This window comes from Bombus fervidus, chromosome 2 (genome assembly GCF_041682495.2).
Source record: "Bombus fervidus isolate BK054 chromosome 2, iyBomFerv1, whole genome shotgun sequence".
Lineage (NCBI taxonomy): Eukaryota > Metazoa > Arthropoda > Insecta > Hymenoptera > Apidae > Bombus > Bombus fervidus.
Window position 1 is genome coordinate 13108020 of NC_091518.1, and position 1153433 is coordinate 14261452.

The 1153433-nt window shown below is 41.9% G+C and overlaps 47 protein-coding genes, 3 long non-coding RNA genes and 1 other non-coding gene across 154 annotated transcripts; 22 read left to right on the top strand and 29 right to left on the bottom strand.

Moving 5' to 3' along the window:
* The first annotated feature begins 12779 nt into the window (after window positions 1-12779).
* On the top strand, window positions 12780-22262 carry LOC139997973 (uncharacterized). Of its 2 annotated transcripts, none has more exons than XM_072022134.1 (5): window positions 12780-12968; window positions 20187-20259; window positions 20376-20537; window positions 20681-20834; window positions 21060-22262. In XM_072022134.1, the coding sequence occupies exons 2-5, from the start codon at window positions 20188-20190 to the stop codon at window positions 21173-21175; spliced, it is 504 nt and encodes a 167-aa protein (XP_071878235.1). In that variant the 5' UTR covers window positions 12780-12968; window position 20187; the 3' UTR covers window positions 21176-22262. The 2 variants fall into 2 exon arrangements, with proteins under 2 accessions (XP_071878235.1, XP_071878234.1); XM_072022133.1 differs by lacking the exon at window positions 12780-12968 and adding an exon at window positions 14987-14990.
* Window positions 21205-25126, bottom strand: LOC139997961 (UPF0764 protein C16orf89 homolog). Of its 4 annotated transcripts, none has more exons than XM_072022107.1 (6): window positions 23851-25124; window positions 23555-23653; window positions 23330-23479; window positions 22950-23245; window positions 22736-22865; window positions 21205-22648 (listed from the first exon to the last, which is right to left on the bottom strand). In XM_072022107.1, the coding sequence occupies exons 1-6, from the start codon at window positions 23945-23947 to the stop codon at window positions 22401-22403; spliced, it is 1020 nt and encodes a 339-aa protein (XP_071878208.1). In that variant the 5' UTR covers window positions 23948-25124; the 3' UTR covers window positions 21205-22400. The 4 variants fall into 4 exon arrangements, with proteins under 4 accessions (XP_071878208.1, XP_071878210.1, XP_071878207.1 ...); XM_072022109.1 differs by having other exon boundaries at window positions 23555-23678; XM_072022106.1 differs by having other exon boundaries at window positions 23330-23678; window positions 23851-25126.
* Window positions 25127-27149: 2023 nt separating this feature from the next.
* Window positions 27150-29902, top strand: LOC139997971 (L-xylulose reductase). Its single transcript, XM_072022128.1, has 4 exons — window positions 27150-27309; window positions 27935-28364; window positions 28689-28837; window positions 28941-29902. Exons 1-4 carry the CDS (start codon window positions 27258-27260, stop codon window positions 29042-29044), a joined length of 735 nt encoding a protein of 244 aa, XP_071878229.1. The 5' UTR covers window positions 27150-27257; the 3' UTR covers window positions 29045-29902.
* Window positions 29352-53295, bottom strand: LOC139997956 (casein kinase I). Of its 11 annotated transcripts, none has more exons than XR_011803154.1 (10): window positions 52355-53293; window positions 52029-52139; window positions 50400-50548; window positions 49237-49433; window positions 48947-49149; window positions 48592-48853; window positions 48027-48178; window positions 42321-42408; window positions 39307-40981; window positions 38388-38784 (listed from the first exon to the last, which is right to left on the bottom strand). XR_011803154.1 is itself a non-coding variant. In XM_072022100.1 (9 exons), exons 1-9 carry the CDS (start codon window positions 52428-52430, stop codon window positions 36187-36189), a joined length of 1407 nt encoding a protein of 468 aa, XP_071878201.1. In that variant the 5' UTR covers window positions 52431-53294; the 3' UTR covers window positions 29352-36186. The 11 variants fall into 11 exon arrangements, 9 of the variants coding, with proteins under 9 accessions (XP_071878201.1, XP_071878194.1, XP_071878198.1 ...); XR_011803155.1 differs by having other exon boundaries at window positions 39307-40965; window positions 52355-53292; XM_072022100.1 differs by lacking the exons at window positions 38388-38784; window positions 39307-40981 and adding an exon at window positions 29352-36355 and having other exon boundaries at window positions 52355-53294.
* Window positions 45449-48020, bottom strand: LOC139997955 (uncharacterized). The gene has a single exon (XM_072022090.1). The coding sequence runs from the start codon at window positions 47968-47970 to the stop codon at window positions 46561-46563; it is 1410 nt and encodes a 469-aa protein (XP_071878191.1). The 5' UTR covers window positions 47971-48020; the 3' UTR covers window positions 45449-46560.
* A 1163-nt stretch (window positions 53296-54458) lies between the features above and the next one.
* Window positions 54459-75210, bottom strand: L(2)gl (LLGL domain-containing protein l(2)gl). Of its 9 annotated transcripts, none has more exons than XM_072022054.1 (16): window positions 75047-75210; window positions 67917-68014; window positions 65737-65827; window positions 62657-62898; window positions 62084-62222; window positions 61240-61427; window positions 60870-61155; window positions 60030-60786; window positions 59781-59937; window positions 59561-59706; window positions 58972-59488; window positions 58609-58889; window positions 58180-58315; window positions 57740-57939; window positions 57327-57409; window positions 54459-56610 (listed from the first exon to the last, which is right to left on the bottom strand). In XM_072022054.1, the coding sequence occupies exons 1-16, from the start codon at window positions 75128-75130 to the stop codon at window positions 56509-56511; spliced, it is 3507 nt and encodes a 1168-aa protein (XP_071878155.1). In that variant the 5' UTR covers window positions 75131-75210; the 3' UTR covers window positions 54459-56508. The 9 variants fall into 9 exon arrangements, with proteins under 9 accessions (XP_071878155.1, XP_071878147.1, XP_071878150.1 ...); XM_072022046.1 differs by having other exon boundaries at window positions 57740-57957; window positions 61240-61454; XM_072022049.1 differs by having other exon boundaries at window positions 57740-57957; window positions 75047-75209.
* Window positions 75211-75969: 759 nt separating this feature from the next.
* LOC139997963 (glutaminyl-peptide cyclotransferase) lies at window positions 75970-78069 on the bottom strand. Of its 3 annotated transcripts, none has more exons than XM_072022112.1 (6): window positions 77887-78069; window positions 77583-77726; window positions 77113-77382; window positions 76863-77024; window positions 76577-76802; window positions 75970-76504 (listed from the first exon to the last, which is right to left on the bottom strand). In XM_072022112.1, the coding sequence occupies exons 1-6, from the start codon at window positions 77980-77982 to the stop codon at window positions 76353-76355; spliced, it is 1050 nt and encodes a 349-aa protein (XP_071878213.1). In that variant the 5' UTR covers window positions 77983-78069; the 3' UTR covers window positions 75970-76352. The 3 variants fall into 3 exon arrangements, with proteins under 3 accessions (XP_071878213.1, XP_071878214.1, XP_071878215.1); XM_072022113.1 differs by having other exon boundaries at window positions 77583-77749; window positions 77887-78042; XM_072022114.1 differs by having other exon boundaries at window positions 77583-77743; window positions 77887-78032.
* A 138-nt stretch (window positions 78070-78207) lies between these two features.
* LOC139997976 (protein C10) lies at window positions 78208-106313 on the top strand. Of its 7 annotated transcripts, none has more exons than XM_074112199.1 (4): window positions 78208-78434; window positions 90124-90284; window positions 100284-100323; window positions 100652-101996. In XM_074112199.1, the coding sequence occupies exons 2-4, from the start codon at window positions 90163-90165 to the stop codon at window positions 100931-100933; spliced, it is 444 nt and encodes a 147-aa protein (XP_073968300.1). In that variant the 5' UTR covers window positions 78208-78434; window positions 90124-90162; the 3' UTR covers window positions 100934-101996. The 7 variants fall into 7 exon arrangements, with proteins under 7 accessions (XP_073968300.1, XP_071878240.1, XP_071878241.1 ...); XM_072022142.1 differs by lacking the exons at window positions 90124-90284; window positions 100284-100323; window positions 100652-101996 and adding exons at window positions 105218-105587; window positions 105665-105841; window positions 105932-106313 and having other exon boundaries at window positions 78245-78434; XM_072022139.1 differs by lacking the exons at window positions 90124-90284; window positions 100284-100323; window positions 100652-101996 and adding exons at window positions 105665-105841; window positions 105932-106313 and having other exon boundaries at window positions 78242-78434.
* Window positions 78478-101868, bottom strand: LOC139997967 (uncharacterized). 3 transcript variants are annotated; one of them, XM_072022123.2, is made up of 7 exons: window positions 101732-101868; window positions 89362-89485; window positions 84407-84517; window positions 84177-84314; window positions 83860-83957; window positions 82750-82915; window positions 78478-80148 (listed from the first exon to the last, which is right to left on the bottom strand). In XM_072022123.2, exons 1-7 carry the CDS (start codon window positions 101855-101857, stop codon window positions 80045-80047), a joined length of 867 nt encoding a protein of 288 aa, XP_071878224.1. In that variant the 5' UTR covers window positions 101858-101868; the 3' UTR covers window positions 78478-80044. The 3 variants fall into 3 exon arrangements, with proteins under 3 accessions (XP_071878224.1, XP_071878226.1, XP_071878227.1); XM_072022125.2 differs by lacking the exon at window positions 82750-82915 and adding an exon at window positions 82984-83149; XM_072022126.2 differs by lacking the exon at window positions 82750-82915.
* On the bottom strand, window positions 103403-105235 carry LOC139997964 (nudC domain-containing protein 3). Of its 2 annotated transcripts, none has more exons than XM_072022117.1 (4): window positions 104821-105235; window positions 104155-104735; window positions 103679-103867; window positions 103403-103595 (listed from the first exon to the last, which is right to left on the bottom strand). In XM_072022117.1, the coding sequence occupies exons 1-4, from the start codon at window positions 104846-104848 to the stop codon at window positions 103503-103505; spliced, it is 891 nt and encodes a 296-aa protein (XP_071878218.1). In that variant the 5' UTR covers window positions 104849-105235; the 3' UTR covers window positions 103403-103502. The 2 variants fall into 2 exon arrangements, with proteins under 2 accessions (XP_071878218.1, XP_071878216.1); XM_072022115.1 differs by having other exon boundaries at window positions 104155-104740; window positions 104821-105234.
* Lqf (epsin homolog lqf) lies at window positions 106307-115799 on the bottom strand. Of its 14 annotated transcripts, none has more exons than XM_072022072.1 (17): window positions 115698-115799; window positions 115454-115612; window positions 115123-115217; window positions 114327-114378; window positions 113108-113224; window positions 111858-111950; window positions 111523-111781; window positions 111234-111433; window positions 111080-111134; window positions 110817-110979; window positions 110600-110729; window positions 110478-110510; window positions 110281-110368; window positions 110062-110195; window positions 109631-109925; window positions 109378-109554; window positions 106307-108767 (listed from the first exon to the last, which is right to left on the bottom strand). In XM_072022072.1, exons 5-17 carry the CDS (start codon window positions 113129-113131, stop codon window positions 108640-108642), a joined length of 1779 nt encoding a protein of 592 aa, XP_071878173.1. In that variant the 5' UTR covers window positions 113132-113224; window positions 114327-114378; window positions 115123-115217; window positions 115454-115612; window positions 115698-115799; the 3' UTR covers window positions 106307-108639. The 14 variants fall into 14 exon arrangements, with proteins under 14 accessions (XP_071878173.1, XP_071878187.1, XP_071878174.1 ...); XM_072022086.1 differs by lacking the exon at window positions 115698-115799 and having other exon boundaries at window positions 109631-109801; window positions 109913-109925; window positions 115454-115500; XM_072022084.1 differs by lacking the exon at window positions 115698-115799 and adding an exon at window positions 109122-109142 and having other exon boundaries at window positions 108620-108767; window positions 115454-115500.
* A 62-nt stretch (window positions 115800-115861) lies between these two features.
* Neos (nuclear receptor coactivator protein neosin) lies at window positions 115862-121832 on the top strand. 3 transcript variants are annotated; one of them, XM_072022056.1, is made up of 7 exons: window positions 115862-116488; window positions 116641-117436; window positions 117511-117594; window positions 117664-117863; window positions 117934-118359; window positions 119190-121627; window positions 121714-121832. In XM_072022056.1, the coding sequence occupies exons 1-6, from the start codon at window positions 116254-116256 to the stop codon at window positions 119387-119389; spliced, it is 1941 nt and encodes a 646-aa protein (XP_071878157.1). In that variant the 5' UTR covers window positions 115862-116253; the 3' UTR covers window positions 119390-121627; window positions 121714-121832. The 3 variants fall into 3 exon arrangements, with proteins under 3 accessions (XP_071878157.1, XP_071878156.1, XP_071878158.1); XM_072022055.1 differs by having other exon boundaries at window positions 115941-116488; window positions 119187-121627; XM_072022057.1 differs by having other exon boundaries at window positions 115941-116488; window positions 121419-121627.
* Window positions 120224-123817, bottom strand: LOC139997949 (SET and MYND domain-containing protein 4). 3 transcript variants are annotated; one of them, XR_011803153.1, is made up of 7 exons: window positions 123166-123817; window positions 122815-123017; window positions 122084-122741; window positions 121741-122027; window positions 121304-121587; window positions 120513-121217; window positions 120224-120439 (listed from the first exon to the last, which is right to left on the bottom strand). XR_011803153.1 is itself a non-coding variant. In XM_072022060.1 (7 exons), exons 2-7 carry the CDS (start codon window positions 122999-123001, stop codon window positions 120432-120434), a joined length of 1902 nt encoding a protein of 633 aa, XP_071878161.1. In that variant the 5' UTR covers window positions 123002-123017; window positions 123166-123817; the 3' UTR covers window positions 120224-120431. The 3 variants fall into 3 exon arrangements, 2 of the variants coding, with proteins under 2 accessions (XP_071878161.1, XP_071878160.1); XM_072022060.1 differs by having other exon boundaries at window positions 120740-121217; XM_072022059.1 differs by having other exon boundaries at window positions 120224-121217.
* A 149-nt stretch (window positions 123818-123966) lies between these two features.
* Pfdn4 (prefoldin subunit 4) lies at window positions 123967-166528 on the bottom strand. Its single transcript, XM_072022137.1, has 5 exons — window positions 166518-166528; window positions 124786-124906; window positions 124619-124723; window positions 124408-124524; window positions 123967-124298 (listed from the first exon to the last, which is right to left on the bottom strand). The coding sequence occupies exons 2-5, from the start codon at window positions 124822-124824 to the stop codon at window positions 124146-124148; spliced, it is 414 nt and encodes a 137-aa protein (XP_071878238.1). The 5' UTR covers window positions 124825-124906; window positions 166518-166528; the 3' UTR covers window positions 123967-124145.
* Trnaq-cug (transfer RNA glutamine (anticodon CUG)) lies at window positions 125351-125422 on the bottom strand. Its single transcript has one exon. It is a non-coding gene; the product is annotated as a tRNA-Gln (tRNA).
* Window positions 125571-127504, bottom strand: LOC139997965 (THUMP domain-containing protein 1 homolog). Of its 4 annotated transcripts, none has more exons than XM_072022120.1 (5): window positions 127301-127504; window positions 126778-127037; window positions 126545-126706; window positions 126239-126483; window positions 125571-126162 (listed from the first exon to the last, which is right to left on the bottom strand). In XM_072022120.1, the coding sequence occupies exons 2-5, from the start codon at window positions 126973-126975 to the stop codon at window positions 125808-125810; spliced, it is 960 nt and encodes a 319-aa protein (XP_071878221.1). In that variant the 5' UTR covers window positions 126976-127037; window positions 127301-127504; the 3' UTR covers window positions 125571-125807. The 4 variants fall into 4 exon arrangements, with proteins under 4 accessions (XP_071878221.1, XP_071878220.1, XP_071878219.1 ...); XM_072022119.1 differs by having other exon boundaries at window positions 127247-127504; XM_072022118.1 differs by having other exon boundaries at window positions 127189-127502.
* LOC139997974 (uncharacterized) lies at window positions 130029-132387 on the top strand. 2 transcript variants are annotated; one of them, XM_072022136.1, is made up of 3 exons: window positions 130029-130217; window positions 131323-131672; window positions 131875-132387. In XM_072022136.1, the coding sequence occupies exons 2-3, from the start codon at window positions 131440-131442 to the stop codon at window positions 132131-132133; spliced, it is 492 nt and encodes a 163-aa protein (XP_071878237.1). In that variant the 5' UTR covers window positions 130029-130217; window positions 131323-131439; the 3' UTR covers window positions 132134-132387. The 2 variants fall into 2 exon arrangements, with proteins under 2 accessions (XP_071878237.1, XP_071878236.1); XM_072022135.1 differs by having other exon boundaries at window positions 130030-130312.
* Window positions 132521-133624, top strand: LOC139997979 (uncharacterized). The gene is made up of 5 exons (XM_072022147.1): window positions 132521-132734; window positions 132793-132889; window positions 132967-133051; window positions 133117-133269; window positions 133350-133624. The coding sequence occupies exons 1-5, from the start codon at window positions 132521-132523 to the stop codon at window positions 133551-133553; spliced, it is 753 nt and encodes a 250-aa protein (XP_071878248.1). The 3' UTR covers window positions 133554-133624.
* On the top strand, window positions 133773-136575 carry LOC139997948 (uncharacterized). Its single transcript, XM_072022058.1, has 6 exons — window positions 133773-133900; window positions 133975-135211; window positions 135281-135467; window positions 135547-135944; window positions 136062-136273; window positions 136333-136575. Exons 2-6 carry the CDS (start codon window positions 134085-134087, stop codon window positions 136347-136349), a joined length of 1941 nt encoding a protein of 646 aa, XP_071878159.1. The 5' UTR covers window positions 133773-133900; window positions 133975-134084; the 3' UTR covers window positions 136350-136575.
* On the bottom strand, window positions 136972-139339 carry LOC139997978 (uncharacterized). Its single transcript, XM_072022146.1, has 4 exons — window positions 138821-139339; window positions 138200-138692; window positions 137856-138035; window positions 136972-137445 (listed from the first exon to the last, which is right to left on the bottom strand). The coding sequence occupies exons 2-4, from the start codon at window positions 138662-138664 to the stop codon at window positions 137416-137418; spliced, it is 675 nt and encodes a 224-aa protein (XP_071878247.1). The 5' UTR covers window positions 138665-138692; window positions 138821-139339; the 3' UTR covers window positions 136972-137415.
* Window positions 139384-141559, bottom strand: Pmp34 (Peroxisomal Membrane Protein 34). The gene is made up of 8 exons (XM_072022122.1): window positions 141417-141559; window positions 141274-141334; window positions 140732-140798; window positions 140500-140648; window positions 140332-140442; window positions 139869-140116; window positions 139725-139792; window positions 139384-139660 (listed from the first exon to the last, which is right to left on the bottom strand). Exons 1-8 carry the CDS (start codon window positions 141486-141488, stop codon window positions 139516-139518), a joined length of 921 nt encoding a protein of 306 aa, XP_071878223.1. The 5' UTR covers window positions 141489-141559; the 3' UTR covers window positions 139384-139515.
* Window positions 142122-161501, bottom strand: LOC139997970 (dexamethasone-induced Ras-related protein 1). Its single transcript, XM_072022127.1, has 5 exons — window positions 161380-161501; window positions 158811-158968; window positions 148687-148876; window positions 148076-148286; window positions 142122-147551 (listed from the first exon to the last, which is right to left on the bottom strand). The coding sequence occupies exons 1-5, from the start codon at window positions 161421-161423 to the stop codon at window positions 147339-147341; spliced, it is 816 nt and encodes a 271-aa protein (XP_071878228.1). The 5' UTR covers window positions 161424-161501; the 3' UTR covers window positions 142122-147338.
* Window positions 161546-442948, top strand: LOC139997945 (uncharacterized). Of its 9 annotated transcripts, XM_072022041.1 has the most exons (17): window positions 194767-194920; window positions 202979-203073; window positions 335203-335313; window positions 365578-365678; window positions 365776-365993; window positions 367662-367849; window positions 429374-429439; window positions 433489-433785; window positions 433952-434325; window positions 434595-434879; window positions 436462-436602; window positions 436919-437105; window positions 437261-437560; window positions 437700-438310; window positions 438434-438694; window positions 438782-438949; window positions 439029-442948. In XM_072022041.1, exons 3-17 carry the CDS (start codon window positions 335256-335258, stop codon window positions 439380-439382), a joined length of 3609 nt encoding a protein of 1202 aa, XP_071878142.1. In that variant the 5' UTR covers window positions 194767-194920; window positions 202979-203073; window positions 335203-335255; the 3' UTR covers window positions 439383-442948. The 9 variants fall into 9 exon arrangements, with proteins under 9 accessions (XP_071878137.1, XP_071878142.1, XP_071878136.1 ...); XM_072022036.1 differs by lacking the exon at window positions 194767-194920 and adding an exon at window positions 161546-161685 and having other exon boundaries at window positions 438434-438949; XM_072022035.1 differs by having other exon boundaries at window positions 438434-438949.
* On the bottom strand, window positions 193523-194347 carry LOC139997977 (uncharacterized). The gene is made up of 3 exons (XM_072022145.1): window positions 194233-194347; window positions 194013-194174; window positions 193523-193844 (listed from the first exon to the last, which is right to left on the bottom strand). Exons 1-3 carry the CDS (start codon window positions 194297-194299, stop codon window positions 193738-193740), a joined length of 336 nt encoding a protein of 111 aa, XP_071878246.1. The 5' UTR covers window positions 194300-194347; the 3' UTR covers window positions 193523-193737.
* LOC139994019 (uncharacterized) lies at window positions 204443-215627 on the bottom strand. Its single transcript, XR_011801531.1, has 3 exons — window positions 207314-215627; window positions 207046-207212; window positions 204443-205672 (listed from the first exon to the last, which is right to left on the bottom strand). It is a non-coding gene; the product is annotated as an uncharacterized lncRNA (long non-coding RNA).
* A 150-nt stretch (window positions 442949-443098) lies between the features above and the next one.
* Window positions 443099-444652, top strand: Aptx (aprataxin). 3 transcript variants are annotated; one of them, XM_072022132.1, is made up of 5 exons: window positions 443099-443416; window positions 443484-443554; window positions 443633-443903; window positions 443981-444114; window positions 444173-444652. In XM_072022132.1, exons 3-5 carry the CDS (start codon window positions 443695-443697, stop codon window positions 444331-444333), a joined length of 504 nt encoding a protein of 167 aa, XP_071878233.1. In that variant the 5' UTR covers window positions 443099-443416; window positions 443484-443554; window positions 443633-443694; the 3' UTR covers window positions 444334-444652. The 3 variants fall into 3 exon arrangements, with proteins under 3 accessions (XP_071878233.1, XP_071878231.1, XP_071878232.1); XM_072022130.1 differs by having other exon boundaries at window positions 443484-443903; XM_072022131.1 differs by lacking the exon at window positions 443484-443554 and having other exon boundaries at window positions 443575-443903.
* A 91-nt stretch (window positions 444653-444743) lies between these two features.
* On the bottom strand, window positions 444744-851966 carry Pdk1 (Phosphoinositide-dependent kinase 1). Of its 7 annotated transcripts, XM_072022061.1 has the most exons (7): window positions 851829-851966; window positions 786964-786990; window positions 703931-703969; window positions 578351-578398; window positions 450508-450753; window positions 448801-450183; window positions 444744-448709 (listed from the first exon to the last, which is right to left on the bottom strand). In XM_072022061.1, the coding sequence occupies exons 1-7, from the start codon at window positions 851850-851852 to the stop codon at window positions 448599-448601; spliced, it is 1878 nt and encodes a 625-aa protein (XP_071878162.1). In that variant the 5' UTR covers window positions 851853-851966; the 3' UTR covers window positions 444744-448598. The 7 variants fall into 7 exon arrangements, with proteins under 7 accessions (XP_071878162.1, XP_071878163.1, XP_071878167.1 ...); XM_072022062.1 differs by lacking the exon at window positions 578351-578398 and having other exon boundaries at window positions 851829-851965; XM_072022066.1 differs by lacking the exons at window positions 578351-578398; window positions 703931-703969; window positions 786964-786990; window positions 851829-851966 and adding an exon at window positions 477337-478194.
* LOC139997981 (uncharacterized) lies at window positions 545929-547988 on the top strand. The gene is made up of 3 exons (XR_011803158.1): window positions 545929-546681; window positions 546785-547608; window positions 547748-547988. It is a non-coding gene; the product is annotated as an uncharacterized lncRNA (long non-coding RNA).
* On the top strand, window positions 835500-837288 carry LOC139993539 (uncharacterized). 3 transcript variants are annotated; one of them, XR_011801404.1, is made up of 5 exons: window positions 835500-835670; window positions 835762-835960; window positions 836028-836120; window positions 836281-836595; window positions 836662-836940. XR_011801404.1 is itself a non-coding variant. In XM_072015362.1 (4 exons), exons 1-4 carry the CDS (start codon window positions 835525-835527, stop codon window positions 837118-837120), a joined length of 756 nt encoding a protein of 251 aa, XP_071871463.1. In that variant the 5' UTR covers window positions 835500-835524; the 3' UTR covers window positions 837121-837288. The 3 variants fall into 3 exon arrangements, 1 of the variants encoding a protein (XP_071871463.1); XR_011801403.1 differs by having other exon boundaries at window positions 835501-835670; window positions 836281-836573; window positions 836803-836918; XM_072015362.1 differs by lacking the exon at window positions 836281-836595 and having other exon boundaries at window positions 836803-837288.
* On the top strand, window positions 851647-904295 carry Blw (ATP synthase subunit alpha blw, mitochondrial). 2 transcript variants are annotated; one of them, XM_072022089.1, is made up of 8 exons: window positions 851647-851652; window positions 901729-901839; window positions 901932-902281; window positions 902459-902815; window positions 902909-903290; window positions 903374-903518; window positions 903610-903727; window positions 903804-904295. In XM_072022089.1, exons 3-8 carry the CDS (start codon window positions 902019-902021, stop codon window positions 903916-903918), a joined length of 1380 nt encoding a protein of 459 aa, XP_071878190.1. In that variant the 5' UTR covers window positions 851647-851652; window positions 901729-901839; window positions 901932-902018; the 3' UTR covers window positions 903919-904295. The 2 variants fall into 2 exon arrangements, with proteins under 2 accessions (XP_071878190.1, XP_071878189.1); XM_072022088.1 differs by lacking the exon at window positions 851647-851652 and adding an exon at window positions 901233-901407.
* LOC139997933 (U3 small nucleolar RNA-associated protein 6 homolog) lies at window positions 854419-857083 on the top strand. Its single transcript, XM_072022011.1, has 9 exons — window positions 854419-854675; window positions 854751-854877; window positions 854977-855117; window positions 855193-855383; window positions 855460-855684; window positions 855752-856100; window positions 856181-856351; window positions 856425-856599; window positions 856663-857083. The coding sequence occupies exons 1-9, from the start codon at window positions 854584-854586 to the stop codon at window positions 857001-857003; spliced, it is 1812 nt and encodes a 603-aa protein (XP_071878112.1). The 5' UTR covers window positions 854419-854583; the 3' UTR covers window positions 857004-857083.
* Window positions 856984-859336, bottom strand: LOC139997936 (tektin-B1). Of its 2 annotated transcripts, none has more exons than XM_072022021.1 (7): window positions 858934-859336; window positions 858607-858769; window positions 858251-858511; window positions 858013-858183; window positions 857712-857934; window positions 857418-857641; window positions 856984-857328 (listed from the first exon to the last, which is right to left on the bottom strand). In XM_072022021.1, the coding sequence occupies exons 1-7, from the start codon at window positions 858977-858979 to the stop codon at window positions 857127-857129; spliced, it is 1290 nt and encodes a 429-aa protein (XP_071878122.1). In that variant the 5' UTR covers window positions 858980-859336; the 3' UTR covers window positions 856984-857126. The 2 variants fall into 2 exon arrangements, with proteins under 2 accessions (XP_071878122.1, XP_071878123.1); XM_072022022.1 differs by having other exon boundaries at window positions 858607-858826; window positions 858930-859334.
* On the top strand, window positions 859912-863672 carry LOC139997938 (uncharacterized). The gene is made up of 4 exons (XM_072022026.1): window positions 859912-860443; window positions 861035-861311; window positions 861394-861727; window positions 861802-863672. The coding sequence occupies exons 1-4, from the start codon at window positions 860081-860083 to the stop codon at window positions 861827-861829; spliced, it is 1002 nt and encodes a 333-aa protein (XP_071878127.1). The 5' UTR covers window positions 859912-860080; the 3' UTR covers window positions 861830-863672.
* LOC139997940 (uncharacterized) lies at window positions 863878-866676 on the top strand. Its single transcript, XM_072022028.1, has one exon. The coding sequence runs from the start codon at window positions 865192-865194 to the stop codon at window positions 865909-865911; it is 720 nt and encodes a 239-aa protein (XP_071878129.1). The 5' UTR covers window positions 863878-865191; the 3' UTR covers window positions 865912-866676.
* Window positions 866044-900224, bottom strand: Rpl38 (ribosomal protein L38). 2 transcript variants are annotated; one of them, XM_072022030.1, is made up of 5 exons: window positions 900215-900224; window positions 866677-866705; window positions 866396-866456; window positions 866187-866309; window positions 866044-866112 (listed from the first exon to the last, which is right to left on the bottom strand). In XM_072022030.1, exons 2-5 carry the CDS (start codon window positions 866677-866679, stop codon window positions 866072-866074), a joined length of 228 nt encoding a protein of 75 aa, XP_071878131.1. In that variant the 5' UTR covers window positions 866680-866705; window positions 900215-900224; the 3' UTR covers window positions 866044-866071. The 2 variants fall into 2 exon arrangements, with proteins under 2 accessions (XP_071878131.1, XP_071878134.1); XM_072022033.1 differs by lacking the exon at window positions 900215-900224 and adding an exon at window positions 866883-866907 and having other exon boundaries at window positions 866677-866704.
* On the top strand, window positions 867608-872535 carry LOC139997941 (BAG family molecular chaperone regulator 2). The gene is made up of 3 exons (XM_072022029.1): window positions 867608-867991; window positions 868230-868342; window positions 868429-872535. The coding sequence occupies exons 1-3, from the start codon at window positions 867781-867783 to the stop codon at window positions 868660-868662; spliced, it is 558 nt and encodes a 185-aa protein (XP_071878130.1). The 5' UTR covers window positions 867608-867780; the 3' UTR covers window positions 868663-872535.
* Rab23 (RAS oncogene family member Rab23) lies at window positions 871155-883931 on the bottom strand. Its single transcript, XM_072022027.1, has 6 exons — window positions 883632-883931; window positions 878980-879101; window positions 875999-876161; window positions 874605-874684; window positions 874340-874533; window positions 871155-872260 (listed from the first exon to the last, which is right to left on the bottom strand). Exons 1-6 carry the CDS (start codon window positions 883662-883664, stop codon window positions 872130-872132), a joined length of 723 nt encoding a protein of 240 aa, XP_071878128.1. The 5' UTR covers window positions 883665-883931; the 3' UTR covers window positions 871155-872129.
* Window positions 884444-895332, bottom strand: Src42a (Tyrosine-protein kinase Src42A). Of its 6 annotated transcripts, none has more exons than XM_072022012.1 (7): window positions 894750-895332; window positions 891777-892118; window positions 890984-891105; window positions 890674-890837; window positions 887710-888037; window positions 887277-887612; window positions 884444-887188 (listed from the first exon to the last, which is right to left on the bottom strand). In XM_072022012.1, exons 1-7 carry the CDS (start codon window positions 894806-894808, stop codon window positions 886980-886982), a joined length of 1560 nt encoding a protein of 519 aa, XP_071878113.1. In that variant the 5' UTR covers window positions 894809-895332; the 3' UTR covers window positions 884444-886979. The 6 variants fall into 6 exon arrangements, with proteins under 6 accessions (XP_071878113.1, XP_071878115.1, XP_071878119.1 ...); XM_072022014.1 differs by having other exon boundaries at window positions 891777-892115; window positions 894750-895330; XM_072022018.1 differs by having other exon boundaries at window positions 891777-892492; window positions 894750-895323.
* Usp14 (ubiquitin specific protease 14) lies at window positions 895610-898130 on the bottom strand. 2 transcript variants are annotated; one of them, XM_072022019.1, is made up of 6 exons: window positions 897951-898130; window positions 897664-897842; window positions 897102-897566; window positions 896721-896990; window positions 896352-896640; window positions 895610-896272 (listed from the first exon to the last, which is right to left on the bottom strand). In XM_072022019.1, the coding sequence occupies exons 1-6, from the start codon at window positions 897964-897966 to the stop codon at window positions 895998-896000; spliced, it is 1494 nt and encodes a 497-aa protein (XP_071878120.1). In that variant the 5' UTR covers window positions 897967-898130; the 3' UTR covers window positions 895610-895997. The 2 variants fall into 2 exon arrangements, with proteins under 2 accessions (XP_071878120.1, XP_071878121.1); XM_072022020.1 differs by having other exon boundaries at window positions 897664-897855; window positions 897951-898118.
* Window positions 898304-900674, bottom strand: Gbeta5 (guanine nucleotide-binding protein subunit beta-5). Of its 2 annotated transcripts, none has more exons than XM_072022025.1 (6): window positions 900247-900674; window positions 899969-900158; window positions 899738-899874; window positions 899550-899668; window positions 899111-899468; window positions 898304-899006 (listed from the first exon to the last, which is right to left on the bottom strand). In XM_072022025.1, the coding sequence occupies exons 2-6, from the start codon at window positions 900072-900074 to the stop codon at window positions 898677-898679; spliced, it is 1050 nt and encodes a 349-aa protein (XP_071878126.1). In that variant the 5' UTR covers window positions 900075-900158; window positions 900247-900674; the 3' UTR covers window positions 898304-898676. The 2 variants fall into 2 exon arrangements, with proteins under 2 accessions (XP_071878126.1, XP_071878125.1); XM_072022024.1 differs by having other exon boundaries at window positions 899969-900179; window positions 900247-900673.
* A 604-nt stretch (window positions 904296-904899) lies between the features above and the next one.
* Window positions 904900-908686, top strand: Cdc50 (cell cycle control protein 50A). Of its 4 annotated transcripts, XR_011803157.1 has the most exons (6): window positions 904900-905121; window positions 905522-906340; window positions 906409-906574; window positions 907145-907201; window positions 907956-908060; window positions 908198-908686. XR_011803157.1 is itself a non-coding variant. In XM_072022111.1 (5 exons), exons 1-4 carry the CDS (start codon window positions 905070-905072, stop codon window positions 907155-907157), a joined length of 1050 nt encoding a protein of 349 aa, XP_071878212.1. In that variant the 5' UTR covers window positions 904900-905069; the 3' UTR covers window positions 907158-907201; window positions 907956-908686. The 4 variants fall into 4 exon arrangements, 2 of the variants coding, with proteins under 2 accessions (XP_071878212.1, XP_071878211.1); XM_072022111.1 differs by having other exon boundaries at window positions 907956-908686; XR_011803156.1 differs by lacking the exon at window positions 907145-907201 and having other exon boundaries at window positions 904901-905121.
* Window positions 908687-909035: 349 nt separating this feature from the next.
* On the top strand, window positions 909036-911871 carry Rad23 (UV excision repair protein Rad23). The gene is made up of 6 exons (XM_072021967.1): window positions 909036-909258; window positions 909331-909403; window positions 909628-909790; window positions 910061-910237; window positions 910337-910668; window positions 910748-911871. The coding sequence occupies exons 1-6, from the start codon at window positions 909193-909195 to the stop codon at window positions 911032-911034; spliced, it is 1098 nt and encodes a 365-aa protein (XP_071878068.1). The 5' UTR covers window positions 909036-909192; the 3' UTR covers window positions 911035-911871.
* A 982-nt stretch (window positions 911872-912853) lies between these two features.
* On the bottom strand, window positions 912854-913804 carry Dpm3 (Dolichyl-phosphate mannosyltransferase subunit 3). The gene is made up of 3 exons (XM_072021973.1): window positions 913577-913804; window positions 913086-913313; window positions 912854-913002 (listed from the first exon to the last, which is right to left on the bottom strand). The coding sequence occupies exons 2-3, from the start codon at window positions 913311-913313 to the stop codon at window positions 912943-912945; spliced, it is 288 nt and encodes a 95-aa protein (XP_071878074.1). The 5' UTR covers window positions 913577-913804; the 3' UTR covers window positions 912854-912942.
* Window positions 913805-914215: 411 nt separating this feature from the next.
* Gatb (glutamyl-tRNA(Gln) amidotransferase subunit B, mitochondrial) lies at window positions 914216-916939 on the top strand. 4 transcript variants are annotated; one of them, XM_072021962.1, is made up of 11 exons: window positions 914216-914333; window positions 914532-914670; window positions 914747-914891; window positions 914955-915068; window positions 915217-915389; window positions 915479-915627; window positions 915699-915952; window positions 916019-916201; window positions 916280-916416; window positions 916473-916596; window positions 916667-916939. In XM_072021962.1, exons 2-11 carry the CDS (start codon window positions 914579-914581, stop codon window positions 916880-916882), a joined length of 1587 nt encoding a protein of 528 aa, XP_071878063.1. In that variant the 5' UTR covers window positions 914216-914333; window positions 914532-914578; the 3' UTR covers window positions 916883-916939. The 4 variants fall into 4 exon arrangements, with proteins under 4 accessions (XP_071878063.1, XP_071878065.1, XP_071878064.1 ...); XM_072021963.1 differs by lacking the exon at window positions 914216-914333 and having other exon boundaries at window positions 914381-914670; window positions 915717-915952; XM_072021964.1 differs by lacking the exons at window positions 914216-914333; window positions 914955-915068 and having other exon boundaries at window positions 914373-914670.
* Window positions 916940-917117: 178 nt separating this feature from the next.
* On the bottom strand, window positions 917118-932477 carry Mbs (Myosin binding subunit). Of its 9 annotated transcripts, none has more exons than XM_072021953.1 (22): window positions 931838-932475; window positions 929668-929798; window positions 929420-929538; window positions 929170-929329; window positions 928912-929056; window positions 928710-928843; window positions 928491-928636; window positions 927843-927983; window positions 927521-927603; window positions 927334-927451; window positions 927138-927246; window positions 926731-926865; window positions 926214-926396; window positions 925838-925951; window positions 924897-925080; window positions 924505-924654; window positions 924193-924391; window positions 924003-924112; window positions 923814-923885; window positions 921310-921633; window positions 920609-920704; window positions 917118-918939 (listed from the first exon to the last, which is right to left on the bottom strand). In XM_072021953.1, exons 1-21 carry the CDS (start codon window positions 932084-932086, stop codon window positions 920609-920611), a joined length of 3102 nt encoding a protein of 1033 aa, XP_071878054.1. In that variant the 5' UTR covers window positions 932087-932475; the 3' UTR covers window positions 917118-918939. The 9 variants fall into 9 exon arrangements, with proteins under 9 accessions (XP_071878054.1, XP_071878050.1, XP_071878057.1 ...); XM_072021949.1 differs by having other exon boundaries at window positions 927843-928019; XM_072021956.1 differs by lacking the exon at window positions 924505-924654 and having other exon boundaries at window positions 927843-928019; window positions 931838-932477.
* A 443-nt stretch (window positions 932478-932920) lies between these two features.
* On the top strand, window positions 932921-937419 carry LOC139997905 (ubiquitin carboxyl-terminal hydrolase 38). Its single transcript, XM_072021960.1, has 3 exons — window positions 932921-934530; window positions 934720-934937; window positions 935009-937419. The coding sequence occupies exons 1-3, from the start codon at window positions 933053-933055 to the stop codon at window positions 935950-935952; spliced, it is 2640 nt and encodes an 879-aa protein (XP_071878061.1). The 5' UTR covers window positions 932921-933052; the 3' UTR covers window positions 935953-937419.
* A 145-nt stretch (window positions 937420-937564) lies between these two features.
* LOC139997907 (facilitated trehalose transporter Tret1-like) lies at window positions 937565-939780 on the top strand. The gene is made up of 4 exons (XM_072021966.1): window positions 937565-937751; window positions 937887-938149; window positions 938456-938880; window positions 939083-939780. Exons 1-4 carry the CDS (start codon window positions 937721-937723, stop codon window positions 939705-939707), a joined length of 1344 nt encoding a protein of 447 aa, XP_071878067.1. The 5' UTR covers window positions 937565-937720; the 3' UTR covers window positions 939708-939780.
* A 110-nt stretch (window positions 939781-939890) lies between these two features.
* On the top strand, window positions 939891-945131 carry LOC139998004 (uncharacterized). Its single transcript, XM_072022185.1, has 7 exons — window positions 939891-940062; window positions 940132-940394; window positions 940506-941038; window positions 941191-941749; window positions 943163-943429; window positions 943528-943951; window positions 944079-945131. The coding sequence occupies exons 1-7, from the start codon at window positions 940026-940028 to the stop codon at window positions 944720-944722; spliced, it is 2727 nt and encodes a 908-aa protein (XP_071878286.1). The 5' UTR covers window positions 939891-940025; the 3' UTR covers window positions 944723-945131.
* LOC139997909 (uncharacterized) lies at window positions 944823-967739 on the bottom strand. 4 transcript variants are annotated; one of them, XM_072021968.1, is made up of 8 exons: window positions 966955-967733; window positions 959212-959335; window positions 958937-959022; window positions 953418-953510; window positions 948930-948992; window positions 948462-948599; window positions 946819-947050; window positions 944823-946164 (listed from the first exon to the last, which is right to left on the bottom strand). In XM_072021968.1, the coding sequence occupies exons 1-8, from the start codon at window positions 967027-967029 to the stop codon at window positions 946025-946027; spliced, it is 951 nt and encodes a 316-aa protein (XP_071878069.1). In that variant the 5' UTR covers window positions 967030-967733; the 3' UTR covers window positions 944823-946024. The 4 variants fall into 4 exon arrangements, with proteins under 4 accessions (XP_071878069.1, XP_071878070.1, XP_071878072.1 ...); XM_072021969.1 differs by having other exon boundaries at window positions 948516-948599; window positions 966955-967728; XM_072021971.1 differs by lacking the exon at window positions 953418-953510 and having other exon boundaries at window positions 966955-967739.
* A 4715-nt stretch (window positions 967740-972454) lies between these two features.
* On the bottom strand, window positions 972455-985128 carry Galk (N-acetylgalactosamine kinase). Of its 5 annotated transcripts, none has more exons than XM_072018598.1 (10): window positions 985000-985128; window positions 982603-982765; window positions 982237-982404; window positions 979601-979808; window positions 976589-976697; window positions 976325-976482; window positions 975641-975781; window positions 975291-975405; window positions 973973-974177; window positions 972455-972950 (listed from the first exon to the last, which is right to left on the bottom strand). In XM_072018598.1, exons 2-10 carry the CDS (start codon window positions 982761-982763, stop codon window positions 972785-972787), a joined length of 1431 nt encoding a protein of 476 aa, XP_071874699.1. In that variant the 5' UTR covers window positions 982764-982765; window positions 985000-985128; the 3' UTR covers window positions 972455-972784. The 5 variants fall into 5 exon arrangements, with proteins under 5 accessions (XP_071874699.1, XP_071874689.1, XP_071874713.1 ...); XM_072018588.1 differs by lacking the exon at window positions 985000-985128 and adding an exon at window positions 983858-984008; XM_072018612.1 differs by lacking the exon at window positions 985000-985128 and adding an exon at window positions 983440-983657.
* A 102397-nt stretch (window positions 985129-1087525) lies between these two features.
* On the bottom strand, window positions 1087526-1097644 carry LOC139995355 (uncharacterized). The gene is made up of 3 exons (XR_011801953.1): window positions 1092579-1097644; window positions 1090464-1091044; window positions 1087526-1090389 (listed from the first exon to the last, which is right to left on the bottom strand). It is a non-coding gene; the product is annotated as an uncharacterized lncRNA (long non-coding RNA).
* Between the last annotated feature and the right edge of the window lie 55789 nt (window positions 1097645-1153433).

The window sequence follows — 1153433 nt, forward strand, 5'->3', positions numbered from 1 at the left end:
TTGTGAAAGGCGGTTTTTCCACTATAACACGATCAAATTTAATAATTTTTTAATTGCTATTGTAAATTGACGCCTTTAACAATTTAATAAATTAGTGGCTTAAATGTTATAAGTTAATGGTTTAATTGTAATAAATTAATGGCTTAAATGTTATAAAGTAATAGCTTAAATGTTGTCAATTAATAATTTAGATGTTATAAATTAATAGTTTATATATTGATGATTAATGGTTTAAATGTTGTTGATTAGTAGTTGAAATGTTGTTAATTAATAATATAAATGTTATAAATTAATGGCTTATATATTATAATTGTATAGCTTAAATGTTATAAATTAGTAGTTTAAATGTTATAAATTAATGGCTTAAATGTTATAAATTAATAGTTTAAATGTTGTTGACTGATAGTTTAAATGTTGTTGATTAGTAGTTTAAATGTTGTTAATTAATAGTTTAAGTGCTGTATATTAATGGCTTAAATGTTATAAAGCAATGGCTTAAATGTTATTAATTAATAATTTAAAAGTTAGAAATTAATAGCTTAAATGTTATAAAGTAATAGCTTAAATGTTGTCAATTAATAATTTAGATGTTATAAATTAATAGTTCAAATGTTGTTGATTAATAATTTAAATGTTATTGATTAGTAGTTTAAATATTGTTGATAATTAGTTTAAATGTTGTTAATTAATAATTTACATGTTATAAATTAATGGCTTAAATGTTATAAATTAATGGCTTAAATGTTATAAAGTAATAGTTTAAATGTTATAAATTGTTATTGTAATTTGTAGAAGCTATTCTTCGATCTTTACGGTACGGGAGACCACACGCAAATGAGCTCGCGCGCGAGTTTCGCGTTGCATATATACCTGATGGCATGTATTTGTGAAGGTGACTGAAGGTGCATCGAACGTTAACAGTTTGCTGTTGTTGTGAAAGGCGGTTTTTCCATTATAACACGATCAAATTTAATAATTTTTTAATTTTTACTCTAAATTGACGCCTTTGGCAATTTAATAAATTAATAGTTTAAGTGCTATATATTAATGGCTTAAATGTTATAAAGCAATAGTTTAAATGTTGTTGATTAATAGTTTGTGTTATAAGATAATAGTTTAAATGTAATAAATTGTTATTGTAATTTGTAAAAGCTGTTCTTCGATTAATTTTTTAATTTCTATTGTAAGTTAACGCCTTTAACAATTCGTTACAATAACCATTTTATGATTATAATTATTTTTACGGGCTAAAATTAAATTCTCATTTCTGTGATACTAGTTTTTGACTTAGAACTATATTAATTTATATTCAATATCAGTTTAGAATGAAAATAATTGTACTATTTAAACTGTATAACTATTATAAATTAAGAGTACAATTATTTTTAATCGATGTTCATTTAACAAAATATTAAATGTTTAATCAACAAAACTTTATTTAATATCTTATGTTATAAAGCATATATAATTCGAATAAAATAACAGACTTACAGTGGTATTACCAGAAAAACAGAAGTATCGAAAAACGTTCAATTTCTATCACGTATCAACAAATATTCTAATTATATTTCTACTTTCTACATATATTCTGTTTTTAAAGAAAATTCACGTGGTCGTCGCTATGATCGAACCAGCAATCGTAAAGAAACGTTCCAACGATCAATATTTTTTTCAATATTTCAACATTATTTTATCTATAATATATTACATTGATCAGACGATTTAGTTAGAATCTACAGTATCTTTTTTAAGTATATAAAGTATATAACTCTGAGAATCTTAAATACCGAAAATAATATTGACAATAATACTGATCGTCTGAACTGAATCGTTAAAGCTTCTTTAACTCTTTGCCCTTCTTATCCCACCATCTTTATCTCCTTCGTTTGTCATCGAGTACTCGCGCTCGTCAATTGTTACCTCGAAATCGTTCGGCCACGGAATTCCACTGGAAAAGCCGAATGCGTCAAAATTAACGTGACGTTAAGCGAACGAAACCCCTTAAAAATTCCCTGGTGATCCTCAGAACGGAGGTTTCGGTGATCAAGAACTCATAGATCAGAGAACGGAGTCGACGATGATCGGCTCTCGTGGAATCGACGACTCGCTGCTGGTCCTCCAGCTCCTTCGACAGTTCTGCGTTCCTAATGCCTAGCTTCCTCGGACGTTTTCTTGGTATTTCCAGACGAACCGAACGATTAATAATGAACATCTTGGGCTTGGTAAGAAACTTTTTATTCTTACGTTACTTTCATTCTTTTCTTTTCTTTCCTTTTTTACTAAACATTTCCTTGTATCCTATCGACCTAACCTCTATAACCTTTGATTCTATTTCTCGAGAAAAAAGATTCATCGGCGCGCAACGAGCGACAACTGAAGCCATGAATTTTAAAACAGCACGTGTTCACCAATCAACGTTTCGAGATAATCAGAATCAGTTCTTTTCTTTTCATCTTCTTCGATTCGTTATTAATGTTATTAGCTATTTACTTTTATGAACATTGCTTAGATATAAACCTCTTTAACACCGTTAGACAATTATTTTTCTCTTTTTTTCTATTTTTTAGAAATGATTTTTCAAAGATTTGTGAGTTTATTTTAGCAAATTTGTTAATTTGTTTTTTAAAAAGATCAAACTCGTGCTATCGTGGTGAGCATCGAGTAAGCTTATTTTGATCAGTTTATTCAAAAAATTATATCGAAAGAAATGCGTCTGTTAAACCTAATCACCGTCTCAAATTTCACTTTCGAAGTAACCGTTTATAGGTTCTTCAGTGTATATTTGTATATTAAATTTTCCAAATACGAACGACGACGACTTGGATCCACCGATGACAATTCATGGCTTCAATTTCCTCGATAAAGAAATTGTCAAAGAGAATATATTTTCATCAGACGGTGTCTTTCGAAGGTTAATAGCACACTAGATTGGAGTCCCATTAAATGGAGCAACAAGCTCGAACAAATTTGGAACTTGTCCTTATCGCAAGGAACACGTATTTTCGACATTATTGGCGAGGATACAATCAAAACTGGTTAGAGCACCGACCAAATCAACGTCGACAACACCAATCTTACTAATTCGATATTATTTTCTTTCAACCAATTATAGTTCTATCATGGATCGTAATCACGCGAATCGTAATCGCCCACTTATACACGTTCTCCTATATGATCAACCTTTATCCCATATTAACATCAACGCAGCCGAACCTCCTTTTACCTTGGCTAATCCTTAGCTTTTTTAAAAACGTCGTGTTGGAAGTAATCGTGATAGCCGTTGGCCTTCTGCTTTGGTACGACAAGAGATTCTCCTTGACTATTTTCTTCGAATTCGTCCTTGTAAAGGTTGTCCCTCTGAGTAAGTAAATGCTGCAGTAAAATACTTGCTCGTGTCGATTTCTCGAAATACCTTGCTACGCGAAACGATCGAAAGCTTATCCATAGATTTCTACTTTCGGACATGTCATTCAATTGCCATTTCGTTTGTCAGTTATTTTTAGCTACGTTTGGTATTCCAATTCCTGTCTGTTCCTGGAACAGTGTTATATGGAAAAGATGCGAAAACTGAAGAGAATGAGAAGCGACTCGAACCTAATCGTTGGTCGTCTGTACATAAAGTTGGCTGATTCGAAGTACAGGACGCGGTCTTTGACGACTTTGCTATCTTGCGAAAGCTACGAGACCTACGACACGCACGACACCATCTCGCGGATCATCGACGATCCCAACTTAACGCCAGCCCAGAAAACCCTGAGAATTCTCGGGCTGACCGATCAAGACGTAGTCGATGCGCGTACTAGGATCAAAGAAAGAGAAATTCATAAAAAGTTGACGGAATTGGAGAACAATTCGCTCACAAGCACCACCAAAAATATGTCTCGATACTTCTTCGATAAATACGATTTCGACACGCTGAAAGATGTGCGGAAGGTGGAAGACGAACGAACGAAGGAGCGCGAAGATGAAGTCACGACGGACGAACGTAAGGAGGATAAAACTACGATGGATGAACGTAAGGAGGATGAAACTACGATGGATGAACGTAAGGAGGATGAAACTACGATGGATGAACGCAAAGAGGATGAAATCGTAATGAATACACGCGTGGAGGAGCAAGTCGCGATATATGGATGCAAGGAGGATGAAACTACGGTGATGGAAGGTAAGGAAGACGAGCTGACGACGAGTGAAACTACGAAGGATAAAGTTACGACGGATATCATTTTGGTAAGTTTTGGTAGTCTGCTTTTTTTCTTTTTTTTTTTTTTTATTACTTTCAGTAAAATAGCTCCTGTTGAAAATATCTTCCGTTGAAATCGATGAAACATCGAATAATCTTCCGACCTTGGAACGCTACCGAATGATCTTTCGACAACTCTTGGCGAACCATCAAGCGTTTTGCATAATCTCCGTGAAATCTTAAAAAGATGGCTTAACCACGTTTGTCGCAATCTGAACAGACTCTATGATTCTTAATGTAACTTCCATAGTTACATTTTCCCGATATACGTAGAAGCTTCAAAATAAATTCGTACAAATATATGTTTCACACAGGCCATAAGAATATTTTTTAATAGTCAATTATTCGTTATATCAATGAATCTGAATAATTGATGGAACCATCATTAATACTAATTATACGTATATTTAAAACAAATCACCTTATACATAAAATTTTAAATGTTAATTCAGAGCAATCCATCCACGTCCTCGATGAACGTCCTCGAACAGCCGCTAGACGATCGATCTATATGTTCGGAGAAGACAAATCCATCGGTGGAGCAACGAAGTTCATCTGGAATGAAGAGAGTAGCGGCAGACTGCTTGGAAAGGAGTTGCGCGAAGCAAATGAAACTGTATCCATCGGATCGTGCGAAGGATTCGAATCAGAGTGACTCTTTATCGAGAAAACAGCACTCGTCTCAGTCGAATCTCTCCTTTTCGAGACACGCGAGACAAAGCGTAGAGAAAAGTAGCAGCCCTGTGAAACTGCAAGCTCTGTTCAACTGCAATTGCATCGTGGACGAATATTTGTACAAAGGGAACGCAGAGGAGTATTGTTTCACGAACGGCGGCACGATGGCGACTTCCACGCCTAACAAAAGTATCGACGAGAGCAAGATGACGAGAAGCGCGGAGAAGAACGACTTTGATAGCTCGAAAAGTACGATCTATTACTCGTGTTTGGACGACACTAAGGACGTTGATCAGAGTCAGAATCAAAAGACAGAAACTGCGACGAATAACAGTTTACTTTTGATACGGGAATTGTTGCAAAATGATCTGAACATATTAAGGGATATTAAGAAGGACGACCAAAAGTTGGAGAACGGAAGTTTGATGTTAGACGATAAACCCAAGCAGGATATTTTAAAGATTTCGGAGAGCGAATCGAGCGTCTTTCGGAAATTGTACGTAGGACAGTGTAACACGTCCATTGGCATTCAAAATTTATCGGACATTGTGAAAGATTTGAGCGTGGCCCGGAACGTGGTGACCAATTTGGAAACCTTGAGGACCGTCGAATCTGATGAAAGTGGAAACAAATTGAAGAATGAAAATGAAATATTAAAGATTATGGTTCCTACGACCGCCATCGACGACGGTACGCGTCGTTATACTTTTACAACTCTATTTAGAATTTTCATTTTTATCGAAGAAATGTCTAGTCTGATAAGTAATTCTATATGGTTTTTTTTTTTTTTTTTAGACGTAAGTTCCGCACGGAGAAGCAGCTTGAGTTCTGGCAAGCCGAAGAAAACCAAGAAAAATGTATTAAAAGTAAACGCACCTGAATATTCATTCGGCGACGCGAATATTCCAAGGTTCGTCAAAGACTCCATGAAGGTTTTCGACGGTTGTTATGAAAAGGACTTCGCCAATAACTCGGAGCTGCAGTGTATGCTTCAGCAATTGGAGAAGAAGAAATGGAGTATATTCCCTGGTCAGCCTAACCAAAACGTGTCAATACCATCTACTTTCTTAAAACAGAACGATCAACATTATCCATCGTCGGCGTCGCAAGACTTGGGAATCGTTGGTTTACCTATTACCCATTTCGACACGACGGAAAGGTAAGCAAAAGTTTTCAAATTAAGCTTGCTCGTTGCACAGTGAACGCGTTACGTAAAATTGGTAAAACACAAAATTGTTTCTTAATAGACGAGTCGAACGACTAAGTACCTTCCAATAGACGAACTTCTTCTAAAACGTTTCTATTGCCTCCATCAGATACGAGATCTCAGCATCCACCTCCTCCAAGGAAACCGACGAACATCTCGCTTCTGAAATTGTGTCAGAGAACGTGCAATCTCTCGACGATGATATTTCCGTATTAAGCGATATTCATAAGCCTGGTATCTCAAGCTTCACGAAGGACGCCCACACGCAAAGTGACAACGACGACCATCAAGATCAGCCAAGAACCTCGAATCTCGGTGAGAAACACAGGAAGATGGTCTTAAAACGTAAATGCCTGAAAGAACAATCGAGAAGCGTTTCTCCGATCGCGAATCTTCACGAACGTAAGATCGAATCGCAGAATTCGGTTGGAAAAGACCATGGCAAGCCTCCTATGCGTCAAAAACCGACGAAACTTAACGACAACCAGAGGAAACCAGCTGGCTTAACGAAATCTGTATCCGACAGAAGTGTCTGCGAATGTAAAGCGTGCCAGAAGGACGGCAAATACCCGATTTCGACAGAATCGAAGTTGGACAAGAGGAGCGAGAACAAGAAATGTACAGCGAAATGCAAAGTAGAGACTTTCGGCACGATTCCTTTCTCGCAGGTTGTGCGTCCATCGATGTTCGATTCGATGGTCTATCGCAGAAAGCCTCCGGTGTACCCTAAAAAGGCCAAGAACGAGCCTCTTGCGCAGCCTGACGCCTCTAGCGTCGCTAATACGAAGAAGACGTCGCCGTTTAAGGAACTTTTGGAACCATCCAAGAGGCCAGCTGATAAGCAATCGAGCCATGGTTCGAAGAAATTCAAATGGAAGAGAAGAATGGAGTCGCTAGAAGAACAGGAAGCTCGGGAGATGAAGGCTCTGAAAGCATACAACGAAGTCACGTTGCTAAAGGACAAGAAGGAATTGGAAGCTAAGAAGAAGCTGCTTTCAGGAAGAAACTTGGCCACGGCTCCTGAAAGCCTAAAGAATCGAGGTTATCCAAGGAAGAACAACCTGGAACATTATAAGAAAAATATTCCTCGAAACGTGGAAAAGTCGTACAACGACTGCTTCGACAAAGAGAACTTGTTAACAGACGCTACCACGGAAACGGAACCACTGCCGAATCTTCCATTTATGGACAACAAAACGCAATTCGCCGCGCCTGCAAGATTCTTCGATGTTCCACGTGAAAAATACTCCTGTTCGAAGTTGTCCAATGTTAATAAGGTTGCGGACAAGGTGTTGAATAACTTTGGTAAATCGCATGCTGAACAGGTGAAGCAGGACGCGAAGAAGAGCAAGCAGACCCTTGGTGAGACGGACACCAGGAAGCAATACACAAAGTACAGTAAACCAAAGAAGTCGATGGACGAGGAAAATGTTTCGATAGTTTCGATGAAGAAGTTGGAAGGTGCGCAAAAAGGTCGCGATTTGGAGAGGACACCTGCTAAAGAGGATGTCAGGAGTCGCTTAGAAATTTCTGCAGAGTCTTCTAACACGGATCGATTGGCTGGGCTTGATTCTCGCGACTCTCAAAGTCGTATGACTATCGCCGGATCTTTCGTTCAGAGCGATCACGACAAGGTGACCTCGACTTTTGTGGATGGCAAAGACTTTGGTGCGCAAGTTGGAGACTTAGCGACGTTGATTAAGCCTACGGCAACTCAAGACGCTGCTTCGTCATGGTCTTCCAGCGTCATCGAGCGAGAGGATGAATCATATCTTCAGAAACGAGGTAAGAATTGTTTCAAAATTTCCAAATTCCTTCTACCATATATGTGTAAATACTTTTCGTAACCTGTACATTAAAAAACCTTGGAAACATTTCATTAGAGGAGATTAAGCGTGTGCTAGCTTTTTGTAGATGATGCGAACACTCAGACGGCCCAACTCGAAGCAACAACGCTCAAGCTTGAGAATTCTGGAGAAAAAGATGAGACGGCGCTGAAAACCGAAGATCACGAAGGGGAAGTGGAACGGGCATTTGAAGCTGAGAATGTTGAGAAAGAAGTTGTGCCAGTATCGGAAACGGAGGCCCAGCCAAAGGAAGTTGGAGCAATATTAGAAGTAACGAACCACGAAGAGGAAGTTGAACCAACGTTAGAAACGGAAGACCAGCGAAATGAAACTGAGTCAATACTGAAAGTTGAAGACCAAAAACAGAAATTTGGACCGATACTGGTAACGGAGGACCACCAAAAGGAAGTTGAACTAGTATCAGAGACGGAGGGTTATCAAAAACACGCGATCGAAGAAGACAAAGAAGAAGAAATCAAAGAATCTGCAGTCTCGGACGATAGTCTTGCAGAATATCTTCCAGAATCTATCGATGACGAAAAAGAAATTCTTCAAACCGATGGAATATCCGATGAAATAACCGATGAAATTCGAAGGTATAGCTCCGATGTATCACAGAACGAATCTGAAATAACTTCGAGAAGAATATACACGAATTTATCGGATTTCATAAGGAACATTGACGCGAATTACGTGGCTGACGGCGTCATTCTAAGTAATTCGAACGCCCCGAGAGAAAACAACACTCCTGTATGGGACATCGTAGACGAAGAGACCATCAGAAAGCTGCACAACATGTTTTCCCATCGATCCATAGACTCCACTTTCAATCTGCCCGGAGAGATCCAAACAGTGGACGATATTTTAAATAACAGACAGTCAGAATCATCGATAGACGATTTTATTTTTCAGTCGGGTAGATATTCGACGAATCTTTCCATGTACGAGCACACCATCTTAGCTACCATTCGACCACTTCAAACTTTAGAAGAGGAAGAAGATCACGCAGGTTCTCTTTACGATCTATGTATCACTACCATGGATCAAGAAGGTTTGCCTATCAATTTCGAAGTGGAGTCTATGGTAGATCTCGAGGACGAAGTCGAACATCCAGCCGTCAATAGACTTGGGTTAAACGATGTTGTAATCCAAGTGACTCGGTTCCTGAGGAACTTGAACTTCCGTGGATTCAATCTGGAAAACCTTTCCGGCGTGCTAGAGATTCTTCCCGACCCAGTGGACGATGACGAGGATCGGATAGAGTTCGAGATCGACGAAGAGGACGAAGAAAAGGATGAAGAGATGGAAGAATGGCCGATAGAGGACAGAAGAATATTAAAATTCATTAAAGAGGATTGCTTAAGATTCATCAAGGAAGATATTTTCACGGACATGAAGTTTCCCATTGTAGTCAGATTAAGCGACGTGATAGGTGACGATTTGGCTACTTCTGACGAAGAGTCGGAAGAACTTGACGTGGTACTTGAACAGGCAGAACCGAGTAAAATAAATTTGTTCTCTTTAATGGATGACAAATACGAAGATGCTAATGATAAAATTGAAGAAACTGGCATGGAGGAAATGGATGAAGAGGACGAAGGTGAAGAAACGACGAGCAGCAAATATTTCAAGACGTTGCAGAAGATTCAAGGAACGATGTTTACAACAGCGTTTCCCTCAAGGCCAATCGTGAGCGTCAGCGACTACAACGCTGCTGAAAGTGTGTTAAACGAAGAAAGAATAACTACTTGTTCGGAAGATGCATTTTTAGACGAGATCGTCGCGAAATTTATGAGCAGTTTGAAGAAACACATACTGAAACGTTCGGAACCGGTGCAATTCCGCAGACAAAATTTAAACCAAACCTACGAAATATTGGACAAGACTGACACGGAAGAAGAAATCAAAGTTGAAGAAAGTATCGACAGCGAGGACATCGAAGGAAGCGACAATGACGAAGCGGTTGAACAAATTACTACGATCGAAGATATCGAAGAGATCGACGAAAAAATAACGACAAAGCAAAACAAAGTGGATGTTACGTATCAAGTTACCGAAGAAGACATCCTAGATACAAGAATCGAGGAATATGGAAATGTAAGTTGGAAAGAAATCGACAAGGTCGATCAGAATATTCAACTGATCGAATTCGAGAGCGAAGCAAATGAAAAGATGCGAACATCGGTTCGCGAAGAAACGTTTGAACGCGACGAAGACGAGTCTCTTGAAAAAATAAAATCGAATAAGATCGATAGGAACGAAGAGTCGGATTTCGAAGTTGATGGAGAGGGAAACGTGGAGCTGAAGGAAAAGTTATCCTTATACACCATTTTCACATTTCTGCTGGCCATCTCCTGTTTTTATCTTGGATACTACTATCGGAAAATCTTCTCGTTTAAACAAATTTCAACGTCCACGTCGACCTTGAAACCTTTCGAGATTCACGCAACGCCAACTTCGACGACCACGTTCTTTGAAAATTCGACGCTGATGAAGGAAACGAAGGAAGAAAAATATGAAGAAACGGAACAAGAGGAAAATGATTCGTTCGAGAAACTCGTCGATCTTGAAGCGATAGAAATTTCTCAATTCACCAAATACGATTCGGAATTAGATTTGGACTCGATTGTCCATAGAACACTCTCGGATAGCTTGAGAACTATACACGAGGATAGTTTGAAAGAAATTGAAAACGAGGTTGGAAGTTTAGAAAACACAGAATTTCAAGAAGCAGCGGAAATTAATTCTGAGAATCTCCGAGTGCGTTCAAATTCACAAATACACTCGGCTTCCCGATCCACTGACACGATTGAGAGTGCCAGCATTAGAAAGCTCGATATTCGTACGAGTGAACCTCCGTTCATCGTTGAACCGAATAAACTTGAAGAAGATTCGTTAGAATTGCGCCTGGCCGAAGAAGAAATCGAGACCTTCAGATACAGAGAAGACGATGACTCCGATTCATCAAAGTCTCTATCAACGCGTGACGATGAAACCAAATTACTCAACGAGGCACAGGTGAATATATATGCAAAAGTAGCGATAGAAGAAAAAGAAGAAATGTTAAATGCGGAAGAACTTCGAACGAACAGCTGTGGAGCAAAGTCGAAAACATCTACTTCCAAAATTCGGAAAGAAGATTGCGAGCAGTCGAGCAAGGAGGAAGAAAAAAAGGAAGAACGCTCTGTGGTTGATCAAATAGATGCCGAAGGGATCATTTTTTCGAAACAAGAAGTCGAGAAAAGTAAGGCGTCTACGGAACAAAACGAGTCCTCGAGTTCGCCTCAAATTTTGCAAACGACCGACAGTTTCGATTCCACGTACACGAGAGCTTCCGAAACGTCGAGGAACGCCACCTCCGCGGTAGATCTCAACGATTCCTCGATGGAAGAGTTCGTAATCGCTTCGAACGAATCGATTATATCGGACAAAGCGAGCGGTTGCAGTTGAGTAAAAAACGTCCGTCTCAATCTTTCCGTAATTTTCAAGTTCGTTTTTTTTTTTTTATTTTTTTCGCGATATCAATGGATTTTAGCCCCGTGTGAACTTTTTCTTGTTTTTAAGGAACTACCGGAGAAGATTCTTTTTTTTTTTCAAAAGAGTGAAGCTTCTTTTATTTTGCTTTTTGTAAAAAAGCAATCGTTGAGATTCTTTTTTCCTTTTTTTCGTTTTCTCTTTTCTTTTTTTGTGAAGAGAAATGGCGTTGCAAGAATAGACGTTCATGCCGATATCGTTGGAAGATACCACTCTTTTCGTTTCTCCGGTTCGAAGACGTCCGATTTTGCAGGAAATATTGTTCCGTTTATCATTTGCAAGAAATAGAACGTCTATCGCTTGAATTTTATTTATTTCGTTTCTTATATTCGTACTGATTAGCTTATATTTGCGTTTTACAAGTGGCACGATGTTTTTTGAACGACAAATATTTCGTGATAAGTGAAATTTTTTCGTCGATTCGCAAGTATTATTCATTTCTAACGAATAAACAATCGTACTTTAAAGGTATATATTTTTCTTCGAAAAGTATCTAAGTCAGCTTTCGTCTGTTTAGAAGAGAAAATAATCATAGGGACAGAATCTTGATTAAAACGTTCTAGCATTAAGACATGGAATACACCGCAAAACCTTGCCAATTCCGAGTTTATCAATCCGAATATTGATTTAACTCGGACAGCGTTCCTAAACGAGGTTCATTCAATTCGACCGACCTTTTACCCCGCTCTCTTATTGTATCACTCAACGAGCTTAATATACTTAATTAAATACAGTTCCTGTTTGCCCCCGACGTCTCTTTACTGACCGCTTAATCGTTCAATTAAACGTCACCGATTTTCCATTTCTCTGTGCACCCTTAGATAAATCGTTATACCTTCCTATAACCTTCCAACTTTCAAATTTAGTAATTTTCGAACTTTCAAATCCTCCAACCTCCTCCACGAACTTCCAACCATCCTCCTAAAACGTTCTTTCCCTCACACGATTCTCCTATCCGCGTTTACTCTTCTTCGCTGTTCCTGTACCCACCGATCGACCACCCTTATCAACTTCTCCAAGCTCGTCCGCCGATCATCCAAATGTTGCACAATCGCAGCTTCGATTCGCGATTCTTCTACCTGCGTTTGTCATTTCCGTGGAAAGAAAAGAAAAAACCTGCACGTGACGGCGATCGGTTGGCACGGGACGAAGCGAAGAGAAGAAAAGCCGATCGGCGATCAGCCGCGGCGCGATGTTGTGTTGGTTAGCCACCGGTGTAGATGTAGGTATACGCGTCGTAGGTGTACAACTTCGCGGTCTGCCGCGGCGGCGCGCGTACTGTTCTTGGCACAGTTTCTGACCATCTCCTATTGCGAGCGGACCGCGCTGGACCTAAGCGTAATTTCGTTGCGCCTCGCGGCACCCAACTTTCTTCCTCATTCGCCCCGACGTACCTTTCTTCCGGTCTTCCTTTCGGAACTCGCGCGTTCGATCCTCTCGAGAGAACAGCGATTTTTCAAAAGTGAGTAAATCGAACGAACGTTTCGTTCTTTTTTTTTTTTCTTTTTAAACGAGAGACTCAGTGAAAATTCGTTTGCGATCGGCGTCTTTCATAACGTCGCGATGTTTGCACGTTGACGACGTATAGAAAGCAGGAAGAAGGAGAATGCAAATGTATAGAGAGGAAGAAGACACGTAACGAGAGACGAGAGAGAAGTGAAGGTGAAAAGTTTGGGTTGATTTCGATCTTTTTGGTGAACGGAAGTTGAAGTTCGAAGAGATGATTCCGGATAAAAGTGATCACGCACGAAGTCCTCTTTAGCGTCGTAGATTTTAGTTAGGTTCTTTTCGTCCTGTGAGTGAGTAATACGAGAAGATTTGTAAATGTGTGAAAGGGTTTGAAAGCGACAGTTGCGGGGGAAGAAAGTAGGAAGCTGAGGATCGTAGGTGGCGGAAAATGACGTACCGAGCGCGAGCAGTTTTTAGTCGATGTTTGATAACCTCGAGTGGTAATTAAAAGCGCTTGAAGCGGTGTAATACTTTTAACAAACGTAACTCGATCCTGACCTACCACCGGGTTATTTAAATCCTTGGAAAACAATTTATTATAATAATCGTTTCGCTACTTATTTCTCCTTTTTGCTCGATAATTTCTTTCTTTCTTAATATATTACTGAAAAGTTTATATTTCTTAATTTCTCATTTCCTTTTCTTCTTGTGGTTTCTTCTTTCTTGTTAATAACTTATACTTATTAACGAACAAATTCTTTTTCCTTTGTAGTAAATAAATAAGTGAACGAATAACAAAAGACGATTATAAAATCAGAAGAAATACAACGTTCAGGTTTCAAGGTTGTGACGTTTTACGACGCACACCCGATAATTTTTGCTATCGTTGTAGAAACGTGTTTTTAAATTTCGTAAAAGTTATTTACAGAGGAACAATTGGTTAGCTCGTAAAAATTCCACCAAAAACTCGAACGAAGGACGGACAAGCTCGTACGATAAACGAAAATTATCCATCACCGTGGTAATTGACGATAATCGTGGCGAATTGTATAATCGGCCAAGTGAGCGATTTCTTCAATTTGTTCGTACGATGAAAATATATGGCGAATACGCGAGCTGCCGCGACAAAAATTGTTACGGGCCTGTGTTTAGCATAGACCGCGAAACATGTGCAAATAACGCACAAAATTCTTCTCGCCTTAGGAAAAGACACGACTCTTCGTCGAGATAGCAAATCTCCACGGTAAACACACCCGGTAAACTTTCGAATTTTTTCATTTTCATATCACCTGTGTTTTCAACTGTAAGATACATTGTAATCTTGTGATTCACGATGTAATCGTGTGATTCACTTAAAACAGGTGTTAAAACAGCGTTGAACAATTGAACGAGTTTCCTCTACCTTCCGCAATGTACGAACAGATCGCAAAGATTCATTTTCGAACGAATGAAACAGTATTTTCGTTGACAATTCCCAAAATATCCACAACATAAAAACGTAGCTCCAAAACGTATTAATATAAAAGCAAAGAGAAATTAGTGTTTTTCCTTTTTTTTTCTTTTTTTCTTAAATATCGTAATCTCGTCTTGATCTAAGTTTCATCGTCAGCAAGCAAACGTTTTAATTCTACTGGACAAAACGAAAGGTCTGCAAAAGACAAGTAACGCTCGGATTACTGAAATCGAGACGAACATCCTGGATGCAGCATCGTCCGGTTCAAACGTATCTCTGTTCTCTCTATTCTCGGGAAAAGCTTGTTTTTATAAAACCATTTACAATATTGTCGTACGAGTTCCTTCGCGTTATCGCCGTCGAGACAGACATAGTCTGTATAGTTTATCTACATCGGGGTATAGTCGCCACTGGCTGTTGCTAAGATCTCTGAAAATTTTCCTCATTATCGACCAACTCGTCTAATTATCGAAGAATAAGTTGCAAAAAATCACGTGAACTTTGATAACTGAAATAATCCAAACTACGCGGATGTCACGTCGCTGTTTTCGATACTCCCGCGTATTTAACATTCTTTCAAAACAGAACCATTTCATAACGCGATTCGCTCGCGACCTTCTTTTTTGTCGTGTTTTATATTCTTCGTTTATCCGATTTGTATTTTCTTTTTCTTTTCGTTAATTCAAAAGTATATTAAACTTCGTACTTTCCAATAATATAATATTAAATAATATTGACGTTAGCGCTATCAATTTATAATAATGTTTCGATAAATACACGTTACATACGTCTAATACTGTAGTTACTGCTAAATAACTATAATTGAAATGGTGTAATGAAAATAAATAAGTATGTACAATTACGTTTCCATCTCAATAAAAGCATTTCAATAATGCAGCATAAAATATCCAAAATCCATTCAGTGGATTTGACGAATGATATTGTTAATGATATTGAACCTTGATTTTATCGATATACGTAGTTCTTAACTCGACAAGTTAATTAATAATGAAGAATAAGCTTAAAATAATAGCGTAGCGTCTCACACTTACAACCCTTCTACCCACTTGCATTTCTATTTTCTTATCTACTCTGATCGTCCGAGACTATCAACGAAAATAAAGACCAAAGCAAAGGAAGGAAAAGGAACTCGGTCCTGAGTCAGAGAAGCTTGAACAAATAAACATATTGGTGAAACACGAGGGAAAAAATAGAGTGGCTTAACGAAGGTCTGAAACAAACGGAGGAGTGATTCGCGAATGGACCGCGAAAATCGTAGGCAAGAAGCAGGATGATGGTGGCGGCGGCGAGCGAAAAGTAAAAGGAGGCCAATAGTAGCGTTCGCGACTGTGAACCATGAAAACACGTATGCGAAGTGCGCAGCAACTTGTCGAACTATACAGACGTGCGTTATGAATATGCGAATAGTACAGATCTTCGTGAACTACTTTGTGAAGCTCTTAACCTGTTGATCGACGAAGACAGAGCCAACTTGTCATTCGGATTGCCAATTTCTCAAAAGAATTAATTTCGTTACTTAGAAATCGGATCGTTGACATTTCTCCTGTGGCATTTATTCGCATTTATTACCACTAAAAATGACGTAACTGAAATCGATATGTTTTTATCGATTACGTTCATTCTTGGTCGAAGGATGCGGTTAAGCATCGAAGGATTCGGTTCGATCGAAATCAAGTAACGAAGAATTTAGTAACGACGCGTGAGAAGGAAACGTTTCTGTTCTTCTCGTGACTAAAGAAATTAGAACGCAATATCGATCATGGAAGGCGATCATTTTTCTTGTTTCCTTGGCGAACGCGGAAGACGATTGCGAAGGAATCGACACGCGACACACGATATCGGTATTCCGCGAACGACGTTGCACCTGACTTGGAGGTCGCGGTGGATGCTGCACACATAAAACATCTTTGATAAACATCTGAATGTTAAATTCTAACGACAACTTTCAAATGCGAATCGTCGTCGTCACGTCTATTGTGTAACGTTTCAATGCGTGGGTTTTAAACGCCTACATAATAAACTTTTTGCCATTGTATTTCTATGTATCGCGATTTTTCCATCGCGAAGAAGCCGCGAATAAAAAGCTGACGTGATATCGATCCTTTGATATCCATTTCACGGAAGGACAGCGCCCTGGTCGAAGAGAAGGAAGCTTCGCTAAGTAACTGGTGCGCCCTTTCCACGCTCTCGATTAATGGTTGTATCTGGGTCAAGAATAATTGAGTAGGCTGCGTAAACACGCGTATCAAGTGGTTTTCTATTTCTTTTCGGTCGATTAGCACGCGTGCTCTGCCTAAATTTAACGGGGATCCCACTCGTTCCACACCACCGCAATTTGTCTTCTGTTCGTTCAACGTGATCAGCATTAGGTACGCTTTGGTAGATAACTGAAAAATATTTCTTCCATATGCCACTCTTTTATACTTTCGAAATTAATACGAAGTTAATCGACGTAATGGCTCAATTGCGAAAAGCAATTCCAAGAATTTGTTTAATATTGTTCTCGTTATTATCTCTATTTATAAACTGTATCTTTTTCACCTACGACCTCCTTTCGTGTCTCCGATTTATAAAGCGAATTTCCGTAACGCGTCCATTGTTTTAATACACTTTCTGTATTTTGGCAAAATTTCTGACGCGACTCTTACACGCTTCAAATTCAGAGCAACGCGGTGTCGCCGCTTGACTCGGCAAACCTCGACTTAACACGGCGATCTTAAAACATTCTTTCTTAATTAAATATCAAAGACACCGGATACCGGTGAGCTACATTTCCTAAATCGTACTTGAAAGGAAACGTTGTAACCCGCCTTCGTATCCACGAGCGAACGCCTTCTCGTTGAAAACAGCCTCTCGAGGTCGAGCGTGATCTCTCTCGCTCGATGATGCAACCGTGTTTTTTTGCGAGGAATACGACGAACAGACCGACAAAGTCACTCGATGCAAGCGTCAGAATTCGCGATTTAATCTTCCGTAATCGTTTCCTTCTGCATTTCCTTCGCCAAACGGACTTGTAATGGCATGAATGTAATTAAAAGCGATAAACGAGGTCGAGGTATCGGGTCGCGATGAGGTAATAAGTAACGAGCATAATAGCGATTTTACCGCAGTTTTGCTTTTTTCACAGAATGCTCGGTTCACCTTACGCGACCTTATTTCATGTGTCATCGCTGTTTATAGACTGTGCGCATAGTTGCGTGCAAATGTTATTATTCCGCTAACGAATTTACGCGTTGGCGTTTCTTCCAACCGTTCTCTGTTTTTATTCTTTACGATCTACGTACACGATAAAACGGAAAATTACGACACGTTTCGATCGAATCTTTATCGATGATTTGCACTTTCAGCTTGGCGAGAAAATTAAGAAAACAGCTTCTTCGTTGAAAGTTTCGTCCAAGCTACGTCGAATAACGCGTAATCGCTGTCTTAATCGTTCAACTTATTCGAACAAACTTATCCAACAATAGAACAAACGTAACGAGCTAACTCGATGCTGCTGTCAACGCGTGACCGCAGTCACGTTACACGTAGAAGTGTTAAAATTTCATTTGAAATTTGTCACTTTTTTATACGATAGTAAAATGTACAATTGCTAAGTTAAAGCAAATAAAATGAAACGAACTGGAAGAAGCGTAAAATTATGTTATTACGCGTTATAAAAGGCATAAGACTTTGAACAGCACGCCAAGTTCCATTCAGGTCGAGGTCTTCTTTAATCGTGTCTTCGCGTAGTAACGTTATGAAATTAGCAAAAAATGGAATTGATCGAAATAGCGCCTGAAAAACTCGTATAATTCATCTATTTATCTATTCTGCTGATAACGTTCCTTCTATCGAGCCGTCCTTATAGCTATTTTCGAGATCGAATTAACTCATGGTTTTCTGTTCCATCGTTCCCGGGACGCGTCCCAGGAATCGTCGATGGAGGAATCGATCGCAGAGACGGTGAGGTCGTGTTCCGTTTCGTTTAATGGTCGAATAAATCACGGATTCGTGCGTTCTGAAATCGAGACAGAAGCGGAGCGAGCGAGGAATCGAACGGTGGCCAATGTCAACCGACTGGTTCTTCATAGACGACGTGTTTCCTTTTTGCACGAGGTGAACCAGAGGAAATACGGGAACAAGGGATCGAGAAGCGTTTCCTTATGGGGCCCGACAGACCTCGACGATGCTTCGTGTTCGCCATGACCGCCACGGTCGCTCGTATGACTCGTATCGACCGATCTCACGGCGATCTCCTTTTCCTGTCTCTTCGACTTCTTTTCTTGCTCTTTTAAACGATACCGAGAGCCGTTTGTTAATTACGATTCATCGGTGTCGCATCTTCTTAATTAAAAAAGAAACGTAACGATAAACCGAGTGGTTCTGTCGATGCTAATACGAATTTAACGAACGAAATTTTCCCAATAGTTTCCACACTGACGATTAATCCTTTCACCTCAGAAAAAAAAAATTAATTTCATTTCCAAAGAAACGCGAATCGAGCTAAAGAAATACAGAAAGAACAGGATTCAAAGATATTGGTAATTTATTTGATCGGGGTAGTTCTGAAGAAGTTTCCTATGGTCTGGCGGCCGGATACGACAGCCTGGTGGAATAACAAACGCGGAAAGAAAGGTCAGCACCGGATAGGCCGAAAAGACGAACCGGCAAACAAGCGAAAATAGATCTGGCCACCTATGCCAATGACCCATATTCCCTCTATTCTCGGCGTGCCACGAATTAAACTTCGTCGTTTTAATGCCACATGTTAGAGATCGTGACCATCGTCGTTGCTGTTCTTCGTTTTCCTCTCATTTCTATCGTTCTCCTTCCATTAAGTTCCGCCGCATAATCCTCTCGCTCTCTTCGCTTTTCTCTCGCGTTGGCATCTCTTCGGAAAAGTGTGGAATACAGAAAAAGCATCAAAGCTTAATTATATCGAACGCTGGGTACGCTCGAGACAAGAATCAGCTACGATTCTACGTTTATTTATAATTCGCGATACATTTTGTACAACAATTCGCGTAAGCTATGCATCGGCGTTTTGATAAAATCGTCATCCTGCATTTTGACAATGCGGCGAACTATCGAGTGTGCTCATTCACACGGGCGCAATATTTAGAAATTTCTACGTGACGCTCAGACTGAAATAAAAATGACTAAGGTGAAGTATAATACGGCGTCAAGTTCGACGTAATATCACGGATGTTAATGCGTTGGTCACGCCACGTGGATATGCAAACATTATAATTGATGCCGAACGGCGCGACTGTTCACAGAATGGAAAATGAAACGTTCCGTGACATTTAATTCGATAAAAGCAGCTTGTACGAGGAACTTGAATCCTTGAGTCGTGATCCTCCAAATTTGTTACGTGACTCGATGCCGCGTGACTCAACGGCGGTTGATTGGAGAAAAACTTCGAAATTCTCATCTTTTACCATTCGGATCCATAATTTTTCTTCCGTTCCACGACTTTCGAATAAAATCTCTTAATATTCAGCCACGTCGAAAGAACATAAGCGAAATATTAAAAGGCATCGACGAAGTGAAAATAAAAAAGCACTGAGACAACAAGAACGAGAAATTAGTTCATCAATCGGCTTTAAAAATACGCGAGCACCAGTCAGATTCTAAATCTACTCGTGATCTAAATTCTATCAGAGTGGTTGCTCGACATTTACGGCAAACCACAGATCGATAGAATAATAATTAAGAACGCTCTCTGTCCTTTAGCTTTGCAAATATAGTTTAAATTGTTCTGCTCCTTTTCAGAATGCAACTCACGTCGTGTTGCGGATGTTACTCGTTAAAAACGGGAACATTGTTCACCGGAATATTGGGCATCGTAAGTACTTACCAAATTTCTAAAATTAGTAATTTCGTAATTCTATTTTGTAATTTTAATCGAAAGAAAAAGTCGTTTCTATATGGTTAAATTATTCGTTTCGTTGCTTATGTTAGATTCTATCGATCATCTCGTTGATTATGATCTTTACTCTGAACGTCGAATGGAAGACAATACTGATCGACGTGCTGGACCAAAGCATCGTTAAAATCATCTTCGCGATAAACCTGTGCATGACAATTTTGATCTCGACGCTGCTCATAGTTGGCGCTATCAAGGTAAAATCGTTTCTCCATCGATTCTACAAAAATCGTAAATCATATTTAATTTTTCTCAATGTCATTCTCTCGATGCTGTTTCGTTCGATATAATTAATTGTATGAATCGAAAGCGAAAGGGTGAGAAAATTGTTTTATTATAGAAAAACACGTTTATGATGCTACCATGGGTAATTCTGGGCTTGATGTTAGCGGTCGGTCTGTTAGTGAGTGTCCTATACACATCCATAATGTTCTTCGTGAATCACGCGGCAATAAATGGAATTCTATGGCTCGTCATTGGCCTTATAGCTGTCGGTGAGTAGCTAATGAATTATAAATACCTTTGCATTCTACAATCTTGACATTTATAATCTCTTTCAATGTTCTTTGGCATATTCAACAGTTACGACAATATTTACGAAATGTTAAAAAACTCGTTATGTTAACGCCTCGAGCGTTTAAAAAACGTTGTATCAACAACCTTTAACTTTCAGCTGCCCATTTATTTGAAATTCTAATGAATATTTAATATTTTTTCAGTAATCTACGCCTACTTATGGTTAGTAGTGTACAGTTACTTCCAGTATCTGAGATACGATAAATTGAACAGCAGAATGGGACCATACGGAAGGCCGTACAATTATCGGCGACCTTGAGGCGAATCCGTGATTTTATGAAAAAGAAAAAAGAAAAAAAACAGCGAGAAGTCTCCTTTTCGCGAAAAAATTGTACCGTTCTTTCTTTCAAACGAGAAATTGATTTCGATCGCAGGAAAGAACGGTTTGATTGCTTCGGAAGGAGTTACTTAAAGTTCAATTAGCGTAATCGCACCAAAGCACGAGGCACCGCCTTTTTGTCGATAGAGAATTTATCGAAAACCACGCAATCGTGTTTATAAACCAAAACCAATCGTCGACAGTAGATTTAGAATATATTTATGACACCGAGATGTTCCCTCGAACGATAATAATCTTCTGCGTAGGAAATTGGAGGTTCTCAAGATGGTTCGCTGTATTTACGGGCTATATGCTTTACTTATATTGTTCGTCTCTTTATTTTTTTTTTCTTTTAAATAAAAGCAAAAAAGCAATAAAAAAGATTTGCTTAGAAAGTATTCCGAGATTTTACTTTTTATAAAATAAAATTATTTTTACGTAAAATATTAAAATTCTCGGTGCATAGTATATTTACAATGGCACGTGAAAGTATTTCGATATTTACCACAGAAAATTATATCACATGTGTTAGATGAAACTTTTTGAAGTTTCGTCGGAACTGTGTCTCAAAATCTAATAAAAAATTCGCTTCAACGATTTATATAGCCCATGAAAAATCGACTAATACGATCGAACATAAAGAATATTGAAGAGAAAAGTGGACATCGATCGAGGGTGCAAGCTCGCGGGTTTCAAGAGAAATCGCGAGGGAGGGACACGGTTTCTGCTAGGAAACCGACACTGCCGGCTTGCCAGAACGCGATATCAAAAAGGCGAGGCTGATCCCCGCCGTGGACGAGAATAGATTCCATTTTCAAGGATGAAGAAAATGTTAAGCATATGCAAAAATATACGCGTTACCACACCGCGAGAACCAGTCTCTCCTACGCAAGGTTAACGACTGACTATTTATTTCCCCTGCTCCCACTTTTACTCTATTCTACTCGTCTTTCCATCGTATGTAGAGATTCTATAATTTGTAACTATTGTTACGGACTATGAGAAATAAATTATTCTTTGTTTGTAACTTCTTCTTTCTCTTCCTTATCTCGTTATCTTCCTTTCCATCGTTTCCAGATTCTTCTCTGGTTCGTTACGCCTTTACCGATGCGCCGTATCCACGTACGTGTTATGCAGGCGATCATTCGTCAGGCGGTTCGAGCGTTTACCAGCGAGCGTTTTCCAGATTCTCGCGAACAAATAAAGAAAGCGTAGCAGCGGCTAGACCAGTAGCGTGGCTATCGCAACCAAAGTCCGTTTGCTTAGAAGTTCTTCGCGACACGCGTATCTCGTTACTGGCGAATTTATATCCAAACGAACTGAAACAGCCACTGGGACGAGACCAACGCAGTACTAATCGTTCATAGTGCTTGCCAGTGAATTCCAGGAATCCTTCCATGCCGCATAGAACAACTTCCAAAATAAAGGAGGACGCGTTACTTAAAAAAGTAAGACTAGACGAGAAAACAAAATTCGATATGTATATATATTCCGTTTTACCTTGTTCCATCATTAAATCTGGCGTTTGATAAGGAAATCCAGCTGTTTCGATATCGATCAGATCTTCGAGGATCGCGGAACAGTAAGATAGTATTAATTCCGAAGATGGAAGACCTCGATCGCATTTCAACTAAAAGGAAACGAAATTCGATTAACTCGTAAGCTAAATCTACGTCAAAGCACATGAAAGAAAGGATATGGTAATGACACTGACTATCTTAGCAATTTGAACAATCAATAATCTATGAGTAAGAGGGTATCCTCTGCTAGATTCTCGATTTGCCAATATCTCCACGCACAAATCAGGAATTCTATCGCTGGAATTCAATTTGTTCCGAACGATTTCGGCAAGACATCGATCGCTTTCTCCCTCCTTGGGCGGTCCTTGCATTATCAGTTCTCGTATACCCCGATAATTTAATTTAAAATTGGTCTTCTCCTTTTTTAGAGCGCCATGACGCCATGATATTTCTTTCAGCCACAAAATTGGATAATTTATGCTTTCGTGCACTACAATTAAAAAACTTCAATTTTGTACATAATAAGAAAGTTTTTCAAGACGCGGTATCTTCTTTTTTAATGTGATATTCTTACGTAATTGGATGTCCTCGTTCTCTGGAATGACTTTATCTAACAAATCTCGTCGAGCAGAATCGCACGATCTTAAAATCGTCAGAAGTATGTTTCGATGTTTATCCACAAGATGACGCGCATTTTCATGCAAAAAGATAGCAATCGTGTTAGCTGTACGAAAGAATAACGGAGGCATTTTGTTTAAGGTTTTAGTACTCGTTAAACTCATAGATTTCAAATTTTTACCTTCGACGATCGTTAGAGATAACGTAACATCGGCATTCATTTGACGAGGCCTTTGGCGAATGTAATTGACTATCTTAGACAGAACGTCCAACTTTTCACCTGCAATAACTGCAACTTTAGTTCTCTATAACCAAATATATCTCTACGTATGAAGAAAAAGATTACAGTTGATTACAATTTCTAATTTCGACAGAAGATACAGAAACTAATAACTATCACAAATAGATTCTTTGATAACGATACAATAATATTGATAAAAAAAAAAAGGTAGTCTTAGATCTTTCGTCTAGTCTCACCAAAATCCTTAGAAAGAAAGTTTCCATAGCTGCAAAACGGGACGCCGCAGAAAAACAGAACCGCCCAAATACTAGCGAACCTTCCAAGTGTTTCCATGTAGCTTACAATACTGAAGAAGCTGTATCTCGATTTTTCCAGGATTTTATAGCGACAGTCCCACCATGCACCCTATACGTCCACGCGACTTTACAGAAATTAAGATTAAACCAGTCCTCTTCATCACGTTCAGCGGAAATCCGGCCACTTTTCTTCATAAAGATGAAGCCTCCGAAGCGTCGAATCTCGAAGGACGAACTTCTGAATGAAATCGACTTCGAGAACGACTCGTGGGTGTTTAATTGATATTCGATAGAATGGAAGGAAATAAGAAGAACGAATAGTGGATTGTAGATCTTGCTTGGTACAAAATTGTAGCGTGGAAGATACTTAATTTGTTGGTAAAGATATTACAATATAAGGTAGCGATTTTCTACATCTTCACGTTTTGTGTGAGAATTCAGAAGCAGTCAGGGCGGAAGCTTCAAACACTTCCCTGCCTTCTTCTTGGTCTGTAATTCAAGTAATAATATATTTCCATTGTTGTACCGTTTACAAAAGCATTAAAATTAAAGATGGTAACTTACGATTTGATATTGTATTTGACAAATTCTACCATCCGGATCATCTTGTATTAATTTAATCTGAATTTTGATGAAAATAACAGAACTGAGAAACTGATAATAAAAATTGTTCTGTAAAAATAGGGAAGAGATACGGAAAATAAATAGGGTAATATTTTACCAAAATGGCATAACCTGTACCTCGAAGTTCTTTCCATTTGAAAAAAGGTTTCGACTCTTGAACTACTGCTGGAAGAGTTGCGATTCTTCTCAGAACATATACAATATTATCGTATATCATTATTTCTAATCTACTAAATAAATGAAAGAACAGTTTGAAACAGTAAAAATAAAAATTTGTAGTTAACGATAAAAACTTGTCAATAATACAATCATAAAATTTATATTTAAAAATTCAAATTCATTCAAGTTCATAAATTTAAAGCTTGTAAGAAACCCTTCGTATTTACTTACACGTCTTAACAGTTATTTCCTGACAAAGAAATTAAAAAATGGTTTAGAAAAATAATTGTTGATTTATTTATTTGTTTAACTATGTTCAATACAATTGCTTATATTCGGCAAAAGATCTATAAGTACAACGAATGTTCGCAAATCATTCGTAATGTGAATTTTAACTAAGCAATTGTATAATGTAACGCAATACAATCTCTCTAATGCATATTCACAGAATACTTGTAAATAGAGAGATAAAATAAATACTCAACCTAACTCCATTCTTTATCGTGAAAATATATACATTAACATTTAAGAAAGAACTATATATATCGAGAGAGAATTAAAATCATATCGATGCATATATTCACCAGCCTTTTACAATCATTTAAATTTTCCGAATAAACTACTAACATATTTTCAAATATTTCTTACAATGTATTAATAGCAAAAATATACATATATTTTCCCAATAATTTATATAGATGGTTTTAATAATTAAACATATAATAACTAAAATCCTAAAGAATTTGATAACTTACTATACTATCTGAAGCTATTTGATCACATTTACCTTAATCATATCTTAATAATGAATTTCGTATGTCAATCTCAGACATATCAGTCAACAAAAAACATGTAACAAAACTAAAAGTTACGAGTCTTGACGAATATATAATAATTATGTGTAAAACACATTGTAATAAATAAGTATGCATTAAAAATTGTTATATAATGATATAGATTTTATAACAGTAATTATTAATTTAAATATATAATTTACGTTCCAATGAGTGATTGTGAAAACCTATATAGCACTCTCTTTACAATATGATACATAAATACCTGAAAATATTAATTAATATCAGTCAAAAATTTTCTTAGCCTATACAATTCCAATGCAGAATAGTAACGCATAATAACGCATAATAATCAGAAACTACAACAGAAATAAATAAAAATATCAACAATATATACCCTTTCATCCTGAATTTCTTGTCATATGAAAAATACTTTTCTTGTTATCTCCCAAGAGCATTTTAAAACTCTAACAATATAATCTAGAAGTGATCTATAAATAACTTAAATCCTTAATCACAAATGATTGTGTAGTTCAGGATTAATGTCAAATTCAAGTGCTAATTGAAGTCTGTAATCTATTGCAATCAATACAATAATTATAAGCATCGGTAAACGATATCTTGACTGCCAAGTAAATCTCAGCATGAACATTATGGCACCATGAAGTATGCCACCAGTTCCAAAAAAAGCCTCCGATGCCATTGTTTCCGTAATAGTAGGGATCATACAAAAATCAATATTTTTTGTTATCAATGTTCCTTCCCAATTATTTGTTGCGAATGAAGTTAAAAATTATGATCTCAAAATGCTGTTTCCATATTCCAATCCAACCTGTACAAAATCATACACGATTAAAATTATTTCAAATTACAATAATATCTATGTAATTATAATTATAAATAATATTTATTAAAAACAAGTTAACAATTGTCACAAAAAATGTATTTTAAGATATTACCTATTACCTCTTAAGAGGAAGTTAACCTCCAAAACAGAATAATTATTTACGTTGCCGTAATAATTAACAACCTTAGTTTAAAAATAGTAATTTCTAGCAAATTATATAGAATTCACAATTTTCGAACATTTTCTGCAGGAATTATTTACGTTCCGTAGAGGTTAAAAAATTGTGATACACTAGTGTTTAACAGGCAATACATTTAAGGCTTTCATTGATTATTGATATACTTGTTGAAACTTTGTACTTCATTTATCTGCATTCTTTCAAAGATAAAATAACACATTGGTTGCACAATTTTTGTAAAAATGCAAGTTTGACAGATATGTATTTATAGCGTAAATTGCGATTAATTTACAATATCGATACGCAATCGATAATCCAAAATGACTCCTCAGCTTTGAAATTTTTAAATATAAGGCGGGAAGTTCTGTTCGAAATATTATCTACACAAACAGTTAATACCTTTTTTCATATTCTATCATTATTGTTTACTAACAAGAAAGAATTGAATTTATGTCTTCCATGTCCTTGTTTAAATTATACTTAAAAAGTCTTTAGCGATTGGTTAAAATAATGATTATATTGATGACTTGAAAATAATAAATTACATTGGGGACATACATAGTTATTATAGATTACATTTCGAAAGTGGAAGTTAAAATTTGAATTCATTTGAATAAGCGCCGAATGTTCACTCTGCCCTCTGTAGTGCCGATATAAGTGCACGTAGCCGTCATTGGTGGGGTCAGGAAGAATAAACACATTTAACAAAGAACATCTTACGATAGTTAGTACCACATTCGCAGTCATGAACATCAACTTTGAGGGAAAGCGTATTCTTGTAACCGGAGCCGGGCGAGGTATGTTACGTACTTGATATAACAGATATAATTTGGTAAATACTCAATCTCTTGGTCTGTTTAATTTTAAATCGTATACTGGAACAATATTAAAAAATTTTAAGTTCCTCCTTGAATTTAGTTCTGACCCATTTTTAATGGAAAATCACTTATTGACAGAGAATTTGAATCGAACCAATCAGGGAAAGCCATAAATTTTTTATTTGATATTTGTGTATGATGACAATGCTTATCTCGGAATAGAAAAGCTTCCATTGTTAATAACTCATGGTAAATGTAAACAGAAATTTTCATTAAATTTCTAGAAATATCATAATTGCAATCGTATTGTATATTTCTAAGATTCACACTACAAAGTTCAGTATAAAGATCGAATTATATTTACTTATTTCCCAATGTCTTTCTTGCAAACGTCATTATTATGTAATTAAAAGATAGAACAAGTAGAAATATTGGAATGGTCGAAATTGATAAAACAGGAACATTTCAATTACATCATAACGACTCCCTAAACGTTCATTCACAATTACGTGCGACATAACTACACGCGTGATTGCTACTTCACGTGAGAAAATACAAACACATAGAGAAAATTATTCGTTTAACAGGTTATATTACATCGTAGGCATCGGCAAGGAGTTGGCTCTTCGTCTATCCGACTATGGAGGTCAAGTAATAGCGCTATCGAAGACAAAACAAAACCTGGAGCAGTTATGCGCAAAAGATCCTCGTATTCAGATCGTCTGCGTCGATCTTAACGACTGGAACGCAACCAGGAAGGCGGTCGAAAATGTGTTACCTATTGATCTTTTGGTGAACAATGCCGGTGTTGCACGTCTTAATCCTTTTTTTGATGCGACGGAGGAAGACTTTGACGTGACTTTCGCTATAAACGTAAAGTCGATACTAAATGTCTCTCAAGTGGTCGCGAAAGATTTGATCGAAAGGAAAGTTGGCGGCAGCATCGTTAATGTTTCTTCGCAAGCTAGCCAGGCAGCTTTACTGGATCATAGCGTCTATTGCTCTTCCAAAGGAGCAGTAGACATGTTATCTAAGTAAGAGGCAGAGTTAACTTTTATTTATTTCAAGATTTGTAGTTATATATATATTTATGATATCCCTTTATAAAAGAAATAGAAAGGAAACTAATCATTGTTATATTCTGCATTTGGTTAGCTGTAAATTAGCAGGCAGGAATTTCTAAAAAGATATGTATTTAAAAACTTGGATTATGATTATCATCCGAGTCGCACTCTATGTATCCATCCATAATCTGTTTTACCTACCTTGCTTTGACAACTTCCAATTTATTAAGAAACGTTTGAAATCATTTCTGGCAGCAAATAGGAATTTAATCCATTCATTGGTATTTCTTACAGAACAATGGCTCTCGAACTTGGTCCGCACAATATAAGAGTAAACACCGTAAATCCTACAGTGATCATGACAGAAATGGGAAAACTAGGCTGGAGCGATCCAAAGAAAGCACAAACTATGATAAGCAAAATACCACTAGGTCGATTTGGTGGTGAGTTATAGTTTCATTGTGGAAATTAAATTTCCGCTATATTTATATAACGAACGAAATATAATTTTCACTATATTTTATTATTCTATTGTTATATTTGCAGAGGTATCCGAAGTAATCGATGCGATAGTATACCTGTTGAGCGACCGTAGCTCAATGATCAACGGAGTCGCCTTGCCAGTGGATGGTGGATTTTTAGCGATGTAAATTGCAAATGCGTATCTCGAATCTCCTTTATAATAAACTACTAATACTACTATTATAATTTTCAATTTTAAAGACAATATTATTACGACATAGACAATATGTCAAATAAAAAACTTTTATTAAATAAGAAATATTCTGATTCGAGATTAAATTCTCACTGAAAAGGATTAGTTTGAGAAGTGTTGTATGCTTCGAGCGTCATCGTTGTTTCATCGAGAAAGAATAGAAATAAAGAGGATAATAAAAGGAGGTGTGGATATTCGAAGATAGATTCGGGATAAAATAAAAGAGAGAAAATCGAACATAGTTACTCGTTTATCTCGTTTAATTTAAAAAACGCTTCGTTTCTTCCTTTTTTATTATTTAACTAGAATTCGGCGAGCAGACGGCAGGGAACGCCGTGAAACGACGAGCGCTCATCATGAAAGAAAACTCGTTTATTTGCCGAAAATATTTGAAACGAGATACGGTATCGTTTCATCGGAGTTCCCCCGCCGCTACCATCTCCGGTCTAAAACAAACTTTTCGTTTTTTTCGGCTCTCTCTAATCGGTAATTATTTGAATCCCTACAGTGAACATAAAGTGGTGGAGAAAAACGCGAAATCAGACTGCCTGCACGGAAGGAGACGTTCGAAACTGATTAAACACGTTGCATTTTGACTTGACCACGCCTCCTTTCGTAATCAACGTTACGAGCGAAGCATTTCCGCTTAAATTAACCCTTTATGCCAGTAATTCTTAGTTGTTTCAAAACCATTCGATGAAACGGAAAAAAGTGGTGTAAATAAAAAGCAGAGTATGAAAGAAGGAAAAAGTGAAAATGACAAATAAAACGGACGATCGCTTAATTTCTCTTTCTTGCGCTTTCCTTAACCGTTATACCTCTTCTCGGTATTATATAAAAAATTAATTACAGACCACTTCCGTAAACTTCAAAAAATACAAGATTACACGTTGTAGATTAAGAACCACTATTCTACTATTTGACAAAGTACAAGTATTAAAATCGGTTAACACGTAGAAACATTCCATTTCCACGATAAACCTGCGTTCATGTTACTCGGGAATCTCCACAATGTTCGGCGGTTATACTAAATAGCTGCCTATTTTGATTATTATTCTTATCGTTTGAAAAATCACGTGTCCTTATCGTTGACGCACCGTTCGCACGATCGTATTACCATCATACATAAAGGATTAACTTCAAGTCAACATGCGTCCGAATACCAAAAGAAAAAAAGAAAGAAGCAAAAGATGAAAAATGAAAAAAAAAAGAGACGAAACTGTACGGAGCAACGGAAAAAGCTCGAACATCTCACGCATTCGTCGCATTGTCGTCGACACGTAGTACACGGATTGACGAACAAACAAACGGACAACGACGGTCATCATTTTTTTTTTCTTGTTTTTTCCTTTTTTTTTTACAATTGCACTTCAGTTTAGGAGTTAACGGACTCACATCAAGAATGTCGAGTAATGCAAGCATAATTTCCTTAATTCCCGATCGACCCATCAAAGCGTCTAGTCTCTGTTCGTTCCAACGAAAGCAGGAAGTAACCGATAGTACCAAGAAAATCGACGCTCTCCCGAGTATAATGATAGTAATTTTTAGGGAAAAGAACGAAGACTAAAACGCTCTAGTGGGTCAAGGTTCTAGCCGCGAGCAATAGATTAAATATCCGCAAATTTATACGTTTTTCTTTTCCTTTCTCGTCGCACTTATACAATAATAATATCGCGCCGATAAATTATTCCTGCTTTTCTTCTGCATTATATTCAAACGGCAGATTCGATCGATCAATCGATACTCAAAGCGCAGGTCTAAATCTTCTCTGATTTCCATTTTCCTTTTTTTCCCCTTTCTTCCGACCTGTACGCTCTTGCCATCCTCGAAGATTGTACACGCACAATATACAAACACACGACGAGAAACTAAGAAAGAAACGTGTGGCGAAAGCGTCGGTGTTATATTCGGCTTTTTTTCTACAGTGAGAACTCGATTCCAAGGAGAAAATGGAGAAGATCCTTAGAAACGTAATTGAATGAGACACTTTGACTCTCGTTTACGCTCGCCGTTCCGGCTAAGCGTTTTTCCCCTCAAACTCTCGCCAACGGATTAAACTCGACGACTAAATCCGTGTGGATAGCCTAGACGTTTAGTCGATCAGTTAGCCGCTCGAGCTTTTCATCAACCTACAAAGAAAGAAAACGTGAATGCAAGCAAAGGCCGAGTCTCAAAGATGGCAAGAGTCTTTGTTGTTGTTGTTGTTGTATGCGATGAAGAAAAACGAAAAGACTCGTACTAACTAGAATGCAACGAAAGCCACGAATATCGTGTTTCCCTCCGCGGTTCCTCTCGGCACACGCAAAAGTCACGCATATACACGCAAACGAATCATCCGTAAAACTATTTCTTTCTCTCAACTTTTCTCAAGCACACGTTCCTTCTATTCTACCGATCCGTAATCCTGCTCTTACGCCTCTTTTTCTTTTGCAGAAACAAGAGTTGCAACACGCAAGTAAACACAATAATAAGATGGTGAAACAGAATAAGAAGAAGAAGGAAAGCAAGGCTAAAGCAGCTCAACTCTTGACGGCTAGAAACGCTTCACTTTGTTTCTCCTTGCACATATAGTACACAAAGGCAGTTTTATAATACTCTTTGTCGGTGTTGCTTTGTTTCTTCGGACATTTCACCTAATTGTTTTCTCCCACTCTTTCTTTCTCATATCGTCCACGCATACTTGTTGCACGCATTATGTAGTACAGTTCGAATAAGTTTCTCGCAATCCATACACGAAGAGAACTTCACCGATCATTCGCAAACATATACTATACACGCATACATACATCGTTCACGTTTTATAGTTATTTTCCCTTGAATAGATCATGATAATTGTATATATGTACATATACAAACCATTCGCAAATCCATACAATTTCGATTAGTATACTTAAAATACGATTGATCGCGAATTATACCTCAATGCCGTGATCGTCGTGACGCCTCGTCGATGAAGGTCTTCGTAGACGCTTCCCTACTCGTGCCGCAGACCAGTCTACACACGTTCTTTAGTTTGCTCTTGCTTTTCTTTTCCTTTCTTCCCTTTCCTTTCTTTTTCTTTCCGCGGTTCTTCTCCATTTTAAGGAGTCTCGTGTGAATCCAATAGACTCCTTACGCTCGAGAAGAAGAAGAAGAAGAAGAAGTAGAAGAGGAAGGAAAAGAAGGAGAAGAAGGCAAAGAAGAAGAAAAAGAAGAAACTCCGCTAGGCCGAGCGAAATCAAGCGCGCACGATCTTTTCTCTTTATCATTTCCTTTCTATTCTACGTTTTTTCTTTCTCATTTCACTTCGATTCAAAGCATCAACGAATTTGTTAGCCAGCACATCGCTTTTAATCGATTCAGTTTGCACCAACGACTTATCTTCGGATTCTTTTCATTTCAAGTAAATTAAAATTAAAAATCGTGCTGGGACTTTCTGTTCAATTCGGATACACAGAAAACTGAAAAAACAACGTTTCTTTTCAACGTTTAAACTGCATTTCGTGCAGCGTAAAGGTAATTTCATTGTACAATAAAGAGAGGGGGGAGGGGGGAAGGAAATACCGGGCGCTGGCGCTTCTCCTCTCGTTTCTGTTTCTTCTTTTCTGTTTATTTCTTCGCAAAGACTTCGCGTTAATATCGCGACCACGCAATGGTCAAGGAGGAAACGACGAATCGTGACAAGATTAATTCCGTGCGTATCGTTTAGTCATGAGATAGAACTCAAGAATTTCCGCTCGCGCTGGCAGTGTTTGTTCCTTCTGCATTAAAATTCCGAAACGATCCTCGATTCGATGGCCATCATCGGAAATCATCTAAGCCTAACGACCACAAAATTACCTTTAATCTCGACGCTTTACCTCAATCTTTTCTCGCACGTGAATTTTAACCCTTGATGATTCGACAATTTACAATCTATTTTTAATCATATTTTGAATTCGAGGTCATCGGGTACCTAATACCAACTAACGCAACATGGATACGATCGAATTAAAAACATTTTCTGAGAAACAGAAAGATTATGCGTGTTGATTAAAAAGAAGAAAAAAGAAAGAAAAAAGATTAAGGAAGGCGACGATTGAAGACATCGAAGCGTCAATATCGAACAACAATCGTAAAGATAACGATACAACAAATACACGATGACGACACAACAAATACCACCACTTCATAAAATTAACAATGCTTTAGAACAGTGTCGCCATATAATATTTCCCGTTAGTGATTATTAATCAGGTTCGTAATAATATCGATGGAAACGTAATTCGATTAAAGCCTATTCAAGCTTCAACGCCTTCTATCGCTTCCATCGCGCAAAATAACAATGGTTGATCCTCTGCGCGCGTGTAAAGCAATAACTACGATTAAACATCTAGATGATTGTGTAACGGTCGAAAATTTTACAAATCAAATAAAGATAAATTCCGATATAGAAGGAAAATAGTAACAAGTTTATACTCATCATACGAGTCGTAATCATAAAACGTAACGAAATGTAAAACACAATCATAGTATCATTTAGAGTTGCATAAAACTACACCCCTCCCCTTTTGCCCCGCTAATAGATAAACGATAGCCGATAGTAGCCGAACAAACTTGGCCGAAATGTTTAACAAACAAACAAAAATATTCTCGTTCTTCTTCTTATAGTACAATTTAACCAGGCGGAACACGAGCGCGAAGGATGCGCGAGATCGAAAGGAACGAAAGGAAACGGTAAAGAAGAGATCGCGATACGCAGAGAACCGTGCGATGGATTCGTCGTTTCCATTTTGAATCATCGAATGAAGATGCCTTTGCAATTTCATTTCGTTCCCGTCTCGAGAGGATCGTTGCAGAATAAATCGTCCTTTTTATACAAGTTACAACATAGTAAATTTTGTGTGTGTGTGTGTGTGTGTGTGTGTGTGTGTGTGTGTGTGTGTGTGTGTGTAAAAGTGTAATTAGCGATAGCAGCAGCGGTAGTAATGGTAGTACTAGTTGGTAGTAGTTTAATTAGTTAATAGTTAATTAGTAATAGTAATAATAATAGCAGTAGTAGTACCCTATGAAAAAAATACATAGAAAAACACGTGTCGGTATAATATATATTTATATATAACCTTCTTTTTATATCACGTTTTTTTGTTTTTCATCTTTTTTGTAATGTAATGCGCCCACGATACTTTATACAAGACAAGGTCGGTCAAGGGAGGAGGAGGGAGGCAACAGGAAGTGACAGAGGCTGATGGAAGGGTAAAAATGGTGAAGTGAGGTTGAAAAGTGGAAGGATAAAAGGGGAGACACGGGCGATTTCACGGAAGGAGTTTCGCTTCGATCTTTACTTCCGTTGACTAAATCGGCTTGCCAACAAAAACGAATAAACGGCAGCTAGATCTTTGATTTGATTCAAATTTCGTTAACAATCAAAGTATGCTTCTATAATTTTCATCTAGAGTTTAATATTTTCTTACACGCTATACAATTAGTCAAGTTTTTATTGAGAATTGGTGGAATAGATTCACCCTGGACTACCATTCTTCAGATTTGAGGCCCTCGCGATGCTATCAATTATTTCTCTTCGGTTTGTTAAATTTAAATTAACCTTTGTCGTGTTCGCATCTGACGAATATACAATTATATTACAAAATCGAAGTTATAACGAACGAACATAATGATATGTATATGATATAATGAAATCTAACGTAATAAAAAAGAAACGAGTCTATATTATGATGATCGAATTTCAAGCGGATAATCAACGTTGTAGTTTCAAGGAAGTTTCTACATTTCAAATTCGAAATTAGCGTCATAAATAAAAGCTATCCAATACATACATAAAGATGATAGTACCTATTGCTTACTTAATATGCATTCTACATGTACGTATTAATACATGTATGCGTGTACAAAATTTGAATCAAATCGATTAATCAGCCGTCATACACCTCACCGTAAATAAGACGGTCTCGACGACTTTCGATTTTTTTATATCCCAAACAAAAAATGCATTTCTCGCGCGAGAACAATCGGTTATTAAGGATTCTGCATTCTCGCGTTTTTCTCTCGGACACTTTCTCGCGCTTGTCCCTTATCCTCTCTCCCTCTTACTCTAATTCACTAAAGTCGCACGTTCAACGAAATTTCATCAATCAAGGCAATTATTCGCGCTAAAGAGAAACTCGATTTCCGGTGAATTTCTCAAGGTACCATTTATGGTTATCGAACCTAGCTGTTCCTCGCCGCGTGTTTCCAACCTCTGACCGTTTTAATTTTCATAAAAAGAATCGATCTTTCAAGGTCATTTGCAATTATAAAACGGAGCACAGACGTTGTCACGTTGCGAGAAGAACGATTCAAGAACCATCGTATCCACGAGAAATATACTCATATGCCAACGATCGTTTCTCTCAACGGAAGTTCGAGATTGATCCTTTTTCCTCTCCTCTGTCCGAGTCTCTCCAATTCGAGCACACGCATACACGTAGGTCGAAATGCAACCATCGCACACCATTGCGAACACAAAAAAAAACGCATACAGAACACACGACTTGCACAACTAAGTTTGATATCGTTTCGTTATCAACTAAATCTTCGATCCATCTTTCGCCATTCTTGACGACTCTCTACTATCAGGCGAATCTTTCTCTCTTTCTTGGTTAATCGTTGGTGTACAAACGATATCAAACTCGTAAAACACATTCGTCTCTCGCAACCAGAAAATCGGCAGAATTGTACAAAAAGGAAAAGAGCGAGAGGCTGGACAGGGAGAGAAGAGGTACTCGTCAACGAAAAGCTTAATCGTGTATCTTCGATCGCTCGTTTCTACGGTCGTCTTTTCTGTCCGAACCGATGGATTCGACAATTACGCGTAGGAAAAAGAAAAAAAAAAATACAAGAAAAGGATCGAAGTTCGTACACGAATCGACACGAATTGTACAGTACGCTCGATCGATATATATTGGCGCGTCTTAATCGTTCCTCGATCACCCCCTTAACTGAAACAACCGACTTATTGGATTTACCTTACAGCCACGCTCTAGTCATCCGCTCTTTTCTCTGTATTTCGGCAAACAGTCACGCTATATACAGGTTCTGTGTCACCGGTACAGATCGCGCCTAGCGCAACGGGTCTTGACTTCGAGTTGGTTTCCTCAAGTTCGGCTCAAAGGAAATTGGATTGTGCGACCGGTGTGACTTGACTTTCGCGGGTCTGTCCGGTTGATTGCGCGAGTGCGTGACTTTCGCCGCCCGAGAACCGTCGTCCAGCCGTCGATGCCGATTTTGTCTATGTACAAATCGTGTTTTAATGTTAATGGGATAGGGGAATAATCTACACGTTTATACAATAATGCTCGACCGCCGGTTCTCGCCGTTAGATTGCGGATATTAATGTAATTTACTTACAATTGTAATTATGCAAAGAAATGTACAGAGTGTACTTAACGTGTAAAAATATAGAAAACATTCAGCATAAAATATCTGTATAACGAGCTTGTGATATATAAAGAGCAAAACAGATCTCTATCTACGTTCCATCCTCTTGGCTGCGTACGTAAGAACGTAAATGTACATAAACATCCGCATTCTACTCGTAATCCTCTTTGATCGATCGTCGAAATTATCACTGCAAATCTGAAAGCTGAAAACTCGAGCCCAATATCGAGGGAATGTTGTTAGGCAAAAAAGATAATGCGGAGATTCTCTCTTTTTGACGGCTTTTTAACACGGACGCGCGCATGTTTTCCTATTGGACTTTGAAAAATCGCATTCTAAGGATAGTCGATTACGAAGAATTTCACATTCGCCGGACAATTGCAGCTAAGACGAAGATTACAAGTATCATCATCGAAGTCGCGTACTGTACACTCGCGATCTATCCTAAGAATCACGGACCGCGCTCCCACGAAGCGTCCTTATTCGATACAACGCAGAGCTACTTCATCGTCCCTCTATTTCTAAAAACCAGCAATCCTTCGTGGAAGGATCATTTCGGTATAACGAGTAGTTTCGAGTTCGTTCGCTAAACACAATGTAATCGTCGCTGTATAAACACATGTCCACGTACATTTAGAAGCAGTCTAGCAGCTCGATCTGACTCGTTACAATTATTACGTCACACGATTTCATTTCTCGTTGGATGGCGCCTCGCCCGCTTTGGCAAAGTTGCGTTCCACGTCTGGACACTTGCATCTTCCTTCGTTTGCACGAGAGAACGTTCGATTTCTTCCATCGTTGCGATCCTAGCAGACGCACGATGCACCGTGGATCGTCGATCGCGAAACTCCTGCGACTCGTCCTCGAGAAACTCTTTCTCGCCAGTGAACACGTTCGCGTAGATCGTCAACGATCATCGATGAACCGTACTGATTCACGACGAGGATTCGCACACGTTTCATAGATCGTCTACGAATACCATTTTTGAATATACAAAGAGTAGATATCTTCGACCGGTGTCTTCCTTTGATTTTCGAAAAACTCTATCCGTCGTGTCTGCCGTATCGGAAGGTCGAAACTCGTGATTACCGATGACACTGTTATCCACGATGACGATGATACTGTCGACTAGATCACTGAGAAAGAGGACGATAACGACGAGGACGAGGACGAAGACGAAGACGAAGATGAAGATGAAGAGAAGTCAGCTATTGCCGTTGTTGTTGATTCACTTGTGTTGAACGCTTGCCAGCCTGCCCAACAGGATGGGTGGGGCCATTGCATTGGCGCTTCCAAAATAAAAGACACACAAAACACGGACATTAGCGCGCTACCGTTCTCGAAGCGTTAAAAAACGACCGAAAAACTTTGCCCTCTCTTTCTCTGCCTCTCCTTCTCTCTAGTTTGTCAGCCCGTTTTCATCTCTTTTTCCATCGCTTTGTCGCGTTCGTTCTTTGCACCGTTTAAGGAAATTTTGATTACTCCACGAGCATCGCTTCGTGTTGCTTTTCTATCGTTCTTTTATCGTCCTTTCCTGTCTCAGCGTCAGCGTGCTTTCTTTATACATACATACATCCGCTCCGTTTAATTGTCGCGCGATTACAACTCGCTTTCGCGAGTTTCATTTTTCTTTCTTTTTTTTTTTTCTTTCTTTCTTTTCCGTATTTCGTACGAGAAATCGTCGTTAGATTCGTTTTGTTGGTTATCGATTTAATAGGAAGCCGCGAGTCTCTTTCGACGATCGAACGGAAATACGTATCCTGTCTTCGAGAGATACTCGTGCACAATCTGGACGACGAAAGGAGCGTACAAGTCGATCGTTTAGAAACAAACGATCGTGAGATCGAGTGTACCAGATCGACCTAAACGTTTCTACGTGGCTGCTTTTCTCTCTTTTTTCTTTTTTTTTTTTTTTTTTTTTTTTGCTAGAGAGCTTTCTTTTCGAGAAAAAACATGAAAGAAACACGCATTACATGTGTGTATGTGTGAAATGCAGCGACGTGGCAGGATCAAAGGCTTGAAAGCAAGAGACTCGAGAAGCGAGACTTTCGTTTTGACTCGCGACAGGGCTACGAGAGGTCAGAGAGAAGGATCGCAAGGCGAACACGCTGTTTTGTTATCTTTTTTTTTTTCTTTCTCTTTTCGGTTTCATTTTTAAATGTTCTTAATCCACGATTTCAGTTTTTTCGCCGGTGTCCGCTACCGTGGCACAGGAGATTACTTTCGCCCTCTCTTTGCCTACTTTTGCGATTTAGAATTAGTGTCTTAGCTTTCGGTTACCTGAAAAAAATTCAACGAAAGAACATAAAGCGGAATCCTAGTAAATCGCGATGCCAAATTTCGTATTTGGTCTGTCTGTTTTCTTTTCTTTTTCTTTCTTTTAAGATTTATTTCTTTCTACCACATTAAATTATCAAGTATCGTTTTTGTCTCGCGACAAAATATTTAGAGAGAGAGAGAGAGAGAGAGAGAGAGAGAGAGAGAGAAGAAAGAGAGAGAGAGAGAGAGAGAGATTGAAAGAAAAGAGAAAATGAAAGAAACGAATAAGAAAAAAAAGAAATAAACGTGCGTGCGTGCATGCGCAATCCTCGAACGCCCAGCCAGTGCGTCGGTCTGCCCAATGCGAGGAATTTTGTGATCGTCGAACATGTTTCTCAGCTCTCGCGAAGATATGTTTACAGCGTTAGAAATATGCTGTTATTAAACTGTTTATGGAAACAGTTCTAATCTCTATCAACCTCTATTAGTCTTTATTAATCTCTATCAATTTTCCACGATTTACCTTGAACTTTGTGTATTTACCTTCTTCCTATAAAGTCTCGTACAATTCTGATGAAACATTAATCGCTTTCCAAAGTGTACAACGTTAATATTAATTAGGTGTATCATTGCTCACGATGTTATTCAAGCGTTCGTAATAAAACCAAACAAAGAATCAGTAATAGAATACGTAACTGGAATCATTTAGTCAACTGTAAACACTGACTCTCATAAAACAGTTTTAAGATTTAACGTTTAAACAAGTCCGATCAACGAACTTTATACTTGTAATCTTCAGACGGTATATACGTAACTATTTTCTTTTAACGATACACGAAAGACAATGACATAATCTTCTATCTATCGTTATCATGCAGCTATCTATTGAGCAGAGTACGAAAAGCATGAACGAAAGTTGGACGCGTTTGTTGGTTGAATAGTTTCGACAAGATTACACACAGAGATTCGAATATCTTATCACCGTCGCGAAAGAATAACGATCATCGGTCGAGTTGCAATTTTTCTGACACTACGATATTCTCAGAATGCTATTGTTCGGAACATATTCTGCTCTCAAAGTTATCGGTCACAGACCTAACGAATGAAATTTTCGCCTCTAACTTGCGAAAGCCGCGAATACGAAGTGAAATCAGTTTTGGTTACACGCTCCCATACAATACAACTTGGCTTACCATATCGCTTAATTTACTCTATTAGTTATACTATTTGCGATTCTTTCAAATGGCTAAAGGTCGATAGAGAGCAATCTAGTAAAATGAAAAAATATTTTTTTACTTATTTCTAACGCAGACTATATCTTCCTCGATACGCTTCTAGAGTTTAAACTATGTTTATAATAGATAGCGTTACGCTCAGAAGAGCATTCCGCGTCGAACGATAAAGTGGAGTAAGCAGTTGCCAAGCAGAATTTCATAATCGTTCAGTCGGCGCAGCGATTCGGCTTCCCTCACTTTTCCGTTACGCTTCTATTCGCGACACATGCCGCTGAATAACTTGGAAACTGAGCGCAAAAGTAGACACTTTCGCAATACGCGATTCGTGTTTTCCATCACCTTTTTCTAGTCGACATTAGGCATCCCGATCGGCGTGAACGATGCACACGATTCGTGAATGTATTAAGGTGTTAGAGAACAAAATTGTATCATACAAAAATTTCTATTACGATACAAGAATTCGTAGAAGAAATTGCTCGACTATCGGTGACATCGTTCACGTTGCATCCGAAATTCACGCTATCGGTATATGGTAGAAGAAAGTGAAGGCGAAATTATAAAATGTACAGCGATTCGCGAGCGTAGAGGACAGAAGTTATCGCGTGGCTGTACACAGCGTTCGTTTCCGCCTTTTTAGTATGCAAAGTAATGTACACGGGCGTACTTTGAAATGTCACGCAAAGAAAAACCATCCCAGTGCATCCGATGTAGCAGGCAAGTAGATTTCAACGTTGCATTTGGAAAGAATCTTTTTCCTTCGAGGAAAAAAAAAAAAAAAAAAGAAGAAAGAAAGAAACGATAAAAAAGGAAATCTTGTAATTTTTAATCGAAGAAGTAACATCGCAGCTGCAAATTTACAAGATGATTCTTTCCAAATAACGAAAAGTGCACTCCCTCTCCTCTCTCAACATCTCTCCAGATCTCCATCAATCGAGGAAGAACCATGCCACGGTATCAAGACACCAATCTACCAAAAAAGTGACCTGCCAAATTAGAGCTCAATGCAACTAACACTGACATCCATCGTCGAGATCTAGTTCGCAAGCAAAATAATCTCTTTATTGCGAATAATCACAGTCCGATGAAAAAAACGAGTTGCGCAACTTTTCTCCGAGTTTATATCGATTACGAAATATACTCGGCGCAATCCGTTCTGTTTTATCTTTTTTTCTTTTTTTTTTTTTATCGTTCTTTACAAAACTCTTCCATGGCAAGAAACCGATTTTTATTCTATCCGTAATTTTGTTATATTTTCATCGTACATCCAGAATCGGACGATATAAACGAAAACGTAAACGAAAGAAGGTAACGTGACGACGTGCGCACGAGCTAGATGATACGAGAGACAAGTGGAGACACTCTAGACGCGATGAGAATTACGTACAACTTCTGGAAATCGTCGCACCCGTTCAAACAACGATTTACGAATGGTGAATCAAAGTGACGAACCGTGACGTGATAGAAGAAACTTGTAGCTTCTATTAAGAGATCTTGTGAAACTTCACTTGCGATGCGATGTTTGCCCGTACTTTGTGCAACGTTCCATGCAATCTCTAATGGCAGCACCAAGTGTAACAAGCTCGATTAATCTTTACAAGTGTACCGAAACCAAATAATATAGAACGCATACAATTATTATTATTATTATACGCGATCGTTTTTGCACGGTGCGATCATTGCGACGGACAAATCTGAACGTTTAATCGTTCACACTTGACCGATGTTTCGCATTAAACCTTTCGAGAGCAATAGGAGACCGTACATCGTAAGATAACTTTTAGGAAGATTACTGGATTGTCGTAATTTCTCTAACATCACCGAGACCAATCGAGAAGTTATCGTTTTTAATTTTGCTAACAATTATTTTACCAATTAAAGACTCTGTCCCTGGTAGCGCATTTTGTCCCCGAACTCCTCGATTAGAAATGGAATTCAGAAATGGAGAGAAACATCTGTCTCGAAAGGATTAAGCTACTCTATCGTTCGTTTGCAGAGAGAATAAAGGATGTTTGATAAAATTGCAAACGAAGGATATTAAAATTCGACGAGTTTGAAACGGTAGGATATATCGAATTAAGTGCAAATGGTTAAACGTTCGCTGTGGTATTGACTCGAAAACGGGATGTTAATCGTATAGAGAAGCTCCGCGGACGAAACACCAAAACGTTAAGATCGAGTTCGCACACGATCGGTACAATTACGACACGACCGGTTACGAGATAAACTACGAGAGTTAAAGACCACTCCCTAAATACTAGTAGAGCGAGTTATACTTAGGTGCTTTATCCGCGGCGACGTTTTTGACGTGATATAGCAACTCACTTGGTCTTCGGTTGCATCTCTCCTGCAGCCGCGTCCCTACGGTGCAACCTCATGCTGACTCTTCGTTCCTGGCCACCTGCGCCCGACGCTGTAATACATCAGCAAAAAGCAAACAATGCATCAATATTGGTATTTTTTCCATTTTTCCAGTTCTATCGTGCGTCCTTTGCTAAATAAACTTATCGCATACTTATAAACATCCTTTTCTCGTTCTACTTCTACATGTATATAACGATTAAATTTACGTAAATTGTATCCAAGTCCAATGTCTAGGCCATCAGGCTGAAATAAATAAATACATTTAACGTACATGTAACGCGTTAATTAAATTCCTTATCTTGTGTCGAATAGGACAATTCATCGATAGAATATTTCATATTTCGGTGTAATACGATATATTTAAAGAGTCGAGTAAACTGATTCCTGGTACATGCAGTCCCTGGACATTTCATTCTCGAATGGCTTCATTTCTTTCTATTTTTACTTTCTTCTGTTCGCCAGTTTTAAATACAAAAGGAGCCGCCACGGATAAAAGTATATACCGTTACATTCTCACAAAGACGAATTTTTAGTCGATTTTTATTACCGCAAATCAATGTAATTCTATAGCAGAATTCCAAGGAAAAAGAACATCGAACTTTGATTTTGACGATTTTAAATCTTCGTATACGTTATGGTCGTGCAATGTGAAACCAAAGAAGCAACGAAATAGAAACAACACTGGCGTTGCAAAACTAAACGTGTCTTAAATGACTATAATACGCATATTATACCTACCATAAGCGAATGTTGCGTCACATACGAGAGACAAGTTTTGAGACGATATATCGCTCTTTCGAGGATCCTGACGACTACCGAGCATAGTTCAAGGGAACACTAAGATCTATTCAAACTACTCAATTAGCCTATGCAGTAAAAACACGGTGAATTATTTATAGGAAGTTGAATCTGCAAGTTCGGGATAAAAAGCTTGGATATATTTATATCGCGACGCTTCCTTGAACTCTATCGATCACTTCACCAGGTATCGAATTCAGATTGGAAACAATAATAACATGCTCCTTTCTTGGCTAGTTGACGCAGACTAAAGAAAAATCGATCCCCGGGGTATTCAGACATGGTATTGTATAGCCTTTGTCGTGTTTCTTCGGCGAAACATAATTGCAGGAATAACGATCACCGTGAAGATCGAAATTTTCGTAGAAAACCGCCTACTCTATTGTTGATGAAAGTTTATATTCTCGTAGAAAAAACGCGATGAATTTTCGGATTTTTCTTACAAGATCGATCGTAGAAAGGATTGACCACATGATACAGGGACGACGAACGATATTTCACGCTTGGCAATTGAAATGGAAAAAGTTGTATATTGAAAAAATACGTAATAACGTGAAGACAGATGATGCGATTAGGGTTGAAAAAATAAAAAAAAAAAAATGAAAAAAAAAGAATGGACATTATCCGCGATCGTGATCGAGTTGAAGTGATATTTCTCTCGAGGAACACAGCAAGTTGGTTTTTCCATTCAAGCCAAGTGAGAAGAAAATTTTGACGAGGATTATCGACAATGTCGTGTGGTGAAATAAATAAAGAGACCAGTCCTTGAATGGAAAAACATTTATTTACTACTTTCTCTCCATCATTATCATCATCATCATCACCATCGTCACTATCAATTAAAAAACAGAATGATTACAAACAGATGCGCAATTACCGGAGGCTCCTTGGATGAGAAAGAAATACACAGAAGGAAGATAGATGATAGAAGAAAAATAAGTTGAGTGAAAAAGAAAAATATATGCATAATCAAGGAAAAAACTTAACGACGATGCTCAGGATCCAGCGGTTAGGAAGAAGTCACCGAATCATCGGAGTTTCAGAGGACCTGTCGAACGAAAGAAGCCCTCGAGACTGCGATTCGCGCAGCTAGAGGAAGTAGAAAACTATGCTTTAGCGTCTCTATCTAAGCTTTGGTAACCTTTCTGGGATCTCGAGGGGCTTCTTTTCGTTGGTTCGAGATTGGTCACTGCGAGCAAACGAGTAACGATTCGCTGTGAACAGAGGATATATGAAAGGTTTAGATGCGATGGTGAATACTAACTATGCTCTTCAAAAGAAAAAAAAAAAAAAAAAAAAAAAAGAACAAAGACAAATTTTTTGCCAATTAATCCTCTCGTGTCAAACGATTCTTGCTTCTTCCGTCACGCCGGATTCCCAAAAACAACACGTAATACGTCCGCAGCTACGAAAAGATGAGAATTTGTAATTGTTCAACTTATGAAACCACTAAAGAATCAGAGAAAGAATCTCTCGTCTCCCTTTTTTCCTTTTTAAAAGGAGGGCAACTATTGAATGCGTCAAGAACAGAAGGTGCTGTGGACGATTACAATGTTCGGCGTAAGTATCACGACGAAACAATCGGAAAACTGCCAATACAAACGAACGTGACAATATCTGGTAAAGCTATCTTGTTAATTATGATGCGAGTTCGGTGCGAGCAAAATTTTCAGCCTCACAGTTCACATTCAATACCTTCACTTTTTATTTCGAATACGTAATTTATATATACGTAGTTCTATGCGTTCCTTTTTTCTTCTCTTTTTTATTGGCTTGAACAAAATTTCTCTAGCTTCTCACGCTAGTAATCGATATTACGATAATTCAAACCGCTAATTTAAGTATTAACACGAACTCTGAGGCTCTGATAATAGTCGGCTCGATGATAAACGATTATTGTGCGTTTCGAGCTTTTCTAACTATAGCGACATTAATGCGTAATGAGTAATGATTTAAGAAAAAGAAAAAAAGATACGACGTCTTACAAAACTAACTCTCGACGATATAAAAGTTACGTAGAAATTACTTGTTTACGAGTATCTGCTCGAATTTCTTTTTTGGACAGAAGCATTTGGATGCGGCGCAAGCTCCATTTATCGTGCAAACTTTCGGTGCCTTCGAGCCGAGCTACGAGTCGAAATGCAACGTTCGATAAGCGTACTTTTCGTTTCTCACGAATTCCAATTCGAAAGACGAAGCGTCCAAGTCCGCATAAATGAAAACATTTCGCACACGATAGCATAAAACATCACGCGTATTCAATACGTGAACGTATCAATAGGAGGCGATAGTAAATGTCACGTCATCTGAGTAGATACCGTTGGAACGTTTTAGCCGCAAGTTTGCTCGCTATATAAAGATACGTACACCGCGACACGCGAGTAGTATTTGGTAATATTGCGTAACACGATTATATGAAAATATATAAACATGCTGAATGCGTGTCTCGTTAGCTAACAGAGTTATCCTCCTCTTTTCGCGAACTATGATTACACATCGCTCGATCGACCATGTATGTATGCGGTACGCTGTTATGCCATTCGATGGATTATTTGTTTTAGCTCTCTGTACATCCGATGAGGATCGTTCGTCGCTTACATTTAGTCAGTCGTTAGTTCAGAGGCGTTTTTTTCTCTTTTTTTATAAAGGCATTTATCAGTCAGAATATGTAGGACGGGTCCGCGTATTATTCTTGCCACTCGACGTTTCATAATTCTGAGAATAGAATTCTTTTATAGCGAATCAGCAAAAGGATTCGTTGGTAACGGTGGGATGTTTCGTGGCTGGCGGACGAAGAAAATAGATATATCAAAAAATATCGAGTTTCTTAAGAAGATTCAAAAATGGCAGTGATATAATAAAAATATATTATCTTAAAAAGAGTTGTAGAGATCGAAAAATTCACCAGTAAATAGTAGAGAATAACGAATCTAACAAGTACACCTTTTGCGTCCCTGAAAGGTATCCTAATTTGTAAAAAAATATTTGTCGAGTACAATATTGAAAGCTCATATAATTTAGTAATAGTATACCTTGAAACAGGTTCTACGACACAACCTGACGAGTATAAATATATGAATCGCAATGTCGATGTTTTCAGGTCATGAGAAAAGATGCAGTTGATCCTAATCATAAACAATAGAAGTGGTATTGGTGCAATAGTAGATTCAGTAATATTTACCCATTGTGATATTTCGTATCATAATTCTCACTTGTTCTAAGTGAAACTAGAAACGTAGAGATTCAATCTTACCGGCCCTGACACGGCCAGGAAAGTGTATAGAAAATTCTTGGCATAACAACATACGAAAAACACCAGTATGAATATTAATATCAATAATAAAGATTGCTTCGTGCGTGATGTAGATTTTCCATAAATATAGAGTGCGTTCAGAACACAAACTTAGATGCATACACAGAGAAATATATCAAAAAGAATTCCCTTTAATATACCAAGTGTACCGTGCAGTATACCACAGCCCACAGTTTCGTTCGTACGGGTAGCATGACTCAAAGCATCTAAATTCGCTACAGTGACTACCCAATCCACGATATGCTCTTTCTTTTCAGACCCAATAAATTCTTGCAATTTTCGTGAAATATCGTTTTCGGTGACCAACGGGGGTTTCTCTGTGTCTTTGTCTTCCGGTGGCTTGTTATTGGTGTTTTCATCGGGCAATTCGTTTTGCCCATTTATTACACGAATCGTACCTTCATCCTCTGATAAAACTGTAATCTCTTTCTCATCTTTCTGATCGTTCGAAATCAGCTCGACTTTGTTCGTATTGTCTTGCTTAGGCGAAATATCGAGATTCAATTTAGTTTGTAGCCGGCCAAGCAGCAAATTTGAAGTACCCTCGAGAATCTCGTTCTTATATTGTTGGCACAAAAAATGCTCGCACTTTTCTTGACCACTCAGTGGTCGTTCGTATTTATTTCGTCGTTTGATTCTGCGCTGCATGAGTAAAAAATGCCAGCTTCTTCGAACACGTTGAAAGAAATTCGGCCGCTTTCGTGCTTTGTTGGCGGACGAATCCATGGACTTTTTTGACTTCTGGGAAGAATCGAGACTTCTTTGTTTCCCGTGAAAAAATGCTTTCGAACGTTCCTCGAACAACAGATCCAAACTTTTCGAATCTTTCGCCAAGAAATCTATACTCCTTTCCAACGACTCTAAGCTTCTGTGCGTTTTTTCTTTGTTACTAAAAGAAAAATTTCGTCTCTTTTTGGCGGATGCTTCTTGCAACAGTTCGCTGCTGCTTATCTTGAATATCTCGCCTTCCTTCTCCAGAAATTCTACGTTTCCGGAATCTCGACGAGTATCGTGAGCCGAGACATGATGTCGGCCACCAAGTGTGGAGCCCTTTTGTTTCTTATCATCGTGATCAGCGCCGCCTTTGTCTTTATCTACGCCACCGAAACAGTTCAACGAGCCCCCGGATGCTGCTACGTCACCCCCGTGGTCAATCTTTTTCTCGTCGAGCGTAAGACGATCGAACATCATCGCTTCGAAATTTATGTCTTTCTCGGCTTTATATGATTGAAAAAAATAAGTCTGTTTGTCTGGTTGACGAAATGATACGCTCGGACTACTATCGGGTAATCTGTTCGCTATATAGTCACGGGACGTGCTGCAATTTAAATCGGCACGATTGGGGGTTGGTTCGCGGATTCCTAAATTAAGGCCCGCAATGTCCAGGGATGCTTCCGGCGCTGTTCTAACCGGCGACGATTTAAACGTACTGAACTGACACGGGTTCGCGCGTGGTGTTTCGTTGCCAGTGAGTTGCGGATGTTCGACTACGAGCCGCATTTTTTGCTGAGTTATAACCGGCTTAGGACATAATTTTGGGTAAAACTGTGGTTTACCTTGAAGATCGCTCTCCTGATTGTCCTGATCACGAAGAGCGTCTATCGCCTCGCGTTTTTGCCGCATACTTCTCAAATTCGTGGTTGTTCCACCCACAGTCGGGCCCACCGTTCCCACTGATATGTTTGCCAAACACTGCCGTGTATAGGGCCTATAAAGAAAAATATCATCTCAATAATAAACAATTTACACGTTCTACCAATTCATTCTAGGGTCCTTTATTTAAATAACTAGCAATTCTTAACATCAGAAAATTGCTTCAGAATGTAATATAAAAGAAAGTACGGGGAAAATACAGAAAAAATACGATATATTAGAGAGAGAGAAAAAAGTGTCGAATCTATTTGATTATACGTGTTGTTAAACACGACTGTTTCCCGATTCATTGACCTACCCGCTAAAAATAGAACGCACTGGGTAATGAAATGACCATGCTATTTATACGCATGGAAAGACGGCGTGGTAGACAGATGCGATTGCTAGCATTTTCACGTCTAATTTCATATGCAAATGGTTTGCGGTTCGCGGATATACAGCCCGTTCTGTCATGTCCGAAATACCAACCTAGATCGATGTTCCTGATCGTTATTGGTCCCAGAAGGCAGCGCCACGTTCGTGTGTTGTGACTGCATAGGTGTTTGTTGCGTCGAAGATAATGTTTGTTGCCTCACGTTACCAAATTTCAGCATATTCCAATCGAAGACGTAATCGTATGTGAAGCCCTGACCGTGGAACAGCGTCCGGAAGAGTTGTCGAAGATACGAGTAGTCAGGCCTTTCTTCAAATCGTAGTCCTCGACAATACCTTAGGTATGACGCAAACTCTACTACAATAACAAAAAGCGATAACATCCATTCTGTTATCATGTTTTCATAAATATGATGCAGAAAATAATAGTTTATGGGAAAAGAAAATTTACCAGGATAACCCTTGCATAATTCTTCGACAGGCGTAGACATTTTCTTTTCAGAAATACGTTCATACTTTTGTCTTTTAGTCGCCGCTTTCAAACCTTGCCAGGGCAAGCTACCCCTATTGAAGTACATAAGAACATACCCTAAGGATTCAAGGTCGTCTCTTCGTGATTGTTCAATTCCCAGATGTGTATTAATACTCGCATATCTATTAATACGTAAAAGAATTTCTTCGTATTAATTAAGGAACGTTACAACGTTAAAACAAATTAAGCTATGTATTAAATAAACAAACCTGGCTGTTCCTGTTAAATTCTTGTTTTCTCGATAGGGTATGTGTTTGTGAGTACGGCCATCGCGGTATTTTTTAGCCAATCCAAAATCTATAATATACACGAGATTTCCCTTCTTTCCCAAGCCCATCAAAAAATTATCCGGTTTGATGTCCCGGTGGATAAAATTGCGACTATGAATGTAATCCGTTCTACATATCTGTTGGAATTAGAATACAGAGAAAAATTGTGCAGTTTAACGCATTGTTGTCAACGTTTTGATTACATGTAAAAAGAAACATGTACATTCGGAAGGATATCGTAAAAATTAAGTAAAGAATCAATACGCAATAAAGAACAGAAAGGAAGGAAGTTATATTGCATTCAGTTACGCTTTATGGCCATAGTCGCTACCTCTGATAATAATTATTGCACGTGAATATAATTAATATATAATACAGAACAAACATGCGATTAACCAGGCCATGGAAGTGTTTTACTAAAAATCCCCAATTAATGAGCAATAATGGTTCAACACAAAGAAAAAACTGTAGGGGTACATTTGCTTTTCTCTAAATCTGCTCTATCCTTAGATATCCAATACAATTCTTTCTTAAAAGCATTTTACTTCCAACGAAAACTTTATATGCTAGCCTTAGTGCCTCTTTAAATAACGTTTTTGTTGAGATCAGAAAAAGCTTTGTTATCATCCGACACAATTGTTGACTGATAAGAACGTAATTTATATTGTAATTTATTTCAGTAACAGAAAACAGAATGACAAATACTTGCATATAATCACAACGTGAACTTTGAACATTACTAACATATGTCTTGTAATTACAATGATATTACAGAAACAGATATAAAAGTCCTTGTTTGAACAAAGAAAGATAAAACTACATATGTAATTATTTATTTCTCATCGAGTCATGAAACAAATACACATATTTAAGATGTGTAATAGAAAATTATAGGAATAATTGCATATTTGAATAGAAATAATTTAAAACACAATATAACCTTCTATGAGAAACAAATAGCATAGAAATTACTTGAAAAAGATCACATGAGTATAATTAAACTTAACATATAAATTCTGTACAGACCAAAGCAATAAAAGGGATACATGTTTCTTAAGAAAAATTATGAAATATTTTAGTTTCAACAAAAAGCTACTATTTACCAATTGATCGGCGAGAAGCAAGACCGTTTTCAAAGAAAAACTTCTTGAACAAAAATTAAAGAGATCCTCCAGTGATGGACCAAGTAGCTCCATTACCATTACATTGTAGTCACCTTCTGAGCCACACCATTTTATAGTTGGTATACCAACTGAAATGTTATAACAAATATGTTTTGACAATGATATAAGTATACTTTAAGTTGTATTAAAGTTTACAAAAGTAGAAAATTCGTTTGGTTATGAATACAAATTTTATTCTTGCATCAAACATGATTGCATGTTAATATTTAATTTTTTTTAAGGAATTAATGTTTAAAGAGTACCGAAAAATATTGCACAAATTAAGAAAAAAAAGATAGAATTGAAGTATTTATATGATTAATTTACAAAACAAGATATATATATTTTTTATTAATAGAAACATCGAATGTTATTAATTGTTGAAAAAACAAACAGAAATTGACATTTACGTATGAAAATCAACTTGGACAACAGGTTTTAAACTACGCGATGAAAGCATGATATATAAAGATTACGTTACAAAAATTATAAATTTTATTTTACATTAACGGCTCTCTTTATTTAGAAAACGAAATATTTTCATGCACTCGAGGGCTTATTCATGCGCATTGCGTGGTACTTTTCAGGACATCTATAATGCATGCTTGTTTTAACCAAACACATATCGCAATAATCGCGACTAATATTTTCTACCTTTGTGGAACATATTTTCTATCAGAATCCACAAAACAATGTTTATTTTTACTATCGTTAATATGACTATATCTAATATATAAATTCTTTCCGCCATTCTAGGAATAATTCTGCGTTCGCCGTAAAAATCACCACGAACACAAAACGAAACAATGGCTTCTTATAATTTGGCTTCCTTAAAATATTTTATATAATCGATAAGAATTAATTGTACACCATTCTTTCTAACCCCAAAACTAAGAATTTGTCTATTTGTTGAAATATGGCGATTAGGCAGAAGTACGACATGAAAGGATCAATATTAAGTATTTATATGAATTACTGTTAATAATAGATAAGATTCGTCCAACGAAAACATCAAAGTCTCCTCAAAACAAAAAACCTCACACAAACGTCACACCAAAAGCAGGCATCAAAGCGTTTACACTTTTGTGCAAAAATTTTAAAATATTGACGGTTTTAGAATATTGTTATTTACCGATAGCTGTTAGCAAAGGATTAATAAACGCATTAACGACATTTTATTTATATACATCTCATCATCAAATAGAATAACATAAACAGCTCGTGTATACAAATATCGTATATCGGAGTAATTCAGTTTATGAAATTCAAACATAAATATGTAAACGTTGGAACGGTAAAGTTTCTTATTGTCACAAAGAACAGAGAATAAAAGCGAGAAAGAAAGGAGTAACACAAGAGGAAAAGAGAGGGGAGAGGAAGAGAGAGAAAAGAGAGAGAGAGAGAGAGAGAGAGAGAGAGAGAAAGAGAGTAGGTTCAGTGGCCAGACCAACCAGCTGTCCAACAAACACAAAATTCTGACAGTTCTCGGGTGACGGTGTAAGTTTCAGAATGTTCGATGACACATGAAACCAAGTCGGAGCATTTAATAACGAACAAAAATTTACTTACCACCACCTTGCATCATTCTGTAGAACTTGGATTCTATGTGTAACTGCGGATGCCGCGTTTTTATACATTCTAGCTTGATGGCGACTTCCTCGCCGGTGGAAATATTGGTACCTAAGAACGAGAAAAAGGCCAAAGGCCCGGTCACGCAGTGATAAGAAAAAAAGGGAGGAAAAAGGTGAAAGAAACGTGTATAGATGCACGGGGGAGTTGGCGCGTTGATGCGTGTCGTAGGGCAAATATGTAACTGTCGTGTGGGTAGACGGGTGAATAGTGGGGAGGTGGGGGAGATGTAAGTAAAAGGTAAATGTCGAAAGTAAAAGAATTACCTAGATAAATGTCGCCGAAGGAGCCGCTCCCGATTTTCCGTCCGAGCCGGTACTTATTTCCAACGCGTAGCTCCATCCTCTAGCCTCGCGGGGCTCACGAAGAAAAGTAGCACGGGGCAAAACGCGACTTTAGGCAGCCGACTCGAGGAGCGCTCTCCGTGGCTCCGTTGGTGCGCTTTAAACGAGACCTGGCTGCCGTGTTACAAACTGGACGGGGCCTCCATCTTTGCTCGCGTCACCGATCGCGAACCTACAGGCATTTCTTCTTTCTCTCCTCGAAGGAATACTGTTTCTTCTTGCTGCGATGGCGGTCGCGCTGATGATGGCGCTACTGTCGTCGTTGTCGTTGTCGTCGTGTTGTTGACGGCGCTGCGATTGCTAATGTTGCTGCTAGACCACAGAAATCACACTCACCATTCACCACTACCGAGTTGGTGACTCGTACGACCAAAAGACTTGTCTCCGAGAGAAGGTGGTGGCTGACCGCTCGTCCTTATAGTTTGCGAATTTACCGAATTTGAATATACACCGCGAATAACACTACCGGATCTTGCCAAGTATGTCGATCCGGATAGATCAGTGCGTACCCACCAATGGGAGCACGAACCGCGTAAGGGCATCTGCCCTTTCGCTGCGCGGATCTGCACTGGAGACCGAATGGCGCACAATTATGGCCGTCTAAGATTCACCAATCACGATCCACTTCTTCCAACACCTTTGTCGTGAACGAACCTTTTTATCCAACTTTCAATTATAAGATTCGACTGTCCACTCGGTACTATTTTATCATGGCACTCTATCACTTTCGCTCACTTTCTACAACGCGTTACTCAATAAGTTCTATTCTACTGTTGCACACTCGCTATCTCCCAACCGTGACTATACCACAACGACGAAACACGATGAAGACATACGGACGCAAGCGCGACCAGCATTTCGACACGCCTGAAAAACGTCAGCGCTATCTAGCGAACACTGGTTAAATCATGATCGATAGTATTTCCTGTCCACTCTCTACGATTAATCGATGTATTCTTTCACGATTTCAATACTATCAGGGTCTTTAAATTTTTATGTTTCAAGTTTCAATACCCCGATCTTGTTTCAAAAAAAGACACAACCTTTAGAGGGAAATTTGATGGGAAATTTGAAATTAACGATAGAAAACTACGATTAGATAAAAAAAAAAGACATATCGAAAAAGCTTATTTATAAGTAAACGAAATACATATATTTTCCTCAATTTTGCCAGAAGCAATTTTTTTTATATCTTTCGCTTCTGAAATGCCAGAAAACCTATAAAACTTATTTACCTATGGAATTTAAATATATGCTAAACTTACTTTTATTTATATGTTGAAGATGAAAGGACAACGGGACCCTCCGTTGAAATCACTCGGAAAAACCCGAATACTGTAGCAATTACGAAACAACCTAAACACAGTTATTCGAAACTTGAGACAATGAGCTTGGGCTCGAGGTGACGACCTAACGAAAACGTGGAATTGCATAGCCCGCCTTTAATGAATCAGCCGTACCGATACTTGACAATAAACGACCTAACGGCCCCGTAGTTAGGCACATACGGATGGTCGCCAGAGGGTGACGCATCATGCACAATTGGCAGGTGGCCTTTGTTCTATCAGCCCGTATACATGTCGCCCGTTATGGGATTTTCTCCGACTAATCCGATGACCTGGTGCCGTAAGGACACCTGATATAGTTTTGCTCAGCAGCGATGAGAGGTCTTTCCCTTGCTTGCAGTCTGATTAGCCAGAGACCTGGCGTGTGAGTAGTGAAGAGTGAATCCGTTATCCCGTGGACCGTGGATTCGTTATATCGACTCTAAGATCATTGTCATTATTGTTTGATTATTGAGGCCAGTTGTCTATCTTATATTTGTGGTAATAAACGTTATCTCGATTGTACAATGACGACGAACGACCCAGGCGCAGATCCCTTACACGCCCCAAATCCAAGTCTTAACGCAAACCCGACATATATATATTTCAACATTGACTGTTAAGGTCATTTGTTGACTTTACATATTTTATAAAGGAAAAAAGTATGAAATGTTTGGGAGTAGTTTTAACAATTCACCATGTGCAATACGTAATATTTTATCAAGGTAAAAAACAAATAATTTTACAATAGCAGAAGCACGTCTGTTTTCATACATTTTGTATCTTACTTAGCTCATTAACTTTACCTTGTTAATGTAGTTTACAATTGTAATAAAATTAACGGTACAAGGTGCACCAACAGCACAGAATACTATATTAGATCTTGAATAATTAAATTCAAGTGGATTCGATAAACAACAAATTTATTCTAATTAATATCCTATTTAAATATTTAAATCTATGGTTATGGATTAAGGATTTCACTTTCAATAAAAAAAACTGTGCATAGTCGATTTTTGGAACACCTTGTATAACATTTATTTGTAATAACCGCGTACAAGAAACATACATTTCGCAAAGCGGTTGAATAAAAGAAATAAAAAAGATCGTAAGAGAAATTATGACATTAGAGGAAGATTAAAATCTATCTACAAAGGCCTCGCATTAATTGCATCAACGAACAGTAAATTGTTATCTTTTTTAACACACATGTAGTCTAGAGGAACGATAAAGGATGAAAAACTTTTTACTCGAAATCACGTGAATAGTCGATCGATTAAATAGTTAATGATTGATTAATTAAATGTAAAAGAAGTAACGAATATGTATCTTTTATGCATCAGTCTGTCACATTCGGTAAAAATATATTAAAATTTTTAGTAGTTTCCATTTTTGTAAAAAATCGTTAGTTATGGTATTATAAAAGATAAATATGAAATTGCCCCGCGAAACGGAGTCGTGTTTGTTTCGAAATTTTATTGAGATCCAAAATCGTGATATCTTAAATACGATCCGTACTGTCGCAAACACAAATCAAGCTACGTAGTACATCACTATATAACGATAATAATAGTACATTTGTAGCATTTTACGATGTATTCGCGTAAAAAGTAATATGTAGCAATTGTCCTCCACCAAAAATAATTAACAAATAGCTTGTTTATCTAGAAAGATGGGACATGCATACGTGCAATGTTAAAACACAATTACATCTTTTTTGTTCGTATAATATCGGAATTGAATTCAACGAGTTTCAATGCTGCTCGATAGAAACAGTTCGATTGTATCATGATCGTTTCCATCAAAGAAAAAGGAAACTTAACGATTAACAAGTATCAATAAAAAATATATTCGTAACGGCTCTCCTCTTTTACGTCATGGCCATTAATAGTGTCCCTCACTTAATCTCTGTAACTTTTCTTATAACGTAATTCTACTTAAGTAGCTATTTCTTTATTTTGTTAGGCGCATCAATTCAACATATACTTACATATTTTTCTTTTTTTTTTTTTATCCTTTGTCACAAGATGCCTATATAATATTAGAAATACTATATAGATGATTTAAGTCGCCTTTTTACTTTTTACTTTTATTATTTAGAAATATGACGTAACGCAGTATATTCGTTGCGTTACAATATGGCTGCCATGTTCACAATTTGTGATGTATCTTGCTTCTTTGTACAAGCTATAATTTTTTAATTATATTCAGCTACACACCATGAAACGGATCGTATAAATTTTCCTCAATTTGTTTCTTAATGCTGCATCAGAAAATTTTTTAAAATTATATTTTAATAGATTGATCTACAGATGAAACAACATGAAACATTTAAATTTTTCCATGAAGATTTGTTACGCTTGTATGTAAATAAAATGCATTTTATTAAAATTACCTAGGCCTAGTTCTACTAAACCATCGAAAATTTTGCTCAATCACGAAATTGACTGTTAAAAGAAATGCAGTGAGAATGTTCAGTTAAAATGTAAAATATATCGACAATCTTGGCAGTTAATATATCTCGATTGGTTCGTCGCTACAATACTCGAAGTTCACTTGCTTATCATTTATAGCTAAATGCTAATGCCGCGTATAAATCTAGATTTTTTAAAAAATCTACGATATATAAATTCTACCTATCGCCGCTGTGTACACGTGAGTCCATTAAGTAACAAAAAATCTAATTATTGTGTGGCTCTGTGTACAGAGCATAAAACCAGGGAGTAGAGTACAGGACAATTTGGAATATTCCTAAGAACCGACTTCTTCAGGCCTTGCCAATGGAGCTTTCGACTTTTCGGTAGTCACTGTAGTTGTTGTTATCTCCAAGTTTGCCAAGTCAGCTGCACTAATCTGCAATATTAAAAATAATGATGTTACGCATTTATCTGAATGATACTCTGCAAAAACTATCATGTATCCAGTTAAACAAAGCCTTATAACTACGCAAAAAAGATTGTTAATACACCAATAAATTAAGCAGCGATATGTTATAAAATATACCCACAATTTGAAGATTGATTAATCGATTATCCAATTCTTAAACAAACTGAACTACGTAAATCGTGTTAGTAGATTAAGAGCGGGCGATATGCTAAGCATTAATTATATAATTTCATGGCAAAATAATTGCATATCCCTAATAAAGATATAAAATATCTCTTCCTTATTAACATAAAATGAGTGGTTACTTCAAACGAATTTAAACTGGGAAGAATATTGTAATCACAATTTAGAGCAATTTTAGGACTTCCAGAGAAGGAACGAATGGTTATGTATTACTGAAAAAATGAACATGCCTTATCATCTAACACACCTAATGTTTATGAAAACTGAATTAAAATTCCTAAGAAAATAGTAATATCATTAGCGGGTATTATCTTTTCTTTATATTAGTAAGGACAACATATCTTCTATGCGGATGTTTATAGAATTCTTATATATTGCACTACTTTTGACAAATTCCAAAAATTTAATGGCATTCTATCATTTTGTCGCAAAATATAGGCTTAATATCGAGGTAAGGACCGACACCAATTATCGCAATACATTCAGTGCCGTTTGCTGACCTCGACGTTTGGAGGTAGAGTGATGGTAGCGTGTGTCGTTGTAGTCTCAGTACCGCTGCGTATCTCTCTTTCTACCGTAGTGCCTGCGCAAGAACAAATAGCACAAAACGAAACAATAACAAAAGAATACAAAAAATATCAGAAGAATAAAAATAAAAAATTACAAAGCGATGAAAGACAAACACAAAATGTTAAGCGATCGATGAATTACGTAATATATGAAATTATTAAGAATATTATCGTATACAGTCTTCAAATACTATAACATGGGGTAACCTAAAAAATATTCATTTAAAAAATATATTTAAAAAGAATTCGATGAAATGTTAAAAATCAGTTTAATATAATGTATTATTGGTCATTTGAATAATTTATAATTCACACTAATTTGAATCAGCAATGATTTCACTCACTATTCATTTGTTGTGTTTCATTTGTCTGACTTGTTTCGATCTCTCCATTAGCGGTAGTATTGTTGGTTGTTTGCGAAACAACGGTTGTTGTTTTTACAACTAGGGATTGATTTTGAGTGGAAATTTCTGAAGTTCGTGAAGTCACTTCCATTTTAAGTCCTGCAAGACGACTATGAAGTTCTTCGGAAGACGTTGCATTTCTGAAAAGTGAACTGTTACTGCCAAACAAGTGGCAAGTGTAGGAAACAACGATTAGCACAGCAAAATAAACATATTATTAAAGTCAGCTTGTCAAATTAAGTTTATCTTTCCTTGAAATTTTTACTCTTGTCCTTTGTCATTTTTATTGTCATAAAATTAATTGTAAACGGGTAAGCAAAAGAAGCATGTGAAATAAAACAATAAAAAGCTAGGCATAACATACAAACACGTCCACTTACAGTAAATGGTCTTTCACGCTATCGATCGTTATATCTCCAATAGAACTTAAGTCTTGACGATCGTCCTCTCCGTTTACATCATTGGTACTTGCTGCGGGTTGCAAAGATGATTCTTTCGGAGACTCTTCACCACCGGCTAAAATAGATGTATTCAAGAATAGGTACTAAAGGGTTAGGAGACAGCGTTCCTTGATGATGTTAATCAGCATAAAGTACAATTTAGCAGCTAGCTCGTTTAATAAATCACAAGTAATTATAGCAAAGCAACATTTAGATAAATACACGAGTTACTTGAGATATGCCAAGCGATTACGCATATTTAGTAGTAGCACGTTTAAACATCCTATGACAACATATAACTTAATGATTACCCGATATCTGTTAAGTACAAATTAAAAAAACTTATGTAGGTGCTCGTGGTATACTCACTAGAACCCACCACACCATTCTCTATAATCATCCTTTGTACCGCATCTGATTGGCTTCCCTGCGTTGTTTCACCTTCAGTTTCTGCTGTACCTTCGACTACACCTTGTTCTTGGGTTTCTTCGTTGTTAGTTTCCGGAAATGATCTAGCATTCGGTGGTAAATTTAACGCACAGTGCGCTTTTGTCACTTTACTAGCAGACAATGAAATTCGCTGCAGTTCCGAACTTGAATACAAATATAGCGCTTCGCCAGCTTTTGTGAACGTCAACGAAGAAATTCCACTAGAAAAACAAAACAATATACTCACAGATATACTCATATGATATACACAGATAAACACAGATGTAAAAGAGATATACTCACTTAATGTCTTCCTTCTTAATAACAGCGGCATTAAGTTGTCTTCTTAATTCGGGAACACTGAGCACTAAACAATCACCAAGATTACTCAAACATAATAAACAGGTTTCTTCATGAGTTCCTGCAGGTTCGATTGGGCACGTGAATTTTGCAAAACCAGTTTTTCTAACTCGTGAACCCTCGTTTGCAGTAAGTTTGTATTTACAATATGGTTTCAACGATGGAAGATTGAAGATTTTGAATTGTTCTTCGCTAGCAATTACAACTCTGTGTGGAGAAGCCATATCGGGACCAGGACTTACACCTTTCTCAGCTTCGAATGGTTCTGGCAACGGTACGCTAGACCCATCGAGAATTGTAATTGCAATTACAGGTGCTCTGTGCTTTAACTGAATCTCTTTGCCTAATGTACAATTTACATCCTCTTCTGTTCTTCTAACACCAGCAGGGATTGCTAACGTGAAAACATAAACTGTACCGTTATTGGTACCCGCCCAAAGCGTAGGCGTTGTGTTTTGCACTGTAATAAAAAAAAAAAGTTAATAGAATATTCATAATTTATATTCGATAAAGATGTATTAGAAACACTTACTGCTTATAATGTAACTTCTAGCAAAATATAAACATCGAACCATTGACCCCAGTGCATCATCTACTGGTCTTGCTTCCACTTGTCTCTCCACAGGCTTCAATTCCACTGGCGAAAGGTCACCACTCGGAGAAGAAGCAACACTGGACCTTCAAAAATTAAAAACCAATCATTGTTTAACATAGTAACATTAGTTACAGTTTAACAAGCAAAAAATACTCACGTTTCTTTCTTCTTTTCTGATGTTGTATTCCTAGTTGGACTAGTGGCATTTGTTCGACGCTGTGATCTTCCTTTTCGTAATCTCCTAAAAGATTCCCTCAATGATTTTTTAAACGACTTTCTTCTAGAAATTGGTGTATCGCCTGCTCCAGAAAGATCTAGAATGACATAACGAATCGAAAACTAATTTACTGTCTTTACAAATATACGATTTACAGATATTCAATTAATAAAAGATATGTAAAAATACCATTTGGATTAAGTGTACACTTCACATTGACAGCTTTCGCTCTTGTATAATCGAAAACAGCTAAACCATGAGCCGTGCCTGCAGCAAGTAATCCCCACTCGCTATGCATAGCCAATGCTGTAACCGCAGCTGGTGGGTATAATTGAAGAAGACTTTGTGGTTGAAAACCGACTGCGAAAGATATACTAGTTGTCCTCGCCGGAAGACGATCATGGCCTTTCCAAACAAATCCATCGCGATCGTTTACGATGTTCATCGTGATGGCTTTGATTTCCTTGTTTACAGGTTCGGATGATATGGTAGTTGTAATTATGTGACCAGCCGTGCCGGCAACCACTAATGTCGATGACAGCGGACAAAGCAAAACTTTTTTCACAGCAAGTCTGGGATCATCGGAGTACGGATCAAAGGTTCCAACTTTTCTAAATGGTGGCCACTCGTCCTCGTCATCCTCCGGTGGTTGTTCAAGAACATCCAGATGTTCGCCAGTAAACAGAATGGATGAATTGTACTTGTAGAGAGGTGTTAGAGCAACGTCAGACGCATTCCAAAATCTCACGGTTCCATCCTCGTGGCCGGTAAGTAATAATTCTCTGCTTTTTAATTTATCATTTTCCGATTTCTGATTCAGAATAATTCCACCATCTATAGGCCATGGTTTATCCGAGTATAGATGTTCCGTTTGCGCTTTCCCAGCTGCGATAATGTTCTCCCATAATTCCTCAGGAACATTCGGGACGTGTTGCGAACAGGTGACCTATAAATAAGGACATCACAGACATAATGAGAAGGAACGTATACTTCTAAAACGTTATATTACAAATTACAAATGATATCTACCGCACTTGCATGGAGAGATACTAAATACGGTAATGCCATCATCTTCCATTCAGGATTATTCAAATCAATGGCTACTATCTCTTCTTCGGCCAATACTATAAGCGCTTCTGGACTATCAGATGCATCTTTTCCATCCTCTTGTTTAGGAAACACAGTGAAGAAGTCGATCACCTTTGACGTGAAATCAAAAACAACATGCTTCCCCTTCGCCATAACGGTAATGGTGTGACGATCGCCGTAACTTGCACGTTGCATTCCCCCCGAAAACAAAACGAGTTCTCCGAGTCTGTGAAATGTTTTACAATGAGTCATTATCAATCCAATTACAGAAAAGATAATTATCGATGTTGTGGGGAAATGCTATACTCACTCTGCGGTCGGATAGACGAGAATTTTAGTGACAGCTTTACAGGGAAATGGTCCATAGGGTGTACTCGATTCCAACATGCTGTCGCTGCCTGGACTCCAAAATGCATAGGATCCATCGTTGTGGGAGGAAACAAAACGGGTGTCGGAGACCCAGTGGACAGATTCCAGCTGTTGCGTGGAGACGAATGTCTGCGCACGCGAAAACAAACCCATCAGCTGCACGTACACGTTCGCCAAAACCACCAAAGACACAAACAACAATCAGAACGAGCGATACCATCTCACAATACGCGCTTAACCCATCGGTGCATATTATTTCATTTTAAATTAAAACGTTTCACGAATCGTTATTCTACATAGAGCTTGTTTCAATTACTTAGATATGCGATTCATTAATACTTTTTAATCCTGTTGCTTTCGATTCGGTCATTTTCAATCCAATTGTACCTTTTAACGTTACAGAATACTCAAGTTTAAATGAAATATACAAAAATTCTTATCGATATGCATTTCTTTCGTTTTAATCTCATGTCACACACCCTGAAACGTTACAAATACATTTTGTTTGTGAAAATGAGAGCAAGATCGAAATACAAAAATTCAACGATCGCAACAGGAATGAAGCATTTATTAAATGATACAATTGATTAAAATTATTCTCTTTTGCGTGGTACTTGAGCTGAATGCACCTCTATGTACCGATGGATTAAGCATTGCCCCACAAATGTAGTAAGCAAGTGTGTTGGAACTGTTTTATAAGCGTGTCATTACATCTGCCACACTATAGTCTTGTATACATAGCATGTGTATAAAGAAAGATATGGAATAATAATACGAAGGCTCACCTGTTGGGCTCCTGGAGTCGCTTTGTTCCACAAAACCATTAAACCACGATTGTAACCTATCAGAATATTGTCTGGGTGACCTGGTTGTTCCGCTATCGCCTCGACCGCTCCTGGATTCTTCTTGTAATCGTCTGGCACACTGTCATAACATCGATACGTTACGGGTACATGAATCCAGCCATTTCAATGCCAACTCCCTCGCAATCGACAATCAAACGCTCCGTTCCATAATGAAAGTTAATTGAAAAAAAAATACAAAAAGAAAATCGGGATTCCCATGATTTTGCGCTAAAGACTCATTGTTTCGCAAATTCCGGCTCAACTTGTTAGCATCGCTCGTATCTCACGAATTTACGACTAGTCGTTAACGATAATATTTCAAATGGTTCGTTTCGCGTAATTTATGTTCATACTAAAACTACCAACGACTAAAGTATAAAATTTGTACCAAAAAGATCAAAATAAAAGATATACCAAAAAATGCATAACGCTAAAGAAGAATCAAGTCAGTTGCTATAGGCATTCAGCATGCGAGTTTCAAAATGCATATAAAAACGCAAGAATTATTCTTACTTTTGCATCACAACATCCTGGTAAATGATATTGTCAGGCATTACAAATGTTTTCAAGTTGAGAAGATAGATGTTCCCGCCCTCCGTTCCAAGAAGAAGATGTTCGCCGCTTGATTCGAGACACATCGCCGAGATTTTCTTCAATTTGCCCTCCAACGATAACGACTTGGTCTCCACGACCGAACTTTCGTTGATCTCCCATAAATGAAGAGAGTTGTCGTCGCAGAGAGAAACCACGCGACCCTGTTACATTCGTAGTAATCAATCATTTTTATCGCGCACTTATTCTTGAACTAATCGCAAAGATTAATACTACACATAATTCTATCTATTTCAATGAATGAAAACGAATGTTAATTCGCAATTGTATTGGTGTCTCGTATTTGCCTCGTCATATTCATATTCGAATGTAAAACTCGTGACTTCGTAATAGCTTCGTATCATAATACAGATAAACAAAATAACGTATTGTAGATAATTTTCATGACCTCATCGTTTCTCACGGAACAGATCCCGTGTCCTTTTTTTTCCCCCGGTCACAAAGACGATACCTTCTTTGTAATAGGCGAAGTGAAAACTCGAGGAAAACGCAAGGTTAAGAAGGTTTACCTCGCGCCTCGCACTTTCACGCGCGTCTACGGTACTTCCAACGTGTTTTTCTCGAGCAGAACGTCGCTCTTTCCGCGTGTTATTAACGTGTGCAGTTGAATAATTGAGATCCCGTACTCGATCATTGTACCAGCAAAAGCACGACGTGGGTTATACCTTGCATTTTGCACTCTATCGTACGGAATTCGCTGAAATCGCGTCTTTTCGCGTTTGGTGAACTTTCCAATTTAAAATTGACCCATAATTCGAATTTGATGAATTCCGATTATTGATTCGTGATAATCTGATCGTTTCGATCAACAGAACGATTTAAAGCAACAAAATACGAGAGGGGAAAAAAAGAGAAGCCCAAGATCCGATCTGATATCTAACTACGACGAAGCAATCGTACAGGCGCTATCTTATCGGTTTTAGGATTCGCTTGAAAAATGATCGCGATAACGAGATTTTATGACTCGTAACGAGCAATGTAAGCAACTCGGTGCTCGATCATGCCACGCCTATTCTGTGTATTGCTTCGTATCATATATTTTATACACAACTTATTACAAAACAATTTACCGGCAAAGGCAAATGAACGTGAATCGACTCATCGTTATTCATGTATATATATGCTGATTTCCCATATTAGTCTGCTCGTTTTTTCCTCGTATAGGCAATTAATTACCTACTTACTGAGTTTTATTCGTTCATGTGTACATGTACTGTATGCTTTTGTCATCGCCCCTTGACACTGTTCGCTGTTAGAATTTTTATTTCAATTTTTACGAATACATACGTTACTGTGCATCCTAACGTATCATCTTATATCCCAATAAATATAATTATTCTTTCTTCTATAAGCTAATAACGAAGATGGTTCGAAGGACGTAGCAGGATAAATGAAAAAAAAAAAAAAAGGAAAATTGATAATTATTGTCGCGTTGGAAATTTTACGATTGCATCATCGGTTGCTTTGTAGATGAATTTCATAACGAAATTTTCCCGGCGGCGAGGTTCGTATTTAAAAGAAAGGAAACAGGAAAAGCATCGCGTACGTACGGTAATACGTTGCCGACCTTTATGGAACGGGCGACAATGGTGTTCGTATATTATTTATTCGTACACGCGTGCAAAAGCGCGTTGCGCGTGTCGCACACAGTTATGCAACTCGGTAACGATGGCCGTATAAGCCGAACACGGTGTCGCGTTACCGGTGCAACGCGTGTGACTTTTAAAACAACCATAACTTCACACCTCCGTCTGGTCCCTTTGATTACAATGTACGCAGAAGATATTACTATCGCGGGCAGACCTGACACGAAGCACCGTTTCCTCGGCGTTCTCTCTTCTTTTTTTTTTTTTTCTTTCTCCTTTTATCGAACTTCTAACAAACATTTAGCTTATAAAAATAGCAACGTCAATATTCAAGCGATTCAAAGTGCGATAAAGTACGCTCTTCTTATCGTCAAGATTTCTATACTCCGTTCTACATGTACTTAGATCTCTCGTATTATGCTATGCAATGGTCAGAGGGAATATTAGAAATGGAGACGCTATAAGGGTAATTGGAAAACACAAATTCCAAGAGTGACTTGAAGAGACAAAAATTTCTGGAATTTCTCGTTAGGAGATAACGTAATTCCTTTGGAAGGTTTAAGAACTATTAGCGTGGTCATTAAGAAATCCGAACTAGGATGGTACGTCAGCTGGCATTCGTTTCAAAGTATACGCTATTGCATATTTTAATCCAGTGAAGTTTACACGAACTGAGCTCCCACAGTGTTTCGTTCGTTTCTATTTAATACAATTCATCGTTTAGCGTTTAATATATGTCCTAATCTCGTCGATTGAAAACTATAGAAATAAATCTAGAAATCGATTCCCACGCAAACGTTAGCATCGCTAAACCATGGAGTTTACAAGATCATAAACCAACAATTTAACACACTGTTGAATAGCCACGAGTACATTCGTGTTTACACGTGCATCAATTTACGCAATTGCTGAGCTATAAAATTGTGTGAATTGTTCATTATAGAATTGTGTTTATCGTGCTCGACGGTACTCGTTAACGTTAAAGCTATCAAACTACAATCAGAATAAAAAAATTCTTCCAATAAAACGGAAACATAAAACTATTTACTTCCATCTTATCATCGTGGTTTCAAGCATTAGACTGCGGATATTTATGCAAATTCATATCCTTACAAACATAGTTGACAGAAATGGTAGTTTCACTCACTGCATACTACGATGAGATTCATATTTTGGACGTTTTATATATTTTTGTATATTTTTTGCATCTATGCGCGTTTTCAAATTTCCCGTGAATGCATGAAAACCATCAATATACAATATATTTAAACGCGTACGTTCCAGCATCGAGTTATATTCAAGTAAAGTTATTAAAAATTATTCAAGTTTTCCTTGACTTCTGAAAATAGTTTTGCATAAGTAGTAGATTAGTAATAAATAAATAGCGGCGCTTACCTCATTGGGCAGAGCAACAATCTTTGTGACAGCATTCTCTCCACTTTCGATGGTGTGTTGTCCATAGAATTCCACACCTGGCCTACCGAATCTGTAATCGCACGTCAGTCAAGGAAAACAGAGAAAATTAGATAGCCCTATTTGCAACAGTAAACCACCTCTTATCAAGAAACAGAAGGTGGTTTTATTTCGAAAATATCAGATTTAACGTTCGCTGACAGGAACGATTGTGCTCGATCCACGAATTGTATAGGCCTTTTATATCGTCGTCGATATTCTACTTCAATCGCCGACACAACATCGTACAACAGTTTCGCCTAAAGCCATCTCTTACGTCGTCGATCAGACACGCCTGTTATCGAAGGTACAAGCAATTCCAAAATAAATAGCACAGACAGAGATTCGAGGTTTATAAAGATTTTACAAGCAACTAGCAGCAACTCCTAATATCAATTGCAAATAGAATTTCCGTCGAGACAGTAAAGACGTCTATCATACGTCTTGCGAAATGATAATGATCATCTACCGATTACGTAGCCATTCGAACATCTGACATCGAGACGCGAATAAAGTAACCGGTATGCAGTCGTACGGTACGCACTGACGCATTGGGAATCAATCCTTTTGTGCGCTTGTAATTAGCATTTTTCAGACCGTACTCGACGCGTGTACCAATCGATTGACGAAAGAACAATTATACAAAAATAATGTTTTAATTAACTCTTCGAATGTATCGACTTCGACATCCTTCCGTCTGGAAATGTCTTTTCATTGATATTATAATTGTTCCTAATTGTCGAACAATTAATATAATTATATAAAATAATGAAACGTAAGACAAAGTACAATAAATTTTTACGGGTAGATACAGAAAAGATAATATTATTTCGACAAACATCGTAAAAAATATCAGGCACATCTAGATTAGCTTCGATAGATTACAGTCCTTTTAGATCGATGATTGACCTAATACGAACTGGGTAATCAGGTAACAAAAGCAGGTCTACACTGACTAATTTCTAAACGTTCGTTCGGTAATGAGTTTCTTAACGATCTCGAAAGATATATGCGTAATTTCATGTTAACATAGTACATGTTCCGGGAATGATTTAATGCCTTTGCGGTACACATCAACCAGACATCAAGAGGAACAAGTGGTTACACTGTCGAGATTTACGCGCTGCTGCAACGACGACGAAGATCCGACGGAACAACGGAGGATTTGTGATTCCTGGAAATGATACGAACGAATCTCTACTTAACTGATCAAACTTTCAAACGTACACCATCATCGATTTTACTTTAACATACAATACGACGTAAATTTCTATTGCTTATTTCCAATGATCTCATTCTCGATCGCATTATTCTCCATCCCTACCGGAACATACATACATACGTATAATTATTTTTAATTTTTTTATTTCCATCGGTACATCTTCGATCCATATTCCTGCGTATAAATTTATCTAAATTTCGCGATCGATTCGTAACGTACCTAATACAAAACATAGTACCATGCTCGAGGCTTGCACGCTCTTTCATCTTTCGCCAGACGTAACCAAAGTCAGAACACCTCCGCTATTTCATATTCATATGCGCGACTCTGCGATACTTCGATACTTTCACATCCTACGTTCCCAGTCTCACGGGAAACATGACTCCAAATTCAGTTCCGTCGCATCCAACACGGAGACCCTCCGGAGAACCTTGCATCGGGGAAAGCAATCTATCGCTCGACAAATGCAATTTTCTCGCGGAAACGACAACGTTGAAACATAAGAATCGTCGCACGATTCGATATAGCTGTCTAAAGAAGAAAAAGCAGAGCGTTTTCTGAATGAAAGCCGTGACCGTAAAAGCCGGGGCGTAAATCGAGGAACAGCTTTGACGTGATGGCAAAATATCGAGTATCGTTGTATCTAAAATTAGTATTCATGGTGGGGGGGGGGGGGGAGAAAGAGATCAGAAGAAACCGGCGTCAATCACGTTCCCGTTTCCCTTAGGCCAGTGGCTCTCCAAGTGGCTTTCGACGATTTATCGGTAGATAGGAACGTTATCGAGCATCGAGACAGTGCCTTGTGGTCGGATTATAAATATCGAGAGGAAAAGGCAAAAGAAGAAAACAAAAATAAATGAACTGGCCGAAAGCGAAAGAGCGACGAAATCGAAAAGGATACACCTTGATGGCGCCGGATGCCGTGCCAATGATCATCAACCGCAAACTCGGATCCCATGCGAGGGCTGTGGGTTTGTTTGGGAACCCATGCTGCACCGTCTGCAAAAAACAGGAAAAGATTTTTATTAGTCTTAGTTATTATAGCTATTAACGGGAGTGAGACGACAAATGTAAGGTTATTGGACGGTGCTCGAGTACCTCGAGTAGATTAGGTTTGTTTCGACGAACATTTCGGAATTTAATGATATTCTGCTTTAATGATAGTCGTTCGAGTAGAATCCCGTTAATTATTAACTGGCGCGATTCATCCTTCTTTATATAATAAGTTAGATAGTGAATGGGTAACACTTCGCGTAATTTATACTGTTTACATTCTCCTTAATTACCTGCATATACTTGATGAATAATTCTCGCAGTTATGTGTTGGAACAGTTCTGACCATTAACCATTATGGATTTATGAAATCGAACTTTGTTTCAAACTACATAAATGTTTGTCGTAATATTAAATTTTGCTTCACATCCCCGTATTTTTCAGAAATTTTCATGAAAGACTTATAAATCTCCTTTTGTCTCTATTTATAAGATGAAACGAGCATTGAAAACAGACGAGAATAAAAATACGAATCTCCGAACAGTTTCTCCAAAAGCTTTCCATTTTTTCACATAACGGACTAACTCACTTTTCGGTACTCGATTCATAAATTGGCATGGTCATTTCGCCAGACTATTCTTTATGATAATTGTACACTGTCAGCAGTAATCGGTACACTATTTATACGAGAAAGTCGCTAAAAATAGTGTACGCTATCTGCACTGTCGCTGATATGCGCACGCTCCACGACAAAAGTTTGATTCTCGATAAGTATCAACTTATTCGTAACTTAAATGTAAGACGTAGAATGAATTAACCTGTCAATTACCTGCAGAAAACGTATCGACGATTGTATAAAATTGTCTATATTTACTGCAAGTTCCAACTATAACGTAAAAAGTTTCTCGATGAACGGGGTAAACGAAGTACCAGTTCAAGATTCAACTTCCAATACCAGTTTTATCCCATGATATAGTTATTAATTTCTCAAGGACTAGGTTTTAAATAGAGTTATTAACTTTCCATTTTCAGCTCGGCTGTCTTTTAGCTGCTTTTATTACTTTTAAAGTAAATAGAACCGCGTGTGTACAAAAGTAATAGCAAAAGAAGAGAAGAATAAAGTTGAAGAGAATTGATGATGTATAAGCTATACAGACAGGACAACAGAATACCATATTCAGGCTTCTGTATTTCGTATAATGTATCAAACAAGAAAGAAAAGAAAAGAAATCGTCATAGGCGCTATAACTGACAAAAATCTTACCAGCCACTTCTCGAGCAACGCGAGTAGCTCACGGATCGGTCCATTTGTGACGCACGAACGGTTAAAACGGAAAATAAAAAAAGAAGAAACGCGGACTCTAGCGTAGCAATTAAACAGAATACGAGACAAAGTGAATTAAAGGAAACAACGGTGCTCGGGTTAACGATCGTGTCCTCCCCTTTCCGCGACTCGTTTTCAATGCGACTAACGTTAATTATGCACGACGCTTGTTTCCGACTTTCACGGCGTAACTCGTAGCCGGCGGCATCAGTTTTTGGTCGAGAGGCGCACCGATTACTCATCGATGAGTCAGATTGTCAAATCCCCGTTAATCGTGTGATTTTATCGCTCGTGCGTGCGTACTTACATCCCGCTCCACGCGCCCAATTACAAAGAATCTCTTTTACAACCAGCAATTAAAACACATTTCTGTAATACACATTGTAACAATGTACATCCTGTCACGGAGGGCGAATCGCTTGAAAAAAATCTCTTAATCTGTCTTTGTTATACTCGATAAGGGAATCTTATCGGACGAGATTTCAGTAATTTTTCGTTACTTCCGAAGAACAAACACGGTAAGATGAGAATTATGTTCCTTCTTATCGATACACGTGGTATTCAACTAAAAATACAATTTTAGTTGATGATTAATAATATCGAATCTTGGATTAATGTAACAGCGTTAATTGCGAGACCTTGGAACCGGTGATTCTTCGATGCTTCTGTTTCGTAATAATAAATCTAACGTAATCAAGCTGTTGATCTTCGGAAATTATAATCAAGATATACATTATTTCATTTTACGCTCCCTCAATGAAAAAATACGGCTGCTAAATTAAGCATAAAATAAATTTACATATTATATTACAACGTTGTAAGACAACTGACACGTTACTAAAAATTTAAATAACTCGGGAAGTTTTAGCATCATACGGCTACAGTACAACCCTCGAGATTTAGGGCTGTCCTCAATATCGATTTGAGGCACGGCAAGATTAGAAACAAGGGTGTCCGTCGGTATAACAGAGAGGAAAGGAGACCTTGACCTAGGTAATTTCCATGAGAAAGGGTGTCGCCATTTTTCAGTTTTGGGAGAGCGTACCGAAAGAATTAAAGTAAGAAGGTGCGTAAGCACGAACCGGCACAAGCACAACAAAGGATTCCCTCGTAAGGTTTAATCTGGCCTGATCTCAATGAGCCCAACCTCGATAGAAGTTACGTTAACTAAACATGGATCAAACGATGCTCTTGCTTATGTACACAGAGAAGAACAAATTTACAACATCAAAAATTGCTTGTTTTTATCGACACGTATAAAGATAAAAGATCGACTGCTGATAAAACTGAGAAATTTACTACTATTGTCGATTTTTATTAATATGTATGCACTGCCTAGGTTAATGTTAGATCTATAATTAGAAAATTTACGATTCTTCTTGAGAAAAAAAAAAAAACATTCGATCAATTGTAATGTTATAGCGATCTAATCTTATTCTTGGAAACATTAAAAGTTATTGTTCGATCAATAACACGATGTGACATTTCTTCAACAGAAATAGTTCACGTTGGTATAGTTAAGCATTTTTCTAGAATGTTCGGAACATCACAGAATTCGTGATATATTTCATACTTAACAAACAAATAAACATATTTTGAAAGGAAAATTATTCATTTTTACGCAATGTATTATTTAAATAATTTACCAGGAACATTTATTAAATATTGCCGAAGAATAACAAATATTTCTCTATTTGTTATACATTATACATTTATGATAAACGTTGGCGAATTTAAATTTTAGATGATAATAATACCACATCTATATTCATTTAATCACTCATCAGTTAGTTCTAATCTACATTAAAAACCCCTCGAAATAATACGTGGATATCAGTCCATGCCTAACCTAGTCAGCTTAGACTAACGGCACATTCGTCTGCGTATATTAAAGTAAACGTAAAAAGGGCTAGGCACCTTATCACGTATTTGTTTGCACAGAAAACCGATAATATCCTTCCTTCGTATCTCTTCTCTACAACGAGTACGTGGTATTATTGATAGAATCGATATTAAAAACCAAACGTTGATTGTTTGTCCCTCGAAGTAACTCCTCCATGGGATTAGTAAAATCAATCCACTTCCAAATATATATTAAAAGATCTAAAACAAAATTAACGAAAAATTTATTGCTTCTTCCTTTCTTCAAGAACGTTTGCCAAGTTTCAAAGATTCCAAGGTGATTCTATTTTGTTATCTTGTCGTTCCACGCCTTTTTCCGATTAAACGATAAAATGGCATCATTCGGTGATGTAATACAATCAGATGTTATTCGAGTTTCGATCGGACCAAACTGCTCCGTAAACGCCGGGTTTGCGTAAATGCGACCGCTTTAATTAAGGCAACAGGCACCCTCCACGCCGCGAGGGCTTTCTACTTTTTTTCCAACTCGTACATCTTACCGCGCAGAGCGCGCTACTTCTACCTGTAATTGCTTAACCGACAGATTAACCTACATTTCCTATTTCATTTCCTGACCGAACGAAAGTAACCTACACGTAGTAAATACACGCGTTTAGAATGGACGGAACGTTCCTATTGTCTAATTCAAATTCGTACCATACCCTGCGTCATATAAAAAACGGAACGAAAGAAACAAGGACTATGCGCAATTTCGATTGTAACCATGGACATAAATTGTGTCTAATTTTTATTGGAAATTTTCTGTTTCGACTATGCGCAGTTATGTATGTTTATTATCTGCCAAACAAGAGTAACGGTTGATATTTAGAAGTAGCGACAGTAGTAGTTTAGTAGTAGTGATATTATTATTTTATTATTAGACTTATTTTGGAAGAAAGCTATAAACAACGAAAGCGAAAAATGATGTAGTATATTTAATATTTTGAATAATGAATTAAGATAAGCAACGAGAACAACAGGGTTAAATGGTGTTTAATACAGCGCGTGATCCATTGTGATTTATCAAATTTTTTGGTATTTGCACGTGTGCACAAATTAACAAAACTATTCGAAAAATCATATTGAAGACTAGTACTATTCCCTTTAACTTTTTGTTTCGTCTTGTTAAAGATTTGCTAAATTATAACGAACGAGAAATAATATGAGTGACTAACTGTAAACTTATCCCTAAAGGTGACTAAACCTGAGTTATCCTTAGCCTGAGTTAGGTTGGGTTTTCGAAAAACCTGACTAATGGTGGACGGAAATTTGGCAACACAATGGAAAATTCTGCCAGGTCAAACAAGTAGCATTCTGAAATACTGAGTACTTCTAGCGTAGTTCTGTATTGAGAATGTAGATTCGAAAATGACTTTTTGGAATATAACTTTATGGTACATTTTCTAAAATTAATGGTAAGGAACAATAACCTTACCTATAATAAATGAGATTTTTTTAAATGTGTGTGTTAGCCACAAACCGACCTGCTAAAAAAGTTCTTAAATGACGAACAAGTTAAGAATTAACAATATTTGACTGTAACATAAAATCGCTTCATTGTCTTTCCTAATAAATGGTAAACGATACGAATAACAATTTTCAATAGCGAATAAAATATCGCATAAAAATCATCCTGCATGAAGCATCGATCGGAACCGGCACGAACTTCTAGTATTCGTGCGACTATTTTCGCAATCTGTATCGCCAAACTTCGAATCCAGCAGGCAGAGAATTAAACCGCGATAAGGTTTCGCGACAGTGCACCCGATGGCCAGTGATGATGACAGTCAGCCGTAGACAGAACCGCTAAAGAAACGCATCACACCGCACACATGACCACAATAATCCTGACTCTAGCATCGTATCTCGGCCACCCGTCGTCTTCTAGACTTTCGGTATCGATTACGTTCGGATATCGACCTGTTGATTCTGCACCGTTCATTCTTAAATCACGCTGTATCATGTTCTTGGACGAAGGCAATTTTAAAATCTTAATATTCCGCCATGAAACCAGCCTCTCAAAGGTGGTAGCCTCCGAATGGTGGTGTGCTGCTGATCAAACGCGTTTCGCAATGCTTCTTTCAAATCAATACAGGGCGACAAGCGCTCTTTGTTTCAATAAAATCGATTCAATAATTACATACTTAGTAGGAAAAACGAAGAGCAAAGGAACGAAATTAGTCGAATTTTAAAGTTAACTGGTTGCTTTATGTCGTGTTACGATTATAACGCTCGATTCGAAATACCAAACAAACTGTTTATTTAATAATACGGAAGTTGTGTTTTGTTACATATAGCAGCCCTAACCGTCAGTAATAAATAAGAAACGACAAACCTTGGAATATGATTTATACAAAATCTATTTAGTAACTTTTGAGGTAAATTATACTGCTCGCTCTGAAATGTACTTATAAGTTGTTCGTTTAATACATAGGGTATTGGTAGTTGATTGTGTAGCAATCACTCGTAACCGTCAATAACCTATGAGAAACGACAAATCCTGGCGCGCTTTATCGCGTGTTAAACGCGTGCGCTCGATAAACCGAAATTATAGTCGAATTCATTTGATTCCTCTTTATCGGGTATAAATTCGGAACAAGGTTTTCCTTTCGATTATGTACGATTTATATTATGGCACATATATTTATCAATCTTCTTGAGTCGTAATATTCAGCATCTTTTTACCTTTTCTTTTTTCCTTTCTTCTTCAAGACAAGATTTATCTTTAAAACGATTAAGTAGTTTACGCGTAAAAGGAATTTGTGTTCTGAAAAACGCATAGCGTATCAATATCGTGATATCAAGAAACTGGAGATTACTATCTGACATGGTAACAGAATAAACTTTCAATTGCAAGCCTGTTGACTTATAAATAATGAATGTGTAAATAAGATGTGAAAAAGATCGGTTTGTTTTAAGAAGATAGATGACTGATAAAATTAACCTTCCTGACGTCGTTTATCAAACTCAATTCGTCGACTCATTATTTTCTCTCGATTAAAACGTTAAAAAGCGTATTGAAAAAAAAAAAAAAAAGAAAAATGCTTAAACGATTCGCAACGTCCTTTCAAAGTTTTGAAATTAAGCGAATGAAAAGAAGCAAAGAAAAACCATACTCTTTAAATGTAAATGAAAACGAGTTTGACCCAATGTTCACTCATTCACTCTCACTTCTCTCCATTGTGAATAAAAAAACGGTGCAAAACACCTTTTCCTCGATGCATCGAAATTCTCCGCTTTCCATTGAAAACGCCAACACGTCGATATGATCGAACCTGAATACCCTATACATAGTAACATTGTTTTGTTGCAAAGGTAAATCTAATGTATTTCAGTAATTTCTCTCAGTAACGGATAAAAGTAAGGCCTAAGAAAGTAAGAAAGTGTCGACGCATTTCGCCGGGTCGGATGTGGGCGAAACTTTGGATCGGAACTCACCTTTCGAAACGCAAAAAGATCCTTTTGCAGTTTCTTTCTCTTGCAGTTTCTGTCGGTAGGTTGTTGGCCTTTGATAAACTTCAACATCTGTCGGCGTTTGTTCCTCGAACGGTGCGCGACACGTCCGTTAAAAACCGTTAATCCTCACGTGTAATGTCACGACGTTTCACTACCGTCGCGAAAGGCTCGGTTAAGACCGCGAGGACCTCCACGTAATTAAAACATTTGTGGCGTCTGGTCACCGCCTTCACCACCGTGCGTTCCGCAGCTCATCGTCCCCGCGCCACTGATATATACCAACGCCGCCGTCGTTCGATCGATGTATTAAAGAAAATACCGCGAAGTTTAAAAAATGAGGTTTATAAAAGACTCACCTTTTGAAAAGCAAAAAGATTCTTTTGCAGTTTCTGTCGTTCGACTGTTGTTTGTTGGCCCTTCCCTCTGATAAACTTCAACATTTGTCAGCGTTATTCGTTGTAAACCTCTACGTAGTCAAAACATTCTCGAATGAACGGTAAGACGATAACTGAATCCAGTCTCTCTGGTCGATGTGTCAGCCGCTACTCGTTTTTTCGGGTCTATCGCCGTAATGTCGGCTTTCGACCAATCACATATTTCGGTTACGTTCGACCATAGTCGGTTAAAATCGGCTGCGTTCGGTCAGATTCGGAACGAAAGCCTTCGTCGGGCGCGCCCGCACGAACAATGACCTCGATCAGGCTTGCCAAACCTCATCATGGAATATCTACTTTCACTTTATTCAATTGTTGACCGTTACACTCGTGAAAATGTTTTACAATGCTAATCTACTCCTCAAAATTTTAACTACAATAATGTAGTATTTAACAAGGTAACTTATAATTTGATATTCATTACGCAGATAATTATAAAACAAAAAAAGTAAATCTAAATCTTAGAATCGGTTACATTTTTCAAGGAAAAATGAATTAATGTTTTCATATATGTTAATGCGAAATGATAATATTTAAAGATATATTACAAATCATACAAATTTTAACAAATCATGCAGTACCATTCGTACCATTAAAAGTTTCAGAAACGATTGAGAATAAAGTTTTACTTTAGCAGTGACATGTTTGAATTCTTATTCCTAACATGTATCCGGAAGTCACGTGTAGAAACATTTCCTCGGTGTATATATATATATATCTGAATATATATGTATATGTATGTATTTGTGTTTCCATTTTATCGCACTCACATTTAAAATGACATTTGCAATTGTAATTCTATCTATGTCGTACTTGCATTCGTATTAAAATCATTTCACTTATCATTCCATTTAAACATATTTTATTTAAGGTAAAATGATTTATATTTTTCTTTCTGTTCCATAATTTACACGTGTATACGTAACATATACGTTTTGTACATAAGTAGACGCATTAAGTACCATCAAATTACATTGATTCGTTAAGAATAATTTATCTTACAAAAGTCGCATATAATACAAAATTCATTTATAGTACAAATTATTAAATCTATGAAAACTAACTCTAAAACAATTTTATTCATTTGTTCCTGTTTAAAATTTATTATAAAATATTGTTATTTTCGTATATGTTAATTAACATTTTATATTATATTTATATAACGTTATTTAATATCGTCATAATAAAAATAAAATTTTCTTTAGCGATATAAATATTTTTCAATTCGTTACATATTAATGTGTAAATATGAAGCTACAAAAACTCTTAGAATTTTATTGATATTTTCTGTTGTTTTTAAATCAATGTTATTCCGATTATCACTTTGTTTATGCCAAACCTTTGGGAAAGGATATGGTATTAGATGAAGAATAGGAGTATCTGAAATACATATATTATAGAAATTATCTGCAATATATAACATGTATATATGTACAAGTAAAAATTATTTACCTCGACGTAAGAAGGGAATATGATCATCCTCTATATATGCTTCCACAGAATATGGTTGAAAGTATGTTTGTGTAGGTTGTCCATAAGAATAAGATTCAAACTTCTTTAAGGAAGCTAATTTACTTTCAGCCCTCATTAATAAAGAATACCATTTCTCTGTGTTACTAAAGTAATTGTAAAATGTTGGATCCGGTGCTCCTATTAAATCTAACAAAACCAGTAAATCCTACAAGAAAAATAAGCAATGAGTATTTATATAAATATGTATGTATTTACTAATACTCACAATTTTATCTAATTCAGAAACATTTTCTCCTTGGGTATAATTAATATGATTGTTGTGCCAAACATCAGCTAAATGCCTTGCACCATAAATAGAATCTTTTGGGCCCCACTCTTTAAAAGCCTCTTCACCATCAAAAAATATAAACATTAAACTAATATCATTCTGAAAAACACAAAAAAGATCTTAAAAAGTCAAATAAAAATTATGTGTACTTATATCCAATGTATACTTACATCCAATGTATACTTACATCTTTTATAGACTTTAAATAATCCTTCATAACTTTAGCTAAGTTAATCATTTGAGCACATGGTACTGCACTGTCTGTAGCACCTTCAAAGTTCCTTTCTCTAGTATACTTTGAGTCATAATGGCAAGCTAATGCCAAATACCTCTTTGCATTGGGATTTAATTTTGCAACTATATTTTCAAACTGTAAAGATCCAAAAGTTGGGGTCTGATCTTCAAAGCTGTCAGATTGAACAGTCCAATTAAGATCATTCATTGATTTCTTGATGTACTATAAGAAGGAAAATACATCCTGTTATCAATAAGAGTAATTTCCTATTAAAAATTGCATCATATATACTATTTATGTATATATATACTTCTTATTCATGCTGCTTCATTCTCTTGCTCCATTCATTCAATTATTTCTTAATATTATAATTAGTAACTTTGTTTTTACAAACCTGTGTTACTAATACTATTTCAACTTACATTTTTTACTCTCGTATGCTCAGGTGTTCCAACGATTCTCACAACGCATATGTTATCTAAAACTTCGTTCATATGATCGACATTTGACAGATCTGACAATGTGATTATTTGATTTCTTGATAGGCTACTTGGCGTGTGATAGTACTGGAATCATTTCATGACTGTAACTGATGTATGTTAACGATAATCAATGACGTGTGTTACGAAAAATGATTTTTGCCAATGAATACGCAAAAGGTAAAGTGAAAGTATTTGATAAAAATGAACGAGTGTTAAAAATATTCAGGTTCTGTGTATTATATACCTTTTCATTTCGAAAACCTGTTTGTGTTATAATATTTGAATCGGTGATTAAAACACCCACGGAAATTAAAAAAAAACACACACCAAGGTATATCATCGTCGTACTCTATAGCAAACTTCCACTGTACTGAATGCCGCAAAGCAGCCATTGTGGCAATTAAATTCGCGTCGCCATTTTGAAACAAAGTTCACGTCACACGTGACTAATGGATATCTCGATTGCTATTGGTTAACTGTGTCAAGTAGAATGCATATATATACATATTGGCTAAATCTCTTTCTGTATTTTTCGAATTTTTATAAATGCAGGATGTAAAACGTCATAAATGTTGAACTGAACGTTATCTATTGAATTTTTTTTTTCGTACTTTGTGTATTGCAGTAAATTAGACTTGTGGTAAAATTTGTCTACGGTTTTAGTTTTACAGTTTGAACTTTTAAAATATACATGCCTTGAAGATACAATGTTTTCAAACCGGTTTGATTCTGTGGATAACGTCTCGTTTTTAATAAAAAAAGGAACAGAAAAGTTAAGCTGGAATTTCATGGGTAAGTAAAAAAAATTATTCATATATGTTTATAACGTATCAAATATATTAAATAACTTTTAATGATACGTTGCACCTTTTATAGTACATAAAGGGTTAGGATTTTTAATAATATTTGTTTCTGAGTACAATAAAATATCCGATTTTGAATGTACATAAACAAACAGTTATGTATACTTACATAATTCAATTTCTTTCCACATTCGTCTAGCTTTTATAGTATAATTGTAACAATTGAAAGAAGTAATAATTGGAATAAATCTGATTTAATTTATTTACTCAAAAAAATATGCATGTATAAAGTAATTGAAATATTTTTTACTTCTTAATACCTTACGTAACGATACCGCAACAAGAAATCTTATATGTCGTTATAAAAAAGAGGGAATCTACAAATTAAAAAGTCTAGTGAGTGATGAGGCAAATCATTATTATGAAATGTGATATCTATGAATGATACGATGCACCCATTTTACGCTTTCTGCCATTTATATCGATTTGACTAACGGATATTTCTCTCGCACCATGTTGTCGAATTTTTCTTTCGCCGACAAACTTGATCGGACATAAATAAACAAAGATTTTGCACAATATTTGTTTGACGTATTCGCCCCTCCACTCAATTTGCTAACTCTAAAGCCGAGTTTACACTGTTTCACTTTAAAGGAACAGTGTAGTTTCGGCTTCACTTAGCTATATATCGTCGAATATCCTTCCTATAATTAATAAATTTCTCGCCTGAACTGGAACAAAGGTAACGAAGCGTTCGACGATACTGTCGGTGATGATAATGTTCCATACTGTCGGTTTACAGTAAGAATGAAAGGTAATTGAAAGTAAGGCACTATAAGGATTGACGGTTAACCTCATCAGTCGTACGGTACTTTTAGAAATTCGACGTCACGATATTGCGATATAAATGTTGAACGATATGCTCCTCATTCACCTGAGAAAGATCATGTAGCCAATCAAACGTGTAATCAATGACCAACACTTATGTTACGTATGTCTCTCCCACGCTCATATTTCTTCTCATTATTGTTACTATTACCATTATTATTATTATTGTCCTAGCACGATCAACACGTACGAAGAGTAATGCAGTAAAGAATATTAGATTTGAGAAAGAAAAAAGAAGTATTATTGTATATAGGGTCATCCCAGTTCTAAGTAAGTACGCGGATTGTTTTTGAGCAACTGTCTCTCTCGCGAGTCAAACTGATTCCCGTGCGAGCGATCATGTTCCAAACGGACACCTGCCGAAAGAGAAAACGGAGATCGGAGATCGTGGGACCCGCAGGTGTGCACCAGAACGTCCGTAACGTATCGTTTAAAACAAATGATAAATTATACCTAGGGCGGGACCCAAGGTCGTCCTTCTTTGCTTTTTATTTTTCTCCTCGCGCAGGCTCGGTTTGGGATTTACGATCGACCTCTCGGAGTCTTCGTTTTTTGTCTCGTTCGTTTCGTTTTTCTTTTTTTTTTTTTTTTTATCATTCCCTTTGGGAATCATCGCTTGCCAGGTTACATTTTGTTCACTACGAGCACGTTTCACGCTCCGCGCTGTAGACTCTTTCTTTCCCCTGTTGATAGAGATGACACGAAATTTCTTCAGTAATTGTACGGTCCATACTGCGATCCATGATAGTAAGGTCCTGGATATGCTGCCGGTGCTGGGTAGCCTGCATAAGCGTACTGTTGCTTCTGAGGATATACTAAAACCATGAAAAAAATAAAATATTAGTTTCGTTTCTCGTACAGGAGGTGGTTCTTAGCTGCAGATAATCATTCTTCCGTCAAGAATAATATATCGTCATTGAAAATCGCAAATCTAGAATTTAAAGAGATAAATATACAAGGTGTCTCATTTTAGGATCAGTTTTGGGCTATCGATAGATGGAAGTGTTAAGATCGTTTCAAGATCCTTCAATTTTAATTGATCCTTCTGATGCATATGAAGTTATAGACGCGAATAAAACGTAATCTTTCCTGATTGCATGCAAAAGACACTGTTAACGAAAGCTTTGAATCGCTTAACAGAGAAAGATAGCAACGTGCTAAGAACCACGCTTGAATGTGTCAATCGGTATTATATTGGCAGTTTTCGTTTATTATGAGAGGGTAAAAGGGGGCTGGACGATGCCATTTCCGATTGATTTAAGAACTCGATTCCTTAACAGACGAATTTGTACTTTAAACTCGCTCGATAATTACAATCCCGTTTCGCTAATAACTTCTTCTGATACGAATATTATTATCGATTATTCGACTTGACAATACGATGAGATAAAATAGATACGGCTTCTATTTCGTGGATGTTCGAGACGATCGATCGAGAAATGACGTTGATTCTGTTTCGTGAGACGAAGCGTACTTTTGATTATTTGTTTTCGCGATGGTGGACGTGAATTAAATTACATTCTGAGGTGACTGTGCACACCGATGAATACGCGAACGCGGAAATCATCGCACAGCAGCAGGCGTCAGAGGATCGAGCGTAAAATTAGGCAAGTGTGTCGCTTTCCAAGGGGCTACTTAAAACACACTTGTGGATAGCTCGTAGCTTTACGTGTTCTTCCGGTTTTTAGGATTTTCATCAAGAAAATTACAAGATTAACGCAAATACCCTGGTCGCAAACAGAACTAGGATCAACGACCGGTTCAACGAAATGTCTTTTTAATATGCAGTTTATGAATAGCGTCTAAGCAATGACTCTCAGTGATATTGTTTTTTATAGTGAAAAGAAAACTTGAAACGGTTCGAAGAATGAAACACAAAGTATCGCTTAAATCGGTGATCGATGGAGATCGTTTCGTCTAGAAAGTTTTCTTCAGGATCAGAGCATGACAAAATTGCTTTAATCCGCGGTGGAAACAGACCGTGAGCCGAACGAGTAAGAGTTTCACGAAGACGAATATCGAGTATTCTCGTTCCCTCAATGCACGAATGCTTAACGATTGATGGTATCCACGATAAACGGGGTTATATTTTAATCAGCAACTTTACCTTGTGTCGATCTGTATTTTATGTACAACATATCATTTTCGTACAGGGGTCATTTTATCTGATTAAAATGTTAAATAAGCGGGCAACGATTTGTCTCATTCTCTGTCAGTACTTTGATTTCCTGAGTATGATTAGTTAGGGATCCATTTGTTAAATCTATAATCACTTGACATTTATACATTATGTTTGTACTTGCAATCATTTTCTCATTCTTATTTCTCCGTGATACGTTCCAAGGTGGGATTTATGGCCATTTTATTGTAATCATCTTAAAGTTGAAAATATATTGTTGTATTTGTTGATATAGAAGCAATTGATAATTAAACATTTAGACATATTTGAAAGTTTGATGCAGTCTTGTTTTTCTAACGAGATTTTCACGTTTCATTCCAATTAACTTTGTTCCACTCTCTGATGATTTTGATACCACGTAGTATGTTATTTATAGTTTTATCGACAAAATTGAAGAAGTGTCGGTCATAGCAACCGTAAATGTCTCTGCTAATTTATATCGCGACCAAACTAAATATAAGTATTCCGTTTACGATATATCGATTTTTTGTTATTCAAGTACATGTTGAGAAATAACTCTTCTTCGTACAACACATCAAATTTTAGTATCTGTTCGTACACGTAATAGATAATTAATTTAACACGGCAGTCTCTAGTTTTGTTCTGTTGCGTTCGAGCGCCATAATTCCCTTACATCATGGTCTGGCGATTTCTACTTTACGTAAAATCATGATTTATTGCTTCTACATCAACTATTTTTTCCGTTAAACTTCTAGTATCTGAATCGATTCGAGTTAGTAGAACGACTGTCGTTACTTTCAAACCAAGCAACGTCATTTTCGGGGTCAACCCAGTAATCATGAATCAAAGTTAGTGGTACACGATGCACGCGCAGACTCCTTTCTTGTAACTATAAATATTTCAAGACATCTGTCACCACATTCGATTACAACAAAAAAAGAAAAAAGAAAAAAAAAAGAAAGAAAGAACGTGATACGAAAAGAAAACTGCAAGTCAACGTGATTGTCATAGTCACGTCACATATTTCCACTCCCACTTTGTAGTCGATTTACATTTTTTCCAATCTAAAACTCGCATCATGTTCGAGCTAAAAAGCTATTCCATTAATTAATTCTTCGGCTTCCTTTAGTAAACGTTTCAAAGAAAAAATAATTTTCCAACCGAATCACCACATGTGCGAAGCAGCCGCGAATCACGCAAGGGTTCCTCGACCTTAACAGGAGTCCGCGCGAGCTCGTCGTATTCGTGGCAAAAGCAAAAGGTGTTAAATATGTACCAGGCATGAGGTACTGCATGTTCATCGCCTCCTCGCGCATTCTCTCGCCCCTCAAGCAAATCGCCGCGGCGCTAAACAAGATCGCGCTGACCAACGACCAACCGACGCCGACCCAAGCGACCACGTACGACCAGTCGTACGAGATTAGTGAGTTGTCCTTCAGGACCTAGAACCGCATTCCAGAAAAAAAAGATGGGGGAAGTTAGTACGGTCGTTTCAGCGTTTTCGTGTCACCTGGCATGATGTATTGAACGTTCTGTGCCTGCTCGCGGGCATGCTCCCGCCGGAGGCAGGATGCCGCTATGAGGAATAGCGTCATCGTGCCTAAACACGTGGCCACTCCCAGCCAGGCAAGGTAAAACGACCAGCCGTACCACTGCACTGCGTTGTCCCTTAAAACCTGCGGGCAAATTGTTTTGTAAACAGTCGTGTTCCTTCTTCGAAAACCCTTCTCCTTTTTCTGGTGTCACTCTTTCTGATCCTTGGTGCCCTCTGGCCGTTTTGGTCGATGCTTCAAATAGTCAAGTATGGCTGTAAGGAATTTTTTTATTTGCAATCAGCAAGCTGAACCAATAATTAGTTGTTCTTGTGGATATTTTTATCGAATCCTTTCATCGATCTATTTATCAGCTGGTTGGCTTGTATTTGCTTTTGTAATTCGGTAAAGTTGGATATGAATTGGTTCAGCTTACTTGTATGATATAATTGCTGAAAATAGAATAATATGTAAATCGTAGAGATTGTTTTTAACCGCAAAATTGCATCAGGATTGTTTAAATCTCGTCGAAGCGAAGATAGAAATATTTTCGTTTGGTAAATATTGAAAGCAACAAGGTACTTTCTATATTACACAAGTCCATTGCGGTAGCGAGTGTTTATCGTATCTTGATGCACACATTAATGGACACGAGACCGACTCCGGAAATTCACGAGCAATTATATAATTAATTTTCATAGACGATAGCTTGAAAAATGATAGTTGGTACCGAGTGAAAATGTCAATAGATGTTAACAAACTTTGGACAGGTGTACACGCGCGATAGCTGTCGTGTTAACCAGTGTCGGACTATACGAAAGTATATACTCATGGGTAGCAAAAACATTACTTACGTTACTCCATTGTTGATAGTACTCTTCTCCGACGATTTTCTCTTTCTCATAATATTCCACTCCGTGCCAGAGCCCCATGGCGCTAGCACTTAATAGGCCTGTGTCGTCAAACAGTTACCATTTAATATACATAATACTATTCTTTAAATATAATGCTAGCAATCGTCTTTCTTAAGACTTTTGATTTAACTTAACGATAATTTAACGATTGGAAAATATTGTGACATTTCATTAATTGAAAAATATCTACACGTAGGTCTGTCATTAATCATAGAGTGAACGGTTAGAATATGCATTGAATTTACGAAGCCACTAACATGCTAGCAACATCAAGATTGCGGTGGCTGTGATATTTCCTGGTGACCTCTTCCAACAGCCTACCACTCCCGTCCAGAATGCCGTAAAGATTGCGACGAATCCCACTATAAACAGAGCTATCACAGATCTGCCCATGTCTGAAAACCAATAAAGTACAGCGATGAAAATGTAAATTTAAGGTAATGTCGTTGAAACCGTATCGATATTTTATTTAATTCGTTGTACGTACGAAGTCGAGTCATTGCATCGTCCGAGAAGCCCCTTGTTAGGTTTTCTTCGTCAGGGATGAAGTAATTGATGTTCATACAGTGTGTCTCCACAGGACTTAAGTAGGTTTGAACTGCAACAATTAACCACGACAGAGAAACCATGTTAATCCGACGTTTAATTGACACGTGCAGGATAAATTTACGAAATCCGCGGGAAATTGCGAAAAAACGATGCAGCCTGTTTAAGGAAGTTTCACGGTTGTTGCCGATTAATTCGACGGCCATGGAAATCTGCCTCGGAGACGTTCTAATTACGCACGTGTCTAATGGCTAGTTGCAAAATGAACAGGATCCGAATTCTTCTACTCCTAATATGAATACCAGTTAGCAAACTATTACCTTTCAAACTGAAATTTATCTCTAGTTGAAACATCATGAAACGAGATTATATTATATTCACGTGTTAATAATCGGTTATTTAGAAGGTAACAGCGAATAGAAGTTGCTGTTGTAAGAAACAAAGTGATTTTTAATTACTTGGAGCAACTATGTAACTCAATAGGTGATTCGAATGCTTGTTCGAATCAATTCGAATCGATCGTAGGAATTCTTGAACTAGAAGGTGTCGAGTTTTTTTGTTACAGCCCTGGCATATCGTGTACACGCGTATCGAAAAGCACGTGACCCAGAATGCAATGCGCTATCACCGGCTGTAAAGAATGTATGTACATGGCATGTGTATACACACATGCTCAAGTTGGTTGGCTCGAGTATACCTCTATCTTGTCTTTCATGGGCAACGGTACTCTTTGGTCATTCCAAATCTACGAAATACTACTTTCGAAAGGCATTTCACGCAGTGAAAAGAAAGAGTCGCGCTCGTATCGTGATGCTTTCACGGTTTCCTGTCTCTTCTAGGAACGTCAAAGAAAAGTGTAATGACATTAATTGCGAATCACCGATCTTTTCGATTCTTTACATGCTCTTCCTTCTTTCTTATATAGAAGGTGTGTAGAAATCTATGAAATTTTCTATTCTTTCGAATTTAATTACGTTGAAAAATTATGCACAGATTTCTTAGACTTTCTTTTTCAAAAGGTCATTCTCAAAAAAAAAAAAAAAAAAAAGAGAAAATTAGAAGATAGAACTGTAGAAATAATGTGAACGCGTAATTCGAGGGCTCAATTAAGAGGCGTAAGGGATGCATCGCGCAAACGTGCATACCGTTTGAAATATTTGAAATTCAGCTGGTGACGACCGTTTCCTCGACCTTCTTCGAATCTAGTTTCGTCTAAACGAGGCGCCATGCCAAGATCGTTGACTCTTGGTTAACTGTATACGCGTTAATATAGCAGCTCGTCATTCAGAAATATTCGATCGTCGTAGCATCCATTCTGTCCCCCTTCTTCTGTCCGTTCTTACTACGATTTGTCACCTCGAACAAGACAGAAAATATTCAAATAAAAGAAAAATCTTGACCGAAACCGGACGATGACCGGCTTCTTCAAACTTTTCACGCGTGTATCGACGATGGTCGCCACGTATGCACCTGACCCCCATTTTGTAGGACGATTCCTGTCTGTGGAAATATCGATAAATATCTTTTTACGGCATTAAACACGTATTTCTGACACATTTTCATTATAATTACTTCTTCCAATGAATGCTTTTTTCTTGTTCGCCGAGGTCTACGCACTTACAATGATCACGTACGCTAAGTGAATCAAATACGAGACCGGAAATGGAACGCCGGAAACAAACGGAACATCTGAACCGATAAGGGACGTGCGGTCGAAGAACGGTATAAGACAGTACACGTGATGTATCGATCGTTTGAATTGTTTTCCGCTCAAACGACGAGAACAACATCCATCGTTGTTCTCATTCCTCGAGAATTTCTCAGTACTTTCTATTCACTGGCGTTTCGTTTCTCGGCGCGTTCGCGGTTATAATAAAACTCGATATCGCCTTGAACAACGAGCAAAAATAGCAGTTTGTATGGTAGCTCTACCGAAAGTCCTTTGATTCTCCACAGCCGCGATGCTCTTCCTCCGACGGATACAGGTTCTCCATGAAACTCGAGACTTCCGGACAAACTGGAATTATTCCGTTACACCGCGGCAAAGTTTAGAAAATGCCTGCATTTCTCATCGTGAGAAAATGCGAACCTTTCTCGAATAATGATCTCATAAAATATTCAGGCTTCAACCGGAGGAATGAGTGGACGTGCTAAGTGTTGATAGGCGACGCGAATTAACAGCAGCTAGTTACAATGCTGTATTATAACGCTACCTTACGTTCCTTTACTATAGCAATCTGATTTATATATTTTTCTCGATACCTTTTTCGGTTATCTCATCAACAAGGCCTAGAATGCTGTCTTTCTTTCTTTATTTGAGATTTCTGAATTAAAATGCTTAATTTCCTATCGTCATTTATAGAGCCAGCAGCTTAAGGCGTGCGTATAATATGGGAGAATATAAAATTCCGGCATTCGCTTATCGGCACTCATGCGAATCAGACAGCGTTCCACCTAGTCCTATTACCGTTTTAATATTTTTGCTTTCCGTTATTTTGTTCCTTTTATCTTTGTTACTCTACTCTATTGGAGGTTCTTCAGGGGGGTAAACACAAAGAAACGAATTAAGTAGAAAGTACGGGATATGAAATTTCGAACGTACGTCACTCGTATAATTTAAGATCTCCGAGTTTGATTATGATAGATATGAGTGCACAACTATGAATAGCAAAGTGTAAGCCGGTGGCAAGTTCCAGGTGCGGCAGGTTAATTTAGTCATAAGATGTTACGTGGCTCGCATAATCCTGTTTGTCATTGTCTCAATGCTCTTAAATCACCATGAATTTTTGTGTATGTTTCCTCTATCGAAGCTACATAGGATCTTGAGTATCAATCGATCTATGCTGCTACTGTTAATCGCGAAGGCTGCTGTAATCGTCACGAAACTCCTCTCATTGTAAAAATCGCAGAGAAAAACTTCGCCCTTTTCGCGTTTGCTGTTTGCATATGAACAACGATAATCCTAATTGCATGCGCTGTGGAGACTGGAAAATGCTGCTCTTTGTTACGAAGCTGCTGCTCTTGGCTCCCTTTCACGGACCTGGCTTCTTTTATTATGCAAACGAACTTTCCATTTGTCGAACTCGTGCGATTGGCCATTGTACGAGAATTTCACGCCGAATGGAAAGAAAATTGTTCAATGTGAATTTGAAATTTTAGAAAATTTATTTTCCAAGTGTTGCTTCCTAATTAGGTGAATAAAACGTGGTTCATAAATTTCCACCTGTATATTGTTACCCTTCTGTGTTATAACCGAAGATGAGACATATTTACTATCGATACGTAGTACCTTATTGAATGCAGGTAGATTCGATTTTAACACGCATCATTACCATAGAAAGTTGAAAGGAAGAAAAGGTAGTGTAGTAATTCACGGATATTATGTATCATGTGAAATTAAGCAGATATCTTTCACGACAGATTTTGATCATTTGCATTTGCATTTGCATTTGCTATTTACCAGGCGACTGTGAAACTGTTCTCCATGTGAAATTTTCATTTCACACTGAGCTGAACAATTTCACACCAGTTCGAACTAACTAACGCTTTACTTTATTTTGCCAACCATTTTTAAATATACGTTTTCTAAACACGATATAGTAGATACGAAACTATTAACATCTTAATCACGAAAATTTTAGTAAAATCATTTACTAATGAGACTGCAGATTGATATTTCTAAATAATTTATTACAACGAACGAATCAATATGTAAAAGAATCTAGCGAAAATAAATGCTGGGTATGAAATTATGGCCGCAACAGTCCAGTTATGGATCTAATTTTAACGATCACGAAGATGCGTTGGTTTCGCCATAGAAAGACATTTAGAAGTACGTTCACAGAAGTACGTACAGAAGAAGTTCACACGAAGCAAACAATCTCGTGAATGAAATAATCTAAAATTTTCATGGTCTAACGATCGTTGGGTCCGAACTAGATCCTAATATCATGTTTTGACTCAGTTAGATACTCGTAAAAGAATTAGATTACCCATGATTACTTTGCAATATAAAAATTCCTGTCATTCGCAAAAACCTAATGCGGTTACCCTACTTTCCATTCATTGATATGCAAAAAGCGAAAGAACAAAGTCTCGCATATTTTTACAGAATTTGACTAATCAACTTCTTATTGTGTATCTGACTGAAAACTACGTACAGTATCGATGGTATTTCCGTGAAACGCATTCTCCACGCGATAGAAACAGACAGGATAGAAACCAGTCGAGTCAATATTGACCAAGCGACCTCGTAGAAGCTCGAAAGGGACGTCTTTGGACCATCACGTACACATCGGCAATTTCACGAGAGCCGTTTCCTTTCTCCTAGAACTGCGTGCAACCGAATCGGCAGATTATAAACTCTTAACCTATTACGTGGGATCGGATAACCTGCGACATTACGGTATCGTAACATAGAAAGTCTCCGAAAGGCCGAACCAGAACTCGCGAGAGTGAAAAGTCACTTTCGAGCTTTGGTCGCGCTAGATTTTCCCAAAATTCGCGAATATTTCCTTATTCGCGGAATTTGTTGTTACTATTACAATGTATTCAAGAGATACGAGACCTTGCTAAACAATAGCCAATTTCTGAAAGCGAAATTCCAATGAAAGACAAATTGTACCGATACTTTCATCAACGTGAAACGTTTGTAGGTGTAGTGGCAATGAAATTCGCGTATAGTATGTTTCACAAATATTTCACATTAGTTTTGATGATTCTTTAACAAATTGATCTTGAGTCGCGATAGATGCAGATGTTGCAATAGATACGAGGCTTTCACTTGAAACTATGTACGTGCCAAGGTACAACCGGCCAAACTATCGCTTAGATAACGCGTTTGCACACATTTTGATAGCGATATATTCGAGAAAATGCGATTACAATTACGCTTACCAGTCGGTGGCCTTTCTTTGGGATAGCATATCCTGAAGAGACCCTGCGTCCTCGTGTAGTAATAGTACTTTGTATTCATTTTCACCACCAAGTGGCTCTGCTCGGCATGCTTGGCTGCATATTGCTGCAACAAAACAATTTGTCCGAATGATTCACGCTATCCAACGATTCCTTCCCTTTGTATTCACACACGCGTCATTCTATTAGTTAATCACACCGAACAAACGAATCGTAAATGAGTGTAATCGACGAAAATGATCGGGCAGCCGGTGAAAACGATAGCGAGGGAACAAGGAAACATTGTTGCAACGGAAAGTGAACGGTCGTTGGTTTCCGAATGCAGATTAGACGTGGCTGTAGTCGCTTTATGGAAATGTTATGATCGCTAGAAAGTAAGAAAGCAAGAATCGCGATTCCCCGTGAATTCGAAGAGGCCAACGTCTTTCGATACAATTGGAAAAAGTCCGGTCGAATAAATTACCAGAAATTATTCATGAAACGTCCTCGGTCGATTCTCGTGAAACCACCGTTTCACAACCTGAAAGGAATTTATCGCTGGCAGACGACCTATTCATTGACTGGTGCCTAAGTAAACCGATGATCGGAAGTGGAACATTATCTAATTAGAAAATTACCTGGAATTACTAAAAACGTAGTCGATTCAAAGAGCGAGACCTTTCGTTTCAAGAAATTTTAGTTACAATCGCGTTGGTACGCGTTTCGGAAACGGAAACTTAAGCTTTAGAAAATTGCCTGATCCAGGTACTCATAGCCCGAGAGTCACGCAGACTATCGCGTGGAATGATTTTTCATCGGAAGTTACGTGTACCAGGTGAGGTTGAACCGGGTCCCGTGGAGGAAATTGCGGAAGGAAAAGAAATCACAGGCGTGTTACAAATTTTCAGTTCCAACGACAGGCACAGGTATCTATTCGTTCACTTCCTGAAGAAACGAAGCCGTGCGTTATCCTAGAAGGAGGCTTAGAGAGCGCGTTTACTCAACCATGTCGGCTCGAGTTCCGGACTTTCTTGCGATCGAGGATGCGCGCCATGCATACCGCCCTCGAAATTAAATGTAATTTTAGATCTTATGACAGCCCGGTGCAGAACCGTTCTTCTGCATCGTCGACCAAGTATGAGAATCCTTTTACAGCTATTCCTCAACATGGAAACGAGTTTCTAGTTTTCCTTTCTTACCACCGTTTCCATTTGCCTTCGTATATTCGCGTACATATTGTTCAAATTGTGTGAGAAAAAGAACGGTACTTTTATTCCTGGTTGCTTGACGGTTCAGTGGTTATAATTAGGTAGAGTACAAGTAAATTTAGCTTCCAGTTTCTTTTAAATCTAATTAAGAGAACGTGTTTGGGGAAGAGTCGAGGAGAGAGTGAAATACGTGACGGAGAGTTTAGGAAAATGAGCATCGCAGGCAAATTGTATATTTCTTCTATGATATTAAGTATGTTTTTTCGTGCCAGAGTTATCATTATACAACGAACTTTGATTATTCGTTTTATCCATCGATCTTTAAGCAACGTGCTAATTATTCGCGATTGTTATTTGGAAGATTACTGGATGTAGCGGAACCAGGACAACGACGCTACTTAAATCTACCGTGAATAACTAGTACCCACATTGCTACGAGTGTGCTACATTTTTTAAAGACCTTTTTAAAGACCCACTAGTACGAGCGCCCCGGTAATTTCTACACTTGTGTGTGCAAAAAAATAACGATAATATCGCGTTCACGTAACATAACAATTAAAGAATCATATAATTATCATTGTAGAATCAAACACTATGATAGAATCCATCGAAACTTCGACACACGAGAAATTACGGTCGACCATTGCAACGTCCTCAGCCATAAAAAGGATTTAAATCACTCTTGTTTTACACAAATTCCTTGCAAGGAGATCGATAGGGGCCACGTCACGGTAATTTCCAGGACATCTCTATCTGGCCCATTTTAGAAAGTACGCTGGCAATTTTCTGATACAGCATCACGTAGAAAGTGTAATAAGGCATGCGGGGTCGCGCGGGAAATCTTTCGAGCGGTGTGAATCGCACGAAACCAGAAAACGCTTGTTTTCATAAAGCGTTTAAGATCCGTGTACTTATTCCGCGATATAATGATGGCTCGCTACGCGTGATTCTCATGCGTGTCTCGAGTAATCCTAATTTCCTGGCAAACTACCATCAACATGTTTTCACCATTTCACGGACATCAAGACCTTTTTTCCTCAAGGTTTCATCAGGTATACTAATATAGCTATTAAAAACATTGTAGAACGTTGATTATCCAAATAATATATATATATATATATCGTCTCAAACTTTTGATTGGTCGATCGTTAATTTCTTAATTTCACCATCGCTTTTATTTCTCTGTCGTTTAATTTGTATCGAGACCCATCAAAATGCAACCTTAAGCTAAGAATACCATTACAAGTAGATTCGTGCATTCTGTTAGCCTATAATTATCATGTGAAGGAATATTGGTGTAGTTTAACTCCATCAGACTTTTCCTCGGACATGTGCAAACGCAGGAAGGAACAACATTCCTGCTTTTTTCCCCCATTGGCTTATTTCAAAGCGTATGTACTTCCTCGTGAGCGTAATTCAGAAACGGGTTTCCTCTGAAAATGACGCTTCCCGTTCGTGTTCCAACGTGATTACGCGAGATCATGACTATCGAGACTATCAACTACTGTAATCGTTTCCACAGAAGCTGCGAGGGAGCCTGTGTTTCTAGAGGAAACTTGAGAAATTTCACATCCCACGTTCACGTTTGAACATAAGGCGCGGTAATCGGATTCCAAATACTCACAAGTTGCGAAATCTTCTTAACCTTGAGGAACATCCACGCCTCATGCAACATTTTTCTATGAGAGTGCACGATCGACGCGATAAGCATTGCTGACGATATATTGCTTTAATTTCGCAACTTTTTCATTCTTCTTACATTCGGTTGTCTTCGTGAACCGATTCTCATAAATCTGATTATGAATGATCGATTGGAAATGCATGGTGTATTGTAATGATATGGAAATAATGCTTGTAAAAATAGCAAAATCGCACAGCCTGTTTCCCGACGATGAATCACGCGACTTCCTTTCTTTTTCTGCCCACTTTTATGCTCGCTACTAAATAGATTGCATTAGATCCTCACGTAAACTTGGTACTACTGCATTTACTTTCCCGTGTCTATCGCAAACTGCAGATACGAGATTATCAAACTTGGTTTACTGTTTTACAAATCATCCTATTACTACGATACTAGAGAAATACTGGAAGAAAAAGAAAGTCAGTCATGGATAGGGTCGATAGTTTCTGAAGATAAACGGTTCTTCATAGACGCTACGATAGATTTTAGTGTAATATAGTATCCGCTTTCTCAAGAATCCAAGAATCGTCGGCGTCGAAAACGACTTTGAACGATTCGACTTGCCGTGATAATTAGACAACAGGTGAACACGCACGAGTTTCAACCGATAGTCGGTGGTAAGAGAGGAAGAACGAAGGTATCGCGAGCGCCTGCAAGGTACACGTGAATCAACGGCACGTATAACGGACTCACGGTCCTTAATCGTTTGTCACGTGCGTGAAAAAGAAAAGAAAGAGTCGTAGAGGCCCATCGAGGCTTGTCCAGGTCGTTCCAATCTGCTTTCACATCGTTGTTTCGCCACCGCCGCGCCGCGCTGTTCGCCTCGAGCGCGGGAACATCGTCGAGCCTCGGCGATTTCTTTGACATAGAAAGGAAAACGCAAACCCGACGCGCGCCGCTCAATGGGGATCGTTAGACACTAGAGTTAGACGAGAATCTTCGGCTCGCCACGAGCCAATTGTCGCGATCGCAAACCGTCCAAGCCTTGGTTTGAACGTGATTCAACTATCCCGCGGCAATTAAACTGTCTTTTTCGCGGAGAAACTTAATATCGCGATGAAAGTGCGTTAATTAGTCGGGATTTTACTTTTCTTTTATTTTGGGAGGTTCAACGAGTCGAGGATGCCTCGCGACAATAGAGATCGTTCAGGTAGAGAGAGGATTCGCAAGCATGATTGATCATGGGGATTTGACGTTGCGTTGTCTCAGGTAATTAGCTGTTGTGCGTAGGAAACGAAGCAAAGACCGGGGTCTAGGGTACTGCGTGAATCTCTTGGCCAATCTTCTACGTTGCGTCAATTCTCTTTATTCACTCGTATCGAAAGTATACTTCTTTAAAAAAATTTCCTGGTGAAAACCTGACGGAACAAATAGGTGAAAACTTAGGAATACAAGATTTCATAAATAGACGAAAAATTGAGATATCGTTGAGTAATAAAAATTGAACTACGCTTATTCGGTTCGATGCAGCGGTTTTCAATTGTATAACACGTCGACAAGCGGAAATGCAACGTGTTTAATTCAACCGTAGAATCGTGAGCTAACTTATGCACCGGTATCACAGTTAAAGGGACAAGTATGCGCCACATTCGCCAACGTTACGGCAACCTTGCGAATGATAAAGTGCGAAGTATGCCCGTGTGGGCGACAACGCGTAACCTCTGCACGTCAACGCGTGGGATGATAATAGTTGGCGGGGATTTTTTGAAAAAAATTACCCTAGATACGATCTTGACATAAATCGGAAAATGTCCTGTTTCTAGCGACAGGAGAAAATGTACCAGGTTCTCTTTGTTCCGTCTAGATTGATAAAAAACGCGAATGATATATGGTAATTGTACGATTATATCGAGTGCATTATTAGCTTGTTACATGGTTCATTTATGCGACGTCTTGTTAACCAATCCTATTACCATGCAGAAACTTTCACGGTGGTACGATCAATATTTTATTTTTTGTCTCAGAGACACCTTTCTAGAATCAACGTTAAAAGTTGCAAAAGTTGCTAGAAAAAATGTTCTAGATTTTATCACCTTCTGACCGGAAGAGGAAATATTACAATAAAAAAACGTTTGTTATGGAAAAACGTTCTCCTCGTCAAAGTATAAATTATTCGTTGTTATTGCAAGCAAATCTATCTCGGTAAAAAATCGCGTTTGCTTCTCCTTTTTCAGCAACCAGTAACGCAAGATATACATGTCCAAGGCAAAAAGGGGATATTGCGAGTTCAATGTCCTTGCGGGTTCGACGCATTAATTAAATGCCCCTTATCGCGGCCTGGATTAGAAAAAAAAAAAAGAACATCGCGGCTCTGCTCACTGTGAAAACTCGTTCTTCAATAACATTTCGATTTTGCAAATGGAGCAACTTTCATTTCGATTTTTCAACACTGTTGCGCGGTGAACCAGCCATCGAGTATCCACCGATACACCAATAAATTCACTTCGCTTTGATAACATTAATTTTCTACTGTCGAACGACATCTTCGTCTCTTTATTCCAGCTACGTTACATTTTATCCACCTATAGACATCCCAAGAATTTGATACATTTCGATCCAGACGATCGAAAATTTATCGTTGTAAAAACTAAATTTACTAAAAATAAAAATTAAGTGCCTTCGAAGAAAAGAATAGAAAACGTAATTTTACAGGGAACGCTAGTTCACGATGGATTTTTCGTTTATATTTCTCGGTTACTTCAAGTTTACGTAATTCGTTTCCCTCGTGCTTCGAGCAATTCATCCAGCCAACTATTCGAGACATAAAACGAAGGGTTCCGTTATTTCAGGGAATATAATTCCGTGCACCCAGCAGGGGAACGCGAGGGATGTAATTTCTCAGCTGTTTCTAGCATTCCACTCGTGTAATCACCTGTTATGCGCATTGGAGAATCACGCGGTCGGAAACGTGTCTAATTTCCTAATTTTCCTAGAAAATTTAATTTCTTCTTGTAATCTCTTGCAGCTTCTAATTTCATGCAGCTCGCTCTTAGTGCCGATTACTTTTCCTAACAATAACTAAATGATTCTAAATCGTTAATGTTCCGCGAGGCGTTCCTGACGAATTTATTTCGAGGGATTATGGCGAGGAGGGAAATATGGCGAGGAAGGAAGAAGAAGGTCGAAGAATCGACTTTGCATTGTAATATAATGCGTCGTATACGTTCGAAGGCAAGGACGTGTCGTTCTTACTACCTGTTCCTTTGTAACTCATGCCCTGAATCGATGTTCCGATTATGTCACGATTTCTTCAATGGAACCGCAATTATACCTTGCGACCGCAGTTCCACCGGTCGCTCATCGACGTAATAAACACATGCGCTCGTACGAATTATGCGAGTCGCAATCATACTTGCGCAACGCTGAGGGATCCTCCTGTCATTAGCCTATTTCTCGATTCGGCGAGTACGATCATTATTACCCCTGAGGGCGATAGACATTGACAGTCGACTTTGTCGTTGAATTTGCGAAAGCCTAGCTACACCAACCGTGTAATTTGCCTGCGAAAATATTTCTCAACGTTTCTATGATCTCTACCATTCGACATCGCCTTCTAATGCCACTGGTATGTACGTTGCTTGATCGTTCGATTCGTTTTCGGACATTAAAAAAGCGATGAATACGTGAATCATCGAAATATCGATCGTTGTCGTTAAGAATGAAGCAGGGATTTCCCGGCGTAAGCATTCGCCATAAAATGTGAATTCAGCGAACGATTATGAAACTCTTGTTGCTGCTCGCGATTTTCGATTACCCAATGAAGCTCGACGGTAACGTAACGTTGCCCGGGTTCTCACGTTATGCCGTTCGTAGACCGGAATCGCGGCTTACCACCTTCGAACAATGATGCATTGACTTTGCGAACATTGGCCCACGCACCAGATTATTTCCTGACGAGAAATAGGTGATGAATGGACGCAGAGATCGTTCGAGAGACTACCGGCTAATAAACTGTGTCTTATCCCCTACAGCCGGCAGAGACAGGCAGTTTGCGCAACAACGAAAGTACGTCGTAGAGAGGTAAAGGTTTATTGTTGAAAACGACATTCCGATCGTTCCCGCAATAGCTCTGGTATCCTTGCAATGCTCAGTTGATTATTATTCAATAGCCGCTGTTAATTTCAAAATGCAGACGTACAGGTGCGGCTTGCGGTCTTTGAATTGTCCATCTGATCGTTTGATTTTTGATATTCGATTTAAGAAAAATGACTTTGATTAACATCGATCGGAATATCTTCAATAACAAATTTCAACAGCGATCTTCATCGCGCAATTGAAACATTGCGCTGATGACATAAGAATCGAACAACACGTTTTTTCCCGAGGTCTTATAGTTTCGTAACAGCGAAATTTGTGTTACAGCGAATTGTACATATATCAACACGTATCATGGCAATTCCTGTTTCATGTATCGATTAATGATACTTAAGCTATTAAGTAACGAGGAACAAAAGCGACGATGAACCAATCGCGAATCGATGTTCTCTGATAAACGGTTCGGGCAACTTCTTGAAAAAAAAAAAAAAAAAAAGGAAAGAAAGAAGAAAAACTAGGAAGAAAAGAAATTGAGTTCTATAAACCGGTGCAAGGACTAGCATCTTGATCGATCAAGTTGGAGTTACCCTAGCGGTCCAGTCACGCTACGATCACGACTTGGTCGCAGAAGCTTCAAACATTATTCGACGCTCTGGAGCGTGACAAGCACATGAATGTAGACGAGCACTGGACCATCGAAAAGCAAGGTTTATTCTCAGGATTCAAGGTTTTTAAATGTAGACGTGCGAATTCTGTGCGATTCTTTTGTTTCATCCGGTTACAATGCGTGACTTCGTTCGTGCTTCCCGGCAATTCTGATATCTTAGAATCTTGAATATTTCCTTCAAATTGACCTTATTTTATTTATAAGAAAACCTGCTTCTGTATTATTTTATCAATTTTTTTCTCGCACTGTGCTTCATTATACGAGCCGTTTAATGTAGAAGTGGCGTAAATCAATTTTTTGCCTTTAACAACACATCTCGAAAGCGTAACCTTCATCCCGTTTCGTGGAAAAGTGGTGTGAGTATATCTTCGTTATTTTCTCGGTAGATAGATCTCGGAATAAGCGAGAATCGTCAACTCGATCTCTCGCAGAATTTGTACTTTATCCCAGTATAACCATTTCCAGTAATCAACATTTTTATTTACGCCGCTTCTTGCGTTAAACGGCTCGTACAATTCGAACAATAGCTCGGCATAAAAGTTGCGACATTGACTTGTTTAGTTCGTGCCGTTTGGAAGGTGTGATTAAATTTTATTATAGCACGTGGTTCAATGTGAATCAACCGATACAAAGTCACGTTCGTAGTCGGCTTTGTCTGATCCCAGAAACGAAAACAGTTTGCGAGTAAGCTCTGCTTTGTGTGCAACACGTGCATTGCCAGCTGGTTTCCTGTTAAAACAAGTAGAAACCAATACGAAGAGGAAACAAGATATTACCAGATATTGGCCTTCGAACTCGGTTACTTCATGTTTGCAATAATTGCTCATGCTCATTACGAGCCAGTCTTCATTAAGGAAATCCCGTAAAAATTATTTTTAGCAAATGATACTGTACGTCATTTAAAAACATATCTGGGACAAATTGGCAATTCGAGTGGCAATTCAACAGGTTAGAGAATATAATCATATCCATCGATATTCACTTTCTTACAGTCAGCGCAACATCGATTAATCTTCTTATTCCACGATGCCAAAGGCAGATCAGAAGTCTCTACATCTTTCTCGTGTTAACGCTAGAAGATGACTGTCTGAAGCCACGCTAAATTGATCTCGACCAAAGATCTGCCGACTGAGAGAGGCGAAAAGCATGGAACATCGCGAAAGGGAAACGAGCACAAAGGTCGACGGGATTCCTCGGCCAAATAAGTTCTCGAGAAAAGAGGCTCTCCATGGCGCATGGCAGCGTAATTTGCCGATGTTGGAAATTAATGGCAGTCGACGTTGCACGATCGGAAGGCCGTAATCATTTGCACCGTTCAGGGGGAGATGGTACAAATAGCATAACTGTATATACTGATCTGCCTGGTGGACGGTGACGGGGGAACAAACCAACATTTTTATTCTAATGCGTGCTCATCGACTGCGATAGCCAAGGTAAACGCGCTCAAAACGCTAGCAAAAATAACAGAGCTTGGTACGTCATGCCGCCTCTCTATCGACCACGATCGACCGCTCCGCGAGGAAACTGCAATGATACCCCGATGATCGTTCGCCTAGAACCGACTTGCGATTAAATTACGGAACGAATTTAGTACCAGAATTAGCAGAATGATCAAGACGATTGACTACAACGGGGCACTTAGCGAAAGTTACGAAAGACTTAGTTAAAATGAATTATTAAACATTCTGCCATTTGCGACACTTCGCCAGTGTTTTCTTGAAATATTTGTCATCTTTTCTGGCAATGAATTACGCTTTATTTCCTTGTTGTCTTGTTAATAGTTCTAACATTAACATACATTTTCGAAAAATATGGATAACATTCAATGCGTTGCATATCTTTTTGGAGATCTAACATTGTTTCTCTGCGAATAGGTATATCTTGATCATTGACAAATGTCGCGAGGAAATGGCAAATAAAATCGTAGATTAGATGAAATTATGAATCGCAACGCCGTGAGTACGAAGTCTGAATTAAGAACAGCGGGATTGCGAATGAATGGACTATTTGAGAAATCCCTTGTGTCATAATGATAAATCGCGACAAGTTTTTCTTCTTGGACGTTGTCCAAGAATGAGTATGCGTTTCCTCTGTCTCTCTGTGCTAAATTACGAGGATATTTGTGTCGATTGATGTCTTTTGACCGTGAGTCTCTTCTTCACGGCTCGGTAAACTGATTCTTATAAAGCAACGATTCGCGACTGGCTCGATTTCTTTTTTCTTTTGATCGACCAGTCTCTGTTCAGTATTGAAGTCTATAATTAATGCAAACCGATGAAAGGAAGTTGGCACGAAGCCAACTCTCTATGTTCCAACGAGTCAATCTTACTCCAATTCCAACAAGTAAACAAAGGATAGATATATCAAACTTTAAGAAAGTTCTAATCCTATCGAAGACACTGACCTTCTTCCATCAATCGTACTGGTTAACATTTTTCCCTTTAATATGCTGTCGCTCTGAACATTTTTATGGTGGCAGCGCCAGTGGAGTTCAAACTCTAACAAGACTCGGTCTCGTGGCATTTCTCGGAAGAATTTACCATTAATAACACATCATCCACTGAGTAACTCTCGTTGGTCGCTGAATCAGCAAGAAAGCTTCTCAAGAAAATTTACAGAGTCGACTGGTTCCTTTTTTCTTTGAACGCTAGCTACCAAATAAAGTGTCGAAAGAAAGCTGCGCGTGAACGAAATCGCGGTGTACGTTTAAGAGAAAAATGCCCGTGTCTCGGCACGATCCGCGGCCGATTCCCATAAAGGAGAGTGCATACGATTGCGCCGCTCCGCTGCGTGCTTTCCGATACGGCTAAACGCAAAACTTGTCGAGCCAACGACGACAAGCGCTGAAAATGGGCGCGGTCCGGAATGTCGATCGTTCGAAACACGCTGCGAACTAGAAACACGAGTGGCCGAAATCGAATTGCTCGAGCGATCGCAATCGATCCAACCGTGACATGAAAACCTCATAATTTTTCCATTCTAAACAAGACTGTTCTAACACTATGGGAACAATTCTGGTTTAATAACTGGTTTCTGCTAGAAGGTTACGCTAAAGAGCGTTTCTGTTTATGATGAACGCGGTTGGTACGTTTTAGATTTTACAAAGTTTATCGTAGAGTTTATCATTTACAGAGATTTATCATAGTCAATTTGAGTATACGGTGGCTACAAAAACTATTTATACGCCATTGTACTTAGTATAGCATTTACATACGAACTAATTAGGTTCGAGTATATTCAATTTCGTAGCATATGGTAGTACATTCATTTTGCAACGAAAATTCTATACCATGACAATGAAATGTAGAACATGATAATAAACGTTTCATCACAGAATAGGGGTGCATGCACGGATACTTACTGCCACTACTGTAGTAAGTATATACAACACGCGATGCGAAACGATGTTCCTTTGACGTATCTTCTATTAACACTTAATACCGCCAGTTGGAATTCCGTGACACTGAAATCGTTATATGTCGCGGAAGATTGAAAGTTAAGCAATCGTAGAATCGTTTGCTTGGACGTTAACATGTAACGTGACAAATGAAGAGAACGATTCTTGAAATCTCTTAGTTACTTGGCGCGTAGATGATTGAAGCTAAAGAAAGAGGAAACAGAATTCCTCGTATTATTCATCCTCGAACCGTTCGTTAACCGACTGTTGAACTGGAAATACATATAAAAAGTAACACTTTCCAGGATCTTGAGGGGATCGTGACTTTAATGGAGTTCACGTCGAAGCGAGTTGCATGGAAGAACGGTATCGTTCGCTATAAATGTAATACGGCTTCCCGTGGAATATTTCACGAAAGCTTCGTGAGAATTTCTTCCACTCGACAACCACTCAACGCCCTCCAGGATGAACTTGACCTTCCACCCGAACATTCACCTGTGACAAGGACGACGGAAACCGAGGAGATTCCACTTCCGGTCTTGCTTCACGAGCAACGAAATTATTTCTTCGTATTTTCGTGGTCATAATATTACCATCGTGAACAAGTTTGTCAAATATTTCAGAAGAGGAATTAAACGTTTATAAAATTTCATCGAGTCGGAAACGGCAATCTGTGTTTTTTCTTTTTTTTGAGGAACCGGAGGAATTACAAAATATGCGAACAACGGAACACTAACCATGCAATGAACGAACTTTCAAACACGTTTACCGTAATTCTTCTATGTAACGCATTATAAATTAGATCGCGTTTCAAGAACTATGTTTCTTTATTACTGAGAATCAGCAGTGCATTTCTAACATCCCTTCCGATGTTAAAAATTCGAGAGTATAAGGTGTCATCAATGATTTTCCAGGAGGACGTTCCACGTTGGAATTCATGAAAATTCGCCACGAGCAATGTTGACTGCATCCGGGATGATACAATCAACGATACAAGGAAACCAGTATTTCTGCTATGAAAATATCGTGAAGCATTCCCAGAATGTAACGCTGTTCTCACGTTCGCCGTTCGAGGATCGTATCCTACATACGGGACCGCAAAAATCATCTGCGAAAGAGCGAGATATCGAAACAGTCACGTCAGAATGGATCAAGCAACGAACATTTTCGCATAAATTACTGTTAGTAAAAGGAAAAAGGGGGAACGAAAATGTATCAACTACAAATGATGTCCGATTACGATATTCGGTTACAGGGAAGAAACAGGGTTATCCATGGAACGTGTAAGATAGAAATGAGCACAACGTGGCATCCTAAATTTTTTGTTCATAAAAGAACTCGCGACTGCGTCATAGAAAAAATACTTGGAAAGAACGAATTCGAACCTGAATTTGGGCACGTTTGACCTCGGTGTAGAGCCAGTTATCCGTAGAAAAGGCGATCGCCAGAAGACCAGTGGCAATGATACCGGTTATGGTCGCGAGGGACAGCGTCACCGCGGAACAGGGCATCTTGGTATCCTCTTCTTCTTCTTCTTTTTCTTCTCTATTTTCCGTCGATTTTCCTGCTAGATTCCACTCTGGTTAGTCTTACGTTCACCTCACACGGCACCACAGCGAGCTAAAATACTGAGCAACAGGTAATCGTCGTCGTCCTCGAGACTGTCGAGCATCCGTGAAAAAGTGAATCACGAAACAGGTCACGAACCGTTCAGAACGAATTGGTCCAGGAGGTGAGATAGCTTTTGATTCGATGGCCGAATTCGATAGTAAGGAATGCCTGATAGAATACACGAAGAGGAAACGAGGAAGAAGAAGAGGATCTCGGTACTCGGCGATCAACGATGACGACGTCCTTCAGGTTGCACGATACTCCGCGATACACATTACTACCATTCTCTCCTACGACAACGACACTAACGGCTCGACTCAGCTTGGAGAAAAGCTGAGAGCCGACCAAGGAGAGAGAACCGGACCGGGTGGGGATGGATGTAGCCGCAGGCAGGTATATTACCTGTGTTTTACCTTCAGCGGTGCTCAACGCGCAGCGTTCTTCCACGATATCTTCGCTTCGCCTTCGAACCGTCTTTCTTCGGACTCAAAGGACTTGTCTTCCGCTACCTTTTCGGGATAATAAAACAGCAGTGGGTGGATACCTGCAAGTAAATTTTTCTATCGTCAAGCACATTCTAACGATTCAACGCGTTTTCTAGTTTTATTGCATCGACCAAGAGGAACGTGTTTCTCTTTCGGAGTTTTCATGGAGATTTCGATGCCTGCAAACACCAATTTCTTTGTGCTCTATGATGCTACCAAATGATTAACATCATAAAATATTCTGTCGAATATTAGACGAAATTAGTGACTAATTAAAGGTGTCGACATTGAGTTTATTGTGACACTTAACAATTGATATTTATAATAAAGTATGTTTATATTAAATATGATATTTGAACAAGCAGCGAGGTCGATGAATGCTGCAGCTACGAATGCACGAGAGTCGAAAGAATTCCAGAAAATGAGAACAGTTTCGCTGTAGCTATCTGTCTGCTTTCATAAAGCATTCCTTTCTTGTTCCTTTACTAAACAATCTCACCACGGTGAGATAAAGTCGATGCAAACGTCAGGGAAAAGCGTGGAATTCCTTGCATTCTATGAAGAAATCGTGAATCCCTTGTCTCTTGTCATTTTAATTGGCAACCTTGATATTGCAATATTCATTTTTTATCATATTGATTAATTTTAGTTTCCCATTAATGTAATGGATATCCGTTGAAGATGTAGTAGCAATAAATGTGGGAAACATCTGCGTATTTGCGAGTTCATAAAAACATAGATATATATAGGCGTATCGGAAACTCCTTCGCGGATAATAACATATCACTCCCATTGGCTTTTCTGAATTTTAAAAACATGGACAAATATAATTATTCTTTTATTGTAGAATACATGTTTTTCTTCGTATACCTGTTCAAATATATCGAACGCATTTTAGCAAACAATTGTTAATAATCAAATTTTTATTCATAATGTGAGGTGTTTGATATACAACTATAATTGAATAAAAACAATTGTATATTTACAGAATTCCTTAGCTTAATATACAATTTTATTTATTATTTTATAACAATGAAATAAAACACGTACACTACGAGGATCAATTGAAGTTCACTAATGAAGGATCATATGGGGAACCCTCGAAGGGAGATCCTTCTGCATCCCACGCTTTTCTCAATACCCTTTCCATTTTCTACAAACAAAAATTTGTATACTAAAAAACTTGTTATTACGGAATCGTAATGATAAATTATGTAACTTTTTACATGTGCTTACAATCTGTTCAGAAGTTGGTTTACCCATAAGCTTTTGTTGATGATTCCACATTAACTCTTGAACTTTCATCTGTTCTTCTGATCCCATTTCATCTAAATTTCTTGAACAATCTATTTTACTCAAATCAATTTTTGGTTCACCGATTATCAATGCTTCCCACCATCGCTCAGAAGCTTTTTCAAAATGAATCTAAATGAAACAAAAGTTATAACGTGCAACTTATATACATATGTACACATATTTAAGATACAATAGAACTCCATTTATCTAAACTTGTTGGAGAGCAAACAGTATAATAATTGTAGTTCATATAATAGGAGCTCGCTAACTACCTGTTATTTTTCTTTCACATAACAGGAATTCACATACAAATTCAAAGTTCAACAAGTAACAATTCAGTTAATCAGACATTAAATAAAGTTTTGTTCAGATAAATGAAGTTCTATTATACTATTTATTAAGATATATTGACTAACGCTAATATGTTGTCCAGGTACTATACTCCACATTGATTCATCTTTTCGAATTTTAAAACGCAATTCTCCTTTGAAAATTGTAGACCATATAAAATAACGACATTCCTCTATTTCTTGATTCTGTTCGACTCTTGATGTTCTTGCTTCTATTTTGATTTCTTTTGAATCAAGATGAACCCTTAAATCTTTTGCTGTTCTTATGCAACTAGGAAGTTTTACAAGCACATCTATATCACTGATAGTTTGTGACCAAGTGTAATTTTCCCTTACTGCACCATTGTAGCTGTCACATGACCTATCCCTCTCAATTGAATGACCAAGTTGATTTGTACTTTCTTTGCACATTTCAATTTCTACTTCGTGATCAACTTGTGGAATAAGGCAATCTTCTTCAACTGTCATTGTTTCGTCATGGTCTTTCTCATTATTTTGGATAATAATGTCCTGTGTGTCCGGAGGATCTGTTCCGCTGGAAAATTTAGAGATGTTCTTCCATTTTTGAAAACTATGCAAGACAAGCTTTTCTGTTGTACCAGTTGGGAATCCAAGTTTTTGATCTGGTCCCGATTCGACATAAAAATCTGTACTATAATTAAATTACAAGTGAGATGATAGACTATATATTATAAAAACAATGCATATTTTTACTACAGTTTGTTTACTTACCATCTATACAAAAATCCAAAAAATGCATCTAGAAAATTTGTAATGTCTCTCTCTTCTTGTAAAATTTGTAAAAATGCTTGATCATGAACAGAACACATTGTGGAGTTCTTTTTAAAATTATTATAAAGGAACGTTCTTTAAGCGATATTTTTAATTTCAATAATAGTTTTATTCGTTAATACCTTGTATGTATTATTAATTTACTTTCGTAAGTAGGTTATATCAAGTATTCCATAAGAAAAACCGTATGGAAATTTCATTTATCACATACGTCACTAATCTTGAAATTTTTATTGACTGTATCTTGTCTTTATCGGATAAATTTCCGTTGTATAGCAACTAAAAGAACTATTGACATTTTCCTTTATAATTTTAGATTCTCCGTTTTTTTGTGTAGGTATGTTATTGAATTGAATGACAAGTGGCATGAATTTATCATAAGCGCCCTCTTTGTTCGATTGAATCAGTATGTTATTTATCTATTTTGACATGTTCGAAAAATAGTGGTGAACAAAAGTATATATAACATATAGTTTAAATATGAAAAGAAAATCACTATAACAGGATAAATAAACATATATTCATGTTCATAATATAGAACAATTTCTTAAACTGTACAATTTTAGAGAGCAAACATTTTACAATTTTTAACCTATTCTCTCAAATAAATCAATATACTCTGAATTTACTTCGGTGTTTATTTAAATTATACAAAATTGTTTCTACGATGACTGATTTACCTGTTTTTACTTCGGAAGTTGCAAAAGGTATTCAAAACTCCTAAGATTTATGATTTTAGTATATACTTTTAAAGATTTACAGTAGATAAAATAATGATTTTCAGCTGTTTTAACTGACGTTCTAACAGCATTAAATACTCCAGAAAATACTCAAAAACTTGCAGAAGCTAAGGAAAATTCTGGGAATGAAATGCTGAAAATGATGCAGTTTGTTTTTCCAATTGTAGTACAAATTCAAATGGATGTTATTAAGAACTATGGTTTCTCAGAAGGTCGGGAAGGTATAGGATTTAAGTGTACTTTCATTTCAGTGATTAAAATTAATTACAATGCAGTTTTCATTATAATTTATTTCTTCTTTTTTTCTGTAGGTACAGTTCAATTTGTGCAATTACTCAGAGCTCTAGAAAGGGAAGACCCTGAGATAGCACAATTACATAGTCAAGTTCGATCATATTTTCTTCCCCCTGTTACTATAAGTTCTTCAACTGAAGCATCTCTTTAAGATAAAATAATTTTTATGTGCAAGCACATTATTATTTTACTTTGTACTTTCTTTTTCCCTACATATAAAACATACATAGAGATCTTTTAATGGTATCTAACTTACAATAGCTTTAATTTTATAAATGCATTGAAGCTTAAACAAAGTTTTACAATTACACTCTGATATATTATTAATTAGAATTTACTACACAAAAAGATATGTACAAGGGATCTTCAAATTAAATATTTAATCAGAAAAATTAAAAATTTTTACATTTATTTGTATAATAATAATAATATTAATAATAATATAATCTACTAAAATATATAATTTCATTCATAAATGTTCATTAAATTTTCTCTGCACTTACACCAATTCTAAAAACTAAACAGTGTTCCATTGTTCGCGTAAAAATGAAGCTGGTGCATTATATCATATACATATAGAAAAATAAAATATTTTTGTTATTATGTTAAAAATGATGTGTCTTACTCATTGAAAACACTAAGGTATTACATCCATTAAACATGACAATCAGTGCTTTTTCTATAAAAGCAGTGAATATAGATCATTTAGTCAATCTTTTCTTTTTTGATTTTGAATTAAGTGAGTTTAAATGCTATTATATAATTCTAACTTCATCGTTTCGCGAACATCCGGATAAATATGTATTAAATATACAATTTCAATCATATAAGCAAGTACATTGAAAATGCATAATGAAAGAAAATTATTAATTTATCAAAGAATAATACAATGGAATTATTTAAGCAATAATTACTTAACAAAATTTTAACCTTGCAGCTCATGTCTAATTTACTTAGGATAAGCAGACAAATATAGTTCCCCTTTGCCAATCATTAAATGTACGAAACTGTTTCTTTGTATAAAATTGTAAAATGCATGGATATCTTTAAAAAGGAAATGCTGAGTTGACATTAAGACTATCAGCAAGATTGCTCTTTTAAAAGTTATTAATAAATATGTATTAATTATTAATTATTTTCTTAGCAAAGTAATTCGTATTTTTCATGGGGTCACAGTGATAGTCATAAAACATGTGAAAAACGTTCACATTATATAAAATGACAAACTCAGCAACAATTTCCTTAAAGATTAAAAAATAACAGATGTAAAAAAGCAGTTTTAGATTTTGTTTAGAATATCCTACACCTTGAAGGGAAAGACTTGACAATTGGGGAACGATATGCTGTAACATATTTACAATCTTTTTCTTTATATAAATCAAGGTACAATTGTAAATTGTTTTGCGTACAAAGAAAGTTAATGCACTTCTTCATTATCAGACCATGTTGCTTCATTAAATTCGACAGTCGAATGAATAAAGACACCGCGTAAGACAATTTCTTTCAAAAATTTCTAAAATACCTATAGAAACCAACATAAGTTTATACGTTCGTAATACATCCCCGTAAAACATTAAAATGCACCGATTTATCATTAATAGGAAATGCACTTTTTTTAGCTACGCTCTTTTTTTGTAGTTGTGGTTAGTTTTCTGCAGTGCACATAAAGCCTGTGAAAATATCTTCGGTAATCGCCCAAACCAAATGCGTAAAATTTCATAACTAAATTGTATATACGTATGTATTTTAACGATATTAGAAGATGATATAATTAATTTTGCAGTCATAAAACTGCACAATCATCTCATCTGCAAATAACCCAAGATGTTATCAAACCAAATAATCAATTAGCAAAAGATTTGTTTTATTATTAGCACACACTCTCTTTTTGCAAGATGAGTATTAGTCAGAAAAGGCATGCTATGACACCAATATTTTTACGAATCACAATCAATGCACGTCACATTAAGCGTATAACACAAATAGAAGAACCCTGTTCGATATAATATACTTCTGTAAATCACGATACAGTCTCACGATCTCGTTAGCTGTAGAAAAGCATGTATATAAATACAAAATAAAGGAAATGATCGTGATATCAATGTTACTTTATAGTCTACAGTACAATGAAAATCTTGTTCAATGATTTCCTATGACCAATTCGAATTGCACTTAAAAAAATATACTACAAATGGAAAAAGTTCTTATAAAATTTCTTGTACCTTGGGAGCGCTTAAACGTCCGAAATTGAAGTATAATCTGTCTTGTAACTTTTATTTCATTTATTATATGTTACCTTCTGGTTATAGATAGTTCCTCCGTCGTTAGTATGCAATAAAATACAAATAATAGAATTATAGCAGATACGAACATTTTTGTACAGTAAAGAAAAATATGTAGAGAAATGTTTTATAGATTTTTCATTAATCATACGGAAATAAATATTAATGTTAGTTGTGTCTTTAAAGACACATAGTTATCTATTGCATTATTTATCATCGGTCCAAATAGATTAACCAGATTATATCAGCGCACCTTTTTCAATCCTTTTCTTGTTACCGATTCGACACTTCGTTATCCCTTTATTATTTGTATCTTGAAATAAAGCTACTTCATAACGTGCGAGATACTTATACCGTACAGGGTTAGCGCTAAAAATGTCGAATACTTTTTAGACCACAGTGCTCTTGATTTTCGACTGACACCTTCAACAATAGTCACCAAGCTACGAAAGGAACGGATTCGCTGTAGTAGTTGTATTCGCTGCCCAAGGATCTTGTCGAATCTGATTAATTGTAGGACGGGGTGGTGGTGTTGCCGTCGCAAATGGATTTGCTGAGTATGACATCGTTGCTGTAAATTTTTATTAATATTAATTTAAAACGCCAAATTGTAATAACTATAATAAATACAGATACAAACAAATCAGGAATATAAACAAATAATTTTTGTTTCTAGCATATCTATAATACACACGGTTTGAATAAAATATGATAGAAATATGAAAATGACGCGGCACGTAAAGTGTTAAACTGTAATCAGTAAATTTCGGTTTTACAATATATAAAATGTTATAATTTTCTTAATATACCATCATTTTTTTGCTGAAAATAAAATCTATCCCAATATAACTTTAATACCATACTCGAACACAATATTTGAATCATGCATTCATGCAATATTATTCACCACCTTAAAAGTACTCACGAATTTACTTCCAATGAAACGCTATTTTTCGAACAAAATATATTACAAATAACATAACCCATTATTTGTTTCCATAAGGCTCGAATTAAAATCACAGTAATGTAGTTTAATCAAATAGTTCTTTTTTCTTCTTCTTTATTAAACAATTATATATACATACAATAAATTCTATAGGTTTCACCATTTGTATTTTAAAATTAAATGTCTAAATCTTTTGTATGGTATATGAAAGATTATATTCGAAATAAGGCGTTACCTGCAGGAGTAGGCGTTGCTGATTTGATCGCAGAGGTACTGACAAGATTATCAAGATTAACAAGTGCGGAGTTCTCTCCGAGAAACGATTGTGGTGTTTTTTTAACAGCTCCTGTACTAGTGGGAAGAGTTTCTGCTATGCTCCCCAAATCAAACGGATCTGGTGATAGCGTACTTACTGCAATCAATTGAAAAATCAATAAATAAATTATTCATATGATTAATAACAATAAACAAAATTCATTAATAAATACCGTTATTCGCAGTTTGCAGACTAGATCCAGGTTTATTCCTGTTAGTAATTACATCAAATTCATCTAAATCGCTCAGTGGACTGGCTGCAGAACTGGTCTGATTTCCGATGGAAAAGTTGTTAAGACTAGGGCCAGTACCGTTGAAGTCGTTATTAGTTGTATTGAATGTAGCTGTTGAAGTTGTAGGCAGATTAAAGCCTATGTTTTGTGGCGATTGTGCCGCAAAACCAATGTTTTGCGTTAAGGTAGGATTGTTAAAAGATGGAGATGCAGATGTCATACCTTCTCGGGTAGCCTAAATAATTTGACACAAAAATATTAATATATTATATACATGTGTATAAATATATATATGAAAATAAATTGATAGAGGTAGCATAGAAATTTAGAGCACTTAGAAGACATAGAAGTTAAAACAATAAATGTTTTACCGGCTTTTTATTTGTATCAGCTTCAGTAGCAGTAGTAGTAGCAGAAGGTATTGGTGACCAAGGATCTGTGTTAGGCGAAGTTGTAACTGTTACAGGCGATGATGGAGGCGCCCGCCAGGAATCAGCTGTAGCATCTAAAATCAAATTAATTATAAAATGATCATAAATTACATTCATACGATTTAGTAAACATTAAAATTCTTTTTCAATAAACTATACTTGGTTTTTGCGATGGAATGGGAGCCCATGGATCTATCGCAGGTGATGTACTGCTTGTTGTAGGAACGCTCCACGGATCGTTTTGTGGCTATATAAAAAAAATAACACGTAAATTTTTTATGTAACTTTCAATAAACTTTCAATACGATTATGCTATGATTTATCAATACAATGTTTGTTGTGTTACTCGAACATACCTTATATGGATAGAATTGAGATATATCCAAAGACTGTTGTGTAACATGCAAAAGGTATGCAATGTCGTGTTTATCATGCAATAGGCAAATGTATAAACTTAACTAAATATAGAATAACATACTTGAGGTCTTGGCGGAGGTGGCGTAATTGGTATACCCCAAGGATCGGTTTTTACATTGTATCCGCATGCTTCTTCTAAGTTTACATCCAACAAATCTAGCATATGACTTTGTTTCTCAGTTTGCGGAGCTCTGAAATTAATGTATTTCTTTAGGCAAAACCAAAATGGACTCTTTGATAACTGAAAAAAAGTTAAATCTAATTTAATGTCTACTAACTTAAAATCTTGTTGACTTTGACTAAGAGCTAATTGCAATCTGACGTCATCACTACGTCTTCTTTGTTCTTCTTGCTCTGCTTCTTCTCTCGACATTGCCAAAGCTAATTGTAACTGTAATTCTTCTTCACCTACTGTTTGTGGTCTTGCAGCTTCTAATTCAGCTAAAAAGTGCGCAAATTATAATCAATTATATTATTAAGTTACATACCTGTAAAAATATATATTAGCAGAAAAGATTATAAGCATTTAGTAAATATTTACTCTTACGTCTAGTTGTAGTTTCAGATCCCAGGCGACAAGGTTCCCAATCCTGAAACTGAACATGAAAAAAGAAAAAAGGAAAAGAAGAAAATGCTTATTTAAAGAATTTTTGGCATTGTTAAACTTTTCTATCTTCATATCAATGTATACTTACATCGCTGCTTACAGGTGACATGGTGTCTAAACCATCACTACCAAATCCACTAACTGATTGTGCAAATCTTTCTTTTGCTTTCAATGCTCTAGCTCTTTCATTTCTTAATCTTTCATCATCTTTTAATAAGGCCACTAGTTGCTTTGCTTTTTCTCTTACATTCACTCCTTGATCCTTAGATCCTTCCATGTATTGAAAATCTGAATAAAGACAACTTAACTTTACAGGCTATCAATTTGTATTAGTATTTTATGTTAAATTTTATAGTATAAAGCACAAAATTATATACCTTTCAATGTTTGGATGGCAAAAATATTTTCTTTACATTGCTGTGCAACTTTTTCTGTGCCTGTTTTAATAAGATATTCTAGAAGAACTAAAGCTTTGTACACATGTCGCCAATTTTTACCATGATCATTTAATCTTTTCCATAACATTTGCATAATCTCAGTAAAAGCTACAACATTATATGTTAAATCTGCAATTTCTGCCATAAGAGTACTACTTGGACCCCAAGGATCGTTACTGGTGGCTTTGCGTACAGCTTTCTGCATACATAAAAAAATTTTATTCTCTAATATGTAAAATAGTATGTTTGTAATATGTAAAATATTATTTATTTACCTGAGCATTGCTATAGTTATGGGCAAGATTAACAATATCTCGCCTGATACCTGCCAAATTCACCTGCATGACGTCTTGACCTTGTCTTCTCATCTAAAAGATTACCACTTCATATTATAAGCAGGTAGTAATATTCCTATATCTTCTAGAAGCCCATACTTATCATCATATATATATACACATTTATGTCAGTTACATTTAATATATGTGCTAATGATTCCCAATGCAACTGAAATATAAGTTTAGTCATATTTATTTAAAAAAATTATTTTAGACAAAAGCTGGTAATAAATATGGGCAATCACTTAATATCAAAGCCATGCGACTAAATATGCATTAGTAAGAAAATAGGAAACTCATTGTAAAGTTCTTATATTACTCTACTTTTACCAAATCAACATTACTACTTTCTATTTGGTTAGTAGTAAGATGGATGAAAGTAACTAAAGTAAAAGTGTGATTAATACAAAAGTAAAGAAATCCTCTTCAGTGTTGTTCTTTTATCTTAGATATGGCATTACTGTGTAATTTAAAAATTATATACCAAACAAAATGCTATAAAATAATGCAACACAACAAACTGTTATTCTTATGTATATAAAGCTCTAAAGCAAATTAATTTCTTTTGAGATGTGCCTATATAAATGTGTACTCAAGATAAACAATTTTTAACTAAATCAGTACATTTTATATTGTATATTTGTGTACATTAATTGTAATTTGTATTATCATAATAATTCTTTTTAAAAGAAAAGTTTTACCACAGCCAGTCAAGCTTCCTTATAAGAAACATTTAAAAATTATTTTCATAATAAACATAACATTAATGATTTTTTTAAATAATTTGATGCAATACTGACTTGCATAATGTGCAGAACTTATCATCATTACATAATTTCGCAAAAAATAAAACATGAATGATTTCAAGTATGTGCTGTAATTGTATTACTAAATACTATAATCCTTGTATATTTTTACATATACAGGATGTTATATCTTATTACAATTATTTCAAAAATTTACTGCATCATAGAAACATGTTAAAGGGTTCTTTAAATAAACAGATTGTAAGTCCTAAAATGTTCATCATTTTTAAATTTTTATCAACACCCTGTATATCACTTATTAATGTAGTTTGCAAAACATTGATCTACTTTATTTGTTCTTTAAACATTTTCTAACAATATAATTGATTAGTAAAGTATTAACAATTGTTATTTTGTTAACTGTGGCCAGTTAATAAAATTTACCTTCTGCATAGCCATTGTTGGCATATGAAATATGGCTGGGGTCGTTGATGAAGCTAGTTCTTGTCCACAAATATAGAAAACTCCCAAACACTTTTCGAATCACAATAAAATCCTAGACTATTAGATAGTTTAATAAATAAATAAGAAACATTTGTTACATTTACCTGTCAATGATGAATAAATTCTTATTTAATATGATATATAATTAAATGATAATACAATTAACTGAGAGCATTTTGAGTGGAACTTTAATAACATTACTAATTATTATGCAAATAAATATTGCACAGAATACTGCATTCTTTATTTTTCTAATGCAATATATATTACAAGTATATGAAGCTAAATAAAATACATGTATAGTTATTTGATACACAATACTATTAATTGTAAGTTGTACTATAAATTTTGTACTGTACATAGAAGAATAGCATATGTAAGAACTGCTTATGAACTAAATAGGCACAACTCATGTTGATCAGTATATAAAATTCATTTTCTTTTGGCTGTAAATGTTTTTTTAAGTACTATACAGGGCATATAGCTAAAGTGTTATAGAAATATTTAATTAAAAATAATAACATTTTACCCTATACGTACTTAACATTGCTATCACTATAATAATGTAAAAGTGGAACAATATAATAATAAGATAGACTTAAAGAAAATTTTGTTTCGCTAAAGAAGAAAATATCACTATCTGTAAAATACTATACCATATATTAACAAATTTAATTTCATATAAAGCAATCTTGTAAAAAAAAAGAATACAAGATTAAAAACTTATAAACTTACTCAATTCTTTTACAGACAAATGCAGTTATGAAAAAAACTTTAAAATAATTAAAAAATTAAATAAAACTCACAAATTTGCATAGTCTGTAGTTTATATTTAGAACTGTCACAGGCTTTTGAATATAAGCCATGCCCTTTTAATAAAGCATTCTGACAATAGATCAGAGTTGCAGTTTTTGTGCAATATTGATATTAAATTATTTTGAAAATATAAAATATTTGATTATATATACATATAATGATTGAAACTACTTTCTTTTCTTTTAATAGCAATATCTCTTGCAAGCATTTTATTAAAGGAAATCAAAATAGAAATCAAAGAAGAAGAATTTCTTATATTGGAAAAAAAAAGAACTTGACCCAAACTACTGTTTTAAAAAATAATAGGCTACATGCAACAGTGAAGAAGAATAAAATTACTTACGTTGATATAATGGAGGATTCAAATTCTCCTTTAAAAAAGCCGTGTTATTAAACTGAAAAATGAGAAAATATCTTTATCTTTCTATTATGCATCTTATCTTATCACTACATACATAGAATAAATTTTCTACAAAGGAGATGATAATACATTTATTTAACAAATTCTGTATGATTACATCAAACATAGAATTAATTTTGTTTAATACAGGTATTTAAAAAAGACAAATGATTAACGAAAAGATATACATGAATAAAGCTATATACTGTGTGTACCTAAGATTATCATCGTATGGTTTCTTTAAGACAGTTAAAACATATTATATCTATTAATGACCATGAAACTATTGATTTCTATTTTCTTTATATCATAATTTCTAATTTTCAACAAATTTAGATAAATAATAATACATTTTTTTAATAAAAACTAACATACAAAAATAAAGATAATATAATAATATTTTATTAAAAATATTATTGATATTTGCAATGACTATACTTTTATAAATATTAACTTTAGACATTCAATATGATAGCTCGATACTTCGTTTTGCTTATTGAAGTCTGAACAAATTATTTCTTTGTCTCACAAAAAAGCTCATTACTGCATTCTTCCCTATATGATTTGAAAGCTTAAATCGACCGAGACATCGACACACATATGCACGTTAAAATGACAATCATACGCTACACAAATATCAGTTAATGATTTCTTCGGATAGATTTAAAAGAACAATGTCGTGAAACGTGTATACTATGGGCTATCTTTCAGATATAACTAACACAATAGATATACGTACACTGGCTTAGGTGCAAGACTAATCCATGAAAATGCGTGATATGTCAATTTCGAAACTATCTATGCTTTCTCATGCTCGGGCGTGACTTTGTAATACTGCACTTTTTCCGATCCGTTTCATATACAGGTTAACATAGAATAAAATAGAGGGAACGAATTAACGAAAGAAAACACATTACGATTAGAAGATATCTAAGAACACTATTATGCTGTCGAAATGGAATCAAACTTATACGCTTTTATTCTACGGACTATACCACTTATACTAACACATTAATGACAATCTGTTTCTGTAAATTTATTCGCAACTCTCTATAGAACTTTGTACTCACCGTAATATATACTGGAAATTTAATGCACTAATTTCAACGGAAATAAGAAACAAAATAACATAAAACTCTTATGACAAGTCCATTCACAGGCACTGACGAATTAGAAGTTACGAGGCAAGATGGCGCTGAAAAATATTTCCTTCTTTACAGTTTCGCACTCTGTGGTAATTTTAGAGAAGATTTAACATTTGGTTTGTTTCATGAAACTAAATGTATTTCGATTTGTTTGTCAATAAGTGCATACCTGTTCTACAAGAAATGTAATAACAATCCACGTACTACGTGATTTTTTATTGAAACAAGAAATTTGTCAATGAAGAGTTGTCTCTCTTTATATAACTTTAAGGACGATTTTCATAACGCGATTTTCTATGCATAGCTATATCAAATGAAAACGTAGCCAGCGTTTAACAATTGAAAACGTTGGAGAAGGTGTAGTAAGTACGAAAACAGAACGTACTTAATGAATAAATCTATGATGTATGCGCATACCATCATATGCGACCCCTTCAGGTTTCAATTGTTGATTGAAATATTCTGTTTTCAAACTGACAATATTTCGTCGATATTACTACCCTATAACAATTAGAGACAAAACAAGAAGTGAATAAAAACTTGTTACTCTTACGTGATATTGTTATCGTCACGTTGATTAAAATATATCTAAATGAAGTATATGAAGAAGTAAACGTCAGCATTCGAACATAACCTTAGTCTTTGTTATTTAAGTGGAATTGGTATTACTATTCTAATAATTATTTTCTTTTGAGAATTATTTGTTATAAACACATCATTCCAAAATGAATATAAGATTATTAAAAGATCCTGCTACTGTAAGTAGTCGTATATTTGTGGGTCATTTACAAACTGATGATATGACTAAAGTTGAGTTGGAAGAACATTTTTCAAAATATGGGACAGTTGTTGGTTCTTCGATAAACCGAGGTTTTGGCTTTGTTCAATTTGAAGAAGAACAATCTGCTCAAAAAGCTATCCAAAATGAAGATGGAGCAATGTTCAAAGGCAGAAGAATAGGTATTTTCATGAATGATTCCTATTTTGTTTGTTTCCTATTATTCCTATTATTTTATTTTTGTATTTAATAATGCAATTTTCCACTTATTTCTTTGTTGCTATTTTTACAATAATATATATTAACACATTTTATTAAATATTTCTTTAAATAGATGTTAGACCAGCAAAAAAAGATAATCAATCCAGTGGAGGTGGTGGAGGTGGAGGAAAACAATTAGGAGGACCCAATAATCAATTTAATTCTGCCAATAATCATTTTAATGCTGGAAATGACCCTTTTAATAGTGGAAACCAGAATTATGGAGGAAATTCAAATTTCAATACTAATCAAAGTTTTGGTTGTGATTCACAGTTAAGCGATAATCAGAAAGTAAATAATATGCAAATTCGAAGTGGTGGAAATGATCCATTTGGGGATGGAAATCAGAATAGAGATAATGTGAATGATCAATTTGGAAATCAAAATAGAAACAATGGGAGTGATCAATTTAACAATATAATGCAAAATAAAGGGAACAGTAATTTTAATCCAAATAATCAGAATAGAAGTGGTAATGATCAATTTAATCAAAACAGAGGTGGTAATCAATTTGGACTAGGTGGAAACCAAAATAGGCCTGGTGGAAACCAAAACCGAAATGCAAATAATCAGAATCAAAGCGGTGGTGGAGGTGGCATGAATAGCGGTGGGAGTGGTCGACCAAGAGGTAGTAGAGGTGGAAAAAATCGAAATAAAAATAGAGATAATTCAGGTGGAAATAACTTTAGAGATCGCAGTCCTATTAATAGAGGTAATCGTTTAGATGATAAAGGTGGTAGAGATTGGGAACATAAACAAGGGGATAGATTAAGAGGGAACAATTTTGGCAGAGATTCATTCAATGATAGTAATAACCGTTATGAAGATTTTAAAAATTCTGCTCCTAGAGATATGAATATAAGTTTTAAGTAAGTTAAGAATATTTTTATGTTTCCTTCTTGTACAATAATTGTTTATTAATATCAATATTTTTGTTTAACAGTAATACAAATACATCAAATGAATACTCAAATGCAACAACTGAGAAAAATGACTGTGAAATTATTGTTGTTAACAAAGCATTAACGTAAGTATAAAAATAATTTAGTTTGCTTTTTGATTGTTGAATGCTTTTGTAATTAATTTTTATAAATAGGGAATATGCGGAAAGTATCGAAATGAGGTTGAAAAAAATTGGTTTAACAGTTGATTTATTATTTCCAAATGAGGATGTACTTCTAAGTAGAGTTTTAGGAAATATTGCCAGTCGGGGATGTTTATATGCAGTCGTAGTTACACCAATAAATCAAGAACATCATTCCCTAACTTTAAACATTCTTCATGGTTTACCCCAGGGTAGGTTTCTTAATAACTTTATTAAAATGTCTAAATCATTGTGTTAATAAAATCTCATTTTTCTGTACAGAACATAGAAATATGCTTGTTGAAGATGCTATTAATCTAATATCACGAGATTTTGTTAATTACAAAGCTGGTGGACGATCGGTTCCATTGAATACACCTTTTGCAAACGAACGGCATCCTGATGCTATTCAGGTTCTTTTAAACATGCTGGCTGATAATCATCAGTTAACAGTATTGCAATATGATCGTGTTATAAAATATCTCGAAATTAAACGTGAAGAACAAGTACAAGTTGAATTGGGGGATGTAAAAGATTTACCAGCCACGACGACGATAACAGTCAGTGATCCGAAACAAGCAGAATTACAATCTAGGATACTTAATATCCTAAACAGTAATAAAACAACTTCATCTGCACCAACACCTAGTCCAGTACCAGCGCCTACTACAACACCAGTACCCGTTCCGCCAACTGCTTGGGGAACAGGTAAAATTTGTATAATTTTACTATTTAAGCATAAACAAAATGTAAATACTATCTTATTATTTTATATCAAATTTCTATTATTATAACATTACTCATAAATTAGCAGAACATACATTTTAAAAGTATAATGGATTTTGAGTTTACAAAGTTCGTTATCAATCTTCATTCCAGTGATTTTTTGAAGTAATTAATTTATTAACAAAAATTCCTTTGCTAAGGTATTGAAAAGATACGCATACTATAAGTGCAATAATATTGTGTTTTACTGCAATATGTACTTCTGTTTGTTACAAAAATACTGCTACCGATTTATTCGTTACGTAAAAACAGCAGTATTATAAATAGAAACCATATCGCGTTTTTAACCTGAGGAAACAGACCTATTGCAACTTTTTGCATTTTTAAAAAGGTCGTTATGGGTGTATCTTGCGGATTTTAGATCACCTATTTCTTATTTTCTTTTCTGGATTTGTTTGTGTATCTTTCATGAACATATCCAAAGAAAATGTTTAAAATTTAAATCGTGTATATAAATTCTTAATGATGGCGTTTGAAAGCTATTCGATGTTGACAAAAAAACGTAAAGTTTGTCTAAGAAATTTTTAGACAAATAATTTCAGGTAAAATTTTAATATAAATATTGAGCACGAGTGATCAAAAAACACAAACGAACTTCGTACGCTTTGGGTTTCTGATCAAGTTCTTCGTGCGTGTAGTGCTACTGTGCTGCTTACCATACAATCCAGTGATCAAAGCGAACGAACTTCGAATATATATATTGCTGGTATTACAACTGCTAACTTCATGAGTACATCATATTATGCCAGCAGCATCAACTGCGTCAACAGCATCCACAACTACTACTACTACTACGGGAGTTTCACCGTCACCTCTGCTAAACGATCCGACAGTTCAAAAGGCACTTGACAGTCTATTGCAAGGCAATTTACTCAAAAGCATCGGTGATCAGCAACCAACTACAACTTCAACACCTCTGTTTGCTGCTTTTTCGAATATCGGACGATTTTAATTTATTTCAATTTTATTTATCATATAATAAATAATTGGGGGTTTGGATCTCCTTTATTTTTCTGACATTCATACTCTTTCTGATGAATAGTCACACTTGTTTTAATAACATGGAAGTTTTATGAAAGCATTTGATAAAAAATTAGAATACTAACAGGATTGCATTCAGGATAATTGTGATATTTGCCTCTGAAAAAATGTTAGCATGCTTTTATATGTATTAAAAAAAGTATATTTTAAATATAGAATTCATAATGCTTTGTAAATTCTATAGATGTTATCTGCATAGTTCACAAATACTTTTGTGTGTATAATGGTTCAGTCTTTTTACTTTTAGAAAAGAAATATTTTAGTTTACTATATTTCACATAAAGTTAACGATGGAGAAATTAAATATTAAAGAAATTTAATTTTATTTTCTCTCGTGGTAATTCTCTTTTCTATTACTATACAACTAGGCTTTGAATACTCTTTGAATATATTAACAGGTTTAAAATATAATCGAATATTATATTTTATTGATAATTAAATAGTTTCTTATGATATAGACTATTTCAATATGTAACGTACTGAAGTAGTAATCAACAATTTGATTAGACAATTTATTATCCTTAACTTAATATATAGAATTTATTATATTGTAATTTTAATGAATTGCCATGATTATTTCTATTACTTCTACAGTTTTTAATAATGTAAAGTATTCTTTATATGTGAATATAAAGCATTTGATTTTTATAATGGATTATGTAAGATACACAATATATCAATTTTTCTATTGCGTTATTAGAAATACACGTATTATGATGAAGATTGTTTAATTTTTACTCATTCATCAATTTCATTATCTCTGTTATATTTTTTCCTTCATATTTATGTTATTACACACATTTCTATTAGTTTGAATATTTACACAAATGTATTGTGTATAAGAAGCACATTTTCTTAGGAACTAGGTAAATATCATGTATAACTTCAATAAAATGTTTTTAGGAATATTTCATGTCTTTCATTAATAATGTAGTATGATGTTGATGTCTCTCTTATGGGTCTAAAAACAAGAAAATATATTTATGAAATTGAGTTCCAATTTTAAGTGTCTAATACATTACATTTTTACATACCCTTGCAGCCCCAAACAATTAATATGTAATTATTATAAACCAGCTTAAGCCATGGATTTACAAGCAGCCTTATTAGATTTATAAGCAAGAAATGAGTGTACAAAGTGAAGCATTTAAATAAAGGTGGTTTGCAGGATATAAAGCATAGTGTTAAGAACTCACAAGTAAGTGAAGCTACAAATATAAACCAGTATAAGCAAGTTAACTGTCTATTTACTTAAATTTACCTAAGTAATAACTCTTCAGGTATTGTTCCGCATGTACTATTTCTTCACACGGCTGGGATACCTTCTTATATAATATATCAAGGACTGACTTTACTGCATCAATATCATACATATTTTTTACCAGTCTTTGCTTATAAGGTTTTAATCTTTCTACAAGCTCTTTATTTTTTTTGATAGAACCAATGTGTTTTTGCAAAATTTCATCGTACGTTGGCCAATCAAATGCACACGCGATACAATCGCATTCAAAGAAATAGTCTTGTATTATTTTTTCTCTTCTTTCAGATTTTGTCATATATGCATATGCAGCACCATAATTTGTGAATATTTGATCTCCAGGATATATTGGTCTTAGAGCGCGAGTAATCATTGTTAGCTCTTCAAAATGACGAAATGTATTTGGTGCGCAAGAATGGTTGTACAAACTATGTGTTACATATAATCCTGAACCTATTTTAATTCCTGGTTCTTGTTGCACCTAAAAATAAGTTAATTATAATATAAAAGTGCTTTAAAATAATTTCCATATATATATATATATGTATTATCTTCTAAATAAATTACTGAAAAACAATTTGAAGACATTATAACACAGGCGCGAAACATAAGGCTTCCAGAGAATATGATCTTTGGATAATTGCTAATATCTTTTAATTGGTCCACTTCATATTTATTGCAGAAGAAATTAGTCTGAGTGGCTAAGAGGATAGCTGCAAGAGCTGAGATACAAGCAAAAGCACTGATTCCAATAAGTGGTCGCGTTGTCATATTGGTAGCGAGACTCAAAGCAGATCGTGCGCTGGTACTGTCCAATATGCCTTCATCTGTAAATCCTGCAGATCTGTTATCTACAAAAGAAAAATATTTTGTAAAATCTAGAAATGAATAGTATGTTATGGTTGAATTCTTGTTTTCTCCTATAATTATTTTATTGTCTTATAACTCAAGTTTTGTCTTACATTATTTTATTTTAGCTATAAAATATGAATGTTCTTCCTTACCTGGATTAGATTCAGCGAGCTCCATATCCACTCGCAGTTCATCAAATTTCTTGCCCTTTGATGTTACTACAATGAGAAATCTAATAATTTTGGTAAGCATTCGTATCTTATCTTTATCAACATTAAGTAAGTTTCCTACTAATGCCATAATTGGACATTCTATTTGATGAGCCATTTCCCAAGCTAATTTTCTACACTTTTCTGAACAGTATTGAGCCACAGGACAGTGTGAGCAAGGAATTAAATTATAGCTTCTTGATAAACAGTGATGACAATGTGTATAATATCTGTAACTTATATAAGTTATATATGATAGTAGATATATTAATATAAATAGATTTACCTTTGTGTATAAATAACATAAGCATATGGATTTTCAATAGTAATTATATCTCCTGGTTTAAATTCTTTTGTAGCTACTAAGTGACGCCCATATTTTTCAGAAAAAGAAATGCTGATACCGTCACTAGCAGCAGGAGCCTCTTTACTTGGACCATAAGTTAACTTTAAAGGACCTTCATCAGCTAAGTATCTTAACTGTTTTTCCTTATCATTATCTTTGGATAGTCCATTAGAATCATTGATTGAATCTTTCTTTTCATTGATGCTAAAATTTTTACTCAAATCTTCTGAAAGTTTAACATTTCCATTTCTATATCTTACACCTCCAGGTTCCTCATTTATATTTTCTGATAAACACATATTCTTAAGTGTTTCTATATCAATATGATCATCCTTTGTAAGTTGTAATCTTTTCTTAATTTCTTCGATAGCCTTGGCTGCCCTTTCTTTCAGATTTTTTCTTTTTTCTTCTGGATATCCAAGACTTAAAGCAGCATCAATATCTATCAAACATTCTTTGAACATTTGTTTTCTATATAAAGCAGCAGACCGATTGGCATAAGCATATGACATAAGTTCATTATCATTTGCATATGCTAAACTCATTGTATAATATTTTATAGCTTCATTATCATCACCCATTACAAAATGTTGGTTTCCTAAGATTTTTCAAGTATAATATCTGAACAAATTACTTATATTCATTTATAATACATTGATAATATTTACTACCTTCTTCTCTATAGTGGATAGAGTCTTCCTCATTTTTTACTTCAGGAATTAATTCTGGAAATTGAGACTTTACCATGTTTTGTAAAATATGACCAATAAGAGATTCACATTCTTTTTGTAAACCATACCCTGCATGTGATATATTAGTTTGTTTCAAATTTAATACTAATTCCTTTGCTATATCCATATTGCTCTGGAAAAATCTTGTTACATAAAAAATATATATTATAATATTTATAAGTATTTTTAAAATTAATTAAAATTATACATAGATAAAAATAAATTTATTATATAAATTTTTTATGTAAATGTGTATGATATGTTTCATAAAAATGAAGAATAAAGAGAAACCTGATTGTTCATATATTACTTGTACACTAGATAAAAAGGTACTGAATGGACTGTAGTGTTAACTATGTACTGGTTGAAGCAAAACTGAGAGGTGAAACTAAAATTACCTCAAGTGAGTTGATAGAGGGAAGCAGAAACTGTATGACTATGTAACCAAGTTTTAAATCATTTGTTAAATTAGACAGATTAGAAATTACTTATATAAAAGTTATAAAGATGCCTAAACCTTTATATTTCATACATAGAATATTTAAATATTCTCTTCATTTTTATCTGTAAAAGGAATTTAAAAATTTGAAACAACTGAATTTTTTAAGCAAGCTAATATGTTATATATTTTATAATATACATTTCAAGTTTTTTATTTCATCATCCTTTGCTGGTATCTTTTAAGTTAATGTCGTTACATTTATTAAGTACAATTTGCAAAAATAGTTATGTTTAACATAATTAAAATATTACATATTAACAAGAAAAAACACAAAAAATCTAAAGTTTATAGTTATTTAAACAATATAGATGTTAGAAATCGTTTTTTTTTTCAGTCATATTGCATGAGCATTTTATAATGAGAACAATTTGGCATCAATCCAGATATGAAGCTGCTAGAGCGTTGAAGTTTAAATACAGTCTTTAATTAGATATACATATATATATATACATGAGATATACATGAGCACTAATATTTATATAAGCAATAGTTAATGTTTAATATATCTAATAAAATATAATAATTGGATACTATAGCAATGAATTTAATATCATCAGAAAGGTAAAAACAACTTTAAGAAACATTGCATTAAAGAATTATGATTAATTTATTAGGAGCTTATCACATAACAACAATTAATTAACATGTATGACATGAAAAATGCATAAATTTATAACTTTATATATTATATCCATTAGAAGACATGAGACTATATAGTATAAAAAGTTTATTTCACATTATAAAAAAATTATATGGATAGTTGACTAGATTAATCCTCCTCTGCTTCTAAATTTATACGGCTACCAAATTTTGCATATAGTTGTGTTTTTAACTCAGTTATAATATTCTTCAAATCGACACATTTACTTTCCAAATTAAAGATTTCCTTTTTCTTCTTTTCTTTAATCTCATCTAAGTAATTCTAAAATCATGAACAACAGGAAGAATATTAAATATGTTATCATTTTGTATGAAAATAATAGCAATACTTGTCTCCAAGAACACTAAGTGTGCTATTGAGAATTATGTACCTGTGTCTTTTCTAAGTCTTCATAAATAAAAACTTCACCAATGTAATATGGAATTTTTGCATCTTCATCCAAAAGAACTATTTCATCACATGCATCTTCTAAGTTCTTTAATTCATTCTGCAAAAGGCAGTACAGTATATATAAAATTATACATGTCCAAATAAGGTTACAAGAGGTATGAAGTAAGAACTAGCGCTAAATTAGTTAATACCTGTTTAACTTTTAATTCTTCCTTTAAGTCATCCATTTTAGCATTCTGTCTTGCAAATTTATTAATTTTTTGTTGATCTTCGTACGTAATATAAACATCAGAGTCCTATAACGCAAAATAGGTTAGATTTATGTTTGTAAAATAAAATGTAGGTGATTCTTAGGTACCGGTTGGAATCCAGCTTGAACGTTTTTTCGTGCTGACATATTTGTTACTTGTATGCTATAACTGTTTAATTCGCAGTTTAATGGCAATCTAAATAACAATTTTGAAACAATAATGTCTAGTTCTAATAGTCACGACTCACAATATTATTTTATGAAGCTAATATCTTTAAAAGCGACTAGTGGTTGTTGGAAATGCATCAATGAGTGTATTCTTTCTAAAGGCGCTTGTGCAATTTATCTAGCTAAGTAACATAGATACATACATTTTTTAACAAATTAAACTATTTTTTCTTAACTGCATACAAAATTAACTATTAAGACTATAGAAATTAATAATAATAAATATGACTAATTTAATTATATGCATTATTTTGTTAATAAATCTTTAAATGTTCTTTTGCATTAAATCTAATTTGCCATTTTTATATTTTCTGTTATTAATTTTAAGTAACATACAATTTATTAATGAATGGAAAAGATAAGTAGAATGAGTACATTATTGTTTAATATATAAGAATATGTATATATATATATATATACACACATGACAAAAAAGAAAATACAAAGGTCCCACCGAGATTTGAACTCGGATCGCTGGATTCAGAGTCCAGAGTGCTAACCATTACACCATGGGACCTTGTGAAATTTCTTTTGTTATAAACTATTTATATAGTTATTTAGAAAATTTTAAATTTAAACTTAAAAATGTTTTTTTTTGTTTATAATAATTTTCGTTGTATACATTTGCATATGTACATGTACATTTAATCATGAAAAATGGAAACTTACGATTCAATGCATTTATTTATATCGATATTACATATTACATATATATATTTATAAATATATATTATGTACTATTTTTTGATTTATATAAGACATAAATTTATAATTTTTACAAAAAATTACTTACATTTTACAAACAATCTAAAATATCACTAATACATACAATGTAGCACTTTTTATTAGTTGGTATAAGATAATAATAGATTTATAAAGTAGTATTAACATTATTTACGTATTTAATTTTTTGATTCTTCGTTGTCATGAATTATTTCTGTTGTTAAATGTTTGTTTTCTGTTATATTTGTTTTATCAGGGTTTGTCACTTTTTTTTTCTCGATGGAAGCATTTTCTTCCTCCTGTTTTGTGGTATTTGTGGGTTCTTTGGTGTTACATATTTCCAGTAAATTATATTTTTTAAATTTATAGTAATTTGGAGCAATAGACATAAGACAAAAACCACGTATCATTTCAACAATTACAGCAAGTTCTGGGTTTTTCAAATCTGCTTTATTTCCAGGATTTTTTTTGTTTATTATTTCTGCTAAGTCTTCGATTACTTCATCTCTGTGTATATTATTGTTACTGTGGCGACTATAATAAAATTAGATTGATATTTATATTAAAAGTTCAATAAAGTTATAAACAATTTGTAGATTAAAAGACCTACTTGAATACAATACTAAATGTTTTTGGTTCCTGTGCAAAATATTTTTCAAGCATTACATCTGCTTTAGATTTAATGTCATTCATATTTGCTTTACAGATAACTTCAATTGGAAGTAATCTTAATAAAAATCTTGTGCGTTGCTGTTTTGTGTTATCCAATTCACTAACAATTTTAGTAACTAATTCTAATGGATTTGTCAAAGTACTTTTTATAAAAATTACATTCTTCACACCAGTATCAACTACCTAATAAAAAAATTATAAATATCTGAAGTCTTTCGAAGACAAATATATTTGATAAATTCACCTGGAATCTTCTGGCATTTATTGTCTTTGAATATTCTGCTTTTAATTCATTAATTTGTTTGTTTAATGCAACTGAAATATCATCTTCGTTATCAATGTTCTTTGTCTCACTCACAGAATCATCTTTCTCAGATTTTTCTTTGGAATTATCATTATCGAAGTCCTTGAATTTAAAAAAGTTTGACACTCTTATATTACTACATGTGTTTATATTATTGCTGAATTTCACTGTACCTTTGTGGTAACTGGTCCATAAATTTCATCAGCAAATTCATTAAGTAATTTATAAGCATCGCGTACACATTCTTTTTCAGAAAAATTGCATGTGCATAAGAAACCTTTTATACCTGGTTCCAAACTGAATTGTTTACGTCTTTTTTGGTTATAATTATGATTATGAAAGTAACTCTCTTTTCGCTTTTGGACGTACATCCTTGCTAGAAACTCCTGTATTATGGATTTTACTTTATTTATTTAGAAGATGAAAAGATTTCCTGAAAAATATATTTTTATTTTGTATAATAGATAATAAAAACAAGCATGTGGTACTATTTACTAATATATACTGTGGAGAGCTGTGCAAATCTAATAAATCAAATGTTGTAAAATTTTTAATATTAGATTTTATGTATATTAAATATTTACGCTTTTATATAATAAAATATTTTCACATTAATTATTCAAAATATGAAACTAATTATACTTTTTAAATGACAGTTTATTCGTATGTTTGTAATTACATGTAAATACACCCAACTTATTCGTATATCATTCGATCTAAGGGCCCTCTTACTGTACCTATATGTCACTTCCAATCATTTTCCAACACTACTTTCTATGTAATTTATACATAGTATATATAAATATAAGGTTAAACTAAATTTACAATAGCATCAGTTATATAATACAATTTTTTATTTTTCTATATAGGTATTAATAATATGTACAATTGTAGAAATATGTAAAAATATATAAAAAGTATATAAAAAAACATAAAAATACGTATTATGCTAAAATGTGTGAAATATATTAATATATAGTTAGCTAGTCGAGTTATAAATTTCGGCACCTTAACACCAAAATTATGTTAGGCGATACGCTTCATCGTAATGACATCACAATAATAATAGAATATATTACAACTTAAAGGTGTTTCATTTTAACATTTCGGCGGACTGTATTACAAAAATCTTCTTTGTGTTTATATCATAAACAATCTTTTGTTAAAAAGTTAAAAAAAAGTGAAATGATCGATTCTTTATCTGATGTGAATTAATTGGGTCTTTATGATCTTTTGTGTTTATGTTGATTGTAATAATTCTCTCAAGGAAATTCTTATATCTCTATAATTTTCATTTTTTTTATAATATTTATATTAAAGAAAAATTAAATAATATAAAAGAAAGTTATTACTGTTTCTTTTATTTTCATTTGCAGATTTTTGGATTGTTCTATTACATTAGCTTTGCTAACTGCATCATTGCATGTTTCGACGACAAGATTTAATGTTATTGAATTGGTTATAACATTATGATTTGTAATACTTTTATTTTTATTTTGAATAGATCTTGTTGACATTTTATGGCACTTTATTAAGGTTTTATAAATAAGGTTTATAAACTTTTACTATTTACTTCCTGAAAAGCTTTTTCTTCTACAAACTTTCTATCTCTGAATGTAAAATTTAATTTTTTTTTTTTTTTGTTATTAACATAATTTCGATCAAATACTATTTTATTCCAAAATTTTATTCCAATATAAGTGTCTGTTTAAACTTTCATCTGAAAGTAGTTCTATGTAAAATATAGATCAATGGAAACAAGAGATAATATGTATTTCTAAGTCACTTATAATTTTATCACTTTCAGTCTTAGTATAAGTTGGCTATGTAGTATTGACAATAAACTGAATGTGTATTTGTTTTTATTTTATTCTGTTCATTATTTTTTACTCTCATATAAATACATTGCCCATCGTGTAATCTAATCGGAGCTGAAAAATTCCAAGAGGAAGCTCTCAATGATATTGAGTCTCTGTTGCTAAATAAAATTATGAAGCAAATAATATGAATCTTTTACTACATTCAGGTATAAAATTTAGCATATTTTCATTTAATATCTACTATCATGATGATTTTTTCAGATTTATTTAATTGTGGTTTCTTATCTTTTGGTTCTTGAGTATCAGCTATAATTTAAATATAATAATTTATCATACATATGAATGTTTTAATTTAAATGAAAATACATATTTAATTCAGTACAATTCCTTTTTTTTGTAATATCTGTATCAAAATTGTCATTGCATTCAATACCTTTCCTACTAATGTTACTGGGAATATATAGTTCATTGTATTTATAGATGTGGGAGTATTTAATTCTTTATGTCAAAGTATTTTATTTATCCTTTCCTTTCTGTTTTTCTTGAAAATTCTCAGTTTATTGAGACTTTACACTTCTATTCTTTTCAAGTCCTAAAAGTAATCTATACTCATAATCATATTCATTTATTAATTTTATGATTTTAAATAACTTCTTCTGATTACATTAATAAATAAAAATATTACTTCATTTATGTCATTTATATAAATTTATATAAATATACGAGTTCATCGCAAGGAGGTTATAATTCATATTGCCTCCAATTTCTTTTAAAACTTTTATATGATTATTCGTAAACTGAATTAAATTCTTCATTAGGATCAGGAAATTCAGAATCTATAATCAGGAATTTTTTATTTTGGAATATTTACAATTACAAATATATAATAATTAGCAATATTGTTATTATTATATATTGATATTTTTTAATTTAATCTTTGCTATACATTCCTGTGGAATTTATTATATTTTCCCGCGTATTTTTCCGCGGCAATTTTAGATCGTAACACATAAGCAAATAAACAATTACGATTTCACAGTACATAAAGATAAGTGATACCAATACATATTTAATCATATTATTATTATTTTATTATATATTATTATTATATTATTTTATAATTATATTATTATATTATTTTAAACTCAGTAAATTATGAATGGAAATTTTTATTGATAAGAATATGTCAATTCTTTTTCATATAAAAAGATAAAGATTAATTTGAACACTATAATAAAAAATTATTTTAACTCAATTTTTACGTAACGGTATTTAAGAATTTGCTGCCGAGTAATGTCGTCAAGTATATGTGTTCTGCATTCAGAATAATTGATTCAGAATTGTTTCAGAGACTGCTTCGAATAACAAAGACCATTTGTGGTATGCAGAACGAATTTAGCTAGATATAAGAGTAACGTCGGAACATTTTATAGATTGTAATATACTTTAATTATATTGACATAAATTAGAAAAGTGTAGTACTTACATTTAGATATAAAAGTAATTTTATTTTAATATTAAATATTACTTTTCTTAAAAAAATATATATATATATAAATATAGGAAATATCTGATAAAAATTTTTGTGAGATTTGTGATTAGAAATAACATTATTACTATGTAATATCTTCAATGCATTGTATGTATATTTTTACTGTTAGTAGATGTATTTAACTTTGACAAGTGTATTTTCGGCATCAGGCAAATTACACGTCAGTCTGTGGCGTGGCGTCACGAGAATAGCATCGTGGGGTAAATTCTCGTCTCGTTCAGAAATAATATCTACCTATGTAGTACGTACTGTTAATGTTATGAATCTGTGTATGACTACAAATATTTATTTATAAATATTTTGAGTGTTCCAACATTCAGACCCCAATGAACTTAGGTAATGTAGTTTTGTTAATAACTATGTGTTAACTCTACTGTTAAGAGAGAAGCATTAATATTGTTATGAGTTTTGAAGTAAACTTGTGTAAACAAAGAAGTGAATGAATAAGTGTTTGGTTATGAAAGCTTATGAACATCAACTGAAACGTCGTTTCATTTCCTGTAAGGAACCCTTGCTATAAGACAATCAGCCACTGTGAATCCGGTTTCTTTAAAATTGCGATCAATACTGTTCTGTTTGGGTTCTCCTAAGTGAAGCGAGTGAGCGATACCGCTCTTCGATTATGTTTGTGTATATATATGTATGTATAACTGAAATGTCATGTGCTTCTTTGTAAAGCAAGAATTGAACTGATAATTAGTTTCATAATAGTATACAGACGATAAATAGTGATAGTAAATTGAGAAATGTTCGAAAATTTGTAATTTAATGATGAATTAATAGCGTAGACATTTTTTAAGCGACTTTATTTATGAATCACAAAATGACATGCTCAAATTTGACGATTAAATATTTACCAATTATTTTGCTACATTAGCCGATTATTTTTAAAGATATTAATTCAACTATTGTACTTCGTCATTGTTAGCGTATTATTTGCTTTCATAAATCCAGCTTTATAAAATACTAAGTTATAGGTATAGTCTATTGTTTATCGTTTTCTTTCCCGTCAATGGGAACTTTTTATTAATCTGCGGTAGTTTTGTGTGACGTTGGTTTCTCGGTTTAGATAACAACACGTATACTCACGTTTGTTACCGTAATAATGTCCTCGGTGATTTTGTAATTTCTTATTTCTGTTTTATTGTGAAGACGTTTACTCTACACATTCATTAAGAAAAATCTTTTCTTTTGTTACATTTCGTTAAGTTTTATATCTCTCGTTGTTAATTTAGTCTTTCCAGATAATATCTTTGGTAATAAATTTCTGTCTTTTGAATGTTAAGATTATATTGCGAATTTAATTATTTATAAGATTTATAACAGATTTTTCTCTATACCAACAGGTACGTGGCTATACGATCTATCGCATATGAGTTAGATAACATATGTTTGAATTACGTAGAATCACATATAGATCAGTTATATCGAGTTCAGTCACTTGTAACGAAAAGCAATGAAATATGCAGTCCTCTTTACCAAGCCAAACCATTGGCTGCATCGGAAAATGTACTTCTGGACTAAGTATCCATGATTTAGATCAGATTACAGATAATATACATAAAACTCTGATTCATCCACGTGGAAGGCAGATTTTTAGAAACTTTTTGGAACAACGTGGTCTCACGGACAATCTCAAGTGTTTGGCATTGTACGAAACATGTTTGCAGATTATCACAGAAGAGAAAAACTTTTCGTAAGTAATCTATTTCTTGTCAAAAATAATAACAATCGAGTTTTAAGAAATACATATTATTTTTGAAGACTGTCTTTTAAATCATTTTCTTGAGAAAATTATCTTTTAAGCGGTAGCCATTTTTGAAATGTTAGGCTTGGAAGGGAAACGCTTTTATCAGTCGATAAAACAGTTAACTGATAAGTGAATAATGAATTTCCAGACACTCGAAAAAGGGAACAACACTGGAGCCGTTAATCAACAGAGTTATGCAAGTGAAAGAAATAGCTGAAGATTTGGGCGGTGTACGGCAGATAGATATGGAACTTCTACAACGTTTCAATGAAGCGTTAAATAGCAATTCGAGGGATTCTTTACTCAGCATATTAGCAGATACCAAAAATCGGTGTCGCGATCATTTGAATCATGTTCATGAAAGTTTCAAGCAATATGCATCGAAACCGTGTCCATTAATTAAATAATTAATGAACATATCTTTTTTTTTTTGTATCTTCGTGCCTTTAAAACTTCATTCGTATAGATACAGGAAGTTATTCTCCATTTTCTTTAAATGTGTAAAAGTTAATACGTGAAACATGTTTCATGTAACAATCTATATATGCGATGACGAATGTCGTATATTTTTTGTATACTTTTACTCATTGAAGTTGCGATATCGTTATACTGTGATTATTTAAATTATGTAATTTAATAAAAAAAGAAGGAAAAATTAAAACTCGATGATTTATATTTTTGATAATTTAAATGTTATCCCGAATATAACAGCAAGAATGTAGCAACATTCAAATGCTTCTTCATTCATATCGGTATTCAATTAATTGATATTTGTTAGATATGTTAATTATGAAATGTATCAAGAACGTAAGGAAGATTCTCGCGTGCAAGCAATGATTGTAAAAATAAATAATATACGCAATACCATAAAATCTTTGGAGGAAAGTTTGATGATTACCCGGAGCTTAGAAGCGGAGCGATGGCTACGATACTCAAATTTAAAAGGAAAAAACAAAATAATGATGGACGATCTCAGAAAAGCAAATAAACGCAATAAAAATATGCTCAGTATGTGGGAATGTTTAAACCGTGAGGAACAATAACGTTATTGACATTATGTTTGTAGATTTATTTCGACAGAGTGTTACTGACATTCGTCTTGGAAATGATATTACGTTGCCAGATTCTTTGAAAAAGGAAGTACAAAGATCTTGGCATCAAAAGTAGCATTATTTATTATTTACATTATAACACAAATTAATAAACGTTTAAAAAATTTGATGTTTAAAATATTTACTAGGTATGATGCTTTATTAACGCGCAACGAGCAATTAAAACGAGAACTTAATTCACGAAATTTGCTTCTTAAAGAAAAAACGCAGGAGGTACATAATTTTGTACGTTTTAACATATTTCTGTTAATTCTATCGCTAAAATTGATCGATTCTAGATCAGTAGTCTTCAACAAAAATTATTAACGCTTGGTGATAGACTCGTCGAACGGAACGAATCCGTGGAAAGTATTTGTAAAAAATACTTGACTTTAAAAAGACGAAAAGATGAGCAAGAAATTTTGTTACGTGGTTCTATCGAAACGTTACAGGTTGAAATATTTGAAGAAGCGAACATTAGATAGAAAATATTCAATAAACATTTTGAAAACTGAAAATAATTATGTATTAGGATACATTGAGGAAATCAAACGACGGGGCGTTCGAAAAAGATTCTGAAATATCTTCGATACTCGGTAAAGATGCGTTGTCAGCTCGAGAAATTCGACGTAGTGACGGGCTGGCTTACGAAAATTCTTTTTTAAGAGTTCTTCTGCAGAAAGCGAAACGCAGTTACAAAACTAGCGGAAATAGCAGCGCTATTTCTTTTGATTAAACCGTTTAGTCGATTTTCCCGAAATTGTAAGCTCTGTTCATTTTTTTCATGAGAGATTTTACGTGCAAACTTTTCAAAGATAAGATCCGTAAAACCATACAGTTGCAGAGTTCGAGCGGGTTAAGAAGAAGATCGTAGGTGGAAACATGAGGGTCACTGTTTAAGAACATCGGAATTATGCAACTCTAAAGGTAATAACCGGATGAAAGAGACACATTAAATTAAGTTAGCGGCGATCGATGACAAGTGCTTCACTATAAAAGCAACAACTTTGTTCAGACTAGTCTTACTTGGTGCTGATTAGCACTGAGAGAACTCAGGGTTATCTGATTGTTATTAGTCTTCGTGTAAGTTGATCTTTTTTAACCGATTAATAAATATTCGATACTTTAATTCGTTGACCTCTAATTCGTTTTTATAGGTGTAACCGATCAGTGCGATAAAAAATATAACGACAAAACATCGAATCTGAACAAGATTTCGCATTTTCGAAGCAGAAGGATTCAACAAGTGTAAAGTTGATAAAACATCATGACGAAAATATACGAAGCATTCTTCATGCTCTATACCTTTCTTTTCTCTCCGCTAATTATTTTACTATTGATATGCTCGTACTTTTATCGTCGAATCGTAGAGATCGTTCTAAGGATACAATTGAAGGATAAATTCGCTGGTCTTCTTGATGGGACGGATTGCGTTTGGGCTGTGGAACAATCATCGGCACTTTCTGTGAACAACATCCTAATGATCTTAGAAAAAGATGCTCGACATTCGAACGCCAACTTCTTGGAGAGTTTTCGAGATTTGGCAAAAAACCGTATAGTGTGCTCGTCTTTCGAGAAGTTACTGTATAAGAGAAAGAGAAAATTCGGCTACTATTTCTGGGAGAGGAGCGAAGAGATCGATCTGAAAGGACGGATCAGATGGTTGGAATATGAGCGTGGGAACTGCGACGGATCCTGTGACAATATTTATAACGGTCACTTGAAAAGAGTTTTGTCGAACGTTTGCAATCAGCCTTTACCGGAGAATCATACAGCATCCTGGGAGATTTTAATTGGGAAATGTTGTCCCAGGTCGAGTCATCATTATCTTCGACGAATGGAAGAACGTTTGACGAGCAAAATCAAGGTTCCTATTTTGTTTCGTGTCCATCATTCCTTAGGCGATGGTATGGCTCTCCTCAAATTCTTTAGGGACATTATTATCGACAAAGAACCGGTCCCAGAAACGTTCTTGCAGTTGGAGCATACGAGTTTTAGAATGAAGAGCGAGAAAACGAAGAAGTCAAATGTGACAGTACCTGTGACGAATCCTGTGAATCCTTGCTTGAACATCGACAACAGCTTAAACAGCACTACATTTCAAAAGGATGTTACGTCGGCTACCATGCCGTTCGTTTATTTAATGGTGTTTCCACATGTCGTTAAATTATTAAAGAAACGGTTCAACGAGGGACTAGAGTACCTGCGAAATGTTACCTTGGAAGAATTGAGACAGGAAACGAGACTATTTCTAATGGGAGAACGAGATAAATTAAATACTTTTTTCTCGGAAATTGTTTGGAAAAAGGTGCAGAATTATTTAAAAATGACGAAGATTATCATAAATGCTCCTGGTTGCTTGATTCAACAAGCTTTTCGTAGCATGGACAAAAGGTTTGTTTATTCGTTCACTAACTTTTCTTTCCAAACACGTTAAAAATATTATAAAATGTTTTATCGTAGCGCACTCCATGGAGCAGAATTATCAGGTGAAAAATTGATCTCTTATTGGCTCGAGGATGATTTCAAGAACGCCTGCAATCAGAGGCTGTTTACAAAGATTCAGAACATAAGAAGCATCACAGGCGCAAGATTTGGAGACGTACTATTAGCTGCTCTATCCGTTAGTTTACACAAGTACTTTCTTCGAGTAAGTGGTTACGTATTCTTTACCTGTATTTGAATTTTCTTCGCCAATAGTTGTTTCTACGTTAATTTAAATTTTACAGATGAACGAACCGGTTCCAACGAAATTAAGCGTCGTTCTACCGATGAAAATCGAGGAATGGAGCGAGAACCTTCCGTTGCAAAATAATTTCTCAGTTGGTATATTGCCGCTTTGTATTTCGCAGATAAACGGCAAACAGCTTGCGGATCCACGTGAAAATTCTCAACTTTTAGAACGCCTTGATGCTATTAAGAGAGCAAATGATTCGCTCAGAAAGAGTCCTGATTACAAAGTGAATTTTTTGGTCATGAAGTATCTCACAGCTGTGCTGCCTGATAAATTTTTACGACCGATTTTTAGGAGTTACAGCACGATGGTGTTTAGCAATTTAGTTGGTCCTCAGGAAGTAAAACTGATGGGCTATCCTTTGAAAAATATCGTTTTTTGGATACCAAACAGGTTACAAGTTTTTCTATGCCATATACTTCCTGTCATTTTATATAATGTTTTAATAAAAAAAAAAAAAAAAAAAAAAAAGATTGGAAGTACCACAGCTTTCAGAGTTATTGCTTTCAGGAGTTACACGGGGATTGGATGTTCGTTGTTAACTTATCGGGGTTATTTGCACTTGTCTTTGATCGCTGATAAAGCTTTGGTGCAAAATGAAAAGGCTCTTACAAGAATCTTGGAGAACACTGTGAATGAAATTGATAATCTTTACGACAGGCTAACTTTATCATTTTTTTCGAAAAAACTTCATAGGAGTATATCAACACCCACAAAGAAAGGTAGGTCAAACGAGAAGAACTTAATAAAAAAGTATTGACATAATTTTTTATACTTTCAGCAATCGGTGTGTTGTAAAATCGTGGAAGACATTTGTATCTCTTATTTTTTTTGTATTCATTATTCACATTTTTTCATAAAATTTTATTTTATAATACACCGGCAATGTTTTACCATTGCATTTTATCATATAAAATCGTTGTAAATAATTGACGTTTATGCTGATTGTGAGACTCGAAGAATTATGCGTATTCTGATTTGTATTTTTATTATATATAATAAAAAATATATTTTCTTAAACATATACGTAAGTGCTCTATCTTAAATGCTTTCTGAAATATTTTGTAAACACTATATGTAGAATGAAATATATTATTAATTAATAAGATTATACAATTTTTTAGGTCGTAAAAAATAATGCGTATACAATACATAAAATAAATGGTAAATTCAAAGTTTCGTATCTATATTTCTACAAAGATATTTAAAGAGATCATGAAACTTTTTAATTATCGATCTATTGCTCGTACCATTTCTTCTTAAATATTATCTTTCCAAAAACGAAGAAGAAAGTCAGCTCTCATCGATTCGTTTTCAAAAATAAATAAGGCCAGAAAACAATGTCAAAAAGGGTATTAAAAAAGGAGAAACTAGTTCGTCGACGATTCGTAATTTTTGGTGGTGCATGTACTATCGAGCTTGTTTTGATACGATGAGTTAAAATATATTTCGCTTTGTGTTGACCTCTCTTTTCTTTTTTACTGTATTCGCTATTGCAATCAGACGAAATATCCACATCCTCTGAAGTCGTCTCGATGTATTTTCGATATTTCAATGACCTGTTGATAATCACATGTAATTATCGTGACAATCATTATACTCTGAGTTTCAAGTAGATAATTTTAAATATATCGTTTTAACCATTTTTTCTTTCTGATTTCTTCCGGGGACGAACTCTTTAAATCGCTGTTATCTTCCTGTTGATTTCTGGAAGCTGGATTGTGTTCGCTGCACGATTTGCAAGGGCAGTTCAGTTTCAAACTTCGTAGAATTGTTAAAACGCGAGGGTCATCGATGCTACTAATAATAGCCGGGGATTCGTCGGCCGATGTTAATCCACCATCCTCCGCTTCTTCGTCTGCCTCTAACGTCGAAGTTTCCTCTTTGTTCCAAACTATTCTAGATAAGATGAATGTTTTTGAGTCAATGAATATTTTTCCCTTGATATAGATTTTAAAAATTATCGCGTGTACTTGTATCCTTTTGTAATTCGTTGAAACGAACCACATCTTGTTTATGAATACTTTGTTCTTCTTTACTGGATGATTTTTTTTTCATACTTTTTTCTGAGATATCGATGCTTTAAATTCATGTTTAATTATTACAATAAATGTTCATTGATAACAGAATGTAATTATCTTTTATTTTATTTTTTAACTAACTTGTCAGTAGGAGAGTTTGTCGTGGAATTTTTCAAGTGAGAAGATTCTTTCGTTTTTACTTTTTTCGTCTATCGCACAAGTAATTTATTACTGTTTAATCTCTAGCCTAATTTAATTTTTATCTTTACGTATATTACATTACCGAATGTAGTTCATAAAACGTATGAACTGGAAAAACAGCTATCTTCGCACGAGGAATTTTACTGCCCTTGATTTGAACTGATGATTTCTTTTTAGCAATTTCATAATCTTCTGACGTCTCGTTTTTCATCTGTTGTGTCATTTGACTATTGGTATCATTCTCAATCGCCTCTTTCGTATCCTTGTACGAAATGTTTTTAGCGTCCACTACTAAATTTTTCTAAATATAACGAATTTACATGTCACCATAATGAAGTAAAGTGATTTTCTTAATCAAAATAAGTTTTAAAATTAAGTTCAAGAACAAAATTCCGAACGAGCGAGGTAGGAAAAAGATGTACAAACCCTCAACGAGTTTGACAAATGTTCAACGTTATTGATATCATTGTTGGTAATATTCTCTTTTTCTCCGATATAATTTTCTTTCTCAAAGATACTGGAAGAGGCCATCGTTTTTTGATTAATCCTACTGGGTGATCGTTTATGTGTTTTGATGGGTGAGGCGTTCTTTTGGATCAGCGACTTCGTCCTGAATTCCTGAGATCTTTTCTGAAAATTCTTTCTTGATATAATTCGTCCTTTTAAGCGAGTCTTTAGAGCTTTCTTTCTAAGTGGAACTCCACTAACCATCACACCACGACCTATATTCTTATAATCTAGTAAATTCGGTACATCCGGTTGACTGATAGCAGCATCGTAATCGTATGTTATATGTGGTTTTACTGTTCGGTTTCTCACGGTAATGCGCGGGCTACGAAATCGTTTGGTCGTTGGCGTGTCTTGGGTCCCACGTTGCGATCTAGCGCTCATTGTTTCTTCAACATGACTATAATTCCGTCTGAAGTAAATTAACATTTCTTATTATTTATATTATATTATAGGTTGCTAAAAATGCGGAGGTCAAATTTGCATTTACAAATTATTCGAAAAGTGAGTTTTCTTTGATATTTTAATATAGAAACTTACACGGAAGCTAATGATTCATTTGTAATAGGTTCTACTTTCTTTCTCGCGTTTTTGCGATGCTTGAGTTTATTCCAGAATCTTAGAATGGCCTTTGTGGATTTGCGCTCGACTTTCTTCAACGACAAACTCTTCTGATCAACAAGATTTACACATTCAGCCTGTTTATCGCTCCATTTCGACTCTATTTCTCGCGTCTGCGATACAAGCGAGGTGGAGTGATTGGATCGACGACGAAAATGCGACTGAAACCGGAAATGTGTTTTCTTGAGATTCGCCAGTATTCTCGATGGTTGAGTTCACATTTTCCGGATATACGTAGAAGTGTGAAGGATATTTTTGTGTTATGTAGTTTGGCGTTTGTGGTTAAACAAAAGAGTTTTGCATAACATTTCAATGCTAACTCGTTGATCGCTAAGGTACATGATAAAATTTCGCAATAAAGTAAATTTTAAAAATACCTTAAATACTTCTTTCTCTTTTATTTCTAGTTGCTATGAAAATTATATTAAAGCATTATATTATTATTATATTATAAGAATTATATTATATATATTATATTATAAGAAAGTATTCTCAATATTTTTTTACAATATAAGTTACATATATGTATTATATACTATTATTCTATTACAATAGAAAAGGACTTTACACGGAGAACAATATTAACGTTGCTGACTAATATTGCTCCAAATTTGTTATCTTAACGTCGGTCTATGCAAAAGAATGCGAAAAACGAGTCTTGAAATTTTTTCGTAAGTTAGAAACATTAATGCCGCTGTGAGAATGGTTTGCAATAATTTCGCTTCCATTCCTTTGTATAGTCCTCTTACTCCTTGTTTCCTGAAAATAAGAATTCGCATTGAATACAATTATATTTGTGTCATTTTATAAAAATATTACTTACTTTAATATGTAAAATAGAATTTCTAAGCTACCAGCGTCTGGTGGCAGGTTTGGATACTTATGACCATGCTAGAAGTTAAAATCATGCTATATGTACAGTCTTTATGAAAGCTTAGAAAATAATTAAAATAATGTAAATACATACTCTCAGTTTCGTTTGAACTAATTGCAATGGATAAGTTAGTATGGTTGCAACCGCTTTGGCTATAGCACCAATAACAAAGAATGTCCATGCAGATGGTTGTACACCATGTAGAGATGCAAGAACTTTTCTTTTAACAGTTTCGTAAGTCATAAACTGAATGGCTGGATTCATAACTAGCATCAAACTTGGCAAAGTTCCAGCCCAAAGCTGTTTTAAACCTTCGTATTTCCATATATACATAAGACCACCTGAACAGGTAATGTGCCATAGAAATTCATTAATTTAACAATAATTCATTTCTAGTACTTACAGTTATTTTCTAGATTAAGCGTAATATTTACATAGATATAGACTATATTTTTATAAAAAATTAAACAGTATTTATTGTACACGTGTCAGAAGTTGAACTTCATTCAAAACTTATTGATACCAATTTATTAATTCTGATGTCACAAAAACGTACCGTATAAGGTATTGTAATAGTTATTTCTTTCCTGAGTGTTGCTGATGCCTCTCATTTTCAGTCTAGTATTTACTACCCATAATGGTGTCGTTGTTAAAACATTAATTACACCTAAAACAATGATTTTTAAGCAAAAACTTTTTAAGTGATTTTTATTAAATACCATACCTGCAATTGATGCAACCAGTAGATCATTTCCAGCTGATTGATTCTTGCTTGCTCTGAGCATTTTCAAGCCATGGAATGTGTAGAAATAAACAAAGTTGCTAACACATAGACTTTGAAGAACTGGTACCATTCCCCTGTACAAGGTGGCTCTAGGATGTTACCATAAATGCAACGAAATTTTTATTTCAATAATTATGATTCATTAAACGTATTATAAAACAAAAAAACTTACGGTCCTTCCTTTGCAGCGAGATCACGGATTGTAGCAAGTGTACTTTTCGATTCTCGGTCTTCTTCCACTACAACAAAAAATAAACTTTGATAATAATGTGTAAATGTCTAAATATATGTACGTAAATATCTATTGTATTTCTAGGATTTTATATTGTTTATGTTTGGCTTGATCGACGTACCACGTCTCTTACACGATACTGTAGGTTAGAAGATTAACTACAAGGTTATTCGTGATAGTTAGAGATTAATTATGTAAGTGTTATATTAATTTATCAATTAATTTGAATTCTTTCATGAAGACATTTTACTTAATGCAATTTTTGCGCAATATACTCAGTCAGCGGTGCGAAAATTAATCTAATGTTTTATGTCATAAACACTTGTATCTATTCTAAATCTGTCGTTTTCAAATCTATCGATTCTTTGAAATGCATTTAGCCAATGTACACAAACATACTACTATAATCTTTACGAAGTATGTGACTTTTATTTAACGATTATTACAAATAGGTCAAATATATAATTTTTTAATATACTTACATTGTAATCTGCTTCGTACTGTATCTAAAGGAAAAAATATTGTCATCGCAACAACGCCGCCCTGTAAAACACCATAGCCAAAAATTAATTTATATACCACTAAAGATTTAACAACTTTTCAAAATTCTTTAATGTATACTTACAGCAGCGCCGGATACCGCGTGAACTAGTGTTTCATAACTGAAAATGCTTCTGTTGCGTTCTCCGCCACCCATTTTTACAAATCATTCGCTTTCGTAAATTTATTTATTAGAATGAAATTCATTCGAGTTATATTAAGTATTCCTTACTGAATCGTGTTATGTTATAACATCAATGATTATTCTGTAAATATATACATATTTGTAAATTTTAATTTCAAATCAACTAAAATAAGAATACAATTATCATTTTTATATGAAAGACATCGCGATAAGCAGCTCGATTTTAGATTTAAATTATTCACAATATTTATAAATCGAAAGATCAATCGAGTCAATCGAACCAATCGATTAAATGATATAATCGATTAATTTACGTATTTCTACGTATCGATATAAGTTACAAATTCGCTTCATAATTCTAAATCAGTTTGAAATAATGTTGTAATGTTTGTAATATATATAATAATCTGTTAAAACTTCGTACGATTTCAATAAAAAATCTACAACACAATTATCACAGTCGCGTCGGTAAGTAGAATTTAAATCGTGAATTAATCACAAATTCAATTACTACAAAGCAATAATCGAGGAATATTTAAATAATACAATAATTTTATATAATTTCGTATAATCAACACCTTTTACGTTCACAGAGTTGAATAATTTTCACGAGTGATGGATTGTCAAGAAATTACGTACTTCGTCCTCCGAGCGAAATGTTGACACTGGCGAGAAAACATTCCGGATAAATGATCGTCACTGTAAGTAACTATGTAAATAAAAGATACACGTGCCGATTCTATAAAATCGCTACTGTGAAGTGACTGTCGTGTACTATACATGTATGTATAGATATGTCAGTAAATAAGTATGTGTGCTTGCCTTTCTATACGTGTTCCATTGAACATGCACAATTCAACATCCCAATCATGAACACGACGAACGTCGCGTCACGATTCGATCTGCGGCTTAAAGGCTAAGTTCGATGTAAGATCTCTAGTCGTTTCATGGTCAACTAGATGCTCTCGATAAAAGTACTTTGGCCATGATGGACTGTTCCCCTGTGGATAATACGCTTGCGCTTTAGGTTACATCGATGGTTCGAGAGGTCGATTATGTATCGTACGTTGTAAGCATGCGTGGTTATGAATTTCATATCTGAATATTTTTTGGTTGAAATTTACGGTTATTGACTTCATTGAGATTTTATAGGTTATGTACAGGTACATTTCGATTACAATGTATATTTTTTTTTAACTTTAATTCGAATATTGAAAACGTAAATGTAAATTATGCATTTTACGATAAATATTTTTGTCTTCAATCAGTAGACATTGTTTATAAAAAATAATCTAATCTTATTAACCTATATATGTAATTGATACGAAAAAATGAAAGATAAATGACACTGTAAATATCTCGAATTTTTTATTGACATTGCAAGGCACTTAGTAGCCTCAATAAATTTCAATTATGATGCTTTGCTATCTAATATAATTATTTTAATATGCATCGGAATGAGATATTAAAACGCGTTTTTAAAAATACATACCGAGAAGTAGTGAAATACATGTCATAAGATCTTATGAATATGTTATGAATAAACAAAAGCCGAATTTATGATAAAAAAAAAAAATTTATGTCAAAAAGGTACACGTTTGCAAGAAAAATGAAAAATAGGGTTACAAAAAGGAGACAATTGACGATTATAAATAGCCAACAAGAATTTTTCGTTTTCTTCAACTAATGTAGCAAGAGAAAGATAATTCATTCGAGCCCTTGACGCATTATTGTTGCGGAGGAACAGGGAATTTTAGATGGCGGTCATTCGTCGTGCGAAATTTCGCAGCTTGCTCGTGGTTATCGCTGGCGCACCTCAAGATATCTCCTATTTATTTCTCCACCGGGAGTTCCTATGCCGGCTGTTCGTTAGAGCCACCGACTGTTCTCGAATTTTCTTTCCTGTTAGAATGAAATCCTTCTTTTCTGTTTCACCACTGAACGCATTGCACAATTCCCATGAGCGTTCGCCCTGTGATCGCATGAAAAGTGATTTCTATCTCGTTCCTTTCCGTTACGTTTCTCCAGCGAATAGCAAAATACTTCGCAGATTGCTTACACTCCACACAAACATCGCAAAAGACAACTTGAGATGGTCGTTGTTCGCGTTCCTCCAAGGAGAAGAAATACACATGTAATATGTATAAAACGAAGAGACGTATGAATACATTGTCTTTGAGGGAAAAGGAATATTTTTCGCTTAGTCTTTATTTATTTAAAATCTTTCTATATAGGGGCGATGCTTTGAAATTTGAAATTTAAAATTTGAATTTCTAAATCTGTGGGATCGTTAGAAATAATTGGCTTATTTTTTGATCGAAGATCACTTGGTCATCTATTAAGATAAGTTTAAATATCCTGCAACCTTTTTCTTTAATTCAGCTAAAGAATTAGGTGAACTAGTTGCACGTCTAATGATATGAATCAAATGGAATTTCATAGTTGGTAATAATATTACTCTCCGCATACGACTCTTGGATAATACAGTTTCATTTGTCGATCCCGTTAATTTCTTAGCATTTTGTGGATGATAAATCGTCTGTGTTTAATGAAAAACGGCATGGATATCGAATAAATGGACGCCGCCAGTGTATGGATTTGAACGAGGATGCAGATACAACAGGTTATAGATATGAACACGCATCTTTTCACCGAAGTGGAAGTAGATCTTTAATTAAAACTGCTGGAAAAGATGTTGTACTTATAGTGGTACAGTCGATATTACTTTTCTGACGATAAAGGAGACACATCGCATGATGCACGAGCTTTGTGATGCCTCGTCCGAAATTCTCTGAGTTCTTGACAGAGTTTAATTAAACATTCCGCGCGTCTGGAATTTTGTGGTCACCACGTTCTCTCTGTAGTGAAACTCCTTTTAATGGGTTCTGCCGCTTGAATCTCGATACGTAAGCCGACCTCGTGTCGTGTCGACACGACTCTCCTTCGATTTCTTTATGCTTGACCATCCAATATCCAATTAAATTGTAACGAAAAACATTATTGACTTTAGATAAGTAGTGATACTTAAAGATAAGACTCCGCTTATTGAGAAAAAATTTGTTGTTTCAATTCATAGGAATGTAGTTTCGTAACAACACTTTTGTCAGGTTGTTTGTGTTCTCTATGAACTTTCAAATCAGAACGATATTAATAAATGAAACTTTCTTCGTTGATAATTGCGATAAACTTTCAATGAACTTCTCGAAGAACGCATAGATATTACATGGATTCAATCAATCGGATTGCAACTTGGTCTCGCATATTTTTCCATATATGTTTACTTCGAACGCAGCATTAAAATGGAATTATCAGAAAAAAATTCATTTGATGTCATCGGGTGAGCTCTCACAAATCTGTAACGCAGGAAAGGTCAATTAGCAAGCAGTACTTTGAATGTATTAAGCCGGTAAGAGAAGAGGTCTCCGTTTCGAACGAAGTGCAGCTTTCATTGCCGTAAGTCAGGCTCTAACACCGATTAAGTCGGTTAAATCAGGTCCGTTAAAGTAGATTAAAATGTTGTCCTTGGCGAATGAAGTTTATGAGTAATAATTCCTTTATTCGACTGTAATTGCGAGCCAGAGATTTAATTTATACTCGAAGGTTGCGTTATGTGTACTTTGAAATGGTCTAACTGTTCGACGACCATTAAAACTAATTTTTCATTGAAAGAAAAAAACAAAAAAAGGAGTGAGACTGGAGACTCAATTTCAATAAATTTTAGTCGTGACATTTTGCCTGTCTGAAATAAACGGATGAATAATCGTTCGAAATGAATAATCGATTAGCGATCGACGAGTTGAAACGACGAACGATATAAGTGTGGCAACAAATAGTCTTCTTTCTCAAATGAAAAGTTATGTTCGTATTAGTTTTGGAATTTATATCGTTAAAAATCGAATCGAAGTAATTCTTGACGTAAATTCGAAGTAAAACTTTGAAGAAGTAGAAAATTCTCCTGTAGGAAATATATCTTCGTTGCATTTAATAAGAAATAATGTCGTAACTTGCGAGTGAACCATCTGTAATTCGAAGTTCGCACTGTAAAAACGATCAGAATGGAAGCACTGCGGTCGGAAAATTAATTAACGTATTAATCGAGTAATTGGCCTGAGTCTAGGGTTCGCGGTAGATCTACGGAAAGCTTTCTTTTATAGGGTTAATTAATTCGCCAAGAGCTTCGAACAAAATGTCTTTCCATTGGGTTGTCGGGGTGTTGTTTCAAAAATGATGGTCGTGCGACCATGTAAATGGAAAAACCGACGAGCCGCGTGACTTCTCGAATACATACTTGCAAGGTTGACAACTCGGAACTGGCACTGGTAATTATGTATGTTTTTTCCTGCTTTCGCTGTCGAACTCCTCCGTTCAAGGAATTCTTGTTCTTTAATTCCTAGTTGGTTAAGTTAACTCTTTAATGAACTGAATACCGCCAGGTATTTGTTTCTTTCGATTGCAAAGATGGGATGCGATTAATTATTTAATTAACTGGGACGAAGAAGCACGAGCGTAAAAGGATGTGAGATTTAAGAAAGAAAAGAACGTGTCGATATTGTTTACGTGTTTATTACAAGAGAACGAAACGTTTTTTTGGTCCGAAAATTAGGGGTGAGTTTTACGAAAAGATGCGTCTCTCGTACATATTTTGTTTCTATGCGCTTTGATTATTACGGTTACAATCTTTCAATGTCGAGCAATCACGCGTGTGCGCCGTGTTGCTGTGTCGTCGAAGATTAAACAGCTTCGGAAGCGTATCGAATTTTAATCATTTCTTTCGCTCTTTCATTTCTCCGTTAAGAAAATTTTGCTTTAGTTTTACTACTGAAAACTTCTAAATTGAATCTCGGCTCAATGTAACTGGACGAAGATAAATGTCGGCAATTGTTCAAATTTGAACGATATTCAAAATGATTCGAAAGTTTGCTATGATTGATCAACGCATCCAATGCTCGTACATGTTCGGTACAATAGTGTGCCATTTCGTTTCATACGAATAAATTAACTATATACACGTATACGGTATTTGGTTCGTGTCGGCTTAACAATCATGCTTAAATAGAATCCAAGTGTCACGATCAGTCGACCATTTCAACAAACTACAAAGGATACATCGATCTTGGGTTTGAAATTCTCGCTATACGATCTTTCATTGGCGATCGTTCGTCTCGATCTACCAACCAAGAATTGTTCAATTCGTTAAGTTCGTCGGTGCGAAGGCTCGATAGGTAAAAGAAGATTTAATTACTTTGATTAGGAATGTAAATGGTCGACTGTTCCAATAGCGCACCAAAAGATCCAGAGTTATCACGGGAAGGGTCTCCCTTTCGTTTCATTCGCGATTACGCCGAACTCTTTCGTTTTCTGATCGACGTCGATCGATCGATCCAACGATCGGTCCTCAGCGGTGGTATCTTATTTTAGTTATATACGTTATTCCCGGAACGCTATGCTAGAGCTATTTCTTTAATTAATTAAGGCGAGCAGCGTGGTCGGTTTAAACGTTTTCTTCGTTTCGACGATTCTCGCTTACGACTCTTCGTCCATGCCAACTCTGTTACGCGCGATACACCACGGCCGACGCAATAAAAACGCGATGTTTACTCGCGTTTTCTTGCCGTTCTTTCGAAGGAACGTTAATTTGCCATCGTATAATTTTCTTTGTCTCCGATTCTCCATGGAATCAACAAACATCGTTTAAACGTTTCTTTGTCAAACGAGTGTTAAAAGTGGAACGAACAATTCCTTCTACTCGATATATTATAACGACCGCGTCGTTCGAGAGAATCGTGTTCGTTGGCGAGGATCGTCCTTCGAATTCCAGACCCATCGTTTCGAATTCAGTTTCGAGAGGATCTCCGAGAGATATCACTGAATGGAACACGTCTTTCTGGCGTCGGAGGTACGCAGGGTTATCCTCGATCCCGGCGCGTTGTTCTCATTCCCGGCTGCAAGGGAGCACGTTTTCGTTCTCATGATCATTAGATCCGTTCTGATGCTTGGCCGACGCACGTTGGGCGCCACGACGCCGCAGGCGTCGCTCAGCCGTCGCTTTATACTCAGGGTGGCTTTATGCCTTGGCTGAAAACAAATTGTCGCTCTTTCAAAAGCTTTTGAAAAAGGTCCACTCGACGACACGTTCTTCGCAGAGGGAACGTAATCGTTTTCACAATTTAACGCGTTTACCCCGAGTTATAACTCGTTCTGATGCGAGTTTTCACCCTCCTTTTTCCGCGACATTGCCAATTATTCAATTACTACGTTCGAATTCCAGCATTATTTACGTTTCCCTGAATACCGCGTCTTCTATCATTCTCTATCGTTTTATACAATTCCCGTCACGGAAATTTTCTAAGCGTTTCCCCTCTTCGATGTTTTGAATCGTCGAGTCGATCACCGTGAAATGAGCAAATTTTAGCTTCGTCGTTATTCAACCTTTGACGCTCGGTTAAATTTCCATCGTTGGGGAGTGTCTGCGAGAATTATTCCACAACACTTTGAGCATCAAGCTCGCGCACTTGTTTATCGTTTCGACCGATAGCGATAAATATCGAATGGAAATTTCGAAGGGACACAAAGTCGCAGAATAATTAGCAAATGTTTACCTGTGACGGTGGTAACATGGTAGGAGAACCGAAAGTGAGTGGGACCTTTCTGTGATGATTCGGCGCCATTTCCAGCGGCAAACCGGCCACTATGAACAGTTGATAGAAAAGCTCCTCCACGTGGTAATTTCTCTTTGCGGATGCCTCCACGAAAACACAGCAATCGTCTTGACTGTTGCAGTACTCCTCGGCCTCTTCTATCGTAACTGTTCTGTGGAACGCGCGCAACATGTTTTTAATTTCGTTTTCACGGTTAGTTAAATATTTAAGACTGTCTTGATTGTGAATACATAAACAAGGGTACTCGAAAGGGGAAAGAAATATGTAAAATATTGCTGGAGAGAATCGTCGAGTAGTTGGTGATACTTTACATTAAAAACGTGGAAACAGGTCAGAATATTTTAACGCGTGATCTATAAATTCAAAGTGGCAGACGCTTTAGTATTTTCTGTTAATGAAACTCTAGTCTACAAAACTAACAATGACGAAAGTCCTCAAAAGCCGTGTTCGACAAAGAGTATAATTTTATGTACGTAGCAAATGGTAGTTTCACGTGATCGTTAATTGTACTTTAATTAACGCGACAGGTATAACGCGTGCGTCGCACGTACTTTGTTTCCTTATCACATTTATTTCCGACGATGACCATAGGAACCTTCAAATTGAAGTGACTTTTGCTCCTGCTCTTGGTCGCGCTTTGGGTCGCGCTCACTTTAGTTTCCAGGATCGATTCACGCAGTCTGATGGCCTCCTCGAAGGATTCTCGACAGTCCAAACTGAACACCACCACGAACAGGTCTCCTGCGTTAGAAACGTGTTCGGTGAGCATAAGAATTTACACGTTAGCCGAAGAAATTTGAAAAGAATCATCGATGATTCGCGATAAGAAAGAAAAAAGATTTATCGCTTAAACAGAGTCACAGGAATAACCGTACGATATGGGTGATTGCATAACTCTTGCTAACAACCGTATTTAGGTTCTCGTATGAAATCATTGTTACCTCTCCGACGAAGCTGAAAATTAGAATTTTAAAGCGGCGGGATTCCGAGGGAAGCGGCACAAAATTTTTTTCAAGTATCGTTTATCTGTTCATGCTCTTCGTTCGCATGCAAATTATTCAGAGTCTTGTTAAAGCTCCACCCTAGGTTCAGTTCCTACATCGCTGCCTCGAGTGCTGTACGTTGCCCTATCGGGGTGGATGCTATAAATTTTACAGAGTAAGACGATGAGTTAACTTTTTTGTCAAACTTTTTACTCAAGTTCTCCGACAAAGCGAAACTGACCGTATATCAGACAAAGTTCAATTGTTGATGCTACGTACGTCGAGAAAAGAAGGGAGATTTAAATGGTCGCGCAAATGTGCGTAATTGATTTCATGAAAATGTTTGCATATTCATTGTTCATAACTATAAACAGTGGTTAACATGTTCGAGATTTATGAACATTTATTTCAGTGTGTTTATTTCTATCACACCGAACACAGCTCGCGTACGTACATGCATATATTCGTATGGTCTTTCGTTTCGCGATCGAGTTTTAACGAGTTTCCCTTCCGCTTAAAACCCTTGTGGAACAAAAGAACCGGCGTGGCGCGGCATAGCGTTGGCAAATCGATCGACTCGTTTGTCAATGGGTCAGGAAAGACTTTCTAATTCCAGGTTTTTTCGAATCCGCTGATCGAAAGTTTCCAAGAAGGTTTCTGGAGGTTTTTCGAGGTTGTGACCTCGGCAACAGTGGCATTAAAATGACAAAAACAGCCCAGACCTCGCTCTACTTTTTTACATCACGATGCAACTACTTTCCCCAGCGTTTTTCCAAGCGAACATGCCATCGCGTCTCTTCCAGTGATTTAAACGTACAACGTCCGTCCAGGCGAAAATTTGTAAACTCGTTATTTTATGTTTCGCAAAAAGAGGTGGTAAAAGTGTGAATTTGAACAGTGTGTATATCGAAGCACCAGTAGGATAATATCGAACCAAGCGAATACGTAATACCGAACATTCTGTTTTCCCTGAATTTCATTCTTAGAAAGTTCGAAGTTTCCAGTAATGTCGGATAACTTTCTGTTTTATTGGGCGATCTGAAAAGTTCGTGTCCCTTTTAACGCGCTGCGTCAATTATGTTTTTCTTCGAAATTTGCCTCGTATGTTTCGCACGTTTCATTCATGCAAGTTGATAAAAATGTCAGTGCGAGAACGACCGCAATTTTCGAATCGAAGGAGAATCGAGAAATTCTATAAAAAATTTGTTCGTGTCTCTGTAACGTTGGCAGTGAAGAAAAATCTTGCAATACGCGGAAACCATTCAGAGACATGGCGAAGAATGTTTTTAATAAGAAGAATACAAAAGTTTACAAAAGCGATATAACGCAGATATGAAAAGGACGAGAAGAGTTTGTAAATGGAGGTGGATATTGTGTTTCGTTGTAAGAAAAGATACGGACTTGACGTTGTAAAGTATCTAATATTTTATGAACTCTTTAGCAACGTACCGTCTTGTTTATGTTACGATGGAGCAGATGGCCATTTTCCTGCGTTATCTTACGGAAGTTTCTATTATTCGCGGCTAAACACAGCCAGTACGCAACGTTGATTACCGACCAGAAATAACGGCAAAAATGAGCCGCAGAAGTGACGTTTAGAAGCTTTTATTTCAGCAGAACTCTCGGCCAGAAATTTGTTAGCCATGAAATCTTGAAATATCCTTCGACTTTCAAGTACATTTCTCTTTTACGCGTTTTCACGACCACGTAATAGCCAAAGAACAGGCAAAGCCTCGCCCCTGAATTTCATTTCACGTTCCGGATGTTCTTTCCTCGGATGTCAGCTACCTTGTTCAGCTCTCCTCTTTCGGAAGCGTGGCCCACGGAAAAAATTAACACGTCTAGACGAAAAAGAGGTGGTTACGAACGCGACCCGAATATGTAACGTCGGATTTCCTGGATAAATCTGTTATTCCGTCTCGTCTGAAGCAGACGTTGCTACAGCTACTTTTTACTTCTATTTTCTTAGAATCCGACTAATCGGTTTTCTTCAGCAAAAAAAAAAAAAAAAATGTTGGTCTTTTCTAACGACGACACGACGCGGTAATGACGGACAGACTATTCTGGGAAATATGATTTAAAAGACGGGATCTGTAATTTTATTATAACACAAAGAGAGATCCTATTCTATCTTTTTATCTGCAACAAGTGTCCCCTTTTATATCTCTGTCGTGGAGAGGTGTTTGTAGATAGATATTCAATCGATTCGAGCGTCCGTAGTTATAATTTCTTTAAAAAGCACGAGCATCTGCGTATCGTAAATTGATTGAGGAAGTATCTGAATAAAATGAATCTAATCTTCTACCCTGTATCTTCATCCTTTCTTCGTTTCTCCAATGATTTACTATTTTACTCGTCGTCAACGTACGACAAAACGAACGTCTTATTCCTACATTTCAAGGAGACAATTTTCCATCGAAACTACTAGACGTGGATTACTGCTGAAGTAATACGATACGATACAATAATAACAAATACAATGCGACAAAATAATACAATAATCCGGTAACTTGGTCTTCGAGTAACGTCACATCTAGTCAACGATTCATCTTGGTCACCGGTGTTGCAACATTAACTACAGGGACCAAACAACCGCGACAGGAAGTTACATCCGTTCCGTACGTGACCGTATTTTCGTCTAAAATAACGTTACCGACAGTCGGATTCGCTAACTTTATGAAAGCTGGATACGGATAGGGCGTGAACGTATTTAACGAATCTTCCTTTGCGAGCCTGGCGCAAATTAATTTTGAAATAATTACGGGAACTAGTGCCGCTCTGCATTTGCAATCCTTGTCTTCTTCCATTTTGCTTTCACTCGTAGCTATCGTATTCGCGTATAGGCGAACGCGAATCTCTTATTTTTATGGTAACACCTATGGAGCTTTTCAACTTTCGCCAAGCGTGTACACCATTGCTGGAGCAAGCTGGTCGAACGAAATCGACGTTAAGCCAATGTTGCGCCCGAATCTACTCGGTGTAGCGGTGGTCGTCAATTGAATATCGACATGGTAGTGTGACGAACGCGAATGGTCGCGAAAGTGATTGCGTCGATATACGATTTCAATGGACCACCGGTTGCGTCGAGAAGGAAATCGTTATCGTTGTCGAATATGGCCTCTCCCGTAGGTTGCTCGAAAGTTGGTCGTGGAGTCCTGCTCCAACGAAGTGATGCTGTGTACAGATTCCTGGCGAACGATAAGCGCCCTCGAGAACTCTTCGAGCTGGTCGCTACAGACGTCTTCTTCTCTTATCTCTTTGCAAATAGCTGCGAAGCTGCCCGGGATGATTTACTGCTCGATACTTTCGTTCGAGTTTCCAATTTCGTGTCGATAAGTTCTTTCTAAGGACTGAAAAAAGAACAAAGAAGAAAGAAAAGAAAAAGAAAGAATCACGAGAGAGAGAGAGAGAGAGAGAGAGAGAGAACTCTCTCAGGATGAAATAAGGACCCGATTGGAGAAGAAAAGAGTAGAGGGCGAAATGTTGTTTGTCTGACGTCAACAATTTCTTTCGCCAAATTTCACACGGCGATCGACTCTCGACAGGCTGAGTGGTTCCGGCACCAACGATTCGTAGTGTAATTTATTTACGACAGAAAGGCAGTCGAACGACAGAAGGTGGGCTCGAAAGAAATTCGTTTAACGAAACGCCGCGCTCTCCGGTTAATTAAAATGAAATTTTATCTCGATTAATTACAACAAAGACGGACAATTATGATCGACTGAGGATAGGACGGAGCCTGAAGTAGCCTGAGAATACCAGGTGAAACGGTTAACCTTGATAAACAATGATTCTCATCGAGGGATTTCGTTTCACCCGAAGTCTACCCTATTCTTTTCTCTTCACCCTGGTCGTTCGCTTCGTCGACGAAAACCGATTCCCTTACTCGTTTTCGCCGTATCGAACTTTCTCCACGTCAGAACGCTCGGTTTTCTCGTGCGAGGAGCACTGTCGTCATTGTTTTCTTCCAGTGAAATATATGTCAGCCATTATGTCGGAAAGACCACGTACCGAATCAAAAGGAATTTTCCCCTTTTCTCGTGTCCTGCTGATGTTTAGTTCTTCATCGCTCTTGAATTCGGGTCCCAGTGCCCGCCTTAGAGCCCATTTCGTGCTTGCGACTGCGTTAGACGCGTTCCATTTTATACGAGGAATTTCTTGCTCGTGACACCTCTTGTTCCATTGAATTTCTTCAAATTCTTGATTTTACAAGCATTTGTTCTTTGACAATGGAGGACCGTTATTCCCTGTCGTTTTGATTATTCAACTATTTTAACTTTAGATTTATTTATCGAACTTTCGGCTTCCAAGGAATTTAGCTGGATCAGTGATGTGTTTAATTTATGGTAAAGTACTACATCGATGAATCAAAGGACTCTGGGTTTAGATACTTGGCTGGGAACACGGTAGAACGTTCGAGGGCTTCCGGCTGAAGCTTATCGAATAAGGTAGGACTGAGTCGAGGATTTCCAGTGTTAGATTATTGAAACACGTAGCGCTATGTTAAGAGCTCTTAATTTCACTTTATACTGGAATGCAACGCTACGTCAAAGACTTGACTCTATTTCGCTCAAAGGTGCAGTACTACGCTATTCTGGGTTTTCTCTGATTCTAACGTAAGTCTAGGATAGTTAAAAATTTTTACACGCAATGCATATGTAGGAAAATGAATCATTCCCAAAATACAAGTAACGTAATTTACATGCGTATTGTTATAAATCACGGAACGTTAGAGCCGTGATCTGATATCGGCCATTTACGGTTTCCAATCGTAGGTTCAAAGCCGACTTTAACAATGGCTTTCGTGCAGCATAATCTTGATGCTGGCCTGTGTAAAGGACTCGGTCAACTTAATAACTACCCCCTTTTTTCTCCTATTTTGCATAGTCAGCGCGCTCGTGCGTCGCTCCGCAAATATTCGCATCGCGGCCATCTCTTGTACGAAAGCCTGCGAGGCACGTAGCGCTCGTATAACTGGTCGAGATCAAATTTTTCAGTGGAAAACTGGAAGCTCCGATACAAAGCATTCGCTCGTTCGTTCAGGCAGAATATTTGACAACCGTACACCAATTGCTTTTATCCTGGAATTTACTTCTGTGTTTCAAATTGCCTTTTCTTTTATTTTTTTAAGTCGTTTTTTCTCTTTATTGCAAAAAGGTCTTCGAGACAAGGTCCACAGGTTTTATTTACTTACACGACGTGCGTTTTGTTTTATCACCTTTGACACGTCGACGCGGCGTGGCGAAGAAATTTGGTTTACGGCGCCTCTCTTCCTGTTTTCCGGTTTGTTGGTTTTCGTTCAGCTAGTTCATAACTCGATATCTTTCCCCTCATCCGATAAAACCGCAGCTCTTTTCCTTCGTCATCCTCAGAGTCGCTGTATTTTTACGTTTCTTTTCATTTAGCATTTTCTCTTATCCTCTGCCTTCCAGAATCAGCATTTCCGTCCTTACACCATCAGCTCGATTCCTCCACATCGCATCCTGCCTTATCGTTCATTTCTCCTATACTTTTTGCACTTGTGGCAAAATGTCCCGTACGGTTTACGAAAGAGCCAAACTTTCCGCACGACTTTCGTCGCGATTCTATCTATGAAACCTTCTACTGAAATTGACTTCCTCACGTTATTACCATGCTTGTTCCATGCTCGACGATATTCCCTTATCGTATAGCTCCTTTATGTAAAGTATTGGTCACGTATATAATGCGTTACCCATGGCCTCAATAAAAGTTCATAAGTAATTCCATAAATATCATGGTATAATTTATTTAGAAATAAATAATGCCAAGCAAATAATAGGAAAAAATGTTACTTGCTGGTAGTCGTGAATTATTATAATACCATCCTATGTAAGAAATATAAAAACATCAGCTATCTAACTTCATTTTCTTTCAATCTTCAGGTAACATTCGGTTTGAGAACGTAAAAGACGTATTTTATGTGAAGAAAGGATAATCTCAATAGTAGTAAACAGATTCTAAATCGAAGTCTATGGAATGTAGAGAGTCACTTGATCGATGTTGTTGCGCTATAGTCTAGGTCCTGTAGCACATGTATTTGGCACGACACATCTTTGTGTTATACATACGACAATATTTTTACGAAATTCTATAAACACTAATACATAACGTGTACTTTATAACAGATCCTAAATGTATCTGCACAAATAACTGCACTTTTGATGTATATAAAATTTCGTTAACATTTATGGGTCACATCTTTTCATTCCAATTGTTTCAGAAACATTTGGAAATGGACTGCAAATGTGGAATTCATGGCCGTTATAATCTGCTACGCGGTCATTAAAATTTATGTATCGTGCCATTTTCCGTTCATAATAGTTCTTTATGTATTGTCGTCGCCTCAGTTGTAAATGCACGTCGAATTTATTAAACGAAATTACTTTATAATTTATTAATTGATCGATTCTATTGTGTAGCCTTCGAGAGACTCATTAAATATGATTTAATCCTTCGACAAAGTCTTTTTCACCTAACATTTTTATTTCTGTAAAATATTCATTCGAACAATTAAACATTTTGAATTCCGCTTGCTAAGGATTATAAGGAACTCTATTTATGTATATTGTCATTCGCAATTCCTGTTGCTTGATAAACTCTATTGTCACGAAAAATGGCATGACCGCTAACTAACTATTGGTTTTCCGGAATATTTTGGGTAACTTAGTTTCTTCGAATTTTAATTTTCCGACGTTCTTTCGCGGGAAAATGGATCACGATGCATTAATGCGATATCCATGGAAAAATAGTGGAGCTCAGGGACTCGCTTCGAAATTCAAATCCCAATCTACTTGGCCGTACGGAAAGCGTTACAGTTCAACCTGCTAGCAAGATTTTCGCCAAGACCTTTCGATTTTCGTGGATATTTTTCGTGCGAGGAAACCTTAGGCGAATTTTTCAGAGAAGAAAACGATTTGCAGACGAGAAATAAGTTTTATTCGTACGAGGATCGGATGGCGAATCATGTATATAATCATCGGTGAGACTGTTGTAACGTTATTTGTTGCATGTCCACACACGCCGTACTTTGTAATTAGTTGCGTGCATGATAATTACGCTGGAGTAAATTATTCGGTGCCTTGGGCGATATTTTACGAAGAGATAAACAGGTTACCGTTACGTTTTCATTAATCATATCAAACGAGTATGGTTAAAAGGGTAAATATCGCGGGATTCGCGATTTAGAGGCGTAGAATCTAGCCACGAGATCGTGGCAGGTACTCGACCCTATTTTATAATTGTATTTCTCTTTATCTTGTTTTATTTGCATAAAAATCTAAGTTCCTGAAATTAAATTCAGATTTTTCCCTAGAATAGGCGGAAGTCTGTTATAAAGATGTTATAGGAATAAGGTCACGAAGGTTATTTGAGATCATGTTAAAAATATTCTATCGGATGTCATTTGAAGTTATATCGAAGTCCGAAAGATCACTTTAGGTCGTATCAAAGCCTGAGAAAGGTCATTTAAGGCCCAATCAAAGTGAGGAAGGTCCTTTCAGGTTGCATCAAAGTTTTAGAAAGGTCATTTTATACCATGTCGACTTTGTTGGAGCTCTGACGAAATTGTGACGTGATCTGACGAGCATTATCGACGACCCTATCGACGACCCTATCGACGACCCTAAAATCTACGAAGAAATCGAAATACATCGTTCGGTTGATTTAGCGAGCGAAAGTAGCGAGTATTTTGCAAGCTTACCGGAATGGCTTACGTAAATTCGATAATTTCTAGAGCGGATGTTATCGGACGTTCACATGGTGGCCGTACGATGCAAACACGTGACGCGTGCGTGCGGTTTAAAACCGAATGTGATCAATACGCGTACGCACATCTCTAGGTTCGTGTGTACGCTCGTCACGTGCATCATACGTGATGTAGATGCATATTTTTTTTGCGAGATCGTAATTGCAGATTTATCGAATCATTTGTATGGGCGTCGCGACCATTTTACATCCACAGGATTTCTCGATAACTACGGGTTTGGTTGGTTTCCTCCGACTTGCAGTGAAATTCCGTCAAACCTCGTGCGTGCGTGTCTATTCGGGTCAGAAGTCGCGTGCACGAGGGAACGTCGGATAGCAACGCGAATAGCATGCTAATTAAAAATTAATTAGAACAGGGAAAGAAGGAACGAAGGGAGTGTGCATAGAGCGTTATTAGTTTCGCCTCCGCGATATTTCATGGCAATCGTGACACAATGTATATCACTCTTGTCAGTCCACGTTTCCCTTTTCGTTCTAGTATGGCATATTTCTCGCAAGGCCGCAACCCCGTGTAAATATCGATTCGGCCAGTTTCACAAAATTGTGGAGGACATCGGTGGAAGCATAGCGCGCATCAACGATCTCGCGTGTGTACTCGAAAACGTCAAGCGGATGTTGCCATGGGGTTTTCGCGCTAGAATAAACCGAAATCTGTTCGGGATATATCCTCGGCGATGATGTGCCGTTCTTTGCGGCTGGCTGTTTATGAGCCACCGATATTTCGGGATTCGATCAAGCGTATATCGAAACTTTGCCGGAACTTTACGTAGTTGCGAACCTGTACTGGAAGAAACGATACTCAACAAGTTGTCGAGATAACTGCTCCCAGGAAGCGGCTGTATCGGAGATCTACACCTACGGCGATAGACATACAAGATTCACGACTATCCTTCAATATTGATTCGCTTGAAAATCAACGAAACATGATCGACCAGCTACGAATAGATGGAAGTTTTATCGGAATTTTCACCGGCTGTTTTTCAATTAATATAACGTTGTTGGTTAGCGTTTAAACAAGCTGCCCGAATATCATAATTGATATCGCGGTACAATGAATTATTATTATATCTCACATTGTCAGATATATAACACGATTTATAATACGGTTCCTACTATCTTCCTTATTTACAACGTAACACAGATAGATCCTTATTATTCTACCAAGATAAAGGAAGTAAGACGTACATGTATAATTCAATTTCGAAATGAACGGCCTTGAGTTAGAATTACGTTTTAATTTTACGAAAAGATAATTCAATCATCTTAGAACACTACGTTAAAGTTCTGGTCGTCGCAAAAATATAGAAACTGTTGTTCGAAGCGTAGTTACGTTCGAAGCGTGGCTAACGTAGATTGATTTTCCAGGTTTCGCTTGGCAACTTCTCATCATCCTTCCTCGCTATCTGTCACTCATTTTCCCTAAAATCACCCCTCACCCTTTCTTTGGTCCCTCGAGAATTGGTCTGCTGTGTCAAGCTGTTCGTAAGCTTGTCGCTGATAAATCGAACGCAATCTTGCAAGTGAAGACCATACGCTACTAACGGTCATCCTTCGGCTCGATCGTAAACCCTCTCTGGCGGTGAAAGCCGTTTGCTTGCATTTGACGGTTATTGTCACGCGGTTATCATCGTTGTTTCGCATTAATCTGTCTCTATAGACGACAGTGCAACTGCAGGTATTTCAACGGCATGTTACTTGTGTTTGGTAACGTTCGTCGTCGACTGGTAAAATATTTACTTTTCCTCTGATACCTGGTTACACGCGTCGCCACGATTAAAGTCTGACCGTACGTGCACTCTCAAAGTTCTATCTATTTAGTTAGGCAAATTTGAACATATGTACTCCTGGAAAACGATCGAGTCGTCTTTTCTTCGTTCACTTTCGTGGTCGTAAGTTGATCGACTCACCTGTTAGGAAGGATAATCGACGCATCGCGGGGAACGGATGGTTGCCGCTCGTGTCCAGAAGATCGAGCTGATGGACCTCGCCTTTAATCCTGTACAGCTTTCGGTGGAAGTCCTCGATCGTCGGTGTGTAACTCTCTTCGAACTTGTTGGACAGAAATCTGCAATGAAAATCACCCCGCATTAGGCTTTGGTTACCGTGGATTCTGACCAACCGTCATTTTAACGAATATGTTTATTTTGCAATCAAATATATGTATATTGATTTTCACGAGTGTATGTGTTTTAGTCTTCAAATATTTAATTTGTGAGAACGACAGTTTGTCAAAACATACATCCGCTGTAATCATAGCGTTAGGCGAGGTTTTACATAACAACTTTTCTAATGACCCATAAAGTCGGTAAATGTATAAAAACCTATTTACATATTTCTAACAAATTTTATTTCCAATTGAATATTTTCTCTCGAACGCTGTTACATCGCTTTTCACAACAGCGACAGCGACAGCGACATGGATTATATTCGAACGGAATTAAATCGTTTGTCCTATTAGCGGCGAGAGCGAGCGCAAAGCGGAGGCTGGCTTTGCTGTTCGATCACGCGGAACGTTTCGAATTCGTTTTCACGATTTTTCCTCATCAAGTCTTGTATCGTAGTTCGATGTTTTCCGCGTCGTTTATCGTAAAAATTGCACTCTGATGTAATAATGATTTCACCGGAAGAATTATAAAACGTAATAATTGGAATATTAATTCCGCTGTGCACGTTTGTTCGATGCTCGATTTAAAATTAATAATCAGCGGCTTAACTCGAATGCCTTGAATGTTAAACGCATTACGAAAATATCAGACGATGAACGGTTGATGGAATGATTAGAAATTGAGCGCGAAACTGTAGCTGCGAGGCCATTAAACAACTAGCGTGGAAACGCGTGGAAACTAGAGACAATACGTGCCGCATTATTATCCATTAAGGTTATTCTTGTCGGATTGGAAACTCGATTCGAGTTGAATATGGAGGCATATGGAGCATATAGAAGTCGTTGTTTAGAAACGAATTTCGCTATTATCTGTGAAAGACGTTAACGAGCACATTACAACGCCGCGGTTCAACGTGCGTTGAAAGTACCGTGGAATATTTTCGATTTAAACCGAATAAATTCTAGACGAAATTCAATCACATAGAAGCTGTCACGGTCTAGTAAATCAGTGACACGTTTTCTGTCAGTGTTCACTTTCCCGCCACGGGTTAAAAATATCGCCCTGTTAAAAGCTTTCTGGTTTTGGGGCGAAAGCGACCCAATACGCTTAGATTTCGCTCATGGCGGTCTTGTATCGTCGTCCAACCGATCGGTGCTGTTGCGGTAAAGTGTCAAATATTGTACTTTTTGTGGTAGATATCGATCGTAGATGTTTGTTCCTCTAGTTTTGAAACAGCTTCGTAGATTTATGGCCGTAAGTAAATTACTCGACAGTCTGCTGTAGCCACATTTTCATTTCTAGTAGGACATTTTCAACGAAGGAGTGGTTCCCAACGGTACTTCGTAGAGTGACCACGGTGTTTTAATTTATTTGATGTTAAAATATTTGCCACAGGCTCCAAGCATTTAAATATTTTAAAGTCATAAGACAAACTGCGCGATACTCCCATCAACCTAAAAGAGTCTTTAATATGAATCAAGTTTTTAATTCTTCATCGTACAACGCTTGAATTTAGAAACGCGGCCGATAAATTAAGACGAAATTCGACAGAACCGGGCATCGGATTTATGCATATTCTCGTTCTCCATGTCGAGTTTCCATCCAGGTGATATTTTTTAAGCTGAAAGCGATATACGTTTGCTGTCGCTGATGAAAGATACAAGGTCGTGGTATTCATCGATGGAATTGGCCATCTTTAGATCGCGACACGGAAGCTACACGTAAGCTGTGCGTTGTAAAAAGTCATCTCCAGCGTCGTATAAATCGTCTTCCCATTATAGAGGTACAAACTGAAAATATTTGTATTTTTCGTCACGTTGTCTACGAAATAAAAGCTCCTATTCGTACGACAGCCAATTTTAATAATTCTCCGACCCAGTTTTAATAATTCTTGAAAAAGAGATCCGCGGTAAGACGAACGCTTCTACTAACATATTTATGCTTTTGCTTAGCAATTTAACGCAAAGAGAATAAGGCTGTAAAAATTCAAATTCTTCATAAAAAAATATTCTCATAGTAGACGACTAACTTCCAGTTCTCCCTACCACTCCGTTCTCAAACATCGCATTTTCTACCAAGGGGAAACGTTTTCATACATTCATAAGCAACAAAGCTGCTTCCATTTGAATGCTTCACTCCCACGTGGTTACATTGTCTCTGAAGGGTTAATATAAGTCAGCACGGAACAGCATCTCTCGCCATGTTCAAGAGAGAGAGAGAGAGAGAGAGAGAGAGAGAGAGAGAGAGAGAGAGAGAGAGAGAGAAAACTATAATCGTTTCCGTTTCGTAGTGGATGAAAAGAAATAAAGGAACCGACCGCTTTATCCTGAATCTACGATTATAGTGGCGAGAAGGAAAGGGTAAGAATTACCGTGCTACAATGGCAGTTTTGCCAACCCTCGCGCTACCGAGCATAACCAAACGGTAGCAATTGCGCGGGGGTGGTTTGCAGGCATCTTCCTGCGAGGACGTAGACGCTGGACTAGGACTGACTGGGATCGGAAGGATGCCATCCTCCGAGCCTGAGGGCCCCTCCAATTCGGGGCCCGCCTGTGCTCCCCTTCGACCTCGATTGATTCGTTGCTCAGCCTCCTCTGGTGCACTTCCGCTTCTGCACAGCCTCTGCGCGCAGCACACGAATCGGCCGCACGCCTCCAGCTGAAATAAAATGTTCTAAGTGAGTAAATATGTCGGAAGACTTTTTAACGTAGCGCGTGAAAGGACGAGGAATATAATAGCGCGTGGAAGAATATTGGAAGAGATTCTGTTGAAGGTGATTTTTAGAATCTCCGCCCATCGAATTAGCATCACGTATGATTTTCAATATTTATTAGAATTTTTATTGAACGTTTACGTGTTGAATATTCCAAGTGAACCGAGGTGGCTTTATAAAGAAAAATGGATTATCATGGTGGCGTTATTTTTATTGCGATCGACGATGTTTCGAGAATGGCATTCTGCGCCTTGCTTTTTATCGTTTGCACAACATTCCACGGGGTTTGCCTTGCGTGCTATGGTAAAGGCCATTCAACAGGGAGGAGTACTGAAAAAGCGATTTTCAAACAGAAAATGAAGTAAAGCATGAAACTGTATAGTCGGCGCGTTTGATCTTGCCTCGCTAACCGAAAAATCCAAATTCGTTTATCGAGCGGTCATACAATGCGGAACTCGATTTGCTTTTACCTTGTATTGTTTAAACATTTATATAGATGTATTCAAATTCACAATATTTGTTTAATTTATTTTTAGCAGGTTGTATACAGAGAGAAGAAGGATCGATATTTGCATTAAATTCGAGCGAATACTCTTCTTGCGTTAAAACACATGTGTCGAGAAGTAAACACGTTTTGGTAGGTTCGCAAACATTCCACTGTTAAATCAATGATTTTTCAAATACCATATTCAAATATCACATCCCCTCCCTTATGTGAAATTTCTCTACGCACAGTAAAAATATCGCTGGATATGAATATTTAATTCGAACGTTCATTATTTCTACGTTAAATTCATTGGAAAATTGAGAATATGAAGATAATATGAGACGAAGTTTTATTCAATAACCAATTCATTTATCGTCATTGTACAAACGTGACGTGCGTGAAATTTTTTCAAATTGATACAACTAATCAGTTATTGCTTCCTTGTTTTATTAAAAGGAAAGCAAAAATTTATAAAATTTTTTCTTGCGTACGGGTATAACATTTCAAGAAAACTACGAGTACCGTAAAGATTGAGTTGCAAAACGGTTATCACAAAAAAATGAAATAAATTTTTTTTTATCAAAATATATTTTGTCTAATCAGTAGGTTTTGTGGAAATATCGACAAGATTGTATTTCGCGTGTATCGGAAGTGTCGAATTCTCGTAGAAGGCGTCAACACCGATGGACAAATGTTAATGCGAAACGTGATACGGTTTCTTTTAGTGAACATGATACGATGGAATCGTATATCTGGAATGTCGAGGCAAATTCGTGTCGTGTATTCTCTTTAGATTTGATGTGACAGATTTTTATGTGTTACCTGCACGCAATTGAGCATGCGTAACCGAAGTTGTGCTTCGTTACTATGTACCGGAAAGTTTATTAAATTTAATACAACGCTATTTGTGTCCCCAGTTAAATAAAATGGCACACATTTATTTTCTGCGATTTAATCGAGATTTTTTTTCCCTTATTGATAACTTTTCAGAAGCATTTCACATATATTACGCAAATCCCTTTATTTAAATTTAGTTAAAAAATTGATCAAAATAAATTAAAAAAATTTTCTGTGCAGTCGTTCTTACATTGTTTTAACAAACACGAATAAAAGAAAAATATTGAAAACAAAAGAGAAGTTCTTAAAAAAAATTGTTTTGAACTCTTTTTCAGTCATTTTATACAATGTAATTTAAAAGAAACTCAGGACCCGAATGACCTCGCTACTTACTGCAACGTGCATCAATTTCCAAATGTATAACAAGTAATGTTTACATACCGCGAGTACGATATTTGCTCACAGTTTTAATTGTTCTTTTAGATTCCGTGGCATTCATCAACGAATGGCAATCATTCAACGTAACACTGTTCTCCGATTCACATTAACGAAGACCATCGCGATCATCGATGTAGTTGTTTAATTGGAAAAGGTTTCACTTACTGTGTATTATCGATTGGAAATGTATGTTTGTTGAAAATGACGTAGGTGAATGTTTTCACGAGCGGTTGTATGGCAAGCGTAGCAAGAAGTCAACGAAAGTGTTTTCAAAAAAAAAAAAAGAAAAAAACGACAGATAAAAAACGTCGGAAATGACATTTTCGAAATATTTCCACTTATAATGATTGTACGAAAGATTATAGAAATATCGGTTTCCGTGTAAACGATAATTTGATCATCGTGTCCCGCGTTCCATTGAAACGACGAATAGTTCAACGAAACGATGAATTAGTTCATAACAGAAATACAAGAATTCTATGACGAATAATGGTTATCGATATTTTATTCGCGTATATTTGGGGGAATACAGATTTTTACATTATCGCAATTTTTCTTGCGGTGATTTTTTTTTTCACATTTTGTTGAATCGAATTTGTTAGATTCTTTATACATTCACAAAGAAATATCTGGTTCGTGCCACTTTCATGATTTCCATTTGAATTTGCAGCGTTATCGTGCAATATTCTCTAGCAATTCCATTTGATGTATATCTCTATTACTTATTTAGATGGAACGATTAATTCGCATCGATTGCAAAATTGCTATAATTTCGTTTTACTAGCTATCCGATAATCTCGAGACAAGATTATCGACGAAGCGACCAAACATCGTTTCCGTTAATTTCAATAATTAACCAAGCCACGATGCCTGACGTAAACCGAATCAAATAATTTGCGACATGACCTATCCTAACACGGTCAACCTGGTCCACTGCTCGTCGTTTCAGACGGGCGCCATTCTTACGGTTCTTGAGTATCCCGTTTCATTTCTGTGGTGACAAGCTGATCAAACGATCGTAAAAATATCGGTTATAAAACGTCGGCGGTAAGGGGATAATAACTGTCAGAATTTTGTAAAATTCTCTGACTTCTACAATGGAATTGAACGAAGAAATAAAGATGAAACGGAAACAACAGGATAAACCTGCACCTGATAGTTTGAGAAAAAAAGGAGAAGGTCGATTCTTCATTTTTGGAAACTTTCCTCCGTTAGGGTCTTTGTCTTTCGTTTCTAAAAAGTCGTTCTAATAACCGTAGTGCCATGGAAAACGTAATTCTGTTGACAGCGTCTCGAAATTCGTTCCAAAAAAAGGAAACAGCATCTCTCGAGGCTGGAAACGTTGTATCATCATGGTTAAACGGAATACCAAACTTTTTTTTTACATGGGCAAGGAAAAAGGAAGAAAAAGTTAGAAGGGCACGAGGGTGTTATTAATCATTTGCTTAAATATCGTAGCTTGTGCTATCGAGCATCTCGGAGAGGCAGTTTCTGAAGGTTTTCTCATCTTGCTTCACAAACATCGAGATCAAGGGAAAAAAAGTCACCCCTCGATTTTCTTCTCCGCCCTTCCGTGCTATGCCTGGCGTCCGCGTAAAAAATTATAAGTCTTCATCGACTTTCTCGACACGCCATGTCGCTTTACGTAACGGATTTTCCTGGATCAACTTTCTCTGGGTTTCCTTTTTCCTCTTCCCGATCGGGTCAAAGTTGAGAAGCTATTCGACTTTTTAAAAATCGCGCTCATAGGAACGTGGAATAAATGCGACTCGGTATTTCCCAATACGAAACATCCGGTTTAATTCGTCGTGACAGCAACAGGGAAACCACGTTCCGGAATTGCGCGGAGATCCTTCCGAGTGCTCGTTTTGTGTTCAAAAGCAGGCGAAACTGCGAACTTTCGAAAACATTTTTGTTTTTATTTATAGAATCCGTAGAGACCCGTTTTTCGTAATTGTTTTACTAAATTCGATGAATTCGAACGAGAATGTCGGAGGAACGCGGTGCGTCGAGCAGAAAGTTTCGTGAAATGTGGTCGTAACTTCGTGGACGGACACCGTATACGGACATAGTTAAAAGAAAACGGCGTCTATAAATACTTTTCCCTTGCAACCTCTGTTCCTATGTTGTAATCGTAGTTTTACCGGCGAATCAATTAAAATATCGCCTTCGTTGTTTGGAATTTCACGATTAAACGAGACTTCCACTTCCAAGTTTTACTTTCGAGTTCATATTTATCGATAAAACTAACTATACAACTTGTACAATGTTTCCAAAGCTTGCAACCACTTTCATAACGGAATGTAAGCAATTTATACTTATGCTCCACAAAATCCAGTATCCATCTCCGTGTCCCTCCATTTCTGGAAGTTCTATCACCGCCAATTGCTTCGTTCCTTCCCTTTGTTCATCGATAGGCTTTCGTCGAACTGTATAAGGCGAGAATTAAAAAAAAAGCCGTCATCTGTACGCGTACCGTGTACTATGCGACGCAGAAACCCGGCGTTGCAACGCGTTGGCAGATCCGTCCCAGTTCGCTTTAACGAGCGCGATAAAATTGTACACACAGGGTCGTGTAATATGCAAATAACAAACTGCGAAAATAAAAAGAACGAAAGCGAAAGAAGTTAGGACGAAAAAGAGAGAAGCACCCCAGCGCGATTTTTTATTCGGTCGTAACTCCATTAATTAACGACAAGACGGGCCGAGTTGCGGGGCAAATGGATGGTCCGCAGGCACGAAGAAATTTGATTATGTTCGATTGGCACGGTCTCCAATTACCGCGCGCAAAAAGATCTGTTCGAATAAAGTGTATAATTAAACGTTACGAGCAAAAAAGTATTGGACGAATATTTCCTTCAAGGGAGAAGGTTCCGAGGAGCGAATATTTTCACGTATCGACGCCCGTCCTATTCGACTAAAAGCTTTTACCTGACGTCCGTACTTGCGGCAACGAACGAATCGCATCCGTAAATAATTCAAATCGCGCGTGACCTGCTTGGTAAGCGTAAAAAAGTAACGAACAATAGCGAAAAGTCACGACTGGTTTAACAAACTTTATTCACGCGCTATTTTGTTTCTGATACTAACCGTATTTTCTTTTGGAATATTTTTCTCTCAGCTACACCAGAGAAGATAATAAAGTTCGGAGGGTCGCGGCTGGATATCGATTTATAAGTTTGTTACAGAAATTTGGTGGTACAGGTCTCAGTTAAGGTGGAAGTTCACGGAACGGAATTTAAATATCTAAAAATGTTTAATATTTCTGTCTTAAATGGTATTAGGAACATCGTTCTTTCTTTTATCGTTTCTTTTATTATCAATTACGTTAATGTTCCAGCATTCGTAATGACTTTCCAAGTACTTTCGTTCTTTGTTTAACATCGAGACGGCAAACGTTCCACGCAACGTCTCACTTCGGGCTCTGTGTCCCGATAAGTGGTTCGAGATCCTTCGTACAAATGGATTTCTTCATTTGTATTGTGTACACTGTGAGTCGGTTAAGTCGTCACGCAAACGCGAACGCACACTTTATTTTGATTTATATGGTCATTTCGAGCGCGATGCGATCAGGATTGCACGAAACCCTCTTCGAGTATTATTCGATGGACGTACATTAACCTATTTTATAAGCGTGTTGAATAATGTCCACGGGAATGACGATAGCGCAAAATCGCGATAAAAAAGATCCCAAATCGTATGAAATCGTAAAATATCCAAGAAACATGTTAAAAGCTACGATTTAGTTGTTTTTTAGTATCAGAGAGAATTCGGTTATTTCTATCAGTGAACCGAGTGATTCGAGTGGATTAGGTTTGAGCGCAGCAAGGTAGATGTTTGTAAATGTATCCAAGTAGCATAAATGTACACACGGGTTAGGAAAGCTGCAGATTTCGAATGTACATACGTACTGCGGAACCACGGTTAGACGTTCTGATAGAATAGTTAAACGCGTAATTGAATTAAAACTTGCAGACCCTTTCGTTGGTTAACAATTTCTTTTATTGTAAAATTCACAAAGAAGTCGACTAACTTTTATCTTTTTCTTGTCTTTCTCGAAGCTAAGAGAAAAGAACCGATACAGAAATAAATATATTCACAGTTTCACGCATTCGAAAGAGATATCAGCATAAGCGTACTTCCCTTAGAGTTGTATAATCCCATTGTCTCATTGCGGTTGTAATTATCGCGTGCACAAGATTTTATTTCCAATTCAAACCAGCTCGTTCGACTGGGCGCACAATTGAAGGATTCATTTCCAGGAGAAAAGGCACGAACAAAAGCATTATGACGGCCACAATTGCATTTCTTTTGTCCGAATTGTTATTTCAAACGCAGCAGAGCCGCGGGTGCTTGCACGCGCGCTCGCCTACTGCCCCTATTGCAGAGGCGAGAGTTATTACGTAAAACTCGATCGCGTAAATGGTTACCGACACGCGTTTCGTTCAGTTAATTACCTTTTTGTCGTTCGAACATCGCGTACATCGTGGCTTTCATGGCGAAAGAACGTTTATTAATAAACTCGTGGAGCTTTTAATTTCATCGCTTTCGTGCGTCACTGCGAACTGTCTTTTTCGAAAGCTGAACTTCGCTTTAACGCCGTGTGAAATATTCTGAAATAGGAGGGGACATCGACGCGATTTCGAATATCGCATTATACTTTGCCAGTTTGCCAGCTTTTATACGTTGATTACTTTTTATTCGTGACGTAACTTCCAAGATAATAAGGCGAGTTTGTCGAATAAATTAAATTTATTATTGTTTACGTAAGCGTATATTGCCTATTAAACTTTTACGTACGTTGAATATACGGTACACATATTTATTTTGCTGTTTGAAAGAGAAGTGATTCGTTTATTAAGGTACACGTTGGGAGATTGCTATAAAATATAAAGGACGTTCTTTCACAATTGATCTCATAAATCAAGCCGACGAGGAAGCATCACACACAAGTGCGTTGGAAAAAACTACAACTCTACCCTCCAAACTTTTGATATCTGATACTTTCTCGAGTAAGTCACGGGCTTCAAGTATTTTACAACGCGTGTATGATCGTTACGAGGGTCGTTCATGAAAGTGCTGCTTGTCGTGCCTTTTATCTATCTCTTTGTCGACTCTGTGCTTTTCGTTCCGTTCAACCAAACACAAACGACTATGTTCTGTATATTGTGACCGAGTCGGCACAGTATCGGTCAGAATAAATTTTTCCACGATCATACTTGTAATCAAAGGATGATCTCTACGAGAAACTCTTGTCAACGTTGCTGTCGAAGCATGGTGCGCGTACGCGCGAAATCGAAGCTTCATCTGGGAAATTTTGCATCATGAAGCGGCAGGAAATTAAGATAATTAGGCAACGATATAAACGAGGCAACTTGGACCGTATTAATTTCCGTTGAACGGGCCAGATTCGTGTAATCGCGTGCAATGATAGAACGATCGGGATCGATCGGTTTGATGAATTGCGCATTCAGCGACAGTTCGTTTCAGTTGCCTTGTTCCCATGTATAAATGTCGCTGTAACTGGCATTTTCTTTATTTCATTTAACAGAAATGTAACGTACAAAGCATCGTATCTAATCATCTGATTAGAGTTGATCAGTTAATGGAATTAGCAGTTGTTGAATGGCAATCGTACGAGCACGATGATGGAACGAAGTTACGCTACAAGCTTAAGGTGGAACTTATAACAGTTACTATATTCTGCAAAGTTCACTTCAGGGTCAGATATTCGCGTACATGACCCAGTTGCGTAGATAATAAAACCATTGAAAATTTTCCTTAGTTTCCAATTTCATCGTATCGAATACACGGCTGGAACAATGTCGGACAGGCTTCTCGCCAGATCCAGCCGCGTTCCAGGACTGGAATAATAGCAACTTTAAATTTACGCCACCGCGCCGCGCTGTCTCCACGACTTCCCTTCGCGTTTGGTTCTTCGTATTGTTACCGGGACACAAATCGGCACGGTTTTACCGGAAACAATGGCGAAGTTATTCCTGTTTCGTCCTATACGATGACGTTATTTCCACGTCCAAAATTAGGTGAATGTTCGAGATTTCTATTTTCATTGCAAGTCGTATCTTAGCTCGGCAGAATTTCTACTTTTTGATCTTCAAACTCTCATCAGAGTAAGAGTAACAAAGTATCGTTTATTTATCATTAGACTGACTTACAATTTCACGAACTTAAATAGTTGATTTTAAACCTTCGGGCTTTACTTCTGTTCAGTTCTTTCTTGTATATTCTTTAACTGAACTTACGTAAAGTACAAAGAAGGTCGTTCCGTAACTGATTGTTTGCGCAAAAACGAAAATTTCATCGCTGAGAATAGCAAAAGGAAGATACCCAAGAAATAAAAGGGCAATTTTTTCAGCGCACTCTTTCCACACTTTTCTACAACGATCCCTGATTAAATCGATAATCACGTTGCAAGGAGAATCGTAGACGAAAGTTTACGATGTTTTCCGCTCAACGTAAACGAGATTCGTATGCAATCTTATTGTATGTAATATCGAAACGAAGAACGCTTGAGACGCTACAGGAAATGAAAAACTATATTCTGACGTTTTTCTCATCAACGAATTGAATGAAAAAATATACTTCGAGCGATGTTGAATTAAAAATTTATTAATATTAAACAAAACCAAGAATATGGACTAACTTTTATTGGTTGCGCAGAGAAGTACGAAAGCATTCTTCAATCGTCTCTTATGGATAAACCGAGCGGATGTTTCAGAAACTTTCGTCGAGCCGTTTGCATTCGAAACCAACGCGTCACGAAACTCCACCAAGGAAGTTCTTCTCCGTGAAAAACTTCCCTTCGATGGTAAGAAATCTGTTAAATCGTTAATGCGACCAACGCAAGATCGGCGCAATAAATTCCGTGGCGCTTGAATAACGAAATGAAACATCCGATGCTGATCGAGGCGGCTGCACGGCAATTATTAGAAGTTCCATTAAATCGCTAGAGTACAGCATTTGTACCAGCGTTTCGTTCCTTCGTATTTTTCTTCTCTCTTTTCTCTTCTCCGCTCCCGTTCTCTTCGTCGTATCGATATTGTAAATGGAACTTAAGTCGCCTCAATTGTCAAACGGAGGTAAATGATACTCTCGCGATCTACATATTTTCTCGCTAAGAAGAATCTCGACCGGCTCGTTGCAAGCGGCGGATAAAAGTTCGTAAATTTATTACCGTTTCGAATGTAATCGGCGGTTATCACGATTTCCAACCGATCGGTGTTTATCTCGGCAATTTCATTCGTGCAAATTTACGATGCGGTTTAGAGTCGCGAAACGACCCTCAGACGTCCGGAAAATGGCCTTCGAATTATGTATTTAGAAAGGAAACTTTTGTATTTTGCGTTTGGTCTTCAGCCGTGATGATAAATCGGCAAACATCGGCTTGGTGCTCGAGAGAAATAGTTATTAATGTCAAAGGACAAGAGCAGAAATTCTGCCCTTTGATTGCTAAAGTTTTGCTTACATTTTGCTTTCCATGAAGAAGTAGGTAGATAGGAGAAAAGGACTTTCTTTGAGGAAGTAAAACAGACTACGAAAAGTATTGCAGGAATATGTAATTATTTTGAAAGTTCTGGAACGAAGCGGATGATTTTCTTTATGCTTGAAAGTTACGGTTCTTTTATCTTCTTGGGGCGTGTGTTTCATTTTATTCTGGTATATGTATACGTTAATTGAATATTGTTGCTTGACTTTTTAAGGATATTTTTTTAATTGCCACGGATATCAGTAGAGTATCTTGGTAGTTCAGTAAATTTCAATATTTTCAAATATAAATATTTGAAAATGTGAATATTTGAAAATTTAAATACATATATGATTTGAAGCAATGGTGTTTATTTAAAATCTAGACGAACAGAGACAGCGCAGATTATTCGTAGGGAATCACCGGTGTTCCTGATGTCGTTACATAATACATTCAATAAAGGGGAAGGAAAATATATGAAATATTTTCGCGGCAGCTTAAGGAAGAATGCCGTTCAGGGAAGGGTCTTTGGCTACCGATGTCAGAGCCAAGTTTCTCTTTCTCTCTCTGTCATTGGATCAACTTTTTCCTCGAAATTTAATCTGAAAGGGTCGTCGACTCGGAGGAGATCCAGGCTTGTTGCCGATCGTGCTAAGAAAAGACATCCCTTGGAACAGACGGTGACCAGGGAAGACACGTTTGCTTAAAGAGACCAGAATGAAAGTTTATCGGAGCAGACTGTGCGTCGGGGGTTCCTAAATAAATTTGTTCTTATCTTCCGTCGAGTCTTACGGATCGTTTTTGGCCTTCCACCTCCCTCCTAGTCCTTCATTTTTCTTCTTTTCTTTGCCGCGACCTCTCTTTCGCGGGTTACGTCTGTCTCCTTCGTAAATCCTCCTTGTGACAAGCTGTAATTATTTCGTTCAGGGTTTCTACTTTTTGTTGAGGAAAAAGATAATAAATAGACCGCCGATATAATCTGCTTTGATATAATAAATCACAGTAAATCACGTTACGACCTTTCTAGACGCGCTATCATTGGCAATTTATCAGTATCAATCGCATATAATAAAAATCGAATGAAAAGGTATAAAAGTTCCCGAAATCTCACTTTGGTTTCTCTACCTTCATCCACGATATTCGTGTAAATATCACGAGCGACGAAAACTAATGGAAAATTTATACTAAAAAATTCGTGAAAATTAGAGGAAAAATGTATTCAAACAGATCTTTTTCCTGATGTGGAGCGTGTCTATTACGATCGTGTGATATCCTTACCGACGTAGAGCTGTTTGTAACGCAATTCTAGTCAACATTCGCGACGCAACTCGCTTTAATAGCACCTCTACGTGCACTTTATACGACGAAAGTTCAGTACATACAGCACGCGCAGCACGTTCTCTCATCGGGTGTTACGTGCAAGGGATCATCGATGATTAATCGCGTTTGGCTATCCTCGTAGTCTTATCCATTTCAAATTAGTTATATAAATGGCGATCATACAAAGTTTCTTCTTTCGAAGTTAGATACTCGATAATCACGAGTAATCGTCCTCCGCGAACTTTTGTTTCATTTTGGAAAATTCGAACGACCCTCGTTTTGTTTCGGCCTCGTAAAACACGCGAACTACATGCAGTTGTATTTCTGTTGTTTTTACTTTTATTGCCACCCTCCGCTCCCTTTATACCATCCAATCCAACCAATAAGAGCGAAAGCAGCTTGTGCTTTCCTCGTTATTCTTGCTGTTGTCCTCGAAATGGTTTTATTCGTTTGGGCAAACTCGGCACACGTATAGAAAAAGAGAAGAACGCTAATCTAAAAAATTTGATGGAATTCTTCGCGTTGTTCTGTTTCGAGGTTTTCGTTTCTTTCGAGCTTCATCGCTGGTGCCAAGTGTCCCGTTTCCTGATTGTTATAAAATTCAAAAGTGGAAGAACGCAAAGATTTCTTTGAAGCTGAAAGTAAACTCGTTGGACGCGCGTCTTATCTTCACGACGTAGTGAAAATGCTAACGGAATCTTCAATGAACAAGTCAGTGTGGTTTTTCTGGAAGTTTTAACGTAACATGGAGAATGTACATACAGTACTTTCTTATGTACGAAGAGCAGTACCATTTTAAATTTTATTCATTATATGAAACAACTGTTTCAATTAACGCGCGAAAAACACGATTACAACCCGACGATTCTGCTGTAACGATGTTGCAACTGATGTAATTATGTAAGTACTAGACATACGTATCTACGTTACCAGTAGCCACTGTGTTATACGATACCGTGTAATCTTACGTTGGAAATGTGAACAGCGAAGCGACGCGTTCAAGGAGCTCGTGTACTCCCCAGCGGCGTGTTCTGTTCGGATTTCGTCGAGCCAGTCTGCTTTTCGGATGTTCTTTGTGTAAGAAAAGTCTTTGTATGGAAATTCAATGTCGGCCAATGCAGTTTTGAAGGAGGTGATATCGACTAAGTGTAAAGCAAACAAGTAGCTGAAATGCCTTTCGAAACCGATGGTGCTCGACTTTGGATCATAGGGTTGGGGTTATCGCGTAGTGTAACCTACGAGTACATTTAGCGAAAGTACCGAAAGAAAGAACCGAAGGGGTTGAAAAGTTCTATCGGTTTACCGCTGTTTTCTAATCGAATATAATATTTCTGTTGCGTAAAATTTACCAGCATTACCCCATTTAGAATCTTCTTAATACGTTGGAAGATAATACCAAGAAGGTTCCTGTAAATGCGATCATTCCGTGTTGCGAAATTGTAACAATAACCGCCAACTGTACCGCAAAATTTCGCAGATTAACAAGCACAATTGCTCGTTTACACGGCATTTTCCTTCACCTTCTCCCACCGCATTTTGCAACCGACGAGACGATACGATGATCTTCGTTCCCTGTATCGTCTACGACTAAACTGTAATTAACTCTGATTTAAGAAAGAAGAAAGATACTTTGCAAACAAACTTATCCGGCGTCTATCGTTTCTGCGCCTAGTGATTTTCATGGTTCATCGGTAGAATTTCTCTTTCTCTTCATGCTGCAATCCTTTTGACGTTACCGCAAGTTCGCAAGTTAGAAATCGGGAACGCAATTCTCCTAGGATCTTCACCTTCGTGCCTAAATTTCTATTATCGTCACTGCTTCCTCGCCGGATAAAACAACTGCTCCAGAGTTTCTTTGCTTTTTCTCTCAAACAGCAGGCCAAACATCGCCGCTATTTACACGTTTATTTTCGTCTGCAAATTTTCCAACGACGTCGTCGAGAGCCAGTGGAAACGCGTTATCACGCTTCTGTCCGGGACAAAGAAAACTTTCGCTCTGTTCGTCCGAGTCGCATCGTCCCGCGTTTGAAAAGGAGCAATCAGACGAGCAAATCGCGCGAGGAATCTTGTCTCGGTCGTTAAGTCGTTCGCAATGGCAGTGCAAATCCTCGGGGCCGCGATTATCCGTTCACAGAACGTGACCGAGATAAGAGATAACGAACGGCCTGTCGGCTGTTCCAAGGACGAGCACACGTTCCTTTAGTGCAGTTGCCATTTGCCGCTCGTCATTTGCATAGTCGCCACTCAGTCTACGGATCGCCTACCACCACGCTGCCAAAGGCGGTCCATAATTATCCTTCGCATTCACGAGCGAACCCCCGGAGGTCGAACGTTAAATCATTGTGCATCAGCGATGATGACGAGTTCGTATCTCGTCCGTTACCCTTAAAACCTAAGCTTTGAATTCCCGAGGGTACAATGTCGAACTGATAATTATACAAACATGTATTAGGTTGTCCGAGAAGCTTCTTTCGTTTTATGAGAAAATAATAGACGCATAACGTTTTTGTTTTATATTATTTTGTCGAATTACGTACGATCCATTTTGTGCTGTTGAGATAAACATCGCGACATTTCACAAACTTGGTTTCACGTTTGTTGTAAAAGACACGTTTACGAAAGAAAGACACTTTTCGGACAACCTAATGTTACGCACGCTATCGGTTATAAGTGTTGTATTAAAATTTCTGTTGATATTTAGTACAAATTCAGTGTTTCTCGCTGTTTTTATTTTTTAGTTATTCCATTCGCATCATATACGCTTTATAACGCGAAACACTAAATGAGATAAAATTTGATAAAGATTTTCAATAAATTTCACGAGTAGATGTTCCAATACTTATGACTGACAGTGTACGTGTCATTATAGATTGTCGAACGCGTTTGAAAAGGCTGTGTACTGTATGGAGTGGTACGATAAACATGATCATGATAAACATATTTTGCTCCACTGAACACACTCCACGTAATCTCTAATTGCTCGATTCATAATACGATACTTGATGATGTTTATAAAATTTCGTCTCGTTTCACAACCGTCCAACTTTACAAAACAAATAGTAAATGAATATCGCACTACGTTCTACCTAAATACCTATATACGTCAGAAAGATTTGGTCGAACTTTTTTTATTTTACTTTTGTACCTATTTCGAATGCATCTCTGCTGTACTTTGCATAGAAAACGGGGCATCCTACGTAAAAGACGATGTTTCAGTTTCTGCTCCGATTTCTTCGAGAAATTACTTTATCAAACGGGTCACGGATGCTTCTTGATTTAATTGTCACATCGATTCTCAGATTAACCGGATCACGGCGGACGATCTAGTTAAAAATGTCCACCGAAGAACCGTTCGATTCCCGGCTAATTCGAGATAGTTCGTTTAAAGCGGGACATTCCATCGAATTTCTAACGAGTGTCGTCCGGTGAAATGGAATCGTCCGTTTCGTGTCTTCACGATTATTTGTTAGTAACCATTTCCCTGCCTATTTGTCGAAAATTTCGGAAAATTCGTCGCCAATTCCGAGAGAATTTTGCCGCATCGAGCGATACTTTAATTAATTCGAATGACGATTTTTCGTTCGGGAGACGCGTGGTACTCTTGGGACGATGAAATATAGGACATATCGCAGGATGGATTGAAACGAGAGGCGGGAGTAGACGCGCAATAATACCGACGAGAGCTGTTGTCTCGCTTTTTACCTACCTCTTTTCTATTTTCAAGCTTTAAAACCGTCATTAATATTCTATAAATAACCGGACGAAAAATTGTTCTTTTTTTTCAACCGGAGCAACATTTACAGCTTTACGTATCGTACAAATTAACGTATTTATATTTCTTAAAAATATCGTTTGTCGTTTCGCTGCAGAGTATAAAATATTTTCGCGTAAAATATTTTCCTGTTAATTATCTGCCAATACTATTGGAGTTTACGATAAGTTATGGAAAATAAACCATGACAGTATACGAAACGTATGTTTATGATTTGTCCTGAAATGTCCCAGGCTTATTGCTTTTAATTAGCAAACGTTTCTTGTTACTTTCGAACGTTTCGATAGTGTTTCTTGAATCCAGCCATAGTTCGAGAAGAACGCGTGTCCGACCTTCGGATCTTCTGGATGCGATATCGTGACGATATTGCGAAATAATTTGCGCTTAGCGGACGCCGTTGACGGTAATTTAAAACTGGCAAAGCGTAGCCTCTCGAAACTGCACAGCCCGCCGTGAAATTGACTTCGCAACTTTCTCCCGGTGACTTATAACTTTGTTAACAGCCGGAAGTTTTCTCCCGTTACTTCGACGCAACTTCGTCGCCCCAACATAATCCCCTATAAATCCTCGGCCCCGTTGTTCCAATAACTTAAACATATCCTTTGATTCTGTTAACCATGGTTAATTCTCGCCGCAACGTGATCTCGTCACGAACAGCTTTATACATCTTTGATAAACTTCGAGCTTCGAGCAGAAAAGAACAAAAAGAGAAAAATTCGGATTTAGGGATTCAACGTGGATGCAAGTCACATGGGTGATTATTCTTAAATGGGAATATTATGCTAGTCGCGTATTTCTTGTCTGTTCCAAGTTACAACGATCTCCGACGAGTTTCTTACTAATTTTCCTTGAAACGAGTTTGACGCCCTTAACTCATCGCCTAAGCTAATCCCGAATTTCTTCGCTCCTCGCAAATCTTTCGGTAAAAGATCCAATTTCAACTTTCCTTACGTTTTACGCATTTCAAATATTCCACGTTCCATTCATTCGTGAAATACAACTCGAAATCTTATCTGTGTAAAATTTCTGTGATAAATGGTTATACACGGGCAATGCCATCCAGCAACAACGGTTATTCCAAGCTTGGAAATAACCTTTGATCGAATCTCCGTACAAAACGAACGAAACGATAGCTCGTCGTAATATATCGATAAACCAAAATCAGAGATACGTGAATATTTGTCGAATCATCGTTAGCAACGTGAACGAACGGTTTCTTCCTTGAAATATTTTCTGCTTGACGAATTTACGTAACATTTTCACGAAACACGCTTAAGATCCGCTAACAAGTATTAATTATCACTGTAATTTCGCTATATAGCGGTACGAGTGGCAATCGTCTCGTCTAGGAAGTTTGTTAATTTTCCAAGGAACAGACAGCACGGTGTAATCCTTTCGACGGTAATAGCGCTGGATTTTGATTTAACACCCTATAAATATGTATTTTGCCATATCGTTGCTGCATGTTCAAATAAATTTTGCTCGTTTCAACGTTGCATGAATTTCCACAGCGAAATTCGTTCAATTGGTTTAAACGAAACTTAAATTCGTTGCTCATCTGAATTTTCGAATTTACATGATAACAGCGACGAAGATTATTGCTATTGTATGTTATAATTGCTATTGTAAGAAGCTACTTTTAGTTTTCACCATTTGGTCTGAAAGTTATCTACTAATCCTGTTATGCTTTCTCATTAAATGATCATTATGTTATATATCATGAGTTATTTAAACTGCATACAGTTTTTTAAGATTTATATTCATAGCTGTACGTATAATACGCGAAAAGTAATGATGAGAACGACGGTAATAGTAGCAAAAAGAAGAAAGCATTCCTTCTTCGACATCTGCTTTTAGAAGTCCTATGAAGAGTAAGGAAGCTACATATATAGAGCACTGCTTTCAAAATTACAACGCGCTTGTGAACCTTGTACCATCGTAATATGTTCTCTCCCTTGGAACAGAATTTCTCGGAAACTTCGTAATATTTCCGCCATTCTTGGTACTTTCTTCTTACGATGTTTTTCTGGCACAATTATACCGGAGCGTCCGCGAAGATTGAGATTTCACTGTGTAGTTATTAGTTCAACCTTGCGCGAAAAACTCCGAAATTCGTCGCGAAAATAACTGACGTTCCCTAGATTAAAAGAAATAAGATGACCTTCGAACATCCTGAACTCCACCACTTATTGATTTTTCCTTCCATCCAAGTTCCTCTTCGACCTTTCTCAACGCGTTCGGTTTACCCTCGTCGGTGTATTTTTCAAAACACGCTCTCGATCTTGACGTATCATCAGCCCACCCCATCGTTTCGCAATAAACGAGAAACCAGCAAACGTATATTCCCACGAAAATAGAACTTTTATTCTATTTACTAAAGTAAAATTATTTACCAAGAAACCACCTTTAAGAACGTTTCAACGAGAGACAGAGGACTATGAATAATTAATCGATACGGCACGTGTACATGTTTGAAAGTGACCAGAAACGTAGACCGGCTACACGGAAACCAAAGAGGAAGGAAAAACGACAGAATCGCAGTTCCATCGATTGCTGGTCGGTGGGATATGTTACAACGCGACACACGGCTAAAACCGAATAATAAATAAGAGGTGTTCAGGTTATCGATCTGTAGCGATGACACGGGCGGGTTGTCGACACGATGGTACATCGGAAAAATTATTCTTGTTTTAACATCGTGTACACGGAAAGCGGCGAACCGATACGCAGCGAGACGCGATAGAAATGATAGTGAGAGGGTCTCCCTATGTGTACAACATTGACAATCGGATTATAAGGGCATCGGCGATTGTGCACTCGGTTGCTTCCACGTACAATGCTGGGTTAATCGGCAGAGATTTTTCGTTTTGTTAATTGGATATCGTTATCCCCATTAGTTCTTTGAACTGATTTTGATTTCATTGCTATCACGTATACGCGAACACACGTAGCATACAAAAATTGTCGTACCTCTCGATCAACAAGACAAAGGGATCTCCGAATTTCCTAGAAGTAGATATATCTTCTTTGATATTTAATCATGTAGCGATACAAAGTTTCAATTTATGGCCAGTTACGAAAGCATTATCCTACTTATCCGAAACTGCTCCACCAGGAGCAGATCGTTGTTCCGGCAGTAGCGCACGATTCCGTATTCGATCGTCCTGGTGGAAACCTGTCTAATCTCCGACAGTTCTGTTGAATTCAGTGGAACTTGCAACTTTAGCGGTTCTTTCGGGGAAGGTTCCTGCGGTTCACTGTGCTCCAAGCTATGCGAATCAGACCAATGTACTTTCCGGTGTTCCAGCGTTCGACGTTTCCATGGTGTTGATATATTGGAAGGGGAATTTCAGGCTGTATTTGTGTTAGAACTACTTTGAAGAAAGTGGTTGGACGTAGATTAGAAGTTTATCGGATTGATGATCGCACGGATATATTTGTCAACTCATTTAGAATTGCAGTTTGCGAAAGATCGACGATCGTTCGTGGCACTTTTTCCTTTTGCAACTTTCGATCTCTTTCGAGTTTCAATATTGGTCCTTTGCGCCAGTTCCACGAATGTTCATCATAAAGCAATATTCTCGAGAAGAAATTTCTATGATAAACTTTCGCGACGATTGTTTTAAAGTGCTTACGCTTGGTCATATGAAATAGTAAACACGAATTCCAGCGACTATGATCGAGAAATTAATGTGTCATGTCGACGTCATCTATTTATTGGAAATTCTTGCAATATAGTCAACTATTATTCTCTCAGTATTCACACCGCAATTCCCCTAAACAGATTCGTTGATTGCCGGTTACTAAATACGGATTGCCGAATGATGATTCGTTTCTCCTGTCCGCTAGCGTTCCTATTATTCTGTTTGTGTTTCACGTTTAAACTTCGGTTTACTCGAAATCGGCTGATTCTCAAGAACCTTGTTCCTTCACGATGTCGATATTAATCTTATCTGTTACGATTCACATGATTACATCATACATACATTATCATTACATACATCACATGATTCTATTATTTTCAAACACCGTCGATATAACGAATAATCGCATGTAAGTTCCAATTTTTCATCTTCAAGTAATTATCTCAAACTTCCGAATCACTCTGAATAAAGTATCTTTATCTGAGGAATTTACCCAAAGCAAAACACCGATTCATCGACCGAGATATTTCAATTGAAATCAGTAATTGATCTGTATCAGTAATTGACTTATCGCGTGGAACAGGGGCGATTCATGGTCAGCTAAGACGAAGTCGAATCATCGGACTAGTTTTTCAGGATCCACTCGGTAAAAGGGCAGGCAGACGCGTTTTATCGAGTATAGGCGGAATTAGATTCTGGTATCGCGCTCGAGTACCGCGAGTATATAATTACGTCGTTGACGACTACTTCGCCCTGTTTAATCCTAGACCGAACCCTTTTGCCTCGAGCCATCCGTTCTAATATCGTTGTAGGTAGACCGACGGCCAACGCTATCCAGCACTATCCCTCGGGATCGAGGATACAGCTGCTCGTTTCTTCCGACGAACTTCGGCATCTCAACTGGATGAAACGCCTGCGAGGATTCAGGGTATACTCGTTGTACATCGTTCACCACGGGGTTTTATCGATTTTCGAAGCGTTATGGGGTAATTTATTCGAACTTTTAACCCTGTAAATATGCCTTCCGTTTCGTCAATAGTCGGTGAAAATTTCACGGAACACCGATGGTATTCGCGAAAAACGACGTATTTGTGAAAACGTATTCGTACTTAAATCGTACTTAATCGCCGATTACGGAATCGACGCTTGAAGATGAGAGAATATCGACGAACTACGTTTTAAGATGAAAGATCGTAAGGCTAAGGAATAATAAAATTTCTTTTTATATTTATTTGGTTGTTTGTTTTCGTTGTAAAAAAGGAACGATAGGATAAAGCGTAAATTGCCGTGCCACGTGAAATATTTACATCCGGAATCGTTAAAGGAAATTGTAGGAAATAAGGATTTATTTCGTTTAAGTGGCAGTAATCAGCTAATGATGTCAAAGAGTAAGAAGAACGTCATGTTGTTTGTATAAAAAATGATCCCGGTGAAGTTTGAATAATGCATCAGAAGAGGACGAGCTCATCCAAGAATTATCGATCAATCTTGTTAGCCGGAGGTATATTCGTGAAACTTGTATTCATCCGTTACGAAGCGTAGACTAAGTACGCGCATATATTAAAGTTAACGTAGACATTTTTCTTCGTACTTTGCAAGTAAATTGTATGAATATCGATACGCGTTTATCATAAATAAAAGGAAGAATATGCCGTTCGGAGATAATCGTTGGTTGCACGCTTAAAGATCAAAGTCCGATCTTTCCTTCAAATATCGATGTTTAAAAAGAAGCAAAGAAAAAAAAAAGAAAAAAGAAAAGAACACGATACTCGCGAAGTACAAAATGGAAGAAAATCCGGTAGATTTCTACGAACGCAACGAGTGAAAGCTGCCAGTAAAAAGTTTCAATGTAGCTCGCAGAAACGTCTAATATCTCGAGTGTAGACGAAAAAGTAGAAAAAATTATAAACGACATTTTCTCTTGGTTTTTACCCCATTGAAAATGCTGTCCATCGAAAATTCTCGTATTTCTACACGCTTTACAGGTTGTCAAACGGTCGTTCGATAACTCGTGCTTTCTCGTTTACACGTTTCACGGTCCGCCGGATGCTGGGTTAGCTAATGTCCAAGTCTTTTACTGTTTAATAGCCGGTTGACTACACCGGGCTCTTTATCACTCGTGTTACACACTACTTTATCAGTTAGCTGGTGAACTTTAGCCGACACCTTATTAAGACGCTAGACTGGGCACGGCCGGGACTGGTTGCTCGTTTTGTAATTAGCAGTACCTTAAGAGAACACGATAATTCTCTGTTGACGAGCAGAGGGTTTTCTTTTGCGCTCCCTTTTCCGGGTAACCATGGATGTGAAGCTTTTAGTCGTGCCTGATAGATCGTTGCATGTTACACATAAACTGTGACGGAATATGCAACTTTAATATTCCAGCATCCTGTCCGATAAATATTTCGAGAATTATTCAAACCGAGCAGATATTAGTTACTCTAAATTATATACATATAGCTGGCAACAATAAACTGGCGAATCTGTGATCTTTCGCTCGTGATGAAACTTTCGACAATCATCGATGGAACTTTGTTAAGGTATGTTCGGAAGTAAAACTGTTGTTCGCCGTTGAAACGGACGATCCGATACATTCCTCACATATTGCACCAAGCTACGATCGAATTTCCTTTCCATATTTTCAAGATTATTGACCGGATAATAACGGCGAGTTCCTTGAACACCAGTTGCATGACATAAAACTTTTCCTATAAATAAAACCGTATGATCGACCGGTGTGTATATTTAACGCGGTTTAATGGCCTGGAAAGCTAGGGGATGTCGTTAACTTTAACGCTAATTAACCGGGTTTTTTACGTTTTGCACGAATCGTGTTTAACCGGAGTGAAGAAACGATCGAAATGTCCGATCCTCGTGCTTCGTTGAATTTCGATCAAACCGCACAGCTGCGCGCATTGCCTACCAGAAATTAACTTGACCGTCAAACTTATCCACCTGGTTTTCCCCGGAATGGACGAGCGCGTAGATTCGCTCTGGGAATTAACGATTTAACGGTTCTGCATCTCGAACACGAGACGAATTACGCCTTGCCGGTGCACTTAGGCGAAATAGAACGCGAGTTTTCTTCCCGATGACCGATGAATCCCGCCGGAGACGTATGCTCCGAGATACAGACTTGTCGCGGAAAACAAATTACACCGTGGTCTCGGTAGATAACTCGAGTTTCCTATGGTTTGTACTACGATCGAATCGATTCTAGTTCGTTAGATTCGGAAGCAGGTGGATTTCTTGGGAAACGAAATTTAGAAAATAATTTGTAGCAGGTTCTTTATTCTTACGTCTTTGTTCCGAACGAGCTTAAATTGGACGCGAAGTTGAAACAGATTGTAATCCTTGGAGGATAAAGTTGCCAAATGTAAAATCTCTTCCGACGCTACGAAACAACGTTAAATTACTTTTTTCATTATGGTATGATGGCTTGAAACTAAAGACATTTGTGATATACGAGTCGAAGTAGTTTCTCTTGGGTAACATGAAACGTCAACGTAGCAGCAACGAATCTCTTGGTCACGAGAAAGTAACTCGTTGCTTGATATGTAAACAGTTGAAGATTAATATTATTAATCTATTGAGTCTATGATAGACAACGGTAGCAATTTTAGAGACTGGACGCTGCTTAGACCGCTCTTCTCGCTGCAATCGTCGTTAAGTGGTTTTTCTTGCCGAAGGGAAACGGCTAACCCGATTACCTTGGTGGCAGCGGCGTTCTTCTGTGCTCGCGAGTCACCTTTCTTCGGTTCTTCTCCGTTGCCCTTTGATTTAAGTAACAATCCCTGAAGCCGGTCGATTTATTAGAGCCCGTCGAAGAGACGAAGAGACGAGCGAACACCGTTGGATAAATTGAATAGACTGGAGAAGGTTGAACGAGAGAAAAGGATTTCGCCGTTTCCAGCAGCTGAATGTTGCGCGTCGCGCCGGATGGTCGGCGATTTTACGCGATTCATTCTACCATGCTGTGTCGTGCTTCGACTTCAGCTGAATTTGTTATCTTCATTTCCGTTTAAAACCCTGAACTAATTAATAGAATGACGGGTTCTTGTTAAACCACCCATGGGAAAAAATATTTGACGTGGTTAATTCGACGAGTGGGTCGAGCTTAATTAAAAGCTCTCCTCTCGAGGTCGAATGTTCACCGAGCTCCTGTTTTCGTTTGCGCTGGCTCAAAGAACGTTCATTCTCAATGTAGTCCGCTCGAATTGTTCCCTCTTTCTGCCTGCCTGTCTCGCTCTCTCTCTCTCTCTCTCTGTCCTTTTCTCTTTCGCTCTGTATTTTGTCGCGTGCATGTAAGTCTAGAAAAGAGCGTATTTCGTGTTTCCTCGTTGACGCGAATTCGAAGGTTCCGGACTTAGTCCTTTCGACATTCGGTGGTCCGAATCACGGCTCTATCGATCTCGTCGCGCCATTAACGTGACGAAAAGGAAACGTGATTTCAAGGAAAAGACCATAGGGGAGAAAAGGGGACAAGAGACTTACTTGTGCTCCGTGAGACGCGTGCCTTCAGGGAAAAACGGCATGTGGCGGGTTGTTTCTCGCAGCGTGATTTGTAGCGTGAGAGAATTATTGCGATCGAATGACGGGAATTCTCGAAGAGAACGCGTTCTTCGTAAGTCATAACGCTGTAATTGAATATAACTTATCACGGGTCAGTTAACGCATTGGCTGTTACTGACTGGTATGTAGCGTTAATACCATTATTTTAATAAATAAACTTCGACAAATAAATAGACTGCAAGTAAGACAGCGACTGACGTGTTAAAATAAAAATCATTGTTACTTAATGTTCAGATTATTAGATGTTAGAATTTAATCTTGAAGTTAAGATTAATAATCTGTGGAAGACACAATGTTTATGTTGAAATAATATTCAATGATGTTTATTAAACAGAACTACAGAACCTGATGTACATAAGCGAGTGATATAATTAACAACGTATACAAGAATTGTTGATTGTTGGCCAGTTACTCTCAGACTAGACTTAGGTAGTGACCCATGATACCTTAAATATTTTGAACCCCATTCTCTATACAGTAATGAGTATGACCTGTGTGGGTGTCTATGTAAGGGTATTTATGCCTATGCGTGAAATATCGTTGTATTCCAACATTAGATGTATGTAAATACAAAGGAATGCGTGGATAAATTGTAAGGTAGAAAATATATATTTTGAATACTAAAGTGTAAATACAAGGTTCGGAATATAATATGAGCTGATCCAGATCCGCACGCTAGCAGTGTTACCCTATGACTGAAAACCCCGAAGCCAACGTTACCTGTGTACGGTTTATGGTTTGCCTTCGACGCAGTCTTTTGTCTATAGGCTGCCGATGGCTTCAGTGCTTGAAAAAACCAAAGACCAGATGTAGAGTTTTCTTAGAAGCGATGACCACTTCAACATTTAAAATAAAGATCTTTCTGACGAGAAAGATACGAATAAGCAACGATGGCAGTATGACTTTCGTTCCATCGAAATCGCAATTATTCGCGTTAGAAACAGGAACCAGCTTCGACGATGACATAGTTGTCGAGCAACAGGAAAATTCGAGTGCCGAAACGCGTCCGCAATGCATCTCGATCGACGCTGACAATACCAAAACACGAAGACAGCGGAATTGTGATTCATTCGCGAGAATTCATTTATGTTCTGGCAGAATTCAGTTACAGTTTCGATCTTGATGCAAATTCACGACTCAAAGGTGTTCAACGCCTGGAAACGTGGGTGCCGATCCATTCCAAGATTGAACTCCGGTTGAACGCTAGATGCGAATCAAACTCAAAATCTGCGGAAACTGCATCCACGCGAACCGTTCTTATCTTCGAAAAGAGATAAAGGAGCTGTATCACTGGCGAGAAACTTTAACTGGATATACGTCTTGCGAGAGGATCTTATTAAATTTCTTTCGAGATCGTACGATTTTCACCGACACACGCTCGTCTCTTCTTTTTTCAATCTACTGCATTGCGGACAGGACTCTTGCGGAGAATTATATTTGATACATTTTCCCAAGCGATAAATTCCTCTGGTAGCCATCCACATGTTATTTAGCAATTAAGTTAGAAAAATTTACCAATCGTCCAGCTGGACAAATTGTGAAGTACAAATTAAATAAAAAAAAAAAAAAGAAGAAAAAGAAAAGTTCCATAATACTCGTAATACGGAAGTACCATTTTTAGTATAAATATTCGACTAGCAACGACGATATTTTTATATTTTTTTTGGCAGTAAACAAATTAATTTCAATTCCGCTGTGTTTTAGATCGATTTATTTACATATCAAAGCAACCCGTCGTAGTTCGTCAAGCGACGAACGCTCTCGTAGCAACAGACGCTAACGTTTTGAAGAACCGATGAACGAAAGGACCGTCTGACACCCAATAGGTTTCGGCAATTAAACAGATGATTGTTCCCACTGATTGGCAATTGTAATTAAGCAACCACATGCATCACGTGTTGCGCCGTGTGTGCATTCCCTCGAGCGTGTATGAAAGAGGTCGAATCGCGAAAAAGCGTGTTACGAATTATCGAGAAATGTCGCGAAATTTCCGACCGCTGTCAGATCGGTCGAACGATCAACCCTATTTTTTTCGTTCCTCGTATGTCATTCGCATCGATCGTGGAATACGTAGTTGGTTTCGAACAATTTCATCCGCACGAACGAGCCCGTTTTTACCATTTTTATCATTTTCGGATTTTCTTGGTCGAATAGATACTCTCGCTGGAGACAATAAGACCGAAGGGATGAACAGGATTCGATAATTAGTGGTTGAAAATCGTGCAGGTGAGCGGAGATCGGTTGGACGATCGACGCTAATGACGATGAAACGTTGTGTCGTGAACGGCCAATTCGATCCCTATAATTAAACTCGATTTAACGAGATACGACTTTTTAATACGAGCTCGCGCCCATCCAGGGCAAACTTTGATGACAACGCGGAACATAATGGGCTGCGTTTGATGAGAGCTAATTACCAATGAACAGAGAAACGGATGCATCGGTATATGTAGCAGGAGAATACTCGTAGTTTCAAAGCTCATAGTTGTTAATTGGAATGTTGTAATACGGCCTTGTGACAACACTAGAACCAACGAGGAACGAATTTTTCGTTTTTTAAACCGTTTATAAAGGAAAGCAGAGAGCAGCGAAAAACACGTCTCCTAACTTTTTAATTGCTTCTAACGTTATTACTACATTTAAAATTTATCACAAAAAATCTACAAAAGAAATTGAGAATTTCATTAATAAAAAATTCTGTCGCGATCTTCCAAAGGCGCAACGTCGTTAAAACTTTTTCGCTAAAGAAAGAAGAAACAACGGAAGCACGATCGCGAACAAAAAAAGCTGACCGGAAAGTTCTCGCACCCCGGTTCACAGGGACCAAGGAGGAAAAGTCGAGTAACGAGTAACGAGTGACAGAAGTTTAAAGGAGACAGGTAATCGGTGTCTCCTCGAAGGAATAAATGTCGCGACTCATTGAATCTTCGTCATCCGAGCCGCGAACTTATTCCGCGCGAACGCGTTGTCGCGCGATCGAACTAGTCGCGCATAAAGGCGTTGACCCGCGCCGATGTTCGACGTACCGCGAGAAATTCGATGCCACGATCTATTGGTACGGAAATCCGCGTTCCTTCGTGCATCGCGCAGAAATTTCTTTCGAAAGTCCATCTGCAAGGAAATGTCCAAATCAATTTACGTCGAGTGCCAACGACCAGCCGACACGAAACGAATAGGAATGCTGGTTAGTCGGGAAGTACGTCTATAAAAGTACTATGAAAAACTATAAATTGGTTATCTTGACTACCTTTGCAGCTCTAGCGTTAAATGACAGACACGCGTATTTATTAAATTTTCAACACGCGTGTAATTAATATAAATCTACGAAGTTTATCTTTCCGATTTTTATTACGGACTGAGATAAAATATATTGCGAAAAGAGACGTTCGCTATTTTTTTCAATATTTTCGTACACGACATCTAGTAAACTTTTCAAACTCTTAACTTTTCAAAAGGATTCAAGTCGCTTGGTCCAATTTTTGAAAAAGTTATTCTCTTTTAAATAGCGTGCCAATACTTATGTTCCTAGCTGTATGTTCGATTGAATTCGAGAATTGGATACGGAATTGGCAATGGAACTTATGATGTTTCGCGTCTTTTGAGCGTTTCAACGATTTCCTGGGATTGCGAAGAATCGGGAGAACGAATATAGCTTGACTTGGTTTAGGGGATATCGGTGTATGTGTGCGAAGCTTTTGTCGAAGTGGAACTGAAAACTACCACTCTGTGCTTGGAAAATTTATACCCTTGCGTGTGTACGGGTGGTGGTTTCCCCTCTGAAATCGTTTCAGGCGATAATTTATGGGCTGTTGAATGTTGAAGAATCTGGGACCTAGGGTGTTTCGTTTAAATTCTTTTCTACACATGGATATAGCATTGTTTGATGGCTTATTTCTGGGCTATAGCAGTTTTACTGTCTATTTAAATTCAACATACAATTATTCGGACCATTAGATTATAATTATTTTACTGATTCTTTTTCTATCGATATATTTTGATCTTCGATAGAATTTCTGATTGTCCAACGCGTCTTTCAACGATAAATAATCATTGAAATACGATGAAGTCTGATATCTGGGATATCGTTCGCTCGTTACTCTTGTTACGTTAGGGTCGGTTTCGTTCGGATTATAGCAGGATATCGATATTAAATGTCTTATTAGAAGAAAACACGCTGTTCCCTGTGTTTATCCTCACTGATGGGAGACCAGCCAATCGGCTTTTTCGTCCGCCACCTAATCAATGAAGAAATAGGAACTGGGAACTTGATAGGTTCGTATTATAGTCTTTATTCCATTAATGTTCTTCGAATGTTTCGCAATTTCGATCGTTCTGCGATATTTCTTTCAAAGTATTCTAGAAATTCATTCAGGATTTATCGTTTCTCGTTTTCGAAAGGAGAAAATTCTGCGAAACATCTTTTATAATAGTCGTCTTTTTTTTTTTCTAAAATCGATCGACAAAATGCAGAAAGCTTTCGTATAGAACCGTAATCAATTTCAGAGTGCAACATCATTTTTCAAGCATCACGTTTTCGACCGCAGATTTAAAAAGTTTTTGTAAACCACGAGAAGTAATCGTGTAAGCTGTAAGCTCGAAACATGTATCCTCAGCATTGATCTGTCACATTTTTGAAAAATCACGTACAATCGAGAAAGAAAAATAAAAAGATCGTTTGTAAAACCATATTTGTCGAATGCTGGAATTACGTACGTTATCAACATTGTAATTCGTATCGTATCGGGCGCGTGCAGGAGCGTGCGTTTACGTCGATATTCAAAGCGAGAACAACGAGTAGCGTTCACGATACTTCCGACCCTATCCACCTTGACGAACAATTGTAAATCCAGCCGTTCCTGGCACAGCGCACAAACGCGTTCACATACGTGTCCCGGAAATGCAGATATCTTGCGAATAAACCAAACGCACGAGGACGTATTTTTAATTTTCAATCAACGCTGCCACGACCTAAAATCAGTTTCGGTTTAAACCTTCGTCGGAAGATTATAAAACTAGTCGGGCGAGGAACGAACGAACGAAATATGCGCCGGTAGCATCGGAGAAAAACGTCGATTGGATCATTACGACGCTTCAATATCGCTAAGAAGGAGAAAAACTGTTTCCGATAGGTAGTCGAGTTTCTATCTTGCAACAAACAGCAAAAAGTTTTGCCAAGATAAATGTAATGAAATCTTCCCGGGATAATCACTCGCAATCTACCATAGAACCCCAGATAAATGGAATATTATACCTAAATCGTTTGATCCATTATTGGCGTTATCTTCCTTTATCATTTACTTTCCGTTAAGCATTTGAAATTCAGTGGAGATTTATTTCGGCTGTACCTGAATACTTTGACATTTGGCTAATAATTTAAACCGAGGCTTCTCGTCATATTCTAAAAGAACGTGACAGTTGCAAAATAACAGGTACACAAGCGTTTGTTAACCGCGTAGATAATTACCGATAACCAACTTTCCGCAAACATGACAACGGAGAAAATAAAACATAAATAGACAGGAGAGCTGGGATTACGGGGACCGCACGTGGCGAAGATACGCTGCATCTTGATGAATAACAAAGAATCGGTGCAATGCAGCGTGCAGAGTGTAGAGCAATAGATTGGAGCGTGGCTCGGTTTGTTCGACGGTGCAACAAGTCGGATTAACAGCTGTTTCTGTTGGCGTGCACGGTTCTATGTTCATGGTGGCCCGACTTGGCCTCGGTCCAACTTCGTTTTTCGAGTGCTTTACCGAACTTGGTCATTGCGCCCGCGAATGCCTGATAAGAAACATCACGCGAGAATAATTGCCGACTGTTTAGTTCGGTGCCAAAACACAATTCGTTGACATTACAAGAGAGCAGTAACACGAAGACGAGAAGACTTTTGAGATCGTCAAAGAATCATTGTCTTCTTCAAAGGATTACTTTTTGCCACGTTAAATTCTTTTCTAAAATCATTTGAAAGAAAGAACGTCGATAGAGATTTGTGGAAATTAACATTTACGTATGCATTAACGTTTCGTAATGCGGATTACCGATTGTATCATGATTCCGCGAATGGGTATGTACGCGATCGGGTTACAGATTGACCTGCGTCTATAATGATCGGTCGATGATCAGATTGCAACGGAACGCGCGATCGATGAATGCTTGCGAAGTCAAGTTATTACTATCGCGAACACGACTGCAAGAGAAATGGTGTATTAAAAATTCGTTCCAGTGAATACGATTGAGCCGGCGAAGGAATGCGAAGACGTGACTCGTAGGAAATTTTTCCACGAGTAATTAAGATGAGCGGTTTATTGGTTCGAGATACCTAATTTACGAAGCAATTGGCAAAAAAATGCTCGGATTGACGAAACCTGTAATTTATCGTCTGCCAGGTCGAAGAACCTCCGCAATTCAGTTCAGTCACATCTCGTTTAGCACGATTGAATCAAAATGTACCTTGTAGGTGTCGCGTAGATGAACTGACAGAGTTTTTATATCTTCTAAATCATTCCTCGCGCGATTGCCCAACGTGGTTCTCCGAATGTGCGAAAATTTGTCTTCGTGCAGCACCACAACTCGGTAGAAGAATAGTAAAAATGCGGCGAAATATATCATTGAAACGCGAACATTCGTGAAAATCCGAGTACCGGTTAGAACATCGGTTGTCGGAGGTGTTGTCGAAACCGGGAACGAGAATCGACGAATCGAGAAGACACGAAGATGCGAAGAGCGTGCGATGCTTACCTCAGGGACGTAGGCAGAGCTTTGTAAGTTGAAAAACTTGAGAATGAGGTTTGAGACATGCACAGCGATTGCTGTTTAGGACCCGTTCAGGTCCTTGTTGCGTTCGCTGTTCCTTTTCTTCGAATCCTGTGTCTTTGGCCCTTCTTCCTTCGCCCGATAACGCGTACGCGAATCACTTGATCAAACACACGCGAGGCGAAGCGGCATCGACGAACAAGCGGCAATTCTTTGTTTTCCCCCAAGTTCAACCGGAAGAGGCGATATCACTTCGTTTTGAATGATGCTGTCGACCCTCCGACTTGGTCGCACCTGCGACGTTCTCTTTGCTGTCGTTCCTTTTGCGAAGCACACGTCGTTCTCTCATTGATCTTGCGACATCAGCCACGCGATTATCCGCACGAGGCTGTGGCCGAGACGAATCACCGAGCAGCAGAGAAGCGACGCCGGTGCGAAGCGCTGACTGAACCACTGGCAAACCACCGAGGGGTGGTCCGTATCATGCGGAGGTCCCTCTACTCTCTCTGCCGCTTTCCTTCGTCTCTCTCCTCTCCCCTCTCCAGCTCGCTACCTCCCTCCCACTCATCCTCGCCCCTTCCACTCTATTTCCCTCAGTATTTCTGTTTTACTCGTTCATCCCTTTTCCTTCTCACTCCCTTTCGTTTTCTATTCTTCTACTTCCTACGGTCCTCGTTTTTCGTCCACTTCAACCCCGATACGTAGCCTTATTCCTTCCGCTCTCTTTCGACTCTAGCCACATCTTACTCCAGTTTGCTCATCCTTTATAGAGAGTCTCTCGCTAGCTCTTTCCTTCTCTCTGTCTAACTCTTCCTCCAGCTAGCTCTCCTCCTTCCTGTTGCTCCTACGCTCCCTTTTGCCCCCTGTCCATCCTTCCATTCCACTAACTAACCCTCTCCGTTACTCCTGGCTCTTTCATCTCCCTCGATTTCCACTCCTCTTGCTTCTCTACCCTCGTTGCCACTTTCATCCACGTTACACCGTCGGTGTAACAGCGTATATACACGTTACAGAAAGAGGTACAGGTCGTCGTGATCCTACGATCCTGCGCTCTACCATCAGGTGCACCACCAGCTCTCCTGCTACCGACCAGGCTCAGACTACTTCTGCATACTTGATGCGGGCAAATACGTTACCGGTTCCATGTTTCTTCGCGTTTTTACGCTCGAACATATGCGTCCCTGTTCGAATTTTGTTGTATAAATATGAAACAACGTAGAGCTCGGTTTGATAGAACTAAATAAATAGAAACGAAGGATTCCGTATTATCTGTTTTCTAATTTCCATTGTTAACATCGATGAATCACGTGATTATTAATGCACAATGTGTTCTGCAACAACACAGCTCAATTATGAATATATCAAACAATGGAATTCTATTGGAATTTAACACAATATTTAAGTATTGGTAGAAGAAATCTACATTTTAACAACAAATGTTTCGTTGATCAATCATTGTTCATCACATTTCCTTCTTTTATTTTCAGTCGATATAGTAAAAATTATTCGTGCTATTCGCAATTCTTTACATTACTCTGTCTTCCTAAAATGTTTTAATTACAGTCTTGACATTTACATGATCAGTATCGGGAAGAAATGTCATTGTAAATAACATATGATGTGACAAATGATTAGTATCCGGTCGATAACGGTTACCTTTTCTTAAATTATACATATTTGTCTAGTCGTAACGACATGCATCTTTCCTTAAGGTGTCTTGTATTTCTTAAGTGGAGGACTTCAAATCATATCTAATCCATAAAGTTTTAATTACAATACACATATGTATATATCAATTCCCGATTTCTCCCTTTAATGTAATTTTTTTCCTTCTTTTTGCTGAAATAATGTTTATGCGACGTAATTTTTCTAGCTCTCTTTAAGATTTTGATATATACAGGCCTTGTGATTGTAACGTAACGCATATATGCATAAGTAGTCTATTGAAACGCTGTCCCGTGCATTTGACGTAAATAAACGAGGTAAATATAAACCTTTAATATAGTTAATTTTCAGTAACATCTACGTTGCAGCTTTCAATTATTTACACAACATTGGTTCATTGAAATTCACGTGGTTATGCTTCACTTGATGTTGAAGCTTTAAGAGCATCTGGCAAAGTAAACCTTCTCTGTTTCTATTCTCTACGACTGTTTTTCTGTTCTAAATGGCAGCAATGTGTAATTATTCGAGTAAATATAGTATAGGAATGAGAGTGATAAATTAATATTTTAAAACTTAAACAAATAAATAACATAATAGATATTTAATTTTTAACAATAAATTGAAGTGTATCATGTTTATTTTTTATCGTTTAGAATATATTTAGAATAGTCTGTGAGTACTGGTGTGAGAGAAAGAGAAAAACTTCTTTATAATTCTGATAATTTGTTTCATAATTCATATCATTAAATTTAATTTTTAATGTGATGCAATAATTCGTTTTAATATATTACTTGGATTATAGGAATGTAAAATAACATTCGCAATAATATTAATAAATCCTATTTATTTATACCATTAGATGTATTACAGTGTTACAGATACAGTGTTACACGTTGATTAAAGTTATTTAATCTAATCGTGTATTTTAGTTTTCCTGTTTCTCAATAAGATGATTTACGATTGTACAGCAGTGCGTGTACAGTCTTTATTTGGTAACTACTATAAATATTTATTTACTATATTCCTTTTGTCTGATATAAAATTAGATGGTATTAGGCATATGTATAGTATCAAATATAGTAGACATGCTATATTTTAAAGTAGAATCCTTTCTAATAAGTGCAGCACGTGGATCATCGGGTCTATAAACTGAAATATAACAATTAGAATAAAATATTCTTTTCTAATCATCTAAAAAGTTAGAATAACATGGACTTAAATTTTATTGATCGATATTACTAAATATACCAGGATAATTTTATTTGGATGCTTACATAGTAATATAATTTATATAGCTGAAAAAATTTTAGTACTTACTGCTAATATAATCGAAGTATCTTGCAACAGGATTTGAATGAGTTTTTCCATACAAAATTACTGTAATGAGAGGTATATATACCATTATACCAAGAGGTGCATATGCTGCCACTACTTGGTTAGATTCTCGAAACTTAAACCACATGTGCTTTATTCCATCCCCTGTGACATTAATTAAATTTTTATTATATATTCATTATGCATTTATTATGTAACGTACAAGTAGGTTTATGAAATGCCTCTTTAAGGGCATCCAGAAATGCGAGTCTTCTTATTACTTTTACCATTGTTCTCGACTTATGTAACTTGTCCACAAAACTGCTGTAAAACGTAAAACGACCTCTACACTATAGGAGTGTAACGCGGGTAATTCGAACTAATTTGTTTTCACAGGATTGTAGAAAGTAGTGAATTGGAACGATATTAATCCTTAATCTAAAGTTATTAATTTCATTTTCATTTATTCATTACTTTTGCCATATTTCTAATTCTATTATTTAAAATCTCAAACTTATTACATTTCATTAATTTATTCAGGAAAAGATGTCAAAACATACTTCATATCTTATTTCATATTTTAAAAATACACATCCATATTGTTTCTTGTTACATTTTTCATACAACTTTTTGTGCAGTACAATCTTATTTGACTGAAAAAGAGAATAATTGCAGAGTCAATGAAAATATAATTTTAGTTGAAAACTCATGAGTACATTTCAGTTGTATCGTCCTGCCATCTTACGACCGGCGTGACAAGTAGAAGCTAAATGGCAGTTATGGCTGCCATCGCGAGGCCTTTAATTAGTGACAAGTGATTCGGAAGGGTGTTTTTCATTTTCAGTGTTAAAGGGATCGAGTATAATTTGTTAAAATTCATAATATAGGCCCTTATGGGCCTCGATATTCAGGTAAGCGTGCGAATCTTTTTAAATTAAAACTACTATATCCAAATATTTAACGCTTTACGTGGTTATTGCATACCCTTGTTCCCACGCACGACTTTTTACATTTTTCTTTTGAAAAAATTCCGTTGTTTTTGCAAATGTCATTCGTATATCTGTATTTGTCTGAGTCGATATTTACGGGTATGGCTGGTCATAGTTGGCTAATTGTAAATAGTCGTATCGAAACTATCCGGAACAAGTATGTAGTCGTTTCAATTATGTCATTGGGATTTTCTTCCAACGAGGAGGCTAAAATTTCTTACTCGTATATCGCTTATGTAGCTTTTCATAGAAATTGAACAAGAGTATGTCTAATAAGGTTTTTATTGCAACTTTTAATAAATGTTTACTCTATTTTGGGGTTAAGTTGGGCCTCCCGCATTGACGAACGTTACTTCGAGGCATCGATAAGACTCGATACTCTTGTGGTTACTATAGACGCAGACAGATGCCTCTACGTGTAATAATTTGAAAAAAACGTTCCTGTGTTTTTTGATATATGGTGGTGTCCTGCTAAAAAAAATCACGAAGCTTCTTCGTTACATTTTGTAAGTTATTAATTTATTGTAGTCTTATCAGAAATTCTATACGAATTTATATATTTTCAAAAACCAAGAGATATAAGCTACTGTATGTAGATACTTACTTATAGAGATATGATTATAGATACGTACTTGTAGATTTGGAAATTAATAACAAAATCTTGTGGACATTTCACACGATTTTTCGTCATCATATCGTTTACCGTACTTATTTCGTTTTCGGAAAAAGTTACTGGTACTACTTCTTCACCAAGCTATCAATTATCAGGAAAAAATTGGACCACTGATAGATCGAACTGATCGACTCCATTTTCCGTACATTTCTTAATTTTACTATTACAATACGTTATTCGTATTTAATTTTTCAAAAAACCGAACAATTAATCTCGAACAGTTATCTTTGTGATTTAAACGAAACGAAAAGAAGGGGAAGAAAGAGAAAGTTCATAATCGATAGCGTAAAACATCTAAGTAAGAAGGAGAAGAAAAAAGAAAGATAATTAAAGAAGGGGAGAAAAGAAGAGGGCCGTATAGTCCGATAAATTGTCTATCGCTTAATTGGCTAGTTTTTTCTGGCCGTTCGATGCGAATAGTTCGATGAAAGAAAGAAGCAAGAATTGACAGTGATCGATTCGGTGGATTCGAGTGGATCGCGGTGGGTGGAGTGGAGAGGGAGGTTCGCGATAATTACAAGCGCGTTTCTTGCTCGGTGCTCGCGCTCGTCGAATTCTGACTCGCGATTCGGCCAACGTGGCTCGCTTTCCGAGTTAGCCAGCGCTGCGGAATTTCGGCGTTCCCCGGGAAAAAGCAAGTAGAGGCTTCTCCGATCTTCCACAAAAACTTACGCTTCCGAACCTGGCGACACGTGCTCCGACAGGACCACACACGTGGCTCCCTAGTTTCCACCCTTTCCCCCTTTATGTCTTCCTTATTTCGTTCAATTTTTGCACGCTTCCGATCGCGCCTCCCTCTTCGAGGAATCGAAAGGGGATCGGCATCGTTGCCCTACTCGTCTTCGATGCAGTTCGGACCAGACGCTTATCGAAAATAAGAAATTCAACCTGTTCCATCATCATTTAATCGAGAAATTCACTTGATCGGAAACTAAGTAAATTCTATTCCGATAAATAGAGTTCTATCGTATTGACATAATTCACCGCGTAGGGGCCTGTTGCTTCTTGGCTAGACATTTATGAACGATTTCTTCGCGTCGAAATTATGAAGCTTGCGAATTAGATGGCTAATTCAAAAGTCGTATTTGCGATAACAACACGTATTATCGCTCTGTGTATCATATTTTATCTGCCTGTTACCTGTTATCGCGTAGATTTGCCTGATGCAATAACACCATTCGTTGCATGCTTTATCATATATGGAAACTATGTTTATTTCAAAGATTAGTAAGCCGTTTTAACGACGCACCACGTTATCCGCTATTTTTAAGCTTAAAGTTTTATCGATCGTCCCTATCTACCATCTCAAAGTGCAAAAGTTGCCCCGAAGATCCTCGATCTGATACGTCCATAGGCTAGTACACGGTACATAGATTTGCGTGTCGAGTCGCATCGATATTTATTCATGGCACTGGTCATGCAGTCGCGTTCGCACCTGCACCGACATCTCCCTGATAAAATCTACTCCTGTTGCTGAACATTAGATTTCCCGATTCACCTTATCTCTTTTTGCTCGACGTCGTTACCGGTTTTCAAAATTCGCGTGTACCGCTACTACGGAATTTCCTATACGTATACGGAATACCACGGGTATTCGTGAGAATAAGTCAAAATAAAAGCTTAACAAAACTCTTTCGATCAATATCTTGCTTTTAAAGTACAAGAAACAAGTAACCGTTGCGTCGTTATTTCGAAATTATCTTCGCGAACACTACAGTGTAATCGAGTGAGTGGCATGTGCAGCTTGTAAGCTCGCTGCCAAACTCATTGTTTTAATTAATCCGGATTTACGGTGCAAAAAGGCGAGTCTAAGGCGGACAAATGGTCATGGTCTTCGGTGGGTTGGCAAGAGGCGCGGACACATCGGCGGGAAAACGGCGCTGACCTGCGAATACTGTTGAATTGTTTCTAAAACAGCAACGCGGATAGTTGCTAATGAGTTCCCAGTAATATTTAGGTTGGATTGATTGATGACTCGCGAGGAAATTTGTTTTCTCGTTTTATTTAACCGCTACGGTGACAAGTATCGTTCTTTCGACTATCTGTGCGACCGCCGTTTATTATTTTCCACCTTGTAATTACGATTCGCGCTTTTCTAATTGTACCAGAGAAATACGTTTAATCGAATCTTGGAGAAAATATATTTTTCTTTCAATAACAGAATGTTCTTTGGAGTAACTTTTCATTTTCCATTTGATTTGCCGATTTCTTCAAGATTCCGCGTGTTTCTATTAAAAAATTCTCGTTTGGTGGTTCTGGTATTAAGGGTGACCTGTTACATGGTCAGTCGAATATTCTTATCGAATCAAGTGCATTAACTATGTCTCTCAGCGAACCGAAGCGTTCTGGAACTCAACCAACCTGCTTATTCTACTCCTAATGCACATACATATATTCGTGACAACTTAAGAACATAATGTAATCAAAGAGGTATTCACCTGTTGAAATTGGATAGAGTCCATTGACGTCGTCACACTTGCTTGCATTTCATTACCAAGTAAGATATGACTCTACTGCTAATCATAGTTCTGCCATCAGTTAGCTTTCCCTCTACGTTAAATTTCCTTTCGGATCTTCCACTATGTATTATTCCAATTTTACCTAGGAATTTTAAATACAATCGCACGACAAACAATTGCTACAAACTATAATTTTTTTCGTCCTATTCTTTCAATTTCTTTTCTCTTTGTTTTTTTGTTTTTCTGCTTGTTATACACGTTGTCAATTTCGCGACAGAGCGCAAAACCCTTTTCCTCGTCGCGCGGTATTTTGAATCTGGCAGTGGGCAAAGCTGGCACAGATTACGCTTTGGCGTATTATTATGCGAAAGGCGTACAAGACGCGTAGGTCGGCACAGCGACGAGTATTATTGTCGTTTTGGCAGCTCGCGCGATTTTCGTGATTTAATGCACCGGATACCCTCGAGCGGTCGCGTTCGCCAATGCACTCGTCCACTCATTGAATTGTAATTCGCCTTTTTCGCGGTGTCCTACGAACAGTCTCTTTAGAGCTGCTGCGATCAGACTGCGATGCAATGTGGTGCATTAACGAAGGCATGAGGTATGCTCGTTGGTATGAGGAACTAGAGGATTTAAATGAACCTTTCTTGAATCTAATTCTTTGAATGGTAGTTTATTTTTATTCCTTCTACATGATTATATCTACATTCGCTGTTTGACCGTCGACAATGTCACACTAAGTTGCCATATCTGATACCAAGTAACTGTTCGAACATATTTTACAACATCAAACGAATATTTCCATCGTACTCTTGTATTTTATCTGATGGTTGACGACAGTAGAATTATTATACACTTACGATGTTTAAAGGTTTCTGTGACAGAAATTTAAATGTTGAGCGGTCGTTAATAAAGTCAAGGACACGATATTCATCCTTCTGGTCTGGTCGAATATAAATCATATTTTTATCGAAACGTACAGAATGAGCGTCCGGCGGTAATCCAACTTTCTCTCTCGTGAAATAACCACAACGAGATCGATATCCTCCCGCTGGTAAACAGATCATAATTTCTGTCGTCGAACACGCTCATCGTCTTGTTTTACGATGGCCGTACGTGGCCTGCCATTTCGTTCGAAATGAATTTCCAGCAGGGCTCCGAGTTTATCGGCAAGAGTGTTCGATCGGTAATTTGTATTTGTCGTAAAGGATTTTTATTCAGCCGACTGTCTCTTAGTCGATGATTCAACGGTTGGCCCCCTTGTCACCGCTTTGCCGTGATATCCAGCTCTTCTTTTTATCATAAACAGCTTCTTTTACAACTTACAACATCGAGTCAGGATCGAGCGTCGATGTTATCCATCAACCGTTAAATCGAAGGAAGAATTTTTTCTTCAAGGTAGAATAAGAGAGGCGTGTCGTAAACTCGTCTCGTGTGGCGCCTCTGACCACCAAGTAAAAACCCTTGTCGCGTGTAATAAGCTATCGTCGCTACCGATCTCGAAAATGAAGTTGTACTTCGTGCCAAGTTTCGTCGACTGCCAAATTGAAGCGGCCGTAATAACGCGACCGAAGATTTTGCACTCGTCGCTTTCACATTGCGTCTCTTCTGCATCCATCGTTTCATTTTTCATTATGTCATACGTCTACGAGAAATTGTATCGATATCAACGAGCCTGATGACGATCGTCGGTTTTCACGTCAGGTGCGTGCTTTGGCATCGGTTCAACCGATTAAAAAATGCCCGCTGACGGAAGATTATTTTTAAAGCGTCGACCGCGCTACGTGGAAAGTTTCGTTCGCTGTTCATGCGTGGCAGCTGTCTTTGGGATATTAGAGTTGGGAAAGAAGAACAATCCGAGTAGCTTGGCTTGACAGTAGAACGAGGAATGTCACGATCAGACCGTCCGTATAGTTTATAGTCAGACAATCGAACGTTTTTTCTTTACTCTATTTCAATCAAATCTGAGACCTTCAGTTAAAAAGCGGACCGTGTTGGTGTAATTTTCTACTAAATATTCCTGTTGTATTCGTTTCATCGTCTACTTGAAACTAACTAAACATCGTCCACATAATTCTGAATGCAGAGATTCAACGAATACGTCTTCTTGGATACAGAATAAGCACCGAATGTAGATTTCGTAAACTTGTTTTCTAGCAATAGAATTTATTATCAAAATGGACACGCAGCAGCGTTGTTTAGATATTTAAACAACAGGTGCTACACGGTGTATATCATGTTCATTAGAGCGACGTTGTGTGCGAGTTGTTCGCGATGCAACACACGAGAAACGTTGTAGTGTTTCGGTGAAAAGCTGTTTGGCTTATGGCTAGATAGCAGGTAACAAAACGTCGTTATAACGCGTACGAGTGGGCGCTGTTGAGTGCGCTGGTCCGTATCCCGTTCCTCTTCCACTTTCATGCTTTTGACGCAGGTAATAGCAACCGCGACGTTCACTTTGTACCGTTTCGATCGCGATTTCTTCCCGGATGCGCTAATTTAACCCTTTCGAGTTATTACTCTGGCGAACAAGTTGGCCGTTTCGGTCGATGCAAAGCGTGAAATTTCATTCGGCACCTAAGTAAACGCGTTCCATCTAACGACGTTACGGAAGGTGCCTCGAAATTGGATCTTTCATCGTCGCCGTCTATTTAGAATCTAATATTGCGCACATGCACGCTTTTGTGATTCCTTTCAATGGTTTACTAAGCAAGAAAGCTAAATATCGCTTGGCAGGTATGTATTTTTGAATAAGTATTAATTCATCACAGCTGGTTTTACTTATCGCATTCAGTTAACCATTTTCGACGATGTTTGTATTCATACATTTTGGCATTTTACCATTTATTTGCGATTTTTATGGGGGCAGATCGAAAAGCTTGAACGATTCTAACACGAATCCAACGCAGCTGATGTTATTCGGCGCATTTCTTTTTTAACCATTTCCAAGGATACCTCGTGCATTTCTTAGCTTTTAGCGTTTTGTAACGTAGGTATTCGAGATTTTAGAAGGACGATTTGAAAAGTTTGAAAGGCGGACGAATTTTTGAGAAACCCTCTCGTCGTACAAAACGAAAAAGCTTTTTCCTACGTCGAATAACAAACACGGACAATTTCTCTGGATCACCTACACGACGATTTACGCAGGCGTGACGGCTAATAGCCGATAAGATCAACGATCGCGATTACTCTAATCGGTTTCGATCGATGCGGACGGTGGTCACGCGCTGCGAGTAGAATTTTCGTAGCGCGGAATCGGTTGGTTGGCGGAGGAACGAAGCGTGTAGCAATCAGTTGGAATCGAAAGCATCGATAAGCGATAATTCGAAATCATTGATCGTACTGTGGTAGAGTCAAAGCTACCTGCTATGGTAATTTATCGAGATTGTTAATTATTTAATCGGCAGGCTGGCGATCAGTAAATTGTACGTTCGCATGGTGGGCAAATTTATGGGGCGAAACGGTTTACAGCGAATTGCGGTTTTGTTCGTGTTTGGATGTCCGTTTGGGCGTTCGTTTCTAATTCAAGCTTAGTCGGACATCGCGGACTTCGCACCTGTCATCCGCTGCCAAATGTCTCGAATCATTAAAACAGAAAACGTAAACGTTTATGTTAAAAGTATCTGTTGAAGACATAAGACCGCCACTTGGCAGTGATGCTTTTGCCAAATACTTGTGCACCCGTCGGTCTTTCGGTTTACAGTCGCGTTCGCTTAATGACTCGTCAAATCGGCCGGCGCTGCTCCGCTCTGCTACTTGAAAATTGCTCGCCGCAAAAAATAGCCCTCTTTCTGATTACCTGTTTGCTTGTTCCTTGAAACGCACAGCTCCAGGCAGGATTCTACAGACATTTAACACACAGGACAATTTTGATATTCGGTTAAGGGAATTTTAACGTAATTGCTAACGTCGTTAATCATACAGAAAATACAATTATTCGATGATTCTATCGCAATAATCGAATTCGTAGCTTCGTCGTGGATATTCCAATGAAATTATATTATACGAATGAACGTTTAAAGCGTGATACGTCGAGGAATGCGGCAATTTAGTCGGCTGACATTAGACGAAGGTGCGAGGAATTTCGGTTGTTACGTATTCTGGGTATGGCGTAATCGGATGTTTCGTACGTCCGGTCCGGTATGAATTATTTCAGCGTGCTTGAGTTATCACATTCTTGATTCTCGAAATAAAGATCGTCTCGGTCACGAAGCGGGGAATCTCGGGGCGCGGGAACGCATTTCCAAAAATTGAAGAGACCGTTGCCGGGCAACAGCACCTGTCCGACGTCGTCAGGCACTGCTCTGGATTATTAACTTCCGACTGGCTGAGTTCGCGATTTACACCCTGTATGTGGATTTATTGGTTGGTCGGCTGGAATTTGCCCTTTTCGAATCCCTGGCGTTGCCCGATTCGCGTTCCTGTTTTTGTTATACAGCTGAGTTAGCTGCTTTGTCGCGTGACACGCAACAATGTACGCGGAACGGTTTGCTAAGACGCATTTGCCTCCTATTTCCATGAAATATTATTTCAGAAAATTATATTTTCGAATATAAATATTAGCATTTCTTCGAAGGTCATCTTTAAAAATAATACACATCTTTTCTCTCGATGGAACGTGTTCCGAAATTGTAAAATTGGTGTCATTAGCGAAAATTAGGTAACCTTCTACATAATGACTGTCGGAGTTAGAGGTCACGTTTGTAGGTTGTATTTTTTAAACAGTTATATTTGCCTCCGTTTAAACGATAGTGATGCAACGACTGACTTTTTTTTTGTATATTCGAGCGACAGTTTGAAATAAAATTTTCTTAGTCAAATAGTTACACGGCATCCTTTTGGTTACAGTTGGAGGAACGTGCGCAAACTTGAAACCGATGTACGAGCTCGATCGTCGGCAAAACCCTCGAGGGACTTTCCGATAGCATTTGTCTTGACAGTTGGTAAGCAAAGGAATTCCTTGTGTTTCGTCGCGGATCGTGTAAAAATCGGTCACGAGATCGTTGTAAACAGGCATCGTCGACACTAGAACCCGAAATAGTTAAGCCGAATTCTCAGACCAGCGTCGGCTTAGACGTTCGGCGTTGCCATTTGACAACGCCTACGCGTCAGCCGCGTCTGGATTAGAATTCATTGACAGATTTAGGGCCGGTTTCGTAATACCGATTAAAGTCACCGTAAAGCCTTAAAACAAATCGCGCGGGTACATCCTTCGAGAAGGATCTACAACGGAAATCTATTTGTCCAAACCTATCGGAGAAATCGTGTAACAAACGTTCGCTGATTCTATCACCTATCTATGATTCTTCGTAAAATCGGCCGCGTAAAATATTCGTCCATCGATTTTTCTCAACATATTACGATATTTCTTTCGTTTCGTTGCAATAAATAGAGTTCGGTTAAATAAATTTCATCGTACCGCTAGTGAGAAAAATCAACGATAAATTCGCTCGAACCATTAAATGGACTCTGCTCGCGAGCCTGTCTTTCGGTTGACATTCTTGTCTGTTCGTTGGACAAATAGACGTTGACGATCGTTAACGGGACGATTTACGTTAGCGACTACCCGAGACGGGACGTCGCGTCGGTCAAAACGCGACGAAAGCTCGTTAATTGAACGTTTAATTGAACGGTCGGAGGGAGATAACGTTCAAAGGGGGAGGGGGAAGATGGAGACAACCGGTAGCGAGAAGTCGTTTGAAAGTCACGAGGTTCGAATAATTCAAGCGACTCGAAAACGATCGAGAGAAGTAAGGAAGGATCGACACGCGGGTAAACCGGATCGGGACTGGCGATCGAGTTTCCGATTCCTCGAGCCGCGACTCGATCTTTCCCGTTTACGATCGCGGCCACGCTGCCAGAGGGATCGTCGTGTAAACGCATCACGCGGATCGATCCTAATGATTTCCCTTTAGGAAGCGAAACGCCTGGACGCCGATTCACCGAGACCAGTTTGTCTCGTCGGACAATAACGACGATGCTGGTGGCGGCGATCCGCTGCAATGAATTCTAATTACCGCCGCGGTACCCCTCGATGCTATTTATGACGACCAACTTTATATCCCGCTTTGCCACGGATGCGACTCCTTCCTTTTTGCGCGAACCGACATAGGTAGAATTGGAAGCTCTTAGGCGAGATTGCTTCGATTTCCGAGTTCCTTGTATCTCCGCTGATATTGTCGCTCGTCCTGTGTTCCTTTATTTATTTAATCCCGATACTTTGAATGTTACGTATCTAGGCTGTTTGATTTTTCTATTTACGTGCTGTTTATATCTATACGTATTTTCTATCATACGATGAATGATCTCTGTTCCTGCGCAAAATGTTCTTTCGTTATTTCTGATGGCGAATGAGTCAGAGAATAAAGTATATGGATTAATAGACACGCGTAACATGAAAACCATAAAGATCATCTAAAGTAGAAGGTTGGAACATAGGGAACAGTCAACTTAATTCCTCGCAAAGATAAGTCACCGAACAACCTGCCTAATGTAACGTAAGCACACTTATCTTGCGCGACCGACTATGATCTACGATACTAAAAGGGTGATAAACGTGTTCCTCCTTCAGCAGCATCTTAAATCAGACTCGCGTTCCATCGATCAAACGGAAGGTAAATCCCACCCCAAATGGTTAACAGGGTCCCCAACACTTTAACCCACGGCTTATTCTTAGCGAGGCGGATGAAGCTATACCATGGCAGTCGTAGCCGCAATTAAAAATAACTATGGCAGGGAACTATGTCGCATCTCCGATGCAACGACTCGTTAATGTTGACGAACCGCGGTCGTGATAATTCCTTAGGTAGGATCATGCCAGCTCCTCTTCAAGTCTCTAGGAATCCTTGGTATAGGTAGCTATCCACGAGTGTCGTCGAAGTCGCGGTAACATGGAACGATTGCTTAAAACAGGATTACGAGGTGAACGCACCACGGTGACGAGTCGAATAGTTGGATAATCCGTCCATTCACCGAAAATCATTCTACGCGAGAACGCGTGAATGGAAAGCTGGATCGAGCTTCGGCCTAATCCTCCGATGTCCGTTCATGTTGACGTAAGTGTCACGTGCCGTAAAGGTCTCATCTCTTTTGCCTCTTCTCTTTTCTTCTAGACGTTGGTCTATCGATCGTCTCGCTCGTTCCCCTTTCTTCTTGTACACGTACACGGATTCGTTGGTAGCTCGAGGTGTTTCTTTTTTTATCCTTGTCTTCGGCCAGTCACAGCTTTGTCTCTCTTTCTCTTGTTCTGACGTTCGTTCTCTTTGCGTAGACTTGGCTCTCCCTTGTCCATCTCTTCGCGGCTTGCCTCGCACTAGGAGGCAAACCAATTACATTATTTATAACTTTGAACTAATTTGATTATACGACGGCGCCACGCGTCGCCTGCCCCATCAACGACGCCATCGTTCCTTTCGGTTTAAAACGTTTATCGAGATCCACGGCGATACGACTTCGTTTTCTTGCTACTATTCGCGATCACATTCTTTCCTTTCCTGGGTTCTATTTGGTTTCAGTTAGATGCTCAGGTATCGTTCGTCCTGTCTAGGATCAGAGATCCTTTGGTTAGCTGGAGATTGGAGGCGATTCGTCGCAGAGGATATAATTGGAATTCGCTTTTACGATTTAATCCATTTCTATTAGAAGAGTTCCGAAATCGTTGCCCACGTCGTATAGTGCGATTAAGTTTTTCGAAGACAGCTTCGCTTCGAACTTTGAAATGGTTTCGCGAATTATTTATTCTCGAGCTAACTAATCCTCTGATGGAAACGTAAAACCTGCGACACGAAACGCTTGTAATCGGAAGACCCGGATAGACAAAAATAATAATCCGACGAGCAGTCGGCGGGCTGTGATTATTAGGAACGACTAGGAACGTCAGAATCCCGTCAAGAACAAAAATAAAAACGGTGGTCCCATCGCGTAAGAAGCACGAAAGAGGAGGAAAGGAGGAAAAAGAGAAGAAATTATCCGAGTTGGCTGTTTGTCCGCGCGATGACGTCAGTGGATCTGTGACTAGATCAAGGTGCCGAGGAGAATCGTAATTGTCCTTCTTTCGTTTTGACCAGATCACGCGTCATACCGAGAGCCGGTTCGTTCTAGCGTAAGGGGACAATCGTTTGGCAATGAAATCCAAAGCGGTTACATCGGTCATCGTGTTGTCTTTAAGCGATATTTGTATCCGAAATTCAGTGGAACGTACTCTTCGGTCGCGTTTTCGATAAACAATTACTGTTCAATTTTGTTCGTTCAACTAATTGGTTCGATACAGCCTAATGAGAGTTACATACATTAGGTACATTGTTCCAACGAATACACAGATTCATTAACCAGTTAGCTGTTGCGATCTCTTTGAAAACTTTAAAAAGCGTGTACCTAAAATGTGTCGCAAGAAGCAAGAGACGACGAGTATATTCGTGAAACACAGAGTTCGTATGACTGTTATAATACAGAAGTAAGTTGCAATGAAATGACCGTTTTATTTTTTAATTTTATTACCGACGAGGCTCGTCATAGTACGAAATATTGTCATTTCTTTGTGACGAGTATGCTCGTCAAAAACTGCCAACGAGTTAACGGAGAAAACTGAGTAGAAAAATCGTGTTTTGTGTTTTTGTTTACCTTGAGCCTGCTACGATCCTCGAACTTTGCTCCGGTTCCAGCAAACTATTTTTATGAGAACTGTATGACGTTATTGAGAGGCAAATCACGCGCGTCGACTATCATCCTCTCGTTTCCCTCAAACTTGGAAAATTCTTCGACGACAGAAAAACACATCTGGGTCACAAATGACGAAAAGGCGCAGCTCGAGATAATGCGATAAAAATTTCTTATGAAAAGAATCGATTAACAGAGCACGTTCGGAGAAATAATGGAAAAAAAAGCGTGGAATCGATCGGAATTCGTTGGAAGCGTACCGTTACGGTGGATTCCCACGAAACAACAAGCGGGAATTCGTAGCTGGACGGGTTGGTTGTGCGCAAATGAAAGTTGGTCCCGGGGAAGCGTGTCGATCCATACATAATTCTGTCCCGTCTTTCTTGTTCGACGGGAGTCCCTTTTCACCCCGTGGTTTCGGCGCACGCTGTAAACATATAAATCCGCCGCGTATAAATGCATCTCCGGGCTTTACGATCGCCGGCTGTAAATTTCCGCCGGCGTTGAAACGGCCATATAAACACGTACTGGCTCGCGGCGTTGTTCCGCGCTGGTATAGGGGGTGGCTGCTACTTCCGTGGAACCTCGTTTCGCGGATACTGATCAAACCGGCACCGTAATACGTCCGTTTCATTCCCTACATGGGGATATCGAAAGAGAAATCAAATACGTAGATAACATAAAAATTATTTATGAACTATCGGCGTTTGTGCGAGCGTCGACAGTCGATCCTTCGGAGTCACATTCCCAAATGTTCATTCGTGTTAGCCTGAGTATTAGCGAGTAGAGACAGTTTCCTTTACTCGGTATCACTTCCATCGCTATTCACGCATTTCGTTTTTTCGAGGTCGTGCTCGCGACTGCGGCAAGGTCTGCACTATTTCGGTTGCCTCAAGGCGAATGAAACATTCTTAGAGAGAATAGACTCGGTGCAAGCTCCGTGGAACAACCAGAATAAAGGAAAGGTTATTTTTTTCGGTAGAACTTTCAGCGGAAGACGAAAACCAGTTTCGTGTGGATCGAAGCACCCGGAGATTGCGAACGGGTATATACGTGTAAAATTAGCTTATATACGATCAATTTTCTTAAACTTAACTAAAACCATCTAAACCCATCTCGATCATTGATAAACGTTTCATATTCTATCTGTTTTACAAATACGAATTATTATTCGAAACTTTGTTCGAGTATTTTGCGAATACACGGCACGACGATGCGCTGTTAGTAAATAATGAAAAGATTCGTTTTCTCGATGACGACATTAGCGGAAATATGGTCGCGTAACTGACAAGAATTCTTGCATTAATTGAACAGTGAACGAGGTCGCGTTACGTTCGATGGGTAACGCGTGGGTGGCAATGTATGAAATCTCGCGTGTGTGCCCACGTTACGCCGCATTATACGATACAAATGTATCGTAACAGACAAACGAGCAATTCGCAGCCAAACGGTCTATGGCGATACAGGTGGATCAGCAACCGTTTGCGAATCTTTCGTTTCAATACTGTGCCTAATAATCCCCCTTATCAATCAGACGCGTCGCGAATATCCGCGTACGTTAATGAAACCATTGCTCGCGATCGAGATATTAACGCGAGCCGAAGATCGCTCGTGAAACGATCGTAAAGTGACGTAAGGATTTCGACTCGATACCGCGTGTCTACAATTTCGCAATATGGAAATGGAACGACCAGTCATGTAACGCGATTCCGCATGGATAGTTACGCTAACCAGAGAAACTTCCGTTAGAACTACGTTATATATAACAATATATATAATATAATACACGTTGATACTTTAATCCTTTTACCTTTGAGATTCTTCAGCGGTTTCACAAAACGAATCTTCGCGAAAATTTCTTTGGGTTTACATGGGTTTGCGATGTCGAGCTCGACGCTAGTAGCGTACGAAAACGAATCACACTTTGCTCGCGATTCTTATTCGCCGTTGGTTAAAAGTGTACAACGCGAACAATTACCTGGTACACGCAAGGCGCTTGAAATACGTTCGCAAGATCGCGAAACCCGCTTCATAATGGGGTCGGCTATTCAAAGTGCACCGGGGAGAAAGCGAAAAGCTGGCGACTAATATTTTTCTTTCACGCAAATTCTCTACGACCCTAACGACCGGTGTAATTGGATTTCATAAAGTTGCTTGAAGCATCGTTGGTGGGTACACGAGATGTGGACACGTGATAACGATAAAGTCGTGTCGCGTTTTAGAGCAGCGATTATTTCTGGATGACGCTATCGTCAGCTTTAATTTCGTAGACATTTTCTCGCCAGCTGAAAACGAATCCTACGAAACGCGCCGACCAATCGTGCAAAAATTAATTTGTACAATTTAACGAGCTTTTAATCGCGGCGAAATTTTTTTCGTGTCGCTTTCTTAACCAGGCGAATGAAATTTAGTTGAAGTTGTTAAGTGAGCCGTCACGCGACCGCAAACGCGTACATTCGTATTACCCGTTTGATTTATCTGGCCGCGTATTAAGTGTATCGCGTTTAATCTCTCCTGGATCGTATTAAAAAGCTGCACGCTGCGCGGAGACTTTCTTGAATTTACAATTACGAAACGACCCGTCGTAAATTTGTCCTCTTATATCTCTCGCGAATGAGCCATGGAAAACGGGCAGTTTTGCATAATTACGTCGCGCGCGCCGTCGCTAAAACACAAACGCGGTTTCGATAGGTGTGGGCACGTAGGAGAAAGCGAACAGTTTAGCGCTGTCAAAGTATCGAATGTCGACGATCGTTTAAATAGTAATTTCAATTATTCTCGCGCTTTGTACGCGATTTTCCATTCTTGGATCGCGGTTACGTTCGATATTAAATATAACTATTCGGCATGCCATTTGCTCGGAATCATAACGAAATGGTTGTCCTGCATCCCCGACTGAATGTAAGATATTTTAAACCAGGACGAAGCTTTGAAAAAGATAAACAATATTTCCGCGCTTCGAGCGGTCGCAATCACAGGGATTTTTTTCACCGCCAAAGCGCCGCTTCAAATATAATTCACGCGATAATGCGAAAGGAAGTAACACGGGCGCAATTTGTCCTCGTCGCGGTGGCGGCGTCGAGCACGTCGCGAAGGGATCAACGTCGTAAATCAGGACTTTATTTTCGAGGGAGAGGGAAAAAAAGAGGCAAATGATATGTACGCGAGTTACCAACCACAGATTATATTCGCAAGAAACAGATGTTCGGCCCGAGTGCCTTAATTAAGAGGTAATTACTTATTCCGTGGCCAGAGAGAGCCCGAATGACTTTCTTTAATGCGCCCAGCAATTAATGTGCCAGGGCCGATGCGCATCGCGTAACCGGAAGCGCACCCTGGTAATCGCGTTTCTTCGCGATGCAACCTCGCGTGTGTTCACGCGAGAAACAGCTTAGGAGATACACGGTTACGTGGGAATTAATTACCGCGCAACCGATTCTGAACGATCGAAATTTTGGACGGTCGAAAATTCAATACTACTACAGTGTATTCATTCGGCAAATACGAATTATACGCTTTGCTTGTCGAGTACTGTGCATTCGTATTCCTTTTCACGGTTGCCGCCATTACGGTTTGCACCATCTTCTACCCATTTTTCTTCCGGCTTGACAGATTTTGCCCGCGACATTCCGACGTTCGGTAACGAAAACTCCGGAGGCGCCATGTCGCCATCGTACTTTTATTTCTGACTTGCACGTTGCGGTGGTTCGCAATTAATCATTACGAAATCTTCGGCCAAAACAATCTGTTTATTTAATTACTCGAAAAAGTGGGTGCCGAACCGATACGAGTTGCGTGCTTTCCATCGTTTCATCTTTCTTCGATACGACTCGCTGTTCGTTTCCTATCGTATATCTACAACTACTTGAATATTCTACTTACAAATACAAGGGATGTGGCGTGACCACTTCGAAGGCGGAGTCGTATAGGACATAATATCGCTTGTTATTAATTCAAAGACCGATTATCCCTCGTATTTTGTGCTATGATTCACCGTGCGCCACACCGTGGATTAGCCAACCGCGCCGAGGTGCTAATTTAGCGATGGAATTGTCGCGTGCACCGTAATAAGGTGTTCCTGCGTGGACTATTGTGCTCGAGCCTCCGTGTCTCGAATCGACGCGAAGAATTTGTTTCCATTTTCTTAGCATTAGCGCACGCGCGAGAAAGAGACGCGGTACAATAGCTGGGAGAGATTAGGAACGACAACGTTCGTGAATTAATGCGCGTCTTAGGTTGATGGGGAGTAACGGGGTTGAACGGCGCGACCTTACCGGTAATTGAACGTCGCAGGTTGCCACTTAACGGTGACTCATCGTACGCTCGCGCGAATTATCTCGCGCAATCTGCTCTCGATGAGACACACGGTACCGACGATAAATCGCCGCGAAGAAATTGCGGCCCTGGTGGAAATATAGCGTTTCATGGGGTTTAGCCATCGATTAGGTTGGCGCGCGGCCGGTAGCCGTGCAACTTTCGCGAGCCGCTGCTGCGCTATCGCGTAAATTATTTAAATGATACACGCGGATCGAGGAGCTCCGGTTAATGGGTAACATCGTCACGATTTCCCTGTGTTTCGGAGTCGAATAAGGATTATAAATAACCGTGGTGTTCTCTGGAGTACCGGTATCGCGAGTCGTTCGTGACGGGGATGTGGAGTACAAGTTGGGCATGCAGGATGTACTGGGAGAGTCGAGCGTTCGATAGCTCGCAGCTTTTTGCATCGATTAATTTGAACATAATTGCTACTGGTATTGCAAACTTTTTTACGTCGACAGATTTCGATGTTATCGATAGTCCGTGCAACCATGTTAATGTTGTGTACCGTGTTTAATTACACGGCATAATATACTTATTATTTATAAGGTGTCTCCGACTTTCAGACACTCGGATTTTCCATACATGCGCTCGCAAATTGCAAACAGTATATTTTTTACCAATCGCCAAACGTAAAGATAAGAAGGAGACGAAGGAGAAATTATTTTTACGTTTTCGTTATCTACATCGATACTCCTTTTTACGCAAATTGTTCGAAGAAGTTGCAATTTCGATGACACGTTTCAACCGAGAACAGGTCCCATTTACCGTCTTTATAATTTGTTATCGAATGGACGATGCGAAAAGATCAGATGCGCATGATCTACTATGCCAGGATTACGTTCACGCGCGTTACGTAATTCGTCACCAGCGGTAGCGGCCTCTAAGCTGTCTCGCATTATCGCGCTGCCGTAAAAATATTAAATACGATCCGTAGTTAACAGCCGCTAGTATTTCGCTCGGTTATTTGCAACCGGGTTATAAACGTTGCACAACGGGATGCCTAAATTTACGATGGTACGAGCTTTTCCAAATCTTTGGTTTCGCCCTGCTGTAACTCGTATTTCGTACGCGATCTCTCCTCCCTTTGTTTCGTGGCTGTCGGTTTCTCAACCGACGAACAGCGGAGAGGATCGTTTATTCTCGAGCGAGATCGCCGTCGCGAAAATCGATGACGACACGGTCGTGAACCGCGAAAAAACGCGGTGCGAATTGGAGACGCATCGGTGACGTTCGCGTTTGTTGTGCACGCGGGGAAGGTGAACGTGTATTTCTGAAGCGGCTGACTCAGCTGCCACCCACGCTTGTTTCGCGTACGCTCGTCACCAGCACTAACACGCCGAGACGACGACCAAGTTGCGCTCGTGAGCGCGAGAATTCGCGCACGCGGCTCACCTTGCCGCATCTATACGCCACGAATACGCGTGCGATCCTCTGCACGTGACCTTTTTTCTTTTTTCGAAGGCTGGTTGCGCAACCGGCTCGCGAGCATTATGCCAATATTCGCCGTTCGCGCGGAAAGAAAGTGTTTTACGATCGTGGCCCGAAAGTTGCTCGACATCCTCGCGAACTGCCCGCACGGCTTATCGTAACGAGCTTTCGAGCCGCCCGTCGGCGTGTAGACGGTGCACAATTTTTTCGGGCTCTTCACCTTGATTATGTTGTTCACTTTGTTACCGCGGTAAAAACTCGAGACGATACCGTCCTTCGGTTTTGGTTCGACGAGGCTTGTCCGTGCGGCACATTGTTGCTTTGGACATTGATCATGCCGAGAAATTACAGCATGTCAGCCGTAATTTGTAACGCGGAGCCTGTCTTAAAATAGGTGGAACGCTGTGGGAGGTACGTCCTCGATCGAGGATGTTCGTTAAATTATCGTGACTCGATTGTTTTCTTTGATGTTTCACTCGAAAATAGTTTGATTCGGGACGAAGACACAATGGACCACCTATAACGCGTATCGGTAATATCGCGGTGAAAGGATTACGGACAGTGTTCGTAGGATTCGACCAACACCTTTGTACAACGCCTCAAATAAATGTAATAGAATTTTCAACTTTCTTTTGCGAATGCGATTCTTATTTTTTTGTGCACGCCTGGCTACTTTTTGTATCCACTGTATAAACTGCACGGGAGAAACTACCGGCTATAAAAGACGAAGAAATTTATCTCTTACGGTCGTAATTCGTGTAAAAACGTAGATTGCATAATAATACACTGTATTCGTTATTCGTAAACAAATGTATTACGCATGACATGGTCTGATATTTTGAATAACGCGCGTGTCAACGTGTTTGTAGCCTAGCTCTATTCCCGACCGCATAATTCCTGAAACGCGCTCGCTCGAGAAGCCCGATCATCGATTGGAAACTAGTTGCGTACGTTCGGTGTCATAACCGGCGACAGGCCGCTATAAATAAACGTTTACGATACATCGATCAACTGGCCAACAGGCGTTAAACGAACTGCACAGCGCGATACCAATTAAAGACGAAAATAAGCGGCGGTGGCGAACACGGGAGACTCGTTCCTTCGGGAATGTGTTAAAACGTTGCATTTGCATGATACATTTTAATGATCCTGCGTTTTCGTCACTGTACCGTATCTGACGTTTCTCAGGACATTTCGAAATAATTCTGTCCTTCGGTATTAATATTCTGGTTATCAGCACATTGGGCTGTCCAGTGTGTCGCAATATTTTGGATGCAAATATTACGCATTATACATCGAAGAAGTATCACCGTGCGTTGCGATATTAGCGCGTTTATATGCGCGAAGATTAATCCAGTTAAACATTAAAGCTAAACCTGCCATCAGCTTGACAGGTTTCAGATTTTTCGTTATCGCAATTACATGCAAATGCATTTGCCAAAATTAATCTTGACAAACTGAATCATTTATGCATAATATGCTCAAATATACAGCCCAGATCGATAAAGATAAATCAATTTGTTAGGTTCGTTTTACTCCTGGCAAACGTAAATACGATATAATTTTATCTTCGATAAAAATGAAACAACACGCGAAGAACAGGCGATGGCTATGTAAGATTGGCGAACGAATCACGAGTTAATTCGTCTTTTCTGTTTAACAGATTCAACTTTTTCATATCTAGATACGTATACGCCAATTTTTAAACAATTATGTTAGCTGGTCTCGTTACACCGTTAACCAACACTTTGCGCGGCCGTCTCAGCGATAATTTCGGGTCTCCATGGACGTTATCAAACGCTGGTTCCACGACGCGACATCGTTATTATTTCGGTTTTCGATCGCGGCGTTCTCGGCGGGTTCGTCGAACTCCCTGTCGTTTCGCATTTGCGCGGCAGCCGGGTCGTACGGTGCGCTAACACGACGCACTTAGCGCCGCTAGATTCCCCAGTCAGATATTAAAAACAGCTGGATCCCGGGAGCACGGTCGCGCGCATCGTACGTGTCGTTTACAAGCGACGAATTTATCGCCCTTGCCGCGACTTTAAGTACCACCCCAAGTGGCTTACAGCGAGTCGAACGCCTCGTTGCTTTCGATACGTCGGCCGTCTCGACCCGCGGCACACTCGTTGAAAAATTTCGCCAGATAAGCGTGGAGAAAGGAATGGAACCCGCTGGATCCTGCTACTGGCGTCGCCCGGAAGCTACATTCGCCGAATATTTATCGCCACTGTTACCCAGTCTCGCGTTATCTCGCAGTTTCTCGCTTATTGTTTCTTAAATTCCGTATAATTGAAATTTATTACGCATTCGCGTGTAATTTGTTTGTGCACGTCCTTATTCGATTTTAGGTTAATTGGTCCGCGACAGGAGAAAGCCATCCGACTTTGCGACATTGTAACGTGTCTACATCTCGAGTTTCAATGACGCGCTCAAGGAAAATATCGCTCGGTCAGTTTGGGAAATTGTTCGATGTCGCGAAGCGAAAAGTTCGCAACTTGGCATTAATTCTGTCATAGGAGCAGCGGCGAGATAGAGCGCGTTCTTCGTCCATGTTGTTTCTATCGTATCAGTGTAGCAGTCGATGCAGGTAGATAGCCCATGGCGGCCAGTAAATTTGAAGTGAAAGAAGTTTTTGTGTTGGAGATCGAGGACAATGCGGTAGCCGACACGCGCAAATGCGATTCAATTCGTTAATTATCCGAAACAGTTTAAAGCACGGTCCAAGAAAACACGGCGGCGGATATCTGGGTCGATCCAGAAATAACCTGAATGCATCCACCCGCTCCTGGTTCTTCCTCTGTCTCACTCTCAAATCTCACGCAAACACACACTCACGCCCTCTTCGTCTTCTTCTTCATCTTCTGGGATTCGTCGACTCTCAATGAAACATCCTCATCCACTGGTAGGCAGATCGTTCGTTCGTCTCTTTCTCTGCACGACACCTCTTTCGTGGATCGGTCCACGCGATCTTCTTCTTCGATCGCCGCTCTCCTCCTCGCTCTTCGCTCTCCTTGCCACGACTGTTCAGCCTCGGTCGATTAATTTGCGAGCGGGTTCGCCACGATAGCTTTTAAATTCGCGCGATCGCGACATAAACGTTGCTTCTGGTAATGCACAAGCTGGCTCGACCATTTGTAATGACGCAATTCGCGATTATCTTTTACGAGGGAACCGATTATTTACGAATCGATGGCCGGTTACGTGAATTATGCTGCGCGACCACGCGAAGATTACTTAATTTCTCGATGCCTCGACGAGAGTGCCACGCGGACTCGACGCTTCATCCAGTTTTTGATTGCAGCCTCGGCTGAAAAAAGCTACGATAGAATACTTAAAAGATGAAAGATATTTTGAAAGTTTTAAACGACGACAGATAGGCTGAATTAATTGTTCCTTCTTCTTAAATAAAACCATCCTTTTGTTTTTCTTGCTAAAACTAGACACGACGCTATGTTTATTTAATTTTTGAACCATGAACCGGCCTGACCTAAAACATTTATTTTTACCCAAGTTCCACGAAATTAAATGGATCGTATAACACGTTAAACGTCAAATGAAATACGATAAAAGCGATATCGTGAAAAATAATTACCTATAATAATCGTGGAATAAATTATCGGGTCGTAGTTTCACGCGACCAAGTTTCTTTTCGATGCCAGCAACATCGTTTAAGCAGAGACGGTTATTACGAAAGACAGACGGTTGCTCTGGTGGACAAAGTGGTGCCATATTTTAGGAAGGATTCATGACTAACCACGGTGTGTCAACAGCGCGACTTTTGCCCGCCGGTATACAAGGAGCTTGCACTTTTGTAATGACTCGACATTTGTTCGCGCACTGCTGCTTAATTGACCAATTTTTAATGTCGTGCGTCGCGGTATTTGAGCGACGAATCTTTCGGATTTGTAGCGGGACCGCAAAGTACGAGTACATTAGCGGTTAATACGCTGGAAACGAACATTGAACGGCGTGTTTGCTTCTTGAACGTGCGCGACATCGCGTCCCACGATGCGTCATCCCCTCGAAGGTCGGAATGAAAAATGGAACGAAGTTACGATGTGGTCGGTGTTGCAATAAGGAAATCGTTATATTTGTACCGTTTGAAAATGAACGAGATACTTTGTACCACATGTATGTCGAACACGAGATATCATCGATTCGAAACTGTCATTTTTTAGTCGATCGTTTTTTTGTTGTCTTGGAGCAACGTTGAACTGCAGCCAAATTTTACTCGTTAAGTATTGACTAATAACTGCGCTTAATAATATAATAGAATTTCGTTTATGCGAACTCAAATTATATATCGCACATTATTTGCCTCTCCGCCCCTTTCACTCGATGTGTAAAATGATAAATACAGCGATAACTTACTTCATTTTGGCTCTTTGAACTCCGAGTCTCACTCTCAATCCTCTTCTCGATTAAAATGCGCTCTTATAGATTTTACACGTGCTACCAGTAATCTAAAATAAATAGTCACTCGATTTTCGATCTTTCGTGTCACACGAATTTCCACTCTCGTACTATCGTCAGGATTAATGAGAACAGTTACAGAGGATAGCGAGTTTTTATCATCGAAACTATTCTCTTCTCTAACACGCGGTCAGATAAATGGATCTTCACTGTATACAGATTCGACTCATCCGTCCTTCTTGCCACTGGCATCGCCTGCGGGCCGAAAGTTCCGCCCCAGACAGTTACGTCCGCTCCATTGCACACGTACGGCCCCCTTTTTTTATTATTACCGGTTTCATTTTTAATTCGCTTGGCGGGCACAGTTGGCCGCCCGCGGACGGATCGTTTTGCCGTAATTAGTTTGTGGCCTGCGTGCCTCTAAATCGGGCGACGATCGTAAATTCGCGGCGACACTGTGTCCCGCGAACGATCCGCCGCGGAAAATTGGAGCGTATCGCGCGACCGGCTGCCGCTGTACCGGGTGGTCGCGGAAACCAACCCTTTGCCAGTTGTCCTTTTGCTCGTGATCGCCGCGCGAATTTTATTCTGGGAAGACTAATTCCGTGGTCGTCTCGATCATACCGATTCGGTTCCCAGTTCTCTCGCTGCCTCTTTTTGTTTCGCTTCAAATTGTCCGGATTTCTGTCTTGTCTCTCCCGTCCAGACGATGCGTGCTATTAATACGGAGATTTTTATTTATCGCCCATGCTCTCGCTGTTTTGTAACGTTTCGTCTTGTTTGCATCGAGAATGGTATACGTACGACTCTTTCCCGAAGAGACTGAAAAATCCTGGTAAAAGAATCAATTTCACTGTATAATTATTCGACGAATTAAACGTCTAAAAGTTTTTACGACGGAAATAAAAATACTTCTCGATGAAGTTCAAGAGTGATATTTTACTTCGACCGTCGATAACTCAGTTTGTCTACGGAGGATTAAAAAATTGATAAAGCGTTCTGCGTCGGATGATGCTCGCAGAACCGAGGCTATCTTTCCTCGCTTATCACGTTTAAAATCGACGTGTAGTAATTGTACGGCGGCCTTCCTGACAGGGTTGCTTCCGAGAAATTAATCTCGGCATTATTACCAGGGTAACGTCTCCGTGTCGCTTTATTTTCGACGTACCGGCCGACCCGCTCGTTACAAATCCTGCGGTGGCTGTTAACACCTCCCAGCCTCGAGTGTAATCGCCGATCTAACCGTTGCGGAACTCGTGTTATCGACGCAACGTCCTCGAGAGAACCCCCGTTAAACCCTTCGTTCTGACTGATTTACGCGATCGTGATGCTCGTTCGACGAGAGTGGGCCGATTCAATTAGCGGCCATCTCGTTGAGAGCCACTTCGAACCTCGAATTTCCTCGTGTGATTGCCTGTGAGCTTGTTCAATTAAAAAACGCTGATTTATCGCGTCGTGCCGCTGACTTTTATGAAGAGTTTAGGAGATTTAGAAGTTTAAATCTTAGAGTTAAACTATGGGGAGGAGACTGTATCGGGTGTTACGAGTTTTAGTGGATATTAACGAAGAATTAGAAGTTTTCACGAGTTAATGAATTCGTGCGTAGCATTCTGTAAATAACATAAAATCTACCCACGTTTCTTTTTATATGTATCTCTCAATCGCAAGTTGATAGTATTTAACCTTAAGAAAATAATGCAACGTCAAATCGAAGTTTATCAGCAGTAAATACGGCTGAAAGTACGTACAAAGGGAGCAGATTTGTTTGTATTTCTAGATACGTTTCACCGTACACGCCTGCGCGCCATCTTACCCGAGGCGTGATATTCATTTTCTTCGATACGTTTGACGCTTATGGCCGTCCGATCGACAGCTATTGAGATGTTATCAATGGACGAATGAGCGTTTCACGCCGATTGACTGACGTCCCTCCTAATTACCTAGAAGATGCCCGTCGCTTTGCCAAATGGAATTATTTTCTAGTTGTCAATAGGACATTACGATACTGCGTTGCTTTTTTTCACACGCTCCTTTCTCACGCTCTTTTCTGGCGCTTTCAAAATCTCCATGTTACAACTTATTTCTGGACATTTTTCTACGCATCGTTCGTAATAGAAATTTTAACGTTGCTAGAAATTTTCTTTTCGTTTTCGATATTCTATACTCGTTTGATGTTCTTGCAAGTACTTTCGCTAAACATGGAAGGGATGCCTGGAGTTTGCAGAATCTCTCGTAGAAATCATCCAGATATCATCTCGACTCTTTCCTCGCCTCTGTACGATCTTACGGCGAAAGCTGAGAGACGTTTTCTCGCGAGTGCGAGCGCTGTCATGGCAAAAACGAGGAAAAACTGTTAACGAGACAGCGTCAAGATCGTGCCGGAATCTCGCCGCCAGTGGCGACGCTACAAATGCGATAATTTATTAGGTAAGAGCCGCTCTCTTTCGAATAACCGCGGCATGGCAGCGCGGAAGGGATGAGATGAAGTCGTTAGAAAAACATCCCCCGAAACGGCTGTCTCTTTGATTCACCGTTTCCTGCGCTCTACACGACCGATTTTGTTGTATTTTCGTCCGCTTCCACAGTTTCGTTCGCCCTGCCTTCGTAGCGCTTTCCCTCTCGAGCAGCGCAATATCCACCGGGCTGTCTTACTTTCTTATGGCTCTCCCTCGTTTCTGTTTCTTTTTCATAGCCTGACTTGCAGCGCACTCCAAGCCTCGTCCACGCGCCCAAGAAAAACATTTCGGTTGTCGCGGCGCGCAAAGGCGGGCGTACAGTCGAACGCGCGTGCGCTCACGCGGCACGGGCGTGTATTTCACCGTACTTCTTCATGTCCGATGTACCTCCCAGAAGTAGCTCGCGGACCATTCGTAATCCCTATGAACGATGACTATAGTTGTTTGGTTTAACATTTTTTTTCGCTGGATATTGGACGAACAGGAGGATGAGGATGAAACAGTTTAAAGTTATAAATTATATCTTATTTGATTAGACTAAACAGTTTAATTTTTCTCTGATAACGTGTTCGGTATATTAGGAAAGAAATCCAATTGAATAGAAATGATAAAATAAATAACAAAGTGTTAAAGTTATAATCGACGAACGATTAGGCTACAGCGTCGTCCGTACGAATGTCGGGACGCGACTGTTGGAATTCGATATTACTCCTGTGCTTACTCTCTCTCAAAGCAGGTATAGCTTAGCCTCTTGTCCTCTCTTTCTTCAAGTAGGTATAGTCAGGAACGATCCTAACGATTATAAGCTGAATTTACGCGTTGTCAAACATGTCCGGATACGATAATTCTACGAACCATCGTAATAGAATGCGCGCTAAAAATTATACGGTCCGGACCATATCGAACAAACGAGCACGATAGCTCGGAGAAGTTGCAAATTCACTGTCCATTCTAGATCACGCACGCCTATTTGCGTCGACGACGGCTGCGTGCACGCCCAGGTGCGTACCCGCCCTAAAGTGCACGTGCATTTCTACTCGTAGATTTATGCAGCGAACAGAGGCGAAGGTACGTAGGCTTAACGAGAGCTACTATGACCTACTTACACTGGCCGTGTGTATTAATCAAACTTCCAATGGAAGTTCGACGTTAGAAAATAAAACAACGTTAACACGGAAGAACGTATTACGGGGAACTAATAATCGTAATACCGTAAGTCAGCCCGCTGACATTTATCGCCAAACAGAATTTCACGTTTATTACCGTAAAGAATCTTTCCTTTACGTCCTTCTTTTGTATCTTTGTTTTACTAGATGCACGATACTTTTTAAGGGTTGAAAGCACGCGATTACTTATAAATTTGCGAAATCGTGACTTACATCGTTATGATTTTTGACACGCCACGTAAGGAGAAAAGGCGAGAAGTTGGAAAAAGTGAACTAATTTGGCGGGAAGAAGAAGAGAGATCAAGATATTCGGTGGAACTTGAATTTCAGGGAATTTAATTGGGATTCCCTTCCGCGCGACCTGAAAACTGGACCTTGTTCGTTTTAAGCGGTTCTCTGTCGCATACCGCGGGGACACGCGTTACCACGGATCGTCCGGACGTGAAAAAAAGAGAAGAGGCAAGGTGACCGACGAGACGAAAAATAAATCCCCGCGGAGAGAGAACAGAGTGGCTCTCCTCGCGCTTTTATCTCTCGTCATCACTTTCTCCTCGCCGCGTGATTTACGCTACTCTTGTCTTCCTTAATTAGGTTAAGGCTCTCTCGTCCCGCTGTTTTGCATCCGGAGACAGGGAGAAAAGGAGTCCCCGCTTCCGATACGACCGCGAAATCCACTCCGACACCCTTGTTAAACATTAATCGAGGCGCTGTTCGCATTGTACCACGCCGGGACGATTTATGCCCCGAACAGCCGAGTTCTTTCAGCCAAACAGCTTTTCAGAGAAATTTATTACATATTTACATCGGTCCTTCCTCGCAATGCCGTTGTAACGACGTTGTTCTTTCTTCACGGCGAATCGTGTTTTTTTACATGATGACGCTCCAAGAATGGTACCGCTCGAGTTTGAGCAATACACCGCATGGCGACACGTAGCGAAACATTTCGATCTCCTTGGATTCGTAAACAGGTCTTTTATCTCTAGAAATTCGACAAAGTTTAGAACGTCGGTCGTTCTAAACACCCACGAACCAGTAATAATAGAAGTCCTATAAATTTTATGCTTTCAGTGGTAGAAGGATTTGGAAATTTTCGATGTGCTCGCAGTTCGATAGCGTAACTAATTTCATCTTCGAAATTTCTATGAATCTCTGTAACATTCGCGTTGTCGCTAAAGCTCGTAAATCTTTCCCCGTCCAGGTGTTTTCTCACAGTATCCACGATGGCCAATAAAAAATATAGCAGGGGGACTGGCATCGTTTTAAGTAGTATACGCCTTCTACGTCGCGGTTGGTCGGCCATTGCGTAGTTGCAGTCGCCGAAGGCCGTTCTAGGTCGTTCGGTAGCTGCCACTAGGCAATGCTTCTCAAGCTGCTTACCTTACGCAGTTGATTCGATGTGACTTTTGTCCTTGCCAGGATTGAGAACGCGATTTGATTCGATCGAATCATGGCACGATCGTTTTATCCATTGTACGTAAGCGACGTACGATCGCGTATCACGTGAACATTTTTCCGCTTCATCGGTGATATTAACGCGTTGCTTGTTAATACGTTAGCGATTAGAATTTTAAAAATAATAATTCAAATTTTAACCAACTTTTTATTACTATTATTATTATTATTCGTTAATATCGACGAGATAACCCTTCCGTTACAGTAAACGTATAATTACACACCTGTAACGTGATATGAAATGTATTGGAACGATCTTCATCCTTTCAATCGCGCGATAAATGTTTTATACTTTTAGCGAAAAGTTAAACTGTACCTTCTGGACGTCGGTGTTTGGTATTCAACGGGAAGAAATATTTCGAACGTAACGCGAAATCGACGTCGTGTGTTTCAGGAGAAACCTCCTCGTGATTGCGAAACTGCAAGGCAAGCGGATTGTTTCGGATGCTGCTGACAACGAGGCACACATCCTGGTACGGTCACGAGGAAAACCTCGAAATTTATTAACTTGTAAGGTACGTTCTTGCATGTGCAACGCAGCCACCCAGGACTCGATAAAACGTGCTTTCGTTACTTTCTCGTCGGTCCCCCTTTTTCCTTCCTCTTCATGCAGAGTTACACGCCGCTTGTGCTCGCTCGTTTATTCGTTGGTCGCGCGATAAAACTCGTCCGGGTTAAGGCGGTACGCCTCCCATCGATTCTCGCGAGGAGGCACCCTTTTCATTTAAACTGGTTGCCGCTCGTAAGAAATAACGTTGGAAAAAAACCCGCCCGCAGATACACTCCCCTTTTAACGATCGCACTTAACCGCGACTTTTCGCGCTGACGCTTGCTGTCTGCGAAATTTGCGATCGCGGCCGCGATGCTACGAGTATAAATACGAAACCTTTAACAGCGATGTTTGATCTCTTTCTTTCTTTCTCCGTTTTCCTTTTTTCATAAAACTTTGAAGTTTCTTTAAGCACCGATATAAATTTCCCGTTATTACGCGTACACTTTTCTCGTTTTGCTTTCGTTATTTTCATCAATTAGGAAATTGGGCGGTCCTATGTTTTTACGTACTACTCTTCCGAATTCTCGTTTCTTTGATCGAAGGAGATCCAACGCTTGTTAATCTACGCGAAATTTATTTTCGACTATAGATCCGATCTGATCTAGAATTTTGCTGATGTTGTTTACACGTCGCATGGCAAAACAATTCCAACATTTCCCGAGAAGTATGTCCAAACTTTTGGCCAACGTTCATAAATCATTCCTGTTATTCGCCAGTGACGTTACCGTTTTCACCACGTCACGCGTACGCTGCTCTAAAAATGATCGTTTCGGAGCAGTTGCGTAATTCCATTTAGATCATAACCAGTCAACGATACATCATTGTGGTATAGCGCGCTCGAATACTTGACCGGTCAGTCCACGACAGAATCATCTAGCAATGACGTCTATTTTCCGCGATTCCGCGGACATGCGAGCCCCGACACTGTCTATGGTCAACTATAAAGGCCATCTGTTCGCTTTTAGAGTCCCCTTTATACCAGGGGTGACGTCATTACGCGCACAGATAAACAGAGACGAACACCCACTCGGCATCGCTATCGTTGCTCGTTGCTCACCTTTTCCACTTCGGTCACACGTTCCTCTTGGTTCAGAAACGTTCGCCAACCGTTTCTCTATCCCAGATCTCCATCATCAAATTTTGTTTTAACCGTAACCGGTCACCGTTGCTTGATGGCTGTGCTATTATACGACCGGCATTTAACGACTGTTCGCCTAATTTTCGCGAACCGCCTTTCCGAGGAATCTTTCGCGCAGCTGGAGGTGCTTTTTGGCACGGATAACGCGGCTGGATTTATTGTCATTCGTAAATCAATGGTTACGCCAGTTTCCTGCGGCTTTACGAAGCGTTCCCGCGCTCCGCCACGCGTTCACCGACACCGATTTTCTCGCGCTTCCATTAATTGTGTCACTTCTAATGACCTTTTTCTTTTAACTATACGACGTTTAACGTTGCTTTGTTAATTTATGTCGGATAATTGGATCGAATTATTAATTAACGCGATCTCCGAGTATTCCCTTCTTCTGCTTTATTTACGCTTATGTTTCTTGTACAGAGGATAATTATACTTTGAGAATTTTTCTTAACAAACGAGGACAGTTCTACATAGGCAAATATGCTTTCTACCTCAACCGTAACATTTTAATATGAAAATGCAGCGATGTACACGAGCAATATCAAAATATTAGACCCTGCATTCTCGGAATTGCTGAGAGTGAAATGAAGCTTTTTAAAAATTCAAAGAAATTCAATCGAAATTCAGCGTAAAAGAAAAACAGCGCAGGGGATCGTGGAGACATGGAGCTCTAGCCGAAAGCTAGAAAATTAGCGAGCGTGACACGAACGCCCCTCGGTGGCGTTCCAACGAGTTATCCCGTTTTCACATTGGCCCGTAGCCAGGCGTCCCGACGCTTGCCGAGAGGGTGGACCGAGTCCGGCCGAAGACGGCGTCCCGGCGTCGAGCGTCCGTCAGTGCGTGTGTGACATGGCTGCGAGGCGCTACGGCGACCTAGACGCCCTCCACATCGCGATGTGAACATACCCGCAGCGTCCTCGAACGATCGCTGAACGATCCTTCCACGTTCCTTCTCTGTTGACGATCTTCTCTATTCTGTCGCGTTGTTTTGCTTCGCGACGTTTTTCACGCGATAACACAACACCGTATATCGTGATCGGATCGCGACGACCTACGACCTCGTTCGAAGAAATACTCGAAGAATGTCCTATTGCGAGCTTCGAGCGTGAAAGTTGGTCGCAACTTGGTCGACGAACCTGTAAGAAATTTCGAGAACGAACTAGGATACAGCGTCGCCAGGAGCTGTCTCGTGTGGTGTTATCGAACACGATCACGTAAATTCTGTTTACGTTTCGAGGACAGTGCGCCTCGGAGTTGTGGGTGGAAACGCAGGTTGCGCAGAGTGACGAGAAACCTCGAGTGGTGTGAGTGAGAAGCGGGTCGAGGATATTGCATAACTGGTGCGATAGTCGAGAACGCCTGAAATTTCGTCAGGGATGTTAAAAGAAGGGCTTGGAAAGTGAACGTAAGTTAGAAGTGATGTGTAATTGGGGTTGGTGAGATCGTTGCGGTTTCATTGACATGTTGGGGACAGAAAGAACGGTACATCAGACGAAGTGGAGAGTCGAGTGGTTGGTTTTCATCATCGAACCTTAGAATCTTGTGTGGTTGTGTCTCGCGGAAACGAAGCCGAACGTATCATTCCTGCAGCGAGACGATGTTGCATTCCCTGTAAAGAAATCGTCGAGGAGTGAGCTTTTCCTCGACGTTGTACATAAATGCTCACGGACCGCGGACCACAAAGTATACTCCTATTTAACGGACCTTCATAGGTTAAGAACTGTATAGACTACTATTATTAAATTACGATCGTTAAGCGAGAACGTTTGCTTCGTACGATAGAAAGTGTAAATTAGTGAATTTCAAAAGAAACATCTCTCTCTCTCTCTTTCTCTCTCTCTCAACCAATTTTCGTATCTATATTTTCATCTAAAAAAAAAAAAAAAAAGACGATCCGCGTGGTATCACTTTTGGAACGGTAGAATCCCGTGGGTTGTCCAATTTCCCTTTCAAATAACTGTGATTTTGATGACTATATAGACGAGGAGGGTGTGATATATCGACGAATCGCATACGCGGTGAGATAAACATGTCATTGACGTATTCCGCGGTGTTTGAGGATGACCGACGTTATCCAGGATTTTCAGTAATAGCGGGCCGTGCGAATGATCGGACCGGCCAGTGCGTGTAATCCGCTGGGGGCGCTTGTCAAGATCGTTTCGGCTGTCGTGGCTTGACAACCGCCTGGACAAGTTATGTCGGGCCAGTGACGCGAGCAAAAGTTTGGAGAGAGGCCGATGCGTCTGTCGACGAAACGGTGGCTTCTACTCCGCTCGAGTGAACAAGAGGAAGACAACGACGAAGAAGCAGAGGAAGAAGAAAAGGAAGAAGACGAAGAAGAAGAAGAAGAAGAAGAAGAGGAAGAAGAGGAAGAAGAAGACGAAGAAGAAGGGGGGCGTGCTTGAGAGGAGCGCGTGCAGCTCGTTCGACCTGCTCTCTCGTCGTTTGCACGCGTGCAGCTCCCTGTGGTGTGCACGTGCGTGGCTGCGTGCGTGTGTATAGTGCAGGAACCGACGATGGAATATCGGTGAGGTCACGAGGTCACCGCAGAATGCCTGAGCCGAGGGCGAAGCGCTGTAAACACTGTGACGGTACGGCACCACTTGGCCTCGACGGGTGTGCGGCTTTCTCCACTGCGCACGGGGAACACTTGCTCCGTTTCTAACTCGAACGTCCAACCCTTTTGACTAATCACGTATTAATAAAGTGTCTTTTTTTAATACCAATGTCAGCTCCTTTTAATCTTACGCTCTAACTTTTATTAATCCCTCAGCCAGGTTTGTTCGTCAGCTGCTGTTTGAAGATGTTTGGCATTGCGCGTTGATGTTTGTCTCGTGTGTTGTAACGATGTTGTTATTGATATTTTAACGATGGATTGGTTTGTAACGATGCAGTGATGCTGTTTATGCATGAAGGTTTCTTCTGTTTGTTTTTGTTCTTTTTTCTTTTTAGGAGCTACGGCTTTAAAGAGAGATTTGTTTGACACCGAGGAGGTTTAGATATATCTTAGAAAGGTCGGGATATTAGGACCTTTGGGAATCGTAACACGGACGATACCTTCGTTCTTTTATTTACAAAGATATTCTCTTTCGTTAAAGAAACAACGTTTGTTTATGATGCAATCATATGGATTATTACAAACCACAAAGATACCTACGTTATATTATAAACAGTCAGAATTTTGTATTTGTTATTATTGCCAACAACACGTACTCTATCGAATAAAACGTATCTTGCCAAAGCTGAAGTTAGTGTTCGAAAAAGAGCATCACGAATGTATCGTTAAATTGCTTGTTTCTCGGATTCTATCCTAGGCTGTTGAGAAAAGCCAGATGGCGGTATCGTAAAGCGGACGAAAAGTCGTATTTCCGGCGAAAAATCTGTGTTAATTAGGGACGTAGAAGAGACCATTTTATCTGTTCATTTATTCCGCGGCTGTGGCCGGACACTTGGACCAGGCTTGAGGCAGACCAAGGCGAACGCACATAGCGCATTCCGATCGGATGGCAACTACGTCCAACTACATTCCCCTCCGCTTCACCCTCGTCTTTTGCCTTTCCTCTTCTTTCGTCTCTCGCGCTCCGTACCGCCAGTATTTTTATCCTCGGTTATTCACCCTCTTATCTGCGAATAGAGGCGCCCCTTATCCACCTGGATTCATGCCTTCTTTCCGCATGTGTCACTTCTTATCCCTTCTGTTTTCCAATTTCGTATTTTACCAGTAAAATCACCTCCTCGAGCCTTCTTAACGATCACTTCGTTCCTTTTTAATTCCTCTCGTATTTGACGTTTTAATCAAAGACGATGACGCAAGAAGCGTAGATTCGCTGTTTATATTTTCAAAGGGGAAGGTAGCAAAGTCGTGGTATTTTCTTGCAGGAAAATGGGAGTTTTGGCGGAAATATTTGCGGAATCGGGCTCGGAGTGTCAAGAGATGTTAGTGGCGGGGCGGTTTATTTGAATTTCTTTCCCGATCGATCGTCTATGCAAACAGCGAAGCGGCCGGGAATGGTAACGATCACTTCGGGTATTGGCCTACATTTTTTTCCCGGCGATTTCGCTTCGCCGGTCGTTTCGCTGCCCCGTATCTCTTTTTGTTTTTCGAAACGTCAAAGCGCCGTTCGGCCAGATGGCCGCGATTAAAAAAAGGATCCCGCTCTCTCTCGCGCGCGCCTTACGTTTCCGCTAACCGGACTCGGCACCGTCTGCATCCAGAATTCTTAAACAAAATTTATAAATACGCGATGTCGGCTCTACGTTCTTTTCCGTACGATGTGCGCTAGGTCTACATCGTGTAAACACATTTTCACGGACGCTTGCAAGCTCTCGTTTCGCGCTTTGCTACACCGATAGCGAAACGAAGGGATGTTATGAGATCCGAATTTTACGTTCCAAATGCCAAGGTCCTGGGTAGGAATTTATTGCACGAAGAACAGATAGATAGGCTTGGCGAACGTTCTGCAAAAAATGAATTTCCATTCTCCCGCGATCTCGAGCATCATCCGAGCTTCGATCGTCCAGTCGTTTCAAACAGATTCTACCTTCTACTTTTTTCTTTCGTTATTCTTATGAGTTACGTACTCGGTGACAGTTACGTTTTATCTTCTGTTCTTCGTAGGTCGTCTATGTTTATTCCTTTACAAATTGCACCATTAACGAAAAACATTCTTTTAAATCGACGATATCTCGGTGTAATTATACCAAAAATCATACGTTTACCACTATAATCATGCCAAGAGAGGGCCTATATTTGCAAGGTACGAGTGTTTAAGTTGGTCAAAGCGTTTTTATTTTTGCACAGTCCTTCGCAAGACTAATTACACGTATATATATCTAGTGGCCGCGAAGTGAAGTCGATAATGGGGTCTAACTCGAAAAGACCCAGAATACACGGGACGGATTGTAAAGCGACAGCCAGACGGTGATGTATGGTACAGGGACGAGTCGATGATTACGAGGAATCCATGCCTTCATCTTTTGAGGGCCGCATCGTTAACGAACGTCCGCCCCTTTTAATTACTTTCTTCATTAATCAGCAAGGTGGCCCCGGTGTTATAGGTCGGTGACCTTCCAGGAGGAGCAAACGCCCTGTCACGAGTTAATCGACCATCCCAAGAAACCTTTTCGACGAAAAGAAATCTAGTCAAATTTTTCACTCTGCTCTTATCGGCTAGTTCATTTTCAGCTCGACTTCACGAATCTAACCTTCTTCCATCCTTTTCTCTTTTTTCTTTTTAATGTATGGACTTTGACGATGATTAGTCTGGTCGGCTTATATATTTCTGAAAGACTTGCGAACGATTTTACAAAAGATTCGAGGATATTGAAAGTTACGATTCGTCCGATCGACATTTATTACCAATATTACCATCGATCGGAACAGGGACGTTGAAACAACAGACATTAAAAGCACGATACACGAATTCCACGCCGATGCATCAACGTTTAATAATACGCAATTGGGAATCGTAACGAACTACCGTTGTTAGATCATTGCTTTGATTCGATTTAACGTGGCATTATATTGCGAAAATTGAAAAACACAGTAAGCGGCAGTTACTTTCGTCCAGAGCCATTGAAAAATGTCATCGCCAGATGTTTTAAACCTTTCGATCGTGTCGAATGCTCGAGAATGATCGTCTATTCCAAGTCTTCTTCTTTCTCTTTCTTTTCTTTTTCTTTACGAGATCGTGTTTGTTCTTCAAAGAGGAAAGTTTACCGAAGGACAGTGAAATATCGTATGTTCTGAGCCGTACAGCGTCTTTATTTCCGCGCCTTTTTATTACCCGTTACGTAAGCCCGGAATTATTTCGATCTTTATTTTCTTCTTTCTCGGTTTCTCTCACTTCTCGTTGCTTTTGTGATATTTCTCAAGGCCACGAAATCGTTATAAAATCGCGTGGGCGAGCTGGACAAATGTTCGATCATGCGACACAGGAATGCGTTGAACGTCTATAAATTTCCATCTAAAAATGTCCAGCTTGTTCAGGCGCACATCATGTCTTTCAAACTTTTTGTCTTACCCCTCACTCCTTGCCTCTTCACGCTAATTAAAACTCGCCACGAGGATACTTTGAGTGTAGCGATTAGAACGATCGAGACGATCTGATTCGTCGCGGTGATTTTTTAGTAGAACCAAAGGGAAAACCGGCCTGGCTGGTGTTTGATTTATAGGGACAACTTTCCAGCGCGAATGGCACTTACTTTGCGACAATTTAATAGACTCTTAGGCATCGAACACGGTCGAAACGTATATATAGATCTGTGAAATTTACTTTATTCATTGTGAAACGTTTTTTACGCGTCGGAATTAGCCATCATGTAAGAACATACGTGGAACCGAATTAAGCGTATTTTTGTTCCCGAAAGGGTCCAATTAAAGCGTTGTCGGCTTGTCGGATGGAGTGGCACTAAGCACGTGTCGTAGGTTCACGAATAACGTTCGTAAATTCAGAGTCTAACAGCTGTCGATGGAAAACTAAATCTAAATTTAATCCTGACCAGTCGGATGAGATTCAATCTGGACAATAGACTTCCAACCTTTCAAAGTCTCCGAAATGCCAACGGTTAGAACAATTCATGGTGCGCGTACGCTTCTTCGAAGTTCTTTCGATAAAGTTAGAATAAGAAAATTTATAGCAAGGAAGAAAACATAGAATTTGTATTTTAAGCTACCGATCGGGTTTATAGCATTTCACCTTCTATTTAAAAAAAAAACAAAAAAAAAAAAAAAAAACAAAGGAATGAGACAAAAGAGAAAAGAAAAGAAAGACAATTTTACCAAAAGTTTACACTTACTACCAACTCCAAAAGAAAATCGTCTCTTAGCCAGACTCCTTTAAATTCTCACAACCTTCGATAATTTATCTCTCTGTATAATTGTCATACCGCAAATGGGTCGATCATTGCTTCCAAGTATTTTCAACCTCAAATCTACCTTTTATCGAGTTCCTCGAATACGACAAGGATCGTACCTGCGACATGACCTTCGCAGGACTGTCTGGAAGCGAATTTGGCAGGCCGATGGTCTAAGGACGCCTAGTTCGATTATTTATCGGGACGGTATGTACGATGCGTGGGCAGCGGTCGCTCGTGTTCTCGCTGCTTTTCATTCGCTGGCCACTTTCCAAACGGCGACACCCTCACACCTTTTGCTCGAACACACGTTCGCGTTTGTGGACGCCGGTCTGTTCGTGTGGTGCATCACTGACACGCGTCTCGTACGCGCACCTCGTGTTACAGTTACGTCGTAGCGATTACGTACGAGCTCGCTCGCGCGCCACTCTACCTTTTCCACGTTTTCCTCTCTCTCCTTCTGTCTCTTTCTCTTTCTCTTTCTCTTTCTCTCTCTTTCTCGCTTGGCTTCATCCCTCTATGTTCGTTTGTCGTCATTCTTATTCTTTCACGAGTTATTATCATCGAAGGTGTGACACTATGTTCGACGAGTTAGAGACGATCTCTAAATTCGAAAAGATCATCCACGGATATTGATCGTCTTTCTGGAATTTGAGATATTTTTGAAATTCTGTAACTTTATTCTATAAGAAACTCAGTGAAATCGATGTTTGAACAAATTGTGTGACTCTGGTTTCGAGAGATGTTGTAAGTATTATAAAATCTTTGCCATGTTCAACGAAGTTTAAAATAGAGGAAGAACGTAAAAAAGATGAAATGTTAGTTTTATTTCTTCATCGTTGAATGTCGAAGGAAATAATGTTGAGAATTAAACTAGACTCGGATATTTTAAACTAGAAACTCGTTACTTTTGTTTTACGACAGGTAAATCCTTGACGACAGACACCGGAATATTCTTGGATTCGAATATCATATTCCGGAAGTATAGTCGTCCAATAAGAAAATGCACAATGTATTAATAGATTTTCTTTAAAAATAGTTTCGCTATGCGTCAGGCGCGCGAGCGTGGCTGAAACAAATTGTAAAGCTGCCGGCCTTTTCTAGGATTTATCTCGTCAGTCTCTCAATTACTGCACGGAAACGCGGAATCTTCTTTTTCTTCTTTCTCTTTTTCCTGTTTTTCCTTCTTGCTCGCTTGTTTCCATAACAACGAAGAGACGGTACGTCGGTGTTTCTTATCACAGAAGATCGGTCGAGGAAAGAAAAATCAGTCTGCACGACAGAAAAAGAAACTTTCTATTCCTGACCACATGATTAGGCTTATTTATGGCGATGTAGAAAGAGAACCTAGTACGAAGATACGACGATGAATGTTTCCGTTTCCAGAAATCACAAAGTTCTTTGACAGGAGCGACGCTACTTGCCACTTTCATCCCTCTTTTACTCCGAGAAACACATCTTGATATTCTATTATTTCTTCGAACTTCCTCCGAATTATTTTTCACGAACACCAAGTCAAGATCAAGGACAACGGTTACGTCAGACCTTCCTTGCCAGCAACTTGCCTGAAAAATTAGACCTTCACTTACAATTTATCTACTCTCGGAGAATTTCTTTCTGCTCATATGAGAGAGACGCATCGCTGGAAAAATAACTAACGAAAAATAAAGTAAATGTGTATCGACGTGGCGTCGCGTTCGTTGCCGCAGAAGCGGATCAGCGATCGTTTTCAAACAATCCGCCCATAAATTGATCCGCCTCTTCGATCAAGCTATCGTGGCGGAAGACAGGGCTCGGAGCAGCGAGAGAGGCTCGAGGAAAAGAGAGTCGTTGACGATGGAGACAGGTGGTGCGGTAGTGCGAGGCGGACGCGACGATGGCCGCCTTTATCGAACGAGATCGAAGATAATCTCGCCATCTTTTCCCTTCCCGTTTCTCGCCTCCTTTCTTTCGATTCCTTTCTTTCCTCTTTGTGTAACCATCCCCCACCCTGTATGTCGCGGCCACAGGCGACCGATCTCCTGTTGCTCTTGGCAGCCATACGCGTGGTTTACGTGGTAACAGCTGTGCTCGCACGCACTTTACTCGCGCAAAACATCGCTAATGGACCGACAACCTCAACCGAGTTAGCCTCGCTTACGCGTAAATATAGTGAGGCGACCAGGTCTCTCTTTCTCCTGTTCTTTCATCGCACCTCCGCTCCCATCTCTTTCTTCTCTTTACCGCCCATTGGATCGCCGTTGTCACCGTCGATGAAATTTATGGCACCGGGAAAGTTTCTTCGTACACGTTCGGGCGCCTCGTCTTTGGCTATCTCGGTCTTCGTTAAATTTTTGAATCACAAGTTGTACGATTGTCGTATCGATGGGCGCGAAACAACGAAGTTGGTGTACAGATCTGGGTAGTAATCAGTTAAGAAACGCTCGATACGAGTGGGAGCACCGTTTATTTGATCGGATTTCTGCTCTACGCATTATTTGGGTCAGTAGATTTCTGCTGGGATTTACTGCTCTTTTGGTGTTTGGAGTTTCCGAGCAGAATGAATGGAACCATAATAAAAGGAAGCGTAGGCACGTCTTTTGATTAAACAGCTAGATTATTCGCAGCTGTAAGCCTTCGATCGAGAGGGTCGTACTAATACGTATCGATACGGATATATACGATAATACGTATCGATCAACGTGAGAACTTGGAACCCTGAGCCAAACTTGAGTTACCTGAATACGAAACTCGCGTGACAAGAAATTTCTAACAATACGATATATACCGTTTCCCAAAGAGTACCAATCAAATTGTATTATCTCACGAACAAACTTAAATCGGGAAAGACAACAACCCTTTGAACGCCGTTTGAACAAAGACCCATCTGCTATCGTAAAGCATCCTACCTTATACGATTATAGTCGTTACAATGATAAACGATATTAATTTCGTTTGATACAAATGACCTTGCACTTTCGATTGTCATCGTATCATAAAGTTTGAGGTGATCGTGGATAATCGTGCGAACCAAGCAGATTGGTTGGGTGTTCGCACGCGCGCGCCTGCATACGGGCGCGAGATGTGTGCCGAAGCTAAACATTCCGCGGAGCGTTCACCCTGGCATTGCTGTAAAAATAAACGGATTGCCAACGGTGTATATCCACCTCGTCCCCGAAGTCTCCGTTTCATTTACGATACCACTGAACCGAACCCAGCGTTGCTTCTCTTCCTGCAGCCACCTCCTTGGCCAGAGACCTTGCACCTGGTCCTTCCCACAGATAAAAGCGAATCGAGTTCCGGAGAATCGGTACGTTCTACCGAGTTTATCAACGTGACATTGAAATTCTTGTTTTTCTTCTCTCCCTCCTCTTTTTCTTCTTCCTTTCCTTCTTTCTTTCTTTCTTTCTTGTATCATAGTCGAGGAAATCGTAAATCAAATGAAATAATCTACGAGACAGCGACAGCTTGGAAATACGAGGATTCTTCGATTGTTGAAAAGTATTTGATCGAGAGATTTTGCTAAACAGTTTTCTTTTTCTTTGCGTTTTTATGGTTGTCTGACCTTGAAACAAGATCGAATAGACGAACGTAGAAACGTGCTATAGAACGAGTCTTACTGTCAGTCGTAAAAGTGATTTAAAAGTGCAGCATAAAAGATTTCGAATAGCGAAAGATAGATGTATATGTGACCTACTAGTTTAGCGCCAGACGATCGCGTCCGAGATTCTAAACTCTAAACTCGCCCGACCGAAGAATAAACATTACCGATTATAACTCCACCTAACTAGCGTTGATTCATTCCTCGGAAAGAAGAATTCCGCGAATAAAGGGGGAATTCGAAGCGGAGATTTCTTCGTGGCGAAATAAACGTGTTAATCGTTTCGACGAGTGATCCGAATCGTCTGACCTTCCTTCGTGTCTCGAGATCAGGCATCTTCCGTGAAAACGACAGCGCGGACGAAAGAATATGCAGGCCGAGACGTGCCAAGTGAGTCAGTGAGTTGGATAGTTCACGAAATTAGATCGCGCGGATTATACAGCGGCCGGCTGTTCGCGTTGCTGCATCGCTGTAACCGGCATTGATTCATCGGCCCATCGTGTGCGCGCAGATGTTGCCGCTGTACAATGAACTGTAGGCAGTTAGTGTGGCGCATAAATCAAAGTTCCCTAAGAATTCTCTGGCAGATTAAAGATTTACAAGTTTTGTCTGTAATTTAGAGGACGCGAATCTTATTGATTTCATTCTGAAAATAGTGACGTCTGTGTGATACAATTATTCGATCTGACGAATAAAATATCTAAAATAATAAATTCAAGATTTATTAAAAAGATATCAGTTCTATTGGTTCGTAGACGCCACGCGTTACATTCTCGATAGGGTTCGATAACATTTCGCGAATCGATACACAGTTAGAAAATATTTGCTCTCTTGATTCGCTACGTGATACGCGTTTCACGTAGACGTAGACCAAAGGACTATAGTAGTTCAGTCAGAGAACGTAAGATCGGATGACACAACACGCGCTTAATAACACAGATTAGAGAACGCGGCTGGAACAAGGGAACAGCAAATGAAAAACGACGATCGGTCAAGATATGACGACGTCTGGCACAGACTTGGCTTCGTGTCTAGGAAGCGACTCCTCTTTGCCGTTGTAGCCCTTAATGAGCCCAACACGAGAGTAGTCCAGCCTCTTTAATTCTGTTCCTTCTGTCAACTGCTTCTCTCTGCTTCTCGGCCTCGCTGTCTTCTACCTCTTCTTCCTCGTCTTCGTCTTGGTCATCTTCTTGGTCTTCTTCTTCCTCTTCTCTGCCTCTCCACCCTCATCTGCATCACCGGCTCGGAGCATGACCTGGATGGTACCCAAACGAAATACCATTCTCGTCGCTTCCTTTTTCGCACGCCATTTTGGAGAACCGATCGTCGCGTTGCTCCAGTTCGCTCGACTGCCACCACCGCGCTTGTTCGGGTAAACAGCTTTGTGCCTGTCACCGGGGATTAATGAACCACGATCGTCCACGATTCCTAAATCCGTTGGATTTCGAACCTCCTATTTCTTCTCATTTTTCCTTTTTTTCTTTCTCCTTTTCTCTCCTTTAGGCGTTCGTTTATTCGATCGACGCGATTTTTTGTCAATTCTTCAATTTCACTAGATAAACACATATGGAATTAATATTCGAATTTCAATAAATAAATGACTTATTTCCACAAGTTGATTTATCATAAGAGGATGATGTCACGTTTATTTTCAATTTATGGAACAAATTCAATCACAACTCGTTTTAATTTTTGTGTTTTGAAATATCGGATTATACGTTGCACCGGTCGATTACGTTACGTTGATTCGAATTGTTTTTCTTGGATATCTTTAATTCCCATTAAATCGAAGAACAAGTTCAATAATCCGGAAACATCGATTAGAAATTAGAAGGAACTTGTTGACTCTGGCCGGTAATTTGCAAGTTTTCGTCGCGGTACTGTATCCCATTGGAGACAGCAGGCAATTGGACATCGGTCGTGACGAACGGTCGATAACGGCAGTCGTCGATCAGGAAATGTCACAATTTCAATGTTAGAACAACGTTGCGAAATAAATGTCGAATTTTGGAGCTTACGAAATCGCGTGAACACCCTGCACATCTTTCGCAACTTGCCAAAAGCATTTCCATTGTACATTTCCTGTTACACTTTCGTGCACAAGCGTCGATGCTGATAGATAAAATTGGCTGCCTTTCGGACGCGTTGTCGATCGTTTCGCCTCTTCGAGAAACACTTTTGGCCAATTTGATCGTTAAACGCGCGTTTATTTATATTTAAGCGGGCAACGTCGAAGCGTGTCGCCACTCACGAAATTATTTGTCAGGAATATCGTATCGATGGATCGAAGAAACTTCTGCTGGCTATTTAGATCGAATTGCAGAGTATACAGCTTTATTAGAATGGTAGATCGGAAGAAGTTGTAATACCAATATAGCATTGTACAAGAGTATAAGCACTACGAACCGAAGATACTAACTGTGTCATAGTAGGCGATAGCTAGAACGACAGCTCGATATTGCGTGGAAATGGGCGAGTTTATCGAGCCATAACGTCTCAGTATCTCAGTCTCTGAGAAAATTGGAAGCTACTCGCACACTCGGATATTATTGCCGCGATGACAGTCGTCTTTGCGATTCGTACCAGTCGAGGTACTCGCTTTAATGGCTCTATAACTTCTTTATGTATCAAATTGAGCTGCGATCACGCTTAGAGTACCTTCGTCCATTGAATCGTAGCACTTGCAACGTTTTACTATTATCTTGACCCTTTTTGTCTGTCATCGATTTGCCATACTTCAAGAAAAAGGATCCAACGGCTAAAATTATATCCTTTTGTAGCTTATTTTTTAATTATCAAAGAAAAGGGGAAACAGGATTTGACGTAGAATGTTTAGATGTGCGTTTAAAGAATTTGAGAGCATCTTGGAGAACTGGACCTCGTTGATCGAGGAATCTCAATGACTAAAAGCCCACGATGAACTGGAACGAATCGGAATCGGCTATTTCTGCCCATCAGAAGAGCGTAAATTGTCGCGTCGCAGAACGACCCGTTTCAACGCTGATATTTACGTTTGCTCTGCTAACTGGTTCGCCGGATTTATCCGCAACCTTGGGAATAACGGGCGCGATTTGTCCCGCTGGTAATATGTATTTGAACCCATTAAAAGCCTGCATGTGCCGGGAGGGGAGCCGGAGTTGGCTGCCGACAACTCTGTTGCCGCAAATCCCGCGATTTCGAAAACTCTTCTAATGGACGGACGCTACTACCGACGATACGTAGCGAACTCTTTAATTACATCCACTTCTATCCCAATTGAAACGCACGATGCATTTAAATCGAAATAAAAATACTTTTCAGGTTCAATAAGCCAATCTCCGTGGCGGTTCTTTCGTTCTGATTCAACATTTTTTACCATGTTCTGTCTTTGGACAAATCGAAGTAAATTTATTTGACAGAAAATCTTTGACAGGATAAAAACAAATAAAAATGATAAAGTGTCCGAGTTTCTATGTTGCCAATCTTGCTCTCGTTTAAGTTCGTAATAATAGCTATTTACGATTGGATAGGAACCCAAGAATCGTAGAGAAGTTAAAGCAAAGGAACGTAGACGGAATCAGGTGAGGATCGTCGAATTGATAACCCGTTGTCTCGTCTGGCAGTGTGGACAGAAATAAACTGGTGGCATACGCGTTAGCGGACGAAAATACGAGAATTTGGTATCATTTATTACGCGAGCGTAACGCGTTCGCTAGACATAATTATGAACCAGAGGGCCACGAATGATCGCGATTTTGCGTGCAATTTATAGTATAGATGCGCCTGTAAATGTCAGCAAACGCGTCCCGACGACCGTTCCGCGAAACACGAACCGCGCTCCTCTACAATGAGTTGCGATTGTTGCTGGCGCTGTAATTCTCTTCGTCACTGTCATCCCATTTTTACGACACATTTGCGTGTCCCTTGGTACACTTGTACAAGCCAGACAAATATGCGGATATTCGAAGATTCTAATTGGTTCTTTAAATATTACAAACGCAGAATTTTCTCGGTTACCTGATAGTTTTCATCGATATTAGAGGAGAAGAAAATAATTAATGTCGCAATTGGATGTGTTTTTTTTATCAGAATGTCCAGATTGGTCCACCTATGAACATTCGTTCCGCTCGAAATCTCGTGGAAAATGGTAAATTGTTTCGGAACCTGTGGTAATTCAATCGTTGACGCGTGATTAATGCGTAGCCGCTTATTCAATTTCACGCACAGACGGCGTATTATTAATCAGTCAGAAAATGTAAACTGTGCGCTGCTCTTCAATGTTACGAGTCTCTCGGCTCTAGTCTTTGCAATCGGCGAGATTCGGCGCACGCTGACATCGAGACATCGTTCGCTACTAAAATTACGAACGGTGACAGCTTAATGTTCCGAATTTGTCAGAATCACGGCGTATAACGGCGTTTAATCGGATGGAATACGAGCGTATTGCACGTCCAATGGATAACAGTTTTCCTTGGCCCACCTCCCTTATTCTTCGTCATTGTGCGAGGACTGATCGACGATCCTTCTTGAATCGTAATATTCGTGCGATTTTACAAGGCACACCAAGTTAACAGACATCGCTTTCATTGATACTTTAGCGACTTTGACTGTTCGTTAAACGAAGCTTCCGGTTTTCTTAATGAATTTCGATATCATGTTGTTAGACATCGAAATTTCTTCATCCTTTTAGTTCGTAGTATTATATTTAGAACTTGGCGGGCAGTCATTTTCTAACGAATAAATTGGTTGGAAATGATGGATTGCTAGAATCATCACAGGTGAACGGTACGACACCGTAGTGTCAGGTTTGCAAAAGATATACGACACTCATAAATCAATACTTTCTTAAAAATAGTCCCCGTTTATTTATCTTCCGGTTCAAGATAACGATAAACGAATATTTTAGTTCTCGTCACAACGCATATGTTCAAATCTTCCTTAATTAACTCTGCGGAGGTCGCGATTGATCTGACAGACACATGTAGATTCTAATTCTAAACATCTTTAAGTTCGTTTTTTATATTTACATTGGTAATTACTTAATATATACTCTATATATACTTATTATACAATACTTTATATATACTGTATTATATTTTGTATATTAATTTTAGTAAAATTAATTTTCACATATTTGTACAATCTTTTCGCAAAAATAAACTCCGCAGAGTGAATCTTAAGTTACCGTGTCTTTCGGATACCTGTGAAGGAATTTCTACGATCGCCACCTCCGCAGGTGTTAACACCAGTAAATTATTAAAATCTGTTTTCGCCTAAAGGATCTAAGCGTTCGAACTTTCAAGTATTCAGAGAGACTTTATTTTTATACTTGTTGGTATGTTTAAGAATTTCCCTTTGTATCGTTATTATTATTTGTAAATCATTTCTTAGCCCACGATAATTCTATTCTTAGTTATAGTTTTCGTGGTACGATAATAAAGCGAGCGAAATAAGTCAAAGTGGAGGACGTGTTTCAACCAACGCTATCCTAGGAAGTATTTCAAGCTGCCTTCTTTCCTTACACTCGGCCTTGCAACGGCATCCAACATTCTCAAGCGGTTACGCGTATTGCAGTGCACCAATAAACGACGTTCTCTGTCCTAGAATAGAATTAATTCATCGTTTCTGCCATGACATATAGTAGCGTGCTATGAGTTGGCAAAGTCGGTAAACAGACTCGATGCATTTGCAGCGTGGTCGGACGTCACGGGGTTTCGTTAATCGTAAGGAAGGAAACGCGACCGTTCGACATTTCACCCACGCGATGCCGCGCGTGATGCAGTAAAGTCGGTTTTCTCGGCAAAATACCGTGCACGCGACGACGATACCGTGATCGACTGACTGTCGAGATATTTCCGACACCATGTCCTCGCCTACGATTATTCGAGATTCGTTGGATAACGATCCGCTCAAGTTCAAGAGCGACGTTGGATACGAGAGAAAAAACGCGTTTAAATTTACCCGCCGGTACGTTCTTGAGGTAAATTTTAGTTCTCTACTTTCTCGGGGATAAATGCAGAAAATCTGAAGAACGAAGCACGGTAAGTAATTGAATCATGAATTTGATCGTGTAGGTTTGTATGTGAAAGGTCGAGAGTTTCATTGATGTAGAGTTTTCTATAAATACCTTCTATGCTTTTCGTTCCATCTTCTATTTTTCAGTTCTCTATCTCGTTGAGTATTTAAGAAAAGCTTCAACATAATAAATATCAAAGAGTAAAGCTTCTTACGTCGATTCAATTTCCAAGTATCAAGCGCATCCAAACAATAATACGCTCGATCTTACATCTTCTCTCTCCTCTTATGATTTCTGAAATCATTCTCTGGTTAAAGATCTATCGCAGAAGCACGCACGAAATAAACTCTCTTGCGCTCTGAAGATTCAGCCTCGCGAGAAACACGAGTTGCAACTTGCACGAAACACGTGCACAGATTTATTCGCAGCTTTGCGAGGATAATCGCGAGTCGTTGCTCCAAGCTTGGCTGAAATCTGCATTAGGCTATCGGTCGGACCCAGGAGCCCTCGAAAATCTGCGGCTCGGCTAGCGAGGCTTGTCCTTGCATTACGGATATTTCCGTCCATAGTATTAGACGGTATAAAGGCAGAACGGTTCCCCTCTGCCATTCCCGGCATGGCCAGACGTTGGCAAACGCTATGTAAAGCGCTCCAACGAACCTTTCTGCCCCTTTTTTGCCTTTAAACGTCGCCTGGTACCGCCTCTCTTTCGTCACCCGACGCATATGCCTTCTGCTCACGCTCTAAATCACGCTCTCCAATTCCTCTGACGTTCATTTTCTTTTCTTCTTTTCGTTTTCTTTCTTTTAACTATTTGTTCGACCACACTATGCTAGAGATGACTCTAGAAGATATCAAGCAACCAACTTTAACGGGTCTTCGTTCGAACTACAGAAACGATTCGCTCGAACGTTTACGATCAGCGATACCTGTTTGATCTTCCTCTTTGAGAAATTAACTGGCGTCATGTTCCGGTTCCGATCGTTCACTGTGCAACGTACATCACAAACCGGATGGGAAGTAAAGGAGGACCAGAGGTTTGAAAGATCCACGTCGTACATCAAGGAGACTCATCTCTGCACGCGAAACATCGAGTCTATATTAAGTCTATGTATCTCCTGTGCGAATAGTTGTTTACGTGGCTCGTCAAACGGTATAATTTTTAGCGCCAGACCTGCCAAGTATATTCAGGTACGGGTTACGCTGATTATCGAGATTATCGCCTTACGAATTAATAAACTATTAAATCGACTGGAAGTATTCCTTCCCATTGCTTTCTGTCGCAGAGATAAAGTGTAGCGAATTGAGAGGGGCTCGTTATCCACGGTGGCGTTATCGTTCCTGCTTTTTCGACGATATTTCGTTAGCGGTATCGGTGTCGATATTCGATAACAATCAATTTACTGAACCGTGAGTGACGCACTTGCCACGGCCGATCGGTCGCCGTTATCAAGGCGGGCATTATTTACGATAACTGTTTCTCTGCGAAAGAATTCCGTTAAGCGTTCGATATCGGTCGATGGTCGACAGTGTCGTTAGTGGCCTATTGCGTGGTTATATAGCGATCATTTCGGTCGGATTTTTTCTTGGAAGGTGCAAACTCGAACGGCCCGCGTTCGCCCCCTAAACCTGTTCCAGGCCGCGCAGTTAAGACGTTGAAGATTCGTTTCTTGCCACGAAGATATTCGATCGGCGTGTATGGACGTGCGAGAACCTATAATATCCACGTATATTCGCGTAGCCGTATGCACGACACGGCCAACAGCAAGCTTCTAACGAGCTCGTCGAATGATCGATGCCTCTTTGTCTTTTCTGTTTTTACTCGTCGCTCCTTTTATTAATTGCTTCATCAAGTATATATCGCACGAAGGAAACCTAGTCGATTCTCATAATCCTTAGTCGTTGCGAATACGCGATAAGATATTTGTTTAAAAGTAATTCGAATATTCGACGATGAACGATACAAATCCCGAAGAACGACGACTGATCAATCCGCAACAGGCAGTGGCAGTGTCCATCGAGAATTCAGCACGCTTTCGTTCCGGGGCCACGGCGGCCATAAAGTTAACGATCGCGATCATCGATGCAGCTGACGTTTACAATTGCGTTTTTTCCAATGGATCGACCGGTGCGACTCGGTCTGCCGGCGATAAAGCGCATTATCGAGCGTTACCGCGACGCTGGAGCGCGGGAACCAGCTCGGATACTAACTGCGTGAAAGCGTGTACGACTCCGGCTACAAGGGAAGAAGAACTGTTAGGTAGTACCGAGACGACGCCGTAATCGTTTCTTTCAACGTTTCTTCTTGCCTGCCAGTCATTTTCTCCGAGGACGTGTAATCTTGCCTGTGAATTTTAACGAATCCATGCACTCGACCGTTTATCTGCAATCACTGGCACAGCGTCTCCAGAAACGGCTCTCCGGGAAATTAATATTTGCCTCTTCTCGGCTAACTCGACCGTCTGCGTTTTTATCGATCACTGGCTATCCACTGCTGTCGGGAATCGCGGTTATTGCTTTAAGCTCGATTCACATTGTCAAATTACCGAGCAATGGTGGAACGTATCGCGTTTGATTCCTTCAATCAGGATACAACGATCGTTCGACGACGAAAATGTAATCGCACTTTACGCTCTAGACATTTTTGATCGAGATTAGACTTTGTTCTTCTATTTTTACGTAAGAACTACAAGTATATATTTACATGAAAATAGAGTACCAACGATGTTCCTCTATCTTTAACGAGCAATTTTTGCGCGCGAATCGAAAGAACACGAATGAAATCCATTGCCGACAATCGTTAAGCAATGTAGGCTCCACTCTTGGTGTTTCTTCCCTTCTTTGCCGTCGATTGCGGACATAGTGTGAAGCCAGCTTCATCCGCGTGCGTTTTATCGGAGGAGGCGAGGCGGGAAAAAAGAGAGAGGCGATCGGTCTTCCCGTATGTAAATGTTGCGTTTATAGAAAGAGGTGGTGCCCCGTAATCACTGTGGGCCCTCCAGACAGACCGCTTTTTGGTGGAAGGTGTAAACGACTTTACTGGCTACTTAAACTCGTTTCAGATCGATGTGCAAACGACTCGGACAGCGGCCAGTTAAGACATTATCTTGACGGGACTTTGCAAAAAAATTCGCCGTTACGAAACAGCGCCACGCTGCTCGTCCCTCGTTTTATCGATCACCATAGCCGCTCCCCTTATCGCTGGCCCTTGGCGAATTCAATTTTGCGCTCGTAATTCAGCCTTGCACTCGGTGAAAACAGAAATCGACGCTCGTTTCGAGGCAAGAAAGCTTCTGCTCTCTGTAATGCGATTTCAGCGTCCCGTCAAATTGATTTTATTGTACCGTTCGACGTTTGACAAATAGAGCGATAGTGATAGAAGAAGTAAATATCTGCGTGGTAGATCCAGATTGCTTTTCTTCATGCGAGTGATATATTTCGCCGCGATATTTTAATCGGTGGTATGTGCGATCTAGATTTACGAGTAGCTGCATAGAGATTCAGGATCTGGTAAATAGTAGTGGTGAATGGGAATCGTATATGTAGTCAAGGCAATCTAGCCACCTTGTCACCCTTTGCCGCGTATCTAATCTGTCTTCGGTGTTGCACCCAGGACAACAACAAGAGTCCATTCGTATACTTTCAACGTGCTAACAAAACTCTCTAATAAAGGAACAACGCGTTCACGATAAAGAGAAAAAGGAAAATGTCAAGGAAGAAGAAAACATAGAGAGAGAGAGAGAGAGAGAACAAAAGGGGTAATAAGATACACAGAAGAGATATTTCCACCGCGTAAGAAAGGCCTTTGAAATAGATCGACCAAATCGTACGCCGTCCGCTATATATACGCGTGCCGACATAAATTCGTGACTTTATGTTTTCCAACGTGACGCTCGCCGCATCCTGCGTTTCCCGCCATTCTCGAGCGCAAGTAAAAACAAGGCGGATAGCTTTACGAACATACCGTGGTTTACGTAAGAAGAAACTGCGAAGCGTTTCTGTCGAGGACTCGTAGTCGCTCGTTTCCGGGGAACGTGCCTGCTACGCCGTGCAAGAAGAACTTCGCCTAACTGGGCGACGATCATGAAATGTCACTGGATCGCACTTATTCGATGACGTGCACGCGTGAAATTGACAAAAACAGCAGAGAGAAAGTCGACGAAAACACGAACGAATAATAAAAAGATCGTCTCTTGCAATTTCAAACTGTTGTAAGCGTTTAATTTACTTTGTCAATGTTTTCTTCCGCTGTGTGCCCGCGTCACGGTCGCCCGTTTAAAATAAGAAGCGCTAAGTTTCAGCAAGCAGTTGAAATCGTTGGGATATTAATTCTATTTGCGCGGAAAAATATTTTAGACGTTATTTTCGATGCGCAGCGATGAAGATTAATTTTGACGAGTCGATTAAGCGTGGTCTCCTTGTAGGCAGAGATTGATCGCTAAATATAAGCGAACGACGAACCAAGGAGTAAACGTCAGTGAAACGCGGAATAGATATTAAAACTAGAAACCAGAGCCGAATGATGTATTACTACGAGGGTCGAAGTGCCAACCGACCTCATCCGCCCTCTTGTCGGCTGGCAGCACTCCACATTTTCTAGAATGACTCACGATAAGCGGGTCGTGCGTTCGGCCAGTCTGTCCTACTGTCTGTCGATGTTGGTACCACGCGATCCGGCTACTTTTCCCGCCCGCGAAATTCGCGGCAGTTACAGAACCGAAGAATAGTCTCGTCACGATTTCCGCCGCTTGTCGAGCGAAATGACGCGATCGCCTAAGTTTACTTCGGATCAGCGTATTCCAACAAATGTTCGATCGCAGATCAACTCGATAATTTCAGCTACTTATTCGTTGCATATGTTTCTTCTCAGCATCCAAGTCCGAATATAATCGGAACAGGAAAGCGCTAAAAAGCAGTTTCTCGGAAGAGGTAACGATAATCCCTCCCTCGAACTGGTTATACTTGGTGGCACTAATTCCAAACGGCCGTAGCATCGATCATATAATAAAAACGTCGTCTTCGGTGCTTGGGTTCATTAAGCGCCCCTCCAACGACTCTGCGAATCCTCAGTTTTTTTTCCGTGAAAACGATTCGAGCAGATTCCAGGGGATGTTCCCTCGCAGCCGTAACTTTTCAGCGACGCGTATATCGGCGAATAAAGAAATCGTCGAATCGGGAGTGTTCCGTTTCTTTCGCGGCACCTGCCTTCCATAATTCGTCGGGGTGAGCCGCCCTGTGACGCTTCCTATTAATCACTAACCCCTTCCTCCGCGGCAATTTCGCGTAATCACCGACGGACGGATCCAGTAAAGAACGCTAACGAGAAAGTTGGCCCGGTAGCCCGAACGGAACACCCAGTCGAAAATTATCGCCACGAATAACGCGGTTTGCGTGGGTGTGAAATTCTCCTGTCACGGGAAACGACGCGTTTCGACTCGCTTGCCACTCTATTACGTTGTTTTCCCGTATAAAAAATCCGTAATCGCGACCGACGATGGAAAACGAGCCACGGGTGAGGACGAGTTGCGCTGGAAAAAGGAACACAACGACATAGACTGCCGGGAAACATATCGTGGCAAAATGTCCTGGATGAAAGCGAACACCTCGGGTAAATCGGGTAAATCGGTGTTTATATGCGCATGTGCCAACGAGACTTCCTCTCGCGTGTTTCCTCGCTTCAAGTTGTAATTGTAATGCTATATAGCTTCGCGTTTGTCCTACAAATGATTAGAAGAAACGACCAGGACAACGAAGAAGAAACCAGGAACGACAGATATACTTCTATGGTATAAAAATAGAGGAAAGTTATATAAGAATAAAGGTAGATAGTACTGTCGTTCTACCAATGACAAAATTGTCCAATTTGTGTATCAAAAGATATGATAAACGTTATAGAGACAGCGGTATTTCTATAAACGCAATTGTATGAACTTTAGAATACTCGTTAAGAGGCGAAATTAGGGTTATTCACGAGTTTGTTTGCGATCTGATCGCCACGTGAAAGGGAAACGCTGGTGTCAACGAGTCGACGTGGTTGGCCGCGGCGATATAAAAATATATTAAAGTGCAGATGTAAAGATCTCGAGTAGCCTAGTGGTCGCTTCGTCTTCACATCCCCGCGAGGCTGTGAAATGTTTGCGCGAGCATCTTTTTCCCCATCTTCCCTGATTTTCCTTTTGCATGGAAACAGGCTTACGCGCTAACGTACTCCTCCAACGAATTCCACGAGTTCGTTGGCGAAGATGAGATCACGTTTCAGGATTACCAGCGATTTGAATACCTTCGCGAACATTAGCTCGAGGGTACGCAGTAGCGATGCTGTAGGAGATGAGGCCAATTGACTTCAAAATCTACGAGAGATCACAGAAACTAGAGATTTCGAAGCTGACTTAGGTATGTTAATCAGCGGGGTAACGTCTTAGGAGATTTGTTGCGTTGGCGAATGAGTTAGTAGATAATGTACACTATCGTTCGTAGTATTTGGGTATGCGGTGTAATTTGGTTGGAAGATCGGTATTTTGGTTGTATTTTCAAAGTTACGGCAGAAGAACGTTTCTTTGTTGTTAATTCCTCTCTTGCCATAATCGAGATTAAATTTAAGGGAGCAACGCGAGAAAAGTTTCGTTGAATCAATAATTTTTCTCGCTCTCCCTGTCGACTTTCTCTCGTTCGAGGGTCTGTAGAAAAAACTCGGCAACCTCTTGTGGCGTTGATTTCATAAAGCTGTCGTCGACCGACCAGATCCACCATAACAGACGCCACGAAGTTGCAGTTGCCCGTCTTGCTTCTTCCCCTTGGCTGCCCGGCGGAAGAGCAAATATTGAATTAAGGAAAGCACCAGAGGAAAGCCTGCTTTCACGCCCTCGTTTGCTGATTCGTCGGCTACTCGTTCTCTTCTTCTACTATTCGAACGATCCATCTTTTCCACTGATTCCTGATTTCCGAGGTCCAGGAATTTGGGGCAGGTGTCGTTATTGCCAAGTTTTTGTTGTTTTAATTCCACTGCAACGATACTCGAATCCGTGACGTTGACCTGAAATTCCTAAAAATATGCGAGGAGATTCGACGAATCAACGTGTGCTTTATAAACACGCTCAAGATTTTTGTCTCGTAGCTTAACAATCTCCAGAAAACAGAGAAGAAAATCGTCACGCAAACTAACCTCCGGATGTTTTACAGCGCTGTGCGATCGTAGAACCGAGCTATTCTACGTTAGATCTCGCCAAATCTGCTCAAGAAATTCACTGTACCCTGTAACTCGGCTACAAGATAAGTAAACGCGTCTGCTATAACAGGAAACGCGCGATCCACCTATGGTTCACTCGAAAACGAGTTGCTACGTTCTGCGTACCGATCGTTCCCCGACTGGCGTCATCTTCCAGCGTCTTTCTGAAAATCAAAAGACCAACGATCGCCTCGTTTTATCGATCCGAGTGAAACGTCGAGCGACGACGACGGTTAGAACGCTGGAGAAGCTAGAAACAGGCACGGACGAACGTTAAAGGGTGTCGGGAGGATTCGCAGAGGGAAAGAGGATGAAAGGTACGGTCGAACGAAGAAGTAGACGGTTGGTAAGCATGTGCTTGCTCCAACCTTCCCCTTTCTCTCTTCCTTTCTCAATCCGCCTCTGGCAAGCCCGTTAGGCTAACTTGGGAGTTCTATTTGCGTCTTGACTTCTTACGTCTTGCCCCCTCCATCTTCCTAGCCGGTCCGTTTCCCTCTTCAGCATCCCCCCCGAGGAGAGGTTCGCCTTCTATCTAGCAACGGCCGGTCAGCAACGCGGTCAGACCTAATCCGAATTACCGATGCCACCGTGTGGAAAGCTTGGAAGGATTCCCGAACTTTCTGCCTCTCTGTTTTCCGGTTCGGGACGCGATAACTGATGATACTATCGCTAACTGTTTGCGTAGCTAGAGTCGGGATGGCCAGAGTTGATACGTGAATTTACCAGCTCTCTGCATGGTGACGTCTCGCGGCGGAAATTGGTACAGGCTTTTTTTCTAAACAGGGACACGCTTGATAGATCCATCTCGGTGGAAAATGTAGTTTGGAGAAATGGCAAAGCAGTGAATGACCCGGGTCACCTAATCGTGCTCGAGTATAAGCTGATTTAATTTGGATTTAGTTGCTTTTAGTTGCTAATTTCTTGTTTCTCTGTGCCAGATGGAATCGTACAGGTGTTTCTAAAATACATAGATACGTAAATGTTCTTAGCACGCGGCCACATTTTACTCGGTTCGAAAAACGAGACGAATTGCATAAGCGGTACATGTTCGCGCCAATGCGAGATGCAAGGATCGTCCATGAAAGAAATTGTTGGAATTCTTTCGAGAACCGTCGAAAATGTTTCAAAATTCCTGTCGTTACTTTGTGTCTTTGTGAACATGCCAGGTACTCTTGACACGCTTTACTCGTTTCTCAAAACTTACTTTCATTTTCGAGATGCGGTGCACGAAGCAACAAAGTTTATTTATGAAGCAGATCTTCGGTATATGTTGCCACATCGTCCGACTATATTAGATAGATTACACGTTTAACGCGATACCGATCGTGTCGACACCTCCTTTCCAAGACTACATCAACCATCCGATCGTCCTATTGCTGTAACGTTAAATTCAATCGCCGGCAATTAACGTCGATAACCCGATTTTCCAGCACGGTAAGCGTGAAATAAGAAGTTCCACAAACAGGTGTCTAACATATAATAATATATCAATAAACAGGGAGGCGTGCGATTAAGATGCAGCCCAGGCTGTCGATAAAAATGTCGGTAACGAGTAGACGGTCGCGCGCGCACAAGCGCGATTTTATCTGGAAACCACTTATCGCGAGTATTTCTTGCTGTCTAATAGTGGCGATTATCAGTAGCGCTGCGTGCCAGCCCCGATAATTGCGAGACGAGCCGGCGTACAACGCCGGTAATGATCTCCGTAACGGCGACCACGCTCCAAGATTTGACGTTCGATTACGGCGACTGGTTTCGATGCTTCGTAGTTTGCTCGAACCGAATTACGTCGAGAAGTATTAACGGATTCAGGTGGGCAGGTTTCAGCTGATTGGGTTGTAGGTCAGATGTGCGATCATCTTATATCGACGAACGAAGATGAGATATTTATCGGCAAGTGATTTAACGTTTGAATTCAAATTCCGTTAACTTTACAGGAATTGACTTAATGGCAATAAAGTGATCTCAGATCTACGATATTGACGTGTTTCGTAGGAGGACGATTCGGTGTTTGAAATAAAACGAAGTCGGAGTGATTAATACGGCGTAAGCGAATTATTACGAAGCTTGAAGAGTCTCGAATTCCTGGGTACACACGGCCAAATTTTATTGGCTAATGGATGAGTAGAAAATGAGAAAGGAGTACAATCTTGTTCTCATAATTTCGGTTGCACGTTGAAACATTGTCCTAGCTTGCTAAATCCCGCAGTCACGTGAACCGGAATCTGCCGGGTAATTGCGAAACGACCGATCCGAAAGTAGCCTAGGTAGCATAACTTATGCGAAGCAAAGTGAAATGAGAATAGATTCGTTATATAGCGCGTCCAAACGGCCGCGAAACACGGTTGCTGGCTGCCGTTGCTGATGCTTCTACTTCCGCGAAATTGTTACGAGCCTCCAGCTCGGATAACAGAGGTTTTTCGACATTCGAATACAGCGTCCAAGACCATTTTACGCGGTTGCCATTACGCGATAAATTCTAGACTTGATGACTTTCTTTAAATAATTTCATTACGTATATTGACGTTAAATAATCGAACGCGTTTATTTAATCTTGTTGTTTGTTCATCTTTGACTAGAGCACAATTTTTCATCGATAAAAAAAAAAAACAATTTTTCTTTTCTACTCTGATATTGGTATCGTCGATGATTACTTGACGCTCGCGAAGATCTAGCCATTTGTCTTCTAGATCTTTCGGGCGGTATCTACAGTTCGAGACCGATATTATTAACAACGTTTCCAAGGCGAGACAAATTCAAGGGTCAATAAATCGCGCGTTCGCCAGCGCTAAACGCTGGTACAAGCAATATAATCGGAGTAACAAGTCGATTTCCGTCAGCCAGTCCCGTTCTTGGGGACATTGGCAGGCATCGCGTTATTATTTTAACGTGAACATTCTGGCGATCCTCACCAAGATAAATAACAATGCTTATGCAATGTCCGCGTAATATCCGTGCTTCAAGGATACCGTGCTCGCGCCCCTCTGCTCGAAATTCCGTAGCCGTGAGTTTTATGCCCTCGTTCCTGTACGATCGCGATCCCATTTCAAACTGATTGGCCCATATACTCAACTGCTTTTTCTTCTTTTTGTTTCAGGTAAGCGAACTTCGTACGCTTAAGTTGCGATCGATAGACTGTAAGCAGCGATAAATTGGTCGATTAATCAGAACATGGTATGAAAATGAGCAATAATAGTTAATAAGATGAGAGGACTTTAAAGTAAATGGATAATCGCGGTATTAAATGATTTTCGAGAATATGACTTCCTTTATTTAACCTGTTAACCGGGAGAGACGAGTCATATCGTCGCTCCGGTTTCACATCTCTCGAACATAATAATTTCCTTATTTATAAGACCTCATTTAGATATCCTGTTTTTACAAGGACTAATATTACCTTAAATATAATTAACTTGTGTTTATTATCCTTTAATTCTAAAGTTATAGGAGCTTTTGATTAAGAGGTGACACGGTTAAGATGTTGAGATGGTACGTTTGAATTAAACCGTAGTTAAAGTTTCAAAATATTTTTGTCTTATTTCGAAGTCTCGTTTCTCGTATTCCGAATCGTTCGAAGAGCGTGAAAACAAACCGAGCCAATGGCGAATTATTCGAAAGGCTTATCCTTGGATGCGGTTGGCATACCGGGCGCATCAGAAAACCGCAAGCCGTCCGAGGGAGGAATTTCTTGAAAATTGACGCGATCTTGCCGAAGATCCTTGAGCGTAGAATAGAGAAAAACCGCGACCCTATAATCGTTACGCTAGGAATGTTAATTCCATCGCGTTCTCCCGAACGGAGAAAGAAAATAATCAGAGTCGATTGAGAAATGTCGCCGCGTCGCTTCGATGTTTCTAATCACCGTTCTTATTCTTCGTTTAAGCGTCAGCTGGATCGTTATTTCTCTCGCGTTCTATTTTAGATCGACTGACTTTTCGCAACCAGCAGTGAACTTTTAAATTCACCATCTTAAAAAGTAACGTGGAAAAATACAGGAAATCGGGAGGAATTCTTGTTCCCGCTTTATCGATTCCGCTCTATTTCTGCTGTTCCCCGTGACATTCGATTATATTTTAACGTTGGTTTAAGCTAGAACCGAAGACAACGTGACGAAAGTTTCAATAGCACGCGAGAGAATAGTTTTCGCAGTGTCGTCACGCTGCCGTAAATACGGTGGAACTCCGTTTAGGTGATCTCCATTTATTTGAACGAAATTTTAAGTAGGGTCCGATTAAATAAACTTCTACGATTGAAACTTCTATTGTAGGAACGGAAAGTCATAATTGTTCTCCGACAAGTTCATATAAACGGAGTTATACCGTAACGTAAAATCAGTATATCGCCAGCCTACCTACCCTTCGTGTATCCAACTTTGTGTCTCTTAGCAAACGTGTTTCCTTTAAGAATAATTTTCCCTGTCGTTTCTCGTGAGCGACAGGACAGTGGCGAATAGTAGTCGATAAAACGTACCACATTTCCCTCTTAACGTCAATAGAGAATCGTGTTAAGAGTTATATTCTAGAGACCTGCTTGACTTATTTTTCATCTTTATTTTCGTGTTACGAGAAGAAAGTTTACACGTGAATACTATCCAGCAGCTATTAACCGGTAACTAGCGGTCCTAAATCCGAGCGACACTTTCTATTTCGGTGCACGTTACGAGCACAGAGCTCGCTGACAACCGCACGAACGTCATCTCGTTTGAAAGTGGCCACGTGGACGGAAGGGCTTCCGTGTCTAACCTTAAGAACAAGGACCAGTGAAAAAGGTTACACGTGAAAACGAGTTTTCTCGCGCATCGATTTCCTGGGTACGTGCTTCGAGGAGAATCCGTCGACCCAATTCTCCACGATGTCAACAACGACGGTTATTTTCGAGCGGTTCTATTCTCCATTAGAAAAAAAAAAAAAAAAAAAAGAGACGATTTATTTTCGAGTCTATTTGTTCTTGATCGAACGTTCGCGTTTAAAACGTTTTGTCAGGTGATATGAATTTCGTGTTTTCGTAGTTTGTGGTTTCTTCCATGACAATGATGGAAACTGAAAATAACATTTGCGAAATTAGGAAGAACTATCGATCTCGTCTCTGTAAGCGCGAAAGATTTCTTTTTCACATCGAGAAGATGTTACTTCTTCTAAATAATGATTTCCTCTTCCTAATTCTGTAAACACGAGGAATTTGCTTTTCATTTCATTGTGAGTATTACTTCTACTAAAGAAAAAAGAAAAGAAAAAAAAAAAAAATAGCTTCGTAGGAACGTAAATGCTAGATTCTGTTTGCCACGAATGAGTCACTTTGCCGGAGCGATTCGCATGCGTGAGTTCCGCGCAACGATCCAAGGAAAGCGAAATTGTTGACGCGACGCGTCTAGTGCTGGCACAAATCTTCTCTCTTCCTTTCTATTCGAGTTTCCGTCGAGCGTTATGCAACCAATCCCCAAACGGGGTTTGCACTACCAAACATCCGTGGCATGTTGTCGCTGGTACATTCCTAACACCCGGTATGGCGTACAGCTTTTAAGCTTGCTCGTCGCAAAGCCCGCGAACGCGCTTCGCCAAAATTCGGGCGGAATACCTCCTCGCGACCGTTCTAATTGTCCATCTAAAATCGTTTGCCCGTTTGCTATAATTAACTTTGCGCCTCGATGAGGAACTGGCGAAAAAGTCGGTTGCCTTGTCTGTCTCGCTGTCTGTCCGTCTTCTATGTCGTAGCCAAGTCGGTTGAAATTAAGAAGAATTATGACAGAGTGTGGTCGATGAGCGTGAAGCTGTTTTCGAACGATGTGCACTTTACTTATCAGTTCCGCGCGGTCGTCTTCGTGAAAGACGTATAAATACGTCGAGATCGTTCCAGGACGGCGTTCGTTTAATCATTGGCGGCCGGTTGTTGGCAGAACTTGAGCTTATTAAGCTCTGGCCACGCCTGAACGTTACGGATCAAACTGGGGAACACGGTTTAATAAGGATGGTATTAATACACAGCCTATTTTCTGGCGCGAAATATCATTCTAATGCTTCGTCCCAAGCCTTTTGCAATGACGACTGTATCGCGACAACCAACGGAACCAGTTTGTTCGGTGAATCTGGTTCCTAAATAAAGTTGGATCCGCTGATTCCAGGTGTTTTCGAACTGACTAACTCGTTATCTTCTTATTTTTATCGCTATCGTTTCGTCCGTGCCGCTCGAAGATAGAGCACTTGTTCCTGTTATACGGAATATTTCGATAAGTATTGCCGGGCCGAGATTAAAAGCCTGCTCGATCGATTCAAGACCTCGACGAAATCGCCTCGAGCGCAAGATGATAGCAGGATCTTGGTTCTAATTTCGCCTTTTAAGCTTTCGACGCGTTTACGCCTGCGTAATCAACTCTCGCTGCTCATCGAACGAATAAAACCAAAGAAGCTGTTTTGATCTGAAACACGACGGCGGAACAAAGAGCAACCAAAAGTGGGGGGAATGAGAAGCGAAAAGAGGGAAGCGAATGACGAGAGAGGGAGAAAGAGAGAGTGAGGATGGAGGATCACCGTTTAATTCTTCAGCGGAGAAAGGGGAGCGGCGGTGTATTACGAGGCTTGCTTGAAATAATGAGCAGCGAGGAGTCAGCGAATTTTCGAGAGAGCTCAATCAACCGGCATAATATCGCTACATGCGCGCCATTAGCCCACCGCTGGAATATTAATTACTTGTTCGGCTAGCGTGCCCTTATCTCCTCCCTTTCGCCGGTCATTATCTTCTTACCTTTTTCTCTTTTTCTCTTCCGTTAGACACGATTGACATAATTATTAAACGAACCCGACGAGCCTGACCCGTTCATTCAAGTTCAGGAACTACTTACTCTTCCTTCCAAGTAATTGAATATCCAACCGATCGCGTATCTCGATGACTGTCTTACTTCTGTTTCATCCGAAATCTTCCAGGGACTGACGAGCTTCTTTCGAATTACGTACGCGTCACGTGATCCGTGTTTGGACGCGAAAAATAAAAAGATGGAAAAGTTTGATCTACAGTATGAAAGAATCTCGTATATGACGAATGAATTACTTAAAACAATTAATTAAGAAAAAAGAGAAAACGATTGAAACAGTCGATATCGGGAATAATACTTGCCAACTTAGTACGATAGCAACTTTACAAGTAGCCTATAACAATTAAATCGTAACAACGTTCTTTGTACGTAGCAATATTGTAAATCAACATGGCAGCAACGCAGCCAACATAAGTAGAAATTCCAGTGAAAATCGAAGCAGGAATTCCCCGACGTCCTGACGTGTTTAGGAAAAATGCGGTTCCATTGGATACCGGTTCTCGCAGGATCCTGGGTGGTTCGTAACGCGCAGTTTTGCTCGATTTTCACCGGTGTCCGCGTTCCTCGTGAAGACAAAGAAACTGTACTCGATAGGACGTATTGTCGCGACAATTATAACGGGAGGTCGTTTATTTCTGTTATTTGCTTTGGGCGTAGCGGACCGCTTGTCGTTACCTCCCACGATTTTGTTTACGCCACGAGGCCATTGTTGGGATTATACGCGCGTGACAAACGAGCTAGCCAGCTTCACGTGTACGTCTCGCGTCCCTGTTCGCCGAGTCAAACCGCCCAGGTTAAAATTACTGCACACCTTCGGAAAATTCTCGTACGGTTTTGCTGGCGATTAGGAGGTACAAGGTACTTGATGTTGCTATTAGGAGAAACAAGTTCAGGATACGCGCGGGAAGAAATTTCCTTATCGATCTTTAAACGACAATAAATATGCCGTAGATTTAAATGTCGCGGTACTGGCTTTCGGATTTAAATCGTACTTACAAGGTTTTACTTGAATTTGTAATCTAATTGGACTAGTTGCTGGTTCTTTGATAAGTTGGAAAACTTTGTCCACGTAAAGGAATTTTCTTTCGTTGTAAGTAAGAATGTTCGATAGCTTCGAATAGAAATCGCATGTCGGAGTTGATGGGAAATTAAATTTGTAGAAGTTTCAATAAGTCACGGGTAATGAAAATGCACTTACCGGAAACGGTATATATTTTGCGATATATTAATTAACATCGAAACGCTTGGCTTGTCCACTTCGTAGATCGAGATACGACCGCGGTAATCGTTTTTTTTTTTTTTTCTTTATCCAGTTCACTAGATGGAAATAAATTTCCTCGAACGATTGGCTACGGATAAACGTCGATTCATCGTTTGCACTCGCGAACCTACGAATTCATTGACTAATTGAGTCGCGTGAATCAGCGAATTGTTCTTGTTGCAATTCTATCTGGTAATTCGCTAATAATACCTCTATCGAAGCTATTAAAAAGCCAGTCACTCATCTCGATCTTTATTTTCGACCAAAGTATTTCCGACCTGATACTTTTGGCTTAATGGAATCTTTTGAAACGAATTAAAAGTATGCTTTTCCCCACAAAGGCATTCTCGTACCAAAGCCAAACTCCATTCCAATCCCAATATCCTCCACAATACCCTTAAAATCTAACCACAATCGTGGCCTTCCACCTCACAATAAGCCCCTCTATATGTAGCCAAACCGAGCTGTCCGAAAAATGATCAAAAGCGTGATCGAGGCAACACGTTGAAAATTTCCGCAGGTCCTTTCATCGTGTCGGGACGAGCGTGGATAAATAAACGCTCGGTTGTCCGCGGCTTCCTTTCGAGCGATCCGCGTGGGGCGAGACCGGTCAAAGGAGGTGATCGTTCGCGTGGACGGAAAAGAGGAGACGGCGATCCGGCCACAAGATGAACGGAGTTTGCCTGGGATGCAACAATACGCTTAATGAACCCCGCCCGGCTTATTACCGGCATATCTCATGCTCCGTTCCTCGTTTCCCTCTTCTCGCTCCTCATTGTTCGATCCACGAGGAGGATCCAGGGAAGTTCGTCACGGTGAATCAGCCGTGGCTGGTAATAATCGCGCTAACGAGCGGCTTTCGCGAATTCGTCGGCAAATCTTGCGTGGCTTTCGTCGGACGAAACTATCCTTCCCCTCGGTTACGTCACAGCTTGTATCGATCGTACGATCACCTTCGCGATTTTCGTCGAGCTTTTAAAATTGCGATACCGCAAATCGCTTTATAACGGTTAGAAAGCGACGATTGATAGAGTAAGAGCGAATGACGAGAAGCTAGGCGCGAATGGGGATACGAGTGGGTCTGTGAATGGGAAGTAGAGTGGCTGAGAGTGCTTGTGAATTTTTCACGAGGCAAGTGCAGATCGGTAGATGGTTGAAAAGAGGTCCGCTTGGAAAATATCCCGCACGAACATGACAGACCTGTGAGGAAAACGTGATAAGTATATATTCGCTGATTTTCTGATTTTAATATATTCTCGATTCTTCGCATAACCTAATACTTGTAATTATCATCGGGAGTAGGAAGCGCACGTAGTAATTCAAATGCAGTTAAGGTTATTTTCTTTCTTTCGCATGTTGCAGAGTAAATCTTAACGATGCCCGAGAATTTTATGTCGATTACAAGCTTCGCGCGAACGGCTTAGCACGAACGCAAATGAAACCAGAAGATTTTTATTTGCCGCATTGCGAAAGATCGCGCGAGTCGGTTTGGAGGAACTCGTTCCGCGCAACCGATGTGAGTTAATGCTTAATTAAGAGGTTCTTACCATTGCGAGCCCCGCGCGGGTACATCGATTACAAAGCGGTCCAGACAACCGGCAAAAAAATTAATTCTTTAATTATAATTTAATTATTGCTCCCGGTCTGGTGTGTGCGCACTGTACGCAATTACCACCGGGCACCCTAATTCAAATTCGGAGCGGTTTATAACCCATTGCCCCGTTTGACGTATCAATCTTCGTAATTTAATTTTCTCCGCTGCTTTCGCTTAATTTACAGGAGCATCAATTACACTGCTCCTTGAATGATTATTCATGCTTGCCGTGATTTCTGTTTTATTTCTGCTCCACGAGACGAACGTCCCCTGGTCCGTAAAGTTTTATTTTTTACATCGAGGCAAAAATGACATTTCAAGATGTTCTTACGATTCTTGATGTTCAAACGCGTTCAACGTATAAAAATATCCCTGTTCAAACAACTCTTTATCATATTTATTATTTATCAATTAACTGAGAAAAATCTGTATCCTTTGATATCGAGAACTTGCTCCTAAATTACCTCTTTCAAATATTGGACACCCCAAAGCATAGCATTCTTTTGTAACGAATAATTCTGATAGGATAGGAAGCCGCAAATGAGCCACATTGTTAGAGGAAAACGGTAAAAAGAAAAAGCACAAGGTGCTTAAAAAACGAGAGGGGAGGCGACGTGAAACTGTGTCAAGCAAGCGAAGAGACTTTCGCCGGGTGAGGATGAGCAGGCGCGTTTTATTTCGTCACGGATGAAGAACGATTCGGGGGCCGTGGTCGCGGCCTAGTGCCAAGACCGAGCGGGATCGTTATTCAGCTTATGCGAACGCAGCCCTCTCGCTCTATCGTTCGCTCGACAGAATTCCGAGTTCGGCTCGCCGACAGACGCGAGACGGTGTCTGTCTGCTGCTTCCCTTCGATCAGCATTTTAACGGTTAAATTATTGAAATAAACTGCGTTGTACATATATCGCGCCTATTTGTAACGGGAAGCTCAATCAGCTGGTTTCGAATATCCCGTCGCGCCTGTCGACCGCGTTTCTCCTCTCGGCCAGCACCAATCTGTCTGGACGGAGCGTATACAAAAGTTTCCGGACAGATAGATCGTTCCGCCTTACGTAATATTTTTCTGCTCGATTATTTTCGTACAGTACGCCTACGAAATTTCACTGTTAAATCTTAGATCGTTCCTTGTACGAGTTAAAACAAAACCTACAAAACAATTGGCAAAGCTAGATGAAATCTCTCGGCTCGTCTTTGACTCATGCCGTGTACACGCGGAAATCGCAGAGAAGCTAATCTGAATCAGTTAGGAGGATGCGCGATGAAGTTATGGCTCGCCTAGGGGAATAATCGTAAAACTCTTCGTGTCTACAGGGTCGGGCGTCCGTTTCATGCCCGAGAAAATGCAGATGTGCGTGTGTCAGGGCCGGTGTATCCGACTCGACGGGAAATATAACTTTGAACTATCAAAACGTCGACCCTTAAGTATTTTCCAAGAGACTCGAGTGAATTGAAAACAGTATTCTGTTATTTAATACATTTTATCGCGGCACTTGCAGAATCTTGTATTATTCATCGACCATAATGTTCCAGCGAGACAATTTTCGAACACACCATTTTATTACTCTCAATGTCCATAAAAGATAACGTTACTCGTTTAGGTCTCGTTATGTGCTTAAGGTGCTTACTCGTGCTATATAATTTCTTACCAGATATACGTATCTGCTAATCGCGATAGCCGTGTCCCATTACAGTGTTAATCAAGTTTCAAAGTGTTTTATATAGCGCACGTAATACACATATAAAAATTTTCTATGGCAGGTATTCAAATATTTTCGTGAGTCACCGTAGGTACGTAACTTTCAAGTCACACAGCATCGTAGAGGGTGTTAAACTCAGAAACGAGCCGTTGCCTCAACAATAAAGAGCAGTAACGGAAAAAATATAGACGAAAGTAGACAAACACGAAGGGAAGATAAAGCTGGTCGAGGCGGCCCTGACGCCGGTCCGCTGCACCCGACCGCATTACGCATGCAACCTGCGCGTTATTATGCATGAAACGAGCTAATAAAATTTTTTCGCGTTCGCCCTGTTGCGGCGGGTAGTAGACAGGTTAGCGTTGTTTCCAAAGGCCCGTTTTCCGACTTCTTTATTTCCACGTCCAGTGCTCGTTTCAACGAGTTTCCGTCGCCGATTTTTCGCCCGCGTCTCGGCTCGGCTCGGCTCGGCTCGCGTGGGCTCGTTTATTCCCCATTATCTTCTTGCCATGCTCTCGCGCGCGTTTTTCGTCGAATCTTGGCGAGCACTTTTGAAACGAGTTTCTCCTGGATCCGGTACGCGACCGCTCATGTGAGAAAAATACCAGCTGGAACACTGCGCGTGTCGTTAACGTTGTTTCAACGAGGGTGACGATCGATGATTGCACCTATCCGGTTCACTGTTTGCATATTTTGAACATAGGGTGGCAGAGTTTATTGGCACAGACGAGGGCGTATCGAGTGATTCGATATCGAGTCGGATACAGGTTGTTGTGAATGAAACTTTGTGCAAATGTAAAGCGATGTACTCGTTTTCTTATTTCCTTCGCCGTTTTTTGCCTCTGTAAGCCGTATTAACTTGGAAAGTTTTCGAAAGTTCTAGAGCTAGCTGTGGAGTTTGAAATTCTACGCGAGCAAGTAGAAATGTTCCGTACTTGATCAGACATAGATCGATAGCTTGGTCTGCGAAGTTTCGTGGCATCCGCGCCAAGATTATCTTATATACAATTTCCACGCGATCTGTATAACATTCGCAAGAAACTTACACGTGTTTTCAACGCCAGTATGTAGTTAAAATCCCAAAAATAAAAGTTCTGCAATCTCTCGGTGAACATCTTCCTAGCGACGATCGAAGAAAGTTCGTCGGTAACGAGCTGTTGTTCGGCCAGTTGTTTTTTCAACTTCTCCTTGACTTTTAGGTCTATTTTATCATTGCACCGAAAATTCTTGTATTTTTCTTTTCTTTTTTTTTTCTTCTTGTTCATCTTCCCCGAAATTTCTTCGAACAGCTCTCGACCAAACAAAACGTTCGTTCCTTCGGGAGGACATCTAACGCAAACAGAGGCGGCGAATTCTTTGGTAAACTCGCGATCAACGCGTTTACGATTACGATTGCCGCTCTTCTCGCGATTCCAGCCGAGGATTGGTTGCGTCATCGGGTTCCGTTTAGACCGTAAAGACGTTTTATGCGAAAAGTCCGGAGCACAATGGCGTGGTCGACTGGTTTTAAAGGCTCTTGGCTTTCTCTCCCACCTTTTCTGTCTTTGATAAGGGTATACGTTCGTTTTACTCGTGGCAGCTTCGCGGTCCTGGACACAATGGAGCAATTATAACGAGCAGACGAATACCGGGTAAACGAGGCGTAGTAATGAATTCGGTGTAGCTGCAATAAAAGCGTTTGGTGGCCTGTTCGCAAAACGTTCGCCCTGGCCACGCTCTGTTGCTTGCATAAATCTGCGCTGTGCCGACGTAAATGTTAAATAATTCCGCGCTAACGTGGATATCTCTCTTTTTCTTTCGTCTGACCTGCGATCAGTTGCTGGTGAATCGATGTAACTCGTTTCGTAGTTTAATGATTTTCCAATAGTCGAGCGCATATAAGAGCGAGGAAATAAATAGAAGCAACCCTTGATTCCAGCCATGGAAACGTCTTCAGCATGATTCCACGTTATCTGTATACTATTATTTATTCGAGCAATTTTCTGTGGCGCCTGGTTGGCCAAGCTTTCGCCGCCGGTGCCAAATTTCGTCCTATCATTTGTTCCACTCTTCGTTTCTGTCTTGACGGTGTGGAAACCGTGACTGATGTACTGTTACACTTGCGAGAAACAAGTCGCGTTGCCCGTACCTCTGTTCTCAGGAAAATTCCCCAGCTCTTCCACTTTTTTTTTTTACTGTGGCTCGCCTTAGGCAGTTACGAAGAAGTTGGGTCGTCTAAGCCCCATTTATAATTTTATAAGAGAGAAGTGAGTCGACGAACACAGCGCGTAACGAGCGCGTATGGAAACACGTCAAAAACATTTATTATGCATGTTGGCAAATGAATCGAGCGAAGGGAAAAAAGAAAAGACACGCGTGCAAGAGGAGGTTCTTTCCTTTTCTTTCTTTTTCTTCTTTTGAAACGCGCTTTCTCGTTACAAATGGGGTAATTTAGAGCGCAAACAAGCGCGCATTCTTCCCGCCGTATCTCATCGTTTCATTATGGCCGTTTAAGAGGAGAGGGTAGTCAAACGGTCCTGGATACACAGCGCTGCTCGCACTTCATTCCGCTGCGGTTAATTTATGCGAGAATCGTTCACGTGATCGCTGAAAGGCGTTTCCTTCCTGGCTGTTTATCCGCCGACGAACGGAAGCTTGGTAACTTTCTAAGCGATTGCAAAGACAATGGTGTCTGCTGAAGCGAAAGCGTGGCTACGACGAGACGAGAATTCGCGATTAGTTACGTCTTAAAGCTTGCTACTTGGAAACGAGAATTAGTCGAAAGTATAGAGAATTTTAGCGTCTACTTAATAAATCCTCTTTTGTATGTTTTGTTTCCGTCAAAACAGATAGAACGAATTACAATTCAGATACTAGCTTTCGCTGCTATCACAGTTAGAAATTTCAACGTGAAATTTGCTGTTTTACCGCATAACGTTGTTCTTGAACTACTCCATTGAGTCAGTCGGAATTGTGCATATTAATACACTACTATTCAGACGCGGTTGCTCAATGGGTTCTGTGTACCAGATGTGGCCAGCTTCAAAGTACGAGCTCGCAATCTATCATAACGGCGTGAAGTGATTCAGCTTCATTAATTTCAAACGGACAGTGGTCACTGTGATGAACGTCCAGTCGTTCGGTCAAACTCTTCGCTGTCTCCGATGATGAAAAACGACTGTGTGAACTTTCATATACATAACGTTCCAGTTTGACAAAACGACATCACCAGCCTTTATTTTTTCTATGTCTTTGACTATTTTTAATTCGTTTTCAACTCAAAATTAACATCTATCTCTATAGGTCTCCGCTTGATCCTGTCGCGAACTTTCACTATAAACAATCTTCCATCAATGCACGTATATTCGCAAACGTAATATTCACGTAAAGCTCTGCTCAATTCCACGTTATTCAACAACTTCCAGACAATACTACTCGGCTTTCTCTCGGTTCGAATCATCAAACCGCGATAGCAGCGCGGAGATAGTATCGAGAGCCGCGCGATATCTTCATAGAAGAGAGAGAGCGAGGTACGTAGCGTCGGCGTTATGATTCACGGGAGCCGTAAATCAGTAGCCGAGATCTGCGATCGTCTTGCGCGGATAACGCGCGCAGTTGGATGCGATTTCACGCGCAATGTCGGTCCACGTTGCGTGGAATCTCGCGCGGAATGTAGCTTTTCTTTTTGTCAGCGCGATAGCCTCGCCCAGAAAACGTCGCCTCGCGCGTCGTCTATTTCGCGATCGTCGATTGTACCGTCGACTAGATGCAACTTCATCTTTCTATTTTACGCGATTTCGCGTAACCGATGAAAGAATCGCTGATAATCGTATCGTGTACTTTACGTATTTACAGCCGACTAAATTTCTATCGACGTTCAGCTTGCTCCAATAGCTCTCGATTCACAGAGACCGTAAGCACGTTGAATGTTTCAGATTGGTGGAAACGCGAGCAGTAAAGAGAATACGCACGTGGAACGTGGCACGAGATATCCCTGGTCGCGCCCTCGAAGGATTCCGTGGATGGTTCGATGAGCGTGCACGTGCACGGTTGGGTCGCGTGGGCGTAGTGCCGTAATAGCGGCCTGCACGTGACGGAGCTAGATAAACAGGAGGTCGAAGGCTCGCGGTAACCGATGGAAACGGTATTAACTGCTGAGGTCGTTTCCCATGGCCCCCTCGACGGCTACGTGTGCCGTACAGTGGTTCGTTCGTAGCGCAATTACCACTCGCACCACGAGGAAATCCGGAGCATGCCGACTAAACCCACGGAGCTACTGGCTACGTGATTCTTCCCACATGGAAATCGTGCACGCTTCGTTCGTTTCTAAGTACCGTGTTTAATGGGATATAGCATTTTGTTGGATGTTACGGATATAACGAATGATTCTGCGTTTGGAAGATGACTTTTATTTTCCATAGTTTTACATGAAATTTCAAATATCACACGGTAAGCTTTAGAGATTGTGAGAATAAAGAAATAGGTTTTAGTTAAAACGGCGCTTTTAAAGATATTACTTCAGGTATTATTCCCGTTTCTTGCGTGTTTATTTAAGCTGTTATTTTCCTTTTCCTTTTTTTTTTTTTTTTTTTTGTTATGCATTTGTGACTCGCTTCCGAGGCATTAAATTACGGGACTCGATTCACGTCCATGACCCGCTTTAATCGACCGGTAAGTAAATTAATTGAAAGTAAGTGGCCGAGTATCCTCGTAACATCAAAGTCCGTGACAGGCTACATGCGAGGCAACGACAAATTTTCTCCACGCGTGAAGTCCGTTGTACAATATTGTAATGAAATAAAAAGTTGCAGGTTCACGGCACGCGGATTTACATAATTTAAAAGTCGAATTTTTGAGTCGCTCGTGAATTCGATATTGCGAGCCGTTCGTGTTTCTTTCACGAAGTGGAGGAACAGACCGGACTCTCGATTAATTTCACGAGAACGCAATGGTGCTTGCCATCGATACAATTTACACAATTTTCTCAGGTTTGTGAGTTTCGCTCGAGTCGTCGTGAGTCACGCTCGCGCGAAAAACAGAGGAAGAGAATTTTAAGAAAGAAAAAGAAAAATAGCGGTGCAACGTTTCACGTGTTAATTCAGGTCTGACTACGCACTGGATGTTTTCACTGTACGTTTGTTCAACGATATTACCTCTAAACACGTACAGACGTAACTCCCAAGTTTCAAACGACGATAACTCATCGGAATAGATGCAACTGATGGAAACAAAATCATGGAATTAAATAAATTGCAACTTTTAAAGTTTGTAATCCTCGAACAGGCTCGAACTCTTATCGAAGCATAGTTGCGATGTGATTGCGTCGCTAACGTAAATCACGACTAGCTCGTTTTCAATGGATGTTTTTTTCTGTGAGGTTTCTGCATGGTTGATGTACCTTAATTAATTCGATTTTACGATGCTAGTTCGTTCGTAATGCGTATCGTTATGCAAATGAGAGGCAAAGCGGATGATGATGCGCGCACAGGCCGCAAATGCCCCAAAGGAAGAGACAAGCCCGCGGCTATACACGGCGTGCATTCCATGTAAATCGAAGCAGCGAAAAACACATAAAATTACGTAATTGGTAATCATTACGTTGATGTTTATAAATGCAGGCATTCGTGAAATTATACGGGTCGCGTTAAAGGTTCCGGGCGTAGCGTTTAAACTTGCCAATCACTTTAATTAGATGTCACGCGCACGTAAAACGCGCGCTCGCGTAATTACGGCCCTCCAACCGATTCTTATCGACGCGGGCATTTTTCATCAACCATTCTCTCTTGTGCTTTTCCTTCCTTGTTAATTTGTCACTACCTCGCGATCGATATTCGATAACGTGTTCTTACCGACACGATATCAATATGTATTATTGAATATTCGAAACGCGATGCTTTATTCTGTCAACCAAAGTGTTATCTTTGATCGGGAATAATAAATTAACAGCGTTACGTGTACGTGTCCGAAAGAACAAATTTCTCGATCATTTGTCTAATTGTTACCTAAACTTTCTCAAAACTTGGAAACGTTAATTGGCAGAAGATTACTTGCCGATTGAAAATCGAAGCGTGATCTGAATCTCGACTAACTGAGTCTCGTAATCGCGGAAACATAAAACCGTACTCCCGATACGAAGAGAACGCGATCGACGCGCCCATTAAGACTTCGAATGCCTGTGATTTCCTCGAACTTAAGCGACTCGTCGAATCGGCGAGACGTAGACTCCACGAGCGAACAGATAACTCGTGTTTCCTTTAGAAAAACGTGTACCTAACAAATCAAGGAGAGCTCGGCGCGTTTCGAAAAGCGTTAAGGACAGATAAGAGGCTCGTCTCGAAATCTCAAGCGTGGAAAAACGATGCGCGAGCTATTCGCCTCGTAAATAACGCGGTTCGCGAGGCTCGTTCATCAATTCGACAGCCACCTAACAAATCCGTGAAACGGAGAGAACCTGAAAAACCAGAACGCTCGAGTCGAGCACGAATATTCCGGCCCCATTAATTGAACGTTCCACCCATTCCCGGAATGGCGCTCGTTAATTTGCGCGAGATAAACACCTGGAGATCCACGGAAGCATGCGCACCGCCGGCGTGGACGTGTTCGCCAAGCCACGTCCGGGAAGAATAGGGTGTGTTAATGATAGCTGCATGCGCTCCATGTTGCAAGTTAGACGCACTGTTTTACTGCCTCTTAGTTCGATCGTTTTTCAACCTGGTTTTCCAGATGTGATTTAGTAGAGAAGAATATTTAAAACGTTTTGAATACTTAAAAATCAATCAACAATACTAGTTAGGTACAGATTATTTTCAAAATGCTGTTTCAAATTCTTTCTCACCAGATAACATCAACGTAAGAAAATCAAGAAATATGAATTTATTATATTTTCCTTGTGCGATCTTCGGACATAAAAATACCTGCTGCAACAATAATGGTCACTACAGGGCGCGTAACGATCGAGCCGACGCACGTGCGTCGAGTCGTGTTTACTTTGTAAACTCGTTGTCTCGAGAAGCATCCCGTGTTTCGCGCTGTCGGCCGTATCGATCGCTCGATCCGTTCCGTGGAATCGATTGTTCGCGAGTTTTCTTGCCGGTTACGAGGAAAGGCCAGGATAGCCAGAGGTATCCATGGCACGACCGTTTCTTTTCAATCGCTTTCCAAGTGGCGTGCCTCGTTCGAGGAAATTATCGAGCATCGTTCGGACGTGGCACCGACCGGAAATGGGTCAGAGGATCGACGTAATTTCACGGCTATGCGATTCACTTCGGTCCCGATGTCGCTCATTATTGTTTTATCACGGTCTTCTTAACGATGGAAGTGCGCTTTTTGCCGAAGAATCTCGACGAAGCAGACGAGACTGATCAACCCGAGATACTGTTACGTAGGATAAATCGATCGACGAGAATCTATCTTCTATACGATAATTCGCCGAAAGCGAACTTTGCCAAATTCCATATTTATTTTCATAGTAAAGTATTAAAAGTTTCTTTCATTTTATAAGGAAATAATGGATGCACAACATTCTCCGTTTTATATTATTTTATCGAATTACATATGGTCCATTTGTTCTATCAAAATAAAGATCACAACGTTCGATAGATTAGGTTTCATATTTGTATAAACATGCATCGTTTTAAAAGACGTGTCTGTAAAGGAAAGACACTTTCCATCCTATGACAGATTCGTCGAAACTGACAGTGTGATTTATTGAGATACGTATAATTTTGTGTGCTAGACTAGATTAGCCGCGTAGTAGTGACACACGTATGGGAGTATGAGTGTATGGAAGTATGTGTGTGCACAGCGTCTCGAAAAACAGATGAATGTAACTGTTCCGTTGGCAGAGTGGTATAGAAGATGGTGAGACAAAGAGAGTGCTGAGACACGTGCATATATCGACGAAGATCCTGGAAATCGTTTATTAAATAAATCTGAAACTATTTTAATATGAATTCTAAGTGTAACCGTAGTGTTCCTTTACTTTTATTTCGCCAATTAGGATACACAATTTTCAACGTGAATAAATATCCATAAACGGACCGTAATAATAATTTTAATTTAAAAACTAAACAAACGATGATTCCCAGGATGCAATTTCCTCAGATACGTTGAAGCACGACGATCGCAAAGAACGACCGAATTGCAACATTGTTCCCGTAATTTGTTGCTGGCGTTATCGTGCCTATCGCAATCACGGCATAATCGACATAGTTCGGGATCCAGTCGCGGGAGAGCAACAATCACGTGAAAGCGCAAACATTACTTTTTATTGTGATACGCGTTAAACGGCATTGCATAGTCGGTCAGGTATTGTACGCGGCTAAGACGGAACGAGCGCCATTAAAATACCAGGTTAATATCGCGAGGACCGGTATACCGGCAGCAATCTGCGTACACGCGCAAGGTGTGTCGCGATATTACTCGACTGCATCGTGAAATCGTCGTACGAATAGTAGACTCGTAATCGGTTGAATGACTACCGTTACGTAACCGTCCTGTCGAATACAGGGTGTCTGGAAATTGAAATTGCACGATGCACGAGTAGATTACATTGAGACGCGGGATTGGCTTGAGCGGATAAATGGAATAGAAGCACTGTGCATTCAGAAAGAGCGACGCGGAGCTTTGGAAGGTAAATAAGAGACAAATAAGAACGCTTCTTTCGTTATACACGCATGACAAATTTGGACCGTGTTTTCTCAGAAAATGAAACGCTTTATCTTTAGCAAATATCAAATGGTTTCTATTATCATTGCGTTAATTATCATATACCTCGATCTTCCCTTCGAAAGTTAACAACGCGCATTGTACGGTTCGACGTCTTTTCCGTTTCGCTAATTCTCTTCCATCGTTAATCCAACACGAAATCCAACGTAAACCCGATCTGGAAAACTCACAGACCGACGTTCTGGTCATCAAGGACATTTTGGAGAACGGTGGGAAAATTGGTAATTTTACGGTGTGCTAGCGCCTCATTCTGTCGCGATGGCAACCGATCATCGAGTTATTTCATGGAAAACGGGGATCATCCTCTTCACGAGGATTACTTTTATCGTCTGTTACGTCAGCTCTCGGTATTCAAAATTTGCACGATCTTCGACATTGAAGTTATTGCCTGTTGTAAATGGTCGTAAATCGTAATTTGCGTCCAATTTGTGCACGTATCTTTCAAACACGGTCTTTTTTATCTGAAAATTCGCGCGTTTGCAGCCGGCCTTATATTCCTCGGAATCGAAGGTTGCGGTGACAAATAACGCGACGAATCGATGATACTGCAGTCTGTATTCAGTGCTCGTTGGTTTTCGACGACAGTTATCCACGCTTTTATACTTGGCACGTATCTGTTTCTTCGATAAAATTAACTAGAAGCACCAAATGCACCAAAAGAGGCATTTTATAAGTCTCAATGTCAAAGCATAATTGAAAAAACGATTCTTCGACAATCTGTTCCTCGATGGTAGAAAATAAAATCTCGATCTATAGATCTATCCCCGCCGGTCAGTCAGAAGCACTTGGCAGACACCGAAACTGTTTCACGAAATAGCAACGTTGGATCGCTATCAGTTGTTATATAATCGCGTAAACAGGATAACTTTCCGGGTAGACATAGTGAGAGGCGAGCATTGACAGGGATCCGATAATATTTGGAGAGATCTCGTAATCGACGAAATTACACGGTCATCGTGCGTGGGCGCCGGCCAGTGGTCTCCAAACAAACCGTACACGCCACCTATGGCGAATCCTCGGGATTATTTTTTCAAACGAATCACGATCGAGCGAAGGAACGCGGCTCCAACGCCTGGCAAATGTTACCGTGCTCCGCCCGATTACATCATTCCCTTGTCTTTCGCGATTGCGTCGATTGTTTTTGCAACGAACCAGCCACCTTGCCCTCGGCCGTTGTTTATGCCAGTTTATGGTTAGCCGGCATCGATTCGAGATCTATTTCCTATCTTTTAAATGCTTCTACCTATTTTGCGCGCGCGGAATAGACATTTCGATCGTTCTCGAGAGAAATCACGTTTCGTCAACGACAAGATCCTGCTTTTCGAATCTCATCCGGTCTACTCTCTGATATTTATGAAAATCGAGGCATCAGACTTCGCGTGCTTGCCATAAAAACAAATATACAAGTCGGAATGTGGATTGAGATACGCGTAGAAGTACGGTGACTCGATCGAAATGTGTTAGGAGTTGAGTAGAAGATCGCGAAGGAAAATAGAGAAATCGTGGTACAGGTGGTGGAGAGCAATGGGGTAGAAGTAGCAAAAATGAAGTCAAATGAAGTTGTTGATGCTCGTGGAGAAACGCGGTGTTGGCTTATTAACGAGCACCGCGCGACTTGTACCGACGACGCCTTTAACGAGCTTGTACGAACAGCTAAAATCGCCGATATTTAACACCTCGTCCGATCGAACACGCTAACGCGTGGAAACGATGTTATCGGTTTGCCGATGCGAACGGCGATTCCGCGATTTCTGGTTCGTTGATTAAAGCGACATCGGAATTAATGTAGTCTCGTTGCTGTGCAACGCGAGGACGACGCGTTCTCGGGCTCGCGGACACGCGCAGATCGTAGATAAACGCGGCGATCTTTAAAGCACGTTGCGCGTATCCTTCGTGCTTGTTTCGTTCGCGTTTCTGCGACACGATCGACGAGCATTTCCATTTAACACGGATCGAGAATCGGTATACCGTAGGAGAGCAGCGAGGCGCGTAATTTCGACAAAGTATGGATGGAGGTTTTCTTTATAAAAGCTCGCACGGAACAGCCAAAAATGCGTAATTTCGCGGAGTACATAAATCGAAGGACAGAGGGTTCGAGCGATGCCGGTCGGTGGGCTGCAACAAAAATTGCCCGAGGCGGCTTTGTAATAACGCGCGAAGGTTATATTTTAATCTTTGACGCCTCCTTTTAAATTATTATCCGGCAATTAAAAATCCTCCGTGCGACCTGTCGCGCGAACGCACACGGACACGAGGCCTCTCCACGAGTTAAAACGCAATCGCCACGTCTTTATGCATATTCAAATTCCAGGCCGTGGATCCTCCGTGGCCTGGCGAGAAGAGACGATTCGAGGCTCGGGGATGGGAGACTCTTTTAATTTTCCGCCACACCTTCGTGGACGATCCGGATCTGCCCGTGGCGAGCTTACGAAATCGAAAATCACTGTCGGTGCCTGTCGCCTGGCCGTTCGATCGAACCTCTCTTTGTAGCAGTCCTGAGAGGGAAGGGGGAGGATACCTCCTCTCTTTTAATAACTATACTTTGCGATTCGTTAAGCTGCTTCGTTACAGTGCGCGTTTAAAAGAGCGATCGCGCGGTGCCGACGGGAAGACGAAGACGACGTTAGCGTGGCTTTAGGGAGATGGACGAGGACGACGAGGAGAGAAAAAGATCGGTTTAACGGCGCGGAAGCTAGTTATCTCTCGAGACGAAATATTCCCGTGGCCCTGTGGGAAGCGACCGCATCGATCGGCCACGCTCTCCCGCGATTCATCGTTCGAACGAAGGAACGGAGAGAGGATCGATCGATCGCCGGATCGGCAATTTCGAACGTCCCAGTCATCCGGACGATCCGGCGACCGACTTTGTCGAAGAGGTTTCTCTGTCTCCCGGCTGCTGTCGTGCCGTTACGAGCGACAAAGGCGATTTACGATCATATTCCCAGTTAATTATAGCGATTGCCGATTCGTTACGACGGCGACCACCGCGGTAGCGCGATGTCGCGACTCGCCACTCGCCTCTCTTGCCACTCGCGCCGATCAAAGTGGCCTATTTTACGACCGACCCTCCTTCCTTTCAGTCTACCACTATATTGAATGCGACGTAGGAATTACTTCGCGCACGATGTGATCAACGAATTCGTCCAAGTATCAAGGCCGTCCAAGGTCAATTTCAAGAACCTTCGCGTCACAGCTGTAGCGCGATAGAACATAATTCTTCTTGCCAAATACTTGTGAATTTTAGAAACGTCGCGAGCGTGTTCTATTAAATCTCAGATGTTAAATGCGAAGTGGCGGAGGAAGCGTAGGAGAAGAACCCGGTTCGATCTGCAAGCAAGCGACACGAAATTGACTATAAATGATATCGTCTGGACGCTGGTGGAATGCCTCTCCTGCTCTCTCTCCTCCCTAAATTAACGATCACGTCTGAATCGCGGGGAGGTTCTCCGAGCATCGTACGTATATATTTATTCCCGTGTAGGGCGATCGTCGCTCATTGGCTCGGGCCCCTCTCGCGAGAGATATCGGCATCGGCGTGCCGGTTTCCACGGGTGTCCAGTATACTTCTTTCTCGCGCACAATAAGATATTTATCGTCCGCGTGGATGGAAGTCCGAGGCCATGGCCCGAGTCCCCCGAAGTCACCATTGTATCTACCGGGAGTGATGTATGGCCGTGGAATTGGTAGGAATTGAAACTTGTTACCGCCGCGAAGAGGAGATACCGGCGAGATTTAAGTCCTGTCCTTGTGCCGCCGCCGTCCAGATAACAGCCCCCTTTTGCGAGCCCGCAATTGCTGCCCGCCAGGAACACCGGCTGCTGAGCCGATTCCGAGTTCTCCGCCTTCGCCGAGTCGCGTCGATTTTGCCCTCGCCTGGGTCGAAAAGTCTACCACACGATAGGGATGATGTGCAAAAGGTTCAGTCCAGTCGGAGAAATCATCGAGAATAGTATAGTGTATCTAGAAAGTGTATAGCCGCGTTATATCTTTTTTTTTTTTTGTTTATTAGTGATTCTGTCGTGTGGATACCAAGTTCGCGTATAGAGCTTTATATCGTTAGAAAATTCACTCATCGGTAAACTTTCCTCTATCGTGAAATAGTTTGCACATTTTCGCGCTGTTCTGTTAACAGGTAGCTACAGCGGAGAACCACGCGGGTTTCGTGTTCGCCATTAAATCGGAAGGGTAGAGATAGTCGATAGCTCGGTATCTGGCAAAGTTTAGACGTCGAACGGACCCCTAGGTTGGACATCGTATCCTACTGCCATGCCGGTATGCACGGTGCAAAAACGCGCAGCCGGAAGTGGCGAGATTATCGTGGAATCGATAGAACCGCGGGAGTGGAGGCGGGTAACGATATCGACTCGGCGGTTCGGGATAGATCGGGCTCGGCAAAAGTCGCGCGATAAGCGAAACGTGACCGGTTGACAGAGATAATTGCTACGTAAGCCGGTTGATTCCTATCCAAAATCGTTTCTCTCTTCGCGGCGGAAATAAAATCCGATTGTACACCGCGGAACGGAATAGAGGGTGGAAAGGGGATCCTGACAATTTATTAAGACGATCAGCGCCGATAAGCGGGCCCATTCAATGGACCCGCAGATCCTGCTCGATTTTCTTTTTCGTCCGCTTCGATTCCAAGGATTCGATAACGATCCCTATGCCCCTTCTCTTCTTCTTTTCTCCTTTTCTCTCGTTCACTCTAGGTCCTCGATGCTTCTCGAGTGGCTCGCGGCATTAAGGTCGAACCGAAGGAAATTTGTACGACCGGTCGCCGTTATAGACTCGAAACGAGATTCTTCCTCCCCTCTACTCACCCTTCTCGCTCGCTTTTTCCCCCTTTTTTTCGATCTTCGACGACCGTGGCTCCGGCTCACGGATAAAGATGGCCGTCCCGTTATCGAGCATCTGGATCACGACGGGAAATTAACATCGTAATTCGTGGCGTGTTTTGTCGGGATAATGGGTTAATCCGCGTGACAGCCCGTCCAGGTTGCCACGCTTGTCAGGGGGCCAATGTTTCCATCTTTATTCGCGTGTTGCCTTTGTACGCGTAAAAATTCTCGAGTACCTGTCTAGAAACAAACAGAGTTTCTGCTTTGTATCTTCTAGCAATAACCAGAAAAATATATTTTTTCTTTTTTTCTTCTTTGATTTAGTGTTCTTTTTAATATCATGGAGTTTAGAATGTTAGAGGCATTCTTTGAAATGGCACCAGTCCAATCCAAGCAGTCGAGTAAAAAATTTAATTTCGTTTCGAAACTAACGAAATAAATATCAAACGGAGTCATTCGACGAATGTGGCTCTTTCTCTTCTCGCGCTGGAGAAAAACATAATTGGCCGCTGGTTCGTTCGTTACACCATCGTCGTTCCTTTATCTACGGTACAATCGTTGTTCCACAATTCGTACAAAAAAACGATTCTACCATACTGTATTCCTTTCAGTTTGTTATGAAAGTCGAACACCCATACGTTATTAATTTAAATAATAATTTATACGAATCAACCTCGGTCAGAGGCATCACCGGTGGGCGTGACGAGATTGTAATAAACAGCCTCGTAAAAATCTCCGTCTCTAATCCGATTACCGGAACGCTTCGCCGCATTTCAAGAATAATCGAAATACATGTAATAGGAGACAAAACCGATCGACGATACAACATTTTATAGCGTAAATTTTCCAAAGGGAAGTATCCCATTTTGCAGCTACGTGACACAACCAGTTATATGTATCTTTGATTTTTAATCGAGAAATCTTAAACGACGTTAGCGAATATGCGAATAGTAATTAAACAAGTGCCTGTTTTATATCCAAATATTTATATCTTTCCCTTTTAATCGAAACCAATTCTACATATTAGTTTGTCGGAATTTATATATTTCTTCCCAATATGGCAAAGGTGAAAAGTCACGTACATTTCGCCTGTATCGTGACTAAAAAGTAAAACGAAAAATTTGTTGCGCAAGAAGATTACAAAAATTCTTTTAAAAAAGTCTCTGTCCTTTCTTTAGTTCCGAGTAATTTTCGTTTTAAAAGAAACGCGAGGGTAGTATTATACGTTCGTAAGCTACAGAAATCTCTGACCTATAAAAATAAAAACTTTACGCCATCACAGTGACAGAGAAATTCAGAAATTCATTCGGACAAAACGTTAATCATCCTCGATGTTGTTCCATTTCTCCCAACAAACGATTACGCTCTTGTATGTCCTCACACCCGTGTCCTTATTAATTGCCGACAGTAACGTCGACCTAGTATCTATTTTATTTGTTTACCGGTTGAATAATTAGCGTGGTCGTTGGCCGGTTATGGCAGCAGGGCCTCTGGGTCGCCTTAAAGGCAACAGCAGCAGCAGCAGCAGCGGCTGAAAGGACGGGTAATGTAATCGCGCGTAGGCAGGAGGCGTGGGTTCGTCCGCGTGGCGAGTTCTGGCGCCGCGCCGGAACAACCCCCGAGGTGGCAGGTCCGCGATTTACCCACAGCCTCCGTGGCGGTCCGCTTAATTAGTAATAATTAGTAATTATCCGGCATCGGTCGGCCGGTGATCGGTGAGGGCAATTATCGCCGCTAGCCTACCGAACTAATCGGCCGTGCTCCCACCGCAGCGCTGCTACAGTCTCTGCCACCACTGTGTTGCTGCTGCTGCTGCTGCTACTGTCTCTCGATCCTGCTACCGCACACTCTGTCTTAGCCACTGACTAATTAATTAGAAGCCTCCCTCCTTTCGCCGGCAATTAGCGGGCTGCGATTAGTCATCGCGCCGATCAATTTGTCACGGATCGAGCGTGGCCTCCGAGGGCGTTTTTAACTGCCCTTGCCGCCGCTTCTGCCGCCATTGCTGTCCGTGTTCGCGCAATTTGGACAGCCAGTTCGGTAGTTGCTCTTAACGAGGTATGCTGTTCGCTTTTGGCGAGGTTTTATTTCTGTCGAATTCTGGAGCAGAGGTTTCCAGCTAACGTATCTGAGATTATTTTTAGAAACGCGCTTCAAATTATTATCATAGCGAAGAGGCGGCGATAGGTGAAATCTTATTATTCTTCCTTCTACAGCGTTTGCTTATTATTTTTATGCAAACTTCCAGATGCCACGCTGGTCTACCATTAACCAAACTGAGCAATAAACTTCCAGAAACAGACTCTAGCATCACTCGCTCTTTCCAAGTAAGACATCAGCGTCCGAATTGAGTCTCTGGATCGTACACTGTAGTAGAATGTCATAAAGAAAGAACAGAGGACCTATTAGTCGAATCCAAATAGCTATTCGTTCCTGCGGTCACTTTTTCCACGTGGGCTATTCGTATATCGCGTATAAATTTATCGATAAAGCGAAAGCGAAAGAAGAGGAAAAGACGAAAAAGAAAAAGAAGAAAACGGAGGAGGAGGAGGAGGAAGAAAAAAAAAAGAGAAACGTTTCGCTTATCGAATTCTCGCCCCCGCTCGCGGTGGCATTTTTCCCTGGGCGCGTGTCTCTCCGCAACGGAACGAGCCGAAATTTATGTCTCATCGGGCCCGATTGTAAATAGGAGGAATTTATTCGCGTCCCGAAATTGCCGGGAATATAATATAGACACGGTCAGATATCTTCGGCGTGGGTGGTGACGTTTGTCACGGTTTAAGTGTGCGCCGCCGAGATAGGGACATACTGTCGATCTCGAGCCACGGGCACGGGCAACTTTTAAGGTGTCGTAAAATCACGATAAAAACACGTCACGGCGATATTTTACTATTTTACTAGACGCCCTTGTCGGACAGAACCCCCACGTGGAGAGGAAAGGTCGAGCGCGAGAGCATGGCATCGCGTTATCGTGGAAGTTCATCAAACAGTTCTCGGCACTTACGCTCGGACCTGTCTTTTACCACTATTCGTTGGCTATTCGGTTTTTAATCTTGGCAGAGAGCGGTGAAGATCGTGACGCGAGCTGTCGTTCTAGGTTTTCGCTGCCAGGTTGTGTCACAATACATATTGCTCGTTCTCCGATGTTTCGCTGTATCGCGATACCTTAATGCTATTTTGCTTCGACGCGATGCGACGATTTATCATCGCTTTGTATTTTACACTCTTTGTACTTAGCGCTTTTTTGGAATTGCGCAATAATTTCATAGACTTTTAAATTGTCGAATAAGAGACTCAGCCAGTATTTACAGGCAGTTCATGCACATGTATCTATGATAAGCAGAAGCTTCCTGAGGCCAAAATCAGCGGTGTACAGTGATCTTAAAGCCGCAAAAGCCCCTAAGCTAAAGTCGATGTACTTAAAAATAACTTTCACGCTCTTCTTCATCGTTCCAAGCAACGTCGTAAATATTCTGTCGAAGCGGGTCCCACTTCAAGAAAAACTCCACATCTTTTCTAAAATTTAGTTTTCGTAGCCCTCGTTGCCATTGAGTATTGTTTAGCACTAAATCAATTTAAAAGGTCTCTTAGCCTCATCATTTTCTAGGGGCATGCCTTGCACAGATGATGCAACGGGGTACAGACAGGCCAGTTTTCCGTAATTGTATAAATATCCATAGATCCATGACTTCGAAGCTCTCTCGTAAAGTAACGCTGCCAGCGTGCGGATCTGGACTAGCATGCACATTGTACTTATACTTAAACTTGATTAAATATATTTTTCTATTTTATTAAGTTGTCCGGAAAGTTTCTTTCGTTTTATAAAGAAATAATAGGCGCACAATGTTTTTTGTTTTATATTTGTTTATTGAATTATGCACGAACATAGTAATAGAAATATAACGAAATGAGTCATACCTAATTCAATAAAATAATATAAAACAGAAATTGATGTTCATCTATTATCACCTTATGAAACGAAAGAAACTTTTCGGACAACCCAATACATTCATCCACGCATTTCCTCTCTCTCTCTCTCTATATATATATATATATATTACGAGATAAAACCTTAATATATTCTCTATAGGAATTTAATCGTGTCTCGTTACGATGCTAGTGACATTAAAATCAAAGAATCGACAAAAATATAATTATCGTGTTTTTCTTCCGGGATGTTCAAATAAATTCATCGGAATTTGGCTCGCGGTTAAAACTACACGCCTACCGCGCGAATAACGTGGAATTAAATTTCGAGGAAACCTCGTAAACCTCGAGTAGAGCAAGAATCTCGGTTGTTCTCGGGACGCGTCACAATGAAGGTGTTCCGTTTACGAAAACTTGTCCAGATAGGATCTGCCGATTCACGAGGGCCGCCACGCCGCGCCAGCACCGCTGTCCTTTTTTCGAGAGAGGCTGCCTCTCGTTCGACGTATCGGGAGGCGGAGGCGCGGCGTTCGAATCCGGCACACGTTTTACTCGATTCACGAGGGCTTTCTCTCTTTTCGAATCGACCGCGTCGTCCACTTCGCTCGACAGCGTTAATAACTCGCGAACTTTCCGTGCTACCGACAGAACAAATTGGCGGCCGATCGGCGAACGGTTGATCTCAATTAATCAAAACTCGATCGCTGGGACGAGATCACCGTTCATTATTGCGGTTAATTCGCTGTCACGAGCGAATGCATTGAAACCGACCCTGGGCGCACGGAGATCGACTCGAGTCCCGTTCGGTGCCAACTTGATTTCGTTCCATCAACACGTAGACCCGGCTTCTTTACTTCCTTACCTTCGTAGGGAATTACGTACCTTTTATCTTGTTGCTCTTGTGGAATGTGCATTGGTTGGTTTCGTTACTTTTGAAGGTCGTTTCCGTATTGGTTTACTCTTTTAAATCGTATTAAAATGTTCGTTTTTTATTTGGTTCAAAAGCTGGTGCTGGACGCACTGTTACGTAAATAAACGATTCTTCTATACTACGTTAAATAATACGTTGAAATTTGTCGAGAATCGAAGCTCTAGCGCCTGGCTAATATCAAAGTGAAACGAAACGTACCCTCAACACCTTTATACCTGCAATTGACCTCTTTCGATGGAGGGTGACGTGAATCGATTATATGCACCTCCGTTAAACTTTACTGGCCTTACCTATTTACGAATTACATAACGTTCACCTTTGCCGTTTCGAGACACGATTATGGCTGCCAATTTCACACAGAGAGGCGGCCGGAAAAGTCAAATGGATTTTTCAAAGTTTCTCAACGTTCAAACTCTCGTCTTCGATCTCGTGGCCCATCTCTAACTCGCGTCTTAATAAAGATTCTATTTTATGCCGTTTAAACGTCAACGATGCGTTAAACATCCAGAAATTCAAGCGGCGATTCTTCCAGGTATATTTCTCTGGCGGATAGGAGAATTATCTTCGCGTTTCGCTCGTAAACGAAGGATCGTTTTTCCACCTTCGTGGATCGAGATCCATCGCTGTCCGACCGGCATCTCTTCCACCCACGAGATCTTTCTTTATCTCTTTTTCCACTCGTTGCTCTTGTCCTTCACCGAACCACCGTTCTCCCTCTTTCTCTCTCTCAATCACGGCGCGTTCATAGTTACTTGAGATCTGATAGCGCAAGAACAAATGTGTTAATAGGCTCGGTTAGGTACCGCGTTATTACCGGCGTGTCTCTATGGATCCATAAAGTAGCTAGAACGGCAGATAGCATCGCGGCGTACGCTTCTGGTGCATCGATGTACGAGCCATAGTAGATTAAATCGCGCGCCGTTGTTACGCTTGGCCGTTCCACGCTTCTGCAACAACAGTTTCTTCGGCTTGTAATTGTAAACTCTGGACACTGTTCTTGTTTCTTGCCAGCGCGGTTTATTATTTTCCGTCTTTGGACTCGAGCCCTGAAGCCGCGGTGGTCTTTCGCTGCATTTGGCAATCGTTTACAATTTTTCAACGACTATATCGTTTATCGCGTGGGTGTAATAGACAGAGCAAATATTAGCATTGGTTTTTCCTGGAAAACAAATTTTTGAAAAGATTCCTCGAGCATTACGCGTATTGGCACAATATTCTTGTTGCAAAAACCAAGTTTTATACGAACAGATACTAAGACATATTTTGTTACAAAATAATCTCGGTGACCTATTACAAGACGATTATCGCGTCTCTTGCGTGGTTGTAATCTCAACGATTACCTGATGCATTGAGGTGATCGTCCTTTCATTCTAAGGGAATAACAGAATATGGCAAAACGTCCTTTTGAAAGTTTGAGTCATCGTGTCGAAGGTTCGTCATAAGCTCGGACGACGACTATGTATTCGCGACAAGAATCTTACTACGTATAATATAATATTACAATCCCACTTATCCCACTCTGTCCGCCATTAACCACTCCATTTCGCGAGCCCCACTAAATTTTCCAATAAATATTCAACAGCTTGCCGCGAGTGGAAGGTCTCACCGGCACATACGTCACGTCAGCGTGGCTGGTTAATTGAACGTGCCGGTCGAAACAATTACCAAGCAGATCTCATCTGGTGGCCGGAACGCGTCTCCTCGGCCGGCGCTAGGCACGTAAACGCTTCTCGCGAGCGAACGCCCGCCTCCCGGGACGATTACGTTTATTTACAGGCTGCGGTCCCCGGCTTATCGCCGGGATCTTCCACGGGCCTAAACAACTTCTCGCGGGTCTCGCCTGTAAACGTCGTTACCTGCAACTCAATTATCCACCGGCAGAAGACCCTCTCTCTCGCTTTCGGTCTTACGCTCTTACCTCCGGCTGGTTTTTACGTTATACGCATTGTCTTACGCGCGACCGTCGCCATGGAGTAATTTCGCTCCAAGATACTGACTGATTTACGCAGACACGGTTGTTGGAGAAAATAATTGAGTACGGCGAACATTGATCGTGCTAGCTCCTTCGTTTCCAATGTTCAAGTTTTTTATACGGTGGGAGATAGGGTGGCTCGTTGGAACTTTTGACGTTGTCATTTGAAGAATTGTGGTGGAATTGTAGAGGATTGATTAAACGGTAACGAGAACTTTGCTGTTGCAACTTGTCAAATATATTTGGAATAAATTAGATAAATTATAAATAATATAGACAATGTCCAAAGTCGCTCGTACAAACGTATTTGCTCAGACAGTGTATAATCGCTCGCAGATAACTCGAAGATATTACTCGTATAATAACTGCTAATAACTCGTATGATAACTGATTGTTGAGGTTATTAGATGTATGTGAATACAAAGGAACGCGTGGATAAATTGTAAGGTAGAAAAAATATATATTTTAAAATACTAAAGCGTAAATACAAATCGGAATATAATATGAGCTGATCCAGATCCGAACGCTAGCAGTGTTACCCTATGACTGAAAACCCTGAAGCCAACGTCGCCTATCTGCTGTTTATGGTTTGCCTTCGACCCGTGCTTCGACAAGTGCATGAGAAAACTAAAAGACCAGATGTAGAATTTTCTTAGAAGTGATGACCACTTCAATACTGATAATAACTGATTCGCTCGCGATCGCTACCGTTTATTTATACTGGTCGGGAGAAAGTCGGAAAATTCAAATTCGTCTTTGTTCGACGGTTGCACGTAGTGGCGACATTGTTTTGCCCGGAGTTTATTTATTCTTACATTACGTGTAATCCAACGATCTTGATACTCCGAGGCAAAACAATATGATTTGAATTGTCCTATGACTCATGTGCCGCTACAGAATTTTGACTTAAACAGGATTGAAATATTTACGATTCGAGGCTGATTTCATATATTTTCTGTATTTTATCGTGATCGATTTAGAAAAATCTCGGCTGCTACGTGCTCCGCCTGAAAGAAACAATGTCAGACGTATTGAAATGCAAACCGCGGGAGTTTAAAATGATCAGCTGCTTCAGAAACATCGAATAAAATCAGATTGAACGTGTAAACGATCGAAAATTCAGATCGAGAAACGCGATAGCTCGGTACGCAAATTAAGAAACTGCTTTCAACGAATCGTTGTCCAGCCTCGATCTCCTTAATCTCTCATCTATACGCGTGGTGTGGTGTACGCGCGTTGGCCCGTTCCAGCGTTTTTTCCACGCCGTGTAAACGGCAATCGCTCAAGTACGAAGCGAAGCCGAAATCCGGCGGTCTTTTGTCGGCACGCTTTCATTTTCGCGCCATTTTTGGCGAGGCCGCTTTCGCCGGTTATTAGTTTAATTCGAGATATAAAGCTGATGTAACTTGCTTGCAATTAGCTACCGGCTTTATCGATTGCTGTTTACGAGTCGCGCGAAGGCCAGCCGCGCGGGACTTTCGAAAACTGATACCACCGCATTCGTCGACGCACTGTCGCGAGGTCGGGGTTAATTGCGCCCGCGACTTCGTAATGAACCTGACAAATTGGATCGCGCAACGGATTATCGGTTTTCTCGCAGTTTTCCTTTTCTTCTCCTCCGCTTCGTAGTCTCGAGTTCCAGTCTCGAAGATTATGGCGGTAAGATACGATAAAACACCACTTACTTTGGATGTAGCTGAAGAGAAAAATATTACAAGTGCGGCATTCCTAGTTCCTTTCGCAGGGATAGTAGGGCCCCGAAAGTCCGTTTAAATCTTTGAAACGGCCGCAGAATATAAACTAACGACGTTTTTAATGAGTTATGTTTCTTTAATAAACTTAGTTCGGAATACGTCCTTAACACATTATAAAACGTGCTGGTACTTCGTTCGGTGGTATTAAGCGACGTAATGACTACCTGTTTCCTTCACTTTTCCATAGCCGCGTATTAACGATATTAGCAACGAGCCGCGCACCTTGATTTACGAGGTGCTTTCGCAAGGGACCCGAGTGTCGCTGTTCGCTCGCCGAACCAAACGATTTTCGTTGCCTCTGGAAAGCACGTATAACTTGTTTCCACTGGTGCGCGGTTGCAACAAAACGGTTACTTTAATTACGGCCAACCACGGACACGGTTCATTAGGAGAATTTAACTCGCCTCGAGTGCCACTGCCGATACGCTCAATGGTCCCGATAGTCCATTAGCATCGACAGTCGCTTTTCAAACTTTACTACAGCCGGATCCTTGTTTGTCGGTTGAGTATCTCAAAATTCTACCAATTTTTCCTCTCCGGTTACGTTTCTAGAACTATAAAATTGGTCCAGCCAGCATCGTGTCTTATGGTTCAAGCGAAATTGACATTCAAAATTCGAACGCCCTCGTCGTTGATCATGATACCTCGATTAAACGTGGTGTACTGAACCTAAACTAACTTTTCTTTCTAAACGTTCTATGAACGACCAAGGAAGCGAAGGAATTTCAGAATGTCGGATGATCGTACGATTTGGTCACAGTATTCTCACGTGTCTTTCGAAAATGTCTAACTACGAGCTAAGGGCGTACGATCGGTGTCCGATGACGCCGGGGGATGTACGTGTATGTATAACGAGAAAACTCCGTAAAAGACAGAGTGGAACGGAATGGCGTGAAATTGAACGGGCGAGTTATCCGGCGCGAATCGTTATTCACGCGATGTTTATCTACGTCAAAGGAGACGTTTATTTCCATGAGAGCGCGAAGCAGCGTCGCGCGCGATTTCCTAGCGTTTAACGGCTATTCGCCGGTTGCATAACGCGCACCAGCGTAGCCTAATGTGAGGTAACCGTTGGAAGATCGTTATCGAATCCTGTCCGATCCGTTTCGACGACCTGCGTAGCAATTATGCCTGAATCGTAATCGTACATCTACCTCGCTGATGTTTGATTTGTCGCGCTTCGAATTACACGAGACGCGCCGTGCTTTCAACGTTCCCTTCCTTCATTTTCCTTTCTTTTTTTATTAGGTGTAACATGAGAGATGTTGCAAGAAAAATGACGTATAATGACGATGGGAAGGATAAAGAGAAACACGAGAGACTCGAGAAAGTTCTTGGGCCGGTGCGGTGGATCGTAACGAGGCGAAGTTTCGGATGGGAAATTTTTTCGTCGGTAACGCTTCGACCGGTAAAGCTGTTATGATTTCGAAAAAAAAAAAAAAAAGAAAAAGGGAAAAGAAACAAAGACGAAGTTTGTCGAAAGACGTAAGTAAGTGTATCGATTCGATGTATGCGCGAAATCCATTTTTCAGCGAGACACCACACACCGAATTATTCATGCTTGTGCAAGACAAAGTCCGCGTACACGTTGACGCAGTCTTTAAAGGTATTAAGGCGAACTGTAAAAAGGTGGATAAAAAGCGAAACAAGACAGAGTTTGGCCGTTGCAACGATCGGGAACAAAGTGCGAAACGGCGAGCTCGTTCAGCGACAAATTTCGCTCTCTAATTTGCATACGCTCAATTTGCAAACCGTCGTGTTACATCCGCGCCAGCAGACCAGCGAACAGCAGAGAAGACCAGGCCTTTTTGCGTTGTTATCGGTTTACTCGCATTAATCTGGCTGCCGTAGCGGAAGCGGAGCTGCGATTATCTGCACGACCGTTATTAAGAGGCGGTTATTAATGAAATGCCCGATTCGCATCGCAACAGCTGATGTAATGGCGGTATTTTCAAGATAATCGCAGCCACTCTAAGCTTCGCTTCTGGAAACCGAGAACGGGGGACCGAGGGGGCTGTGTAAAGGTGTCGCCGCTGGAATGCAGTATTACCATATCCAAACCTGACGTAACTTTCGTTGGCCAGTGACCTAGAGACGATCCTTTCGCGTGCAATCGTGTCTCGTTTACGACGATCATCGTTGTCTCTCTTTCTCTTTCTTCCACTCTTTCTTACCCTCTTCTCCGGTGCTGTCGTTTGCACCTTGCACGACGATCCGTGAACTGGATCGTTTGCACTCGGTAGTTGCTTTTTTAAGGTATAAAAAGAGTGTTCTCTTATATGTAGAAATGGAATAGTAAAAGAAAGAAACACTAGTATGTACTTTTAGAGCAATGTTACGTAGTCTGTTGTAGGAACGAGAATGAACTACTATCTCTTGGGTCAGGCGCTTTCATATCTCGCAAAACGTTACTTTGGTAACTCGATTTTATACCATTTTATACCGACAATTCTAACTAACTTGAGATTTTTCTATTTTTCTCTTCTTGGTTTCCTTCTTCCTTTAATCTTTAACATAACAATTTTAACGAAAAAAAAAAGAAAAAAATATATATGAAGATCGTAATATCACCAATCGCTATTATTCGATCATCCGAGTAATCTGTTACGTCGTGATTTCGATCTGCAAGATTCCAGTTGATCGATAATGTAGAATTTTATGCGTTCGTTACGCGGTTCGTTTATTATGCAGATACATCCCGCAAAGCGCTAACGAAAGCATATATTTAATAATCCGTGTCGTTGACTACACCGCACCAGCGTAAATCCTTGTCTCATCGTATCGCAGACCTTGTTGTCACTAATAATATCAGCGTGCAGCCTATCGTGGATATTGCTTTTTATCCAGCTCGCTAACGAAACAGCTGGTTAGGTGACGTCACCTCACTCCTACGTAAACATCGACATAGCGATGGATTCGATCGCGCACGTGAGCCTGAAACATTTATCGAACCTCTATCAAATTTACTTATCGTTTTTTCTATAAACTTTTCTTTTCGCATCTCGAAGAATTTTGATTTTAAATATTTTCGTTTGTTTCGATTAATTTCTAATCGAGAAGCACACGATCCTCGCAATATAAAATGCAACGATCCTTTGCATTTGAAGCGCGATAATCTTCTCTTAAGACTACTCAGTATCTTACAAAAAATGTACTTTTGGAATTTCACTTAGAAACAGCTGATCGTAAAAAATAAAGATTCCGAAAACTTGGGCGTTGACGAATCGGTTACAGAATCGAATCGAGGATCTTGCCCGTCACTACCCCCTTCGGCCATCCATATAGGAATTAACATTCGTTTGTTGTTAGAGAACGAGTGTTTGTCAGGCATCTTGGCAGCGAACGGAGTGTTTGCGAAACGTCGAGTGCGCTGGTTAATGCACATGCAGCTCGCAGCTTCGAGTAATTTTCTCAGTGCCTCTCTCGCGAGGCTTCTACCCTTCTTCCATTTTCCTTCGTTCCCCCTTGTTCGTAGAATTAAACGTTGCAACGCGAGGACGCTGATTTATGGGGAAATCGGGCGTGCTCCGTGTTACGCGCTCACGATCGTTAAGTTCTCCCCGCTCTTGAACTTCCGCGAGCTACACGCGCTCTGAATTTATGATGACTCCTCTGAATGAATCCGTATCCAGCGAGTCTAGAGAGAAAAATAATTCTTCCCTTATCCGTCAATAATCTTTGAACGAGTATGCCGCAACTCGAAGTCGGCGTCCCATCTTACGATGTAATTAAAAAAAGGCAACTAAAATTGGGAAAGATTTGTCAGATAAACTTTCGGGCTTGGGATAGAAGAAAGAGCAGAACAGAAGCTGGAAATAGATCTTGGAGTCATCATGACCTTTCCTCGATAGATGTAATTCTTTGTCTTTCGATAATCTTTAAATAAAGATCCTGGCATTCAAAACTAACGTTCTTCCATCTCATAAAATGTCCGGGAAGAAAGTCGTAAAAATTGCAAACGATTTGTTAAATAAACTTTCGCTTTAGCCAGCGTGCCCGTAAACACTCGATCGTAATATCGATTCTAGTGGCGGTGTATCGGCGCGCGTGCACGTGCCAATTCTTCCTGCGTCCCTTTTCTTCGCTCAAATAATAATTCGCGAGATCCTAATCGCGCGAATCGCTGCCCACTCGACGCGCCAGCGCCTCGGGCTTCCTCTTCGTCTTCTTTATCATCTCATTGTTGTGGCCTTATCCACGGCCATCTTGGACGCACGGAGGGCTCCGTAAGTGAAGACGGTCGAAAATATTGGCGCGAGATAAATCGTCGATTGACTCTCGAATTATAAAACAAGCGTAATCTCACGAAGGGGATCGCGACCGTACGTCGATAGAGATCTCGATCGCACGGCGATCGCTATCGCGCAAGGTCTCCTTGTAAAAGCAAACGCTTCTTTGTCGCCACGTTTTTCGCGTCAGAACGTCGGAAGCAGAGTCGAATACGCGATTGATTTACTTTATGACTTCGTCTTACCGACGTCCGTCGCGTATCTGCCCATTTTTTTTAAATGTTAAATCGTAACACGAAACTGTTGATACCAATAGAATGAAACTGAGTAGAATCAGAAAATGTACTGGAAAACTGCGATTTTGACTATGAACATTTTAATTTCCTGGATCGAATTGACAAAGAAGAATCGATCTACTTCCTTGACCATCGAAGTTTGTTAAACTCGGTATCTTGTCCACTAAAAAAAGAAAAAAAGATACTCAAGGAGTTTCAAGTCATTCTTATTCCCTGGAGTTGATGACGTTCGCGCTACCAAATGCTATGGGTCAGCCCGTTAAACCAATAACGTTCACCGTTAATTCCGATCGAGTACTTGGTCCGTCCGAGTGGTTCCACGAAGCGTGTGTTATCGTGGCCGTTGATCGGTTAGGTCGAAAGGAGAAGGTGGAGGATCGCGTCGATCCCGAAAGACGTTCGCGGATGCTGGCAGGACGCGAGCGTTCGAGCTCTGCTCCCAGTGGTGGGCAATAGTGGGGGCAAAAAGGAACTCGAAGAAACTTCCTCTCTTTCGCGCGTTCCGCTCGCAAAGGCATCAGCGGAGCGATCAGATAGAGCGCCTCGGTCCCGCGGCCGGACTACAAAGTGATATCCGACGTAGATATTGTGTGTGCACACGCTGCTTGCCCGATTACGTAACCCCGCGGCAAGCCAGCGCTGATTCACCGCACGACCCAACGGCGCCTCTCCTTCTGCTCGTAGTCGTCCACTTTTTACCCCGCATGATCGCCCACTGTGTCATTCGTTTCCACCGATCCTCTGCGAGGGGAAATTCCCTTCGCAAACGAAGGTACTTTCGTTGGCTGATCGTTTTGAACACATAGGCTAGTGCACGAGGTACGCTAGGCGTAACTTGCTTTTTAATAGAACTTAAGCTTTCATATTATTTAACTGTGAAACGCGGCATCTATGGTTTTTGTAGCTCGCGCCGTGGTTACGGCGTACCAAGAGTCGCTTCCTTCTTGGACTTGATCAAGCTTTTCGAGAGTATCGAATGGTATCGTCCAAGCACGTTGCGTTACCGCAATAAAAATCTCTCCTCGAAGCGCACGTTCATTTGTAAGAAAATCGTCGGGCGAAGATGGTCAATTTCGGAGACGCCACTTGCGCGTGGCGAGGGTTATTTTTGCAGCTGCATCGGACGCAAAGAACCCGTCATCTTTCATCCGGAAGGTGAGGCAGCGCCACGGTGAACAACGTCGTAAGTCAACATTTCGCATCGAGAACATTTGAATAATAACTTCTGTACGACATACTCCCAGCGGCTAACAGCGATATTTTATCGAGATCGTAAATCGATATCGCGAAGTCGCAGTAGCCTCGCGACACGTGGGCATCTTGTAGGTTGTAACGATCCCCGTGTCGTCTGTCATCTTTCCTGGCCATGCTGCTGCCGTTTCTTCCAGCCGTGTGTGCAACTCCGCGACCAGATTGTTGCGCCTCGTCCTCGCTTCGCCTGCTGGCGAATTATGTTTTCATGCGAGTTATTCGATCAGACGACCGCGGTGCCCGTGGTCGTTGACCGTTTAATTTGCCGCTCTTCATGAATGAAGTTTGCCCTCCGGTTTTCTGTAGATCCTCGAGATATACAGGTGTTTAATAGCGCGTATTTGTTACGCATAACGTAGCACATTATTCAGTGACACCAACCGTAGAATGGAAGAAGTTAAATTTTTTGCTACTGGTTCAATTAGGATAACGCGATCGTTCTTCTCTTGGCTCGGGATGATCGATATTGGGCTAAAAACGGATCTAAATAATTAATATGCAAATGTCATAACAAATACAATGATATTCAAATAATTTGTGTAGCCGTTGTAACGGAAATATCGAACCTGCTACCAAGTTTTAACAAAGCGTACATATTCCTTTTTTTTTTGCATATTCACGTCAATCATCGAGAGCCAACGATATTCGTTAATACAATTATACATTCGGGAATATTTCCCGAACTGTCTCATAGATGGACTAGCGAAGGAATCCGAGGACGAGGCATATTTTCGTGCACAAGATCCTTCCGAGTGGCTGCACCCGACGCAGCCCTCCGACCACGAAGCTCGAGCTGGCGAACGGTGATCTTATCTCCAACATATACATGTATATGTATATACGAGTCTGGGTACACGCGATATCTCGATTGTAGCCTCATCTGCATGCCGCGGTAATAATTCGGCTCCGACGCATTATACCGGTCCGCGCGGTCGCTCGGACAGAAACCAGGCCAGAGGATCGATGCTTCTCTCTTTGTCTCTCTAGTTTCCTCTTCGTTTCGATCGTTCTCCTTTCTTCGTTTCAACAGCCACGAACAGATCGCCAGGAATTCAATTACACGGACAAAATCGGCAGGATGCCGCGGGGTAGCGCTTTTACTCCTTTTAATTCGTATCAACGATCTGACGCGTGAATAACGGAAAGTCGAAAGATTGACAGCAAAGGAAATTAGTTCCGTCCGAAATAGGTGTCTTGGTTGGTGGACGATCGGTGACAACGCTTCCCACGCGCGCTTCCATGGATCGCGTTACGTTCGATCTTTTTATCTTCGCTCGAATCTTCGTTTCAGGGATACTTCGTTCGATCGTTCTTCGTTCTGTTCGATGGGGTGTTGGTTCGATCTTGATCCTTTTTTGCGTAAGATCGTAACGTTGGATTTCCTCGATCCATCGATGTTGCAAAGGTGCGTCCTCGAATGAAATGTTCTGCCTTGTGAAAGATGCCGTCGAATGGCGCGTCGAAGCCGTTCGGAAGCAACGAAAAGTTTGGCCACGCAAAAACTCGTTGCAAAACGAGTAAAACCGACCGGGGGTAGAAAGAACAGAGAGCGTCGTAATGAACAACCGAGGGCCAAAAAATATCCGCGGCGGATGCGCGGCCCAAACGCTTGGTCATCCATCAAACGCCATGGTTTCTTTTAATACCCCGGCGTTAATGATCCTCGTATATTTGAAGGGGGGGAAAGAAAGAGGCTCTCAGAAACGTAACTGTCCAAGATGGTACCGATGTGGCGCCTACTTGTCAACGGTCGTGCAAAAGGTCACGGCCGTCACTACCTTCGGCGTAGCGGTTTGCAGAGGCGGGATTGCAGAATTAATTATGCGCCGGGACATTGGCCTCGCCACAGGAATATTTGTCCGTAATATCGTTTAAGGCGTAGCCAGCCGCGCGTTTACGAGCTTTCTTATGCTTTTAGCTATCGCTTGTCCTTTAATGTCCATTCTCGAGGACTGGATTCGACGGACCTTGTTACGATAATCACGCGCGCCTTGTTTTCGATCGTAGTGACGCGCCTGGAGCATTTATGGAGCACCGTATAGAACTAGCGGAAGGTGAATTGCGATTCCAAGCGTCTCTGTGGATAGGAAAAGAAGCAGAAATTACTTTTGACGTAGTATCGGATAACAGCCGATTTGTCCCTATCGTTAAATACCTTGGAATCTTTCGCACAAAGTTAAACGAAATTTCGTATTATATATGATATCTTGTCGCAGTGGAGTAATTTTCTTCGAATAAACGCATCAACGTTTCCGCTACGAAAGTACCCGCATTTTTCTATACATAAATACATCGTCTCCCTTTTGAGACCAGACGTTTTAACGTTTCAACGCGTAGGCAGCGGTTCCCAAAACTTTCAACGTATCCACATGACACGCAACGAACACTTAACACGTGAACGGTGTTGCGAAATAAGAATCGGTAGTCGAAGTATCAAAGAGAAACAAATTATTCGATCCAACGATCTATCCGCCATCTCTCCCCGTATCTCAACTCTCACGAGTTAACAAGCTATCCGTTACATCTTCCATTTCCTCGGTTTCTCTCTGCTCGCGGCGGTTTCCACGCGTGGGCGCGGCGGAAGAGGCTTTCCCAGTCGTCGTTTCTCCGTTTCGCTTTACGATCGCCCGCTGCCGAGAGACTCGTAATTGCCAGTCGATTGCCTCTTCGCCGCTCGCCGCCTCGAAAGGACTTTGTAAATGAGCCGCAAGAGGGATACTCGTTAGAAGAAGGCGGCGGGGACGGAAAGCGTCGTGGAACAGAGACGGACGGAGAACGTGAGTTATCGATCCTGTGCACGTGGGCGCGTTCATTGATAATCCGATGGCTGACGGCGAGAGCGCGTAACTAAAACGCAGCCTCGCGTAACTGCCTACCGACTCGACGATGGATTCGACGCGGATCACAGTTGGCCGCCTCGGGCTTTGCGAGCCTCTGTCTCGTCTCGAACACGCTAATGAATTACTTTTTCTTTCCTTTTGCCGAGCTCGCCTGCTTCTTTGTGGGAATGAAAGTTACGCGGAGAAGTAGAATGCGCTGCTTTAGTACAAACGTACGTAAATGGTCTTGCGAAATAAGAATCTCGAAGGCGGATTATTTATGCGTAATACGAACATAGAAATTCCTAGGTACATATTGTACGATTTAAATGGCTAGGTAATAACTGGTTTTTAACCAAAGTTTTAACGTAAGTTTTAAGGAAAAGACGAAGTTATTGCCTGTCGATCCTGTCACATATTCTTATCGAGGAGATGACGATGCATCGAATCTCGGATCCGTATGCCGTACTCCATTCACTTTCGCCTTAGCTGTTACGGCAACGGTGGTGGCAGTGTCGGTGATGGCGGTGGCGGTGCGGCGATTTGCATTCGTGAAATCTATTTTCTGGAGGCGTGCAGGAATTAAACGACCTTGCGCTGCCGGTCGAGAGGGAAAGGGGGAGAGGCTGTCGATCTCGAGCAGTCGCGCGTGGGCGCATTCATTGATAGGCCGGTAGCCGATGCGTAACTGAGCGCAGCCAAGCGGCACACGACCCTGCCGCTTGTCGAAAGCCGCTTGAATTCCTCCTCGTTCGTACACTGGGTCGCCTTGATTCCATACACCCAATCCGTGTCGCGATTAATTTCCACCGAGAAATCCTTATCGCTATCTCGTCTTTCGTCCAAAGAGTCGTTACACGGCCAGTAGTTTTTTACCGATTTCTCGTTGTTAGGACAGATTTTGCTAGCTTAGATTTTTAGAAGAGGTCGGATGCGTAGGTGCACGGTAAGGTATCGGAGAAAATTTCCACATCGAGGAATTTTGTAAATAGTGGAATTTCTATCAGAAACCAAGAGGCGAATATCGCCACGATGATATAAGATACAAGCATATTTATTTTCGATGTAAACCGATTCGCGATTATCCGCGATCTATAAACTGCACAAGGCAGCACTCTGGAGGGAATATTTTCTCGTGAAGTTTACGCAGAACACGCGTACGGGACAGCCCGTCTGATTTTGTACTTTAAACGGTTTTAAACAGGCAGATAAGCGAAACTGGTTCGTAAATCGTGGACGAGCTTGGAGCCGAGATAATGCTTATTAATCTACATTAGCGCGGGCTGGAGTGGACACGCGGTGCACGGCATACTGACATTGCCGGACACACTGACATTTTACGCGTTCCCGAGCACGATGGCGAGGGGTTAAGTGGTCAGATAAGAGGAACGCCATCACGACCGGGCCAGCCGAAGATAATGTTTGTAAATTAAGTCTTAATTCCGACGGCGAGCATCGAGGCACGGCAAAATAGCGCGTTAAATATTGCCGCGTTATCCATTAGCGGAAATGAGGGGAAAGGTGTTCTGGAGCTGGAATAAATATCCTCACGCTTTTGTGCCCGAACTCGAAACTTTCTTCCCTGCTTTCCTTTCCCCTTTATCTTTCGCATGGTTCTCGTTATTTATTATCTTCACCGATGTTCTCTCCCTTTTTTTCTTTTTCATGAAAGTCGAGTTGCTTGATATGCCGTGATTATTAAAGCAATATATAGAGGTATTATTGTGTAAAATATGGTGGAAGTTTTGCAAAGTTTCATTGGTCATGGCTATATATTACAAAGGGACACGACTCGTCCATCTTTAGCGACTCGATTTGCTCAGGATACCATGAGTGTATTACACAAAGAAAGGAAACAAAGAAGCTTCGTTTCGTGATCCAGAAAAATCCAACGCCACGATAAAAACGTAACGCTCTGTGCTTGATCGTACTGCAGTCACGCGCACATTTTACGCATGATTTTACGTAAGAAAGGTACGATGATGTTGCAACTAAATATTACAAAATAAAAGCGGTACGAGTCGAAGGAAAAAAAGGAAGTGATTCGATTCCCTTTATCGTGCACACAACATCCTCTTTGTAACAAGATGAAGAAAACGATTATGGAAATAGGAAACGAGGAAAAGAAGCGCGTTGGGAAGAAGAACGAACGTGCAGCAGGAAGAGATATGAAACAGAGGAGCGGCGGATGAAATTGAGAAAGGCAGAGACGGAAAGCAGCCGTGGACAGGTGGTTTGCATACGCGTGCACTGCACGACGTGTACGGACGCGCGCGGGTTGAATGCTAATTTTCACTCAGCCGACGTGATTAAGGGGCGCGTCGCGTTTTATGCGAGATCGTTCCGTTTCCGTGCATGCTCTACCCTGTTCAGGGATCGAGGATATACGTGGAATCGCGTGCACGCGTAATAAACCGCGGAACGAGGCCCGTTATAAGCACGCGACTTTGCCACGGTTTCCCTCGAGGAATACCAAAAGACCGGAAAGGTCGCCTCCCGGGCCACGTCTTCTTTCGCGTGCATGCTCCTTCCGAGACGGTATCACGCGATGGATTTTTACGGCGCGAGTTTCGCTGTTTTCGTTACGAACACCATTTCGTACTTTTCAACCGGAATAATGTTGGTGTCTCTCGTTTCAAATAGATCGTGATTTTGGCTAGATTTATATAAGAAACGATAGACTTACATAAGGAACGATGATGCGAATAAACGATGGATTAAATCGAAAAATAAGTAGTACAGGTCCACGTATGTTCGCGTATGTGAGTGATCAACGAGTTACGTAAGCAACACACGAATCAATTCAATGGTATTTACCCACGGTTCGAAGTTTCCCAAAGCTACGTCAATGTATGGTAGCGCAAGGGAAAGGAGCGTGTTATTTTTCCCCGAAAAAAGATTCGATCGATCTGGACAGACGAGCTACAGATCGGACATCTTAATTGCGCCAGTAAAATTAATTTCCTCCCGCTCGGCCTTCCGAGATACTGCTGTCAGATTAATCTGCGTGCGTCTCCCCCGGGGCCAAAAGAGATTTCGTAATTATTTCTTCTCGATCCTCCCCTTAATCCCATGGTTGTGACGCGTTGAACAGCCATTTCGCTTCCCCCTTGATCCTTTCTCCTTGACGGACAGCGGCGATCAACGGCGATCAACGATCACGCTGCACTCGGAGGCACTCTCCCAGCAACGATCGAGCAACGCGTGAACAAGCACCCCCTCCGTCTCGAGATAATCGATTTGTATGAAACGAAACGGGTCGAGTGCGGCGGCGCGGATTTTAATGCTGTGCAACAGCGCGGAAGAAATATGTCGAGTGAATTATCGCGGCGCATTTCGAAACGGACGCGTTACTCCTTTACTATTTATAGTATAGCCGACCGAGCTCCGGCCTCTGCACGTATGTACGTACAGCCTCTTCGTACAAGCATCCGGATTTTATGTTTTTGCAGTGGCACTTCGATCTTCCTTTCTTTTTTTTTTTCTTTTCTTTTTTCTTTTATAACGTTTGAAAGAAACGACCGTCACTCGGTCCTTTAGGAACTTTCCCTCGTAAAATGTAATTTTACGTTTAATACCAGGAGCATCGAGAAGAACGTTTATTTTAGAAAGATAAGGTGCATTGTTCGATAACGAATCGAAGCAACGGCATCTTTGACATCAAAGATAGAAGAAGCACGGTATTACTCGCTCGATCAAACATAACGGGTCGAATCAATCCCTCTGACCTCGAAACCGGAAGCTACCGCACCGAACAGTTTAAATCTCGTTACTACCAGGTCTATCTAACCTGGGTGTCATTAAACCGCTCCCGCCAAAGCCACCTAATAGTCTCATATTTCAGTCACGGTGACGTTAAGTGTCTTCAATTTTAAGTTTTAGCAATCCATGATAGAATAATGGTGTCGTGAAAGATGGGAATTCATTGAGAATAAAGAAGGACGACGACGACAGCTTTCAAGACGAATTGAGCGTACACCATCTCCCGTAACGTTTACTCGCATCTTCGTCCTCCGAAACTAATAAAAGCCTAGCCTCGTTCCCAGCTGAAAAACAACGATTTCTCGTTACATGGAACTATAAGCAGTCTCGAGCAGACTCTTAGAAACGAGCGATCGTTGCGACGATGAAGAAGGTGACTCGATACGCGAATGTCGAAACGCGTGCATCTTTACGCGAGAGGAAGCTCTCGATCTTCGGACGTGTCGGCCTTTCCCAGCTTCTTCTTCTTCTCTTTTGTTCTTTTTCCTCTCTTTTCCCTGCTCTCTTGCTCGCGTATGCGAACGCCTCGTAAAAAGCAACGTCGATCGCCGCCTTTCGAATTATAATTAGCCAGCGGCGTGCATGAATGAAACGGCCGGCTTGCGTAACGCCGGTCTCTACGAATGATTTACCGGCGAGATTGCAAGCGGATCGCCGACAGATTATCGTCCCGTTCTACGGCTGTTTAACGATCGTGAACAGGCGCTGCGATTTTTCGCAGTGATTACAACGATTACTGGCTACTCGTGGGTGACGTCGCTCCCAGAGAAAAACAGGTGTATACAGTGGATCGTTCTGTTTGCGAAGTAGCTATAGAAATTATTCGCCTTTCTTTTCTTTTTCTCCTTTTACTTCTCTCTTTTTTTTTCGAAGAATCGATCGCTATTTGCATTTCTGTGTACGGGTTATATAACTTCCTTTCGTAAACCTTTACATTCTTGAATCTTTAAGGTTACATAAAGATTCGCGAAAGATCGGTTACATGCGACAGATCAATTCTCTGTGTATCTTTTATGAAACAATTCCACTGCATTCTCGATACGGAATACTAACTTTCCTATATAGCTTTTTATCCGCCTATCAATTCGGTACGTAAACACGTTTCGATTCCGGTGACACAGAGTGAGTCGTAAAATCTGACTAAATTAACAAACACCCGCAAAAACGGTGAAATGACCCAATAGAGAATAACTGCGCAATCGAGGGCTATTAATACCAATCACAGGCAAAGTTATCATTAGCCGGCGGTTTCCGCTCGCAAATCGTCAAGGTGGAGCAACAAAAATCGAAGAGAAACGTCAGCTTCGCGTTCCAGTTAGGCACACGCGACTGGTACTGGTCAGGTTCGCTCGATTTGTCGCGTGCCTGCCATTATCCGGCGCGTTACGCTCGCGTAAGCCGCGCTATGAATTATGCCTATTCGTGAACAACCACGCAATGGTCGTTCATTGACACCGCGAATGGACCTCCTCTGTTGATTATCGGCCCTCATCGTGTAGATAATGACGCCATTGTTCTGCCTGATAAATGATCCGTGAGAAGATACCCGTTGCTTGGTATCGTTCTTCACCTCTCTCCCTTACCGTGTTCCTCGAATCGACCGATCTGTTCCTGTTTGCATTACCTTATTATCGCGAATACACCATTAGTCTCGCGACGATTAGTGAAGGAATAAAAAAAATCTAGTGACAAAAAGATAATTGCTACGGTGTGTTCTTGACATTCGTATTTTATTTTAATCGTACTTTGCAATTGTCGTAGATCATCTGTAACCTTTATAGCGGTACCCGATTCGCAGATGTAAGCTGTCAGAACGATTCAACGCTCGGTCATATATGTACGAGCGTCATTCTCGAAACGAGGATCGGGGATAATTTGCAGCGACTGTAGCCGCCATTTTCGATATTTTTCTCAGCGTTCAAAGAGTTTTGGCTGTGACTGGGCTCGCACCACTGGCTCGACTGTGCCAAATCACCGCGAATACCTCTTTGTACGCATAGAATTTATACGAGGTACAGACGATTGCCAAACAGTGTATTGTTCGCGGACTCGCGAAGATGAATGGCGAGTTGCGTGTCAGCGTTTAAAGCGTGTTTCGTTCACCGACATTGTCCAGGGTCGCGTTTTTAAATAGGAGAGAGCTCGGGAAAGAGGTGGCGACCAATCTGGCGAATCGTTGCCCGAAATGTCTGCCATTGGCCAAGTTATCGCATTCCAACGACCGCCTGTCTCGTCTACCGCGAATTTCGATTTTGCAATCGTGTTTTGTCACAGCAAAATATATCTGTGTACCCTTTCGAGCCATATGAAAAAACCTATACGATCGCATCATCGATCGAATAACATTCCTCGTTAGTATTATCCTGTCACGATCCTAATTTAAGTGTCGACAGAAATAAAACTGAAGATTTCCCTACACTAAGGACTCGAACAGCTACGAGCTTTACGTAAATATCTCGTATAATCTCCTGTAATATAATTAATCGATTCCTCCGATCTATCTTCATACCGTATTTACATATTCCCCCACTGTCGCTGACACTTTCTACTTAATAACCCTTACGTTAAAGCCTCGGCTGTTCGTACCAAAAGAGACACTTCTCTGACGAGATTGTCAGCTTCAATCAACGTGTCACGAGTACGAAAAATCATCGTGTTTCACCGTTGTTCGTTGGCCACGCGAGTAGCACGGAGAGCGTGTCTAAAGATCGCGGAACGCGCACACGAAAGTCAGCTGGACATTGGCTAAACGGTGCCCTTTCAATCCGACGCGGCGACACTTGGAGTTCCTACTTAGGATTTGTCGGGTGGATTGACAAATCGAGGCCAACAACGTTGCTTGCTCGCCGCGAGAGAGCCTTTGCTCTCCAGAGGCGGACACGCGTGCTGCCGAGGAAAAAGAAGAAGGAAAGAGAGGCAGGGGAAAGAAGGAGAGAAGTTGGAGGGGAACGAGGGAGATGGATGATAGAGACGCGAGAAAAAGAGGCGTTGAAAACGGCAGTCGTTAGTGGAACGACGCGTAATTAATTCGGACTAACGAATGCGGGGACGGCCGCTTTCGAATTTTTCCGACCCTCTTACGGCGCCTTTTGCGTGCCAGTATTTTAGGAAATTAACGGGAAATTGCGCATAATTTATTTGCTCGTTTGTCCGTGTCCCTTTTTCTCTTTCCTTTCTTTTTCGTTGAAACGACTGAAAGAATAGAGCGAGATAGATGGAACGTGGTGAAATGTTTCCTTATTTCTTCAGTCACGATTAAGTATCGATCTTTGACACCAATTTGAAAGTGTATATAGAAGTTTCTTTTAGGTAGAATACTTCTTTTTTTTCTGTAAGTCTGTCGTTTAAACAACACAATACGTTTCGTATTTCTATTTACGATCACGATTGAACAGTGTACCGATTCCGAGAGACAAGAATGGAGCAACTTAAGAGAAATAGAGAAATCGCGCCAGTTTAAAAAAAGGTTGTGGGTTTATTCAACACGCGCTGATAATTATCGACCGTTTGTCTCTTTAATAACCACTATGGGAAACTATCGCAACGTCGTTCCAGTTCTACCGTCGCCTCTGCGAAACGAGCGTCACGCGTGCGAATTAATTTGCAAGCGGTCTCGTGGCAGAACGACATAAATTTCCCACTCGGTAATTGTTGCTCGTCCCGCCTTCGTGTTACGCGATTATTTACGCGCTCGTCCGAATCCACGGTATACATACTCGTAAGTATAATACTCACATTCATCCGCAGCCACTCGTCTTCATCTCAAACTGTACTGTCGCAATCTTGTCGTCCAGTGTCATCGCCTATTGTTTTATTTTCCAAATGTTACTATTATCGTAAATCTTGGCATATTCTTTGCATTCCTTCACGATGATGATGTATGAAACAGAGAACGTGTAAAGTTCTGCACGGCAAATTTGTACGTATATATCAGGATGGAAATATTTACACGAATGTTACTTGTCCAAATCATACGATATCTCTCGGGAGTGAAATCGAAGAGTCGGACATCTAGTCGAACTGTCGAACACCTCCGATTGACGGATCGATCGCCGCGATAGCGTAGATGTTTTGGCATTACCTGTCTCATTAGCATTCGTGTGTCGAATTCGTTTACTACTAATCCGTGTACAAAATATCCACGCTACTATCCATTACATATCTGACGCGTTCGACTCGAAGAAGTAAATATCGAAATAACTTTCAACAAACCATCGATCTGTTGAAATAGACATCGTCCTAACGTAATCGTCCGGATAACAAACATACTATAACGATTCCTCGTCAACCTGCGATCCGCAAAATCGAAACGATGGAAAAAAAGAAAAGAAACGATGGAGAAACGAACGAAACGAGTTTGTTCGCGCGACAGCAGCAAGCCGGTCGTCCCGTCGGTTTCTCGCGCGAACGCGCCGAGGAAAAAGAAGATCAATTGCTCGAAGGTGAGCCCGAAGGTTACGCCTTTCGTTTTTCGCCATAGAGGGACAGATCGTCTTGTCTATTTAAGGTGGAAAATTCACTCGGATCGTTACTATCGGCACCGTGCGCGCCATGTGCGTCGACGCTCGATCCTAGATCGAGAATCGAGGTGTACACCATAGTTGCGCAATCGCACGCGTCTCTCTTTGCCTCCGAGATTGTAACAGTTACATTAACGACGCACGAGCAACGGCATACTCGTTATCTCGATCCGCCGACCGAACCAGCCCCGGTCCACCGTTGATTAATTATTATCATCGTTTTACACGCGTTACGCATAGGTGCGTCGTCGTGTCGCATGTAATTTTTTCCGATGGATTTCACGCGACTCTCTAACGAACTGTGCCACGTCACGGATTAACGTTTTTATCTTTATTTCGAGTACGTGCCTTTGGTATTTTAATTAAACACGAATTTTGATTGGGCTCTTGGAAATTAACTCGACTTCCAGATACCTTGACGTGTCTCGGTGTTTTGATAAATAGATTTATAAAAATAACAGATACAGAAATTGTTATATCGTCCTTCTCGACGATATTCTCGTCCTTTCCGATTAATAAGTCGAAGAAACTTGGAGTGCAGAACGAAATTGTATCAGGCATTTTCACTAAATCGTAGTCTGGTACGCGATATAAGCGCTCTGTCTGATAATTTTTTATCCTGAAAGATAGAAGAGAATAACGTAGACTAGCTGAGAACGATATCGAAAGGAGGCAACGAGCGACGAAACGTTCTAAACGTCGCGTCCCACGTTCGGTGTCACGTAGATCACGCGAAGTGCGTGTCAGCGACACGTGAAACCGTGTGTGGTGTCCGCAAAAAGAAGGGAGTCCGTCTTGCCGGGCAGACATCGTAAATTACCGGGAAGTTTGTACATGCATTAAACGCGCGTTTTGTAGCGGAGCTCTCGAGGAACCGCTTCGACGCCTGCCACGCTATTTCTCGGCACCGGAACGCCGACGAGCAGGTGAATCCCAGCTGGAAATAGTACGAGCTGCATTAGTGACATACGTTCCGCTGTCGTTGCGCGGCTGTTTAATTTCACATGCCCCGTACGCTGTCTAATAAATATAATTACGCTCTGGTTGCGTAAGCCGGCCGCGGATCGCCAGGTATTCCGCCTCCTATTTTCTTGCCCGACTCGCCCTAAGGCTGCGCTTATGGCCTAATCCACGCCTGTTTGCCACCTAACGGGAGATGACGACGCGTTCCTGTTGCCTTCAGAGACCAACGCGACCTCGTCCTTCGGACTAGCCCGTGAGAAACGTTGCTTTTCACGCGTCAAGGATGTACCACCGAGATAAGTGGTTCATTAGTTGGCGAACTCTGCCGGCAGGTTTGTTTTTGTCCGGTTCTTGCTCGCGGAACATAATGCAAATGTCAGACATCGCACAGTCTACGAGCTATTATAAAGGTATATACTGGTAATTGTTTCGTTAACGAATACTTTTTAAGCGTACAATACTCTGTCTTTACGTACAACTTTATGTCCCTTTTTTCTCAATACTTCCAGTTGAATTTCCACGGATATTCATGGTGTTCACAGAATTGATATGAAAGATATGAACTTTTTCGAGAGACAAGAAGCAAGCAAATCCATTATTGCTCTATTACGTTATTAGTTCACAGATTTCTTGTTTCAACCACGACGATCCAAAGGAAACAGTTAACTCCGTTTTCCGTGTGTTTCGTCGAAGTTCGTCTGGGATAGCGGTGGATCGTTGGTAATCTGGTCGATCGAGATAACAGCGACTTAAAACGGTAGACGAAGAAAGAAAGAAAGATACCTTCGGTGGTTGTCCGCACAAAGCAGTACGGGGCCGTCCGCGCGCCGCCGCCATTTCGTTTGTGACGGCCGGATCAGCCTGTTTTTCTAACGTAATTGAATTTCGCCCCGCGAGCCGCCATTCTCCTTGTAATTGACCCCCGTCTCCATGGCCGCTCCGTGACGTAGGCAGGCTTACGTGCAGGAATCGACCAAGTGATGAAAAACTTGTTTGCCAAACTTTCCTCCAAAACTTTGCTTTTCAGCGTACTCCACTCTGCGCAAAAAGCGTCACTTGTTATGACGCTTGCTGGGAGGTCTAACTTGTTCCGAAAAAAGAGTAAACGAAGCAGAAAGATCGCGATCGAATTCACTCTGGTAATCCAGGATACTTTAGAATACTTCAGGATATTCAATTTCCTTCCTTTTTTTTTTTTTTTTCTCTTTTTACTCGAGTTGTATATGTCGTTGCGCCTATGGGTCAGATTTGTTAATCTTTTATTAGTTGGACAATCCGAAACAGAACAGAACAAACAGTAAATAGAATCGTATAAAAGATTCGTAGCTTGCAAAGTCCTAAAACACGTTCCAGCTACACGAAAACATCGCACGTTCGTCGGACAATCTCGCCACTGTATCTACTCCAGATTCCTCTTTTCGCTTTATATACATTCCACTTTACAATCCTTCCGCCCGCTGTATCGAACGTTTCTCGAACGTCGCAAAGAACTTGCTAAAATTCAAATATCCACGTTCCTCGAGTGGCGGACGACGCGCACGGATTAATGGGAACGTGGTGGCGCGCAGAAGAAGCCGGGAACTTTCCCGAGCGCGTAGCAGCAGTGGCCCGAGGCTGCTTTGATGTTAACGCGGCCGTATCATAAAATGATTCGCATTCTGCAAGTGCGAGATCAGATAAGACCGCTGCGATGCGGCAGGGGAGGCCGCGGCCGGCCACGACTACGTTTTTTCCATCGGGATCGGCATCGCCAACCCTGTAATCTCCGGCACCGGATGATGAAGGTTAGCTCCGTGTACTCGCCACTCGCCTGCCATCTTGACTCTTCGCTAGGCGAGCCCGCTAGCCGCTCGAGATGATTGTTTGCGGAAAGAATATACGCGTCTTAAGTAGGTGCTACGTTACGTTCCTGGCGCAAAAGTTCATGTAACAGTCGTGTCGAATCAGACTTATGGGCGTTTGAAATATTGCCAATTTTTTACGCGTATCTCTCACGATAATTCGTTAGTCGAGTAGAGTTCGCTTTTCTATCTTTAATATTATGTTCGGTGGTACCATGTTCCGGTTTTCTCTGTTGCTAATAATCACGAAAGTAAATAAGATTGGAATCGATTCTCGTTTCGATCAAACTCTTATTACCCCTGTTCGACCTAACCCCGATATTACATCGAGTTTTACAAATAACAACGTACAAGTCGGGGTATTGCTGAGGTAACTGAATTACGCGCGTGTATCTTGTATCAGCTGTTTGTTTTCTTTACTTAGGAGACGAAATTCGATTCACCGAGATCGAATCTCGGGATATATGGATCGATAAAGGAACGTAAGTAGATTCCACGCGATTCGAATTCGTTTGACGAAATTGCTGTGTATGATTCGGCTTCGTTTTTTCAAATATCTATGTACATTTTCTTACTAACCTTCGACCAATTTTTAATACCAACAAGTCGAAAGTCCAAGATCGACGTCCTACTTTATCTTGTATAAATTACAATTACATTTATTTACTTGAAATTTCTTAAATAATTTCTCGAGCGCAGTAAATTATAATTCCAGTAGTTGTTAAACCGATCAATCGGTTGCAAGCTTCTCTACTAATCATACTTTTCTTTCTTTTCTTTTCTTTTTTTTTTTTTTTTTTTTTTCTCGCAATCGAACGTCGAGATATTTCGAAGCAACAACTGTAATACAACGAACCGACGAGTTTAATCGCTGGTTTCTTTCTGTTGCAGGTAAGCATCGAACTTTCATCTGCATCCACTTGTTGCCAGTTCCCGGGAAACCGTAAGTGATTCACTGGATTCCTATGTACGCGTCCTCTCGCGCGTGTTTAGTTTTCGAGAAATCGCTTGGCGCCCTTGTTCCTATCGAGAGAACCTTGGTCGGACTCGTTCGCGACCAGCTGGCCTCTCGATGACGCAATTCCTACCACCTCCTGGTAATTATTACGAGTGGTTCTTCGCCGAGTTCAGCCAGCGATATCTCGAACGGGCGGCTACTTCGAGCCGAGATTAGGAAAACGCACGATGCGTCTATTAAAAAGGTTTTCTTGCAACCTTGAGGAATCTTTTAAAAATTTCTTCCGTAACTTCGGAAAGTAGCAACTACAATTCCTTTTGAACGGCAAGAAAGTTCTTCTTCGAATTGTATCGATTATAAAAATCTAAAAGATTACTCCGCTCCGTGACTCACGCCATAATTTGTTAATATCGGTGAGAAAACAATCGCCAAATGGTCGGACGAATTTCCACGCGAGCTCTAAAGAAGAGAACTCGAGAGAGCCTTGTAGGTATAATTCACGGACATTCGGGTCGAGCCGCTGCTTAAAATACCGGCACTTAATTACGCGGTTTAAAGGGCCCGGCCATTTTTTAACGCCCCCCATAAACCTGTCCCCCGGACCCGTCATCTCTGCGGTTGCATAATGTCCCGTTTCTCCGCGTTCGTTCTCACTCATCTTTCCGGCCGTGGCTGGCTCGGTAGCAGGCAGCCGCTGATTGCGATTTATAATGTCAACCGGTCGCCCTGCTAGCCCATTGTCAGTCCGATCGGTTTCGGTTTCGTCGCAATAAAACATACGCTTCGTCGTATCTTCGATTTCTTTGCTTTCTCCGGTTCATCTGGATCGCTTTCGAAGGAATTAATTTTTGCTGATTTCCCGCCTCGGAGTTCCAATTTAAATCCGTGGAATTTAAGAGCGCACGGCATTCAATAATTTATAACTTAATTATAAATTGTCGGAGTTGCGAATCGCAGAAATAATCAAAGACACAAACGAGTTGTGGATTAAGGAGAATCACGTGGAAAACGTATCTCGGCAGAGGTGGGGCTTCACGGAACGGAGTGAAAGAAGCGCAAAGAGCCAGGATGAAAAATGAAGACCGAACAAGAGCGTAACGACGACGAGAGGAAGGCGAACGAGGGTAAGGGGGGAGCGAGAAGCAGAAGGACACGAAGTACATAGAGAATCGAGGATGAAGAGAAGCGTAACAAGGGGGAAGGAAAAGAGAACGTCGAAGAAAGAGAGAGGTTGCAACAACGGCCGAAGAGGGGCAGGGGAATAAATTAAAGAACGGGTTCTCCCTCACCGCAGGACCTCATTACGTCCAACTTCATTTGTTTCCATTTTAATCGGACCCCGTCCAGCGGCGGCGGACCAGAATCCAGTACCAGAAACCAGAACCGCAACGGATACCTGGCACCATCGAACGCTCCAGCCGGATTCTCTTGGTGGACAAGCCACGAGGATGTCTCTGGATGCCACCGCGTACAACCATTTCCTTATGAGATCGTTTAGGGGATCGGTGATTTGTGAAATGAAACCCTCTCGTTTCTTTGCCACCGTCTCGTTCGGTGGTCACGGGTGTAAACTAGCTTGGCTGGTATTTCTACGTCTCTCTGTATATCTTTTTTTTTTTTTCTTTTTTTTTACATTTGCAAAAGTTTTACGCGTCGAGCGTCGAAGGGTTTCCACTTATCCGATCTGTTGGTTCTATGAAAAGTTCAGAAGAATAAAGTTCTATCGTGAAGTTAGGACGAATACCCCGATAAATGTCGATCATCCCTCGATAGAACGTCCCGGTTCTCCCACAGGGTTCTCGGAGGCTGGTTTAAACAACCACGAGCAAGGGCAAACGCATTAAATCGGCGAATGCCACTTTTACGGCCGGTGGGTCGATTCGGTGATCGTTTTACGAACAGGGCCGACTGAACACGCTCTGAAATGACCCTTAACAGTGTCGGTAAACTTTCCCCGCGTGGCACGGGACACAGGATGAACCGCGGGTTCAGAGCGAGAGGGAAACGAGCCAGAACGATGGGATAACGAGTCGTGGAGTAACGAAAGAGGGGCGGCAGGACAAGGAAAAAAGTCAGTGCGAGTTGAAAAAGAGGAAGAGCAGAGAGAGACAATGAGGCAGAGGCAAAAGTGGAAGCCGCCTTTATTACAGAGTACGGCCGCGTTGGACAGTCAAACGGACACCTTGTGCCTCTCTTTTATCGGTCCGTTTCGTTTTATTACCGTGGCGAAATCGCGGGCCAAATTAAAGCGAACTTCGCGAATTTTCGACCACAGCGAATAGCGGGCGCGCTTAATTAGGGCAACCACCGGTCTGCCGGCACTTTCGTAACGCGCTTGAAAGTCGAACTTGGATCCGCTTTCGCAAACTCCGTTTCCCGGTTCAGGAAGCTAGGAGAATTCTGAGCGAACGATTCGTTCGATAACACACAATGGCATTCTTACAGTTGCAAGTGTTTACGTTCGGTGAACTCTACTACGAAGCAAAGCGAAGTTTTACGATTAAAAAAACGACCAGCGAGAAATATTATTTGTTGTGAAAGAAAGCAAATTTCGTCGTCGAATCACGCAATAGGGTCGAAAAGTTCTCGTCCCTTTCTCAAAAGTTTCCGTAGTTTGTTTCTCGGGAAGGAAAGTAATAATATTTGAAGATCGAGGACGAGCTGCTTAAACTTTGAGGCAATCGATTTATTGAAATTGCAATGTTCAGAAACCTCCGTCGTAAATTTCATTTCCTTAATCCGTAACTGATATCGCAATCATTTTGTCACATAGCATGCTGGGACCCACAGAAATATTCGGAATACGTATAATTAAACGACTCGAAAGAGATAATATCGCAAGTTATGCTGATTGCTTTATTTAAAAACTGGTCCAATTACGTCTGTTAATACGCAAAAACATGTACAGTGTATATTTTCCAAATTATTACAAACGTAAAAGTGGCACCCCACCAGTTACGAGATAATTCGCGTATCTTGTTACGAAATGAAATACGAACAAACAACAAATACAATTGGAATCTGTAAACCATCGGCGAACGCCTACGAACGTCTTCCGTGCACCAGTGAAACAGATATTCCCAGAATTCAAGAAGAAGCAATATTTCTATCATTTTGGAACGACAGCCGCGTGTCGGAGCGCAAAAATTTGTCGCGTTGGGAATTGTCGAATACAAAAGCGAAGATTGGACGATAAGGTGGATGAGAGGGACACGGCAGTTCCCCTTGGTTCCACGATCGATCAACAAGATAAATTCGATCCCGTTTTTCTTTGCCGGCTCGTACGTCTTCGCGTGTCCCAAAGCCGTCCACCGTTCCGAAGAGGAGATGCCTCTTACTCACAGCTGAATCACCCGGCGATTGACCTTGCCTACCTTAATCAGCGATTAATTCCGTGCAACGAAAGTGCAGCTCCGTGCACCAATCGGTTGCGCGACGCGCTCCTACCTGGAAATCGCCGTTCGAGAGTCGATCTTATACGTGCGGCGAATTAATCGACCTGTTGCTCGATGAAATCCCGACGAACCTTGGAGCGCGTAGAGTCGAAGAGTATTAGATGGAGAAAAAACGCGTCGAGGAATAATTCGAATCCTTTGTTGGAACGAACACTCGATCTATGAGTTTCTATGGAGCTTGACTTTACGTGAATCATTTCAGATTTGAAATTTACATTTTTCTATTTACATTACGATCTTCGTGTTTAAAAAATCTTTTTTCTGCAAACAAGAACAAATAAATAGACGACAGGTAAATAATTAAAAAATAGAGAAACATAAGAGGTTGCTACCGAGGAAGGAACTCGTAACAAGTAAATTCAACATGGGAACAGCTGTCAGTATCTATTATCAGTCTGTTGACTTATCAGTCCTTTCTCAGCAAGTACTATCGTCGAGTCGTGAAATCCCTAACGACGTCTATAGCGATGTAAAAGACAAATAGGCAATTCTCAACGGTCCTCCGGGCTTCCAGTCACGAACAACTACTTTCCGGTAATTTTCCAGCATCGACGATCGAACTTCCCGCAGGGAGACGCGTCTCACCGATTCGAGGCACGTTCCCTTCGCTAAAGCGACATAGTCGATCGAGTCGGCCAGTTTTTCCGTCGTTTAATCGACGTATCAAACATCGTCACGTCATAAGTCGACCTTGTTACGGTCCCATCGGGCATTGTTTGCAACAACGACGATCATCGCGGGAAAAAGGTCTCTGTTGTTCGAGATCGAATCGATCTGTCGCACTTTTAGCCTTCGTACGAGGCGACAGGTGTACCAAGCCAAACCGTGAAAGCGGCTTCTAAGAAAGTTTTGTCATCGAGCACGAGCCTTTTCGTTTTTCCAGCTAATTTCCCAACATCTACACCTACCAGTATCCCCGGTATGAACGCGGTTCGTAGCCGTGAGATTTGCGAGAGTTTCCTTAATCGCGACTTTCATTGCGCAACGCAGCGCGTTCTGGGAATATTTCCGTCCGATTGTGTTCCGACGTTCCTTCAGTCGTTGTTGCTCAATGAATGTTTCTAAAGGAGATTCGTAGATATCTTTCGGAGTTCCACCGATTTAATCGTCCTAAAAAATTGCCTGAATAGGAATAGCAACGAAACGCAAGAATACGAATGAGAAGGTTCGCTAAAAACACGTGTAACTGCGAAAGATGGCTTTTGAACAATATCTACTAACGCAACGACACGGAGTTTCAGTCCTTAACCTGCATTTCCAATAAATAAACACGTTCATTCGCGAACCGGCGCAACGATCTCCTTGACACCGGTGCTGGAGTATCTCTTCGACATCGAAACGGAACCCTGACCCGAAACGCCCCGTCCGAACGCGGCATAGCCGCCGATAAATCGTAGCCTCGTAAACAAAGCCTGCCGACCAGGAGTAGTCTGCGGAAGACTTTCGGAGTGGCAACGAGACGCTCGTAAATATCGCGAAATTTTATTACGCTTGGTAGCTGCCGAGAGAGGAGCGACGAAGAAGAAGTCGAAAAGCGGCGTGCTGGCGTGTCACGCGTGTCTCGAGATACGGATCCAATAAAAGGAAGGAAAAAGAGGGGACCGAGAGATTCGTGGTGGCGCGTACGCGGGTTCTTCGGTTCCTCGCGAGAGACACGTTACTTTATCGAAGGAGGCCGGCGTTGCTCGCGACAGGCAGTAAAATCAAGTGCTCCAGTTTTATGGTGTCGGATACACCGGCAGGAACACGTGTTTACACTCGCCGCGGTCCACGGTCCGCTGGCCACGTGACCGTACCGTGATAAATCTCGCGAGGCCTCGGCCCTTTTGACTTTTCGCCCGATAACGCGGCGCGAGCCCTCTCGCTAGATACGCGTCGGCAAATTTACCGATACGTACGCAAATTTACAGTCCATGAAACGAACGAGGAAGCATCCGAAATTCGCAGTTGAAAAAGGTCCACACGCTCCACTTACCGTTATCCGGATCGGATCTTAATTCGGAAATAAATCATCGGCGGCTTGTCGAGGGGGGAATTAATACGAGAACGGGATACGAACGGTACGCGATCGGTTTGGCTCGGTGTCGTCGTGGTCGTGGTCGTCGTCGTGGCTCGCGATCCGTGAGAGAGTTGCTCAGGGTAAGGCCATTTTTCACCGGGCCGAAGATACGGATGAGATACGAGGAAGCTCGCTCGAACTCGCCGGGCGTACCACGTGTTTTCTGCCTCCTCTCGATCCGATCGTTAAGTGAAACGCCGCGTCGGCCGAGTAGGCCGATCCTAACGTAATCCTCGACGCGGCTTCACCGCCGTTTCGTCGTTCGGAATGGATCGAGATAATCGCCGGAGATCTCGTAGGGATAGGAAAGCTCGAGATTGCTTCGTCTTCTTCGAAGCGATTCGCGTGGCTGCTGGCATGTAGCGCGCTGAATTATTTCGCAACGAAGGTATTTTCAGATAGGAGAGAATAAAGCTTCGTGCGAGAGTAAATAAAAAAGTTGTGGTTTAAAAAATCGAGAAGGATACGTATCGCCGAACGCTAGTTTTCTTGCTAACCTATCCTAGAAAGCCACAGAAAAGATACTAATCGATACAAATTTCACGAATAACCGTCGTTTCCTCTTTTTCTTTTCTCGCTGACACGTTGTAGAATTTCTTCGAAGTTCAGCTTTCTATTCGTACAACGACTAATCGAAGCTACGCGTGCTGTACAAAGGAAAAACGATGGACCCGCATCTATCGTTGATCGTCGATTCGAAATCAAAGGAGTCTTTGGTATACCACGTCATCAACTAGTTTTACACGAGCGGCTCGATTTTTTCCACGGCGCCTTTCCTCCTCCGCGGATCTCGATCCGCTCGCCCACGGCCCGCTAATCGCCGCTTCTAGAGGCTGTCCGATCCTATCCGATCCGGTGGACTACGTCATACAGGTGAATGCGTCGGCGTGCACGAGCTCTCTCGCAGTCAACAACGTGGCCGCGGTTTGCCGCCTTATAGACAGGTATCCTTGCGTCGAGCCACCGCGGCGAAATATTGCTATCTACCGGGTGACGCTCCAATAACGATTGAACTCGTTATTAAACGTTTCGTAGAACGATTACAAGGCATACGAAATAATCGAATTGACGTAGAAAAACGTGTTGAATGCTCGCTTACGTTGCTGATCGAGTAACGTAAGTGATTCTTTTGTTCGATAATTGACGTATGCAGATGGACGGTAATTTATATAATTGGAACTCCTATAATAGGAGTTTGTATAATAGGAGTCCATAGATTCTCTCCATTAGCCATGGGTTTTTGTTCGTGTAATAGTTCGCATGATATAGTTCAATAATAGACACAAGTGGATTTAATCAGCAGCAGCTCGTTTAATCGGACATCGACTAAAATTTCGTTCAAATAAATGGAATTCCATGGTAATCTTCGATTATTGTTAAAACAGGTCCGAAGATTATTCATTTTTCAACGTTCGAATCTATCAAAATCCTCTTTCGTTCGTATTCTCGATCGCAAATTACATACGCCCTTGACTTTCAAACGACCTTGACTGTTCCAACCACACTCGATCCGATCACACACCTACCAAGCTTTCTTCCGATGCAAGCTGCAACTTCGATATTTTCCAACGCGTCTGTCCGTTTGTCTCGAGTCATTCGATACTCTTGCGTTTCGTTGGATAGGCAAAGCGATCGCGGACATCCGTTAGAAGCGGATTGCGGAGGCAGTGCGCGAAGGCAGCGAGCCGTGGCGTGGGTCGCGGCTAGAGGTTGTCCGCGCCCTTCCCAACATCGAAAGAATCGAGAGTCGCGATCCCTCTCGAGAGGTGCCACGCGATCGACAGTTCTCAACCGTCGATTCCTCCGTCTGTCAGAGTGAGAAAGAGACCAGCGACGAGAACGCGATCGCGTTGCGTTGCTCGCGCGATTCTCTAGCGTCGCCGCGGCGCGACGGTTCTTCTCGATCGTTCGTTCGATCGATCGGCCGATCCGTGAAAATCACCGTGAAATCAGAGCAGCCGTGTTTTGCCGTTACACATACGGAGGGAAGAAAAAGAAGAAGAGAGAGAGAGGGAAGAGAACACAGTAGATGGTTTACGAAGGATCATCCAATCGAAGGATCGACCAACGCGATCGGTGGAGGGGATCGTTGGCTACCTACACTCAACCTACTGGCGATAGCTTCAAGGTGACAAGGTACCCTTCTCGCTAGCCACCGTCCTCTGTAAACGCACCTTTCGATCTTCGGCTCGACCCAACGTTTTTCCTTCGGCTTGCTGCTTTTTTTTATCGGTGGTCGCGCGCGTTGGCGGTTCCGTCCCGGTCGCTTGATCTATCGCGCCGATTCTCGACCTCTTTCGTCCGGCTGTCGGCGTGGAAGTTCGTTAACGAGCACGATCGAACGACGCTCGAGTTTTTCGACAAGATAGATGAAGTTGGTTTAATTGGCTGGCATCGACTAGGGGAGTTGTGGAGGTGAGAGGGAGAGCGAGTCGTGGGTCGATGCTGAATCTCGTGATCGCGAATTAGATCGATCGAATAGATTAAATTCGCGTGATACCATTGGAAAGAATTTGGAAGGCAACTTTTTAATTTCCTGCTACGAGTGATTCACGCGACTGGATGGAACACCTGCCCACTAGTTGTCTCAAGGTCTTGAAATCTTTTCTTCGTATAGATACGCTGCTATCTCGCTTCGATCGGTCCTAGAATTATTTTCCGTATCGTATGTAAACGGATTTGTGGACGGTTTGGCGTTAGTTTGACCTTTATACAATCGTACAATCCTATTGTATATTGAGAAAAGAGATCGTATTCCAATTTAAGCTCCTCGCGTGGTAAGCTGCGTACGCGAGAACAAGTTAGAGGATAGAACATCGACAAAAATCAATCAAGATGTTGCCGTGCCTCGTTAAGGAAGATTCCGCGAAAGATAAAGGGTTCTTGGCAGGTTACATCTCAATTCCCGAATCTCCTGTCGGAATCCACGCCCATCGCGTGCCACCGGCTCGTTAAATCATTAGCAACTACGACAGCGTGGCCCACAATCCGAAACTCATTCCGTTAGGTGTGTTAATTTCGCTCTGCTCTAAACATTTTCGATCCTTGTTCTCCTTCTCTAGCGTAAAGTTCTTAATATAAAAAACGAGAAAAAAGAAATGATCCTAATATCCTACACTAGCAAATATACTTTTGTACATCGCGTACTGCATCATGCGGAAAATTTGATTTTGAAAATTGAAATTGTCGTATAACGGAAGACAAAGTTCGTTTGCCATTCGATTGAAGCAAAATCGGCAAAGAGAAGACCGGGAGTGTCGGAAATTTAACAATACGAGGACCTCCTGAAGCGTAAATCGACCGGTACAGCAAGCCGCGAACGACTACAAACGTCTCTCGCGACAATAAAATCCAGCAGGACGGGCTCTCTATTCTGGGCGCGGGAAAAATAAAATCTCTGACAGCTAAAAGGTCGCGCGTAAATAGAAAGAAGAAGCTCGGTTAGCTGCGCGGCGCGGAAAGGTGCAAAAGGGAACGGGGTCCGTGCGCGCGGCACAAAGAGCACTTTGTGTGCAAATTTATTGCACGGCCCACGGCGACGCTTTTATGCGGGAATTATTTAGACACCCGTTAGACGTTCCTCGATTAGGCAACCTGTTCGTGATTTCGAACGAATTGCGACAGGTTCTGGTGGAATCGTCAAGAAAATTTGTTCCCTATGAATTTATTGAGCGACTTCGGTCACCCTGTGCACTCGAATAATTTGCTGAAATACTATTAGTCAATTGTACTTTAGTTAGGAACGAAGATCATTTTGTTAGATAAGTCGTAATGAAAATTCACGTAATTTGACTAATTTCGAAGAAATGTTGAGATCATAGCCAAATCCAAACACAGAGCAGGAATTTAAATATGCCGGTGTTTCTAGCAAACGAATCAGGCTGCTGGCGCGTTAGCAAAGCTCGAACGCGACACGGAATCGGATTTTCGCGAACCAACGCGCGATGCTAATCGATATCGATTCTTCGAATACCTGCCGGCACGTAGAAGGGAACGCAGTCGATAAAATTAGACGGAAGCAGCCGGTTCGGAAAGTGGAATTCCGTTTAGCTCCTAAACTATATGCCGATAAATCGCCGATATAAAATTCTTGTACGCGGCTTGGCTCTCGAATTCTAATCGACTCGTTAAGCGAAATTCCCTCGATTTCCCAGTGAGCGCTGCTGCCCCTTAAAGGATACTTTACGCTGGGCAGATTAAAATCCCAAGACGAAACGCGACGCTCGCGTTCGTTCTCGCGATAAAGCCGATAGTTGCGGCACTGATTTCTCGAAAAATCGGCCGAAAAACGAAGCACCGGTTGTTATCGATTGCCGATCGTTTCATTCTATTCGCTGTATGAATATTGATACTGGCGCGATTGAACGTAACGAATGGCACCGTAAATCTCACGACGAAATTAATTAAGGGACGGCACTCGGACGAAACGCGGCCTCGAAATCACGCGTGCACGTGATCAAGAGCTCGTACATTTGCACGGGTAATTCCGCAAATCGTAATTGAATTCCAACTGCCCCTCTTCCTGCGTTTCTCCTCGTTCCACGCTCGAAATCATTCGTCAAAGAAATGAATGGACCGAGAAACGGTTTTTGTCCCGTGAGAAATGATTTTCATACGCGGAGAAAGGAGAATTCGTACGGTTAAGTGGGGAAAAAAAGAAAGTTACGGAAATGATGATTCGATGTTTGTTATGGGATTGGCCGGATTCGTAATAAAGTTTGCGGTAATTCTCGTGTTTGGAAATGTTATTCGACCGAAGATTGGGACACCGTGAAAGCTGCGATAATAATCAACGATTCTACGGAAAGGTTAATTTTATGGTCTATTGTTTTGGGTTCCATTGGCGCTGCGTGTTCATTAAGCAAGCGCCAATGAAGTACCATTATCCACACCCTGCTATCGCGTTTATGGTGAAAATTGCTATGTGTCTGCGTTCTAAATGCGCGTGAAACTAAATAACGATTTACCAGAATTTAAGGTCGAGCCTCCAAAATGATATTAAAGATATTAACCAACGGTGTAAACGTATTAATCCACACTATGTATCTACGTGGGAAGTCTCGTAAAATTCGCCAGAAATTCATCGTAAAAAAAAAAAGATCGTAATTTTCAATTGTCCCACTCTAAACGCGAAACTTTGATTTTCGAGAGTTCTATTTATCACATCCTGCGTGCATCTCGTACATCCATGAACCAAGATTTCTATATATAAAAAAAAAAAGGGGTGGGAAGAAAACGAATGTATGAAATTCCTCGACCGTTAATCTCGCATGCAGTATCTTATCCTAAAATCTCGAATAATCGTTCCCTTCTCACTCGACTATCGTTCGCACAATGCCACCCGAAGAAATCTCGCGAAGTATCAGCGTCGATTTACCGTCGATCCGTGACGGACTGTCCGCGAATTCGACGAGTAATAAATTCGCGGACGGGCCATTAATTCCATCCGGTGGACGAATTATGCGGCTGCGAAGTTCCGCCGGTCCGCTGTCACTCGAGCGGAGCGGCGCATAAAGCGAAGCCGGGAGCACGAACGAACAGTCGTTGTCAGGCGTCGGTGGCGGGGTCCGAAAAACTTTCATTTGCATCGCTTGAAATTTTAATGGGGCCCGACATATTGTACCCTCGTTGGTAATTCCTGTCGGATTTAAAACGGGAGAAGAGGCCCGTCGCAGGACGATAGGTCCCATTGGCCGGAACATCGGTCTGCCACGAGATAAAGTCAATCTTTCTGGCACCGTTGCCGGTGTTCGCGTCGCTGCCGACCGATACGTTCGCGATTTCATCTCGAAATAAGACGAAATCGACTCCATCCTTTCCTCTTGCACCCTGCACCGCTTTTAAATTACTCGCCTCGTGTGCGCTCGTCGTGGATTATTTTTTCCTTCGATGCTGACTTCTTCCTGTTGTGCCTCGAGGACGATGGAATCGTCGGTCGAGGAATGCATACAACATGGTTCCGAGTCGTTCGATACTTTATGTTATTCGCGACTGGGTGGTTGACTCGGTTGAAGTGATGCAGGCAAAGTTGCGATTAAGAAATAACGAGGAAGAAGGAGTTGTTGTGTTAGACGCGCTTTCTCGTCGTTTCGTAAATGTTGAAACGCGGTATGGCGTCTAATTCTTTGCTTTGACTTGGCATAGAATTTACCATTACTCGCGAAGAAACCTTAAACAACCTGTGCCGGTTCTAAGGAGGAGGAGACGGAGAAGGTTGGTAGACGCGTAGTAGATTCGTCGGCAAAGACTTGGTAGATTCCGCAACATCGACGATACGAAGGTTTGAAAAATCGTTTCGTTCGCGAAAATACAGAAACGGACGTGTTCCACGACCAACGAGAGATCTATTAATCATCGTTAGCCAATGGCTATGGCAATGGTTCGAAGCGACAGATCTTTGCCATAATTTCGCGCGTTTATCCCAGGCTAAGGATTCGACGTTCAAATACGAGATTCGACGAGAGCCGCGGGTCTCTCGCAGAGCGATATATCTGATGCGCCGTAAATTCAACGGAGTAACGAGGCGACTGTCGAAAGTGACTCGAAATAAAACGACAGCATCGGCTTTTCTCTTTCTGTCGTACGCACGGCCACGTACAGTGTCGCGTTCCTCTCCATTTCCTCCGGAGTCAGCCTTTCCATGCCGTTGCCTCGAAGGTCGGATCGTAAATCAAAAACCGCGAGGCTCTCCCGAAAACTCGCGGCGAAAACGAGAAGAAAAAAGAGTAAGTCACGGGGATAAGAGAGAAAGAGTGGGGGGGGGGAGCAGGCGGGCGAGTTGCAGACGGAAGTGACGCTGCCGCGGGATAAATCATGGACGGTGTAAATTAAAGTGACTGCCCGCCTTCGCAACCCTCCACCTACCCCTGTTCCTCGTCGCTGCTTCTCGTCCTGCTTCTTTTCACGAGACTTATCGAGCAGCCAGGCCTGGCTTCTCGGAAGCGTCCACGGTATGATAAATAAAACGGACCTCTGGACAAATTGTATCAGGCAATAAAGCAAAGAGTCGTTCGCCAAGAATTCGCTGTGGCGATGCCGCCCCGTGCGGACACAAGATTACCGCGGGAAATAACGAGGCGACTTAATTCAATTACCGCGCCGAGATAAGGATAAGAGCGGACGATGCGTGGTCCGACTACGGCTCGGTAATCCTATCGTGTTCGTTTCGAATTAACTTGATGCCTTTCTTCGGCAAATTTTATTAATTGTCCAACTTCTATTTACAATCGTTTAAAAAGTTCAATGAAAACGAACACGCTATTGATTAACAAGTATTGGCTTGTGCGGGTGAGTACTAAGAAACTATAAGATTCACGTGGACAAGCTGATGCGTTTTCTACAGTGTGCTCTCACGACACGCGATTCCTATTTGGTTTCGTAGATAATAATGGTAACAGATAATCGTAGGGAGACGCGGGAATTTCGATAAAATAGAAAAAACCTATCCATGATTCGTCGTGGTCGTTGGAGAATGGGAGCGCGATCTTCCCACGCGGCCAGATGTGTCTCTGCGTGGCGTGTTGTACCGCGATCAACACAAACAAAGATCCGCGCACCGTGTACGCCGTGTTCGTTCCCTCTGTTCTTTCTTCTTCTACCTGGCTGTCCCTCTCTTTTCTCTGTGTCGTCGATCGCCTACCGGCTAGCTGTCCTCGTTGTCCTCTACTCGCGTCGCTTTTTGTTTGTTCCGCCGGTTCGCGGAGCGTCATCCAGCGAATGAGGGTTCATAGGTGAGATTTTCTTGCCTCTATTCTCTACGTTTAACCATAGTTAGGATACCGATGTTGAAACTTAAAGGCGCCGAGATATTAAAGAAATATCACCGCCTATCTAACACGATCGATTTGAACAAACAGTCAGATCGATATTCGGTAGCAACGCTTTCTCTCATATTTCACCCACCGTGTCTATCGACAACATGCAAGATAGAAGCTAGACATTCGAATAAGAACGAACAAGAGGCATAGAACTCGCGTCTTTCCCCATTCATCGAATCCAGTTCCTGCTTCTGCGAAGAAATCCTGGTAGATTCCTGAATTGTCCGTGAAACACAGGTGTGTCCGTGAAACGACGCGAGCTTTCGCGGCCAGGATCTCGTCGGAGGACTCGTGGAAACACCAGAGAGTTCGCCTATTAATCAGCATCGCGTTTTTTTCAAAATGTCCGCCGGTACAAATGCCAGCTGGTATATATACCTGTCGATACAAAGGACAGCGGCACGAGACCGCGTAAGAATAAAGATCAAAGCGAGAGTCGCGCATCTGCATTCCGCCGGGATATAAGGTTGGTTGTGTTGGACGCGGGAGCACGAACACGCAGGTGTCTCTAATTGGTTATTTATAAGCGATCCTTAACCCGTCTGCTGATTTACTGCGTTTTAGAGACAAGCGCACGCGATAGGTTTTGCACGAGCCAATTACAATCGGCCGATGCCGTGTAATCTTAGTCATCGGTCAGCTGGACGGGACCGCGGCCGATCGACGGGGATCGAGAGGCACCGATCGGGCACAACGCGATCGGAGAAACGCGGCGTCCTCGCCGGCAAGGTCGTGCCGCGATTTTGAAACACGCCTCGCGCGGACCCTGCTCTCTGCTCCTTTTAAACCCTCCTTCATCGCTTCTGTCGGCGGAGCGAACTTTCTGGTTTAGGGAGATAGAGAGTTCCGATCCAAAATTGGCGTTTCTAGGTTGGATATTTTGCGTGACGGGTAATTTGATTTAATTGATTAACTCGCGAAGGCTTGCCGATTAAAGGAAGAACGCAGCTATCGCGTTTCGTATACGATTGATCCAATTATTTGATCACCATCCACGATGACATCTAATTTGCATTCGAATATCGCGGCAAGGGGAATTTCGCGGCGATTGTTTATAGCGAGTGATTGAATTTTGAATGTTGCGCGTGATCCGAGAATGGCGCAAAAAGATTCCTACGATACCTTATCGCGTCTTGTAACGTCGTCTAGTCTTCTTCCCAAGAATAATTTCGTAACACGGACATGATCGACCGTCGTTACACCTTCTACTAAATCAACATCGAAAATCATCGGCTCTCGAGCACGTCGAACGGGTACCGTACCGCATACAACACGATATATACCTGTCTTCGAGAAAAATATTCATAAATCAAGCTCGCGACGCCTTCCGTGTCACCGTTCACCGCGTTGGCCAGACCAGACGCGGAAGATCGATGATCGAAGCGGCGAGCGAACCCCGAAGAAGCATCCTAGAAAGTCCACGACATCCTGACCGAGAATCGTTACCGTGCTTTATGTTCGATTTCGAGGCGCGTTCGACGTCACGTCTGTGACCGGCAAGAAATCGACCGATTTAATGGAAACGCATTCCCACGCACAACCAACAGCGATGCTCTCTTCGTCCCTTTTCTTCCTCGATGCACTTGTACAATGTGGAAGTTTTTTGTCTCTGTGTGATATCTGTGCTCTTATGTTGGTTCACGGTGAGATAATTATCGTACGTCTGAGAAAACGCATTCTTCTCAGCGTAAACGTTTTCAAACTCGGCGCTTATTCAAATCGCGCGGTTCGCTGGCGAACGGATCGTATATGGCGATACTGTGTTCGTTTCTAGTGTAAACAGTCTGTAAACGGCAATAAAGTAAAGGTAAAGGTGTGCACCGTCGCTCGAACGAGCCTTTATTTGATTACACGTTTGTCGAACGTCTTATCGCGAACACAATCGATTCTTTTATTCGGAAAAATAGCCATTACGTATTTCGAAGACCATGAAAGAGACTGCAGAATCCGATGCACCGATAGGATGATGCACGTTGGAGCAAATCCTTGACTGGATCGTTGCTTGAGACTCAATTGCGTTCTCACGATTGTCTCATCTACGTTCGGTAGTCGGAACGAGGCCTAATAACGGCGCTTCACCGGCTGTAAACGATAATCGTTGCGTTTCGTCTGCTCAGGAAATCGTAAATCGTTCGTAAAGGGTTTCCTTCGATCGCGGTTCCACCGCGAGTTCATCGTCTTCTTCCTGAATCCCTCGAATTCTATCGATCATCTTGGTTTCGATGCAACGCGGAATTGGTGCACGAAGGAATTCTCGAAGAATAAAATCGAAAGTACGAGGAATATTAGCGCAAACGAGCATCCTTTTAACGCTTTAAAGTATCGTTCGCCAGAAGACCCACGTCGAAGTCGATGATTTCTCGGACGATAATCGAGCTCGTAAACGATGCAGAACAACGTCGTGGATAACGAACGAGCGAGTCGAGTCTACCTATTACCACCTGCGCGACCTGCGACTTTCAACCGTGAAGCAGGTATAAGTTACGCGTCGATAGTTCGTGCGATTGTCAACGATGACAATCTCCTACCTGCGACTTTGTCGGGGCTTGTACAGTCTGGTTATCGATGGTCGAATCATTCGTAAAGTTACACGCGCTACAGTGAAATTCAACGACCTGAAAATTATACCACAAAAAGTCAATCGAGTTATTTTCGAGTACCGAAAGCACCTGATCATCTCGGTTCTATTGAAAATCTTCAACCACGTCGATCGAATCGAAGAGTCCCTAGTCACCGCGATTCCTCCTGGAACCCGAAAACTTCGGTCGGTTAATTCTACTTTATACCTCGAACGTCGATACCGTCAAAAATTTCCAGTCACGTTGAATCTACCGAAAATCTCGAGTCACGTCGATTCGACACGAGTCGGAAATTCTCGTTTTTGCGTAGCTGAAATCCGCCGGATCGCCGATGCGTTGGAAAATCTCGAGCAGCGTGGGATCGTGAACGGAAACAGAAGCGTTGTAACGGCGGTGCTTGAAATAAATTGTGAACAGCTTTAAAGGGGCAAGCTTGTGCGCAGTCCCTTTCGAATTGCTCGGCCCAAGGATCTGTTGCGCGGTTTCCAGAGCCGTCGGCCACGCTCGGCACAAGAGAGCCGCTGATCAATAGCTATTGGTCGGCGGGGAGCCGTCGTGTCGCCGGCGCGGTGGCGATGTCGTCAATTTTTTTATTACGAACCCGGACACGCACGCAGCCGAGAGCGCACACGCACGCGCGTACTCCGGCGAGCGGACACCGTGAAGAAGAGGCCAGAAAGAGAAGAGAACCGGTGGCTGTGCGGTTCGATCGCATTAGATTTCACGGGTCGCGGGATGTCCTCGCTCGCCGAGAGCTCTCCGCCTTTAATTGGTCCAGGCCATGTCGCCGCCGAAGTAATTGCCACTGTATTTTAGCCTTCGATGTTCTTCTTGCCTGCAGTGCGCATAGGTTTCAGAAATTCCGCGCCGCGCTGATTTCACGCGAATGGCAGTCACCGATCACCGGATACCGTCGGTTCGATCGAAATCTTGTTGGCTGACGTTTAAGGTCGCTTCTTTCCATCTGATCTATCTGAAAGACTATCACATACGTTTAGACACGGTACGTTTGATATGGAACAAACGTGGTATCGTACGAAGATCGGAAGAGGAAAATACGATCGGTACACTTACGATTCTTTGGTTTCTCGTGTCGCTCTCGATAAATACAGCGGTGTCTGATCTAAGAAAATTCTATCCATCGTTAGAAAATTGAAATCCGAGTCGTTCGATGCAAACAGCCGTTAATCGTCGTAACGTTGATCCATAGGCTCGCTCGTTGACCTCTAAATTGCCATCGTTCCTCCGTAAATACTTGCGCTGCCCGTGTGCAATCAGCTATCAAGGAGAGTGCAGTGGCGCGATATCCGGGCAAACTGAAACGAACCGAGACCGAGCGCGTTCCTCATCACCGGCATCTCTCTGTTCCGGCAAAGTCACCTTTTAACGAGCGGGTGTATACCTCTGGAGAGATACTCGCGGCCCCCTGCTCGTCCTCGCCTCTTTCTTCGGGGAACAATAGGCCCCGGCAGGGGAGTTAATCTACATACGCAAATTCCAACGATAGATCTTGAGCGGCGAGAGAGAAGGCGGCTGCGTATTGCCGGACGTACACGCGTATGTCTTCAACAATGGGCTACCCCTCGGCTGGCCCTGGCCGGGGCATCCCTGAAGGAAGGACAATAAGCTCCGCTTGATAGTTATTGTGGTGCCTAGTCCAGCTCGCGTCTCTCCCACCGCGAAAGAAGGAAGAGGCCTTCTCTTCCCGGTGAATAAAAGTCACCGTCCAGCGTGGACGCCCCGAGAGTCGAAGGCATGCGTTACTGTTTTGCTAAATGATCGCTCCGATGTGCATGTAATTTAAGCGGATTTAGCTCGTAAGCCCTCTCTCGTGGCCGCGACTGCGCCGGGGAAATAATTCCTTTAAAAGTCCGACATGATATTTATTACCACGGCGTAGCCGGTTAACGCCTCTGAAAGCGCAAAACGACGAAACGGAAGCCAGTCGCCAGAGTCGACCGGGAACGCGTTATTGCGTTATCGACGAAGTAACTCCTTTCAGGCGTCTACTATTTCAGCAAACGTATCTGCGCCCTGTCAGGGTGAAACGGCATCCACTTTGTGGTTAGTTGACGCAGAAACCGGGACGTGGAAAGCCACTCTCGAGCTTCGTCTCGTTAGTAGTCGCGTCACGATCTTCGAACGCCGGAAGTTGCACCGATGATCGATCGCCGGAAGTTGCGTCGATGTTCTAGATTCTCGACGAAGAATCGCGAATAAGGATAGTCAGGAAATTATCTAAGGTTATTAACTAACGGTAGAAACGTATCCACACACGTCCTCTACGACGGTTCTTATCCCGTTATCCAAAAAGTGGCGACGTTTAGCAAAGCTTGGTCGAGCGTGACGTTCCCAGAGCACGGCAGGTGTCGGTACACGTGGCGGAAGGGTTACCTTTTTGCGGTGCGGGTCCGGCGCGAGCGCAACGGAAGCGGAGGATCGGGCTGCTTTTCCGTCTGGCAGGGATGGCACGACGACCTTTGAGGTCGATGCACCTCGGCCGACTCGGCGTCAAAACAAGACCGGCCGATAGGACGTGTCGGGTTGCCTTCATTCGCCGGGAAAGGTTCCCACCGTCTAGTCACCCTACGGCTTCTCCGATCCCCTCTTCGTCCCGTTCGTCACAGTTCGCGCTTTTCTCCACACCGCGAGGCAAGCGTCTCCTTTCTTCCCGCGCGCACCAATTCCTGGAAGCTCGCGAAGGCGCAGCGCTGTCTGGCCGAGCCGGGACTGCTCGTCTGCACCGAGGCACAAATACCTACAAAGCCGCTGGCGCAACGCGTGGAATGAGAACCAGCGCGAGATCGGTGAGGCCAGTAGCAGCAGCAGCAGCAGCAGCATAGAAGGAGGAGGAGGAGGAGGAAGAAGAAGAAGCACAGCAGCAGCCACAGCAGCAAAAGCAGAAGCGGTAGAAGGAGGTGGAATAAAGATCGGGCAGGGAAAGAGGGAGAAAGATGCCGGGAGGAGGATGCGGTAGCTGAAGCAGCAGGGACCGAACGAGTAAAACCAGGCTGGCTCACCCGACTACCTTGCCCAGTAGAGATGCCTACGGTATAAAAGCCACGGAGAGAGAAGAGCCGCTTCTAAGTAGCTACGTGATCAGCGATAATAACGCGACTTGGAAACGTGGAAGATCGTTCCTCTTCGCCTCCCCCTTTTTCTATCGGCGACGCGTACAGGCTATATTGTCGGTCGTTTGGGTTACTGCCGCGCGCGCACACTGATCCTCCCGCGCGGCTTTCCAGCAGTTTAGGTACTATTCTAGCCTACCTGGACACACGGACAGCCGCTTACCTCGCTCTCTTCTCTCTCTCTCTTTCTCTCTCTCTCTGTCTCTGTCTCTCTCGGTTCCCGGAAACGGGGTGGTAACGGCCGCTGCGAGCTACTACCTTCCACCTGTTCTTCTTCTTCGACGTCGATCGTCTAGCTCGCACGACGATTCGTTTACAATATGGTACCCAGCTAGGTGGATGCGTTCGACGCTTGCTTGGATCACGGGCCTGTTCCGTTCTTGCGCCTTTCTCCCTCGGGAATCGTGGCCTGCCGTACCGCGAGATTCTACGCGTCTCCTCGTGGGACGTCGATTATTAACCTATAGCCTATTTCTATCGTTGTCAAGAAATAGGAATCGCACAGGCTTCTTTGTAACTTGTTAGAAAGTCATTCTCGATCGAAGAGGTAGCAATAAATATCCTAAAATCGAAGAGCAGCGTGTTCGCAAGCAGTCACGCTCGATTGTTAAACCGCCTGCATTTCTCTTCCGATATCTTCTCGCAATTACACCAGCCTTCGTACAACCTCTCTGATTAACCTCGAGCAATAGAATCCTAAAACTCGATCAGGCTGACAACGCTGGATGCGCTCGAAAGAGCATCCTCGCGGTAGATCGATAGGCAGTGAGGTCAGGGGTTGCGAGTCGGGTTCACCGGGCTGAAACGACAATAATGGCGCGCGATCTGAAAGGCACTCCTTTGCAATCGTTCGTTCTCTTCCTCGCTTTGAATTATTTACGAATAGATTTATTCGCGTCATTCGTTTTCGTCGCCGACGTTTAATAGGCGCGCACCTGCGCCCTCCCATAAGCCGCGCGCGCCCCGTTTTCAAGTACTGACAGATGAATTATTCCCAGATCGGGCTAGGCGATTTTTCTTGGCTACCGCTTTAGCGTTAACGACGCGCGCGCGGCCCCAAGCTTTTAATATCGCCGCGTAGACGGGATGAGAGATACCAACGCTCGCATATTAATTCGGACGAATCCGTCGGGGCTGAAGCGGCGTTTTTAGACGAATCATCCGTTGGCCACGTCGCCGTTTCCTTAATGGGGCAACTTGGAAGCTTCACTAATCTCGCCACGGGATACTACTCGCGTTTTCGATCCGCGCTGTTCGCGTGCACGGTGCACAACCACCGATGGATCTTCCTTCTCTTCTTACCTACTAAGTTGTAGCTTTAACGCGTCGTTTCTCTTCCTCCTCCTCTTCCTCTGTACCGATGAGATCGCAAGCTTTTTATCTCGAGGGATTTACGGCCTTGAGCGCGATTTGTGTGGTTTCATTAGGCGAAGAATTTCAAGTTGTGTTGCGTTCCGAGATCCTGTGTAATCGAAGATACAGTCAAAACATCAATTTTAAACAAGGCTACCGAATAGTATCTCTTTTGCTTAACGTAAACGCAGAAGATTCCAACACAGTTGGCAAGTTCACCGTCCGATGCAAATCCCAAGTTGTGGCGAACATTCCGAAGATCAGAAACAGATCTGTTCAATGTCATAATCCATCAGACGCCACAAAACGCTGAAATCCGTGCGCGAGTACCATTAAAGCATCGAGTGAACGTTGGTTTTAGCTAAGCAAAAGCCGCGGATGATTTACTCGGCAGGAAAACGAACTTTGTCTCGACCGCGTCGCCCCTAATGATATAGTGCTTAATTGGCCTCATTCCTCATTCTGTTACATCGCGGCGGAACGAAAGCGCGAAAATAGAAGTCACGGCGCGCGGCTTTTCACGCCACTTCCTCAAAGCGCGGAATAATTGGACCGAACGGGACGCTAATTTGTTTCCTCGAAACTGCTCCTCTTTTGCGTAAGCTCGTAACAAATGTATGATTCGTTTCCAGAACGGTCCTGTGACCAGCCATTCGGATCTTAATTAGACTCGGTGCTCGTCTGAATTTACTCCTCGGTAAATCACTCGCGGCAGCGACCTGTGTCGCTTCGTACACTCCTCAGAACCCTCAATAGGAGGATTTTATCACAGGGCCAATTCCGGTTTGAATTATCGATGGAAAGATATCCTGCGTCATAGGCTGGGTGGAGTTGTCGATGTTACGAATCAAAGATTCCACCGTGATGCTATTAAACGAAATTAGATTACTCTAACTATCCTAATTTCTATATCTTGAACGTATTAATATCGCTTCTCATGGATATGGGTATTTCGAACATCAATGAGAGCAATATTCTATTACAGTCCAATTTCGCAAATTCTACAAAGAAATTCTTCTCGATGACATCAAAATTTATGAATTTCGCGTGTATCTAATATTCTTCGTAAACGAATTAGACATCGTGTAGCTTTGATACGGTTCTCCAAATACCGACGAAAGTTCGCGCTTGGCGTGTTTGCGCTCGCGAGACGAGCACCAATGTCAGCATTCTCTGAGGAGGAACCAGTCTTGACAGGAATCCAGGTCCTGATGGATCGAGCGGCGATATCGGTTCGCTGGCCGGTATTTCCAGCTCTATCGAAACGGACCGTGACTGGCTTAGGTGTACAGTGTCCGATACACACAATAGGGGCGGCGATCGTTTGTATCGGGGTCTGACCGGTCCGGGAATATCTAACAGCGCGTGTTGCCGATTTAAACCGCGATTTTGCTCGTTGCGTGCTCGCGTCCGAGCGGAGTCCCGGGATTCCAGGAGCATCCATCAGGCCTCGTCAAACCAGCCGACGACGCATCAGTGGATCGGCATTCATTGGCCACGGTCGAGGGAAAAAGAGAGAAGGCGAACGAAGAAAAGAGATGAAACTGAGAGAAGAACACCGGGGTCCTCGTTCGTCCTCCTGCGCAAAACCTCCGGTCTACCTTCGGTTGGTCGCCTCGCGTTTCACCCATACATACGTATACGTGTGTCGCCGTGGCGCAACCGGCGCGCGGTATCCCCCCGGCACAAGAAGTGCTCCGGTAAAAATTCGTTGGCGCAATCAGCTGACGGATCTGTCGACGCGGGAAATGTTTTACGACGTTCAGGACGCGCCGCGGCGTCAAGATTAGATATTTTTCTGCCGGTTCCAGCTTTTTCCTCGTCGGCTCGTTAATCGTTTTGCTGCGTGAAATAAGCGTTCGATAAAATACAACATTCAGTCGTAAATAATAGCCGTAGATGGGGTGGCGCGTAACGGTAACGTTCTCTTTTCGAAGGAAAGAGATCCGTTCGTGCTTTGTATCGACTAGATTATTCTATTTCGTCCGTTTCTTTCCAGTTTTATCGTATAAAATGCATTCTCTCCCGTGCTTCTTTAATTTAATATAAATATATCGATGTTAATAGTTGTTTACCGAGAATAAACTACTCGGGATGAAATTTCGAATGCAAAGGGTTAATAGATGCAGCATTTGCATACGTTACGTCATTTCTCATAGGTCGAGAGATCTCGATCTCTCGTTGGGTATCGTGACATTTTGCTGAAAAAGCGTGTATCCTAGTTGTTGAAAGCGTTTCGTAAGGTCAACAAGCGAGTTTCACGAAGGAGTCGAGCCTGTGCGATCGGTGTAGAGCGGATACGCGGCATTAGGGCGCCTTGATGCGATGATAATGGGGCTGCGTCGCTGGGAGCGGTTGGGATCTACGATGACAGGTGGATCCGCTAATCGTTTGATGGGCTGCGCGCGACGAGCGCCATTACGACCGGTCGTCCGTCACCCTCGTTTGCTCGAGCGTCGCTGACGAAACCGACTATGATAGCCGTAATCGTCCCTAACTGCTTGATGGCCGGTAAATGGATGATAATTGTGCTAGAGCGCCGAGTGCCTCGTCGAGGACAAGCATTACAGGTGCTTCGTCATTCGCTATGCCTCCTACCTCTATTTGCTCCTCGAACAGAGATCGGTCGAGGAAGCGGAAGACTCGATCACTTTTCGCACAACGTTGGCGCCTCGATCCCTTTTCAAGTTCTACCAAGTACGTCTCTAGAAGGAGCATGACCTTTTGGCTTTCGACGAACGAGGTCTTCATTGAGCGAAAGGTGAGCTAGGCTGCTACTCGGAGATCGTATCTTATATTTTCCGACAAACTCTGAAAGATCCAGGCGAAACCTGCCAAACGCACATCTAGTAACTCATAAATAAACACGATTTTCGCACATCGCGCGAGCATAACTGAAGCGGCGACCGTACGAGGACGTTCTCCGATATGCGACAGGGTCGAGCGATGCAACCGTGATTTGCTATCTGCACGTGCAACGGAGAATCATCTTTTTCTGACAGCACGGAGTTGCCTGCCAGTCTGCTGCGAGCGAGGCGACGCGTACGAGACGGAAGAAAACGGAGGAACGAAGCCAGGACACCGAGAGAGCGAGTCAACGAGGAGGAGGAGAAAGAGGAGGAGGAGGAGAAGATACAAAGCGTCATATCGAGGAGGAGCTGGTCCAGACGGCATAGCACTGCCGGTTAGTTGTCTCTCGAGGCACGTCTTAGCCGGCCCTACCAGGAATCGGCCGGACTACCTCGATGACTCGTTCCTCGTCCTCATACCGATACACGAGGTGGCTCCTGGCCTCGGTTGCCCTCGCCGCCACCGGGTCTCCAGGGAGCCCGACCAATGTCGTGCTCTTTTGATGTGCTCTTTCTCTCTTCCTCCCTCTCCCTTTCCGTTTTCCTCCCTTCTTCTCTCGCTACTCCTCCCTCGCTGTTCCCGCGAGATCACCACCGTGTTTCCTCCTGCCCGTTTCGCTTTCTCTCTCTCTTTCTTTCTCTCTTCTTTTCTCCTCTGCTCTCGTTGGCGATAGCCCGTCAAGCAGCTACCAGTAGGGTGGACGCGGCGAAAAGTCGCCGGAGGATTCCGCGCGGTCTTCTTGCGCAACGCGTTATACAATCGAACGTTCCACGACGGACATGATCGGCGCGGGGTTAGCGCGCGTAACGCCACGATCGCGAGATAAATTGCAGCGTCATCGGCTAAGAGGATCTGTGAATCTCGTTGCGGTGGCTCGCCATGTCGTTGCACTTTTCGTCTTCCCGTCACGGGACCCGTATCTTATCCCGTCGGCTGGCCTTTATTAATTTGCCGTGATGCCTTTTCGCCGGCGTTCCAGTCGCAACACTCTCTTTCTCCCGATAAGCAAATTAGACCGTGCGACAACCTACCTGATATCCGACTGATGCGAAATTCAGGCGACCGTTGTGCGACTATCCTGTGCGATCGTCCCTTTGATATCGACGCGTAGCGTGGTGGTATTATTAAGAAAATCGTAAATACGATTACTACGATTATTGGCGGTTTGCGTATTAGGAGTTTGTATAGTTTGGACTAATGGTCTACTGTACTGGACGACTGTAGTAGCATTTTATCGTGTACATAGTGAGCGATACGATCGATCCTACGTCGTCTTAAGCACCGCTCGATTTAAGGAACCAACTCGGCCTGGAACTCCGCCCTCCGTGCCTTTAAATCTGAGAGAACGTCGTCTCGCAGATCGTTCCACGAATCACCGCGTATCTCGCGATCCCTCTCGCAAACCGACTGGTTGCGTCAGTTCGTAAGTCAGTTTCGCGGACGACACCCGTTAGATAGGATCTGGACGTGTATCGGTCGTCGATCCTCGCTGTCTGCCGGCTCGTAAATTCCGAGAGGCTACGACCAAGGGGGCGCCGCGCGGACATCGAGCGAACAGGAGCGCAGGCATTTTTCTTTTGGCTGCGCATAACGACGACCTGCAGCAGTTCTCTTCTATCGAGTTTCCCTTGCAAATCGATGTCTAAACTGCCGTGTCCCGGTACTGTACTCTTCTCTCGTGGTCGTCCTTGCGGGGCTCGCGACTCGCGTCCGCCCGATCCCTCGGCATGGCGCATCGCGTTTCGAGCGAGCGGTCATGTTTTACCGGACATTCGTTATGCCACTGCCTGCGGCTGTTCGCGTCGCGGGATCCACGGACGACGTTTCCACTCGATGCTTTACTGCTCTCTAAAGCCTCGGCCTGATACGAGTTCCTGCCTTCGTGCGCCCTGCGGACGCTTTTTTCGTACAACACTGGCGCTTTCGTTCGTTCGGTCGACGATGCTTGCTGTGGGAGTTCGCTCGATGGGATAGGAATGTTTCTGCATCGACGACGATTGATTTGTTTTCTAGTCGTCTGTGTGAGTTCCGGTGTACGCAGGATTCCAAAGCTGCGTCCTCGCGCAACCAACAACGAGAAACTTTTTGTCGAGGTTGAATGTTTCCTGAAAAAGCTGCCGCTTGTTGCCCAATGTTTCTCTATGTCTTTTTGCTTTTTCGTTGCCGTGAACAAATATCGCTGCTTGCTGCCTGGTAAAAATAACAAGTACACGGGCTACGCGATGCAACAGAAACAAATGTTCCTGCGAACGTTGTCGGTCGTTATGCTACGAATTTGCACATGGAAATTTTGTTAGTAGGAAGAAATATCGCTTTGAAAACGAAACAAAATTCAAGTGCCCCTCTGATTACGTCGCTTTACTGTAGACAAGCTGTTTCTGCAAGTTGATATCCGTTGAATACTTTTCGGACCATGCGACAACAACTTTCTCGTTGTTGCTTCAACAAAGCTTAGAGCAACAGTTGTTGCTACGAGGAAGGGAGAATCTTATTATTAAATACATAGGTTTGTTAAGGAACACGAGATAGATCATTGTCGCTGGTACCAGTCACGTATCTCGAAAAAGAAAGAAAATCTCAGTCAGGCATAAACAAACGGGACACGTTCATCATTCGCGCAGTTAAAGCCAATGACAATTCTTTTAATGTCATCTGGTTTCTATACAACGATCGTTAACACGTTCGAAATTATTTTCACTGGAAAGCTTTCTGCGACGTCGACTCGTTTTATCTGCAGATATATCTTATCACCGGGATTTATACCGACAGTTTGTGGTTCTTCTAATTTAACCGTTTCGTTTAATACGCTTCCCGCTAAAAGCCGATGCATAGATATCAACTCGGTAACAAGGTTGCTGAGTTATTGTCGAAAATACCAGAAACGCTATCGTCTAATGGATCTCGCGGACCGGACTTTCCATTAGATACCCAACACCCGTACTCTTTATCTAATTGATAGACCCGGCCTCGATGAAATTATGAAAATGCACGAAGCTCGGCAAGAGACCTCGAACAAGGCGATAAACTGTTGTTAAAAGTATCACGAACGCTATGAGTTTCTTTATCGAACTACTGAAGAAAGCTTTCTACGTGGCGTTTACACTTAGGAAATAAATTTTAAACGCGAGAAGACTACAATTTCGGAACAGTTTTTAAGAAATTGCGAGATGCAACGCTATTGGAACGCAATGAAAATGGAAAAGAAAAATCGGGCGTATTCTGTCTAGAGTTTCCGGAAGATTCTTTTCCACCGCGAACAAAGTTAGTCGACGGTTCGATGAATTTCGCGGCAATTTTTCAGAGAACGCGTTTCTCCTTCCCGTAGGAGATTAATCTTTGTAATCTTGACGTATCTTCGTACATAGTGGTTCGCGATGCGACGTGTACGCCTCGCCGACAGTTTTTCTGATCGAACGCTTTCGTTCGGTATACGCCTTCGCGCGACGAGGAGGGACGGAAGACATGAGCCGAGCGGTCGATTTACTGCCCGCTCGTTCGACAGCAGCAACAGGAACCCGTCAAGGGGAGAAAACTCCCGGAGGTTATTGTACCGCCGATTCATTTTGTCGGCAACTGTCGTTTACTCCTACTAGACAGCTGAGAAAAAATCTCCAAATTTTCATTCGAAATGGACCATCTTCGTTTAGTCGACCATTCGCGAAGAGATCGCGAGAAAACACGTCAACGGGAGTCGTAAATTCCCGTTACGATTAGGTAATCGACGCCACGAACTGATCGATCTCCTTATTTCTATTAGGATAATAAGGGTGGTTCAATTGAGTTTACACTGAATTAACACGTATAAACTAATGTTTATTCCAACAACTTTGTAAAAGATGATAGTTACGCTGTTGCGTATGTACAAGTTAAGTAAGTGATTGATTTAAGGGTAGAGACCCGTTACAGATATGCGTTGACTATTCTAACGGTGAAGAATAAGCAAAGTTTAGTGACGATGCTGTGTCGGAGGAAAGGTAGTGATGGGTGTGTCTAGCGCATGGGACCATCGGATTTGTTGATGACAATTTTGGTTAGGAAAGTGAGGGCAGTAGACGTTGTTTCTGATTGGATAATAAGAATGTTGGTGGACTAGGAAGGGTTTTAGCCGCCCTCGATAGAACGTTGCTAGTGGGAAGCATCGTACGTGAGAAGAACTAACTTTCCCGTGTCTTCTCGTAGTAAACAATAAACTTTAGAAAACGAATTACTAAAGACATGTTTGTTCGGCCTGAAGGACCTTAGCTAGAAATTCCTGAGATTTATGGTCGGTCCTTAAGACTATTCAGGGTACGCAATAAGGATGTGTGGACATCTGGATGCCATCTTGTCCGCGGTGAGTGGCCTGGGTTAGGTAGAGAGTCGACCGACGTAACAATCTTTGAAAGAAAATATTTTTAATGCGTTGCAAGCAAATATCGGATAACAAATAAATAACCTTGAATATCCCATTAAGATACGACCCTGTAAGAAACAAGTGCTACCAATCACGACCAGTAGTCCAGCATTCCACGAAACTTAACGGCGATTGGGAAAAGAAAGGAGTACCGTGAGAGCGGCGGTCGATGGAGGTCCGAATATCGATCGTGACGGTGTTTTGTCGCGCGCGGCGCGTGACGGACGAGCAACGGGCAACGAGGCTGGCACACATTCCGGGACAGCACGGTGGTGGCAGATCGTTATCGAGGCCGTGAAGCGTCGCGTCGCTGTGGTCGGAGAGAAGCCCGGAAGAAGAAGATTCTCGCCGGGGAAGGTCGAGTAGCGATGAAACGAGTTTCTATATCGACGTTGGCCCGGGGAAGAGGAGCCCGTATTTTCGAGGCATTCTGGCCGCCGGCGACTACGGGAATCGCTTACGAATCGTCGTTGGTCGTTCGAGTTCGCATGTAGAAGGTGGAAGACAGAGGTAGCCACCAGGGGAAACTCGTTTGTTGGTTTTTGCTGGGGCTACCCGAGAGCACGAACAGCACGGACCCGCTCGGCGTGCTCGCTCCTCGCCAATCATCGATTTTTGTAATTTTCCGTGTCGGTTCCTCGGCCTCTTGGATCGTACAGATTCAGAGTCGAGTTGGTTACTTCCTCGGCGACGCACGATCTGACAATCAGTCACACCGTGTGAGCCGCCTCTTATACGCTAATTAAAGGGGACGTTGTCCTTCGCCAAGATTCATCGAGCGCCGCCGATTCCACGCGTACGCGAGTCTCCCCCTCGATCGAACGTCGATCACCTTTCCACCGGTGAGCGTGCTGCTGCGCTTCCCTTCATCATCGCTGACCTTTGGTAGTCACGTTTCTGTCACGACGAGGTGTCGCTTTCGACGCTGCATACCACACTGTCGCGACGCTAGTAATCACGGCCTGTGGTTAGGAACCCGCGATTTTCCGGCATGCTTCTCGAGAACCATCGATCTATCGGCTGCTACGAAATCTTTGTATATTATACGATTTTCAGAAACGTTTTATAAATTGTGATTTTTCGTTTGGTTTAATTAAATATTTGGATTTTCCTGATGATTTCATGCTCGTTTAAATTTGTCGCTAAAAAGTTTGGACATCGAAGAATGCGTCTTACGAAATTCCCCGTGACAAATTTAAGTTCACTCTTGAAGCGAACCATTACTTGCTCAACACCGGTGACATCGTCGAGATATCTCGCCAAGTTATTGGTGGAGATTACCAAAGAATGCAGAAACCACGAGGAATTTTTCGACGAACGAGAAGATCTACGTTCAGCCTCAAGGTAGCCTCTTGAAGATAGCGAAACAACCACGGGAGCGCCGCGATATTGGCAATTCGGCTATCGGTCTCGTTACACGATCATTCAAACATGCGATTTCACGTTTTTACTTTCGTCCGTGAAACATATCCTGTCTGTGAAACGACCTGTACGCATTCATCGACGGGGACACTGGAATCGAAAGACGACGACGACGTCAGCTCGTTACGTTAATTCGTGGCCCGATGTAATTTCGATAGTGGCGTGTCAGCGCTGTAGGAACGCGCGTCCTCGTTGAACGTCGCATTACGCAGATTTTACGTCCGATAAATTATGCAAATCGCCCCCGGAGAAATTGGAAATTCGACCGTGCAAATTCGATTCGCGACGGAAATTCGCCGCGGCCTTTGCACGGGCTGCGGCTCCCGTGAGTCCTTGCGAGTCCTCTAATTACATACCGAGAGTCTGCGACCGGTCGCGTATAACGGGTCGTCGTCGGCGTGCGCGCGCGCACGAATTTCATCGTTTTTTATTCCCGTGGCTCGGTCGATCCTCGATCTTCCGGCTGTCCCTCGAAGGGAAACAGCAAGGGGGATCCCTCGTGAGTTGGAAGGAAGGTCTTCTCCACTCGGGGCGACGGTTAATTACAATTGGCAAGCGTGGTACTCGGTCACTCTGGCAATTAGTCATGCTCGACAATGGTATTACGCCGCGGTGGAGAATGATCGATAGCGGTGCCATCGGTAGATGCGCGCGGGACCACTAGTAGATTGCACCTCTGCCGTAATAATCCTTCCTTCCGCGAGAAGAAACCGTGATTAATATTATCGCGTTCATATTACTGTGCTCGCGCGCCAGCCTCTTCCTCATGAACCGAAGCGTTATTTGCCAGCCGCGATATCTTTGCCTTCCTTCGATAACGAGCGAGATTTCTTGGTCGAAAGGCACGGTATTCTACGCGCCATACAATTCGTTTGGATCATATCGATCGTTGTTGTTCCTCTCGAGATTGAAAAAAACCTTTCGTAGATTAACGCGCGGATAGAATACAAGATCGAACTATCGAAAAACAACTTGTACGCGAGGGAGCAGCTACAGCTTCGTTAAAATAAAAGCGAGTAACCCGAACGAAGCGAGCATTCGGCGATCATTTAGGTCAGACTGCTCGTGAGATGCCGCGTGAGGCCGAGAAAGAAAGTAGTCGGTCGACGAGATCGCGAACCCGGTGGACCGGCTCTCTCGACTGCGAGCTGTTTTGCCAGAGCTCGCTCAGCCTTGTAACCCGCAGTTTTATATCCTGGCCCGGCGCAATAAAGACCCCGTCGTCGTTTCGGCTCCCGTGCCGCCGGATCTCCTCCACGAGATCGTCTCCGCCGCCCTTTTATTAGTTCTGGTCATCTCCATCGCCATCTCGATTACGCAACCTCTAGGAATTTCACCCAACCGCTCGCCTTTCTCCGTAACTTTGAAAGTTTCGCGATCGTTCCAGCGTAGGTGGACTCTGTACTCGCCACTTGCATCGTTATTTCGAAGACGAGTCGGCAATTTGAATTTCTGGTGGAGTTTGGACCAGGTGCGGTTTGAATTTGTGGGAACCACGAGGATCGAAACGTGGTTCGAAGAAAAAGTAGTACATGGTTTCGTCCTCAAACCTAGTGTTACTTGTTTCAGCGATTTTTCTTCCTTTTTAAAGCGTACAATCGATATTAGGTTGAATAAATATCTTTGACTGTATGAGGTCTTTTGCTAAATACTTAACCTTAAAATCCAACGACTACGTGTAGTCATGGAGACACAAATAGAAACTAAAGAATAATTATCTTCTTTTGGTCCTAATAAATTCGCCTTTGAAGAGCTGAAGATTTCTTAACAAGTACTCTTGCTTTCAAGCTATAGAAATTACGCTCCATAAGTGTCACAGAGTCATCGCTGAAGCATCATCGAAGTGGCAGCAAGGTGTTCTTCATCCTCGGGGGTCAAGAATCGCAGTTGGCGTCAAGGTCGACCGAGCTTTCCCCAGAAAACTCAAACTGGTACTCTGTCTCTCTCCCTCTCTCTCTCTCTCTCTCTCTCTCTCTGTCTCTCTCTCTCTCTCTCTCTCTCTCTCTCTCTGAAGTCCTTCCAGAGGCGGTCGGCTCGTAAGAGGCAGCGATAAGAATGGGCCGCCGCAAAACGGAATAAAAAATAGGTCAGCCGGCGCGTATCGTCCTGACGAACAAGTCACTCTCACGAACTGTCTCCGAGGCACCTTGGACGGGTCCTCGGTTGCGCGATAGGTGGGTCAGCCTCGGCCAGTGTTCTTCGTCTCGGTGAGTCATTGCTGGGCCCCGCGGCGCTGCGGCCTGGCGCCAGCGTTACGCAACACAACCAGCGGCACCCTCGCGCCGCACCGCACCGAAGACGATGTTTGCGATTACAAGTTCGCCAAGATGAGGACCTAGCCTATTCTGTGGTTTCCGATTTTCAGCTTCGAACAATTTTTCTACGAGTGTTTGTTCTGTGATTCGTACGGTTCTTGGGTGAAAGCAAGTTGACGAAGCAGCAAGTCGATTCGATGACTGTACATCATTTTCAATTGGACGTCTCTTTCGGTGTTTGGAGAATGGGAAGATAAAAATTTGTTAAGCTACTGGTCTACGAGATTTCTAATTTCAGAATGACAGTTATAGAGTTATAGAGACGAATGAAATGACAGAACTTTTTATATATGTTCGGGTACTTCGTGTAGTTAAAAGGACAAAATATACTTTCGTTCTATGCAGGCTATATGTAGTTTCTTTCTTGTTAATTACGTATGTACATATTGAAAATAGAACAATGCAAGCGGTTAGGGCATTAACGCGAATTTCAACGAGATCATAAGTCACTTTGAATATTCACCATTCAAAGCGTAAATTCCCTGACTGACGAGAATAGCTGGAGGCGGCGTATCGCCATGAAACGGCAGATTTTGCACGCTTTCCTTCTCCGACAGAAGAGTTACCACGTGCGGGGATCGCTTTCATAGGCGCTGTTCCTCGCGATTATGCCGCAAATACGCTGGTTTCACGCGTAAAGGATCACCGTGTTCGCACAGCTGGGAAAGATAGTGATTTGCAGACCTTCGAGAACACTGCCCTCGTAATAGAGGCTAAGATTACGAACGAGCTGTTTGCCTTCTCCGCAAGATCGATAGCCATCGACGCATAATTTCGCGATCAAACGTGCTATTGCGCCTGATGATCATCGCTATCGAATCGCGAGTTTCGCTCGTAAAAGATCTTCGTTTTTTCTGTCGCCTTACGTACAGTTGTAAATTTCCGAGTCTCTTCGCGATCTTCGTTCAAGGTTCTTTCTCTTCATCGTGTCTGCTTTTTCGTCCAGTCGCGGGAAGACGCGATCGCGTTGAAGCGCGTCAACGGGAGTCGTAAATTCCCGTTACGATTATAATAATCGACACTACGAACAGGTCGATCCCCTTATTTCTTGTGAGATAATAGGCGTGTTTGTTTTGTAATAAAACTGTAGTCTACAGATCTATAATATATATATTTACAATAACTTACAACACTTGTTGTCGCGTAGACAGTAGTGATGACGATATCCTGTTATTGGATCAGGAGTTGATTGACTTCGTCGTGATGGAAAGTACAGTAGTTGATTACTCGAATGTTTAGTTTATTTGACTGCCCGAACAGTGTTTGACTAGATTTGATATGTTGAAGAACAATGTTTGACTTGACTGCCCGAAGATTGGTAGAACAGTGATAGACCCGTCTCTTACTATTAAGGAGGAAAGCTCGGTGTGGGTGTGCCCTTTTGAACTAAGAACGCGGATTCGTTGTTCACACTTTTCGGTAGAAAAGTGAGGGTAACGATCCGCGATGCTCATTGGTTATAGCCAATGTTAATAAATAAAATATAAGGAGAAAATCTGCCGCAGATGTGGCTCATGGGTGTCCTTGTTCATGGGAAAAATCTGCTATTTCGCTGGGCAAACATCCGCTTTCTCCGTAATTAGTAAGAGCGTGCAATGAACCTAAGGACTGTTTTAAGGACCATCCACAAAGCGATACATCGTTTGTATCGTTTACAGGCCTATACATCGTTACACTGACCTACAATAAACCCAAGGAACCACCATAAATCGATTCTTTTTAGCTTAATCTCTATTCATATAAGTAACGATGTATAGGCCTTGGCGGCCAGACCATGAGGGACGCCGTACGGACCATCTCGAGTAACGCAACAGTGTCCATGTCAATGTTTCTGTTTGGCACCGATGTTAATTATTCGTGCGCCGTAATTGCGTTCGAATACCGGCGACGTTAAGAGAGATATTACTCGATGGGCCATGTACTCGAGTCAGCGATATCGAGAAAGATAGAAAGAACAACGCTTGGAGTTTTCACGAGGTCAGATAAAGAAGAGTTCAATGAGAAACGCCTTAATCGGTTCAAGGAACTGTCCCGGGTCTCGAAGGAGACTCGGGATCGATTCGAAGGCTGGCGCGTTACGATCCAGCGTTTTACGATCGAACTCCCCCAACGTCCTGATAATATTCCAGGGGATAAATCTTGATGGCGAGGTTTAAAGGCGTGCTGCACACATGCACGCGCATTTACACGAGGCGATGTTACGGTCAGCGGGAGTTTAAGCTCTCACGCCTCCGCTTTGGCCTCGTGAGATTTCGAGAGCCACGCGAACGCGTCGATGAGCGTGAAGAAACGCGCGTAAACGATACGCTAGTCTCCTAAAGTTTTCTATTTCTTTCTGTTCCAGGTAAGACAGTTTTCCCTTTACATCGTTTCTCTGGACGCGTGGTTCGATCGCCGATGAATATGACAATCGAGCCGCTCGGAAACCACGTTGATCAATTTCGTAAATTAAAAGGTACAGAAAAGCGACGTTAGAAATGAAACGAAAGCGATGGACCAGTTTGGCTTCTGAGAGGCTTAATTAATTATCGAGTATCTAGAAGTATCTTAGATTTTATCCAACTTGTCAAAATGCAAATTTGACACGAGTAAATTTTGTACGCGAACCTTGAACGCAAGGTAGATGGAAATCAACGATTTCAGAAAGAAAAATAACTACGTGAAACACATGGAACAGAGGTTCTCGATGATCCGTAGGCTCGTTCTCAATCGTTTATCAGAATTTCGAACGACGCACTCGGTCACGACCACCCAAGGGCTCGAAACTTCCTGGTGGTAATCGGCCCGCTAAATACGTACCTCGCATTTCCTGAAGCATCGTCGCGTAAATACGGACGTTTCGGTGGAACTGGTTGTTTCGAAACAGACCCGCGAGCGTCCGTTTCGTATGTCCGTACGGAAAAATAACCGCGAATTTCGAAGATACCCGCATGCAATTCACGGTATCGCTAAATAATACTTATTGAAGATCGTATGTCTGTCATGTGCTCCAGAAATCGATCGAGTACACGTTAACTATAGGTGCTCGATGGCAATAACTTTTCAATAAGTAGCAGACCAAGAAGAGGATATCTCGCTTTACTTAAGGAGCATTCGATCTTTATTTTAATCCATCTTAAATACACTTTTTGTTTAATTGTATAATATTCTGTTCTGAAGCTGAAATACATTACGAAAAGTCAATAGCTCCATTTGCCTTCTCAGATCACTCCAGGCGTCTCGTAATTTCTCCTGGGGGATTACTTTTCCACAAATCCCGACGAAAAGTATAATTTACCAGTGTTGATCACAGTGATCCAAAGCGATCAGTTGATAAAGATCCCTACTGATCATTGGGCAGAGCGCACGGGTCCACCTGTACCGTAATTTGAATAAAACATATTCCCCCGTCCCGTTTACGATGTCGTAGCCCGCGGCCCCACTCCGACGGCTGATTAATTCGCAGTTCATTCGCTACACGCCAGTTTATCGGTAAACGCGTCAATTTACAACGTCGTTGCGCGCACGGCTTACTTCGCTGGTGGAGAATAGCGATGGCCACCCAAGCAAACGTAGCCCAACTCGCAGGATCCCAGACTATCCTCTCGATATTTGTGATTCGTGTACGTATCGACTCGGAAATCGTTATTATCCTCGTAAATAAGAACGAAGCAATCGCGTGTTGTCTCATTCGTGCGAATAAATAGACGCGGAAATGAAGAACTTTTGAAAATGTTTCGAAAGTTTATCGATGTGGATGAATTATCTTCTAGGTTTTCCTAGAATAAGAGATTCTAGAATAGGAGGGTGATGGTAATGGCGAGAACACACAATTGACGAGCATCGAAGGGCAACAGGGATGTAACAAGGGACAAAAAATTTAGGTAACCAGAAAGAATATTTAGAATCATATAGTAACAAGACACATCTGCAACCTAAGCGTTCTAATCTTCCAACCTTCTTAACGTTACTTACGTTTCGATACCAACGATAGGAATGAAGATCGAGTCTCTGCCGTATCTATCTAAGTAGATCGCATAGAGAACAGAAAGTCGACGATCCCCATAAGTTAACTCGGAACAAAGGAGAACTATCCTTAGTTTCCTCAGAGACTATCTGGCTCGTAGTCGCTAACGAGCGAGAAGAGGCCGAACCGCCGCGACGGCGCGGCTTTTTCGTTCCTGATAAAGTAGAACGTGTCGAGGCTATCGCAAAACGAAGCTAGGCGTCCCGAAGAATAATCGGTATAGGCTCGGCGGCTGATACGCCCTCGCCCGTGAGAATCGTGCGAGATAAACTAATGACGAATCCGTGCAACAGCACGTAAAAGTACACGAGAATCAGACTTTCCTGAGCACCCGGCTCCCGGTGATACGATAAACGGATGATGCATCGCGCGCGTTGCCTACCGGAGTTTCGATCGTAAGACGATCGCCGCTTGTGCGTTTCTTCGATGCTCGCTCGTGGGTGGACCGGTAGACGCGGATTGATGGCTCTCGTTGCCGCCACGTTGCCCGCTGTTATAGAAATTTCAGAGCGAGTCCGCTTTCTGGTGTTCGTCGTTCGTTGGGAGATTCGGCGATAAGCGGTGGTTGCTCCTTTCGTGGAAAATTCTTCGATCGATCTTGAAACGAAGTTATAGAAAATGAAATAGAAACTATTATTGTTCGATCAGTGATGCTTCTAAAAAATTTCACTTTGTCGATGAAAGAAATCAGAACCCGTTTTCGACCAAGAAATCGAATCTCGTTGGTACTCGCGCGTGATTCGAGCACGGTGTGTGGAGAAGAGGGCCGGTTCGGCCGCGAGCGGCAAAAGAACAACAGAAACAAGGCCCCAGGGTGGCGATCAGGGACTATAGGTGCCCGGAGATGCTCATAAATCTTGTCCTAACGCTCGGTTTATTACTTGTAATCAAGCAACCATGAATTCTGCTGAAATCTCCTACGTTATAGTCAGCCGGGCTGCCTTCTACTTATCCTCCTTTTGCGCTTGCATCAACCCCCGCCCGGTACTTTGCTACCGCCTGCAACTACCCCTGTACTTTTCCACCTTTGAAATTTCTATCTCTTTGCAAGGAAAAAATAAGAAATTATTCCTGACGTATTTTTCCGAATCGTATCCTGATCGAAGTCGACGGTAGTCTTCGCTGCTATATTTCTACAAGTCTCCGCTCTAGAAATTACTTGTATAACTGTGTATATATATTCAATATTCTCCGTTTGATAAGTAACAGCCGTTAACTAATGATCTTCAAACGGACCGATCTGTTTTTCACCTAATATCCGTTCGAACGTCCGTTGTGTGACCGTCCGTGCCTTGCTTGGCCATTATCGACGCTTTACCAGCGTAATGGCTTCGAAATGACTCTCGAACCGGTGAGACGGGAAACCGATTCTACCCATTCATTAGTAGCAGTGATTTTTAATGAAACGTAGACCAGAGGGAGATTTCTCTTTGAACGAGACCGTGTTCCTTTCCAATGAACTTGTATCCGTTGTAATTATACGGGGTGTTGAGTAGAGGCGAGAAAAAAGCGTTATGTAAACACCGTTTCAGAAACGATGAGATATTTTCTTAAACAGCGTGCATAGGAGTCTAGTTCTGTTTCTACACAACTAGACTGGATAACTCGAGTTTGTTATTTTTTCTTCGGCACGTACGTCAGATACCATGAACTATTCTATCGATAATTAAACAACGATAGAGTTTTCATTTCTACCATTGTTTCTCATTTTTCATTTTGGATTAAATGTTTAGAAGTTAATATCTTAGCGATTCGAAGGTATCCTATCAGCTGGCTATGAATAACAATCGACATTTGCAATTTAAAATTCTTTGAAATAACTAGCCTCGAAGGTATTCTAATTTGAAACGCAACTATTCATCGCGTCTATCTTTTTACTTCGGTCCTGTTAAACGATAATCGGTCGTCGAAGCCTATTAAATACGGTACGACAAACTGTCCCATCCCTCTGTGAACGAATTCCGTGGAGCTACGATGGAGCTGACGTTGCTAACGGGGATATAAACAATGCTCCTTCCAGTCGGTTTTTATCGTCGAATGGCTGGTCCCGGGTAAAATAAAACCAAGTAACGGGAGCACCTCCCGCGGAGTTTTGGAAATCGCACCAGAGTCGGGCCAAGTTTTTTCCTCTTGGTCCAGGGCCTGGCGTGCTTCCATGGTCATTACCTTTACGATCAATCACACCGCTCATTATCTTTAAGAGCGCGGTGTTACACGGCGGTCGTTACACGTTACGACGTATTGGTTGCGCGACCGCGAAAACGCCGCTCCATTATACGCAAACGGCGCGACTCTTTCTTTATTTTGTTATTTCCCGTGCATTACCGGTACTCCTTTCTTTCATCGACGTCCTGTCGATCAACGATAAAAATTTCATAACATCGTGGAGTTCAAATGACGTAGAAATTCGAAAGCTTTCGAACAAGCTTTTCGGCATGCGTCATTATCCTGGTATCGAGTTAGTTAATTGCGGATGCGCATAGGTTAGTGCCAATGATTCTTCGAAAGTGACAACTAAGAACGAACTCGATTCGGCAACGATGCAACGAATACCTGTACCTTTATAGTCTCAGCCTTTTCAAGCTCTCACTTTTAGGAGAACGCCATCGAGCGTATTCACGCAACCATTTTCACGTTATTCCTGTTTCTTATCAGCGATAGTATCTATAACTACTAAGCGTTCGAACATCGTCAAGGATGACTATCTCATCGGAGAAACGTTTCACCTGTCACCCGCAATCAAGCGTAGGAACGAAATCGAGGAAGGAAGGTGAAGGATGAGAGAGCGTGCGCTCGTGGCCGACGTAACGACAAAGCGAGCAGACTGCGAAGCGCCAGACGAATTTTCGGCGGCGTTCGTGAAACCGCGGTTACTCGTAAATCACCGAAAACGCGCGTGCTCGGATCGCTTTCAGCCACGATAGAGTCACAATTAGCGGCTGTCCGTGATCAATTAATAACACCTCTGAGCACACACGCTTCTCTTAGCACTCGACGAGCTGTCGCTCATCGGATGCGCTAATTAATCCACGCGTATCCCCCCGACGATTAATCACACCGTCGTCGTTTTGAATGTTCTCTTGAAAATTCGTTTATACGTCGATCGACGGTGCCGTAGCTCGATGCTGCGGCGCCAACAGGATTTATGAGCTGATGAGTCTCGATTTTTGTAATCTGTGAATTGTAGAACCTTTCAAAGCGAATACTTACAGAACCGGAGAAACTAAGTATTCCCCTTTTTTTTATATCGATTTCTTTATTACTATTTGACTAACAATAAGAAGCAATTATATCTTTACTCATTCTACTATATATATACCATGTATCTTTCTTTCTCTCGCAATAAATATAATTTACATATTGGAGCTGGCATCTTATCGTTGCGAACTTTTCGCATATCGAAGAACGTTTGAGTCAAGTATTACCTTCAGCCGATCGAAGGAATGTAAGTAACGCAGAAAATAGCTACGAGCCGTTGAATGGTTGGCGTCAGGGTTCCTCCCGATCGAAACCGAACGACCACGATAATTACGGTGTTTCTCACTTTCCATCGTGCGCGCGCCTCTTCCGTCTTTACGTTTAGAAGACCGTGCGCTTGGAAATAATCGTAGGTTGTCACGAGGCTCACCTCGGCTGACCTCCTCCGTCGTATATTTCACTCGATGATAATTGTTGGCGATAATTCATTTCACCTGGCGCACGAATGGCAACGCGCGGATTTTCCTGAAACGTATCAATTAGAATCGTTCGCGAGAAATTTCTGCAGATCCCTCGGACACACCCTCCGAGCAAGTACCAATTTCATGCAAATACGATGGCCAATTAAATTCGACTTAGTCTCCGTGCCGTTTGATTAGATCTTTGAAATCTGTTCGTAACGCGTAGCTCGTACGATGTTTATTCTATTTTGCAAGGCGGCTGTTGCGTAGTCGAAATTATTTACGACGTATTGAACATTATGCGCGAGCCGTCGTTCCTGCGCGCGATCAAAATCAATTTGTATCGCGGAAGAATTCTAATTGACTCTAACCAGCTCTAGCCACTAATTCAATTGCGAGCACGCGCGCCACTTGCGGATGGACACTCACTCACACGTATGCGTTTACAAAGCCACGTTTACGCGGAACCTTGAATCTCTCTCACGTATAAGCCTCTTAGAAGCCAAACTGGTCAACTGCACTTTTTTTTTTTTTATTCGTTCTTTCGTTTACTTCGAAATAATTGGAAAACTAATTAGAATCACTTTATGGTAAATGATTAGATTCATCTTTAATACCAAAAGATCTCCTTTACTTTTCAACCCTTATCAAACTTGATGAATAAGCCGCTGCCGCTTGAGAACGCGTTCCTGGCGAGGTCGAGGCGCGATCGAAAGCGTCGCCCGCTGGCTGAATGTTGGTAATGAGAAGGCGAAAGGGAAATAATGGTGGACGGAGCTCGAGGCACGGTACCGTGGCACGTGACGTCCGAGGAGTCACGAGCTGGCATTTCCGCAGCGGTTCCGCAGACGTGACGCGTTCTCCTCCAGCTTGTTTTACGTGGGTTCACAGGCTATCTCTCCCTGTCGCGCGCACGCGACTGTTTTTCTTCCGCCCTCGTCGCACCGCCGCCGCCGTCGCCGCCTCTGCCACCTCCTGACTCCTCGTCGCGAGGTCGGACCACGTGATATTCGGCATTGGAAATGCGCGTCGCGAAACGCTCTCTGCAGGCGACTCACGCTCCATCGGCGACGATTTATAGACGTTAATGGGTTAATATCGCCGGTTCCTGGCGGATCGGAGCCACGGAACGTCCGATCACGTAGACCCCGCCTCGTCGTTCCCCCCGCACAACCCGGGAGAAAAAGGTGCAGATTGATGAGTGCAAACGAATAATCTATGGCTTCATATTCATCCCGAGGATCGGGCGTCGACTCTCCGTCTAGTCGTTTTACCTTCCACGATCGCTTCGTTACACGCGCAAAACATGAATTCTTCGCCGACCCGACCCGATGTATAAAAGATCACCGGGCATCGATGCGATACGGTGGGAGAGATTTAGGTGGCTTTAATTAGGCTACATCGCGAATTAATGCCCAATCGGTGGTTTCCTTTCGCAGACTCTGTGTCCCGAACGAAGAACCTCGATATTAGTATTATTTATACCTTTTCTGTAACGTCGTCGATGATACGTGTCTTATTTCGGAATGAGCATACGGCCGAGAAATTAGGTTGCACGATGAAAGAAAAAGGGGTTGACATCTGTAAATAAATACTTCGTCACGGCTCGTGATATTCCTTAACGATCCTCCGGGGAATCTTGACGGTATTCTACCGGCAATTTCCACGTCACGGTCTCTCTATCCATTCGCAATAAGTCTCGCAATTTCCCGGAATCCTTCAGGATGGTTTCTCGGAAGCAACAATATTCAATCGCTATCGTAGATGCTCGATCGAGATAGTGGAAGCGCGAGAGTCATCAGGGAGAGTGGACGTCGCTGGCTGTGGAAAAAGGTCGTCCGTGAAAAACCCGTGGGAAAGTATCCTCGGGTAATCCGGATGAGCGGGTGCTCGCACTCGCGTTTGTCCGCGACAACCAGGGGAATCGCGTCCGGTGGTCGGGAGACAGGAATCCCGGTACTTTGCTCGAGCTGGCGCGTACCTACGCGCCTCGACAAGCGGATCGATAGGATCGATCGACTGACTCGCGGATTGATGGATCTGCTCGCGTCCATTTCGATGGCGATTTCGTGGCCGAGTCTCGGACTGCCGCGGTGCAACCGTTTGATAGCGGGATTTTATTTGTAAACGTTGCGATGTCGAGAAAATCCGACACGCTCGGTCTATGAATTTCGAAGACTGACAGACATTTAGCGGAAAATATGTTTCTTTTATGTATCGCATAGAGGAAGGAAATAATTATACCGTATAATTACAAGCATGTAATTACACAGGAGATTTTTCATTCTACGAGGAGAAGTATTTCAGACGACTGAGAAATTCTCGCAATTGTCTTAGGTGATATTTCAAAGGTTGTATCGTCCAAGTAAAAGGCAGAGTAGTCGACGTGCAATAAACGATCGCGAGTCGGTTACCAAAAAACGACGAACTATTTAATCTCCTATCGATCGTAGGTATAGCACGAAGATTAATTCTAGCCGTAGGAGCATTATAGATTGTTATAAACTGCGTAACGCAGAGAAAAATTATCGTTCGAGCCCTTGGAGGCTGACAGAACGTGGCAGAGAGAAAAACCGTGGAACGTGACCGGTCGAATTTTATGGCTGTCATATTTATGGCATGCGAGCGCCTTGTCCAAGAAAAACACAGCACCGGGAATTAATAACTGGCGGTGATGAAATTCGTTTTGTCGCGAGTCTCCAGGGACTCTGATTCATTTTGGTACCCCTCGGTTTTGTTGGTTGATTAGGCTCTCTGGAACCTCAGGCATTTAGAATACGAAAGTACATTTGTACGGCTACTACCTCTATAATTCAATTTTGACGTTAACTTTCTCCATTTTTCAATTTGCTTTAATCCCTACAATTATTTACAACGTCTGAACGGTTGAAATTGTTCACAAAGGGAACATCTAGGAAAGCAAATAGCGAACGTGATTTGCCACGAGGAATCGCGTGGAGAAGAGCGAAGGAGAAAGGGGACAGTCGTGTTGAACGTTCGGCATAGCGAAGCGAGCGTGCACGCAGGATCGACAGATCGGAGATAAACGCTCGATCCGACAGGAACATCTCCTCGTTTGCGCCGATCACGTCGAACAAACGCGACCGAGGGAGCGTAAGACGCGACTGCATCGGTTACGTGTGATCCATTCAATAGGATACTTTAACGACGACATTAGCGGTGCACCGGGTGTCATCGACGTATTGACTAAGACGTTTAATTATAAGAACCAGAGTCGTACCGACAGACTATCTTTTTTTTTTTAATTTGAAATTTTGGAAATTTTGACCGACGAGATACGAGGCGAAGGTGGGAAAAAATTCCGCTAAACATATACCTTGAATCTTTTGCTTATTATCGCGATCGAATTTCCAATAATCGGAGATCATAGAACGTTGGAAGGATGAGTCGGGTCGAAAGGAGTGTACGTGATCTGATCGATGGCCTCGTGTAGTTACAACACGCGACTACACAGGCCCGATCCTTAACTTGTTAGCCGCGATTGCCGACCTGTGATTAAGGTAACGGTAGTCATCAATTCGGCCACGTGATCGTTAGCCTGTCAGTTGACGACCGACATTTAAGAGGTGGCCGCCGTGAAATCGGTCGACGTAATTTGCCACCGTGTGACGGCGGTCTCGATGCGAGAACGACCTTTAAGCTTACCCCGAAATTTCTGCGTTACCTGGCTTTCGTCGATCCACCACGAACGATTACTGCCAACCTTGTATACTGTGTAATACGTATATCGAATCGATGTTCTTCCAGTTTCACACGGTATCGTTGCAAAGCTTGTATCGACTGAAAGTGACTCACTGGTTCGCTACGGTTTATCCGTTCTCTTATCCAATTTTCTTCAGCGAGGACTGCGTTATCGTTTCGCTAACGAGCCGCTAACGAGTCTCGATTTTGCCTATTTTTTGTTTCGCTTCGATCGGCCCCTTTCTGTCTGCAATTTGTTAGGTGTTAATGGGAATTTTTTGCCACCGGTTATCTCCTCCTCGCTCGAGGCGGGGTCGCTGATGTTTCGTGACAAATTGCCGAACGTCGCCACGAAAATTTCACCCGGAGAATCTTAGGTGTCGCGACAAAGTATCCAATTCGGTGATTTTCATTCGGCGCTCGCGACCTTAAAAATCGTTTCTCAACGTCGTCGAACGAACAAGTTGCTCTCAAAACCTAATTACAGCGAGCAACACTGGTGTCGTTAATATTCAATTAATCATCGACTGGGCGTTACGCGTTTTCTCGATAATTATCGGTCGTCCGCGAACCAACACTCGACGCATCGTCTCGCCCCGTTTCGTCGATTTCTCGTCCGCGATTGGCCAATCCCCACGTCGTCGTCTCTGCGATTCCTATCGTGTCCGCTCGCTTCCGTCGATACACCGTAGAATCTTGTCTCAAGCGCGTACGCGTAATCGAGAAATTTGTCCGTTCGATTTTCATCGGCCGACCGATCTTCCGTGCTTCTCTTGCATCCTTTTTTATTAGCTTCTTTCCTCTGCAGTAGGTAATTATTTTTCTTAACAAATCGTTTCATTACACGGATCGGTATACATGTTGGCTAAATTAGAAAGCAGTTTTGTAATTCCATTTTTCACATAAAATATGATGTTTAAAATAGCTACAACACTTTTTCGTGTCGTTTTATTAACAACGACCGGTGACAAAATACTCGAGATCCATTTACCGAGTTGCGCGTGATCTAATCGAATCGAATTCCAGCAAGAAATTTTCGTAGAACGACGAGAAAGGATTCGATACCGACGCTGTACTTAATCTTTCAATTTCCATTTTCCTCTGTTTCTTGCTCTTTGATACTTCGATTCTCGCGATCTGCAGAAGCGTACTGCAGAAACATGAGTAACGCGATCGTTCGCGAACGTCGCTTTTTATAATCGGTTTATAGAGCGAAACGAACGCGCTCCAGTCGATTATTCATCGACCGATCGACAAGGAATATCGGGTTCGCGACTTGTCGTCATTAATCATCGACCGCGATTAATAGCAATTTGCGGAAGTACGAACAATATCTGGAAGTACAATGATGTCATGGGAATGATTAAGATAGCGACGTGCCCTTCAACTTCGACGAAGATTTAAATTGAGTCTTCCCAGCGATGCCTTCGAATCCTCTGAAACATACTTCATCACTATCCGTCATGATCGGTAGAAGCGCATTTCGTATTAAATGTGAAATTTATATAGGGTGCTATGGAAAAAGCATCTAAGACTTAATGAGCTTACGGTGTTCGCTCAATGATATCTACTAACAGTATCTGAAAGTTAAACGTCCCCATTGCATAACTAAAAACTTAAGAAAGATCTCGCGGCATTTAACTCGATGACTAAGAGTCAACAAGACGTATTATTTTCAACGTCTCCTAATTGCGTATTAAATGTAAATTTATTATGAATAGCTATCGGCACGTAACAGTAGTGTAACAAGCGATTAACACGTATAATCCTGATCTCCTGAAAATCTGATCTCATGCAAGAGATTATGAATCGGATAAACACACGGTAATCTAGAACGAACAAAACGACGAGCAACGTATAATTTACCGTGGTTGTAAAGTGGCAAGAAACGAAGGAAGAAACAATTACCCGACAGAGTCGTCAGTCGTTATTTCAGCGTGTCACCGACGCACGGCAAGCTTTCGTTCGTTCGTCACGCGAGGCCCCGGAGCGGTGATAAATCCTCGACCTCGCTTCCATCGTTCCATGGGAAACGACGTTTTTCAGAGTCGAACGCGAGATTCGATCAGCTCGGTTTCAGCGGGGGGCGTGTTCTTCAAGAGCCGCCTTCTTAAATTAACATCCGGCTGCGAGAACGATCGCGTGATCCTCCACGTTGGCCTACGGTAGACGCGTTTAGATGTCACCGCATAATGAGCGCGTTTGCAACCAGCCCGGAGGAATTCGCTTGCAACACTGACTCCTCCATCGTCCATTTAGGCCTCGTTCACAACCGCCCTCTCATTCATATGCTGCCCCGATCAAACGATAATTTTGACGGATGATCGACGAGTAGGACTTGTGATTTTGGAACACTTTGATCTCCAGTCGCAAATTTTAATGGAGAATTGCGCAAAAAATTGAAGTGCCTCAGTGAAGTTCAAAGTGTTGTATGTAATCTTCGAATCTGCAACCTTCTTATTTGGTAAGATGCTTTTCATTCACAATCCATTTCAGTTCCTTTTATTATCACATAATATTTCAATCATGCGAATTAAAATCCTATTTTTCATCTAGGTTTCGTTTCGTTAATTATGCACATAAAAACATAAATTTTCGTGAAAGTTCGCAGCCTGATAACGATCTTCGCTGTCACCTGTCGCTTCGTTAATTTCAGTTCACGACCAGATAATTTCCATTGTAACTCATAGGATCGGATATCAATGGATCCAGATCCCACGTACAAGCCTCTTAGTATCTAATTAATCGACATTAACTTCTCGTTATGACGAGCTAATTAGTCAAAGACACGAGCGTAGTAATCGATTTATCGCGGTACAAAGCATCTTCGCGATTCGAGTAGGTGTGAACCACGCCTAAGGAAAGACGTCGCAACGTCTCGCCACGATTTGTCCCGGGACATCGCCGGCACGATCATAGATTATAACAGAAGAGGACGGTTATGTCTTATGACAAATGTAATCTTCGCTGTGACAGCTCAATCTATCGCGAGCTCGTCCTCGAGAACAAACATTGATACTTGGGTTTCTTCGGCCAGTCCGATTCCTTTGATTGACTCCTATCTAAGTGGGTTATCCGCCTCTTGGTTTCTGGCCAGTGTTTCCCTTCAATTTGTCACTTCCACCGCGAACCCTGATTTTTCTGTCCGATCTTGCGTGCATCTTTCCTTGGCCACCGTTATCCTCATTAATTATAATGTAACTCTGTTCTCATTGCTGGATCCAAGTTAAGGATCTTTTAAGTTCTTTACTATTTGACTGATTTCTGAGAATAATATTCATTCGTGACGTTAAATATCGGTGAAGCTTTGAACAATCTATTATCGACGTTCACGTATCGAATATGAATAACGGGTAATAAGAGGTGTGTCTATCGATGGTTAAGATCGATGGCGGCGAGAAATCTGACGTTGCTTGTCACGAGATAGGTTCATCGATGAAGATAGGAAAGGTTAAGCCTGTAAGCGACGTCTAGCCGTACCGTGTGAACCAATTTAAGTCAGACAATTCGCTACTACTTACGCTTGGCATCAAAAGTTCGCCGGCTCGATCTGTTCATTCATTTCGCTTCTTCGTTCTCTCCGCGTGTTACAGATGTTTCGTTTACCGTCATCTGTCGATATCATCATCTAATTAATGTTTATTGCCTCTTTTACCCCAAGACCGTGCATTTCTTCGATTACAGATAAGGTTATAGAAATCGACGTGTCGAAGATACGATGTCACTGTTGGATGCAACATTTCGTTTAACCTTTTTCTCTTCTGTTGCCGACACGTTGTCGACAGAATATCGCGCTAAATCGTAGCTGTTTTAGTCTCGAAACTGTTTCCGATTTCGAGCGTTGATCGCATTTCGTACTTGCGTTATATATTCTTCTTCTAAATATGTGTACTTTTATTGATAAACGGATGAACTTCCGTTATTACATTTGTCGATAGTTTCGAATTCGACTTTATAGGCAGATTAACTTCGAATGATTGATACGATCGGAAGCGTTCATTAATGAACAATTTATCATCGGTGCCGGGTGAAATTTATCCATTTTCCCGGTATACTGACGCATAATATCCTATTAAATAGTAATAAGTAGTTGAAACTGCGCGGTATCCAGCCCGCGAGAATGATGTTTCATTTAACGAACCTGTAATTTACTCCGCAATATACGAAGCTCGCTGCCAAATTACGCGTTGTATCGTGAACACTGCATCATCAACGAAACCGGAGATGCGCCGTTTCCACCTGTTACGACGCGCATTATCCGTATTTTTCTCCATGCGCCAGCGAAATCGCCCATTTGTAACCACCGCGATAACTATAGCTGCCGTTCCTCTCTTTCTTTTTCCTTCGAACGTTATTTTTCCGATGATCTTTGATTTTAGACATCAGCATTTCTCATAAGGGAGTAACCAAGCATCTCTGAGAATTGAATATGAAACAATGGAATCCATCGCTATAGGGGTTGCTCAAAGAGAAACAGAGGAATCCACGGGAAGATGAGAAATAATCGTAGAAAATGAAAGAAAGAAGTGTAGAAACGAAGGGCGCAACAAACACACGAATTTCCGCTACGTCGTAACCTTCCAGCGCTCGTTTCCTTCAGCCAGCTGAACGACATCGTTCGCACCGCTCATCAACAATGCATTAACACGCAGGCCGAACGTGATACTGCAATCGCGGCGAGTCGGCCAATCGTCGGGGTACCGTTAAACCAGGTGCAAACGGAACGAGAGAGAACAAGCGAATGAATTGTCGCGGGCAGCCTTGCGATCCGCATTAACCCTCTTCCTCGACGGCCACGCCCGACTCGTTCGTCGCGAAATGATTTATTCGCGATTGCGTCGACGCGCGATGCCGACCTTAATTATCGGGTCACCCCATAAATTACGCGTATCTCCTCTTCTTTTTTACGCCCTTGGCGCGAGTGAAAATACTAGCTGCTGAACATGCATCAGCTTACGATAGGCCAGATGCTCGATTTGTACAAAAGATTTTATAATTGGCCAGAGTTCTCAAAGCATATTGGTTTGTTAATACATTTGCTTGCTATATCGCGAGAGAAAGTCGATGCAAGGATCGTTGATCGAGTACGTAGAATGTATTTTCAATTATTAATCAATCAATCGTAGATCGTACGCGTTCTATCGCGAGTCTAACAACCTCTCGATCTGCCTTCAACGAGAACGAAGTATTTTTTCGCGCTCGCCACGCTGCTCGATGAACGCGTCCCCCGTTACCAAGGAGAAGAAGGATGAAACTGTCGGCAAAGGGCGCAGCGAGCTAATTATGCGTCCTATACGAAGGAAGATTTATCGCGTTTGCATTTTCCACGGTGCGTGCGGTTCACCTACGTGAATACGCGTACCGATCTTTCCCTTGTCGTCCCCTTTCTCCCCGAGGGCGTAGGTGTACCCTGACGACTTAATATTACCACTGAAAAAGATACACGCTTTCGTGGAAGTTTGAACGCTATACCGTGTCGAGATATTAATATTATCTTGGCGAAAGAAATACGCTTCTAGGCAAAGTTACAAGGGTCGAAATACCTCTCGATCTTTATTCTATTGGGTTGGAAAATTAAAATGAATTTTAATAAGAAATTTAAAATGTTTGATTTAATGTTTAAAATTGTAGGAAATTTAAAATAACAATACCGCCTAATGATAAAATCCGCAATCACTTAGTTGTCAACCTAATAATTCGTTTTAAATTTCCTACACTTAGGAAACAAATGTCTTCGCCATAGAAAACGCGACGAAAGAGAATCAACGATCTCTGTGTTTTCTAGAGACGAGACTATCGTGCACCTTGGCGAGATTCAGGAATATCGTGGCGAGATAAACAATCTCTCCCATGGTCACGCCGAGATCACCGATCGACGTTAACGAAGGATTTGGTTTCTCCGAGAATACACATCCCATCTTAGCAACACGTTCTTTTTCCTCTTTTCCCGCTGGTGTATCAACGTCTTCTAATTCGATTTTCTTGAAAATCCAACGCAATTTAGAATGTCTCTGACTTCATTCGCACATTACAAATGTATGACCACGATGTACATGATAACTCGAGCGTTTGAGAGCCAGGCGATATTAATCTGCTCTGTGGGACGATAACTTTTTCCTAGTTGGATAGTCGTTTTAAAACGAGGTTGGCGCGTGCCCATTCTGCGGAGGATTTGCAAATTGAACGGCGCCGTATTAGTCACTTTGAAACTAATCGATGAGCCGCGCGACAATCGATCCTCGAACAAGCCAGCGCAACTAGTCAGGCGCGACCGTGAGAAATCGTTCTCGCTTCCCCGACGTGCATTCTGCGGATATTTCGCCTCGGGATTCTCCGTTCTCCAGCGCGATATTTTTCCCGGCGCCCTGGCATCTACGCAATTCCGCGTAACGCGCGCAGATATTACCTTCTTGTCGAGAGCAGACTAGCATCCAATGAGCCAGGCGGCTGAACGAGCCGTTTTGTTTGGCACTCGGTCTGTCTGGTTAATCGGCTAGCTCATTCTGATATTGGTTTTTTAATATAACCAATGGTCAATTTGTTTGTTGTCGTGCTTAAGCGCGCCGTAATTCGTTAGCAAAAGTTACGGTGGTTATTTAGAAATCTGTCGCTGGTCGTCTTCCAGCATTCGTCAGGGAAAGGGATGTAATTAAGAAAGATCGGATAAATAACAGAGAAATTAAGTTTGGCCTTAGCACACGTAGATACGTAGATATTTTCTAGAACGTCAAAATGAAAAATCTCTTATGATATATTTAGAAGACAATGTGAATTTGCATAGACATCCGGTGTCTAGCGACAGGAGAGAAAAGAAATTCTATATTGGAATTCTTCGAAACTGCCGAAAAGTAAGCGACGGGGCTGGTAGAGAACGCGCGGCACCGCATTTCCCATGTACATTTTAATATAATTTGTGTCGGGGGCTGGCGAGGGAATAATCGGGACAGGATAAGACGCATGCTTCTTCATTGTACTGTACCATAGGAATCTGGCATGAGCTGGGTCGGGCCGCGGCGAGGCGTAGAAGGGAAGGAGAAGGGCTCCTTTGTGAAAGCAGCCTCAGGAAATCAGGATTGATATAGGGCTGCGGTAGGTTCGCTCGTAACTTTGTCCCGCGGTACCCGAGACGCGGCCTCGATCCATTAATCACCCTCGTACGAGGCCTGAACCCTGGGTGATTAGCAGGCGTGAACACCGACTCACCAGGGATATATATGCGATTGCTCGCCATTGTCGACCACCGTGGACGTTCCGCGCCGCCGATTGAGACGTCCGTCTTCTTCGACGATTCGAAAATCCCGAACACGGAATCGCCAGCCGCCGCCGCCGCTTCCGCCTTCTCTTTTGCTCCTGCCTCGGTTCGCGCCGCTATTCTGACTCTCTTTCGTTCGATTTCCCCGTTGCGAAACCGATCCTCCAGAAGTAGACAATGTTAAAGAACAGAAACCTTTCGTCGCATGGAATATCGAGGGTTTGATGTCGCCGTTGTTACTTTCTATTTTCATGACGCGAAAGTACAGTAAGCTACAAAAGATATTGGCACTCCATTGTACTTTCTGCGGCATTTACATAGTAATTAGCTAGATCGAAGCAAGGATTACAAACGACTAATCGTTTAGTCGAATCAAAACACCCTGTATCGTGATCTCTACCCTTAAACGTTAATACTTTAAACACTGCGATTTAGCCGTTGAATCGTAACGAGCCACAGAAATTTCTCTGTTTTGTGGGTGTGACTTACGAGGTAATCAACGTAGCTGTAAATTACCCAGACGGTGGAGAAGACTGGCGCGTCTCCAGGCTTTTCGATGCGCCCCCAAGACTCGGAAGGATTTTCTGCTCGACCGCGTCGCTCTTCTCTGGCACCTTTACGCGCAATAAATAATTAAGCCACGGTACGCGAACGGAGGCACGAAAAGTAAAGCAACGTCTGGCCGTTGGCGCGAATCTTTATGCGTAATAAATAACGGGCACCCTCTATAATACCGCGCGATACGTTCTTTACGATGGCCCAGCTCCCTTTGTTCTCCGCTGTTGTAAATTTGACTACCTTTCTCTTGCTCGGGCTTTTGTCGATTCTCGCATCTTGAGTCTGCGATGACTGCTTGCTTTGAAGAGTCGAGTCACCAAAGGTAATTAAACGCTTTGTGCATTCCGGAAGATTTCAGCTTGCAATGAAAGGACAATTCTACTGGCGCGAACGACGGACACGATGTGATTACGATTTCGCAGCGACGATGCTGTATACCATTCGGCAAGATTTATTTATTTATAACGACGTTATACACACGAACGTGCAATTATTATTCTTTTCGCTTTTAAATCATCGTAGAATCATGAAACGTTTCACGGAAAACGGAACAGCTCGGAATAGCTTGTAAAGTAGCAAAATCAATGGCAATCCGGCCTCCATAGTCGAGAACAACTAGGTCGAGCAATGGGGGAATTCGGGTAGTTAGAGCACCGCGCCGGTAGCTTTCAGCTGGCAACGCGTTCATTTTCCCATTGGCTGGCGTGCGGCGCGCTGCTTCGATTGCACGTTGAGAATGATAAATGGCGGGATAGCCGGCGAAGTAGTAAAAGCGGAGGCACCGGTATGCGTGGCAGTATCCAGGAATAATTTGCTACCGGCTCCCGGCTCGCGTTGCCACGTCCTTTTCATTAAACTTCCGAAACGCCGCTAATATTCACAATTATTATCTTGTATTCCTGCGGGATAATTGAGCGGCTCGGTCGACTTCGAGAAATGGACCAGCCGCGAGAACCAGCCGCGAGGAGACGCGAGAAGGGGGAGAAAAACGGGCGCAGGAGGCGAAGCAGCTGCGAGGATACGATGGAAAACGGAGAGAGAAACTCGCGAGAGGAACGCACGAGCGGCGCCGTGGCGCGCGATGATGAACAGTCCTACGACGATTCGCTAATAACCTGCTATCAGTGTTGTAAAGTACTTTTTACTCTTCTCGTGGTTGCCGATACAGCGAGGGTATTCGCACGATTTCCGCGCATTCCAGCCAGGACTATCGCGGCAATTACATGGAAACACGTTGCATCGTCGCGGGAGCAAAACGTTGATCGAGTTTCGCGTAATCGGGGAATATCGCGAAAAAGAACGCACTGTCGATCCTCTAATGATCCGCGACGGGGTGAGCAACCCTGTTCTCACGGCTTAAGAATTCTTTCACACGGCGATTCTCGCTGGAACGAAACACAGAGACAAATCGTAACATTCGCACGACAGCTGTAGTATCGGTCGCTTCGCTCATCGCGGTGTCGCGTCGCACAATTTAGCGCTCGAGGAAGATCAAAGAATTTACCGAGATCGTCACGAACTTTTTCGAATGATGTATGAAAAGATCTGTGCGAAAAAACTTTCGTCCGTGAGAAATGGGAAAACGGGGTAGGAGAAGGGGTAGGAGAAGGGGTAGGTAGGATGGGAGAGCTGTAAATTTTCTTCGTCACGTTTTTCACTTGCGTACTTTTACGAGTAGGATGTGTCCTCCTGCTATGTACACGTACTCGGACACTGAATATCGAACTATGACTTTTACGCGCTGCTGTTTATTATTCATAATGAGAAGGAAGTGAATACGTCGAAAGACGTATACAACGTTGGTAATTGGGAGTCGTGCCCTCGTGATATTTACGATTTTAATTTGTCAACGAGGCTTAGTTATCCAACTAACGATTCGTGTTTCAGCGTGACAGCTCGCGAGGTATTGATTTAGTAGCCTTCGTCATGGCTGGGAGCGAAGAAAATTCATAGCTCAGTGAACGCGAATTTTAAACGTTCGATAAACTTAATAGCCGATTTCGAAGGTATTTCCAAGTTACATGCGGGATAATGCAGGTATGTTGGACGCGTTCTGGTAAAATTACATCTCTTGATAAAGGTAGTAAGCTGTCTGCCTAGATAATCATGAAGCACTGTGTCTAGCTGACAGACGAGATGAAGATACCTTCGCTGCCCATATGCGCCTCGACCTCGTTGATTTCAGTCGAATAAACAAGACGTTATGGGACACAAATGCGATACGTTATCAGGGAAACGACCCCATTGGTTTTCGTAATTGTCTCCGAGGGAAATTAGGTCCAACGGAGATCTGCGTCGTTATCGGAGGGCTGATAGCTTCTCAAGGAGAAGCGACTTGTATGTAATTGGAATCATTGATATCTAGATAGCTTGCATCGGGAGTTATTTAAATTAAAATGTAAATTAGATCGCATCGAGCGCTACCAGTTATTACGTACTTCCAGTATTCCCAACATCCTCTGTAACTCCGATCACTGGTTACATCGATAGTCACATTCACCGAAGTCTCCTTTGAATATGTATTAAAGTTTACACGAGATACGGCATCTGATTAATGGCTCAAAAATTGGATGAAACTGTCGACTAAGTTTCCTTGGGACATTCGCTGTGCTTGCTTTTTAATTTAAAAAATTTACTTCTTCTTCTTCTTCTTCTTAAGGGTGAGAAGTCGCAAACTTTCGGCATGAATGGATACGAAACATTCCTTTTCGTAACAGGTGTCATTATAAATACGGAACTCCGAAAGACACGCAACCGCTTATTTATACCAAAAAAAAAAGAAAAGAAGAAAGCATCTCCCTTCGAATATTTATTCCTGGCACGTTCACGACGCGAGATACGGGTGTCCCAGATTTTTGAAGAAACACCCGTTAGATGCGCGTCAAGTCGTTGCACGATGGGCCCTACGGGGGTGGCGTGTATGCTGTTGACCCGGTGTGGACCGGTTCGGGTCACTCCTTTTTTCCCTGGCTGATCGAGGCCTTTTTTCTGCCCCTCGCTCCCGCCTCCTCTGGAAGCAACATCGATATAGCCAAGTGTGACGTCACGCGAGGAGGCGTGATAGGTTATACTCTCGTGCGTGTGTGGGCTCACGCGTGGTCCAGGTGTGTACCCGCGAGGCTCATCAGCCACGTTAACAGTTTCCCTCGATTTCGATCTCTCTGCCTGCTTGCGACCAGGGGATTAGGGTACGATTAACGGTTTAGTCGGACGACGCTCAAGCATGCCGCTACTTTATGATCACGAATTGTAAGATCGACTTAACGCGATTGCTACGAACGAAGAATTCCTGATTATCGCTGAATTTAGTGTTTGTACGTTAACTACCTCGTTGATACCTTCTGTTCATCGAACGTTATATTATACGATTATTCCGTTAACGTCGTAAATATTACAGTTGCGAAAGTATTATTGGCATAAATCCGATTCTACGATTAAAATTATTCTCTACAAATGATGTCTCTACGTTCGCTTTTACGAATACTCGTTCGCTCGTTCCATCGTAGCTTCTTTGATTTCTTCTGGAAGATGAGCAAGGTATGCGATTCGAACGAAGGTAGCCTGGTTTCCACTGCTCGGACTAATTAAAACGGGCCGCGCAGGGGAGCTAAATAGAAGCAGGCAAAACATTGGCTCCGCGGACGATATGAAAGCGTCCGGTGGACTGCGAAGAAGTTCGTTAAATAATCGATATCGATGCGAATCCTGGAAGCGCGAGGAATGAAATTGCTAATGTTATATCCCCGAGGATCGGCAATCCTGTAAGAACTGGCTGATTAATAATTCCAGCGTATCCGTCGGTTTCGTCGTTAAAATTGAACGTGACGGTTCTTTCTGCCAGTGCCGTTTCCACGAATCGCTGAGCCCGGTTCTAGATCCACCAAAACGTCCATCCGGACACGCTCAAAGAAAGGAAATCGCTCTCTATTCGGACGATCCCTCGAGGATAGAAGAAAGTTAGGAATGCGCAGCGAATGGGCGTTTCAGTTTCGCGGAAACGTGAATTCGTACACGGTCCTCGGCTCACCGTAGTCCTCCATCGAGATCTTCTCGTTTTTCTGCTCAAAATATACCTAGTTTCATCGCCTTTGCCACCCTCGAGCGATTTTAGCCACAGCTGGCGTTTACTTTGAGTCTTAGCTCTTACGACATATACCGATCGAACATTGTTCCATCTCGCAACTATCAGAAACGAAGAGCAGGATAAATTACCGAGTCGTCTTGTAATAAATTCATTTTCAGTTCAGTGAAATACTGGTCGTTAGTAGCTACAGAACAGAAAGAACAGCTTCGCGTCGGTTTTCGAAGACCGTCTTAAAAATGCAAGATATCTATTCCAACACGAACGATAGGCGTATCGTTGCAAAGTCCGAAGTTAAAGCAGAGAACGTGCAAGGATACGCGCGCCGGTAGCGAACCATTAGCGAATCGCGGCAAGGTTGTTCGTCATCTCACGCTTGGCTAGCCGTAGCCAGGCATAAGCTTGCTTTACCGACACGCGACCCACACGCGGCCTGCACTCCCTCTCTCTTTCTCTCTCTGCCCCTTTCGTTGCCTTTTCTCGCCGGTCTAACACTTACTATCTCGTCGTGTTTTTCTCAAATCGTGTCCGTCCGTCCCGCCACCGAATCGACATAACCGAGAGAGAATCATGACACCGAACCAACATGACTGGAAAAAAAGCGAATTTCATCTCGTGAGATAGTAGTATTGGTGGTTTTTCTCAGTCGTATCGCTTCGGTGAACTGTCCCGCCTGCGCTTCATTTTCTACTACTCTCGGTGCTCGCCACTCTCCAGACCAGGCCAAGACACACGGTGCAGGGGAACAAGACGGAAATAAGATACGACACAGCTGATACGCCTTCGTCCGTCGATTACGCGCTAGGTGTATGCCGGAGATTGCCGGTGATGTCATTTCCAAGTATAAACCGCCGCCAAGTGCAACGCGACTGCCTGCCACTTATGTGTCCGCGACACCATTTTATTGGGGATACCGTAGGACGATAAGGCTCGCCGATAATTGTTTTTCGGCTACTTTTTCGCTGGTCGACACGAACACCGTGGATCGTCAAGCCTATTTTTTTCTCTCAGCTCGTATTTTTCTCCGCGATCTTTATGCACGACCCATGTTCGTCCCGATCTACGTGCCAATTATTTATTTTCACATCCCGATAAACCTCTATTATAGCTTGAACCACGGGTATTCTTTCATGAACACCTCGGTGAATTCGTGGTTTTAAACCGGTACGTCGGTATCGCGAAACGTTTCGAGCATAATTGACTTTTATCCCTGCTCACCGAACGCGTCGTGTATCAGGCATTGTAGCGTGTCAGGATGCATTGCCAAGCAGTTTATCTGGCTACTTCGAACGGCGACGAACGCGGATAGTTTCGCTAGCTTGATTCCGATAACGCGAGCGTTAGAGAAATACCGAGGAACATATGTTCGCGATCGGTGTCGAACGAGCTGCGTATTGTAATCTGCATGTTGTAACGTATCTCGTGTATGAATTAGATTCTGATAGAGGAGGCTTAATTCTGAAGCTTCGATCTTGCAGCAAATATCTTGAGGCATTAAATATAAAGGGCAATAAGATAATTTACCAAGAATTTATGTAATTCTTCGTCTTAAGATATCCAAAATTCGTCGAATATTCTTCATTCCTGTCGCATTATTTTCTTTTCCGTAGAAAATTCCTCTCGAAATTTGGATTCCTTTAAAGACTATACTATCTTATTTAAGCGTCTTTTTAATAATCCACGATGCATTTGAACGGTTTCTCATCCTTGTTTCGGATATCGTGCAGGTATTCGATCGGTGGTCGCGCGCGGCTGCTCGTCGATTTTTCCGGCAGCCGATTATTAATATCCCGGAGGCGGCCGCGGATCAGCATTCCCAACGACATTTCTCACGAACCGATTCGCGAGTCAAAAATGCCCGCTATCGACCGCTAGAAATTTATACCACGAGGGGCTCTTGCCCGATAAAACAAGGAATTCGAAGTCAGCGATGAAGTGAAGGGAGGTTTGTCCGGCCTGAGCGAGCTGCGCCCGCGACATCAATCATCCTGGCGGGCAAGACTTTCACCGGCTGTTACGACGACGACGTCCACGTAGCTGCACGAAAGACTCCTGGCAGTCCTGGCTCGAGTGCGTTGCGCTGCGTTGCGTCTCGTTGCGTATCGACTCTTGGACTTCCGTGCCAAGCGCGTCACAAACTATTTTCCACCATCGAAACGAACATTCCCCTTTAGCTCCTCTTACGATCTTAATATCGTAGGATTTCGCGTATTGACATTGTTCATCGGCAAAATTATACAAACGAAACGACTACGACGAAGGAGAATAACTAGATGGATCTAAATCTAAATATCGTTTTATTTTTCTCAAACACTTGAGAATATTCTATTTATATCGTTATCACGTTTCACGTTAATCTCTAGCACAGATGACTGCCGCCTGCTCGTTTAATATACCGTTTGAAAGCTCGAAACCTCGAAGAGGAAAGTCATCGCGAAGGAAGAGTTTTCGAAATCGTCGCCAATATTCCGGTCGTCGAAACGAGACCAATTGCGTTATGACTTCTCGCCAAAATATCTTGATACGTAGCAACCGGCACGATTTGCAACCCGATTCCTTCTCAATGCCCAGAGTTGCACAGACACGATTTATGAGCTGGAATCTTTCGACACGGTGAAATCGGTGCTTCGTCTTCCGAAGTTCGACGCTTCCTCTCTGTTTACCAACTTCGTGTGCGAGAAATTGAATCTCGCGCAGGCTAAAGAGAACGAATCGAGTCCGATTTCGACGTGTTCAATTACCTTACGCTCATAAAATGGCTGTGATTGGCCGATAACTCAGCGTCTCCTTGCGAATTCGAAAAACAGGATCAAGAGGATACGAGTTTTGTTGGAAGGATCGACCGATTCGGGCCAGTAGCTTCGAAGACGGTCGAGGATGATTCAATCGAGGCGATTCGCGTTCTTTCGGCAACGTCCCGCCCACGGACGATCGTGATCCACCTGGAACGAACGAGACGAACAAAACGAGAGGCAAAGATCCAAGCGCGCTGGTAGGATCGACTGTTCGACGATGATTCAGGCAAATCGATCTGCCGTGCGGTCTCTCTTTCGTCAGCTACATAATGTTCCGCCCACAGAGCATCGTGCTGTAGACCGGAAAAAAATAGAAGTCGTACGATGAAGGGACGCGCCCTGACATCGCATCGGTAGCATCGATCGTCGGTACATGATTTTGTTTCATAACGATACCCCCACGAACCGACTTTCCGTGGAGCTTCTTCGAGGAACGTTGATCGCACTCGGCGATTCTTCGCCGAAACGAGTATCGATTTGAATTCATCGTCTTATTCCGTTCGAGCTGTCCACCGTAATCGAGGCTGCTTTATTATATGCTCGAGAAATTAGCATTCATTGCAGCCTCTGTGCCTCGAGATTAATGCACGCAAGGATCTTTATACGAGGAATATCGAATCTACTCGACGATCACTGGTGAAAAGAACATCGTAAAGTCTAAGTGAAAACGCCATAGATATTCTATCCACAAAGCGATTTAACTTTACGATGAAAGCACAAGCCGAGTCGAGTGGAAACTCCTTCGCGTTTCGATAAAAATCTGGCTCTTGCGATCACCGTTAAACAAACCTGGCCGCGTGTCAATTACCACTTGGAGAAATTTCAAACTTGTCGGCGCGACTTTAAGAAAATAGGCCTTCGTGTTAAGACAGAGAAGCGATGGTCGGACACCCAGCGCGTCCCACCCACGAGAGACGCGAAGGATGATCCACGAAGAGAGTCAGAACCGTGCGCGGTAAGGAACTAGAGAGACCCGGTGAAAAGTACCATTGATCCAGCGCCATATTTCTCCGGTCGGAGTTTATTGAGGAAGCTCGGTGATGGGGGAGGGTATGGGGTGGAAGTATTGAATTCATCGGTGTACGCATTGTCGACAAGATATACGAAGCTGGAGGTTACGGGTTAAGTGGAGCCTGTACCTCCGGTAAATAAGTCTCCCCGCTTGCTCGGGCTGTTACCCGTGTACGTGTGCGTTGTCTTGGCGGGCGTTACGCGTGTGGAAAGTGCACGCTGCCGGCCGCACATAGGCCAGGCCACGCTTTCACGGGGCAATTTATAATCGTACCGGGTTCAATGGAACCCGGCCGTGTGGGACGGCCGAGAACAAAGGAACACCCCGTGGAAGCTAGGTGGTTGCGCTCCGCGACGACCACCACCTCCGTGTCCGACGCTCGCTTAATCGATGATTAGTTGCTTGGGAGCCCTTTTGATTCCCGAAGCTGATGTATCTTCGCGTTGGCCCAACGTTTCTTTGAATCGTGGATGGATAACGTAGCCAAGCGAATCTGAAACGAAAAGTATCTGCGAGTAGGCGGCGTCGACAGGTGGAGGTAAACTCTTCTTTGCCAGAGTTCTTTTTTTTTTCCTTTTTTCCTCGAGTTTGACCGGTCGAACTATATATGCTGGATACCGATTGAAAGAAGTATGAAAATTTTAATCAATTTTTTCCTCCTATAATAAACACAATTTTCGTTCGTTGCGCTTTAAAAAGGTATCTGACGGAAAATGTGAGAATCGAGAGCCGTAGGAAGATGGAAATACGACGAATCACTGTAAATTACGCGCAGTTGAGATCCCGGAAGCGAATACATATATCGTGGTGCGTCGATCCTCTTGGATACTTTGCTCTCGATTTGGCCACTGGACTACGCCCACAGCGGGGTCGGCCGCTCGACAAAAAAAGCTCCTTCATTAACGCCGCTGACTTTTGGACAAAGGATCGAACACGGTCGGGTTACGTTGGCTCTCGCGTACAGGCAGAAAAGGGGATCCTCCGTGCGTGGACATTGTTTGTACGTGAGTTACAGGAACGAGGGGCACAAAGCGCCGGTTCCAGCCGACCTATGACCCCGTCTCTAATGAGCGGCAAAGCACGGCTATTGTGAGCGAGCCTCCTCCTCCGCGCCTACTGCCTCATTCGTTCTTCTCTTCCTCGCTCGGCAGCCTAACCCTCCGCACTCCACTCCATCCACCAGCACGATTATTTCGAAAGAACACGCTACTCGCGCATCGTATTTTGAATCGCAATAGCGATTAAAAGTTATTGCTGCTGGAAATCTCCTTTGAATCCAGCTGATTTATGCTTATTGAGATTTGGAGGTGATCGTTGCGCTTTTTGGCAGATAAAATAAAACGGCCAAATAGAAGCTACGGCTACCGTGTTGCCAGGTAGAACTACGACTACTGCACTGGCAAATTCGTGCATAGGACGAGAGGTGCTGTTGCACAGATTGATTCAGCGAAAAGGCAGTCGTTATAATTAGCCGGGCTGTGCGTCGAACCAATCGAAACAATCGGTACCGTTTCGACGCGAAACATTGTTTCAACCGAGGGAATAGGCGTGAAAATAACAACACGTATGATCGATGCTCGGTGCAGGCGTAATATGCGCATGCATCGTGGATCCAAGAGCAAGCAGGAAGAAGCGAGGTAAGAGGAGTGAGCGGGAAAGAGACGAGGAACGCTGGTCGTTCTCAACTGGGTCGATCTCGATGCTCTATAATCCAGCAATGCCGCCGACAAATGGAGTGCTAAATAATCTCTCGACGAGAGTGGAAAAACGAGCAATAGGCCGCACGAGTCCCGAAGCAGACCGTCGCTCGGGTAATAAGTCATCGAAGAGTATCGAAGAGGATCCTCGGGACACGTATCTCCAGCGAGATCCGGTTCGCAGAGGCAATTTTGGAAATTGCCACGATTAATTCCCAAAATTACGAGCATTTTCTCTTCGAATGGTTCGGTGAATGTCGGTGGACAGCATTTTTCAAGGTTTCTGTCGCGTGATCGCACCCATTCGAATCCAATAACCAATCATCCATAATCGATGTAAAAAGGACGAGTTGCTCGAGCAGTCGCTTAATAAACGATAAAAAGCAATGGCACGGAAGAAGGATTTTTCCGCGAAGAAGGAAAGTTTCCGTGGTACAACGATCAGCGAACGAGCTGGACGATAGTAGGAAGAGCCCTGGACTCGCGGCGGTTCTTCGAAAGGGCCGCGAGCCGGGGAAAAAAGGATAGAAGAAAGGGGGAAGCGAAATCCCGAGGCAAACCGTCGCCGTTCTTGTCGGCCAGGCAGACGGCAGCAAAGGGGAACACCCTGTACATGCCAACGACATTCCCGAAGTGCAGCGTGCAGTTTTTCGCGGCTACCAGCGCAGGCCCTGACGAGAGAGTGACTCACGGGCTCTGCAGTCGAATGCAAGGGCGAACACGCACGTGCTCTCTCTTCTACACGCACGTCAGTGAGCACGCACACGTGGCCCGCGGCCTACCTGTGCACGTGTACAATCCGTTTGTACAGGGTGTTTATCGCGAATCGGTTTTGCTTGCAGCGTAGCTTCGATAATCGTTCCCGCGTCACCGAATTTAAAGGCCAAAGGGATGATTCAAGGAAAGTTTTAAGCGTCCGTCAAGAATAGAAAATTTAAGTATTTGTAAGGAAATCAATTTGAAAGTTTCGAACAAAGATGACGGCACTTGTATCGAAGTATCAGATTTACAAGCTCCAAATCGCCGCTAAAGTTAACGTACTACTCCACTTGTGAATATCGAAGTACCGTACCTGATTCGATCGACCTGTAAAATGTACCAGGCCTGTGTATAAAAAATCTTACGTTAAACGTCAAGTAAATACCTTTACAGGGACGAGGTTGTTAGAAACGCTCAAAAACCTAGTGTACAAAGAATCGATCGACCTTCGTCCGGTTACATCGTGATAGTTCCACGATCGAAAGCACGTCACCCAGTATAAAACGCGCTAGAATTCGTGTGGACGCGTACACGTGTACGTATACTCGCGAGCATGTTCCGCTGGACGGGTTCGTCAGTGTGCAAGTGGATCAAAGATCGAAGGATCACGAGCGAGAAGGAGGAGAAGAAGAAGACAACGACGACGACTAAGACGACTACGAGGACGGGTGGAACGACGCGAACCAGAGAAGTCCTCTGTAGAAGAGAGGGAGGAAGAAAGAAGAGGAGAGAAGCGCGAGATTTATTTGCCCGAATTTCGACTGGCGGCCGATGCCGTGGCCGCTTCCAAGGAATGCATTTCGCATTCGGGGTCTTCCACGGAATATGTTCTGCGACGGGGTTGAGGTTTCTGCTTCGATCGGCTAAACCAGTCACCGAGGTTTGTTATTGTTTTCGGGGGCCACGGACCGTTCTTGCGATACGCTGTCTCTGCCTGCTCTCGTACCTTCTGCGGTCGACTAGTGGATCGTGTCGGCCATGGGACCAAAGACCGAGCTTCCAGGATCCCGCGGTTCTCCATTTTTTTCTTCTGTCAGAAGGAACTAGTCGATCGTTCTTCTTACGGTCTGCGTGAAACCAGTAGTGACAGCTTATTCGGATGATGTATGGGCAACGATGCGCGACGTAATTAGTATTCTATCTGGAAGAGGATCCTGGTAGAGTATCTCCATATTATCGTAATTATGTTGGAAGAGAAGTTGGAAGTATTCTCAGCAGGAACCAGTTGGTTATAAGTAGCTAGAACGGCGTTACATAGTAGCTGGCGCTAACTCAAGCGCCTTTTGCTTTCGTGTCGACCGTCATTTTGCGTCTCCGTATTAATCGAATCGATAAAATCCAGCAGTCCGTGTATATACGTCGATCAGACACGAAACGAGAAATTCTAAAGGCTCGATCGAGACCGTGTACACCGTGGAGAGGTAAGAATCGGTTTCGTTGGATCGCGTGGTGAGCACGATCGAACGTCGAACGAGAAGCGATCGGTAGGCTCGCGAATGCAGCACAGCCGTGAAAGGTGTCGTTAACCGAAAGGAACAGTCGAACCGACGAGGCTATTGCGGTGTTATCCGATCGAGGGATCGGCGATCGAACGGTGATGTATCGTTTCCGATGGGGCTCCCCTCGAATCGGCGCTATTAGGCCGTTGGCATCGGTTTTTACGCTCGAACCGAGAGATTCCGAGGCACGGGCGGGCCTCGCGATGCGTGTCCCGTAAACGACGGCATGCACAGCGTTTAACTAATGTGTCCGGGACCGGTCCGGATCGCATTGATCACCGTTCCGAGACTAGATTTATGTCGACGAATGATTCACGGCGTGATTTACAGCGGATTGTCCGGTACGCGCATACTGATTGACCATTTATTCCGCTCTCCCGGCGTACCGGCCCACTAATCACTTATTGGGTTAAGGTGAAATCTTCTCGACGTCTGATCGTCGAAACTGACCTGTTTCGATCCTGACCGACAGCTCGATTCGAGATACCGTGTCGGAGGACTTCCTGGTTCGCTCGAGACGCGAGACGAATCTTTTCGTTGCAGCAAGACGAAAATATAGGATCCGTCTGACCGAAGTCTTCTTGCTAGCGACGTCACGTTTATTCGCTTCAAAGAAACAAAACGATCATCTCTACGAGCTATCAGCTTGAAATAGATCTATGCTTCAGATTCTAGATCCATTTACACCGATCGAGGATCTATTCGAGAGCGTGATGTCTCTTCGTTTAACGAAGGTCGGTGTAGAAAACCGCGTTTTTCCCGTAGGTTACTTACGAGTCGAGAACATGGACTGTCTCGAATCCGTGTTTTCTGTCGGCGAGCAGTCCGAAAGTCCCGCAGGACCACTCTTCCTCCTTTTTCCGATCTCTGTCTGCCCGATTCGTGGCTCGATCACGAAGGCAGGGCACGCGTCTCGCCCGTAGAATGTCGTCGTAACGAGGTGTTCCACCCCCCTGTCCCCTCCAGCGTCTCCCCACCTCGTCGGCCAACGAAACCCGGTGCACAGCGACAGATTTCTCGTCCTTCGTCTGGTTCGTGTCCAGAGGTGATCCCTTCCGAGCGGCAACCGGCAGGGACGAACGTTTAAATTAGGCAGGGAATCCCGTGGAATCCACGAAAGAAACGAAGCGGCCGGCATTCCGTGAGGTTTTGATACGCCTTCGGGCTATTGGTCGTCGGGGTACCATTAGCCCTTATGCGGTGGGAATGACTCCTTAGAGTCCAACCGGTCAACCTTCGCGCGGTGGGTCGTAACCGCTTGCACGCTCTAAATCCTACATTTAATCGGTCGCGAATTCGATCGGTGATCGATGAGGTCGCCGATTCGCGACGAACCGCGTCCGATAGAATTGCCAGAAAAACTCGGCTCCGATCGTTCTCGTTGCCCCACGGTGTTTTATCGCTGCGACCGCGATAGCGAAGGATGCGTCGATCGACATCGTATCGGCGCCGATCGGATTTATATCGTCCACTTTACTCGGAATTGATGTTCTCTTGGATGATTTAATGCCACGAAGTTATAAGAAGAATGTTCTCAGAACGCGTCTCATCGTTGTATTTTACCGGATCATTTTGAAACATCGAACTGTTTTTATAAAATCGATATCTTTCCCCATATATATTCTTTTTTCTCGCAATCGGTAGGAATTGTTCTCACGCGAAAAAGTTTTGTAACAGCGTTCGCGTTTGTTCGTTGCAGAGTCTGGCCACAGGTTGGACAGCGGCTCCCCATTCTGGAGGATTCAGCTCGATCAGGATCTTCTAGACACCATCAGCGCTATATACCCGGAGTGGTTTAAGGTAAGCTGCTTGTCCTTTCCTGTCCCCCCTGTCGCCATCGGTGGCCCTCGAGCGTCCTTGAACGAATCCCGGATAACGAGGTGCGCTCCTCGTGCAGGACTATACTAACACCCGAGCCTCGACTTCCTCTTCGTCGAGTACTTCCGGTGGTCAGTTGAACACCGAGGGCATCGTGGCCGCCGACACCAGTGCCGTCCTTGATCACAAGGTCGCCAAAGGTGATTCCAAGTCGAAGTCTAAGGCGAAGAAGGTGGACAGTCTGAAGGACAAGGAAAGAGACAGGAAGGAAGCCAGACGCGAATCCAAAGACGAGAGGTGATTACCCTGCAAATGAATTCACTCGGCAACAACCGTCTTTCCAGACTACGATTCCTCGAATGACTGACCCCACTATTTTTATATCTTTCGCGATACGGTTGCTTCTATCGAATACTTTTCGTACAACGCGTCACACGTTTGTTATACCTAAGACTATGGTTACGATCTGCCTATCGTTTTCACGCTAGCATCAGAACGCAAGCCCAGTGCGCTCTCTTCTCGACAGTTTATTATTTCTACCAAGTACTTACTCGCGGCCGCGGCAAGTTGGTCGCGATAACCGTGTAACTGTTGCGAAAACGGAGTTCCTTTCGACGATTCACGACCGATCTAACTTGTACGATTTAACGTTCCCACGTAATCGTTACGCGAGAACATAAACGTTCTAACCACCTTGCTATCGAACAAGCTGACGAGCGATCTTCGATCCCGAGGACTTTCTCTTTCGAGTACCTTAAAATATTCCATCGGGCAGCCGCAATTTTAACTCAAGTTTTTTATCCGCGGTTCGGTCCGCTCTTATCTCTTCGCCGGCGTTTTATTCGCGTTCTCGCCTCGAATGACCCGGTTTTATGGGCTCGAACTCTTCGAGATACCGTCCGCGAACGAGCGCGCGTATATCGCGGATCGAGCTGCGTTCCACGCTTTCCCTGGCGCTGAAACGCCGCAAGATAAAGCGTATCGATGTTATATCGCGGTTTATCACGCGCTCTAAATCATCTTGCGGAACACGAGGATACGGCCTCCGAGATTCGCGAGGCTGTGCCACGCGGAGGCAGTAACGTAAATAACGCTTAATAAAGCGGAAGATAACGCGGTGCCGCGGAGATCGTAACAAAGTTGCTCAGACTTTTGAAACTGCCTCCGCGTACGTGTTTTCGGATAAAGTTTAATTGGCTACTTTTGTTACACCGTGTTTCGTGAAAAAATCGATGTTACAATAGCAAAATTAAATACAGAGTCGATGGTTGTTCGCGGGTTGTTTCGTGATGTTTCGAGGTGCCTTACGGATAAGCAAAGAACAACGTGCTACTATGTGAAATAAATACGAAGCGATACAAGTGATTTAAATAACCGAAGTACAGTACCGACAGTTTCGAGTCAAAGCGTTGTTAACGCGGTAAACTCTTATTCTCGACTGAAATAGAACGAACGTTGTTCCGGCAAAATACAAAAAACGTCCATATTCAAGTTTTTGTGCAAAAACGAGCAGAATCTATTAGAAACTCGAAGAGAACGGAACCGCTCGATACAATAATATCCTGAAAGGGTTTCTTGCTCGGAGCCAAGGGGTCAGTCACTCGCGGTGGATGCGGTGGAAGAGGAGAGGAGAGAGAGAGAGAGAGAGAGAGAGAGCGGTTTTCGTCGCTTTCTGATGAAAACGTTCCATTCGGTTGAACCGAGTGTCGATTGATCCGTCATTCCTTCATCATCGGCAAAAACACGACCAAAGGATGGACTCGGAGCCGATTGACACTCGTTTTGCCGGCGAGTTCTCCTCTTCGATCGTTCGTCTCCTCCTTCCCCTCCTGTTCCTGGACACGAAGCGATGGCAACCACGAATCGATGGGTCGATCCGTTGGTCGGTTCGACGTATCGACGTATGAAAGATTAATTCACAAAACGGCACGTTTTGCTCGTTTCGGTCCGCGCTCGGACCCGCAGGGACGCTGGAAACGGTAAGAAAGGCACGAAGCCCTCGCCGCAGCAGGATAAAGCGGCGGACGTGGCAGGAAGGAAGACCGCGGGTGTTCCAGGATCGGGCACAGAGATGGCCGAGGGTAATCAGTCGCCGCCGAAGGCGGAGGTCGACGACTCGTCGCTTCAACACGCCATGGATCGCAACAAGGAATGTGAGTACATTTACATTTTATTGCTACCTTTTTGTACGACTGCCCCTGTCGTCGCGCTTTATGACCCTTAAACGAGAACGCCGTGCCGGCGTAACCTCCAGTTCTTGTTCAGCAACCGATTCGTGTTTCGTCAACGATCCTTCTCGTCGCGAGTCTCTCGCGATTTTCTGGACGATCCACCGCCACCGACCCGATCCGATTCGTCGCCTCTGCAATCGTCTCGGGCACACCGCTATTCACCGGATGTTTTTATCGGGTCGTACGGCCACCGATCTCGGCCTCGTAACCATGAAAAGGATACATCGTCACCGTATACCGTCGATCGCTACGACGTTGCTCCTCGTTCAGAACGGAGCTACCGATCGTAACGGAAGATCGACGCTCGCGTACCACGAATTTTATCGATCGCGGAATGCCGGTTTATATCCTTTCTGCGAATTAAACTTTTTCTCCAGCCACCGTAACGAGAGGAATCAGGTATCGTTCTTCCTTTCTATGTTAATGAGACGACGATTTTAAAAGATACTCTTTTTTCGTTCTTTTGCAGCGTGTACTTTTGCTTTACCGCAATTACGATTTTGTAAGATAAGTAGTAGTACTATGTAAAGTATTGAAAAAAGATATTTCGCCATCCAAGAAACTTTTATTTCGATCGGTTTATTTATATCTGGAGAACGAATCTCGTTGACAGCCGGTAACAATAGAACAACCGGACAAAGCTTCCCGTTGCATCAAGGCACGTCTACGGCCTCGATAACCGTCGATCGATCTTGACTTCCAGCGCGCGCGGAGGAGGAAGTGTCGTTCTCGACGACCGGAATAACCGATGAAAACGACTAACGGTTCGCCGTGCGACGACATTCGCTTCCGATCGGTTGCCGGTCGCATTAGTCTCGGTTATTATGCGAGACGGCCTGTAATCGCGCAACTGTGTTCCGTGCAACTCCACGTTGCAGTTATCCTGGCTGTTAGCATCCGCGAGCCATGAACGCCTGTAATCCGCGGCCGAAGCTCACCCTCTTTAACGAGTCCCCCGCTATTATGCTCGTGGTGCCAGTGTAATCAGTCGCTCGTTATAACCGACCGATCATCGACTTGGAATCCATAGATATTTCTACGAGTCGCTCCCTTTAGCACCGCGCAACCCATACCTCTGATTCTACTCGTAGCATTTCCTTTGCCGATTGCACGATTCGCGAACATTCCTTCCGGAAGCCACTGAATCTGAAAATTTTTACTTTTTACGTCATAAAATTTTAATAGGTCACTACGAAAAGTAATAACGCGCTACTGTGGCTGTTATGATATTTACAGGCAGATTAATGACATGCAAGTACGTACATTAAACGTACGTATCGTTTAGTGGTACTTTCATACGTCGACAAAAATTTAATGCTATGGAAATACAACGTAGATTTACGTACACTCCGTCAACTCAACAAATTCGCTCTCGTCGTAAGTTCCGTCGGAAGAAAGAGGTTAATATCGAACGACCGGTCGTGGTCGCAAGAAAGTTATACCGACCACCGGCGCGAGTTGGACGTAACATCGTCCCGACATCGGTTCGAGCAACACCGTCGAACAACAATACAGCGAGTGGCCAACGATAACTCATCGCGGCCGGGTTTGCGGCGCTGGACGCCGAGCCACGACGCACGCAACGATCCTGCGGACTCCCGTCATGGCGGCGGAGGCTACGAGACGAGCAGAAGACGCGGCAAAATGTTGCCGGCCGAAAATTGATTTCACCTTCGGCAAACGAGCCGCGGTTGCTTTTTGCCGCGTTCGCATACGTTATCCCCCGCAGCACGTGAGCGAGGCGAGTACGATCGATCGACGTATAAATACGTCGAGGCGGAGACGCACGGACGACCCCCGCGGTGCGTTTGTTCCGCGTCGGATCCACGTCCTCTCTCTGCCTTGTCTTTCGATCGCTGGACGAATCGTAGCGCGTATGCTCAGGTAGGTCGAGCGGAGAGCCTCATTAAAGCCGCGGACCACCGGCTGCAGTCTTTAGAACGTCATTTTGTCGCGTTTATCGGCCGCCTTATTCTGCAATTACTTTTTGCCAGTGGACGAACCGAGCCGCGTTCTCCTCACGCACACGCCGAGCTCCGAAACGCGTACGCGCCGCTTGTGAACCGCGTACCTGTCGACAGTGGCGTCGACCTTATTTTTTTGAAGGCATATCGAAATACGGTAGGCTGAGTTTAACTGACCTGTATTAAGAGAAGAACGAAACGGAACCAAGTATTTAACTGACAGCGTTGGGAACTTTTCGATCGCAGCGTTGCCTTACTTCGTTCGCACGTAGCTACCGGTTTCGTCGTTTCAGCGAACAGTCGTTTGCATCACGGCAAAGTATTTGGTAAGACGTTCGTTTCCTCGTCCTTCCATTGTCCTCGTATCTCGTCCACGAGAAAGCAACCGGAGTCTCGCCTCCTCAGTCTAGAATCGGAGTCGCTATGTGGAATATCCAGAACGCGACGTTCCCGCGAGAAGGTTTTCCCGCGTGAAAATGCCGGTGGGCCGCTGCCCCCGTAATTCCGACGTCACTGTTCGGAGACAAGTTGCGCGCACCTCGACGAGAACGCACCTGTGTACGTGTGCTATGCACGCGCGCGGCATTGCGCTGTCCAGAGAGTAATACCCATGAAAGAAAAAGGAGGGGAAAGAGAAAGAAAGATCGTGCGCGCGAATATTCGTGCGGACAGGTAGGTGTACAGCGTCGCGCGACTGTGTGCAAGTATAAATATACGGGAGACAGGAGGCGTGCCTATTTATAACGGTGATATCATCGACGATTACCTACGCTTTCGCGTGGACAATCGTAAATTCTGCTGGCAGAAGGGTGCGGGCCGATTTGAGACTTTACCGAGTATCCCTCGATCTCTTTCTCGCTCCTGTATCCATAGAATCGTCGCGTTTCGCTTTGGTCAACCGTTCCAACCGTCTTTCTTCGTGTCTCTAAGTTATCTCTCTTTCTTCGCGCGGCGACGCCATTATCCGTGCGCCTGGACGGCAGGCCGGGTGTGACTCAAAAGTTCGAGACGACTTCGGCTCGGGAATCGCGAGTAATTTAAGGTCGATTCGAACCTCGATACGCCTCGTGTGGGCACGGAATCCTTCGATAAAATTTACTCGGGCATTCTCCGTGTCGGATCTCCTCGGCGAACGTTCTACCATTCGCCAGGGTGCCTCCGTCTTCGTGAATTCGTCGAACGTTGCACGACTACGAGGAGGATGCGATAATATCACGAGGCGTTTTGACTCTAACAAATCAGGTCTCGATAGTAACGTTCTACGTTATTCCGTAGAATGGTTTTAATTCCTGTTTAATGTTATAGTTGGGAATAATGCAAGGGGGTGTTTAATGTTACACGTCGTTACGAAAAATTTGTCTTCTGCCCTCTTGTAATTACGATAAACGTATAAATATACCTACAAGGTACTGTACAGTCTCTTGACAAAAGTACGCGGATCGTTTGCCACGTTTGCCAGACATTGTGTCCATACGGTGCAATAATTTCGGCATTCCTCGCAGTGGAAAACATGTTCCAGCGGCGGGTCGATTAATAAAAAAAACAGGATTTCATCGAGTTCTGCAGGCCGCGACTGGCGCGATGCTTGGATTCCACAATGCGTCTTGCACACGGAATCGAGCGAGTGTTAGCAGCTATTCGACTATTCTAAAATTCCCTTAAATAAGTTGACAAGTTGAAATCTAAGCAAATCGGCCATGACACCGCACGATTTGTATGACGAGAATACTGGAATCTTTGTTAATTAATCGAAGAACACGATCGCGAGGGTAATTGTACGACACGGATACAAACAGGTCAACGACACCCTAAAAGTTCGTTAATGTCATGTAGTGTGCCGCTGGCCGATGCACGATCGTTTCGTAACGAAAAATTATGTCAGAATTATGCTCGGTATGGCTGAGCAGAGGCCTCGTTTCCAGCCAGCAGCTCAAGCCGATAACCTCGGTTTGCCGCGGTCGAACGCTTAATGAGACATCTTCATTAATGAAACGTCCCACGCGACGGGCTGGTTTTCCATTATAACAGCGACCGTGCCGGCGGTGTGCTTGTTTTTGTCTCCGGTCTGTTCCAGCTGGCAGGGGAAACTCGACGAGCAAAGCGGACACATTTTCACCGTCTCGCTCCTCTCCTTGACCAAATGAATTTCGTAATGGCCGGCTAATTGGCCCGGCCGTCGATTAAAGCGATACCTTCTGGTTTCCTAACGAAAGACGGTCCACCTTCCACGAACCTCCTTCTCGAAAGTTTCATTCCTTTTAGTCTGTGTAAATAGCAACTGGTTGAAGAATTTATCAGTTGTATCGAGAAATTGTTTCTTGGCTGTAGCGAAGATTTGGTGACAATTCGCCAAAGGGAATTTTACCAACGAAATACTTTTCGAAATATCTTCCGTACACATTCGGTTTGCAAACGAGGTTAACGACAAGTCAACCACCTGTTTGCGGCTCACGTGGACACGTTAAACGATCCGAGCCTCTAGTATGCAAATCAGCGAACTGTCGCAATCGCGCGTGCAGTCCACGAGTCGAGTTGGCTCCAATAATAAAAAGTCAGCGAAGATCGTGCGCAGCGCGTCGAGGCGGTTCTGCGTCGATCGCTTGTTCCATCCTCGGTCGGTTTTGTCGGATTCACGGGCCTTTAGACGCGGGCGGCTCCGATTCCAGAGGAATCGACGCGTTCCGCGCATTCGCGCTTTTTCCTCTAAGCGCTAAAAGTCGCCCGGTATACCTTTACCGGACTTAATTATACGGCCGAGTTTGTATACGCTTTGAAAAATCCATTCGACGTCCAATTACCGGGGCGGCGACACGAAAAACACCGTTTTTCTACGCGAGACCGCGGTTGCGTTACACGCACGCCCGATCTTTCGAGGGCGCTTACGGTGAAATTAATTAAATGAAAAGCAGGATCGTAACTTTCGGTTCTACTGGCCGTAAAAGCCGACGTTGGACGCTTTTACGGCCTCGGGCTCGCGCCATCGTCGTGCCGTACGAACGCTCGTCTTCTGCCGGAGGACGTCCGCAAGACGGCCATGAGTAGAACGCGGCTCCTTCCACCGCGAGGTTAACCCACTTCGTTCGCCCGAGCTAGCCCTTCGCGCGAATCATTTTGCGAATCATCGACAGAGCACGTGAAAAACCACGTAGGACGTGTTCGAGCGCGCGATCGTTTCTTTCCACGCGTCGAAGTCTCCGGACTGCGATAGGCGACAGGCTCTTCGACGATTTCACTCGGACCTTTCTTCGCGAAAGACGTCTCTCTCGTCGAAATCTCCGCGTTAGTTTCAATGATTTACAGCGCCTATCGTGAGACTTCAAGTACGCTGTTTTCGATCGAATACGGAGTATGATGGATTTTAATGAATCTCTTAACTTATCGCCTTCCATTTCGAGAACGGTCGATACACCACGGCCAGCACCGTAGCGACTCGTGTAAAAATCAATTTTTCCACGACACAAATTCAATCGTACGAACGGAAAGACGATGTCAGCTCGAAAAATCAACGGCACGGCCCGCGGAGATAAGCTTACCAGCGCGAGATAGACGGAGACGAGAGACACCGCTCATAATCCCACACGTGTCGGGCATAAATTACGCGGCGATCGATTTCGCGGATCGAGAATAGTTCCGACAATCTCGTTTACGTTCTATCTAATTTATCGCGTGTCGCGCGCGTGTACTCTCGAATTAACTCGGAACGCAGCGCGGCGCGGACAGAACGTAACGGCGCGCGCTCGCTCGCTTACTCGCCGAGTCGGCCGCTCGCGAGATAACCAATCGCCGAGACTGGTCCACAATTCATACGATAGTGTGTAACCGTGACAAAAATGCGGCGCGAAGGAAAAATCGAAGGCGGACACACGACGCCAGCGTTTCCCGCGCTGTACAGGGTGAACCACTTCGAAGAACTCTTTTATTATTCGTTGCGTTCAAGAGTGATCCAGTTATGTGGAAAAGTTCGAGCGCTCGATGCGGGAACTTGTCGCGCGAGATAGTACTTTTATTCCAGCGATCGGTACCGACTTTTTCTCATTTATAAATAGCTTCCTTGTATTATTTACATAAAGTATCGAACTTCAGAAATGCGAAAAATGGTTGAATGTTTAATTGCCTCTGTCGTGTAACATTACTGTTCCTGTGTTTCTTACATTTTTTCCGTTCGTGATTCATACGGATTAATGTTAGAGATATATTCTTGATGCTGTGAGATATTAAATTTATATATCATTTCATTATAACCATATTAATTCAGAAAGGATAAAACCATATCTTTATCTGGATATTCCAAAGAATCGCTCTCTCGGTACCCTTCTTTTTACGATATTCGTGTAACTCGATTTTCCTGCCGTACAAACCACGCGATAGAACAATGCCCGCCACGGATGATAAGGTTAATCGGATCACCGTATATATTTGCGTTTACGGCGCGTGCTACGGCGCGTTCTCGCGTCAAGCCTGGACGCGCGCAATTTCGAGATAGCGAGGCGCTTTCCATCGGGCGTTTCGTAACATCGCGTTTTGATAATATTATGTCGATTTTTCACGCCTGCCTCCTCGAGGGATCGATCTCCGCGTCATACTTATAAATAAATCGCGCGCGTTATCATTGCATATTCATACACATCGACATGCTCCGGGTTTCCGTGGGCGAACCGGATCGAGATATGTCGAATCGGAGCCGCGGCTGAAAGTATCGCATTGAAATCGCCGCGTATATACACAGGCTGCCGCCTCGTCACCGTAAAAATCCTTGCGCCGCCGTGGCTGTGCGTGCATTCGTGGCGTGCTCGCGCGAAAAAAGGGACGCGCACACCTAGCGATGCTTACATGCCCGGCCCACGCACGTAACACGGTGTTTTATAATGGCCCGGCGACGAGCCACGTGCCAATCCACCGACAATCGCGCCGACTATTTTCTCTTGCAAGTCACCGGCTCCGAGCCCCGTCCCTAGCTAGTTTTCGAACGAACGGCAACGCTTCTGTCGTGGACACGAACCATTTCCTTTGATTTACGACTCGAGGCATCTTCTTTCGCTCCGAGCTGCTCCGAACCTTCGATCGTAATTGATAGTATTTCAAAGTACTTTATGCGCGTACGATGCACGGATCTCTGGTTTGCTGGATTATGCGGGTAGTTGAACGTTTCGAAAAACTTTATCGGTAAACGATATTGACTGGATTCTCGATTTTCTGAAACTTCGATGTTGTCGCGAGTATTTGGTTTACGTATCTACTTTACTGCTCGTTGGTACCCAGATATTTTCATCGATTTGTAGTAACAGTATATTTTGCGAATAACGATCGATTTTAAGAACAGCCTCTATTCGAATTGGTCATCTTGGAAGTATCCTTTTTCGCTGAATACTATATAGAAATAAAAATGACGACTTTCATGTCGCGGTAGACCGAAGTAGATTAGAATCTGACAAGCGGCAGGAATTCGTACATCGAAACGAGGCGTTGAATTGAAATTCAGTAGCCGGTGCGACGGAAAACATTGACGGGAGGAAGGAAGTGACGATCGTTGGTATTCAAGGCTGTTCGATCGGTCGGCGTATCGCGCGAGGCGGGAAAGGGGCGTCGGAGAGGGATCTCTGAGCCAAAGAACTCCGGTGACCGAGTGCTCACGCCGGCCGACGCTTAGAGTCGTTTCTTAGCCAACACCCACGCGCGACGAATTAAACGGGACATCGTTTCTTCCTTCCGCGAGTGTTCGTGCCCGGAGACGCCTAATTCGAAGCAAAACCGAGACGACACTTTTACCTTCGCCTGTCCTATGTCGTTTCCTTTCGTTCCATTCCACACCCTTTCGTTTGTCTCGTTTCTAGGTTAATTGGATTTTGTCCCAGAAGACAATATCTCGAGTACGTTTCAAACGTAAATTTACAGCGCCTATTATCATTTTTATATGCCTGAGCCGCGCGATATTTCGATTTCCAGACTCTACGTTAAATCACATTGTAACAGTTGCCACGGACATTTATCCACGAATACGCTTCTTCTAGGAGATTTTCTAAGAAACTTTTTCTCGGAATTTTAAACCTCCGCTATTCGACGTAAGAGTAAGAACCAGTAACGCTTTCTTTACTTCGATCCACCTTCTAACGCAACACCTGGTCAACGAAAATAATCATAAATCACTAAGTACTCCCGCGCAGGATGTTAGAAACAGAGAGATAGAGGGTCGGGATTGGTTCGATGCGATGCAATTTCTCGCAGAAGTCTCTCACGGGTCGTTTCGCCATCGCGACGATAGACGAGAAGGCAAAAAGGCCGGACGCAGGACAATTCCACGGCCCACGCGTCATTGTGGTCGCGGCAAATCGGTCGGCCACCTGGTCCGATACAACGTGTCACGCCGCGAGCCGCACGCTGGCCTTCTCCTTCCTCCTTTTCCTCTGGTTATCTCTGTCCCGCCGGTCCGTCGCCTTCCATCGTCGCTGTTATTAGACATTATCGTAACTCCGAACACCTGACGAGCTGGCCGCACGGCTACCTGGAAATATTGTCATTCCCAACGCGCGCCCGTAACGAGCCGCCTATCCTTCTAACCAGCGCGGATTCATCTCTCGCAAGGATCTCTTTTATTCGATTTTATCGTGATTTAGTAACTTGGAATGCTGCTTCGTGAGTTTCCCTCGATACCGATGCGATTTCGATGCTGGGAGGTCTGTATCGATTAGGATCTCGCGTCGTACCACCAGCAATCCTTTTCCTTCGCGATTACTATTAATTCGTAATTGTGTATTTTCCGATCGTCCTTATCCTACTGTTCCTCAAATAGGTATACTTCCTCGACGAAGTTTCAAGAGCAAACTGTACGAAGCTCAACGTTCAAGGCCACCGACAACCAACAAGCATCGGAACGTCATCGAATCGTGGAACTTTGTAATTGGCCGTTTATACTCGAGTTCCCTTAGTGGGCCAGCTAGTCCAAGGACATAATCCTTCGAACGTATCGTCGCGTTGATCCATAATCGTGGATTCGCTATTTCCGGACGATAAACACGCGGAAGTGCGCCGAACCACGATTATGGTCATTGAACAGAGGGAAACAAAAGCCATTGATCCTGCGTACTCCGCTTTAATTCTTCGAAGTCGTTCCGCTCGTCGAGCCTCGCTTTAAACCGTCCATTATAGATCTTCCAGATAAAATCGGCGTAATGGCTTCGACGTAGAAATTGACTGGTTCTCGCGGTTCTACTAGCAACCCAGCCGCATGCCATCGAAGGCTTTCACTAGCTCGCAGCGAAGATCGAAATTTCGCGAGATCGATCCTGACTGGTCGTTCCACGCGTTCCAGTCACCGCGCTGGGGAAACAGTCGCCGATGGATCTCGGTCGTTTCGTCATTCGTGTTCCACGGGAATACCAAGTTCTTCAAGTTCGATCGGCAATTCCTCGCGACACCTTCTCGCGTCACCTTCTCGCATCCTCGCGCGTTTCTCTCGAGCCGCCGCGCCGTCCGTTTCAGCAAAGGTCGCCGGTTGACAAGCCTTCGATGGATTCCTGTTGCGAAAGGACGAATGCTCGCATCCCCGAGCCGAGTAGACCGTCGAAGATCTATGATCGAGTATGTTCGTTTTCCTCCGTGATTCTGTTTCTTGTGTAGATATCGTGGAACAAGCTGCAGCGTGGTATGCGGTAAATTGAGATTGCGACAATTGCTACAGCTGCTGTGGGTGATTCCAGCGTTATTACGCTGGCTAAGCGTTAAAACGAGAATTGCTATTCGAGCTTCTGTTCCTTCGTTTGCGAAGAAAAAGAAACAAAGACGAGAGAAGGAAAAATTTCATATCATTTGATGTTAAATTCTAAAATTAAAATGACCGATGATCGATGATCTGTGGAAATGGAGTACAAAATTGATGAGACGTTCCCTATCGATGTTTACTAGCGTATTCGGTTATGTAGATACAATATTTTCGTTGGCATACGAGAATACCACGGCATTCTTGGCAGAGAACAGCGCTAGCAAACAGTACTCGCAGTGATTCAATTCCACATGACATTATTGACGGTAAACAAATCGAAGGACACAATTGGCTATGTCACTATAATGAACAAGCTGAGTAACGTCTATTTATCGTGAAATTTAGCGTGTATATTAGCAAAGACGTATTAGTAACGGCGTTGGCAAACATTGTTGAGATTGGCCCCCTATCAACCGCATATACACATAGGTTCTTTCGTATTCGAGTAACTTTATTTCATATATTATCAAAGATAATCATCTCATCTCGCTCTATTTCTCTTCCATGATATAAAAAAATGTGACCTCAAAAGAATCTCACACGGCACATATGTATAAATGTAAAAGAGAAACGTTGGTCAAACATGAAACAAACGTAATCTACCAGTGTTGCCAATGATGCGAATAAGGCATGGCAAGGTAGTGCAAAGGCATCGTCTCGCATTCCTTTCGCCAGAAATCGTGGCGAAGATTTAGCGGCGAGACCAGGGCCCGCCTTGCGTGTCCCTTCCCCGTTCGAGCACAATTTCCCACATTAGCGGCGTAATGATGGCCGCCCGAGGCTCGTCCCCGAATCGCAACGTTGTTATTACCATTTCATTACCTCGCGGCGAAAAGGCGGCGAACGACGCGTAAATTACGCCGCGTGACATAAAGTATAGCCAATTTGGCCGGGATGTCGCTGCGGAACGTACACGGCCAGCTGAGCGAGTGCGCGTGCGATTTTTCTCGATGGTCGCGCGATTAAACTGGAAAGCGTATATTCGACAGGGCCTCGTCGAACGACGAACTACGTCTCGTCGACGCCAGCGGCTGTTCCATCGCGAGAACAGGCACGAAAAGTAATTACCGTCCTTCCCTCTTGCCTGGCTGTCGTAATTGCTCCGAAAGGATCCGGGTGTTCGTTGCTTTTAACGTAACTCTCTGCCATTTTCTTCCTCTTCCTCTGCTCCTCTCGCTTTTTTCTCTTCGTTCCTCTCTCGCGTTTCGTTCGCCTTCTCGAGTTCAGCACTTGGTTTCAGGGAAGCGAACGAAGGCGAGGAAGACAGACTTTTCTCGCGCGATCTCGCGAATGGGTTCGTGGATCGTTGCGCAACGAAGGGGAAGGGCTTTGATCGAGTCGAGATACAAATTGCTAATTACCTAATTAGACCCAGTGACCCAGTATGCCGACCACCCAGCACGTGGTTGCCTGCTTCGAGCGCAATCCACCTCTTTCACCTTCCTCCTCGGTAAACATCGTGTAATTTTCGTCCGCTAATATTCTCATTTGGCACAGACCAGCGGGATGAAAGAGGCTTTATCGCGCCCGATTTCTTTCGACTGAATCAAAAGCAAACGGGTTCCGTTGTCGTTCGATTCACAGTTTGAAATTGGTCAGGAAACATGTTTCCCAGCGTGAAACGCGCGATACATTGCACCTGCGTCCGCGTTGCATCGAAGATCGCGTAAACATCTTCCCAATATTGAATCGCATTCGTTAAGGTCGATTTACCCGTAATATCGGCCTTTAATCTCAGCCTTAACCCGATCGTGAATTACCATTAATCGCGGTCGTTTAATTTCACGGTATGGAGGTTGCACAAGCGGTACCTGGTCTGTCGAGCATCTTCCTTTACACGGCCACGGCTCGAAAGTCGCGTTAATTATACCAACGATTATAATCGTGCTCGCGCGCGAATTTGCGCATCTACGTACCCGAAACATCGCCGTGGAATTATCGTTTCGCGCCCATTTCCGGTTTATTAAAATCACTCGCAGCGTGATTTTTACCGAGAAAACCGGAGAAACGGTCTCTTCGGACGTTGCTCGGTCGAGTTGCTGTTATAGTTTATGGGTAATTGCTTGATCGCGTGTCCCAACACCACGGACATTTGCAAAGAGAATTCAAGATCTTGACGATGATCTTCCGTTAGAATCTTCATTTTATTAAAATGTTTTTTCTATCGTTGAAATAAGATCTAACAACGCTTACCAAACGCAACGTTTCATTTCATATAGAACGTAAGACTGATTAAAAAATCGGATATTTCACGTGAATATTTATAAAGGAACATTATTTCGATCGTCGCGACGACGAAACGAATATGTAGCTCGATGAAAAAGATACAGTCGCTGTTGAGACGCAACGAAGCGCTTTCTCGACGTCGCGAGCGAATTTCACCGAGTAACGACAGATACAGCGGAGGTATGGCGTCATAAACAAGCGATTATCTTAATTAACCGAGGATTGTTTTAGCCCACGCGGCGCGCTGCACCGGAGACTGCCTCGCCAGCCCACGTGCCAAGGCCTCTTAAGCATCCATTTCGAACGCACGATCATACGGGGGAAATTTTCGACGGCTATTTTTCTTCGTGCACTCATTCGTCTCGATTATCTCGGCCCGTAGATTTCAATTGAGTAACACGATTTAGCGTCTCGGTGTCACGCACCTATTAGCTGCTCCGGAATTGTAATTGCTTTGACGAGAGTGAAAGGTGGAACGACAGGGTTTTATTGTGACAGCGATTCGGAAAGGCGGCCGAACTTCCAAACTAACGAACGACAGAGCGTGTCACGTTGCGAAATTCTTTCTAAGGACTCGTCAGCTTGGATTGTTTCGCGATATTCCATAAAAATACATAGGCGTAAAAAATTATCGCCTGACTTTGATTTCAAAATTCGAGAGACTTTGGCGCGAAAGAAAGCGTTTTCGCGTGGGAGCGTTTCCCAGAAACCGGAAAGTTGGCGTAGCCCAGAGGATTCGACCTTTGGAGGATCGAGAAGAAGAGACTGGGGAAAGTACCGTTTTCTCGGCGGATTCGTTTTGCGGCCGGTGTTTTCGCGTCGAAGAGAAACGGGAACGAGCGGAGGAGGACGTTGTTTACCGGGAGAAAAGGTTTACGGTTTGTCAGCGTAGTCGCGAGCGCGCGTGTCCACGCGTTTAGCCGGTATAATGATGGGGCTGTGGCGGCCTTGAAGAGGTGAGCCACACGTAGGTGTACGGGACGCGGAAGATGGAAAAGCCGCTCTCCGATGTCGCGTGGGCGAAATGTATCAAGGCTGAGTTAGGTAGAGTCGTTCTGTCGACACTTGTCGCCGATGCTGACGTTTAAATAGGTGAACCCGACTGACAAACGACCGACGCGAATGAACTGCTTCGAGAGCATCGAGCCTCGGCGTATCTTTCGAGGTTGTCGCCACCCCTGCCATAGAAAGCGAACATGTACGTTTCTAATCGTACGCGCGTGAAGAAGAACGGTTCAGGTATTCTCGTTGAGTGATCACGCTTTTTTCCGTGAATACTTCTCCAGGTAAATTACTTCGTACTGCTGTAGAAAAAAAAAATTGAAACTTCATACATAGTTGCATGGTTTACGAACACCCTAGCGCTAAAGAACGATACAGGAAACGATATGAGCAAAATGGCCAGTAGTGGTGAATCTCATTGCACCCGGAAAGGGTAGTAATCGCCGATAGAAACGATAACGCGGCGTCATCTCCCATCGCCGCGCAGCGCCGCTTCCGACGCGCTCGACAAATTGTCCGAATGAGTAATGCGCTCGGTCCCTTCTTCCTTCGCCGCCTGCCTCGCGTTCCTTTCTAGCAGATTGCGATCTGGCTATGCTACGGATTACAATTATAGCTTCACGATTGTACACGCGTGTCGTTGACCCACTTATTTTTACAGGAACGAGAAAATCTGAAACACAAGCGTGTCGTCGAACCGTCGTTTCTTTTCCATAGATTCCCCGTAATCCACCGATGCTGCTGTACAGCAGATAGACTTATCTCGAGAGATCTCTTTGACGAAGGTTTTAATTACTCGAGGGACAACCGTGACCCGTTTCGAATCTCTGTCGAATCTACCTGTCTCTTCCGTAGAATTCTTCGAACGAGTATCAGCTCGCCAGATCGTCGTTAACACTCTGCTCGTAGACATAAAAAGGTGGTTGGAACACGTTGTCGACACGTGCCGTAATTAATCCGAAATTTCTCCGGCTTGAAATGGTGCAGTAGCGCAGTCTGCGTGTCCAGTCGCGTTGTTCGTTCGCGTTACGATGATCCGTCTTTCGAAATACGAACCTATCTCGCATCGTAATTGAGATTAATGAAAATCGTGCATAATTATACGAAATCAGTCGCACGTCGTAAACAATCACTGGAGGCACGGAGCGAGATGGCCGATGATCCGAGACCTCTTTAAGGAAACACAAGTGGCAAGTTGAGCTCATCAGCTTGTAAACCGTGAACCGGCCAACTGTTTCCCTACTAATGAACATCGTTGGACAGAATGTCCCTTAAACGGCGAATACGCCGTAACTCGCATCCAGCGATGTTAAAGACTAATAATTTACGTCGGCGGATCGATTTTGGCCTTTAAGAATGATGGCTCGTGCCCGGTGCTACGACCAGCCAACCAGAATTGCAAAATTGCATTCTTTCATACTCTTTTCACGCTTTCTCTCTTTTTCTCTCTTCTCGGTTTCTGTTGCTCTTGGTTTCTGTTTGATCGCTGCCGAGAGGCAACAACGGAACGGAAGGAGTACGAAGCAGGGAACGGTGGCAAGGGGGGTCCAGCGTAATGACTGGACGGCGCAAAAATTTGCAATTAACTTGGGCCAGCCATGGTGCCGATGTCGCGTCGGCGTAATTGGTTTTGCAGAAAACTTTTACGTGTTTTCACGGCATTTGCATAATGTGCGAGGTGAACACGGTCGATCGATCGGTTAATTTAAATACCGAACGCGCCGCCGCGGTTGCGCGGTGGCCGCGTGTGCGCATGCGCCTCGGCAATCGAGCATGCGCCGTGAACACGGCCAACGGCCATGCAACCATCGTCGTTTCCTTGTAATTGCCGTTACTTATTGCCGCTGCTCGACGCAGCGCGGCGGCGACCTCGTAAACAACGTTCACGCCGCAGATCCTCCTAATTCGGCGCGTCGATCGACTCTCGTGAATCATCCGACCGACTTTTCGCCGGTTTTTCTTCCATCGGTGCACCTGTCAGCGAACAACAGAGCTCCGGCCGATTGGGAAACGCGAATCGTTAGATCGATGATGTTTATGGATAAAACTCGTTGCTCTGTTACTCAACGAATTTCTACTTTTCTCTGTATCAAAGAATATCGCGTTTAAATTCAGACACGGCGATCGAGAAAAAGAGTATGCGATTTCTTGCGACGGAGCTCGATATGTAGCGAGTACTAAAATCGGCCGAAAAAAACCAAGAAAGACAGAGACGAAATGGTAGTTCGTGGCCCAGAACGGTGAATATCGTGTTTCACGTCCGAGGTTCAAGCACACAGCGTTCTTCGTACACACACGGTTGAGTTTCGTGAGAGGGCCTCAGGGGTACGGTACCGTGTCGGCATGTTTCGCAGTTTGGGACCAGGACCCAAAGGTCCGACTCGACAGGCACCGGCACAAAAACAGCGGGGGTCAGAGGGGTCAGCAGCGGAGCCCTGTGTTCCCGGGGCCTCTCTTGTCATGCGATATGTTGCTCGTACGTTATGATAGTGGCGTCAGTATACCAGCTTTCTGTTCTGTCAGTGACAATGCTCGCAATGCCTTTGTAGCCACTCCGCGAGACCTTCTTTTCTTTCTCTCCTTCTCCTTCTCCTTCTTTCTTCTCTCATCTACTCGTCTCTAACAAGTGGATATCGTTTGACGTCGATGACGTTTCGCGAGGAGAATAGCCATGGGGAATAGGATCGCGCGATAGAATCGATTAACGCGAGTCGTATTCGTAATCGATCCGTTTGTGACTTTCGACTGTCACATAGGATGACGCTGAACCTTCCTTTGGCACGAAGACGAGTCTTAGTTCGTTTTGTTATCCCGCTGTGCCATACGTGGGATGATTAGAAAAGGTGTAAAATAAAGGATCGAATGACTAGGTAAAAGTTGCGCACGAACTAATTATAAGGACATTGTATCGAAAGCTTTCTTTGAACATCGAATCTTGGTGCGCCTTCTCTTCGCTTCTATTTTATCGGAAGTAGGTTAGCATCGTTTGTCGATTAATAAAAAGAGAAGAAAAAAAGAGAAAAAACTTCCCCTGAAAACCATTCTCTCACGTACAGCTATAAATAACCGAGCTGGAAGAGGCAATTCGTCGTCGTACAAGAATCAAGCTGTTCTACTAAATCGGTCGAGCTGTTGCCCATCTAACGCAATATCCCATGGACATTTTTATGGATAAGTAAACGCAGCACAGCACGCGTGATCACGCGCGAGAAAAGAGCAGAGATGTCCATGTGGTAACCGAGAGAACACTGGGCGGGGATCGCACTGGTACAAATTTATCTTTGTTCCGAACTTTCACGCACTGACAGCGCTGGCTCTCGGTGTCCACTAAGTTGGTTGGACGTGACACACCGGCGATATCCAGACGATATTTTTCTTACTTTCTTTCTTTCTCCGGCTTTGCCTCCTTTATTGCCCCCTGCGCGTCTTATTTTGTTCCTGCGTGCGAGATATATCCTAGTCTTGTGAAAAGGTCGCCCAGGTGAATCATAAGTGTGTCTCTCAAAGTTTCTTCGTTCTCTTTTTCTATTTTCTCTGTTTCTGTGCGTACGCGTTCTTAAGTCGTCTCGCTTTTGGGCGCGAACCCGCGTGAAAAATGAAGCTGCTACCTTAAGAATCAGCTGGAATAATCGACGACGCGGCAGCGTATCACTCGGGGTCACCAGTGAGTTGACCTTCGATTTATAATCCCTGTCCCCCCTGGTGCTTGGTTCAATTTCTTTTCCTTTACACTTGACGCATGGCGAGCGTGTTGCATCCGAAACGCGATGTTGCGAATTCATTATCGCGGTATTTAACCAGCTTTACAATGCGGGTTGACGACCGTAAAATAATAAAATTAATAAAATAAGCAGATATAGTAACGTTTAAAGATTAAGAAACAAAGTCAACGCAATAGCGGAAGATAGTAATGCTAGGGTACAAATTAGAAGAAAGTAACGTTTGAAAGAGGAGGAATAGGAGCAATGGAAAACAGCGCTAGCGGTAGGCACGAATAATTCCAACAACTTGAGAAAAAAAGGGAGAAGAACGAAACGGCGTTGCAAATGCAGCACTATGCGAGAAGCTTGTTCATACACCTTTGGTAGCCATATAAAGACTGTATACGATATTAACGACACCCTGTAGCAGCAAATAGAGGACGATTCGACGACGTGGCGGAACAATGGACGAACAGACAAAAAGATTCCAGCGAACATTGTCGTAGCTACGACTTTATGAGGCGAGGTATGTACACAGTTACACAGGCACGCCAGTTTGCCCGCGCGATTATGTATCGTTTCTCGTATAATGCGATTTGACGCAGGTGGTCCCTTCCTCGTAAGTCGTGGCCATTTTGAGCACAAGCGCGTGCGCGTTATATATTGGTTCTGGTGGGACCCAACAGCGTAGGCGGAAAAGGACTCGCTTAGGTTCCCTCCTTCCGGCCTCCTCTTCTCTGCATCTTCGTTTCGTCAACTTTCTCGTTCGTTTATACGACACCGACAATTTCGAATATTCCGTGTCTTCTTAAACGATCGTACATCGTGTCCGTTGATGACGAATCGAGCAATTTTCGAAATTACGGAAGATCCAATCTATGTATGGCCGAACGATGGAAGATGAACATCGACTCTGCCGCAGAAGCATCGTTACCTCTTTGGAGGAGATGCAAACGGTATGGCATCGAGATACTCTAGCAGTCGTGGAGCAAAAGGACAACGAAAAGAGGAGGAAAAGTAATAGCGCTGGTGGAAGAAGAAAAAGGGTTGGAACGGGGTGAAAGGAGGAGTAGAGAAAGAGAGAGAGTGGGAGAGAGAAAAGCAGAAGCGAAGATTCAAGGAACAGTAGGAAAGGACGAGGAAGAGAAGGAGCAAGAAGCACGGTAGAGGGGTTTGTGGGGGCAGGAGGGAGAGGAAAGGGCAGAGAGCGGACAGAGGGATAATAATAAAACGAGATATCTCGTACGTGGGCGGTCGTATTGTTAGCGCAACAAGGCATGCGCGGCGCTTCTGTGTCCCCGCGGTGCGCGCTCGTGCGCTGCGCCCTTAATAAAGGGGACGCGTGTGCGTGAGACGCGCGCGCACGCTTAATAAGAGAGGCCACCGAGTGCCAGTGTGAGTGGAGGAGAGCACGGCCTTATGTAAATCGGACGGGCCCATCTGCGAGGAACCTCTCTCCGCGCCGACCGGCAACCACGAGAAGCGCAATGCGGAGTGCAGTCGCATCGCGTCGCGTCCTGGAGAAAGAGAAAGAGAGGAAGAAGAAGCAGCACGAGCTGGCTGCCGGCTTCAAAAGCAGTGCCGCCACCGCCACTGCCGCGATAAACACGCATTTATTCCAGAGAGCGCTGTGTGTGCCGGACCGTAGGCGTGGGCGCATGCGCTAAAGCGGTAGCCCCAAGCAATAGCGCATGCGCGCGTGCTCTATGCTCCTAAGGTTCTTCCTTCGTGCTCGCTGATTTCGTTTTCACGCGGCAACCATTATCGTTTTTTCTCCCTACCTTTTTTTCCTAAATACGATTTTCGTGTTAGAATCGCACCTCGGTGGTTTCTAGCAGTATCGACAGATCGATAGCGAAATACAAATGGTATTGCGGTCGATTTCACGAGATCTATCTCGAGGGCCGCATCCGCGCTTAACATGCACGGTCCGCAACCACGTTAAGAAACACAAGACACTAGGACCACGTAACACGAGCGCTATCGCGACATTACATTGTGTTTGCACGCATCCTAACCGCTGTAGAAACGCATGCCGATGATTCTTCCACAGTCGGCAGATAAACAGATAGGCAGATGGGTGTACACGTTGGTGCTCTCAGATAAGCGTCTACCGCGAGGCAAGATGAAAGCTGACGTAGGCATATACCTCGCCACAAACCACCGACTCCAGTTCGCTGTCTCCATTTTCATCAAGTAACAATGAATTTCGACGAAGCAACGATAGTAGTAGTCTTCCTACTATTCTATAAAATAGAACGTATAATTCGTCGTTTTCAGTGATTGTTCACTTCACAGGATATGCTTGCTAAATAATATTCATTGTCTGGAACGAAGCAGCAATGCACGAAGCATCATCCCTTGTAAAATAACGCAACGGCTAGCGCGGAAAGTTTAGTCACGCGGTAAGATCGCAAACGTGACGAGTGTCGCTTACACAACGACCGCGAGAGCCAGATAACGCGTTATGATATCGCGTTTCAGGCGCAACTTTCCGTCGGGTGTAATCACGTAAAAATGTCCCTACCGACAGCGCGTGCATAATAGCGGAGACGTGCCGTTTAATGGAAATTTATTGTTGCCGCGCGTGGATCAACGCGATTACGCGCGGCCAGGTTCTCTCTCTCTCTCTCTCTCTCTCTCTCTCTCTTTTCTTTCACAGCTGCGATGCAAATCGAGGACAGACCGGCTGCGCTCGACGTTCCGCGAAAGATGAATAGGTCAGTTTCCTTGAGTCGAAGTGTGACTAACGAAAAGCCCGCGGTAACTTCCTTTGATAGTAGGCGCGCGCAAGCCCTTGACCCACATCTCTGGAGCCGCGGGAATTTCGCGAGAGTTTGATAGCTACTGTGGTAATCGTTTTTTAGTACGCGCATGAAATATTCGCGTACTTCGACGTAATTTGGGTAGCGTAATTATCGATTGGAAATGCAGACTTTCAGGTGTCTTCGATATCTGTTCAAGATTTTTTCCGTGACACAACGCCAAAGTATAATCGTCAAACCTACTTCTGTTTCGTTCTTCAAAGACGAACGTGAATTATTACAAAGTCGGTGGAAGACCAAGTTGTTGGGACGTTTCCGTATACTGGAGGCAGGCGGTTTTGACACTTCCTGCCGAGAGGATGTTGCGGTCGAAATTAACTTAAAATCGAAAGAGAATCGCGTAATTGACCAGTTTATCCTGTGGCGTATGCAAGGACAGTGTTCGTATATGGAAATTAAAAACAAAGATACCATCTCGGTGTTACGACTCGGTGAAAGTGTGCAGTTTTGCCGGATTTTTTCCAATATCATTTCGACAGTGCGTGATAAATCTTCGACGCAGGTAACTGCCGGTGTTGTAATTAAGTTTCGCGAGTGTCGATCATCTTCTTCTCTCGCGTTCCTTTTTCTTCATCATCATCTTCATCATTTTCTTCATCACACTTTACCAATTAAATGTCAAGGGTTGTAAAAAGTGGAAATTCTCGAGGAGGATGGTTTAATTTTTCGTAATAAATAACGCAGGCGGTTGGACAGCCCGTTGGAACTGCAGCTATAAATACGACAAAAGCAGGGAAAACGCATAAAACACGTAAGGCGCATTAAGAGCGGCATTAATTTAAATTGGTTACCGTGCGTTTCGTTGTTCGCGTCGAAGACGAGTCTGCGCTACCAAGAAAATAATCTTCCCTAATGCATAGTGATTGTTTTCCCGTCTTTGTCGTTCAGGCTCGTGGAATTAATAAATTCTAACATAAGCATCCTTTTCTTAAAAAACAACGATTCATTTTCGTGTAATTTCTTAGACGATATCAGTGATTAAATCCTGCGTATTTCTGTTTAGAAACATAGATCATGCGACACGGAATCATAATTTTTAGATGTTACACGTTGAGTAAAATACTTGGCTATCTTTGATCGAAGAAAATATTCGTAATTCAAGCGATCCTGGGATCACGTTACTTCGGATCGTTAAATTCATCTTGATGTCATTCGAGGCATCGTCTTCCACGATTGAAATTTATTCTAAGAAAGTAATTTTCTTGTTCGACCTTACCGATTTTCTTTTTGGCAGCGTTCCCTTTTAGGGGACTTCCCCCATATAGTCCCAGAATCGCCCGCAATTACGAGAGAAACCAGCGATAAAATTTGTTTATGGCGCCGCACCGCTTCCATAACGATTTCCCCGTACGACACTTTGCAGATAAAAATTTATATCTGAAACTCGTCACGTTACCGCGTCCCATATTTCTTTATTCATCCTTGCGCCTCAGTCTCTTAGTAACTTTACCTTGGCATATAGGTCAGCACGATCGAAAATTTGGATTATAATTCTGATGCAAAATCTATGCAAGCACCTGCGCTTAATATCTCCAACATTTTATATAGTTTCGTAACTTTCTCTAAAATTCTACGAATTTGTTTAGCCGATTCTTCGCTCGGTCGATAAGATTCAAAGTCTTGCGTCTTATGATTACGACAAAGAGGGCGAGCAATAACGATCGACGTTTGGCGGATCGAACATAAGCAGCCTCGAGAAGTTCGACAGCTTATCGGAGGCATTCGACGATTGGCAGCTAGCCAACTGTTCCGATACCAGGTGCACGTTTCAGAAAGTTATCGTGATAGCCGAAGAATTAATGTTATAGCCACGGAGCAGCTAAATAACCTCCTTGTTAACGTTCGTCCACTACGCGAGATGAACACGTTTCTTCTTCCTCGTCGCCTTCTCTCTCCTGTTTTTATCCTATTTGTTCGTTACCACGCGTCTGGCGTAAAATCGAAAAATTCGAGGTATCCAAGGATCAATTAGATCCACTGGTCGATCCGACCGTGCGTTTCATTGGATCTACCGGACCGACAACGCGACGCTTATCGAAAATAATTGCCGAATAACGAAGTGACCAACACGCGTATGCTGCACACGGCCGCTGATTCGCGATAAAGGGTAATTAACGAGCAATTAACGCGCACTGCTGTGCCGCCGGTGAATAATCTCTTCGTGCGACGTGGCAAGATTTAATGCTCGCTTTTTCTCGCTCGAGCTTCGTCAGAAGAGATTTTGTCGCGGGATGTTTGGCGTTTTAGCGAAGAACGATCGTGAAATCGTAAAGTCTTCTTAAGTAATTGATAAGTATTTCCGTGAGGAGAATCTGAAGAAACTTGAAAGAATTTGTCTCTTAGCATGTAAGCATGAAATGCGTAACTGGCGACCTTGACTTTGCACTTCCAGATTTAGGAATAAATGCGTGACAGTTGAATTCGAATTGGAAATGTGTATTTAATTGGAAAGAACGTTTAATACGAGGATTGAATTAGAAAGCTTTCGTTCGTTAAAGAAAAAAATTATTCGAGTAATATTCATAAAGGAGATGCCGGGTTATTAATCTTTCTTTTCGACTTAGAAAGTGTTTAAACGCGAGAGGAAGTACACACTACTTTACGAGTGGCTTGCGATTGAAATATGTGCAACGCGAATGATTTATTTCGCTGTAAGAACGAAATACGTACTGTGGGATATCATGCAAAGGATATTATTTTAACGCAGCTATTTAGTAATTTGCCTCGCCTTAATTCACTTAACGCATTACACGCTCAATTATTACATTGACTACGATTTATGATTCTCCAATTACGAGGTAACTTTGCAATTATTCCTATTATCTGTATCTTGCTGATTTTAGATAAAACTTCCCTCCATTATCGGAAAAAGCTATTTCAATGGCGGAAAATCGTGTGCCGTACAAGTATCCATTAGATCTTACACAGGCGGCTATTTAATGAAACTTCATATCCCACGTGATTATCTCGCGTAGTAACTCGCGGAATGTGGATCGAGTCTCTATTTAATCTTCATCGAGATATCGACCACGGTAATGGAATTCTCTCTGTGAAGATGAAGAGATTCCGCCTTCCCGTTCTCACCGAAAAAAACCCACGAAATTAATGAGCGTAACTGCATAATGTGTTTCGGAAGTTGAGGAAAGCTTTGAGTGACGCTGCCGCGTCATTTGCATCGGATACTGGACAGGACTGGATCGTTTATCCAACAGTTCCTAGTCATTTACTCTCAATACACAACCACGCTTTCAGCGGTAACAGATCGGTGCTATGATAATTGATATAAAGGAACTGATAGTCGTTTCACATCCGTAATTTACCTAGAACAATATGAAAGGAATTATAAAGTAAACAGCCCTTCGATAATTTGACAGAAAATAGACCATCGCGCGAAAGTAACGTTTTAAAAATTCTCGAATCTCCCCTTTGGTAAATCTCTGCGTAAACGAATCACGCGGCTCGCAGGCAAAAAGCATCGAAGCACAAACCATCGAACGTGGCGTGTCGATTGCCTCGGTGGCGGGTGTCGAGAGAGCGAGTTTGCACGGTGCTCTATCACGAGGCAGTGTGCCCAGCGCAGCTGTTAGCCTCGTTGCTGGGGACAGACGTCGGCGAAAAGAGGAGCGCGGTGTGCATTAATAAGACGGCAACGCGGCTCGACTTAGAATAGTTCTCGGAATAGTTGTTTGTCCGCAGTAGGCCGATCCAACGGGGCCATTTCGTCGACGGGGCGTCGCTCAACCCAGAATTCGGGGTTGATTTAGGCGGCCGCGGAATTATCGACCGTATTGTGCACGCGCTTTCATTTTCCGCGGATCGTTACACGCGCTTCTCCCGCGATATTGCCCGCCGTAATTTAACGTTGTATGTGCAAAGTATAAGCGCGGATGCAGGCAGTCCGCACGGTGTACTCCCGTAACTTGTCGCGAGGAACGCGCGCATAGAACCATGGGAACGCTCAGGCGGAAATTATCGCGCGATTCTTGTCGTGACGATACGTTTTCGGCCGCCTTGCCGCACTGAAATGTGTGACATCCCGCGCGGAATTCCCGGTATTCTTCGGACCCGTTCCGAGTCCCCATGCGATAGAGAGATTAAGGGACAATTATGAAACGCTTCTCGTTGCACAGTTGTTCCGTCTTCAGTATGAAGCGCTTTGATGACCACGGTTTTGCTTCGAGTTCTACAAATTCCTTTATAGATCGTTCGAACGTAGATCTTGTCGAGAGCACTTCTCGTCGTGTGGGAATGTTTCTCTTCAACGTTTCTTTTTTTATGTCGCAATTCACCGGACTGACCTATTTCTACGGGTTCTTTTTTTCTTGCACTCTTCTATGAAACTCTACTGTTACGTACAGAATAAACTGTTATCGTCGCCTCTAGGATGTTGCTTGTTTTCTAATAACATTTCTGGATCTCATTCTCTCGAAGAGCTTACTCATCTCCTATTAGCATCGAGCAGCGTTGGAAAATTCCGGTGGACAAAAAGTGCAGTGCCACGTGGATCGAGGCTATGGTTTTTTCTTTTGATGGGGAATCCGGGGCGTCTCGTTCGGTTCATTAAATTCGAAAAAATCGGCCTTTCAGCGCGCGGCCCAATTCGATGGTTGGCCCTGCCGCGCGAGAAAAAGGCGTAATCGAAGTCTAAAGGGACTGCTGCTGGTGAAGAAAGCGACTCAGCTTTCGCCACATATAGTCGGTACCTTTGACGCCTACTAATGAGAGGCCAGTGATTAAGGGACCGCACGGAGAATCGATGCACCGAGCAAAACGGTAAAAAGTGCAAGAGAATACGGTTGCGTCGCAATACTTCGGTAATACTTGTCCATTGCCTGGTCTCCATAGAATTTTTACTTTTTATTTATAAAAATGCAGAATTTCTTAGAATTCTTTAAAAAAACGGTCTTCAATTTTCTTTTTATTTATATCTTGTTTGCTTCGTTTACATTTTAAATTTATTTCCAATCGTCATTCTTTATTTCATTATTCATTACGGTACAAATTCCGCTTATGTGAAATCATCGGCAGACAAGTTATATATAACTGGAGTTCGTATAATAACAGTCTACTGATTTTTCTATTCAATTTCTATATTTCATCTTGATAACTTTTACAACAAATAACTTTTCGTTGTTTCGCCTAACTACCTTAATCTTTACGTCATCATTGAGCTGTACACGAGCTCCAACCAACTGTATTCTATCGCACTTTCCTCGATCTCTGTTGCCTTCCTCTCAGAATTAAAATTCAAATGCAACATCCTCCGACGAGTATCGCCCTTGCTCGAACCATCTGCCGAGCAACGTACTAACAAGAAAGCGCGATAGATCTTCTCCCGAGAGCCACTTGTATTAGCGTCGCCGGAACAAGCCGCGCAAACAGCGGACGGGCGCAGTGCGATCAATCGCGACAATACGTATTCACGATTCACGATATCTCGGGCGACGGTGTCCCGAAGCGGGTACCGCGCATGTGAGCGCGCGATCGCCGGAATGCAGGTAAGTACATAGTCGTGTTCGATCGTCGGCGTTACCCGGCCAGACGCATTTCTCCCGATAGAGACGAGAAAGAAGAAAACGAACGGAGATTGGAATCGGCACGATTTCAACGCGGATCAATTCACTCGTCGCTGCCGATCCTTTTAATTATAATCTCGATGCGTTAAATCGGTTTCGTTGATCGAGGGAAACCAGCGCGTGGAAGTTCTTGCGCTAGGAATAACTTCCTGAAGAAAATCACGTTTCGATTTCGATCATTCTAAATCCCGGCGTTTGTTTCCTATTTTACAGTTGAGAAAAATTTTCGTAATAAATTTGCAACGAAGAAGTAGATAGAAAGGGAGGAGGAGAATATACTGGAAACAGAGAAATGCCAATTTAAATTTTACAAACTGGTGGTTCTCGAACCGTGTCTTCTTGTGGCGATCGTCAACGATCGCGGTAGATAAAGACGCTTTAAAAGTGCTGCAAACGTGGTATCGTTTCCGGATAGTTGGCTCTCGTTGCATGTATCGGACGTGACATGGCGAAGAACGCCGCGACGACTGGAAACATTACGACCACGACTAATTTATGCAAATCGCGTCATTTCCATCGAAACATGGCGTTCGAAAGTTTTCCAGAACCGTGGTGTATATATATTTCTATCGTGTTCGATGTTCCTCGTTATAGACTTATAAAATAAACCGTTCTAAATGCTTCTTCGTTAACCAGCTTTCGCTTCGAAAACGACATCCTTATAAATGACTTGACAAATTCTGAAACGTTGAAAAGCCGTCCGATCGCACGGTCGATCGGTAACTCGTTCCTCGTTTGAATTTATAACGAAGGAAATCCACGTTATAGCTCGCTTTTCTCTCTGTATAATTGCCGATCGAACATCCAGCGAACGACGTCGGCGTCGATAATTACGAATATCCGCGGGACGGAAATGGAATCGAACGAGATCGCGGAGAAAAGAGAGATCGAAGGGAACGAGCGCGAGATCCGATCGAGGCCCGCGAACGAAAAAGAAGAAAGAAGAAGAACGAAGAGAGAAGCAGTATCGGCTTTTGTAGCGGTGCGCAAACAAATCCGACGTGGAAGCAAGCTACGGGAGAAAGAGGATTCGCACCGGAAAGAAAGAAGGGACGAGCGAAGGGAAGGGAGAAGGGAAAGGGAGAGAGAAAAGGAGCGAGAGGAAGCGGAGACAAGAGGGTAGCCGGTAACAAACGACTCGCAAATCCTTCCTGTCAATTTAATCTCGCCTCGAATCCCGGAGAAATGTTAATAAGGGCCTCACTACCATTCCTTCCCTCTTCCTCCCCTTCCGACCTCTCTCTGCCCGCTCGTTTCGTTTCTCTTTCCCGTTTCGCGGACTATGCGTCGCGCATGCGCGAGCGCGAGCGCGCGAGCCGGCAACGACACTTTATTTTCGCGCAAAGATACCGCCGCCGCGCCGCCGCGACGACCACGTGGAAATTGTGTGCAAAGCGAGCTGCACCCGTCGTTTTTCTTTCTCCACCGCGTTCTTCCTTTATCCGCGTTCTCTCTTCTGCTCGACGACCCCCTTACGTTCTGCGCTGCCCCACCAGCGATCCCTTTCGGCCTTCCACCCTCGTAATTTATCGCGGTTATGCCGTACTCGCGGTGGAATCTGTACCAACGGATAAAGGAACCGGAGGAAAAATACTCCCACTCGAGCCAGCGAACACTCGCAATGCTATCGTCCCGATTCGATCATTCGCTCTCGGTGCCGTGCCGCGTGTTCCGCTGCACCGGTTGCTACTGCCTCTTGCTACTGTTGCTTCTGTTCCTGCTTGCTTGGCTACCGATTCCTCTGTCGTCGGACCACGCAGAATACGCGGACAACCGCGCAGCTGATCCGATGAAGAGATCGAACCGCGAGATGCAAAGGCAGTGTACCGCTTGCAACTCTCGCGAACTCGACGACGTCGATTTTTGGTCGTACTTGTGACGGTCCACGGATATTTTTATTTCGGAGATAAAAAATGATGTATTTCTAGGTATCCATGAAGTATAGCCTTTTTAGTTGTAATCGGTACAACTCGAGGCTATCAAGATTAAAAAAAGAAAAAAAGTTCTCATTCTAGAACGATGCAACGAATATTAAAGAGACGTTCGCTATTAATAGAAATTTCTCGCGTACCGGATGCATTAAGTCGTTTAACATACATCGTATACTTGGAGTTTCTATTAATAACATGTCTTTTTTCATCATGTGAAACGCAACAGTATCGCATGTGAATTCTCAATCTGAAATGCAAATATCGTGGCACGTGGCGACGTTAGTTCTTCCGAAGAAATTCCTCTGTCCTTTTTTCACTGCCACTTCCGTATGAAACGCGACTGAACACGGGGTTATAATTCATTCTAAGCTCGTTTGGAAGCAGCAGGCATACCTGGAAATTACACGTTGCCGTGATCCTCCATCTCCTTTCCTAGCCGCTTTGATGGACGTGACGTTTTAATAATCTCATTTTAATTGGCGTTGGATGATGTAATGCTAACGCCGACCGTCAGGCTTAACGACGTGTAAAGTGTACGGGCCCGTCCAGCAGGTATTAATTTCTTATTTGCTCTTAGAAACGCGTAACAAATTCGGTGTCCTAATGATCCTCTATCCGTTACGCGACCGATAATAATTAACCGTGCCTTCTCTCATTTTTTCTTCCTTCGTTTCCCTGGCGAATTGAAATGTTTTCCTCGTTCAGCTATGCTCGAAGGCGAAAAAGGAAAGTGACCCGGCTGTCGATAAATCTCACGGTTCGGTAAGGTTCACGCAAATTCTGCTTCCTTGAAAATCAAAGTAGTTCGGCATTCCGTATAAAGTAAAACTGCTGCTCGGTGCCAATTATCGACATCGTTGAAAGCTGTTCTGTTGTGACGGGTATCAAATCGCAATGCGAAAAGCAACGCGCCTTCGTAAGAGATCCCGTATTTTAGTATTAATTCATCGTTATTTTCCTCAAACAGTCGCATCGTAAACAAACGAATACACTAATATATTGTGTCGGTTATATTCCACGTAAACAACTTCCCACTCGAATCATCCAGGTCTCGGTGATTCCGCTGGTTGCCAGCAGTCTGCAAAGAGTTTGCGAATCCATCGTTTCCTGTTATTGTCACGTTTCGCCACAGTTTCGACCCGATTTATTTTGCACATTTATCTTCGGCCAGAACAAATAAACCTTGGAGATCGTCGTCGCGTAATTGCCTCTAACCAACAGTCTGGTGAATACAGTCCGCTGCGAGCGGCATCGATTCACATATCGAGGAGGCAATTTTATTCAGAGCGCGTGGCATTTCAGCTCGACGACCACGCAACCGGCCTTTATCGGCCGCTGAACGAATTTTTGGCACGCCACCGTGCGCAATATGAATGGACGATCTGTTAGCTAGTATACGAGCGCTGGCTCGTGCGTTTCCGCATGCTTGTCGAGATTTCCTTCGACGTTCGTTCGTTGTTCTCTGGGATTACGATCAATCGGGAGAAAGCTACACAGTGATACCTTTCGACTTCGTTTTCTCGTAGTTTCCCTGAAGAGGGAAACTCGTTGACCGGCCTACGAACGGATTATTTGGAAGTTAGATCAGTGGTCACGTATAGTATGCTGTAAATTAAATGACCGTGTCGCATAATGACATAACTTACACAAATTCCCTCACGGGCAATTTACTTTATTAGCCCGTCGCGTCGCTTGCCAAATGGATACAGTCGTCTTTTTCATCGCACCACCGAATTTTCGTCCAACTCGAACGTGAACTCGCGCGGTTGTTTGCTAAATAAATCTAATCGCTGTTTCTATATAGATCTAAGCAACTATTTCATCACGCGCACGGAAAACAAGAGAATTAGGGTGCCGTTTGATCTCTAAAACGCTTCCGCGGGTTACATTTGTACGAGTAGTCGGTTCTAATTGTTTCGGCTTTTTTCTATAAATCTCTCAAGAGCGAATAAGATCGCTTCTCTTACCGGTTTAAATGCAGGCATTGTAAAGTTCTTTCTTCCGTCTTGGTCGACAACTGGGTCACAGTGTTCCTTTGATAGCCCAGTGTGAACAAGGCTTGAAGTGAGCTATGCGAGGTTGAAGCGCGTAAACGCAGCATCGAGGAGATCTATTGTTAGCCTAGCCAAAATGTAAAGCCAAACATTCTTTCATACCGTATGTGGGTCGCCATCTACGCGATCTGTGCGTGATTTCCTTCCTCTAAACTCGCCTTCGTCTAGTCGTGCAACCCAAACTTTCCACTTTGTTTCGCCTTTTCTTCTCCCCCCCTTTCTTTCTGCTCGAGATACCGCGCCCTTGGCTAGTTTTTCTCTCGCGCCCTCGCCAATGTCGCCACGCGAACGAAATACCGTAAGGCAAATATCGTTCACCGGCGAAAGGTTATCGCGAAATAAACGGCACTGGCGCCGGCCAGCAGTCCGTGAAATTTATTTCATCACGAATTAAATTAGTCCCGCGACGGTGGCGGCCGCAATTTGTATAAATTTCTCTCGGTACATACGATAAATCAAGGTTCGTGTCTTTCAGTATGTCGCGCGTTACTCGCCTTTGTCCATCCCCCGGTTTGCCTGCCTACGATCGTCCAATGAAATTTTAATTCAGCAACGACGCGTAATTTTCTTCGACGAAGAGCGTATTTAGTTGGAAGCCGATGCTTCGATAATAACGCGATGGCGCATTTTAAATGCCCTTGGGCAGCTCGGGGTGGTGCGAGTGGTTCTCTGCTTAAGCCGACGAATTTATGAACTGCCGATCGGCCTCGGGCGATCTCAAAGACCCAAGACCGAGCATTGTCGCGGAAAGTATTCTCTTTCGATAATAAAGAACTTCATAATGCGCGCCAGTGGACCGCGTGGGCGTAATTGGCCTGCGTAACGCAGCGCGCGCGCCGCTTTATGTCGTAACAACTCTTTGAAATGTGTTGGTCGGCGCACGGCCGCGGAAAGTGTTATAATGTCACGCGACGAGCACGCAACCCGGCAAAACTCTAATTGCCCAATAAACAGAAGAAGCTACGAGGAGACGAACAGAAGAGCAGAAAGGCAGGGTGAGAAGAAAGGAAAGTCGGATCGACGCGACGGGCTTTATTGAAGACGCATTGGTTTTATGCGACAGCTTTTATTGCACACTACTGTTGCTCTCTCTGCGAACGCGCGAGCGTTCGTCCACCGCATTGAACGCCGAAATATATTGCCGATAAATACAATTTTATCATCGAGGAATTTTAAGTGGTGCCGCTGCGTTCTCCGATCGGTCCAGCCGAAGCTGCTCGTCTCGTTTCTTCTCGTTCGAGTCTCTTCTTTCCGACCGAACGATATTGGCTGTGATTTCGCGTCGGTTGCGCAACCAATCTCCGATCCTCCGCGTCTTCCCTCCACCAAAGCCCGTCGCCCGAAAATTATTTTACGATCCTTTCGCGCCGCTCTTAATTTCACCGTGGAGACTCTAAACGGGAGTGTTTAACGTTCTGCCTCGAGAGCACGAGAAAACATAAATTAAAGCGCCAGGACCGAGTAAATCTTCCAACTTCGAGAACTTCGTCTCGGCCAAATTTTCACTCTTTGTCTGCTCGAACACAACTTGCCCCTTCCACGCAACTCCCGTTGACTCAACGACATTGACTCATGCACGCGAGTTTTCGAGATAAAACTCATTTGTTTTTTCGAACCTAGGTAACCACTGACAAATTGCCTTGGGACGCTTTTCATCTTTCCCATGGATAGATAGAATCTGTTGAAAGCGTGAAACAGCGGGTACCGTTGAAGAACCACCATGAATATCGAAATACGGTAGCTCGATGCTTTTTTAGTTAAATCTCTCGAACCGGGCCTCTTCGCATTCTTGCCGCGTATCCGTGCAGCACCCACGATCAACTAGTTCAGGTGGGTCTGTTTACAGGCCACTTCAGACGATCTACGGGAGACCGCTGCCGCCCGATGCTTATCGCAATACGGGAACCTACCTCTGAAAAATCGGTCAAGTGCTCGTTGAGAAAATTTTCGGCCGTATCCCGTGAGAAATTTTTACTCGAACCTTCGCGTCCTCGAAACACGCTTTTTCCTCGGTGACTTATTCATCAAATAACGACGATTTTGATATTAACAGTTCTTAAACCGGGTCGTTTATATTTTTTACCGTACAATGTTTTCGAAAGATTTAAAAAAATTCTAAGATACTTATGAATATCCTTACCTTGTTGCACGATGGTTCATGGAGTCGAATGTTCGAAACTTTTTGCGATAAAAACGAAAATTCGAAGGAAAGAAATTGAATTTCGCAATCTGTTTAAAGAAGGTTAATTCCACGTTTCCTACTTATATAATAAATTCGCTTAAATTGCGTTTTAGTTGGTGTAATAAGTTACGTATATCGTGGTAGTTGATTTAAAAATGGGGCTCAGGCGAAAAGAAAAATATCCACTGCGCGGTAACGCGCTCACCGTGCAAACGCTTTTTCCGCTGCCTTTCAAATGGTTGTTGAATTATTGGCTGAAATCGTCGGAAATATTCCAGACGTTCACCTTTGCGGTCGCGGCGAATTTCTTGAAAATCCGGAGCGAGCGAATTAAACGCAATTAATCGTCCCGTCACCGCGTTATTGTCGCTGCCAGTACCATTATGACGTGCAGGCGCGTTAAAGATATCAACAAACTACACGAATGGTAATACAAATTGCAGATAATTGCAGGTACTGTGCAACACGCTCTGATCGAATTCGGTCTGGTTTTAACAGCTGTTCATGTCGTTGCCGATCGAAGATAAGCATCTAGTGGCTGTAGACAACGAATGTTTCGTTACAAGTTCCAGGCGAAGAATTTACGAATGTAGAAAATCTGTGCAAAGTCCTATACTTTTACAGAGCCTCTTCAATTTCACTCGTCGTTCGTAAACACGATTATTTGCAAAATCTCGTAGCAGTTAAATTTATCTTCGAGTATCTATTACCCGCGCATAAAATTCTAATTTATCATTAAGAATAACTGATAATTGGTGAAGCGTTATCGACGATTACCCGAGTTCTCCAACCGGGAAATATCCCGAAGGAGAAAAAGTAGCGGCATCGATAAAGGCCAATTAAACCTTTGGAAAATCTTCTTCGTGCTCATTGAAATCGCTCATAAAGCGCAGCCGGACGTGGATCTCGATCGTTGATCCGACATCCCCGTTAGGCCGGTGGAAACGAGCGGCGAAAATTGCGACCAGTCACAGGGCAAAACCTCGTGCGAAACATTCGTTAACATTCCCAACACGCGGTAATGATCGTGGAGTAAGAAGCGACGCGGCGGCATTCGCCGCGATCTCTCGGTCTCTGGCAGTGCGTTAGAAAATTAATAGAACGACCTCGAGCGGACGCGGCGATCGTGCAAAAACCGATCGCCACTCCTCCTCCATCTCGTTGCTGACGGGAACTCGAGCATCACGCCAGTGCATGCGATTATTATTCATAAATTAGGTGGAAGGTCGTCGACTGTCGGTCGAACGCAGCCCGAAGCAGCTAATTAACGTCAACAAGTGATTTTAGATCGGTGCTGGCAAGTGGGAGGAGCCGACTTTAGAGATAATTTCTCGGTTCTCTCGCGAAGTTGGTGTTAGGCGTTCGTTAATAGTTAATTATTTTCGGTACAGTTTAACACGATGCGTATCATGCAAAGTGAAATACTTTCGGAGACGAATTGGCGATATACGTTAAACATGTGCAAGCGGTTGTGGTTTTCGCGGAAACTGTTGCGTTCTAGCAGTTTCGTAACCTCTACCATTGTTTTAATTAGCGTTCTAACCAACTTCTTTGGTTACATGTTTTCTCGGTAATTACAATTGTTTAAATTTCTTTGCTTTTTCTTTGATTTTCTTTTCTTTGTTTTCCTGGAAGTCACGAGCATCGATGCTAAATCTGGTGTACGTTAAGACGGAACGATATATTTACTGACCCCCGATAGATTTAGTTAAACCCAACGTGACTTCGACACCGACGAGGGGTCCCTGGAGCTCGAGTCGCGCCACAGTTCTCGAAGTGTCATCGTATTTTCAACAGGTCGGACTTAATATTCGATCCGTAGCCGGATTATCGGACAGCAAAACGAGAACGTGGATGGCACAGCGGCTCGTTAGACACTAACCGTGTCGTTGCATCGGCCAGTCCCACGGTCTCTGGGCCTGTGTAATAAGCGGATAAGAAGGGCGACGTTGCAATCAGAATGATTTGTCAAGGAGAATGCTCGTCTGTCGCTGCCTAAGTCCTGTTTTCATAATCCACCGCGACGAAAAACCGACTGTCAATAACATCCACTCGTCGACTTACCATTCCGCGAGGCTTCTTTCGATTTCACGCCTGTTCCCACTCGGCAGTGCGAAACTCACAGTCCCTTGACACGTTTTATACACCTTCTTTGTCTCTTTAACGATTTTGTTTTTATCCGTTTCTGGTACGTCGTAGTCGTGTGACTTGATACTCAAAACTTTCACATTTATTTACGTAAATATTTAAACAAATTCTACGCGAAGAGAAATTATCCGTCGCGTCATATATCGTCAGTCGATTAATCATCTTGTCCTCAAATACCACGAATGTTTGCGAACACTCGTTGTAGATCAAAACATTATTCGGAGTTAGCTTTCGAAGCGCGTTATGAGATCAGGATTCAGAAGTTCGGATGACGCCCTTCTGGCCGTTGAGCCCCAAACGTAGGCGAAGCCGGACGTTGTTTCGGTAACCGCCGAAAATGCTGGCCACGTAGGCGGTAGCGAGCAATTCCGAAATCGACTTTTCGATTTACAAAACACACAGCGGTGGGCGAGCTGAACCCGATCGGCGACGAGCACGCCACGCTTGTTCGCCAACACGCGTATCTGGGGTCCCCACCCCGGCGCCAACTTATCATGGGTGAATCGGTCGCGTGGGCGACCACTTCCGGTCAGACGATCCTGTTCGATCCGGACCCCGATATTCCGAACATACATCGTATCACGCCGGATGATTATCTTTGCAATTTCTCTGGCAAAGTTTCGACGATCTTTTAAATAAAGCGTGCAAATTAATTCGGCCTCGTTACTTCCCTGCTGCGTTAATCACGCCGATGATCACGCGATAGTGTTTTGAGTAACTAAATGTAAAGGGTATTTAAAAATAAGAAGGAGGCGGCTTTCAGCGTCACAGACCATGTGACAAGTCTGAAAGATGCAAACGGGACAGATGATCGCTTAAGATTCCATCGGCGTTTCGCGGAAGTCTGTACTTCCTCGAGGGCTTTTCGGGGCCCCTCCCCAGTTCATCGGGTAATCCTATCACGCGCCGTGTTCTCTTCGCTTTCGTGTACTTTTTACAGCTCGTGTTCACCGGCGGATAATCGTTTGTGCGCGACACTCGCCCCAACCGCGGCACATTGAACGAGGCCCGGATTTATGATCCTCCTTTACGAACCGCTTTTAAAGCGGCCCCGAGGAGTTTTCCTTCCGGTTAAAAAGTTGAGACCGCGCGTGATGCACTATTTATATAACCATTAGCTTACGATCTTCTTCAGTCTTCTATAAATACCGGTCGCGATGCAGTCCTCGTTCCGTCATGTTCCTCGAGTCGCGTAAAACCCGAGCGTCAGCCGGAAGGCCGGCACTTGTCTCGACGTTGTCTCGTCGTTCTATGGAGGAAAACTCGCGATATCCCGATGACGGAACCTAATGTCTTTATGACGATCATCGTTGTGAGCGCGATACGTAAGATTTCGTCGCGCACCGTGCGTTCGCATCAAGCGGAAAATAGACTGGCTTGGCAATATGAATAGACCGTTACTATGAAATCGATTCATTTCGCGCGCTATGTCTCGTTTGCTATCGTTTGCCGTAGACAAGAAAAACGTGTACCAACTACTCGAAAAGCGTAAACAATTTGTATCGTGCGCCGCCGTTTTGGCAAAAATAACCAGCAAGGCGGTCGGCCGAACGATCGACGCTGCAACGGATACTCGTCGTCTAAATCTTGATAATTTACGATCCATTCGAGCTGACCTCGTGCAAAACGGCGGCTCTGGTTTTTACGTAAGCGACCGAGAGGCCCGAGTCGGTCAAGGTTCGAGAGCGCGGCGCTACCGGGGCCCGAATCGCTGCCGCTGGCCAGACCGAGCGAACGAGCAAACGAGCGCCGCGCAGAAATGAGTTAGGGGTCGTTCGGCGGCCAGCCGAAAAATTCGCAGCAGTAAACCACTGCGGTACGCCACGGCTCGTTATCAATCGTGCGCGGTAGAGCATACGAGCTGACTCGGGGCACGCGCCTGGCGGGGTCGTAGGCCGCCCCACCCCTATTCTTTGCGATCCCCCCGTCCGACAGCGGAGAAAGAGGCCCTGATCAAGAGAGAGAGGGACAGACACGGCACCCCCACTCCGTTGGAACGTGGAACGGGGCCTGCGGGCCCAGTCCTCCCACTCGATGCTGCCCCCTCCTCCCACCAGACCCATGCAAACCCCACCACCGTATCGCGGAGCAGTTCTCAACGATTCCCCTCGACCCGCCTCTGCATCGTTTTGCACTCGCTGCACGGGATGCCACGACAGTGGCTCTCTCTTCTTCTCCCTCTTTTCCGTCGTACGAAATCTTGCCCTTTCGTTCGATTTCTCTTTGAAGCTTCTTTCTTAGCGTTTCGAGAGTGTAGCCATCGAATGCGGATATGCGAGATTTTCACTACATCGCTAGTTGCCGCATCGGGTGGCGAGGAAAAAACAGGCGATCCATCCGCGATCACGAAGCATCACCGTGGTGCCGGTTTTGTACGCTTTGGCGGTTCGTTGTGATCTCGAATCAGAGGAATACGCGTGAATCGCGGCGAAGGTTTCGCGTTTCCACGAGCGCGGAGCGAGAGCAGGGCCTCTCCCTCCGCCGTGGGCTCGGTGTCACGGGCCAGCGGTCGTAATGCGGCCCACACGCGCGCTCCACACTGGCGCGCAAATCGCATAAACACGCGCGCCGACGCATATACGCACGGTGGGGTAGAGACGCTAAGCGACGAAGCGGTCCTACCTCCTGCAGGGGACCGTGTCACGTGGCCCCCAGGCCGTGTAGCAGCACGCAGCGCACGGGCTGTGCTCTCTCGTGAGCGGCGCACACAACACCAGTCAGAGACGAGCCGAGAGACCGGGCGCAGATCGCACTCTCTCCCAGGAAGCGCGTGCTTTCTCCCTCCCTCTCTCCGCCTCTCTCTCTCCTTTTTATCCCTCTCTGTCCGTCCGTTTGCCACCCGTCTTTCTCTCGCTCTCCCTTTTTCCCCATTTCTATCGCGTGTCGTGCCGCGACACGTCGCGCTCTACCGCGCGACACCAGCCACCGCATCGAGCCACCGATCGATCGGCGATCCGTCGATCGATCTCGCCGCGTAGCCCACCCCCGCGGCCATCCTCCTCTAGAAGATATTCTTCCTCTTTGCTTGGACAGCCGCGAGTGTTCCACCCGCGTCAAGCTGTAGAAGCTGTGTGTCGCGAGTGCGAGTTTCTTCGCCACGTGCGCGCTCGATCGCGCGTTCTAGCGACCCTCGGTGTGTGTATTTATAGTGCGCGAACACGGTTACCCCGGCGACCGCGCGTGTCACCGTGCCGCGATACCCCGTAGGGTTTCACCGACGAGGAGAAGAAGAATTTTCGTGGGTGACCGAGTAAAACAGAAGAGAGTTTGTTGCACCGGCTGACCGGATTCCCGCGGATCACGAGTGTTTCTGGTTCTTTTGTGAATCCAGCTATACAGTACGTACGCGTCCAGGTCGACCGAGAACATCGACCGACGTTCATGTCTCGGAAAGAGACTTCTTCTCGAGAGTGGAGTTGTGGCTTGTGCGTCGATGGTGTGTGTCAACGTGTCGATCCAGTCGCCTGTCTTGTCACCGCCGCACCCGCACCTCGATCAACGAGGCCTCTCCTAACATGCTCGACCGCCGACGCTCCGGCTGCTCTTCGCGGACGAAACTGAATGGTGCGCATCCTGTCGTTATCTCGTCGATAGTCTGCTCTTCCGCGTCGTCTGTGCCTCTGCAGGAGTTGCATCGTGCTAGTGTGTTCGACTCACCTAATCGCAGTGATTTGTCAAATGAGAGAACAAGTACTTTGCACGCTTTTATGCGAAAGCGAAGGAGTAAAATCATTTGATAATACGATAGCCGGGTACGTTTCGAACAGAGATATCTCAGTGACGTACGTCAGCTGATGGCCAAGACGTCGATGGAAAAATCGTGTCGCGTTCCAGTCGTTTCTTTCCCAAATCGTGTTCTCCCTTTAATCGCGCAACAAATCACCGAGACTCGAAACACCGATAAACCTCTATTAAGACCGTGAAACGTGATGATAAAATCGGACGCGAGACAACGAGCATCGAGTGTCCGTACAGCTGGTCGAACATTTTTACGACGTCGCCTTTCACAGTAAAAAACGCGTATTAAAGACCACGAGGCTCGCGTAAACTGGTTAAAAGCTCGCGTACGTTCGACGTAGAAGCGTGGCAGCTGAGCTGTCACGTCCCGTCGAAATCGCGGATGATTCGCACGGTTCTTCCCTAACGACAGGCTAATGACCCTCGAATAATGAAAGGGTTCGCCCAGGACTCGCTGCTGAGCGTTACTACTTCCGTATCTTGGTGCGAATCCACCTCGAGTGTGTGTTTGTTGCCGTCTCGGGTTGTTTCACCTTCGTGTTCGCACCTCCGTTCCTATCACCGCCTTTTATTGCTATCTATCGCGTGACGTGTTTCAATAAAACAAAGGCTCGTCCATACGTTCCGTTTGATTAAGTGTATTTTGCGCGACGCGAGTCGAGTGGAGTTTCATCGAATCGTCGAAACGGACAAACGATGTTTACAACGATATTTCGACCTGGTTCGATAGCATCACGCTGAACAACTGCCACTGGAAGGGATCTGTAGTTCTGTTTGGTTCGAACGCGATTTCCAAACGGAACGGTCCCGTTGTTGGTTCGGGCTATCTTCGAGCGTCAAACCGGACGTCTGAAAACGTGTCCGTGGGCATCATCTCGGGAATAAATCGGTCCCGCTAACGAGTGGCCGGACAGAAATTTATGGCACGGCGAATCCCGATGCGGCGGAAGGCAGTTCGATAAATAACCTCGCGAGGGACGCACCGATGACGAGGGGAGGGCCGCGAGAACGAAGATCGAACACGTGGCTTATGCATCTTCTCCGGGCGGTTCTTTCCCCGCGGACCGCTGGCCTTAATGAAGCGATTCCTATCGGTCAGCCAGAATCTGATAATTAAATCAACCAGCGGTCCGCCGCACCGCGTCGGATATTAATTGAATCGTGATCGAATTCGATCTACCTCGTTTCGCAAACATGTCCGTCCTTATGACTCGGCCGTGCCACCACCAGTTTTAACTTTCTGATCGTCCTTCCGATTTCCTCGTCCACCGGCAGGGGGCTTTTAATCCTTTGCCGCCCGGCTTTCGGGAGTTACGCGTTCGCGGCAGCTCGTTTAATTGGCTGGACATCGTTAACGATGTCTCTCGCTGGGACTAAGTTTTTGTCACGATTTGCCTTCCACTCGACTTCTCCGGCGTTTAACGATGTCGAGCCTCAGCTGTCCCGGCAGTGTTTGCTAGAATGTATCGGTACCCAGCTTATAAAGTAACTCTTTTCTCTTTGGAGACTTACTCGAAGTAGCGAGACCTGTCAGTGTTTCAACGACTGGAATATTCGCTCGATGAGCTGGATCCGGTTTCGTTGAAAACTTATGTCGGTTGCCGAAGACAGTGGGCATTTTGGTTTAGCTTATTCGCTTTCACCGGTCGCGATGATTTTCTCGGACAGGTGCTTCAGCCGCGATCGAACTTCGAACGACGTTCTTCAATTTGATTTCCGATGAATCGCTGTTCCGAAAATTCGTTGTACTTCACGGAGTTCTCGATGCGACTTTATTGAGTCGTTGTTACCAGCGCGTTTCACTCGGCCACTTTCGTGAAATCGTGAATCCTTGATTGTCAGTTGTCGGCCGATAAGATCGAAACGCACGTCGCATAGGAATCGAGCGATAGCGTCCAATCGGAGAGGTATCGAGAACGGTCGTTGGAAACGTTTCGTATCCAGCACCGGTCCAATAACGTTTCGAGGAGCCGCGAGAATAAATTCGTACGCGAGAGCCGTAGTGAAAGATCATGAGAAGATCGGCACGATCAGATAAGAATCGACGGTACTCGGGGGCTGATGGGTCCGTGACGATGAAAAGAGTCTTTGGAAATGCGTGTCGAGGCCGAGGCAGCCGCCAGGGAACCTCGTGGGAGGGGCCAAGCGATTCCTCTCCGACATCAGGAGGGTCCGCCGTCCGATTTCTCTTTCGCAACCCCCTTTACTTTTTCTCGAGAAATTCGGCTGACGAGCCGCTTTTATCAGACTCGAGCGCGATCTGCATCGATAATGTCGATTTCTTTCTAAACGAACGTCATATAATTGTTTGATTATATAGGTTATGAGTTCCATCGCTCTAACGTTATCCAACTTTATATCACAACGTTATAACGGATTAAACAAGAATTTTTTATTTATACTTGAAAGATCCGTCACGTTCGCATAATTCTGAGCATACAGATTCTTAAAATCATGCAACCTGCGTTAATTTTCTTTGGTCGTACGAATATTGAAAAGGGGAGGAGTCGATAGACAAGATTCTTTGCGCGAGAATCTACCTTAGCCCTCGAGGTGATTATAACGCTAATAGTGTGCAGTGTGTTAATGTCATAACTCGATAAGTCATTAAAGTAACAAATTGCGTTATTAACCCGGCTACGGTTAATTAAACGAGGCGAGGTAAACGGCAGAAAAGCGTCGCGGATTAATGGATCGGATTGCCGAGCCGCCGGTTAATAACGATGTCCGGTTGAATATCGTGATAAGTAGGTTGAAAATCGAAACGAAACGATTCGCCGTGTCGCGATCGTGCGTTAACGAACGAACGTATACGCCAGTGTCCCGTTCTCGATCCTCCATCCCGGGGTTATAACAGTGATTACGGTAATCACGTGGCGCACGCTCGATCCACGGCAACAGTAATCTGGTAGAAGTGATTGGCATTGCGTAATCGACCGCGATAACGCGATAATGTTGGTTAATAGCGCGCTGGCCGCGGTAATACGCGCAAACTGATACTTAAGGGAACGTTAACGCGACCGTAGAGCTGCGGCTGCGAATTGGGAGAAACGTGGAATCGGATCGTGCTAAGTATACGTTGGGAAATTGTTGCGATAATAGGCTGAGTCTGGAGGAAACAAGGCATCAAGAAGCTGATATTACGTATCAATTAGTGTAGGAAGCGAATACATCGTCGTTTTCGGTGCTGTAGAACACGAAATCGATGAAATAAACGAGATATTATCGAAAACTTTCGAAATTATTAACATACAAATGGCATAAAATATTCAAGGGCCTCGTGGGTGCACGCGACAACGAACTTCAAATCAACTGGCAATAATTCTAAATTCGTGATAACGTGACTCACAAAATTTGTCGAAACAGGTAGACGTAAAACGTCAACAGATCTTGCGAAAAGTTACGAAACCTTTGATGTAGGATTCGCATAAAGACGACGAACGATCGAACGTAAACGCGAAAATATGCGACTCTGGTGGGCGACGACGAAGCTCTCGGATAATTAAAAATGTACATAATAATCGGGGAGAGGGGAAGAAAATCGTGTGATTACGTGGGCGCTTATTTAGTGCGCGTGACCGCTCGTATCTCCGCGTGATCGCGCTCAGGCTTCAATAATTTCGGTGTTAATTAAACGTTGGTGCGTGGGTGCGCGGCGAACGCACGTCGAGAACGTTCCAGTGTGTTTTGTCAACTTTCACTGTCGCTTTCAGCCTTCTCGTGCGCGCCGCGTTTTAATACTCTCCCGATGATGGTTATTAAGCCCTGTCGACGAAAAGCAACGTCCGGTGGCGAAACTTTTGTCACGTCTTCGCCGTCGCCGCCACTACTGCCGCACGCATACTGCGATTGCGCGCCGCGTGGCGCATCGCTTTGCGGGCATCGATGTCTCCGGACACCGCGTCGGCTGTTAATCGACCAGGAAAGAGTGCATTAACTTTCCTTCTTTTTATTCGCAATTTACTTTTATAGTTGAAATTATGTTCGCATAGATGTCGTAGGGACATTGAATACGTTTCGAGAAATATAAGGTGTTAATTATGTGCGAGACTGATAAATCGATTCGTTGGTAATAGCGCGTAATGTCTTACACGAGCATCTACGAGGTAGGGACTGTTTACGTTTTCCATATAGGATAATTGATTGTCGTCGAGCTCTGACTATAAACGCGGTACTTCAAGGTGGCAAGTTCTAGTCGTATTTTATCTTAATGGTAATGTTTATCGTTCTCGTAAATTACCGATTTAATTATGCGATAGCTTCTTCGATATAGCGTTTTCAAAATTGATCCATTTTCGACCAAAATTTCGCGTAAACATGGTGAAATCAGTGATTCGCGAGGAAAGCACCGCGAGAATTTTCCATGCGAGCGCCGACATTTTTTACCTTGCTTTCACTCCCCATGATTTTTCTGAATAGGCAGCCGCCGGGCAAGCGTATCTCTCACGTTTTCGAAAGTTCCACGAAGCGCCTCCAACCAGCCGTTTCCCGGCCCGTCGATAATTCACCGTAATTTCGCGGTGTGCAGCGGCGAAACGCCGCCCACGCGTCCAACTGACCCGAGCCAGAAACCAGATGGAAAAAGAAAGATGAAAAAACGAGAAGACAAGCGAGCAAGAGCAGAGGCAAAAAAAAAAGAAAAAAGAAACGGAGCATCCTCGCGTCGCTGCCACCCTGAACTCTATTAATTTGAGACGATTAGGCCAGCTGATTCTTGCCCACCGCTAATTGCCCGCGCGCAGACCAAGGGCCAGAGATCGGGGATTAATTAAATTGAATTAAGCTTAATTAGCCGTGACCACTTGGACCGTGGTAGCGAGGTCGAGAATGCGAGCCAAGGACGCTTCACGGGATGGATGAGACGGAAAGATTTCGATGGACCGAAACGTTACACGCCTGTCTTTCCTAATCGTCTCACGGGTATTTCGCTCCTTCATTCTCCTCGTTTTTCTTTGCTCGTTCGTAGTTGACTGTGACAAGCCGCGTCAGGGTATGTCATCGACTGGGAAAACGATTTTTCAATCGTTTCTGTCCCCAGTCGATTAACTTTGATTCCGTAGCTGTCACATATCAAATTATAGGTAGTAATTTCTGTTTAATGGGCGGAGCCTACTCGATCCACCGCAATTTTATTGTTCGCGCGGTGAGCGAGCTTACGCGACGCGATTCGTCATCATCGCGTCGATTAGGCGTAGTTATTAGCGAACCGCTTAGTCGAGAGGATCGCGCGAAACGCGACAGTCGCGCGCGGATAACCAGAGATACAGAGGTGAAATCAATTCTCGTGTACGTGCGCGCAACGGGCGAAGAGAAAACGCGCGTGAAATTCAAACCGAACGCCACGTCGCGCTGCAATTAAGAGGAAGCCGAGAGAAAGTGTTATATCACAACGACCGATTGTTTAAATGTTGACGATTAATTAAGCGACCGGCGTTTAAAAATGTAACCGCGTGCATACGCACTTCGTAAAAGTATCGAGGAACAAGCATTCCAGTAGAGGCAACGACGAAGACGAAGAAAAGAGCAGATTACGGACCGCCGAGTACTGCGAACTTAAAATCCCCGAAGAAAATTATTTGCAAGTTTAATCCGTGTAGCATTTTTATACCGAGTGTTTAAGGATTTCGAAGTAACAGCAGTACTCGGACAAAAAGTGTCGATCGTCGACGAGACTCGTCTCGTCGGGGGAATCGATTTTCAAAGTCGATGCTTACAGGAACCGCCAACTGTTGGAGCGTCAAGTATAGTGACGAGAAGCCATGTGAATTTCCGTCAGCGACATCGTTACCAAGACAAAAGGATTCTATCTAGTCAGTGTCCGTGGATAATTAGATCAGCTGTGATAATATGTGAAACTTAGTGCTCGCCGAGTGTTGGAATTATTAATACGGATATCCGGTCTGTGACAGTGCTAAGTCGAAGGAAACACAAACCAACGATCGCGCCTCGATCACCAGAAGACTTGTCAGTGAAATTTCGAACGCATAGTAATACACAAACAAACACGCGCGCGCTCGCGCGCGCGTAGTATATATTCGTACGTATAGGACAGAAAGAAGAAAAAGTTTATTTATTAAAAAATATCCATCAATCATGGTTACCTTGGACACGGAGCAGAAGCTCGAGAGGCAACATTGCGTGCGTCGCATGTGTGCCATTTGCAGACGCATCAAGCGCGACAAAGGTAACGTTTCACTAGATTTTTTTCTTTAAAATAGAAAGAAAGAAATAGCTACTATATTTATTACGTTATTCTTATATGATCGTAAAAGTTTCCACTTTTAAAATCCAACGCGAGAACAGACGTCGAATCTTAACATTCCACGAGAAATTTCATACGGGGTAGCGAAAGAATTAAACTGTCGACTGACAGAACGTTTCGCACAACTCCCGCAACGAAGGAAACGCTCGCCACTTTTTTTCTACCCAACCGTTGTCTTTCCGCGTTGCAATCCCATCCACCTGTCGGTGGTTGCGATAATTGGTGGCGATAGATGCGTTCCTCGGAACGCGTTGCTCCACATGAGTCCCGGTACGTTCGCGGGAAACCGGGGAAAATCAGTACAACGTCCTGGCAGAAAAAACTACAATTCACGGAGAATAGAGAACGTCACGGAAATAAGTCATGAATTAGTAGTATAAACGTTCCGCTGCAGATTAACTCTGAGAAACTACTCATAAACGTTCTTAGATCATCGACGCGGAATTGTTATCTACGTATCTCTTCGTAATAACGTTACATACTATACAATTTAATGGTAACTTCTACCGTTCGTGGAACATTGAATTCGCTTCGCATAGATCTCCTCCGAGTGCCGCGTGCAATTTTGCTGCATCGCGTCAAAGTTCCTGGTTAAACCGGACAAGATGGTATCGAGCGCATGGTGACCGGTGTAATTACGAGATGCCAACGAACGCAGCCAAAGTGAGTTGGTAATGAAACGTCTCGAGACAGAGAAGTAACGCGGCTGTTTCAAACCGTAATTAGAGTATTTTCGTTCGAGAATGAGGAACGAGAAACAAAGAAGGATTTCGCGCGAAATCGAGCCTGTCGGATTACGCGCGTTTAAAGAGTTACGAATGTATTCCAGACCGATCCGAAACTGGTTCGCTCCGGCTCCTTGTGGCCGGGCGTCCTCGTTGTTTCATGCAAATCGCTCGTTAGTCGAAACACCTGAAATTCCTGTGTAGGATGCGTACATTGTCCCGAAGCGTGCCCCATGGATTATTCATTCTGCTCGCGTTCAGCCGTCATCTGCAAGTTCCTCGACGAAGAAAATCCGTGGAATAGGATCTGTTGTTGGTAATTAGGAATCCTCGCTCCACGATCCTCCTTCCAGTTTGTGGTTTCGATTCTTCTTCCGCGAGAATCTGACACGTTAGATCGAAGAGGAGGTTCGTTTGCAAACGCATCCTCGAAGAGGAGGGTGATTTCGCGACGTATCGCAAGCGATTATCTCGTTGGCGCAATTGAAAGATGGCGGCCCGACCTTCGACGTAAAATTAGACTCGTCCGTGCGTAAATCACCGAACACCTACGTGAATATTCAAATGTCGTGCTTTTATGCAGTTTCGGATCGATCGAGTATGATGCAATTTTGTTGCTCTCTGCATCTTCCACTCTGAATATTCGCTGATTCGATCGTCCCATACGACACAGTTAAGAGGCACTGGAGGACACGGACATCGTTTCGATCTAACGATTTTTAACCAGTTGTTCCTGAAATGTCATTGAGAAACACGACGTTCCGGTTTGTAAAAGGGTCATTCATTGTAGTACCTCGTGCGGGAATTATGAATAGTCGACGACTTGACGTGAATGACACGATTCCGAAGAAAACTGCGTCGCAATAGCCGGATCGGTAGCGCCGATTTCATCAACAAAGCGCATCGTAGGTTGTCACGGCCCACGCGTGCCCTTCGTTCATTCACTAGCGCTTCCTCGCGTCTATCGCAATTACGTTTGCAGTGAAACGAGTCGAAGAAGAGCACGAGCCACGTCTCTGGAGTGGGAGAACTCGACAGAAACGTCCAAACTCCAAACTAACGTGAAGCGTATCGGACGGCGACACGCGTCGCGTTGCTCGACCCTCGATCACGAAGCTACGCTTCGAACTTTGGAATAAATTAGAATACCAAAGACTAGAGGCGCGTTCCGCCGAGAAAGGGTGATTTCGCAATCGTATAACCCGGTGAATGGGTCGCGATTTCATTCATCCATCGCATCGGCTGGAAGCGTTAGGAGCACGCGAGCACCTCACCAGCAACCTTGCTCTATGCCTAGGCAGTTATGGCAGGCGTGACTAGGCCGGAGGTTCCGATTATGATAAAGCGCGTGGGCTCGCCCACGCTCGCCCTTCGCTCGTTCATTCATAAATTCAGCTCTCACCGCGTGCCGCGAGCGCGAGCGAACCAGAGAGAAAGTTGAACGGTAGAAAGAGAGAAGCCGAGTCGCCGTCTACACGACACGCGCGCGTCTTTCGTTGCCTCTCGCGTTCCACCTTCTTGCCTCGCGACGAAGCCGCTTGTCCGCGGATCGTCCGTTCCTTTTGACAACCTTCCCGATGTTTCTTTCCTCGACGACGTTATACCGTCGACCTTGTAACGTCGTGTCTGACTAGAAGGATGAGATTTTATAAGTTCGAATCGTACAAGTTGTCTCGTTCGATGTTCGAACTTATTTCTTAAGTGGACGGTTGCTGATCTCCGTATGGACGTGTCCATGTATCCAACGATAACAGGATCGAATATATTCGTATCCGTCGACGAAGAAGCTGCACGTCGGTAGCCGACGTTGATGAGAAAAACAAATGGAAAGTAATCGCTCGGACCTCACGCGGCGTGTTTGTACTAGCGACTCCTCTCTCGAACTACCCATCTCGCATCCCGCACAATGAAGACGCCATAATTATTACCATTATTATACTCATTCGACAGCGTGTCGGCACGTCGTTTCAACTTACCTCTCGTTCAAACATCAACGCCGCAGGAGAACGAGTACAAATAAACTTCAGGAAAAAGGGATACTTCCCTTGGAGGTGGAAGAGTCGTCACGTTCGTGAATCCTACCGTCGATCCGCTCGATTTCTCGGCTAATAAGAGATCATTATCTCAATGGTCGGCTAATAAACGTCAGCTGGGTGTCGCGTAGACCGCAACGCGTGATATAACGAGCTCGCGTCCCAGCATCACCGGTGTTACGCGGTCTTATCTCGCGAATTCCCTCGCGTAGTCGACAACCGCGTTCGAGTTGGCGCTCGCGTGTGCGCTGGTCTACACATCGACGAGGCCGCGGCGTGTGGTATCACCTCGAGAGCTCGCAAAGCCGCCGGCAGGTTTCCAAAGCGGTCTCGGAATCGGCGGATGATTATGCGGACCGGTCTATTTCTAGAAGCACCGAGTCGACGGACATACTAATTATTTTTTACCGGCTCGTTACCACTCGTCTTTGGCAACCGAGCAATGGCACCGGCCCCGACTCGCGAGGGAGAGAGGATAATAGAAGGGGTAAAGGACGTCGAGCGAGCGGCAAGGAACACCGGATTCGCGATATCCACCGCCAACCGGGTCTCCAACAAAAGAGAGAAACTAAGAGATTCGAGGGACATGGAGAACGTTCGCGATGGCTTTGTGTCGAAGTATAGCAATCGAGTTTCAAGCGAGAGCAACGTCGAGTTAAATACAAATAATCCAAGATCGCGTTCGGCAAAATTAGTAAAAATTATCAATTTGGAGAAAAACCGTGCGATCAGCCGTAAGATAATTATTCCCAACGTTCTATGATAACAACTGCGTCGTCCATTTCACCAGAAATGCAAGACGAAAGAAGCATCGACGTGAATTTGATATCAGAGCGAGAACGTAACGACTCCCATTCCCAAGACTGTTACGCGGACAGACCTCGCGTCCTTCGAGCCTGCTGAATCCGACAAACTCGCTAACACCGTTCCGTTTTTCACCATTTTCGCCGTTCACTCCCAAACCGTCTCAACCTTCCTACGATGTCCGATCAGTTGGAAAAGAGAGACGGCGGTGATGGAGAGACGCCCGTCACCGCGAACGGGAGTTCTCTACGAGAGAAACAGAGAGCCGGATCGCGCGAAAAACAGACGGGAAAGAAGCGAAGAAAATAAGCAACGGGGGGCGTCGAACAGCTGGGAGGGAGGGGGGAGAGAAAGAGAGAGGGCAGGGAGGAACAATTGACATTCTACGCGCACGTTCGATCGAGTCGACTCGCGACGACGGGGTCGAGGAGAAGAGGAAAAGGGTCCACGAAGAAGGGGTGCCTGTTGTGGATGGCTGTGGCTGACGGCGGTGGTGGTGACGGTGGTGAAGGGAGTGGGACCCAGAGGGGGGTAGATGCACGGTGGCATGCACCTGTGCATTGCCGCCATATACGACTCGAAGTTATGGCGTTTTTCTCAACGCTACCGGCGAGGATGTGTGCTCGTACGTATACGATCGTATCTTAACCGGCGAAACCAACTCCATTTCTGGACGGCCGGCCGCAAACTACGCCTGTAAGCTCGCGAGACTCCGGGCTACGCCGTGAGGTAAATTAATTGTCCGCGAAGGTGTGCTCGACGCGGTGGCACGATGGACGAGAGACGAGGTGCGGCCATCGGGGCGGAGACAGTCGAAACTGCCGGTCGAAGAAAAGACTAGAGAGAGAAAGAAAGAGAGAGAGAGAGAGAGTGAGTGGAAAAGAGACGGAGAGGGGCGAAGGAAAAAAAAAGGAAACGCGGGTAACGACGGAGTCTGCCTCCTTTATGTTTATTAGACACGCCAGCTTGCCCACGCGGCTCACTGCCAACGCCGTTTTTCTATCCCGGTCGCGCAACACTGACCGGCCGGGTGTCGTTTTCGTGCCGACGCCTTGCTTTTACATTGTCCCGATTCACCGTGGAAATCGGGTTCCTATCGTCTGTCGAACTTTGAACGTCATTGCAGAAATCGATTATCAATTTATACAATTACTTGATTTTTTCCGAGAAAAATTTCTCGAAGAGACGAAGATCGTTGTATCGACGGTTGTATCGTTGCAAAGATATACAAGGCGTTATATAGTCGAGTTGAACGTCGACTAGACGCTACGTTTACTACGACATTACGCGTAATACGCGAGCACCAGCGTTCAGTGAAAAAGACGACGAACGTCAAATTGAACACCGAACTATTCCGGAGAAAACTCCTGTCATTCGATAGAAATCGACGGTTCAGAATACCTAGTACCCCTTCGAAGGATATCGATTCATCGAATCCTTGAGATTTGTTCTCCACACCTATTTTATTCGAATAGAAAGTGACTTATCGCTACAGAGATCGAGAAAGAGAAGATAGAAAGAAAAATCCTATAAATCAGCGACTGCCTATAAAGCTCAAACTTGTTAAAACGATGTCGCGGTGGGGCTGGATGCCACGTGTCCGCGGCAAGGGAAGATCGGCCGTGTCAGCGACGACGCGGCGAACGCGCCTACCTGGCGTGTGCCTCTTCCCGATGCGGCGCGACCTGCGCGTTTGTGGGTGTAACCAGTTTCCGTGGGCTTAGCTGTCAAACCCACGTGGGCCGCCCACGCTGGCCAGATATATTACCGCGCTGCGAGAGAAAGAAGACGAGGAGATGCGAGGACGCGGGGCAGAGGGATCGTGGAACGGAGAGAAGGACGAGAGGGAGGGAACAGCCAACAGAGAAGAGGCGAGAGAAATCGTTTCTTCGCGTGTGTCGCAAGGGAAAACGGCTTGGACGCGATAAAGGTGCGTAATTAACGTCCAACTGTGGGATTTTGGCTTCGCGAAGTGATTGTGATGTTGCGTTGCACGCGGATTTCTGACGAAAAGCTAAGAGGAAAGGAGAAGGGAAAACGAAAGCCAAATAGAAATTACGCGATAACGGAAGAAGGCAATAAGTGGAAGAGGCGAAAAGTACGACGATTCATTGGAAAATACAATGTGCGTAAGTTGTGTATTCTTGGTGGAGACGCCGAAGAGGCTGACGAGAGTCAACAGAGATAACAAAAAGAAGAAAAAAACGAAATAAGAAGAGGAAAGAAAAACGATGCGGCGGGAACGTGAGGAGAGACGCTTCTGAAGCGAGAGACGCGGCTTGCGACACAGGAAACAGTTTCACCTGGAGGGATGGCAGCCAGCATCCACGTTGTTGCCGTACGAGCTACGGAGAGGAGGAGAAGAGAGCGAGGTTAAGTAGGCACGTGGGTGTACGGGATGCATACAAAGGCGCTTTTATGAAGCGTGTTTTCCTCAGCTTCGATGGAAGCCTTGCTGTACAATTAAAGGAACCACTCGACTGCGTTTCGCGTTACCGCAAGTTGCATAAACCGAAAAATTCTTTGGGTTTTTTCGCAATGATGATTCAGAGATGATACGGAAGGAGGAGAATCACGCGCAATGGCAATCGTCTTAATGCCAAAATCCCGATCGAAGTAAACAGCATCGTTCCCATTTTCACAGAGATGATTCACTCGTGTAGGGTGAAGGATAAAAACGTAAACTTGGTTTTCGTCGCCTCTGATCGCGCGTATATTTTAGCGTCCGTATTGTGTTTTCCCTATAATATACCTGTCGTTTTTACGGTGTTTTTCCAACTCGATGTTCGCTCTAAGAATAAAACGCCTCATTAAGCGGAGCGCGCGGTCGTGTTCGAGAATCAGACGCAACAGAGACACTCCAAACCTCGGGGGTTATTTTCGATGCCCGAACACGCTTGGAAAACATCGGCCATTCTGGAATATTCGTACTTTGTTCGCTATACACGAATGACAGTTGCTGGCATTGACGCCACGCGTCAATGGAATCTTTCGTTCCCCGGGTGGAAACTGCAAACTACCTAGGTGGAACGCAACGATTTAACGGTTACGAAAAAGCAGCAGGCGGAAGAAGTCTTGCGGTATTCGAGAAAGATAATCGGCTAATTACCAAAGTGAAAACGTCTGGCTGGCTCGCAAGCCAGCATTTGTTCGCGTCCCGCGTAACATATAGCTACATGAGACGCTTTCCGTCGATTCGTTTCGCGTGACTCGTCGATTAATATGCGTTCAGGCCAACTTTCGCCCGTGAACAGCCCCGTATGCATGAACACACGAACACGTCGGCACGTTAATGGCAGGTGCGTGCTGCGTAAAAACGTTGATTTACCGGCACGATAGTAAACTAACGACAATACGTTTGAAACAATGCCAATGAGCCGAACACCGGCGTCGACCGGTTTACACATGTAGTAATTACCATAACACAGGTAACCAGAGTTTGCTCTGTCTACCAGAGATTATTCGGACTCGCTTAGACGATCCTCCACGAACATCCCACGAAGCGGATCGTTATTTCGATTTAATGGAGCATTAAGATCGGTCGTTCATAAACCATTGGTTGCGAGCGTCGAACGAATTCTTCGTGGCTGACGATGTTAGCAATTTGGTTGACATCGCGATAGAATTAGAACGTGTTTATCGTCCCATTTTTCACATCGACGAGCGGAAAAGAATTCGAGGAACCAGATACACGGACGTTGAACCGTAGCTTTCCGCAACGAGTATCTAATAAAAGACAGCGACAGCTTGCGAGGAAATTACGTTTTAACCTGGTTCGACCGAAATTTTACGTTACAACGTCGCTCACGCGCGACGCATTAAACTCTCGGAAAGCAGTGGCTACAAAGCGACCAATTACCGGCGATCATTTGTAAACGGACGCATAAACGTCAGCCGGCCATCGTCTGCGTGCGTGCGTACTTCTGGAAAAAGCGCGGCGTCTTAATCCGTTGTTCCACCATGGGGCAATTAAGGGTGTCGGATCAAGAGCACCCAATGATCCCACCAGTGGTGTGCCATTTTCAAGAATCCATGCTCGTCGTACGAGTCATCGCCGCGGCGTCTGCCGCTCGTAAATTCTCCCCGAAATTCTGAAATATCACGATCCCTCGGTATATCCTTTCTTTTTCTTCGTTCGCTCTCCGTTTTTTCTTTCTCCGATGCATCGACTTTCTCTGTCTCTCTACTCCAGAACCTTTTTCCTTGGTTGCACGCACTCTCGCGCAGCCTCCTCCAGTATTTTTAATCCCTCGCCTCGGTTTCTTTCCGCTCCTCCGACGACCCACAGGACGTTGCACCACACGCGTACGTGCACGCACGTATGTATATCGAACGCGACGCATGCCGAACGCGGCTGCACGCCACCACGCGAGACAGAGTAACACACGAGTTCGTGTGTCCGATGGCTGATCCTCGGCTGTGCCTATCCTCTTCCCACTGGAAACGAGGTTAACAACACCGAAATCTATTTATTTACCGGGATAAATCACCGGGAGCTTTACGAGTGAGCGTATATTACGCAAATCGTAGCGTTATATCAATCGGCGGGTGTCCTCCTCCTCCTCTCCCTTTGCCCCGTTCCTGCCACGTACCTATTGCCAGACTACTCGTTGCTTTCCACTCGACCGCTGTCGTTGCCACTTCTTCTTCTTCGTCGTCGTCGTCTTCTTCTTCTTCTTCTTCTTCTTCTTCTTCTTACGCTTCGTTCCTGCTTCTTTCGCGCACGGTTTCGACCAGTGCGTTTTTTGCTTCTTTTCTTCGCAGGAAGTCGAGATGTTTTGCGATCGTCCAACTTCACGCCTCCTTCCCTGCCTCCCTCCTTCCCTATTTCTTTCGAAGAGACACACGCGTCCGCGACGTGCAATGCCACGTTTAATTAACCCTTCATCGTTGTGACAATTTCGTTTAGGATGACGCATTTATGACACGAGAATTGATACTTCTCCGACAGACACTCGTTCGACGAAATCTTGTTTTTCCTAGTCCAGCGCGGTAAGAGTGACTCGGTTTTTGCGTGGGTTGCTCGTAACATTCGTAACCAGCGAACAGAGAACCAACGAGTCTCGCAATATTCCAAGTTGCAGGCCGTTTCCTAGGTTAAAGAGAGATGCTTCCAACGAAAAGGCTCGATTAACGTGTATCTACCGAAACGAAGGAAACAGAGTTGTGTAACATTCAACGTTATAAAACGCAGAGAAATATTTACATATCTCTGTGTGTTTTTTCAATAATTCGCGGTACATGCACATATGCTAACGAAGTTTTTCGATTAAAATTTACAGACCCGAGTAATGCAACTTAAGACCTGAATCGCTATAAACTCGGTTTGTCAAGTTCTACGTACTGAAAAACTGGGAGGAAGGTATATATACATATAATCGCCAAATCTACCCTCCAGAAGGGAATCACCAGAGTCGAAGCATTTCCTCGGGCCGTTCGCGTAAGGCATAAACGCTTCCCATTTAGCTCACGGGCCCGGGCCACCAGGGTGGAACGCGACGACAAAAAAACCATGGATGGTGAAACGGTATGAGAGTTTCCCTGGTGCACCGGGGAAAGAAACGCGAAGGAATTCGCCAAGCTGGCGAGACCAGGCAGAAGGAGAAGCGTTACGAAAGACAAGTGCGTACATCGATTAGAAGGCGTATCCAGTAGGCGGAGCGTGCTAACGCCGTGTTAAAGCTCGCGTACCGCTAATGTACACAAGGTTATATCGTTGTGTGCAGCTCGCCTATAAAAGCGATTCACGCTCTCGCGATCGTGCACACAGCTATCTCGCGAGGAATTGGCGACGATCGATAATTGCGCGATTCACTTTGCTTATCAGAGTGGTCGTGATAAATCTATGATTACGATGAACGTTTGTCCTAAATTATGAATGCACGTGTTTCGGTCTTCGGATGTTTTATTCGTCGGAACGCACATCCCCTGTAACCGTAGCCTTATGTCGACGAATGACGATAAGATTGATCGCCACTGTGCGATCGCGTTATCGCACGTAGAAAGAGTCGTGCGTTGCTGTAAAACACGCGTCGAGGAACGTTTATCCCTGAAGAATTTGATCGGTGACTGGGTGTCCTCGCGAGGACTCGTTTCAGATAAGAAGATTCCCCTCTGAAAGATGATTTACGGTCGCTATAGCTTGTTTTTAACCTGGAAATGTATTTTCTCGAGAATTACCGCGAATTACGGTTTCGCCGTATGGTTTGCGATTGTTTGCTATTGTTTCTTTCAGAGTTGTAGTAGAGTCATGGTTATTGAGGATTCGCAGGAAGAACGATCTATTATAGGAGAAGTACGGGGAAGTCGAGCAACTCGGTGTCTTCGAAGCATCATCAATTCTCGTGCCATCGATTCAGATAGCCGACGGTGAAACGGTTGAGCATAACCGGCCGCAGTACCGTGTTATTTATTATCGTTCGTAAGGGAGACGTCTCTTCCTTGATACCGTTCAACGGATGAAGGTTGTACGCGATAGTGAAATGAAAAGCGGTGAATAAACGCTGAGACGTTTCAGAATATCGAGACGTGTCTGCGATGGTTTCCTGGAGTTTGGTTTACAACGTGAGGATAAATTATCGATATATCGAAGATACCAGGGCTGCCTTTCGAATTTAACTGAATTTTCGACTCGAATTTTTTATTGCGCACAGAAACCAACAACTCGGTTGATGTTTGACGCAAGCACGTGCGCGCGTTCTCCAGCCAGCTGTGCGTCCAACCGGCCGCAGACAATGGCGGGAAATGCGTCGCTGAAAAATTCAGCCGGCCACCGATAAATTCGCGACGCGTCGCCTCGAATTTTAATTAGTCTACTCGTGACGCTAAACCGTTCTCGATACGACGATTCGTGGAACTTTCTCCAAACGAAGTATTTATCGTTTTATCAGGCAGCATATTTTTTGCAATTTCGAAACACGTGAAAGTATTCGAAATCACCGTGTACAACGACGTTCGTTACGTCGTGCGTTGATACTTGCCTTGTACGTTGGCTTGTACCTTTGATACTTTACGGTGGCGTAGCCGGTTGCTGTTGGCTCGATTAATCGTGGCTTAGAAAAACAAGGGATATGCGTAATTGGCTTCAAAAGCGTTCACCTGTTCCGATGCGCGTGCGCGAGATACCATTCGACGAGGCGATTATTTTCTAAACAAACGTTTCTGTTTTTATTCTCGTCCCTCGTTGCCGCGTAAATCATATTCCGTCCGTAGGTTAGAGGAAAGCAGACTCGAGCAGTCAATTTCTTCGGAGCCGTCTCATTTTTTCTCGCTACGCTTGTGACTTCATCGAGAAACTTCCTCGAGCGTGTACGCGCGTGCTTGAAAATTATTTCTTATTTCTCTCTTTGCTTTTTTTAGATCTTAAAGTTATTCGATTATAGCCATCCTTCTTTTTACGCCGCTGCTGGTTGTCTAAGAAAACAGGGCGTTCGTTACCGGCGGCGAATAAATCAAAACGCGCTCGAACGATTCTCGTGCATTCTCCCGAAGAATTATTTTTGTTTTGCGACGCATCGAGATATGGCCGATTTAACGAATGGCTTAGGAGGAAACAAGGCTTTTAAAAAAGCATCTAGTCAAATTCATTCCGACGCTCTTTGGATTTTGAAATAGATTGTTTTCGCGTGGTTTATTCGCGACTTGTAGTTTGAGAAAAAAGATCCACTTCGCCATTGAGACGACCGTGAGACAAAACACTCAGAGCTTTGTCGTTCGAACGATTAATTGATCGCTTTATGGTCCTTTGGCAAACTCTGGACGTTTGTTTTTTTCTTCTTTATATTTCGAAAATAGATGGAACGGGACGAATAACGTTGAAATTTTTATTTTGGAAAAGGACCAGTTTAAGAAGAAAGACGTTAAGAGATATAATTGTTTAAGATCTGATCGATGAATAGCGCGTAGAAGATTGGGACATTTCCTGTTTCGAATAATCTCTGGAGACGAAACTAAGTCGGCTCTCTAAATCGTCTTCTGTCGGGGCGCACTGGTAAACGAGCATGGTCTATTTTACGGCTAGGAATAGTCGAAACGCGACAACGAGTGAAGACAGATGAGGAAGAACTGTGAAATGCGAAAGGACGAGAAACGGTGGATAGAAGAAACTATGTCGAGAGAAGGGACAAGAGTTCTGTGCCGTGATCTCCGGGCCTAGTGGCTTTATTTATACCCAAAGCTGCCGTATTATTGGATCACCCCCGCGATTCTGGCCAACTTATGCGTATCTTATGCCGCTCACGTGCTCCTCTTTTCGAATCCTCGATGGCCGCCCGACTTCCGTCATGCTGTCTCGAGACGCGTGACCTCTTTCGATAAGTCGCATAATAATTTCCAATTTTACTATTCTCCCGTGTAACTCTTCTGATTGAAAAGTCAAGTTTTAAAATAAAAAATTTCACATCACTAAATCCGTCTGTTGTCTCGTTCGCCTTTTCTTCAACGATTTTCTTCTTCGCGCCGACCTCTTAATGACTTCGACGTAAACGCAAATAGCACGTTACGAAATCGTGATTAATGCGCATCTTTTAAATTATACACCAGGGAATAATTCGCCGTGTGACCAACGACCATCGAATAAATCTGTAAGCAACGCGCTACAATGTGGCCCAAGAGCCTTTAAAATCCGTCACTTGTCACACAAGCGATTTATCGAACCACTAAATCTGCTGCTGCGCGCCAGCTTTTCCAACGCGCAAAGTATTTTTTCCCTACGAGTTCCTGCGAGTGTTCGCGTTCCTCCTCCATCAGGGCTGGCCCCTCCGATGACCCGTAAAACTGTCGCTGGTCATGCAGTCAATTCCCTTTTCACGATTCCGGCGTGAAGCCGCGAGAAGCGTGGCGGCAATTTGTAAGATTAATCGTTGGAGGACTACCGGCGAAAATCGGGGTCAAAGTGGCGCAAAACCACGATATTTATGGGATCGTCGGGAGAAATCTCGCCTCTTCTGGAACTCCTTAACACTTTAACGCCGTGCTTAGGATTCCTGTCGGTTTGATTTATCTCGTGCTGTATCCCGTCGTAAAACGAGCATACGATGGAAGATCGTAAACCTGGCGACAACGCAGTCTTCAGAAATTACACCTCTGAATGGTTTCAAAAAGTGAGTCGTTCTTCCGGTACACAAATGAAATCCGATGATCCGCCTTACAATTTATAACGTATCTACTTACGACAACACTTTAGTTTCTATAAGCTTTTAGAAGCTTTCAAGATGATTTATCGCATTCGGTCCATAGGATATTAAAAAAAATTTGATACTCGAGGAAACTATATCCTCGAACGATATCTTCGTTCGAGGTAGTAAAAGGTTATCTGTTACAGATCGACGAAAAAATAGCTAGAAAATACGATACTCGGCGAGGATTGACGAACAAGTATCGAGGAATCAAGTTGTAAATATAAAAGCTCATTTGCCAGTAATCTTTCAAACGTATTGCACTCGGGCAAGGTGGACCCGAGGCGATCGAAAGGCGCCCCTTTCACGAATGAACGTACGAGCCTCGTGGGCATTGAATTTCAACGGGTGCAATACAGTTTATGCGACAGCACGAATTAATTCCCCTGGCAGAAGGTTTAATTCCGATCGACAGCTGTGTCAGCGATCTGCCGGCTCTCTCGCGCGTAATTACTCTTAACCACTCTAATTTACGTCTGGTAATGACGCGGTTAATGATCGTAATCTTTCTCCCTCGTTCGAGGCGACTTATTTGGACGTACCGCTTGAGGCTGCAACAACTTTCATGGACGTTGTTGCAGTTTTCAATTTCAAAAACACCACCATTCTCACTCGAGATTAACCAATCGCATCGCGATGATTGATATCGCCAAATAGCAAAAGAAGAATTTGCCAGTTAGGCAAATCCAATTCCCATACGTTTTGAAATTGACGTATATTCATCATTTTGCTGCCCGTTGTTTATTTTAGCAGGGTGACTGAGATTTCTTTACGTTACTTCGCGAATGAACAATATTTAAACCAAAACTTAAGAAAAGCAAGTTTAAACTAAAACTAAACTTAGTGTAGATCATTTCAAGTAGAATATTCTAATCGAAGCGAGCAAACTTAAACGATGAGAATATTTCGCTTGTACAGTTGTAACAGTTACAATTTTCTCTTCCCTTTCTTTTTTCCTACCATCTCTCTCCTTTTTATTCTAGGATTCTAGTCATCGATGTAAAAATGAATACCAGTAGTGTCCACCGGAACGATCACCTCCGTCGTAGGGGAGGTGCGCGGTGGCGTAAGGCGTAAGCAACGCGATCGGTAGATTCACTTGGCAGGAATGCAGCAAGCGAATTTGCATTCTATGCATTGCGTAAATGCTTATAGAGTGTAGCTCCCGTAACTTGCAGCTACCTCAAACCCCCTTAAACCGTGCAATTAACACGACGAACCAACGCCGCGACCCCAAGCATCCCTGCAATTCTTGGCACGAAATTCTGGAGAAATGAGCGACTCCCTTTGTTTCCCGACGCGCATTTACAACAAAACGATAATTAAAAGCCGATAGATTAAACCAAAAGCATTGAGCGAAACGTATGTACAGAATGCTTAAGATGAAAAATGAACCGTTGTGTCACAAGTAGACGCTAGAAGTGTAAGTATAAGTGTCTCCATTGCTGTTAACGTATTATAATCACGTGTCAAGTGTTTGTTTCATAATAGAAAAAATGATTTATGCGATGATTAAATCGTACAATATGTTAACTCGAGATACCACACGAATTATATTGGCATTCAGCCAAAACATCGACGGACATTTTGCGAGAAATTTTTCTTCCGGGAAGTGGCGCGTGAAGAAGGGTGCCAATGCTCGATGACGTTTAGTACCGTTGTTCGTGGCGATTCTTCGTCGCGAGGAACAACGATGAAATCTCCGAGAAATGCGAAACATCGCTGGAATCCGCGTGCCACCCTGACAGCCGAAGCCACGAGCCGCTGAGTCGCGAGCTGTCGGTCCACCGGGTACATGGGACAACTATGCACGTGCATCGCGACACCGAGGGAGAGCTGTCCCGTTCCGTTTCGTTCAGGGTATCGTTCGCCAGCCTGTCCACCTCCGCCTCGTCCATCCGCTCGTTAACGTCCATCTTCGCGGTGGAGCCGCATACGCACCGCGTTCTGACTTCCGATGACCTCCCGCGATATTTCATCGACTATACCTCGAGGGCGTGGTTTCTCGAGAACACAAAATCGATTATCCCGTTTCACGATATTTCCTTCCTGATATTTATATTTCTACTCGTAATTTTGCTTCGTCGCTCGAACTTTAAATTCACCGCTAAATAATTGGAGAATCGTCGAAAGGAAGAGGTTGCTTAGACTCACTTCGTGATAATGTTGGACAAGTTCGTTTATTTCGAAGCTCCGCGTGCCTTCGACGGGTCGTAACTCTTACCTTTGTTACGATTCTCGACGGCGGCGCGCGACTTAATTAAGAGGAGCAAACACAAATATGCGGCTCTGGCTTTCTCATCGAGCACCTACCGGGCGAAGATGAAACGCGATACCGAATTAGAAACAACTGTGCCCATATAACGATACAAGAAACGTTGGCTCAGTATTTGGCGCTGTGTATTTTGGCACTTGCATCTAGTAGCCGTTTTGGTCGTTACCATTTGTCTTCTGTGGACCATGATACCTTCAGGACCGTCCCAGTTCCCCGTTTTCTGTATATCTTTTTCCATTTCGTTGATCCATCGCCTATCCACTCGATTATTTATAGCGACCCTCGTTCAATTTTACGCAAACAATTACGACATACAAACGATTTTATAGCATCTATACACAGTTAAATACTGGTCGATCTTTTAGATTAAAATCAAACACGATAGAACGTTTTCTTGATACAATTTAGAATACATCAAAAATGTTTCGCAATTCAATGCACGTAGCTTACGGGAGAAATTAAAATTCGTATGTCTCCAGCATCACGTGACATGGAATTCCAAGCACCGAGATAATTTTTTGGCCGAATTTCCTAGTCGAAAGGCAGACGTCGAAGAATGCGTTGGCGCGCGCGTAGAATGACCGATCCGCGAATTTCTCGGCCACCAGGAGAAATATGCAATCGCGCGCATAGTTACGCGCGTTCCACGCGTGATTGTCAGGATCGATAGCGAGGATACGATCGGGAATGTTCATTAGGCGATAGGATTATCGCAAATTTTTTTCTGACCAACATCTTACGCCTTAATTGCTATCCTTCCGCGACCATAAATTTCAGCGTACGGACATGGAGGCCGTTGTTGATCGGTTAATAAGTGAGAACTTGTTCGCTTAAGGATTCACGCGTAGCGAGATAAACGTAAGAAGTCATTACGTAAAGCTAATGATGATTTTGTAATGGGACTACCAAAACCAGTCGGTCTTCATCCTTAACGTTTCATCCATCACAATATTCCATTCACGCGTACAGATCGTGCGACCGGATCTGTAATAACGTTATCGAGAAAAATTCCGCGCTATTTTTTCCTAAACCATCCACCGGTGTCTTTGATAATTTTTCGATCGTTACCATGCACATTTCATTTCGTTCGCGCTCCATTTTAGTTCAACCAAAATGATATTGAAATGAAAGGATTCATCCAACAAGAAGTCCTCGCTCTTCGAACAGAAACTGCTGAAAGGTACCTAATAGCTTGAGCGCAGCGTTGAAACGCGGCATGGGCAAGGAGTGGACATTATAAACGGTCGATTATTCGCAGTCGGATACGTCGAAGTCAGATATTCGCGGTGGATCGACGAAAAAACTGACCGCGAAGGATCCCCCTGGTGCGGCTATGTCTCGCGACCAATAAACCGAATGGGGTAGACATTTTTCTCCGGGATACAGACTGCTTTGAATTCAGATTGCGCGGTCATGCGGCCCGCGGTTTTGTTCCTCTTACGCCGGCAATTTATGCAATCTGACCCGCGCGTCCTCCGCGTATTTATAACCAGGGGCCCTTTGTGTGTTAATTTGTAGCCGGGCCCGCGATCCACGCCACGCTCGCTCGTTCTCTTCGTGCTCCTCGTCGACCTTTGATCTGCGAACCCAAGCGGCGAGCGACCGCCGGCTCCGGATTCCCGAATCACGATCCACCGTGATCACCCCTTAATTAGCCGACCGCCAAATCGCCGCCGAATCGCAGCCGGACGCTGAACCCATTCGAAACTCGTGTACGTCCCATGGATGACGTCGCGATCGCTGATCTGTTCTCGTGACACGTGACTTAGTAATAACTGACGCGAATGGATTTGTTTTTCGTCGAAAATTGTTACATACGAATATTTGGATGCTGGAAACTGCTTGTTTCCTTAGGTGGAAAAGAGGTGAGGGATACTCTATGTTTAGAACGTGAATTAGTCTCTGCAGGATTATTGGTTAAAGCAAGATATACAAGTAGTTATTCACCTATATTTAAGCGAAGCAAGAACCGTAAAACGAAGTGACTACATGGGATGTTTACGTTAGGGCGATAAGGAAAACCATTGATTCGGTTAGATGTATACTTGTGTCGTAGCCAAATAAACTTCACGAAAGATTCAGCCCAAAACCTCTCGACTTTACGATCGCCATTATGCCTTTTAACTTATCACGCTCAACATCCCATTCTATACGAAAGACTGACACTTGACTTGCCCGTAGCATTCGAGAATCGCCAGTTTCCAGCGAACTTTCCATGTAGCCGTACTTGAAACACAGGTAGCTGCCGGCATGAAAAACGCCACTGCGCCGACAATACGGTACGCAAATCCCGTTACGCCTGGTATCCGGCTGGCGTGTCCGGGCCAGGAGCCATGTATCTCGAATATTCGTGTATCGAGCAGGATGATAACAAAATGAAAGTTCGAGTAATTTATGTAAGCACGCGTGGCGTGGCGCTCTTTAATTATCGAGCCCAAAATTAGCGTCGCGCGGAAGCACGTGAAAAATACACGCGTGCGGTGGTCCAATTAACCACTGGAAAGAAGAGATCCCTCTTTTCCATCTCTCCCCTGTGCTCACTTCTTTTCCTTTTCTTTTTTTTTTTTTTTTTTCCTCCGACCCCACCGAGTCACGCCATATGGAACAGCTTAAACGGCATGCGGAAAGAAAATATTGGCTACCGAGAAATGGCCACGCGGCCATCACCGATCGACTTTGATCATACGATTTTTATAGAACGAGCTGTTGCTTGCCAGTGAAATTCCGCGGCTGTTCCACGGAAATCCTCGCGATCTGAGGTAATCCCGATTTGTTTCCGTAAGAGTGCAACGATTCGATAAGATTAAAATGTGCTTGTGTTTTCGAGATGCTGCGAGATAAAGTACTACTCGAATAACTCGTTGAAATTGATATAAGCGTTTATGTTGTGACGAAGATTAGTTATTCGTAAGATGGAACGGGTTAATCGGATGTAGGAATCGATAGTTGAATGGTCGAGATAAACATCGAATTAAGGGAATCGAGCGAACGTACAAGATCGTGGAACAGATAACGTCGTGGAGAGAAGAAACGAATTGTTGAAAGACGCGTTATTTTCTCTGTTACAGCGCTGAAGGTGAAGCTTACGCTGAGGCGACCCATCAATCAGCTGGTTGCGCAAGGCATCATGCCATGTAAGTAACTCCACCGTAATAAAAATTTTCGCCGACTTTTTGTCGAATCCACGAGGACTCGGCCTTACACGAAATTTACAAGTTTCCCATCGAATTGAATTTTACGAATAATTTCCAACGTCCGTAATTGAAAATTTGTACGGCGATGTTTTTCTGCTCTTCGAATAAAGCAACGAGGCCATAAAGATTTCAAGACCGTAGACGAGTGTTCTCGTCGAATGGCTCTCAAAGCAAAATCAATTAGGAGTTTAGAGAGCACGATAAAACTGGACAAAAACAGTAAAGTCAGAGAGTTCGTTGCCGATGGTATTTAGTGGCCAGTAAAAGCGAAGGAAAACGATTCCGTCCGGTCGAACAAATTTATTTGCCCGACTCGAGAGGGGGCTTCGAATTAGATTTAACAAGTTCGTCAACGTGTCGCGTTTTTTCCCGCGATAACGGCCGATTAATCCACTTACAACTTAATTACCACGCGATTGCCCGTGATGGTTCGGCCAACCGCGTAAAAGGAAGTAACTGGGGCACCAACGACTTCCTAAAGTACCTTAAATTGACGTGCTCACATACAGTGATCAATTGCGCGCTAATATCGCGTGTGATCTTTCCTTTGGTTAGCTAGTAGTTGCCCCCTTCTTTCAAACTCTCGTTCTCTACGAGATAATTATTACCAGTTCCAAATTCAAAACAAAAAGTTGAAAATTATTGGCATTAGATAATTCAAAGCAAATTCACGATTGAAATTGTTTTATTGTTTATCCACGATCGCGTTATATCCTACCATTATCACATCGAATAATCTACTTTATCAATTGCACGATACAGTTCGAGTATTCGATAATGTATAATCTAACGACAAAGCGAGCCTATAATCGCAAAGTAATCTAATAATCCGACAATCTAGTGGAATGTGTACATCGACGGAATTTAGCGACTACAGCCTAGATAATCCGACGAGGCAGTACGGCGCTTCGTATATTAAATTTACGTATAATTTGCTCGCACAAACCAAACTACCACTACACAGCAAACTTCATGCAGCGAAATACAGTCTGTTTATCGCAGACTGGTAGAAATACGACGTTCGATACCCTCCGTTCCGTCTGGCGTTCGCGCGAACCATCGTGTGCAATTTCGTTTCACGGGATGTACTCATTTACAGCTTGCAAGAGTCGAAGATATCGCGCATGGCAACGGGATAATGGTTTTTTCGGAGAAACGACTTGCAATTACGTTGTAGATCCGCTTACGTGACACGATTAATCTCACGTTGCAAAAGCAGCTAATTTTACCGGATAAAGGATTCTAATTTTAACACGCGAGAAAGAATGCTCGAATCAGTTTAGATGAATCAAAGTTTCACGATCAACGAAGTAGGCTATCAAATCATTCATAGATTTCCTTACTTCGACTTCAATGGCGTTGCAAAAATATTTACACTGCACCAGCACCTACATTTACAATTCAGAAGAAGTATCTTTACATCCGAGTGAAACACGCACGAACGTCGAACAATGACGGACTGAACGGTCCATGCAGCTGCTCGTATCATCGTGTATTCACACGGAAGCGGTTGCATAATCGGCGAAATTTTCCGGACGCGTTCGCTTATTATATTATACAATGCGCCCACGCGCGATCCTCGCCAATGAACCAGCCGCTAAGAAACAACACAAAGCTGCGACTCGCTGCGAGAATCACGGAATCTAAATCGAGCGTTTCGCAAGCCACGCACTCGAGATCGTGGAAATGGCAGCGAATAATTTCCTGTATTCTCGTCGGCCGACGTAAACCGCAAAAATTGAATTCTACCCCGGCGAATCAAGACATTTAATAGATCGTACTAACAACGTTCTTGAGACTATCGTGGCAGCGCGATTAGGACTGATTGCGATTGCGAGTCGCAATTATTTCGATCGCGAGTCGTAAATCCAAAATCTCGATTGCCCATTCCCCTCGTAACAACGACTGGCGCCTGTTGCGTGCAATCGTAAATGATTTAGAGTTGCCGATTGCCTTTGCGCTTCTCATCGTCTGCGTGATGAGACTCTGTCGATGCACGCGAACTATTTGAACGAAACGATGATTCTAGTAAAATACGATTTTTCTTTGCGTTGCGTTAGACGTCGAATAGCTAACTTTGAATTACAATCTATAAAGTTCTATAAAGAAGGATCTTTGATATTGAAAGGAACTTACGAAAGTGCAACTTTCCTCGATACAAAAAAGAAATAGAAGAAGGACGTGACGCGTTGCACAGTGTGTGCGCGCTTTCACCCAAACGAAGCGATTACATTTGCATGAAAATTGAGACACTTTCGAGGCCATTCACGAATCTCAACGTAATTGCGCTTGGATTTCGCGTAAATATCAGTGGGCCGGTCGCGAACACGAGAAACTCGAATATGAGGACGCGTCTTAGGCTCACGAATCTCGCGTTCGATACGAATGTAATAAAGTTGCGCGACGACGAGAATTTATCGTATAAAATTAAATTCTCGACGTAGGTATCGTTTATTTTTATGGCCGTTCCCTCGACAAAGTAAAATCTCGAGTCCCATGCACGTCCATCGGCTCGTAATTTACTCGCATCTCGATAGAAACTAGACAATTAGGTCACAGCTGGCTTGCGCGAATATATACGCGTGTATAGCCGATAGTACACCCGCGGCGGGTTTCGCTAACAAACACGCGTGGGTGAGACAAAAGCCGCGAGCCATTGCTCGGGGATGTTGGAAAGGCCTAATTGATTCGACTCGTTCGGTTAATTTTAGCATTTCCTACGCAGTCTCGGCTACGTTCGCCGCTCCCTGTCTTTGCACGCGCTTTCAGATTCGCGGCTCGCCAATTTTCCCGCAGCTAACGAGCTTCTCTTGTGCGTTGCGCGGCCAATTCGTACACATAGCTAGAGCAACGATCGAACAAACGATCTAGGCGCCATTGAGTAGCCACGATTTTCACAGATGATTTACGAACGCTATAAAATCTTGCGTCCATCGATGGACAAACGTAACGAATAATTCGTGAAATTATCGCCAACGAAATTATAAACACAGTAGAAAATGAGGTAAGCCGGAATTTATCGGGCACGAACAAACCCGTTGGTAAGACAGTGGAGCAACGTGTTTCCATATTTTCATTGCCACATCGACGCACCGTAGGTGGCATGTACCTTTTATTCCACGTAATGATGCTACAGTCGTATGCGCGTCGCTCGTCCGGAAATAGTGGAGCGATGCTCACGTAGAGTGTAGAGAAAACGGTCCGAGGATCATTTATCCGGGAACTTAATGGCGTGCAGGAATGCGACGAGACGTTTGACGTTGACACCAAAATGGCGCCACGAGGCCAGTCCTTTGAGGGCCATCGTGCCGGAAATTGATGCTTGCAGCATGCGTCGGAGGACACCCTAAAAGCTTCGAAAGTGCTTTTTCATTCGGCCGGTTCTTTTATTAGATCGCGCCCTTCGTTGCGGAGCACGGCTTCGCTTCTTTCACTCCTCTCCGCTATCGACGCGCTCGAAGAAAACTCGATGAAAGTATAGTCGCATTCCACCGAGCGTGATTTAAATGTCTCCAGCGGAAGATAAAATCTTCCGAGCGTATGTCGCGGCCGAGATTTTAGTTCTACCACGAGGGAATGACAGTCGAGTTTTTTAACCAGCTGGAAATACTGACTTCCTCCGTGAGGCAAGGTTACTTGTCTAAAATTACTCTTCGATCGAAACGCTGCTTCCGATAAAACGTAGTTCGTTGTTTAAAATACTCAAACGATAGAATGGTAAACAAATACGTGGAGAACGCGAGATTTCTAAATATGTATTTTCATCCGAGGAACATTGATTTCGGCGTCGAAACGCGCACTATTTTCAACGCGTCGGAAACGGTACCTGCGAAGATAAACTCTCGAGATCGCGTACCTTTATCGAGATCCTCATACCGGCACGTCTAGGATATATTTAGTCGGTGTTATCGTCGAACAAATTCGACACGCGTGGTAAACTCCGAATAGATTTCTCGAAAACTAACGATTATCGATCGGTATTCGCACAGCTCTGAAGACACCACCGGCGTTTCACGAACAACGGAAGCAATTGGAACGGGCGAAAACCGGTGACCTGCTGAAGGCGAAGATCCAGCAGAGACCAGGTCGGGAGGAGCTGGTTAGACAGCATATCCTCGAAGATGTGGGTCACGTGGATCCGAGCCTGGCCGAAAGGCAACGGATGCTGAAGAAGGCCAGGTTAGCCGACCAGCTGAACGACCAACTCAGTCATCGACCTGGACCGCTTGAGCTCATCCAGAAGAACATTCTCCACACGGAGGAACCTATTGAGAGGGCGGTTAAAGGTGAGCGCATGCATCAACTCGATCTGTCTTCCGCGATCTTGATCGATAACTTTCGGACGTTTGTAAAAAGAGCATCGTTAACGCGTCTTTTGTGTCACGTAAACGCAGCTTGTTTCCTTATATTTTGCTTAAACTTATCCCTTTGCTTGTTATCGTTTTCCACCAGAGGGTCACATTTCCTTCAAGGCCACCTGCGAAGGCCAAGTAACCAAGCCTCAGCATCCAGACCATTACATCACCTTCGAGGATGACTCTCAGAGTTCGGAAGGTGCACCGTCGCCCCAGCTGGAATCTCGGTCGGACGTTCTGGAAACAGCGGCTGCCTCGGCTGGTATAGTGACCGTTTCCCTTAGTATCCCAACGACTGGCGGTGCCGTGGTGGTCTCGTCCACGTCGCCGGTGTTTCAACAAGCGTCGAACGAGTCGACGATACAAACGTTCGCAGAGCTGTGCAATACGGTGGTGGGTTCGCAGCAGCAACAGCAGCAGCAGCAATCCCAGCAGCAGGCGCAGCACAATCAACAGCATGCTTCTACGCAGGTGAGCGGCTCGAGAATCGCGTAAATCCCGGTCCCCGACGGAAGGTTGATTTATCGGTCGATGTAGATGGACGATAACGGCGTCCCGAAAGAAAGACATTTCGAGACAATAAGCGGGGAACGTCGATAGCGATGGAAAAAGCATCGAAACACACCGCAAAAATAGATTTACGTCGGACGTTAAGAGCTGCTCATAAATTGGCAGCGTACCGATGTAAGCTGATTAATCGAGGATTCCACAGTGAAAAAAGCAACGATCTCTGTTAACAGGCGAGTCAGACAAACGGTCCATCGACGACCCTCCTTCCACTGGCGCCGGCGCCGAGTCCGATGTCCTTGGGCTCGACCACGTCCAGCCTGAGTCCCCTTTCCAATATCTCGATAGCGTCGCCACCGGCACCACCGCCGGCCGCCATCACCCCCAGGCCGCAACCAAGCCCCATAGCCGCTTCCACGTGTCAGAGGAGCGACGCGCCCGGCAAGGATAAGAACAGGAAGAAGTCGAAGACCAAAAGCCAACCGAAGACTCGTACCATCAAGTTCCATGAGTACAAAGTAAGTCGCTTTGATTACTTCTATTGTCTCTTTGAATGCCCCTATGTTGTCTTTTACTCGCGGTACCGATCCACTCACTCTTTTCATTGTGTTTCGCTAGATATATGTACACGACCGAGATAGTTCTTGCCAATTATCGATCTTCCTATTGAGTATTATGCGTGTATTATAAATCGATGATACGCGAGCGATGTAACGGTAGAACGTACATAAAAGAGAAGAACAGAAATCGACGTAGCATTTACTACTTTCACTCTTGATTCTGTTTATATTTCTCGGTGGTGGGCGTGAACGCACGGCTCTCATGCCAGCAAGGTGCAAATATATTACTTAAACGTTAAACCTGGCCGTACGAAAGTAAAAACTCGCGTAACGTTTTATGACTCGCCTCGTACAAAGCGTGGTGTTACGTTGCCGCTAAAATTCGGGAACATTTTCGATTCACCGTGGCCCCGTAAACGTAAAGCGAAATCGACCTGTATCGGCTACCGATATTTGAAAAGAAAAAAGAAGACGAAATGATTCGAAGTTAAAAGAACTGCGCGAAATAGAAAAAAGATTCGTGCAGGAGACGAAACAGAGATAGGAGACAAGGAGGCAGAGACAAAGAGGAAACAAAAGAAACAAGAAGCTCGAAAAGGAAAAAAAACGACAAACGGGAGAAAAGAAAGCAGACGAGAATGGCGAATGGCCGAAGAAAAAAGAAGTAAGAGCGAGCAGAAGAGAAGGGGTAAAAGCAAAGTAAAAAGGGATACGGACCGCCGGTAAATCTCGGCTCCCGTAGCCCGCGAGGGAGCAATCTCTTTCTCTCTCTCTCTCTCTCTCTCTCTCTCTTTCTCTCTCTCTCCCTCTCCCTCTCCCCCCCTCTCTTTCTATTTGGGCAAAGAGAAAAGAACGAAACGCAGAAGGAGATCGTATCGGGTGATTAACTCTCGCGATCTCTTGAAGGGCCTGGGGCCCGAGGCCCACCTCGTTAGCTCTGAGTAATTCGAGCGCTAATTGCACCTAAGAGCGAGGAAGCCAGGGAGCGGTGAAGAAGCGGTTGCAAGGGGGTCCAGGCAGTTTGGAGCTGGGAGAGAGAGAAAGAGGGATCCAGGGTCCAGCCGAGTTCGCGATAGGTGCCAAAGGCCCAGGCCACGCTCCTGAAACATTCGGGATATGGCGTGGTCGGTGTGAAAGCGAACCGGGAATGGGCGTGCAAATGAGGGCGCAGAAAACATCTTGATGTATCATTTATCACTCGCGCCTTGGCTTCTCCCACGTTGCTGATCCTCCTTGGACCGCTAACTTGATTTTTGCGTTAGCCTTTTCGTTCACGCGTTTCCGCGACGAATACTATGTAGGGATTTTCGACGAAGACTTTTAAAGACAAAGACGATCAAAACGTGGAAAAAGAATCGCGACTGGCAACTTCTGTTATCTGTTTTGTGCCGTGAAGAAGAGTATACGGATGTTTGTAGAGTGGAACGATGATTTTGCGATTAAGCAATTAGAGATGATCTAGGAGTGGAGGATACCGAGCCCCTTTTAATTCGTCGGTGGTCATTAATATCGACTGACATTGAACGGTGATTGTTCCCAGGGTCCGCCAAACGCTCAAAAGACCTCAGTGTCGTCTACAACTTCCGGTCTCGGGTCGGCACCGCCTGGCGAGACCAGCTACGAGCTACTCCTTCAGCAGCAACAGCTATTTCTCCAGTGGCAGCTCGAATGGCAGCATAAGGTACGCTTGCCTCGACGAAAGCGATCGCCGACCAAATAGAAATATTATAAAGCGTCCACTTTCTTCGTCTGTTAGCAACAGGCGAGCGAACGGGCGAATCCAGCCGGATATGTCTCGTTAACGCCGTACTTTCACCCCGACAATTTGCATGGCAATTACGTTATTACGTCTAAATTTATAATCGAAAATTGGGCTCAAGTTACGAGACGGCGGGGTTACTCAATTCGAACGTTCGTTTTATGTAATTATCGTGTACCGGGATCCGAAGCTCGCAGTCCGCTCGGACGTTACATAATTCGGTTGTTCTGTTGTTTAGTACCCTCAGATCATTCTACCGGCAGCGCAAAAACCGCCACTATCTTTGAACAGCAGCGGTGCCAGCGACGCTGGAAGCATCAGCGGAAGCAGCGTGAACGCGCCGAGTCCTGCACCCTCGAATTCCTCGAACAACCCCTCGGAACAACCGCCCTTAAGGCCTTTAGGCAAGCTGGAGGACATGAAAGGTAAGTGTCCTAAGCTCGGTTCGGGACGGGTAGCGAAAGAAACTGATTAATTATATCGCTGAGAATAAACTGTACTTATGAAAAAAAAAAAAAAAAAAAACAAAGCACAGACAGTACCAGTGATTGATTGACCGAAATAAATGTAACCCTTTCAGTGAGTGATCTCAAAGTAGAGTTGAAACGTCGAAACTTGCCGGTATCTGGCTCGAAGCCACAGCTAATCGAGAGATTAAAGCCGTTCACGGAATCGTCTAGCGGCAATTCGACGTCTAGCTCAAATGGACCGCACGTGACGCACATGGGCCACATATTGATGGACACCCCGGGGCCAGTCACATCCGACGAGTCGAGCTCCCATGCTAAAAGTCCTGGCTCAGCCGTCAAGGACGAACCTAACAGTCCTCGCACGGATTCGCCGCATGGTAGCGAACACGATGATCCGTCGAGTCCCCCAGGTATTTTAGCGCGTTCCTTATTACGTATATTTCCTCCAGATATAAAGTAGAAAATACGATGTACACTTAAGTGAACGATAAAACTTTCGAAAAATGAATTTTTCGGAACGCAACACACGTCGGTGTTTTCACGATGTAGCCCGTGTTTCAGGAGACGACATAATCAAAGAGCAAAGGAAACGGATAGAAGAGTTGCAACGTGAATTATACAAGTCTCAACAGCAACTTCAGCAGATCCGTCAAACTCAACCGTCTACGGTTCACGCTGAGAAGCTGGTGTTGCAGCAACACATCCAGAACAAGATGCAACAACAGCAACTGGCGTTACATTTGCAGCAGTTGCAGCACCTACAGCAGCAACAGCAGCAACAGCAACAGCAACAACAACAACAGAATCAACAACAATCTCAGCAGCAGACGCAACAGCAACACGCTACGTTCCAGCAATTGAACGCGAAAGCCAGCCTCGCTGCGTTCTTGCAGGCGCAGCCAAATAATACTGCTGCCATTCTGGACTCTTCGACTCTGACTGCGATTAATAATAAAAAGAATCAGACCAAGAACAGTGCCACCGTGCAAATACCCGCAGCGATAGTTTTCAACCTGCCCAAGCCTACGAAATTAAATGGCTCGCTGTTGAGCGCTTTGATGGCGCAGGCGCAGGCTCAGCAACAGCAACAACAAACTGTTACTGCCGAAGATGGAAAACCGCCACCTCCTCAGTACGACGAAGCCGCAAAACTTTTAAAGGTAAAGACGTCTGCTTGTTTTGATATATTTGATTTGTAGTAGAAAGAAAGGGAAGGGAAAAAACTATATTCATGTTCAAATAGAACTTCAAACGATTCTATTCCACAATTCTATTCCACTCAGGTTAAAATCGAACCGGTTCAGAAGAGTCACATCAAGAGTCAAGTCGTGGACGATGTGTTGGAGATCCTGATCAAGAATGGCGAATTACCACCGAGCGCCGCACAAGACCCAGCTACACCAACAACACCGAACAGACAGCTCCAACAAAATTTAGTGTTCACGGCACCAGCGGACAGTCAAACTCATTCGTTGGTTTTCACCGCTGCTAGTCCAATCAGTCCGATCAGTCCGATTGCCATGGAGGTTTCCCAGAGTGATTGCGTGAGTTCACCGGCGCCGGCGCCACCGCCACCGCCTCCTTTGCCTTTGGCAACCTTCTCTATCCAGCTGCCAACCGCGTTACAACAGTTACAGCAGCAGGAAGAGATCTCGTCGTTCAACACAGACCTGTTAACCTCGGAGGGTGACCTGGACGCCGCGATGCTGCTCAGCCCGCAGTCCGCCCAGCAAGCATCGCCTGACCCTCAGCCTCCTCAAGAAGTAACGTCTTCGGATAACGCAAATTTAGACCTCAAGGTATATCCGATTACAAAGCGAGGATTTTCTTCGTCTTCGAAGTCAATGGAAAATATATCGTATCGATTTTTCATTTCAGGAACTCGAGTTGGACCTCGAAACTCTAGACACGATGGATTTCAGTCAATTGGATTGCGACTTAGGAGTAAAAATGGAAGCACCCCAAGAGTTGATGGACATCGGCGACATGCCCATGGACATGGACGATCCAGACTGGCTGGATTCCCTGATGCCTCAGTCTCCTCCGACTGCTTCTACGGTGTCGAATCATCAGCCAGCCCCACCGACAAGTTTGTCGAGTGGTACAGACATTTACGACCCGTTGCTAGCTAGTAGTCAAGACCCGTTTGATCTCTTCAACATGGAGGACTCCGACTTCAAGATGTCTTCCGATCTGTCACTAACTTGGGACAAAGTTGACTTCGCAACCTAGCCCGAGATTTTTCCTCGGAGCTCGGCCTTGTGTACTTAATCCACGTATCAACGGGAAAACGAAAAGATCCAGCGAGGCACAGAAACAACTTAACAACCTGGCAAAGCCAAGTGCTACACTTGTTGTGATTAATCTGTGACTATTTTTGGTGCATTTTTATGAATCGTTTTGCAGTTGCTTGCCTCTGATACTGTTTTCTAGCGAGTTCGGCGCTGTGCAACTTCCCGTGGACATTCAAACTATTGTACTTACGCGTACAACTTACGTTGCTCGATATCGAGCGAAGAACTTTCTTACGAAAACTGAACTAGAAGTAACTAGCTATGTAATTTTCATGAAACCGCAATTCTAGGTGAGTAATTTAAACACGTGAAAAAAAAAAGGTGCATAATTGCGAGAGGATCGTAGCGTGAAAACGCAAGGGTGAGAACAAGACCGCGAAGCAATCGTTTCTAAGGGATTTTATAATAGAAGATAATTGTCATCAGTGCACGAATACTTTGGTCTTCCTCGGTCAGTATGAGAACCAATGCATAGTACCGTCGTTCTTTCGTTTCATCGGATCGGTTGCGCATTATCGCGTGGATCTTTTTCTGTAATCACGGCTATTTGAGATTCGAATGATCGTTCGAACGGGACGAATGTAGAAAGCGAAGATGAGTTCGTAATGACGAATGCATCCTGCGATCGGAGATAAGACGACAACGACGATATCTTCAAAATTCTCCAAAGAATCTCCTTACGAACGTTTTTAGCTAGTTTTTACTATCCAGTCTACAGTCGTGTGTTGCTTGAGTTTTAATAACTGCGAATAGCATGTGTGTTAAACAGGAAAACGGGAAAGTGGCGTATATGTTTTTCTCGTATGCTTCTCCCTTCCAACCTCATTTCCTTCGAACTACATCCCTCCGAAACAGAACCTTATTCAATTATAACGGTATAATCGAAATACTTATGTATGAAAATAAGTATGTTGTAACGGTTATAAAACGATTGTATGTATATATATATGTATATACGCATAGATATACATATACATATGCATATATGTAAAATATAGTGTACGCTAAGTTCGAAAACACAGGTGCGTTCGGTAAGACAAAAAGGAAAAAGTAATTAAATAAAAAAAAAAAAAAAAAAAATGAAAGAAGTAAAGAAAAGGAAAACCAGAAGAAGCAAGATCGACGGCTTTCCCGCACAGCTATATATAATTTTTCTAAGGCAGAGCATGTGATGTTAGAGATTACACATACATATTATAATCAATAATCGCATAGAAATTTTCAGAATGGATGCAGACAAAAGGTATACCGATGTAAGGGTATCGTGCGGTTCTCCTGTTTCTTCGTTTCCCTTTACGAATCTTTTTTGTTGTTTTTGTGACATTCCATGTTTCCAAATGAGCAAGAGATCGAAGCTACGCGTACCACGAGCCACGCTTTTGTTCATGAATTTGTACAAGAGTTAAGAAGGATTCGTCTCAGAATTTTGATTGGCCGATCGAAGCTTCTAACCTAACTTTATACTTCGCATTGTACCCAATTCGAAACGATAAACGCAGCTATGTTTATGTAAAATTGGATTGTGTCAAGATATTGTTATATAGGTTATGTTTGTATCGTATGTGTTTCATGTTGTATTCTACTGAACGTACGCAAAATAGAAAGAACCAATGAAGAAGCCACGCGCCTTCCATTTCTCTGAGACGTTCTTTGCAGAACCAAGTGGCTTCGTACGCCGACGTAACGATAAAGGATCGCACTGCCTAAATCGGTAATAAGGAGCGAAAGTGTTGAATGCGTACAGTGTTACCTAGCGTGATTAATACGTGAAAATGTATGTGAGTGCGTCGAGACGGTATCAGCGTATGAGATCAGCGATGGTGCTAATTGAAACCCCACTTAAAGCTATCAGTTGTCCTCGAGTGGCCGCGATTGAATCACAAAGCAATCTTTTACAGTACGGTCCAATAAAATTTCTATAATTCAGGATACTTTTGTTAAAGTAAAAAAGTATCTTAATCTTTTTACGATGTGTGAATTCAAATTCTAAAGACGAAGAGTGCTTTGTTGATTCGATTAGGCGTAGTCCCTTATTTTCACGATAGAAAGTGGCACTTTGGCAAGCAAATACATACCATCATCGTTCACCCCATATCGCACAAAGAAGCAGCAAAAAGCAACATTCCAAACGTTCTTCACATGCAATAGAGAAACATCGTATCAGCCCCGAGACACCATGCTCCTCGTAGAAACAATGAAGCAATCAGTCACGATGCACCCTCATTTTACGGTAGTTCCTTTGCAAAGCACTAATTCTCACTTAACGTGTTTCTCAATCAATGTAAACGACCCGGATCGTAAATACTTAAATATCTTAACGAAATTGACGATCGAATGTAATTACAAATACAAGCGGGTGAATAAAACAAGTATATTCGGAATAAAACTCGAGCGCAACACCTTTCGCGCGCCATAACCCACTCAGTTTACAGTGCCCTCTCGTGTTTACGGCCAAAATCAATTCAGAATCCGTGCATTTAAATCGAACCTAGTCCCATTTATTCGATTGAATATTAAAAATCGCTTTGTAACTACACTACTAATTTTGCATTTAAGCTCCATAGCGCGGGAAAATATGGGAAAAGAGGAATGTTTCCACGAAAATACAGAAGAGAACATGGTGCGTGATCGGGGTAAAAAATCGTGCCAAAAATCCCCTTGCCACCGCGTATCGCTTCGTCATTACAATTGTACCACCCGTTGCCATGACAATAAAAGTTTGTATCGTGTTGTAAAATATTGTATCATACGTAAATTAGAGTCATGAGTATGCCGACTTGTCATCTATGAAACGGGCTTGCTTGTACAAATATGTTTAGGATAAAACAATTGCGATATTTAATCGCACTTAAGTGATTACAAGCAAGCGGACGACCAGCGCCATCGACCAACATATAGCGTACGATCCCTCATCTTTTTTGTTTCTTTTTTTTAACGTATTGCAGCAAATATCGTTGCTTAGCATTGTAATCCTGTAATTATTTCATTTTCTTCGAATCATGAATCATGAAATCTATCGATGATTGATTGATTGATTTGTCAGGCTGTGCGAATCTGATAGTCTGTCGTGAAACGCGTGAAAGTGTCTTTGTTTGTATAATCGAGCGTATGAGAATATTGTCGGATGAATATATGAACAACAACAAAAAAATAAGCGATTAGATGAGATTCTACGGGACGAGACTCGTCTGTATATAGAGTTTTTGTGAAATATACTTATAACATGCTACGTGCGGTTGTACTGAAAGTAACAAAAGATAATGTAATACGAACATGAACATGCGTACGCGCGGACACACACCTACATACAATCACACAAACATATTTTGTATGAGCATGCGAAAAAGAAAAAGGTATAAGTTTTGTTAAGTATCTATGAATTTATTGTAATGTACGTTTAAGTAACGATCACGTAATTATTGCTAGAGAGAGTGTTATTTATTTTTATTTGTTGCAAATTTATCGATTGCCTTCCATTTGAGTAAATAAATAAATTTAAAGTTATTATTAGGCTGTTTATTCTTTTCCCGTCTCCATTTACTTAGGAAATTCTTTTACTTTTAAAAATGCACACATTTAAATCGTTTTAGAAATTCAAATTTCAAAGACCGCTAGAAACTTGAACGCATGCGCATACGTATTATATGATTCGGAATAACGGAGCGTAGATAAATGTCAAATTCAGTTGACGTTGTTTCGTATTCAGAAAGATCGGAAGTGGACAAGATTAATTAAATACAAAGGAAATGAGAATTGATAAACATGCTTAGTGCTAATTACGTACACACTACGTCTTTCCAAACAGAATGCAAGAAATCTCTCTATAATTATCTACTTTTCGTACCTTGTAACACATATCACATCACAAACATAACCTCTGAGATATTTATACGTTAATTCGTTTTAGTATAAAATTCGTAGAAATTGAAGTACTATTGACCAACAGTTAATCTTATTCTTTGCCTTACCTCGGTAAGTGTAATATTACGATATGATTAAAACAATATTAAATTAATTTGGAGTTCTTTCTTATTTTTAGTACTTTATTACTATATTATTGCATTATGCTATTTATAACATGGACAAAGTGACGAAAATTTGTTTCACTGTGTGAGCATATATTTCAATAGAAATTACAATCTGCGAAAGGTGAAAATCAAGAAATAATAATGAAACGAACCCTAAAAATTACATCAACCGATGCAATAGCTCCAAAGAGGCGTGATTGGGCAACAGGTTTGCTTGTCTCTATGGAAGATCCTCAGTATAAAGTAAAGGAAAATGATAAAGTTGTTGTCATCAAAGATAAATATCCAAAAGCCCAGTATCACTATTTAGTTATACCAAAAGCAGACATTCCATCTTTGTGGCACATAAAAAAAGAAAATGAAGATTTATTGTTCCACATGCATGGCGTTGCTGAAGATTTAACTCAAGAACATAAAGACTCTGAGTTCCTGTATGTATAGATATTGTTTTTATTCCACGTCAAAATTAAGTCGCTCTAATACCATGTAAACATATTATTTGATGCAGTATTGGATACCATGCCGTACCAAGCATGCACAGATTACATTTACACGTAATAAGTACAGATTTTAACAGTCCTTGTCTAAAGACCAAGTATCATTGGAATTCGTTTACAACTCCCTTCTTCTTACATTCAGCAGGTAAATGTATCTGTGTCTGTTTAATAAAAGAACAGACCTCATTTTTTATAAATTGCAGACATTTGCAACCAGTTACGCGAGAAAGGTGAACTGAAAAAATTGAAATCGGAAGAGAGCGCGCAACACTTGAATACTCCGCTAAAGTGTCACAAATGCCCAACCATTTCAAAGAATATGCCGGATTTAAAAAAGCATTTGTTGGCGCATTTGTCAAATTAATCAGAAAAATCTCTTCCTATGCCTGTTTTTACGCAATTAATCACCGCTAGTGTAGCATGCAAAATACTTCAAAGAAAATAATCAATTATTCAAATAACTAGATGTGCTTTTTATATGGTAATTCCTTGAGTTACAGGAAAATTCAGTAATAAATGTATTCTTATGCAATATGGATTAATGTTAATGGAATTAAATACTTAAAGTTCCAATATCATCAAGACATTTTTAGAGTGCCATATGATCTTAAGTATCTTGAAATTAATTTATAATGTACAATAATTGTAGTGTAAATATACATTCTGTATATACTTACCAACAATTTATTGATTCCTTTTAACTTAACATATAGGAATAAAACGGTAATTTTCAAACAGGATAGGAAATGTTATGGTAATTAAATAACACATAGATATGCGATATTTCGGAAAATTTACTATAAATAAATTTGATGTTAATATTAATAGGTTGTATCACCTATAATATCAATTACATACTAACTATTTACAGAGTCTTCTTATCCAATGTGAAGTATTTAATGTGTATAAGTAAACCGTTGTGTAGGTGTGTACGCGTGTAAGTGTACTTTAGTCTGCATACATTTAATAATACTGCAATTAATAGTTGAACCGTCCTTGTTACGCCGAAACGGTAGGCATTTGAATAATCGCAAGGCCTTGCTGTTATTGCTTGCGTAGTTTACATTAGTGTATTCGAATGTTTTCTTACATACACATATTCTTGCTTGATCTTTTTAAGTATTCGTTCTTCCCTCTCGCGAGCGTATAAATTAAATTAGCTAGATCTTTTGCGTCGAATGACACTCAACAAATACACTAGAAGTTTTTTTTAAGTTCAGTTAGAGCAAGTGAACTATAATAAAAAAGGAGGTAAGCGTCGCCCTTTGGGGTTAGGAATCTCAAGACCAGTTTTCAAAACCGACGGAAAACTATTTAATAAGCGACCATCCTTCCCCTCGACAGGAGCCAGCGCTTAGGAAAAATTTACGCATTTCCATCAGAAAGTTTGCAACGTCTACATAAAACGTAGAACCTACAAAGTTTACAACAATGGAAACGCCGGTGTCGCACTCCGTATCAACGACCCATGATTTAAACGATTCTCAGGGTTGATGACAGGATAGTGAACGCATTCTTTCTTCGGAAAGGAAGCAGTTGGTCGAGGCAACGAGGAACTATAATATCGGACTCGGCCGTGAAACAGCGTCGCCGCGTCGTCTTTGTTAAAGCAAAATTCGCATGCTTCTTAAATTTTGAGAATGTCCTCGACACGTGCTTCGTTTTGACAGAAAGACTGCGTGTGTCGGTGCTTCATTTTACCTAACGCTACCGAAACGCTATTCTGCGGAACGAAGAGTATAAGGATAGGAACGGGGAGGGGGCAGGGGTGTCAGCGGCAACAACTATCGAATAACTCCTCCTCGCGATCGATTCTCACTAGTTGAAGAGAAAGAAACGACAAGGGTGGACGATCGTCGAGCCTATGCGCCCCGTTTTAGCCCGCAAGCACCGTACGTGGCAAGCCAAAAGCGGTCATTTTGAAAAGCCACTGGGCACGAGGACAATGTTGATCCATAAATGAATCAACATTTTTTCGAGCATACTCACGCGGCGTCGCAGACACGACGACCGAACCACCCTCCGTCGAATACTTCTCCGAATACCCTGTTTAAGTCTCCCTAAATATCGCGAGGAGAACGTGGGGATTATCATGCGTTTATAATACAACGTGTAATGAAACGGCGCAATCAAGTCGTGGCAAAGGTAACGTCAACAAAGTATTAAACCTAAGCGCGTATTCGGCCTAAAATCTACAAACGAACGTTTATACACGATTTTCCTAACTACTATTCACAATTCATAAATATTTTATATAACTTTACGCGTCTATGTGTGTGTGTGTATATATATATATATATACCCTTTTATATATAATTATATATGTATATATAGAATATTTATGTATAGATAATATACAGCTGTATCGTACACAGTCCGGCCACGACTCGATAGCGCCGCAAAGTCGACGAATAGCGTTTCGGCAAGTCGACGCGATAAACGTGGCAGTATTATTTACAAAATATCTAAAATTACGCCTAAAGAGGATAGAGAGTAATAATATAAGTTACAGAACGTATTATAAGCACGTGCATGCGTATATACACGCGACGAGCACGCATTCGTATGCGTGTATCTACGTATGCAACAACGACGCTATGATAGGGATAGTAATAGGTATAGTAATAGTAATAGTAATAGCACTAATAATAATAGTCGCAGTGGTAGTAGCGGTAGTAGTACTAAGTCTGTATGTGAACGTCTACACGTAAACGAAGCGTGTGATCCTTAATAACGCGGAAACGTAAACTATAAAAAATAAATAAACGTAGGACGATTACGGCGAATAATAAATTAAGAAAAGATCGCGCGTGAGAAAAAAAAAATGAAAAAACAAAATCGTTCGATTAAATACGTCGACAGTTACGAGGGGAGAAAAATACTTATACGTTGGTAATACGATGAAATAATTAATTAATATTGTTAACTATAATCGTAGTAGAGTTACTAAATATTAGAAACTTATAATAGTAGTAAGAACGACAACGACGATAGCTTGAACGCAACGAGTATAGTATGTGTTTGTGTTTGTGTGTGTGATCCTCGCAAATCTAAACGGGATACTACTTCTCTTAAAGCTATCCTTTTTAAAGGATTCTATTTCCTAACTACTTAATTTATAGTGTTCAAGTGCCAAGTCTTTCGCGGGAAAAGAACAAAAAAAAAACACTCTTCCCATCTCCACCGCTTCTCTTTGTACAACAAACGCTAATCTGCTCCTGTTCTTGCATCTTTTTCTTTTAAACTACTAAAGATTACTTCCAATTAAGATCTAAACAATGTTTTTCTAATTCCCGGCTATACACATTGTTCGATCGCGTCCGCGAGGGCCAGATCGGAGACGAAGAAAATCGGACTAAGAAACGAACGTAAAAACGCCGTGGTTGGACAACGATTTTTGTACTTACAAATATATATAGAACTATGTATAGAATTAGTATATGCTTTACGAAGCCTGCTCTTCGTGACATCGCGCTAATATTTACAACGTACCGAGGAGGAAAAGGGGTAACGAACAACGAGAAGAATACTGTAATATGAAGAGAGCAAGGGACCCAACGGAATAACGCGCAACATTCCGCAAATCCCTTTCAGGCAACGTAAACTATTTATTAAAGCTGCAAAGCGGCAATGTTGTCCCCCACTGCATTTTTTTTTTATCTTTTTTTGGTTAACTTCGACTATATAAATTGATGTCCTAGATTCGTAAAATCGACAGCGAACACAAAACTATCATACGAATCACACATTGTCACTCCGCCGTCGTTTTAACTTCTAAAAGAACTCGTCTGTATTTTTCTAAGTAATTTTGGCTATATTTGGAACAAAATTGCTACATGCTGCCACTGCTTTAAACGCAAATAATCGACATACGCCTGGCTTCCGTTTACGTTAGTATAACTCTTTTGTTCCTTTCTTCGTCAACCAGGTACTACTGTTTCTCGTCTCTTCACCCAAAGAGTTACGAGGCGTCGATTTAACACGATAAAATTTTGATTGCGATGTCCCGATTACGTGTCACGAATTATAAATAACAAAATTCGCGCGGATGAACGACTTTATTTTCCTTTCCCCGTAATGAAAGTAGTGGGCAGCCAGGCGACCTCGATCACGAACGTTATGTCACAGGCAGCACTTAACATTGTGAATACACACAGCTAAAACCTTGGCTAAAAATTTCGCTATTCCTTGTGTGTTCACGTGCGAGGAACGTCGTGCAGCTTTTTCAAGGTTCCTCGAGTTCGATAATAAATAGCAAAACGTAACTAGTGAAAAAACCGGCAATTGCACGATTTCGATAACACTTTTTGCCTTTTTTATGTCTCTCCATTCCTCTGTATTTCAACAGAAGTCTACTATTATATAAACACTTTGTATTTTTATCTAGAAAATTTTCCTAATCTGTACACAGTGCTTTGAACGCGTTAGAAAAACGCTAACCTATACTAGAATGTACTTCTCCTAATGCCAAGTTACACGCTAACAAACGTTCTAAATAAACGCCCCCTCTGGCCATAAATTAATAATAAATCGATGATCGCACCTCGCGGACATTGTTATTACCGTAATCGGTGAAACGTTCATTTGCTCTGTTCCATCCGAAACGATCTGTGTTCATCAGTCTTTTGTTTAAGCGGTGGACTCCTGCAGGCCGTAGTAATGGACTCGCATATTCTCGATCGCTCTACACCACTCCAATGCGAATCCTTCGGGATCTTCGAGATAGTATGTTCTGTTTGGCTGTAACATGTAACGACAGCAAATTATAGAAACGTCGTAACGAAAATATCAGTGACAAAGGGAAAGGCGCGACGACGAAAAAGAAACCTACCGTGTGGACGAAGAAAATCTTGAAGCTCTTCGGCTCGACCCTAAGTTCCGGACTCCAAGGTATCTCGCCCTTCAGCACCATGTTTACAGAATCGACGTAATATAGATGTGGTCCGGTAGTGAGCAGGAGCATCCTTCGTCTAGCAAAGAGACCTTTCCTCTTGTTGACGAAGCCCTGCTTCAGTATCAGGTTGCCCTCGACGAAGCAGTCCCACTGGTTCGAGGCATGTTGCTTCTCTAGCCGGTTTCTGATCTCCTCCGGCGTTAAATCGGCGATGTTACTACCGTCAGCAGTGGTCCTCGTTCTCCTTGGTTTCTCGACGACCGTACTAGGTTGCACGGGTTTCTCGCGCTCGGTGGTGGTATCTTCATCGTCGTCGTCGTCGTCGTCTTCGCCGATGCCCAAACCAAGAAGCCTCGTGAGCTGTTTGTCGTCGAGGCCGGGTTCCAGATGATCGGGAACCCTGTACTGCGACCTAAGCTCCTCGTTCTCAGACGTACCAGGTAGGTAGGGATAGATCGGTGGTGGTGTCTGCTCGTGGAGGGTTTCAAAGTCGACACCTTCGAAGAACGGATGCGCCCTGATGCTGGGATATCCGGCACCATGTTCGTCCTGGGCACCCAATCTCTGCGATGGCTCGAGCACCAACAGCTGACTGACGAGCGACCTCGCCAGCTCGCAGAATCCGTCAGGGATTTCGTACTCGAGTTTTAGGATCTTTTGGAATATCATGTACTCGCTCCTAGAGCGGAACGGTGGCAGACCAGCGACCATCTGGTAGATTATACAGCCGAGGGCCCAGAGATCGGAGGCTCTGCTCGTCTTGTCGGTTAAGAGCTCCGGAGATACGTATTGGGCGGTACCAACGAACGAACCTCTGCGTTCTCTTCGGTACGGTTGTTGCTGCTGCTGCTGTTGCTGCTGCTGCGAATCGTCCGTTGCGGGGTGCGTCACCACTGTCTCCGGATCCTTGAGAATCTTCGCGCTACCAAAGTCGGTGATGAGCACGTGCATCTTCTCGTCCAACAATATGTTCTCCGGCTTGAGATCGCGATGGATGATGCCGAGCCCGTGAAGGTACTCGAGAGCGCGAAGGATCTCCGCCGAGTAGAACTTGGTACACTCGATGTCGAACGAGCCCACCTTGTTGATATACGGCAGGAGCTCACCGTTTTTCGCGTACGATAGAACGAAATAGAGTCTTTCGACGTCTTGGAAGGTGCAAAACAGGCGCACGAACGAGTGTTTCGCGCCCGCGAGCATGTTTAGCACCTCCTTCTCCCGCTTCACGTACTCCGTTTTCTTCTCCTTGATGATGTGACGCTTATCACACACTTTTATCGCGTACTCCTTCCCAGTATGGATATCTTTGGCGAGGTAAACCTACGGAACAATCGAAACAACGTACTGGTTAGATCGATATTCGTAGCGTACGCGACTAAACATAATGGGGAGTAAAAATGGGGAGTAAAAATAGGGAGAGGAGTTGTTGCGTTGCGAAACAAGAAAAGTTTCAGGGACAACTGCTACTACCGACGCGCCATACGACAGAAACTTTCTTCGTAACAAGGGGAAAGTTTGAGAGGAATCACATCGGGAGGGTCCGAGACCGGCAACACTTTTTTCTTGCCCCCTTTTCTGCTCTCTTCTCAGTGTAATTCGGAGCTTCTTAATGATTTAATCGAGTTAACGAGATAATACACTTACGGTGGAGAAGCTTCCCTCGCCGATCGCCTTGCCAAAGATGAAGTCCTTGGGAGTCCGCTTGTGCGTTGGCGGGTTGATGGTGGTAAGGGCCGGGTTCGTGGTCGGCGAAACCCGGGGCGCCAAGGTGTTGGGTGGCGCTACCACGCCATTGGTCACGTCGTTCGTTGGTGGAGACATTTTGGACACCGGCCCCTCCACCGTTACTGCCGGCTGTGGCGAAACGGTAAGCGCCTGGTTCGCCACACGCTGCAACAAAAACGTCAACGACTTGATTACTTAGAGTTCGCTTTTTAGCATCCTACGATTTAGTGATATGACCAACGTTCGAAACAGATAATGGCAGCAACTTCGTCCTCAAAAAGTGTCTTATGTACGTCAAATATTTGCAATTACATAGGTTTTTTGACAGGTGTGTAACGTGATCAGTAACGGTTACTAATCGAGGTAACGCTTTCCTCAAAATACGAAAAGAATTCGATGATAGAGTGATAGTAAGACGTCGAGGCACGAACTCTTGTCCGAATACTTAACTATGGTCTCATAGGCCAATGGATCAGCCGGTACCAGGAAATCAGGTGCCGGAAGTGACATCAGCATTACGAACACGTGGCTATGTCGCGCAGGTCAGGCTGTCGGACTCGTTTAAAAGTCCTACCACCTGACGATCCCGTGCCAAACGAAAGCGTCCAAAATGTCACGCATTGTACTTCGTATCCGAGGCACGTTGAAAGATCAAGGCTACGTGTGACTCGAGTGATTCGAGCAAAGATTGTGCAATGGCAGACGACTTTCTAACGAATCTACGGCATAATCGGCTCACGAACACGACTGCAACGTAATTTCTCTTTATCTACGAGCGTGTAACGAGTCAAAATATTGTCAAACGCGATTTAAACGGCTCTTGCAGTGGAAAAATTGAACAAGACTAGAAAAAAATGGGACGACGAAAAAGAGAAAAAAAGGATTTTGCTGTGCACGCACACGAACGTGATTTTTAAGCGGTGATCGCTTCATTTCCGGTCCGAAAGACGATCGCGCCCCTTTCGCTTGCCGCTTCCTTCCTCCCATCACCATTGTGTACTTCCGTCCAAAGACGGATCTCGCGTTATACCGTGGCCGCCACAAAAGAAAGGAACTAGTTCTCATCCTCGAACAAGAGAATCCGGATGATCCTCCGTCGAAATGCTCTCTTTTCTTCTCTGACCTTCTCCTCTCTCTTTCTGCGTCTTCCCGCTCCAGCAGAACGGTCTTTGACCGTTTCCCAAATCTGCACGCCCGTTGACTCCCCAAACAAGCTTTCCGCCAAGCAGAAGACACAGGAAATCCGCGTTGCGAGAAACCTTTTGCTAACGGTGCGGATAAATATCGACGTCTTAACGAGATGCCATTGCCAAAAATGAGCGATCGAAGATGCAGAGGGAGAGAAGATGGTGCCAACAAAGCGAATTCGTGACACAATGCATCGCAGATAGGATAAATTCCCGTTCTCATTTTTTAGAGATCTTCGTCGATCATTTCGTACGAATAAGGAGGCAACTAGATAACGGAAGACCCGCAACGTACCACGTTCGATACGCGTAAACTCGAAGAACCAACCGACTATTAAATTCCTCGTAAGTTTCGCTACGGATGGTAAACAATCTCCGAGCGCGGTTCTCGGATTACGGTGTTGTTAATAAACCTAACCATGAAAGGTTTCGACGAATTAATCAAGGAATTTGCAGCGGCCGTAGCGTGGACGGCTCCGGGAAGGGAGGGTGAACCAGAGGAAGAGATCGTAAACGAGAGAAGCAGGAATTTATATTTAGACGATGAAAACGCAAGTCGGCAAGGCCCTTTCTTTCATCCTCTTTATCTACCTTTCCTCGTTCTTCTTTCCAGGCCGGTTACGAGGCGGGCCCCATGGCGTCAACCATCCGTGTCAGGACGTCGACCTCGTCGAGCATTTGCCCGAGAGCCACCCAGCGGCCCTACTCCCTCTGCTTGGCTGGCTTTCGCTTCGCCCCGCTAGTTTATTTATTTGCTTATCTATTCCTTGGTCCCCTGACTCTCGTCTACTTCTCATACTCTCTCTTTCTGCCTTCTACTCTCTCTCTGTACACCGAGCAAAGGGGATAACCACCGACCGATACCGCAGGATAGAGAGCAGCGTCGATCGCTAGATATCAAGGAGAGAAGTCTCGAGCAGAGGGGATTCGGATAATCGATATACCGACCAACTTCCACTAGACGACCTCGCAATTTGCTTAGATCATATAGATATATACCGTTTGAGAGTATCAGAGAGAGCGCGCGCCTCGTTTAAAATAAACCGCTCTCGCGTAAGATAGATGTATGCGCGAGCGCACGCTCAATCTCGTTGGACCTTTTTCGCGACGACGTGATATTTCGATTCGTCGATGACCCTGCGACACTTTTGCGTCACGTCCCTGCCTTGTCTGAAACGGACCTCGAGGACGCGGTCTGTTTCCGTTTGAAAAGAGAATGCAGAGAACGCGTCACACGGCTCGAGATGTATGACCTCGTCATGACAAAAAACGAAGAAAGGAATCGACGAAGCTACATCGCGGCGAAATTTGCCGGAAGATGAAACCCAAAAAACGATTGTAATTCGTAATCGATCTTCCAAAAAACGAATAAGATTGGCGCGAGCGTCCGTTAAACTCTTCACCCTCTCGTTCTTTCGCGCGCGTGCTCCTCTCTATCCTCCCGCGATTGCTGAATCACCCTGTACACACAACCCAGCAGCATTCCAACGGACATTCTAATTTTAGCCTTGCTCGTCTCGTCTCCTTCTCTCGCGGACAAGCGCATTCTCTGTCCGCGCGCCTTATAACGTTCCACCGTTCTCCGCCTCTCTCGCTCTAGGTTCACGAGGTTATGTTTTTCATGCAGCCTGCCGAGTGCTGCCCTCTGCCGATGGTACGCGACACTTTCCTCTCTTTTCTCCTTTCCTTTGGTGTACAGAGACTAGACGAAGCCAGAAAGACGAGCACAAGGGGTGGCAGAAAGAGATGGAGAGCAATGATCGGTGTAACCCACCCCACCCTGTCGCATCGGGCTTTTTGCCGGCTACCAGAAGGGACTACGCCTATTGGCGCAGGCGGCCAGCACTTTTGCCCGTGAATGAGATGTTTTGCATTCGCAGACGCTGAGAAACGTGTCGCGCACGGGCTGTGCGACTAAATTGGAACACGCTACGGCCCGAGCTGCCTCTTCGAGAGAGACTAATAAAAGGGTCCCGCGAGAAACGGCGTCGACTCTCCAGCAAACTCGATTTCTCAACCAAGAAAATTAATGCCCTATAAGAGAGTGTCCTTTGTATCGACTCCCTGTGCACCTGATCTTCGTTTACTCGCACAAGTTCACTCGATCTTAAAGCGCTAATACAGCTACATAGAATACTGCTCTTAAAGCTTCGAGATGCGTTTGTGCTCGATGCACTTGTCTCGATAGAGAAGGAAATCAACATCGAACAAAAAAGCAACAGTCGTTCTCGAACATTGTATTCCGACTTTGTTGCAAGGCAGAGAATGTAACAATAACGTTTCTAATCTTTGTATTACCGTTATTGTCATCTTGCTTTAAAACATCTGCCTATAGAGAAAAAGCACATTCACAAAAGCAATGCCGTTAGCGTGCAACAAGGTGCAAGTGAATCTTTTATTATAAAAGAAAACGATTTGCCTTTATAAAATTCATTTAGCGGAAGAGCATGATATGCTATTCTGGGATTGTTTACAAGTGTCACGCGAAAGAAATGTTACTACGCATTGCACAAGCTTACGAAGGGATATCGTGAAATCGTAAACACCGTCAGTCGAATTGCTCCGGAGCTAGGACAACGTACAGCTAATCGAAATTACGACACGGATGCTACCGAGGGAAATCAATCTTGCGCGCGAATATTTACACGTATCGACGTCTACGGGCGCTACATCGTGACGATTCCAAGAGCATTCGACATAACGTATATTTGAAAAGCATCCTGTATCATTAACGCGCGATCGTTCCAGCTTTTTATTTCTTCTGTTCGAGTACCGTAGAGAGATAAGCGCGTTCCATCGACAAAGATCGAGCTACGTCGTGACCAACACTGCCACAAAATTGTTTGCTTTCACATCCTATCGTATAAACACGCGGTCGATCCAAACATGTTTTTTCGGTCGCGAACCCCGATCAGCACTACGAATGATCCCTCTCTCGCTCTCTTCGTCCGCGCTCCAGTGTAGTGGAATTTTGCGATCACACCGAGTTCACGTGTACCAAGCTATAATACGGCTCGATCTCGAGACCGATTCTCACCACTTCGATGCTTTCCAGCATTCCCAACGATTTATTCGCATTGCCGAAATACGACGGATACGCGTTATTATCGCGTGATGCAGTGTTTTGACGCACGGCAAAATACATACAACGGAACCGATATAAGTTTCTCCTTGTTTTTCGTTTGTTTTCACATTCCAATTTTTTTTTTTTTTTATATATATATATGCGAATATAAATAGTTTTTTTTTTTAACATCAAGGGAATTTCAAACTTATATTTCCGCCGATATAACAAATATTTGTATGACCGCTCGTCTGCGTTCTTAGCCACAAAAGCAATTGTTTCCGTCTTTGCGACTGTTTCGAACGGCGATATACGTATTTCGGAGCTGGTAAATAGACGTGTCACTGAATTCTTTCACTGGATCGCAAACAAGTATCAAAAGTGGGAATCTATCGGGAATATTATTCCTTGGCTGACACGGACAGAGAGAGCACTATTTCTATAGAGAATTCGTATAAAGTTGCGTTCGACAGTGAACGTAAACAACTTTCGAACCGCGTCGTGATTACATCGCCTGTTTTGGAACCGAGAGCTTCGGGCAAATTTATTTAAAATTCGAGCGAACGTAAATTATTCATGCTTCGAGGCAGTGTGTTAACCTCCTCTTTCTATCACCTCTTTTTCGACACACCGAATCTGCATACACTGTGTTCTTTTCCGTTTGAGGTGACCAAAACCTTATCGAAAAATCTTCGCTTCGATCATCATTTTTTTAGTTCGAGGAATTTTAAGAAATTCCAACGACGCGTCGTCTTCTTTCGAAATCGCGCGAGAGAGGGAATTCTAGCGACCTACGAGACGCTTTGACATTTTGACGCGAGATTAACTCCGTGAATTTTCCCGCCAAGGAAAAAAATCAAGGATCGAACAACCATGATCAACCGAGACGAGCATGAAAGAAAGATGAAAATTATCCGATTGCAGCAACGAAATAATTACCGGTCACTGGGAAGACGCGCCTTTTGAGTACAAAGTTACCACACTCTCCTTGTCGGGAATAGTATCGCGATCCGTGGGAACGTTACTTCGGACGATTCTCAGATATTTGACTGAACAGAAGAATAGAATGGTTCTAGGCTTGCTTTGTTCGCGGAGCAGGTCGAACATTTCGGCGGATTTCCACGAATGATAAACAATCGAGTTTCGTTGAGACGCGATTGGTTGAAACGCGGTAGCCCATTGTCACGACGAGTAATTCCCTAAACGACACTTCGCGAGGATCTGATCAAACGATTTGTAAACAGGAACAAACGTTCCTAGAGTTTCCCTCTGTTTCCGCAAGAACAGGCACTTGGACGGGAGTTGCCGCGCGGCGTCACACTCGATCACACCTTTCGCGGACTGGTTCGTTATTTTTCTTCCTTATCTAGCGCGCGCGCTCTCGGTTTACGGGATTGTCGTAGGGGTGTGTTTTCTTCTTACCTTGAATAATTTTTTAAGCCTCCGGTAGCCGCGATGTAATCGCGACACGTACTGCTTGTTGGAATCCAGTTTGAATTGTTAAAGCCACAGTTGCGAAAATAAAATTGAAGAATGGAAAATTGAAGAAACCAAAAAACTGTTTTTGCTAGTGAACTCTCGTAAAACCGGGTATGTGTCGCGACTGTCCGTTACAGTTATGATGCGAATTTTCGACAGCGTCTCGATTATGTTTCTTTCGAATCAGTCTCGGGTACATATATACATACATATATATGCATGCGCGGGAACCGAAGAACGAAAAACACGTTCGTGGCCGTTGAGAGCCGTTCGCTTACTGAATTCTACGCCTGGCGTGTCCCGGCTGCTAACCCGCGCTTTCCCCCCACTATTGGACACTCGTTGGCGGCAAGCCTCCCCCTAACTCGATCTAGCCCCACCACACGTTTTTCCACCACCACAACACCAAACCCGCATCCGGGAATGATGGAGGGGAGATCGAGGGGTAGCGATCCGTCCACCTCCAGCATTGATGGTAATCTTACCGCGGATCGTAAAGCACGCTTACCCCTGCGGTCAAGTGCGAAAATTGCAATGAAAGCATCGAGACACCTCCAGTCTTTCTCTTCTTTTCTTGTCCCACTGGTATGATCGTTTTTTCTTTTTCTTTTTTTTTTCACAACACCGTGGAACGAAAAACAGAAGACAACGGACGCGGGGATAATATCATTTTCTTTTGTCGTGGTTCCGTTAAATACCTTCGGGCAGATATTTTCAAAATCTCAAAGATTCGTCTACCTGCTTCGAGAAGCGAGTTTGTCGATAGTTACACGACACAAAGGGAATATTTGAAAAGAATTTCTGTCGCGTGGCATTTCGAATCGAAACGACAAATGCTACGTGAAATTGGAGACAAACGTTTCGATACCGCTGCGATATCGCTGCGACGATTTATGAGCGTATGCTTGAACGAATCGAATCGGTGCAGGGAACGTTAGAATGTTAAGTATTTGACAACACAAAGCATTGCGTCGAAGAAAGCAGCTCGAGACAGAGTCATTACGCATTCCTGGGATACGATTGCTCCGAGGTATCTATTTTCTTTTTGCATTAAAAAGATAATGGGACTATGCAACGAACGATTTTGTCGATAACCGATAAATTCGATCTTTCTCTAAGATTAGTGCACTATCGACAGTAAACACTGCGGATAGTTTGTCATCATAGTCAAACGTTCAGAACGACTTTACGTGCGAATTTGACCACCGCCTAAGGAGAAGAGAAAAAGAGGCACCGTGGTGGGGACACGGATAGATGACCGGTAGTAGGGGACGGCTGGGGAATCCCGTGGAGTGCGCATGCGCGACGATATTGGTGGGGTTACTCAACCGACGGCGCCAGTATTCTCATCCCCCTCCCAACCCCGTCGAACTTCTGGCTCGTCGCGTCGGTGCTGTTGCCTTGGAAGGGAGGGCATGGATCACACGCGCACAGTGCCCTGTCTCTCTCTCTTGGTGTGTTTGTTTGTTTATAGTCGCGTTCTGGGAAATACCCGATGCGAGTAACGGACTCTTGTGCGCGCGGAGGCTTGCACTCCCATTCTGGCGTTGCATCCGGTCGGTTCTCCGCGAGTATCCCGACGAATGCTTTCCTTAGTTCTTAGTATTCTTCTTTGCCCTGCCACTTAGCATTCCCTCTTCCATAGCTGCTTAAACGCTTATCCTTTTAAAGCCCCCTCTTTACGTTTATTCATTTCGTCTCGAATGTGAAAGAATGAGTTACGCGTTTTTCGCTAACTCGACCATTCTTTAACCATTAGTATCCGTTCGACGTCAATTTCGAATTAACGGTCGAGTTTTCTACATCTTCGTCTCTGTCTCCCTTTTTTCTTTGATTACCTGTACGTGTAAAGGTGGTCCTGTGGACGAACACATTCCGAAGATATTGATACAGTTTACTCTGTGAAGAAACAAGCTTTCGATATTTTCCCTATCACGTTTGTTGATTATTGGTCTATCGTTTGTTGGCAGTTTTGAAAACACCGCGTGATAACCTAATCACGGCACGCTCGATACAATCGGGCACGCAACGGACCGATAAAAATTTTATCGCAACACATTCTCTCGAAAAGTAGTTCACGCGTAATCTCAAGAATGCAGTACATCAGCCACGTTAGTTTTCGTTGTGTGCGGCCCTACCTATACGTATACGTGTATCTACAAATCGCATAACAAATATTGTACGTACAATGGAATTGTGTAATGGTTGCTCCGCGGCGCCGCACAACGGAAAATCGTGACGCCTCTCGAACGATAAAAGTAGTTATCAAATTGACAGTGTCATTTTATAGGAAATCAGAACTGCAACTATATTTATCGAGGTTTTAAGAAACAGTTGCATTTCTATTTTCATGTTATGTCAGATGATAACATACGAGAAAAACAAAAACATGTAAGAGAGGACACGAGATTATCAATTTAAGCATAGAGTTATCAGCGTTGGCGAGGTTAAACATTTTCGTGCTTCGTTCAACGCCACTTGTTTAATTCGAAGCCATGACGAATGGTTCCGCGCACCGATGACAATGGTCGTTCATTTTACAAATCTCGGTTCATTTGTTCGTGCCGTCGAACTACGGAATCGTCCCTGTTGCACTCAAATGCTTGGACGAGCGATATTTGACGACAGGCTGTCTCTACTATACCGATTAATATTCCTGTCTAGTCCATTTAATAATAAATATATATTATTGTCCGACGTTCAACCGTTAATATCTTGTTTACTTGCCCCGCGGCAAATCTTCTTGCACACAAAATGGAATGCAACGCAACGACAAAGTCCAGCATACCAGGAATGCTTTCGCAGTTGTTGACTCTTCCGCGAATCAGCGAACATTATCGTTTCTTTAAATGAATAATTGCTTGTTGTTATATCGTCGCAGCACGAGCAGCGTCTAGTCATCCGCGGCTAGATGTATATACATATTTTCATCGGCCGTATTTCGGACCTATTTACTCCTCTTCCATTTTGAGTCATCCACCTGCCTACCTTGAATATCGATTTCAAAGGAATCGCGATCAGTTTGCCTTGAATCACGGATCGCGACGAACGTTATCCGCTCTCTTTTGAAAATTTCACTTCGAAGCGTTACTACCGTTTCGTAATCGCGCCAACTTGTAAATATGTAAATATGTACATATGTATAACGGCGAGCGTTAGACACCGATCAAAGTCTTGCGATGCAAGGCGTGGAAAGATTTGATCGGCCGATCTTGGAATACGGAAGAGTCGTCGGGACCGAACATGACTTAAGTAAACAAGGAAAACGCGGATGGAAAGCGCAAGCGTGATCGCGCGTCTCGTGCACTCGATCATCTCGCGAAATGACTGGAAAAAGAGAACTTTTTATCCGGATAGGAGGTTTCCGCTTAATATGTCATGCAGTCATCGAACTTGGTACGCTATTATCGTGATCGTTTGTTCCAGTGCCTCGTCGCAGTGCAAATAATCATCCGTCGCCGACCAACTGGCGGCACACAGAAGGCAAAATACAACATGGCAGAGAGAGAGACGGCAGAGAAGCCTCGTGACGTATTGCCGTTGCTACATAATTAGCGCGCGAAAATAGATTTTTGCGAAACGAGCCGAGCTCCGCTCTGGTATGTCAATGAAAACAAATCCTTGTTCCCCTTTTTTCCCCTCTCCTGCTCCCTTTCTCTTTGTCGAGGCCTGGTAGCTCAGGCGAAGGCCGCCGAATACTGAAATATACACGCCGTTCGGAATAGTCGAATCATTGTTTGCTCGATCGAGTCCTCGGTATCGTTTTGCTTCTCGCCAAACCGACCTAGCTTCCGAAATAACAGGCACGACTTCCCCGCTTCTATCTATATCCTGGCCCTCGAAACCTACGCTCCATCGAAAGAAATTCGTTGGACAAGTTGAACAGAAACTTGATAAGCGGTTGTCATTGTTTTCGATACCACCACTAGCGTAGAATTAAAGAAAAATCGCAAGACAGCGATTAGTGGAATTTAACTCTCGAGGATTGCACTGCGAATCGCGGCAATCAAAGCACAACAAGGTTGTATAATATTTTAACAGTTAATATAAATGCTTATATGTACTTATCATCGCTCCCCTACGTGCAGGCGGTGCGTATAAAGCAATAAAGAGACACAATTGTGCAAACATATAAATGTAATTGGAACAGTTGCGACACGTGCGGCCTTGTCTATATAATGCAGAAAATTTGCATCGATATCCGGCAAAGAAAATTTATCCTTTGATCGTTCTAATTTCCCGTTGAACGCCGTCATTTCCATGGGAATATTAAAAAAGCATTTCTGTGCTCTTTGAAGCAAATATGAAACCAAGGTACGACATTGCCTTTGTATCGTTATTACAACAACAATTTTCAGCAAAGCACGGAAAACAAATTTTTCTTCTCGATCTTATCGTGTTTTGAAATCTAACAACTGAACTGTAACGATTATGCAATGCGTCATTTTTTCACGTGTTTGGCGATAGTCGATAATAGTAGATAATAGTTGCAACATAGAAATTTCAGATAAAGTTTATTATTCCTGTTGGAATGTCGGTGCGCTTCGATGTGAAAGTCTGTATGGACATGGTGCATCCTCTAGTACAATTTTGCGCGACCGACGCTAATATCGGTGGCAGAAAATTGCTGGAAAATCGGCCACGAACCCGCGAGTGACTGACTAATCGTCGAAGAATGGACGTTGTTCTTGTCCTATCTGTTTCTAGCGAGAGAAACTTTATATGTACTAGCCTCGTAGAAAGATTGATTCGCTATCTCATGTTCCGAACACGGGGCTGAAATCCAATGCGCTTTTTCAAACTGAAAGGTTATTTTTCATTCTACCTGAACGTAACAGGTCTCATACGCCAAGCTGATATTAATTGGAGACTTCTATTTTACGCGATCATTTTAAAGGTGGTTACATTGAATCGTATTTTGTGTATATACTCGACGATAGAGTTCAAAGAATAGTAAACGCGCTTCTTTGTCTTAGACAAACAGAATAGATTAGACACGCGTGCTGTGAAACGCGTGGGTGATTAATGGTTAATCATATAGGCGATCGTTATGCGAATCACTTGCGAACCGATCGCTAAGAAATGATCGCGGCACGAAGCGGCGCGGCTTTCTTAAAACGTAATATCGAGATCGGTCGGAGGACGAGTAAGGTGCACGGTGTCGCGTCATTCGACGCGCGTGTCATAATAATAAGCGGTGAAATGATAGCGAGCTTGTCCACCTCGCCTTTGTTGGATCGAACGCAGGACGACACGGGCAAGAAAAACAGTCAGGTTCGGCAAAATAAATGGTCGACTAATTAATGAATGCACGAGCCTTACGGACGTGGCGCAAATAAAGGAGCGCCACCGGCGTCGCCAATAAAACAATGATTTCAATCGTTGCGGGCTGCAACAGGAAAGCATCGAGATAATCGGTCTGTCCTTTCGCTAAGGCTAAGCCGACAACATTTCGAGACGAAAAGGTGACTTTTTGGAGAAATCTATAAAGATTCTGTTGAGAAACACCGTCGGTTATTTATCGTTGGTAAAAGAAAGGAAGAAGGAAGGCGCAGTGTAAAAAGATGCAGCGAGGCATTAACTGGATAAAAAAAAGAGGGATGAAGGGAGGAAGGCGAAACAAAGTTGCCCGCGATCCACCGAGCAATTATAATTGATAGCGGGTGGGATACGAAGTACTAGTTGCCGGTAGAAAAATTTCATCGTTCCGATGAAGAGCTCGCACCAACGTGAGAAAGAGAGAGAGAGGTGACATTAAATAGCTATTATTAACAGCCGTCCAGACGGTCGTTACGATAGCCAGGACGCTTGAAATTACTCTAATTTCCACGAATCTGCCGTGGAATGAGATGCAAATTCCCCTATTTATTTTGCTGGCGATCTCACTCTTAATAAGGCCACACAATGTTGCCTCGCGCCAGTTCCGGCCGTGTGTAGTGAAGCCTTGTAATTTCCCCTGCTAATATGGAGCCTCGAGTTCTGACAAGGTATACACGCGAGAATGGCCGGTTAGCGAAATTTCAATTTCATAGGTTCGGCCGTTCGTTCGGTTGTCGACGAACGCCTGAACGGGCGCGCGGCGTGAACCTCGATTAATCGGTTTCTCGCCTGGCGCGTTTTCAGCCACGCACAACCGAACGGTATTCGTCTCGTTGTTATCAGCGAACGATCGCGTGGCGAGCAGAGAACAGACCCTGGTCCGACACGGATCGACGTTCGTGGCGCGTGAGCGCAATCGCGTCAGATCTGATCGGTGAATTCCAACCCGATCGCCGATTGCAGGATCTAGCGCTTACGTGACTAATTAGTTGGGAATTCGAGCGAAATCGCCAGCCTGCAGTCGATAGTGCGTTACGAAGGTATATCGATAAAGTCCACCGAATGACGTTTTATCGATTACGGTTTCAGAAGGAGGGGGTGGAGGTGCAGGTAGCGGAAGAAAAAGAATGGAAAAACGATGCCGGCGGTCCAGAGAAGAAAGAGAGCGAGAGTACGCGACCAGATTAGAGCTAACAACGCCTTCGTGCGCGCTCTGTCTTTTGAACGCGTGCTACTCGCGCGACCGGATAGGTCGTGCTTACACCGGTGGCATTAATTTAGAAATCGGTCCAATCACCTCTACAAACGCGTTTCACATTCTTTCAGTCAAAAATCGCATCTACCAATTTTCGTGCTCGGTATTTATCGAATTGGATTACTTGACTCTTCGATAAGACGCGACAACATGCAATAACGATCCTGGGGTCGAAGCTGCGCCGATATACGATGTACGAGTATGTACTGCCGCAACGATAGACTTCTTTCACGTTGAAAAGCAGCACATAGTTCAGCTCCAAAATAATAACTGAGATGCAACGATCCACGAAAGCAATGCAGAGCAGAACGATTCTCGTGCCCGTAAAGGACCTCCGCTCGTAAATGGTCGTCGCAAACGCAGAAACAAAAGTCAACAGACGGGTGCACGCGTGCAGCGCGGTAATTTTCCTACTGGAGGCGAGATCGAGACAACGTCTCGTCGCGATCGCATGAATGGAAAAAACAAGGGTGGGGATTAATCGAGGAGAAACCGGATAGTCGACCTGCGGAAGAAATGCAATTAGAAAAAGAGAGCAGCGGGGAAATATGGCAGAGAACAATGCGAATAAAGCGAATCGACCACGAGCGGAGTGCCGCGGCAGCCAGAGAGAAAGAGAGAGAGAAAGAGGGAGAGAGAGAAAGAGAGAGCAATGTATCGCGGTGACCGATAATGCGAGGCATGGCCGTCTGGCAATAAATAAAAAAGTATTTGTACCGTTTATCGGCTGTTTACGACGGCCTGTTCACTTACAGCAATATAGTAAATCGCGTAGGCTGCGTGAATCATTGGTGACTGGGAGTCGGTCGATCTTCGAACCTCATTCATCAGGCAATGTTTCGCTCGTCCCGTCGACGAGGGCGCCGATTATAGTTATGGAATTTCAGAAATCACGTTTCTTAATTAATCCCCGAAGCGGGGAGCTCGCACTCGGACCACGCGATCCACCGATAAGGTGCAGGTGAACGAGCAGGGAACAACCACGCCAGAAATATACGTATAAAGTCTGCAAATCGTCTGACCGTATTTCGATTCCCGAAGCGAGACCGTCTTTATCTGGGCCGGCGGAGAACGAGGTTACCGCCAACAGTACACAGCAAATACATACTTGGTTTGTTGCAACCGATTCGCTTCTTTACATTGGGGATAACAGTAGAACGATCGACGACGTTTAGCCGCGACACGAGTTGCAAGCGCCACTTGGTATCCCGTTAAGAGTATCGTTAGACCGTTGAAATTATAACATTTCGCCGCGTGTTATCTCGCTTATCGTCGCTACTGGATGCGAAAAGAAAGAACCAATACCGATACTCGACCATGAACATTCGTTAATCTCACTTTTAGGCGAAAATATATCGTTTATCGAACGCCTAATCGTCCTGTGTGTATCGTACGTTCCTTTATATACATACATATAAATCCGCAAGCAAGGAAAGATAGTGCTCGCGTAACAATCTGTTATGTCGTTCTTAATCGGGGAACAAACAACAATCCGTTTGTGCGGTTGTTGCCACGTTCGAGTAAACAGCCGAGGCCAGGAAAAAAATGTACACGTGCGCAAAGTCCATTTATAACATAGAGCACCGTATCTACGGCTCGCGGTCGATACTACGATTGCGGTAAATAAGTTTACGACCCACCACCAACTCCCCTTACACCGTTCTATCGCTGCCGAACGCTTCGTTCTACCGATATACGGAACTTCGTTCGCAAATTAATCAGTCAGTCAACGACGAGCGAATTCTTCTTCTCGTCAGTCACCGTCGACGAGCATGTTCGTGATCATTTACGGTATCGTCGCGATCTCTTACCGAACAAAACTATCCACCGTCACCCGATACTAATAATAGCGTAATAACGGGGTCCTTTTATTTATGACACTATTACACAACGAGATCAGCTTGAGCGGCCTACGACCGAGGCGCCATCGCATCTGGCTACTTTTGAAATTTGTGTGGTCGTCTTGTTTCGCAAATTAATGTCACGGTCACTCGTGACGAAACACATATTACGATAAATACGTTTCTTGGTGCACACTTTGACAACTGTCGGAAAATTCCGTTTACGTGTAGCAGCATCCTATTTACGAGAAAATCACCGAGCACAGGAGAGACTCGAAATCACGATGTTGCAAGTGATGGAAATCAAGAACGTTCGACCGATAAGTTCAAACGATAAATTATCATCGTGATAAAGTCAGTCAAGCCAAATCCTTGTAATCTGCTTAAATTCATCTCACGGTCCAGAGTCGTTCGTCGTTCGTCGTACACTTTTATCGAACCACTCGATTCGTTCGTTCTGTCTTTACAGCCGATCGTAGTTTTTAAAAGCTGCGGAGCTCTCGCGCGAACGAAGGGATAGACGACTCGGAATGATCGCGCTTGCGACTGTCGGGTCGTTTCGATGCGTTCGCATAACATGGTCGTCTCAATGGCACGTGTTTACTGTCGCGATGCCAAGCGAATTTTGGCCGCGGCATAGTGGGCCGAAGGCTCATTTGTCGTCGAAGCTTTCTACGTGACAGCTAATGGCCGCCTGGATGATTAACGTGATCGGATTAAGGGTAATTAGAAAATGAAGCTTGTATCCGTTCAGCTGCAGCCTCGCCGCTTTTCCTTTTCAAGTTTCAGCAGACAGGTTACGAATAATACTTTAGTTTCCTTTCACGGACCGTGTATCTCTTTCCCGAGGGAGCGGCGAATGATTGTGATTAGCGAGTGTATCTCTATTATCTGGACAGTAATTATGAGAAAATGTAAATGGCTTTCTAATCAGACGATTCTAGAACTAATTTCGAATCACGTGCCTAATGATCGATGGTCATTGGAACACGAGTGTCTTGACCTTCTTGTCGATGATTAATGAAAACTGGTTTTATATATGCTTATGCACGTAGCAGTCGAATAGTTGCACTTGCCGCATACCTTGCTTACACGATCAAACCAGGAAACGAGACGTCCCATTTCTTTGCCCGATACGTTTCCTTCGAAAGCATTTGCAAAATTCGAGGAAGAAAAATTCTTGCCTCTCCGAATGTAACCAAATTTATCACGTGTCAAATCAAACTTTCGGTATTGCTAACTTTTAAAACAAAAAATAGGCGATAAAAATGTACTTGTTCGAAGCAATATTCAAGGCCGCATTTCCGAAGGCGCAGAGGTTAACGCAGCGTGTCAACACGGTAACTTATTGCTGCAGCGGTGGAATCTTTGATCGATCGTGGGTGGCAGTCTATTCTTTGGGCCGACTTCCTTCCCGGTGTCCCGTCCTACGGTCCGTGGACAGAAACGGACAGGTACACAGAGAGGGGAGCTCGTGTGGGTGTGCCACCGCGCAGGGGATGACCTGATTTGTATTCGCTGACAGAACGTCGTTTGCTAACTCGATGAAAACCCACATCTTCCGAGTTTCGTCGATTCCGTGTTGCTCACGCTTTGAATGCGCAAGCGAGCGAATTGTTTTAACGCGAACAAAGGAACGTGTAATTTTCCCCCAAGTTGCCCAGTCGTCGCACGAAACGTCACGATCGAGCTGTAAACTCTGTGCGCGAATCGGGAAGCAAAAGTAAGAAAACAGTTATTCCTACGAACCATTTGGATGTTCCAAGGATCCAAGGCAATCTATCCATGACACTGGAAAGACTGTTTCGCTCGATAGTCAAAATCGTTGAAGATCGAGTTGGAGTTCGAGTTACCTTCTGACAGAAGCACATCTGGAACCATGTTATCCGGACGGTTCCACAGGATCCAATCGGAAATATTTGCTTCACCATGACTATGTTCGTCAGCAACACTTTCTCCAGACAAATTCCTGTTCGTGATCCAAGTTTTGCCAAACAAACCTCGAACGTAGTACTGCGGCACTGACTAATCTTCCACGATAAAACGATACGTCGTGTATGTTTGTTTGGTCCGATAATAACAACGCGTCCACGGTATCCGAGAGGTTTAAATTCGTGCGTACTGAATGTGCAACGTCGTAACCGCGAAATGAAAATATTTTTTCTTTTCGAACAATATTCTGCTCGAGGACTTGCAGTCGAATCAACGTTACTGCACGTGCAGCGACGTGCGTCATCGCGAGCGCGCTTCGTCGATAATAATGAGCCGCCAAATCGGCAGAACGCGACACAATAGCGCTCGGCTACGTCACGCGGATTAATACGGGATCGAACCACCTGCGAAGCGCGACTGATTAACGATCGAAGCACGATCCGTTACACGTCTGAGGCACGCCGTAGCCCGTTATCACTCTGCCGCTTGTCGTAATCGTTTTTTTTTTCCTCTCGTAAACAGTCAAACTCGGAAGCTAAGCAACGCCTTGGAAAAGTTTGAGAGAATCAGTGTCAAAGGGTATCGAAAATCGACCGATCGCGAACCTCACCGATTGTCGCTTCTCGCGCGAGTCCGATTAACGAGCCCAGAAGATGAAACTGTAACGATCCTGAGCTCGGAGAGTTTTTAATCCGGCGTTCGATCCTTTAACTCTTTGGATACAATCTGACCTACTTTGCTCGAGTAGCGTTCAATGACTTTGCAAGTTCCGCTAGGAAGTTACTAATCGAATTTGATGGTTATATGTGTGTAGAATGTACAAAAAAGAGAAAAGAGTCCGACGATTGCGTTTAATCCAACAAGTTCGCGACGCGTCCAACACGGTGCAATCTTTCAGCGATCGATTCGCAGAAGAAGAAGAATTACGGGACGATTTTCGTACGGGACGTAGAGGTACGAATTTGGGCGGATGGATGTGTGTTACGCTGGCGAGGGTGTTGCTCGTAAAGGAGGCCATAAAAGACGGTTATAAATGAAGCCGCTTGGCACACAAATATTAATAGCATAGATTAGTTAAAGGAAAAATAGGAACACGTGTTTACATTCGCAGATCGCATTTACGACGTGCGTTCGCGTTCGCGGATTCCTATGACGTAACTGACAGGAGCGTATGCACGACCAGCTGAAAAATATTTGCTCTTTGAACGAGACGGTCGATCTTTTTCGTCAATCATCCTGAGATAGAGGCACGCCCGTGTATGCTCGTCGTTGCTCGAATTCAACGTCACGATCGAGGAAAATTTGCGAACGAAACGCCCCAAGGTAACTACGATAAGTGGATGACCAAACGACGGATCGGCATTTGCTCATGTCATCGATGACCTCGTGTAATCGATGCAAGAAAAAATATCTCTCTTGTCGGAAAAGGTCATTCTCGAAATTTGTCTCGATAACGATCGGTAGACTTTCTTGAACGAGCTTAAACGAAACAACGATTAAGAGAGTTACAGGAAGAACGAAAGCTGTACGAACGGGGAAGCGACGACGAAGAGGCCGAAGAACACGGGGTTCGTTCGTTTTAACGAGGTTGATTCGTTTTATTACCGGCTGATTGCGCGGAGCGGCGAATCGCGAGTTTCGGCTCCGGCCCGGCGCGATGGATTCGTAAACAAGGCCACGCGATGAGAAAAAAAATGTATTTTTAACGAGGCTGATTGAGAAAGGTGCGTGAAACGGGCGTGCGGTTTTTATTCGCGCCGCGACGATGCGTCGCCGCGAGAAACATCGGTATCCAAGCAAAATCGGCGGATCGGCGCGACCTCTGACAAAAATACGATTCTACGTAGTAACACCGACAATAAGGATATTGGCTTTGCCGCACTGACGGCTCAAGGTGGTTCGCGCATAATAACGCGATTCGTCGAGAGTTGCGTGGACCTTACGAATATTCCTTTTTAATTATAAAGAGAAGCGACGCGTTTTTAAAAGCCTTGCTTTTAACACCACGTTGCTTGCACGAGCCGTAATCGTTTTTACCGTGGGTCATTCATTTATTGCGCAGCATACGTTTCTATCGTAAGCAAAAAATCACGGTGGCCTTGTTATAATAGCATTGCACTTTTTTTCCTTCTAATTATTTCGCAAACATCGAAAGTGCTTGAAACCAGATAAAACCAAGGTAGCCGAAAGAACCGTAGAATCAAATAAAATTCAGCAGAAGCGATCCTCGAACGTAGCTACGAGTTGTTCGAAGTAATCGCGGCGTGATCGCGCGAAAATTGACCCATTAATTGCCGCGATTCAGCCAGCTGCTAATTAAAAGTACACAGCGGCATTTCGCAAACGTTTCTCGGGGAGATTCTCTTTTTCGAAGGACAGTTCTGTGACCGGTTTTCTTCTCGTATCAGCGAGGCACTGGTGCGCAACTGGTAAACAGCGCTCGTCAACACAGTGCACCTAGTACCTAAACGGCCCTCCGCTCGAATCCCAATGAAATTTCTTGGCGCTTTCTGCTTCGCTTCACCGAGACTACATCGATGGCAGTTCTTCGAAGGCCGTCGATCGACGAGAAATATATTGAAATTTATTTTTGTCAGGTATCGGAGAAGACGAGATCGTTCGTGCAACGAAACCAAGTGGCCGGTATGCGAGCAAAGGATAACGACCGTTGTACGAAAAATATGGTAAAAATCTTTGCGGCGGCGTAAATATTTTGTACGTTCGCGAAATAAATACCTCGATTAATGAGAGATCGAAGGCGAGTTCGCCTCGTTCGTTTCTTCCAGCTTCTTATCTCTCGGTTAACGAGCGAATCGACGATGCGTTGTCGATGCTGAACCGAGTTTCGGCTCAAAAAGTTCCGCCACGAACGAAAACAAGATTACGCAGCAACACTGTTTCGTCGAATCGCGCGAATGAAAATATTACGTGTTCGATGGCCGACCAACGGAGATTGCAGGTGAGATTGCCGGTGAATAAACGATCGCTAAATGAAAACAATCCTTGACTGACCATGCTAGGGTATCTCTGCTGACGCACTTCCAGCGTCGATACATCTTATCTGTGATCTCGTTCACACGTTTCCACCCAAGATCACGCACGTATCATTAAATCGAAGGTGAATCGCGATATTTTCCTTACGCGTGGCACACTTCGACGGTTGCAAAGTTCGAGCAACACTTCGATTAATTCGTTAAGTAGCCATCGAGGTGTATATCGCATTGCACGATGGTGTGGAGTAACAAGTACTTTGCATCGCAGTTGACGATCCAATGATTCTTTTGCACACGACGTTTCTCAAAAATAACAAGACGCACATCGAGCGAGTCGATTTCCTCGCTCGTTTCGCAATATTTGTTCATCTGCTTTTCGTATTTATCAGTTCATCTGCAGTTATTTTTGCCCACGCGAAGTTTAAATAACAATCGGTATTGATATCCATGCTCGGCAGTTGCTCGCTTGTTTTCACATCGATTTGCTTGTACAACAGAATCGCGGGTAATGGTCGAAATAACACACAGGCAAGCATATGAAAAAAAGGAAAGCTGTCCGCGCCATTCTCGGAACAACGGCAGATGCCTCGCATACCAGCAGAAATTCAACTTGCTTCTAACGTTATATTATGCCATAAACTGCGGTCTATATTATGCACACGCACAGGACGTGTATGCGAGCCGGCACGAACGAGAAAGGCGAATAACGACAATCGTAAACAATGCCCCCGGAAAGTCTGTAAACGAAACAGTGATCGAGTCCGCAGAGATGGCGTTCCTCTTGTGTTTTCCTAACGACGAGATTCGATCGACGGAATTCGTCCTACGCGAGAATGACTTCGAAGAGTTTTATTAACTCGACGCAAATGCCTTTGTAATGTCACGGAAAAAAGCTGTTATTGGAGGTATAAGTTTGCACATACATTTGATCGAAGCACATTTTCACTTCGATCTTTCTCGCAACGAGCGAAAGTGGAAAACGTCGGAGACAATAATAAATTTAAATATCAAATGACGCAACGCTCGATTTGTTTGTTTAATTCGTTATCGATGGTGTCACGAGGCAGTCACTTGTACCGTATGTACAATTCGTGGGCCGATTTGTCCACGATCACGCGAATGCCAACATAGCCGTTTATCGCTAGCCTCTAACGTAAAAAAGCGACAATGTGTCTTCGCGGCGTCTAAAGACAGGCTCGCTTTTGGTTCGCTGCCGACCGATTAAGTCCGACCAAATTTAAATACTCGCACGATCGTGAACGTTTTTTTCGGAACGATAAAACCACGTGCCGTTTTATCGGCAATCGTTATCAGTTTCGTTAACATTCTCCACAAATAGCGGGACTATTCGTTCACCGTCGGTCAACGTTGCTCGCCAACGTTGCGGAAAACGTTCGCACGGTTCGCGATAATTTCCCGCTACTGAATTTCCCTTTGGAACGTTTTCAGAAATCGGCGGAAACTTCGAAACGCTATACTCGTGATATCCGGAAGGAAATATTTATGCTGGCGACGTCGCTACGGATTGATAAGGATGCCGTGCGACTCCGAAACGAAATTCGCCGTTGCTCGATAACGTTGCTTACTTTTTGACGATCATAGAGATCGCGTCGCGCCGTACCTTGTCGCTTGGTCTCTTGTATGCATACGCGAACATACTCACACGGACGCACAATTGCCACGCTTACACACGCGAATGGACGATATCGCCAAATGTTTCTGTTCGTAATCCACGGCAACCACGCTGGAAGCCCGTCAAAACGTAATATCGGATTTCCATGTAACATTTTCCATTAGTCTGGCCAGTGTGCGACGTCAAGTCGGCAAACCTACTCATCAGGATTGGAGAGGTTATCGGGTAAAACCGCCTGGTACCTGGCAAAATCTCTGTAATTTCGACGACACCGTTAGACACCGTCCAAGAACGAGTCTGACCTTTGATAGTTGACGTTGCGCGCGTCTTTCGCTTTGTTCGTGTAAACTTCCATTCGGCGGCGGGCCGTCGAAGCGTCGAATAGTCGGAAATCTCGATATACTCGGGTTTCTAATCAGGCGTTTAATTTCCATCGAGGAAATCCTGATTGCCAATAAATTGATACTCTTTAAAATTGATATCCGCGTGCGTGGCGTTCTTCGATGCTCGCGAAATTACGCGATGAATCGATTAATGGCACGCGAATTATCGCATTGAAAGCATCACGGAGATTGCGATTTCTCATTAGAGACCTTGGATCGTTTGATATAAGGAGTGCGAGTGCGTTCCTTTCGATGCGAAAACTGGCTTTGTGTCGAGAGAAACCTGTTATTCGGTCGAATATTAGCTATGTGCATCGAATGACGTCGGAAAAAGTAACGAGCGTGGAAAACGGGAAGAGCGGCGAATCGTCTGAAAGTACGTGAGGAATTTAGCTTCTCCGGCAACGTTCGTCTCGTTGAAACGCCTCGTCACCGATGGAACAAAGATCGTTCACACCTCTGTTTCCCCTGTAAGCGGCCGCCGACGATTGTTCGTTGCTTTGTGTAACGACCGTTATTGGATTCCGGAAGAAAGTCGCAAGGAATAATCCGTTGGCACTCGTTTGTGTTTCGCGGTTAATACATTCACCATGGCAAGCATCCATCATTTCTAGCTTTCTACTACTTTTCAAAGTAATTAATCACACGGCCATTGTGCTCGCCCTTCTATCTTTTGCTCCTTCTCCCTTTGTCTTTCGCTCTCGCCCTTCTGCACCCACCAAGCTGATAACGCGTTATCGTAATCCAAGGGTGAGTCCACGTCGAACGCGCCCACGTATAAATACACGTCGATAGTATCACGGAAGTTCACTTGCCACGATCGATCGACCTTTCGTTCCTGGAAGTTGTTCGCTCTCTCTAGCGCACGCCCCCTATAAATTTATTTCGATGCGAAACGCGCGGGCCTCCTATTGCCAGCCGACTAAATGGCCGTCGGATAACGGACACTCGAGGAGCGCGTGTATCGCGAGCCTTTGCCATGGCCCGAGATACCAAAGCTTTTTCGCCGTCGATCGCATAGTACGCTCCAACGATTCGAGCCGCGGAATTCTCTCGCAAACGTCGATAGTAGGGATTGGTCAGTATTTAGGAGCAACGTGATATACGACAGGTCGAGACAATGGTCGCCTCGAGACTACCTTGTCTCGCCTCGTGAACCGTGCCTATGCAAAATACTAATACGATCGAATCTTTCTTTGCAGATCTGTAAAGTGGTCTACGTGAAATTTCACGATAGGGGTTCGTTTCTGATTTTATTATTCCAAGCCTGGTAAACTTATTGACGCGGCATAGACATTATTGTATAAATATATCTAACGTTTCACGTAACGGACAAGCCATTCTGATTTCTCGAGCAAGACGATTTAACATTTGCCGCTTATCCTCGATTCGTGTCCCATTTAAAAACGCCACGAGGAAAACACCGAGCGTATCGACAGTTTCGGTTAAATTTAGACGAGTGGACAAGTCACTTGGCAGCGTGGAATTGTTCCTTAATTATCCTACGATGAGAAGATGGTCGCGGAAGACGGACGAAACACAGGGCCTCTATTAAAAGCGGCAACAACGATGTAAATTAATCCAGATGCACGAAAAACGATGGCGCGCTGACTATATTTAGTTCGTCAAATGGAAGCCGTTGGAAATAGAACAAAAGCGGACCGCTTTGTTATTCTCGAGTGTCCGTGATCGTGTGCAACCACGTGGACGTCCCGTATAATAAAGTCGAATCGCTGAAAAATAGACGAACGGCGCGTGCAACCTTTTCAAACACCCCTAACGCCCTGTCTCTTTTCCTCTGTCCTGGAATTTACACAGTCTCGACCGGTTCACCGTGGATTATTTTTGGAACCGATTTTCCTCTTCGAGCGACGAGTCGCGATCGTGTCTTTTCTCGGCGTTCCTGCACGTCCTGTCTCGTTACGTTCGCGATAAAAATAGACCGTGTCGTTTCTACTTCTGTTTCTACCTTTCTCGTGTCAGTCACACGAGTCGATCGTGGAAATAAAGACGTGCTCGTTGTGATGCCCTTTGCCGATCCGACAGCACTGTATAATAAACAGCTAACTCGATAAATACAACGAGCGTTATCTATAATTTGACAACAGTTTGTAATTAGGTATTAACCGACGAAGAGTTATCAAGAAGCTTGCGCTAAGCTAGTTGGTGTGCGACACGTAACGAACGCAACACGGAAATGGAAATTCATAGGCGAGCTAGTTCGATAATTCAGGAAACAAATGTTCGTTCTTTCGCTTGTTTTCCGATATCGTATAGGAACGGCTCGTGTTCCCCGCTTTACGGCAATATCTAGCATAAATTACGCGCACCATGCACGCGTATCGTACGCTTAATGCTTGCAAGTAGGAGCGGACACACGTGCAGTGGACGCGCGGGGGTAGATGTTTGAACGTCGAGGGGATGGAGAAAGCTTTCCGGCGCCTATTCACGACGTTTGCTTGGCGCAAACGTTTGGTAACCTCGAGTAAACTTACGAATCGTCTTTATACCGCCTACGCATACTCTTACTATGAATTTAGCGGGCCACATCGCGATCCTGAATGAATTATGCATCCTTTTCACGAGGTGAGGTGAGCGGAAAATGTGAAACGACGTTACGACAGATATTTGCTATTATTTTATGATAGATTCGAGAATTTTTTCCTCGTGTACGAAACAGGGAGGTACAGACAATTTCCAACCAATTGAATTTTAACGATCTCCCAACACGTTATTCTGTAGCAAAAATTTGTGTTGATGGACGATGCAAAATTTCTCAAAGGATATTCGATCAAGCTTGACCTAATTCCTAAAAAGATCTGCAAACCAGCCGGTAGGTACCTAATTCAAGAACCATGAATGCGTATCTGTTCACGTTTCGTACAATTACAGTTACATAATTCTCGAGCTGTGTATATCCTTGACGCGCCGTGAATGATCGTTCGTAATATACTCGATGTTTAATTACGATAGTAATCGCGTGTCCGAGTTCGTTTTACATGGTTTCCAAAACAAGCTCGAATTCTTTGCTTCGAGATCGATGCTATCAGGGTATAGATTTAACAAAATAAGTCTAATCGCCAGGCAATTCGCGAATGATAAAACGTTCTTGAGCGTTGGTGTTACGAGTGGCTAGCAAATCCACCTGAAAACACAGCTGCGCGCATTCACACCTGCGAGACGTCGCGACTTTTTGTTAATTTCCAAATGAACGCGCACACGTGTAGCCTCGACCGTGGACGTAATCGGACCGAATGAAAGTGAAACAATTCCGAGCGTTCCATCAACGACGTAATCCACTGGAAACTGTGTACTTACTTTGAATGACGTCTGGTAAATAATTGTCTACGATGTTTACGTAAATGAGTTGAATAATGCCATTCAACACAATGAATCTACGTAAAACCTACTACTATATGGTATCTCTGTTTGAATTTGTTTGTAGCGTACTGTCGTAACGTTCATTGGACACTTAAATTAAAAACTTAAATTATTAGAAAAACTTAAAAATTAATTATTCGAATTCTACGAATAATTTTATTCGTCAAGAGTCTCGGATTTTCATCAATCATGCGATAGACGCAACGAAACACCGAGGTTTTCTCGCGTGCCGTTACATAATCTAACATCTTAATTTCTCGATTAAGAGTCTTCTTTGTGTAACATTGCTGTTAGTGTTTTTCTCGATCGCTGCGACGATTAACGGCGTATTGCTATGTTCGGCGTAATCGTCGATCGATCAACGATATCGCGTGAGCCGTAGTTTACGTTGACAACGCAACGATGAGTCGAATAACCACGTTTCAAAGACGCAATAATTCATAGAACGACTCCCTTCTCACAAAACTACATTATTATTATTATTTTTCCTTACTGCGCGGCGCCATTCTTTAATATTAGGCTCGGAAAGAAGAATTCGGATGAAGATCTCGTATAATTATACGTATTTTTCTAAAGTACTTACGTATTCAAAATGCCTAATAAACATCGGTAATTATATTGTTCGCACGGATAGACGACGATTTCCAGTAATTAGAAGCGCTGTCAACGCATATTCTTAATAACCGTCATCTCGTTGGCCTTGAAAGACGAAGATCGTCGTAATTGTCAGCCGGATAGCTTACGATCGGCGATTATCGCGGGATATTAAGCGGCGCCTAATAAAATTCGCCGCTGGTGGTCATCGTTGAGATGATCATCGCTTGTTTCGCGCTTCGTTCGATCGGAAAAACAACGCGTCCGCGGAAAGTTAAATGGAGGGAATACGTGAAATGGCAGGGTAATCGTAAAAGCTGCGAATCGATCAACGTAACGTCTGGCTCGTGTAACGTCGCGTCGCTGCGTCACGGGACCGAAATTCGAGAATGGATCTGGTGCGTCTATATTTGCGAGACTTGCTGCCGATTACCATTGCTCGTCAGAATATACTTGTCTACGTTAGCCGTGACGTCACGTGGCAGCTCGTCACGTGAAGAAACGACACGCGGCTGATTTATTCGGCTACGTTGTATATCACGCATCGGGCCGTGTGCCAATGACAAAAGAGGAAGAGATCGTGCGTGTGTTACCGGTTTCGGAGTTGTTCACGAACGACTTTGGGCGCCACGTATATCCTCGAGAATCAATTAAGCGTAAAATCCATCGGAGCCACGCGCTGATTCCACGAATAACTATCAACGATATTTGTTTGCTGATAATGAGTTGGTTAAATAGATAAAGGTTACAGGAATAAAGTAAGCAAGTAAAAGTAGTAAGACACTTAGATTTTGTGACCGATAACAAACAACGTGGATTTGATTTAACCGTAATTCTAAATTACAGCAGGGCAATAGGCAAAATATATACATTTCAGGTGTTCCCGTTATTTTATCGAGCTTTCAAGAAATATCGTATCTCCGAGATTAATGGCAGCGAGTCTTTGCTTGTCGTGTTTTATTGTTTATCATCGTATCGATGCTTTAGATTTCAGTGCAATCACGTGTTACGTACGATCGAATTAACTTCATTTGCGCCAGTTAAAGGTTAATCCGATGCCTCGTGAGGAAGTAAACCGACTAATTCAGTTCGACGTCCCTTCGTATCAACATTGCTGCACTAACGCAAAGCCTATCTTTGCTAATCTACTAACTATCGTCGCAGTAGAAAAGTTGAACTATGAATTTTACGATGTTGCTTTCAAGATATTGAACGGGCTTTCTATTGCTGCCGTGAAAAAACAGTTAAACACAGCGGATTAAATACAAAGTTCCAGACGGATTGTTTAGACTGCACAGCCTGAATCTTTCTCATTGTTTCGCATGTTAGGATTATATGCGAGTGTTGCGTCATTGGAGCAGCATCACGCGAAGAAAAGACACGCGTCATTCGTTTGCCGATGTACATTAGTAACTCGGCCAATTGCCAACGGTCGAGAAAGAGGATACATATATGGACGTATGTATATCTGCGTTCCTTCGCTATGTCATGCCAAGGAACGCGAACAAACAGAGGAAATGTTCGAAGAGGGCAATAAAAATGAATCAATTGTCCGTTTCGAAGTTGGGTCGTTGGATAAATCAGTTGAGGTCCCGCCGAAAATTCTAGAAAGAATCTTCGGATTTTATGCAGGAAGCTTCTTAAAATTTCATTCTTTTGCACAGAATTTTGAAGAATGTTCGCTTACCGAGATCAGTCTTCTGGTTATCCTTAAGAAATGCGAAGTTACGCTATGTTGTTTTCTGCAGGACATCGTTTCAGGGTCGTGGATAGCGCGAGTCCTTTTGACGTTGATCCTTGATATTTTTTCGACGACGACACCTCGAATCTCGTCACATCGTACACTTTGTCCTACACTATGTAGATTGCCATCAACGACACGAGTCACCGTAAATTCGCTTGTTCGCAAAGACTAAACGCGAAGAGAGAGAGAGCTCGTTGTTCCGCTCGACGTTTTGTCGCGAAAGTGGTTCAAAACTCTGTAATTACGATACAGCGGCGGAAGAGTTGGCGACTACCCAGTGTCCGATTTTCAAAGTATAGAGAAGTTTCCAACACTGCGACAAATTACCGCGACACGGGGAAGAGTCTTTGTCTTAACCGGCAGCCGGATTTGCCAAAAATTGTTTCCGCGATCGTAACGGAAGGAAAAAGACTGACTTCGTAGCACATTCTCGGAATTAAATATACACGCGACATTTCAACTGGAAGCCTACGTCACAATGAACGGCGTCATCATTGCGGTGGTCATAAACGACTTTATTCTTTCCCTTTTATTCGACTCATAATTCTCAGGTGATTCGATACGCGTCAAGGAATTATTTCCCCCCCGGGCGGAGGAGTGACTGACGAAGGTCTCGCGACGTAACGATAAATGGGAACAGAAATTAAGTTCACCGCGAACGAGCGAATGATGGTCGATAACGGCGATCGGTCTTCGCCCCCCGTGAACGTTCAACGTGCGCTCACAAAGTAGCCGTTTTGCGCGACAATGAGAGCGTCCAGCGTAGAAAATAAACGGAGAATCGAAGGAGAAGGAGAAGAGAAACCAACCAGCTCTATAAATGTTTACGAGCGTGTGATACGACCACTCGTAGGCGAACGAACTGCAGCTATGCCGGTGGCCGCGATCGCGTATATGCGTTTCGTTTCACACGCACACCATCTCGTCTCATTTATGTCGCGATCGTTGCGACGTATTTTGTGACGACACCGATCGTCACGGATGCAAATACGTCAACGCATTACGTTCGGCTACAAATCCGCCCGTGAAAATTATTATCGGCGACGGCTACCATACTTTGATGCACGTCAGATTTTACTGTGGGCGGATGCTTCCGATTACACAGCCGCGTTCCGTCCATTGACGATACTATTGACGTATCTTTCTGCGAATTACGACATTCGCCCGCAATGATCACGAAAATTCCACGTGAAATTATACTCGTACACGCGTCGAGCGAAATTTCGAGTAGATTGCGCTCGATCGTTCTTGGATTGTTCGTTGCTGCCTGGCACAGACAAGTACCAGATTGTTTATTGGCCTACGAGCAGCGTCAATTCGTTTTACGCGACTATATGTCGACGTATCGGAGGGAGCGCGGGGCGCGTACGGAGAGATGCAAATTTTTGGTAGCTGCCAAGGTTGTTGCGTGGCTCGTGAAGTCGCAAGGTACGAACGCGACGAGTAACTGACGGTTCAAGGGGAACAGCAAGCTGCATGAACATTCTTATCGCTAGGTAACATCCCGGCCACTACAGCGATATGATTTCCGTGATAATGAAACGCAAAAAATATTCGGATGGTAAGCCCTTCGATAAATATTGAATGCGCCCATTACATTTGTTCAACATCACGATTCAACGTATATCGATAAAAAAAAAACGTCAAATTCGAGGCAGCGCGCGTCGACCAAGCGCCTTATTACCGCGGAATTACGAGTTGCAATCTTTTTGGCACGCTGGACGTTCTTGTCCCAAGCAACGTCTAACTTTATCTTTCGATCGTGGCGTTCAGCCTTAGCAAAAATGTTTTCGCGCAAGATTGACAGAAGGTAGTTGAGAACTGAAAGCAGAGAAACGATTTAAAATGCATAATCGCACGGTATGATATCGACCAAACGCTACTTTGACCGCGTTATCGCGTGGATCAACGCTGACAGACAGCGTCTGGTTGCTTTTTCAGCTTTGTAGCACACGTTTCGTTTCGATCAAAAACTTTTAATCGTCGAAGAATTCGATCACCGTACCGAGATGGAAGTCGAAGGAAAACCTTGTGGGCTGAAAGTATTATCGCCAAGAGTTACGCGCTTTAGTAGGCGAACCAACGTGACCAGGGTGGGTGTCGTAGCTCGTCGCGAAAACAGTGAGACAGCAACTCGGTTTAATCAACATTCTACATCATTCACACACAAGGCACGTTTAATGCGGCCTGAAATTGCTGCGTTACACAGCGAAATCGATTCTTTCTGGATGCAACAAAGTCGACGGGATTAATTAGCAATTTCGCGCCATTCGGAGAGTGGATCGCTAAAAAATGGCCACGGCGTCACGGTGCATCGTATCGAATCTGGTAACCTCGACGTGTTCTACGGGTGGTCGTGAATTATACACAGTTTCCTCCTTATCTCCTTTTCTCTTCTTATTTGGTATTTTTTTCTCTTTTCTATCGGCTTTAATGTTTTTACGCCAGCGTTCGATTTCAATATTGTTTCGATCGATCTGTGTGTTCGAATCGAGGCGGCTCGGGACAGAATGCACAGGCTGCGAGCGCGCGAAAAATAGCCACAGCGTGAGCAAGCTCGCGTTCTCCGCCACGAGAAAGGGCCGCGATTCCGCGCGGCCGGAATGCGCTGAGAAATTCTGTGTCACCGTGCAGGAATGCAGCTGCGCTCAGACGGTGGATAAAGAGATAAGAGAGGCTGGAGAGAGAGACTGTTTCAAGCTCCCAACTGCTCGCGCGTTAAATCAGACGGCGATTAATGTTTCTTAATTAAACGAGATAAAAGGGAGATCCAGCGATTTTCGTTGATACAGATCGAGTCTGTAGATTTAATCTGATAATCCAAAAATAGAAATTCCACGCCGTTCGACTCGTATCGACTCGATTAGCCGTTTTCATTGTCTTTCCACGTACGTACGTACGTATATTGTACGTATTATCAACGTGGACAAATAACGAGAAAAAATATAATGTCTTGACGGTTGCTATCGTATCAGCTACCGAACCTTTTAAAAATTTGCAATGTTGCAGGCCAATTTACGTAAGATGTACGAATAAGGTACAAAGATATCGAAGCTATAATAAATCTGTTAAATGGTCCCACCTATCCAGGATCCAGAGTTCCCCTTCACCCTGGCCAATGCTGTCGTCCTTTCGCGTAGCCTGGCATCGACTGCCGAACGGCGTGAGTGTACCGAGAGCGGCCGCTATATTTATCTTCGGAAAAGTCACTCTGTCAAGTCGAGTAAGGTGTCACGAGTATAGTAGCCGGTGCACCGGGAGCGCCGGATAAATCCGGTTCGACGCCAGAAGACGACATGGCATAAACATAGACGAGACAAACGTCGAAAAGCGTTGCTCACACCGGCCCCAATGACCGACATCCAGAAGCAGCCCAGCTGGCCGATACCGCCTCTCAAGGGGTGACAGATGGCCAACTGCTCGAGTGACTCGACTATTAGCTTCAACTATGCCTTTGATATTAGCCTCGCTAGCCAAATCCTCGTTGTAAATAGGAGAAGTAGAGAAAAGATAGGCGCTGGCTACTAAGTCGCATATTTGGGTGAAAGTTAAATCTTATTGTAGCGATACTTTCTGCATTTATTTACGTTCGAGAGTAGATTCTCTTCCAACAGAGATTGATATACCAATATTGTGAGAGTATTTATAGAAAAGGACGATTATTTTCTAACCAGTGTAGTCTATAATTATTTTCCTTCTATCTTGTTAGCTACTTGCTGCGCGTTTTTCTACCACGATCGCAAAATGAACGAGTAAATCCTGTTCTAGTCGGAGACTCCAGCTGAGAACGGTTTTCCTCGAGCGGCCAAGCCAGTTGGAGCAATTCGCAGCCGCGACAGTGATTTTTTCCTTACCGGTGGGTTCGTGTGAATGGGACTTAACAGTGTTCGTCGACTCGTCAACCAGTGGGGGAAAAAGAGTAAAGATAGTATCACGGGTACATCTCTCGAGTTAGTTTCGCGATGCTAAGAGAGTTAGGTCGGTTATTTCCGTCATCTCTCGCGGGGTTCACGACCTGCGGCCTGAACGTCGTGCCCTGACGTAACAGATCTCGTCGCGCCTGCCAGGTGAACGCGCGAACTGGAAAAAGTCACGCAGTCGCGTGATTCTGTTATCTTCGTTGAGAAACCAAGTTTCCAATAAATTAATGGACTTCAAACTAAGATACAGAAGTAGCTCTACGTTTAGATTTTAACAAAAAATAGGTCGTTTGTTTTTTTTTTTTTTTAATTAAACACCAATCTTGCATTCTGGCGTCAAAGTTGAGAAGCTTGGGCAAAGCTCCGAGAAAGCGTAATCAATTTTGACAGGTATTTCTACGAATCCGGCAACTGCAGAAAGGAGCTCGAGCAGGCGCCAGGCAGAACGATAATTAATACATCGTGCGCTCGGCGGAGTGACGTACAGTCTTCGGAGATAATCCTTATTATCCGGGAATTTCTTTGAAGGGAACATCAGTGGCGCTGGAATCCGCGTCCCGGCGTAAGCAGCATAACAATCGCGATACGTAACGCTGGTACAAACGGCTCCGGAGAACGCAACGACGCAGCAGGCATCCGAACATTTCCTGCTAGCCTGCTGGAGTAAACATACCTCGAGGGTTCTCCTCGCTGGAATTTATCTGGATACCTGTTGAACACGTAAGATGAATCGCTACGCGCTTTCCCGACTTTCGCCCGGTTTCTCAGTTAATTATCGGCCGTCAACGTACCGTCCTCATTGTTAGCCGATCCTGTGACTTCGGTCGCTCTCGAAACCGAACGGTATTCGCGATTAGCGCGTGTCTCGCCTCGACCCATCCATCGATCCGCCACTCTCTTTCGCGCGGTTACGTATCGTCTTGCCTCGTCTTGAAACGAGGACGCGCAGAGCTTCGTCCTTCCATTCGTATTATCGGTGTGGTATCTCGGATACGAAGGCTCGTTGAAGATGGTTTTGACGAGGCCTGATCTGGACTTTGAAGATGTATACGCGCGTTATTTAGAGCACGCTCGTTAATCTTTTGAGGGCCAGGTTTTAACTCGTACGATTAAATCTCTGAACTAGATTCTCGTTGCCTCGACTAAGGGCAAGTTGTACGAAAGGAGAGATAGACATCGGCTTGAATATAGTTATGACAGTATGCTCGGTAGGAAAATTGGATAGCTACTACGAGCACGAAAGCGAGTTTCTTTACGAGGGAAGCGACAAGGGTAGTGAAAAATTTTCATTAGTGAAAATGTAGAAGATATGGTACGTACCTATGTACGCGCACCATACCGGAACGTTTCAAGACACCTCCGATAATATATATACGTTCGATCTGAACGCTTCGCTGGAAATACCTTCGAAGGAATTTTCATTCACAATTTCGATAACCACAGAGCATCGATGGGGCTGCCAGCCACGTTGCATCCTCGACATCGCGATTCCATAAACACGCACGATATTGCCGCGGGAAACCCGTGCGGCGACGTTTCCCCTCGTTTCTAAGCATCGATGGAGAAACGACTTACCAGTGGTCGCCTCTGGGCCGCGAATTTCCCGCATTCCAGCGTTCGTTCTGGGCCGTTGTCGAAGCCGTTGTCTTCGACAGGAATTCCGGCGGGGGATCGACGCTACCTGCGGCGCAACTGGCAGCTAAGTGGTTAAATTAAATCCACCGACTTGTCGTTGAGCCGGAAAGTGGATAACTTCGCCAGGGTTTTTCTCCCGTCAAATCGGAGTTGTTTTATCGCAGGAAAAGTTTCTAGCGTCGAAGTGATATTTTTACGATTGTTTAAACAGCGTATTGGTTCCGCGTGATTAGTTAAATTGTTATATCAGTTCAACGAATTTATTATAGTTCGTGCAGTCCCTTGTTTCCTAAAATAGATCTAATACTATTTTCCAGTATCACAATACCGATACTCGATGCATCATGGACGTTGACATGGATTTTTTACGAGAACCGATAACTCTTGGTAACCACGAACCGCATACACGTTCGTTGTTCTCCGTTATTCAGTGAAAATATTTTTTCCTATTTGTTACGCGTGATTGTGGATACGTTTATGGTATTTTTTACTCACCGCGTGCATCGTAACGATCGTTCGATTTAGCCTTTCAATTATGGACGGTGTCGTTTTATGGCATTCCTGTGTCGCGCAATTACTTGGATTCAGAGTTAATCAACACGCTGCGTAAACCCAACCTCCAGTCTAGCTTTGCACCATTACGCTATCGAAAAAATTCGATCATACCGTTATCGTTGCAGTTACCACTCTGTCACTGTTTTTTACGATACGACGTTGCTATTGTTTCGACCAGGGGGTTATAGTCAACGAAATCGACACCGATGAGAATGATTAAGTACTCGATTACTCGAACGTATCTTGATAAATACTCGAGTATATTACGCGGTTTTCCTTATCTCTGATGTTTTATACAAATGAACGCTAGAACTCGACGAGGAGATCGCTTGACGAGAAAACGCCGGCTAAGAAATACCGTTTCTCTTCTGGCCACTATCTATTATGTCTAATTGAGTTTCGATTTTACGATATCCGTGATGATGCGAATCTACGAAACACGAAGTGCACACGCGGTCACGTATAATTAGTGACGCAAATATAGAGGCAGAAATAGCCGTGCATACGTTCGCGTTAGATGAGACACGGCCACAGCGTACGTTGTTGTCACATAAATCAGTTCTTCGGATAGCGTCGCTCATATCCTATAACCCAGAAGTTTGAGTTTTTTCTTTTTTCAGACTTCCGAGTTAAATGCGAAACGTATAGGTAAGGTGTTTTTGAGAGCGGAGCTTTCAGAGTATATACCTCGTGCAGATGTTCCCAACGTTTTACAGTTCTTAAAACGCGTCGACTCGAGCAGAAGGTTTCTACCGTCGATGAATTACATACACAACTTGTCGCTGGAAAAAGCAAACACCGTTTATCTGCTGCTCGCGATCCGTAACTGGAAAACGGAGTACCTAAAGACTGAGATATATAGAAACTCGCGTTGAGAGAGATCGTATACGTTTTCGGTAGTATGTTACGTCCAGAATTTCCTAAACTCGTGGAATTCGTCCACGACGAAAAACTAGTCGCGTAATGGTACATTTGTCCGGGCTAAGGCGCGACAGGTGCCCGCGTTATGCTCATTTACGATAATTTATCGGTGTTGCAAGAAGATCGCCGTGTTTCATAACGCCACAAAACCCATGGAGCTTCACGCTCGTGAGCGATTGCATGCGCGCGTTATAAACACATCTGACCGTTTTTCTACGGAATCCGAAGTTAGCGGTCCCCATGCGCGTCAATGTCCACACAATTGTACGCGATATGACACCTTGATGCTTCAGCGATCGTTTGCAAACCGAAGGATTTCAATTTTTCCAAGAGAGCTTTTTCGGCTGCCTTTCGTCCCTCTTCCTTTCTCCATTTCGCTATTCTCTTTATTTCTTTTAGCCTTGTTCTTCCCTTTTCCTTTTCCACATACCTGTATTATCTATACAAAAAGTGCACGACCATCACTGTCCTTTCGTTCTGCTGAGAAGTAACAAAAAGGGACTTGGTGTAAGTCTGGCTCTCAGGTACAGCGTCGACCTCAGCAAAACACATCCGCTTTATCAGTTCATCGATTTTCCGCGCAAGAACTTTCGACTCGGACTTTTGCGGATATCGTCGAAGTGAAATCGCGTTGCGTATGGTTAGTATTTGAACGAGGGTGGTTACACAGCGTCGGCAAAAAATTGTCAGAGATAGACAAGAAAGTTCGACATCGGTGCGTTGCTCGCAGCTTGTCGTACAGCTATTCGAGCGTCCAGCTAACTAGCTCGTTTCAAAACGGCCAACTGTCGTATCCTTGATGTATAACGTCATCTGCTGATGTCTTGCTACAGAGCCTCTAGGATATCTATTCTTCTTATGGTCACATGTCGTCAACTCGTTAATTGCGTCGACAGCCTCGTGCCGACATAATACCGACAACGGTGTACCAATTACTACTACATCGATCATATGATCTACCGAATCTTTCGTTCCTTCTGTAACCGATCTAGTTTCCCTTCTGTTCGCGGATTTCTTCTCCGTCTCAAGGCTCTATCATTACAGTGGATGAGTGTTCTGAATGTGAATTGAATGTGTCAAAGCAAACAGATATGTATATAGACGTTTATGAGTATGTATCTTAGTTTTCAGATGTTCCATTGATCAGAACACGTATCCACTGTAACCATAGTCTAACTGTAACAAGCGAATACCTATCGCTTGCGAGAAATCACTTCCATAGAAGAAGGACATGTTTTCTCGCCATGAACGTTCGCGGATTCGCATCGATGGTGTTCGGGAAACTGGTACAGGGCTACAGTCGCGAACCATGTTGCCTCTGTAAGCCGCATCCGGTACAGGAGAACGTTTCTGTCGCAGGCTCGTTCCAGATAAATAACACCAACAACCACGGTGGTTTCTCATACTTAGATAAATCAGTCTGGACGCTGGCGAGACGCTCTTACTGAAATCTAACACGCGGACGAGCGTCACTCTCGCACGAGCCCGTCAGCTTTTGCTGCTTTTTCCTATTCTATGACGAGACCGAAGTACGTTAAACCCGACGTTACACTGGACAGCATGAAATGCTACCATTTTACGTCCCCTACCGTCTAATCGTTTTTTACGAGGTATTCTGTTTTGCTCGGTTACTTTGCAAGCCCGACTCTCGGTCACACAGCGGTCGTTGTACAGTTAGGGCACGTGACGTCGCTGCTTTTACCTAGCTCGTTGCACAACGACATTCTAATTTTACACAGGGCTGATTGTATTATCGTACTGTCGGCTTATTCTAACCTTTGTCAATCGGCTGGTTTTCCACTTAATAACCGACTTGAAGTTGAAAAAATTTCCTTTTCTCTGGTACCAGTTTACAGGTTTCCCTGGTTTGTGGTTTTCAGAGGTTATTACTCGCATAGATTGTTCGAGTTTCGGAATTTCCGGTCGCTAAGTGGATAGTTAGCAGTTTTAGATTTCTGATTGATTATACTTTTGTCTGTGCTCTGATGAATATTGAGCTATTTACGCGAATACGATAAACGCGTAAGGTAAACAGGTTCCGTTAAACATAGGTGTCAAGAATTTTAGTTTTAGCGAACAATGATTGAGTAGCCTGTTTCTATCTTTTTATCCCTTTCATTTTTATCCCATTTGCACAGAAACATAGCTGGTTACACGATTAAACTATATGTTTTATCTAAATGACATTTTGTGACCTGATAATTTGGATTTAATCGACCGTAAATCAATTTCGTTGTCCAGAATTTTCAAATTTTTCAGTTTCTCCATTTCATTATATACTATAAAAAATTTCCAGTATCTAATAAAAAAAATTCAGACCAGATTATTGTATAATATATAACGCCCAATTAATTATGACGTAATAAATCTTTGCAACTTTCAGAACATTTTTAATTTCTATATCTATTTTTCTCCATTGCATTATGGAGCTAATGCCCGTTAGATAATTAACGATAATAATAAAAAATTCAATGAAATGTACACTCAAAGAAACGAAAATATAAACTTTCTATACTTTTACGAAATTTTACGGTTTGCCAAGTAAGAAATGGTGATAGCACAAAATCGAGGGAATTTAGAGCAAAAATTTAAAAAATTCAGAAAATGATTACCAAAGAAAAGAAAAGTAAATCGCGCCCCGTCAGATCGCAAGTCGTGTTCCGCCAAGAATTTCAGGAGAACGTAATACGATATCGATCAAGCAGTTCGAAAATCGTCTTTTTCTTTATCGCAGTTGCGCAAATAGCGGCCATGGTTGGAGTATTCAAGGTGGAATCGAAGATTTGCCGGGCAATACCATTCGTTGCGTTTTCCTCGAGCTGTTCCTATTTTGCGTTGCGGTCGCGGTCGGGTTATACAGCCGGCTCTCGATACACCGTGTATTACTAAGATATATAGGACTTTTATCGACTATTACCGATGCCGGCAGCAGGAATACGCGGCGGTTCTGCATTTTAATACGCCGGTGTATTTCCGACGACGCGATGCGACGCGTGAATGCTCGTTGCAAGGAAACTGGTTTTCCAGCGACGAATGCTCGAGAAAGGAGCCGTGAAAGCCGACAAATTTTCGAACGGTTTTGAACAATCTGCAACCAAAGTCGTGCAGATTAAGAGAAAGTTTCCCTTGTTTTTTGCTTGCCATTTACGTACGAATTACTTTTGTCGGGAATAATTAAGCGTATAGGTACTTTGAAAGTTCAGCGAGAAAGCTTCGTAAGAAATTGAAGAGACACGCGGCCGCGTGCTTTGTATCGACATTTATCAATTATATTTATAGATTCTGGAACACGTTATCGTGTGAAAAGAGAGTAAAGGGTATACCATCGAGGTGGCATCAAATACGCTCGTGGAAATCGGGCCGGAGGAGGGCAAGGGGAAACTCCTGGTGGAAACGCGACGTCCACGGACCCGTTCCTTGGCTGCTCGATCGTTGGCCTCGAATAACTGTCAGGGAATGCCGCAAAAGGCCCGCGGGCATTCCGTACGAGCACCACGGCAGAACAGATGTAGGCCCGGTAATTATTTGCATCGATTTCGGATGAAAGAGCCATTAGACTTCTTCCTCTCGTTCATTTTTCCATTAACTTCGATGTTAATTACGCTCGGTTGTTGTTTGGTACACGGCATCGTTTCCGAACGATTTAGCCTGGGCCAAAAGCGTAATGCAGAAACAACCTAAGGTGTTTTTCCAATGCATTCGCTACAGTAGACGTTTTTTTACTCGGTCGTACACTTCACTTTGTTTGTTGATTTTGGCGAAGTGCGAACAAGTGGCGAAGAAACACTCAACCTGCCAAAACTCGCATCCTGTCAGTCGCCAACTTGCTAACGGCAAGCTATCAAGCGTTTCTATTATTTAGTAGAATTATAATAATAGAAATATAGTAGAAATATAATAAAATAGTAGTAAAACGTAGAAGGAGGAGCGGACGTTTTTGGAATTCGATACGATCGAAAAACTCGCAGTAATAAGGAGACAAAGCTATCGAAAAAGGTGTAAAAGTTTATCGCTACGTACATTACTACATGATTTTCAATTTATTTGAAAAAGATAGGCGTGCACTGTACTCCACGCGCGCTACTCAGTTGGAACACGCTTCTAACTACGAAATAAATGGTTTAGTTTGGCGGAGCATTTTCACGAGTGACAACTTGATGCACGGGGCCAGTAAGGTTAGACCAATTGGAGTTCGATTAGGGCTGGCCAGGTAGGCGAGCGGACGCGCGTGTAGCCGGCGAGAAGCGTATCGCTTCCGCGTTCCAGCAATTAAAATATTGCATGGCACGGTGGCAGGATCAGCAGAAAAGAAGAAACCGACGCCTGCGGATCTTGTTACCGGAGCCGCGTGTGAGCACGCTCTCGGCATTTGCGTTTCTCGAGCCACGCGTCGCGATCCATCGCGACGACCTCGATTCCTCGAAAAACGTTGACCGACGATGTTACGTCAGGGCGAGCGTCGTTTGCACCGTGCAATTAGTGCGGGGCTGGAGCGTGAAAAACCGCGCGCACGAACACGCTGGTACGCGTGCACCTGGTCGCCTGCTAATTGACACGAATAGCACGGATTGTTCATCGAGGACGACGTTCCTCCTTCGAGTAGCAACTGGCCGGATTATCCGCTTGTAAACCCCGTTCAGGTAAACGATGAATAGCCAGAGACGTCGGATTTATTGCTCATTGAAACCCGGATTGAAACACCGACTTCGTGGTTCCTGTGGCATTTGCTTCGTATTTACGTAGAGCGCTCTATTGACCCGGCCTAATGTTATTTGTTTCTGTTGGTCCTTGGAATACCGATGGAATATTCTTCTGGTTTAATATCCTCGTCAACTACCTACGTTCTAACTACGACATTTGTGTATACAATAGAATCCTTGTAACGTTTGTACTATAAACAGGTTACCTGACTCTCTTAATGAACCACCCAACTAAGCTCCTACGTAGCTAAACTTCAACAAAATTTGTCATAATAATCTAGGTATTAAAGGGCAGAAAATCATTGGATAGAAGGTGCCACAAATCAAGAAATATTTCGCAGCTATTGTAAAAGATTCTATAGGGATTATAAAGAGATTTCGCCAAGTATATAGTATTGTAAAAGGGATGGTTCCGATAGAACGTATGCTGCTCGCGCAGCAATCCTCTGCTGAAGCAGCGATGTTTCATCAGGAGGGTGGCATGGCTCGTTACACGGCCGATATTATTTTTCTGGTTCGGTTGCGTGCTTCTTTCCTTTTACGTGTCGTTCGCGGAATATATACCTTTGCATTTTGATACTTCCTTCTTCCCTGCCAACGATCCAAATCGACTTTGTTATAAATAAGCTTACCTTGAATAAAAGCGATAACGACGGCTATTAATATCGTTGGAGGTGTGGACTGTCGTCATTCGCCGCGGGGCGTTTATTTCGTCGCTCGATAATAACGCACGGAGTAACAGTTGGTTATTGAGAATTTGCCGATTTCGACGATAATGTATCGAGGCCAGTACGGTAACTAGCTCGAATAATGGCCAGATGTCTCGTCCATGGAACGAGATTTGTAGCAGCTTGCTCCTTGTGCTCCGTGTCGAGGCGAGTAATGCTGCGAGCCTCGCGGCTACTGCCCGCCATCTCATTCGTTATGCGCATTTTACGCGCATGTTTTACTACGATGTGTAATTACCTTGATTATAAATAATTCCTACTTTTGCTGTTTACCTATCGACGTTTCGGTATATTCGGGTAAATTACCATTTTTCGCATTTTAGAATTTATGAGGAAGTTTCGTCTGCCCCGTTTACCTTTCGTTCTAACCAATTCAAAACGCACCAAATGCTATAGACAATTGAAGAGATTACAGTAATAAAGAAGTAGTTTAAAGTAGATTCCACTTTTCGGTAGTTTAAGCTCCTAAATCAATGAAATCAATAGAAACGCATTGAAACGCGTGTTGTATTGCCTCGTGGCAATAAATTTTCGCACTTCTGGATGTGAAAGCTATAGTTTCTTTCTGTTCCGACAGACACCATTAAAATACTCGTTCGCGATTCCACGATCATCCGACTCCTCGATCGCAACGGGGTCGTGCAGGCGCAGAAATTCCAAGGCCGATTCGCAAATGACGTTACACTCAACCAAGCATTTAAACTGGCGCACTGGAGACTGAGTCTCGTCTTCATCTCACGCGTATCCAAGTAAACGCGCGATCGGCACCTCGATCGGATCGACATTCGTCCGCGAGGCGTCACGAGGCCTCCGGATCGAAGCGTTCAAGAAAGGTTTTACCTTCCACGTCGTAGGCTCGCCCTCGAATTCCCGACCCGTTTTCGCTGGATCGCGGCAGTCTGAAAGTCACTCGATACCGCGCGCGTGGCGGACATTCGATCGAGCGGATAGGATTCGCGCCGTTTCCTCCGCTCGCTCCACCTATTGCGTAGATAGAACACGTTCTACTAACACGGGAGGATTGAAATATCCTCGCGTGTAAGGTCTGTGAAGGAAGATCACGACGATTCGAGTATGCTCGGGACGATGGTTTCCTTCGCTGGAATAACGGAACCGCGGTTGAATTTGGATCAAAATTTTCTTGCCTCTATAGATTCCGTGGTTTTGTTCGCTTCCTATCAGCTACTCGCTACTCATTCCGCTAAATTGGGAAAGGATTTCAAGACCGAGAAGCAGAGCAGCGTTCGCGTAGAATTACGTTGTTCGTTCGAGGAACTTTCAACCGCCACAAATGTTTCAGTTTAATAGGATTTACATTGTAAAGGGAGTAACGCGTTCGTTTCGTCGAAGGTAAAAGAACGATTCGCGTGGAGAAGTGCGGTTTGGAAAAATAGCGAAGGGGAGGAGGAGAAACGCTTGGCTCGAAAGGGAGTCCGACAAGATACTACGTCGGTGCATATCTCGCGTGCACTTTCGTCATCGACGTGCCCCCACACGCGAGAGCCACGGTTTCGCTGGAAGCAAAAGCGAAGAAAACGCCTGGTATCCGGAGAATGCCAGCTAGGTAGGAGCGGCCGTTGCCTGCCAGGACACGCGAGGATCCTCTTAGCCGAGGAGCCATTCCTCCAGCGAACAAGGACGGACCATCTGCCTCGCAGAAATGAATTCGACGCCTCGTTCTTCGAGTGGCTCACTTCGAAGATCAACAATCTTCGCGCGCTGAAGATCGCCGACCGGCCATCTTCGATGAAGATCGAGCACACTGGAGAATGTTTGCTTCGCGAATATGCGTTCGTTGGACTTTGAGCTTGTGGAATTTTCCTAAGTTATCGTCGATAGTTGAGTTTACATCGCGAAGTCCGACCAAGTCGAGTATCCCGTACTTCTAGAAGGAACGTAAAGTAGACATTTAAAAGATTCCTTGCTGGCTCTCTCCGTAGGAAACGTCTACTTTCGCCGAACGTCGAACAGGAACTTTGCTCAAACGCCACGTTCTCGACCCGTCATTACGTATCGTGTCTAACGTCGATTATATCGCGAGAGGGGGGGGACGGCCCGCTAAATTGGCCCGGTATCATCTCGCGAAAGAGTCGCGTTTCGCTTTGCGCGAGATCGTCTCTATTTAATAACCGTCGAAGCCCGCAAGCGCGGATCGCCAACGTTATTACTATCATTACCGATGAATGACTCAATTGGCGAAAAGTATGCGTTTACTATGTTAAGAGAAAAAGAGAGAGAGAGAGAGAGAGAGTTTTATCCTTTGAAGATTTCGCGCTTCGATCGTACGTGATTGCCGATTAACAAGCGGAATCTTTTGAACGGCGTACATTTTCCTTTGATACGTTAATATACGGTTTAGGAGGAAGATTGATTTTTGTAGCTGCGAGATAATTCCTTGTAATTTCAGTAAAAGCTTGTACTCGAAACTCCGAAGAAGCGTTCAATCGTACTACGCGTTTCTTATTAAACCGTTAAACTACAAAGTTTACAACATGGAAGTGGAGATAGCAAAGTTCGTATCGTTGTATTCGTTCCGCAATTCTTAGATACCGAATTCATTTGTACACTATGTAACAGTTATCGGATGTGATATCGACGACGATACCGATTTGTTAGCGCAACCTCGAGCAATCGGAAAACGTAACGGTCGATTTCTCCGTGGAACGGGTAAACTGGCGTGATAGAGACCAGACTATAGGACACCCTTTCGGCGTTCACCAAGGAGAAAGCACTTTGAATCCGCGGAGAGAAACTCGCGCGTGCACGTTTCAAGTTCAGACGTTCTCGAAGAAAATCCGTCGATCGTCGACAATTATTCGATAATGAATAGTTTCCGCCGACTTGTACGTCAATCATTGGCAATAACCGTCACGTTGAACGCGTCGATGCGTCGTAAATGGCAAACGTACTCGAAACGGACTCCAAACAGAGCCGAACGACCGGGTAACACGCGAAACTCCGCCGAGGACTCGATGACACGATTTGCCATGGGAAAATCACAGTGATCATGGAACGATTCGCTCGGAATTCCGCTTGTAAAATACCTTTCACAAAGTAAAGATCGCATACCAGTTACGATGTTTCCCGAGAAATTTCAATTCGAGTCGAACGTTCGAACTTCGATCGAAGCGAATAAAACACGGTGAAACTCGATCGTGATTCGAAATTCTGTTAACGCGTTTGTAGTTTCTAGTCTAGATCGCGTCTGCAGTATTTTCAAGCATCCGCAGGATGATGGAAAAACAACGACGTCATCGATCATAATTGTGCACGCTTACGCAACGATAGGAGACGCGACGGATAGAATCACCTTTTATCTGACAGATAGGGGGAACGCGATATTTTCCAAGCGATAATTCGATCGATGACGCTAGACCAGTATACCGCCACTACCCTAGTAATAATCGACGGCAATAAGAATAGAACTATAAAATGTCGCCTGGTCGTTGTCAAATTTATGCTCCTGCGAATGATACGTCATTTTCTCACCGATGGCTTGAAATAAAGGCGCGTTAATGATATCGTTAATGCCAATTTTCCCATCGTATTCCTTCTCTCGATCGTTCTTCGTTCGCACTATCCAAGGGTTGGTCGTAAATTTCACGACTGACAGTTCGAGCGTCTCTCGCAGGAAACCGAATCTTCTTGGGTTTACAGATGTCGGAAGGTCTGTACCTTCACGATAGAGCATAGAGCAGAGCGAAACGTTACACGGATTTGACGGACACAAGCATACGATGATCGGGTGGAATCGCTCGGGTCACGATAAAATTGAGAATGTAACGTCATCGAGAGGGCCGAGATACCGTTCTAAGGTGGTTTATTTCAGTGGCGTGCGGCATTTATCGATCGATACATTGATTCTGATGGATCACGGCAATAACAAAGCTATCGCTATTTAACGAATTTCACGGCCGACCAGTAACCTTCGATGGAAGGAACTTGCCTGAAACTCTAACAACCGCCGGGTTATCTGTGCATTGCCTATCGTTGGAAGCACTGAAAACGGATAGATTGATCGATAACGATAGCAATAAGAATGCCGCGTCACCGTAGTTAATCGTGCACGATGTACGTCGTGACGCGTCGTGTGGCTGTTTTCGTTGCGAATCTCAGTAACCCTGGCCGTGAAGGTTACGCCGGGTATATTTCTTCTTCGTTTACCATTTCTTTCGATCTTTGGCAGGTCGTCGATCGAAATCGAAGGGAAAGGACTGCGATTGATATATTGCCTCGTAACGCCGACGATAAAATCGTCGGAATTATTTCCGATAAATCGGCAAAGCAAATCTGCCGTGGAAAGAATCGGTGACACGAGATAGGCACGTCGGGAATTAAATTCAACCTTGCTCTCGCGGCGTGTCTTGTACGCGATGAGCACGCGCCGATCGATAATGATGGTAATAAAGTTTCTAAGTGAATGGTCACCGAGAAAAGTGGCGCGAGAGAGAACCGCGAGGAGTTTACACGAAACGCGGCATAAATCGTTGCAGATCATCGGAGAATTGTAATGTTTCGAGGATTTCATCGAAAATTTGGATAAAGTTGTATCCTCGAATATTATCGATCGTAGAATGCGGACACCGATCGTTCTTTCAATTGTAATTTATCGTTTCAAGAACGACCATACGAACAACTAACTATATAACTGCTCGCCGATTTTATTACGTTGAGATAGACTCGCGCACATGTACGTTATCTCGAATATCAGTGTCGCCTTCAGGGTGGTCCCTTCCATTATAAAAATATACCGATCCTAAATGCAAACGTTTTTCACGCTTGTAATATACTTCGATTAATCTGATTATCGTACATCGCAAACATGTTAGGTAGTTTTATTGAAATCCACTGGAAAATTTTAATTTAATGTCAATATCTTTAAGCGCGATATGTGATAAGCGTGGGTCAGATCGTGCCATAGTCTGTGTGGCAGAGTGTGAGCGACCTTATGGATACGGTATGCATGACGACTGCTTGAGCTCCGAACGAAGAAGATCGGATGTTGGGTGTCAGTTGCGAGCGAGAAGCGATTCCGAGAATGCACGTGGAAGTCGGGACGCACCGTGCCACGAGAAAATTCGGTGGAACGTGGCAAAAGTGTGTTTCTCGTGTGTGAAATAATAATAAAAGTATATCATCAGCAAGCATCGAATATTAGCATTTATTTAAAACTGCATATATTACCCGCTCTTCGACCGCTCGTTCCACATAAATTTCGATTTAACGCGTGAAAGAAAATGTTTAATTTTTCATCGAAGCCGTAAAATATAGGGAAAATGTCGGATATTCTTGTAACCTTCTTCGCTCGATAGACAAGGAATAATCGAGGAACGCAGAAGGCATAAAAGGCAGCGCGTGGCGCGTGGTACACGGCGAATCTGGAATTTCGCTCACGTTATCGGCAAACGTGGATACGTTTCTTGAAAGCGGTGGTAGCGGATAAAAATGCATCCGCGTTGCAATCACCTTTCACACTGGTTCACCTTGTACGTCCAACGTAACGGAATATTATTAAACGTTCGTTCCTGGAATGCTTGGCGGCGAGCCGCCGCTAATCTTTGCCGATAAGACCGCGTTAATTCTAATTACGCGCGCATTTCATTACGTTCGCTCACTTTTACTTTCCACCTTTTTCGCTCTTGCATGCCGATTCACGCATTGTTGCTTGCTGGCCTTGTTTCCTTCGTAGCCGATCTCGAGGATCGTTTCACCGACCACGCGGTAAATTTCTTCCCTTTTTTCCACATTCACCGACAGGCTTTCATTCCGCTCCAAGAAACCACTCTTTTTCGTCGCGTAGACCGTCTCCGTTCCAATCTCGATCCGCGAAATACTAGATGCCGGTTCGTTTTACGTTCGTATCATCGTCAAGAAGCCGAATCACGAATGCACGCGCATTTGTCGAATATACATTTGATTTATATCTACTATGAGCAGTCTCGCTCGCCACTTCCTTCATCCTCCGATTCAGCTTATTCAGTTTTATTCAAAATTCCGATTTCGCGTTCTTGAAATCCTCCGATACTTCGGATTTGTCGTGATACCGTCTTACGAAAAAAAGGAGAGGGGAAAGGGAGGAAGACGGAAAAAAGCCATCTCGACGTAGCGTACTCGGACTCGAAATACTAGAAAGAAGCATATCCAGGCTGGAGGAACGAGGTGGAGCGTGGAGGAGAAGAAAAAGGACAGTCGGCAAGAGGAAGAGAAACCGATCGCAATTGGCTGTTCGAACAGTCTAGCCGATGGAAAGAGGATCCGCGGGATGGAGCTTTCCGTGTTTCCATCGTTTGCGGCCAATGGGCTCGATGCCTTTCATCGTCAACGAGGTAAGAAATGTCTAGCCGAAGAGAGTAGGCGACGCGGAGGAGAGGAGAGGAAAGGAGAGGAGAGGAGATCGAGATTGAAGCGAGTACGGGAACGAGAGAAAAAAGCTGAAGAGAGTGGCGAGCATTCGCTCGACGCGGCCTTAGAAGGTCGCTAGCTCGAGCTAGCCTTCTTTAGCATCCTGCATCCACGTTTCCTCCGTCTTCGTTTATTCGGCCGGTCGTCTCGTTTCTCCTCTCGTTTTCTCAGCTCTGTTTTTCTCTTTCTCGCGATGTAGCCTCGATCTCGCGACGCCTATGTATCTGTATCGCAAGCTAGCCAGGTGAACTGGCCGCGATCAGCGCGTACCAACGAAACGACCTCGGTCTTCGCTCCGTGAGCTCGACTCCTGTCTCGTCTTCGTTATCCTCTTCTTCTGCCGCTTCTTTCCCGCTCGTTCGCGGCCACCAACCAGAAGATGCACCTGCGTCCATAGGAATTCTGTAACGCGTGCTTCACCGTCGGTTGCCCGGTACTTGCCAGTTGCAGCGTCGAGGACGAGTACAGAAGTCGAGCATCGTGTCGCGCATTTTGAAAGGAACAGCGTATCGACATTAGGAAACAGATCGTTCCAGGAATTTGGGAAACTAAAGGCAGAGATCTTACGACTCTTGGCGACTCGTATCTCGCGTGTAATCGATTGGCACATACTTCGAAAAACAAGCTCGAAAGTATGAATTCCGCGGATAGAAATAAGATCGAGATTATCAATCCATCTCGCCAATACGACACCCCTATAACGTACGCTTCCGATGCCTGCGCTCGACACATAAATTGCCTCGTCCTTCGATTCGTCTGAGAAATTCTATAGATCCTATGGGGACACCGAAAGATTGCGATCTTCCGTGAAAGCGTCTTCCGACTGCAGACTAGTCCCAGTAAAGGAAAGGAGGAATCACGATACACCCATCATATCCGGAGGGGGTTGCTTATTTCATGTTTCATCGGACGAAGATACAATGCGTGTTTACGCCCTCCCACGCAGCCACACGCGATCCCACGAAATTCGCCTACACGCGGCAAGAAGCTCGCTGCACACGGAGCAGACGCGGATTGACGCGTCAGCATGTCGTTGGAACAGCCTGGAACCTCCTTCTTGATTCAGAGGAAAAAATATCTCGTCTCGTGTTTCTCTTTTCGAGACGCTATTCATGGGTTTGTCTATTGTCCGATACGTTCCCGGGACATCTTCTCTTTCTTTTTCTTTCGATAAAAGACTGGGGTTAACCTTTGTTACGTCCGGTAACTCTTTACATAAACCGGAATCCATCCCTCGGATAAGACGGCCACTAGCTGTGCGAATATAATTAATCGAATCGCAATAATCTTAAGGAACTATCATAAAATTAAGTATTTTTATTTTACCGTCAAGGCCCTTAATTGTTATAGAATATCTTCAAATCCAGATGTTCCTTATGGTTATTGTTCAATCAGATAAGAAATGGGAAGGTCGGGTGTTTCTCATGTTCAGCAGTCGTTTAATCCGCAAGTGACCGGTGGCGGGGCCACCAACCCCCAGCAATAGTTTTTCTCTGCGACAGTATCGTCACCGAACTTTACTAGTTTATCAACCTTAGATCAGTCAATGTTTTGACTGGTTTTTCGTTCATTGATCAGTTATCAGCTGTAGCTAACTATTTATACATCTCTAAGAAGACGTCTATACGCACGACGCGTAACTGATTTATATGTACAAAGTTGTTGGAATTATATTTTAATTTGTTAACCAAGCGTTATCATCAGTTCAACCACCTCTATTATCCTAACAGAAATAGGGGATCGATTGATTCGTAGCGTCGATTATCAAATCGTAACGAGAATTTACGACTCTCGTTGGCGCGCTTCTTCGCGATCGCGTCTCTCCGCGAACGATCGAACAACCTTCAAGGATTCTTTCGCAACTTCGACGAAGTTATTTTATTACGAAGAACTAGTTCTATTTGAAGGAAAGAGATCTGGAGAAAGGCGTGGTATTAACAGTGGCAAGATCACTCTCAAATTTCTGATAGCGCGAGATTGGTGGAAAAACTGGTCGCGCTACACCAACGATTCCAACATTCACGCCAAAACGAGGCATTAGAATTACTTCCTCCCTTTCCATCTTCCAATTTCACGCGAACCTTTTTCGTTTTTCCCGCCTTTTCGTTGGCAACTTTTTCTTTCCTTTCACCCCCGGCTTTCCTTTCACCCTGTTTCTTTTTTGCCAGCTCTTTATCCCGTTGCCAGCTTCTTTCAGCGCGGGTTAACGCGTCCATTTGCGATCGTGGACAATAACGGGAGAAAGGAGGGTTGAAAATCCGCAGATAGTGGCTGTTCGAGATTCGGAATGGCCGTTTGTTTATGACTCGTACAACACATCTACCTTTTTTGAGAAAATACGAATTTCCTACCTCCCAAGTTGTAAACATTACGATGCGGACCTCGTCAAGAGACTAATTAACACCCTGAGGACTCGATGTGTCCGCTGTAAAGTAAACATCTGGTATCAATCAGCAACATCAGAGGATATGCGTTCACGAGAGTATTCAATTACAAGACTGGAAGGAATAGATTTCCATCCCATAAAAACCAGTTGTAAGAAGGAAAACCTGGGAGACGGAGAGTTAGTATTAGATTATCCGGAAAGTGTCTTTCTTTTGCAAACGTGTTTTTTACAATAGTGCATCCTCATACGAACGTGAAACCAAGTCTGTGAAATATCTGCGGTGTTTATCTTAACAAAATAAAATGGATCACACGTAATCCGACATGTTGAGGTTATTAGATGTGTGAACAAAGGAACGCGTGGATAAATTGTAAGGTTGAAAATATATTTTAATACAGAAGTGTAAATACAAATCGGAATATAATTTGAGCTGGTCCAGATCCGCACGCTAGCAGCGTTACCCTATGACTGAAAGCCCTAAAACCATTCTTCAGTGCTTGAGGCTTCAGTGCTTGAGAAAACTAAAAAGACCAGATGTAGAGTTTTCTTAGAAGCGGAACTTCGACACGACGAAACAATATAGAACAAAAAATGTTGTGCGTCTATTATTTCCTCATAAAACGAAAGAAACTTTTCGGACAACCTAATATATAAGGATCGTGCGAAGTGTTACGACCGTTCGCGGAGAGACGCGGTCGCGAGGAAAACGCGTCAGCGAGAGGCGTAAATTCTACGTTTCGTATAATCGACGCCGCGAATTAGTCGTTCCCCTGTTTCGGTTAAGATAACAGAGGTAGTTCAATGAATTTAACACTATATTAACAGGTTAATATAGCTTGTATATTTAACAATAAATTATATAACAATAAAAACGTCACAAATTATTTAGCGATGAATACTGTTAAAGTGTTACAGAAATTCGACCCGACTTTACGATATCTCTCGATGAATTCGTTAGACTAAGCGACTTTAATTTCAATCGTCAGACCTCTCGATGCATGCAGTTAGAATCTTCAAACGAGACTGACTGCCCTTCGATCATTTCTCTGTCTTCTCGGGGAAACGACCCCCATTACGTTCGGATCACGCCACCGTTCACGCTTATGATCACGTATGCCACCTTCTTTGTGAGAATAAAGTAACAGGCCAAAATCGACGTTTCTGGAACTCGCTGCTCGGTGACAACTATACGCTTGTCACGTAAAATAAAAAAAGAGAAATCGAAGACGAAAAATAAAAGATAAAAATAAAGAAATCAAAAGGGAGAATTTATTTCTTAGCACTCGGTTTACACTAACTACAATTCGTTTCTGGATTCCAGCCGCGACTTTTCAAGACCGAAACTCTTACAACTACTTGACTTTCGGCGGAATCCGATTTTTTTTCTTTGTCATCCTTCAATATCCCCACTATCCACGCGTTTGTTAGGCGTTTTCGAACATTCGGCGAAAGGACCTTTGGGATATTGAGGGTTCATTAGGCACCTCGCTTCGGCGACATACATTGTCGCCGAGTGCCGCCACATCTTTATTTCCGTCATCATCCCATCGGTTCCGAAGTGCGACCTGGTCTCTAATGTGAATTGAGACGTGGTTGATGTTATACCCTCGTCGATACATTGTATATTGTCCGTCGGGCAGATAAAACGATCTGTCTGCGACACTGTAGGACCGCGAGCGACGGTTAGAAATACGGTCTACACTAAGCCTCGTGGCGTAACACGAAGCTTCTTCAAGAAGACTTAAAACAATCTTCATCAGAAGGTCAGACTCTTCGTGTTATACTAAACAGTGCAAATAAATCAATTATACATAACATTGCTCGGCATTTTTAATCTACCTCCACCTTGAGTATTAATAGCGTTCACGGTTGGCGATCAGTCAAAGAAGAAATATCAAAATTCAGCAATAGACATAGCACAAGAGTTAACAACCACCAAAACCCTCTAATTACTCAAATACTCGACACGTCGGAACAGATCCGCAGGCTAAAAAGACATTGCACCTTAGACCTAAGCACTAGATTCAAATAGAATCAAACATACTATAAACACTTATTAATCATGTCATAGTGCTACGTCAGATAAATTTACTTAAAATTCTCTAACGAGAATTGATTGTAAAATAAACGCAAATAAAAAAAAAAAAAAAAAAAACGGTTGGCGATGTCAACCGATCAGTTGCAACCTGACCGATCGTTACCTATTATTCGATTTCGGTGATCCTTCGCGAGTTTCAGAAAAATTTGCGTTTATAAATTTCAAAGTTCTTTGACTATAAAGATTATATAGGAAATAAGATGATTACGAAACTTTCTCGTTAATGAATCAAAACGATAGTTCGTAAACTTTTCTCTCTCTATACACGAATCGATTCAGAAGCAACATTGACTGATATAATCGCTCCTAAGTCTTCTCGTTGAAAGTTCATACGTGCGTCGAAGGGATGAACCCGTGAATCACGTTGCGTATCGGCGAAAGAACCTATGCGTCACTGGTTATTAAGCAAGGAGCGGCACGGGATGACTTCTAGAAACGATTCTTCTGGCTGTTTCGAAGAGGATTTTCTCGGATCCAATTCGAGCGAATTAAGTCGACGGGGGTTGACGGCGGCTTGACTCAGCTTCTTCGTTTTTGGGAACGCGTGCGGTGAGTCAGACTATGTTTGCTCTTCACACCGTAATTAAAAGGGGCTGACTTCCATCAAGATTTATCGGTGTTTCCCGTGTTATTCTAGCTAAGAATTTATTTTCTCGCTCTCGCGAACAAATCAAATTCTAGGCAAGACGTTTGACCGATCGTTATTAATTGATCGTGTCTGTCGGTTCAAAATGTACATTTCTTCTTGTTGATTCTTAAAGATATACTGCGTATCCTAGAAAGAAAAATGCCAGAATATTCTACTTCTTTAGAATAATCTCAAGCGTCGATGCTCTTGCAATTCTCGATGAAGCGTCGCAGTGAAAAAAAGGTGCACGTCTCGCGATTTGTCTCGCAATCGAGTAACAATCACAGGCTCACGAGTGGTCAGTTGGCAGAAATTGATCGTCGATTCGAAATTCCTTTACTTTCTCCGGTGAGTATCCGCAACAGTGTAATTATCGACCGATCAATGGGAATCTACGATCCGTATCGATCCATTAAGATCGTCCCCTCGTTGTCTCTTCTCGGTGTATTCGCGATGGTTCGACCACTAACGGTCGTCCTTTGTTTCCTCGCGTCTCGATACACATCCGATCCAGTTTCGTGGATCGTGCGAACCTTTCGCGATCGAGTTTCGCACAAATCACGGGCTAATTTCGTGCTCGATCACCGAGGGAACTAGCGACACTCTCTTCTCCTCCGTTTCGTTCTCCGCCATGTCATCGCGAACTTTCGCGGTTTTATTCACTCTTTGAGAATTGATTGTAAACTACTTCCAAATAAAAAAAAAAAAAAATTCACTCTTGTAGAGGACACAATTTCAGAGTATCTAGAATATCTACATCTTCTTGCAAAGGAACTTGATTAAAAGGATAGAATTGCAAAGTTCGTTGCAAACAGAGTAAAATCGGCTAAGCCTTGTGCATCGACAAGTTATTCGTTATCGAACTGGCGATGTTTACGCAAATGAACACGATCGAAGAAGCTATGTGCATTCTGTGTAAATACATGTATAAATATACATCTTTAAGTGACGTGGATAACGTTGACAATAGCGGTGCATTTACAAATTCGCAGAGTTTGATGTGTTTTTGTTAATGTTAAGGTTTTATCTCGTAATAGAGAGAGAGAGAGAGAGAGAGAGAGAGAGAGATGCGTGGATGAATGTCTAATAGAAAAATATATATATATAAGTATATAAATAAATATATAAAGAAATACATATATAAGTTTAAGTATACGTCCAATGCGTATGCTAGTCTAGATCCGTACACTGGCAACGTTACTGTACGAGGGAGTTTCGAAGCCATGGACGGGTCTATGGGTATTTATACAATTGTGGAAAACTGGCCTGTCTGTACCCTGTTGTATCATCTGTGCAAGGCATGTTCCTAGAAAACTATGAGGCTAAGAGGCCCTTCGAATTGATTTAGTGCTAAACGATACTCAATGTTTTCGAGGGCTAAAAAAAACTAAACTTTAGAAAAGATGTGGAGTTTTTCTTGAAGTGGGACCTACTTCAACAGTTAATTATTATCTTTTTTATGTTCGCAGAGTAGATGGCACATGGGTTTCAACAGAAATAATAATTGTGCTTCGTGAATTAATCCACGACAAGATAGGTGTGGATACGATGCGAAAGGACCTTGCCAGCAATTTTTTCCGGCAAGCCAGGACCCGTCAAAGGGATCAACTTTCTCCGTGACCAAACTTTTCTTCCAGCTGTTTGAGAACATTCCATCAGAATCGGGAACAAATACATCGAACGATTTATCCAACGTGCACTTCGGTCCAACGTATCTTACCCAGGAACAAGATGCTACACGAAAACGTAATCTTCACGGGTGGAATAAAAGCAGGAAGTTCTCGAATGGCACGTAGGCCGAGAGATCGTGTCGAGCCTCGGGTCTTCCTTTCACCGACGGGATTCGTTCCCGCGATCTTCTTGATCGAATCCGAAAACAGTCAGCGCACCCTCTCTCGATCCTCCAGCGGATGGAACCCGATCGCGAGGGCGTAAACGTTAATCGAGAAGGAATCGTCCGGTAACGGAACGTAAATAGCAACGAAACGTTGCTCTTCATACGACGCGTACGATCGACGACGAAGAAGCGGAGGTTGGCGGGTGACTTTCTCGAAGCTTTCTCGGTACCGATTCGTCGGTTGCCCGTGGCAGGAAAAAGATTGCCATGGAAAGTAGCGACGAGATGCGAGGTCACCGAGAAAGATGAACACGCACGGCCGTGCAACTTTGATATCTTTTCGTCCCCAGTGAACGGCCACTTTCACGAAGCTCTCTCGCGCGACGAAAGCTCCTTCGTTGGGCTCGCGGGAACCATTCTCTGGACTAGCCGTCGTTATTTCCGTTGCTGTTTCAGAAACACGAGATGCGACGATTTCGTCACGATAATTTCCTCACGACGATGGAACGTTTCGAATAGCGATCCATCGTAAACAGCGTGGCCACGATACAGCTCTGTTAAAATCCAGCTCGTAAAGTTGTCGCTGGTAGTTACCGTTGCGACACGCTAAAGACGTTAGTCCGATAATTGAGCACGATGTTAAGTGGACACGTTTATTGTCTGCGCTGCGTCTTCGAGTCTGTCAGCGCCTCTCGGAGCATACCGTAAAATGAAAATTTACAACTGCGGCTTGCCTATCTCTAACCGCAACTACGACTTTTCTAGTGGAAACGAGATAACGAGCCAACGGACGAGTCAGGAAACGGGATAAGAGGAAAGAGCTACGCGGAAAAATGTCTTCGACCGCGTAGGTCGCTCCTCCGACCCGGACGAAGACGTCTCCTTCCACTTCCTCTCGCTAGAAGATTCGCAAATTCACGGTACGAGATCTCGAATACGCGCACAAAGTGGAATGATACGAGTTTTGCCCCGCGGTGGGGCGATAATAAATACACGTATAATAAATTTACAGGTGATAATCTGTAAATATAGTTCCATGGAGGATGGAGACTGCATTATGGGCGGTGGCGTTGCAGCGATCGAGGGGTTGGTCGGTAAAAGTCCGGTCGGATTCCTCCGATCGACCGATACCGATCGGCCGAGCCTCGTTGAGGAACAAATGCGCGTGGCAATGGCGGCGGTCGCGAGGATCAGTGCGATCGAGAAAGAACAAAAGCCCCGGCACTCTCGACAGCAGAATCGCTTAAGAGGACGTAGAAAGGATGCGATCGACGATGTCCGGAATGGCCGACTTTCCCAAAACGTTCGCCGATTGGGTTTTAACGCTTTGGGAGTGCTAAGTGCACCGTCCACGCCGTGTATCAGCGAATCAGCCTTTCGTTTATCTGCCGCGTTGATCGCCGATTTCTGGTATCGCTGGCTGTCGCGTCGATAAAGAGCCAGAGAGAAAGGGGCAGAAACAGAGAGGCCGAGAGATCGAGCGAACCAAGAGAGAGAGAGAGGAAAGAGAAGCCAGACACGTTCGCGCGCACTGCCAACCGGATAGAGGGACAGGCAGTGCGTAGGATCTCGAATCGTGATCGTATCTACTCGGTATTTAGATCAACCAGCCTCCAGACTCAGTCTGCCGCTCCACCGGAGTCAAAGACCTCCTCTTCCTCTTCCTCCATTGGAATCCGATCAGAAAATCAGCGGAGGCGTTCGTGCGCTCATTCAACCGCCTCCTTCCACCCTTGCTCTGCCGCCTCTCTGCCTGTTTGCCTGCTGGCTCGCCACCGTCTACTCTTCGTCCACTTTGTTTCTTCGGGCTCTGCGTACCTCGCGGTATACCCTAACGTTCCGCGTGACTTACAGTCTAGTCTGGATTCGAACGCGACAATAAACCGCCCACTTTCGACGCGTTAAATGGCTCCGATTCTGGTAGTCGAACGTGAAAGTTACGGTGTTCGATAGCGTAGTAGCGCGATCTGCGAGTTCTCGAACGTGAGAAGGGGTCGCGCGAGTACCGTTTTCACCGGAGCAGGACGCCGATTCAATTTTCACTTCAGCGTAAACTGAAACTTAAATGTCGCGAACTGAATGCGCGATAACGACAGGAGGGAACGTCACGAGTGACGTACGGAGTTTCGCGGTGATAAATAAATCGACCACTTTCCGGTTATCAGCCAACACCGATAATGTAGCGACGAAGTTACGACCGGTTCCAAATCCTGTTTACTCTTGATGGTCAGAAAATTCTATAGCCGTGGCTCGTCCTTCTCATCTTCCGTTACGAGCGCTAGACCGCCAAGTTCCTTTTGTCTGCGTGCATTACCGAACGCTTCGCCGTCAACGTTCAAAACGTTTCCCTGGTCGTTCGATTATATTTATCGCGTAATTACGGACAGAGCTTGAACCGGTGTTTCACCACGATATAAATTGTTACATGCTTTGAATGAAGGTATCGTAATTCCATTTCTTTAAGCGTTTTGGATAGCCTAGACATCGGCTTGCTTGAAAGAGGAAATTACAAAACGGAAGATTACGTTACCTATGATGAATTTACAGATGGATAATAAACTTGAAAAGTACTTCGACTTTAGTTGAAAGAGCGAGATGGAACGAATTTAGCGGAATTCGATGGAACTGTTTACCCCCTCTGTAGCTTCGTGCGATTCCTTTTGTTTCGCCCGACCCAAGGGAGCAAGATATTACTAAAACTGGTCGACCTGGTTCGCGAGTCAGTCAGTTAACTGCAATGGGCTACGCGGCCATTGACCGTGCCGGTATTATTTAACTAATGAATCGGACTACGGACCGCGACAGCCGCCCCTGCAGCCAGCTGACATTGCTTAATGCTTTCACGATCGACGAGAAATTACGCTCCTTCTGCCTTGCCCTCCGTTCGCCGCCATCACCACCGAGTACATTCCAGATTATCTGTTATATCTCAGTGACTCTCCCTTTTCCCTTACGCTCCCCGATTTGTCGACGTTCCGCCATCCTAGCCTTGTTTCCGGGTCGTAAATCGCGCGTCGTCGTCTAGCCGTGTCGAAGAACGAGCTGTGATTTCGCGGAGACGCGGCCATCAGGAAACTCTCAAGGTCCGCTAACTGTTCCTCCGCGCGGGAACGTGGTCTTCAGAGGGTACCTCGATCTCGGTGCGGACCGATCGAGTCGCTAGAACGAGATACCGGTCGATAGAGCATCGATCCCCGATGTTCGATAACTGTTTCTCGGCAGGCGGCGCGATTGTTGTTTTTCGTGGACATTCCGATGGAAATACCGTGGCACAAGTAATTAATGAGATCGCGCGGAGAAACGATCGAGTTAACGCGATCGAGAGCGGCGAACGATCGGAAGCCACGGAGGAGAGGACGACCGGTCGCGAAAGGCGAAGAGGTTTCGTCGAAAGTCGCCAAATCGTGACAACAATGTTGATTTACGACTGCAACCGCGAACCTGTCCCCTCTCGACGCTCGGGCCTCGGAACATCGAAATGGAATTTTAATGAACATCAACGCGGCATCGTTAAATCTGTGCATACTTCCCCGGCTCGTGTGCAGCCAGGGTCCTTTCCTTGCGTCGGCGTAGCAACAGCAGCGTAACCTGATACTTGCAAATTTCTCGATGACTCTACGCTTCTCGTCAACGATCCTTCGTTTCAGGCCACTTTGCGGGGGATCTGACGCGACGCGTTGAGCTTTCCTTCGCGCTGTTCCAAGAAAGAACGAGGGTAGAGTTTATCGTCGACGATTCTATCTTATACTTGCAGAGAGAAGATCCTAAACCACCACCGAAACTAAAGAAGTACTTTAACTAAAAGGAGACGAGAAACAGCAACGATGGAGAAGAGGCGCTCCAGCGATCGAGTCGACACTTTCCTCGTTTTCGAGTTTCTGGAACGCGGAGAGAAAGAGAGACTAGGGTACATGGAGGGCAGCTTCGACGATCTATGGTGCACGTGCAGGGTCGCGCGCTCGCTCGTTTGCCATCACGCACACACAACGGCGAGTGGAAGCGACGCTGCTCCAGACTCCAAAGAGGAGGCCCGTGGTAGAAGAGGAACGAGCGAAGAGGGGCCCACGGAGGCGAGACAGGCCTTATACGAGCTCGGTGGCCGTCGGGGTTCCCTCTAATGTTTGATAGTTGTGTGTGGGCTGGCTACGGCCGGCGCAGCGTGAGAGAGGAATGCGAGGTTGCATAGTCGACTCGTGTTGCTGTTCTTTGGTGCAGCGCGCGACGTCCACTTCGGACAATCGACGTCGTTCGAACGCCGTTCCAGAACCAGACAGTCTCACAGCTCTGAAACAGACGCATGAATCATTCTGTCCATTGACCCCGCGACCATCGACAAGAGTCTTCTTCTCGGCGAACGTTAGTTTCGGTGCTTGCGTCGTTTCGAGATGGTTTTCACGGGATTTGATTAGCAGAGGGTGACTTGTTTCAGCCTTCGACCCTGCGCTCGATATCTTCAGGAATGTCGCTGGACGATAGGAGAGGATCTTGCTACGTTGGGTAATCGAAAGTACGAAGAAGGCGATAACATTCCGAAACCGATAGCTTGACTTTCCGAGATAGAGTTCCCCGTACGCTGATATGATGTTTTCGTGAAACAGTACAAACAGAATGTCTTTCCTCCCAAAATCCATTAAGCATCGGTCAGAATCTTGTTACTCGTTGATAAACCTAAATGAATGACGAACGTCAATTCGTAGCGTATCTCCTCGAAGCAACGAGGATCTCATTAATCATTTCGAACGTTTCCTAAACACGGTTACAAATCGTGCGTCAGAACCGTGTAACAGGACTTCGAATATTTTCGACTCTGTTTCATCACGAGATCGTGCAAGTTCGTCGTTAACATATTCGAACGACGACATTCCGAAATTTCGAAAGATGTCTATTCGTTTTATACGGTGAAGAATCGGATCTCTGAAACGAAGGAGAATCGAAGCAGGAAACGGACAATGTTCGGCTAATACGCGATCACGTGGCGGTGCTCGACAAATCGACAAGAAAGCATCGTTTCCGGCGACTGCTGTCAGCTTGATAATAATCGAACGAGCTCGATAGAGGAGAGAATATGGCCGGGGTTTTCGGTTGTTGGCCGACATTTCCAAAGGGTGCGCCCGGCCATCGATCCGCTATTTCAGAGCAGTGAAGCAGCCAAGGGGGATGATTACTTCCTTACGATGTCGTTGCTTGTTTCCCGATCACCGGTTAGCTTCCTTCCTCCTTCGAAACGACCGATAAGATTGCGATCGTTGCGAATCGAATATCATTGCAATCCGTTGCACACGGACTCGGCCAAATTGAGCGCAAAATGGTCACACGAGGAAATTGCTAGGAAATAAATTGCGTGTTGACCCTGTCTGACTGTTTCTGATTAGGGGCGCGTTTGTTTATTTACGTAGCTGGAATGGAATCGAATGAACAAAACGGCAAGTTCCTTTATTTAACAAGCAAATACTAGATACGAAGGATTCCACGCACAAGCGAAGCAGTAAATAAAAATAAAATTCGCGAGGAATCTTCTTCCGACGAATTTCTGGCAAACGATTCAATCTGAAATTAGGTTGAAAGAACTATTCGAGGAGACGGTAGTTTTGTTATTTTTCGTGATTGTAGCTCGCGTTCGGCTAACCTGTCGCTGCTTGATGGTCGAAAGAAAAGAATTTTTAATCTACTTGTTCAGTCACGAAATATCTTCGGCTGAAATCGGCTTAGTTCAAGGCGGATCCAAGAAGATACTCCAAACGACAGCCCAAACGAGAAATATCCGATAGCACCGCTGCCAAGCGGCTTCATCTCTTTCTCCTTATCTTCTTTCCTACGTAGGTTGTATTATTTCGCCTAGCAAGACTGTTAGAGAGACAGAGCAGAACTAGTCCGATGCGTCTGCCACTTAAAATCGCCGTTTCACACTGACAAGCTTCCTTATCTACGTCCACCTTTTTATTCCGCCGAAATGAAACCTTTGTGCGATCGTCCAAAGACCGTAAATTCTTTGCCGCTCGCTTTCCCATTTCCTTCCGCTTCCGTTCTATAATTGGCCGTGTGGTTGTTGCCAATTCTATTATTACTAAATGTGTATACGTTTGTACATATTCTATTAGAGCGCCCGTTCGTCGCCGATCCGTTCGACTTCCTTCATGGTAGCCATTTTGAACGGTCCGCTGGCCAAGCGAGCTATGGTCGAGATGGAAATCGTTCAACCACTGTCCGTGCGTCTCGACGACGACACGCTGGAACGATCGTTGTTCGAACACCAGCGATATTCGTTTTTCTCGATGAAACAGTTTAGTTATCGGGTGCTTGGGGGAAAAAAACGCGAGACACCTAAGCGAATCGTCGAACGTGGTTAAATTTACGCGGCGAATGGTGCGCAAAAGCACGTCCTTGATGACAATCGTTTCACGAATGCCTGTCTCACGAGTAGAGCAATCGAAAGATCCGGCTACGAATCCTCGTTCAGCTACTCGATCGATCGACTGTTTTTTTCCCCAAGACCGAAATACACCCGATCCGTCAGGTTTCCGTGGACGACAGGGACAAGCTTCTCTCGCCAGACGGTTGAATTAATACATTAGCTTCCCAATAAGACGTCGTAAATTAAGCCGGACGCAATAGCTGCGATGGCCTCGTGCGCGTTTGCACCGCGATTAATCACGTCATGCAACGGAGATGGCAAAATCCATATGTGCTGTACGAATGGCTCTCCTAGAATCGGTTTCGGTCGACAGACGGACAACCAGTGTTGGCGTGTCCACTCGATGATTGGTTATTTAAAGAAGTCTCCTGATACTTTCTCACGCTGGTGCTACCTGGTAACAGCTGATTATGTACTCATTAACCTTGTCGCGACGACGATCTGGCCTAATAGCTCGTTCGGCCATTAACAGCGTTATCGAAGCGGCACCGCGATCATCAAAGCGCTCGCTCATTTACACCGAATCTCAATCGATACGCGATCCTCCGCGCGATTAACCATCGAACCGCATACAAATCAACCGAGTCACCTTCCTTCTCATTCTCGGAAGCTTTGTTTCCTTGTTCCTCGACAAACTTGGTTTTTCCTATAATTCCGAAGGTGACCGAATGCGTCCTAGACGATATTCGAATCGATATATGTATGTAATATATATTGGGTTAGCATTACAACGTAATGACAAAATCCGCAATCACTTAGTTGTCAACCCAATATGTATCAACGTATCCAGTTCTTGAATATTAAAATACAATAAAAAGAATCTCTTCATCGGAAGAATTTTAAAGCGGCAAAGGCAAACTAATTCGATAAGAGTCGACGAATTTCTAAATGGTGAATTTCGATAGGCTTTTACCCAACTATTAACGCCGTTTCGCGAATCGACCGCTTTCGAAATTTCTACTTCCTCCTGGTAGATAAACACGTCGTCTGGAATGTGCGGTCGGTTTGATCGTGTGTCGCAGACGATTCGTTTTAACGGCTATTAATATTAACGTAATCTTTCGTACTATAATTCTGGCCCCGTGAGCTATAAATACCCAGCGAATGACCATAAAATTTCAACCACGCAAGTCCCCTAGAATCGCCGCTAAGATCTCAAGGGTAATAAATCGCGAATTCTAGAGAGCCTTCGGTGAATTCAACGGATCCGAGTGTTACCGGCGCAACAACTGGTCGAATACGTAATCCTGCTCCGTATAAATGATCACCGAGTATAGAACGGTAAATAAATCGTAGCGTTCTAGTGGCGATTACGAGCACGATTTGTGCTACAACGAGCGTCTTTTTTTCGTGCGATCGTCACGCATGTTCCTTACGTTTTCTTGCCGCGTAAAGTTACCGGGAATTTTCCAGATTACAAAAAAGAAAAAAAAACCATTAAACGCTACAACGCGCCTCTAATATCTCGACAAACAACAATCTCACTGCAGACGATTAGTATTTCGAGGATTCGCGGTTGCGCTGTTTATCCGTTGCAAGAAACGTATTTACACATCGTTGGTTACGTTCTTCTCTGTTGTTACGACGGTTATATTCCTCCATTTCTACCAGTTACGTACGCGGCAAATTCCATGACATTCAATCGTCCGACCATCGACTGAGTCCACGTATGTACCTCAAGAATAATTCCGCGCTAAAAAGGTCAGTATCTTCGTTCCAGGAGATCGTCACTCGACCATCCACACCGGCCGAAATTAAAATTCCGTGCCACTCGTCGAACGTCCGAAGAATAGTTTGCCGCATGAAATCCGAAAAGTCATAGCACGGCGCGCCGTGACGGTCAGGTACTCACGGCAACAGCTGATTCCATCGACCTTCGTCGTACCAAACAAAAAAAAAGAAAAAAGAGAGGAGGAAAGAAATCGCGTACGATCTAGCAATATCGATAAATTATCAGTGATAGTTTAAATATCGTTTGCAATCATTAGCACGGCCAACGAAGAACTATTCCTGAAGATCAAGGCTATCGACTATGGCAGGCTTGACGATGCGGGCCTTGCGAATTGTACATTCGCGTGTATCGAGACACGTGGAACAGACATTAATGAAGTTTCTTAGTTGACGCTTGTGACTCTGTGATATATGACGCTGACAAATTTTATCGAAGAGCATGCGCGAGATTGCCTCTTTTAATAGCACGAAGAAACACCTTGAAGGCTTGGCGCGTGGCCTGGTCGAAGTAGAGATTCGTTACCGCGTCGAGGAGGGCACTAAATGCACGTCGATTACCATTTGAACGAAGATTTATGCGAACTGTGGGCGACGGGGAGCGAACGCGACCGTGCGACAGTTTAGAAAATTGTTTGCGTTGCTAGTATTCGAATGAAAATTTATGCGAATTACGTCGGCCGCTAACGCGGAAGTGACCGCACGCGCGAGAAACTCACCAAGGTCAAACTGTTTGCCACGCCGCGCTGCGCCGGACGAAAACTTCGCGCTCGATCTCGTACCGAGTTGATAGCTGTTCCGCGCTGTCAATGACTCTACTACACTTTATGTTCTTTTTTATCGTTGCAATCTTTTCCCGTCTTGTCGATTATTAGCTAATTTCCAGGGGGAAAGGTCGTGTCTTTGTCAAAGCCTTTGAAATAGCTCCACGTGTATTCTTACAATTCATCGAACGATTGATCCGTTTCGCGTCATCACTGACGTTCTGCATTTAAGATTCAATCACTCCGATAACTACATTATTATTTATTTATTCCACCTGTTTACGTAGCGCGTTTGCTTCATCTCGTGTTTATTTTTTCTTTTAGGCACAATCGGACAGCCGAGGAGATGTACCAGAGGGGACAAAATATCAATCGATGCAAGGAAACACCGAAGCATGTCCTTTTACGTAATCCTTATTCATATTTTATCGGCGACTTTCAACGTAAACAGGCAGGTTTACTCGGTGACTGTTCTTTACCGACTTTCCAACACATTTTTATCGTTGCCGGTCGCACGAATTTTCCGCGCGTTGCTTCCATCTCGTCCAACTTTCCTCTCCGTTAAAAAGCATCAGACTCGGAAGAATCGCGACTACCTTTCCTCTCTACTTGTCTCTACGAACGATCGAGTGACCTATCCGCGTAAAATTGGCGAAACTTTCTCCGACAAGTGAAACTAAACGAAAACGTTCCTGAAAGGTCGAACACCTAATGAACGATTGGGAATTCCCTAATTTCATCGCGTAAGAATGCGAATCAGTGACGATGGACGCAAAACTTTATCAAGGACGAGTACGAAATTTCAACGAATCGACGTGTTCATCGAAAGAATAGCAAGTTGGTCCAAAATCATAACGCGGAATGTTGATGAAACGCGACCGTATTTGAAATGCTAACGCGATTTTCCCACTCTGTAGTGTGGCCGCTCGTTAGTTTGGCCGAGAATGAGGGAAACAGACGGGACGGTGTGATCGCTTTCGCGTGTCGAATCGGTCGGTTCCTTAATTACAGCATGAACCCGTTCGCTCCAATGCCGTTTTCCACCATTCTCCACCGTGACGAGATCTTTAGTCGCGTCAATTTCGTCGGTTTAGCGGGGAACACGAGCGGCAGACCAGAAACGTTCTACGCTAATTATCGGACGAGATTAACCGTTTGACACGCATAGACGGCGGTTTAAAAATAACCGCTCAGTCACGAAACCGTCGTAAACGTGGCCTTCCATAAAGATAACCGCGATGGTTTTCCGCGCTTTGAAAAATTCTCCCAACATTCAGATTCGCTTGGATTAGGCTTCCGTGTCTCGTTGCAAATGAAATGAAATATGTGTTCTAACGAAATATGAAAATGTTTTACATATACAATGTACAAGTTGCGTATCTACTAACTCTAAAATATTCGTTGTAGCCTTCCGTGACAAGCTTCGAATGTTTCCGCTTTTCATAAGAGCTTCGTAACGTGACCGCGATTCGTTTCTAAACACAGGTTCGTAAGCTTCTTCTATTGTGATTTTTCTATTACGTCTTTCATTACCACTTCTATCGACGTCGATCGTCCTTCGACGTAATACACGTTGTCATTATGAACCGAGTGACACAAAGACTAGTGTCTGGAGTAGTCTTAGAAGTAGTCCCCCGAGACGATGCCTACTATCTTTGCAGAAAGACGATGCATGATCGCACATTTAATATCATTCTCTTCTTTGAACGGCTGGGTCTATCTTTTATTTCATGCTGTTGCAATGTTTTGAATTCTGTCGAACGAAATATAGTAGCAGATATTCTACCATTATCGAATATCGATCTCCACCCACGTTTCCAGAACAAAGGTTCGACAAGGTTCTCAGCTTTCCTGACGACTATCGGCCGTAAGCCAGACGGTTCGTCAGTCTAGCTTGTGTTTATCGCGACGGGTTCGCGGTGCTGACACCAGCGATCGCCAAATACACGTGGAGATACTTACACGACGTGGTACGATTCGCGACGCTAGTAATAATATACAGGCACGATAACGTTGCCCTCGACTCGTACATACACACGAGGCAAATAAAGCGTGCGCGCGCCTCGTGACACGTGTCGGTTACGATAAATCCACGATCCTCCGCTCGGGAACGACGCGACGGCTCAACGGATCAGCCGGGAAATTCGGTACCAGGCGATTCCATGGGCGTCGATCGTCCAACGTCCAACCGATTAGGCGATTAAGATTAGCAATGGAACGCGTGAGAATGGCCGAGTATGCTTATGCGGCTCGATTGTGCGCGTAATTACCGTCAGTGCGACAGTATTATTGCTCTGGTTAATGGATGACGACGAAGATTCGCGATGTAAGCTTGTTAGAGAGTAGAAATTATTGTGTCGAGAATGGAAGGCGTGTATTTGCAAAAGGAGATGGATTAGGGCGGTTACAGTTGGTGGAAAGTTAACTGACGAGGTCGTTCGAGGAGGAAGCCGTACGTGTCGCGTGCCTTGCAACTTTGCTGTTTTTATATCGTGTATGCTTTGCTTTACTGGTTCTTTCGAAGCTGCAATACTCCAATCGGATTATGAACGGCCAGGTTATGCGTAATGTTCTATGGAGTTGGGAAAACAATCTCGAGAGGTTGGCTAATTTTCAAAGGATCTTGGATAAACAGGTCGGACACTCGAACGAAATTAAACCGTACTCCATTTCGACGGTTCATCCGTTACTTAAGATCGGGCCAACTAATTAAATAGCCGAAACTATGCGTAACGTTTGTACTTGACCGGATACCGATGGAATCTTCCAGCTCGCGATACCTAGGATTCCGATTCAACATTTTAAAACGTGTCTGCGTGCTAAACAATATTATAACACATCAACTGGTTAATATTGCGCAATTAAATGTAGGTAAACGAAGTTTTCGGCCGAGTCTGACATTTCACGTGTTAATTCTTATGTAATTTGCCAGCCAAAAGTCCAGCTGTATTCATGATTACTTGTGTACGATAGCTGGTTCGAGTTGCTGCTATTCTCAATTATCGTTCGCCCTGCGGACCTTCCGCACAATAGAGCGGCAGATCGGCATTTCGATGGTCGGGTTCGAACGTTATTTTCGCATTAGCATTACACGGTGTATATTTAGAATCTACGACGCCTGGGACGTTAACTCCGACACGCTTGCCGCGTTCGCATATTTGAGATTTTTCCGATCGCGAGGAACGCCGGAGCGGAGAAATACCTGCAAAGGTCAGCCCTAAGGAGAGAAAGAGAGAGACTCCGGTCGCGCTCCCATCCGCGAAGAGTATAGAGCGCGGCAAAATGCAGGACGGACGGATCGCGGATATAGCGACGAGTAGATATCGCTGCTTCATGAAATATTTATCGTCGATATTTTTCGCGTTGCTTATTCAAAATCAGACGCACGCGTTCTCGGCTCGTTCATCCGTTTTTCGAATTCTCGAAGGCGGGAGAGTCGACCGGGAAGAAGCAGGATCGCAAAGGAAGAAATAACGAGAGATGGATGACCACGACCCCGCGTTATTTTTAATAGGCAAAACTTTCACGTTTGCTCTCGTCGATATTTCGTGCTCTTATCGACGCTCTGACCTGTCTATATCGAGAAATCCACTTTTGTAAAACTGTTCGCCGAACCGACTCTCTGCTATCTAACGATTCTTTTGACTCAGCGCGACGATTAACACCTTGATTGATTAATTCGTCGGGCGATCGTATTCGAATTATTGTAAATGCAGCGGAAAGTAGGCGAAGCGATTCGGTAAGGTGTCGTTAGAGCAGCGATAGCCTGGTCCAGAAGTTCAGAGGGCCAAAAGATCGATGGTCAAAGATCGGTGTGCTCTAGGTGGAAGATGCTGCGCGTTCCAAGGAGGAACGACGAGAGTTCGCGTGGAAAAAGAGGATAGAAGAAAGAGAAGAGCGAAGAGAAGCGGAGGCTGGTGGAACAGAAAGCAGTGGAAAAGAAGAGGAGGAGAAGGAGGTAGGAGAGAAGATGATGGCGGAGGCTCGAAGGATGCTTGGAGTGGGCAAGACAGGAGAACGAACGGAGGACATCGAACTGAAATGGCCTCTGGGAGCGCATTCCAGTATTCCACTCTCGCTACCTTAGGCCATCCTCTCCTTCTCCTCTCTCTCTAGTTGCTTCCTTCTCTTTCCGTCTGTCTGTCCATTCTCTTTCCCGCTCTTTTGAGTCCTCTTCTCCTTCTTCGACGTCGTTGTCGTTGTCGTCGTCGTCGTCGTCGTCGTCGTCGTCGCCGTCGCCGCCGCCGCCACCACTACCGTAGTCGTTGTCCCTTTCTCTCCTTCCCTCTGGTCCTTCGCGCTCCTCGACTCTTTCCGTCGGTTTGTCCTGCTTCACCTCGCGGTCTCATCCCCCTTGCCGATGCTCAGCATCCTCCTTTGGACTCGGAGTCCTTTTATTTCGCTCTCCGCATTCTTGAGTTTCCGCTCGCCGCCAGCGCGACGGACTTTTCTCCGCGCGGTCGCCACCAATGAGTCTATTTCGCCAACTTCGATCATACGTCTCGTTGTTTTACGGTTAATCTAACCGATCTGGAATCCATTTGATCGCTTAAAAATCTTTCGATTTTCCTCGATGAACAGCAGCGCTGTATCCGTTCGACGTTCGATCAAAGTTGTTCGAAGTAGGTACGATCGCGCTCTGTTCGAGCTCCTTTCGAAAGGAATCTCCTCGGAGGATAAGTTTTTTACCGATATTAGCACGTTCCCGCCAACGCGACCGCCGCTTACGTAAGGATTCTCGAATTCCTTCCGTTTATTAGTACGTCTATGTTTATTTTATCACGAGCCGCGATAGGCAGTGCTGGCGGCGCACGCTTTCGCACGTAGAATCCTGGCACCTGTCCTCGCTACCGGGCCTCTTTTATTTCGTTCCCTGCATTCTTCCGTTTCCGTTCGCCGCGGCACGTCGTGCCAACTCGGATTTCCTTTGTCCCACGACCCTCTCACACGAATTTCTTTTGCATACCTCGTTTAACGCGATCCACCGAGACTCGCGGCTCTCACGACCTTCAATTTTTGTGTGCAGTCGAACGTCTCCGAACGTACGTACGCCCGTGAAATTTTAACATCCTCAGCGATGGAAATGGAATGCGATTCTGTTCGAATGTATAACGAAAATAAAATGTGTCGAAACGTATTGTTCGATTTGCAATGTCAATGCTCGAGAAAATTGAAATTTAAACGCTTAAAATGCTCGATTTAGAGCAGCGTCGTAAAAATTTCTAAACGATCTTTGCGTCTTCATAAATTTACGAGAACGTACATCTTCCACTATACGGCATTAAAACGTATAACTTCGTCGTCAAATGGAGGAAGGAGCCGATGGTCTCTCTTGCCCGCGATTTCCTTAAATCACGCGCCATTGTCGCCGTTAGGTCTTTTCTTGTCTCCTCCGTCCTTCGCTGGCTCAGTGATCCAGGGAATGCGACGCTCTTACGAAAAACGCCCGGAAGCGAACGCGTTCTGCTCCGTGGTCCGGAAGATGCGCGTAATTTTTTTTTTTTTTTATTGCGTCGCCATTACCCGCTGAATTACGGACAGCCTTGGCACGCGAGCCAATGGCCACTACGGGGCATAAGCTCTCGAACAATACTTCTGTCCCATAGAAGAGAACTCAATGACCCTGAAAAGTCGGCTTAGCTGTCCGGCAAAGAGTTTCACCGGGAAGTTTCCAAAAATTTCAGATCTCCTCGAACGCTCCTCTCGACAATTCCTAAGCCGATTTTCAATTCGTCCTTCGATCGATCGTGACCATTGAGTTTTTCGTATACTCGCATTCTACGAAATCCTTTCCTCGGAGTGAGACACAAGTTGCACGTTGATAAGTGTTTTATTGTGTCTCGACTAGAAGCTATTTCAAACAGATTGTCATTCTAAGAAGAATCGCGAAAAAATCGAATAAAAAATCATACAGCAACGATACTAAAATTCTAGAACACAAATTTCGGACGATAAGTGACAGAAGAATAATGTTGGATATGATGTTCGTAACTAAAGTAGACAAAGGTACTATATACAGTTATCATTGAATTATCCTATCTAAATGTACCATCAAAATCCCTTCAATTCCCGATCTCCCTACTTTCTATCAAACTTCGGTGAATCGGACGACTGATGTACGAGGGAAAACCGAGAAAAAGCGAAATCTACGAAGAATAATTCCCATCGATCGACGGTGTGCCGCAGTTTCGACCGGTTTCCTACAGGGCGGAAAGTTGAGAGATCTCGAACGGAGTTTTCGTAACTGGGGGATGGGATTTCGCGGCGTTAGAATTTAATGGCGGTGTCAAAAGTTGGCCGTTAACGAGATGGAGCGAGCCGAAAGATAAATCGAAGCCGGCGCTTTTGTTCTCCTTCCAGTCCGAGCCGAATCTAAGTTCGAGCGTGCAGCGTGAGCCGCACGGTGATTCGGGGATAATCGTGATCGACGTTGTCGGGGTTGATTCGCCCTCTGCTTACCTCGACCCGACGTTTACATCGATACCGTCGCATTTCATTTTTAATGTTCGACACGTAACCGACGCGTATCGCCGAATTAATCCGAATAATGGATGCGAGACGTCGAATCTCGGCTATGTGCGCAGCCCCGGTTTCACCGATCGCCGTTTCGTGAACGTGCAAAGGTTTGACTTTTCTCCACGAACTGCCCGACTTCTACGCTTAAGGGTAACTACATATACCGAAGTCGATATCGTGATTCTAAGGGAAAAGGATATACGTTCTGCCCGTCTGGTTATGATGCCGACGGTGTTCGACGATTTGTGGCACGAAATTTTGACAAAGTTGTCGATGTGTTTGCTCGAATGCAAGTCGCGAAGTTTAAGCGTTTACGAGTTCGATTCCTGTTGCGATTTAGATGCTCCGAAGTGTTCCGTTCGAACGTTATTGAGAAACTGACGGAGACAGAAATGGTAACCTAATTTGAATGTCGAGTCACCTTGCTCGTGCATAACTGAATTGAAAAATACCAAAGACGCACGGCAGCATATGAATTTTGGTTCTGAAAAACAGCGGGAAGTCACGTCTGCGCCATAAATTTAGTCTACCAACTAATCGTTGAGATTAACAAATCGAAAGTTTGAGCCTGTTGTTTCGATATTTATGTCATTTTTATTGCTTTCTGAGGTTGCGTTCAAATTTATGTAGAACCTAGAATCTTCCAAGTACGCATAAAAAGAAAAAAGACAAACGAAACTTTTGGTAGATCAAATATATTTGGCTAATCGTCTATCGACAGACGATTCACGCGTATAAATTGGCGCTTAAAAAATCTCTGCTCTTTGGTCTTCTTTCTTTGCTTCGGTTCTTCGATGGAGATAACCGGGATAGGAAAAAGAAGAAGTATGCAAAATTGAAAAAGGTGCAATCAGCAATGTTCGGAACTGGTCTCGAACTGGGAATTGCGGCGGAAAGTAAACGGCGAGCCCTTTAATCCGTTGGCTCGTTAACGTTGCCCTGATCGAAACTCTAATTTGCGAGCGGCGCAAAGAAAACAGAGCGCGGCCACGGTCAGATAAGGCGGCGGGAAGGGATCGCAGATAAGCGCGAGCCAAACGAGCCAACTTCTAAAGAACTTAATAGGGAAAACGGAAACATATTCGAGCGAACGAAGGTGGGTTCGATAATCGCGGCCGAGACGGTTAGGGACGTTTTCCCGTGGTTGAAAAGGGCAGCAGCGCTCATTTTATAGAACGTTCGTTCTCTCATGGCGTTACACCTTGAAAGTAGCGGGCCGCATTTCCAGGAATTCCACCGTTAGTTCGGCCATTACCATTCGCTACATGTCGGGGGTCACATTTTAGCGTGTTTACGGCACTTTTCGAGGAAACTGTTACCTCGAGTACCGTCTTAGCGAAGCGACGCGTCGCGACTCAGACAAATATGCTCAAGTAGCCGCGACACGCTTTCATTATCTCGACCGCTTTCGCGACATCGCGAACAACCTCGCGAATTCAAGGTTCTTTTCCGAGTCGACGATGTCGTAGAAGAGAGAAACTGTTTAAATTGAGCGCGCGTTTGCGACCACGCTGCTGAGAACGATGGGAAAGGTACTTACGAAGAACAGTTCGAGGTTGTTAACCCCTCCGCTGATGGAACGTCAAAGGACCACTCGTGTCGTATGACTCTGGAGAGGCGCCGACGTCTTTCAGCCGTGCAGTTTTTTACGGTTTAAATCGAAGGTTAAACGAGAGGTGTAAACTATTCGTGAACGAATAAGTGGCCAATTACGAGAGGCTATTACACCTGCGTTAAAGGATCAAGGAGCCATTTCGTAAACGTAAGCTGGCATAGCTTGAGAGGCGTGAGTCGCGATGAAATGCCAACGAGAGGACGTTACTCGGTTCAATATTTATACGCTCCAAATTCCAGGGCTTAGAATATTGACACCCAAAATATTTCCCTCGAAGCAAGGTCTCTTTGAAGCTGTCTTTGAACTCGTCTGTCTACTCGTTCTGAGCAAATTATACAAACCGAAATTCCTTGGTATTTGAAAAATATGGAGAAACGAACGGAAGAGGTGGTAAGAAACGGTATCGATAACGTCCTTGTACTTGAAACGTTGAAATAATTCTAGCGAAAATCATTTGCACAGTTGCTAATTGATTGATAATGGCCAGAGAATTATCATCGGCAGTTAATCGATACTAAACGTCGAAATATCCCTGCCAATTAGTCGATTTAGAATGTCGTGCTAGCGTCGGCTATAAAACGAACGATATTTATACCTACTATAAGTCAGTATGGCGACGACTGGTATTTTGCCACGTGTACTTATGGCCATGATTTGTAAATTCCAGTTTCCCTGAACGAATGGAATAGCGAGTTTCTCTTTTTTATTTAACGATGAAGCGGTTTACGTGCCGCAGCCTGCTCCGAACAGGTGCTACATGCTGATTTTACACGGAATTTGGATATCGATACAATCGTGAAACCTGATTTCAAAATCGTATCTTTTCAGATTCTTAAATATAAGCCCGCTTATTGTAGCGAAGGAACGAGTTCCCCTTTTTACGACGCGCTCTCACTGGAATTCCCTTATATAACGTATGTAGTTTACATAATTGGCAACACGCAATGTTGTTATTGCTGGGTAGAAATTCGGTTCAACATTCTGCCGGAAGGACTCTAAAAGATTCCGAATTCATTTCAATCGATAAATAAATTCTAGTTGTAAATCGATCGCTTCCTGGTCTCTATAGAAATAGGAGTCTTACGAGACTCGTATTTTTTACACACCGATCATCTGCGATACCGACTAGCTGTTTCAGTTTAGAAAATCTTCACAATTGGCCAAATTTGCAAGACGATATATCAGGTTTTACGTCAAGATGTAGATAGCCATATTCTTGTTTCTATTTCGATTCCTTACGAAGAAGATAAAGAGCAGCCATAAGGATGAGACGCGGTTGAGAAGTTTTTAACGAGCTCTGATTGTTGCCGCTCGTCATCAGCATGTTTACGGACAGCCGAAATAAAGTGGAGCGGCAACGTTCCTCCTCGCTCGAGAGCACCTGACCGCCTCGACTTCGTGTTGTTCGGTGTCACGACACCGCGATCATCTACCGATCAAGTGGAATGGCTTCGAATTCCGTCGTTCGTCTCCTCCGTGTTATATCTAAGGTGTATTTCGCGGCGATCGCCGTTTACAACGCTTCTTACTAACGGCAAGTTACAGTGCAATCTCGCATCCGAGATATCGTTAGAGACATTATCCTCGGCGATACGTAAATACGTTTTTTCACTAATGTTCTTATATAAATTGAACGTACCTACGAGTACTTATACACTACGATGATTTCGACATAGAACAGAACGGAACGCAGCAAAACAAATTACGTCAGAAGCGATGCTACTCAAGAACCGTGGAAAGATTGGAAACACGCGAAAGCGGATTTTCCTTCCGGCGTGGAGGCATCCCGAAGCAAAGTTGCATCGCAATGGCATCGGAACGGCATCGAACTCGGTTGCGGAGTGGAGGCGGTTTCGCGAAAAAGGCCCTGAACTGGCGGTGGGAGCGAGAGAGCGCGCGAAATGATTGCGCGCAATAAGGCTCCGCGTTTCGTGGCAGACACCGTGGCTAACGGATGTGCCGTTACGGGGCCGCATTCCACGGAGCCACGCATGCGCGACGCGACACATTCCATTGTCTTTTACATTCTTCCCGGCCGTTTCTCTCCTCCTTGGTATTCTTAGCACGCTCACCCGCCAACAACCGCCCCTGGCGCAACGGCGTAGGGCACCGAGGGCCTTATCCCGCCACGTTCTTCGCCCTTTTCCCCACCTCCGTCCTACCTTTCCCCTCCATGCTGCCGTTCTTTCTCGTCCTCCTGCCGGTTTTAGCGTTCCCTTTCTTCTCTTTGCATTCCGTGCTTCTTCCTTTGCTCTTTGTATTTTTTCGTCGTTATACCCGACTTTGCGCTTCTTCTTGCTCTTCGCTCTTCTTGCTCTTCGCTCTTCTCGCTCTTCGCTCTTCTCGCTCTTCGCTCTTCTCGCTCTTCGCTCTTCTCGTTCAAAGGCCTTTATACCTGCGATCTTCGCGCAGTCACTACCATCCAATTGGCTCTCTTCGCGGCCTTTGTTCTCCGCCATCTAGATCCAACGTCTCTTCATCTTCCTTTTCCCGCTGTGCTATTTTCTACTTCGACTCGTGGCTTGTTTTGATTCCCGTCTAGTTCGAGCGTGTATCTCGCCGCGTTCCTCGACTTCCTCCTGTGAAATGTTTTCTTCGCCGACCTTCGCGGTTCTGCTTTATTTCCCCCCTTTTTTTTTTCGGTTCACGCGTTCCTCTTGATCCTTCTCGCTCTGCCAGCTGTCTTCTTCCGTTTCCTTGTGTCCACGTGCTCAGCATCTCTCTTCAGCCTCCGCTCGATTCTCACGCTTCTTTAACGTCGTCGCGTTATCTCCTTCTTGTTTCGCCGTTCGTTCGCGGTCGCCAATCTCGATGCCTCCCGCCTCGACCCCCGATGAGAAGAAACGAGTCTGGAACCCCGCTGGAATTGTTAATGCTCCCTGGTTCTCTCGCGAGCCTCGTGTTCTCCTGTTAACCGCCTAATATCGCCGGCAAAATGAATGGTTCAATTAATACGTCGTTTCGAGGGACCACCGTGGATGCCGCCCAATTTCGCGGCTCCACTCCGTTCCTTCGTTGATAAGTCGAACGAGTTGATTAAGCTGCTTTCACGACGTTACACGCATCGCTTATTGCGTCTCCTTTCTTTTATTTTCATTCGCAGGAATTAATCGAAAGTCTTTCGAACAGAGTCGCCGTTTGACATTTACGTTCACCCAGATATAAGCGATTAAAATTCAAGTCATTTTTTTGGCGACTTTTGCGTATAAAATTCTCCTTGCGCGTTGGTGGAAAGAAGAGAAAAAAGAAAAAGAAAAGAAAAGAAAAGAAAAAACGAGAAATACGTGGTCCGTGGAACGGAATAGTCGAAGCGTTCCGCAATTTCAGAGGCGGAATTCCGTTCGGCTTGGTCTACGAACTGCGCAACGGGCCGTGCGCTCATCGTGCTCCTCTTCGCGATTACACCACACGGCTACATGACGAGATAAATACTTGCACGCGCGTTAGCGCTCGCGCATGCGTGGATGCACACCAGTATTCGCGAGTAATGTTCCAGGAAATTACTAGCAACGCGATATTCTATTCATTCAAACGTCTTTACACGCCTCTTCGTTTCCTCTTGCCGCCAAGAAAAAGTTTATCCGCTCCTTTTGGACAGCTTATCGCAATACATTTCGATGTCGTTCTCTCCGGAAACAACAAAGTAACGTTTCTTTTTTTTTTCTAGAAAATGTAACTCGATGAAGCATTCGATGAAGTATTCGAGTTAATGTAAAAATATGGTAGAAACAGAGATAACGATAAGTGTTTACGGCAGAATTTTTTCTGAAGCGCGTTAGGCAAAGAACCTAATTCCCGCTTTGAAATAAGGTATCGTAATTGGTAGGTAGCAGGTTGGTAGCTGTAAGGATTAACGTTCGTCGATCCTTCGCTAACTGTATTCCTTTGGAGAACGTTATTCGCCTGAATCATACGCGCGCGAGCGTTCGCGTGCGCCTTCAGCGCAACAACGTACACAATGCATAATTCTTACATAATAGGGAGGTCGATGGTTGGCCGAGTCGTTCAGAGGCAGGATGCGTTAATGGCCGAATATCGGTTCGTGCGAATCGACCGCCGTTTCCGGGATCCTTACGAAAATTGGCCGCATTACCTTCCAACTAATTTGCAATTTTACCGGCCGCCTTCCGCTTCTCGTTTCTGCTTCCATCTTACGGAAATCTTTCTTTTTTTTTTTTGTTTTGTTTCTAGGTAAGAACAGCGACCAGAAGTTTGCGTCTTTTGAACTGATGCGAAACGCGCTATGATTGCAGTCACGTCTGCGATCGCGAGGATGGAAAAAAAGTACGGCAAAGCGGGGGGTACCGAGCAGTCGACTCGCGCCGATCGAAGTCGGAAATCGAACGAAAACGCGCAACGCCACAATCGTGATCGGTGACAAGAGACAAGCTGTTCCCGGTATTACCGCCATAAGAAGCGGTTTTGCTCGTCATAAGAATATTTCAGCCGTTGTTGTCCGAGGAGTCACACGGGTTTCGGCAGTTTCGTGACCTTTTATGGTCATCGAGCGGTGTACGGTCGACTGGATCGCCGCGCAAGGATTTGCTGACCCGAAACGCACGAGTACAATCACAATCCTGCGTCGCTTCGTTAAATCGTCGCCGCTTCTGACTCATCGGTAGTCTGCGTTCCTCGATTAGGGAAGGACGGTTCATTCGCGCATTGATAGAATCGCGAACGCGAGACCCGCTAGTCGGCCTAATCGAGAGCAGCCGACAACGAATTGGAAATCGATTCTCGCGCGAACCGACAGTCGCGAGCCACTATCGCTCGCTTCTATCTCCGTTCCCTTCATCGAAATCGTGTTCGAAATTTTCTTGTAAAAGTCTCGCTATGATCTCGGCACAGAGACCTCGTCGAACAATACTCAGTGCTCGCGCTGATTGCGATTCACGCGTTCCGAGGATAGAGCATCTGGTAACCGACGTCATCGAGGACCTTCCATGCGATCGCATTGACCCGTTTTCGATTCCGTTTCCCACGGAACGTTCGCGCTGTCGAACGACATCGAACTGCTCTTGACAACCTCACGAAACTCCTCGATATCTCCTCCTGCGTCCGTTGCAACGTCGTTCTCGTTCGATCGACGTACGATGGGAGGAGGGAGATCGTTAAGAAGGTAAGAACAATTTTGACAGGTAGGCCGCAACCTTTTACGGTGCTCCTGTCCGCGAGTTTGACAGGCAAAGATTCTCTGACCCGGCATCGGCGTCGACGTGTATATACACGCGAATGGCCTAAACCCACTTCATTAGGTGGTCGGAAAGGCTGTGGCACTGTGGCCTGTCCGTGAGTCAGTCTGATCTTGATTAGGCGAGCGACTGCGTCACGTCGCGCTTTTGCTTCGGACAGTCCAGCACCGGGGGCACGGTGTGTGATTCACGTTGGAATCTTGGAGTGGCACAATGGCCTTTACGCGCACATACGAACAGTACGTGCAACGATACGATACGCCTTGCCTAACCTGTCTTGGAAACTAATATAATTCATGGGCGTATTTACGCGTACTAGCCTAGACTGGCCGTGAGCGAGCTAGATCCCACGATATATCGAGATCCTAAATTAAAGAATCAAGAACAGGCCCTGATTGCAGGCTAGGAACCGAGATCGATAAAGATCTCGTACCATCGTACGTATTTATGGGCCTTATCTAGAAATGGTCGATTCGAGTGTGAAGTGGCAAGACGATGGAACGCTTGTCGGAAACTAGATTGAAATTAGGTTGATTTCGCATATTTTCTAAATTTGCCACAGGCGGACGATGATTCTGAGGACAAGCGGAAATACTTGCGAATCTACCAAGCGATGGCGAGCCGATCGCTTTGGAACTTGCTTCCGTGCAGTTGTTGCGCGAGCCAACGCGTGTGCGCGCCAAGCCGATCGAAATTCGCGCGAAAAACAAACATAGTGGCAAAGCGGGAGAGGGGCGGATGGTTTTTATTGGATTTGAAGTGCGCGCGAGAGCGAGCGAACGGCGTGCTCCTTTCTAGAGAAACGACTGGCCCGAATTCCAGCGTTAAGACGGCCTTGCGGGACTCGCGGCTATTGCTCGGCAAGGCTTCGCGGATTTCCGCAAACGTGGCCGTCGATGGTTCTCCCTGTAAATTTCAAAGTCGACGTTCACTGGTGAACGCTCGCTGTACGTAATCTAAAGTCTATATGCTGTCACCTTTCATTCTTTGTTAATCGGGAATTTATTATTCGAAAAGATTTAGTTTCATTATATCATCGACGATATTTAGTTGGAAGGTATTCAATAATATGAAAAACTTTAAACTATACTTGGTCCTATGAATTATCTTCGTATTTCGAATTCGCCATATTTTATGCGCACATAGCAGCCAGCGCTGCATCCTTGAGTCATTAATTTAATCGCATAAACGAGTGCCAAAATGCTCGGTGGTATGTTGCGCCGATAAGTCTGACTAAGTTATGCCCCCACACTAGCTAAGATCAAGAGCAACTGCGATGATTCTGTCGTTGTTTCTTCCGGAATCTCTCCTTGAAATTTTTGGAGAGCCAGAGTTTGAGCCGAGAGGAGCCCGAAGATTTATAGGCGCGCGAAACGAAAGGACGAATAATTGATCGAAATGCGCTTCGTTTTTATCGACTGGAAGTTTGGTTGGTAGACAGACTCGGACGAATGCCAAGTATGTTGCCAATAACGCATTATTTTCTTTTTCCATTTAAGGACGGCGTCGGAATGCTGTCTCTAAAAGATTTACCCAATATCGAATCGGTGTTAGGTCGTAATATACAGAGTTCGTGGTACAATCGATGTATTATTCAAGAAGCTCTCTATATGCGAATTCGTCGTTTGTTTAATTGTTCGTACTGTCGTGGGGAAACAAAAAAAAAAAAAAAAAAAAAAAAAGGGAAAGTGAGACGCGTAAGGCGTAAGCGATAGATCAACTCTCGAATAGTTCCTCTCGAAATCTATAATCCATGACGTTCCGAGAGAAATGCCCGTATCATCGAGCAGCGTGCTCTTTATCGGACCGGGTCGAATGTTCGGAGAACAAATAACGCGCGAGTGTCGATCGAATTCCCATATATTTTATCGCGACGAGGAAAATTCCCGGGTCCTCGACGCTAATCTTCGTCCTTCTCCTATCGGAATAAACAAAAAGGAAAAATATAGGTAAATAAAATGGGAGAAAAACAGCACACGACAGATCTTTCGATAAATCATCGAGTCGGCAGGCAGAGAGGGGGATCGTCGATTTTCATGGAAATCCTTGTCGACTGGTTATGGAGCCGAACTAGGTACGCTCGTTTCTGCTTGAGTTTCGAGTTCGTTACCGATCGAGCGTTGGCAAATAGTCGCGCGTTTTAAAGAGAACACCGGCGTCTCACAGACACACGCAAGATATTTATCTTGCCTGGGAGAAAGTGTACCACATACAGGCCACCGCGTGGCGGCGAATAGATTCTTGCAGTTTCATAACTTAGTGACCGACATTCCGTGCAATTGCACCACTAATAATGACTATGACATCATTGGTCTGCAATTGACTCCGTCGATTGGAAACATCGGGTTTCCCCGATGGGTAGCTATACCACGAATTTGACGCTTCTGGTACGTTATCGTTGTCTCCATTCAAAAACCAGGTCGAACAACTTCGAACTCCTCTTGTTTTTCCTCTTTTCTCGATGGTACAGCTTCGAGAAAAACGAATTTCGAAGGGAGAAATCGAGAAGTAAAGTATCGAATAACTACGACAAATCTGTCTGCACCTCTCCCTTCTTCGATAAGTTCTGTTGCGTAACTTGCTAACCGTACTTGCTAACCAAGTATGGTTACAGTTTCGGAGAACTCGGTGTATACACGATGCAAGGAAGAGGATACTCGAGGCGAGCTTGGTTTCGCGGTAAACACGGCGAAATGATACGCAACAGTCTGTCAGAACCGCGATTCCCTTTCGAACGGAGTAGCTATTTTACCGGTCCGACTTGAGACCCGTCAAAAATATCATTTGCCCCGTATCGACGTTGCGATCGGTGGGAGGAGAAATCCCTGGAGGATTTACGGGATCGTTCGACAAATGTCGGTGCGCGTCCACGGCCCCTGCGAGAGGAGGTAGACATCAATCGAATCGGTGCCATTAATCGAAGCGGTTCTCCTTCCGCGATCGTTCTTTCTTTTGTAATGTCTTCATACGATCGTGGACCAGCGCTAACGAACCGGATACCGTTAGATTTTCAAGAGTAACGAGTGGTTCCTGCGAGATACGGATCTCCGAAAGGTCGACCGTCTATAGCGTATGCTATTAGCGGTAGCTTAATAGCCTTCCTAATACCTGTGAACGTTGCACGAGAGACAAGAGAACGACGAAAGAAAAGATCTCGAGGAAAAAAAGAAGCAACAAACTCGACGATGTTTTAATGGCCGATAAATAATTCCTTTTGGACAATGAGCCTCGTTGAAACGGACGCACGTGCGTGAAACGCACGGTGTTCTGCTATTTTGAAAGTCGAACCGCCGACGGAATTCACTTTCGCTGCGTCGGTTCGCACGCTCGTCGCCCTCTTTTTGTCAATCGTTTCTCGATCTCGATCCGCGCGACCATCGCGAAACGCGACCAGTCCCCTTGTCAACGTTGCTCGCGGGGAAAGCGTCGTCTAAATGTGACCCTCGATCATTTGGAAATTCGCCTGTCGGAAGATAGTTGTTCCGTCTTCGACGATTAATTTGTTTACGTACCGTTACAACGTAGCGTCCACGAAGGACAACCAGACGTATCCTTTGGTTTGGCAGACATCGTTGGGTAATCTTAGCGCGTTAAACGAGGCGGATAGACAGCAACGTCGATCTGTACGTGGAAATGAAACGGTGATACGCTGATGTCTCCAAGGAATCAGTAGATTCCGCAAAGAACTTGACTCTGACAGATTTCTTGGCCGAGGTTGTTCGACCGAACGGGCCAAAAATTTCTTTCGACCTATTGGCTGGCCTAGTAAGATTCGTGGACGATGTAATTAGTTTCGCTGACAGCTATATTACAAGATAAATATCGATCGTTGAGTTGTGTACGTTTGACCTTAGTATTTCCAAAATTAGGTGAATCGACGCGGCGCCATAGAACGAGGACGCTCGAAAAATAATGCGCGAGAAGACGACGAGACACGAAATGGTAACGTTTATCGGCGCCTCGCGTGGATGGTTGTTTATCGTGGTTTTATTCGCGGTAGAATCGTAGTTGGTCTTCCCACGATTCTCACAACCGCATCGTCCCGTCTTCGTAATAACTGGCTATTGGCCAATTAAGCAAATCGAAACTTAATTTGCGGCCACAAAAGGACGAGCTATCGATTCGTCTCTCTTCCCGATTTAATCGCTTACCGATAATCATTTTAATTACATCGATACGTTCGGCTGATTGCATTTAATGAACTGTACGAATAGGACCCAGTGGACTTCGTTAATATTTTTGCGTCCACGACTGGGGAATAGAAAGCGAGTGTAATTGATCGGTCCGAGCCACGTTTCTGTCAATATCGTATGCAACGATCGCGAATCGATTTTACATAAGTCGATTCGGTTGTCGCAAACTGTCGATCGACGACCTTACGAATCTTGTTTCCTTTAATCACGATTTCATATATTTCTACGTACGAATAGTAATCTTACTCGATAACGTACGACGATTATCGTCAAACTGAGCAAGAATGCATCGACGATTTTCAACAGCGCGTAATTACGAAAAGGTAGAGAAGAAAGTGAAAAATGACGAAAATAAATTCGCATGTTATAAAAAAGTATGTTTACTTGTTGTTACCTTTTTTTCTTTGCAATGCGCGATAAAAACGGACAGCACGGACGAGCCGCGGACGATAAAAGATTATTAGCCAATATCGACGGAACAGGTCTTCGATTCCTCCGGCAAATTGTAGTCGTTGCTACAACACGGGGCTCGATTCGAATTGGGAAGCAAAATACGTGGCATAAATCGCGCTTCGGGATACGGTGCTGAAACTATAGTGACCGAAGATCCGCGGCTTTTCAACACCAACGTACGCGACAATGGATTTCGACAGAATCCGAAATCCGAAAGTAAATTCAATCGGAAGCTTCCATGGAAAAAATCGACGTTCTGTCTCCTCTCCTGTACCGTGTTTGCTCTTCATCCTCTGGTCATCTATATCGACAGGTTTACTGGTAGATCTAGCGTTAACGAATCCGATGGAATTGAGAAAAGAGAGAAAATGTCGCTGCAAATGTAATCGAAGAGCGCCGCATATAAGACATCCGAAAGGAGAGGGCTCGTAGGAAATTTCATTATTATTTACGAGCTGGCTCAAAAGTATTAAACAACGCGATCGTCTCTTTCGAGGCGGCAACGTTTATGGCGTATCCTCTTAGCGCGTAAACCGTGTCCTCGCGATCGAATAATATTTAGGGGCGGACACGAGCGTTTATTTCGTTCGATAACGACCAATTTATTACTCTGCTTTATTAAATGTGCGCTACTATTGTGATATACCTATACTATACTAAGAGGAGTTATGAAAGAAACGGTGGAGATCTTCTTTCTTTGGGAAATATGAAAAATCGTTGGAGAATCGACGCGTTGACGCGAGCAACGTTTCGGTCGAAAGTTGAAAAGACCGCCTATAAGCGTTCCTCATAATATCCGATTAACGAAGCCTGGTTATGTTTCAAAAGATTGTCCTGGAAAGGATCAAGGGGTCATGGTTCAAAGTCAAAAAGGAACATAGTTGGAGAGCTTTGCATAGGACTGCGTTTCAGTTTAAAAAGATCGCCGCTCGAAAGCTTGGCCCACTGTCTCGGAGAATACACTTTGAAAGCTTAATGAAGACTTTCGCTTGAAAAGGTCGAACTTCAGCGCAGCATTTTATTCTCGGTGACTACCTTTCCAGAGGAACCTGGATCCGCGCTTTACCCGACGAGGTTGCAGCGAAAAAGCTCTGTTTAACACGAACTTTCAGCAAAGTCTAAAAAGGACATTCTTCGATAACAAGTGCAGCCAGATGCTGCTTAATCTCAAAAGAGTCGTATTTCAAGAGCTTCGTTCGGTTGTACCCTTCGGTCGATGTATTCGTGCAAATCCTTTCGATGTTGCGTGCCAAATTCGTAAGTCTTCCGAAAAGGAAAAAGGAAAAAAGGAAAAAGAAGCAGGAAAGAAAAGAAGAAATGTAGCATTTAAAATTCTCTGTTCATAGGATGATTTAGCAGCGCGTGTCATTACTATATTTCATGAATATATATAAATATTCCAGTTAGCAGATAAACAGGAAATCTCGAGAAACAGACGTTCAGGTATAGAAGACTGACAACTAATCGCGGAAAATAGTTAATTATGCTTACAGATAATCGCAAATCGTGGAAATGTGTAGCGAAGCAGGAGATTCGATGGAAAAGGGAATTTACGATTCCATCGTGGAGCACGAAAGCAGCTTGCGAGCTGGCCTATTGAAGCGGTCGCAGAGCCGTGCGCGCGGTGCATGACACAGTTTCGCTGCCCCAGTTTTCAGCCATTCTGCAAGCTCACGGATCATTCATGAAAAAAATAAGGGAGAAGAGCGGTGGGGAAAAAGAGGGACGAAAATAGCACACCGCGGAACAACCCAGATAGATAAACAGCCGGAGCACAATGGGATTAAGCGACGCGCAAGCTTCTTTGGAAATTTTAATAACGTCGCCCACGTGACCCACGTCTTCCTTCCTGCGCATTACGCCCCGTACACGTTCGATCGTTTCGTTGCGGATGAACTGGGCTATCGAGCGTTCCTGGCTGATTTTTTCTTCTTATTCTGACCTTTAAACGAACGAACAACTGACTAAAACAATGAGAAATAGCGTAGCAAATAAAAGATTCGAAGCTGGATCGTTTGACTCGCGATTTAAGTTTATCTGATTCGTTATACTTCGATTCGGAATTGGTGCTACATCGAGATTGGATGCGTACATCGGAAAAAACGAAGGAGGCTGCAAGACCAGCGTATGGAGATTGATAATTTAAACAATTGCATGATTAATTTCACAATTACATGACGCAGCTTTGGCTGTTTCTGCGGCGTATTCCTACGGATGTTTACGCAGACGCGACGGTATACGAAGCGCATCAGATAAAAGAAGAAAAGTCTGAAGAAACGAGAGATCTTTCTGATACGTTCTCGGCGTGGAATATTTTACGATAGATTTCATTTGAATCGCAGATCTCCGCGTAACATGGCTGCGTCATGAAATCAGTTTCGCGATTAAACTGTTGCATAATAACTACAAGTCGCTAGATAAACATCTATTTTATCTTATCGTGGTATGGTTATCATTGACGTTGCTTGTGTATTCGTCGGTATAGTCAAACGATTCTCCGAAGACGTAAATGACAACAACCGTACGAATATCGTACGGTGCTCAAGAAAAAGTCACCGCGCAATTCCAAGCAAGCACTTAAGTTTTTATACCTGATATAATGAAATAATTTGATCGACAAATTTCCTCGTTATATGGTTTTATACGACACGTAAACATCGAGCAATAACAATCTTACTCATAACTCATCGAGTATTTCATCACTTTACTCCTGGAATGTCCCAAATACCTTCGACAAAATCAACAGCTGCCAGACGCTAACCAGGAAAAAAACATGGGTATTAAGACGAAAACAACATATTTTCCTCGGGTATCTTTTACACACCAACTATCCACGATGAGCTCATCGATAAATTTTTCGGCCTATTGCTTCATCCCCAGATGTCATGCGTTCGAACGCGATCTTCGATCAAATCAATTCGTTCCCGAAATTTGTAACAAGGATAACAGCGTCGGGAATCACCCACTCGATCGTTTCTGGTTATATCCGCCACGGGGATGGCACGTGCCGTGACTCGTCAGCTTCCAAAAACGGTGAGACGGTCGCGACACACGAGTATCCCGAGACTCGCGTGTAAAAGCATCCCCCTTGGAGTCCTAGACCGCGTAAACAAGCAGCTGGCAGTCAATAAGCAGGGCTTAGACGCCTCTCTAAATTTACGCGCGAGTGTTTATAACACCGTTTCTAATTCCGTCTTCGACTCGCTCGACCCGCAGACGGTTTTATTCGAGCCGGAAGCGGGCCCCCTTGGGCCTCCACTTTCCGGGATCAACGAGTTCTCTTGACCCCGCTGCCGCTGTGGGACTTATGTTAACGATCACGTTTTCAAAATAGTACCACTTCTCCAGAGGATTTTTCCATGTTAGAGGGTAGCGCTTCTTATTTACGGCGACATTTGTCGTTGAGAACGAGTCCGTTTATTCTGGAAAGGAGGAAAGTTGGAATTGAAATGGTGACGAGCGACGGACTACGTGCGTTTGGAGTATTTAAGAATCATAAGGCAGCAGCGTTCTTTTTATTCGTTCGGAAATGTTAACTCACGGCAGTTGACCGAGCCCATATATTAATCCGGCTAATTTGGATTGCTCGAGCGAGTCAGTCGGTCGACGAATTCGATCGGGCAACTTGAAAAGATTGGAACAATTTATCGAACGCCCTGTCGTTGCGAACTAACGTCGACAAAATATCGCGACGACGACAGACGAAGTCGCGACAATTCGTAGCTCCAATTGCCAATAATTCTGATTGATCGATCCCCCGGAAATACAGTTTTTCTTTTTTTGTGGTCGTATTTTAAACCAGCTTTCATTGTTTGTGAATAAATGGCTGAAAAAACTCGGTAATCCCCTCGCCTTTGGATACCTCGCGGAGAGAAAACTGTTTAACAATAGACGTTGGCGAAAAGGCCTCGAGAGTGTCCTCGAGTGTCGAGAGTTAATTGCTGAGCTTTTAGCTCGTTTATGGCTAAGAATTCCCAAATGGTAACCTAAGGTTCCAAAACAATTGAACAGCTCTACAGAGTTCTTATGGTAATTGTTTCAAAGCACATCGTTTCCATTATGTTACGAAGCAGACGCGACGTTTCTTATTTCTCGGTAATTTTAATCAACAGAGCATATTAATTTCCTAGATGAATATTTAATAGCCACAATCATACAGATTACAATAATTTTCTATATCCTGTTACATACATAGATCAATTTTCTATTAAATCTGTATAACACGTAATCGCACCTGTAACCTAATCCAATCTAAAAGCCTTCGGTGTCACTTTAATTGAGTACTATGATTGCTCTTAACACCCTAATTCGTCGCATGGGAAAGATTCTTCCTCTGGACGCGTTTTCGCTTCTTCTTCAAGCGTATGATTTTACACGAAGAATTGACTCAGTCAATTCAGAAGGAACGCTCGTTTTCCAGGAGGTTAAGAAGGGTTGCGTACGAGGTTCGCGGCTGCGTTACCAACCAACAAGATTAATGATCGACCGCGGTATGCTTTGCGTCCAGGACGTACGCTTCTGGACGGACGATCGCTCGGCCTTGCATCTCGCGGATCTGCCTTCGCTAATTGACTACGACCTCTCTCGCTGGATGCCCGCCGGTTCGTAGCTCGAGCGTGACGCGTGAAACCACAAAAATCAGACGAGCACGCCATCGACCAGGGAAAATTCGATTTCGCGGTTGTCTTTACTTTCAGCGTCCTATCCATCCGCGTGCTTTCTACTATGGTTTACGTTCCGTTTTGTCTTGAGAAGTTTTAGATAACTTTCGAGTTTTATTTGCAAAATTGTTACGAACTGTGATTCTCGGTATCGTTACCAGATTGATGTTTTAACCTCGTAAAGTGAAATGCATACTGATAGCGAGGGCATAGCGCCAATAATACACACACGCTGACAGAAATTCTAGCGCAAGATATCCAAGATTTAGTCAGCGAGAATTATTTATGATAATAACTTAACCTCTTACCTTAAAACATCGAGTGACACTCGTGCCGTGCATTAAGCGTAAAATAAGATATAACGCTTCAATGTTTCATTTCGCAGGTAGTGTTGAATAGTAAATTATTAAAGTTCGCGTATGTGCCTAGGGAAAAAGTTATAAGAACAGGTGTTAAATCAGGCATAAAAACGTGTTAGATCGTCGAATAAAGTGCAATAGCAATTTCCTGTCTTACGCTTAAAATATTTCTCCATTTACTAGATAACAAGGCATAAATCAACACGTAAAATTTCATTAATGAAACGAAAACTACCATGCCGTCGGTCTTCCTGATCTTCTCGTTCGTAAATCGTTGGAATCTCTATGAGCCAGACGCGGCCAGCTATCAAAACGACAGGAATACCAGTAATAAAGCTATCAAACGAATTCTCTACGATCCGAGCGAAGCATCAGGACGGTCGGTGGCACCTTGCGGGGTGTGGTGGAAGGAGATCCAGCTGGCCAGGCAGCCAGACACAATCGGCCGCGGTTCGTACGCCAGGCAAAAGAAAAGAAAAGCTGCGAGTACGCGGCGTTCTATTTATATAACGCGCCTATACGCCGATCTACATAAATAGCCAGTGGTATTATGCAACCGGCGAGAGAGCACGGCGGCCTCTTGTGTAAGCGGCATCCCTAACGATCTCGCGCGAAAACGCGCCGCGAGATCTCTAGCCGCAACACGAAGGTACATCGTGATCAGATGGTTGCCGTGAATCCGCGGGAATGACGATCCGAGTGATTTGTTGCCGCCGCGTCGTGGAATGCCGCTTGAATTCAGGGGAGCCGGTTTTCTGAAAGCGGACAACCTCCGCGTTTGTCCGCGCCACGGCCTCTTGGAGCGCGCGCGCCACCGCCGCGCCGCAGCCGCTGTATATTTTCTGGGGGGCTCCAGCGGAATCCTCCAATCTTCTCAACGCGCGTGAATATCGTTTGTCGGTTGATAATTGTTTGTTTAAACATAGAATATAATGTTCGAAATTTTATCAGTATCGTGGCTAGCTGCGTTAGAGATCGAACGATACATTTGAAAATTTAAATATTTGAAAATTTATGCATCGAAATATGTACATTTAAATTTATAAGAATAAGAGAGAGAGAGAGTTAGAAAAGGTGCGTGCTTGTATATGTAAGTAGAAAGATGAGCCTGAACGAAAGGCAACACGTGTAATTCCGAAATCGCTTTTTATAAAAGAAATTTTACCATCCAGTCTCTTCCACGAATTGATAAATTGAAAATCGATTCTAAAAATTCTTCAAAGAGAGAGAGAGAGAGAGAGAGAGAGAGTAATAAAATATTCATCCATAAAACATGTCTAAATCTCTAATGGGATATTGAAATTTTTATGAGAGATTGTATTAGATACGTGTCAGATAAATGTCGGTAACACGTATGGTTCGCTCCCAGCTTATCCGACACGCGATTAAATCATCGGGAAGTCATTATATGACTCACGCGAGTGCATTATTCATTGTTTACATCGTGCGACAATAACTTCCTTCGAAATTAAAGAAATAATTTCATGAATCAGCGATCGATTAATTACATCGACGCAATTAAAGTATTTCCTGGGTGCTACAAGACGTCGATAATAATTCGAGGTGACACCGGTGAACCGGCTGGTCGCACCTTCCGCATTCCTCGAGAGCGTTCGCTCGTCTCGAACCTCGCGCTTCTATGCAAGGACGTTATCAGAAATAATTCTATTCGTAGGAAATCCCGAATCGCGACGAGCAAGGATCATAATTAACATATCGACTGCCACGTCATTCTGACTAACTCTCGATTCATTTAGAAGGTTACGTTAACCAAAGATGAATGAGTAACGCAAAGATATAATTGTATCTAATGACGGAGGGCAAGATTGGTTGAAAACAAAGCGTAGAAAAATTGTGGGAACGGCGAATCATCAAATTGCAATCCATAAAAATTGTGAAACATAAGCAACTTAAACGAAGGATCGAAGTGAAATTTTAAAAGGACAAGTGACTCTTTCATTATGGATATACCTAAAGGATATAAAGTGATAATGGATATAAAGTATAGCCAAGTCTGTCCAGGTCTGTTGGATCCGGTTTACTTTTCGGATCCAGGAAATCGACGGAGATACGCTTCGAAAAATTTCGACGGCTGCCGAAGCGTTCGAGAAATATTTGCTGAACACACCATTCGTTCGATACCAGTGGCGTACAGTGACCGATGCTGTAATGTTGACATCGACGTTAGATAAATCTTGCGTCTAACTAGTCTCTCGATGCACCTGATTTTCGATTTTCTCTTTTACATAATTCTTATCAATAATTATTATTTGTAGCTTTCCGATCAATTAAAAAAAAAAAAAAAAAAAAAAAAAACGGAGTTCCATGATAAAAATCATCAATATAAGTGCAGCAAGAATATGCGACCTGTGCCTCGTTAACAAAGTGCAAAGCACAATATTTTGAACTTCAACATATTTTTCGTGGTACCGAAAATTCAAATCAAATCGAACGCGACAGAGGAGTTGTATAGTTCGGCGCCAATGCGAAAGAGCGCAGCTAAGCACACAAGAGGAAAGCAGCGCGCATATCCGATCGTGGTGACGCGAGCTTCCGTGTGTTACCTGCGTGCACGGCGGTTATCGCGTCTGCGATATTGGTCTTCCGTTGGAAATAAAAACGTTGATCCCACGGCTACGTCGCGTCGGCGACGATGGCGGTGGCGTTTCCATGAATGAAACGCGACAAGCGTGCAGTTTACACGATCGCGAACCTTTTATCAGCCGTAACGAACTCAACGAACTCGACCAACGTTCAGCTACGACAACGACGCCTCGTCTCCACACGATAACGCCGATGCGGTTATCGCGTTCCGCCTCGAAAGCCAGCTGGCACTCTTTTACAATTTCCGCTTTGCTCCCTCGACATATTTCAATGGAGGAAGAATTTCGAAAGGAACCGATGCAAAAGATGCGACATCGAGATCTTTCCGTTTATGGGCAGCCGAATAATTACGATCGAACGATTCGTGGATAAAGCGAAGGGTAATGGAGAGCGGCCGAGATTTTATTGAATAGGTTCGAAGAGGGAAATAAGAACGAAGAAACGCATTGACCGAAGCCCGCCGTTCTTTCTGGTTTGGTTTGTGTTTCCTCCGAAGCCGACGATTAACATTCCTCGCCGGGTGCTTCCTTTATCGCCACTGCTTACTCCAGTCTGAATAGCTGATTTAAGAAGAAGCGGATAGTTACCACGCTGTACGTAATTGATGAGATACCTTTGGCAAAAACAAGTAACGATCTAAAGTCAGTGGAAATGTTATCACAATGGAGGCAAATGAACCCTTAAGCGCTATTGTTAGCAACCATTCCCCATTTTCCACTTCTTACTGTTTGTAATAACGAACCTATCTAAGTAACAAAAGTCGTGCATATAGTATTGATCAAAAGTGTTTATCTACTACGAAACGATCGAACGTAAAGACCTTAGACCCATTGTGTTAGGGGACATTTGTGTCGATTCGGAAACGTTTAATCCGATGGGGAGCTGACTAACTCGGCTAGCGAGTATTTGATTCAGCGCGGAAGTGTTCCGCTCGATGACGGAGGGACAGTGGTCCGCTGCGGAAGTAGTCAGTTTAACAAGGAGGAAACTGGTGCAACACAGAAGCGTTCTATTTAATAATAATCATTTTATTCTCGAACTATCGAGTAGTCGAACGATTGCGCAACGTTCCTCGGAACATTTCAATGACTCGACTCGACTATCGAGAAGAACGGCGGATTCATATTTATTTTTTCCGCGGCAGTCGTCATTCGTTGTGGTGGGCGTCGAGGAAAGAACGATTCACGCGTGGCGACATCGTCGGACCTAGATACAATCTTCTCTAATAAATACGCCTCGCATTTTTCGAGTTATGTTACGACGCGTACACGCGTTGCCGCGTCGCGTTCTTGACCTAGACGCAAACGGGAACGCGAAAACACGCAACAGTTATGTTCATCGATGTGAACGGTCGTATACGATCGCGCGGCTAGGCGCGCGAACGTCATGCTGGCCTAGCTTCTTCGTTTTCATTCCGAACGCATCGTCTCACCGGCGGTTATGTTAATGTTTCAGCGCTTGATGCATTGGTTAGAGTGTCAGTGTGTCGCTAGACGTCTGACGAAGCATTAGGACATTCCAAAAAAAAAAAAAAAAAACAAAAATAGAAAATACGAGTCAAATATGAGAAATCGGAACGTTCGTGGTGTACATTTTTCATAGCCACATTTGATAAACAAAAGAAACTGAACGATCACGATTGAAAATGTAAATTCAACGTAGTCGCGATTGTTCTTCTCGGAAGGATAAATTTCACGGTATTCTAAAAGCGACTGTAATTCTAACTAACTTGCTTTTCCTCTGAAAACAATTCATTTAACGAATTCCTAGACACATCGACGACCACGTAAAAGTGAATTTCTGGTTCTCGTTTCGAAAACGTAAATTCGACCCAGCCAATCGTACTCCGCATCGACCTACTTATAGAAAACGAAGCAGAATTCGTAGAAGGCGATAAACGATGATCGATTTTGAGTCGGTAAACATGGTTACGGTTTGCAGTTGCGTTGTTAAAGAGATGATGCGATTGCTCGTCGTTTAAGACGCAGAAGAATCTTACCGAGGCGCAGAAAAATCGGCTCGCATCAATATTTATCGCGGTGGAATTTTGTCGAGGTGAATTCGTGGCATGCATCTTTTTGACGCACGCTCACGGAAGGCACTCTGACATTTCACGTTCAGCTGATACGTTATTGCGCAAACAGTCACTGGGCACCGTACCAAGTGGCATGACTAAACCGCCCCGAGTCAATGGATCGGCCAAAAATATAGATCCCTCCAGACGAGCCGCTCTTTAATAGGAAAACGCAACCGCAAAGAGTACGCGCCAGAATTAAAGCCTTCGCGCTGTTTCCCGATCGAACGGTGAACTTTACGTGGCGAGTTCTCGTTCAGAGATACCTTTATCGTTTATTTATTTTTAATTAATAATAGTCGATCGAAAGAATTATAACTAACCGATTTATCCATAACTAAACGTTCCTATGTAAAGTTTGTACAGATTTAGTTTCCTTTCGAGAATCAAAGGTGAAGAGCTGGATAATCGTACTTTGCGACACGCGCAGTTCGTGGCAGACCGATTACCTGGAATTCTCTGCCAAGTCGGGAAGAACCGTACGCGCAAAAGGTGCAAACTCGTTTCGTACGTTACGCACGTTCGCGCGGCCACCAATCGCCGCTAGGCAGATAAGCTTCCGGGAACAAGGAGAGGACATCGATGGTTCGCCTATTTACCCTCGCGTTCGTCAATCTATACCGGTTTTTTCCTGTTTTTCCCTCGCCCTGTTGATCGTCAATGTCGGTCTTTATCTACGCGCGCGTCGAGAGCTTTTACGGGAAATCAGTGTTTTTCGTTATTACTCGGCATACGAAGAAACAAAATGGCTATACGCGTACTAAGAACTGACGAATCTATATCAAATCCGATAATACTCTTGCGTTGTACGATTAATTTCTTTTTAATTATTTTTCGTTTTGTAACAGTCTACTTTCTCGCAGAATGCTCGAAACTTGGTATGCGCGTCTATTGGATTCTACAAACATCTTTAATCATTAAGCGATATTCGCGTGATTATTCACACATTGTTCGCTAATATTTGTAAGCGCTTAACCATGTTTTCGCCCGTTTGACGGCTTCGTAATACCTAGAAACATCTGAGCAAACACCGAATGTTCCCGGTAGAAACGTGACATTCCCGGGTGGGAATGTTCCCGCGCAGCTCCTCCCTCGTAAACATTCTTTCGCGCGCCGATTCCCGGTAGCGTTGGCTTGCGAGCTCTTGCGTTCGACGGCTCGCGTTCTGGACTCTGACCGACGATGTTCTTCGTTCTGTTACGCCCTGATGCCAACGGTTAAGACAATTAAATGGTTAAAGCGTGCTTATTGTCACGCTCTGTACCACGTGACAAGATGATCTCGAGACACGAAGCGTCCGCCTTGGAACACGTGGACAACGAGCGCACGAATATAGCACACGTAAATGTACAAAAACTGATAAACAATGGAATTACACATGGAGATATGTTTATTTAAAAATTAATCGTCACGAAGTTACGACTAGACTTGATCGATTATCGTAGCTGGAATTGTTCCAGGCTTCCGGGTGTGCTCTCTTAGAAGTGTGTTCCAGTGTTTGGTCAGCATTGCAGCCTCATTGGAGTTCCAAGAATGTATTGTGTTCATTCGGACGCAGCTATTTGTTTAAGTAATTCGTGGTCGTGACATGGATGAATCAATGGCTCTAGACAAGAATAGGAATTGCAGAGACGCGTAACGAGCGTGGGAGGCAGCGTCACGGGGCACTTATAGATCGGAATGAATTCCGTGGCTAAACATCGCTTAGCTAGAAATATTTTAAACAGTTCGATTCTTCGAAAGGAGTGTTGCGATCGAGACTCGAATTCGAAATAATTATATCACTCGCGGCGATTCTAAAACATTATTTCGCCTTTCACTTCCTCGTATAACTTTTAAACGCATTTGCTTTTTACTATATTTTCCGAAGGTCGGCAAACGAACAGACTAAATGCGATGCATTACGATGCTGTTTAAGATACCAATTTCCGTTACCATTTCTGGAGACGTGTTCTCCTAGAGGTTAAACGTTCCCTCATTTGAAGTCTACTTGATTTTTATGGATAGAAAGTACGTATTTGCATCGCGTGTCGGTCGAGGATACGTCGAATTCGTTGTTTTCACTTTCTAATTGCCGATAAAGCTACTACTTAGGTACTCGCGAAACAATCGACGTAGATCGACCGATTTATCGATGGTTTCTTCGACTGGACATGCCTTGAGTTGAAAATCTTATCGATTAAAGATACGTCGGAATTCGAACGGCTAATTTTTCGCGGTAATACACTAAACTATGTTCAAATATTGAAGAATTATCATACGTTTCTCTATACGTTGTTAATCGCGTTTTCTCAGATTTCCGCGTCGACGAGAATGTTTCCTCGGAAATAACTCGAGCGAGGTTGTAAAGCACGCCGAGCGACGTTTAGCTGTTCGCAGCAAAAAAACAGCCGCCTTCATCGCGGAAGTTTTATAGCGAACCAGCGTATAAACAGTCAAACCGCGAAATTTTCGTTTTCCTCGCCGATTTTACGACGGCTTTTCATGGTTAGGTGTTTTTTTTTTCGCGCGACCCCGAGAGAGCTATGCTCATAACAAATTCTCGCGCAGGTTATCTTTCTTTGTCGCGGCGTTCTTCGCGCGATTTATGTGCTTTTTTAAACCAACTTATAACTATCATCGTGTCGATTTCGTCGCGAATAAAATTTCTTCCTCCGGCGGAATTGCCGTGAAAAAGCGACCTCTGTTCTTGGAAAGTTTGTTCTAGCTAGGGGGTAACTGGGATAACGGTTGTTCAAAAATAAATAATATCCTGTGATATATCACGGAGGATTGTTGCGATATTGACATGTGCAATCTTCTCGATACAATTTTCCTCCGAAACGATGATTAGCGTGTGTTTACCTTCGTTCTACACGAATTAAATACATATATCGATGAAGAATATGCATGTTATGCCGATCAGTATCTCTGTAGCAGATTCGTCTTGATCGAAGCACAAAGGAGGAATTTGCGAGCAAGCGAGTCAGTGGTATCAGCGCGAAAGATTTCGACACATTTTCGCGGATACGTCACGTTGGCACGTATCGTACATGACAGATAGTTGCCCGAAGCGTATGTGTCATTAGTTCGCGGGAAGAAGCGTGAGAAATCGCTGGTATTTTCTCTAAAACGTACCGCGTTTCTCGTCACTCCTAATATGTACGCATAGACGTAATCAGGGAGGTATCGAAGTTTACCGCTTGAAATCTCTTTTAACTTTCACTAGAGCTTGCACAATGCGCGTGCAAAAGATAAGATTTCAAACGGCAGCCTAAAAATATCGATTAGTTCCACTTCAACTACACTTCTTGACCATTTTTACGAAGAATTTGCTTTAAAAACATCGAGGTACTCGAAAACGTGAAAACTGTCAAGGTGCGTTAACGATAGACGATGTTTAATCAGCATCGATGACAGCCGTTCGCGGAACACGGGATAAAGCGTGCGAGATTCCGCGAACCGGTCGTAGGAAAATCAAATATTGGCCGCCGATAATCGGCGTCGATTCTATTCCCGCGCTTCGCGGAAAGTAATTCCGCAGTTATTCGTCCGACTTTTGCCCATCGCCGGAAACCAGGCCGTCGGGGAATCCGGACTTTCGACCGATCGCGTCACACTAGCAACTTGCCCTCGTTGTTGTTGTTGCCATTGTTATTCCCATCGGTCGTGACACTTCAGCCTGTCTGCACATCGACGATAGCGTGCACGCAGCGTGATCGTGACTCCTTCTGCATGCAACGACGCATTGCTTTTTTTTTTTTTTATTTCTCCTTATACGTGTTTTCGTTAGATTGCGCTTCGAGGACGCTTCTTTATATTTTTCAATGTTTGGTAAAAAAAAAAAGTGAAGTCGATCGAGAAAAAAGACGATAAAAAGTTGCGTGAACGTGGTGCGAGTTTCTTTGCCCTAGAGGTAAGAGGAACTAGTGGGAAGAAGATAGATAAAACTCGAAACCTGCGATGTCTCCATCGGCGAGATATCAGTTTTCCAAACGACGAACAGGTGTAGGTTCACGTGCACCTAGTGTACACATTCTCGACGCACGCGCTCCTAGATTAGGCGTTTTTCCGGCCAGGTATTAGATATCGCGCGATTTACTGCCGAGTAACGCGTATCATGTGCTAACAATGACATGCATTTATATTCGCGCAATTATGGTTTATCTTACGGCGATGGCGCGTGCTCATCCCTATGGCCGTATTGCGCGTCTACGCATCGGCTGCGATAATAAAAGCGTCATGTGTCGCTCCGTTCTGTCGTCCCTTTTTTCACTGGCTGACGTTCGTGTTACGACGCCACTGACTTTTATGTAATCGATGCTTGGAAAGCATCGTCACGACTCATTACGATTCACCCGAGTTTTTCTCACAAGAGTTTATTAAACGATTCTTAACACGAGGAAAGTTGTTGGAGACGCGATTTCGAAAGAATACTTTTGGGGGCGGTGGAAAACAGACAGCGATGGAGACGCCCACGCCGCTGTTGCGGCATCTCTAATCTTTTTTCACGCGTAGATAAACACTCTTTGCCCGTGGACCTATTTGAAAAAAAGCAACGTTCTTTGGCAAATTATCGACCGAAGAGAAACAAACACTCGTAAAATTATAGTTTATGCGAGGGATATTTTGTAGGGGAACGACGAAAGTAGGGGTAGGCTTGCTTGTTGTCAGAAGCAATAGCTGGCCAGGAAAAAGCTCGGGTAATGATGCGGTAACGATATCGATCGTAGGATCTCGAACAACAGCGTTCGGATATCGCCGTTTGAAACGTATCCAGTGCTTCTATTTTTGCATGCAAACAATTCTTATGTAAGTTGTTTGTAAATAAACGATATTTCAAAGTTTATCGGATCATTAGCACAAGGTAAACGCGTAGAAAGGACCGCGCACGAAGGACGCGCACGCGATCTATGGTTAAACTCGTTCTTCTACTATTTACGACGTTACAGCGACGAAGAATTAGTGGTTTCGCTGAGGAAATAATTCGTGACCTTGACACCACCTCGAAGAAAAATATGTTTTCTTTTAGCCGTAAAAAAAGTTCTCTTTTTTGCCAGCAAGATGGTTGTAAAAACAACTATGTGCATATAGTAGAAAAAAAGTTTGGCAAACAAGAAGGTAATGAAAAACGAGGCAAAAAAATATACGTAAACATGCACTTGCTTACTTCCTAAAATACGATGACTTCACTTTTGTACTGCGCGGAATACAAATTTTGAACGATTTCGCATCAATTTATTTATGTACACCGATACCTATTAAAGTAAAACTACCCTTAAAGAAATCGATCAAAATATTTTGCAGAAGTTATATTCGCAAACATCTTGCAAACATTCCGTTCGTACACAAGCTCTCGAATCGAAGGTCGAGATAGATTCTCGCGCTTCCTCTCGACGGAAGGTCGATGGGCGGCTTGAGCGAGCAAGATATCGCGCGATAAAGAAACGTTGCTCCGACCTATCCTTCCGACCGTCACTCATAATAAACGTGGACGGTGCCACAAGAGGAATGCGAATAAGTGGCGCGATGCGTTCCCATCCTGCGTTGTTTGCGACCTCGAGAAGCAATGTACAGCTGTGGGCAGGTGCTCGCGACTTTCGCGAATCGGCACGTGTAAGCTCAACCGTGTCACGAGTTAAAGCGCAGCATGTTTAATAATTAAAATTTTTTGCTCAAACTCCATTTAAATGTTCGTGACTGTTTAACGCTGTTTTTACGGACATTAGGCCTCGGGCGTTTGATCGATCGATTTACAATATGTATTTACGACCTATGTTTATTCTGATTTTTTGTTAAATCAACACGTACCGTCTATAACGGCTGTCGCCTTTCCTCGAACGAAGACGCGTAACAGTAACAACAGCGCGATTAGATTTCATCGTATCGCGTAGAATAAGATAAAGCGAGGAACGGAAATAGTTGTCGCTCGTATGTAATTGCGATTGAACAGCCGTGCATGCGCGGCGTGTGTCCTTATAAAGTCTGACCTTCGACGCGGTACAAAAATTACCACATAAAGACGATAAATGTTGGAGGGAGAAAAAATTGAAGTGTCGGTAAGACAAACGTGAGAACGGATGAAAATATGGTAGATGGATCGATTCAATTGGACAGAAGATAAAACGCGAGTGGAACGTGACACGTTCCGGCAATCTGACCGCTTTTGGCGCACGCGACGCGTCGTTTACGCAATTTATCGTAACGTTATAAACGCGGGGTTTAACTCCGCGTTCTTTGGTATCGCGTGCACGACCAACGACGCAGTAAATTCTCCGATCCTTCGTTTTAATCGTTCTTCGAAAACACGGCTGCCCCTGGGAACGGCATACAAACGACTTTCCACCCTCTGACTTCGTACGCCGCGGCGCCGACGCGTTTACTCTCGTGTTCGTCCCCGCGGCTAGATTCGGTATTCGTTGCATTAATTTGCAGGACCGAACGCAACTTTATCGCTACAGTTTCATAAAATCTGGTGTACTCACAGTGCTCGTTAGCCGATAACCTAGAGGCTGGCCTCGCGCGCCCGGAATGTGAATCAGCCGCACGCGCGGCTCCCACGGCCGCTGTTGTTTACAACGGCACGGCGGCGCGTGTGCATGCACCTTTAAGTCGGGATGCGCGGCCAGGTATGCGGCGTTCACACCTGTGCGCGACACCATCGGGCTAAATATAGAGAGTCACTCGGTATACTAGCGACGTTCTCGATGCTCGCCGATAGAGACGCCTATTAATAGCGTGCGACAATCGGACGCGCTCGCCATCGAATTAAAGAGGGAACCGCGTGTGTGGTCCGGGCAATTAGTGACCACTGTTTTGCACCCGATACTTCAGCGACAACTTTCCTGGACGATGTTGTGCAGCGAATGTATCGCAGAATGCAATATCTGGGTCGTGTTACGTCGTATTTCGGAAAGAGAATTGCACGGTAAAATTGTTCGATATGGATGATCTTTATCGCTAAATATAAATAACTATGATACACGCGTATTATTTCGCATACACAAGTTTACCGTTTGTGCTTTCTTTAGCTGCAGCCAACGAACCTTGCAAGCAAGTCGAACGAAAGCGAGTCAAAGCGGCCGCAGAAGCCGCCTGTTCCCGAACTAGCAGGAAAGTTAACCAATGGTCGCCCCCGGGACGTAAACAATAAACAAAAGTCCCGGTGAATCAGCGTTAAGGCACGTTGAATCGAGCCAGCTCTAAAGATGCTCTATTATTAGCCGTGTGAGGCAATTACGGGCACGCCGGTAACGATTAACCAGCCGCTTTTAAATCGGCCAGTTATTCCTGCCGATGTGTCATGGTGAAGCGGCTGTTCCAGTGGAATCGGCGACATTGACGGTGTCGTGGTCGTTCGCGTGTCTATTCGCGCGCCAACGCGGCCACGAGGAAATAGGCTCGTGGAAATAGGCTCGTGGAAATAAGCTTCTATGTTCGTCGATGATTTATAAATAAAATAACGAGATTGTTAAGCGGCGCCAACAGAGAATAAATATGCGCGCGACGTACTGTTCTCCGGGCCCCAACGAACTTTTCCAGCGTATTTTCCCGTTTCCCCGTTTCTTCGAACGAACGTGAATGAAGGTAGACTCGGGACAAGCCTTTGTCGCCAGACGATTCACACACGTTCGCCGAGATGCGCGACCAGCATGCGAATAGCGGCACGTTCGCGATTAGAACACCCGCTACAGCCTACGTTCCCGTTGGTAGGCTGGTGTAAACAGGAAACTCGCTATCGCCTTCACGTTGAATCTTCTATTGTCTCTGCGACAACGGGCGAAATCGCTCGGCGATTCTCCGTACCCGAAGACTGGCAGTTGGACAAAAGATTTCTTCTTTCGGAAATACATATGTAAGTACTTTTATCTCTTTCGTTTCCATGAATTCCTTCTTGACAATTAGATTTCTGGATGGACTAGTTTCTCGTCGAACGTTAATCGGTTGCTCAAAGAGCGCATCCATCGCAAGTTTTTGCATATGATCTGTTTTAGCAAGAGAAACCGTCTCCGCATGAGAAACATGAGGCGCCGCCATCTCGCTGCCTACTTTTTAGAATATTCGAGATTTCTACTCTCACGGACGATTTTCTACCGTCCCGGAACTACACGGCTCTGATGCATTATGTCCGCGCCACGTTGACGCGTTCCCTGGCGAAAGACTTTTGTTCTTTCCCACTCTATGGATTATTCATGTATACTCGGTGTTTAAAGTGACAATATAATTACATCTCTAGCTCGGTCTGTCATGGAAATCCCTACTGACTTCAACCTTCCTTTTTCAACACGCGAACATCAAAAACTCTCCACAAGCTTCCCTTCCGTCTTTCGGGAACTCGGTTTTCCTTCGATTATCGCGCTCGGTCGGTACACAATAACATCGTCACTTTCTAAAAAGCGTGTCGTTCACATTGCCAAGCGTATATCCCGTCGACGAACGTGTGAACGCGCTCAGAGGCCTAATCACACGCGCGCGGTGTCGTTCGGCCGCGATCCAGAAACGATGTCGAACAAAGAAGATCACGGTGAAGTTTGCGTGGAGAACGCGTTCGATGGTTGCACTCGACCTGGGTCAAGGTGAACGGGCGACCATCGTTCGTAGGGTCGTCGTTGCGAGGGAATAGCGTTCGACAAGCGAACGGCAGACAACGCAGGACTTCCGAGACGCATCGTGAGAAGTATCGAAGAACCGAGGCCGTAGGACCGGCTGGCCACGTGACTTCCCAGGAACGTGGCTTCCGTTCCATACCTCGTTGATTGCGTTGTATAACGCGTGCAGGCCGGAAGACGGATTACGAGCAACGCGGGAAATTGTCTTCATCCTCCGTGATCGCGTTTGTTTTCACTACCATCGACTCAACGTGTTCGAATCCGACGCGCGGTGGAATTCGCGTATAAACAAAGCGATTAAATCATTGTTGTTTAAGACTTTATCGCTCGTAGGATGTGCCAGTTTCCTTTGGTTCTTTTAGTCACATCCTTATCTCTTTTGTCTAGAATCTTCCGTTCTAGATGTTCCAATTGTTTGATCATTCGTTGTCTCGATGATCGCTTGCCTTTGCCCAAACGATTCTAATTTCGCGGGCAGCCAAATTCGAATTTCGATATTTGTATCGCACGTGGTATTTAACATTCGTAACTACCGTTAGTAATCAGTTACGCGGAGTATGACATTTGGCGGATCTACTTTCATTCCTGACGCAACACGTACTAAGTTTCACGTCAGGTTCCGCCGGTCAGATATTGTACGGCATTGTATTATGTAAATACAGTTGCGCATTTTTTAATTTTTCGATACATAGAAATTTCCACGGAATACCGTGTATTATTCTTACATTTGCCGCGAAACTCGCGAATTATTAACAGCGATCGTAACTGGGTAACAACGAGGAACCATCTGGTCCGAAACTTCAGACGTCGAAGACGTCATCGATCCAGTCCTTTCAACCTGGCGAAGCTTACGCAACGTCGAAAGACAAAACTATCGCATCGCGTTCGACGTTGCCCGCCAGCTTCACAAGCCAGTCGTGGCACGCACTGATGTTTATTTGTTTTATCCGGTGGCGAATTGCATGCGATTGGTTTTCGGCCGCGTGATTCGAGGAGGACCGAGTGCGCGCCACATAAGGGCAGTAGGTCACTCCCGAAATGATCAGACCGACGCCGTCCGTGTCTGTCGGCCGCGACTACTATTCCTGGCAAATTATTCCGGCCTCTCGCGAATAAATTGGCCCGGACCGACGCCGACCGCGACCATTATCGTACGTGTTCGAGACTGCGTTATTAATTTAACGAACCTGCTGTCGTCTCCGCCATTACGATCCGTTTTATCGACTCGGAGCGTGATATTTCAACGAATAATAATAAATTCGTCGCCGATAGAGAGTACGGTATTTTTGTTTGAGTCGTTTCTTCGTTTGATGAGGCATCGAAACTCGAATTATGTATATTTAGATATAATCAAGAGCGGGAAACGTTTTCGTAACGATTCGATCTTTCGTATCTTGGCAAACAAAGAGTCGGAGGAAATGTGCTCGTAAACAGTGACGTTCACGAAGGAAAGGAATTCACGGCGCAAGAATTACGAGGTTATTTGGACGACGTTTCGCCGGTCGTGGAGGACGATTTTCCGAAACGAATCATCCCTCCACGCGTCCCGAAACTTTGTTCGCCATATATAAGTACGAATTTGGCAATGCATCGTGTCTATTTTTGCGGATTTACTAGCCGAAATGGGTCGCTCGTGACTACTTATGGTAGAGAAGCGAATATACCGAGTTCCTATCTCTCCGAAGCTTGTGTTACATGATAGCGTTGTAATTTCGTTTTGTTTGTTAAAGAGAAGAGATCTCCTTCTGTCCTTAGACGAAATACTCTTTATGTGCTATATTCAGGTTAAAATCATATGTAAAAAAGCCTAAGAAATTTTAACTTGGAAAGAAAGACACGGACGTAATTCGTCGAGGGCGGTAATTACTATTCGACTATTTTCGTTCCGCGTTGGTGTCGCGGTATCGTCTATAATCCACCGGCACTGGTTTGGCAACGACCTCCGTCTATTTATGGATTACTAACATCGAGACCGGACACGACTCGTTCCGGTCTCTCTCGAGTGGGTCGAGCACAGAGCGAAGTCGCTCGTGGCGACCCGTTTCCAACCGGCTACGCTCGCTGATGGATGAATCGAGTCGCTTGAAAATTTGCGAATCCGTCGCGACGCCGCCACGGAGGCGTCCAGGTGCTCCAATTAAATGGAAACGTCTGCACGGCGGCATTAGTGGATGGAAATTAATTGGTCGGCCAAGAGCGGAATCAATCTCGGTTAACTCGCTCGCTTCTGATCGGTAATTTGCGTTTGGAAACGATTGGCTGACTTGTTACAAGGCAACGATCGGCACGCGAGCAAGTAGGTTCAGAACCAAAGTAGCGGTAAACTGTGCGCTCGTCTTTTCTCGAGCAGTAACAAACAAAGCAGGAGGAATCTCGAAGATACTCTCGAATACTACGTATTTATTAACGTCTCTTAAGAAACAAAATTTTAATCGGATTAAATCGATTAAAATTTGAATCCGTTCTTGCTAAGATTCGAGGGATTTTTGTCGTTGATGAAGATACAACGTGTTTTCAAAGTTACTCTCTTCGACCAACGATATCAACGTAAATGTCTTTAGAAGAATCGAATGCCTGGAAGGACTAAAATATTTTCATCGTGGGTGCTGGATTCACGGGTCGTTTATTTAAGGATTCGTGGCAGATGGACCGGACGTGGCTCGTTCGGATCTCGAGTGGGTCGAGTGCAGCGGTCGAGCGTAGCGACCCGAATTGCACTTGGTGCGCTCCGATGGAATGGATCAAATAGGTCACGCTCGAACGTGTTCTCTAATTTTTCCAGTTGGTTTGCAAACCTGTATCCTCGAAAGAGTCAGGCATCTCGGCCGAACAGCGGGGATTCCGCGTAAATTTAATCGCGATAAAATTGTTTATCAACCGCGTGGCCGTGTTTTGCGTTGGAAGGCTTCCGTTGATGCTACAATCCCATCCTAGATTCTGATACCGGGAACGTGTGATTGCGATAGAGGAAAGTGCGGTTATTTTCCCAGAAAGTTTCTCTTTTTGTAACCGGCTCACGTCGGTCAGTTGCTTTTGAAAGGGCATCTAAAGACAGATCTGGATGTCGTTGAAAAACTGAAAAGACGTTGATCACGGACGTGCGTTTACCGCCGGAGCGACACGACGTAGCAAATATTGATATTGTACTCGACAAATATTCGTCTAATATTCGGCTAATGACATCAAACATCCATTGAGTCGATCCGTTGAACGGGCCATCGAATTTTCTCTTCGGAGTGTTCGCAGTAATGGAACGTATCCGTGTATATTGGAGAAACGGCGGCGCTCAAGGTAGCCGCGAAGCGTCTCGGGGACAAGCGTTTGTCGATATGTGGTAATTTGCCGAAATTGCGGTCTATGAAACGCGACCGAATCGAGAGCCAGAGAGGATAGAGGAGAGGAGAAAGGCACGGTCGTGTTCGTTGGTTGGCTCGCGATCGTCGGACACGACCCTCGTGTTCCGGTCTGCGTGGAACGGGTCGAGTGCATTGCAGCGATGGTCGCGAGAGCCGATCCCCGATCTCCGATCCCCTTGGCTCGATCCGCGAGGCCACGCTTAGGGACAGTGGGTCAAGTAGGTCGGTCCCGCAACGCTCAGACAGCCGACAGCCGCGCGCTCAGGTTACGTAACCCTCGGAGGGAGAAAGTCTCCCCTCCTGCCCCGTGCCGGCGTCCTTCCAGCGTTCCCCCTGCGTTCAAACGTTCCCACCTCCACATCCGTGCGCGCGATCTGCAACTCGACTTGCCACGGACTGTTTACAAACAAATCCTCCCACCTTTCGAAGCGGCAGACCCTGCCTGCCACCCGGCGCGGACGTACATCGTCCGGCGACGACAGCGCCGTCTGGATCCCCCTGAATCGACCTGAGTCGACCTGGTCCGGTCTCCAACGAGAGCTAACCACGTACCGAGCCGTACCGAGAGTGCGGCGGCTGCTGTGTGCGCCGTGAATCCCACCAGACTGCATTGCGCAAAATTGCACCACCACCGACCGAAGAAAGCAGCTTGTGGAGAAATTGCCTTCCACTCGTTACAGTCAACCTCTACCCCTCTCTTCCTTTCTTTCCCTCTTTTAGCCTTCCTTCTTTCCCCAACCGATTCCCCTCTTCGAATCTTTATTTTACCCTGTTCGGTTTTCCTACTTCCTGTGTCCTTCTTCGAATCACGCAGGCTCTCTACATCTTCCGCGTCGAAGCGCCTTCATTCGCACGATTTTTCCTCGATTTCTCCTTCTCTTGTTTCGCGAGCTACGTCTCGCCACTAGATCCGAGTCGTTCGAGATCATCGCCGTCACGAACGACACCGTTGCAAACTGGAATCGACTGCGGAACTCCATCGCATTGTGGCGAGGCAGAGGGAACGAGTGAAAGGAAGAGGGAGCGAAAGAGAGGAGAATCGGGAAAGGAGACGACGGCGACGGCGACGACGAGCACGGGACCGGCCGTGGAGAGAGAAACGCCGTTTACTTTGCTTTTTACAGTCGCGTTCCAGATTCCCTGGAATCCGGCGCACTCGTAACTGTAGTTAATTGTTGTTTAGATCGAGCGATGGCCGTCGCGCCACCGCTTCGTACGTTACACGGTGTCCTCCACCGGACGCGAACAAAGGAAGACCACACGATCGAAACGTGCTCGTCTTCCGGTACTCGGTCGACCTCTCGGGAATTCGGTCGCCGCTAGAAACTTCACAATTTTCAAACGCCTCGATTGAAACGGCTGTCTCCAGTTACACACCACGTAGTCGTTTCCAACGAGGCTATCGCATTTTTCAGGTGTACTGGGTCAACAGGTTTCCATGCAACCAGATCGTTTAGCCAGACGGTTAATCGTTCGATTTTTCAGCGACGAATGCGCGAGGATTCTAACTTTCGAACTATTGTTTCATAAAGTCGTAAATTACGAACGAATGCATTCCGGGATATTTAGGGGTAATTTACTTTCGAAGCGGCGATTGCCACGACGAATACTGCCGGGTCGAGATCTTCTCACGAAGTTGAGTCTTGCGAAGCTGTCCGTTTAGACGCCGTTCTCCTATCGCGCGTATTTTTCTCCCCGTCGATTTGTTCGACTGTGAACATCCGCTTCACCCGATATCTGTCGAAGGTTCGCAATTCGGCGCGCTAATTTCTCGCTCGAGGAAATACACGACTACGTATGTCCAGCTAGACGAGCACCATCGAACTTCGTCTAGACTAGTTCGCTGTTCCTAACCAACTTCTATGACGATTTCGGAAAGCATCTATCGATCCGTTTCAATTTGCTGCCTTCCCAAATTAATCCCGACTACTTGGCTAGACAGAAACTTGGTCGCCTTTCTCACAAACGTCGAATAATTCATATCATAAGGCGAACAGTTAATCAAAGAAGACTTTTTCTACTGATATGAAAGGACACAAAATTGAAATTAGGCAAGTAAGATAATAAAATTAAAAATTTGGAAATATCAGATATCTGTATGAATCAGAACTCAAATATCGAGGATCGATCGAACGATACTGTTCGCCTAAAATCAAGCATCTCCGTGAATGTCGATACTCGAGAAGTAAGAGAAGCGTGTCAGGCATGTTTCTAAACACGCAGGACTCGAAGAGGATGCTCGCGATTATTTCGCGAGACGCATCCGCCTCGTCGAGGATCGACGATCGCCTGGAATCTAGCAGGAAAGTGTACGCGCGGCTAGCGAGCGAGCGATTCCGCATCGCGCGGCAGACGCGAATTTCGTACAAAACATAAGCCGTACATAGAAACGCAGATACAGTGGCCTAGACAAGTAGGTCGCGGCGCAGTTCTCGCGGCGCGAGCTCGCGTGCGCGAGACCGCGACGCTCGTGTTCGTGTGCGCAGCTAGGCGAGCAGACGCGGAGCGAAGCGTGTCGGTGCGCGTGTGACCGCGCTCGCACACCGCCGCACGTGGACAGGTATATCTACGATATTACATAAACTGGGTGCTTAGCTCTCTGCACCATACGTTATACCGGTTGTTTCACAAGAAGCATATCCGGCTTTTTTGGAGGGGTAAAGATTTTCGACTCTTTGAAATAAGAGAGAAACACTACTAAGAAAGATACGTTTGTCAGGCGTTTAGTGGTTTCTTTCATTTCATGAAGTTGCTTAAGAGGAACGTAACAGAGTTGCGTGATTTTGTGAAATACATATTCTACGTTGCGCTCATTTCATCGATTAATTATATATAATAAAAGGGACGAGAAGTACTTGGAAAAAAATAAACGTGGCAATTAACTACATAGGTAATAGATTCTATAAAAATTATGTATTTAGAAGAATAAGAAATTGAATCTTTCAAGTTAGTAAACCGGTAACCATATATGTATTTTCATTTAGTAACTTATCAGTAACTTAGCCGAGAAACCAATTACATCATAGAACGAAGTTATCCAGTAATTACGAAGTATTCGTAACTTTACGACATACGATCGTTAAAGGCTTCTTAGTTACTCGAGCAGAGCGATACTCCGTTTCACTGAAACAGCCTGTACAGCCATTAATGGCAATCAAGGAGTTGAAAACACGCTGCAATCGCTTTTCAGACGGTTCCTTTGAACGTTTGCTCCTTTGTTCCGTTCTTTCGGGGATCAGGCGTGCTTTGCATACTTCCACGATCCGCCCAAGCGCCATTCCAAGCTCCTTCCTTCTCGAAGGATTTATAGAATCCTTATGGCAGTTGGCAAAACGTCGCTCCAGGACGTCCGACCGTTTCTGCGAATTCTCGAGAAGAATACAAAACGAATCACGTCACTGATGTTGCGCATAAAATCGTCAGGTTTCCACACCGGAAATTAGCGCCAGCATCTCGACGCCGCGCTGGGAATTCGTCAAATCGTTTCGTCGTGACGTTCGAACGCGACCCGTTGTTTACACGTGTCAATTGCCTTCTGTGGCTTCCCGTTTGCTCCATTAGCGGGGCAATCAGATTGCAAGTTACGTAGACGTTAGTGCGCAGTAAGGGCGACTGCTCGCCTAGATTCGTTCGTGATCGATAAACCACATTATTTTATTCGAATTTCTTTAATACTCTATCTTATCCGTATGATTTTTATCCTCGTGTATTTGTCCAATTATTCCCTTTTAATTCCGCGCATAAGCATGATCGACGTACACGTCACGCAATATGTCGTAAGAAAGTTCGTTAAGCGATTCGATGGAACGAAACCTTGAATGATTTTCGTCGTTATTCCCAGTTAATTTTCCGCAATTTCGTGTAACTCGCACGTTGCGTAATCTTCGGATAAGTCAAACGTTTTTCAGCGAACCTCCTCCCTCTCGTACTCTTCTCCACGTGCGTCCCGGAAAATTTTGCGCTCTTGTTCGCAACTCTGACGCCAGTTCGAATAAATTATGCGCATTTTCCGCGGTTACGAGCATCTAGAAATTGAAAATGAGAGCTTATGACGTTCGTGTTCCTCGCGTGACAATTCTAAAAATAGATTCTATGTACGCATTGAATATTTTTTAAATGCAAACTCGGAGTCTTCTAAGCCTTAAGAGATAATCAAACTTTACACGTGTAATGCTTAAATATGTGAGGTGACTGATAAAAAAAGAATCAATGTATTAATCAAACGAAACAAAACAAAGGAAAAAATTCAACTCAACAGCGTGGGAACAGGCTGTTCAAATGATCTGTTATCACGCGGCACGCGAAGGATTGCGGTTCACGTTCGAGTCTCGCGTTCGATTTTCCTCGAACCGTTCCCGTTAAAGCGGTGAGAAAAATTTATGGATCCGTCGTCGCGGGCAGCGTTCTTGCGCGGTCAGAGAATAAATTAACGAAGAGCGTCTTGGCATGGTTCGGCTCCTTTTGATATGCGGCCACGCTGAAATCTCGTGGCGCCAACGGCGATGATCAATTAAATTTAATTAACATCAACGAGCTCGGATTTCACGACGACAAAGGACCACGGAAATTTCGATGTACCGCCGGGATTAATTGGCCGTTCGCTTGTGCAACAAGTTCCAATTCCTCTCGCCGTGTGGAATCCAAACGTTCCAACGGGATTATCGATAAAACGTTCGAAGCGGGGATATCGTTGTTCGCGGAGAACGATCAAAGACGTGTAACGGGGACCGAAAGTTTGCCCCGCGATCGCGTATAATCGGCTAGTCGATCTCGTTTAATTTCCCTCCCACGCACGCGAGGCAAAGAAACGCGCGCCAAAAATTCCCGTCGACTTTCTCTTGCCCAGCCGAGCGTGCACGTTCACAATGGAACGCTCGGTCGTTCTTAACCCTCGGAATATTAAAATGATTGCTCGCGGAGCGTTGAAACCGAGGATCGAACCGAGCGAAATTCGCGGTATCCATTAGCTCGATCTCATCGGCTTTCTCGTCACTTCGAACGCTACGCAAATTTTGATAAGATCCGTTTCAAGAATATCATGGTACCAAACGTACGAAACAAAATCGCGCAATGTTTCACTGTTTACCAACTACGACGAGTCCCGGAGGCCTAGAAAAACACTTCCACTCTCTCGACTTTCTATTAATTCTTACAACACTCGGAGGCAGCCTATTACCATCACCACCTTCTGAGGACGTTATTCGTACTTGAAACCGACACCGAACCGTCGCAACTTCTCCCGACTGGCCGGTAAACGGTGGATCCGTTGTGGAGGGAAAGACAATCTCGCGATGGTCGGTGGTGAAAGGGGTTGGGCGCGGAGGAGAGCGGGGCGCCGCGCTGCCAACACAAAGCCGGAGAACGCAAGAAGGAACGGCGGCGAATCGTGGCCGCATGTCGAAAGTTTACGGTGAATTATTGCGTCGCAGTATCTAGACGGGGCCTGGTTCGCTGACTATCTGGCCTACTTGCATGTTTTTACCCGCTGATTCGGAGCAACCGCGTCGTCGCGTCTACCTGGAGGTCGCCTGGTGGCTTCGCGACGCGTCGCATCGTGCCAACGACTCCGCGTACCTACGCGTAAATAATCGTTGACTAGAAACCGAGGTGGAACACGGGGAAACGATTACATGGATCGAAAACACGCGTAACGCCATTGCGAGGCGAGTATTTTCTTGGCTTCGGCTCGACGATGCCCGATGTATGCTGTCGATAGCTAAAAATAGACACGAGAAAGCCGTTTCTCTTATCGACGCGCGCCTTTATCTACGGTTTATCGGATAGGATAGGCTCGATGTTCGAAGCGGAGGCCCTTCGTGCCTCTCGACACGGGGTTGACCGTGTAGGATGTCGGAATGCGGACACGCGGTATCGGATTGCCGGCGATTGAGGGCGATCGGTTACGTGGGTGGAAGCGATTTAGCGAAATTCTGAGGTTGTTTGCGGATTCGATGCGGAGGCTGGATGATGTTATACCAGGAACGGTAAACTGTCGGGGAATGGGACCGATGATGATGTAATAGCTGACATCGATCGATCGACATATATCGAAATCGAAAGGCTAAAACGTTCAACGAGACAAGGTCAAAATCGATCGTGTTTCACAAGTATTTATCTAGGTACAGCAGAGTCTCGTTTAATCGGTCCTCGTGAGACAGAACCTCTGATCGATTAGTTAAAAAATGTATATTAATTATTATTTATCGGCTGTTGATAAGACGCTTCTATGATTTAAGATTCTAATTGGAGTTATATATAAAACATAACGATCTATCATTGTTATATATAAAATATTTCGATCGATATTTCGATCGAGCCCAAGGAACACCATAAAATGGCAAGTACTCGATAGAGAAATATCAGCAAGGCCGATGTACACGCCTCGAGCCAGGCGAAAATAAACGAGGTCCACGTTATCGTTGGATGGAAGTAGAACGACGAGGGGTCGCGGGTCGCGTACCGATAGATCATTCGATGGACGTTCACCGTTTTTCCACCTGAATGCGAAATCAATGTGCATAGAGTGGCCGCACCGTTTAAGGAACGTCTGAAAAACGGAACGTGGTGACATAACATGGCGTAAGCGTAGCCCCGTGAATGTCGTTGTCGCAGCGACCTATTGATTCGACGATCGCGGATCAATTACGTCATCGTGACTCTTGTTGGGAATGACCAGATGAACATCGCTACACGCTGTCACAATTTTCTTATCGAATCGTTTGCTTGGTTTGTTCGACTTATTAAAAAAAACGAACCAATAATGTTTTTCAAATAAAGGCGAAAAATAAAGTTGAAGGTTTTGTTGTAACGCGAACACGGTTGATAAAATATCAAGGGAATCAACCCTTGTCGCATCGGCTTGTCGCGTCACCACGACGAAAATACTGCGCGTGAGCCAGAATGTCTCATTTAAGATTGGGATGCGCCACGAGCGAGTACGGTTACGCGACATTGTGTAATATTGGTCGAAACGTTATCGTTCCAACGGTGATTGCCAGCCAATTGCGTCGAACGGGTGGGTCCGTTGATATATACGAGGCGAAAGCCCATCGGTGCTCTCGATATCACCTTTTTAACCGAACATTAATACCGATAATAGCTGGTTGTCTCGTTGCATCCGGAAATCTTATCTGCGGATCCGTGCAGCGGTTATTACGAGCAGCCGGCAATCAACAGCAATAACCAGCCAACGTTCTTACGAACTACGATTATATTTATCTAGCCGTTCGACCGCTGGCTTGTCTGTCGATACGAGACGAGAGATCAAAATCGTTGGTTAATTGTCATGACGCAAGAGGTTTCGACGAGGTACCGCGTTCAAGGACCACCGTAGTCGATGAAAATGTTTATTCCGTCTTACACAGACAGGAGCCGATATCTTACTTCGGTAAATCGATTTTCGTGATGTAACCACGTGTATAGATATGCAAAATAGTCGTCTGCGATCATATGTTTCTCGAGACAGAAAAAAGAAAAAAACGATCGATTAGACTCGCAAATCAGTGAGGTACGGATTCTGGTACTTGATATCGACAATTTCCGCGAGGAATGCGTGATTTCTGGTCACGCAACTTTATAATCGTTCGGCACATCCTGGTACAACTACAACGATTTTCGCCGGCTAACGAGTTATCGATATCGGCTGTGACGCCGTTTGCCGCGCATGGATTATCACGCGTACAGCCTCGCGATTCTCGATTACACAATCACTACGCAGCTCGTTGTAGTCGCGAGTCATTGTTGTCGAAACTCAGCGAAGTCGGGGCATTGCGCGTGAATGTCAACAGACAAGGCGAGTCTCGTTCCACACCGAGAAAAAGCGGACGCCTAGCGTGGTTGAAGTTCAGGCGGCCATCAATCCGGTTATAGTCTAGTTCTGACCGATACGTAGCAAATGGAACGGCTACGACGTTCAGAGAGCGGATACGCGGCCCGATTCTTCGGTTCACGAGGTTGGTTCATGAACTGCGAACCGAAGTTGGCGGAGAAAATAGGAATCGGTGATGGAGCGAACTCTGGCGTGACGAAGGCTATCGAGGCTATCGGGCTCCTTCTTTTGTCATTTTTCCATATGCTGCGAACACTTTGCGACCATTCTCTTTGCGACTGCATTTATTGAGAAGAAAATGTTAGAGAGACATCGCTTTTAATTATAAGATCAAGTCTTATAATACACGAGATCAGGTCTTATGTTATACTTACTGTTCATACGTTAGATAGCTAACGGTAAATCGCCTGAGATTTTATCGTCTTTCGATTTATTTGTATCTTCGCCTATTCTAAGACGTCAGTTTCTTTTCTTCCGTCATTATACCAGATCATTAAATAATAATAGTAATAAAACATTAATATATTCGATGCTTCGGGATAGTGTTCCATAGGTCGAGGATACGAGACTACTTTCGTTCAGATATATTTTCCAGCTCCACCTGTCAATAAGTAGGAGCAAGCAAGTCGCTCATCAGACTCGTGGTTCGAAAGTCGAAGCCGCCGCCAGTATAAACAGCTTGGTACAGATCCCGTGGCGGAATGTTACGCAAGATCGTGTAACGGCGAACGATATCGTCGGTGTTATCAGCGGGGTTCTCAAAGCGAGCACGATAGTCGGCCTGTCGTGTCTGTCACCGTGAATAGTCATGGCACACCTATCGGCGGTGGACGTGAAATATGGGCGAAAGTATTTTCTTCCAGGTGGGATCGCGTAATATCACTGGCGCAACGTTGCGCCCCGTTGTTCCTCGGGAACGAGAGCGGAAGATAATTGGAGTACCGGCCGTCGGAGCTCAGTGATTCTGCGATTGTTTCGCCGGTCGTAAACATTTACGTAACGCTACACTCTCGCGAGTATATCGTTTAAGAATGTATTTTGGTTAAAGATGACTTGAAATAATGACGTAGGTATAAAAAAACGCAGATACAGTAGATCACCAAAGTATATATATTATGCTATAAAATATATTATGCTTCTGGTCTTCTAGGAAAAAATTAATTCGGTAGTTTCAAAATTCCAAGCAACGATGGATTACTTCTCTCTAAGATTCTCCTATCACATACAACGTATCTCGTAAGAAACCACAAATCAATCACGACCAACTTAGACATTTATGTGGAGCAGATCGGTGAATGCCAAACGAGACATCGGAGCCTCGATTCCGCTCAGCAGAATCAAACGGCTTATTACGAAGGTTCGATAGCAGCTTGTTGGAATCGAGTGTGCGACTGTTGAGCCGTCAGGAATTTCGTCGATGATCGCGTGTATCCGGCGAAATGCGTCGCCTGGTATCTGCGCTGGAAATCAGAACGGCAGCTGACGTTGTTGCGCGGAGAGTCCGGTACCGGTAAGCCCGACGTGTCAGCCGCGGAGAATTACTCGCAGGGGATAAATGCGAATAGAGTGGCTCTCGCTCGAAACATTGTGAAACGCGTTACGCTACGATTGCGAGCATTAACGCTGGCCGGCTTAAGCCCCGTTGGCAATGAATTCCCAGCTGTTGATTGCCGCTTATGTCACGGTGAAAGCTAAACGGGTCAAAAAGCGTAATTAACGTAAACGTAATGCTGTTTACGGGAGGAGATAGATCGGCATCGTTCCGTGCGAAATTTTGCCGTTTTAACGCGATTCAAACGAGCCGACCGCGCACGCTTCGTTCCGTTTCTCTCAGTTCTCCATTGTCTTATCCTGTTTCGACCAAGCGAATAGGAAATTGCTTCGTTCTCAAGCGAGACATAGTGTGTACGTACATACAGTTTCAGATTTGACGAAAATAATCGTGGTAGTCGAGTCTCGTAACAATGCTAATCGTTAAATATGTTCGAATATTTTCGCGAGCATTGTGTATAACGCATTACTGAACGTAAACGCGTTTAAATACAACGCCGCTGTATTTTGAAATAGCAATTTTAGACATCTATCGGTTCTATACAAAGGAATCTGTTGAATCTTATCTAGAAAGGAAACGTGGTCAATTGAATTTCTCGGTTTAACCAGGATGGCAAGGCCGTGCTCGTGGTCGATGACCGATAACCCGAGTCGGTCTCCGATAGAAGATCACGGCGACAGGTGAACACAAGAAGAGACGACGCGTCGCCTGTGCGTCGAACAATGCTCGATTCCTCTCCGCAGACTGTATGCGAATTACTATGCCAGCGCATAAATATACAACAAGGTAACGGAAGCGAGCAGGAGGCTTGAACGTCGCCTTAAGTATTCCCTGTTTAATTGCTACGCGTTACACCGTCGTGCGCCGTGGCGCGCGATTTCGACTTTCGTTTAATTGGCGTCCATTCCGCCGTGTTTTCTTCTAATCTCATCGCAGCGATGCGGACATGGAATCACGGTTTTACGAGCACAACGCTAAATTCGCGGTTGCGCATCCGGTTCTTACGACGCGCTATGAAAACGCTCCGGTGAAGAGACTTCGGTTCGAAGAACGTCTTCGATCTGATATTGCTGATTTGCTGTAGAAAAATTATTTCTCGTCTTCGTTTTATCTTACATGTAATTTCCATTGTCGCGCGTCACGACATCGTATTCCTGTATTTCAATAACGGATTTTTCGCAACCGTGTGCTCTAGAACGAAAGCAACGTGGTTGAAAAGTTAGAAAAAACTTGAGAACTTAGCGAAGCGTAAATTTTTCCAGATAGTAAAAAATCGACCTTCGCGACGATTATACGTAGACGTTCACCGATATTGGATGTTACGTAAAGCGAATTACCATCGATCAGAGGGAGTCGGCAGAGCAAACGAAATGCCAGAGACCGGAAATGCCAGCATGCTATCATGTAACGTATTCTTCGAGAGTCTGGACGACGTTCTAATCGTTGTGAGTATCCTCGCCGCAATTGAATAGAGACTCGACCCGGTGGTAATTCCACTAATAATAAAGCGTTGACGCGTTCGTTGCTTGACGTTGTTAGTGTATTATGGCGCTAAGACTTCTCGGAAGAAAGGCGCTCGTATCTGATTGGCGGCGATGTAAATAACACGTGGTGACGCACAAGAAATTCCATAGGAGTCGCTATTTATAGAAGAGTGATATTGCAGATATCCTGGACGCAGGTACGACTCGAGTCCAGGTGGCATAGTCGAAGGTCGAAATAGAAATCTCTTTGACTTCTCCATGAAGTTATCTTCATTTCATCGCTTTGCATCTTCTTCGCAATAAATTAGTTACGATAAAATATTCTTTACATTCTTTTTTAAAATCCTATTGTTATACCACAAGAATCTTCACAGTGGCTGGAATTGAAATGGCTGATGATCGTAAAAAGTGGAAGAACTCTCTTAACGTTGCGATAAACTTAGGTCGGCTTTCTCTTTAGTTAGATCCCTAGAAAATGCCAAGAATATTGAAGAAAAGCATTCTACGTCATTCGAGTTAGTCTTGGTCGTAGGTTGTAATAACGACGATAATCTTTTGCATGCTGTTCCGTGTTTACGCGAACAATAACAATGTTACTGGCAAATCCTAATTACATAACTGTGTCACGTAACTGTTTTGCCTTGCTCGCCGGCCACTGAATACTTTCGACGAGACGTCGAAGGCTTTCTTTCTACGCTGCAACGTCATGTGGAAAGAGGAACGCTGACTGTTCGACGACCGCTGACCGCTAGGAAACCAATACGAATCGAACGATAAAATCGATAAGACCGGAAACGGTCGAACGTCATAGTCGGGACGCGACATTTCGTCTCGCTAATCAGCCCGATGCTGGGTCGCTTTTGTATCTCGAAGTTGTCGGTCAGGTTAATTGTTAGAGCACACTGAATGTCCCCTATACCATGTATAACGACGATATTATTAAATGATTATGTAAAATTTGAATTTTCCGCCGGCGCCAACTCGGTGCATTAGGTAAGCGCCATAATTATAGACAAACCTCGACAAGAATGCGTCGTTTGCTGCGAGCACATGGTTATTACGATAAATTGCATTCGAGGAAACGCCAACAGAGTCCTAGAAATCGTGTCGAGTCGTATTTTATTGTCGATCGTCGAGAAATTCTTCGTCAGACGATCGAAGAAGCTTATCTATCAAATTCTGAATTCCAAAGTTATTAGCGACGTTTCAAAGTTTGACAACAGCATACTACGCGACTCAATTAGAAGGGAGAATTTCAAAACAATGCGCGAGTTTCGAAACGTTATACGAACGATGATAATTACCTTCAGAGTGACAGTGAGGAATGACAATTTCAAGGTGATCTTTGTCTTAACAGGAGAAGCTTTATGTCCTCCGTTCCATGGAATGACGCTTGTCCGTAAGTTTAACGACCTATAACGCAAGGTCATTCAAGGTCACAAACATCGAATTCAAAAGAATCGTAAAAAAGACGATAAAACGTTTTCAGGGTCATTCCTCTCTCTTTACAAAGTAAAAAGCACACCATTCTCTTGGACGGACGGAATTTAACCTTGAGATCTGTTAGACACAAATGAAAAACAGTTGTTCAAAGTTAGACATCGGTCGCATCGATCGATGCGAAAGAAGAATCGTCCTACGTGTGTATTTTTTCGCCGTTCATCAGTCGCATGCAGGAAGGAGGAGCTATATATAGGAGTGTAGCGTCACGCGGGAAACCGAAAAAAGGTCGTCGACTCTTTTAACGGCAGCCGGTGTTCATTCATATTTATAGCGATGAATGAAAACTCCGTGCCGAGTAGTTTTGATCGATTCGCAGGCGCGCCGATTCGCATTCGTTGTTCCAACGATGTAGAAAACCCATCGTTACCCTCTTCGACAAATTGTTCGGAACTAGAAAAAAGAAGATTTTGAAATTCATGCAAACGTGTGTCGAAAATACATTCGTCATTACGAATCAAACACGGTAAACGTAGAGAGATACAAGATTCCAGAATTCGGTTAATTACCAGCTGGCTTCGAGTTTTCGGCACTCGTGTCCCAAACGATACAATTACACGGACGCTGTTTTCTTTCGCTCTTTTTTGTCCATCACACGTGCGTTTCTTTACAGCATTCGTCAGCGTGAAGACAATTTACACTCGCATCACGAATAAGACGGTTGTAAAATTGGAAGATCGAACTTGACAGGATGTGCACTTACCGTACGATAAGACTATCCCGAAACACGAGCTATCATTTAGTTCTATTTGACTCAGCAACGACGCTCTTTCCACAGATGGGTGTTTCCAATTGGCATTTTTCCGATTGGTCCGTCGATTACCACGATGTTTTTTCGCGTACGCCGCAACGACGAAATAAGATTACCGGTGAACGACGATCAACGCGGCCCGATACGTGACCGGCCAACGATGGTGCAACGTGTTTTCGATTTTGCCTGTCCCGTCACCGACTAATGTCTACGCCGTACGTGCTGCGAGCTTCGTTAAAGCGACGCCAGACTTCTCGCCCCCGTGGAAACCTCGTTAACAGAGCAAATAAGTAATCGCCGTGGCTCTAGCACGACTCGATTCGCTCCAGGTATTTCTCGTACATGCTACTGATCAGTATTCCGTTCGTGGAAAACACTTTCTTCTTGTTCGAGGAATTTTTTTTCATTCTTACTTCCGTTTTCTTCGTTCGGTATTTGTAGTTTACATGGGAATTTATTTTGGAAATTCAGAGGAAATAGACGTGGTAGAAATTCGTGTTTATCCTACTTTGCACTGGGTAGAAATTATATTTCACGATAATGATTTTAATTTCGGTCGAATAAATAGCCGCCCGTCTATCGATACGAATGAAAACTCGATAGCGTAGGAACGTCGCGATAATAATGGAAAAAGTGGTCGACGTTTGACGGGGTTGGCACGAAAATAAGAAATAATCCTGGTGAAAAGCGTCCGGGGATCGACGATATCGTTATCTAACCCTTCCAGTTCACAAATTTGTGGAAAAGCAGTGGCGTATGGCTCACTTCCTGAAGATAATGCACGCACCGCGAATGAAATAAGGTCGATTATTTACACGCGACACCGTATGGGAACCGTATGCGCGTCGATTCTAGTAACGCACGTCGCATTTCAAGTCGTCTTTGTCAAACCTCGTGGCTGGTGCGTGGTAACACTAGCTTATCTGATCGTTTTCCTCGCATGAGAAACTCTGAAATGTTTAAGCCTTATTTGTAACGCGATATTTTCTGTCACTTCAAATTTTTTATTATATGCGCAAGAATTATTTCATCGTGTTTAACTGCGTAAAAGAGTACACGCAACTAATCCTATCCTTTTAATCTATAATGAAAAGAAATATTTATGTAACTATCTATTACTTTCTTATTTGGATTTCCTTCTTCTTTAGATCTTTGTCTACATTTCCCTTTAAAATTTATTCTCATTTAAAAACATCCCTTTCCTACTACAGTATCTATTATAGTGACTTTTCCCTCGATACTTTTATCGTTCAATGCAAATCTCTCGGTTTCATCAAGAAACCGCGGCTATCGTTAAGTTTCATTTGTACGAACGATGTATCGAAGAAAATATTTAGTTTAAGAAGTTTAACCCTCGCTGAGATCATTCTGAGCAAAAAGAGGCAAAAAACAGGAAAATGGGAGAAGATCGGATATAAAACAGGTCTCGCGAACTTTGAGAAACACGGTCGCGTAGTTCGCTTCCTGAACATAATGTACACACGACGGGTGAAACGGGGTCAATTGTTTGCGCATAACGCCTAATAGAAACGAGTACACACGGTGGACTGAATGACACGCGCTGCGTGTCAAGGTTCTTTCGCGTCATTTATTGCACGCCACGCGCCGCGAGTTTAATTAAACCTCGTCTTAATGATATGTAATATGTACATATAATCAAGCGTACGTGGAGCGAATTGCCTCGTGCTTCGCCAATTTATTACATGCGCCCAACTAATAAATTTGCTCGATTAGATAATTTCAAATCGTACACGAGGCACGAGCATTTTTCTTCTTCTTCATAGCGTCACCTTGTGCTTCTCTTTGCTTCTCTCTGTTCCCCTTTTCAACGAATTCGTAGTTTAATGCTTATAATACATTAATCTTGAGATTTCCTCGGGAATTACATGCGCTGTTAATGATAGAATTATTCTTAGATCCAACCTGTTAAAGGTTTAATACTACAATTATCAGAGTTGGCAAAACAACTGCAGCAAATAATCGTTTTTCTCGATTTCTTACGAGTTTACTTGTTTATTTTTTTGGGATAGATTCAATTTTACTTTGTTCGGTGTAAGTTTCTATAAGTATTTCGGTAGTTTGTTAACGACACGTTGCTCGGTCGGTTCGTATAGGTACAATTATCGAGTAAGCAGTGCGGTTTCGTTATATCCTTCTGTTTGTAAATGAAACGTCACCGCTGCTTAAATTCCCATCGTGCCGCAGGGTTAATATTAACAGCGACGCTAATGCACACGTATCCATTAGCGGCGTCGTGGAAGGCGCACGTAAATGAATCCTTGCTCTACCGCGGCATTACGTGCTCTATGCTATTATTTTATCGTTCAGGAAACATTATCTAATTTGCTCGTTACTTTGCATAGATCGTGCTATACTATCTGATCGAGTGAACGGCTATGATTTTTTCGAAATGGATCGATTATTACGTTACGACGACGAAGAAAATCGAACAACGCGCTCGAGAGAAACGAAAGTTCGCGTGAAAATCTGGAAGAACGAGGAACTATAATTCGCGGTTTCCGTTTGCGTAAACGGACATCCGGAAATCGAGAACCGAGAGAATTCGAACAACAAGCCGATGAAACGATCGGTAATGAGCATCGATCGGATCGCTCGTCGAAATAGCTGGCAAGGACAGCCTCTGAAGCGGAAATTCTCTTACGAAACAGAATTTCTTGTGGAACGCAAGAATTCTGTTACGCGATTCGTATACACGATGCTGCGTAGTACGTTTCAAATCGGAAACAATAATTTCCGCGCTGATGTAATCGTTTCGGTGAACGTATAACATTCGCAATGAAACAGACAGCAGTATCGTCTGCGTATTTCTGACTGGTCATCCTGCCGGAACGTTCAACAGGCGCCTTGTTTTTATCCGCTCCTTTTTTTTCTTCCATCGTGCTCGATGAAACTAATGACGCGATGACGCGAAGAACGCACACAGTTGATTGTCAAGAGTCGATCATTGACGTTTCTAGCTTTTAAAATAGCCCACGCTACTCCTCACCAAACGTTTGCATAGCTCTTCCAATTTCCTATTGGCTAATTGAGAGGAACACAAATTTCCAGGTACCAAACAGTGGAGCAACAAACAGTCGGCTGACCAAGAGGAATCGCCCGCGGGAAATCACAAAAAACATTCTTCTTCCTTTATCTGTTCTTTCCAACCACGCTAACCTAGACGTCTCGTTATCAGCAGGAGAAGTGGCACGATTTTCTCCGTCGATTTACGTTCGAAAGTTTTTTGCCCTGCTACCGGCTCGATTGTTCGCTAAACGCGGCCCTATAAATTATTCCCCGAAGAAAAACAAGCAGCGCGAGCCGAAACGAGGAGTTTCCCTTTCATCTAGCCAGGGGGATTTAGTTAGGACCGACGCTAGACGGGATTCGAAGGACGAGAGAGAATCGAGTCCTTCTCGTCGATAGGCCTGCCCTCTTGTCACGATGTCCCTTAGGGAATCCTGGCCTCTCGTCCATCCAGTCCGGTAATTACACCGACGCCACTCTCCTTTTTGAAGTTGGCACGCCCGCGGAATAAGTTTACCGGCTCGAAAGTCAACTCGCCGAGGCTCCTTGGCCTTCGTCGCTGATTAACCCTCCTGAGATTAGCTTCCTGATGGAGCTGGAATTATTTTATCCCGGGTTATCGACGCCACGAGCCCGTTTCCCTTCGACGCTTCCATTATCCTTTGGTGTCCGTGCGTTCACGTGGATCGGCTTAAGAGAGAAAAAAGTTCTGTATACGTACCGAAGAGACACGCTTTCCATCTTATATCCTCTGTGATGTCCTAAGTTCTGCAATTTATGAAGACATACGAAGAAAAATCATCGGATGCGAACTATTTCCGAGTAAATGTAAAATATAGCGTATGAATAATATTACGAAAGATTTGTTATACCGAAGTGACATCTTTATCGCTTTAAACGGACATCGTAAACACCTTGAGTCGACCAATAATATAAACTACATACGTATAATCTACCTATTATTGGACCAAGAAAAAGCGTAACCGTACTTTACTCGCGGTAAACAACATGATATTTAATTTTTTTAGCGCGACTAACGTAAGAACCTTCGTGTCGATATTGAAATTTCAGCCCACGTGCCGTTTCGAGCAGTCAGCCAAGGACGAAGAAGAAACACTTAGAGTAGCTAACAAAGGACAACAGAATCGCAGTTACACCGATCGGTTCGCGTCCCCTTAGCCTCCGCCAAATTATAAATTTTTCGCCGATAAGATCCATCGGGGCGAGCTAATATTGGCACACCGAGTGATTTTAATTTTACACTTAAGGGAATCGATGTTATCGAGTTTGCTCAAGGGGTGCGGGATTTCAACGTCTAATCTCATCTCATTTTCTTCGACACCCCATTCGCCTCTTTTCTCCTCTGTCTTTCCTCCCTCGTTTTGCCTCCGCACGAAAAGTCATCGAGCGTCCGAGTAATTAATTTTGTTTCGCTGAAATCTTCCACGAAAGAAGAAACACATGATCGATTCTCCTTGAGGTTGTCAGCGATCGATTGTATCGCCGCGATTAACCGCCGCTCTCTGTGTTTCTCTCTCGGTTTCTTTCCTGGGAAATCGACGTCAGCCATAACAAATTGATGTGAGATCGCGTTGACAAGCCTTCGCGTTGATCTTCCTGCGATTAAATCACGATGACTGTTTTGATAGAGAAGGTAACGACAGTATAACGACTAAAACAAGATAATCGTTTCCATCTTTGCAGTTTTCTGAGCTTGAGAAGCACTCGTTAGTCGTACTTCACCTTCTGAAGATCAAGTTATTTATAATTTGTTGCAACCGATAATTTTGTTTAGTTTAATTTATCATTATTGATAATTTATTGTTCGTTGAACGAGATAGAAACAAAGGCGAGAAAAATTTAACGAAATCAAAGCGTTTCCTCGTTGAAAGAACGTCGAAGAGCTCAATTGAAGAACTTAGAAAAAAAGACACAAAAACTATCATTCTCGACCGTTCGCGATAGATCGCGTCAACAAGAGTCGGAAATTCTCGTTACGATTAGATATTCGATGCCAGGAATTGGTCGATCTCCTATTTCGATTAGGATAATAGAGGTGGTTGACTGATTATAATACTGAAGTAACAGGTTACAACACATACTTTAGTCCAACAACTTCGTAGATATAAATAGTTACGCATCGTGCGTATAGACGTATCCTCAGAGACCTGTAAATAGTAAGTTACAACTGATGACTGGTCAATAAACGAAAAACCAGTCTAGACATAAACTGATTTAAGAGGAAAACTTTTACTGGGGATTGGTCGCTGTACCATCGGTCACTTGCAGATTAAGTGGCCGTTGAACATAAGAAACACTTGACCTTCCCATTTCTTACCTGAACCTTGTTTAAACAATAACTATAATAAAGAGTTCTAGAGTTCTGGACTTGAAGATATTCTATAACAATTACGGGCCTTCACGGTAAAATAAAAATGCTTAGTTTTATGACAGTTCCTTAGGATTATTGCGGTCCGACCAGTAATATTCGCACAGCTAGTGGCCGTTTGAACCGAGGGAAGGATTCTGTTTTACATAAAGAGTTATCGGACTTATCAATCATAATAAAACTTTCATTTGACAATTTCGACATAAAACCCGCTTTTGAAAATTTTTTGCAGATAGAAATTCTGATAAAATTCACAGATATTTATTTTACTCAGCGAAGTAGAATATTCCCAATTTTCTTCACAATTTTTCAGTAAGTAGAGAAATGGAGTTTAAACTGTAAATTGCGTTTGTAAGTGCTACGTAACTACCTTTGCCGGTAGAGACAGTGGCCTGATACTTTACTGAATGGGATTTTTCTCGAAAGATCTGTCGAATGATATACGGCCAGAACAAATTGGTTTGGCAGCACTTTTACCATGCTTATTCGGCTATACTTCTTAACGAGGATGTAACGAGATTGAAATTGCTTTGTTGGGAAGATGCGATATCGTAAAAGTTTACGTCATTCGACTACGATGATACGATAAGCGTCATGCACTTGCATAACTTAACAGGCCTCGTAAAATTCGACCATACCGGATGTCACCGCGATTTCCTAGAGAATCGTTATGTTTCTCAATTTCCTGCGATGTCAGTTGATAAAACCTACTTCGCTACTCGTGGCATATTTCGCGATAGGAAACACCGTTCTGTTGGCTTTTAACTATTTCGAGGGTGTATTTAACGAGAATACAGAGAGACGAGTTCCTAGTTTCTTTACTTTTGAAAAATCCTTAGCGACGACACGTTAAGAAAATAATTAAAAACAAAAAACGAGTTACTTTCATTTTGTTTGCTAAAGATTTTAACGCCAGAAGATGGTTCTATTTTGTTGAATAGTTCGCGTATCTAGAATTATGCGTAGTCGTGATTGTCACGTTCTACGAGGTGACAAAGCGCGGTCACTCGAGTTGTTTGCATTACCATTCGAGATTCTGCGATTGTCTGCGCATCGTTTCCGATCAAGATTATGCGGAGAACGAGAAAAGACCTTAGCAACACAAAAACGGGAAGAGCGCTTCCTGTTGCTCCTCTGTCCCACGACCGTGACTCAATGACATTGTTCGTTATGAGTACGAATGTTCGAAAGAGCAGAATAACGAGTGCGCAAGAAACTACAAATCGTCGTTTCTTTTCTACGCCCTCTCGACTCGTGTACGATTCGTTCGATAAAATTCGATCGAGAGTCGTTTGGCTGGAAACCGACGCGACAGACTGTCTGTCCGGTAAAAGTCCAAATTGATCGTACACGACGGGGATAGCACATTAGCATAATCCAATGACTGGAGAATATATTCCCGGTTTCTTCTTATAAGCTTCAATCACGGAAATGGTTGACATACTTGTACGAGCTACGATGAATAATGAAAGATACAATATTGACAGCGCGCACGACAAACCATTTAATTATTCAAACTTAGTCTTTTCTGCAGATCCTCGCTTCGTTATTTAACAAACGCCGTCAAGGATATACCGAAACAATCACGAAGTCTCGTTAGAAAAAGTTATTGTATCATTCATGAACTAGGAAGCTTGGTGATTCTCAATGGTACGATTTACCTTGTCGAACGAAAATCAACGATACTTTGATTCTTTCACGGTATGCGGGTTTTTCATTAGATTTTTCTATTGTCATCCCCGTTCTAATATTTAATTTGTTAGTTCTATTTTTTACTTTAACCACGATTTTTATTCGAATCGAGGGGAAAAAGGTGGAGATCTATTATTCTTAGCAGAATCGGACATCTTCCGCGTTTATACGGAATTGCACAACCGTTTCCCGGTATCCTAGAGCCATTCGCGCCGTCTACGTCGTATTTTTATTCCTTTTTTCTTTTCTTTCCGTCGTTGTTGGGGTTCTTCGGTTGGCGGAACGATACGTTTTTCTTAGAAATCTACGAAGACGGACGCGACAAGGTCGTCCCTTTCCTTGTGCATCCATCTTCGCGCATTTAGGCCTATTTATAGCAGTACTAGGTAGAAATCTTTATGTAACGCCGCTAACGGAACTTTCTGTACGAGGCTCGATCCACTTTTCTTTCCACGCTGTCTCGACTAGAGCCGATTTCGGTTAATTAGCCGGCTGGATCGCGCATTCGGTTATTATCTACGAGAAATTCCACGCGTGCCTCTTCTTATGTCGTATTAGGAGCTTGAACTTGTTGCGATCTAACAATGGGAACACGATTGTTTGAACAAACAATATTACGCGATACTCGTTTCTTATTCCGTTTCTATTGAGTGAGAATCAGTATTTGACTGGTCTCTGTTCATTGTCAGTAAATTTAAACGATTAATAATTTTTCGTACAGAATCATGCTCAAACATTTACCAACAAATAAGATAATAAAGTTTGCAGAACCACTATAGCAGAAAATGTGATACATCTATCATTATTTAAAAAGTCTATGTACGAAATATTTTGGACAGAAGAAGAGTAGCAACAAGTCAGAGATTCTAGCCACTTGCGTAAAGTTTCAGGAGGATAGTTGGCGAGATTATTACGGGTTCGGTTGCGTCGCACTTATGTCACGTATTTTTGTTTGCACGTGGCCCTTCTGCTCTTCATTCAGCCGGTTTTCCAGACCGTGGGCGTCAAAAAGAAGAAGAAGCAACCGAGGAACAGATAAACCAAACAATTTACACGAGCGAACGCATACATACCGCCTGCATGTTGCAGATAAGTTACGTTCATAGTCGTTAGTCTGCTCTTTCCATCCTGTTTTTTCCCTTTCTCCGTGGCTCTCGTTGTTCCGTGTACCACCCCCAATCTCTTTCTCTCCTACACTCGTACTTCTTGTCCATTAAAATTTCAGCCGATAATACTTGTTCTTAGCATTGTGTCATTGTCGCGAAAGAACTGTTCGCCGTAAAATACATGAATTTTGTAAAAACCTTTAAAAACGAGCAGAAAGATTAATGCACGGTGGAAATTGATCGGAAAGTTTTCGATGAGAAATTCTCTCGGGTTAGCTACACGTTCTCTGTACGGCCATAAATTTTATCACGATCATCGTTTAGCCAAAGGTAAAGCTAATTTCAATCACCTATAGAACGAACAGGGGAAAAGTCGAACCAAATTCAGCTAAACCGTGTACACAAGGAAGATATTATAAAGTTCGGCAATTCAGGCAACGTAGTACCAATTTGGAAGCTGTTACATCCATTATATCGAAACCATCGATCGGATAGTTCACCAATCGGTTGATTTATATCCTATCATAATGAATTTAAACCAGTCGAACCCGCTTAATGTCTTAGATTCGGTTGAATTTTGTGCGAGGTTGTTTCTCTGTACGGCAGAGTTTGACGCGAATTACGCGTAAACGATACAGGACTGCAATGTGTGACGGATAATGTTGTTCTCTACGCAAGCATATTGGAATGAAGTTTTTGATAATTAAATTATAATTTTTCTTAAAAATATGATGCATATACTTGAACTTTAATAGTTTACTTTAATGATTAATAATACAATTGAATGTGATATATTTTAAAGCACGGTACGACACATAGACCCAGGTCACAATTTTCACACTCATTGTGCGATAGTGTTTTTCAAATTGTTCTTTGCTTTCTATTTTGAAGCGACATTTCCAGCTTGAAGATTCTAAAAGAATAGAAGAATACGGATCGGCATGTTAAAAATAGCATCTAATAAATTATTTGAACGAAAAGCAACAATTGATATCTGACACTGGCGTATAAAAAAAAAAAGACTACGTATTCTGTCTGTATATTGTTAACACTGTAATGAAACGTTGCGAGGACAAGAAAAGTGTGAAGCAAGGCAAATGAAAAAGATCGTTTAGTTCAAACGGTAAACAAACAAATGGTAGAGTGCGCCACTGCAGCCTTACTATTATACACACCCTATATAAGGGCTGTCCGAGTTCCTGGCAGATACAAAGTGTTGTTTTACCCTGAGAAGTGACCAGACAAATTAGTATAGCTAAACACTAACGTTCAAAATTTTTGACGAGACTTGTGCAACATGGAGATCTTACAACGTACGAACAAGAGGTTTCAAGAAGGAATTCGTGTCAGGGTGGTGCGAGTCGAGACGCTTAGTACCATTTGGGTCCGCATAGAAAGCAAGCCCAGAATAAGTGAAATAGTTACATTGGTGATGAGGGCGCAGCCCACGGCGTTTTGGCCGAAGAAGGAAGATTTGAGACCAGGAATGATCGTCGCGGTGCTAGCAAAGTTTACGGGTGCTAGCTTTTGGGACAGAGCTATTCTACTGGAACAAACCGCGACGGGCTACATCGTTCTTTTAATCGACTATGGGATAGAAACCCATCGAAACGTCAGTTCGATTCGGTTGTTGCCACAGAAGTTGGCGGAGATAGCACCATGGGCTAGGAAGATCCGCCTGTTAGGTGTACGTGAGCAAGCGGACCAAACGTTGAGTCATCGTGTGGCCCAATTTACTATGTTGAGGCAGTCAGGATTCTTGAAGAACATCGACTCTTCGCCAGGAGAAACAATGACCGCGAGCTTGGTGTTGGACGGGACGCAGGGAGAATCGACAGACATGGGAGAATACTGGTTGCAGTTGGGATACCTCGATCCTGAGTAATCAGTATCTCTTACGGTACTTTTATGTATATATTTTGTGTATATATTTATATATATTAGTATTATTACTGAATAAAAATTAATAAAGACATACAAGTCTTACAATATTAAATTTAAGATATCTCTTAAACTATTCGTTTTTCGAATCAAGTACCTGTATACTCTTCTGCAGAGAATTAAAAATTGCATCGAATAGCGTCGAAAAAATGTATCGTACCATTTAGAGAAACAAAGACCACCCTCAAGTCTCGGAGGTGCGTCCACCTAGATGAGAACTGCGACCATCGCCAGATGTACCTTTCGAAATAGGACAAGTTCTATCTAAAACACTTTTTCCGAATAATGTATAGTTTGTATTTTACGAGATTATTTATTGTAATTTCATGTTATTTTTATAGCATATTAAGATCTAGATTTCGATTAATGAAAAAATCTCTTTAGATTGTTATCGAGTAGTTAATTATTTGTGACAAGAAAATTTAAACAGATTCATGAAGGTCTCCAACGAAGATTCACGCAATTTATTGCTTGCTGATTAATATGTCAATTTTTATCATTTGAACAGGTATGAAACCACTGTCGTAAAACGATATTTGTTCGCAAAAGTTTCTGGGTAAATTAATTTATTATCTATGTTAATCGGATTTAACGGAGACGTCTACTGGAACTTGTTGTTGCAGATAGATAAAATGAAGTAAGGTAATTTGAAATGCGACGTATGCATTTGAAACTCGTGAAAAATTGGGCGTCATTGTTCAAAGAAATAAAGATGCGAAAAATAAGTTATAGAAAGAAACATAATGAGTTTACAGAAAAATATTTCGACTGAGCGTGCTTTGATAAAAATTATAAAATTTTGGTATAAGAAGGACGTAGGTACAGCTGCGGAGTGAGGGTAATGACCGCATGCGGTAATACCTGCGAACAGGTCTGAAATTGAAATTGCGCCTTAAAACTTCTGGTACCTACATTATTTCAGCAGTAGTTTTTTAAATTAACGTAGAACGATGATTTTTTGTTAAATCTAAGGTAGCTTGACGAGATATTAACAAATATCATAACCAATTCTATAAAAAATTATATTCAAGCCCAAAATTTTCAATTTTTTGATTTCATATTTTGTATATTATAATGATCCGAGCCTGTTTCTGATTTGTAGCAAATTGTTCTTTGTTCTCTATTTTGTAGCGACATTTTCAGGTTGAAGATTCTAAAAAAATTTAGGATACATATCGGCATATTAAAAAGAGCATCTAATAATGGTATATTTATTTTAACGAAAAACAAGTTTTGGTGTATCAAAAACAAAGACTATATATTCTGCCTGTATATTGTTAACACTATTATAAAACATTGAAACAAATGACAAATGAAAAAGATCATTTAATTTAAACGGTGAGCGAATGAGCCACTATAGTGGCGCGTCGTAATACAGGATGACATCCGCATCGTACCTAAGAGGTTAAGGAACAATTTTCTACTTAATTTCCCGCCCTTGAGTCGACGCTTCGAAATCTATGTAGCTGTATTATATGTCTCTGGCGTGGAAATGGGACAAGGAGGGGAGGAGCGCGAGAGCAGGGGGTTGAAATACGAGAAACGTATCGCGTCTTCGTATCCCGTCGACGTGGTTCCACGTGGCTGAAAGAGAAGTTGCGAGCGCGAGGGCTGTGCACGGAGCGTAAAGGGAGCCGGTCCCGGTGCAACAAGTACGCAATTCAGGAAAGTTGCGCCGCGTCGATAAGGCAATTATTCGGTTGCGCCGCCTCGCAAGAACAATGCCTTTTGTCGGATGAGGCAACAACGGGGTTATGGAAGACGGGCAACGGGGAGAAGACCGTCTTTATGCGAAACGTAGCTAGATACCGGTATATCGAGAGGCGGAGGAGCTTTCTTCAGCCGGTGGCCGCCATTTGTCGACGCTACACCAGCCGAGTTTCGCGCAACATTTTTGTCGCAGTCGCATGCAATTCAATTTACCTCCCTTTCTCTCGAATAACTCTGAATAGCACACTGATATTATATAATGTGAATTTTGGTAATTCTGTGAGGCAATTCTGTCGATTGAGAAGCTCCTTAAGTATCGTACATTTTCGTTGACTTTCCCATTTTTATGTTATTTTATAATCAAACGCGAGCACTTTAATATGACGTAATTGGAAAGATTCAAGGATCCTTTAAAAATAGCTAATTAAAACGACCAAGTGTTTATTTTGAGAGAAATTGAGCGAGGTTTCTAGAAAGCTTGTTTTGATGTCGAACGAATTGATAAGATGCTTAAAACGAGATCATGAATGTAAAAAGTTAACTTATGGGTAGCACCTATTTTTAAGAAGCACGATAATTCGTGGTAATTTATTAGGATCTGGTGGTATTTCTTTCACAAATTGTTGTTCAATTTCGTGTCAACGCTACAAAGTTTTAATTTGGAATTCTCTGTAGATGATGTATTCCTCTTGTTCGAAGAACTTCCCTCCCCTCCATCCTGTTGTTTCTGTTTGATGTTGGATTTATCATTCATGAATCAGTCGATACACGATTTTATCGGTGTCACGGTGTTGTTTAACAGGAAACGGAAATTTAACTTTCGACTCTCGTCGATTCATGTCCAGATTAAATTTGTTTACAAAATAAGCCGTGATAAACATTAGAGTTTCACGAACACGGCTTATCGAGTTTAATTATTCGTTCGCTATAATTAGAGAAAACAGTGGAATAATATTTACTCGGTAATAATAGGAACAATTTAAAATAACTACCGCTGCTGTGATGTTGGAAAATTACGATTACAACGTCGGTCTTCCGTCAGACTAAACTTTAGTCACTAAACGAGAAAAAACAAACGATCTTCTGACTTTTATGTTTCTAACTGTTTCAAATATGTAGGTTATCGAGAGGCCTGCTCTTTGTCGCGTGTTCGCTATAATTAAGAAAAAAGTAGAGAACAAAATCACCGATGCGTGATAAATACATTAAAAAATAATTTATGTGATAGAAATTCTCGAATTCTTTCTCTATAAGGTGCTATTAATTTTTTATTTTATGTTCGTATAAGAAGACACCTTATTGCCGTCGCCTCGTGCAATAAGCTAGTAGAGTTTGTAGAATTTGCAAAAATCCTTAGTGAAATCTTGGAGGACAAGATAAAGGATAAAGGTGATACCTCGGAATTCGTCCTCTTGGCGACACGTGCGTTCATTTTGCGGCTTTCGAGAAGCCACGTTTTTCAATATCAACGCACACGACCGTACGATAAAAGTAAATAAGTAAACCCTATACAGTGTTCGAACAAACGTGACTAGTTTTCTCGCGTTCGCTCTTTTGTCTAGCACGTTTTTCCGAACCGATCCTCGGGGAAACGTTCGATATTTACCTCGGAAGGGACAACACGGAAATAAAGTAGACTGGGCTTTACTTACGATTACGGAATTACATGCAACGCTAGAATCGCTGTCCGCGTCGGAATCCTGAAAGGAAGAACAGAAGAAAGTGGTAAATTAGATATTACTGTGTTAGGAAAGAAAGGAAAGGAAATTGAAAGAAAATCGAACAGAGATTCTGATTGAGAAGCGTGAACGAATTCTGTTTATTTGGAGTTAGTCGATGAACTTACGCTGTGGTTTATGATTGTGGTTTAAGCGAGAGATGGTGAAACTTACCTTTCGTTTAAGAAAATTTCATTATAGCTTCGAAGAGACCATAGCGGTAAATTTAAGTATGAATGGTAGAACGGGCATATTTTAACTGGGATCTCCAATACCAAATAACTTAACAAATACAGTAGGCTAAAATCAAGGGTCTTAACCTAAGTCCATCACTTCCAAACATTCCTATCTTATCGTGCGTAAATGTAGTAGAAGTCTTATTAAATAAAGTTATCATAGAAATTGAAGTAGTGGGATTTGTGACGTGCTACCGTTTCGAGACAATAGAAAATGATCAAAATTTGCTTTTGCCCTGATCATAGTAGTCTACACTGTAAATATCTATTCCTTCGGCAAAGGGTTTAGTCGTGTTCCATCGAGTCGCAACTAGACACCCGCGGAGGATCCGTGAGTGCGTGCAAATAAGGATCGCGGCGGACGCAAGCGCGGCGCAATTCGACGCAACTGAACGCGATTCAAAGTGGTAAGGAATGGCCTGGAATGTATTTTCGGTGCGGCTGTGTGGGCAGATAATAAGGCGAGGCAACGCGCAATAAACGGATTTACGGTGGTTCGCGGAACGCTAGGATTTCGGGAACCGATTTCGCGGACCGGTTCGTGGATCTCGAGCAGGAACGGCTTGGACAAATCGGCACGAAATCGTTCCCAGCTTCGTTGAAATGGTCCGAAACTTCTTGAATAACGTGTCAATGACTCAATGGTGTAAGCGTGGAGAAAGAAAATAAGGCGTTGGAGCGATTTACAAAACGTTTTTCTGTTAGAGATCGGTATTTATTTCTTCCGTTTTTCTGGATATAATTTTCAAAAGATTTCAAGAGATTTCATTTCATCCGTAGCTACAATTCCACGGAAAAAACAAGATTTTTTCAAGGAACAACTGCCGCTTTTGCGACGCGGTAAATGTGGCCGCGTCTAAAAATTGATTTGCATCGGCAAACGATGTGGCCGCGCGCGTTTAACCGCCCGCCGTGTGGCTTTCGTAAATCACCGCGCGAATAGTTTCCCGGAAAAAATTGGCCGCTCGTTTGTTGGACGCGAGATTGCGTAAATCGAGTGGCTCTCGATGAACGCCACTCTAAAGTCTTGGCCTCGTTGTAAAAGATCGCTCCGCTTTCGGGGAACACGAATTCGCGGAAAGAAAACACAACTGTGCGCGTTTTCCTCTGATTTTAGACACCTTCCCGACCTCGGTTCGGTGTATATCCGAAACTTCCTCGTTTGCTTACTCTCCACGTCTGTGTTTTCACTGCTTGACCCTCTTTACATTCCAAACATATAACTTTTAAGGCTACGAGCTGATGACGTAATTCTTAGAAATCTAATTACAGTGTTATCACGGTACATTAAACGACAGAGATGAATTTACTTATTCTGTAGGCGAGAGCTCGAGAAACTTTCGTATTCAAAAAAGAAAAATTTGAAGTATCTCGTTAATTCTTTGTCTCAGATCACGCGTTACTTATTTTTTTTTTTTTTTTATTTGGAAAAATTTTACAATCAATTCTCATTGAGAATTATAAGTAAATTATTCTGGCGTGGTACTATATAACTTGAACAATAAGTGTTTATCGTACGTTTGATTCTACGCGTTATGGTTTTAATTTTTTTCGAATCTGAAGAACGATAGATGAATCGCTTATCCCTATTTACGAAACTATGTTTACGAGACTCTATTCGTCAGCCATTGTCGTGAAAGAAGTTTGAAACGAGGCCTGGCGTGTTCCTCGAATGCGACACGGACACCGATTCCTAGATGTACCCTTGCGCGTTATCTTTCGCAACTGGTTTCACTTATGCAAATAATTCTACGGTAGAGAAGCGGGTTGCGAACGTGTCGAGGATCCGATTGCAAGAAAATTAATTATCGCTGCCGGCTTTATCCGATGATCGGCTCCGTCGATAGATTTATTCGTCCTCGAGCGGAGAAAATAGGTGTTTATTTTACGAGTTGCAAACGCGGGCGCCACGGCGGCGAATTTTTCAACGGTTGCAATTTGCCGGATGACAAACGACTCGTGGAAGACTCGTTCGTTCCTTTGCATTTTTAATGATTCTGCAGAAGCATTGTTACTTTAATGTTACAACGAAAAACGTCTAGTGTACATCGGTGGAAGAAGAAGTTGCAGCCATTTCTTCGAAAACTATCAATCTTCCCGAGCGAAAGCTGAAACAATGGCAAGAATCGCGGACGATAAATCAATCTTATCGAAAACAAATTCTACTAGAAACGAAAGCGGAGAGCTGCTACACGTTATTGAAGTCGACTTCGGTTCTACGGATAAAACAATTTTGCAACTCATCAACGGCACTTCGAGCCGCGGTATTGGCCAGCGGTAGAACAGAACTTCGGTAACGACGTTGCACCAGAAAATATCAGGCCACGATAAAAATGCAGAAAACGCGCAAAAGAATCGACCTCGTTAAAACTACTCGCTATCCAAAGCAACCGAAGAAAGAAAATAAGAATGGATACCTTAATTACCATACGGTTCATTAAAATTCGCAACAAACACAAAACATTCTAGAAGCGTCGCGATAATAAATCAACCTTGATACACATCAAATACTAGAAAAAATTAAACACAAGCTTAACGACGAACGAAAAGGTTCGATGAATTCTCTACTAATCTTGGCTGCTAATGAAACCATCCTACGAAGAACCGGATGATCTATGCGGTAGATTCTAGGGAACCTTAGCGAATACATGTAAACATCTCTGGAAGGGGCTAACAACGCACGTGCGCGCGCGGTGGAGAAAGCGGACACGGTCGAAATAAAGATCGAGGCCCGCGGATCCGGATAATCGGATGAAGCCGTCTGGCCGTGCTCGGAGGCCGGCACGGCGGCGGAGACGTGATGGATGAAAGGTGTTCCACTTATGTGGATTCCGTTGCGCGGGATGATGAATGAACCGCGGCAGCCGGAGGCACTCGAATTTCAGCATCGGACCACGAGCAAAGAGCAAAGAGAGCGTGGATCTACGAGACAACGACCGCTGTGATTTCCAGCGAAGACCAGAACGGGCAGCGGCTTTCTGCGTGTTGGTCAGGATCAGCTTCTATCTGAACAGACACGTTTTGATAGGTAAAGGGGGAAAAAAGCGATAGACTATTTTTATCCAGACATTTAGAAATTATCCGAAACAAATTTGACAAAATTAATTTCCGATCTGCTAATGGAAATTCCATGGTTCAATAATTTGTCGTTTCAATGGATGATTTGTTAGTTTGAATGTTAGTCAATTTTTGAAAGAACCTATGCAGATAAATATAAATAATAATTCGACAGAGAGGCTTGTGAAAGGTTCTGACGAAAGTGACGAATTGTTAGTACACCAAGTACGAGATCGAAATTAATCAACTCACGCAATTTCATTTCCAAGATTCGATGTACCAACGTTCCTCGGAGGGCCAACTTTGTTGTCACGAGTCGCACTTCAACTGAAAGCTGTCGCAAAAAGTATTTGATTATATGTTATCGTTATACAAAGACAACAAAGTCGCGAAACAACGATAGAAGAACGATGCTCATTCATTTACAATCGCTACGCTTTACAAAAACACTCGTCTTATTTCCGAGTAAATGCAATTACGCAGCCAACCCCTATTTCTCGTTACACACCCACCCCGAATAATCAACGAAAAAATTGCAACAGACCACGTTCAGACCGACTTACGTATCCATCATCGCCATAGTGAGCAGTTTCTGTGCCGTAAATTATTTTCCGCAATCGTCGAATCTATTTCGACGAAAACTGCCCTCGCGTGACGTTTCGCCGCGCGAAAACGATCCGTCAAATTATTCGCCACAACGAACGAATCGCTGCGGTGTCTAACAGTATCCCTCCTTTGATGGCGAAGGAACTACGAGTAAGGCTTCCCCATTATTGCCGGAAATTCAGCATTGGCTTGACAGATTGGTTGTTCACGCAACTTAGCATAGCTGAGGTGTACTACAGGCTGCGGAACATGTCGTCGCGACCCGCTAAGGTTTCAGTATTATTGGCTAACCGATAGGTTACCGTGTCAATCTGTCTAGACTGACGCGTGTCGCGTGATCGATAACCAACTGCTCGCACTAGTCCGCCTTGGATCAACTTCATGTCGAGAAAAAAAAATCCTGGGGCCGAAGATTCTGCGGATACGTTTAGCATTCTCGATTCTTAAATCGAAATAAAAATGTCTACCTACTGTTTGAAGTAAATTGTGGAGCAACGTTTAGGATCGAAGGACTGAGGTTGATCGAGTACCGCTGATCATTGTCTTATTATGTTTTCGGATAGGTAGAGTTCAAAAGTACATGGATTTATTTTAACAGCGATTAATATAGCATATGCTAATGACAGTTTTTGCCAGTATTAATACTTCAAGGCGGACAAAGTTTATTTTCGACTGGTTCTTTGTAAAACGCCAGAACAATGAAGGCCAAACATGTTGTTTTCCATCCTCTGTTTGCAGCAATGACGCACGTCGGTAAAGACACTTCGGAGAAACGCGAGATGAAACGCGTTTGGAACTTTGGAACACTAAGTTCAAACGAGTTGCAGAGACAATGTTGCTTTCACCTTGGCGAATGAAACAAACGTCGATTATTAGCGCGAGGAAAAGTCTTTAACGAAACAAAAGGAGAAACCGGTGGAAATACTTAATAGAGAAGATATTATTTGAAACTTATAATTTTGCTAGAGCTTTTAGGGATGATGTACGAGCGACGCATTTAAATTACACCGCCCATTTTCGACAGTAAACGAAAAAGGGGCGGAAATATTTCGGGCGATAAGGCAGAAAATTTTATCGTAGTTGGCCCGATTATCGGCCAGTCATACGCAGGGCGAAGATTGAAAAATATTTAACTGGCCGAACGAGACGGAGATAAGTTTAAATACCGACGGGCATGCTATTCAAACAGGAGGCAATGTCGACAGACGCAAATGCCTGGTTAAACATTTTTGACAAGCCAGCTATCGGTCCGCTTAAAGTATACCCAAATATTTTAGACACACTTAAGCGCGTCAAAATATCCAGAAATGAACGCGTTACAGCGTAACCGATATTCAGGAATATTCCGTAAACGACCAGACGAGGTGAAAACACGACAGAAGGGGTCACGGATGGTGTGCCAAAAATAGAAAGCCGAGATTTTTGCTCGATTCGTGGCCCGGTCGCGAAAACAAACATCCGTGTACGAGTACGTTAAAAAAAGACGAAGAGGAACCGTTAGAGCAGATGTAAAAAAAATATAGAAAACAAGGAAAAGGAAATGAGGAAAAATACGAACGAATCGAGAGATTTAAGTTCAGAGAACTGGAGGAATGTTAAAAGACAACGCGTCGTGTTTTTTTCTACCAGTTTTTCCGGATAGAACGTGATCTTTGACGGGATCGTTGACTGAGAGTCATCGGAACGATACATCACATGGTTGGAAAGCCATCGATGACGTAATTCATAAATATTCCCCGATAATTGGTATCCTCCATTGGGATCCGCTTTCTCCCCTCTGGCCGCGGCCGGTGTCCGGGAAGCGCTTAAGAGATTAAACCGGACAGTTCAAAGTTCTTGTCTCCGTGTAAACACTTTAATGGAGGCCAGAAGCGGGTGTGCACCTGTTGCGTCGACCGCCGTGACCGAAAAATATTTCAAGCCCATCGGCCGTCCTACCGCCTCGCACGGAGTCTTGCTTTTTACCGTGGCTGGCTATCTGTTCGGTCTGTTGGTAAAATTTTCTTGAAATCGCATGTTCGCTTCGCTTGTAGCACACCCTTCGAATATCTTTTTACGGGGTTGCACCGAAGGATACAGAAATTCGTGGTGATCGAGGATAAAGAGGTGGAAAATAAAGTCAGAAAGGAAGCTATAAATTTACGTGTTTCTCACATTCGTCGTAGTACGGGGAATTCGGTAATCCAGAGATATTGATTTCTCGAATCACAGCTAATTTGTAGATAGATTCGTAGATAGAGATATCAAGTGTCTCTTATTTTTAACACGATTGCGGTAATCGACGTTTCGAGTCGTAAATAATTCATATGACATCGATTACTTTCGAGGAAGCGTCCAAGGAGCAGAATTTCTGGCGATTCTCGTCGACGATGTTCGATCGCGTCGTAAATTTCCTCGTTATTAGCTTTCATTATCTGCTGCGCGAGATCTCCGATGTTTATTCGCCAGGATATTTGAAGAGCGAGGAAAAAGGAGGGAACGCAGATGTCCGATCCGTGTGTACATATATCCGATCGCGCGACAAAATTGTAAACGCAGAAATTATGCAAACGGAGAGGCAGATAATTCTTGTATATTTATAGACGTAATTACACGAAGTGCTTTTTCCCCTCTGGCGGAATAATTTACGATGATTCTTGCGAAACCGCGATCCGCGGTCAAACGTAAATCACGCTCTTTTCGATCCGTCCTTTGTTCGTTGCGGCCGCCGTTATGTATATTTCTTCTACGGTAACAATGCGAATGATGCAGCAATAACTGTAGATATATTATTTATCACTAGCATCTTGCTTATGAATAATTACGTAATTAATTAGTCGTAATATAAACGAGGTACATAATTGCAATGGTCAGAGCGTAAAACGCGTGCGTAATTCGCCATCTTCTGGAACCAGAAAAACCGTTCTCCTTTGAGAAATGAATTACACTTTGAAGAAATGATGAAGTCGAAACGAAACGGTGGGAGAAAATAAAAAGAAGGGGAGAAGAAATCGCGGAGGATGAAAAAGGCGTTGTCACGTGAAGAACAACAACGCGAGAGTTTGGCGATGATGTAACCGCGAGCATTTCTCGATTCGAGCTAATCGCTTTTTCGACATTCGTCGTTCTGGTAATTGGAGGTATTAGCCCGGCTGATAAATCGACCAGTCACCGCGCAAGAACGAAAGCAATCGAGAGTTTCAGATTAGAAGCGAATATTTGGAAGGAGACTCATGATCTAAATTTGTTGCGACGATCGAGTTGTTTTCGGACTAAAAAATGTTGTGCCAGTGGGCTTATCAACGTCACGGTCGAGGATTGATCTTCGATACAACAGGAAAATTGTCAGAAATGTATGAAAACATAGGAAGAAGAGAAGTGAAAATTAACAGAAATCTAACGATTATTTCGATGATAAATCATCCAACAACGAAACCGGTTCCAGTCGATTTATTGACGATTACAATACGGTATTTCCAATCAATGAATTTCAGAGTACGCTGAATCGTAATCTCGTAGACAAATCATCTGCGTTGCATGTTCAACTCCTGATTTTGATTCTACATGGAACGCGTTGCACGTTCCTCGTGTGCATGTCGTATCGTGTGCTTGTTGATACCTAAGTGTTAATCGCAGATTGTGGTTACTAGCGTTTAGTAGAATGACTCTGGAACTTTTGACAAGTCCCTGAAAAATTATCTACAGTCAAGTATTTTTATTTATAGCTCATAGACTAGAGAAATTTATATACTGTTGCACAATCATGACTAAGATTTGATCCAGAGCATTGGTTTATCGCGTTCCAAGGTAATTTCTTTGAAAGCGTACGACAACAATCTCAATCTCGAATCTCACGACGATTTCAATCTGCTTTTCTGCCAGTCATCGTAATTTAACGTAGTAATTTCGTCGCTATGCGTATAGATAAAGCGAACATAGTGATCTCCTAGTTACGACTTTGCTGATACTCCGCGCTACAGCTATCGGTAGAGAGCGAACGTCATGGCAAACGTTGATGACAAACGCTCATCGTCGAGCGGCAATTATCGTGCAAAATCGCTCGGGAAATTAATTTCGTTGAAGCCGTTCGTGCTCGTGCCTCTCGATAATACATCAACTAATAGACCAACAAAGCAGCTATCGCCGCGAGATATCGCTGGCCATGATCGTCATGAAAAGTGACGTGTCGGGATCAGCGCGATAAGATCTTTATTGTTCGACGACCACCGGTGCACTTTGCCCGATACCAGCCAGTTAGAAAGCACCGTATAAAACGCGAGATTAAAGTGTTTTGATCGTGACGCGTGCTACGCAAATATTCGCGCAAATATTTTGACCACTGAGTCAACTACTGAGACCCTTCTTCTTTCTTCTGTCTCTCAGCTTTGACCCTATGTTTCATATCGATGATGTTTCGCGTGGATTCCATACTTTTTCACCTGATCTCTATTGACTCGATTTATCATGCCGATATAATTCATGTCGCGATACGATCGATCTTATCGACTCTATTTATATCGATAAGACGCGTCTGTTTTGCGCATGAAAGTACCTAAAGTCGCATATTTTTGTTTCGATTAGCAGGTCTAGAGACGCAGTAGGATTCTTTGTTTCAGAACCGGCCGATATTTCCGACATCATTATTAAAATATGCTTGAAAATATTCAAGACGTTCGTAGCCTGATTTGCAATTCACGCGTCATCGAAATAATGTCCGAGGATTCGTGACGCGATCAACGACGAACGTCAACGGAACTTAATTACTTATGATTCCTTTCGATTAACATCTGGATTACAGAATTTTCCAGTAGGACGTCAAGCCGATGATCCCAGAATGATATTTCTCCATCGGTGACAGTTGTCGTCGGGTGTGCAGGATTAGTATAATCAACGAACGAACCACCATAAGTAACAATCGATGGAATATGACGCAGACCTTTGTACGGCTTTCAGTTGGAAAATCTTCCAGAAGTTCTATTATAAACGATCGAGCGACATTTCGAGACTTCGGCTAGAGAGAAATCTATTATGTATGAACGATTTCAAAGAATTAATTAGTAACGAATTCCACGATAATTTATGCAAACGTATTCCGGGGCCGAAGTTGGTCATGCTTCTGCTATGCAACATTCCTGCATAATGATATCCAGAAAAGCAGAACCGATTGACGCTTATTACATAACGTTCAACTGGAATTCCGGATCGCAACAAGTAGCGTGATAGCGCGACTGTTAAATCGGCAAATTAACTTGAAACGCACGCGCGATTTCTGTAACCGAACATCGCGTTCTTCGACTCGAAATATTCACAGAACCTACAGAATTCCATCATTCGAATATTCAAATGTTATTAAATTTCCTTTCTTCTTTTACCAATTAATCGAGACCTCGATCTTAGCAGCAAAACAACAACATCGAAGACTCGAAAAGCGGGAAACGCGCGTACGCGTAAAAGTTACTAGCCGTAAATTTCCGCAATTGTTTTTACAGAGCAGCGTTTGCGGGTTGCCGAGGATCGACAGACAGGTCGATCGTTCGCGCTATTGGCTCGTTCCAGCCGGCCATTCGGAGATTCGACTCGTTTAATTTCAGGGCCGAGTTTGCGGCTCGTTAGCACGCCCGGAAAATCTGCAAACAACCACGCTGGAACTTTTCAGCCGCGATTAATTCTCTGAAACTCGACTCTTCCACTTACTTGCTCTCCTTTTACGATGTATCGATCGCTGACACCGCGAGAAACGTCTGCCACTGAAACTCTTCTCGGTGGACCTTCCGAGTCATTTTATTCGACCAACTTCTCTTTCTTCTATAAAACTCTGGTAAACGAATAGATCGGACGTATACGATTGGATATCGATGCGTTAATGAGATCGATCGTTGATTTTAAGAGATAACTCCGACATAACTAACTGCTGACGCTTTGTTGATATATAAACGACGTTCCATTATTTCACCGTGGAACCGATAAGGATGGAATCGGTGGTAGATTACAGAACTGGGTAAATGTTTACCGATGTTTGTCTACACGACACTGTTAAGAAACAATTTTATTGACAAATTACCGACATTCCTCTGTACAAATATGATTCGGTAAACAAGTAACAAATAACAAAGGAATTTGATATGAATGTAAATATTTTCTGTTTCAATTTTCAACCCATTTCGCTATTCCCATTCAGCCAAAGTTTAAAGTAGAAGTAGACGAACAATTTCCACTCCGTTTTCTCCTCGATTCTCGACCACCGTCCTACTCCAGGGGACGACGAGTAAACATCTACACCGGTGCGCTAACAAACGTTAAATTCTCCACGGAAAACGGTAATTTGGAATCGACTGGCGCATAGGAACCAACGAGGCGAAAAATTAGATCGAAGGCTAAAGAGTGGGTAATTTTCATAGATTTTCACCGTGAATCCTCCGGTGCTATTTTGCCTCTCGCAAACATGTCTTGGAGCATGAGTAGCGTTCACGGCGACATCCATTATAAAATAATCTAGCCAACCGGTCGCCGTGTAATGCCTGCCCTAAACGCCATGAAAAATGAGTTACGACAAGAGAATTGTGTAAGCTCGCAATTATGTAAATAGACTAACGAGGACGGAGATATGCGCGCCCTCTTCCACTCTTTTATCGGACCTCCCGCGTTTTTCTCGCTTTCTTCCTCGCCGTTTCTGATCCCCTGATGCATTTTTACGCGTGGTGCGTATCGTCGTTAAAATAGTAGAGAAAGAATGACACTCATGGGGGCGTATAAGCAACAACCGAGAGCCGTAGGTGACGTAGACCGTAGAAGGTTGAAAGAGCATTGAGAGACAATAAAGTTGGCTGCGAGTAGGTGGCCAAGCGAGAACATGTAGGCGACTACTAAAGCAAGGACGTTTCTAACTATTGCGGTTTCGTTGCTAGATTGTCGAATGTACGTACGTATGTCCTACGCGTTAGACGTTTAATATAGGATGGTGTAGAATATTCGGCTTTATCGCCGAAGAACAGATTTGTTCAGTAGCGCAAAGCACGATACTTGGAAACAACTGTTTCAAATTCCTGTCCCTGTTCTATCGTAGAAATCGGAGACTTTCTATTTTAAACTTTTCGTAGAATTGTCTATGGAAAGTATGCTGATATCCGATATTGGACAATTTCTATCATTCCTATTCTCGTTGACGGTCTCGATCAAACTTCATCAGCAACGTTCTATATATCTACAATTCTACGTGTCTTTCAATAGCATTCGGATAATCATTTACGTAATCGCTCTCGGCCACAAGTCTTTCGTAGTTTAACTTGATCGAGAAACGACGAGTTTCGAAGTGAGTTGACCGCCACTTGTCGAACATTCGTCGAGCACGTGAATCGAGCATCGGTCAACCGTGAGTCGAAGTTCGAAGAGCGGAATAGGCCGAGAATCGCGAAAATCCAACGGAGTTTGGATGACGGTAAGTCGAATATCGGTGAGACTGACATCCGGTGCCAAGTTCGTTCGACGATCGGATCGAAGAGAATCCGATCGGGCGTCGCTGTCAGAATCCGATCACATTTGCATACAATCGACCGTTATCCGGCTGCTGGCAGGCCAACTAATTTGCATGGTACGTCGTGCTATCGTCACCGTGGCGAGTTGATGACCGATGGAATGCGCGCTCTTGGAAAACGTTGTTCTCTGGAAAAACGGCGCCCACGCTCGATCTCCACGCATCGTGCTGTGTGACTCGATCAGCCACTGTTTTTCTGGTAGTTTTTCGAGCTCGTTGCATATTTAAAATCAATTGGCAATTCAAGGTCGACCACGAATGAAGCCAAAACAGTGTTTTGCATTCTTCGTCCTTAAAGCAAGATCATATGGCGAAGTAAAGATAAGGGGCAAGGTGACAGAGTGTGCAGTTAAATGATATTGCAGAATTTTCCCCTGCATGGGCTCGAGTGGTCGATTGGTTTTACACGCACGTTTGTTCGTGGAAACATGGATGCAACGAGAATAGAAGTTTTATTTTCGACGATAACGGTGCGTTTATTTCTGTCCGGGAATAATAATGATTAACGAGCGGAATTACTCGACCAATTTTCTGAATTAATAGCTCGTAATTTATTTTATTTTTAAATTCATAATAAACAACGTCGCGTATAAGCTCGCCACGTTTCGTTCTGGATCCATGTAACTTGCAACTTTCTTCCACACTCGAAAGAGCAACCGGTTTATCCAGTCCGTCGAAAAAGGTTGAAAGGAATATTTAGCTTCAACGAGAACTTCGCATTCCACGAGATTCAAAAGTATTGGATATTTCTGACTACGAGTCGTGTATATCGGGCGTCGTGTTCGCAGTGCCTTTCACGAGAATCGAAACGTGAACCATCGAACGGGAAACGATATTATTGTTCGGTAATTAAGAATAGAAACCGGTGAAATTCGTTTGAGATGCCGTTTAATCGACGTCGGATCGACGATTAACCGCGATTTCGTTTCGGTCGCGAACGACTGGAAACCAAGCGGAGAAATTCGCGACGAAACTGGAGTAACGCTTGCTCGTGCTTGCTCTTGTGTTCGCGCGCGCGCGCTTGTAAATACGTAGAGAAGTGAAAGTAGAAATGCGCGGGTCTATAGAAAGTGACATTATGCAGTTATGCGGGAACGAATACAAATCATAAAAGTAAACGAAGCCCGCAATCGCGTTTCGCGTGGTTTCCCATTCTATAAACAAAACACGAAACGACTGCTTAGCTTTGGGTTAATCTTATCAGTCGGAACGTCTCGGTACCGTGCGTATGCGTTGATAACGTATCATTCGCTCGTTTATATGCACTTGGGTTGACAAAAATGAGTGAGAACGCGTTCGCTATTGAGCTGGATCATCGTGGAAAACCTGGTTGTTCTTGTTTGCGTTCGTTCGAGACATTAGACAACAACAAAAAAAAAAAAGAAAAGCCGGAAAATGAATTCGCGAGGTAAACGAATTAGAATGGCCATGACGTCGATGGCGTGATAATTTCGAACGATTTCGATAATGATTCCGTATCGAGCATCTCTAATACCATTTACTTCAACCATCGACTATGGAGGAGAACTTTGGAAGAAAGTTTCGCGAGCGCAAGTTTCCCTATTTTCATTCCATTCATCCTCTTTCCCTGCCATTTCTCTGTCTCTCACCATCCATTTTTCTTTCTCTCCTGAAATTACTTGGTCATTCGTCCCATCTTTTCGCAATGCCCGTGTTCTCCCACTTTCGTGAATCCACCTCACGCGATTTTCTAATTTTTCCACGATCATCCCTGCCATTTTCTCGTCGTACGATCGCTACGAGAATTCACCGCTCCTTTTTAATGGATCTTGTGTCCAATTGAAAATCATTTCTGCGGAGAAGCATGTTGAGGAAGGTCGATCGTAGAAAGTAGAAGATTTACAGGATGCGTAAAGGAATTTGATTTCTAGGAAGGGACGATCGATGGTCGAAAATTTGATCGGGAGTTGAAGAAACGAAGTTAGACCTTCCTGAAAAGGTTTAGATTCGTTTCGGAGTCGGTGAACCAAACTGAGTCTTCCGCCCTCGCAATCAAGTTTGCACGACGTTACAGGATATGCATGAGATTTTCCAATATTTTATTTCGTTTATCGGTTCCGTGGGCGCAAAGATTGCGTCTGTTGCATCGCTTGAACGTCGCCCCTTCGCCTGGACGATGTAAACGAAATTATCAAGAATTCTATGGAATCAAGGACTTTGCGCAAGCAATACGCGAACGTTTACCGATACGTTACGATCGAAATATACCTGAACACGCGAATGAGAAAACCATCGTGAGTGAAATATCTCTTTACGAAGACTAATTGTCGATGCCAGTTTTTGTAATGCCTGGTCGATATCTATAACAATGAATAAAGCGAGCCGAGAGATCGCCTCGAGCGATAAAACGGTAAAAACCCGCGCTCATTTTAATTTTCAACGACGCGGCGTACCAATAATTCATTAATATCGATACTAATTGCAAATGTGGAAACCGCGAAGCTTATCGACGGTGGGTAATAAATTTGCATCGTGATTATACCATGACCCCGTAAATATTTCATTAATAATGCTCTCTTATTGCAGAGGAGCTTCCCGAACGTAGAATACGGTTGACATTAGAATACTTAATTTCTTTTTTTCGAGGTAACACTTTGTCAACGACGTATCTACCTATTAAGCTGGACGATTTGTATCTCTCAAAAGTGTTATTTATCGTATTTTCTGTATTTTATAAACATATTCCAAGAAAATAGCTCACATGGAGAAAACAAGGAAAATATCATTGAACGATAATTAGCTGATAAAACAACGAAAATAAGGAAACTGACGCACCACGATAAAATATTCGAAGAAAATCATTGATGTATTAAGCGGTTGTTAATTAGCAGTTTATTGCAGCGGAGAAGAAATCGGGAGGAAAACGACGAACCACGGCGAGAAGGGGAAGAGGTCTGGACTTGAATTCAAATCGTGGAACATTCTGTTGGAACGGATCCTCGTCGAGACAACGAGATCGGTCGCTTTTTCTTGTAAATTTCAACGACGTTACGTCACAGTCTGGATTTAGCTTCTGGATAATTTGTCCTAATGGAGTCATCGTTCCTTTCTCTCATACAGTTCCAACTCGCGGATGCATCGGGTGTCACTGTCAGCCGTTAAAATTAATTTTAGTTTATATATAAATACCTTTTCCTGTTACGGAAATTGCTCGATTATAGAGAAGCAGAATGTTGAAAATTTCTTCTTAATTTCCATATTTTGTTATCGCAGTACCACACCTTTAACCATAAAAGTTTGAAGATGTTAATGTCGACAATGTCTTTGTTCGCCGTACTACAGGCAACTTTGAATATGAACTTTGTTCAGACACTAGATGTGAAGGAGCAGAATTTGATAAATTGAACCGTAAAGTTTAGTTTTAAACGAGATATGTCTCTCCATAGGCTCAAAACTTGCACACAAACTTCCAACACGATATCTTGACATAGTTCACGAATATGAAAGAATGTTAAACAGAAAAACATCCGACGTAACGCGCCTCCAAAAACACAGCGTATAGAACTACGAGAAAAATTAAAATTTTTAAATTTAACATATTTTTCAACGAACAACTCTAAGATTACGCGAAACCTTGAAAACACATTATTCGCCAAAACTAAACGGACCATTGATTTTTCCAAGATGTCGACCAGACGGGTCGCGTTGATGGAACTTACGGTTGGTTTTTTTCGACGATCTTCCAACGACAAGCTGATCGATTACGTAAGCGAGGCGATTACGTAGTTTCCGAAAGCCCTGTTCGTTCGTGATGACAATTACCGGACGAGCTTATCGCGAGGCACGGAAAAAAGCGGCGAGTGAGTTTCTCTTCCCCGGGGCGGCGACTCTTCAAAGGGATACGCAAAAGGGGTGAAAAAAAAAAAGGAGAAATAAGAAACAGACGTTTTCTTTGTTTACCAAGGAACGTTTTGTTCCTGCCCTCGGGCCAACGCAACGAAGGGAGGTGTTGTTTAATTTTTCGCACGTAAACCCGCTGCAGTCATCCGTACCACGTTCGAAATTGTCGTGACAATGGTGTTTGCTCGGGTTTGCGGCGAGCATTGCGAGCTATTCCTCATCGATTTGTTTCATTCATTTCAGAAAACAAACGAGCGTAGGGGTTAATTATCGCGGTGAAAGAATAGCGTCCTGTTGTAGTTGGAGTGAGAAATGTATTGGTTTAACTCGATAATATATCTGTCACCCATTATTGAAATAAAAGAATGATCGGGTGAATAGAATAAAGCGGGTGATTGAAAATAGTAACATTTTTTAAGAGTTTTTGAAAGCTGAGTATCTCTCGATCAGATAATTATTCGCATTGCAACAGCGTAACGCGTGTTTCTTTATCGTTACACGAATCCTTCATTAATCCAATCATCATCCGTGAAGAAAATGTAGATACAAACCATTGAAAAATCAATAATCTCCCTGTCAAAGAGAAGTTACAGAGACAAGCAATATACGATGTAATTGCATCGCGGTGAAAACTCTTCGGTGCATCCCCGATGCTGATTATCTTTGTAAAACAGAATCAAAGCTCGAATGCTGTATCAACGATTAATCCTTCAGGGGTTTAGCCACATTTTTTTCGTTGGCACATATTTCTTTCCTCGTGTCTTTCTCCATAACTTTTCAGACAAGAGTAAGAAAGATATTCATTAACGATCTTTGACAATAATCGGTACGAGATAACTCGAATCTCTGTGGAGATATGAAAGGTCATAATGGATTCCTTTGTAGCACGTTTCGCCATGTAACGTGTCAGGTACATCCTGGAAAGCTAGAAAAGTGGAAGTCTACGAGCTTGACTTCTGTTATCTTTATTAGCCCTTTTGTAGGCAACAGAATTCTCATTATCAGTATTGTTTCTTTGATTTCATTTGATATCAGAAATGATTTTTTCTTTCAAAACCTGGCAACCAGGACTATTATCAAATACAATCAACACAAAGACCATACGCTCGTATCTAGTCTAACGCTTGGGTTATGCTTATCAGTGCATGTTCCAATGAATATGTCATCCGTTGAGAAAGATAGAAAGGTATCTATCTACGCCGATATTTTTTCGATTAGCTACATTGTATCGAGACTTTTACCTCCTCGATCGTTTCACAGTTCATAGCCATCTGTCTCTCTCGTCTTATGTTTCTCCTTCGTTCACATCAATCGTAGAAAGAAAGTAAAATTTCCCCGAGGAATATTTAACGTATTTCACTGGAGGCAGTCAGTCTTGGGCGCAATCCTTCGTATCGTGGTCCGATTGCTTTCGATTTCGCGACGATTTCGAGGGTGGAGCCGGCGGCGAACAGCAGCCACGAGCACCGTCCAGGCATTTCGGGAATTTTGCCAATTAAAATCGACGAACGAGAGTGTAGGGGGGTTGGCCGATCGGTGGCCCGAGGCCCTCTCGATGTAAACGGTACTCGGAGGAATGTCCTTGGGTACGGCAGTTTCGCTAATTGAAATCGATTACCGGGCCCGGGGGCATCGTTTTTCCGTGGCACGCTCCCTGTTCCCCCAAGGAGGAAGCTGACTCACAATTACCGGGCCACTCGCTCCGCTGCTTCCCGGGTATTCCCATTTTCCGCGGAAAGTGCTCTCGCGCGCGTTACGTCCGATCCACGCGGCCGAATTAACTCGTGTTTTTCCACCTTCGAGTCAGCCCCGCGAGACATCTGTCGCCACCACCTTCTCACTGCCGACTTTTTTTTCTTTTTCCAAGACTCGTCGTCTTTCGATTAACCTCGAAACTCGTTCGAGAGGAAAAGTCGTCTGGTGTGCTAGAAGGAATAAATATTATTTCGAAGAAGTTATTCGACGATGGATGGATGACGTGATCGGCAATAAATTGAGCGTAACTTCAATTGTAATAAACGAAAGTGTATTTACTAATTAAATCGTAAATTGGGTCCACCTAACTTTAATAACGATCGATGGCGTGACTTCGTAAGATTTCGTGCAAAGATCATCGATTCATTTCAAAATGAATACCTTCTGTCTTAGTATACGAGTAATACTAATATTGCTTGTGGTATCTAATACAAAGATCATATCACGTCGCGCAAGCCAAGTATGCCGCAGTACACGAAGAGCGTTTCGTGGCAAGCGACCATAGTCGTTCGCAATAGCGAAAGGGTTAATAAGTCTAAACCGTTCATTAAAGGTTTCCTTTACGCGAAGTGGTTCCCTAATTAGGTGGCGTTAGGACCAACATCAATTAGAAATGGCCTTTAACGAGAATTTAAATGTCCACTCGTCCCATCGTTTTCCTACAATATTCAACGATATGTGGGCAAACGGTGTAATTTAGGCATCGACACAAAATCAATAACCCTCCTCCACTTCTGAACAAGTAATTGTATTTAAGAATTGGCTTAAAAATATTCCGCGTGTATCTCTCTTCGAGTCAATGACGAAACAATTGGACGTAGAAACGAAGATTCGCGGTATTCGAAATTCGAAAAGACGAGAGTATCGAGCGTGAAGGCGAGGTTAACCGAGGCAATTATGCGAAGAGGCCGGTGGCATCCTCGAACGCTTTCGCTTTATCCCGCGATCTTAGCTAGAGCGCGGGGCTTTCCCGGCGTGGTTGACGATGTGCTTCGAGCAACTGGTGTCCAATGACGGGGCGTAAAGGCAAGGACCTCTTGAATGTACTTACATTTTGAACCTTACATATGCTCACCTTCTCGAGCAACCCATCGTCGCGGTAAGCTCCCTGGCTGCCGCTTCCTGTACACCGATAGCTCGGCTCGCACTCGTGTGCCTGACAAATAGGCGAACCCGAATGTGTGCGTGCTCCTGCTCCGTGTCTACGTACACCGTATCGCTGGAAAGAGAGGCGAGCCACAGAGATGAAGAAAAAGAGAGAGAGGCAGAGGAGGTGGTTAATCCGCACATGTGTGATGACAATCGTGAACCACCTGTTGAACGGCACCGATACCCAAGGCACCTCTTTACCTGGCCTCCGTTACAAAAGGAAGCGTCGAATTTCGATCGGACACGATCGAGTACTTTACTTTGCCCGACTTCTCTCGATTCGCATCGGTTCGATGACTCGCCCATTTCCTTCTCCAATCAATTAATCTCTGGCTCGCCTCGACAAATCGGATTCAATCTGGATCGATTCGACAAAACTCTTTGATCATCCGCTTTGTACCTGCTTGAAGGAACTGATTTGTATCGATCGTTATCTTTTGTTCGTTTATCGAAATTGAGATATTTTGAGGAAATAATTATAATTCCGACAGTTTTCTTCGATTAGCACAGCTGAATGCTTAAATGGAGGAAACTACCATTTCCATTCAGAGGACGAACTTTAATTACAGTTTCCAAGCTTGTTACGTATTATTCTACGTAAAACGCAAACACTCGGCACGAAACATTTACGAAAATTGATACACATTGTGGTACTCGATTTCCACCTAAATAGAACAGGTTCACAGGCTTGTGACAATTTTGAATATTAGCCGCTATACGGGTCAAACGTTGTTTGGTCAAATTCGACGTTACTGAGTGTCGCAATCTCCGACGTACTCCCAAAGGTCCTCTGACTACTTAAAATAGATCGTATCGTATACAAAACGAAGACGTTCTTTTAAAATGGAACAGATTGCTAAATGGAAAGTAGTCGAAGTCCTAAACATTATAAGGCTAAGCAACAAACTTATTAGCTTCAATTTCTCGTTCGCGAATGATGCGTGATTAATGAGCGATCTAGTGATGAAGGCGCACGCCATCGAGGAATTGAAAATGGACGTTATCTAAATTCAAGGTATAAATCCGCGAAGATTTACGATCCGATGGAAGTCGACGCAAGATATCACAGCAATTTCGGTGCGACTCACGTACAGATTGAGGAAACGTATTAGACGAGCGAGATATAAATCTAACCAGGTATTCCCTGTCTGCGATCGTTTGAATCTCATTAACACGGTGAATGTGAAGGTCGAACCGAAGGTTCAGCAATCTCCGCGAAGTTCTGCGACGATGACGTTATGTAATTGACAGCGAGGGTAACTGAATGATTAATGGGTGAATTTGTTGTAAGATCGATTGCACGTGTGCCGAACAAAATGTCAACCGAATCAGCGAAAGTCGTAGATTTCTTCATGATAGTTTCGTAATGGAACATTGCGTGCAAGTTCTAGATCTGACGTTCGTTCGGTTACCGATTATTATGACCTCACACGCTGGAAAATTTAATTCTTTACTACTCGTTTGGCCTTGTGAAATAATAGTCTCCTTAGCAAACAGCACGATCGATTTAAAAGCATGTTAACGACTCGTACGTTTCATATAATTTTCAACTAAGAAAATACATGAGACCGGTTGTGATATTTTGAACGTTAGAAGACGTATCCTAGTGGCGATTATGAATCCGTTCTTCGAACGCGATTTTCAGACAGCCGCGAAATCGGGATTAAAATGCAGAATTTGCCGTGCATGCATATACATGAGACACATAACAGGTCGGTGGAATTACACGAAGAATTGACGCACGTTCGCGGTTAAACAAACGACACAATAGGCGAGAAGAGCGTAGAACACGAGGATCGTGGAAATTTTCGAGAGGCTTTCGTAGAGCGGCCGAAATACACGCGCATTGCCTCGTTTACAGAACAACAGACGAAATCTTGCGTGTTCAATGTATCTTACTTGCTGTTGGCATTTACGCGCGACTAAAAATGAACTGCTCTGTTTTTTAAATAAATGTTGGTTAAAAATTTTACACCCAGATATCAAGTTTAAACTTAAGCTTCGGTTAAAAATTCAAATTCTAACCAATCTCCAGCCCATCAGAGATTACGCAAGCTTCGATCACAAGAGACATGGACAATGATAAAAACCGTGCTTATTGTCGATATAATGACGTGAAGCGTTATAATATCTCGAGTAGGTGGACGAGGACAAAAAGCAGTGCGTTTTGTTGGGCATTCGCGTATCATCGGCCGCATATCAGCAGGCATACGTTCGTACGTACGCACAGGTGCATCACTAAACACGTGCAACGGCGCGTTGCTATTATCACCGTTTTCTCACGACGCGTACGCGCGTATTCCGTTATCGAATGCGCACCGTGGCCTAAAGCCTTTTATGTCAAATGAGAATGAACCAACACGGTTTAGCGTGTCGTGTCACGACGTCCACCTCGACGACAGCTGACGAAGCACGCGAATACCGTTGCTGTTATCGTCGACCATGCCATTATGTGTTGAACTTTTCACGCCAACAATTTGAACTTTCGATTCTTAGTTGCTTCTTGTGTTGTAAAGTATATCCTTATATACTTATATTAAGTCTTGTTAATGTCACAGGTAAATTTACTAGACGTCGTAGATTCGAATCTGTTTGCATTATGTGTTCTCAAGGATAATGATGGCTTATAAGAATTTACAAGCCTTCAATCACACTGCATTTAATAGTTTATATCTTAAAGAACGACTAAAAAATGTAAGACCAGTTAGATGCTGTGTATTTCGTTGCTACTAAAGGTTGAAAATAGGACACAATTTAGAAATTTGAAAAAATTGTAATATAAGCATTTAAATGAAGTAGGGCGCTGATGGTATAATAGAAGCGAAATAACAGAAATAAGGAATATAACGGCGTGTGTGAGGGTGGTAGGTCGCTGAAAGTTACAGACACGCGATCCGGAAGTTTCGCTCCGAGTAAATTACAGGCTGCCGTTCGTTACATGTTACCATGTAAGCGAGATTTTTGTCGAAAAATATTTGTAATCTCAACATAGGAGGGAACATGGCACTGAGGAATCGACATATTCTCAGAACTCGATTGCTAATGACGCAAATCGCGTTTTTTAGTCCTTGAGAGAAAACAAATACGAAAAAGAAAATAAAAGTAGAGGAAAATGAAACTTCATGCGATGACGCAAAAGGAAAGAAAAACAACGATAATCTAGAGATAAAGCGAGTACCTGTACGATATCAATCGCAACAATCGCGCTGGAATTTAATAAATCGTCTTGCCCGCTATCGGTTCTGCGAAGATTAAACGCAATGGTGCCCCGGCATCGAAACGAAACGACGCAGTATTGTATCGCAGTATCGAGATGGCTTTCAAGATTTTTTACGTCGAGCAAAGAGTTTATAAATGCACGAAGATTTCTGTAAACTCCCATTACCGAATGGAGGAAACAAATCGCATTCCAGAAACCACTTGCCCGATTGATCACTTTGTATCGTGCTACGACGTCAAACAGCCCGCACGGGTTCTTTTACTAAAATATACGCCGCTACGATCGCGGTAATGGTGCAAAATTACTGTATCGCGTTGTAAATTGCGCTTACCGGCGAAATCTGGCAATTTCGGATCGATCGGCAAGCCACCAGCCTCGTCTGTTCGCTATACTTGGAAACGAGGCTGTTTACCTCGAAATTGAAAACTTTGGAAATGCTTATGCTGGCTTTTTTCATCGGTCGAGCGGTCCACGGTGATAAAAAGCAATAATGTGACCAATGGTGCTAAATTCATCTTAAACATTTACAACAAGCATGATTTCCTTTTAACTCTGTCGCGAAATTTTATCTTACTTTCGTCAAAACATTGTCAAGTTTGCAGAAAATATAAAAGGACATTGTCGATATGTAAGATATCTCGTTTGAAGTTTGATGTTTTTCTTAAAACAAGTTAAAAATCTGTTTCGTATGTTCAAACTGGAACGACATTTAGGTATAAAAATTCGATGAGAATTCCAATCAAAGGTATAAGTCTCGCAGAATTCGAAGCATACATTTTTTTGAAAACCCATTAGGTACCTGCTATTCAAACTTCGAAACACCAAATACACGCAAAGGGGCCAAAGTGGTGAGAAGCCGAGGAATTAAAGATATATCGGAGCGCGACACGGGCTCCGTGAAAATTCCTAAGTGGCATGTGTGTGCATGTGTGCGAGTGTCGTAATCAGTCCCTTAAAGGGGCCCAAACACGGCGAGTCAATATTGGAGCAGCCTCGTTTTCCAGCTCCGCTCTCTATCGCGTTGCTGTCGCTCGACCTGTTTAATCAGACCAAACGAGCGCGCACCTTAATCGTCGCAGGAATGCGCGACCGCGCTCATTTCTTCCGTTTGTTTTTCATTTAGTCAGGCCACACGCGAACACCACCCTTACTTGCCGCGCGTTATTCTCTTTGGAAACCACCCTGCCGATTTTTCAGAATGTTTTAAGAAGTTAAGACGAACTTGGAATTATTCGATCGTGATGAACGAGTAGAGGAAAACTCAAAGAAAGGATATTTATCTACTTAAGGAAGAATAAAGTTGGAAAAGTTTGATTGGAATATGAATTTGATAATTTGGTAATGCTCGGTATGCTGCAGGAACAGCTGATATTTATCAAAGCAGGGGCGACGAGGCGTATTATACCGCGCACGCGAAGAGGAAAATAAGGCAAAAATTCGCGATAACGAATGCGTCGCAACGCGACGCACGCCCGGTAAATCTTTAGCGCGAGCAGATTATTCAAACTTTCCTTAATGGCCTCTTACAAAATGCCACGACCTTAATCACCGCCGTATAATTGCGCGACCTCCGTGTTCAACGCAAACACCTTGCCATCTGTGAGCTGGGTTTCAAAAAGTATTTGCATCCTTGTTCCCTTTCCTCGTTTTCTCCTTTTCTTCGCACTTTTTTCTCTCCTCTTTTACTTTTCTTCTGCCTTGAACTAACGCGGTATTCTCTTCAACTTTCCTCGGTGATTTAATTTGTTCGTGGTGGAATGATTCGGAGCGGTACGTCGCGTGGTACGTTCGGAACAAAGCAAAACGAGTCGAAGCCGGTTGAAATGAGACGACGCGAGTCAATCATCGGTTTAACGTCACTCCCTGATCGCAAGACAATCGTAATTACAGATAGCATTTCGCAGAAGATAGCTTGATTAGATTTTAAGTAGCAAACATCATCGCTTCCTGTTTCTTTGCTTTGCGTATCGCGCGCTAATGACGCTTTAATGGCGTATCGGTACGTTTGCTATCCCTGCTTCGTGACAGTTCTGACAACCCTCGTGTTTCTTTTATTTCTTCCTTTCGCTTCCCTTCGTTTCTCTTTCTCTGAGTAAATGACTCGATTACTTATCGATAGAATGTCATTCTTATCGGCATTCTTCCAGATTTCTCTTTGCAGATATCTTCCACTTTCGAACTGAATGATTATTTCTTTCTTTGCATATTCCTAAGATTATCTTGATCGCACGCTTATTTTCTTTCTAAGTAATCTTCTTTTTACTCCATCTTTATTTAAATAAACGGGTGAAATATTTTCTGTCCATATTTCTTCTGCATTCTTCCTGTCTCATTTTTCACCCTCCAAGGGAGCCGCGCGTTTTCCCAGCATTCTACCCCTTGCGAGCAAGTTGACACGAATTCAGGGCACGATTAGCGTGACTTTGGATGTCAGAGAACTGTTATTGGATTACCGCACGATGTAATTAAGGACACCGATGGAAATAAATCTTTTGTCTTAGCCAGTTGGTAATTTGCGACAGATGCACGAGGATAATCCGTAGGTAACATCGTTGATTCCGTTTATTACGGACTGCCGTGCCGTGATATTTATTTTCAGATTTGTTTAGGCTATATTTCTCTGTCTATTTAGCTCGATGGTTGACGGCCGTTCTAATAGCTTTAGGGAAACATTTGCACGGAATTTAATTTTTCTCTTTTATGAGATTTAATTTATTTTATTGAAACTCTAACAAAGTGTTCGAACGCTTTCGCGAGCCTGTGTACAAAACCAAATACCTCGATTTATCCTTGCAATCAAACGATGAAAAGTTTTCAAAGCCCGTCTCAGGCTTTCTACCAGAGATTTACTCGCAAACGAACCACAAACTTCGTTCAACCCCGTTTTCAAGCGTCACGAGGCAAAACAGAGCGGCAGTTGGCGTAAATTGGGGAAATATTTACAATAATCCGGACGAATTGCGAGCTCTACCTGGTCATTTCGTCTCAGAGGAATACGTGTTGCCGGATCTGGTGGTTCATGGAATTTCCAACGGAACAAGAAATCCGGCCAGTGCATTCTCTTCTTTATCGGTCGCACTTATCGCGTCGCCGTAGAACGTGGTCCCGGCTCATTTCGAAAGGAACAGAAGGCCACACGAAACGGAGTTCCATTCAGAAATTCCGGTCACGCTCGCAAAACCGCGCGTTTTTCAAAACCACAGCCGGTAGACCGTGAACGCTCGATGCAAGGATTAACTCGATGTCTGACTTATTTCCTTCGATACGAGCTTCCAGCTTATCATTTCTGTTAATGAGGATCTGTCGGCTGTATATGTGAAATGTTTATAACCGATTCTACGCAAACCGTGAAAGTAGGCTTCTTGAGAAATTCGTATGTAGTAGCTCGAGGATCTACAGTTAATCAAATACACTTTGTAGCGAAATTTCCATGTGTACTTTTGACTTTTCACTCGAAGGTAACCAGGAAAAGTAATCAGAAAATTCCGATGGTCACCTCGCAGAAACATATGAAAATTCAGAGAAAAGAAACAGAGCGTCGATGAAAGAAATCGTTTAACCGTTCGGTAGGCATAGTGTATCGAACGCAAACTAGTTGAAACGGTGAATAAAAAAGAAAATAGAAAAGAGGCTGTCAGTTAGAGAGACGCTGTTTCCTGTCTGGCCGCGTATATCGAGGAATCCGCGTTCGCGGGGACCTTGAAAGGCACGCGCGGAATCCGGCTCCGCTCCGTGGCGTACTCGCTGTTCGCGCGCGTTCTCCGCGGCCGAGCGGTTTCCTGCTCTCGCGAAACGATACGTACCGGCTGGCCCGCTCGTGATTAGCTGCCGTTTCGAATTAACCGGCCTCCTATCCGCTCGTTAAAGTCTCGCCACTCGAAATAGTTGCAGGAGATTCCTTCACGCTCGCGGTTACGCAATCGCTGTCCCAACTCGAGGGAAACGAAGAAATTCCCGCGTTATCGCACCGGGAACATCTCTTGGATTCTCGTTTTATTAAGCTGTTCTTTCCAATGAGACAGAATTAGGCGTTGTCTCTTAAGGTATTTCTATGCTCCTTCTTGCTTGTCGTGGAACGAAGCTTTCGAAAGCTTGAAGCAGGTTTCGTTGGTAAACGGTTGATTTTTAAAACGATCGTGAGGCGTGGAACTTGTTTTGAGTATTTTTGTGGCAGACGTTGGACATCGGAATAAAAACGCTGTTGCTTTAAGTATAATTATCAAGTGATCAAACAAGTCTTTACGACTTCGATCGATCACTTTGCGGAAGCATTTACGTGGAAATTTCAAAAATACGCGTTGCATCGAAGGAATTTCTTCATCCTTATACTGTGCTGAAACATATCGCGCCTTTCAAAATACCCGCATAAAACGAGCTATCGATACGCATTACGTTTACGCTCTTACGTAGAGAACATCGAAGTTGCGTTTGTATGACGTTTCCGCTTGCGAAGATAAAAAAATAAATAACCCCTTACGACAATTATTATTTATGGAACCTCATTGTCAGCGTGTCTTTATCATATAGGTAATAAAGAAACGAAGAAAGTTTTTTCAGGTTAGGTAGATGTGTATAAATAAACGACGCGGTACGTTGTAAAAGTTTTGTCTGAATGTATAGAAATTTACAAACGATGCTTTCATACTGATCTCTGGAAATCGAAATAATTAGCATTCGCAAAAGATTTTCCAAGAAACATCATCGCAGGGGATATTTGCGGAATCGTAATTGGCCAGAACGATCTCGTGGAAACCGCGTTTCCTTCGCGGAAGTGTTTCTTATCCCGGGCATATTATTAGTTTTGAGGAAAGTACATTTTTTTCCTCCTTCACGGTCTAATCTTTAGACGTTCTGTATCGCGAAACTAGTTACGGTCTTTCCTCGTAAGATATCTTCCTTCCTCCTAACACGATTTTTGAACGACCTATATACAAATCTTTTAAAGATTTTTAGATCTCACCCGTTCTTCGGACCATTCGTAAACTTGGAATATCGTGTAATTTTAAACCATTTTCCTAGGATAAAAGTTTGGAATTTTAAAAAGCTTCAAGGATCAAAATTAGCGCTTCGTCGATGATATTCGACGAAAACGCTGCCTATCAAAAAAAGACTATCGTCCTTCAGAAAACAACGAATTTCATGTAACGTCCGACTGACGAGCGGTTTTCTCGTCGGTTTTAAACCTTGACAAGTTGCGAAATCACTTGCCACGAGTATAATCTATGAAAACAACGTAACATACTTGAGTAAAAGAGGCAAGATCCGATAGGTACGTTTTCGATAACGACGAAGGATGCGATAAACGCGAACCATTTTCGTTAATTACCTTTCTGGGAACTTTGTTTGTAGCGCGCGTATCTATTCGACAAACAAGATGCATATTTATAAGCGCTTTTTGCGCGCTATTCGTATACGAATTTTTGTTACGGTGGAAAGGAAGGTTGCTTCGTTCACACAAACAGAAACTCACTTTTCTCTTGGATTATTCAATGCTGGCATTGGTGCTCCTGAGGAATGATATTTAACCTGTTTGCTTTGTCGGCTCTTCAATGACTTTAACGGACTAATGACTTTATCCTGACAGATGTTCGTCATCGCGCTTTCTATTTCAAAGTCCAAAGTCTTACAAAAGACTAAAACCAAAGAGGATTAACTCGTGTTACAAGTTTATCGAGCACTTCATCCTTCTTTGAGAAATCCTTCATACCTTGTGATCAGATAATAAAACTGCTAGTAGATAGATATTCAAATATTCCGACATCTGTCCAATTACTCTTGCGATTCGCGGGAAGCGGCCGTACAAGGTGCCAGTGTTCTCGAGCCAAGCTGCTCGATCGTGTTCGTAGAAATTCGCGAAGGCAAATTAGCTACCTGCGAATCAACGATTTCTCCCTGTTGTTTTCGTCCGATCTCGACGATTTTGTAACAGTGACAAATACGTAAATCCCAGAATTCATCGAATGGCGCCGACAGCTCATCGTGCTTTCTCGAGGTTGAAGCTGAACTCACGCGTTCCTGGTCACGTTATGAAACGATCGATACCATCGTTTGAAAATGCCAAACTTCCTCGATCATTGGTTCTTCGAAGGAACATGCATTATAATTTCAGATGTAAATCTGAAGTGAGCTTGTGCTCGCGAGTATTTCGTGACTTTTTCCTCGTTCGATTGCGTCACTCCGCTACGTCAAAACGTGCGCTGCCAGTTTCGTTATTGTCGCCAAGCTACTGCTTGGTATTACCGTGGCTACTAACGATAATACGCTTTAGCGTTTTCGGCCGGCCAGCAGAAATCTCTACGTCTATTTACGATCACTGTAATACGCAAATATCGCGGAAGCCAACCTTTACCTCCGTCGATTTACGCAATTACAGGTTTCACCTGTGTTTTTGCGCGTTAATAGCGACAGAATAAATTTATAAGGTTAGAGGTACTAGAAGATTACGAAGCTACAGTTTCTGAAGGTTCGTCAGTGTCGGCGACTCTATACAGAACGTCGTTTCACAATGATCAGTAGACCAAAATGATCGACTATTTCGTGATCACGATACGAAAGATCTGTTTACTAAAATAGTCGCATAATTGGTATATTTTATAGAATCGTAGAGGGGGACGAACATCCAAAAAATGTAACAATGATAAATAACGTTAAGATGAATGATCAAAGCGTGAAGCTGAAGCGTAAAGATCTGATTAGGATGAAGAAACTAAAAGGACCGCTTCGGAAACTATTTTTAGCTCTTACGGTACTGTTGCTTTTTTTAAGGAAAGAAATCATTACTTGGGTTATCCGATTAGTGGAAGTACCGTTATCGACCGCGAATTATCGCCAGGCTCGGGAATTAACCGGTTAATTGTTATCGCGAGCACGATAAGTGTTGACGTCGAAGTCTCTTCGTTTTCGTTTCCTTCGTTCGGTGAGCCGATATCAGGAAACCGACGCGGCGCCGTGGCAATTAAAGCTGTCAGCGAGCGCGGCGTACAACTGCGAATGCAGATAGCGCCTTTTGCCAAGTGAATTCACAGGAAACGAATTATCATGGTGTCGAGATACTTAATATTGTAGCCTCTAATTTTTTAGTGTTGCTCGTCAGTCAAGAGATGAATAATTAATTGGAAAGTCAAGCGGCAGTCTCGAACCTTTGATCCTGTCGGTCTTAAACCACGGATGTTCATCTAGCTTTTAATAGAATCTTTTTATCTACTATCGCTATTTTAACGCTTGTCAATGAAAACGAGATATATGTACAAGGAAGTTGCCTTTCAACTGATGTTTCGACATTAGACCCAGCAATCTTTAACACGAACTTCTAGATATTTTATCACAGGAAGATCACAGGAGAAAATGAACTTTAGTGTTAATTAGAATGAAAGCGATACCGCAACACTTACATGTTATTAGTAATTGCAAAAATAAAAAGCTCTAGTAGCCTGTGTTGGAACAAAAGGATAATTTTTTTTATTATTATTTAATTTGTACTTTACAGTTTGTCCAGATGGACATTTGGTAAATTTTTCTAACTTATGATATCTTCGAGTTTAACTATTTTATTTCTTTTGTCAGGTCAATGGGGTGTTTTCTTTTTAGTCTTCAAACGGTTAAATGGTCAAGAATTTTTAATAAGGAACATAAGAACGTTTAATAGTGGCAATGAAGATAACTTCGCAGTGTTATTCATTAGATTCTATCAGTGGGTGAAGTGCGCGAGGCAATTGGTCGCGTTCGCAGCGCGCGTTCACCTTTTTGCGCGTGCTATTTCGAGCGCGGTGTTGACAAGAAGCGACGCGATACGCGAGCCTCGGCATTTAGCTCGCCGTTTTCTTCCCGAGCTGACCAACAAAACAGGAAAACGACTGTGTCCAACAGGTGTCGTTAAGCCGGTTCCCTCTACCCGTAATGAACATTCTCTTTTATTTACAGTTCGCCCGGCTTCGCGCGCTCCGCCCGATGACGTGCTTATTAACATCCGCGGTTGCGTGTATACACTGGACACAGACCTTTCTTATCCGACCAACACGGATCACTCTATTTTTATTTGGCCCTCTAACGTTTGCTGTTTTGAAACGCCACACGTTCAACGGTGCAATGCTGATACGATATATGTAAGTCCATTTATCCGAACCCTTGGGGGACAAACACTTCGTATAACCGGAGTTCATGTAGTTGGAGTTTACTGATTCTCCTTGTTGTCCACGATTTCTCGCTGCCATAATAGAAATTCACATTTAGAAGTTTAGATAAGCGGCCGCTAATTAACATTTTGTTCACATTAATGCCTCGAGTAAATATAGTTCTATTTACAATTTAAATTACTGTATACTCTTCGCCTGGCAGAAACGTTAGCTATTCTGTAAAGAAAAATCTGAGTAAAAATATAGAACAATGACTCGATCGAAGTATAATAGCAACTCAAAGCCATTAAGAAAAAAGCCTAAGTCACGGAAAAATTCGATTCAGAACGGGATTCGAAGATTCTCTAAGCGTTAGACGGCTTCCAACATCTGACATTTGTAACGACGCTAATTATCGTGAATCTTTTTTCACGATCGTTCTAACTTTAACGAAGAACTCTTAAAGGTCGTTCTTCTTATCGGTTGGACGATAAAAACTACGGCTGGAATCAGACGTAGCTGTCCATAACACACCTGTAATCGGCTAAATGACGACGCAAAATGCAATTTACACTTCGGTGGAGTATGATTTAACTTTTTTGCTAATCTACGCGATGGCGCCACGAAAAGTCCTTCGACTTTTGTTTTCTTTATTGTCGTAGTTTTCCTTGTTAGTGTCGAGGATATCTGTAATAAATACAACAACAAGAAACATAAGAACTATTTTCGTCGACGTTTCACGTATCACTCTGGTCATTGGTGATCTACGATACTACCCAAAATAACTCACATTTTACGGGACAGTAAAATAAAGTAGATAGATGAAAGTATAATTTAGTTTCTGTAAATGCCACTTACATTTCGTTGCTACCCTGCTGATTTATTGCTAATGGGAATTCCGTTCAAGATGCTAAAAGAAAACAATAGCAATACTATCTACTAGCTAATAAAATAATCGAAGATAGGTATAATCGACGGGCTAAAAATCAGGTGCCTCGTCTCTTAATTTCATACTCCGTCGTGGTAGCTTTTTAGGGTTTGAAAAAACAAAATGAATTTTTTGTAATAGCAGAACACTACCGTACGAAACACAGAAATTATCTGCTTTATAATATTATGATTTTTACCCTTGCAATTTCAAGAATCCGTGATCAAAACTTAGCACCCTATCAAATCCAATTCACGTTTCAGATTGGAAAATTCCTGAAAAAGAAGCTCTTGGTGCTCCAATCGGATTGGAAGAACGAACAACTCGTGGCTTACGGCATCGTTTAATCTGGCGGATCCGTTTTTAAGAATCATCGTTTAACGTTGTATCTTCAGGCGCGTTTCCCCGGGCGATTTTCCGAGCTCAGGAACAACGATAGTTTCGGAAGACACAATGGGAAAACGCTTCGTTGCTGGAATAATCCTGTGACAAGAGAGCCGGATACGGTGTGAAAATAGATAGCAGAAGCACAAGGGACAGAGCAGACTTTGGGAAAAAGGGCAGGCAAATACGGAGGCGGCGTTCTTTTCTAATCTATTGACACAAAAGACTAATGATAGAACCTTCCTAGAAGTACAAGCTACCACTTTGGAAATTCAAAGGAGAAATTCACGTTACTAGACCACCGTGAGACACACGGTTGTAAATTATTGGCAGAAAAAAGAGTGTTGTTTTAGGTTCGAATTTTGCTAGACCGAGACTTTCTATTCGAGATAAGAAGTCCTTGCTACGGTCGTCGAAGCTACTCCCTGATTTCTTTTGTGGAGGCAGAAAGGATCGTCAAAGAAACGGCCAATCTCCGAGAAACGGGACTTTTTTCAGAATGAGAGTTGGGTGATCGATGGAACCTTGTAGAGACATGAATTGTTCTTTGAAGCGCTGCAGGCAGAGATCTTCCGCCTTTGGAACAACAGTTCGAAGAATTCTTCGAACAATAAGTTCGTTCGTCGTTTTGAAAGTATACGGACTTAAAAATACCGGTCGAAAGCATTATAATCAAGAATCTGATCCTAATTTCATAAGATACTGCGCAACATTCGAAAACAACAGAACTCTTTCATAATATCTGAACGCGCGTTCTCCCATCAACAGGTTTCTCCCATCGCGGCGAGTTCACGAGCATCATCGCTGGTACCTCGAATCCCCTTCGATCCCGGTGCAACATCTGCTCGATCATGAGTACATAAAGGCAAGAAACCGTGAGAAAAGACCGAATCGCGCGCGAACACGGGACTGCTACGCGGCAATTAAGAGATCGGCGATCGATCGGGGAATCCACCGTTTCCCGGAAACGGCGCACGGAGGAAAACGCCGGCTGGGAATGGAGGTTTGAGGCCGATCCACGAGGAACGCGTTCCTCCGGTCGGCCACGGTCGACGGAGGAAACGAGCCTCTGCCCGGAATACACGTTTCACCACTTAATTATCGTTCATCGCTTAATTATTTTCCTCTCATTGTCGGCCTGGCACCGCGCCGGGCATGATAATCAGCCGCGATTCCGACGCGGAAATTGCGGAAAGAAGCAGGAAGCTACGTCTTCTTTCCTCTGTTTTTTTCCTCTCTTTTTTCTTTCTTTTTCTCCTCTTCCCTCTCTCTCTCCCTCTTTGGCTTTCTCTGTCTCTTTCTCTCTGCCTTTCGCTTCTGCAACGGCGTACGTGTAATACCGTTAGCCGTTGACAAGCCGATGCATCCTGGCTGCGAATCACCTGAGGAAAGGAAGAAAACAGAAGAGAAGAAGCGACCGGACGAACGCAGAGGAGAAACAAAGAAGGGAATACGAAGGTAACTGGTAATATCGCCGCGAATAATAGCATTCTCGTTACGTCACATCCTGTAAACAACGTTTACGATTTGACGATTCGGTGGAAACGCCGGGAATAATCGTAATTTGCGGTGGCCACTGGTAACGCTTCAGTGATACACATTTTCCTACATCCTGTTGCTCCGACATCCCGTTTCGAACTAAGGAACACAGGGAATCAAGGAACGAGGTGTTATGGAAAATCTGGTTGCACGTATTGTACGAAACACTCGAAACGTGTTGGTGAACTTTCGTATACTCGTTTGGAAAAATTTCTGTAGCATGCTGAACATAAAATTTTTAAAGTTAGCACAGTTATTTTGTACTTTAATCGTTCTACCATGATATTTTATGCATCTTGGTTAATAACGTGTACAACAAACTTCGAAAGTTCTTCTTTTCTACAGCGTCGATTAATTTTCAACGTGTAACGTTGCTTTTGTTTCCCTGCAAAAATCATGTTTGTATTCAATTCCTCTTAAAGAACAACCAACTAAAATTTCGTGGCAGCTTTTTCGTTAAAAGTTTCTTACAACGGCTATCCGTCTCGACCGGCCAAAAGTTGTTCGATCTTTCCACAATTTCCATCCCAGAGAAAAAGGGAAAAGAATTCGCGCCGTGAATGATTTATGCTAGCTCGATAGTCCTCGAGTTCAATCTCGACATCTGACAGCAAGGCAAACAAAATTTTTGCAGGGAGGAGAATTCAACGTGACGGTCGTGCGTTCTGGGGCGGGAAAGTTAAGTAAAATAGTTGTTTGCATCGTCGAACTAAGAATAAGCTACGATGTGACAGATTATGCACGTAGAGTCTCGGAGCTGATCAGAAACCACAACGTTTCTTTTTTTATTATTATTTAATTTGTACTTTACAATTTATTCAGTTAAACATTTTGTAAAGTTTTCTAATTTAATTGCTAAATAACATGTGGATGGCTATCCCTAACGGGATACCATCTTCGAGTTTGTCTAGTTTATTTCTTTAGTCAGGTCAATGGTGTGTTTTCTTTTTAATCTTCTTTTGTTTCCATATGTTGCCGTCCTTTCCTTGTATTTTTCTGCGTACCTGCCGATTTCTTCTTTGACAGTTGGTATTTTTAAGTCTTTGCGTATATCCTCGTTTCTGACATACCATGGGGCTTTGACTATTGTTCTCAGTATCTTCGATTGTAGCGACTCTAGTTTATTTATGTGGCTTATGGATGCTGTCCCCCATAGCGGTATTCCATATGTCCAAATTGGTTTTATTATCGTTTTGTAGATCTTTAGTTTATTTTCTATGCTGAGTTTAGAGTTTCGATTGGTTAGCCAGCACCAAACCGCAACATGGAACGTCCTTTTTCGAAAGACTGTCTGCAAAAGTTTTTTTTTTTATTTATTTATTTGGATTTTTTTACAATTTGTCCAGAAGGACATTTGGTAAAGTATTATATCTAGGTGGAAGTGTCTGCAAAAGTGTTTGGAATTTCTTTAACTTACGGTAGATACATCGAGGGAGCTGTTTATAAGAAACTGTACGAAGAAACATTTGTATATTTGCGTATCAACGAGCGTATAAGTTAATTGAGATTGTTCAATGTGAGTATTCCATCCATCAGTTAATATCATAAATATCGACTTTAACCAATTTCAATGTACGATTCATAATTGTTGTCTCTTATGCAATATTCAATACGACAAGATGGTTGACAGAGCTCGTCGGAGGAAATACAGCGTTCTTAATTGAAAACTGTCTCGGAGATATTCTGTTCTTCTACTTGTAAGTCATTAATTCTTAGCAGGACCTCGCATGTACAACAACCGACATCTTGAGAGTCGAGCGTGTCAGTAATAGGCGATATCGGAATGTGTCTACTTATACATTTGTTCTGTCATCGCTTCGATAGATTTTTCATAGCAAATAATCACCGTTGTTAGGTTTATACTTGCGAACTCAAATATTCCTGTTAATAATCTTAATTAACTTCTGTTTGTTGACGATGTCTTCATTTATCCCTCAATGACATATGTTGGACCACAATTTACATTCTGTTTATTTTTCTGCTACTTTCGATTATTCCCATTCTCCTTGAAAATATTTCTCCTCTGTAGTTTGCACAGATATCGAGACTATCGAAGGAAGAAATGATCTCAGCACGCGTTCGTGAGAAATGATTGGGACCAATCGGTTCATGCACCATCGAATGAAACGTTCGTCCTTTTCGACGACTGCCCGTTCGACAAGACAACTTTTAGCCTACTGGAAATTCGACTTACTCGTGCTACTTCTTTCTCAGCAGTCAAATAGCAGTCACCTCCACGTAGCAAAGATTCGGGATGACGAAACGGGCCACAGAGACTCGCGAGTCATTTTTCAAGCTTATCGACTTCCGCGACGCTCGTGTCACCGCTTCAGGAAACAATATTTTCTGAATCGGCCGTATAAATTTTCCTCGACCGTCTAGAAACTTTTCAAATACCAGTAGCCTACTCTTGGGTTCCTTAAACATCGTCAGAAACATTTCAACGACTCTTAAATCATAAGCATAATTGTGTAAACAATGTTTAATAGATTGCGTAAACAATGTCTAATAGATTCTTCCTATTCTTTTCTTCGAAGAGAAAAATATTTTCTCGATATTAACCACTGACAGCAACATTAATGGCGACGAGCATAGTTTACACCAGGTATCGATAAACGGAAAATAAAAAAAAATTGCATTTAATTTTTAATTTTCAAGCAGCCGAATAATAAGATTCGTATAAGATTCGTCGTTGGTGGCAAAGTATATCGAAGGAAGAAAAAAGATATCGACCGGGAGATCTTTGACAATGAACAACGCTACTCGAAGGAGTAACGGTTTTTAAGGGGTGAAAGAGGCACGAGAAGACCCGGTAATTTGAAGTTTCGCTTCAAAGTCGGTATACGTGGTAGCAATTATCTGGAATTAAACGTCCAGAATTCTACTCAACGAGTATCCTCGGTTGATGCTGTTTCCAGCCGCGTCGGCGAAGAAATTTTAATAAGACCCCTCGAGCTCGTTTAATAAGATCGCGAGTTCACGGAAGATCGTTAAAATACCTCGATGGAAACTTTTCACCACTGACTGGCCACCCCGTGATATTGATTAACATCGTTGCATTCCGAATGATCTCGGCCCGACGATTGCCAATTATCGGAAATAAAACGTCTTCCGGTCTTTTGGATCGCGAACCTCGTACCTGCCGAGATGCGGATGAATAGTCATACGCTATGCCCGGGAAAAATACGTGTAACGGTTGAATTATTCTGCGCTTTCCAGCTGTTCGAAGTTTCTCTCTATATCTAGAAATCGTTATAATAAACGGAACATCGACGCGAGGAAAAATAAAATTCTAGAACGAACGATTTTCCTCGGGCGCATCGACACGCAGGAGTTTCGATTCGGTAGATTCTTCCGACGGTGTCCTCTTTAACGAAAAATCTACGTGTTCTCTAAACAAATTGGAAAGGGATGTCCGCCTCTCGACGAAAATCCATCGTCTCGAGCGAACGAGAGTCGGAGAGAGTTTCGATTTCATCCCTGATGGAAATACACGGCCGGCATCGGTGACGGATTTCTCAACGGGACACGGAGAGTTTTCTGTTTTTCAAGGGTTCAACAAGTGGCAGGTGCCTCTTACACAGATCGAACAATGACGTGGAATAGTCCGGGGGTGAAGTCGGGATGCAGCGGTAAGCGCGATTGAACCCGAAGATAAATCGTCGTCGATTACCATTTAGTTAGGTCCGCGCGCAACGCGCCGGTGTGTATGTAGCAGCTTTTCGTGCCGGTCCATAATTCACGATCTTGAAAAGAACACGCCGGTTGACGCTGGAAAATGGAGATTAGGTCGCTGCTCCATCGGGTAACGTGGTTTGAAAAGAGAGCAAAGAAAGAAGAAAGAGAGAACAGAAGGGAAGATGGAATGAACAAGAGAGTACGGGGCAGCCGATTGCCAAACAGTTCCTTACTATGTTGGAGCGAGGAAAAACTGGTGTCTTTCCTTTTGGATTTGCATTTTTTTCAACGGTGTTCAGCGATGCGTTTCAACGGTGGTCCCGCGCAAACAAACGGCCACGATGCGACGTGACGTTCCTTTCTAGCCCGTGAAACGCTTGTTTTTTCAGGATAGGGGCTCGATGTGAAATGCAAACGACTTCTCTTGCACGTGCACCGGACATCTCGACGGATTATGCGATCACTGGCGCATAATTTCCGTGAAAACGGTGCAAGCGAGACACGCCGTGGAAATTCGACGCTCATTAATTTCCTTTCGAACAAGCGTCCGCGACATCGAACTGGAAACAGGAGAGGATGGTGGTGGTAACTGGAAACGATGGAAAAGTCTCTTTAATCTCAGCCCCATTTGCCGGAAACTTCGCGTCGTTCGCTAGTCCAATTTGCCATCGACTCTCTCTCTCTCTATCTATCTTTCTCTCCCTCTCTTTCGTTTTTCTCGAGATTCGCGTTTCCCTTCGTTTTTTCTCGGAGGTAAAATTAATTTCTGTTTCGTGGCAGGGAGCAAATGGATGAAATACGCGACAGTGGCAAGCAGGAAACGGAAACACGAGTAATGTTTGAGGTTCGAATGAGTTTAGCAAGGGACAAACGGACGCGAAAGAAAGAAAGCATGGGTCAGGAATCGGGAATTCCAGAGAAAATTTAAAAATAACCGAACACAAATCACCGGCGATACAATAACAGCGGTCGAGAAACGTTTACGCCGGACAGATTTACGAGAAACAACGACGACCACCAACAGGTGTCTTCTATAATCTTCACCAGGCTCCGTTCACACGTTTCCACTGATTCGCAACCTACGCAGCCTCTTTGACGAGGTCCGGCCTCACCGTTCATCGGCTGTACCATCAAATACCAAGAAGTCTGATGGGAAACAGGCTTGAGAAAGAGAACGAGCCAAAGGAATTTCGGCTTGACCGATCCCCGTTGTTGTACAAGTGTAGAATGTCGATGGACCGATCGATTATCTCGAAAAGTTCGATCCCTTGTGCAAGAGATTGTTGGTTATTTTGGAATTCGAAGCTGATAAGAAGTACGACGAGTTAATTCGTTATCATAGATACTGATAGCTTAATTTGAAAATAAGATAGCTGCCTACAATGTTTACTTTAGGATAGATGAAATCGGTAAATGGGGAAACTATTTCATTCAGTGATATTCCATTAACAGTTACACGATTCATAAAATGGAAGGCGCGTTAAGCCGAGCTCGAAAGAGCATCGGGTGCCGGTTCGTGTTCACACGTTCTACCCACGCAGCCGTTTCTCCCTCGCAGGCCCATCTTCGCTTTCGATCACCTTTACAACGAAATTCCACGAACAACGAGTGGCTGAGAAATGCCGCGCGGGAAGAGACGACCGACGAAGCGGAGAGATGGGTCGAGCAGACAGAGAAAGCACCAAAAAAAACGAGGAAAGAGACCGAGGAGGAAAGAAAGAAAGAAGGAAAGAAACAAAAGAAGAAAAAGGAGGAGAAGAGAATTCCAGGTTGAAATCGGAGTGCAGACCAAAAGCACCGCCGCGTCGAGCGACGAAGCAAGAGGAAGGGGCAGGTAGATTCATTCACAAGACCCCCACGGTTTCGTTCCCTTCCCCGAGCCGGAGTGCCTCGAATGGGAACCGTTCGGGCCCGCTGCCTCCCTCCACCTGACCCGTTTGAGACTCCCACCTTTCTCTCCATCGCGGCAAACGGACCCACGATTCCCGCATACCATTCGTCTCTTCGTGAGGGACCACCAACCGACAGCAGAGTCGAGAAACTCTGTCGGCCTGCTAGCACGTCGTTTCTTATCCGTCTGTTGCAACGGAGCGTAGACCAAACAAAGGAATCCGAGAGCCAAGCCGACGACTTCAGAATTTCTCTCTTCCTTTCTCTCTTTCCCACGATACTACGCTTCAGCTTTCTCCTTTTTACTTCTTTCGTCGCTTTTCTCGTCTTTCCAGGAATCTTCGAATTTTCCTTCGATTCCTATTTTGCATATTTTTGTTGACGAGTTCTATTTACAAGCGTAAGTTTCTTTCTATAATTTGGGGATCTTTGTTTTCAATAACAAAAAACGTATAATAACTACTAATTATGTTACAAAAAATGTATCTGAGATAGTAGCCTAACGAAATGTCTACAAATTTTCGTGTGAGACTACCGTTTCAAGGTAAATACCAATATTTGCAGTCGATGAACAGAGAAAGTCACAAGAAACTACATCCGTTAAAATTAAAGGCCCGTTACAGTATGCGAAATGCTTCTCTTTCTTTGCATCCCGAAATTTACCTGCCAATTTAAAAGAACTATAATAAATCGTTCGAAATCTTTTACAAGTTTTTCCAAGAATGAACTGGAAAAACAGAGTACAATGGCGGGTCCCGAAAGGCCTTCGGTCCGTCATTGAGCTTCCAGACCAGTCGATTGAAGAAACGCTTCTCTCGGAAGATCGTGCGATAACGATATCCCATAGTGGGATACCGGCTGATTTAGGATCCTGTTTACCCGTGTCCCAAGCTGCTCCGTTCTCTCATAGGTCCTGTTTGCCATCCGAGAGAGTAGCCGCTAGGAGCTCGCGGGCCTCATTAAGATCCCAAAGCGAACCGACAGTCTCTCACAAGTACGCAGCCCCTATTCACATTTTTTTTTTTTTTTTTTTACGCCTCTAGCCTCTCTTCTATCTTTCACCATTTAATTTACTATCCGATAAAACCTCGTAGCTTGCACAAACGCACAAACGATGTCGTACAAATGGGCTGGAAGAATTTTAGTCTCTAGAAGGAATATCTTTGACCACCTTTGTGAGATTATGATCACGATGGATGCTGACGAACTACCGATCTGACGGACGAAACAACCGCAGACCGGAATGCACACAGTCGTAAGGATCTATACGAAGATCAGAGTTTTATCACCATGACAAGTAATATTTTTTAAACAGACGATATTTGAAAATTGAACGTAATGAATTTTAAAATTGCTGTCCAGTAAAAAATCAAAAGTATAACTTGTCGTGTTGTTTCCTGCAGTCTTCGCATATATACGTATTCGTGTTTGTCAGAACATCCACTGTAACCATAACTTAACAAGTAAGATTCTTGCAAGATGTTTTATAGAAGAAGTGCTCCAAAAGGAACTTGCTGGAAAAAAGTACGGAACAAATCCAACGATAGTTTTTATCGAACATACTCGAGCGACTAGCCAACCACCTTTCGAAGATTCATCTGCGACATCAAACCGAGACGCGTTTTTCCCGCGGCGCACAAAATTGCGTTCGACCACAGCTCCGGATCGTCCGCGAAGCGTTACACCGCGTTCACGCGGAACGTGATCGAGGACACGCGTATTCACGAGACTCTGATCAAGAAGCAATACCAGGATACGTGACTTGAGGTATAGACTCAATGAAAAAAGGGGCCGTCGTCGATGAATTTTCATGGTGTTGTACGTGCGCGGCCCAACATGGTCGAGCAGGTTGTTCACGCGTAATATTGTAGCATCCTGCTCCGAAGTGGCCCAAGCGCCATTTAGACGGGAACCCTTTCAGAAATTTAGGCGCCGACATCGTGATTCACCGGCTTCGAGTTACGAGCTAGACACTCAGCCTCTTCTGACCAGTCATTCTGCTTTTTTCAGAATGGAGTCCCGCGTTTGATCTCTGAACCGCCGTGCTCGAGGGTTGCTTGATTTGTTGAACGAAACGGCGGACCTGGTCCTCGTGTTTCGACTTTGTTCCTGGAAATTGGGATCGAGGTAGCTCTACGAGTGTGTGTGAACGTTGTTAGGGAAAACAACGGTTTCTTGGCTGGGACGAAGGTTATTGGGACTCATCGGAATTTCTTAAAACAGAGCGCGACACACGATCGTTAAACGAGAGTAAACGTTATTGATTCGTAAAAATCGTATTATAAAGCGTAGAAAATTAACGACGAATCGTCAGAGGAGAGAGATATGTATGATAAATAGCCATGGAAACACGTCAACAAGTAAAAGACATTCACCGAAAAATTACTGTCAATCGCTACCTATGACGAAACTAATTTCTCTTCTGATCGAAACATTAAAACCCTTAAATTTCTCGTTAAAACGAATTACGTATAGTTATCTACCGTTTGGAATTTCTTCTTCGTTCCGAAAAAGGCAACGCTCTTGAACATCCTCTGCATCCACTGTATCCGGACAGTTAGATATTTATCGTGCATCTCCCAAAAATTGCCCACAGGTGACGATAAACAATATACCTATTCCAGATAAAGAGTCAGTCAGATATCTGGGCATGATTCTGGACAGAAGATTGACATGGAAACAACATATCTTAGATAAAACCAAACAACTCAAAGCAAAATTTAAAAAATTCTACTGGCTGATCGGCCGACGTTCCAACTTAAACACGCAAAGTAAAATTACACTACACAAAGCCATATTAAAACCTGTTTGGACCTATGGAATCTAACTATGGGAAACAGCGAGTAATTCCAACATAGAAATTCTTCAACAATTCCAATTGAAAATCTTAAGATCCCTCATAGACGCACATTGGTACGTCACCAACGAAACGATACATCACGACCTCAAGATACCCACAGTCAAAGAAGAAATATCAAAATTCAGCAATAGACACAGCACAAGAGTTAACAACCACCAAAACCCTCTAATTACTCAACTACTCGACACGTCGGAACAGATCCGCAGGCTAAAAAGACATTACACCTTAGATCTAAGCACTAGATTCAAACAGAATCAAACATACTATAAACACTTATTAATCATGTCATAGTAGCACGTCAGATAAATTTACTTAAAATTCTCTAACGAGAATTGATTGTAAAATAAACGCAAATAAAAAAAAAATCTCCCAAAATGTTAGTGACGAGGAAACAGCGACGAATGTCGCAACGTACAAGATACGCCGTGAGAGAAACGAAGTCGGCCCTCTCGTGTTACAGGGTGGTAGTGATGCCGGACAGACGTCGATGTCATCCGAAGCCAAAGCGAGATACGGAGAAAAACGGGGCTTGGAGGTGTGGAACGAACGATAGACGCGAATATAACTTCAAGTATGACTATAAACTTCTCGCAATCTCGTCTAGACGAGACACGTGGTGTCTACGGCTGTTCTTACTCTTTCCCGCTCGTTGCTGAATTCTATCTTACCCTGTCAAGGGCACGCCAAGTCGAAAGACTCACAATCAGCTAAAAATCTTTCGTTTTCATTTCTGATATGTGCTGCGGCAGATTAGCTGGTTGATAACTGTGCAAAGGAAGAACGAGACTTGCACAGTGCATAGTTCCACCACGTGTCTCCGATTCGCAGGAATTCGGAGTTCTTCGTGCTTGTTTCGCGGTTTGCCGATGGTACGTTATGGAAATTTGAGCATTTGCGTGGAATCGTTTAAATACATCGACGCAGTACCGTTAAAGGAGAACGTTAAAATACAGTAGAATTCCGTTTATCCAAACCAGTGTCATCACAATTCCCGAATATATTCCTGAATTTTTATTATCCGACAGTTGTACGAAAATTAATTCCGATTATACAAATGACAAACAGCGAAGGAAAGAAAAGCTAGTGGATTCCTGTTATCCGATCGATTCAATTTTCCGGCACGTGTTGTACTCCATTCGTATCGAATAAATAAAATTTTACTGTACAAAGTGTTGGCAAATCTTGACCTTGTTACATTACCTCCGACTCAAAGGAATCATATGGAAAAAGGGACGGAAGAACACAGCTGGATTGCAATTACACGCCGTCTATTACAAATTTGTTTTTCGTTTTTACATGTGTAAAGTACACTTCATTTGGTGTGTGATTACGGCAACTTAATACTTGATCACGTTCTGTAATAAAGTCTACGGAGTCTTCCGCAACGGTTGACAAATAACAGCAACAATTTGGGAAACAGTCATGAGAACATTCGTTTCGAGATTCGGGTAGATTGGTAGATTCTTTCCCGTTAAAACGACGCAGTAAACGAGATACGTGACGCGAGTCATGCGAGCAGGTAAAATCGGGACTAGCTGTTCAACGAGAAACTTACGCACTTCACGTAAACAAGCAGAAATTGCGAGTTTTTTTGAGCAACGTGTTATTGTTATAGAGTCGCATACTAAGTAGTCAATAATGGCCTACGTGAAATTTTGCACGGGAATTCTCTATCAAAGCTTGTTGACAGAGAAATGTCCGGGAAAAGAAACGACGATGAAGTTTTGTGCTTTTGTTATCGATGAACCCGGAAAGTATCGACAAAGTCGTAATCAGCCGCGTTAATGAGCGATATTTCATAGCTTGGTAAATGAATACGTAATAAAGTCACGATTACCGGGAAATTGAGTATTTTTCCAGAAATCGATCGAGACAATGGTCGTTCTTTTTATAGACGATGAATTTCACTTTCGACTAAAGTCAGTGAACCGTACGCACTACGACAGAGATACAATAGCGAGGTATAATGCCTCGAATTACGATTTCAATCGTGGTGAATAGATTCGAGAAACATCGTTGGAATCGTAATTAGTCACGTGACGAATTAATTAAAACGATTATCGAATAGAACACAGAATAGTCATCGGTGAATACGTAATAGAAGCTATTATGCATATAGCTAATGATCGTCTCGGAGTTTTCGGAAAATTTATCCATAAATCACATTTTACTTTCGATTAAACCGAATAAATCGCGGTCTTAGAGGCTGCCATTTTAAGCTTAAAAACTCCGTTTGACGCCAAAACATTTTGTTACACGCTTTGCGAAACAAGATTAGATTTCTTGGTAAATCGAAACACAGATGACCGATTAACAGAATTTGCTAATTTCTACCCGCTAATGTATAGAAATCCATTTCTTTAGTTTTGTTTTATCTTAGCCGGATAAGTCGCGATCGAAATCGGTTTGGTCTCGGTCGAAGCACTGCGTGGTTTTTAATTTAAAGTCACGCGATATAAACATTTGTATCGAAGACCTAGGTCGATCAATGCCGGTCGATCGCGTGTTTTTTTTTTTTTTTTACTGACGAACTTTCGAAACTATCCGCGTGAATCGCGTCGGATATCGCGTTTACTCCGGCATAAAATTGAATTTTACGCCACGCTATTAGAAAAGCCTGGCTCTCCTTACCCTTCCTCGGCCTCTGGTATTAGTATATCGTAATTGGAAGCTGCGGAAAGTTTTACTGTCCGCCGTTATAACCGACCTCGCACCGTTACGACGACGTTGCCGTCGTCATAATTAAATTTTTCCAGCCAGACGGACAGCGATTACAACGAAGGTGATTTCGTGCGCGCCTCTCCGTCTCGTGGATGAAGAATCGACGCGAAATTCCACTCGAAGAATCCAATCGAAATTTTCTGTTTCTCTGCAAGATTTCCTTCCGAGTGTTTAGAGCGAAGCTCCAATGCAAGAATAATATTTATTATATTACGTTGTCCGAAAAGTGTCTTTCTTTTACAGACACGTCTTTTATAACAACGCATCTTCATACAAACATGAAACCTAATCTGTCGAACGTTGTGATCTTTATTTTGATAGAACAAAAAGGATCATACGTAATTCGATAAAATAATATAAAACGGAAAATGTTGTGCATCCATTGTCTCCTTATAAAACGAAAGAAACTTTTCGGACGACCTAATGGATTATAAACCTTCGTGGCGATTTTTTTTTTCTTTTTTTGGTAGAATTTTTATAATCAATTCTCATTAAGAATTATAAGTAAATTATTTTGGCATGGTACTGTAACTTGGATTATAAGTGTTTATAGTATGATTCTAGGTAGCGGTTAAGTAGCAGTAAATTCGTGTAGTCCAAATTTCTTAGTTTCCTTTTTTCTTCAAAAGTGGCATATCTTTTTTAAATCAAACATCTCAAGACATTATAAACGAAACGGTAAGCAAACTTCCAACGCAGGGTTTCCGGTTCAATTAAAAGTGATGGATCATCGATGAGGTGCTTAAAGGCTGCAAAGAAGAAAGAAAAAGAAAACGTGTCACCAGGATGAAGACGATAGAAGAAGCGGCGCGTCGATAGCGGTTCTAATGCGGGGCTCATTAATCTTGCTCTCTACAGGAGGCCAACAATAACTGCGTGCATTACGATTACAATCAACCGTGCCGGTAAAAGCGACTCTTCGTAAGGGCGATCGTGGTGTTAATAAATCACGATTAAATCTGTCGCGAGGCGGCCTCTCGAAGGCCGCGTTACGCCGCGAAATTTATCCTGTAGTTAATTAATTTTACGGCGTGAAAACGAGCGACGATTACGCGTGTTGGCTGCTAGAAATTAAATTCATTAGCGAAACACGTGTCGACATAATGGATGCATGTTCTTCGACCCTTTTATGGATCGATGTGTTCTTGATCACGATACCGCTGGCTTAAGGTCTATAAAGTGGTTCGTGAAACCTTCCACCTGATTCACATAAGCTTTGAATTAATATCCTGACGCTTAGGATTTACTACTTGATCTGGTGTAACGGTTATCTTATGGCTACCCTCACAACGCACATTTCTCGAAATTATTAGTATCTGAATAACGATTCTTCGAATAATACATCGACAGTCGAAGGGAGTGGTGTAATACAGAGGCAGCCCTATTTTCTTATAAAAGAAGATATCTGTGATATTTTATAGTTGATGGCGTATCGCAGAAAGAAACGAAAACCGGACGAGACGACTACATGACGGTGGAAGAAAGGTCGAGAAAGGGCAAGCGGTGGCGCGAATTAATTAAAGGTAGAATTTATCAGAAACGGTATACAGAGGCGAGCGTGACCCAAGGCGCAATTATCGTTAACGTTCAGTTGCTTTACGAGCCGCTAGCTCGTAAGTTACGAGTCGTAAATGTAAATGCGAGATTTGTAAAACGGTACACCAGCCACCCCTTGTCTTGGTGTTATTAGTACACTTCGAGGGGAGGGGGGGGGAGGCAGAGTAGCGTGGATGTAATTAGAGAGCCGCGTAAATTATTATTCGCGAATTACATATGAATCAGCCAAGCAATTTGTATCGGCAACGTATGTACTTTCTCGTGCAAGGCGTCTCGCCACCTTGTCATTTGCCTTGCTTTTAATAATCGAGATCGATCTCTCCAGACTTTACAACCACTTTTTTGCACAGAATACGGTGTAAGTAACGAAAAGTGAAATATTATAGCGGTACAACTATACGATCTTATAATAAACTGATAAACAGAGAAACTGAAAGAGAACGTAGGACGACCGACAAGTATTTTATCGCGAAAATGGCATTGAACATTCAAGATTAAATATTTGCTAGAAACTTTTCTTGAGGTCTACATCCTTCGTCATGAATGAAAACACGTATCGATAATATCTCATTGAAGTTCCTTGCTACAGATAGTACCTAGAGAAACTTGTAAGTCGTTCTGACCGCAGACATGAAACTATTTATTGTTCCGGTCGAAGTATTCGGAATTAGAGATCGATCAGCTCCCGATGACGCAAGAATTTTCGTTCTGAATGAAAACTACCTTTAATCAGCCGTCGTCCTTGCTATCTACACGATCGCTAGTAAGCCGATTGTCCGTCAGCCGCAGGAATGTCAACTCGATCCGATTAAAAACTGACAGCAAAGTAGCGGCGACGGGTACGATGTGTGAACGTGCGACGCGACACGGAATGCGACGCGTGACGCTTGTCCCGAGGAATTCTAAACGCCCTGACGCGGCTTGCTTTCATTTGAACAGGTGTGAATCGCATAATATTTCTCTATTCGGACTTAACATTCCTACTTGGAACCGCTGCCTCAGGTTACTGCCACGCGATCGTTCGTCGCGTATTGTTTAACGTATGAAGAAATAGATTGTAATAATTGGAATTATTGTTTCATAAACACTGCGTTCAATAGCTTCACATCTCTTTTGGTTCCATATTATCCGCCGTTACACATGTTCTTTTCTAGTATCTCTCTTAGCTTTCCTATATTTTTCCTTGTTTATCCGACGATCAATTTTAACATTTTTCTATGCCGCGTGATCGCCCTAATCAAATGCGGATAAGATAAAAGTATATATTTTATATAATAGTATATATTTTATTCATAAAATACGATCTACCACACTTTTGTCTCGCTCAAATCACTATAGTAGACTTTAATTACAAGGTAATTGCTTAACGAGACGTAATTTCGACTTCAAGCTGTTAATCCTATCTAAGGATTTCTCAAGTCTCTGGAAACGGTCGATTTCATTGATAATTAGAAGATACGATGTCGAAATGGTCGTTCAAAAATGGAAGATCGAGCGCTAATCCAAAGAGCCGATTACGATGCATCAGATTCTTACGTCAATGTTCCCGACGAGCCGTGGCTGACGCGGAGCACGAAGGAATGCGAGTCGATTGTAAACGTAGCACGATCGGAATTTTCCTGGAAGGTAGACGCACTGACCGAATCTATTATTCGAATAGGAAGCCCATGCGTCGCTCTGGACCGAGGAATTTGTTATTAAAATACGCCCTCTTATTCACCACTGGAATTGACTGGAATTCGCGATTAGACACCGAGCTCGACGAGAAGTTTGTTTTATAGACATGTTTATAGGCAAAGTATAGACTGAACGTCAAGGTCTTGGAGTTATCGAGTTGATTCTATTCTTTCGTTTCTCTTTTAACTACAAGTCAAGGTGAAAAAACTAAAAATAGAGGAAGATGAAGTATTTTTGGAAATAGAAAAGAAGCCCAGAGAGGTTCGGTTCAAGAAGTCCGAGTTAAGAATCAGGAGATCTGCCTTTCGATCCTTTGAATAACAAAGCGAGTAACTTTAGAATAACGTTCCAAAGGGACGTGCCTTATACCTAAGATCTTTGATCCCCATTGTGCTGAAAAACTTGTATAAATACCGTTCATTGAAACGATTCGGGACGTTAAGTTCGAACAAAGTCGAGGATGTATATACATAACACACAGAAAGCTCCGCATCTAATCGTGAACGTTTGCATACACGGGTCTAACGATGATCATCATTTGGAATTTTGTCGCGATGTTGGACAAGTGTACACAAAGCAGCGCTAAAATCTAATGAAACGGTATAGCGGAGAATGGCAAGATTAATGGCCTCTTTGTCCCAGTTAGCGCATTTCTATCCCATCGCAGTTACCACGGAAAGCACCGGGGGGAAAACAGAGAAAGAAAGGTGAAATCCTTCGGCTAAGTCCGGATAACGGTTTTCGCGGTGCTAAACCGTCGTCGAATTACAAAGTAACCAACACTCGTTATCCGTATTAGCATTAATTAACAGGAACGGACGCACCTGTGCGCGGTTGGTTCGCTTTTGCCGACACCTCGCTCGTGAAACGCAAAAATACGTGTGCAACAAGCATCGTTTCCGGCAGAATGTCGCGAAGAATTTCAAGATACGGAGTTTCGGGAGGGAATGGAGTCGTTAAGGAAACTCTCTTGTATCCATTTTCTCGGCCCGTTGTACCAAGTTCAAATTGTTGAAATATGCAGGGATTACCGCATCACGGAAACACGCCTCGAGGAACTTTTACGCGTTTTAGGGCGTTCAACTTGCCTCTGGATTAATTTATTTAATGGCGGATGGATGTTTAAGCGAGCTCCACCGACTGTTATGAGCTTCATTTCGGAGAGGCAAATGGAGGTCGTTAAGGAAATCAGATGGGAACCTCGGCTCTATCAAAGACAATGAAACGCCCGTGCGTCCTTTCTTACACCTTTTTTACATTTCTCAGTTTCATTATCCAGGTGCATTTCTCAATTTCACGATCCAGGTGCATAATTAGTTCTCAGTTTCTTACAAAGCGAGAGATGCCATAAATAATTGTACATTTCAACATAGAATTTAAAACTTTAATATCTCGCTTTTCTCAATTTATAAATTCGATCGCAGTAACTTTTGAGCAATACATTTCAAAATCTAATTCGAGATAGCAACAGACGTTAATACGTATCATTACGTGTATCTCAGAGTGAGATATGGATACGCGTGTTTAGGCTAAAAAAGTGTACTCGATTCGCGGTGTCATTAGGTCCGGCATCCAATTCAGGCATGCAGCGTGAGAAAGCAATTGCGGACCGACGACGGTTTAGATTGAACGGGTGGGCAATGAGCAGCCGGACAATTTCGGTACACACGAATCTCGTCGGGTCGCGTCGATTAACCCTTTAACAGTCGCGCTCGTTCGTCGACTATGACTTTGCTGTGCTCATTTTCAGCAACGCTCTATCGAGTGCGTCGCGTTGGATTAAGAGTCAAACGGTCAAACGTTTGAGCTCGTTATTCCAAAGACCTTTGTTCCATTCGTTTCGCGTAATATTTGTATGGAAACGTTCAATGCCTTAAAAGTAACTCGATATGAATTAACAGAAGGAAATTGGAATCCAACGATCGCGAATGTTGTTCGGTGAGTCAAACAAAAAGCGACCATTGCCACTTACTCAGCGTGGGAAAGTCTGTTTCTTGTCAACATTCTACGTTCTACAGTTTGTTTGAGAAACATACGACGAGTATCTGCCGTGAAACTCGTACGACTCGCGTACTTTATTCTTTTTTATCAATCTTCATTATCAAACATAAGAAATTTAATGCAAACGTAGCAGCTACGTTCTTCGCTATGTTGATAAACGAGCGATGCTCTACGATCCGGCATACTCAGTCAATAAAGAAACTCCGTCTGCTCTATCTTTACGATTGTGTAAGAGAAGAACGACCCTATGAATATATTCCTATTTCCACTATTAAACACCGTCGACTAACATAGTAGTAAATTTACATAATAATATCAACACCGATCATTACGATTTCAAATTATCACACACACACACAAAAAAAAAGAAAAAAAAATGAAAAGAAGTTTCCCAAAACATTTTTCAATAAAGAGACCCTTAAACAAGCCTGCAGCCACAAAAAGTGTCCCGATCGATCAGGTTACATTACAACTCGGAGTTACCATATGCTCAAATCCAGAATACACGCAACGACATTGTATATGTACGTATATGTACATAAGCCACCAAACCGATGAAGTCACCTCTCGCGTGGACTCTGTTGGTAAACATATCCGTCACTTTCGAACCGCCTTACAAGGAATTACGTGGAACCGATAGTCGGTCTCGTAATCGGGTCGAGAGGCGCGCGGTGTCACCATCGAAAGCACGGGATTTCCATCGAAAAGCGTGAACCACGATGGCACGCGACGCCCCGAGGTTGCATCGCGTCGCTCACTTGGGAACCGGGCCAAGAGCGTCGGACAGTCTAGTCAGCCCGTGACATCAATCTCTATCATTGTGTTTGTGGCATGCATCGTGCTCATACAACGCCGCAGGCCCGCGAATTGCGCAGCGTACGCTCGAAGAAAAGAAAGCCGATGATTTTCGCCGCGATTTTCGCAACCATCGCGCGCAAAACGCGATCGTCCCTCTAATCCCGTTACCTCTTTCTCGAAGAGAGCCCACTAGAAACCGTGTCAAGGCGAAATTTTAATGCGCCGCTATCGCTGCCACCTCTCTTTTTTTGTTTTTCTTCATCTTACACGTAACGTAACGCTGTATTGGTTGTACGAAAAATAAAAGGCGTAGAATGATATTTTGAGCGATGTTTGGATATTCGAGGAATATCCTGAAAAAGAAAGTTCAGGAATTCGCAAGTGTTCGGTGATTTATAGACGGGTATGCACATCGAAAATGTAATTTTCGAAAGTATTCGCCTAATGACCTTTTCTCGGTGTCTATAGTAAGCGATTTATCGAACGTTCTCTTCCTTCCCACAGTCATCAAATGTATTAAAAAAATGGACGGGCGTGAAGGAAAGGGTAATTATTTAGAAAGCTGCCAATATCTTAGATTTCGATGATTTTCGTTCGATCTTAATTTTCGATATATTTGCAAAAAAAGCTGTCGACACTACTATAGTGAATTCTGCCTATAATTATATGTCCACGATAGTGTACGATGGTCTTACAGCGGTCTGATATTTTTCGTTATATTATTATTGTTAAGGTTATGCGATGGATGTGGAATTAAAGAAACACGCGGGTAAATTGTAAGGTATTGTACGTATAATTTATTGTGAATATAAAGTACAAAGTGTGGAATATGTGTAAGCTGGTCCAGATCCGCACGCTAGCAATGTTACCCTGAGACTAAAAGAAAGCTGAAGCCAACGTCGCACGTGTGCCGCTTATGGTCTGTCATCGACGCATTCTTTTGTCTATGCGCTATTGATGACCTCGGCGCTTGAGAAAGCTGAAGACCAGATGTAGAGTTTTTCTAGAAGTGTAGATCACTTCAACAATTATTATTTTTCGTTTATAGTTTATATAGATATGGGTTAGGTGTCATATTATCCAGAGTGGGGTGACATACCAATACTAACGCATACGTTGTACAATTATAGACAAAATTCACTATAGTGGTACCGACAGTATTTTGCAAATACCTCGAAAACTAAAAGAGTTCAAGAGATCAAAGCGTTGACTTTTACGAAATTCATGAAAGCGGCAGCTTTCTAAATAATTACTTTTAATAATTAAAACAAAAAAAAAAAGGTGCGAACAAAAGTATAGTAAAAAAAAGCATAATAAAAAGTATAATAAATGTGCCATTTGTTAAAGAGCTTCGGGAAGCAGAGGAGAAATAAGAAAATTCGATCCCCTCGATGATCTTCGGTGGGGTGGTCTGAACATATGATGGCGGAAGACCGAGGATTTTGGAAAATGACTTAGAAAGTCGAAAGTCAGTTGAGAGGGTGGACCGATAATCTGGTACCGATAAGATCGATGCTCGGTGAACTTCGGTTCCATTCGATCAACAGAACAATTTTTCATGGCTCTTAAGCAGTAATCGGAGCCGATGGGGCGGAAGAATCGTTAAAGTGTATCTAGTCGGCCCTCTTCGCGTGCATTTCTAGGAGCACGATGTTCTTATCTCTTGTCCGATAACTTCGACGATAGGTCTCCGAACACCCTGATAAGAGGAATTATTGGGAGAAAATTCGTCGAATGTTCCGCCCATACACAGCTGCGCCCCTGAACCCTGAAAACACCACAGCCCACAGCTGTGTAGATTTTTCCTCTTCTCAATGAATATACAGGGTGTCGCTCAAATAAGTTTATTTTAGTCCCTTATTTTAATCTGTATGTAAACGTAGACGAAGAGATGCTTTTTCCTTTTATACAGAGATAGGTGCGTTTTTGTGTAGAAAAATGCGAAACTCGGAACGGTTGGCTGATTTTCGTTAACCTGAGTTCTAGGAAAAGAAATTGAAAATATACAAACGTTTCATAAATTAAGCCCTCTCCCTTACTGCGTCGTGGACATTTTTTTTTTTTATTTAATTTGTACTTTACAATTTCTCCAGCTGGACATTCGGTAAATTTTTCTAACTTAATAATTGCTAAATAACACGTGGATGGCTAACCCCAGCGGGATACCATCTTCGAGTTTGTCTAGTTTATTTCTTTAGCGAGGTCAGTGGGGTGTTTTCTCCTTAGTAAACACTTTGTGAATTCGTCAGCATGAACAAACGTTCATTACGCATACTCTATCTTTCCTAACCAGATCTTGATGATTCTTGATTCGTGCGAACTTTAGACTTTGTTTCTTTCGTTTTTACTTATATCTGTTTACAACGTTCACGTTATAACGCCAGAAAAACATCTTACATAGAATTACAAGCATTATTCTCACTTTTTATCTACGTATATTCAGAGTAACACGTAATAGTAGCGTACCTATAGCTGAGCAAGTCATCGTGACACTGAAATTACTATGTCGTGGAAAACATTCTCTATCCAAGCGTCTGATAGTTACGATAGCATTGTCAGAATGACATATACTGAATTCGAGTGGACAAATATTTGCTTCGTTTACGGACGAGCGAATTGAAATTGCATGGATTTGAAAAGAAATCATTTTCAATAACTTTCTTCGCTAATTGTAAATTTCAAGTACTCTACAAATATCTGGCAATAAATAAATCAAAATTTCCAAATCTACAATTGTACGACTTCTGTTCGTCGTTAATAGGATAACAAATTTTCATCAGCCGTTTCGATGACATCCTGTGTACGAGTGTTGTATTAAAATTCAGCATTCAGGTTCAATTTCTATTTCGCTTGTTCGCGTTCCGGTAAAAGAGGGCAAACCCTTTGATCCTCGAACGAAGTTAAACGAAATCAAAAGATGAAGGTAGCTGGATTTCTCTGTGAAAATTGCAGGACATTCTATCACGTGGTCCGCTTGTCGAAAGTTCATGATAGCGTGACGAAACGGCGCTGCGCAACACTTTCGATGCAATCGTAAAATTTAATGGAAATTAAATTGCGACGTTTCGCGGCACGCCGCCCCTTGGTCGAGCGAACGGCGCAGAAGAAGAGCAAGAAGACACCGGTAAAGCGAACGGGGAACTAACAGAGGGGCTTACGAAACGCGAAGAAACAATTATTGCCGCGCCATAACTTGCCGTAGGCATGCCCATTATGAGGCGCCAGTCGTTGCGATTGTACCTAGTTTTTACGCTCCTGCCGCAGCCTTGCATAACTGGGCTTCAATAGCTTCCGTAATTCTTTGCTTAATCGTGCTTCTCTATCTCTCTTTCGCTTTCCTCTATTTTCCTTTTTTCGAACTCTTTTCTCCTTACTCTCACTGCTTCCATCCAGTTCTCTGTGCTGTTTCTTTTAACACCAGTCAATATTTTATAATCGTACCAAGGCAAAAAGAGACAATAACTCGTAGAAGTCAGAAGCAATTAGCGAAGCACGCGGCCGTCCTCGTAATCGTGGCAAGAACTCGCCAGCTACTTGCGAGAATCGTCAACGAATCGTTCAGCTTGTGGAACGTCGGATAAGAACGTAATTAAATCGGCGAAACGACCGAACGTATGATTACCGTGGACGGCAGAAGCTGTTCTGGAACGTTGTTATTCGATGGAAGAATTCGTTTCATCTTATTACGGAAAGAATTGTAGGATACGACAAGAAGGTGACCGAGAATCTTTTATGCTCGACACATTCGACGAGTTTGTAATTTCTCATTGACCGTTGCAGACAGTGGATCGTGTACGGTTGGTGAATACGAACGAGTTGGTGGTGTCTAATCCGTGATTGGATACGTTGCAAAAAAATTAATAGAAAGTTATATCCTTCCAGATATCTAAAATGAGAAGGATTTATTGATGTCACTTGTGATGGCGCTAAACCGTCGAGCTATAATCTATAATTTATAAATACCATGCGAGCTACTTTAATCCGACAAGATAGCTTGGCGGACAAAATCTTTCTCCGCGGAACCCTAGCGAGAGCGTGAATCTTATTTTTACCACGCGTAGCAGAACGGTGCCGTAAAAATAGAAGAGAAAAGCTTTTCTCCCCGGCCTACTCGTGCGGGATTAATGATTCCTTCCCTTTTTATGTTTTTTTATAAATATAATCCTTGGATGGCGCAGGGGATAGGCGGGCGATCCCGCATAAAAAGCTCGCGCCACCCTCCGGTAGACCCTCGCCTCGGCTCGATTAATCACGCTCGCGCGTTTATCCGCGCGCGCCTTCACCGTCCCGGTTTCGAAAGATTCTCTGCCCCCGTGGAAACGAGACGCGACCGTTTTTAATTGCATCGTTGTGACGGCGAGGCGGCGTCCTTGAAAAACGAGAAAAAAATCGAATGTATCGCGCGCGAACGCTTGCGTAACCCAAATGTCCCTCCATCCGTTCGATCGGTTTATTACGTTCGCCCCAGCGAGCCGTGCGATAAACAAAGCCATCGTGATCACGGTGACGAGCATCGTAGCCTGAAGCGTTCTTCGGCCTGCACACGTGATTGCTAATCAGCTTCACACGTGTTCCATGCTGTCGTTGTTTTCTCTGTTGACAGGGTACGTCGTCAGGAAATACAGGCTGCGATTAAAAAAGGAAAAGTGTCTCACGATAAAGCGAGAACACGATTGCTTCGTGCGAAGTACATAATCGCGATAAGAAAGTTTTCTGTCACTCGTGTGTTTGATAAAATGATTTTCAAAACGTTGATTGGTTCACAACGGCTTCTACACACTTTCATAACCAATGACGTAATTAAGTACTTATATGTTTATCTTTTTTTAAGTTACAATTTCAAAGCAACCAACCTTGAAGCAATTTCTTTTCAACTTTAATTGAAGATCAGAGAAAATCAAACGTGTGTTGAAACTGAGAAAAATCGATGCTCGGATCGTACGCTTTACAAAATATCCTATGTCTTTGGGAAGTTTTAAATATTTTTTGGAAATTAAACTTTTTTAATCAGACGAAAAGTCTCTCTGGAGCATCGAATCAAAGCACAGATAAAGTTCGAAATAGGTTTCGGTTACAGATAGAAGCTCTACTGCTTGCAGATACGCCACGTTATCTTTTGTTCGCGTGGAAATTGTAAGCTCAGCGTCCGAAGGTCCCAGCTAACCCAGGTTAAATTCTGTAGATCCGAGGAGAGAAGAGATGGAATCCTTTTTCACGCAGCAGCAGCTGCCGAATCCACGTTTGCACCTGCTCAGCCAGCCACGTTCACCTCAGATACGCAAGGATATCCGACGACGTTCATTGTTTATTGAACGCGTTCGAGTGGTAGCCAGATGCGAGCAGTTCCGAATGATCCAGATGACTCGAACGATTTTCTCGAGCAGAAAAGATATTGATTTTTCAGAAGATGAAAAAATATGAAATGAATATTCTTTATACGAAGCATCGTCCTAAACCACTCGACAAATTCACCCCTTCTGTATTCTTCAGAGCCAGCCTCTTATTCATTCGTTCTGCGAGCTAACGAAATGCAGCCACTACGAATAAAAAGCGGAGTAAACTTCCCAAAAGAGCGACCTTTATGCGAACATGGCTTAACGGAGGAATCGACCATTTCGTTCCGTATACGGCGATTCGAATATATTTTGCGTCGAATTAAGAGCGACTCGAATGCACAATTAAGAGATAGGCAGATGGCAAATACAAAGCGTCCTGTGTCGCTGTCGACGTACTTTTGGCGGAGTTAAGAAGCTTTTAAAAGAAGAATCCTACACCATGGGCGATGCATTGTCGTTCTGTGAAGTCCTCACGAACCGAATAAAGACCTTTTATGGAAAACCTTCTATCGAAATGGTCATACGACGTCAAGTAACATTATGTTATCTTTTAAATATGCGATAATTTATAAAAGAAATGATACAGGACGTTTCAGAAAATTAGATTAGTCCGGAAGAGCTTGTTCGCACAATACAGTCTCTTATACTGTTACAGGCTCATAGTTAAAAACCTCTAACAACTCCAAAATGAAGAGTTTATTCTCCCATAAAGCCCAACCTGCTGTTGAAAATACAGCGTTCTAAGAATTTTACATGATTCTTTCTTGTAAAACACTTCTGTACACTAGTAGTACCCGATCAAAAGAAACTACATCGATCTGTCAATTAGGAAGTGAGTATCAAAGCGAAACAGCTGTTCGAAGTGCCTCCTAGTCGGTCATAATCCATGCATCTCCTATTCATCAGTCTAAGGATCGAGTGTCGAGAAGCAAGGTAGACAGGTGCGTGAGCGATCGATCTTCGATCGTTGATGTTAATGAACGACATAATGGGGGATTCAATCTATATCAGCGGGCAGGGGCCAGCTGCGGCGATAATAGCCAAAGACTAAATATCTCCGAGTAGAGATCTCTAATTGGCCGTAATCGACGCCGATAATTGCACGCGTCGAGTCCTTCTATACGGCACCGAGGCGACTCTGCGAGATAATTCCTGCGGCACGATGACACAAACGTTAAGCTATCTCAATCTGCGATGCGGCAGGTGCGCGTTTTATGCCGCACCGCACGATCATCATGCTCGAGAGGCGCTACTTACAACGACAACCAAGGAGAATGAAGTGCACTCTCCAAAAATTGAATTTAGAGTTTCTGATATCATTTTCTAGAAAGGTATTATCTTTATCTGGAGACTTTTAACGGCTTGAACCGTGGAAATATCGACAGGACGTAAAAGTTTCAAGTGCCTCCTTTTTCTCTTGTTCTTTTATTACTCTGATAATCTTTCTGATTTAGCGTAATATCGTTTAGAAACGAAGGCGTATCGCGATCATACGGCATATAATATTCCTCGATTTCATAACGTGCGAACTTATTACGCGCAGGCTTATACTTTTCAAGATTTCAAGCAATTTAGCCGAAGGTCTAGTTTCTATATACATATACATACTAATCGTTTCGTCGATATCAAAATGCAGATACGAGCCCCTTCGATGATCGTATACGACAATGAATCACAAACTTGGGGGCCTGTATCTAGCAGAGGGTACAAACGCAAAGGTTTGGAAGTTTTCCAGGAATCAAAGAGGCCAGGTGCAAAGAACGGCACGAGACTGGGCCGGATCATCGCCATTAGAAAAATGTCGACAGCACGATCGCAGTAGGGGAGAAAGCTAGACAGGTGCAAGGTGTCGGTTTCGTTCGATTGGCCAGGGCAAAAAATGCTCACGACTCGAAGCGTGTTCCTTGAACGACCAATGAGTTGCAATGTTTTTCTGTCGGTGTCAAAGAACCCCAAAAATCGAGCTGGAACACACCTGTTCCATGACACGACCCTCGCAATTAGGTAGAAAACAAAACGAATCCGAACGATCTGCACGGCTGTTCGTCCGCGGAGAAGCGTAAACACCGAAGCATTTTAATCTGGCACGCCAGCTGCTTGTCCCTGGCACGAGGCAAAGCTCGATTATCGACGCTAAAAAGTGTATCAGCCGGCCGATCGCGGCCTCGAACGCGAACAGGTGCACGCCACCACGAACACCATCGTTAACCGGCGACTCGTGGCGCTGATCCGTGTCTCGTTTGAAAGTTAAACACACTTGAGGTCAGAGGGAACAAGGGAAGGGAACATTGGCGAAGGAGAGCCGTAAAGTTTCCTCCGAGGAAGAGGCTCCGTGGTTCGAAGCATTAAAAAGCAAGGGCGATCCGAGGCGAAAAGGTAGCCCGAACAGCCACTAAACCTTCGTTCGCGTGAATTTGTAGGTCGAGCCGGGGTAAATGCTCTTCTATAGTCTATGTCTATAACATCGCGCTCTCATTTGGCCACCGCTGGTGTTCCAGCAGCGTAGCGATGGGAACGAGGATAACTCGAACTTTGAGAAAATCCTTGCATATTCTCGAGAGTTGTTAAAAAACGATACGAACTTTCTTACTAACAATTGCGAGCTAATCCTTGAGTTAAGGAAATCTATAGTATACGAAATATGATTAGATAAATTATAAGCGTGACAGTCAAGTTGTAACGTAATTTTCTTTACGTCCAAAATTTCTACGGGTCTATAATGTCACTACACAACGTCTTAAAGTCCGAATCAACGAACGAATATGAAAAACTGGTGATCGATCGACGATACCAAGGCTGCATCAGATGCATCGAGTGGGCATCCGTGACTGCTAACGAAGGGGGCTTGGTCCGAAAGAAGGACGAAAGGAGAAAGGAGAAAGGAAGGTGTAGTTTTACCGACTGCCTGCTGGCTTCCTGCGGCCGAGTCAGCGCACCGGGCCGCTTTCGGCAGGTGGCACTTTGCAACCTTTGTGCATCCCGGCGTGCTGCATTTACCTGCATGTGCTGCACTCACCCAAGGCGACTGCTCAGGATCGTGCCACGAACAGGTGCGCCAGAGCTGATTTTCAGGGTTCCTTGACTCGATTCTTCGGAAAAACAGTGGCCTGCAAACTGACCAATATTTTTGCCCACGAGATTTTCAATATCCGAAATGTCGTTTCTTTATAGCGTTATATAATTCTGTTTACGTCACTTTCCAGTCTAAGTTAATTTCCTAAAGCTTTATGCTACAGTATTTTTTAAACATTGAAAACGTTCTTATTTGTTGAATGTATATATCAGTGAGATTCAAACGTAAACAAATTCGACGATCGTGTAGAACTGAAGTGTACATATTTTATAGCGATATAAATATTTTGAATTATCTGCGAGTTGATAGAGGTTAAATAATTATTTTAGTTATAGGTGATGTTTTAAGTATAGTCACAAAAACAAGTGTTGCAATCGAATGTTCGTAGAATCTCATGACACAGCATTTTTAGGTGTCAACAAGAATAACCGGAACCATTAAGGATTCCCCGACAAACTCAATATTTTCCCCGTCTATTTAATGAACACATTAGTAATGCTAGCTAAAGATCTTCAGCTATATGTCGCCACATCCTTTCTTTAATTGTAGATCGTTTGCTAAACACGAGTCAACAATTAGACAATGTTGTTTGTCTCGCTTACGAAACCTTGTACATGCTATTCGTTACTTCGTACGTTTTCAACGTCGCTCGAGTCAAGAAATCAATTTCCGTACAGAACGAATTTTTATAAATCGCAGATTTCTTTGCTGCCATGAAATTTTAACTGATAACAAGCTCTCCACGCAGATAAAATCGATCATGTTCCCGTTACGTGACGTTTTGATGCAATAACTTCATTGCGAAATCACCACGAGATATACATACTTTCTTTTCATCATTCCTAAATGTTGTTTACCTAGTATTACGTGAATAGCTTTGACATTCGAGGTCACGTTTCAAGCAATAAAATTGATTTATTAAAGATAATTGCATGACCGTGACATTGTGAGATAAAGACAAACACTTGAAACATCACGGTCACGAGGACGCGTTTCGATCAAAAAGCTTGAAATAATAACGTCACACTTCGTCTTGTCGATTCCGCGAACGATACGAGAGTCATAGAATCAATCAGGCAAGGGATTACGCTTAGAAAAAAAAAAAAGAAAAAAAAAGATAATTCATGCGGAGACAAATGATTCACTGCGTTACAGGTTGTGCGTAAAGCGTGACAGAGCGTTACTGGTATAACTGGGCCAGGTGATTCTGGATGCTCAAGGATTCTCAAGAATTACTTTGAGACGTAGAGCAGAAGAATAACAAGACCGAGGGCAAGTCGGTCGAGTTACAAAGGAAGATTGATTATGGAACGGAAGATTATAAATCTGCCGGCTTTGTCGTCGACCAATCAATTTTTACGTGTACGTTGTTCGAACAGAAAGCGAATAAAAGATGTGAAAAAAAGATGAAAGAGAAAAGCGTAAACTTTGTGTGAAAAGATCGATAAAGTATTTGTAATATCTTGGCAGTAAAATTAATACAGAATCTTTAAAACTTTTCAATCCTATAAAAGGCATGTTAAACGATCCTCGTGAAGTCTCGTAAAAAGACCTGTTATTGGATTGAACGTCCACTTTCTCTGTACTCCGTTGTTAAAAAGTTAATGAGACGCGGAAAGAATTAAACAAACATCGGTTACAGAATGGCGAGAACGATAGATGGGCTATGGAGAATTCTATACGACTATACGAGTGCAGAACCAGCTTGACCACCTCGAGTTTACCGTTGATCGCTTGATAAACTTCCGCAAACGAGAAATTAACGTCCCATTCGACTTTAACGGCGGATCTTCCGCCGCGCCGTGTCGAACTTCAGGGATCGGCGCTTCCTGATAAATTGTCGTCGATGATAGCATTTAGGAGATTCCTAATCGTTTTCAATCCACGTAATTGGTGACTGGCAATTTGTTTCTTTATTCCCTATAATCGACAAGTTTTTGTTTGAATTTTTTTAAGATTTAACTCCTCGTAGAAGTACGAGAAAATTAAAGACAAAAACTTAAATTTTCTGCTACGCTAATCCTTCTGCAAAAATCACAGGAGATGATCCTCGGCATCGGTGATACGAGCAAGAATCCAGCGCGCGATCGAGCTGCGCCAGCGGCACCATCCTACCAAATACATATAATCTCCGGCAAAGATATAATGTCCATTAATAAAAGAGCATGCACTGGCGATCGGATCGGCTCGTATCTAACCTACGCACGGGAGACTTCTCGATGATCCTTTGCAGAGTCTAATCGGACCCGATTGGCCATAATCGTACGCGTATGCACGCCACCGGCCGATCTTCGCTGCAAAGATCTTCGGTGCAACGCGTTCGCGCGGTAATAATCAATGGGAGAGGGTAGAGGGAGAGTTCGGTAATAAACGAGGCAAAGTGGTTAATGCCAGGCTGGCGGTTAACCCGAGGTGCAATATGCAAGTTAGCGTCTCTCTCAGCCGGTGATATTAGAGCCTGGCTGCGCCGTGGCTTGGTCCTGTTTTCGGATATTAAGCCGAGCTTTGCCGGCCTTCGTGCGTCCTGTAATAATTGTCTTCATTCGACAGCCGGCGCACTTTGTGCGCCAAAGTAAATTCACGGTCGCAGTCGGGTGCACGGAATTAACGCGGCAGCGGTGTTGCTTTTTGGACCGACACGTTGGACGTTCACTTTCGAATATTACGCGAATGAGCTCTCAGAGCTGGCTACGAACCGATGCCCTTTCGTTAACGATCCAATTTCCTTGTCAATCGTGGTTGACATTGGTATTGGTATTGCTATTGTCGAAACACGTAAAGGACAAAATATCAGAGGGAAATCTTGCAAATATTTAAGTAAGCTTTGTTGTTGGTTTTTGAGATCAAAGATTTCGTACGGTTTTGACATTTTTCGGGACAATGCAAGACATAGGAGACAAATTCTTCTTTAAGTGAATATAGAAAGAAATAATTATTCTTCATTTCAGCTTTTCATTCTCGATATACGATCAAACATCGATTCTTCCTATTTGCTCGAAATCTCAAAGAAAAACGAACGAAGAACCCTTCGTGGGGATTATAGCGGCAAAAACGAGCTACGGGTCTGGGGGGAGAAGCGTGCGCGCGCGGAGGATCTCGGTCGCGAGACGGTGTTCCCGAAGGGTAGGCGCGGAGAGACGAAAGCGTTGGGCAGCTAGGCCCTGCGAGGCCTTTTATCTTGGGATCTCGGGGTTAAGAACCAGCCGACAGGAGGATCGTTGCGGCAGCAGCAAGGAGCAAGGAGCAAGGAACAGCGACAGCAGCCGGCGTTGAGGCGGCTGCACTCGAACGAGTCACGTGCATTGCGTGCGCGCCAACTGGGCTAGGTCGATGCACGCGGATGCACAAAGGGCTCAAGCCACGGAGCATGTCCGAGACGAGCCACCTGCCGACAGATGTTGAGTCTAGCAGCCAAGATCCGAGCTTGCATTATTCTCCAGCCGGCCTTTGCTGCGTCTCTCCTCACCTTCCCGTACCTTCCTCTTCTCCTCTTCGTTGATGGAGCACGATTCGGTACCAACGACGTGGACCTTTGTTCGTTCTCTTACGAAAGTCGCAACGCAATACCCTCCGCACGCTGGTTTCCGCACCTGCCCGCCACGACCACCTCCGGATCACCTCGAATTTATTGACCCTGCTGCTCCTCGACTCGTCCGCCGAATAATAGCCCCTGCCAACTCGTTGCTGCTGTTGCTCGTTGCTTTAGCATTCACCCCGATATTAATAACAGCGATCTTAGCAACGATACCAGCGACACTCGCCATTATTTCGATAATTTTACGTCTTTTCTTTCGAAGATCTCCTTTCACCCTCGATCGCCATGAGATTTAAACTCGATAACGTCGGGTTACGAGACCCGCATGCGACGCGATTTCTACCGGTATGCTAATAACGTTTCGTTACAGCGTTGTATTTTCATTGAAGAAGCCCCGGCACGACGACACGAGCACCGGAAACAGCTGAATTCATTGTCACCGTCGAAGAAGAATACCAGGAAAAAGGAGAATCATCGTCGCGGCGAGGAGAGCTACGGGGAATGGCCCGAGTCACGCGACCGGCTCGCGTACATCCTGATGCTCCTTCTGTCCCTTTAACCGAGGGAGTCGTTTGCAAGATGTCATTCCGCGATCTTATCTTCGGCTGGTTGTCGTGTACTTGGATCTGTGGTTCACCGGCCCCGAACGCGTAGGCTGTTGCGAACAATGAGTTCTTCTTTACGGTTGATAACGATCGTCAGAAAGCGGCGATCAAATTCTGTATCTTTCGTCGCGGTTACTTTTCCCGATCTTCTAACGCATTTTATCGTTTCGCCGTGGCGTTTTGTCCTATTTTTCTTGCAGGAGGATCGACGCTGGCCTCGAGCCTGACGTAACGATCCATCGTAAGAAGAACACGCGATGCGACTGCTAACGCGTCACAACGGAAAAGACGATTTTTTTCATTGAGCATAAACAGACCACCTGTGGAAATAAGTGTTACGAAAAAACACGTTTTAAGCGAGTAGCGAGGGCGAACAAAGGAAACAGGAAGAGAGACATACGCGGTCGCGTGACTCGAACTACTTTGGACGTGATCCATCGATGCTGACGATTATTGTTTGTTGCGCCATGTGACGTGCAATTTAGAATTGAAAAAGAATCGACCGTTCCCGCGACACGTTGAAGGTTGCATTGCGTTGGATGGTATTTTGTAAGTGTTTACTTAATTTTATTTTCTGTTATTGTCGCCAGAGAAGTTATACAATTACCAGGAACAAAGGATCTTTTGAGGATCTTTATCAAAAATATCAAAGGGTCTTGTATTGATGTACGCATTTATGCTGAATAACTTTGTTTCAAAATACAATAGCATCTTTTATTATGTTTCGCTAATTCTCATTGCGAATCGACCTAGTGTACTTATGTAATGTAAACTAATTTTGTCAAGTTGTTAACCATTAAAACTCATATTGTATCGTGTCTTAGTGTCTAACAGACAATCTATAAAAATTTTCATAACGATCTACGAATATTTATAACATTGACGTGTTAACGAGCTAACAGAACATTAAAACAATGTCACGCTGTAAGTAACTACTCCATCAAAATTCATAAATTCCGGATCGACAAATTAGATAAGGCAAGGTTGTAAAAAATGATGACGTCTGATGAGATCTTATCCGTTCGTGTCAACGACACAGAGAACACCGGCGGGGCTGTATAATACGCAGCTAATTTCGGCACGGTGTGATTTTGTTGCAGTTCGATGTATATTACTCGTGCAACTCCAAGGTCCACACAAGGCGAGGGAAACAAAGCTGTCGGACATAGAAGCGTGTGGAAAATGAGTCGGGTCATGTAATAACGCGTTTGTGCAGTGTTTCCCGGCCACCGAGTACCGCGAGTCGTTTGCAAGATGTCGCAATTTCCGCCCTGTGACAGCTGTCCCTCGAGTTGTCATCGATAGAAGAAGACCGAGGACGCACCTCCGTATCTCGGGTTTCTTTCCACGGGAATCGCCAATTTGACCACCGACTCATCCATGCTAATTCAATTAAAAGACTTTCAGTCTTACATTTGGTTAACAAACGACTTGGTCAACAGATTACGTGCGCGGAATCAAACATGTAAACGTGGAGTTGTATTTTCTGATAGTCTTCAGGTACAAAAAAATGATTAAGGATATTGTTTACAAGGAAGGGCACCAGTCATTGAGACGCTCGTAATAAAATCGTCATCAAGGAAAGCAACGACCGACCCGCATCTATAATTGTTCTTTTATTTACCGTTCTCTTACTAGGACTTTCGCTGACATTCTGGCTCAAACACAAACTCATCGTGTAGCGCGACGCGTTACTCGAGCCACAGGAATAAACGAGTGCTCTGGTGGTCCGCTTTCACGATGGCCGTCGCGGCCACGAAGAATCCTCGATCCCAATTCGATCGCCTCTCACCGTGGCGTATTTCGAGCGCGAGCTCGAGTCGTTCGCGAAACACCGTCTCGTCTTCCTGGTGGGAGCGAGAACGTCTGGAGGACACGGGGAACAAGATCTTTTCCTCGCCGTTACACTTTCACTTTCACTTCTGGCAGCCTCCTTCGCCGTGTTTTCTATTCTCCGTCTCTTTTCCTTCGTCTATTGCCCCACTCTGTCTCTCTTTCTCTTCGCGTCTGCCTACGCTCTCCTCGATCCCCCACGCCTCTCGTACCTGCGAGATTCACCGTGGTGGGTTTCCGTGCGACGCAGTCTCTCCGGCGTCTAGCCTCGAACCCAGGTATTATCTAGACTTTCACCGGCCGGAAATGCCCTCCTTCTCTTCGCCGTTATTTGTTGTTCGTCCGTCTTCGTTCCTCTCGACGCGACGAGTCTCGCCACGCGCGCTACCCGTCTCGGCATTTCTGTTCCACGAGAAACGGAGCCCTATCGTAACAGTCGCCGGATGCGTAGATTCTTCTTCAATTCCTACTGTATTAACGAAAGACGAGCGATCAGCTTCTTTAAATTTCAGCTAATTTCCAGCCGCATCTTAGAAAGTTAAAATTAGAATCTGTGTTCCTTGATCAATGATGCTTGTTTTCAATTTTCGCTTCTATCGATTGTTCGGTTGTGCCATTCATCCTGCCACACCCAATATAAGCACTGTGTATTTTAAACTTGATAAATACAAACATATATATGCAAAGCTTTCTCTGTGACTTGAGATATTAAACACGTAAGATCTTTATTATTCTTTTCGTTTCACCGGTATTCCAGCTATCTGCGTTATTTTGATCGGGATATTAACGTAAAAGAAATATGACAGACGGCAAGGACGTCGCGCTGCTAGCACGTCCGCGTCCCATTAGCGATTCACATGCGCGACCAGAAAATATTTCGAGATCGCGGAAGCACTTTCTAATCTGCAGCCGAGTAAGGCCGTTCGCTCGGGATTAATAGAGCGTGGTAGAAGGAAAGGATCTTCGAGGATCGATAGTCTTCGTCTGGTGAGGCCAGACAATGCGAGTGTGGTCGCAGCGGTTAGAAAACCGGCTGATCCCCTGCCAGCCAGGCGGCTAGGCAATTTTATGCTCTCCTCGACATTTCCATTTACGACGAATTATTCCATCGCCCGAATTTCTCTTCTCGATTCTCTAATTAAACATCGAACGGAATTTTCTCCTTCTAGCGTTTAATTCTGCTATCTCAATCATCTGTATTTCGGCAGAGAAGAATTATTTCTGTGCGATATACCTAAGTGACGAAAGTATAGATCTAAAGATAGATCGAAGGTTAGTATTCTTAGTAATTTTTATATTTGTCAAAAATCTTCGTACTTTCTTTACCTATGCATCATTTACGTTTGTCCATCACAGAACCATGTACAACAATTCTCACAAGTAGAGCGTCGAAGCAGGACTTGTCCAACGTAACTGGCACAGCGTGAACGACGCCGAGGAGTCGCGCGAGGTTACGCAAAACAAAAGATTGTCTGTTAGTCGATTCAGAGAAGATAAGGGAACGTCGATGATCTGTAACGCCGCTAATTGGCCGTTTCGATGATGGGGGACCAAGTGAAAGGCATCGACGCAACAGAGGAATCGTTAAAATCTCGGCCGAGGCGCAACCATGCAAAAAAACATTCGAAGCAGGAAAAAGTAGCGATGGTCTCCTCTCAAGACACGGAGAAGTAAGCCGTAAGGAGAGTGTGGACGCAAGTAAAAGGGAAGTTCTTTAAGGGGCGCGCACACGAACGATCGGGCCACGTGCCAGGCAGGTGCAACCATACCGAAGAAGCTTTCACGAACAACGCAGTTTATCTTCTCCTTCTTTTGCTTCTCTCTAAACCGCCCCTCGGCACGAGGGCCTTCTACTATGCCCCGTCGTTTGAGTTCATCGTGCGGGAAAAAGCTAGACAAATAACGGCGGCTTCTCTTTCTCGCTGAAAGAAAATTAACGAGCCCGATTGGTGTGTCTGTCAAAGCCTTGGATCCTTTTATGGATCCTTTTTGGAGGATGGAGCCTGCTAACGAACGAGGGTCGACCGTTCCTTTCTAATTTCTTACGCGACCGCCTCCCGCCCCCCATTCTATACCGAACGAGTCGATGATCTCGAGGCCGTACGAGAACTTACGCGTCTCTTGAAATTCTTATTCCTCGTTGCGTTTTCCACCCGAGTATGTTCCAAGGTGATGTTCTGAACGACATCATAATCGTCTAGGAACCCACGATAGAAGAGTCAACACGTTGAAGAAGAAACTACCTGACACCGCAAATCCTCGTGGTTTCGATCCAATAGATTCGGATTCAGAATGTAGCCTCGAGCTCGTAAATTTGTCCGTGATAATGCAGTGGCAAATATAGAGGAAGTTGTGCGCGGTTCTATCATGATCTAAAGAGGGATTGGTCCCTGGTCGAGCGGTTTGGCCGGCACGACAAAGCCGCGAGGAATAACCAGGCGTAGATTTACGAGAAAAGAGGCAGGTTTCGGTGGCAGCCCCCCGACGCTGACGCATTATCTTCGTAATGGCCATAAAAGCGTTACAGGACGCGTGCTCCGCTCGATCGTACGGCCATTGTCGTATTCAACGACGGAAGTTACAAGGCGAATCGTTCGAACGTATAAGAAGCTGCATTAAGAGGGGCCCGTCTTTATGGGCAATTCATACATATGTTTAGCCTGTATCTGGCACGAATGCTCGTATGGCTGGTCGTCATAAAAATTCCATTATTGTCGTTCAAACAGAAATATGCCCGCGGATAGCTATTGACATATTTACGTAAATGTAACGGCTTCGCATAAACGAGCAATAATATAATTCTTACGACGTAGTGAAAATCGCGATCGACCATTTCTAAACCTACACAATGGCAACGGGTTAACAACCATGCCCAATAACCATCGGCAAACTTCGGCTTTCCTTTTGGAAAACATTCTGACCGCGATGAGCAATGGATCTTTTACGGGACTTTCCGAGACTCTCGATTGCGTGATAGAAGAAAAAAACTGGTGGCTGAAGAACCAGCGGAAAAATCGAGCGACGAGCTTCCTTTTGTACGCGTTTCGTACTTGCGAGGAAGTTCGAGCCGGTTAGAAGAATTCTGGAAGTAATCGGACCCCTTCTCCGGGGAAGTTAACGGAGAAGAGAAAAACAAGACGCCACAGCGTATAATAGACTGTGGAAATTGGTTTATGTTTACTTGTTTCACATAGTAGCTACATACCTATACCTACATACACTTGCAAAATAAATATTCTTCGTACGTATTCTTCGCTAGGCTAAAATATTAACTAAATAATAACAAGATTTACCAGTTATACGTTGCTCAACCTCATTCGGATTGCTTCCTTCGGTATATTACATTAAGTACATTAAGATTAAGAAATCTGCATTGAAATTGATTACCTGTTTTCGGCTCGTATCATCCGTCTACCGAAACCTGTATTCAGACCAGCTATTCCAAGATCCCACTGCATCGAGCCATCCAGGTGACACGAGCCTCGGAAACTCGACCCCGTCCCACCGCCGTGACTCTCAAAACACAGAATGTCTCGAACGAAGACGCGCATCGTGCCTCGATCATCATATTTACGTTAAAAACAAAAAAAGAAAAGGATCTCGACGACCAGTTTGTAAATGTTCCTGTCTTGATAGGGCTGTCATGGAAGCAACGAATCGATGGGATGACACGAAGCATTGGGAATTTCTCGGTCGATTCCGCGAGAACTGTTGTTCGAGGGCGATGAGGAAGGGATTGCGCGAAGAAAGAGGGAACGACACACCGGGTGGCTGGTCTCGAGAGGAAGAGGAGCGAGACTTAAAGGAAGGAGAGGAACGCGAGAAAGAAGGTTAGGATGGCGGGACAACATCTGCCGGGTGCAACAATCTCGAACACCTGCCGTCTGGTAGTCGCGTGCTCTCGCACCCCGGGAAACACGGTGGAAGAATAAGACGGTCGGTCGGTGCCCTCGTAACTTACGGAAACGACTAAAGCTCTCGCGTGTATGTAACAATAGATCGAAATCAGGACCGATTTTTCCAAGGCCAAAAACGGGCGTTCCATGGCGAACTATGAAAAGCGTAGATTCTCGTGCCATTTCTCTGGGCGAAAGTCGTTTTACGCATAGACCACGACGGTCCTTCTTTAAATGCTTTAGATTGTATAGCCGAGACAAATTATGAGATATTCAGGCAGATGTTTATTATGTGTTCCGACTGGACCCTGCACGAGAGAATGGCGATGTTTCATCTTCGTATCGTGGGATAGATATTTTGTTCGCGATCAATGAATTGATTTATGTAGCACAAGGAAACAGTACAAATAATTCCAAAGTAGAGGTTTTAAAAGAAGCTCGTGAAATCGCTGCTTTCCTTGTCGTTTCAATTTATGGGATAGGTCAGTATGGATTTTGAACTATTCCAATAACAATGTTTGTGTAATATAAAGTGGAGTAAACAAAATTTACAATGTCGATTTGTCGCATTATGTTGACAGAATTCGCATGACACTTTATCTAGACCTCTAACCAATACGACTGCACCTTTCGATCAGCTCAGCTGATGTGTTTAATCATCATATGCCTAATCACCAATCATATTCTATTTACATAGACGATTTTTCTCGTTTATAAAACTACTGATGATCAACATTCATGGTAAATTTTTATCGAACGATCTTCATTCACGCTACGATATCTATCGTTCGATGCAAATTATTTATAGAATCGATTATTAACTCGATCGAATCATTTATTATCGCTAAAAATATTTTCTTCGATGCGCAACAAGTTACCAAGTGATGGCATCATGGACATATTTTTTGTGACCCCGTATCCAAAGTTCAGCGAACAGAAACTTTCCGTGGATATTAGTTGGCCGCTCATCGTAATCTGACCACAGGGGAAAAAGAATTAACGGTGTAGCGAATAATCGGTAGCGCTGACATTCTTGCGGCGTGCTTTCTTGTCCTAATAACGCTGGAAAGCGGCCTGATCTCTGACCTCGAAATGCATGAAACGTCTTACGATTGCGTGCATTTAGCACCAACAGTTTCTTACGAATCGGGAGAAAGCGCGATGAGATCAGTCGACTTTGGATAAGGAAATCGTGCCATGAAATTGATAGGCGAATTTCATGATCTTGAGATGCTTTAGATCCTGTGAACATCTAAAGATACTTATCTAACTAAAGTACTTTCCTATGCTCAGGCTCACGATCGTAACTGCATTTATTGGCACGAGAAGATCGTTCTTTTAAAAAGTCCACCAGATCCTGTCAATCCAGGAGTGCGACGCTTGGAAAATACGAAGTTTTTAGATCAGCTTAACTCGATTCACAACTATGGTGAAACTAGAGCAAGCAAAAAATCGATCGTTCCACTTTTCTGATAGCGGTGAATTGCGTAATAACCTGTGAGCGCGTTTAGATAAGGTTCGTAGCCATGACGGAGGTTATTAGTTTATTAACAAGCGTCTTAGGAGACGCGACTTGTTGCCGATCGTTTCAAGGCCAGCTCAAGGCCTTTCATTAGCCGATTAATCGGGCAGCGTATCTGAAGGTCATTGAGTGGCCCGAACCTAACGAGAGACCCCTAACATTTTGACCCGGAAAACGTTTGAATCGAATAATTGCATCGAGTCGACTTTGCCATCGGATGTACCATTTTCACTGCATATTACGTTGCTTTTTCTCAACGAATCGAACGTTCGAGACTAAGTGAAAAGCAAATCCAATGAGAATCGGTTCTTGTTTTAGAGCAATTAAATGGTGATCCAGAGAAAAGCGAGCGGAGAAACGTTCTGGCGATTTAGTATGGATCATCATGATGGAATTACTCGAATGCATAAATAATTCATACTCTCGTTTCTCGCGTATTGTTACTTAATCGATTAATCGATATTCTCGTATAATGAAGGACGGAACAGGTATTCTTGACTGGGGATTGTTTGTCCAAGAATCGGAAGGAGCAATTGCCTCGATTGAATTCGAGATATATTTAGGAATTTCATCTAGCCGTGAAACCTGTTGGCGAAAGTACTTATTAATTTCGTTGGGACGAAGGATACACGAAGGATGGTCAGGGTTTTGCAGTGAGACGACTTCCACCAACAGTTTCAACGTTTAATCGTTTCTCGATACGCGGGTTCATAGAGAAAGAAACCGGTTGAAAACGGCGTAAGAGCATGCGATATTGATTCCCCCCTTTTGCCATTGTACCATCAGGACGGACAAGTTTATATTAGCGGCCTTCCTTGCAGCCATAGTAGCCGTTAACACGGCGCGGTTTAATTTTAAAACAAACGTTTTTTACACTAGAGTGTAATTAATCTACTATTCGACTAATCGACATCTATATTATACCATTTTCAAAATAAATAAAACGAAAGAATCTATAATGATTGCAAATCATCGTATCGAATGTGTCACAACGCGAAAAATATCGCCTACAATTTCTCGATAGAAACAAAATTGACGCTTTGTCACGATTATCAAAACGTCACAATTCGTTAATGTTTCACGCGGCTTCTAAAATTTCCTTCACGACGTCCATAGTTCAAACCAGACTGCAAACGGTTCAACGTTCCACTAACAGAGACGGCAGGAAATTCATCGAGGTGTTTTCCAAGCGAGACTTCCCGAAATGCCATTAAATTCCGAGGCGACGTTGGAGAAACGTTCGCCGCGGGTCAGACGAGAAGGCGCGCGTTCGTCAACGACGAACAAAACGGTCGACACCGACGGTATGCGTCCACCGACGAGCAGTTCGGGCTTCCTGCTCGTCCCGAAGCCGGGTTCACGTATTTTTAGAGGCATTATTCGGGCCAGGTAGCACCGATTTAGCAGGCGGCCATGTATTATTGATGGGCGCCGTCGACGAGCCTGCATGCGGCCCGCGTTAACTCATCGCTCGACGACGTTCTAATTTCTCGGGTCCGCATTATTCATCGCTCCGTTTCCGCGCGAAATGTTCTCGCCGGAATTGCGGTAAAAAGCACGCGAGCAAAAGAGCTTGGCAAATTTTTATTTCGTGACGATTCTTCGAGTATGATTAAGGTAATTTTCATTTTTTACTTTTTTGAAAGAGGCAACTAGATTAAGTAATCCGACAAAACTGCTCGATCAAAATCCATAAATTGGTAAGAAGTGTAGCATAAGATTGAGGTTTAGCGAGATTGAGAAAAGCGATTAACGAGATTGTGTACGTTACGAGTACATTATAGTAAACGTTATAAACAGCTTAACAATTTGGTGTCTTAGATTAGACTCATACTATATATATATATTCACGTATTACAGTTCTACAAATATTTCTATGGTACTGGCATAATTAGAACTCTAAATATATTCGCCAGTAACTCAGCCCACCCAGTCGAGTACATTTGTCATCACTCAATCGTATCTTCTACCTCAGGCTTTACTTCTTGTTGTATTAAAGTTCGTAACAAAGACAGCGATACAATCTCGGAACATAATATTAAACATAATAGCAGTACTTCGATAACTCTTAACTATCATTAGTTACGTCGATAATACTACAATTATGTATGATAAACCATAAACTCTACCGTCATATACAAATCACTTAGTGACTAACGGCCCTATAAACTTTACCTCTCGAGAAATATAAAACATTCTGACACGGTAGCCGTGAATTTTCTGAAATAGGAAAAGCATTCGTTGAGAAAGCGCGATCCGATCGATTTCTACGTGCTCGGAGCTCCCTGTTTACGTATGTTTGCCGCGCGTGCGGTATGTGTGTCGTATCCTTGCACCACTCGCGGCGGAAAACTAGTTCAGTGAAACCTCGAGTACCGTGGCCGCCGTAAATATCGTCGGAATCAAAGGCTGCGTTCGTTGCCTAACGCCGCGAATACCTCTTTCGGGTTAAGTGCTTTCGCGCCGGCCTTCTCTGACCGTTTCGTAACGGCGTCGCGCGGATTTTTCCTCGTGCGAGTGCAGCACCTGTCGACACGACTCGCCTTCCCCACCAGGAAGCAGAAAAAAATACGCAGAATATTCTCTTCATTTTTTCCCCTCCTCCCTTGTTCCATTTTTATTCCGTATGATGCCGTGAATTTACATTCATGGCTTTTCTCAAATTTATTCATATTTTTCGGCTTAGCGTAGAAACCTAGTCCAATTTAGAATATTTTAACTCAGTTCCAAATAAATCCGGGTAAGAAACTTGTTTACGCGCAAGTTCACGAATATGTGTATATTTCTGCGTTTATTGCACGCAGCCTCGTATAGAGGTGAAATAAACCTCCATTGAGGCTTCGAATGCTCGATAAAAAAGAAAGTTACAGCGCTGCCATCGACATCGCAGGGAAATAAAAGTCGGAAAAATGGCAATGAACGCGACATTAAAAATCCGTCAGCACGTTGACGAGTGGTAGCGTCGGATTAGGCGGATCAACAGGTCGAACGGAGGTGGGCAAACAAACGCGATGTTACGATTTTAACGAGAGCCATACCGGTTCAACCTCGTTCATTTTTCTTCGTTCTTTCGCTGGATTAAACATCGACAGGTACAAATTCGCGTCTATAGCAGCACGCGACCAGGATCCAGTACAGAAAAACAGAAAAAGGAACTCGTTCGATCGACGAAGACGATATACACAGAGTTACTAGCTTTTACCGGAGGAACCGGAACAAAGTGAATGAAGAGAAAGAAGAGGGCGCAGCGAAACGTTCCGTTCGTTTTCCCAAAGGAAAAGTCGAAGCGAGGTTACTTGTCGCAGGACTCGCTGGATCCTCGAAAACACGCTCGAGAGTCCTCCGGCCGCTCGTTTTCACAAGCGCCTTCGAACCGCGGACAACGTCCGAAAATTAAGTTCTCGACCACCCGCAGGACAACTAATGTAACCCCAGCGTCAACACCCTCGTAAAAATAACAGTCGCATCGTGGAAATCCGAAATGAAAAATGACTCTTTCATCGTGTCTCCAGAAATTCGGGAATTAAAGACGATCGAAATCCAGTCGCTCGTGCTATGAAGTATTTGCTAAAATATATAACAGAGAGGAAACGGTATCTATCCTTTGTTCATTTATTAAAAATTCTACTGGCTGATCGGCCGACGTTCCAACTTAAATACGCAAGTTAAAATTACACTATACAAAGCCATATTAAAACCTGTTTGGATCTATGGAATCCAACTATGGGGAACAGCAAGTAATTCCAACATAGAAATTCTCCAACGATTCCAATCGAAAACCTTAAGATCCCTAATAGACGCACCTTGGCACGTCACCAACGAAACGATACATCACGACCTCAAGATACCCACAGTCAAAGAAGAAATATCAAAATTCAGCAATAGACACAGCACAAGAGTTAACAACCACCAAAACCCTCTAATTACTCAACTACTCGACACGTCGGAACAGATCCGCAGGCTAAAAAGACATTACATCTTAGATCTAAGCACTAGATTCAAATAGAATCAAACATACTATAAACACTTATTAATTATGTCATAGTAGCACGTCAGATAAATTTACTTAAAATTCTCTAACGAGAATTGATTGTAAAATAAACGCAAATAAAATAAAGAAAAAAAAAATCCTTTGTTTAAACACGATGAGATGTTTCATTTAGTTATCCTTCTTGTTGCGTCCGATGACTCTCTACACAAACCAGGCCCCACACCGCGGGCACGATGGCAGCCAGATGTCTACATTCTCTCATTGCAGACCCTAGTCCTAAGGACCCACCATAAATTTGAGGATTTTTCTAGTTAAGGTCTTTCAGATCCAATAAATATCTTTTTACCTGAATTGTTTTCTAAATTTATTGTCTACTCCGGGAAGATACGGGAAATCTGGGTTTTCTCATGTATGATGCTTCCCACTACCAACTTTTTGTCGAGGGAGGTTAGCACCCTCCCTTACCCACCAACCTGGTAAATTAACCAATTGACAGCGAAATCTATTTCCCTCACTCTCCTAACGAAAACTTGTCCTTAACGAATCAGCTTATCTCGTGTCCTTAGACCCACCCATCACAAGTTTTCCTCCGCAGCATCGCTTTCACTGAAAGTTCAGTTGTTCTACATTTTTTGACCCATCACCATCTAAACGTACGTTACATATTGTTTATCAATCGAGATCTTAATTATTTTCATTAACTTATATCTGTCTAGTCTACAGGTTATTGAAATAAACTGTAATTTGTAACCTGTTAACTCAGTGTATACTCAATTCGACCACCTCTATTATCCTAGCCGAAATAGGGGACGATCATTTCGTGACGTCGATTGTCTAATCGTAACGGGAATTTACGACTCCTGTTGATGTGCTTCCTCGCGATCGCGTCTCTCCGCGACTGGTCGAAACATCTCTTTTGAGAAGGTAAACAAATTTCTACGCAGGTTTCATTTTTTTAGTTGCAAATATTTGTAAAAATAGAAACTCGCATAAGCGACCTTAGTCTTTACTCTAATTATTATTAAATATAATAATAGACCGATCTACGAGCTTCTGTTTGCTTAGATTTATTTACAAAATTTCGTCGTAGAGTGTATAATGAGCGTATCTGCATGAAACCTACAACACCGATACGCTACTGACAATTACACCTTGTATAGAAAATGGCGCCCAATGGATTCCAACGTCCCGACAATTCCCATTGATAAACTCCACTCTGAATGACGGTGACGTTCAATGAAATCCCTACACAATGTATGTAAATATCACGATACAACCGTCGTATCAGTTTCCAACCAAGTGTAGGTCGATCACTCCAGCGGTCCATGTCCACGCTATTGAAAGACCAGCGGAAGTTACGACATCTCCAATAGCGTTTGATCGTCTCGCCTGCATGAGAACGTTGAAACGAGATTTTTCAGTGGGCGAAACAGTCTCGCGGCCTTGGTGGCCAGTCATTAGACAAACGGTGCCGCTTCGTTCGGCCACGAGAATTCCCTCGTCGAGGTCCCCTCTTCGGGTCGTTCTGTTTAACGAACGTTTATTGTCGTCCAGCCGCTTCTATAAATACGCCGCCGTGGACGAGACGCGTGTCGCGATCGTCGAGGAAACGAGCGTGCAGGAAGTCCCAAAAGAGAAACCGCGGAGAACGGGACGAACGTGAAATTACGCTCGGATGTGACGTTAGATACGAGATAATTAGCCGGAGCTTCACAGCGACTGGACAAATTGCGCGCCTGTATCCCGGTTTTACCCTACAGCCGACGAAAATCTAGATGGTTATACACGTGGGACGTTCGTTCGAGCGAAACTTGTTTCTCCGACAATGGTATATAATACGAATGGTTGCTATATTCAAACGCAGTTGCAGTTGAATATAGTTGAAGTGGAATATCGTACATTCTAACTGCAAAAGATTCGAGAACTTCGCCCGATTAAACATTTTTCCTACGGACCGTATTAACGCATTCTCGAGGGAGAACAGGAAATTTTCTTTTCAAACACGCTTGGAAATTTTTCTTTATAATTGCGGATTTTAATTCAGAAAAGTATTCGTAAACATAAAGTATTTGAGTTTTCTGAGACATAGCGATATAATATTAAATTACTGGACAACGTCGATACACTCGGTTACGCACATAATTTTTGTAAAACTACCAGTCGACGATATATTATAACAGCACATTGTCCAAAAGTTACGAGATTAATCACGACGTCCAACTATTAAAATCCATACTATGTAATGTGGCTTCGTTGGAAATCAAAATCGTCAGCGATTCTCCGCCAATTAATCGAATCAACGGCAGAGTTAAACTGGTGTAAAATGACTGAATCAATAAGAGAGCAGGGATTGTTGGAAAGGCAGTGGAATTGGAATGTCGGAAAGTAGAGATCGCGAAGGGGGTAGAAATTGGTTCGACCCGAGGCAGAGAAACGAGTTCCGCGAATCGCGTTACTCCCATTATGTTATCCGTACGAAACGACCGATAAGAGCCGAGACCAGTCGTCAGTTGCCACGTCTATCACACGCTTCCATCCAGAAGTTCCCGTTCAAAAATTAACATAGTGCCGGCTGATAGGCTAGCCGCGATACATAATTCATAGGGGAGGCAGCAGCATGCATCCCACAGGCGCAATAATCGTCGTTCCTTTTTCATGTTGAGTACCCATATGCGGAAATCAGCCGGTTTCGAATGAATGCGCATGGGTGATGGCCCGTAATAACGCGCCGTTAATTATTCTTAATTGGAGACGTTTCGAAAGCGGCTGTGTACGCGTCGATCACACGCGTTTTCACGCGCCGTCACCCATGAAATCTCCAGGAAACCCACTGCCGGGATAATACTCGCGGGAAATTAAACGTTCTTGCGTTTTTCCACGCCCTCGAGAAACACACGTGTTCAAAAGCTTTGGTTTAAAGTGGAGCTACCGTATTGCGATTTAAACTATGCCGTCATGGCATGGCGTGGCTCGCTCGAAGCAAAATTTTTGGTTCTTCAGAAACACTTTTCCCATTATGAAATGTTTCAGAAGCAGCACTCAGTATTACGAGTTTCTTCCATGTCTTCGTTATATGTACAAATATCATTAATTGGTAGTTTTGGTTCTTATAAAGAGACTTACTAGGTCAATGGTTTTTAAAGCAATTGATCGAATTTGCGAGGAAAAGACCGATTTATCGTGGCTCCATGACGCAATCGAAAACTCGACAAGTCTGTGGATCGCGACTTGATCTCTTTTCACCGCGTACAGCGGCTGAGCTAGAAAGGTATTTGCGACGTTTACACGAACGGTTGAGTCATGCCCCCATCGTCGCGGATAAACCACTTTCTAAATGCATCGCCGACGAGACCGTAAACGGCTTACAATGGCTCTATCTGCGCCGCGGCGAGAATCGAGACGCCATTTCGAGCGTGACACTTTAATTTCACCATTCTGTTTGCTCTCAAATTCACCAAATTATACGGAACTTACGACGCCAAACGTTAAAATAGAAGAAGAAAAGTAGAAGAAAAGAAATAAAAGACATATCTGGAATACCAACAAAGGTATAACTTTCGACGTTCCTTCATTTAATTACAGAGGAGAAATATACCCCAATTAAATTCGAGGCGACGAACGAAGGATGCTTCAATGGTAGTTTCGATGGTTTCTGGAGCAACGACAACAAGGAAAACGTGGGTTTGCGTAAGAGGAAACTCAATTAAGCGGGTCCGGTACGAGCTGGCCGTGGTGGACGTTAAAGGGAAACGGCTGGCGGCGAGCGTGTGCCGCGTGAAACTCCACTTATCAGTCCACTCGTAAATAACCGTTGCGTTTTTTGCTCGTACGAGCGAATTTTTGTTTCGCGCTCACGATAATATTTTACGCGCGTCGCTCACGTAAGGCGGCCGAGGAAATACGCGCTGCGTTTTACGCCGAAATTACCGCCAGTTATAGCTCGCGAACGCTGTAAACTTCACCGATGCTCACGCGACTTTATGCTGTTCTTTTTTTAGCGAGCCTGCACCGGTGCGTACAGCGTCTTATTTCAATTGTTAATCAAGTAAAAAGGAGTTTATACCTCGCAACGAAAAATATTACGAAACACTCGTAAAAGTTTCTTCTAAAGCTAATTCGAATTAATCTCCCATAAGCGAACTGCTTTATATTTTTTATAAATTTAGGGGAAATTCAGTCGTTTATGACAGAGGGTTAGAACTGTATAATATTTTTCTATGGTAAGTGTTCAAATACTTTTGGTAGCTAGCGTATATGAACGTTTAAAGTGTATCGTAAACCCAACTCGTGCGTCGCTGCCTCGCAAGGAACCAAAACGCAGTAAAACTCGCATGATCCACGAAAATGGTGCCTAAGGGTGGAGTTTAGTCGAGTGGTGTAAATAACGCGTAAGGAAGGCGACGCAGGCGCGGCGACGAACGAAAAATGGGCGCGCGAGCGCGTGAATCACACACGTGGCCAGGCAACGTACGCACGCGGCCACGCACACACGCGGCCGGTCCGCGTGAGTCACTCATTCATGCCTGGCCGGCCGCGGGCGTCGCACGATTACGTAACGCACGTGTGTTACGTATGATGGACAAAGAGACGGAATGTCGAGCGAGAATGGGCGAAACAGAGAGAAAGAGAGGGAGAGAGAGAGAACTTAAATAACCGAGCGAGAACGTCGATTTCTGAATACACAGACGAGCGAAACGGAATGAAAAATAATTGGTCTTTCGGTATGGATGGAAAGCGTTTACTGGAACGTGTCCGCGAGACACGGTGATCTCGATAATTGAGAGGTTTAGTGGCTGACCTGCAGGCTCATCGACCGTTTTGCAACTCATTCATGTTGACATTTCGTGGAACGAGTTTGTAGGCCATGATTTGAATCGCTTTATGGTTCGATCAATGTGATTCGGATTTTGATGGAAGTATACAAACGCTTTAAGTAAAGTGGAATTACTTGAACCTGTCTCATTGGAACGAGCAAGTATTATATAAAAGTATCATAATTTATATTTGTATTGAAAAGAATTGTGCGACTAGTAATATCGAAGTTTAATGCAAATAACACAGCACCTTATCGTGAAATTCTATCGAACCGAATTATTTTCCATGTCATTCACACGTTCGTGACATCGTTTCCCTGACGGATCAATGGAACAAAGATGACGAGGTGCAAAGAAGCAGGGACTAGTAAAGAACCTCGCACGAAAAGCCTTCGGATGGATTAAGGCGTCACGTCAGCCTGGCTGGTATGCTTTCATTTCAGGCAATTTTATGCGGCCACGAATAGGTATCAAGAACCAGTAACGGGCAATCATGTCGTGATTATGGCAGTAAAACCGGCCACACACCGAGCGGCCAACATGCCACGATGTCGAGTGTTCTTCGAATCGATGGAACGACATTTATACGAGATCGATCGTTTTGCAGCGGTCTCTGATACAGATGTTATTCGGGAAAGTTGTATCGGGACGATAAATCGCTCGGTAACGGTCCAATGCAGTTTCGTACACGATGAGTAATTGCTACGACGATTAGTCTTCAGCTTGTTCTTTGCTTTGTGCTGGACATGGCTAAGATAACTCGGCTGATTCATGTATTAAGCTGTTCGTCGTACTCTATCCGATATTCTCAACTTTTTGTCCATATTATTTACTGCTGTTATGACATTTATCTAAGTCACAGCCAAAAATAATATGTATTTAATTTGAAGATAGAAACAGACTGATTTTTGGTGAAGTAATTAAGACTAAAAATAATAAGGAAATTCGAGGCAGCCTTTAATGATCTTTCTTTGATTTATGTCCTCTTAAAACGCGATATTACTCTGGCAAAATCATTACGCTCGAGGGAAATTACACCTGAGCAAATACATTAATTCTAGTTTCCAGACACGGTACTGCACCGATTTACCCTCCGAAACAAATAGGTATACTCGGTGTCTCCATTCAACGCCCCTTCAATCCGGGTTTAAGACAAAGGAGGGGACGCGTCGAAAGAACGACGGATGCAACCAGCTTGAAACGCGCGATGTTTCTGCTCTAATGAGATTCACGCGTCCGCGAATGCGTCGCGCGAATTTTCGTCGCGGGATTCATCATACACGAAGGGATGTGTACAGGCGCGCGTTGCGGATCGCTCATCTGTGAGAAAACACCGCTAGCCCAGGTTGTTGCGATTCCCATAAATGAGAAGAACATGTACAAGAGAACAAACCAGAAATGTAAGAAACGAACTGCTCGCAAATATACAGGAACACAAGAATCGAAATAAATATTATACTAAAAAGAAACAAAAAACAATTAGAATTAGAATCGAACTACGTGTATATACTTGTCTTATTGCAAATCAATTTTTGTTTTCAGTAATTGATGTACTTGAAAGGGAAATTCTGCAAAGCGAATTGGATTCGTTCTTGTTATTCTTCCATTATTAGCGTAAAGGTAGATTCGTCGCGACACCTAAAGGCCTTTATTATCGCAAACAACGGAGAACAAGTTTCACAAGAGCGCGAAATGTAGTCGAAAGCGTAGAGTCGCGTTGCCTGTAGTCATACTAGCCAGCTATAGCGCCGGCAGAAGTCACTATGTGTATTTTCCGTGTCCATTATCATACGATTATTGTGTACATTTGCTAGAACGTGCACGTATACGTATGAAACAAAGTTCTCTGGAGACAGTCTCTACTCCCACGCGTTTCCGCAAAACCCTTCCCAGTCTCGCCGGCTTATTATTGTATAAATGTTTCATAAGTCTGATAATCTGAGCATGTCGTAACCGTTGTTGGTACGCAACGATCAAATTATCTTCCATTCTATGCTCGTTAAAAGCGTGTATACGAAGAAAAAAAGAATATGATTTAAAAGGATCGTTTATTTGCGTTATACCGGAATATATTGTTACATATTTATGACTGGTTTACGAATAGCCAATTTGTTATCGCGTTGAAATAGCGTCGAGCGATACGCTTGCGATCGAATCTAACGATTTTTTCCGCGAATGATACCATTCACGCCGCGCCATGGATTACATAACGATCACGAACACATTAGGAATTGCAATTAGATAAATTGTCAAGGACAACGATGGCATTATGGCCTGTGCTATATGTTTTTACCAGATAACACAGTGTCCGTTACTCGATTATTTTCTTCCGTTATCGGTCGACCACTAGCTGAGCGGTTATCAATCGCAAATTTCCTCGAAAGACGTATCAAGTTCATGGGACAAAGCTTCCTTGACATTGTCCGCGAAAAATGTAGGAAAATTAGATACGATAATAAAGTCTGATCTAACAGTACTTACACGGAACGGGAAACGGAGAAAAAGTTGTTCGAACTTCCGACACGAACCCTATGTTTCGCAATTTCGCCGAACACGGAAATTCGTAGACGAAGGAGGAAGCTATCGCTATAATTCCCAACTAGGAGAAGTTTAATCAAACTTTCGAGAATTTGACTTCTCCGACCCAAAACCATAAATCCACGTATCTTTGCGAAAGTGGCAGCTGACTGATTAAGGAAGCTGCGCGGCGAATTCTAAATCCGAAGTTTGCCCGATTATTCCCGACTTCGCCAGCGAGTTACAATTTTCCGACTTCCGGTCCCGAAATATTTGTTGCCGCGGATAAAACGAGACTTTCTCGAATTCCCCGTCAAATCGAGTCTAACGTTGTTCGGCAACGCGAGCTGAGTTATATTTCGATCCGCGACGGACGAATCCATCGCCAAGTAACGAAGCACGCGTTATTTTCGTGAGCTGCACCGACACCGCAAAGGAATCCGCCTAGTCGGCGAGGAGGACGCGTGCGAGAACAGCGGTCGAAAAGTCAGCCGGACTTAAACGAAACAATCGGTCGTGCGCGCCAGTTCGTCCCGGTTATTTTTGGACCGCGCCAGGCTGAGAATAAATCCAATGGAATCCAGCTGGTAAATTAAGAGCAATTAAAGCGGCCGAGGGGCCGGTTCGGACTTGTACGCTGTTCACGGCTTTTGTCCCCAAGATTCCTACTCGTTTTCAATGAGAAACGGGACGAGTCTCGGTGACTGGTTGCGTCGCGTTACCTAATAAACGCGGGAAACGCGAGCGTGCGGGGTCAGAGGCGGCTCGTTACGACGTCGTCCTCCTCTGCTGAGCTGCGTTGCTGTTGCGTTGCTGTTCCACGCTCTCGTTCCATATTTCAGCCGCGTTTTACACCGTCATCGTTTATTTTCGCGCGATGCTCATCGACTCGAGAGAACTCGTGCCACTTACGCAGGAGTACCGGCAGAGAGGAAAGGATCCAGCCGCGTTTCGGTTATCCCGGCTATTCTATGAACTTCGTATTCCTTCATTTTCTTCCCAAAAACCAGAAATTACGATCGAAATGTAAATAATTATATAACGAAATATTCTGTAATTTGCTACGTTGCTTTTTGTTTCCCTTAGAAAAATCATTCCCGCTCATAACTTTTCTCTAAACCATAGAGCCTTGGTCTTCTTCCTATCTTGCGTAGCAGATTTGAATTTTGTACATGGAACTCTGAAGAACAAACTGTACAAGCTGAAAACACAGTATTGGTAAATTGCGCGTTGCATGGACGAATCAGTTGTCTAGACTAATCGGTCCAGCGTTGATCTTCCAGTAAATCATCTTTCTATTTACATATTAGGAAAGATTAGAAAATCTTCGACTGATATTCAACGAAACGCCTTCACAGCTATACGAGCAAACAGACTATCCTCGGAGGGCCGTCCATCTTGTTCTCTAGCACGCAACGAAGCGCCGACAGTTATGTTCACCGTGTTCAGCGTCGTTCGAGCGTCGGAAGACGGTCCGGTCCGTTGCGATAAATTACCTCATCCGTCTGCGCTTCTTTTCCCCGCACACAGTCGACTTGTCGGCTGTCGTTGGCTGCACGGCTAAGCGGTCGCGCGTGCGATACCTAATCGAGCTGTCGTCCGCTTTCCCGCTGTCGTAAACATTAATCAGGCTCGCGTCGGTGCATGAAATTTCGCCAGATGCCATGACGTGCTTTCGTCCGTCCGAGACAGTTCGAATTCTGTCGCGTCCCAACAAACGACGAAAGAATCATTTCTATTTTCTGACCGCGGCCCCTCAGATCCGAGTCAACGACAGAGTCGTGACAGAACTTACATTAATATACTGCTAATTACGCTGCATTTCTCTACAAACATCTACCGTTACTTCACATCGTTTAATATTTAAACAATCACATTTATCTTCAAACTTGGTGGTTACCTATATGTGGTATCTTGGATAATAGAATAGATCTTGTAAAAATAATACCTTTAACACGTTAACATTCGTATCTCTGACATGCGAGCTTGCTATAAGCCAGGATAATCAACTTCACGTTTTGTCAATTTTACAGTGATATTTTATTCTGATTTTATATTGTACAATTCTGAGAAAACAAATGACTTCTGTAAGTTAATTTACTGCAAGATCACATGAACAATAGCGCAGTTATAACGTTATTTATCCGGTCTACGTGTTGGGTACAGCGTACTCGCAAGCCCTCGACGTTGACGCACCCGATTAATACACTTCCGCGGGAAGAAAAACCGCGGTCGATGGGTTACTCAATTCCGGCCTCGATTCGACGTTCATCGAACGTCAACGTTCGAACATCTGTTGCCGTCACCTACTCCCCACATCCTGTATCCACGTTCCCCTTGATCGTGCTGCTATGTCGAGGGGTAAACAGGTGCCCATGCCCGGTCTTCTCGCCCTTCCAAGTTCCAGATCGAAGCACCTAAATTTTCCTCCTTCTATTGCCTAACGAGCCGAGCCCACGTTCGGATTAGGGGCACGAAGTCGACCGAATTATCGAGGGGTACCGTGAAAAATCATCCCCAATTTCTTCGCCAGTTGCGTGTACGTCCATGAAGTTGCCCTTTTCTCGAGGGTTGGACCTCCTTTCAGCGAAGCAAGGGCATGTCGATCGATTTTATTACTTTTCGATATTAGCACTGTTCAATTGCTCGGTAGTTTGGCCAGGGAACTTGCGGTTGTTGTTGGTAATCCAGGGGAGAAAATCGGTGATAGATGCGACTCTTTTAGTTAGGAGGATTTTGGGGATATGGTACGTTAACCTTTGGAGTTAGGTGGAACCGAGGTGGACAGATGCGGGGACGATCCAGATGCTGGAGGTAGTCTTGCAGGTTTAATCGTCGTGAAATCGAAAGCATTTATCGGAGTATACATTGTTGATTGATTTATAAGACAAGCTTGAAATATATTGTAATTTCATATAAGCTACTTTTATAAGCCAAAGCTTTCTTAACTTCAGTACCAGTAGCAGAATAATATTTTTACGTTAAATTCAAAGGATCTTCAAGTAACAAGAATGTCTGATCTGTTTTTCTTTCTCGTACAAAATACTTCATCGAAACGAAAGCTTCTCGAATACAAGGAGCTTACGAGAAGTATCAGAGGCTGAGCTCGCGCGAGGATAAAACTAGAGAACCGAAATCCAATGAAACAGCAAGACCAGTGTTTCGATTTCGCCGTGGCTAAAAGGAAACATTCGGGTGGCCAGAGCTTACGTTATTTTTGATTTTTCTCGGCGTGGCGTCGCTCGTCAAATGGATTCTCGGTAACGAGTTTTCTCGAGTGGCTTATCGATCGTCATAAAGAATTTTATGTTGCTTAATACCGTTTGATTTAATTCAGCACACGCCGTGAATGGCGGGGACTCCGTGATGAAACAGGGAGACCAGTTTTCCGATCATCCCGTATAGCTTGCTTTTATTCCAAAACAAACAAACGACTGAAAGTTTCAGGGAAACGCGAACCCGGCTTTATGAACCTTTCGCTTGGTCGTTCGGAAACTTCGAATCAGTCGAATCTCGACACGAACCTCTGCTTTTATTATTAAACGAAAGCGCGAACGATGCCATCGAACAACGACAAATACACAGGCAAATATTTTCATATCGTAAAATATTTCACGGCATTGTAATATTACGCTCTTTTTTCTTCGCTAAAACATAGCCAGCTAGACGAATTATCGATTTAAAGAGAGAAGAACTTTTCATATTCATTTGAAGTAGACTGTAGATTTTTACGTAATCTTATCGCGGCAAACTATTACTAGCGTCGGGAAAGAGGAAGCAAACCAGGCTATTAATCGCGCGCGATAAATGCAATAAGGAAATTCAATCATACGGACATTCAGGAACCGAGTAACTGGCTGCGTTTGTCAGGAACGAATAAATAGCAACAAACTTGATAATTAATCGTGACGTGCATTAATCATTACGTTGTTTAGCTACTGGTAAATCGGGCGCACGCGCGAAAATGTTCAACCGCGAACTTTGATAAATCCGGCTGTGAAACTTTGATAAAACTAAAAGCGTAATTAATCGTTTCTAAACCGCTATCTCGCTTCTGCGCTTTCCGTGCAATGATTTGTTTAACAGTCAACTCCCGATCAACAATTCGTGGCCTCGATCAAACGTGAAAGCTAATTGACTTGCGATCATGAAAATTGCTTTACGAATACCCACAATTGAAAATGATATTTTTTACCTTGAAAGGACACTTAGAATATTTTACTTAGGAAAGTCCTTACTCTGATATCTCTGAAAGTTAAAATTCCCCAAAATTGAACCAGTTTGAAGCCAATTGCGCGTGTACTTCGAGCGTTCCATATTTTGTCACGGCTGAGCGTATTTTTCTCAACGTTATCTGGAAGAACTAAAGCGAGCAAAAACAATCGAATTGGGTCGAAGAAAGCCGTGTGGCGAGGCTGAATGAAGTTGTAGCGTGCGTAGAATCGTGGCGCGAAACGATGCAACCACCGAAGAATGAATATTCACGTGCGCGCGCGAGGAAGGACAAAGGCGGCTCTCTACGGAGCGGAGCGCAGAAACTAGACGCGTCTGCCACGGCTGCAGAGGAAGTTGCACCGATGAAGAAGGACTACGAGTAAATGAAGGTGTTCCACGACACAAAGCCGTCGCGTGTACGCACGCGTGCACCAAGGAGTTGAATAATGGGAAGCACAGGCATTCACTGTCTCCTCGCGGTCCATTGTGAGCTCGCTCGAAACGAAAAATGCGGCTTTGTGCAACCATAGATATTTCGAGAATGGTATATTCCAACTTGTACTCGCTGGTTTCTGTTAAAATAGCCCGTATTTTAGCAATGAACGAGGCATTTCGAATATTAGAATTTTAATACAAGTGTATATTTTGTGCGAGGTGTTTTAGAAGAATCGTATTAAGAATGCATGCGAGGGGAAAGCGGTAGAATCGTATTAGGAACAAAAGTAAGGGGAAACGTGTAACAGTATAAGCTGTATAATTCGAGATACGATGCTGGCTACGAAACCCAGGATTTCACGGAGCAACCGAATTCATTAACGAGACTCATTCTTGGCGCCTTCTGTCGGAAATATCCTTGTCTTACCCTCTTCAACCTGCTGTCCGTTTGTGTATACGCAACCGGTGCGGATTAAAACATCGCAATTTTCATCCCTTCAAATAAAATTTCTGCCGCATGTGTTTCGCCACATCTCCACGCCAGTCGAAAGGTTATATCCCTGGGTCTCTCTCTCTTAGCCTTCTCTGTCCACGGCAGTTCATACATTTTCATTTCTCCGATTGTTCGCGCATACGACTGGTTTCCTACCTTAAGAAATTACATTTCTTTCGTTCAAGAGACAACGACCTGCTTGAAATTTTACGCCTCTTATTCTCCTTTCTTTCATTAAAGATTGTATCGTGCGTTTGGAACGTTTGTATATTCGAAAAGAAATTCACGATTTCGCAAGGTTCTGGAAACGTAAAGCGTAATAAAAAGAGGAAGTTTACACGGCTGCAAACAATTTCGCGTTCAGCTTTAGTAGCAACGCGTAAAACAGGGCATAACCCGGGCAGGGAACAAGTCGGAAGCGCGTGGGCAATATCCGCGTGGGCAGACTCGAGGAAAGTTGTCCACTACTTTACTTACTTCAGTTACCGTCTCACGGAACGCTTTAACTTCATGACTATGCAGCGAGAATATTAAATTAAGCAGTTTATAATGGAGTTTCGACTATGGCGAAAAGTCGTTCGTTTCCTTTCGCCGTCGTTTTGTTGACAATTTGGCATTTCGCGCGTTCATTCTTTTTTCTCAGCAAAAGGTCACAAAAAATTCCTCTAAAAGAACACGAAATAAAGTGGTTTTGACTTAAAGGTCTGATACAGCAACTGAAACTATTATTCGATCAAAAGTTAAAGGAGAACCAATAAGTTCCAAGTCATAACCATTTAGATGTTGGTATGGCTGTGACTAAAGTGGATGCGCGTTTTGATGGCTTATCGTTCTGACGAATACGTCGAAGCAAACAAATATGAAAACTACAGAGGAAGAACATGATAAGTAACATTTCCCATTTTTTTACAAGGAAATGTAACATGTAGTACCATTATATTTATATGACGTATGGTCATATAAACGATCTATGACATACGTCATACGATATGCAATACGACACGTGACATACGACGCATGATCTACTTAAAGTAAATATTTAACATTTGAGAATCTGCAATTCGATCTTCGAACGTTTCATTCTTCAAGACACACAAAACGCATTCGTCGGAACATGTATCTACCATAAACTCGGCGCCATTCGAACGAAGCTCCTTTACCCACGCTAATCAACGACCAGAAGCCTCTCTGTTTTCATCCAATATAACACAATATAACAGACGGCGAAGTTTAAGGCGCCGTTCACCGCCCACTTTGGCAGCTCCTACCTTCGTGAATCATCGAACTCACGCCTCCTCGATTTTCCCGCTTTCAGACGTTCCGGTACCGCCAAGACTGGAGGCACCCTTTGCCTCGCCACCTACCGATACCACCTACCTACCGTGTTCCAGGCAAGGCCGCTCGGTTTCACCGGAGATTCCGGAGCCCGCGTGTGCAGTTCGGCCGGAAATGCGAAAAACTACTTCGGCTCGGTACAAATAAGGCTACGCGGACACCTACACGCACGCGACTCCCACACGGATGCCACGCGATCACACACACGTGCGTCCGTTTCCTCTCACGATCCGCGGATCCATGAATGGTTCGTGGGCTATCAATGGGCTTACGCTTGTCTACCCACACGCGTGCACCCGCTCGACTCGGTCACGTGCACGAGCCGCGGCGCGACTCTCTCTCACGCGATAGCCGCTCGTCGCGTCGTCGAAATCGCCGCGAGAGTTCATGTTCTTCTTTTTCTCACGACGAAGGTCGCGGCGCTCCCTCGATGTCTCGACCCTTTTCCACGCGAGCCACGGATGGGAAAAATTGCCGAGGCTTGGAAAAATGCGCGCGCTTGGGAATACGCTTGTGGAATTGTTACGACGGGGGATTTTAATGGCCAGGATACGGGGAACTTGAAGTCGGTAATTGGTTGTTAGTCGTAAGGCCAATGAGTGTTTAAACGAAGTACCTACCGTTTGATAGATTCGGGCGAGAGATTGTGCGGCGATGCTAATTGAGTATTTGTGAGAAACAACAGAAGGGTTAAATATGTAGTTTGACATAGACTGTTTTCACTGTATGGTTAAATAGGTGCGGTTTCTTATAAGCGTCAGAGGTACGCGTGTGAACGCATCCATCTATCACACATGGGTATTTTCTATCAATGTCAGATGCCTGTATCGCAATCTCACGTATTGAGGAAGTATGTTTCTAAATGATTCCCAACTGTCACGCTCGATTATAGAAAATCTTATCTCGTGCTAAACTGGTCAGTGAGGTTTATTCCACGAGAGATAAATATCACTGTACAATTTATTATTCGCGTTACATACCTTATCATTCGTTGAGACAATAATACGGCATAAAAGCTTTAATATCCGTCGTAAAAACTTGCACAGATCGATACATTTTGACTATTTGTTACATTTATAACATAGTAAGTTATTGATTGAATTTATGCAGAGAAGATAGGAATATCGAATGGTAATCGAGTTTCCGTTCCGTAAGCATGATTTTATTCACGTTCGTTAATTCGCTATAGCGATCGAAGGAATGAAAAATGATCGATACAGCCAGTGTCATTAAGCCGTTCGATATAATTGAATAAAGACACGAAATCGAATGTAGATTTCATTCGTCGTCTTAAACGGTGATATATGAGACCGTTCAAGTTGTGGAAAACGGTTAATTAAACTCGTTCCTTATCGCGGCTAGCGCAAACCGGTTGATTATTAATGACACTTGCCTGTATCGAGTGTATCTAAATATGCTATTAGAAACTCGCGACGTACACCTTCCTCGCGACATACCCGCCGCCAGAAAAACCAGTCGGCAAAATCATTTCGTTGGTTACGCAGGTAGGTGTGGAACTTGCCATTATGAACGAAGCCTTTTTACTATTCTGCCTCGTTCGTAATTAAACGTGTTATCTTGTGAAATATCACGTTGAATACCAATGATTTGTAAAATCGATCAACGACGAAACTCTGGACAAGATTGAAATTCCAGCTTAAAGATATTCGAGTTTGTGATGTAATTATTCAAAAATCTATTTAAAATAGTCGACTATAATAATTCGTTGATTATAAGTGCACTGTTAAACACGCATATGCAAATTAACCAGATCGGTTAGTCAATGGCTATTTTCATAAATTCCAATCGGCGGAAACTCGGCGGCGAGTTTTCTCCAGGGAATCCGCCGCGAATTGAAGCATAGCCAGGCTGGTGTAGCAGTGAGAAGTAGCTGCTCCCGAGGGAATTTATGGTTTCGACGTTTCTCACAGCAGTCACCGCAGACGCGGTCTTGCACCTGCGCGCGCGCGTTCCTCGCTCGCGAGATGCGTGCACGCAAACTCGTCCGATGAAACTGGTGAGAACGAGATATTCCAAAAACCCACAAAGACATTTTCTACGTTTCCTCTCAAATCTTTTCCCAGTAATTCATCAACTTTACCACAACTAGTGTTCCACTAAAACTGACCGCTTCAAACAATAGAAAATTCGTTATGCTAACAGTCAAATGTTAATCTCATTGTAATCAGGAATATTTTCGGACAGAGATTCGTATCATGACAAGCAAGTACGTAATTCTACTTCGCAGAAAAGTTCAAGGGTCCCGTTCAACAGTCTTATTACCGGCAAATCGATTTTCAAGGCGTCAAAGCATTCGTGACCGTCGTGGCTGATCTATCTAACGAATCTCGACCATGACATTTCCACGACGATCATCGGGCAAACGTTTTCGCCGTGTCGAGGACGACGATCGTTAAAGGCGACGCCGCCGTCGAGAATTCAAACAAACTCCGGAATAGCGAAACGTTTTGGGGACATTGTCTGGCTCAGTTCGAATGCAGGCTGTCGCCAAGTAAACCAACTGAAAAACGTACGAACGACTTTTTGTCGCGCGGCGTTACGAATGGTATTTTCTGCGCCTCGACGAGGACACGCTGCCTCTATTTGTCTATTCGCTATGACGATTCTGGTTGGAGTGTTACAGCATTTTGGGGATCCTTGGATCGTGGGCGAAATTCGGAAGCGGTAATTCACAGAAAGTATCTCGTCGTTTGACTTTGAATCCCGAACATGTGCGATTTTTCGTTACAAAAAGTTAACGCGATGTTGAATAAGAAGCGAGGAAAGAAAAGGAAAAGATCCGAATTTCGAAACGTGTATCTTCCACTCTTGGAAACGTTCAGGACAATAGGAAAAAGAGCGCAGTGTTTGAAATCATTGCCGCGTTTAACGCCTCTGAAAACAGCCGGCTCCGCAATAATTCAACAATGGCCGCACGAGGCTCGTGCGTTTTAATGGAATCGTCAGCGAGCCGTTTAGCCGTATTTCGTGTCTTTCACGATTAACCGTACGCGTGTCGTCGCCTCGTGAAATGGCAATTACTCAAACGGTCGTACAGGTGTGCACGCACGTAAGTGAACGCAGAAGTCTCCACGGGGTAATTAACCCATTTGCATCCACGAACGTTCTAGCGCGCGCATTAAACTGTCCATTATCACTCGCGGTCGTGCATTCCGCGATAAATGGAACGAAACGTTACCTCATCGAATCGATCCCGCGGTGAAACTCGTTTTCATAACTTTCGTCGTCAAAATTCCCATTCAAGCTTTAAACCAAACTTTGTGCACGACAAAAAATCTAACAGGAACGAAATATAACTGTCTCGCGTACGAGAAGCAGAAGAAAGTAAATAACGAATAAAGCCACTGCATGCGATAGTAAAATGGAAAAATGACGTTAGTTGACACTCACGGTTCACCACGATGGATGCGTGCGCTACTTCAAAAAATCGACCAGTCCATTTATCATACTATGACGTAGCTGAGGCGTCGCATCACGCCGTGCCACGGATCCCCATAAAAGCATGTGGTATACGGAGACGTGGACCCATACCATAGAAGATCGTAAAACCGCGAAACAAACGCGCAACGCGGGAACCAGATGGATCGTACAAAGCCGACCGCAGACGTCTTGAATGCCTACTGCGAGTGGATCTAGTTTATTCGCTTAATAAAAATGAAAGTTCTTCTATATTTAGGAGCATGGCAGTATAAAGCCAGGTAATATCCGCTGATGGAATACCGCCACGAACTCTGATCTTCCTGTTGCGCTTTATATTTGATCGTTCGTGCTTTATTGATCTCTGCTCGATCGTAAATTATCGTGTTCATGCGCATCTTCTTATTTGAACTGTTCCTTGTGATACGATCGATAATATTAAAAAGCGTAGATCGCGAATTAAAACGAAAATGGGGGATGATGGGTGGTACAAAACAGACGGTGGTATTGAAATGTGTATTATCCGATGCGTAAAACGCATCTTAGGCGCCAGCAGTCGAGAATGATGCATTCTAGAAATTGCATTATATTACGAACAATCTTGTAGATAGTTGCAATCACGTCGTATAAAGAATAAATGACGTGAGCCAGTATTTGATTGAAAATCGATACTCCAAAATTGATTCTCATTTCTCTCAATATGGAGGGTGTTAGAGCGAGGTTCGTTGTTGCCGCAGGATTTCCCGGGGAAATAAACATGCGCAAATCTGTTTGCACTCGGTCTACTAAAATTTACACTGATATAAATTTGCATATTTTATCGACGAAGCCACGAAACGAATAAATCAATTTCACGCCACATATTGTTCGGCTTACTTCGCGTCCACCGGCGGAAACAACGCATTCATAAAACAATGCAACGCGATTAATGAAAATTCTTGCGCGATCAAACTTTCTATTTTCTGATGCGCGGATCAACGAGTCGCTACAATGCTTATTACTTAATAAAATCGCGCGAGTCACTAGAGAGGACGGAGTACGGGTTAATTTCGATCGGAGCCGGACAGAATAGAGTTGGAAATTCTCGTTAACGCGGCGTAACAATAAAATAATGCCGATCATTCGACGCGCCTATTAATTTGCTTTGAAGCGAAACGAACCGTGAGCTTTTCTTGGACACAGTTCTGCTACCGCTCTCTATGTGTATAAATCTCGTTTTAAAACACAATACAAAGACCGAAAGTGGGATTGACCTTTGACGATTGCTTTTCAAATAGTACATTTGAAATACCAGAGGTCTATCCCGAGCTTGTTTTTAAGTCGAATTGAAGTGGATCGAATAAATACGTACATACTCGATAAAGTACGGAAATAGCCGCGAAACCTTGTGCAGTTAAACTTATCGACTTTGACGAGACTTATTCTGAGACATCATTGATCATGACTGAAATAGAAACGCTATGCGACAACTTCTATTTCCGTATCTTATCGATATCGACGTAAGAATAGTGGAAATGCGTGCAACAATAGCATTTTCGTACTATGTGAAAGTAGACAACGAGCGAGTTTAGTTGCATGGAATGTCGGTGAAAATATTTTGCAAGCGTGTTTAGCAAAATTTGTAAAATATGTATCAGGGAATTCACGAATAAAAAGGTTTGCTCGAAATTAATTTCCCTCGTTGTTAGTAAAACACAAAGAAACCGGAATATTTAATCCACGGAAAGAACCAGCCGTATCGAATAGAAATGACGAAAGAACTATCGGCGACGAGTCATCCCCAGGGGAAAGATGGAAGGCCAAATCGAGGCGGCCGGGCTGCAAGATTCGATCGTAAATTATCGACAAGCATCGCGCCGATACAATCGTTCTATTCCCATATGGCGCGACGGTGGCACAGCAAGGGGTCAGGCGTGCACTAACTTTCCAATTTTCATGAAGTTCGCCTTGACGTTTCTACTATCCCACGATCTATCCCACACTGCGAAACGCGTTTCGTTCTGTGTCGTAGAGTTTTCGCCCCTTCGTGCGCGTAAACGCCGATTCCCCTTTCCGAATATTCGTCATCGGGTCAAAGGAGAGGAATAGAAGGAAAAAGAGAAAACCGCGTCGGATAAGAGAAAAAAAGGGAAAAGTGTAGTGGAGAAAGAAGGTTACGACGGAGATATCGATGGCAGCTGTCGAACAACGAGTCCTGGACGTCAGTCGAACGCCTTGACACGTGTGGAAACCTCGATCGGCTTCGATGTTCCAGCAATTTTACGGAATATGATGGTTCGTCGTGTCGGATCCTGCATAGGAAACATAATAGCGCTTAGGCTTGATGGATAAAATAGGCATGACTCCGCGAGGACGAAGCGAAGTTTCGTGTTCTATAAAAGGCTGGCGAAAACGGCACGTTCCATTCCGCGTGAATCATCGCCGACCGAAAGCGGATGCTCGAAAGTTTCGCTACTGAAATCATCCTCGCGCGAGTACTCGCGAGATCGAATCGTCTACGATACGTAACATGGACCGAACTGTAGCATGTCGAGAGAAGACGCAATAAATTCAACAATTAAGCTTGTAGATAATCTGCAACAGGCGGATCCAGGATCGAATCCTCGCGTATTTTATCTGATTGCGATCCATTAAAGACAGGGAGAATTTTCCACGTTGCATTCGTCGATTTAGAATACAACGGAGAAAATTCCTCTAAAAACTCCCGAAAAAAGTCAGCGATGGATCATCGAAGGTTTCATAGAAGCAGCGATGCAACCCCACGCAGAATCGGCATGCAACCTCAGATTTAGCGAAGGAATCGTACACGAGGAACCAGAGAGAGAGAGAGAGAGAGAAGCTGTTTCTGACGAAAGGTGTACCGATGTGGGGGAACGATAAATCGGCCGGTTGAATACCAGTTACGGGGGCGGCACGACTGCCATTATTATCGTTTCTCGTTGCGGTGTCGGTGAATATGGTGGTAGGCCTGTGGCGGCTGGCTGTCCGCCGGCCACGAATGTACCCGGGGGCCGGTGCACAATGCATCGCCGAGGACAAGATGCCGACTTCGAGATAGGCAAATGTAAGGTGCCGGTGCAACGAACCAAGGGACGCCGGTCCAATCGATTTTTGCGATAGAAGCGAAACCGCGTGGAGAGAAATCGCGGAGAAATCGCGCGCGCCCGCGTTTATACGCGGTCGCAGGGAGAACGAGAGGACGAACGCTGTGATCGTTCCACCAACCAACAATTAACCGAACCAATTTCCGAACGTTTCTCCAAAGCAATCGGTACACGCTTTATTCGCGTATTCGAGGGCGAGCATTTCGGATATACGTAACAAAAGAGAGGATATCGTTATCGAGATATAAAATGTACGATAATCAATGTGACTCGTAAGTGGCTCAATTATCCCACTTCAATTTAAATTTCCTCCAAAACGATATTCATCTCGAAATATTAGAGAGTTGGTGAAAAATGAGTACATATGACTGAGACGTAGGCAGAGTAGATTAACTGGCCTAAAATGGTCAAAGACTCGGTAAGGCGTAGCCGAGTGTGGGTAGGAATAAACGCGGTCGCTGGTGTTTACAACGCGACGAAACGCATTCGAAACGATCCCATCGAACATGTGGGAGAAACATCCTGTGGCTTTGTACAGCCCGTACGTACTTGACTCCAGGCAGCTTGAAACGGTAGTTTTTCGATGCGGTTTCGCGCGAAAAAGTCACAGCAAGTTACGTGCCAAGCATCGAGTGGGAGGTATAGAAAGAGAGAAACGGATCGTCGCGACAATGCCACCGGAAATTGACGTTTCCATTGCATAATGGCGGACTTCCGCTTCCTCGCGAGGAATGACTCCGTCCGGCTTGTCACTTTTATAATGGCCTTTAAAAACATGAATGGAGTCGGAGCCGCGCGAGTACGCGCGCGTTTGGGCGGACGTGGTCACTAACACACCGCGTGTCCCCTTAACGTTCCAACGTTACCGACACGTTTCTGTCAGCGATCAGAAGGAGCAACGTCGATCACACACGGTGGGCGATCGACTTCTACGTCGATCGTTACAGGACACGACACGTAGAATCTGGATTTTTTCGTTTCGAAAGCCATGATGCAACCGACTTGCGTGTATACAATGGCTAATCACGGCACGCGTCTAACTTTAGACGTGATGCTTTTAGAGTTGTGAATAGCATACAGGCGGACGAAATGTCATTCGAGGCAAATCAAATGTTTCATTTAATATGCTATGAATGAAGATGTTACGTAGCGAGGTAGAGACGCGATTCAAACATCGATACGATTCGATGTAACGTAATGAACGAGCCAAAACGAATTTTATTAACTTTACATATCTTACTTATCTGTCATAATTCGCAAACAATCGACAAGCTAACCGTAGCATTCGTGTCTGTAAAGAATCGTACAGAATCGTAACATTAATCACGATCGTCCCTTCATCTTCGAAAAACTATTAGGATTCGCTTAAAACGACATTCTAGTTGGCTGCTAATAAAAATGTTGAAACTTTTACGTATCTTATCCATTATGTTCACTATTCTATAGCATTCTGTGGCATTCTTACTGCATCAGAATACCGGTACGTACATATACTTCACTGTATCTAGCGGTCGACCCGAACCGTCCATCGGACCGAGACGCTTCGACGAGAACTTCCGCGTAGGCGATTGAGTGGAGCGCGTGGGAAACGCGGTATGCTTTTCGAGGAAAGTCGAGGTCGAGCCCCTTGGGGAAAAGTCGACTCGATTCTAGGTCAATCGCAGCCTGCATGTGTATACTGGTCGACCTGACGACACGATGCTCTTTGTGTAGTCTCTCGTACCACTTATGTCGTATACGATGCTTCTATAAAATAGGGAAACAGAGAGTACGCTATAATACAGCATATTGTATAAAACGAGATATTTCCTCTATTTTATATCGTTTCTCATAGAACGCAAGGATTTATCGATTGAAAATATTGGTAAATACGATTTCTTTTCACGAGAATGTTTCGAATAGAAGATCATGCGGGAAGCTATCGTATCAATGTAACGAGATATTTGTCAGAGGAATTTCCGTTCTAACGTAGAAACGCGAAAAGTATATTTCGCTCGTGAGAAGTCGCCATCTGTTTTTTCCCGGAACCGTTTCGGTGAACTTTGATACGAACCGTGTGAATGTTAGTAAAATGGTACCCGTGGCTTCTCTCCTATCGCACGATCTAATAGATCCACTTCGGTAACATGCGGGCGAGGAGTCGAACAAACAACAGTGATCCTTCGTATATTCTCTTCACTGTGTACTTTTGTAAAGGGCTTCCATGGCGGCAATTATTTTTCGTTTAAATCGTTCCATCTTCCACTAGGACAACCTTTGAAAGAGAACTCGATTGTGTCAAATCCATATCCAAACTGTTGGACAATGGATGAATCGTACGAAGAGTATGCAATACACAGGAAATAATATCTGACGTTTACAATTTAGGATGTTTTCAAAGAGAAACGGATATCTACCCCTGCTACTTTCATTTGGAACGCGATTTTTTATGTAATCGTATTTTTCCGTCATTCCATCATTGAAAAATTTCGTAAGTTTAAAGATACTGTTTTTGAAAGTTCAGTGTCTCGATTTGTTTCCGGGGGTTCGCCGAAGATCTCAATGCAAGTGCTACACGACGATGAGAACCGTATTAAGTACGAGGAGTGGCACGACGCAACGCAAGGGCTAAACAAGAGCAGTTTAGGCGATTGGTTTGTGCTCGAAGCGGGATAAATTGAGAGCAGGGCATCAGGAGACCGGGAGATTTCTTCTAGACTGGGTGGCGTGATGGTTTCCAGGGTGTCACCGAGCCATTCATAGGCCGTCGTGCCGCCTCAAGTGATATACAAAAGCAACCGCCGCGACTCTCGACTACTGGCCACTCATAATAAGGAAGTACTAACAATGCTAGGAACTTTTTTCGTCACCGCGTCGCCGTGCCGATTCTCAAGCTGTTGCGCGATACTTCGTGCCTGTATTTTTCTCTCTTTCTCCTCTCAGTCTCTTCGCACGACTGTTTAAATCGACGCGCACGCCTGGCTACGATCGCAGAGAAATTGCCAGAGAAAGCGGCTGATGCTTTTTTGCGGATCGCGCGTGATCCCACTCTGCGTAGGAAGACGGAACTATCGATCGATGAATGAAACGGCTTCGGGGAACAATTAAATCGTCGATGATAGCTAGGAACGTTCGATTCTTTTTTTTTAGAGCAACGCGAGAACTCTATGGGGACAAAGTCGGAGATGACAGATACGTAGAACCCGGAAAGTCACTATCGTGGAAGCAAAAAGTTACTAGATGGTTGAAATATAAATTGTTGAGGATCCATAGCGATACAATGGTCGAATATGATGATTAATCACCGTAACGATTTCTTCTCCAGAGATAGAGTTCGGTTGAAAGTACACTTAAGGCGAAAAGACGACAAAGAGTAGAGTGGCAGGAACTGTATCTATAGGTTACGCGAAAAAGATAAAGATTCGTTCTACTTCTGACAATATGTAAAAAGAAATGTCGTCTACGATCCAACTTTCCTCGCTAACAAAATATAAGAAAATGATCCAATCTTCAACAAGCATAGAAGAGTCATTGCACTGGATGTCTGGTTCTTCAAAACGAACGAGTCGATCCGGAGTCCAGTGAACTTAGTCCGAATATAAGAGTTGATCATGCGAGGCAAATGGTAAACGAGTTTCCTCGAAATTGGTTGGGAGGATAGGCGCGATGTGTGCTTGGAATTCGGCTTGGTTTGATGGTGGAAAAACAGCATGGAATGCTGCTACGCGAGACGACGCGACGTAGGCGTCGCTGTTCGGCGCCCACTTCTGCCTAACCCCCTTGACGGCACGTTGCTGATATTAGAGCGTGAAAACCGATACCGGTTCAGCCAGTCGCGAATTTACAATCCAAAGATTGTGTGCTCGCGTGCGCACGCAACACGATCCACCGTATTTTCCCGCCAACCACGGGGAAACTGTTCATGTGGTGGTTTCAGCGTTGCGATAGTGAAACATTCTGTATTCTATAGCGTCAGAATTAGTCTTCCTTTTCGTAGAATAAGAATCTAACTCATAAACAGCTCAGGTTTATAAACGTAAATTGCAATTTGAATTTGAATCTTGAATTTGACTTTTAGTGGTAGAAAATTTATTTCTAGATATTTAAACGTATTTTTAAATGTTGTTCGCCAAGATCAATTTAACTGTCGGTCAAAGAATTGCACAAATATTTTCATGCTGTTGTCCTCGAATTTACAACTAATACAGTTACGTTCCATAATGAAACGTAGGTATTTATTTCAGTCAAAGAAGTCAATCGAAAATAAATACTTTTGATGTAAAAACACGTCCATTTAGTAAGAATAAGATATAATAATTCAAGAAACATCGACGAATCAATCTAGCTTCCGTAAATACACGTATCGCAACAGACGGTTTCATCCAAGACGAAGACCGTAGTTTATTTCCATGTTGCAGAAATTAAAGATCGTCAGAACAGTAGTTCGCCACGAGCAAATTTCCCGCGTGAGATGTACGCGTGATTATTTGATTAAAGCCAGTGCACCTAAACGAGCCACAACACGAAGATAGTCGATAGTCCAACATCGTGAAAACGAACTTTGGAATTTCGACTATAATTACAGTTAAGTGCAGGCGAAAGAATTACGCGCTCTCGTATCCTCCCTTAGGAAAGACTGGTTGTGAATGAAGCTTTATGAGAAGCCGGAGGAGAGCGCTGTGTGTGGTGCGACGCATTCCTGGCCGCATTCTCCATCTTCTCTCTCTCTTTCGTTCTTTTTCGCCGTTTTTCTCCCTTCGACTCAGACCCACCAACGATCCAATCCTTTTCCCCCCGACAGAAACGCGCGACAGCGTAGAAGAGAAAGAGGAAGAAGGAGATGGAGAAGCGCGTCGCGGCGAGGCGAGGGCCTGTCCGAAGGCAGCAATTTCTTTTTTTCACCGGCAAGGATTCCTGGAACAGGCTGCTTCGCGCTGGACCCCACCGGGTTTCGGCAATGTTTCAATTAGGGATTCCACTGGTCGCTGGACAGGGATACCAAAGAAAAGGAGAGACGAAGATAGAGAGGGAGCGGGCTCGTTCTGTGAACAGGCCCTCGCCTCGATCCTCTCTCTGCCTTTAACCGTTCACCGAAGACGGTTAACCGACGCGAGTTCAAATTTAAAACTGATTCCGCCGAGATTCCGGACCCGGCACCGTCGTTATGCTCTAGAGAGCGCCTCCATCCGAGCCTGCTGGGAATCTCTGGAATCCGTCTCGCACCTTCGAACCTGCTTGCGCGCGCCTATCTTCGAGTACGTTGCATCGTATATTTCGACCCAGAAATTTCCCTCAGCTATTCAGTTTTAATCGTTTATTTTAACGAATAAGAATCTGTCGGTTTAGCGACAAACGTTATCACAACGACACAAACTGCAACAAATTATCAAATAAACGTTAACCTACAAGTAGGTGCCGATTACGTTTAAATCAATATTTCTACTATACGATACAGTATACGTATCTTTTTGTAACAAAACTAAACATTGAAACGAAAAAGAAGTTCGCGATATTTACGATATTTGAAGAAGATAAGAGAAAAATATTCGTTAAACATTCAAATATTCCAATATCAAATTCTCTCTGGGTTTAATTCTAAATTCCAAAAAATTGTTCCGGAGGTGTTTTTCCGGCGGAAACAAGGGCTTTGTCGTGCCGATCCGCAACAAGGCTCGCCTTGTTCCGCGGCTGTCAAGGTTTTTCGTGTCCAAACAGCGATCGTGTAAACAGGCTTCTTGGCTTGGTTCGGGTTTAGCGCGGCCGGTCTGTTCGCGGTGCAAGCCTGTTTGCACGTTCGCCGGGCCCGAGGGCAGCCGGTGCGCCGGTACACAAAGGTGTCGAGCAACCGATAGGGCCACCGCGAGATCAAAGCTCGTTACGACGGAGCCGGAGCAACACGCAGGGAAGAGGAGGGTTCGATACAAGCGGCCTCGCCGGCAGATTGTATTCCAGCCGGCGGCGGCGGGGAAACGCCGCGTATCTGGCTTGTCCAGTCCGGTGGCGGGCTCACGAAAGGCCCCGACAAGCGCAATCTTCCATCGTGCATTCACGCCTCCGAGGCTGGTCGTCCGCCTCTCCGTCGGGACCTCTGCGCATTGTTTCCGGTCCCGCGCGGCCACGAGAGATCATTTCGCCAAGGAGAATAATGTCGGGGAATAACCTAGGCAACGGGGCTGAAACCGAGTAGGTATGTACGTGGAGTCGAACCTGCGATGGTACTCCGTTGTTAGATAGAGAGAACTTTCAACGAGATTCACGAGAAAGCTGTAATTATTGGAAGTAACTGACCAATGGAATGATTGTTAACGAATGCTTTAATAATAAGCTACGCTATAGCGGGGTGATATCGGTGACCCATTTCAAGATTGCCGTGTAATTCAACTGATATCGTAAACAACATTAGGCCAGCCATTGTTTTCTAATAATAGAACCGAGCAAACAACAAGCTGCACAAGATCTAATCAACCTAACGATTCCTCTTCTACACTACTCGTTTCAATGCACTTCGCATTCATTTCTACGAAGCTATCGCGTAGGATCGCGATCTTTGATCTAGAAACAGCTGTAAATAAGTTCAGTTTCTCTCTATACCTATAATCGAACGAAATTCGACTCACGTCGAGATGGATACTCTGTAGTTTTCGTCGGATTACCAGCACGGTACGAATGGTTTCCATTAGCGCGCGAATCCCACGATGCACGCTGCTCCAGATTGGACACGTTGCTCCAAACTGGCGAAAAATCGAGGGGGAAGGGGCGAGAAAATGAAAACGGGCAAACGATTACGTTGGAACAACCAGTGGCCGCGTCGAATAGCCGATTCGATTCGGATCAAAATCGTGGAACGTCGATGCAAGAGTGTCAGTGGCGTCTGCATCGGCTCGAATGGACCATTATTTTGGAAATCGAGGGATCTTTCGGGTTTAAAACCAGATAAACGCCAATGCCATGGTGATCCTGGCTGAGGCTGCGGCTACGTTCACGTTCGCGATAAGGATCGGGAATCCTGGCCAAAAGTCCAGCTTCTCACCGCGTTTCACCGAGCTTGATGTGCTCTTGGAGTACTCGTCGTTGATCCACCCCAGGTCTTCCCTTTCGGGCATTATAAACGTGGTGGAAGGAAATGACTCGGAAGCTGAATCTCGGTGTCATTGTAACCAAAGTAAGATAGTCGATACTTGCGGAGAAAAATTATTTTCATATCGGCTAACATTTTAGAATGGCACTTTATTCATTCTAATCGCCTCAACTTAGCTGCGTCGATTTCGTAAAACTGAAAAATTACTCTCTTAGCTTCATCATCGAAACCGAAGAATTACAACTATAGCCAAAATTCGAAAAACACGCTGCTTCTTAATTATACTAGAAACTATATACTATCTGTTAAATTAATTTATAGCAGATTCATATACAGAGGCTTTAAAAAAAAAGTGTTAGCTCTATCTCCTTCAGAATCTGCCCGATATTTAATTAAACAAACAGCATTTCCGGATCGTGCTTTGTCAACGTTATCACGAAACTCCTGCCGTGTAGTTCGTAAATCTCGAAGGACCGGTTTCGCTGATGCGATTCTTCAAAGCGGTCGAATGTCCCCGGTCGTGGGTGTAGAGGGCGAGGGTCGCATCGATAACATCCGGGCAATTCTAAAAGTCACTTTGTATGTAGCGACTCGGAGAAAATCCAGACCGAGTCGCACACAATTTCCTCGATACACGAAAACGAAAAGAGGGATGCTTCGGCCGTGTATATCGCGTGTTTCACTGAATAGAGAGATGAATCCTCTGATGCAGTCGACCGTTTCAAAAGCTTCGGTACCGTCGCCGGACGAAGATGGACAGCGATAAGAGACGGGGCTCACAAAGAAATCCCGATTCGGAATAGCGATATCTCGGTCGATCGGTGACCGGCCACGTTTCGTCCTGCCGAAGACAGAGACCGAAGTCCATCCGGCCCGACGCCTGCCAAAAAATTCGTCGAAATAACGGGGACGCTTCCTTTCTTCCTTCATCCCGCCAATAGAAAACGGATTATCGGCCAGCTTATCGAGTCTTCGAGGTAATCTGCATCGTGGCTGACTTTCTTTCAGACGTTCGATACAATGGACGACGTTTTGTTGGCTTGAGGGTTGTTTCGAGAACCGCTTAACGTAATAATAGGAATGTAAATTCTCCGGTCTATGCGCAAAATCGAATTTTTTAGCATTGTCGCTTAATCCACTCCTATCTCGCGCACTTATTTCTGACGTTATTGGGTGCTGTATAGTAAAGCGGAATGTCAAATATAGCCATCTACATGTCGTGTTAACATTAGGATTAGGGGCGTGTAATGAATCATTCTTTGGATTAGACATTGTTGTTATGCAAGAGCGAAGTACTATTTACTAGTACAATTGTGATTATGACAGAATTTGTCAAGTAACCGTGGTAATTAGCTACTCGGCATGTGAATGACAATGATCTTTTAGACTCAGTAACGAATCCACGGTCAACGGGATGACGAATGCGATTTTTTCTACAGTCTAAGTCAAACTCAATTTACTGTTCCACGATTCGGGTGTGTTTCAACGTACTTGTCCATAGTACAAGTAGAACTTATCTGACTGAAACTCAATCCAAGTAGAACTGCCCTTATATACTCTACGTACCTCTCTGCACCCCTCGGGTCAATCCTTGTTTTTAAGGAGAGCTATTTAATTGCTCCACATCTTTGTTAGATACACGTCCCTCCCGTGACCGTGGCTACGTTCAGCGACCCGTTATGTCACTTCGAACTTAAGCCCATTGTTATTAATCTCGGGCACCCATACTCGGATTAAATCATAAACAACTATTTCTCAGTTTTATTATTTAAATATAGCTACAATAAAAAGTCTGGACTAAAGTATTGGGAACATTATTCCGAAAGAAAGGCCCTGGTGTCTTTTCATCTCCGACATACATATAGATGGAAGGAAACAAGTAACGATATAGGATGTTTCTGCAAATAACAGTGAGTTCTATCGTTCACTGATAATAAACATATTGTTGATTTTATAGGAGAATACTGTAACTATGAAGAGTAGGTTTTCTCAGGGAAGCAATTTGGAATAGAAAGTTTGAAAAATGATTAATTATCTATTTACAATATTATTAATAGCGTTTGTATCTTGAAACTCTCTATACGGTAAGAAGTATTATTTACTCGACTTATTTACTAATTCTCCTTTGGAAAATTTATTCTAAGCGATTAGCAACAACTCTGTCGCAATCCTGTAGTTCTCGATAACCTCGATTGCCTGTACACACTTCGAAGCTCGTAAATAAGTGATAAACCGCCACGTAAATACAAATATTTGCCATAGAAGCGGGAGTTTCCGGTCGGTCGAATTAGATAACGTCGTCGGTTTCACCGATGAAATGCATCAGAATCTACGGGACTTTCCTTTTGCAAGATTTGTACATTCGTATCGAAACAACGTAATGGAAAGAAGAATTGCAAAAGAACGATGCAACCCGTTGATCCAGTAATGACGAATGAAAATATGAATTTTACGAACAAAAGCAAAACTGTGCTATGTAATTGTATATGGAGTAAAATTTGTGCAGTGGCAATGTAAGTTTGTTATCGTTTGCAGCTTATCGCGACACAGTTCTTACATACTGTTCCTCTCTATTCACCAGTCTGATGGAAAGCCAGTGAAAGACAGACTTCAGTTTTCACGGAACAGACTTATCGCGACGTCCACGGTGTTATCAACCTCTCGCCTGACCTATTCCGCACTTGCTAATATTTTGCATCAATAATGTTTCGTTGACGACGGCTACGAGCGACGCGAATCGTCCTATCGTTTTCTGAAAAGTTACGATATAAGAAAATACTCGTATTTTACAGTTACGAGACATTGCATGATAAGTTTAATTGTTATTAGCGTGTGACGAGCACAACGTTCTAGTTATGTCGAAGCAACGATAAGAACGAGCCAATTAAAGCTACGAATTGCGGCACGTTTGAAACGATATCTAGCAACATTAATGCAACTTTGTGACCGCATAGCACATAGATAGTTTTCCTCGGGGAAAACGTACATGTTTCCTATTATTTTCAGCTTATCGTGGAGTGCACTTTCGTTACGACCTAACGTGTCGTTTGACGTTCTACGTAAATATTATCTTCTCGCATCCCAAGAAACCTAATCTCGAAACGGGGCTCCCTTCGAATACAGGATTGTCTCAATGTTACGTTCCAGATTTTCAGAATGTCATTCCTGATGTCGGGAGAGAGAAAGAGGAGGAGAACGAGCGAAAGGTTTAACTCGTGTACAGTTGGTGTTTCTGTTTAAGTGAAAGGTTCTAAGTTTAATGAGAATAACTTTCAAGAAGTATGAAGTTTCAAGTTATTTACATTTGACTTAAAGCTGACGGGGAAGAAAGCGAATACGATTTTTCCCTTGATAGTTACTTTCTGTAAAATTATTAAGACAGACCAATATGTGTAATGCTTCTTTCGTGAAATTTAAAGTAATATTTCTTGAGGACTTGAACATCGTTTTCAACATTCTTATTTCTCCAAAAATCCTGCAAGAACATCCAACTGACGTATCGTTGAATTTTTAAAACTAACTAAATTCTGATACGAACGATCCTGGTATGATTTTCTCGGTAGAAACGGTTGACAAATGGCGTCCTATCCGCGAAGCGACAGGACATCGACGGGGACAGAGTATGCACCAATTATCGGGAAGATATGGTCTCCCGTTTCATAAAACGAGACCGTAAAATCGATTCTGCGAATCGTCAAATGTATTTCTGCGCGTGATTTTTCCTCGTAATTGATAGCGAGCCAACATCGGCGACTTGGACTTTCACGCATCACAGACTGACTGGCACAAAGAGATCGTCTCGTTCTCAACCGATTATGCAACGTTTGTTTATGCTGCACGGGATCACCAACTTATCGCGTGCAATCCAATTGCGTCGAGGAGGAAGAGGGAGATACGATTCGAACATCGAAGGCTCGTGATTTCTTGCAATTTTTCTTCGATGACACGCGATCGACTTTGGTGTCATTCTTGGAAAATTGCCTCCTCCTTTATCACACGTTCTATTCTCAGGAGTTCACGTTGTTTCTATCGAAACAAGTTGCGTTCACGAGCATTGCCTTTCGGGAACATGTAACGAAGAGAACGAGCGAAAAGTTTGTTAAACAAGTCTTGCGTTAACTTTGATATTTAATATTTATTGAAATATTTGTTTTGGGCTATATAGCCCAGATGAGATCAACACTTTACCGATCGATAGCCTATTAATCGGCTTTTTATTTAGTACTAAGGCACCTTGCTCAGTTACGTCAATTGCGTTGCTTTGTAAGCTCCCAAAGTTTTATACCAATTTGAACAATTGAAACAGAGCTGGCGCCAGGGAAAATCTGTGCCGGTCGGACGTGCGTATGCTGTTGAACCACTAGCGGTCAGTAAAGTGTTAAATGAAAACTACAGCGTTGACGCAGAAACGACACCGTGGTCGAAAAAAAGAAGACACAAATGGCAATTTTCAGGTAGTGTGCGTCGCATTTCTTGACTGGCTTTTAATCCACTGCATTGCCACCAGATTTCTTCGTACGCAATAATAACGATCGAACGCGTCGCGAGCTCGTTATGCCATAGAGTAGGAGATTAAGCTAAATCTCGGGTCCTCGCTGCTGCAGGAGGCAAAATATCGCAAGGCAAACTTGTTCGCGTAGCTAACATTCTTCCCTCTCATTCTCGAGAATTCACGCTGTATACCGCCCTCTCGTTCTCGTACCGCCATCGCGTTGCTCGTTACCTAAGCACTAACAAATGATTCTTCCTTCCTTTCAGCCTAAGGCTGTTCCAGGTCGACAGCCATGTTTACATTGTGCGAAACGGCAATGCGTGCACGTACTTCGTTTTCGTCGCGTATATCTTCTTCGGGGACAATGATCGCTGAGAAGTACCGTGGTTACCCTGGAGTGAGCACATTCTTTTGAAGCACATCTCGAGCATGTTGTATAACGTTTGCCTTACACGCGGTACAAGCAGGAATATAAACCTTCAGATTAAGATAATTGTGATAAAACGAAACAATTAATTATCGAAGCAGGTACGCGTGTATTTGTAACAAATGTAAACGTATACGCTAGAATTTGTTACGTATCAGTATATTCGTCTTTGCGTTTAGAAACGCTGATTAATCGCATTTACTATTTCGCTATCTCTGCCAAGTCACTGCGATGTAAAGGTAAAACAACCGAGAGCATTAGTAGCCTTAACGATACGGCGAGGTTCTGCATTAAACACGATTGATGTAGTGACATCCAGGGCCGCATGCAGTATTCTTGGTTAATAATAAAACGAGATTAAGATATACTTCATGCAACCTTAATTGAAGTTTCGAAGCTCTCAGTTTCGTGAGTTTTTCCTTCTTGAAGAAATTCGAGCATAACATTTTTAACGCCAGGCCGATTTATAAATTATTCATTACTAATTATATTCTTAATATTAGATAAACCAAGTGGTCAGCGACATGTGCAATGATTAGTGCGCCGTGTACGTAGATATCAGGATTCGGAATCACCAAGAACTTCACTACCACATGCTAATGTACATTGTTGAAAAATAGTCGACTCCAACGCGAGTCTCCAATACATACTACACACGTTGAACGAAAGCAGGTGAAAAATTAGCCTGCAGAGCAGCTTTGCTGGACGGCGAATCAGTCACCGGCGAGCAAGCAATTCACGAGTGCCCGGCTTAATACTTCCTCCGTAGTGCCACGTGCAAGCATACGCGTTGCTTACCGTCGTCGACTTCCATCGAACTACTGCATCATGCAAATTGAGTAATTCCGTTCATGCTTTATACGCCGATTATTCGCCGTAAACTTTCGTCGACGCTCCGTAACGGCCGCCGGGTAGGCTATGGCGTCGCGCGTCGAGGGAAAAGATGGTTTCCGTTCAAAAACACTATAACGCACACTGCCAACGACCTCTCGTTCGAGTGTGATCGTTCTGGACGATAAAAAATGAGACACGATCGTCAAATTGTTTCTTGTACCTTGTTTCATTTCATTTTCTTTTCCTTTCTCCTTCTATGAGACGAATCGAATTAGTCTCATAGAATTTGCATTTTGCACCGTTCTTGACGAATGAAGTTGATAAAAGTAGAGAACGAAACGACGTTCAATTAAGGAAAGATTAGAAGGGCATATGGGAGGCTGTAATACATCGAGGTCGAATTGATTTATTCCATACGGTTCTTTATAGATACCATCCCGTATCTAATGGGGTGGACAAATTGAGCGAACAGAGCAAATGGGACGCGTTAAATATTCCAAACAGAAGATGTGCGTTAATGTGCATACTACAAATCTCGTCGTGTGTTCCGATAGACGTTGTTCCATCGTTCCGTGGGGAAAAATACAATGAAAGCATAACAAATTGTAGCATTTCCCCCATGGCAGTTTCTAAGAGCGTTTCCTGCTTCCTCCTCCCCCCGCCCCCCAGCCGATTTATGACGCTGTATTATTTTCCGGTGTGATTTGCGATGATAATCTCCTGGATCAATAAGCGTAAATTGTTCCTGCGAAACCGAGCATAGATTTCGATTACCAAACGAAACAACGCTACAGTCTGTTTGTTACTGGAATAAAAAGCTGGAGATATTAGGCTGGCTGTGGTTTTCGGTCATATTTTTTCTCGTTATCCTTAGGAGCTCGTAATATTTGTAGCAGCATGTACACGGTCGACTAACAAAAAGTGTACACGACGCAAAATAAGCCGCGCGTATTACCGTGGCCAGCAATTCGTTACCTCTCTCAACATAAATACGGCATGAAGTATCGTGGCCGTAGTTTAGTTGCAAAAAAGCACAGAGGAAAGAAAAAAACGGCCAGTTTAGTTCCTTTTATCAAGGTAGAAAACGTTTTCGTGCACGAATACCGTGATTCTGGGGAATTTTTATAAGGGACAATAATCTCGTTTCGCACGCGTCTTTCCAGTCTAATTAATTCTTGTTTGCACTGAGATTCAGAGAGATTACGATTAACCATAAACTCTAGCACGTATATACGCCATATATAGCCAGTTTATACTAAACCTGGCATGTTCAATTATCACGTTTATCAGTCTCCATCTAAAATACTTCATTTGGAGGAGGATCGAGAAATGGAATTTACGTTCTCTCCATCGCATCGCGTGGAGGAAGCTGGCATGGCGAAGCGAGCACGGGAAAGATGTCGAGTATGACGAGCAGCGAAGGAGGTGCACGGTACTGGACTGACTAACGAGCCGGAAACCGGAAGTACTGCGTAGGAATCGCGTAGGAATCGCGTTTAACGGACGGTCCCGAACTTGTCCAAGCGGTTCAACTTCCGTTCGCAACGCGAGACGCTACGTCTTTCCCCCCCTCTTTCTGTCTCGTGATTCTCCGACACCTTCTTCAGGTTGCCTCCTCGCCGCCGGAAACCGGAAGCCCGTGTATACGCATTCGCGATTACCGTCTTCGCGTACGCTCGGTTAAATTAATACTTGCGCGCTCTCGTGCTCCACCTTGAGATCGAGCAAGTTAACCATCTTTTTATTTTTCTTTCTTTTTTTTTTTTTACTCTTCTCCTTTTTCTTTAACATGCTCCGCTTAACGACCAAGCGTTCCTTTTAATTTCGAGTCTCGCTCGGATAATTAATCCAGTTCCGCGATGAATCGACCGTTGTTGCGTATTTCAATTATCGGCCACACCGAACGTGCCAAACTTTGAGGTTATGTAAAGAAGAAAACAAAATGGCGAGTACGAGAGGAATAGTGGATCAGCAAAGATGGATTATTGATGTAGAAAGTATCGGTGGATAGAGGAACAGCATGGACAATGCACGATATACTGTTATATACTATATACGTGATATATAGAACACGATGTACTATATCATGGAAGAAAGAGCGACCTTGGTTCAAGAGTTTGCTCGTGTTAAGCTATTTGTTATAATTTGGTTACGAGCGATTCTTCGTTGTATTCGGTTCATCATATTTCAAGAAAAACGCGTCACGCTGAAGACAGAAAACACGATTTTTACATCCGACAACATCGTCGAAATGTTGTTCTTGAATGTTCCACATACATTCTGATATCGCACGTATATTGCTGACCCGGTAACCTTTTAAAGCGGTGAGCAACACACAACGTGGTTCTATTTAACCGTATCAGCTTGTTCTCAATAAGACTGAATATTTCTCAAAACACTTTGCATCAGAGGAAATATTCGCAAAGTGAATTGCAAATTATCGGGATCGGATCAATTTAATATGTTCTCTGCTATGAAAAAGGAAATAACTTTCAGATGGAAGAAGGGACGATATTTCTGCCATAAACTCAACCAACCAGCGCATTGCAATTCGGTGTCGGTAATTAGACGTTTCAGCAGTCGTGCAATCAAACTGAAAGCAATTCCATGCTTCTATCAATTTTACTGTGAAGTTTATATCCTGCAGGTTCAAAGAATTCGTGGCCACGGGGATGGCCGTTCAATTACGGAAATTCGATGTTTACGCGGAACGAGCGAGTGTGATAAATTCGAGCTCAGAAGAACCGCCATTTTGATCGTAAATATCGCCCGCCTCTATATTAAGATCATGAATCTTCGTGGAGTCCGCGAACGCAATAATTGCGTCGACCTCTGCGAAGATTCGCGACCTACATCGTGCGATTCGTTTTCGCTCTTCGTGCAAACGATCGTTTGCGTACGTGACGTGGTCCTCGTTCGAAAGATAAAGAAAGAACGATGAATGGAAAGAATGATTTATTGGCCTGAGACAGAGCCGATGGTAATTGAAGAGGACTACGAAGCAATAGGTTAATAATGTGGATAGGAAACGCTTAATTGGTAATAATTACACTCGCCCGAGGGTGATGCACATCGTTCTGAAGAACAATAAACACGTGGGGTCTTACAGACGTAGAAATTGAGATTTAACTTTCATTTCTCTTCTGAGAAAGAATCATTAAAGTCAATGAGGAATTAAATCGAATATGTTACATTATCGAAGACTTTAAATTCTAACGATACGAAAAGATTTGACGGATCATCTCGATGAAGTTAGCACGGCGAAACAAACTTTATTAGCAAAAGCCATGATACGATAAAACGAAATCTGTCGAGTCTCGTCGCGTGAGGCGATCGTTCGTGATTCGACTGATCGACGAGACACGTTCGAACGAAGGAAAAGAACAAATAGTAAGGAGAAAAACGGACGAACGCTTGATGCGTTCGAATTCAATACGTACTTATGAATCCAAATCGATTCGATGACCGCGTATCATATCGCTGAAATGAGTAGGGCTGGCAAATATTGCCAGTTGATGCGCTACCAGTGGTTGGAAAAATGAGGCTGATATCGAAATTCAGAGGGTTTCTGGTCACGTACCGGCTTCGCAAACACGAGCATTTTGAAAGCAAACCGACCCTGTCCGAACAATGCCAGCAAAGAGATAATAATCTGAACGAGCAGGTTGTACCGTTCAATCTGTGCGTTTCTGCTTCTAAGTGGCATCCTTGTTTCTCTGGATATGCGCAAGAAGCTTTCAAATATGCACTTTGATAAGATAAAAATACAATATCGTGAAAGTCAGTGGTCCTGACTAAACGTCATCCTGAATTCTCAGCCTGAATTGGTATCAGTCAGCCAGAAGCAGGAAAATTCTCTTTCCTTTACATTTCCTAGGCATCGTAGGGATTTCCTAAGTACAACCAGCTAAACAATGTTATTATTCCGCTTAGTTTCTTATCCAGTGGGCCATCATCGTGCTTCCCCTCTACGTAGACGAGTTTATTCCATTCATGTCACTCTCCATTGTACTCCGTGCCTCTCTCTTTCCCGGACTTGACTTGCTCCCCCGTTGCACCCCGACATTACACACCGAGAATTTCAACGCTGTGCCTATTTCAATTTCCATTGAATCGAATTTCTTTCACAAGGACGTAGTGAACGTCGTAGTACAACGACGATGTTGACGTGGCTCTATCGACGAGTGGGTGAACGCGGCAAGTTGCTAGCGATCGTTCGCTAGTGATTGCGCGGTTTCGTCGCTTTGGACCAATGGCTAGTAGCTGCCCTTATCTCGGTCGACAACGCCCAGTCTCTGCCAATCTGTATACGTTCGACGATGCACACAGGGTAAACTTGTTTGCTGTCGCAAGGTGCGCCTCTTGTTTCGTTGCTTGGACGCGGGCCAGCCTCACGTACGTCTCTCTGACCATGATTAACTTGATGCAATGGTAAACAGGGCACTTGACGATTGCTGTCGAACGCAGATTTCGGATGATGAAACACTGCTGGCTTGTTTTCCTGTTTTCCTGCCTTGATAGTTGGTAGGTCATACTACAAAGAGAAAGAGGACCGAGGAGAATTTGGTATGGTCCTTAATTCGTATTACGTTCGCTTTCATTGTACTAGATGAGAATAGAAGATGTTGAATCGAAGTATCGAATCGTTGGAACGCGAATTAAGAATCTGTTAATCGCAACGATAAAGCTTTCGAGATTTTAGTTGGACGTGGAACACAGTTGTCGTTGAGACCGAAAAATGCTAATGAAGAAGCTAGACCTCGATGGAAACTCGATTCTGGTGTAGTTTGTCGACCGCAGGGGGTTAAATGAAACGTCGACTGCGCGTAGACGACCGGTAACGAGATTCGACCAAGTTTCCACGAGATTCGTTCGTATCCCGAATTGTAACTTACAATTGCAAATTTACGGAAATAGCATCCGCTGGCCACGAACACGATTAAGCGTATTTCCTTGTGTTTCGATAGGAAACTTTTTGCTAGCCGTTGCACGGCTGAGTGGATTTTGTTTCGTCGAACGTGGAGTGTTTGAGTTGCGCAACAGATTTCTTCTCTTCCATTTTAAAGCATCTTCAAAGTTCTTGCAACTGTGAACTGTTCGTTTCAAGGAAGAATGTAATTCCAGCGAGACTAAACTTTCTAATTCGAAGATCGTTAAAGGTAATTTTAGGGTTATTTTAAGGTTATGTACAGATTATAAAAGGTTAGATCATAGAAGGTCAAAGATCATACAAGTCGTGTTTAAGATCAAGGTTTCTTGGTTGTATAGCTCTGTTACTTATCGCACACTTTTATTAATATGTAATCGTACGAAGAAAGACATTCCAAAAGTTACAGGAATGCAATACACTCACTGCGGGCTATGAAAAATACGATTCTTCTCATAAAGTAATAAAAGAACGCAAGAAATTCCACGAAAATATCCAGTGCAATAATAACGAAATGCAAATCTTCTCCGTGGGGAATTCCAATCGCACATCCCATCGCTCCAGATGGACGATAACTTTGGTCAGACGGGTGCATACTACTGAATCCTACCGTCCCATGCATCGGCGAGAATCGTTTCGTCGTAGCGCGAAATTCTCGGAATCCAAGTGGATACTCCCTCGATCGCGCCTATCGATCGGCATATTTGACAACGTGCCGCGTTGACATTTCGTAGCATCGTAAACAACGCGCATGACATCGTGTGTTAGCAACTACGCGCATGCACGGGCTTCTCTGGCGAATGGAGTTCCAACGTGAAGATCGAACTTTCTACATTTACTTTCAGATACAGAATACATAAAATCAATAATAATTCCATACGAAACAAAACACATCATTTTTAAACAGTTTGAAATCTGCTGTCAAAGGAACTTTTAAAGTCACAACCGTCTTAAAGATGCTAGTTGTTATTACCAGCGATTCGTACGCATAAACCTGGTATAGGTTCTCGCTTATAGTAACTTCACATGTAGTCAAAGAGCCAAAAGGAAGAGAAATTAATTTTTGAATCGAACGAGCAGTCTGGGGGATAGCGTCTGACAAACACTATGTCATTCCACTTTCGGTCGATCAACGTCGCAGTGGCGCGCAGTTGCATGCGTGGCGCACGTCACGAAACATCCGTATTATTTAACGAGGCCGAGCGGGGCAAGAATTAGGACACAACACACGGCCGTCGCGTTTTAATACACAGCGAAGATCAATTGTTTCCCCTGCGGACACTGGCACGCGTTTCGAGGACCGTGTCCATCGGTGGCAGGTCTTCCCTTTCCCTTCTTCCTCGCCTTTCCACCACCTCCGCCATCGCTGTATCAGCCACCGCCACGTGGTACCATTTTCACGGATGGTTCCCCTGAATTTGCATTTATCGCGTGTCGCCAGAGTCACGCACCGTTAATGCGTACGCACTTGTCGCTATTTCCTCTCTCCCTCACAGCCCTCCCTGTCTCTTCCTCTTTGTCGCTTCCTGTTTCACCGAGGGTCCTCTCTCCTTCCTTGCAATAAAAGCTCGGCATATTTATTAGAGGAGAGGCAACGGGGCCCGGCGTCGACATAAATCTAGCAACACGCGGGAAAAGAAGACAACCGCCGCTCGACTGACGAGGAAACGAAGATACGCGACTCCTCGACCGGGAAAGGAGCCGTACCTATCTCCCGTGGTACACGCGAGCTCGTTAATTTTTCGCGGCCATGTACCCTGGGCGGAATGAACGTCCGGAATCCGAACAAACCGACCACGTTACGGGCAACCAGACAAGAAAGTGAAGATTCTCGAAGACGTTGTCTTACTCTCTGCCAACTATATCGGGCCTTCCGGGTATTAGATTGTGCAAAGAGCGACTCTTTTATCTCGCAGATTTCCTCGTTAAACAAATGCGTCTTCGCTATTTTCCTTATTTCTCGAATGGCGAATATTATTTTGTCTTAAAGGAAAATGTCTTCATATGATAGTAAGGCCAAATACGGTAGATTAACATCTGTCTTACGATCGAATAACCATGTGCACGTATGTAACGTAACTTGAGTTATAGGATACGCAATTAAGGTGTAAGAATAATCTCACGTATTAATTATAATTGTACACGTACAACATCGTACCTAATTAATACGCGGTGTCGATCCATCTGCTTCTTCGATGCACATGCTCCCATTAAGCGTGTCTTCTTTAACCGCTTCGATCTAACCGTGGGAACCGTTTTTGCTCGCAATCGTCCAGCATCTGTCTTGGAAGTCGAGCTACGATCGAAAGATTCACGAGACGAGAGAGGCAGCGATGATGACGATACACGAGTTCAACGAGATTGCTTGACCCGAGCTGGAGAGGAGACGATCACATGCTCGTGAATCAGTCTATGGAACTGACCGATCGACGATCGAAATTAATTCCATTTGCAGGGGGTATGACGGCGCCAGGAAACAGATAGAAGGCAGAGAATCATAACTTTAGTGCCAGAACGTGCTAGGCAGAGCGACACGACGCTTCTCTGTCTGCCTTTTCGCCGGTGCCACGGTACGGCGTTCGCTCTCTCGACGCTGACCTCGCTTCTGCTTACTCTCTTTCCCTCTTTCCCTCCATGGTTCGACGTTAGTCGGTCGCGATGCGTCCAGTCAAACCGAGTCGCGACACGAGCTAATGAATTGAGTGCTTGAGTGGCGTCCTAATGATGAAATCACGAGAAACATAACAACATCCTCCGTGGGCCTCCGCCTCGACCCTAAGTGACAATGATTTGCCTCGTGACTCGTTGGTTCTTCGTCTTCCTCCGTGGCGAGCTACGCGCCACGTGATCTATGTTTCTATCGGACAAATTGTTTCTCGAGGACGCCTGAATTTTCTGCTTACTCCACCTCCATACAATTCGCGCTGATAAATTTGATCGTTTGTCTTTCCTTTCGAGGGAACGGGCATTAAGAGATTACACGGTACTAAAGAGAGGACGATAGTAATTAGGAAAATGTGCGCTATGTTTGCTATTTCATCGGCTATCCGGGGAATAAAGATGAAACGAATATGATAGCGAGGGAACCGACGAACAAGAGACCGTGAAGTTCGTCGCGTCGTTTCCGTATTCCGGGGAGAGAGTTGTCTCGCAGTCAAAGTATACCGACGGTTTTGGCCGGCTTTGGACCGCGACTCGTTCAAAGAAATTCAAATCGAGTTAAAATTAGCAAGGCAAAGTCACTTCGATGGGATAGTCCCTTCTGATCTTCAATATTCCGCTCATAACATCGGTTTCTATTCACCGATCGTCTAGCTGATCGTTCTTGCCAACGAAATTCATACCGAAATCGGCGTACCTCCATGTGTATCCAATGACAGGCTAGGTGAGATCAGCGAAATACTTTTTATGCTTTTATGCCAGCTTCGAACAGCAACAAAATTAATCGACCAGACGATACAGACTATTACGAATCGTTACATCATCGTTTTTTCCTGCATCTCAATTTATGCAGCTGACCAGTGTATCTATCTCTTAAGTAGCTCAATTATCGAATGGAGATTATTCAGAGATTAGAGATCATTTCGTAATGCAGAGCGAACTAAATGGTGTGACAGTAATACGTTTCGTCTCGCGACACAGAGTAATCAGTTCATTCGTTTTCCGCTCAGCTGTTCGTAAACGAAAGCCAGCCTCGACCAGTGCGGATTAATTGGCTTGCATGTTTACAGATTAATTGGCAATTTCATTGGAATCGTGTTTACACGCAAGACGTTTCGCAGTAGTATCTTTCGATTGTGATCGCTACTTTTTCTACGCATCGTTTCGAGTAACGAACTCTGTTAACGCGCCATTTTCTCTGGCACGAGGAAACTCGCCAGCGCGTAATGTTACTGTTAGGCTATTTCATATTTCCGGCTGTTTTCATCGCCGCAATGCCGCCAGATACCACCGCGATACCCCTCCGTTTGGACGCGAGGATCGTGCTCGCGTGCACCTGTAATCGAGAACCGTATCTCGTCCGTTTACTTTCTGCGGTAATTGTAATTAATTTAGCAAGTTTCGTATAGTAAATTGGACGAATTAAAAAAGCACAGGAGCGTGACGATCGAGAATTAGAAGATATTTATCGCGTAAAATCTTGCAACTCGACATTTTTTGCGCAACAAAAACGCACGCGTCACGATCGATATATGTAGTTATTTCATTAATCAAATTCCATCAAGTTTCGAGCGATATTCGAGCGATATTCAAATCGACCAACAGAGAGCGCGGAAATCAAGGGGTTACGAGTAGCGCGGCAAGAGCTCCTCCCTCTCTGTGTTCCTCGCCGCAGAGAAACGTTTGTAACCAGTGGCGCGCATTAAAATTGATCAGAGACAGTCGAGAGAGGTTTTCGAGTGGTCAATGCGGGTGGAGTTCGAAATCAATTTTAATCATGTAACCGTGTACACTATTGTCAGGGTAAAGTCGGAGCTCGATGCGCAATCGTCGATACTATTGCAAACAAGTCGAAGAATAATAATTAAATCGTGGGCCATGGTAGGTTCGCGTGGCCGACGAAAAATGACCAGGCATCAAAGTCGACCGTTAACTTTCCCAGCCAGAGCATGGCATTATGTAATTAACGGGTCGACTATTATACGAAAATTCATCAACAAATTGGCCGTGATCGAGGCTATCATTGAACGCCGGCCGCTACTCAAGTACTAAGAGCAAATTGCGGTTACTCTCGCTAATTGAAGTCCCGTTCGTACACCCGTGTACGTTCGCTATAAATAGGTCCGTTTCGCCGCCAGTTTCGCGCGCAATGCGTGCAGACACGCGTGTTTTCTTGCCTCTCTGAATTACGCATCACGTTGTTCTGTATCACGTATACATACCGTGACAGAGTGTTAACTATATGGGCAGGAAGTCTGACGTCACTGGTAGCGAATTTGGCTAGCTTCAATCGGAGCCAGTCGATGCTAATGGACTCTGTCAAAGGGATCGGTAATTCGGTTTCTATCGCGTACACGGCCGATTTTCCGCGTCGCTTTGTCGTTGTCTGGCTGGCCATTGACAGATATGAACGCGCGCCCCGTTCACGGATGAGGATTTGATCACGCGAAATTGTCTTTCGCGATCGCTCGCTCGCTTCGATCAACTTGCCCGGAGATAAATGGTACACCGTTGTTGACGATGTTACACGATATTAGAAGGGACCTTTTGAGATAGGATAGTGGAGTAGCTTGTGCGATTAACAGCGAACTTTTAACTCGGTAATCGAATGAAATCACGAAAGGACATTTTGCCATGGTGGGACCGCGACGAGCGTTCGTAAAATCGCCGCTTCGCTGCGAAAGTAATAATTTTATACGCCATTTACTGTTGTTCCGTCAGGATAGCGTCGTAAAATGCAATCCTTAGCTATATTCAGGAACACTTTCAAAACGCAGAAAGTCATTCGAAATTTTTATTCAATTGCCTATAGGTCTGAGCAACGTGGCGACAAAATTTTTCACGCTTGCCATTGCCAATCTGCGAGTAACGTGCGTACATTTTATACGATTCAATCTTATGAAAAAAAGAGAAAAGACGGGATAAAACAGTGGCGGTGCCGAGTGCTTCCATAAAAATTCAAAGTCCAATCTCGGAGACGAGTTCGTGAAAAAAGCAACAGGGGGTGAACAGAGAGGTAGAGGGAGGAATTAGACAGGGCCAATCGACGCGGGAACGAAAGGTGAATATTTCAGAAAGAGTCGCCGTGACGATCTACGGGAACGAATATACGCGCCGCTCGCGTGTGGCTCGCGTGCGCCTCACGGGGACGGCGGATCGATTGTCCTTGCCTCTCAAGGATGCTCTCGGGGTTGGTTTGAAATAGAATTTATAGCACGCGCTTCTAGCATATTAATAGACCGAGCAACGCGCGATGCTGGAGTTGCCGATCCAATTGTCGCGTCGCATCGCGAGCGTGCTACAGGATTTGTCTCGCGACACGAAACTTTAGCTTTCCAAGTAAAAGGCTAAATTCTCCAGCTGATATGACAGCTTCGTATTGATTTTCCTTTGAGATATTACCTTTGTCCGTCTCTTACGATCATACACGTCCTACAATAGCGACACAGTTTAAAAAACAATTTTCCAAAAAGGCGAGAAGCTACTCGGAAGTTTACAAATTATTATCTTGCCAAGGAACGATAGTTGAATATTATTTTTGTAATTTGTCAGTTTTAGCCTTTGAAATCTTCTCTGATGGTGTTGATGCTTTTCTAATAAAAGACTGAATTATTTTAAATAGTAACAGCTTCGAGAAGAAACGATACACGTGCTAATATATTTCACAATATCGAATAAAAAATATTACACAAATTGATCGGAGATTATTTTAGGAATAATTTCTATGTAACAGTAATAAAAAATTACAATTTTATGGGCCATTTCTTCATAAACAGACTGAACTCTGTTGCTGGAAATAAAATGTTCTTTGCTGACCATTGAAATTCGAATCCCATGAGACAGACTAGCATTTACGTCAGAACGGTGTCCTCGCGAGCCTCCGTGCGAAATTAGGCCAAAAAAGAAGATTAAACAGGGGTACAGTGACGCCAGTTGTCAACTTAACGATTCCCATGGGAAAGTCAATGTGTGTCTACAATAATACTAAAACACACCGCAGCGCTCTTCGCGAAGCGTATTGGTTAACAAGCATTGCGTGAAATATGTAGAGGAGAAATATCTAGATCTCTATGCGTTTCTTTAATACTGTACCACATAGATCTCTACAGTATGATCGTTCCTCCGTAGGAATTTATATTCTTCTCGAATCTCGAAAATGGTGGACAGTGGATGCCGATTCACGGTATTACCCTCCCGTCCAGCCACACAATTGATTCCAAGTGTTGATAAAATCGTAAATATATACACTGTATTATTCATTGTACGAGGAATTCTAAACATGCTGTGCATTGTTCTGTTAATGTTGAATTTGTTGGTGTTAAAAGTTGCAGTAGCTAGCATTGAAATTCAACTTGTACACTAATGCAAGTATCTGTGTTTTAGTCGTGACACTGTTGGCGTCTTATATACATTAGGATTTATCCAAGCAAAATATATTCTAATCAACAACAAGCTTCACAATTGTACAGTGTTCTGTTAAGGTCAAGTTAGTGTTAACACCAAAAAGGAGGCGGATTATACTGTGCCATCGAGTTTCGTACAGTAACGAGGAACATGGTGCGCACAAATTTTCACACGTGTCTCTATCGTTCTACACGTGGCAGGTTATTTTTTCTTCTGCGACACTGTGCCCCTATTGATGTTTGCAATGCATTTTCTCGCTCACGTGGACACCGCGCGTCTCGAGTAACAGACTTGGTTACATTTACGCGTGGACTTCGCTCGCAGCAATATCGAATCGAAATTCATTCTCGCTACTCCTCGATCTTCCCTGCTATCCTCGTTGATATCCGATCTTGATGGTCATCTCGTTTTTCAATCGCAGTCGCGACTCTAGAAAGCGTCGCGAGCTCAACGTCGTACACAACAAATGGTCACTGGATTTCTTTTGTGTCGTTCTAAATACAGATCGTTCGTGTAATCACGACGCAGAACGAGAACGTAAACCGCAATTTCGACTCGATTTATCGTTGCAATCTGTCGAGATAATCGAGTAAACTCGTTTCCGCAAACTACGGCGTTCCTGCAATTTTCCGCGTGATAAGCGTTCGCGAATCGCTCGACAACGTATTTGCGCATCAATACGAAATTATGCTGCTTCGAGTTAGAAATCTCCGTCACGCCGTTTGATCGTTCAATATTGCACTTTCGAGCAGTGTTTGACCACCGTGGTATCGCAATATAAACATTTGGTCTGTATCTGGCGGACGCTTAAATTATTCTAAGCTATTTGTCGTCATAACCAAGGGAGAACAGCACGATAGGTATATATATATTCTCCCTCTGTCTCTTCCTTGTCGTTCTGCTTCCTCGCTATGATCTGAACGACCCTAATAACTATACTTTACGCTAAGTTTCCGTGTATTAGCATATTTAACGAGCAACGACGCCGCGTTATTTCGCCAAACGGCAAAGCATTAATGGCCGCTTGACTATGCGCCGTTCATTGCATCGTGTCGGAATCGTCTTTACATTCCGCGTAAAAATTATTCTATCTATTCGATATGATTCCGAGTGAAATAAGGTTATCACATGATCTTCGGTACTAATGAAACTATCGGATGAAAATTCATTTCGATATTGAAAATACCAGACTAAATAATTCAAATGGCTCAGAAGTCAAATTGATTAACTCTATTTTTGTAAATTTTGGCACTACAAAATACGCGATTAGTTTCTTCTGTAATTAACATTTTAGAAGCCAAACAGTCATGTAGATATGTATACGTACAGATAGCATCTTTCGTAGACACGAACCTTTTCCGCCAAAAACCGATAACACTAACGATTGTACGATCGAGTTTCAACAATTACACGTAGGAAGTTTCAGGAGCGTGTTCCATACGGTTCTAATAATGGCCATTAAAGCGACGTATCGCGCGAACCTTCTCGCGGGGTAGGAGAGAATGGCAGAGGGTGGGCAATAATTGCGCGAGCAAGCCGCGAAATTAGATTACGCCGTGCCAGCAGGAAATCACGGCGCATTTAATGGCGGCGATGAAATAAAGAAAGCCACTCGCGGCAGGACCATTTTCATGCATTACGCTACGCTGGCTACGATGCATTATTATACATTATGACGCATTACGACGCGTTACGCCGCGGTTATGTCAACCAACTTCGCCGCAAGTCTTTCCATGAATTATGTATGCGAGGACTCTCTTTCTCTAACTCTCTCTCTTGGCGTGGCCCCGATCGAAAAAAAAAAAATCCAGCCAAACTAGAGAAAAGCATATCGTAGTATCGTTTTATTTTAGAGCGTGGAAGATGATTACGGAAGTTTATTCGTAGTTTGGAGACGTTTGGATTAAAAGAAGAAAGTTCTTTTCTACTTGGTTACAGCTCATTTAGATCCAGCATCTTTCCAGTTTTATGCGACTGTTCCACGTAACGGAGGTAGATCCACGACATCTTGCCACGGCATTCCCAGCAATTCCATTCGTACTGAAGATCTGTCAAGCCTGTTTATGCAAAGGCAAACTTCATTCTATGGATCTACGTCGCAAACATCCATTATCGAGTCGAAGCTTGAATCACGCTATGCACTTAATCCCTGACAGAGAATCAGCGAGTGAAAAGTTAAACAAATGCATCTACGTCACACCTGAGCGTACTGCACGTCACAAACAGCGACTATTGGAAAAAGAAGTTGGACTAGTAGACGTCGACTATTTATAAAACAGGTCGTTTCAATGATCCATCAAACGTGGTAATGGAAATGGGAAATATGGCAATAGTAGAAGAAGTTTCCCGATGCTCGAATTCTGACAGTCTGATCTACCACGTAGAAAACGAATTACAAATTACATTTTGGCCAACAAGTTTAGTCGATCACGAGAAAAGTCACAGCTTGTGTTTTTACGATAAGTTCATTAAAAATTCTCATCCATAATAGTCAGTGTCGACTAAAACTAATATTAAAAATTTTCGAAGGAAATTCTATATGCACGTCGAAGAAGTTGAAATCCTATTACCCGAGCTAGTAAGAAGAGCTGGAGAGGACTTTGTTATCGGAACTGATCGCACTTATCCGAACTGCCTGATCCTCCGATCTGTTCGGATAAACGAGATTCCAGTGTTCGAAGGTTCGTTCAGAAGCTAAAAGGCTGGAGGAAGAACGCAGGCTGGGACTTAGCCACGCGTGTATACAGGAAAAGGGGGACAAGATCGAGCATACGAGGCGCAGAAGAAGGGAAGTCGGTGGCTTCCCTCCGGAAACGACGTCTGAAGGCTAACGTTAACTCCGCACAGTTTACGTGTCTAACCTGGAAGAAGTGTCTCGAGCTGGGCTCACCGGCCGTTTTCAGTTCCACTTCTTCCCCCTTGCGGAATAGATCTCGGTGTCCTCCCTTCCTTTCCCTCGTCCTTGCTAGACCACTGCGAATCGTGTTATAGCGTCTGATGTTATTTACAAGCTCGGCCGACCGCGCCCCAACGCAATTAAACCGGCTATTCTTTCGTCTCGAAGAAATTACTCGCGCCGCTAACCTCGCCGTCGCACCGCCGCTAAATTGAACGACGTTCTGGATCAGAGATTCGCCGGTGATGCTTTTTTTTCCAGATGCGGCTCTTTATGACCAGAACGAACGTGTCCCGACTCTTATTTGCTCGAAACGTTGCTGAAAATGCGGTGGAACAGCGGGAGACAAAGTCACGAGGCGACTCCCGCTGTTAGATTACCGGGTCTTCCAGTCCAGGTCGGAATTTTAATCTTTTTTTCGCTGCTTCAAGAGGAACAGGTGGAGGACAAAATTTAACGAAAGTACCCGACAACCGCGGTTAGGTCTTTGACACAGTTTATAGAGTCGATTCTCTTGGAACGATCCAAGTTAGCGGATGTTTATGTTTCTTTTGCGAGTTCGTTCTACACAGTTTAACGAACGTTAAATTCTCGAAGAAGAACGTTGAACGAATTCTGAGAGTTATTGATCCGCGTTAAGTTCAATGGCAGAAAAGTAGTGCAAATCGTGCCTTTAGGCTAACAGATCATTATCATTATTAATAATAATATTGAAACTGGTAATTCTGTTAGAATATCGGATAATAACACGTACGGGCTTCACAGCTGTGGCAGGTACAGCGACGATGATGACGCGTCGAAATTTCAGTAATGAGCTATCGTCAATTATGGATGTTACATTATTAGCTTGCTTTCGTAGTAAATGATACACTGGTCCCAGCAATTTCTATGACAATATAATCACGCAGACTCTTCACGGTTAAAATTTTCAACGACGATCACGCGAGGGCCAAAAGACAATCGTTTCGGCCACCGTAATTCGAATTTAGAGCTCCACGCGCGTGCTCTTGTGTACACGTTTGTGGCTACGAAATTTCCACTCCGTGAAACCGGATCTCTGAGCAGAACGCGTTCGATTTGCCTGTCAAAAGCTACAGCGATCGCGGGAACTGCTGATAACGCGAAGAATCGAGTGGGCAGCGCGCTAATTACAGCCAATTAGCCGAGCCGATTCAGCGATGACGAAGAAGCGTGTTGGTCGAGTCGTGAACCACGCCGCTTTAAGGGACGATCCTTCAATTAATCACTAATTACCTAGACGGATAACTTTAACCAACGAACATGCCTCGTCGTTAATTGACATCGATAGCTCACGCGCGATTCTTCGAATGGCTGGATTTTTAGAACAAAGAGTATCGTGGAAACGAAGCGTGGGATGACTTCATGGGGAAAGCATACGCGATCCATCATGGAACTTTAGTAAGTAATTACCATAATTTTGAGAATTAGTAGATTTTAACTTGGCAAAATTCAAATCTAGTTGATTCAAAATTAAGATTCGTGCGAACCAGTGCCTTACGAATTAACAACCGCGTCGAACACGGGAGAAATCGTCTCTGGAAATGGGCGTAGATATTGATGCCAGAGAGGATGGGAAGAGTAACGTGTTATACGGCGGACAGCACTGCAATTAATTAATAATTTAGAGGTAATTGCGACAATTGTCGGGCATTAATGGAAACGTAGGTAGGCGCGTCCCGCGAAGGTAATGTCGTCACGCGGTGTGGTCACCGTGTCACGTCACGGGACTCCGGCGCGGCGCGGCGTGGTCCGTCACGGTCCGCGGGAGGATCGTTATATTAATTTAGGGCTAGCGCTCATTAAAACTTAACGATAGCGCTCGTTATCCTCGCCCGATAACGACGCACGTACCGATTATTATTCAGCGATTATATCGTGCAGCGTTTTGTTTCGCCTTCGTTACCGTAGTCCAAAGCAGAGCAATTATTACGGGGCTCCGCTCTTTTCCCGGCCACGGTGTCGTCCCCTTTAATTCGCCTTCGTACTCTTGTCGATCCTCGTATCTACAGTTGCGTGTATCACGTCCTAGTCCTTCAACAACGGTTGAGAACGGGAATATGAAACATACAGACTATATTCAGGGTAACTGTCTTATAACACCGAAATCAATGATATCTTTTAGAACGAGCAGAACTTTCTCACTTGGTTTCGACGATAATCTTCCGAAGTTTGCCATCAACATTCTGAAACATCTTGTATAACACCATGCGTTATTGTTTGGAAAGAAGGTGCGAAACAATTCCAACAGCTAAACATTATCAAGAAGGAAAGTGACGAATTTGCACATCAGCTTTGGTCATCTCAATTTGAATAACGACAGAATCATCAGGCGCAACGATCCACGTGGACTCGTTCACCACATTTCTTTCTATACCACGGTTTGACGTAAAGGACATCGCGATAAGGAAGGATAACGAAAAATCTAGAACGACAATCAACGATTCGTTGGCAGACTGAACGAAACTAGCGGGCGGCTCCATTATTCGAAAGTAGAGTGGAAGAAGAGGTGAAGAACTCTGGCCGAAAGTTCGCCAGGACTTTGCCAGAGAACGACTCGCTTCGGAGATTATCACGTCCTCTCTGAGCTGTTCCCTCGGTTCTCCATCGCCCTTGCTCTCCTTTAATCCCCGTCCCTTAGCGTGCAGCTCATCTTGCATTCTACGAGGATTAAGGCTGACGGCATTCCCGGGTTTAATAAGTGTCGCCCGAATGACATGAATTAGTCCAATATGTCTGAAGCTGCTGGTAGCAACAATTCAGGCCTGCTGCATCGCGTAATTAAAATTACTCCGCGCGTCATACTTTACGTCAGGCCCGCGCTACCTGTCGCGAAGAGGCAAGGAGAGGGTGTCGCGTCGTCCCTGCAGTAATTGAAGGCCCACGAAGAGGGTGGTGAGAACGTCTTACCGAGACTTCCTTGCGACGGAGAATGCACGCGCCAAAAATCGCCCCAGATACCAGACGTTTATGGTTCATAACCCATTTCGATGAATGTGAAACTTACGTGATTCAAAAAATCCATAGCATTCGTTTATTATATTCTGACAATAGACAACTTGAACTCGATCCATCGTATTTTCTCCTCATCGAACTTAACAGGAAGCTTTAAACATTGTTCTGTAATCATTGTTTAATTGCAAATTCTAACATCGACGCAAAGTCCCTCTTATTTCAATTTTTATAATTAAAGAAGAGAAAGAGAAATATAGCAGTTATTATATCAATTCATTCGTCGTATCAAAAGGCATGGTTTAATCTGTTCTTCGTCGAAAAGTGCTACGCTATTCATCCCCTAGTTAGGTCCATCCGATTGGCAAGCCCGCACCCTCGCAGGCAGAATGGTACTCTTAGGGGCTGGCCTAGTTTCGGCATCGATGCGCTGGTAATTGCATTCGCCGCTCGGTGCCGAACGTGCGCGAGTCCTCGTCGAGATCGAGCACAGTCGGATATTTAATATAAATCGGGCGAACGGCGATATTGCGGAAGAGGAAAGGACGGGAGCAATGGCGTATTCCTGCGCTGCGGATGCAATCTCGACGCATCAACGGGCAAAAGTGGGTCGTCGCGGAAGATATTTTTACGCGGCCAATTTTTAACCACTTCTCGGAACTGAAACTGATAGTCGTTCGATGGAAGTCGACTCTCCAGCCAACAAATCGATTACGATTGTTAACGATTATCGTTTCAATTTAAAGGAATCTGATTTTTCTCTTTCAGCTGCCATAATAATTACTTCTCTCGAATATCAAGTGAATCGTTCGAGGCACAAACCATGGCTTGTTAATTTTTCATCTGTTAATATTGAATAATAATATAAATTGCATACTTTCTGATCTGATTCTTCTAAATACGAAAACGTTACTTTTCAAGTGAAAAACATATTCTGCAGTGAAATTTCATCCACGATAGCATTAATAAGATCCCCTTTACAAAACGACAGCTTTTTTAAATGTTAAGAATTCAGCACTTAAATGTTCGAATACAATTAACAATACTCGATCATTGAACTTGAGATTGCAGGATATAATAAACTGAGCATCATTCGTACCTGTGATATCCGAACGTCATAAAAAAAAGAGATACTCGTAACGGAAGATTGTTCATTTTGTACTTACCTTGACCGGCGAATCGTCCGGCGTCTCGCATTCCTCCAACTGAAACGAAAAAAATGGAGAAAGACACGAGTTAATTGGTGTTGCTTAACGGTGGAGGGCGCGTTAAATTTAGCGGCACGCATCGCGTTCAGATCCGGTTACGAAAACTTTCCGACGCGTCCGCCCGGTTTTTTTCGTGGTCATCGTTTTTATTTTCAACCGTCGAGAAGGACGCTGCGTCAAACGTTGAACAGGCGATCGACCTTTTGGAAACGAGAGCGGCACGTTCTCCGGGAACAACTCGACGATCGCATGACGATCGATTGAATGTCGAAAACGGTCGAGCACATGCTTTACTACGCAGTATTCTGGCGAAACACGAAGTCGATATCACGTATTCACGTTGTTGCTGATACACATCGCCGAGAATCCTGTAATATACGCATATACAATGATAAAGAGAAAAAACATGATAACCGATAGTTCGCCATCTCCAAGAATTTAATATAACAGAAATTTAATATCAAGGATATTATTGGTTGAGATTCTGATTATAATATCGCGTGTCATTGAACAAAGGTTTATCAGTTTTTCATTTGAACGTTGCTATCGCTCTATCGTCTTTTTTACTAAGGAACATGTACACAGCAATTTCTCGTGATTCTTAACAAATTACCCGGCTAAGTATATCAGGCTACGATTCATCGAGTTGATTCATCGCACGAACGACTCTGAAAAGTAGAGAACTCCTACCTTGCTAAGATCTTTTTCCATAGGAAAAACAAAATCGACCAAATTTTCAATTCAACAACCGTCGCTCTGCTCGAGGTGGACAAAAAGCGAGAAAAGGACGAGGAAAAAGAAAAGAGATCGGAACACGACGTAATATTTGCCGGCGGTGAAAGAATTTGATGAGCATGAATTCTCTCGTCGCGGCGCAGCAGTCACGTGCAAACGTCGGAAAGAATTCTTTCTTACACGTCCCTTGATCCCGCGTCTCTTTCATCGTTTACGACGCGGCGCGGCGTGACGCGCCAACTCGCGCCTTCGGCGCCAGCGTGCAACGGCCCTGGCCATTGGCGCGTGGCGGTGCTAATGAACTTCGTGCTCACGTTTTGCGCAAAACACGTGGCATCCTCACGATGCATCGGACACGCGCACACTGTTTTCGCCGTATCGCCAACTTCGCAATATTCGAAGAATTTCGAACGATTGCTAAGAAGAAACTCGCAGAATTTTGTAGACGCGATGACAAGGAAAACGAGGTGCCTTGAAACGGAGCTTCATCCGTAAACCTAGTCGATTTCGATTTTGCACGTGAAACGCTAACTGCGGTTGCGAGGATTACTTCGATCTCAAAAACTACCATCAAAAGGAAACAACGTTGATACTATCACGGGTAAAATTTTACACCGATAAGGATAAGAGAATGAAGCAATTAAAGAACACGATAAGAGAACTATTTGCTCGAATGATACTCGTGTGCTTGGAAGATGATCGACAGAGGCATTTAGAGAACGCGAATTTCGGTAAAGAAGGTTTCGTTGATTTTTCGTGCTGCGCAAAGGATTTAGAAACAAATCTGTACTTTTTTGTATGTCCAGTCGTTGCTGGACAATTGTCAAATTAACATCGAATCGCATGATGTTGCATTTCTCCCCTTTCATAAGAGAAGTACGTAGTTAGGTACAAGCTCGCTCGTTCCTGACGGGATTGGATAAATCCTCCGAGAAAATTTCACGTTGAATAGCCTTGGAAGTCGACAGCTGAATATGGCGGTGACAAATGCTCACAAAGAGAACCTGTATACATTCTTCGCGTAATTTCCAGACTCTCTGGAAAAATGAACTCGATCTTTTTCATTCCAGGCATTCTGCCGTTCAAGTGACTTAAAGTTAGCCATTCGTAGGACCGTAATCCAGCATGTATCACGCTTAATGCAGAAGATTTCTGAATATAATGCCGACCGAGACGAACGTATTACTGTTACAGAAAGTTACAGATATTTATTAACGTTTTAGGTCATTCGAAGATTACGGAGGGTCATCGAAGTTGCGTCGCCGATGGTCAAGGTTACTTGTTATTACTACAGTCGTGTTATGGGTAATGACGAATCATAATAGTTCGAATAAAATCTCATGCTTACTTCTTCCCCAAAAAGAGGCACGACTTCGAATATCCAGCCGAGTTTATAAAAAGCAAGTCAAGAAAGACAGGAAGAAAAAACGAAAAAAAGGGGTTTCATTCGATGGATTTACATATTCTGATGGTCAGATCGCAGACGATCTTGTTTAATTTTACACGAAGGAGGTTCAAAAGAGGGTAATCCAAATGGGTCGACGGATTTCCGCTTCCCTGCCATGTTCTCCTCCCTTTTTTCTTTTTTTCTTTTTTTTTTTTTTTTTTAATTAATGAAACCACTTTTTACGATTCAAACGATCGGCGGTCGAAACAAGAACGTTCGCTTTAATTCTGATCGCTATCTGCGCGTAACATTTTTATTACAATTTAGACGCAGGTACTCGGGTGAAAAGGGCTTGATCGCATGCGAAATCTTTAATTTGGTCGTTGGTTCTGCGTTCAATTCGTTTCGTTGATCGTTCCGGTGGTTACTTTATTGACTCGGCGAAATCCAGCGTAGAAATTCGAAATTTTCGAGGTAAGGACAGCCGTGACAAGACGATAATGCAAATTAAATTGACGCGAGTCCTTGACAAGAGCCAACTCGACGACGGCCTGGCTGTCGTTAAACAGTAAATTACCTGTAAACGCGTAATCGACGTAGCGCGACGGGAGAACGTCACGGGACTCCCGTTGAACGTGAAATCGCTCCAAATTGTCGGGAAATCGAGGCAGTAGCAACTTTGTAACCTTTTTCCGTATTCTTCGTGATTATCCTCTGATCACCGGATGTGACCACGCCGGCGAAAAAGAAGCAAGCGATGTAAAAAGTGTTCTGATGTATCTACGGTAGCTTACTTTTGAAAAAAAAACAACCGTCCCTTTGGCTACACGGTGCTACTTTCTGATTTAAAAACACGATTTGCGCGGTAAATACTGTTATAACAATAACGAGCCGAGCATGGCGATTCAATTTAGACCGCTCAAAAAATAATACGTCGTGCAATTTGAGTTATAAATCTGTAGCAAAAGTGTTTATTGGTCTCTGTTTTGTGCTCGTTTCTGAAGAAAACAATTGGAGTAGCCAAAATGACGCATAGGCGAGCATCAACAAAATGCGAACATAACAACATCGAAATTATGTCGCATCATACGTTCTCCTGTCGGCGCTTTGAACGACGTAGTTTCTGCAAGCGGCGCGTGGCGGGATGCTAATGAACCCGTCGTGAGTCACGTTCGAAAACACAAAAGAATGGATCCACACGAGCGTTGAATTCTGACTCGAAACAGCGATTTGCAAATTGTCGCGGCATTCGCTACGACTGTTCTTTCGAACGCGAGCACGTGCGCCGTTTTTCGCTCTTTCAGCTTCTCTCGACGCGGTTCCACTTCTTCCACGTTTGATTTACTTGGTATCATTGTTGGCTGATACGTTCGCCTGGCTCATCGATCACCGCTCGATTGTTTCGCGATCTTGCGAAATCAGTTCGTCGAATTGATGAAATAAACCGAACGCAAATTGACAGATAGATGCAAGGGATATGTTATAGTTTGCATAATAATTTTCTCATGGTAATCGTGCATATATCTATCGTTTTATTTAACGAAATTCTGTAATCAAGTTGGAGTTAAAACTGAAAAGATACTTAGAGCGTAGCTTCAAATTTTTCCGCTACGTCCTTCTCAACTGAGTTTCTACCTTGTTTAAATCTTAAAACACAAAGTCGCAGGTATAAATACCACTCATTTACCACGTGGAAATTGCTACGTGAAGACACGGCATAGCGAACGGTCTGGCAGCTGACTCTGTACTAACCGACTCATTCCCCTTATACAACTATCGGACGACTACGTACACGGATATTCCTGGTTAATTTATCGAAACTTACCCTTGGCGCGTTTCTTTTAATTTGAATTACAAACATTATGATTCCGATCTGGTTCTTGAATATCCAACCGCATATTATCGTATTATCCCTTGGTTTTTTTCTTCCGCCATTAGCAGGAAGAGGGCTGAAGAAACAAAAGGACAAGAACGTAGGATAGGAGGGGACACACGTGTGGCAGGTAGGTAAAATAATCACTCGATCGAGTCGAATTAAAGAGAATAGCTGGAGCGGGCATCGATCTCGGTTCGGTTAGCAGCCGTGGCCAGCCGGTGGTAATTAATCAGCGCGCGCGCGGTGCACGCCGGTAATTAGAGGTACCGATCGACGGGGCAATTAATACGCCTCTTAACCGCGATCGGCGATCGATCATCGAAATGTTATTCGCCGCCGCGTGCGCCGCAAGGGAAGAATGCCGCATACCGAACGTAACGGTATCGGATTAGTGCGAATTAAGCGGAACGACGCGTTGGTGTCTCTTTCTCGAAGAGGCCATCAGGTGGTTTTCTCGTTAGTGATTTATCGGTCGCGTACGCACCACCAGCAATAATTTCGCGGTAATATCACGGTGATCCATGGCCGGGACGTGAGCCTCGCGAGCATACTCCGATCGCCCGAGATTTCTCCTGCTCGTCTCTACCTGCCTTCGAACGTGTAAGAAGGAAATTGAATATCTAACCAACGAATGTGCCAAGTGTTTATGGCTGTTTGGATGGATGAATAATTTCCTACTTGGAATTCGCTTTTTCAGATTAAAGGTAATAGTTTGACGATGGTAATTGGAAATTTATACCTGCGTAAATTAAACGTTGGAACTTCTTCTCCCTACAAAAGGACATACTGCAGCAACTTTTACTCTATTGCCGGTGGTAGAGCGAAGATTACGAGTGTAAAAGGGTATAAGATAGTTTCCATACGAAAGATTGAGCAGATTATAAATCTACAGAGATATTCTCAGGACATATTGAGTTACTTCCACCTAAAGTGACACTGCACTCTTCCTTCATTTCCTAATTTCAAACATTCGGCCCTTTCACGCAACTCTAGTACTCGAAATTCAGTCACCCGCGATAATCAATCGTACGAAATTCCAAATTCGAAATTCCTGACAACGTGTTCGTATCGCCAAATATATCTGCCATTCAAACCCAAACCTCGGAATTATTTTGTAAATTATGTACAAAGGATTCGTTCGACTTAGCACTATCCTTCTGGTTCTCATCTAGCATGGAGAGCTCTGAAATTAACCGAAAGCCTCTCTTGAAGCGACGGGACGGCCGATTAAACGATCTAAAATTCCATCGCGTTAATCGCCGTCGAAATACTAGCAGGTGGCCCGAAACGAGTCAAGGGAGCCGGAGAAACGGTGATTTGGGCGGAGGAGAAGGTTGCATCTAGATGGCGTTAACGCGACAATTTTCGAGCAAAACGAGTAACACGATCGACGCGAAACTTCATGGACGGTGCGTCAAAAACGTCGGGTCGCTTTTGATAATCGCATTCATCGGAGACGAAATCGTCGTGTCATCGTGGCACCTGACGTTTTCCAGGCATCTCCTCGTCACGTCGTTCCGCCACGTTCCACAGAAATAATTAATTTCAATCTTGGAATGCCTGGTCGGAACGGACAAAAGCTCTTAGCTTGTCGCGAACTTTAGTCGCAGCCACTTCCGACGAATGACCAGACCAGCTGTGAAAGAGAGAAGAAGAAACTCCTTGCATCGCCCAACGTCGTCTCTTCTTTTTTCTTCCATTCTTCACTTCCTTTTGTTTTAATCTTTCTTATACTTTCTTTTACCGTTGGTTGAAAATTCAACGGATACACCGTTTAACCAGTTTAGGATCAACGTTACATTGACGCGACATTTCATTCGCGATCTATTTTCGATCAGTCTGCGTTATCGAATTCTGTTTTTTAACACCGCGGCTAAACGAATACTCGACGATTATTAATTCAGACGAACTTATTCTTCGACTACCGAGGCAAATTCCGAGGACAAGTTTACGAAGACCAACGAACTCGACTTCATCCTCTCACGATCCAGTTCTTCTTTTTCAATGACGTCATTGACAAGCCCACGCGATGTCAAGCCCAAGGCATAACGAACACGTTCATTCAGCAACAAAAGTCAGTCGTTTCTTTACGAACCACGACGTAAAAAGTGCGCGGTATTCAGAGGTCAAAACATTCCACCGATTCTGAAAGCGATCGAACGATAAATTTCGCGAATCCTTCCGCGTCAGCTACAAAAGGCTATTGTCCTGTGGCATTTATCCTTGGTTGGTGTAGCCGCGACTGGAAAGCCGAGGGGATAGCGGGCCCTGGTTGTTTTCTAAAAAAATAACGGAAACTACCGGAGGAATGTGCGAAAGGAAACGCCGAAACGTCTTTATCGCGCCTTTCTCTTATTCCGTCTTATCTGTCTCTTTCCTTCCTTGTCCTCCCGATCTTCTTATTTCTCGTTCCTGCTACGTTCCTTCACCGGCTTCCTCTCCATCTTCTTCTCTTTCTCTCTCTCTCTCTCTCTCTCTCTCTCTCTCTCTCTCTCTCGACGCGTCTGGTTTGCTCGCGCATAACGCGCGCGCGAGATTCTTTTGGTCGCGAGTTCAAAAACCTCGGCGCGCGTGCGGCTTCCTCCGGAATGGCCGCGTGAACCACCAATTACCAGCAACAGAGAGAGAAGGGACATGGATGGCGCGTTGCAGCTGCACCACCGTGGCTCTCGTTACGGCAATTTCGCGCGATAAGTTCACGGCAACGAGAACGCACGAAAACGCACGAAAATACTCGTGACTCGCGATTTACCGTACATCGGTTGCCCGGCCGCCAGGAATTCGAACGGCACGCGGTCATTTAATAGCCTCGATCCACTGGCTTCCTGCTATTTCCTGTCGGTGCCAATTGTAAGTTTGCTCTTTGTTTTGAATTAATATAATAGCTACGCGCCGCAACGCTTTGCTGATCCGGTCGTATAATAGTTTTGAAAGCTACACGTCAATTATCCTTCCACCACTTTCTTCTGTTATAACCTAAACATTCTCCAAATTGCACAGAATTCTGTACTTTCTGCACTTTCATTTCAAAGTCATCGTCATGGCTCGATCAAGCCCTAATAATCGATAATGATTTAGAAAATCGTATCGTGCGAACGATCTCTAGTTGGAGATTGAGAAATAAAAGTAGATGTCCTATAGCGTGATTTTCAATTGTAAGTGAGAGAAACGAATCAGGCGCATCGGAGTTTTAAATTAATTCATCTCGAAATTGCAGGAAATCAGCGTGGAATAAATGGCGAGAAGCGCTAGCTGACACTGATTCCGCGTAACACGATTCTCTAATTTACTCACTAGAGAAAAGAGAGAGAAAAAGAGAGAGAGAGAGAGAGCGGTTCTCGCAGGGACCGATGAGAAATTACGCCGCCATTCGGTGAACTCTCTCGATCCGAGCGAGATATTAAAGGAAATTCGTTTGTAGCCAGGCGGGTCTGTTCATCCGGATTTATCAATCACGTCTAAATCCGCAGTAAGATATTCCATGGCTCGGAATATAAAACGAACCACCTGATTTCACGGCGATCCGTTATCTCGATGTTATTCGCGCACCACGACGTCACGTGCGCCCGCGCGATATTTCTATCCGACCTAAATGTCAATCGGTATATTTCGTTGAAAAGGACGCGAGATCGAGCGCGTCGCAGCTACGTATGTCAATCAATGGCACCGAAATAAAACCGTAACACGTACCACCGGCCACTCTCTGACGTTGAAGAGCCGATTGATAGATACGCTGAATTATTTATCGGCGCGGAGTTATCGCTACTCTGACTCGTTGAATTATGAAGCCGCTGGAACGTGTGTTGTAAAGGATCGGCACCGAGTAAATTTCTAATTTGATCCATTTGCGATACCGTCAGGATCGTCGTGGTTATTCTTAAAGAGATCATACGCAGGGAGAAGCATCATCGATCGTCCGATTGACAAAGCTAAATGTATACGAAGTCGAAAAATATTTGATTCGCGATAGCGATTCATTGTACCTACATAAATATATAGAGGATGCCTACGCGTTAGAAACTCGAATCGACGATAGAAATTGAAATCAAAGTAAAACGTTCGACTACAAGTTCCATCGAGACTGCTAGATCGTCTGACAATGGCAGTCATAATTTACTGTGGTACGAGTCGCGCATCACCGACGTTTGACGTCTGTAGAAAGATCATGATTTATCGACGTCGATGCGTACCGATTCGTAAAACTTCCAAGTAATTTCCATTGTCACTGCACAATACTACGGCCAGTTAACAAGGGAAATAGAAACGAAACAAACGCGTTGAACTCGAGTAACCGAGTATACAGGACGAACTGAAGTTATGGAATACAGGAAACGCGTCGATCTCGGTATAAATAAAATAAATACTGGAAACAACAGAAGCAAGCGAATTCGTAGCTCGGTGTGTGGGAAAGAGCGACGTTTGACGGAGCGACAGGAAGATTTATTAGATCATTACGACGGCGCTAGGTGTTAAGCGTGTGGCCGCGTCAGTGGAGTTTCGCGATTCTCGTAGAAACGTACAATTAGCGCAAGATTGCTAGCCGTTTTGTCAGAGATTTATGAATCACTACCGATCGGTTCTCGCGACTCGTGCCACGAGGTAACGATCTCTATACCATCACACGGCTCGTAAATAATTGTTTCTCGAACGCCACCGTATGCATTTTAACGCGGTAATTAACTGGAAAGAGTTAATTGGTCAGGCCTGTAGTTTATCGTCGCGTTTCTCCTCGCCAATGAAACATCGACGAATTCTTAGACGACCGAGGGGAGATTGGACGGAGGGAAAAAAGAAGAGGAAAAGCGGAAAAATAGGGGGGAACGTTGTTGAAAGCGCGTGTACGTATCGCGAGGGAAACGTCGTTCTATTGGAAACATGTCTCCAGACGTCGTGAGCGTATCTCAAGACGCGCCGATAAGAAACCGACTGCCGAGAGGAGAAAATAGGTGTATTTAATTGGAAACTGAGGGACGAGAAACGAGGACGATGATCCACGGTTGGGAGATCGTGAAAAGGGAGGGTATTTATCGAGGTTCTGCAACCGACTTGTTTCAAAAAGACGTGTGCAGATCTTCGATGATAGTTTTTGTTAATAATATTATTCAGGCAATGAAACTGAGAAACTTAAAAAAAAAAAAAAAAATAGAGAAGAAAGGTAGTTGATCGCCTCTCGACTTTTGAAAGGCTCATGTATCAGAACCTTTTCGCAGTTCTTTGAAACGTTTCAACGAACAATGCGAACAAAGTAGACGAGCCTAATGCCTGGTATCTCAAGGAAATCTCGTGGAAAAGGATCAGAAAGCTCGCAGATCCCAGCAAGGAGCATAAAACCCTCCTCGACTGTAAGATTCAGAATCGGGAGAAAAAAATGCGAAGCAGGAAGGTAGGGTATTTTAAATGGGGAGGCAAAACGCGTAAGACGATAAGCGACGTTTAAAAGTCGAGGACGGAGATTTATTCGCGGCATCGACGTCGGGAACGCGGAAAAGAAAATCCACTTTTGCCGGTGCACGCGAAATCCCCCGTATCGTAGGGAATCAGCCCGACGAATATCGCTGAAGTCCATGTACGGACGCCGGCGGAAACAAGGATCAGACATACGAAGGAAATAAAGGAAAAAATGTAGGGGAAGGGTGAAGAAGAAGAAGAAGAGGGCCGATGAATACACGTATCCTTGGAGCGTGGATACGTGTTTGATAGCAATCCCCGAACGTTCCTCCATAGACGTCTCAAGAGCTCGACAAAGGAATAAGCTGCTCGTCGAAGGAACGGACTCGCGATTAATAACGGACAAATAAAAAGGAATGGAAGAATCCTCGTAGCTCCAAGCTACATGCTGACGTATTGGATCAGACTGGTCGATCTTAATATTTTAGTATAGTCTTCTTCTTATCCATTTTCGATATTATTAGAGGAAAGTATGTTCCGTCGTCGAAGAATGTAGATGAATCTAACACCGCGCCGATACTCTTATCAGCTATAAGTGATAAGTGTAAAATTAGTCGATTAACGTTAAATTAATTTAACCATCTCCCCTAATCCAAAATTTGTATCTCTATGCAAGTTGATACATCCAGTGTTACGCTGTCATTTCCTCAGTTTTTTATTCGATGAATCTCAGAGTCCAGCTTGCAAACACACGGATACCGACGTAGACACGAATTAGACGCGAGCTGGGAACGAAGGAAATAAAAGAAAAGGATAGACGGGGGTGAGAAAGAAAAGGCTGCGGTGAGGAGAGGCAGGAGGAAAGCAGGAAACGTGCAGGCACACAGTAAGGTCGATCTATTCGAAAGGCAGTCCGCGAATGTGTTTCCAAGCTTGGTGGACGTATCTCGAGGAGTTGGCTGAGAGGGTGGCCACGACAGCAGAGAAGAAGTAGAAGAAGAGAAAGACGAGGAGGAAGAGGTGAAGGAGAAAGAAGTAGAAGAAAGGGGTGGTCGTCGAGATGAGGGTCGAGGAGGGGATGATAGACTCGGTTCTCGAAGCAGTTACCGATACGATGGTCGATGCGGCAGGAAGGGGGACAGTTTTTTTCATTTTTATCGGAAGAAAAGAGTGGTTCTAGGCTGTAATGGAGTCCAGGCACGTATTCGTCGCGCACACGCCAGCAGAGCCCGCGGCATTTCCAGCCAACCACCACCGCCACCCTCTAACCTCAACCCACCCCTTCTCTTTCCTTGGTCTTTCCAACTCTTCGCCGCGTTGCAGCTTGACAGACCGACGTTAGATCCCCTTAGCTTCGAACACAGGCGATGTCAACGCTCTTCCATGTTGCTCGATTTGCCTATCTGGGTATGCCAGGAAAAAACATTTGTCCCTCGATTTGATGCTTGTGTTTTTTTAATTTGACGCTTATCGAGGTACAATTTTCAAATGTTAATTGCTGAAGAGAAATAGGACGATTTATAATAGGATAATATAATAAGAAGGAAAATGGAGGAAGTTAATTCTTGTTGATGAAATTGTTCCTCAGCACCGTTGAAAAGGAGCGTTTAATTTGTTTAATTCGGTCGCGAGACCGGCGAAGATTTTGTCTAGCGCAAGAATCGTATACCAGTTGGCCGCTAATTAATGCGTCCTGATTACTTTTGTTTTGATGAATTATGTACTTAATGCCGCGCCGAAAACTTTGGATTATTACCCAGACGCGAACTTCGTTTTAGAGAGTGCGGTAGGTATACGCTTCTGTTGGTTAACTACTTAAAATTTCGTTTACACCGAGCAAATTATAATGTAACAACGTCACTGCTTGGAGAGTCGATGCGATTACGCAAAGCTGTTGCAACTCGACGAGGAGAAGTCCTGTAATATTTAAACAAAATTACAGTAGCTTTCAATCTTGCGAACAATTACATTTTCTTTTTCGTCAGTTACAAATAATTTATTTTTGGAAAAGCGTGGAATTTCGTAAAACGTCATTGCCAAGAAAAAGTCATGAAACGCATGAAAATGTCAAGAGCTATTGTGGAGGAGAGCGTGAACGAAAAATTCATTGATCAGTCGATAAATCGCAGAAAAGGACGAGACAAAAGAATGGAGACAAAATAGGAACCGAAACAGTGGAAGATAGAAAAAGGAAAAAGCGGAGTCGAGAGGTTATCGTGCACCGGGTCATGTTTGAAAACACGAATGGAAATGCATGAGAGATTTACAGAGGCATCTACCAGCTTGAATAGCAGAAGAAAGCGCCGCTATCTCCGCACTGGCCTCTGTATCGCGTGACAAAAATATTCGTGTTTCACGAGGACCGTACTTTTTTAATTAAGCTCTCTTTGAATTGGATGTTTTCCCGGACTTTCACGGCCTCGTGGTCGTGACACATTGTGACTGATATGTTAATCACGCATCCATCGTAGAATTTCGAGATTAAAAGCTTTTCGTTTAAACGAGTATGTATATATAAGTAAACCAAGAATAACAAAGGATAACATCGGTTTCATCGCACAAGTACATGATTACTGTTCAATCTTCAAAAAAAAAAAAAAAAAAAAGAAAAAGAGAGAACTGATTTTTTCTATAAGTGAATGAGTTAATAACGGCTAAAATGCTATGTTCCATTCGTGAAATTATAAAGAAGGAGCGGAAGAACTGGAATAAAAGCGACGAGTGGAAAGGTGAATGGTGGCGCAAAGGTGAATAAAGCGAGAAAAATAGCGTGTTACGGATGAATATTAAGCGCATACTGGCGAACGTACGTCCGACAAGGCTTATCCGTGGACTGTATCGTGGCTACACTCGCCATAATAAGTGTCAAACGCACAGTGATTACGTGATGTACGACCGGCAGCCAGGTTATCGTTGCGCCGCTGCTCACCGTCTAATTACCGGATCGGTAGCTCGAAGAAACAATACGAAGGAATTTAATCTTGCACCGATTAATTGCCGGCGATACGGGAAAAGTGACACGGCTACGGTTACATGGCTAGGATGGAATCGAAATCGCGGTATAGTAGATCTGATTGTTTAAAATTTGCTATTGTTTCAACAACTTCAACGTTTAATAATTAAAGTAACTAGAGCTTAAACCAAATAGCGAATTCATTATATATATATATATACCTTTTTTTCTCGTTCGATTTTAACGATGGCAAATGTTTCAATAAAGGCACTTAATCTCTACAAAATACGATATTGATACTTACATTCTTACTACTATGTTAGATACTCTGTATAAAAAATGTTTTCGCGCAAATCGTAGCTACAAATTTACCGTACACGGCACATGCCTCGCGGTGAAACGGTGAAAGGGTTAAATCTGCGCGGTTTACGAGCTCGTCGTTCATAAGAAACACACGGGATCTTCGTGTACGGTGTACGAGGAACGTGACCCGTTAGATGGCTCCCTACTAATCTCAACCGAACAACGCAGATCCTTTAGATTCTAAGTAATGCGCATATTAAAAGATACGATAAGGTATATAGCGAGATACGATCAGTCGGTACAACTGGAGCGCGAGGGGCGCAGCAAGGGGAAACGGATCGTGCATTGTCAGACGTAGTTTGCAAGCAATGGGAACCGCTTCTTTGTGACTTTTCGTGCGTGTACCGCTTCGGTAACTGTTTCAAGTAAAAGTTGTATAAATTGATGGGAACCTTTCTTAGATCTTAAAGCGTAGCACCGTTCGCGATGGCTAAAGCGTTCTTTTCTCTACAATACTATAGATTACATTTTGATCGATATCAACGTTTAGTGATTTTAGGATATCTGATATTTCTAAACGTGTAATGTAATATTGGAAATTTCGACGTGGATAGGATATTTCTCAAATACTTCGATGACAATACTCTTGTTTTATTGGATCGTACATTCGTTGAAGTAAATTTTCAAGAGGAACGTCGATTCAATCGCATAATCTGTCCATTAATTGTCGATAATTTTCAAAAATCCCACTTGACGTGAATAATGGCGAAGAGTCATCCGTGTCAAGTTGAATTATTTATCTTTTACTTCTTTGTCTTTTATCTGTACACCATAAAATAATCACGCGATATTAAAGACAAATATCAGAGAACATCGAACGAAGAACCGGCCTGACTCGCTTTTAAATATTCAAAATATCCCATGCCAGTTCCCATAATTCCTCCCGTCAATTTTTTACATCTTTTTCGTAAGACGATTCAGCAAAGCAAAACGTTTAAATATTTACTTCGTAATTTATTTCTAGCTTTCCACGCATAGAACGTAGAAGAACACGCAGTAATATCGTGGATAGCAAACAATTTGCTGCTTTAATCGTTATTGCCCGCACGCCCGATGTGTACGCGTTAGAAGCGTAGAAATCAGTAGGTCGTTGATCCAACTAAGAAAACGTGTCAATGAACGTTGAGTGAATTACAAGATGCGAGAGCGCACAGATCGCAAAGTTCATTCTACCGAACATTTATTCTCGACACTGTTGCAACATTTCCAACGATAGAAATACTCTTCTTGATTCTTTTTAAATTACAGCAAGAATAAAATTGACCAGCTTGTATCCTGAAACTTAAAAGTTCTTACTGTATCTCCTTAAGAATGTTAAAATAAAACGTTTAAAGTAAAATCTCATTCCGATGTAGAACATGAATCTGTAGGGCCATTATCGATAATATTAACTTTACAAATTGGTCATCGCAAGCAATAAAGTATCATTTACATCGATCACTTTTGCGGCAGTAGATGAACGAAACCCCCAAGATGAATACTAACAGAGGAACTACGACCAATTAATTCATTCTTCCTATCATAATCCTTGTGGCTATCCGAGGCCATTATCAACATTACTCTTGTACCAATCATTTTCCTTTCAAACGCACGATCGTACAACTGGAATCAACGTATAGCCCAGCAGTAGGTCGGTTTTATTCAGCCGCGAGGGCGGCTCGTAGGATCGTTAAAAAGGCAATACCGGCGTTCTGGCGCGGCACGTTGCGCCGACATTAAGTTCGAGGAGCTGTAAGGAGTACATAATGTTGCGTTAACTCAACACCAAGGGGAGATGGATGGTCGGTACGCGTTGCATCTTTAATTTTTTCCTCGTCGGCAGCCCTCCTGTCCTTCTGCTCACCTGCATGCCTCTTCCTTTCTCCCTTTTCTTTGGTGCCTCGTCCTCGTTCGTTCGTAGAAGGGTAGTAGTAGTGGACGGTTCGCGGAGAAGAGGAAACAACGGGGAAAAAGGACGAGTAACCTGTAAGTTTTTAAAACGCACGGTCGAAGGTGGTGTCAAAGAGCGAGAGGAGACGAGCGCGAGACAAAGAGAAGGAAAGAAAGAAAACGGTACGTCGACGAAGAAGGGTGGGACGATACGTGCGCGACATCGTGAAGCTCGTTATAATGCTCTTCGAGACTCGCCTCATTTCTTATTGCCGGGAACGGCGCGGGACTGCGGACTTTGACGAACAAGGTTGCAGAGCAAGCAGCGGTACCTAATGGTCGTCCACGAAAATTGGACGACAATGGCTGTTCTTGGTCAGGATACTCGTCGGCTGAGAGGAGAAAACGGACGAGGTCCGTGCCTCCAAGACGATTCGGTGATTAAAGTAACGAAGAAGCGATAGCCTGACCCTCGATCACGATGCCGGTCGCGTCGCGACATCGGTCAATGAAAATAACAGTGTTCTACGGTGCTACCGTTTCCATGTGATTCCAAATCGTTCAGTTATCTCGAACGAATGTAATTCGACAGCTTCGAGAGGGTGAATTTTTGAAGAAGATAGATCAAATTGGATGTTGCTTTATTGGAATTCGAGAGACGATTGTTTTTTACGCGTTGAAGCTTCAAATTCTCGGAAATGTTAGAATCCACCGAAGTGTCTTTGATGGTAGTTTCATGTGGAAAGAGACGAGTCGAAAAAGAAGCGGGATAATTCCGAAGCGTAGCTGAAAGCCTTATGCCGCGGCTAATTAAAATTCTTCGACGGACCAAATGATTTGGCATAACGCAATGCGTGGAAAGGAGACGAAGAAGGAACGAAACAAGGGTCGAAGGATAAAAAGAGAGGAAAAAGGGAGAGCTTAAAAAGAGGAGCACGCGAGGCCGTTAGTCGGAACATTCCGCAGATTTATAGGTAAAGGGGCACGCTCGCGGTTGGCCTTGAAACGAAAGGGAACGCGGTAGATCTTCTCGTTTAGCTGGTGAATGAAACGACCCTTTGACTAAACACCGCCATCGATATTAGGGATCTTCCGTCTGTAACCTCTCCTGTTAACCCTTTGTGTCCTTCTTCTGTTTCGTGTCCGCTCTGCTCGCTCGCTTCAAGACCGGGTTTTGTTCCCGCCACACCGCGTCGTTCGCACGCACACGATCCTCCTTTTTTAGCCTTCATTCGTTCGTTTGTTCGACCGACCGACAACGAGGGTTTCTCACAGGTCGTGCATGCGTACTCGAAATACGAGCCAGGCTCATTCAAAAAGAAGCGGCGTACGCGCGCGCACGGGCGCCGCAAATGTGTTCCTCATCAACGCGGTGTTCCTCATCGACGTACAGACATAGACGTCGGGGTCGTCGTACTTGATGAATCACACAGTCGATCGCTTTAATTACTTCGATATTAAATTACGTAGCCGCCACACTTGACAGTAGAATGGAAATTTTTAATTTACCGGCTCGGCACGCCACGATCGCTTGTTTACATGATAACAAGCGTCGTTAATTAAAGCGTAGCTTAATGAAGATCTTACGATTCCAGACGACGTCTCGACACGTCGTCGATTGTTTTCATTCAGAACGTAAAGCAGTGCGCGTTGGTCATTGCTATGCGATGAGATTTCGCGCGCGCGCACGCGCTCCGATCGAACAACTTGTTGGGATACAATTCCTAAGTAAGTAGCAATATTCTTGGAATATTTGCAAGCGGATAATTACGACAATTTCTGAAGCATTAAATGACGAAATTGGATACACAGTGATTCACAAGAAGCGCGCGATAGAAGCACCGACATTTCATTAAGGATCGATCGAACTAACAACACCCTAATTTCATCTATCCGTCTTCCTCGATTTTCGTCCCTTCGACTCAAAAAATCTACGCTCACCAACCTTGTCCCCCATGTCCATTAATCATTGTCAATCGGTCGATCTCATCGCCGAAAATCTTCCATGGCTCCCCCGAAAGTCTTTGCAAACATCACAATTGGACAGCTTGTTCTGTTGTGAATCATATTTACGCACTTAAGTGGTACAAAAGTCGTTTCTCGACAAAATAAAGTACCTAATTAAAATGTCAATCAAACTGCTGATGCGTATGAAACAAGATAAAAAAGAGGAAAGAGAAAGAAAGTAAATTAAGAAGGAAATGATCAAAGTTATCGAAGAGGTCGCTGTAAACAGACGAGACGCAGAATCCCCTGGATTCTCGCGTTGATCCACGCCTACGTCCAGCGAACTTCACCTGCGGCTGTCTGCGTGCGGCCAAGGGATACGCACACGCGATCGGGTCCAAGGTCCCCGAAGAAATCCCTACGCGCAGTCGGAAGTTTGTTGCCCCATTTGCCAGTGGTGGGGAAGGCCCATGAGGGGAGGTAGCGTGCCTGTGATGAGAAAGACGGCAAAACGGAGGGGTGACGGCAGTTTAAACCATGGTGGGGAATATTATGCGCGCGCATTGTGGCGGGAAACAATGAGGGCCAACAACCGACGAGAAGAATTCGCTTGGCGGGAACCTGGAAGGTGATGGTACTCAACCTCCCTGCGTTTCACAGGCAGCAGCCTGAATATATTAAAGCGAAGCCTGGTCATCGATTACTATCGATAAGAAATTAAACGTAAATATCGGAGCTTGATGGAATTTCCGGAGGAGTAGGAGGTGGAGATAAGGCAATCACCTTTTGAAGTGATTGAGGTTCAGGCGTATCGATTAGATTGCTAGAAAAATTAACGCTTGGACGGATTTTGTTTCTTTTTTTTTCTTTTCTTTTTTCTTTTTTTTTGTTTTTTTTTTTTTCTTTTCCTGAATGTTTTAGTCGTTTCTCAGGAGTAAGGCTGTAGCTACGGTAAATGGATATATGGTTAGAGCAGACGCGTATGAAATATACGTATAGCTTCTTATGAGTGCACGTATTTCGGTCTTCAAACTTTCGTACGTGAACAACGGCATCCAACGTATACCACATAACCTAAGTTGTCTCGTCAATGACCACGAAAATTAGGGAAAGAAAATGGAATGGAAGCACGTGGAACGATAGCGATCAACAAAATGACGGTTTCGTAATAATTTGATATTCGTCGCGCGAGAACTTGGTTCTTTGTCTCGGAAGCAATTAACGAGCGTGAGCAAAATTTCAGGTAAAAATATTCATTCAGGGAAAAAAATTTGATTGTGGTATCGCGTATTCGACGGCACGACAAAAAACGACATTCCGTGGAGAGCGATAAAACGGCGGGCAGCAGGCCGGGAGCGTTGGTAAACCAGCAAGAATGTAGTTGCCATTCACTGACGTTCTGTAGTTGGCACGGAACAGAGCAAACGGTCCCGGCAGTTCGACGGATCAGGATAAACCCCCGAACGGTTGTGCACACCGCGAACTTCGCGTCTAGACGCGTTTTTTTGCCAGCCGGTTCTGGGGTCGAGAGCAAACAAAGACTTGGAACCGTTCGATCGTTCCACTTCACTTTCGAGCTAATCCGACGCAACGTTCTTTAGAAGCTCGCGTTGCGATTTCGTCAAATCCTCTGCTTTCTTTCCTTCTGTCGAACGATCACAATCGACGATGGTTTCTTATCTCAAATTCGTTCTTTCGTTAAAAGCGTTAACAAATCATACGAAATTTAATCTATTATGTACTTCGATCTAATTAATCAGCATATAAATGATACAATATGTACGATGTACAAATATTTCGTGCAGCCACATACCAAACAGCTTTGTAGATACTAGAGTATGGTAGAATTGAATGAATATCGTGAATAATAAATTGATTTAATTAAAAAAAATTAAATTAAATTAAATTAAATTAAATTAAAATTTTTTAAAATTAAATTAAATTTAATTTAAATTTTTTAAAATTAAATTTAATTTAATTTAAAATTTTTTAAATTACAATAAATTAAATTTTAAAAATTAAAATTCTTTTTAATTAAGTTAATTCAAAACCAAAAACTGGTATGAAAAAGCACAAAAAGCTACAACCACCAAGCTAAAAGATTCAGATCTCTGACGTTGAACCTGCGTCATCGACACACGTGAATTATCGACGAAAAAATCGGCAGAGAAGAAGAAAACAAAAAAGAAACGTAGGGGCCGGGTACGCGAAATTATGAATCGCGGGTACAACGGGCAAACGAAAACGACCTTTGGCATCGGTCGTGGCGTTGGCACGAGGTCATCCGGGCCGGTAGTTTTCCAGGTTAGCCCATAGGAATCCAGGAGCGGCGCGGCCCCTCGGAGGTATTTGAACCCGGCGAGCGTCGTCCCTCCGTCCGCCGTCTGTAGTGGCTCCCCTGCCTCCCCTGTTCCCCTTCCTCGACCCTACACGCAGACAGAAACCGCTCGGAAGGGGCGGCCGGTGGGGAACCGAGGGCTCCGATGTGTATCGCGAACTTCGTCCCCACCGGTGGACTTTCGACGTAGATGAAGTTCGTTCAGATACAAAACCCGCAGACCCGACCATGCTTCTTTCCCTCTCTCCTGGTTTTCAATATGCCTGTGAAAAATGGACAACGATATTTCCCTAGCCTATTGGCTCTTTAGATTGTCGCAGTACAGCAGAATAGCGTCGATACGGTGATCGTACGACGATTTAATAATTATTAAGATTACCATTCGAAGATAGAACGCGAAATGGCGTTACTAGAAGTTAGTTACTTAGGTTGTTTGTTTGTTTACAGGAGTAGCCTGAATTGAAGAGATATGCAACGAGAATTTGCTAGGAACGATTCGAAAGAGGGAATGTATATTTTTGCGTTAGGAGAGTCCTGATCCGTGTGTCCTCCGGAAGGTGGGGCAACGTCGACGGAATTTTTAGCGCGGAACGAAGCTCTCCCCACATTCTTGGTTCCTCGGAAAGAAAAAAACAAAAAAAAAAAAAAAAAAAAAGGAGGGAAGAAAAAGGAAAGAGGGAAAGGGAAAAGCGATCCTAAAAACTCTTTGAAGCGTAAGCTTCGCAGACATTCGCGAACCCATGAAAAAAGCCACGGGAGTAATTTTCTCCGGTTGTGATTTTGAAGAATCAGCCAACTATACGATATACACACTACAGAAGCGTCCTATTATGGATAAGAGGGAGCGAGCAAGCCCGGAGTGGCAACGTTCGTTCATTGCAGACGGAGAAAGAAACAGCAGTCACTCTCTCTCTTTCTCTCTCTTTCTCTCTCTTTCTCTCTCTCGATAGACGGCGAACTCGTTTTGAATCCGACGGCACACGGCACACGGGCATCTCCGTCCCTTCTGCCCGGTCGTTCCTCGGCGACGCGGCAGACAAGGAGACTCGAGTACGTTGTACCAGGTCGGAGGGAACGGAAGAAGGGAACTAAGGGAAGTCACGCGGTCAGGCACGCCGGTTAGATGCTCACCTCTCTCCTCTTCACCCTATCCATTTAGTACTCTCATTCCCTCACCGATCTTCTCCTTCTCCATCGCTCCCTTATGTCTCATTCTTCCTCTTCCACCTATTCTCCGTTTCTCTTCCTCTCTCGTGCCTTTGACCCTCGTTCCCTCGTTCCTCGATCCTCTTCCTGCCTGTCATCCATCTTTATCTTTTCCACGTCGCGACTCTACCCTCTTCTACCCTCTTTCAACCTCGTTCTTTCTCTACCCTCCTCCACAGCCCGTTCACCCTTTTCCTCGATCATCCTCCTTCGTTTCTCCATGAAGGTGTACTCTTTCCAGCCAGTACCGCGTCTCACGTTTCCCTGCCCCGCCGTGGGCGGCCGTACTCGCTCGGCGACTTGGCGGGAAATCAGACACGTGGTTCTCATGGCGTCCATTCTCGAACAAAGAACTCCCTGAGTTCCTGAACCATCGTGCCGTAGCGTAGTAATACTAGTAATAGTAATACTACTACGTGTCCCACGCTGTTGTGTCGGCAGCGCGCTCCAGCTCCCGCGCGACCGCGACGCTCCGAACGCACAGATAACGGCCACCACTAGAACGCGAACCAGCAAAGCTTGTTCAGATTGTTATCTCGCGTTGTTCGTGGTTATCGATTTGGCCGGACGAGCCGCCGGTAATGGCTTCCCTATGAATCAAGCATAAGCCCACCGTTGTAGCGCGAATCGCGACGTAGCGTAAGCACTGGCAAATCGTGGGATCGGCCGTGGATCTTGCAGCTTGTTTCCATAGAGAGCCGAATGCCGCGCGTTCAGTCGATGATTCTTCTCCTTTTCTAGACAGTAGAATCAAAGCACGTATATTTCTATATTTTGAGTACAGCGCAATTTTTGCGAAACTGACAACTATAGCCACGTGTACCTTTTGTCTTACATAGATATATTCAGTATCAATGATCCGATAATTTTAATTAACGATCATAGTTTTCATCGTGATCAAGAGAGTAATTAAATATAATATAACCGATGCATCCTTTTCGTTCGCACAGCTTCAAGAAAGAAGGTTTTCAGGAGAGAACCTATCAAGGTGTCGAATCGAAGAAGCGGAGTGTTTTGGCGGGTAACGCGTTCGTTCTGTTGCCGGTTAACGTCGGCGTGGTGCTTTCAACGGAAATTCAATTAAGGTATAAATAGCCTGGGAGCCCCATTAAAATGGCCGGCGCTCCGGCAATAAGAAGGCATATCTGGCGCTTTGTCTGGCCTCGGTCGTCGTGTTCCTCTCGCACGTCCGTTCGTCGCCGCGTAGCATGGGGCTGGCCGGCTGGTTGGCTCCGTGCGAGCCGTGCAAACTCGCCACGGAGTGTTGCATTACGTTCCCGGGTTCCAGACCTACCGCAATCCCGAACCTTTGGTCTGGACTCGTCCACCGAGCGGCGGTCACACGTCGGTCATTCACACGTGTGCGACTCGTCGCCGCGCCACGCCGTTCGGCTGTTACGATGCGACGACAGCCTGCGCGCCGCGGATCATGCCCGATCGCCGGATTACCAGGCTTTTAGTCCTATCGATTACCTCGATTCTCGACGCTCGATGCCACTCCGTTATCGATGCGCCACCACCGTTTCCACTTCCGTGCATCAGAATTCGCGAAACGGGAAACGAATTGGTTTTGCTTGTTTGTTTCGTGAGCAAGTAAAATGCCCATCCTGCTTTTTTCTTTTCTCTCGTTTCTCCTCTCGAGTTTGATTAATCTTTGTAGGATATAATGATCGTTGATAGAATACTTTGTGGAAATTGTATCGTAATAATTCGAAGCGAGTACAACTAGTTTGTTTCGTTGATCCTTTTTTTTATTTTTCGATCAAGGATTACGAAATGCTGGACCTAAAGTTTCGTTGATGTTTGGAGGATATATATAACGATCGTGGATAGAACGTTTTGCAGAAAATTGTATTGTAATAAATTGAAGTGGGTGCAGCGTAATATGGGATAGGGAAAAAGTTGCTGGCCGTCAAAGCCGATATAACTGCCGATTATATTACGCGTTGTTAATGGAAGTCCTTAATTTATCCTGGAATTCCATGAATTTTAATATCGAACACCGTAGCCGCGTAAAATCCTGAAAAATCTGCTCTAAATCCAATTAAGCTCGAACGAACTATAATGCGGACCGCTCGTTGGAACGCGTACAACTTTTTCAGCTGGGTAATTTTCGAAAAATGAGCCGCAGGGAGTTTCTGCGATATTAGAGGGTTCGCGTCGATTCCGAAGCATCCGGTTTCCCTGTTCCTCGAACAAATCCTCGACAGGACGACGCGACGGGCCGATCAAACGAGAGACGAATGCCTCGTACACCGGATTAGACATCTAATTCCGTCCTTGAATTTCTTGGGATCATCGTGCACTTATAATGCGGCCAGCAGATACACCAAGTATCGATTCTCAGAAAGCCTGTCGAAAACGCGTCGTCTCGATGGTGGGCGTGTCGTGGCTGCGTCTCGAAGGTCGAAGCCTTTACGTGGAAGAGGAGCCCTCGAACCATTGTTGACCCTGACCGCCAGACTGGGTCAAGTGAGATCATTTTCCGCGAAAATGATGAGAGGGAACGACCACGCCTTGCCTGTGGTTTGTGTTTTATTGTAATACCTCGCGCAAAATGGAATCCCGATATCATTCGTTTAATTAAAGAATTCCTATCATTTATATCAAGCAAATTTAAACTAAAACCGTTGTACCGGAACCATTATAGAAAGATTATGATAACGTTAGTTAATGAATTTTCAGATCCTCAAAAATTCATAGATATTCTTGAAACCTTGGGCCGAGTTCTCGGTAACGTCGACTCACACCAAGCGCCGCGTTTGTTCCCACCGTCTGGCACAGGGTGTCGAGATGAAAGAAAGACGCGGGGTCGGAGTCGAGCGAATTCGTGCAAACCGGACGAAAAGGAAGTCTTAGAAGCCGATACACCGTGGAAGCTTGATCGTGATCGTGGCTAGGCGGGGAGGGACACGAGCCAGGTTCCTCTCTCGGGCCGAGAGGCGCAACCGGTTCTGGTTTCACGATCCTCGTCACCTGCGACCTTCTGTCACCGACGGGCCAACGACACTGCACCGGTTCAAAGGAAGTCTGGTGCCATTTTAGCGACCTGCGGCTTTTACCAAGAAGGCTCAGGGTCAGAGGCCAGACGGGCCACCAACACGCATGCGACCATGCCGTGGTGGCGTGCACAGGACGAGGACACGCACACGGCAATTCTCTATAGATGTGCGTGCTTCCATACAGGTCCGTGCTTCACCGAACAAAAACGCTACACACGTTCGTCGTTGTCGTCGTCATCGCCGCCGCTGTTGTCGTTGTTCGGCTACTGCGTCTCGATTTTCATCGGAGCTACCCACGCGAGAATCGCGCGAATCATCGTGTATTTCGAACGAACGTGTTAAAGAAAGGAAGTGCGGCTATTTTCTTTTTCCGCTATCTGACCGTGAATGGTCCACCATTTTCTCTCTCTCTCTTTCTCTCTCTCTCTCTCTCTCTTCGGTTTACACGTTTTATGAATTAATCGGGTCGCCATGAATATTAAGCGATGCTCCGCAGTGTTTAAGTCGGCTAATAAAGTATGCGGGAATTATTTACTCCCCTTTTTGTCTCTCTCCTTTTTCCCTTGTTCGCCTTCAATGTCTATATTTCTTCTCTTTCTTTCGCTTTCGTCCTCGCTTTTTTCGCGTACGCTGATCGACGGCGCTCGCGTTCATCTGAAATTTTAATTCGCCGTTGATAACCCGCCGTTCCGTCGACGATTATTTTCATGGTACCGTTGCGTTACCGCTAGATCCTCCGTTTAATCAGGCTAGAACAACTTCTATCTTCTTTTTACCTAATCTTTTTCTTCTTTCTTTTACTAGGAAATGAATTTCATGTTCAACAGCTTATCAACGTACTCATTCGTTCCTCGCATGTATGCGTCGAGTAGAAACGGACCGCTGCAGCGAAGAAAAAATGTAGAGGGTGTTAGCACGAGCCCCGTGATAAAAATAAAAGGAACCAAGGAATAGCCTAGTTACGGCCCTGGCCACGCAACTACGAATACGAATGAGTTATCCCTGGTCGGCCGTTGGCCTGTCCGCTACGCACACTCGATGGCTCATGGGAAAGATTTTCGGCTCATAAAAGGGGCTCCGACGTGTCTTCCATCGGCCTACGGGGGTTTTATTAGGATTTGGGGTGCGTGGCAACTGGACCGGTCATAATGGATCCGCGAACCACTGTCTGACCTCGCCAGCGAATTCAACGAAACAAGCAGGGCCAACCAGGAAAACGTTATATTTTAGAATTTTCCGTTGAACTGGTTCTCGTTCTCATTTGCGACGTAAACAAACGGTTCCGATATCCAAGAATGGAAAGTGGATCTCCGGCGACTAAAGCGTTCCTCGAAGAAATTAATCGATATCTGGTTAGGGGAGAAATGAATTTATTCCAACTGGAATATTTCAGTATCTTATCGATAGAACCTTCTTACTTTGAGCAGAGACATGTACTTTTACAAAATCACAAAGAAATGTTTGATCGGTTTCTTCAAATTGCGGTCTACTTAAAATTAACCCAAATGTTATATCAATATCATGTAATAATTCTCATACCTGTAAGATAAAGTAAATTATGCGTTATCCGTTGTCAGTAATTTAATAATAATCTTTAATTATAGGTCGCTTTATTACAAGAAGCTGTACTGGTAAAAAGAATGGAAATATATGGATAAATTCTATTGCACATACAAGTGGAAAGTATGTAAACGATATGCTTTAAGGTTACAACAATGGAATCTGATTCTCAAAGAAACAAACCCTTCAAGCAACATACGCTTCTAAACTATGTAACATTCACCCGAACCAATTTTCCTCAAAACCAATATTTACAAAATTACCGAAGCTGCTCTGTCGTGTGTATCTTGCTACGTACAATCTCGCCTCGTGTTACGTATCGCGCAAAAACAGCTACAGCCTCGAGCACCTAACCTCCGTCACTTAACCCGAACGTAAACGCGTCGCCTCTCGTGCAAATAACCTTAACATGCCTACTCCTCGCACCTGTACGCCGCGCCACTGTTCTCCCGAAAAATCATTGAAAACACCGATCCGATTATCACGAGCGATGGGTACGTAGCTATAGACAGCGTACAGCAATATCAGCGTGCGATCGCGTGGAAGCACGATCGTTTTAAAACCGTCTAGCCAGGGGGGCTCTAGATCGGATGTTGTGACGCTGCGTTATTCGATAGCTTTATATTTTCAATATAATCGCACAATCGTGTGCATTCTACCGTTAAAAATATAACGCAAATAAGCGATACAATGCGGTTGCTTTTTCAAGCAATGACATCACGTCATTTGGAAGATTTAAATCGAATACAGACAAGTGACGCGGCGTCATTAGGATTTCGTATCGCTTTGCAATTCAACAGATTTGTATCTTACGTAGATCCATCAAACGCTTGAGCCTATCGCGTCATTAAAAATACAGACCTACGATATACCAGTAGAGCGTCATAGCCGCAAGATGGTCCGCAACAGGTTTTACACTGTCGCGACTGCTACGCAGCTCTGTATAATAATAGAGCGAAATCGAAGGTTTCGACTCGTCGTAGACATCGACGCGGAATTTATTTCGTCGTCGGCGGCTACGAACCGAGTCACCGGGGCAGAGACCTTCGCGCGTCTGTTCTCCACCGTCCTTCTCCGTGTCGCAACGGTGAAATAGCAAGCTGTTCTCGCTGCTAGAAATAGATAGCCTAGTTAGGTAGTATACGTTCCCGCTCTATTCTCGGTGCAGGCTAACTTTTTCCCCCCGTTAGCTCGCTTACCTGGCCATACGAGAGTTTGCGCGCGCGAGTGCGAATATCCAGCCTCTCTTTCCTTGTATAAGCGCGCCTAGGTCTTTCTAGCGCGTAACTGCGCCGCGATTGCTTCACCCGCGAGTGCTGCCTCGTTCCATTATATGTGCACGTGCGACGTTACGCCGTTCCAATTTCCTCTTTTGATCCCGGTGAACAGAAACGCCCATGGTAGGTGAATGACAAACGAAAAACTCTAAAGAAGGGGAAATTTAACGGTGTGATTTTGACACCAGGTATTCCAGGATCCTCGTTCGAATTGGCAGTGTCCTTCAATTCGCTGTTTTTTCTTGCCCATGGTAACCTGAGAATCGAAGGGCGAAGGCACCTACGTCGCTTTTCAATTTAACCCTTTACATTTAGAAAGCTATTTTAAATTTAAATTTCTGCTACGAAACAAATCTGCTTGCAAATTATGGTATTATTCACAAATAAGAAAAGTACAAAAGCGACGTCACTCATAGCCCAATGGTACTCCTTGTAGCGTTAAAATCAAAATATCACTCACGTATCGACACCAAAATTCAAGTTCCGGTTCTTTTTCGTCACTTCTCTATCATCGAACGGAAATGTCAACAATAACCACAGAACGTCACAAAGAGTCCATGGAAAAATTCTGCTCATTAATTCACTGGTCACACGTGCTCAGACGCTGGATGACCTCTGTTCTACGACGCATTTTCCCCGCATTTAGTTCGACGAGGTTCAACGATCTGTTGCTCCATGCTACGAGTATTGTAACGTTCGAAAAACAAAACGTCGTTTTAAACGACATGAAAGCACGTGGCCATCGACTCTCGTTTTCGTATTGGAGCGGGCCAGCCGTGGCCATGAGGTGTCCTCTTTTTTTCGTCCCGGCATCGAAGGAACGCACGCTGGGCTCGCAGATTACGCTCTTTGTCCCGGCCCGGATTCCGAGAATATACTTCACATCGTCCGAAATTAAGGATATTTATTGGTCTGACGCTACTAGTGGAATCCGAGAGAGGTCCACGGAACCAGAAGAAAAAAGTCTAGCCACGGAATGTCCCTTTCTCCTCTGGTAGTACACGTTGCTCTGGCTGTGAGTCCCCGTTCTATGGAAATGAAGAAGACTGTTCGCTTGGCGAGTCAAGGGAAGCTGAATCCTCGGTAAAATTAAGGTCGGTGAAGCTTTCTGAAAAAGTGAGTCACGGTTTCCACGCAATTACCACGGTCACGTAGAGCGTGTTATTTAAGCGCGTGTCCCTGTGGACTCGTCTCCTACGGAGAAGCGGATTTTTTTCGAATCGCAACTATGGAAAATTGAACTAGGAAAATTGGAAATCGATCCAAGAAACAAAAAAGGAGGAATTGGATCGTGAAGTGGTCCGGCAACGAATTGGTCTAGGAAAGTCGATTCGTGGATGATAGAGGTCTTCGAAAGGCAGAGCTACGCTACATATTTACCGACAGAGAAATTGGTAGTGGACTCGCAGAGGTCTTGAAGGGCAGAAGCAAATTGATTTAATCACTCAAGTTCTTCGTTGGGTCCTTCTCGCGGGTCAGACACCTTTGAGGTGTGACGCGTCTGATGGCGTTCCGCCAAAGAGACTCTCAGCGGCGTCGGGAGCGTTTTCTAAAAGGTGTCTAATATACCTAAGGAGCAAGTCCGTGTCAAAGGGCAAGGAATATTACGCGACAACGCGGGGACATCGTTAGCGAGGAAGAGGAGGAATCAAAGCGCGAGAAATAAGAGAGAGATAGAAGGATAGAGAGATAGAGAGAGAGAGGGGGAGAGAGAGAGAGAGAGCGGAGCCATCTAGACTAAGTGGCGGGCCATGGATATCGGAGTCGCGTCGGGACGGTTCATTTGACGTGCGGACAAAGAAGACCAAGAAGAGCGTTCCTATTATTGACGGCCATTGTACTTGAAAACGCATCTTGATCTTTCTCACCCTTCCCATTTTTCTCCCGTCGGTCGATGCACAGATGAAATAACGTCGTTCGCAGAATGTCGATTCGCGTCGATTCGATATGGCGAACAACGTGTACGTTTAGAAATCGCGTTCGTCTTCGATGCGAGGAAGTGGCCGAACCTTGAGGGAAACGTACCACGCCCTTCGTAACGTCTACGACTTGCTCGCGAGTTACCAAGTTTCAGGACAATGCTTCGTAATTCGACGAATTCTCTCTCTCTCTCTCTTCTTCTCTTCTAGGAGAGCAATCTTTCTTCCAAGGAAAGGTTATTTGGTGAATCGACGATGCCCACATCGAATCTTGACTAGACTCCGGTCCGGTTAAGTCGGTAATGATCGGTATCGAGACGAAGTCAGCCCGAAGATTGCAATTTTTGCGTCTTAACTGCGGTGTACTTGGAACGCTTGGAGGATCCTATGGGAAGCCGACGGTGAAGCGAGAAAAGAAAAGTGGAAGAAAGAATAAGGAGAGAAAGAAAAGGGAAGGAGGAGGGAACAGGTAGGGGGAATATGCACGAACTTCGTAGTCTTCCATGTAACAGAGGGGACCGAACGATGGTGAGGAAAGAAAAGCAGGGGTTCCATCCCTTGGTAGTCAGACGCAGGCGTCTGCCGCTCCGAAAGCCTGATGCGTAGCGATGGGAACGATCCCTCGCAATAGGAACGCGCACTTCAGGATAATATTTGTTCTTCGAATTAAGTACCATAGAGTATGTACGAGTACCATGTTTCGTAATTAATATATATTATCTATATATAGAAGATTCGAAGTTGATGCTTAAATTAGCCATGTTGAAAAGATGTTTACTTAAGGAACATTCGATTTTGAATTTCGTATGAAATAATATTGATTAGTATCCCGTAACATATCAGCTAGAATGACTAATTAAAAAAAAGAAAAAATTCGATCGTTTGATCATATCGAATTATTGAGTCGTTTTTCCAGTATGAACAATATACATACGCTTTACCTTTTCCACCTGTCCAATGATAGATATTTTATTTTCCATCTTTCTTAAAAGTCATGATGTATGTTTACGAATAAACATAATTTTTCGTTAATTAATATAATTATTTGTTACAACTGTTTACATTATTAGTTAGTATGATAGTTTTATTAAAGAAACAAATTAAAGCGTTCGAACTAATAATAGAACAAAAGTTCAAACATTTGTTCCTTATATCGTCCCTTCTTTCCAAACGACTACACTTTCTTTACTTTGCTCTTAATACTTTTAAGCGTCGATGGAATTAGTCCCATCGCTACTGATGTGCTTGCATTCCCGTTCAACCCCCATCCGCACCCCCTAACCGTACATCTGTCTGTCTGTCTGGCCCCATACCGAACATCTTAACCCTGTGGACCTCCCTCCCTTGCCTTCTTCCTACCTCTCTTCTCGTCTCTTTTGTATCTTCCGACCTGTCTTACGTACTACCGCGACAATTGGCGCGCGCGTCCGTTGAATTTTGAACTTGGTTCCCCGTCCTGGAATCCCAACCCCTCGCTCCACTAACGAAGATAAAGAAACAGGAAGACAAAAGGGTGCTTCGACTTAAGGACGGAGGAGCGCGAATTTTTTCTTAGAGCGGAGAGAGTGAGATGGCCAGAGAAAGTTTTCTTTCCAAGCAGCAGAATGATTTCCATTTCGTTTAACAGTCTCTCGGTTCTTTCAATCGTCCTGATTCTTCGTCCCGTTGTGATTCCTCAAACAACGAACGGTCTGCTTTCGCCTCATTGTTTATTTACTGCTAAATCCGCGATGAAAACGAACGGTCTATCCTTTTGAGAAGAATAATCTACGACCTGCTCGCCTTATGCTCTTTCTAAAGTTAGTTTGAAAGTTAAGCATACGCCAGGCTATCGGAAAGAAACTGTATCAGTTACTGGGCAGTGGGAACGGAGTCTTACGGCTTTGTGGATCACGTCTCTAGATTCCCATGAAGTCAGTCAGCCAAGAAAACTTTTGGTAATCGCAGTGGATGGCACTGGTGGAAAGATAGCCGTGCTTATCGGAAGGCAACATGTAAATCATGACGTTAAGGATCACGGAAGACCGACTAAGGGGCAGGAGAATAGGATCGTGTAATAGAGAGCTAAACCGATTTGTACGAGGTCAGGGGTCGAAGCGTGAAAAGGTCCTAAATCAGAGTTTATACAGGCTCCAAGGTTTTCTGAATTTATGGTCGCGAGAAAGAGAGAAAGAGAGAAGGCTGAGTGGTCACAGGGGATCGTGGGCAACAGGTATAATCTAGCATGTTTATCTCGGCTCTAAGTTTCCTCGTTCTTTCGCCGATATCGCGCGGCAAGCTACGTGGCTAAATTAATCTCTCGGAACGAACGGCCAACGAAACGGCGGAGCTAGTGGTCTACTTAGCGCATGTTCAACTACCTGTGCTCGTCAATTGCCTCGTTTCTTCGACGATATCGCGCATGAAGACGTTGGAGCGTAGCTGCTTTCTTCTACCTCACTTCGACGAAATTTCAAAGTCGCAACTTTTGAAGTGCGAGAGGAAAAGAAAACGCTGCGAACAAGATAAAAATTGTTGCCTCGTATCGCTCGAAGGATATTTGAGTCGAGTCAAATAATTTATATCGCAATTCGTCAAATTCGATTACGAACGATCTTTGAGCGAACTTCGTTTGAAAACAGACTATTTAACTTGTCACGAGCATAGGAGTTTCTGTCGGATTGCAATTTCTAATATTTAAAAGACCCGGTATATTCAGGTAAGTTTTTAAAGAAGCGGCCACAGGAAATGGCACGACTCTAGAATTTCTACGTATTTTTTTCCTTTCTTGTCTGAATCGCGATATCGCCGAGAACCCTTTGCGTGGGAGTAACGAAGTTCGAAAATAAACGGTTCGTTTTACGCGGCATCGTCGCAAAACTTTCGACGATAAATCGACTTCCGTGCGATTCAACAACGTCTCTCGGCCCCTTCTGTCTGCTCTTTCGTCGCGTAATCTTCGGAACATAATACTCGCGAAACGCAGAATCTATCCCTGATCGAATGGTGCACACTACATAGGAATCGTTATTCTCTGCTTTCACGCAGTAACAAGACACTCCTGATCCTCGATTCGCTGAGTTAATCACCTGAACTCTGTCACCAATGGCATTAGTGGCTGGTACCGTCGAACTCTAAACTGTAATTCCTGTCTGCGTCTGGAGAAAAGCGGCTTTAGTAGAGCGCCATAGGAAGCAGCGCTCGTATCTGTTTATACGCAATCGAGCGAAGATGAATTTCTGCGCAGAGCGCACCACAATAATCGTGCTATCTAATTACCGTTCTCGCATTCCCTATTTCTCTCTCTCTCTCTCTCTCTCTCTCTCTCTCTTTCTCTCTTTGTCTCTTTTTAGTCTCGCGGTCGTGTCTGTTTGTACCGGAAAAGTATACATTTAATCATATTCAAATCTCACGAATGTAGACTTGAAATCGTGTACTTAGACTTCCAGTCCTCAATTAGATTGTGGATATAATAATGGATATAAAAATATGGTTGCAGTACCAACGATTTTTGTATAAAATTGAAGAGTTCTCAAGAACTATAAAAGCTTCCTATTATTTTCTATTAAAATCCGTTTCTCTAAAAAAAAAGGAAATCTTTCAGAACCTATCGAACCACGAGCTCGAGGTATTAACTCCTGTAAACCATATCCGATCGATTTATCGGAAAGGGTGGGACGAGAATCGATCCAAGGGCTGGGGAGCAATATTAATTTGCCTGAAATATTCATACGGGGGATGATCGGATCGAGGTGCAGCTCGTTTCGGCACCGAGGAAATATTTGTCTACACGCCTGTTAGAACGTAGGGGTGCGAAGACGCAGGGTCAGTTATTAATTTTACATTTGCCGCGTGGTTAGCCGTATGCGCACCATCGTGCGCCGGTTTGCCAGTTCCCGGAAAACGAACCGATGTAAGTTATTCTTGTTCGCGGTGAAATTTTCGCAAGAAACGGAGGAGTGGATATTTCCCACGGCACCGCTAATTATGGCGAGCCCCTAATTACATTGCTAATTACCGTGCGACGTAGCAATATTTGCATCACGCGACGCCGCGCCCATGCTTCCAACGTTATTCAAGGTCGAGTACTCTTCTCCTTACTCTATCAGCTTTTACAATTTTACGATAAACATTCATTTGTCCTGGCTTATGGGCACCTATTCGTCGAACGAACAACTGCTGCTACGATAATATTATCCGCAAATTCGAGGTATGGTGCTCGTGTTTGTAAACGTACGTTTATAGTCTTTTACAAAGAGCGAGAAATTAGTCGAATGCGAATCTTTGTACGTTGGAACATTTGTGCTTTTGAAAAATCAAATTGACTAATTCCAGCTTACATGTAACAGATCGTAACGAAAGTGCCTCTAATAGATTACACGGACACGCGTCCCGACACGCCACTTAATTACTCAATTGACGAAGACGATAAAGGAAGAAAGCGGTCGTTCACGCTCGGTTGGGGTTGTCACCCTCTACGGGCTGGCTGGCTGGCTGGCTTCGCGGCTTGGAATAATCGTCGTTACCCCGAAAAAAGTTGCCAGTTTTTTCCGTCGGTTCCACCCTCCCACACCTTCTCCGCTGGCCGTCTGGTTCGTTGGTTTCTCGCCGCGTAAACTACCCTAGTAGCAGAAGTGTCGCGAGCTGCGTGGGTGGTTGGCTGATCCCATGGGGGTTGGCGACGCTTGAAACCGCAGCGGGGAGCGGCACAAATGCCGTAGGCTTTGTTTTAATTGCGACGTTTGTTCGCTCGCGCTTTATAAATGCCTCTCGACGAGGGCCCGCCCCAGGTTCCGCGACCTTTTCCTTCTTCCGCTCCCCTTTTCCCGAAAACCGCCACCTTCTGCCACCCGGGGCCTACTTCAAGCTATTCCCTTCTCTACGAGTTACACTGTTGCTACAGATAAGGGAGCTGGGAATGAAAGGAACAGAGAGAAGAGCTCGTTCAAGCAAGCACAAGGGCTAATCTTCCTTTCGTTTGAGGAAATTTCGCGGGCTTTCGTATCTCCTTCTCTCGCTGCCCTTCACGGAAAATTGAATCCAATGGAGAGACTTCTTTGAACAGGAATAACTGAGATTGGTTTAAGATTGTTTTCTAACTGCGATATTTTTTCAGTTTCGTAGTAAACGAATGAAAGTTGAAATTGATACTTGCGTACGTGAGTATTAGTATCGTTTATCATTGTACATATATGCTGTCGCACGTACGTATCTTTCAATTTAGGTATTGTTTAAAAAAGATAGAATCGTAAAAAAAAGTTTACTTTGAAAATCTATATACATTATTGTAGAATGTAATTTTTACAACCAACAGTGGATGAAATTATCACATGCGAGCCGAGAATCGGAAGACATCGGGGCTCGGACAATATACGAACGAAAGGTTCTCGCACCTTTCACAAAGCCTCTTTCACCGGCTTGGCTGCGCATTAAAAATCGAAACACAGGCGGCGCCGGCTATTCGAAAATTTTCCCGGTCTCGTCCCTCTTTTCCTACAATTCAGACGCAACGAATGAAAGGATTACCTCGACAAAGAGTCGTCGGGTGTGAAGCAAAGCGCTCTGCGAACGCCACCGGGAAAAATAGCATTTATTACCGTTCGTTAACCACGGACAATAGCTCAGCCGCAAAACGTCTTTCGGCGAGCGTTAATCGGTAACTCGGAATACTATGTTGCCTCTAGTTACAATCGAATTTAGGATGACTTACTGTCTCTCTCTCTCTCTCTCTCTCTCTCTCTCTCTCTCTCTCTCTCTCTCTCTCTCTCTCTCTCTCTCTCTCTCTCTCTCTCTCTCTCTCCGCGGTTGTTATTAATCACTCGACGCGATCCTCGGTCCGCATTATGACTCTCGGCCATCAATTAAAACGCTCGTCGGCTAACAACTAGGCAACGTTGTATCTCCATAAATGCAGGGGTGGAAAGACGGAAGCTCTATACGGTGTCTCGTAAAAATTGAGTTACCGCGTACCAAGAGGATATCTTTGCTTCCTGTCGCGTTATGTTTCTGTGCTATCAATTAAAATGCTCTCCGCATCGACTATTAACGCAGTAACTTTGCATCCTTGTAAACTGAGAGTGGGAGGAAAGACGGAAGCTCTACTACACAGGGTCTCGTAAAAATTGACTCATCGTGTAACGAATCCTGCGAAGGGGTCGAGCGAAACGTGGGGTAAAAAGAAAAAAAAAAAAGAGAACGGTCGCGCCACGTCGACTCCTGGCCCCGCTCTTAGTCATCTACCGGTGAAATGACAACCGTTGTGATTAATTACCTTCCACGAAACGAGCAACGTGGCCGGTCGCGATTTAGAGCCACGATACCGTGTGCCGGAGACAACGACAAACATTATACGTCGAGTATATCGGCACAATCAGCGTAATGAAATTATTATGTCAATCATGAACGCGAGTCGACTGAGGGGTCGAGTATGAACCACCGAACGCTTTGTAATAACGTTACCACCAGCACGCTTCATTTCGCGCGAAACCACGCTCTACGTTTGTTCATCCAGAAAAGGAAGAAACGTGTGTTTTCGATGAAACTCGTGTGACGATTCCGCGACCACGCAAATTAGCGAATAGTAGTCGAGATAAATCCACGATTGCATTTATCCCGCTTTATATCGTATCGTATTTCGTCGCCACTAATTTATCGTTCGTGACTCGTTCTAGTTTTGATGAACTTTCAAATGGACAAACAGCATCATTTTAATCATCGTAAATTCTCCATTTACTATTATACGATTCGTTACGAAACGCTTGTGTGAGTCCCCGTTGACTGAAAATACGAATCTGTTTTTACGATATAGCGTTGCTTGGTGGTTCATAAAACAAACAGAGAAATCGAATTTCAGATTGGCCACGTATCGTGTACCCCTAATTCGTAATCGAAACGAGTCGATCAATCAGAGTACACTAAACGTAGAATACACGTTGTGCGTCGACTTGCTTTCTCGACTTGCAGGCGTCTTGACGGAACACGATAGAGGTTCCATCGAGTTAACTCAGTGAAATTAGCTTCGGGGTAAATCACCTCTGTGCCGAATAGAGCAGCTGCTCCTCGACATCTTCTCCGTGCGATTCGATCGTCGGAACCACCCTCGTGGATGCACGTGCGTAGGATTGCTCGCATATTCCATCGCAGCGTATACTGCATTATTGAGCCAGGGGTTGATTCGATCGTAGCGGGTCAAATTAAAGAAAGCACTGGAACTTGACGAATATATCAGGAACGAATAACCCCTAGAGAGGGTTGGCTGACCATCGCTATTCTCACGCAGTTCTTGAAATTAATTTTATGTTACAGAAGAAGAACGCGATAAATAGTTGCGTAATTAAATTAAACGATTAATAAAAGGTGAAAGTGGACAGTTTGCTTTCTCACAGATTATGTATAAATATACTTTCTTCGATAAATGATCGGACAAAGTTCCACCGCCATTGTTGTACTCTTGCCATCCCTTAAACCAACTTCTGTATCGTCGAAATCGAAGTCGCCAGGGGGTCGATGAACGGATCGTTCGACCCGATACACCTGAGAAACTGGCCTCCGCCCTGACTTAACGCCGCGTGGCCGTTGCAAAGCAGGATTTATGAACAGCGGTACACGATTTACGTACACCTCCGCGTTTAGAATAGGGGTAAATTATAGCTGGGCCAAAGTTGCCACAGCAAAGACGAGGAGGCCCCGTGGCCTTCGTGTTCCATGTCTAGTTGGGGGTGGCGAATGGAACCGTGCGGGGAGCGTTAATCCAGTTGCTTTATTGCCAAGAGAATCCCTTCGGAGAGAGGCGCCATCTTAGTTCGTTCGCTCGCGTAGTTGTTTCTCTCCCCTTTGCGAAAACGCATCTCACACGCGAACCCGTGTGTTTCGTGTGGCTCAGGGGGTTAAGTTCGTTTTCACATAGTTCGACGACCGAGTCGTCGGAGACTGGTCGACTCCCTCCGGAGCCAGCAGCCCTCTCTTCGTGCCATGGTCCGTCGTGCGCGTACACGTCCGACCCTCCAGCTTGGCCGACCGGCTTATTACGGCGCTGGCATTATTACCGTTCCACAGCACATTTCTCGAATGGAAATTCCGCAAATCGTCGGGGACGCGACGACGGGAGACGTCGACACGGACGTCCATCGGTGCTGCCGGATTGCACCGCAATGCCGTGTGCACGCCGCACGTTGGGACCTCGATGCGGACTCGTCGGAACGCGTACCGTTAACCCCGACGCAATCTTTAATCGATGCCTTCGATCTTCCAGCGTTCTTGATGGTGTACGAGGATGTCGATAGTGCGAGTCTCTCTGTAATTCTTGATGTTCCGTCGTGTTGAAGTGGTCATCACTTCTAAGAAAACTCTACATCTGGTGTTTTAGTTTTCCCAAGCACTGAAACCATCGACAGCGTATAGACAAAAGACTGGGACTAAGGCAGACCATAAACGGTAGACAGGCGACGATAGCTTCAGAGCTTTCAGTCATAGGGTAACACTGGTAACGTGCGGATCTGGACCAGCTCAAATTATATTCCGACTTGTATTTATACTTCTGTATTAAAATACATTTTCTACCTTACAATTTATCCACGCGTTCCTTTGTTCACATACATCTAATAACCTCAACACGTCGGTTTGAGACGAAGAAGTTTTGTACGAAGGATTCCCGCTTCAATACGGTTCGCGATGGTTTTATTAAGATGATTGATGCAAAGCATTGCGTATTTAGGTTACAGCTGCTTATGAAATTAATACATCATCGTATCATGACATTTTATCGTCAAAGTAGATAAAATATTTACCGACGAATGATTATGTTTTATTGGATAATTAATTCTTACGGAAAAATATCTAATTAGAAACTTCCAACAATTTTTAATCGTCGAATGAAACACACGTTATTGGATTGGATTGTGATTGGATTTCCAAAAAGCCAATTGCCAGCGCACCGCATGAGCACCGTTTCGACGTGCAATTTTTGCAAGAAACCCGTCACTGGCGGAACGTTCCCAGTCCACTTGACACGTACAACGTTAACCGGCGCAAAACTTGAGAGCTCGATTGTTAATTTTGAGCATGTAACAAGCGCCGACACTAACGAATTTTAATAAAGCAAGTTGCTCGTAACTTTTTGATTGAGAGCGTAGGGAGCGGTAATGAACCGAGCGCTTTTACCACCAACTACCCTTCCCCTAGCCACCTTCCCCCCCTATACCCTTCAGTCCTAGTGGTCATCGCGAAATTCGGACCGATGTGAATGTCGTGCGATGGAAAGCAGGATAACGAGAGTTATTTGGAAACTCGTTACATTTTGCTTACGGCTCGTTACGGTTCAGTACATTCTCGTGTTGTTCCACTAGATAGAGCCGCTTGCTCTCCAGTTCCTCGGAATTCTCTCTCCTCCTCTCTCTCTCTCTCTCTCTTTCTCTCTCTTTCTTCCTCCCTCACGATATTCGGTCCACCCCTCTAAGTACCATCTGTCGTTGTCCTAATTAGGCAGCTTATCATGCCCCAGCAAATTACGGGTCGCGTACACCGTGCGTTTGGCCGCAGACTCGAAAAATAGGAACGACTAGATGTCGTGACTGGAATCATTTGAGTCAGAAAATTCGATAATGCTGGCCCGTAGGCTTCGCATGTGTCAGATTAAACTTCGTTCCCGAATGTTGGATATTTCACGAAATACGGCTGTACTTCAATTTATTCTGCTTATTATTCGATGATTATCTGCGGCAACATTAAGGGAGGAACTTGTACCTGGAAATGCAGATTCGCATTCGTCACCGTGGGTGGCTATTTAGCCGAATGAAACGACCAATTTCTGACCAACGTTCCGACGTTAACTTTTCATTGCAGCTGTGGGTCCACTTCAAAGACATTTCGCTTGTTAATATCTTTCCCCGGTTTTGCTCAAACCCAACAGTTCTCATTGGGGATTTATTAAAAGCCCTGAACATATTATTTCGTTATTTTATTATGATATACACAGGATACAGTTTAAAAGTTTATCCGCGTAAGCACAAGAATCAGACGTGTGCAGACTATGAATATACTTTATCTTTCTGTAACGATTTTAGACGTTGTGAATGCGTATCGTATCTTTGGGGAGCCAAGCACGAACTTGGTAACTTTTTCTCATTCCGTAATTAGGAAACGATGCCTGCCTACGCCCTCGTCGTTCCGCGCGATGCGTATAAATCGCGCGAGGGTTGAACGAACAGGAGAGAAAAAAAGGGAGCAAGAGGGAAAGAAGGAGGATGAACGACGAGATAAATACGGATAAGATGATTTTCGGAGATAATTCGTGAAGGGAATCGTCCGAAGGTTTAGTCGTCGCGAGAATGAAAATTTCATGGGGACGATGAAGACGGAATTTTGTTCAGAGGAATGGAAGAATACGCGAAACCCCAAGCTGCTCTTGTAATAGACATTATTGGATCTCGAGCGAGTATAGCGTCGATTTTATGTCGATTTTATGCTTATTTTATATCAATTTTATTCCGCAAACATTATGGCATGCTTCGTTCAGGCACCAGCCATTGGTGCCAGGTCCTTTCACAGAATACAACTTCTTTTTTATTAAATAAAATGTCCTCTAACTAAGACTCGAGAATTTTTAACGTTACGTTATTCTCCTCTTCCTGCACGAAGTTTCAATCAATAGCGATTCATTCTCCATTCTTTCGAAATATTAACTCTGCTTCCTCCATCGAAAAATAATCCTGAATGGTAGTTGGAATTCGGTACTACCGCGAAAGCGCGAGGAAAACCGTACGAGTAAATAACCGGAGTCTCACGAGTCGATCGTAAAAGTACCGCAATAAAATATCAGGCCATAGGACCGTCGCTTTCTTGTACTCGTTTCAATGTACTTGGCCATACGATTATTTGTATTTTGTTACGATCCACCGCCGCCGCCAACGCGTGGGAGGAGGCACGAGAACACGAACGCGCGTCTCAACGACACACGTTCCATCGGGACTTTCTTGCTCGAGAGAACTTTCGTCCTGAATCCCGCTACCGCTGAGAACCGAACAGGCCGTTTAAAACGTTGATTTACGGTCGTAGGGAGAACTTTTGACAAAAATGTCCACGCTCGTCCACGCGACCTGTCTTCCATCGTTCGATGCTCGTTTTACGAGCGCGCGCTTTTCGCCATTGCTGCGTAACAATAATCGTCTTTCTGTATGCCGACCCGGGATACCGTTCGATTTTGTGAATGGTCGATGACATGGAACCTGTTTATTTTCTACAATCAGCGAAGATACTTGTTTTGCAGTTCACTGAATTTATGAAGTTTAAGGAGCAAGCAACGTGCTGTTAGAGTTCGTGTGTCATTTCTTGTATATCACTGGCGCAATCCCATTTTTTATTATAATTAACACTGCTGCGATCTTTGAAATTTTATGCTATTTATGCATTCAATCGTGAATAGAGAAGAAGCGAATAAATACGAAAGATGATTAATGGAACAGGGATTTTGATAGAGTTGAAGGGAATTCGATCGAGTTGAGCAGGCTGCCAAGAAACAAAGGGAAACGAAGCGGTCGCAACGATTCCCTTTGTCGTCCTGTTAATTCGCGGTGCTATTTAACTTGGCTCGTCAATAATGAATAAAACAGCAGCAGGCGCGAGTTGCATTCTCTGTCGAAAAGCAACAAGAAGCGATCTCGTGTCTTTCATTAAGGCTTCGTGGCGATTCCCTTCGTCTCCTTCGGCTTATCAATGCGCGATACTCTTTCACTTTGCTCGAAATTAATCAAAAAGATAAAAGTCCCTTAAGAACGAGCTCTCCATGTATCGCTGAGGAAATTGCCGTGATATAGATGACAACTATAACGACTCGAAGCTACGGATTTTTCCTTCTGCGAATAGAACGCGGGACGAAAGATTTAACTTTATCCTACTAATTTTTCTAAGCAGAAATTTTAAAAAGCACTTCAAGTAGAACAGAGCCTCACCTCTCACGAGGACGTTTCGCGTCGCGTAAATGGCGACAAATTTCGTTCTTCCGGACGACTCGGATGGCCCGAAACATTCAAACAGTCGAAGAGCAAAGATCGTTGCTGTTAATCTTCGAGTAAGCTGTGGAAGGTGGGATCCGGAAACTGGCCTGAGACGAGACAAAAGAATTCGTAGCTCGGTAACGCGTTCGAGTGCGCCGGAAGAGGCAGTTAAGAGAGAACGAAACGGGGAAAAATGTACACGAAGAGGAGGGGATACCACTCGCGTTTCGAGTGTATACTCCGTTACAATGAGCCGCAAGGAAACAAGATGAAGAAGGAGGAACGACGACGAGAGGATGAGGGACAGGGAAAACAAGAAAACGGTTTAATGTTCGCTCTTGCCGGCAGCTATGGTAATCCACTTACGCGAACGTATAAAATATAATTACAGTTTTCACAGGCGCGCACGCGGGGCTCGTTAACCTCACGGTTGACCCGCAAAGTTTCGAAAAAACAAAACAGCCAGGTTGGGAAACAAATTGTGAAACGATGGTATCGCGGGCTTCACGTTTGAAAGTATCGTTTTGTCGGTCGAAACGATAAAGGTGGCCGTAATATGTTAATGAAACCGGCGGAGCTCTAGGAAAAAGGCAATTGACTACATTCGATAGAACTCTCCAAGGAACAAAGTCTACGCGATTAACACTTCAACTTTTTCACGTTCCTCTCCTCGATGGCGAAGGGTGTATACAAGACGCCCCCTTCGTTCGTGTCTGCATATAGTAGAAACGAATTCGAAGAATCAGCCAGTGTTCCCCAACGTCGACGCCCATTTCGAACTTTTCTTCGCCTCGTTTCTACTACCCGTACACTTGCGCCTGCGAACCGTTTTCCAGGCCTGCAGGTGAGGGTCGCAAGTGGCAACAAGGCCCTGAGAGGAGCCAAAGCGCGCGTAAGCTCCGCTGGAAATCAACGAGCTTCGCTTTAACTCGACTCGGCGCTGCACATCTTCGATGTTTATGGGAAAGTTCTATCTTTCGTGAGGGTTGCCACAAGAAGGAAGAGAAGAACGAGTTTCCGATGGTGGAAATAGAAGATTGTTATTTCTGTTCTACAATTTCGAACGTTTTTATTATTTGTTTACTACGCGCCACGTTACTGTGCTCCACATTTTTCACACGACGCGACGCATTAAATTGTAACTGTTCTTTTGGAATTTTGAACGAATATTTATATTACAGATAAAATAAAGCGGACATCGATAAACGGTGTTTCCATCGACTGGTGTTCATGAAAAATTCGCGAACGACAACAGAGATAGAAATTGAAGGTTTGAAAATCGATGTCCCCTGGTATGCGTTCTAGGTGGCGAACGATCGACGATCGGCGGCATACAGAAGTCACGGGGGTGCGCGTGAGTCATTGTTGCGCCAGACAGGGTGGTTACGGGGTGGTCCCCACACTCGTTAGGGGATATTTTAATGGGCCGCCGCTTTGGATTTGCCGGTGTTTAATTACAGGGGTTCTCAACTCCGTTCGTGTATCTCTGTCGCCGGCGCTCCAAATCTCACGGAGAATCCGCTGACTCGATGAAACGTTACGGTAAAGTTTCGTTGGTGCTTTCATTTGGAATGGGATTCGGATTATGCGAGGACCTATGCGAAACAAAAAATATATAGCGAAAGCTCTGAATCGTATTAAGTCAGGATAACAAAGAGAGAGAAAAAATTTGGGATATTTATGTAAAATATTTCTATTCGCGTGAGCGAAATGAAACGTCGCAATTGCGATGGAATTTTCAATCAAATTTCCCCGCGCAATCCACTATCCATCCAACGCTTCGAAGAAGAAAGTATTTTACTCGGCATCCAGACACTGTGTTCGTCGGAAAGGTTTCTACGGTTAGGTACGGCAGATCAGAAGGAATGACTGGCATAGATAGGGAGCGAAGGAGAAGAGTATCGGCAGAGTGGGAGATAGACAAAAAGAGGCTCCGCCGTTATAAAGACGAAGAAGAAAAAAAAGCGGCGAAGACAGAGAACGAGGCACGCTTTTGTGCGTGTGCCACGCAACGAAACGAAATAACGCACGGCGCAACGTAAACGCACGTACTCCACCCTCCTGGCGTTCGATGGAAGGGATGAAGAGGGGCGAACCGCGCGGGAGGAGAAGCACGGCCGAAGAAGGAGAAGGGACAGAGAGCGAGAGCAAGGAGAGAGGGGCACTTTACCACCCCATAAAAAGGGGGGTGTGAGTGTTGTGTCTGGAGCTGGACCCACCCTTGGGTGAACGCCCTGGAACCCTTGCGCGCAGACGATTTTTCATCTCTTTCCCTCTCCCCCTCTCTCTCTCTTTCTCTTTCTCTCTCTCTTCTTCATCCCTCGCCCGCACGCTTTTCTCCGTTCGTCCTCGTTCGTCCTCTCCATTTCTCTACACCGGCTCTCGTCCCCTTTCTCGTTTTCTCGCCACATCTCTGTCGAACCACCGCAAGCGTGTTCACGACTTTCGTCCCTCTGTTTCTGCAGCTCCACAGCACCAGACTCCACAAGGTGTCTACGCTCCTGGACATAAATGGAACGCCGCCACGCCGGCCTGTAGGCCCGTTCTACGGGGATTTTCTATTCCCACAGGCACGTCTGCGATGTGGCTTAGGGCCGTTGCCTTCCTTTGCCACCTGTCCCTCTTCCTTCTTCCCCTTCTTCCACGCCCGGCTTGTCCTTGTTCTTTGTTTCTCCGCTAACGCAATATGTTTAGATTTACTAGCTCGTTCTTTCTCCTTCGCCCTTCGTCGTGCCAATGGCCCTTTCAGGGACGCCGCGTTTCCAGCCAGCTCGCGATTAAGGGCGCGGATACAGTAAACGGACGGGAACAGAGCTACGAAAAACGTGTAAAAAATCACCGAATTTTGGGGGATGTAAAATGGGGAGTAATCTAGTTTCCTATCTATATTCATGCGCTCTTGGTCCCTTTTATTTTTCTTTTTTTTTTTTTTTTTTTTTTTTTTTGACGCGTTCGCTCCTGGGCCTTGAGAATTATACCGATTTCCTCGTAAATTCTAGAGGGTGAGTGTAATCGAAAAAGATATGGTACTTTTTTATTCTCGCTTTTTATGGTACGAGAATGAAAGCGTGAGGTGAAATTTCTATCGGACTACATTAAAAATTTGTCCGATGATCCTTATATTCGTGGATTTAACGTGGAACAACCGCAGGGGTAGTAACTTGTTTCGCGGTCGATAGTTTTTATTCGCACGGATACGTTCGGCCAAAGCCAACCCCTTTGTAGACCTGCTCGCCCACTTTATTCGGCTTCGAATTTATACGTTTGAATTTATTCGCGTTTTCGAGTCAATGGCACCTCTTCGGGCCACGCTGTTCCCGCCACCGGTGCGATTAAGGGCACGCGCTCAGACGAATTTCCTATAAGGAACTGTTTCAATGCTGAAACTTCGTGTGGATATTTCGTGTTTCGCGAACTTCGAATACATACTGCATAAATATATTACCGAAAACGGCAACGGCTTATGAACGTGACTACGTTCGTAATTGAAGAATTTCAATTATTCTTGAAATGCTTAACGTTTTAATAAAGCGAAGATTACAGGTGGAAAATACGATGGGTCGCGTTTCTTATTTTTTTCAGAGGAATAACTTGAAAATTCTTTATGAAACTTTTTTTGTATTTCATCAAAGAATATTGAATAAAACCGTTCGACTAACCATTTATTATTAGCTTGTCCGGAAAGTGTCTTTCTTTTACAGACACGTCTTTTGCAACAACGCATCTTCATACAAACATGAAACCTAATATGTCGAACGTTGTTATCTTTAGTTTGATAGAACAAAATGGATCATACGTGATTCGATAAAATAATATAAAACGGAAAATGTTGTGCATCCATTATTTCCTTATAAAAACTAATACGATAATAAAATTTGGTCACATCGTTTCGCAAATAATTACGTAAAGTACGGCAAAAGATCGGTGTTCCCGACGTTCACCGCCAACTCGAGATCGCGGCCTGAAAGAAACTTGTCGCCCCCGCCCCTCCGGATGTAACCGCTTCGTCGACCCTTCGTTGTCCCGTTAAATTCCGTGGAGCGAGCGTCGAGCACAAAAGTCCCTTCGCTGGAAATTCCTCGCACGATGCAGATAATCTGTAAGAATCGCATGGCGCGAACGGGAAACCGACTCGAATCGGAGGACGGTGCGCTTGACGGAGAAGCGAAAAGAGGAAAAGGAACGTGAGGAGAGAGAGAGAGAAAAGTTTCGAACACGGCGGAGTGTTCTTCCGTGTTACAGAAACCAGATCCCGGAAGAAAGAGTTTCCACGTAGCTCGGCGCGAAAAGAAGCGGAGTAGCAACGGCTGCAATGTAAGAGCGTGTAATCGTGATCCTAGGGAAAAGTCGCCAGGAACTGCTAATTAACGGCGCGTACGAGCCGGAGCAAGAACAGAGGAAAATCCAGAGGCGAAAAGTTTCGCCCGTGCCGCGATTTATGAAAACTGCTCCTAATAACGTGAACGCGAGAGGCCACTACGAGACGGTGAAGTTTCGTCGGCGCTCGTAAGCCGAATGAATAACCCCCATAAATATCGCGGAATTCCAGCCGGGTCGCGGCCGGAAAGCTTCGATTTATCGTTCCACGCGTGTCGTCGACTCACTTTCCCCGCGTTTTTAATCGTTGTCCTTTAGCGAATCGATATATCACCGGAGACCGGGCGTGGCGGAAATGCCGACGCACCTTGTAGCTGGCCGCGATTCCACCCTTGTTTCCCTTTTAAATTTCGCTTCAGGTAATACCTATAGTAAAGATATCTTTTTATATAGCGTACGATACTTTCCGCGGTATAGAAAATTAAGAAAAATTTGGAAATCGTAGAAAATTTAATTTCGGAACCAAAGTTCAGAGTGAGATTTTGAAAGAAGTTTTTTTAATAAAATACGCTGTAATACACAGGAAGCTTAACAAAATTATAAAACCGTAAGAAATCAAATTTATAAATGAAATTTCGTGAGTGAAATTTTCCATAAAAAATGTGTAATTTTAAAGGATCGTCCAAGTGAGAAGTGCTTCGAAATTTGATTATATTCCGTGAGTAGTTACATCGAGATTACGTGCGTAGCAACGGCATTATTAAGATTTATCAGGATTCTATTTTTTTTAATAGCGTTAAAACGATAGAGGGGAGCGCACGGTGCAGCTTCACGAGAGGTCAGGAATCGGGTACACTGAGGACGCAATATATAGAACATGAAAGGGCAGACAGATAGATGGTCCAGGAGGGTTGACAGAAAGGGTCTAGGGACAATCACCCCTGTTTGCAACGACGTGTGTAAACGAAAAACGGCCGCATACTTGCACAAAGGACGGCTTCTAGTATCGATTGCGCGGTAATAAAATAAAGAACAAATTAAGTTGTAGAAAATACGATACTAACCTACCGATATCTCGAATCCAATAGAACTATTAATTAGATTTCAACGGTTCTGCCAACCGCATGCATATCGAAAAAATCTATGGAACGTGATTAAACAGAAGCAGATTTCCAATCGTATTCGTTCTACCTGTCACTTAGCGGCGAATAAAGAGATGCTTCCTGAAATTTCTACCTTCGAATAATCAAATTTTTTTTAATAAAATCTAAAATCTCGTCGTCTCTTCGACGTTGATCTATCGCATGTCAAGAGGCAGATGATTTCTCACGAAGTGAAATACGCTGATTTCAGTCGGACTCGGATATTGCAGTTTCGAAGGATAACTAATACGAACGGCATCAGTTTGACTCTTAATCTCGTTGAATAAGCGTCAAACGTGAGAAAAAATGTGCGTCTGAGAAAGAGTGTCCGCTTTCTATTTTCCCATGCTATCTTGCCTCGTTCATTCTCCATCGGTTATAGGTAACTTGAGGCACAGGTGCATCGTAGCCATCGGTAACAAATCGGTAGATTAGCCTGCCAGGCGAGACTGGTTTTCTGTGTACATCTAAGCCGAACGCGCGGCAAGGCCATAAGTCGATTTAATAATTCAAACGTGCTGTTAAGAGGGTGCATAAGAGAAGCTGTATTAGCGCGGGAGGTCAACGATACTTTGCGGACACGCGGCGTAAACCATCGATTTTACGGTGAATTACTTTTCGACGCCAGCCCGGAAGCTTGTCGCATAAAAATCATACTTTACGCAAATTGCTATCCTCCCTATCGAATCGAAGACGAGGTGCACCGATGCGCGTAATAATACCCAATATACGCGAACAAACGCGAGCACAACGCAAACCGTAAAGCGTCGTGCGAACAAAATCAAATTGACATATTGTTGTATAAATATTTTTAATATTATAGAATAATCTATATACGATGAAACAAAGAACGATCGTTCATCCGTTTAGTCCGGATTTTTAATGGATCGAATCCCATGCTGCCATCGATTCGCACTGATGGCGCCGTGCATTTTGACAGCTTTATATTCCTCACAGCAGCATCTCACACTCGTGTGCATTACATCATTAGGAATATAAGCTGTCAAATCACGTAGCGTTAGCGATATAAAATTCCTAATGATGCGACGCTTCAAAGCGTTCGATCTTGCTATTAGGAATATGAATTTGAAAAATTGTACAGTGTCATCGCTACGAAATCGCAACCGCGTCGTATCATTCATCTCTATCAAGCTGAGAATGCATCGATGTACGTTTTGAGGGAAACAGCAGATTTACAGGGGGTGAGAGTTTAAATTTGGCGCCCTGAACGCTGCGGGTAGCCCGTGCAAAGGGTTTCAACGTGGCGCGTCGGCGAAGAACGGGACAATAAACGATACATACGACTGTGCGTAGGCCGTAGAACCCGGCGGGCTTTTACACTCCCCTCGGTTCTCCCTTTCCGGTGCCCCTCACCCAGCTCTTTACTGTTTGTAAACACAGCCGTGCTACTTTCCAATGCGCCTCCATTTCAGTGCGCACAAACTGCGTACACGACGCGTATAACTCGGCTACGATGCGTGCATGCACGCATGCCGCCTTTGCGCGTTGTAACGCTGTGAGACGCGCGTAGTGCAGCGGCTAGATGCAACGATCAACACCACGTAAATGTTAATTCTATGCGAAAATTCGAATATACGAAATTTATCGTGTCACCTGCAAATCGTTTCGTTAGAAATGAAACGTAAAAATATTCAGAATAGACATTCGTTTTTTGTTAAAAAATAAGAAAATTGTTAAAAGAAATATGAAAATGAGTGGCTGTACGTTATATGGAAATGTTATAGTCAATAATACTTAACGTTTAGGTTAGTTTATTACGATGACGTTATCTTTATTTGCTCGCTCTTTAAATGAATAATTCGCCGAGTCCAAGTTCGTAGTTTTCACGTGATCGACGCGTGCTTCATTCGACCGCGGTTTCATCGAATTACGGCAACAACGCGTGGAAAAAAAGCCAATTAAAAAGTTTCAGCACCGCGAATAACCGGTGACTTAAATCGGCAAGTTTACTTTGATAAGTCTACTGTTTCGAGACGCAATAACCGCGCCAAGAGTTGTGTAATTTATACCTTCCTTAATGGAGACAAGTCATCGCAATTCGCGGTAAAAACTTCGACGTCTTTTCGCTTCTCCTGTCGTTCTTATTGCCCAGTCTCGAGGCACTGCTACACCTCATTGAAAAAGCACTAAGGCAATTAAGCACAGCTTCGTCCCGGCAAATAATTCAACGAAACGCTCGTAATCTCGCGCTGGTAAATAGAATGAATGTCTGCTACGTTCAATGCGAGCATACTGGAATATTTTCGACGTGGGGTCGTGCGTGGCGTCATCGAAACGCTGTCATCATTCGTGTTAATAAATTTGCACGTTTTGTTCCGTGTTGACAATAAATTATAAATGACGAGCCGAAAGAAATTGCGATACAAGTGGCATATGAGTAAAGTTAAACATTAATAGATAGAAATATGCTCCCCTCTAGGTTCTCAAATATCAAAATCATCGATATTTTTATAATTTTTCTCCTAGTATTAATATTACTAAATAACATTAAAATATATCTACGTATATGAAAAGTCGGTAATTCTAGCGTTAGAACGTTACCTGTACTAATTTCGTTTTCGAGAAAAGAACGCACTCGTACTAGTTTTCCATTCGACACACCAATTACGATATAACTCGAGAGATTCAGTTATTTCGCAACGCGTAACAACTCGAACAATACGATGACGCAAAGACCTACAGTTAAGGTTGCAACGCAAAAGGAAACATCGTCGACATAAGGAGTTGGTATACAAAATTCCCGAGGCCGTGACCAATTCTCTGGCCAATATTTCCTTCAAGTTCCGTCACCACGATTCACGCTGAATAATAAATTCATTGGCCTGGCACCGTTTCTTAGCTTCAATACCTATCGTGTTAACACTCGCCAACGATGCACCGGACTCTGGAGTTGAACGTATTCGCGCCACAACTCGCCTTGAACTTTACGTCGAGTCGTGCCACGAACCCCGCCACCGAGAGAATCGAAAGGTTCCGAGACGCGACCGATCGAAGGTCGAGAGACGCGTTGCCATACCGTGATCGATTCGAAAATTTCCACGGTGCTATCGGTTGGAAAAGTCGGGAGCCACGACTCGGTTACCGCGAATCAGCTAATCTCGTCTCTGGTTCGTTTGCCAGCCGCAAGCATTAACACGCGGCGTTCTATCTCCCGCGGCAACGGGCGAAACGAGGAAAAGTTCAAGACGTGTATCGACCGTTCGTTTGCGTTCAAGAAAATCGCGGCACGCTCGAGCTGCTTGCGAGCAAATAACTACGAATCGATGCGCGAAAGGATTCCCTTTGAATATAAATGAAATGTATGTTTTAAACAACGATTGCGAACAACCGACGCGGCGGACTTTTATTTGAAATATCTGTCAACTGTCTCGACCCTGGCGTATTGAGAATACGCGTTAACTTTGAAGTAACAAAGGCTTTCAGAGATCCGTGTGCCAAATAAAATGACATTCTTTATCTGAACCGAGGAATCTGATTAGTTGTCGTGCAATGAGAATTCTATAACTTGGAGGGATGCGACGATAATTACTTTGTCTTATTCGAAAAGCTGAATAATCCAAAGAAAACGCTATCGAAAGGAGAATTTGGATGGGCCCGTAAAACTTCGATTAAAATCGAATCCCGGTAGATCGACGGGTAAAGAAAATGCGTTAAAGAGCAGGGGAGAGAAGGGGAAGAGAAGGGGCATCGGTAAACCCAGGCTAAAAATCCCCTGGTATTCCATCGCATCCCTGCTTCAACGGGCAAATCTCTCGCAAATAAGTTCGAACAGTCAGCGCGACGTTCCTCGTCGGGCGTTATCAACTTGGATTACAAAACACTCTCAGGATATCTAGAGGCTCGTAGTCTCTCCGTAGCACAGCCCTTCGAGAAAGAGAAACTCGGGTGTGTTTGCGCACTCGCGCACGGCTGTGCTCGTTCTTCCGTTCAACCATCACGACGGCCGCTTTTCCTTTCTTTCCATTTCCTGGGCGTGCCTTTGATCTCTATTTCGTAGGATTTTCATCGGATCGAAGGACGGGATCCGCGGAAGTTCGCCGAATTCGGCTGACTCGGCGCGGCGTGATTCGAGCTTAAGGCATCGGCCTCTATCGAACGGCGCTCGAGGGGGCGGCGAGGGCTGGCGACCGCTACACGGCCGTCAGAGAAGACGAACGTCGGTCGCGGTGTGGAACGGTGCGACCGGGACGGAAAAACGGAGAAACGAAACGGAAAGAGGACGCGAACGAGAACGAGTCGGAGGGAGGAAGAGCGTGCGCCGCCGCGCCGCCGCGTCGCGCCCATACGAACGGAAACGGAGCCGTTGGTGAACGGGGCAGAGCGCGGCGCCGAGAGGAACGGAGAGACGCGCCGGCGAACAGGGACGGAGAGAGAATTACGCGTAAATGGAGGAAGCGAGAAGGGCTGAGAGAATGGGACGCGAAGCAAGACAGGAACGAAGCCTCGGGGAGGTGTAGAGAAATATGAAGCGAACAAGGGAAAGAAAGAAAGGCCTGGCATAAATGCCAGGGACAAGGAGCAAGTCGATGTACGCAAGAGAGAGGAACGTATCGATAGAGACAGGAACGAAGGGTCCGTTAAAACGAGGGAAAGAGATTGAGGCTCGAAGCGAAAGAGAAAAATGCGCGAAGAGAAAGAGAGGGAGAAGGACACGGGAGACGTACGTACGCGAAGCAAAGGGAGAAAGCTAGAGAGCAAGAGGTAACGAGAGAGGGGAACGAGACGGAACGAGACGGGGGAACGAGAGAGAAGGTTTAACGCGAGCGACGAAGAGAGTCCGGGGGATCAATGGACGCAACCCCGCGGGGCGCTACACTCTCTCGGATACTACGTAGTATCTCGCCGCTGCGTAGTAATACTATGCCCGCGCTACGTACTACGCCCGCCACTATTCCACTCGCCACGTTTCCCCTCCGCGCTACATCGCCTTCCCCACGCCGCTACTCTACGTACGACACGACTCATCGTCGCTCGCTCCCTCCCTTCTCCTACTTCCCCTACGATGCTTCCCCTTCGTCGCACAACCACGACGCTACTTCCCCTTCGATCCCCCGTGCCCAACCCGCCGCGCGCCCTCGCAAGCCCCACCGACTGGCCCTGCCGCCCCTCCACAACCACGAGGGCTAACGGCCTCCCGCGCTAACTTCGATCCGCCAATCGCGCCGCGACGTCGGTTGCCGCGCGCGGGAAAACTCATCCACGCATACACGCAGCGAAACTTCTCGTAAGATAGGACGCGAACCCGGCGTATACAGGGTGTGTCCGATGCACCGGGGATCGCGTGGGAAACCGGGAGGATGCTACTGACACGGGCTTTTTCGAGAATCGGCAGCGGTCGCGGGATTTTATTTAGTTTTTCTTTCTTTTCCTCTCTTTTGTTTTAGTATCCTCTTCTACCTTGCATTTTTCTTTTTGTCGTTTTGGCTTATTTCTCGCTCGGTTTTTGCTTCTCGTCGTGTCGGATTCGACGCGTCGAGCAAGGATAGAGTTATATGACCGGAGGATGGGGTTTACGCGGTGGTTTGAATATCTATCCTTGTTTTTTCCCTTCTTTTCCTGATACGCGAGGAAATGAGTGTAGATGCGAGATCGAGAGGCGACCGTTGTTTTGCTCGCGCACAGAGAAACGTCTCGAGTTCTCGTTGACTTATCTATCTGATTTTTATCGACGAGTATTTGCCATTGAGAAAATTTTTTCTTTTTTTTTTTTTTCTTAATTATAGAACGTGGTATTGTGGCTCGTGGTAAAAAGTCGACGACTTCGTAAAAGTTCCCGTTCGTAGCGCACGATGAATCGGATAGACGTTCGCGTACATCCCTCCAGCAGGGAAATTTGTGCACGAAGATTATTGCGTAATGACGTTTGAAACCTAATTGTTCGCCGGAAGGCTACGTTTGTTTAGAGATTAATTTATCACGGAGTAAATGGTGGCGGAGGAAAGCGGTCGAGAATCGCACCGGCTTGTTCCGCGGGAATAGCTAAAGCAGGGCGTGGTTCGCATAATTCTCCAACGAATTTGCGATCGGTTTACGTTCTCGCTCTTACCAATTTTTCATAATCCTCTCTCTCTCTCTCTCTCTCCCCCTTTTTTCCTTTGTTTTTCTTATTACCATTTAAACGTCAATAACCGAATAGAACTTTTGAATATATTTCATAAATTTTGCAACCCAAAAAAACATATTATCGGTGCATTCGTCGAATTTTCTAAATTCGCTTATTGATTTTTGTAAAAGCGGAATGGAAATGTTTCTATTTCACTCGTTCACGCCCAAAAGAGCTTTCACGAATAAAAAAATCGGGGACAGCTTATATTAATCGTAAAAAGTTGTTGACACTTGTGGTAAAATGCGTCGCAGCGGTCTGTGTACAGAGGCAAATTGACTAGAGCAACAAAAGCTATTCCGAAAATGGAAATTCGTATCTTAAATATGCTTGCCTACCGGTGGCGTTTAAACGAATTGCTCGATTATCGAGTAACGTGAACTTCTTCATGAAATTCCACCTTTCCGATTGGCTGGAATTTCATTTCACACTGAAAACTTTTTCTTCTACCCTTCTTCCTATATCCTATGACATTCTACACCATTTTTACACCGTTAATCTCGCAGAGCCGTTCCCGTTACTCGAACGACAATTATAAATCGAAAAATATTACGTATCGTATTCTAGTTCCGTAAATTCGAGATAGAGTCAATGCCGCCAATTACCACGGACAATTTACCATCTTCCTCCGTCAGACGGTAATGTATGAATTTCGTGCAAGCTTTGCAACCATCTCGATTACTGGTAAGTACTTCAGGAGCATTATGGGCGATGTATATAGGCTGGCATAGATACATAACGATGCACATTGGTAGTTCCAAGCTCAAGACAAACGATACGTTCCGCAAGTGCACTCGTGTAACAGGTCGTTAATCGGATTATCGTATTACCTTGGCTAGCATTCTTCTCGCGAAATGTAATTTCATCGATGCCAACAACGTCGCGTTAACAATAACTTCTGTTCTATAGGAAAAATTATCTCTTAGGGGAATTTATGATTTCGCATTCGTTTATTTTCGCAAAAACCTGTTTATTTCGGGATGAGGATTTTAATTTAAAAATGTAATTTAATCGTGGATTTTAATTTGAAAAGAAAAAAAAAAACACGCACGATCCACGCGCAGAAGTTTCGATCGAAAATGGATAACATCAAAGATCGAGCGCGTTTGCGTCGACGAAAGGTAAAGGGTAACGCGGCACATACGCATCGCCCGATTATTCGCTACTCTTCCTTTCGAGAGGAGGCTCGAAACGACGATCTGTCGCACGGCTTTTCCTCCGTACGTCACACACAGCGTGCACTGTACGCTGTACACGCACTCGTCTCGACGATGCGTGCGAGTCGAGTGCACGCGCCGCAGCACTTCGCATCGAAAACGCGCGTATTCTTCTTAAAAATATATATATATGCGAAGCAAGACGGGGGTGGGGCAGATGCCGTATAATGACATTTTCAGTGCGGTTCGTGCTTTTGTCGGCGCGTATACTCGCACGCAGACTGCGAGCGCATAGGACAGAGAAAGGGAAAAGGAATCGAGATAGGGTGAGAGCGAGCGAGTCGAGTGCTCCGGGTTTTATGTCCTTCGGCCCTTAATTCTGTAAAGCGACACGACCCCCTCCTTCTTCCTCCTCTGGCATCCTTTGCCTCCGCTGACTTTCCGCTACTCCTTCGCCCTCCTCCTTTCTATGCTCTTTTCTACCCCTTTCTCCGCCTTCCCCTTGCCATTCTCTTCTCCCATCTCTTTCGCTCCATCGTGTTTTTCTTTTTTCTTTTTTCAAGTTTTCTTCTTTCTTTTTTTTTTTTTTTCACGTATATCCAAGCGTACAGCTTGGTTAAATGTACAGAAATTTCCGCCAGCGGCGTAACTCTCGATAAGAAGACGCAATTAGGCGGACATATACCTGCGTTTCTCGTTACGCAGAAGGAAGTAAGAGGAACGAGCAGCCCCCATCCTCCACGGCCGGAAGCTTTTCCTGCTTCTTTCAAGGCGCAACCAACCCTTTTGTACATACACGGCGAATCTGCGAAGACTTCGACCGTTCCCATGGGAGTTGATTAAACTCACGTGACCCCTCCTTTCATCTCCTTCCTTGTTTGCGCTTTTCCTGCTCGCGTGCTGCCGTGTCACGCATTTTCCGCGCGTAATCTCTGACACGTAGCTTCCGTCTTTCGAGACGGCCGGGGGATACGAGATAGGGACGGAACCGGATAATTCGTATCTCTCCTGATTCTGCTTGTATTTTCTTCGAATCGAACAAGAAAATGCTGCAACTTTCTCTACGTTCTAACGGTAACGCGATCTCTTTCTTCCTTTCTATGTTTGTACTATATCGATATTTTTACTATTACAGCAACATCCGCGTACATATTTGTTCGTTTATATACAAACGTAACATATTTTTTCTAAAATACTTACTTTCTAAGTAGCATCTTTTTATGAGAAGCGAGATTCGCTTCGTGTTACGTTTGGTAGTAGAAATGGAAGAAGGAAAAAGAATACGATCGATAGGCGGTATGCATCTCGTAAAGTGGGTTCTTTCGCCGCAAACGAATGTTTATTACTTATAACCCGGTGGATCGCATTTACGCTTCTCAACCACTAATTCCGGAAAACGTGACCATCCACTTCCTGCTGGCACTGCTTCTCGCTCGTCTCCGGTTGGTCTGCGGTTTTTTTTCACGCAGTTTTTGCGGGTTAGTTTCTCGTCATGGCGCGGTCACGGGGCTGTCCCGGCGAAGCTACGACCTCGGCACAGAAATTAACGAAGCGGCGATAATTAAGAAAAGAAAGTTTATGCCTGCCGTGCGCGCACGGCCACGACATTTTATTACGCGGATGGAACGGAGTGAGCAGAACGAATAAAGTCGGACGTTTCCCCTTCTGGCTACGTTCTTCCATTCGTTTTCGGCTCAAGACTTGGCACCGAGCGTAACACGCTCCGAATCGTCGTTAAAAGCGAACGAAAGAAGGGACGGGGAATCGTCGCGAAATAAAACGTTTGTCTTTCGTTCTCAGAAACTTACGATCCTTCCCACGTTTCCAACGTTCTCGATCCCTCCCTCTATTCCTTCTAGTTAAGCGAGGGGTTGTAAACGAGCGACAGAAAGCGAAACGTTCCGAAGGCAAAAGGAAAGCGAGATTGCGTTCGCGCGGAATATGCAGCACGGAAATAAACGATTCTCGATGGTACAAAGGCGTCACCCTCTATCGCGTTCATAATCGTCGAAAACGCTCGCAGGTCCGACTAAATTGTGGCCAATCGCGATCAAAATCCGGCAAACGAACCCCGTTCCGAATCGCCTTGCGAATCGGGAAGCTTTAACCCAACGTCGATTTCCTGCGAAAAGGCAATCAGGAACAAATCCTCTTCCCTTCGTAGACTTCCAACTCTCCTCACCTTTCCCTCATCCTCGTTCGCCCACCTGCCCCTTGTCGGATCTCCTCCGTCGGCATTTACCCTCTCAACAACCACTTATCGAAACCAAACGCGAGCCACTTCCGGCCGAGCGACTGTGTCTCGAGCATCGATGAAATTTCTTTGACGTTCTCCTCGCATATCTAGGGGGTTCCTCGACCGATCTTCCATTCGGCGTGGAAGCTTTATCAGCCTGCTGATGGTCAGCGAAGGACGAGAAAGGGCAAAGATATATCAATTCTAGTAACTACCCGTCCGTTTTAATTAATTTTGTTACAGGCCGAGGGTCGAATTTCGATCGTCCGAACGCTGACGCGATAAAAGCTGACTCACACGAAGGGCAACGCTCTGAGAGTCGGCTTTGATAATCGAGATTCAATTGCGGAATCCTTCGTGGTGATCACGGGAACGCCAGATCGCTCCGATATACTCGAACGAACTGCCCCGGGGGATATTTTTCTCTGTTTTTCTTTTAAAGAGTTTTATCCTTTGAACTTGCTATCTTCTTTTTCGGTCTAATTGAATCTCTTCTAAATACTGCTGTATCGGCCGCGTCGCTATAAATTGGCCGTAGTTTCATCGCTACTACTGTACATCATGAGACAATCGACGAACGTAATATCGTGATTCTAACGCCCTTAAAAACGCTCTAAGCTGAAAGTTTCGCCGTAGACGAACAAATGGAAAGCCGAAGACTCGACGCGCGTACGGTTCATTTCCATAGCGTTAAAATTCTTAGATAAAAGTGGCAGATCGAATGCGCGATCGGTGTTATGATAATGAGTAGCTTCCCCGGCGAAGTAGTGCCTTCGCCGTTCGCCGTGGTACGCGCTACTTCGAGAAGTAGCATCGGTTCTCAACCGGCTACCCTGGCGAATCTTTCGTGTTGGAGCGTAAATCGTCCGAGACATCGCCAACGACGTACGATTTTGCTGCAAGACGACGAACAGTATCTTCCTGGAAACCGTGAAACTACGCGAATGTCAAGGAGGGGTTGGCGGGAATTCAAGGGACTTTCATTATCATAAATTCCCTGGAACATCGGTTATTCCGGCGCATCGATTAAACGAGAGACACGGTCAGGCACGATTCAACGGCGGCCTCTCTCCGGCAGATCGTGAGAAAATGGTCTTCGAAGATGCAGTGGAACCACGAAGAGAGAAGTGGAACGACGATGAGCGGGGAAGAAAGGGCGCAAATTGTCTAGAGATAGGAGTCAGGTCGACCTCTTAGAAAATAAGCGAGAGGAACAGCGTTAGACAATAAGAGATAGGTGAAAATATGGGTAGGGGTGTGCAGAAGGAAGAAGAGCGAGAGAGACCGGGGGGGTTAGGCGAGACCTCGACTTCCTCTATTACCAATTCATGCCCCTCCACGAGCTGCCGATATATTCAAACCTCGCCGAGAAAAGGCCAGTCATTGTGTCGGCCTCTTTGTCGTCCTGCTGCCTTTCCTACTCCTCTCGTTATCCTCCTCCTCTCCAGTTCCACCCCCGTTACCATCGCTGTGTCTCCTCCTTTACACCTCCTTGCCTCCTTGGTCTCGTTTCTCTTCCGTGGAAAAGAGGGAGGGCCGCATACCTTTGTCAATAGGGGACCGAGGAGTCAGGAGCAGACAAGGAAGAAGAAGACGAAGTGAAAGAAGAAGGACGACTGGCCAGGTTGGATAAGAAAAAGCTGGAAAAAGAGGAGAAGGTGGAGAGAAGGAGGCGGTGACGAGGGGTTGGGTGACGAGGGAGCGAAAGACAGAATGAGCGAAGAGTCTGTTATGAGGTCTTTGAATACCAACGCAGCACGACCAACGGGGTTGGGGGTGGTGGCTTGAGAAAGAAGATCGAGCGAAGAGAGGCAACGAAGATAAGTGAGACGAAAAAGAACAGAAGTGAAAAGACGACGAAGGAGCCCGAGAGGTGGAGAGAAGTTCAATGGATCGGAGAAGGTAAGAGGCTGCAAGGAGTTCTCGACTCGGAAGGAATTAGCGATCGGACCGTCCCATCGACGATTCGTTTCCTGCCACGCGAGAATCTTGAATTTCCATCCCCATCCAGCCAAACTCGCGAACAGGTCATTAGCTGAGCGCGAGGGAAATACGTTGACCCGCTTGTTTATTTCTTAAAGAATCCTCTTTACTTTTGTCCTTTTTTCTTTTCTATCTTCGTTCCTGATGGAATATTTTCCAACCTATTTCACGACGGATGCTTCTTTTGCAAGCAACAAAGTGAAAATAACGATTTTTTTAATGTTTATTTTTTTATACTAAAATTGGTTGCAAAGAATCGAGATTCGACGTATTCGACAAAGCCTCGAACTTCGATTCCAAAATGCCACAAAACATCGATCTAGCTAAACCAAAACAGACGTCGCCTTTTGCGGATCGACGGCGGTCGCGACGTTGTGGAACATTTGGAACGTCTCCCGGTGAATTCGCCGTGTAAAGGCCAGGTCTGAACGGCAACAAAGGATTATTCCCGTCGCTTTGACGGGTCCTATTCGAACTTATTAACTGGCGCGTCAGTCGCAGGAAATTTATCTAGGACAGGAAACAACAATTGGAATCCCGTAATTACACGTGTCCCCGTCGAATGGAAACGCAGAAGACGCGGCGACGGTTGGCTTGGTTGCGCCTCCGTCGCGAATTTCGTCGACAATATTCTCCCGTCGTCGACTGACAGCCGACAAAGAGAGACAGACAGAAACAGAAATAGAGGGTGGGGGATCCAACGTGTGAAATCATCGTCTGGCCTCTCGAAACGCGTGGCACGGCTGACAAAAGGAAACATAGGGATAAGACTGCGAGTGAATCAGTGGCAGTAGACGCGCCGGGTCATGAACTCGATGCAATTCAGCCGAGCCCTGTTTCAGAAATCGTTTCTTCTTCGACGACAGCAGCGGATACTCGGCTGTTTTGCTGTTGCTGCTGAGGACGACACTGTGAAAAGAGCCACGGGACATGGTGTCGAGAGAGGCGTCCACGAAACATTCCGTTCGCTAGATTCTTGGTCTTTGGGTAATTCGAGTTTCCGCCTCGACCCTTGTCCCACTTTGTGCTATAAATATTTTCCAGCCATTCCGTTTACCGTCTTATCTTTCTGTTTATACGCAAGAACGTTGAAACAGCGTATTACACGCGGCGCCAAGAGATCGATCACGGATGACCGTTTAATCCTTTTTCTGGAGGCCGTTACGAGGCCATCAGCCACGAATTTTAGCAAGAGCACGCAAACGTAGCTATGTGTTGCCGTGGATGTATCTGTGTGTTTTACGCGACCTCTTCCCGGCCGGAGGGTTAATGGAACGATAAAGTCTGTCGTTGAGAGCGTATTTAAAAACTGCCAGCCGTGGGCGCCACCCTCTTTTACTTCTACTTACTTTCTACCCTAACTCCCTTAATCTTCGAAATTGTGGAATAAAAGCATCCAAAAGTACTAAGTAAAACGTAAACACCTCGACACTTGCGATTGTGCCAATTAAATCTGTCGTTGGCCGCTTCCTACTTATTCTCCCCAAGAGGGTAGTCTAGAAAGCGACGCGGAAACGCGCACGAGTGTCTGAGAGGCGCGAGTTTCAAGCCGAAGAAGCTGAAAACGAAGGGCATCAGAACCGAGACTCGGCGAGGGGAGTTATCGCGAAAGAATTCGACATCATAATACGAAACTTGGTTCGCGCGAGCTGGGGGTCGCGGAGGAAGAACGCTCGGCGTCTAAAGTTAGATGCTGGCCGGTCTCGCTGCGACGGCATCTCCCGTGACGAGCCGACAATCCTCTCTAGTTTCCTCTCTTTCCGTTTATAGGCTAGGAAGCTCGTTTCTTTGACGAGGGTATGCGGACGACCCGCAATAACAAACCCGACCGGCAGGTTTTAATCGTGGTAATTCATCTCGCAGGATCGACTAATTAAGTGGAATATGCAGCCATAACGTAACCAAACGTTGCCGCTACAACCGATTGTCGGTTTGATCGATCGCATCTAATGCGCCGCATTCCAACTGCACAGACAGAAGAAATTCGTCACTGATAGGATTTGATGAAGGTAAGGCGCGGAGATTCGAAGCTACAGTAACTTTCGTTTTGGTTTCTGTAACTATGGAAATTTTTAAAAAATTTTACAGGAAAACTTTTCCATTTCTCTGTAATTGAAATTTAAAGTCAGTCTGAAAATGTACATAGAAATTAAAAGATAGACGACTAACTATATTTTCTATTCGGACAACGTTTTTATAAGTGTACGATCGAACCATAGGACGAACGATCTTTCACGGAATCGGAACGGATCTTTGCCGGTTTAATTCCACGCACTTCCAGGTATCATCGCAATAAACGTCGTCCTTACAAATGGCAACGGCTGACGGTACGTTCGGCGAACTGCAGACGGCGCTATAATAATTTTTCGTTGCTCGCCGGCACGAAAGCACACAATCACTACCCCAAGTATACGTATAACGAACTAAAACGAACGAAGGCAAGCGATTCCCGGAAATCGCGTAGCGGCTTGATGCACGATGACAATTAACAACCATTTTCCTCGTTATCTGTGCTTCTTTTTCCTGACTACGTGACAATTTCAAGCGATTATTCGTCAGGGACCTACCACTGATGCGACCTTACGATTGCAGTCATTCCAGCTTGATATCAATCTCGAGTTCCCGCGGTCACGATGACTACGCACGGGCCTTGATGAACACCCTTCTCCTTCCTATCTTTTTCCAACGCTTGTAAACATCTGGCTACGGGAGCATTAGAGACTCGTGAAAAATTTAGAAGATCCCTCGCGTCGTTGGCGTCGGCTGGCGCCCCGACGACGCGAACCCGTCGTCGATCGCTCGCCGTATGCATACACCACGTACAAATTTTTACTGTGACGATACGACGCTTTAAATTTCAGAATCGTAAATTTTCCACGAGAACTCGGTATTTTCAACGTTGTCCTCTTTTTCGATTCCTCTACCGACGTACGACATCACTTTTCAATGAGAACACTTTGCAAAACGCAACTTACCGCTGATGCTTTTTGCCCGTTTTTCTTTTTTTTTTTTTGCTTTTCATTTGCACAAAACAGTTGCCTATTTAGAATACACAAAACGTCATTGTGAGATCGACGTTAATCCAAAGTAAACGATCGATTACAGGAAAATGAAATTTTATCCAAACTACAAAAAGACATGAGTAAAACAGCGTGATAATTAAAAGATTAGGAATTCTACCCCAACGAAGTATTCTGTTCAATCACCTCGATACGAAAAACATACAGAAATCCTGTAATATGAAAAAGAAGAGACAAACACATGAACAGAATGAATGTTTCAAAAATACCAGGATTCCAGTGCTCTTCCTCGAACGACAATCTCACGGTTGCTGAAAAAAAATGACCAACATCTTAGAACTACGTGGATACTTGCTAAACAAGATCGTAAAGACAACCATGCCAGCCAGCCATTTGTCGAGGTTAACAGCGAAGAAAGACGAGGTCGAGGTGCGATATTGCGCGGAAACGAGTGAATAAAACGACGCGACGCGACGATTCAAACGAAGCACTGCACTTGATATTCGTCAAGGAGGGTGCAGGCGAGGCGGTGCTGCAAGAAGCGGTCAGTTGGTCATTCGCGGAGACTCTGATGCCCGCCGAATCGCAATACTCGTGAAATAATATTCTTCTTTGTTCCTTCCGTGCCACGACAGCCAGGCATAAAGAGTAGCCTGCATAAAGGCGACGCGGAGCAGTAAAACGTGACGCTCGCTCAAAAATTTTATTCCGCGTGCACCTACATGTATATCTTAATATCAAGAAAGCTCAACTCGACAAAGCCGCGACATCTCGTTCGTCGATGACATCTTGCATGTCTGTTTTTCCACCTCGTATTTCGTGTCTTTATTCTTTATACATTTAACAGGTTGGTAACGCACCCAGCGGGATCATCGTATACAAAATTCGAATGCTGATGGATGACAAATTTTGTGGAGCGAATATCGTCGAAAGACACGGTGTCTGAGTGGTCGCGCAATAGTCGCATAAAGTCCCCTGATCGCGTTTCTCACCTGTGATCTTCGTTCGTTTTGGGGGCAAAAGGCGAATTTATTTTTAGAACTTCTGCCAATTTCAGGATTCAGGTCCTCGCTCAAAGTTCAATCGAGGTTGTAGCCCCGGTTTTCGGCTGCACAGGGTGAGCTATATTAAGAATTGATTAATACGAGAAACGTTGAGTCGAATTGAATGACGTAAAACGACGTGAACTACAAAGCCAAAGTGTCATGTACGAAAATACGTTTGTAAATCGATCGTTTCGGTTCTGGATTTTACGAGGAAATCCGAAAGAGGTTCCATCCATTATCTCGTACGAGTCTGTAAATAAATGAAACAAGTCGAGCGCTTCCAAATCGAGTCACCTAGTCCGAGAATACCAGTGTCGGAGAAACATCTGTCAATCCTCGTAAAATGGCCCGTGGAAGCTGGAAATGCGCTACTCGGGAGAATATGTCGGATGTCTGTTATATCGATTCGTCGTTTGACACGAAACGAAAGTGTTTGAATGACACTTCCTCTGTTTTGTACTCCCTCGACCTATTTCCTATTATTACGCCAACTTCCCCTCATATTTTTTAATAGCACTGTTTTCTTTGCTACATCGACGTCCGTGTAATTCGAGAATGCTCTACTGAATCTTATCGACTGTATCTTCGTAATTTCTCAGCCCAGTTACATCGTGATTTTGGATGAGAAATGAATATTAGCTATTCAACATAGATAACGATAAAACGTCTAGTTAACGATATATTAAATTAACCGGGGCGGACTGGACTTTATTTTCAAGGTTCTCTTCTCAAAAGTGATTTATAAATTCGATATGAAGGAATATCGTAAATTTATCGTTTATTTTATTACGATGTTTGTCGTTAAACCGACGAAATCCACGACGACTCGAGCACGCGACTGAAGAGGAAGAAACGGGAAGAAGCCGAGCCGTGGGAATTTGTATCGAGCTCTGTCTTGCTCCGAAGGAAAATTGGATTCAGACAGTGGCGACCGAGCGGCCCATAATTAAAAGGCTCCGACCGTGTTAATTCGTTCGTTCTTATTCAACCCTTTAAATCTCGCTTACGGCTAAGAAAACCGTCGCGTTCCTCGTGTTACCGTGAATTAAAGGAGCAAATCCATTATTTGGCCCAAGTGAGTTATCACTGGCATCTGCTGGCTGAATTTCACCAGCTCGCCTTGGAAAGTCGCGGCGTGGGATTCGTCACATGGTATTACAAAGGAACCGAAGGAAGACGATTCTCTGGCTCGGACGATTCTTCTACTGTCGCGTGTTATTTCGTTCTCACAGATTTTGTTTCGTTTAAGGCGGATTTCGTTACAATGGAATAGCGTTGTTGACATAAGTGTAACGATTCGAAGAAGATTCGTCGATTTAGATTCGTCGTTGCCTGATTTAAAGGATATTTGTATTCCACCGTGTATCCTTTTAACCCAATTCCATTCTTCCCTGGATTCTCCTTGGTAAATACGAGAAATAGGTTAGAACGGAGGATACTTTTGCTACCCGTTTCTGGCTTCATCTTCAACCTTTTCCTACTATCAAACTTCAAACACTCTATTACCTTCGATTATCTATATTTCCACCAACATCTGTTCCTCGACTTCGCATCAACTTCGACGTTGACAAAATCGGCAGAGAAAATAAGGCGGAACCAATGAAGTTAAAAAAATATATTCAAGGAAGGTTCGGTTAAATCATAACGGACGAGGTTTGCAGATTAATTAAATAAGACGATCACGTCGCGCATAACAAATCTCCCGTCTGATCCTCGAAGGGGAAGCTGATTTGTCATTTATATCAAGACATCTAACTCAATGCGCGCACGGTCGATCCGAATCTTCTTACGCGTAATCCTATTTCCGGCAGAAGCAATCGAATCTGGAACGCACACGTCGCGCGAATTCGCCTCGAGTCTCGAAGCGCATTAATCGCGACGACAACGTGCACGACTTCCAACGACGAATTCTTCATGCATATTTTATGCGCGCGTCGAAGATTCGCCGCCGCGAGTGGATCGGGATCGAACGATTTTTCCATAAGTCTGCATCGTAAATGGAGCAACGTGGCGGATCCGAAGATGCATGTCCGCGGCGAACGAGTGATTTACAGCGGGTGTCAGTTTCGCTAGACGAGGCGGAACCCTTGGTAAAAATTGCGCCGCAACAGGTTGCCCGTATGTACCTGCCCTGCTATGAAACCACTCACACAACCGAGCCAAGAATCTAGAGCATTCGCTACGGAATATGTGGACGAGGGCTGTAATGCTCGCTTAACTGTGTGGATAAGCACGGAAACGATATTGACGCGATTTAATTCCGTGCCGACGATAGAATACTTGTGAATGACGAATGGATCGAAGACAAAGCAAATATTTATGCTAGTTTCATAGCGAGTGAACAGATTTACAGAGTGCATGTGGATATTTGGATGTACGCTCTCGTACACAAGTAGGATAACAAGTTTGATTACTTCGTGCAAAGTTCAAGATTGAATTTCAATTTTCATTATCTTATTTAGCATGTGACGAGCGAAAACCTATGCGCAATTCAACAGTTCGACGATTCCTTTGTGATTTTCATTGATAATTAGCCGGCTTGATAGGACGCCTCGATGGTAAGAATTTACGACATAGGCGAATTACTACGTCAAGGTATTAAAATCACCGAGGTAAATTATATGGAACGTGTTTAAATCTTTTTTACTATGCGTCAAACTATCGTGGATGAACTGGTCGTAAAAAAATACGCTAAAGACGACTTGTGGCAAGTCATCGTTGCTTACGCTGAATCATTAATCTGTTTTTATCATGCTCGGCGCCGGTTTACGCAATCTTTGTGAATCAAAAGCCGTTTCCGTGAAATTTCGAAAATATGCGACTCGTGTTATTTCTGCAAAAACAGTCGCATTACGCAGTCCGTTTTTATCAACGTTCTGCTGCACAATAGGAATGTTATTTCTAGAAACGACCGCCTATATTTGTCATACTCTGTGACGCTCTTGTTAAAGACATCGTAGGTGTAACTCTGGACGAACATTCCGTCGTTAATTCTATCCATTTTGTTTCGCCATCGTACGAAGAACATATTCCTACGTTGATTTTACTGAAAAACTCCGCCAAGAGAATAAGAAATGCCTCGGAAGTACCAAAGAACGAACGATGACAGGCTACCATTCTTTGGAAAGAAAGAAACGCACAAAGGAAACAAAGTTATAAGCCACGATGCAACAATAAACATCGCGATTTTTGATCGAACAACACTCGTTTGAGTCAACGATAGCCGTCATTTCTGCGCGATCGTATCAGCAGACCGGATGAAAATACGATTCCTTTTTTATCTTCGCGTTCAAACTGGCGGGTACGTAATCCCACCGGCGAGAAACTGCGTACTTGGTCGTTCTTCGGTGGCCGGTGATATCACGGCGCAAACGTGTCACGTGCCAGGGGACGTTCGCCGTGTCGAACGGAAGCTCGAGGAACGGCTATTCACGTGCAGCGTAATAACTCTGGCTGCCGTTCATTCACGACGAACGTGCATTCATTCAGAAATGAATGACACACATAGCAACTGCCACGGCCGGATATCAACTTCCTCGTAAAATCATTATCGGGGCCGGGAGATAAAATTAATCGCGAATTCAACGTACACGCGCACGAATCCAAAAAGTTGTTCGGCGCCACGTGATATCTCGAGCGCACAGAAATCGCGCGATTACGTGTCTTCCGGTTCATCCAGTCGCGCGCCACGATGCTAATCTAATCGATGCTGCGGTACAGCGAAGATGCGTTTTAGAAATTAGTCGTGAATTAAATTTTCTTGGAAAACCATTTGCGATCGTTTCGCGCGAAGCCACGTGTCGTTTCAGTGTAACAGCTCAATTTTCTCAAATAGTTCATTTTACTTCTTGGAATACTTTTCTAATCTTTTCTCATTTTTCTAAACCCTTCCTTCCTTTTTGGATAAGTTATCGTCTTGAAACGATATTACCAATTACGTTCGTTCTTCTTCGTACTATCTATCTTCTATCTGGTATTTTATTCGAAACAATTTCTAACGCGATAGTGTCGCGGAAGGCGAGCTTCGATAAAACTTTATCCGTCAAAAACATGCGTCGTAAACGACAAAGTGTGATTTCAATACGCTCGATCTAATTCGTACAAAGTTACGAAGATGTTAAACAGAGCTTCGCGATTAGAAATTTCAAGCAATCGACTCACGATCCATAACACTCCAATTAGTCGATCAAATCGCTTTCCTGCAACGACCTTAAGCTAGATTTTAGCCGATCGATTTCACGTACGACCGATATTAACTGGGTGTTTACCAGCCGCGTGGAAACTCGGAGGTTAAATTGCTACGTCCGCAGGAAGCGGTCATTTTATCGAGAGAGAGAGAGAGAGAGAGAGAGAGAGAGAGAGAGAGAGAGAGATTCCGAAGTCTGATCCGATAGCGAGCTGGCAAGCGTGTTATGAGATCAGACGGCTGAAATAAAGCGCGTCACCGTGCGATTCGTAGAAGTGTAGCTCGAGTTGATTCCGTATTAGTCGGTCGTGATTGCGGTCGTAAAAGATTCATTGTCGTGTGGAAAAGAAGACTTTTAAAAAGGCTGATTAATAATAAACAAGTCTTTTGATTCAACATATTCAGAAATAGTCAGTGTGTAAAATCTTGCACAATACCTCGACTGACTCATCCAACGCGATGATACTATTCACAAAGAATTCCATGAATCTTCTTACGGTAACGAGAATAATCGTTTCTTTGACTACTCTGGGAACGTATGATCGTTGGTCAGCGTGGTACAGATTGGAGAATTGCTCTATATCTTTTAATTGAAGGATATCGAAATAATGATTATAAAATACAGAATAATAAAAAGAAACAGTTTGTCAAGAAGGAACAGGCGTAAAGCAAATTTTAGTACAAAGAAGATAGTGCGAACTACTAGAATTTCGATAACTAAAGCTGAGACGTATAGTTTCATAAATGTTTTTATACGAAAGAGACTTTTGAATTTCTAAGGTACGCTAGAACGTTCTAAGAGCCATGAACCTCTGATGATATACGCGAACTACGCATCAGCTGTACGTGACTGTCAATATATACAAATTCTCCAAGGCCCTTTTCAGTCTTTCAGACGAGTGTACAAGCCAGAAAAAGAACAAGGATCAGCGTAAACGTGCGGCGCAGAAATGCGTAAGTCCCGTCGAAGTTTCCGGCGAGAAAGAACTCAGCAGAGATCCATGGGGACGCGAGAAAGGAACGAGACAAAACGGGAGTGTACGGTTTTCTCCTTGCTTCCTCTTTTTTTCCTTTTTTATCAGACATGCGATTCACGTTCCTAGCCTCCAGCACCCCCGATTCAATCTAGGCGAGGTCGAAGGGTGGATTCTGGAAGGACCCGGGTTGCTTTGTGTTCGTGTGTCGAACAGTAAGAACGTGTCCAGAGTCGTGGAGGAGACAAGCTGTAGGGGAGGATTGGGCGAAAATTGGAGCGAGGGGTGCTCCTCTTGGAAAGAGAAAGTGCGAAAAAAAAAAAAAAAGAATAAAAGGGCAGGGCAAGCTGAAAGTTTTCGAGCAAGGAACGCTTTATGAGCGAAATTGATGGCGAGATGCACGGACGGGCGAGTAAAACGTCCGCCACGTGACATCGCTGCCCTCTTCGAACCGCTCGTATCCGGCCGTAGTTCCTCTCGAAGCGTCAGCTGCGGTCCAGAAATCTCGCTCTCGTAATCTCATTCACGGCCGCCCTTGCGGTGATCGAGTCGTAACCTCTGATCTAAATTCGACACGACCGATCGAGTTGATCGAGCCGGACAAGAGAACGACCGATTTACCAGATCGCCAGTTCCGCGCGTGGTATCGCTATCTTCCACCCCTTTTCACCTATCTTTTTCTGCGAAAGTATCGTGGATCGGATTAGGTTAGAAGGAAACGGAACTTACCTACTTCTTCCGATGCCACAATTTATGAGACCTCCAGAATTAAGTTCGATCTACTTTTCTATATGCAGTTAACCCTCTTTTTACAACCATCCTGAATTTCTTAACATTATTTCCGATATGTATAGATACCACGCTATCGTATGTGGAACGACAGAAATACAAAATGCTCTTTTTGGATCGCGACTGACCGAGTTCCCTGTGCAAACTAAGTACGATCTTTTACTTATCAGTTTGCCCTGCTATTCCGATTCCTATTATTCGCCATGCATTTAGAGGTAGATTGAAAGAGGAGAAGAAGGAGAAGGTTTAGGTTATTATGTCGAGTGTAGTATGCTGTTCGACCCATGCAATGGTACCGTATTACCGTCCTGGAACGCTCAATTCGGAATGGAAATTACAATCGATTTCGTTCTTCGTCGCAGTCGCTCGAAACAGAATTGGCACGGCTTCTCGTGTTTTTCTATTTCGATCGCGTATATCGAACGAGCCAAATCGCTCCACTTAAAGTAATTAAGTACGTATGTATATGAAAAATCTATGTTACCTTCCCGTTACTAGAAGATTCTAGCAATCGAGCGGAAAACACTGCGGAGGTTAACGATGAATCGATTCGACAAAGTGGACATTTCCACGTTCGCGATCGAGCGTTTGCAATGCAAATCTGCTCGCTTCGCTGCTACCAATTATTTTTTCGTAATCTCGTCCGTGGACAATATCGAGGACAAGTTTCCGTTAAAGAACTATCGAAGTACAATCGAAGTTCTAAATGGTAAATTCTGACGGAATGTAAGAAGGCGTGGAAAATCTTAAGCGGTTTTAAAACGCGATTAAAACGCTTTCGAAGATACGACGGCGAAGCTTCGAGATAAACGCGACAGGGAAAAAAGTAGCAGGCATCTGGTCGCGAATTCTTTTTCATTAAGACCAGATGCAGAGCAGTCGCGAGTTCATTCACAAGTAGACGTTTACGAGCGGTTCTTTCCCTCCGGGCCGCTCTGAAACTTCGACAAAGTCAAGTTCACGCTTCAGCAGCGGTAAAAACCGAGTCCCTCCGTAGACCGCCGGATGTCCTGTGCAATAAATTCCGTGGCGTGGCGGCGGCGAAAAGAAGATTGGATTCAACGAGCTTGAACTTTTTAATTCGCGTAACGCGAATTAAAGTAGAAGATTCGTGTGTCTTCTCGCGTCTTTACACGGTGGAACGATAATGATTCCTGTAACGAGAGCTAATTGCAAGCGAAGGCTTTTTCACTACGGTTGAAAGTAGAAAAAGCAGACGCTGTAAGCTACGCGAACTTTACTCCAGCCAATAACTCGCTGTCTCAAAGTTTGCCGCACCGTTCCTTCGCTTTACAAAATGGTACTAATTTTTTCCGCGAGTTTGAGTAAACTTTCGAGAAGTTCTTTAAAAGGAAGACAAACTTAGTATTTTTACGAAAATATACAAAATCGATTCCATGAAACGAAGTGGTTGTTACTCCTGGTCGTTAGGATAAAATAGAATAAAATCCCTCAGGAACGTACGCTATCGACTGTAAATATTTAGACATCCGGGATGTAGTTCGATCAAAGGATTAATATTTTTCTTATATTTTCTGAGTTATGATTGAAGAACGTTCCACGATTGTTAATTCTCTACCCGAGTCGTATTTGAAATCAAACGCGGACGTAAAAGTTTTCCACGGTAAGTGAGTTAACGTATATTTGCAATAATTAGGAGATGACCAAATACATACTTATGGATGGTAGTATAAGCGGCGCCAATGGTTGTCATGCGTTTTGTGTTTGCTCGCAAGAAACACACCGTAGACGGATGCTATATACGTATGAATAGCAACAGGCCGCAACACGTGTGCAACACCAACGCGTTTCCGGCGATTTTAAAAAGACGAAGATACTGTTTCGCTCGCCGTTTCATAAATTAGGATCCGGAGGATTTACCGGATGAATTACAGCTGGCTCGATAACGCGTCAGCCGACTGCTCTCTTTTCCCGTTTCGCGGCGGAAAGCTCGTGCTGCCGGTTCATAAATTCCTTCGCGTGTTTTTATTCGTTCGAACGCCTAAACAGAAAACGCCGTTTGCATGATAAAGCCGGCGACGTTCAGCGTCGCCTACAATCTGAAATTCATGTTTGCCTCGATCGATACGGATAACATCGCAAAATTGAAAATTATACTTCACTTTACTACTCCCGCTCACAGTGGTAGGTTAGTTCGCTTTTCTTTTTTACCACGCGTCAAACGAGATCGTTGAAAAAACGAAAGAAATGATTCCGTGAGTATCGGCACGCCATCTCGGCGCGCTAATAATTATCACTGGCGATTAATGAGTTGGAGACTAGTTTATTCCACAAAACTAATTGTACGAGGTATATTGTGTGGTTCTGATTGATGAACGTGTAATTATCACGAAATTATCCGGTCTCTGTGCTGCGCATTTTGCGACGACGTGACGCCTAATGTCGTTCACTTATGTTAATTAACGGTGTTCTGGGAAACCTGATCGAGAATCAATTCCGCATCTACACGTTTTGCGCAGGAAATATCTTTTTTTTTTAATTCTTTAAATTTCTTTTTGGCTATATAGAAGCTACATTTTCTTCCAATTAACAAGTGATACTTTACGAATATTATTTCTACAATCCTGGAATCATCACGCGAAAGAACAAATTGGAAAACACGTGTTTAAATTCGATCGAACGGGACGGGCGCCATGGAAAACGGCGAAATTGTGAGCGCAAAAACGGCGCACGACGTCGATTAACGCAAGATCCACGCGTACATTGTTTTCGCTTGTATTTCACCTAAATGATCACGGGCACACCGGTCGCGAGGACACCCTTTGACAATCGCAGCGGAATCAATCGCAAATTGTTTTGTCCCGGCTGTCCGCTCGCCGAGGAAATATGTACTTGACGCGACAGAAATTAATTTTGCAAAAACCCTGGCGCCCCGACGACTGTCCCGTAAATAAGCTCTCGCAGTTTTCGTTTCCCCTTTTCCTTTTTTGAATACTAAAGGTAATCTTTTTAATTTATGTCAGAGTGTGCTTAAATTTATGATGAGACCGGAATTGAACTTTTTTTTAGAAAGGATCGTAACGTGAAGCTAACTTATGTTATACAGTGGGAAGTATTCGGACAGTTATCATAAAAAACCTTTATGCGTTAAAATCTTAATAGTGTTAGCATCACCTATTTACACGTATATAATATAAAGCTCGAACGACACGAAACAACAACATCTTCTCCATTTGCTGTAAGACGTCAGGACCTTTTAGCGAATAGGAGAATTCAACCTTCTCATAAACAGTATTTTCAGTCAACGAGCGAATTTATCCAACAGAACACTTTGTTTTTCAAGAGTTATGGGCAGTATGGATTCAAGGATTACCAGAGACCCTTCGATCCTCCTCTCGAAGAGTTGCACCATTTATGAAAAGGAAAAGCCGCGATACAGTCGTAGCTAAAAGCTTCATTGAAATAAACGCAAGTGCGGTGTCGCGCAGCAGCCAGTTTCAAAGGACTCCCGTTGCCCTCCTGTAGAAGTGATTCTCCTTCTTCATCCCTAACTCTGTCCTGCCGCTTATGCATATATGTATGTATATTATGTGTCATGCATATATGCATGATTCGCGTACATACACGGAAGCGTGCACGGCCACATAGCACGTGCGTATATCCTCGATCCCCGTGGACGACGCTGGCTTACAAATTGCCAAACTTCTTAGCAAACCGGGAGAAGGAAAGGATGACTGACGGTAAGGAGAGAGCTGGGTTCAAAGGAATCGGGAAAGGACGCGTTGACAAGACGAGGAGAGCAGGAAAAAGAAAGAAGCACTTGTTGTGCCGATCGAACATCCTACGAGTATGTCGAAACACGTCCAGCGAATTTCCCTTCTGAAATGCAGGATGTGTCGTGGCACGTGGCTATCGAAGGGCTGTTGAACTGTCGACTCGGAAAACAATAAAAAAAGGTCCCTGCATACTTGAGACTTCCATTTGGCGCGCACGATAATTCAGATAACGTATCTTTTAGAAGATCTAAATTGTAACGATCACAGGAGAAAAACGCGACAGGTACGTTTTTAACGTAGATTCTCCGATTATAATTGTGATGAATCTAAACGATCGTAATCATTCTATGATTAAGCAAAAGAATTTTAATATAATAGCCACTGTACAAGGTCGAATTATTATATACCTAACTACTTGTTTCTATTCCTAGATTATTACATAGAGAAAACGTACTCGTGATCTTGATTTTTGTGATAATGCAAAGTTAATGAAACGCTGTTTGTATCAATTTTACAGATTATTTATTTTGCGCAGGCGGAGTCTATAAACGAAACAACGGGGACACGTTACGAGAACGTGGACAAAGGACGGTACACAATAGGCCCGCGATTAATTTCGCCGATCGTCGTTGGATGACCGTATCGCAGTTATTTTATTAATATCCAATCGTATTTCGAAAACGTACAACTCGAAATCGAAGGGCTGCAATAACCATCCATCCAATTTGCACGTGATCGCAGAAATGGACGCAAGGTGGCTCTTTATTAAATCAATTCCAATGGTAGCACAGGATGGCCGAGGGCGAGGAAGGGGGCCGATGCGTGACTGGGAGAGGGCTAATTACGAAAATATTTGATCTCTGTGAAAGATCGTATGTCGGTGCGCGTGTTCGCTCACGTATTACGTTTTACGTTGATTTCGCTATAAATCATCCTTTCGTTCCTGACTGTCCGAAATTCCTTGTTTCTCCGACTTATACGCTATTGTTTTAAGAAAGATTTGGCCCATGTTCTCTATTGAGATATGTATAATTTTGTGTGCTAGACTAGATTAGCCGCGTAGTAGTGACACGCGTATGTGAATATGAATGTATGAAAGCATATGTATGCACAGCGTTTCGAAAAATAAATGAATAACTGTTCTGTTGGCAGTGTGATATAGAAGATGGTGAGACAAAGAGAGTGCTGAGACGCGTGCAAATGTATATCGACGAAGATCCTGGAAATCGTTTATTAAATAAATCTAAAGCTATTTTAATATGAATTCTAAGTGTAACCTTAGTGTTCCTTTACTTTTATTTCGGCAATTAAGATCCACAATTCTCAACACTCTCGTCAATGCTTTTAAACTGAACTACATGGATATTCGTGCGGAGAGACATTAGATAGGAACTGCATCTAATTCACGAAATATCGATTATATAAATCGAGAACTTAACGGATAACCTTAGCTAAATTTTCTTGGCACTTCGTGCACGAGACTTATAAATCACGAGAGAAGATCAAATATTCGCTTGTACGTCGCTTATCTGTCACGATTAACTAATAACGGGTTTTTATTAAGCTCGTCGATCAACTTTTTCGTTCAAAGCTCGCGAAACTGCAGAACATCGAAGGACGGTCGATGAGAAACCTTTGGCTTTCATAACGGCAAAGGGAAGTAAGTTGAGTGTAATCGTAATGAGTGAAGTACGGAAGAGAGGGAAGAGAATGACGGGAAAACAAATTCATCGAACCACTCGAAAGGCACGATTTCCCAAAGAACGTCTCCCGACGCTCGTAACCGCCGACCTCGTTGTTGTTTTCAACGCGAGCTTTCGTTTTCCTTCTGCCTCGTTGAGCGAACATGGCTCTCTACCACCTCTTAACCCGCAACGAAAATGTCGAAGCCGTTTCGTCCTGCATAATCGTGTCGCGACGCGGGGGAGAAGATAAATCGTTCTTCCGTTGTCCTCTTACGTCATTCTCGGCAATTAACCGTTGATGAAAAATAGTTGTTTCTTTTTGCACGAGACGGTTGCGAGTGCGTGAGTAATTGATGAGTGAGGAAACCATTAAAGCTCCAAAGGAACGCTTTAAACTTTTCAGCATCGATTTTGTACAAAGAATGAAATATATTTATGGTAGATGGATCAATGTCGAGTTCGTGACAGAAAGTAATTTGTAAATTTTTAGTTTTCCAACCAGTGGCCACGAGATTTTTATTATTAGCTATCAAATCTGCTTCGATATTGAAATCTCGATAGATTTGATTACTTACAATTTCCCACTAAATTTAATCTGGGTGCGCCCCAAGCTAAAAGAACGAAAATGAAAAAAAGTACTTCGACCAGCATATAATTAGATTCAGCGAATCCGACAGGGAGAATGATCTGGATAATAACGAAAGTGGTCGCGCATTTCAGCGAACGGTCCCGATTACGGAAGTAAAAATTCCCATTGAAGGACTCCCATGGGGAGAGACAGAGTGCGCGTCCGCATACTGCCAGAAATATAATTAAAAAGTGGTAGTTCGATATCGTGTCACGGACAGAATAAAACCGCGTAATGGATTTTTTCCATTTACTTGGTCCCCTCGAACTTTCTCCGAGCGTCATGAATCTTCACAACGTCTCGGCAACACCCTAACGTGTGCGCATACGTGAAATGGCGGTCTCCTGTATGGTATACAGGATCGTGTGTTCCCAACGACACGGAGACCCGACGGGAAAACGACTTCGGGTCGTTTCCACACCTCCGACCAAGGGTAGGCGCGCGACGATCCTACGTTATAGACTCGCTTCTCCAGCTTCCAGGTCTTTTACCCTCGTCCTGCTTTACGACTTCATCCGATGCCCGTGCATTTCGCCTTCTTTACGGATGTTCCCCGCACACGTTGCTGATTTTATGCCCTTGAAATCTCTATACACGATGTAGTTTGTACCGCAAGTTTAACAAAGCACCGGTACCGTTCCTTCTAGTTTCTACCAAAGGCTAATTACTCGAGTAAAATGTGCAGAAGAATTGGAGAAAATTGTATTTCTAATTCGTGGTTCTACGAAAAACGGACAACGTCTGGATTATCTAAATTCGATTCTCATTCAGCTTCATCTACGATTATCTTATTCGTTCGGTAATCCAAGACCGAAGCAATAGCGCACATACCCGGAAGAAGAATTACGAAAATGGCGTTAAGTTTGTCCAAGTCGTTGCCTTAACGACCGTGTAACACGTAACGCGATAATGTGGCGAGCAAGACAGAAGAAGGCATCCCCTACGAACATCCTTTATACTTGTATCCCACGATACATCCAGTCAGCCAGCCAACCAGCCAGGCAACCAGTCAGCTATGGAGTTAATGGAAATGCTGAGAGCATGGGAGCGCATACTAAACGGCCTGACCTCTCCCCCTGTGCAACCGATGACTTTTCGACTTTTCCTCGCGTTTCTGCGGCTTCCTAGGGACACACAGCGACGATCCTCCTTCTCATAACTTCGTTCGTCCGCGAACCCATAAATTTGCCGCGACAACGCATAAATCAGACGTGCGTGCCCGAACGTACGCAGGCCAGATAGACGACTCGAGGAGAAGCGATCAGCATTCCAACCGCGGAGAGACCTTCGATATATACCGGCGGTGTAGAGTAAACACGATCAGCGTACAACGGGAACGATCTTTCTTCCTTCTCGGATCGACAACGTTAGAAGAGGCTCGCGATACCTTGTTACGATGTTCGAAGCTGGTCGATGTAACCTCCAGTCTATTTATCACGACCGCGGCGGAATTACGCGCGCGTTCTGCTACATCCACGGGCGACCGCGTCGAAACTCACATATACGCGGTTATCGTATGTTTTTTTCTTCATCCTTCTCCTTTTTTTTTATTTATATGCCTATCTATGAAAAGGGTAGCTACCTACAGAAGAGGAAAAGCGATAGAGCACGAGAATTTGCATCGCTCTTCACATTTCGCGGTGTTTCGATTAATTTACGTGAAAGCGCCTTTTCACTGGCAAAAAAGAAAAAGTCGCCGCCTCGACGATTCGAAACGCCTGCACGAACGAACGATCCATTTGCGGATCCCTTGGCTTTTTTCTCCGAAACTTTCGTCGATGAGCAAGAAACAAAAAACGCAGGAAAGAAAGGGAAAAAATACAAAAACAAGGAGATCGACCGGACATGCATCGTTGCGACTACATACCGTCCCAAATCGGTGGCCTCGGATGGGTGGTACTCAGAGAAGAAGTTCGAAATGATCGATGACCGGCCGATATTGGTAGCGACATATGGAGTAGCGTATCCGCCAGCTTGCTCCTATAATGGGCGCCGCCGCAACCTTTTTCCACGCGCTGGAGATGTCACGCCTCTGATGTCACTCGAGAGCAAATTTCTACTTAACGACTCACGGATATATACGAAGGATGTATACACGACTGCTCGCGAACGTTTACTTCTCACGCAGCGGCCTTTTTACGGGGACTTTCGACGCATCAATCAGGGCCTCGTGACGCGAGAGACGTCCAGAAAAGAAAATAGAGAGGCGGACGTACCAGTGAAACGGATAAACGAGCGAAACAGGAGAGGTGCTCCATTCGGTTTCACGGTTTCTACGTTGTTTCGAACGTCAGTGAAATCGTGCTACTCTTCTTTCGTCTGGGTCGTTATGGGCGGAATGGCATTCGTGCAAAGGGTACTTTTAATCTTTTCTATATTTATATCATACACTGTATTCCGTGCGCGATACGAAAAACGCAAACCTTTTTGCGTAAAATACAAATGTAAAATTTGTTTTGTAAAGGAGAAATTGAATTATTATCATCAACAGTTTGTATATATTAATACGCTTGGCTCTAATCATTGGTAGCGTACACGCTATAATTTTGTAGCCACTCTAAGTTGATATAAATACATAAATACGTATAAGAGTATCATCCTTGACGGAATAACGACTCTTCATCTTGGTCTTCAAAGGTTTCCAAGAATTCTAGGACAAATCCAGGAACATTTACAAGAATTTTACGTTCGATGTCACTCGACTGATCCTTCTGATATTAATTAATCATAGAATCAGCGAGTGTTTCTCCGCGTAGAAGTTCCCAAGTTTACTCTAGCACTCTCGTCGTAATGAAAATTTCGCGACTCGTAAGCGAGTCCATAGATAATGAGAAGAGGGTAACGTCAAGAAGAAAAGGGAGAAGGAAAGAGGTCGGTTATCGAGCGTCGAAGAAAAAATAACGAAGGTAGCTTGGTTCCCTATCCGTGCCCTCGCATCTCTTAATCAATTATTGTTAGACTCGTCCACACCTCCCCCGCCACTGCCAGGCGATTTCTCTTGAAAAATTGATCGGGGCCTGTCTTTTGCCGACCCTTCTATTCCTTGGCGAGCACACGCCGGAGATGAGAGAAATGTAGGTCGAGGGAAAAAAGTCGAAAGTCGGCTGGAACGGCGCAACGATGCTTAATTCGAACGCGTAAAATCAGGAGTCGCAATCTTCGTCGAATTAAGATCAAAAATCCACAGGGTCGATCGGCTTCATTAGGCGGCCGAGATCAAACGAATGGCGCGTGAGCGTCGAAATGAAAAATGTTGGAATTATCTCGCTCCCCCAGCGCCCGAGTCTTGCGACTTCTCGCGGCTAGGGGTGACTGCTCCCGGAGTCCTTCCTGATGCTGCGTCCCTAGGAAAACTCATTACTCTGTCAGGGATATTCATCAAGCTTTGATTATTTGCACGTCACACATTGAAACTCGTCTAGATCTCGCGTCTTAAAAGCTCCCGACGAGACGCCTCCTTGTTTATACGTTGTTTCGCTACGATTGCGATTTTGGCTTTGGTATTATTGTGCGTCAGAGATAACGTTGGGAATAGGTGGAAGATTCTTAGGGTAGATTGGTACAGTGACGAATGGTTCGAATATTGGGTTATCGTGACAATGTTTAAATTGAGGATCGGGGCTTGACACGGTTGATATAAGACCTTTGGAACATTTTCTTCTCCGGGAAAAAGAAACTTCCTATATTTGGTAGTTCTCTCGACTTCGTATATCCAATTTGTACCACGACTCCCCCAAACTAATTCTCCCAAACATGGAAATAATTTTATATACGCAAATCTTCCTTATCGCTTCTAATCCGTTTGGAAAGAAGCTCGTGACGCGGAGAATTCAAATATTTAGGAACACGTTCGATCGAATCGTGCTAAATATTTACCTAAGACAAAATGAAAAGAACGAGAGAAGGTTCGACGGAACCGATTCGGGGGATGAAATGAGCGTCCAGTCGGGAAACATATTCGAGGATCTCGACTCCTGGTGGTCTTCGACTCCGTCGATTCGAAACTCACCCTTCCGCCTATCAATTCCCAATAGGTTGGCGCTCCGCTCGAGAGTGTACTCGACTGTCCGACAGGAGAACAGGAAGAGAGACGGAGAAAGAGGGAGGAACGTAAGAGCCCCGTGTCTCGCGGCGGCGGCGGCACGTCGAATTCTTCAGTCGTTAGGCGCGCAGGCTGTAATTGACGTGGTCGAATAATGGAGTGCTGCCAATGGGCACAAAGGGCGAATGCTGGATGCGGTGGTGCCGCATGAAAAGCCCGAAGGGTGGCAGGGGGAGAGGGTGGTGAACGGTCAGAGCAAAGTTCCTTGCGATCCAAAAGGAGACAGAACGTTTTTATCCCGTTTCCGACCCCTATCTGATCAGGAATGCCTCTCACGACTCGAGTGATTTATTCCCTCCATTTCTGGGGATTATTTTATATATAGATCCGGGCCAGAGCCACTCTGGACGCCGTGCCGCGCTGCGTCGCGTCGCGTCGCATCAGCATCACGTCTCCTCTCTTCTTCCTTGGTCGAAACTCCGGGCAAAGACTTCCAGGATCACCCACCCACCGTCTCTGTTCCGCGTTTCCGGCGTCGCCACCAGCCTTTTCGAAAGTACCAGTCCTTTCGAATTCCTGACTCGGCAGCTCCCTCTGCGCGTACCCACAAAGGGAGTTATTTCTTGAATTCTTTCGCCACGCGAATTCCCGCCGGCTAGGGTGTCACGGTTATAAATCGCTCCACCCCCGATCAAGATCCCCGATTTTTATTCGGCAAACCGAGTTGCGATTCGACGCACCATGTACCGGATCAATTTTCAAATTCTGTTAACAACTGTATCTATGTACATATATCTATACGTACATCGCGTCTGCTTTTTGAATTACCGAATGACGCGATATCGTAAGAGGATGGAGGGAAGAAAAGCAACATCCAACCCTCTTTTCTCACATCGAAGAAGCGCCAGGACTTCGAAAATATCATTCCGTGTAATGGACGAATGGAAAGGGGGGAATCGTTGGAACGAACCGAGCAGACAGACGGTACCGCCAAAACTTTTTTCCAGCCGACGAATCTCTTGGAACACGGGTGCGGCGAGAATCCGGTGTCGACTTTTCGCGAAATGCTGCGAACACCACGGCAGCGCCATAACTTTCGAGATTTGAGAGATATCAGTCGGGCTCCGGTAAATCACCGGCAATCATTCACAAGATTTCACGGGATAAGAAACGTGAAACGTATTCCCTCTGCCAACTTCTTTGTTTCTCTGTCTCTCTTCCTCTCTACCGTAGCCCAGCACTTTCGACCTCCTTTTTCCATGACTACGTTAGCTGCTCGACACTTGGCAAACCACGTAGGGCCACGTCCTACGAGAATTCCATTAACAAACAGAGTAGCTCGTAACTAGAAGAGGATTCTTCGCTGGATTAACACCAATGTATCGCGTTTTACGGATTGGCTCGATCGACTACTCGACTTTTATTCGGTCGACACTCGTCCAAATCGGATTCGATCATACGTAGTATCGGTATCGAACTACGTTACGTGCCTTTAAGGGACAATCTCGTTAACATTTTCAACGTGTCCTTCGACAGGGGTAATTCGGTAGTCTTTCGCGTTGATGTTTGCTCGTTTAGGTACTTTGAAAAATTCCTCCAAGTCCCTTGGTTTTCGCTTATCCTTTTATTATCGCGTGTTTGGAATACACCGATGTGTCGTCAGAGTTCAATTAAAGAAAATTCAACATCGTCGAACGATGCTTTATTCGAATGGACAGCATGTAGTTAAAGAAACGTTTCTTGGTTTCCTCGATGGCCGTTTAGTGCAGGGACGCGTAAAAGTTTATCTCATCGTCGATAAAGTGTGGAACGAATTCGTACAAAAATGCGCTGTGAACGTACGTGAAAATATTTAATTCATGGACGCATTTCATATGATTTATAACAGCGATACGGCAGTCGATGCCCGCCTATATGCTTTTATAGTATTGCTCCGTGTCTCCTCTTCCGAGGGAACGTAACTTTCTTGTATCTTCAATAACGGGGGAGGGAGAAATAACTGCTAGCGAATATGCGGGAAGCACCCGACGCTAATTTTGATAAAAGTTTGTGGATTTATAAAAGGAATACAACTTTGTTTTCCAGTAATAGCAATAAAAGTCCATTTGCTACGAACAGTTTCCTTCTTACAGATAACATCTAAGAGGTTCTTTAGACGAATATTCAAAAGATATACCGTGCTTCTACCGAACGTTGTCGAAAATGTTTTCGTTATCCTTCACCCAGTTTCGCAGTTCTCTGCGGTTAATCGATTGTAAATCTTCTAACGTGAAAAAATTTCGTTAAGAAAAGCAAAAAAGGTGACGAAAGCGTGACGACGATTCTAGAAAACTACACAGCGGAATAGTCGAACATTTTCAAAATAGCCGCGCGCTGGTAAAATACTGCTCCGTGTAAATCAATCGGCTGAGCGATCGCGAGACGCGACGCTCTTAAATTTCCCTCGAACTGACGGCCGCCAACGAAGGTGCGCAAAGTACTGGATTGTCGGTTATAGGATGTCCAGACTCGTCAACTCGCCCTATTGGCCGTTACGTCCGCGCTCGTCGTAGCGTTTGTTTGATGGAACGCGCGTTACGTTTAAGGTGAAACTCTCGAAGTGATTGACGAAAGCTATTAGGGATAGTTCGATTCCGATGGTAATGTGCAGATTTTCGAAGAGGTGATTCAGGAGTAACTTTGAATTAGGATAGACGACGACGATGTGGAACCTTGGAATCTTACGCTGTTTTTACCCGATAATATAGACGCGCATTTGTTATTTTTCAACATTCAAAATTTCGAATCTTATCGTCGATATCGAAATTTATCTAACCGCGCGATCGTAACTAAAAAAAAGTGCAGGCATAAAAATGTCTGCAAAAGCCAGTCTCCCAAATAAAAATAAGTTTGGTAAAAAAAGAGTCGCGTGAAAAACGCGGACGGTTCCCTGAAATATCGAAATTCGCAGTTTCGTATCGAGCAACCGAAAGTTTAACTACCTGCTATTTCTGCGTAAAAACCACACGCTTTTCCCGTTCTGGTTCAGACATTGCCCACGACTATTCCCTTTCGACTGGCAGACACGCAACAACCAGCGTTTATATATTATTCTGCTGGAAATAATAATATTGCAAGTGAGGAGGGGTGGCAGATCGACGGCATTGCGTGGCGGCGCCATTACCGTGCCTAAAGCACCGAAATTATCGGTGTATCGCGTGGCGAACGGGGGTGGCCGGTTCTCTTGCGAGTATCCCGGCGAAAAAGAGAGCGAATTGCAACAAATCACTCGATATCTCGGAAGCCACGCGCCGAGAAAGCCAGCGAACAGCCCCGAGGAGACAGAACCGAAGGAAAGAGAGAGACGAAGAGGAAAGGGAGGCCGAAACAGCCACAGAGACGCAAGAACTTTTCTTATTTACGAGCGAGCTTATTTCCTCGGGCTACTGCATATGGATATCAGAGCGAAGCGATGGCACGCAGCGCGGCGAGCCGAGGTGGATGCGAGAATCGGCCGAGCACACCGCCTGGAACTTTAATGCTACCTTCCAAGCCCTCCTTCCGCCTCGCTGGTCAATTCTCTTCTTTCTCCACTTCAGGGACTGCTCGTGTCAACCGCCCACTCCACACACCTTGACACACGCTCGAATCAGCTCGCTTTCTCGCGCGGAAAGCCGGAGAAACTTCAAGCTAAAGGATTAGAAAAGGCGCGGTTGGCTTTCCAGCAAGCGAATCTCGATGCAAATGAATGGAATAAGTCGTAGAGTTAATGTAATCTAGTTAATCGTAATGACGGCTAATGGAATACCAGACGTTTTAGAAAATTGTTTTCGAGAGAATTTTAATGAAACAAACAGGCTTCGTGGTGAGATCGGTGGGGAGATTCTATTTGAAGTAATTCGAACTCGTTCCGCCATTTGCACGAGAAGATTTAATGGGATACCTATATCCTAATGTATCGCGTTATCTGGTAAATAACATTAATCGGATTAATCGTTAAAACGAACTTCAGTCGATATTTGTTGACTGGACCGGTGAATATTTAGGCAAAAGTCGGTGTTCACTTTGTAGAGATCTGTGCGTGTCGATTTACTCGGATTTATTTACCTGATCATTTCCATTAACCGTTGATTCGTGATATACAATAAACGATTGAAATATGTAAAGTAATCGACTCGATTGAAATAACATTTTACAGGAGTTAAACTTTAAAATTTGTTAGATTCTACGAAAAATAAAAAGAGAAAACATAGTCGGAATCCATTCTCAGGTATAAACTTTATAATCGACCATTTCGCATGTAGCGAAGCGAAGAAGACGATAGAAATGCGATTCTATTTTCCAGAGAGTTCGTCGCGCGCACGGCATAATATACGGAATTCAAAAAGAATTTGTCGCTGTTTAAGACACCGTTAAACCAGCTCACAGTACACTTATTTTTACGACTAGAAGACTTCCTCTGTAGTTATGAAAAGTTCACCCGTCCAAAAGTCGTCCAGTAAAGCGAACCTTCGTACATTAAGGCTGTTGCCACGTGCATGCTGGCAGCGTCGACAGAAATTGTGTGTTAAGGAAATTACCCCGCCCCGAAACTACCGCGAAACATTAGTCTTCGACGACCACATTCTTTGCAACTCTGTAACTGCTTTCACTTCGACAAAAACTCTCGACGCTTCACGTTGCAACATTGCTCGACAAAAAGAAGAAAACTTGCGGCAGAGAGAACCGACAAGTATTTACAGGTTGATCAAGATACCTGAAGTTTAACCGGGCTGGTTTGACTTCGTATAGTCCGATTTCCAGGATGTGGAAGTCACCGGTTTCTTCGTGTCCTTAATTACACTGACTTGCCGTAAAAGGCTCGCCTGGATCCGGAAAAGAATTTGGATCTGAACGGATATTCTCGTTGGAGTTGCCGAATTATCGGGCCCACGTATCAACTTCTTTTTGAGTGTGCCGGTTACGTCGTGCGAATCAGCACGTAAGAAGATTAAGAATACACAGAACAAGCAGACAGCAACGGTAAAAATGTTGTCGGAAACGTTGCAAAGATGTCAAGGAAATGAAAAGATACGTTTATCGATCTTATTGTAGTTTCGAAGAACAAGTGATACGTAGAATATTAAGAAATACCGTTGTTGTCGACGAAGAAAATGGCACAACATCGCATCAAAAATTGATGGAGGAACGACAATGCGGAAATAGCAGTAGAATAATTTTTCAGAAATCAGCAGAACGTTCGATTTCTCCGCCGTTATCATTCTTTCTCGAGAAAACATTAGGACTATCAGCGATAAAGGTAAGAAAGCGACTGGATTTCGCTCACGTCCGAAGAAAAAGTGAATCTGTCGTCCGAGAGGGAATCACGTCGCCGGAAACGTACTACCTACTCTGTCACAGTAGCACGTCACTGACTGTTTCTTGATTCGAGCACAGAGATCGACGACGGAGCCCTGATCTCCCGACAGGGTCCAGAAATTCGTTTCGTACGGTTAGTGATGGACAAGATTTGTTTGAATTCTGTCACGACCTCCCCGATCGTTTCCCGTAAGGCAAAAGGGACAGGTCGTGGTCCCTTTACAGAAATTGGATGCAGGATTTATTCGTGAAATCGGAACGTATTACCGAAACAACGTGACCATTCAAAACTAAACGAAATATATAAAAATCATACTAAAGAAAACCAGTAGCAATTTGTATAATATACGATCCTTGTCTTAAAATATCTTGACCACTAGAAAATTCTGTGTGACACATTCGTCGCGTAATGAATCAGTAAACGGAACAATTACACGCAGATCTTTGTACTTGTTAGATAATTTGAGTTAATTCGTCAGGATAGAACAGAGGTAAAGGAAAAGTGAGAATTTCTAAGTGCCTTGAATATCGGTATTTAGATGACGCGAGATAACTCTACCTATTCTGCACACGAACCGCATGCACAAACGGGTTCAACTACATACCTCCGCGTGTTTGCGCCGGAATTCTCCGAAGGAGAATTTCCTTACCTTCAATTACGTGTTAAGGTTCAGTGTATAATTTTCACCGCGTATAATTTAAAACAACCATAATTATGTTATTTAGCCTTTCGATGGTCTTGATATTACGCAGTATTTTTCGGTTTTCCAATAGAATACTAGAGTAATTTTGTATTTACCTTCTCCTTCTGCGGATCATCCTCGATCTGAAATAAAACAAAACGCAACAATTACCCTTTAATTCTATATTATGAGACCAAAATTTATCCACAAATGAAACAAAATCACTTCCTAGATCGTCATTGGAAAATTACGTCGAAATATTTCAAAATTGTCAAAAATTATCCGGAATACGCAAAAAGAAAAAAAAGAAAAAAGAAGAAAGACGCGGCGAATATCGGAAATTTGTTTCGGATATTTGCTTTCGAATCCCCGAATACGCAACGGAAACGTTATCGATATCCGTACGCTATTTCTGTGGCTATTTAATTTATATTTAACCATTATCTCGAGCAGGTTCCGCGTTTGTAAACATCCTCGAAATGGACCATCGATAGATAAAAAGCGGTCACTGGTCGCGCGATTAAACGGCGTCAAGATAAGAGTTCATTGCAATCCAATTACCTCCGCCACTCGACAGGGGGTAATTAATCGTACGGACGATGGCTCGCGAGTATCGACCTAGTAATTGTTAAGCCAAGACACGGATTACCGATATCTCCGAGTTGAATTTCACGATGTTTTGCACGAAGGTTACCGAGTCGATTCCAACGTCGCGTGAAACAGATATGAGAAGTATGGAATTTTTGCCGATTTGATATTTTGAATTGTTTAAAAAGAAATGATGGAAATTATTGGAAATTGTGAAGAGTAACGAATACAGATGTTACGACTGAATAGAAAAACTTGTACTAAGAATATATTTATTAAATAATCTCTATGCTACATGATACGGTTAATCTTTAAAATTATGGGATAATTTACCGAACGATAAGGCCTTCTTTATAATTACAATAAATACTTGAGTTTAAAGTTGCAACAACTACGATATCGATCTCGTGCACGCAATTTATCGTCTGATAAATTTCATATATTTTATTCCACAGTCGGTAGACACCTATATTTCGATCACGATTACAAGCTCGATCGTCTATTTCCTCGACGCATGAGTTACGCGCAATAACGTCGAGTGACCTGTGGAAAATGCAAAGAGAAAATTAAAAAAAAAAAAAAAAGGATGGGAGGGAGATACCAGAAGGAAAACGATAATAAATAACTATGGAGACGCGTGTGACTTCAGGTTCGAGACGTCGCAACAAATCATTGATCTTCACGGAAATTAAATCCGTACACCGTGAAATAAAAATAAAACTTGTACGCAACACAAGTCGAAGATGTAAATAAACAACGTACAAAAATAATCATATCGAAACGTAAACGACTAAATATACAATGTACGTAGATAAATCCGAAATGTAAACAAATAATCTAAAAATATACGTAAATTGAACGAAGATGTAAACAAGCAAACAGAGGGTGTACAATAGGTAAACAAAGTCACAACGAAAATAATCAGATTGAAAGTATAAATAGATAAGTAAAACATACGAATAAACCAAATTCTCTTCGGTGAATGAATTAAACGTTCGAATTTACAGCAATTCAGTTTTTTCAACAATTTAATTTCACTGGCACAAACCGTAAAAATTATATACAAAAATTCCCACCCCATTTTGCTGCGCAATTTTCTATTCCAATAACGAATATTTATGGAAAATTGTGTCTCATAGGTTCAATATAGATAAATCATCGTGAGCTCGTTAAAAGAGACACGACAAGAAAAATTCTTTATTATCTCGACCGCGAGATGTTGTTGGTTCATGCGATCGGAGGGAAGGGAAGAAGATATAAATGCACGGGCCGGTGTTTATGGCAGCTCGTTACCACCGATGGTTTTTAATTTCAACCGCTCCGGTTTTTTCCCTTCTTTCCTTCCATTCAAACACCCTTAAGTATGTTTACATGCACTACTTAACCCATTGTACCCGAAAGGGGTACGAGAGGGAAAGAAAATGGTTGGGCAACGGGGCCCGTGCTTCTCCGGCATCCACGAGGGGTGATATGAATATTAATAATAATACTCCTGCGCCTTCTGAAAAGCAAATTTTAGAATAACAATAGCTTGGTCCGCCTTTCCTCTTTGTTCCAGCGTCTTCGTATCGCGACACTGAACGCGTACGACTACGCGGTATTAGCGTCGACGGGACGCAATTTCATAAATCTTCACGCGAATTACATTCAGGTATTGCAATCGTGTCCTGACTGCGACATTAACGAACCAACATGGCGACAATACCGATCATTTATCATCGTTAATCGACACGTTGGACAACGAGGAAAACAATATCTCGAGCCAGAGGATCAGCGAATGAAAGACAAAAAAGAACGTAAGATATCGATGACGATGAATCGTTTAAAAGTTTTATCTCTCGCGTGAATATCGTACAATGCGTGGCTAGGTTAAACGGCTAATAAAGACGCAATTTAGCGGCCGACGATACAAATCGTGCAACGCGTAACCGATACGGAAACAAATGCTTTTTAATCCAGTGAACGCTATGTTCTATCTGTATCAGCGACGCTTAAGTACGTTTACATGGTCTGGCTAACCCCATTACCATCCGCCAACGTGTCCAGAGGGATGCAAAAGGAATAAAGAGGAGAAAGAGAGAGAAAAAAAGAGGAGGGAAAAGGGAGGCATGTTGGAGGAAGGCTGCTAGAGAAGAGAAGCGAAAACAAGAGAGCAGCAGAGGAAGATAGAAATAGAGGACATAAGGGAGCAAAAAGGAGGTTGGTGCGGTGTAAAAGCGGCTTCCTCGACGTGTAAGGTACGAGTGTAAGGCTCTTAAATGGTTATTGGATTGAGACCCTGCTCGAACGAGCGGGAACTTACTTGGCGATATCCTATCGTGGTAGCGGTGTTCATGGTCGAGGGAATGTTCGGGGAAGGGAGAAGAGTAGATAGGGGTGGAAAGGAGGAGAGAAGGAGGATGGCGTGGAAAGGCGAGAAACAGGGCGAAGAGGAGAAGCAGAAGAGGAGAAGCAGATGAGGAGAAGCAGAAGAGGAGCTGGAACGTGTAAAAGAACGGGTTGCATCGTAGGCCACACACGTATCGTGTAAATAGAGATAGCGGAAGAAAAGGTGATGGTAAGGTGAGAAGGGAAGAGAAAGAGAGAAAGGGCGAAGAGGACACACAAACAGGCCAAGTTGATGTGGATATTCGTATGCTCGAGGTGTGCCGACCACCGCGGTAGTCTCTCTGTTGTGTCCCGTCAGCCGGCCAAGTTTTCTTAACACTTTATTGCGGCCTATTGTAGCGTTACTTCGGTGAAACGGTACAAATGCCATATGAAACATTTAGTCGTAAGGAAAACACTTAATTTAACCGAGGCCACGTCGCCTCGTTCTTTCAATATTCTTTCGTCGCTTCAACGCAGTCCTCTCTCGTTAGATACGCGGCACACGTGATCGTCGTAACTATTGCTACCGAGCTGCGCTTCGTTAATGACACCGCTGTTAATTATACGCGATTACGTTGCACCGGCGAACGTCTGGCCGGACCATCTGTATAATGTTTCCTCCAACGAACCTAAGGTACTGTACGGCAGAATCATCCGCATGGTAGATCGAGCGAGACGCGTAGTCGATTTCAATGAAACTATTTGGATGCAGACGAGGAATCTATGATACGTTTGAGTAGGCATTTCGTTCTAACGCGGCGTACGACGACGACACGATTCTTCCAATTGAAGATAGTAACGCGGTCCCCTTATTTTGCTTTTTTCCCCGAGCGTGCAATTTGAAACGCAGCGTGGTATGTCGCAACTCGTAAATGAACGTCGCTTTATTTACCATTCTATCGCAAGATTAACAGCCGTCACGATGATAGAAGGAAAACGAAGAAAATCAACTGCTTTGCCGTATACGGAGAGGAAGATTTAGAGTTCACGGGTCAATGAAAGCTTCGTGAGATGCGTAATGAAAACAAATTGCGAGACATCTGGTGAGACGAGAACGATAAGGCGAATTAAATGTACGTCCGTGTATACACTCGTCTCCCCTTTGCGCGCTCTTCAAATCGTAAATTAGTGGAACCAATTTAAGATCGCGTGGATGTTAAAAATTCCAGGGTAATTTCACCGTTATCCCTGGTAAACGCGAGGGAACCACGTTCCTTCCTGGCTGGGACCGGAAGTCGGAACGAACGAACCGCCGCGCCGCACAAAGAAGAGTTTTACGCTGATCGTTAGCCTCGTCCCTGCTCCGCCTTCTTCCCAACAACTTCCGCTCGTGTATGCAATAGCAGCGTCGCAAACAGCAACAAGCTCCTGTGGCAAACTGTTACCGATATTACCTTGCCACTTAGTTACCAATTTACTTGGCTAGTTGAGGGGCGGTGGCGGGTTGGCTGTGAGGTAGTTTCCGCGATTCACGCACGTTTACATGTAAATCCAGATATAAACCGAGGTCCTAGTTATTGCCCCGGTGTTACGAGGCCGCGCCACAATGTCGTCATTGGAAGAACGTTTTTAAGGGTTCTACCGTTTTCACGGTTAGCACAGGCCAGATAACGATGGAAATTGACCTGGCCGAGGGGAGCTTGCTTCACCGTCGATATCGTTGAACCTCGTCGATTGAATTCGAATCGCGCGTGTTCTACGCGGTCACGACTTAATGATGCGATTTAACGAAAATTTAAGTGAAATTTAAACAGACAAAAATAGACGACGCGTTCGATCGAATAATCGTCAGGAACGTCATTAATATCTTTGAAAGCGTGAGACAATCGAAAGTAATCGTAGAGAATGTCCCCTCTTATTCATCGATGTCCCAGATGGTCCCAGACGAAACGAACGAATTCGCGTACTTAACTCGCCGGATTAAATATGTCCTCGTTTAACTTCCCAACGACTGATCGAAGTAGAAGCGTAAACACAGTTAACGAGGTTAAATCTCGCTTCTACAGATTCGTTACCGAGATCGAGTCAAGGTTTCACAGGGCCACACAGACTGCACGAAGTTTTCACGGGGAGGGAAGAAATCCGTCTATTAACTCTCCGAACTTCCTCCTCGACTTCTTTTCAACGGATCTGTCGATTCAAACTTCCTGAAAGAATTTCCGCGCCGTTTTTAATTAGCGAACGTTTCACGCGTACCATGTGACATCAGTGCAATGCGCCGATTGAAATCGCATGTTCGTCGACTTTGGATCTTATCAAACGTAACTTGTTCGCGCGTCGACCGTCATTCAAGCTGACGAGCGACGAAGAAAAGCGACAACTTTGAAAAAATCTTCGAAACGAAACCCACCGAAAACCGTCTCGCCGAGTTTTCAATGCTCGTTCCACGCGTGAATCGCGCTATTTAGGTTTCGACTGAGTATGGGAGAAATAGAGGTTCGCGAACGCATGCTGTCTGCCGCGTTTTACACGCGAAGATACTCTTTCCCCGCGTTGAAATTGAAACACGAACTCGCTTCATCAAATCCGACTAGCAGCCACTCTAGATTCTCTTTCTGTAAATACGCAGAACCCGAAGAAACAAAAGAAGACTAACAAAAAGAAAAAGATTGGATTGAAAATCGCAAACAGGTACGCTTACGCGGGAACTTTTGCCGCAAGGACTCGCAAGCTCGCCAATTAATTCGAGTGGCGTGGTGCAATTAATTTGTTTCGGGGCTGCGGATGCCGCTCGTAAAACGTGCGGATAAAATTAATGAAACGGGGATAGAAGGAGATCTGAGTCGGTGCTGCGGTCGCTGAAGGGAAGCCAAAGCGCGGAGAAACGAGCGAAGAACTAGAAAGAGTCGGTGGAACGAAGATAGAGGGAATTATAACGACGAAAAAGGGGATGGAAGGCGGCGCGATGCAACGACAGAGGCCAGGAGGAAACTCAACGACCGAGAATTATATCAGAAATAATATTCCATGGCTGCTTCGATGAGATAAATCGTTCTGAAGGACGCGAAGGATAAGTAGAGAGGCAAAGGATGGAGAACGGGATGTTTTTTAGGAACGACGATTTAACCAGAATCTCGCTCTCTGGCCCGCTTTGTGCTCGTTTCCAGACACTTTGTCAGCGATAACGTTTTCAAAGATAAACGTGGAAAATATGGGAACGAAGCTACACGGATATTTGTCGCTTTAGTTGCCAGCAATTTTCTGATGCAGCCTGCTGGGACTCTCCCGAATTCTGAAGTTTCGCGAACTCGTTTTAGCCAAGAAAAAAATACTTTACTGTTCTGGGAATTTTATTTCTGCCGGGATTGAGAGCATCTGGGAGCAGTGTCTTTTCTTCTAAGATCTACGCGGATCGTTATCGATCAGGGACAAAGAATAAAAATTCGTCGTTGAAATGATTTAAAGATCCGCGTATGAAAAATGAACGCATCAAGGGAATCGGTTAATTGCGACGCACACTCGACAGAGACAATTAATTCGTTTTACGCGGCACACTATAAACCGATAAAAGCGTGTCCCTAGGCCGTCAAAGGCAGAGCGGGGCCGAGACTACGTACGGAAACCGAAGGAAAACGTCGAGCCGCCCTCGAACGGGACGAGTATACACTCGATTCCAATTGTTTTATCGTTGTACGCGAAATGATAAAATCGCTACGATTGCGGGCACCAGGCTCGTCTCGGTGAAAGTAAAGGGTGCACGAGTGTCCTTGTATGCTGGTAGCGAGTTTAAGAGAGAGGAACCAACCGCGTGCTCGAGGGAAGTCGATGGAATCTCTTTTGTTTTTCGATGACAACCGGCACAAGGGTGAACGAGAAGGAAGAAAAGTAAAAGAAAAAGAAGAGGGCAGGGTTAGGCCGAGGTGCTTCGAGGGTAAGCTAGGGATGGTGGTGGTGGCGTTTATTCCGATACCGTGCCGCGCGAGACCACCGTCTGTAAACGATCCAATTAAATTTCGCGCTATTGTAATTCGAATGGACCAAGTTGTATTGCATAAATAAATTTATAACGTTATATCTGCGCCTTTCCGCGGATCTCATTTCCTTTGTCCCCTGCACAATTCCCTCTCGGCGTTTCTCTCTTTGTCTCTTGCCTCGTTTCTCCCCCTCTCTCTTCCTCTTTATTGCGCTCGTTGGTGTAATTTATTTATCTCTCGGCGTGTTCTTCTCTCGCAGTCCTGCGATGTAAAGGCCACTTCGAATTTCTTCGGCCCTTCGAACGAAGGGTTGCTAGTTGCCACCGCGAAGGAGGACCGTTTCGCAGGAACACGGGTCGAAATATATGTTGCATCGATGACGACGCGAAAAAATATCAAAAGCCAAGTGATTTATGAATAAAGAATTTATGCGAGCTGTCGGATCTCGGTAATGGTGGAACAGGAGACGAGTATCGCTCGAGGAATCGAGGAAAGGGAGAGAAAATTAGTATCGACGAATCTTTGAGTAAGATACGATGAAAGAAAAGGATAATCTGTGGAAACGAGAAGACGTTTTGATCAATATATTTAATCAATCGATACATCGCAAACTTAAATGCACGAAGGATGGAAAGTGTGGTTGCTTGGAAGAAATACTGTGACAAATATTTTGTATTATTAATTAGTGATTTCATATCAAGCAACATCTAAAAATTAATGAGACAATAGATGTCTCGGAAAGGATCGAAAGGCAAAGAATGGAACGTCTTATTAGAATTCATCGCGACTTTTTATGTTCCCTCCGTGAATTGTATTTCATCGGGGAGGAAGGACACTATTATTCGAGGTTTCGAATATTTCCAAACCCCTAGCCGAGTCTACCTACCCGCTGGATACGCCTTAACCCAAGTAGTTCAATAAAATGTTTTACAACTATGACGTGCCGTGCACCATCGTGGAGACGGAAAATTAAATTCAAGAAAACCAGTGAATAGATACACCGTGCGACTTGGAGCCACCGTTCGATTTTCCTTCGATCCAATTTTCCCCGAAATATTTAGCCAGGCATCGGGCGTCGGGCGTCGACTGTAATCGCGTTAGATCGCCCGAGCGGCCATTAATGAGCTACGCGATACCATTATTTCCATTCGCATTTACACGTGTTACGAATTTACGAGCGTTTACTAATGGCGCACACATTCGATCTGTAAACGTATTAGCGCGGTCAGCCCTTCGTAAAATTCGCGCCAACGCGTATGATACTATCAAAGGGTTTGCTAAAATACAACGGACTTAGCGCTATGCGTGTACACGATTTGATAGGCAAATTAGTAAGCAATACATATACAGGTATAATTTTGCGTTTAGCGTATAATTCGTTCTATAGAACGCGTTAAAGATTATAATCATAAAGATTCTGTTCGTAAATAATTCCCGGTACCAGAATATACAAAAATTCTACGCTTACATCTGTAAGGAAAATAAAACGTGAGAAAATTATGTCTGTTGCGTGGAAACAATGTGTCAACGATCACGTTTGTTACGAGGCACAGATGCCGCACGAACGTATGGTGTCCTTTTTTGTAAGGGAATATGAAAAAATATCTTGAAACAGAGAATCTCGAAAACGACGTTTACCCTTTCCTCCATCGAGCGGAATAGTAATCACCACCGCGATGTTTGCCAACGTATCGACAACTCTTTTCAATTTAATCTTCCTTTGATTCTTTAAAACATTTACCTTTAACGGCCGCGCTGAAGCATCGGTGTTTTTATATTACTACTATCGAAATAAATGTAATTGGAAAGGAAATGGAAATATCGAAAGGGGTAGGTTATAGATAAACGTAGATAAAAGAAACGTAAACGTACGAGGGTAAAAACAAACACAGTCGTCGCTTTCATTTCTATCCAATTTGCCCGAAGTGGCGAATTTTGGAAGAAGGAACGCGAAAACCTATCTGCGGGCAAAATAATGCGCATCAACGTGTATCCGTGCGCGGATGCTCATTCGAGTGATAAACGAGCGAGTCGAAATTGAAACCACTAATGAATATTAATGAAATCGATGGTACCCGTTTTTTTTTTCAACTCGGTCCGTTGATCGGCCACGTATACTGCGAATAAATCTCGATCAACGCATAAAACTGTCTATGAACTTCGTTGGAATTACACGTTGCGGGTTCAATTAAACGTCGAGGGTGCGTGGAAACGAGCATCGAGGATTCGAAATCAAAAATAGTCCCCTTTAAGGAGGATTAACTACAGATGTTTCATACAATTATCGAGATGTGACTGTCGACGTATTTCTTATGTTAGTTTAAACCTAAAATTGCAGTGAATCATTAAAATTTTACAGTAGAAGATCGGCCAAGCACCACGTTTGATGAAAACCTTCATTTTATATCTTATAATTATTCAAGCGAAAATTCCGAGCAATAACTTTCTCCTCGATTATCCCATCGAATATATCTTTTCCATACCTGCACCCTCTCTCTCTCTCTCTCTCTTTCTCTCTTTCTCTCTCCCTCTCCTATACTTCTCAATCACGCTCCTCGATCAAAAACAAAGAAAAAGAAAATAAAGACGGGTAGAACAGAAACAGGTTGTCCTGAAGCACTTTTCCCCGAGAATGAAAGTTTCCGTGTCGGCTAGACAGGGCCATTTTAAGAACCACCTGATCCGTTAGGAACGCCTAGAGAAAATTGAATCGGCTCCCCGGACAGTTATTTATGCAAAACAGCCGCTCTTTAGGCGATATACCGCAGGCAACGGACCGTATCTCACAGAATGCTCGTTACTGACTGTGGAACAGAAAAATATGTGTGTGTGCACCGCTAAACGGCCGGCGGCTGTTATTTTTATTTTCTTGTCGAATCTCCGAGTAAAACTTGGCCTCGCGTTCGTCATGCAAATTCCATTTGAACACCTCAAGTGCCTGCGCTCTGCCATCCCCGTGAAAGACGATCCAGAGGACATTGCCGACCACTTCCTAACTCGAAAATATTAGAACCGCGGAACAAATCGTTTCCGCCACAATTACGTTAAATAATTTGATTAAATAAATAAAACATTCTTACTTTTACGCTATTGTAGTTATCTGTAGGTTTAGTTTTAGTTTTGTTTTATGTTCATAAATTATGTAAAACCAAGTTTAACTTCCAGGCCAAACAGTCTGAAACAGATACAATATAATTTCGTTGTTTCTCTATCTTCTCTTTCGTTAGAGTCGGTCCCCGCATTATTGTCCCGCTTCTCACGCAAGGGGCGCAACTCCGGAAATTTGAGAAAACTGCAGGAGCCAGAAAAATGGGATAATTTCCCAGGCACACAAGCAATGTCTGTTGTGCGATATATGTTATTTGAAATATTATTGTTATAGTGATATTCCAACTTACGGAGTTCCATACTACCATTTTCTTCTCTACTAGCGATTTTGTTATTTTCAATGGAAGTTGCGCAATTTGTATGAATTTAGCGTAGAGAAATCAACGTAGAGAATGGAAGGTTTGAAAATTGAAGTTTAAAGAGGAAACGCCTAATACGAAAATGATGAAATCCCTAATAAAGCGCTTGATAATTCCTGTAGGTATATCGGTCTAGAAATTTTGTACGAGTAATTTAATTACGTAGCCTGACGTGTAGAAATATCGTTTCTCTTCATTCCCTGTTAGAAATTTATTAAATTTTACACTGTGCACGAACTTGTTAATTCCCACGACAAAGAACCAGAAAATGTGTATTTCACCAACGATAACAACATCTGTAACCACTATCGTGTTACGCCAGATTAAGTTACTCCTTCGTTATAAAACTTTTATGGTAATTATTGCATCACTAATAGCGGCCATTATAATAAGAAACGTTCATCTACCTAACGAACCGCCCTTGACCTATTCCTAAGTCAAAGATTACGTAGCCCAGCACGCTTTTCTTTGATTTACAGATGCGTACGACCACACGACCAAAAGTACAGATAGCCCTGATACAGAAAAATAAATTTATTCGTGTCATAAAGTCAGATTACATCTACACGTAGTCAAACGATGTCCGCTAGGTTGAGTAAAAAAGGGATAGCGTGCTCGATTTGCATAGCAGTTGTTTCTAAGCATAAGGATACCTTATCCACGCAGGATTTCGCCGCGGGAAGGTTTTAAAACCAACTTAAAATATTTTTATAATCCCTCGTGTTCGTACGCTCTTGCCTCCTTCTTCGGCCGACGCGTTTTCATCTGACCCGAAATGTTTTTTCACGAATTATCCGGACGATATATTTACTCTTTATATCTTTCGACAACAATCTCTCTCTTTCTTAAATTCTACATTTTTTCCTCGGCATTACCGTACTTATGAAATTCTTTTAGAAAACAAGAAGAAAAGAAAGATAAACGTTTTCTCCAATTGCAGATGTGCAACGCGATAGGGAACGAACGCATGTAAGAATCCTCGTACGAAGGGCACGTTTCACGAAAGAGAGCCCTTTGAAACGTTTTTAACGTAACCGTGCATATACGCGGTCGCTTGCTCGCGCTCGCGCGCGCCCGTGTGTGGGTCGACGATTCAAACCGAGCCTATCCCACTAACGTGGGTTGGTAGGTGGATCCTGGTGGATCAATAGCCTCTGTCTGGCCTCACCCTCTGCCGCCAGCCTCAGTGCCCTCATTCGCCGACAACTCAACTCCAAACTCACCCATCCTTCTTCCCTCCCTTTCCTCTCTGTTTCTTTCTCGCTTTCTCCCTCCCTCTGCTCTAGCTTTTCTCTCCTCCGCTGACTGGCTGGCTGACGCGATCCCTCTCTCGCTCTTTCGACTCTCCCTACGTCCCTTTCCCTCTCGCTCACCCTCGTAGCAATCCGATTCACCGTCTCCGTTTCACTCGTGAGCACTCGAAGCAGCCACCCCCGTACGCAATCCCCCGGTAGGTGAGCGCACACACGCGCACCGGGTCGCGCGTCAAGCACAAGCGGACGTATGTTCAAATGTTGCGCGCGCGAGTGTGCGAGCTGATCTTGCGCGTGGGCAAGAGAGTAAGCCGTGGGGCAAGGGTGAGCGCGCGGCAAGGCGGGCTGACCCATTTTTTAGCGTTTCACCTGTTTTATCTTCCCACCCCTTTTTACGCCAGAGCCCTACTTTGTTAATGCCTCGAGCGGCCCGCTAGACGACGCCAGACGGCTTCCTCCGATCCGAGAGTAATGGCCGTCGCGCGTTTTTCAGACGCGTACGTGTTACGGGAGACCGTACAACGACGGCATGTGCGTGTCGCGCGGCCACCGCCTCCAAACCGCTCACAGTCCCCACAGCTCGCGACTAGATGAAAGTAGATACGCTACGCCGCGTATGCGTCCCGGCGAGTTTCATTAATATTCTGTATCATCGAGTCACTTCCGGATGCGACGTTTGTCGAACACGGAATGCGAGAGGGAGGGTAGCAGTGGGTGGCTGCCTCCTCCGCTTCGATTTTTCCCATCCTCCCGACCCTTTTTTTTTTTTTTTTTTTCTCGCTCAAGATCACAAACGATACCGTTCTACGTTGAAATTGTACGAATGACGACTGTCGAAAGAGAGACTTTCGTCTTGCTCTTCGAGCAACGAAAGTCTCTTTGCGCTTGCGATTACACGCGCTACCGCCTCATTATCATCCGTGGAAATTAATTCGGTTAAACCGAGAGGAATGGAGTTGAGATTGTAAGGGATATAACGACAGTAGTAAGGAATACGATTAACGATACGCGTTACTCGTCGATGGAAATCATCGACGGGGATGCTTTGTGCCATGGAAATTCGAAATTAACCATATCCGCTTCCTCGTACTAGGTTGTTTTATATGCAAATTCGCTCAGGTAATGAAGCACACTATGAAAATGGCGTACTAGTAACAGTAAAACGTAAAAATAGTGCCTCTTGACCGCATAACTGCACGAACGTTTCGCAGTCGGCGATCGTAATTGCTTCTTTCGTGTTTCGAGCTCGTCGACATAAAACTGCGCCGTTTTTAACTTTTATTTCTTAATTTTATATCGCGAGGATCGAAACGACGAAAGTGATCAATGTATCCTCGCAAATTTCCCATAATTGTCAAACTTTCCGTGGAAGCATGAAATAAAAATTTATATTCTTTGTGTCGTATTTGTTTTCAACAATTACTCGCATTATTGCACCACGTTCTACCATCGAATCCGACTATTTTCTACGAAAAAGCAAGTCGAGCAGAAAAATGGGGGATCTAGCTGAAATACCGTGGACATAGCGTTGCGTTTACATCCGTTTTACATCCGAAAGTTCGGGATTGGTCGACAATAAGGCGCGCGGTATAATTAACCACAAAACACGTCGAGCTCCGGGACGAGAGCCGAGTCTAACTGCTTGATTATAACCTTATCCGAGGGTTGGCGCGTCACGCCGCGATCACGTACCGCTACGTGAGCAATTTTTGCAGCTAAATACGTGGCCGACGAGCAGACAGTGCAGCGCGTCTCTTAACTCGCTCGATCAGCGTGCACGCCGTTGCAATACGGTACCTCGGGAAGAGAGATACCGAACCGTAAACTTTTTACTGTGCGCACCCTCCTAACTTTTGCCTCGAAATCAAGGCGAGACTGGGCGCTTCAAGTACAAAACGCAAAAGTAGAGAGGAAGGAGAAAATACGAACGAACGTTTATTTAGATCCTGCTCGCCGATGAATTTGTCGTTGTAGTCACTGTCGTCCACCGGTTCATCAGGAAAACTGGCGGATAACGAAATCGGGGAAACGATACTCTTTGTATAAGTAGTATTATTTTGTCGCTGTCAATCTCTTGTTTTTGCGATAATTTAGTTTTTCGAAGGATTTCGAAAATTAGACTAACATTGCCTAATAATTGTTTTTCATATGCATAGACTCACAGATTCACAAGCATCACTCGGTAGCCGGAATAGTTCATAAGATAGAAACATAGTACTCGTTCGAAAAAGCAATCAAAAAGGCAATGGAAGAATAAAGGAAGGGAAACGGAAGAAAACAGAAACCGGCAGGAGACAGAACGACTTCCACTTTGGAAATTCTAGCAGCGGGATCGCGGTAACTTGCTGCACAGATTGCAACGGCCAACAGTGACGATCAGATCGTAAAGCTTAGTGTCGCGGTAATATTATATGGTAATAACTGGGCGCAATAACACGTAGCTATCCCAGGTCGAACGTACGATATGACGAACAAAGCAGAGGAAGGAAATGTAGCCGCGGTGAACGTAAAACTGCCAGAAACGTCTATTGCACGTCCCCGTTTTTACCTTTTCTTCGGTTACATTCTCACGTCGCTGCGTTCGCAACGACTGGTCTCATCGACGCCACTGGAAGAACCACGCGCATAACAAACGACGATCTTGATCGAGATACTCCATGACCTCGTCCGATGCACCTGCATTGAGATTAAAAAGCACTTTGCGTCGCCTCCTGAGAAAAAAGGCTACCGGCGAACGAATTATTAAACCAATCCCTTGGACAATTTCTGTCAACTTCGTTCTTCGTGATCTTCCCTAATTCTTTCAAAGTGTATAAAAACGGAAATTATGCACGATTATTTTGAAGACGAAATGACGCACAACGAGTCGCGTCCTCGTGCCAGACAAAGGTCTCTCTATATACTTTCTACCCAGGAAGAACGCTCGAAGGAAGGACGCGAATAATTAGAACAGCAGTCGGATTTCTTCTTTTTCCATTCCGGTGTCGGAAATTCGGGGCGTACCACGACAGCGCGAAGATTCTTCGTGTCCCCAGTGACAACGCAATTCGCTTTCGCGAATAAGACCCGATTTAAAACCCGCGTCGCGCAGTCCGCGCCCAAACCCTGCCGCACCGATACCACGAAAATAAGGTGTTTCGTACGTATACGAAACGCAAGGGACAAAGGTACTAAAGTACGAGAAGAAACAAGACACCTCGTTAATCTCAATTCTCCTGCGAAGATATAAATCAAGAGGAACGGACCGGGCGCGATTCGTTGCGTGTTCCTCGCTCTCGTTTTTCTTTTTTTTTTTTTAACTCCCCCTCTCCCCTGGCCGATGTTCTCCCTTTGGCATCGCCGCAGCGGTCGCCGCCGCTCTACAGTGTTTTCAGAACTCTACGGACGACTATCGAGGTTACGAGGCGAGACGACAAAAAACGCGGGAGAAGTAATGAATGACTTGAAACGCGCGGCTAATATTCGGTTTCACCTGGACCCGCGCCGGAAATGGGCAGTACGTGTAACCGGCTGCCCGGTTTAACCGCCGCCCGGATTCATTGTTGCAAATTTTAATTTAGTGCCTTTTAAAGCCCGTGACGGGTTACGGCGCTCGACTTTGCTCCTCTTATATATTCTGCTCATCTGTCTCATCGACTTCGTCGAGCCGTTGTCCGTGTTCCATGTTCGACGGTATGTATAAACGCGTATTATGCAAATTACAAGCTACGCGATTTCGTGCGTAAGCGAACTTTATATGGGAACGTGGACTCGTGTGATTTTTTTCGTATGGCCACGAGTCACGTGGTTACGAGCCGCGTCCTCTGCTTCGTGAACATGATTTACGCCTCCGAGAAACCGGACACTCTCGAACGACACCAAACTTTAATATATTGCTTGGTAATCACAATGAGACTCGCGGCTTCGTCGTTGACTTCTATACAATCGAAATGCGACTGGGTTTCCCCGTGGTACACCGATTAACAGCTGTCAACTATAATGCGGATGATAAATGGAGTTGTATCGACGATGCAGATAACCGCCGACTGGAGAACTTCGTGTCACTTCGTCTTCAATTTAGCGTCTGCCGACTCTCGTTTCGCTACATGAGCGACCTATCGAGCAAGATTAATGCTCGAAAGATGCAATCTCGTGAAAGCGTAAGAATTTCTATAATGCATGAAATCGAGAATGTAAAATCTCCCATATAACCAATTTCGTTTGCGATCGAAGAGATTGAAAAGGAAACATTCGAAAGAAAAGACAACACCGACATATGTTTCGAAACGATTCGTTAATCTTAGCAAATCTAATTCTCCCGTAAATTCGGAACGAGCCTCAAGAAGGATCGGTTAACCCAAATGTGCCAACTACTTGGCGACTTTTTGGGCAGCTTCCAGAGGATGACATATCGCAATAAATTCTCCAGTCTGGACACAATAAACGTCCCTATTGAACGCGTAGCGCGTTTCTCAAACTGTCCTCGCATCCGTCACGCGATTTCGACCCCGAACGCGTATTCACAACCGAGCAATCCGAACCGTGTTAGAGCCTATTCCCTCGGGATCTCCTTTTTTACACACCTTCATCGACCGTTCAACTGGAATCTCGAAACTCTATCCATCGATCACTCTCGTCTTCGTCTTTTTTGCACAGATTTCCTCCCTTTCCCAATTTTTTCGTGAAAAGTGCGAAATTAGAAAGTTTCGCCCCTTAATAAATAATTATTGTTATCGAATAATTGTTCTGTTAAATTTTTTCTTTCATTTCCGAGTAAAAAAAGGATAGTAGGATTCGCGAAAGAATGCATGGAACGAACTGCAATGACTCGAAAGCGCATGCACGTGGAAATAAAATTCAAACAAGCATGACGCTGCACGCTGGTTTATCACGAAGAACGCCAGAACGAATGCGGCAACGTGAATAAGCAACAATTCAAACTTTCTTTATGCGATCACGGTGCAACAACTTCATAAATCTCATAACAGAATAATGGTCTAAACGATGATGTTGTATCTTTTCTAACGCGTGTGTATAGGCACGTGTGCTGGCTAACGTTACGAATTAGATTCGTTCGTGCTTTGATGTTCCAGAACGGTGACCTGGAACGAGACGTTCCGGCCCTTTACTGCGTTTCTGTAGCACGCAAATTCCTGAAAATTCGAACGCGTCCTCTAAACGTGCCCCTGTTGTAATTCGAATCTCGAATCGGATCCCTGTCCTGCAGCGATAGGAGGAAAACAAAATTTCCTTTAATTATATCTCACAACTACGTATTTCTCGAGCTAAAATTTCGCCGAGTTAAGGCCAAATAAAAAAAAAAGGAATTTCCGAAGGTGACACGCAAACTACCTCGGTTTTAATTATATTCACGGGGACTCCCTATTTTGTGGGGGGGGATCGGAGTCGCAACGTCATGCAGAAATAAGAGTTCACGGCGTGATACTGCAAATTGCGCTTAGACCCAGTCACAAATTAGGCAGTTCCGAGTGGGGATCAAGGGAAGGGAACGCAGAGATGAAGTCTCGATTACGTTAGTTGGGCACCAACCCATCGCGTATTACGTATTATGTACATAGATACACCCGGTATGTATATGCTTGGTATGCATTGGAAAACCAATGCGCAACGATCATGTTGTAGCAAGACGAACGAAAACAGAGAAAAACGTGTACACAAGGGGTAAAGTAGAGAAAGACGAAAACGGGTTGAGGTTGGCTGTAACGGGTCAGAACGAGGATAGAAGGGTTGGCAAAACCAAGAGAGAAACGATCGGCTGGATTCCAATCAACATTTTACTGCCTGTAAAACTGCCCCATTTCGTAATATTGCTTCGTCGCTACCAACGCCCTTAAACTCCGCGTAAGTTCTAGTCTATTGCCGTGCTAGCCAGGATTACGTGTTCCAGTCTCGACCCTTCTTTCTTCGGCCTTTTTTCCTTCGAACTGGCGAGGAGGATCACGACGACGAACCTGCAGGAAATAGAGTATGCGCCGGATGATTTTTCAAAGAGAACCGCGCGACAGTCTCGCTTAAAGCGAATACGGTGCCCAGAAGTCTGGCCACGTAAGATGCTCCCCCTTGGTCTAATCGATTCTAACGAACCGCTCGTTTCGCCGATGTTGGCCTTCGAACGAGTCCGAGAAACGTTCCTTGAAAGGAAATCCCGGTCCCCTCGCTTGTTTCGCGTGGGTAATTGGACCCCGGTAGACGTGTATCATCGGTTCCACATAGGGAACCGTATCGTAGCTCTAATACGCGATGCTTTTGAAGAAGCCTTGAATTGCGGCTAACACGGAAATCGTTAGAAGGTTACAACCAGGTGGACCGTTAAGAAAAAAATTGAAATTTGAACGATTCCAGCGAACGTAGTTGAAATTGTTGATGGTAATGACTTGCGTCAAAGTCTTGGACAGATGTCCTGATTACCAATGTCCGGCGCTAACTTCAAAGCCCAGCCAGAAGGCAGTATCTTTTCGAAGGAGGGCGAATATTCTCGTGGGACTCGTAGCTCGGTGGATCCCATGGAACGTTGTTCGTTTCGTGCGATGCAGCACTACGCGATAGCCGTGAACTCTCTCTCTCTCTCTCTTTCTCTCTCTAATGCGCATTGTTCCCGTTACTCGCCATTATCTGTAGGGCGTTTTCATATACCTATGAACGAAGAACAACATCGGTCGGGGTAAAAATGTCTTTCAACCCTCGACCAGCGCGAATCGGCCAGGCTCGCTGGATCCCTTCGGCCGTATAAATTCTTGATCCCGTGAGTGGAAAAAGAAATAGCTTGTATGGAGCCGGCTTCCGCTACTTTAATAAACATGAGTGATTCCTTTGTTCCATCGGCTATGGTATCGACACACATGCCTTGTATAAATCAATTTGCATTTCGACTCTCCTGATGGTCACCGAGAGTTAAGGATTTGCGAATTCTTATTGAAATCGAAAGGGGTACGTAAAGATGGAATAGCGGATGCTCGTTCTTCCATCCTTTATACGTACCATCTTTCGGAATCTCGGCTTCAATCCATCGCCTTCTTTGCCAATTCCATCTTTCAACCGTTTCGACTTCTACTTCTCTGCATCGTCCAACATTCCCTTATTTACCATAATACCACGTTTAAAGTAGTAGATAAGAAGTGTTACAGGTGGCAGGTAATAAACTAACACGTGTCCACGAAAAATGGTAGGATCGATTTCGAGGCAAGGTTGAGTCATTCGGAGAGCGGTTCGTTGAACACTCGAGAATTTGTAGTTGCCGTGAGAGAGTCTATAAGGTTCACGGCCCTTGTTACGGCCCCCTTTATGGGCCGTACGTGCTCGTCGGCCCTCCACGTAGAACCAATACGATCGCTGGCGCACGGACACACCGGTCCTGTTTATTATTTCAAACACACGGTATAAAAGGGCTGTAGGTGGCTGTCGCCCTAGCTAGAGGTAAGTCATTCCGCGTGGGGTAATATATTTTTTTATTGTTAATCTACGGTGATTTATGTCGGACGCGTCTCCATAACATGCCTTTACTGCAATTCTCTTTTCTCTTTTTTCGTGCACTCTGTTGACCCCGAACTATGAAAGAAGCCACTCCGCGCGACCACCCTGTAGGCAACCTATAAACATCTCGCGGATTAAGGGCAGCCCAGAAGGGATTTTCTCGTTTCGCCACGGATAAACGCGACTGGCCGTACGTTACAGGAAATATCCTTAACTCAGATTGGATGAAAAGAATAAGTGAGAAACTGCGACGTGCTATTCCATCTCTAAAAATTCTTTAATCCTTAATAACATAAGTGATCTTCCATTTGTTTCAATAATATTATTGATCTTCCTCGATGAGAACTTTTTAAGAGTTGTTATGTATATAATTATTTCTCGCATATTTCTTTCGGGTTAAATGACTTACGGTTTTATTTAGTTCAATTGATCCCTTACCTCGAACAACTAGTATATAAACACAGCACACGGTATATCTGTCAATTAAATGTTTCTTGTAAATTCAGCAACGATCCTCCGTCCCATCCTCGTCTATCTTCTATTTCGCGTGATCATAAATCTCGCCGTCTACTAAAGGCATTAAAAGAGGAAACCCGGCTTGTGTTTCTCACCCGGAGATTTACTTATCGTCACGTGTCGCTTACTCCATCGCTGACTCCCTTTCATTTTCTCGAAATCGTTACCCTCGAGACGCTTCTCGAGCCCTATTTTTCCGCGGTCAGTCCTCCAGGAAAATCCAGAAAATCCAATCAGCAACAGCGGGGCTTCGTTTTACTCGTCGTCGTCGTCGAGTGCGAAAGGGATGGAACTCAGAGGGGTTGGCGGGGGTTGCTTGTTTTAAAGGTAGAAGAAAAAAAACAGTAGGCAGGTTTACGAGTAGTCGGCAGTCATGAGCGTAACTCAAAGCATTTTCTACGTTTCTTACGTCTGGTGTAAAGTCCGTCGGCCGCCAACGCTTGGAAGTACGACTTTAATCCACTAACAGCAATGGCGCAGTTCGTTTGCGTTTTCTTGATTTAAAAGAGCAAACTTGCGCGCATCTATGTATACCACACGGATACAACTGTATCGCACGCACACGTTTCCGTGTATGTACACGCGTAGTAACGCGGAAGGAAGAAAAAGCACCGTGGAAGGAACGTGGTCACATCGGCGAAGAAACAACGTAAAAGAAAAGAAAGAGCCAAGGTCCGACGTCACTGAACGGGATTTAGATTTCGATATTTAAGCGCAGGATGCATGTCGACTGGCTGGAAGATTGAAACCGAGTCACCACAACGAGAAATAAATAGAGGGAACGCAAAATGCTATTTCTTTGGCTATCGTTACTGTTTCTTGCATCCTGACATTTGTAATTTATTCGTCGCTTTATTTTGTTTTCTTTCTTTCTTTACATTTATTCTCGTTTTCTAACTTCTTTTCGCGTAGACGTATATCTCTTTCTCGATCTATATCGAACGTCGGGATTACGAGACAGGACACTGTTCGCATAGTTTCATATTTTAGGAACTACCGAAGGAAGATTAATTCGATCGATCGAAGTTCGTTTCGTTTACGAACAATTTACGTTTGGAAGCATTTAACCGTGAAACTTTACCGTCAGAATTCCCTGCGGAATCGGCAATAGCACTCGTCAGAACGTCGGTACGCGGGAGGGTCAGCGGGCAACGAGCTTGCCGGAAGTTACATGGATATTAAATAAGGATTCATCAACTATTCGTCCCTCGTAGAATCATCCCGATGCCATTTATACACCTCGAGAGCTATGTTTCAGCTGGAAACAGGTGAAACAGACAGATAGGCCGCATAATTCGACCGCTAATTTCAAATCATTACCCATATTTTGTATAGTCACGACTACTTAATTCTACATATTATTATTGGTAAGAGTTAATAAATTTCACGACAAATTTCACCGTTACACCTCCTGGAAATGAAGCACGTTTAACCATCGACCAAACTCGATCGCTAAGTACTTTTTAAGCGTACGAGTTGCAAAGAAAGTTGGAAAGAAATCGGATAAAAAAAGATACGGTTTCGAACATTGCTCATACACGTGCGTGGAAAAAAGCTAGATCGTCGAAACAAGTGAAAACTCCCGACAAATCTCGCGCGAAACTTTCCCAACTTTTATCTCCTCGATAGTTCCGCAGCGGAAGGAATGAGACGGCGATCGATGGACCATCATGCGTGGAGATTTCCTAAGATCCCTCAGCCAAGAGGGATGAGGACAATGGTAAAGAAGCTAAAACGGGTGCTAAATTTGATCGGGCAAGAAAACGACGGGCGAGTTGAAATAGCCTCAAGGGTGAATCAAAACGGAAGCCTCGGCATGCCAACTATCTGCTTGCGAGCTTTCTTATCGCTGATAGTTTGCCAATACGATTCATCCCGCAGTTCCCTTTCTTTCCCCGCTTTTTCACCCGCACCACTTATTATTCCGTCGATATACGAGGCCGTTTTTCCGCACGACACACTGGTGCGTCACCCCCTTACGATAGAGCGAGCAAATCGTCGTCGATGCAACGCTTTTAGAACCAGCGGCCCCGATGAAAGCAATTAACGCCAGCCGAGTATCGTTCGGAAAGAACTGGATTAAACCAGGCGACGTTCAAACGACACCATGCCCCAATAATAAGCCTGCTCCAACCTAGTAATTCGGTCAATTAATCGACACGATGAAGCAGGAAGCCAAGATGACGAAAGTGTACCGAATTATATACCTTCGTATCAAATTATCATCGAATTAATACATCTTTGTGCGTTTCAGCTTGTAGGAAGAACACGTGTGTGCTCGAGCTAATGCTCGTAACCGCAATTGGTTTCCAAGCAATTCGTAAACCCACATCGTGTTACCCTTCTTCACGATGAACATGCAAACAGCTCGTGAACTTTCCGCGAACAATTCTGGTCAACGTGAAAATACGCCACAGAGGAACGATCTCATTTCTGAAAACCGATTCGCCTACTCGGTCTATCTGTGAATAACGTTACGCCTAAAATCTCGCCTTTAAAGGTCACCACGAGCTAAATACGTACCATGAAAAGCGGCATTAGATGATTTACAACATGGACCGTGTAATGTTCTGCAGAAGAAATGGTCTGGCCCAAGCTACAGAGAAGATTGAAATTCCATTGACACAGGTTTTCCCCGTAATCAGCTACCCTCTTTGTCTGAAAGGATGTAATGGTGTCATGCGTAGGCGACACGTGGAAGAGACGGAGACGACCTTCTGGCACAGCTGCGTAGGCATTTAAGCGAACCATTCGAAGGCACGTCCGACGCAAAACGCATCGCGTGGGTGGTAGGTAAAATTTTCCACCGCTTATCGAGGATCGAGGCTGCTTTCTATCTACGATATTCAACGGGCAAACGCGTTAAATTGGAGAACTTTCGACGCCACATCCAGACATTTTAATTGGAAATTGTTTTCACGCTTTTCGCTAATAATTACGGTCTGCAAGATGGCATGGATCCCATGCCCGGCTGCCATCTTTCAGCGAACCTTCGTACATTCGCCGTGAGAATACCTCGTAACAGCTTGTAATTATTTTCCGGCGCTGCACGGAGAATGTTTCGAAAGAATTTTCCCAAATTTTCATCAAAAGGGGGGCGGAAGTGAAGCCGTGTGCTATTTCGTACGTAGAAACGTATTTTGCAAGACTGCAAAAGCATCGATCAAAAATGTTTCGATCTGTGCACGTTTGTAAATCTTCGAAACTATGGTATGTCATGATGATTACCAATAATTCTGTATATCATAGAAAACGAGTAAAACGGAAGAAGGAGGAAGAGAAAGGGAGAGAGAGAGAGAGAGAGAGAGACTTGTCGCAAAAGTTTACGAGCCGAGCGAATCCTTGGAGTAATATAGAAGCAGTTTCGGCTTTGAAACCCCATAGCTGTAATTTTCCGTGGCTTACTGCCACTTTGATGTAACTAAAGCACCGCCGACCGCCCACAGTGAGATTAAGGTTCGTATTCAGGACTAGAGCTGGCGGGCGCACACATTCGCAGTCTAAACACGCGGTGCAAACGCGGCCAAAGCTGGCAGAATCCAGAATTTTGTATACAGACTACGTAATCGTTCCTCAGACGATATAAATTCTTGGCACGCAACGGGATATACGGCCGCGGATAACGTTGATAATAAAGGATAATTGAATAATAAAAGGGTACGCCGTGGTATCCTGCATAGCACGTGTAAACACTGGTACGCTGCAACATCGGTGCCGAAAAAGCGAAAGAAAAGAGTTGAAAGTGAAACTTTTCGTCCAGATACGAACTCGAACATCATCATCTTTCGAATGAAATCCAAACAAATTTTCACATGCGAAACTTTGCCTATTCCACCGTCGAATCGCGAGTAGTCGATCGATGCATTCTCGACTGTTAAAGTTTAACGATCGCCGAACGGGTTAGACGAGACAACGAAATTTGTTCGAGGTACCCCGTGGAAGGTGAGGCTTCGTTCGTGTTAGAATTTAATCTTAAAATTAAGATTAATAATCTGTGGAAGACACAATGTTTATGTTAAAATAATATTCAACTGTATATAAGCGAATGATATAATTAACAAAGTATGCAAGAATTGTTGATTGTTGGCCAGTTACTCTCAGATTAGACGTAGGTAGTGACCCATGATCCTTAAATATTTTGAACCCCACTCTCTATACAGTAATGAGTATGACCTGTGTAAGTGTCCTGTTCAAATGCCTGTGTGGGTGTCTGTGTAAGAGCATTCGTGCTTATGCATGTAATATCGTTGTATTCCAACAGTTCGATTCGCTCATAATGTGACGGAACTAAATATTCCTCAAGTTTTATTATTCGATTCTCTGGATAGACGTACGGTTTTCAATGCTACTACCTCCGAAGCGTATCGATATGGATCGTAAAACGCGATCCAGATTCTGGTACTCCCTTTTCTTTCTTTCGTTCCTTTTCTATTTTCCTATTTTTCTCCTTTTCTCTTTCCCTTCCCCTCTGGTCTGGATACATTTGCGAAAGTATCCACACTCAACGATACTCTAAAATTCGAAGCACATCCTGCACCGTGTCCGACAACTTCGTCGGCACAGTGAACTTTGAACTTCCGCCCTGTTACACGACGAATCGTTCCCGATGACCCGTGAACTTTTGGGTTCGCCGTTTTCCAACCCCCGTCCCGTTCGATTCCCTTGCACGAATCATCCTTCCCAGCTGTGTTTTCAATTATCGGAGAAATTCGTTTCAGATCTCTCCACCCTTTCCATCGTCGCTCTTCATCCTCGTTGATCGTTAAACGTAAAAAGAACGAGTAACCTTCGCCATTGTCCACATCTGTAATTTACACACCACCATCGTTCTTCCATCGAGTCATTCTCGTTCTGATCCTGATTTTTCTAGTATTATTTTTTTAGAGGCATGATAAATCAGATAATCGAGCACCATTTGTCAACCATGAGTTATTCCCTCCTGTAACTGATCTCGTGCAACGAAATACGATACGATTCGTCAGGAATAAATTGTTACGGAATGAGATTGATAAACGAACTGGTTTTCTCCCACGGAAAATACATGTAGCTGTTATATGCTGCTACGTATGTTTTAATGTTTAAACTAAAGCGTTAATCGTGACATCTTACAGTACTTTTACAACCACTAATTTATATCAAATTACTGCCAGGTGAATAATTTTTTTCCTCCAGATAATAATGGTGCAACGCGATATATTTCATTATATGTTTCAAGGAATCAATAAAAACGCGGTTAAAACAAGAAAGTTATCATTACGTGAATTAGTAGTGACATATCTGGAGAACGATTAAACCGAGCACGAATTACTATAACGTAGATCGTAGATAGGCGAGTAGTACGCTACGTGTGCGTATCGATTAAAATGCAACGAACATATTGCCATCTTGGACTACGTATTTTTTCGTAACTTCAAGGTCGGTACACGTCGTTTCAAACGTAATTGTAAATTGTAATTACAAACAGCGCGATTGAAACAATCCCACGTGTCTTTATCTACGTAGTAATCAGCTTCTGACATTTCTATGTCGTCTCTTGAATCAAACATGTAAATTGTACGTGTTCCAAAGGAAATCAGGTCGGTTCGTTTAATATTTCAACGTGCTAATCCTAAGCATTAAAGCGTATTAATCGATCTGTTCGTGGAACTACCCTAAGTACGCGTTAATAGACATATTCGAAGTATAGTACAAACGAATATACTCGAAAAGAATTCAAGATAAAAGAGAATAATTTATAAAACTATCTGTGTTAAAGTAAAGAATCAAAAGATTATAACAAAACACATCAAATTTCTTCAGAAAATCAACGTTTCAAATTACGCCGATCGTAAGGCGACTAAATTAATAACAACGAATAAATAAAATTCCTATTATATATATCGTTCAATTGTATATCTGAAAAATGTCGCGTCCCCGTGAGCCGAAAGCGCAAAAATTTGCAATTTCGGGATACCCGCGAGCTATGACGCAAGATTTTCTCTGCAAGGTGTCGAATCGCCCGCATCTAATCCGATACGATAATAATGCGCCATATTATTTCCATGTCGCGACGTAGAACCTGCAACGAAGAGAGAATGAGAGATCGCTAAGGGCAGGGGAGACAGAGGGGGGGCTGTAGAAAGCACGCGATGACCCAGACAGGATGGCGACTCAGCGAACCCCTTTTATACCCTGCCAAGTCGACCTGTACAGAACCCCTACGAGATGCACACAATCGCATGCATACATCCGTACATCTATATACACGTCACACTTATGCACCTCTTGTTCCTGGAATCGTAATAACCGGAAGCGCACGTAATCTTTCCTGTTGGCGCAGAAAATCGTTACGAATCGCCGTGCGACGAATCGTCGCCTGCATTGTCGCTTCGAAATATTTATAATCATTCCATGACATTCCATTGAAGCTTGTAATCGAAAGAATACCATCGCTCTACTACAGAAACAGCACAATGAGAATACGATAGAAGTAAGCAACGAATAATTTTCTGTTGAATATACGGATAACGTAAATCGAAGAACATAGAAAAAGTGAATACGAGAATGACACGTTTAGATATAGAAGGTAAAGGCTGAAGCTGTTTTATATAGCAAGTTTTAAGGTATCGACAAAGCTAAGACATCTTTTCCGATACTTGTAAAACGTATCGGTTATAGAGCCAACGGATACCAAAGAACGTACTGCATCGTTAATATCCGTGGAATCGCTAGATTTTCTACTGAAAGTATCGTCGCGTCTGTCGTCGATGGGGTCTACGATGGGGTCGAAGGAAAATGACTTTACACGTATAACTTGTCACGTAACTCGTTACAAACTTTCCTAATAAACCGCTATAAAGCATACCGAGAGGACGTGTACGAACACACGCGCGATATCTTTCGGCCTCTTTAGTAGATCTATAGATAATCTTAGATTAGTTAGACTAAAACTCTAATTCTTTTGTAAAACTGCGTTATATACCATCTTACCGTTTTTCTAGTTTTAAAATATTGACATACACACCCTTATTTTCCAATGAAGTGTTCTTCGTTAGGTTCGAATTCATGCAAACGTTACAATACTTTTTGTACTCACTGTATTCGCGTTATGGTTAAAAATATGCTTCTATAGAAGATAAGTAAATAGCAGAAGCGATGGTCACGTTAGTCATTCCATCGACCGACATATGTATATCGACGTATCATTTTCTTATAGCCCTAGCACACCGTATGCCTACGAGATTCGTAATCTGGAAATCATAGCAGTCCGATTTCCTTCTCGTTGCCTGTCCTGTCGACCTGCCGCTGTGGTATATTATTTTCCCGTGAATTTATAATGCGATTACTCGTTCGTTTCGCGTGAACGTGACCGCCGACTGTTATCGAGAATTGCTCCTGCGTATCATGCTAATGCATCTCGTAATTTCGTCGTTGCTCTCGATACCAGCCTATTCCTTGCGTATATTCGTTATACGTTTTTCAATTAACCCCATCACCGCTTCAGATACGATAAAATACGTGAAAAATATAAAGAACGTAGGTTCGATCACGGACCAGGAGCCATCTTACGGAACGCCACGACCATCGACGTGTACATCCTCCGGTATTATCTTCGCAATTAATCGAGACAGAAAATTGGCGACCGATACTGGAAAGGGAGGTTCCAGGAAGGAACCCCGAAGAATCGTATCGTTGATTTGCTCATCCCCGCTTTCAAACGCAGCCTCTCTCCCGCTCCCTCGCGAGTTCTTCGACGACTTCGAAGATTCGTATCTACCGCGACGCCGGATACGATGGAAATTCACCTAACTTGGACCATTAACAGGCCATAGGATGAATCGTTATGGTGAGTTCTCGAAGGAACCACAACGCGTTATCCGCAAACGGAAGTCCATGCCGTTACTGCGCGTCCTCGACTCTTTCTGTCTCTTCCTATGCTCTTGTCTAAGTTTCTACAATTTCTGTCATGGAACCGACCCAGTGACATCGATGGAAAGCCAGTCTTGGCGCGTGTACCTCTTGAAACTATCTTGGCAATAGCCCTTCAATTTTAATTTTCTCTTCCCCTCCCCTGCCGCACCCTCTTCATTTTGTTGTCTTCTACTTTGTCTTTTTTCACTGTTTTATCGTAGTCCGATCGAGTTAACGGTTACAGGGGTAACCGAAAACTTGGTGCTTTCTTTTATTACATCCTGCTACAGGAAATTTCGCGAGGACGGGGATTTACGGCGGAGGAACCTTCCGCTTCCACTTCACTTTGCAGTCCTTCGTCGATACGTGTTTTTTTAATTCTGATCTCGGATAAGTTTGGCTAGTTGTTAACCAAACGCGATTACTTTTACGCGGTGAACAATATTATACAGTAATACCAACTAACATTCTAAGTACTCTTCCAACATAACCGAACCGAAGTTAAGATATACGTGTAATTGAAGTTTCAGTGTCTTATCTTCTCAAGTTTCTGGAAACTTACTCGTCGTGTTACGTTATAATATTAATAAGAATTCTGCTCGAAGCTGTTCTATATTACCACATAATATATCCTTTAGACAACTATTTACCACGGCATCCATCCAAAATCGTCCTTACATCACTTGTGACCATTTGTGGAGGATTCTTCTCCGATTCCAACTGGCTTCGAGGATAGAGTCCATCCCCGATCTCTAGAGGAAAATAATCTATCACCGAGTGGATTCTTCTTTCCTTTGCAATGCCATTCCAGGACATACACTCTATCTTGATGAAATTGAGACTTAGAAAAATGCCCACATTCGGATAAGTAATTTTATCGCGAAAGAATGCCAAGAAGAATTCTAGTAACGAGAGAAACCATTTTCTTCGGAGAAAAGAGAATTACAACAATAAGAAAAACTATCCAAGGAAATAAAGAATTCCTTCAATAAAAAGTGCAGCAAAGGAAAAGGTCTTTTTTACAATTAAAGGAACAGCAACAGAATGTAAAAAATTAAACAATAAAAACACAACATAAAGATATGAAAGAAGCAAAAAGCAACATCCGTCTAAAGCGGAGGAAATAATATCACGATGTCCGAAAGGTTGAAGCTTTCATAACTGAAAAGGTGAACACGAATTCCGAACTGATCTACTTCTTAAGATGCCTAAAGTTTCTAACTGTAGATCAGTACAATAGAAATATAAAGTTATTATGTAAAAATATAACACGATGTCAATTTTATAAACTCCTTTTCCTTTGCAAAACTATACTTCTATCCAACCTTCCGCGAATAACTTAGATGTACGATTGCACGAATAACATCCCTTTTAAAAGACAATATTGCGACATAATTAAACCAGACATACCATATACGGTGCCGTTACACCAAAAGACTAAAGCTATCGATCTGTCCGAAGAAAATTGTACAGTTTCATTGGTAAATTAGAGAGAGAAGCTATAATTTCTATGCTAGAGAAGTGGTTGTTGTTAGTGGTATTATCGGGAATCTCATCCTAGAGCGAAATCATATTCCTCGCGATACTCTTGAAATTCAAATGAACCGTTCTGCCGTGCATTCTATCTATGGTGCCGATTACCGTAAATCAAAAGTTGTTCAGAAAATTGCACCGGGGTACGAAAATATGCCGACGAAAGACCGGCACTGGGCGTGATGTCACGTCATTTCTCTACAGAAGGGGACGAACAAGGGAGAGAGAGACCCGTGCCGTGACCCGCTTACGGTGCGGTACGACGCTCGTAATTGGACACCGATTCCCATTTGGCTTCTAGGAGAGACGGGGCTCGATTTAATACGATTCAACCCGGCCAGTGGTTGCCCTAATTTCGCCGCGTTCATGCAAATCCGACGTACGCCAGGGACCGTGTTTCTTAATCCCGTTGCGTCACCGTCTTCCGCACCCTCTCACTCCGATTCTGTTGGATTTTTTCAAATCAAAAGAGAGCCGGGATTACGAGATTATCGCTATCCAGATCTTTTATCGTCTATTTCGGAATACGAAACGATAAAATAGGCAGAATGTAAATACATTTTCTTCTGATCGTTATTACTCGAAACTTTCAGAAACCAAACGTATCACCTATATTTTTTTATTAAATTCGTTTTACAATAATATCTTTATTAGATAATAAAGATGAATTCGGTGTTTTGTCCAGATCGAGTTTGTAAATTTCGCTTATAAAATTTTAACGATAATATCAATGTAATTATGGAAGAAAAGCCGAGGTTTCATTGAGAAGACGTTCGCTAGTCATCGATCGGCATCACGTTGGTCAACGTATTAATATTTCCTCCGCGAGTAAATACCTACTTGCCTTTAACGACCAAGATCAAAGGATCGAAACCTCGACTCTTTTTCTGGAACTACAATGAAATCACGATAGAAGGGGCAAATCGCGATAACGGGAGACAATTGAAATTTCAGAGGCGGATTTGTTTCGGACAGCCGCGCCACGCACAGGCTAATTTCGCATTGGTTATATGAAAGTCAGCGGGAAACCACGGGCATCCGCATTCCCACAGGCCCGTAACGCATGACAGAGATGTCACGCAGTCCGCACGCACATACGCGTGTACCGTGAACGCGGTTCGAGGTCGACGGTATGTCGTGTCCACGTTAGTGCGTTCGCTAACAGTAACGGCGCAGGGACGAAACGCCAAGCAACAAAAGAGAGAGAAAGAGAGACACCGAAAAAAAGGAGCAAAATGTGTAGAGAGAATAAGCGAGCTTTTACAGTCCGATCCGCGTCACCGGCGACCTCCAGGCACGATACCTATCGTAATTGCCGGTAATGTCAGCTCGAAACGCCACAGATAAGGGATCGAACGATTACCATTTAACACGGTTTATATTGCCGGATAATTAGCCGGAATAACGCGACCGAGACTCGATCGACCGCGACAAGCGTTCCACGAGCCTAGCCTCGCTAATGGAAAGAAAAAAGATAGCAATGATCGTTTTAGTGGAAACGGAACGAACCGATTCAACCATTCAATGGCCGAATTTCTCTCCTAATATTTCCCCGTATTTGCGATTTTTCTGGAATAATTCGGGGAATAATTTAACAAAAGTGTTCTATGGATTAAAAGCTCACCGATCGATTGGAATCTCGGATATTTCTATCTTTAAATAAATTAATTTCGCAAAAATATTTGTAATATGGGGTTCCTTTCAAACATTACAGAATATATGGGACATTAATCGGTGGAACGCGATATCGCCTAAATCGCGTCGAAATCCAGAAAATCAATTGCAGCAATAATATGATCATAACCAAACGCGAAAGCACGACCATACTCAAAGGTAGCGAGCGATAAAATACCGTTTGACCGGGACCTCGGAAATGAAACTGGCAGAGCATCGCCATTTTTCCACGTGGTGTTTTTGATCGTGCAGGAAAGAATCGCCGGGCCAACGAAAACGGAACATTCCCGACGTGGTCGTGTGTCAATTTGCCGGGTAGTTTCGACTCGTAAACACGAATCTCCGTCTCGTAACTATATACCATCGTCGGCGGTTACCCGCGTGTCACGTTGCAATAAAATTCTAACAATATCGCTGCATCGATTTCTCGGTTCCTAGTTTCTACCAATCTACCTAGTTTCTACAAATTTGTATCTCTCGAAAATGAGAATTGCAACAGCACCGCCACTTTTATGATTGAAATTTCGCGCATCCGTGTGTACGAACCGGCGACGGTATTTCTCGCGAACGCATGATGTTTGCCAATGGTGTAACGCAGCTCGCACATCGCTTGGCACAAAGAAAATAAAGCGAATACCGCGACGAGTTGCGACGATGGAAATTTACACGCGACCGGTACACATATTATTCCCTTTTCTGGCGAAGGCCCCTTCTGTCGGCTCCCAAAGGGGAATGTCCCGGAAAATCTTGTCTTCCGCAGCAGCAACTGTTTTCAAGAAGATGACGACTTCCACCCCCCGAGAGAGACTCGCCGAATAAGTAGACAAGAACCAGGTCAAACGCGACGACGCCGCTATAATATCTCTGTTTCCTTTCTCTCTTTCTGTTCTACCAACGATATAAAAGATTTCTCTCTGTCGCCCTCTGCCTCCCACGAAAATATTCCCATCCCGCAACGAGGATTTCTCGAATCCATGGCTCGATTACACTGTGCGATTGTTTTCACACGATCAGGAGTAACGAACCGTAGACTGTTCACTGGCGAATTCTTACGTTCGAACTAGAACAAGATCGTCATTACGTTACGTAGGTCATTGTCAGACGTGCACGAGAATAACCGCGAATAAAATATTATTATATTTCATTACTATATTTTAATTAACTCTATTCTATCCATTCAGTTATCTGTAATAGAATCGTGTTTTCCTATCAGACAAATCCGAGATTAAAAGACAAAAATTCGAGGGCCGTGGCGGGGTTAATGTCCTATCAAAGCTACACCTGTCGCAAAAAAGCAACACGACTATACCCTGGCAAGTCAGGTGACATTTTTTATCGAATTGGAAAAAGCACGAAGATCCTTGTCCTGCTAGTTAATTGCTACGTCCAGCACGAGGTTCACGATACAACGAACATTTCTCCGGAACGTTTACAGAAGTGTCGGTCAGGACATGAGTGAGAGGCTAATCCTTCAGCGGAAGATCCGAGGAAGGGCCGTGTGTTTTTGGGATGGACGCCAGGTGCGGAAACGAGCGAAGAGGGTAAGAACCACAACGGTACTAGGTTCGTAAGATGGTTGCAAGGGCAACAGCCAGCAGAGGGGCGTTACAGGGTGTGCAAGCCTCTGTTTGACGTGAAATTGCGTGACTGGCCCATTCGTCTCCGGCTTATCCTCTGCCACGTGCCCCCTTTTGCTTTTCTTATCTGGCCTTGCACGCACTTTATCCGATATCGTGGGGAACCTCAAATCCGTCACTTTCCAGCGAACGCGGTCGTCCCTGCGTGCCAGTGGAACCTTTGCGGGGAAAAAAGGGTCCGTGGAAAAAAAGAGCTGCCCCGGTCGCTCGGCGAATATACTCCAGAGGAGAAGCAAGGAAATTGGAAAACATGAAATATGACCCTTCGGACGGTTTCGACCGTTAATGCGTCTCTGTACCCCGTCTCCGAGGAAAATATTTATAATATCAGCGTTACGACGCATCCACCTTCTCGCAGTTCGAGAGGAAGGCAGCGAAGTATCTCGACGAAATTATAGCGATGCGTCTCTGTTTATTAGAAATGCTCTCGACGTACTATTATCGACTCGCTCTTGCGATGACTTTGAAGCTTCGTCGAGGCCACTGTTCTATTATTACCGCGTGCTATCGACGAAGGAAAGAATAACGACAAGGTCACGAGTTAGAACACGAAGATGGAATGTGGAGAGAGGGAGAGAGCCAACGATGAAATTGGGACGACGAACGAGAAAATGAGACGTGAAAGGGGGTCGTCGAAAACATTAGGAATGTACCATGGCTCGGAAGGAAATCAAATTTGGTTATGAATGGCAGTGATTAGGACTAATGCCCGCTGATTGTCGTGCCTCGCCCGTACAGGCAATTACGATCGAACGACCGAACGACCCTCGATCGAATGGTGACACTACTGAAAAAACGTTGATGAAAAAAAGTTGATCGATTGGAACGATAATGCGCGTAGTAAAGTACCATTAACCGTTGACGAAGATAGATTCACATCTTACGTATGTCGTGTGTACTCGCAATAGGTGATTATTGGTTGCGCTAATCACCACATAATGAGTATTCATCGACTAATAGCAAGATTCGAATTAGATAGTATGATCTGAATGAACTTGAAACTGTAGCAAATTATAGGCTATCGGGATAAAAAACGTAACTGGAGTTTAAATGTAGGTGAAGGTAACTGCATGCGCTATAAGGCTTGTATACATATATAATTACGGAAGCTTGTTATGAAAACACAGACTCGGATCTGTCCACGTGCGAGATAAGTCTACCCAAATATCCTTTGTAGGATTATATCGAACAGATCGAATCAAGACGCGGCTAAAGAGGAACCATTCGAATTCACCGAAGGCTACATCGATTCGTCAACCGCCCTTTTTCTCATCATCGAAGGACAACCGTTCGCTACGTGATTTATTTGAATAGGCAAATCTGCGTTCGATGAAAGATTACGGGCCAGATTAAGCCGAAAATTATCATTCCCAATAGGAGAATATAGGGTAGAACCTTTGAAGAAAGCGTAAGATACAAATAGCAAATAAATTATGCAAGCACGCGTGCCACGTGTTTCCGAGGCTGCAACCCCATTTGCTTCGATCCGCGCAGGATAAATTTTATTTGCCCACTATCCTGCCTGGCCAATGAGTTACGTGTAATTTACATACGTTTCCAAGTCGAGGCAAAGGTTGCGATACAAATGTTCGAAAATTCGCCCACGCAATAAATCCACCGCGAATGATACAATTAAAAAACGACCGCTTGGTTCGATTCCTCGCGAACGAAATCGATATACGTCGTTAAGCGTACTCAAATTTTTACTTTCATTGTCAGTTTTGCCGATATTTTCTATCTGTTATTTATCGTTTCTCTGATAAATTAACACGCTCGACGTTTATCCAGGCTCGAATAAATCCATAACGTTTGGATGAACTCAAAGAGTAATCAACTAATCAGTCCTAGAGTACAATAGATGCTTTTAACCCCCTCTTATTTGTCCCAGCCCCATGGCTGCATCCCGCATTTAATTTTCCTTTCTTCCAGCACGAATTATTATCATTATCGAGCCAGTATCATTTTTCGCCGCCCACGATATCATTGCCCTCCACTTTCTCTGCCCTCCTATCTAAATCGTCCCTCCGTCCAATTCCAGACGCGCACGAGAGTCGGGATAGAATCCCAGACTGCAATAACCGAGTTGACTCGGCGACAATACGATAATTTGTACGAATACTTATACGTTGCTCAATCCGAACTGGCAATAATATACTCTTGAACCCTATCGAATTTATCAACGCTACATTTCTTCTCGACCACCCGTAATAACTTTGCTAATATTCTCCCTTTTCTCGATTTCGTATCCGGCCCGTTTCTTCTGCGCGCCAACGATCCGAAATTTATCGAAGGGGTAACCGAAACAAGGGGAGAAGGGAACTCGTTGTTCGAGAAAAGCATTAAACAGGTCGCTGCCCCTTAGACGAGCGGATGACACCTCCGAACGACGGAAGCTGCGAGCGATGATAGCGAAATCTCAGTGGGTAATCTATCTTCGCGAGTCGACGCACGGCCTCGAAAAACCGCGTCACTAAGGGCTCTAACGAGCTTCCATCAGAAACAAAAAATTTCCACAATTATTTCCAACCGATCTATCTATTCCGACTATTCTAATGAGAATCATTTACACGATCTTATCCAATGTAACTCCCTAATCTATTCTTTGACTCGAATTAGAAGCAACCTTAACGGATAACAAAACCCGCTACGGGGTCGTTCCGATTTTTATTCCGATCGATCGTCGCGTCGGTTCGTACCGCGTGTCGAATTTTATTGTCCCTCGGAGGATAGTAAGATTGTAAAAGGGAGTCGTGTAAAATGTAACTGGAAGAAAATGGGGGATTGTCTTCCTCGTACGCATATTTATACGATCGTTCCTATTTCTTTCGCCGTTTCGACGGTCAAAATCGTTACACGCTTCATAACCGAGCTTACAAGGCTTCACGATTCAACCACCTATTTCCGAAGGGACAGGGAGATCGTTGAATCGTTATTCTTGATTACCGCATCGTTAAATTATCAAACGCCAAAGTAACGAAATGCTCCCCTTCGAAGACGAGCGAGTCCGAGTGAAAAAAGGAAACGAGAAGGGAGAAAACGGAGCACGGGACATCGCGTTAGGTAAAACATCGTTAAAACTGTCCTCTAACCTTCGACCTTACACATTCTCGAAGAAACCAACACAGGCCAGACGAAAAGAAAAACTAGAGCGCTCGGCGAGATGAAATTAGAAGTAAAAGTTCGCCTCTACGAGATCTGGGAACGGTTCGATTAATTGACGTTTTATCGCTACGTGACGGCCGAAGCCGGCAATAACGTTCGGTCAATCATGAAAAACAGATTTTACGTCTTATTGCTAGAAGGTTCGGCGACGTGGTGCGTCAGACTGAATCGCAGTAAACACGAGGTCGATGTCGAGCATATTCGTTGATCGTCTAGTGGATCCTAAAAATTCCGATGCGAATTTTACAAACTTCCAATGAATTTGTAGATTGCTGACTAGCGCCACGATCGCCGAGCTTTTCACCGAAATTCGAGGGGATGAAACACAGCCGCAACAACATCGTAGTGGAAAGTTACGATCGCTCTCTTTCGCATTTCCAAGTTACTAGATCGATAAGGACGAAGGATCTTTCCAAGCACGTGTTTATATGCTTTTTTTATAACGCTGGTAATACCAATGAAATTGCTCGGAGCAGTAAAAAGAAAAAAGAAAGATGAAATCTCTCTGGCAGCGTACGCGCGCGTTACTCAAGTTTTATAGTTTATTTAAAGGCGAAAATTGTGATCTCATTAATGCAATCGAGGAACCGGTTCTCGAGCAAAGCGGACAATGAAAATCGCATCTCGAAGAACTCTGAGCGATATCAACCTTAAATCTATGCCCTACGAGCGAGTTAACTGGGTTAGAGACCTTGGTTACGATTACTAGAACTAATTTCATCCGGTCCCCTCTACGGGAGGACGAAACCGTACAATTCCCAGCAATTTTCGGTCCTACGAACTACGTAAAAACGTTTCCTTCTTGTTTCCTCCCCCAACCGTGCCCTCGTCCCTACCCTTCCGTGACACTCGAGCTGTAATAACGAAGTCTACCTTCCCCGTGAAAATTGCGGAATGCAAGTAGCTGGGGCCATTCACGGACTCGTATTGCGGCAGAATAGGCGGCGAACACCTCGAAACCACCCACGCTGCCGAAGCGAAAACCAGCTACCCTCCTACCGGCCCGTCGACGAGGCTAGAAAGGGGTGGCGTAGTACTCGAGGAGGAGAACCGTGTGTATCGACCACTGACGTCATCCATCCCCACTAAACTACGTCACGTATACGTTTCACCGTAGAAGAGAAGGGTGTCGCAGTGCCGTAGTGATTTTGTGGCGCATCAAGGGGCTCCTAAAACCACCGCTTCCTTCCCCTATCGTCCTTCTATCGCCAGACAACTCTTCCACTGGCTTGACCAGCATATGATCCCAGCAACGATTTTATTACCCTGCTTTACCACAGCTATCTTGTAAATTCGATTATCCGTGTGATTCGTAGACTATCAATTTTTGCGGAAGTTTTACGAGCGGAAGAGCATCGGAGCTGGAAAAGCCAGCTCCTTCTCGTACCATTCAAGCTTTCGACGACCGGGTCAGTCTACGTTAAACCTTTCCAACAGCTGCATGGTCGTATAAGCAGGATATTTGCACGTGCATACATATGTACATCCCGTGCAAACGTTTCGAAAACTTTATTACGATCGAACAATTTCGTTCCGTTGCCGCGAATTTTTATGGGGCTACGTGTCGGTTCTAAAACATCGAGAACGATACCGCGCACCGCGCCGCTTTCGATCATGTTACCCTGAGCTTTTTCGAGGCTCGTGAATCCGACGCGAAACGTGCGTGCACCCTCGTGGCGGGAAATCTTGTTTATATACAACGGCATGCTACCGCCACTACGATCGTTCGATTGTAGATTTTTTGAAAATTTACAAACAGAATGCGCGAACGTATTGGACGTTTAATGTATCGCTGTACTTTATAGATGTTAATAATGATATTTTCGGTACGTCTTTAAATATGCAAACGCTCTTCATGTTTGACTCGGCAATTTTGTAATTCGCAGTCGCATTGCGACGTTAATAATGAAACGCGTTATATAACGGCGGAAATATTAACGCGATTAATCGTGCGTCGGTGTGTTTATTTCAACGCGATCGCGTTATCGTCGCGTCGCCACGTTAAGAACTTTTCGAGGTATTACAAGTTTCATCGGGCACAAGCGTATACCGGGAAACATTAAATTTCATCAGCGGAGTTCTGCTCTTAATAAGCAATTATCTTCTTGAATCCAAGTTTACCGCGGCGCGCGTAAACTTGCTCGCACGAGTAGGCGGCTTTCCAACGATCGCACGCTAAATATCGTTCACGCGAACGATAATAACGCGTACGGAAAAACATAAGCATACTCGCGTTAACTCGCGTACGATCGTGAAAACAACGAAATTACCAAAACTAAGAAGCTAATCTGGCTGACTTTTCGTTTAACGTTTCAAGGGTGATAAAGAGTCGCATAGAAAAGCACGTTTAAAGGCGTTGGTGTAAATCGAAATGGCGGGAGTATGCGGGGCCTGTCCGCGCCAAAATTTCACAGCCCTGAACCCGTGGGAGCCTGAGTACAAAAGTATTGATTCGTTTCATCCCCACCTGATACTCTACGCTACCCCTACTATTCCGTCGTCGCCGTCGTCGTCGTCGTCGCCGTAGTCGTCGTCGTCGTCGTCGTGCTACCTTCTCGTAGCCTCCCTCCTCTCTTGCTCACCCTTCGTTGCCCTTTCCCGCCCTTTCTGGAGCGTTGAGAAGGATAGAGACACGAAGGACGGACGAAGACACGACTAAAGAGGGTACGAAGTGTAAAGAAAGAGAGGCACGAAGGTGGAAAAAAGACGGGAAGAGAAGGAGTCAAAGGGAGAGAGAGCGCGGGAAAATTCGCCCTCCATTTTTCTCGCGAGACAGTAACGCCATCGGGGACCCTCCTTCGGCTGTTAGATGCTGGTGCGAGAGAAAAAAGCTTGGTCTCTCTCTTTGTTTTTCCTTGGCCCGTTTGTTTTGCTCATTATCCATCGCTACAGGTCGTCGATATTCCATTACGGAGCACGTTCACCGAAAGAAAACAATTAAGACACGGCCTCTCCGTGTATGCATCTTCCCGCCTTCCACTCTGTAAATTGTTAAACGCCAGCCGCGCCACTGTGTTTTTCGCCCTCGAACAGCCAGCCCTTTTCTCGCTCCCCCGTTGCCTGCCGCTTTGAAGCTTGCGGACGAAGACTGCGCGTACAGCCAATACACCGGCCAAAGCTGAGTAAATTAATCCGTAGCTCGCAATAACACGGCGGCCTCGTTCGCGGAAAGAATCGCAAAACGCCGCTGACCCGACGACATTGTAAATTTTCGCTCGATTGTTCGTTAGTACAGAGAATGGAAGGGTGCGCCTGCTTTCTTTTCCTTTTCCTTTTTTTCCTTTTTTCTTCTCATTCTCCTTCGAACGCGTCGCCACTCCTTTCCAAGGAGACGCGCCCTCGAGTCGATTAAAGAAAGCCAACGAGGATACGGTGCACCGGCTAATTGTGGCTGCACGACAATTACTAATTACTTTTAAAAGTCCAAACTTCCCTCGAACTTTAAGTCAACTACCAAATATTAATCCCTCTTCTCCACCGCGACGACATCGAGTTTCTTTCTTTTCTTCTCTCGAGGACGCGCTCGCAGTAACAGTACCGTACAAAGTGGTTTCAAACTAAGCAAACGTACCTTGATTATTTCCAAATTACATACGTATGGAACGAAACAATGTTTGTCGCGAGTAAAAACGTTCTAACGACGAATTAATTTCTCAAAGGAATTACGTCGGTCGTAAAAATGTTAAACACCTATAGGATATAACGCACGCGAACGGAAGAAAGGCAGTCTAAAAAATTTCCTTCCGTCTGAAACTCATTAGAAAGGGCAGAAAGCACGATACGATGGCGATAGGGCATTGTTTTGCGAATTTACTTCCTTCGAGACACGTGGTCTTAGTGACACGTGTCGTGATGCCGTGACGCTGTGTTTCCGGTTGATTTCCCTCGTTTCTGGCCTATCCTTTTTTCCTCCTCCCTAATTACCGCGATTTAAGCGTTCTCGAGTCACGCGACAGCCTGCGTGCATCTAACCTGTGTGTATGCACGCCGCCAATGCAGCTGCACGTTCGTTTCCTATCCTCGGGTCAGACGCACGCCACGAATCACGAAGGGGAAAGCGAGATTTTCATTCACGCGAGCTTATTAGGTTACCCGTACGTGTCACTTCTAATTATCGATTGCGTCCGTTCTAGCTGAAACTCGCATCCTTAATGTTTCCTGTGCTAATATTTCCTACTTTCATAGGCAAATCTATTCGTTTTCCGTCTCATAGTATTTTTTAATCTCTCCAATTGATATGTTACTGGATACAACGAGTGTAGGCTTACGGAGTTCTCCGTTGACATAAAAATAATTAATAAATCCGAATATTTATTGCGGTGTTACGTACAGGTACCGAGAGTATATATCCAACGATAGACGTAAAAAAATGTTAATTTATGAGCAAGCGAACACGGCATTATCCGTAATGATACGCTGCAACGTATAGCGTCATAAGGAACAGAAATGGAATAACTGGCCCTCATAGCGTATTTTTATGAAGACGAATCCTTTCATCAAGCGCTGTACGTTACGCTCTTAATCAAGGAGTCGCGAAAGAAATCACAAGGTTCGCAAATGTCACGTTACGCCAGAAACTCTAATGCGTTGCGACACGATAATTGCGTCTCGTTATCTAGCCATTTTCCATTACTAATTTCTTCTGTTTGCTTGGAACCGCAAACACATAACCATTTCTCATCACGTCGATTACAAGCGTCGACTTCCATTACCGTCTAACTTACGAGGGTGGAAAGGAATCGAAGAATGTCCTGGCTAAATCAGCTAGCTACTCGATCGCGTGTCTTCTCCGGGGATCCAGCTTGAACGATACTCGCAACGCGTGTTGAAACCACGTTTTACACGAAAATTTATCCCTTCCTCTGGGAACGGAAATGACAGTTTTTTAGAGATTTGTACCTTTCTACTTGCGAATTCCACGTTCACAGCAAAAGCGACAGACGTCCCAACTGCGCAACAATGTCGCGGTATTCACCGTGACATTGCAACCACGTTATTCAAAAGTGCTGGTTGCATAAAGCACGTGTATTCGACGCTGGCAGCTTTTGTACACCATCTGCACTTACGTTACACTTTACAAGGCATCGTCTTATTATTTATTGCGTTACATTATATCATGTTACATCCTCAGTTCATTATTAATCTTCAAGAACGTCACGTCGCATTCTCTGAAAATAGAGACACAGTCAGAACACGAGGAGAAAGGAGGACAAAGAAGGAAAACGTGAAGAATCGCAAAACGGTCCAGCAATTTTTCAAGTTAAGGGCTGTTTGTGCTTTAATATCTGGAAAATGGAAAGGACAAGAGAGAGGGAGAGAGAAAGACAGACAGACAGACAGAGGGGGAAGCGTCGGAGAACACGAACGGGAGCACGCGAGGCGATTTTGTGTAAAATTTACTTTGCTGCGAACAATCGCTGCCACCTTACCGCGTCTGAAGCAATTATTTGTCCCTTCGCTGGGACCTCGCGGAGCACTTGCTTCGGTAAACGCGATTATTTCGACGCGAGCGAATTAACAGCGTTTTCGTCGACATAAATTGCGTCGCATCTCGAGGTCGAGAGGGTGCACGACACTCGACGCGATCTGCCCCGAATGATCGAGCGAGTGGCGAAGCGAGCGTGCTGACAGAGAGGCAACGATAACAAGACGGTCGATAGATGAGTGCAACGAAATGCATTTTTTCTTTCCTGCACCTCCAACTTCCAGGCTCGAACATCCGAAATTTACCGAAGGTGTTTGAGGAAAAAAGAAAACGAAGGGACGAAGCTGGGCGATGAGCTTGATGAGACTCTAAGTGCATAAAGAGGGTAAACACGATCTTCGTGCACCCTCGAAATCAAATGACGAAACTCGAGAAAGACAGAGAGGAAGAGGGTAAAGTCGAAACGAGAGGGGAGAGGGCGTAGTACAGTCGCACGCCTGTCGCCATCCCTCTGACGAAATATTCTCGATGACTCGTGCGAAAGTGGCGGCTCAAAGCAAAATGGCACTTCATTCTCGCTGGATGGATCTCCGAAAACATAACAGTAACCATAACAATGGAACCTGAGGGGCAACGGGACCGCGATTTCAGGTATCGTTTTTCCACGAGCTTCTCGCAGGATCGATGGGAGGAAGCCGACACATGTTTTCTGTTCGAAAGTGCTTCCGAGTGAATCATCGACAGATGGCATTTCGACAAGCTGTATCGTTTTCCAAAGGTTCCAGAAATCTGAATAAATGTTTGAAGAATCGGGGATTAGAAAAATAAATTTATTATGCCTTTCATTTCCTTTTTGGGGACGAGACTCAACGAGAAATGAACGAAAAAACGAATTTAAAAAATTACCAAAGATTTTCGGACACAATTTGTGAAAGAAATACACGTATGTACGCGTTAAAGCAAAATTTCAACGGGTTTTGCAATTCGCGATAAAGTTGGGTACCTACTACTGATCACTTCAGATTTCGGTCGAAACGTTTCACGGTAGACACAATCATCATGGACATTCTGCACACTGCTGAACAGGTTTAATTTCGTTAAGAGCACTCGAGAGGCGACCACGATAAATTCCTGTGGCAGCCTGTGAACTTTTAAAGCGAATTTTTGGGGTCTGACCCCGCCGTGAATCGGCGACCGCTGATGTACAGAATGTCGCGTAAACTCGTTTTTACATCATTCGCTTTACGCTGCTTTTCGAAAATAAAAGAAAAAATAAGCGTTTCACGATGAGTGAAACTGTGAGTAGAACGACACAAAAAGAGAAATCTATTGGGATAAACGAGATTCTACTGTAATTATTTCCTAAAATAAAAAACTGAATCTTCCGCAAAATCAGAACTAAAAAATCGGTGTGTCTTAGGTAACGGGCAGCTAGATGACCCAAAATATTTGGAACGACGTTTGACGAACAACCGTTCGTAGAGATCGGTATCCAGTTCGCTATTTCACGGCGCCACTATTCTATTCACGTGCGGAGCTACAAACCAATCAAATCAAAATGCGAAACGTATACAACGGAGTAAAGTGCAAGCGAAAATGAGGAGGCAGAGGCGTCGGTGGCAGGGACTATGGCGAAGCGCCACACCAGGGGTATATGCCATCGTCGATTCGATGGGATCGTTAAAATTAACGAGCGTATTCCACCTCCTCGAAAATGTCGCGAGCTTCTATTTTTCTCGCGCGTCGACCGACGATTTGCAGTGGCGGGGACGCGTTTTTCTGAAACCATGCGTCATCCCGAGCACGACGCGGCCGAGTGCCGTGTGCGAAAGTGGCGACCGCACTCGTATTGCCACATTATCAAAGTCGAGAGAGAGAAATCGGTTAAAAATATTCGGTAGACGTTCCGAGAATTTTACTCTCTTAACTTTCGCGGGATTCGGTTTCGTAATGGCTATTAATGCCGAACCACACCCCGTTCACCATTTTAGTTTATTGTTCCCCATCCGTTATTTATTATGTATCAGATTGGTAATATTATTCTGCGGGGTAGCAAACGTAATAATGACAAATTTCGCCGAACCTGTTTGTAATTACGGTTACAAATTAATAATGAAGTTGGTCAAAATTTACATTCGGGAAATACGTGATTTATATTTCTTGAATTTTTATCATGCAAATGCTTTACAGCTTAAATAATTTAGCTTCACAGCTTTCGTTAATGAGTTGCCACCTTTCTCTTAACATAGTCCAGTTACGTAAGAGCCAGGCTTCTTACGATATTCTAAATAAATTCGCATTCGTATCTAGCGCAATAACAACCATGCGAATTGTTCACGCGGCAAAGCCAAAACAATGATTGTCCGAATCGTGGACACACGACACGAAAAAAGAGCATTCCGGTTCAGCGGCCAGGAACATTTACGTCATCGTGCTCGTCGGTGCACGATGAGGAGGAGCACGAAATGCTCAGGGTGCACGATTTACAGACGGCAATAATCGTTAAAAGATGTTTACAATGTGTAGAGGTAGGCTGTTACGCGAGTGAATTCAGCGCGACAACGAGCCACACGGAATCTAGACACGCGAGACGAGTGATATCAATGAAAGTATCTGTCGGGGATAACGATAATGCGACGGGGTTATTACACCCTCGAGGCCGATGCCTAGACGCCCTTTCGCGTGGCCAACTGATTTTTATCAACGCGCGCGTTACACCACCAATTTCTTATAATACTCATCGGCGGTAAGAGAGTGGAACGGTAAAGAGAGCATACTCTCGAAAACCTAACGACCCGTGGAGAACACAGCAGAGAATCGTGTGCTATCTCGGCGACGTACGGATTAGGGGTAGAAAATGATATCCACATATGTGAGTCCGGATGTCTGTCGGACCACGGTGACGAATGCGCTCGCAATGGAAAAAGGGCAGCTCCGCTAAGAGACCACACATCTTTCGTCCCAAATGGCGCTACGATGTTTCACTACATCTGAGTCTTTCGGGATTCCTTCGTGCTCCCTTCTACCATAGCGAGCTATATCCATTAAATAGTTTAGCTTTTGACGAAAGCGAAATTTATTACCAACAATTTCTATATATCATGTACGCTTTATGTACTGGTTTGTATTCGCTTTAATCCTGTACTGTACTGTTAAAAGTACTCGGATGATACTGTTATAGGAGTGTTATGACTACCGAATTTAATGATACTACATATAAAAAAAAAAAAAAAAAATAAAGACAACACACAGGAAAAAAATCCTTTTCGTCGTAGACTTAAAGTGAACCGTTTGACGATGATATTCACCGGGAGAGCTAAAAGCATTCCTTGACGCGTGTATGTAGGTTAAAATCTGTTGATATACAGCGCGCACGTGGACTTCCTTTCGACCGGGCCACGTAAGCTTGGCTTCCTGTTCTTTTTTGACGACGACCCCTCGGCTTCGCGTCTGAAACGATAAGAACCGAATGGTGGTGGGGTTAATGTGCGTACACACCACGGGATGTCTACCAATTTCCGGGTTCACCTAATGCACTTATCAGCCGGCTAGAAAGGATCGGAGAGAAAGGCTGCGAGATGGGAAAATAATTGAGACGCGGAGACCGCGCTGGGGAGGATCGACGGAAGTTGGCGAAGCCTCGTGTAAACCGGAACGAATCATAAAAGCGTGGAGAAATTAATGAGAACCAGGCGATTTCGAAAGAGAAACGAATCGGGCGAAAAATTATCTTGGCCCCGAAATACATCGCGAGGATTACAAAACGAAATCATCATATGAAATGAGCAACGATAAAAATGTTACGTCGTTGATTATTCGATTCTCGGAATGAATAAACAAACATGTTTTTAGCTTAACTAACTCCTTTTCATCTAACGACTGATCGAACAATTTCTACTTACGGTAAATAGTAATAGCGAACGCATCGTTGCTTCGTTTTCGTCGATTTAGACTCGCGCAATTATGCATGAATTCCATCGTAGCGCTAATCGCCTTCAAACTCATCGTGTAACATTAGAAACAACGCTGAAATATTCAGGCCGATTCATTAAGCTGAAGACAAAGTTAGCAGTGTTTAATAATTCCCCGTCATATTTAAATAACAGCCGTTCAGAACTTGCAAGCTTTCGACGTTACACGCTTTAACCTCAAGCGAGAGATAGATAGAGGGACAAATTGCGTCGAGACGCATCTTCAGTCTCAAAAATTGAATTTATTCGACATCGCTCCACTCTCAATTATGCACTAGGTAATTTCGACGCGACGCGTTTATCACGGTTCTCGATACTAACTTCGTAACACGAGGCTAACTTCCTCCGGCTTTTCTTTGGCAATTAAGAATCTTAATTTGAAATACGCGTGGTCTACGCTCTGTCGTAGGCCGCTCGCTGCGACCCCTAATCCAATAAGGAGCACCAAAGCACGAATTACCTACGAATCAACGAACCTACGAAATCTTGTCGCCGTAATTGGAAAGTATCCAGTGGCGATGACACCCCTAAACACGGGTCTACGAATCTTCTTGCGTTTCGGTGAAAGGATCTCGGAAATGAGGGCACCACTGAGTTTCTAACAACACTGATTTTATTTGTAACATCGTGAAAGATACCGTGGCCCTTACGTTCTGTTTGTAAGGCAAAGGTCTAATTGCTTCACCGATATATCTATCGAAGGCTATAGTTGTTTAGTAAGGTATAGGAAACGATTCAAACTGCGAAAAATATAAGATAAACTGATACGAATACATTGACACTTATTACTCTATAAACCCACGTATCTTAAATTAGCCGATATGCTTTCTTTCGTTTCTTTGAATTCATAGAATGCTAGCGGTCCTAAACATAGTAAATTAGACGAGAGAAATTTGTTAACGAGAGGAACATGTTTGCACTTAAATTACTGAGCGCAAAGTTGCCAGTCAATGTGTTAACGCGTAACGAAATATAAATGCACGTAGTTTATCTTTACATAGAGTCGGTTACAAACGATTCTCGGCATCGGAATTACAAGTACAGTTCAGCGTGCGATTAAATTATTCCGACTCGGTGAACGTTTCCACGATCCGGGGGATGGAAACGCTTATTTATTCGGTAAATCCGGGAACGAGCGACGGCGAGAATAAACGTCGCTGACAAAAACAGCGTGCCCGAGCGCGTGTACGCTTCGTGAAATTAAGTTACCACTGCCTCGTTATTCTCGTGAGACTCGAAATAAAGTGGTGGGGACATCCGCAAGGATTGAGTTACCGTCCACTTAATTGACCGCCCGCAGAAACGAGAAGAGGACACTGATTGACAGTGAGATGCAGCTGTCATCGAGGTCCGACCTCGAAGAAGGGTGTCCGCAAACGATTTAATTGGTCTTTAACAGCGAAATCCTAAAGCTCCATGATTCGGTTAGGAAAGAAGTAGGATAGAAAAAATAGAAAGAGAATGTAACTATCGGCTCGCGTTGCCACGTGTCGATTTCTTTAGGATATCGTAATTGGATACTAAGTGAACCGAAATAAATTTATCAATAAAAGTTCTTTACAAACAGAGATGCGATAAAAATCATGCAGAAACGACATTACATAGAGATACATTTGACAATCATTCAGGCAATTCCAGGCAATATAGAAATCTACTTTAGGCATCATAGGTGCAACGTGATACCTTGATCCTCGTACTTGTACGAGGCAACCAATAACTCGGTCGATTCAGCGGCAACGTCATCATTCGCTGTCGTCGAATTTCTCAGATTACATAAACCCAAATAATCCCATGAGTCATTCTAATTCTGGTGCCATCGGGATTGCACCGTTTCCTTCCCCCGGTTTTCTGTGTCGCATCCGATCGTTCTTTTGCCTTCTTTCGTGCATGTCCTAAACGTCGCCTCTTTCCTGCTCGACCGTCTGCCGTATAAATAGCCATGGCACGTGTATCGTCTCGGACGCACACGGTGGCCCACTTTTCCCCTTAGCCTCACTCGAAATTAGAGAACTTCGACGATCACGTTTTTTCATTTTCCACCACACGGATAACCACCTCTCGTTCGCGCGGTTTCGCACCCTCGATTTCTTGGTTTTATCGTTTCCAACGATTCCAGGACGTCTACAATAAGAAAAATGGCACTTTTCCTCGAAAATAAACAAGAATTACGCCATCAAGTGTCATGTTCGTTACAGAATATCTTAGAACCGACGATAGACGTGACGACAGTCGTTTTGTTCACAAATGAAAGCACGGTTTAAAAATAAATATAGAGTCGGCATATAGGATACGGTAGCTTGGTACAGATAAGATCACAAAAAATTATACGGCCCAGGTGTAACATATTTATTGCTCTAATTGCAACGTAGTAGTAGGGTAACATTTTAACTTGAACACTCAACAAGGGAGCCAGTTCAGGAAGGACTGTAACGCGTTTCACAACGACAGCCGCACTCCCAAGAATAAATAATGCAAATGGTTGAAAAGATCGTGGTAATCAAGTGCGCAATTATAAACGTACCACGGGATGATTCTGTTTTAAAGAATCAAGGAAACAACGAAACATTAATTTTCGTCTTCTCGAATATTATTTAAAACAGCCTGCATATTTTTTATCATAGAAGAATCTCATTTACGCGAAAGAAAATAAAATTTTCAAAGTTTGACGCCAAATAAAAATTCCAACACCGAAAAATAAATAAACTGGTTGATATCTCGACACGGCACGTCACGTGAAAAGCATTCCATAGAGGTCCAATAGTTCTCCACGTTGAATACAACTGCGTTTCCAACCCGACACGAAGTTCCCTCATATCGCCACGTAATAATGGTGTCAGACAGATCTGATCTGACGGATCACATCCGCGAAACCGGCCGATTTCGCTGGTACCGCGATCGAGCTGTCGCTCGTCACCGACTTCCACCGTCCCAGATCTCTCGTTCACGATTCATTTTTACAGGACAACGACATCCAACGGCGTGGTCGTCGACGTGCTTGTACACGGTCACAGAGGTAATGAGAATTGTTGCACTTCCACCGCGCGATTGTCATCCAGGACCGCACAAAGTTAAGGTGCCGCCAGGTACGAAATACATTCTGTCGTTGGAAATTGAAAGGAGGATGAACATTTCGGAAAAATAATTCGATTTAAGCTGTGGTATGTTCTTAGTAATTTTCTAGACGTTATTCCTTTGAATCATTCTTGGCTTAATCGTGTGTTTGTATCGTTGAAGGAAGAATTTCTTAAGTTTCTTCTCGTCTCGCTTCTATGTTAAAATTTTTCTTAGAACATTGAAATATATTTTATTTATTGAAACAAGGACAAGATTACGGCATAAAAAGGTAGAAACATAGTGAAATTAAAATGTGTTTGAAAACAGAAGCATGAGAAGTAATTCTGTTAGTTAGCATGCTTGCAGTAGATTGTACCGTCCATGGTCAGACAAGAATATTTTACTGGCTATAACCAGACGTGTTTCTTACTACTGATTCTTGCATTTCTATTGTATTTTTGATCACGTAATTGATCTGTAGAAGCAAGAATTATTACGTAAATTTTGATACAAAGCAAAATTTATTATTACGTATTTAGATAGAAAATCTTCTGCTTAAATGATCACAATTTGTAATAACATTAAAATTACTGTAGCCACAAAACAATATAAACATCGTAGAACATGGAAACAATATTTTCTCTAAAAATAGAGATCCTGAGGCTCCTTTACCGGAAGTTATACGTTCCTGGGTTCTCTTATCAGATCCATCTATGGGTATAAAGCAGCTAGTACGAACGTATACCCATTCAAATGACCAATGAGTATCGCGCAACGATGGTGAAACTACGTGTATCTCCTGTTTTAATATTGTTCGTAATTTGCGGTGTCAACTTGGTGGAACCATTAGTAAAGGAAAGCTTGTCCAAATTTTTAGGATCCTTGGCGGGTGTTAAACAGTACCTTTCTCCTTAACTGATTTATATACATCGATTCATTTGAATATCGCTAGTAAATAGGCATAATATATATGTATAATTATCGTCGTAGAGTGAGGATTCCGGAGTTGTTAAACCAATTGTGCAACGAATCGCAAGGCTCAGATACAGTTCGTCGAGATGCGTGTTACGGATGTTTCTTCCGGGCTTCTAGTCAAACCGTTGGATATCCTTTATTGGTGGCAATGTCTAATTGTGCTTATATTTATCTCAATAATACCGATTATGGTCACTGTCAACAGTACTTGAGCGTAAGTTTTTGAACGTAGCTTTATTTAGAGCGTAAAATTGATTAAACTTCTTGTACCTTTGTAATAGAACGCTACTGGTACAGCAAATTCAAGAACGAATCCTACGACGATATACTGCACGTTCCTCGAGTGCGTTCGACAAGTGAACAAGGATAATTTAGTGAGTAGATCGTTCAATTTCACCCTTGAGATGCTTTAAAATTTCTTTGCATGCTTTTGTACAGTAGACAATAAGACAACTGCACCTAGCTACTTTGATTCGATAATTTATAAATTCTATTACTGTACATAAAAATATAAAAAATAGCAATTGTAAACAGGAAGCACGAATCAAACTGAGAACGTCACCAAGCTTCAAGATGATTTCCAGACGAGTGCCATTATTTTATTTAAAATTGTACAAGAAATTATTGAAAGCTGTTTGCATCATCCGAGAACAGGATTCAGAATCGAACACCGTGAGGCCGGGAGCGGAACCTATCGATCCGAGGAAGCAACAAATTAAACCACAAAAATTTATTATTTCAGAGCGATCAAATTGTACATAGAAACCTATAGAGAAAATTTTGTACATATCATCCGACTTTTCAAAACGTCTACACAACGAAATCTAGTAAGTAGACGTATCCAATTCTGTACATATGCATATTACAATTTCATAATACGTGCTTCCGCTTTATACAAGAATTGCATTATACAAGAACTGCTGTAAATATAGCAACGCTTCGATTTCAATCCATGAAAAAGTCAAATTTTTCGCCAAAAAATTTACACAGAAACTTCGTTGCCGCGAGAAATTGATCTCGAACAGATAATCGTTCAACCACAAACGTTCTGCACAGCTTAGAGAATGCGTCGGCGAAGCCATACGAATGTTCCCCAATTTCAACCTCACGGATGTCAAACTAGCTCAATTATACGTGAATACCACTGCGTGTGTGCTGGCGAAAACTCGTTGCTCTCAAATGAACCCAATAACAGGGGAATTTCAAGAAGACGATCTCGCTAATAAGCTGCATATACCCACGGTCAATGCGTTGCTGGTCAACACGGATTACAACATGAACATCGTGCAGCTACCATTTCATTCCACTTCTATCGACCTTTGCGCGAAATATAGGAACTACGAACAAGCCAGCTGGTCAAACGTCGTGTGCTGATCGAAAATTGTTCACCTAGCATGCTCCAGAAACTTGGTGCAACCGTGACGAATTTTAATTTACGATTAAAGAAATATACCACGAACATTGTAAGCCAATTCGATTGATAGAAACGAATAAAACGATAAAATAAATTTATATAGAAATAAAAAAATCATTCTGTTAGTATGCAAATCGCAGCTAACTATTTTCATAATTTATTAGTATGAACTTAAAGCGAGCAAAGTATGTATGTGACTGGTTAAAAGAGCCTCGTTGTGACGTTCGATCCGAGAATAGCTGCAAAAGAAAGGCTTCCTTGTTAAGAGTTTTATGGCTGACTTGGTCAAGTCTATAATTAGCATTTTCTGGAAGCTGGTCGTTTAATTTTTGCCTTTAAGTAATCATCCTTGGAACCAGTTCACTGTCAGAATTAATCACGGCTATGACGAAACCGACACAGCTCGCCATACATCTCGACCAACGTCTCGTGTCAAGGAATTTTTCTGCCGACTTTAACGATTTCTACTTAGGCTTGTCGATAAACTGGATCGAAGCTAGAGTTAAGTATCGGTTACCACGGTGCCATACACAACGGACACAGAACGGTCCGATGCAATTTCCATTTTATGAGTTAAGTTAATAACAGTTACACAGCGAGCCACGATGACACGAAAAGATAGAGTATAATAGAGATTGAAAATGACACGAGTCATCTAAGTGCAAATCGTGGCAAACCGTGGCGGTTGTGAATCATCGCTTAAAACAACCGTCTAACAGCAATGCATAAATCTATCATCAACGATCTCGTATCCCTGTAAATTTCTTTCCTCTTTTTCTGCCGCAAGAAAAGCTCAACGGTGATTCTTGATGATTTCTTCCGCAGAGCCATTTCCATTAGCTTTCATCATCGATTATTATAGATCACTGATGAAACATACAGGGAACCGTGTCAATAATAGAAAATTGGCTGCACAAATACATTCGCTCGTGAAACTACTTCGACACTTACTATAGACGATTTTTACGTCTTAGAAACATTTTGAATTTTATTTCAAATTTTACCAATATAATCGTCACAGTCGAGTCTCGTAACAATGGTAATGAAATTCCAAAACGTTTCGTATAACACAGATAATATATTCATAAAAGGTACCTACGACTGTTTGAATACTTTTGTGAACCTGTGTAGCTTCGTCCGTCGTTACGATTTCAGTCAACGGTCGTGCAAATTCGCAAACACACTGGAGCAACGTTCCTCCAGGTTGTCGTCGAGTCTTTATTTACCTTTTCGCCAAAAGTGGCGGACCAGACGAAAGAGAGGTGCACTAGGTGAGCAAAAAATTCGAAAAAATATTTTTCTCTTCGTTCGAATGAGCACAGACGAAGTTGTGGGCGTAGAGATTTAAAGCAAGGAGCAACCGAATCGTCGCAACGAAAAATAGACACTTTCGAACAAATGTCGCTATCTTTCTGGTATCATGGCTAATGCAATCTCGAGAGAGTCGTAATAGCAACGAAAGAATGTACGAATAGCTGTGTAAATGGGCAAACGTATCCCAGCCGATTCATCGGCGCCGAGTACCAGATACGAACGCTAAAAGAACGTTTACGATATTACTTATCCCGTAAAGTGATCGTAACGAAGCGGTCAATAAACAACCTTACGACAAATTATATAGTAAAAGAACGAGAAACGACTATGTAAACTTGGATATATCCGATAGACTTGCACGAGCCAAGTTATCGCGCTTTTAGAGGTTTCTTACAATAAGTTCGATTTTTGCCAGAGACATTTGTCAGAATTTGCATCCATTATCATCCTAAAAAAACAATCCTAATAATATTTCAATAGATTTCGATAGAATAATCGACTGAATGAAACCGATATTTTGCGAACAGTATCATTCACCAACAACGTTTAGCTCGTAGCGGTATTTACATTTCCGTGCGCGACAACCGCGTTATACTCGCCAACAAATATCCGGATATTCGACGGTAATCGGATATTAAAGAATCCGGGTATCATCGTCGGCTCAAAGGAAAGGGCTTAAAAGGAACAGCGCACGGACGTTTCCCTATCGCTTCTGTTTGCCAAGGTGAAACTCTCTGGTTAATTCTTTCGAGACAGAGAGAACACAGGGAGGACACAGTCGGAGAAATCGAAGGATCGATTCCGCGACATCGGTGTGCACTCATGTACTTATAAAAAGGGACGAGCAAAACGACGCCGAAAGAACGAGCAATGTGGAGAAGGAGGTGTGGTGGATGGAGAACGAAGAAAAGAAGCGACGAAGATGAAGGGAAGATCGGTCCATTGCACAGAAGCGACGCTCCACTTAGCATCTTCCTCGAAATAATTTGAAATATGCAAATACCATGGGTGCACACGCGCTCGCGTGTCGGCACACGAGCCTAGCCGTGTGCGTGCGCTGTACCGCGGCCGTGTTTGTGCACTCTGTGTGTATCACGAAAGAGAAGAGACCAAGATGCGAGGGAGAAGACAACGTATATTCCAGTGGCTTACGGTTCAGTTCTCTCGAAGCCAATCTAACTTAACATGCAGATGCAGTACGTGGAATCGTAGAGGCGACAGAGAGAGATTTCTGCTGAAGAGTTGGTGTCTGTCTCTCTATGAGTCATTCGTGGCGATAGTACCTTTTCCGTATGATCATTCACCGTTACTGCCTTTAATGTCTTCGCGATTCGAAGGGTCCTTTTAAGACAGGACGTGATTTTAATGAATAAACCATTCGACCGCCGACACGGACACGGATCGATAAAAATTACCCGAACGAATCCTCGGGCCAGATCGCCGACTCGTGTTACTAGAGAAAGTAAAACGACCGGATCTTATTACGGAAAAATAAAAGAAAAATAAAGGAAAAGAAAAAGGAAGAAGCTCGCTGCTTTCCTCCCTGGAAAGGAACAAGACATATCATCCGATATTTCGCGAAATTCCTGAGCAGCAGCAATCGATCCCGACACGAGGCGAACTCACGGAAGTGCATCGTTGATTAAATTTACAAGACCGTGAGGTTCTACAGCCATAAGTAATATAATCTGATCTTGTAAAGAGGTAGGGGCTCTGACTACCCTCACTGGATTCAGAAACACACTTGATACGTGCTGGCTTGATAAAGCGTGTACCTTCGAAATTAAAGAATCCTTTCTCATCCATCTTGCGCTTACCATGAAATTTCAAACCAGCTCTGATACGGAAACTTTAACATTCAACAAAAATCTCGTTATTTCTCAAATGTTGGATCAGTGAAATTATATTAAAAGCTACGTTTCTTGTGTTTCTGCCTTTTAAAATTTATATTTTCTTTACGATCGGAGAGATGAAACGCGTTACGAAGCAAGAAAGATCCCATAAGTTTCCGTACGAATACTGTAGCAATCTTTTCGGTATATTCTGGCTAAACCATTTTACAGACTCTCGCTGTACACACGCGGCAAGGAAACGTGATTCTCGTTTACGAGCGCAGTTCCAGCAGATTATAAATTTATATTGAGTCGTAAACTCTTTCGCGCAAGCTTTAACAAAGTGTCTATTTAATAAACAGGGGTTACTTTCCACAGTTGACCGGTAGAAATTCCATACGCCGCATCCGTCGCCACGTAGAATATTCATTTTGGAAAGGTACACCAATAAGCTGTACAAATAGCAATTCCATTACACGAACAAAGCTCTAACATCATCAGCTAAAACGTCGCCGCGTAAGTACATTTCTCATCAGTCACACAAGATTAAGTTTGCGTGCGATGCGGAGGTTGCTGCACCTACGCACCAGGAAGCCCGAGCATCGTTTCTTCCGCTGTTTCTGAAGATTATCTCGGACGATAGCATAACGGATGTTATGTTCTATGAAATATCAACACCAAAAGAAACAATCATAAGCGTTAAGATCTCTAAACTCAAGGATCTCCAAAAGAACTGTTTATATCAAAATGGCAATTATCTCGTATCAATTAATATGTTTCGAGGCAATCGCAGGACTAATTGGAGGGTTAAGTTACGTTTATCCTAAATCCTACATAACATTAAATCCTATCTATAAAGGTGTCCTTACCATCCTTTACTATAATATGTAATCCTTTGTTTCTCAATCATGCAACTCTTACGAACGTAACAATTTCGTTTACTATTTAAGATAACAAAGATACTTCGAATGAACAAAGTTGACAAGACACCGTGTATAATAAAATTTTTGCTCCAAAAAGGAACGAAAGTTCCAAGCTCAAAGAAATTGCCACGATCTTGCAATTTTCTCATTTCGCGTTAAAAATCCCATTGCAAGAGTAGTAACGTCACCACCACCCATTGCTATTTACTTTAAACTTCCGGATGCTGGAGCTTCCGGGCCGCTCGAAACCAAGTACATGCGTGGTAAACAAACTGGATCGGTTTACAGGGCAAAGCAAGGAAGAGCGTGAAACGAGAAGAGGGCAGCGCGCCGCGTCGCGTCGTTTGCACGTGAATCATGCGGGTCGCGATCGGCGTATGTTGCGCAAGCAACGAGAGCTTCGTCGCGGGCTGCGGAGGCGTTGCATAAAGCGTGCCGCGGCGCTGAGCCGCGCGGCGGCCGCCGGAAAACAAAAACAAGGAGACGAGTCAGCGCGTGGACACGTCATCGAGGCGCGGCACACGCGAAACCAGGACACGCTGCGTGCCTCTCTCGCCGTGATTCCATCTGGCCCGGTTTCTTACACCATCCTGGACATTCTCTCATCCTTAACGAGAACGCCATTGCCGTCAACCGTTCATGAAACGGGAAACGATGTCTGCAAAGTTGCATTTAAGTCTCAGCACGCGGTGGTAGTCGTTCTTGATTTTTATATTACAATCGTGAGATCCAGAAGATTATAACGTATTTCGATAGACGATATATGATATGAAAGATACTGGATGAATAAAAGTACAGAATACGAACAAGCAAATGCTCAGATGTACGAAATCGTAGCTGAGCCTTCGATATCCGAACTATTATGGAGCATACTAAGAGCCTCTCAGAAGGCGAATTGAACAACTTCGCTTTCGATGTTTAGCTTGGATTATGGCTAAATTATTTACATAATATACGATGTCCTTTATCGTGTGAAACATAGAATTCAAAATGAAACCAAACGCCTTAGAGTTATATAACTACGGTAATTGCAATTCCTAACATCGAGTATTACCTATAATCTAATGATATCAGTGGAGAATTAATTAATCGACTACGAGTCTAGTCCTCCTTTCTTGGGATCAAGAGAAGACAAAATTAAGGAGTGTGTCAAGGATACGAGAAACAGCATAAGCTTGATACGGTAATATTCTTGTTGCCAATATCCAACGTATCGAGTAATTCCAAGGCATTCGGAGTCAGTAAAATCGAAGATTTCATCTCTTGTCCTTACGTTTAAGTTGTCGTGTCACTGAATGTACATGCGTTGCAAAGAAGAAAACGGAGTATTTATTACAGAAACAGCGGTAAAATCAATTATTAACACGAAACAGAAGGAACGGTACCGTGTGGCATGCATAAGCTGATGGAAACGCTGGTTTCCAACGCTGCGGTTCAACCTCTTTAGTCATGCCCCATGTGTTGCATGTAATACTGTTACATATCAGCATGGTGTCTAAAGAACAGTTGTACGTCGCTGCATGACACGCCGTGTCACAAAAACTGTCCCGCGGCGAACGCGTTTGCATTAAAACAGCACGCAACATTTTCGAAATTCCACGCTTACGCCATGCGTGTACGTAACGTGCAGTCCTTAAACTTTCTCTCAATGAATTTCTTCGATTAACACAACAACCCACGTGCAAATCTTTTTCTTCGCAACCGGTTCAAGTTGTTATTGACCAAGATATCGGATCAAAGGTCGAAATAGAGACAGTCGACTTGGACCCACCCAGATCGCGAACAGCGTTTCGTTCTGTTTGGTTTGGCCATCGAAGAATTTTATTCCGATCGTATACAGTGGCGAACTGAGAGCCAATGCAGTCGAGCGACTTTTCGGCGCTGCGTTCTCGCTGCGTCACGCGTTTTCCTTTGTTTTCACAATTAAAAACGACGAAGCGAGAACTCAGTGTGAAAAAGTCGCTCGTCTACATGGAGCCAAAAAAAGCTTAAAAGTGGCACTCGATATTTGTATATTAGTAACTCTTGTAATAATCATGTTTTACCACGTTAGCAGCAGTCATTTACCGAGACACGCAAACCACATTAGAGAACAAAGTGGTCAATTTTATCGAGATTAGTCGTTCGATTTCTGAGAAAATTAAATACCGATACGAAAATTAAGAAATTTTCAGAAAACTCAATCGATCAAATTGATTTCTACACGACTTACATCTGTCTGTTACTCTTGCTAAATACATTGAAAGACATCTCTTTACCTTCTTATCTACGAAATTAAACGAGTTTTTGTCCTCCGTTAGAAAAATTTTAATAAATTTAGCTCGATTCGACGAGTAACGTTTGTTTGCTCGTGTATCGTATATTCGGAGAATAAACAAGTGTAAACCCAACGATATTTTGTCACGAGCCAAGGATTGACGCGTATTTAGGAACTGTTCGAAATACATAGCAACGAGTAGCATGCGAACGCGAGCGTACGGCTATTGTGACGTTTGGGAAACATGCAACGTGACTACAAAGTACTACACAATGCGCCATCCGGCAAAAACGATATAACGACACGGCATACTGTGTACGCATATTTCCACGTGATTCACGCGACGTTTTTGCTGTATTTTATTTGAACCGTACCGCGGGGTCTTGTCGAGCGCTCTCTCTCTCTCTCTCCCCCTCTATTCTTCCTCTCCCTTTCACTCTTTTTGTATTCCATTCCGTTTGTCCACATTCCGTTTCACGTTTTGTTTAATCCACCATTTAATTAATACGTCCGCTTCACCCCTCCGCCGATCGATCGTGTTTATCGTCCTAGAAGGAATCAATTTCTTCTGAACAGTCTCCACTGTTTTACGCTCGATTGTTACGAACGAGTATTACGCAGAGAACCGAGTGAATAATTCCAGGAAAAATGAGACTCGAAGAACCGAACTCGAGGATACTTAATTGGAGGTACTTAACGACGTACTCGCTTGTACTGTGCGAATCGTTAAGAAATCTATGTTCTTGAATTGTCAGTATCTCCTAGAGACCCTACGAGCTATGTTTCTCTAATAATTATAACGAAACGCACTTAAAATTTTAAATCCTTAATTTCCAACCTTCTATTAAAATTTAAAAACCTACCTGTATCTAAACCTTTAAATTTCAATCTCAATACGAATCTCCTGACATCCCTACACTTTTACGATACGATCAATCATCGATTCAAATATACTTTACGGTAAAACTTTTACAAGCCGAGACTTTTATTTTGTAAAGAAAATGGTTACGAATGTTTGTAAATTTATTCATACACTGGCCTCCTTCTCTTTTCCATCTTTCGTCAATAGTGGATGTATGGTTTATCGTACGAGGATTCGTATAATTTCGAACTATCGATTTGGACGACAGCGATCATCAGGAAAGCAGCTCTGTCTATCGAAATAATGTCACGCTGGAAGCTGGCGTTTCCTCATTCACTCTGCTATTCCGAGCACGATGATACTTACGAAATACCGACTAGCGTACGTAATAACGCGCGGTAAGGAGAGGATCACGCTTGTCACACGCATTTATATCGGCTGAATTCGCGGTCAAACGATGATCCCCAAGGATCACACGTACCGCACGCAACTCGCCAACTCGTTAACCTTTACCTCTACCTTCCCTTCGTGCTTTCAACACGCGTCAGCGATTAACACATTTGTATTGCACTTTTATGCAGTTCGTCTCATTGATAAATAATCGTACTTGTGTTTTTTCACGCTGAATAAAAATAATAAATAATACTTTAAGAAAGATATGTTGCTTCCAGTAGCCAACTTCGACTAATTTTAATCGTAAAATCAGGTGTATTCCTTGAGATCAAGAGTAACCGATACCAAATTAAGAACTACACGCTAGATATAAGATTCGCGCAATTGAACGTCAATTTTTTGTATTATGATTGCGTTGAAGATACACTGATCAAAGCTATAAATCAAGACGGATCTCATTTTTATTATATGGCAAACGTGAGCACGTAGGAGAATAAACGCGGTATTATTCAGCGAAATAGCGAACGAAAAGTCGGCCACGGACAAATAGAGAGACAGACGTCTCGGGTAATGATTTCATTGGACTTTGTGCCGCGCCGATGTAAATATTATCCAGCAGACACTGGTTACAGACCAGCACGCTAAATGAGGAAAATATTTGTACACTCGATAGGAGAGTTTAATCGAAACGTCACGGCTAAATAGCGGATAATATCGATTTTACGATTGCGGAACATCGATGAAATTGGCCTTTTGTCAACCGGTTAAAATAGCTCTATCTTTCGGCGTAAAATCTCCGTTAATGAAATTAAATTTTCCGATACTTGCTATCGCCTCTGCGAATTCGCGATACGTGACTCTACAAATTCCTTGTTATTAAATCCCAGATTACCGAAGAAAGAAGCACAAACGAAGAATGATCATTTTATCGTATTATACATAATCGATCGTGACAACTCGAAGCTTCGATCTGTTTCTAAAACCCGTTTAAAATAATTAAGGTAGCGAGTTTCAGACAATCACAGTTAAGAATTTTCATACAATGTGTAAGCTTATAAATCGAAAAGTTTCAAAAACGAATCTCATGGTTGCTTATTTCGCCATTTAGCGATATACGTGAATTGAAATTTTTCGATGAAACATAAGAAAAAACACGCTACGATAATAATTTCGAAAATAAATAACAGACAAGAGTATCGTGTTATTTGTTTATTGTTACGAAACGAGAAAATTCGGTCATTGTGCTGCCACCTGGCGGCAAGTGGAGGAACCCGAAGACGCGAGCTCGGTTGAAAAATACGGTAAGACCGCGAGATCGAAACTGGTTCGAAACAGGTTCTTCGGACGGAAGTCTTGGCCGCGATCGCTCAGGGACATTCGTCTAATCCAGTCGTGCAATTTGTCTCTCGACGACGACGCGGAACCACCCGGTATCTTTCACCGAAGGAAAACTAAGTGCAGTTTCTAATTCAGCCGCGAAACGATGCTTCAGATAGTAAGAGAATCTACCAGCGTGAAAGACGCTGCTTCTTTTCGTTACCCTCGAGCGGACACCGTAGCAAACCGAACGATCTATGCGCTCGTTTCTCGGAAGTTCCTTTAATTGCGCACGGTATCGTTTTGTCACGACCGTTATCTAACGTAGCGCGCGCGAAAATACGAACCACGTCCATACGGATAATGCGACCGGTTATGCAAATGAAATTGCAACGCGACTTCGCTTAAATTAAATAATACAAATCGTTGCGAAAATCGTGTACAGGATCATATACATAGGAGGAGCGATTCGAAACGTAAGTGCACGTATCTATGAGATTCTATCGTGATTGAGAATCTTGTTAAGAAAGATCATGAAGCGGATAATCGAAGAGGTGGATTATAATTTAACAATGAGTCGAGTATTTTAAGATAAAGGAGGACTTAGCGTGTTGGTAGATCGTTTTTCTCTGAGATTAGCATTAATTTCTTGGTACATTGGGCATTGGACCATGAAAGGGAAACGAATGATCGAAGGAATGAGTGAGTATCCGATGATGAACTGAGAATTGTAAACTTGATGGGATTGAGTTTAATTGGAAATTTTATTGATAAATTCCTGTTTGGATTAGCGTGAGTATACATGTGATTTTGCAGGAAAATTAAGGAATTCGTAAGCTTGTAACAAAAAACGTACTGCAACTATAGAGATTCGAAAGAAATTTTATTGATTTGCAACCAAAGACATTAAAAATTTCGTAGTAGCGATATAAAATTTCGAAACGGACATTAGCAGAAGTAGCAACATTTCGTAAGTAATGATATCATTGCGGAATTATTCATCGCTAGTAAGTGTCTGTCAACGACATTAATAAAGCAAACGCAGGATGTTTCTTTAGCCTGATCTTTCATAAATACACACGATATACTCGTCGCTTAAGAATATTTTAGATCGTGACGAGGAAATTTCTGCACCCACTCAGTTAAAAAAGCTACAATATCGAGCGGATAAAAATATTTTATAAATAAAGAATGGACAAGAATACTTTGCAAATATATCTACGACTCGGTCATCAAAATCCTCGGACAGAAAACGAGGAGAAAAATTCTGCAATTGAATTATTTTTCGCTACCGAACTTTCCATGGTTCCTGCGTGGGCGCAAGATGGAAATATTTTTAAAAATGCAACCGATCCGTAATTCAATGGACCGGGATAACAAATTTCACGCGGCTGTCTTTACTCTTCGGACAATCGGAGAACCGATAAATAAGTTCTCGAAGGAAAACACAATTTCTTGGTCAGTTGCTAACCGAGAGAGACCGTTTGAACTTTGCAGCCTATAATATTTACACGGCGATAGATTCAAATCCCACGCCTGTCCAAAAATTATAACATCGTAAATAATTGTAACTTGCTAGAAACTCGATATTCGTAACGCGATTCGCCAGTTCCATATATTTCGGGATCTGTTAAAAAAGAAATAGCGTTGCTAAGGATCCTCCGCGCAACGCATAGCGTAATCAATTGCATCGAGAATCTTCCTGATACTTTGATGGATTTACGATCGTTTACATTACCGTTTCTTCCTCGAAAGCATGTGACGCTTTTATTTTAAACAAAGAATTTCGACCCTTCACCCTTTTGTCAGCCGATTGCGTTCTCAATTATTCCAAACATATTTTTCTAATTTTGATCAAATCAATGAAACTACTTTTGCGAAGTATAAATTTTCATACTTCCCTTACAGTTTGACAATTTTTCAAAGCAAAAAGAACGCAATTGAGTAACAAATTCCTACATATTCCTTATCAACGTTGTTCACTGCGATTTCTATTTCTATGCATCATTCTATACCATACATCTATCGCAACTTAATTCATCATTTCTAAGACTGCATCTCACTGCGACAACTGTATATTTTCATAACTAATCCCTTCATCGTCCTCCTGATTACATTCAGTTTAGGAAGCATCATCTCGCGCGTACAGTCTATAAAAAGTTGCTTAATTTTTTTCCAGCCTGATAGCAGTCCGATAATGGTGGTTCCTAATTATTCGTATGGCAAGCGATTGGTCGTTACTCTCGAATTAATTAGTGGGCCAATTGATCTGAATTAAGGCGCCGCCCAGTAGATTCAAATTAAGATCAATATCTCGGCATGTGAATCGGAATATGGCTGCGAGCACAGCTCGTAATCATAAATTTCTGGTGTCCAAACAATGGGAAGTCGCCCGTAATTTTGCCAAAACACGCTGCTCAGCCGCCATCGATGATGAAACGCGTTGCTCCTTGCTCGACAAACCCCCTACGTGCTGCTAAAAACCCCTTCGGACGAACCAATAACCACGGGGGTCAATGGTTAGCTACTCCCTGAAAAATTTTCTCTCCCGCTTCGAGAAAGAAATCTGTATTCAGTCTAGAGTCTCTTCTCATCTCGAAACGAACGTATTGCTGGATTCTCAGAAAAATTTATTTTACGTTCTCAGAATATTCGGTTCGTGCGAATATTTATAAAAGTTCGAAGAATTAGAACTGCGTAGGTAGGGAACACTCATGACGTTTAGCCACTGTATTCTGTTTCCGAAATAGTTACATACTATGCCACTATATACATACTTAGTATCTAATAACAGTATCTTAGTATCTAGAGTCTGAACATTATTACTAGAAGAGTTCGAGAAAATCGGAGATTAATGTTAGTCTTTCAACAAAAGTAGCGATAAAAAGGAAAAACTTATTCTACCCTAATAACACCTTATTATAATCCATTTAAGCTATCCATCGTTCAATTAAATATATCTCCGAGGACATTAGAGAATTACATGGAGAAACGCACATGTTTATAATACCTAACTAATAGCAGTGTGTAAAGAGGAATAAAACGAGGAAAAAAAGGAAAAAGAAAACTGAAGGGAGGTCGTGGAACAATCGTAATAGAGGGAAATCACGAATGTCGTGGGACGAGTGAACGCGGGTGAACGACGATATACGAGGTGTCTCGTTAACATTATTGGTATACATGTACCTACACCAATAATCGTTACTGAACTGCAGCTGCACAATTGCAGCCATTCAATGCGACGCACGCCGCTACATGATCCTATCTCGCCACGGGATTGAAACGGCTTCTCCTCGTGCAGGGATAAAACAGATATTAGATCACATTGGCTGTTTCTGCTAAGGCAAACACCATAAACAAATAAACTAATAATTACATCGATTTCGTCTTACTTTCGTGGTCCACGTTTTGTCCCTCGTTTCAAGAAAACTACACGCGTCAATTCTGCCCTGTGTATTTTTTAACAGTTTGTTAACTTTCTCAAAAGAATTTGTATTCTACGCGAGCAACTACACCGGCTCGGATTTATATGGAAAAGCTCGATTTTTTTAAATATCCAACTTCTGCATCTTTAAATATGTTTATAAAACTATGAATTTACATAAAAGTCTACAGTCTGATCATAAGCCACGTGTCAAACATGGATTCGGAATGAATAACTTACTTCGATCGCGAACTATTCGATTATAAACAATCGAGAAAGATATTACGTATGCTTGCTATACTTTGGAACTGGCTAGCCAACGCATAGTTTGAAAGCTTATCGCGTTGATGGATAACAGGGAAGGGGAAAGACGAAACATTCAAAATTAAAGCCACGATCTAGACTCTAGTGCCAGTGGAATATGTGTTGCGATACTTTTCGAGCTAGCCTGATGCGCGCGATGGAGTAGAATAAATAGCGCGAACTGTATACAAAATTAAATACTCCGCTGAAACGGTGTTTGCACTTCCGGCTTTTCCTGGCCATTTAATTCGACGATAAAAGCATTCTAACCTGGTTACATCGCTGTCGGTCTTACCAAACCCATTTCCGCTTTTATTTCTAACTACACCACCGCACGCTGTGAATGAACCTTTTAGAAATGTATACCATTTATATAAAAAGTTTTTTTAATGAAAAAGCAATAACTGTAATTGATATTCTAATTGAAATATTTATTGAAAATGATGAATACGTTCACTACCAATCATCTAAATATTTCAAATAGATATATACTAGTTAATAGTTATAGTATACTATTATATAGTATACTATTATATAGTATACTATTATATAGTAATAGTATACTATTATAATAGTTTTCTCAAATGTTTATTCTAAGTCGACTGAATTTGTCTCCTTTCCTTCTCATCAGTGATAAATTCCTTCATTTTCTTTGATTCAATCAATTACATTGGAGAAGGTCTTATAGCGAGAATAAAATTTATTTTGCTTTTCATAACGCTAATTTAACGATTTAAAGAAGTCAAACGAAGGGGAGAATCTCGCAAATTCGTATCGAAACAATTCTCGATTTAAAGCATTGATTGAAAAACAAATATGGAGGCAAAGTGCGGCTAGCCCAATTTCGTGCGGACTTGGAACAAACGACAAGGGAAAAGGCTGCCTCTAAAATGCCACTTTGCGTGACTTGTTTATTCGTTTGTTTCCTCGTGTCGACCGGCATCGAGCGCTATGGCCATTACTGGAAAATCAGCAACTAGGTTTAGATAGACTTGGAGACATTGACGTAAACGGATTTCAGAGGGAATAATCGTTTCCCTGTAACAACAAGATGTTAGATCATGGTCATCCAAGGTCGTCTTTTCAAACGCAAATTCTATTAAATACAACTGAAATTGCTTTTAAGAATGTACTACGTTCTTATCATATACATGAGCGTCATAAATACGAATGGGATTTGATTTACTGGATTGTAATTCGAGATATTTGCCTTTCGTTTTCATTTCGCAATTTCTTTAGTTTAGTCTTGAAGTATTACATAACCATAAAGTACCTCGAAAAACTTGGCAGCGATACAATTAGATAATTTGAGAAAATTATTGAGAAAATGATTTAATAATATATACGTAAATTTGTTAGAAATAGAAAACTGAAACAAATGAATAAACGTAGATAACAATGATAATAACAGATGTTCGTAACTGTGGTATAATAAGTGCCTTATAAACACAATTTACAGCAGGTGTCTATGCGCGAAATCAATATGGAGGGCTAACATAATATCGTGAAACGTGGTAGTATCGTCACGAACATCAATTGGAACAATGTCAGTGGATGTAGTAGTAAAATTAGAATAAATATAGGCGTCAAAATATTATTTATGCGTTGGAGTAAGTTATCTAACGTATCTTATTATACGTTAGGGTAAACAAAGCCGCTATCGATTTTTACGGTTACGTCACAACTACTGGTGACGTCACTGCCGTCAGAAACAGGTGACAACCACTATTAGCTAGTGACGTCAAACGAGAACGGACAACGAACCTCTGTCCTGCGTTTGCGCGTTACAACATATCAGACGTGTACTGCACCGACTGCACGTCTCCATCGTGATCAGTTCTTTCAGATGCTCCTACCTACTGTTCGAGTTAAGAAAGAGGTGAAATAGCAGCAAGCAACGAATTCGATCATTGCTTGATCACCGATGCATAAACGCGAACGAAGCCCTAGATGTGCGCATGTTCTTCGATGGGTAACCTAACGGACATCGAGGGTTCCAAATACTTCACTCTAGAAAATTTAATAGACAGTGACAACACTTACGAGTGCCGCTGGACTGTCTGTCATTCTTTCCGGAATCCTTTTGTCTTGCAGATGAGCCTCACTAGCGATTAAACGTGCGATAAAGAAAACACGTACTCACGACACCGTGCTCGAAATCTCGGAAACTGTCTCAGCCATCATGGATGGCACAACCGTGTCGATCGCCGACTCGTTTGCGCCGCAGCCATAGCTGCCGCCATCTTACATTCAATGTCGAAACTCTTCGATAATTAAAGGTAGTGTAATCACAGTGCACTGAATCCTGAAATAAAATATATATGTATGTATCATTTTCCCCCTTTTATTATAGATAAAAGTAACTTTAAAGATCTGTTAAATGAGATATTTCATGGCTTAATAATTGCATATGCTATTTTAAATTTAGAGAGAGAAAAGCAGAGGAAAGTTCTTATAGCCATGACGCTTATTGTAGACATTTACCGTTTACAAAAACTGAGATATTTATTATTAAGTTTATAAATATAGACGTACGTGTACGTGTATTTTAGTATGTAGTATTAAAATTTAAATTTAGAGGGAGAAAGAGAGAGAGAACTTCTTATAAGTATGACACTTACTATAGATATTTACTGTTTACTGTAAAACTGAGATATTTATTGTTAAGTATATAATAAAAAAATAAAAAAGAGTAGACGTATGTGTATTTTAATATGCAGTACTAATTCACACAGTACTATTCATTATTATAATGGAAGTTTAACTATTTCAGCTAACTTAATTTTACATGCAATGTTATGTTTCGTCAATAATAAATTGCATACCATGTAACGGAATTTTTTGATAACTTACTACTTGTGCATTAATACATTTCATTACGACGGGAAATTATTACACCCACTAACATATTTAAATATTTATTTATATGCACAAACTTTAACAAAACTAGTTGATTCACTTTGTTAAAACTCCTATTACTATGTAATAAACATCTCAGCAAGATATATTCAGTAATTTTAAATTACGGTTACAGAACGACTAAAGAAAACGCGCCAAACCATAGCAAGATATAGAATAGACCTAACACCCCCATACATTTTTTGTCTCTCATCTCAGGGTTACTAGAGACACTTTACCTGGTACCACGGTACCAATGTCTATACCTTATCTGTACTATTATTTCCAAAATTACCGATTCAGCAAAGAATAAGATTACAATCACCGAGGAAGTATAGAGCGCGGTACGGTACTGTTGTATTGTGATGATACTGTAATCTTATTTTACACTGAATCGGTAACGAATGACCACAGTCGAAAATGACACCACAGACGAGATACAGGAATAGACGTGACATTACAGACAAGGTACAAGAATAGACGCGATATTCAATGCTGTTTCGAGTCCTACGTTTTAGGGGTTACCTAACCGTTTTCATGTCGCATGCGACGTTATCGATTCAGTACAGTACTAGTTTGAATTAAAACAAATGTCTTATATGAAATTATAAATAGAACATAGAACAGGATATCCTATAATCGCAACAAAGTGTATAGGATTCTATCCCGCTGCAATACTGCGGAAATCATTACACATTATTAGAATAATAAATGAATATACAATAATAGTTAAATAATTCTTTTAATTAATTTCAAATAAAATTCTAGTTTCATACATCTGAAACATAAAAATGTGTATTTTTTAATTTTTTCTATTTTCATGTTCGTATTTTCAAATCAATTATTAATTATATATCATCAAGTATAGGTAATCCGATTCAAAATTGGAAACTCGCAACACAATTTATCGATAACTCAAGCAGACAAATTACGCTCAATAGAAAAAGCAAAAAACTGACGAAAGGAGCAAAAGATTACCAAAATTTTACTTCAAAGGATAGATACATATATCAATGATCAAACAGTCCATTTTCACAAATATACTGAAACTAAGGATTAAAACAAACGATGCAACTTAAAATTAAAACTTGACTGTAGTATTTAAAACTAACGACACAGCTTAAAATTAAGACTTAAAAATAAGACATAACAATAACAACACAATTAAAAACTGAAAATAAATAACTTAAAAGTAAAGCATAAAACTAAGATTTAAGAAAAATAACTATACTATAATAGAGAAACAGTTGACTAGTAGTCAAGAACTATTACCCATTTCAAAAGGAGAAGAATTTATATAATATTTCAATTTATAATAATTATAGATTTTTGGACATCTTTTTACAAAATTTTTAATTTTTACAACTCATCAACCCATATCTTATAGCAAGCTCTACGTTTTCTTAACTTGATTCTCAGCATATACTATTGTTCAACGATTAATATTAAATATTTAAATCTAGTATAGTAGCACACACAAAACGCTATTTTACTTTCTAATATAAGCTTAAAGTACTGTTTTAGTTCGATTACAATATCAATTTAATTACGCTATTTTATTTTATAATGTCTGTAGTTGCTAATGTCTTAGATTGATAACATCTCCAACAACGTTAAAATCTCTGTGATTTTTTCGAGGTCGGTATTTCAGAACATGAATAAACTGCAGAAGGCGTAAGACGGGCCTTTTCATTCGATGTTTCAGGATATGAAACACAAAGTAGCATAAGAAGTCATATCTACTTTGTACCCTTGTCTATGGTTCACTATTGAATATGTATTGCTGCATGGTGTGGTTTAGTTATTAGTACGCATTGGATGAGCGTGGTTATTGGTGTACATGTGCTAAGGATCTTCCTATTATATTACATTATATTTTGTCAATTAAAAAGAAGTAACAATGGCAGAATTTGTAGAACAAAGATGCGAGGATATGATTCCGGAATTAGAACACATGGAAAGGATTAAACTTTTTGATAAAAATGAAATTCGGTGAGTGAAATAGGTTATATTTTGTAACACATTCTTTACTTTGACCAACTATTTATGTTGCTATAAATTATATAGAGGAATTGCAAAGAAACTTAAGGAATACGAATATAAAATTCAGCGTCACCAAAAAACTAAAGAAGACTATTTGAAATACATACAGTATAAAACGGACCTGCTTAAATTAATTAAACAACGTAGAAGTGTATGTTATTACTTATTAATAAATAGTTGATTACATAGTAATAACTATAAATGCACATTAATTATATACATACATGCATGTATTATTTTTATTCAACAGAAATTTGGTATTATTCAAAAAATGGCAGATATTGACAATGCTATTACAAATAAAATTAATCATTTATATAAAGGAGCAATATTTAGATTTCAAGATGATATTCGTTTTTGGATTGCTTACATAAAATTTTGTAAACATGTTGTGAGTATTTGAATTATATTTTTTATTAAAGCTATTGACTTTTTATCTTTTAAATATTAATATAAAATTTGACAGCGTTTGCACAACAATGTTAGTCATATATTAGGCAGAATGTTGCAACTTCATCAAGATAAACCCAAATGTTGGCATATTGCTGCATGCTGGGAACTAGAAGAAAATAAAAATAAAGACACTGCTCGTCAGTTTCTTCTTCGTGGTTTACATATACATCCAACCTCTCAGTTATTATTTATTGATGCTTTCAAGTAAGTCACATATTATAAATTTTTCATATGTTATTAATGTTTTCATTTATATTTTTAATCATTAATTATGTGACAGATTAGAATTAGATGATGCATCAGCTAATGATCAGAAAAGTGAAAATAATGGTGACAATGCAGTACCAACAGAAACTGATGATGACATGTCTATTGGATTAAAAAGGGCATATATCATATATCAACAAGCATCAAAACTCATTAGAGATATCAAATTCATAATAGAATTGTTAAATATTACAAAGGATCATAATAACACAGAAAAATTACAAAATAAAATTGTTAGGTAAAAGTAATAAAAATATGTTAAAATTATTGATTATCTTTAGTTTAAATATTTAAATTCTTTTTAGTAATATGATAGAAGAGTATACTCATGAACCCCTGATGTGGGATACAATGGCACGACGAGAATTAGAAGGACTTATTCAACCTTCTTTTAGTAATACAGCGATGCAGGTTGATAATTCAGAGCAAACTTCATTAAGAGATCGTATAACATCTTGTAATAAAGTTTATCAAACAGCAGTCAAAAAAATTAAGACTGAAGAAATGTGGTCTTTGTATATAGAATGTTTAATAGAAATTAATCAACAAACCAGATCTTTAGCTTTACCAAATTTTAAAAGAAAATTATTAAAAACTGCGCTATCTCAGGCACATCAAGCAAAGAAGTTAAAAGAAAAATATTATTTACATTGGGTTAGTAATGTACCTGATAAATATTCATTACATGCATAAAGTAAGAATTAAAAACTTTGATATTAATAATTTCACTGTAGATCAACATGTTAAATGCTGAAAAAAAAGATAAAGCTACAGAAAAAAAATTTGAAGAAATTCTGAGCATTGCAACTGAAACTCTACCAAGTAGCGTAAGTCTTTGGCATGCTAGGTTACGATATTTGCTTGCCTCAGGAGAAGAAGAAGAAGCTGAAGCTGTATTTTTAAAGGTACAAAAATACTAATAATTGTTTTTAATTATATGAATGATATTACATACATATAAGCATGATCATTTTTTAGGCAACACAAATTCTTGCAGAAAAGTCATTGCCTTTATGGAAGATGAAAATATTACATGTGCAAGCGAAGTGTCCTGAGAAAATTGAACAACTTTTCCAAACAGCTTTACAGTCACATCCAAGTATTGCTCAGTACATAGAGATTATTTACATTGAATGGCTAGTTTTGACAAAAAGTATGTAATCGTAAATTGTAAAATTGTATTTAGTAGCATGTCACGACTGTTGGTTTATTTTAGGTATACAAGCGGCGAGGAAAGTTTATGATAGTCTCTGTTTACAACCTCCTTTCTTTCTTGAATTACACAAAAAGATGATAGAGTTAGAACTTATGCAACCTGAAATATCATTAAAGCATATAAGAAAGTATAATGAAATGTCAACTTTACAGTTTGGCAAAAATGATGCAAGTACTTGGATAGATTATATTACGTTTGAAATGAAATATGGCGATCCCAAAAAAGTTGGAGAATTACATGGAAGAGCAGTAAAAACTTTAGAACCAAAATTGACAGACTCGTTTATTTCAGAATACAGTTTAATTAAAGCCAAACCAGATATTATTAATACTGGCACATAAGCATATGCAAATAATAAGTTTATTGTTTATAATGAAAACATCATTAAGTACTACAATAAATAGACATTTTATATATTGAATGAATGTTTTTTCTAATGGATTTGTGTAAACATTACAATTCATTCATGATTCAAGCGGTATCTCTTTTTCCATACGTGTAAGAACAATATTACGATCTGTTTCGTTTGGCAATCGTGTTCTATCTCCTGTTTTTAATGTTGCTCTCATATCTAAACACATCACATCTGTTGCCAAAGAATGTTGTTTATCATCTAAATTTCTATCAACTTGCAAAAGTAAGCTTTCCAAATTATTATATGTCCCTCTAGAAAATAATACATACATTAAATAAAATAATTACATTTCACGATGATAGAGTATGTCATTATGTAAATTATGCATTATTGTACATACTTTGAATTTTCCAATACACTTTTTAAGTCTTTTTCAGTTTGTCGCAAATGTAAAATTTCGTCTTTCAAACCTAATTCAGCTTCATCACGACAGAGTTCAAAACCAGGACGATAAGTACGATTTTCTAATCTTGTCTCTGCACATTTTATTGAATCAATTTTATGCATTAATGCATCTTCTAGTCTAACTATTTCTTTTTGTAAAATTTCCATTTCTTTTTGGATCTGAAAATATTATGTTTAAAGCTAACATATATTAAATATTAATGATCATTTTACTTTCAAATGTTGTTACTTTAAGCTTTTGCCATTCTAATTCATTCCTAGCTTTTTGTGTCTGATAAATTCTTTTCCGTAAACTAAAATCTGTTACGTCTTGCTGAGCTTTAATATCATTTCTGGCACGTTCGCGCATTATATTTATAGCTTCTCGTAAATTATATACATCGCTTAATTCATTATCAGCTAACATTTTAATATAACGGCAATGTTCCAACCAAGCTTCATAAGATATTGAACTGCAATAAAATAGATATTTATGGTATTTATTTCATACATTGCATTTATTTATTAAATGTATAGATATTTATTCTTACCCTTTTGGAGTTCTTAATGCATTTGGTTTATAGCTAATATTTGCACATGTTCGATCTAAATTAAGATTTTCTTTCTCTATTTTAATAGTTTCATCTTTATCTTCCACTTCTAATTGGATTTGAAATCTAACTTCTTCTAAACGATTTAATTTTTCCCATGCAGCTTGCACCCTACACAAAATGTAGCATCAGAAACATATGTTTAAATATGCACAGATTTTTTGTATTCATGTTATACCTATCAGTTAATGATTTCTTAATATTTTCAATGACACAAAGTTCTTTTTTCAATTCTGTATCAGCTTCATCATAAGTAAGTTCTGTTCCTCTACGGCAATCCCTCATGGAAATACATTCTGCTGTTAATTGTAATGGATAATTTAAAGTTTCTAATTCTTTCTCTGTATCAACTTTCTCATTTTGTAAGAACTTTAACTCTGCAATTAATTTATCTAGCAAATTTTGTAGTAACTCTCTCCAACGTGATAATTCTGTTACTCTATAAATATATGTGATATAAAATTTTAGATTTTTATTAGATGTGATTTAAATTATTCATCTACATTTCATCATTATATTATTCATCATTATTACCTATCTGCAAGGCGAGTATTATTCATGTATGTATCCCATATTGTTTTTACCATTGTCTCTGAGCGAACAATTTTTCCTGAATTTCTTAATTCAAATGCCTCTGCACTTCTGAAAGCTGCATTTTGCTGAAGTTCCCATTGTTTAGCATACCAATCTGCTAAATCTATTATAAAGAGATTCTATGTCATGCATATAAATAATTAAAAATTATAATTTATTCCTACCATATATAACATTTTAATGCAATATATAAGTAAAGAAGAACATATTGTGAACAAAATTAAATATCAATATTTGTGACATGACAAAATTCTAAATTACACTTACTTATGTGTGGTAAAGGTTTTTCATATGTAGTTACAGACTTAGCCATAATTTAAACAATTAACAGAAATGTTAATGTTTATATATCAAAGTTACACAAAAAATATTAGCTTAATAGTATCACAAATGAGAAACTGATGTTTGGTCACCAAAGTAACAAAATATTGATTTAATAATATTTTATTCTATGCAATTATTCTATAATTATAAATCATTTTTCAAATAGTTTCTTATTCTGGAAAATAGGGAAAAATTAATTCAATATATAAAAAGTTTAATAGAACTACATTATTAAACTATAATTTTTAATGAACATATAATGTTTCTATTTTATAATTAGAAGTATAAATGATAATTTCGTAAAAGCGTAGTTTGTGTCTTTTTGATCAATACAGTAAAAATCTCAATATCCGTTATCCATCCGAAGTATTATTATAATGTTTTCGAATTCTCATTTATAAATAACTTTTATTTTTGCGAAAAGGGCCAATAATTTTTAAAATCACTTTGCTTTTTATTAAATGTGAAAGTATGCAAAGTACAGTACATTATAAGTAGAACACGATTAATCGATTCATATTTATAAATCATAAAAATGCATTTTAAATTTAAATATAATTTTTTACTTGCTAAAACTATGAAAAATAAACAAAAATAAACTGATATCTCTATCTTAAATTGAAGACTTTCCATTTAAAAAATCTTATTTCCGGTGAACGAGGTTTGTCGTTTTAAAAAATGGACTAATGAACTATACAATAAAAGTTACAAGGGGTTAAAATGAGATTACTTCTTTAAAATAAAATTTTACTATTACATGGTATTTTTATTAAAAGATTTGATTATTCGAAGATTCAAACCTCGATAGATTCATATGCATGAAAACTTAATTGATACTTCTTTAAATAAATTAAAAAATGCATATAGTTGTTATATTCGCACAATGTGTTAAATCAAAATTTGTGCTTCGATATGGTGCTTAAGAACTTCCTGTGTAACGCGCCAAACTATTTCTGAGTTGTTTGCGGGAACTCGATATAAAATCATTCCGGTTCTGATGGATAAGAATATTCATATAATGCGCGATTTATAAGTTTTTAACAAACATTATTGAAAATATAAAAATTTTAGTGTCTACTGTGAAAATAGTATGCGTAGATTGAGTATGAAAACCAAGCGTAGCAAATCTGAAACTAGTGATAGCAGTATCGAGGAAAATGGCGTCCGACGTTTAAGCATATCTGACAACAACGACGAAATGAAAAAGGGAAAGGAGAATAAGAATACAGAATCGCCACGCAAAAGTACAGCGAAAAAACGTTCATCTCGCAGTCGTCATAGTCAAAAAGAAACAACTGAGGATTCTACCGTGAAGCCTGAAGTAGAAGATACTCAAGCTGTAGATACAGAAGAAGAAAATAAGAATGTCGGGAAGGCTGGACCTAGCAAGAGACTTAAAAAAGAGGGATCCTCCTTAACAAAACAGGAAGGAAACAATGAAAAAGAGTATGAGGTAAGTCAGACATCATATTTAGTGTGTTTATTGTACGTGTTACAACCATGTTTACACGGCAACAAGAAAGCGTCTCCTAGGTATGCAATGTTGACTAGCAGCCGTTCAACTGAATGACATAATTTCTGCTATAAAAGACAATAAAACAAGAATGATCTTCAGTATAGAATATTAATGCGAAATAATCCATCTTGTAAAAAAAATTGTTTCTACGAAACTTAAAAATTTACCTAATATTTTACGTGTACTCACGATATATCGCCGCATTAGTAATCATGCAGCGCCATTTATGATACAGTTTAGTCATAGGTAACTTGATTTATCACCGTACTTCGCATAATACATAAAAAATGTAAAACAAAATGTCATGTATAAAATCAAAATATTCGTACTTCTTATGATAAAATTGAGTATTAGAAAAGTTTTTAATTAATATTACCAAACTATCTTGCTTCTTTCTTTCATAATATAATTTTTATATGAAACGAATATAATTTTTAAAAAACGAATTTTTATATGAAATTTAATTCAGTATGCAATATGTAGTAAATGCATTGTTTGAATATAATAGTTAATATTTCAATTACCTAGGTAGAAAAAATTGTGGGTCAACGTACAATCAAAGGTCGGCGTCAATTTTTAGTCAGATGGAAGGGATATGATGCAGATTCTGATACATGGGAACAAGAAAAAGATCTAAACTGTTTAGAATTAATAGAAGAGTTTTTAGCTGAAAATACTGAAAATGAAGAAGACCCTAAATCTAAGCAATTAGATAATTCCGCAAAGTCACCTAAAGTTAAAGCTGTAAAAGTGGACAAAAAATCTAAAAAGCTTAAAAATAATGTCAAAAAACAAACAGAAAATGGTATTATTTTGCAAATGTTACTTATAAATTTAAAAAAATTATTTCATATTGTGCAGACACTTAATTTCTTAATTAAATATAGGTAAACAAATAGTAACATCAGATGAAGAAAAAAGTGGGAAAGATGATCAAAAAGAATTTGAAGTGGAAAAGATTATAGAAGTACATTTTAAAAAGAATAAAACAAGAGAATTTTTAATTCGCTGGAAAGGATTTACATCAGCAGATGATACATGGGAACCAGAAGAAAACTTAAATTGTCCAGAACTAATCACTAAGTTCATGCAAAAAGTAGAAAAAGCTAAAACTACAGAAGCACGTGAACTTAGAGCAAATCGTCCTCATACGAAAAGATATACACTGACTACACATGAGCCTGGAAGAAGACTATCTCGACGAAATATGGACAAACAAAGGTTTTTGCATTTATAATTTCAAAAGTATTTATAGTTTTCCTATATTAAATTTAATTATATTGTTTCTTCTCCAGAGCTACTTATCACGAGTGTGATGAATAAATGATCGCAGAACAGCATGATTACATACATATATGTGATTCGCTTTTTCAAGAAATATCAAGATATAAATAACAATTAACAGTATAATGACATGATGAGGAACAATTAAAAAATATATATCTTTTACTTTCTCAGTTTTCGATTCGCGGTAATAAATAAGAGAAAGTTATGTCTGTTCATTTATTATATTATGTTATTATGTCTGTTTCACTTATTTTACATACAATAAATTGTAATAACGACGTGCGTTGCTCATGTGCTGACGCAATTTAATATTTGCTAAAAACTGCTAATGTATGCGTTAGATATGCATTAGAAATGTACAATGCTGTCCGCGAAAGCATATATTGCTCTATCACCCTTGGATAGAGGGCTCACGGAGTACTACCGATATTGAGTTATTATCAACGATTATACAGGTATTGAATAAAATAATAGAAGCACCTCTTACATGTCATATGCATATATGGGATATATGACATATAAAAGGTGTTTCCATTATTTTGTCTAACCTTTTCAGTTATCTATACTCGTATTGAGTCTCTGTATTTCACTCACTTTCGTTGTATTTCTTTCGCTCGCTTGAATGCTTATCTGGACATCTATCTGCCCCGATAGGTGTCCAAATAAAGTTCTGAAATATAAATATATTGACGGATGGTATTATACTATGTAAATGTATATATTTTTATGTTATATGATGGTTATGTTATCAGAAAACAAAAGATTTTTTAAGTCTCTAAAAAGTTTACAGAACTTAAAATATGTATGACGTATGTTATATAAATTTAATATGAAACATCCTTAATGCCACAATTGTTTTATATTTCGCTCAATACATTATATATATTAATAAATTTATCAATATTCTTTGTTACGTACATAAGAATAAAATATTTTAAGATTATGACGGAATTAAGAAAATTATATATATTAGTAATGAATTATATTTTATCCATTTTTAATGAAATTCATTATTCTGTTTTATTATGTATACAATATAATTATAAATCAAGATATATAGATGTAAAGTTAATCCATAATTTGTAGTTTTAGAATAGGTATAGTGTATGGGCCAAGATTAGCTAGGTCGAAAATTAATCCATCGCAAAAGAGCTTTGACTATTATCTTGTTACCACTTAAGGTCGTACGCAATAAGTAGTAAGTACATGCTTACATTATGCAGTATTGTCTCGTTAATATCTCGATGCATTTCTTGCTTTTCGATAGTAGACACAGAGTCCCACTCTTCCATCATTTCATGAAACTGTGTTATCGCTTACTCTCCATCGGCAATATCTTAGCAAGCAATGAGTTATCAAAATTAAAGAAATAGAATTTTTGTATCTTTTTCTTTGCAATTAGTATTTCCCATATCAGTGCGCAAAGTGATTCCGAATATGCATGTGCTAACGAGCCAATACTGTATTCTGTTTCATGTATGTTTCCCATAATAAAAAAATTTGTATTCAGTGGAATCAAGAACGAAATTATATTTACAAATCTAAGATTTGTATTTCAATATTGTACAAAAAGAACATTAACTTTGCATTAAAAGTTTTCTAGTACGGCCTTGCTCGAATGTATTTCTATTGATTCATTTGTCTCAACATCCGCGTTTCAATAATTTCATTCATAATTGATATTTAATGACCTCGCTATCGTGTTGCGCCTATACCGAAAAATCATTATGATTTTATGAACTGTAATTATAAAAAGTATTAATCCTACTATTGTAGATATCGTATTTAATAAATTTTATTATTTCTAGATGTTTTCATAACATACTCGTGGCCCATGCCACATCTGTAAACAAAACAGAAAGTAAACTCATGTAATAGATTCAAATGTTTTATTTTGCAATTTCGATATTCTTGCCAATAAATAACAAATGAACCTTTTTTAATACATGTATGAATTTTACTTTTAAAAATACAGTGACTTTGTATTATAACCAATTCATTTCATAATCTTCTAGTTTCTGTCGTAATTATCATAACAGAAAGCATGCAAGTTAAAAAAACGTTGGGAATAATTGATACCGAGAAAAGGTATTATAATAATATCGATCAAACTGAAACAGGTTTTAACAATTTTTGGAAAATATTTCTCATCTTATTTATCATTTTGATTCTAATAATTTTATTTATAACGTGCTATCGTTATATACACAGACGAGTCATTTCTATTTTAAAAAGGTTCATTATATTTTTGTTCTTATAATGTAATGTGTGTATAATAATATATATGGTATGTGTGTAGCATACGCATATGATGTTTAGTTATTGATAATGTATCAATATTTCATTCATAAAGCTTAATTCGACGAAACGAAGATAACGGCGATGACAGATTTTCTATAATAAAAGAAAGGGAAAGTGATTCTTATGCAAAACGACGATTTTTAGGATCTAATATATGTAATTTTTCAAAATTTCATGTAAAATATGACGGCCAAAAAAACAAACAATATGAAAAAAAATGTAAATTAAAAACCCTTTTACAGGTATTAAAAATAAAATATTATATTAAAAATGATCATATTTAAATAATGATGATAGTTTAGTTTTTATAATTTATGTATATATGTGTGTAGATATATATGTATGCAAAAATTTATGATTAGGAAAAGAAAAAGTTGCTTGCTCCATGTGCAAGTAAAATAGAGGCCTCTACTAACAATTTAACAAAGCAATTACCCTTGAAAATGTTTTTCCCATCTTTTTCATCAGTTCATACTAAGTATAAAAATATATCTAAAACAATATCAAATGAATGGGACATTAAAGATCTTGAAGATTATGAAAATATTTGTAAAAACTCACATCAGGTACCAACCAATTAATATCAAATTTCACAATGAACATAACTTTTTAATTGTATGTTCTTTTCTTTTTAGTATAACAAAGACATTTGTTTCTCAGATACAGATCTTAAATTTTTAGTAATACCATTATCTCCAAAAAAATCTGATATGCAAAATGACGAATTGTTATTGTGCAAATGGAATTCAGGAAATATTAACAATTCTAAAAAACAAAATAATGCCAGTTCTAAATTGATAGACCTTAAATTTGAAAACACTGAATCGTTTAGTGACAGTACACAAAAATACAAAATTTCCACTTCTAAGTCAAGTTATTCACCTTATCATTTATTCACAAAAAATTTAACTGATTCAAAATATTTCTCAGATTCTGCAGCTGATATGTCGAATATTTTGTCAAATGCATTTTTTAACAAATTAAAAAGGTTTTCAATAATTACCAATGTTACTAAACTTTATTTAAATTGATACACTAATCATTGTAAACATTTGTATAGGTCAACTAATTCTTACACTAGTTCGACACTATCTGATATGTCTAATGCAAATAAAATAGGAATTGATCAAATACTACAAGTTAACTCAAAAATAAAAAATAGTTCTATATGTAATTCAGATAAAATTAATACAGTTAATAGAGATAAATTAAAAGAATTGAAATCACAAATAAACTTGAATGAACATAATGCATATCTTAAAATGCAGGAAAGAATGAAGTCATCCATAGATATACCAAGATATGAAATAAAAGAAGCTAGAGAAAAAATATTGAAAACAGATAAGAATTTCATTGGTACTTCATTGATGAAAACTAATTGTAAAAATTCCGTTATAGAACAAACTGTACTAGAACAATTAATTTGTAATAATCATATTTGTATTTCATCAGATAACACATCAGAAATATCTGAAACCTACGACGAATTGGGAATATTGTTCTCACAATATATCAAACTTCAAACTCAGCTGTGTCAAAGAAAGTATTGTCCTTTAAAGAGATATTTGAAACACAAAGTACAACACACTACAACAAAATGTCAAAAAAAATTTAAATATTCTCGCATATATCCTTATGACCAGAGACCAACATGCAATAATGGAAATATATGTATAGACACATATGATGAACTAAAGTTGATGTGTACTACTCCAACAAAAAGAAAGGATATTTACCAATGCATGTTTAAAAGGCGAAAACACATTTTAAATCAACCATGCATTGTATCTAATCAAAATTTTGCAACTGTTGAATAAAGTTACAACCAAAATTGATTTAAAATAAATTTACAAGGTAAGATTTTGATTTAAATAATTACTTTTTTTAGACTATTATTTTAACCTCTTTTAAACATATTTTTATGTAATGGTAGAAAAATAAACAACATATGTTTAAAAATTTAGTTTATTCTATCAATTACATACGTTCACTTCTTTTTACTTCTTTTACCTGAAGACCTAAAATATGTAATAATACAATTATATACCTTTGTAATTCTTTATTAATATATTTTGTTTAAGCAAATAAATACCTGGAGGTAAAGATTGCTTCAATTTTTCTGCCTTTTCTTTGTCTGTAATGACAAGAGTGTACAGAAATCGTGAACAGCGAACTTTAAACTTAACATTGTCCGCATTCTTCTTGATTTTCACAGCTGTATTGTTGTGATAAAAGGGATAAATTAATATATGTATGTTACATTGTATCACAATAATAATAGAAAAAATCTTAAATACTCACATTTTGCATCTTTCCTTCTGGCTTTTAAGAGAAAATCTTTGATTTCTTTGATTTCTCGGGGCTAAAAAAGTATTATATGTTATTCATTACACCAATAATCACATTTATGTTACATTGAGGTTATGCAAATCTAATTTAACACATTTCTAATACATCTAATGAGATATATAATGTACTACATTACATATAGTGCATTATTATACACATAATACAAGAAATTAGATTAATTGCCACTATAAATTATAGTACATTTATGTCAACAATAAATATTTAATACTTACCATTGTAGATAGAAACTGTTAGAACCACCTGGAACAAACCAGAAAGACGTTTATTCTATTGATTTCTAGAAATTCCTCCACTTAAAATACGATATAAATAGAAGATTTATATTTGCATCATACACAAATGATATAGAATTAAAGAAAAAGAAGATTTCTAATGAAAAGTTAGATTTTAAACGATCATACAGAAAAATACTACGAACCTTGTAAAGTTATAACCGGAAGAAGAGGATATTTTCATATTCAACTGTGTCAAATCAGCAACAAAAATATAAAATTGTGTACAATTAAAACTAGAAATATAACAAATATCAATAATCAAAATAATCAGTTAATTTTACGTTATGCATGATTTTTTATATGCATTATAATATTTTAAAACTGCATATTAGAAATTATGAATATCGTTATGATACGCATTTAATTTAAAAATATATTTACGTAAAAAATTTAAAAATTATTTCTTAAAAAGAAATCTGGGACCTTAAATGAAACTGTTATTTTATTAAATTAAATGTTAAATTAGATTATTTAATAATAAAAAATTTCTTTTTATAATATAGATATATACCTATATAAATATTAATATTGATCGTAGTTTCAATAAGTTTCTACTTAAATGCTTAGATACGAATATAGCAACTAACAATATTAAATAAACAGGATAAATTAAAACAAAAATTAATTCATTAGAATTAATAAAAAGATTAAAACAAAAATTGATAAAACATTAATTATTAATTTCGAAAATAAACAGATATATAATTTATCACTCTTTACTAAAACATATTGATGAATTTGCTTTATTTTATATTATCGTTTGTTACAAACTATTACAGTTGTCTAAACTACCACGAGAGAAGTACTTTTTATATTTAGCGCTATTCGATTGGTAATTCAGTTGTCAAATGCTTATGTGTGTTCGTAGCTAAGTACATGCTCCGTCAGTCATCTTTTTGCACCACAATAAAAACACATCTGTAAATTTGTCCGCGAGCCGGACTTTTGTGTTGTACCTCGCGCTTAAATGTAATTATTAGTTTTGTTATTACGTGAAGACCAAGCCATTAGAGAGCAATTTTGAAAATTTTTGAGAAAAGAATGGATAATCCATTACCACATATTATGGAAAGCGTGGATTGTGATGGTTCAACAAAGCCGAAAGACAGGTTAGTCAGCCTTCTTGATCAGATCGAAGTGCATGTAGAACAACTGAGGAAAGATGCTTGGAGACTCGAAGAAGAGAGAGATACACTCCTGACTACCTTAGACACACTTAGAAACAATGACATTTTAAGTGGATTAGATGAAAGTAAGTATTTGTTTTACTAATCTTGAAAATGCAAGATCAATGCTTTCTGTATCTAGAAACATTTAAAAAATTTCCAAAATTTTTGTATAAAATTCATATCGCTATAATATTACGTAACTGTATTTACTGTATTTGTATGGTAGCAATGGTTATATATGATACTGCTTTTGTTTTATTGAACATAACCTACAAAGGATTATACAAAATTATTATTATTCAATATTATTTTTGAAAATAGCTGACAAGGACGATGTGATGAGGTATGCTGAAAGATTGTCTATGCGATGTTTAACAGTTGATGTGTTGGTTAAAGTTCAGCGTGATCAAATTCAAGAAGAAGCGCTACATCAGGTTTATACATCATATTATATATTTTATATTAATTTATCATTATTTTTCTTAATGAAATCCTTAGTAATACAAATTGGTTCATTCAGGTAAATGGTTTGATAGATAGTTTAGTTGTTGGCCTCCGTGATGATCCAACTGGAACTCGGCAGCGTTGTGCATCTTTTATGAATGCTTGTACTTCACATAGTGTTGGCCATTCCGATAAAATCTTTGAAACAGCAATTCTTGGGTGTACTATGGATGATCAGAAACGAATAAAAAAGAGACTGCAGGGACTATTAGACTATATTGATAAAATGCACACAATTAAATTACTGTAAAGCTCTATTTGGAATAACTGATTTTAAAAGAAGTCAGATAAGTAACTCTTTAAATCAGTAATCAATACGACCTAGTTATCTGAAAAGAGATTTGAGAAAAACTGATTATAGCAGGGTGCTTGATAATTGAATAATGTTTATGGTAAATGTACAAAAAGTATCATATATTATGAGCTTTTTCTCTACATGTACTATTTCTACGCCTTGCTATCTGGGAAAATAAGCTTTTATGCATATTACACTTGTATATGTGCGTTAATTATGATAGGAAATTATTTAAAATCACTATAACAAATAATAAATATTTCCGTACTTACTTAAAAGATTTCGAGAATTAAAAATGTTTATTTTCGAAATAAATGATTATAACATACAGGGTGTCCTGTGTAACGCGACTCGCTATTTCTTTGCCATTTGCAGCCATGTAACAAAGAATGTTTTGAGATAATCCCGAAAATACTTTGTTTTCATAATGAAACTAGTGTCATCTTGGTTAACATAAATAGGATTATATGCTGCTTTTTCCATGAGATTGTATAGGATTTTATAAGAAATGTAAAAAGCATATTTCATTATATTTTTATTAACTCAATAATAGGTTCATTGTAGTGGAAGTAATATTTCACTTGCTGATGCATTTCAGAATTATTTACATTTCATAAGGAAGGAATTGCTACATCATGTAGAGTTGTACATCCAGCCACTCTAATAACAAAATAATAACTTTCTATAAAAGAGCAAAATGTCGTATTATAGAAGACGGTATGCAATTTGAATAAGTGTTAAAATAAAGTGTGCTGTAAATCTGATATTCAGTTAATAAAAATATCATGTAATGTGCTTTCTGATTTTATTGTAAAGTCCCCATCAATCTCATAGAAAAAGCAATATATAGTCTTACTTTTGTTAAAATGACCTTGGTTTCTCTATGAAAGCGAAGTATTTTTGGAGTTTTTTTATCTTCATTTGCAGTACACTCAATATCATTAAAGAACGGTTCAAAACATTTTTTGTTACATGGCCGCAAATGGAAAAAAAAAATGAATAGCGTTACGCGGAGCGTTATGTAGATATTGAAGCATAATATGTTGAGTGAATCTATATTTGAAAAGAAGTAAAATGGATAATATAAGTATATGCAAAGCTTGATATTTTGTGTTAGTTGATCTTTAACGATTTGATTGTGGATAAATAAAAATAAGAAGTCATTAAAATTAAAAACATTTTGTTATGTACAGGGTGTACAAAGAAGTTGGGGAAAAACTTTGGGGCATGTAGTATTCATTAAAATAAGATAAAGAATCTTAATAAACATCTATCTAAAAATCATTAGTTTCCGAGTTAGATGTTTAGTGTATGAAAGTATAGTGTATAGTAAACCAGTTGCTTTGTTAAATGAATTGATATAACAAATGGAAAACTGCCGCCAAGAAATAAGGGAAGGAGATCTTTCATAGTGTGCGTGATTCTATCAAACAAACGAACCGAAATATGTGTTAAAATAAATAATGAACGGGAATCATATTAAATATATGCTGCAGAGTTAATATGTTATTAACAAAAACATTTAGTAATTAAAAAACTAACTCTTTTTAGGCTCAAGTTTATTTACTTACCTTTTTTTTACTTTACTTACTTCTTACGTTTTTGTACACCTTGTATATGCGAGAGAACAGAATGTATATATATACACATTATTAAAATTTTGTGCAATTTAATCTTTGTGTGGATATTATATGTATATATGTGATTGTTTTTAGTTATTATATGTCTACCTTACAATAACTTATTGTATTGACCACTTAAAAATAATAGAGCTTACTACCATAAAAAGACTACTATGAAATATTACTAAAAATTACATATAAATTTTAATTATATTAAAAATGTGATTTTAAATTTTCGTATTTTAAATACTACTGAAAATTGTAATATAACGTAATTTTAGTATTGTAGACAGAATTATCACATTTACTACAAAATTTATGCAATTTGTTTTATATTATATTCGTTATAATATAAATAAGAATTTTATATACAGTTTGGCATTTTCAAAAGTTGTTCAATTTAGGTGAGAATTAATTATTTTTTTATTTTATATTATTTACGTAATTATCTTACTATTAAAAATATCACTAATATTTACAATATGTTAGCATACTGCCAGGCCATTTTAATCGCATACGATCATTAGTCACTTTTTTTTTTTATAGGTTTAATTAAATTATGCTTTAAATCTAGTGCATTTCAGTTTTAATATGAGCTTGAAATTCCAAAACATTGTACAGTTTGGATAGGAATTCAGTTTTTGCTAATATCTATTTTTTTACACAATGAAGTTACTTATAATAGTATGGTACATATAACTTAAATAAAACAAAATAGATTAAAATTTGAATAGTACACTTTTTGTATGCTTTCTGATATTTATTTTCCTTTTTAAATTTATCACAATTTTTTTAGGGTATTAATTAAAATAGATTCTTTAAAAATTATTTTTATGATATTTAATAATTATGATTCACAAAAAGGTATTCTTTATCAACATAATATTTTCTTTCTTATAAACTAAAATATTTGGTTAACATTATTTGTTTACATATAAATTAATGTCACTAATATTTCCTAAGAATTTGTGTGGAGTGATTTAATTCTTTTAATTATAGAAGCTCTATTTTACTAAATTACAGTATTTAAAATTCCATTGTTTCCTTTTACCGATCACTTACAGTTTAGTAATTTAGTATATGACTCATATAAAAAAACACTATGTTCATCTCCAGCGTTCATACGAATAATATATTTACAGAAACATAAAAAATATTCCATGTTCTTAACACAAATATAAAAAGTACTTAATACAGGAAACATTTAAAACAATAAAGTGCTTAAAAATTGACGTATTTACACATGTTCGTAATAGTATCGAAGATAATAGAAAAATTGATAATATTCAATAATAAAAACTGAATTTATAAAAAAATGATTCAATTACATTTGGTTATTACTTTAAACAAATTATACTTTTCTTTTTATCTCGTACTTTATATACCTTCTATATTTTTCACATTTTATTTAATAAAAGTATCTAACTAAGCAGTATTTAGTTAAACTGATATTTTTTCATTCATAATTAACAAACACTGCGTAATAATAATGCATAATTGAAATAAGTTAAAGCGAACTATGAAGTGGTAGCTCTTCTATAATCGTTTGTCGAAGGAAATGTGTATCACAAATTGATACACGCAATATTGTTCAAAATTAATCGCATTCAATTTTTCTCGTTATATCTTTGATACTCTGCGTAAAATACTGTGCGTATTTCATAACAATCCTAAAACCAATTTTATAGGCATCGAAACAATCGTACAAAAGCTATTTATATCTGCATAAATATGAATATATCAGTCTGTACATGGTTGAAGTATTCGTTACAATTTATCGCGTATTTATCCACGCAAAGACTAAAGTAGCCTACAAGCGTTTTTTACAAAATTTTTTTTCTTATGATTCTTTGCCTTGGTTCCTGGTCGCAAAACTATGGTACCATTCCCTGTACTCCGACCACACGTGGATCCATTCGGACTAAATGCACCTATAACAAATACATACATATATTTTCATAAATTATGAAATTTGTAATTTAGAAGTAGCTAATAATAATTGAATTTATAGTACAATTTCTTACACTCTGTTTCGTACTTCTACACGTTAACATGTTATATTAAATACATGTAACGTGTATGTTGCTAAATAATTTTAGAAATTTTAATTAATATATTCTGTAAATAATCTATATGCTGTAAACAGTTACTTGTACAATTACTTGTACAATTTGTGTTAACAAATAAACTAATTAATATCGTATAATTTTCTTTCATTTCTGTTCAGTGATTACGCTCAAAGAAAACTCATTCGCGTAAAATAATTAACAGGATAGATTAAAGACCGATTCGGTGTTGTAAGTGAGATTCACGCTCCGTTCCCACACTTTTACCGCGTACACTCGCGAAACAGTTTGAAAATTATGCTCTAAACATTTTCGTGGCCGAAGTGTGATTGTTTCTTTCGTCCCATGTGAAACTAGATCATTCTAATTGTTACTTTCTTATATTGCACATACAATTAAATCGTCACACAAGAGTTTCGCCTCTAATTTGAACATATATAATTCTTTCTTAAATTTCAATCATTTCAATCTCCATTTCATTAAAGTTAATTCATTTCAAAAATTTCCCCTAAAGCTATCGATACAAGAGGAGAAAAAGTTTATCCTTTAAACAATGTCCAACAGCACGTGAAAAATATGCGGGCCTATGTGTACGTATAAGTACATTATGTACGTACACTTGCGTGTTATTCAAGAATCAAGATCGATGCTTACAGTCACGCGATCTGAAGATGTATTTACATTCTACAGGAACTCGCTTAAAGTTCTCGACACTAACAATAAGTCAGTATCAATGAATATTTATTTTTCATAGTATCCATATGTAACAAAACTCTTCCTGATTATATTACTTTAAATAATCACGATAAAACATTACACGTTAAATATGATCTCTCCTTTTCGTATTTTCTTTCAGAACAAAAAGAAATTTTAATTAATTAAAAAAACTTGATATTATATTTTTTATTTAGATGGTCATCTCGATTTCATTTAGTTATCAAGAAAGCTACATTGAACTTATTAATCTGTACTGTACTTTAACGAAAGACGTTATTACATGCGTCCTTGAAAAACCATAATCGACTGATATACATACATATGCATATATAGTTGTTGACTACAGATATAAATCTGCTGACCACATACGGATCACAGTAGACCACCTACTAAATCTGTACAAACATTCGATCTATCCTTCGTCTTATCGACGATAAATCAGTCGCAACATTGAAATACTTGGAATGCTTCGAGTCAAGAAAATAATAAGGAGAAAAGACGAGGCAAAAGAATGGCAAAAATCTATTTCGAATCTGGCTTGATACATCTGTCTCCTCACGAGCCACGAACGTGATGACGATATACTTAAAGAGGCAGAATCAACTCAACCCGTAAATACAAGCGTGCGTATCCGGTACAGTTAATACATTATGCATCTTCTCGAGGAGTTTCCAAGAAAGCGCACTGTTCTTTTCACACAGCTATTACCGGCTAAAACAACTGGACAGCGTCTATATCAAATCGGCCACGTGTGAATCGACGATACTCCATTGTTCTCTTTCGTACAAATTTGTGCGTTTAATAGCTGATACGAGCCGCGATCAATGATACCATTCATTACCAATTTTCCACGTTCTTTGCGCCTGAAACGAACGAATCCTTGGTATACATGAAGTTATGAGATCGATTTGAAACACTTCTTAATTTTAATTCACTGAATTCAGGGTAAAAGTAGATAAATGAAAGTTAAGAACGATCAACAACAGTTGTAGATTTTATGATGAGAAACCTGTATAAACGGAGCCGTTAACTCTATCATCTGTGTTTTTGAAGTATTACGGATGCGTAATCCTACTCTACGGTATCTACTAGATTCCTTCAAATGAAACACAAATATATTTTCCATTTATCAATAGTTGTATAATATTAACGATACTTGATAATTCCTATTATGAAATAATTCACACTATCGGCGAAGAGAAAACAGAGGCAAAAGAATCAACTCACTTATTACGGAAGGAGATCTAGGTCCGGCTGAGTATAATCTCAGGTCATCCTGATAATCATCGTCACAGCGACGCATCTCATGGAGACATCTTGATGCCAAGTGCCGGAAGACGCTCATGACTCCAACGTCCTCTTTCACGGATGTTCTTAAAAGCTTACAGCCGAGGGCACGACCAAGTCTCTCAGCTTCGTCCCTGAAACAATGCTATGCTCGAGATTACTCGAAATTGCGCCGCTAATTAAGCAAACTAGGCGTTACGCTTACGGATCAATGACGCACTGATCAACGAGGTCCATTTTGTTTTGTACAAGAACCGTGGGAATTTCGCCGCACTCGTTCTCCACCTGCAAAGCAAAATAGATCACCGCTTTATCAGTCTGTGAACTACAATTCAAAGCCTTTTTTTTTCTAATTAACGCTAACAGAGTAGCTACTGTTTGTGAAAATTTCGAACAATCAGGAAACGATTTTATAAGTTAGACTAGTCGGGCTTTAAACAAATTCTAATTGAGTCCCCATTTAAACCTTCGTTTAATTTGCTAACTTTGCAAGAAAATATATATAATATACGGTAGAAGTACTATATCGAAACAAAATATGATTCAAAGTGATAACTATTCGCGCCGATTTGTATCTGTTCGAGACTCAGTTACACCTTTCTCGACTGTGTTTCTCCGCAACGAAAGAAAAAAGCGAACGTACAAGTTTCTACGAAAGGAATTCGAGAGCGTATCCGATGATCTCGAACGATGTTCGGAGTCGTTTGCCACTAACATGCTTTTTGTCAGTATTAGCCATGACTTACTGATGAACATGTTTATATCATCATTATTAATCCTATATATAAACTTATATTACTCTGCTGTAATATTTTGTAGGAATCTTCATCGAAATAATTAAAGATCTTCGTCGCTGTTCTTTATACAGCCCTATAACACTGATTAACTTCCAATTATACGTGTTGTTATATTGTTCCGTTGACTGTGTGCAAAAAAGGGACCATTGAGGAACACCGTATAAAACTACGATTCTCTAAGTGAATACCTTTAAGGTATTATCTCCGGTACGTATCACAAGAATCGCATGCATTCTTTACTTAAACTCGTTTTACATGGAGGGAAGTCAAAAAGTGTATCGATGAGAGATTCAGTTTTTCTCCGTTCGCTTAACTTGTTTCGAAGATTCTGCATACTCATTACAAATTGTATCGGATAAAATATTAAAGAGAACTAAAAATTTTCTAAATCATTCAAGATCATATGATTTCCAACTTCGTTGAGGTAATATTACGTTTTAGAAAATTATTTGAACAATATTTACATACAGCTTAGTAGAATGACTACAGTTTACGTTATAACGATTTCAATGAAAAAGTAACATTAGATTATTATCTTTTATGCTAATAAGAGAACTCAAACATCAGAAATACTATTGAATACTTATATATGACCGTATAACGGATTCCCTTAGAGCAAGCATGATTCTATGAAATGCATCTTGGTAAAACTATCTAAGATCGATGTGCCGCTATCTATGGAAACATTCAACCGTAGAGCGACTTAAAATCAGCCCCCTGCATTAATGGCACCTTCACTTTCACATTCCACCATCCGTCGTGACTACCTACGGAAACGTGCTCGTGTGCACAAGAGTCGTACCTTCAGTTTCCACGAAGGAATGGCGTCGAAGGAATCTCTGTCCGTGGCTGAATAAGCGAGGACGCAGGCATGGGCGCCGCGATAATAAGCCGCAGTGATTGCGTCGAATTCCTCCTGACCGGCAGTATCCCACAGCATCAGTCTTACGTCCTCGCCATCCACCCTGTGCAACAATAAGACAAACTTCTTAGAAAACTTGGAATGCTTTTACGAAATAATAGTTTACTTAAGAAAGTAGGGTAAATGAGTGCCTAGTGAAAAATTCATTCAATTGTTTCACTCTGGGCTTCCAGCTGTTCAGAGGACGTTCTAGTTCTCTATTTTCTCGCCATTTCGTGAACGGGAAACGAGTAAAATGATTTACGACACGTCCGATCTTTAGCAAATGTAGTGGATGTAATTTTGCTTCGTAAATCAATACGAACGATGGAATGATTTATACGCGTTATGGCTTTTCAAATAACGTTCTTGTAATATCGTAGCTTACTGGTGAGTTTCTGTTAGCTAGGTTCGATTCGATCGCCGACCATCGCTGTCCTGGAATTTATTTCGATTCTTGTGCTACATAGTTTTGTCCAAAATTGTTGACAACGATTAAGATATCTTGGATAATTAGATGCTGGACTGTTCCGTTTCGTTTCGTTTCGTTTCGTTTCGTTTCGTTTCGGGATAGTAAGAACTTTATTCCTATCGATGAGAATACATTAGTGAATCATCATATTAGATAAAAATGTATTAAGAAAAAAAAAAACGTTAGATTAAATTTTTCAGATAAACTCCGGTTTACACAAGTAATAAGAAAACGACGAAAGGACGTGCATTTTCTTCTTTTGTGATATTACCAACTCGACAGGTCCGGCGCAAAATACTGTAAAATCACGCGATCGAGGACGTGCACGGAACTTTCGGCCGTAAAATATTTCTCGACCAACGTGTGTAGATATACGCACGTGCAAATTAAATAAAGTCGGATGAAAGGCTGTCGTGACGAAGGTCACCGGTAGCGGGACATTGTACTTAAAACACCGATGCATATGCATGAACCTGCAATGCTCCTTTTCCCCTTTTTTCTTTAAAAAAAAGGGACTGTTAAGACGTATCGATGGAAAGTCCTTTTGAACTACGTTGATATTTACAACGAAATGCCGTAAAACACCGATTTGTCTTAAATTCCTCGATCTACTTAAGGCGCGTGAAAAGGGAAAAGAGAAAACTCGACCGCGTTTCTTCCAAACAAACCCATAAATTTGCACGAGATCGAGCATCGTAGAACATTCCGTTATTCGATTTAACGAACTCTCCATTCATTACTCGAAAGGTGTACAGTTATCGGTATCTTCATTGACTTGAGCCAAGATCAATGATTTAAAATTACTATTCGTTCAAGCCTACCGACTATAAAATGTTCGCTTATTAAATCGTGTTACGCTTCGTTGTAGCTGGTCTCTTAGGCAATTTACCGATTTTTTACAGGCTACGTCTTTTGTTTTGTTGCAACGCGTTGGAAGAAAGGAGGCGTAAAAAGGACTTCCCTTCTTAAAAAGGCGACTACGATTATCGCGGGGCAAATGTGCATCAGGAAGTATCCCACGATAGCTCGTGTCGAGACGTATAACACGCGCATTTCTCAGGGACCTAGAAACGCACACTTGCTTCTAGAAAAACGTCTTGACGAACATCTGTATAACCGTACGCGAAATATTTGGCGCTTAAAAGGCAACGAACGCTGTTTCGTTGCTTAGTCGTGCAAAAATTTACGAAGATTTCATCCAGATATGTGTATTCATCCTATCGATGAATCTATAAACTATAGACCGACGATTCGTAATCAAATCATTTTAAGGAAACGAGTCAAAGAGTGTACATTTTTTAAATTATGCAATTGTACGAGAAGAAAAGACACCGTATGAAGTACTATAAGAAAGATACGTGAAAGCAACAGCCAGTTTCTTTTTAATTAGCAATCGAATGAACTAACGAACGCATACTATGAATGTTATTAAACAGATTTAACAACGAAGATTTAATTTGATACTGCGTTTTACAATCGAAATCGAATTTAAAGAGCAATTGGATATTGCTTGGTCGACCTTCCAGAAAATAATGAAACGATGACTAACAATAAGAGTAGAACGTTCTCCCGCAGAACGTAATTAACTCGAAGAATGTATCTGTTCGGGTCAGAATACAGTCTATTATACATTCTTTTTTAACACAGTCTTTAATTATCGACCGACGGCTTACAACTTCTTCCTCATCTTCCTATATTTTTAGCAGTATGAAAACAAATTTTTACCTCTCCTCCCGGATATTAATATTCCCACCGTTCGTGAGATATTCTTTTCCAATCTAGACGGTAACACGAAATTCTGCCGCCTTAGAAACCACAATCGGAACCCTCTTTATGATTTTTCGCCCCGATATCGCGTGTTCCTACGTAGTGTAATTATTTCGACTATACTCGCAGGTACACGTTTTCTGAAACAACAATCGCTTCAAGGTCTTCGATAAGCTGCACGAGCAAATAAATGAAATCGAGTTTCTCGGTTGATCGAAGGGACTTCGAGAGGGTTTCATTATGCGCTTCACGTACCAACAATGTTTTATGCGCAAAAGGACCCCGTCGAAGTGTAGAGAAATAACACGATGAATTTTCTCGTCGAGGCTAGCAAGATTGGGTGAAACGATCCTTTTTTTATCAGTCGAACAGCTCCGCGCCATCGTAATCAACCAGATCGAAGCTTATTCAAACGGATTTTTCTCGGTTGACCAATAAAGATTTCGTGATAATCCGATTATGGTAAGAAAAAAGACTTTTTGTACATCGTAGGCTACTTTTAAGGTATTAAATGGCATCGTCATCGATAGTCATTTCGTTTGTAGTATTAAAGTCTCATCGAAGAAAATAATAATAAAGAACGCTTTACTACGAACTACTTTTATCCTTTTCCTTTAATCTTCATTTTTTCACGTTTACTTACTCTATCTCCCGTTCCAGAAAATCGACACCGATGGTCTTCTTATAGTCTCTCGTGTAAGTACCCTTGCAAAACCTTTGGATCATCGACGATTTCCCCACAGCACCATTACCGACTATCACCACCTGTAAATAAAGATTTTCATATGCACTCAATGATCTGATCGATGAAAACTCGTATCACCGACTTCGTCGAATTGTTTCGTTGCGAACGTTGCATCGATATTATCTGTCATTAGGGACAATTTCAAATTGTCCAGTGATAGCGTACGTACATGCATGTAGGATCATCTGGAAGGTAGACTTTCTAAAACCTGTAGGTCGAGACGAGCAAAAAACAGCATAGATCCTGTAGCTAATTTCTCGCGCAACTTTCTTGCCAGCAAATTATGAGGCGATTGAATAAAATCGGTCGCCTCTTTATTCGATAACGCGAATATTAAACCGTGTCGGTTTCATTTTGCAGAGTAAGGTGCAACATTGCAAAATTTATTTTTTAATTCTTAGAAATATTTAATATAATTAGAATAATAGAATTTATGTACGTATAAACACAACGATACTAATTGGTGCAATTAACACATTAGCAAGGATCTTAATAATTGAGATATGTATATTGCGACTAACGCATATCTAACACACCTGTGACGATTCTTATCCAGAACGATACGAGAATGATTCACTTGCTTCGAAATTGCATTTCGTCGATCAATAATGACCAAACATATTCGATCGCAGAAATAAGAACGTTTGAACATGGAAGAAGCAATCGATAAGAGCGTCATAAAGAGGTGTTGCTTTTCAATCTGAGCGTGTACGACGTATATTTGCGATATCGTCGAATATTCAAGCCCATTACACAGCACATACGTACAACTGTTTCGTTTTTCACAGCAACGTGTTCGATCACTTTAAACATAGACTGGCATTTAACTATTAATACCGGAAACCAATCGAATAGTTATAATAAATGACGGTAATACTCGTAAGAATCGACACTATCGTATAGCTGCAATTTATTTTCATGATTGATACCGCTTTTGTGGACGTGTTTCAAAGTATTGGAACCGTGGGGGCAAAGACTTGTTCACCTATTAACGCGAGTATAATGTATAATGGAATGATCGATAGGGCAAGGATCGTTTGGCCTTCGAGTCCGGAAATATAAAAGTATGAAATAACAAGGAAGGAAATCTAGTTAAGTTGTATGTGAATACTTTTATGATTTCAGGTTGATTAACAGTTTTTCATGTACAGTTACTACGCTACATAATTTGAAGTAAAGAAAAAGAGGAAGTGCTTAATTATGAAGTGCATTCTCACCGATATCAAAGGTGTGCCATCATTTTTCGTCGATGATGCAAGGTACCACTGTCGTCGTTAAATCAGACAGTTTTGTACGTTTTCGCAATGTCTGTATGAATGATTTTAATGAACGAAGTGACATTTAAAATGTAAATTCCAACGTATTTTTCTCAGATATTTTATAGAATCGATGGAATATAAATATTTCGAACATCTTGCTTAGACTTGATATATTTTATAGCGTGTTGAAATATATTTAAAATCCTGTGAAATGTCCTGAACCGTGTCCACTGGGACATCGTACCTTAAATAATTCTGCCAAAATCGAGATAACGGTTCGCCCAAAGGAAGAAGTAGGTTAAATCGATAAGGGCCCGAGTCCACGTGAACCGGTCTTTGAGATCGAGCTTCTGTTGAAACTTATGTATATGTATGAGGAGTCCGATATATCCTAATAAACGTACAGGGTACCCCTAAAATTAGCTACTAGTTACTGAAAGTTAATTATCAAATATAAAAAACATATTAAAAATATATTTAAAATATTCAAAACAACATTAAGACTATTTATCAAATAATTTGGAGTACTTCAGAAATATTTATAGAACTTGAACATTGAAAACATTTTTTAATATCTGAATTTCGAAACGGCTTAAAGTCTTCGAAATATAATACATATATGTATAGTAAAATGTATATAGCGTATATATAATATATTGTTTCAGAACATTCTGAAATAACGTAATTTATATTGATAATGTTAAATATCTGATTTTTCAAACACCTTGTAGACATCTAGATATCTCATGTTAATTTACGAATGGTCATTAGAATATTACGAAGAAAACAACATGGCGAGGGGATAGCAAGGACATTCCAAGGTCGTTCGTTTTTTTAACAAAATATTATAACTTATCTCAAACTTTTAACAATTAACTTCTTTATTTGAATTATTATATATTAGTAACTCAAGTAATTTAAGAAATATAATATATAAGTCCAGCAAAACAGATTCCTGCGAAGAAAAATAAAAAATGAAATGATCGTTCATACGACATGATTAATAACGTATCACTTTACCCTTCAAGAAATAATACTAGATATTTACAAAATATATTTCTTACTTATTACAAATATCGCATAAAAATGAAAGACGCGCATATACATACATTAAAAATTAGAAAATATGTATTAAATTAGTAAAATGTTACATGTAATCAATTCATCGATATTATCGGGCTATAAACTATACGACTGGATTTTATATTGTACTAGATCGAAAGAAGAATGCCGTAATGTATTACATTATGTAAACATTTCTGGAACTTTTTATAACTTCGCAAACTATGAGCTTTCACAGAAAATATTTCAATGGAGAATGCTGTTTTTCATATTAACATTGTGTAAATAAATAGTATTCGCGATTATTAATCGAAATGTGCATAGATTTTCTCCCTGTTTTTTTGGTATTCTTTATAAATAATCCGACTGATTTAGTATATTATATCATTGAAGTAATGATTTTCATTACGCTTCTTTTTTCACCGATGATGCAGAAACACCTATTAGAATCAAACAGTATACTAATTAAAGCCGTGTATATTAATCCTGCGAATTTCTCGAGGAACCTAATCCCCACTTTCTAATTTTATAGTTTTATCTTTCGAAATTAAAGAAATGTTAAAGTAAACTGAAGTATTATCAGCAAAGTATAAAAATTTAATTAAAAATATTAAATTATCATTAGTCGTAAAAGGAGATATATAAAGGTAGACAGCAGATAAATTGCTTAATCATATAATCGTTAATCCTTTTCAAATGGATATTCCTTTTCAATTTTTCTAATGCAAAAATTATTCATTTTATAACTGCTTTGAGCATTCGATTAAAAGACTAGAACAAGTTAGTCGAACATTACGATAGATTTTCAAATGATCAAATCACCGTTAAAATTTCTCTTCTACTTAAATAAGAAATATCACTATAAAGCGTCGCATTCCAAGCAAATGAATACTACGGTTGAATACTTAACGGAAACGGAAAACTAAGTAAATACATATCTATGTATGCTTACAAAATGATTATTTATAATAACCATAGAAGAAACATTAACATTCATATTCACGTCAATCTTATCATTAGTAAATACTAATGAAAACAACCGGTTATGAATGGCACTGAATTATAATCTGTAATATAATGTTTGAGAACATTTCGAAACGATTAATTTCGAGTAGAAATTATTTAATAAACGAAATGCAGTCATTATATGTAGTTAACTTTAAAAGCAGTGTTAATGAAAAATAATTCGAAAGACGCGGAAACACTCTATTCAGAAAGGGATTAGTTTTGTTACATATTTCTATATGGTGAAATAAGATGTAATGACGCACGCATGCACGCACTGGTTGTTCCAAGTAAGTACAGACAATAAGAATAGTAAAAGTAATACATGGTCTTATATAGAAGCATATGCCTATGAAAATGTCAGTATGTACCGTTATAACAATCGAAAGATAAACCGTATTCGTTGAAGCAGGACCACAAATGATGTATAAAATTTTTACATATATCACATATGTACATATCTTTTTCGTAATTGCTATGAGACAAGAATATTTTAAGAAAATAAGAATTTTTTTTATTATGTCTTATTCACATATACATTAATATATATGTATATATAATATATATTACATATATATATATTTTAGGGATCTTATTTAATTTAGATTATTAAACTTATTTAAAAATAATTTTAATCTTGAAGTGCCACAAACTTTAAAAAAATTATAGGTGAAAATGCTTACGCTTTTGAAAAAACATCATATACAATAATTATATTATTTCTCTATCTCGACATTTATAATTGTTTTTCTTATCCATTCTCTTTTGTTTGAAAAAATAATTGAAACGGAAAGACCATTCCTAACCTATAGTATATTAAGCCGGTTCACTTGTGTTATGTTATGTATGTATATATATATATATGTTCATATGATACTGCAGATTTGTCACTGCGCATACGCATTTCGAAAAGTTGATTTCAAATTCAATATAAACTTCGGTGAAACAATATCGCTTAAATACTAATTAGCATTCGAGACTTTTAAATATAATTACCTTGCTGTCATTTTAAATTTTGGTATAAAAAATATAGATATAAATAAAAGTGGTTACGCTTGGTGTAAACAAGTAATCTGCTTTTTCTGTATAGAGAATATATTAATGTGTTCTAACACATTTAAAAGCGCGCCAATTAAAATTATGTTTATGGAAAGTATAAAATGATAATATGTATTATCGGTAGAAAAGTATAAAAAAGGAAAATAAAATTAAATTTTTGATTACCTTGAGTGATATCTCAAGTTCTTCCTCCCGCATTCTGACCGTAATGTGATTAGCATAATATCCAACTGCAATATAACCCGCGATGTCGGCCGCCAATCTTTCGTGTGAAAATTTTACTCTTAGCAATAATCACCTTTCGCGATATTTCGAATCTATCACTTCACACCATGGTCGAGACATTTTTATGGATTTGAAATAAAAATTTCACACACTTTTTTTTATATATTTATTCAACATCGGTAAAATACTTTATCGTGCCGAGAGAATAACGTATATACCGGACACGCGAATACGCGCCACTAGCCGACTGAACACCTGTACAAGACACCTGCCGAGACTTACCGGTTAGTAACTTTCCCTAGTAATATTTCTATTTTGTATCAAGATCAATTGCCAACTACTAAAAGAAAATAAAAACTAAAATAAAATGAAATTACGTGTGTTTGATAAAGTTAATAAGTCGCAATGCATTGAAATCTATGTTTTATGCTACATAAATTAGATAAAATGTAAATGACTTATTTTTAAAGTTATTATACAACCACAGATCAAGTTACAACTAATTTTATTTCAATTTTAATGTATATGTAGTAAATATATTTTATATGAAATATTTACAACAAACCATCTACAGTAGAATATTATTATTAAGTAATACATATATGTATTTAGATAACATATTTAAGACAATTTAATTAATAACATATGATTAAAAAGTAAATTAGTTTATAAAAAGAGACATATCTATGTATATTACAGATGCTCGAGAAGTAGGAAAAGGTGGTAAGGAACAAAAGAAATTATGAAACAAGTTAAAATTGCTTTTGTAATATTTTTTAACATGCGATGTATGTACTATATGTATACATATATACACTTTTATATATATACATACATGTATGTACACACAAACACACACGCACGCGCACGATATGAATATGTATGTACTATACGCAATTATATAATATTTATGTATACTGTATATATCTATGCATACATACAAAATTATAAAGTCGTATATAATATAATAATTATGACATAATACAATTATATATGAACAATTTTATTAACGATAATACTATTTCGTTAACGATGTCATAGGTGTTGTGTTTATTTTTAAAAATTATATGCATCATTATATTTCACACAATTAATACTTATATACCACTGTATTCTTCGCTTCTTTAATTAAAAGATCAGTGAAAAAATTATTGAGCTTACTGTATAAAAATCATGTAGACATTTTACGCTTTAATGAAATTTTCATATATATATATAAAGCATTTCATTATATTCAAATAAAACTGTACAAAATATAAATATATATGCTTATATAAAAATTTACTTTTGTACAAAGTGCCTGATATCCTACATAAATGATTTTTTAAATTCTTACTATCATCAGTTTTAATACTATTTAATACCAGCAATATAATTTCTTAAAATAATAGTACACAAAAATGTTTTAAATTAATTATCAGATGACCACAGAAACATAATTAAACATTCTTTTACTTAAGTTTAAGTAATGTTCTGTTTTTACTTTAATTCTTAGTATAACATTGTGTCATTATACAGTTTCATATCCTTTTTCGTTTAATAATAATAGCATGATAGCTGTTTCTTTATATTTATTTGGCAGTATGTCTTATGTTCATGAAAAGAATGGTGTAAACGTATTTAACACCATAAATGTTCACAATAGAATAGTGGTCTCTGACTAGACAAATTTTGTTTATTTTTGATCATTATTTTGTATATCCATCTATATAAAAGGCATGAAATGAAACATATAACAAATTCTGTGTGTTCACACATATCTAACGTCTTAATGTCTTTTTATAAACGAAACAAACTTGTTTTCATACAATTTTGAGAAGTATACATTATATAGAAATAATGGAAATTTTTTCAAAAAGAAAGTAAATATTAATAAATACGGCATCAAATGCAAATATAGATAATCTAAGACATGTATAATATGTTTACTCTATTTACCCTAGACTCTTAAAAAAGCCAAAATGAAACAAACAATTCTAATATATTCCCAAAAATTGTATTGCTTCATTTAAAAATTATAATTTTCATAAATATTGATAAAAGATGACATTTATCAACCTAAGAAATTAAAAACATAATTTATAGTATACAAATAGGTAAAAATGAAGAATTTGAATTTGGAAGTCAGAAATAGCAATAATAAACTGAAGTAATACGAAAAAATAATCAACTGAATAATTAATAGCAACGAATACTAATTTGAAATTCTAAGATTATAACCTATTTTATACTATTAAATAAAAAATTCAAATATAATAGTTTACATGCTTCTCTAGTAATGTTAATACCCTTGTATACTTTCTTATATTATCTTACACACGTATTATATTTTTTATGAACAGTTAAGAATAATTTTTAGGTTAAATACATTGCTTTTAGTTAATATATGTTTTTTTCAAGAATAACTGAGAGTTAACATATGCAAAAAAAAAAAAAAAAGAAAAGAACAGAACAGTGAACAGTAATAATAAATATTCATAAAATTTATCTTACATGTATGTTGGCTTAATAGGCCACTCATGAGTTTTCAACAAATTGTGTCTTATAAATTTTGAACACAAAATGCTTCATACTTGCGAGTTCTTAATAATAAATTAACAATTATAATAATAATAAAAGTATGTGAGTATATATATAAATAAATAAGAAGGAATGATAAATCAAGACACACAATAATCCTTCTTACTGCTATATAATAGATGCTTGAAATTGTAATGTAAACAATCTTCCAAAAAAAAAAATTGGCTTAAATTGGCTGTGTAGTATCTGAAAATTTTGTTACATCAAATTTGTAATACATCTGACAATCGCGACAGTCAAGATTAGTAAATAACAAATTCTTAGTTTAAAAATGTTAACTCCCATAAATACTGTCCAACAGATGCTATTAATACCGACGTTTACACGTTCAGAATATAATTTTCCAAAATAAAATCTAAATTATGTCATTGGTTGTAAAAGCCACTAATTAACGTTCAATGTTCGTTCGTGTGTAATCATTCATGAATTGACAAAGTTGCTCTATAATTTTATGGCAGCCAGAATATATAACAAAAGCGATTGGCGTAATCATATTGCTAAAAAAATAAACCGTATTTATAGTTTATAGAAAGAAGACTATTCTTCAGTATAAAGTATACTCTCTCAAATATCACAAACATCCGTATTCTGAATTTAACTGCTAATTATAATAATCTGCATTTATCATTCATACAGAATATCTATTATATCTTGTTGATAGAAAACATAACGAAATATGTTATAAGAATTATAAACTGTTTTAATATTTTAATATGCAGATGCTTCCTTATACTCAGAACCTTCCATGGTGAAGAAATCTTCCAGTTTCCATTGCAATGTTTCAAAAGTTGGCCTCTTCATTGGATCTTTGTTCCAACACTCTAACATGATATCATACAATGCAGTTGGACAACCAGGTGGACATGGCATTCTGTATCCATGTTCTACTTGATGAAGAACTTCAGCATTTGTCATACCTATAAAATTAAAAATAATTAGATACTCTTTTTTAAATCTTTATTACTTTAATTTACTTATCTTTATTAAATTTAAAGATATATTTACCCGGATATGGTATTCTACCATAAGTAACCAATTCAGTCAAAAGAATACCAAATGACCACACATCAGATTTAATACTGAATTTGCTATAATTTGCAGCCTCAGGTGCAGTCCATTTAATGGGGAAGCGTGCACCTATTCGGGCTTCATACTCATCTTCTTTAATAAGCCTAGCTAAACCAAAATCTGCAATCTTCACAACATTTAATTCTGCTACTAATACATTTCGAGCAGCTAAATCTCGATGGATATAATTTTGTGACTCAAGATACGCCATACCTGCTGCAATTTGTGCAGCCATATCAATTAATCGTTGTAAATTTAATGTTTTTCCTTTCCCTGTTGGAAAAGTTATAACACGTGTAGAAATGAACAAATAGATAAATAAATATTGAATAGATTACAGATTGAAGTAATAAAAAGTACACTTTGTTACCTTGCAAATATTCTAACAAACTACCATTCCTCATCAATTCTGTGATGATGTAAATAGGTTCCTCCAAAGTACAAACAGCATATAGTTGAATTAACTTTGCATGACGAAGTTTCTTCATAATTTGTGCTTCTGCTAAGAAATCTTTAGGATCCATAGTTCCTGGTTTTAATGTCTTTATTGCTACTGCAGTTGTATTATTCCAAGATCCTTCCCACACTTCTCCAAATTGACCCTGGCCTAATTTTCTCACAAATTTGAGAGATGAACGGTCAATCTCCCATTGATCTCTTGTACGATGACTAAGACCCTCAGTTACAGGTTTCTCAACCTATCAACAAAATTAAGTATATGCCAGTCAATGACTGTTAAACTTTTTATTTGTTTTAAATGAATATATTTCTATGGCATTAATAGCAAATGTTCCTTTGCAAGTTGTACACTAATAAATAAGATAGAGAAACTTAAATCATATATTAACTGAAGTTCTAAAATTCCTTGAAGAAATTTGGAGAATTGTTCTTACTTTCTATTAATACAAACCTAAATAGAAGCCCTTTAAGGATGTTGCTTAGGCTGCATAACTGCTTATTAAGTTTTTAATGATTTTATTATAAGATGTAACAAATAGCAAGTGTTGCTTAAATTAAAATATCTAATCTAATGGTAATACCATAAAAAATAAAAGAAATAGTGGCTATTATGCAAGATGCAAGTGATTAAAAGCAAATTTAAAATTATTTAATTTCATGCCTTTTGACATTTGAGTGATTTTATAAAGAAAATTATTTTAGATCCCAATAAATATAGTAGCTAAGGATGTGAAGTAAAATTTTAAAATAATGTTTTGTTGTAGATGAATCTTTATTCTTGACATATAATATTTCTCAAAAGTCATTAATACTTATTTTTATAGATAAGAATATAAAGTCGTCAAATATAATTTCAGGAACTTAGTAATTGAACACTTATGCACGGTCCAAGACATAAATGTATACACTATAGTTTATTTATTGTAAAGTATGTACATTATCAACAAGAATATAGCACCATATTTGAACTGTTTTAACACAAAATGCCCTCAATGCCTCAAAGTTGAGTTAAAAGAAAGTATAAAAAAATATAGAAGATAATTTCAATCACTGAGAGCATTAAACCATATAATTTAATAAGACAAAAGCGTCTTTTTAATTATTTTATGAACTTTTCTTGCTTCATTTCATTAAAAATTGTTCAGAAAATATATAAGGTTCATTAGATAGGAAGGAAATCTGTTTTAAAATTCTTTGATGTGTATATATACACAAAAAAGAATTTTAAAACTTAAATTTTAAAAACTGATCTATGAATTTAAATTCCACATACAGGATATCTCGAACACCAGTAAAAAATATATTACTTATTTTTCCTTTAATATATTATTTATATAATATTATTTAATATAATATAGTATAATATAATACAGCATAATAACAGTCTTTCTTCATTTGTATAATCAATACTAAATGATGTGGATAATTTAATAGGAAAGTTAAGAATTTATTTGAGATATCCTGTATATTAGATAGATTTAAGCACACAAATATTGATACTAGAATATGATCATCTGTTGTAGATTGTATAAAAGAATTTGTGTTGAATATTGTCATAATTAACAATACATCAAAGTAGCACATACAGACACATAGACTCAAATTTATCTTATTTTTTTAATGTGTGCTTTCAATCCTATTGTTTCTAAGAAAGAGCTATAGAATTTAGCAATGTTATGTCAGATTATGAAAGAAAGTGAATTTTCTAGATGAAGAATGATCTAATGTCTTTGAAACATGATTCCATATAGGACGGGCTTGTGCTGTATGTACAGGCCAAAGATATAGTGGAAAGCATTTATGTTACAAAGAAAATTAACATGTTATGTCATATTGGGACATTCAATTTACCAAGAAAATCCAGCGGGAGGTAAGGTAAGCAATAACAGAGAAACAAACATAGTCTATTCAGAGATCAAACTTTGCAAGATTATTTATCAAACTAAAAGCTGTTTTCAAACCTTAACTTTTTTTTAAATAAATAGCGGAAATATATATGATACAATATACAAATGTGTGTGTATATATATATATATCATATATATATATATATGATTTTCCATTAAAAGTAACAATATATCTTCTCCTTAAAGATTAATTAAAAGTTAAAGAAAACAATTTTTTACATATACTTATAAATACAACAATTCCTTATTACATCTTGATTAACATTCAAATTAGTGCTTCTTTTTATTAATATATTTAAATACATTTCCTAACAATGTTGTAAATAAGAAATATAAAATAAGAATTTAGTAAAGTACATATAAAATTTCATTCTGTATCTTGAACTGTGATTTTTGTGCAATATATTATTTTTAAATATTTTTCCAATAATATTTATTAAAAAATATATATGCAGTTATTATTATAGCTACTAAATATATAATTTTATAGAGCAAAGTCTAACTGGAGTTTAGACAGTGCTATTAATATGTAATAAATATAATATGTAAATGTAATTTAAATAGTTGTTAAAATGATTGAATCTAATTTATTTATACTATTTTATTTATTCTCTGTACAAACTTAATCACATTGTAGATTCGTGTACAATAAAGGTCAAAAATCATGCATTTGTGTTTTCATTTTAAGTCTCATATTATATATGGGTTATATTTAATATCAAGGGATTTCTGCAAAGTTAATAAATATTAGAACAGAAACATTAAAACAAATTTTTGTTGAATCACTGAAGAAATCCCTTGATAAATATTGAAAAAAAATTTAATAATTAAGCAATACATTATATTCTTTAGTAAAATGGTCGTATATCATTAAAAACCAATTTTATACATGCAACAAGCTGTCTAAACTCCATTTATGTGACATAGGATTGCAAGAAATATTGATTTAACTAAGAATTTCATCTTACCTGTACACAGGGCTTGCAGAGATTTACACACAGCCCATCAGCATCTTTACTATAATGTTCGACAAGATCTTGAAGGTTCCTGAATGTAGTTCTTCTAGCAATGAAGAAACCACCTTCATCCAGTTGTCTAATGCGGTAGTGTTTAACTGTATCACCATCGCGTACTACAAAAATTTTTATCATGTTATTATTTTTAACAATATATCTGTAATATATTGAAAATATAGTAAATATTTATTGTGAGCATGTGTTTCACTGTAGTGATTAAATTTTATATTTTTGATACATATTCAAATATGTATTAACTTACCCGAAAGAGAATAATCATTGTGTCGACTTTCAGAATCTCTAATTAAAAATGCACCATGATCATTTTCAGGAAGCAATAACTTCTTCTCTGCTTCAATTCGTTTAATTTTTCTGAAGTACCATCTACAAAAAGCAAAAATAATTAAAATATTAAAAAAAATAAGAAATATTACATATACAAAAATAATAATTTAATATTTGATTGGCCAATATAAAAAAAGGATAAAACTATTTTTTTCTTTAAAACTTTTACATTTATACAGAAATAAAAAGAAGGGAAATACTGCTTATTTAAAATGATTGATAATCAGAACTGTGCACCCATATTAATAAAACCTAAGAGGCAATACATGTACTGTTAGTGAAAGCAAGGTCGCATTGACTAGTTGACTATATAGAGAGAAATTTATTAGGTGAAAATATAATAAAGGAAAGTGAACAAACTAAGATTTATTGCATGTTCTCAATCATTATCATGTCTGCAGTATATTTCATATATATATTTCTTATATATAATAAATTTGAAATATTTTTTAAATGAATGTATAACTGTAAAGCTTCATGTGATATGCATTCCAAATGCAAGCATGTTAATCCTATATCATCATTCATCAAGATATAGCTATTAATCTATATTTATTGCAATAGAAATATATATTTTTTTAAGTTATTATTATAAAATTACACAAAACAAATATTTTTACTATACACGTAAATTTTTTAGTATGTACATTTATCAAGCAAAAAATATTTAGAAAAAAATAAATGTAGATGTTGGTAAAAATGTAACTTACGGTTCTGCTTCTATAGATTTTAACTTTGCAACATAATTGCTGGGAATATATCCTTCTTGTCGAGTTCTTTTACTTCTAGCTAACCACCAATCTCCTTGAGTATCATTTAAGATTTCTAAATGTTCACCTTTTCTGAAGCTTAAATCTTCATCTGTACGTGCATCATAATCATAAAGTGCAACAAAAATTTTTGCTGTTGGCACATCCGCATCTGGGATTTGTGGCATAGGCCTAATAGGATCTGGAGGTGGTGTTGGCACTGGACTAGCTTGAGATGCAACTGCCTCTATATTAGGGTTGCCTATTCTATCAGGCTTTTCTTTTTCTGTATCTGTTGGACTGCTGAAACAATTACCCATTTTTTGTATGTAGTTTCAACTCGTCCACTATTTGAATTCACTGCCACTGAGTCATGAAATATAAAAATTTTTTTTGCAAATGTTCTTGCAATGTTCTTATGTTTGGTCCTTTTGCATGAATATTGAGCTATGATGATGTGAATATAAAATTTTCATAATACACATTTCGTGATGTAAATGTGCAAAATAAACACTAAAATACACTTTGGTTTTTAAAACGTTTGGATAAAGCCCACTAAGAAACACGGAAAAATGCATATGAGTTTTCAAAATCAGACATAATTTGTAAAATCGGCAACTTTTTTCTCGAAGCTTCTCTTCTTCTTCTCAAGAAACTTGCAATTCTTTCGTCGATATCTAGTGTGACAAACATTGAACACTTGTAATTATTTAAAGGTTTTAATAAAGGCTACATATAATAAATACGAATGTTTATTCGAATAGTCACTGATAACGATGACACTTCATCGCGTCACTATATAACCGTAACACAAAACAGAGATATGCTCTATTAGTATACGCATTTTCGTCGAGTTCGCGCTGATCCAAGCTTGACGTCATAATATGGCACTTTTGTGATTTAGGTTAGGAAGCAAATCACCAATTTCTTTGCTATTTATTATTATTATTATTATTTAATGCCATTTCTAACAAATAAATATGAATGTTCTTATTTTATTAATGCCAATAATATGTTTCCGCTGAATGTTTATTCATTGTCAAAATCATTTTATTGAAATGATCTTTTTTTTAAATAAAAAAGTAAAAAGTAATAAAATATTAAAAAATAATAAATCGTACTATAAATTTTCTCGTTTTATAATACTAAAATATAGTATTTTGTGTATTTTACCAAATGAAAAATAACAAACAAATTAATTCAAAAACTTGAACCAAGATAATATGAAAAATATTAATATAAGCATTTCATTACACTTACATTAGTTTTGCTCTTTATTTACGCAAATATATAAAAATATTTCGTTGTTCCGAAAAAAGAATAAATAATGTAAGAACATCATTTTTAAAAATCTGATGAATATAGAATTAAAAAAGGTATGTGATCTAAGGATATAAAGACTAACAGATACATCCAATTTTCGATTTCCCAAATTCATACTCCTAACATTTCTCTTTTGATAACAACTAGTAGTCAGTAATACTATTTGAAAAAAATATATAAAAATTTTGATGAAATTCAACGAAAATCAAAGGAGAAAAGATTTCTATACGGATAACAGAGCCCGCTCGATTTGAACTTGTTCCACCGGTTCATTACAATATCCAGGAACAATGCAAATTCTCTTACACCGGAAGAAGATCATTCTTTTCCTATCGTTGATTTTTTAGCACTGGCATTGCATAGTTGCAACAATTTTCAGGAGCATGGCGATAACCAATGGTTAGAAGAAACGTGGACAACATAATGGAAAGTAACGTCGCCATTGCATTAAATCAGATCCGTCAAAATCCTAATTTTCACATGTGCGATACCGAAAACAGCGAAGAATAAAACACACATCAAATTTATCGTAAAAAAATACAATTATGAAATGAACGTACTTCGTGTAGTACTTTAAGACACATCTAAGATTATTTATCTCGAGAACAAACGCGACAAGCGAACAAACTTTTCATGAGAAACCGACGGAGAGGTGAAAACACCCATGGTGAAGGTAGCCAACGACATATAGATTTCGGATGAGTTCGGCTATGAACCCGAAGTTAACCGAACCTTTACCATCCCCCAATCAAAGATGCAAGTGGATTGCTACATAATCTTATATTTAATACATAGAAAATATTATGGGATGCTTATTACATTCTTATAATTAAAGAAATAAGTATTTAAATATTTTAATATTTAATAAAATTGAATAATAAAGAAAATTTTGGAAAAGATATCATTGATTGATTTAGCAGAAATAAAAGGACAATCAAATATCCTTTTAACGAAAAAAATAGTTTTACATGTTCAATTACTTTATACGTAATTATATAAGATACTAAAGTGATATCTTCGAATATTTTTTATATTCCGTGATTCTAAGATAGTAACGAGAAAAATTGTAATTTGAATGTATTTTGAAAATTGAATTTATGCATTTATTACATAATCATATGGTATTTTTTAATTTTAATCATTAATATTAAAATTTAGAAAAAATAACTATTAATATACCTGGTGGTAATAACACTATTATAGTTCCCATTATAGATAATAAAAATTATTTATTGAAATAAAAGACGATTGTGAACGAAACTATAAATCAGTTATTTATATACACATACATATGTTTTGCGTAAATGACCTATTTATTTCTTTTACATTATTAATTAATTATATTTATGCATTTCACTATCAGATGAGAAAAAATAGATATTTTAAATACTTTTCAAAATTATTAAATGCTCAAATATAGTGAAATATTTAATAGAATTGATATTTAATATATTTAATATACAAGAATGGCATTAAATTCAAGATATATTAATTATTATAATATAGTATAATATAATTATTTTATATTATACATTAATAATCAAATAAATATAATAAACATAAACAATGCACATTATGATCACTTAATTTATATACATAAAATGTAATTACCTGAAAAATCTACTGAAGAAATGTTCAAATGTTTTATTACGAAATGTTTTAGAATGCATTTTTGCGAACAATTTGGTTTATACATCCACGTAATCGTAACTTTCTAATTGTACTACGCGATATTTTTTGGTAAATTATGCGATAACAGTAAAACTGAGAACCGCAACGAGTGATATCTGTAACAGCACTGCTTAGTTATTTCAAACTATCTATCTTATTTTTTTCATATGTACATACACATGTACGTATATACAAGAATATATCATATCGTGCTTTCATACATACATACATATGTATGTGTATTAGATCCATTTATTACATTATCAGATTGTATCGTTTTATCCAGTTACGTCTTGGTAGATATAGATAAATCAATAGTTATACTAAATATATCTCATCAAATTTGATATTATTTTACTATTGGAATTTAATCCAAATATATATGGAAATACTCCAATAGTTTAAAGCAATTATTTATAATATACTGTAGAAAAATATTTTAAAAGGTCAATAATATTTTTTGGTAATGTTTTCATAAAGACATATCCAATGAAGGTGATAAAAGCAATAAAAAAGTAGAAATTCTAATTTTCAATAAATCTGAACTAAGTCAAATAGAATAGATTTAGTCTTACTCATATAATAACTTTTTTTTAAATGCTGTCTTAAATATTTAAATTTTCAACTTCTTTCATTTTTTGCAGTAGTGAATAATACGAAATTATAATGGTAGTTAAAAATATAAATATCTCTTGTATATATGATACTTCATTTATATTTACATTGCATATCATAAGGATACTATACACGTTCGTATATTTTCAATATATTTTCTAAAATTAAATTAAATATGGATGAAATTAATTTTAATTGCAATTTTATTGTAATGTTATAAAAGAACACTTTAATGGTTTACAATTATCTATTTTTATGTAATTCAAAGATTCGTTATCACCACGTTTTTTTAAGCGTATAAAATCAATGAATGTAGATCTTGAATGAAATAGATCTTGTGTATTCACATTATGCAAAAATTATATACGTAATGCATTGTTATTAGATTTCTATAATTCAGTAGAAAATAACTGCCATTGATTTTACGAATAGTATTCTATAGACCTTAATATTGAAATTATACTGATGACCGTATGTATAAAAAAAATGCATTTTTATCGAATAGATGCAAGTTGGAATTGTGTTCCATTTGTCTTAATCTTTATGGAAACTTGTTGGTTATATATATAAGAATTATTTAGTAAGTAAATCCTCATTGTCATCTGAATCAGGTACTTCTAAAATTTTTGGACCATATAAAAGAACATATGCGCAATGCCAATCGCCACCACCGCTAAGTTTTAGTACTTCTTCACTAGTTACAGCGGTAACGTTCTCATCGTCACATTTTAACCATGTATCACTTTTCTGTCTAACCCAAGCTACATAATGGCCACTACTACTTGATCGTCCCCTATGTGTTAGGACTGCTTGTAATGTATAATAACCGCTGTTATTTGATCCTATATCTGTAATTATAACAATATATATGACAATACAAACATATTAGTTTTCTGTTGATTTCTAATCTCTATATAACTTTATTACCATCTGGAAACGAAAACGGTTCTTGTTTAACTTTCTTTTTACTTTCTGTTTTATCTTTTCTATTGATTATGTTACGCGATTCTTCCACTAAACGATCTTCGTATTCTTTAAATTTTTCTCGCATCGGTGTAAGTTTAGTTTGAAGTTCACTGCTACACAATTCAAAAACATCGAATTCAAGAGGAAATTTAACATCTTTGAGAATTTTTGCATTAATTGCTTCTTTCTCTTTATAATAAAAGCGTACAAATTGGATTGTTAAATATGCTGGCAATCTGCTAATTTTTGACTGTAAAATATATTATCTTTATTAAATAGAAATATTAATGATTTAAAACATAAATGTTTGTATTATATAATATTTTTTACCGTTTTCATATACACTGCATCTCTACCAAGAGTTGGTGACATTTTTGTAATTTGCTCCTGCATTTTATTTCTAAGTCCAGAATGCATGTATTTAACCTCTGTAGAAATAAAACAACTCAGTTGTAAAAATTCTTCTTTTCCCTTAGTAGGAGGTTCATCTTCAGATTCTATACATTTTAATTCTGTATTAAATGTTCCTCCAAAATACTGTTCAATTAATGAACGTGGCTTGTAACTTTGTCCATTATTTTCTAAGGCAACAGGATTTTCCTATGATTAATTAACATATATGAATAAAATTTTTCTATATAGGTATAATATTTAAAATATATTATTAGTTATATATATAGTTTAAAACATAATGTTGGGTCACTTAGTAACCTTCGCTGGTAATTTTTGTTGCAACATTCTAATAAGTTCAGTCCAACATTCATTGGCATCTTGTTGCTGAAATCCACCATGCTCAGATTTTTCAGCAAATCTTGGAAATGCTAAATGCATCATTTGGACAAGGACAACAGGTGGCAAAGATGATCCTTTGTCCATACTATCATATAAATCTCTTAACGCAGCCGTTATACTTTGTGCAGGTACAAGCGATGAACTACCAGCAGCTGCAAGCCCACCTGAAAAATTCTTTAGAGCATCTCTCAACTCTGGAACAGTTTTTAGGCACTGTACAGTTGCATTAAGATAACAAGTATTTCCTAAGTTTGTCAAGCCAGCTGGTAAATCTAAAGCAGTAGCTAATGCAGATTCATTCATATCTTCTAAAAATAATGGTTTTTCAGTTGGCTCTGCTGGTACATCTTCTTCCTTAGAGCCCATCATTAAAACAGTAATACCCTATAAAAAAATTAAAATGATAAAAGTTTTATTCTCTGATTTTAAGTCGTAAAATATATTTATTATTCATAGAAACGTTAGTTCTATTATTCCTTACATCTTTCAACTTGATATTGCCCCAATCATCATCCTTTAATGTCATTCCTTTTAACATAACTTTTTGCCTTTCAGGCTGTACTCCTGTCAGTGCAAAAAGTTGTGCTTTAAACAACATTGGTTCTTCATCTGTATTAACTTCTACATTAGGAAAGTGTTCTTTTCCCCATTTTACTTTAACTAAAACAGAATACTTTACATATCAAATACTGAAAACCGTTCGATATAAAATTAAATAAAAAAATTTAAGGTTAGTCTTTCAATATTTCGAATTTTTCCAATACATACTCGAATATTGAGGCATTTCTTCTCTTTTATTGAAGTATGTTTGGCTTTTCTTTAATTTATACCACTTAATTTACAAAATATTTTTTACTGGTGATTATTAACATGCATAAACTGCACCGTCAGGCATTCACGTACTATACATACGTATGTACATCTACACTCCCATTCATACATACATATGCATACAAGATACAAGCATACATATATAGTATATAGATCTAAGAGTGCAGAACTTGTACTTGGTAGAGGTGGCCAGCTGATTGAAAAATTAAGAAATTTATATCATATCTCATATAGTTGCATTTTTTATGTAATTTAAATTGAATAATGCATGAAAAAAGTGGCAAATAATATTAAATATGCATGAATTAAATTTTTATTAAGTTTCATACAAGATAATACTGTATTTGATTAAATAGATATTCTATTTGCAGAATTTCCTATAAATTAGGACCAGCCTAAAAATTATTAATTTTAAGCTATCACATTGTTATGATCGTGATAATCACGATTTTTAATTCCACTTATTTTCTACAATGTATGTATAATAATTATAACAATACTTTTTTATGTTACAATATTGATGTATCTTATCAGTTTAAAACACTTTAATTAAAAACGAAATGTAACGTCGTCATACAATTTCTAAAATTTATATCTTGCACAGAAAAAATTATAACTTTTATTTAACAATATGGCAAGATAATAGGTGTGATTTTATTAAAATTAAGCCCAAACTCGTAGAGTTGAATCCCAGCTTCCAGTTGAAAGAGCAGTTCCATCTGGAGAAACTCGTAAACAAGATACTCGATTTTCATGTCCGTATAAAAACGCAACTCGTTGACATTTTAGAGTATCCCATATATTTACAGTATAATCATTATAACCAGCAAACAGTAAACGTCCACTAACGCTTAGATCGACTGCATTTGCTCCAAATATTATACTTTCTTTTGCATAAACTGCTATTTCTCTATCTGCACGTAGATCAAAAAGACGGCAAGTTGCATCATCAGAACCTGTTGCCACTGCATCACCACCTGGATGAAATTTTACCTAAACTCAACATAACATGATGCAAATCATTTTCTTATAATAGCATTAGCTTATTCTTGTAACATTATCTATTTCACGAATAATAAAGATAAATTTTTACATACAGAATTAACATCAGATTGATGTCCTTCAAAACTTTGAACACATTGACCAGTCCGCATATCCCATATCAAAACCATTTTATCACAACTACCAGAAACAAATGTATTACCAATTTCACTTGGTGCTAAATCAATAGACATAACATCACTTGAGTGACCAAGAAAATTTTGTAACAGTTGTCCACTTTCTACATCCCATAAAGAACAAGTACTATCTCCACAACCCGTTAGAATTTGTTGATCACTATTAGGAAATACACAACAAGACATATAAGATGTATGTGTAGCAACAGTTTTTTTACGAGTTGATACATCATCTTCTTGACTCAAAGGATATACAGTTACTTTATTATCTAACCCCCTGCAAAAAAAAATGAATATAACATTTAACATTTTACTAAAGAATTATTGTTATTTCATAAATCTTAAATACATTTAATACCCGCAAGCAACAAGAGTACCACTTGGAGCATAAGCACAAGCCATAACCCAGATAGTTGGCATAGTAAGAGCATGTTCTTTATTTGTTGTAAAAGCATCCCATATTATCATTTTGCCATCCTGAAGCCATTTTTATATTAAGAAATACTTTAAAAGTTTAAATAAAAATAATTTTAGGTATATCCTGACCTGTGAGGAAGATACGATGTGACGTTTATCTGGTGACCAATCAGAGCAAAGAACTTTTGCTTGATGACCTTTTAATACACGACGTGGTTTTACATTAATACAACTAATTATTTCAAGTCTATCTGCTACACTAGCAACTGAAATATAATATTAATTATTATATTTTACTATAATTGATTTTTCTATAAATTTTTATTACATCATAATACAAAGATTAAAAATTAATATTACGAGTAATATCATTCAATTTCTGTCGTTCATCTTCTAAACGTATTTTTAGGCTTTCAGCTTCTTTTATTAATTTCTCTATATGTTCTGACTCAGTAGCAGAATCCATATTTCTGTTTATAGAATACTAAATATTTCTTAACAGAAAGTATACTATTCCACTAAACAAGGTAACATTTTTGTATAAATGCTGCTACAAAAAATTTTCCTTTATCTAAAATGTGACTTTTAATTAAAATAATTCCTATATTGTTAAGTATAAAGTATAAACAATGAATTACCTGTCCTGTCACCTATCGACCTCGGAAAATAACTGCAGTGCAAATGTAGTTATTAATAAAGCAATAGATATTTTTCCACATGAATATACTTTCTCTGTTCTTCTCACTTCCGTTTGGATAATTTTCTCATTTGCTATTGCATAAAAAATTTGTTACATATACTCCATAGGCAGTTGCGTCCAATAATCAATACGATACAACAATAACAAACTTTAGCGCCGGTGCAATGACGCTTTCATATTTAATCAACTTAACCTGAGCATGACATTTCATAAAAGTAATAAAATTGTTTAATTTTTATACAAACTGAAAGCTACACGCCTAAATTTTGCATACTAATTTCTTCTAATAAAATTTATTATTAGAAAAAATATTTAATTATTACAATATTATGCTGGTCTTACACTACCGAATGTAAGGAATATCAAGCGATATATACATATACTACGTATTACATTTTAGGTAGTAAATTATTTACTTCTCAATTTGTAGACAATTATAAAATTTTCAATATGTTGAAAATCTAAATACAACATTAAATATATATATATTTTATTATGACAAAATGTATCACAGTTATATATAAAAGTAGCATTTCGTATTATATGTTATTTGTTTATATCTATATCATAAATATTAATCATACATTTATATATGTAAAGACAGCCACTCTAATATAACATTATTTTCATAATAAATATGTAATTATTGCATAATATCTACTTTAAATCTAAAATTTGGCGCCAATCGTTTTTAGTAGCATTGTGTAATCGCAGGTAACCTCGTACCCAAAATCTATTGTATTCAAATTTATACACGATGAAGTTAATTAATTATATATATGCTTTAAAAAATTTTTTTGAAATATAGCTTATATAATATACTTTCCATGCATTATAGAACACGAAAACATTAGATTTATGAATTAGTATATGTATCTGAATACGAGATTACGCGCATGTCGATGGATATCGACTTCCTGTAGGTAGGAATTTAGAGTGGGGCTGCAAGAGACGTTTCTTCGGCTCGGTCTTGTCTCGATCACTTTTCTTTCTGAAACCAGTAGTCCGGTAAACGGGCTTGCAATTTACTAAAATGGCTCTTCAATCCTTACGTTTGGCTCCTTCGATCGCAAGACAATTGTCAAATACTACGGTTCAGGTAATATAAGATACATAATTTCTTTTTTGTAATTTGTCTATGAAAGAAAATTTAAATGGATCATGCCGACATTTTTCATTTTGCAATAACCGCACACACCCATACGTTTCTTATATTAACTTTTATTTTTGAGGAAATGAAACATCTTTCATTAGTTATAACCACTTTTATCGAAATTTTGTGACAGTTGAAATATATGTCATAAATTTTGCTCTTTGCGACAGATTACATAAACAGAATAGTATCAAGTTATGTAATAAGTATATGGGTAATATATTTTTACAGTATGTAATAACAATATGTTTTAATTTTACATTGTAGGTCAAATGGCGCCTTGCTATACCTTCTTCCAAATTCCATGTATGTAGTAGTCGGCGCTCTGCTGAAATTTCTTCCATTTTGGAAGAACGTATTCTTGGCTCAGCTGCTAAGGTAAAGTAATAAAGCTTATTAATATTTAATGTGCAATAACTTATGTATATATAAATAACATAAATTTTAATCAAATGTTACATAATCTATAGGCTAATCTTGAGGAAACTGGAAGAGTGCTTAGCATTGGTGATGGTATTGCCCGTGTTTATGGTTTAAAAAATATTCAAGCAGATGAGATGGTGGAATTTAGTTCAGGATTAAAAGGCATGGCTTTGAACTTGGAGCCTGATAATGTTGGTGTTGTCGTCTTTGGCAATGATAGACACATTAAGGAAGGTGACATTGTCAAACGTACTGGAGCTATTGTTGATGTTCCAGTTGGAGAAGAATTGCTGGGACGTGTTGTAGATGCATTAGGTAATCCTATAGATGGTAAAGGACCACTTAATAGTAAATTGAGATTCCGTATTGGTACCAAAGCACCTGGCATCATTCCTAGGTATTTATATATCTCTTTATATAAATGCTATTACCTCTGCATTGTGCTTCCAATAACTTTCTATTATACATACTTTATATATATATAAATATGATGAATATTATATATATTATATATAATATTATATAATTATTATATATAATATATGTATATGTATATGTATATATATTTTATCAGGGTGTCTGTGAGAGAACCTATGCAGACTGGAATTAAAGCTGTAGATTCTCTAGTACCTATTGGTCGTGGTCAACGTGAATTAATCATTGGAGACAGACAAACTGGAAAAACTGCTCTTGCTATTGATACAATTATTAATCAAAAACGATTTAATGATGCTGGAGATGAGAAGAAAAAATTGTACTGTATTTATGTTGCTATTGGCCAAAAAAGATCCACTGTTGCACAAATAGTAAAACGTTTGACAGACAGTGGTGCTATTAATTATACTATTATTGTTTCTGCAACTGCTTCTGATGCAGCACCTCTTCAGTATTTGGCTCCATACTCTGGATGTGCAATGGGAGAATTTTTCAGGTATATTTATATAAAATAATTTTCTTCTTTTATATAATTAATTATTAAATAATAAACATGATACTGAAACAATTTATAATGATTTCCTTACAGAGATAATGGAAAGCATGCTTTAATTATTTACGACGATTTATCGAAACAAGCTGTTGCTTATCGACAAATGTCTTTACTGTTGAGGCGACCACCAGGTCGGGAAGCCTATCCTGGTGATGTATTCTATCTCCACTCTCGTCTTCTTGAGCGAGCGGCTAAAATGAATGAAAGTTTGGGAGGTGGTTCATTAACAGCTTTGCCTGTTATTGAGACACAAGCTGGTGATGTGTCTGCTTATATTCCCACAAATGTTATTTCTATTACCGACGGACAAATTTTCTTAGAAACGGAATTGTTCTATAAGGGTATTCGTCCTGCGATTAATGTAGGTTTATCAGTATCTCGTGTCGGTTCTGCTGCTCAAACTAAGGCTATGAAACAAGTATTGTATATTTCATATAAATTTATAAACGCATACACATTTAGTAAAAAAATTTTAAATAACTTTTATATTTTATTTAATAGGTCGCTGGATCTATGAAATTGGAGTTAGCTCAATATCGTGAAGTAGCAGCTTTTGCACAATTTGGTTCCGATTTGGATGCTGCAACTCAGCAATTGCTGAATCGTGGTGTTAGATTGACAGAACTTCTGAAGCAGGGACAATATGGTACAAATTGATAATATATACAATGAATTTAAATTACAAAAAGACTAACAAAATTTTGAGTAAAATGGAAAATATTTATTAATGCTTCCAGTACCCATGGCTATTGAAGAACAAGTAGCTGTTATCTATTGTGGAGTCCGCGGGTATCTTGATAAGATGGAACCTACTAAAATCACAGCTTTTGAAAAAGAATTCCTCGCCCACATTAGGTATTTAATTTACATACGCATTTTGTTTAAATATATTTTTCTACATTTGTATTTACTTAATCTTGTATTCTTTCAGAACCAGTCAACGAGACCTTTTAAATACTATTGCTAAAGACAACACAATTAGTGAAGCTTCTGATGCTAAATTAAAGCAAGTTGTTACTGACTTTCTTGCTTCCTTCTCAGGCTAAAGTGTCAATATAAAATAACTAATAATTCTCTGCTATGCAAGAGCTATGTGCAAATAATATTCATTATCATAAACATTTTTAGTGTATGCTATTTGCACATTATAAATATCATTACAAAGAATTCCATATTTAAACATTAAATCACGATAGTTACATACACATTACATGTTGACTGTTAACAAAATTGAGAATATGATTTTGGTAATTAAACAGATACTTCTCCTGAAAAATGTTTTAAACATAGCAGATGTGGGGAAGTTAATAAATGAGTAATAAAGTTCTAGAATTTTTTCAAATCTGTGTCGTTTATTTCTCTTGTATAATTATAATGTATGATTACATTTTATTTTTACAATAAATTATATTTTTAGCTAACATTTAAGAACACTAGCGTTAATTTATTTGTGTTTTTCCTACGATATTTTACTTTAATGTGTATCATAATTATGTCATTTTAAACATTGTGTCCCTAGTTAATAAATATATAGATAAAAGAAATATATTTTTAAGAAATAGAAAAGTACTTATTTATTTCAAATTTTGATCCACCTCCGATTAAAGTAATGTCATGATCTCTAAAAGTTAATTTAATAGTATATATATATTTAAAACTAAAAGTTACTAGCGTATATTAATAAGTATGAACGAGTAGGATACATTATTAAAGATATATCTTTTTATATATTATAAAAATTTCCATCATAGAAATATTTAACTAGCTATAACAGGATGAGCACAACTAAAAAAAGTCCCTCAATAAGCAAGTAGTGATAAATTGTAAAAGACTAACAATTATCTAAGTCAATAAATATTACGAAACTATAATGAGTAACTATATAAATACTTTGAAATTGAAGTAACTACTAATTATTTAAGGAATATTTTTTGCAAATAATAAAATTAACACGATTGAAAAAAACGTTAATTCAAAAAATGCATGTTTAACTTTTAACATGTTACCTGTGTGACCATGTTCATTATTGTTCTATGGTCTGTCGTCATATAGGAGTCATGTCACGTCATATATGTAATTAGTGTAAGTAGGAGTAAGAGTTTCATAAATAATTGATATCCTATCAGTTTTACAAATGTTCGTATCCAATTGTTGAAACTCTTGATAAGAAAATAGATTATTTCTTTAACAAATAAGTATGACTTCTATTAGCGAAGTTAGTTCGTTACCTAAAACAAAGAAACCTTCAGGTAAGTTTGTTATACGAAAATTTCAATTTCTTTTTAGGTTATATTTGATATCTATATATGAACATTTTATAAAAAACTTAATGTAGTAGTAGAAATAATAAGTGTCTCATTATCTATATTAAAATATAAAATTCTTATTGTATAATCAAATATTTATTGTACATTTCCCATACATGTATTATTTAAATGCTCACTCAATTTCTCCCTATTTATTTTCTGTTACGATATAAATAGTGTATGTATAGTATGATAAGTTTAATATATTAGGTTGTAATATAAGTAAGTTAAAGTTAAACTCAATATTTTTCTTTATCTGATTAAACTTATTTATATTACAATCCAATATATATTTATAATAAATTAATATTTTAAATAAAGATAATATGTTTTATTTATACAGATAGTGCATTTAAGCAGCAACGTTTACCTGCTTGGCAACCAATACTTACAGCTGGGACTGTTTTACCAACATTTTTTGTGATTGGGATTGCTTTTATACCAGTTGGAGTTGGATTGCTTTATTTTTCTGATCAAGTAAAAGAATACATTTTAGATTATACAGATTGTAATTCTACAAATATCTTTCGTGCAAAAGGAATACCTGTCAAATGTGCAGATATTATAGCAGAAGGTCATAGTCAACCTTGTTATTGTAAAATAAATTTTACTTTGCCTTCTGACTTCAATGGAAAAATTTATATGTATTATGGTTTGACTAATTTTTATCAGAATCACAGACGATATGTAAAATCAAGAGATGATAATCAACTGTTAGGAAAATTGAGTCCTGATGTCTCTGGGGATTGTGAACCATTTGCTTATGTCGGAGAAACACCTATTGTACCATGTGGTGCTATTGCTAACTCATTATTTAGTGATGATTTAACATTGTTTTCTTTAAAACACAGAGCTCCTGTACCATTATTAAAGACTGGTATAGCTTGGCCTTCAGATAAAAATATTAAATTTAGAAATCCAGAGGGTAACTTAAGAGAAGTATTTAAGAATTTTACAAAACCAAAAAATTGGGATAAATATATTTATGAGTTAGATAATGAAAATGAAAGCAATAATGGTTTTCAAAATGAAGACTTAATTGTTTGGATGAGAACTGCTGCTTTGCCTACTTTTAGAAAACTTTACCGCAGAGTAAATCATACAGTAGATGGCTTCACTGAAGGTCTAGTAGCAGGGAATTATACACTTACTGTTAATTATAGTAAGTAAAAGTTATCAATACATATTACTTATTGAAAATAACTTTATAAATAAATACCTTTTTTGTAGCATATCCTGTGTCTGCCTTTGATGGCAGAAAAAGAATGATTTTAAGCACTACTTCTCTTCTGGGTGGAAAGAATCCTTTTCTTGGCATTGCTTATATAGTTGTAGGATGTATTTGTTTGTTGTTAGGCATTACATTATTAATAATACACATCAAATGTTCTAAAAGGTAAATATTAATATATATATTACATTATATTTTCTCTTCTTCACTTTTTACTAAATGGTGTTGTGCTTAAAAGGGGCTTTAATTAAAAAAAATTAAAAATGCAGTTACTCTATAAATGAATTCTTTTTTTAACAAAAGTATTATAAATAGGAAAGAGATATACTTTTTCATCTACATTCATCATGTATTTACTATCAAGCTATCTTAAAAAGTTAGTAAAACATTTGTCTAAGTGTTAGTAAGCAACATATTTATTTGACTGTACATTAAACTTAAATTCATTATATGTACTTTTTTGGGAAAATAGTTGGTAATTAATCGGTAAGCTTGATAGTTATTGCATACATTAATCAGTATAATATAGTAAGGTTTTACCAATTTTGAAAATACTATAAATTTATATTATGTGTTATTTTAAGCAATGAATTGGAAGAGGTTGAGAATATTTAAATAAAAATGAAAAATACTCTTGTTCTAATTAATTTTTGTATTAATGTTGATATTATTGTATATTTTAAATTTAAATTTGATAATAAACTTATATAACGTTATATAATGTATGTTATACAGCAAACTAATGTAAAGATGACTGCAACAAAGTATGCTTAGGGCACCGTAATTGTTCTTGTAAGTGTTTGTGATATTGTGTTATGTCTATCCTGCAAGAATGTTAATTAATGTTTTATACATAATATGGCTTGAAGAATATCTTTTAAATACTAAATTTAGACAACTTTTCATGAGTATTTCTTGTATTTAATTGTATTTAATTACTTTATGAGTTACAGCCCAATTATGTGCATGTAATTATGTATTTATTATACCTGTTGTCCTTTATTTTTGACTTTTCAGAATTTCTGTATAACTATGACTGACTATATTGATATGACTGATATCGTTTTATTAATAATTTATATTTTTTTTTACGTTTTTATATTATTTGGTTCATAAATATATAAATATGCTTTATACATTACACAATATATATTTGTTAATGTCATATCATTTTAAAGTAATGTAGGAAAAAAATTAATTAATATAGCATCATTTTGTATATGTATTTTATCATACATTGTTATATTTAAGTAAATTACTTCAAATAAATCTATATTTTTGTATTTAAATATATAATATATAAAAATAGTTAGAAATATAGCATGTAATTGTTTAGAAGGTAAGGCATAGAACACTTATCACGTTGTATGAAATATTTTGTTAAGAATTAATCAAAATGTTTTGTTTGTATTGAATTATTAAATTCTTTTGCCTCTTTTTATAGAACTAAGCTTGCAATTTAATGAATAATTTAATAGTTCGATATTAATATTTCATCCTTAATTTCATGTCATTTCATTATATAATTTTGATATATATTTTTTAGTGTAACAGAGATGATAAATGTGACTCCAAATACACCATATCAAGAATAATTATACATAGTTGTTATAAAAATTGAAGAACATTCTGGATATCCTGCATTTAATTTGTAAGTGTCAATATAAAATAATTTAGTTTAACTATAAGATGTATATTTAATAAAAATTTGTTATTGATTCATGTCTTTTTTAGTAGATATCTCAATCTATTTTCTCTGTTATTCTTATATTAATTGTTATTTTATAGAAGGAACATTATACTTCTCTGTTGTTATGAAGAATATAAAAAATCAATATGTAATGTCAACATAGTATTTATGTATGATGAAATATATATTATAATACTGCAAGAACATAAGATTGTAAGTATTTATATCTTTTATGTACATGTATTGAGATACTCAAAGTATAAATCACTTTAGAATGATGTAAAGACATCAAGAAAGGTAACATACAAATTTTTTATATTTTTAAAACTCTAACAAATTAAATAATTTCACTGAAAAATCAACCTAATTAGAAACAAATGAAAGTTACAAACATGATCTGCCACAATATTAAAATAGAAATAATATGATTTTTGTGTATCTTAATACATTTTAAATTTGTATGTGTAATGCATTATTATATAGTACATTTTCAAATTATAACTTATTGTGAACTATTTTTAGTTTTATTCTAGTCATTCGCAAATGTATAAATATATGTATAAATAAAAGAATCACAATAACTTTCATTCATGTACCTACACATTTATTTCTATAATTAAATTACTTGAGGATATATATATGTATTAATTTGTAAATATGTCAGTTACTATATTTTGCTTTTATAATTTTGTTGTTTCAGTAATTTTATCATAGAAATTAATTAAATATAATAATATCAAAAACTAAACTTTAGACTTTTGGTTATTAATAAATATAACTATTTGTATATATATGTGTTTAATATTTATTGATATAAATTAGATTAATCAAATTACTTTGAATTGATGCAGCCTTATTTTAGTACATACCGTACGTATTCAACTGTCTTCAGTAATGGAAATACAGCTTTATGTCATCATATGTTTTCAGCTGCATACTAGTCTGAGTTAAGCATTTTGTAAGTTGCTTTAAGCAGTGCCGACTCATCGCTGAAAAGATCTTTACCAAAACATCTTTATACCCTTACTACTCCAGATACTTCAAAGTTTCCTTTCTTAATCAACGACGTATCACTAATTCTTCATCTAACAATATGATTATAACACTAAAAAACTTGCAGCAGCAGACGTTTACAGTAGAAATTGATCCATCGCAAACAGTAAGTGAATATAGTAAATTTATTTATATAGTGAATTTTAAGTACAATAGATTTTAATTATGTCTTTTTTAGGTAAAAGATTTGAAACAAAAGATTGAAACTCAAAAAGGTTTTCCTGCTAAATATCAAAAGTTAATATATGCTGGTGAGGGATATGACTTACATAACCTTATTTTCACACAATTACAAATTTATTAATATATTTACGTACCTATAAACTAATTAATTTTTGGACTAAATTTATTCCGATAACCATTATTTATACAAACTTAAATTAAAAAATTATAAGACTTTGGAATTTTCATTTTTATTAACATTATTTTTATCGTATAATGATAGCTGTGCATTAATGTAACATTACTTTTATAGGAAAAATATTAACAGATGATCACCCATTAGCAGAATATAATATAGATGAAAAAAAGTTTATAGTTGTTATGGTGACAAAACTAAAAACTGGTAATGGACATACAACGACTGAAGAAGAACATACTACAAATACAGATAATAAAGAAGAAAGTAGTACAACCAGGTATTAATTTAAAGTATTATGACAGAAATACATTTAAAGAATATTTTCCAGCTTTAATAATAAAAATTTAAATATGTTATTTGAATATGTTACACTAGAAAAATTAAAAATATGTCATAATAATATTCTTCATTGATTATGAAGATTTATCTTTTATATAATTTTAATTCCTTAGATTAATTTACCAGAAAAATAATATACATACGTTATAAGTCTGTTTAGTCATGCTATATGGAGTTATTCTTAATATGTATATGTTTTTTGTCATAGCTCAGTAGCACAACCTAGTTCAAACCCTACTGTTCAGGGAGCATCGAATCCTACTAATGCTGTACAAGAGCAATCTGAAGCAAGTACTACTGCTGGATGTGTTGGAGGTCAAGCTGAAAGTGCCTTGTTAATGGGTGAAGATTATAATACTATGGTGAACAATATTGTGGATATGGGGTAGATATATGTTCAATAAAAAAAGAAGTTATAATCATTTAATTACTATATTTTTCTTAAGTCACGGTTTATTTATTTAACGCAATTTATCTATATTAGATACGAACGTGAACAAGTTGAACAAGCATTGAGAGCCAGTTTCAACAATCCTGATAGGGCTGTTGAATACCTTTTAACAGGAATACCAGCTCAGCTTTTTGAAGATTTACCAGAAGATCAACTTGAAGCACAAGAACAACTTCAAGATCATGGTCAGCATCCACTAGCGTTTTTGCGAATGCAACCTCAATTTCAACAAATGCGTCAAGTCATTCAACAAAATCCTCAGTTATTAAATGCTGTTCTACAACAAATTGGGCAAACTAACCCTGCATTGTTACAACTTATTTCACAAAATCAAGAAGCATTTGTGCGTATGCTTAATGAGCCTGGTGAGTTTCTGCTAAAATCAAAATATTTTCATTTATTTGTTTATGAATATTCTTATGTTATATACCTCTTTTGGAGTAGTAGAAACTACTGGTGGTACAGGAGGGAGAACAACACCTGTATCTGCAGCTAATGTTACACCACCAACTGCTCCTGGTGGTATAAGTGGAGGTCTTGGCGCTGGTATAGGAGCAGGATCGGATGTAGAAACTTCTGTAATTCAGGTAACACCTCAGGATAAAGAAGCTATTGAGAGGCTGAAGGCACTAGGATTTCCGGAGCATTTAGTTGTACAAGCCTATTTTGCGTGTGAAAAAAATGAAAATCTGGCTGCTAACTTTTTGCTGTCACAAAGTCTTGATGACTGAAGTAACGTACTTTATTGATTTCATAATAAGGAGTTAAAGGACTGATATAGGGTGGGTAATTACACAGGCGTCTTTTTATTTTGGACTGGTCATCTTTACTTTGTATATAAGTATGCACATATATTTATGTTACATTAATCCTTTAGCTAGGTGCTAATCTTACATTGGCATATTTGATAAATCATACAAGTTTACTGAGACTATATACCAAAATACTTTATGCGTTAAATTCTTGGTAATTTTAAATTATCAGTTTCAAAATATATAACTTTACACCTTTTTAAATATTTTGAGATTGAAATTTGATATTTTGCACAAGTGTCATAATCCATCCTTGCAGTCTGAAAATTACTCTTTGGCGAAACTTTTTGTTTTATGAATATATGGAACAGTGTAATTACATTTTTATATAAGAAAGCCTGCTTGTTTAAAGAATTGATATACAAAAATATGAATACTTTGTAGTATTTATATGTTGGAACTATTGTACAATTACACATACATATAAATCCGCATAAATGAACAAAGATATATGTGTATTTAAAACATATGTATGTACATGACAAGCACATTTTGTACATTTGATAGGCTTTCTAGTATAAAAATTATGTAAGTGCATCCGTATATGTATGATTGCATATGTATATATGTGTGTACTTGCGTATAACTTGCGCCTATGTATGTATGTATAAAAAAGTCTCGTATTTTTTAAACAAAAGTGGTGAAAATAGTTATTCATTAATAACACATTATAAGTCATTTCATTTGTCACCAAATAACGAAATGTAAGAAATTCTCAAGTGAAAAGAAAGAAAATTTAAATAACATATACACATATATTGTTTTAAATTTGCTTTGACCTCGATATCTCAATCCATTCTTCATCTAAAAGAAGCTCGATTAACTTATGACTAGTTAGTTAATAAGAAATAATCATATATGAAATATCTTAAATAGATAAATACAAGTTGACATACAAGAACTATGAATCTAAAAAAAAAAAAATTTACAATTAACTTTCTATAAAAGTGAAGGCAATGAGATTATTAATATTATGAAACTGCATTCAATAGGTTGTAGCCTTAACATAGTAATATGTAACTTATTAGGAATCGTTCGAATTTTTAAGATACTAGTACTGATATTAAAATTTTATTAGAAATATAGCACAATGTAAAACAAATACTATTGCAAAATTGCATATTTAATAAATAAAAATGATGAGTCTAGGCACAAATGAATATATTAGTTTCCCTTTTTGGTATATACATATAAGCAGATATAAGTATAATTAAGGCAAGTTAAACTTTGAAGATTAGAATATAGTTTCATTTTATTATACATACATATGTATGTAAAAAGATACAAATCTAATATAAATAAACTATATGTTTCGATGTTTTGTCGTAAGATTGAATGTTTATTATTATGCAATAACAATTGATAATTGCCTTAAAGATTCTTCTGTTATAAAGAGTAAAGCTATATAAATCTTATGTCATAAAAATATCTTAATTTAGCTTTCCTTATGTCAAATACCAAAAACAATAAAGCATTATAAATAAAAATATTATTGAACAAGATCAGATTATTTGTTATTATTAAGCTTGTAATAAATAAGTACATTAAAATTTATGTAGAAGTTAGAAAATAGCTATTCATATTAGTATCCATTATTTTTTATCTAATAAGCACAATGAGCTTATTAATGTACATAAATTACATACAAGAAATATTTGTTTGTGTTATAATTCTTAAATTTCTATAATTTAAACATTTTATTATTATAGAAGATATATATAAATATAACATCCATAAATAGAATGATCATATATTAATTACTTTATTATTTATATTAATTATTTAATACGCATTACTGGATTACACATTATATAAAAATAAGTTAATTCACTTGCACTTTAAGACCACACCTTTATTCTGAAGATCTTTCTTAGCTTCCTCTATTTGCTAAAAAAATTTATGAAATGGTTGTTTCTAAACTTTTATGTAATAATACTAATAAAATGGATGTAATCCATTTTTAAACTTACTTCCTGCAGTTCAATAGCTGCATGTTCACAGTTGTTAAATGTAAGAACTCTATATAAAATAATAGTAGCTGCATATAGACTACATACAAATAAAGCGATGGGTGGAAGAAGAAGGACAAATTGTTTCCATTCTTTGATAAATGATAAATTAACACTTTCAGTAATTGCAGCAATCCATATACTAAAAAATAAAACAGCAAATAAAAGCCACTCCATTAGTTTTGTCATCTGCAATTTAAAGTATATTTATATAAATTTATTAGTTCATCAATACTTAAAAATCAATAAATAATAAAAATTGTATAGTTATGTGATATAGTTTTTATAATTATTTATTATTTTTTAAAGATTGAAAAAAATATATATGTTGAGATTAATGAGGTTAAATTTTTTGAGAACATTCATCAAACTGAGGATGAATTATTTAATATCTTAAAATCAATAAAAAGAGTAATAAAATGTGAAGAATAAGATTACTTTAAATTACATACCTTAATTTTCAAATTTTGTAATAGCGAATGAGTAATTCTATATATATTTCTTATATATATTAATCACACTTTGATTTAATTTCAAGACTAATTCCTCGCTATTTTTTAAACATTATTTCAACAAAAACACCGTGTAAATATGTATCATTGTGTGATAAACCAAACATGTGACGTGTATTGAGTAATCTATTTGATTTCAAACTTCCTATTTTACCATATGATAGCGCCACAATAGTGCTGTTGTTGTATCTTAATTCAACGATTTTTGTTTTTATAATATCTATTATAATTTCAATCTATAGAATAATATAAATTGTATGAATTTATAATTAAAAGTATGTTTCAAAATAATAGCACAAAATAAAAAAAAATGAATTTGCAAAATTATATATTGTCAAGTTTCACTAATTTATTGGAGATTTACGTTCTATATCTTATTTACTTTCCATTTCATTTATTTATAATTTAAGCAATAAATAAATTTATAATAAAGAATAAAAATTTGAAAATATGATCTATTTCTTGAAAATATAAAATTTGTATATTATACTACTCATATACAATTTGAAATTTCGATGTATCGATAATTTAATACCCAAATAGAATAATACATACAAGTATGTTTGATAACATTCATTGTTTTTGATTTCATGTAAAATATATCGATAACAGATGTTTATTGCGATTAAAATTACGTAAGATTTGAATGAACATGTATGTATAATAATAGACAAAAACTACTATCTTCATTTTAAAGGTGAGTTATGTATATAAACTTTGTTATTCAGTAAGTTAACATTCATATCTATGTAGTAAACATAGTATTGGGTTGACAACTAAATGATTGCGGATTTTGTCAATACCACTTAATGACAAAATCCGCAATCACTTAGTTGCCAACCCAATATTATACAAATCCATTTTGTTTAATTACCTATTACAGTCATATTTTTAGGTGTAAAAAACATTCTATTTTTGTATTTAGAAAATAAGTTTTCAGAAATGTTAATATATAGAAGAATTCATAATTTCATAAAAAGCTATTACAAAAATACATACAAGAAATTTTGTGTACGATTTATTTCTACAAATCTGTAAGTATGTTAAAAAATTACTTGAAAAATACATCACATTACATACAGAAATAATAAAATGTTTTTTATATGCTAGAGAATGGAAACCTTCAGTTGGTTTGGAAATACATGCACAAATTTCAACAGAATCAAAATTATTTTCTGGGGGTCCCACAAATTTTAATCATCCAGTTAATTCCTGTGTATCACTGTTTGATTGTGCAGTACCCGGGACAATGCCAGTAAAGTATATTAAATATTTTTGAAAAATAATTCAGTAATTTCTCATTGTATTGTTTTTATAGGTATTAAATAAAAAATGCGTAGAAGCTGGAGTGTTAACTGCTTTGGCTCTTTCTTGTGAAGTAAATGCTGTTTCAATGTTTGAAAGAAAGCATTATTTTTATTCTGATTTGCCTGTAAATACATCTAAATATACTTTATAATAACTTCATTATTTAAAACATAATTATTGAAAGTAAATTAAAGTAATATAAAATATATATACATATATTTAGTGTTATATATTTTATTTTACATATATTTTATTAATAATGTTTTGTATAGGCTGGTTTTCAAATCACACAACAAAGAAAGCCTTTAGCTGTTAATGGAGAAATTAAATTTAATGTATTCAAATCTGGATTACACAAGAAATCTTATTCAAAGTCATCAAAAATCAAACAAATACAATTGGAACAAGATAGTGGGAGAAGTTATCATAATGAAGTTCTTGGAAGGCATTATTAAATATTTTGTTGTAATAATTAAAATATATTTTGAAAAATAATACGATAAATTATATATTGTTTTATTTCTTTTGTGACAGAAGTTTAATTGATCTTAATCGAGCTGGAATACCTTTGATGGAATTTGTGTTTGAGCCAGATTTAACAAGTGGAGAAGAAGCAGCAGCTCTTGTACAGGAACTGTGTCTCATTTTACAATTGTTAGGCACATGTTCTTGCAAAATGCAAGGTTTGGTAAACTGGATTTTATTCTCACGTGCAATGTTTATCTATGAATAATTATTAATTAGAAATAAATAGATTGTTTTGCATTTATAGAAGGGGCTTTAAGGGTTGATGCAAACGTTTCTATAAGTAAACCTAATGCACCTTTAGGCGTTCGAACAGAATTGAAAAACATTGGAAGTATAAGTGCTCTCAACCGTGCTGTAGAATATGAGATAAAAAGACAAATTTCAATTCTACAAAAAGGAGGACAAGTTATTAATGAGACTCGTGCATGGGATCAAATAAACAAAAATACAATTCTCATGCGTGAAAAAGAAGACAAACATGTAATCACGAACTAAAATAGTTTATATTTACTTAATTTTTGTAATAATTTTGCCTTTACCTTTTAGGATTATCGTTTTATGCCTGAACCTAATTTACCCCCCATATATTTACACATTAAGAGAAATGTACAAAATAAGTATAATTTAATTGATGTACCATCTTTAAAAGAGCAATTACCAGAGTTGCCAGAACAAATACGTAAAAATTTACTCCAGGGTCTTACACCAGACATGCTTTTAGCAGTAACGGTATGTTTAATATCTAAACTATTAAATTAAATTATAATTAAGCATACATTATGTATATTAAGTAACTTTTACTTTTAGAGTAATTTTGATTTGTTTCTACTGTTTTGCAACATCTTAAAGAATGGTAAACATCGTGATCCTCAGTTGATGGCTAAACTTTTTATTTGTGAAGTTTTAGCATTTATGGATGGACATAATTTGAATCTTACATTTTGGTAAGTTTATTGCAATAAATTAAAAAGATGTATTAATATATATATAGAATTTTTAGTGTTAATAATCAGAAGTATATAGAGGAATTGATGGACTTAATGCAAGCTGAAGTAATAAATCAACAGACATTAAGAAAGTTATTAAATGGATTAGTCAACAAACCAAATAAAATGCCAAAACAGGTGAAAAGAACTTAAATTACTTTATATTTTTTACATATTAATGAATTCTAATGTTTTATATTATATATAGATTGTTGAAGAAAATAAATGGTTTAAAATATCGGATGAAAAGGAATTGGAACTGATATGTTCCGAAATACTTAAAACAAACCCTCAATTGGTAAAAAAGTACAAAACAGGAAAGAGAAGGATATATAAGAAGTTTCTACACAAGGTAGCTATACTTACTGAGGATTGTGCAGATATGGTCAAAGTGTCAAAAATCATGACAAGATTATTGAGTTAATTTCAAATGTTATTTTTATAATAGAAGCATTTTAATAATAACTTATAAATAATTAAATGTGCCTATTTTTTAACATATTTACATATCACCGCATTAAGACTGTTATACGAAATATATAAGCAATCGTTCTAGCAATCTTTCTAAAAAAATTTATTTTTTATAAATTGTAAATCACAAATATAAAACCAAATATGAAATAAATATTTCAAATTTAACAAACTGGAGATTGTTAGGCTCCTATGTAACTTCAAAATTTAATTTGAACCAGCACAAAATTTTATTTTTAACAGTGTTAATTATATTATAAAATATTTCACAAAAACGTCAGACCACATTCACTGACTTTCATCTACGTGATACCTGAGGGTAGGACATGTTTATTATAATCGTGCAAGATATCATAGCAGAATCAATCTTTATCAAATGAATAAATTTCCAAAGATTCAATCATTTTGTGTTGTTTATGTGGAATATTGAATGTGGTTTTATAAATGTTATAAAGATACATTGATATAAAATGAACGACAAGAATGTAAACAAAAATTTACAAATAATTATTGGATTCATTTGAATAATATTGTATACATATACAGTACAATCATATATATGTATAGTTATAGATAATTATATTTACAAAAAATACATAATATGAAACATCTCAATCAAGCCGAAAAATATTTGATAAAGATTGAACTACTTATCACAAATTGTACAAATGGACTTTTGTTTATATTTATACAATAATGAGCATTGTATACTGTGATGCTAGTTTCATTCAAACAATTTTCAAGTACAATAAGCACGTAACTATATAATATAATGGAAGTACGTGTATATACTAAACAATTACGCAGAATTGTTATTTAATAACAAACATCATTATGAAATAACTATTTCAACTTATCTTTGTACAATTTTTTACAATAACATTGTTAAAAAACATGTCACCCATACATTGTCATTTTTCCTTTTTTCATTACTTATAAATTTATAATTTTTATCAAAATTAAAATTTCATTACAAATATTTCTATTTAAAAAGTAAAGTCCTTTCTTTCAATCGAATACATTAAATTAGTTATTAAATGTAATAACATAATTTGTTTGTTGATACCAATTAATAGAAACTATATTATCTTTAACCTTTTTCATGTATTAAAAAATTTTGTTTGAATTATATTTCAATAACAACGAATTGTAAAATAATATTAAAATATACATTATTTACTGCATGACTTTTCTGCATTCTGTAAAATATGGCAATGATGGAAGGATTATAAATTGCAGTCTTCCAGGAAAGGCCACTTGAATAGCATGAAAATCATTATCTTAATTCACTTTTTTTTTTTTATTGTTCTACTTAATCTTGTAATACGCTACGAATGTATTCGCCTGCATTACAATTATGGAAACAAGTTTATACAATAAATTTGATATATATCTCTTACGTGTTTTTTGAAAGTAAAAAATTTTCTTATTTAATTCTAAAATGCCACGTTATTATTACCTATTACATATTTACAAAATATCCTTATAAAGAGTCAACATTAATAACGTGAATTCTTTAAAAAAAATTGTCATAAAGAACGTTTGTTTTTTATCAATTCGAACGAAGTACATTTTGCTTTACAAAGCGCCGGCTCTAAAATGAACCATGAAATTTATCTTCGACAGGAAGAGTTACATGTGAGAAAGTAAAAATTCTAAGTCCTTTATAGTCGACTATTCACAATTCTAAGAATAGGAGCAATGTCTCTCTTCGCTCTTGGCACAGCCACGCGAGTGATTTGTTTGATAATAAATTAAATTACTAGCATTAAGAATAAATTCATCAATAATGTGATGATGTAATATACATTTTAAGAATACTAGCAATAATGATCATGATGCTTTATAGCTAAAACAATTCATTCAATCAATTGTAATGCAACATAAGAAACGCTAGACAGCCCTTTTTTAAGACCATTGGAGTTATTTGGATAATTTGCTGATTACTCTTATCAAGGCACCGTTTTCATCTTTTAGCCTCTGGTTTTCACATTTCAATTGGTCCATCACCTAGAAAAGAAGAAGGTAAAACTATTTTGTGTCATTTTTAATTGTATTCCTTACTAAAAAGAAATTTTTAAAAAATAAAGAATGAAATACAAAGGCAATGCCATTATAGAGTGGGTCAAATAAATGCTCACAAAATAAGAAAAATAACTCAAACAAAACATGAGACATAAGCAAGTACCATTGCAACTGGAGATTTAGAAATGAAAACAATAAAACAATTAAGTGCATTAAATCAAAGGAGTAGTGTATATAAAATATAACAAGCGGATGTAATTTTAATGCTATGTAAAAATTTTACACACATATAAGGAATAATATAATTAAATTAAAATATTGAATTGTTTTATCAATATCTTTTGAACCTTTTTAGAATTTATGCATTTATAATTTTAATAAACTGTTATATTTTAAGATCATGTGCAGAAATAAAAAGTAAAAGCAAAAGTAATTATTGCATGTAAAGCAATTTCTAATATATACCCCAATATCTTGGCTTGTTTAATACATATTTTTTATCTCCTGTTTCTAAGTTAATCCAATCGGATTTTTGGTTCTTATTGCATTCATAAATAACATTTATACTATTTTATTATGATTTTTTAAATAAATTATATCTTTAAAATAAAAAATGAAAATATAAATATAGATTATTTTTTTATTGTTTGATGCAATCTTATATTTTAATTATTCAATTTTTTTCATGCATCTTACAAAATCCATTATTACAAAATTACTAGTAGACAATATATGAAGAGTAATATATATAATATAAATCGGGCAATGAAATGTGAGTATCAAACAATATATAGTGCAATAAAATGTAACTTTACTCTGAACATGCTTTCTTAGGAAAAATTATACAGTTATGTATATAAATTTTTAAATATCATTCTTAAATGTTTATCTTTCCACAAAGTTCAAAAATAGTACTCAAAAGTTACAAAAATATAGCCGAAATAAAAGTATTTGTAACTTTTTTTTTAAATTAAACTGAAATTCTGAAATAGTCCATGTTCTATGGATTAGAACTATAAGAATTTCATATTTCTTAAAAGTTTTACTATTTTAAAACATCTTAAATTATATTAATTAAAATATTTTGAAATTAGATTACTTATAAGAGCTGTTTATAGAACTAAAATAAAGGACAGGCTGCGTTCTTTAATTTTGGGAAATAATCTGATTATGTATTTGATATTTTAATTTCTATTGACGTAACATTTGTATTGGTGCAAATGATTTAACAATAATAAGATATCTGTAAATTTTATTAAACGCTATTTTTGTAAGAATTTAGAAATATAAAAAATATATATATATATATATGGAAATCAATAAAGATGCACATACTGTAAGTATCATTAGTAAAATAGAGAAAAACGTAGTCTTATATATAGCATAATATCTATTAAAAAGATTTATACAAGCTTTAAATTTTTGTACCATAAGCTGTTATAGATTCTTAAAATGAAACTATTTTAATGATCACAATTACGCGTAGTATATTTTGCGAAGCTGTATTGTAAGATAAGTCAGTGAGCGACATCGTTTCAACATTTTAATATTGCGATCAGAACGTAAAAATCGTAAGTAATCAATTAATTAATTAATATTGTACATGGAATACGATGTACACTGTTAACGCAGATGCTGTCATTATGTCCTTTACCTATTTAGTAGTATTGGTGAGTTTGGATACGACGCGGGTAAGTGCCCGATTTTCGGCTTTCAATCTCTCATTTTCAGCTTTGAGCTTTTGTAATTGCTGTAAACAGTGAAACAATTAGCCTAAAATTCGCTTGTCTTATAAAAGCCCCACCAGACAATACTATGTACTCTACCATCATTTATTACATTAACAATATCATTTTCAATTATTAGCCAAATGTACAGATAATGTAAACCACACAGACTATAAATAAAAAAATAAAGAAAAAGAAAAAATACAAAGTGCCAATTAAAATCATTATATTGCGTAAATAATAAGCGTGATTATTTGATAAGAAGTACTAAAAATAGAAGCACCAAGAAATGGCAAATAAAGAAAAGCAATGCATTAAAAGCTGCTTATACTTCTTGAATTTCTCTCAAATTAACCACTCCAGAAATGCTGGCACCTTCCTCTGTATTTAGTTATAACAATCAAAACGTAATTTTCAAAAAATCGTAACGTGCATTTTAACTAAGATCATGTATGTAATCAAAAAATGTATAGAAATATAATGATACATAATAATTAATGTTAAAACGTTTCAAATAATTGTTTAATTAAAATAATTTCTTGATATATAATAATATCTGAAGATCATTTTTAGAAAACAATGTACAAAACAGTAATTGAAATGTAAAATAAAAGTCTTTAATTCTTACCTTCAATTCTTCTTCCATTTCTGACAATTTCCTTTCCATTGCTCTCCTTTCCCTTTTCTCAGTTTCAGATAGAACTGTTTTATTTTGAGCACTTTGTGCTTTGTCCAATAAATTTCTGGCTTCCTTTAATTGTTCATCTGACCGCCTAAGCTTTTCTTTAAGTCTTTCATTTTCTGCTTGAGATTCTTCATACAATTTTTTATAATCTAATTCACCATTTTCAGAAGTTGTAGACTTTAGTCTTACTGACATAGAAGGTGCTTCTGATGATAGTGATGATATAGATCCTAGCCTGTTAGATCTTCCAGTACGATCATTTCCACTCTGTAAAATAAATCCAAACAAAGATGATGTATATAAAGAAGTTAAAATAACTTTTACAAATTTCATAAAAAAATGTAATACATTTCTTTTTATAATATTTTAATATATTTTCTTACAATGTATCCTTCAGAACTGGTTAAGCTTTGTAAACTAGAACTTCTAGATCCAATATGAAGATCTAGTTTTGTTTTTGTTTTATTAAAGCTTTTTGTTCTCTGTGCTTGTAAATGATTATTTGGATTAAGATTTAAATAATTATAACTCGTGGAAGGTGGTAAACGCAAAGAGTTAATATTTATTGGAAGAGTTATACTTCCATATCCTGATGATGTTCCACCATATGTGGTGTATGGATTTTGATAATTCAAATTACTTGTAGAATTTGAGTAAGGAGTTTTTCTAAATGATTCATTACTTTTTGTAGTTTTATTAAAAAAATTTGGTAATCCAATAGGATTTTCGTTAATACCTAGCAGACCGGAATAACTATTTTGATTTAAAGGAAATAATCCACTAATACTTCGTGATCTGTTTCCAAAAATTGAGTTTCCATTTGCTGATGCTTGAGCTCTTAATCCTGCAGCTGTTGTTGGTTTTCCTTGAGATCTTTTTCTATAGGATGACATTGTTTATAAAACTGATAAAATAGCTTTAAAAATCGTATTACTTTAAACTATTTTTATTCTTTAATTAAATATAACTTTTTTACACAGTATTTTTTAAAGAAATATTGAAATTTTTAAATAATTTTATAATTTAACGTTAGATCACTTTGTCACAATATATTCAGATATAAAACGATCTAGTTTCAATGACAGCAAGTATTTGACTGACGTAGACTGGGTGGAGGAACTTAAGACATCAGCCAGTTTACTCTAAAGCATCAGTTTGGTTGCTATTTATAGGTCACAGGCATAAACCTACACTATTATAAAGATTGTGTTTTTTAGAATAAATATATTTCACGTTTTACTTTTGAGATATTTTATAAATAATTAAATATTGTGAAATATGTATATAACTGCTTTATAATTCCTATAGCTTTAATTATAATATATCAAATTATGTTAGAAAAAATAATTTATCTACTTAATAATTTGTAAATATATACAAATTTTGTAAATATACTTTTGATGCTATTCATATCATAAATATAATGTAAACTATGTAATTAAAATAATTATATTTTTGTGTTAAAAAATTTCGTATATTATACAATATATATTACCATAAAATTAAATTAAACAAATGTTTCTTTTTTTATGTAAACAAATGTGTCCAGGACCACGCAAACAATAAATGCATTCTTTCTCATCTATTCTAAATGTCAAAATGCCATACTGTTGCAAATGTCAATAGAATATTTTTAGGTACTCTCAGGCCATGTTCATGATCAATTTTTTTTACTTTCTGTTTCTTATTTCGTTCAACAAACAAAAGCCTTCAAACAAAAAGACTGCTTATTTATATACTATGAAATATACTGAAACATTTATATAAACAAATGCATGCTTAAATACTTAATTTGTTGCTATTTGTGTGCATTTAATATACTACATAAATTATATAAATTATTATATACTATGTATACTAATGTAATAATTTCAATAAATTTGGATATATTTTAAAGATTATCTATTTATAAGAGGCATAGTGTGCAATGGAATAAATGATGCAAAATTATACAAAATAGTACGAGAATAATATATGATTATAAACATAATTTTAAATATAAAATTGAGAAATCAATAAAATTACAGTCCTTCTATATGTGCAATTGATCTTAATGCACAGTCTGACGAGATATAGGAGGATAAGAAATGGGAAACTATTTTTAACGAAGCATGCACGAATAGAGGTTAATCTTCCCAGAGACTAATCCCAAAATAACTCAAAACGTCTGTGCTTCATGAAATTGCGTTCATATTATAATAGTTATATATAATGCTTACTAATTCAAACATAGAAACAATATTAAAGTAAAAATATCTTATTACATATAAGAATTCGTTTATTCTAATAATGAAATAACAAAAATAGATAATTAGATGTTTTTTTCATTCTTTTTGGTTAATATAAATAATTTTTAATACAAATTTATAAATGTAGAAAACTTGTTAAAATTTTTTAATGTTATTTATAATTCTAAAAAAATAATAAAGTAAAATTAATTTATTTACCTCATTGTGGTTGATTTTGGACTCATCATAATCTCCCCCAGCAGTTAAGTCTTGTTTCTCTGGATCAATTTCCTATAAAATATTCAGTTACTTGATTAAGCTGCTTTATGTTAAACACATAATTTAAAAATATATAAAAAATGATAAACTCAAATAATGGAAATTAATGAAATAATAATTAATACTAACGTCCATATCAACGTGGACAACGCCAGTAGATCTCCTTTTAGGTCTTCGTCTCCTTTGTATAACAGCTTGTGTAGCTTGTGCATTTCTACTATCATTTTCCTTATCTTGTTCTAAAACATATCAGCAGAAGTAGTATAAAAATTTTTATTTATATACTTAAACCTATATATGTAAGTATCAACATGCATACCTTTATCTTCAGGTTGTTTTAACGATCGTCTAAGTGGTAATGTCACTGTTGTTTCTGCACTACTCGTTGCGATAGTTTCAACCGGAGCTGATGATGGTCTAGGTACACTTGTACCTGCTGAAGGTCTTCTCATATATGCTGTAGTAGTATCTGTATTAGATAGCGTAGTAGCTCTGTTATTAGCATCTTCCAGCTGGAACTGAGTAATACATTTTTTTCAATAATATAAAAATATATTACTACGGTATAAGTGTAATATGGATTATATCAAAACGTGAAGAAATTATTCATTAAATGATATAAACCACAAACCTTGCTTCCATTATCCACTTTCAATCTCCAGGAAGGTCGTCTTTCAGGTAAATTAAGTTCTTCAGAAGGTTTATTTGAAATTACAGTAGTAGGAGTTGCTGTTGTTATTGTAGCTGTAATCGAGGCTGTATTGCTGGTAGTGGTAGCAGGCTGAGTTATTTAAAAAAATATGAGTAAACAATTATAAAGCTTTCATTATCATTAAGAAATTTAGTATTTCATAAGTATTGCAGGTGTGCAAAATAAAACGTACACAACTATACATATGTTTATAAATTTACATAATAGTTACATATGGGATTAAAAAATTCTAGCACAATATATACATCTTATAATAATTTAGTAGGATTTAGACATATTTCAAAGCCAAGGTAATGTATAAAGAGATTTACCTGTGTAGAAGATATTGTGGAAGGAATTTCATTGTTTTGTTGTTTCTTTTTTACTAATTGTTCTGCACTTTTGATTTCGTCCAATGTCACTCCTTGAGTCGAACGTCGAGTTTCTCTTACTCTTTTCGCATGTGCTTTTCTTTGTGTTTCACTTTCCTCATCACGAACAGGAGGAACAAATGATCTAGGCAGAAATTTACATTATATTCATAATTTAGATTTTAATTATCCATACAATGTTTTCAAGTTTTGCTTTAAATATAACAAAAATTTAAGAAGCATTAAATATTACAATAAACATAATTTACAAGCAACACTTACAAATATCACATAAAACAATTATGCCTTTATTTTAACTTAAAACAATTATTTTGTTATTAATTATATCAATCACAACCATCTGTAAATATTACAGTCCTAAATATAATAGTCAGGAAATAATATTGTTTAATTGTACTTATGTTGTATGGATAAAATATATTTTGAAATATTTAACATGCCAAAATTTCATGTTTTTGTAAAATCAAGAAACAGTATGTCAATGAGGCACATATTTCTTTTTTCTTTTTATGTCATACATGGTAATTTCGTGCACTTGAAGCTATGATCTTGTGTCACATCGGTAAATTTGCTGAGAAATAGATCTTATACAAAAAAAAATGTATATTGAAAAATGTGATACTACTTAAGTCGCTGAGAAAATTAACTCTTATGTTTCAGTGGCAGTATTTTTGTGTTTGAAATATTATCTTCACCAACAAAGACAAGGCAGTGGTTATTGGGACAAGTAATATTTTAGGATAAATATATGCAACTCAAATAAATAATTACACTGTAAAGCAAATTTTCATGCCACTGCCAATAATTCAATAATATATTATAAAATATGCAAAATCACACATTTCAAGAGAATCTTCTCAGGTCAAACATTAAGTACCCACTTGAAGAAATTCTTGAAGATATTTCCTGGACTTAGTTTGCTCCCTCCTGGTGTAGTGGGAGTTCCAGGAACTGCTACTGAATTGTTTGTAGCTGTAGCTTCCACTGGTTGAACACTACTCAGCCGTATTAACAATGCACGATGCAAATATGAATATATAAACTACGGTTTTAAATGTATTTTGTACATATTCTAGATCTCCAATAAGTGTTTGCAGTAATTAAGTTTTTAAAAACCTATCTTAGTTCTCTTGCATTTAGCAAAGTTTTTAAATCTATTACTTTAGCTTAAAAATTATAGAAAAATACTTTATAAATGGCAGTTGTTCCCCTATATCAATTTGTTTAGAATAAATTTTTATTTTATTTAATATTTACCTGCGTATTTGATTAGTTGGAATAGGACTTGTAGTAGTTGTTATTGTTGTGGCAGTCGTAGCTGTAGCTGTAGTAGTTGGCAGTGTACTTGACACTATTGTTTTGGATGCAGTTGTTGGTGAAAGTGTATTGCTTCCCTGTGGCAGTCTTGAGAGTTCCAAGTTTAATTTTGCTTCTTTTCTTCTAAGGTCAAAATAGTATAATTGTTATATAATAGAAAAATACAATCTCATCTCAGTTATGTGAATTTTATAAAATCAGAATAAAGTTTAATATTACACTGTTTAAAAATTGTATTCTGTGAAATACATAATACTGTGAGGTATACAATAAAATGGTTAATTGACGTTTAAGCCGTGCAAAAGCAGAGAATGCAAAAAGCTTACTTCGTACATTAATGATTGTAATATAATAAACAGTATATGGTACAACAGATACACAGAAATTTTGATGCAATCTTATGAAAAATTATACATATCGAAAGCATTAATATATATGATGTACGAAATATGCGCACCTGTGGGTTTCGCGTAGAGATGCAGAACGGGTCGTAGTATTCGTGTGAGTAGGAGTAGCTGCGTTGCAGCAATGGAGAGTAGGGCAAGAAAACGCCTTGATTCGAGCTCGTAATGCCAAGTACTGCTCATAAAACCTGCATAACATGCATCATGCCATGCACACAACTACTCTAATTTTCTATATGCATAAAGCTCAGAAGCTATTGTATTTAATTTCTGATGTGAATAATTTGTTAAATGTTTGCAAATTCTGACATAGAAAATAATAAACATAAATATAAATATGCAGAATTATAAATGATTATAGTATAAAAAATGTATGTATATGTTAACGAAATTTGAATAATACAAGAAATTTCAAAATTGTAATATCACAAACAATGTATGTTAAATTCATCTAACTTACTTTTCATCTGTTTCAAAGCTATGTGTTCTTGTCAATACGACATCAGGTTCCGTATTAAGTTTATTTGACATGGTTGGCGATTTAATAGTTTTATCCTTATCTTCAAGCCCTATGTATACATAAAATAGAAGATAGTAATAGTACATTATAATGATGTAAAACAATATAAAGTATTTTTATAATATTCATAACTTACTCGAAGACAAAGTTGCTTCTGTATTTTGTACCCTATTTCTGAAAGAGCCTGATCGCCGCCAAGATGGTATAACTCCTTCTTCATTATCAGTCTGTTGTTTTGGAGGCATTATTGGAGCCTGAAAGAATCAAATTGTAAAAATTGATAACCAAAAAAATATATTGTTCAATCTGTATATAAATATTACCTGATTAGGAACTTTATTAGCATCGATAGGAGGCGAAATATTACGCGGGGCTGTTTCTTCTCTATTTGCTCTATTTTTCTTTTCTGTAAAGTTAAATTAAAATGAATATAATGTAAATTAAATTAATTTTACAATATCTCTTTAAGAAGGAAGGACATCAATGGAATGTGCATCCATTTATTTCAATGGAATAGTATTTTTAATAATCAAATCTTAAAGTATTATTTTCATTATGAAAAGGAACAAGAGAGATCTTATAATATGTACATGCAACAGAATGTAATTTTAAGAGTATAAAAACAGTCTTACAGACAAAACTCACCATCATCTGTAAGACATGGAGAGTGGTTTGATTCGTTAGACTTATCAGATTGATTGGAGTAAGTGGAAGAATGTGAGTCTGAGCTAGTCTCAGATTCACCTTCACCATCACTCTCTTCCATATCTGTTTCACGTGTCGCTTCTGTCCATGCAGCATTGTTACAAGAAATACAAATTGCTGTTAAGGTAAGTAAAATAGACTTGCAAAACTGAATAGTGCGTAATATATTCTTCATAAGAAACTATTCCTACCTACATCAGCACTTCTCAATCATTTGTAAATAAATTTAAATAAATCTCTGAATTTCCCGAAAAAGAAAATGTCTAAAAATTTAATAAAATTCTTATTTTATCAAAACATATCAGTATGCACAAAATGATTGAGAAATACTAGGTTTATTTGCTTTAATTCACAGAGTGCTCTGGTAGTATTACTCTGCCACACATTTTTAAATGAAATTGTAAGTAACAAATTACAAAACATCTTTTTAAATACATCTTTTCTACATAATAATATCCATAGAATATCTAAGTTTAGAAAATCATCACCATTTAGTAACAAAATCAAATAATTTGCCAAAATGTTTAAATATAGACATGCAAATTAGCAAACCCATATAATAAGTAATATAAAGAGAACAGAACATACCAACATCACTATTTGTTCCAGTACTAGAATCTTCTTTATCAGACTGAATTTCTAATTCGACCTTTTTAACTTTATTTGGCGTCTCTTCTTCAAATGTTTCTACCGATTCTTGCATAGTTATTGTATTTTCGTTATTTGTTGATACACTGTAATATAATAATTAATGCAACAAATGAATTATTTTTTTGTACATGATTATTAATTGTTTATAATACAAACCGTTTCTTTGGTATAGTTGGCTGTTTCTTATTAATAATTTGTGGATGGTCTTTCATTAATAACTGTTGTTTTGCTTTTAATTCCTCCAGGGCTGATAATATAGATGAATCAGCAATGTCAAATGCAGTTTGATCCTATCAATGTAATGTTATGAAAGAGACAATTTTGGTTTAAAATATAAAACAATTTTAATATATCTTACAGCATAATTCTTAATGTCCATATTACAAAAATTTTCCACTAGAAGTTCACAGGCTTCTAATTGTCCCCAATGTGCTGCAGCATGCAAAGGTGTCCAACCATCAAAATCTTGAGCATTAACATCACACCTAGCTTGCAGTAATATTCTGAAATATCAGTGCTAAAATCAGTATATAACAGATAATAACTTTATCTAACATTTTTCTTTAAATATTTTTTTCTCTAATAGTTTATTCTAACAGAATCTGGAGACTCTTACTCCATAACATCAATATAGCCTTTAGCAGCAGCAACATGAAGAGCAGTGGCTCCTGATTTAGGATGGATTGAATCCTTGCCAGCTGCTCCTGATTGCCATGCTCTAGCATCATTTAACATTGATCTTTCTTCTTCGCTTCTGGCTTGATCACAGTCTATGCCTATAAACCAAATTACAAAATATATAATTTTATAATAGTACTTGAATGATTACTATGTATCTTTTATAGAAGATAATTATAAATACAAACCAGCTTTACTTATATGTTGTTGCAGCATATCTTCCATTTCAACACTTTCAGCAATATCAAGAGCTAGTTGACCATCATAGTTAACTGCTGCTAAATTACATCCTTTCTCTATTAAATATCTGTAAAATTGTATTCTTTTATTTAGACAAATTTCTGAAATTTATTACAATATTATAATAATTATTAAGATGTTTAAATCATTAATAAATCATTAGTATTTTCAATGTCAAAGTAAAAGCAATACTAACTTAGCAATAGATATAAATCCACAAGATGCAGTTGCATGCAATGGTGTCCAGCCTTCATTATCTCCACAATTGATATCAGCTCCTTTTTCCACTAAAAATTCGACCATATCCAGATCATCATTGATACATGCCTATAATTAAAATATTGTGACTCCTTTTAGTTAAATAAATTATAATTATAGAAATGGTAAAATATCTTAAAGTATAATTAAACACTAAAGACAAGATATGTAAAAAGTTACATAAATATTAATAAATACAGTTTCCAATAATATATTTATAAATACTTTCAAAGGTTAAACAGAAAAAACAGGGAAATAGGAAAGACAAAAATTTATTATTAATTTAGCCATAAGTTTTATAATGTTTAAGTATTTCATATAAATTGAATTCTGTGTTACATCTAATAGTTATAAATAATAAATTGTCTAATTGAAATTTAATGAAAATTAGAGGATGATGTCATATGTAGATTAAAAAGGGCATTATGTATCATAACATTTTAAGACAGAGGACATAGAATACAGATGCTGCAGCCTCTGACTTCTAACAGAGAACTATAAATAGCATTTGATGCCTGATGTATTTTCACATTCTATTTTCGCAAATCCATGAAATGCCTAAACTTCCTCTTACTATCAGACTTAAATAATAGTAATAAATGTGATATATTTCATCTAAAATAATTTGTTATATATGTATGTATATATATGTACTTTTTAAGGTTAAATCATGTTTGTTATAAGTATACATAAATGCTTTATGAATGATTCTGGCTGAGTTTAGTAATTACATAACTTTGATACAATTCATTCAGTGAAACTTATAAATTGAATTTAATTCAGCAATAATATGAACAATGATCAATGAACTTCTAAATATATATAATTATAATAATTTTGTTATAATATAAGTACTGTTTGTCTAATAGAAATTTTATTTCTTATTGACATTATATTTGAGCGACAGAACATTTTCTCACTCAGAAATATAATATAAATCATTTTTTAAGTACGTGATATTTATCTATTTAAATAATTAGAAAAAGGTTTGAATTTCATACATATTTTTATTATAATACAAGATTTTAAGTTTGTAATAAGATTTTAATAAATTAACTTTTTCTCTATTTTTTTATAATGTGTATATATAACAAAAATTCATATATATAAATATATATATATAACATTACTTTTTTATAATATTAATATTAAACATTTTTGTTTATTGTAGGAATATATTTTATTTTCCACAAAGTTATTTTTAACTTTATCTTAATTTCAATATATTTTAGCAATCTTGATAGTTTATAGTTGCACCTTGATATATTATTAACAACTTATAAACTAATATGTTCAAGTTACTTGATTAACAAAATAAATTAGATACGAATAGCACAATATTTACATTATTAATCAATATTTTTAAAAGAAACTTTTCCAATTTGTGATATAAAACATATGCTAATTTATAAAATATCTAAGATTAAATTTTAGCATGCATTCTTCTTTGTGGTTTTAAATTTTATTTACATAGAACTAATTTTTTATTTGGTATTTGTGATATTAGATTAAGTATTGCGTGTATAATTGTTATAAATTAAAAATGAAGATTAAATATAAGAGAAATAATTTTATATATATTATATACATTCATTAAAGATAAGATAAGATATTTTTCAGTTGTATTTACTTTCTTAATTAACTTTTTACTTAATTAACTTTTATCAATAAAATATTTAGATAAATCCATGCGTAATAATTTTGTTGATTTTTAAATTCATTTTCTATATACATAAACAATAGTCGTATAAGGGTGGGGATGAACAGTTTTGTCGAGTGTTATCAGAGGGAGTAGTTGTATGGCTTGAATTGCAAGAGATAGCGGAAGCACATACTTTGTGGTAGACTACATCTGCATTTTTATCCTATTATTAAATGTGACATTGTAGGTATGAAAGAAAATGTGATCGATTACGCTTAAATTAGACAGCTGGAACATGTAGTAGCCATCTTGCATTAAGAATTAAGATTGAGGGGGGAAAACATGAGGAGAAAGCAAAACTGGGAGAACTCATTGTCAGTCGAGTTTGTTGTTGTGGACATAATCGTATCGGAATGAAATCGTGCCATATAAACAAAAGTGTAAAAGAGTAATCGAAGAATTTTACTTGATGTAATGCTGTGAGACCATCAACATTTCCGGTGTTGATATCCGCCCCCTTTTGGAGTAAACGTACGACCTCTTCCTTGTCGCCTGCCGCGCATGCTGCTAAGAACACACAATCCGCTGAGAATTTAATCTTTCGTGCGACCTGACGTGGTTGAGTCGGTTCACGATTTGTTTCGGACTGTTCCCAGCGTTTGAGCTGTTCAGCCCTTTTAAATAGGGCTGAGCTCGAACGACTTTCGAGAGACATTGCCCGAAAACACGCACGGCTGCACTCAAGAATCTTATAACCACTTCGCACACAGTCTTTTCTTCTCTTTCTTTCTCTTCTTCTCACTCTCTCCTTCTCTACTGCTTTTAGATCTCCACTTCGCCGAGGCCACTTCACTTCAGTTCACTTTGCGTGATTCGACACGCTGAAATGATCGTTTTCCACTTCTTACCTCCATATACGACTTAATCGCGGATCGCGTGTTTTTCTACTAAGAAAAATATACGTTCAAATTCGTTCTGACGGACTACGAAGGGAGCGGTCGGTCGCCTTCACCAGACTCAGTTACAGGACGGCTAGATTCGCGTGCTCTTTGCTATTCTTGGCCGTCCCGTACCGTGCGAGCTGTGTCGAAACCAGCGAAACAACCTGTAGTGTAGCCAACATTTTACGCTCTCATGTTTCTAGCGCTTCTTTTATTCTTCTATTACATGTAATTTATCATTAATATTTTCAATAATAATAGTATACTAAGAACAGCACTGTAAAATGTATTTCTACATGTAAATAGAAATAATGAAACTATATACAATTACAAAATTGTAAACATAATGGTACTATGTATAAAATGTTCTTATATATTTTATTGATTGTTTAATCTTTAATATTAAGATCTATCTTAATAGAACAAAACAAGCAAAAAAAATTTTAATTTATAAATTTATAGCATCATATAGATAATAAATAATCGTTTAAATAAATCATGCAAATAAATAGTTTTAAAATGAAAAGTAAACATTAATCAGGGACGTTGCTTTGATTTTGTGTCGTAGGCATAGTTACTTTTCCTGTTTTGAAGTTGACATTTGCTTTTTTATCTTCCTAGGGCCATGAAATCATTTAGATTTTCGTGAAAGTCATTCTTGGTTGAGGTTAATAATAGTTCTTGCTAAAAATTATAAGCGAAGCAGCTTAAAGTGGTGTTAAAATAATAATTTGTGAACAATGAATACCGAACAAATCCTCGAATACGACATTAAACAATGTTTAAAATTGATAACAGTTGGCAAAGATATAGACGTTACTGAAGGATGGACCAGACTTAAAAAATTAGAAAGTGAGCCCATATATGAACAGTTAAATAATTATGAGACTATTTTACGAGAGATACTCAACGATGAGATAAGAAATGTACAAGAAATTCCAAAGATCATGATTTGGTTTTCAAAATATTTAATGGAAAAACCATTTTATATTCATCCAATATCAAATGATGTTGCAACAATGTTAAGGAATACAGATATCAATGATATGTCTCATCTGACAACGATACTTCAAGTATTATTAGAGCACAGTATCTATTTACCAGACTCTGTGAGTCATTCGAAACTCTGTGAAGCAGTTGTTATTAGTTTATCTACTTTTATAATGCCATGTGATCCAAAAAAAATTTCTGAATTCAATGACAATGCTACTAAAGTACAAAACTTCCTAAAAGTAGTAAGGTCAAAGTCTAAGAATATTGAAAATGATAACTTAATTTTCATATGTTTGCAAACATTATATAGAATAATATCTGATACAAAACAAAAACAAGATCCTGGGCCTGGTTTGGCTGCCGTATTACAAGTGGTAGAACCTTCTATTATACCACAAGCTGTTAATTGGATTCTTTCAGAATCTCAGTCTGATGCCCAATTAGCTCAAGCTTTAAAAGTTTTATGTAGTTGGCTTCCAAAATGGATAGGTGATCGACTTAGTATTTGGATTATGGAGTTTATACTTGGCTTAGAAAAACGACATAAATATTCAATACTTATTGAAGTCACAAAAGCAAAGCTTGATGTAATGTTTCGTGCTTTATCAGTACCTGTATTTCGTCAAAATGCTTCCATAATTATATTTTATATATTAAAAAGACAAGGATCTCCATCCTTGTTTCAAAATATAGTAAGAAACACACAAATGGTGATATCTTTTTTTCTAATGAAAGAAGATTCTGAATCAAGTAAAGAATGCATACAAAATTTGGTTGATATCATGAAGATACTTACATTAAGATTTTCAAATCAGCGCGTCTGTAATAATTTGGAAAGTAGTTTTCCAGTACAGCCACGAATGCATATTGTTAAAGAAGTATGGAATGAACATGTTTGGGTAGATGAGATGGAAGAGATTGAACCAGTAATTGAATCACCAAAAACACATTTGGGGAAAGTTGGACTTTCTAATCTTGGAAATACATGTTATATGAATAGTGTATTACAAGCATTGTTAATGACTAAACAATTTTGTTACGAAGTATTAATGTATAAACCTATGAGCAAAGCTGATGATCAAGTTGTACTTAAAAAGTTGCAAAATTTATTTGCTTTGTTACTATATTCAAAGAGGATTTCCTTGGCACCAACTGAAATTTTATTGGCTTCACGTCCTGCTTATTTTCTACCAGGCCAACAACAAGATAGTTCAGAATTTCTCTGGTTAATATGCTGCTACTAATTTAATGTTTATTTTTTATATTAAAATAGTATTTTATAATTATTATTTTGATAATATATATTACTAACAAATTATTGCAATTATAATATTATAAGCAAATTTTTCATATTAAACAATATATTTATGATGAAATATGTTTAATTAAAATACTATATTGTGTTTTTTAACAGTCATCTTTTAGACCTTTTACATGAGCAAGAAAAGTCAACTACTATAAATGTTGAAGCTAATAATTCTAATCTTAAATACAAGGATGATAGAGAGATAAATGATATTTCATCAATAAGCGAAGAAGGAGCTAGTATTAAGCGCTGGACAACTGAAGAAGATTTAAGTGGAAGTATTGTATTAGAAAGAAAAACACAATCATTAGCAGATTTTACTCAAGGTAATCTTTTTTAAAATAACAATATTATTCTAAGATTTAGTATTAACGTTATATTTTTGTTCTTATTGCAGGAGAAGATTTGGCACAAGTACAACAACTTAGTGATTCACATTCAGATTCCACAGATAGTGGAATACAATCTGTAGGTGGGGAAGATACAAATACACAAGTAGCTCTTGTACATAGAGTATTAGGTGGAAAATGTAAAATCACGTATCAGTGTGCTCAGTGTGATACTAGTTCTCATAATACAGATAAATTTCGTGATTTACAATTGTGCTTCCCAGAAGAGATTCAAGAGAATCAGGAAGTTTCTGTACAAGATCTCATCAACTATTATCTTACACCAGAGAAATTGACTGGTGAAAATAAATATCGTTGCGATAAATGTATGAAGTTATGCGATGCACAAAGAATCATAAAAATTTTACATACACCAACATATTTAATTTTAATATTAAAACATTTTCGTTATGATTTCGATACCAGATTAAGAACGAAATTACGCCATAAAGTGATGTACAATGAAACTATACAAATGCCGGTATCTACACCAATGTGCACATCTACAGAAAGTTATCAGTTGTATGCAGCTGTTGTTCATTCGGGTTATAGTATGGACTATGGCCATTATTTTACTTATGCTCGCGATTCTAAACAAAATTGGTACAAATTTAATGATAGTTATGTTTCACAAACGACGTTTAATGATTTTAAAGATCTGAAACCACCAGACACACCGTATATATTATTTTATGAAAAAAGTGTGCCGTTTGAAGGACTTTATGACGAAGATAAACCTGAATTATCGACATTAAGTAAACATTTACAAGAATTGGTGGCAAACGATACTACAGCTTATATCGAGGAATTGAGGCATCAAGCCGAAAAACCTCAACGCGGACGACATAATTCAATGTTATTTCGGAAGAACGAGAATTCCGATGATGAAAACCCTCCACCTAGTAACTGTCGGGGTGCAATTAATATGCCTGCGAGTCGTTTCCTTTATTAAGTTATTTTAACATTTGAATATTATATTCTTTTATAAAATTAATTGAATATTCCAGGTAAATTTGTAATACATTTTCCTTATGTTAGTAAGAAAAACAGAGTTCCTTTATAAGTACAGTGCTATTATACCAATTGGTGTAAACTCATTCAAGAACGGTATTGTATTGAGAAAATTTCTACATATTTGTTTGCTGTAGTTCAAACTTTCTCAACAAACTTTCTGATATACGTTGTTACTGTATATGTCTATATGTTTAGGACAAATTTGTATATGATTGTATATTTTGCAATTGTTTTTAATATTTAAATAATATATCGAAAAAAATTGTTAACATTAATATTACAATATCAAAATATTGTAAAGTATATATAATGAGTATTCGCGAATAGTACTTAGCATTTGTTTCTTACAAGTTTGTTTTTAAAAAAACAAAATGTCAATGAATCAGTTTATAAAATTACGAAAAGAAAAATTATTACATTGTTGTTATCGGAAAGTGTATTATAAAATTGTGATGGAAAGAGAATACAAACTCAGTATTTTATAAGAAGTTTAATGTAATTGGCTGTGTTTTTACATAGTGTATGCATACAGGAAACAGTATTTACGTAATATTCGAAATACTATCAATTTTATAATCATACTTTTGTCACGTTTTCGCACACAATGATTTGATATCAACTTGAACAAATGCCTTTTGTCATGTAAAAAATACACGTGTTATGTGTTAAACAATTTTGTATTAACATTCATTCTGGCTTTTAACATTCATTATTTGTAAATTGATAAATATATTGTACATACATTTATAACAGACTTGACAAATGGTAGTTGTATTTACATAATTGTTATAAAATTAGTTAATGGGTTTGAATTTCTGTTAGTCGTGGTTAGAATTGTAAAATTAAAAGAAAAGTATAAGAATAATAGCAGCTATATCATTGTAAATATATATATTTTAATTGTAATTATCTTAAAGAGAAAAACTCCAAGCATTACAAATCTGTGATAAATTTATACTGTCAAATTGATATATTCATTTCTTAGCTCAGTATTCAACAGATAAAAAATACACTATCTATCTTAATTTATAATTGAAATACTGTAGTGTACAATATTTACTAGGTTTTATGTATTTATACATTTCTTTAGACTGGGCATGAATAAATTATTCAAAAATATCCTTTTGTTGTAGACTTAATAAGTTGTATTTATTGCTTATTTAATATCTGTTGTTCTAGAAAACAACGCAAAGAGAATACATGAATATTATGTCTACTTACAGGGTAAAAAATAAACATTCGATTAACATTTTATCGCATAATTATAATGTAATTATTAATGAGATTATTTGCGTGTGGTGCAACCACTTTCTGTTCATTAGTTTAATAATATAGTAATGTAAATTACGTGTGAAAGACTCACTAAACTATAGTTAGAAATAATAAAACGATAACCTACGATCAACTGAGGCACACGATTTTTTATTATCCTACTACATATTTATATTTTACTGATATTAGAAAACGCATAAATTGTCAATATTTAATTTACCGTAATATTGGCATTGTAATGATTTTATCTCGACGCGCCGCGTCATAATTAAAGATATATCCTGCTTGATAACAACGTACTCATTCAGTGATTAAGAATACATTACACGGATTTCACAAGAAACCATCATCTACAACATTTTAATTATTCAACCGACGGTTAATGTTGAATTGTCCATTTGTTTTGTGAATATCTATTTTATATAATTGAAACCATGAAGAAAGTGTACTTAGCTGTCTTTGCTAGTAAGTTGTGTCAAATATGTATATTATTATATTATTTTTGTATCCTTACTCAGTGAGATTAACTTGTTAAAACACTAGAGAAAAAGCAAAAATATAGAATTTCATACAGAAATATTTCTAATCGATGATTACTAGGTAATCTAGGCATGATATCGTTTGGTCTATTCTTTGGATGGTCATCACCTTCTTTGTCTCTTCTATTGCAAGACGACAGTCCTATACCCTTGACCGTGCAGCAGGCTGCATGGGTATCATCTATTTACACTCTGGCTTCAGCTGTGGGATCGGTGCTTTGTAGTTACGTTATAAATGTAATTGGCAGGAAGACGACCCTAGCTTTCACTGCGATACCAGGGGTGATAGGATGGATGATGATAGCTTTCGCGACATCGGCATGGGTAACTTATTAATATATTTCTACTACACACGGAAGCAACAGTGAAAAAGAAAATAACGGATAAGATTTTCAATGTTACGCTATAACCTTTTAATTGATATAACTCTACAATTATTTTGCGAATTGATTGTTTGATTTCTGCCAGATATCGCTAATGCTTTAAGCCACGCAAACAGATATGTGTCGACTACCGGTTTCAGTCTGCAACACTAGAATCAATATAAGCTCGATATTTTTCTTATCAAATATTTTAAAGTACGTATATAAAACTATCATTATTGACAAAGAACTCGTTTTTATTCTTCAGGAATTGATTGCAGGCAGATTCGTTTGCGGGTTATGTAACGGATTTGGATATATATGCGCTACTATGTATATAGGTGAAATTTCACCAGCTAATATCAGAGGAACATTAACGTCCACGTTAACTGTAGCTGCGAAATTTGGTCTGTTCGTTGAATGGGCAATAGGCCCGTTTCTCTCTATAAGAAATCTTGCACTCGCGTCATCGTTGATACCGATCCTTTTCTTTGTCTCTTTGATATCGTTACCGGAATCTCCGTATCACTTGATGCGTCGTGGGAGAAATCAGGAAGCAGTAACGTGCCTTATGCAATTAAGAGGAGCCACGGATGTTACTAAAGAAATGGAAATGATCGAGAAATCCGTTAAATACGACCTGTCTAATAACACCGGATTATGGGAATTGGTCAGCGTCTCGGGAAATCGCAAGTGCGTTTTTATTTCATAATTGGCAAAGTTGTAACAAATTTTCAGGGAAATATAATTACGAACCTTTGTGAGATCTAGTAGTATACGTAATAAGAAAATAAATCTTTAAGATACTGAATCATTTTGAAAGTTTCTGTAGAAACAATTAGGATATAACTCGATGAGTTAAAACTAAATGGCTTTAATTTCTCTTGTTTTGTAGAGCGTTGATAGTTGTGTTGGGTCTTTTTGTAATTCAACAGTGGAGCGGAAGCTTGGCAATACTTTCGTACGCCGAATTAATTTTTAACGCGTCGAAAAACCAGCTTCAAGGCAAATACTTGACCATGATATTGGGTGGTGTACAAGTGATATGCGCTGTGATCAGCGCATCTATAGTGGATCGGTACAGCAGAAGGACTTTGCTTCTAATTTCTACGTCCGGCGTTACCATCTCCACCTATCTCATTGGTTTATTTTTTTGCCTTCAATACATCGAAATGGATATTAGTGAGATCACCTGGTTGCCAGCTGCTGGATCGATACTTTATATCGTCACGTATGCTTTCGGCCTGGCCGCACTTCCGTTCACTATGATGAGCGAAGTTTTCCCTACGAACGTTAAAGCGCTGGGCAGTACGATTGGAATGCTGTGCTGCAATTGTTGCGCTTTTGCCGTAACCTTATCCTATCAAAGTATCGTGGAACAATACGGCATATACGTCGCGTTTTGGCTTTTTTCTTCGACCACTGCTTTAGGCATCGTTTTTATATATTATTGCGTCCCGGAAACGAAGAGGAAAACATTGCAGGAGATACAAGAGCAGTTGCATGGATATAAATTGTGATAAAAGTTGTAAACATTTTTTTAGTGTACCTTGAAATTATCATTGAAATATACATGCAATTAGGATACAAAAATCATGCATAAAATTTTTTAATCCATACACAAGATTCTTGTAACTCGAAATAATGAAAAAGATACATTAATGCTATATTATAAAAATTTAGTTATATGACAAAATGTCAGTAAAGATTAGAACATTTATGATTCAGCGAGGTAGTTAGGAACGTTTTGTTATCTCTTGAAAGACAGTAATTATTTTCTTTTTTTTTTTATTTGTTCTATTTACGTTAGAGAGTCCGCAGTTTATATTTCAGAAAACATGGCGAGCGGAACATATATTCGATCGATAATAGTAGGTACGTATTTCTATTCTATATTTGACGTATCATACATGTGATCCGATATATCCAACCATTTTCTTGCAGTGAATATACTTACGGTTAATCTGGGCATTCATCTTGGATGGACGCCCTGGTTGATAGAAAATTTGGAGAATGCAAATTCATCACTGAATGTAACGATCGACCAAATAACCTGGATCGCCTCAATCCCACAAATTGGAGATTTAATTGGTGGATTCATAGTATTTGTTGTGGGAAACCACATAGGCAGGAGATGCATGTTATTCTGCTCTCTAATACTGCTTCTCTTTAGTTGGATGATGCTTCTTCTGTATGACACAGTTTTGGTATAACTATCGAACAAGACACTTTTTCATTGAACGTATAATAATTATTTCTTCAAGATAAATTTTTTTTTTCATATGTTATTGATAAATTTAAATAATCATTATTTTCAGGCAATTTATGCAATACGAACGGTCATGGGTATTAGTGCAGGAATGTGTTTCCCATTAATATTGATATATTTTTCCGAGATAGCGCTAGTGAATCATCGTGGTATGGTTACTTCCAGTCAGGCTTTTTCAATGAAACTCGGAGTTTTATTAATGTACATATACAGCGCTTTCGTGCCGTCAAAAAACACATTTATTTTTCCAATTACTTTAGTCGTTCTTTCGGGACTACTTTTGCTGACCGTGCCAGAAACGCCATATTATTTGGTGCTCCATAAAAATTATGAAGAAGCAAAGAAATCTTTGACGCGACTTCGGCAAACTTTTGAAGAGAAGGAAATACAAATGATTGTAAAAGATACGGAGAATTGTGCGGCGAAATGCAAATGGAAGGACTTATTTCTCGTATCAAACAATCGAAAAGTGCTTCTCGTTGTTACTTCCATCGTCGTCACGTCTCAATTTGCTGGCAATGCTATAATCTTGGCTTATATCAATGACATCTTCATTGCGTTCGGAAAAAAATCAAGAATGAAGTACGTATGCTTTTAAGTTTAATCATCTGACGTGTCTTTGTCGAATGTGCGATTTAAATATTATTTTATAATCATGGAAAAATGTATAAATATATTCGCATTAATAATTAGATTCCACGATTTAAGAATTATGTTTTGTTTATGTTGTACAGACTCTTAACTAGCTGTATAGGAACAATCGGATGTGTGAGTACTGTGTGCACCATGTTGCTAGTAGATCGTATGGGTCGTAAAACTATCTTCCTTATATCGGTTATTGGAGGTGGCATATCTAGCTTCATCATAGGGACATGTAGTTTTCTTTTGGAGAAAAATTATTACGTGGACGTTGTAAGTAGTATCGCAGTAATCGGTATTTTTCTCTTCGCATTCATGACATCTTTGGGTCAGCCGTCCATCATGTATGTTCTTACTTCCGAACTTTTCGCCCCGAATGTGAGAACGTTTGGTGCTGCGTACCAATCATGTTTGAGTACTATTTGTCTGTGCATAGTCAGTAAAATGTTTGGCATTGTAATGAAGGAGATTGGTATGTACGTGATGTTCTTTGTATTTGTGGGTTTTACCATCATAAATGTTTTGATTATCGCGTTTCTATTACCCGAAACAAAGCGCAAGTCTTTCAGGGAGATTCAAGACATTTTAGGGAATAAAAAGTCTGCCTCTGTATATGTAATTCAATTCCGTAATAATAGTTCGTTAAGTACAGAATAATGTCTTATTCGGCGTTTGCAACTTCATCTTTAAAAATATTTTTCAAGATCCCAGGTTGTAACATAATAAAGGGAAGGTGTTCTAAGGGAAGGCTTGTTAGTAGAGTAGTGCAACGTTACATGCCTGAAACATGTTTTGCATACACGGCTAGCACAAGCCACTTTGTTACCGTGTTCCCTTGCAATTAAATTTCATCATATAAGCAACTTCCGCTTCTCTTTAGTTTCTAACCTTAATAAAGTCTATTAAAAGTTTCGTGAACATTGTTCACTGAACATAATGGATTGAACATTACGTACAGTTCATTAAAAAGAAATATTTCCAGTATTCATACTTGATCTTTATTTGATAATTAAACGAATTGAATAATTGATAGACAAATATAATTTATTGCCTGATTTTATCACGTACATCTTGCAACCTAGCTAGGTTATTAGATTGCATAAATTGCAGTCTGATCCATATAGCTTGTTACTACTGAGGCTTAGCGTATATAAACCATTACTACTGACAGTGATCTCGGACAATGGTCAGACGTAATACGTATCTCACGTGTAATTATGTAATCTACAACCAACTGTTACACCGTGATTTCATGAAAAGATTTGATTGTTTATAAATAACTTACTTTATATATTGATAAACATCGTAGTTATTATACATGTATAGAAGTACTTTTCTGTTTGATAACAAATGTTTATTTTGACAGAGTTTTCTGTTTATTCACAAAAAGAAAAACACCAAGTAATGCAGGAAGATACATACGTTGTTTCATAAAACTCCATGAAAAAATTAACAATAAACTAAATAAATATAATGAGATAAATGTTCAACGTTTAGTTACCCGTGCCGCACATTAATTAATATTCAAGTAGTTAATGTCGTTATCTGTGTTGTAGATTGCGAATACATACCGGTACATATGATGGTTATTGCTCGTGCATGTAAAAGATGATTATACTATAGATATGAAATGGGAACTGTTTAGAATTTCCGCGCGAATGTTATTTATATAACTAATATGTCTAGTAAAATAAATATTACTTATTTTATGCATACACTTCCATCTACTGTAGTTGCTTTCGAAGTATGCTTACGTGGAATCATGATAATTAAAACACATTGCTGGAACAATCGTTATCGCGGCTTGTTCACCTTCGAAATAGTTACGAAGGAAAGACTAATAGAAAACTCTTATCGATGTAGTTAGGTATATTCGTCGTGAAACCTAAATTTTCCTAGTGAAAACATTCGAACAGTGTGTCACGTGGCAGTTGCGAACATGTCGAATGTAAGACTTTATTTGATAACTTTTGTAGGTAAGGGAAATTCTATAAATAGTATTATTTATTTTATATGTAAGTGAATTATTAATTTACAAATTATGATATCGATAATTGTTGTATTAAGACAGTGTGTTTGGCTCAATTAAATGCGGGCCTGTTTTTGGAATGGACGTCACCAACGATAATAAAATCTTCAGTCAACGACTTTCCTTTCAAAATCACTATCGACGAAGCCTCCTGGATAGTATCTTTATTAAAACTTGGAACAGCGTTCGGTTGCTTTCTTTCGATATTCATCGTTGACTTTCTAGGCAGAAAAATCTCGATATTGCTTACTATTATTCCAACTTGCCTAAGTTGGTTATTAAGAATATGGAATCCATCGATTCTGGTAAATATGAAATCTGAAGACTCTCGAATTTTTGTAACACATTTTAAAAGCATAATGAACTTGTGATATTTTTCAAACGTGATTTTTTCTATTTTTAGAATCTGTACATGGCCAGTTTCATAAGCGGGATTGTCAGTGGCATAATTTTCACGAGTGGCTCGATGTTCGTGACAGAGACCTCTCCTGCGCACATTCGTGGTGCTTTGTGCAGTTGCTTCGTATTAATGTATTATTGCGGTAATCTTTTGAGCTGTGTAATCGGCTCATTTAGCACCGTGCACCAATATTCTTACGTGGCGATATCATTGGCAATGCTGCAATTCCTGATATTCATTTGGTGTCCTGAAACTCCTTATTACTTGCTGCGCCGAAAAAAATTCGCAGCTGCCATGGATTCTTTGATATTCTTACGCGGTTCGGGCGACGTTGCCGAGGAAATGGATTCTATTATTAGAGCGGTCGAATCCAGTCCTCGATGCAATGGGATATTGTCTTCTATTTTACACTTAATTTCTGAGTCAGGTAAATAAAATCTTCGAAAAACTCTTTGTCAAATTCAAAAATTTATAAATCTCCGTAGTATCGAACATAAAACAAACCTTGTCGCCAATTTCATAGCTTACAACGTATTAAGTATTCGACTTTTTAGGAGGAAAAGCTGCGATCTTAATCGGCACAGGTGTAATGACGGTGCAAGCGTTCTCAAGCTCGATTATTCTTATCGGTTACGCCCAAACGATCTTCGAGAAGATCCACGACGTTCAACCGCAGGGGGTCTACACCAGCATCGTCTTAGCAACGGTGTATCTGATCTCGTATTTTATGTGCATTAGCTTGGTGGATCGTTTAGGAAGAAGACCTCTAATGGTTATATCCACCATAGGCGTTTCTAGTTGCAGTTTCCTTTTGGCTGTCTACTTTTGCATGCAAGAGAACGCCATAGATACCACGAATCTTCGGCTATTGTCCTTCGTAGCAGTATTATTTTACACGATAAGCTTCTCTTTAGGATTGGCCAGTGTACCTTTCGTTGTTGTAAACGAAATATTTCCAGTCTACGCGAAAGCAACGTGTATCAGCTTTTGTTTCTGTATAAATTTCGTATGGTCGTTTATCGCGTTGCGTGTCTGGAGTGAGATCATGTTCGAACACAACGCATATTCCTTTGTCTTTTGGTTTATTTCCGGTCTGAACACGTTCAGTATCTTCTTTCTAGTGTTTTACTTTCCGGAAACGAAAAGAAAATCGTTATTGCAAATTAGGAAGAATTTTATCGAGGGAATGAAACAGTGATTAATCAGGCCATTATTTTGGTTGAAATGAGTCAAGAAGCTTGAAAGTTCACGATTAATTATGAGAAGATGTCGTTGTCGAAAAATAAAAATAGCATCTATTAAAAAACCACATAAATTATTTATTGAAAATGTTAGAACAACCTTTTAAAAGTCCATTTTGGAACCTATGTAAACAGGTACTGCGACACATATTGTAATTTACAATAATATGTACATTTAAGGATACGAACAGTTTGGAAATCGCTGAGTTCATATCGATATTTGGAATCGTACATACTTTACTTCGTAGCAGGTGAATTTCGAGCAGCGTAATCCGTAATAGAAACCAGGGAACAAGCATTGTAACTCGACAAGGGTGTAGTTGAATCGATACGAAATAAATAATTTTCCAAAAATTGCATTGTAAACGAGAAAGAATGCTCTCTTTCCGCCCGAAAATACAAATTTGTCTAAAAATGTGTAATACAAAAATACGATTGGTCAGCTTGATTGCACAATTTTACTCGTGTTTAATGTACATTCTGTTAAAGACATAGGGATGTTCGTTCATTTCGAAACAGTATCGGACATTGGATTAAGCTGATCGATTTCTGAAGTAGTTGGAGTATTGTTTGAAGCGCTAATCTTCAATTGGAAGATCAAAGTTCGTTATCGTGACAACAGAATCGTCACAGAATGGCGTCAATATTGATCGACAGTTGCGCAAACGTTTGTCCTTACATTCAACTCGATCGCCTCTGATTCTGCACCTGTACACTTTACGGCTTCCGCTATAACCCAAAAGAACCTAGCGCGTATGGATATACCAATAAATGAAACTAAGACATTAATTTTGCGCGAACGTTTTAAATTTCTTCGAATGACAGTAGAGTATATTTCGCGAGATGACGCTTCTACTGTGACAATTTTAACTGACCTCTAACCATAATATAGCACGAAATGTAATACTATCGCAAATTTAGTAAATATATCGCAAGAAAACTAAAGAGTCAGATATGCGGGTTCTATCAGTTGGAAATAATCGACAGAGCAGAGGTGGCAATCGATCAAAATGTTGATATAAAGAATAGACCATCGCGTTGAATGAACTAGCATAGCGATGGTGTTCAACCGTCGGTTTCTTGTCTCACAGCTTAGCTTGTACTCGAGGACGTCTTTTACGAGGATAAATTATTCATTGGTAGTGTGAAACCATTCGTAAGCCGCATGAATTTCTCAGAGAGCTAAGAGAACCGGCAGTAAATGGCAAGAAAATTTTGTTGTTAGCTTTCACGTCGATGGTACAGGCAGAGTCTAAACTTCAGGTGTGTTGACTATAGCTATTTTTCTGAGACAGAAGAACCTGATCGATCGTGGCTTCCTCGAGCTTCAACGAGGTCGACGATGTCGCGTGCTCGTTTTCTGCTTCCATTTGAAGTACCAACATCGTGATTGGAACTTCTGAAACATATATACGTAGACATACATGCATAGTGAGAATGTGATGTTTCGAAATTGCCGTTGATTCGTTTAGCATGGCGACAGGAAGGTACAGATCAAGGTAAGTGATAGTTGTGACATAAAGAGAAAGCATAGAAGCACGTGTTACGTACAGACGAATTTAATTAATGAAAAAGATCAAAAACATATTTTCCTAGAATCTTGTTTGAATAAGCGACAAAGTGAATTCCATCGATGTTAACTCGCACGTACAAGTGATCCCTATAATTTATTCACCACTACACTTCGTAAGTAACAACTCAAACTCTGTGTGTCCTAGCCTTTAACTGAAACAACCGCTCTTCTCTACGATCAATTTAAGATGGAGCAAAGTTACAAACTAGGTCGACGATATAATTATCCGTTTGAACGTTTGATAATACAATAAATTGGAAATTTCATATTGCGTGCTTCTGAAGTTAATTTGTCTCATCTATCAGGCTTGTAAATGTCACTGAAATTTTATTCTGGCATTCTAGTTCGCGTTGTTAAATTTTACATGATTCAATTTCAGAAAAAATGAAGTTAAGTTAATCCGTTTCTTTGAATACAGAATAGAAATGCAGAATGGAATGGAGGTGTGCATATGCATGCAGAAAGCGAGCGTTCACTTACCAGATTTTCCATTCTGGCTGTCGGGCGCCGTGTCAGGGAACTGGACGTGTTTCCTGGATGGTCGTCCCGTGACAGGACTTTTTTCCAAGGAGAGAGTGTTCTGACCGGTGGTAGGACTCTGCGTCGGTGTTGCAGTCGCTTTGGTTTCGTTGTTGGTCGGCGCTCTTCGAGAACTCAAACAAGACGTTGCAGTCGTAGTCGGCGGCTGAATGGCATACCTCACTGCTGGAACCTTCAAAGGTCACTTCATAAGACCCATTTTATAATTGAATTTCGATGCAATCGACTTCTTTTCGAAAGATAACGAGTAAACGGAGTTTTTTCAGTTTTTCTTTGAAACTCCAGCGCGAGTGCAAGATAACTGAGTTTCGTGTACGAGAGCTGGCGCGAGAGGAGTTTAATCGAAATTGAAGATCGTCCGAGATAATCTGGTTCGTGCTAGTACGAAGGTTGCGAACGAACTTTTTGTTTTATGGTGTTTGAATTAATCTTGATTGCCGCGATTCGTATTGGGATATTTTTAAGGAAACGTTTTATTACATCGTATTTTATCGAATGGACGAACGTATATCAGAGACGAGATCGGTGCTCTCCTGAATTTTCCAGATGTCAGTCATTCTGAATGACGCTTATTCGAGCAACCTTCGCTACGAGGGATGTCGCGACGTCAAACACTGTTCGAAGAGAGCTAATAATACGAGCTCGATCTGTACATCGACGTGCATGTATAACGTCATCAGTAACACAATCTACATTAATCAATGTCGGAAGATAGCATCAGGTTAGCCTCTTTGCATTGGTGTGTGATCTATTGTATATAAGTATCTCTACGTATTATCGTGATAAATAATTTTAATCCAAAGAATCCAATATGCGATACTGCTCACAGTCTTTAATTATCTAATATCAAGCGCAATTGTTTATGATTGCTTCGGATTGTTGCGTACTATTATCGTTCTTTTATGGAGCAATAAAAATTGATCGTGCGACTTATCTGTGTTAATGACACGTCATGCGATAAAATATTTCGCAATAATCTCCTTTTTTTCGCACTATACATTATACATGGTTCTTTCTTTTTATTTTTATCGTCTACGACTTTATTGTGAATTAATGGAATGCGTAAGCATTTGAAGAAACCATGTGAATAGCATGAGAAAGGAAACAACGATGATAGATAAGAATTCAGATTAAGCAACAGAAAGTTTCTATTTGGATAATAAGATTGTCCAATATCGATGCTTTCGAGACCTTTTCACAGCCTTGGAGTACTAATTTTTTTAGAATAGCAGAATTTCCGGGATGGTGAGACATAATTGGATTTCCTTCGAAGAAGTTCTTGCTCGTTGTTCTTTATAACTTTCACTACAACATAATGGGAACAATAATTTTGTGGAGACAATCGTTATTTAATGTCGTTCTGAAATATATTTATCACCGCAATCTAATAATAGTACCCGATTTCTCGGGACGAGAAAAAATTGTCTTGGGGTCGTATATGAAATTCATATATCATATGTTGACTAAATAATAAACTTCAATGTTTTATCAGGCGTTACTCTCGAACCTATTCATAATTTTCACGTTTAGTTTTGTCGACAACAATACGCTAACTATTCGACAATACAGTTAATACACTTAACTTTTCGTCCCTTATTCCGTTCCTCTTTCCGTTGAGAGACTCTCAGAATACTGACCCTGTATTCGTAGTCATCCGCGACGGTGCCTCGACCGGCCATATATTCTTGATACTGGGAGATCACGCACAACACGGAATATATCTGAAGTAAAGGATACGTGGGATATAGCCCATAAGCCGGCGTCTGGTCATCTGATAACGTAACACATTCTTTCTACCTATGTTTTATAATTGAAAATAAAAATCAAGGTCAGGAACGAAAAACAGAAATCGATGCAAGTAAGGCATATCGATGGTACATTATGCTATTGTGCTTCAACAAAGTTGCATTATATGGAAGAAAGCGTATTTTAGAAATTAATCAAAAGCATAGATGATTTATAGATGAATGATTTTAATTAAAGAAAAAATTTAAATATCTCTGGAATGTGAGTTTTACACAAACTGATTCCTGAAATGCATATATACTCACGTTCAGGCAGAGAAGAAAGAAGTTCAATGTGTATAACATCACTTTCGTCGGGTCAAAAGTGGACTGAAACAAGATCGGGATAAAATTAAATTACTCGATTCGACGAACATCTTGTGAATGTAATATAATTAATGTAATATAACACTTTACAGTATATTATTTTTTCTTCTACAATTCTTCCTAACCATCATCGTAGTTCCTGTTTATCTTTATAGTTACCCTAAAGGATGCACTGTAATAATACAGATTTTGTAGAACAATTGAGGAATCGTTGCAATTCCTGAAATCGATTACAGGGAGGCAGTAAAAGGTTGATGTTTGCTATTATTCGCATCGAGTTTATGTATTGAGCGTAGACCGGTTGTAAAATGCTATTCGATTCCCTGCGGCGAGTACGTGGTAGTTAATACAAAAGCCTTTCATGAGGAGTAAATTTACATTGAACGTTGTTTGCATGCTGTGCTGTCTGACTTTTTAACAAGGGATCATATTATGTAGAAAAGATATATTTTAAAATTCTGACGTTGTAGGTACTATAAAACAAATAGGACTCTTGATTTTTCTTCATTATGAATAGGATAACAGCTGAATATAACTTTGATCAATTTCGATTCAAATCGTTTATCGAAACAATCGGGGAAAGTAATCTGAACCATTTCACGACGAAATTCGTTCACAGATTCCGCAAATCGGTCACGATACGAAGAAAATCGGAAACATCTCTGTCGATCCTTGATAGTTCACCGGAAATTTTATTGCACTCGGATAAGTTGTATCGATGCAAAAGCAATACAATAAGAAAGAAACAAAATCGACAATCGTGTTTTCGGTCGAAGATAGAACGAAAACGTTTTGGGTTAGACAATGCTACTCAGTTACGACTTTTTAAACGCTAATGTCTGAATATTTGAGTTTCTGGTACGGCTATTTGTTTGATTAGATAATTACTGTTTAATTAATGATAATTCGATTGTAATTATATTAAACTCGTAATATCGTTCGATTATATGTTAGATTATTTATAATTAATCGATTCCGCATATCAAGAAAATAAAAAATGTATACATTTATCTGTTAAAATTTTAATTGACAATCTTTGATTAACAAAGAAACTTCGCAAACAGATTTCGCTTTGTTTTATGTAGCTGCATCGTAACAGAGCCACGAAATGTATCGTTAACATAGAGGACGAGTGCATCAGTTCATAGAAGTTTGTGTAATTACGAGCGATATCTTGCATCGATGTTACCGGTTCTCGTTACCGTTTCCGATAGGGAAAAGGCCATTAAAACAGGGAGCGCGTTTACGAGTAAAAAATGCCCGACTTCTTGACTTAATAATGATATGATAATTTGATATTCGTACATGAAAGGAAGAAAGAGGGAAAGAATGAAGAATACTTTGTCGCCGTTGTTTTTGCTTTACGAGAAAAAAGCTCGACGCGCAAACAGTAAGAACGTTAATGAAGATTGCGCGTACCGGCGCGGCGTGCAATACCGTCAGATGCGCTGTTATTTCAGAATGAACTTTTGCATCTGGCCGCCTGCTGCACGGAATACACTTGGCATGCGACTCCAGTCACGTGCATTTTCCCCTGTGTATTATCGTTTATATGACTATACTCTTATATTCTCGTTTATATCGTTGCATATTTATCCGTTTCGCACATTTTCATGCATTTGTAATTCGTGTGCTTTTAGGATATATTTTGCTTCACTGTTCCTACCATTCTTGTATTTCTCCTTTTAAACAGAGTGACATATGAGAACCATTTCACTGAAAAATTGAGATCTCTCCGCAATAACAGTAGGTGCTTTTTGACATACTTGTTCTTAGAATTTTGTTTATCTTGATATTTGTCATTATTTCGACGTCAAATTCTGTGTCTATTAACTTGGTCACGAAAGGAATTATACCTATTATTCGGCTGTTGCTTATTGATCCGATTTGAATAGGTCAATGATGTTATCGCATTCCATTGTATACACGAAGTGATATAATACGATTTAACCAAGAATTGATCTTCATCATACACAGGTGGCTACAGAAATCTCAATTAAGTAGCCTGTGATAAGATAAGATACCGTAGTTAACGCAATTATGATACCACAGTATGCCTGATATTAACTTCGTGAAAATTCAATTATGATCGAAATTTTATTTGTGAAAGTTTTTCTATCCTAAACGTTAAAATTCGATTCGCTAAATTAATCATTTTCAACTGACGTAATTCGCAAAGGATCGGCTTCAGTTTCCAAAGATCGTGATAAACAGTTATCTCGATTGGCATTTTAATCAGCATTTTAGAACTTGTCAGCTCAAACTCGTAAAGCGTCGCTTTCGTTTAACAAAATTCCAGTCCCGATACAATTAAATCAACAAAACTTTGCGACGCATTAATTGCGCGGTCGAAGTACTTTGAAATCTCTCGTATCCCCATGTCGAAAGTGTTTCATATATAGTTTATTTAGTAGTTTCATACTAGTGTTTCAGTGCTTATCATAAATAATCACCATGATATTTTGACTGTGCTAATTTATTTCAAATGTTTGCGCTTTCAAAAAGAGAAAAATAATTGGTGCGTTAAAATTATCAAATTACCAGAACTATATGTAAAAAGATCCATCTGTGCAAAGGCGGCACATTCGATTCATTAAAAACGTCCAAATGTTTTGATTTCATGAATCTAGATCAGTATTACTGTGAAGTGGATACATAAATGCAAAACACGTTGGCTATTTACATATAAGTATCAAAACATCATGACAGCACGACTGTTGAATAGATAGACTCCTTAACGACGTCAAAACGTTTTGCATTCGTGAATTTAAAATAAATTCATTCGAGTTCTTTAATACACTACAAACATACAGAATAATTAGCTTCGCTACTAACGTTGAAATACCACGAGTAACCAAGTTTTAAATAGCCTTATTCGTTTAAATGTGTTGTAACCTTTCAAACTGGTTGATCCAGAACATCTGCATTTCCCGAGGAAATATCTTGAAAGCTTTCAAACGTACGAATGCATACTAAGTTATTTGTCGTACGTTACAGCGTTACGAACCAGAAGACGCAAAGTAGGTTTTCTCTTTAAAGACATCAAAATAGGGTAGATGGGCGAATGCACAATAAGTTGATGCCTGAAATACATGAAAATCACGAGACAAAAGCAAAGCACTCGACGCTCTCGAATCACACGGTTGAACGGCAGTCTAACCCCTTTAGCACCGACTGCGGAGAAAAACGTCGCAGCTGTGGGAAACGTGCCCATGAAACGACGGAAGAGCGACAGAGGAAGAGTAAAGGAGAAAAGTCTGAAAGAGAGTTTGGATTGCGGCCCGGTAAACAGTTCATGTTCTTTTCTTATGTCATACTACGAATTCTTCGAGAAAAAAAAAAAAACGCCAGACAACGGTAATTGCGTGGCTGTGTGTCGTATGAGGAAGTGCTCGATATAATCCACGAATGGCATTAAATGTCTTCACTTGTGTGTTCGTTCGAAACTCGCTGTATAAAAGTTATAAGCTGTCGAGGGATACAATTTTAAAAATAGGCGAAAGTTTCTTATGGGCGAGTAAAGAACTTTGAGCGAAAAACGAATAAAGTTTAAAGAGACGTACGGACCATGATTTTATCGATCGATTCGGATATCGCGCTTGTTGGGGAAAGATTAGAGAGTAGCTGAACCGATTCTTCGAAAGTACTTGCTTGTTAAAAAACATGCCAGAGTCGAGATTCTATGATGTAATGCAAGTTCGCTTGGATTCGGTCCAAAATTTCTTGTTCCAATAAAGCGACTAGATAGAATGAACCTTTTTTCTCCGAATGAAAGAGCGCTTTTTTCATATTCAACGTTTCAATGTTTGAAGAAGGTCTCATTACCCAGAGATCGTAACTTAAAAGCGTGAACCTAAAAATGAAGCTTCCGAAACTGGGTCGAAGAATTCGTAATCGAAAGCTTTTGCGAAGAATCGCATCGGCAAATTGCGGGTTAGCGAAGCGCGAGAATGCTTACCCGTGCCTTCGAAATATGATCTCTTTTGAAATTACATTTTTAGCTTTTATTCCCAATCGTGCTGCCACGAGAGACCTCCCGTGGTTTGTGTTTTATTTGGCGAAAGAAACATCGACGTATCATTCTTTTGGATAGATGTTCTCACCGACTGACGCAAGCACGCAATTATCACAGGCGTATTCTCTTTCCACGAAAACCAGAAATCATATGGTTTGTTCTCACGAAAAGGGGAAAAAATATCATAGATGGACCAAACGAAAATATTATAGAAATTTCGTCACGACTTTCACTGGTAGATCCATTTATTTTATGTGAAACACGCAATGAGTTTTTTCAGGCGATTTATTTTGTAAATGTACGTAATATATCGAGTACTTTTAGAAATTTCGATATTTTTTATATATATTTTATTCTGATATAAAATCATCTAAAGTTATTTTCTTAGTATATCTAAAGAAAATTGTACTTACCGCAGCGATGAACAGGTACAGGGAATGTCCCACATCGATAAAACAAATCGTGACGATGACGATGATCCAGGGTATGAGAAAGACACGTTGATCCTAAAAGACGTCGATCAAAAGTGAACACAGATGAATGGAAAAGAAGAAGGCTGGTTTCGAGGGAGTAGTTTCATAGTCCCTCTTTAACTTTAATATCTTTTTTTTTCCCCCCTTGTTTATCTGGCGTCCTCTGGAAACATTCGATCCGACTCGTTGCATCTCGCCAAGGTAAAACGAGGAACACTGTCGAAGTAAAGTCTACTCAGAGGGTTAAGAGTTTAGACGAGCTCTCGACGGAAAAGGGTGGAAAGTTTCTCTTCCATGGAGTAGGAAGACAATTGTGTCGTCTTTTCTTAGAGTCGCGAGTTGTTACGTTAGACTAAAGAAACGGTGCAATTATGCACAAGGCCGTAATAATTTACCGCTGTTACGCTTATGGACTTAATTCCATTGCAAAGCCTTGAAACGACTATTAACCAAATCATTTCTCCTCATTTTACAAAATAATCGATGTATATTTTAGAACGAAGCTTTCTGAAATTAAATAAATTTTCTTATGTTTCTTTATTAATCCTTTGATAGCATAGTTACATCATGCCATAAAAATTCATAATATTAGATCTTTTGGTTAATTTTTAGCGGAAAGTGAAAATTCATTCTATTCTTTAATTTATTATGCTGCAATGCTGTCATTTGATTTGTCATTAAATGTAATTCGATATTTCGTACGAAGACAAAGGAGATCTTAAATGTTGATAAGTACTAGACGAAACAATGACTTGCAAAGAAGGTTCGAGTATCGAGAAACATTGAGTATCGTTTTAGAAGCGAAACGAGCTACTTTTGTGGTTCCTTTTATAAACTCCCGTAAAAATGCGGCACGTGAGACAGCACTATGCTTATGTAAGCTCACAAAGGAACAATTTTTCGTCTTCAACTGTATTCTCGAAACCAGGCTGCTTTGAAATGTGATTCAAATAGACTAAACCTCGTTTGAAGTTTCGTTACGTTTGCCAGTATCTATAAGCCTACGAATATCTTGTGCGAAAAAAACTGATTTGCATATCTATATACAACATATATTTTGAGTAAGGTAGTTTATAATTAAAACTGTGCATTCTCATGTGAGTTTTGTTGTAGAACATACGTCAGCACGTATCATCTTTTTTGTAGCATACGTGCACATAGGAGCGAACATACGTACAATAATTTGTTTCGGAGTATTCTATATCTAAAAACTGGGTTACCCATTGCGAGGACGTTAAAATATAAAAAATTCTAAAAGTGTGTTATTTCGATAGACTCCGCCAAAAAAAAAAAAACAAAAATATTAATGTTTTCATAGAATATGTGTTTTTAGAGAACACGATAGATTGAGGGTATCTCATACGTGATACACACTTGTTTGGAAATTCCAACTAAAAATATCGTGATACGCAACGTGTTAAAAATGATGGATGTCGGATGACAAATAGCCGAACGAAGAGGGTGAAACCGTAAAACTCTGAATTCGAGATCTTGGCGAAATGTGGCCATGGTTATTCATCGCCGGTTACTATCACGAAATAAACGCGGTAGTTTTGCCACACAGTGATTAATGGACGCGTAGATCGATACGAAGAAGGAATGTCAAGTCGGCTCTGTGAATTTAGTGTCCGGAATCGCGAATTTCGATCTATCAAGAATTTTTCTCGGCATAGATAAGGCAAACAATAGCCTCTTTTTAATAAATATCTCAATTACGGCCAAGTAATTAGAAAATTAAGCGACGAATAGGAACCATATAAGGTATCTGTTAAATTCATTTACTTCTTTTTTCGTATACGAAAACAATATTGAATCTTGTTTAGCAATACAATTGTTTGATATAATTTATTTTCTCTAGATTCAATTAATAAATAGGTAGAATTAAAAAAGCATGTTTCAAATTTCTAGATGTTATTTTCAACTTTCATGCATTTAACTTAATGATCGTAGAGAATTGTTTGTAAGACGTATCGAGCTTCAAAAATATTACAGGATCTTTAAACTACCAAGTAAGATTAGTTGAATTTATTACATAGAAAGAGAGAGAGAGAAAGAGAAAGAAAGAGAAAATAACAGATAAGAAATGTTTGAATAAACACAAGATATAGATTTCAATTATATTTTATAATTTCACCGTAATTCAGATAAAGCGAGTTTTAATTGATGATAGAGGAGAGCAATAAATATTTCTTGTAAAAGGAAATACTACCTAGGAGACGAATCTTTTTCCTCTATTTATTGTTGTCCTCGACGGACGTGTAGACACGAACGAGAGGGCACTTCAAACCGATCACGTTGCGCTTGTGTTTTACGTAAGAGAACTGTTCGCAACGTGAGTGATAGTCGTGTCGATTGCACGCGAAAAGTGTCGATAAATCAGCGCCGTGACGAAAATTGATATTTCTACTCGGGTTTACGGACGTTTTTCCATGTTCAAAGGAGCATTCACTTGGTGAACGTGTACGATTCTGACGACTGATGGATGCGCCATCGAGGCAACATCGAGATTAGCTCACCGAGCTTAATTGCGTTAACGTATCACGGATTCGACGGAATCCACTTTGAAAAGTTAGTCTCTCTCCGGGGTTAACAGAAGCGTTTCATCGCTGTAAATCCTTTGCTAATGTTCACCACGGATTGGTTTCTAAGTTTCATGCGCGGTGATGTGGCAACAAAGTAACCGAGCTGCGTGAAATCCTTCGAAAGTACAAGTAAAGTAACCTGTTTTTTCTCTACTTATATTTTCTTCGACAGAATCCCCGAGGTATAGATCGTTCACAAGCTTGGTAAAAGTTTTTCAAAGACCGCGAAGTTTTTGAGGCGTTAATGACGTCACTTTTCAGCACGAAAGTGTGATTAAATATGGTATCTTACTTTGTGTAAAAAAAGATTTAAGAAAGCTTTAAAAGTATAAGTAATTTGATCTTATTTCTGCGATAATCTATGAAGAGATCATTACGTGCAAGAGGTGCTTGTTGAATTGTATTTATTATTTATGATACGACGTTTCTCATCTGATCGATTATTAAGGTATTAGTTCAAGAAGTACGTAGTGAGCTATTTGTCCGTTGTGAACGATTAGTGAAGGATATTAAGGATGTTTCATCGAATTATTTCTATGAATATTTATACGAAGAAACGTTCGATTTTGTATGACGTCTTGTTTTGAAAGATAGGTAACGAAAATTCAATTGCGGGGCAAAACTGCGGAAGGAATTTCGCGGTTGGTTGATGTCAGCTCGGGGATGTAGTCTTATCTCACTCGTAAATTTTCTGTACCCTCGTTGACTAGATACTACGTCAAGTATCTCTCCTCTGTCTTTTCCCTTCCTGATTTCAAGGGTTGCTATTGAAACGAATGCTTTGAAATAACCATACACTTTAATTACCCTTGTCCTTTATATTTCTTTCTCATAAATGATACGTTTGTATCATTTTGTAGGCGACGATGTGTAAATTATAACCGTAATCTTAAAAATACGTTGTCCTTGTTATTGCTTTTTGTATTTGTCTCTTCCTAAATTAAATACGAGTACAAAAAGAACCGTGTACGAATATGTGTAAAATGCAGGAACGAAATAGAAATGGATTTCGGCATCGAGAGATATTTCTGAAAACGATATTTTTCTCGATTCGACAAGCTGGAACTTCATTTCCGATTTGCCTTGATCCTTCCGTATCAGAAGATTCGTGCTTCTACTTTCTCCAGGATGATGATAAAAATTGCATCGCTCTGCCCTGAAGGTCGGGTTTGTCTGTCATTTGAGATGAACTAATAGCAAGATCGATACGAGGACGATAAGACGATTGAAGGACAAAATCCCAGCTACACACTGAGTGCACTGTGACTTCCATTTTCTTAAAAAGTAAAAAAAAGAAAAAGGAAGATTATGTAGAAACGAATTTTTGCTTAATAAACTCATTTGTGCAACATGTTTAGTTTATAGTATGAAATTAATTTGAAATTAATTCGCAAATTAGTTTCTGAAGTTTTTGTAATTTAAAAATCAGAATGCATCACCTTATAGCGGATGACAGAAGTAAAGCGTTCGTGCCGAAAGTAATTTCAGTTTATCGAAAATTATTCAGATTTATTTCCACAGGTGCTGCTTTAAATTCAATCCCCGGCTCCCTCTTTCTTTCTTATAATCGATTTTAGGAAAAACAATTTCCAACTACCCGCGTTTCTCCATCTGCGACTAAATCTGATACAAGAGGATCGGAGATCCCGCATTTTTCCCTTAGTCGCATTTTTATTTCCGTGATTTCTTCCCACTTACGTTATCGCGGTTATCCTCTTTTGATGTTAGACATAACGATCGAGGGATCGCGCGCAATTCTACATTTTTGAACGCGGAGTTAATCTTATCCCTGCTAACAACTTCCATTTCGCGCAAGAATCACGTGCCACGGGAATGAATACCACGGCTTAACGCTGGTGTGCGTGGAAAATATATCTTTCCAGTGTAAAATTAGGCGGATGAAATACTGGAGAAACACGAAACTGGTAGATTCTGGAAATTTAATTAAACAGAGTCATTTATATCTAAGAATAATCGATTTTGTAAGAATGATATAAATGAAAAAAAAAAGTATTTACTTATTTTTTGGTAATCTTTTTTGAATAACTTACTAATTAATTATATATTTAAGAGATTATAATAAATTGATATTATATTCCATTTCAAGTCTAAGTTTGGGACGATGGAATTTTCAAATTGTACGAAACAGTATTCATCGAGCTTCTTTGATAAAGCAGAGTTCTCTATATATATATGTTCGAAATGTTGTCCGACTATATGGTCTATACACTACTGCCGCTAGCGATGCTAATTTGCTTCAACCAGTGAGCACCCAAGAAACTCGTCGATATCTCAATATCAATTTCCTCCATTTGAAGTAAAATGCTACATTGAGGTTTAGTATTAATATGTAAGTTTGTTATTAAATGTTCTAAATCAAACATTCCGAAATATATTTTTATTTTCTATTTTCTTATAAAAGTTAATTAAAATGAATGTAAGATCTTTTCTACGGTACATATGTTACTTTGAAATAAATTTTTCACTCTTAATTTTCCTGTTTGAAATGTACTTTGCAAATGACATTATCCGGGACTCTAATCCGAACTTCTACTTAAGCTTTACCGCAAATTTAAACCGACAAGGAACTTTAAACTTCTCTGACTCAAAAGAACGCGACGTGCACCGGGAAATTTCAGACAATATCTGTCGTAAAGAAATCTAAGCGACGAGGGTTTTACAACCGTCGTTCTAAATACACCTGTTTACAATTTAACTGCAAATCTTTCAACGAACGAAAGCTGGACAAAAGTTTTCATTCAAAGTGAAAATGCATATTTACGTTACAATATGTTACAATACGTACAACACATACAATATGTTGTGGCACAAAATGCGATGGGGTTGTGTTAAAGCGTTATGTTTGGAGCGTCTTACCTTACAGAGGCCATAGAGTAGCAGGATACTGCAAATCACACCGCAGCACGAGCATATAAGCAGCGTCACGTTAAACCGCACTGTCGCTGAAGGAATAGAATCATGTTAAACGTGAGATCTCTTTGTTTTCAATTTGCAACTCGAGTATAATTTCAGGCAATTACGCGTGATGAATTCGATTGTACCGCTTAGTGACTTATATTACGGGAATAGAATCGGAGAATTCTCTCCCGGTGCATCCACCGTGAGCATTGTTGTTACAGCCAAATACTCACTAGGAGATATGGTGTCTGGTTCTAGGAAGCTGGTGGATTCGGGTAACGAACGATTCCCCCGCAGATATTGACTCTCCCCCTGAAGCACTTTACCCGTGGTTAGCGCCAATACGGTAAAGTAAATCTGAAACAGAACAAATAACGGCCGATCCGTTCGTCATGAATTATTCTGATTACGAGTTTACCGAGAAAGGTACATTGGTTGAAACAACTTGGGGATCGAGCTCCTCAGGAATACCGAAGCGCTAATTGAATATCGGAAATGAAACAAATATTGTGTACTTAATGTAGCAATATCGGTATTTAATCTTCTTTTTATCCAGCGTTAAGTAATTATACGATGTCATTTTAACTTCCACTCGCCTCGTGCTTGAAACTGTTACTATTTTACTATCGAGAATCAGTTCGTTTGAGTTCCTACTCGTTCAAAGTAAAAGTTCGGTATCGTGTTCTGTCTCTGGTCAAATATCGAATCGTATTTATCTTTGACTTCATTAATTAATTAGCCTAAATCCGTTGAAATTTCTGTGTAACGTGTAAAGGTACGTAAAACGTAATTTGGTGCATTCAATTAGCATTAACTTTTAAAAAGTTATCCATCTCTAATTACGTTTTGATTAAAAATTGAATTTGAAATTTTTTCCACGAATAGGGGTAAATTTTGTTCGAGGATTGCCTTTCTTTCTGCTCCATCCACTTCAGTCGGATTGCAATCGGATCCTTGTCGATTGATCCACTTTTGTTCCTTTACTTTTTATGCTTGAACCTCCTCCATGGAAACAGGGTATTGTTTTGAAATTGGAATCTTCAACTCTTCAGATTGCATCCCTCTCGAGTATCCACTTCATAACACAGAACAAAATATTTATAACTTTATGACCCAAGATCTTACTTCTTCTTGTGCCTAATTTATCTCACATATTTCGTATATTTCATACATTAATAACACGAACATAAGTTACAGCACACGGCTCTAAGTCCCTTTTACATTTTGTAGTTTAATCATCTCAGACCTCGAAACTCATTTTCAGCCTTAACTAGCCCATTTCATAAATCCGTGCTCATAAGCACGTAACTTACACGTTCTTTGATAGAACTTACGTAATTCTCTTAGAAAGTAAGAATACAAATATTACTTTATCTCGTTAAATCGATGTGTTCGCTATAGTTGTATTAAAACAACAGGTAAACAAAGTTTCACCGCAATCCAACGGTTTTAGGGCACGATAAAAAATGTAGCCATCGATCAACATTCCCAATGACTTTTGTTCGATATCTACGCTCTCGAGGGAAGAAAAGTCGCTTTCATTTAAAAAGCACGACTTTACTAAATGTACTTCGGTATTTCGCACATTTGTCAACATTTATCATTCGTTGGTCGATTTGACGCGCGTTATGAATCTTGCGTTGGTACGCGTATATACGCGTGGTACACAGGCACAAACCAGCTGAAAAGGATGAGTAAGTGGTAAAAGGCGTGCTTCTTGAGGGGTGCGTCGTGTCACTCTTCTGTTCTCCGGACGAACGATCGATCCAACGTGACAGAGGTTATTGAAATTGCTTTCCCCCTCTCATTGTCTCTTGTTGGGTAGTTACGCCGTCCTTGGACCAATTTTGTCATATTTTACGCTTCCAACGTGTCGCCAAGTTTGCGAACGTCTAAAAACGTGCAAAGAAAGCGTTTGGTCGCGTTTCTTTGATCTTGTACAGTTGCATGCTTCACACTTCGACAACCTAACTGTACGTAAACATGTACGTAGATTCTGTCTTAATTTAGAAATAGTCATTTCTAGAAATTTTACCTTACACACGTGGTTTACTTTTGTTAAAAATATGTCAGCTGCATTGCATGTAAAATTACATAAGAATATTACGATATATTTTAAGCGCCTCGTAGAATTCCATGTTTAATGAAAACACGTGTTACAAGCTTACGTAAAACTTGGTGCAGTTTGTGACACAAAGGATCGTTTTCAATGACACGGACAGAGTCGCTTATTCTGGTACGTTCAAAACACGTTCGGCTTAATTCAACTATAAGCAGATGATAATATAAAGTAGCAACTAAACATCATCAACTAACGGGTGAACTCTATGGTCCAGAATTAATGAAGGTTAAACCAACGAAGTCTAGTAAGAGCTTTTGTCCCCTTTCCGTATGTGATAGCAAATGGAAAGGAGATTATCATTCATGGTACTAAAGATAAAAGCACCCTTTCAGTATTTCACCATTAAAGCTAAACATATGAAACGTCATTTATCCGTAGCCTGATGCAGAGATGAATTATCGCGTTTGTATTTCCATCCTCGTATCCCGTATGACGGTATTTGCATTCCTCAGGTTTCGATCGATACAAATCGAGCATACAAAAAATTTTCATGTTAAAATGAAACATGAAATATAAAATGGTGCTGACGTTTTGGTAGCGTAACAAATAATCGATTGGAGCAAGAATACGTAGAATATTTGTTCTATTGTATCTAATGTTATATCGCGCGAAAAACATAGAACTTGATACGTAAATGTTTTCGACAATTCATCGAAGATATTTTTATTCCTATTTTACTCCGTGTTATTAAAAACACAACTGGAAACGCTGTTCTACGATATTCCCTTGTATCGCGAAATAAACTGTAATCAAAGCAATATCCATGAAACCGCGCTCCTCCCATCGAATTCAATAAGCCATCGAAACTGGAGCTATACTCGTCATTCGAGAGGAAATAGGGAGCGAAGCTGGTGTAAAAAAGACGATCTACGAGGAGCTGATAGCCCATTTGAAAGGACGAGAGGCGAATTGTTGGCTTTTCTACTAGGACCGACCGATATGACTTTCTAGCTAGAGGAACTTGATAGAGAATTTCTATAACGATACAAGCATAACAATATTGGATGTCGAATATAAATGGTATCCGTAAGAGTTCGAACTTTTTATTCCCTCTATTTTCTACACACATGCAATAACTTGCTTGTAAAATTCGGAACTTAAGAATATCGTGTTGTTTTTCTGAAAATATTAGTCTGCTTTTTTATCCTGCCCTATTTTCTCCTAACATTTTTGTTTCCTTTTCGCCTTTTTTGTTTCCTATGACGCAAATGCAGGAACAGCTTCTCTTAAAGATAGGTGGAATTTTTTTCTTTCGGCAGTTGATATTTCTTCTGAGAAAATTGACCGTCTATTTTTGATAGAAATATTATTATTAGAAATGATACAATTCAAATTTATCACAATAATCTATCTATGAATAGAAAATTAATTTGTACCAGTGAAAGGATGTTTTTTTGATAATGCTTCGTGTAATCAAAATACCTGATCATCTAAATTTCGTATTTCTCGCCTCCGATTCTATTAAATTCCGATCTTAATTAATTTAACATAACTTTAATCACTCTACAAACGCAACAATATTAAATTACCAATCAGGGAAAGTGTCAGATCTCGCGGTTGTTGTACGAATTAAAACGACCATGCGATTTGCTGTGTTTCAATTAAATCGTGCCGTTTATACGTTGAAGCGTCTGATTACTCGATACTTTAATCCCTTTTGCACGTTACTTTGGATGATACTTTAATCCCCAGGCTCGATGCAATTTATAATTAAACAGACATTAAACTCTCTATATGCCTTTTAAAATATCCATAAGTATCACGAACGCAAAAGCCTTTTGTTGTTTGTGAATAATTGAACACCACAGAGAAATTCGCGAATTTTTTTGTTCAAGATTATGCTTAAAATCTCTTTTACTCCTAGTCGGATCACGCTTCGTGCAGTATGAAATTCTTTGAAATAATAATAGAAAATCTCTCGAGTAGTATTTGAGGTGGATATTAACGCTTGTATAACGCATGATTCTTGTTGTTCCAAAAACGTTTCATAGAAATGGATTAGTACATGTAAAAATATCAGAGTAGATAAATTTGCATCTCTGTGAAGACATTTTAGACAATGATAAGTAGAAACGTCTAGGATGGATCAAAGTTATAATGGAATGTTACCCGTAGTTATTCTGGATCAAGTTAGATAACTTTCTAGACACGGTACATGTTTCATTAAAAGTGAAGCTCTTCGGTTTGAGTTAATTATTCTATTACGAACTTTTACAAAAACTTTTAATTCAAGAAATTTTCATTTTTGATCAGCAGAGTGAAAAGAAGCTCCAAAGCAGATTTTAATTTACTTAGGTAGGTACATTTATTGCTTGGCGTTTATGATTTGTGGAGAAGTTCCCTTTTCCATTAAAAATATTTCATCTTCCTTCTCATAAGTTTATACGAATTGATCATGAAAATAAAAAATATTATGCGTAGTGTCACGTCATAATTACTTAATGTATTCGAAGTTAGTGTATCTCACAAGTTTAACTTAACTGAAATAAATTGCACTTTGCAACCTGATCCACGCAACGTCGGACATCGGGTTCCTTCATCAAAACTTTTTTAATTCTTATCTCCCTTTTTCTTTCCTCCTCCTTCCCATTCGAAACTTCAACCCCGTAACAAAAAAATGTCAAGTAATAAAGGTTTAAAGGAGCTTCTTTTTCCCGGTATTCCGCTGCAATCTAGTCGATTTGGACACGTCTTTATGAGGCATCAAATATTGCCGATACAGCTGTTCCACCCTCTTCCCGTAATTCCAGTCTAAATTAAATTTCGTTACTCGATATCTTCCATTTCATTTTAAAATCGACGAGGTCGTAACGTGAGTTTAATTTGTTCGTTATTCCGGGAATTACCGTACGTTTAGATAAAACTACTAATTTTCCTTTGGATTCTTTTAATTTTTTTTTAATTATTTTATTATATCTCCTCTTCAGGGAATGTTTTGCTAATTGGGTGTTTTTAAAACTTTGTACAATCACACGAAAAGCCATAATATTTTTCTATTGTAGTCGTGTATATTCAGCATTTATCTTTCGTTTACTTTTCCACGTAGATTCTATCGAAATTTGATCAGCGAACTAGGGCAACTGAATTTTCGTCCTTTTCCAGAGGAACGAAAAATTTGCAATTAAACTTATTCGCCGCATGTCTTAATTTAAATCGATTCGGTATGCGACCTCGCTATTTGATGTCGTGATTAAGAATACATCGACCTCTATATTTCCTATCACGACATAATAGAAAATAAATAGTAGCTGGTATGATTCTTCTATGTTGCACGGGTCAATGTAAATGTAGCCCGGGAAATATAAATTTATTAGATTCATTTTTATCAGATATAGGTACGTATACACATATGTTCTTTTTATCGGAAAGTTTGACGATAAATGTACATATTTGAAGCTATCCGACGTAGAAGGCAATATCGTAAATACATGATGTCGAAGGTGTTAAAACTAGCCTGACAGGGACATATGGCCTCGAAATTTCAAGAAGTTAATTCTATTTCAAGCCACTCGAAGCAATTAATTCTGTTGCCGAGTTACGCCTCTCGTATGTGTGAGAAACTTCCCGATATAGGATACCTTTAATTTAATCCGATCGATAGAAACTATATTTCTATCCATTCGAAACTATAATTAGGTATACCGAAATACCGAGTTCGGCGTTTGTGTGTTGTTTGTAAAAAATAAAATTTATAAAGTCATCTTCGAAATAAAGTTGCGAATTCTGAAAGGATGTATTGTTATTGAAATTTCGGAAATATTTATGAGTTTAATAAGAGGAAATCAAGGGGGTATGTTTCTCGATGCATCGTCTATCTAAATGAAGTTAGTAAAATCTGAATGCATGTCAAAGCTTTTTATCGCGAACTCTACGTCGAACACGAGCCTTGCAAGCTTAGACGAGTCAGTGTAGCAGAATGGTGAACTATTAATTTTGTACACAGTGTGATATATAAGTTTACCCGTTATAAATTGTGTACTCATTGTCAGCGTTAAACTGATAATGTTTCAGATAGGTATTAAAAGTAATGTATACTGCTACGAAACATTTGCAAATTAATTTCAAATAAATAATTATTATAATTTTTTATTACGCAAAATTAATTAAACTTTTCACTATTTGCACAGAGATTGAAAATTCATATTCAATCGAGAGAATTCAACGAATAATTTACCTAGTTTTCCAAAATCCAATCTTTCGAATCACGCTTTGCGCCCGTAAACTACAGTGAATGAATTTCCAAAATTTTGGTTCAAGTCAAATTCGCGTTGGACGTTATTGATTTTCTGTCATGTTTTGCAGACTGTGAAAGAACCTTTAATCTTTTAATTATTTCCACAGAGTTGAAACATTTCAATTGTAAATTTTACGAACCTAATTAAAGAGTTTCAATGCGATTGATAATTAACTGGTCACTGTTTTAAATGTATTTCATAAGAATAGAAAATATTCGGTGGTGTTTCTATATTTGATTCTTTCGAGGATAATTCGTGACTAGAGCATGTAACGTTTAGGCAATAATAGAAACAGGCGTCTTTCTACCTTTTTACGATCTTCTGCGTAAGTGCTTACAAGCATGCAATATACTTTATTAGAGTACACTTGTTTACAATTATTTACAATTCGTCAAAGCAATAAAACACATTAATTCTGACAAATGCATACATTTTTCTGTTATTAGGTACTATATTTATAACGGTAAAAACAAAACGAATCAGAAATGCCCTGGTTATTAACATTTTTCTTCCTTTTTCTTTAATTTTTTGTTGATTAAAATATATGTATATTATTAGAGCGGAAAACACTAGGAAAATTGCAAAGAACAAATCTTGCTCGTTTTACCATCGTGCACTTATACATTTTCTTTCAATTAATGCAGCAGCTTGGTACGGTTTAATAAATTTCTTGTTACTACTATATAGGGCAAAGCTTTTACATTTTAGCCCAAATACATTAGAAACATGACTACAACAATTCCTCGTTTAATTATATTTAATTTTCCCCTTGCATACGGTAGAAAACTGGACCTTTACCTATTTATTTCCTTTGAAAGGAAGTTGGATTCCTTTTCTTGAGATTGTAATTGAATGTTTTTCCGCTACCACTGCATATTTTTAATGAAATGATGCTTGATGGGTACGAATTTTTGAAAACGTATATCCTTGTTATACAATACTTTGACTACTTAAAGAAAATTGCGTTTAAATGAGAATACACGAGGAAACAAATAAATAAGTAATTAAAAATTGCTATTTATATTTAATGTAATGCTTTCATTTAAGAATTTCATTTCAAGCAATTAATATTTTTTCGTAGTCACCATTTTTCAAATTTGAAAGTTAGACGAGTTTCAATTGTATATTACAGCAACAGACAATAAATTGTATCAACTGTGTGTGTTAATGTAACCGTAAAAATGTATCATTTGTCGTAATGAGTCCTTATTGCAAAGGAAAAAATATTTTATTGCCGCGATAAGAGTATAAATCCTCGAAACACGTTTACTCTTTCCACTGTGCATGCCAATATATCGTACTTACTCGTTTACACTTTTTTAAATACCGTGTATTACATACTGGCAATAAAACACGTACTTTTATCGCGCGTACGTACCAGCGTTTATCATGCTACTGTTTCACGATCAAATATTTACATTTCGATTGCTCTCTCAGTTGACAACGTAGTTACGTTTTCAACGAAAATATGTCACGTTTATGGTATTGTATATTTTACCTCTAAATACATATTGCCTAAGAAACATTATCTTGAAAAAGTGTAGACAACTTGTCAATAAGAAAGATATCTAGGGAATGTTTCGGGTAGAATAAGATAGGAATAATGATACGATACTTACTCCGGAATAAATAGCACAGGCGAAGCTACCCCTCCTGACTGACCGCCAGCAGCAACAGGATTGCATGATAGCCATGCTTTAAACGCGTGAGTGATCGCACATTACACATACATCCAATAGAAAAATTATTTCGTGACACGTAAACTGGCGTCTGCTACATGATCATATATATAACTCATGCTGCACGGAAATAGCAAGATGCAAAAGAGGTGAGCGACGACACCAAAACATTGTTGTTCGATCGTAAGGCTGAGGACCGGCACGTGTGGTAGTTCGATTCTCACTGCCGGCCTTTACGATGTTCGCGGCGCGAAAACTCCAGCAGGCGCATGCGCACTCGCCGTCATTGGTCAGTTTGTACTTTTTCAGCTGAATAACGTGCTTCGTATTAGTTGACACCAGCTGAATAACATGCTTCGTATTAGTTGATACATATAGAATTACGTATAGCAGGCGCAGCGTTGTATTCACGTAGAAAGCAGGATGATCATACTCTCATGGGACATGCATAGAAATTTATATGTATAGAAATTCTGAATGCTAATGGAAAAAGTTAATCCCTGAGATACGAATTTCAACAGCATTCGAATTCGTCGAATCACTTGCTAGAGTAAACAGAGATTGATTTTAAATCAGAGACTCCAGTGTATGAGCTGTAATGGATGGAAACTATCGTATGGTTAAAAAGATAGTCGCCCGGACAAAATGTGATATTTTAAGGGAACTCGAAAATAAAACGTACATTTTGGGTAACTTGTTATAAAAAGTTTTTAGCGAAAAACGACATTTTTATGATATATGGACTCTGATTTCTTTTTAAGACAAACGTAGATTTGCTTCGATAATTATAAATTTTCACAAATAATTTTTCCTTTTTGCTAATGCGGAGATAAAGTTATGATTTTCTTTTCTTGTTGCATGACAAGAAATTTTTCGTGAATTTGCCCTCTAAAAAATGGGTTTCCGTGACAAGGACGGCATTACACTCAAGCGGACGAAGGAAACGATCGACCGTTTCGCGAGCCTCCTTACATTTTATGCGAAGCTCAACTGCATTCCGCCTTATGCATATTTAATCAACTCGGTTTCCAGCGTTCTATGTATTTTAACATTCGGCATTTCTAACCGGTAGTTTGGACAAATTAAAAAATGAATTACTCTGTCCAAACGTATCCTGAACTACTTTTACCTCCTACACTTTCTTTCCGTTTCAGAATTCACGATTCCCCGCATTTTGTAGCAAATTATACATTTTATTGGCCGACAAGCATCAAAGCTTTATGCACAAGTCGTAACATTTTCATGCTTACTAGTGATGTTTAGATTATGATGCCCATACCTACTGATGATCCCTTTTAAAGTTACTAACAGCGGTTAATGATATTCTGGATCATCCAACATTTATAGGACAGCGCTCATAACGTTTCGAGTTTCCCTCCCGTACCTTCCACAATTACAATGGATGGGGAGGGTTCCTAGGGTTTCGCTGCTCTGTATAAATCAGGGCACCTGTAGACAACAGAACCTATTTCGTAGAATTTATATCGCGAACATTGACATAGAGGAGAATTCGTTTTCACGAAGAAAGGTTATCTCACCGTAGACAATAGTGTTCTCCATCGCATAGACGTGTGAACGCGGTATAAATTGCGGTACTGGAAGCAGTGAGAGCGAAAAGTGGCGACATGGATACGACGAGAATAAAAGTAGAATGCTTAATTTTACACTTAATGTGTTTTATCTTGTTAAACATCATTTCCTTCTTTCCATTTAACTTTATGATTAATTAAAATATGTATTAGTAAATGCGATTTTCGCCCCATTATTCAAATTTCGCATTAACTGTAAATTTTTCATCGGAATAATTGTACCAGTAATTGTTCCATGAATTTTACGAATGAGAATGTACGAAGCGCGTGCAGGACAAATTAGTATGGAGTTCGCGCTTTTGCTTCCCGAATGTTTCGGAGCGAGCTCGCTTTTCTACCTGCATTTCAGAGAATTTAGCAACGCATAAAATAAGAATTTTCCTGTTACGATATAAATCCCGCTCTCGTTTTAGGTTTGCGTAAAATTCGTTTCCATTTTTTGAAGGAGAGAAAATGCTTTTTATATACACCTTTCTAATAACCTATCATGTTAAGCGTTTTTTATTAAACATAAAGTCAAAGCGAAACGTTCGTTTATTAAAACTGAATCCTCAGTTTTATTTTATTTAATCATAAATATCATATTTTTGATTGCAGATTTAAATCGAATTATTTCCCAATGGGAGAGTCATAATTCATATTCTGTCCAATGCAGAATAATAAATAGGTAATTGGAATAATAATTGCAAACAGTTTAACATTTTCAAAAATAAAAGTCTTTTTGTGTTCATTTTGGCTGACATTTGCGTGCATGCAATAGGATCCTGTGTTTTTACTATATGTGTACCAATATGAGAGGATCTGAATAAATTCCAGACTCACTCCCTCTTGACCTACCATAGGGTCTACCCCAATAACATCTTATCACGTCATTTGTGCGGAATAAATAAATGAAGGCTCCCGTCGGGTTTGTGGAATGAGTGCGATATTTATAACCTGAGCTATTTGTTATCGTTTAAATACCAATTACAAAAGTTAAAACAACAATGAAAACATTTACTATTTCACGGGTTTATAATATAAATCTTTTTCATCGTTTAAAGCAAAAAACCAGACTTCAGCTTTAATGTAAAAATATGAAAGACATGTTACTTTGAAATCGTGCCAAAGCTTGAGTGGCATTCACTTAAAGCTTATTTGTTACATCCTCAGGGAAATAAAGACTAATAAAACGCATAAAGAAACGCGATATCTTTTCTTCTTGATACCTACAGAGTTTTGCTTTTCTGTAACTTTTTAATTTTTTCCTTTTCCAGTAACGCACTTTGCTTTTAAGCGAAGTGGGAAAAGGAATGGAAATTCACGTCTAGAAACATTTAGTGAGCCACAATACCCTTCCATTTTGTTTAGTACATATTTTACCTAGAAACACACTTAGCCTGGAAGAAAGCGAAATTTATATACTATGTCGCATTATTAATGATTCTCAAGAGCTTTTGAATGAGATAGTATAGAGCTTTAATAATTATTAAAAAAATACATGAAGTAAATTTAGTTTTTATAAGCGACGTGTACGTAAAGTAGGTTACAGCAAAATTGTTATACAATTCAAGATAGAAGTTTTTTTCATAGAATACTTCCGATACAGTCAATTATAATATTTTTTGTAATACACATTGTACATATCTGTTGATGTCGTAAACTTATTCAAGAGATAGTTATGTTGAATTGGTGTATATTTTGCCATATTTTTACATCGGTAACTTCAATTAGTTCAATTTCACTTAAAACAACAATTCTGAGATATTCGACATACATTCTTTAACTTAAGAATTCTAAGTTGCTCGAGAGAATCTTGGAATCTGTCCGTCGTATGTTCATCTATAGAAACTTTACGTGTTTTATATTTTGGTATTGTTCCCTCTTTGTTGATATCTTGTGCTGCTTTTTATTGTTGGACTTCTTTCTTTGAAGTCGTTTCGCTACATTATTTTACTACTAGAATTTTTCTTCAGCTGTTACTGTGATTTCGTCCTTACATTGATTTTCATTGTTAGAATTTCTTTTTCTTGGAAAGCTAGCTTTTGTCCTCGTGGTATTATTGTTTTCTTGAATGTGGAAATTTTTCAAACTTTCAATTCCATCACAGTAGGGTGCACCCTAGGAACATACTATCAAGGGGATCGTATGGTGACAGATCTCTTTCCATCATCAATCTGGGATGGACATTGTTGGGAAAAGTACTTGGAATCAGAAACGTTCATAATAGACAATTAATCGGTAAGAACGATTTTAGAGAAATTACTACTAAATAAACATAGGATAGACGTCAAAATTTATACTAACTTGATATGATAAGGGTTTAAACCTTTAGTTGGGATTACATGGATAGTTAGGGCCATATGCCATGGACTTAGTTTAGTAGTATCAAAATGAAGAATGCTGAGTATAGTTTGAAATATTCATTGATTGATACAACGATGAACACGAAGGTGTTGGAGTCTTCGACCACACAATCGCAGCGTAAATAAATTTTGAGGATTTTGAGATGGAAAAGAATGTGATAATAATAAGTCAGCTTATAGCAGAAAAAGATGCCATGTAATAAGACAACTTTCAGATTTTTCACAATTTTTTGAATCTGCATTTGTATGTTTTCGTAAGATTATTCTTGCGTGTATGTATCGCAATATTGTATAGTTCTAGACCTATTATCTGAGGTATTTTACGATTATTGTTGTTCCATGCGAAATTCATGAGCTATTTCACGCTTGGTTGCGAAAATAGCCTGTCTAGTTTACGACTGGCAAAGAAGATTCGATAAACTGAATATTGAATGTAATTTAAAGTTTCAGAGTAATAAATTTTAAACTATACTACACTAGAGATATTTAAATCAAAAGTAAAACGTACTGTTAGAAGTTTACGATAGAAGAAACTATAGTACAAGTTGAATTCAATCTTTTTTTCATCATGCTAGAAAACTAAATCGACGGGACGTAGCAGCTGATCCCAGCGATAAAGCTAGTTTTCGGTGACTGGTACGTTTTTCTCTTATCGAGAAATTTATTAGCATTGACTGACGGTAGAAAATCAATATCAATGTCCACTTAAGCTATCAAGCGACCTATCCCACAAAGAAAAGTACTTTCACGTGTGAATTCTCGATTTGTAATTTTGTCCTTCTTATTTTCTTAAACATTTTCTACGAAACAATCTAGAAAGAAAGGAAAAGAAAGTATAAATATAAAGAAGGTATAAATATTTTCTGGAAAACTTAAGTATCTTTCAATGAAGGACATTTCTCGATGGGCTTCGTGGTACTTCAAATTTAATACCGTTTCTCACGCTAACACAATGAACCATGTGCCACGGAGGAACTTGAACAAATTCGCAATCAGTTACACCTGATTTCCTTGTACACCCGCTGTCCTTCTCTAATTTCCATGTCTGTGATAGAATTTCCAAGACCGAAATACATAAGAACGTCCTTAGGGGAAAATCTGGGTCGAATGGAAATTTTCTCTTGACAAATTCCATTTATTCACCGCTTTATCCTTTCGAATTCAACTTTGATAAAGTTTTAGAAAGGCTGACGCAGACGACCCATTTGCTACGTAGTTCCGGTGTTGATCGTTAATGACTATCAGATCTCTCGACCAACGAGACTAGTCCTCGAAAATAGAGAAGCTTCTGCGGAAAGCCTACCAAATCCTTAATTTTCTGCTTCATCCCTTTCATCTTACCGGTCGTAAATCAGTTTGGGATGACACCAAATATTCCGTCGCTGCTAATGCATTTAATCATGAGGAATTGAGGGAAAGGCTTCAGGATTACGGACAAATTGCATCTTGTTGCATTTATATTGGTACTGCTTTTTAAAGGGAAGCTGTTTTAAAGACACATCTAAATATTTGTATAACCTTCCGTTTGTATATTTCATATTATTTTTTATAAACTTATAAAATATTAAAATTTCATATATCTGCCATATAAATTTCGTTAATTGTAGGTGTACCATTAGCCGCGAGAAAGCATCATGGATCATAATCGACAAATAATAAGCACTGTTCACATACGATATACCGGATACAGATTATCCTGACACTGAATTTATCCATTCCTTGTACATGTACTATCACATAATCTCAGAGATAATTAGGAGAATGTTTGGTAAATAGATTGTTCAACGACTTATCAAATGTAAGAGGAATGTGGAAAAAAAAAATAGAAAAAGACAACTAGGTTGTATAAATTGCAGCACCCTGATTTGGTTCCGTCGGAAAGACCAGATCGCCCAGCTTGAACTCGTCTTTTATCTCACATCGGTCGATCTCCTTTTTCAGCTTATCCACAAATTGAGAAACCTTGTTTTTCGTTGTGATGGCCACTATGCAACCACCCCACCTATGTAAAATCAAATTACACGATCGTCATGTCATTTTATTAATCTCACCATGTACTTTACAATATGTGCGATGAAATTGATGTAAAATGAAATTGCAACGTGAAACTCGTTCTCGATAATCAACGAATTTGTACGTCCAAAATGACATTGGATGTTCCATAATTTGCGCTCGGGTTGCGTGCCATCGGGTTGTTAAAGTAATTTCTTTGAAACACACTACGTTGGCAAACACACCCATGAATCGATCTTTTTATATCGAGGTGTATATTCGACACTGTAAGTTTATGTCTTTTCATCAAAGGTTAATGTCATCAAGACATTATATCCTTTTTTTCTTAAAAAAAAATTTTTTTAAATATTGGGAAAAGAAGTTTGATGTAGATAAAATGCACGCGAAAGAGAAATTGCTTTTATTCTGAACAAAAACGTAATTGTCTTTTAAAGTCATTTAAGTGCTCTCCGATATAGAGAAATTCATTAGATTTTCATCGCAAAACGATTAACCCATTCTTCCGAGTCAGTTTCTGGACTCATTTTCTTTTATTTGGTTGCGTTCCTATTACCATTGGCAAAAGTGTGGTTATCGTGGATGGAACTCGTGGGTTATAATGAAGTTCATAACTGATAGAGTTTTAAGGTGTGCCACAAACCTTTAATGGTCATCACTCAGTTAAAAAAGTCGAACAAGCAGGAACGGAGAATATTAAATAAAAGAACCTCAAAATTGGTATTAAAATTATGCAGTTTCAATGAAAATCCAATATCTATTTATAGATCCACGATCTCTTTAATTTGAAGTCATGAAACATAGTTCTCGACTTCTATCGGATGTTATCTGAGCTCATAAATTCAACATGTAACTTTGAACTGTTTTCTCGGTTTCATTTTCTTTGATCATCCAATTTAACCGCCACGAATAGTACATATAAGACGTATCGTATCTACCATTCTATATGCTAAAATTTCATTTACAACTGGTACACATGACGCGACTGTTATCCGAGTTCAAAGTTCCTCTTACCCAGCTCCCGTGAGTCTTGCTCCGAATGCATCGCATGTCATAGCTTTGTCGACGAGCGAGTCAACGTTGGGATGGCTGCACTCGTATAGTTTGCGCAGGCTGGCGTGGCTGTTGGACATTAGGTTGCCTAGCTGTCGTAGCTTCTCGTCTTCCGTAATGGCACTTTCCTCGCTGATACGCTGAAATTTGACCACTCTGGCTGCCTCTAAAATGCGTACGAAATCATATGGTGGTTCAATCGATTGAAATTTAATAATCGTGCCAATAATGAATACAAGTGGATGATAGGCTGTGCATGTGCATTCGTAATCGAGAGTACACGTTACTAGAGCGTGTTATATTGTGTGCTTCGTGAGCACAAGTTGTTTAGGGAAACATAACGAGACTGGTGTGTCGTATCAGCGGTGCTTCTATTATTATATTCGCGGTGAACGTATGAAATTCAATCGTTCGAAATAGCACGATAAAGAGCCATTATTCATACGAGAGTAACGAGCGACGTAACGAGTCTAATTCCAGTGGAAATACCCTGGAATTTTCATGGACATTTTCTACTGGAAGCAAGATGATTTAATTTTTAACTTAATTTTTGACTTAATTTTAGTCATTCGATTTAGTACGGTACGATGTTTCGTGATATTTGGTTTTGTTTTTGATTGTGCTTTCTATCTGTTTGTTTGTTGACATTCAAAAAGAAATTTACCCCTCGGCTAGCGACAGCTAACGTTGATCGTTGGATGAGCAAAATCTGTGGGCAAAAAATCTGGACGGATACTGCGAAAGGTTTTTCGCGTGGTTTTCGTTGGGTTTCCAGGCCAATAAATTCTATGGCTTGAGCCGAATACGGTTGGTTGCAAATAAATGGCGGTCACAATCGATAAACTGTCGTTGTGAAAATTTATTGCTTCAGGAAGAAATGCATACGAGTGATACTGTTTCTCCCAATTGGACTAAAAATTTTTTGATCCCTTGGTAAGCACAAACAGTGTAATCTCATTGTTTGTTGTTTGTTTGTTTTCACTAACTTCGCAAAAACTAAAGATTGACAGAGTTTTCTAGATTTGAGCGAGATCTAATATTTCTTCGATAAATAAGCGGAATTTGCATGTATGAATTATTCCGCTGAAAATGCGGTTGAAATTAAGCGAGAACTTTCCTAAGAAATATTATGGTATAAATAAGGCGTTGTTTGCCAAGAGAAAATTCTTCTGGAATCTTTTCAAACTAATAAATATGAGTTTCACCAAGAAGCGGAAAGGAAAAATATTATATATATTTTCTAACCAGCACGCAACAATTTTATCAGAGATTTTGTCACCTTGATACACATGGAGGGCACGCTGCTTCAGTTTAAAAGGTTGCGCATCGCCAAAGGATTGCACCGACGATATTTCTCGGAGCCTCTCGTTTGTCGTGTCGAGACTCTTGCTGATCTAGAAAAGCAACGTATATGGCTATCAATACTGAACTAAAAAATCGCTGATTTGAAAAATATTTGTCTTAACCGTCATAAAAAATTTAATGAATTTTAAAAGAATAAGAAGCAATCGATATGATATCTTATGTCTACTATATTTTTTTTTTTAGCGGCGGTAAAGTTGTTCTAATGACATAGCGTTTAAACATCGATTCGATATTGTCATTATCTCTGTTATGTCAATTGCATACCTCGTTCAAAGTATATGGCTCTTCGTGGAGGTCGGTTGTTACAACAGAAACCATTTCATCTTCACTCATACCAAGACTTTCCTGGACATCGATTAATCTTTGTACACGTTCCCAAGGTTTGTTCCGTTTCTTTGCTATCATCTATAAACGTATGTGATAGCTTTGCTTAAAAGAATCTCTGATCTCTTAAAATTTTTTAAGTAGAAGTATTAGAAACTTTTTCACAAACTGAGGAGAGATACATAAGGGATTAATATAAAAATATATCAAAACAATTCAGATTGTTCTTGTAATTTTGATATCATCCCTGACGAAAAGACAAGTTACGTGTAGCACATCGATTGAAGTCGTTTAACAATTATAAATCTTGATTGAGACGAAATTTTATTAATTCCTTTGAAACTATGTTCGAACGAATCTTCGAGTGTCTATTGTCATCCGAAATCAATAAATATATCAAGCGAATGCATTTTCAAATGCCTCTGTATTCCCTCTGCAATCATTCATTATTACCACTGTATTAATTACATTATTTTTAACATCAAAACATTGATTATTTCTATAGCATTCAATTCGACGTAATTTAATTGACTTCGTCATTAATTAATAACATGTAAATCTGTCTGTTTCAACAAAGCGATAATTAATCATTATTCAAATCCACAACTGTAGATGGCACGTTACCTGCGCTGCCAATCGACATTCCGCAACTCTTAGATTATAATCCGTTGTGGAGGCTTTGTTGTGACAAGCCTGACTGTGCGCTATTACGAACACTGCGGTTTTCGGTAACGTGACGTCGGTACCACGCAAGGGGTTGAATTCGATTAGCATTGCAGAACCTTCGCAGGTATTAATAGGTATTAGTATAAATATATTCATAGCTATAAATTACACAATAACGATCAAGCTATCAACGATTTCCTCTGGAAATGAAGAAACAATTACCTGCCTTTCCGAGGAACGCGATCGCTTGATCCATTCCGCCACCCTGAGTGCCGATATATCTCTCAGCGCTGGCACTGATTGTAGCCAACTCGCGTTTCGGCAATTGGTACTGTAATAGAAACGATTTTGTTGTTTGAAAGTCGTTATATTGTTTTTAATTCGTACCCATTGCATGAAGAACATGAAAGTAAATATCTCTGAACTTAGAAAATATTTCCTAAACCAATGCTACTTAATCATTGTCCGTACGGGTAGGTATTAGGCTTTTCCAAGCGTAAACAAATCGGTAACGGTGCATAGAGGTATGCATGTACATATGTACGTAGTAACAACCACTTATCCTAAAAAGGAGAATTGCGTTTCGGAACGAAACGGTTAACAACAATCGCTAAATGACATGTATGGTTTACTAGCCTATAGTCCTACCGCAAGTGTCTATCTTCCACTCTGCTTTAATGTATGTGACATCGTTAGATTGCCGAGATTGCCCTCAGCTCTGCTCGCGGGCATCGGCGGGTGCTCACGTGAAAGCTTGTTGAACTGCACTGCGGCCTAAATACACCTTGTAATTGCGGAAATGACAGAGAAATCCAGGACTATTTCGATTAAAAGAGCAAACTTGTCCTATTCTTACCAGTTGAAATTTGCACGGCGGATCGCTAATTAAATACGTTTAAACTTTATTTAAATTTGTTTAAATTTGTTTTAAGATAAGATCCACGAGTATCCAGGAAAATAAAAAAGAATAATATCATGGAAATATGAAGATAAATAATAATACAGAGATTTTCGTGTTTGATTCTACTATTTTACGAGTTTCTATCGTCTGGGTAATCGAGGCTGAAACAAAGAACCAATCGAATCTTTAGGTGTCGGTGGCACTTTCAATTTTCAACCATTCAAAGGGAGAACCTTTTTTCAGTGATGAAAGAACGAAACGAAATTTCTTTCATTGAACGAACTTTTCAACACCGTGAAACTTTTTTTCACGGACTTTTTTGTAGTCGCTATTATAGTCGTCATATATGGTGAAACACGTACGAGAGAAATCAAAGGAATTCCGTATAAAAACTACTCAATTTTCTAAATCCTCTTTGACGGAAATCAAAGCGTATTGGATCTATTGGCAACGCAGAGCCCTAGCAATTCATTTTGCTCACATTCGCAATATCCACCGGCGGTATTGGCAATATCGTTCAAATATGGTGGTATGTATTAGGGAATCGATTTCGTAACGTAGAGTTCTAGTAGTCATATGTAAAACAATCTGTAAATACGACATGCACTTGTGGCGACGGAAGCGCGGGTAATGGGCTGGAAGGTATCAGACATTCTTGAGACATTCCTTTTGGAGACACTGCACGCATAATCTTGAAGGTCAGTTTGCGCCTCGCGCTCATGACTTCGTTGAAAGAGACATTAGAGTCTAGAGAACTTTTCTCATCGATCTTGCAAGTCTGGAGACACAGAGGAAGGAAGAGCAAGTAGAAAAGAGAAAGACTAAGGGAAAAGAATGATGTTTCTCTTGGCAACGAGGGAGTAGAACAATGAGATTTTACTTATCTTTTGTACAAAGGCAGACCGAAATGTCCTCCTTTTCCACCATGTCTATAAGCAAAACCATTGCAGCGACAACGCGTCGGGATAACTTTGCGCGCATGTATACGTGATTTAATCATAACGAACCGGCTGCATCCGGAACGTGACACTGATACCCCGTGCAGTCTGTTAATCACGTAGCTTTACAAATTGCAATTCTCGGCTTCGAAGCACTCAGGCTCAACGTTCCTTACTTTTTCGCTAAACATCCCTCGCTTTGAAGGCTTTTCCTTTTGTCATATTTATGTTTCATAAGTATTTTTTTCTGTACTATATAAATATTTATTATTTGTTTCGCCTCTTAATTACTTTTGATGCATTTCAGAATTAAAAAATTTGTTAATATAAATCTTTTCTACAAATCGTCTATCATCTGCATTTTGCATTTTCGGATGTGAAACATCGATTATAATTGTTCCTCTTCTCTACGTAAATTTCATGCACGAGCTATCCCTAGAGACGTGTAATTATCGTCTGTTTCATACCAACGTTTGAATTGTTCTAACAAGAATGCAGATTAGATATTTATGTATAACAAACATGGTTTATATTCTCGTTATATCCGCACAATTTCGTGTTAGCTAACAAGTGTTTATTAATCCTGAATGCAGACTATAGAACGTTAAGTAAATCATCTCCTATATCTATCGTGTTATTTACTTTTGGATCAGATAAAAATTTTACACGAATAATTCCGATATAAAGCGAAACAGATTTTCTACCTCTATAAATCTTTCATGAAGGATATTTTGGATGCATGATATTGGACGCAACTTAGGTCATACTAAAAGTGGATTACTCCACTGTGAGATGTGAGAAATATTTTAAGCATTTTCTAAATCGATATCAACGTCAGGATTAAATTTAGAGGAACAAAATTATTCAAAGAATTATTATTATGGACGATGATGAAAATGTTGATAGTATTGTTCTTTAGTTAAGGTTATTACGTAATTAACCGGAGTTTTGAATTATTTGTACAGATAAATGAGAATTTTAGTAGTGACGTATGCTATAGTTAGTAGAAAAAAGCATACAAAACTTTCGAAATATGTTTCCCAGTATTGGAATAAAATTGTTATGAAAGCGATAATACGTTTTGTCTATTATTGCGCTAAGTATTATCGGAAAGAGTCGACAGGATAAGCTTGAGATATAACTTTTTCCTACAAATTCCGCCAAAATCTTTTCCAGCCATTTCATTTCGAAACTTACTTAGAATATACTCTTCTTTACAAAGTTTCAACGACGTTCGTTCCAATTTATACAAGTTAAATATACTTTCATTGTACCTACATTGCAAATATATTTTTAACATTTTAGTGGTTCTCGTTCGAATGAAATAAGAAGATATAATTTGTGAATATATAGAAATATCACACAAAAATTGGAATAGCTGAAAAGAGCACTCACCTGGCTTATATGCACAGTCACAAGAACAGCGGCAGAAACTAGCGCGCTAGAGCTCGAGAGCCCTGAATTAGGAGGAATGTTACCCCAAACTGCAGCCAAGATTCCCGAAGGTGCACATTCCTCTGGGATCACTTCAAGAGCTCCTTTCACACCGCAGAGGAAATATTTGTACCAGTCTGGACCACTGCCGGCGTCCTTGATGCAAACACTACGCAGAAAATGTGAATTTATTTCTCTTTTCACAGTTATCTTATAGCTTCACCCATTTCTAAGGTATTTTCTTCTTTGGATAAATTAGATAAAAAATGCTGCAGTATACAAAACATGGAAAGTATTTTTTACAAAATCAATATTAAAAAATTTATATCAGAAACCTTACAGATAACAAATGAAATATATTTAAAACATTGTTGCTTAATGATATTTCGTGCCAGATTCTTTAATGTTAATTTTACTGTAATAATTCTCTACTGCAGGATGAAATACGTTTAGATATTTTCCCGGTGCTTTTTACTGCTACTTTTGCACTGCCAAATTTTACATTTATTTTTTTCGCATGGATTAATTCTTTTTACAACAATGTTTGCAAATCTCACGAATTTCTGCATACATATTTCCATGACATATTCATAAGGGTTGAAAAAGATAATAAAGGATAACAAAATCTGCACCATAAAAATGAGAGAATTTTTCAGCTTCGTAGTATTATCCTCTCCTTGTTTACATTACGACGAACTTTATCTTTTTTCTTTGGCTCGTAAAACCGTGGTTATTATATGCAAAAGTTGCTTTTCCTGGATGCTCGACGGTGACACAAAGATTAATCAAAGACTGCAACAAGTTGCGGTCGGTTGCTTCTTTTTTCTAAATCTCATTACGTACATTCAAATTTCATGTCATTACAGTGAAATATACGTCTTTGCGTTAACAGAAAAGATATCTTCTCCTACTACGAACCGCAGAAACAATTTTCTCGAATGATTTATGTTCTTTAATTCGCGTAGAAGTATGTTTTTATGTCAATACAATTTTGTAACCATTCTTAAGTTATAATAACTAATATTTTATTTTATAATGATCGTAAAACAAATCGTGCTCTTATGCGACTTAGAAGATCTAAAATTTAAAATATCGGCCCCATCGTTGATGAGTTACAAGGTCTTCAATTTGTCCAAACAATTGTATTTTCACACGTAATACAGAGAAGCAACTGTAGATAACCGGTAACAATTCATACATATGTGATACATAATAGCCTTGAACCCTTTCGACCGTTTTATGGAACTCGTCATATTTCATAAATATTTCTCTCTTGATATTTACGGATGCAAACATATATATCGCTCACCACTCTTTAGAAATAAATTGATCGCGCGAATGCTAAGAGATGTTCCTGACAATTTTTACTTTTTAACCTTGTGTATAAAATGTTTGGTTAAACATTTATCAAGCACTTTCATCATCGTAAATACAAAAATAAAGATACGACCTCAATATTCTACAAATAGAGATTCAAGAGAATCGAATAAAACTGGAAAATGTATCGCTTTACGATTCATCCATTTGTGCATTTCTGATCTTTCACCGTTCGTTCCAATAACACCTTGACGGTCCACCGAATCTATTCGGATCGTATTCCGTTTAATAATTTTGCTGATCGATCAGCGATCGAAGACATGTCCTGCGAGTTTGTCTAACCGTCGCGATTATCCGGAAACTTCTTCGAGGGCAGCGGAGATTTTCAATTGACGGTCGCTAAACACGATGCAGCTAATGAAATTACGTGGCCGGCTTTATCGTCCTACCTTTCATTTTATTGCAGCCTCTTTAATCCAACGTAGCTACGTTCTCTACCTTTCCGGCAAATTAGTTTCACGTCCGACCGAATGCCATTTATTTTTGTCCTCGCGAGAAATATCCCGCGGAAATTTCTTACGATGAAATTCCATTCTGAAGCTGTGTACGGAATTTTGTATTACACCGTGGCAAGTATTCATTCGGCAATTCGCAAAGCAATAGCGAAATGAGAGTGCGTAATTGATATTTCGATTTGTGCTTAGAATAATTTGAAATTTTCTTTCTCTTTTGGGGGGGGGGGTGGACTATTTGTTACCCCGATAATGTTTCTAACTCTTAGTTTATAAAATCGCGATACCAGACACAGTAATCGATTTGAGTGAACATTTTGTCAGAAGTAGGTGTTTCTTTTATGTATATCCCCACTTAAAGTATTCTTTACGTGTTCGCATTAAGTAGGAAACTCAGGGAGAAAAGCGGTAAATTTGCAACTCGACCCTGAATCGTGTTTCCGAAAGCGGAATATATAACAAAACACTCCAATTACTTGCAGCCTTGAAAGCTTGCGATATAATAAGTTTGTCTTTCGTAGTAGATAATCGCGATATTTCTTGCTAATGGATCCATGTGTATACAAATTGCACTTTGAAATTACACGTTGCCATATATCAGGTTGTTCACTTGCAGTAAAAATAGAAAATGTAGGGAAATTCAAGAAACTTGCATCACAATATTCTACGTAAAATAAGACAGACCTTTAAAACTTTCATGGTACGTAAGATTTTCTTAGATTTCCAATTGAAATTTCTTTTGATGGATATATCATGATTTTTACTCACCTAACGTCTTTGAAATTGCACTGGAAATAGTTATATCTCGGGTCTATATTTGTAAGACGAATGTCATTGCCCTTCGAGAGTGCTACTGCAACGAGTATATCTTGTTCAATGGCCATCGGGCAAACAGCATATCCACAGTAATCGATGTGTTCTCCAATTAAATTAACTCTACGACAGATGATCAAAATAACCGCAATTACTTGGAGAAATGAAAGTTCGATATCTCTGCAATTATCTATTGAAACTACAGTGAAAATAACTTTGCTTCGCCGTTAATAAATTGCTTACAACGTATATTTTACAATTTGCAGATAATTTCATCTTAATTAACATATAAACTATTGATTGGAAAATTACAAAGTTTACCTTCCCGGAACTCTGACGAAAAACGAAGGTTTGACATTGTACGTTGACTGAAAATGATCAGTCAAAATATTCAATCTCTTCGATAGTTTCTCATCTGGTTGCAAAATGGGAACTCGTTCTTCCGATTCCACGCTGCATTCCCTACTCGTATTGTGCGACATGCCTGGAACAAATTCATAGGATGATTTCACAATATGAACTATATGGAACGACGCACACGTGTTTGCTAAAAAATGTTTCGTTTCCGGTGAAGTTTCATTGCTTTGTTGCCGAGAGACGCTGGAGGAAAACTGGGAATAGGAGTTTTATGGTCGCAGCAAAAAAAGTCGATTTGCCGACTACTCGATCGAGCATCGGTCGTATGAACAAATCCGAAATTTCATGTGAAAATTTCTACCGAAACAGATTGCATCGTGAACAATATCATCACGGATGAAAATGGTGAACGAGGTCACTCCGCCATTAATGTAATTACGCTGTCGCAGAAGATGGCGAGCTCGTTGCGCTACTCTATCTGTCCTAAGCAGTGAAAACATGACACCAAAAGCCACCATAATCCGTTGGCGAAGGTTTATTTTATCGAGGTTAAATTACGTAAACATTTGGAAAATTGAACGTGATCTATCAGTTTCAAACATAAAGTGGATATTTGGATCCTTCATACATATTTATAATTGTCCGTACATTATGACGAAATATTGAAAAAATATGTAAATTTGTTAAAAATGATGTTCATAATTTGTTTCTATTACCAATTATAAGCTATGGAAGAGAACAATTTATTTATAATTTAATCATCCACCTACTCGACTAGCGATAATTACGTTCCCAACTTGCTAGAGTAAAGTAATCGTCACTGCAGAAGCATTTTAGAAGCATAAACGTATGCAAATATCTCCATGTCTCTTCTTTATCGAACAGAAATTACAAAATGCGTTCAATTTTTAAACCACTCTGTTCTGTCAATCGATTTAATGGATCGGCTTTAAAATTTATGTAGCTTATATTTAATATCCACTTTCTGTATGAGTTGTCCGATTTGATAACATTGAAACTCGCTATACGATGTTTCTACGTCAACTGAATGACTAACTGCTAATGTTTACAGATTTTGTACAACGACATTCGTTGGAATATTTTTATGATTCCATTTCGATACATCATTGTAATCAAGGTTTCATAATTTCTACAAACATTATCCGATTTACTTCAAATTTTATACATATCCGCGAGAAAATTGAAAAAATTAAATTACCTAAATGATTGTATCCTGCATAGCAAGCTTCAATGTTTTCCTAATTGCATATGACGTGGCACCAGAGATCGAAGGAAGTCTAAAAGATCGAGTCACGAGAGTTCGATATATTTAACCTGTTCGAGCATCGAGGGATCTGATCGATGCAAGCACAGTACTACGTCAAAAGTTAAATGATAAATTTAAAGCGAGTGATCGACAGGATTCGGCTTGCTTCGTGTATTTTCGTGTAGCGTAAGCAGCGTTATTGCATGTGTGACGTTATCCAGTTATCTACGTTTCAAATCTATGAACAGTACAGTGAAAGATTGTATGTACGATATTTTACGAAGCAATTGATATAATGTGTGGCGATTTAGCGATAAATTAATTAATTGATACTTCAACACGTAATGTAAGTAGTGTAATTTTCTCTGAGAGGTTTACAGAAATCTGCCTTATATTTTAATGTACGTCATCCCCACCACTTTTTTGAAGTACCTTGGTGAAACAGAGCTCCCGCGCTACGTATTTAACATAACCAACTTCGTTGGTATATCAATATTTATTCACAGCAGTAAAAAATTCCTGATTTAAACCATCTTTTATATTGAATCCGTAGCCAATATGCAAGAGATTTATTATAAATTCTCAGTAAATGTCGTTATTAATTAATATAATGCTACTAAAATTTTTGCGATATTTATGTTCGATGACAAAATTGTTGAATATGAATCTATAATTGATCTTCATTATCGGTTTAACTTTGATTAACCGTAGGATGTTGATAGTAGTTTTCGTTTATTCTGCGAAAGGCACCACTATGCAGTATCTAGTGCGTTGATCGAAACACATAGTATTATAAAATAATTCAATAATTCCGCGTAGATGTAATATGTAACATTGGCAAAATAATTATTATATGCCGATTTAAAAATCACCCGATGTATTTTTTTTAATGTTTGCATTAAGAAAAGATTTATGAGCGTATGTATGTATCTGTAGATATCATACATATGCTTCCACGTATTTGTAAATGATATAGTGCCGGTCGCTGCCGCATCAGCTTTTCGTAGAATGATGTAATCAGAATGGTACATGTTCTGATAACAGAATTCCAAATGAAAATACCGATATGGATAGGAATAATAAAACACACGTACCTGTTATTATACCCACTGTTTTAGTTTCCAAAACGGCGATTTGTCATGTATCGTAGTGGCTTAACCGCTGGTTGATTAAGGTACAAAGTGTTGCCGCAAGTGTCGCCACTAGCATATGACCACAGGCACTACCATGATCATGTGACCGCAAATAACTGTACGTGGTGCATGGTGTCATGGCGGGTAATTCGAATTTGTTTTTAAATCAAATACTGTAATACTATGGTATACTATTAGTACTATTAGATCTTCGAAACAGAAGCTGCTCATCAATATAATTGTTAGAGTTATAGATTAATAGTAGTTCACTGGTTTATGTAACATTAAAAGTTAAAGGTATAATAAACATGCATACATACAAGTACATCTTGTAAGATGAAAATAAATATGGATGAATCGTAGCATAGAATTGAGGCTCTACATTTTTCTGTTACATGATTGAAGGATTCTTTTATTAGTTTTACATCATTTTTGACGTTACCGACTTGGCATAGAATAACATCACAACGCCACTAACGGATGGAATTAAAACTAGATGAGTAGAAAGTTACTGCATGGTAATGAGTATGAGATAACAGATGAGATAACAGATGGTAATAAGTATCAACCGAGTTACAATCGGTAAACTTATCGGTATAGTAGGAATAGAATATGTAGTAAGAATGGTCTGGTACAATAGGAATGATCTTTACCATACCTCTACTTAGATATTTCTTCCACCTTTTTATAGATGTCCGGTTTTATTTTTCAAATTCTGTATCACGTATCATTCGTCACATCGTATTTACAAAACAAAAAATATTGTTTCCTTTATCGCATCTGTTTACAGATATCTCCTAGTATCTTACGATATTACACTAAATAATTATTTTTCCGTTACAAATTTCTGATTAAATTCTACGGTAATTATAACACGGGCAAATTTAACCTTCTCATCCTACAGTTTCATTCTACAAAATTTTCCTCGCTATGTACTTTTCCTTCTCGAGACTACTTACACCATCGTCTTTCAATCTCGTGAGTTTTTCCTAACGTTTATCTCGCGCACACACACTCAGAAAAGGGTACAGGAACAAACGTCAGTTTAATTCGTATTACTTTCCTCATAAATCTGTCGGGATTCGCGAGCATAGAAGGGGAAGGGGAAGGGGAGCAGAGAGTCCACAGGGGTAAACGATATAGTGTCGCATATACCGCGAAAGGTCTAGCTATATACGTCTATGTACACGGTTAGCTTCGTTCCACCGGTGGCAAGGGGGTTGAAGATAGAAGCAGAAAACGGGAGAGGTCTCTTTTCTTTCTCCGGTCCGTTTCATTCTCTGCCCCTTTTCCTCGGTTCTCCTTGAGCCGTAGCTGTACCGATTCCAGGCAGTTTTTGCTGAAACATCGCGCCGTTGATCCGGCATTTTCCAGGCCGCTTGGTTTATCGCTCGGCCTGATCCCTCTGTTCGTACCGCGGTGTTACAAGCCCCTGCAATCGATGTTTTCATCCCATCTTCCTTACTCGACTTCGTCTCCCTGTGTCCTACCCTCTTACTTATCCACCTTCTTCCATCCCCCCCCCCCCCGAGCCGGCGCCCGTTTTCCAGCAGCGATTCCACAGTCTCTCCTCTCTCCGTATTTCTCTTTATCTTTCCCTTTACTCCCGCCGCTCCGTCGGCCCTACCAAGATAACCGCCGCCATTTGTCTCTCGGTGGCGGCCTGTACCGAAGCTACACGCGGCGATGTAAAGCTACCAACGATCTCCTGACCGTACACCAGAGACCTGGATCCGTTGCTGGTTCTGGAAAAGGAGTCGATTTTTCGTCGCAATCGTGACTCCATGCCGGATAAAAATAACGAGTTTGGGATATCTATGTCGCGTTAGGAGAATTTCATTGAGGAGAATTGGGTCGGTATGTTGGTCGATCAGATGTCTTTCTGGTATAAGATTTTCTTTTCCGTTAGATTTTCGTTATTCGTACGAAACCAGCGATTACGTCGTCAACAGTAAACGTTATTATTCTCTAGGGAGATTCAACTTTCTATATCGTCGTCTCTACTTTTCTCCTCCTCTCTATTTCTTCCTAAATTATCTGTGTGTGGAAATATCGTTCAATTTTTTGCTGCTACGCAACATTTATAAACTTTCTAGCTTATAGTAACGTCCCTACATTACCTTTTCCTATATCGATCAAGAGTAGCGCTCGTGTTTTTGATTTCTATTTTATCGCATTATATATTGGGTCGGTAACTAAGTGATTGGGGATTTTGTCATTAGATGGCATTGACAAAATCCGCAACCACTTAGTTGCCAACCCAATACATACGCGCGTATGTATACGTTCATTGATTTACTTATACGTATGTTTGTGTATGACTGTACGAAGCGTACCACTTTGAGGCTTGAAAGAGGCTTCGAGCTGAAACTGCCAGATAAGTTCTACGATCTTCGCTCGCACAGAAAGTTACGGTTCTATCATACTAATACGTGTAACGACTACATTCGATCAAAGCAACCGTTTCGATCGTTTACATGCTGGTCTTGAGAACTGAATCTATAAAGGAAAGTAAAAATAGTGCTGTCATAGAAACACAAGGAGACACGGTAAAAAAGGATGCTACCTAACCTCGAAGGAGGGTGCCGAAAAACAAGCGTCGACTTTGTACATCTATTTTCAATCACGTTCAGAGACGATAAAAGACTTTGGCGCGCGCAATCGTGTACTATCTTTCGGGCACAGGATTTTGTTTCCTGTGCCGCGCGCGGCTTCACCGCTGCGCGAATAAACACGCCGGGGACACGCGATCTGATATTCAATATCCTCGGCTTTCCCCTCGGGAGAGTTTGCCGGGATCTCGAACTAGCATACGTCGTATCCAGTTTCCGCGTGTCTCCAGCCCGTCGGATATAATAGGTACATTTTTCGATCTCTCAATATCGTCGACTTGAGAAATCCATGGCCGCGATTCAATCTATCCGATTGTTAGAAGAGAAGTTCCACTTCGCGTGTCTTATTCGTCTTATTCGACCTTGTACCTTTCGTTCTTTGCGAATGACAGGAATTTCAAATTACGAACGTAAATAGTCCAAGTACGTCGATTCGAACGAGAGATTTTAATATTTTCTAACCGAAGCTTGGAATTGCGAATCGCGGAGTCGCGAGATTTTTTACGCTCGAAAAAACGCGTACGTATTTCCCGTTCTAACAAAGTTCTGAAAAGATCCAATCCCTGGTTGCCGTCCGAAAAAAAGGTTGACGTCAATGTTCGGATGACTTTCTTTCATACGATGCGCAAACGAGGTGTCCATCATCGTTGTTCTCCGCGACGTATGCCGGCAATTCCTTCGGGAACAACGGGTACAGATAGAAAGTGGTCGATCCGGTGGATCCCAGTTGTCCATTAACTCGCCGCCCTTTAATGCATCGTCCAGACTGGCGGTAAGCTCCACGGTGTTTTGACACTCGTCGACGCGTGACGCTGCCCGTTGTACGTTGCCTGATCCATTTTGCAGCGCGATTTATTTGCGTCACCCCTCTTCTACCTCCCACCCTCCCCCCGCCCCTCTATATGTTCACTCTGGCGTAGAATCGTGGCGCGATAGAGAAACGCGCTCGTATTTCATCGAAGATACTGGAAAAGAACAGCAGAGGAGGAAAGACGATTCCGGAAACGGACGAAGTGCTGCCATCCCGCAAGATGTGTGGCTAGAACCGGAAACGCGCGTCCACAGGGTATAAATTGAATCGGGGCTGCGCATCCGACGCGTAAATGCGACTTCGCACCCGCCCTTTAAATTCCCGATGCTGCACGCTCCTTTCCATCGTTCAATGCAGCGATCTGGACAACCATTACGGACCGGAAAATGCCAATAATTTCGACCGACAATCGAGAATCATCGAGTTCCCTCCCCTTCGATCACTCTGTTATTTCTGCTCTCTAAATCAAATAACCTCGGTCATCGAGGTCGGAGTTTGATCTTTGCGAACAAGTAGTTATCAATAATAATTACGTAGAGCATTTTGACTTAACTTGGATCGAGGGATTCGTGTCTCGTTCCATCGGTCCAAACGTATCTTTCATTGATATCTGAACATTCTCGATCAAATATCTTTTAATTGGGAATCTTTTAATCGGAATAACGTTCAATCTTGAGTTTCGCATCTCTTACATTTCCCGCCGGGATACCCAATATCGAATACAAACCAAGAACACGGCTATTGGAATTTCCTCAGCAACTCCCTAATATAGACATCGGAGGACAATGCGGAAAAGCACGAAGAGCAAGGATCGTTCGGACGTTTATCGGACACGGTGGTCCACGGGATCAGGCCTCAAATATTCTCGTCCGGGTTGCGGTAACCTGTGGCTAGCTCTCGGCTTAGATACAGCGGAGCTTAGATCCGCCTTGGCTTTGGTTCGGGACCCTCGCGAAGGCGATACGTCAACGTCATAATGGGGGTCATAAATCCGGCTCGCACGCGCCCAAACCTTGCACACGGAGACCGCACGCGGACCACGGCCGCAACCGTCCATAATCCGTCCGCGTGTCCCCGCTGCCTCTCTATGCGCCTCCAACTTAGTTTGCACGCTGACTTTGTTAGATACCGTTGTGTTCATCCATCACCGACGTCACCGATCGCCCATGGATATTCACGAAACCTGACGCGTAACGTGGGAATGTTTCGAATCCTACGTATATCTGTGTAGTTTCCACATTTATGCTTGCTTATGACTATCCTGCTTTCGGTTGGCAACATTAGTTATGTGCTAAAATATAAGCGTAGCTTTTTCGTAAATCTTCACTTCGTAGAAGTTAAGCTAAGATTCGACAGAAATATGGAAAATACTAGTTGATTGGATCGATCTAAAATTAAACGATTAAATAGTAACCATAGGAAGAAATTGAGAATTAATTTAAACTTTAATAAATATCGTCGTCATGATTGCGTTATCGTAAACGTCGAGGTAGTATGCGGAAAAAATTAGGAAAGTACAATGTATGGTATATCCCCTGTCTTTCCACCCTATTTTTCTTCGTAAAAGGCTACAGATCTTGATCTCGATGGCGATACATTTTACGTGACATTAACCGATCCTATCCTCTACGATTCAAATCACTTAATAACTAACTTAGTCCCTTAATTATTAAATCCGCGACCCTTTACGACCCCTTATCGTTTCCTTTAGTCGGTCGATACAAAAAAGAAAAACCGCTCTGCACCCCTCGATCTTGTCAAAGGGAAAAATTCTTTGAAAGTGCTCGTAACATCGCGTCGAATAATCTCGAGTTCGAGCACGCACGAGCGCCATATATTTCGCGGTCGTATCGCGATTCATTACACCGTGTTTAGATAATTAATAAAGCGCGGTCTACGTAAATAACGTGGCGGGTATCGCGGAGATCGGTCGAGTCGGCAAAAGTAATTTCGTCTGGTGCGGCACGGCGTGGCGCGGCGTTTCCTTGGCCGTTTTATCGTCCGGCGTGGCGGCGGGGTTGCGAGCGTGTTCCGTGTTTCATTCGCAATCAGCAACGGTAGCCAGCGGGCCGAACGGTGTGTCGTTGATGGCGGAGCGTAAGCGGTGGCAGTAACCTGAAAGTTATCGCGCGGCCAACAGGGTCGTAACGAGCACACCGCGTAGAATGCAGCTTACCGGTCGAAGGGACGACATTCTGCCGCGCTGTTATGGCCACTAAGGCTTGTTTACACTGACGTTGTCCATCGTGATAATGCCGGCGCTGCGATCGCGCCCAGATACTCACCCTGCCTCCAACTCGCCGCGATTTCCTTCCGTTTCTTCCTTTTTTCGTAGTTCCGCTTTCATTTCCTGATAATCGTCGACTAACAGGTATAAATTACTCCATTAAGCACCGTGTTTCAGAAAGAGCTAATCTAAAATGCTCGCAATTTTTAGGGACGTTTATTGATTACACAAGTTGGCTATAAGAAAAGAATTTCTGTACATTAAATATCAAAGATCATACGTTAAAGTTAAATATTACAATTTTTAGATGGTAGCAACGAGCATATATCGAGGTAGTACAAACGTCAGTTTCTCCTTCAGGAAATTTGTTCCATTACTTCCATGGTTCTGTCGGTTCTTCCTCGTTGATTTCAGCCCTTCTATCCTGGGAAACAATATATCTATTTGTTAAGGTTATTCGATGTATGTGGAAATCAAAGAAACGCGTGGGTAAATTGTGAGGTATTGAAAGTATATATGTATTGTGAATATAAAGTACAATTTGTGGGATACAATGTAAACTGGTCCAGATCCGCACGCTAGCAATGTTACACTGATACTAAAAGAACGCTGAAGCCAACGTCGCACGTATGCCGCTTATGGTCTGTCGTCGACGCATTCTTTTGTCTATGCGCTATCGATGACCTCAGCGCTTGAGAAAACCGAGGACCACATGTAGAGTTTTCTTAGAAGTGTCGATCACTTCAACACTATTTAATATCGTTTAGAATCTCTCGTATAACTTCTAACTACCAACAAGAGGAGTTTTGTTCATATTATTTAACAACTTTTCCGTCCAAGTAATTATGATAGGAAACAAAGATATCGAAGAATGGACAATGGAGAAGCGTATTTTAAAACGCTGTGCAACCACTGATACGTCAGCTTGGAACGATCAGGGATGCCGTACGCGTCGCTCGTAATCGTGTGAATATTATTTTTGTCCCGGGAGTTTTAAACCTTTTTAGTATGCAAACAGACGGTTCTCGAGGCAATATAACAGTGACGTTGAGGGTTGAAAGTCGCGGAGAATGTAGATGCCGACCGACCGGGTACACAGTTACACGGGGCGTCGCTTTTTACACGCGACCGTTTAAATAAAATCGTATTAGTTACGACGCTCACAATTTTCACCTGTTCGCACGATCATTTTTCCTGTTCTTTTTGTTTTTTACTTCCCTTATACAAATCGTTTAATTATTCACGTTAGATATGGAAGATTTGTTGGTTTTATCGGTCTCCGATCATTGTCACTTAATCGAACCGAAGAGAAACCTTTTCTAGTACGAAGAAAATTAAACGTAACTTCTGTAGCTTTATTGAATCTGTTGAGTTCGTATGAGATGTTATTTAATGCATCGATGTTCGATATTCCAATAACGGAATAAATTCACGATAATTACTATTTTCTCCTAGTTTGTAATTTAAACATAGCCAGGTAGATATAGCCTTAATTTCATTATAACGAAATTGAATCTAACAAATACGATCCTGCATTTATACCATTATAAACCTCTTCTAGTATCATATAAAAATCACAAGCCGTTGCACGTTATATTTATTCTTTTAAAAAATGAATAACCACCCTCGAAAGATTAGCATGGCTGGTTCGTCGCAACGTATACCCATTTTTCAAACTAAAAAGTGCATAAAATTAAACAAGTGGAATTAAATGTTCCATTGTTACTCGAGACTGGATAAGGAGTAAAACAATTATTTGCAGTGATTAAAAGTAACAGAACTAGTACAGGATGGTAATATCGGAACAAAACTCGGATAGCGTAAAACTCCACTTATCGTAACATTTAAGGGATAAAATTAAAAAAGTACGTCAATTTTCTCTACTTTATAGTCGACCAACTTGACATCCATTTCAGCCACTCGCAAATGAGATACAAATATGCAATATATTGAAAAAGCTGGAAAAATTGCGATTCCGCAGATTTGTTAATTTTTCTGGAGTCCTTCCGCGTCTCCAGGATGCGAGTAACGGACGTCATGATTTCCCAGGGGTCGCGGGCTTCCCGTACATTTTCATACGAATGCGTGGCGGTTTGCCCATCCCGCTGTCGGGAACGGTGTAACTAGACGACTGACCGCGGAATTTAAATGCCATTATGAATATTTTTCGCCAGGGCTGACTGGTGTCTTGCGTACGAGAACGGAAGAAACGCCAGTCGCTCTCGATTTTCATACGAATTCGCGCCTTTATGCGCCGGAATATCGTTCGCGTGGTCGTGAAATATGCATTCGATGCAAAGGCGACGTGTAACCGGCTGGTTTTTTCAACAAATATACACGGGTTCGTGAAAAGTACAGTTTTTCGTTTTGTTACAATTTAAAAGAATTCTATTTGATCGCCGAATTAAAATTGTTCGAAAGTCGTAACGTTCATGAAAAATGAAAAAGTTCCCCCTGTAACGATTCCCGGATAACCCAATTACTTCAATTACTTCGAAATCGAAGCGAATAAATAGTCGATCGCGGTGGTCGAAATCAATCAGAAGACACGGCGAGTAAGGGGGATAGCGAGTAGGGTGATGCGAAGGACGTGAGAGGAGTGTGCAGGGGAGTGTCGTCTCCTCAAAGACGACGACAACGTCGACGACGAGGACGACACTTGCTGGTCGCCAAGAGCAACGTAGCAACAACCCCGTTTAGTACTCTCGGCGTGTCTGCGCCGTAGAGAGTACAGAAACGCCGAGATGGTAACGACGACGACGACGACGACGACGACGACGACGATGTTAGTAGTAGTGGTGGTGGGACAAGGAAACATCGACGACGACGATGGTGATGGTAGTGGTGGTGGTGGTGGTCGCGATGGTGGTGGACGAGATCCAAGCGTGAGGCGCGCGAGAGAGGGTGGAAGAAGGGTGGCTAAAAGGTGAAGAGTGGGGTGGCAGGATGCGGGACGGCTGGTTACGGTGGTGTTGCGGGGTGTCGAGGGGGTGGTCGAAACGGAGGGGCGCAGGAGGCAGACTCGAAGGACGGGAGGGAGGGCAAGGAGGTGGAGGAGGGTTGTCTGGGTGGTTGGTTGGTGATGCATTGCGCGAACTCCCCGCGGCGAGGTCACGTGACTCGTACCCCCGGCCTATCATTGATCGCTCCCCGGAGAAACGTCGGACACACTGTGCCCACCAAGCATTGTACCTTGCACCTTACCAGCTTTCCTACCGGCACATCTTCGTCGGCGGGGACGCGGCGGGGGGATTTCAGCCGTTCCATCAGGAGCTCCCTCCGGCTATCTAGCTGCTCTCCGTGATCTTACGCTTTGTCCTTCCTTCGTTCCCCGTGGCCTCGGTAATGCTGCTCCTTTTTCGTCGAGTCCGTTACGGACACTGGCCAACCTATCGCTGCAAAAAAGGGGATGATTCGCCTTTTCTATGGAATGCTCGTTCGACAACCTTCTAGAGGAGTTGGTGGAAAGAGGAAACTTTAAGTCGGGAGGTTTGTTGAATGGAGATACAGGCAGATTCGGAGACAAAAATAAAAATTGTACTTTTGTTTGTTGTAGATCATGAGGCATGTATTTCACGCACGTTAAGATGCAAATGCTGTAATGCTATAATCCGCTGTTCGCTCCACTATGCCTGCAACTGTTTTACAACCTCCTTGTTAGAAGATCAAGTCATAATGCGTCATGATGAATTACGAGCAGTATTATAACGGGAAGATTTAGATATACGTGCATTGCAGAGTGTCACCGACGCATTACCCATTAATATCTACGTACCCTTACTTAATCGAAGATTTTCAAATTTCTCTGCGCCATAAAATATCATAGGACCATTGACACCGCGATCTGATATTTTTAAAAACATTTCAAAAAACCTAAAGAATCTTCAGATCGAAGTCTCGAGACAACGAGAAAGGAATTACTCGATCGATAGTTCGCGGTACAATTACCAAGATCTCTCGTAACGAAACAGGTGCTACAAGCGGCAAGAAATGCACCATATTAATTCCTCCGGTAGAGCAGCCTGTCTTTACACTGGAGTCCCGTGTTCGATCGTGTTCAGCGGTAGGAAAAAGTGGTACACGTGCGAACGGTTCGCAAAACCGTCGATCCGTCAGTTCGTACGCGCGTTCCTTTTAATTGATCCGCGGATTCGAGGAAACGCGAGTACGCCGGCACGTCACGGCATTACTCGTGTAACCCTCTTCAAGGAAGACGATGGAGCCAGTTGCGACTAGGATGGGAATTTCTCGATGTTGGTAGCTCGACAAGAAGACTCGTCGCTGGAAGGAGTAATCTCGTGTCTCTTCTTGCCGGCGACTAGCATCTCGCTTTCATATTTTCGCCGTTGGGAACGTTGCCCGCGATCGTTTCCGGCACTTTCTTACTTGAATGCGATAAAAACGTAAAATAAAAATTATATGAAATCCCGCAAGAAAATTGCAACGTTCGCTTCGAATTGCTTCGTGTCACGACACACGTCGTTTCCTTCTAATTAGTAACTCTGTCGAAATACTTCTGAAAAAAGGATAAGGTGATTTAGAAGAGATGCAATTAAAAACAGGTACAATCGAAGGTAATCCGGTAGGCTGTTTGCTATTAAAACGTAATAACACGAGTACAAGGAATAACATTCTCGTAACACTCTCGTGTAACAACCTCGAGGCTTTGATCGTCGTGCGAGTAGTTGAAAGTAGTCGACGCGACTCAATCTTCCAGACTAATTAGTAAACGATATTTAACGGACCGTAATAACGATCTCGCGTGTCTAGCGGCCGACGTGTACCGCGTTTTCGCGTTTGTTCAACGTGTAATTATGAAAATTGCGTTTGCTTTACGGCTGCCGGTGGTCGTTACACGTGTGAACGCCGCGGTCAGATTCCAGCCGTGATTGCGCGCGCTTTATCGACGTAAACGCTACGATAACGGTGCTGGCCGTTGTTAAATAACACGGCGGCTCGTCCGTTTCTCAAACACGAAGAGAAAGAAGCGAAGCGGCTGGAGAAAGCATGGAGAATAAGCGGCTGTGTGAGAACGAGGAGGAAGAAGAAGGAGGAGGACGAACAATATGCTCGACTGCTGGAAATTTTTTTCGCAACATACGCGTTTACTCTCGCGTTTCCGCGTTCGATTCATCGTCTTGGCTAAGGAAAACGTTTTATATGCGAGGGCAGCTAATTCACAGACTCGAGTTCGACCGTAGAAAACGAAGTCACGTGATCCTCTTCGAGTTACGGCCGAGCGAGATAATTAAATCTGTCAGATAATTAATAGTTTCTTCTCGTCCCGCCTGGCTGAAATACACCTTCGAGTTATACTCGAAGCGAGAAATGAAAATTTATAAGAGTGTTATTTCATCGAGATTCCCGATGATGTTCCGCTGCTACGGCCAGCGAAATACTTTCTGAAAAGGTGCACAGTTCGTTGCCCAGACATCGTCCGATTCTCAACGTATCAATTAGAGATTGAAGAAATTGCACGGATTGCGTTCCAGTGGGAAATTATTGCTACCGTCTCGGCTGGGAACGCGATTACAAAGTTTAAAGTTGATGAAACGATATCAAGCAAAGCGTATCACTCATTTTATTTCCATATATAACTTTAGAGAAATATCATGAGCGAAGTATTTTCCCTTGGAAATGCTTCTTTCTCCTACATAGAAATTTATATTCTCCTGTAAAAAATTAAGAACATAAATGTTTTAACAATCCAGCAAAACCACAGAGATCGAGTAACTCCTGGAAATTACTAAAAAAAAAAAAATTACAAGAACGTTATCTGATAAAAAAAAAAAAAAAAAAAGGAGAAAATGGAGGAAAAACCGAGGTGTTCCCGATGGTTCTACGATGTCGGTCGACGAGAATCGGAATTTCCTGCGGTTCCTTTGTGATGCAAAGGCAAGGGAGAGAAAGAGGCGACGAGGAAAATCCTCGGCGACGAGGCGAGCAAGGCGTCGTCGTGGTGTCCTTTGAAATTAAGTAGTTACGCCGCCCTCAAAGGGTGGTTCTGCTCGGACCCGTCGCTCGCAGCTTGCTTCTTTCCCGCGAAAACTCTTTAAATCGTGCCGGCTTCATCGCCTCCGGCGGCAGTTTATTAAAAGGGTGAAATTCGTAGGACGGACTCCCTAGAGGCGGACCTTGCTTTTAATATATTTTGATTGATAGGATTAGCAGCCACTTAACGCGGCACCCTTGGAAACTCGTGTCCGAAGACGAAAAGAAAGAAATCAGATTGGAAGTTTTGGCAGGGCTGTTTGATATAAGCTGTCTAATTAAATTATTAATTTCTTGTCGATGAAATTGCATACTGTGACTCGAAAAAATTTACTTTTAGTTTTATAATTGAACAGCACTCACATTACATACAAAAAGCTTTTCAGATGAATTGTACGCGTACTGAAGGATCCGTCAACGAGACTATAACGATTTAAAAAAATTGATTATAGTTTTATTATCGTGTTCTAGTACATTCGCATCTCGTCCTAGAATCTTTCGAATTCCACGGACCGATTCAATTAATCCGATCTCCCTACGAAGCGTCATCCGCGTCGAGTTTCTCCAGATACCGCGTTTCCGTGTGTACATATATACACGTCGCATTTATATACGTTTTTCAGGGATGCAAATGAATTCCGCCTTGCCTTTCGTAATTCCATAAATTCGTTGTTCGTCTGAACTGGCTGACAGACGGAAAGACGGGTAAAGTGGGGCGGTAGAGGAGAAAGGGGTGGAGGAGGGTAGAAACGGGGGTGGCGGAAGAGCGAACCGTCTGGTGGCGACGCGACGAGTGAGACGAAGAGATGGAAGAACTCGCGAAGGGAACGGTGGGGATGCAAGAATAATTGAAGACGAGTTTCCTTCGGTTCGCGGGGTGGCGTCAGGGGTGGGTTGTTGATGGAGGCAGCACCAGATGTTATCTTCCTCCTTGGGGTGACGCCATCAACTTTTAGACAATGCGAGGACTTTTCGGCGAAATATCAAACTTCGGTCTCGTCTTGTCGTTGCCAACCCCCAACCAACCCTCTTTCACCGCCTCCCCAGCTCGCCACCTTCCATCGTATTCGACACAGCGCGGTGAATTCGCCACGGCGAGCGATTGTTATTAAAATGTAAATTTTCACGGAAAATTTGCTCCCATCCGCGAAATGGGACACGATATTAGTATCGACGTTGAAGGTATCGTGTTTCTATTAGAATTGACTTCTGCTGTCTTATTTTTTCGCCTCTTTCACCTTTTAAGCTAACGATCGCGATTTTTTACGTTGAACTTCTTAATCGAAGTTTACTCTTTACACCGTATCTTCGACGAGTCTGATCGCCGCGTCGCGTCGACCTGACATCGACGCGAGCGTAACAAGCTCTCCTAGTGGTCGTTCAGGCGCGAGTTAAAAGAGCCATCCGATTCATCGTGCCAAGAGGGAGAGATTGGAGGCGCGGAGATAGGAGCGACGACCCTCTTTTTCTCCTCGAAGCGAAGGTAGTACGGGCCGGCGATTATGGCCGTTCGAGTCGTGGAAAGGAATCGAATGATTTGATCTCGGCGCGATAAAAGGCCGAAGGTAAGCCTGCACGAGGACTGGAAGAGGAGAGAACGAGGCGAACTAGGGGAAGGCTGGTGAAACACGACCACCTTCGAGAGGAAGTTGGATCCAGGTAGTTCTCGACTGTTGGGAAAAGGAGACGCGGACATTTCCGATGCAGAGGCAAAACAGTTGGAATCGTGGTGGAAAGAAAGAGCACGAGAAAGGGGTGGATTTCGCGTAGAGGGGTCAGGAGGTTTGGTACCTTTATCGACGCCATTCTTACTCGTAAATTGAATCAAAAGGAGCGAAATGAGCAACCGGCCCCCAAAGGGAGGAGGGAGGGGGTTGGTGAAGAAGTTGACTGGGAGACAGAGCAACGAGCAACGACGATGGCTACCACGGCGGGGGTATTTTAGCTGGAGTTAAAATGGCCCTTTAATCAATGTCCCTTCTTAACTACAAGCCATGAGATAAACGACCGGAAATGACGGCCCGATAAGAAAATTGCTTACCCGACGTCTCCCGAGAATTGCCTCGATTTTCCAGCATCCAACGACGCGTACGTTTGCCCTGACTTCGTAAATCGTTATCAAAATGGATGTCCCCCTCTCCTCAGTGTCCTGTCGCCACTTCGTTTCACGATTTTCAGTTCCCCAGAATTCACGCCCGTCTCGTGTGCCGTTCGTCGCACGCAAACGAGATTTCCTGAAGAGCACGATAACCGTCTTATCGCGTAACCGTCGTTAAATGTCGACTGGCCGATTTTCGACGAACAGGAAGAAATCGTCGCTTGTTTTTCCATCTCTCGTGCCTTTTACCCTCCGTTCTCCAAGGGAAAGCACGAACCGCGAATATAACCCGTGACACGTAAAAGCATGCTCCTTGGGTCGGGAAAAGCTTGTTAACCGTGGAGTAGGTTACACCCTCGTTTAACCGCGGCGACTTATTGCAGATATCAATCTCTGGTATGCGAACGGACCTCGCATTTGCATGCACGCTGGTCCGCTTCGGTTGCCGCGACAGGTGCAGCCACCGCTAAGATAACTCGGCATTTTTGCGCCAATTATTGGCATTTCGCAAAGTTTCGTCGGGTTGGATAAAGCGGTGGCCTTAACGAGCATCGTGGCATAATGCGTTCTCTTTGTTCGAGCGCGTCCTCCACTTTTGCGGGCGCAGCTGCCGCGCTGAAGGTTCTCCGGAAGACACGTAGCGGACGTCGAATTCGACACGGTGGGCGATAATTCACGGGTGAAGGGTCAACTCCTGTACTCATTTAACTTATTTCGTGGTGAAACTACTTTATAACGCACGAACGGCCTTCTCTCGTAAATCAAACGTAGACAATGCGTGTTCCTCTATCTCGAACACGTTGTTCCCTCTACTTGGACTATCGTCGAAGTAAACCATCGACCTCGAAATTGAAACGACAAGGGGTCTGGTGGCGCTTGGCGTATAGCCGTGTATCGTCATTGATATTCATCCGGTTTGTGCAGCCGCCTATCGACACACGCATCGAAACCGCTAACCGTGAGAAGAGCGCGCGTGCGGTCGCCGCAGCAAACGAACGAACGAGCGAGCGCGTTCCGCCATGGGACGGCCGCTCCTATCTAATCTGTTACAAGTGGTAGAAACGTTGTTTGTTGCGTATCTGGAGCAGCGTGGCGGGCGATCCAAGCTAGACCGCGTTGCAATTATCATGCAAATAGCCGGCCGTTTCGCAGCCACGAAATCGTGAGGAATTGAAATTCGTTGCTGCGAGCTGTGGAACGCTCGAACGCCGGAACGACCGCGAGGGTTGTCGGCATTTTAATGCACATTCAAACGGAGAAAGAGAAAGAGAAAGAGGGAAACGCGCGGGTAGCTGGGATGCTTCGTGGTCGAGAAAAGGGTAGAACCGGAGGACGAAGAAAGAAGGAGGAAAGAAGCAAAGCAGAGGAAGTGGAAGAGGACGGAGTTGAAAGGAAACGATGGAGGTTGGAATGGAGGAGCGTGGAAGGAGAAAGAGGACACGGTGCAGCGAGAACGAGCGGCTCGACACGCTGTTAAGTATGGGTTTACGGCAGATACATATCGCGACGTATATATCGCGTCTCAGCCGAGGAACTATGCGCCGCTGTCGAGGAGGTGTTGGCAGCCGACCGGGCACCGCGCCGAAAGATGCCTTCCATCGCTTGCACGTCGATGATTTATATAATTACTAGCCAAGAAGTATCGATATCTCTCGGTTAGACAGTGACGAGCGAGTTACAACGATTGTTTGTTTGAAGACTTTTACTTTGTCAATAAGGGAATGATCGTTTGCAAATTTCATACGTATTTCGTCTTCTAGCTCGTGTTATCGAATTTAGCAGTTGTTCAACCGAGCCGTTCAGTTTCTTTTAAAATTCTGACATATTATTGGTGTTGGCAAACGATGTTCCATATTTTTGGAGCAAATGTAAATAATGAAAATCGGACAACGGACTGGCTTATGATACTAGAAACATTTTCTCCCAACAAATAAAACACATCACTCATTCACCGCTCGATCGACAATTTCTCCAAAAATTTAAAATATCGAAAATGTTCCTAAGCGAGTTGTATCAGTTTGCTACAGGTACCAAAGAGATCACTGGCAAGAGTCAGGTCTGTCGCGCAGGTAAACCACTCGTTGCATTCCCTCGAGATTTATACTCCGAAGAATGCCGTGGAGAGCAGCTCGGGAGAGGCCTGCACCGTGGATCGAGAGGAACCATGGCACGAGGAAGAGAGATCGGGGTAAGGAGAGGGTAAGGGTGAAGGGTTGCGTCTCCGTATATATACAGCGAGCATGCGGCAGGAACAGCGACAAATATATCGAGGTATTTCAGAGGAATTGAGCCGCGCAGCTCGCGCTGCTGCGCTTTTACCGCGGGGTCACGCGAAATATGCTCGTTCCTTCTTCGACAATTTGATCCCACCGCAGAGATAGCATTGTGGTCCTGGAGGACGCGCGCGAGCGCACGCTACTTCGATGCCTGTGAATCTCGCTACGACGATATAGAGACGGTGACCAACGCGATCCTTCTATCTCTTTTGTTGCCTGCCTTCGGTTCTATTTGTTTCTCCGTTCTTTGCGGATATATTTATATACCACGACCGAGACCCATCGATAGTACCGTGTGCTTTTCGAAGTCCGTACTTAGTTGTCGGCATTCGAGCTTCCATGTTTCTATGTAGTACCATTGCGGTACGCTTCGCTCGTCTCTTCTTCCTCTCTTTTCTCTTAAAAACTTGTATATTTATTTCATTTGAAAAGGGCAGACCAGTTCAAACTGGACGGCTATTCGGTTCAAATAAGCATTAAATAGTGGACAAATATTATAAATTATTTAATTTAACGTAGTTAAATTTTTAATCCGATTATAAAAGGAATTATTTCCAAATCAAAATATCCCGTTAAATATCGTTCTTAAAAACGCCGTTAAAACGCGTCATTAGAGTAGCTGTTACACGAGTTGACCATAACGTTACCTCAGCCTTTCGGATCTTCACTTGATTCCTTGGGTTTCGAAACGACTTTCGGCGCTCACCGTGGTGCTCGATTTGCCGTGCAATCTACGTGACGTTCGCGCATGTTTTAACACGTGTTTCACGCAAAAATTCACACCGCGATCCGGCGATAAGCGAGACCGATCTTGCGGCTCAGGGGGCACGCGGTGCCATTATACTCCCGTCGCGATTTTTCGATCCTCTTCGCTGTAAATATTCCCCTGGCACGGCCGTGCCACGATCCTGCTGGCCGGGAGATTCCAATAGTTTCCTTCCCTTTCGCCGCGCCGTTTCGGGAATGTCGTTTTCAGATCGCTATCGCACACCTCACTTCTGCGTGAACCAAGCCTTTGGCTCCGTGGTTTCTCCTGTCTGCCGTTTCTGATTCCACGATCACGGTAAAATTAGCTTTTCACGAGCCTCATAATTACTGGTCATAGCAATATCGGTAATTGCGTTTTGACGAACGTTTCGAGGTGTAAACGGTTGAATTTCTCGGATTCTTATATCTTTCTGTTTAATGTTTGGGTGGCTGCAAGTTTGAAATATCAAGTCGTGAACGAGTGTATACTTGAATTTTTGTATCTTTGCATTTGTTCGGAAGTTCGAAGCTACTACATTTTAAAAGTTTTTAATCTTCAAACTCGCGAATTTTTAAATCCTCAAATATTTAAATCCTCAAATTTTGTAATAGCAAATTCTCAACTAGAGAAATTTTTACCATTCAACGCCTCGAGTCGCTTAAAGTAAAAATGTTCAAACGTATAAAAAACAGAATTATCGGAATCCTTATCTTACATGGTTCGCAATTTTGGGGATTTTCAAACGGAATCGTTCCCACCGTTCTTCTATGTGCCACTGAGATTTCTGCTGCTAACGTAGCGAGCGACGGAGTTCGCGTTACCGTAATTCAAACGGCGACAATCCCGATCTCTGGCACGACGCTTTATCATAGGCGCGTTACGCCATTTATTTCGTGGCAGGGCTTTTTTTAAATTCCGTTTCGTGTTTCTGCGGTTATTTTTGCGAGCCACGAGCATATTCAGTGCTCGCTGCTAGAGACACGTCATAAAATACACGCGTGTCGCCGTTTCAAGTGAACTCGAGCGTACAGAATCCATAAAAGTGACGAAGACACAGATTGCCAGACGGATACGTATTACCTGGCGCGGTGTAACGCGTCGCGCCCTCTTTTCCCCGTGATTTTCATGCTTTTTTCCCCCCGGTCGATTCATTCGCTGTAAACACCGTCAAGTTTCAACATCAATTACGCAACCGTTCCGGCCAAACTTTTTTTCACTTGACCGCTCTCACTCGTCGCCTGTTAGCCGCCAGAAAATTTCCATGAATTTATCCAATTCATCTTCGCTTTTATACCCGATATGCGACCAACTGCTAAAACACGAATTTTGCGTTATAGGGCGTTACGAACGAAAGTAGGTGGTATGCATTTTTTAGTACCAGGTTGAAAATTACCGTTTGATCGGCAGTTTAATGTATACTATACGAAGAGCACACGAGAAGGTTATTTATCATATTTATTGTTTGTATCATTACCATTGAAAAATCAGACCTAGAATTTTCGACTCTTGAATTAAGAATTTTCCCACTTTTACGATCTTTTCTCGTCTCTATTGTCTACTCGATTACTTTTTTCGTCCGAGATTCCAATAATCGCCATAACGAAATCTTTCCAATTCCACGAACTTCTATTAAGAGTTTCATTAACAATTTCAACATCCGTCCGTGGATTCTCCTCGAAATATACTCAGCAAGCACGTGGATTGCGGACTGGGACATAAACAGCACCGCGTGGGCGCGTCTGCGTGATATAATGTTACGTAGGGACGCTACCGACCGGGATAATACAGCTACACGAAGGCATTATACGTAGGCAAGCGTACGATCGCGCCTCGATGAGAAGTGGGTTGTTAGGTGCATACAGGCTACCCGCCATAATTCACGGCGACCCGCGAATTATGGAGTGGTTTGCACCGGCGTTGCAAGCTGAACGGCTCGCACCTGGAAAACGGCGACCTGCTCGTTCAGATTCGAGATTCAGCCTCGATCATTTCTCATCGTGGTACTTAGCTCGTCCAAGAAATATCGTCTGTCTCATAGACTACTTTATTAGCTATCCTCGACGATACGACGAGCGAGCGTCGTTGAAAACGTTCGCGAAACGTGTTCTTGTTTGATCTTACAGATTCTCAAGAATATCGTTCAGATATTGTAAACGATACGATTAAACTTGTTGATTCTACAATTCTGTGTGACATTCCGTGTAATTTAACTACAGACCGTTATTTCGTATAGGGTAAAAGTTTCATGCTCGTACTTTAATTTTATGTACCGCATTTTATGGGCAGATGTCGAAGAATGTTTCACGAAATTAGTATTCACGGTGTTCTCTATATGCTCCCGTATCGTTCTCGCATCTTCATCCCTACTCGACCAGTCCTTCGATAAGTATCGGGTATTAGTACACGCCAGGCCATTTGCCTGACAAGTTCTCACATAAACCAGTAATAAACGAAGAGTATAGGAAAGTAATTCGATGTTTTTGATCGATCGACGACTGTAACTGCAGCTATAATTCAACCTGATTTCTATATTTCATCGAATTTTCAATATCTTTATGACCTAAATATCTTTTGTCAATTGATACCTGTCAAAGTATCATTCGATACTTCTAACAACAACGTAGCCATATTCGCCACACTCGTTTCGTCTTCTTTCCTAGATCAATCACCAACAATCGTGGAACGTCTCCGTCTTTCTATCGCACATGTACGCTCGCGCGTGGTCACGCGTACGCTAATTGAAAACGGACGATCCTGGCGAAGTCGCGCATACGCACGTGGGCGTGCGCAGGATCTCGAGTCGACTCGCAGCTGCAAGAAGTTCGCGCCGTAATTCACGCCTCGTGGTGCCGCGACGTTCGTGCACGGCGACCACATTCGCTCACGTCGACGGAGCCGCGTAGCTTTCGCCTTTTTCGATGCGGCTTCTGCCTTGATCGGCTAATAGTCTAATTAGTCGCGGCGGTCATTGCCTTATACAGTTGACCGCTTCAAGGTGGCCTGCTGCGAAACTTTGCCGATCATGCGTTGCGCGACGATGCGACGTGCGCGTATTCCGTGTACTCGCTCCTCCTCACGAATTTTCTCTCCTCCTTCGCGAGTGTCCGTCAATGTCGCTAATTGGGCCTTGGAGTTCGCTGCATTCGGAGTCTTTTATTGAAATTCATTCGTACTGATCGCTGATTGAGGCTTCGTTATTTTCGGAAGAATCGTTGTCAGAATACAATTGTACGCTATTTTCGATATTTACTCAATGAGATTTAAATGAAAAGAACGTAGGTTTCGATATGCAACCTTTAACTCACTTTTTTTTCTGTTGAAGTGGTCACCACTTCTAAGAAAACTCTACATCTGGTTTTTAGTTTTCTCAAGCACTGAAGCCATCGACAGCGCATAGACAAAAGACTGCGTCGAAGGCAAACCATAAACGGTACACATGCAACGTTGGCTTCAGGGTTTTTCAGTCATAGGGTAACACTGCTACCGTGCGAATCTGGACCAGCTCATATTGTATTCCAAACTTTGTACTTACACTTTAATATTAAAAAAATATATATATATATTTTTTCTACCTTACAATTTATCCACGCGTTCCTTTGTATTCACATACATGTAATAACCTTAATATTTTCTATCGCTCCTGCAGACAACTTTTGCAAATCATTTCGCGTATTTTAAATGCTTATCTCGAGCGAATACTTTCAACCGCTTAATCGTTCCTTCGACAATTTAGGTTCATAATTACACGAGATCAGCAAGTATCCTAATATCCATAAGCGGAGGTGTATATCTTCTGTAGCGTCTCGTCGATGAACGAAGAGGTGGAGATTCCAATCGTTAATATTCATAATAAGTATTTCGCGCGCTTCTTTGTCCGAATATCTAGCAGGGAGATGGGTTCATCGAGAGAAGCAAGTCATTTGATTAAATTGAATTTATACTCGACTAGACGCGCACCCTGATTTATCGATATTATTTTGTGCCGCGTCACTTACGATGTATTTCGCCGTCATTCCAGACAGCTTCGATGATCGAATCAACAAACATACAAGATACATGCTGCTTTTAAAGCAGCAACGGCGAAACTGCCTCTGTTTTTGTCGCTTACCAAGCAGCCTGCTTCTGGGACACTGATTCTTGGACGAATTAGAGGAACACAGTACTAACGAAGAAACGAATTTCTTCAGGATTTCGGGGGGACGTACACCGGTCTCATGCTCGTCGCGCACGGTGCCTTCCTCTCGAATCACTTTTCGGCAAAAAAGACCGATCAATTTCAAATTGATGGTCCGGTTACGTTAATTAGTAAGTGGAGGTCCGCCACGGCGAGAAAAAAAGATGCGGCCTGGCCCGACGTTGTTGGTGAATTCACAAGGCGGCAAGTTGCCGGTTTTATATTCGAGGGAACCGAGGTTCGGACGGTAATAGGTGTAGTTACGATGCTTTGAAGTTTTTACATCGCCGGAATCGAACGCTTAAGCGAGACGTTCGCGTTTAACCAGAGGGTTCGTTCCTCTCGAGTTTACATCGTATATAGAGTGTATCTTTGAAATTCGAGATGTTCGATAAATCCCATTCATACGGGGAACCGGTTGTAAAAATGCGAGATTTTTGATTTTACGAAATTCGACAATTGCAAATTATTAGAAACATATAAAATAAATTAGCGAAATAAATTGTAAATCTATTTTTCGTCTCTGATCTTATCTCGATAATAAAGTTAATTTATACCAGGTGCCTAAATATTTATGCATGATAGGGGATACATACTGTATAGAATGTGTGAATTGAGCGTAGATAAGAATATACGATGCACGAGTTTCCTAACGTCCGTACGAACAACTTGTTGACCGTGGTAATTACGTATTAGCGCGTATATATGCCCTGTAACAATGTTATAATTGTTCCGGCCTACCCTCTGGTTTAGTTATTTTCTAGTACGCTTGTATCATAATTTGATACTATTCTCGTCTATACAATGTTGCAGATAGATACTATAATTGGTTGTTGGGAGTAAATCGAGATTGAATACTCCGCGAGCTGGACTACATGGCTCTTGATCGATGCACCACTCTTGTAACGCGTTACAGATAGGAAATTAACGGTTCAGAACTTCATTACTCATTACTTATGTACTATAATATATATTAATTTATCAGAGACGGAAATCAACATCCTTGGAATCGTAGTATAACCACGTGAAAAGATAATAAAACTGAAGGTCTGAGTCTCACCTTCCACATTTTCCAATGAGCAATTTCGTATAAAAAGTCTGTCAGCGAAGCGTGAAAAAGGTTAGTTAAATTATAGGAAAATATTCCTCAGCTTATTACTTTTAATCCTCCTATATGCTCTAATTAGTAATAATACAAATTAGATTGGGAAACTACTCGCAATACTTTCTAAATAATTACGAAATCACGTAAGTAGATTACCAAGGAATCATATAGATAAGGAAAATATTTTCTCTGCTCTCGAATATTATTAGCAGAGCTAGTATATCTCGTGCAGTCAGCAGACAACGTATTCAGTTTTTCTTCTTCTTTCCCGTCGTTTGCTGATAAAATCACCATGTATCGCACAAATTTTTTAATTATGAAATCCCGTATATTTAAACTTTCAACTCCATAACCGTAATTATCTTCAAACCCTTATCATAGTGTCTTATCGTGGTTGCAGCGGTCTGATCTTAATCTTAAGGTATTTAATTGTAATTTGTATTCTATGTTTTACGCGTTGTTGTTGATACTTCATCATGTGTGTGAATACAGAATATAAATAATAAAATAAATACAGTAGAATTTTATTTGTTGGAACGAAATTTTTATTAACATTCAATTTCTCAAGAAAAATGGTTTTCCCCCGAAGTTCCAGTAAGTGGAATCATATTGCACATTAAAATCATTTAATTTATCTGTAACTATTATGGATCACTATCCAACTGAAGATAGGTATCCAAACCTATTCCTTGCAAGTTCCGTTGTTGGAAAAGCTAGAATAGGCGTCGCACGCGCTACTATGGTCCAATAAAACCATAAACGGAGCTACGCTGCTGTGAAATAAGACAAAGGCCCGGTGCTACGTGCTCGGTGAACCGTTATTTCCTGAGTGGCTGGGTACATCGTACGCTGATACAGATAGAAGGAATTTCGAGGCGAGAGCAACTTAGTTAGCGACACTTCCCCTAGTATACCCTGATGTCGCCGGACAGGTGTGTGGCGTGTGTGCACGCGCGTTCTACACGCGACCGCGTGAAACAGACGTGTTAACACGCGCGCGAATCCGCTGCTCGCAGCGGGGTGTGGTATCTCCTCGTGATTCCATCCTTCGTCTACTCTCTTCCGAGTTTATAATGGAACCGCCTTACCAGCGAACGTGTCTTGTTTCTCCAGTTGCTTAGGTTAGAGTTAATTTTATGGTCGTTGCTCTTATCCGAGGCAGATTTCAATTTTTTCAAGCAATTTAATGTGTCGACTATAATTTTCTTGATATCGTAATTATCTGAGACTATGGTTATGATCAGTCTTAGGCTGAGATAGTTACGTCGACGACGACTACTCCGGAACAATTAAGTATATGCATAGATTCTTATGAACATGCGTTCACTGTAACCATAATTTAAAAGATGTAAATTTTATTTAAGGTTCTGTTGATTGAAAGTGGTCTCGGTTTTGGGAAACTGGGTCTAGTTTTACAAGAATACGTGTAATTGTGTTCTTGGAAGAAATGGCTGTGACGCTATCCGTTCGAGAAAAAGGTCAGTTTAAAGATCAATTGCGTCGTGTAAAAAGAAGTTGAGGAATGTGATCTGCATGTAGTAGTGGAGCGAGCTGAGGTGGAAATTGGCGTTTTATGCAACAGTTGCATTCGCCTACTACCGTCGATAAATTACAAAATTTATATTTTACCGTGATTTCATTACGAGCATACGTGTGAAGTAACGTGAGAAATTTGATAACGTGTTATTACAAAACCTGATCCTTCAATTTCGATACATATATAATCGTCGAAATAAATCTTTAGTGAAAAAACGGAGCACCGTGTATAATGTTTCCCTGATAAATACTAAAAATTAATACACCTTTCGAGGAATATCGTTACCTAAATTCAAGAAAATTACCATAATAAACGTTGCTTGTGAAACATCTAGAATCTAGACGCATGTACGGGCTGTCGATGGTATCGTTCGACGGTCAGGTATCAGGCAGACTTCCTGCCGACGGAGAGCACCAAGCGAAACGACGGCCTGCTCGAAACATCGCGTCCTCGATGGCGGCTTCGTATCTCACCCTCGTTTCAAGGGACGAGCACGTGTGTGCGTGTCTTCGCTTCCTCCGTCTCCGCCCCCGCGGACGCCATCCTTCGAAATGCGCCCCGTGCGTCGGGACACCTGTGCACACCGCACCTTAAGCCTTATCCTCGGTCTCGATATTGTATCATTTTAGGATCGAATTCTGGAAAACGCGTAAGTCGATCGTATGTGAAAATCTGGATAACGCGTCGTGTGTTTCTTGTTGTTATCTTGAGATTTTGGACAAAGTAGATTTTTTGATGATATCTATCGACATGATCTACATCTTTTCAATCAAGGAGGGTAATACTGTGAAAAGAAAGGTTTAAATAAAGTATAGAATTCAATTTTGCAAATACATCTCGTACATCATTCCTCGTATCTTGCTCTAAAAAATATTTTTTCTCAAATGCCATTAGGTTACCGGATTGCGTTAGGTTTACGATCCTTTCACGTTCTTTTGTTTCTCAGCTGAAAGTGCGTATACTCCACATCGACACGACATATACAATTTCGGACCCCCCCTGGCGAATCCTTCGGATCAATTCGTCACAGCGATAAATTCCTCGTGACGTTAGACAAGCAAAACGACTAACGAGCGAAAGCGCGAGACATCGTTGAATCTCGCGCGAGGATCTCATCGGACCACCGCTGTCCAGGACAGAGTCGTTCTCGCGGTGGACAAATTTTCAGTCGCGAGCAACAGCCCCGTAATCTGTTGGTCGCGAAGATCGGGTGAAAACTGGCGTGGCTGAAGGACGACAGTGCCTTTCGTCTCACCCTGTTGGGCCACAGGGGACATAATCCCCGAAAGTTGCACAGCCTGCAGCCACGGGATCGCGCCGTTCACGAACATGTGTCTGACATTTTTAATCGTCGGATTAAAATAACTGATGCCAAGGTGTAGCCCTGGAATCCATTATCCGGCGGATGAGCGAACGGCCACCCAAAGTGTCGCGTGTCCCCCGAGACCTGCCAACCAAAGTGGACCCAGCTCTAAGCCCCAGTGTGTCTCTTTTTGATTTTGTCTGGGGGTAGCCCGGCCAGAAACGCTCTTCCTCTCTCCCCGTTTCTCGGAAACAAAAGAATCGAGAGAACAGCCGGAGAGGTAAGCTGCTTCCTCGAATATTAAGTGGTATAATCGATGATATACAGCCCCGATAGCTGGACTAAAGCTCCTCTCGCGTTTTTTAATCTTTTTTCTCTTTCTATTTGTTTTAGCGGTGCTGAGATTTTGCAGTCTTGGTGTCTCGTTAATTTCTCACGAAGATCATGGAATGGAAATCTCTGTTTCGTCCCTCGTAAAATTTTTACTAATTAAATTAATAAAACTTTCCCGATACAGATCCTTGAATTCAAACGTAGTGATTTCAAAGTGGAGCGTGTACAAGGTCTATTACGTTATGATAGACAAAGGATGTTAGCAGTAGCAAGAACCTTTTCTTTTTTTGCGCGTGTGTAGGTCGGAAACGAGGAACTCGCCCACGGCAACACTGCGGTCGAGAGATTTCTTTACTGCGGAGATAATAATGATCAGACCCTCGGTCGACTTAAGAGTTGCCGGAGGCCTCGGTTTACTGGCAAATTACTCGGCATCCTGCACCCACCGGTGTAACAGTCATAAAACTATTTTAAATAACCACCGGCTGCCTTGTTAGCTCGTGATCCAACCATACTTCCCTTGCCTAAAACTCATGTAAAACGTGAAGTTTCTTCTTTTCTTGCTGAATAATTCTATCGGCGGTTTCTCAACAAAAAGCCAGTGCTTTTAAATAAGTCATTTCCATGGACATCTTATTTAACAGATACAACCATAATGATGATGCCGTATTTAAAAAACAGTGTAAGTACTATAATTTCAGTTCGTAAACGTGTAAAATTGCAATCGTTATCGTTGCATCGATCGTTATTGATGAAATCAAAATAATGTCTGTTCATCAGCGATAACATCAAGAATTCTATACGTAATTGTTTAGAGCTACGTTTTACACTCCGAAAATTACCATCGTCCTTTCTCAAGACACTGATACAACACGCTACTTCCTCCGTATCTTGAAAAATAATGTGAGCGAGGAGATCGTGAGAAAATCAGATGTCCCTTGTGAGCGACAACATCGAGCGAGAATCTACAGTGTAGAGCGTGTTGATTCTACATGTTCACCGAAAAGAAGATCATTATCCAGAAGATGGGCACGGTTCGCCGACTCGATCTTTCCCGACCTATTAGTAACTAAACGTTGATCTTTTAACTGGTAGCCACATCCACGGAGTTAATTACGACGGTGAAACGCGGTTGGCACCTTGGGAATTGTAGCTGATATTCATTACTCTAGCAAGGCACGGTCACGCGAGAGCATTTGTCATTGATAGATGTGTACATACGACTGCGTGTGTTCGCTTTTGCAAAACGAGAGAGCGAACGAGTCGTTGACGAAGTCGGATAAAGGGAGCCAAAAGGGAAGGGAAGAGAGGGTGAGACAGGGCCGTACTTCCGGAGGGCGGTACCTCAACGAGGCACCTCGCAGAGGCAGCCCGCACGACCAATTGACCGTGTGTGTACGTGCGTGGCTTACCTGCATGCACAAGTGTTCCAAGTAAACCCTATCGTCGGCGGCCATGTTCCTTGCATTTTTGTCGCACTTTCTGCAACTTGCATGTATTCACTGTCGCTGCCGTTGTTTGGCCGTCGGAAGAAGGATCCGGAAGGTCGAACGAAGTCTCTCAAGTACCGCGTTGATCTTTTCTATTTTTTTATAATTTCGATGGTTCTTCTATGGATTGAAATTTATGAATCGAAATTTTGATAAGGTGTTGACAGGATGTTTTTCCTTGCTCCTTTTTCTAATTGAGTGGAATGTTGAGATAATAGATATTATTACAATAGGAAGGTCGAACGAGGACTCTCAAGTACCTCGTTGATCTTTTAGTCTGTTATGATGTTTGTGGATCGTTTATGCATTGAAATTTATGAATTAGAATTTTGACACGCCCGATGTTTTTCTTCGTTATTTCCTTTGATCGAGAAGAATGTTGAAATAATAGATGTTATTACGAGAAGCGAAGCGTTAAAATAAATATTCGCCATAACCGGCAAGTCGATTTGAACGCGGCGACATGTTGGAACTTTCGTCACGAGAAAATAAGTACAAATAGAGAGTAAAGGTAAACGGCGGCTAGTGTCGACGAATGCCTATTTTGCAAGCTGGTAGCCGTGTTCTTCCTTCCAAGAAACCACTTGGGTGTTTACCATGAGCACACTTTTGCCCTGTAGGGTACTCGGAGGCATGGTTCTTGCCAAAGAGAAGAAACGGGTGCGCGCCAAAGGCGGCGCGCCGACTGTGTAAGTGCGTCGAAAATTAGCCCGGGAAATTCTGCGAAGGTCGCTTCGTCGTTCCACCTTAGATTTTCTTTGCTAATATATTACGGTAGTTTACTCATCACGATTTACAAAATTTAGTTTTAATTGATACAATTTATTACAATTTGTGAAATTGATTTCTTTGTTAATTCTTAATTCCATGTTTATAGAAGTTCTTTTCGAAGGAAGGCCATGATTAACAGATTAAACTTCCATAAGAACAAATCGCAGATCGGCGATTGAGAAAGAAATGAACATTACACGTTGCAGGGAACAATTCCATACTTAGCGATATAATAGCAATCACCAGCGATTATCTCTCCCCGGGGAGCAGCGCGTGAGCGCTAAAGTGCTAACAGTATTTCACAATCCATAAGTTCTTGGGCAATTATCGCGTTCGATTACAAAGCCGCGATACCACGTAATTGCGAAAATGCGAGCGTAACTGGTTGACGGTACGCTTTGGGGGCCACGCTGGAAAATTTGCTCTCGGTCGGATCGGTTTGACTATCGTTTTAAAATAAACCGTGGGAGGCCGTGCTCTGTATTCCCATAAATACAGGTTCCATCGTCGGCGTCGTCTGGTGAATTCGGCAAACAGCGAGGCGGCGCCTCGCGTCGCGCTTTTTGTCGGTTAATCAAAATTAAAATTCAGTTGGAAACGCGAGAGTACGCGCGCGCGCGCGCGCGGGTACGGGACGCGGACGCGGAGCGACCGCTCTGCGGCCGGGCGTATCCAATTAAAAAAATGAAGTGCTTTTTCATATTCATCTCTACCGTTCCGTCTCTCTTCGCTCCACCCATTTGTTCGTAAATAATAATTAAAAATACTCGTCTACGGTTCTGCGGCCGCTCGCTCGCTCTCGCCATCGTGCTAATATTAGTCTAAAGAGAGCGTAGAGTAAGAAAGAAAGAGAGTAACCGGTGCTCGAATATCCACATTTCCATCGCTTTTCCATCCCTTAGCCCCGCGGCCAGCCAACCAAATCCCTTCAACTTCCGCCAAACGTACCTATCCTCGTCATTCTCCTCTTTTGCATTCGGGACAGCTCGCGCTCGCGACGAATTTGCAAGCTTTTAATATAAACGCGACGCATATACCGTCGAATCCGAGTGTTGTTGCCTGTCGCTGCTTCTCTTCTCTCCCTCTATCCATCTTCTTCCCCGTCTCTGCCTATCTCTGTCTACCCGCCAGTTTATCCCAGTCGGGGGCTTTCTCGTCAGAGTCCCTTTATGAATAAATCCGGCGCGAGTCGTTCTCACCTGCAATCGCCGCGGTAACGCGATATCCTGTCTCGCGACTGGATGATATCTTTCGAGCTCGGAGCGAGAACGACGTCCGATGTCATATAGGAAACTCGCCTTCCCTGTACGTATACGGAGTATTTAATATTATACGGCCGGAAACGGTGAGGCGTTAGGCTCGCGATGTGTGCTCGTGTTCGTCCTTGCAAGAGGGACAAGCTGACGCGTCTCGTCCACTGGAATATTCGCTCCCTTTCACGCTCTCGCATTCCACGTGTCCGTAAGGGCGTAATTGAACGAATGCGTTTCGACAGAGATACCGATTTAACGCCTGGTCCGCAAATTCATTTGTTCTGACTGTTTGATCTCGATGCTATCGCGATAAAGTGGCAATAACTAACTGTTCATAGACGGTAGCGGGTAGAACTGATTAAATTATAGTTTGTTATTTTCAGGACTTCTTCGTGTTACCAATATCTCCTTTTTTATTTTTTTACGAAATCCTGAGAAATCCGCAACTGAATGCAGCGAAGCTACAAGCTTCCACGAGGAGGATACTAAGTCAACGATATACATACTGTCTCAATTTGTCAAATCTTCAAACGTACTTGGCTACTGCGTTTACTGAACTTCGAAATACAAGCAATCAAATACGAATACTACGTAATCATAGTCTTGCACGTTACGGTAGAGATATAATTGCAGCAACCTTTTTCTCGCTTCGATATTTCATGCACCGCGCTATGCACTTGGAACGTAGCTTTATATTAACATCCATCTTCTTTTAGCTATACGTGAAAAAATACGTGGAAAGGAGGGAGTAAAAGGGAGTGAAGATTGATTATTTCAGGACATGTGTACGCGGCTTCGACGAGCCGGAAACGCGAGCATATTTTGCCCACGGGCTGTCCTAATGAACGGAACGACGAACGAAACGAGCAATTGGGGCGCGTGTACGCGGATTCGATGGCTCTTAAACTGGATGGGCGGATGGGGCCACGTGCCGAAAGAAAACTCGACAATGGGTCGAACACCGTGCTCCGTTGACCCACGTGGCCAGCCACTTTTCGGTTTCTCTTCCTCCACGTCGACGTGATTGATATGCGGGTCCGCTGGATCCGCAGGAGAAAAGCAACATCGTGTAACCCCAGTTTTAAACCACTTGGAAAATATTGAACTTTTAGTTTCAATTGATAAGCAGCTATGTACAATCGTTGAAACATTACTGCGAATCGTTGATTTATAAAACTTTTCTTTCGAAGACAGTTTATCCTTTTGATGTTAGAATATACGTAATTAATACATTAGAATAATTTTCCCAAGTATGTACATACATCTAACCGGAGCCTTCAATTACGCCTCTTATTAATGTTTCGAAAGAATATTTCAACGCGGTAACAGATTCGGTCTCTCGAGAACAACCCTCATCTCGTCAACACGATTTCTCTGCGGATTCCATTGGGCTTAAAAAAGTGGAAACCAGCTAAAATCGGAGGTATACGAGGTAGTCGGGTCGGAAAGGGTCAGAACAATCGTCTGTTTCTCGCTATTCGGGGGAAGACTTTGGCTAGAATCCGGGCAAAGTCTAGGGTCGAGGGTTTAGTGCGCGCCTCTTCTCGTTGGCACACGACATCTTTGCTCCGACTGCTCGTAAGCACCCTAAACAAAGGGATATTGAGAGACTCTCGAGAGAGATAGGACTAAGAGGAGGATAAGACGGGGCCGAAGAGGTGGCGCCGCGACGCGGGGGAATAAAAGGGTAGGGAAGACGAGCTACCACCTTAGGATCGGGCTGACTCCGCCACAATGGTGCGTCGTCGGGAATCCAAGGGGTTTATTAAAGCCGCGGTTGGCGATACAGCTCACGTTCCCTGCTCTTCCACCGAGGCACCCTTGCCGTCCTCTTTCGTCGTTCACCTTCTTCGCTTCTTACTCTTACTCTTGCCTCGCCTGGATCTCATCTTTCCCTTCCAAGCTCGGCCGTGGATACGCTCTTAAGCGAGGGTGTCCGAAGTCGGGTCACCTACGTCCTACATCTACTCGGAGTTTAGAGAAGACCGCTTTAAGCTTGATCCTTCCAGCTCTTTCTACGAGAACTGTTCGAAACTAAATTTGAATTCACACGACTACCTCTATGATTCTTGGCTGCGTAATGTTACTCACGTTGTTTTTTTTTTATGTTTAAATATTTGATAACTTTTGATTTGCCATATACCTATTAGGTTATTGTTATTGCGCACAGCTGTTCTGACGACCCATAGCCTTATTATTCAGTTTCCTCGTAACGATACAATGTTGCTAACCAAAAGGTTCGTATGAAAAAGGTGGGTCGTATTCATATTTCATCGTTGCATAAATCAGAAACGGCGTTGTGGTGACATCCGGGGGCTTTTATCGACGTGGGGACATTACGCGAGCAGAGCGACGTACGCGTGTAAGAAGGCGACGCTGGGTAATCGGCACCCTAGAAACACGTGTCTCGCGTCCCCCAACCCGGACCAACGAGAAGCGTAGCCCGTTGAAGGAGAAGGTCTCGTTCGTCGATGAACGCTTCCTTTTCCGTCGCAATGCCAGCCACCCCGGCGACACGGAACGCGCATTAGGCGCGACTGCATCCTCACGCCTCGCAGCTACTTCCATGGAGCCGAGGACACGGACCCTGAGACGTTTGCCATTGGTGAAGTACGCGTTATGACGGCTCTGATGTACACGAACGATTCCGTCGCCTTGACATTTGTCTTTTGCTTGTACGAACTAGGCGATTCGAGAGGATACAGCTGGCTGGCTTTACGATGGATTTGTCAGAGAATCGCTTTGTAGTTTCCGGACGTGGATCGTTTCTCATTGTGAGACTTTTATATTAATGATATACAGATTGTTCTGGGAGGAAAGCGAATAACTTTATCAGTATGTTTGGTAGCTCATTATCGGATTTAACTTCGAGATACTTTTTTTAGAGATGCACGAAATCGAAGATGTACAGCAATGTGCCTTTAGTATATACAACTAATAAGAAAAGAACATTAAAAAAAAAGGGGGAAATTAATTGCCAAAGCTACGAACATTCTAAATAAGCAAAATCTCGATATTCGCTTGGTATTTTCAAGATCTTTGCTTCAAAAATTCATCGCAATCACTTCAAATCCTGGACCAGCAGCGAAAGGAGCTAACCTGGGTGTACTTTTCCAATCCAAGAGGACATCCGTGCCTTTCTTACGACAAGTGCTTCTTCAGGTTCGTAAGATCGAGTGGTCGGTTCCTTTGAAATAAGAACACCCCACCTCCGGGATCCTCGTTCTCGAGGATGGTGTCTTTATTAAAGGATCCCGAACAGCCTATTTCGTCGTCCACGTTCTCCTAACTCCAGTGTCGGCCAGTTATGGCGCAACGACCGCTGCAACAGCAGCCAGCCAGGTCGTTCGAACTTTTTATCGACGCTTCATTGGTTCAGCGCTGGCATAATTAACGATATTCGTCGGAGCTATCGAGAGTGGCAAGGACGTTGGCTTTATGTTGCTCATCCTGGCCAACTACTCAAGAATGAAACTTTCTTAGAAAGGAGTTTGTCCCACGAATGGCACGAGCCTGCTTGAAACGAACTCACGTCCTGGATATTCGTGTGGCTTTCACCTTGGATTTCACATGATTTCGCAAACTACTTCTTTTTCTCGAAAAGTCTATTACGTTGGATAATTCGTTGTTTATTTGTTTGCATTTTTAAATTATTCTATCGTCCGAATTTCAATCTGTAATTAAACTTTCGTACTTCCCCGCGTTCGCAATTTGTCTAACGAAATTCGTGGAGAATTACGGCGTCGAACACGAAAATTAGAAAATTCAGCTTCTCTTATCCGACTACAATGACCGACATTACAAGGAATTTATTCCGCTCGTCAGTACGACGCGATTCAGCTCGCGCGAGAAAGCTACGGATCGCAATTGAGCAGGCTGGAAGTAATTGCGGAAGCGAGTCGTTTGAATATCGTTACTGCGATTTATATTAAGCCGGCGGAGTCCATTGTGTTCCAGCCGCGAGGCTGTCTCGCTCGGTCCTATTCCACTTTCGCGATCTTTGTCCTCTTCTATTTATCCGGAGATATCTACGTAGGGTGGAATTAGACGAGTACGTCTATACGCCGTCACTCGTGGCAGAAAAACAATAAAACCAGAGAATTATCTTTACCTGAAATCATTACAATATTGTTATTACTGGTTTTTTTAATTGCTTTCATTTTGCGAATTTCTCTTCCGCAATAAGATCTTTCTTCTTTGAATCTCTGCATGTAGTTTCCTCTTTTCGACCTGTACAATTTTTTAAAAAGGATTTAGAAAATTGTATAATATTCGATAGTAGGCACGTAAAAATAAAAGATCGTTTCCAGGATGTACGTATGTGAACGTGAAGGCACAATTTTCAGTAGATTGTATAGGAACAGGCTGTAAAACTATTCCTAATACATGCTGTATATCCCCGTCCCGTTTCCTCGAGGTTCGCCGGAAGTTGCATTAGCGTCTCGTGGCTGAAACCAACGGGGTGGGGAAGCGGTGGTGCTATGCTTCCTGGACAAAGTAACCGCGCCATTGTCGCAACAAGCCAACCGCTATCGCCCTCGCCTCCTTTTCAACCAGGACCAGGGTATGCGTCCATTGTACTCGCATCGTGTTAACTTATTTGCACGATATACGACGCGATGCCGGTTAGAAACGCGCCCAGCATTCCTTCGTTAGAATCGGTTACGTGCCACAAACAGTTACCATCCTGAGGACAAGATCACCGAGGAAACTTGTATCTTTCTTCATGGTACACGATACATCTCGCAGTTGCTAACATTTTTTTTACAATTTTTGATCGAAGATTTCCTTAAGATCGTATTAAAATTTTTCTTCGAGTATCGAATCTGTTTGCTTTTCAGAGCGAGAGTGAGATCAAGGTTAAATTTATAGGTATCTGATTTAAAATACTTCATCTATATCGATATCCGGTATCTTTAGATTTTTCTCTAGAATTAATACGTCTTCTTGAAAAGTATTTCTTATCCAATTTACGAATTTTTCAACCGCAGAAGTCAGATTTGCTGGGTGAATAAATGATTAACGTCGAAATCTGCTCGATAATATAAAGAACTTGAGATGACAGTTGTGTTATTTTGGGAAAGCATTGAAATGCAATGGTTCCGCTTGTGAGAATATAGCGACAACGATGCGTCGCGAACGAAGTACGAATAAAACGAAGAAAAAACAGCAGAAACATGAAATTACTTTCGCGGTATAAATTTGGATGTTAAAAGGTGCAACGCACCTGGCCGCGTCACGATCGTTCGATCCTGGCGTTGCCCGCGGGACGAAGGGATATATTTATTGCTTAATTCGCGCTTCTTTGTTTCATAAAAGTGAGAAACAGCTTTAATAACTGGCTACGATGGGAATATAATGAGGGGTTGCTCGAACATCGGAGATGCTACACCACGCGAAAGAAAGCGCCATCTCATAACCCGTTTCGGTTTCACGAAATTGCCGGAGCAGCGGTTCTTTATCAAGAATACTTAAGTGCCCCGATTATAATTCAATAGCGCCGCATTTCTGCAATGGAATACTAATTCCATCCAGGTAGAAATCCGTTCCGCTACGGTGTATGTCGAATCTTGATTAATTATCTTCGTACATCTGCAAGTCAGACAGAGAAGAAGAAACACTATCGATATCCTGTCCTCGAGAAAGATTTCAATCTTGTTGCGATTAAAATTTATTAAAATTTCGCAAGGCTATTCAATCGAAAGAAATCGCTGTCCCTTGAAGCTTTCCCCTACATCGCGGCTGGTTCTGTACGCGATTCGGTAGTTGTAATTTCGGCGGATACTTTGAAAACGCGGCGATAGCTCGTTTTCAGGCGACGTTCGCCGCTCGTTGACGGAACGACGCGGTGAGGAGCGGTTTGGGACGGGTGGCGAAGGAAGAGGGTGAGAAAGAAGAGGAAGCGGCAGCGAGGCGATTGTTCGAGGCGTGGAAGCGCGCCTTAGATGCGACAATTGAGGTTCCAGACTGTGAACCTGCAATCAATGCTTCGTCGCCGTGGAAAGAGAGCCGCGGCGGAAAGGGAGAATACGGGGGTGCAGGGGTAGACGAAGGAGAGAGGACGAGAGAGGAGCGGTTCGAAAGAAGGAGCAAGACATAGATGGGGGTGGCGATGGTAAGGAACAGAGAGGGAGAACGCGGAGGGTGTGAAGACCGGCGGAAAGGGCTGGCTTTGTCTGGCTGTGAAAGCTCCCGGAGGGTGCGCGAGAGGGAGGGTTCCTGGAGGAATACGCCTCGAAGGAAGCCGGCTAGCATATCGAGCTCTCGCATCGCGCATCCTTATTTTACGAACGGAGCCTGGGGAGGATCGGCTAGCCACAAATCTGCCGATGTTCGAGAAAAAAAGCGGCACGAGGGCAACGAGAAAGGAACGGGAGAGTAGCGTCGCTCGGAGTGCCGCGTTTCCACCCTCCTACCGTGTTTTGCTCCCACCCGGAAGAGATATAGCGTGTGTTGCCAATGAAAGTTATGGTAAATAATGCGGCGACCGAGTGTTACTGACGACGGAGTGTATCGTTGAAACCATTGGTTTTCTCCGTTTCTTAACTTGAGAATTTTTACATGCTCGCGATTACGTATCGATGTACGCCTCCGCTAAATTTCAGTTTCGTTGCTCTCGAAGAGCGATCGTTTTCGTGATCCCAACGTAAATACAGGAGAAGGGAAAGAAAGAAAAGTGGCTGTTGTTTGAAGAAGTCTTTGAACCCGCGTATACTGGAACGTCGGTAGAGACTCATCTTTTGCCGTAACCTTCGCCAATAATAGCCGATAATAATCTACCGATCGATTCTTCCGCGTTATTGTAACTCTTAGTTGCGCGTGCAAGTGGATTCAGGCCAACCGACCCTCTTGATTATACGGAGTACCGCGTAATTACCGTTTCTTGTACACGCGAAAGCGAGTACAAACGATTATCCGATCGCACCCATGTCGAAAGAGTATCTCGACCAATTATATGTATGCAACAGCAACAATCTCGAGAAGCACCTGCCCCACCGATCCGACGGAGGATTCGATGCAGGATTCGGACGGATATATTACGCATACATTTTATTGCGTAAATATTACTTACTATGAAATGATAATACTGTTTAATAACCTGTACGTTGGAATTTGTCCGATAATCGATGAAAATGCTCGTATTATAGTTATTAATATCCAATTACATTCGTTTTGGTTTTATGACCGATTTACTGTTATTAAGCGACAAATTTGTACAACGGTAATTGTATAATACGATTGCTGCGATATAACCATATAACCATCATCAGTCGTAGAAGAATCAAATTTCACAACTTTAAAGTGTCAAATCCATTTACTATCGGACCGCGCTTCAACTTTTACGATACGTATTGACATATTCCAACAATTACTAACTAATTCAGCTTCTACTATGCGATACAACGACGTCCACACATTGAACAATTTCGACACAAAAGAGACTGTGTGTGCGTGTGTGTGTGAACGAGAGAGAGAGAGAGAGAGAGAGAGAGAGAGAGAGAGAGAGAGAGAGAGAGAGAGAGAGAGAGAGAGAGAGAGAGAGAGAGAGAGAGAGAGAGAACGGTGATCACGCGGTGGGATTACCTGTGCACCATGAGCCATTAGCCAGGCGTGTGTGCAGTGTACTCGAGCGGACTTGTAGTCGCTTCTGGGTGGGAGGAAACGCGATTGTGTGTGCACGCGGGTCGGATAAACGCAGAAACACGCCGGGGAGGATCCTCTGCCGAAAGGCTTTCCCTTCGATAGCCGATCGCCGGCCAAACAGCCGCGAGTTACACGAGCTCGAAGACGCTGAAACCGCCTGTACGTTTATGCACGTACGCGCCATATTAAGCGTAAATGAAGCGGCCGCGTATACCAGTCGCATTAAGCGGCTTGCAGCCTAATGGAGGTAGCGCTGCCGATGTTGGCCGAGCAATTAAGCCAGTCAGCGGTCGAACAGAGAATAAATAACGGATATACAGGTGGTTGCGTCGAGGAGACGCGAGGAGCAGGCGATTGTTGTTCCTCCGTTCAGCCGCTTCGTCCGTTATTCTAGTATCAGGATGTAGACTTATCTGGACGAAGATCGAGGAGAAGTTTTGGTCTCTTTCTGTTGGATTTTGCATATTTATGTAAAGCAATTGGAGTGGTAAAAGAATTTTTTTTCAAGAACTCCTGGCTAATAAATAATTCTTGGAATGATGGAACACGATAGAAATTGCACAGTTCATTATCATTGCAAATTGTTATGGAAACTATTAGCGTTCTTACATTGAATTTTATTCGGTATCTTCACGGTTATTGTTACGGTTATGTTGTTGCTTGTCAAGATTATAAAATATCGCACAAATTTTGGTGCATATATTATCTATATAAGCAAAAACGTTAATACACCGATTTCCTCCATTCAAAAGCGATTACCTGGCGTTAAGCTAGTCTCGTGTAAGTTCATAGAAACCCGGGGAGAGGGAAAATCGAGGCGGATTTTCCTCGGCGATTTAACGTCTCATCGAAGCGCCGCGAGTAAACAGTTTGCAGATAGTAGAGAACCGCCGTGTTAACGGTAGCAGGGTCAATCGTCGGGAGAACCGGACCTTCCGCGAGTTTACGACGCCTCAAGGCCCCGCTCGTTTCATAATCGATGTTCTCAGTCGAATACACCACTCGATGACCGGCCGAAAGCGTGCATCTCTCCCTTCGCCTTCGACACGGCTCGTCGACAATTTCCGACTTGATCCGCGTGCCTCGCTTTTATGGCACCGAAAGTGTACTTTCCTTTACGACTATCCATCAGCAATTTTGAGGCTTGTTACTCACGAGCTGTACGACTAAGCGCGTACTCTACCGTGATCAACATCTTCATCGTCTCTAATACGAAGCAATGTTTCAATATTACGACGAGCAATATTTCGAAAAGCTTGGACACATGGCAGGATTACCGTCGATTAACCGTATCATTAACAATTTTGACGTTTTAAAAAGATTAGTAATCAAAGATGGCATAAACAACAGTACGGAACGTTACATTCTAGCGAAATACGTTTAATTTCCTCTATAGTGGTAACAAATCGTCCAGACAAAGATCATTCGTCATCAGGAAACGACAGTGGAACCCCAACGATAGCGACGATCTAGCGCCACGCGTCGCTAACAACCACCCGTCGCTAACTTCTCATCAATCGAACTTCTTCAATTTCCAGTTCCGTTCGAGGCGATTGAAAAACGCGACACGCACGAAACGACGCGAGAGTGGAGAGAAAAACAACTCGACTGGAGGGGTTGGGGGTTCGATTCCAGTAGACGAGGAGCAAGTATATAAAAAGGTGGGGAGGGGAAGAAGCGGAGAGACGCGTGGGCCTGAGGCCGGCATTAATGACGGTAGGTTCACGGCACTCGTTCGCCTCGTTACCGTCGCCCTGGGGCAGCCTGACTGTGCCTCCCTCATCCTCTTCTACCACCCTCTCTCCCGTCGGTTCTCCATCGACTCGTTCGCGTAATGCGGCCAGGATATTATTTGTTTCCACTTGTTTGTGCGCGCACCAGAAGCTCCCGACAAACAAACAATCTGCCTTTCCAGCGCGGAGCATCGCCACCGTCGACGTCGACCGACTGGCTCGCGCTTCCCTCTTCTTTTCTCTCTGTTCTTCCTTTTCGTCTTTCGGCCTTTCTTCCATGGCTCGCGATGAGACGTCCTTTGTATCGTAAATAGATCATGGAGAAAAAGAGAGAGGAGAAGGTGGAGGGAAAAGGAACAAGAGCCAAGCTCCAACGACACACGAGGCTGGATGTGTAGCCGGCAATGAGGCATTCGCCAGTCAGCCAGCCAGCCAGCCAACGCCCTTTTGTGTCAATGCTACGATAATTATTTCTGTAGACCGGCCCGTAATGGCTCATTCAGACGGTGTCGCCAGCTTTTTTCAATGGTAAATCGCGCCATTAAGCGGCCATAATGAACGCCATCGCCAGCAGCGCGCCGCCGATCATATTTGTCTCTCGCCACCGTAAAGAACTCCGGTCACCACACCTATCTGCTGTTTCTCTCTGCCGCGCGAATGCCAACCGAAAGAAGGGCTGTCGACCCCTTCCGAACGCTTTCCCAGACGATGCCAAAGCAGCTTTGATGCCGATCTCGTAAAAGGTGCGATCACAGCGAATCAAAGGATTTCGTTAAAGGCTCGTGTTTTGGGTGAATGAAAATTAAAGACACTTTGTGACCATCGTTAGGCCCTCTGATAACGACCGAATTTTGAGAATTTGAGAATACGCGAATCGTTACTGAATTTGACAAAATACGTTTGATAAATAAGTAATGTTTAAAATTACGATGTCTACGTTGGCAGTATTAAATTCTGGAAGAACGAAGAGCGGTTGCTTTGAACTCGGCGTCATAAAGCAGCTAGCGCACGTAGCGTCTTGCAAATGGGCGATAACCGTGCGGCAGACGAGCTTCGAACAAACTACCCGATGCTCGCCGTTTCCGTTCCGTGATAATTGTATAAATCCATTCTAAGCGTGATAGAACATATTTTACGGTGGTTAGTCGTCGTTGCGACGGCTTGTAAAATTATCGTACGCATGTTACACGCGTGTGGCTAGAATGAAAAAAGGGAACACCAAGCAACAAAAGAGAAGAAAAAGAAGGCAGAGGTAAAACAGGATTACACCGTGATCTTCGTCTTTATACCTGCGTGATATCTAATGAAAGCAGCGAGATTTAACTGCGACAAAGCAACGATTTAATAAACACGGCAACTTAAACTGTATCGTTTTTACGATTCGATAGGGAAATGCGATAAAACGATCGCATTCATTCTTTGCCGTTGTTTTGAACAACGAAAGATATTCAACAACGACAGCCGAGTTTTTGTATTACTTATCTTGCGAATCCCCTGTTAATTAACTCGTTTTGTTTAGCACGTCATAGACCGTATCATCGACACGGAACATGGGACGTGATCTCTTTTTCGATTCCGAAGGAAACACGAAACAAAAAAGAAAAAGATGAGAGGGAGAACCGGAGGGAAAAATCGGTAGTAGAATGTAGCAGGTACATACGTATACACGTTGCATTGCACCAGTTGCAACGTTTAAAATTCCGCCCACTCGTTACTCAAGGTTGCTAATTAGAAATCGCGGTAAGCATCGCGGTTTATTGTTACAATCGGACGAGGAGAGGATAGAGTGGCGGTTGCTGCTGTGTTCCCTGTTAGGAAATCTAACCGCGGGATCTGAGCGTAAAGCGCGCGGTTGTTACAAAGAGAATGAATCGAGACTTCAATTTTCTTGTCGTGCGTGCGGCGTGCCACGCCAACAGAGAGATTTCTTTTCGATAACGACGTCGATACTAAAAATCTAATTAGCGTGGTTGAGCAAGGTAAACGGGTAATAGAACGAAAGGAAGAGGGAGAAGGGGTTGAGTGAAAACAGAGAAGCACGTAAAGAAGTAGGAGAAATAAATTTCCATCTCTTTTCGACCCTGCTGTATTAATTTACGAAATGGGTGAATCTCGAGAGTCAGCTTCGTGGAACGCGAGCTAGCCTTTACGTCCGGACATTTTACAAGTTAATTTTATCGTACAGGTTTGACGACTAAGCCTCGAGGCCTGTTTAAACTCAAAGGAAACTACGCGCCGGATGGGAAAAGTACCTTTAATATCGTTCAAAGTAATCTTGAGAAATTGCAGCCTGTCTGCGTTTACCACCTTGTCGCATTGCGCTTTAATATCTTCTGTTCATTATCTGGTATCCTTTTTACGCGCTTCCCGCGTGTTTTATTTCAAGTACGCAACGTCGATTGAAAACAAATAGATTGCAACATAGTACTTAGGATACCCAAACTTCAACGCTATTAAATTATTCTTAACCCTAGGAAGATTAATCTGAAAATTATAACCTAACGCAAAAAATAGCCCTAGGAAAATCCTAAGCAATAGGTATAAAAGTAGGATCTTAGTTTTACCTCATTTTCAAAATCTCCAAACGTAATATGTATTTCTAAAAACTGTCGATATTACGATGATCCAGGAAAACCACAGATCTTCATAAACGCTGCTACATTTCTGTTACAACTTTTGGTGTTAACGATTCGACGTTCGATGACACCGTCAGAATTCGTCGATTTCTTAGAAGGAAAAAGCCTGCAGCAAGAAGGTGGCGAGATTCAGCACGGTGGAATTATAGGATTGACGTTTTCGCCTCTCGATCCGATTAGTCGTCGGAGCAAAGTCACGCCGCTTATTCGAAACTGCCAAGGCGGCTGCGAGTAGCCCGATAAGGGGACGACGACAGGGCGTCGTATCGCTGGAGAACGTGACGTTCAGCCGCCGAATCTGAGACGACATCCGGAACAATGGTGTCTCCGGTGTCTCTCATCCGGAATCGAGATGTTACGTTGGTCATGGCGCTGACAAAGGGCCAGTATCATCTTTGACTATGAACCTACTGGTTATCATCGCACCTGTCTATTTCGTTCTTTAATTTACTTTCAGGTAACAACCCGTATTGTATTGTATTGTATCGTCCATGTCGTTACAGATAATGGCTGTTATTTTGTATAGTATACCTAACAATGGTGCTCGAGTATGTTCGTAAAAATTGTTCGATGATATCTAAACTACCTGTGAATCGCGAGTTCATTATGACAAAGGCGAACAACAATGAAAAAGTAATAAGGCGCGGGAACGACAGTTAGAGCGTCGTTATACGTACGATTGTGATTCTAATTTTTCAATTCTTTTACATTTCCTAATTCGAAATATTTTCCCGGGATAGTAACACGTTAACGCTTCCCCCTTATCGTCTAATCATTTCGAACTATTACAACATCGTCACTCACATCGAAGAAGATTCGATAAGGCGTCAGGTGTTTGCTGATTGCTCGTTGCTTGTAAAGGAGAAGGTCGGAATTTTAAGCATTCGTGAAACAAGCCCACACAATGCGTATCGTTCGAACAGGACGCGAACTTACGTATCATTGCCGAGTGATCGATGATTGGGCACACGAAGGATTCGAGGAGAAATCGTACGATCGATCAGCCACGGAGTCGAGGTTCGAATTCCTGGCTGTCATATTAAGGGAACGAGTTTTCGGTATGGATTGGGAGCCGTGGTTCCACGAGGAAACACTCGAGAGGGCTGCTGATTGGGCGGTCGGCCGTATCGAATCGCACGGTTGCTTAACGTCCGTTAATTAGTCCAATTAGAGTGACGGCGATTGCCCGCTAATTAATTCAGCTATACGTAAGAACGGGTTGATCGCGTATGTATCTACCGGCTGATCAACCGGCCGGATGTCAGCGGATGTCACACGTACGGAGGCGCACACGCGCGTCCTCTTGTTGAACGCCACTTGCCGCTTTGTATGTCGCGGGGAATACTCCAGTCACCGAATTGTTCCGCTGCTATGCGATCGAGTCGGTCCTTTGGGAAACGCTAGTGCACGCGTTCGACGTATACACGGTGTATCGAAAAACTATAACGTACAATATCAAGTTAAGGCAGGGTTATTTGAATCAGGAGGATGCTTGGATTAACCTTAAATCCACAATTCCATCGATAAAGTTCGCTTGCTCGTTTGATTTAACTCCCTGTAGTTTTAACAGTATGTACACATATATGAATGTTAACAAACCGAGACTAACATGGCGTTTCCACGATAACGCAACAAACTATGGGGAGGCGTAGCGTTAAGGAGTAGGCAGACGGTAAATTACAGTGCCGAGGTTCAATAACGATCTCACGGGCAAGATCGACGAGGTGGCTAGTGGCGCGAGACAATAAAGCTTCGCGACCGTAAAGCTGTCGGTCGGACACGTTTTCGCGCAGGTGTATCGCGATATAATTAATTTGCGTGATTCACGACACACCCTATAGACCCGTATAATTTTATACACGTAGATATCGGCCCGTACAGTACCCTTTTTTAAAAGAGTGTCCCGTAGCTCGTGCAGCGAAATGGCGAAGGAACAGGGCGTGATACACCTGTGGCCAGTCCAGTCCAGTTCAGAACGCGACACACGAGCTAACGAGCGCCATGGTTTCCGGAAATAACGAGCTTTTACAATCGCCAGCTGCCCATTACGTTTCCACTTGGCGATTCCGCCCGGCGCGGTGCTGCGTTTTCGCATATAGAAACCAAGAAAACCGTATTCGTTACCAGAATGCGCTTCTAATCATCAACAAATCTCGTTATCGAGACGATCAGAAGAATTGTTCCTCATTACACTTTATTGCCATGTTGTAAAATGCGACGAGGTAAAGAAGATCCCGTACGTCCGTCTCGAAACCGTAACTTCTTCTTCGCTACGCGATCACGCTGGATAGTTTGATAAAAATTACCGGCAATTAGCGCGCTAACTCGGGAGCCACGCAAAAATTTACGATAAACCAAGCCTGATACGATCCGACGCGATACCGATACACGCCTACCGTTTCGCCGACAATTTGTTTGGTTCGCTGATGAGAGATTCCAAAGTCGCTTCTGGTTCCAGGATTTATGGAGTGAAACTCGAGTTCGGATTTTGCCTTTTTCTAAGCAGCTAACCAATTAATGAAATTTGTACACGACTGCGAACATACCTCGCTTTTAACATGTATAATTGGATTACTTAAACATTATGAATGCATGGAATCTGCGAGCGAGGTATAACAAGCCTTTAGGGTAAGTATTTTCTAAGAATCATCAGATCTGAGAGACGATCGCTTAAGGTAGTTCGATTAAAAATATCCCAGTTGGTTAATGCAGACTTATTGTCATAGGATACAGCCGAATATGCCACTCGTGTAACATCAATTTCAAAGATCACCATCGAGAAGATATCTCATTTTTACGCCTAAGGGTTGCTGTATCTATGTCGGCCGTGATCTACGTCGATGTTTCAGCTTGTTCTGCAACTTAATCGTACGAACGAAATAACCTTTCGAGATTATATCGACAAGGATATGACCGACGACTAATTACCACTTCGTTATCTAAACTCGTAAATTTCTGCCAGCGACTGAACGGCTACCTTCCTATCGCCGTGCGCGAACACAATACACAAGAACGTGCATCGTGGATCTTTCAGAAAACAGTTTCGCGTCGTTTTATATAAACCATATGATTCGTTGTCAAGGAACTAGCCTCTACGCTGACTGAGCGGAAGTTGCAGCACTTATCCGGCATTCATGAACTATACATTGTTGGCTATCAGTGTAAATGAATGTATGAGAATCAGACAGATACAAGACGATTTTAAATGATTTCCTTCGAGACCAACATACAACACCGGTTCTAATAGTGTTTAAGGATGTTATGGAGACTAATTTTATGTTCCATTTCCGCCATAAAGAATAACAGCTTTTCTACGTACAATCTCGTATTACATTCTCCTCGTTTCCCTACTCGTTTTCCCTAACCGAGTTGATAATTGACTCGAATGTGATATTCATGAAATGCGTTTAACAATCATCAGCGTTTAGATTCGCGGAGAAGATAGCGACAGGTTTATTAAACTCTGAGACGAAGGATAAGTAGAGTGTACAATGTAAGTGATTAAATACTATATGATGTATTAACATAGATATTTCCAACGATGGGTTGATCGAACACCGCCGCGTTTATATGACCTACTTGGTATCAATCGTCGCGAATAATTCTTCTCTGTCAGCCTTGAGAACTCATCCTTTCTCTTTCGTTCACAATTCGCGTGCGATTTGCCCCAATAGCCACTTACGGTTAACACGTTATTACATAGTACCATAACTTCGTTCGTTTCTAGAGCCAACGATACGTACGAACGATAAATTCCAGCAATCCACCATTGATCATACAGGATGTTTCAGTAAAGACTTATACTGTTACAGGCCTCCGAAACTCATGTAATTCGGTCACACGTTCATTCAGAGCCTTTTACTTGTTTGACAAGAACTACACGCTGCTGAAGTTCGACATCAAACGAATCTGGGAACATCCTTTACGTTATTAATACGTTATTAATAACTCATGCTCGTGTTTACGCTTCAGCAATGCCACCGACCCGCATTGAGCAATCTTTACATCGCTATTAATTCACGAACAAATTTAGATACAAGCAGCATCCATACGAAAAACGACCGAACAAATTGTGGCACCGCGTACCAAGAAATACGACGTATCGCGCGAAGAATCTCGAGCGAACGCCAATTACAGCATATTAAAGTCTTATCGAGCGAGCGCGGTTTTTCTTGCTGTCCCGCGGCGACATTAAATTCAGGAATCTAGTCGCGGAATGTCGTCACTCGATTCTACCAGAGGGGAGCGGTTACGCGAGAGATCGGCATAAGTAGACGATACTATTCATGGCAGGACATGCGCGACATTCTTCTGCCCGTTAAGATCGGGCGTTCTCGTTGCCGATCGAACCAGAGGATCGATCGCGATTCCGCGATCGGTCTGGTAAAACGGTTCGTTGATTTCACGTTGCTCGACGATGCGAAGGAATGGTCCCCCCCTGCCCCCTTAACGTTTATGGGGGATGAGGACGCCACCAGATTAAGGCGCTCCTTTATACGGTGAAGTTATTTGTTAAGAGGCTCGCGGTGGCTGGATGCCAGCTGCGTGTGAACTCTTATCTGGAACTCATAATGCACCTCTTTGGAACTCGATGCGGTCGCAAAACACGTCAGCATAGCGGCGCCATTACGCTGTCGTCGTCTACCTCAGCTCGAGGGGAAAAAAGGTACCGTGAATTCTGTTTGTAACCGGGCAAGTTACGCAGTCCGGGAAAGAGTATTTAGCTCTGTTCCGTGTCTTTACGACCCGGGTTTATGCGACTCGGAAGAGGGAGGAACAAGGAAAACTTGCTAACTTAATGTCTGTTCGTAATATAGAGACAGAGTTGAAGTCTCTATGGAGAGGAAAGATGGGGTTCCTGGAGAGGTGGATTGCTGGTAAGCGCTCGATCGACAGATGCCTTTGAAATATCAGAATTCCTTAAAAACGTTATAGATAGGGAAAATTGGTATACTGAAATATAAATTGAAGTCTCTTAGATATGAAGGATTCAGAAGTCAACCGGTATCAATATTCACTTACCATATTCGGTATAAAAGTACAAATGGAAGGCTGGCTTACACTTATTGGCTTTTGAGTTCTCTATATATCGAAACTTCCTCATGATCAGGCTACAGTTACTACGTACATGTTTTGACGAATGAAACTTCTAAAGAGCAAAACGCGTATATCCATTCAAGAGTCTATATTATATACGTGTATTTCATTGCCTTGACTTATCGAGTTCGTCAGTACCCGCATCCACTTCAGCCATATCCTCGTGGAACATATTCAATTTTACATCACGTAAACTTTCCAAATTTCTGCACGAACTTTTTCAGACCACTTACATGTTCCATCGTGACCGGTCACGATTCCTCTCGCAGATAATTGGATTATTACGCGTTCACCTTACGGTGGCCGGCCTGTAGAAATTAACCACTTCATTCGTATCATTACCATCGACCGTCTACATACATTACTCGTTTTCCGATAAACGCATGTATACAGAAATTATCGCTGAACTCCGACGAGCTGAGTGGCGGCTTCTCGATCGGCGGAATCGGCACTGGCGCGACCAGCCGAAAAAGTAGAGTGCGGTGATGCACGGGCCAGAGCTCGGCCACATATTACCCGCTCGTACATTACGTTTAATGGGCCGCTCGTAATGGCGAGCTCTTCTCCTACGTCCGAGCAATTTTACGCGATACTCGCTCGCATAATCGCCACGATCGCCGCGGTTGTACGCGGATCAATCGCGAAGGCCGCTACTACGTAACGGGAAACCGAAATTGCCTCGAAACGCAAACTCGAGGGACCGCATATCGTCGAAGGAATCGACAGTATGGCCAATGGCTAACGATAATTCGCGAAGATACGTTATATCGATTTCCGTTCGTATTAGGTCCTAAAAGTTTCTTTCGTTTTAAAAGAAAATAATAGATGCACGACATTTTTTGTTTTAATGCAAACGAAACGTGTTCTACGACAGTTAGAAGGTAAAGACCACAACATTTGACAGATTAGATGTTACGTTTGTATCAACATAGCCAGATAAAGCAGCCGCGCGCAGATAGCGAAAGACATTTTTGGGACAACGTAATAATTAAATTAGTGAGTTGTTCGTGGACGGAGGAAAGAGAAATACTTGTGCAAAATAAGTGTGAACCATGTGAAATATTATACAATATTTCTGGATTGTGAAAAGTTGGAAATTTAAATATTTTTACAAGGTAGTATGTAGCGATGAGAAGATACGCAGTGTTACTTTTGTGACGATGAAAATAGCGAACAATATTAATATTCCGAAGAATGTACCTGAACATAATTTTAAAGATACAGTATTTAGATACTGATTTTATCTGTATTCTCTGGTATGGGTATCGGTAGACGATCGTCTTGTATCGATTGCCTTATAAAAAGAACTTTCTTATAAACCGCTCAATTTTCGAGACCGTGCAGCTGTACCGTCATATTGACTTCGTGTCTGTATTTCAGAAACGCGGACGCCTCTTTTATTCCCGATGTTTGATACACTCTATTGAATTATTCTCGAAGTGTCAAATATTTTAATTGTTGTCTTAATTGTAAAAGTGTCTTTAACCGGTGTATTTTTATACGTATACATATTTCAAATATAATGTTTTATTTTAAAGTCGATTCATTTAAGTACCTCCACATACCATAGGCTTTTCGATTATTCATCTTTCGTCAGAGTTTCTATTAGCGCTCATTATCATCTATCAGATTTGACTTTAAAGGAAACTGAAACGAACTTCAAATAAATTATGAACGCGTGTATATCCCCAAAAATTTGGAAACCGGTTTCGTATATTACTTACAGATACGTATATTTATGTATGTATTTTTATATCGTCGATATCACCCCTTCTCACGTCCAATTCTCGTTTATTCGTGGACGCATGGCTCCGTGAAAGCGTCCATTAGCCTTTGCCATTACGTATTAATTTTTATTTTTGGGAGGAACGTGGCCGAATCGCCCCAATTAACCGGTAGTTCCGATGCTCGACGAAATGCATTTAACGCGGTAATTTCTGCCGTTGCTTTTTCATCATTTTTACGAATGATCCAGTTCGTGTCGTCGACAGTATTAAACACGAAAAATGGAAAAATGCCGCGATCACCGGTTAAACGGTTCTCATAGATAATGATCCGCGGTCGTGCTTCTACAATTATTGATTGTATCGGTTGATCAATTTTTATTCGCCCATTATTACCATAATTTGCATATGTAATTATAATGCACCAATCGCGGAACGACGTATCGAAAATTGCCCCCAGCTCGTAAAAGCGAAATCGCGCGCGGTCGCAACACAATCACTGTCGTCGTGTATCAATGATAATGAACTAAATGTGCAAAACGTAAGCGGTCTGCCCTGCTACCTCGTTCACTCGATGAAGAAATAATTGCCGTATCAAGCGGACGGAGAGTGTACACACATCGTGTATACACGATACAACTCTTTAGAAGCTAATTAGACCCATCAATTTCTCGACGGACGATCAACACGCGACATAACGCGACCATGTACGATACTTTACATTCTAATAAAGTCATTCTTTAGTGAATTTGCTTGGGACATCATACGTCAAAGCGTTACTGTCTACGCCACTTCCTTTCGATAGAAGATACGTACAATAAATTTAATATTATTAACCGTTAGATATGAAATCGTTCGTAATAAGTGCCTACGATATCGGATGCGGATGAATTTACGACTTTGCGAACTTCACACGTCAGTAATAACGATAACATTCTCATGCACGATATATGATGTGCATGTTATTCCTCTAATTCTCCTAACTTTCATTTTAAAGTGCCTGCGTTTATAAAGAATGATGCGAATCTTCGAGTAAAAAATTAAGTAAACAATTCTACGAATGAGTAGAGAAGTGGCCTGTAGGTAGAATCAGCCGATCTTTATAAAACGGAGGATCTTTTTCGCGGGCTAATCAGCTCAGTGTCGTTTAATGGAAGCAAATGGAACGTAGGAGCGGCAATTAAGTCGCGAAAACGTTGAGCGTTTGACGCATCCTGAAGAGGATCGATCCTCGGATCGGGTTGGAACTAGTTCTGTTTAGGTATGGCCGCGCTATCCCTCGTCATCGAACGATGGCGTCGGCAGTTTGATAATCGATCCGGGCCAGACGCGTTAATTATTTATCAGGTGGCACGCGCGATTGCCGATCGTCCAATTAAATTAAAGCAGGAAGCCGGATCGGAGGATATCGGCACTTGAGCGACCCTCTGTGTCCGCGCGTTTCGCCGCCGCTATCTGATTGACGCGACCTGCCAAAGCGCCACTCCGCCACGCCACCATTCGGACCGAGTCCATTAAAACTCGTTAGTGTCCGAGCACGTACCCCCTCTAATTGGATGTCGCCAGGCTCTGACGTTTTCCTTCCGCCCTGGCTTGACTAATCTCCTTTACAGCCGTTGGCAATTTTCGACTATTTCCTTTGTCCGTGGGTCACTCCGATCGACCGATTCCGATTTCCATCTGATTTCATGTACAGGTACCGATGAAGACATCAAGAAGTTTCACTCAAAGTGGTTTATTATTTTTTCCGAAATTATTGTAAATATTCAATGTACTGGTCGATGTCAAATATAGAAAATACCGTCAAGGTATGCGAAAATGAAATTCATTGATAAAAACTCTAATACTCGGTGTATTAACGTTCTTTAATAATTATAGAATGTGTGACAAGGAAAACGAGACTGAAAGACTGGGCTTGACTCGTAAACTCCACTGGTAATGACTGCTAACGTACCCATAACAAAATCGAGATAACGAAGATGACCATGACTGTATTTCAATGGTTCACGCAGCGAAGCAATTCTGGACCAAAGATTATCTTCGACGTTCTTCTCACAATGAGGATCATTAAGCAGTATCGCAATTATAAGATAAGAAGAACGACGTGTTCGGCGAACTAGTCATAGACTTAAAAGTACAGATTCCAAAGAGGAGAGTAAAAATGAAGTAAGAGGATGTATTTACACAAAAAGGGTTATTACAAGAAAACTTGTTAGTGGAAGTGCCAACATAAAAGTGGTGATTACCGAGAGATAAACGTGAACAAATTCATGGCACTACAAAGTCAAGATAATTAAACGGTTAATTTCTACGACAGCTATAAAATCCAAAACAAATTCACTTGTTCCACTCGTAAATCTCGTTGGTAGTAATTAACATGGTCGATCGCGAGCGAAGAACGGCTCGAAAAGCAATGAACCAGTCAGCGGGTCGGTAGCCAATGTAGCCGGGAGGCAATCGTAAATTCTTGTACGACAGAACGAAGTCAGGCTTCCAGCAGTTTTCGTCTGGCCTCACGACACGGTCTTCCGGTGGAGAACGATCGTAGCGTCGGTGTGTGCTCGCGTGCACCAATTCCAAACGCGAATCGAAGAAAGTGGGCCCTTTCGTGTCGTTCGTCGTTTCTCGCAAACTTTACCCGAACGAAAGAAACGCGCTTCGGGGAACGCGGGACGCGATGCATATTAAGTATTCCGTCTCCTCTTTTTGCTGGCCAGCGCGGAGCAGCGAGCGGGTTTTTCGATCCGGTTGATCCACCTCCGGACGAACCGCTTCGCGCTTTTTACGGAAATTTTTCGCTCCTTTCTCTCTTGTTGCGGTGAGATTGAATCTAGATTGGCAGCTGGATGGAGGCACGAACAGGACCGGCCCGGTCTAATCTTTTAAATTGTTCGTGTTATTGATGTGGATGGATTAGTAGATTAACATTGGATAGGTCTCGAGTAGGTTGGTAATGAAGTGGCAGTCTCCAATAATATAGAGTCATATGTATGCAAATGCTAATCTTAGATATTCGCATAATGTCAATGATACCTGGAGAAACTCCTTAAAAAGACTCGTCCTGTTACTGATTGAATTTGTTACCCGTTTTTTGGCTAGAAATATCCTTGCACGAGGAGATACTTTTAATATCCAGACGCTCGTCCCGGTGTAGTCGTTTATCGGCAACCTTCCCCTCGCGATATTTCCGACGTATCGCTTACGACACCTGACGGAAAAGTCGGCGCGTGCTACGCGTCCGAAATTAAAACTGCTCGCGACATCGCGTCGATCGGTGCCCCGATATTAAACCTCGCGTTGCTCCTTGATTCTTCGATAACCTAATCGAAATCATCTAACGCTCGAATCGTACAAAATTTATCGATATCGTGTCCTTATGAATCTAATGACTTTTAATCCATCAGTTAAATACAAAGATGCGAGAAATTGAACGTTAAAAGCTGCGAGAAGAAAAAACGACTGCATAGAAACGAATGTAGAACGCGAATCCGTGCGATTTCAGGTGAACTCTCTGAAGAGGAGACGTGTGGTGCTGGAAGAGGTCGATGGAAGTCCCCGCTGCAACACGACGCGTTCTACACCCCCGCAAACATACGGGCCCCATTGTGTACCCTTAGGGGCTGGCACCCCGTGGCGGTTTCACCGGAGCCGTGGAGATACGAGCCGAGATACGGCAGCGTTTATAGAACGTACACCATGTTTCTTCAGTGAAAAGCTGCGTATACGAGGTAGCCTGAAAACCGTTGGCTTGCTTGCAAGCTGTCGGGGAAAAGCGAGATGGAAAAGGGGAGGAGAGAGTAAAAGCGGCCGGTATGTATGCGGTGTATGTGATTCGACAAGGAAGGTCGAATGTCGCGAGTTCCGCGAATACGCGCCGACTGAATAGATTTGCACAAATGAAGTCGGAGCTCTCACAGTCAGCCGACGATTCAGCAAGCTTACGCCCTCTCGTTATTTTTTTACACTTATTTCCCTCCCTTTCGCTCGTGTTGCACGATCCACGCGTTCTGTCTCTCGCTTCAAGCTCCTCTCATTCACTTTTGAACGCGACCGCGTTAGAGATAGTACAACGATGTTTGCTTTATTACGAGCATTGAGATAATCAAGCCTTCAAACAGGCTTGCGCGAATCTCTCTTTTTCGTTGAAAGATACTCCGTTTGCTCCACGGTGAATATATTACTGCGAGAATGAAAATTTCCATATGAAATTTTCCTTCCTTCTATTTAATTACATTACGAAAAGAATAGCAATTGAAGACAACTCTGCCGCTCAGCAATTCGAGTAAGCGAACAAAAGACAACTCTTGCAATTTCTATATGCGCGTATCTCGTAACAGTGCTAATCAAATTTCAAAATCCAAGAGAAAGATATCTCAATTAATCGAAATCGCTATATTTAGTTTAGTTATATCAGAGCAACGAAACATCACCGCAAGCTCGATATTTAACAACGAATCGATAAGGTTGTAAAACAACTTGGTGGAGTCACCGCGGAGTCCAGTACGAGCAGCGCGGTTACAAAAAGAGAGGAAGTCAACGATGACTATCGTTCATCGCTCTCGTCCCCAGGGAGAGAAAGATATATCCCGGGGGCTGGAGAGCCGTGGTAACGTGGGGTAAAGACCGTCGAGGGAAGAGAAGTCAGGCTACCACCGCCGTTCCACCTTATCACCTACCAAATAATAGAGGCATATTGAATAGATAGGCGAGGCCAACCGATGTGTATCCGATCCACGACGTCTCCGGGGGATATTAAGGAATCGGCCCTTTTCCACGCCCCTCGAGTATCGCGTGGAACGCTATCGCGAGTAGAGAAGAAGTGTTTTCGAATAAATCCGCAGTCCTCTCACGTTCGACGTGCCACCCTCGCGGCGAGGAAAAGGTTTCTTTTCCTGGCCTCTCTTTCTTCGGATACAAACAAATTCCGTGTTGCCGTGAAATCGATCCGTGACACGGATTGATTTCCATACGGAGAATGCCGCTTCCTCCGCTCTGGACAGACGCGGTGACGCGAAACACGAGCACCTTCGTGTTACCCGTTTTGCTACTGGATGTCGTAGAATCGTAACGGTTTCGTGGATTTGTTGGGTATTGAGGTTTCTGAAGGTGGCATGGTATTTTTCGGATAATATTTTTGCAAAATAACAAAAGTAAATCTTAATCTATTGAAAGAATTAACGATCGTTTATAAGTCCAACCAAATCTCAGGAATCGAAATTAATTCCTACTCTCTTAACATTCAGATTCTTCAATTTTATATTCTTCACTGTTACCGTTCTTGTTTCCACCGACCATTGCTTAGAGCATACTGTACATCTTCCGCGGTGTACTCTTTAAATCCGACAACGAACTACGCGATTCTCTTGTGCAAGGGTTGCATACGAGCAACACACGTTCGCAAAACAACACAGGAACACGATCTCGTGCGTATCCCACGCGTAAACTGTTCGTACAATTCCCGGAAAGTAAAAGAAAATCAGGCAGAGAAAAGAGGAAAGGCGATCAAGTTGAACGAGAGAATAAGGGAGAAACGAAATCCGTGTGTTCGGTGGCTGGCAGCGTATTGGATTTGTTGGCGGTGTGTTGAACAAATGATTGCGCAGCTACCGCCATGGAAAAACTTGGCTGGAAACGGCTCCATTCGACTATTCCTACGGTTTCTCTTGGTTTCCTTCGCCTCGAGACCGACCGAGGGTTGTCGAACCAAGAAAGTTTACGGGCTACAAAGCGCTGCTGGAGAAAGAGCCACGAGAGAAAGACGGAAAGACTACAATCGTCTCTCGAACCTCGCCCAACCCCTCTTTTCCTTCGACCGCCCTCTTTTCCACTCGATCCACGCGCGTACGCGTACGTTTTACGTGACTCGGCTATGGTAGTGGTGGCTGAAAATTCACAGTCTCGCGTTCGATCGAGAGTCGGCTGGCTGTTAGCATTTTCCACGACAAGTTGGTTACCGTGTCGCGTGTAAAGGAAAACCAGACGAACCTAGAACCCGAATTGTTCCTTCGTTTTCACGTTGGTTCTATTTTCATCTTTAAACTGGATGAAAGCAAAACAACGTACAAAAAGAATTCATTGGGAAATTCGACTATAGAATTAAGAAAGAGCAGGATCCTCCTGTACGACAATTTGCCAATTAACAATATCTGTGTATTGACAAGTTACAAATTATAACTTATTATACACTTTGTTTTTACGATTCTACAATTTTTCGTCAAATCGGATAATCGGATACCTTGTAATTTGTAAAATGTGTCTGTAAAATTTTGCTAAAAGTATTAGCTTAATTACGTGCAAGAGGAATCAGATCGATGGTAGAAAAGTACCAGTCTGTCTGATGAAAAACGAGACGCGGGACCAAGCTACTTGCGAGCACGAGAGCGAGGAACCGCGCGGAGCGACGCGGTGTTCGGCGTAAACGCAAACGACGACAACCGGGGGCTCCTCTTTTACGCAACGAACGGGGCCGAAATATGATGTTTCGGCAAACAGACGAAAGTAGAATACAAATATGTAAAGTCTGCACTCGAAAAGCCGGGCCTTTGCCAACCGTAGGCCGGCACCCCTCCCGCCCAGACGGACATGCCGGATTTGTCCTTCTGCCTCTTGACGTGTTGACGTTTTCAATCTCTTGTCCCGGCCGCGGCACACGTAAATCTAGACATCTCTTTCTCCCGACGAACCGTGTAAATTGCGCAAAAGAGGATCCGTCTCGACTTTACTTCGTTGCAAAATTTTCTCAGGGACCCTTGTGTACTTCTCTCCCGCCGAGACAGACGTTGTTTCTGATCTCAGGGAAGCTTCGCTGATCTTGCGCTTCGATGTATCAAACTGCATTACGTGTTATGGAAGAAATTATTCAACGTATAGGATAATTTTTCTGAATGTTCTAAGCGTAAGAAGATTTCTAAACGTATGGATATTGATCTGTCGGTCGTAATTAAAGTGGGCTACAAAGGATACTCGCTACTTTAAAAGCATTTCCTACTAGAAACAATATTCGTAATTACAAAAATTGCTGCGTAAAGTTGAATAATGAGGAGGAACTGACTCTTTCTCGCATCGTAAACTTGACAATTCTTATCGAATATAACACGAAAAATTCCGCGAAAGCAAAGACAGAGGGAAAAAGAAGCCATAGACCTGCGAGGAGCCTATTAAAACGTTGGCTGGCGGGCGAAACGAGTCGAGTTTACCAGGTAGCCGTAACGTTAGCAAAAATTTATCGTTCCTCTCGTCGACTCGGTTCATTCATAACGCGTGCGAACGCGAGATCGTAATGAAGAGATACGTGATCGTGTCGCGGATGTTCTCCGAGTTGAATCAACCCGAAAATTCCACGATAATCGCTTCTTGATAATTGCCTGCAGCCAGTTATTTAATGAGAGTCGTTGTCGGTCTGAGCAGCAAGAGCGAACTTTTATAAGCTGATGCACCACACGTTCGGTGCGTGCCGGAATCGTCGATAAAAAGAAACAGACGGAGCGGAACAACAGCGTTCGACAATTTTAATTGATCACAGAGGCGGAGAGAGAGGGAGAATCCGGAGAGACAGCGATGCAACTCGCGGCAGCCATGCGATTTTATGACGCGAGTGACTTTACGAACGCTTGGAAGCCTCGAGAATCGGCCACCCGCCACGCGAAGTAATTAAGCCTCGGCGGTTTGTTTCGCTAATGAGGAGTTTATCTTACGTGGTCGGTTACGCCGTTGCCTCTGGTTAACGTCTATTACGGACGCTCGTAGCTACCATTTTACGCGTAAAAAAAGAGCCAGAGAAGAACGCCAGCCACCCTGATCCTTTTGTATAATAAACAAAGATGTGTGTGATTATTAAGAACGAGGGCTAACGTTACTTGCAGGTAGTTTTCGAGAAGGCTTGTTCGAAAATGCAGGAAACTTGGTGGCGAAATTAGACTTTTGAATATTAGTGTCTAATTGTAATTAAAAATCTGAGCAACAATTTGAGAGTTAATTAAAAGATAAAAGCACGTGAAACTTCAAATATCTCAACATATTTTGGAAGATGGAAAGACGTTAGATAGGATTGAATTATATTTAGATCGAACGCATTAGATACACGATACCTTAACAGGAAAACTAACGATAACGAAAACCTAACAAACACTGAACACGAAATTCGTCTATTCCACTCAACTCGTAACCGCATCACAGTACCTTTATTCGCCACTCGTACTCTCAGAGTGTAATCAGCTTGGACGGCAATTCGAGCGTCACAAAATGGAAGGAAAGCGTCTGCACGGAAAATCGGGCGATCAAGATGCGACACGGGATCTCGGCGAGGTATTTCGAAGGACGACGAGGCAATCGGATTGCTCGCACGGCACGCATACCCGATGAACTGAGTGGTGCCGTCGGGGGATGGTCTGGCGTCGTTTATATTAATTTGCGGCGTCGTAGGCGTCGCGGTGCCCGGCGTAGTCGATGCCCGATATTCCGCACGTGCCCCCGCTTTTTGCCAAGTCGCGTTATTAAGTTTGATCCACTCGCATTCCGCTCGCGGTACACCGATCGAATAATACGGCCAGATTTTATTCGTCGTGGCCCAGACCAGCGGGAATCTTGTCTGCGATCTCTCTATAGAGGTTGCTCGCCCGTGCACGCGAGCGTGTATCACTCGTGCGCGCGTGTTTCGGTCAAGTTTGTTGGTGTGCGTGGGCAGCTGGACCGAGTAAAACAACGGCCGCCCGCTGAATATCGAATCGCGACGCCGATCCACCTCGAGTCGTCTCGCGAATCGAGCCGAGTGTTCGTTTGTTTAGGGATGTATGGAGAAAATAAATGGAGACTACAAGAGAAAAATATGATAAGTTGATTCTGGTTGATTTTCTCGTTTGAATGTCATTTTATGACTAAAGAATGGTATGTTATTACGCCATAGTTGCAAATGAAAACAATTTGCTTGTTTCAAAGAAGTAAACTTCTTAAAAATGGCCTTTAAATCGACGAAATTTTGTAAGAACCAGGCGAAACTTTGCAGGAAATCTATACGGACCTTCCAGCGAGAATTCTCGCGAGTCTTCTTTAACAGATTGAGGAATTTGGGGAAGAAGAGTCTGAGAGCAGGTGTAGATAAAATTTAGTTTGTCGTGATTTAATTTGGAATTTTTTCGGAATTTCTGCTTCTCTTCGGATGATGTCTTTAGATAATATATGGATCGGTATGTCGAAGTCTAACATAACGGGGTTTTAAATTAGAATTCTGTGAATTTAACGAGGACGGTGGAAGGTAAAAATAGAATGTAAGAAATGAGAAACGAGATATCGAAACGACTGATGCCAATTCGCAGGTCTGTGGCAAACGGTTGGTCCGACAATCGATTTCAATTATACATGACATAGCTACAACATGTTCTACAGCGAGCGTAATATGGACTGCCGTACAGTGGCGCCATCGTTCCAACAAGAACCCACTTTCACCCTCGGTTTCAAAAAGGAAAAACGACATTTACTCGTACAGTGAGTTTACGAGCTACATTCTACTACCACTGGATTTACTAGTTCACCTTAAACGAAAACAGCCATAAGCTATTAAAATATACTATAATAAACCTTCTCGATAAATCTTCTTCTGCCTGTCGATTCATCTATTTCTCATTGTCACTCAAATTAGCGTTCATTCATGAAACACCCATTCATACAATGATCTTTGTAACCAAATCTGAAAGAACATCGCAACATCCTTGATTCCTCAATACACATATAGTGGCTCCAAAAAGTATTTGGAGGTTCTATATTGTGTTATCAAGTTTTTAATCATATGACAGGACTCCTGAACGATACGAAATCTAATATATTAGAAACGAATCGTTGACATTTGATTGAGACGTTTTACCTTGTTCTCCATACTCTTCGGATATTGCCTCGTGTGATTATTATCTGTTCCATTCGGTAAAAATTTCTCTTCGCGGTAAAAGATGCAGTCGAATAAATGACATAAAAATGCGCCTATGCAGAACAATATCTTGTTAGCAAGCACCAGAAATTTAGGAAAAATAGCGCTGCTTCCAGAGAGACAAGGAGAAGATAATAGACCAGAACGGATCGTACGTAACTCAATAATATGACATAAAAGATAAAACATCGGACATTCGCCGTTTATTAATAAAGCGGAAGAAACTTCTAGGACAACGTAATACTCGATTAGCATGTAAATAGAATAATAAATACAACGACGCGCGAATACTTTTTGTAGCCACTGTACCTTTGTTTTTGACTGCAAATAAATCCATTCTAGTCGGACGATCTTTTACACTCACCTGCTGATCATCTCGTGACTCGTCTAAACACCTCTTGGCAGTTTCCGCTCCAAGTTCCCATCTTATCAGGCGAAAAATCTCAACGTGGAAAAAGATCGCGAAGGAGGAACAGGCGCGAGATCGTGTCGACAGAAATTCGGGGACGGATGCGAGTGAATAGCACGCGTGTTGGTTGCGGCAGGTAGCATCTGGGCACTGAAACCGCGGCGGATCGGGCGCTCGAAGGTAGAACAAGTTGCGAGAACGGGTAGAGGAAAGAAGGCGAGCAGGAAGGAAGGCGAGCGAGAGAGAGTCCTTTATGGTGGATGCACGGGGCTGGCCAGGTTCTTCGGCTTCTCCTTCGCTTCTTCTTCTTCTTTCGGCCGCGATATACACGCCGGAATGTTAATGAATCGTCGCATCGAAACAACGACCGAGCGATCGAATTATTCGCTTCTGACTGGATCCGATCAGATAAATCTTTCATAGAGAAAGAGAGAGAAAGAACGAAAAGACGGTTTTTCTGGTGAAATTTGAACACCGGCCACCGTGAAACGCATATTTCGTCCGCGGTATCATCCGTAGACAGATCACGCGAATTATGTCGAACGATCGAGAGTATGATAGAGAGGATCGTTAACGGAATTCGTCGATGCCAGGGAAATCGTTATTCGCTTCGACAGCCGTCTTTTTGGCGCTCTGTCGGCGCTGATTTCACGTCCCGATAGTACGCGGCCCCAAGGTTTCTTTCAACTTCAAGACAAGTCCGAAATTAAAGATTTCCACTCGATATTACAGCATGCTGTCCCGAAGCATTCGCCTCGAAGGAGTCGTTTGGTATTCCGAACTCCTTGCTCGAACGTTTTTCCTTCCCATCCAATGGACTAGCGATGAATTTTAAATGATCCTGATTGACGAACGAAGATCGTCCAGCGTAACATATTTTCTTACAGAATGTCGAAGTAAAATATGTCTCTTTCGAGAGGTATTGCATCATTGAAGATACACGAAGACCACACGGATAAGACAAGATAAAACTATTTTTGTATATTATATCACTAACCCATATTTTATATCACTAACCCATTAAGGAATGACGCAAGCAACGATGTAACGCGTAGAAACTGCGCAAACGCTGTGTTGTCAAACAAATATCAACGATATACGAAATCGATGTTTCCAGCGTTCCGTGTAATCGTCAGTATGCGAATATACGTAAATAAACATATCTGTCATGCGACGTTTCCCATCGATTCTCCCTGTGTCCTGTGCGTGCTCGAAATTGAGTAACGTTCAGTAAGCGCGTTCGGCCGCTCTTAACAACCCGGCAGAAACCTGTTCTCGGCGTTAAGCGTTCCCGATAAAACGGTACAGGAAATTCGAGCCGAAATCGACAGAAACGTCGCGTGGAACGCCTTTAATCCTGACAACGTTCCCCTTTTCCAACTCTGATCCTCGGACTCGTGCTCGTGATTCCAGGCTTGAACAGGGAGGCGTTACCAATTTCTCTTTCACGTATTTGCTCGCAAATACCTGATAAGTGACGACGTTCACAACGGGCATTAATATCAAAGTGGTCAACTGTAAATCGAGTAACCCGGTGTCTCGTGGGTAGGGCTATTTACATACTAGCCTGGAGCAAGCGGCAACGAGTCGGTTCTCACGTGAGGACACGCGTTTCGGTTCGCTTGCTCGTCTTCAGGATGACGGACGTATGCGATCGAGCGGCTTTTCTTCCTCTGCCTCGTTCCAGCCTGCATTAATTATCCGTTAGCGGGACGACAGGATCAAGGAACGAGTAACAGCGAGAGAAAAGAAACGAAGAATATTCAAATGGAGGATTGGGAAGAAGTAAGGAATATCTTTGTGTTTCAAACGGATATTTTGATATGGTAAAATATTCGCGATAGTTCGGTAATTGGATTTGCTTGTATAAAACTTATAGGATTGAAAGTAATACGTACGTCGATGTGATCGTAGTAAATAATATTTAATGATAATTCGAAAGATATATTTATTTATATAGCTTATTATAATAGGGTGATCAGTGGGTGAACGAGTATTCATAGGACAACGGTGCGTACTATCGAACTCTAATGGGGGAAATCCGTGGTGAAATAGTACGATATTACCGTCGCGACTAATTACGGATATCATAGATACCCGCATTATTGACATTACCTGCGGTTGTAGACGGGGTCGTTACATCTATCTTGTTCGCTGGCGATTAGTTTAACTCGTAGTTGGCAGTTGGTATCCACCGGGTACGCGTGTTTGCGTTACAGCGGCGTTAAGTACACGCGTTACTCCGCTTTCGTTAATGGAACAAATCGAGTCGATCTGCCGCGGGACGCAGGGAAATTAGAAAGTCGCGGTCAGACTAATCGTGTAATCGCGCGCTTGTACTTGCTTGTTCCAACTATAACTCGCGTATACATGCGATCTCGCGACTGAAGAAAAATCATAAAAATAATGACAGCTGATTTATAAGCGTGTGTGGTATACTTTCCAAACCTAATTCAACCTATTACATGCTATCGGAAGAACACGTTACAAAAGATCATCTCGTCCCTTCAAAACAGAACAAACTGAAAATACACTTGGAAACATACTACCGAGCGTTCAACGATCAATCACGATAAGTACCATCAAGCTCGGGCGATACGTTCCATAATGGCCCGAAGAACGATCGGAAAGACGAGCAGAAGGATCGGTTCCTCGAGTCGAACGAGGCGCACGTACGCAGGCGGGAACACGTGTAACGCATGATCGCGAACGAGGAACGAGAGAATGCGAAAGATGCCGAGGTGCGGTCGGTTTTGCAGCGACGATTCGCCGACGTCGCGGCCGTGCTTGTCGTCGCTGGCATCGTCGCGAGCGGGACACGCGGCCACGGGGAATGTTATCGCGCCTGTATCGTCCGCCGGTTTTCATTACCATTCGTGCCTCGGACCGGCCGTTGCTCTGAAAAACACTATTTGATTTATTGCCAGCCGCATAGCCGACGTCTCGCGACGTTGCCTGCCCATTCTCTGCGTTTCCAACGCAAAATACACTACCACCAGATTTAGGATGCAATTCGCCGACCACCGCTGCTACCTCTAGAATTTTGCCCGATGCGATCGCCAGGGACCTGACGACGTACAATCGCGTTTCTTGCCGCTCACGTGTATGTATAGAATATAAGAATTTGTATTTGCTATTAACATTCTTTAATGAAGATTGTGATGAGGTGTCGGTGGAAAAGGTTGGAAGGAAGGGACGATGTTTCAAGGCGTTAGAAAAATTAATTTACTTGGATATAGTTAATTATTACTCTAAAAATCCTTAAGTATTACCCGCAAGAAAACGGGTAATATAAAATTTGCAAAATGATAATTTATCAATGCAAACAATCGAATCGCTTTCGCAATACCAATAAACACCTTAGACGTACCATAACCAAAAGTACCGAACCGCCTTGCGGTTCCGTTTGCCTATTATTACACGAAATCTCTGATCGAAGGTCTACGAGGGATACTCGATAAAAGTAGACCAGGTGGCCGCTGGCCAGCTGATTGATGGCCGGTGAGGGAAGTTTAACGCGTCCGAAGTGCCGATAATTCTAGCTCAGATCCTGCTCTCGTTATTTAAGGGAACGATCTGATACGGTTCCCGTTTGGAACGGGTCGTATCAACGGATTTATCGATTCACCATGAAACAAGGGGGCTCAGGTCGAACGAAATTTTTGCGGAATCGAAGAATTTCAGAATAGCTCCGTTACCTCGACGAACCTATTTCTTTGTGGAGCAGGTTGCAACTGCCTCCCTCTCCCTGTATAATTCGCTCGCGTCTATCTACCCCGATATCTTACATAAGAATATAAATATAGACTCATGCCGGGCCGTTCGAAACGCTGCGAGCAGTTAAACGATCAATTTCCTGGCGAACGTGAATGGCATCGAGCAAGCCTCTTTTGGATGGTCCCAACGGAAAAAGTTTTCTCTTCGGTAGAAGGAAACAGGTTGGATCATTAACGATCGCTCGATTTTAAGTGATTTTATGGATAACAAAAGTATAGCTAAAATAAACGAGCCACGGATTGATCGGTATGTCAATATTTAGAATTAGTCATTGAAGAGATTGATAGAATTAAAGATTTTCATTTGGTTACAATTTAAGATTTTATTGGTTCACTAATTTCCTCTCCTTTCGTTTCTTATTTCAGAGTATATCTATTCAGTGGTTAAAAATTAGTATTATCTTCTTCGTAATACAAATCTCATTCTAACGAGAGAACTAAACTAATGGTTTATTATACTGTCCAACTATATGGAGAAAGACAGTAACTACAAAAAGTGTAAAATAAGTTTTTCTCGTCCCTTTGAGTAGTTGCGAATATTTTGCGCCCTGATTCAGTGCGAAATTTCAGTAAAAGGTGATTGCTTTTATAAATTCACATTTTAACCCTTTCATCTAGACACTGAACACAATTTCACGCTGAAATATTTAATTTCGACAAACGACCCATCTCTCGCAATTAAAAATGCACGAGGCCAAAGAGCGGTAGCCCCGGATGCTCGATTAAGTCCTTCGTTCGATACCTTTTTTCAAGCGGGAAACAGGCTGCTGCTGGGCAAGGGGTGGCGACCCTGGCATCGCTAACTCTTACATTTGTCACTTTGTTAATCCCTATTAGATCAGGCCGGATTTGAAACCCAGCCTACCCCCCGGCTACGTGCTCTTGCGTGGCGAAGAGTAAGCTCGTTTGAAAAGTGAGCACGCCCCGCGGTGTCGTGTCGAACACTCGCCGGAAGAGAGAAGGAGCAACACGGACGATCGCGGGACGAGCGAAAGAGAATCGACACCCTCGGGCCCCGCTTTGCATCGAAAACTACTGGAGATCCATCGAGCTTTTCTGCCGCCTCGCCCTGTTCTGGCTGATGTGTGCGACGAGTCGTGTGATCGCTTGAAAAAGCTCGTCGAGAGACGATCAAGTGGATGCACAAGTGGAGATTAATCTTATAAACAATCTACGCTAAACCGATTGTACGAAGAGGAGAGTGCTATTAGGATCGTTTTCTTGAAAAGTTTTGGAAATTCAAGTTCCTTAATATTTAAATTCTCAAATTTTCATATGTTCAAAATTTTAAATATTCTTATTGCGTGCCTTTCCGTACGGGCATTCTCCCAATTCTCGAACCATGTTAGAGCGAAATTGTGTCGCACGGGAGTTTCACTAATTCTTGAGCCGAGTTGTAAGACTACCGCATTATACGTGGGATGATCGTACGTTTAGCTACAAAATCGAAGAAAAGGTTTTTTCAATTGATGTTTCACTTTTTATTAAAAGTATCATATTATGTATATATTATTCGAAGTGTTTTTATTCGTTGAGGCAAAAGGTTAAATATAAGCTTCTCGTTCTTCATAAAATGCGGAAGAAAAACCAAATACACGCGAAATGCGATCGCGTATTATCCGATGACTGCGACTCACGCGTATTTGCGACAAATTATTCGAAGATGAAGGGCCACCAACCTCGTCGGCCAGATCGGAGAATACACAGCATCGAGAAGAGCGTATCCATCGACGTGGCCGGGATCGTGTCCTTCGGCTTGTCCGTGCGAAACGGACAAGCTGCAGGCGGACCAGCGACACGTCCTAATACCCATCGTGAGTTACTAATCCTTTAAACGGATTACCAATTAAACGTGTCGCCCTGTTTCGTAGGCTGAGAGACGCGCAACAGGGGGAGGAAGCAAAGAGAGATCGAGGGGTCGAGGTAAGTTTCGCCTTTGGGGAGGGGAGGGCAGGGGGTTGATAGTTTTTGGCGGGAGAAGAGAAACGAAGTTGCCGGCGCCAGAGCGAAATCTCTCGTTCCCCATGTAACAGGTCTAACGTTTCAAATCTCAACAGAGCTTAACACGCTTAGACGCACTCATGTACGAGACGTTTGCCAAGTGGCGAGCATGTCACATCGCGAAACTCGACACGACTCATCCTATTTTCCTCTTCGTCTAGTGGATAGAGCAGTTCCTTGAGTGATTTTTCGTTATTTTGAAACTCGCGTTTTGCGTTAACGAGATTCGTTCGTGCTCGTGACAGTTCTTCCGCTTGCGATTCAAGGGGAGATGTAAATGGACGCGTCGGTGGATTTAGAGCGACGTTGGTCCATCTGCCGTTACGTTGATCACCATGTGACGCGTATGCAACATGGCACGAAGCGTGTCCTTCGCTTTCAGTGGCTACTGGAGATTGGATTTCGACGAGTAACTTAATTGGAATATTGTGCAATCAACGACAGATTGGGTACTTAAAGACGATTCGGGAGATTGGTTTATAGATCAATCGTTTTTAGTATAACAAAAGTTCATTGAAAATTACATCTGAAACCTAGAAAAGTCTTCTCGATCATACTTCCAATGAGGTCTCCAAAGAAAATCGTTCCAAAGTTTCAACAAAATTCTACGATACCGGGAATCGATTCGGAAACATTCTTGGCTGCATTTGTATATAAACGCTTCTACACCGCTCGTAGCAGATTCCTAGCGGCGAATCGTAAAATGCCGTTGCGTGGATCGGGTCGATCCCGATGAGATCGTCGGATTACGTGGAACGCGAGAGGGTGGCCCCTGGCAAATTGGTCGAGGATGAAACTCTGCAACGTTTCTTTCCAAACGAAATAGCAGGGAGAAGGAAAGAGACTGGCCACGGTAAGAGCTTTATACGAATATCCGATCTGGTCGGTCTTTGCGATGCTCCCGAGAGTCGGGATGAATTCACCGCGGAAAATATGTCAATCACTTGGCGCGACCCTAACGCGTGCATGCTCTGATTGACATCGTTTCGCATCTGTTGCCGAATGTGTACGGCCTGGCTTTGTTAACGAGATACAGCTCAACGCTTTCTCTCGATTCCCCTCTCTTTCTCGCTCTGTCGCATTACCCGTTTCTCCTCGTCTTCGTCGACCCGTCGTTACATCGCATCGCATATAATGCCGTTGACACGATTATTCGAGTTGCTACTAGAACCGCAACAGAGCAGTTCGGTTATTGTCGAGCTTGTCTCGTGAAGCTGCTCGACTCGACACTACCGAAATGGAGACGGCTTTCAGAGACGAGAGTCCGTGGTTTACTGCCGCGTACGACGCCCGCAGTGAATGCAAAGCGATCGTAAAAGACTGCACGAGGTGAATCGACACGCGACGCTGGAAAATTAACTACGTGAAAAAGAGTACGTTTGTGAAGCGACGGTCTTTCAGCGAAGTAATACTGCTTCGAGAATATACACAGGCTCGCGCAAATATTCGAATACTTGTGGATACGTTTTACGAATATGTTATGTTTGCTATACGAAACACTTTAAAGACTCATTTGTCTCTTTATTGATATTAGAAACTAACGATATATCTCAACAGGTTTGATCATTCAGTGCAAAGTTCAAAATTGAATTTTAAGGTGTTGATATTCGAATAATCCTGCCTCGTTGTAAGGAATATTTGATACGAATGAACGCGATACAAGATGCTGAAACGTTTCGACCAACTGTACAAACTCCAGCGAAAGAATCTTATCATCCCGTTACCTGAACATCGCTTCTCCCAAGGTACGAACAGTTGTGCGAACGTACTCGTGGCTTGTTCGGTCGATGTAGACGTCAGGCGATGGAGGATGAAGGAGGCAAACGAGCGACGCGTGGACCACGCTGGAAAGTCACGTTGAATGACGAGCAATACGCTCCTTATCGTCTTGGTGCGGGCTTTTTCTCCGTGAACAATGCGCCACGGTAATCGCGATGAGTCATTGCGTGTCAGCGATCAATCACCTAACGCTGATCGGTCCTGCGTCCGCCGCTACAAAACCGCACACGTGTACGACGCGCGCGGCTCCGTGTTTTGTATATCGGCATTTATTCCGTGAATTTATCGCGCCGCTCGTTCGTCCCGAGAACCGACGTGACTCGCAACATACTGAACCTGACCATACCGTTCGACCCGACCGGTTAGCTTTGGCCCCTTCTCCTCTTCTTTCGCGTACTATAAGCGAAACGCGTCGAATTTCATGGATATTTCCTTCATTATGCTCGTAGTAGATATTTTAATTCCATGGTGATTCGCGAATGGCTTTGGTCACTTTAATTATATGTTGTAGGATGAAGAAGTTAGGAAAAAGAAGGTGTATATTATTGACAAGAATTTAGGAGATTGCGCTAAAAGAAAGACTTGATTCCCAACAATGTTCAATCACTTTCACAATCTTGGATACCAAAAAAATTGACCCAAGTAAACACATTTTTATCCTCGTCTATCCACCTACCTACGGTTACTCGGTTAAAGCTACGATTCAAGCGAGTTCCATCGAGAATCGAGAATCCTAAGACCTCAAACAAAAAAGAAACCTAGCTCACGTACAGTGTCAAAATTTCTCACCCTGCTTACCATTTCAACAATAAGAGTTTCGATGAAAACAGTAGCTTCGTCACGGTGCATTCTCGTCGCGTTAACTCCTATACGAGTTTCTACTTCCATAAAAGAAGATAGCCAGACGAAGACGTATATCTCTACCTACTCTCGCGTACGTTCACGCCAGTGGATGTCCACAGGGAATCACGGGATGATAGATGGTTGGTTCACCGATATTATCTCAGGTGACGAAGTCACGCATGCACGGGCTCACGCAGTCACGCGTGCCGATGTCGTAACGAGGTGGACTCTCGGGGTAGAGAGCCGAGTGTAGGTGGGCCGTACAACGAGGAGGTTAGTTATCTCGAGGCTCGCACCTCTCTCCCGCTCGATCGGGCGGAGGTGAGACGCGAGAGAGAGCAGCTCTGAAAGAAGCGCTTAACGAACTGACGACGACATTATTGTTGTTGCTCGGTCCCGGACGCATTCGGTCGACTACCCGTTCCTTTTATCGGATGAGACCAGGAGGTACCCAGACCCTGTCCGATGTCCCGGCGATTTTCTCTCTGTCCCTTCGTTCGCCTGGACGAAAGGGGAAGAAAGGGTGTGCAAGAGAAGCGAACGGGGCGAAGAATACCGAAGGGGTGGGGCGAGGGTCAGAGTACAGGGGGTCAGAGCCACGATTTCGCTCTAATGCCGACGAGAGTGTTTTAATTAACTCGCGCTCCTATCTACCCTTGCTTTCATCCTGGTATTTACGTGTGTCAGCGGCTTTCGTTCTCGCCACCTTGCCGACTCTCGCAGAAGCGAGGAAAAAGAGTCAAAGTTTCTGAGGCATTCGGACGAGGGACTGATCCTGCTGACGAATCACGGTTTGATGTTTGGATCTCGCCGTGGATCGTGATCCAAGACGATTACCAGAGGTAGTAATTAACGGCTCCCGATCTTAACTTCGAGTAATTTTTCCTGGGGATCGACAGCAGCTCTACGGTTCGTGTGCTTGGCGAGTATCTCGAAGAAATCTGGAGAAAATCGAGTTAATACAAAGGTGCAGATAACAGATCAAATCTTTTGTCTGCAGTGAGCATTGCGCAACTTGCCAGACGCTTGTGCCTCGTTTCCACTTGTTTACCTATTCTCATGAAAATCTAGGATAGTTATCGCCCATGAGTTATCGACAGTCTCGAATACTTTAAGATTCAACGATTGGAACCCGTATAATTGATGGAAATTCATTGCGTTATGATATGCGAGTATACGTATCGCCCGGGGCTTTTCATCGCCTTTAACATTCTAAATATTCTTTAAAACGTTCGTATTTCGTATTAAATATCCGAAGACAGATTCGGTAGCAAATTTTAACAGGCCGAAAAGCTAATCTAATGGGTATTAAATCGTGACACGAAGGACGAAAGAGCATGAAGGAAGCCGTGAAATTATTTATTAAACCGTTGCATTATAAAGAGGTTGTCAAAACGTCCGTGTATATCGATAAGTATGTATCGAGTATAAGCGGATAGAGGATATCGGCATGGGGCACGCAGAAGGAGTGCTATCGCGGTTGTGCCGGGACCCATCTTCCTCTCGGATTCATTAAAGACTTTTATCGGGAGAACACAGCGCCGCCTATGTACCAATTCACTTAACGTAACCAATCTAAAAATGCTCATCAGCAATTTAAAGCGTCGAGGGCTCCTCGAAGGACAGCCGCGAGGGCTCTCTCCCTCGAGTTGAAACGACGAACGAGTGGCTTCCACGCGGATACGAGGGAAACAGACAATGACAGAAGGATCGACTAAGAGGTTGGCAAAAAGATACGACACGGCGGAGTAGAGGTACAGGAACGCCAAAGAGGAAGAAAGACGTACAAATGGAAAGAGAAGCGATAAGAATGTAGAGGAGAGTATAGAAAAAAAAAAGGAAGAGAGCGAGAGTAAAAGGAGAGACATCGGTGGTGAACCGCTTCCACCGCGACGCGGACAGGAAAAAAAGAGAAGAAAAAAAGACACGAGACGAGAGAAAGAGAGAGGGGAGAAGGAAGAAGTGGAAAGCTCGAAGGAGGGGGAAACAGAGACAGATCCATTTGCGAAATGCTCATCGACCGTCTTTGGCCCTTTACTCGATGCTATAACCTGCCCTTCACCCTTCTCGGTGACTCCGGTAGAGGAACAGAGAGGCAGTTTTTCGAGAACGCGTCGAGGAGGATTACTCTGATTCGTTTTGGCTTGCAGATTTCGCCTATCTCGACCGCCTCTTTCGCGTCGCTAACATCCTCTCCCTATGATACGCACATACGGAAAATGAATGTAACGACTGAATGAATGAAATATCATCGCCTGCTGGAACAGTTAAGAGCGATAGGTGGACGAATACCTATGCAACTGACTGTATGTATGTCCTGATCGATTTGATTGGAGTAAACTACCTGATTCCAAGATAACAAGTTCGAATTATAATATTAAGATTGAATATTTCGTCCATATAATCATTTGTATTATTTATCGATATTTAGATATTCGGTTATCGTGAATTTCCCATCACAAAGACTTCACATGAACAACATCCGATAACCAGTCTAAATGAAATTGCCCTCCATCTGGTCGGTTCGATCGCGATCGTATCGTGGGTACGACTTTATCCAGTGATCGCTAGGGGATGAAGCCGTAAAGAGGATCTCTCTTTCCCTCTACATCCCGAATCAAGACGTAATGCGATTCGTCACGACGAAGCTGAGAGATAAAACCGTTGTCGTGGCTACGGTTATCGGGTCTTCGTTAAGCAAAGACTGTCCGGTAATGCATCCGCGTGTCCGTAAATCATGGTGTTTGCATAAAATATTAATAAGTGACACGAGTCAATCCGGGATTAAGCAAAGGCGAACGAGGGGTAGTTGAGGCCAGTGGTGGCCACCCCTCGAAGCGAACGATCGAAGCGCCACTTTATCTATCTCTATTTTATTTTGTTTGTGTTGGCTTTTCCCACGAAGGGTCGCGCTGTCCCTTTCTTCGTCGTCGACGATGCGACGACGCTCTTCGACAAATAGTAATAATGCGAATTGACACGTGACGCCGTTGTCGCAACAACGACAAACACTCGGACAAGGGGGACAACGCGCGAAAGGGGGCAATACGCTTCGAGAGAACCTCGTTTACAAACCAAATGCTCGACCAACTACGCGTTTTCTCGTCGCACGTCATTTCTTCGCCGATCTGACCGCCCCGGTGATCCTCGACAAACAATCGGTTAGAGTGGGAACGCTGCTATTTCCATTTTGCTCGGATACTTACAGTGAGAAAACTACTCTCTTATTCGGTATAATGTATATCCAATTTGGAATTGTTATTTGAAAATTCCAAAGCAATTTTATAGTTTGAAACAGCTACTAGAATCTTTGCTCGACAAGCTCGCTATTAATAAAAAATCTACTTAAGTCGCTAATTTATGCATAAAGTATATATACAAAGGATCTGGTCCTTCGTTTAAATCGATGCAACTCTTTCTGTTTGCTCAATATCGATATCGTAGTGGTGTCTGTCGTGCAACGATGACCGGGTAGCGTGTACAACCTTGGACGATGGTAATTAAGGAACCACCTAATTCTGGTAGAACTGGTGAAGGTTATCGTCCCGATTGTTGTGTGTAGGATAATTGCGAACGGCTGTATCAGTGACCCGCAGCCCATTCGACACGTGTCGACTCGTGCGCGTTCCTCTTATCTCGCAACTGCTTTACGTCGAACTCGTTGTTTCCATTATCCATAATAATATATTCTTCTTATAAGTTTGGCCCGCCCTTGGTCGCCTGCAGGCTATGGAGGAGGAAAGGAGAAACAGGGAGAGAAACAAAAAGGGGCCCGGAAGAGGGAAAGAGACGGGTCGAGTGGTGGCCAAGCAAGAGGGGAGACAAAGTGGCTGCTGCACACGCGTTTGTCAATGTTTGCCGGTGTCGACACCCACCTACTTATGCAAATCATTTAATTTAACCCCTCCATATCGTTGATCCCGAGAGAGATCGTATCTCGAAACCTATTCGTATTCATTGCCCGGGCGATGGGGAGAGCAGCGCCGCCCGATCCGCAGAGCAGCCATACGATCGCGTTTCCCTTGTCCGATGCTACCACCAACCACTTTTATATCCGCGTAAACCTCATAGCTCTAGTCCACGCTTTCATTTTTTCTAACAACTGACCGTTAAAGTTGCTCGGAGAATTCGTCTATTCATCATCTGATGATTACTTGATACTACATCGAGAACACGTTGCGCGATATCTCGTAACCGCTAGCTCTGGCAAATATTCTACCACGTGAACACAGTCTTTCGAAGATTTCGGTATATAAGAATCATGTGATTAGTACTTAAAGCTGTTCGAAAGATTGTTGATAAGTGATGCTTGAATATTGTTGGATTCGCTGGCATGTGCTATAAGATTCTTTGCATTTGATTTGCAATGATAGCAGAATAGCGCTCGCTTAAGTAAAGGGCAGACGCGAGATTTCAAAAGAATTATGTATTTTCACAGTGAGTGATTCAAATACAATCTTCGGAATATCTGATCAGAATGTAATTTTTTCTTGCCGAGTCTACCACTGGAAAATATTGCCCCTACGGGAACACGCAGTATAACACACGAAGCGCAAAATTTAATTGAAAAGAGAACACACTGAAATGTTTATTTCATCGAGTGCCGGGCATAATAAACGTTTCACTCGGTTTTTGCATAAACGGTCGATCGCACGAGGTGGGATAACGAAAAACTGTACGATCCACTAATGGAATTTATTACGCGCGTCAGGCTGCGTTAATGCATAGCGGCGCAGACACAATGATTGCCAGCGCGGGACAATGCGATTTCCAGCCACTGGACAGGGAAACGGGATCGAGCATTTAGATTTTGATGCTCGATGTCGACACCCACTGACGGTCGTGAAACGACGCGTTTTAACGGTTTTCACAGCAAGTGGGCAACCAGTGTCGAAACCGATTTCCATGATCGATCAAGATTGATGTACCATATGATACACGCAGAATTTATAAAAGCGTATTTCAATGCGTCGCATCAGATGAACGACTCGATGATTCGCTGTTCAATGGTATTTCAAATGAAAAATCACTTTAGGTGCTTCACTTCTCTCTCTCTCTCTCTCTCTCTCTCTCTCTCTCTCTCTCTCTCTCTCTCGAGTATTTTAATTATTGTCTCCATGATATCTCGACACAGAAATTCTAGTCCTATTACCGAAAATAATCCAGTCTACATCGACGTTGTACTATACGATGAACCTTATAGTTATTTATACTAAAGTTAGTCAGATCAAATATATAATTTGCACTCTAAAACCATAGTAATCACGTCGTTCTGAAATTTCACAAGCCCCGACAATTACCCAAAACCGACCAAAAAAGAATAAGAAAAACCTACTCGTTACGAATAACAAGGAAAGAATCATACGCATGAAGAGCCGTCATTGAAAATATAAAGCAGCGGCAAAATCCGAAGCAACGGATCAAGCCGAAACACGGAGCATATCAAATAGACGCGTTGATCGGGGGAACAAGGTCGATCGACCGGACGCCGGGGCTTGCAGTTTCATTACGGCGTGGAAATCGGGAGTCAGCGATTACGATTTAGTCGGTGGTGATCGTGTCGGCAGCCCGTTTTCGATGCACGGCGGTCGTGAACATCGCGGAATGACGTATCGGTCGTGTGGTCGTTTTAACCGTTTTAACGGCCAGCGGAAAACGAGTGTCGGCAGCCACGCCGAAAGCCGTGTACACACAGGGAGAGCCGGCGACTGTCGGAGAGAGAGCTCGCGAGATCGCTGTTCGTCGCTGCAGCGTTACGATATCGATTCCAATTCACGCCCTGCGAATCGTCAGGGAGCACAGAGTGAAACAGAGAGAGAGTCAACGTATGCAAAGTAAAGAAAGAGAGAGAGAGTGTGTGTGTGTGTGTGTATGTGTGTGAAGCAGGGATACGGTATACTGAATTAGTAGCATTGTTAATGTAGTAATCGAGTGTTTCATCGTTCGATGATTCGCGCGGGGTTGGGCGCAACTCGATGGCGAGAGAGAAACAGCGAAAGAGAGAGAATAGAAGATAGGAGTAGCGAAGCTGGTAAAACCCACCGGATGACGAGAGGGCGCAGGTGTGTGTATTCAGCATGTGATACAACGTGTTGTCATTCGGCCAAACGTGTATATTGATGCCGCGCAACGAAATTTTTGTCGTCGCTCTTCGAGTGTAATTGGCCCGCCGATGGAAATTTCGCGCGCGCGTTATTGCGTGAGAACACAAATACGCATACGCGCGCGGGCCGATCACTAGCAAGCGGAGAAACGGTGCATTGCACGGAACGATGTAAAATGTTAATGTCCCGGTGTTATTATTTAGCCCGGGCACCAGCGAGGCGAAATTTCGCGAAGGGTAATCGTAATATAAATCCAACGCGGAAGGCGAGAAACGCGGATATTAAAATTTCATAGCACACCGCTTTAAAGCCAGTAAAAAATGGACGCACTCCGCTCGCAGCTGGAGCGGATCCGCCATGCGGCCTCCGCTGGAATTATCTGTCGCAAAACGATGATTTGTATAAACGCTCGCGTGGACCACTTTCCTGCGAGAAACGGAAACAACCTGCTAAAATGTTTAACTGTCCGCGTACTCGACATAGTCGTTCGTCGTCTCGAATGGAATTGACTTGCCCTTGTTCTTTTTCTTTTTTTTTTTTTCTTTTTTGCTATGGATCGAACAAACTATTCACCGTTCCCTTTTGAACGCTTTTCCTAATGGTACCAGAGTATAACAGGTGGACGTAACACGCTGACCGATGTGGAAGAATGATTTGTACGAAAAATATTCGATTCAAAGGAGGACGCCATATGGTGGAAACGATTGATATTTCACGAGAATACGTTAGGGTGATATCGAAATCTACTCGGTTGGATATAAGAGTAGGGATACTCGTAACAGAAATTCAAGAACGTTAAATTATGGTTATAATAGATACATACGTGTTCTGACGAACTATGGAACGATAAACGAACTGGAAGAACCTCGTTTTTCTGATATCTACAATATCTACATATCTATGAATCGATAAAGTCTCGACAGATTCCTCGATTGGCCCGTGTTTTTGCTGGGCGACTCGCTTGGCATCTCCAGGCAATGAATTATTTTGGTCATTCCGCGCGAATAAAACGCACAAACGACTGGTCTCGCGTATTCGTGTAGCCGACGTGTACTCGCCGTTTGTCGACGGGAGCGACGTTCATTCGTTTTTCCGAGGCAAATGAAAAAGCCTGGCGATGCATGGCGGCGCGCGGCCTGCGCCACCCCGCCCGTCTCCACCCCCGTTTGTCAAAACTCTTTATTGCCGTTCCACGGACGCTGTATTCAAAGCGAGGACTCGAATATACACCGCGGCCAGAAAAGTGCGCCGCTTCAGTTTTATATATAACGCGGCTGGTTTCGGTTTTATTATTACGCCGCCCCGTCCCGCGTCCCGACGCTGGAAAAATATGCGACGATGCGCCACTACCGCGCGCTGCCTCGACCCTCTCCTCGAATCGGTCGAGCTTGTTCCCTTCTGATAAAGCGCGATGAAAGCCGACGCAAGCACCACCCAATGCCGAGGAACGCCACGCTATGGATAGTTCGGATGACAAAGGCAATTTTACCACCTTTTATCACGTAATAAACGTATTCTAAAGTGATTTTAATTAATGCTTGTTCCTTATTTTTACATAGTAGAGATCAATTTTCTGCGTTGACTTTTTTTGAAATTAAATAGCATCCTGCATTTTGAAAATTTCATTATCTACTTGAACAGCGTTGTTCGCTTCTTCGTAATTTATCAATTTCTTTCCACTGAGAGAATATTGTAGCGATCAAAAGGCGAGTCAATGGAAATCAGATAGTTTCAGATCGGAAACCAAATTCGATAAATTTTGAGGGGTGCTCTATAATTTGTCTCTTTCCGTCGTATGTGAAGTAACCACGACAATTTGGATCAAACATATTTCAATATCAATATGAAACAACACAAGGAAATGAAATAAAACCTAATTTAATAATAGATTATTATAACAATAGAAGGTAATAATTTAGAGAACTCGATTGGACGAAAAGTATAATTCAGAGTAAATCTCATCGAATAATACGATATGAACTGTTACTCGATGTGTATCGAGCAGATTCATCCACGATACAGCTGAATCATCGAATCATGATAATCGAACAACATCCGAGTTCTTATGCTCGCTATTCATTAACGCCAATGGTGTTCTATGGCTGGCAGAATGCAGTATGCAGCAACGTGTACCTATACGTGAGTAGTAGCAGCGCCTCGGGTGCTCATGAATAAAAGCGCGAGTAGACGGACAGAGCACGAGGCATTAGCGGAATAAAACGGCCGTAATACCGACTATGTTGAACACGCTCACCGGTTGTGCGGAATTTCGTTTCTACAGCGGTCAGTTAGGGGCCGTGGTAAATTTTCATTTTTCTCTCTCTCTCTCTCTCTCTCTCTTTCTCTCTCTCCGCCCCTACAACTGCCTCCCTTCTCGCCCTACACTGTACCTTGCAGCGCTTTTTCGCTGCAAATAACGCGCGTTCGTAACCCCGTGACAGCCAAGTGCTTTAAATAATTCGCGATATCCGTCGAAGAATAGCCACTAAGTACAGGTGAAGACCGATTAGAGGATTCTTTTCCTTTCTCGTAATTCCATTGTGCAGAGCTAAACGCGTTTCATCGACGTATCACTGGAAATCTCTTCGTTAGATACAATAAAGAATATTTCTTTCCTATATTCGTAAAATTCCACGGTCTTTAGTTGGTAATTCGAAATCATAACTATCGTAGATCGCGGATATTTATGTAAATTTTTACGAACACTAAAGAAATTGAACTTATGCGAAGACCTGCTTCACCCACTAAGTATCATAACGATCGTTATTCGTACCTTCAAATTTCCCATAAATGCATAAATGACCGCGTTGTAATATAATAACCAGGAGCTAATTAATGTTATATCCGTTTTTCATGTCTTGGAAAAGGATGGTATAATCTGACGACAAAGGGACAGAGGGAACCTCATCCACGGTAAAACGTCACGCACGAAACCACAGTGTTTCCGCTGACACGCGCTTCCGTGCGTGGGAGGCTGACAGCTAAGATGGGGAGAACCGTTAAGTGCAGCACGACATAAATTAGCAGGCCGATAGTACGGTCGAGACACGAGAAAATATTATTGCAGCGTGTCAACCGAGGAGTTTCGCGCAAGCTCGAACCGGGGATAGTGGCACTCGATAATAAAATGGTCCCTTTGTCCTCGCCACTCGGACGGTCGTATAACTTCTGTGACGGACCGCTTCGTCCTCTCCAACCCCCTCGTTTTTCATCCCCCATTTCGCTTCTTCCTTTTGCGAGCTACGTGTGCGTACGCGTGTACATATCGAAAGGATTTGGACAAGAAGCCTTACTACGTCCGCGAAAGGAAAGGGGAACCGACGAAAGGAAAAGGAATGGAACTGGACCGAAGACGACAAAATCACCAGCCGTGACGTGCCCCCGAATACGGATGTGTGTCGCGTCCACGACGATTCCAGTTCGAGTGTCAATATTGTTCGATCCGTCGTTCTCGAGACCCTTTCGTAAAAAATGACAGAGAAATTGGTACTCCATTTAGGGTACTATATCTCCTGAGACAGTTCGAGCAGTATGAATTTATTTGGCCGATCGTGTGTGTTAGTGTGTTGAAATATGACGGAACGAATGCTTGAGAATTTTTGTTAGATTATATAGAATTATTGATAGAAAAAGTAGAATTTTAAAGACATTGTATGTAAAAATACATTGTTTAAATTCGCCTAAACTTCTTCAAGCATTACACGGTATCTGTACGCTCTGATCGAACTTCCTCCGTAACTCGACGCTAATTATCTCCATTAATCTTCATCCGAAACGATTACAACAATTATCCCATCCTGACGATGAAATCGGAAGAAATTAGCATCTCATGCAACAAATCGCAATAGACTGGCAAACGGTACTAGGGAAAGTGATATAAAGCGATGAAACAACGCGGCGTAACGTCCCTGGAAGTGCAGAGAACCGAGGCAGAAACTGCGCTCGCGATCCTCCGGCATTGGGGTCGGTGCACACAATGGGCATGAAATCCGAAAAAGGGGGAGACTGCAGATAATTGGCCGGTGCGTTTGCACAGCGTCAAATCGCGAGGTCAATCCGCTCGCACGGCAATCTCACCCTGCTGCTTGCCGTCGTTTCCCTCCTGCTCCCTTCGAATTCACAGGGATGAAAATCGAGGTCGAATACCGGGAATGGACGACTACGCTCGCGAGCCAACTCCTCTTCGTCCCTCTGCACGAGCATACACGTGCTTTTGTGTGTAGCCAGATCGACGAAAAACCATTTTTTTATTTCCGCTTTGTTTCCTTAGTTCGTTTGCCATTGTTGTCTTTTATTGAAAAGCATACTGAAATTTTCCTTCGTTCGAAACTCGATATTTCGAATCGTTTTTGTTTTTGTTAGTATATCCCTTAATTCTTAATATTCGATAATAAAATTACCTATATTAAAAATTAGGTTGTTCGCGTGAGATTTAAAAAAGTGTTTACGCGTATTTTTAGCCGCTTACAAGCTTTTAATTCTCTGAAATGCAATTTTCAAATTTCATGTCCGTGTGGCGAATGATATCGGCGCGAGCGAAACGGAGTTAAAGCAGGTAAACGAATGTCTGGTTTTCATAGGTGGCGGACGAAAGCGGATCGCACGTAGTCCACGCATTATTTATGAGATTAGCGGAGATTATGGGAAACGTGATTCTGATGCCGAGTGGCTCGCTCCCAAGAGCGATTACTATGCCGCACATAATAATGCACGCGCGTACACGTCGTATTAATGGTCGAACGCTGTTACGTTCGACTTTGTAGAATGGAAATCAAATCAGTTAGCTGAATAACATTACCTCGAGTATCACGAGACTCTGTTTATTAATTATTCAACGAACAGATATCAGCTTTCAATTACACGTTAAATCGTTCTTCGAAGTTGGAGATTTTTTCCAAAGACATTTCTCGAAAATAGGCGATAAATCTATAAAATTTTGTGAACAGTCAAGCAAAAAGTCACTTCTAGAATGTTTAATAGCACGCAAAAATATCAATTTAATACCACAGCCAACTAAAAGAACTGTTTTTAGTAACACGAAATTGATTAATGAATTTTAACATTGCGCATCATATATTTTGCCTCTGTAATTCATAACGAGACTCGCCCGCCAGCAAACGAATAAAACAAACTAATAAACGGCGCCGATCAACGTCGGGAAAAATTCATTTCCCTTTTCGAATGCGGTGAAATAATACTCGTATAGCACTGGCGGGCTATATACTAACCGTATACATACCAACAACCGAAAGTATACGTGTCAAGCTTGTATAAGCAAATATTAACAGAAACGTACCCTCGACGATATGTCGACGTGGTTGCACATTCGTCACTTCTTCGGCATTACAGCGAGAGCGGGCCGCTCGCAATTCTCCGCTACGTGACACACGCGGAGTCGTTCTCTCGTCTATCACGCGTGTCTATTATGCGCCTATAGAGCCGCGAGAAAGATACACACAGGGGCTCCGCTAATCTGGCATGCTCTTAGGGTGGATTCGTCGTGGTATTGCCACTCCGATAAATAAATCAACTCGTAAGCAGCCACCATTAGGGTCCTGCGGTGTGTACGCAACTCACGCCCTACGCACTCTTCTTCCATTCCCTCTTTCTCTTACTCTTTTCCTTTTCTCGACTCCGCTGTTTTCTCCGTCCACGGAATCTATGCTCTCGCTTTCGATTCGCACGAGCCTCGTCTCTCTGTGGTTTAACGACGTCGGTTTATGCACGCGTAAAAATCACCAAGGGGAAACGTATTCGCGTCTTTACTTACTCGGTGCCGCTCGATGCGTTTACGGCTATAGACCGCTAGTCGGGAAATAGACGGTGGCGTGTCGAGGGAAGTAAAACGTTAAGTGGCGCTAACGATTGGCGAACTCGATACGTTTATGTTGACATTTAAAGGAACGTCTTGAACGAAAAATGTCCAAACGTTAGAATTTTTGCGAGCTAATTACGAAGAAATATTTAAAGATACAGAAAGAATTTATCGCAAAATCGTTTGGTATACCCTAAACTCGATGTATAGCAGACGTTTTTCAGACGAAGAAGCTAGTTTTAAAACTTATCTGTAAGTAACTGGAATTACTTGGATAGAATCGGAGAAGAAGCATAAAGGTAAAAGGCGAAGAGAAAGAGCGAGGAAGAGATTCGTAAGCAGAAGATTTGTTACACGGAGAAAAGGAAGATTTCAAGACGGTTCAAGCAGAATAATCCCCGTCACCGTGCCGTCTAGCATCGTCGACAAGGGTGGAAAAAGTGGATAACCCTGCTGGAAGCTGCTCGGCTAAGATGATGAATCTAGCGCGGAAGCACTTATGACGTACGACTCGGAAAAGCTTGGTAGGGTGACTCGTCGCACCCCGCAGCTTTGTTTTCCGCATCAGTGGTGCCGCCCTTGCCCGGATTACCCGGGGTGATCAGCTATGAAATTAACTCGCTCGCCGTTTCTCCCTCTATCTTGCTATCTTGATCTTCCCCTTCCGCTATCTCTCGCCGAATTTTACATTCTTTGTCCCGACTAATCGGATCGGCCTGCTTGTGAATTAAGATCGCGCGATCGTACGTACCAGCCACTGAATCTCGTACACATCTAAAGAACATTTACTATTTAAAAAAGGAAAATATATTACTCTCCGTGAAAAGATTGCAATAGAATTGCGTTAGACTTGCAATGCTTGCGTCAATAATTTGATGCGATAGTTTAGACTTGCAAAATTAACAGCTGCAACTGTAACAACCGTGTAACTGTACAAAACCGTGGGAACCGAAAATTATGAAAATCTCAAGGATCGCAGATACGAATAAAGACTGTACAAAGATCTATATCGAACGATTGCTGTCGAGGAAACCATCGATGAAAGGTGAAGGAACGGAGATTCGCAAAGAAAGGCACAACAATCGGTTGGACGGTATCCACGCGGATTCTGTGTTCCATTATCGATGGTCGTGTAGCAATCGCGTCCGTCAAGATTCTTCTTCGCGGCGCCTCGTTACGCCGCGTTCGATCGATTCATCCGTCGAGTAGCGGCCGAGTATTGTGCGCGTTTAAGCAAATAAGCCAGGAAACATTCTCGACGTCGAATTCCGTTGAATGGCCGCTTAATTTATCGGGCAGCGCGTTCATGTTCTTCACGAGGGTGGAAAGAGAGGTCAGAAACGTGGATGTGGACGAAGGAACGAAATAACGCGGTTAGAACGAAACGAAACGAAACGAAATAGAAGGGGGACGAGCGAGAAGAACGAATATATCCGGCCGGTCCTTCGGGGATAGAAAAAGGTCCCGTCATTCTCGAGAAGAGGGCCTCCTCGATCATCCCGTACGTCGGCTGTATAAATATCTCCTTCCTGCCTATAAAAGATACCCGTAATTACGGCGCCTTCGGCCAGAAACACGTCCGACACTTCTGCCGAGTCGATACGTCCCACTGGACATGGCCGTTGCCCGGACGAACGGGGTGTCGAGGGGTGTGCATCCTTCGACTGGCAACAACAGGGGGATGTTTCACCGCCAATCTCGTTCGAACGGTTCGAGAACCACTGCTGCGGTTGCGTCACGCGGTAAGATCCGCAGATCAGAGTCCGCGGCACGTTCACGACGCAAAAACCCACGAGAGAACGATGGAATAATGATCCATCGACGAACGATTTGAAAAGGAACGTGACGTGGTCGGAAGCGACACGTTAGACAAGTAACGCTTCACGTTACACGAGTCTGAGGGATTCGTTGTTAACTCGCCACGGTGGGATTAACTGCGTGACGATGTTCATCGCGAGAATCGCGCCTCCAGCGAGAATTCCGTATTTATGGCTACCATTTCTGGCAAATGACCTGGCATTATCGACGAGGAGGCTGCTGTTACGAGGGGAAGTCGTTTCACTGAAATCGCTCGATTCCATAAATATTGATTTCGCTATAAATTGCTGCGGCCGGAAGTTGCAGTGTTCGTAGAGGGCTGTAAGATTTGTGAGGTGTTTAAACGGTTTCCTTGAGTTTTGTCTTTCGTCTTAAATAGCTTTTTACTTTGAATAATAACTCGTTGTATTTTTATCATACGTTGTAAGATATTTCTATATTTATGCGACAGTATGTCAATATCGTGAATGGGCAAGCTAATTGTGCGGCAAAACGGCACAATGGATGGTGGTTTGTGTTCCGTCACGTTTGTGTGTGGAGCGGTAGGACCTGTATTTATTCAGATCGTTCCGCAAAATCGGTAGATTCATGCAGCTGGCCGACCCTGTGGTGGTGTATTATACGAACGCCATCTGCATCTTTTCCGTACGGATATACATTTGTGTGTGAAAGCGGAATTGAAGTCGTAGGTATATACCTATGCGACACCGGTATCAAAAGTTTCACGATGGCATCTCAGGTGCGGAACACGCGAAGAGAGTGTCGTTTTCCTCGAGATCGTCGCGCAATTTGGAGAACTTCTTTAAAATCTCTTCTTCACCCTCGCCTGACCCGCCCGCCACGAGAGGCAATCGAGCCAACTTTCAAGCTGAATCCCTTGAAAAGCCAATTTTGCGGTCCCGCCAACCTGAAAAACTTTCCGATCTGCCATTTTTTGAGGATTTCACAGGATCTTGGAAATTGATCCACGCTATCCAAGGGGTAACAAAGGAGAGACGATGCTCGCGTTTCAACAAACTCTAAAATATATTTTATCCCTGCTCGAATTTTTTAAAATATTCAACAGCGAGTTTGACTCGACTACGAAATAAAGTGTAGAAGTAAAACCTGAGAAAAAACGTTTCATTGGAAAATAAGTGCCTGCGTCAATACTTTTTGTAGCCACCGCATATATTAGGATATAAAAAATAATGAATAAATTGGAAATGTAAAGTAGAAGACTAATAATGCAAAAAAAAAAAAAAATAGGTTATGAATAAATATAAACAGGTTGAAGTCTTAAACCGGTTGAAAATCGCTCGAGAATGTTATAGAATGTGCTAATTGTTAACATTGGTCGAGTAGGTCTAGCATAGATGCGCGAGCAAACTTTTTGCGCCTTCTCGGCGCCCGCAAGTCTACGACTGGCCGTTAAATCGGGAGAGACGTTACTTACGACGCAGGTAAGTAGCGATGTAAGTGGTTGTAGACAACCGGGACCCGGTGTCATAAGCAGCAGCCGCTGCCTAATGAAACTACAAATCTCTCCGCCCTTTAGGCACCACCTGTTCTTAGCGCAGCCAACACATTCGCTGCCGCAACAACACGCTTGCATGTGACACGTTGCTTATGAGCACCAGAGATTATTTCTCGGCCCGTTTCGCGCACTGATGCGACGGCACGGCGTCTTCAAGAACGGCTTTCTTCCCTTGCCCAATCCTGTGATCACGAACTCATCGAGAACTTATTTATCAAATTTGAGCTGGGAATTTCGGCAAGTACCAGTGCGTTATGAAAATGAGGTTTTTAAATCAGAAAAGTTCTTAATCATAAAGTTTCTCGAAGTTCAAGTTCGTGAGAAACGAAAACGAATTCAAACCGGTGAAAGAGGTTGCAAGCGTTAGAAGGTCGATAACGAAGAACAGTAAACCACCTGCAAAACCGCATACACGAGAATTCCAGCAACGTCCGCAATTTAACCCTGCATACAGCGAGAGAGGGAAAGAGAGAGAGAGAGACAGAAGCGAAGAAACAAAAAGCTGGCCATAAATCCTGTATGAAAACCGAAGACAACAATCGGCGAGAATACGTACACACGAGGGAGCATCTGTTGTTGGTTGCCGGGGTGCATCGGAACCGCGTTTCCCAGCGACCTTTCGATTCTCACGCAATCGTTCCGCGTCGCTGCAACGCGTAGCCCAGTGCATATCTCGTAAACAACCGGTTCAATGCGTCGGACAATAATAATTATTCGCGAATGATCGCATTCCCTCCACCTACGCCTCCACCTCCGCCATATCATCCGTTCTTTCTCTCAAACCATCCACCTCTTTCTTCTCTCTCTTTCTCTCTCTCTCTCTCTCTCTCTCTCTCTCTCTCTGTCTCCCTCTCTTTCCCCGCATCCCTCTCTTTTTGCTATTCATTGGAAAAGGCTGTGTAGGCGTGCACACACGCAGCTGGTCGCTGTTCGAGAGCGGTTTTACGTAGCCGCATACCTCTCTATCGGCAACGACGCCGTTGTAAAACAATTATACGGTGTCGTCGGGCCACGCAATCGATATATCATCAATTCCATTGTCATTGCCGGCCAATCCGACGTGTCATGATTATTGTTTGCAGTCCGCGTGTACAATGAAAGCGCTCTACGCGCCCCACCCCGTTTTCACTACCCCCTTCCCCCTACCATCAATGGTAACGGCGTTCTCTGCGGAAAACTGTGGGTGGATTTTACTCTAGATAGATCAGAGACCAGCGAGGGGGTAAGGGGTTGATAAACTGCACCCATTATCAACCGACGATTTCGTACTTTTCACGAACACGCTCGTTCCGCGTTTGTTCTATTCCCCTCTCCCTCCACTTCGTTCTATTTGTCTCTGTCCGGTTGTTTCCCTCGTTGTCTGATCTTTGTCTCGATTGCTCGATGTATATGATTCTTTGTTAAAAAGAACCCCTTCGTCGATACGTACATGCATTCGTACAAACGCGGCGATGTTACCGTGGACGTTTCTGTCCTCCGGGAATAAACGCGACGAAGTGAATAACCGCGTATCCTCGCATTAATATGCATTTACATCAAGCAAGCTATAAACGAATCATTGCCAGTCACGAACGCGTTTCGCCCTTTCACCGTTGATTCCTCGTTGAAGAACGTTAATATAGGCTGCTCGTAATCTTCGCTAGCTATCACGGATGTCCACTGCAAATTCCAAATTGGCATTTGCTCGGTTCCTATTCTTTCGTAAACTCAGTGATGGAATTCTGTGTCGAGTAAGTGGTCGGACAACGCGGCGCGAATATAAATCAATAGCTGCGAGAGCAGAATGGAGCAAGCTTGTTTTCATACTTCATCCGCGGAAAGACGGTAGAGGAACGAGGAGAATGAATGCGACTGGTGGGCGTGGCAGGGCCGAGAAAAACCCGATGGATCGTAAAATGATTAATTGGATGAGTTCCGAAACGAGTGAGACGCACCGCGCGAGTTCTGTTTGCCGGAGGGTAGTAAAAGTCTGTTAGCACCATTTCGAAATGAACGTCGGGAATGATCCCGTGGCTACGTCAATGGACTGGATCTTTGCTTTTAAGACGCTTAATTCGATCGTTCACCACGATTCTGGTCTGTATCCTGAGAACCAGGGATGAATTCCAGCCCTAAACACACACGTCGTAAAAATCGTCGCTCGCGCGACTGCTATCGACAGTCCCCCGCAAATGACTCATAACGCGGAATCGTGGTACGAAAATGTCGCCTCGAAAATTATGTTTCATCCATCGTTAAACGATATTTAATTTCTAAAATCGTATGTAACTTTCATGTATGAAAAACGAAGCTAAATCGACAAGACGAACAAAATTGAAAAAATTGCAACTTCGAAGCGTCGAATATCATAGAACGTGAACGCGTTTGCGTTATATAATTGGGTTTCGTACCCATGGTTCTACGTTACTTTATAAATAAATTCAATTCCATGAAATCTCGATTCCAGCCGCAAGCTCGAGAAGCTGGAACGTCAGTCGCGCTTAAATTCTTGAATAATACCATCGAGAGGAACACGATAACGAATAATGTAGACGAAAGGTAGCAAGGGCGACGCGAATCTTACATCCGCAGACGCGATTTCTCCTTGAGAGCAGCTGATGAGACTTCCGCGTGCACGACGTTGAAAGCCATGGGCTCTCTTTATCTCGTCGTCGTCTATGTAGCCGGTAGCTGCGACGACGAGACGCGGGACATCAAATATTCAAGATTTCGCCGATGGCGTCAGCCACGCCTGTCACACCTCGCGTTACACAGGTTTCCAACCCTCTGGCTGCCAGCCATTTAGCTGATTTAGCGACTGCGAGAGTGGAACACCCTCCACTTTTCCGGCTCTCAGCGTGTTCCGCGTACCGTGACACGCGAATCGAATTTGTCAAAGATGCCGTCTCTGCCTACTTATACCGTTCTTCTCTTTCTTCTCCGACTTGCGTCTTTCTTTCGTGCTCTTTCGATCGTTCGTCTCGATGTTTTCTCTCTTCTGCCACTTCTTTATCTCTCTCTCTCTCTCTCTCTCTCTCTCTCTTGCTAGTACTATCCGAGCGCTTTCATCCAACTTCTCGATGGAATCCGAGGAATAAAGCAGCTGTCGAAGTCGTACACTCGTCGAGACGGTGAACCATCGAGTTTCACGGGATTCTGTTCGTGGTGCTGCCGAGCAACGACGAATAGCACGCGGGAGAAATAGAGAGGGAAGTTCATTAGCATCGGACACGTAAAGACTCTTCCGAGAAAGAAGACACGCGTGTCTGGCTACCAGACTAAAGTTGATAACCGTAGTTCAACTCGACGTTTAACCTTATACCATTCTCACTCAGTCATGTTCCACTTCGAATACTATATACCTACTAGAAAGGTAGAACGTTAGGTAGAGTCGAACGTTAAACTCTTCTGTGAATTTTCCTAATTGACATATTATTTTTCCCGTTCGATACGAAGTCGAGGAGTAACGAACGATATAAACAGGAATCCGATAGAATATCCTGTTGAAACGACGATGGCTATATTTGTCGCGTATTATTGTAATATCAAGATGGAACGGATATATGAGTTTCAATTTATAACGATAGCAGAAAAATAACATTTTCTCGTCTATAATTGGAGCAGCCATTTAACTAATGATGAAGACAAGAATACGTAACGAAAGAGACGGTGCCCGAATTAGAAACGGTTAAATTGTTTCTTTCGTAATACGCGTGGATCGATCGAGAATAGCAGCATGTCGAGAAATTTGCATTCACCGAGTCGACGATGATTCCTGCTAGTGGGCATATTGTACGGATAAAATCATCCAGTCACGATCCTTAACTGGAATAATTGGATGAATGTAATCCGTGATAGGCGTAAAATCGAGAATACCGTCTGTGACCATTATATTTTGAGAGGCTACACACGTAAGATCGGTCTCGAGTCGACGACACTAGCCGACCTTCTGGATCCTGCTGCCTGTTCGGCACGACTAAATACCCTTAATCGCGATCTTCGCTCTGAAATATGCGTCGTGAGCGTTAGTTGGGTTCTATCTCTCCGTGTACCCGCGATCGGCTTTTCTTCCTTGGAGCCTGTCCATGGAACGACTCGACAGATGAGATTAACGTTCGAAGGATTTCTCGATCGGTGCACGATATAATCGGATCACCTAGCCAGTGACAAGTGATCGTGCCAGTATTAGCAATGAATTAAAAACAACCATGGATACGAGCAACGTATAGTTAATAATTTTAGAGCAAAATCGTCAACATTTTAGTATCATAACGATCAGTACTTCTACAATTTTAAGGAGCACGAAAGAACACATGAATATTTGAACTATATTATATACTCCATATATAACGATATATATTCTATATAAAGCTATATAACGATAAAATTCAAATAACGTCTATTCGAATAATCGTCGAGTCTATCGATCCAAACAAGATGTCGTGGTCCACTTAAAAATCGACTCGACGTTAATTCATCTCCCTCGACGCGTCACGAAACACGCGCACCCTAGACCCGTCTTTTCTAGCCGATCAGCCCAATGATATTTGTATGCACTTGCGCTCACGGGTGAAAACGAGTTCTAAACGATGGGTAATTTGAGAAGAGACTGATCCAGCGAGGCAACGCCACCCTCATACGCGCTGCCTTATAGCAGAAAGGAGTATTATACGCGGGACTCTCTGCGTACATAAAAGGGGGCGAGAGGGCGGGCTACGTAAGTAATATAGGGTGGCCGCGACCCTTCCGCACAGGGGTTGTATTCTAAGAGGGCATGAATTTGGTCGAGTCTAGATTCCCCCTTCCCTAGCCGCTGATCCCCACGTCACGTCGCCTCTCTTCTTCCACCGGGCCGTTTTGCGTTGCATAAGTAACGCCATGAACCCCTCGTTTCTCCACTGTAAACCGTGTGCTTATTTGCCCCGGCATAGCAAAGCGAAAGAGCTCGGACTGAAAATAGGCGGTCGACCATTTGTCGGGCGTACGTCACTTGCTCCGCTGGTAACTCGCGTTGAAAAATGCCCGGAACCACGGACTAGTTGTCGATGTACGGGCATTTCCGAGAAGCATAGAGAAAATATAAAAAAAAAAAGCAAGTGCTAGATGATCTTAGCGAGTTCGGAGGTAACGGGAAGCTATAAATCGAGACATTGCGTTACCCAGGAATCTTAATCGCAACGAAACCGGAGGTCGATAAGTGAACAGTCTTTTTTTTCATTTTTCCCTAGGAAGACCGTTAAAAGAAGAACGCCGTTAATTAGTATACACCTGTTAAGGCGAGCACTCAAGGCGGCGAGCATTTTAAATTCCGCGCCAAAGTCACAGGGAGGATTGATACATGAAGAAAAGAGGAAAGCACGAATGCGAAACTGGTTCGGGACCGTGGAACGGGGAAAATATCGTCGGCCAGTTAATAACGACCTGAGGAGATTTAAACGATGATTCGATCCCAAGCCGATCGATTCCTGGTAATTAGACGTTTTTTGAGCGGTTAATGAGAAACGATCGGATATACCGTTGTGCCCCGACCCACCATTGCAAGCCGGATCGTGGATGAAACTGAACGCGACAAGATAAACTACAGGATGCATTACTTCAAGACGATTACGACAACGAATAAACGACGAAAATTTAATCATGTCTGGGGACGTTTACGAGTTACGTGATAATTCAACGCGACGAAATACAAAACTAATCATTCGACAAGAAAATCAAATAGACTGCCTGGAAATTCCGGCACGCAGTTACGATTCATCGAACTAACACACCGACGTCTCCCGATATTAAAACAATTTTGCAATAATTCGTGTATACCATTTTAAGGCTATTGGAAATCCTACACAACGAGAACGAGCTACGAGGGAGCAAGGATGAATCGAATGAGCGAAACACAGAGAAATCAATATTCCTTCGTAATTCGACATCCAATTACGGCTGCAGAATCAGCGGCCATATTACGAGCCTAATTATCTTACTTTTCAATCGCCTATTATGTATATTCGCAGCTATCGATGAAAGCGAACAAACGAGCAGGTAGAGAGGAAAGGTTAATTCCGAGATTCGGATTCTCGTTTGAAAGAGCAAATAGTCAACGAGCTTGCCAGTCCAATTTCGTTGGTCACGAACTATGCTATAGGCTTTATACTATAGAGTGTAGAGCGTAGGGGAACGAAATCGTGAAACACGGGTGTCGAGAAAAAAAGAATGAAAGAAAAAGAAAGTATCGGCGAGATCGTAGAGGCGGGAGGTGATGCGAGACGAAAGGTAGAGACGAGGTGAAAAGCGAGGTGGTAGCGTGTAAACATGTTTTTAACAGATCGATCCACGGGGCCCAACCCAACGTAGCGTATACCTCTGACAGTCAGACAGTCTCTCAGGTTTCTGAGTGACAGTCCGCCTTCTCCTTGACAAGCTAATACCAACCTACGTCCGTACGCACAATAAAAGAGAAAGAGAAGGGAGGAGTAGAGAGGGGGATTGCCTTTTGCGTTTCGCGAGCCGGTCTGCCTCCTCGTCTTTCTGGCAGGGACGTGTTAATCAAAATGTTAGACAAGCCACTTACACGGGCACCGTGACGTTCCCATTTAGTCCGCAGGATATGCCTGGCTCCTCCGTAAACGTGCACGGGAATTCCGTGAGTGACGGAAAGATAACGTCACGAACGCCTGCTAATTAATAGTTATTACAATAGCGGCGCGCGATTCTCCTCTATTTTCCTGTCCGAGAGGAATAAGCTCGTGCACGATCAACACTCCGGCGCGGCGAGGAACGTTCAACCCTTCTATTTTTAACGCGAACTCGTGCTCGCCACGATCCGGATATCGTATCGCGCGTAATTGATCTACACCTGTGTACCGCTCCTTAAATTTTAATTTTCGTGGCTGGAAACTGGTTCCCTTGGGTCTCGTTGCTCTTACGATGTAAATTCAATCGCGAGTCTTTGACCGAAGACTGTCGATGCATATTCTGTTCCGTCGCTTCTTATTAACATGGAATATATACCTTCATTTCGTTGACACTGAGAAATTATAACTCATTTAATCTTTTATACGTATATTCTCTTATCTTACTCGAGTTTTAATTGTATTAACAAAATTTACAATTTGACAGGTAGGTACCCGATGACTCGTAATGTAAAACGTCTTCATCATAAGCGACTAAAATGAAAAGCAATGAGTATCATGATTCGAATCGATGCACGCACGACGTAACCTTATCGAAAGACATCCCTCTCCATTCGGCAAACAACAGGAAGCGTGGCCTGGTAGCGAATAAATAGAATCCAACGCGCGACCAAGGGGAAATATAACGCACAGGTGAACGATAAACAGTGGTTGGACGACGCTCCGTGAATTGAGTAGGGTGAAGATCGGGCAATAACTACATCAGAGACACACGGGGCAGCCGAGAAAAAGAATGGACGACACAAAGCGCGCAAAAGAGAGGAAACTGGCATGGCATGGGGGAAAGGGGTTGGAAAAAGAGCGAAGCTTGGTAAAGAGGTCGACGAGGCGAACGAACGCCCCAAGGTATGCAACCCAACGAACTTCGGTGCACGGATAGTAGCGAAACAAGTATCCCCGAGTCCGTCTCTTTTCCTCTTTTTCTCCGGGCGTCTCGGTTTCGCTGTTGTTTGCCGAAGCGACAGAGTTGTTTCGGCCGAGGCAGACGGCAGAACGAGCCCGACCGGGACAACGAGTGTTTGTCAAATGTTTGAACAAAATGTTTGTCGTTTCCTGTGGACGCCGCCAGGGCCAAATTAAATGCGATGCCCCCGATTGCCAATATTCGGAATGTGTATGCAACCGGCGCCGTTATTTGCAACGCCGGAGACAAAGTCCGGGAGTGGCTGTGACAGCAACCGGGTCGGATATAAATGCGACGTCATAATCATGCTCGAGTATCGCGCCAAACGCGTACCACCGCATTTCAAATACCGCGAGTCCCCTTTTTGCGACTTACGTAGAATTACACCGCCTTATTTAACTTCCATTAACATCGGGATAGTTTCGAGGATACAAAATATTCTTCTCTTTCTTCGTCGATGAAATTTTGCAAATTGTACAAAGTTGCATCGTCATCCTTAACGAGACCTCTTTCACGGATATAAATATCCCAAAGAATTTTCTATATACCGTAGAACGAAGTCCCTAATCAGCATCGAAAGAAGCGTCACCGTAACCCCAAACGAACGAAAAAAATATTTTCCATAGATTGTAAACTTCGTCAAAATTAGCAAGTCATCCTGAAGTTGGAGTCACCGTGACAATGTCGAAATCAACCTATCGTTGGTATCCGTTCCAGCTCACTGTATATCGTACGCGAGTCGATCCTATTCCCGGGCCAAATTCACGGGCCTGAGACTCTCTGTTCGAAAGGTCGAGACTGAACCAGCGCTGTCAGAGGATAATGAAGACGTTTCGACGAGACGAAACGTCGGTCGTGTATAGGTTTGGCCCTATAACCCTCGCGCCACTATCGCTCCCTATTCTTCGTAATCAGGTGTATGTATGTATGTATACCGTTATTACTCGTGGCAGCCAGCCACTGAAACGTTCAATTATCTACGCTGGCTGCGTCACGGCCCTTGGTCGGCTTATTCTGCCGTTGAAAAGAGGCTGCCTCGGAAGGTTAACCTGAATGAACGTCAAACGTCGCTGCTCCAAGAAGATCAAGACCGAGAACGAGCATCGTCTCCTCCTACCTGTCCGCCTGCGAAAGCCTCCTCGCCTTGTCCCGTCCCTTTCCACCTTTCAGGAGCTTCAAAACGATCGAACGGCTTCGAAACGATCCACGCGTCGCTAATCAGATCCTTCAGAAGCCCTCTCCACTGTCCTTTTGTAAACTTTCTATCTCGACCCGAGTGTATTTTGACGCGATCGAAGAATGACGGACCAATTACGAGGCGCCGCGGTGCGCCGTGACGATGCCTGAGTGCGCGCATTCCTCTTACAATCATTATGCTCGCTTCGAAGAGAGAACGAGAAAGTCCTCGGTTAGATTCTGGACACTTAAACAGCTATAAATCGCAAGAACCGGAAGCTTCCTCGGCGTACAAGCTCGCCGCGCGTGTCGTCCTTCCATCGTGTGCACGATGAAACGCGGTTACGTAGACCGGACGTGCCCGCGATCGAGATCTCGTCGATCGCGAATGCCATACACGCGCACTCGTTGCGGTAATGCGTCTTCGATGGACGTGAGATCGGTAATTGGCCGTAATTGAAGAAGACCTGTCATCTGCCGACTCGATGCCGAGATTGAAAACGCCGCTTCCGGGTACTCGATACTCCTCTCACAAGTGAACAGACGGAATACACGAGCGAAATTGAAACTAACAGAGATTGGAATCTATACTCGAAAGACACGTAGGATATATAAAAAGACATAGAATGGCAAGCTCTTTATAACTGCAGGCTACAACGAAGCTATTTATGAGGAACGTCATTTATCAATGACGTAATTGTACATATCGTAGATATACTATCCTCATTTCCGTGAATACGTTATGAATTCTCATATACAAAGTTTAATCAAATATCACGTACGATGCAGATCTTTTTCAACTGCGTACTTGTGACCCCGAACGACCACGCGAGCACCGTTTGACAAGGCAGAAGCGCAGCAAGTACGGTCGGCGGAAATATTGCGCGGTTCAAGGGCTAATATCTACTCGCACCGACGGCGAACACACTTTTAAGATGGCAATAAACGCAACATGCGCGTATAACCACGCCAAATTCTTCGTCTCCAGTGTTCCTAGCCGCGATATGCTCTCGCCAGAGTCCGCTCCTTCTCCTTTAGATAGACCGCGGACGCCCGGCAAAGTTACGTGAATGAAAAAAGTTGGTGGGAGCCCTCAAGGGAGCTCGCCGAGTAGTTAGCAGACTTCGGAATAATCTTCATTGAAAAAGTTTGTCTAAACCTTAGAACGTTCTGGCTTGTGTGCTTGGCCGGATATGAAGGGGCCAGGCTACCGAGGGGATCTTTCCGGTGGAACGCGACAACGTAACTTCCGAAACATCTCGACCACGAAACCGTTTACCTCGAAAAATTTCTACGAAATCGAAGGAAGAGCGTAAACGAGCAGAGATTACCTACTCTCGATGGAATTTCATGATCAACACAGCTGCGCCATTTGCATTTCGCCTAATCTCTAAATCCATTGTATGAAACACAATCTTAGGGCATCGTTCCAGGCTTAATATCGTGGCCAAGTTTAGAGAGGCTCGTTTTTCAAGGGGTGATTTTTCGGTTAAGTTCCTTCGTGTCGCTTTCCTTCAGGTAGAAAATACTCTTCGCTATGGAGAGCTTTCGTTCCCTTCGGCGAGAACAAAGAGAAATTCCGCTCCACTTATAGACACGTTTCACCAGTACCTTCGTAAACAAATGCACGAGCGTCCGCTGAAAATCGTGCCACGGAATGCGGAGTTAGGGCATTTGGGTTCTCTGCCTTCGACTGCAGGTGCGAGAACATCCATCTCACGAAATAATATTGACGAAATCCATGTATTTCGCCAAATGTACACTTTTAAATTTAATTTTCTAAACTAAATGCCGATATTGAAATTTTCAAATAAAAATTTTGAAATACAAATTTAAAAGATTCAGTTTACTAATATCAATTATTTGTACTAGTTTAGTTATTCGAGTAGCTTTATTGCTCCAATAAAATATTTATTTAATCGCCAATAATTGAATCGTTCGGCCGTTTCGAAATTTTTCAATTAACCAGGCGGCGATCTTCGCGTTGAATATTGAAAATCAGAATGACTGAATGACCGATGCCTTTAAAATCCGTGCATAATCGTTCACGGTTCTGTCTCGTTAGGACGGCGATTGTCTGAGACAAATAACTGCTGGGTGATTGACAGGCATTATATGAAATTTCGAGTGGCTGACTAATAGCTAAAACACGATATACGAGGCTACATGCGTCGTTGGCCGCGTGCATTCACATCTGCTTCTACATTAATGAGAGAGCGGTTAAGTGTTTGATCCGACCCCGTTAAAGTCAAGGTCGTAGAACGTAAGTACAAGCAACCACGTAGTCAAGAATAACGCGACGCCAAGGATGTATACACTTTCGCGTAACTGCTGCTTTTTTCCGACTACGCTACAAGAAATGGACGTTTATAATTGGCGCAGAGAAACTGACATTTAATTAAAATTAATCGTTAAAAATAAGCATTGTCATTTTCCAAGATCGCAAGAGCAAAGGGGTTGCTGAAACTCGATAAGTTCGCCAAAGAAGCGGGAAGAATTTAACAACAATCCCTGCCTCGAAGTGGGGCGCGCAACTTACGACATTTAATAATTTGGTTGACGCCACGAACATCTGCCGCTCTCCCGACAACCCTTTGCGAGTCCCTGAACCTTCAACCATCGTCTCCCACACTTCACCACCACCCCCTCTCACGGTATTGTTTAATTAATCATGTTGTATTAATAAAAGCTTGCCTAATTGAATTCGCTGATTTCACACCGTTAATACGAGTTTCATTTAAATTGAATGAAGTATCGTTTCACCCCACTCTGCGTCTTCTACTACCCCTATTTTGTCCACCCTTCCCCATCGCCACCCACCGACCCTGCCATCGTCGCCTTGAAACCGGAGCCACCCTCAAATCGTTCTTTTTCTCTCGCTGTTTTATTGATCTTCATTCCCTCCGGCTACAGTACTATAAAACGGTTTACTAAAAGGTAACCTATTTTTCATTAGAGCTACGACCGGCATACTGAACGTTCCCATCGTCCGAACGGTCGTTCACGATCTACGAAGCTGAATCTCAATTCCGGTCGGATATCGATACACCTTGTACTATACCGCTTCGTTTCACCGTGAGCCGAATTCTGTCTCTTTTTTCTTTTTTACTATTTCTTTCCCATTATAGCTTCGAACAAATATAACCAACACAGCCGTACCTTTATAGAAGAATGACGTGATAAAATTTCTAGATGTTTTCCATTAAAATGGTATTTAATTACTTTTTTACTAAAGAAAAAAAGAATGTTATAACGGCTGCGTAATGGTCGAGTAACACATGTAAGTTGATTCAGTGGCGCTGAACGCAATCCACCGAGAATCAAGAGGGAGCGCTGGGTAAGATTAATAATAGGCTAAGATGGCGAAGTCCTTAATTAGCGTGATTAAGTTGCAGGTGGTAGTCGGCATCTATCATGGTCGAAGCGCATAACTGTTTATAAGTGGAAAATGTAAGACATTGTGAACGGGTCTGGTTACCGGAACGGTAGAAAATCAATGCAAGCAATTGTACGCAATAAATGACCGGGACTATATATTATAATTCGCGTTGTATTCGTTACAAGCCGAGTAATTACATTCTCATAAAAACGACGTTGATGTAAACAGGGTCGGGAAAAAAAAGGCATACATGTACACATGAATCTCGTGTTTCACGGTACGATACGTGTATCAACAATGCGCAATTTCAAGCATATTAATTCGTTTAATTTGGAACAACAATGCTTTTTATCGTTTGTCACTGTCGTTTGCCAATTAAGCAACGTTTTTATATGGGACCCCTCGACGCGAAAAAATGTAATAAATAAAACATTGGAAAAAAATAAATACCAGCAATGGGACAGTTGGTACGATAGGAACTTTAGAATGTTGACGATACTTGCAGTGTATCTACATTTAAATGTGTATTTACATTTTTTGCACTGCTACGTCTATTGAGACATAATATTCGTATGGAATATTTACGAAACTTGTAACATTTTGTAGTAACTTGCCAATAATTTCTTTTTTCCAAAAAGCTACTTTTTCAATCGGAATTAAAAGCATACATTATATAAGCATATAAATATTTTCGCAGCTGCTCCGATAGCAGCGCCACCGAATCTCTTACGTCATATTATTTTGCAACGTAAATAACATTATCGAATACTATACCTCCAGGCATAACCTCCGAAAACTGCCGGGACATCGTGAAGCATACCTCAAACATTCGATGGCAACAGGACCTCCAGCATCTTCCTAATAAAATCCTTAACGATGAATCAATAAGCGAAAACCGTGAACACTCCGTTCACTCATAGGTTAGCCGTGAAAAAAGAAATCGAGAACGAATCGGTACTGAACGACGACAAGTCCGCGGCTCTCGGTTCTTGCTAGTGGAATACTTGCCGGTTCGTTTGCAGAGCTCGTCGCCAGGGCGCGCTACGGTCTCCCGTCGTCGTCGTGCAAGCTTCTGAGATCCATAGGCACCGTTCGACTGTACCGTGGGTAGCTTCCGAGCTCATGGGAGGAGCATGCGAGGAGAAGCCGCACCTCGAACTCCGCCTCTATCGAATTTTCCTTGTGCTCCAGGCGGCGCTACGATCGCGACAACCGCCGATATCGCGTTCCACTCAACGCCGACCTTCCGCCACGGTGTCCTCTCGTACGAATCTTCTTACGATTGCCTTTTTACGACATCCGATTTGATTGACTCCTTCTTCGACTCGACTATGGGGACAAATTGTACGAGTGTGTAAATGAAAGAATCGACGGCGTTTCAATTTTATCGAATAACGAGTATGACGAAGGTAAGGTTAACTGAATTTTTACGCGCCTAAAAGAGAAGAGAATTATGATCGCGATAGACGTTACGTTAAAATACTGAAAACGGTGAATATTTTGAACGTTCGAAAAGCTATTTCGTTTTGTTGCCGTTTGGGGTAGAAAGAGGTATAACATTGCGTTATTACGTCAATGTCAGTACGAATATCGTAGCTAGTATATCGTGTATTGACGGTTGTCGCTTCGCTATTACTCCACGTAGTTATTCTTACAATCTATTCATAACGATATTTCCTGTCTACGACCTGTAACAACGGTTTACTGTGCAACTTTTTACCCGTAATCCCGGCCTTCCGTATACGTACGTAGTTCGGTGAGTTTGGTTCTGATCTATCGGAGTGTGATACGAAAATGCTGTTCTTCTATAACCTAAAATCCTCACGAATAATAGGTACGGTAGGGCGGGGGGGGGGGGGGGGAGAGAAGGCTCTTGAAAAGTAGAGAAAACGGCGCTCGGCTTGCCTATCTTGTAAAAGGCGGAAAGTATCGAACGTTAATACGAGATATCAAGAGAATTTTACTTTCCACCGTGGAACAAACAGCCTCGACTCTGGTTTTCATCGCGTCGAACGGACGTGGCCGCAACGGTGGGGTAATGTTAGCCGAGGTGGAGGAATGGTGGCGCAAAAGAGCCCACGAAGTATCAGGCTGGCCGCGGCTCGTCTCACCGTTCCCTTTCATTTCCGGGCCGGCCGAGGCTTTTCACTCCGGCTTGTCCGGTTTTTCCAAGTTCTCGGAGGGTCGGCCGCCAAGTTTATTCAGTCCGCCAAACTTTGTAGTACAGCGTGTCGACCGCCAGAGGGCAGTACGCCGACGGACAAGAGGTGGGAACCGGAACTGAACGGCTGGCTCCGGACATAACCACCTCCACCAACCTTCTCCTTGCACACCGGCTTCTCCGCCGGTGGTGAGCGCGCTCGCGCGCACACATACACGAGTCGCGCTTTGTCCGGTCTCTCGGACGCAATTAGGGTGGGTCTCGGCCTTCAACCCCCTTGGGGGTGTCCGTTCGCTAAGTAGAAAAGCGTGTATCCACCTCCGACCTCGAAAGGCGGTGGGGTTTGTGTCTGGCTGTAACGGACTGCGGACCACGACCGACCAAGCCAGGACAGACGGACGGACGAACGGATGGACTGGACTGACAGCAGCTGACTACCACCTCGACCAACCTACTATTCTCCCCACCCACCCTACCACCTACCACATCCGGTTTGCTCTCCTCTGTCGTCCAGTCCCACTTCCTGGACTTAGCCGCGTTCTCCTACATCGGTTCCAAGACAAACATCCTCCTAGAGAACTCTTTGAGTCTACCTTCTCTCTCTCTCCTCCTATTTCTCTCTGGACGATTTACGTCGGTCTTTCTCGGGTCTTTCAGTATCGTTACATTCGACCGTTGTAACGTTTTCACGGTACGCTTGGGGAATGTGTACCGGTAGTTGGAGATGCTCGGTTGAGCTGAGAAGTTAAGTATGTTAATCGATTGACCCGACCCTGTCCTCGTATTCGCGGCTGAGGGGTAATTGAAAAATTTCGATCGACAATTGGGAAATTTAATTTATTTCAAAGACGTTTGCAACGTGGTATTTTTCAGTGTACGTAGACCGAGAAAAGATTCTTGCGTTTTACGGAGCAATGATTATACGTAATGGCAGCAAAATATTCGAATATATAGGATAGTAGACTCGTTGAAGGGGGTCTTACCGCGCGCCGTTGCAGTCTCGTAGTCGAATTGAACGTGTAATGGAGGTAACTCTCGCTCGTCATTTCCTCCGTCGACCTAACGGCATAGAAACTGCAAGCGCTGCGTAATATTACGAAATACCTACATACCATTACACGTTCCGGGTTATATAAAGTGGCGAGCTCGAAGAACTAGAGGTGTTCCCTTCCCGTTCGCGGCCGTAACCCGTTTATAGCTACAAAAGAATGAAATTGAAGCGTAATGAATATATTGTATGATTTAAGGTGATTATTTTTTATTTCAATTATTGACTAAATAAACTAGTAACACGACTGAGAGAGAAAGAGAAAAACAGATTACGTGGCCAGTTATATAAGAAATATCGTGAAAGAGATGTAACGAGTTACCGTATCATAAAATATTATATATGCTCGGACGAATGTACTTTATTCTATTCCTGTCATTTCTATCTCTGAATATTTCTTTTAATAACCGCGTAAACGAGACGTACGCGATTTTCAGCCCTTGTTCAACAACCGTGTTAGATCAACCCCAAAATTGAACGAATAATGGAAGTAACACTCGCTAATCATTCCCCCGCGCGAATAACCGAGCTGACAAACTGCGAGGGAGCTCTAATATTACGCGAGTACGTACATACTATTACACATCCTGCAGGCAATGGCCAGGCAGCGACGATACGCTCGGTTGGTAGGATATCCTTTGGAACACCCCGCAAGGGGCTCGTTTGTCTAACTAGACCCCCTCCCTGCTCTCGGCTGCCAGCGTATCCACGAGCACGTGGTTATGCCCACTTCGTCATCGGCCACGGAAGGCACGAATGAAAGAGAAAGAGGGGTTGTAGTCCGTGCTACCAGGCCACAAGCCACCCCTACGAGTTACCACCACCGGGCGGCAACGCTATCTTCTCGGTGGCCCATTCCGTCCCTAAATTGTGAGTAATGCTGATTATGTAAAAAGACTTTACGAGACGTTATTACCGTCATTGCGATTACGATGTTATACGAGCCGCAGAGCGCGCTTAGCCCCGTGGTGCTCGTAACTTCGCCACCCTCTAACGTTAGCTACCTTTGCGTTTACCTTCGCGCTTCGTGTCTCTTCTCTGCGTGTGCGTTTCACCTTCGAAACAGACTTCGCGAACGCGCCACCTTAGATTCGATCGAACATACTCGCGTTTCTCCACAGATCGTTTGTTATCGAGCACCCGCTCGAAGTATTCACGCACAGAGGAATTCTGTTCCAAGGTTATTTAAACACGCGAGAATAGATGAGTGTGTCGATATTATGATTCGAGCATAATGGATATCGCATTCATTTTATCGAGGTATTAATTTTGATAAAAGAAAGGAATGGCTCGACTGGAGATCTAAAATTGAATTTACCGCCAGCAACGTCGCTAAAGTTCTCGAAGTGACTAGTGATAAGCTATCGATCGACGTAGCGGACAGTGGTCAATCTTGTCCGCACAAATATACATCGATGGTGAAAGCCAGTCTGCTAGGATACCGTTCTACCGTCAATCCGGACTTCGGACGACACAACGTGGCCGACCACGACGACTCGCCGGCAATTACATTCTGCGCGCGATAGATAGAGGCCGAACGAAAATGTCCAATTACACGCAACCTTACCACCTACCGCGGCGATCGCCACCGGTGAAGTTTCGTTATCGATCCTGGGGCCCGACATAGTCGCGCGTTAATGAGGAAATCTGTGTGCGCGCGCGCTGAGATCGTGGGAGTAAAGCGTTGTTGACGGTTCGACGCGTTTCTACAGATGAAACAGAGAGAAAGGAGGGACAACGCGGATTGGCCGAAAAGAGAAGGAACCTTCGAAACAGGAAGAAGAGAGGATCGAGGCGGTGGTCGAATCGTTCGGTCGGAGGGGAAGACTCGACCGGTACACACATACTCTCTCTCTCTCTCTCTCTCTCCCTCCCTTTCTCACTCTCTCTCCTTCCTTCCCTCCCTCACTCTCTCTCGCTCCTGGTACAGCACTGGCTGGAGTTGTGGACGATGATGCGCCAGCGAGATAGGGTAGATTGCAGGCCTGCCGCGCGTCCTGTTGGTATCCGTTGGTATCCATGCGCCTGGCCAGAGCTGATACGGTCAGCCCCAGGATAAAGTAGATATTAACACGAGATGATCCGTTAATGAAGCGTATGTTCTACGCCGCGCACACGCCTAGTTCTCTCTCTCCTCGTTCACTCTTCCGTTCTCTTCTCGTGCTCTCTATTCCACGCCGCGAACCAACGACCCCTCTTTCCACCGTGCACCTCGTTTTCCCGCCAAACCGTAGCGTCGATATACGCGTAACTCCCTCTCTTTCTGCCTCGCATCGCTAGTCGACTACCTACCACCTATTACCAACAGCCTTTCCTGTTATCTTATCCGAACACCGGCGACCCGGCCGCGAATTATTATTAACCCGCGGCCGCGTCACACGCCCTGTCTCTATCGTTGGCCTCGTCGACGCTTTCGTTCCCATGTACCTGCCTATTTCTCGGTCGTGTTCCCGCCTGGAAACGCCACGAACGATCCAAGGTGAACCCTTGTCACGCGATCGTCGATACCGGACGAGCAACAGCCAGCATTTCTGCAAATTTTGGAGAAGCTTTTGGGAGATCGCTAAAGTTTCCATACGATCGTAAATTCTAATCGAGAAATATTGCTCGTTTATCATTACGATATTACCAGTCAGCTGTTCCCGGAAATTAGGATTGCACTGGCAACACGAGTGTATCAACTCGTTCTACCGATACCCGGTAACCCTGTTACCTTAATAGACTATTAATACGAATCGTCGTTTACAGGCTTGACTGGTTTCAACACGATCTTGGATGCTGCTCAACCATCACCTGCCAACTATTCGAAAGGTAACAGTTCCCTCCGTCCCTACTTATATCATCGTACACCGCCGTCCGACATCGTGACAACACTTATTCAACGAAATTGGGTCGAAACCGAGGCAAACACGATTGCAGCGAAATCTTACCTAATAACTGGAATTCGCGAGTAAGGGAATCGTTTGGAAAAATCAGCACCGCTATCCGGGTAGAGCTATTAATAATTGGATCGGTGAGAGTCACGTCGGTAACATCAAAACGAGCGTCTAACGAGCTGCTAGAGAAGCGAAACCTTTCGCGGCAAGAACATCGCGAGCTGATTAGACGAGAACTCACGAACAAGCGTACCTACACGACTCGAAGAACGTTAGTTGGATGATAAATCGGGACCGCCTTTTGCGAAACGTTTGGCTAAGTTCCTTAGTATGATTCAAGATTTGGCATCGAACCTCGCTATCCAATTTTATTTCGAATGGTAATTTGTTGGATCGCGATGTTGGGCAACGTGTACACATAAAAAAAAGGGGGAGGGGAAAAAGGAAAAAAGTAAAAAGAGCGTGACGGGAAAAATATCAACGAGAGATTCGAAACGTTTTTGCGCCCGGTTTACACTGGTCGGTAGTGAGTAAACGTTTCGAACGACAACGCAGCCATTTGTGTAAAACTGTTTGCCGATGTTGAAATAATTTTTTAAGCGTGCCGGCAAACAGCGAATAAATTTGCATCGAACATGTTACGATATCGAACATGTTTTTTATCTGGCGTAATGATCGCGTGTTTGATGGCCGAACGGTGTATCGTGTCAGTGCAATCAAAACGATTGAAGAATCAATAATTTACCTTGGACGCGTAATTTTGTTAAATGACAGGTTTACGTCGTAAATTCCTCCGCGTGAGCCGAATTTCATCGATACGCGCGCACCCCCTCCCCCTCTAAAGCGTATATAGTTGATCGTCGATTTTTATCTGGCGCGGTAAAAATTGAAAACCGTTGTGTTCGACATTATCGATTGATTTTCCCTGTGTTTCGGTCGCTTTATGCCTCGATCTTACGCGCGACCGTTTTATTTGCCCCTAATCGGTTTTCTTATCGGCGGCGTTTATCACTTGCCGCATGTTCTGCTCGAATTCATAAATGGCCGGAACAATAAATGGTTTTTGCCAGAGCATCGAAGCTCGGGTCATTCGGATATTCCCGTGTAAGCTGATAACGACCTACATAAACGAGTCATCGAACACTGGACTCATTCACACAACTGTCCTCCGCTGTTGACCACCCACGACATCGATCATTCAACCGTTCTCGAACTAGCCGCGGCTGAACAGACTGAATGGAGATTTCGAAACTCATTGAACAAATATAGAACAAATAGGTGCCGTGTACCGTCCATCGATTTAGCTTCGATACAGTCGGATACGCTGCCAACGATACAAATATCCGACTGATTCGTTCACTACGCGTCAAATGTAAAACTATCCTTTTTCCGAGTTACTGTTTGCCATGCTTAGCTTCGTTATCTTTGAACTCCACTGGATACAAGTTCTTTTTCCTTCGTTATCGTTCTTATACTCGATTAGGCAGAAGATCGGTGGACGAGAAGATGCTCGAGTCGATCGATCGAACGTAAAACTCGATTTCTCTCGGAGTAAAAAGTCAGTAAGAGTAGAAGGAGAGGAAAAAAGGAGAAGGACGAAGGTGAGAGAGCGGCCACGGGCCGACTGGAAGTTTTCAGACGCGATATCAAAGCGGACATCTCGAACGGCGCCAAGGCCATAGTTAACGAGGTCCTCGTCTGGCCATTCAGCAGCAGGGTTCCCTTGTTGTCGTCGTCGTCGTCGTTGTCGTCGTCGTTGTCGTCGTCGTCGTCGTTGTCGATTCGGTACGTACCTGTACGGTTACCTGGGGCCCGTTCATTGCATCCTGGCCTGGCCAAAAACGACATACGGTGTAAATCGGCGGGTCTCGTCGGAACAAAACCGCCCACTCGACGACCACCGTGCTACGCTTTCTCGTTCTTTCTCGTTCGACCACGCTCCAGACGTGTAACACGCCCGAGGGAAAAAACGAACAGGCTACGCGTCGTGTCGCGTCAATGTTCTCTGCCGTTCGAGCACCTCGACGACTTTGAACCGGCCGTTCATTCTTTCTCCGATGACCATTCGAATAATCTCCAAGATCGCGTAATACAACAGAATTTATCGAAAAAAAAAGATCCAACTTTCCATGTGTTCGGAGGAACGCAACGTATGAGAAAGAAAGAACAAAGTTCTCACTGAGTATACAAAAACCAAGTAGAACCGGAGGAAGACGGTCTCGAGGGAACTCGAAAAGAACGAAGGTAGCAAGGAGACAACGATCACAGCGAAGAAATCAGAGAGCGTGAGGAAGAAGGAGAGAGAAAAGAGGCAGAGAGAGAGAGAAAGAGAGAGTCACTAAACCTACCATTCACATGAGGCCGCAGGCCCTCGGAGTACCTGGAAACGGTGCTAATGATATGCCCGGGCCCAGCCTGGTGAATGGAACCTTTCGGGAATTCTTGGACGGTTTCGTAGAATTAGGAATTCCGAGGTCGGGTCCTCGCCGCGCGGCGTTTTCTCCCTCGGTCCTCTCGGCTCGCCCTTTCTTTCTGATTCCCGCGTCTCGCGGATCAGAGCTGACTCCATAAAGAGGTGGTTTGCAGCGGCAAAGAGGCGGGTGGAGCGCTTTGTGGGAATCGCTTCTCCCCTTCCTCTCAAGCGCGTCTTCTTTCTCACCTACCCCGTTCTCCCTCTGTGTCACCTCTCTTTCTCTCTCTCCTCTCTTTCTCTTTCTCTCTCTCTCTCTTCCATACGTACGTCTCTTCTTCCTCCACGACGTCACCGCTCCGGGCTGAGATTTATAAGCGCGAACGAGCCTTTCAGGGACGAACCACCGGCTCATCCTCGAATGGGAACAATTTAGAGAATAAGGACGCGCCAGCGCGGAAGCCACGAGGGAAGCGAAAAGAGGAGCCGTCAAACCATCGCAAAAATTGCTCGACGCGATTGTGTTTGCCCCCGGCCGACTGAATCACCGGAGAAATCGCAACGTGCTGGCTGAGTTTATGAGATCCGACTCCTCCGAGAGACGACTCCTTTGTAACGACACGTATCTCCCGGCTGCCATTGCGGTTACCTTTATCCCCCTTATTTTGCCCAATAAGCATCGTATTTTCCATTCCCCGTGATCCACCACCGAGTCTCTTTGGTTGGTTTTATTTTATTAATTTCCACGGAGAACATAGAGCTTCTCGGTGTCCTTGTACAGAAAGCATCGAGATCGTAAAAGAAGTTTCGGGATGGAGGTCCTTTCATTCAGTTCTTGGAGTAGCTTGGTAGAAGAAGAATTTCGATGGTGGCTGGCGGAGTAGAAAACAGGTTTATCGAGTAACTCCTTGATTCCCCGCGCGCGTCAATTGTTTTATAGGATGTTCCTTCTTTCCACATCCCTCTACGGATCGTGTCTCCTTGCCAGGCCCACCGACACTCTCGATTTCGTCGCTTTTTACACGGTTGTTAGCCGCTACCGCCGTCAAGGTGGCGCCACGCTGTACCATCGCCTCCTTTTAACAACCAAAAGAAAACTTTCCCCTACCGGTTGATCATTTTACGTACCCCTGTTGGACCGCTTTTGCGGCGGCGGTCCAATCAAAACCGAAGAAAGAACCTTGCTGCTTCGTTCCCATTCCTGCGAGATTTAAGAGTTCCGATCTTGATTTGTACTCGAATCGGTTCTGGTGCTAAAGGAACTTGGGTGCTCTTGGTCTAAAGAAACTGAGCTTCTGGCTATATCCAGATTTCATTAGCTGCGCCAGTCGGCGGTGTATCTAAAATCGTTAGCGTTCACGGCATTTTCATCTAATGAGAGTAACCACTATCAAAATGTCGGCCCAAAATAAAACCACGAACAACTTCTCGATACCATGGCGATTACCTGCGATAGTTGCCGAAAGCTATCTGTCATGCATAGCACGTGCTCAGAATACAACGTTGGTCTGGCTTCCCCGAACGGAAGTGGCCGGTAAACGTGCGGTTTCGTTTGATCGGCGACATTCTGCAAGGGAATCAGAGACGCGGTTCACGGAAAGGGAAAAAGAGCAGCGTCGGTTCTAGGAGATCTCGCAGCTTTTCGCTGGTTCTTTCATTTCCTTTCCTCCGACTAACGAACCTATAAATATACATCGCTTTGAAGCGGCGTGTGACTGGCGCGCACGCGATTAAATAACCGGAAAGGCCTTGCGAACCGGTCCGCTTCTGTACTCTGAGCGATGTACCGATAATTATAGAGGTGCGGAGGGCCGGTAATGAGCACGCTTGTTCCATGGACATTAATTGAATGGGCCACGCCTTACAAAAGTAAGGTCTTAACACGGACCTTTTTATTGTACGCTCTTAACGAGATCGAAATGAAGACACTTTCTCGTGAACTTTTTATATCCAACCATTTCGTATCCTGGCTTTCTTTATAATTTTTATATGAAGCGGTTTAAACGCGCAATATACGCTTTGGAAGATATTCATCTAGAACTTGAGCGAGCCGGGAACGATGTTAACGAAACGTCAGTTTCATTTTCAGTTTAATGATATACCCGCGAGTATTCCGAGTTACTTCATACATGACGTTTACATGGATTCTACTTGACAGTGAACAACAGCAATTGCAATTGGAAGATAGCGGCCTCGTTAGCAAGCCCATTCTCCCGGAAAGTAGCGGTCCCTATTCTTTGTACAACCTTTTTCGCCTATCTATCGGTTGAATCAAATTAGTCTTTCCTGTTATACAAGGGAACGTCTTCAAGCCAGCATGGAATTAAATTTAGCATTTCATAAATTTCACTTATATATTATATATTTCTATTTCAACAAACTTCTACCTGTTCCACGACGCTATAACTTTGTCAAAAGCCGTATCTACCGTAATCACATTGTAATGCGATTAGTCAAATCTTGCTGAAATTGAAGTATACGATAAGTGATAAACGACTGTATAGAGTTAATCGCGCAATCATCTTCTTTAGTCGTCGTCTTGCTCTCATCGAAGCTTCTACGCGAGCGACGATTATACGAGCGAAGAAAGAGTGTTCCAATTTCAGGCAAATTTTCCAACACTCGATATTTGCGGAAAAAAGCTCGGTGATGCAAACCCCTCTTCGTACCGCGATGGCGCGTGTTTACCACCCTTGTTCTCCGCTCGTTGACGCCCAGCGAAAGGAGAGAGGCGCAGGGTCCGTTTTATTTTATCAGAAGCGATGGAAACAGCGTGAGAATTCGTTTACCTTTTTCCCATTAAGGAGCGACGGTGTCGAGGCAGGGTCGGGCTTTGCGGAACCGGGCTTGCCGTGTCATCAACGTTTTATTTCCACCACCGCCCCCTCTCATCCTCTTGGCCGTCGGTCCCGGGAACGAACGCAAAAGTTTAATTAATTTCGAGCCGCGGCATTAAGTGGCGGTATCGGTTGCTCCCCGCGCGTTCCTTTCCTCTTTCCAGCTTCCAAAGAAGAACGTCTCTCCTCGAGAACTTTCTCTCTCTTCCTCTCGGCCGCGGTCTTGCTCGATTAAAAATTAGCCCATTCGCTGGCCGTACGACTGTGATAAACTCGAATCGTTCGTCATAGTCCGTGACGAAGCTACACGCAAGCTACACGCCGTGGAATACTATAAATACGATAGACGTGCTTGGATCTGGAGATTCAGAGCGAAATAGGTATATCGAGTGCTCTTGAGGAACGTGTATGTTTCGCGATGTTTATACCTACAATCGTGGTAGAAAATGGAAATAAAATTCCTCTCCAGCTTCTTCCTCTTCTACTTCATCTCTTCCCTGTGTAGAAGTAATAATATCTGCATGAATATCTTCCAAATGTTTACCATTACCCTCGAAACGAAAACGTGTTTCCGTATCGAATTCGTCAAAGCTTCGACACGTCGTTTGCGATCCTCGCCACCTTCGCCCCACGGTCAAGCCTACTCGGTAAGTTTGTTTACTCTGGAGCCGGATCGGAGGGTAGCACCAGTGACTGATCACCTCCGAAACCGAGAAGGGTTTTCGCGGCAAATCCTCGAGGACAGGGGTCGTCGCGGTCGTGGCTTACGTGGCATCGTGGTCAAATACCACCCTTATAGGTCGACGACAGGCCCTCTTAGGCGTCAACCAAACTCCCGTTAGCTTGGAAGAAGATACCAAATATAAATCTGTATCCATGTCGCTCTATTACACAACGTCGACACATTGTATATATAGCTGAGCAATATCTTCTGCATTTCGTCTGCCTTATCCTTTTCTCCGATAACTATTTCCAACGACAAAAGGTTCAGCTTTTCGACTTCCACTTGCTAGCTATTCGAACATCAAAGAATGCTTCGTGAAACAGTGTATACGTTCGTGAAAGCTCGCGACGAAAACGCGCGCCGCGCCCAAAGAGAATCGTCATTCGTAAAATGCAAGTACTAGGAGCTTGGAACACGTGTCCGAATCGTGACGCTTTTTCAACGAGTGTCTGCGAAACACGAATGGTACGGGAAAACGACTAGGGCCGTCCCCGAGAGTTTCACCTTCGTCGAAGAGGCTAGCCGCGTGCTTTTCGCCCGTAGATCGAGCGTACGACGCGCTCACGCCTCCGTGACACGCCTCGATAACAAATCATCGACGATCTGTCGCGAAGGCGCGTGTTTGAGTGCTGCGACGTCTCGAAAAGCGAGAGGTTCGGGCTGACGGGTAAGACGGTGGAAAAGATTCATGGGACCAACGGACGGGAATAGTTTCGTTGACGTGGCGGCTTCGACGACCATGACTGCGAGAACCGCCTCTCGGTTTCTTCGGACGACGCGGAATGCGCTCGTCCCGACTCGTGAATTTCTAACTAGCGATGGGCTTGATGCCGGGATTCAATCGCGCAGTTATGATATACTCTTCGGTTAAGCTACATGGTTTGATGAATAATGAGACTGATGTGGTCTTTGAATGGTCGTGGTTTCGAACGAATGGATAGATTATCGTTAGTCTGTTGAAAGTCGAATATTAATCACGTTCTTAGATATGAAATTGAGAAATTGATAAAAATAGAGTCGATCAGTTTTGCTTCAGGAAAGCTCATATCATCGATTAAAATATTGAGAGAAGATTTTCAACTCGGCGAACGACGAACATCCTTTAATCATGCTTGATGTCATCACTACCAAGCACTTTTCTTTCGACACTCGAGCGCGTAAACTAGCACCGCTACGCTCGAGTGAGCTCTCCTCTCAGCCGACGCGAACGCGCGTATATTTTACGCGACGTCGCGTCGGTCCATCCATCAAGCCGCCGGGCTTTGGCTTGCACGGCAGAGGTTAGAAGTCAGGTAAAGGAACGAGCACGGGAACGAGGCGTCGACGAATTGCCGTCTCCACAGACTAGGATTAGGATACTCGAAGATCAAACGGCGTTGCTTGAAAAACCCATGAAATTTGTCTAACTTCAGACTCTTGCCTGATAAAGACTAATCGCGGGATTTAATCGCGCTTTATCGAAGCTATAAATGAGCGAACTTAAAACCTTGGATGTTCCTTTTTGCGAATAAACGTCGATGGAATGCAAAGAGATAATTGTGTTTTCTAAGCATTTCATTAACCAAATCGGCAGTGACTTAAAGTTTCTTATTGACGAAGGCGACCTCCGCGCGAGCGATTTTTCACTATCATCCATCGAAGATTGTAACTAATAGCGTGTATCGATAAAACGAATCCTTCCATCATGCAGATAGTAAAGTGTTAATCCAATACTTTGCTTCCTGCTTACATCACGATCATTAATCTTCGACTATCTTTACGGCGTGGCAAAAAAGATTCTTGCATGTAACAAAGACGAGTCTTCTATCGTATGTTATACATACCTCGTGGTCCCGTGAGCAGGTCGACGAACACGAAAGCAGCGCCACGCAAAGATGCCCCCTATCGTTATTAGTCCGCCAGAAGCGAGCATCGTTCGCAACGATCCCCTACAAGCGGCCGGTACATTTCCTGCAGCGTGTCCGGTCCATTAAACGGCCCAGAAATATCTGGATGACTGATGAAAAGAATCTTTGTTACAAGTTGCGCGCAGAAACAAGCTCCGGCACGCCGGACGACGCTAATCCGAGTACATTTCGCGGTCGTTCATTAATCATCCCGTGTTGGGGCCTGGACGCGCCTCTCACGGTGATGGCTCGTTGTAAGGGCAGAGGTCTCGATGAGTTATCGGTGCTCGCCGGTGTGTAGCGGGCACGCGGGGCCCTTCCTAGGAGAACAGGCCGCGCGTTCTGCGATCACTTTGAAGCGGCGACGAGACCACGGCGTCGCTTGCAACGCCGCTGACAACTTCGTTCGCCGCGAGTGCTCGCGATCCATTAGGCCGAGAATACCAAACGAACCGTGTACAGCAGCGCACGCCGCGATACAAATGAATTTCCAGATCCTTTGTGAGCTAGATCGAAGCCTCTCAACCAACATCTTTGGATGTGTTTAGTTAGTGGACGATTTAGAGAGTTATCTTTGACGATGGTGGAATTTAATGCGCGACGAGGGTATAGATCTGTTTCTGAGAATTTCCTAGAAGGATTTTATATGTACACGGAATGATTCTTTCGCTGGTGGAAGCTTAATACGTTTAATAAGTCGTAGCCCAAAATAATTCAGTTGAAAGGACATCGAACGTTCGTCTTATTTTCTTAAAACGTCATCTAGACGATATGTCTCCGTTTATAAGATCGTCGAAAGAAGAAACCGTAGCAAACGGATGGCAACGTCGTCGTCGCGAATTTTAACTGTTCGCTGTGGCAAATACATGGAAATCATACCAAAGACTTCGAGGAGAGGGCAAAGACGATCGGCGTCGAACGCGGAAGAGGACCCCTTTCGCGCCGTGTTGCCACGACGGGAATTATTTAAATGGATTACCGCGGCAACTCCGTAGCGAAGTTTTCCAGGGGATTCGCTGATCCGCTCTTAAAATTTAGATGGATTATAAGGTGGGTGGAGGGGGTGGGAAAGGGAGGACCAACCTGTGAAAAGACGAGGTGGAGGAGAAGAGCTGGGTAGGCGGCAGACTTCGTACTTATTATACTTAACGGAGGACGGCGTCTTTTTAAAGGAGCTAACAATGAGGGATGGTGGCCGCAACCCCCTCCCGCCCCATGACCCACCTCCTGCCACCCGTCCACCCGTCTTCAAGAAAATGTTTAATGCCGCGGAAAGTAAGACGCGGTAATTAATATCCATTATCTCCTACGCTGGCGACCTCCATCCAATTAGCTTCACGAATTCTCCGACGCGGAAACCGAGACGCATTAGCTACGGGTTACACGGGGATGAGAAGATCACTGAGCCGATCGACGTGATTTTTTATGTCTTATAGGTGACGTCACAAATCCCTAGAGTGATCCTCTCGCTAGTTAATCCTACGTTCTTTCGATTATTTTTGATCTACGAATTGTATATTTCTCGCATTAAAAAATATCTTGAATTTGATAGAAAAGTTCTTATTGGTATGGGACATGATTTATCGTTCCTGTTCTACGGGACATAAATATTTATAAATATTTTAAAACATCTATTTTCTTTTCTATACCACGGTATGTTACGGGCGCAGTGACATTGTCTTTTGCTTAACGAAAGAATAATTCTGTTATTTTCATAGTAGAATATTAAAATTTACGATCATCAAATCGATTCCCCTGGATGTCAATAAAGTTTCAAACACGTGTCGTGTTCAAACATTGAAACTACGTATTATATATTCTTGGCATAGAACGCCGGGAATTAATCTAAACAAGGAAGACGCGTTCGCGACAAAATCCCGCAACAATACGACAGAACCGACGATCAGCAGTTTCCTCCGGTGTGCTGGCAGACAGCGTGTGTTCGCGGTTAAACGCAGTTGTAATCTTAGAAATTGCCGTGACAGGAATCCATCGTTGCGTCGTGTAAAACACGCTTGTATGCCTGTTTAAATGATATGCTCACACATTCCTGCGGGAGGACCTGCATTCATAGATATAACATGGCGGTTTCGCGTAAAAACTCGTTGTTCTGAAACCTGCGTTCTTCAAAATTACATCGTAAACCACGATTCACGAGAGGAAAAATTAGATATTAAAATTGAACGACGTACGGAGATCGAAGAGCTCGATCGAATCATTATCACTAATTAACACTACTTCCTTGCTGGTGCACGACCCACTCATCGCCGTATTGCTATTGCCTATCTGTTCCTTACGAGTTCGAAGGAAAGTACGTAACGATTTCCAAACGAGAACGAGAGAAGATTAAAGCAGTTACCTCGATCGGAAAACAGAAACGGGTCGATGTTATAATTAGTGTAACAAGCTGGATGTTTGCGGTATTTAAAGTAGTCCGGCAAGAGCCAAGTTGGCACGCGGTGGCCAGTAAACGATTTTCATGCTCGCGTCCCGTCGCGTGATTTGTACGCGTGCCCACCGCTATACTTTCCTCGCTTTGATGTGCATCATACGTTAAAGCGACGAAATGACACGAATGAAAGTCGACTGCGTTCTGCTGTCATAAACGAGGGCGTTACGCGTAATAAGTTTGACACATTCGCCTATTAGAGTCGACGCTGAATAATTACAAGCTCGTGAACCAAGTTGGCTAGCCATTTTTCTGGGAGCCGATACCGGCGGCCCAGCCCTATATTTCTCTCTCTTTTTTATGCGAATATTTTCAATGCTTCTGCTGTATTCAAAACTATTACGTGTACTCCCTAATAAGACTAACGAGAGTTCTACGAGGCAACGTTTCGCCGGAAACCAAAAACAATGCGTTAATTCCGAGCCGGTACCGAACGGTGGCTATCGAAGCCCGGTCACGCGCAAACGATTCGCAAGATAATTTAGCACGCGACACAGCTCGGCTCTGGTACACGGGCCATAATTAAGAGTAGCGACAATTAAACCGTAAACACGGTCTCGTCGAATTAACGTAGGAAGGCGGCGTGGCACGAGTCGCCGATATAACAATAACGCGAACGACACGAGGAAATGCGACGATAAAGAGGGTGGTCTGGTCGGATGGTGCCCGGGACGCGGAAGGGTACAGGTAGAGCTCGCTATGATAATAACACCGATTATCGCGGTATTCGGGAAATTACTGGTAAGCGGCGAGCCCGGTACATAATTGAACACTGGCCAGATACTACTCCGTGGGCGAAGTGCGTGTGAGCGCATAACGAGAGACAGCAACAGCGTTTTGGTTCGCGCTCGCGTGCACCGTTCGCGCGGGCGTAGAAACGTTTCTGCTTGTATTCGTATGGCTCTATGCGTTTTAGACGCGTATGTGTATGGACAGACACGCGGAAACAGCGGGTCGTGTACACACGAACGTGGGAATACACTAGTCGGCCTGCGTAGCTCACTTCTACATCGGTACGGAGGAAACACGGCTATCTATCCGGCGGAGGTTTATACGCGTGTTGCCGCTGTAAACTCGCGCCCGGGTACCGGCTACGTAATCGTACGAGATCCCATTGCATGAATATAATTTGCATACAAGTTGGTTATATGGCAGGGGCCGGCATCAGCTGGCTCGCCCGTATAAACGATTATATGGAGCCAACAGATGTAGGCGGACCCGCGACCCCGCGTACTCCGCGATTGGCGTTGTACCTTTTACGCCCTCCCACCCCCTTCACGCTTGCGTTATCACTAAATGCCCTGCTAATGGCAACGGCCTACAATTTATGGCGCCCCCTTTCGCACGCCACCCTAGTACCCCCGCTTCCTGCGTTGCCATCATCACATCGTTACCACTGCTCTTCGTGATTCTTTTCCATAGGTCGTAAGGCCAGATATATTTCGTTGCATAGATGGTTTATCGCGTTTGCTTGGTTCGCCTCAATCATGTCACTTTACAATGCGTATAAGTATGTACATCCAAATCTTAATCGACAGAACTGGAAATTAATCGTGAAAGGAATCGTAGATTGGTCGCGAAAAGGACGATCGACGCAGCTTTCGTAGGGATGGTAGATATACGCGGATCGCTAGCGCGGCACATCATTAAGCGAGAGTAGTGCCGTCGCGGGGTCCGGCTCGTTCTTTTTTTCCACGACCGCTTGTCGATGGTTTCGCGTTCGTGTCGAGTTAGGCGAGCCTCTTTTTCGTGCGCCGCGGCATCTCACATCGAGCGTCTAATCTAATGGGAGAGCCTCGCCGGACAGAGGTGTGGGCATTTTAGGAGAAAATACCGTGGCGCGGCGACCCGATTGTCACCCGTTCGTACGAGGAACGGAGATAGAAGTAGAGGAGAGAGACAGAGTGCACGAAGCAGAGGCGAAAGAGCAAGGTGGAAAGATCCTTTGAAGGTGCCGCCACCACTTGTTGGTCGATCAGCGGCCCCCTTTAAATCCGATCGCCACTCACCCGCCCCTCCCCTGGCACGTTGCTGCTGCTTCTTCTTCTCCATCGACAGGATAGGCGCCCTTTTAGGGGAGGACACTGAGTTCCCGTGCACGCCTCGCCGGCCACGACGGGCGTTACAGATTTTCGTTTACATTTAGAAGGCCGAAACGCGCCGGACGCGCCAATAAATTCCACGGCGCCCCGCGTCGGCCCTTTAGCGCCGTGCAGCGCCACGCACCACACCGAAGATATCCTCTCTCTTGTCTCCTGACCGCCGTTCAAAGGAAACGGACCGCCCGTGTGCTCGTCCAACGGAATGCATTCTCTCCTCCAACCCAAATCGACGAACGATGGTTAATTATTCTTGCCGATCACGGTGCTAGCCTGTGAGAATCTTTTATAATTTACAACGTACAATCCGTATGTTTCTAAGTTGCGTTGGGTTAGTTTTGCTGATTCCTCGTTACGCTGCTCAGTCAGAACCGAGGTACAATCTCCAAAGACGGTAACACCTCAAACTTCAAACATAAAAGTATCAACACGTGGATTCTCGCCAAAATCCCATTATTTTCCGAAAAAATACAAAACAGCAGATTACGCGATTTGTAAGATGTTCAATCCCAGAGAAACGATCCTTGCGCATTGGTCGGCGGAGTTGAAGTCTGATCGAATGGCGCGAAACGATATGAAGACTCGGGAGGAATAATATGAGGATCATAAAGCACAAGACTGTCTGCCGTTTCTGGCACGCTTGTGTATAATTGGCCTGCTGCCTCGTATTCTTCGCAAGCGACCGTGTGTCCTTGCTTGTATGAAGCAATTTACATGAGGATCCACGCGTGCCCAACCCACGTGGATCCTGGAATCACGCTCGGGCATGAGCCAGAAGTTGTCGCCGCGCCAGAGGCCATTTGCCTTTGAAAAGAAAGGATCTGGAATTGGGAAATGCCGCTGTACTACAAATACGTTTAATTCGACCGCATACTGCGGCTATTCGCCGAATGAATTTGAAAAATTATTGCCCGCTTCATGGTAATGTAATGGTATCCCTGGCGATTTTTTTTTGAAAGAAAGACTAACAGAGATATTTGTTATAAGAAATTTTTACTTGAAAGAATACTATAGCTTATTTAACATTACTATTGAAGCTGATATACATTGCCAATTGAGTAATTTTTATCGCTTGAGTGTTGATAGCAACGTTAGACGCAGAATATTTATCATTCACAAAACGAAATTGTTAACTTCTAGCTATATATACCTAATTGAGAATTACGGTACGTCAGATGATAGCGATGATAAATTCATTCTGCGACGTCGTAGGCGAAAGCGATAATTTCCTTTCTCAATTACGTTGAATGGGGAGGCGTACAAGCAACCCCTGTAGTAATCTCGACTGATCGGCGAGTTTCGCGTCGACGAAACGTTCCCGACTGGAATTCCCTTCTCTGTCTCTCTCTCCTATTCTCTCTTTCTGCTTACTCTTTCCTTCTCTTTATTAGCGAGTAAAATCGCATGCCAACATTCTTAGATGTTGTACGCCGTGGCCATTAAGTGGAAACCGAGGCTAAGATTACAGGCACCCTAATCTCTTCCACGTCCGCGTTCTGCAAGCCGATACAGATATCGTGACCCACTTATAAATGTCTAGATGTCGTGTTTCTCAACCTTTAAACCTATCATGTAATCAGTACAACGTTCACACGCGACTGGCCGCCGCCTGATAATTCGTATCAGGTAACTAAGCCACCCGATATTCGCCCAGTGCAAAAATATCGCGGGGAACGCCGTGAGTATCAATAACGACACGAATGGAATATTTTCCCGCGGCGGCGGTCTGGAATGGCGACGAGACAAATGGCGACCGCGGTACCCACGTCGACTTTAACTACCCTATGTCCGCAAACTTATGAACTTTTCAAGATCTCGATCTCGTAGTCCCTTTTATGTTCGGTTTAAGAAGATCGTTACTAAATTCCGAGTAGTAGATTTTCAAACGGACGAGTTTGAAGTATGGTAGTCAATTATAAAGTAGATGGCGGTTATTTTAGTACTTTTTTTGTATCCGAAGAAAGATGCTATCCGAAGAGATAGAAACGCGAAGAAGAAGCGAAGAGAGCGGCGAAGATTAAATTTTCTATTTCTCAATCGTTCGAAGCGATAAGGTAAAATCTTTCAACGCCATCGGGCGTCGTGGTCTACCCACGAAGGATCTCTGAACAACGATGACGATCGCGGAAGCCGTATCGTAAGGAGAAGCTATCTATAAGCGACGTGTACTCGATAATGTCAGGACAAAGTGTTGTCGGCCTGGGCCGATTACACGAATGTTCGAAAAGAGCGGCGCGGTGCAAGAAGAAGCGGCGCGACGAAAGGACGAACGAGAGGCAGGAAGCGGGTAAAAGGAGCGACAACGGTGGCTAGAAGGTCGGCGAAAGGGTGAGGGAAGTCAGCCATATTGAAAGAGGGTGGACATAGAGAGAGAGGAAGAGGAGAGGAAAAGGAGAGAGGCGCCGGTCGGTCGCGTCCTCGAAGGAAAGAGAGACCACGAAGGAGACCTTGCTCCCCGTGAGCACGCCGCACGGTGTCGAGAGTGAGCACCATCTTGTTAACAGTCGAGTTCTTTTTCCATCGGCGTCGACTCCGATAGGCCTACGAGGCTATGGTGGGCGTTCTTCCTCGTCTTCCTATTTTGTCCACTCGTTCATGCTCCGCCTCGTGTGGTAGCCTCGGTTCTCCTGCACGTGATCGGTTGCTATATACGCCGAGCATCGGTTCCCTTATACGCTCTGCTGACCGATCCGCGAGGATACCGAATCGCCGACCAGTTACCTCGTAACGACTTTGACCACGTCCTTGCGCGCTCGAACCGACCGACACGAGTCCCCGCTGCTACCACCTGTCCGGTCAGTAACGAGCTTTGTTAATTCCTCGATCGCATACCCAAGTAGAAGAAACTCTGTTGTTCGAAACGGTTCGATAGAAATTGTACTAGTACAATAAGCCACGGTAAGCTTCGAGTAGAATAAACGACGGCACGTTGTAAGTAGAATAAGTCCCGATACGTTGTAAGTAGAAGAAGCAACGAGCTGTCGTTAGAGGAGAATGGGATATTTTGTGTCGTAGCTAAAGCTCGAATTTTCAAAGAGTATCGAGGAGGGCTCTGGGAGTCGAGTATCGAGAACGATCGGATACGGCGCCTAAACCGATTCCACGTCGGATTAACTCAATTTCCATAATTTTATTACGCCCCGAGTGGTCACTGGGCCCCAGGTTTAGAGCCTTAATCGCTCGATCCCGACACATTAAAGTATCGTATATCAAAAACTCGTCATCCCCGGCGCCAGGTACTAAAGACGACATCCCAATTATACATGGAAAGAAACGGCCGAACATTCGGAGCCTGTCACGCGATCGTCAGAAACGTCCAACACCGTTCAACGATCCGCGTCGACGATGCACGATCCTGTTTCGGGCTTTTTATCGAAAAACCAGGCTTTCGAGAGACAGGTGCGACTAACCTTGAGATAAGGCGCCCGACCAGCTGCGTTCGCCGACGAACGAGTCGTCCTTAACGCGAGAACGAGCGCGGCGAATAGAAAGCAGGCGGCGACAAAACCAGAGGAATAGGGGAAGATACACATCCATTACCATCAGCATGCAAATTAGATCGAGGATTACCGCAAATCCTTTCGTAACAATCCTCCTGCGGAGCGGCTACTACGGAAAGAGTGGGCGCGAGGGAGAAAAACAGGGAGGAAGAGAAAGCAGGAGGGGGTGGAGGGATGCTGTCGAGAGATAAAGATTCGAAAGAGAGAGGAACTCGCCGCAAGCTCCTCGCCGGAACTTAATTATCGTCTGGCATCGCTGTTGGGGATGCTTTACGAGCGGTGTACCACTCTGGAGGCTAGCGACCAGTCTAGCGTCTCTTTCAAAATCACCGAAATAAATATTCGGCTTCGAAACGGACGCGCTCGTAATTGGCGCGAAGCAAGTCCCCATCGAGTCGGGAATTTTCCATCGATTAGAACGATTAGATTAACGCGCTCGATTTTTCCACGACGAAACATTTTATCTGGTCACGCGGCCGTCACGGATGAACAAGCTTCCTCGATTATGCGCGATCCAACGCAAACTGCTGCTGAATAATCCACGCAACGTCGCCTGGAAAAACTTTCGTTACGACGATCCCCATTGATCGTCACAATAAACGCATTGTTCTCGTTTCCCAACCGATTCTTTTCAACCACCGCGGAATCGACATTGACATAATTTCCTTGGCCATGTTACCGACACAAGCTTTCTCTGTTCTTTGAAGAGTTCTAATCAACGACCAATCGGCAAGATCGAGGAAGTAGCGACATAAATTTCGGAGTTTAGCTATGTTCGCAGGAACAACGACGAGCATTCATTTACTGGTACCACTGATAGTCTCTAAACCGATCGAATCGAAAGCAGCGTTTCGTGGAAAAGACGTCCATTCATTCGGCGATTTAATTTATTCCTCGGTACTTCATTCAATGATGCGGTTCATTCGTTGTAATTTCTGACCCGTCTTTGAAACTTCCTCTTTCGTTTCTCAGTCTTGCAACGTCTTTATATCTTCGCTTAATTATCGACAAGCTTTATGATTATTGTCTCCCCGTTGATGTACACGGTTGTCGAACAGCATTAACAGCAGCAGCAAAGGAACGAGTATACGTTCGAGAAGTCGACCGCTTTAATGGGCCTGTTCGATTTGCGCTGTCTAAAGATACACGGAAAACCGGAATCACGCGTGCATCATCGGACGAATTAATACTTTGTGAAGTTGGCGGACAGGTATCGGGGATTTTGATATTGATATGTGACCTGATACGTGGACGAGAAACTAAATATACATGATACTATGCATGTGAACAATTTTTTATGGAAGGAATGTATCCATTTTGTCATATAGATTAAGAAAGCAAATTGCTCGATCTTCAAACATCTTTGGATTATCTAGTTTTGGAATAGCTTCCGATACAAGTGTCAAAACGCATCAAGCGATTTCAGTTTCATTGAACTTAAATCTCAGAGTCTACGTCCGAAGACAAGAAGTCATCGCCGGTGTATCGAAGTTGAAAACGTCGAAAAGATTAACCTACAAACGAAACTAGAAGTATCAACGAGCTTGGATTAGCTTCGATCTCCATATTTATGCGTTCTGTCGCGTGTGTAGCATATCGAGATTTCAATTGGTTGGCGAGTTCTTCGCGTTGGAAATAGCAGATTTTTTCCAAGACTCTTGCATCGAGACGAATGGCATAATTAACAGCTACTCTTCGATATGGTGCTTTAAGCATAAGCATGGTGGATACGTATCCAGAAGCGGGGAAGCAGAAAATACCGTGTATTCAGACTGGCCAAGATGCCGAACAAATCGCGTAATTAGCGACGGTTAAACCGAACGGAACCAAGAAATCGTATCTCGTTACGCGAGCAATAAACGATAACGTGCGACTCCTGTCATTTTCCCGCGGATAGACCGCGCTGGAAACGATGAGAAACTTTCAGTCAGAATAATTTGCGGAGATAATACTATTAGGGTTTATCACTTTCTTCGGATATTTCCCACGACATAACTGCTTCAATGAAAGAACGTCTTGTAACATAGATTAAGTTTCGCTACCAATAAAGTTCTTGTGTTGAGCAAGGAAGAGTAGTACCTAATAACCAAAGTCGATAGGAATTTTAATATCCGACATGGCAGAAGTCACTTAATATAAAAGTTACAAACATTCGTCGAACACGTAACGTGATACATGAAACGGGCAGACGTACAAATTCATAGTCGATGAAGTTTATTTTCGTACGTACAAGGCGAGATGCGATGGAGCGAAGATTAACGAAGAAACTATGATAAGGATAAAACGCGTCAATTTAAAAAAACGGTCGTTATACGGAGTGCTTGATGAGAACGAAAAAGGGTGAATAAAATCGAATTTTGCGTAAATAATGGACGTTTGAGCGATCGTCGTAGCGTATCGACGGGAACGACGTGGAGGAGTCGCGAGAAAAGTATAACGCAGCTCGGAGGGTGAGCTTTCATTAGGAACAGCCTTGTCAACGACACACCCTCGGTGAAGGGAAGAAACAGAGTGCGGTAAGGGTTGTGGCTCGTGCGCGATAAATAACCCAGCCTGTGACTTAATGCCTTCGCCGAACTTCTTTCTCGATTCTTACCGATAGACGTACCCCTTGCTTCGCCACGAACTTCGCTTTGATTCGCCTAAATACCGCTTTGCAGGGCGTCGTGAAATATGACTTTCCAATGAGGCCTAATCTTTTTCTATAGTCTTTCCTATACTCCAGTCACGAAAGGAGAAGTATCTGTATGATCGTTCAAAAGTAGAAAATGAAAGACGTATGAACGAAAAGGCGAGGATGCGAGCGGAAGTTAATGATTCTCGAGGATTTTCGTTGTCAAAGGGTTAGGAAAGGGTGCTAGAAAACACGAACGAGTGGAGCGGACGTTGGACCAAGTCCAAACGATTCTGCGAGCTATAAAGTACCGCGGAGGTCCTTGAGGTGTATCCATTAAGCCGCGGGCAAACAAACTCGAAGTGAGCGTCAACGACCGCCACTTTGCCCGTAATATATTACCACGTGACTAACGCACGAGACTAAATCGCGACCGCTCGACTTTGCTATATCCGCACTCGTCAGATTGTATTTTATAAGTAAACAGATCGGCAAGATTTATTCGCGCGCCGGTACGTCTTATCCTCGATATCGTAAATTCATCGGGCTTAATTTATCGAGTTAACGTAGGGTTCTTTCCGCTGGCTTTCTAACGGCGCACATCGTTGCTTAGGTGTTTGGATAGTATTCCGCTTTGGATATAAAATTTTGTACGATCAATACGGCATATTAAAATAAATTAATGTTATAGACTTGCATTTAACAAAAAATGTAACTTAATCTCTATTTTTGCTCTCGCTGACTTAACCCATTGTTTCCGACGTAAAATATCCAAGTTCGAATTGTATGGTTAACAGTAAGAACCACACTTGTTAGTTTCTTTATCGTTATGCGCGTCCTTAATTTATGTTAAAATATAATCCGATTTGCCACGCTTGATACATCGTTGCAGATGTTAAGGAGAAAAAATCAGCTGATGATGAAACAATGTTTCCAATATCCGTTATCGTGTAATTATACGGCAATTTTAATAACGTTAAGCAAGACGCTCCTCGTTTTACTTGTAAAAAAGAATACATTTTAATGTTGTTTCTACGTCATCGTGGGAAAACGATGACATACGACAGGCGAACAATATTTAATGACGGTCGATGCCTATTATTTGATAGGTTGCAACATGTTATGAACAAGGGTTAACCCAAAGAACGATGAAATATTCATCGTAGGAAATGTATCGGTCAAAGATCAATTTTTGAATCAATTTTTCTTATTTTCATTTGCTTTGCTTATGCATGGATATGACGATTGCAAAAATGTAATATCGTTTTTAATGCGGACTATTTTCAGAACAATGTAACGATTGCAACTAGGAGTACATCAAATGAAAATTTCCGTCAGATTTATGTTCTTTCAATGAAGCTACTGAATATTTTAATACGAAGTACGTAACGTTTTACATTACAATGCAACAATGATAATAACCTCGTCGAATGATCAACGTCTCTACATTGCAAACTGCTACTTTTCAATAATTGATAACCTTTATACTTTGTATATATATCTTCGCAAGGCGGACGTTTTTACAATATCACCTCAATCATAGTCGAGAGAAATCTTGAGAAAAGTTTTTCACTTTTCATTTTCGCAAACTCTATACATCACCTTAAAATCTCAAGCCGTTTTTTACATCTGTAAACTTTAGCTGTATCGTAATTTGTGTTCCATGAGAACAACAATGCGACATCACGTCCCACTAATGAATCGCGTCGAAAAAGTAAATCGTGCACTATATCCGTTAAACTACTATCCTACGCTGAGATCGTGTAACGTATGCTAATTTGACAAATTGCGAAGGGTACGCGTGTGCGCGAGTACGAGTATGACGTAGTCAATGATGAACGTGCGTTATCGATCGTCTTCATCGATCGTGCGTCGCGGTCACAGCCAGAAGAATCCAAGACGCACGCGCTGCTGGAAGCTGCTTCGAACGTGTACGTGACACCGGCCATCTCTCATCCGGTCGTCGAATATATCTGTACGCTTGATATCGATCGTTGTGCACGCACGCAATCAGATATCGCACCCACGCGTTTGTTCGCCGCGTGTGACACGCAGCTCGCGAGCGTTCCTCGAACTGGGCGCGATCCCAGGGAATTACGACTCCTCGTTGATGGAAATTCCAGAAAAGATGCAAGCTATCCCTGTGGAATAGATCGTCGATATTTATTCTTGAGACGTGTGAATGTTTAACTGTCATTTAACTTTAAGATTGGAAAATAGATCGTTATCGATGCATCAGACACATCGATTGTGCTAACTCCAAGTGGACATGCGTTTTTCGTTTGTTTATTTAGATTTGTCCAACTTGTGTTAGACTAATCTAAATGTATAAAAGAGCGCGTACAATAATCTATCCGTGACGCCTCGTCGTCGATATAGTCAGTTACTTACTAACTTCTGGAGAGCGGTGTTCGTTCGTTAGCGAGGGACACGGTTCTTGAGGGCCTGCTGCAAATTTTTACGATGTACCTATACGCGACGTTGAGATCGCGGGATCCGTTGCACATGGTTGCTTTTAGTGCCGCGATAAACGAATTGAGATTCCTCCAGGGACAGAGCAAATTTCTCTTACTTATACATTTACTTGTTTATTTGTACTATTAATTTAACATTTTCAATTCGTTTATTGTATTTCTGATTTAATACTTGTGAAGTTATATTAGAGAAGTTATAAGTGTATTAGATTATTACACATGCTTAGATTTTATAGCTTTGCAAGTAGCCTTCTAACATAGGTTTAATCTGGTATGTGTCAAGTGGTTCGACCACAATAACATCGCTATTCACGATCACGAACCTCCTAAGTGCCTGTCCGTAATGCGCGCGACATAAACACTATATGTACATCCTAAGTGCTTACACGTTTACAACGGCTCTGGAAGTTGGATTTGAAGTTAGTCTAAATATACTCAACGATCTCAACATAGAATAGTCATAAAATTAATCATTCTCCGATTCTTGAAAAAAAAAAGGACATAGAAATTCAGAAGAGTCGTTAAAAAAGGTAAGATTCGAGAAGTTGGTCTGAAAAACGTGGAGAACGAGGGAGAGAAGAGAGACAAATCCTTCGAGCGAGACTGTCTTCTTCAGTGTTCTGGTTTTCGCGTCTGGTTAGTGTCGTCGAGACTCTCGTGGTCGACTTATCGGTGTTTATGTTAAACCGACGCATTTAACAGCCGGAACGGTTTATCTGGTCGATAAATAACACTGAAAGGAGAGCCTGAGAAGAGAAGAGAGAAAGAGAGAGAGAGAGAGAGAGAGAGAGAGAGAGAGAGAGGGAAAGCTTGTGTTCACCACTCCGAATGGGAGGCCGCGCTTCTCGCATCGTTATTGTTTCTACGGCCGATCCTGAAGGACTTTTCTTTGCTGGAAAGTCCATTCCTCCACGGTATCTCGATGGACCGTATCGATGAGAAATACTTCCTTTTAATCTGTACTCTGACCCAACATTCTACCCTCTGACCTTTCAGTCTTTGTTCCGCTATCTCGTCCAATGATTTTCAGCTTCCTAGAGACAACCGATCGTTGCTTCGTTCGATTTCTCTGAAATCGTATATTATTTCACGCCTCCTCATTGACCCTTTTTCCGTTTCAAGTGTCTCCAGCGAGGTCGTAAATTCGATAGCGAAAGGGTTAGAGGGTTAAACGTCGGATGCTAATCGTCCATGAACATGACGCCTTCGAAATTGTACATTTATATATCGCACAGTCTTCCCTACTTCTCTATCTTGGATATCTAGTAGCGCCACTTTGTTTAGTCGATATTTCGATATAGAAATATCTTCACGTTCCAATAGAATTTCCAGTTTAGCGCTGATCGATAAATCTTAGAAAATAGGAACTTCGAACTTTCGATTCGCGCTAATTACCGAAACTGTCTTTAGAAAATAACCGCTGTTGTACGGTACGCATAAAGTAACGCTGGAAATTAACGTTGAAAACGATTCAAGTATACGAGGAATTTATAAATAATACCGACGATCATTGGGAAACTGGTCGAAAAAGAAAGGCTAGTTTAGAATAATGTCGGATGCGGAGTTCCCAGACACGGCGTCGAGATGCAATTTCCTTGTAAATCGTGACAAACCGACCGGGAGAACGACAAGGAGATAACATTAGATGTCCACGTGTACACGTGTATCGGTATACACGCTGGCACGTCTCCCCCGACGCGAGTATTTTCAGACGCGCGAGCGAGAAACGTGCGAGCTATTCGTTTGACGGCGGAACATAAATTCGGAACGTGGCATGATTTTCTCGCCTTGTCACCTTTGTCATTTGCTGCTTAGAAATACCGGGAGGTTCATTCCCATCTCCAGACTGATTTCTTTTTTTCAAACAGCATTGCGGACGAATCCACCAACTAGGGTTGTAACTTAACGCTTCGGAATCATCTCTCTTTGAGTATTTTTCTTCTTTCCTTTTTTTTTTTTTTTTTTTTTTATTAATAAGTGGTATAATATCAAGCTGATGAAGAACCAGAGGTAATTAATCGTAACGGATGGTTAATGAAATTGAAGTATATGCGAGAGTTTCCTCGATAGAATGCTTAATGGTACTTTGTAATTCTTGCGAGTGCTCCCCGGCTCTATAAACGTCAAGGTGATGAACTTAGATGACGAAATTGCATTTAAACTCGTTAGATATACGTTTGTTTGACGTTTCTTAATACACTAGACTGCTCTAACATCTTCGTTGGCACTCTGTAAAAATAGGACATTATATGACATTCCTTTCTTATAGATATCGTATAGGAACACCTCACTGACCTCACTAAAGAGATAAAATAGTCAAACTCGAAGATGGTATCCCGTTGAGGGTAGCCATCCACATGTTATTTAGCAAACTAGAAAAATTTACCGAATGTCCAGCTGGATAAATTGTAAAGTACAAATTAAATAATAATACTAATAATAAAAAAATATCGTATAGGAACCAACATCCCTTGAATTTATCGTCAGAAGTTTCAGGAGTTCTTCGAGTAAGCTCTTGAAAGTGAAACCATCAACCATGCACGAATGCTATGAGAATTGTATTCGAAACCTCGACAAGCTCTACCCTAAACAAGAGAACGACATTCGCTACAAAAGAAAACAAATTGTCACGAGAGGAACCGTAGAAAACACGGTTCTCAAATTCGAAGAAGTATAAAGGGAAGCCATCGTTCGTGAAATCAGACCATTTCACGGCTCAAAGAAAACATACTTCTCTCAGAAAACGTCGTTTCGCGTTTTATCGCTTATTTAGCGAAGAAACCATGAACGCGACACAATTGGGTCGCGGTGAAATCAGCCGCAGAGGACCAGCAAGCGCTGACAGATACGGAACATGCGCTCACGAGAGTTGCCGCTTTTTGTCACTTTTTACGGCCCACAGGCCCCAAAAATATGGCCATTAGCTCCGCGAAGAAAAACACGCTTGTCGGAAAAGACCCGTAAACACGACACGAGAGACACGGTCAGGGGCCACGGATTCGTATTACACGAGTTTCTTGCGACGAACCATCGCCAGGCGGACCTTCTTCGTCTTACTCTCTCGATACTTGGACACGCGCTATGAGTAGACCGAACAGCACTCGCTAGCACTTCCGTTAACTATTCATTAGTGGAAGTTAGCGCTTAAGTAGTGAAATAATTACGCTAATCGTCTCCAACAGTCAAGAACTTCAAATTAAAAGTCAGTAGCGAAGACTTTAATCGCTTCTCTAGCTGAGTTTTCGCTTACGATCGTGAGCTATGTATTTCAGTTATTACGATGACAGAGCATAACAAAGGTTCTCAGGGGTCATTTAACTGTGATGCATTGAATCGAAGGAAGAGAATACATACAATGTAACAAACGTGTTAATGAGTTTGAACTGGTTGAAGTCGCGGTGGAAGTTCTATTTGGTCCCGGGTCATCTGAATGTTCCGTTGTTTCTGTGAATTTCCCAGCGTTATGCAACACACAAATAATTCGTTTGCTGGTAATTGCAAAGCAGCGATTTATATTCAACTATTTTATATAAATTAGAAGGTTTTTATAGATTCACCAAATATTTAATAAATATTGACCTAATTACGCACCAAATTCTGAGCAATGCAATTGCATTTAGAGATCGATTTCCTCGCAAGAACTTCGCAATTTTCCGATGTTTATTCCATCGCCACGAGATCGTTTTGTCTACATACGGAACGCGTAGGTCGAGAGAGAAGTTGTTGTAGCTCGAGTAGGGTCTAAGGGCGAAACAACACACTCGGCCAGGTCTCGTACGGTTTACACGTTACGCGCTATGTTTCCAGCTTTTATCAGCCGGTACACTTGACTCGAGTTTAAATCCGCCGGTTCTCGCTCGAACAGCAGACGAGCCCTGTCCCGGCTCGCAAATAAGCCTTCTTCCCGGTGCGGCAGAGACAACACACCGTGGATTTTTCCGGTTGCTTTTCGTCCCAAATATACGTGTGACCGGCTGTTTGTCCAAGGATCAAGATATTTACGTGTCAACTTCGTCAACCTCCTTTCTAGCTTGTGTGTATCGCGGACAGAACAAACATTCGAACTTCTTCAGCTTTTTTGGGAAAGTCACGATGAAAAATTCTGAGAATTTCGCTTGACCTGGAAAAGTCTGTATTTCATAAAATTAATGGCAATTTTCGTGTCCTTTACCCACAATCAAAGAAGAAATATCCAAATTCAGCAATAAACATAGCACAAGAGTTAACAACCATCAAAACCCTCTAATTACTCAACTACTCGACACGTTGGAACAGATCCGCAGGCTAAAAAGACATTACACCTTAGAGCTAAGCACTAGATTCAAATAGAATCAAACATATTATAAACACTTATTAATCATGTCATAGTACCACGTCAGATAAATTTACTTGAAATTCTCTAACGAGAATTGATTGTAAAATAAACGCAAATAAAAAAAAAAAAAATTTCATGTCGATACCATCACACGGTATAGAGACGTTTCGCTATTGGGAGTGTTCCCTCTAGCAGAAGGATTTTGTTGGAATTTTATTCGTAAAATTCAACGCAATATTTTGTAGCTGTATAATAAAATACTGCATTTTCCACGTAATTTATTGTCCATTTCAAAGAAAACAGAGCACGTTCGATAAACGGAGAACGCGATGTTTTCAAATCGACGTCACGTCAACGAGAGTGTCCATCTTCGACGAATGGATCGCGATTATCAGTGGCTCATCGGAATCAATTATCGAGAAGAGGTCCATGGTGGCATGATTCCGTAGCAAATGCAGGCTGGATGCGGCTCGTGCAATACGTGAAATATCAGACAGAATCTACTGTCACGCCGCGCGGTAAATCAAGCCGGGGTTACCAGGCGACCGCGACCGGCGATACAGAAATACAAAGCACGCGCATTCTGATTCAGACCGCCCGTAATCGTCGAGAACAAAACTTACAGCCAGATGGAGGAACGTATAGCGAGACTAGGTACAGGACGATTCAGGGAAATCGATATGCTTGAAGGAAAAATGATCTCTAGCTTCTCCTAAAGGGGAAAATGTTTAAAACTTTGTTATGTTTAAGGGAGAGAAAAATTATTTAATAATACGAAGTAGCAGAGATTTGGTAAAAAATGAAAACGGATAATGTGGTGACATATATATGTATACAGGATGATTGGAAGCAAACACCGCGACGTGTCGAAAAGCAAGTTTATATTTGGAAGTTTGAAATTCGTTACTAATGGCTAACTTTATATAGGACGATTCAAAATTAACGATTGAAAAGTTTCCGAAAAATTGGTCAAACGAATGTTTCTGAAACTATAATTATACGATATTGTTCCAAAATTCACATTATCGTAATTTACATAAATCTTGGCGGAGCCACTTTTGACGAGGCCTGTAGACACGCATGAATTTCACGGTGGAACGAGTCAGGAGGGAGACTGTCTCCAGTTTGCGAATATCTGGCGACTATCTCCTGGCTATCGGAGGGTCATCGGCTAGGTTGCCCATATAGGTATACATCAACGTATATATCGAAGAGGAACAAGCAGACGAAGGAAAGGAACGAGATGACCATAGAAGAAAACGAGACGATCGGACGGAGCAGTAAGAAAAGACGGGTCAACAGATTGCGTGGAAGGGAAAGGAGAGGAAAAGTCGTGGCATGGATAGGAGAGAGGAGCAAGGAACGCGAAGGAACAACGGTGTACATGGGCTAGGGTAAAAGGAAGGGAGGTTAGGATAGCGGAGAAGGTGGGAGGCAGAGGCGAAGAAGCCGGTGCAAGAAGGGTAGAAAGAGAGAAGGTAGAGGATGAGAGGCCAGACCGGGCTACAAGCTGTCGGGCGACGATAGCATCGCCTATCGACCCCTAGGATCGCCCGAAGAGGTTTTCCATGTTCTTCTTCGTTATACGATCTTGTACGAGGAACGTTGGTACGAGGGTGTGCAGGTAACAAACACCCCCAATTATGTCAGCCTGAATTAGTAGTGGTCCAACTATTTCGAACCTAACGAGTTGCCTCTGTCCGTACACCAGCGGCGGCATCCTACGAGAATATCCCGGTGTATCCGGCTAGACGTCTCCCGATGCGACGCCATTCACCCTGGCCTCGTCAAACGATTTTTCATTTGTTCGAGAGGCGCCACCAGTAGCCGTGCCACGGCCAAATAAATTTTTACCCTCGACAACGAACGTCGCTTACGAGCTGACACAGGATTGGCCACGATTACGCCAGACACGAGACCTTGCTTGTTTCTTTAAGTAGCTGTTGCAATGACTAACGATCTCTCTTAGAAGTCGTTCCAGTCTTTGCGAGGAATCGTTTGAGTTTTTCGTGACGATGGTACGATCTGATTGGGAGTTGGACGTATCGATGAATTTAATTTTATAGACGCTGGAAGAAAAAAAAAAAAGGTAATAGATAAGAGTTTATCTCTTGAGAAGACAAGCGGTCGTTTGTGAAGAATCTTCTATATATTCTACATTATATTCTAGCTATATATTTTACGATAATTAAATGTCTTTGATAACTATTCCAAGTAAGGTCTAAAGGAAACACGATTCACGGTGAAGAGTTTCCGAAGGAGGAAGAATGTAGACGTTGCGGGTACGGAGAATTGGAGGCGACAGCTCTTTAGGCACGGTGCGCCGGGAGAACACGACTTTTCCTTTTCAGGAGGGCGATACTATTTTACTCCGTACTGCGAGCGACTACGGTGTAAACCTAGAAAAGTCTGCTCGCCAATTTGTTGGCCGCTAGCGGTGGGCACTTTTTGAAGGCCACGACCCCGTTCCTCTGCATATCTTTACTTTGCCAGCACGCCGAGTGACAAGCACATCCCGCATTCTCGTGTGTCGAAGAAAGGACTAAAAGGTTTTGCCTGCGGGAGGTGATCCCGAAGCAAAGTAGGCGGTTGGTTCTGCTTTCATTGTGCAATCGGGACACCGACCCGTTGTATCGGCCTCTGTTCGGGCTCGTTCACGGACAGTCTCTTTCCGCTTTACACGCGTCCATTATCTGTTGCCATTGTCGTCGTGTTCAACCTTCGCAGCTTTCTTAGTTGGAAAGTTGGAAAAGCACCGTAAAACACGAGTCTTTCTGTGTTTGATGAGCTCGAGTCTGATCCTCGTAGAAACTTTTTGTTGCGATGATAGAAACTTTTATCCCGTGTTGCGCTGTTTGCTAGTTAAACGTTACATATTCGGAGATATCAGACTCTAACGTGACTACCATACAAATTCCTCTTAACACATTCGTATTAATTTCTACTAGCGTACGAACAAAGCTAACTACATATGTAAATTTGACAAACCTCTCAAATATTTGTATCTCGTTTACGTTCGTCAAAAAATAGAGAAACTCAGGATTTCTTAGAGATGTACCACCCCGCGGTAATTGACTAGATAAAGTTACCTAGTTAGTTATCTAAAGCTACCTATGTTAACTTAGTTAAGTTATGCTAAGTTAGTTGAAGTTACATAAAATTACCTACGACCAGTTAGAAAAGCATCGTACCAAGTTACGCTTCGATGTAACTGAAAAGTTATCGAGTCCAAGAAACACGCACGATAGCCACGATCGCTTGCAACTTCGAGGCAGGGTCCGACGAAACGGTCGTCCCGCCAAAAACAGGCTCCTTGAACGGTGCTGCCATCGGAGTGACCGGCGGTCACCTGTGTAACGACCGTCCGGTCCGCCCACGCGAACCTGTTCGCTAGCCGAGATCCCCGTGCATCCTGCACGAGACAATGCGACGCGCGCGCTCGGCAAACGCGATCGTAGTGGTGCGCGCATCGTAAGTCGAAGGGGGGCAATCTTAAGTGCGCTGCTTTACAAGATAAGGAATTAAGTACGAATACCCAGTCGGTGACCGGCAACCAGCGCGTCGGATAAGATAAGCTTCGCGCGTACGTAGCGCCGTGCATACCAGAATCGGCTCCGACCGGTACCGAGGTGAAATCGCACGTGGAAACGCGCTCTTGCTTTCTCCATCTTTCAGCCACCCTCGCGGCTAGTCTTTTATATCGATTTTAATTCGGTCTCGCGCGTGACACGCTTCGCTCTTTATCGTTCGCCTCGAGCGTTTCGATAAAATGATCGGTGCCAAGTATCGGATAAAAATGGCGGGGGTGAGCACCTTGTTTTTGGATAAGATCGATGTAAATTATGAGACGGTTTAACGAGAGACGATTCTTGATGAATGTATATTGGTTATTCGTGTACTCTTGGCTTGTTCTCGAGATTTTTTGATAGGAAGACGGGTCGTTTTAGTTGGGTTGCGTGATCACAGGTATTACTCGCATTCTGAAAATTAGTTGATTAGGTAAAATGTAGGACTCTGGTGGCTTGGAAAGGGTAGTATTATGGCTAAGAGGCATTTAACCTGGTTTAAGCAAATGTCAAAGGACTTAGAGATAGTATCGATAAAGTAAATTAGATTCGTGGGCCTAGAAACTTATGATTCATAGTATCCTTACATCGATTACGTATATCGATAATTAGTCACATGTATCTTATCCTTCCACGGTTCATCAGAAGACTAACCTCACATTCCGCACTCGCTCGTGTCGTACACGATCGTTGTAAGACCGCGAAATGGAGAAACGCGATCGGTTCCCAACAAGCTGATCGCAGAGTAAGTAAATCGCTCACAGAAACGCAGTCGTTGAAACGCGTAATGGCCTCGCGGATAGCGGAGCAGCTGTAAACAAATCGTAAAAAGAGCGGAAAGCTGCGACCCGTTTCGCTCCGCATCTCGCTATTCAGCCCCGGTAATAGTCTCGAGCGCTGTTGGAGACCCTTATAAAGTCGGTCTTCGTTTCGGTGACTACTCCTTTTTAACGCGACCCGCGATCGTTACAGCCGTAAAAGTCGAGTCGTTTCGGGAATAAGAATTCCTGTTCGGAGCCGACGCCCTTGGCACCCACTTAGGATAGCAATGGACAACCATCGGTGAAACGTTGGTTTTGCTTGAAATTGAAGCGAGATGGATATTCCCGGTTGTTCGATAGATTTGACGATTTTATTCGGGCAAATGTTTTATTTTATACGATGCGAATGAAATATTAAATTTACGACGAAGTGATTAGAAAATAAAAACAATGGAGACATTTAATTGGTATGAAATATCAGCAGGTTTATGATATCGTGCTTCGTCGTCCGTGACCTCGATCGAACCGAAATTAATTCTCGGTGACCACGTTAAGAGAATACATTTTCGCACGTATATCGCGCGGCGTAATCGTCGACCAAGAATTTCCGTCTCCTCGAAGGAGAAATGAAAACCGACGCACGCGTGACTGAAATATCTGATCCGCGGCTCTTTCTAAGCCAATATCAACAGAGCTCCGCTTTCGTAGTAATAATGAAAGTTAAATATCGTCTCGTCAGTCGATCGCGAGCGAGCCGAGTGGTCGAATCAATGTTTCACGGATGTTCGTGCCACGAAGCGTCCTCCTAGGATTAATTAAGCATCGTTCTCACGAACAGAGGCATTCTGGTAAACACCTGTCGTGTATTTTAAGCACGAATCGCAAATAACTGTCTCTCGCATTTCGATACGATGTCGATTTAAGGGACAAATTACGTTGTAATTCGAAAATAATCAACTAGATCGTCGTTTCGTGTATCATCGAGCGCAAATGAAATAGAAGAGGTCCTAAATTGTCACCGCAACCGCCAAACATAATTCTATACGTAAGTTATAAGCCAATTGTATCGAGGTACGATACAAAAGGCTATTCAACGAATGGAACTAACGCGATCATCGATATCCAACTATTGTCCACTATAAGCACAATATCTGCGAAACTCGAACGGAACGAAACAGATGCTCGGATGGCTTTCAGACTGTCCACGTATAATTGATATCCCTTTTCTTACACGGCGATTAATCATTTTCCAAGTGTCGCTAACACTATAAACTAGGGGTAAACGACGCCCATAAACAGCCACAACGTTGACAAACGCTGTATCAAAATATTTGTACACATTGGTTCCTCTGTAAAACCAGTACAGGATCGCGTTAAGCGAGTGTTGTTGGCCTCTTAAATCTGCAGCGAAAGAAAACCGAGAGAGAAGAGGTCCAAGCCTTTTGGGGCTCGATTATCTCGTAAAATACGTCTGACAACCGGAGTCCTTAGTTATTGCCGGAAGCAGAGGACGATCGTCGAGAAACAGGCCAGCTTATAGTGGCTCACAGAGGTGGCTATAGAGGGCCGCGTGTATGCAGAGGAAAAGCCAGTGCGTGGGTAAACACGCGTTAGTTACGTGACCGGTCTTTATCTAGAGGCTGGAGCCCTGTAAAGACGCGACGCGGAGGCCAGGAGCTGATTCGAAATAAATCGAGGAGGCTGGGTTCCTTTCCGGTCGTCCGTTAAGCCTATTACGTTCCCTCCCCTGGTTTTCATCCCTCCGACTAGTCCCGGCAACTGAGGACGGTCATTCAGTGACATTGGCGCGAGTCGCGAGCATCCGTAATCCTCGAGCGTATGTATTTACAAGTTACGAAAAGGTCGGCGCATAATACCAACTACGATGCTCTTCTCGGCCCACCGGAGCCGTGGAAGATGGCTTTTCTCTTTTCTCGCGAGGCTGTCGTGTTTTTTTTTTTTTTTTTCCTCTCCTGCGTTCTTCTATCAGACGAAGACAGAGAGCAACAAGAACGACGAAGGAGGATGAAAAAGAAGATACGAGGGAAAGAGAGCGAGGCAGGTCCAAGTTCCGGGAATGGAAGGACTCCTTCTTCATTCAGGATATCCAGGACGTGGCTCCTGCAGACTGGCCGAGCTCCGCTACCTGTTCCTTAGACCGAGCTTCCCTCCTTTTCTCTTGCTGCCCGAAGAAGATGGCCTTGCCGTGGTCATCAGTCATCCCGGATCGCTTTTCTCGTACATCATGCTGCGTTGAATCCTGGAACGAACCGTCCAGGAGGGCCCCATTATTCGTCATTACACGGTCACTCGTGAAAACACATTTCGAATGACTCCCCACCCCTGTCACGCTGGGAATATAGCCCCTTTCTCCGTCTCTCTTATTCGATCCAAGACTCGTAGAGGTAACTGCGCTCGTGTTTCACATTCACACGCTGTATTCACGGCCTCGCCTTTCGAGGAAGTTTCGACCAGGTTGCGGTGGGCCCAAGCGTCAATATTTGGAATCCGCTTGTCTGCGAGATGATCGAGCGAAGATCCTTCTCTGCATCGTCGTTCGTGGGATCTTGAAACGGGAGACGAATACGGATCGATCAACGATGAGAATGTTTGACGCTAATTGTAGAGTAGTCGCAATCGATAATATACGACGTTTGACGTGTTTCACGAGTTAATGGAAGAAACAGTATCGTTATACGGATCTCGACTGAAAATATTGAATCGAGATTCCTAACAACGAAGCAACGAGATTCGGTTCTTTATTGGATGCATAAATTAGTACGTTGTTGCTTCAATCAACTATAGCGCTATTCTAGAGTAATTCTAAGGCGGAGTAACTTAGTTACGACTTAATGCCAGGAATAACGTTGACGTCGATTCGACTTTCAAACCACTCTCCAATTCTACCCTCTTTCATAATTCACTATCCTTCTCAAACCAATTCCTTTTATCGTGTTCATTAACTCTTCGCCGCGTCTATCAAGATCTAAATTAATATCTCGGTTAAGCCAATCGGGTATACGACCTCGTCGTTTAGGCGGTGATGTCGCGGCATTATACCAACCAATGTGCGTCCAAAGGATCTCCAGGCGTAATTGAAGCGTGGCAAGGTCCGGCCAAGTTTCAGAACCGTCGGCAGTCAATGCCCAGTCTAATCACAAGTTGCCACAGAGGGCACGCGTCGAGCTGATGGGTTCATTAGGCGTCGGGACGCCGGCCGCATCCAGATCTCACTTTTCTACGGGTAACGGTACCTCATTCGTCGCTATCCTCGCGGGATTGCTTCGACTTGTACGCGACCGGATTGCTTATCGCCTCCGCACCACCGATCGAACCAGAGGAAGAGGAAGCGTTCCCGCAACATGATCGAGCCTGATTGGCGTAGAGTATAATTCTTCGATACTGCAGCTGTGGGAGTGTACCATTCGATGTGCGATGGGATCGGTATTTTTATACCTTTCGAGTGTGATAGAAAAAATGTTATAATTTAACGAATCAAGGTTTGACGATTGACTCTCATAATATTTTAGAAGGAAATGGTAGTGACATTTCTTTTTTATATTTCACGAACTGCGAAGCTTTCTCTTCGATTGTGTAGTTTCATAATGTTTCAACTATTTGATTAGAAAATATTCTCAGAATTTACGTTCTTACAATTATTCGTTCCTACGCTAGGTAATATCGACTTTGTATCGTGCGATGTATTTGCGACGTTGCCTAAAATATTCTCCATAGGAAAAAGCAAGAGATCTCACGTCGATCGCAGATCCGGCTAACGCTTAGATGCCAGTCAGCGGCGAAATTGTCGTAATTCGATCGGACAACGAGCAGGTAGCGGACGTTTAAAAAGGGTGAACGGCTAAACGGGTTACTTTCCGAGGGTAGATTCGTCCGATAATGGGTTATCTTCCCTTAATCGCTTCCCATCGATAGCAGACAACGTTTCCACTATGGGTTTTTTCGACTCGCCTCCGGTGGAGAGTGACCGCCGCACGGCCGCGAGATTGGCAAGCCAATAATTGCGCTATTTTTCGCACTAATTTATTTCATTACGGCTAGAACAGGTTTGGCACTCGCCATTCGTCGACTTCGTCCCGTAATTGAGAAAACCATTAAGGGTTTCTCTCATTCTTTCTTTCTTCGAACGTTTTCTCCCCGCCCTTTAAACTCCTTAATGAATTGAGCCTAACTGCGATTATACCATCTCGCTGGTAACGCCTCTCTCCTTTGAAGGGACGCGAACCCCTCCGAGATTCGACATTTAATTTTCTCGCGCCTCGTCCTCGTTGTCTTCTTCTTTTCACGGCCGTAAAAGTGCCCTTTCGGTGGCCTATCGACGATTTACTGCTATCCACGAAAATATATATATTCGTCGAAACAATTTTTCTACGATTCTGTTTATTCTTATTATTTCTACGGCGATCGTTCGCCACTTAGCTGCCGAAGCCGGCGAATGGAACGCATATCGGCTGTTTATGCGACAGAGGAAGAAGAATGTTCGAAATAAAAATAAGACCGGCCAAATGAAACCAACAAAAAGAAAAAAAAAAAGCAGAGATCGAAAAAGAAAAGAGGGAAAAGCCGCCTGGAACAGAAAAGAAAAAGGGGAAAAAAATAGCGGAAAAAGAGCGGTACGAGGGAAGAGTGGTCGGAAAAAAGAGGGGAAAAAGGGCAGAAAACAAAGGTGTATGTACGGTCGGCCGTGCCGAAAATCGGTCGGACGATCGGGTCTGGTAGCCGTCGGAGCGGCAAGCGACGCCCCGGCGGAATAAATAATTCGCTGGTATGCACGTATGGGCCGTACGGTATAGACGAAGAGAAAAAGAGAAAAGGAGAGAGAACTAGTCGGTTGCCTCGTTCGAACCCCGAGCCTCTGCTCTCCTCTCATCTGTGTACACATAGACACGTATAATACGGTAGGTGAACGAACGTAGAGAACGTATAGCGATTTCATTGCCGGCATGGAGTGGCGTTTGACCGACGTGTGATATGCAGCGACGAGCCGTGATGGAGGCGGCGGTTCCAGGCGAGGCACAGGTGGTGCGAGCGGGGGTGACGGGGTTGGTTGGCTCTGGAAGCGTGTGTGACGCCAGCCAGCGTTACACCCTAACCCCCTGGCCCATGTGCGTTCTCTCTTTTTCGTTCTATGCTTGGTCCCGGTTGCACCGAGCCACCCGATTCCCTCATACCATTCTCCTCCGCCTCCTCCTCCTACAGCTCCACCTCCTCGTTCCCTCTACTCCGCGGCCGTTCTCTCTCACCGTTGCAGCAGCCCTTTCAAACGGCCGATGCAATATTCAGCGGCTCTTGGCAGTCACCCGTGGGGGAGGCTCGTTGGGGTGGTTGCTGCTGGCCGGTTCTCGTTGCCTCCCCCCGAAAAAAAAGAGCCCCACGTGGCCAGAGCCTCGGACCGTCAAATTGGCGCCGCTGTCCATCAACCGGTGCGCGAGCAATCGCCTCTCTTTCGCTCTTCTCACTTGTTCCTCCTTCCTTCCGTCTCCGTCCTCCGACGCGAGCTTGTCTCTTTCCTTTTTGCACCCTTTTCCGCGGCGGCCATTCGACCACCGAGCTTTCATGCGAACCTCCGCCGACTAGCTGCTAACTTCGCTTCCCACATAGGAGATTCACCGTTTTTTTGCATTCTCTGCGGCATCGTGCGGCGGTAAAGAGTATATGGATTGCAGGAATTAGCGAAGATGATAGATATTTGATGATTGATGATACCACTTAATTCGCGCAATTAGGGATTTTAATATTATTTTCTAAAGTCTGACGAAATATATCCCGGCAAAGTAAGATCCTGTCTTTCGAATCGATGTATCTACACGACAAATTGTATTCCGCAGCTGGTGGCATAACTTGGCCAAATTTTGGAAACAATATTGTACCCTGGTCGGAGATGATTACACGAGTGAAACAATGTCGCGGCTGGCCGGTTGCCAGTCGTTCTGTCTGCTCCGAATTCTCCAAGCGAGCAAAGTCAATTTTGTAACAACGACGTCGAAGAGTCGACGACAAGGGAAGCATGACGGGCCCCGGGCCGCGAGCAAGTATCTACGGTCTCGAACGACATCAAGGAACGACGAAATAAGAAGAGATCGCGGTCGTACGGGCGAGAACCCGTGGACTCCTGTCTACCGACAAAGCCGAGTAAGAGCGCGCCTCGTGTATATTACCACCTCGAGGAGAGCGTGAGTAAGGCGACGAAAGAGGAAACCGTGAAGAAAGAAAAAGAAAAAGAGGATTCGGGGTGGCGGAGGGAGCATAAAAGACTCGACACTCCGTTATAATAAAGTCCACCCTTGGAAGCCTTCCGCTCGCCCTGCGCCGTTCGCCCTCCTCTGCTTGGCAGCAGCAGCATTACGCCATTCAACTTACTTTGTTCCTCAACTTTATTAATTTTTCCCTCGGTCTTGGGGGACCTAGAACGTCTCCTACCTCCGTTCTCAACCCCTCGACCAAGCAGGTCGGTTATATCGAGAACCTAGCCGCTGGTGTTGGGGCTGAACGGGGAAAGGAAGGAGCGGAGTTGAGCGCAAGGGAAAAAGAAGGAAGGAGGAAAGGGTGAAAGAAGGGAAGAGGCTTTGCCGGGCTTTCTTGTGACGGGAAATTTAAAAATCTGTCTACGCGTTGTCGAACCACCCGAGGAAACTTTATTATTAGCGCCCACCCTGCGCACCCCCGCTTCCTCTTTCTCTTCGATCTTCTACCCGTTCGCTTGAGAAGGGAAGGGAACAACGACGAAGACGACGACAACGACGACGACGAGGAGGATGGCGCGGTTCGACGAACTACACCACGAACGAAGATATTGCTTTTATAAACTCATTTGCAGCCGCGACCCGGGATGGAACGGAGAAGTTTTGACCCCAGCGAAGCAGCGCGACCTCCACTTTCCCGGACAGGATTTGCACCGTCCGTTGACAAGCTTCTGGTGATTGATGCGTCCCATGGACTAAAGACTCTCGCTGATGCCGAATAATTAGGGGGTGATTCTTCGACACTTCGCCGGAGGTGTTAGCTTTTTTTACTCCGCCTCCTGCCCTTTTACCACCCATCCCGTTCGTCAGTCTCGGCAGACTTTAGAAGGGCATGGCGCGTGAATGTCGCGAGAACGTCGCTACACAAGGGCGATTAAGTTGCGATTTCTCGGCGGTCCGAAGTGAACTCGGTTGAATGGAACAAAAATACGTTTACTAAGTTTCGGAAGAAACCTGGCCACCATTCTTTCTGCGTATACGTTTAAAAAAGAAATATTCATCGAAAACGCTTCTACGAACTCTGTTGATTGATAAGTAGCGTGCGATTTTCGAAAATCTCGAGAACACGGAAGATTTGACAGGAAATCCAGATCGGTATTTTCCTCAAGAGGGCTCGATCGAAACGAAAGGTCGGCAAAGGAAAGGATCCAATTGTAACGACATCCGTGAACCGATTAGCGGTGGACGCGCTTCCACGCGGCTCTCTGGCTGCAACATAAATATTTACGACTCATTCACGAAGCTAATATAAATGCGATTTAGGCGTTTGCTCTTTTTAGTGCACGCTCTAATCCGATTAGGCCCGGGCTGGTACAATGCGTCGTGGCTGCTCGCGCATTGTGCGAGCCCACCTTACCCCCTCTGCGAAAGAAAAGCTTCTACCCTTCGAGCGTTCAGGACTGTACGCTCCCCCTTTCCTCGTCTCCCTTGCTATTTTTGACCAGTGACGCGGATTTAGTCGCTTTACGACTGCTCCATACACACCGAAACATAAGTTGACGTGCGTTGCTTCTGCGTCCGCCACTGATGCTCTTTTCGTGAGACGCGGTCCGAGTCTGTCGCTCTAGGGACGTCCATTGTTAACCCCCTTACGCTTAAACACCCTGTCCCCGCTGCACGCGTTTCAACTGTTCACGCTGTGGAGGATGTGTCGTGCTTTTTTGTGTCGCTGATGATGATTGATTCGCGTCGAGGCTTTGAATTGGATGTAGCGTTCGTGACACGGGAACGTGATTTGTTTGGACGGTTAATGCGGTTGTTAAACAATTGCCCATAGTTATTTTTCGATATCCTTACATCGTCCGTGTTTTCTACTACACAAAGATCAATTCCGTGTTACTAAACTTGTTCTTTCAATTGGTCGTGGAATCGATTGTATTTTGTATTCAGTCGTTTCTTAGCGAGGAACAGGTACGGTGCGTTTCAAACTGCAATGGAATGTGTACGTTGTTTAAATAAATATCAAGATAGCGCGGATCGCGACAACTTGCGGTATAATTTTCTCTCGCAACCGAGTCCGTAGTTAGATGCTGGCGCAACTTGCTCGTTTCGACAGTCCTCTGAAAGTCGAGACACGGTGTTGTCGTTGGTCCGCGAAAAAGAGAAAACAACACGATGCCTGCGATAGCGTTTTCATAAACGAGCGCAACGAGTCCGTTAATTCTAGCTCTCGAGTCCAGTTGTTGGTTGCTGCTTTTCGCGGAGCGACGAGCGAGTAGAGTAGCGAGGAGAAGCAGCGGAACACGGGCATTCTCATTACACGAGTGTGCGCGCGTTCTTCAGATGAAGAGATGGAGGAAAACGCGAGGGACGAGGCTGGTGTAAGCGACTCTCCACCCCATTGTCAGCCAGAGCCTTTTCAGAGACGCATTTGTTATCCTTTGAATGAGGAGCAAGCTATTATTTATTCCATTCTTATTTTTTGTCAGCCGCCCGTTGTGTAGTAAATGGATATAAGTCAGCGCGGGCGAGCAGTGGCTCTGTCATTTTTATCGCCTCTCCCTGAATTAAGAAGGTGGAGCCCGCGACTTCCTCCTCCTCGTCCCTGTCTCTTTCGTTTCTAGTTCCTCCGCTCCGCTCCCTTTCCTCCCTATCTCGCCACTCACCCGCCGTTGACTTCTCGCTCTTTCCATGCTTTCCTCTTCCTCTTTCGCCCTCTTCCTATCTCTCGACTAACCGACGAGCTGAATCGAGCAGGAGGACCGCCATATTTCTGCCTTGCCGGTAGGGTACACTCTCCGTGTCATTGTTCCGATTGTGACCAGGCCGAAACGAGCTGGGCGTTACTACTTGCTGAACGCACGATTTATAGGATCGAGTTAGCTCGAGAGCCGGGAAGAGTTGCAAAACTGCTGGCTTGTCCGCTATTGGCTCTGGTCCGCTACCGTTTTTCTTTGACATCGAAGAGACGGCCGGGAAACGGTCGAGCTGCGTCGGAACCCGATCACCGTGCCATCCGCTCGTTTCCATTGCTTCCTTTCCAAGCGTTACCTAACCTCGTATTTCTCCCGGAGATTTATCTACGAATCTATCCATCGTCCTTCTTCGTCAACGATAAAATATGATATGTAAAAGGCGAACGATAGAAATGGTTCGCACGAATACCGTACGTACGGTGGATGGAGGATCTGAGACAGGTTTACGACAAGACTCTCCAATTTCCTATGAAATTTGCATGGGACTGGCTCTCGGGCGGACGTCTTCCCGTTGCAGAAAGTTGGCCAAGGGTCCGAGGAAACGGCTGACCAAAGACTTACAGCGATCTCCACTCCGTATTGTCAATAATAGATCGCGCTTCTCATATCGCAGTCCACGTAGAAAGTGGCTACGCTTTGGAACGGTGTCCGAGATATCGTTGGCCGTCGCTAAGCCTCCTTTTTCCTCCGGAACACACCCCTATGGTTCCGGATCCCGTGTCCAGACGCGACGCTCGCTTTTGCTAGAGCTTCGATATCACATCGCTCGATCCTATAACATATTTGACGGCCGATGGAGGGTCCGTGAAATCGGATTGACCAGTGTCCATATTGGCTTTTCTCTTCCTGGACCTGCTACTTCCTTTCACCCTCCACGTGGATAAGGATTACCGTGGCGGACAGACGTGGCACGATCGTCGCGAGAAATATGGCATCGATACGGCATCGAAGCGTTGAAATTTATTGCGGCTACGGCTATTTCTCGTTCCAATTCGATACCCGTTGTCTTCCTGTAAACTCCCAACAAGATCCGCTCGAGCAAACCCAATTTATTCGCACGCGTTCGAAACCAACCCCTGTGAATCTCGCGAAATGAGCCTGGTAAAGCGACCGCGCTTTAAGTGGCAACTTGATCGTCTGGTTGAACGACGAAAAGATATTCTCCTCCGGTTAACTACACTGGAAGCTCGGTGAAAGGCGAGAGCAGCGAAAGAAAAGAGATAGCAGGCAGAGAAAGGAGGGAAGAGAGAGAATCGAGCGAACGAGCTCGGGATTAGCCGGTGGTAATAACCGTCTCCGCGGTTTCGAAAGCTCGCCAACCAGCAGCCACAAGCACTCGTCTGTTTCAGAGGGCCGAGGGAAAGAGAAACGCTTGCGGGAGAAAGTGGCGAAAGCGTACCAAGGGTGGATCGAAGGGAAAGGCGCGCGCGGAGGGTAGAGGTTCACGGGGATGATTTTACGCGGCGAGGCACAACGTGGGCCTACACGGTAGTCGGTGGCCGTGTCGGTAGGCGGTCTGAGGCAATCCTGTTGATTAAAAGGTGGGGCATCGACCCAAATAAACTCACCATTAAACCAGATGAGTCTCCGCGCGATCGCGCTTCAACCACGTTCTACGTTTCCACAAATGTTTCTGTGTATGTACGCGACTACCAATGTATACGAGCTTCTACCGTATTTGTATATGTACCTGTGTGTGTACGTGCGCGTGTACGTGTGTATGTCCACCACCCTGTTTCGACCTACCCTCTTTTTCCCTTCCACCGTGGCGCTCGACGAGCCATGGGAGCAAAGGAGAACCGAAGAGGGGTGGTGCCGACCGCGGGGAGGGGAGAATAAATTGATTTCGTTGACTCAACCAGCCGTAACGCCCCCTCAGCATGATATCAACCCTAAGCCTCGGTTATCTTTATTTAAGCTTTACGAGAGTCTATGCCGGCGAATCGGGGCAACTTCTGGGTGGCTTCTTCTTCTTCCCCTTGCTTCTTCCTAGCGCTCGCTGCTGCCGTTCGTGGATTATAAGCAGACGTATACCGGAGAGAGGAAAAAATCGCTTGAATTCCTCTGCGGTTCTCCTCCGAGCAACGCTGGCGAGGATCCTACGAACGACTCTTTCGAAGTAACGCGTTCGACGGAGGATAACGAGCACAGGATATTATCAACGTAATGACTCTCGTTATACTCCCTTGTAATCGTAGAATTTTGAAATGGAAAATAGCAGCAATAAATTCCATTTTCATTTTTTCGGGAAAATTTCTTTGATCAATATTACCGATCTTCTTTCGATGAAAATCAATTCTAATCAGCACGGCAAAAATAGACAACTGGAAAAATAGACAAAGCACCGCACCAAGCGCCAATTAATTCGCCTTTTAAATTTTGTTGCATCGTATCATTGCTTAAACCATTCTCCTCCGTTTCACGTCGAAAACGTTCTCTGATCGAGCTCTTCTAAACCAGAATCGTTAAACGCGAGGCGGATTCGCCATCTACGGTAACACATTCGATGCGGTCTCCCGTCAACGGGTCCTGGAATGGATTCTGGAACACGGGAATTCACGTGGCGGATGTTTGCTAATGAGCGCGATACGCGAAACGTCGTGTGTACACACCTGGTCGATGTAACGCGTGGGTACCGATGACACCTCGCGGTGTAAGTATGCCGATGGGTATCACGCGGCCGACGTACACGCCCGCTACGAGTGTATTCAGGTATTACATCTAGTAGACGAGTGTTCGCCGCTGGCTTATACGATCTCTCTCCCCCGCGCCCGGCAAATCCCGCTGACTAGCGTCCCTTTCGCCCTATCCAGCTCTCGCGCGCGATCTCTCGCTCGCAGTCGGCCCGACACGCTTCGAACATAGCTTTAATTAATCGTGACCCCGTACGCCCGCCGCCGTTTACCGTAATCTGCTGCTTACTTATCGACGTCTCTGTCTCGACTCTCGTTCGGTTATTGAATCATGGGATTTGTCTTAGCTTTGCTATCGATTATAGAAGCTTTGTTGATTAAGAAGAAAATGCAATTAAAATGAATGACAGTGTTGTGAAATTGTCTATGTATGTATATAAAAGTCAAAATATGTATGTATGTTAAAAGATTCTATACCGTTTAACGTAAAACTTCTTAACGTAACTTAACGTAAAAATCAATTTTGGACTCGTATAATTTCCAAATGTCGGAAATTTCGATATAATTATCAAATCACGGCAACTTGAACTCATATTACTTTCAAATTGTGAAAAATTTTGTACATTGGTTTTTAGAACGAAGCATTTAGGAACCATATCGATTCGCTTCGTCCAAAGAACATCACGCAAATTACCCAACTGACACGTCCACATACGCTTCGGAAGGAACATTGGTAACAAGACCATATATTCTCGTATGGATATTACGCAACAACGAGACGAGTCATTTCTCAGAGTGTCAACTGCATTGAATCGAAGGATAGTCGGTCGTGTCCAGGGAAGAGCGATGCCGCGTCTAACATTCCCGAGGGTGTCGTGAGGCCCTGTTGGGGGATGCCGCGTAGCTTCATCAACGGATATTAAAGGATTTGCATGAAGTATTATTATCGTTATTGCGAACGTATCCAATAGAACGGAAGGGTCTAGCGACTACGTGTGGGGTGAGACGAAACGATAATTTTATTCGACACTCGATCCTCTTGTCGGCTTTCCACCAGCCGAGAGTGCGATTCCGTGTTAGCCGCTGCTAATTTTCACAATATTTAATTGTCCTGGCATTATGATTGATTCGACGATATATTTTCGACCGATCGCGTTTTCCTGTCCACGATCGTTTTACTGTAAGAACAGGCCGGACATCGCGAGATACACACTGTTCGCAACGAAACGAACGAGGTTGATTAAATGATATATCGATGCGTTTATGAACAAGAAGTGACGAAATTCCGCATAATTTTTTTTTAATTCCTCTTTACGCTACCACATTATAGTAACGGCAATTTTTGTTACACGATATTTTATCGTGATAAGAACCTGATAAAAGAACGCTTCATTGGAAAATAAGGATATCTTATACCAATAACTTTCGCAGCCGTTCTGTGTATCCTACCGTAAATGATACACCAGTTTCCCTTAACCAAACTTTCACCCTAGTACCGAGAAATTAATTAAATTAGAAACCCGCAATCGCTCGACTGGATTTCCTTCAGTATATGGGCGGCATTTTTACCGGATTTTAATACAAGCAGCGCATTATAGGCGATCCGGATGGGTGACATTAAATTATATAGGGGTGATGTATACAGTAAGGAAACGCGAGGGGGGTCGCGAATAGCAATTCGCATCTGTGGCCCCGCAGAGGGTGTAACTGTTATAAGGAACGAGGGCGCCGACTCGCCACCTCTTCATCCCTCTATACCCCCTGTTCCCTTTTCCCTCTCTTCGCACTACTTGGCGCTGACTTTATTGCGCGGCAATTTGCTTATTAACTCGCAGTTAGTCTCGGCTGCGCGTCGATTAATTAATACGCGCCGAGTCGCCAGATGGAGGCACGCCCAGAACTCACCCTTCGATACCGAGTCGGCGAGATTGTGCGTGTTACCCTTAAAGATTTGCCAGCCAACTCGCCGGCATTATCGGCCCGGCAGATTGTTATTCAAACAGTTTCTTTGTGTCGGCTGGTCGGGCGGAACGACTGTACCGAAGAGTTTTGCTAAAGCGTTTTATGCGTCGATGTTAACAGGGGTGGAAATGGATCGCGATCCCAGCAAGAAACGTTGATTGCTCATGCAGGTTTTGTGGATCTCATGTATTCCGAGTGTCGAGATTAAGAGTAATTTAGGATTCATTATGTATGTACGAAAATGATTCATCTCACCGATACTTTCTGTCGATTAAAAAGAAAAGCAGATTAAAATAGAAAAATTCGTGGATTTACATCGAAATTAAGATATCTATAATAAAATGAAAAAGAACAAGATTATATTTCTACTCGTTTATACACAAGAATTCGTTATAGGTTACATGTGTGAAACAGGAAAAAAGTATCAACAATTTGAAAAGGAATCGAGTGATCGAGTCTCGCTACCGCTTCCCATTCGATCGTCAATATTTGCTCGGTGAAAAGGTCAGCCGCCACCGTACGCGTCTTCCATCAATACTCTCCCCATAAAGAGCGAATGTGTAAGCTCGTCCATCCGACACACCGTCGCCCTTGTCTTCACCTGTGCTCGGCCGATTTATGTATACGCGGCCTCCCGGTTAATATTGAGCCGCGTAAACGCGTCGGGAGCAAACATTTGACCAGGTTTCTTGGTCGACAAACTCGAACGGAGAATTCGCTCAACAGTCAGGCGACGAGCACACAAACGAAGGGTGCTTTGTCGTTACCGATCGGGACAGAATCGATCACGCTGGTAATTTCATGTCTAAGACACGATTGTTCCACCTCGTAAGATTACTCGCTTGTAATTTCATTTGTATAATCAATCGCTATCGTTATCAAAATTTGGCAACAAGTTCGATTTTACATTTACTTCGCAGTTCGAAAAAACAATAATATTTCATCTTCAAACGATGTCGGTGCACGCGTATCGCGAAGACGGGATTTCATTTCGCGAAATGGACAGCGCGCGTATCTGCAGCGAGATGCAGAATGGAGCGCACGAACGATCGGCGAAGAGGAGAAAAATCATATTGACCTCGAGCCATACACGCCTCGACGTCGACGGCTACGAATCAATAAAGATCTGCCATCGCTAGCTTTCAGTCGAATGGGAGAATATTTCAAACATCCAGCGTCCCTCCGTTTCTTGCCACCCCCCTCTCACACCGCTGCTTATTCGCACTTTTATTATCTCGGCGCGAGAAACATTTTTTATCGACTGCCCCGCGCCACCGTCCTCGGACATAGCCTGTAAACTTTCCTCCCTTTTACCCTACAACCTCTCTCAACCTTTTTCCACCTCCAACCACCCTCCGCTCCTTTTCCTTCGTCGTTCGTTTTCCCTTCCCGACACGTTGCACGCGTATGAATACATAAGGGAAAGGTTTATACTCGCGAATGGCGATCGAGAATTCGACCAGCGAATTTGAAATGCTAGGGGCTGAAAGTTTGAAAAACGACCAGATTTTAGGACTTGTTTTAATAGGCTCTTTAATACGTATCGTCTTTCTTTCTTGTTGCATTAATTTAGTACACGATATATTTTATCATTTATGAAACGAGCATCGATGAATCGCAAACACTCCACTTAACTTAAATAACTCTACTTCAGAGCCTGAAATTTAGACGTCTATATCCAAGAACCAGAAACACATCGTCGTTGCAACAATATTGGCAGAGAGTGCGCGCGTACGATTTCTACGAAGCATATCGTAGGCTAGAGGGCGAGGGACGTGTAGAACGAGATCGCGAACAATTGTTCTCGCACGATACACGTCTTCGATATTGTCTCTCGGGCTGGCAATTCGCTCGACGTCGATATTTTCGCCAGTAGCCTTCCTATTTACGGTTTAGCGCGGCAAATTGGCATACGTTCGAGCGCCGCGTAATTGAATCGCGCCGCGCTTTCCGCGCTCGCCACGAATAAAAATTAATCGATTGACATTTATTTCCACGAGCCCTCTCGAACAGTGATAACGCGAAAATATCACAGCACTGTTGCAGAATAGAATTACGTCGCCCAAAAATGGAGACGTCGCTGTCAGGATGGCAAATCGATGGAATCTCGTATTTTTTCCGAATAATGGAATCATTTAAGCAACCAACCGAGAAACAGCCACCAGGTACGTTAGCATCGATGTTAACGAGCCACAGGATGTACCACGTTCGAATATCGTAGCTACTCTATTCGATTCGCTTTTTCGTAATGAAAGCACGATTCTTTTTTGGAAGAACAAAAAATCGTTTGCATTATATAGAGAAGTATAGGGCTAAACTTGGATTTTTAACGTCCTGTGGTATCAAGGAATGCATTTTTAACAAATCGTCACGCTTCTCTTTGCTTCAAAAATAAAAAATTGTTAAAATAACTGCAATTATTTTATGCCCATACTTACTTTAAGAGAAATTTAAATTATAATTATCCTCCTCGTTGACTTACTCAATATAAATATTATACTTGTTTCTAGTGCCCTTATTTCCTTCTAGACGATACGAAATTAGAAGTGAAATAAAATCAATAAATAATTACGAATTGAAATATACCTCGTCCCTCGATCAAACAGAGCATTCAAACGAAGTAACGTAACAAAGTTATCTTCCAAAGATTTCTACACTCCAATTCAGCAACTACAACGATCCCTTCAATTCACGCGAATTAAATACATATATATATATGTCCTTTTACTTTCCAATTCATGAGACCTTTCATGAAACTTCCATACGTTCCTATCAACCCACCATGCAATATTACAAATACATTAGCATGTCGACATCCGACTCTCGAAACTTGGTTGCTCTTAAATACGTAATCGAAACACAAGCACGATATACTCGTTCGGAAATAATTGAACGGTCTCGACGCGTGGAGCAATGGTAACTGGCTAGAGCGGGATTAGGTTGGCTCGTTCCCGTGTCACGGGTCCAGGGAAGAGCGACTCGGTGGCGCGAGTTAAGGGATGAGGGCGGCCCTCGAGGAGGATGCCCAGGGGATGCACGAGACATTTGTCAACGAGACGAGCGGTGAGTGGACCGGACCTCCGGCGTACCACGGTGGATCGTACGTGTATCCCGCCGAGACCACGAACGGGAGAGCTGACCTTTCTCTCTCGGGTCAGGTAATATTAAACCGCATACGTCTTCGGCGTCTGATCAAAGGACCGACCTCTCTCGTCGACGTTTCCCTTTCTCTCTCTTTCACTCTGTCTGTGTCCGGCGTTTTGTCTCCGTACGTACGTTTCGGTTCGCTCGAGGAGGACGACTCCCACGTAGCCAGGGCAAAGGTAATCCAAAGAGAAGCACGATAACGTGGGCTCACGTTCTCCAAGATTGATCCCCGCTGCTGATGGAAACGTATTGTCCTCGCCTCGTTCGCGCGGATGCATTTTTTATCGTTTGCCCGATGTGACGCTGATGGATCCCCGCGCTACGCGATCGTCGCACGTTGGACGACTACTACTGCCATGGCGGATGATTTGAATTATGCTAGTTTCTTGCGATAGATGAAGTGGAATATGATTAGCATCGGGATTAGGAAGTTGCTTTGAAATTTAATGCGATATTTAAAGATTCGAACCTCGGATATTCAAAACTTTAAAATATTTCAGAGTTTAAAAATTAAAAAATTAAAAAATTGGAATATCCAATTCGTCCAAAAATAGCTCAGTAACAATCTGTTATACCAATCATGGGATGAAATCTCGCGGCGCGATTCCACGAATCTACGGTAGGATGCGAGCCATCGTGGCCGTTTCCCCGTTGCCGTTATTGTAGATTAACAACGTTACAAGTCGCACATTAATTAACCGGCTCGGACGGCGTGTTTGCGTTTGTAAACTCGGCCGAGTGAGACGCCGGGACGCGGGCCAATATTATTACGAAGACAAACGTACCGACGCTATCTACCATCAAGGGCTTCCTGCCTCTGCCCCCTGACACCCGGCCTTCGGGGAATATTCATCAGGATGAGAACGGAGGAGCATTGTGAACTTCTGCGAACCTCATTGGGGGATGTACGAGGCCGATGACTTTATTTTTCGTACGTCCTATATCCTACACTTACGTCACTATTTGCTGTTTGTAGTAAATCTACTTTTAGAACCTCTGTTTTAACTTTAAAACTGTACCACGAAAATTTAAAGAAAAGGGTGCATCGAGGATACGTTTATACATTAAATTTTCCAAATATTTCCTTATTTTAATACTTGTTATTTTGTTAAAAAATTATTATTTGAGAGAACGTGTTAACTCGACTTACTCGGTTAACGGAATAAATTCTTTAGACGATGAGTTCGGTTAATTAAAATTAATCTTGTCTTCTCCAAAATGGTATCAAAACCAGTTTGATCGTATGCTTAACTTTCGAGCTACGATTTACGTTGCCAAGAGGGAAGAATAATATGTTCGATCGGAGCATAACAGACGCAATTTCTTCTATCGGTGGACGACACACGGTTTAACAAGAGAAATTCGCAGGTTGTTCGTGACAGAGGGTTGGCAGGTTTTCTTGCACGCTCGATAACCGAGCGTTCTCTCTCTCTCTCTCTCCTACTCTGTCTCTCTCTTTCTCCCTTCGGCTAGGCTGTTCCAACGGCGGAGCCATATAACGCGGATCGGTGGAACGGAAAGAAGAAACCGCGCGGCAGAATCGTGTATACGAATGCCCTGTAATCAAATAAAGGGGAACAATGTTGGCGAACGATGCGAGTCAGCCAGCTCAGCAGCGCGATTCCGAACCCGCCCGTTCCTTGTCCTGGACACACCCCCACCGTAACTGAGCGAACGCTGTTATCCGCGTATCCTGCGACTCACCCCATGCACCCTTTTTACCCCGTCAGCCCCTGTTCCGTTCGCCTCGAGACTCGATCCATACGTTCTCCGATTTGGCCGTAGTTCATAGCCGACGTCGATGTGAGAACGGAAGAAACGACGAAAAGAAGGGGTTGCTAGGGATGGTTTGTTGGAATAGAGGGTGTGTGGCATCGTCCATAAATCAGTTTGCAATGCTACGTTTATTCTGTAGTAATTAACATCAATGGTACTCTGGATCGTTATTGTTAGACTACTCTTATCTGGTTGAGGAAGGTGTAATTGCTCTTAAGAGGCATTTTAATCACTTCTTTCTAAGTAGAAACTAAAGTTCAAACTTAAGAAGTTTTCGCTTAATACTTGTGTGGTTAGACACAACCGACTCAATTGCACATTCTCGCTACAACTTTGTTTCGGTTAGTTTGATACTTCTCGTTTAATCTTTGCAATTCGTAACATTCTTGCAGCTTCTCTTAACCTGCTTCTCTAGGTTAGATAAGATAACCAGATTCCTTCCAAGAGATGTTTTCCAATTTCCAACATATAATATCATCGATCGTGAACTATTTTCCACAGAAAGACGAATCGCGGTGTCGCGGAAAAATACGTCCATCGGAGCCACAGCGCCTGGCTACCATTTCCCCGCGAAATACCCGGTATCCTGTTCGCCGTGTAAGCACGGTCGACGGAATATCCTTTCGCTTTATATAAATGGAGCGTTGTAAGCATGCCCCATAGGAGCAGGCTGGATTCGCACGGCTAACAGATGAGGCATTAGGCACCGTAATGGCTCCATTTCCCTGGAGGAAGCAGAACGAGACAGCGACGGAGAAAGCGAACGAACGAACAGCAGATCGGGACAGAGATCGAGCGTTAACCAGAAGCGGTGAGGTAGCAGGGAGCAGAAACCAGGACCAAAATATTTCTACAAATCATTACTTTTAATTTGCTCGTCCCTTTTATCAAGACAAATGCGTCCGTCCGATGCGAGCCCGACAATCGAACGCTCACCGTTGTACGTGACTGCGTGCGTGTACGTACTTGGACCTTTTGCACTCGTTTCCGCCTCCCCTTTCCATCGTGTGTTCGATATATTCGCCTATGCTACTCGAGGCTGCTTTAAATTCGCGCGAAACACGCACACACGAAGCGAAGCACGTAACGTGCACACGAGAAAGACGCGTGTGCGACGACAATGGGGAACGTCGTGGAGAAGCGCAATGGTTCCAGCTGGCTTCTCCGCGGGGCGCCGCCACCACCACTAGCGCCAGCAGCATGAGCATCGACATCGCCAGCATCGGTACCAGCAACAGTATTATTCGTATAGGTATACTACATCGCGTGGTCCGAGGAGAGAGGATCGTAGATCGGGGACATCGGCAGGGTCGCGACCAACCTACCAACAGAGGAGGGGAAAGACGAATGGAAAAAAGAGAAGGAGAGACAGAAAGGAACACGGTGGTAGGTCGACACCGTGAGAGGAGCTTCTCTGGCCGGAGCTCCCGAACGCAAGGCAACAACAATAATTTTTCATAGGCAGAAAAGAAAAGGGAGGACGCCATTCATTAGCCCCGGCTCGGTTGGTTCGCACGTTGTTGGTGCTGCTGGCTGTGACACCTCAATAACCGACCGACCAGCCTGCACGGTTGCGTCGTGTGTTATACGTTCCTACGTTCGGCTACACGACACCGTACATGTGGATAGGTGGCATCGTACCTCGTATATAACAGATATATCTGCGCCGGCCATTGTACTCCTCTACTGATATTTCTGTTATTGCTGGATTAAATGCGCGCCGTGCACCCCGTCGTGCATTATTCCGCGACCTATACCGACTGCGCGCCCTCTCCTTCCTTCCGTCGCTTTTTCGACCTTCCCCACTACTACGTCCCATTTTATTCTACCTCGACTAATGCTACGTGTTCCCGTTGATCGGCCATACTCGATTGCCGAGTACTCGATCGACGATCTTGATTCTTACTTGGACATTCCTCGCGGGGAGCGCCGTGTTTCCGCTAACAACAACTTTAACGGTTCTTCGTTGAATTATTATCGAGATTCTTCGCTTTAGATACGATACTCGTGCTTTCTCGCGATCAATCGAAATATTCGTAGCTTCGTCGTTCGAAGAGCAAAGAAATTCAAAGCCCGTTCAAAGTCGAAATTTCAAACCCTTAAATTCAGCACAAATTACCCCTTACGGTAACGTCAATTATCGCCAAAAATTCGACTATACCCCGAACCGATTTCCGAATCATTGCACGCGCGACGGGAAGCAACTAAGGGGGGGATAATTACGAAAACGAGAAAGGTCTTAGCGTCTATTATCGTCGCCCCCGGGGCCGATGGGGTTTCTCGGTCGGTCGAGCGTGCGGATACAAACGTTTGTTTCGCAAAACATCTTGGTCGCGGGAGCGACGGTGCGGCACGAACCGCGGACCCAAACGTTCGCCGGACTACGGGTGAGAGAATGAGCGAGAGGAACGACGTGTAAAACGAAGAAAGAGGGAGGACGAGGTGGGGCTGAGAACCAGGGTAACCAAACAGGGTATAAGTCACGGACACCCCGTGGTGTACCATCCGGTAACTCGACACCGTCGTTTGTACTCCGGTGTGGTATAGGAGTGCCTGGCAGCGGCAGCACGGACGCACAAAAACATACGTATGAATACGTACGACAATAGCAAGTCCTACAGAGAACTGTTGGATGGGAGCATCGTCTGGCCCTGCCAGTATACCCCAACTCGGATAGATCTGTCCGTGCCTGGTGTGACATTAGATACCATTTAAGGATTAATATAGCCATAAATAAGGCTGACTCTTTGGCTTGGCAGCGTCTCTCTCTGATTGTTACCAGTCGGCCGGACACAATGCCGCGACCAGCAGCCACCAACGAATCCCTTTCTTTCGACTACTTCTCTCTTCTTTTTCGTACCGCTCCCTCTTTTCTTTTTGTTCGAGCTGTTAGCTTCTCGCGACTCGAACTTTCGGTAGACGGAATGTTCTATGCTGGTTTTGCAGCCAGTCGTTTTCAAGGTAGATTTGTAGGTCCTTTGTTGAAATCACTTAACGCTTCTTTGCCTTTGTTACGAACGGTGGTTAGGAATCGATCCGTGCGTGACTCTCAAATCTTTCATTCTTTACATCGTCCTATGCACGCTTTTTATCGGCCAGTGGAACCTTGTTTATTCGAATAATTTGGGAGGCAAGGAAGAGGTTCACTAGCTATTCCTTCCACCCCTTCTCATTCGTTCCGATAATACAAGTTGATGTTGAGAATTAAAGCCCACATTGAACTTGTACAAAACGTATTAATCTAATGTTCAAATACGTCTTAGTATGTGATAGAAATAAAACAAGCTGTTCCGTGCTACGAAGAGCCCTCCAAATTTCCAAAAGCGTAGAAAAGCTGCATTCGTGTTCGTATACACGCACTGGTATCGATATCGTCGTAAAAGGAGCATTAACGTGGAGTAAGAAGAGGAGAACCGTCGTGGAAAAAGAGTATGGTGTCGCGAGGTGCTTCCTCCATGATGCAAAACGGGTGTTGTCGTCGTCTTCGAACACGCGTCCGTGCGATTCCGTAAAAACGGTCGACTCGTCGGCTGGCGCATAAACGGGCTGCGCCGCGTCGAATATAATATTCACAGTTTGTCGGAACAGGAAGGTGCCGGCGTTTAACACGCCGATATAATATATAATATAAGAAAAGGCGAGAGAGTCGCGACTCCAGGAGCGCATAAAACACAGCTGCCGCCATGCAATCAACAGCCGTATAACCGAGGCTCGCGAGGAGAGGCCTCTCTTTCCCTTTCCGCTCGCCTTCTTCGCCTCGTTCGCCCGGTTATATATTCCTAGAAGCGAATAATTTCATTCATACAAACGGCCTGTATGCTCCGGCTGGCACGACTGCTATTGTTACTACCGAATAACCAGCGACCGTACACCCTTCTCGCGCCGTCACGTCGCTCGCTATATTTACCCGCTTCTCTGTTACGTCCGCGACACGGCTGCAACGAAATCGTTCGAGTGCACCGACCGATTCGAGTTTCGTGATCGCAATTATTGGCTGTTGGACATGGCACGATGTGAAATCGTTGGACGTTTTGTGGAAGATACATATGATATACAAATTATTCGAACACTTATAGACACAATTTACGTATAGGTACGTTTGACTGCCAGTGTATGAAATTGCTCGATGCATGCTAATGAAGTCGATCGTAAGAATCCAACATCTCAAATTGTCAGAAATTAATTTGCAAAGTCCGTGCAACCAAACGCGAATGCGCGTTAAATTCAGCAAAGAAGCATGGCTGCCTAACGCTCCTCGATGCTAGGCGTTGGGAATTCAGTTCACCGTTCTAACGAAGTTGTTTTTAAGCAAGCGTTCCGGCAACTTTTTAGAACGACACGAATCCGGACAAGTATGGAGTTTGTCGGAGACAGCGCAATATCGGCGGCGTACAATTTCCTTCGTGCTAAAGAATCTCCTTAGCAGTAGATCCGCGGGGACGACGCTCACGCGTCAACCTAGATTCCGTGAGCTGCGTCGTTTTGTTTCAAAGTTTCGAGCAGACAGCCGCTTGACATCGTCCCGGCGAGCTGAGCTCCACACCCGCCGGGGATAACATCCCGGGCTTTCCTTATTCTCTTAATTTTCTTCCGTCCCCGAGGAACCACCCTTTCCAACCACCCCCTTTCCTTATTCCACCCTTTTCGCCCAGGGTTCTCCTTACTTTCCCTGTGTTTCTTGCCGCGGATTTAGATACACCCCTGGTTGGCTGGTCGTTTTACGCCGGCTGGGCGGCGGCCATAAGCAAAACACTTGTCGCCGGGAGTCACGACTGCGCGAGTTCTAATTTCATTGCGGAAAGTTGTCGCTTGAATAATTAAAACACGTTGAAAACACGCGAGTTTTTCCGCCTGATTTGCATAAGAAGCGGCGACGAGACGTCGCTACGCTCTCGCGCGTACTTTCCTCTGCTTTTGTATATACGTATATACCATGGATATTTACATCTATGTACGATGCTTGTGTATTTTGATGTTCTTCTTGGATGGAAAGAGGGGAGAAGGGAGAAAAGGGAGAAAGAGAGAGATAGAGAGAGCACGGCGTGAAATTAACTGGTTCTCCACCCACGCGCCATTCAAATTGCACGAATCAGCCTGCCTTCGTCCCAGCTGCGGGCTCTGATCCTGCTGCAATGCTGTTGCAACGCGGTTTAAACAACTCCGATCGCGTTTCTGCGGATGATACATCCTCGCCTCTGTGCTCGGTCCAATGAAATCTCTTAACAACTTTATATTCAGTAGTGAGTGACTGCTACGTAATTGACTGCTGCGTATACGTATATCAATATCCAGATATCCTACCAATCTTTAGAAACCAAATAATTATAAGAAGGGAAATATCCTTCCCTCTCGACTTTCCTATCTTATCCACATCTTCCCTCGAAGAAATCAATCAACAGTTCCTGCAACTCACCCTCGTGACGTTTCTAATCCAACATCCATCCCTTGTCAATTTTCGGTAGCAAACGCGCCAGGCAATTCTCACCTCGCGGCTGGAAATTCTAATCGCGTGGCGGGTTCCCGTTTCACCACTCTGCGCCCGACTTTCCGGCACAATGGAAACGATTAGGATCAGAGAAGGCTGGATGCAGGCCCACCGGAGGAGCAATCGCCGGTCAGTAGCCAGTCTATCAGCCATCTCGGGGCATAAATATGTAGCGCACGAACGCATTAGCCGGCCGGATATCGTGCGTGCGAGAACCAGGCAGCAACAGCAGCAGCAGTAGCACGTAGGACGTGGTGTGCCGGTGCAACGCGCACGTGTGATGGTAATGCATTGGCCTGGTGTACCGTGCAGGATCTCGCCTGTAGGTGTGCAGTGGGCCGGCCAGGAGATAGCCGAAATAATCCCGCGTGATGGATTACCCTGCCTAAGCGCTAAGTGGAATGAATAGAAAATTAAATTGTGTTTATTGTCGGGGGTAATTGGCCATCTGTGACTCTACTCGTCCCTTCAGATTTTTCTCGCCTCGTCCTCCGTCTCTGGGATCTGGCTACTGGTCTCTCGTTTGTGCCTCTGCTGGAACGTGGGTGTAGCACGCGTGAACGATGTTACCCTTACAGTGATGGATCGGATTTTTAGTGTTTAGGGGTTGGAACGCTAAATATGGGAAAGTAATGCAACGTGGCAATTTTTTCCTTTAACAAATTCGTGTTTTCTATCGTATCACTTTATTGTTTCATTAAGGTTATGGATCTATGATCCGGAGAATCGATGAAAAACAGATCTCTCTGTTATGTATCGAAAAAAAAATTTGATAGAGAAAGTTGCGACCTTGAAATCGAGGTAGCTGTAAACTAGCGAATAATCACTAATTTCAATAAACTCCGCAAACTCGAGGCTGGCTTATCTCGATCAGAACGAGCCATGGAAAGCCCCATCGATTCAATTCCCGGTCACCGGGCTTATGGCGAGGGTCCCTGCCGCAAGCGAATTCTTATCGCGTTTAATTATGTCCCCGCGGAAAGTGCACGCTATGATCCCCACCAGTAGATGAGTCAATGAGCGTTAAATGTGCGTAGCGTATCTCTGACTATGGCGTTAGCAACGACCAAGCCAGGCCAATAGAAGTGCCTCTAGGTCGTTATAATTGGGACAGTTGGCCGATGTGGCCATTAGATAATCAACGAAGATTATTGAAAACACGGTCGACTATAATGCATCGATAGATCTGGTACTTATCTGCACAAACAGCTGGAGAGCTTGCACCTCAGTCTGGTTTTCGAAACTTTCCCATGTCATCTTAATTAATTACTTCGACTAATCGTTCATGCGTCACACTGGCAATCAATTTTCTATTTACAGCTAATCCGAATTAGTAGACTACCGATGTTTATGCAAATTTGTATGTCTATAAACACAATTAAAAAGCAGATGTTAACTAAAAATTTGCTTTATCAAGCAAATATTATAACGAGTATTCTACTTTGGATATCTCGCGTATTCTTGCATTTTATGCGTATTTTTGCACCTTTAAGTTTCCTATAGATGCGGACAGATTCCTCGGTTTATTAATTAGCATCGCAGTGAATGTTTGGTTTTTTCCAAAGCAAATAGTAATTAAATTCTCGACAAAGTACGTTTGGTCAGCTTGAAAGAGAGAGAATGAAGCTAGATTCGTTTCCGTTATATTATCTTTAGCACGGCAGAGTGAAAGCCAGTCTCTGTGCAAAAGTCCATGCAACGTATCAAGACCGTCGTTTAATTACATTTAGCTCATTGTTGCACGAATGGATAAGCGAACACGTGATAAAAGTAGCTGCTTATACGTCAACCGTTTGACGTTCGACCTACGTTGATCAATGACGTCGAGTCTGCGGTGCAAACTACCTGAATACTTATGTAAATATATAAGTGCTCGCTACCGATTGCAACTGCGGCATGGATTTTGCGAAATCTTTCTCGTGACTGTTTTTTCTTCGATTTTCTAAACTACCCACGCAAGAAATAAGGGGAATAAGCTAGCGTGAATGTGGCTGATAATAACGCTTCTACACTGATTTCAACGAGTACATGGGGTAATAACCGTAAATCTTCTCTTACGTGCTCTTGGAAGGTTATAATGGTGATCGCAAAGTGAAAGAGCGGCGGAACAAGAAATTGATCTTGACGAGATATAAATGTTTCAGAGAATTTTTAACTACGCGTAATATCACAGAACGCTATTCGCTCGGGCGACTCATTTTCTCGAATTTAATCTCCATCTTCGAATAGACCCGAACTAACCCTCAACTTTTCTCAATCTCGCTTCGCAAACGAATCGTTGAGTGCATTGAATAATTATGCAGGAGGCTTGTTAACACGGACCAGAAGAGCAACGCACGATTATTCGTTTCGTTGGCTGGCGAATGGCCGGTCGAGGAATATATAATTACGCAGTATCTGACGCGCGTCATTCGCGCTGTTCCCTAGTGAGGATATTTCGATCTTGTAGGCCGGTGTATTACGAGCCCAGTGTTATCCGGACGGACAGGGCAGTTTGCTACGAAACCGTCGCTAACAGCTTTTTAAGTAAGTAATAATCTGTTGCTCGGTCCCGAACAGAGGTGAACACACTCGACTGAGCGATAGGAGGACGGTTAAGCGGCGACCCGCCATAGCCGCCAATCAACCTCATTAAAGCCACGAAACGCATTAGCTTATCGCCGTGCGGTGGCCTGGGTACCTACTTTACCAGTAGCCACCTAATATACACCTAAAGTCCGCCACCCTCCTTTCCCAGAGACGCGGACAGACCAGCTTTCTCAGTTCTTCGTCTACGATCATCTCCTCGTACAGTTTTCATTTCGGTCTCCTCGTTGCGAAATCATTCTTTCTCCTGCGCATCGTCGTTATCTTGTCAGGTTGTAAAATTTTGAGTATGTTGTGAGTAGACCGCGAACTACATTTATAGTTTATACATTTATAGGAAATTTAAGGATACAAAAATACACAAATTACGAGCCATGTACTTAAAAGATGTATACACAGGCACAGTGGAGTGTTTCGACACGTATAGGTACCTTTGATGAATATATTATGTATACCGGTGTATATAAAATATCGAAATATCGTAAGTATTTACATAAAGATCCGCAAACTGTAACAGTTATGAGAATGTAATAAAATAGAGGAAATGTTAGTTCAAATAGATTAGCATAAGTGGGTGAATATTTCCAAGAACTATTAATTTTATTATCGGCCGTGCGAGTCTAGTTCTAAATTTAACTCAGTATCAGGGCCTATAAATAAGAGAAAGGCATTTTGTAAGCAAAATAGTCCAAGTTACAGATAAGTAGCGGAGTTTTTCAATTTTCTTGATAGGTGTTGCCAGGTTTGCCGGGCGAAACGCGATAAATTGTAGGAAAACCAGATAAATACGAGACGTTGTTGCACCACGGGTGACCCTAATACGATCGCTAACGGGATTGCCGACAGCTTTCGTCCTCGCTTTTCCGCGAGTCGTTCGATTGGTTTCTGTGCCGGTCTAATTAGAGTGTATGAAGCCGACGCTTTCGTAATTGCCCGGCGTGTCCTCTATCGATGGCTAATTCCGGGCCTCGGGGGATGAGCCGTAAGCCGCGTCGCTCGAAATCCGATGACACGTTCGACCGGCTTACGAAACCGTCGGTTTTCGAGCAAATTAATAGACCGACCAAGGAAAATATTGTCGTTTATTCGATTTACCTTCTGCTCGTTGCAACTGTAGAAACGATCGGAATACAAACAATTGACGGATCACCCAGTATATCTTCAATCTCGATGATAGACATCGTTGTATCAAAAAGTTTGAAAGCGATTCTTTAATACCTGCGTTTTACTATTCTTCTTCGAATTTCAATGACATCGCGTTGAGTACGAAACATTTCGATCAACACTCGACGATGTTCATCTTGTACGTCATTCAAACTAATGAAAACACTCGAGAACAACCGGTACTTTCATCGTGCACGATCTACCAAAACTAACAGTCGAGGCCAGCGTCCACGTCAGACGGTCCATTTAACTTCCTCTTTAACATATCCCGTGATATAACGAAACACTTGCTCAAAAGTAATTACCAAGGAAAATCCAAACGTCTGGGCTCGTGCAATTGCCCGCAGGCAATCGTTCAAAGGTGTTTACAGAGGGCGGAGATACCGAGTTCGCGACTAAACGTTCGTCGCTTTCGGAGCTGCGGTAACGAGCCAACGGACTTGTATAATCAGCCAGGCATGTCCAGCCTGATGAGTCCATCCACGACGGTTTGGAGCCGGCCCATGCACGTATCACGCGCGTACCGCAACAGGCTGCGCGCGAGCGCACCAACGCTAGCCCACAACCCATTAATATCCATTTTCCATTCGAATGGAAAAGGAGCAAAAGGCTAAAAGCAAGCCATCATTTATCTCGACCTTATAGCTCCTCCCGCATTAATACCAATTGTGTTTCACACGCCGTTCCTCCGTAGCTTTGGTCCGCGTTCACGCTCTCACGCGATTCGTCGTACCCCACCTGAAGAACGAGTTTGCCTCGACCATGCGTTCCGCGATTTTGTCATTTTTTTATCGTGGAGTAGACCACGAGATAACATGTAGATTTAATTGCTCGCTTTTCTGTAGCAGTCGAGTCAAGGTGACTCGCTGTACGAGACGACGAAGTATTTTCCAAATCTTGAACATTCGAGTAATGAAAGAAACAAAGCCGACAGTGTCTAAGTAACAGAAGAAGAAGAAACAGAAGAATTTATTGAAATACGTGAAGAACGCGATGTCCTCGATAAATTACTCGCGATCACTGTCAGATTACGACTCGCAGGCAATGTCACGACAGTATCCCCCATATTCCGTACCCGCTGCTCGAGGACATTTTTCATCGTTCGACAGGCTCCATGAGCTTTTTCTTTTCATCGTCGTTGATATAGCCAGAGTTTGGTAGTAACGAGTAAACATAAACGTAGCGGCAGCCAGAAGATAATAGGCGCTGGCCGGCCTCCCGGGTGCCGTTAATCATCGGGGGTGAGGCCTGATACACGCGGATACGTCACGACGCGAGACCACAGGGATACGATGCTGCCATCACGTGGGATGTGTGAGAGAGCCGGGAGGTTATGGCGTTAGATGGTCAGTTCCAAGGGAAACGGAAGTGACCGCACGCCAGCCCAATAGGTATCCCGCGGGGCTTGCTGATGGACGTTAGCTACCGGTCGTTTCTTCCTCCGTCTTGCCTTCGCCTCTGAGCTTCCACAGCTTAATTAATCACTACAAATCGCGTTCGAGTTGAACGCGCGTGTCTATTCATGCGGTTGTTTCGCCCTCTTGATTTAATTATCGAGGCCTTGGTTGATTATCTCGTTGACCGCTTCATCGGGAGCGGACTTTAGGCCGGGACTGTTTATGGTCGAACCCGTTCGAGACCGCCTTCTGCGCTTTTGTGCGTTCCTGAGTAAACAGAGAAGCCTATGGTAATGTCGGTTTATCCCATTACAAAGTCCGGTAATAACTCTGTGTTTCACTTAAGAACTCGGTCAAAATAATTCGGACTAGAGGAAGTTACATTTCTGAGCAGTTCTAATAAAAGTGCGTTTTCAAAATAAAATTTTACTCGTAATAACTTTAGATTAATCATATCTTAAATCAATTATTTACGATCTTAGAAATGATCTTGAAACAATTCTCTTTACTTTTCATGTTCTTGGTATATCTTTGTCAATACTGATCTTGACCGTATGATTTTGAAATGGCTCAAGTAACGTTCTATAATCTTGAAATTATAATTCGAACGATTTCTAGAGAACAAGCAGGGTTCGAACAGGACAGATGTTACCTCTTACTCGAATGTACCGATGACGAACGGTACACCGGTTGTTTATCTTCACGAATACGCAATTATTTCCGTATTTCGGTAGTGGGATACTTCCGTGAGCGCATGCTGTGAGAATAACTTCAGGCACACGCGGCCCGATGACAGTTCAACATGTGACGGGAGCATGGAAAACCCATCGATTCCATTCGATCCATAGATAAGAATACCCCTGGAAAAACAATGTGGTTTCACAGAACCGAACCGTTACCATTTTTCCGGTAATTACAGCCAACTTTATTACGACTAAGTGGAGAATCATTGGAAATACGATCGCACGATTTTTCCCAGAAATCGCAAGAACTTTCTGTTGAAGTTCGAGTAAGAAGTTGCAGAAAACGCGTTAGTCGTTGCATTCTGCCGCGCAAAAGTTTTTTCGTAGAATGGTCAGCAGCTGCGTCGCAAAGTGGTCGCAGGTCATGCAGGGACAAGGTAAAAGGGCGTGAAATTAAATATCAGATGTTGACAAATTGCGAGGAGGCGTCGCGGCAACGGATATTAATGACGCGCAGTAGAAAAACCGCGTAAACCCGCTCCGCCCTCTCTTTCTTCGGCTTACAGCTGCGGATGAAGAGAAACGATGCGGTCGTCAACCACCTCCCCATGGCCGGCGGACTTCTTCCATCTCGTCCACGGGTTTACATCGTCAGGGGAAAGAGGTAGGGATGGCTCGCGTTATCAACCGCCTCGCAGCTGGATATCCGCGCTAACTCGATGTAAAGATCGTGCCTCGTAGCTCGCTCGTCCCGTGAAAAGATGCTGCTTCTCGTCACGGTGCACCATGTAAATTATCGGTTACGTTTTGTTTCCAGCCAACTTGAACAAGCGCTAGTGAATCAGATCCCCTGTGACGACTCTATTATCTCAAATCGCTTCTTCGTGATTGTTAATTCGTCGTGTAAATCAGAACGATGGTTACTGCGAAGGGACGTTATTAACAAGAAGATCGAATTACTTGTCGATGTAACGTGTTTCACCGATCGTCTAGAATGTTTCGTCATAATCTTTTTCTCAAATATTGTCGACCGAAGATTAGCCAGATTCATGGTTCGTTTCACGGTCGAAATAGATGGCACAAAAGGACCCTACTAACCTCCAAACCTTTCTCAAACACTCTCCTCCAAAAATACCAGCTCGAAGAGAACATCGACCGAACGAAAGAATTTCGTCGATTCGGGGTGAGTTTCGATTTTTCAGATCCCTCGGTTAACACGCTTGGTAAAGTACTTAGACGATACATGCGACGTGCTTGTCGAAGAGGAGGCCAGAAGAACGAAGAAGAAGCCTGGTAAAGGATAAAGGGGAGAAAAAGACACGGAGGATGGAGGGGTGAACGCGAGGACGGAGGTGGAGGTCGAAAGAAGTCTCCATCAATAACGTACGTCCGCGCCTTGAGACGTGGAAGACCGCAAGATTAATCACCCTTCTTCTCTCGCTTTCTTGCCTACGTTTATACCCGTACGCACGACAATCGGGAGGAGCTCTCGACCACCTCTTCGAACAAACGTGGCCGCGGCTCGTTCGAAACTTATCCTCCTTTTCTCGCTTTTTATCGGGGAGCCCCGTTTCTCTTCTTCCCTCGGTTTTCTTCGCATTCCTTGGCTCGCTCGGCCGCGACTTCGCGTTCGTCGGCAACGAATAAGGAGCGTTTTCAAGCACGGCCACCGACACCCGCTACGCTTTTTGCGCATACGCTTCGACGGATCGGGACCTTATACGATGCTTAATTGCGAAAATATAAATGACCCTGTGAATAATCGTTCGCCGATGTGGAATTATCTGCGACTTCTATCGCAGCTCTTTGTCTCGGCGATTTCTACGCGATTGTGGTTGAATAAACGATGATACGCTCGGTCGACAAAATTCACCCTTGAATTTTTAGCTTAGCTGCTTTTTTAATACAAGATGTAACGACCAGAACGAGGGGAAGATCTTTTCAAATATATCGAACAAACGGTTCAAATTTGTATGCTACGTTATTTTTAAGGCTCGGCCCTGTTCGTCGTAACCGAATCAGAAAACCAAGGAATACGTCAGCGTACGATTGGACCGTTCTCGCAAAACGACGCTGGTCGATCAAATGAAATCATCGGGGTGGTTTAGCGCAGAGGGAAATTTATAGCCCGGCCTGTGCACGAATCGCGACCAGGTTCGAAGAAAACTGTTCGTCTGGCTTTGGTATTCGGTTGGCCCGCGCGCAAAAATACGTCCCTCTCGGTACACGGTTGGTTGCGATACATCGACGCGGCGGCGTCGGAGTAAATTTATCGACGAGCCGCAACTGATAGAGACGCTCATGAATAGATCTGCGCTTTTCGGGGGTGGGTTATACGGAGGAACGACGCGCGGTATATCCGGCTCAGCCGAAGCTTGATGGTCCACGGAGGAAAAAGGGACGTGGAGGAGGCGCGGGAAAATAGAGAAAATCGAGGAAAAGGAAAAAAGGAGAGAGAGAGAGAGAGAGAGAGAGAGAGAGAAGCAAGCACTGGCTTGCGGTGGTCGACAGAAACGAGGGAGAAGGGGAGGGGGATGGGCGAGAGGTAGAAGGACGGTTTGGCACGGCCATGAATATTTCGCTGGCGCACTTATTTATGCAATACTTTGCGCTGGCAGGTTTACGGCGGCTCCCTCTTTCGGCCGGCAGCGTGGCATCGTCGTCGCTACCCCCGCGTCGTTGCTCGCTCAGATAAATACGCCGCTGCTCCGTATACGTCCGATAATATATTACGTTTGAGCGTTTTCGAGCTGTTTAGAGGAAATCCACGGCGCGGCGAAGGACGCTGCTCGAGGCGCGACTGGGACGAAAGAGGTGGAAGCATTTAGCTGCGAGCACACCGGATACCCTCTACCCTCTCGTTTCTCTCTTTCCCTTTCACCCCCTCTGATATCACCTTCTCTCTCTTCTACCTCTTCCTCCTCTTCCACTTCCTCCTCCTCCTCCACCTCCACCTTCTCTCCATCCAGCTGTTTCTCTTCCCTCCCCCGCGGACTATATAGCACCGTTTCGTAACCCCTGCCCCCCTAAACTTGCCTATCCACCTATTCCTACGCCACCTACACCTACCGCCCCCTCGTGCAATAGTTTCCGAATAAATCCCCGATTCTCGAACGCGCCGGGCTGCTTTCCTGTTCGGATTTACCCGCCCCCATATCTACGTACAAACCTGCAGCCGCGCGGAATGTTCTGCCGTAGAGGGTAGATCGAGTGCTTCGTTCTCGTTCTCTCCTCCGCCTCCTCTGCCTCCGCTTCGTCCTCCTCTACCTTCTCTTTCGCCTCTTTTGCTCTCTCGTCCTCTGCCTCTTTCTCCCGATGTCCCTCTCGCTCTCTCGGTCTAGGTGAGCTCGAGGGAACACCCGGGGGGAGGAGGTGGGGACGGACTCGAAGCTCGAACGAAGGGACAAGGGAGGGTTACCTCGGCGGCCATTACTCCGGCTACAAACAACCCCTCCGCGAGCCAGCAGCGCCTTTGTTGCGGCAATTGGCTAAACGGTCCGCAGAAACAAACGATCCTGCCCGCGACGTGTATATATACACGCGCACACCTCTAACATCTCTTCCGGTTGCTTCGTTCCCAAACGTGCACGCCGTTCGTAAACGCGACGATCGGACTCCTTCTTCGTAGAATTTATACGAAGAGCGAGAACGATCCGTGTAACAGTGGCGAACGCTATGTCCTCCGATAAGTTTCAGCTTCGTTTCGACACTCGTGATAACGAATCGTTCTATGTACGTATCTCGCCAATGCCATATAAACTTCGATCGACGTCCACGTTCGTAAAACCGTCTCGATTAATCGAAAACGGTCGTTGTTTCTTTGGAAAGAGCGGTTCTTCATCGAGCATTCGGCGATACGTTTTATTGGGCACGCTTCGGTCGCCTAGCCGGGCGCTCTTCGTCAATCGGCGCGCGGAATTCATCGGAATTCAAATAAATCGCATCGAATCGCAGCCGGCTCGCTTGCTCAGAAGGGAACAGAAGTATCCAATCGGCGAAATTGTCGCACGGGCGTTTCGCTTCTCCGCTCGTTTCCTCCGCAACGCACCGGAAGGGTTTCGAGGCACGGGGGGGAGGTCGAGCGTCACGCGGTTTGAATTCTCATGGGAAGGGGGGGCAGAGGAAAAGGGGAGTAAATGGGGGGAGGTGGAGATGGCAGGAGAGAAAATTCGAGGACGCGCGGCAGACGAGACGCGCGGCCGTTGTGATTGACAGCAGGCAATATGGCTGTGCGAAGTCTCCCTTTTGCTCTTTGTCGGCCGCGTTACGCAAGCTGTTGCACCCGCATCTGCGCATTCATGCAAAGTCAAACCGTCCGTCCGTCCACTCTCGTCCATCCGTCCGCACGTCCGTACGTCTCTCGTCTCCGATAATCGCTCGGCAGCGCTGCACTGCTGGACCGCTGCATTTTTTCGTTCGCCACCGCCGACCAACCCCCCTGGCCCACCCTCCACACCGTATCGATTCCCCGGCTACAACTTCTCGTTCCAGAGGTGCATCTGCTCTCGAGATGCAGCTACGTTCGATTCTAGATGGACGAAACGTTCGATTCCGGTCCGAGGAAGGCTAATTTGACATTAAGAATTATTTCGCAAGAAGCCGGAAGTCAAAGAAGGTCGATGAAAAATATTAGGACTTAGATCGGAGAGGAGGTAATTTGGCACTAATCGCTAATAATTCGACATCTATATTAATCAATGACTCGTCATTGTCGTCCGCCACACTTCGACATTTACGATTTCGTTTGCGTTTACCGCGCGAATGACTTTCAAGAAGCAAGTCGTACGTCACGAGGATCGATAGTGGAATTCGCGCAGCTAGCGGAAGGGATTTATCTTTCCACGGTCGATCGGCTTCATCCTCCTTCGTTCTCCAGCGATTAGATCATGTTGACCAGATTCGCGGTGCTCGCTATTCTCGGCAACGGCGCGATCTCGCAGATGTGCGATACGCTCTCCCTCTTCCCCTTTCCGATTGCATTCACGCAGATGCAGACGTTCCCATTTTCCGATTTGCGGATTTCGCGACAGGCTCGACGAGTGATTCCGCTGGTATAAAAGAGACAGAACGGGGAAGGTAAGAAAGCAAAAGGAAGAGTCGAAGAAGGACGAAAAAGGAGAGACGAGGTTGGATCGATTGACGAAGGGACGGACTTTAGAATTATTCGTGAAAGGAAGGCAACGCCGACTGATTGACGTCTCTATGGAGCTACCATAAAGGTATACGAAAGTGGAGTAGGCAGAAGAGGGTCGCTCGTAACTCGCGCATAAATGCGATTTGAGCAGCGCCAAGAAGAGAGACGTCGCTAACGTTGGAAAGAAACGAGGAAGAAAAAGAAAGAGATCCTCTATTCACCGGATCGTCTACGATTCGAACGAGCAAGAAGCGAAAAACTCGCAGCGAGAAAATGCCACCCACACCGCACCGCTCTAGGATCTTTTCGACGGCTGAATGGAAACGTCTCCTTCTCGCGTACAATGCCACCGTTCGTCGGAAGCACCGCGTGCACCAACGTTTAATTCCGAGTGCGACGTCTCTATCGTGGTTGTCGCCAACTAACTGCAGGTTAACCTCGATCTCTGTCGAAATTCGATTTAGACGAAGATACACTTCACGCGAAGGCGTGAAGATAAAACGCGAATCTCCTTTATGTTCGTCGTATTTTTTATCTGTTCATGGATCGCATTCGTGCATCTCCAAGCGGAAACATATAAAACACGTTTTACGACATCGCCTACAGAACGATGTATAAAGTAGAAACAAAATGAAGGTATTTAGACGTAATGATCATCTCGACCAGTTTTGATCTATCTCAAAATAGATATTTAAACGTCTAACGGCGATTGCAAAAAGCTGTCGGTACATCGCGCTGGACATTCGTCATTAGCGGCATCATAAAATACAAACGCGCCAGTAACCGACATCATCGCTTCGGTTCAATCACACGCTATACCGATCAATCTCCCCCACTTCGAACCATCAATCAAAACACTTAATCAAGAGGCCTCAATCGTTTCGCCTTTTACTGTCCTATCGCTTGCAGGGGCCCGAGCCGTGCCACAGCCGATCAACGACTCGTTAACCAAGCAGCGGGATGGTAGGATTAATTAATTGGCGACGGTGGGCCCCGTGAACAGTAGGTGGTAATGAATGAAGGCGTTACAGGTATCCCAGGGACAGGCTTGCAATCGTTAAACGGTAATCGCCGCGGGCTGTTCCTCCGACGGAATAAGACGTCACAAGCAGGTGGTCCTCCATACACGGTCTCCTACGCGTTGTTTGCGAGTGAGCAAGGAAGGGGCGACCATAGAGGACGTTGCTTCGCATCGTGACGTTTCACTTTTCCCACTCGTTCGGCCTATTATTACGTGCACCCACCGTGTCTTCTTCTTGCCTTTCTTCTCCCTCCATCCTTTTCTCTTTTACCTGTTCTTTCCTCTTCTTGCCCGTTCCACGTTTCGTCTTCCATAAATGAAAATGTTTGGCCAGATCTCCGGTCGCGCACAATCCCAGCCCCGGCACAAATATTTTCTGTGAGCGGTGAATCGCGCGCTATTACGACGACCGGTCATAAATCATGGCGCACCAGGGTGGTCAAGCTCCGCGTAGCCATGCCCGTTCAGGGATCTCCGAGGCGCGCCTTTTAAAAAACCGTACGCGTTCACCCCGTTCCCCGTAATTGTCCTGCCGGTCCACCACGAAAAATGACCGTCTAATGTGTCTACACGCGTCGAGGCTTGAATGCTACTCGCCACGGCGACACTCGGTCGTTTTGTTCTCGTTCGAGAACGGTTTTGTTCACCGTTCTTAGAAAAAGTTTCGTCGTTGCTGTTTTGAAGAGAGAGATTCTCTTGCTGGAATTGAAAGTTTAAAACCAGTGTTCCTCGAACGACGGTATCATGGATCATTGTCCGTGCGTTTTTATCACAAGATAAAGTACTTTATGTAAGGATGATATAGATACTCGTAAAAAGATGTAATTGCCAAGTTCCATGCGCTACTTTTTACGTAAGCCATAACGTTAAATGCATAAAGAATAATACTTTTAATTTAGAGAACCTAGGTAAAGAAATCTTTATGCTTCCGAACATTAAAACATCTTTATTGTGTAACTTGTAAAGTTCAGGGAGTCGTAAAATTATGCTTAATTAAAGCGGAAGTAAGTAAATTAGTAGAAGTATGTGATACCAAATATCCGAAATGGTGTACCTTCGGTCTCTTCTCTAGCAATACGTACAGCACCTCGAAGTCCTTTGGCAAACCGACACAGTCAACTGGAAAGCGCTAGCTCGTAACGATATACAATAATAATTTTAGCTCCAAAATCGGCGGACACTCGGTTCGAAATAACGGGGTAGCCGCATCGAGACGCAGTTTGCATAAGAGCTTAAACGTGGGCGCTGATATTTGATCGCCAACCCGCGGGGAGTAGCCGTTTCCGTCGGAATGGCCGCGCGAACGATTGAACTTTATGAGAATTACGCCGTCCGAATTACACTGTGAACACCTTGCGGAACCGCTTGGCGCCGTGTGCTTTCCGATAGAGAGCTCGGTGTGCCGCAAACAGCTTACGATTTAATATCGAGTCGCAACGAAACAGTGAAACTGTCGCTTCCGTGTACTCATTCCATTAACCAACGATTCTCCGTTTTTGTTAGCTTGAAAATTGAATCACCTCGATCAACGATGCACCAGATGCGTGAAACGTTGTGCAATGTTCGTGATAAAGCAACATCAGTTATGAAAGCTACGAAAAGACATCGTTAAACCATAACCTAAGTGGAAAGGCGAAAGTTTTCGAATCGATTACGCAATAAATGGAGCCCACCTCTAGGGAATAGAGACGTCGTATTCTGATGGGGAACGGCGACAAAAGAGAATCGTATTCCTTTTTCCCGGATGATAGTAGGTAGACTACGAAAGAGGAAAGAAACGTCCGTGGGAGCTGTTGGCGGCAAAAGGAGTCATCAGCGTGCTGACCTCCCGCACGGAAGCGTTTCCACAGCATCCTGTTCACCGGCAGAAGGTCTCATTGTGGCGACGCTACGGTCACAACAGATCGTCTCCCGCTGCCATGTCGCATTCAACTTCGTCACGAAGTTAGCGGGGAAACGTGGCTTTTACGGCCAATTATTTCTTCCTCCGCTGTTAGTGGCCTTAACACGAATCATTCTACGAGCGAGCAGCGAACTGAGAATCGGTAACGCGATCAATGCGCTCGTGCTGAGCGACTTGGTATGGCGTTTACCTGCCATAGATCTATACGTTTAGCGACATTCCGGACAATCAGATTTTGTAAACACTCGTTTCTTTGTGGGTGATAAAGCTATTCTTGTTCGATGAGATGTTTACTCGGAGATGTTCCATCTTTTCTGAACAACATTTAGGTAACCTCCGGCGTTGCTGCTTTCTGTGGTTAATGTTACTATGGAATTCTAACGACAATCGATCGAGTCTCGATCTTTTTCGCTGCTGGAATTTCCAGGTTTTTATTGTACCACGAAGCGAGTGATAATTCAACGACTGAAAGAAACGGGGGCAAAATTTATTTGTGCAAATACCAAATGTTTGGACAATCATTTACGATCGTAACTTTATAGCTACGTGAAAACATTAAAAAAATCATAAAACTACTATTCACAAGCGTAGTTTATTATTCAACAATATTAAACAATAAATGATAAAAAACGATATTTACGATAAAAAATCACTGAACCATCCACACACAAAGGAAGGACCATACGTGTCAACAGAAGAAGGTAGCAAATTGTCTAATCCGAAAGTGACTACGTATTTTGTTATTATGTTAGGGATGGCAATGATCCGGCCTGAAAAAAGTACACGCATTCATCGGCCCCGGAGTCTTTTTTCCTTAATCCTGCCATAAATGAATTAGAAGCATCCGTTTCACGCGAAGAGCAAATGGTTCCCAACAGCAATACGGCTCAAGCCAGGTCTGATCATCGTTTCTGGCGTTTCTAACGCAGAACGAAAGACCGGAGAACCATTTGCTGGCAGCACCAACCATCTGTCAAAAAGTCAAAATATACGAAGGGTCTGGCATTGTCCCGTGGCTCCTGCGGGATTGCTACTTAGCGTGCTCGTATAAACCCGGTGTCACCTATTATGAACGGTGCCGTGGCTCGGCTGTTTTGTAGAACATCTGTATCCCGCGATGTCCTACCGATTCCCGTGTTCCAGCAGCCATTCACTGAATCCAGAGAA

What these genes read in the sequence shown, in the direction of transcription:
- Lqf (XM_072022073.1), bottom strand. Translation starts at nt 113,131, where the DNA reads ATGCCAACAATGGCTATGCAGAAG. An exon ending in CAACAATGGCTATGCAGAAG is followed by an intron (nt 111,951 to 113,107) that starts GTAAATTTTATT and finishes GTAATCTTTTAG; the next exon opens with ATGAGAAGACAAGGTCAAGA. An exon ending in TCTGCAAACTGCGAATAACG is followed by an intron (nt 109,555 to 109,630) that starts GTATTTATTAAT and finishes AATTGATTGCAG; the next exon opens with TAAGTACGCTATCACCAGAT.
- LOC139993539 (XM_072015362.1), top strand. Translation starts at nt 835,525, where the DNA reads ATGACCAATGAGTATCGCGCAACGATGGTGAAACTACGTGTATCTCCT. An exon ending in TCCTTGGCGGGTGTTAAACA is followed by an intron (nt 835,671 to 835,761) that starts GTACCTTTCTCC and finishes TTATCGTCGTAG; the next exon opens with AGTGAGGATTCCGGAGTTGT. An exon ending in ACTGTCAACAGTACTTGAGC is followed by an intron (nt 835,961 to 836,027) that starts GTAAGTTTTTGA and finishes CCTTTGTAATAG; the next exon opens with AACGCTACTGGTACAGCAAA.
- LOC139997970 (XM_072022127.1), bottom strand. Translation starts at nt 161,423, where the DNA reads ATGCTCGGTAGCGCGAGGGTTGGCAAAACTGCCATTGTAGCACG. An exon ending in AAATGTGATAAGGAAACAAA is followed by an intron (nt 148,287 to 148,686) that starts GTACGTGCGACG and finishes CGCGTTCCACAG; the next exon opens with AACAGTTACGATAGAAGAGG. An exon ending in CCATGTTACCACCGTCACAG is followed by an intron (nt 147,552 to 148,075) that starts GTAAACATTTGC and finishes ATTTGTTTTCAG; the next exon opens with CCAAGGCATAAAGCCACCCT.
- Aptx (XM_072022130.1), top strand. Translation starts at nt 443,614, where the DNA reads ATGAAACGAACCCTAAAAATTACATCAACCGATGCAATAGCTCCAAAG. An exon ending in CATAAAGACTCTGAGTTCCT is followed by an intron (nt 443,904 to 443,980) that starts GTATGTATAGAT and finishes TATTTGATGCAG; the next exon opens with TATTGGATACCATGCCGTAC. An exon ending in CTTCTTCTTACATTCAGCAG is followed by an intron (nt 444,115 to 444,172) that starts GTAAATGTATCT and finishes TATAAATTGCAG; the next exon opens with ACATTTGCAACCAGTTACGC.
- LOC139997938 (XM_072022026.1), top strand. Translation starts at nt 860,081, where the DNA reads ATGCGTAGATTGAGTATGAAAACCAAGCGTAGCAAATCTGAAACTAGT. An exon ending in CAAAAAACAAACAGAAAATG is followed by an intron (nt 861,312 to 861,393) that starts GTATTATTTTGC and finishes AATTAAATATAG; the next exon opens with GTAAACAAATAGTAACATCA. An exon ending in CGAAATATGGACAAACAAAG is followed by an intron (nt 861,728 to 861,801) that starts GTTTTTGCATTT and finishes TTTCTTCTCCAG; the next exon opens with AGCTACTTATCACGAGTGTG.
- LOC139997940 (XM_072022028.1), top strand. Translation starts at nt 865,192, where the DNA reads ATGTCTAATGCAAATAAAATAGGAATTGATCAAATACTACAAGTTAAC.
- LOC139997963 (XM_072022112.1), bottom strand. Translation starts at nt 77,982, where the DNA reads ATGATATACCTTGGTGTGTGTTTTTTTTTAATTTCCGTGGGTGTTTTA. An exon ending in ATTTAAAGTCTATAAAAGAT is followed by an intron (nt 77,025 to 77,112) that starts GTAAGTATACAT and finishes TGTGTTTTTCAG; the next exon opens with AATGATATTAGTTTAATGTT. An exon ending in TTTCTGAATTAGATAAAATT is followed by an intron (nt 76,803 to 76,862) that starts GTGAGTATTAGT and finishes TTTTTCTTGTAG; the next exon opens with GATTTACTGGTTTTGTTAGA.
- LOC139997967 (XM_072022123.2), bottom strand. Translation starts at nt 101,857, where the DNA reads ATGCCCTGTTCCGCGGTGACGCTGTCCCTCGCGACCATAACCGGTATC. An exon ending in TCAAACGTGCCCAAATTCAG is followed by an intron (nt 89,486 to 101,731) that starts GTTCGAATTCGT and finishes GTTTTGTTGCAG; the next exon opens with CAATATGCAGCCAAGCATGC. An exon ending in CGATGCAATGACTCGACTTC is followed by an intron (nt 84,315 to 84,406) that starts GTACGTACAACG and finishes ATTGGTTTTCAG; the next exon opens with ACATGGGCAGATCTGTGATA.
- Blw (XM_072022088.1), top strand. Translation starts at nt 901,342, where the DNA reads ATGGCTCTTCAATCCTTACGTTTGGCTCCTTCGATCGCAAGACAATTG. An exon ending in TCTGAAGCAGGGACAATATG is followed by an intron (nt 903,519 to 903,609) that starts GTACAAATTGAT and finishes TAATGCTTCCAG; the next exon opens with TACCCATGGCTATTGAAGAA. An exon ending in GAATTCCTCGCCCACATTAG is followed by an intron (nt 903,728 to 903,803) that starts GTATTTAATTTA and finishes GTATTCTTTCAG; the next exon opens with AACCAGTCAACGAGACCTTT.
- LOC139997977 (XM_072022145.1), bottom strand. Translation starts at nt 194,299, where the DNA reads ATGGTAAAAGTAATAAGAAGACTCGCATTTCTGGATGCCCTTAAAGAG. An exon ending in GGCATTTCATAAACCTACTT is followed by an intron (nt 194,175 to 194,232) that starts GTACGTTACATA and finishes TTAATGTCACAG; the next exon opens with GGGATGGAATAAAGCACATG. An exon ending in ATACTTCGATTATATTAGCA is followed by an intron (nt 193,845 to 194,012) that starts GTAAGTACTAAA and finishes GTTATATTTCAG; the next exon opens with TTTATAGACCCGATGATCCA.
- LOC139997961 (XM_072022105.1), bottom strand. Translation starts at nt 23,947, where the DNA reads ATGGAAACACTTGGAAGGTTCGCTAGTATTTGGGCGGTTCTGTTTTTC. An exon ending in CTTTCTTTCTAAGGATTTTG is followed by an intron (nt 23,654 to 23,850) that starts GTGAGACTAGAC and finishes CAGTTATTGCAG; the next exon opens with GTGAAAAGTTGGACGTTCTG. An exon ending in TTGTTCAAATTGCTAAGATA is followed by an intron (nt 22,866 to 22,949) that starts GTCAGTGTCATT and finishes GTTTCCTTTTAG; the next exon opens with TTGAAATGCGATCGAGGTCT.
- LOC139997948 (XM_072022058.1), top strand. Translation starts at nt 134,085, where the DNA reads ATGACGAAAATATACGAAGCATTCTTCATGCTCTATACCTTTCTTTTC. An exon ending in TTTCGTAGCATGGACAAAAG is followed by an intron (nt 135,212 to 135,280) that starts GTTTGTTTATTC and finishes GTTTTATCGTAG; the next exon opens with CGCACTCCATGGAGCAGAAT. An exon ending in GTTTTTTGGATACCAAACAG is followed by an intron (nt 135,945 to 136,061) that starts GTTACAAGTTTT and finishes TATTGCTTTCAG; the next exon opens with GAGTTACACGGGGATTGGAT.
- Usp14 (XM_072022019.1), bottom strand. An exon ending in GCAATATCAAGTTGAAAGAT is followed by an intron (nt 897,567 to 897,663) that starts GTAAGGAATAAT and finishes ATTTTTTTATAG; the next exon opens with GGTATTACTGTTTTAATGAT. An exon ending in ACCGTTTTCGTTTCCAGATG is followed by an intron (nt 896,273 to 896,351) that starts GTAATAAAGTTA and finishes TTATAATTACAG; the next exon opens with ATATAGGATCAAATAACAGC.
- LOC139997945 (XM_072022036.1), top strand. Translation starts at nt 335,256, where the DNA reads ATGAATATGACAATCGAGCCGCTCGGAAACCACGTTGATCAATTTCGT. An exon ending in AACAGCATGCTTCTACGCAG is followed by an intron (nt 434,326 to 434,594) that starts GTGAGCGGCTCG and finishes CTCTGTTAACAG; the next exon opens with GCGAGTCAGACAAACGGTCC. An exon ending in ACGCAAATTTAGACCTCAAG is followed by an intron (nt 438,950 to 439,028) that starts GTATATCCGATT and finishes TTTTCATTTCAG; the next exon opens with GAACTCGAGTTGGACCTCGA.
- Mbs (XM_072021949.1), bottom strand. Translation starts at nt 932,086, where the DNA reads ATGTCTCTCGAAAGTCGTTCGAGCTCAGCCCTATTTAAAAGGGCTGAA. An exon ending in GGATTTATATCTATTGCTAA is followed by an intron (nt 929,539 to 929,667) that starts GTTAGTATTGCT and finishes ACAATTTTACAG; the next exon opens with ATATTTAATAGAGAAAGGAT. An exon ending in ATCTTCAAGAATTTCTTCAA is followed by an intron (nt 925,081 to 925,837) that starts GTGGGTACTTAA and finishes ATTTCTGCCTAG; the next exon opens with ATCATTTGTTCCTCCTGTTC.
- Neos (XM_072022055.1), top strand. Translation starts at nt 116,254, where the DNA reads ATGAATATAAGATTATTAAAAGATCCTGCTACTGTAAGTAGTCGTATA. An exon ending in GTTCAAAGGCAGAAGAATAG is followed by an intron (nt 116,489 to 116,640) that starts GTATTTTCATGA and finishes TTCTTTAAATAG; the next exon opens with ATGTTAGACCAGCAAAAAAA. An exon ending in GTTGTTAACAAAGCATTAAC is followed by an intron (nt 117,595 to 117,663) that starts GTAAGTATAAAA and finishes TTTTATAAATAG; the next exon opens with GGAATATGCGGAAAGTATCG.
- LOC139997976 (XM_074112199.1), top strand. Translation starts at nt 90,163, where the DNA reads ATGATTTTTCATCGGAAGTTACGTGTACCAGGTGAGGTTGAACCGGGT. An exon ending in AGTTCCAACGACAGGCACAG is followed by an intron (nt 90,285 to 100,283) that starts GTATCTATTCGT and finishes GTTTCATCACAG; the next exon opens with AATAGGGGTGCATGCACGGA. An exon ending in TACTTACTGCCACTACTGTA is followed by an intron (nt 100,324 to 100,651) that starts GTAAGTATATAC and finishes AACACTTTCCAG; the next exon opens with GATCTTGAGGGGATCGTGAC.
- LOC139997973 (XM_072022134.1), top strand. Translation starts at nt 20,188, where the DNA reads ATGCAACTCACGTCGTGTTGCGGATGTTACTCGTTAAAAACGGGAACA. An exon ending in TCACCGGAATATTGGGCATC is followed by an intron (nt 20,260 to 20,375) that starts GTAAGTACTTAC and finishes TGCTTATGTTAG; the next exon opens with ATTCTATCGATCATCTCGTT. An exon ending in CATTGGCCTTATAGCTGTCG is followed by an intron (nt 20,835 to 21,059) that starts GTGAGTAGCTAA and finishes ATATTTTTTCAG; the next exon opens with TAATCTACGCCTACTTATGG.
- LOC139997933 (XM_072022011.1), top strand. Translation starts at nt 854,584, where the DNA reads ATGGCAGAATTTGTAGAACAAAGATGCGAGGATATGATTCCGGAATTA. An exon ending in TAAAATTTTGTAAACATGTT is followed by an intron (nt 855,118 to 855,192) that starts GTGAGTATTTGA and finishes AAAATTTGACAG; the next exon opens with CGTTTGCACAACAATGTTAG. An exon ending in ATGGCTAGTTTTGACAAAAA is followed by an intron (nt 856,600 to 856,662) that starts GTATGTAATCGT and finishes GGTTTATTTTAG; the next exon opens with GTATACAAGCGGCGAGGAAA.
- LOC139997949 (XM_072022059.1), bottom strand. Translation starts at nt 123,001, where the DNA reads ATGGATATAGCAAAGGAATTAGTATTAAATTTGAAACAAACTAATATA. An exon ending in TATCCACTATAGAGAAGAAG is followed by an intron (nt 122,742 to 122,814) that starts GTAGTAAATATT and finishes GAAAAATCTTAG; the next exon opens with GAAACCAACATTTTGTAATG. An exon ending in TATGTTATTTATACACAAAG is followed by an intron (nt 122,028 to 122,083) that starts GTAAATCTATTT and finishes TATAAGTTACAG; the next exon opens with ATATTATACACATTGTCATC.
- LOC139998004 (XM_072022185.1), top strand. Translation starts at nt 940,026, where the DNA reads ATGGCGAGCGGAACATATATTCGATCGATAATAGTAG. An exon ending in TATTCGATCGATAATAGTAG is followed by an intron (nt 940,063 to 940,131) that starts GTACGTATTTCT and finishes ATTTTCTTGCAG; the next exon opens with TGAATATACTTACGGTTAAT. An exon ending in ATAGTTCGTTAAGTACAGAA is followed by an intron (nt 941,750 to 943,162) that starts TAATGTCTTATT and finishes TGTTGTATTAAG; the next exon opens with ACAGTGTGTTTGGCTCAATT.
- Rab23 (XM_072022027.1), bottom strand. Translation starts at nt 883,664, where the DNA reads ATGCGGGAGGAAGAACTTGAGATATCACTCAAG. An exon ending in AACTTGAGATATCACTCAAG is followed by an intron (nt 879,102 to 883,631) that starts GTAATCAAAAAT and finishes CTTTATTTACAG; the next exon opens with GTGGTGATAGTCGGTAATGG. An exon ending in TTTCTGGAACGGGAGATAGA is followed by an intron (nt 876,162 to 878,979) that starts GTAAGTAAACGT and finishes ATTGTTGCACAG; the next exon opens with GGTGGATGGCGAGGACGTAA.
- Pmp34 (XM_072022122.1), bottom strand. Translation starts at nt 141,488, where the DNA reads ATGGGTGGCGGAGAACGCAACAGAAGCATTTTCAGTTATGAAACACTA. An exon ending in ACGCGGTATCCGGCGCTGCT is followed by an intron (nt 141,335 to 141,416) that starts GTAAGTATACAT and finishes GGTGTTTTACAG; the next exon opens with GGCGGCGTTGTTGCGATGAC. An exon ending in CTCGCTGCAAAGGAAGGACC is followed by an intron (nt 140,649 to 140,731) that starts GTAAGTTTTTTT and finishes GTAACATCCTAG; the next exon opens with AGCCACCTTGTACAGGGGAA.
- LOC139997941 (XM_072022029.1), top strand. Translation starts at nt 867,781, where the DNA reads ATGGATAATCCATTACCACATATTATGGAAAGCGTGGATTGTGATGGT. An exon ending in TTTAAGTGGATTAGATGAAA is followed by an intron (nt 867,992 to 868,229) that starts GTAAGTATTTGT and finishes TTTTGAAAATAG; the next exon opens with CTGACAAGGACGATGTGATG. An exon ending in AAGAAGAAGCGCTACATCAG is followed by an intron (nt 868,343 to 868,428) that starts GTTTATACATCA and finishes TGGTTCATTCAG; the next exon opens with GTAAATGGTTTGATAGATAG.
- Rad23 (XM_072021967.1), top strand. Translation starts at nt 909,193, where the DNA reads ATGATTATAACACTAAAAAACTTGCAGCAGCAGACGTTTACAGTAGAA. An exon ending in TCAAAAGTTAATATATGCTG is followed by an intron (nt 909,404 to 909,627) that starts GTGAGGGATATG and finishes TTACTTTTATAG; the next exon opens with GAAAAATATTAACAGATGAT. An exon ending in GCGTATGCTTAATGAGCCTG is followed by an intron (nt 910,669 to 910,747) that starts GTGAGTTTCTGC and finishes CTTTTGGAGTAG; the next exon opens with TAGAAACTACTGGTGGTACA.
- Cdc50 (XM_072022110.1), top strand. Translation starts at nt 905,070, where the DNA reads ATGACTTCTATTAGCGAAGTTAGTTCGTTACCTAAAACAAAGAAACCT. An exon ending in TAAAACAAAGAAACCTTCAG is followed by an intron (nt 905,122 to 905,521) that starts GTAAGTTTGTTA and finishes TTATTTATACAG; the next exon opens with ATAGTGCATTTAAGCAGCAA. An exon ending in TACACTTACTGTTAATTATA is followed by an intron (nt 906,341 to 906,408) that starts GTAAGTAAAAGT and finishes CCTTTTTTGTAG; the next exon opens with CATATCCTGTGTCTGCCTTT.
- LOC139997907 (XM_072021966.1), top strand. Translation starts at nt 937,721, where the DNA reads ATGAAGAAAGTGTACTTAGCTGTCTTTGCTA. An exon ending in CTTTCGCGACATCGGCATGG is followed by an intron (nt 938,150 to 938,455) that starts GTAACTTATTAA and finishes TTTATTCTTCAG; the next exon opens with GAATTGATTGCAGGCAGATT. An exon ending in AGCGTCTCGGGAAATCGCAA is followed by an intron (nt 938,881 to 939,082) that starts GTGCGTTTTTAT and finishes CTTGTTTTGTAG; the next exon opens with AGCGTTGATAGTTGTGTTGG.
- LOC139997936 (XM_072022021.1), bottom strand. Translation starts at nt 858,979, where the DNA reads ATGGCTAAGTCTGTAACTACATATGAAAAACCTTTACCACACATAA. An exon ending in AAAACCTTTACCACACATAA is followed by an intron (nt 858,770 to 858,933) that starts GTAAGTGTAATT and finishes TCTTTATAATAG; the next exon opens with ATTTAGCAGATTGGTATGCT. An exon ending in TAGAATGGCAAAAGCTTAAA is followed by an intron (nt 857,642 to 857,711) that starts GTAACAACATTT and finishes TAATATTTTCAG; the next exon opens with ATCCAAAAAGAAATGGAAAT.
- LOC139997978 (XM_072022146.1), bottom strand. Translation starts at nt 138,664, where the DNA reads ATGAGCGCTAGATCGCAACGTGGGACCCAAGACACGCCAACGACCAAA. An exon ending in ATTTGTCAAACTCGTTGAGG is followed by an intron (nt 138,036 to 138,199) that starts GTTTGTACATCT and finishes ATTTCGTACAAG; the next exon opens with GATACGAAAGAGGCGATTGA. An exon ending in CGTTTTATGAACTACATTCG is followed by an intron (nt 137,446 to 137,855) that starts GTAATGTAATAT and finishes TATCTAGAATAG; the next exon opens with TTTGGAACAAAGAGGAAACT.
- LOC139997965 (XM_072022120.1), bottom strand. Translation starts at nt 126,975, where the DNA reads ATGTACGTCCAAAAGCGAAAAGAGAGTTACTTTCATAATCATAATTAT. An exon ending in ATGGACCAGTTACCACAAAG is followed by an intron (nt 126,707 to 126,777) that starts GTACAGTGAAAT and finishes TTTAAATTCAAG; the next exon opens with GACTTCGATAATGATAATTC. An exon ending in ACATTTAGTATTGTATTCAA is followed by an intron (nt 126,163 to 126,238) that starts GTAGGTCTTTTA and finishes ATTTTATTATAG; the next exon opens with TCGCCACAGTAACAATAATA.
- Pdk1 (XM_072022061.1), bottom strand. Translation starts at nt 851,852, where the DNA reads ATGACAGACAGTCCAGCGGCACTC. An exon ending in CAGACAGTCCAGCGGCACTC is followed by an intron (nt 786,991 to 851,828) that starts GTAAGTGTTGTC and finishes GTTTTATTTCAG; the next exon opens with ATCGAGGATGATCCGCAGAA. An exon ending in CGGACGATTCGCCGGTCAAG is followed by an intron (nt 578,399 to 703,930) that starts GTAAGTACAAAA and finishes TCTTCCTTTCAG; the next exon opens with GATTCCGACGCGGACAGCGA.
- Pfdn4 (XM_072022137.1), bottom strand. Translation starts at nt 124,824, where the DNA reads ATGTCAGCACGAAAAAACGTTCAAGCTGGATTCCAACCG. An exon ending in TTCAAGCTGGATTCCAACCG is followed by an intron (nt 124,724 to 124,785) that starts GTACCTAAGAAT and finishes TTTGCGTTATAG; the next exon opens with GACTCTGATGTTTATATTAC. An exon ending in AAGACTTAGAAAAGACACAG is followed by an intron (nt 124,299 to 124,407) that starts GTACATAATTCT and finishes TCATGATTTTAG; the next exon opens with AATTACTTAGATGAGATTAA.
- Gbeta5 (XM_072022025.1), bottom strand. Translation starts at nt 900,074, where the DNA reads ATGGATTCTGCTACTGAGTCAGAACATATAGAGAAATTAATAAAAGAA. An exon ending in GAAATTGAATGATATTACTC is followed by an intron (nt 899,875 to 899,968) that starts GTAATATTAATT and finishes ATTATATTTCAG; the next exon opens with TTGCTAGTGTAGCAGATAGA. An exon ending in ACATCGTATCTTCCTCACAG is followed by an intron (nt 899,669 to 899,737) that starts GTCAGGATATAC and finishes AAATGGCTTCAG; the next exon opens with GATGGCAAAATGATAATATG.
- LOC139997979 (XM_072022147.1), top strand. Translation starts at nt 132,521, where the DNA reads ATGTATCAAGAACGTAAGGAAGATTCTCGCGTGCAAGCAATGATTGTA. An exon ending in CAAAGATCTTGGCATCAAAA is followed by an intron (nt 132,890 to 132,966) that starts GTAGCATTATTT and finishes AATATTTACTAG; the next exon opens with GTATGATGCTTTATTAACGC. An exon ending in TTAAAGAAAAAACGCAGGAG is followed by an intron (nt 133,052 to 133,116) that starts GTACATAATTTT and finishes GATCGATTCTAG; the next exon opens with ATCAGTAGTCTTCAACAAAA.
- LOC139997971 (XM_072022128.1), top strand. Translation starts at nt 27,258, where the DNA reads ATGAACATCAACTTTGAGGGAAAGCGTATTCTTGTAACCGGAGCCGGG. An exon ending in TGTAACCGGAGCCGGGCGAG is followed by an intron (nt 27,310 to 27,934) that starts GTATGTTACGTA and finishes ATTACATCGTAG; the next exon opens with GCATCGGCAAGGAGTTGGCT. An exon ending in ACCACTAGGTCGATTTGGTG is followed by an intron (nt 28,838 to 28,940) that starts GTGAGTTATAGT and finishes TTATATTTGCAG; the next exon opens with AGGTATCCGAAGTAATCGAT.
- LOC139997909 (XM_072021968.1), bottom strand. Translation starts at nt 967,029, where the DNA reads ATGGCTATCATGCAATCCTGTTGCTGCTGGCGGTCAGTCAGGAGGGGT. An exon ending in TACTCTATGGCCTCTGTAAG is followed by an intron (nt 953,511 to 958,936) that starts GTAAGACGCTCC and finishes GACGTCTTTTAG; the next exon opens with GATCAACGTGTCTTTCTCAT. An exon ending in CAGCCAGAATGGAAAATCTG is followed by an intron (nt 946,165 to 946,818) that starts GTAAGTGAACGC and finishes TATATGTTTCAG; the next exon opens with AAGTTCCAATCACGATGTTG.
- Rpl38 (XM_072022030.1), bottom strand. An exon ending in CAGAAGGAAAGATGCAAAAT is followed by an intron (nt 866,310 to 866,395) that starts GTGAGTATTTAA and finishes ACAACAATACAG; the next exon opens with CTGTGAAAATCAAGAAGAAT. An exon ending in GAAGCAATCTTTACCTCCAG is followed by an intron (nt 866,113 to 866,186) that starts GTATTTATTTGC and finishes TACATATTTTAG; the next exon opens with GTCTTCAGGTAAAAGAAGTA.
- LOC139997905 (XM_072021960.1), top strand. Translation starts at nt 933,053, where the DNA reads ATGAATACCGAACAAATCCTCGAATACGACATTAAACAATGTTTAAAA. An exon ending in GATAGTTCAGAATTTCTCTG is followed by an intron (nt 934,531 to 934,719) that starts GTTAATATGCTG and finishes GTTTTTTAACAG; the next exon opens with TCATCTTTTAGACCTTTTAC. An exon ending in ATTAGCAGATTTTACTCAAG is followed by an intron (nt 934,938 to 935,008) that starts GTAATCTTTTTT and finishes TTCTTATTGCAG; the next exon opens with GAGAAGATTTGGCACAAGTA.
- Galk (XM_072018579.1), bottom strand. Translation starts at nt 983,156, where the DNA reads ATGGTGGCTTTTGGTGTCATGTTTTCACTGCTTAGGACAGATAGAGTA. An exon ending in CGCGTTCCTCGGAAAGGCAG is followed by an intron (nt 976,483 to 976,588) that starts GTAATTGTTTCT and finishes ATACCTGCGAAG; the next exon opens with GTTCTGCAATGCTAATCGAA. An exon ending in AATGTCGATTGGCAGCGCAG is followed by an intron (nt 975,782 to 976,324) that starts GTAACGTGCCAT and finishes ATACGTTTATAG; the next exon opens with ATGATAGCAAAGAAACGGAA.
- Dpm3 (XM_072021973.1), bottom strand. Translation starts at nt 913,313, where the DNA reads ATGACAAAACTAATGGAGTGGCTTTTATTTGCTGTTTTATTTTTTAGT. An exon ending in CAGCTATTGAACTGCAGGAA is followed by an intron (nt 913,003 to 913,085) that starts GTAAGTTTAAAA and finishes AAATTTTTTTAG; the next exon opens with CAAATAGAGGAAGCTAAGAA.
- Src42a (XM_072022012.1), bottom strand. Translation starts at nt 894,808, where the DNA reads ATGCATTCTAAAACATTTCGTAATAAAACATTTGAACATTTCTTCAGT. An exon ending in CAATGATTATTCTCTTTCGG is followed by an intron (nt 890,838 to 890,983) that starts GTAAGTTAATAC and finishes AAATTTTTGTAG; the next exon opens with TACGCGATGGTGATACAGTT. An exon ending in TCTGCAAGCCCTGTGTACAG is followed by an intron (nt 888,038 to 890,673) that starts GTAAGATGAAAT and finishes TTTTGTTGATAG; the next exon opens with GTTGAGAAACCTGTAACTGA.
- LOC139997964 (XM_072022115.1), bottom strand. Translation starts at nt 104,918, where the DNA reads ATGTGTTCTGTTCATGATCAAGCATTTTTACAAATTTTACAAGAAGAG. An exon ending in TACCTGGACAACATATTAGC is followed by an intron (nt 103,868 to 104,154) that starts GTTAGTCAATAT and finishes TGTTTCATTTAG; the next exon opens with ATTCATTTTGAAAAAGCTTC. An exon ending in AACCAACTTCTGAACAGATT is followed by an intron (nt 103,596 to 103,678) that starts GTAAGCACATGT and finishes TTTTGTTTGTAG; the next exon opens with AAAATGGAAAGGGTATTGAG.
- LOC139997955 (XM_072022090.1), bottom strand. Translation starts at nt 47,970, where the DNA reads ATGCGGCTCGTAGTCGAACATCCGCAACTCACTGGCAACGAAACACCA.
- LOC139997974 (XM_072022136.1), top strand. Translation starts at nt 131,440, where the DNA reads ATGCAGTCCTCTTTACCAAGCCAAACCATTGGCTGCATCGGAAAATGT. An exon ending in ACAGAAGAGAAAAACTTTTC is followed by an intron (nt 131,673 to 131,874) that starts GTAAGTAATCTA and finishes ATGAATTTCCAG; the next exon opens with ACACTCGAAAAAGGGAACAA.
- Gatb (XM_072021962.1), top strand. Translation starts at nt 914,579, where the DNA reads ATGTTAATATATAGAAGAATTCATAATTTCATAAAAAGCTATTACAAA. An exon ending in CAGTACCCGGGACAATGCCA is followed by an intron (nt 914,892 to 914,954) that starts GTAAAGTATATT and finishes TTGTTTTTATAG; the next exon opens with GTATTAAATAAAAAATGCGT. An exon ending in ACATGCTTTTAGCAGTAACG is followed by an intron (nt 916,202 to 916,279) that starts GTATGTTTAATA and finishes TTTTACTTTTAG; the next exon opens with AGTAATTTTGATTTGTTTCT.
- LOC139997956 (XM_072022100.1), bottom strand. Translation starts at nt 52,430, where the DNA reads ATGGAGCTACGCGTTGGAAATAAGTACCGGCTCGGACGGAAAATCGGG. An exon ending in ATTATGCAAGGGTTATCCTG is followed by an intron (nt 48,854 to 48,946) that starts GTAAATTTTCTT and finishes TTGTTATTGTAG; the next exon opens with TAGAGTTTGCGTCATACCTA. An exon ending in GATCAGGAACATCGATCTAG is followed by an intron (nt 48,179 to 48,591) that starts GTTGGTATTTCG and finishes TTTTCTTTATAG; the next exon opens with GCCCTATACACGGCAGTGTT.